This window comes from Orcinus orca, chromosome 2 (genome assembly GCF_937001465.1).
Source record: "Orcinus orca chromosome 2, mOrcOrc1.1, whole genome shotgun sequence".
In the NCBI taxonomy this organism is placed as follows: domain Eukaryota; kingdom Metazoa; phylum Chordata; class Mammalia; order Artiodactyla; family Delphinidae; genus Orcinus; species Orcinus orca.
Genome location: NC_064560.1, coordinates 159,646,783 through 160,772,932, shown reverse-complemented (window position 1 = coordinate 160,772,932; position 1,126,150 = coordinate 159,646,783). Strand labels below are relative to the sequence as shown.

General features: G+C 39.1%; 10 protein-coding genes, 5 long non-coding RNA genes, 1 other non-coding gene and 1 pseudogene across 35 annotated transcripts; 9 read left to right on the top strand and 8 right to left on the bottom strand.

Annotated features, from left to right (window-relative positions):
• Nucleotides 1–99,143: 99,143 nt before the first annotated feature.
• On the bottom strand, nucleotides 99,144–142,246 carry PPM1A (protein phosphatase, Mg2+/Mn2+ dependent 1A). The gene is made up of 6 exons (XM_012536538.3): nucleotides 142,106–142,246; nucleotides 109,227–110,080; nucleotides 106,761–106,878; nucleotides 102,478–102,586; nucleotides 100,994–101,051; nucleotides 99,144–100,037 (listed from the first exon to the last, which is right to left on the bottom strand). The coding sequence occupies exons 2-6, from the start codon at nucleotides 110,058–110,060 to the stop codon at nucleotides 100,008–100,010; spliced, it is 1,149 nt and encodes a 382-aa protein (XP_012391992.1). The 5' UTR covers nucleotides 110,061–110,080; nucleotides 142,106–142,246; the 3' UTR covers nucleotides 99,144–100,007.
• Nucleotides 142,247–147,602: 5,356 nt separating this feature from the next.
• LOC125963587 (uncharacterized) lies at nucleotides 147,603–150,766 on the top strand. The gene is made up of 3 exons (XR_007475755.1): nucleotides 147,603–148,915; nucleotides 149,631–149,747; nucleotides 150,599–150,766. It is a non-coding gene; the product is annotated as an uncharacterized LOC125963587 (long non-coding RNA).
• Nucleotides 150,767–198,456: 47,690 nt separating this feature from the next.
• On the bottom strand, nucleotides 198,457–323,857 carry LOC125963586 (uncharacterized). Its single transcript, XR_007475754.1, has 2 exons — nucleotides 322,829–323,857; nucleotides 198,457–199,231 (listed from the first exon to the last, which is right to left on the bottom strand). It is a non-coding gene; the product is annotated as an uncharacterized LOC125963586 (long non-coding RNA).
• On the top strand, nucleotides 250,044–286,322 carry DHRS7 (dehydrogenase/reductase 7). 4 transcript variants are annotated; one of them, XR_007475734.1, is made up of 8 exons: nucleotides 250,044–250,409; nucleotides 256,560–256,712; nucleotides 258,458–258,564; nucleotides 259,034–259,273; nucleotides 261,857–261,979; nucleotides 263,202–263,417; nucleotides 270,040–270,193; nucleotides 284,343–286,322. XR_007475734.1 is itself a non-coding variant. In XM_033404665.2 (7 exons), the coding sequence occupies exons 1-7, from the start codon at nucleotides 250,277–250,279 to the stop codon at nucleotides 270,082–270,084; spliced, it is 1,017 nt and encodes a 338-aa protein (XP_033260556.1). In that variant the 5' UTR covers nucleotides 250,044–250,276; the 3' UTR covers nucleotides 270,085–273,019. The 4 variants fall into 4 exon arrangements, 3 of the variants coding, with proteins under 3 accessions (XP_033260556.1, XP_004279338.1, XP_033260557.1); XM_033404665.2 differs by lacking the exon at nucleotides 284,343–286,322 and having other exon boundaries at nucleotides 270,040–273,019; XM_004279290.3 differs by lacking the exons at nucleotides 270,040–270,193; nucleotides 284,343–286,322 and adding an exon at nucleotides 266,093–266,606 and having other exon boundaries at nucleotides 250,054–250,409.
• Nucleotides 270,389–312,491, bottom strand: PCNX4 (pecanex 4). Of its 6 annotated transcripts, none has more exons than XM_012536545.3 (11): nucleotides 312,200–312,491; nucleotides 301,685–302,429; nucleotides 296,324–296,503; nucleotides 295,719–296,233; nucleotides 295,370–295,470; nucleotides 295,122–295,244; nucleotides 290,517–290,877; nucleotides 287,847–287,950; nucleotides 283,757–284,793; nucleotides 283,209–283,395; nucleotides 270,389–271,097 (listed from the first exon to the last, which is right to left on the bottom strand). In XM_012536545.3, the coding sequence occupies exons 2-11, from the start codon at nucleotides 302,371–302,373 to the stop codon at nucleotides 270,846–270,848; spliced, it is 3,549 nt and encodes a 1,182-aa protein (XP_012391999.1). In that variant the 5' UTR covers nucleotides 302,374–302,429; nucleotides 312,200–312,491; the 3' UTR covers nucleotides 270,389–270,845. The 6 variants fall into 6 exon arrangements, with proteins under 6 accessions (XP_012391999.1, XP_033260550.1, XP_033260551.1 ...); XM_033404659.2 differs by having other exon boundaries at nucleotides 312,350–312,491; XM_033404660.2 differs by lacking the exon at nucleotides 296,324–296,503.
• Nucleotides 312,686–726,370, top strand: RTN1 (reticulon 1). 4 transcript variants are annotated; one of them, XM_049706379.1, is made up of 11 exons: nucleotides 312,802–312,923; nucleotides 324,297–324,440; nucleotides 401,768–401,818; nucleotides 594,102–594,875; nucleotides 604,522–605,271; nucleotides 707,991–708,198; nucleotides 710,753–710,891; nucleotides 712,342–712,411; nucleotides 712,919–712,965; nucleotides 713,051–713,109; nucleotides 725,571–726,370. In XM_049706379.1, the coding sequence occupies exons 3-11, from the start codon at nucleotides 401,776–401,778 to the stop codon at nucleotides 725,611–725,613; spliced, it is 2,133 nt and encodes a 710-aa protein (XP_049562336.1). In that variant the 5' UTR covers nucleotides 312,802–312,923; nucleotides 324,297–324,440; nucleotides 401,768–401,775; the 3' UTR covers nucleotides 725,614–726,370. The 4 variants fall into 4 exon arrangements, with proteins under 4 accessions (XP_049562337.1, XP_049562336.1, XP_004279339.1 ...); XM_049706380.1 differs by lacking the exon at nucleotides 324,297–324,440 and having other exon boundaries at nucleotides 312,686–312,923; XM_004279291.3 differs by lacking the exons at nucleotides 312,802–312,923; nucleotides 324,297–324,440; nucleotides 401,768–401,818 and adding an exon at nucleotides 487,656–488,120.
• On the bottom strand, nucleotides 338,681–453,108 carry LRRC9 (leucine rich repeat containing 9). Its single transcript, XM_049706427.1, has 33 exons — nucleotides 452,974–453,108; nucleotides 445,986–446,066; nucleotides 438,662–438,880; nucleotides 437,901–438,041; nucleotides 437,305–437,368; nucleotides 436,959–437,029; nucleotides 432,210–432,392; nucleotides 428,636–428,791; nucleotides 425,259–425,455; nucleotides 424,230–424,361; nucleotides 416,724–416,900; nucleotides 416,276–416,393; nucleotides 412,577–412,709; nucleotides 410,351–410,473; nucleotides 409,620–409,735; nucleotides 404,629–404,841; nucleotides 399,593–399,712; nucleotides 388,219–388,410; nucleotides 386,847–386,972; nucleotides 384,565–384,699; nucleotides 383,364–383,541; nucleotides 381,045–381,265; nucleotides 379,993–380,115; nucleotides 375,591–375,721; nucleotides 371,799–371,907; nucleotides 371,017–371,156; nucleotides 368,062–368,198; nucleotides 357,698–357,915; nucleotides 355,759–355,827; nucleotides 350,849–350,989; nucleotides 346,633–346,777; nucleotides 344,650–344,818; nucleotides 338,681–343,894 (listed from the first exon to the last, which is right to left on the bottom strand). Exons 2-33 carry the CDS (start codon nucleotides 446,031–446,033, stop codon nucleotides 343,855–343,857), a joined length of 4,485 nt encoding a protein of 1,494 aa, XP_049562384.1. The 5' UTR covers nucleotides 446,034–446,066; nucleotides 452,974–453,108; the 3' UTR covers nucleotides 338,681–343,854.
• Nucleotides 414,514–454,079, top strand: LOC125963585 (uncharacterized). The gene is made up of 3 exons (XR_007475753.1): nucleotides 414,514–414,748; nucleotides 449,969–450,012; nucleotides 452,883–454,079. It is a non-coding gene; the product is annotated as an uncharacterized LOC125963585 (long non-coding RNA).
• On the top strand, nucleotides 456,454–458,297 carry LOC117196399 (transformer-2 protein homolog alpha-like; annotated as a pseudogene).
• Nucleotides 478,156–481,280, bottom strand: LOC125963582 (uncharacterized). Its single transcript, XR_007475750.1, has 5 exons — nucleotides 481,144–481,280; nucleotides 480,844–480,974; nucleotides 480,604–480,728; nucleotides 480,071–480,151; nucleotides 478,156–478,296 (listed from the first exon to the last, which is right to left on the bottom strand). It is a non-coding gene; the product is annotated as an uncharacterized LOC125963582 (long non-coding RNA).
• On the bottom strand, nucleotides 704,934–715,130 carry LOC117196400 (uncharacterized). Its single transcript, XR_004476560.2, has 3 exons — nucleotides 715,035–715,130; nucleotides 706,892–707,036; nucleotides 704,934–705,078 (listed from the first exon to the last, which is right to left on the bottom strand). It is a non-coding gene; the product is annotated as an uncharacterized LOC117196400 (long non-coding RNA).
• A 14,260-nt stretch (nucleotides 726,371–740,630) lies between the features above and the next one.
• Nucleotides 740,631–810,345, top strand: CCDC175 (coiled-coil domain containing 175). The gene is made up of 19 exons (XM_049706395.1): nucleotides 740,631–740,802; nucleotides 742,552–742,637; nucleotides 744,624–744,735; nucleotides 748,354–748,489; nucleotides 751,134–751,362; nucleotides 757,589–757,711; nucleotides 767,351–767,460; nucleotides 770,975–771,056; nucleotides 779,056–779,192; nucleotides 781,375–781,485; nucleotides 782,317–782,388; nucleotides 789,805–789,940; nucleotides 790,491–790,622; nucleotides 796,057–796,195; nucleotides 800,116–800,195; nucleotides 801,666–801,818; nucleotides 805,016–805,118; nucleotides 808,715–808,758; nucleotides 810,070–810,345. Exons 1-19 carry the CDS (start codon nucleotides 740,643–740,645, stop codon nucleotides 810,238–810,240), a joined length of 2,316 nt encoding a protein of 771 aa, XP_049562352.1. The 5' UTR covers nucleotides 740,631–740,642; the 3' UTR covers nucleotides 810,241–810,345.
• Nucleotides 810,346–816,127: 5,782 nt separating this feature from the next.
• On the bottom strand, nucleotides 816,128–834,564 carry JKAMP (JNK1/MAPK8 associated membrane protein). Of its 4 annotated transcripts, none has more exons than XM_004279293.3 (7): nucleotides 834,415–834,563; nucleotides 832,344–832,435; nucleotides 831,621–831,775; nucleotides 825,928–826,134; nucleotides 822,485–822,666; nucleotides 818,907–818,983; nucleotides 816,128–817,022 (listed from the first exon to the last, which is right to left on the bottom strand). In XM_004279293.3, exons 1-7 carry the CDS (start codon nucleotides 834,416–834,418, stop codon nucleotides 816,804–816,806), a joined length of 936 nt encoding a protein of 311 aa, XP_004279341.1. In that variant the 5' UTR covers nucleotides 834,419–834,563; the 3' UTR covers nucleotides 816,128–816,803. The 4 variants fall into 4 exon arrangements, with proteins under 4 accessions (XP_004279341.1, XP_033260561.1, XP_004279342.1 ...); XM_033404670.2 differs by having other exon boundaries at nucleotides 832,344–832,467; nucleotides 834,415–834,507; XM_004279294.4 differs by having other exon boundaries at nucleotides 832,344–832,417; nucleotides 834,415–834,502.
• Nucleotides 834,565–834,571: 7 nt separating this feature from the next.
• L3HYPDH (trans-L-3-hydroxyproline dehydratase) lies at nucleotides 834,572–846,975 on the top strand. 3 transcript variants are annotated; one of them, XM_033404668.2, is made up of 5 exons: nucleotides 834,573–835,195; nucleotides 837,954–838,123; nucleotides 840,604–840,726; nucleotides 840,815–840,979; nucleotides 845,677–846,975. In XM_033404668.2, the coding sequence occupies exons 1-5, from the start codon at nucleotides 834,688–834,690 to the stop codon at nucleotides 845,800–845,802; spliced, it is 1,092 nt and encodes a 363-aa protein (XP_033260559.1). In that variant the 5' UTR covers nucleotides 834,573–834,687; the 3' UTR covers nucleotides 845,803–846,975. The 3 variants fall into 3 exon arrangements, with proteins under 3 accessions (XP_033260560.1, XP_033260559.1, XP_004279343.1); XM_004279295.3 differs by having other exon boundaries at nucleotides 834,574–835,195; nucleotides 840,815–840,952; XM_033404669.2 differs by lacking the exon at nucleotides 837,954–838,123 and having other exon boundaries at nucleotides 834,572–835,317.
• Nucleotides 846,976–851,777: 4,802 nt separating this feature from the next.
• GPR135 (G protein-coupled receptor 135) lies at nucleotides 851,778–855,218 on the top strand. Its single transcript, XM_004286886.3, is given in 2 exon segments — nucleotides 851,778–852,394; nucleotides 852,397–855,218. Coding segments are annotated over 2 exon segments (1,542 nt in total). The 5' UTR covers nucleotides 851,778–851,982; the 3' UTR covers nucleotides 853,527–855,218.
• Nucleotides 855,219–918,732: 63,514 nt separating this feature from the next.
• Nucleotides 918,733–1,098,211, bottom strand: DAAM1 (dishevelled associated activator of morphogenesis 1). Of its 4 annotated transcripts, XM_033404673.2 has the most exons (27): nucleotides 1,097,922–1,098,098; nucleotides 1,032,140–1,032,358; nucleotides 1,013,002–1,013,091; nucleotides 987,992–988,063; nucleotides 982,524–982,618; nucleotides 980,215–980,548; nucleotides 979,140–979,250; nucleotides 978,915–979,018; nucleotides 977,440–977,506; nucleotides 977,098–977,215; nucleotides 976,538–976,676; nucleotides 976,187–976,245; nucleotides 972,728–972,915; nucleotides 971,923–972,222; nucleotides 971,510–971,617; nucleotides 965,015–965,044; nucleotides 963,449–963,555; nucleotides 953,836–953,934; nucleotides 950,205–950,289; nucleotides 944,876–944,982; nucleotides 942,747–942,835; nucleotides 941,725–941,893; nucleotides 937,862–937,969; nucleotides 935,845–935,905; nucleotides 925,487–925,618; nucleotides 922,428–922,598; nucleotides 918,733–921,434 (listed from the first exon to the last, which is right to left on the bottom strand). In XM_033404673.2, exons 2-27 carry the CDS (start codon nucleotides 1,032,320–1,032,322, stop codon nucleotides 921,225–921,227), a joined length of 3,336 nt encoding a protein of 1,111 aa, XP_033260564.1. In that variant the 5' UTR covers nucleotides 1,032,323–1,032,358; nucleotides 1,097,922–1,098,098; the 3' UTR covers nucleotides 918,733–921,224. The 4 variants fall into 4 exon arrangements, with proteins under 4 accessions (XP_033260564.1, XP_033260566.1, XP_033260565.1 ...); XM_033404675.2 differs by lacking the exon at nucleotides 953,836–953,934 and having other exon boundaries at nucleotides 1,098,068–1,098,211; XM_033404674.2 differs by lacking the exon at nucleotides 965,015–965,044 and having other exon boundaries at nucleotides 1,098,068–1,098,211.
• On the top strand, nucleotides 1,084,735–1,084,841 carry LOC117196414 (U6 spliceosomal RNA). The gene has a single exon (XR_004476582.1). It is a non-coding gene; the product is annotated as a U6 spliceosomal RNA (small nuclear RNA).
• Nucleotides 1,098,212–1,126,150: the final 27,939 nt, after the last annotated feature.

The following is a 1,126,150-nucleotide window of genomic DNA, read 5'->3' as shown; positions in this document are numbered from 1 at the left end:
GTGGGTGTTCTGTAAGAGTTGTTCCACGTGTAGATGTATTTCGGATGTATCTGTGGGGAGGAAGGTGATCTCCCCGTCTTACTCTTCCGCCATCTTCCCCCTCTCGCCCTCTATTGTTTTTTAATCTCTATTTTTATTTATTTCCTCTCTGATCTTTATTATTTCCTCCCTTCTGTTGACTTTACGTTTTGTTTGTTCTTCTTTTTCTGTTTCTTTTAAGTGGTAGGTCAAGTTGTTTATTTGAGATTTTTCTTGTTTTCTTGAGGAAGGGCTGTATCACTATGAACTTCCTTTAAGGATTACTTTTGCTACATCCCATAGATTTTGTATGGTTGTGTTTTCATTGTCATTTGGCTCAAGGTATTTTTTAATTTCACATTTGATTTACTCACCCACTGGTTTTTTTAAAGTAGCATGTTGTTTAGTCTTCATGTAATTGGCTTTTTGTCATTTCTTTTTCTGTGATTGATTTCTAGTTTCATGCCATTGTGATGAGAAAAGATGCTTGAAGTAATTTTTGACGTGTTTCTATGCAAAGTTCAAAGGGGTGACTGGAGATGGAAAAGAAAGGACAGGTGAAGACTATTGAATGGAAAGCCCTGAAAAAACTTCCTCACTAATTGGCTATGACAAATGAAAAAGGCCTCAATTATGATTTCTAGATTTTGAGCCAGTGTTACTGGAAAAAATTAGGGGTTAGGAGGAGGAGCTGAAGATAATAGGGAGGAGAGAAGAGAGTAAGTTTAGATTTTCATATATTAAGATTGAGATGGCAATTGATGACTCATGAGTGTAGAAGGCATTTGAAGTTATATGACTTATGTTTAGAGAAAGGGTTAGGGCTGAGAGTATTTTAAAATTTCTCACTCATTTCACAAAAGATAGATGGATGGGGATATACATAAACTTTGAAATCCTGCACTTGGAAGATGGTTGAATTTATATTTAGGTTATGAATCACTGGTTCTATAAGGCAGAAGCAGCAAGCAGAACAGAAGACAAACAGTTGAGTGCTGAGTCTTATGGAATACTCATGGTTAGGGGGTAAACAAGGAAAGAAGAGTCAGAATAGGTAGTACGAGAAGTTAAAGGAGAATGAAAGCCAAGTGCACAGGGAGTTTCAAAGGGGAGGTTGTAAATGGCTTTAACAACTACAGAGAGGTAAGGAAAAATAAGGATTTAGAAATAATAAGGAGACCACTGATGGCTATGGATATGTGTTTCAACAGAGTAATGGAGGTGGAATTATAGGATGATGGCTAGGTGCTGAGGAATGCTCAAAGGGTTTATACCACATTTTGGTAGTAAATGAAAGAAGAGACTTGCATTCAATAACATTACTTTAGGGCTTCCCTGGTGGCGCAGTGGTTGAGAGTACGCCTGCCGATGCAGGGGACATGGGTTCGTGCCCCGGTCCGGGAAGATACCACGTGCTGCGGAGAGGCTGGGCCCGTGAGCCATGGCCGCTGAGCCTGTGCGTCCGGAGCCTGTGCTCCACAACGGGAGAGGCCACAACAGTGAGAGGCCCACGTACCGCAAAAAAGAAAAATAACATTACTTTAGTACTTACTATAAGACCTTTACATTGAAAACTAAGAAATATTTCACAGGGAAATTTTAAAAGACCAAAATAAGTAGAGAGATATGTACCATGTTTATAGATTTAAAAACTCAATTCTCTCAAAGTTTATAAACGTAGATTCAATTCAACCACAATTAAAATCTCAACAGGCTGTTTTTAGAAGTTGACAAGTTGATATTAAAATTTATATGGAAAAACAAAACCCAATCTTGGAAAAAAATAAAACAAAGCTGATGGACTTACACTACCTAATTTCAAAATTTTACTATAGGGACTTTCCTGGTGACGCAGTGGTTAAGAATCCGCCTGCCAATGCAGGGGTCATGGGTTCAATCCCTGGTCTGGGAAGATCCCACATGCTGCAGAGCAACTAAGCCTGTGCGCCACAACTACTGAGACTGCACTCTAGAGCCCGTGAGCCACGACTACAGAGCCCACGCACCACAGCTACTGAATCCCGCACACTCTACGGCCTGCGCTCCGCAACAAGAGAAGCCACTGCAATGAAAAGCCCGTGCACTGCTAAAAAGAGTAGCCCCCACTCGCCGCAACTAGAGAAAGCCCACATGCAATCAACGAAGACCGAACACAGCCAAAAATAAATTTACTATAAAGTTACAATAATCAAAACAATGTGGTAGTATGGTAAGAACAGACAAATAGATCAATAGACCAGAACACAAAGTCCTGAAATAGACCCTCATGTGTAAGTCACTTGATTTTTGCAGAGGCGCCAAGGCTATGCAACAGGGAAAAGTTTTTTCAGCAAACGGTATTACAGCAATGGGGTAAATATATGAAAAAAATGAACCTCAATCCCCACCTCATACACTTCACAAAAAATAATTTGAGATATATCATTGACCTAAATATAAAAACTAAAGCTATAAACTTCTAGAAGGAACATATGAGGACATCGTTGAGAACTTACGATAGGCAAAGATTTATTGGATTGACAGCGCCAAATGTTGGTGAGAATGTAGAGAAACAGGAGCTCTCATACATTGCTGGTAGGAGTGCAAAATGATGAATAACTTTGGAAAACTGTTTAGCAGTTTCCCATAATGTTAATCAAGCATATATCTACCCTATGACTCAGCAATTCCACTCATAGCTATTTGTCCAAGGGAGATGAAAACATCTCCACACAAAGACTTGAGCAATAACGTTCACAGCAATTTTTTTTTTTTTTTTGAGGTATGCGGGCCTCTCACTGTTGTGGCTTCTCCCTTTGCGGAGCACAGTCTCCGGACATGCAGGCTCAGCGGCCATGGCTCACGGACCCAGCCGCTCCGCGGCATGTGGGATCTTCCCGGACCCGTGCACGAACCCTCGTCCCCTGCATTGGCAGGCAGACTCTCAGCCACTGCGCCACCAGGGAAGCCCCCCATTCACAGCAATTTTATTCATAATAGCTGCAAACTAGAAACAACTCAAATGTGAATGGATAAACAAATTTTAGTGTAGCCATATAGTGGACCACTACTCAGCAATGCAAAAGAATGAACTATGGATGTAATCAACAACATGATGAATCTTAAAAACATTATGTTGGGTGAAACAAGCCTTACACAAAAGAGTACATACTGCATAGTTTGTTTATATAATGCTTAAGAACAGGCAAATTCAATCTATGGGGATAAAAGTTTAATTAGTGTTTGTCTATGGTGGGTGGGAACTGACTGGGAAAGGAGCATAATGGAACTTTGTGGAGTAATGAAATGGTCTATATCTAGATTAGGGTGGTGGTTACATGGGTGTATACATTCATTAGTTCATAAAATTAACTTTAAGATCACTGCTATTCACTGGGTATTTTAACACTTTTTTTTTTTTTAATCCACAGGGACCAACAATAGAACAGAACTGGAGAAGCAGGTGATATTTTCCAGTTTTTTTCATAATATAATTAATTGATTAATATTTCCTTTTCACTTCAGGACCAATAACCATTTAAATGTTTAAACAATGAACGATTGTTTAAAGTTCATCATCTACTTGTTAGATTCCTATTATACTTTGAAGAATTCTAAACAAAGAATGGCAAGCTAATCATTTTCTTCTGTCAGTCATCCTTTGTATATTCTTAAATCTCTCAGAGTAGAATTAGACCTAAAAACTAATCCAATCTAACAACAGATATCCTAAGGTTAGTCACTGTTGTTTTCCTAAGCCATAATTTTTTCTTAAGCATGATTACTAGAATAGTGACTGACTCTCAGTAGGTTTTCAATAAATATTTGTTGACTGACTTTTGAGTAGTGACAAAAATAATCACCCTCCCCAACAAAAAAACCAAGTAGATCATTGAATGTCCATTAGCATTATGAAGGATAAAGTTAAAAAGCTACAAGCTATTTATATTTCACTCATTTGGTATTAATATCAGAAAGTATCATATTCTATTGTTTCAACAAAAATTTATTGAACATTCCCAGTTCCTGAGTCCTAGACATGGAATATTGGAGATAACAAAACAGTGTCCCTCCCCTATAGAGCTTACATTCAGTGGGTGAGAGAAAGTCAGTAAAAATAATATGTCAGGAAGTAATAAATTATATGAAGAAAACTGAGGAAGTAGGGTAAGAAGCTAGAGAGTAACAGAGGTACTATTTAGATAAGGTGACCTAGGAAGATCTTACTCTGAGGAGGTGACACTTGAGTAATAACAAAAATGAAGTGAAAGATCCAACAATATGAAGGGCATAAAAGGGAGGATGTTTACAATATGAAGGGTAATAAGAGAAAAGGCCTTCAGGCAGAAGGCAAAGTTCTAGAATCAAAAATAAGTTAGGTGGGGCTTCCCTGGTGGCGCAGTGGTTGGGAGTCCGCCTGCCGATGCAGGGGATGCGGGTTCGTGCCCCAGTCCGGGAGGATCCCGCATGCCGCGGAGTGGCTGGGCCCGTGGGCCGTGGCCGCTGAGCCTGCGCGTCCGGAGCCTGTGCTCTGCAACGGGAGAGGCCGCAGCGGTGAGAGGCCCGCGTACCGAAAAAAAAAAAACAAGTTAGGTGTTTTCAAGGAAGGACTGAGTGAGGAAGGAGAGGTAGGCGATGAAGTCAGTAAGGTAAGCAAGGACTATATTATGTAGACCCTCAGGGGCCTAGGTAAGGAGTTTGGATTTTATTGAGAGTACAATACTATGTCATTAGAATTTTGAATTGGAGGATTGGAATGGTGAATATCAGAGTGACATGATCTGATGTATGTCTCGAAAAAGTTAGCCTGCCTGCCGTTAACAAAATGACTGTAAAGATTCAGTAGTGCAGCCACAGTTTTGATGATGACCACAGGCCATTATATAATTTTCAAGTCTCACATTTGAACTAGATATGAGAATTTTGAAATTTAGAAGGCAATATCATAACTTCTTTGAGATACATCTAAAGAAATATTTAGGTTTCCAAATTCTGAACGATTTACTTGGTGAAATATTTGAAGGTTAAAATTTGTTTGTTACTAACTTATGTAGTTCACTCAGTTATTTAAAAATATTTACACTAACTATATGCAAGGTTAGTCCTCTGCTAAGCACTCTGAGGACATTCAATGCACAGTAAAGGACACCAGCTAGAGATTGTTCCTCTGGTATTTTTTTTAACTTGTTGTTGTTAGCAGTATTGCCTCTTATTTTCAGCACTTATTTGAAACTGTTTTAGCTCACCAGTCTAATTAAAATTTTGCTTAAACCAGTTAAATATTTTTTTATTTCTCTATATTCTATCATTGTTTCTCAAAATGTGTTTTTTATAAGATTACCCCTCAGAGATGTTCCATGAAAAAAAAAAGACTTCTGTGGTCAGATAAGCTTGGGAAACATATATCTTTCCTCAGAGATTAAAAATGCACATTAGACTATAAAAGATTTTAAGATGTCCCAGAGTAAGGAACTTATATTTTAAAATATAAGTTTAATCTAGCACTTCTCAAACAATTTAGACTACATAATTTAGCTCATATTAACATCCCAAGGAGCTAGTGTTCTACAAAACACATTCTGGAAAATGTTATACTAAGTTGTTTAGTTAGTCGTTTCCAGACAGTTTCTCTCAATTTACATTCCTTGTGTCCTAAAGGTATTGTTTTAAAATCCAAAAGGGTTTCTTGGATTTCTGAATAATCTAATTCTACAATGGAGAAGAGTGAAATAATTCTTCAGCTTCATATTTCTTTTTTTTATTGTGATAAAAAACATATAACAAAATTTAACGTCTTAAATATTTTTAAGTGCACAGTTCAGTAGTGTCAAGTATATTCACATTTTTGTGAAACAGGTCTCCAGAACTTTCTCATCTTGCAAATATGAAACACTATACCCATTAAACAACAGCTACCCTTCCCCACCCCACCCAGCCCCTGGTAACCATAATTCTACTTTTTGTTTCTATGATTTTGACTTCGTTAGACACCATATATAAGTGGAATCATACAGTATTTCTTTTTGTGACTGGTTTATTTCGCTTAGCATGATGTCTTCAAGGTTCATGCATGTTGTAGCATATGACAGGATTTCCTTCATTTTTCAAGATGAATAATATCCCATTGTATGTATGTATCACATTTTGTTTATCCACTGAGGTTGATTCCACCTCTTGGCTATTGTGAATGGTGCTATGAACATGGGTGTGCAAATATCTCTTCAAAGCCCTGCTTTCAGTTCTTTTGGATGTAAACCCAGAAGTGTGCTTTTTCAATCGTAAGATAGTTCTATTCTTAATTTTTTGAAGTACTATAGTGGTTGTGCTATTCTATATTCCCACCAATAGTGCACAAGGGTTCCAATTTTTCCATATCCTCACTAACACTTGTTAATTTTCTGGGTTGTTGGTTTTGTTTTTTGGGTTTTTTTGATAGTAGCTGTCCAGCAGAGTACCATGTACTGGCTACCAATCCCAGGTGAGGACTCTAAACACTTCTCCCTATTGCATCTAGGTATCAGAGACACCACAGAAAACAACACAGTAAAGAAATGGATGGAACAACACTTTACTTACATAGAGGAGAGATGGAGCAAGACCAGCTTCAGTAGTGGACATTGGTCCCCCATGGCCAGCAGGTCTTTCCTGGCAGCCCACACAAGGCAGTTTGCCTACATGGACCCCTCTCATGTTGGCAGAAAGGACCCTGACCCTTCCCATGTGAAGTCTGAAATACTATATAAAAGCTGGGGGTGAGCCTGAGGGCCTTTGACATACAATTAAGCAAAACAAAAGCTACTTGACTGAGTACGAAACAGAGAAAGATATTCTCGCACAAGGTGATAAGCCCAGCACAGGCTGTGTGGGCTCTTCATCCCTTGGTTAAAAAGTGTTCTGGGTCCAGGTAATCCCCTTCAACTCTTCCACATAGTTCTAGTATTTACTTCCATATTTCTAAATAATGCTTATATTAGGCTGAATCATAAGAAATTGAGATTTTTGTAGGTGAAAAGTGGTTAACATCAACAATTTCAGATGGTTCAACTTAATACTAATATTTCTTGGGTTTACAGTTCTGAACATTGTCTACTGACTTTCCACTATGGAGAGAAAGGATTTAGATTTACTACAACACCCCCCCACACACACATGCTCACTTCTCCCCCATCCTTCCCATATAGTTATAGCACAACTGGTGATTAAGAGTTCACATTATTACCCTATGTAAATATTACTCACATTTGAGCCTTACACTGTACTGTGATTTCACTTCTTTTCTTGCTCAACTTTATTTTTCCCTGAAATTTAATTGCCTCATTTTAAACTTTGCTCAGTTTTCTATATACCTGTCATAATTCATCCACAAACTTCCTGACGTGATTCTTAAATTTCTGTCAGTAATGTAAGGTAATCTGTCAATTTTCTTTTGCTTGCATACCTGTCTAGAAACTCTCCATCTCTCTGATGTCATGAATGAATTTTTAGAAACATTTTATTCTACTCCTGGTTGCTTATCTCTATTTTTTCTGAATTTCTTTTCTGTTTGCTTTGGTCTTTGTCTTCCATGTTAGAAGTCTTCCTCAAGGACTTCCTTGGTGGTCCAGTGGTAAAGAATCCGCCTTACAATGCAAGGGATTTGGGTTCAATCCCTGGTCAGGGAACTAAGATCCCACATGCCGCAGGGCAACTAAGCCCGCGCGCCACAACTACAGAGCTCGTGCGCCTCAAGTAGAGCCTACGTGCCACAAACTACAGAGCCCACGTGCCCTGCAGCCTGTGTGCCACAACTAGAGAAGGGGAAAAAAAAAAACCCGCATGCCGCCACAGCTAGAGAGAAGCCTGTGCGCCACAACGGAAGATCCAGCATGCCTCAGTGAAGATCCCACGTGCCTCAACTAAGCCCTGATGCAGCCAAAAATAAACAAAATAAATAAATAACAGTAAGTCTTTAAAAATAAATAACAGAAAGCCCAGAAATAGATAAAAATTGATTTAAAAAAGTCTTCCTCAAATGTCTAGCAACACTTAGCTGTCTTTTCCTAGTTAATAGCGAGGTACTGAAAAGCTAATTAGAAGGTTTAAGTGTCAGCTGTTGGGCCTCCCCATAGTGTGATTGAAGGAGACTGATGGTTTCACTGGAGCACTCAAATGTCAGCATTCATGAATGTTTTGCTCGGGTCAGTCAGTTTCCGCCAAGAGGATTCCTCCAATCTCCTCCCCGGGGGTCCAATCCTGGCTGCCAGCATTTAGAAACCTTTACACAGGGAAGGAAATGGAGGAATTCCAATGTTCAGAATAGAAATTTTCATGTAATTTATCTTTAAGGTATAGTTCTTCCCCCTGCTCTCAACCATACCTATTGTTTCTGAGCACAGGATGTCTCTGATTCAGCGTTTCTCTTCCTCCTGCCTTCTGCTGGGATGGGGAAAGAGTAGTAGAAAAAATCAGCTGGATGTGCAGGGTAGGAAAGAAGATCTGGAGACTAACTGCTCCTGATACATATTTACAGTCAATCTGCTTCCAGCCACCCCCCACCCCCCGGCCATCAGAGGTACCCGGCACCTCTATGCCTTGACCTTGCCTGAGTGTTGCATTATGAATCAGCTTGCTTCTTATTACATTCCCACCCCACACTAGAAATTAGGCCTCAGTTTCTCCATTCACTAAGTACGTTGCTACTCATTTATCCTCCTTTCACCTTCTAAGTTCATCAATCAGTGAATATGAATAAATATTTATGGTGATAAGAAAAAGTGTTCTGGGCCCATGGCTCATTCTTATATAGCTGAGTGGGAGTCAAAAGACTACATGCACAAGACTGTCTTTTCCAACAGTAGCCATCCTGATGGATGTGAGGTGATATCTCATTGTGGTTTTGGTTTGCATTTCTCTGATGATTTGTGATGTTGAGCATCTTTTCGTGTATTTGTTGGCCATTTGTATATCATCTTTGAAGAAATGTCTATTCAAGTCCTTTTCCCACTTTTAAATTAGATTACTTGATTTTTGTTGTTGTTGAGTTGTAGGAATTCTTTATATTAACCATTTATCAGATATGTGATTTGAAAATATTTTCTCCCACTCCAATGTTGATTGTGTCCTTTGATATAAAAGGTGTTAAGTTTGATGTACTCCCATTTGTCTAATTTTGCTTTTGTTTTCTGCTTTTGGTGTCATGTCCAAGAAATCCATTGTCATAAATCTTTTCTGCTAGGTTTTCTTCTAGGAGTTTTATAGTTTTGAGTCTTACATTTAGGTCTTTAATTTGTTTTGAGTTAATATTTGTATATGATATAAGATAAAGGTCCAGCTTTATGTTTTTCAATGAATATCCAGTTTTCCTGACACCATTTTTTGAAGAGATTGTCCTTTACTCATTGAGTAGTCTTGGCACTCTTGTCAAGGATCATTTGACCATATTCACGAGAGTTTATATTGGGGCTATTCTATTCCATAGGTCTATTTGTGTATCTTTATGTCAGTATCACACTTTTGAATACTGTAGTTTTGTAATATGTTTTGAAATCTGAAAGTGTGAGTCCTCCAATATTGTTCTTTTTCAAAATTGTTTTGGCTATTCAGGGTCCCTTGCGATTCCATATGAGTTTTAGGATGAATTTTTCTATTTCTACAACAATTAGGATTTTGATGGGGAGTGAGTTGAAGCTGTAGACTGCTTTGGGTATTATGGGTATTTTAATAATATTGTCTTCCAATCCATGAACATGGGGTATCTTTCCATTTATTTGTGTCTTTAATTTCTTTCATCAATAATTTGTAGTTTTCAGTATACAAGTCTTTTGACTCTTTGGTTAGGTTTATTCCTAAGTATTTTATTCATTTTGATGCTATTATAAATGGAATTATTTTTTAAATTTCCCTTTTGGATTATTCATTCTCAATTACAAAACAACTGACTTTTGTGTATTTATTTTCTATCCTGCATTCCTTTATTCTAAAAGTTTCTGTGGCTTCTATAGGTTTTTCTACATGTAAATTCATGTCCTATATGAATAGAGATAATTTTGCTGCTTCCTTTCCAATTTGAATGTCTTTTACTTCTTTCTCTTGCCTAATTTCTCTGGCTGGGACTTCCAATGCTATACTGAATAAAAGTGGCAAGAGCAGTTCTCCTTATTACTGATTTTAGAGGAAAAGATTTCAGTTTTTCACCATTGCGTTTGATGTTAGTTGTGGGCTTTTCATATACAGCTTTTCTTACGTTGAAGTAATTTCCCTGTATTCCTAGTTTTGGTGAGTGTTTTTGTCATAAAAGGGTGTTGAATTTTGTCAAATACTTTTTCTGCATCACTTGAAATGATCATGTGCTTTTTATCCTTCATTCTATTCATGTGCTGTGTCACATTTATTGATTTGTGGGTGTTGAACCATCCTTGCATTTCACAAATAAATTCCACTTGGTCGTGGTATAGAATCCTTCTAATGTGCTGTTAAATTCAGATTGTTAGTTTTTTATTGAGGATTTTTGCATAAATAGTCAGCAGGGAATTGGTATGTAGTTTTCTTTTCTTGAAGTGGAAAGGTACCAGGCTAATGCTGGCCTCATAAAATGAGTCTGAAAATATTTCCTCTTCAATTTTTTGGATGAGTTTCAGGATTGGTGTTAATTTTTCTTTAAATGTTTGGTAAAATTCTACAGGGAAGTCATCAGGTCCTGGAATTTTCTTTGTTGAGAGGTTTTTGACTACTGATTCAATCTCCTTACTAGTTATTAGTCTGTTCAGATTTTCTATGTCTTCATGATTCTGTCTTGGCAGAATTTTTTTCTTAATCTAACTAAGGGCTTATCAATTTTGTTTAACTTTTCAAAAAAACAATTATTAGTTTCATTGACTTTTTTCCTATTGTTTTTCTGTTCTCTGTTTCATTGCTCTCTGCTCTAATCTTTAATATTTCCTTCTTTCTGCTTGCTTGGGTTTAGTTTGTTCTTTTTCTAGTTTCTTGACTTGTAATATTGGGTTGTTCATTTGAGATCTTTCTTCTTTTTTATTATTTATTTTTTATTGAGTTATAATTAACATACAATATTATATTAGTTTGAGTTACACAACATAGTTATTTGATATGTTTATACATTTTGAAATGATCACCACAATAAGACCAGTTACCATCTGCCACCATACAAAGTTGTTACAGTATTATTGACTATATTTCCTATGTGTACATTATATCCCTGTGACTTATTTATTTTATAGGTGGAAGTTTGTACTTCTTAATCCCCTTTGCCTATTTTGTCCATTTCCTTTACCCCCTCCCTTCTGACAACCACCAGTTTGGATCTATGAGTCTGTTTCTGGTTTGTTTTGTTTGTTTATTTTTTTTAGCTTCCACATATAAGTGAAATCATACAGTATTTTTTTTCTCTGTCTGACTTATTTCACTAAGCATAATATCCTCCAGGTTCATCCATGTTGCCGCAAATGTCAAGATTCCATTCTTTTTCATGGCTGAATAATATTCCTGTGTATGTGTGTATCTATCTATCTACCATCATCTATCTATCTATACCACATCTTCATCATAGATTCATGGACACTTGGGTTGCTTCCATATCTTGGCTATTGTAAATAGTGCTGCAATGAACATAGGAGTACATATATCTTTCCAAATTAGTGTTTTCATTTTCTTTGGATGAATATCCAGAGGTGGAATTGCTGGATTTTGTGGTAGTTCTATTTTTAGCTTTTTGAGGATTTTATTCTTTTCTAAAGTAGGCATTTACAGCTATAAATTTCCATCTTAGCACTGCCTTTGCTGAATTTCATAAGTTTTGTATGTTGTGTGTTTTTGTTTTCATTTGTCTCAAGGTTTTTTCTAATTTCTCTTGTGACTTCTTTTTTGACTCATTGGTTTTTTAAGAGTATGTTGTTTAATTTCCACATATTTCTGGATTTTTCTGTTTTCCTTCTGCTATCAATTTCTAGTTTTATTCCATTGTGATCAGAAGATACTTTGTCTGATTTCAGTCTTTTTGAATTGTTAAGACATGTTTTGTGGCTTAAAATATGGTCTATCCTAGAGAATGTTCCATGTGTACTTGAGAAAAATATGTATTCTGCTATTGTTGGGCAAAGTGTTCGATATGTGTCTGTTAGGTCCAGTTGGTCTGTAGTATTGTTCAAGGCCTCTATTTCCTTATTTATCTTCAATCTGGTTGTTCTATCCTTTATTGAAAATGGGGTATTGAAGTCTCCTACTGTTATTGTGTTGCTGTCTATTTCTTCTTTCAGTTTTGTCAAAGTTTGATGTTTAAACTGGCCAGTTAGGAATCATATTATTAACATAATATGAAACCATATATAATCTATTAAAGTATTAAAAAACAGAAACATCTTAGAAACATTTCCCTCCACTCTTCTGTAGCTTTTTGAAAGAGATTGCCTTGCTTAAGTTAAAGTCACAGTGATTTTTCAGGGCCTTAAATACAGCAGTGGAACCTGGTCTTAAAGATAATTTCTAAATTTTACCTCCTTTATATCATTTTTCTGGATCAACCTGGTCATTTATGATGGCTTCAGTCCAGAGGTAAATTTATGGAGAAACTACTGAAGCCTAAGCATTCTTTGACCCCTTCTGATGTGTTCACATAGTTATGCTTTTGTAAAATTTATAAGATTGAGGCATTTTAACTGTAATCAGTTAAGGCCACTTTTGTGAGGTGGTTTGGAGTAGCCAGTGGCACTTTTAGGATCCAGATGAGGGACAAGTGAGTTGGGGGCACATTTCCTTTGAGTTTAATGGCATATATTTAGGTAGCTTGCAGTTACTTGTGTGTCTAGCTAAGGCATTGTTAGGTATCAGAATGGTGTTGGAATGGCTTTCAATATGCTCCTGTGGCCCACTGTGCCTGCTCAGTCAGCAGTGTGACAGAAAAGTGTAAGTCCAGAGTCCACAGCACCAAATGAAGGTGTCCTATGGCACTGTGACAGGTAGTTCACAAGGATGCTGCCTCCTGGTATTATTAACTGAAAGGTAAATTTTTAGCACCAAATGAAAAACAGACTCTCTATGTTTGCTGCAAAATCAAAGATAATCAGCCACCAAATATCAAAGTTTATTAATGAACTTTATTTGATGATAATTTTCTCTAATTATATAAGCATGACAAACTAATATAATAATGGCTCCCCATACATAAATATAACTATTTGTTACATTTATTTAAAAATTCATTTAACCAAAAGGAAAAAATATACTTTTCATACTTTCAAGCTTAAATTTAAAATTTGAGCTTTTTATCCATTTTTAATTGTTACAACCACCTAAATATTAGAAAGACTAAATTTTTTTATTTTAAATATTTCAAAGTTTTAGCCACTTCTCTTGAGGAAAAGGCAATGGATAGAAAGACTCTAAAATTATTTTTGTTTTGTTCCATCTCATTATGGATATAGGGAAATTAAACCGACAGGTTATCATTGCTGGACTTACTTTACTCCATGATTATAAACCAACAACCAATCAAATCTTTAACACAGTTCACTGAAAAGCCAAGAATTTATTAAAAGGAGAAGTACAGGAATGAAAATGAGAAAATTAAAAGTCAAGTTTAAAGTAATCGTTCAAATTCACTTTAAAGAGTTAGATTTTAATCACTTGAAGAAAACTACTAGAGAAGAAAGACTTCTAGGGAACTAATGGTAGACACCAGCTTCTCCTTTTAATTATATTAATTTATTAATTCATTTGCTCACCAACTTATTGTTCAATAAGATACAATATGAAGACCTACTATGTACTGATCACTGTGCTAAATGCTGGGAATGTAGTGGTGAACCAGAAGATATGATCCCTGCCCTCATGGAGCTTCAGCCTCCAGGGATGCTTTATCTGGCAAACTAAGAAACATGCAAGGGAGCCTCACAAATTGACTGCAGTTTTAAAGAGCATTTTATTATTTGTTTTTGGAGGAAAAATCTTAGTGTCAAAATGTGAAAGAAGTTCAGTTAAGATCATCACTTTGCCTTTCTGAAAAACAAGAAGAGAAACAACTTATTGTTCTATCTACACCATACTTGAGTCAACAATAAGCAACAGAGAGGCAACATGGAGCATGGGCTACAGGAAAATATACATGTGCTTCATTGCATTCCTGCTATTGACTCACTGAATCACCTTTGGCAGGTAAGTCGATAATCAGGCTTACATTTTCTCACTTATAAAATGGAATTATCTATGAAGACTTTTAAGATAGGTGAGATAACATAGGAGTGTTCAGATGAGCCACTTACTTCACACCATTATTGTACATTAGTTTATCATTGATGGTCAATAGGAAAGATAAGGAAACAATATCCTGAAATAAAGTCAAGTTCAATGTGTTGTGTAGGTTCTGGTGTTCTTCATAAGAGACTGGGACTTTTAGCTCACTCTCAGAATATCAGAAATAAAAGTTTTCTAGCTGCCCCATTGTGTTTGGTGGTGATAGGGGGCACTGATCTGAGCCCACTTTCCCCAACAATGGAATCACATCTCCATTATCACACATGCACAGACTTTCAGGCAGCCATATTTCATAGACATGTATTAGAGAGAGCCAAAAGCAAAGAATTAACACCTGCATAAAGGATGCAAACCAGGCCATCACATTAAAGAGTATAAATTGATCAAATGAAAATGTAGTAAATGACAGCCTAATGGTCCTCATTCTGGCTTCCTAATTCTCTGTGCACTAGATGCTTTTATGCACCACTGAAGTAGAGCCATCACAACCTTCAACTAGCCCCAGTTATTCTAATTACAGCCTAATGCTCTCCAAATATGTCTGGCATAAAAGCCTGCATAACTTAACTTTCCTTAATTTTCATGGGTCAGATTGAGCACTTTTAAAAATCTGAACTATGGCGTAAGCTTATAGTACACACAAAATATACATTCTTAAGGAAAATGTGCATTTAAACTGTTTTTGGTATGGTAACCTATCTCTGTATACAGATCAGAATTTGTGAAACTAGAGGAGTTTGAAGATTAATGAGAAAATGTGATTAAACTGTATGAAAACTCTAAGTAAAAGGTATTATTAATTTCCATGTCTTAATATTTTTATTCACCATGGACGTGCAGTTTTGTCTTATTAAGACTTGGAAAAAAATGGTCAGATAGTTGTTTCAGTATATTATCAGTATAATAATAACAATAGCTAATAAGCATTAATTGCTTTACCTGAGTTAACTCATTTCATCCTGTAACAACTCTAATCAGAAGATACTATTATTATCACTATTTTAGAGATGATGAAACCAAAGCATAGAGAAGTTGAGTAAATTGTCTCAGGCCATACAACATGTAAGTGGTAGACCTGGGATTTGAACCAAGGCAGTCTGTCTTCAGGTCATATTTTTTAACTACTGTACTAACTGCCCCTATGGGGGGTAGAAATGCAAGTCAAAGCCTATTGTACCAATAAGGTTCTTAGACTGTATCTTAGCTCGCAGAATGTCCATGAGGGTCAGAGAGCCAGGTGCGGGGCCATCCAGTCAGGAACAGCATTGAACATCATGCCACAGACCTGGTTCTGTAAAGCCACTTTGTTCTCCCTCGGGGCAGAACATCACACTTGAACTACCAACATCAGCCAAGCTGAATGCATGCTGCTGTTTGAATCTACTATGGCATCCGCCAGACAGTGGATGTAGCCACCACCTCACCAGAATTGATTCTGCCAAGTCCCTACTTTTTTGCATCCCTAGCCTGCATCCAAGTCCAGCCTTTGTGGCTGATAATGATTACAGAAAATACATCCTGCAAAGACATTACAGGCAACGCATTTGTTTCAGGTGAAGCAATCATGTAAACCTTTGAGAAAGAAAGCAATTTTTGATGGTTGATTATATGTCACCGCTGAGCGGAATTTAAAGTCACCAAGAACATCTCCATTAATTAGGCACAATCAAGCTGTAGAGATAATGGAAAACAGGAGTGTTTCTTCGAGAATGTATTTTCTATTCAGATCAGCAAAAAGTATGTCTGAAAATCCTCAGAGGAAGTGAGTAATCACAGGCAATATCTACTGAGTCTACATCTTTCTTTGCACTGTTTCCCTTCATATGACGCTAATGGAGAAAAAATAGTTTTTTGTTTAAGTGTAAAGACTAAATAATGATAAATTGGTTGCTTGAAGTGTGGTAAAAAAAAGAAACAAATGGATGTGTGGCATTAACAGAGTTAATTATAGATGCAGATTAAATGGCAAGATTAAGTAGTGGAAGAAAAGCAGAGAGTCACCTTCGGCCCAGACCCGCCAAGCAGCAGCGGTCAGTCACCTAGCAACAAGTTTCCTATCCCCGCTGTGCTCTTTAATTCAGCAAATCTGCTCAGGATGGCAGGCTGTTCTCCTGACAAAACGCATTATGTAGGAGACGGAGGGATACAAAAATCCACTGTACACAGCACTGTGCTCCCTATTGACCACTGATCCTTTCTCTCAATCCACAAAAGAGGCTCACATAATGCCCTGAAAGGAGAAGAGTCTCCACAGAGAAAACATTTGCTTGTAATTGAGATTGACTACATAATGAAAATGATGTTCTTTTTAAAATTCTGCTTGTTGAGGCCACACTTTTTGTCTCCTGGCACTCAAAACACATCCCCGCTGGGAAAAGGGGCAAACATTGTAAGAACTCAAAACTGTGATTTTTTTTCTTTGCATTGAAAACACCCATTCTATAACAAAATGGCCAGGTCTCTCTTCTTAGGACTTAAACAAGTGATAAGAAGGTAAACAGGAAAACTTCTTTTCAGAGTTTCTGTCACAAATGCTCGCTTTGCTGAAGGCACAGAGGCGATGCATGCTCGTTCATTTGCGCAACTAGACAAAAATGGTAGATAGAATTTTGATTTCTTGATTGTGCCCTTTATGAAAAGACCATAAATTGCTGGTCAAAACTCAGTCACCATTGCAAATATGTGGGTTGAAGCACCTATTAAATTCTTAACCTGGCTCAGAGGGAGAGACAGAGACAAGGAGAGGGCAGAATAGCTCATTTCCTTAATCTAGAGGACACCATTAAAGTGACCTGTGTATGGCTTAAGTTGATTTCCTGTAAAAAGATTATGTTGGGATCTTTGTGAAGACTGATCCAGCAAAATCAACTGTTTTAAAACTAGATCATTAAATCTATTAATTTTGAAATAATACTGAAATTATTTTTAAATGATTAGCAAACATTAATTTACATGTCTGGGTTCAAAGACTTTATTATACAAAATAAATGACTTTCACAAAAAACAAATGATTTCCCTACACATTATTAAAATTCTCTTACTGGAACATGCATTCAACAAACATTTACAAGGCACCTACCTGTGCCAGGCACTGTTCTAGATGCTGGGGATCCAAAGATGAAACATACAGAATCCCAGCACTCAACAGAAACTGAGGAATATCACACAACTACAGCATGGTGTGAAGGGCATTGGGATAGAGTTTGGCACAGGGTGTAAGGGAGCACCTAGAGTGTTATATGGCCCAGAATGTAGGGGGAGTGAAATGTAGGGGGATGTGTGGTTAGAGATTGTCCAAGTGAAAAAGAAGTTCTTGGCAGAGAGAACCTTGTACAAAGATTCTAAAAAGAGAAAGAGCATGGTGTTTTGAGTGACTGAGAGAAGTTCAATATGGGGGAGGCTGGAGGTGGAGAGGTATTCAAGGACAAGATCACATGTAGCCTCGTGAGCCAGGCTAAGGACTTTTCTTGAAAGGAGTGAGGAAATGTTGATAGATCTTACTCAGGGGTGATTAGATTTGCAGTGACATTCACAGGTAATTTTTTTTTGAAGAATAGTTGATTTACAATATTGTGTTAGTTTTAGGTGTACAGCAAAGTGATTCAGATATATGCGTGTGTGTATACATATATGTGTCTGTGTGTATGTGTATATATATTCTTTTTTTATTCTTTTCCAGTGTAGGTTATTACACAGGTGATTTTTATTTCTTCTTCCTGAGGAAAGCTCTCAGATAATAAAGGAATGCAAATTCCCCATTTTAAGTTACCATTTAGGTTAGATGATGGAGTTCAGATTTTGCTGAAAACTCTGATGGGAAAAGAGGATTGTTGGTTTTATTGAATGGTTGAAAGAGAAAAATAATACTTCAGTTTTCAGGGAATAGTGAGGTAGTGAGTCCTTGATGTTACTGAGGCTGCACCAAGTTGGCACAGAGTGAAACAGACATTTGTGCATCATTATTTTTTCTTTTTATACATTTATTTATTTATTTTTGGCTGTGTTGGGTCTTCGTTGTTACGTGTGGGCTTCCTCTAGTTGTGGTGAGCGGGGGCTACTCTTCATTGCGGTGTGCAGGCTTCTCATTGTGGTGGCTTCTCTTGTTGCAGAGCACCGGCTCTAGGCGCACCGGCTTCAGTACTTGTGGCATGCGGGCTCAGTAGTTGTGGCTTGCGGGCTCAAGAGCACAGGCTCAGTAGTTGTGGTGCACGAGCTTAGTTGCTCTGTGGCATGTAGGATCTTCCCGGACCAGGGCTTGAACCAGTGTCCCCTGCATTGGCAGGCAGATTCTTAACCACTGCGCCACCAGAGAGGCCCCTGTGCATCATTATTATACTGACTAATACAACTGCATCAGTGACTAAATTAGAGTAACAAAATAGGTAATTTTCTGACTTTCTATCCTTGAAAGTGAAAGCTGTCATGCCCTATGGTAAAAAAATCAAGTGGTATTTTCTACTGTCTTAGTAAGTGGACTGAATTGATGGGATGTGTGCACTACGCACCTGGGCTGAAAAGTGGAAGATCATGTAAAACACAAAACAAATCCCAAGAGAACAGTTTATTATCTATATGGAGACATGATTAAAAACATGTCAATACACAGCACAGCAATTGTCTAGTAGTTAGTTGTCATAGGAAGGCAGTACTGTACTGTCTGTAATCATGAGCATCTGCCTGCCCTTTCTACCACCCTCCCATTCTCTCTTCCCACACTGTCAGGATACAGTTCTGCATAGACTAGGCACAAGAGGGCGAGTCCAGTATCCATATCAGGACCAAAGATGAACCAGTTCTAAATGATGCTTTCATATCTCTGCTAGGTGGCACATCCCCATATTTGCCACACTGCTGATGGCACCCAGTACAAGGCCCAGCACCAAGCAGTCCAGGCACAGCATTCCTTGCTTGAGATGGTTAGCTAAATTTTTAAAAGGCATGTCAGAACTCAAGAGGTAAAAGATCATGAAGGGTGACAAAATTGAAATACTCAGTGCTATAAGGACAGGAGCCACATTAACAGCAGACCCCAGGCCCTTCCATAAGCAAAGTTGTAACTTTTCCTTGAGGGGATTTTTGGTATATTCTGTGGTATAATTGACCCAGACTTTTTAATTGGCCCTTCCACTATTATATTTCAGCAGAGAGCCTTCTGAGATTAAACAGTTTTCCCATTGGTACTATATATATTCCATTGTTTCAGTAGAAATAAGTAGTTTTGAATATCTACTCACTCATTAAAACTAGGACTAGTTTCTTGAACGGGAAGAGTTAATTTTTACCCTTTGTTGCAGTGAGCAGTGGTTAAACCAGTGCTGATGGGCTTAGCAAACTTCAGCAGTCCCTTCTTCCTCTACCCAAAGCATATCCTTGCAAAAATTTCCTAGTGGGTAATTTGTGAAGAAAGCTCCACAGTAGCTTTCTTCTTTACCAGGAAGAATCCATTGGGAAAACAGGGTCTCAGCAATGCCCATCAGTTCCCTATAAAAGGTGAATTTAAACTCTCAAATGAAAATGGGTCATATCAAGTCCACATGATGAGCCACAGAGGATTTATGAAATAGAATTATGTCAGGGTCTGTGGAAATGTAAGAGTTAGGAAGGCTTACTCCAATAGTTTCTTTCAGAGAGTATGCTTAATAACTTTGCACATTTATGTCTAATCAGTTAAACCACATTATCCTCCCTCTTAGCTTTCTCATAGAAGATTATCTGACATTTAGCATTCACCAGTTTTTCTGAAAAGGTTAATAGTTCACCAGCCGAAGTTAGAGCTAAACAGAATTGATCATTCCTAAAACTCTTGGTTGAAATGTGAGGGCTTTGTGTTGACAGCCTAGGGGTTGTAATGAGTCCCCAGTACATTCTTAAGGCTTGTTTCTTTTGCCCTGTGAATGGAGAGAGTAAAATTATAGTCTCTAGGTGTTTTCCACGGTTCTTTCACATGTAGGCTTCCCGACACCAATTAAAGAGATTATGTCATCAAGTGAAAGGAAAGCTATAACTTGTATGTTAATGCTGTGATTACTTGAGACAGGGTCACAGGACCCAATAGCATAGCAGCTGACCTTCAAAAAATTAACTTTGAGCTCAATTCCTAATTAACCTTTTTCAATACAAGAAAGTATAATTTCAGGCCATTGGCCTCCCAAAATATTCACTTTTTCTTGTACTATAAATGTGTTAACGAAAATTAATTAGTAATTGTCAAGAGATTTTTTTTTTCCCTTAACGATGTAATCTTTGAGGATGGATTTTTATTTCCACTTAAAGTATTCTATTTTCTTAGCGAGCAAAACTGCAGGAAACACACTTATACCTACAATAAACGTAGTGTTAAAATAAGTTCATGTTGGTGCACAAAAATGTCAAATAAATATTACATTTTGCCACTGAATAATCAACATTGTGAGATTATCGATCATGTGGACATATGTGTAAATTTTAAAAGATTATATTGAAATCCAAAAATTTCATCACTTTGATTTAATGTTCTCTGTAATTCTTAAAACTTTTCTCTGCTATATAATGGTGTCTTATTCCAGAAATTGCCCTCGGATAAAAGTGTTCTAATTATATTCGCTCTTATTTTAGTCAGACCTGAAATTGATAGCTGATGGACTTCACATTCTTATAATCTCTGATACCCTCTGGCTGAACGAAAGAGAAAGTAACTTTTAAAGTAGCTCTAGATAATGAATGGCTGAAGGGTTTGGTACCCTTGGTACCAAAGGGGTATTCTTGGTTTGCCTCTGGAGATTATAAGGCTTCTCTGAATAAATGATTTTTACGTTATTTAGTAATCACTCTCATGACCTCCATATTAAAGTGACATTTATCAAATTTTAAATCAAAATTAGCATTTTTATGCCATAGATTTAGAAAATACTTAAATGCGACTTAAATGTAAGTTCTACTACTCACTCCTTTGGCTGCTTTGAATCCAAATTGTACATAACACAGGCCAAAATGTTGTTTTATTAACAAATTATTCAGAAACTATCCTAGCAACATTTGTATTTTTCTGTTTTACATTTTCCCCAGTTTTTCAATAGCAGCAGTTTTTATTGTTAGTTTTGGATAATGTGGCACAAAATCCTGCAATATTTTAATGGAAAGAATTCATAATTATTACCCTTCTGGTTAAAATACCCCAATATTCAGGTCTGAAGTGTATCGTGGTAGAAATAGAGCAATACCCTTTTTAAAAGAGCCCCACAAAATGCTCTGAAATACACTGGCAAATATGAATTTTTTGTATACTCTTTGCCTTGTGGACAGTGTACAGAGGAATACACTGCTGTTTTGTTTATCAGTTGTATTTCTCTTGGAGCATTCATACATAGCAGGACTGAAGAGAAGAGCAGGACCAGTAATGAGACACAATTAATGTCTTGCATAGGTTTCACTCAAATCAGAAAAATGACACCAAGGACACGGTAGTGAGCACAATAGAAAACAGTTGGAGCACAGCTGGAAAAGTTGCTTTGATATATAAGTATGCAATTGGCATTGATCCTTAGGCTTTTAGGATGAAGCAGGGAAAAAAATCTTCCAGCTCTCAATCCAATCTATAAAATAAAGAAACACATGATGTTGGAAAAGCAAACAAAAAGTGCACATTTTTAAAGCAAATTTTATGTAGGTTTAACATTGTTCCAAAAATAAAAAATAATCCTGGATAGGACAGTTCAGGGTCCTTGTAAAATTGTGTGTGTGTGTGTGTGTGTGTTTATGTATGTACTTGTCAGTGGGGGAATTGGGCACAGGAGTTGTTTAACATGGCTGTGAAATGGAATTTTCAATTTCGGGGAACGACAAAATGACTTCTGAAATCACCGTCAACACACTTGTCCCACTCCTGGTGGATTCTTTTGTGCTGCTTGATTCCCTTGAATTCATTTTAAAAGGAACAGTGTTATGACAGGATTTGAGATATGCTAAATTAGTCCCATTCTTTACTTGGTGACTAGGGTGACTTAGAGAGAGAGCAAGTAGACAGCTAACACATTATTAACATTTACCCTTTTTTGGTCAGCTGAAATGCATATCAACGCACAAAAGATATTATGTAATTCTAGAAGGGTCAGTTATTAATACATTTTATTAAATCTCAGAAGTTAAATGTGTTAAAATATTTGTAATATAAATGAAATTATTATTGGACTTTAGTCCTCCCCTAGAATTGTCTCCTTGGTACACAAAGGAGATGAAATGCAGGGATTCCTGGGTTCTTTTCTCAGCTCTCATTGAACTCTATTCCACTCTCCAAAATGTCCTGGATTTGGGAGGAAGGCATTGCTCTCAAGTTCCCAAAGAGAATGATTTCTTTAAAATATCCAGAAACAACCGCCACTCTCAGTAATTATGCATGCCAACTGTAGAACGCCACTCCACATAAACATATACATTTCCACCTTTCCCCATAACCATTCTACTTTCTTGATCCCTTTCACAGCTGCTCACCTATTCATTAACACAGCTTAAAAGTTTCACTGAATTATTCTCCATCTTATTTAATTCACAAACATTTGATGAACACCTCCTATTCCAGTCCCTCTTCAATCTCTAGTTCGATTTATCCCTTTGAGCAAAGCCCATAACCATTCTGGGCCTCGATCGTTTCATCCTTAAAATAAAATGTTTAAAGTCCCTAGTGATTCTGTACGAACTCTCTTGTAACTCTGTCTTTTTGAAATCTTTTTCTGGAAAAAGACAAAGCACACAAAAATAGATATTAAAACATATTTTCAATGTTTTTCTTTATTCACTAATGGATGCCTATGTTCATATAGCAAATCTCACATCAAAAAGTAAACTGCAGATAAAATATCTTCAGGTTTCTAAGTTATAAGTAATAGGAAGTAGATGGTATCACTTAATTCCTATTATTTATAACCTCGTTCCTTTCATTTAGTTAAAACGTATTTGAGGTATCAAAATCCAAGACAATATGGGGAGTTGGATAATCCAGTGAAATTCACTGTAATGATATTTGATACTTTTACAAAGGTATGCAAAAACCTACACACATGCAAAGACAAACGTGTGTATGTATGGAACTGAGAATGTGGATGGGTACAATACTTATATATGATTGTGTTTAAAGTAAAAATTGCTGGAAATGTTTGGATAGAAACCCCTTTTATTGGTGCATTATTATTGGTGCATGCCAAGAATGCATGAAAACATCTGAAGGAAGCATTTAACAAAGGAGTTTGGGGAAAACTCCTTTTACAAATCTTTTAAATCATAGCACTATGAAGTAAGACACCGTGAAGGAGAGAAAGACTCTGGTGAGGAGTGGGGCTTCTATGGTTCGCCTCCGTGGTACACCTCAGGACGCAACCAGGACTGTAATGTCATTCCAGAAGTTCCTGTAGGCTAGCTTCCCAGAGCGCCAGGCTAGGAGCAGTTGGGAGACCAGGGCTCTACAGTGAACACTTAATGAAGACATTCCTGGACCTAGATAGAGCTGTACTGTTTTACAAAGATTTCCTTACAGAGAAAACAAACTCAAACGAGTATTAAGCCAGCACTTCTCTGTGACTCAGTAGCGGAGTAAGAGAAAAAGAGAGAACTGGAATTTTAAAAAACGGCTTTGCAATTACGTTACAATGCAAAGAAAGAAAAAAAGGCCAGCACGCCTTATAGTAAGCATTTAGCTTGACAGTGGACTCAAGTCTTTCTATTAAATATTATTGTTGCTGATATTTTTTAACATCTTTATTGGAGTATAATTGCTTTACAATGGTGTGTTAGTTTCTGCTTTATAACAAAATGAATCATCTGTATGTATACATATATCCCCATATCTCCTCCCTCTTGTGTCTCCCTCCCACCCTCCCTATCCCACCCCTCTAGGTGGTCACAAAGCACCAAGCTGATCTCCCTGTGCTATGCGGCTGCTTCCCACTAGCTATCTATTTTACATTTGGTTGTGTATATATGTCCGTGCCACTCTCTCACTTCGTCCCAGCTTACCCTACCCCCTCCTCATGTCCTCAAGTCCATTCTCTACGTCTGCATCTTTATTCCTGTCCTGCCCCTAGGTTCTTCAGAACCTTTTTTTTTTTTAGATTCCATATATATGTGTTGTTGCTGACATTTTAGTGAAACCTTGAATGCTAAGTTTATTTGAGCTGCTACTGATTTTTTTTTTCCAGCCGTTAATGTTCAAATAACAAACATCACGGGGATAGATTTGGGAACAGGATTTACTCCGCCACCTGCTGGTCATTTAAAAATACTGCTGCTCTCAGGAGCTCGCGGCTAGAACAGCGAGCCTCAGCCCTGGTTTGTGCAAATGCCACGCTGTACGGGAGAAGAATTCATCTGGCCTGGGTGGTGGTGGAAATAGCACTGGATCTGGCATCAGAAAGCCTAGGGCAGAAGTCGCAGTTTTATCATTTCTTCTATATCCAGCTACCCAAGCTCCTTCCATAACCAGAGTAGCTCTCCTTCCCTCACTGTGGACGGCTCTACCAAACCCTTAATTTCCTCCTCCCTAGAATAGGTGTTGTAAGTCCTGCCTTACATATCTCAAATGGGTAAATGCTTTTAAAACCGTAAGGCATTATATAATCAAATATATTGGTCAGAATTAGGCGTTGAATTAATATCATACTTCCTGCCATCTATTTCATGTGGGCATCGTCACAAAGCTTTCAAAGTCCAAAATCTAACTGGAGTCACCTTAAGTCACCTCAAGAAAGATGGAAAAATATAAATGCATGTACATATTTGCATGTATACTGAACCAGTTTCCAACTTCAGCAGATCCCCGACCTGTATCATCCTTCCATCGTCCAAAAATACCTATTCCAATTAAAAATGCTGAAACGTTCCATAATTTGTGCTTTGAACAGAGAAAGTACCAGTAATCATAAAAACAAAATTACCTTCACGACCTTTTCTACTTTTGCTGAATAGTATTCAAAGTTAGCCTTAATGGAGCTCAGGGGGAAAAAACGGAAATACACAAAGCACACCAGCCAAAACTGAATTGATTAAAATTGCCACACTGAACTCTTTTTTTCTAACAATTTCATGATTTCCTCTCTATGGACTATTATTCTGTTTTTAAAAACCCCAATAAAATTTCCACCATTCACCCTCATGAGGGACTCTCGTTGAAATTTAATATAAATTCGCAGGTATTCACAAAAGGCAGGTCAGGCAAAATCACATCCTCCCCAATTGCTTTATTTCTTCACAGAAATATCCCTTAAAATAGGCTTTTTCATGCTCCTGAGCAGCCCTGCAATCACTCTCACAAAACAAACATAGAATTCTGAACCTAAGCAAGCCACTAAGTCTGCTTCGGGGAGACAATGTCTTCCTTGTCATTGATTTTGCCTTTTTTTTAGAAGAGGAAAGTTTTTTTTTCCCCTCCTATTTGCAGACCACCCATGAACCTTTTTATTTTTCTCTTTTAATCTGAGAAAGGGGAGAAAAGGAGACTCCTTGCCCTTAGCAGTTCTTGGGATTTTCTCCCAAAAGGGTAAGTTAATTATTTTAACCTACTGATGAGGGGTGGCCAGGGCAGTCCGCATGGGTGGGAGGGGGAACAGGTGTTTCAAACACCTGCATTTCTAGGCTTAATTGCTCTGAAATCTTGTAGGCTCTCAACTGCATTCTCCTTTCTTTACAGAGGCTCGGGGGAGGGGTTCATTTGTGGAGTTCTTAACTAATTGTAGCATAAATATGCAACCACTTTGGGTTGAACAAATTATTTTCTTTAAAATGAACTCCAGGTAAATTTAATTAGGAAAAAAGTGATTGACAGGTATTACTCTGAATGCAAGGATTAAAAGCCCTACTGTTGTTAAAAGAAAAAGGCAGAGTCAATTGTCAGCCATGTTCTAGTTGTTATCTTCTCACACCAACAGTTCAGGTAAAGAAAACCCAGATCAATGATTCTGGAATTCTTCATGTTGTGTGACATATCTACCACAATTCCAAAAAGTAAATTTTCTTTTCAGCAGAGTGCATGGAAAAATATGCTTTTAAAAGATGTTGCGATAAAAAAAAAAAAAAAAGTTGCGATAACCTGTGTACCAAAATGAGTAATGTGGTGTTTTATTTTCAGCTTAAGTGTTTTCATAAACATAACTTGTAATAATTGAATGCCAGGCGTACCTTATATATCTTCTCATTTAATCCTCACTCCAACCCTGTGAGATATTTCCTATTGTGAGCCTCCTTTTACATGTGAAGAAGCTGAAGCATAAGAAGACTAATTAATTTATCCAAGGCCAGGGGTTTGTAGGGATTCCTACTTACGCAGCAAGGCCTAGAGTCTATGACTCCCATTCGTATCATTCATTCACTAGAAGTCAGTCTCCCTACACTGAATAGTTGGTTCTCCAGGAACATTTCCTGTTGATTTCTGAAGGTGGTAAAGATAAGACAGGGATTAGAATTTCAGTGCTGAGCAAAAAACCCCAAGAGTTCTGTTTTCTAGTCCTGAGTTGTGAGAACAACCCTGGGTCATGCACAATATTATTTTAAAATTGATTTGGAAAGATTCTAAGAAAAGCACAGGACTCCAGGGTGTACCAGGCCTGGAGCCAGGAAATCTTAATTGCAATTCTGACTTGGAAAACCAATTATTTTGGAACTAATCCCCCTGCTCAATGAATAAGTAATCTGTGGTCCAGAGAAATTAAGGGAGATTTGGTCAAACTTTCACAGTGGGGTCAGAGTCAGGTGCAAGATTACAATCCAGAAATACTGCTTCACAGCCAGTGCCTTTTCACCCCCAGTAACCAATTTTTCTTCCTTAGATGAGGATAATTAGACTAATCAATTAGGCCAACAATTTAATGACCTTGCCATATGACTGACTTCTTGTGTATTGGTGAAAAGGGCACTGAAATGGAAATACAATCTGTTACTGACGTGATGATTCTCATCAGGCAGCAGCTAACACATGCTCACTTGACACAGAAAATCAGGTGTCAACACCGGCTGACTCTGGCAAGTAAACATTCTGGCCTCAGACAAGGGAATCTTAGTTCTTGCTTCCACTTTCCTTTCTGCCTGCCCATTTTCACCTGTATTTTCAGGGTGTGAGGGTATGGAAATAGGAAAGGGGGGATTCCCCACTGGAAACTGCCTGGAACTTCCCTCTTCCTCCTGACGGATCCCAGCCTTACATTAGGCCTGGCTCTACCACCATTTCCCTCCTTGCAGCCTGTTCCCAGTCTCCTTTATGACAATAAAGTCACCTTGGAATGGAGGTCAATAAGCCATTTTAGAATTATGAAAAGGGAGGGGTGCACAACTGCAGCATGGGTAATGTGTCCAAGATTCCTTTGGGACACACTAGGTCTTAAAGCAGGAGGTTATAATACAGGTTAAATGGGAAATTTCAGAGAAAGCCCTATGTTGCAGGGAAAGGAAACTTACGTGATTGGTTGTATCTCAGGTGAAGGTTAGGTATGTAGAAACTTGGTGCATAACAAAATTTGAGCATAGAAAATCTCATCCCAACAGCTCCCGGGTTAGTCTTGGAAGGTCCATCCAGGTATTTTGAGTTTCTTGGATCAATAGTCCTTATCACAAGACAGAGTTGTCACCTAATTACCTTTCCCCACACTTGTATTATCTATAGTACTGAGTATTGGATAGCAGCGCTTCTCAAACTTCAGAAGTACCCACAAGCCATCTGGGGATCTTGTTAAAGATTCTGATGTAGGATGTTTCAGGGGGGCCTGAGAGTCTGCATTTCTAAGCAATTCTTAGGTGATGTTGATGCTGCTGGTCTATTGATCTTACTTTGAGTAGCAAGGTGATAGAGTAAATTCAGCTGATTTAAGGAGACAGTTCTCTTCTACTTTTAATGAATAAATTTAGGGAAGTCTTAGGGAAGGATTTAAAAAAATATTAATTACACTTTTGTATACCAATGTGTTCTGCTAACATTGTGTGGCTTGACTTGTATTTTTTGAATGTGCACTAGCTGAGAGAATGTGAACTGCAAAATTGGTAAGTCTAACTCACATGCTTAGGAAGTTCTTGTTGACTTCGATGTATAAGTCTGCATTTTAGATGTCTGACGTGTTTGAGAGAATCAAACATGCTGAATTTATAGCTGTAGTTTGAAGCAGCAGAGGGAATTTGAATAACTATGTAAGTGACATAAAACTTTAGGGGAATTTGATCTTTTAAATTTTAATTAAATGTTAGTCAAAGAACTAGACAAAAAAAGAAACATACTTAAATCATAGAACAAACAAAAATTATAATGAAAATGGGAAAATATTAAGAATGGAATGAAAACAAAATACTACATATCAGAACTTGTGGGATAAAGCTAAATCGAGAGTTATAGAAAAATTCAGTTTTTAATACTTATGTTAGAACAGACGAAAGGCTGAACATTAAACGTTAGAAAAAGAATAACAGGATAAATTGAGAAAGAAAATAATAATAAACAATAATAAAGAGCATAACTTTGTGAAATAGAAAACAAAGAGAATCAACAAAGTCCCAAACTGGCTATTTGAAAAGACGTAAATACAAATTTCAATAAAGACTGATCAAGTAAAAGATACAGGATACATATCAATATAAGCAAAATCAGGACTGAAAAGGAAGTACAACCAATGATGCTGCAGAGAGTTATTTTTTAATTATGAGGATATTATGAACTGTTACAAATACATTTGAAAACCTAGGAGAAATGGACAGATTCTTTAAAAAGCATATATATTATAAAACTGACTCAAGAAAAAATAGAAAACCTGAAAGTTTCTACAAGCATTAAAGAAATTGAATTTAGTAGTTAAAAAGTTCCACAGAGATTATACACCAGACTCCTTCAATTTTAACAGTTTACCAAACATGAAAGGAGTACAGAAAAAAAAGAGGACACTCCCAAACACATATCTAGATGGAAATTCCAGGTGGATTAGAGACTTCAGTGTGAAAGGCAAATCTATAAAGCTTTTAGAAGATGGACATCTTTATGGCATGAGGAACTATTTTTTAAACAAGACACTAACTGCACAAACTGTGGAGGAAAAGATGGGCAAAAAAAGTCAAAACACCATAAGGAGAAAATTTGAGATAACATTTCACACTCCCCAAGTTGGCAAAAATTTAAAAGTATGACCAAACCAAGTGTTTGCAAGAATGTGGAGGAACAGAAACTTCTATATACTGCTTGTGGCAGTGTAGATTGTTAGAACCACTTGGGAAAACAATTTAGCCTTATCTAAAAAAATTGAAGACATGCATGCCATATGACCCAGCCATTAGATATATGCACCAAGGAAAATGGTACATATGTACCAGGAAACACGTACAAGAAAATTCATAGCAGCAAAATCCATAATGGTAAAAAACCTGGAAATAATCCAAATGTTCATCCATAGAGAAAGATATTGTGACATTAGTCATACAGCGGAATATTATACAATATTGAAAATGAATGGACACAACAACATAGATGAGTGTCAGGAACACAATGTCACAGAGGAATATAAAGCAGCAGGAAACTTTATACACACTCCTGTGCCTGGCACTCATCATAGCGGTCCATAATCCATAAGGCCTGTTTAATCTACCCAGGCTCATATCCTTCCTCACACCACAGTCATCGAATCTGCTAGGCACTGCCTTTTTCATAGTTGCTCCTATGTACCGATTTGTCCTCCTCCCTTGACTTCCCTGGGATCGTCACCTCTCCCGGACTAGACGCTGCTCTTCAGACTCAAGGAACCAGCCAAGGTCTCCCAAGCCCCGCCAGAAATCCGACCCCACAGGAAGCCATTTGTGGCTGCCCCACGTGTCTCCTCGGAACATCCATGGAATTTACTGTCAGGACTGTGATGTTTTGTAATGCATCGTTCTCCAGGTAAATTTCATCTAGCAGGTACACAGTGAGCTCCCCTTATGTGAGCGAGCCTGTGGGAGGTGCTGCAAAGGCGCAGAGATGAACATGAAATAGTTCCCAGCCTCCAGTTCTAAACAGTAAGCTATCAAAACCGGGTGGGAAATTAGGCAAAGCTTTGTGGCTGCTCTTGAAATAGACGTAAAGCAGTAGGTGGTGAAGTGGTTTGGAATTCGCAGACCTGACTTCTAGTCCTGGGTCCATCCCACACACCAGCGGTGTGACCTGGGCCAAGTCATTTTACTTTTCTATGCTTTAGATTCCCTATCTGTAAAGGTATGGTGGTACTACCCGCTTCGTGGGTTGTGGTGGGGACTACACCAGATGATGCAGGATCGTGTGCTGAGGGCACTGTCTGGCACATAGTAAGCATAGGGGCAAACCTATGCTTACTCTGTGCCTAGTAGCAGTGAAGACGGCTAGGATTTTAACATGTGGAGATGGTGTAGGCAGGGAAAGTCGCCTCCCTTGAATAGTCCAGTTTGCTGGAGCACAGAGTTCAGGCAAGAGGAGATTGGGGAAGGGGAGTGGCTGGATCTGCTGTGGAGAAAGAGGCTGCATCTGACAAGTGTGTACTTAATCCTGTGGAAGAGGGTATTGGGCAAGGTGACCAACAGGACCACGCTTGGCTCTAAGAAGGCCCTGTGGAGAGAGAGTAGAAGCTGGGAATCTGATTAAAACCATTGAAAATTGTACTGTTTTGGCTGTAGTACAAAAATAATAATGCCCTTAATCATTGAAAATTGTAATAATATTATGTTTATATTTTGCTTCTATAGAAACATAAAAAAGTAAATAAAAATTGATATAGACTTATACTCTATAGCATTAACTGCTATCTAACTAATTCCATTAGTAGTCAAAACTTCCAATAATGTTGATAATCATTTTTATTGCCAAAACTGTATAAGCAAATATTAGAAAATTTTATCACCTAGGAAGCTGTGAGGGTGACTCAGTGCTGTCAGTGACAGACCTGGTTAGCATTTCCCTGACTTTCTTCTCTATTCTGGGAGGTAGGCAGGGGGCTGGTGGATGTTTAAAACAAGGACTTACCATGCTACTTTGAATTGGAAATGCTTTCTTGTTTTATTTTTAAATTATCATGGCAAATAGTAATCATGTAACAAGTTATAGTTATCATCTAATAGAAACATAGGCACATTGACTTGCTTCATAGTCTTTGCAACATCTTTGAAAACTGTAATGCTCACCCAGTCCACTTCAGTGCCCATGCTGGACTAGAAAACCCCTGAAAGAGCCTCTTAGCTTTATCAGTCAAAGAAGTAGAAAAAGGATCTTCTTCCATCCCATGTACTTTACTCTGGGCCTTTGAGTCTCTTTGTGACCCTGCCAAAAATAAAAATAAGATAAAATAAATATTATGAAATTTGTTCTCTTTGTGATTTTTCTGGCAATTAACACGGAGTCCTCTAGAGTTTAGATGAGATGGGTGGCAGATTCTGTGACTGACAGATTCTCTATGCCATGAATATAGACAACGAAATTGGAAGATTTCTCTTTCATAACTAAGAAATAAGAAGCCTTTCCTCCCCTTTTCTAAATACCTGACTTTTGCTCCCAAGAATTCTCAAAATTATAGTTAAGTCTTACTCACTGAATTCACAAGTCAATAAACTTAGAAAATGGATTGAATTATTCATTATGATATAACCCACTTAAAAATTAATCATAAGAGAGTAAATCTTCCCATAAGAAAGCCAATGTTTTTCTTGCATTCTACTTCTGTGGACTACTAAAAATAAATCTGCTTATATGGCTCAACTGTAAATTTGTTTTGAAAATCTGAAAGACTGAATTTTGCTAAGTACAGATCTTGCTTATTTCCATTTCCTGGGTGTTACCCAGAGAATGTACAAAGAAATATTTGTAACCTACCAGTAAATTCTAGAGAATATGCCAGGAAGTTTGCAATCATATAAGGTATGACAAAGAAAAATATCCCTTCTTAAAAATGACTTTCAAAAAGAGTTCTTACTTTTACAATGCACTGTGATGCTACAAAAATAAATAAATAAATAAATAAATAAATAAATAAATAATCACCATGGTTTCCTTTCTTTAAAAGAAATAATGTATAGGTATTTCAATTTTCACCATCAAATGCCACAGCTTATGAGATAGTTCAAAATGCAATGCAATTACCTGACTTCCACAAATGCTCCTTTGAAATGGAAATAATGGGAGTTTATCACATTTCCTACTGAGGCAGGATTCCCAATGCTCTATTAATGATAGAAGACCTATTTGTTGCTCTAACTTAAAAACACACACGCAGAGTACAAGAATATGGAAGTGTTATAAACCATGTACAGTCACTGAACAACAATGGGGAATATTTATTGAGGGCTTGCCGTGTGCCTGACACTGTTCTGAGTACTTCATGTATAAGAACTTCTCTCATTTAATCATAACAACCTGATGAAGTTGGTACTATTATCATCACCTCCATTTTACAGACAAGGAAACTGAGGCGTATGCAAGACAAGTGTTCCAGGTCACAATTCTCTGAGACCCAAACTGCTAACTACTGTGCAGCCCCACATCCCAGAAAGCTCAGGTACAGTGACCAATGTTACTGCCAAATGCTGGCCTGGAGTGGACCTTTGCCCAGAGTGGTAACCAATGTCAGTGCTGGCAGAGCACTCTTTCTAGACACGTGAGACTCAGAAAGGTGGAGTGAAGGAGCTGGGGCTCCATCTCCTGCTTTCCTCTCGGCCACTCTTTGCTCTACGCCGTACTTCTCCCTGCTTTTTACAAATGTGCTGATTTTATTGGCAGCTACTCTCACAGCTGTGGTTTTGGCAAAGCTAATGGAAGGGGAGCTTTACTATTAAGTCAAAGTTGCAAACTAAGGGTTTCCTAAGTTCAAGTCCCCTATGTCAGGCATTAGTTATCACAGCAGGATCATCGCAACATGACTAAGCGGCTGCCAGACCTTCTGTTTTGGAGAGTAAGATTGCATCATCAGTTTCTCTGTCCTGGGTATTATTGCATTTAAGATGAGTCAAATAGTTTCCTAAGATGGTCTAAAGCATCTGATTGGCTGTACCACAATTTGGTCATTTTGTTCATCTGAACATGGCTTAGACCAAAAGAATATATCCTGCCCAATAGCTATTTCTCTCCTCTTTACCATGTGACACAAAAAGTTTCTGGAGAGTGGAGCTAAGCCACCCTCCATTCCTGCATTCAGTTAACAAGTGCTGATGACATCGCTGTTGAACATTAGGCAAGGACTGGCTTTTGACAGTTATGATCCACACTTTCACAGGATTAAATCTTCCAGGGGAGAGAAACAATCAAACCAGCAAGTACTATAAAGTGTAATCATAAGAAAGGAAAGTTGAAGGGTTTATGTGAGACCTGAGGAAGGGCATCCAATTCAGAAGTGAGGGCCAGGGGTCGACGAAGTCTTCTCTGAGGAAAGACCTGAGACCTGAAGGAAGAATAAGAATTACTCAGAGTGAATGGCATAAGGAAGGAGAGAGAAAGGTAAGACAGGTAGAGGGAATAGCATGGGGAAGGCTCTGAGGTGAGAGAGAGTACGGCACCCCCATGGACCTGGAAGGGGTCCCCAGAGCTATCTGTATTCACTGATTTACATGAAAAAGATTTTATCTTTGTCCAGCTGGGGTTTGGAAATATACAGCCATAATCAAAACCAAGTTACAGGAAACGCTTGCAGGAAATGTGGTAGGAGTCCCCTCTGTTTGTATCACGTTCTGTGAGAGGTGGGGCTCTGTGTGCACAGGAAGGACCATAACACTTTAGGGCTCAAGCAACCTCCAGCTGAGTGCAGCTTAGACACATTCTTCTCACTCTCCCTGAGTGGTGACTAGCATCTCTTGCCTTAGGTGCAGCCTCTGGCAGTCTCAGAGCGGCCACAGCCTCATCTGCCGGCCAAGGAGGGTTTCCTGCTCTGTGCATATCAGGGCAGTGGTGACAGCAGTGATTGGAGTGAGAATAAGGTAACACTCAGGCAGCACTTCTGTGGAAATCTAGAGGCTGGAGGCAACAGAGTCCTGGCTCAGGTGGCAAGAGGAAGATGGTATCACTCCGTTCATGTTATTTGGGAGCTCAAGAGCTTGCTGTGAGACCCCCAAATGGGCAAAAGTAAAAGTAGATTCTCCTCTCTTTATGAGAATAATGGAATAGGGGCATAGCACGTCTTCAGCCCTGCTGGCACCCTGATGCTAGCAGTGGCACCGTGGGCAGATGCCAGCCTAGAGGGAAACCTCCATGGATTTGTTGGATCCTAAGACTGAGTTGTATTTGACTACCAGCAGCAGCAAGGGACCAATGGGACTACTTTGTGGATACCTGTAAGGACCCTGGGATTCTTAGAGGGGACTATGTCAAAGAAGGGTTTTCTATGACCAAGTAGGGAGAAAGGGTCTTGGAGCCACTGAAATTTGGGCACAAATGGGTTTACATCCCTCCTCACCAGCTGGGGAAGGCGGAGATGTGAGTCACATCCAGAAGCCACCACCAGCATAGCTAAACATGATAAACTCTTGGAGATTAGAGGTGGTGTGTGGTTGAATCCTCTGTAGTAATTATTACATGTCTTCCACAAAATTAAGTTTTATAAATATTTGACAATTTAATGACTGACTGCATGTCTTTCTGTTTGATCTTTCTGGAAGGAAAACCTTGAACCACGAAGGCATGAGAATTATGGTGACACAGAATGAGGTATGCATACCCCTGGGCATGTGTTTGGAGGGAAACTCCCTGGGGCATGAATTTCTCTTAAATATTTTTTGGACAAAAACTAAACATTTGAAGTGATCTGGTAAGTAATTTAAAACATTTTGATTAGAACAGGCATGACTGTATTAAGGAATAGCATATTAAAAAGCACACTGAATCTATTCATACTGTGTAAGTGATATGTGAAACTAAATATAAAACAAAGGTAAAACAAGTGAAAAAAGATAAAACAAGTGATTTCAAATATAAGACTTACACTAGGGCACTTAGAACCTTCGCCTCCCCTCCCTCCTCCTGGGGTCTGCATCTTCACTGCCTTTGGCCAATAGAGATACTTGAGTGGAAAAGTCTGAAAAAGCACTGGTGGAGCAGGGAAGAGAGGTCAGGAGATACAAGTTCTAACTTTCTACTTTAATCGTCATCATCATCCATCTTCTCCTTATTAATAAGAATAGTAGCAGCAACAAAAACAACAGCTAGTTTCATCAAATGCTTACTAAGTGCTAAATACTTTTAAGCTCCAGTTCTACACACACACGTACATCTTTTGAGGTGTATACTATCAATGTGTCATTTTATCCATTTACCAATGGGACACTGATGCACAAACAGCTGAAGTTACATAAGGACTATGGGATGGGGCTGACTCAAATCCCTGCAGTCTGGCTTCAGACTCCACATTGAGCAATAGGACCTTAAGATGCCGACGAGCTCTGCTGCCCCCTGCTGGGGAAATAGGCTGTTGGTTCTAAGCCAAAGCAATCAGCTTTGGACTGCACCATTGCGGTAGCGGGCAAAAAAACTCAGCCTTAATGGCATGCTTTATACTGGCGATGTCCAATGATCCCACTAGTATTTTCTTGCGGAAAGTGTGAATGTAATACAGTCAGAAATAGGGTAGAAGAGGCAGAGGCAATGAGGAAACAGTTTGAGGGGAAGCAAAGCAGGAAAAAAGAGGCAGGGGGTGATGCGGTCAGAAGTGTCCCCAATGCCCGTGAGCCCCTAGGAGAGATGACCTGGTGGCCTAGTCCCTTGAGTGCTCAATCTGCAACTGTAGCAACGTGCTCTGCTTCTCTGTTAGACCTGGCTGGGCCACCCCTGATACGTCTCCTAGGTTTCCTCACCTCCCGTTCAGTCATCTCTCAGCATGCGAGGTTATCTGAGGCTCTCGTCCTTTTTTCTTTTTTTAACATTTATTTATTTATTCATTTATTTATTTTTGGCTGTGTTGGGTCTTCATCACTGTGCACACGGGCTTTCTCTAGTTGCGGTGAGCGGGGGCTACTCTTCGTTGCGGTGCACGGGCTTCTCATTGCGGTGGCTTCTCTTTGTTGCGGAGCATGGGCTCTAGGTGCGTGGACGTGCTGGCTTCAGTAGTTGTGGCACGCGGTCTCAGTAGTTGTGGCTCGCGGGCTCTAGAGTGCAGGCTCAGTAGTTGTGGCGCAGGGGCTTAGTTGCTCCGTGGCATGTGGGATCCTCCTGGACCAGGGCTCGAACCCGGGTGTCCTGCATTGGCAGGCAGATTCTTAACCACTGCACCACCAGGGAAGTCCCAGCTCTCTTCTTTTCAATCTGGAAACCCGACACAATACCAGTTTGGTGTAGGTCCTTGGGCAAATCACTTCCTTCTGGGTCTCAGGTTTCTCTTCAGTAAGTAAGGCAGTTGTGTTTTCAAGCCAGTGTGCTACTGCCCCACTGAGGGCAGTTGGAATGTGCATATGTGCAGGGAAGGGGGCAGGTTGATTGTCACAAAGACTTAGAGGGAGTTCACTGGCATTTAGCACCAGGAACCAGCCATGCTAAACATCCTGCTAAGGCCATTAGTATCCCTGAGGAACACGGCATGATTCAGAGTCTATATGATTGTTTCTTCTTATAAAAATGTAAGTAAATCCATTTTAAGTTTTGAAGTTCTGTTAAATTAGCTTCTTTAGAGTTGAAGGTTAAAATGTTCAAGGGAAGGGAAAAATAGCTCGTGATTTATACAGAACTTTCCAAAGGGGAATTTAAATCCTGGGTGATTTCTAAAGGAAACAGCTTTTCTGTGACTGGAGGATTTCTGGCATGTTTCTAATGCCTTCAAGCTCTAAAGATCTAAAACCACGATCACATTAAACACAGATGTCCTGTGAGCCGGAAAGTGTTCTGCTGATAAAACTGTATGGCATAGTTTTCTTGAGTTGTGGGAAAAAGTTTTTTTCTCAAGCCATGGGTACCTGATTTTATTTATCTGCTAGTGAAGACGGATGGAATGTTTGGCAGACTCTGACTGCAGCAGACTACGTTCAGGGCCCTTTCTGCAGGGCCAGCTGCAGTTGCCTTTTTTGGTCTTCCTGGATCATCTGTGAACCTATGACTTAACTGTTAGGTGTTCCTTATTGCCTATGTTATTTTTGTCATATCTGGGTACCATGTGGATTACCATGTGCATTATAATTATCTTAATATTTTTCATCAACTCACTTTTTTAAATCTTGTTTGCCTCCTAAGTATTTTCTGTGAAATGATGGTTTGATAGCTGATTTACATTTTTCAAATATACTTTATATGCATAACTATTAAAAAATTTTAAAATTCATCCATATATTACCTTAAATCATCTTGAATAAGTGTAACCATAACCATAACCTATAGCAATAATAAAGAGGAGTTTTTAAAATCCAGATTCTATATGGAAAACATAGGGATTAAAAGAGAATAAATAAACCCGTGTTTGTAAAATGGGTATGTATAAGTTTATGACAGAGTTGACTTAAGCATGAATGTGTGTGTGTGTGTGTGTATGTGTGTGTGTCTGTGAGTGCGCAGTCAATTACATCTAATATTCATTGTGGCCTGATGTGACATTCTGGTATTAACTTCCAAATACTTCTCAATAAGTGGTGAAATACTCAGCCAGCATCACTGCAATGAATTACTTTTGCTATGGCCAAAAGCAAAGAAATTTGACATGTGAGTTATTTATTCTGGCTTTTCTAGGGTGGATATACGATTTCTTTTAGGCTGTGGAAACCACTGAAACAGATCCTGTGACAGAGACAAGGGAATAATTTTAATGCTTGGCCATGGACTTGAAGGTGAGGAAGGAGAGAAGTGAGGACATGAGGGGAGTGAGGACAGTTAAACAGGGTTAATAGATTGTGATCCCAGTGAAGGTGAGTACCAGAGGCCCTGCCTTTTCTGTCTGACCTAATTGTTTCCAGGAATGGAGACATGAAGTCCAAGTTCCTTTAAGCCTCACAGTCAAACTCCTATTCTATCCACAGACCCACATTACCGAGGAGAGGTTCGCATGTGGCCAAAGACCCCTCCACCAGATAAAGTCATAAGAAGAACTTAGACCTTTCTTCTATTCTTTCAAACATATGGGTTCCTCCATCAGCTATGCCTTCTTCTTCATTACTGAATACAATAATAGCTTCACATGTTGGGAGGACCCTCAGTGAGTCAGAATTCTCCTTACGTCAAAAGGAAGGATCCAATTTACAGGAAACTAGTGCCAGCTCATCTTCAGGTTGACACTGTCCATAGAGTTTATCGATTTCTCTTGCTTCTTGCAAGCGCCAAGGGGACGGAGATTCTCACCTGCTTTGCTCAGAGTTTGAGCACCAGGGTTTAGCACATAGAAGGTTCTTAATAAGCATTTGTTGAATGAATGAATGAACCTTAGCCTTTCCCAGCTTCAGTGAAAAGTGCTGCAAGACAACTGAGGATAAGGAAGGCTGGGTCCCTGACATTTGTTGATGGAGAGGCTAGAAGCCCATGAGGGGTGGGGTCAGGAGGCTTTTTCGTGGACTCTGCCACACAGGCCAGAGTGAACCCCATGATATGCACCACGACCCCCTGTGGCCATTCTTGCAGCCCGTTTCAGAGACCTAGAACCTTAGCCCGAGACTGCAGACGCAGTTCCTCTGCCCCTGGTCTGGCAGTTCCCACTGATTTAGAGATAAACTGTCTGATGTATACAGTTTGTCTGGCCTTCAATCTTAAATGGTCTTTGCAGTTTGAAAATTATAGTGATGCCTGGCTATTCAGTGCTCAGACTTCCAGATCCCCTCCCTTTTGCCCCAGGAGCAGCCACAGCTCAGAAACCTAACTCCGTCACCCTGTCTTTCAGGAAGAGTACCCCACTGGTAGTGCTGTCCAATTTCATTTTAGTATTTCAATTAAAGTAATTTTTAAAATGTATCTCTAAGAGCGACTTAACTTTTCTAGCCCTGTAAGATTTTCCCCATTTGAAAAAATTTCTAAATCATAGGGGAAAAGTCCGTTGACAGATATCAAAAGTAGTGTGTGGATGATTGATTTAGGGCTTATTAAATAGGTTTACCGCATAGAAATCATGGCCGGGACCCATTTCACACAAAATTAACCCGCAGACGTAGTTCGGTGTCATCCTTAGTGTGTGTGTGCCAACCACTTCTCTAGCCACACAGGGACTTTTTAAGGTTGATGACTTGAGAGCGCGTCTTAACTCATCAGCGCACACCTACTGGGCGCGGAGCATCGCAGGCCGGGATAAGTACTTGCGCGGTCGTTAACAAGGCCCTGCGAGCCGGCGGCGCGGGATCCACGTCCTCCCCGAGCGTCACGGGGGGCTGGGTGCCAGCAGGTGCGGGGTCAGGTGAAGCCACCGAGAGCCCGCCTGCCCGGCCGGGAGTTGGATCAGCCGCGGCCCGCCAGGCGTCCGGAGCCCTGCTCGCCGCGGGGCCTGGGCGCGGGCAGGCGGCGAACCCCGCACTCCCCGGGCCTCGAGGGCGGGCAGCCTCCTCCCCGTCCTCGAGCCGGGCAGGCAGCTGCGCCCACGCTCGCCGCCTCTCTCGCTCACCCCCGAGCGCCAGGGGCCGCCCGGGGGATTTGTCATCGCGCCCTATATAGCCGCAGACAGCTGCCATCTGTTATGTTTAGTAACAACCCCGCGCCGCTCCCTCTTCCGGTGAATAAGCCTGCCTCGGTCATTAAGCCAGGAAGTTATTTTTTTAAGGACTCCCACTCCCTCTCTCAAGCAGGCTTTGCCCCTTACGCAGCGGCTGAGACTTCAGCGTCGAATCCTCCTTTCTCCCTGCCTCCCTGCTGGGAGCAGGAGGCTGGATTCACTGCTGGCCTGGGCGTATTGGCAGGTGCTTCAATAAAAAAGCTGAGAGAGCTCCTCGCTCCATGGGTTCAGTGAAGAGAAAAATCTGTGATGTGTGCACCATTTTAATGCATCACATTTCAGTTCTGCAAATGCGAAGTGTAAATTGGGTTAGAATATGATTGTGAATCAGACCAGACGTCATAATTAATTTATCACCGTGCTCCAGATACATCAGCTAAAATAATATGAATTTAAAGTAACGGTTCCTCTTGCCCTTGTGTTTGCTGGTGAACTCTTAAAGAATATATCCTGGAGAAATAAAGGAACTAAGATTCCAGTCTCTTCTTGTGTTGTCAAAGCATGAATGTAATTAAACATTCTCAACCAAGTTTCTTCCACCAACTGAAATTGAATTTGCCCACTGACACTTTATATCAGCCTATGTCCCACTCTCGTTGACACATCCTGAGCTGCTGATAAACATTGGAGATGAGCTTTTTCATATTTCAGGCATATTTGAGATGCCTAAAGTTCCGGTCCCCCAACTGACTGATTGTTAGAATTTACTAGGGCATTGTCACTCAAAGTGTGGTCTGGGAAGCAACTGCACAGCATCACTTTCAAGATCACTTAGAAATGCAGAATCTCAGGCCCCACCGCAGACCTATGGAATGGGAATCTAAATTTTTAGCAAGACCTCCGCATTAAAGTTTGAGAAGAACTGTTCTTTTTTAAAACCACAAATACCTTTGCCCAAACGTCTATATGTGTTTAGTAAGCAGCAGAGGTGATTCTTATAAGTTGAGTAGTTAGGTTTGGAGGTCACTGGTCTCTAAGGCCTAAGGTTCAGGTGACTTTTATGCTTGTGACATCAGCCAAATTTTTGAATCAGTAAAACTGTTTAAAAGTTTGATACAGGTGAGTTTATCTGTTTGGTTGTCCGTGAATTACAGATACAAGAAGGTTTATGAATTATTTGGTTAAATAACAACACATTTATTGCTCCATTAGGGAAGCTCAAAACTGGGAAGGTGGATTTTCTCCTAGTATAACTGGCTCATTCACTCCCAGACTGAGTGTAGGCATGAGAGAATCTTTTGCTTGGCCATTAAAGCTGCTCCCTTCCCCCACCCCCTATTCAAATGGTCTGACTTTATATATAACAGTACCTTTCATTCAGAAGAACACAAAAGTCCTTTATGCTGATGCTCAGCACTGTTTAGGGCTGTGTTAGAGGACTAGGTCTAGTTCTGGACTTCACAATAAAAGAGGGATGTGGAGACCTTGGCAAAGTTTCAGAAGAAATTCCTAAAGGTTATTTTTACAATTCAAAGTGAATCTTCAAATTGTGTGGCATTATCTAGAAAATGGCCATCTGTCCATTGACATAAACAACATGAAATGAGCCTTCACTGCAGCTTGAGAGATTTTTCAGTTTTAGAGAAATAAATATTGTAGGAATGCGTTAGAGAAAAGAATGTCTCTGGACCGCAAGTTCTCAACCTTGGTTACACATTACAATCAGCTGGGGAGGTTTAAAAAGTCCCAAAGCCAATTATGTTGGGATCCTTTGGGCGGGACCCAGGCATCAGTATTTATTAAAGCTCCCCAGGTGATTCTGATGTGCAGCCGAGGATGAAAACAGTGCTCCTCCAGCTGTAGTGTGCATTGGCACCATCTGGGGATCTTGTTAAACTGCAGATTCTGATTCAATAGGTCTGGGGTCAGCCCAGCTCTTCTGCAATTCTAGCCAGTGCTCAGGTAATGTCCAAGCTTGGTCCGTGTGCCAGGCTTTGAGTAGCAAGAGGCTAGAGGCCTTTGAAATTAGACTAAACTCTCTCCCAGGAAGAGTCCATGCTCTTATTTTTAGGCCATCTCAGAGTCCCTATGGCTTTATGATATTTGTCAACATGCAAAAGCGATAAGTTCAAGTAGTATATAAACTGATGAAAAGAAAACCAGTATCAAGAACACTGCTTTGGATGAAAATCTTTAACAATGATCAGTATCTCCTTGAATGGAAAACTAACGACAGAACTTAAAGGATGGAAATGTTCCTAGCTTTCCTGGACAGCACCACCATCCCTCTTCTCATGTTACGATTTCCTCAAGATGGCTTTGGTAGTAGCAGAGTTGTCATAATGGTATCTGGTTGAGTACAGGGGCAGCTGGGGTGCTGGCTTTGCTGTATCTGTGCTGGTAACATCTGGTCCAAAGTAGAGCCATCTCAGAACTTAGAGGTTTCTCTGAGTTCTGGGCATAAGATACCCAGCCATTTTGTTAAATGGCAGTGGTTGAGAGTCTGCCTGCCGATGCAGGGGACACAGGTTTGCTCCCCATTCCGGGAAGATCCCACATGCCGCGGAGCGGCTAGGCCCATGAGCCATGGCCGCTGAGCCTGCGCATCCGGAGCCTGTGCTCCTCAACGGGAGAGGCCATAACAGTGAGAGGCCCGCGTACCACAAAAAAAAAAAAAAGAAAGAGATCCTATTCAACTGTCAACATGATAGGGCCAGTAAGTAGAGCTAAATTTCAAATTTAAAAAATGTAAACACGTCCAAGTGATATTAATAGCTAACCTAAATGACAGGGCTTTACATGTACTATCTCATTTAGTCCTCTCAACAACCCCTATTTACAAATAAGACAACAGAGCTTGGAGAAGAGCAGACACTTGCCTGAGGCCACACGGCTCAAAAGCAGCAGAGACAGTATTGGAACCCACTTCTGCTTGACTCCAGAACCCTCCACATTGAGTTCATCCACGATAATAGATCTAGCTTGCTGTTTGAAATTTTCTATTGGATATTTCTGCCACTATAAGCAGTGTGTTCATATTTTCCCTAGGCTGTGGACTAAATATTTTTTAAAAGCAGCCTTTTAATTTTTTAATTAGCCTGGTTCCCCAAAGATAAAGCTCTTTAAAGGTCAGATATTAATTTAATCCTCTCTGGGTTATTGCTGAAAAAGATCAGTCCAATTGACCTTGACAAAAACTACCTCAGAGGCCTGGAGACAGACAGGCTCTTCGATATCAGTGAGCACAGACAACCGCTGTTACGGGAAGGGGCGTTTTCTTTGCCTTTGATAGCAGGCAGATTTGTTTTTCTTGACAAGACCCTGAGTAAAAAGACTTAATATCCATCTTCAATGTGAATCGAATCGTGTCCTACTGACATTAGATCCTCAGCCCTGGGGAACACCGGGCTGGCCGCTGGGGGGCTGCGTTAGGCAGACTCAATGACCATGAGAGGAAACGGAGCGTGACATCGCCAGAAAGGGCGGGCTCGTCACACGCTCACTGGCCTGCCTTCACCACAGAGCCTCACCAAGGACAAAGTCAGTAAAGGCCCACAGTTCAGATGACACTTTCCTAAGGACAGTCAGAGTTTCCAAGATATCAACCTAAAATGCAGATTTTGCCTGAGGAGAACAAAAATCTGTCAGCTTTGCGTCAACATGGTAGCAAACAACTTTATACATGACCAACACAACAAAGTATTACTGTCCTGGGCCTGGGCCAAGACAAAGATGGGGGCCTGTTGGCCCACCCCTGGGCCTGCCACCTCCCCCACATGGCTGGAATGGGGACAGCGATGACCATGGTCAGCTGAGTGGATGTGTGGCCCCAGCTGGGCCAATCAGAATCCTTCCCTGGAATTTTTTTTAATTAATTAATTTATTTTTGGCTGCATTGGGTCTTCGCCGCTGCTCGTGGGCCCCCTCTAGCTGCGGCGAGCGGGGGCCACTCTTGATTGTGGTGCGCCGGCTTCTCATTGCAGCGGCCCACCCCCCCACCCCACCCCCGCCGCCGCAGAGCAAGGACTACAGACGCGCAGGCCTCAGCAGCTGTGGCACGTGGGCTCTAGAGCACAGGCTCTGTAGTTGTGGCACACGGGCCCAGTCACAACGCGGCATGTGGGATCCTCCCGGACCAGGGCTCGAACCCGTTTTCCCCTGCGTTGGCAGGCAGGTTCTCAACCACTGCGCCACCAGGGAAGCCCCCGTGGAATTTTTTTTTTAATTTATTTATTTTTGTCTGCACTGGGTCTTCGTTGCTGCACGTGGGCTTTCTCTAGTTTCGACGAGTAGGGGCTACTCTTCATTGTGGTGCGCAGGCTTCTTGTTATGGTGGCTTCTCTTGTTGCAGAGCACTGGCTCTAGGCACACGGGCTTCAGCAGTTGTAGCACACGGGATCAGTAGTTGTGGCGTAGCACACGGGATCAGTAGTTGTGGCGCACGGGCTTAGTTGTTCTGCATGGCGTGTGAGATCTGCCTGGACCAGGGCTCGAACCTGCATCCCCTGCTTTGGCAGGCGGATTCTTAACCACTGCACCACCAGGGAAGTCCCATTCCCTGGAATTTTTAAAAGTGGATGCAGAGAAAGGAATCTCTGCCCTCCCAGTGACGAGGAGGGATTGAGACTTAGGAACTGTCAGCAGCCACTTTGCCTCCCACAGGGAGGAATCTGGTCTGTCCAGCACAGAGGATAAGAAAGGCCAGGGAGAGGTGGGGAGAGTGCTCCTGTGGCCCAGCTACCTTCCTAACCAGCCACAATTTAATTGTTCAACCATAGTTGCCTAACCTAGTTTGGTTAAGTTTCTATCACTTGCCACCAAGAAAGTCCTGACTCATGCCGGGGAAGTGTGTGAAATGTGATGTTAGCCCTCCTCTTCATTTTCAGTGTCCTCTCCTCTAAAATGGACAAGCAGTTCCTTCCTGCAGGGGATACTGGGTTTTTTTTCCATTCCAAAACCAGCCGGCTGACGGCTCCTTCCCCAAGGATCTGGCCCCCAGCTTTCTGCCATGTGGCTTTAAGAAAAAGGAGAGTTTCAACATTTCTCCTTTGGGGGAAATCTGCATTTTCTTTTTAAGAATGGAAAAAGGGATGCATTTCAGCTCAATAAGCTGATGACTGTAGGTACTTTAGGAGAGAGCAAGCCTTCCAGCTGTTGCTCCCATGACATCAGTGTTGACCCTAGAGGTTTAGTAATGGAAAGGGATGGCATTTATGGAATGTGCCTGACAATGTGTGAGGCACATTTTGCAGAATACCCTTTTTCATTAATCCTCACAATCACAGATAAGAACTGCTAGTCCATTTTGTAATGTAGCTGAGAAATATGATTTTAACTATTTTCTAATCTTTTACCCATATCCTTTCTCTTACCATTCAGGTATCCATGGGGACTTTCTAAATGCCTTCCCCCTAGGGTGGGATCAGTATCCTAGAAGAAAGAGGGAAATTCTTGGTATTTGAGTTCAATGGTAGATTTTTTAAATCTATAGTAGATTTATCTGACTTTTAAATGTAAGAGCCAGGCACTTGAATAATTTTTCTTTTTTTAATTCTAAAAGCTTGTTTCTCAATACTAAGGGCCAAAGACAAGAGGACCTAGAGTCCAGACTTTATAAACAGAGTCAGCAAGTTACAGCCTGCAGGGGTAAAGCTTTTGTAAATAAAGTTTTATTGGAACACAGTCACTCCCATTTGTTTATGTATTGTCCATAGGTACTTTTGCACTAGAATAGCAGAGGTGAATGGTTGCAACAGAGACTGTATGGACTGCTAAGCCTAAAATACTCACTCTCTGGCCCTTTTTGGAAAGTTTGCTGACCTCTGCATAAACGATAGAAAAGAGGAAGAACACAAGAAGAAGTGGTGTCTTCTCCCCCAAAAAGAGATAAGGGTTTGACTTGCAGGAGGAAGGAAGAAATTTAAGGATGGGTGACTAGAGCTTAGAGCCTTCTGAGCTCTGGAGAATGGACACAGAGACCACCATCCTAAGCCAAGTCCAAAAGGGGGAGAGAGAAAAACCACAGATCAACTTGGAGGAAATTGGAGATCTGGGAACCTTTGCCTGCGGGTGACCACATGAGGGGTCTTGGGGCAGCCTCAACACAGAGTGGTCTACAGAAGCATCTGGAAGTTTCCTACATGTCCCCAAAAGGGCTGGAGGTGACTGAGAGGGCTGGTAGCCTGGATGAAGCCTCTCAGCTTTGATGTGGGAATGCTGTCAACAAATGGAACATACATGTTGGAGACCCCAGCAGGACAAAGGCATCAGCAGAGACAGAGCCAATATCCAAATGCCATCAAGGTCAGAGGCTGTCACATGTCCTGGATGCCCCACTCTGAATGCCAGGATAATTTTGGGGGCCCCTATTTCACCCTTGGAACTCAAACTACTCCTGGAGAGGAGATAGAGAATGGAGTCTTTGACTAAGTGGTTTCCAAAAAGTGCTGAGTGGGCTGTCTGGAGGGTTTATATTTACCTCATTGCTAACAGTATCTTTTAGCTCATCCTTCAGAAGTTCTGACCCAGTGAAGTGTCATCAGCAGGGCAATAATACTAACTCATCTCAGTCTTGACACTCTTTAGCTGCTGTTGTCTGTATTGCACTTGTGGTATTTGGATGCAGTACATCTCTACATACATGACCCCAGGGATATCTTGGGGGAGGGGCAGATCAAGATTGTGAGGGTTGTGGAGGGTATATATGGGTGGAGTGTATGGTCAGGGCATCAGGATGGCAGTTCTCTTGCTCTTAGTACATCCCCTGCTTGACTAGTCCCTGCTTCACTTATATCCTACTCACCTGACTGACCTTCCCTCTTAATTATAGAGCCTAATCAGTAACTGCCTGTGTGTTTGCCCCTGACCCCAGCTAGTAATTGTTCTAAGTGTTAGAGGAGAAAGGCTCCACCATGCTAGATTACCAAAGGGAAACATCTGCCCCAGTGAGAATCGTTAACCCAAGTTGCTGTGAGGGACGTGCTCTGCTGGTTTCCCTGGTAACTGATGAGCCAACCTGATGTCAATTCCCCCTATAAATGGTAAGCTTCTACTCCACTACTCTCCCCTCACCAGGAATGCCACGTCCTGCATGCTGTCCGCCATACTCAGTGGGGTGTCGTTCCAGGACTTCGCTTCACACTTGTAAGATTCCCTATCCAATAAACCATTGATGTCTCTGTCACCATCTCCAGGCACTTTCTTCAGTCTCTCGGCTGGGCAATTACAAGGCTTGCAGGTCTGTGAGGCACAGCCCAATACTGCTGTAATGGAAATGTTCTATATCTGCACTGTCAGGCGTGGTTGCTACTCACCACATGCACTTGAACTATGGCTGTGCAACTGAAGAATTGAACTTTTAATTTTATTTCACCTTTATTAAAGTTATAATTTAAATAGCCACAGTACAGGTCTAAGAGATTAAATTATTTCCAGGTATCAAATGTATTAATACCACTTTAAAATTAAAAGGAGTAACTGAAGAAGCCCAGTTTGAGGGTTAGTGGACATGGTGACCTCTGTTTTCTAGTCCCTTCCATCTTTTCTCTGGAGTAAATTCCTGGAGTGTTCCTGGCAGATTCTCCCACGTAATACAGGTCAGAGAACCCAAATGAAGAAGCAAAACACAGATTGTTTGACATGAGGATGCCCTAAGAGCTTTTATTTTGATCCTCACAGGCCATCTGGTGCTGGTATAGGAAGATGAACAAAGAGATCTGAGATGAGGAAAAACACACATCAAAAAAGAAACCCAAGGTAAGGAGCAAAGGGTGGAAGGACATGGTTGGGGCGGGAGGTGATATAACCTCCCCAGCTGCCTGGCTTCCCACTCCCTGGCCCTCGCAGACCCGTCCTGATCAGCCTCCCACACCCAGCTATACTCGTCTGCCCTCATCCCTTCTTTCCTCTGAGTCCGAGCCTGTAATTACTGACACCGGGTGCACGGCTTCCACTCATCTCCTGTGACTGCATCATTCACAGAGCTATGAGGGGTAATTTGCCAACCTCCATGGAAGCTTCCTTTTAAAAGCAGGATACGCTGGGTGTAATGTTACATCACTAAGAATCCTTGGACAATAGAAAAGGAAATGGAATTTACCCAGGGAACAAAGGAGTCTGCAGCTCACTTTTCTTTAGCCCTAGATAGCCATATGGAATTGACTGCAGGGCTTTGGGGTACAAAGGCTGTGCCCAGAAGGGGGAAGTGTCTTGTTGCAGAAGTTTGTGGGGTTGGTAGCCCCAAGTGGGGCATTTGCTCCAGTGCGAAACTGAGATTAAGGCAAGGAAAGAAAAGGCTGTGGTTCGTGCACTCAGCAGATTGCCGGTGGGGACCACAGAGTGGTTAGGAGCCTTGAAGGCAGACTTCCTGGGTTCATTCTCTGGCTTAACCAGTTAGTAGTAGGGCACCTGCACAGGGCAGGCTCCTTCTCTAAGCCTCAGTTTTTCATCTGAGCAATAGGACGATTGCCATGCTTATGTGATGGTATTATTTTCAGGATTTAAGTGAGATGCTGCAGGGGAAGCACTTAGGGTACTACCTGGCTCAGGGCAGGCATACAGTGTCAACCGTTAGGTGGTGCTGGTCTGATTGGCTTTGCCTGGCCCTCTGTGAAATTGTTGTGGGAGAGAGTAGCCATGTTCTCCGGGGCATATCCTTCTAAAACTGTCCTGTTCTGTATCTTGAAGGAGGGAATGATGCATCTGAAGCTGGTTTTATGCATCTCTTGTTTCTGTGGGCCTCCATACAAGTCTCTTTCCTTAGGAAGGTGGCTGAAAAAGACTACTCCCTCCTTTCACATCTTCACATGGTCACAGGGCTGGGATAATGAGGTACAAATCCCAAGGGTCCCTGGCGGGTTCTCTGGTCTTTTCAAGACCAATGCATTTTCCAAAGAGTCAATTCTGGAGGATTCAACAATCCCATTTTATTCATTTATTTTTATTGAAGAATAGTTGATTTACAATATTAGTTTCAGGTGTACAGCATAGTGATTCAGTATTTTTACAGCTTATACTCAATTAAAAGTTACTATAGGGCTTCCCTGGTGGCGCAGTGGTTGAGAGTCCGCCTGCCGATGCAGGGGACACGGGTTCATGCCCCGGTCTGGGAAGATCCCACATGCCACGGAGCTGCTGGGCCCGTGAGCCATGGCCGCTGAGCCTGCGCGTCCAGAGCCTGTGCTCCACAACGGGAGTGGCCACAACAGGGAGAGACCCGCATACCGCAAAAAAAAAAAAAAAAAGAAAAAAATAATAAGTTATTACAAAATAATGGCTCTAATTCCCTGTGCTATACAATATATCCTTGTTGCTTATCTATTTTATACAGAGTAGTTTGGATCTGTTATTCCCAGGCCTCTAATTTGCTCTTCCCCCTTCTCTCTCCCCTTTGGTAACCATGAGCTTGTTTTCTATGGCTGTGAGTCTTAATAATCCTATTTGAGAACTCAGGTCTCCCTGCCACCCAACCCCACCCACCCCTCTGTGGCCTGTGTTGACTTTGAGGAGTTTGTGGGAATGCCAGTTCCCTGGCCATGTTCCTTCTTCTGAGAGGGACTTAGGAAGGATTTAGCTAGTCAAGGACTCAGGACTAAAATGGAGTGGTGGTGTGGGCCTCTGGGAGAAGAGGATGAGAGGGAGCATCAGACACCTACCCTCAGGTGAAAAGGGTGATGGTCAGCCACAACCCATCTTCTCTAACTAGCCTGTGAGACTTCACCTAAGCCCCTGGCGACAGATGAAAGCACTACCTACCCTCCACTTAAAAAAGCAACAATCACGGTCTACAAATTAGAAAGTAGACCAAATTTAGTCATACAGATACAACCGATTCATAGCCCTTGAAAAGTTCCCCTGGCAGGGAGGGGCAGTCACTGCGGACGGCCTTTGCCCCTCTTCCCTTGCTCCTAGTTCCATCCGGGTGAGACCACAGTGCTGGCTTTTGTGCTCCCAAAGGCTGAGAGCCTGACGGAATACACTTCAAAGGCGATTTTTCAGAAGTCTTGCTTATGTGGTGATCTTGAGGTTCTGTGGTGGAAATATTATTTGGCCAATTTGAACTTAAAACCTGAATGGACTTTCCAAGAAGTGTCTGCTTTTAAATGGTACATAAACTATTCCTTGTTATCCATTCAACTCGGCTCACGCTGACCTGGGAAGCATACACCTGAGGCTGAGGGCTCACCCTGCCTGCATAGCAGTGGGTGGGAGCCCCCATGTGAACCTTCCTCCTGCCATGGGGACCATGAGGCTGGCTGTTAAGGCTGGGGACACCCAGGGAAACAGCCACTTGCTGTTCAGGAGGAACCTCCAGCTAACCACTGTGGTTTATGGCTTTGAAGAAGTTGAAGGTGCCACAAAGAACATAGTAAGAGAAGTTCATCTGAATCTACACATTCCAAGACAGACATTGGAGATAGGCCCATGAAAGGGTGGTGTCAGCTGACTTGCTAACAAGCCAGGGATGATGAGGTGATTGGAGAGCTGAGAGCACTCACAGCTTCCTCAAGTCCCAGGTGAGACTCCCGTTAGGCCAGCCAAAGTACTCACCTGGGGTCAGGGCAGCCCTGGGGGAAGAGTTAGCAGCTGTTTGAAGACAGTGGCAGCCTCTGGACGCTGCCCCTGCCCTTCTCTCTTCCATTTGCAAAAGCAGCTGCACCTCCACAGACTGGCTGTGCCTGCTCCCCAACCTTTCTTGGTCCAGCAGAACTGGGTGGGACATAAGAATATGCCTGGGAGGCTCCAGTATAGGGCTTTATCTGCTGTTTCCATAGTAACAACTATCACTTACTGAGCTCTCATTAGGGAGAAGACCCTAATTAAGCAATTGACCTGCATGCTTGACTGAGGGCAGAACTAAAATTCAGCATCAGGTGGACACTGTCACTCTTCACTCCCCTACCTCTCATAACCATGTGCAACATCAGAATGTCAGGAATCAAGTCTTTTCCACATCCTTATCTCCTACACAGATTAGCTCAGGGGCTTGCTTATACTGTTGAAAATGTTAAGTAAAATCCTCCACTAACATGCTGGATATGATCTGAGTCCCTGCCACACTTGCAGATGATCTTGACTTACCCACATGACCTTGCCACCCTAGGTCAGAGGTTGGCACCTGAATCTAAGGCAGCTATCCCACAGCCCAACAAGACTCTTGAGAATGGCCAGCCAATCAGGTTCTCTCTCTTGGGGAATTTGGATTACAGGTATGTGGAGGGAGTTCATCAGTTGGTAGCAGCAAAGTTGTAGAAACAAGTAGAATCACAAATGTGGTGGAATCTTGAAAGTAAACAGCGGTGACTGCCTGTGAGTAAGAGGCTGGAGCTCTTCTTTTCTTGAGTGATGTAACCCTGAGGCTTTATTTGTCTACCGTAAATTACATGCTATAGTTAGGAGCATGTTTACTCTTCTGTAACCATCATCCAAATATATAAATGCTCTTAAGAGTTTGGGAACATAAACTAAAATGAAAAACAGCCTAACAGATAGTCTCTTTAAAGAGATAGTCTCTTTGCTGAGCCCATTGTTTTGAAATTCGGGACAAAGCCAAACACTCCAATGCCTGCACCTTTCATCTCCCTTCCCTTCCTCACCCAATTCCATGGTCTTATGTGGTTGACCGGAGTGGGATCTCTGGCCATGCAGGCTGCTACACCTAGACCAGAGGCCACTACCTTGTTCGCCAGAGGGGCTGTGGGTTGAGAAACCAAGCTATTTGGATAAGTTGTGTGTCTGGCCAAGGAGGAGCATTCCCAGGTTGCAGTAGATACAGCATGGGGTCTACTGTTTCCCTGTTGTGCCAAACAATAGATGCCGTCTAATGTGTAAATGCTTTTGTCACTTCCTAAGTATTTAATTTTTTCCAAATGTGCATTTTTTGGTATCATTATAGTTTACTTGTTTTCAGATAATTGGAAATTGAGTATGATCAGTAAATCTACATATATCCATATAAAATGCAAACATGTTTACATGATAGGCATTGTCAAAAAATGTGACATGATAACCAACAATGACTATATTCTAGAAAATAAAGGCTTGGGTTCAGCTAGTAACATGACCAGCAAACAACATAACATGATTTTTATAGTTATACAAAATCTTTTTCCCTAAATAATTGTGGATTTGAGGATATCCAACCTGGATACAGTTAGAAGAAATAAGATGTCGTGGAGTTTCTGTTAGGATATTTTTATATAAATGTTGCCCAGAAGATACAGTGGTTCCTGAAAATTCTGATCACTGGTTGGTGCATCTGGGTAGGACTTAAAAGTGTGGGGTTGTCAAGAAGCAAGGGATTTCAGAGTCCAGTCAAGATGGAGTATCAGGGACCAGATTTTTCCTTCTACATGAAGCAGTGATGGTGTTTGGGACATTGGACAATCAGGCAGCAAAGCACAGGGATCCCTGAGAGAAGGGAAATGTAAAACATGAGCCCTGTGAATTCTCCAGCTTCCTGCCTGGGGAGGGACTATGGTGCAGGGAAGGGGAACGAGATGGTGCCTGGTGACCCCCACTGTGTTGAGCAGACAGAGTTGGGAGTCCAGGGGAACCAAGGTCACTAGAATTCTCAGGAGAAAGTCTCTGAGAAAACTGAAGAGGAAAAGAGCTCTAGAGATCTGCAGAGGTTCCTGCAAGTCTTTAGCTGAGTTCAAATCAGCAGCACATACCTGTTAGGAAACTATGGGAGGTCAGGGACAGGAACCACCCAGCACTGAATATTCAGTAGCACACTTTATGTGACTTTAGTTTGGGGAATTTAAAAAGTATCATCTGGAGGAGGGGTGCTGGGTGGGGAGATACATACCCAGGTGTTTGCAGTGGAAGTGGGAAACCTGTAGGTTATGGTCCAGCTGTGCCACACCAAGGTGAGCAGGAGCAGGGAACAGCTCCTAAATATAGTAGCTGAGATACATGGAGGTGGAGACTGGTGGAGACAAGATGGTGGAGTAGAAGGACTTGAGCTCAACTCCTCTCATGAAAACACCAAAATCACAACTAACTGCTGAACAACCATTGACAAAAAAACAAACAAAAAACTGGAATCTACCAAAAAAGGTATTCTACCTCCAAAGACAAAGAAGAAGACACAACTAGATGATAGGAGGGGCACATTCACGATATAATCAAATCCCATACCTGCCAGGTGGGTGACCCACAAACTGGAAAATAATTATATCGCAGAGGTTCTCTCACAGGAGGGAGAGTTCTGAGCCACACATCAGGCTCCCCAGCCTGGGGGTCTGGCATCGGGAAAAGGAGCCCCAAGAGCATTTGGCTTTGAAGGCCAGAGGGGCTTGAGTGCAAGAGCTCCACAGGGCTGAGGGAAACAGAGACTCCACTCTCAGAGGGCACACACAAGTTTTCATATGCATTAGGACCCAGGGCAAAGCAGTGACTTCCTAGGAGCCTGGGCCAGACATACCTGCATTTCTTGAAGGGCCTCCTGAAGAAGGTGGGGATCGACTGTGGCTCACTGTGAGGTCAAGGAACTGGTGACAGAGTTCATTGGTGTGAGGTCTCCCGGAACTTGCCATTATGGCACCAAGACCTGGCCCCACCCAACAGCTTGCAGGCTCCAGTACTGGGACACCTCAGGCCAAAAACCAACAGGGTGGGAACGCAGTCCCAGCCATCAGCAGACAGGCTGCCTAAAGTCATAATGAGCACACAATTGCTTCTAAACACACCCCTTGATATGGCCCTACCACCAGAGGGAAAAGATCCAGCTCCACCTACCAGAGGGCAGGCACCAGACCCTGCCACCAGGAAGCATGTACAAGCCCCTGGACCAAACTCACCCACAAGGGGCAGACACCAGAAGCAAGAGGAACTACAAACCTGCAGCCTTACAAACACAGAAAGTTAGACAAAATGAGATGGCAGAGAAATATGTTCCAGATGAAGGAACAAGATAAAACCCCAGAAGAACAACTAAGTGAAGTGCATATAGGCAATCTGCCTGAAAAAGAATTCAGAGTAATGATAGTAAAGATGATCCAAAATTTTGGAAAAAGAATGGAGGCACAGACCGAGAAGATACAAGAAATGTTTAACAAAGAGCTAGAAGAATTAAAGAACAAACAGAGATGAACAATACAATAACTGAGATGAAAAATACACTAGAAGGAATCAATAGCAGAATAAATGAGGCAGAAGAATGAATAAGTGAGCTGGAAGACAGAGTGGTGGAAATCACTGCCACAGAACAAAATAAAGAAAAAGAATAAAAAGAAATAAGGACAGTCTGAGAGACCACTGGGACAACATGAAACGCACCAACATTCACATTATAGGGGTCCCAGAAGGAGAAGAGAGAAAGGACCTGACAAAACATTTGGAGAGATAATAGCTGAAAACGTCCCTAAAATGGGAAAGGAAAAACACACTTAAGTCCAGGAAGCACTGAGTACCATACAGGATAAACCCTAGGAGGAACACACCGAGACACGTATTAATCAAGTTGACAAAAATTAAAGACAAAGAGAAAATATTAAAAGCAACAAGGGAAAAACAACAAATAACATACAGGGGAATCCCCATACAGTTATCAGCTGATTTTTCAGCAGAAACTCTGCAGCCCAGAGGGAGTGGCATGATGTGTTCAAAGTGATGAAAGCGGAAAACCTACAACCAAGAATACTCTACCCAATGAGGCTCTTGTTCAGATTTGACAGAGAAATCAAAAGCTTTACAGACAAGCAAAAGTTAAGAGAATTCAGCACCACCAGACCAGCTTTGCAACAAATGCTAAAGGAACTTCTCTAAGCAGAAAAGAAAAGGCCACTACTAGAAACAAAATATTACAAATGGAAAAGCTCACCAGTAAAGGCAAACATAAAGCAAAGGTAGGAAATCATCTGCACACAAATATCATATCAAAACCAGCAATCATGAGAAGAGGAGACTACAAATGCAGGATATTGGAAATGCATTTGAAATTAAGAGACCAGCAACTTAAAACAATCTTGTTATGTGTAGACGGCTGTATCAAAACTTCATGGTAATTACAAACCAAAACCCTACAATAGATACACACACAAAAAAGAAAAAACAATCCAAACACAACTCTAAAGATAGTTATCAAATCACAAGAGAAAAGAACAAAAGAGGAAGAGAAGAAAAAAGACCTACAAAAACAAATTCTAAACAATTAACAAAATGGCAGTACGTACATACATATTGACAATTACCTTAAATGTAAATGGATTAAATGCTCCAGCCAAAAGACCTACACTGGCTGAGTGGATTAAAAAAGAAGACCCATATATATGCTGTCTATAAGAGACCCACTTCAGATCTACAGACACATTACAGACTGAAAGTGAGGGGATGGAAAAAGGTATTTCATGCAAATGGAAATCAAAAGAAAGCTGGAGTAGCAATACTCATATCAGACAAAATAGACTTAAAATAAAGACTGTTACAAGACACAAATAAGGACAGTACATAATGATCAAGGGATCAGTCTAAGAAGTTATAAGAATCATAAATATATATGCACTCAATATAGGAGTGTCTCAATATGTAAGGCAAATGCTAACAACCATAAAAGAAGAAATCGACAGCAACACAATAATACTGGGGGACTTTAACACCCCCACTTACATCAATGGACAGATCATCCAGACAGAAAATCAATAAGGAAACACAGGCCTTCAATGACACATTACACCAGATGCACTTAATTGATATTTATAGAACATTCCATCCAAAAGTAGCAGAATACACATTCTTCTTAAGTGCACATGGAACATTCTCCAGGATAGATCACATGCTGGGCCACAAAGCAAACCTCAGTAAATTTAAGAAAATTGAAATCATATAAGCATCTTTTCCAACCACAATGCTGTGAGATTAGAAATCAACTACAAGGGAAAAAACTGTGGAAAACACAAACACGTGGAGGCTTAACAATATGCTACTAAACAAGTGATGGATCACTGAAGAAACCAAAGTGGAAATCAAAAAATACCTAGAGACAAATGACAATGAAAACATGGTGATCCAAAACCTATGGGAGGCAGCAAAAGCAGTTCTAAGATGGAAGTTTATAGCAATACAATCCTCCCTCAAGAAACAAGAAAAATCTCTAATAGACAATCTAACCTTACACTTAAAGGAACTAGAGAAAGAAGAACAAACAAAACCCAAAGTTAGTAGAAGGAAGGAAATCATAGAGACAGCAGAAGCAAGAAGAACTACAACCCTGCAGCCTGTGGAATGAAAACCACATTCACAGAAAGATAAACAAAATGAAAAGACAGATGACTATGTAGGAACAAGAACCAGATGAAGGAACAAGATAAAACCCCAGAAAATCAATTAAATGAAGTGGAGATAGGCAACATTTCAGAAAAAGAATTCAGAATAATGGTAGTGAAGATGATCCAGGACTTCAGAAAAAGAATGGAGGCAAAGATCAAAAAGATGCAAGAAATGTTTAACAAAGACCTAGAAGAATTAAAGAACAAACAGAGATGAACAATACAATAACTGAGATGAAGAATACACTAGAAGGAATCAATAGCAGAATAACTGAGGCAGAAGAATAGATAAGTGACCTGGAAGACAAAATGGTGGAAATCACTGCTGTGGAACAGAATAAAGAAAAAAGAATGAAAAGAAATGAAGACAGCCTAAGAGACCTCTGGGAAAACATTAAATGCACTAACATTCACATTATAGGGGTCCCAGAAGGAGAAAAGAGAGAGAAAAGACCTGAGAAAATATTTGAAGCGATTATAGTCGAAAACTTCCCTAACATGGGAAAGGAAATAGCCACCCAAGTCCATGAAGCACAGAGAGTCCCAGGTAGGATAAACCCAAGGAGAAACACACCAAGACACATAGTAATCAAATTGAAAAACTTCAAGACAAAGAAAAATTATTAAAAGCAAGGGAAAACCCACAAATAACATACAAGAGAACTCCCATAAGGTTAACAGCTGATTTCTCAGCAGAAACTCTACAAGCCAGAAGGGAGTGGCATGATATATTTAAAGTGATGAAAGGGAAGAGCCTGCAACCAAGATTACTCTACTTGGCAAGGATCTCATCCAAATTTGACAGAGAAATCAAAAGCTTTACAGACAAGCAAAAGCTAAGAGAATTCAGCACCACCAGACCAGCTCTACAACAAATGGTAAAGGAACTTCTTTAAGTGGGAAATACAAGAGAAGAAAAGGACCTACAAAAACAAACCCAAAACAATTAAGAAAATGGTAATAGGAACATACATATCGATAATTACTTTAAATGTGAATGGATTAAACGCTCCAACCAAAATACACAGGCTTGGGCTTCCCTGGTGGCACAGTTGTTGGGGGTCCACCTGCTGATGCAGGGGACGCGGGTTCGTGCCCCAGTCCGGGGGGATCCCACGTGCCGTGGAGCGGCTGGGCCCGTGGGCCATGGCCGCTGAGCCTGCGCATCCGGAGCCTGTGCTCCGCAACGGGAGGGTCCGCAGCAGTGAGAGGCCCGTGTACCGCAAAAAATAAATAAATAAATAAATAAATACACAGGCTTGCTGAATGGATACAAAAACAAGACCCATATATATGCTGTCTACAAGAGACCCCCTTCAGACCTTGGGACACATACGGACTGAAATAAATCAAAAGAAATCAAAAGAAAGCTGGAGTAGCAATAGTCATATCAGATAAAATAGAATTTAAAATAAAGAATGTTACAAGAGACAAGGAAAGACACTACATAATGATGAAGGAATCAATCCAAGAAGAAGGTATAACAATTATAAATATATATGCCCCCAACATAGGAGCACCTCAATACATAAGGCAAATGCTAACAGCTATAAAAGAGGAAATCAACGGTAGCACAATAATAGTGGGGGACTTTAACAGCTCACTTACACCAAAGAACAGATCATCCAGACAGAAAATTAATAAGGAAACAAAAGCTTTAAATGACACAATAAACCAGATAGATTTAATTGCTATTTATCGGACATTCCATCTGAAGCAGCAGATTACACTTTCTTCTCATGTGCACATGGAACATTCTCCAGGATAGATCACATCTTGGGTCACAAATCAAACCTCAGTAAGTTTAAGAAAATTGAAATCACTATCAAGCATCTTTTCTGACCACAATGCTCTGAGATTAAAAATCAGTTACAGGGAAAAAAGTAAAAAACACAAACACATGAAGGCTAAACAATACATTACTAAATAAGCAAGAGATCACTGAAGAAATCAAAGAGGAAATAAAAAAATACCTAGAGACAAATGACAACAAAATCACGATGATCCAAAACCTATGGGATGCAGCAAAAGCAGTTCTAAGAGGCAAGTTTATATCAAAAGCAATCCTACCTCAAGAAACAAGAAAAACCTCAAATAAACAAACTAACCTTACACCTAAAGGAACTAGAGAAAGCAGAACAAACAAAACACAAATTTAGTAGAAGGAAGGAAATCATAAAGATCAGAGCAGAAATAAATGAAATAGAAACAAAGAAAACAATAGCAAAGATCAATAAAACTAAAAGCTGGTTCTTTGAGAAGATAAAATTGATTAACCTTTAGCCAGACTCATCAAGAAAAAGAGGGAGAGGGCTCAAATCAATAAAATTAGAAATGAAAAAGAAGTTACAGTGGACATCACAGAAATACAAAGTATCATAAGAGACTACTACAAACAACTATATGCCAATAAAATGGACAGCCTGGAGGAAATGGACAAATTCTTACAAAAGTGCAACCTTCCAAGATTGAACCAGGAAGAAATCAAAAAGATGAACAGACTGATCACAAGTACTGAAATTGAAACTGTGATTTAAAAACTTCCAACAAACAAAAGTTCAGGACCAGATGGCTTCACAGGTGAAATCTATCAAACATTTAGAGAAGAGTTAACACCTCTCCTTCTGAAACTCTTCCAAAAAATTTCAGAGGAAGGAACACTCCCAAGCTCATTCTGCAAGGCCACCATCACCCTGATAACAAAACCAGACAAAGGTACCACAAAAAAAGAAAATTACATCAGCCAATATCAATGATGAGCATAGATGCACAAAACCTCAACAAAATACTAACAGACCAAATTCAACAATACATTAAAAGGATCATACACCATGATCAAGTGGGATTTATCCCAGGAGTGCAAGGATTTTCAACATCTGCAAATCAACCAATGTGATACACCATATTAACAAACTGAAGAATAAAAACCATACGATCATCTCAGTAGATGCAGAAAAAGCTTTTGACAAAATTCAACAGCAATTTATGATAAAAACTCTCCAAAAACTGGGCATAGAGAGAACCTACTTCAACATAATAAAGGCCATATATGACAAACCCACAGCTAACATCATATTCAAAGGTAAAAAGCTAAAAAAAAAAAAAAAAAAAAAAAAGGTAAAAAGCTGAAAGCATTTCCTCTAAGATCAAGAACAAGACAAGGATGTCCACTCTCGCCACTTTTATTTAGCATAGTTTTGGAAGTCCAAAGCCACAGGTTTGTCATATGTGGCCTTTATTATGTTGAGGTAAGTTACCTCTATGCACACTTTCTGGAGAGTTTTTATCATAAATGGATGTTGAATTTTGTAAAAAGATTTTTCTACATCGATTGAGATGATCATATAGTTTTTATTCTTCAATTTGTTAATGTAGTGTATCATATTGATTTTGTGAATACTGAAAAATTCTTGCATCCCTGTAATAAATCCCACTTGATCATGGTGTATGATTCCTTTAATGTATTGTTATATTTGGTTGCTTACATTTTGTTGAGGACTTTTGTTTTTATATTCATCAAAGATACTGGCCTGTAATTTTCATTTTTTGTAGTGTCTTTATCTGGTTTTGCTATCAAGGTGATGGTGGCTTCATAAAATGGATTTGGGAGTGTTCCCTCCTCTTGAATTTTTTGTAATAGTTTGAGAAGGATAGGTATAAGTCCTTCTTTGTATGTTTGGTAGAATTCCCCAATGAAGTTGTTTGGTCCAGAACTTTTGTTTGGAGGAAATTTTCTAAATTATTTTTTATTGGAGTATAATTGATTTACAATGTTGTGTTAGTTTCTGCTGTACAGCAAAGTGAATCAGTTATACATATACATATATCCACTCTTTTTAGGATTCTATTCCCATATAGGTCATTACAGAGTACTGAGTAGTGTTCCCTGTGCTATACAAAACGTTCTTATTAGTTATCTATTTTATATAAAATAGTGTGTATATGTCCCAATCTCCCAATTTATCCCCACCCTGACTTTCCCCCTTGGTAACCATAAGTGTGTTTTCTACATCTGTGACTGTATTTCTGTTTTGTAAATAGGTTCATTTGTACCATTTTTTAGATTCCACATGTAAGTGATATCATATGTTTGTTTTTCTCTGTCTGACTTACTTCACTCATTATGACAATCTCTAGGTCATCCATGTTGCTTCAAATGGCATTATTTTGTTCTTTTTTATGACTAAGTAATATTCCATTGTATATATATACACATCTTTATCCATTCCTCCGTCAATGGACATTTAGGTTGCTTCCATGTCCTGACTATTGTAAATAGCTCCGCAATGAACATTGGGGTGCATGTATCTTTTCGAATTATGGTTTTCACTGGATATATGCCCAGGAGTGGGATTGCTGGATCATATCGTAGCTCTATTTTTAGTTTTTTAAGGAACCTCTATACTGTTCTCCTTAGTGGCTGTACCAATTTACATTCCCACCAACAGTATAGGAGGGTTCCCTTTTGGAGGGAATTTTTAAATTACAGATTCTATTTCACTTCTAGTGATTAGCCTGTTCAAATTATGTTTCTTCTTGACTGTTTTGGTAGGATGTAAGTTTCTAGAAACTTGTCCATTTCTTCTAGGTTGTCCAATTTGTTTGCATGTAACTGTTCATAGTGTTCTCTTATGATTTTTTAAAATTTCTCTGTTATTGGTTATTTCTCCTCCTCCATTTCATATTTTATTTGGATCCCCTCTCTTTTCTTCCTGGTGAGCATGGCTAGAGGTTTGTTGATTTTTCTTTATTTTTTCAAAAAACCAGCTCTTGGTTTTATTGATCTTTTCTGTTGTTTTTTAAAACTTTATATTTTAGTTCCTCTTTGATCTTTATTTCCTTCCTTCTGCTGACTTTTTTTTTTTAACATCTTTGCTGAAGTACAATTGCTTCACACCATCATGCCAGTTTCCGCTGCACAACAAAGTGAATCAGCCATATGCACACACATATCCCCACATCCCCCCACCCTCCCTATCCCACCCCTCTAGGTGGTCACAAAGCATTGAGCTGATCTCCCTGTCCTTCTGCTGACTTTGGGTTTTCTTTGTTCATATTTTTCTAATTCTTTTAGGTGGTAGGTTAGGTTGTTTGTTTGAGATTTTTCTTGTTTCTTGAGGTAGGCCTGTATTGCTATGAACTTCCCTCTTAGAACTGCTTTTGCTTCACCCTGTAGATTTTGTAAGGTCATGTTTTCATTGTCATTTGTCTCAAGTTATTTTTTATTTCTTTGATTTCATTGTTGACCCATTGGTTTTTTAGTAGCATGTTATTTAGTCTCTGTGTCTTGGTTCTTTTCCTGTTTTTCTTTCTGTGGGTGAGTTCTAGTTTCATACCATTGTGGTCAAAAAAAGATGCTTGAAATAATTTCTATCTCCTTGAACTTGTTGATTCTTGTTTTGTGGCTTAGCATGTGGTATGTCCTACAGAACGTTCCATGAGCACTTGAAAAGAATATGTATTGGTCCTATAGATATCAATTAAGTCCAACTGGTCTATTTGTGTCATTTAGGACCTCTGTTGCCTTATTGCTTTTCTATCTGGATGATCTCTCCATTGATGTCAGTGGGGTATTTAAAGTCTCCTAATATTATTTTATCAGTTTATCCCTATATGTCTGTTAGAATTTGTTTTGTATATTTAGGTGCTCCTATGTTGTGTGCATATATGTTATTGAGTATAATACCCACTTCTTGTATTGATCCCTTTATCATTATATAATGACTTCTTTATCTTTATGGCATTTGTTTTAAAGTCTATTTTGTCTGATTATGAGTATTGGTTTCCTTGATTTCTTATCATTTCCACTTGTACAAAATATCTTTTTCCAGCCCCTCACTTTCAGATGGTGTGTGCCTTTTGCCCTGAAGTGAGTCTCTTGTAGGCAGCATTTTGTAGGTCCTTGGTGTTTGTTTTTGAGTTTATTGTTTTTTTTTTTATCTAACCTCTCCAATCTGCCACACTGTGTCTTTGGATTGGAGCATTCAGACCATTGACATTTAAAGTAATTAGTGATAGGTATATACTTATTGCCATTTTAATCCATGTTTTCCCATTCTTTGTACTTATTCTTTGTTCATTTCTTTTTTTTAACATTTTATTGGAGTATAATTGCTTTACAATGGTGTGTTTGTTTCTGCTTTATAATAAAGTGATTCAGCTATACATATATCCCCATATCTCCTCCCTCTTGCGTCTCCCTTACACTCTGCCTTTCCCACCCCTCTAGGTGGAAACAAAGAACTGAGCTGATCTCCCTGTGCTATGTGGCTGCTTCCCACTAGCTATCTATTTTACATTTGGTAGTGTATATATGTCCATGCCACTCTCTTACTTCATCCCAGCTTACCCTACCCACCCCCGCCGCCCAAGTCCTCAACTCCATTCTCTATGTCTGTGTCTTTATTCCTGTCCTGCCCCTAGGTTCTTCAGAACCATTTTATATTTTTAGATTCCATATATATGTGTTAGCATACGGTATTTGTTTTTCTCTTTCTGACTTACTCCATTCTGTATGACAGTCTCTAGGTCCATCCACCTCACTACAAATAACTCAATTTCATTTCCTTTTATGGCTGAGTAACATTCCATTGTATATATGTGCCACATCTTCTTTATCCATTCATCTGTCGATGGACACATGTTGCTTCCATGTCCTGGGTATTGTAAATAGAGCTGCAGTGAACATTGTGGTACATGACTTTTTGAATTATGGTTTTCTCAGGGTATATGCCCAGTAGTGGGATTGCTGGGTCATATGGTAGCCCTATTTTAGGTTTTTAAGGAACCTGCATACTGTTCTCCATAGTGGCTGTATCAATTTACATTCCCACCAACAGTGCAAGAGGGTTCCAATTTCTCCACATCCTCTCCAGAATTTATTGTTTGTAGATTTTTTCATGATGACCATTCTGACCGGTGTGAGGTGATACCTCAATGTACTTTTGATTTGCATTTCTTTAATGATTAGTGATATTGATCATACTTTCATGTGTTTGTTGGCAATCTGTATACCTTCTTTGGAGAAATGTCTATTTAGGTCCTCTGCCCATTTTTGGATTGGGTTGTTTTATTTTGATATTGAGCTGCATGAGCTGCTTCTATATTTTGAAGATTAATCCTTTGTCCATTGCTTTGTTTGCAAATATTTTCTCCCATTCTGAGGGTTGTTCATTGTCTTGTTTATGGTTTCCTGTGCTGAGCAAAAGCTTTTAAGTTTCATTAGGTCCCATTTGTTTATTTTTGTTTTTAGTTCCCTTTCTCTAGGAGATGGGTCAAAAAGGATTAAGCTGTGATTTATGTCACAGAGTGTTCTGCCTATGTTTTCCTCTAAGAGTTTTATAGTGTCTGGCCTTACATTTACGTATTTAATCCATTTTGAGTTTATTTTTGTATATGGTGTTAAGGAATGTTCTAATTTCATTCTTTTACATGTAGCTGTCCAGTTTTCCCAGCACAACTTATTGAAGGGGCTGTCTTTTCTCCATTGTATATTCTTACCTCCTTTATCAAAGATAAGGTGACCACATTGTGTGAGTTATCGCTGGGCTTTCTGTCCTGTTCCATTGATCTATATTTCTGTTTTTGTGCCAGTACCATACTGTCTTGATTACTGTAGCATTGTAGCAGAGTTTGAAGTTAGGGAGCCTGATTCCCCCATCTCCGCTTTTCTTTCTCAAGATTGCTTTGGCTATTTGAGGTCTTTTGTGGTTCTATACAAATTGTGAATTCTTTTGTTCTAGCTCTGTGAAAAATGCCATTGGTAGTTTGATAGGGATTTCACTGAATCTGTAGATTGCTTTGGATAGTATAGTCAGTTTCACAATGTTGATTCTTCCAATCCAAGAACATGGTACAACTCTACATCTGTTTGTATAATCTTTAATTTCTTTCATCAGTGTCTTATAGATTTCTGCATACAGGTCTTTTACCTCCTTAGGTAGATTTATTCCTAGGTTTTTTATTCTTTTTGTTGCAATGGTAAATTGGAGTGTTTCCTTAATTTCTGTTTCAGATTTTTCATCACAAATGTACAGGAATGCAAGAGATTTCTGTGCATTAATTTTGTATACTGCTACTTTACCAAATTCATTGATTAGTCCTAGTAGTTTTATGGTACCATCTTTAGGATTCTATGTATAGCATCATGTCATCTGCAAACACTGACATTTCTCTTCTTCTTTTCCAATTTGGATTCCTTTTATTTCTTTTTCTTCTCTGATTGCAGTACCTAAAACTTCCAAAACTATGTTGAATAATAGTGGTGAGATTGGGCAACTTTGTTCCTTATCTTAGTGAAAATGTTTTCAGTTTTTCACCATTGAGAATGATGTTGCTTGGGGGTTTGTCATATATGGCCTTTATTATGTTGAGGTAAGCTCCCTCTATGCCTACTTTCTGGGGAGTTTTTATCATAAATGGCTGTTGAATTTTGTCTAAAGCTTTTTCTGCATCTATAGAGGTGATCATATGATTTTTATCTTTCAGTTTGTTAATATGTTGTATCACATTGATTGATTTGCGTAAACTGAAGAATCCTAGCATTCCTGGGATAAACCCCACTTGATCATGGTGTATGAGCCTTTTAATGTGTTGTTGAATTCTGTTTGCTAGTATTTTGTTGAGGATTTCTACATCTATGTTCATCAGTGTTATTAGCCAGTAGTTTTCTTTTCTTGTGACATGTTTGTCTGGTTTTGGTATCAAGGTGATCATGGCCTTGTAGAATGAGTTTGGGAGTGTTCCTCCCTCTGCTATATTTTGGAAGAGTTTGAGAACGATAGGTGATAGCTCTTCTCTAAATGTTTCATAGAATTCGCCTGTGAATACATCTGATCATGGGCTTTTGTTTGTTGGAAGATTTTTAATCACAGTTTCAATTTCAGTGCTTGTGATTGGTCTGTTTATATTTTCTATTTCTTCTTGGTTCAGTCTCGGAAGGTTGTGCTTTTCTAAGAATTTGTCCATTTCTTCCAGGTTGTCCATTTTATTGACACACAGTTTCTTGTAGTAATCTCTCATGATCTTTTGCATTTCTGCAGTGTCAGTTTTTACTTCTGTTTCTTTTTCTTTTTTTATCTTTATTGGAGTATAATTGATTTACAATGGAGTGTTGGTTTTGGCTTTATAACAAAGTGAATCAGTTATACATATACATATGTTCCCATATCTCTTCCCTCTTGCATCTCCCTCCCTCCCACCCTCCCTATCCCACCCGGCCAGGCGGTCACAAAGCACCGAGCTGATCTCCCTGTGCTATGCAGCTGCTTCCCACTAGCTATCTACCTTACGTTTGGTAGTGTATATATGTCCATGCCTCTCTCTCGCTTTGTCACAGCTCACCCTTCCCGCTCCCCATATCCTCAAGTCCGTTCTCTAGTAAGTCTGTGTCTTTATTCCTGTCTTACCCCTGGGGTCTTCATGACATTTTTTTTCCCTTAAATTCCATATATATGTGTTAGCATATGATATTTGTCTTTCTCTTTCTGACTTACTTCATTCTGTATGACAGACTCTAGGTCTATTCACCTCATTACAAATAGCTCAATTTCGTTTCTTTTTATGGCTGAGTAATATTTCATTGTATATATGTGCCACATCTTCTTTATCCATTCATCCGATGATGGGCACCTAGGTTGTTTCCATCTCTGGGCTATCGTAAATAGAGCTGCAATGAACATTTTGGTACATGACTCTTTTCGAATTATGGTTTGCTCAGGGTATATGCCCAGTAGTGGGATTGCTGGGTCATATGGTAGTTCTATTTATAGTTTTTTTAATGAACTTCCATACTGTTCTCCACAGTGGCTGTATCAATTTACATTCCCACCAACAGTGCAAGAGGGTTCCCTTTTCTCCACACCCTCTCCAGCATTTATTGTTTCTAGATTTTTTGATGATGTCCATTCTGACTGGTGTGAAATGATATCTCATTGTAGTTTTGATTTGCAGTTCTCTAACAATTAATGAAGTTGAGCTTTCTTTCATGTGTTTGTTGGCAGTCTGTATATCTTCTTTGGAGAAATGTCTGTTTAGGTCTTCTGCCCATTTTTAGATTGCGTTGTTTGTTTTTCTGTTATTGGGCTGCATGAGCTGCTTAAAAATTTTGGAGATTAATCCTTTGTTTGTTGCTTCATTTGCAAATATTTTCTCCCATTCTGAGGGTTATCTTTTGGTTTTGTTTATGGTTTCCTTTGCTGTGCAAAAGCTTTTAAGTTTCATCAGGTCCCATTTGTTTATTTTTGTTTTTATTTCCATTTCTCTAGGAGGTGGGTCAAAAAGGATCTTGCTGTAATTTATGTCATAGAGTGTTCTGCCTATGTTTTCCTCTAAGAGTTTGATAGTTTCTGGCCTTACATTTAGGTCTTTAATCCATTTTGAGCTTATTTTTGTGTATGGTGTTAGGGAGTGATCTAATCTCATACTTTTAAGTGTACCTCTCCAGTTTTCCCAGCACCACTTATTGAAGAGGCTGTCCTTTCTCCACTGTACATTCCTGCCTCCTTTATCAAAGATAAGGTGACCAGGGCTTCCGTGGTAGTGCACTGGTTGAGAGTCTGCCTGACAACGCAGGGGACACGGTTTCGTGCCCCAGTCCGGGAAGATCCCAAATGCCGTGGAGTGGCTGGGCCCATGATCCATGGGAGCTGAGCCTGTGCGTCCGGAGCATGGGCTCCACAACAGGAGAGGCCACAACAGTGAGAGGCCGGTGTACCGCAAAAAAAAAAAAAATAATAATAAGGTGACAATATATGCTTGGGTTTATCTCTGGGATTTCTATCCTGTTCCATTGATCTATATTTCTGTTTTTGTGCCAGTACCATACTGTCTTGATTACTGTAGCTTTGTAGTATAGTCTGAAGTCAGGGAGCCTGCTTCCTCCAGCTCCATTTTTCGTTCTCAAGATTGCTTTGGCTATTCGGGGTCTTTTGTGTTTCCATACAAATTGTGAAATTTTTTGTTCTAGTTCTGTGAAAAATGCCAGTGGTAGTTTGATAGGGATTGCATCGAATCTGTAGATTGCTTTGGGTAGTAAAGTCATTTTCACAATGTTGATTCTTCCAATCCAGGAACAAGGTATATCTCTCCATCTATTTGTATCATCTTTAATTTCTTTCATCAGTGCCTTATAATTTTCTGCATACAGGTCTTTTGTCTTCTTATGTAGGTTTATTCCTAGATATTTTATTCTTTTTGTTGCAGTGGTAAATGGGAGTGTTTTCTTAATTTCACTTTCAGATTTTTCATAATTAGTGTATAGGAATGCCAGAGATTTCTGTGCATTAATTTTGTATCCTGTTACTTTACCAAATTCATTGATTAGCTCTAGTAGTTTTCTGGTAGCATCTTTAGGATTCTCTTTGTATAGTATCATGTCATCTGCAAAGAGTGACAACTTTACTTCTTCTTTTCCGATTTGGATTCCTTTTATATCCTTTTCTTCTCTGATTGCTGTGGCTAAAACTTCCAAAACTATGTTGAATAAGATTGGTGAGAGTGGGCAACCTTGTCTTGTTCCTGATCTTAGTGGAAATGCTTTCAGTTTTTCACCATTGAGGACGATGTTGGCTGTGGGTTTGTCATATATGGCCTTTATTATGTTGACGAAAGTTCCCTCTATGCCTACTTTCTGGAGGCTTTTTATCATGAATGGGTGTTGAATTTTGTCAAAAGCTTTCTCTGCATCTATTGAGATGATCATATGGTTTTTCTCCTTCAATTTGTTTATATGGTTTATCACATTGATTGTTTTGCGTATATTGAAGAATCCTTACATTCCTGGAATAAACCCCACTTGATCATGGTGTATGATCCCTTTAATGTGCTGTTGGATGCTGTTTCTGAGTATTTTGTTGAGGATTTTTACATCTATGTTCATCAGTGATATTGGCCTGTAGTTTTCTTTCTTTGTGACATCCTTGTCTGGTTTTGGTATCAGGGTGATGGTGGCCTTGTAGAATGAGTTTGGGAGTGTTCCTCCCTCTGATATATTTTGGAAGAGTTTGAGAAGCATAAGTGTTAGCTCTTCTCTAAATGTTTGATAGAATTCGCCTGTGAAGCCATCTGGTCCTGGGCTTTTGTTTGTTGGAAGATTTTTAATCACAGTTTCAATTTCAGTGCTTGTGATTGGTCTGTTCATATTTTCTATTTCTTCCTGATTCAGTCTTGGCAGGTTGTGCATTTCTAAGAATTTGTCCATTTCTTCCAGGTTGTCCATTTTATTGGCATAGAGTTGCTCGTAGTAATCTCTCATGATCTTTTGTATTTCTGCAGTGTCAGTTTTTACTTCTCCTTTTTCATTTCTAATTCTATTGACTTGAGTCTTCTCCCTTTTTTTCTTGATGAGTCTGGCTAATGGTTTTTCAATTTTGTTTACCTTCTCAAAGAAGGATCTTTTAGTTTTATTGATCTTGGCTATTGTTTCCTTCATTTCTTTTTTCATTTATTTCTGATCTGATTTTTATGATTTCTTTTCTTCTGCTAAGTTTAGGGTTTTTTTGTTCTTCTTTCTCTAATTGCTTTAGGTGTAAGGTTAGGTTTTTATTTGAGATGTTTCTTGAGGTAGGATTGTATCACTATAAACTTTCCTCAGAACTGCTTTTTCTACTTCCCATAGGTTTTGGGTCGTCTAGCTTTCACTGTCATTTGTTTCTAGGTATTTTTTGATTTCTTCAGTGATCGCTTGGTTATTTAGTAGTGTATTGTTTAGCCTCCATGTGTTTGTATGTTTTACAGTATTTTTCCTGTAATTGATATCTAGTCTCATAGTGTTATGTTCAGAGAAGATATTTGATCCTATTTCAATTTTCTTAAATTTACCAAGGCTTGATTTGTGCCCCAACATACGATGTATCCTGGAGAATGTTCCATGAGCACTTTGGAAGAATGTGTATTCTGTTGTTTTAGGATGGAGTGTCCTACAAATATCAATTAAGTCCATCTTGTTTAATGTATCATTTAAAGCTGTGTTTCCTTATTTATTTTAATTTTGGATGATCTGTTCAATGGTGAAAGTAGGGTGTTAAAGTCCCCTACTATTATTGTGTTACTGTTGATTTTCCCTTTTATGGCTGTTAGCATTTGCCTTATGTATCGTGGTGCTCCTATGTTGGTGCATATATATTTACAATTGTTATATCTTCTTCTTGGATCGATCCCTTGATCATTATGTAGTGTCCTTCTTTGTCTCTTGTAATAGTCTTTATTTTAAAGTCTATTTTGTCTGATATGAGAATTGCTACTGCAGCTTTGTTTTTTTTTACATCTTTATTGGGGTATAATTGATTTACAATTGTGTGTTTGTTTCTGCTTTATAACAAAGTGAATCAGTTATACATATACATATGTTCCCATATCTCTTCCCTCTTGCGTCTCCCTCCCTCCCATCCTCCCTATCCCACCCCGCCAGGCGGTCACAAAGCACCAAGCTGATATCCCTGTGCTATGCGGCTGCTTCCCACTAGCTATCTACCTTACGTTTGGTACTGTATATATGTGTATATATATATATATACACATATACGTTTGGTAGTGTATATATGTCCATGCCTCTCTCTCGCTTTGTCACAGCTCACCCCCTCCCCATATCCTCAAGTGCGTTCTCAAGTAGGTCTGTGTCTTTATTCCTGTCTTACCCCTAGGCTTTTCATGACATTTTTTCCCTTAAATTCCATATATATGTGTTAGCATATGGTATTTGTCTTTCTCTTTCTGACTTACTTCATTCTGTATGACAGACTCTAGGTCTATCCACCTCATTACAAATAGCTCAATTTCGTTTTTTTTTATGGCTGAGCAATATTCCATTGTATATATGTGCCACATCTTCTTTATCCATTCATCCAATGATGGGCACTTAAGTTGTCTCCATATCCGGGCTATCATAGATAGATCTGCAATGAACATTTTGGTACATGACTCTTTTCAAATTATGGTTTTCTCAGGGTATATGCCCAGTAGTGGGATTGCTGGGTCATATGGTAGTTCTATTTGTAGTTTTTTAAGGAACCTCCATACTGTTCTCCTTAGTAGCTGTACCAATTCACATTCCCACCAGCAGTGCAGGAGTGTTCCCTTTTGTCCACACCTTCTCCAGCATTTATTGTTTCTAAATTTTTTGATGATGGCCATTCTGACTGGTGTGAGATGATATCTCATTGTAGTTTTGATTTGCAGTTCTCTAATGATTAATGATGTTAAGCATTCTTTCATGTGTTTGTTGGCAGTCTGTATATCTTCTTTGGAGAAATGTCTATTTAGGTCTTCTGCCCATTTTTGGATTGGGTTGTTTGTTTTATTGTTATTGAGCTGCATGAGCTGCTTGTAAATTTTGGAAATTAATCCTTTGTCAGTTGCTTCATTTACAAATATTTTCTCTTTTGGTCTTGTTTATGGTTTCCATGCTGTGCAAAACTTTGAGGTTTCATTAGGTCCCATTTGTTTATTTTTGTTTTTATTTCCATTTCTCTAGGAGGTGGGTCAAAAAGGATCTTGCTGTGATTTATGTCATAGAGTCTTCTGCCTATGTTTTCCTCTAAGAGTTTCACAGTTTCTGGCCTTACATTTAGGTCTTTAATCCATTTTGAGCATATTTTTGTGTATGGTGTTAGGGAGTGATCTAATCTCATACTTTTACATGTACCTCTCCAGTTTTCCCAGCACCACTTATTGAAGAGGCTGTCCTTTCTCCACTGTACATTTCTGCCTATTTTATCAAAGATAAGGTGACCATATATGCATGGGTTTATCTCTGGGCTCTCTATCCTGTTCCATTGATCTATCTTTCTATTTTTGTGCCAGTAACATACTGTCTTGATTACTGTAGCTTTGTAGTATAGTCTGAAGTCAGGGAGCCTGATTCCTCCAGCTCCATTTTTCGTTCTCAAGATTGCTTTGGCTATTCGGGGTCTTTTATGTTTCCATACAAATTGTGAAATTTTTTGTTCTAGTTCTGTGAAAAATGCCAGTGGTAGTTTGATAGGGATTGCATCGAATCTGTAGATTGCTTTGGGTAGTAGGGTCATTTTCACAATGTTGATTCTTCCAATCCAGGAACAAGGTATATCTCTCCATCTATTTGTATCATCTTTAATTTCTTTCATCAGTGTCTTATAATTTTCTGCATACAGGTCTTTTGTCTCCTTAGGTAGGTTTATTCCTAGATATTTTATTCTTTTTGTTGCAATGGTAAATGGGAGTGTTTTCTTAATTTCACTTTCAGATTTTTCATCCTTAGTGTATAGTAATGCCAGAGATTTCTGTGCATTAATTTTGTATCCTGCAGCTTTACCAAATTCATTGATTAGCTCTAGTAGTTTTCTGGTAGCATCTTTAGGATTCTCTATGTATAGTATCATGTCATCTGCAAACAGTGACAGCTTTACTTCTTTTTTCTGGTTTGGATTGCTTTTATTTCCTTTTCTTCTCTGACTGCTGTGGCTAAAACTTCCAAAACTATATTGAAAAAGAGTGGTGAGAGTGGGCAACCTTGTCTTGTCCCTTATCTTAGTGTAAATGTTTTCAGTTTTTCACCACTGAGGATGATGTTGGCTGTGGGCTTGTCATATATGGCCTTTATTATGTTGAGGAAAGTTCATTGTATGCCTACTTTCTGCAGGGTTTTTATCATAAATGGGTGTTGAATTTGGTCAAAACCTTTCTCTGCATCTATTGAGATGATCATATGGTTTTTCTCCTTCAATTTGTTAATATGGTTTGTCACATAAATTGATTTGCCTATATTGAAGAATCCTTGCATTCCTGGAATAAACCCCACTTGATCATGGTGTATGATCCTTTTAATGTGCTGTTGGATTCTGTTTCTGAGTATTTTGTTGAGGATTTTTACATCTATGTTCATCAGTGATATTGGCCTGTAGTTTTCTTTCTTTGTGACATCCTTGTCTGGTTTTGCTATCAAGGTGATGGTGGCCTCGTAGAATGAATTTGGGAGTGTTCCTCCCTCTGCTATATTTTGGAAGAGTTTGAGAAGGATAGGTGTTAGCTCTTCTCTAAATGTTTGATAGAATTCGCCTGTGAAGACATTTGGTCCTGGGCTTTTGTTTGTTGGAAGATTTTTAATCACAGGTTCAATTTCAGTACTTGTGATTGGTCTGTTCATATTTTCTATTTCTTCCTGATTCAGTCTTGGCAGGTTGTGCATTTCTAAGAATTTGTCCTTTTCTTCCAGGTTGTCCATTTTATTGGCATAGAGTTGCTTGTAGTAATCTCTCATGAAGTTTTGTATTTCTGCAGTGTCAGTTGTTACTTCTTCTTTTTCATTTCTAATTCTATTGATTTGAGTCTTCTCCCTTTTTCTCGTGATGAGTCTGGTTTATCTATATTGTTTATCTTCTCAAAGAACCAGTTTTTACTTTATTGATCTTTGCTATCATTTCCTTCATTTCTTTTTCATTTATTTCTGATCTGATTTTTATGGTTTCTTTCCTTCTGCTAACTTTGGGGTTTTTTTGTTCTTCTTTCTCTAATTGCTTTAGGTGCAAGTTTAGGTTGTTTATTCAAGATGTTTCCTGTTTCTTAAGGTGGGCTTGTATTGCTATAAGCTTCCCTCTTAGAACTGCTTTTGCTGCATCCCATAGGTTTTGCGTCATTGTGTCTCCATTGTCATTTGTTTCTAGGTATTTTTTTATTTCCTCTTTGATTTCTTCAGTGGGAACTTCGTTATTAAATAGTGTATTGTTTAGCCTCCATGTTTTTGTATTTTTTACAGATCTTTTCCTGTAATTGATATCTAGTCTCATAGTGTTGTGGTCGGAAAAGATACTTGATACAATTTCAATTTTCTTAAATTTACCAAGGCTTGATTTGTGACCCAAGGTATGATCTATCCTGGAGCATGTTCCATGAGAACTTGAGAAAAATGTGTATTCTTTTGTTTTTGGATAGAATGTCGTATAAATATCAATTAAATCCATCTTGTTTAATGTATCATTTAAAGCTTGTGTTTCCTTATTTATTTTCATTTTGGATGATCTGTCCTTTGGTGAAAGTGGGGTGTTAAAGTCCCCTACTATGAATGTGTTACTGTCGATTTCCCCTTTTATGGCTGTTAGTATTTGCCTTATGTATTGAGGTGTTCCTATGTTGGGTGCATGAATATTTACAATTGTTATATCTTCTTCTTGGATCAATCCCTTGATCATTATGTAGTGTCCTTCTTTGTCTCTTGTAATAGTCTTTATTTTAAAGTCTATTTTGTCTGATATGAGAATTGCTACTCTAGCTTTCTTTTGGTTTCCATTTGCGTGGAATACCTTTTTCCATCCCCTTACTTTCAGTCTGTATGTGTCTCTAGGTCTGAAGTGGGTCTCTTGTAGACAGCAAATATATGTGTCTTGTTTTTGTATCCATTCAGCCAATCTGTGTCTTTTGGTGGGAGCATTTAGTCCATTTACATTTAAGGTAATTATCAATATGTATGTTCCTATTCCCATTTTCTAAATTGTTTTGGGTTCATTATTGTAGGTCTTTTCCTTCTCTTGTGTTTCTTGCCTAGAGAAGTTCCTTTAGCATTTGTTGTAAAGCTGGTTTGGTGGTGCTGAACTCTTTCAACTTTTGCTTGTCTGTAAATGTTTTCATTTCTCCATCAAATCTGAATGAGATCCTTGCTGGGTAGAGTAATCTTGGTTGCAGGTTTTTCTCCTTCATCACTTTAAATATGCCCTGCCAGTCCCTTCTGGCTTGCAGAGTTTCTGCTGAAAGATCAGCTGTTAACCTTATGGGGATTCCCTTGTGTGTTATTTGTTGTTTTTCCCTTGCTGCTTTTAATATGTTTTCTTTGTATTTAATTTTTGACAGTTTGATTAGTATGTGTCTTGGCATATTTCTCCTTAGATTTATCCTGTATGGGACTCTCTGTGCTTCCTGGACTTGATTAACTATTTCCTTTCCCATATTAGGGAAGTTTTCAACTATAATCTCTTCAAATATCTTCTCAGTCCCTTTCTTTTTCTCTTCTTCTTCTGGAACCCCTATAATTCGAATGTTGGTATGTTTAATCTTGTCCCAGAGTTCTCTGAGACTGTCCTCAGTTCTTTTCATTCTTTTTTCTTTATTCTGCTCTGAAGTAGTTATTTCCACTATTTTATCTTCCAGGTCACTTATCCGTTCTTCTGTCTCAGTTATTCTGCTATTGATCCCATCTAGGGTATTTTTCATTTCATTTACTGTGTTATTCATCATTGTTTGTTTCATCTTTAGTTCTTCTAGGTCCTTGTTAAATGTTTCTTGCGTTTTGTCTATTCTATTTCCAAGATTTTGGATCGTCTTTACTATCATTATTCTGAATTCTTTTTCAGGTAGACTGCCTATTTCCTCTTCATTTGTTAGGTCTGGTGGGTTTTTATCTTGCTCCTTCATCTGCTGTGTGTTTTTCTGTCTTCTCATTTTGCTTATCTTACTGTGTTTGGGGTCTCCTTTTTTGCAGGCTGCAGGTTCGTAGTTCCCGTTGTTTTGGGTGTCTGTCCCCAGTGGCTAAGTTTGGTTCAGTGGGTTGTGTAGGCTTCCTGGTGGAGGGGACTCGTGCCTGTGTTCGGTGGATGAGGCTGGATCTTGTCTCTCTGGTGGGCAGGTCCACGTCTGGTGGTGCGTTTTGGGGTGTCTGTGGACTTATTATGATTTTAGGCAGCCTCTCTGGTAATGGTTGGGGTTGTTTTCCTGTCTTGTTAATTGTTTGGCATAGGTTGTCCAGCACTGTATCTTGCTGGTTGTTGAGTGAAGCTGGGTTGAGATAGAGATCTCTGGGAGACTTTCGCCATTTGATATTATGTGGAGCTGCGAGGGGAGTTCTCTTGTTGACCAGTGTCCTGAAGTTGGCTCTCCCACCTCAGAAGCACAGCACTGATTCCTGGCTGCACCAAGAGCCTTTCATCCACACGGCTCAGAATAAAAGGGAGAAAAAGTAGAAAGATAGAAGTAGTAGAAGTAGAAAGAATGGAAGGAAGGAAGAAAGAAAGTAGGAAAGAAGGAAAGAAGGAAAGGAGGGAGGGAGGGAGGAAGGAAGGAAGGAGGGAAGAGTGGAAAAAAGAAAGAAAGAAAGAAGACAAAGTAAAATAAAATAAAGTAAAATATAATAAAGTTATTAAAATAAAAAAATAATTATTAAGAAAAAAATTAAAAACAAAAAAAAAACACAGACGGGTAGGACCCTAGGACAAATGGTGGAAGCAAAGCTATACAGACAAAATCTCATACAGAAGCATACACATACACACTCACAAAAAGAGGAAAAGGGGAAAAAATCATAAATCTTGCTCTCAAAGTCTACCTCCTCAATTTGGGATGATTCGTTGTCTATTCATGTGTTCCACAGATGCAGGGTACATCAAGTTGATTGTGGAGTTTTAATCCACTTCTTCTGAGGCTGCTGGGAGAGACTTCCCTTTGTCTTCTTTGTTCTCACAGCTCCCAGGGTCTCAGCTTTGGATTTGGCCCCGCCTCTGAGTGTAGGTCGCCGGAGGGCGTCTGTTTTTCCGCTCAGAGAGGACGGGGTTAAAGGAGCAGCTGATTAGGGGGCTCTGGCTCACTCAGGCTGGGGGGAGGGAGGGGGACGGGGTGCGAGGCGAGCCTGCAGTGGCAGAGGCCAACGTGACGTTGCACCAGCCTGAGGCACGCCATGCGTTCTCCCGGGGGAGTTGTCCCTGGATCCCGGGACCCTGGCAGTGGCGCGCTGCACAGGCTCCCTGGAAGGGGGGTGTGGATAGTGACCTGTGGTTGCACACAGGCTTCTTGGTGGCGGCAGCAGCAGCCTTAGCGTCTCCTGCCAGTCTCTGGGGTCCGTGCTTTTATCCGCGGCTTGCTCCTGTCTCTGGAGCTCCTTTAAGCAGCTCTCTTAATCCCGTCTCGTTGCGCACCAGGAAACAAAGAGGGAAGAAAAAGTCTCTTGCCTCTTCGGCAGGTCCGGGACATTTTCCCAGACTCCCTCCCAGCTAGCCATGGTGCATTAACCCCTTCAGGCTGTGTTCACGCAGCCAACACCAGTCCTCTCCCTGCGCTCCAACCAAAGACCAAGACTCAGCTCCCAGCCCCCGCCCGCCCCGGCGGGTGAGCAGACAAGCCTCTCGGGCTGGTGAGTGCTGGTCAGCACTGATCCTCTGTGCGGGAATCTCTCCGCTTTGCCCTCCACACCCCTGTCGCTGTGCTCTCCTCCGTGGCTCCGAAGCTCCCCCCCACCCCCACCACCCACAGTCTGCCCAGGAAGGGGCTTCCTAGTGTGTGGAAACCTTTCCTCCTTCACAGCTCCCTCCCACTGGTGCAGGTCCCATCCCTATTCTTCTGTCTCTGTTTTTTCATTTTTCTTTTGCCCTACCCACATACGTGGGGAGTTTCTTGCCTTTTGGGAGGTCTGAGGTCTTCTGCCAGCGTTCAGTAGGTGTTCTGTAGGAGTTGTTCCACGTGTAGATGTATTTCGGATGTATCTGTGGGGAGGAAGGTAATCTCCGCGTCTTACTCTTCCACCATCTTCCCCTCGTCCTGGGACCCTTATAATGTGAATGTTGGTGCGTTTAATGTTGTCCCAGAGGTCTCTGAGAGTGTCCTCAATTCTTTTCATTCTTTTTTCTTTATTCTGCTCTGTGGTAGTTATTTCCACTATTTTATCTTCCAGGTCACTTATCCGTTCTTCTGCCTCAGTTATTCTGCTATTGATTCCTTCTAGAGAATTTTAAATTTCATTTATTGTATTGTTCATCATTGTTTGTTTGCTCTTTAGTTTTTCTAGGTCCTTGTTAAAACTTTCTTGTATTTTCTCCATTCTATTTCCAAGATTTAAGATCATCTTTACTATCATTATTCTGAATTGTTTTTCAGGTAGACTGCCTATTTCCTCTTCACTTGTTCAGTCTGGTGGTTTTTTACTTTGCTCCTTCATGTGCTGCGTATTTCTTTGTCTTCTTGTTTAGCTTAACTTACTGTGCTTGGGGTCTCCCTTTCACAGGCTGTGGGGTCGTAGTTCCTATTGTTTTTGGTGTCTGCCCCCAGTGGGTAAGGTTGGTTCAGTGGGCTGTGTAGGCTTCCTGGTGGAGAGGACTGGTGCCTGTGTTCTAGTGGATGAGGCCAGGTCTTGTCTTTCTGGTGGGCAGGACTGCGTCTGGTGATGTGTTTTGGGGTGTCTGTGAACTTAGTATGATTTTAGGCAGGCTCTCTGCTAATGGGTGGGGTTGTGTTCCTGTCTTGCTAGTTGTTTGGCATGGGGTGTCCCGCACTGGAACTTGGTGGTCCTTGAGTGGAGCTGGGTCTTAGCATTGAGAAGGAGATATCTGGGAGAGCTCTCTCCGATTGAGATTAAATGTGGCCAGGAGGTCTCTGGTGGACCAATGTCTTGAACTCGGCTCTCCCACCTCAGAGGCTCAGGTCTGACACCCGGCTGGAGCACCAAGACCCTGTTAGCCACATGGCTCAGAAGAAAAAAATGAAAGAGAAAAATAGAATAAAATAAAGTTATTAAAATCAAAAAGTAATTAAAAAAAAGAAGAGAGCAACCAAACCAATACACAAATCTACCAATGATAACAAGTGCTAAAATCTATACTAAAAAAAAAAAAAAAAGACAGAGCCCTAGGACAAATGGTAAAAGCAAACCTATACAGACAAAATCACACAAAGAAGCATGCACATACACATTCACAAAAAGAGAAAACAGAAAAAAAAAAAAATATATATATATATAAAAGGAAGAGAGCAACCAAATCAATAAACAAGTCTACCAATGATAATAAGCTTTAAATACTAAACTAAGATAAACATAAAACCAGAAACAAATTAGATGCAGAAAGCAAACCCCAAGTCTACAGTTGTACCCAAAGTCTCCTGCCTCAATTTTGGGATGATTCATTGACTATTCAGGTATTCCACAGATGCAGGGTACATCAACTTGATTATAGAGACTTAATCTGCTGCCCCTGAGGCTGCTGGGAGAGACTTCCCTTTCTCTTCATTCGCACAGCTCCTGGGGTTCAGCTTTGGATTTAGCCCTGCCTCTGCATGTAGGTTGCCCTATGTTCTTCGCCCAGACAGGAGGGGGTTAAAGGAGAGGATGATTAAGGGGCTCTGGCTCACTCAGGCTGGGGGGAGGGAGTGGTATGGGATGGGGGGCGAGCCTGCGGTGGCAGAGGCCTGCGTGAGGTTGCACCAGCCTGATGCGCACTGTGTGTTCTCCCAGAGAAGTTGTCCCTGGATCACGGGAACCTGGCCGTGGTGGGCTGCACAGGCTCCCAGGAGGGGAGTGTGTGATAGAGGCCCGCGTATAGCACAAAAAAAAACAAACCAAAAAAACCCAAAAACTGATAGTCATTGAAGTTCAAACATATTCTAAAAGATCTACTTTTTTTTTTTGCGGTACATGGGCCTCTCACTGTTGTGGCCTCTCCCTTTGTGGAGCACAGGCTCAGCGGCCATGGCTCAATCACTGTGCCACCAGGGAAGCCCTAGATCTATGTTTTTATACTTCCCTCCTCCACATGGGATTTTGATGTCCTATTTTACATCTTCATGCTTATCCTTTTACTGTTAATTGTAGTTATAATCACTTTTACACTTTTCTGATTGTTTTTTAATCTATGTATTGGCTGATTTAAGTGATCTTCACTCCTTTTCTATATTTGCTTTTCTTCTGTGATTTTCCCTTTCCTGTAGATTCTTGCTTCTTTTCTACCTAGAGAAGACTCTTCAACATTTCTTTTAGGGTAAGTTTAGTATTGCTGGATTCTTTTAGTTTTGTTTCCCTGAGAAATTCTTTATCTCTCCTTCCATTATTAATGATAATCTTGCTGGGCAGAGTATACTAGGTTTCAGGTTTTTCCCTTTCAGGACTTTGAATATATCATGCCACTCCCTTCTGGCCTACAAAGTTTCTGCAGAAAAATCAGCTGATAGCCTTAATGGGGTTCCCTTGTAACTGATTCTTTGTTTTTCTCTTGCTGCCTTTAGAATCCTCTCTTTATCTTTCACTTTTGCCATTTTAATTAGGTCTTGGTGTGGGTCTGTTTGGGTTTCTCTTGTTTGCAGCGCTCTGTGCTTCCTGTACGCAATACCAATTTCCTTCTTTAGGTTTGGGAAATTTTCAGCCATAATTTCTTCAAATACATTTTCAATGCCCTTCTTTTTATCTTCTCCTTCTGGAACCCCTATTATGCATAGGTTGGCATGCTTTTTATTATCCCATAGATCTCATATGTTGCTTTCATTTTTTTTGTCTTTCTGTCTGCCGTTCTGATTGGGTGATTTCCATTATTCTTCTTCTACATCACTCATTCCTTCTTCTGTGTCATTTAGTCTGCTATTCATGTCTTCTAGATTGGTTTTAATCTCAGCAATTGAATTGCCTGTTTTTGATTGGTTCATCTTTATAGTTTCAACTTTCTTGTTACAGTGATCTGCATTTCTATCAATAATCTTTCTTAATTCAGTTAACATTTTTGTTAGCTCCTTTTTGAGCTCGGGGTGTAATAGACTGGTGAGGTCTGTTTCATTATTCTTTCAGGAGATGTCTCTTGCTCTTGTTTAATTGGGAGTAGTTCCCCTGCCTTTTCGTTCTACTTTATCTCTGTGAATTTAGGAGAAACAGTTACCTACTGTGGTCTTGAAGGAGTGTTTTTATGGGGAGCGACTCTATGCCAACTGTGTGTATTCAATATTTTTTTGTGTAAGGGCTGGTTTCAGTATAGATGCTGGCCAGGTCTTTTCTCACAGTGTGCTGCCTATTATCCCCTTGATACAGGGTGTGATTGGTGTTGTATCTAGAGCCAGTGCTAGATGTGAGGTAGCACTCGCTCTCTTCTCCCTGGCTTTCACCACCCTGTTGGAGTAGGGTCTGCTGCCCAGCTGTTGGAGTAGAAGCCCTGAGGGTTGGGTTTGATCAGGCTTTGTTGCCCTCGAGTGCCCTGCCACAAAGGAGGTGATTGCTGAAGCAAGTGAGGCCTGTGTGGGCCTCACAGAGGACCTATGTGCCACCTGTGCAGGCATGCAAGGTTTCACTCAACAGGCCAAAGTCACGTGCCTTTCTCTGTTGTGTTCATCACAGATCTAGAGCAAGGCTGTGGTATGGAGTAGGCTGGGGCTGGGTATGGGGTCGGGGTGTTGTGGCTGCAGGAATTGAGGTAGCTGTGCTGCCACCTGAGATCTGGGCTGCTTCTGTGGCAAGACTCCTCCCAGGACCTCTCTGCCCAGATCCAGTGCTAAGCTGCACTGTGGAGTGGACCAAGCTGGGCATTCTTGCTGGGAAATGAACTGCTGATACTCATGCCCGGATCCCGTCTGCCCAAGATTCAGCACTTAGCCACTGCATTCTTGTGGCGCTGTTTGGTACGTGTGCTGCAGCCCCACTCACCACCCTGTGCACCTGCTGACAATGGGCTCCATGGCTCCACCTAGATCACACCCCAGGCGCTCCAGGCTGTCTCTGCGTAGCTAGATCAAGACCTCCCCCAGATTATCTGCCCAAGATTTAGCACTTAGCCTCTGCACATTCTGTGGCACCACCCTGTACATGGGCTGACAATGGTCTTTGAGCCTCTGCTAGGTTTACACTCCAGGCATCTTGGTCTGTCTCTGCATAGCTAGACTGAATCTTTGCTGAGATCATGTGCCAGGCTGTGGTGTGGAGTGAGCAGGGCCAGGGTGTTTGCCCCTTCAGACTGGGAACTGCGGCAAGGTGGCAGCACCAGCGCAACACTCTCTCTGCCCTAATTGTTAGAAAGCTAGCATGGGTGCACTCCTCAGGAGTCTAGTCTTCTCCAGCCCTCCTGTCTCACTGGATTTCCTAGGAGGCAAGGGGGGCTTGTCACCTCTGTGCAGAACCCCAGGACTGGGATGCCCAGATTGTGGCTAGACCTCCTCACTCCCCAGGGTGAGGGTCCACCAGTGTGGATTTCTCTCTTTTACAGATCCCCCTCAGGGGCACAGGTCCCGACATGATGCCATTTTTTTCTGTCTTACCCAGTTATGTGTAGATCTCTCTTGCATCTTTGGTTATATAGGAGTTCTTCTGCCTGTTTCCAGTTAATTTTCCATGAGAGTTGTTCCACATATAGATGTTTTTGATGTGTTTGTGTGGGGAGGTGAGCTCCATGTTCTCCTACTCCACCATCTTGATCCCCCTCCTGCCCTTCGCATTTTGATAGAGAGTGCAGATTGCTGTACATTAATTTTGTATCCTGCAATTTTACCGAATTCAATGATGAGCTCTGGTAGTTTTTTGGGTTTTTTTTTGTTTTTGGTGGCATCTTTAGGATCTTCTATGTATAGTATCATGTCATCTGCAAATGGTGACAATTTTATTGCTTCCTTTCCATTTTGGATTCCTTTTATTTCTTGTTCTTGTCTAACTGCTGTGGCTAGGAATTCTAATACTGTGCTGAATAAAAGTGTTAAACGTGGGCATCCTTGTCTTTTTCCTGATCTTAGAGGAAATGCTTTTAGGTTTGCCCCCTGCCCTCAGGACTCAGTAGGGCTAGTGGGCTTGAGGTATCTGAGCTCCACAGGGTTTTGGAGCAAGACTGTGCTCTCTGATAAATACCTGCTTTCACTTTACAGCATAAGAAGATACGCTAGTACCCTTGGGACTAACTAGTTTTAACACATATCTACCACCCAGAAAGCATCTAGTCTTATAGAACAGTAGATTGGCCTATTGAAGATCAGTCCCATGACCAGCTGGGAGGTAGCACCTTAATATGGGGTGCTACCACGTAGGATTCTTTTTATGTTCTGAGCCAGTGACAATATGGTGTTCTTTCTTCCAAAGCTAGGTATGAGGGTCTAGAACTGTGCTGTTTAATATAGTAGCCACTAGCACATGTGGCTCTTTAACTAAAATGAATCAAAATAAAAAATTCAGCTCCTCAGTCGCCCCACATGTAGTTAATGGTTACCATATTGGATAGCAGTACAGAAAGTTCTGTTATGACAGCACTGGTCTATAACCAAAGTAAGAGAAGTAGATCGCCCACAAAAATTTTGCCTTCAGGTCTCATGACTGCTGGTTTAGGACTTTTGTTTTCAAAGGAGGAATGCTTACACCAAGGTACAAAACCACAGGCCCACTAAGCTGGAAAATGATGCTGCCACCTATTTGGAGCTCCTCATTCTAGTGGGCAAATAGACTTTTTAAAGGCTGGGGGAGAGGGATGTTATTGACTGATGTATTAGCTAGTAAAGACTAAATTATGCTCTGACTAGTGACTCCCAACTCTCAGTGGCTTATAACAACAAAGGTTTACTTTTCATTTGTATTATATGTCAATCATGGATCAATAGTTTTGCTTCTGCCCATGTCCTCTTCACTCTGGGACCAAGGATGATAGAATAGCCCCTATATGGGGCAGTGCCAAGCTCATAACAGAGGGAAAAGGGCAGAACCACATGATAAAAGCTTCTTCATGGAAGCCCCTTAAGCTCACACTCAACTGATGAAAGAAAACCACATGGCCAGCCTAATGGCAGTGGGATGGGGATGGGGGAGTATAATCTTCCCAATGGAGTGTCCCACAGGAAGTACCCTTTAGAGAGGGCCACAGAGTATTCTGAACAAAATACAACAGTGGGAATGATTCACACAGACCATTAAGAGGAAATAGTGTTGCTGATACAACAAACAGTGGTGTGTACTTATCTAAATGTTTCAGATAATTTATCTTATTCCTACCCCTACTTGCCCACAGAGTACTGTAAGTTGTTGGTTAAATTCACCATTTAATATGTAAGTTACTGAATGGCAAGATGGGACTGTGACAGGACTAAAGAGTAGACATCACAGAGATATCCTGGCCTTGGAACATTGACAACACTTTCTGTTGTCTCCCTCTGAGGAGAGAGAATCCATTTTTGATAATTGCATTATGTGATGCAGGAGCATTTTGGGGAGTATATGAATGAAAAGCACGTGGATGTGGATACTGGGAAACCAACAAATATTTATAGCAGACAGTTGCCATAAATTGTTGCCCAGCATTCACTCCCTCTTCCTAACTGTGCTGTTTTCCTTTGGGAAATCTCTTCTACAGCATTATGTATAGTCTTGGCGCATCACTAAATTTTGGCGTCTGCCCCATAAGAAGCCATGAGGATAGATCCTTCCTCTAATTACCTTGGTTCCTACCCATTTCCAAGCCTGGTTTTCTAGACTTCTATAAGTCTGTGAGTTTGTAATGGCCTTTCTATATTTTTCACTTTTTGCTTAAGTTATCTAGAGCCAGGATCTGTTGCTTAGAAAGGAAGAGCCCTAAGGGATCCATCCACTGTGTGGTAGGCACTGTGCTAGGTTTTCATATACATTGTCTCAGTAATTCTCACAGCCATCCACCAGTTTCATGGGGAAAACAACGGTAGCAAGAACTGCAGAACCTATTTGTCTTGGCTAATGGCGAATTTTAAATGGGAAGTGTAAGTACCTTTATTAAACTGTACAAATCAGGGTTGATCCTCACTAGCCAGGTGATAGGAGAAGAAGCAGTTTGCAAGCTGTCTGTGCCCATTGTCAGGTGAGGCAGGAAAAGAAAAGGAACAGCTCGATCTATCATTGTAAATAAAATTGGTAACCTTCTCAACAAAGATGCTGGGAAAACTATATCCACATGCAAAAGAACGAAGTTGGACACTTACCTTACACCATACATGAAAATTAAGTCAAAAAGTGGACCAAACACCTAAATTTAAGAACTATGTAACCCGTAGAATAAAATATAGGTGAAAATCTTCATGACCTTGAATTAGGCAGTGATTTCTTAGGTATTACACCAAAAGCACAGGCAATAAAAGAAAAAACTGGACTTCACCAAAATTAAAAATTTTGTGCATCAAAGGACTATCAACAGAGTAAGTCAACCCACAGAATGGGAGAAAATATTTGCAAATCATCTATCTGACAAGAAATTAATATTCAAAATTTATAAAGAACTACAACTCATCAAAAAAAACAACAACCCACAAAACCACCAAACAACCCAATTAAAAATTGGGCAAAGAACTTAAATATAAAATTTTCCAGGGACTTCCCTGGTGGCACAGTGGTTAAGAATCCACCTGCCAATGCAGGGGACACAGGTTCGAGCCCTAGTCTGGGAAGATCCCACATGCCACGGAGCAACTAAGCCCGTGAGCCACAACTACTGAGCCTGCGCTCTAGAGCCTGTAAGCCACAACTACTGAGCCCATGTGCCACAACTACTGAAGCCTGCATGCCTAGAGCCCATGCTCCACAACAAGAGAAGCCACTGCAATGAGAAGCCTGCGCACTGCAATGAAGAGTAGCCCCCACCTGCTGCAACTGGAGAAAGCCCGTAAGCAGCAATGAAGACCCAATGCAGCCAAAAATTAATAAATTAAAAAAATTATCCAAAGAAGATATATAAATAACGAATAAGCATGTGAAAAGATGCTCAAAATCTTTAGTCATTAGGGAAATGCAAATCAAAATCACAATGAGATACCACTGCACACCCCTTAGAACAGCTATTATTCAAACAGAAAATAAGTGTTGGTGAGGATGTGGAGAAACTGGAACCCTCATGCATTGCTGGTGGGAATGCAAAATGGTGCAGCTGCTGTGGAAAAACAGTCTGGTAGTTCCTCGGTAAGTTGAATAAATAATTACAAAAAGATATGGCAATTCTACTCCTAGATATATACCCAAAAGAATTGAAAACAGGTACTCAAAGTTGTATGCCCATGTTCATAGCACTATTCACAAGAGCCAAAAGATGGGGAAAAAAACCAAGTGTCCATCAGTGGATAAACAAACTGTGGTATATACATCACTGGAATTATATTCAGCCATAAAAAGGAAGAAAATTCCTATAACTACTATAATATGGATGAAACTTGAAAACATTATGCTAAGTGAAATAAGCCAGACACAAAAAGACAAATAGTGTATCATTTCACTTATATGAAATATCTAGAATAGGCAAATTCCTAGAGATGGAAAAGTATTGGGTTGGCCAAAAGGTTCGTTTGGTTTTTTTATGTAAGATGGCTCTAGTAGCACTTAGTTGTCTTTAACTTCATTCGAAACAATTTTGTTAGCTTGTATGTGACAGCTGTCATATCAGCATGAATTTTAAAAAAGACATCAAAATTGGTGAATTTTTGTGTAGCCATTTAATATAGAAGATGGAAGAAAAAAAGCAATTTTCGGCATATTATGCTTTATTATTTCAAGAAAGGTAAAAACGCAACTGAAATGCAAAAAAAAAAAAAAGATTTGTGCAGTGTATGGAGAAGGTGCTGTGACTGATCGAACGTGTCAAAAGTGGTTTGTGAAGTTTCGTGGTGATTTCTCGCTGGACGATGCTCCACGGTCGGGTAGACCAGTCGAAGTTGATAGCGATCAAATTGAGACATTAATTGAGAACAATCAACGTTGTACCACGCGGGAGATAGCCGACATACTCAAAATATCCAAATCAAGCGCTGAAAATCATTTGCACCAGCTTGGTTATGTTCATCACTTTGATGTTTGGGTTCCGCGTAAGTTAAGCGAAAAAAACCTTGACCATATCTCTACTTATACATACTGAAAACGTTCCGTTTTTAAAACAAATTGTGATGGGCGATGAAAAGTGGATACTGTACAATAATGTGGAAGAGAAGAGATCGTGGGGCAAGAGAAATGAACCATTAACAACCACACCAAAGACTGGTCTTCATCCAAAGAAGGTGATGTTGTGTGTATGGTGGGATTGGAAGGGAGTCCTCTATGATGAGCTCCTTCCAGAAAACCAAACGATTAATTCCAACACGTACAGCTCCCAATTATACCAACTGAAAGCAGCACTCGGCGAAAAGCGTCCAGAATTAGTCAACAGAAAACTCATAATCTTCCGTCAGAAAACGCAAGACTGAATGTTTTTTTTGATGACCAGGCAAAAACTGTTACAGCTTGGCTGGGAAGTTCTGATTCATCCACCGTATTCACCAGACATTGCACCTTTGGATTTTCATTTATTTAGGTCTTTACAAAATGCTCTTAATGGAAAACATTTCAATTCCCTGGAAGACTGTAAAAGGCACCTGGAAGAGTTCTTTGCTCAGAATGATAAAAAGTTTTGGGAAGATGTAATTATGAAGTTGTCTGAAAAACGGCAGAAGGTAGTGGAACAAAAGGGTGAATAAAGTTCTTGGTGAAAATTAAAAATGTGTCTTTTATTTTTACTTAAAAAACCGAAGGCACTTTCTGGCCAACCCAATAGAATAGGATGCCAAGGGCCAGGGGAAGGGGAGAATGGAGAGTTATTGCTTAATGGGTACAGTTTCTCTTTGCCATGATGAAAATGCTCTGGAAATAAATAGTGGTGACAGCTAAACAACATTGTGGATGTACTTAATGCCACTAAATATGGTTAAAATGCTAACTTTTGCTGTGTATTTTACAATAAAAAATTTGTTGAAAGATAATCAAGATGATGCAGTATTCTCTGATAGGTTAATCCACGTGGCTAATATTGACCAAAGATGTTTGAAAAAATACTGGGTTTTTTCAGCTTAGGATTTTTTTTTTTACAGGTTATTTTAAATCATGGTAGGAGATAAATCTACTATATTTTAATTATTAATATTCTTTAATTTATACGATAATCCATATACATTAGAATTTCTATTTGATTTGTCTTTTCCCTGCACCATGAGAAAATGACTGGAAAGACTGTCACCAAATCTGAAAGCTTAGGGTAGTCTAACTCAAAATACAAGTCTGTGGCAAACATAAAATACACTTTGGTGCTCCCAGAAGCACCTTGGATAGATGGGTCTCAGTCTCATCTCTAGATAATGATTCCCTAAGTATCTGCTGGTAAACAGGAACATGCAGTAGAGACAGACGGTTTCCATGTTAACTGCCTCTCAAGTCACAGGTGTGGATGCCGGTGGAGAGGGCTTTGACAGGAGGGTTAGTGCCGGCAGGGGTTTATTTAATATTGGGGAATAACTCTCCCCAGCAACATTGGGCAGGACAGCTGGAGCAGCAGGAAGATGAAGTATCCAGTAAGTGAGCAGAGCCCATGCTGTTAGGTTTTGCTTTTGTTTTTCTTGCTTACTACTTATATTCAGAGAATTTCTACTCCAAAGAATCAGACTAAGAAGAAAAATATATCACTATTTACCTCACGTCTTAGTCACAACTGGAAGCGACTGCAAGCAGAGCACCGTGGGGGAAGGGAAGCCTGAGAGAACAAAGCAGTGTTCACATACAAATGATCATAGTCACCATGAATTGACTTGGGTAAGAGCTTTAGAAGCAGCTCAAAAATATGCACATAATTATACAGCTTAAGGTAGTCACATCAGAAATAAGTTGCTGATAAACTGGAGACTGTTTTGTAATGTTTTTTGAATGATAAAATATACGTTGTCCATTGTAAAAACTTGGAGAATGGTAAGCTACCAGATGCTTGACTGCTTTTAGCGCCAAGTCCACCTTCTCGATGTCAGTGTTACTCTGTTTGGCTTGGCGGGTGGTGGTGGCAAAGGGCAGCAGCAGCAGAACTAGAGCAAACAGGGTCTCCAACAGCACTTCACGTGGTCCCCGCCTCCCTGCTCCCACGTGCTCGCCTCAAAGTGCACAGTTCAGATTAGACCACGGCTCCTAGCTCATGCTGGGCGGGCAGTAGCCAGGCCAGCTAAGGTTATAAAGAATGCCTTCTCCACGGATCCACAGGTCTGCCAGAACTACTGCCACGGCTGTCCACAACCCATCTCTCTTCCAGACTCCAGAATACTCCATTTGGGTGGAGGGCATAACAAAATAGAATTTTCTGACTGGACAGTCAGCCAAAATTATTTAAAGACTGGGGTTTGAGGCAGCACTGCACTGGGTGGTATATGAGGGAAGGACAATTCCATGTGTTACTGAAATGCCACTGAGTAAAGCTGATTTGAGATAAGCAATGTTATATTCATAACATAAACTTAGTGAAAGCTCTTTTCAAGAAGCAGAGGACATAAGCAGCTGGTTTTCTTAGGGATCTACCTTATCTAAAGCTCTCTTGTACCCCTTAGGGGGTGTGAGTGTGGGAAGTTCCCGATAAGACCAACATTCTCACAGGCCTCAGCTGCCCTCCCTACCTGATACTTCTTTTCCTTTGCTCACCTGTTTCCTCTGCTTGGAAAACTCTTCCTACTTAGCTCCGCCTATGGAAATCTAACCTCATCCTCTACACCATGTGTTCCAACTTCATACCAAAAGATGCAGTAGCACTGACCTCTTCCTTAAAAATTATGAGCACTTACAATATGACACTAGTATATGCCATGTGGTCCCAGCCATTCTACTACCAGCACTCATCTCAAAGTGCACAGTTCAAAAGAGACCACATCTCCTAGAGCGCACATAACACCAATCTCATTTTCTGCAGGCACACACACATGAACAGGCTTATTCATCCATCAAATGCATATTGTGCCCCATGTTAGTAAGTAGAGTTGTTCACAGATATTCTGGTTTGTTCCTTTTAGGTCCCCTTGGAGTTAGATGTGACTTGTTTTAGTCAATGAAACAATCCAGGTAGAGGGAACAGGTAAAAGCAAGTGTCTGTAAGACCCTAGGGTTTGAATGAGACAGGCATGCACTGGACCAGCCGGGAGACCAGTGTGGAAGCAGAGAGAGAGGTGTGAGAGTTCACAGGGACCAGGTCATTTAGGGGGCATTGTAGGGTGATCATATAAGGACTTTAACTTTTGCTGAGTGAAATGGGAGCCACTGCAGGGATCTGAACAGAGGACCTGAGGAGGAACCAGGGAGGCATTCGCTGGAGATGTTGTGGGGAGGGGGGCTTAACTTTAAGTGTGAACCTTTCAACCTAACCTTCACTGCTGAAGGATTTTTTCGAGCTTCCCAAGTCATTCTATCTTGCTAGCAGATTGAGAACCACTGCTTCAGAAAAGCCAGGGAACTGATAACAGAAGGAAAATCTGCAATCCTTATCTTAAACCTCATTTTAATTGCTTTCCTAATGGAACCTACAAGTGACAGTTGACAACTGAAGTTGGATCATCCCCTTCTTCCCCTAATACAGGGCCTTTGGAGGGACTTAATGGAGGGAGAACAAAAAGAGACTTGACTAACCCATCAAACAGTAATGCATTATTGACTACTATAAAAGATGATTTCTAGGGACTAAATTAATTCCATTTTGAATTTCAGAAAAACAGAATTTTCTTAACTTAAAAAAAGATTATATATATATATATATATATTTTGCGGTATGCGGGCCTCTCACTGTTGTGGCCTCTCCCGTTGCGGAGCACAGGCTCCGGACGCGCAGGCTCAGCGGCCATGGCTCACGGGCCCAGCCGCTCTGCGGCACGTGGGATCTTCCCGGACTGGGGCACGAACCCGTGTCCCCTGCATCGGCAGGCGGACTCTCAACCACTGCGCCACCAGGGAAGCCCAAAAAAAGATACTTTTTTACTTTAAAACAACCTCCTCTTCTTGCCCTTAGTATCTATCTCCTTTTCTTCCCCTCCTCCACATTCCCTTCTTCCTCCCGTGCCCAAAAGAAAAATGCCAACTTCCTTAAATGACTTCAAGTTAATGTATAAGAAAAATCAGATTCTAAGATTAAAAAGTACAGTTCTTTTTACGTTAAGTATTCAAATTCTTATACCTGGACAAATGAGTTTTGAACAGAAGTGTTTGACTTTCAGTCCAAGAAACTAAAATATCAAGACAGTTCCAACAGATTTATAGCACCAACTATATGATCTTCAAAAATTGCTACTGCATTCTTATCTCAAATTACGGAGACTTGCACTCTAGGCAGTTTCCTTCTTGAAGCCCTGATCCTCCTGAGATGAAGCTTTTACTGACACTGTGGTCCTGTCAGATGCCAAGTCCATCTGGTGGTGAAGCAGGCAAACCTCTCTGAAGGTCAGGTTGAAGAAGTAACAGTAGTGACAGGCACTGTGGAGCTGATCTTGAACAAGGATATTTGTATATGCATATATAATACACTTATAACCATACTGTCATTAAACAGTCCAGTCTATATGTTTTAAAAATCAGGACAGAGCACACGATAAACCTTTATGATATCCAAGGATATAGAATTCAACGCCTTAAGAGTTCTCTAAAAAATAATTACAGAAGTCCTAAAGCAGAACATAGGCTAGGAACTTAGATATTTAAGACAAAACCAAAGGAAAAAAGAAGGCAATTATTCTGATTTCAGACAGAAAAGGAAATACTAAGGAAGGACAGCAAGTAAGCTCCCTTTCTGTGATCTAGGCACAGAAGCAGTTTTATTGCCCTTAATAAGACCCCTCTCTATTAAGGATCACTGCAGCAAAGAGTCTGTCAAAGAACATCAAAAAAAGACAGTTATAAAAATTGAATTTACATCAGATACATGAATACTTTTATTTGCCTAATGCTAAGTTTAAAAAGTTACTTCCCATGTGCTTCTACTTCATCCAGTCACTAGAAAATTTCAGTTTTTGTTAGGAATGTTTTGGAGACTTTTAGTTTAAAAAACCTTTCAGTTTTGTAGTAGGCAGTTAAAAGATCAATGGCTAAAATAATTGAGAATAACTCTGCTCTCATAATGACATATAGTTAAACTTTGTTTTCTTCATTAAATAGAATCAACTATACATTCAAAATGTTATATTGAGAATTTAAAAGACAATCCTGGAATGGTTTCAGGATGCTAATATAAAGTACATACATAACACCTTAGACTTAGTCACAAACTCTTCTAGCAAACCCTTTGATTTTTAAATACTTGTTACCAAAACAAACACAAATAGCAAAATATAAAAGATCTTTAGGAAGGGCACAGCATGGATACAACCTAAGTCAGAGTTTGATCATCACTCAGAATGAAGTTAGAGCTTTCACCCACCTTTAACAAGGACTGAAGAGTATGATTCTCAGAAACTTCAATGATGTCTCACAGTCACAGACTGAGTTGGATCCATACATCTTAACAGGCTTAATAAAATGTCTGAAAGGAACTCTTCACTCACCTCAATTATGTAATTAAAAATAAAACCATAAACATCATTTTCCCACCTTATCTTTTATGCTTTATTATAATTCTGCCTGAACATTTAAATTCAATATTATTCCCTTTCTGGGTCACTGCTGGAATAACATTTCTCATACCAAATGTCTACGCAGCAAGTTGATTTATCCTAGAGCAACTATAGGGGCACTGTGAAAAGTCGGAAAGACAAAGAATAAGTTAGTAATTTAAAATAAAAAGTTGTCTTACGAGCTTTCATTTAATTTCAACGTAGGAATTATAAATTTGGTATTGTCCATTTACCGAACTTCATATTGGCAAATTTTTTCAAAGCTATAGCTTTTCTTTAAACTTGTCATCCAGTTCTAAGGATCAATCCTAAGGAGACGTGATTTAATTGAAATATAAATACTGAGAAGTGCAGGTGACCTCTGAACAACACAGGTTTAACTGCACAGTCCACTTATAGGCAGTTTTTCCACTACATATGTACTACAGTACTACCCAATCCGTGGTTGGTTGAGTCTGCTGAGGCCAAAACAAGGATTCAGAAGGCTGACTGTAAGGTTATACTTGGATTTTCAACTGTACAGAGGGTCGGCACTACTAACCACCGCATTGCAATCTGATCACTTGCAATCTGATCACTTAGTAACTTCAGAAACTATTAAATGGAACCAGATAAAAACGGCCATTTTGGTAGATCAAAAATGATCAAATATTGTCAATTTCACTAGGTCAAGTGTCTAGAAAAACATTTGTGTAGCTATAAGGAAAGCCATAGAGAAAATGATTTATCTGGAAGACCCAAGCTGGTACCCAAACTATAGCAGAGAATGACACACATATAGTGTGTTTAGCTAATGCACTATTCAGGTAACAGTACAACTATTAACATGAAACACAATTTTATCAAAAGCTTTTTAGGTACTCTGAATCACCTTATATTAGGTATGAGAATAAATATGAATCTCATGTAGACAACAGGCAGCAGCAGAACACAAATCTTTTACCAGTGGTTTTGTGCCAAGTAAACTAAGTCCTACAGAGGGCATGCAAGCCAAGTTTTTTTGGGTAGTTCATCTAAGAATAGACTTTTCAACTAGAATCAAAATTTCTGTGATTTGATGGGAATTTCAAGTCTGAGCTACTAAGTGGTAACAACAAAAAAAAGGGTACTCCAATATCAGCTTCTCAGCATGTGATCAATTAAGGGAAAAAAACTGAAATAATTTTTACTAAACAAAAACTCCACAAAAAACCTAGCTTCAACATTCAAAAGAATAACTACAAAAAAAAAAAACCAAAACTTCAGGACACAATTTGACCAGTGAACAGATACTAGTTATGCATAAGCCAAATGAACCCTTTTTTACTTCAACCTTACTTAGTTATAAGACTTGCTACCTTTGGCTATGATGCCTCATTACTGTGTTTTCATTACACATTTTACAATGAACAAAATAAGCTCTTGCAGTTCATAGAACTTCACTTACATCATCAATTCAATGTACTCTAAAATCCCTCTAACTATGCAAGCCTATAAAATAAGTCACACTTTCAGACACGAATGAACACAGGACAGAGGTAGTACAACCAATTTTCAGAATGAGCAGAGGAAGTAAGCATCCTAAACACGTGTCTAATACGAAGCAGGCACTACACCAGGGATAATAGCTAGGTGGAGAAGTTCTTTTCCAGGCCACTCCCCATACAGTCTCAACTCTTTAAGGAGTAAGAAATATACATCTATAAGACGACAAACAGTATGTTCTTGCCAAGGGGACAACTTATGCCTTTTTGGTTTCTGGGATGTTTCATGAAAATAATCATCAATCTGAACTTACTGGCTTTCAATCATCTTCCTAAAATCAGGGAGGGACAAGTCTAGTTCAAACTGTGACTATCAGATCTATCTTTTTAAGCAAATTAACCAAGTTCAGTTGAACAAAAATTTTCTTAAGGTCTCCTAATAAATAAATTCAAAATTTCCAGGTTTCTATGCAGAACAAAAATGCTGCCTGCAGTATCAAATAATCATAGATACACACACATTATGCAATTGCCTGTTTATTTAGTGGCACCAGTTTTGCGAGCTAGAATTATTTCTACTTTTCATTTCATACAATCTGCAACCACTCACAGATTGAATGCAATTTCTTCAGTGGACTTGAAAACAAAAAGTACATTCTTAAAGTTAGAACTGAATTCACATACTTTCTTTTGACAAGAAAATGATACATAATACAACATATACATTTATGGAATTTCTTTAAGAGTTTGGATCACATAAACTGCAAACAGTAGGTGAATTACTGTGGAGAATTTTGTTAAACACTGTGTTTAGGAAATACTTCTGTAATTGTATTAGTTTTACATGTATGGATTTTGAAAAATGGATATATAGTGCTTTTAACATGTAGATGATCTCTCCACTCATAACGTTTATACAAATTAATTGAAATAAATCATTTCAAGAGTGAAACCAAGCAGTATTCAGGCATATTACTATAAATAAGATATTTTCCTGCAGATATGCTGTTGACTTAGTTCAGGGCTAACCAGGTAAGACAACAGTCTTTACATTTCAAAATTCCCACAAATGGGAATTAAATATGCTGTAACCGAACATCCAATTTTGGCAACAAATGCAACAAGCTAATCAATTTTTTCATGGTGGTTATGTTTACGAGAAATCTCAGTCCTGTACATTGGTGACTGTATGTATGTTAGATCCTATTTTAACATTATTTATCAGTAAACACCTAATTCCTCTCATAATTTGAAGTGAACTAAACATTTAATAAACTCTGACACCAGGAAGCTCAAAATCTTAAAACCTGAGTGAGATCTGACAAGTCAAATGTGCTGTTTGTGAATATATTAAATCTATACTATGCAGGTCAGAAATGTTCCATGAACATTTCCATTTTACATCTTTTTTTTTGAGATTCAAAAGTGGCAAATTTAGAAATGATGTTATCCTCCAAAACTAGTGCAAATACTAATCATTCTCTTTCCCCCCCTAGATACGAATTTTAAAAAGGACATTTTAATATCAGATTCTACCTAGACACCCATCTACCTACTCTATCTTTAAAAAAAAACCGATTCCTTAAAATAGACTCAAATTATTTTGACGTCCTTGATGTATTAATATCTTTTATGGGCTTTGATGGAAAAGTGTTGAGGCTCTGTTATGCTGTAGTATAGGATCTTAACCAGGGGCCCATGAACCACTGAAGTACTGTAAACTCTGGGGAGGTATGTACATTATATGCATTTTTCTGGGTGCCAAGTTCCTAGGATTATTCATTCTCAAAGGCCCTGTGACCCTGAAAGGTTAAGAAGTATTGCTGCAATGAATTTGTGCCATTCATTATACCTAATTAAGATAGTACTAACTGTGTTCTGCAGCTACCCAATCTCTTACACAAATCTAACTTCAAATAGTACCATAGAAATGCAAATGTTACTAAATGTCCTTTACTGGATCAGGAGGACAATGTAAAAAGAAAGAAAAATTCTAAATCATTTTTCTAAACATTTAATTCAACGAGAAAGCTATTATAGAAAACTGGGTTTTTGAAACAATGAAAAGAACTGAAGGATTGGGTTTTGTGGTGACGAAACATTGCATTTATTTTTCTCAGTTGTTTCTATGTTGGGGAAGCAGTAATTTTTTATCATTATCTGCCTTGCTGGGAAAATCAAATTATCTGCAGAAGCAAAGGCTGGTTCTTGCTGGTTTATGTGATGCAACAGTTCTTAATAATATACAGCTAGGTCCAAGGAAGACCTTCCTATGGCTTTTTAAATAATTAAGAGTAATCTTCCTCTGTCCTCCTCACTGGCATCTTCCCAACCCTTCATTTCCCACGTTTTCCTATTTTTGGCCCAGGTTTACATAGTATTAATTGGCCTTGGTGAGGTAATGCACTAAGCTTTCTTGCTCAAGAAAATGGAATTGGCCTGTTTTGGTTTGAAAAAAGAGAAGCCACCAAGAGGGTAGTAGAGGAAATGAAGCAACATTTCCTACAGGATAAGGGAGAAAAAATGTCACTCTGTTGTTACATCAAGTTAAACAACCTTCCCCACCCCATCCCCACCATCTTATAAAAGTATAAGTTGTCAACTACGATTTCAATTTTAATACATCTGAGTGTTTCTAACTGGCACACTCCTACCCACTGGTAATATAATTAGGAAACCACGAGAGCAGAGGCCACTAAATATATAAAACAGGAAAAAGGGAAAGAATCTGTGTCATAGGAAACAAAAGTGGAACCAAATGCCTTTCATCATCTCTGTGTAGCATTCTATTAGTAATAACTGACACTTAACTGACATTTAACTATTCTGACCAACAAAACAACACAGTATTATACTCATAACATTTAGAAATATATTCTTAAATCTTTCAAGCATATTCTGAAGTATTGTATATAAAATTTAAAACAAATACAACCCCAAATTCATAGCATGTTATAGAAAGAAGTAAAATTAAGCTTCTAAAATTTTAAAGTATAAAGAAGTCTTTCTAACGCCTAAAAGAAAAACTTAATCAGAAGACTAGATCACTTAATTAAAAAACGGTCATCTCATCAGCAGTATTTGTAAGCAAAAGTATATGAAACTCTAGAAGTTTTCTTTGAAGAAAAAACTCAAATGAGAAACATTTATATACTGAAATATTTACATATTTTCTAATACCAAATCCTAACATAATACTGTACAAATGGCAATCAAAACATTAAAGGTTTAAACCTCTCATTCAAACTTTATGAATTAAAAGTATACACCATGAAATTCAAAATTAAAACAAAATAAACCCCTGTAACCAGTTTCATCAGTTCTTTCAGAAACTGCAAACTGAATTTCCATATTAATTTGTCCAGTAAAGATGGTCAGTAAAATTATTTAAAAAAATTAAAACACAGTAATCACTTAGCTAAAATTGGATATTAACATTGGCATTGTTTTTTCAAGAAAATACACACTTTTGGTTAAATAAGATAAATTTAGTTAGATACATGTTCTTACTTTATTTTTTGTCCACACCACACAGCATGTGGGATCTTAGTTACCCAACCAGGGACTGAACCTGAGTCCCCTGCATTGGAAGTGCAGAGTTTTAACCACTGGACCGCCAGGGAAGTCCTAGATATATGTTTTTAAATGCGTTAAATTCCACCAGTATTTCCAGGGTTGGAGAATTCTAAGAAATATTCAATACATTACCTTATTTCTCTGATTTACTGCTGTCAGCTGGAAGAATATAAGCCATTCGTGAAAGGCAATCAAGCATACTGAACAGACTTAAGCCTCATCAGTCCAATTTTATTCTTATGCAAAGCAAAATTTTCTTTTGAATGCGATTTTTAACTTTGAGAAGAATAAAACAGAAGAAAGAGTTTTCAAGTGACTAAAGGAACTGCAAATGAGTTCTTTAGGGCAGAGACCCGCCTTGTTCAGGAAAGTATGGGGCAGACAGCAGGTGAGCAGTAACTTTTTTGGATGAGTGATCCAGTTATAATATTAACATACATTAGATTATAAATTCTATTCAAATGTAAACTCCTTGAGAGCAAGGACCTATTCATTTCTTTATAGTTCCAAGGTGCTTACCCTAAAACAGTGTTTTGTAATAACACTTTATATATTTTGTAGAAAAGGTGAGTTACTAGCTGGATTAATATATGGTCAAATGATCACTAAAAGTACTACTATAATTCAGATTATTTGAATTACATAGTTGATTTATTCTTTACTCTAAATTTCTTAATTTTATGAAGTTAGTAAAAAAAAAAAAGTGGCTGGGGGCTTCCCTGGTGGCTCAGTGATTGGGAGTCCGCCTGCCGATGCAGGGGACACGGGTTCGTGCCCCGGTCCGGGGGGATCCCACGTGCCGCGGAGCGGCTGGGCCCGTGAGCCATGGCCGCTGAGCCTGCGCGTCCGGAGGAGCCTGTGCTCTGCGGCGGGAGAGGCCACAGCAGTGAGAGGTCCGCAGAAAAAAAAAAAAAAAAAAAAAAAAGAGTGGCTGGAGCAGTACACTAATTGCATAGAACTCTAGAAACAAGTTAATGCATCATAATTAAAAATAAGTTTGAAACGGTTCTAAAGCTGAATAAGAAAAATACCACTTAGATTTTTTAAAGTTAATGCTAATACTGAGAACTGTTTCTGTTATCTGTAAAAGTATATTCCCTAAGAAAGTGGAAATTAAGAGAGCTTACCTTGCTAAAACAATAAGAGATCAGTGAAATTGTTAGGGCAACAAGAATCTGCTATACAAAATGAATTTCCTATTAAAAGCAGCAAAGTGGGTTCACCCTGTTAAAACATTTAAATGAAAGTACATTTGAATAGTATGTTATCATCACACAAGAACTTTTACCCTTCAAAGAAAATAACATACAACATATCAAAAAATTGAGGCATTGCCCTGAGATGCTAATTAGCACACAAAATGGGGTGGGAGGTCAAGAATTTAAGTGGTACAAAAATGAAGTGCACAAGAGAGGTGCAAAAGTGCCTTTTAAAGTGTGGCTGGTTCCCCACCACCACCATTAGCCCCAGGAATCAAGAACACACATAGTTTGCCATTATAATGTATACTTCCTTCCTGTACTTTTATAATTAAAAATTCTATCTAGTATGGCAATGTTGACTCATGTGGAAAACATTTAGTCTTCTTTGGTCACACTTACAGTTTTCTCTCACTTCCAGGCCTAATTTCAGTACTAATAATTTTAACATTTTAACAGAGGAATATTTTAACCTCCTCTTTTTTAAAGACCCTCAAATTAAAAAGTCTCTAAATATGCTACTATGGTTTGAAATATAGCTTTCCATCACATATTTTACTTACGATTTAAGATTTTGCATCTCAAAATCCAGTTCAAGTTTTTGTAATTTCCAGAACTAAAAACTTTAGTCTACTTAAAAAATTAAGGAATTATAATAAGAATTTAGTTTTCAGTACTGGTAATCTATACTAGAAGCACTGGTATTCATTAAATGTACATTTAGATGCTTACAGTCATAACTTAGAACATTATCATACTTCGCACTCTACCACAGATTTAGACATTAAGCATTTATTTGTAAGTTAAGTATGGAATTGGTTCTGTAATTCCAACTGTTATGAATTTCTAAATATAAATAGCACTTGTTTTTCTTCATGCCGGATTAAGATATAAATTAAATACAATTAAGTTACATTTAATCACCTCCCAAATAAGAGGGATAATGAAAAGATTTTGCTGGCATATAACTACTTAAGTCTGAGATATTTCACATTACTCTTCCCAATACTCCCCTAACTTTACATTAGTTTTAAGGCTATATATACAAATACGTATATTTCCAAGTTAGGGAAAAAACAAATATAACAAAATTATACTACCTTTATACACAGTTTTGATTTTGTATTCAGTGTTGTATTTATATCTTACATTTTAATAGTTTTCTAGTGGGGAATCTGCTTACTGAATGATTAAATTACATGGTGATTAAATACAATATTCAACCTAAAGAGACAAAAATACAGAAGGGCACAGAACAGTAGAGTCTTTTCAACGTGACAGATTTTAAAACTTACTTTCACATGCTTAATCAGAGGAATTTAAGCCTAAATTAAATTAGGTTATTTTTATATCTACAATTCTTTAAGCTTTTTAAAGTTATTTTTAAAGGCCGACAGCTAAATATTATCAACATGCTATATTTCAAATCACTAAATACATCTTAACTATTTGGATTCTAAAGACATGGGCTAATTAAAAATCACAGACACACAACACTCACGAACACACATACACCCCTACGATAGATTGTTAGATTGTCAAGCTTTGACAATTATTTTAACTAAACAGTAGGCAAATTCAGGCTGATAACACATCTAAATGAAAAAATAAGCAGCCTGAAAGAAACCCATTTAAAAATAGATCAAAGAACAACAGAGACTTAAATCTTTTATAGTCTTTCTAATGGAAGGGAAACAGTTCCATTTATGCCTTGAATTACAGTATTTTCCAATTAAAAGAGACTAACATCTTTCCCCATGAGAAAAATTCTCATTTACAATGGTATGGTGCTTTAAAATAAGGGCGGAGTAAAGGAGGAATTACACATACATGATTAAATTTCTTGTTTGTTAAATCAAGCTTTATTGATAAAATGGAATTCAGGATATCTTACTAGGAACAGCAGCAGGCCCAGCCAATCATGATAGCAAAAATGTGGCAGTCTCCTACTATTTGTAGGAAGCTGCTGCTTATCAATTAGTAATTAAATGTAAGGACTTGTAAAAGAGATGCAAAGAATCAAGGCATTTTAGCCCCAAGATTGATATTCTTATGAATATATTGTATTACCTGCAATACTCATGGCAACAAGGAGAGAACCTAGAACAGTTAAATGAAGGGACCAGCTTTATCGACAATGCCAATCCCACTGCCAAAAACATTAAACTAGTTTTCAATTAACTCCCTGGATATTCAGCTTTGTAAGATTTTGGAATAATTCTCCATAATCACGTGCACATTTGAGCGTCTAGCTGACATGGCTGCTGCTCTCCCTGTCCCAACCCCAAGTCCAAACACAGCATGACTTGAAAGGGCTATATATCTGTTGCGTCACACAACAAGCCAAACATTTCTTATAACTTTGATAGTGATTTAAAGCAGTTCATAATTAAATATGAGCATTTTATACAAGGACAATTATACTTTACAAAAAACAAAATCATACAACAAAAATTGCTGGAGTCTGATTTACAACATGAATTATGGTTTGAAATCACGTTTACATAAGTCTCAAATTTACAAAAAAAAAAAATCAGTTCTGGGCTAGCTGTGGTACTGCTGAAGTTCTCTGGTGTAATCACTCTCACCCATGTCATACATGCCCTTCTTTAAAGTTGAAGATGGATGTTTAAAAGGTTCAAGGAAGTTGAGCTGTACTCTCCTTTGGAGGTGAAGGTAAACTCCATGGCTAGATGAGCAGTTTCACCACATATCATCAGTTGAAGTAGAGTCCTTTATAAAAGGAAACAAAGCAAAACAAGGAACTAAATTAAAACTTAGAGATGCATTATTTCCTGGGTAATGCAGAAAGATAAGGTTTTGTAAAGCTGACCTTTAGAATATAAATGTTTCCTAAAATATATAATATGTGTACATGTGTTTATGAAATATCAATATTTAATCTGTTTAAAGAATTGTGAACCCTTTGTTTTGTTTTGGAATAAAATATTTGAAATATGATTTTACCATGAGGTTGACCAAATGTATTTCTAAACCAATCAACTACTAAAAAGAATTTTATTTTTCTCTTCAATAAACCCAATTTATTTTTAGAACACTACCTTTACAAATTTTTATTGCATAAAAACCTCAAGTAATAAGAGATTTGAGGAAGTTTCATAATGCAATATATAAAATATTTCAGAGCCAGGCCCAAATGATTTTAAGTTACCACTTTTCTGTCATCACCATACTACAACAGAATTGTAATAGGAAACTTAATTGGAGAATAGGGCATTCTAAATGTCTTTATATAAACAGAATTCTCTAGTCTAGTATTTAAATGAAATATGCAGGGTTCTTGGCAAAGAATGGGCATTAATGGAGATGGGTATTCTGAAGCTCTGTTACAGCTGCTTACAAAACTCAGAATTAATTCAAGATTCTGAGCAGAGATATTCCCAACTTCAAAAAAACATTTAGTGGCGGAAAATTTCTGAAGTTGATTGCTTGGAGAGGCTTAAAAAAACCAGAATAATTAAAAGGGACTTTCTTCTTTTTTGAGTTAAATGGCCACTCACCATGATTATATCCTCAAGCACTAGAACTGTGGTGCTGGCAGAGTTCAGAGCAGTCAGGGGTGTGTGTAAGAGAATGGGTGCAATGAACAGCTCTGCAAAAACAGGTAGGAAGGATATGCATTTAGAGTAGAGGGGAAAGGAAAGCAGAGGGAGCTAAATGCCACTTACAGTGTCATCATTTTTGTATGGATTCAGTCTATTGTAAACGGCTTCAATAACATTCCGCCTAAATTTAGAAAAAAAATGCAGAAAGTTAATTCTTCAGAGCACAAAACTGCTTAGTAACTCATAGCCAGGTGTTCGTTAAAATGTCAAAGATACTCATACACTTAAATTATTTTAGTTCTATTTCTTACTGTCAATAAGTGAGCCATACTTTAAGATATTTGGGCCCCACTGTTAAAGTAGTGGTGAATTTATTCTAGAATGTAACACTCTACTAATGCAATTAATAGAAGACTAAAAGTCATGGCTTGGAAAAAAAAATCAGTCTATATGGGCTACTTCTGTTTGAACTGGCATTTAGTGGTTATGAGTCAGAAATGACAATGCAGTTCTTAAGATATAATATTAATATATTCTGGTTAAGAGCTGAATGTTGTAAAGTAGAAATAACTTCAATATCTGTTATGGTAAAATAATTTAGATATTTTACACTTAAATTTCTGCTTTTCATAATGCCCCTTTAAAAAAGCGCTATTAAAACTGAAATGTCAAATATGACATTTCCCTGGCAAGTCTAGGAATTACTTTTTGTATCATATTTTATTAAAAAATCAGTAGTGGTATTTATAAGTTATAAGCCTCCCTACTTACAAAACTGATTTGAAGCAATTTTATAGACAGTCATTTCACAGATCATATCGGAAGAAACAATTTCCAAAAAATAAAACCTTCAAACAGGAAGTTTTACAATTACATGAAATGATTAAAGAACATGGCTACACTTACAGATCAAGTGGAGGATCAAGGAAATTAGTCAATATATCTTTGTAGGTCAATTACATGGATATCTGAGGTAAAAATGTTTTAAGCCTTGAATTATAAAATTGCTTAAAGTCTCTACTGTAGTTTATAAAGATGTAAGCTTAGTATCTAACACATATTAGCCCACAGTTCTAGGAACTAAAGTGAAAAGAGAAAAAAAGCAAGAAATGCATCTACCTATCTTGCCTTACACCAAAACCCAACCAACCAGCATCAACAACCAAAAACACTAGGAAAATCAGAGATACAGAAAAATGGCCCAGATGGAAGAAGAGAAAAATGCTCATCCATGGGGTGTTCAGTTATCCAGGGATTAAGAAAATCAAATTATAATAGTAGGAATAATAATGACACTTAGAATTTTGTAGTACTATGTAATTTAGTTTAAAAATTTCTTTCACTGTATTATCTCAGTTATGCTATATGAGGCAATCAGTGTAATCCAAGCCTCCACTGAAGACAGCCTTCAGTGTAATTAGTTACAATGATATTCTGATACCGATTCTAAGTAAGCACCATATATCATTAATACTGAAAAACACCGAACCACAGCTTAAACATTTTGAAGTCACTTTAGAAATTAGGTAAATACACATTTGATCAACGGACACCTAACATTTTCATGTACAGAGATAGATGGTAAGAGTACGCAGAATATAACTTACTTGCTTGCCAATTCACCCCCTGGTGGGAGGCTGGGGATGTTCTCACTCGCTAATGTACGCATCACATGGACTAAGTCAGGGACGCCTTCCCCCTGCTTCTTTATGATTTCTGGGAATCAGAAGTACTTTTTTTGTAAGTGTTATCCAAATTTAATAATAATTAAAAAAACTGAAACAAAGATAACTTAGGTTTTTAAAGATGGCATTTACCACATCTGAGATTTTCTAAACTATATAAAAAAATAAAAATCAAATTGACCTTTGAAAATTGATGACAAAGGGATGTACAAAATGATACAAGAGATACAATACTTTCCAGAAACTTCAAAGAATGAAAAGAAACAAGATAAAAATGTGAAAAAATTTCATATTAAAATCAATGTATTACCATAATCAGGGATATGTGTGTACAAATGAGGATATTCCTCTTAAGATGCCAACTAATTACATCTGAGGAGATTAACTCCTCTCTTTAGACTGGAAACATGTTTCCTGAACTTTGCCCTGAAAATACAGTACACAGATTTTTTTAAAAAAATAATTTCAAGATTTGAAAAAAGAAAAAAAAAAACCTTTAAGTATGGGGGATTTACTGATTATATACTAACCCAAATCATATTTACATATGTTTATATTTGCAAAATGATACTTAAGTAGCATGTGCAGAATAGGTCATGTACTTGAACACCACTCTCAGCTTAACTTCTGTCTAAAGTATCTTTAAGCAATAAATAGATATATACCATTTCCTTAGTTGACTGTTTGAACAAAGCCTACAGAATGGAAAAAGGCTAAATTTCAGGACAAAATTTTTAAAAAGAAAAAATTTGATAAACCATACAACTGTATTTAAAATTGTTAATTTCAAAACATTCAGTTATTAAATGGATAGAGTGATATGATCGGCAGTGTTGCCATGCAGATGCATATTGTTATTCATACCACAAAATACCAACCATTATGCACAGACAACTTAAAGAGCTCTCAAACTATTCACTTTAAGTACAGGAAGTCTTTACCTGGAGTTTCAGCATATTTATTCTAAACGTAAGATCATGCCAAGAGTATTTGTAAGTTATATGTTCAATTTTTTGTTTTCCATTATTTACACTAAGAAATTTTCTTTGTCATCATTGTAGATCATTCTAGTTCTCAATTTGTAAATACCTTTGAAAATACAATGCATGTAAAGCCCTTTCATCCTTTGATCAAGCTTCAAAATATTAATTCATCATTAAAGCCACATATTAAAAGACAGACATTGCTACCCATACTTGTTTAAATGGCTCAAACTGTCCTTTGAGGATTAAGGCCAAATTTTACCATCTTTTATTTTTTGCTTTTTTTTAAACCAGTCTTTAATCTGAACAAAAAGCAAGGATCTCAGATTTGGTTTGCCAAGTTCCTTTATTGTATAATCTTTAACATCTAGTATATTTATTCTACATGATTCTAATGCTGGAAATTTGCTGTACAAAAATAAAGGAATTTGATGTTGACCTAAACTGCACAATTTCACAATCTAAAGCTGTAATACACTTAACATACAGTCTCTGCTAAGCCAATACAATTATTGGATAGATAACTAGATACAATATAAATGAACACTGATGATAAATTCAATCAATGATGGTTTCAGGTCTAAAAACATTACCTTGAATCATCTATATTTGATGTTTCATACATCTCCTTTGTTAAAATATAAAAATTAGGATATTTTAATTGTGAATAAAATTACAGGAAGACAAATTCTTTAAAAAAATAATATAAGACTTTAAAAACAGTTATATCTCCTGTTCCACATGGGACAATACACTTAAACTATCTGACCATTAATACTACACTAGCCTTGATTCTCTGTGCTTTAAAAAATAAAGAAAAAGAAATTTTAAGAAATATTCCTTTAATTGCTCTTGGACTATACATTTTAATTAGAATTGTAAAAAGACTGAATGCTTTTATTAAGGAATATATATGTATAGAATATCTATGTTCCACATACTCATGTATAAACATATTCTGGCCCCCACCCCTCCACCAAGCCTGAGGGATTCTATCAGTTATCTCCAAATTAGCAACTTTAAAGCTTGGGCAGTCAGTAGCAAATAAAAATACATACATGACACAAGTATCCTCTTAAACTGGCTTAGAAGGACCACAACTTAAGTGGTATGGTTTAAATCATGAGCTGAATCTTTTCACAACCCTAGAGAGTCAAGTATTTAGAATACCATAGGAGGAGAGCTAAAAAGCCTTTGTCCTTTTCTGTGGTGTGGACAGAGAAGCCAAAAGTATTCAAAGCAAATAAAACGAGGTTTAATAGGTCACAGCAATTTAGTGAAGGCATGTACTTAAAGAAAGAAAAAAAGAAAAAGGTATTCAGTGCCTGTTTTGGAAGCTGATTGCAGTATTTATCACTTTTTAAGACATAACAACTTTTACAATGCAAATAGTTACATTCTTTCTATGTTTTACATTCTTTCTATTAATTCTTTCTATGTTTTTAAATATAGTAGTGGTTTTTAATTACTGTAATATTTAACTAGATGCAGTCTCATCAAATCTACCTCAGTAAATAATACTGTATTTAATTTACGACATAATAATCTCCAGTTGAACAGTACAAGTATAACAACACTTCAACATACCAAAAATATTGAGGATTAATGTAAAGTCTGTTCAGGTGGCAATTCTTGCTTGATAATAAGCAATATAAAACTTAATATTGTAACATAAAATTACTTATCTAAAGCAATTATTTAGAATTGCATCAAAAACTTAAGAGTGCACACTAAAGAGAAAAAATAGCAATTCATTTCTAAAATTTGACCCCATTTCATAGTAAATAAAACTAATTATTTCTTTAAATTGATAAGAAAACATGTACACTCAGGTTAAAGTGCCAATAAATTAAATATCAACATATCCCAATACATATTCTTCTTCAGGTTTCATATTTTTCCACTAACAGCAGTTTGAACCAATGTGCTATGACTTGGTAGCATTCTAAATATTTTATCTCACTGATAACTTATATTGAAATGAATCACTTAAAACAAAAAATTTCCAAGACCCTTGGAAACAGTGAGGAAACAAACTCATTGAATAGTATGTCCAGTGAATGAAATACTAAATACTATATACACATACTAGATATATCACTATCAAGTAGGTGAGAGAAATAAAAACAAAATAGCAGCTCCAGACAGTACTGAAAAATCAAAACCAACCATGATTCTAATATCAGACTAATTATAATTGGTATCAAACAGCAAAAAGGGAGAAAACAAAATTAAAGTGCATATTAATTTTAATAATGCAGGCACAGCAGGATATAATAGTGTATCAATGTTTACATGCTATTAAAGGTCTTTAACGTGCAATGTAATGACATTAGGAGCCAAAAATGCATTTTAACACTATTATTGGCATGTCAAATTTTTCTGCTTAAAGAAACTGCATAATCTACATGCTTATTGCATATATGCAGTAAACTGGAATTCTCTGGGGAGACTTAATAGTTATGGCAAATAGTAGCTGCATCAATGATCATTTAAAAGTTTTTCAAATATTTAAAGGCATTACACTTGAGCTACAAATACCTTTCTAATTGTCTCAAAGTAATTTGCAGAATTATGACAAATACACTTCTGTAATTCCCAACTTATTTCTTGATTTTATTCAGCATTTATATTTCTGCCAGGTAGAGATATATGCCAGGTATGTCTTCTATTCAGGTTTATGTTGTCTAGGTGAGGCAGTTTATGGCTTAGGCAAGAAGCTTTGGAACAGTTTAAAATAAATTTTTAAAAGCTGTGGCACATGAAAGTTGTTAATAACCAGGCTATGATCTTCAAGTTATTTTTTTAAAGTCCCAAAGATCTTAAAATTCATACACACAGCTTTACACAGAAAGATGGTATTCAAATTATCACCATCATAAAAAATCTGTTTATAATTAAATAAACCACAAATTAGACTTTCCTGGCATAAAATTATTCATGCCAATGAATTCATAAAGAATTTGAAAGCACACAACACTTTAGCCTTTTTAAACAGAAGTATCCTGAACAGAATGTACTGGGCCATCCGAGTTGCTATTTCTAATATAACTGTGATAGGACAATAACAAATATCTAAACAGCTACTACAGAAATGCCCTTTCCCACTTTTGTACACTAAATGTCAAAGGCATGTAAAGATCTAAAAGCTAAAATGTTAAAGTTTGATTATGTTGAGGTTTTTCTTTAATAAAGCTACTTATTTTTTGTTAAATGATCCACCTTCTACTCTGCTTTCCAGGTACTTGTCCAACTCTGCCTCCTTCGTCACTGCTTCTGGCGATACTTTGGGTGCATTTGGAAAACAGATCAATATCACACTCATGTTGTCTCGACTTCCCTGGGAAGAAAAAAGTTTGAGAAAATATTGTTTTCTTTTTGCTCTTCAAAGCTTTGAGAACCTTTACAGTCATGCCAATTATACTTGTTCTAGTGAAAACATATATTGTTTTTAAGGAGAGAAAAATATATATGCACATGTGGAGCGGCACCACCCAATACATATATTGTACATATGGTATACAGAATAACCAATACTCCAAAAGACAAGAGAGAAACACTACAGATTAAAAAAATGATTGTTGCAGTAGAGTTTAAAGCTCTATAAAACAAATATTTCTGAACATTTACTGGTGGCCTACTTAACATGAAGTGATACCTAACACAAATACACATACATACATTCATTCAATTCAACAAGATAGAAACTTCTAGTGATATTCTTTACAACATGATTTGATCTGTAGTTACATATATACTTGAGAAATTTACTTTTTTTTGACAAATTTACATTTAAAATAAATTATGGGGCTAATTAATCTGCTTCATAATAAGTAGAAATATGGAATTAGAAATAAAACTACATATATAAAGTTTATAAACCAGCTTTTAACTTTCATAATTTAAAAAAAAGTTTCAACTTTTAGGAAGTACATTTGTTTTTAAAAGCACCTAGATATTCAAAATGCTATAATTAAAATACTTGAATCAATTTTGGCCTCCCCAAAAATCAGACTTCCTCTTCCTATTAGTAATTGGAGTTCTAAAATTTTAAGTATTTAATTCCCCTATATGGGAAAATTGAAGTTATACCATTAATTTAAGCAAATACAAAGAATTTAATATTTAAAATATTGGGGGAAATTGTATAAAAATGAGGCAAATGATAAGATACTGAACAATTTTTAAAACAGAGCATAATGCAGAAGAGATAAAGTAGAATCTGAGTCATAATTTACTAATATCTGAATCTGACCAAGTCTCTCAAGAAAACAGCTTTTAATTTAGTTAACAAGTATTTAACTCTCAAGCGCTACAGAATAAACCTAACAAATGAATGCTACTTTTTCCCTTTTTTATACTAAAAGGGACAAAGAACATAAGCATCCTTGTTTGGTTCCCCCCAAATTCAGAAATTAACAACAACAGTGTGTACTACCAAGTTGTTGCTCTATTGATTTTTTTTTTAACATATGTGTTGGATGTTACATAAACTTGATTTGTGTTGGATATTACATAAACCTGATTTTTAATTAAGATTTTAAGTACAGCTGGCAGTTGTGCATATAAAACCACAGAGAATATTATGTTGACTTTCTATTTCCGAGTTTTAAAAGGACATCAAATATACAGCCTCAGAAGAGTTTTATAAAATCACCATTTGTTAAACAAACACAAAGAATTAGTTAATGAGCATTATTGACAAAATAGAACTGTGGTGTAAAGAACACTGCACCTAAGTCAAGGACTTGGATTCTAGTCTTAGCGCTGCAACTAAAGAAGTAAATTGTGTAACATTTTTAACTTTTCTAGAAAAGGGAGCAGCATGTATCAAGCACACACTGTTTGCTAAAACTAGGTACTTCATATGTATACATTAGTTCATCAACAGTCTTATGAGTTAGATACTATTTTCTCCATTCAATAGCTGAGAGAGGTGGAACAATTTGTTCAAGACTATAGAGTACAAAAGTAACAGAGGTTAAGATTTGATTCTAGGTCTGACTCTGAAGTCCGCAGAGCCTTCTCTTGCTCATCTATATACATGATCCCATTTGATCATCCCGACAACCCCATAAGACAGGGTAATAATATCTCTCTTTCTCTCTCTTTTTTATACAATTAAAGAAACTGATTTTCCAGACAATTTAAATAGCTTACCTGAAGTCATACACAGTCTCATACCAAGTTCTTCTGACTCCATGTCCAAGGCTATTTCTATTACATCACACCAAATGATCACTAAATCCTCTGTTGGTGCTACAGATTCATTAGACCATAGTCTCAAAGTATTTCCATAAATGTACTGAGATATCACATGGTAAAAATAAAATATTAAAATTCTAAAATGCTTTTCATATATAGACACTGAGGCTTAACCCTCCCCATTCCCTTTTCTAAAACATGATACAGTCTTTTACCTTTGATAAAATTCCACAATAGTAAAAAGCTCAAGTAGTCATGGTTACTAAAAGACTAAACATTCAGATTATAACCCTTGCATTTTTGGTAACCGCGTAATTTATTTCTAAGAAGTATTCCTATGTTATTTTCATAATTGATGAAAAGTATCCTGCAATTGTACCAAAAACTTATTTCTGAGTACTATAGGTTCTAAGATGATTATATACTAGAGTAGTAATTAAGATGACATAAAATCATTTCATCTAAAAAAAAAAGTCTAGCTACCTTATACAAACAGGTGTCGACTACTTCATTGCAAACTTTCTCAAGGTCATCAGTGACTTCAAGTCTGGATCTTACAAAATCACAGAGCTCTTCATTTCCCATGACATCCCAAATACCATCACATGCAAGAATAATGAACTGATCATCTTCTTCAGATCTTTCAATATCATGGACTTCAGGCTCTGGTGACACAAGCTGCTCTGTAGGACCTTTTCCATGGACACATTTGTAATCGAAGTCCCCAAGGGCCCTTGACACAGCCAGAGAGCCATTCACACGTTGAATCATTACAGAACCACCTGCATTCTGAATTCGTTCTTTTTCCAGCGGATTACTTGGTTTGTGATCTTGTGTGAAGAAGTAAACTTTCCTGTTCCTACAAAGTAAACCTCTTGAGTCTCCACAGTTAATGAAATAAGTATGTTGAGGAGAAATTAAGACACCCACAGCTGTTGACCCACTTCTATCAGCACCATGTTTCTTCTCTGACATAACTCTCATATGTTCATCAATCTCCAGAAAACCTGTTCTGATTCCATTCTTTACATTTTCCACAGAAGGTGCTCCTGTAGACCCTTTAAAATCCTGGTTATTGGTGATGTGATCTAACAAATGCTCACAGCAGTATTTGGCAACCTGAGAACCAGCATGCCCATCATACACAGCAAAGAATGACCATGTTTCAAGTCCACTTGGCAAACCGATCACAGCCGTATGTGCGTCCTCCATTTCAACTCGCCAGCCTTGCATGCTGCTTAGCCCATATCGCAACCCATTACCCTGCCCCTGGGCATTATGTTTTTCCATCTTTGGTTTGTCTAAAAATGCTCCCATTATGTCTTGATCCTCTAGGTCTGCAAAGGAAGAGAAACAGGAAAGTTAATAGCTATCTTATAAACAAACTATATATCCAACAACCTTTTTAAGAGAGAAGGAAATACCAAGAAAGCTTTAAATAAGAATTCACAACTCTTGTGATAAGCAGACACTCACTGCTGACTTGGAACCTGATGATTAACAAGGAAGAATTGGGGGAAAGGCTGTTCAGGCACAGCTCAGAATGTACAACAGGTAGAGAGAAGTAAAGCATCATGATAAAAGTAGCTGATCTGACACTCTCCCCAAGGAACAAGTACTTGAAATAGAAAAGAGACTTGGCAGTGGCCATCAGCTTACATGAACCATGTCAAGTGGTTAAGGATGCATTGAATATATGAATCTCTTAGGGAATCTCAGAACTAAGTTGTATGTATATATTAATCAAGAAAAAACAAATAAATGAATTCACAGGACATACCAAAAGCCTACTAATTCAAACATCTTAGTTGAACATTCAGGATTTTCCAAAGTTTGATTCCAAATATCTAGTTTTATTCCTACTACATCAACTCTCTGAAAAAGTAGAAAAAGATCTACTCACAATGATTCAAATTTGCATGCTCCTTCCCTTAAGTCTTTCCTCCTTACTTATAGAAATAAGTATACCCATCCTTTAACGTCTAGCTCAAATTCTACCTTTTCCATTGGTTTTTCAGTCTCTGAAAAGCCAATAAGTTATTAGATACCTGTAAGTGGTTCAGCCTCAATTTTCAAGTTGCAAAGCAATTATACATACATATAACAAAGACTGTCATATGTAGATATAATAAAATTCATCTACTGTAACCTAATCTAGTGGTAATAACACATATCATCATATGGTACTCTATAACCATTTGGTATAAAGAGAAAAGGAGATCAAAAGGTCTAGGACAGCACTGTGGACAAGCCTGAAAGCTTAGCTAATCTAATCCTTTCCCAATAATCAAAAGCTAAAACCCTTGGTCTGGAATGAGCTTACACAAAGCAGGAAGACAGTTGGCCTTTACTTGAGTAATGGCCTAGAATGTAGACACTTGTGGTCCAAGTGATCAAATGAGTCACAATTTAAAGCAATCTGAAAGAAGGATACAATGAGATTTAATGGAGGTTAAGGTGAGATGGGAAGGAGTGGGGGAAAGTACCCAGGTAAATCAGGATGCACTTAGGAGATTAGGGGATTGATGATGCTAAGCTCTGAGAAGAAGCTGGGAGAGAGAAAGGAAGAAGAAAAACAACTCAGAAAGGAAACAGTTTCCCAGCAACCTCTCCCTCCTTCTCTATCCTATGAGGGCCAAACTAATACACAGCAGAGAAGTCTGGCTGATTAGTATGATAAAATGATCTCCTGCCTACTTGTCTGTGTCCTATTACAATTCCACTAATGGAGGTTAAATAATGAAAACTAGCCATTATTCATTCCTTATGGTGGTATTCATCAAATTACCTTTCTGACACCAAGTTGATACACAATATGGCAAGGGTGAGTGTTTTGATTGGACAAAAGATACAATAGTAATGATACCTTAATAGCAGACAATGTTTAAGATGAATTCTAAATCACTGATAAGTGTTTTACAACTGTTACCTGAAGTCATTCTCAACAACACTCTAAAGTAGGTAATAATATTATCTTCAATTTATAGATGAACTTTAGTGTGACTAAAGAACTTGGCCAACGACACTCATCAGACAAGTTGAGGGGAGTCAGGTCTCTAATTCAAGCCTGCCTGGCTCTAAAGCACCATTTACTACTACAGCAATGGTCTCAGTCATGGCTGTACAAAAGAATTATCTGTGGACCTTTTGAAAAGTTAAGATTAAAAAAACCAGAATTTCCACAGTAGGGTTGGAATCTAGGAATCTGCGTATCTGTTGTAAAGATTAGATGGAAAGCCTAGATAGATAGGTAGATAGAAGATGATTAAGCCATGGTGAGGTTAAGTCATCTGCTGAAGGTCAACAGCAAGTTGCCTCATCTCTGTACCTCAATTCCTTTAGCTAGGCTAAAGGGGAGGTGGGAGATGTTACAGTCAGCCCTCCATATCTTCGGGTTTGGATACGGAGGGCTCACCATATTCACTGTACTATGCTATTTTATAGAAGGGACTTGAGCATCCACACATTCTGGTATCCATGGGGGCTCCTGGAACCAATCCCTGCAAATACTGAGGGACAACTGTATACTTAAGACACTTGATACCACAAATCTAGCATTCGTCATCTTATAATGGGCATATATTAATACGTACCTCTGAATGTTGCTGCAAAGTTTAAATGAGGTAATGGCTGCAAAGTAGCCACATAGAGCAGAGCAAACATGAGGAACTCAGCAAATGGAAACTATTTAATTATGACTACATTCCCACATACACAACACATCTAGATTCTGATATTACCTAACAGGGATCTTACTCTCCCTCTCCCTTTTATAGAAAAGTCCAGTAGTTATTTTCCAGAGATATATCTATCTATCTATCGATCGATCTAGATATATATATGAAACTACCAAACAAATAATTCTTTGAAGATAAACAGGGTATGCTTTCTAAAAAAAAACACCCCAACTTTTGAAAAATATATATTAGAAATATAAAAATGTAACAAACCAAGTCAATCATCTGATAAAATTTTAGGTCCAGCTCTACTGCAAATGCAAAAATATAGTCAAGGGCAAATAATTTTGTGTCTGGATTTTTACATACTGAAAATAGGTGATTCAGAAATCTTACCTCCTGGGATTCTGAATAATTTGTAGAAGCCTGGTGAAGCAGCCAACTACAGCTACAAAATACAGCAGATAGTTATATAAAAATAATAGTTATCAGAAATTATTTACTTATAAATACTATGACATAGTACTTATAAATATGTCATACTTATAAGTACTATGACATACTATAAGTACCTATAAGTAAATAATTTTTACTTTTAAAAAATACATAGTTATTTTCCATAACTGGACTACTAAAGAGTATTTTATTTAGTCAAGTTATTAAATTGGCATGTATCTACAAACAGTAAATCCCAAGGCGATTCAGTTTGCCCATGAAAGTTTAAGTTAGTTTCTGAGAGAAATTCTAGTTCTCACCTAGTGTTAAATCTACTCTGAGCACATGCTGGGTCTCATCACAACACTAGCATTATCAGATGATCTGAACATTTCAATACAAAGTACTATGACAATCATAAGACTGAACTCATCTTTGATATAATCAGAAAATTTGGTGACCATTTTTGTCTTTTAAAACCAAACAAACTCCCAAATTGAAAAATCCTAAGGCTGAGTCAGGAAGTATTCATTAAAGTTCAGCGACTGCCTTTTATTAAGTAAAACCGATCTCACAATCATAATGAAGAGTCTTGAACCTGGTCATTTGGTTTAATCCACTCAGAATTATCCCAAGTTAAAAAAAAGCTCTATATATTCATTCCACTGTTAAGATCCCTAAGCACCATATTAGCCATGAAACAAGAGTTATTAAACTGACAATTCTGGCAGAGTCCTTTAGTAAAAAATTGAAGACTAAAACACTGCAGGGTTCTTTTCTGTTTACCTATGGACACACAGTATAATACAGAATGTCCTGGTGCTCCATTAACAGAGGACAAAATAGACTATGTAAACAATGTTGAGAAAATTATATTCTCTTAGTAATTGATATCAGAATTCTTCTTACAGCAAGCCCTACTTTTTCTGAGAAACACTAGTTTGATCAGATATGTAAGTAAGGGGTTAAGGATCAAAAGATATACTCAACATAACAAAAGATCACTACTAAACAAGCATTTGAAGGAGGGTAGATGCTGCTAACTGAAGGATCTTTGTTTGATGAGCACTGAGATAGGTTTGATTATAAAAACTGGGGAGGAAAATCTGGACTAGACCTCCATAAGAAATAAGAAATCTAAAGGTTGGGGGAAATCCAGAGGGAAAAAACTATATAGCAAGAGAGACTTGAAGCTTCTTGGGGGAAAAGGGAAAAAATGGAATACCAGTTAGCAGCACTGGTAGCAGTGTATAACATGGCAACATTGAAGTCATTTGCAGTGAGGAGTGAACTCTCTACTACTACCAAACCTTTGGTATAGCCTACATTGCCCACTAATGCTTATGTATGAATAGACTGTCAAAGATGAGGACAAATGGTCAGCTGACCTCTGGAATGCACACTTACTGAACAATAGAATACTAAGCAATTTATTGCATAGACGGGTTCAGAGAAGATGCACAAAGTCCTTGTGGCCACATCTCTCTACCAAGGATAATCTAGGCTACATAAACTACTTTTAACTTCCCAAGGTATGAAACATGGTAATTCATAAATTATATTTTGTAATCCAAGGTAACCATCTCAAAGTTATCTATGGTAATGATACATAAGCACATGAACAAAATTTTACACAATTTGAGGAGAAAAAAAAGATCAATCTTGGGTAATTTTTCTCCCATTTGGAGTCTGAAATTTCTAATCATTACAAAAATAGTCACACATTTATATGTACAAATTTGATTTTGATAACTTGTATAAATAATCAGAGCCAAAATGTAGAAATGATCTGTCTAAACCTATTTTACAAATGAGAAGGTACAGAGAAACAGAATGACTTGCCCAAGGTCAAAAAGCTAGTTCAGCACTAAGCCTGAGAAAAGGACCTAGGTTTCTGGACTAACACTCTAATTCTCCTACACAAGCCATCCTGTATATCTGCAAATGAAGTAATGGAAATCTAAAAATGTAGACTTTTAAAAAGACAACACACAAGGCAGAGAGGCATGGAAGATGGTCACCGAAGAAAGCAGAAACTTCTTTTAGTGTCATTTCTTCCTCTGCCTACTCTACATAATTTGTGTTCTAAACTACCAAAGCTAAATGACCAAAAAAAGAGGAGGGAAGGAAAGGTAAAGAAGAAGAGAAAAGGAAGAAAAGCAAGAAATCCAACTTTTATTTTTTGTCTGAGACTAACAGAAAACAACAGTGAACTAACTGCAATTTCTGGCAATGCCAATTTCAAATACACGAGCTAAATAAAATATAATAATGAGCAGAGAAAACTAAGAGGATGTATTTTTAAAGATTCAGAAATTAAAGGTGGGGATTGGGGGTGGGTGGGTGAGCTCAGTATTCATTAGCTCCAAAATAGAAAACGCCCATCAATTTATGAGATGACACTGAATGAATGAAACAACTGCAAGCTGTCAACCAAAGCAAAAACAAAAAAAGCAAACAAACCACTCTGAAAGTAGGTTCATGGAAACGAAAAACAATTACTGAACTAAAATTTTCAAAAGAGACAATGAATAGCCAAATAGATACCACAGTTAAAACAATAAACAAAACAATAAATGAGATCACTTTGAGGAATTCTTTTAGAACTCAGGTCTTTCCTCATCTTGATTCCAAACATACAAACCCACCCATGTTGGTACCCATCCTATCCTCATACCTTTCTGTTATAACAGAGTACTCTCTGTCCTCGCACTTAAGTTAAATCCCTCTGTTAGAGCTTTGGAGCCCATGCTTCAAAGGAATCTTACACAATTTATGTGTCTTCCCAGGAATAATAACATTATTATCCTCTTTCACTCCTTTATATTCAACCTCCCCCTTTCTATTGGAGTACAACTTTTAAAGACACTCAAATGTCATCCATTAAAAATAAGTCCTTAGGGCTTCCCTGGTGGCGCAGTGGTTGAGAGTCCGCCTGCCGATGCAGGGGACGCGGGTTCCTGCCCCGGTCCGGGAGGATCCCACATGCCGCGGAGTGGCTGGGCCTGTGAGCCATGGCCGCTGAGCCTGCGCGTACGGAGCCTGTGCTCCGCAACGGGAGAGGCCACAGCGGTGACAGGCCCGTGTACGGCAAAAAAAAAAAAAAGTCTTTAGGTGACTCATTCCCCTCTAGCTACCTCCTGCCTCTTTCTTTCCCCTACAGTTCAAAGTCTTTTAAAAAAAAGTGTTGATGCTCCGAACTGTTGTCTGGCCATTCCATCAAAACAAGCTCCTCCAAGCTTAACCCAATGGACATTTTGGCCCTTGTCTGACTGACTGCTCAGAGCAGCACTCAACACAATACTCCTTGAAACACTCTTCCCATTGGCTTTTCAAGATGCTACACACTCCTAGCTTTCCTCCTACCCTAGCTTTTCCATCCTTGTCTTATTTGCAGGCCCATCCTCATCTCTCAAGCCATTAAATATTAGCATTCAAGGCTTAGACCTAGGCCCTCTTCTCACTCTATGCTAGCTCCCAAGGTACTCTTTCATATCGTTTTTTCTTCTTTTTTTTTCTTTCATGGTTTTTGCCAGTGAATGGCACCATCATTCATCAAAGTGAATAGAAACCAAGGACATATCTTTGATACCTCTTTCTACTTTATCTCCCATCAGTCCAACATCAAGTTCCATGGATTCTACTTCTTAAGTATTCTCAAATCTGCCCAGTTTTTTCTCTAACACCATAGTCTTCAAGGTACCATCATCTTTCAATGCATTATTCTATACCAGCCTCCTATTTTGTCTCTTCACATGCATGCTGGGCTCCCTCCAATTCATTCTACAAACTGCAACCTTAGTAAACTTTTCAAAATACAAATATCAGTGATCGTTTTGTAATCTACAGAAATATCAAGTCACTATGTTGTGCACCAGCAACTAACATAGTGTTGCAGATCAATTATACTTCAAAGAAAACAAAAAAACCCAAAAAACAAACTCACAGAAAAAGAGATCAGATTTGTGGTTACCAGGGGTGGTGGGAAAGGGAATTAAATGGATGAAGGTAGTTAAATGGTACAACCTTAACAGTTACAAGATAAGTAAGTACTAGGGATGTAAGGTACAATGTGACTAATTAACACTGCTGTATGCTATATTTATGTTTTTAAGATAGTAAATCCTAAGAGTTCTCATCACAAGAAAAAAAATTTTTTTTGTACCTACATGAGATGACACATGTTCAACTAAATTTACTGTGGTAATCATTTCATGATGTATGTAGGTCAAATCATTATGCTGTATACCTTAAACTTACACAGTGCTGTATGTCAATTATATCTCAATAAAACCAGAAGAAAAAAGATAATATAATACAAATTTCACTGTATCACTTCTATACTAAAAGTCATTCAATGGCTTTCCTCTCTTTGGGGGGATAATGAACTGCTTAATATGGCTCACATGAAAGCCCTGAGTAGTCAGGCGCCCATCAACCTTCTCCAGACTTACCTTACTTCATAATGCGCCGCCCCAATAACATTCTCTACTCCAACTGTAAGGGCTTTCTTACAGTACCTAGTACTTGTCACGTCCCCTTCCTCCAAATAACATAAACAAATGCCACTTCCTCTATAAAAAGCTATTCCTTCCTCTCTTACTCCACCCAATTCATACTCATTCTTCAGATTATTAACTCAAGTATCAGGTCTTCTGGAGAGCCTCCTTTGAATACTCTGGATTCCCCTAGCACAGCAGACCTTCAATAAACACTTGCTGAATGAATTAGCTCCAAAGAAAAAGCAGATGCAAATATTAAAAATTTGGTAACAGAATGAGTATACCCAGGGAATAAATATAAACATAAAAAAATAAGACTTTCTGATGGACAAAACAGAGAAGCTATAATCAAAGAAAGAAATTTTTCCCTCAGTAGAAGTCTTCAAACTTACAAAGCTCACTGAATATCTAGGAGGATTAATTGCTAAAAACCCACCCCTATTTACCCACAACTGAAGAAATTCAAGGAAAAGAAAAAAAAAAAAACTATAACATAAGCTTCTAGGAAAATCTTGGGTAATCTTCAAAGGAAAGAGTATCAAATTAGTATCAGCCATTGCCAACTATAAAACTGAATCCTAAAGTAGAGAATAAACAGAGTTCTAAGAGTTAAGGTTAATTACATAATCATCCAAACTATTATTCATGTGTATAGGGGGAAAGACATTTTAAGATATATAAGGACTCAAAAAAAAAAAAAGATATATAAGCACTCAAAGCATATACTCATACTTTATGGAAAATTCAAGAAAAAATTCCAAACAAGCAAACATCTATTATGTTTTAAAACTATTAAGTTCATCTCTAAGACTTGTCATTAGTTTAACTTTTTAATAACATTACAGAAAAATAACCACCTTAAAAATACTGATCTGGAAAAACAAAATCCCAATATATAAAGTAAAAGAACTTGGGAAGTGGCCCAATTATCCAAGTTAACACTAGGAAGACACTCTCATGTCTTTAGAATTATTCTCACATCAACAGCAAAGCACATATAAATCAAAAAACAAACAAAAAATCTTTCATAAGACTAAACTTAAAAGTTACAGATCTATCCAATATGAGACTTAGGACAAGTCCTTTAGCTTAATATCTAACTTTCCTTACTGATAAATAATCAACCTTGATTAATTAACAAGGTAATTGTTCTGAGAAATGTATAAGAAATTAAGTGAGAAGATTAAAAGTTTAGGAATACCTACATAAATGGCATTAGTAAATTAATACTTTAGTCTAAAATCATGCTAATGAATTCCCATTTAAAAACTTATTCTCAATACCAAGATGATGATTATGAGATAAATAAGATTATTTTACTACAGAAAAGTCAACTTTTAAAGAAGGAAAAAAGAAAAAAGCAGCTACCAACTAAGACTACAAATTGGTAGCCTGAATTTGACCTTCACATATATTGTTAGTTCCTCTCCCCAAGCAACATGCATTCTCCAGAGTCCCCACTACTCCTTACTGACCATATCTAGACCATTTCATCCACTTTTCCACCATGGCATCTGAGTTTGCATCATTTGGTAAAGAGGACAATACCTGTGATTGTAACAGCATACAATCCATGAGGATTTACTCTAATCTGATCTTTCACTAATGTGGCCACCTCATCCCAAAGTAGCAGTATAGTAGACTGAATAATGGCTCCCAAAGACATCAGGCCTTAATCACGTAAACATTACCTCATTTGGAAAAAAGAGGTCTGTGTAGATGTGATTAACTTAAGAAACTTCTGATTGGGGGGGTTGGTGGAGAATATCTGGGGTTATACTGGGGTCTCTAAATGCAATCACAAGTGTCATTATAGAGGCAGAAGAAAAGCTGACACACACAGAGGAGAAGGTGATGTGAAGACAGAGCAGAAAGAGATCTGAAGATGCTGGCCTTGAAGATTACAGTGATGTGGCTACAATCCAAAGAATGCTGACAGCCACCAGAAGCTGGAAAAGGAAGGGAATGCATTTTTCCCCTAAAGCCTCCAGACTGAGCACATTCCTGCAGGCTCAATGAAACTGATTTTGGACTTGTGACCTCCAGAACTATAAGAAAATAAGTGTGTATGAAAAATCAGAAACTAGAATATAAAAAGTATTAACAGAGCTAAGGAATGAAATTTAAGAGATAAAACATTATTGTATTATTTTAAATAACACGAAAAGCAATAATGAGAAGTAAAGAACTTATAGAAAACAAGTTACAAGAAGTAAAAACCAAAATAAGAAAAATCATCCAGTATGAAGATAGTAAGAATAAAGAGGTAAAAGTGAGTAGATTAAAGACACACACACTGTAGATTCAACAGTTTATTAGTACACTGTAAAATGAAAATCAAATAATGGAAGAGAAATTAAAACCTCAAAGAAGAAATTAATCCTAAACTGAGAGAAAATTTGAACTTGATGATTCAAGGCATTCATCAAGTACTAGATAATTTTAGTAGAAACTGACCAATACCACAGCATAATTTGGTGAAGATAATGAATTTCAAGAATATAAGAATTTAGGGGAGGGATAAATTGAAAGCTTGGGATGAACACACACACACACTGCTAAATATAGATAACCAACAAGGACCTATTGTGTAGCATAGGAAACTCTACTCAATATTCTGTGATAACCTATATGAGAAAAGAATCTAAAAAAGAATGACTATATGTATATGTATAACTAAATCACTCTGCTGTACACCTGAAACTAACACAACATTATAAATCAACTATACTCCAATAAAATTAAAATATTTAAAAAAATGAAGAAAAAAAATGAGAATTTAGACAAATAAAACATGCCAAAAAACAAAAACAAAAACAAACCAGGCTGGCCTCAAACTTCTTTGCAATGTCAGATGATAGGCAATAATGAACTAATACCTATAAATGTTGAGGGTAAAGGGGTATATTCCAAGAAATCTAGACCCAGCAATGTTGGCATTTATTATGAAGATAATAGAAAGATATTATCAAATATGCCAGCACTAAAGAAGTATATCATACATGTACCATTTCTGAAAAATCTGTTTAAAGACAGATTAATGCTATCAAGAGATTAATCAAAACAAGAAACTCAATAGTGGAGATGTCCTAGTATATAGGGCTTTGGGGTGGGCAAAATATACTAAGCAAATACAACCAAAAAGAAACCAAGGGTTGCAATTTTAATATCAGACAAAGGCAAGCATAAGGAATAAAGCAATAACGAGGATGGGTATCTTTTTAAATTGATATGGATGTTGTCTAAAATTATAATTTAACTTACAAATTTTATGTGCTAAATAACTATTTTTATGCCAGATAATTCATAGCACACCTATCAAAAACACTATATGCTGAAATCAAAACTATGTATTGTGTTCAAACACACTTAAAAACACTAATTAAAACTCAAATATTTACTGAATTGTACATTGAAAAACAAAAGCTTTATAGCTTTTCCTAATGCACTCCCACCGATCTCACCCTGGGGACCAAATAAAAGAAAGAAAAAGAAAGGAAACAAATGATACCATATTATCTAACTTGAATACAACAAACAGTAGATACTGGTAACAATAAAAGAAAACTTCAAACATCTGGAAATTGCTTTAAAAGGCATGCTTCTAATCAACTTTTCATTGAGTTTGTATATTTTTACAATTACAAAATATTTAGAAACAATAATAATAAGAAAAATCTCATATCAAATTCTATGAGATGTAACCAAATCTTATTCATGGAAACTCATAGTTTCTTAGTAAAAAAGTGAAGGCCAGTATACTAAATATTCAATTCAAGAAGTAAAAACAACAACCACACACATACACACAAAACCTAAGGAAAGCTGAAGGAATATGTTATGAAAAATTAAGGTAAATATGATAATTACATGAGAGAAAAATGATTAAAATAGGTAAACCACTAGTTAGCCTAATTGAGAAAAACTACAATTCAAACTTAGAAACCAAACAGGCTAAACTCACCTCACAGGTAGGTGTTTTTCGTTTTGTTTTTTATGAAACATACTGTATAATTCTTTGTCAATAAATATGAAAATATGAAGGAAATTGACAATGCTCTAGGAAAACAAATTACCAATTTTCTTTTTCCCCCCAAGAAGTGACGGAATAAAGACCAGTAACTCTGGAACAAAATGAGAAAGTTATCAAAGAACTATCTTTAGAAAAAGCTCCAGGGCTCACAAGAAACAAAAAGCAAAAAGGCTGAAGAACAATTCGAGGTTAAAGACCGAAAAAATATGACAACCAAGTGGAATGTGTGATTGTGCGCTGGCTTATATGTATTTGTGTGAGCAAAGAGAATATGCATGTGTGCACATAGAGGGAAAAAAGAGTTTATAAAAAAATGTCGCAAAATGTTAACAACTGGTCATCTGGTAAAGATGGAAGTTCACTGTATTCTTTTTTTTATATTTTCTGTAAGTCTGAATTGTTTTCAAAATAAAGTTATTAAAAATAAAAGTGCATTAGGCAAGACAATTTCACAACCAAGATGTTTTACGCCTTAAAAGAACATGTAACTCCCAAATTACCTAAACTACCTAAAGAACAGAGAAAAAAACTTACCACTTTTTATGAACATACACAATCCTGACGTAAAATTTGACAAAGATAGCACTAAAAAAATAAAACTATAGTCCAAACACATTCATTAATACAGATGCAAAAAACCCCAAGTAAAATATAACCATATATTACGGAATAAAGACAAATAACGCTAATTACTTACAAGTTACCAAGTAGGGTTCATTTTAGGAATTTAAATACATTCGGCAGCCCATTAATATAAGTCACCTCTTTAAAAGTTAAAAGGAGAAAAATCGGGCTTCCCTGGTGGCGCAGTGGTTGGGAGTCCGCCTGCCGATGCAGGGGACACGGGTTCGTGCCCTAGTCCGGTAGGATCCCACGTGCCACGGAGCGGCTGGGCCCGTGAGCCATGGCTGCTGAGCCTGCGCGTCCGGAGCCTGTGCTCCGCAAAGGGAGAGGCCACGACGATGAGAGGCCCGCGTACCGCAAAAAAAAAAAAAAAAAAAAAGGAGAAAAACCATATGATCGTCTCTGCATAGGCTATGATATGATAATACATATTTCAAGCCAGAAGGGAAGCATAGTGATTAGAACAGTTCCCAAGAAAGAAACAAGAACAAAGATACCTGCTCGTATCTCTATTATTTAGCAATGTCTAGAAATACTGATCAATGCAGTCACATTAAAAAAAAAAAGCATAAAATTATGAGATCATATTATTACTTGCAGATAACGATTATGTGATGGCAAACTCAAAATCTAAAACACTGTTAGAAGAAAAAGTTCAAGAAGGCTATGTGACTAAAGAAAATTATATAAGAAAACTATTAACAATAATAATTTAGAAAATAAATAAAAATGTCAGCAAAGGTATATCTGAATAATTAACAAGAAATATTCATGACCTTTAAGAGCCTCAGAATACAAGACATTCTTTTTTCTGAGATAGGAAGATTCAATATGGTAAAGACATTTTTCATCCCTTTATTAATAATAAATTCAATATAATCACAACTGGGTCTTTTTGTTCCCAGACCTTGATGAAATGATTCCAAAATTCATTATGAAAGATTAAATGTATGAGAACAGACAAAACATTCTAAAAACCATGAGAATTTGCCATACCTAATATTAAAACAATTTCAAATTATGGTATTTAAGAGGGAATACTACTGCAGGATAAACTGATCAGTGGAATAGAACCAAGACTCCAGAAAGAGCTGCAGGAACAAAAATTCAATAATTGGTGTTAGAACGGCTGGCCTATTCCACTCCTGCCCTCCCATGGAGGAAAGCTGAATCCCTATCGTGGATCTTAAAAAAACACCAGCTGATTAAAGATTTAAGTTTGAAATACTAACAATAAAATCATACAAGTACATCTAGGCAAATATTTCTATAATCTTATGGTAGGAAAGGACTTTCTAAGTATGCCACAATGGCAAAAAGGAAAAGACTGACTGACTCCAAAGGAATAAAAAGTAACTCCAGAGAAATAAAACTTCTGCACTATAAAACAAAGCTCATAAGCCTGAAAAGCAAATATATATGATAAAGTTAATATTCCTAAAATAACAAAAGTCTTATAAGATAACAAAATGAACACTTTAAAGGAGAAGAAACGGACAAAGAACACGAACAGACAATGAAATTCATAAAAGAATGCAAGTGGCCAATAATATATGGAGCAATGACGAATCTCACTAGCCATTAAAAGTAAACTTATTTTTCACACATTACTTTATCAAAGATCAAAAATTTATAACGTCCACTATTGGCAAAGGAGTAAAAAAAATATACTTCTCGTACATAGGAGAGCAAACTGGTACCTTTCTGAAGGCTATGTATGATATATAATACATTAATTTTAAATGATGATTTCCATTAAAATGGTTTTGTATATTCACACTTTGAAGTGTTCCTCTGTTCCAAATGTATTTTTAAAATACATTACTATAAAACAGAAAATTAAGAAGACCAAGCCACCTGCTAAAGATAAACTCCTGAAATACAAAGCACTTGGTGAAACTGAAACTGTGACTCGCCTGGGCTCAAGTAACAGAGATGCACAGAAGTCCACATCCTGTAGGGATAGTAACAGAACTAAAAATGCCCCCATGCAAGGCTGGGATAGAAACCAGCCTCACTGAAACGAATGCCTGTGGTGGAGGGGCTCTCTTGCTTGTAAAAGGAGGAGGGAAAAGCTACTTACTAGCCATTGCCAGGGAATTTAGTTTAAATGAAATTACGTGCTCCTTCAACAGAAGCACACACCTTCTTTAAGTCTGTATTTCTTGGAGAGATAAGCCTGATCCTGATGTTATCAAGAATCAGGGGAACCAAGCCTCTAATATAAGACATGGTTTCAGTCTGGGCACCCCAGAGCCAAGGTAAAGGTGCATGCAAAAAAACACTGGATAAGAAGGGTGAAAAGAAAGAAAACAAAAAAATTCTATCTAATATGAAACCAAACTCCAAAACACACCGGGACAACTAAACTAAGATGGACAGCCAACAAACATCAAAAATTATAGGAATTCCATCTAGAAGAAAAAGTAGCAATCAGAAAATAACTTAAAATGTGTATGTTTAGGATCCTTCCAAAGCTAAAAAGAACAACAGACAAGAAGGGGGTAAAAGGATAATAGCAGGGCTTCCCTGGTGCGCAGTGGTTGAGAGTCTGCCTGCCAGTGCAGGGGACATGGGTTCGAGCCCTGGTCCGGGAAGATCCCATATGCCACGGAGCAACTAGGCCCGTGAGCCACAACTACTGAGCCTGCGCGTCTGGAGCCTGTGCCCCGCAACGAGAGGCCACGACAGTGAAAGGCCCGCGCACCGCAATGAAGAGTGGCCCCCGCCTGCCGCAACTAGAGAAAGCCCTTGCACAGAAACGAAGACCCAACACAGCCAAAAATAAATAAATAAATTTATTAAAAAAAAAAAAAAAAAGAATAGCAGAAGTCAAACCAGAATAGGTGGCAATGAGTGAGTGAGAGAACCTGAACATGAGAAAGTATTCACTGAGAAAAGCAACCGAGGCCACATAAAGTAGCTGAACAAAGTCAAAGTGTGAATCAGTAAATTGGAAAATGTACCTAGGAACTGCCTAGAACAAAACACAGAGACTAAGGATTAATAAAAAAGCAATATTCGAAGATATAAAGGCTAAGGAATTTCCTAGAACTGAACTTCAGATCAACAATCTATTTCAAAGAGTGCCTACAGATAACACAACATACACATACCTAGGCATACCATGGGAATGTGTTCAGAACATCAAGTATGGTAAAACAAACAAATACTAACATTTATATCATACTTGAAATATGCAGGGCTCTAAATGCTTTACATCTATTAATGCAATCATCACAACAACCCCTATAATACAGATACTATTTCATTACCTCTGTTGAGAACTTGCCCAAGGTCACACAGTAAATAGTGGTGACAGAATACGGAAAAGGAATCTTTTTAAAAACTACCAGAGGAAAAAATTACATACAAAGGCATAACAATTAGGTAGAGACCAGACTTCTCAGAGTTCCAAGTTTGCCAAGTTTCATAATACAATGAAATAATATCTTGAGGGTGCTGATAGGAAGTGGGAAAAAAACTATTAATCAAGAATTTTTATTTGCAAAAAAAAAATGTACTGTGTAATAAAATATACTTTCAGACAAAAACTAAGCCATACTCTGTTGGTAAGAAAACTACTAAAGGATATACTTTAGCAAGAAGAAAGGTGAACCCAAGAGATACAAGGAACAATAAATTCAAAAACCAGTAAAATATAGTGGCTGATTAAATTAGGTATTAACTATAAACAAGGAAATGAAATTTATGCTACAAAAAGGGGAAATAAAATTGTAGGCAATTATACACATGATGGAGGAATGTTTGGTGTTTAATCAAATATAAGCTCATAAAAAAAAATCAAATATACAAGGAAACAAGTTGCCATGAGTAGGAGTTAACATATAACAAATACTCCCTTGATGGTGTAGGAAAAATGGGGTGCGAGAAGATGGTCATGTCCCAGATCTTGAGTGAGTCCCTGGGATGGGCCGCCAAGTGAGGGTCCTTGACTTTGCACAGGAAAGAATTCAAGAGTGAGCCTGAAAGCAGATTTATTTAGAGAGATACACACTCCATAGACAGAGTGTGGGCTGTCTTGGAGGGCGAAAGAGAGGCAGCCCCAGGGCATGGGGTCCTCTAGGAAAGTGAGAGCTGTGCTGGGAGATACAAATTCCACAGAGAGAATGTGGTCTGTCTCAAAAGGTGAGAGGTGTGGGGGTGGCTAGTATTTATGGGTTGGGTAATTTCATAGGCTAACAGGTGGAAGGAATAGCCTACCTATCTTGGACAAGGGGCAGATATTTCTAGGAAATGGGGCACCACCCACTTTTTGGCCTTTTATGGTCAGCCTGGGAACTGTCATGGCACCCGTGGGTGTGTCATTTAGCATGCTAATATATTACAATGAGTGTATAATGAAGCTCAAGGTCTACTGGAAGTTGAATCTTCCACCATCTTGGGCCAACTAGGTTCTAACCAGTTTTTGTGGTACCCTGTTCTTAATGATTGTGCCCTGCCCACTTCCTTCCTATCTCATTAGGACTTCAGATATTAGAATTAATGAATATAAGATATAAAATAACTATGTATGAAATGTTTAATAAGGTTAAAAAAAACAGAAAAATGAGAAATAAGAAATTATTTAAAAATTACCAGGCAAACTGGGAAAGAATTAAATGTCACATTTGGAAATTTTTAAAAATTGTTTTTTTAATTGGGTGGAAATGTAAATTGGTGCAGCCACTATGGAAAACAGCATGGAGGTTCCTCAAAAAACTAAAAATAAAGTTGCCATATGATCCAGCAATTCCACTCCCGGGCATATACCCAGACAAAACTATAATTCGAAATGATACATGCACCCCTATGTTCATAGCAGCACTATGTACAATAGCCAAGAGAGGGAAACAACCTAAATGTCCATCAACAGATGAACAGATAAAGAAGATGTGGTATGCTGTATACAATGGCATATTACTCAGCCATTAAAAAGAAATAATGCCATTTGCATTACTGCAAACATGGATGTCTTTACAAAAGATGGATGGACCCAGAGTTTATCATACTAAGCGAAAAGTCAGAAAAAGAAAGACAAATACCATATGATATCACTTATACATGGAATCTAAAATACGACGTGAACATATCTACGAAACAGAAACAGACTCACAGCCATAGAGAACAGACTTGTGGTTGCCAAGGGGGAGGTGGGGTGGGGGTTGGGAAGGATTGGGAGATTGGGATTAGCAGATGCAAAATATTATATATAGGACGGATAAACAACAAGGTCCTACTGTATAGCACAGGGAACTATATTCAATATCCTTTGATAAACCATAATGGAAAAGAGTATGAAAAAGAATATACATGTACAACTGAGTCACTTTGCTGTATAGCAGAAATTAACACAACATTGTTAATCAACTACACTTCAATAAAATTAAAAAAAGAAATCAAAGTAAAAAATCGTTGATATTAAAAACTCAAAGGATGATTTAAACAGATTATAAATAAATGCAGTAAATTAGCTCATTGAGTTGAGGAAATTTAAAAAATTACATTCACTTCAAAAAACCTACAACCAAAGTATGAGAGAAAGAGGAAGGTGAAAAAGAAAACTAAATTCTCCAACAACAGTAAGTAGCATAAACAGTCCACAGATGTAAGCGCTAAGAAATTTAAGACCTGGACATTGCAGTGCTCCTGGAAGCCCAGGAAATACTAACTAATCTCTGTTCATGTCAACTCCCTGGAACATAGAAGTTGTAGAGCTCTCTAGACCCTATTACCAACATCTATTCCACTGAGAATCAGAAGACACCAGCAAAATAATGGTACCTTACCCTATACAGTGAGGCTTAATTTCATTTGACAAATGCTCCTCTGGTATCTCATATTTTCTAAATATACTTAAATCATAGCAATCTTTAAATTTTCACATCTTTCTTTAGTTAGAGATAGAAGTTTCTTATATGGTCCATTAGTTTGCAGTTCACAGGGCCAAGAACATTCCTCTAGAACATTCCTCCAATCTTCCTCAAGACCAAAAATATTTTCACAGGTTTCTCTGGTTAAATATTCTTGTAATAAAGCTCAATCTTATAGATTAGTCAGTCAAATCAACAAGTACTCTTAAGCTTCTCTTTCTACAATATAAATAATCTAATAAACAGTCATAGATTATATATAGAGGAGTTCTTTTGTAAATAAAGGAATGCTTGTTATTAAAGCAAATTATACACATATTTTGTAAACTTGGTTTCCAATACTTAAAACATTCACTTAAATTAGATAACACATTTTACCTGTTAAATAATAAATCTCAGTTGTTCTAAAGAAAATGTAACCTATCTTCATCAGCTTTTCCTTTAAAATGTATATATAAAACATTGTAGGCATATTTCTGATAAGGAGCTGAATATCGGATTTTAAACATATCATCCAAGTGGTCAAATATAGGTACTAACAGTTCCCATTAGTGTGCACTCCCCTCCCCCCAAATTTCCAGTTTGCTTATTATAGGACTTTACTGACTTTAAAAGCTGTATGTGGGATTCAAGATCTCTGGGGGCAATTTTACCGAGTATCCCTAAAATCTCACTAACAATTCTAATCCAACCAGAAGGCACCTCTAACAAATCAAGATTTTCTTTGGCAGCAGCAATTTCTCAATTAGTGCCATTCTCTGGCTAATTCTAGAACTCTGAAGCAGCCCAATATGGTAGCACCCAGAATAGGATTCTGCCCCTTCAGTTCAGAAAGCCCAGGGGCACAGTGTCATTTTTATTTTCTCTGGGATTTCTCTAAAGAATAGTCCCAAGGTGATAGGAGTTTCTGAGTCTGCACAGGTTCAAACCTGAGGATCTTCAAATAACCCAAAAGAAACATATGACTATGGCTCAGCTTCAAAATTCCTACAAATTTGTGAAAAGAAAATAAGGGCAATACACCTCATCAGAAAATGGATTCATCATTTGTGCTTCACAGACATATGACTAAAATTCAGAACTGAAAATTTTCTATATTTCACTTATCTTCTTATCTTCTAATATATTATAACATTTTTGCCTTCTGCTTCTTCCCTCTAGGTCTTACTCTATTCTAAGCAACCTCCAAGTTTTATTATTCTTCTGCCCACAAATTAAGTCTCCTCGAAAATTTTATACCATTTCTATTCTTGCTCTTTGTCCCTCCCTAGTCTGAGCAATCAATCTCGTCTGTTTTCCCTTTCTTGCTTTTAATTCGTCCTCATTCTTGTGTTTAGGGGAGAGTAAGAAGGCAGAGTTCAGGCAAGGAAAATATTTCAGTGAATTCATGCAAGTCTGAGTTTGTTAGGTAGGAGAGAAATGGCTACTACATCAACAAAGCTGAGGGGCTACTGAGCAACCCACAGTGAAAAGCACTGCTGGAGGTGAGGACTACATATTCCTTGAAGTTATACTACTAGTGAAGAACCTGATTCTTGGTTTAAATTTGGATAGTATTTCCAATTACTAAATAATTTTTCCTGGTCACAGAGGAGGAAACAGTCATTATTTAAGCTATAAAAAGAGGCTAAATTATTCATAGCTGGCTATCTCATGAGATATACATGATGTTTATCAGGTTAGAAATCACTGATCAAAAAGTTATTTGGATCCCATTTATATGAAATATCCAAAAGGTAAACCTACAGAGACAGAAAGTAGATAAGTGGTTGACAAAGGATAGGGGAGAAGAGAATGCGGAGTGACTCTTAATGAGAACAAGGTTTCTTTTGGGTGTGATGAAAATGTTCTAAAATTAAATTGTGGTAATGGTTGCACAATTCTGCTAATACACTGAAAACTACTGAGTGGTAAACTTCATATGGGTGAATTTCATGCTATTGTTATATCTTAATAAAGCCGTTTTAAAAGATTACTATGGTTTTATATGGCTTTCTGTATCTATATTTTATTTTGCATAAAAAGGTTTAAAAAGATGACTATATATTATTTGTAGTAACATGAAAAATACTATATTAAAATTTTTTCACAGATTTAAAAAAAGTTACCTGAAAATTTCTCAGCTGCTCAGTATCTCTTCATCTTACAGCTTCAACTAAATATTTACTTCACTCTTTCAATTAAATATTTACTTAACCTCCTTCAACAAACCAAATTTCACTCACATGAATTCTAATGCAAAATACTGTTACTGAGTTAAATAATACCCTAAATTAAAATGTTAAAAATGAAATTTCAGAAAACAAAGTCAACCAATCAAACCAACAAAAATAAGTCAGATAAAGCTCTTTTATGCTAAATAGTATTTCCATAAAGCCCATGACACAAGTCATTTAGTACGCAAACTACAGTCAGTTTACACAGATATTAGCAGCAGTTTCAATTTCACAAAGTGTGTGTGAGACAGAGCTTGCCACTTTTGATGTTTCCTTCATGTTTCATGATTTTTTAACGTATCACCATCTTCTAGACATGTGCTGTGATCTGAATCACATACACCATAAGGTAGTCTTCTTAAATTGCTACAAAGGTATGTACCGCACAATTTCTAAAAGTAAAATTTAGAAGTACACAATTGCCTGAAAAACACCTAACCTTAATTTAGTTGGAGGGTTCTAGTCACTATAAAATTAGATACTGATCTATTTTTACTAAACATTATAGTATAAGCAAAACATTAAAAGATTTAGATGGCATAGATTTAGTTTTTAAAGTTTCCTAAGACTGTTCTGGTATTCACAATCTCAATTTGCTTCATCTGTTACCTATTTCAAATTTCTCAGTTTTGGATAATTTATACACATTGAGAAGTCTACATATTGAGAAGTGGATTCAATTCCCAGTTTGCTGTTTTGTGTTTTTTTTTTTTGCGGTACGCGGGCCTCTCACTGCTGTGGCCTCTCCCACTGCGGAGCTCCGGACGCGCAAGCTCAGCAGCCATGGCTCACGGGCCAAGCCGCTCCGTGGCATGTGGGATCTTCCCAGACCAGAGCACGAACCCGTGTCCCCTGCATCGGCAGGCGGACTCTCAACCACTGCGCCACCAGGGAAACCCTGTTTTTTAATTCTTGCATATTTGAGGATTCAGACTCTGACTGACCCAGAAAACAATAACTGATTTCCTCAGCCAATCCATCATTTTAAATTTTGCTTGAAAAAAACAAAACCCCTCACAGAGAGCATTTATAAGTGTTTGCTGATAACCCTGTGTACTTAAGTTGAAATAAGGGAAAAATAAAACTTATTAAATATTTAAGATGGTAAAAGGTTCATTCAAACACAAAATATGTGAAGATTCTAAATATTTTACACGTATGAATAATGTCTCTCCTGGAAAAAAGGACCAAAAAGTATATGCCTTTAAAAGATAGACTTCTGTCCATAAAATCTAACATTCTTCAAAACAGAATAATTCACTGAGTCCATAGACTGCGATATGTGATGCTTTGTGTATACGGTAACGGGTGCTGGAAAGTAAAAGAAAAAAGGGTTTTTTTGAAAGTGAAAATTCTTTCTCTCTCTATATATATATCCAACCACCTCCTATACTTGATTAGCCATACCTCAAATGACGTGGCCTAAAATAAATTTCTCAACTCCCTACCGCTTCTCCTCTGTCTCGGGAAGTAGATCTACCATTAGTCATGAGCTCACAGAATCCTGTGTTTCTCTTATCATAGCACAGAAGGCCCTGTGAATCTTTAGATTTTAAGATCCATGGGGGAAGGAATCATGTCTCTTCTGTTCGTAAGTACCTAGTACATAGTGACACTTGATAAATATATGGGACATCATCATGACTTCTCCCTTGTCAACAGAGTTAGGAATTGTTTTCTACCCAGGAAAAGGTATTCCCATAGAAGTTGAATTGTATCCTACCATTTCCACTTTGTTATTCTATAGAATACATAGTTCTAATTTTTTAAAATCTCTACAGAATACAATTGATTTCTAATATTAAAATATCAGACCCTGCAAAGCTGCAGGTTACCAGTCAAAAACTTGATTTTCAGATTACTGTTCATTAATGACTTTTAAAAGTTTCTCAACATCATTAGATACACATTCATTACTGAAAAATGCCACATGAGATATGTTGAAGGGGAGAAAAGAGAAAAGATGTAGTTTTGACTAGAAGTTAGAGCCTATACATTCTCTTTCCCTGGGCTATTTACTTATTCATCTGCTCATTCATTTAACATTCATGAATGGGTACATTTTTTAAAAAGTCTTTTCTATGTAAGAAGCAAAGTATAAGGTAATTTAAATGCAAAGGAGTAATTACTGGGAGCTAGGAATCTACTTTCAATGTATTTTAGACAAAAATATCTCAAATTTAGTCAGGGAGTTTTACTGTATAAAATGAACAATCCCATTTGCACTTAAGGAGCTCCTGATTCTACTGACTGTAGCAAACCACTACAAGATCACTCTAGATGGTTGACTAGTTGTTAAAGTACTTGCTTGTAGTATCAGGAAGCATTTATAGAGAGAAAATGAAGACAGATATGGAGTAACGTAGGGTTAAACTGTGGGTTGACCACAAAAGCTGCCAATTCTAAGATCAGCCCCTTGACATCCAAACAAGGATGATATTCTACTGCTTTATGAAAAGTGAAAATTTTGTTTACTACCTATTTATATTCTGAAGTATGATGGAATATTACAAAAATGTTTTTCTAAAGTCTGGTAAGTTTTGCAATTCGGTTTGTAAAACAAAACAAAAAATATATATATAGCCACTCCTTGCTTATCCTTATCGTTACCATTTTCATTACTAAATTTTGGTAACAAAGTAAGCAAACTGCATATCTCCTATTGACATAATATGAAATATGACACAATTTTCTACCACTCATACTAAAGACAAGGAGCAGGGCTAAGAAGTCAAGACATTCAAAGTTGGTAATGAATTATGTTCTTATTCTCTGAAGCAGTACAACAGTTCCTGAATAGCATATTTTTAAATAAAATAATTAAGCCACATACAGCAGGACTCAAAACAAAACAACCAACCAACCAAACAACGTGTTTATCTACAACCCCTTCCTGAGACAGTCATATCACAGACGAATACAAAGCACCAGCCTAAATTTAAACTAGATTATCTGTGACCTATGCTCTCTCATAGTATGCTGTATTTCTGGCTCACATTCGATTTTCTTTGTCATGTGTTTATCAGAAAATGAGGAGGGAGACTACAAAGATTAAACAATCATATATTGAGCACTTATTTAAAATAAATGAAACCTGGTCCCTGCTTTCAAGGAATTTACTTTTAATAAATCTTAATATTGAAATGTTCCATTTATAGTATAATCTCTATTGTGAGACCAATTAGCTTGTATTTAAGACTATCTTCCTAAACTCACTAAGAATTTCATTTGAATGAAGGACTGATGAAATCATTTATGTCAGTGGGAGGCACAGAAGTGAACATGAATAAAATAAGCCATAAGACAAAATTGTGTACGGTTTATAGTACTAGTTGTATTATAGCTTTAACTTACGTGCTTTTTATATTAAAAAATTTAATGGTTCTTCTTGGTGAAAAGTTCTAAAGGGAGCTGACATGACATGTGATACTGTACTTTTCAACTTTATGTATACTTCCACCTCAGATGGCAGCTCAATCACAAGATTCACTCTCTGGGTACAATAGAACTGTAGCCATACCCTTCATATACAAAGATTTTCTAAACCATTACAATCGCCAAAAGAGTTACTTATAGCAGTAGCAACGAAACTGCAGTGACCCACATATATAATTACTTTGAAAAGTCCAAGGACATGTGTTTGGCTTCTGTTACTAGCTGTGAAAATTAACCTCTGTCTTAATTTCCCGGTCTTTTAAGATACAAGTAATAATAGTATCTATCTCATACAGATAGATATAAAGATTTAATGAGCTAGTACTTGAAAATTTCTATGATAATGCCTGGCATATAAGTGGTCAATAATGTCAGTTATCGTTGTTACTAGCTAATGTTAAGGCTAGAAAAAGTTAAGAGCCACACAAAGGATCAAATTCATGATTCTGGTCTCATTAGTATCATACTCCAATAAATGGATCTTAGCAGCCACAGACGGCCTATATAAAATTATCCATTCAAAAAATTCAATAAAGGAAATTTTACTATGCATTTTCTAAATACTAGAAATAGCATAACAATTTGATATGGTTTAAAGTTTAGGTTAGAGATTTATATGAAAACAGACTATTCATATATCAGACATTTGTTTGACTCAAATTAAAAGTTGATAGTAGCCAAAGCGATCCTGAGGAAAAAAAAAAGGAGATGGAGGAATCAGACTCCCTGACTTCAGACTATACTACAAAGCTACAGTAATCAAGACAATATGGTACTGGCAAAAAACCCCAGAAATATAGATCAGTGGAACAGGACAGAAAGCCCAGAAATAAACCCATGCACCTATGGTCAACTAATGTATGAGAAAGGAGGCAAGGATATACAATGGAGAAAAGACATTCTCTTCAATAAGAGTTCTGGGAAAACTGGATAGCTACATGTAAAAGAATGAAATTAGAACACTCCCTAACACTATACACAAAAAGAAACTCAAAATGGATTAAAGACCTAAATGTAAGACCAGACACTATAAAACTCTTTGAGGAAACCATAGGAAGAACACTCTTTGACATGAATCACAGCAAGATCTTTTTTGACCCATCTCCTACAGTAATGGAAATAAAAACAGAAATAAACAAATGGGACCTAATGAAACTTAAAATCTTTTGCACAGCAAAGGAAACTATAAACAAGACAAAACTACAGCCCTCAGAATGGGAGAAAATATTTGCAAATGAAGCAACGGACAAAGGATTAATCTCCAAAATATATAAACAGTTCATGCTGCTCAATATTAAAAAAACAAACAACCCAATAAAAAAGTGGGCAGAAGACCTAAATAGACATTTCTCCAAAGAAGACATACAGATGGCCAAGAGGCACATGAAAAGCTGCTCAACATCACTAATTATTAGAGAAATGCAAATCAAAACTACAATGAGGGGGCTTCCCTGGTGGCGCAGTGGTTGAGAGCCCGCCTGCCGATGCAGGGGACGCAGGTTCATGCCCCAGTCTGGAAAGATCCCACATGCCACCGAGCGGCTGGGCCCATGAGCCGTGGCCGGTAGGCCTGCGCGTCTGGAGCCTGTGCTCCACAACGGGAGAGGCCACAACAGTGAGAGGCCCATGTACAGCAAAATAAAAACAAAAACTACAATGAGGTACACCTCACACCAGTTAGAATGGGCATCAGAAAATCTAAAAACAAATGCTGGAGAGGGTTTGGAGAAAAGGGAACCCTCTTGCACTGTTGGTGGGAATGTAAACTGATACAGCCACTATGGAGAACAGTATGGAGGTTCCTTAAAAAACTAAAAATAGAACTACCATATGACCCAGCAATACCACTACTGGGCATATACCCAGAGAAAACCATAATTCAAAAAGACGCATGCACCCCAATGTTCACTGCAGCACTATTTACAATAGCCAGGTCATGGAAGCAACCTAAATGCCCATCAACAAACGAATGGATAAAGAAGATGTGGTACATATATACAATGGAATATTACTCAGCCATAAAAAGGAACGAAATAGGGTCATTTGTAGAGACGTGGATGGACCTAGAGACTGTCATACAGAGTGAAATAAGTCAGATAGAGAAAAACAAATATCGTATATTAATGCATATATGTGGAATCTAGAAAAATGATATAGATGAACCAGTTTGCAAGGCAGAAATAGAGACATATGTAGAGAACAAACATATGGACACCAAGGGGGGAAAGTGTGGGGGGAGTGGGGGGTGGGATGAATTGGGAGATTGGGATTGACATATATACAGTAATATGTATAAGATAAATAATAAAAATCTGCTCTATAAAAAAATTAAATTAAAAAAAGTTGATAGTTACCTCCCTTTTTTAACCAATACATTGTCTAGTTACTGTGATTCCGCAATTCCTTTCTGTTAAAAGGATGCCTACTTCATAATATTTGCAAATATAACTCTGGAAAGAGATGCATGATGGTCATGAATGTCCTGTTAACCCTCACAGCCAAAACATAAGAAATTAAAATGAAATACTTAGGTCCAAAATCAGCCAACATAATTTTCTATACCAACATAACAACTCTGCCACCCTTCTGATTTATATAATCTTCACACTTAAAATCTAGGTTCAGGGGAGTTCCCTGGCAGTCCAGTGGTTAAGACTCAGTGCTTTCACTGCCATGGCCCGGGTTCAATCCCTCGTGAGGGAACTAACACCCTGCAAGTCAAGTGGTGTGGCCAAAAAAAAAAAAATCCAGGTTCAGCCAAAATAATATATAAGAAGAGAGTCAGAAATACCTGCCACCAGAAAGCTTTTAACTTCTTCCGCCACCTGCTACAGCAATCACTCCCATTCTCAGGTAGATTTTGCCTAATACTTACAAAATATCTGAATGTCCACTATCCACAGGCACTGTGCCAGGCTTTGGGTACAGTAAAGTTATTGCATTTTCCCCTTCTGAATTTTATAATTAAATTGAACACACAATTATACTTAAAACATAAACAGTAAAGTATATGATTAAAGCCATACAAATAATACAATCATAATGCTGTAGAAGTACAGAGAGAACAGAAATGAAACACTCTGGTGATCAGGAAAGGTTTTGTGGGGGAGAAAATAATAGAAATGAGCTTTGATAAAAAAAGAAAACAAAAGCTGGAGAAGGAGGGACAAGAATTCTGAACCATCAATTAGCATGAGCAAAGACCCACTGAGAGAGAGAAAAGTTCAGGGTGTGCTCCAGAGATGGTAAGAGGACCAGTTTGGTTGAAAATAGATCAGTCCTGAGGTCCAATCATGGAAAGTGTCAAAGCCAAACCAAGAATTCTAAGCTTTATTCTAGAGGCAAAAGGGAGTCACTCAACATATTGAGCAGAGAAATAATGTGATGGAGGAGGGAGATGCAGTACAAGATGCTAGTAGAAAACAACAGTTGGAGTGTTAAAACATGGTTTGGGTATGAGGTAGTAATAAGACCTGAAATGTTCCAGTACAATTTTTCAACCTTATATAACCCAGGACCCACATACAAAGCCTTAATGCCTTTCATGAAGACTCCCTATTTTCTTTATTTGTTTCACAAGAAGAACTGAGTTAATTAGAATAATTTATTTTTCTTACTCTCTTTTGTATCTTTTCTGTAGCAATATCTTCTTGACCATTTCTAATCATGAAATTTTCTTTTTTTGTTTCACAAGAACTGAGTTAATTAGAATAATTTATTTTTCTTACTCTCTTTTGCATCTTTTCTGTAGCAATATCTTCTTGATCATTTCTAATCATGAACCATTACCCCTCTTCAAAACACCAACCTGTGTCCTTCCTCATTTACTGATCATTCTTGTCTGAACATTCACCTTTGCTTTATTACTTACTCTTTATCCTCTATTTAACCATCGACTCCCACCTAATCATTAACCTAATGACTTCTCTCCAGCTTTATACAGTCAAATAAATCTACTCATACTCAATTTTCTTTTCCATTACCTCTTAACTTTTAGTCTACTCATATACAAGTTCTATATGCCCACAACCTTTAGCACCTTTCTGAAGTCTCTACTCAATCCGAAGACTTATAGTTTGTCTTCCAGGCTCACTGCTAAAACTACACTGAAAGACAACCCTCTCATACTCACTAAGTTTCTATTCCCCTAAGTATTTCAAGATTTCATATACTCAATAATAGCAGCTACCATTTATTTGGTATTTCTTTACGGTAGAAAATACGTCAAGTGCTTTACATGATTATCTCATTTAATATTCAAGATTACCTAATGAGAAAGGCTTTTCCATTTGACAGATAAAGAAAACTGAGGCTTAGAAAAATCAAGCAGCTTGCCCAAGATCACCCCACGAGGAAGTTTTACCATGTTCTCTGGAGCCTACAATGTGGCTCCACTGATTGTACATACTCAGAAACATTTCCCTAAGTCCTTCAATACAGACATCAACCATTTGAGAATTAATATGGATTCCATTTCTCGATCTGAACAATGATAGCCAAACATATAAAACTGTTTATCTCTGTTGACTTCTGAAACTTTGGGAATGAGAAAATGATTTTAACTTCTTAAATCTTTACTGAGTGTTTTAGAAGGGAATCTTGCACTGGAAGACTTAACTACATAAATTTGTAAGGTTCCTTTTAATTCTAGGAATCTGTATCAGAAGTGTAACATTCAGCTTTTCAAATTTTGATTCCTAGGAACAACAATCTAATTGGGAAAAGTCTACTCAAGAGTATTCTGAAAATAATTTTGTATTTACAGATCTGATTCTGGCACATTACTTAGACTCTCTAAGCCTACATTTCTTCATCTGTAACACAGAGATAACATCATATGCTTTAGAAGGTTGTGGTGAAAATTAAAGGCTGATGCTTTATTTTCAATAAATTATGGCTTTTATTATTCACTTTCTTTTGTATCTAGAAGTAGTTTAGTTTCATAGGATTTTAATTCAAATCATATCAGCCACAAAAAATCTAGTGACTTTAAATCCAGATCCTAAACACGAATACTACATAAACTAAGTCAATGGGATCCAGATAAACATGTTAAGAACTTAAAAACTCAAACTCCCTTCTTTATCACATTTACTCAAGGAATGTTTAAAACATCTCTAATTTTATAAACACAGTATCAACAATCTATTAACACACATTAACATCCAGTACCTTTCCCTCAGTTTCTCAGAAAAATTCTAAAGTCTATTACATTTTAGATAAAGGTATACATAAGCTCCCCTCTCTTAATTACTTTCTCTAGCTCCTCCTACCTGCCTCAGCAAAAGAAAAGCTAGGTAAAGAGCTTATCTAGGTAGTACACAGATAGCTAGGACATATAAAGGTCAAAATCATCAAGAAATATATTCTGGAGACTCAATAAAATATAAAATTGTTACTTGTGTAATACGGAGCACATTAGACACTGGAAAGAACAAAAGAAGAAAAAATAGAGGTAATCAACCTTTTGATCTTGATATAATTTAACCCAAGCTACTTTCATATAAGAGTAGTTAATAATCCCAGGGAAATTCAGAGAATTTCCTGGGTAATAGTGAAATAATTAATGAAGCAACTCAATTTTTAAAAATTTGTCACCAACTTAATATGAGATGGAAGACAGAACATATTCTGGCATAAAGTTACTACCCAGGGTACAGGAAGGCACAGAGTTTTACCTAGTTGCCTCACAACACCTTTCCCTTCCCCCAAGGTCCACATATTTCACAGGGCCATACCTTGTTTTATCTTGTTTAACTTACAGGACACCACTTGCGCTGATTTTCTTACAGGGCTGTCTCCTTCCTCTGATTTGATTAAGGATGGAAAGTAGTCAGGAGTACCACTCAGAGTCAGATGCCCAGACAGGAGTCAGTCATTCAGGGGATCATCGAAATTATCATCATATAATTAGTTATTTCTACATGATCACAACCTCACATCTTAAGAAATTAATCCAGCTCTCATGCATGAGCATTTCAGGGGTAACAAGCTCCCTATGGACATATGTCAGTCTTTAGTCTTAAATTTTTAAATAAATAAGCATTTACAGCGAAACCAGAATCAGCTACACATGCTATTAGCTATTATAATAAACAGTCTAGGTGTTATGGGAACAAATTCAAAGACTGTAGGTTTTTACTAACTGCTTAGCAATATTTACCATGTGACAATACTATGTACTATTAATTTCTTTGAAAAAAATTGGGTATTAGAGAACAAATTTTCAAATGAAGGTTTATTAACAAGTCAAGATAAGCAAGACTCAGCTTGAACTGACAGAAAAACCTTAACAATGTGTTCTTAAAATGCCCTCCACATGAAATTACCAAGGGTAGTGTGCTTGTTCAAACCTGTAGTCTCAACCACCCTTTGTCTCTTGTGGAATCTCCATCTGCCTTCCTCCCAAGAGTTTTTCTAGACTTCTCAATCCCAACAGAAAAATCAATAAAAGCTACCTACAGGAATATCTTTCCTAAATAACAATCAACAACTTTAAATTCTTTTAAATAAGAGACAACCCAGAAAGAAAATCAGCTTCAGAATGCTGAAACATCTAAGTGCCTGGCACATAACAGGCATTTAGTCAAAGCATATTAAATAGACAATGTTGAGAATAAAAAAATATAACAACTGGACAGTACATTTGATAATATAATCTACCCCTTTGGCTTTGCTGATTATTTTGGAGCACAGCCATGACCAAACAATTATTGTCTCCTAGTGCAGTGTTCCCTTCAACAGTTTACATTGTAATTATGGGCATCACTTTTGCTCTTCAAACTAAAATATAAACCACTTTTATATTATATGTTAAAATACACACACACCACATAAAAAGAATTTTTGATGATTCAATCATTCAACCATTTTATTTCTCAAATATATACTGAGGTAGCTAGCCAAACTTTACCAGTCTTAATATACCTCTCCCATAATATAATTACTTCACTGATGTGAAAAATATTTAGTGATATCTAATCAAAAATGCCTTAACTTCCATGCCTAGCTCATTATAGTTTCATGTGGTATTGCTATAACTTGCAGGTTAAAAGTAATCAGCCTTGTATGACTGAATGTTTAAACAGATATATGTGAGTTACACATAGGAACAGAACTAAAACATCAAACAAGGAATGTTATTTTGGGCTTCAAATTATTTATTGGCAAAAGAAACATTAAATCAATAAAGGGAACATCTATATTTATAAAAGAGGCAGAGGCGTGGGTCACTATTGCCCTAGTCAGTTTCCTAATCTGCAGAGTTACAGAACTACACTCTGGAAAAGGCCCAATATGTAAAAAGATAAAAATATAAAAGTGAAGTTGTTCGAGTTAAAGAGCAGTTGGGGAGTAAGCCCTGCTGGACTCCTGAGAGCTCTGGAACCCCTAAGGCTCAGAAGAGCACTGTTAAAATAAATAAGCCCTCTGACTCTTCAGAGCTCTGTGCACCTAAAAAGTGACTGTGTTTAAAATTCCAGTGCGCAAATTTGAAAAGATTAAACCTTTTTCCTCAGAACAATTTTTTTTTAAATTCCTAACTTCCTTCAGTAACGTCAAAATCATTTACTCCGGGAAAATAATAACTACCTCCCATAGATCTTTACACCTCCCATGGTCTTCCAATCACTTCTTAAAATGCATTTGGCTCATTACTCCAAGTAGCAGAAAATTTAGGGTTAGGGGCGGGGAGGCGAACAGATTCCTCGGCTTGGACAACTGAAGTATGACCTTTGTGGATTTTTAAGTACCATGCGGTGCTTGAGAAAAAAGAAATACCTCCGGTGATGAAATTTTCAAAACGTATCTAAAACTGCGGTTGGTAGAGGCACTCCACAGCCAGCTGTCCTTCAAGAAAATATTTAAAATGTACAAGCTGAACAGAACCACATCTCAACCAAACTCTAACATCAACAACTTTTACCCACACAATTTACACGGTTAAAAACAGAAGAAATCAGTTCGATTTACTTCGGTGGATTCGTTCGATGCCTTAATAATGAATGAATTGGAAGCATCACTGCCGAGTTCTGAAAGAGCCTCACGCTCAGCTCCGCCCCCTATAAAACCTGAAGCTAATTCTCCAGAATTTAGTGTTTCGAGGCCAAGTCCGGTCCAAAGGAGGCCTCCCCCCTTCTTTCTCCCGGCCTCCCTCCAGGGGTTGGAGCCCAGGGTGGCCGGGCGGGTGCGGGTGCCGGACGCCCCCTCCCCGCTTGGGGAAAGTTCCGCCGGCCGCTCTCGGGACAGGCCGGTCCGCGGCCCTCGCGCGCGCCGCCGTCACAAACACCCCGCCCGGCCTCGGCGGCCGGAGGGTCGCGCCCCCTCCCCGCGCCGCCGCCGCCACAAACACCCCGCCCCCGCCTCCCCGCCGCCTCCCTCGCGGAGCGTTAACCCCTCGTCGCCCGACGCCCGGCTCCGGGGAGGAGGCCGGGCCAGGGGGTGGAGTTGTCGCGTCTCCTCCCGGGAGCGCCCGGGCAGACGCCCGGCTTGTTTACAGGCCCCAGGCCTGGTCGCCGCCGCGCAGGCCCGCGCCGCCCGCCCGCCCTCGGCCCGAGCGTCGCGCTTACCCGGAGCAGCAGAGGGCGGGCAGGTCCCTGGTCCGCCGAGGCGGCGGCGGCGACGGCAGCCGGGGAGGGGGCGGGAAGAGGGTCACCGCGGCGGCGGCCGTCCAGGTCAGGCCGGGGAGGGGGCGGAGGAGGGGAGGAGCCGGGCTGCGTCCGGGACCCCGGCTCTCGGCGCCCTCGCGGCTCAGATCATCCGGGCGTTGGAGCGGGAGGCGGAGAGCGGGTCCCGGAGGACGAGGAAGAGCCGAAGATTCATAGCTTTCGCGCCCCACCTGCCTGGCGCCCCCCACCCCCCCTCCCCAGCCACCAGTTCCCGAGCTGCAGCCGCCCGAGCACCCGAAGCTGCGGGCCGGGCCGGCTCAGAGACCACAGCTCCCTCACTCCCGCGCGCGCTCCCGCCCTTAGCGCCGCCGCCGCCGCCGCCTCGAGCGCGTCCCCGCGCAGGCGCGCTCACGTCGGCGCTGTGCTGCCCCTCCCCCACGCCTCCGCCCGCCCCGCCCCGCCCCGCCCCGTCGGCTCAGCCCCAACTACAGCCGCGGCGCGGTGGAGCAGCTGGAGAGACCCGGATGTCGTTGGGCCGGAACTGCAGCGCGGGCCGGCGAGCGGGGGAGGGGCGGACGCAGATGACGTCACTGTCCTACCCGGCTTCTCTCGCCGCAATCGTCTCCCGGCCCCGGCCTCAGGCTCAAGCTGAAGGGAGCATCCGAATCCCGGATCGGAACGGAGGTGCCCCGGGCACACACCTCCCGTCCCTAAGGGCAACAACCCACACACTCTACTACCACCCACCCACACGCTGGTGCAGCCGATACACGCACGAGGCACATGCTCTGAGTTTCTGGCAGGTTTTCCGTCTGTAGCTCATGGGGTTTCACATCGTATTTATTTGTACTTGTTAGACAGTCACGTGATTCTGCTTCTGGGGACTTCCATCGACCTCCAGTGAGGTTAAAGGAACGAAGGATTTTTAAAAATCCGGAAGATAATCAAAAACGTAACAGCTCCTTCTGCTGAAAGTTAGAGATCTGCTAAACCTGATTGAAACTGCACGTGCAGGCGGCCAAAATCCAGTTTAGCTGGCTAGACTACGGAAAACCGGACCCACGCCGGACGCACGCTGTTTGCGGACGCCGCAGCGGATAGAATGACAAACCCTAGGCGGCCAATGAATCAGAACTGGGGAACAGTACATCACCAGCCAGGTCTCCTATTGGCTGGGGTGCTTTATCCCTCTCTTGTCAGAGACTTAACCTGTTCATGGATTTGACCTACACCACATTTGCAGGAACAGAAGTTTAATAGAAAAATCCGTGTTTTAAAGAGATGCTCTGGTATATACAAAGAAAAACCAAACACTGTATTATTAGAGGCAGGTACTTTAAAAAGAACTGCTACTTTGTATCTCCTAAAGCCACTTTGTTGTTCCAACTCTTAGATCAAAAGCAACCTATTTATTCTGTCTCTTGTCATTTAGCAAACATTTAGCTGCTTTCAGAGCTGAAAAGCTGTCTCCAGTTTTTTCAACATGTCTTTTTGGGAAGATTCTGTTCCTTTCACTTTTAGGCCTGGGATATAACAACAGTATGAAACAATATCACCTAATGATCACTGGCAGGCCACTTCTTCAAGGAACCCCAAAATTACTCTACCCAATATCTTTGGGGTTAGAATTTCTTAGCATGAGATGAAGATGGATCATTTCCAGGTATGGAAAGTAAAAATAAAGTTCATTTGTGCATTTGGTCCCAGTATTATCTGAGGACATATTTCCTAATTACTTCTCCCCACATTTGCCCCCCCAAAAAAAAGGAAATTAGATCAAAGATCTTTAAAACTCTACCTTATTGGAATCCTTAATATTTCAGACAAATAGCAGCATGATTAGCATGCTAATAGACTCATTACCATTCTGAAACAGAATAGCCCATGTGGCAACCACTATTTGGAGTGCCCTTAGAAAACAAATTTTCGTATTCATAAGGCAGAGCCTGGGTAGCCAATGTCACTCTTGGACCATAAAGAGCTCGAAGGTCTTGCCTGTCTTTCTGCTTCCTTCCTTTAGGCTTCCACGTCTTTCTTCTCTCTGTTCTACACTTGTAGGAGAATCTGAGTCAATTATAGCAGAAGAGGTAGAAAAATAGGAAATATGACCATAAAGATATTTTTAAGGAGTCTGTACAGTATACCACAGACTACCAATTAAGCTGCACCTTCCCACTATTTCTTATTTCTGAATACAGCTTGCATGGACATTTTGGTACAAACTAGGAAATTCATGGGTTATAAGATTAACATTTTAAAATTTGTAACAAAGATATCTTAATATTATCTAAATATATATGCTTGATATAATATCCCCTTCCTTATTATTACACTATATATTATATTCCCTAAATATTATACTAAATATTCCCAAAATATTATGCTAAGGGCAAAAAACAAGTATTAGAAGAGGGGAAAGAGGCATTGAAAAAAAAAAAAAGAGTGTTAAAAGTTTTCTCCGGGCTTCCCTGGTGGCACAGTGGTTGAGAGTCCCCCTGCCAATGCAGGGGACACGGGTTCGTGCCCCGGTCCGGGAGGATCCCACATGCCGTGGAGCGGCTGGGCCCGTGAGCCATGGCCGCTGAGCGTGCCCGTCCGGAGCCGGTGCTCCGCAACGGGAGAGGCCACAACAGTGAGAGGCCGGCGTACCACAAAAAAAAAAAAAAAAAAGTTTTCTCCTCTTTTGAACTACAAGGCTTTGCTTGGGCCTCCTACACACATTTGAGATGTTCATAGTAAGTTTTTGCAAAACATCAGTGAGAATATATTGCCATAATTGTACTTCAGTAATTTTTACAGGTATATTGTGAAACTATTCTACTCTGCTTTGGAAATTTGTTTATATTTCAATTACCAAAGAGGAAGAAGGTTTTCTGAAAGATTGGTTGTCAAGTCCTGAGTTTAAACTATATGCCATTAGCCTAGTAATTGCGAGGCTTGGGGTGAGGACAGGAAGTGAGGAATCTGAAGCTTAATCCAGTCAGCAATACTCCCTCTTTTCCTCCACAATCACTATTTTTTAAAAAGAGGTTTGCATTTTTTTTGTAAAACCAAATTACTATTGTGAATCCATCCAAGACAGTCACCTAAGACAGCCTTGCCTGAGCCTCTCAAAATGACCTCAGTGATTTAAGTGGCCCCTCAGCGGAGCACCTGAGAACCCCTCAGCTGAGTCATCCATCCACTCACACTGAGGCCAGTCACCACCCAAGAGCCGCAAAGCCAAGCAGAACACACATTCAACTCTACCTTCCTCCTCCCTCCTCCTTCAGTACCTGTTTCATGTTTTTTCCTCACAGATATCCTCTTCTTTTATCCTCCTCTCCTCTCTTCTCTCCTTCTTATTACTCTTCTCCCTTCCTTCTGTTCTCTTTTTATCTCCTTTGCTCTTCTTTTCCCCATTTTTCTCTTCTCACTTTTCCCTAGCCTAGTCCAAATTACGGCTTCTGCTACCCACTTTCTCCTGAAGCAATACATATGAGCAGATAGTGCACCTACACTAATTTTGTTGGTGGGGAATGTACCAACCGCCCCCCCCGCCCCCCTCCTCCTTCCTCCATCCCCCACCCCACCATATCAGGTCATGAAAAACAGCTGTTTAAAGGACTGTCACAGAATGAAAAGGATTAGAGAATCTTATTCTGTACGACATCACTGAGGTGGCCCCATCAGGGTGGGGCAGACAGGAGCCAGCAGGCTTGTGCTGCCATTGTGGCTTCTCCTGGGCCCTGAGAGAAATGTGGCCACTGGGAGCACCACGGGTCAAGCCCTGGATAACCTTTAGGGTAGGATCTTCCCTCAAGAGATTGTAGGTGGCCACAGCCCCACAGCATTGATGTGGATCTTGTGAGACAAATTTATCTGTTCAACGGCTGCTTATTATGTGCCAGGCACTGTGCTGGATACTGGGCGTAGTTAGTGACATCAATGGGCAACGTCCCAGCCCCCGAGGAGCTGATGTTATAATGAGAGATATAGACAAAGAAGTAAACAAATGAACAAGGAAACTGCAGGTTGTGATCAGTGCTGTGAAGGAAATAAGTAAGGAAATAGACTGGGGGGATGACTTGCAACAAGTGTGCAGAGAAGACCTTTCTAAGAAGGTGGCTTTCAAGCTGAAGGAGGAGCCAGCTTTGCAAAGAATCAGGGGAGAGCTTTACAGGCAGAAGGATCAGCGTGGGCAAAGGGCCTGTTGTGGGAAAGAGCTTGGCAGAAAAGTTGTCTGCAGACCAAAGAGAAGTTCAGCAAACTCAGGCAAATATTTTATAAAGTTGCTCAAGTTTAGAATTATAACTTAAGATATTTGGGATACTTAATCCAATTTACAGCTAGGATACCAACTTAAGTAGAGGGGCACAGTCCATACAAAATAACTTACTGAATTGGTCTGGCCCAAAAAGCAAAGCAGCTTGAGAAATCAAAATTAAAAATCAAAGGATTTTATTCAACTCTTGAAATTAAGAAGCATTCCACAATGCCAGAAAGAGGTCCCTTCAGACAGTCCAACAACAGCTAGAAATGAGTAAACTAAAGTTTAGAAAAAATTGTTTTTCTCCCAATTTAGATAGCTATTCTTAATGAGTAAAGACTAACAAAAATTTGGACTTCTTGAGAACAGTTTTTCTGGGAGTTTACTGTCTACCGTGGGCATTACGGAAGATCTCAAACTAAAGCATACTTTTAAAAGCTGCAACACATTTTGTATCCTTAACAATGGTGGTCTGGTTGAAAACCAGTGATGAAATGCCATCATAATAAAGGCTTTTTTTTGTATCTGACTCTACAGTTTACAAAGCCCTGTCACTTAGACCAACCAATTTTATCCTCAAAATAACCCTTGGCAAGGCAAGGACTGTTCTCATCTTTTACAGCAGAGAAACCTGAGTGTCAGAGAGCTAGCGGTTGCCCAGGGTCACCAAAAGTAATGACTGGTACCCAGGTTTTCCCCTGTATCCTACAGATCATCCCTAGCTTTTATGCGCCAGTAATAAAGGTAGCAAGGAGAGTCAGGAGTGGAAAGAGCATGGACTTAGAGTCAACAGTGGTATGCAGAACTGGCTTATACTATCTCATGAGAGCAGACTGTTAAATTTTTAGGAATTTTGCCAGTTGTTTGCTAAACATGGTCACTGTTAAAAATTAAATTATATAAACCTCCAATTAAATTTTAAATGAAGATAATATATATTATTGAAACAGACTCACAGACATAGAAAACAAACTTACGGTTACCAAAGGGGAAAGGGGAGGGAGGGATAAACTAGGAGTTTGGGATTAACATATACACACTACTATATATAAAATAGATAACCAAAAAGGACCTACTATATAGCACAGGGAACTATATTCAATATCTTGTAATAATCTATAAGGGAAAGAATCTGGAAAATAATATATATATATATATATATATATACACGCACACACACACACATACATACATACACACACACACGTATAACTGAATCACTTTGATGTACACCTGAAACTAACATGACATTGTAAATCAACTATACTTTGTATTTTTTAAAAAAAGATAATATATATTAAAAACGTATCTTCTAAATTATCTGAATGTATGTTACTATTATCTATGCTCTTGAGGTGCTTTTGTGTATTGTGTCTAAATGGTAGAAATACTCTATGATGTGTTACTGCACATCTATTCCCAATACCACATTCAGTGACTTGACTTTGTGAGCTTGAAACTGGCTGTGGAGGGAGTATTTACACGATGGAAATCAGCAAATGCCACAGATCAAGGCTTGACTTATTGCTTTGCTGATGGTCTAGACTTAAGAAAGTGACAGAGGAACCGTTAATAATGCAAATTAAACATAAAAAGCATGTTGCGTCTATAGCTGTTACATGGTGAATGGCGCAAAAACATTCATCTCAGCAAAGAAGTCACTCACATAATAAGCAAGTAAGTTCCCATATACATCTTTGTTGTGTCACTTTTATCTTAGATGAAAATATTAATCAACACGCCATGTCAGAACTACATTTGGAGAGCTGGTTGTTAAACATTTACCAGCACACCACTGGATCCGCTGTACTATGCCAACTGGGCCACTTATAGGTTCTGTGAACTTAAGCATGTCACTTATACTATTAGCCTTGCTTTCATTCTTCACGAAACACTACCTCTCAGGATGTATTGTGATATTTACAATAGATGAGGCACTCTTGACCTGCACATCCTTCTTTCTTCTCACTGGCAGACCCTTCACTCACTAGAGTTTGTATACAGATACATGGTTTCTCAGTCTCCCTTGTAGCCTAGAGCAGCGTCCCAGCCTATATGCCAGTGCGCACTGCTATATCTCAGATAGGTTACAGATGTGACAAGGTATTGGTCCCTTAAGCCCTTGGAATATTTGAGTGAGGCTCAGCTGCTGAAACCTGAGATGGTCCCATCTGCCCAAAGCAGCCCCACCCAGGCACTCCTTGTGTCATTAAAACATTATTTTTTAATTTGTGTTATGCTGTGAAAAAGTTGAGTAGCAGTGGCTTGAGGCATGGATGTGTAATACAATTCTGACCAATGGAACCTGAGGAAAAGTTTTGGGGGGATGGATCTCAGAATGATTTTCCTCCCGAATAAAAAGAGTCACATGAGAGAAAGTACCCTTACATATGTTGTTATGTCTGTAGGTGCACCTGGCACTTCTGGACCATCTTGCAAAAAACCAACGTAACAGAGAAGAAGGCGAATGATGGCAAAAGTCTGGATGCTGCACATTGTTGAGCCACTGAGCCACCCGAGCAGTTGCGTACTTTGGAAATTTATATTTAAGGAGAATAATACATTTTCCTCATTGTTTAAGCCACTTTTATTTTTGTATTCAGTTATTGTAGCTAAAAGCACCCAAATACAGTAGAAGAGCTGGTACATCCTCTACACCCAGTGAGTGCTCAGTAAGGTTAGCTAATCACTGAATTGGATCCTTTGCCTATAGAAGAGCTGCATGGTCAGATGTAAACTTATTCTCTAAACATTTGAGTGATTTGTTCAGTACTTAGATTCACCTTTAAAGTTTACCTTGATTCTTGCTTAAAAGTGTTTTAAATTCGGTACTAAATGCAGTAATTGAAAAAAGAAAGCATTTTAAGCTTGAGAGCAATTGGACACAGGTGTTAATATGAATTTTCTTTTCTTGAAGGATCTTGACAAATTAGAGCTCTGTTGCCTGAGAAAGGTGACATAACCCCTTCATGTTCTGCAGAGTAGTATTAGAACCAGTGCATGGGAATTACAGAGAAGACAATTTTAGTTCAGTATAAGGGGAAGGGAATGAACTTGGCCTAAAATGTGCTAAACTCCATACCAGGCCCCTTATGAGTGTTATTTAATTCTCAGAATAACTTTGCAAAGAAGATACTATTTTTCCATTTTATAAGAGAGGAAACTACAGCTAAGAAAAGAGCTCATTTGCAGACCTAGGACCCTCTGATTCCAAAGTCCCTGCTTTTTCTGTTACAGAAGCAGACTAGGCCTTCTTGAGATGACTTTCTTTCTCCTTGAGGCCCTTTCCACTACATTTTCTTATCCAGGAAAACAGAACAATCCTACAATGGTGTTCCAACTGAAGATGTCTTGGTGAGGTGGGAGAAGAGTTATATTGCATATTACACAGCAAAATATTTCCAAGCTCCATGTAAAGTCATCACTTATCCTCGAGTTTTGCTTCCAGCCATCACTTCCTCCATTCTCCTGCTTTTTCCACTCTCAGAAAACCTCTCTCTTCCCTTCTCCTAACACACCATCCTTTCTTTTGGGCACACTCGTTATAAATCCCACTCAGCAAGACAAAACCTAACATAACACCTATCGACCCCCACCCCACATGTCCTTGGAGAGCCTCTGCAATTGGTACAAACAAGGCAGAGGCCTCTTTGTAGAGAAGCAGCAGGTAGTAGGAAGAATCAGGTTAGCATCATAGACTGAAAACTAAAGAGCTTGGGGCCAAGCAGGTGTACTCCACGTGTGAGATCAGGCTGGGTATAACACAAGAGGCAGTGGTGAGAACTGTGGAGAAGGAGAGCATATTTATTCCATATGAAGACATCCAAAACAATAGTTGTTTAATGTTTTAAGCATGTTGGAACCAAAGAGGATATCCCAAAGCCTATCTCTGCTGTCTAGTCTGTGAACAAGTTGTTTAACCTCTCTCAGACTTGGCTTCCTCATCTGGAACATGGGAATAATCAACTTGCAGAAACAGATGAAATCCTACACTTAACGTGCCACATTGCCCTATACCATGGTGTGTAGACACACAAAAAGATGTAACCATTACTTTTAAGCACATCATGTGATATTTTTAACAGTGGCAACATACCATGCATGCAATATTTTCTCTCTCCTACAGGCCTAAGTCTAGGCCTGTAGGAAAAGTTGCCAGTTATAGGACTAAACTCATTATTTTCAAGAATTGTTTTAACTTCTAGTTCTTTGGCTTGGTGAGGCCTGTGGGAACTTCTGCATGACCTATGACAAGGACCTTCTGCTGGAGTGTTCTGCCGCCCCGACCAATGTTGACCTTTTTCGTGTGAGTTTCTCCTTCACGCCTCCTGCACCAAAGGCAACTGTTTGGTTCCGAACCTAAACTCTAGATTGTTCTTCTTACAGTGCTTCGAAAGGACTCCGAGCCCTACATTATATGTGTTATAGTATTTATAATTTTTATATTATATACTTGAGTCACCATACATTTTATTCGATCAAAACATCTTGAATATGCCAGGCATTCCTCTAGATCCTGGGGATACTGTAGTGAGAAAGAGAGGCAATTTTCATGGAACTTACTCGGGGTCAATAGAAAATAAGCAAGGTCATTGCAGAGGGATACGTACCATAAAGGATGTAAAGCAGAGTATGATGTGGGCAAGCAGTATGGGAGAGGGGGCCAAGGAGAGGTCACTTTAGACCGGTTGACCAGAGAGAGCCTGTTAGAAGAGGTGGCAGTTGAGCAGGACTGAATGACAGGAGGAAGCCACCATGTGAAAATCTAGGGGAAGAGTGTCCCAGACAAAAGCAAAGGCTCTGGGGTGGCAGTGAGCTTGGCATGTCAAGGACCAGACAGAACTCTGGGATGTCTGGGGCATGGTCATGGAGGGAGAGAGAGCTATTTAGGCAGGGTGACTTTAGGCCACAGTAAGGATTTTGATTTTATCTTAAGTGTGATGGAAAACCACTGGTGGTTTTTACGTAGGGGGGTGATGTGATCTAATTTGTTTTGCTCTTGTTGCAGTATGGAGAAGAGATTTTAGAAAAGCAAAAGTGGAAGTAGAAAAATCCTTTCATGTCAGTTTCATAAATCCTTAGAGAGGAAGTGAAATTAGCTTTCAGCTTTAAATGGCACAGTGATTACGTTTTGGTGGTAGGAATGTGGTCTTTTAGAGAATTCTTGTTACTGGGGCTCATGTTTTCTTTCTCTGGGACCTATACTTAGATATTTTTACGAATGACTCATCAAGTAACCTTTCTTGGTAAGTTTAGTGAATTGTAGCAAAGAGTACCTTGCAGGAAAAGCCAAGTTAAGAGTAGGTAAAATAGACACCCACTTAAGCGTTCAATTTCAGGTGAATACTTAGTGTCCTCAGAAGTATTCTCTAAGAACCTCATTACTCTCTCCCTCTCCACTCACCATTCTCCCAACACACACCTGAAGGCTGAAGACTAAAATTCTGCTAGTTAATTTATGCCTTGTGCTATCCAGTGAGGATGATAGTTTAAGTGTCCCTTACTTAAGGCAGACATTTACATCTTAATATGAAAGTTTTTACATCGTTTTCAGAGTAAAGTTTTAATACTCTAGAAGCAAAGTGCCTTGACACACATTGGTGAGATAGGGTAAAAGAAATTTAAGAAGGAATTTAGTAAAGACCTCAATAACACCAGAGATGAATTGTACTTCCACAACCATACCCAGGTTCCCTCTTGCTCATGGAGCTGTGAAAGAAATACATACACTTCACATGTTCAGTCTTCTTATTGGATACTGGGTTTTCTTCATTTAATTTGATGGTCATATATTAGTTGTCTTCCAAGTAAACCTAGAATAGACCTTTGAGAAAGGACCATGACTAATTTTATGTTTAATCTTATAACTAGTACATTATAGATATCCAAGAATTATTTCATAATAAAAAGTATTATGGATATTATATATTACATTTGTAGAATCTGTAGCCTCTACATTGATGTGCCAAATAACAATTTCTGCCCATAGTGCCGAATTCAGCCTAGTACTAGGTGGTGTAAATCGTAAGCACCTACCACTGGAAAGAATAATTCATCATTCAAAACCAAGTACTGATTAAAAACATACCATGTGTCAAACTCCATTAAACATGGAGAGGGATACAAATAATAGCTACCGTAATATATTGCAAATCTCCTATATACCAGACTCTTAAACATGGCATATCAATTCTATTAAAAATATCTGTTAGATATAATTTGTTGTTTAAATTATATTTTATGGCTATTCTAAGTTCTTGAAAGAAAGAATTAATAAAATATATGAAGCTGTACTTTTAAAGTACCATGTGTAAAGTACTTTTACTTGGGGGTCAGTAAAAGTACTGACCTTTATCCAAGTAGGAAAGACATACAAAACTCTTTTGTGTTGTCAATCACAACAAAAGTATGGAAAGGTTAAAGGGAACAATGTGAGTACTTGAAACATGCGATGCCAAAAGAAAAATTTTGGCTTGATATAAAATACCAGTGACTTATACGGCCTGGTGAGTCATGTGTACCATATCTGGGTTATGTACCCATAAACACTGGCTTCAGGGCAGTCAGACTCTTTAGACTGTCATCAATAAACTCATCACGTGTCAGTCCTGCCTGAATTCAAAAGCAAAAACTAAAATACAGAAACACATGGAATTGAGAACACATAAAATTTCTGCTGTTCTACATTTAGATTCCCAAAGGCAATGTTACAAAAGGGTGTTTAAAAGGCGAAGATTGTAATTCTATCTAATTTGGATTAGTTAGATCCTTCTTGGTTATTTAATATTTCTTTGAAGCCTGTTAAGGGCAAGAACTTTCGCTGTCTTCTCAATAAATGTACTCTAATAAACCCCCACCTATGAAAAGAATTAAGTTAATCAAACACCAAGTATAGGATAAAAACAAAGTATGTGACAAACCCTATTAAACATGGCAAGAGATACAAATAATAGCTACCATTTATTGAGTACTTTCTGTTTTCTAGAATCTTTATTTCTATAGTATCTAATTTACTCCTGACAATAGCTCCTCAAGATAGTTTTTATTACTATATTTTACAGATGAGAAGTGGAGGCTTAGAGGAGTTAAGTCACTTGTCCAAATTCTTGGAGCAAGTGAGTGGATAAAATCCGAATGCCATGTGACTGTAAGTTTTGCTATTTTTTATAATGCAAAACTGAAGGTTAACATATAATCTTGGTGTCTATTCAGACATCAGGCTATACAAAAATCCTCTGGCCTGGGGTGTCAGAACACAGGGTTTAGTCTTGGCTCTGATGCTTTGCCACTGTGTGCAACTCAGGAGAGTCATTCTATCTTTTTGAATTTCAAGTTTCCACATATGTAAAATAAAGGTGGTGAACAAAATAATTTTTACAGTCCCTTCCAGCTTCAACACTCCACCACTCTAGCAAGGAAAAAACCCTGAATCTGGAAATGGACATCTATTTCTCCAGACTGGCAACCCATTAATCCACATTTCTTTAGGGGAAAACATCTCTTCCTCTCTCTTAGTATAATTCCTTCCTCTGATCTCAGAATCTGTTGCAGTTTGGGCACATGACCCAGGTGGACCAGTTAGAGTAAATCCCAGGAATTATTTGGGAGACGTTAGAGGAAAGACACCCTATTTCTCTGTGATTGCTAGAAGGAATGATGATGAGAGTTTGGTGCTTCCAGGGGCATGCCCAAAGCTAGCTCCTTTTCTGGAATGTTCAGTTTCTTGAGGCAGTAAATTCTGTTCTGTTAAGTCCGTTTAAATTGGGGTTTCTGTCTCTTGGTTCGTAGATGTCATGATAGGGGTAATCCTTGAAGGATGGGTTAGATTTTCATTAGGAGGATACTTTTAAGTAGGGGGAAACTATGCCCAGAATCCTTGAGATGGGAATGACTCCCTTAACTGAATTGGAAGCAAAGTGTGGAGAGGCAATTAAATATATTGAAGGAAAAGTAGTATGAGACCAAATTGTCAAAGGTTTTGAAAACCTCCTGGAGGACTTTAGACTCGATGCTTATGTCAGACTTATTTTTCAAGAGAGGCCCTTATGATATTTGTTTTTTGAAAAATTCTCTTTCTTCTTTTCCAAGCCTTGCTATTCTCCCATAAAGATCTTGGGCAAGTCTTTACAACTGCCTCAACAAATAGGATATGACTGAAGTGACACTGCATTACTTCCAAGGCTAGGTCATAAAAGGCAATATAGTTTCTATTGGTTCTCTTTCTCTCAGGACATTTATCCTTAGAACCACACTACCATGTTGTAAAGAAGCCCAGGTAACCTGGAGAGGCCATGTGTAGGTGTTCTAGTTGACAGCCTGTATAATAAAATATTTGGCCTTTGTCCCCAGTTCCTGAGAAGTACCCTCTAAAACTCTGGAATTTCCCCAGTAATAGGAGAGTCTTTGTTATTTATCGTGTTCCCTGATAGTATATGCTGATGAGATGACTCTAATGGTGGGCTCTTAGACAGTTTAAATAAACGAGATGACTCAGGATGGAAGCTGCCTGTGCCAGAAAGACCAAACATGTGATTAGAGCGTTGGGGTTTTGAATTGGGAAATATTATGCCAACCTATGGGAAGAAGAGGGGATCTGGAGATTGAGTCACATGGCCAAAGATTAATTAATCATGCTTATGTAATTGAATCCTAATAAAAACTCTGGACACTGAAGTTTGGGTGAGCTTCTACAGTTGGCAATACTCTGCATATCTTCACACATTGATGTGCTGGGAGAGTGACATGTCCTAACTCTGTGGGGAGAGGACAATGAAAGCTTCACATTTGGAACTCTCCTAAACCTCACCTTAAGTGTCTCTCCCTTTGGCTGGTTCTGATTTGTATCCTTTAATTGAATCATAAGTACAGCATTTTCCTGAGTTCTGTGAGTCATACTAGTGAGGTACCCATCCTGAAGGGGTAGTGGGAACCCCTGAATTTGTAGCCAGCTGGTCAGAAATGAGGATGACCTGGAGATCCCCAAACTTATCGCTGGTATCTGAAGTGAGTGTAGTCTTACGGAGGACTGTGCCCTTAACCTGTGAGGTTGGCCCAACTCTGGGTAGTTGGTGTCTGAAGTCATTGTACAGCCATAGCTAAGGTCCAAACTAACAGTAAGAGAATCAATCATCAGACATGAGAGTGAATAAGCCTTTAGCTGATTTCCCAGCCATCAAGTTACCCCTAGCCTCTGGGCCATCCAGCTGATGCCCTAGACAACATGGACCAGAGAGAAGTCATCTCAACTGCATCCTGCCCAAATTCCTTACCCACAGAATCCTTCAGCATAATAGAGAATTGTTTTATGCCACTACATATTAGGGAAATTTGTTACAGAGCAAAAGATAACTGGACCATATTTTTGTACTTGTGAGTGGGGTGGAATTGTAACAAAACCTAAAACATGAGGCAATGGCTTTCAGACTAAGTGGCAGGCAGAAGGTGAAAGGACCTTGAGAAGAGTTAAAGTCTAAAGGGTCTTGAAGACACTGTTAGTGGAAGTTTGCGGTCCTCAAGAAGCCAATTAATAAAGGATTAAAGAAAGTGAGGAAAATGTTATTGGAAGCTAGAGGAAAATAGACTCTTTTCATGTGATGGCAGAAAATTTAGCAACACTGTTGACTGCAGTAAAGTAGAACAAAGGGAATTTACCTAATTGACCGGATGATCTAGCCAAAAAGACTTCCAGGCAGAGTGATAAATATGACCCATGGCTTTTTCTAGGTGCCTTAGTAAAATGTGACAGGAGAGAGATAAGCTAAAGAAAGAGCTGTAAATGTAAAGAGCCAGGACTTGCTGGGTTTAAAAAACAAAAACAACAATCAAAAAAAAAAAAAAACAACACAACAAAACTCTTTCTCATTCCGAGTGTCTCTAGACAGCAAATGATGCCAAAGTAAGAAATAGCTTCTTGGAAGAAATCAAATCAAGGTTTCTTTCAGGAAGATAGAGTCTAAAAAAGAAGTCAAAAGTGCAACTTTAAATGTTTTTTAAGAATTTAGAAAGATTTAATGTGGTGCCTCATAGACCATTTCAAATAATCACAAGACCATCTAAGAATCTTAATGGCATGCCCCACAGGTCCTCTCCATTAAAAAATAGAGTGTCCCTCTAAAGCAATTAGAGAAATAAGATAAAAAAAGGTTAGCAAAGTTAGCAGAAGGAAAGAAATCATAAAAATCATATCAGAAATAAATGAAAAAGAAATGAAGGAAATAAGAGCAAAGATCAATTAAACTAAAAGATGGTTCTTTGAGAAGGTAAACAAAATTGATAAACCATTAGCCAGACTCATCAAGCAAAAAAAGGGAGAAGACTTAGATCACCAGAATTAGAAATGAAAAAGGAGAAGTAACAACTGACACTGCAGAAATACAAAGGATCATGAGAGATTACTACAAGCAAAAATATGCCAATAAAATGGACAGCCTGGAAGAAATCGACAAATTCTTAGAAAGGTATAACCTTCCAAGACTGAACCAGGAAGAAATAGAAAATACAAACAGACCAATCACAAGCACTGAAGTTGAAACTGTGATTAAAAATCTTCCAACAAACAAAAGCCCAGGATCAGATGGCTTCACAGGTGAATTCTATCAAACATTTGGAGAAGAGCTAACACCTATCCTTCTCAAACTTACAAAATATAGCAGAGGGAGGAACACTCCCAAACTCATTCTACGAGGCCACCATCACTCTGATACCAAAACCAGACAAATATGTCACAAAAAAAGAAAACTAGAGGCCAATATCACTGATGAATATAGATGCAAAAATCCTCAGCAACATACTAGCAAACAGAATCCAACAGCACGTGAAAAAGGTCATACACCATGATCAAGTGGGGTTTATCCCAGAAATGCAAGGATTCTTCAGTATACACAAATCAATCAATGTAATAAACCATAGTAACAAATTGAAGGATAAAACCATATGATCATCTCAATAGATGCCGAAAAAGCTTTTGACAAAATTCAACACCCATTTATGATAAAAACTCTCCAGAAAGTAGACATAGAGGGAACCTACCTCAACATAATAAAGGCCATATATGACAAACCATAGCCAACATCGTTCTCAATGGTGAAAAACTGAAGCCGTTTCCTCTAAGATCAGGAACAAGACAAGGTTTCCCACTCTCACCACTATTATTCAACATAGTTTTGGAAGATTTAGCCACAGCAATCAGAGAAGAAAAAGAAATTAAAGGAATCCAAATCGGAAAAGAAGTAAAGCTGTCACTGTTTGCAGATGACATGATACTATACATAGAGAATCCTAAAGATGCTACCAGAAAACTACTAGAGCTAATCAATGAATTTGGTAAAGTAGCAGGATACAAAATTAATGCACAGAAATCTCTTGCATTCCTATACACTAAGAATGAAAAATCTGAAAGAAAAATTAAGGAAACACTCCCATTCACTATTGCAACAAAAAGAATAAAATACCTAGGAATAAACTTACCTAAGGAGACAAAAGACCTGTATGCAGAAAATTATAAAACACTAATGAAAGAAATTAAAGACAATACAAACAGATGGAGAGGTATGTCATGTTTTTGGATTGGAAAAATCAACATTGTGAAAATGACTCTACTACCCAAAGGAATCTACAGATTCAACGCAATCCCTATCAAACTACCAATGGCATTTTTCACAGAACTAGAACAAAAAGTTTTACAATTTGTATGGTAACACAAAAGACCCCAAATAGCCAAAGCAATCTTGAGAAAGAAAAACAGAGCTGGAGGAATCAGGCTCCCTGACTTCAGACTCTATTACAAAGCCACAGTAATCAAGACACTATGGTACTGGCACAAAAACAGAAATCTAGATCAATGGAACAGGATAGAAAGCCCAGAGATAAACCCATGCACATATGGTCACTTTATCTTTGATAAAGGAGGCAAGAATATACAGTGGAGAAAAGACAGCCTCTTCAATAAGTGGTGCTGGGAAAACTGAACAGCTACACATAAAAGAATGAAATTAGATCATTTCTTAATGGGGCTTCCCTGGTGGTGCAATGGTGAAGAATCCACCTGCCAATGCAGGGAACACGAGTTCGAGCCCTGGTCTAGGAAGATCCCACATGCTGCGGAGCAACAAAGCCCATGTGCCACAATTACTGAGCCTGCGCTCTAGAGCCTGCGAGCCACAACTACTGAGCCAACATGCCACAACTACTGAAGCCTGTGCGTCTACAGCCTGTGCTCTGCAACAAGAGAAGCCACCACAATGAGAAGCCTGCACACCACAATGAAGAGTAGCCCCTGCTTGCAGCAGCCAGAGAAAGCCCACATGCAGCAACAAAGGCCCAACACAGCCCAAAATTAATTAATTAATTAAATTAAAAAAATTATAAAAAAAGAACACTTCCTAACACCATACACAAAAATAAACTCAAAGTGGATTAAAGACCTAAATGTAAGGCCAGACAGTATAAAACTCTTAGAGGAAAACATAGGCAGAACACTCTAGGACATAAATCACAAGATACTTTTTGACCCACCTCCTAGAGAAATGGAAATAAAAACAAAAATAAACAAATGGGACCTAACGAAACTTTAAAGCTTTTGCAGAGCAAAGGAAACCATAAACAAGACAAAAAAACAACCCTCAGAATGGGAGAAAATATTTGCAAACGAAGCAAGAGACAAAGGATTAATCTCCAAAATATACAAGCAGCTCATGCAGCTCAATATCAAAAAAAACCCAACCCAATCCAAAAATGGGTGGAAGACCTAAATAGACATTTCTCCAAAGAAGATATACAGATTGCCAACAAACACATGAAAGGATGCTCAACATCACTAATCATTAGAGAAAGGCAAATCAAAACTACAATGAGGTATCACTTCACACCGGTCAGAATGCCCATCATCAAAAAATCTACAAACCATAAATGCTGGAGAGGGTGTGGAGAAAAGGGAAACCTCTTGCACTGTTGGTGGGAATGTAAATTGATACAGCCACTATGGAGAACAGTATGGAGGTTCCTTAAAATACTAAAAATAGAACTACCATATGACCCAGCAATCCCACTACTGGGCCTCTACCCTGAGAAAACCATAATTCAATGTTCATTGCAGCACTATTTACAATAGCCAGGTCATGGAAGCAACCTAAATGCCCATCGACAAACAAATGGATAAAGAAGATGTGGCACATATACACAATGGAATATTACTCAGCCATAAAAAGAAATGAAATTGAGTTATCTGTAGTGAGGTGGATGGACCTGGAGTCTGTCATACAGAGTGAAGTAAGTCAGAAAGAGAAAAACAAATAATGTATGCTAACACATATATATATATGGAAGCTAAAAAAAAAAAGGTTCTGATGAACCTAAGGGCAGGATAGGAATAAAGATGTAGAGAATGGACTTGAGGACACGGGCAGGGGAAGGGGTAAGCTGGGATGAAGTGAGAGAGTGGCATGGACATATATACACTACCAAACGCAAAATAGATAGCTAGTGGGAAGCAGCCACATAGCACAGGGAGATCAGCTCGGTGCTTTGTGACCACCTAGTGGGTGGGATAGGGAGGGTGGGAGGGAGGCACAAGAGGGAGGGGATATAGGGATGTATGTATACATATAGCTGATTCACTTTGTTATACAGCAGAAACTAACACAACAATGTAAAGCAATTATACTCCAATAAAGATGCTAAAAAAAAATAGTGTCCAAGAATCTTAAGGGTGTTTCCCACAGCAGCTGTACAGAGAGCCCAAGGTAAGGAAGGACTTACCTCAATGAAATGGATTCAGGTACAAACTGATACACAGAAATCCACAGAGTTTTAATAGAATTTTATCAGCTTGTAAAAAATGAGACAGAGACAGCAAAAAAATTAAAAGAGGACTCTGCATACCTGAACTTCTGTGGGCCAGAAGCAAGCTGAGAAAATAATTTATCTGCAAATCCAAACTAATTATGAAAAAGGAAAATAATACAGGGAGTGGAACCGAGAGCTTAGGGAATAAAGCCAAGAGCTATGGAGCATCATTTCTAGGTAAAATGACTAAGCCATAATTAAAGAACTGGCAACATGTACCCAGCTGGACTTTAGTATTACTATGGGCCAATGACTACTTTGTGCCTCTTATTTCTCCTTTTTTGAATGGAGCATCTATAGCAATTATCTTAATATTATACTTGAGGTATGTGCAGGGCAGATAACTTGACTGTTTAGTTTGCAGGTCTGTAGATCAAAGGATCAAAGATACTCAAGGAGCTATGCCTAAGGAGCCATGCACAAGAAACATCATCCATTCCTAGAGGTGATTTATATGGTGAAATTCTGAACTTTAAACCTGATGCTGATGCCTTAATAGTAATAATATTTTAGGGGTCCTTGGGGAAGGGGTTCGGGAATTTTGCATGTGGGAGAGTTGTGAATTATTATGGTTAGAGGATGGGCTGTGGCAAATTGTATTTTCCTAAAATAACCAAAACAATATTTCTAGTCCCATATGTTCTTCTAGAACCTCACAATTCCCCCATAAAAAGTCTCTTTTCCTTAAAATTGGTAGTGCTTTTATAACTGCCTTAATAAGAGAATATGGCAGAAGTGACACTATATCTATTGATTAAAATGATAATCTTAGGTTTTAGAAGGCGCTACAAGATGCCAGTGAAAATGGTGGAGTAAGGACCTCTGAAAATCCTTATCTCCATAAAAGCAATGAGAACACTGGGAAAATTGTCAGAATCAGTTTTTTCAGGACTCTGAAAAAAACCAAAGGCCTGCAACAATCTTGGGAATATTTATTCAAGAAAAATTATTGAATCTTGGTAAGAACAGTGAGCTTTGTGGTGTTTTAACTTGCTCTATTCACATGCTCTCCTCTCCAGCTCCGTGGTAGCCTTGAGAACCAACAACCATGCAATTATGGTGAAAATCAGCAGCCTGACAACACTGGAGGGGGTCAGAATAGGGCTGAACCTCCGTCAGAGTCCCATTCCCAGAGAATTGTCATCATTTGACCCGTACGTTGGTTCCCTAGAAGACCCCATTCTCATGGTTGCCTTTATTTGACCTGACTCAAAGCTTGCTCAGCACCAACAGCCCTTTCTCTGGGGAATTTTGTCAAAAATAATCAACAATTGTTTAACATCATGGTAACCTGAGGCAGTCGATAAGAGCTGGAGCAAACATTAGGCCAATCAAAAAGATTAAAAGGAACAGTTTGGGAATGAAATGTCCATAAGGGGCTTTGAAAAGTGCCAACATACACGAGAATCTAGAAGTCCATGCAGATCCACATCTGCATGTTGTGCATCTGCCCAGGGCTAAGTGCACGCTCGTGAAAGATCTGAGAAAGCCCTAAACTATCACCTCTGGCTAACTTTGAGTCTCCTCAAAAGCAGGCAGTAAAGCCAAAGGCAAAATTGTGTACTGCCTGGTTAAGTGCGCCCCAATATGCATAGACCCTTAGCAAACACTGGAAGACTTATCGGTCCCAGGCATTTAAGGAAATTTCTGTCCAATGATTAGCTGACTTCTAAGCTAACTGAGCAGAGACTTCAGTGGCCACACATGACAAAGAATATCGACTTTACAGAACTAGTTCAGAAAGTTGCTAAACCAACAGACAACAACAGCCAGCAATAAAAACAAACCCCTGGGAAGAGGGGCAAATCTGATTTCTAGAGTTGCCATATTACATTATTGAAAATGTCCAGTGTTCAATTAAAAAACTACAAGATATGATGTATTAGTCAGGGATCTCCAGAGAAACAGAACCAATAGGAGATAGATAAGTAGAGATTTATTACAAGGAATTGGCCCATGTAATTATGGAGTCTGAGGAATCCCACCAGAATCTGCCATTTGACAGCTGGAGACTCAGGAAAGTTTGTAGCGGAGTTTCAGTCTGAATCTGAAGGCCTGAGACTCAGGAGAACTAATGGTGTAAGTTCTAGTCAGAGTCAAGGGCCTGAGAACTGGAGGGTCAATGGTATAAATTCCAGTCTGAGTCTGAAGGCCTAAGAACCAGGAGTGCTGATTGTGTAAGTCCCAGTCTGAGGGCAGGAGATGGATGCCACAGTTCAGTCAGGCAGAGGGAGGGAGAGAGAGAGAGAGAAAGAGAACTCTCTCTTCCTGTACATTTTGGTTGTATTCAGGCCTTCAACAGATGGGGTGATGTTCACTAGCATTGAGGGAGGCAGTCTGTTTTTTACTAAGTATGGAAAATCCCAAGTACCCACAAAAACTATACTAGAACAAATACATGAATTCAGGAAACTTGTAGGGCACAGGATCCACAAACAAAAATTAGTTGTGCTTCTATACCCCAACACTGAATAATACAAAAATGAAATTAAGAAAACAATTGGATTTACAATAGCACCTCCCAATAGCACTTGATTTCCCTTTTGGGGAGCCTTTTGTGTAGTCTAGGTCAGAAGAAGTACTTGCATCTTGCTACAGAGCCTGAGAGGTCATCCTCTGTGGCAGTATAGTTGACATAGATTGGGCCAGTTTGATTCATACTTCCAGAACTCTGAATCTTGAACCATTAATAAATACTAATGCTAATCCAAATTATTTCCTCAGTTTTGTGCCTCCATTTTTTCTTTTGTAAAATGAAGACAATATATCTTTCCATGGTGCCTGACAATCTGCTTCACAGGCATGTTTTATTAACTGGGAATCCATGTGAATAAGGCATTTTGATAAGACATAGTTGAAAAGTGAGTGAAAAACACCATTTTAAAACCAAAAATATCATTGCTCTTGAAGTAGTGTCCCTAAGAGCCTATATCTTTACACCAGTTTCTAGCTCTAGGCACTTTAAAATGAACAGCTGGCCTCAAGGGAAGGCTACATTTGCAATCCAATACATGTAACGGTCTATGTCAATCTATGAGCATCTTTATATCCTGATTAAATTCACTGTCTTTGCTTACAAATAGGGCCCCCAAAATTGTGCAGGCAAGACTGGCATCATGACCACGTGAGCTGTGTGGTCACACAGTTCTGGGGTGTCATGCTCAAAAAGGCCCTGTGCTTGATTTAATGCTATGTTGTCATCATCTTGGAATTCTTAATAACTTTTAAACAAGAGCCCCACATTTTCATTTTGTCCTGGGCCTAGCAAATTATGTAGCTGGTCCTGTGTATTAGACATAGATGTAATTTTAAGAATCTCATGGAAGTGCAAATTTTTGTGTATATGATTTTTATTCATTTGTTTGTCCAGAGAGTTGGTCACAAATATTTATTGAACTCTTACTATATGCTAGGGCCAGAAAATAATCAAGAATAAGACATGGTCTCAGCCCAATGGAGCTTATACTTTATTGTAGTGTTTTTCAAACTTTTTTTTGGACTGTGACCTAGCACAAACACGTGTGTGTGTGTGTGTGTCTGCGTGTGTATGTGTGGAAAGAGCTAGAGAGACAGAAAGAGACAGAGAGAAAATTGCTTCACTTTACATATAAATATATGACATTTTAAATTTATCAATTTGTATAATATATATATTATATATATATAATATATATATATTATAGCCACTAGTTTATGGTAATTTGTTACAGCAGCAATAGGAAACTAATATATATACTTTACTCCTTTTGGAGCTTGGTTTGCTTTTTATTGCTATCAGGTGATATTTTCAAATCTAATTGAATAATGTCCTTTTATTACAGAAAACCCTCTGATTATCAAAATCACTTGGAAAGCTTTTTGAACATACATTTTCCTGAGCTTCATCCCCAGAGATTCTAGGCTGGAAATTATTTTTCTTAAATAAGCACCGATGGAAGGGAGAGTCCACTCTACTAGGGTGATGGTTAAAGTGTAAATGGCAACTTTAAGCTCATTTATGGTTAAGCTCATTTACGGTTAGGGTGTATTTTTAATGAGACTTTTACAATCCTACTGATTTTTTCTTTTAAAACCTAGGATCTGGACTTCTCCAGCATTCACAGACTTTCTTTATAATCATCTTTCTCTGTTGAGTGAACTTGGATGCAAGAAAGCATCACAGAGGGCAGCTGATTGCTATCCAGTGATGGTAAAAAATACCTAAAGGGGACTGTCAATAGGTACTGACACAGCGGTACCAGTGCCACACTGCAGAGGGGATTGTGTTACTTTCCCAGGGCTACCACAACAAAGTACCACACACTGGCTGGCTGAAGCAACCAAAATTTATTGTTTTACAGTTTGGGGGCCACAAGTCCAAAATGGAGGTGTCCGCAGGGCCATGCTCCCTCCAAAGGCAGGAGGCAAGGATCTCTTCCAGGCCTCTCTTTTAGGTTTCTGATAATTCCTTGGTATGGCAGCATAACTCCAATCTTTACAGGGTGGTCTCCCTGTGTGTGTCTGTCTCCAGATTTCCCCTTTAGGAGGATACCAGTCATTTCGTATGAGCGGCCCACTCTACTTCAGTATGACCTCATCTTAACTCATGACATTTGGCCTATTTCCTAAAAAGGTCACATCCTGAGCCACTGTGGGTTAGGATTTGAACACAGGAATTTTGGGAGGACGCAGTTCAATCCACAACAGGGACGTAGGTCCTGGGAGACTAAAAACAAGGCTTGTCAAGGATGTGGGCAGAGTAATAATAACAGCTACCTTTCATTCTCCCAGGGACTCTCTGAGATAGGTGTCTTTAGCTCAGCCTCAGAGATGAGGAAATGAAGGCTGAGAGGGGCTAGGCAATTTCTCCAAGTTCATACAGTTTGGTAGGGCCAGAGCAGGGTGCATACCCAGGTTTGTCTGGCTCCAAAGCCCAAGCTTTTCATTACTTTGCTCTGCCATCTCCAGGAACAGTCAAAAGAGCAGAAAACCTGGTTTCTAGGCTCAGCTCTGCCACATAGTGAGCATGAGACATTCAATAAATCATTTAACTTCTCTAGGGCTTAGTTTTCTCTCCAGTAAAATGAGCCTAATAGTAATATATGGGGAAGTACAAGTACTTCATAAACTGTAAAGCATTCTGCCACTGTAATAAATGTTATTAAGAGCAGCATCAGTATGAGGGAAAGACAATTAACATGTTCTCAGTGGAAAATGATGATATATTTGTGTTCCCTAGGTTTTTAGAGTTTGTGTTGCTTTTATGACTATCCACCCTTCCTACGTGGGCCCTCCAACTGTCCATACACCTATCTTCTGGTCTTTCCCCCAGTTGAGACCTCCTGCCTTGAGCAGACAACTGAATTCCAGGCTACTTGTTTTTAAAACAAGTTTTCTAAGTTAAAACTATTGTTTTATTGAGACAGTTCTTTTGGCAATTGTGAAAAAAATATAGTATCTTAGCTCAGGCTGCTATAACAAAGTGCCTTAGACTGGGTGGTTTATAAACAACAGAAATTTATTTCTCAAAGTTCTGGAGGCTGGGAAGTCCAAGATCAAGCTGTCAGCAGATTAGGTGTCTGGTGAGGGCCTGCCTTCTGGTTGACTGACTTTTCACTGTGTTCTACATGGCAGAAAGATTGAGAGAGCTCCGTGGGGTCTTTTTTATAAGGGCGCTAATCCCATTCATAAGGGCTTCACTCTCATGACCAAGTCACCTCCTAAAGACCCCACTTCCAAATACCACCACTTTCAGGCTTAGGATTTCCACATATGAATTTTGGGGGGATGCAAACATTCAGTCTATAGCAAACAGAGAATGGAGTTTAGGTCTTTTTAGAAGTTTGTTAAAGGTGTTCCTGTCCTTTGCAAGTTGAAGATCTACTACCAAACTGCTAAAAGCAAACACACAACCAAACAAAAGACCAATTAACCCACTGGACAATTTCAAATGAATCTATTTCTTAAATTTAGCTTTTGTTTACTTTTGTGATATTGGCAAAAATACACATTCATTATAAAGGATTAAAAGATACACAATAAATGCAAGGAACATAAACCTTACCAATAATCCCATATCCCATATTTCTTTCCAAGAGAAAGTGACTGTTTACATTTTAGTTATTTATGAAAAATTGGACTTTCACTGAAAATTTCCTTTTTAAATCGTATAATAAGTACTATTTTCACATCTTTTAATATTCTTTAAGAACATGAGTTTTAATTACTATATAATATTCCATACTACAGATGTATTATTACCCATTTAACCAATTCCCTATGGTAGAACATTCGGATCATTTCTGTGTTTTTGTTATTCTAAACATTTAAGTAAAAGGATATTCTTAGAAGAATATCCTTTCACTTAAATATGCACATTTCTAGTTATGTTCTTAGGATATGTTCTGAGAAGTGAAATTACTGGATTGGAGAGCTTTCTTTAGGTATTACTATACCTGACAAACAGCAGAAACTGCTGCAGGAATTTACTGCAAAGGGCTGGACAGCCCACAAATTTGTCAGGAGAGCTAGGGCCTCAGGCTTAGATAAAGAGCAGGAGCATACGAAGGCTGTGCAGCCAGAGCTGCAACCAAAGCCTCCCCACAGAGCCAGTGAGCGAGGACTCCTCTGCCATTGCCACCGAGGCTGAATGGGAGTGTGCACTTGCTTTGCTGCCACTGCTGGCACTGAGCCTGGACATTGGACACTGGACATCAGACACCATGCTGGCACCACTGCCTCAGCAGCTCCTGGAAACTGGGTGTTGCTGCTGCAGCCAGAAGGAGTTCTGCTCTCTCCCAGCTTCTCAGCATGACAAGGAACAGACACACAATCTTGGGTCATTACATCTGAGTGCCACAGCCTAGGGACTGGGAATGAGAGTATCTTGTCCTTGCACTTTCTATAGAGAGAAGAGCCCTGCCTTCCACCAAGATCTGCAAGGTGGGAGAGTCCACTTACTGTCAATTTTTTTTTAACATCTTTATTGGAGTATAATTGCTTTACAATGGTGTGTTAGTTTCTGCTTTATAACAAAGTGAATCAGTTATACATATATATATGTCCCCATACCTCTTCCCTCTTGCATCTCCCTCCCTCCCACCTTCCCTATCCCACCCCTCTAGGTGGTCACAAAGCACCGAGCTGATCTCCCTGTGCTATGTGGCTGCTTCCCACTAGCTATCTATTTTATGTTTGGTAGTGTATATATGCCCATGCCACTCTCTCACTTTGTCCCAGCTTACCCTTCTCCCTCCCTGTATCCTCAAGTCCATTCTCTAGTAGGTCCGCATCTTTATTCCCGTCTTGCCCCTATGTTCTTCTGATCATTTTTTTTCTTTTTTATAGATTCCATATATATGTGTTAGCATATGGTATTTGTTTTTCTCTGACTTACTTCACTCTGTATGACAGTCTCTAGGTCCATCCACCTCACTACAAATAACTCAGTTTCGTTCCTTTTTATGGCTGAGTAATATTCCATTGTGTATATGTGCAACATCTTCATTACCCATTCATCTATTGATGGACACTTAGGTTGCTTCCATGTCCTGGCTATTGTAAAAAGAGCTGCAATGAACATTTTGGTACATGACTCTTTTTGAATTATGGTTTTCTCAGGGTATATGCTCAGTAGTGGATTGCTGTATCGTATGGTAGCTCTATTTTTAGTTTTTTAAGGAACCTCCATACTGTTCTCCATAGTGGCTGTATCAATTTACATTCCCACCAACAGTGTAAGAGTGTTCCCTTTTCTCCACACCCTCTCCAGCATTTATTGTTTCTAGATTTTTTGATGATGGCCATTCTGACTGGTGTAAGATGATATCTCATTGTAGTTTTGATTTGCATTTCTCTAATGATTAATGATGTTGAGCATTCTTTCATGTATTTGTTGGCATTCTGTATATCCTCTTTGGAGAAATGTCTGTTTAGGTCTGCTGCCCATTTTTGGATTGGGTTGTTTATTTTTTTGATACTGAGATGCATGAGTTATTTGTATGCTTTGGGGATTAATCCTTTGTCCATGGCTTCATTTGCAAATATTTTCTCCCATTCTGAGGGTTGTCTTTTTGTCTTGTTTATGGTTTCCTTTGCTGTGCAAAAGTTTACGTTTCATTGGGTCCCATTTGTTTTTTTGTTTTTATTTCCATTTCTCTAGGAGGTGGGTCAAAAAGGATCTTGCTGTGATTTATGTCATAGAGTGTTCTGCCTATATTTTCCTCTAACAGTTTGATGGTGTCTGGCCTTACATTTAGGTCTTTAATCCATTTTGAGTTTATTTTTGTGTGTGGTGTTAGGGAATGTTCTAATTTCTTTCTTTTACATGTAGCTGTCCAGTTTTCCCAGCACCACTTATTGAAGGGGCTGTCTTTTCTCCACTGTATATTCTTGCCTCCTTTATCAAAGAAAAGGTGACTATATGTGCGTGGGTTTTCAATCCTGTTCCATTGATCTATATTTCTGTTTTTGTGCCAGTACCATACTGTCTTGATTACTGTAGCTTTGTAGTATAGTCTGAAGTCAGGGAGCCTGATTCTTCCAGCTCCGTTTTTCTTTCTCACGTTTGCTTTGGCTATTCAGGGTCTTTTGTGTGTCCATACAAATTGTGAAACTTTTTGTTCTAGTTCTGTGAAAAATGCTGGTGGTAGTTTGATAGGGATTGCATTGAATCTATAGATTGCTTTGGGTAGTAGAGTCATTTTAACAATGGTGATTCTTCCAATCCAAGAACATGGTGATCTCTCCACATATTTGGATCATCTGTAATTTTTTTCAACAGTGTTTATAATTTTCTGCATATAGGTCTTTTGTCTCCTTAGGTAGGTTTATTCCTAGATATTTTATTCTTTTTGTTGCAATGGTAAATTGAGTGTTTTCTTAATTTCACTTTCAGATTTTTCATCATTAGTGTATAGGAATTCAAGAGATTTCTGTGCATTATTATGTATCCTGCTACTTTACCAAATTCATTGATTTGCTCTAGTAGTTTTCTGGTAGCATCTTTAGGATTCTCTTTGTATAGTATCATGTCCTCTGCAAACAGTGACACCTTTAATTCTTCTTTTCCAATTTGGATTCCTTTTATTTCTTTTTCTTCTCTGATTGCTGTGGCTAAATCTTCCAAAACTATGTTAAATAATAGTGGTGAGAGTGGGCAACCTTGTCTTGTTCCTGATCTTAGTGGAATTGGTTTCAGTTTTTCACCATTGAGGACAATGTTGGCTTTGGGTTTGTCATATATGGCCTTTATTATGTTGAGGAAAGTTCCCTCTATGCCTACTTTCTGGAGGTTATTTATCATAAATGGGTGTGGAATTTTGTCAAAAGCTTTCTCTGCATCTATTGAGATGATCATATGGTTTTTCTCCTTCATTTTGTTAATATGGTGTATCACATTGATTGATTTGCGTATATTGAAGAATCCTTGTATTCTTGGGATAAATACCACTTGATCACGGTGTATGATCCTTTTAATGTGCTTTTGGATTCTGTTTCTGAGTATTTTGTTGAGGATTTTTGCATCTATGTTCATCAGTGATATTGGCCTGTAGTTTTCTTTCTTTGTCACATTTTTGTCTGGTTTTGGTATCAGAGTGATGGTGGCCTCGTAGAATGAGTTTGGGAGTGTTCCTCCCTCTGCTATATTTTGGAAGCGTTTGAGAAGGATAGGTGTTAGCTCTTCTCTAAATGTTTGATAGAATTCACCTGTGAAGCCATCTGGTCCTGGGCTTTTGTTTGTTGGAAGATTTTTAATCACAGTTTCAATTTCAGTGCTTGTGATTGGTCTGTTCATATTTTCTATTTCTTCCTGGTTCAGTCTTGGAAGGTTGTGCATTTCTAAGAATTTGTCCATTTCTTCCAGGTTGTCCATTTTATTGGCATAGAGTTGCTTGTAGTAATCTCTCATGATCCTTTGTATTTCTGCAGTGTCAGTTATTACTTCTCCTTTTTCATTTCTTATTCTATTGATTTGAGTCTTCTCCCTTTTTTTCTTGATAAGTCTGGCTAATGGTTTATCAATTTTGTTTATCTTCTCAAAGAACCAGCTTTTAGTTTTATTGATCTTTCCTATTGTTGCCTTCATTTCTTTTTCATTTATTTCTGATCTGATCTTTATGATTTCTTTCCTTCTGATAACTTTGGGGTTCTTTTGTTCATCTTTCTCTAATTGCCTTAGGTGTAAGGTTAGGTGGTTTATTTGAGATGTTTCTTGTTTCTTAAGGTAGGCTTGTATAGCTATACTTTCCTCTTAGAACTGCTTTTGCTATATCCCATAGGTTTTGGGTCGTTGTGTTTTCATTGTCAATTGTTTCTAGGTATTTTTTGAATTCCTCTTTGATTTCTTCAGTGATGTCTTGGTTATTAAGTAATGTGTTCTTTAGCCTCCATGTGTTTGTATTTATTACAGATTGTTTCCTGTAATTGAGATCTAGTCTCATAGCGTTGTGGTAGGAAAGATACTTGATACGATTTCAATTTTCTTAAATTTACCAAGGCTTGATTTGTGACCCAAGATATGATCTATCCTGGGGAATCTTCCATGAGGACTTGAGAAGAATGTGTATTCTGTTGTTTTTGGATGGAATGTCCTATAAATATCAATTAAGTCCATCTTGTTTAATGTATCATTTAAAGCTTGTGTTTCCTTATTTATTTTCATTTTGGATGACCTGTCCATTGGTGAAAGTGGGGTGTTAAACTCCCCTACTAAGATTTTGTTACTGTCGATTTCCCCTTTTATGGCTGTTAGTATTTGCCTTATGTATTGAGGTGCTCCTATGTTGGGTGCATAAATATTTACAATTGTTATATCTTCTTCTTGGATTGATCCCTTGATCATTATGTAGTGTCCTTCTTTGTCTCTTGTAATAGTCTTTGTTTTAAAGTCTATTTTGTCTGATAAGAGAATTGTTACTCCAGCTTTCTTTTGATTTCCATTTGCATGGAATATCTTTTTCCATCCCCTCACTTTCTGTCTGTATGTGTCCCTAGGTCTGAAGTGGGTCTCTTGTAGACAGCATATATATGGGTCTCGTTTTTGTATCCATTCAGTCAGTCTATGTCTTTTGCTTGGAGCATTTAATCCATTTACATTTAAGGTAATTATCGATATGTATGTTCCTATTCCCATTTTCTTAATTGTTTTGGGTTTATTATTGTAGGTCTTTCCCTTCTCTTGTGTTTCCTGCCTATAGAAGTTCCTTTAGCATTTGTTGTAAAGCTGGTTTGGTGGTGCTGAATTATCTTAGCTTTTGCTTGTCTGTAAATTTTTAATTTCTCCATCAAATCTGAATGAGATCCTTGCTGGGTAGAGTAATCTTGACTGTAGGTTTTTCTCTTTCATCACTTTAAATATGTCCTGCCACTCCCTTCTGGCTTGTAGAATTTCTGCTGAAAGATCAGCTGTTAACCTTATGGGGATTCTCCTACGTGTTACTTGTTGTTTTTCCCTTGCTGCTTTTAATATTTTTCTTTGTATTTAATTTTTGATAGTTTGATTAATATGTGTGTTGTCACATTTCTCCTTGGATCTATCCTGTATGGGACTCTCTGTGCTTTCTGGACTTGATTAAGTATTTCCTTTCCCATATTAGGGAAGTTTTCAACTATAATCTCTTCAAATATCTTCTCAGTCCCTTTCTTTTTCTATTCCTCTTCTGGGACCCCTATAATTCGAATGTTGGTGCGTTTAATGTTGTCCCAGAGGTCTCTGAGACTGTCCTCAATTCTTTTCATCTTTTTTCTTTATTCTGCTCTGCAGTAATTATTTCCACTATTTTATCTTCCAGGTCACTTATCTGTTCTTCTGCCTCAGTTATTCTGCTATTAATCCTTTCTAGAGAATTTTTAATTTCATTTATTGTGTTGTTCATCATTGTTTGTTTGCTCTTTAGTTCTTCTAGGTCCTTGTTAAACGTTTCTTGTATTTTCTCCATTTTATTTCAAAGATTTTGGATCATCTTTACTATCATTATTCTGAATTCTTTTGCAGGTATACTGCCTCTTTCCTCTTCATTTGTTAGTTCTGGTGGGTTTTTGCCTTGCTCCTTCATCACTGTCAATTTGATGTGCAAAAATTAGCAGCTAGTCTTACTTTAATTTGCATTTATTTGTTTGCTAGAGAGGATGGACATTTTAGATCGAACTACTGGTTGTTTGTGATTCCTCTTTTGTTAATGGCCTAATCATATCTTTTGATGATTTTCTACTGCAATAGTTAGCTTTCTTTTTGTTTTTTAATTTTAGTGACGTATAGTTGATTTACAATGTTGTGTTAGTTTCTGCTGTACAACTAAGTGACTCAGTTATATATATATTCTTTTTCATATTCTTTTCCATTATGGTTTATTGCAGGATATTGGATATAGTTCCCAGTGCTGTACGGTAGGACCTTGTTGTTTATCCATCCTGTGTATAATAGTGTGTCTCTGCTAATGCCAAACTCCTAATTTTTCCCTCCCCTACCCACCCCCTTGGCAATCACAAGTCCGTTCTCCATATCTGTGAGTCTGTTTTTGTTTCATAGATAAGTTCATTTGTATCATATTTTTAGATTCCACATATAAGTGATACTATATGGTATGGAATGGTTAGCTTTCTATTGGAGCATATATCTATCTTTTTGTGGGTGCTTCTTTTTTTTTTTTTTAACATCTTTATTGGAGTATAATTGCTTTACAATGGTATGTTAGTTTCAGCTTCACAACAAAATGAATCAGTTATATATATACATATGTTCCCATATCTCTTCCCGCTTGCGTCTCCCTCCCTCCCACCCTCCCTATCCCACCCCTCCAGGCGGTCACATAGCACCGAGCTGATCTCCCTGTGCTATGCGGCTGCTTCCCACTAGCTATCTACCTTACGTTTGGTAGTGTATATATGTCCATGCCTCTTTATCGCTTTGTCACCGTTTACCCTTCCCCCTCCCCATAGCCTCAAGTCCATTCTCTAGTAAGTCTGTGTCTTTATTCCTGTTTCTCCCCTAGGTTTTTCATGACATTTTTTTTTTCTTAAATTCCATATATATGTGTTAGCATACGGTATTTGTCTCTCTCTTTCTGACTTACTTAACTCTGTATGACAGACTCTAGATCTATCCACCTCATTACAAATAGCTCAATTTCGTCTCTTTTTATGGCTGAGTAATATTCCATTGTATATATGTGCCACATCTTCTTTATCCATTCATCCGATGATGGACATTTAGGTTGTTTCCATCTCTGGGCTATTGTAAATAGAGCTGCAATGAACATTTTGGTACATGACTCTTTTTGAATTATGGTTTTCTCAGGGCATATGCCCAGTAGTGGGATTGCCGGGTCATATGGTAGTTCTATTTGTAGCTTTTTAAGGAACCTCCATACTGTTCTCCACAGTGGCTGTATCAATTTACATTCCCACCAACAGTGTAAGAGGGTTCCCTTTTCTCCACACCCTCTCCAGCATTTATTGTTTCTAGATTTTTTGATGATGGCCATTCTGACTGGTGTGAGATGATATCTCATTGTAGTTTTGATTTGCATTTCTCTAATGATTAGTGATGTTGAGCATTCTTTCATGTGTTTGTTGGCACTCTGTATATCTTCTTTGGAGAAATGTCTATTTAGGTCTTCTGCCCATTTTTGGATTGGGTTGTTTGTTTTTTTGTTATTAAGCTGCATAAGCTGCTTATAAATTTTGGAGATTAATCCTTTGTCAGTTGCTTCATTTGCAAATATTTTCTCCCATTCTGAGGGTTGTCTTTTGGTCTTCTTTATGGTTTCCTTTGCTGCGCAAAAGCTTTTAAGTTTCATTAGGTCCCATTTGTTTACTTTTGTTTTTATTTCCATTTCTCTAGGAGGTGGGTCAAAAAGGACCTTGCTGTGATTTATGTCATAGAGTGTTCTGCCTATGTTTTCCTCTAAGAGTTTGATAGTTTCTGGCCTTACATTTAGGTCTTTAATCCATTTTGAGCTTATTTTTGTGTATGGTGTTAGGGAGTGATCTAATCTCATACTTTTACATGTAGCTGTCCAGTTTTCCCAGCACCACTTATTGAATAGGCTGTCCTTTCTCCACTGTACATTCCTGCCTCCTTTGTCAAAGATAAGGTGACCATATGTGCGTGGGTTTATCTCTGGGCTTTCTATCCTGTTCCATTGATCTATATTTCTATTTTTATGCCAGTACCATACTGTCTTGATTACTGTAGCTTTGTAGTATAGTCTGAAGTCAGGAAGCCTGATTCCTCCAGCTCCATTTTTCGTTCTCAAGATTGCTTTGGCTATTCAGGGTTTTTGGTGTTTCCATACAAATTGTGAAATTTTCTGTTCTAGTTCTGTGAAAAATGCCAGTGGTAGTTTCATAGGGATTGCATTGAATCTGTAGATTGCTTTGGGTAGTAAAGTCATTTTCACAATGTTGATTCTTCCAATCCAAGAACATGGTATATCTCTCCATCTATTTGTATCATTTTTAATTTCTTTCATCAGTGTCTTATAATTTTCTGCATACAGGTCTTTTGTCTCCTTAGGTAGGTTTATTCCTAGGTATTTTATTCTTTTTGTTGCAACGGTAAATGGGAGTGTTTTCTTGATTTCACTTTCAGATTTTTCATCCTTAGTGTATAGGAATGCCAGAGATTTCTGTGCATTAATTTTGTATCCTGCTACTTTACCAAATTCATTGATTAGCTCTAGTAGTTTTCTGGTAGCATCTTTAGGATTCTGTATGTATAGTATCATGTCATCTGCAAACAGTGACAGCTTTACTTGTTCTTTTCCAATTTGGATTCCCTTTATTTCCTTTTCTTCTCTGATTGCTGTGGCTAAAACTTCCAAAACTATGTTGAATAATAGTGGTGAGAGTGGGCAACCTTGTCTTGTTCCTGATCTTAGTGGAAATGCTTTCAGTTTTTCACCATTGAGGATGATGTTGGCTGTGGGTTTGTCATATATGGCCTTTATTATGTTGAGGAAAGTTCCCTCTATGCCTACTTTCTGCAGGGTTTTTATCATAAATGGGTGTTGAATTTTGTCAAAACCTTTCTCTGCATCTATTGAGATGATCATATGGTTTTTCTCCTTCAATTTGTTAATATGGTTTGTCACATAAATTGATTTGCCTATATTGAAGAATCCTTGCATTCCTGGAATAAACCCCACTTGATCATGGTGTATGATCCTTTTAATGTGCTGTTGGATTCTGTTTCTGAGTATTTTGTTGAGGATTTTTACATCTATGTTCATCAGTGATATTGGCCTGTAGTTTTCTTTCTTTGTGACATCCTTGTCTGGTTTTGGTATCAGGGTGATGGTGGCCTCGTAGAATGAGTTGGGGAGTGTTCCTCCCTCTGCTATATTTTGGAAGAGTCTGAGAAGGATAGGTGATAGCTCTTCTCTAAATGTTTGATAGAATTCGCCTGTGAAGCCATCTGGTCCTGGGCTTTTGCTTGTTGGAAGATTTTTAATCACAGTTTCAATTTCAGTGCTTGTGATTGGTCTGTTCATATTTTCTATTTCTTCCTGATTCAGTCTTGGCAGGTTGTGCCTTTCTAAGAATTTGTCCATTTCTTCCAGGTTGTCCATTTTATTGGCATAGAGTTGCTTGTAGTAATCTCTCATGATCTTTTGTATTTCTGCAGTATCAGTTGTTACTTCTCCTTTTTCATTTCTAATTCTATTGATTTGAGTCTTCTCCCTTTTTTTCTTGATGAGTCTGGCTAATGGTTTATCAATTTTGTTTATCCTTTCAAAGAACCAGCTTTTAGTTTTATTGATCTTTGCTATCGTTTCCTTCATTTCTTTTTCATTTATTTCTGATCTGATTTTTATGATTTCTTTCCTCCTGCTAACTTTGGGGTTTTTTTGTTCTTCTTTCTCTAATTGCTTTAGGTGCAAGGTTAGGTTGTTTATTTGAGATGTTTCCTGTTTCTTAAGGTAAGATTGTATTGCTATAAACTTCCCTCTTAGAACTGCTTTTGCTGCATCCCATAGATTTTGAGTCGTCGTGTCTCCATTGTCATTTGTTTCTAGGTATTTTTTGATTTCCCCTTTGATTTCTTCAGTGATCACTTCGTTATTAAGTAGTGTATTGTTTAGCCTCCATGTGTTTGTATTTTTTACAGATCTTCTCCTGTAATTGATATCGAGTCTCATAGCGTTGTGGTCGGAAAAGATACTTGATACAATTTCAATTTTCTTAAATTTACCAAGGCTTGATTTGTGACCCAAGATATGATCTATCCTGGAGAATGTTCCATGAGCACTTGAGAAAAATGTGTATTCTGTTGTTTTTGGATGGAATGTCCTATAAATATCAATTAACTCCATCTCGTTTAATGTATCATTTAAAGCTTGTGTTTCCTTATTTATTTTCATTTTGGATGATCTGTCCATTGGTGAAAGTGGGGTGTTAAAGTCCCCTACTATGAATGTGTTACTGTCGATTTCCCCTTTTATGGTTGTATTTGCCTTATGTATTGAGGTGCACCTATGTTGGGTGCATAAATATTTACAATTGTTATATCTTCCTCTTGGATCGATCCCTTGATCATTATGTAGTGTCCTTCTTTGTCTCTTCTAATAGTCTTTGTTTTAAAGTCTATTTTGTCTGATAAGAGAATTGCTACTCCAGCTTTCTTTTGGTTTCCATTTGCATGAAATACCTTTTTCCATCCCCTTACTTTCAGTCTGTATGTGTCTCTAGGTCTGAAGTGGGTCTCTTGTAGACAGCAAATATATGGGTCTCATTTTTGTATCCATTCAGCCAATCTGTGTCTTTTGGTGGGGGCATTTAGTCCATTTACATTTAAGGTAATTATCGATATGTGTGTTCCCATTCCCATTTTCTTAATTGTTTTGGGTTTGTTATTGTAGGTCTTTTCCTTCTTTTGTGTTTCTTGCCTAGAGAAGTTCCTTTAGCAGTTGTTGTAGAGCTGGTTTGGTGGTGCTGAACTCTCTCAGCTTTTGCTTGTCTGTAAAGGTTTTAATTTCTCCATCAAATCTGAATGAGATCCTTGCTGGGTAGAGTAATCTTGGTTGCAGGTTTTTCTCCTTCAACACTTTCAATATGTCCTGCCACTTCCTTCTGGCTTGCAGAGTTTCTGCTGAAAGATCAGCTGTTAACCTTATGGGGATTCCCTTGTGTGTTATTTGTTGTTTTTCCCTTGCTGCTTTTAATATGTTTTCTTTGTATTTAATTTTTGACAGTTTGAATAATATGTGTCTTGGCGTATTTCTCCTTGGATTTATCCTGTATGGGACTCTCTGTGCTTCCTGGACTTGATTAACTATTTCCTTTTCATATTAGGGAAGTTTTCAACTATAATCTCTTCAAATATTTTCTCAGTCCCTTTCTTTTTCTCTTCTTCTTCTGGAACCCCTATAATTCGAATGTTGGTGCGTTTAATGTTGTCCCAGAGGTCTCTGAGACTGTCCTCAGTTCTTTTCATTCTTTTTTCTTTATGCTGCTCTGCAGTAGTTATTTCCACTATTTTATCTTCCAGGTCACTTATCCGTTCTTCTGCCTCAGTTATTCTGCTATTGATCCCATCTAGAGTACTTTTAATTTCATTTATTGTGTTGTTCATCGTTGCTTGTTTCATCTTTAGTTCTTCTAGGTCCTTGTTAACTGATTCTTGCATTTTGTCCATTCTATTGTCCATTCTATCTCCAAGATTTCGGATCAACCTTACTATCATTATTCTGAATTCTTTTTCAGGTAGACTGCCTATTTCCTCTTCATTTGTTAGGTCTGGTGGGTTTTTATCTTGCTCCTTCATCTGCAGTGTGTTTTTCTGTCTTTTCATTTTGCTTATCTTACTGTGTTTGAGGTCTCCTTTTTTGCAGGCTGAAGGTTCGTAGTTCCTGTTGTTTTTTGTGTCTGTCCCCAGTGGCTAAGGTTGGTTCAGTGGGTTGTGTAGGCTTCCTGGTGGAGGGTACTAGTGCCTGTGTTCTGGTGGATGAGGCTGGATCTTGTCTTTCTGGTGGGCAGGTCCACGTCTGGTGGTGTGTTTTGGGGTGTCTGTAGACTTATTATGATTTTGGGCAGCCTCTCTGCTAATGGGTGGGGTTGTGTTCCTGTCTTGCTAGTTGTTTGGCATAGGATGTCCAGCACTGTAGCTTGCTGGTCGTTGAGTGAAGCTGGGTGCTGGCATTGAGATGGAGATCTCTCGGAGATTTTTGCTGTTTGATATTATGTGCAGCTGGGAGGCCTCTTGTGGACCAGTGTCCTGAAGTTGGCTCTCCCACCTCAGAGGCACAGCACTGACTCCTGGCTGCAGCCCCAAGAGCCTTTCATCCACAGGGCTCCTTAATTTGGGATGATTCAGTTGTCTATGCAGGTATTCCACAGATGCAGGGTATATCAAGTTGATTGTGGAGCTTTAATCCGCTGCTTCTGAGGCTGCTGGGAGAGATTTCCCTTTCTCTTCTTTGTTCTCACAGTTCCCAGGGGCTCAGCTTTGGATTTGGCCCCGCCTGTGCGTGTAGGTCGCCGGAGGGTGTCTGTTCTTTGCTCAGACAGGTCGGGGTTAAAGGAGCCGCTGATTCGGAGGCTCTGGCTCACTCAGGCCGGGGGGTAGGGAGGGTCACGGAGTGTGGGGCGGGCCTGCGGCGGCAGAGGCCGGCGTGACATTGCAGCCTGAGGCGCGCCGTGCGTTCTCCCGGGGGAGTTGTTCCTGGATCCCGGGACTCTGGCAGTGGCGGGCTGCACAGGCTCCCCGGAAGGGCGTGTGGCTAGTGACCTGTGTTCGCACACAGGCCTCCTGGTGGCGGCAGCAGCGGCCTTAGCGTCTCATGTGTGTCTCTGGGCTCTGCACTTTTAGCCGCGGCTCGCGCCCGTCCCTGGAGCCCTCTCAAGCAGCGTTCTTAATCCCCTCTCCTCGTGCACCAGGAAACAAAGAGGGACGTAAAAGTCTCTTGCCTCTTCGGCAGGTCCAGACTTTTCCCCGGACTCTCTCCCGGCTAGCCGCGGTGCACTAACGCCCTGCAGGCTGTGTTCACGCCACCAACCTCAGTCCTCTCCCGGCGCTCCGACAAAAGCCGGAGCCTCAGCTCCCAGTCCCGCTCGCCCCCGCGGGCGAGCAGACAAGCCTCTCGTCTGGCGAGTTCCGGTCGGCCCGATCCTCTGCGCTGGAATCTGTCCGCTTTGCCCTCCGCACCCCTGTTGCTGTGCTCTCCTCCGCGGCTCCCAAGCTCCCCCACTCCGCCTCCCGAAGTCTCCACCCGCGAAGGGGCTTCCTAGTGTGTGGACCCTTTTCCTCCTTCACAGCTCTCTCCCGCTGGTGCAGGACCCGTCCCTATCCTTTTGTCTCTGTTTAGTTTTTTCTTTTGCCCTAACCAGGTACGTGGGGGGTTCCTTGCCTTTTGGGAGGTCTGAGGTCTTCTGCCAGCATTCAGTAGGTGCTCCGTAGGAGTTGTTCCACGCGTAGATGTATTTCTGGTGTATCTGTCGGGAGGAAGGTGATCTCCGCGTCTTACTCTTCCGCCATCTTCCCGGAAGTCGTGGGTGCTTCTTTAACAGTAAGATTATCAACTCTTTGACAGCCATGTATGTTTTATCTTTTCCCCAATTTGTCCTTTAACTTCATTTAGGAACTTTTATTTGTAGCCACCAGAAGTTTACCTATCTTATAAAGTTAACTCTATCACCTTTTCCCATTATGTTTTCTGACTTTGCTTTCAAACTGAGGCCTTCCCTGATCAGGTGTTAGGTAACTATTCACCTACATTTTCTGGATAATCCAAATAAATATAATTTCTAAATCTTCAGGTGAACTGGTCAAACTATCATAAATTTGAAGAAGGGAGATCTGCATCCTAGAATGTGGAAGGAATCCACCAAAATTCAGTACAGGCAACACAGGAGGGATGTTCTTTCTCTTTTGTTGCTCCTGAGGGAATGTCAAAGCCCCCTGCAGAAACCACATACCAGGAGTAGATTGGTCAGTTAATAATGTATTCTACTACGACTATTCTTTAGTCAGCTTAAGTGTTGCAACAAAGTGAAAAAATAAGTGGCTTCTTATTCAGAGTAGTGTTGTGTGTGTGTGTGTGTGTGTGTGTGTGTGTGTGTGTGTGTGTGTGTTTAAGGTATACCACTGTATAACTATCTGACATTTGAGTCTCCATGGCAAAAACCCCCTTTACTCTCAGGATATGTGTGGATGACCCTCAGGGTGGTAGGATGGATATAGTAAAATATTAAAGAGGGTTTGGAGAATATTCATGTTGCCAGAGAAAAAAAGGGAAATCCTCAAATATTATTTTTTATTGACCTGAAAGAGGTTGCTTCTGAATTTGTCCCATGTTGTCAGTGTTGTAAGAGTTGGTAACAGGCTGAGTGTAAGGCACTGAAGGTGGGCAAGTATGGGAAAATGCGGCCCACAGCACTCCAGAGGGGCAGCAGAAGGAGTGAAAAGTCTGCAGGAACAGGTGCAGCTTAGGAGTGCTGAGAAAGGGGCACGAGAACAACTTCACAGCACCCATTTCAGGAATGGTGTGGCAATAGCTGTTTTAATCACCTCCTCTTCACCCCACTGGTGAGGGAGGGATCCCTACCCTGGGATTATGGGGGTGGCCGCACACCTAACGCCTGATACTGTACAGATGTGATGAACTGCAGCTTCTTAGTCATACGTACTTAAAGCCTGGGGGCGGAGAACACTGCCTGCCGTGCAGGGTCACACGGGGGTTGTACTTGGGGACACGGTGAGCAAGCAGGGGCTGTGGGAGGCAGGTTTTGTAGCATCGGGAGGGTGAGGTGCCCCCTGGTCCTGTGGGACAATGTGACTGGACTGGCTGGATAATTCTGTGAGCTGGCAGGGACTGAAACCTGCTACTCAGGGATAAGTAGGCACTGTGCCTGGTCCCTCTGATAAGGAGTGTTGTTTGGCTAGGAGGCTTTGTCCCCATGAATAGAGTAGTGACAGGAACTTGCAGTTAGGCCATCTGAGGACCCCTGGACTTTACAGGATATCAAGGCAGTATATAATATTGAGCCTAATTTCAAGCCTTTCACCACAATAACACCTCAGGACATTGGCTGATGGTGGATTCCAGTGGTTAGAAGGAGAGAAAATTCCAAGAGAGAAACTCAGGTCCTGGGCAGAAGTTACTTTATGCCTTCAGAAATCAGGGATCTCAAAACAAAATGGCAGAAGAGAGACAAATTCTCAAGACAAGTTGGGAGAGGGGTGGAGTGTGGGCAAAATGGGTGAAGGTGGTCAAAATGTACAAACTTCTAGTTATAAAATAAATAAGTCATAGGGATGTAATGTACAGCATGGTGACTATAGTCAATAACACTGTATTGCATAGTTGAAAGTTACTAAAAGAGTTGATCTTAAAAGTTCTCATAAAAAGAAAAACAAAATTGTAACTATGTATGGTATGTGGGCATAGCTGGATGGTTGGATGGATGTTAACTGCAGATGGTCCTCGACTTACGATGGGGTTATGTCCCAATAAACCCACCATAAGCTGAAAATACCATAAGCCAAAAACGCATTTAATACACCTAACCTACCAAACACCGTAACTTAGCCTAGCCTAACTTAAATGTGCTCAGAACACTTAGCCTATAGTTGGGCAAAATCATCTAACACAAAGCCTATTTCATATTAAAGTATTGGATATCTCATGTAACTTATTGAATACTGTACTGAAAGTGAAAAACAGAATGGCTGTATGGGTGCAGAATGGTTGTAAGTGTATGGGTTGTTTACTCTCATGACCGTGTGGCTGACTGGGAGCAGAGGCTCAGCGCTGCCACTGCCTAGCATCACGAGAGAGGATTGTACTGCCTATTGCTAGCCCGGGAAAAGACCAAAATTCAAAGTACAGTTTCTACTGAATGCGTAATGCTTTCTCACCATTGTAAAGTCGAAAAATTGTAAGTTGAGCCATCATAAGTCAGGGACTGTCTGTAGACTTCGTGTGCTGAACATTTCACAGTATATACAAATATTGAATCATTACGTTGTATACCTGAAACTAATATAATGTTGTATGTCAATATATGTCAATTAAAAAACAAGAGAAGAGGGGCTTCCCTGGTGGCGCAGTGGTTGAGAGTCCGCCTGCCGATGCAGGGGACACGGGTTCGTGACCCGGTCCGGAAAGATCCCACATGCCGCGGAGCGGCTGGGCCCGTGAGCCATGGCCGCTGAGCCTGCGCGTCCAGAGCCTGTGCTCCGCAGCGGGTGAGGCCGGAGCAGTGAGGGGCCCGCGTAAAGCAAAAAAAAAACGAGAAAAAAGAGGGGGAAAAAAGTAGGTTGGGAGTCAGATGATTGAGCTAAGACAGATCCCACCCATGGTAGCAGTCAGGAGACTGCTTATTGCCCCAAACCCGTACCCAGTGAATTGGGCAATGGAGACAGCGTCTGTCTGTAACTTAACCTACCTTCTGCAAAAAGTATGTACTCTTCAGTCAACAATGTACATGCTGCACTGTGAGGAAAGGGGAAGAGGAAATGAATCCCATCAGCCTGCTCTCTAAAGACCCACATATCCTGCCACAGGTAATGGCAGCAATAGAAAGCAGCCAGAGAATTTCTAGGGGCTTCCCAGGGATGTTTTGTCATAGTTTGATGTAAGGTGCCGGATGGTACTTTCCAAACAAGCCAGCCCTATCTTGGACACGGGGCTAGCAGCATGAAGTACAAGGTCCCACATTATTCAATATTTCATCAAGTATTTGATGACCCCCTACCAAATACCCAGAATTCTGTATAGGACAGAGTCCCTTTCCTCAAGGAGTTCCTAATCTTATTGGGAAAATAACATAATTTTATATGAAAAAGAAATGTAAGAAAGTGTATAAATATGTTCCAAGATGAAAAGAATGGAAAATATAGTATATTTTTCTTATAATTACAGTAGGCCCTCTGTATCTACAAGTTCCACATCCACAGATTCAACCAACCACACTGATGGAAAACATTTAGAAATTAAAATTCCAGAAAGTTTTGAAAAATGAAACTTGAATTTACATAGCATTTGTATTGTATTAGGTATTATAAATAGAGATGATTTAAAGTATACAGGGTGATGTGTATAGGTTATTTGCAAATACTATGTCATTTTATACAAGGGATTTGAGCATTCACAGATTTTCGTATCCACAGGGGTCCTGGAACCAATGCTCTGAGATACCAAGGGACGATTGTATATTGCTTATATTCTACACATTAACTTATTATACAAAACACATCATGTGGGGCTTCCCTGGTGGCGCAGTGGTTGAGGGTCCGCCTGCCGATGCAGGGGACATGGGTTCGTGCCCCGGTCTGGGAGGATCCCACATGCCGCAGAGCAGCTAGGCCCGTGGGCCATGGCCGCTGGGCCTGCGCGTCCGGAGCCTGTGCTCCGTAACGGGAGAGGCCACAACAGTGAGAGGCCCGCGTACCGCAAAAAAAAACCAAAAAAAAACAAACAAAAAACACACACATCATGTGGCAAGACACCTTCTTGACCTATGAGCTGAATCTCTCATGTACCCACAACCAATAACGGCTAAAGTTTCCTGTTGCTTTAGCACATGTCCATTTTAGTCTAAGTACATATAGGCACGGTTAAGACAGGTACAGCAGAGAAGTCTCCTCACTCACTTCTCACTTTGCTCTGTGTACACTGTTTGACAGCCCCTGAGCCTGGGGGTGTTCAATCTCTCCAGTCCATCAGCCAACCTTGCTGTGGCCATTCTCCTTGATCTCTCCCACCCCCACCCCAATGCTGCTCTTCGGAGATACCTGCAGACAACCATTAGAGGAATAAATGGATTTGGGGTCATTTGGAGGATAATTCAGTTAAATCTAGAAGGTTTAATCCAGTTGGAGACTTTCCTAATATATCTTTTCCCACTTCAACCAAACTCCTGTCCAAGGGTACAATTTGAATCCCACCTGGTAGGTTTCTGTCCTTGCCATCCATAGAACTTAATAATATCAGTGTCAGCCCCAGAGAATTCTGCCCCAACTCTGGGTCAGTCTTGGTCCCTTGGTCACTGGTGGGCAGTCACCTGTGAGGGTTTTAACTATACAGGCCGAGTTCCTGTCCCTGGAGTTGCTGTTTGAGGAGACTGAGGCTTGCCTATGAAATCTTTATGTGTCAGGGTTGAGATGAAGAGCAGGCATCCAATTAATGGAAAGGAAAAACTTTAAACAATTATAACTGATTGATAATGTAATCCTTTCTGTGAACTCATTGTTACTGGATATTTTCCAGCAGAGGCCAAATTTATGAACAATTACTCCTCTTTCTTTATCATAAAACATAACTATACCCTAAAGCATCTTTCTACATTTCCTCATTAATCTGCCCAAGTGTCCTATGAGATAGGTGCCATTATTATTCTCATTTTGAAAATGAGATGCAGGGAGTGTAAATGATTTGCCTAAGATCCAATAGCCAAGAAAAGATGACGGCAGGACTACCCTGAGGATTATTCCTGATCTATTACCCATGTGGTCTCAATTCTGAAGACATGCCCTGGCCCAGGAAGGTGGCTGACAGCCTAGGCCACTTGTCAGTTCATTCAGAGACCCTTAGATCTGATTGGAGATCAGAGTGGGAATGGCTGGGGCCACCAGAGCCAGAGACACACTGCTGCAGATTTTCTTTGCTAGTCCTTCCTGCTTATTTACCTTGGGCACTTGACTGCTTGGCAGTCACTGACAAAATCTTTGCTATCATTTATTAAGGGCTTACCATGTGCCCAGAACTTTATGAACTGATTTATATGAGGTCACTTAATCATTACAACAATCCCAGCAGGAAGGTATTAGATCCACTTTACAGATGTGGAAACTGAGGCTGAATGTCTTATGCACGGTCACATAGCAAGGCCATGAATCAAACTCAGATGTATGCATGTTCAAAGCCTGTGCCCTACAGAAGGGTTGCTTTGGGGGCAGTGATGTTTTGAAGGGCAGGTAGGATCAAAAGGAATTAGTTGCACCCTTGAAGTCTCCCACTCTCTCCCTGAGTAAGCCAGTGGGCATTTGCATGGTTAGCGCAAGGGAGTATCCTGAGGGATATTTCAGCCCCAAAGATGACGTATCATTGGGGCATCTCCAACCAGAACCATTACCATATACAAGAGGCTCCAGGGTTCCTGGAACTCAGCTGGCTCTTAGGGCCACAGCAGGCACAAGATGCAATGTGCTGAAATGGAAAGAATTGTGTGTGTGTGTGTGTGTGTGTGTGTGTGTGTGTGTGTGTACTCATACACATGCACACATATGCATACAACTGTACGGTGTAGAGGATGTCAGGAGCACGGAGTTCTGGCCCCGCCCACCACTCTACATTTAAGAAAATCCAGAGAGGAAGTAGGGCAGACCTAGGGCTTTTTGAGGACGGGCTTTTACTCTACAGATGAAGCAGGCCACCAGACTCTGAGATCTTCTAAAAAGCCTTGAAGCCAACTCCCCTCTCCTCACCCTCCAGTCTCAAGCACTCTTTGGAAGCTAAGAATCTCCTCGGGCGACATCCGTATCACCAACCCCTCTCTCTGTGAGCCCTGGAGCTTCCCAGATCAGGTCCGGGGTCTGCAGTGCTGGCATGGAGGCTCCTGGGAGGCCACAAGCTTATGCTCCTGGGGCGCCTAAAGGCCTCTTTCAGGGCTTAGAACCACAGGGAAATCAGGACCTCAAAAGGGCACTCTGGGCTTCTCCACTTTGGAGTACAGCCAAGTTTACAGAATGAAGTGGAAAACTGTGTCCACTTTTGGTACTTAGAATTGTACTTCGAGTCCTGAAGGGTGGCTTATGGTGTCCTACTCCCATGCTTTCTAACACTGAATGTGACATCTGTGTCTGTCATCCTCCGGACACAGAACCCTTTGGGAACTAGGTGCTCTGGGAGGGAACGCATGATGTCACAGGCCTTCTGAGCAGGCAGTGGTCTTCAGAAGGATGTTAGTTTGCCACATGGTTTTGGACTCAGGCAGACTTTGAGTTTAAATCCAGATTCTGTCCCTGAGTAGCTCTTGGGAAGGTCACATGCTCCTCTGACCTTTGTTTCCTTTCCTGGAGAAAGGTGGCACTACACTAATGCCTGCGGTGCAGCCCAGGACCTGGCAAATGCCCAAGGCAGCGGTGGTGTGATTTCAGCAGCACTGAGAAGGACCCTCGGGCCAAAACAAATCTTTCCCCAGCCAACTTCCTGACATGATCTGGCCTCTTCGCACCTCCTTAACCTCCGCCAGGAAGAAGGCTCTCAATCTGCTTCCTTGAATAGCACCGTGCTTTCTCCTGTCACCCAGTATTTGTCCCTGTGTCCCCTCTTTCTAGAACATTGTTCCCCTCAAACTTCCTCCCCATCATCTGGTCACCTGGACACCTGCCTCCAGGTGTCCTCAGTCACCTGGAAGAGAACCTTTCAGGGCTTCCCTGGCCATGGCCATATCCTTGCTTGTGTGATTATTTTATTAATGTTTATTAATTAATTATACAACAAACTGTAGGGGAGACGAACTGATTAAAGAATATAAGTTTCATGAAGGTGACTATTTTACTCATTGGTGCCTGGCACACACTGGGCCTCAATAACCATTTGTTGAAAGAATGAATGAAAGAGAGGTGCATTCATTTAACTTAAAGAAACATGTTTGTCACAGTGCTAGTGCCCCCTGAAAACGTTAAGTGATTCTGAGGGCACAAAGAGGTCCATGGTCAAATATATTTGGGTAAAACACTTGTGGTAAAACAAAGTTAGGCAGAAAAAAAAAAAAAAAAGTTAGTCAGGTTCCTTCTCTGTGGGACTTCTCAATACCTTAATATGCTAATGTGGATTGTGAACTTCCAGTAGGAGGAGGGTCAAAACCGAACAAGCAGCCACATTTATCACTTACGCCTCATTGTGAATGAGTTTAATCAAAAGCTTGCCCACGGAGTGAGTAATGGGGAAGTAGAGATTGTGGGCTCTGAAGGTGAGGAACTCTGCCAATCTCTAGCCTGCGCCCAAACCCAGAGTGCCTGGACTCCTGGGAGCAAAATCAAGTCGGCTGGTATAACCGAATTAGGTGGGCTGTTCACAACTCACCCTCCGCAACTGAATCTTGGCCCAGCAATCTCAACCTGGACCCTAGTTCTCTTTACTACTATCCTTACCAAAAGACGTCTTACGTCAGTGATGGAGGGATTTTATCTGTTTGTCATCTTCAATAAAAAGTGACTCTGGCAATGTGGTGTAAGGTTGATGTGTCCTAAGAAACGGACCTGTTCTCTGTCTGGTTTTGTTTTCTTTTATTGCTTTTGAAATCCAGCATTCCTCTTTTCGTTGCTGGCTCAGGCTACAGGGCAGTACTGGTTTCGCTCAAGTGGAATATCTATTTGGAGTTGATTGAAAAAACAAAACTGGCTAAAAGAAGGGTCAGGCCAGTCCTAGAGATAATTACAATAGAAATGAAAGGATGACACATAAACTGGACGGGTATCCAAAACCTGGTTGGTTTCTATATTTCAAATACTGACTTCTGAGAAGCGTGTTTGAATGTGATTGAATGTGAACGTGGGGCAAGGCCTGAAACCTCACAATGGATGCAAGCGTGTGAATGAGGTTGAATAGAACTGAGCTGAAATGTTGGCTCTGATCCCTGGTGCTTCCAAGATGTCCCCACAGTATCAGGGAGAGTGTTTACAGGCTGGGCAAAACTGCTAAGTAGGAAGAGTTTGTTACCAGCCCTTCTTTCCCACATCCAGCTGGAGAACTCAGGCTGCTCCCTCACTAAAGGGGCTGTAGCTGCTTCCCAACTCAGCCTGCCCCAGCAGCTAACTTACTTCCACCCCATTCATTCAATGTCCTGAATCTGCTTTTAAAACTAGTGCTTTAAACATATGACTTTCTCCTCCAAAAATATTTGAATTTTAACAAGAGTCTTCTGGCTGAAACCAGGCAAGTCACTGTAGTGGGAAGTCAGGCAGCAGGATAGATACTTCAGGCCAGATTGTCCTTTAGTTCCCTTCAGGCCCTACACAGAGGCAGCTGTCTGCTCTGGCTTGTAGGACTGGTGCAGCTTCAGATCTTTGCTGTGCAGTAAAGGTAGGTTAAAGGGCAACAGGGCACCAAATGGAACCGAGAATAGCAAATAGCACATGGAGATGGTATTTTGTCCATGGATTGGGGATTACTATCCTAAGCTGCCAGGATTTTTCCAGTAGAGTTTTACACAATAAAATAAATGTGTTCTGCACTTTTAGTGTTTAAATAAACATGGAGGATTTATTTCTAGCCATAATGTAAATTGGTGATGTGGAAAGTTATGAAAAGAGAATGCATGCTAAAACTTCAGACCTCCTGGTTTCTGTCACCGCTCTGTGTGCTTAAACAATACTGATTTCTACATAAATAACTTACCTCTTATACAGTATTTGTATAAGAATTTACCCCCCCCCCACCACTTTAAAAAAAAAAAAAAGCTGTTAATGTGAACCAAGGTTTATGGAAACCAACATAAGCAAACCAAGGGTAAAGTGCAATATATGTATAGATTTATTTATTTTTCCCCGTTGAAGCTTTTGATTTCCTATATTTGTGTTTAAAACTACAATTGAACACTGTGACCCAAGATATCCCTTCCTAAAATACACCCTGAAATAGTGTCTTTCCAAACTTTTTTGACTTTGACCTGAAATAATAAATCTATTTTAGCTTATGATCCAACACACACACACACACATACACACACAACTGAAATCAAAGTTTCATAAAACAAAATTTACTCTTATTATGTGCAATGTACTCCAGTATTTTCTATTTGCTTCTATTTATTTTTCTTTCTTCTTTTTTAAAAAGTTGATATTACTAACCACCAGCAATTTGGGACACACAGTTTGAAAAACACTGCCTTAGAGAAACTCTTGTGCACACACATAAAAATGTTCATAGCAACACTATTTGAAATAGCAAAAAAGTGGGAAAATGCATATGGCAAATGATCAAGATTGTGTATAGAGTAATGGCAGGGGTAGAACTTGGATTGCAATATTAGGAAAGGACTTTCTGAGGAAATGACATTTAAAATCAGACTAGAAGACAAATCTTGGCAAAGAGTATTGTATACTGAGCAGGCTTTGAATAAACAAAGAACTTGGCACCCTCAAGGAACTGAAGGAGGCTAATGCGGTTGGGTCAAGGAGAGAGCTGAGGACGGAAACATGTGATGAGATTGGGATGGTAGGCTGGAGATAAATTATGCAATGCCTCAAAGGCAATATTAAAGATAGTGGATTTTTATCCAAGTGCAATGGGTTGCCATTGAAGGGTTTAAACTGGGAAATGGCATGATCAAGTTTATCTTTTCAACCATTGCCCCAGCTCTTGAGTGAAGAATGGTTCAGAGAAAGGATAGAGGAAAATCAGTTAAGAAGCTATCGTTAAAGTCTTTGGTGGTTTGGTATGGATGAACTTATTCACAAAGCAGAAATAGAGACACAGATGTGGAGAACAAATATATGGATACCGAGGTGGGAAGGAGGGGGTGGGATGAATTGGGAGATTGGGATTGACATATATACACTACTATGTATAAAATAGATAACTAATGAGAACCTACTATATAGCACGACTCAATGCTCTGTGGTGACCTAAATGGGAAAGAAATCTAAAAAAGAGGGGATATATGTATATGTATAACTGATTCACTTCGCTGTGCAGCAGAAACTAACACAACATTAAAGCAACTATACTTCAGTAAAAATTAATTTAAAAAAGTCTTTGGTGGTTTGGATTGTGGCTAGAGTGGAAGCAGAGAGAAGTGGATTAATACAGGGAATATTTTAGAGGTATAACATATAGGACTTGGAGATACCTTATTTGGGATTGAAGTTGGGGTTGAGGGAGGGAGGTGAGATTGAAGATAAGGGCTATGTCAAGGATGATGCGCCCACTGTTCTAGCAAGGACATCTGAGTAGATGAACGTGTCATTTATTGATGTAGAAGAGCAAAGGGGGAGCTCCTCTGAGTGAGTCAAGATTAAGAGTTTGGTCTTGTAAATCTTAAGTCTGAGATGCTTGTGAGCTGTCCAGATAGAGAAATCAAGTTAGCAATGATCTATGCAAAGCTGGAGCTCAGCAAGCAGATCAGACTGAAGATATATTTTGCCAAAAAGTTCGTTCAGGTTTTCCCATAAGATGTTATGGAAAAATCCGAACGAACTTTTTGGCCAACCCAATACATTTGAGAGTTAGCAGCCTATACAGATCATTCTGGGATGACAGAGTAGAGAACAAGAAGAGGAGACAGCTCAGGATAGAGCCATGAGGAGTCCTGTTCAGAATCAGCTTGAGAAGGAGGAATCGGAACAGGAGTCTGTGGAGACAGAGCCACAGTCTTGGGAGTAAGCCAGGAGTGTGTGGTCTTATAGGAGACAAAGAGAGTAATTTAAGAATTGGTCAGTAATCAACAGCGTCAAATGCTGCTAAGAAGGTAAATATGACGAAATCGAGAAGTGTTAGATTTAGCAACACGAATGTCATGGTGACATTAGCAAGAGCTGTTTTTCTAGATTGGTGGGGTAGAAGAAAGAAAGGAAGGAGAGGAAGTAGAGTTAGTGAGTGTAGATAACTCTTGTGAACCTTGGCTGGCAAGGAGAGAAGAGTGATGGGAATACAGGCAGAGAAGAATATATAATCAAGGAAGGTATTTTTGTGTGTTGTTTGTTTGAGGGTGAAAGGTATAAGAGGATGTTTGAAAGCTGTTTGGAAGGTTTGGGTGGAGAATAAGAGGCTAAATATTCAAAATAGAGGATAACCACCAGAGCAATGTCCTCAGATGGAAGGCAAACCATGGGTGGCTGAATGGCTTTGGATCAGAAGAGGGATGTTCTCCATTGTGGCAAAAGGAGAGAGAGTGTGTTTGGGTCCAGGAAATTCTGTGGGATTGAGGGTGGGGAGTTACTGTCTGATCAATGCAAAGTGAGTCAGTTTTGAATGGTTTGGCTGCAAGAAACAGAATATCCAGCCAAAAGAGGCCTAAACAAATAAAGGTTTATTTTTCTCCCTTAATATAAAGTCCAGAACTGAACAGTTAGAATTGTTAGAATTGAATATCTTCATCTGAAATGATGAAGCCAGCTTTATATCCTACGTTGCACTTAATGAACTTATTGTCCTACACTTGCATATAGGTAGAAATTCTACTTTTCAGAGTGCAGTTGAATGTACTTTGTGAAAATTTACAGAAAGTAAGAGAGAAAGAGGAGTGAAAGATAGTGCGCCCTTGTAAATTCAGTCTTACAAAAGGATCATTAGGGATTGTTGTTAATAGGGCTGCCTGGAAATTGTGCCCCCTGGGGTTGGGCAATGTTGCAGCACTAGCTGTTAAGCACATAGTAGAATCCACTATGAACCCCTGTAGGGATAGTCCAAAACATGGAAGAGGATGGTAGGTATAAATAAACTAGCAAGGAAGTGTCTGTTGCTGACAGCCAGTAGGAGGTGTTCACTTAGGAAAAATGAATGTAGATCTACAATATCCAATAATCTTTTGGTAAATATTATTGAAAATGTTTTCCTACTAGTCTGAATGAAAAAAAAATTAACTTTGATCCACGTTCCTTTTACTCTAAGTTCTATTGGTTATCTGCGGGAAGTCAGCATGGAACTTTTCACCTCTTCCTCCTTGAAATCCAAGAAAATATGCAACTGAGGCACAATCATAGACACAGATAAGGGAAAGCATTCATCTGACACTTTCTCACTACCGTGAACGGTGAAGATTCATAGAGACAAGCTTTGATGCAGATTGGTATCTGCCAGCATGCTTTTTACAGCCTTGAATACATGAATTCCAAGATAGACAGAAATCCTGGAGCCTTGCCATGGATAAAATAAGGTACGCTGTATTCAACATTTCTTCCACCTCGTTAAATGAAAATTGTTATTTCTCCCACTGCCACACTCTACAATGTATCTTAATTCAAAACATCCCAATGTAGGCCAAATGCCCCATTTCTAAAACTATGCTTCACTCTTAATAGAAATATGTTATAAAGACATGAATCCCTATTATGAGTTTATGGTGCCTTAATTAAAAAGAAAGCTTCTCTGATATCAATATTTCAAAATATCCCTTGATTTAGTATGTCAGATTTTGTATCACTGTGTAATTCCCCACAGTAAGATTTTTTAAAGGTGACATGTATAAATTTCTTCTGCAAAGCTGAAGAAGAGTATTGTGATAATAATCCAGATTGGTTTTGTGATTTTTATGACAATACTCAGTTGCTCAGGCATTGACACAGGAGGTGGATGATGGAGTTCATTCAGGACTGGGGTCAGATACTGTGAAAGAAGAGGCCAAGTGAACCCAGCATATTTGCAATAGGATAATTGTAATGATGGCCTAGGAATCTAAGCTGGTGTCAGGGTAGGGAGGGCAAAAGGATATGATGAAAAGAAAATAAAAAGATGAAAGGATCCATGGATTGAAAATGCTCAATGATGGGATTAACATATATACACTACTATATATAAAAGAGATAATCAGCAAGGACCTACTGTATAGCACAGGGAACTCAACTCAATATTCTGTAATGACCTATATGGGAAAAGAATCTGAAAAAGAATGGATATATGTATAACTGAACCACTTTGCTGTACACCTGAAACCAACACAACATTGTAAATCAACTATACCCCAATATAAAATAAAAATTAAATTAAAAAAAAAAGAAAAAGCTCAATGAGGCCAAGAAGGAAAGCTGGAAAGAGGAGGTTATGGCTGAGAAATGGGATGTTAAAAGTTATGATTTGTGAGGTGTTGAGTTTCTGGTGGTATAAAGGAGCAGGGTGTGACCATGGGTGGCTGTGGAGGAATGGAGGAGATCATCAGGAATCAGGAAGTTAAGGAACTGAGATGCAAGGATATTGGATGGGTCATGCCCTCGCATAATGAGATATTCAAGGGTAATGGTGGAAGCAACGTGGAGAGGAGGGCTGTAAACCAGTCCCTCAGTCAGTGTGAGCAGGAAGCAAAGGGGTGAGCAGCAGATGGTTATTCTGAGGTGGGTGGGCATGGTGTAGTCTATACAGGGTGAACCTTAGAGAAGAGCTTTTTATAAGAGCATAGATGGAGAGGAAGAGTCTGAAAGTGGCTCTGGAGAGCAAGAAAGAGAACTTGTTCCCTTCCCAACCCTGAGCCATATGGTGCTTATTGGATTTCATAAACTCTTTATATGCTAAACAGAATCCCACTTCCCTTCCTATAGATGAAGCACACTGTGATTGTAGCTCTCATGAGGCTAACCCTGAAACTTTGCATACCCAACACTGAGAAATAAAATCAAAGTGGAAAAGATATTTAAAAATTTGCATTTTCCAAATGTAGAGAAACATATGGAAATGTAATGGACAGATGCTTATTTTATAGAGACAACATGAAGAAGGTCCTTATATTTTTCAATTTTCAGTCACGTCTTTGGTACCCTTTTTTCCTGGATTTAGGTAAGACTTAGGCCTTCTCACTCAATGGAAAGATACTGAAATACAATTTATTTTCTTCAATTTCTGACAACAGAATATTTTTGGATTCAGTGGCCTGTACCTACTTCTTCCTGTACTTTCATGAACACTTGGTGAATGCCAGGTGCTATGCTAGGCACAGAGTCAGCAGTTAACAATACATAGTCCTCCCCTCAAGGAGCTTAATCTAATAAGAATGATAGTGTAGATTACCATAAGATATCTCATTCATTTATTTATCCATCCACACATTGATTTATCCATCATTCATCCACTCAACCATTCATCAACAAACATTTATTAATCACTCAACTTGGGCATAGCACTGCCTTAGCAACTTTGATCATTGTGCATCTACAGAGATCCATAAACTGTCATTGTGGGTCTGATCTGTAAAGATAATTTCTGGTATTCATTAAGGTAAAAAGAACATTTTATTAATACTTGACATTGGATAAGGAGCAGGTGGATGATCACAAAAATGCTCTAAGAGGCATTATAATGTGGCTAAGAGCCTGGACCTTGAAGTCAGATAGATTTGGATTCAAATCTTCAGGCAAGTTTAATCTCTATGCTCTTCAATTTCCTCATCTATAGATGGAGAATAATACCTATCTCACAGAGTTGTTGAAATTCAGTGAGATGATATCCATATAGTACTTAGCAAAAAAGTGCTTATTAAATGCCATGATGCCGTTGAAAAATCATTGTGGCAAATAGAAACAGACAGGACTGTATGGCAGTACTCCATCACTCCTTCCTTGTCTTCTTTACTGTCAAATTCAGTAACAACCACTTTGAAAACAAAGCGTATGAAAACACACACATGCACACACAAATGCACATACACACAAATTTGTGAATTTGCAGGTAGAATGGAGAGCCCTGACAGCCCAACTGGTTCAAGTAACCTCTCTGACAAAAGGCTTTTTCCATTTTACTAAGGGATGAGTTGTTCAGAGCACCAGTAGTAAAATTCAGTTGTCTAACAGAATTAGAATTCCACTGGTGAGATGCTTTACCTGGGACTGAGAAAGCCACCGGTCCACAGCCGGCAGTGTCAGAATTTTGCCACGTTTCAGTTGGTAGGTGCTTCAGCATAAGATGTCCTGGCTTCCACCTGATAATGATAAAATTGAGTGGAGGTTATATTTTCTGTGGGTTAACGAATACATTAACTTTCACTTGAGTAGAGGCTTTACAACTTGCCTGCACACTGGAATGGCTGTGGAGCTGTTAAAAAGTTTGGATGCCAGGTCTCATCCCCAGAGATTCTGACTTAATTGTTCTGGGATACAGCCTGGGAATAAGGATTTTTTAAAAGTGCCCAAGTGATTCTAATGAGCAGCTAAGGAGAGAACCCCTGCCCTAAAGCCTAAGCTCCAGCTTAAGGCACAGAGGAGTTCCCATCTATACTGCATGAAGCAGATGGTGCCTGTACACACACACACACACACACACACACACACACACACACACACACACACACACACACACTCCAGTCACCTGCTATCCTGGTAACCTTACTGAGAAGCCACAAGGTTTGTGTTTGGTCAGCAGGGCGGTAGAGTGCAAGGCTGAGCATTTCCATCTCACTGCTCGGCACCCAGAAGAGGAGCCCAAGGCATTATCATTCTCAGGTTTTTCTCTTGAGCTACAATTACAAAAGTGCCATGAGCAACAGTAGCTGCTCTCAGCATGAGAAAAACCACCAGAGTCTCTTCACAGGCTGTGGTGAAGACAGGGCATATGGTCTGTGAGGTCCAGATTAGTGGCAAGAACTGGATAGAAGAGGTGTATGTTTGCTTTGGCTGTGGGAGCCATCTTGCTTTGGTCAGAGCTAGACATGGTTCTTTTTATGGTTTATAATGGGAAGCTGCTGATACTCATTGGGGTAAATGCTACAGTGCAGAATCCAGACAATTGTGAATATAGATATCTCTTGGGGGGGACCCATTAGAGTGCAGAGTCCTGGGCCTCACCCTCTCTCCACATTCTGATTCATTAACTCTAGGACAGGGTCAAAGAGTCCGCATTGTAACAGGTGCAATAGGTGGTTTTTATGCAGATGGTCCAGGATTCACTGATGTTGGAGGACCCTAAGCAAATCGGTTGTCAATATATTTGATACATTGAAAATATGAAGCTGCTTTTGAGTAGCATACAGTCCAGTTGCTGTTAGAGGATCTGTGTGTATGAGTGTAAGAAACAAGGACCTTATAACAGGAGATAGGATATGATGACGGCCATACAGAGATGCAAACCAACATGTGGGCAGTGAAATGAAACAGATGTCACATTTGACTGAGAGGATCACAAACACTTCATGAAAGAGGTGGTACTGAACTGGGTTTGGAAGTATGAGTAGGAATACTATAGGTAGCAATGGGATAGAGCCGAGAAGAGTATTGCTGGACCAGAGACGTCAGTCATTTCCTGCCCACCCACAGTCCCTTCTAAGGGAACCTGATCCACCTACAGCCCTAGCTGACTGGGCAGTATATCACGTGGTTTCACCTTCTGGTTGGAGTTGATTGGACCACATATATCCACTTGATTAGGGCTAGCTCACTTATAGGGTTGCCAGCTGTCTGTCCCTGCTGTGGCAGGGCACACGAAAATGTGCTCTTCTCTTGGGAGTAGGGAATTAGGAAACTGAGAGACTGAGTCACTTAAAAGCAAGGTCATGACAAGGTAAATTATTTGGAGTTCTTGAGAATTATTTTGGGACATAAAAAACAATTCATTTTCTGGAGGATTTTAAAAATTATTATTCAATATATTAAAGTTATACAACTGTATTAAATGAGGTTTGATTAAATAGGACAAATATAGGAGGATATTCTGATGATGGCAAGACAATTGGGAGGCCACTGTGACTGTCTAAGGAAGAATTAATTACAGCTAGCATTTATTTCGCATTTATTAGATTCCAGGCATAGCACTTGACAAGTGTGATTAATGCCAACAACAACCCTATTGGGAAAGGCCTATTATTACTTCCATTCAAAATGGGAAATGAAGCTCAGAGCAGGTAAGCAATTTGCCCAAGGTTACAGCTTATAAGTAGTGGAGGCAGAGCCAGAGTCTGAACCCAATATGCCTAATTCCAGAACCTGTGCTTGGAACCACCACCTGATGCTCCCTAGATTGCAAACCGAGGGCCTCATGGCAAAGGTGACAATGGATACAGAAAGAATGACAGCAGGAGGCAGCATCCACTGCAGCACTGCCATGAGTACAACAGTGGAATGTAAGAGTGGAAACAGATGTTAGAGTTCATCTAGCACCACAGCCTCTCTATGGACAAGGCTGTAAGACCCTGAAAGGAAAACATTTCTTCCCCCATGAGCTCATCAGGCTACAAGAAAAGTCTTAACATGAAAATTAATGTCAGGGCTAAGGGAGAAGGAAGAATCAACAATACTTCTGAGGTTTGGCATCAGATTACCAAGAAAATAGAGGTCGGGGCCGACAGTGATGAGGTACTGACAGAACATAAAGGTTGAGATGTCCCATGGACTATAGGCTAAGTTTAAAGATTCACTGAAGTCAGAGGAAAGGTTAGATCATTGGAAACACCTTAAAGAGAGAAATGAAGAGCCAGGGCAGAGGGAGGGAGGATGATAGAGAAGGATCAGTGAGAGAGAAAGGAGGATATTCAGGAAGCATATGGTCACTAAAGACAACATAAGAGACATTTCAGGAGGGAGAGGATTTAGTTTAAAATCCTGCAAAGAGCTAAGGGAGGGTGCTACTGAGAATGGGCCTTTGCATGGTGATGAGGACAGGTTTCTTAGCAAAAAACAATGCAAACCAACTCTGGCTAACTTCCGCAGAAAAAGGCATATTGGAAGAATATTGGATAACTCAAGAGAACAAGACTGAGAACACTGGCAGGAAACCAAAGAAACTGGGGAATCAAGGAACATGGCTGGGGTCTTGCCCAAGAAATTGTCTGGTGAAGACATTGCCACTAGCTTCCCCACACTGAGGTATTCACTGCATTCACCAGAAACTTCAATGTCACCCCTCCTGTTATGACTAATCTCTAACTGACGTTGTGTTCTTGCTTCATGCTCTCCAAAATCAAATTTCCTTCTGCAATTTTGGCCAATCCTACTGGCCAAACTTAGATCATGTACTTACACTCTAACAGGGAGAAAGACAAGTCTGATCGTCTTCAACTTTCATAAAAGGCCAAAGAAGTCTGCCTCCACCAATCCTCATGAATAGGAGAGTTCTCACATATGAAGCTGTTTCTGTGCTGAATATCCTGGAATGTCCATCATATCACTTGGGACATTTGAAACCATAATTTCAAAAAAGGCTCTAGTGGCAAAGTCTGGTTAAAGAGTGAATGCATAAGGAAGTTTTTACTATGGTATAAACTATTCCCCCAAAAGGGAGGACATAGTTGAAGGAAGAAATTCTTTAGAATGGAGAAAGCCCGAGACAGTTTGTATGCAAGGGAGAAGGTATGCACAGAGAGAAAGGAGCAATATAGGTCTCATTTGCCATTGGATTTTCAGCACCTAAAATGGGAAGAAGGAATGATGGAGAAGGAGCAAGAAGAAGAGAAAGAAAGAGAGGGCCATAAGAAGCAAAGATGCACAGATTTATGAAGTCTTCCTGGGAAGACAGAAGATGCAGTTGATGTTAGGCACATATTTGTTGGGTTGCCATCACTTGAATTTGTGACTTTCTTCGGCAGCCCCACCTCAACACTGTCAAGAATAATCAAACTTTTGACTGAGATTTTGAAGACCCTCCTCCCCTGACTCAGCACATTTTCTATTTCTCTCTTTTTCTTCCTTCTCCTATTGATTTTTTTAAAATTTTATTTTATTTTTTTAACATCTTTATTGGGGTATAATTGGTTTACAATGGTGTGTTAGTTTCTGCTTTATAACAAAGTGAATCAGTTATACATATACATATGTTCCCATATCTCTTCCCTCTTGCGTCTCCCTCCCTCCCACCCTCCCTATCCCACCCCTCCAGGCGGTCACAAAGCACCGAGCTGATCTCCCTGTGCTATGCAGCTTCTTCCCACTAGCTATCTACCTTACGTTTGGTAGTGTATATATGTCCATGCCTCTCTCTCGCTTTGTCACAGTTTACCCTTCCTCCTCCCCATATCCTCAAGTCCATTCTCTAGTAGGTCTGTGGCTTTATTCCTGTCTTACCCCTAGGTTCTTCATGACAATTTTTTTTTCTTAAATTCCATATATATGTGTTAGCATACGGTATTTGTCTTTCTCTTTCTGACTTACTTCACTCTGTATGACAGACTCTAGGTCTATCCACCTCATTACAAATAGCTCGATTTCATTTCTTTTTATGGCTGAGTAATATTCCATTGTATATATGTGCAATATCTTCTTTATCCATTCATCCAATGATGGACACTTAGGTTGTTTCCATCTCCGGGCTATTGTAAATAGAGCTGCAATGAACATTTTGGTACATGACTCTTTTTGAATTATGGTTTTCTCAGGGCATATGCCCGGTAGTGGGATTGCTGGGTCATATGGTAGTTCTATTTGTAGTTTTTTAAGGAACCTCCATACTGCTCTCCACAGTGGTTGTATCAATTTACATTCCCACCAACAGTGAAAGAGGGTCCCCTTTTCTCCACACCCTCTCCAGCATTTATTGTTTCTAGAATTTTTAATGATGGCCATTCTTATTGGTGTGAGATGATATCTCATTGTAGTTTTGATTTGCATTTCTCTAATGATTAATGAAGTTGAGCATTCTTTCATGTGTTTGTTGGCAGTCTGTATATCTACTTTGGAGAAATGTCTATTTAGGTCTTCTACCCATTTTTGGATTGGGTTGTTTGTTTGTTTGTTATTGAGCTGCATGAGCTGCTTATAAATTTTGGAGATTAATCCTTTGTCAGTTGCTTCATTTGCAAATACTTTCTCCCATTCTGAGGGTTGTCTTTTGGTCTTGTTTATGGTTTCCTTTGCTGTGCAAAAGCTTTGAAGTTTCATTAGGTCCCATTTGTTTATTTTTGTTTTTATTTCCATTTCTCTAGGAGGTGGTCAAAAAGGATCTTGCTGTGATTTATGTCATAGAGTGTTCTGCCTATGTTTTCCTCTAAGAGTTTGATAGTTTCTGGCCTTACATTTAGGTCTTTAATCCATTTTGAGCTTATTTTTGTGTATGGTGTTAGGGAGTGATCTAATCTCATACTTTTACATGTAGCTGTCCAGTTTTCCCAGCACCACTTATTGAAGAGGCTGTCCTTTCTCCACTGTACATTCCTGCCTCCTTTATCAAAGATAAGGTGACCATATGTGTGTGGGTTTATCTCTGGGCTTTCTATCCTGTTCCATTGATCTATCTTTCTGTTTTTGTGCCAGTACCATAGTGTCTTGATTACTGTAGCTTTGTAGAATAGTCTGAAGTCAGGGAGCCTGATTCCTCCAGCTCTGTTTTTCGTTCTCAAGATTGCTTTGACTATTCAGGGTTTTTGGTGTTTCCAGACAAATTGTGAAATTTTCTGTTCTAGTTCTGTGAAAAATGCCAGTGGTAGTTTGATAGGGATTGCATTGAATCTGTAGATTGCTTTGGGTAGTAAAGTCATTTTCACAATGTTGATTCTTCCAATCCAAGAACATGGTGTATCTCTCCATCTATTTGTATCATCTTTAATTTCTTTCATCAGTGTCTTATAATTTTCTGCATACAGGTCTTTTGTCTCCTTAGGTAGGTTTTTTTCTAGATATTTTATTCTTTTTGTTGCAATGGTAAATTGAGTGTTTTCTTAATTTCACTTTCAGATTTTTCATAATTAGTGTAGAGGAATGCCAGAGATTTCTGTGCATTAATTTTGTATCCTGCTACTTTACCAAATTCATTGATGAACTCTAGTAGTTTTCTGGTAGCATCTTTAGGATTCTCTTTGTATAGTATCATGTCATCTGCAAACAGTGACAGCTTTACTTCTTCTTTTCCGATTTGGATTCCTTTTATTTCCTTTTCTTCTCTGATTGCTGTGGCTAAAACTTCAAACACTATGTTGAATAAGGCTGGTGAGAGTGGGCAACCTTGTCTTGTTCCTGATCTTAGTGGAAATGCTTTCAGTTTTTCACCATTGAGGACGATGTTGGCTGTGGGTTTGTCATATATGGCCTTTATTATGTTGAGGAAAGTTCCCTCTATGCCTACTTTCTGCAGGGTTTTTATCATAAATGGGTGTTGAATTTTGTCAAAAGCTTTCTCTGCATCTATTGAGATGATCATATGGTTTTTCTCCTTCCATTTGTTAACGGGTTTATCACATTGATTGATTTGCATATATTGAAGAATCCTTGCATCCCTGGAATAAACCCCACTTGATCATGGTGTATGATCCTTTTAATGTGCTGTTGGATTCTGTTTCCTAGTATTTTGTTGAGGATTTTTGCATCTATGTTCATCAGTGATATTGGCCTCTAGTTTTCTTTCCTTTTGACATCCTTGTCTGGTTTTGCTATCAAGGTGATGGTGGCCTCATAGAATGAGTTTGGGAGTGTTCCTCCCTCTGCTATATTTTGGAAGAGTTTGAGAAGGATAGGTGTTAGCTCTTCTCTAAATGTTTGATAGAATTCGCCTGTGAAGCCATCTGGTCCTGGGCTTTTGTTTGTTGGAAGATTTTTAATCACAGTTTCAATTTCAGTGCTTGTGATTGGTCTGTTCATATTTTCTATTTTTTCCTGATTCAGTCTTGGAACGTTGTGCATTTCTAAGAATGTGTCCGTTTCTTCCAGGTTTTCCATTTCATTGGCATATAGTTACTTGTAGTAATCTCTCATGATCTTTTGTATTTCTGCAGTGTCAGTTGTTACTTCTCCTTTTTAATTTCTAATTCTATTGATTTCAGTCTTCTCCCTTTTTTTCTTGATGAGTCTGGCTAATGGTTTATCAATTTTGTTTACCTTCTCAAAGAACCAGCTTTTAGTTTTATTGATCTTTCCTAATATTTCCTTCATTTCTTTTTCATTTATTTCTGATCTGATTATTATGATTTCTTTCCTTCTGCTAATTTTGGCATATTTTTGTTCTTCTTTCTCTAATTGCTTTAGGTGCAAGGTTAGGTTGTTTATTCGAGATGTTTCCTGTTTCTTAAGGTAGGATTGTATTGCTATAAACTTCCATGTTAGAACCGCTTTTGCTGATCCCATAGATTTTGGGTTGTCCTGTGTCCATGGTGATTTGTTTCTAGGTATTTTTTAATTTTCTCTTTGATTTCTTCAGTGCTCACTTCCTTATTAAGTAGTGTATTGTTTAGCCTCCATGTGTTTGTATTTTTTTACAGATCTTTTCCTGTAATTGATATCTAGTCTCATAGTGTTGTGGTCAGAAAAGATACTTGAAACAATTTCAATTTTCTAAATTTACCAAGGATTGACTTGTGACCCAAGGTATGATCAATCCTGGAGAATGTTCCATGAGCACTTGAGAAGAATGTGTATTCTGTTGTTTTTGGATGGAATGTCCTATAAATATCAATTAAGTCCATCTTGTTTAATGTATCATTTAAAGCTTGTGTTTCCTTATTTATTTTCATTTTGGATGATCTGTCCATTGGTGAAAGTGGGGTGTTAAAGTCCCCTACTATCAATGTGTTACTGTCAATTTCCCCTTTTATGGCTGTTAGTATTTGCCTTATGTATTGAGGTGATCCTATGTTGGGTGCATAAATATTTACAATTGTTATACCTTCTTCTTGGATCAATCCCTTGATCAGTATGTAGTGTCCTTCTTTGTCTCTTCTAATAGTCTTTATTTTAAAGTCTATTTTGTCTGATATGAGAATTGCTACTCCAGCTTTCTTTTGGTTTCCATGTGCATGAAATATCTTTTTCCATTCCCTTACTTTCAGTCTGTATGTGTCTCTAGGTCTGAAGTGGTTCTCTTGTAGACAGCAAATATATGGGTCTTGTTTTTGTATCCATTCAGCCAATCTGTGTCTTTTGGTGGGAGCATTTATTCCATTTACATTTAAGGTAATTATCGATATGTATGTTCCTATTCCTGTTTTCTTAATTGTTTTGGGTTCGTTATTGTAGGTCTTTTCCTTCTCTTGTGCTCTTGCCTAGAGAAGTTCTTTTAGCAGTTGTAAAGCTGGTTTGCTCTCTCAGCTTTTCTTGTCTGTAAAGGTTTTAATTTCTTCATCAAATCTGAATGAGATCCTTGCTGGGTAGAGTAATCTTGGTTGCAGGTTTTTCTCCTTCATCACTTTCAATATGTCCTGCCACTCCCTTCTGGCTTGCAGAGTTTCTGCTGAAAGATCAGCTGTTAACCTTATGGGGATTCCCTTGTGTGTTATTTATTGTTTTTCCCTTGCTGCTTTTAATATGTTTTCTTTGTATTTAATTTTTGACAGTTTGATTAATATGTGTTTTGGTGTATTTCTCCTTGGATTTATCCTGTATGGGACTCTCTGTGCTTCCTGGACTTGATTAACTATTTCCTTTCCCATATTAGGGAAGTTTTCAACTATAATCTCTTCAAATATCTTCTCAGTCCCTTTCTTTTTCTATTCCTCTTCTGGGACCCCTATAATTCAAATGTTGGTGCGTTTAATGTTGTCCCAGAGTTCTCTGAGACTGTCCTCAGTTCTTTTCATTCTTTTTTCTTTATTCTGCTCTGCATTAGTTATTTCCACTATTTTATCTTCCAGGTCACTTATCCGTTCTTCTGCCTCAGTTATTCTGCTATTGATCCCATCTAGAGTATTTTTCATTTCATTTATTGTGTTGTTCATCATTGTTTGTTTCATCTTTAGTTCTTCTAGGTCCTTGTTAAATGTTTCTTGCATTTTGTCCATTCCATTTCCAAGATTTTGGATCATCTTTACTATCATTATTCTGAATTCTTTTTCAGGTAGACTGCCTATTTCCTCTTCATTTGTTAGGTCTGGTGGGTTTTTATCTTCCTCCTTCATCTGCTGTGTGTTTTTCTGTCTTCTCATTTTGCTTATCTTACTGTGTTTGGGTCTCCTTTTTGCAGGCTGCAGGTTCATAGTTCCCGTTGTTTTTGGCGTCTGTCCGCAGTGGCTGAGGTTGGTTCAGTGGGTTGTGTAGGCTTCCTGGTGGAGGGGACTAGTGCTGTGTTCTGGTGGATGAGGCTGGATCTTGTCTTTCTGGTGGGCAGTTCCACGCCTGGTGGTGTGTTTGGGGTATCTGTGGACTTATTATGATGTTAGGTAGCCTTCCTGCTAATGGGGGGGGTTGTGTTTCTGTCTTGCTAGTTGTTTGGCATAGGTTGTCCAGCACTGTAGCTTGCTGGTCGTTGAGTGAAGCTGGGTGCTGGTGTTGAGATGGAGATCTCTGGGAGATTTTCGATGTTTGATATTATGTGGAGCTGGGAGGTCTCTTGTGGACCAGTGTCCTGAAGTTGGCTCTCCCACCTCAGAGGCACAGCACTGACTCCTGGCTGCAGCACCAAGAGCCTTTCATCCACACGGCTCAGAATAAAAGGGAGAAAATGTAGAAAGAAAGAATTAGTACAAGTAGTAAGAAAGAAGGAAAGAAAGAAAGAAAGAAACGACGGAAGGAAGGAAAAAAAGAAAGAAGATAAAGTAAAATAAAATAAAGTAAGATAAAATATAATAAAGTTATTAAAATAAAAAAATAATTATTAAGAAAAAAAGAAGAAAAAAATTAAAAACAAAAAACGGACGGATAGAACCCTGAGACAAATGGTGGAAGCAAAGCTATACAGCATAAATCTTGCTCTCAAAGTCCACCTCCTCAATTTGGGATGATTCGTTGTCTGTTCATGTATTCCACAGACATCAAGATGATTGTGGAGCTTTAATCCGCTGCTTCTGAGGCTGCTGGGAGAGATTTCCCTTTCTCTTTGTTCTCACAGCTCCCAGGGGCTCAGCTTTGGATTTGGCCCCACCTCTTCGTGTAGGTCGCTGGAAGGCGTCTGTTCTTCGCTCAGACAGGACGGGGTTAAAGGAGCCCCTGATTCGGGGTCTCTGGCTCACTCAGGCCGGGGGTGGGGAGGGAGGGGCATGGAGTGCAGGGCAAGCCTGCGGTGGCAGAGGCCAGCGTGACGTTACACCAGCCTGAGGCGCGCCGTGCATTCTCCCAGGGAAGTTGTCCCTGGATTATGGGACCCTGGCAGTTGCGGGCTGCACAGGCTCCCCGGAAGGGGGGTGTGGATAGTAACCTGTGCTCGCACACAGGCTTCTTGGTGGCAGCAGCAGCAGCCTTAGCATCTCATGCCCGCCTCTGGGGTCCGCGCTTTTAGCCGCGGCTCACGCCTGTCTCTGGAGCTCCTTTAAGCGGCGCTCTTAATCCCCTCTCCTTGTGCACCAGGAAACAAAGAGGGCAGAAAAAGTCTCTTGCCTCTTCGGCAGGTCCAAACTTTTTCCCGGACTCCCTCCCGGCTATCCGTGGCGCACTAACCCCCTGCAGGCTGTGTTCTCGCCACCAACCCCAGTCCTCTCCCTGCGCTCAGACCGAAGCCCGAGCCACAACTCCCAGCCCCGCCCCCCCCGGCGGGTGAGCAGACAAGCCTCTCAGGCTGGTGAGTGCCGATCGGCACCAATCCTCTGTGCAGGAATCTCCCCGCTTTGCCCTCCGCACCCCTGTTGCTCTGCTCTCCCCCGCGGATCCGAAGCTTTTCCCCTCCGACACCCGCAGTCTCCGCCTGCGAAGGGGCTTCCTAGTGTGTGGAAACCTTTCCTCCTTCACAGCTCCCTCCCACTGGTGCAGGTCCCGTCCCTATTCTTTTGTCTCTGTTTATTCTTTTTTCTTTTGCCCTACCTTGGTACGTGGGGGGTTTCTTGCCTTTTGGGAGGTCTGAGGTCTTCTGCCAGCCTTCAGTAGGTGTTCTGTAGGATTTGTTCCACGTGTAGATGTATTTCTGGTGTATCTGTGGGAAGGAAGGTGATTTCTGCGTCTTACTCTTCCGCCATCTTCCCGGAAGCCCTCTCCTATTGATTTTAAAATAGGCACCATGGCCTGATTCTCCGTCCAGTCCAGCTCAGCCTGCAGTCCATGAACTGAGCATAACACGTGCTAATTTACTGTTACCTTATGCTGCTACTCTTTGAGTGTGACCAATAGATCTGCCCAGGTGCCATCCACGTGGTCTTGATTGGGCTTCTCCTATTCGCCAGCTCTCATTTATTAAGTCTGGCAAGGTTTAAATGTATAATAGGCACTGAGGAAGAAAATGCAGCTAAGTGACCCAGGAAGAGATTACACCCAAGACCATGTGTGCAGCACAAAGGGGAAGGGCAGTCATTGGTCTCAGAAGCTCTGAACCAGATTCTCTCATGTGGTTCAAGATAATCAAGCCTAAAAAAGTACACTTGTCTCCCTAACTCATTTGCACCAAAACAATCTTAAGGCAGATTTAATTATATGACAAAGAACACCGAGCACATAGAGCTTCACTCCTCTATTGCGGTAGTCTTTTCATGTACATTTCTCATGTTCCAGTATCTTGAGGTCTGATGCTCCTAGAAAGATTTCTTTAAGATCTAAAGAATAAAAGATGCCCCTAAATTTGAGAATTTCTGAGTCCCCTATTAACCTAATAAATGTTCTACCAAATGTGAAATGCAATCAGGAACAATAGGAGAAGTTTAAAATGATTCCCGATAAAAGCTGAACACGACCAAAAGTCATGGCAAAGGATATAAACAAGAACCAGAGATATAAAAATATGTAGTAAAATTTAATATGTGTGTGATTTGGTTTAGTAAATATTTTCTTAAGAAATTAATACTTTGGGAGCAATCAGTTCAAGGATAATGTATAATAGAAAGAAATTGTCATGACCTAAATGTCCATCAGCTGGGTTTGTTGAATAAATTATGGTACAGCAAATATAGTGGAATACTATGGAACGATTAATAAAGTTGACGGAGTGCTACATCTGTTGACACAAAGAGGTATCCACAGTATTATGCTAAGGAAAAATGCCGATGGCAGAACAGTGTGATACAATTTTGAAAAATCTGGAAGAGACCCACTACAATGTGTAGGTTGAGAAGAGAATCTCACTTTCTTCATTTTCTATGTCATTGATTTTTTACAGTAAGCATTCATTGCTCTGACAATCAGCAGAACCACTAAAATTGTTCTACTCACAACCCCATAAAACAAAAAGAAAGAAAAAGGGTCTGTGTGAGCTAGTAAGCATTCACATAAAAGGTGAGCTACACCTTTTTTCCCTGATATTGGAATTCAAGGTCAGCACCACTGAGGCAGTGACAAATGGGGGAAGGGTTGTTAAAGGCATGATGTTCCGAGAACTTTGTTGAAGAAATTCACAGGCCTGAGGATCTGAAGAAAGTCTAAAAGGCTGTCTCCTTTTATGGTGCTGTGTGTATGTTTGCATGCCCTTAGACATAACTTCTCATGCATCTTTTCCAATGAACCTCAGAGCCTCTGGATGAATGTCAAGGGTGTGGACTCTTTTTTCACATTCCCTCCCTCCCTCCCTGATCCCCAGAGGAAGTCCTCCTTTTAGAATGCTCAGCTCCACCTGGCATCAGTCCTGGGAGAACCTCGCGTAGAGGAGGCCCTCCCCACATCCTCTCCATGGGACACTCTTCCTCCTCCCAACCTCCTCTCTCACCGCCCTCTGTCACCTGAGGCTATTCTCCAACTGCCTGCTTTTGTCAACTGTGGTCTCCCACCCCGTGTACCTTCCTCTCACAGCCCCCCTTCTCTCCAGGCTCCAGAGTAGCATTGCCTTTTATTCCCATCTCCCTGTGGGACCACAACACCTCCTATTATGTCGGGGCTCGTTTCTTGGTTAGGAGCAAGTGAAATCACACCACAGTATAGATAATCCATACCCTGACAAGTATTATGTCACTAGAGCTAGTTACGTCTTAGAGAGTTAACCTGGAGTAATCAATCTCTAAAAGTGGAATTTTAGCCAGAGTTACAGACTAGTTAGGAAGATATTTTAGGTGGGGGGAAGCTTGTTAGCAACAAAACAAGGACTAGAAGCCTTGTTTCCCTCTTGCCCAGTCCAAGACCCTTCTGGTAACAGTTGGCTGCCTCTTCTTTTCTCCTTTGTTAAGATTCAGCACTCTTAGCACTATTTTATAATTTAAAGAAAATTCCACCTTTCATCACTTTAAAGGGAAAGAATATATTGCTACAGAATATGCATACGAAGCTGATTTGAACAGTGGTTTTAGGCCTCATGGTGTCTCAAAGGCTTATCCCATTATACTAGTATTTCCAGTTTAAATCAAAAAATCAAGATAACATGAATCCCTGCTAAACTGTTTGACAGATAGTGAGCTCTGGAGCCAACTGCCTGGATTTAGTGAGTGTATTATATGCAACAGCTAGCTGAGCCACAGGCTGGCTTTGTGACCTTGGGCAAGTTTACTTCACCTCTCTGTGCTTCCATTTTCTCTTCCATAAAACGCAGAAAGAGTACCCACCTGATAGGGTTACTGCTAGCATTAAATGAGTTGATGCATATCAAAACACTGAGAACAGTGCCTGGCACAAGCACTCAATAGATGTTCCCTATTACAAACAGCAGTTGAAGAAATCTAAGCATAGGTTATACCTACATATATGTTTAGTTGGATGCTCGAGTCAGCAAAAAAATCTGTCAAATATATTGGTGAATATATTATATATATAAATGGTGAAAATAGTCAGGAAAACTTTTAAAAGAACAGTAATAAAATGAGGGCTTGTATTTCCAGGCGATATAGAATATAATATATTGTAATATATATAATTATATATTATAATATGTAAATACAATTCATCAATACAATCAATAAAACAAAGTGAAACTATTGCAACAGTAAACAGAACAATGGAACAGAATAGAAATCTTTGAAAGCAATCCCAACACACACAAGAATTTAGTATCTGAGAAAATTGAGATTTAAAGTTTGGGAAGAAATGCTTAGCCACCCAAAAAATAGTGGTGAGACAAATGGTTAAAAATAAGAAAAGTTGTCAGATCTATTCTTTATAATTTATACCAAACCCAAGTAGATTAAAGAGTTAAGTGTAAAATCAAAGTGAAAATATAAAATGATAAAAAACAAATATGGATGATAAAGATAACTATTAATCAGCCATTGGGATGAGAAAGGACTTAATAAGCTTGAAACAAAAGGAAGAAGCTACAAAGAAATGGCTTAATTAAAATTTTTTTAATTAAAATAAATATTTGTAAAAATGTTGCATATGGAGTTAAGAGCCTTAATATATAAAGCTCATTTACAAATCAATAGGAAAATACAGTGCACAATGAAACAAAAAAAAATGGATAAAGGACATGGAAGGTCAATTCCCAAAAGAAGAATATTAATGGCTAATATATCAAAATTTTTTATTTGGACTAATATTTCAAGGAATATGAAAATTTTAAATGAGCTGCTATATTTCTCTTATCAAATTTTATCAAAAGGAATCAACTTTTAATAAATTATACTCTTCATTATTTGAGAAGGTTTGGGGAATAAATATTTTCAGTTACTGTTAATAGGAGTGTATTTTGCTACAAACTTTCTTCAGAGCATTTAAGTGATGTGTCAAAGGCCTTAAAAATGCTTATACCCTTCGAACAGTAATTCTACTTCTTAAAATTATCTGAGGGAACTTAGATTGGTCTAAAGAATCAAGATAACTCTCCCAGGGACTTCCCTGGTGGTCCACTGGGTAAGACTCCATGCTCCCAATGCAGGGGGTCTGGATTCAATCCCTGGTCGGGGAACTAGATCCCGCATGCATGCCGCAACTAAAACTTCACATGACACAATGAAGATCCTGCGTGCCACAACTAAGACCTGGCTCAGCCAAAAAAAAAAAAGATAACTCTCCCATGCTAATGACTATATGTTCCCAAAAGAACCTGACTCCATATTTTGAGACACATTTGTATTTGAGAATAAAGACAATGAGCAGATTATCTTGAAAAAAAATTTATCTGAGGGAAATAATCAGAGATGTGGCCAAAGGTTTATCTGCAAACATACTCATTGAACATTTCTCACAACAGACTAAAAAAGACAAACCAAAGGATTCAGTAAATAGATTGTGGTTTTTCCATATGAGAGGATAATATGCAGTCTAATGTTTTAGGAGACTGCATAATCATATGGAAAACTGCTCACAGTATATTAAGTTAAAACACTGGCTTAATAAAAAGGAACGAAACTGAGTTATTTGTAGTGAGGTGGATGGACCTACAGACTGTCATACAGAGGGAAGTAAGGCAGAAAGAGAAAAACAAATACCCTATGCTAACACATATATATGGAATCTAAAAAAAGAAAAGAAAAGAAAAACAAATGATCAGAAGAATCTAGGGGCAAGATGGGAATAAAGATGCAGACCTACTAGAGAATGGATTTGAGGATACAGGGTGGGGGAAGGGTAAGCTGGGACAAAGTGAGACAGCGGCATGGACATATAGACACTACCAAAAGTAAAATAGCTGGTGGGAAGCAGCCGCACAGCACAGGGAGATCAGCTTGGTGCTTTGTGACCACCTGGAGGGGTGGGATGGGGAGGGTAGGAGGGAGGGAGATGCAAGAGGGAGGAGATATGGGGACATATGTATATGTATAGCTGATTCACTTTGTTGTGGAGCAGAAATTAACACACCATTGTGAAGCAATTATATTCCAATAAAGATGTTAAAAAAACAAAACAAAACAAAAACACTGGCTTATAAAGTTTAATACTGATTTTTTTACAGTTTTTTTTTTTTCTTTTTGGCTGCCCAGAGCAGCATGTGGGATCTTAGTTCCCCAACCAGTGATTAAACCCGTGCCCCCTGCATTGGAAGCGCAGAGTCTTAACCACTGGACCGCCAGGGAAGTCCCAATACTGGTGTTTTTTAATACTGATATTTTCAATATAAATTTTAAAGAGGCTAGAAGGATATACTTTAGAGTCTTAATAGTGTTTTTTTTTTAAGTGATGAAACTGAGAATTATTTTCTTTTTCTTTTTCCTTTTTCTTTTTCTATATTTTCCACAGAGAGCACTTATTATTATTTTAGCTGAAATGTTAGTTGAGATAAGTGTATTCTCACATGCAATTATCACAACCAGGATATTGACACTGATATAATCCATGGATTTTGTGCAGATTTTTTTTTTAAGTATTTTTGGGGTTTTTGTTTGTTTTGTTTTTTGTTCGCACCATGCAGCTTGTGGGATCTTGGTGCCCTGGCAGTGAAAGGGCTGAGTCCTGGATAGCCAGGGAATTCTCTGAATTTCTTACTTTATTGTACTCATTTGCGTGTGTGTGTTTAGTTCTATATAATTTTTATCACACCTGTAGGTTCATGTATCCATCACAAGCAAAATACAGAACAGTAAGAAGCATCCCTCCTGTTTTCTTTTATACCCACATCTACCTCCCTAGTCTCCCACCCACCCTCCTGATCCCTAACCCTGAAAACCACTATTATGTTCTCCATTTCTAAAATGTTATATTAAATAAGTTAAATAAATGTTTAAATTTGTTAAATAATTTAAAACATGGAATGTTAAATAAATGGAGTTAAAAGTTCAAAATGTTAAAAATATGTATTAAGTATTGGAATGTTAAATGTTAACATTTAAATGTTAAATAAATAGAATCATACTGTATGTAACCTTTCAGGACTGGCTTTTTTTTTTTTTCACTCAGCATAACTCCCTAGAAATTAATCCAAGTTGTCACGTGTATCGGTAGTTTTTCTCTTTTTTTTGCTGAGTAGTATTTCATGGTATGGCTGTGTCACAGTTTGTCGAATCATCCAACCGCTGACGGACTTTTGGGGCTATTCTGGATAATGCTGCTGTGAACATTTGTGTACAGGTTTTCATTTAGACATAAATTCTCATTTCTCTGGGGTAAATGCCCAAGAATAGAATTGCTACATCTTAAGGTATTTGTGTGTTTACTTCTCTGAAAAACTACTAAACTGTTTTCCAGAGGGCTGTGACATTTTACATTCTCCCAGCAGTGTAAGAGTGATTCAGCTTCTCTGCATTCCTCGCCAGCATTTAGTGTTGTCACTACCTTTTATTTTCACCATTCTGATAGGTGTATAGTAATATCTCATTGTGGTTTTATTTGGAATTTCCTTAATAGCTAATGATGGTGAACATCTTTTGATGTCCTTATTTACCATCTTCAGTGAAATATCTGTTCATGACTTTGACTCATTTTCTAATTGGATATTATTGGGGGATATTTTTAGTGTTGAGTTTTTATTTTTATATATTCTAGATACAAGTCTTTGCTGGATATGTGGTTTGCAAGTATTCTCTTTCAGTCTGTAGTTTGTTTAACCTATTCACATGGTCTGTCACAGAGTGAAGTTTCCTTTTTTCTTTTCCTTATGAATTTCTAATTGATTTTAAAACCTGTCCAAAGAGCATTTGAGAAACTGGGTATTTTTGACAATGCTAGTATAAGATTGCTGGGTTATATATAAAACTAGTTAATGTCCAAAAGGCCATACTATAACCTTTGGGATTATCTGTTCCACCAGACAGAAATTATTTGTATACCAGATATATAAATTCACCTCCACTTCTACAGAACTGTAAATAGCCCAAACAATAGAAAGTCGAGCTCAGCACTATATCGCAAGAGTACTGAGTAACCTCTTTTGTTTCTTTCCAAGTTGAACAATGTGCCAGGAACACAAAACTAAACTACAGCCAGTGAGAATCTTCAGGTCTTGCACTTTATTTTATTTTATTTTTTTAAACAACTTTACTGGAGTATAATTGCTTTACAATGGTGTGTTATTTTCTGCTATATAACAAAGTGAATCAGTTATACATATATCACCCTATCTCCTCCCTCTTGCATCTCCCTCCCACCCTCCCTATCCCACCCCTCTAGGTGGTCACAAAGCACTGAGCTGATCTCCCTGTGCTATGTAGCTGCTTCCCACTAGCTATGTATTTTACATTTGATAGTATATATAAGTCCATGCTACTTTCTCACTTTGTCGCAGATTACCCTTCCCCCTCCATGTGTCCTCAAGTCCATTCTCTACATCTGCGTCTTTATTCCTGTCCTGCTCCTAGGTTCTTCATAAACTTTTTTTTTTTTTAGATTCCATATATACGTGTTAGCATCTGGTATTTGTTTTTCTCTTTCGGACTTACTTCATTCTGTATGACAGACTCTAGGTCCATCCACCTCACTACAAATAACTCAATTTCGTTTCTTTTTATGGTTGAGTAATATTCCATTGTATATATGTGCCACATCTTCTTTATCCATTCATCTGCTGATGGACACTTAGGTTGCTTCCATGTCCTGGCTATTGTAAATAGAGCTGCAATGAACATTGTGGTACATGTCTCTTTTTGAATTATGGTTTTCTCAGGGTATATGCCCAAGAGTGGGATTGCTGGGTCGTATGGTAGTTCTATTTTTAGCTTTTTAAGGAACCTCCATACTGTTCTCCATAGTGACTGTATCAATTTACGTTCCCACCAACAGTTCAAGAGGGTTCCCTTTCCTCCACACCCTCTCCAGCATTTATTGTTTGTAGATTTTTTGATGGTTTCTGCCCATTTTTGGATTGGGTTGTTTGTTTTTCTGATATGGAGCTGCATGAGCTGCTTGTATATTTTGGAGATTAATCATTTGTCAGTTGCTTCATTTGCAAATATTTTCTCCCATTCTGAGGGGTGTCTTTATGTCTTGTTTATGGTTTCCTTTACTCTGCAAAGGTTTTTAAATTTCATTAGGTTTATTTTTGTTTTAATTTCCATTTCTCTAGGAGGTGGGTCAAAAAGGATCTTGCTGTGATTTATGTCATAGCGAGTTCTGCCTATGTTTTCCTTTAAGAGTTTTATGGTGTCTGGCCTTACATTTAGTTCTTTAATCCATTTTGAGTTTATTTTTGTGTATGGTATTAGGAAATATTCTAATTTCATTCTTTTACATGTAGCTGTCCAGTTTTCCCAGCACAACTTATTGAAGAGGCTGTCTTTTCTCCATTGAATATTCTTGCCTCCTTTATCAAAGATAAGGTGACCATATGTGCATGGGTTTATCTCTGGGCTTTCTACCCTGTTCCATTGATCTATATTTCTGTTTTTGTGCCAGTACCATACTGTCTTGATTACTGTAGCTTTGTAGTATAGTCTGAAGTCAGGGAGCCTGATTCCTCTAGCTCCATTTTTCGTTCTCAGGATTGTTGTGGCTATTCAGGGTTTTTTCTGTGTCCATACAAATTGTGAAATTTTTTGTTCTAGTTCTGTGAAAAATACCAGTGGTAGTTTGATAGGGATTGCATTGAATCTGCAGATTGCTTTGGGTAGTACAGTCATTTTCACAATGTTGATTCTTCTACTCCAAGAACATGGTATATCTCTCCATCTGTTTGTATCATCTTTAATTTCTTTCAACAGTGTTTTACGGTTTTCTGCATACAGGTCTTTTGTCTCCTTAGGTAAGTTTATTCCTAGGTATTTTTTTCAATTCTTTCAGAATTTTTTCATTAGTGTATAGGAATGCAAGAGATTTCTGTACATTAATTTTGTATCCTGCTACTTTACCAAATTCATTGATTAGCTCTAATAGTTTTCTGGTAGCATCTTTAGGATCCTCTATGTATGGTATAACGTCTCATGCAAACGGTGACAGTTTTACTTCATCTTTTCCGATTTGGATTCCTTTTCTTTCTTTTTCTTGCCTGACTCCTGTGATAAAACTTCCAAAACTATGTTGAATAATAGTGGTGAGACTGGGCAACCTTGTCTTGTTCCTGATCTTAGAGGAAATGGTTTCAATTTTTCACCATTGAGAATGATGTTGGCTGTGGGTTTGTCATATATGACCTTTATTATGTTGAGGTAAGTTCCCTCTATGCCCACTTTCTGGAGAGTTTTTATCATAAATTGATGTTAAATTTTGTCTAAAGCTTTTTCTGCATCTATTGAGATGATCATATGGTTTTCATCCTTCAATTTGTTAATGTGTATCACTTTGATTTTGTGTGTATATTGAAGAATCCTTGCATTCCTGGAATAAACCCCACTTGATCATGGTGTATGATATTTTAATGTGCTGTTGGATTCTGTTTGCTAGTATTTTGTTGAGGATTTTTGCATCTATGTTCATCAGTGATATTGGCTTGCAGTTTTCTTTTTGTGTGACATCTTTTTCAGGTTTTGGTATCAGGGTAATGGTGGCCTCGTAGAATGAGTTTGGGAGTGTTCCTCTCTCTGCTATATTTTCGAAGAGTTTGAGAAGGATAAGTGTTAGCTCTTCTCTAAATGTTTGATAGAATTCGCCTGTGAAGCCATCTGGTCCTGGGCCTTTGTTTGTTGGAAGAATTTTAATCACAGTTTCCATTTCAGTGCTTGTGGTTGGTCTGCTTATATTTTCTCTTTCTTCCTGGTTCAGTCTCGGAAGGTTGCGCTTTTCTAAGAATTTGTCCATTTGTTCCAGGTTGTCCATTTTATTGGCATACAGTTGCGTGTAGTAGTAATCCCACATGATTCTTTGTATTTCTGCAGTGTCAGTTGTTAACTCTTTTTCATTTCTAATTCTGTTGATTTGAGTCTTCTCCCTTTTTTCTTGATGAGTATTGCTAATGGTTTATCAATTTTGTTTATCTTCTCAAAGAACAAGCTTTTAGGTTTATTGATCTTTGCTATTCTGCCCTTCACTTCTTTTTCATTTATTTCTGATCTGATCTTTATGATTCCTTTCCTTCTGCTAACTTTGAGGTTTTTTGATCTTCTTTCTCTAATTGCTTTAGGTGTAAGTTTAGGTTGTTTATTTGAGATGTTTCTTGTTTCTTGAAGTAGGATTGTATTGCTATAAACTTCCCTCTTAGAACTGCTTTTGCAGCATCCCATAGGTTTTGGGTCATCATGTTTTCATTGTCATTTTTTTCTAGGTATTTTTTTATTTCCTCATTGATTTCTTCAGTGATCTCTTGGTTATTTACTAGTATATTGTTTAGCCTTCATGTGTTTGTATTTTTTACAGAAACTTTCCTGTAATTGATATCTAGTCTCATAGCATTGTGGTCAGAAAAGATACTTGATACGATTTCAATTCTCTTAAATTTACTAAGGTTTGATTTGTGACCCATGATATGATCTATCCTGGAGAATGTTCCATGAACACTTGAGAAGAAAGTGTATTCTGTTGTTTTTGGATGGAACATACTATAAATATCAATTAAGTCCATCTTGTGTAATGTATCATTTAAAGCTTGTTTTTCCTTATTTATTTTCATTTTGGATGATCTGTCCATTGGTGAAAGTGGGGTGTTAAAGTCCCCTACTATGATTGTGTTACTGTCAATTTCCCCTTTTATGGCTGTTAGCATTTGCCTTATGTATTGAGGTGCTCCTATGCTGGGTGCATAAATATTTACAATTGTTATATCTTCTTCTTGGATCAATCCCTTGATCATTATGTAGTGTCCTTCTTTGTCTCTTGTAATAGTCTTTATTTTAATGTCTATTTTATCTGATATGAGAATTGCTACTCCAGCTTTCTTTTGATTTCCATTTGCATGGAATATCTTTTTCCATCCCCTCACTTTCAGTCTGTATGTATCACTAGGTCTGAAGTGGGTCTCTTGCAGACAGCATATATACAGATCTTGTTTTCGTATCCATTCAGCCAGTCTATGTCTTTTGGTGGGAGCATTTAGTCCATTTACATTTAAGGTAATTATTGATATGTATGTTCCTATTACCATTTTCTTAATTGTTTTGCATTTGTTATTGTAGGGCTTTTCCTTCACTTGTGTTTCTTGCCTAGAGAAGTTCCTTCAGCATTTGTTGTAAAGCTGGTTTGGTGGTGCTGAATTCTCTTAACTTTTGCTTGTCTGTAAACGTTTTAATTTCTCCATTGAATCTGAATGAGATCCTTGCTGGGTAGAGTAATCTTGGTTGTAGGTTTTTCTCCTTCATCACTTTAAATATGTCCTGCCAGTCCCTTCTTGCTTGCAGAGCTTCTGTTGAAAGATCAGCTGTTAATCTTACAGAGATTCCCTTGTGTGTTTTCTGTTGCTTTTCCCTTGCTGCTTTTAATATATTTTCTTTGTATTTAATTTCTGATAATTTGATTAATATGTGTCTTTGCATGTTTCTCCTTGGATTTATCCTGTATGGGATTCTCTGTGCTTCCTGGACTTGCTTGACTATTTCCTTTCCCATGTTAGGGATGTTTTCAACTATAATCTCTTCAAGTATTTTCTCAGTCCCTTTCTTTTCCTCTTCTTCTTCTGGGACCCCTATAATTCTAATGTTGATGCATTTAACGTTGTCCCAGAAGTTTCTGAGATTGTCCTCAATTCTTTTCATTCTTTTTTCTGCTCTTGGTAGTTATTTCCACTCTTTTATCTTCCAGGTCACTTATCCGTTCTTCTGACTCAGTTATTCTGTTATTGATTCCTTCTAGAGAATTTTTAATTTCATTTATTGTTTTGTTCATCATTGTTTGTTTCCTCTTTAGTTCTTCTAGTTCCTTGCTAATCATTTTTTTTAAATTTTCTCCATTATATTTTCAAGATTTTGTATCATCTTCACTATGATTACTCTGAATTGTTTTTCAGGTAGACTGCCTATTTCTTCTTCATTTGTTACGTCTGGTGGGTTTTTGCCTTGCTCCTTCATCTGCTGTGTGTTTCTCTGTCTTCTCATTTTGCTTAACTTACTTTGTTTGGGGTCTTTTCACAGGCTGCTGTTTCATAGTTCCCATTTCTTTTGGTGTCTGCCCCTAGTGGGTGAGGTTGGTTCAGTGGCTTGTGTATGCTTCCCAGTGGAGGGGACTGGTGCCTATGTTCTGATGGGTGGGGCTGGATCTTGCCTTTCTGGTGGGCAGGGCCACATCAGGTTGTGTGTTTTGGGGTGTCTGTGGACCTATTATGATTTTAGGCAGCCTCTCTGCTAATGGGTGGGGTTGTTTTCCTGTTTTGCTAATTGTTTGGCATGGGGCATCCAGCAGTGGAGCTTGCTGGCTGTTGGGTAGCTGGATCTTAGCATTGAGATGGAGATCTCTGGGAGAGCTCTCGCCGATTGATATTATGTGGGGCAAGGAGGTGTCTGGTGGTCCAATGTCCTGAACTTGGCTCTCCCACTTCAGAGGCTCAGGCCTGACACCAGGCCAGAGCACCAAGACCCTGTCAGCCACACGGCTCAGAAGAAGAGGGAGAAAAAAGAAAGAAAAACTAAAAAGTTTTTTTAATAAATAAAATTAAGGAGGAGTCAAGATGGTGGTATGAGAAGATATGGAGTTAGCATCTCCCCACATCTAGGGCGCCTTCTGGCTGCTGGTGGCCGACTCAGACACCCAAGGAGAACAGAGGAACTCTAAAGTGAACTGGTAGGATGTAGGGAGACTAAGGGAGGAGGAGAAGTGGAGGCCAGACAGGATTGGCACCCCTGAGGCCAGGGAGATCAGGAGAGGCAGTCGGGAGGGGCCCTCAGGGAGGAGCGGAAGAGGAGTGGAGGGCGATTGCCCCACCCACTCAGGCATGGGGAGCCTGCTGAGCTCCCAGGCCAATCCCCTGCCCTCCAAAGTCCCCTCCGCATGGGTCCTTGGGGGCATAGGAGGGAGGCCGGGGAGATTAGGAGAGGCAGGTGAGAGGGGCCCTCCCAGACCAGAGGAGCAGGAGAAGAGAGGAGAGCGTGTGTCCCACCCACTCGAGTCCAGGAAGCCTGCTGGCCTCCCAGGTGGGGTCCCCTGCCCTCTGAGACCAGGGGTGGAGGGCACGCCTGGGTCCCATCTTTTCCTTGAGCCTGAGCCCCACCCCCTACATCCCCCAGGGCCTTTTCCATCCCTGTGGGTCCTGAGCATTGGCCCCGCCCACCACCCAAACTTCACCCTTGCTTAGGCCCTGCCCCCCACAGCCAAGGCCTTTTGCTCTCATCTTTTTTTTTTCTTTTCTTTTCCCTCCTCCTCTTTTTTACTACTGTGGTATTGATGTACCTTCCAGTTGTTGACTCATCTATATTTTAATTTTTATATTCTTCCTAACATATCTGTTAGTTTTCTAGTCTAATTTTATATTTTACTTTGTTATTGTTCTCTTTTTTTTTTTTTTTGCACCTCATGCAGCTTGCGGGATCTTGGCTCACGAGCCTGGGGTTGGGCCAAAGCTCCTGTGGTGGGAGCTCCGAGTCTGAACCACTGGACTAACAGAGAACCTCAGACCCCAGGGAATATTCAGCAGAGTGAGTTCTCACGGAGTTCCTCATCTCAGCACTAAGACACAGCTCTACCCAATAGCCTACAAACTCCACTGTAGGAAGCCTCAGGCCAAACAACCAGTAAGACAGGAACAGACTCCCACTCATAAAAAATAAAATAAAATGAGATAGCAAAAAACATGTCACAGATGAAGGAGCAAGGTAAAAACCTACAAGACCAAATAAATGAAGATGAAATAGGCAATCTACCTGAAAAAGCATTCAGAGTAATTATAGTAAAGATGATCCAGAATCTCAGATATAGAATGGAGGCATGGATTGAGAAAATACAAGAAATGTTTAACAAAGATCTAGAAGAACTAAAGAACAAACAAACAGAGATGAACAACACAATAACTGAAATGAAAAATACACTAGAAGGAATCAATAACAGAATAACTGAGGAAGAATAACAAATAAGTTAAAATGGTGGAAAAAACTGCCAAGGACCAGAATAAAGAAAAAAGAATGAAAAGAATTGAGGACAGTCTCAGAGACCTCTCGGACAACAATAAATGCACCACCATTCGAATTATAGGAGTCCCCAGAAGAAGAAGAGAAAATATTTGAAGAGATTACAGTTGAAAACTTCCCTAATATGGGAATGAAAATAGTCAATCAAGCCCAGGAAGCACAGAGAATCCCATACAGGATAAACCCTAGGAAAAACACAACAAGACATGTATTAATCAAACTAACAAAAATTAAATTCAAAGAACAAATATTAAAAGCAGCAAGGGAAAAACAAAAAATAACATACAAAGGAATCCCCATAGGTTATCAGCTGATTTTTCAGCAGAAACTCTGCAGGCCAGAAGGGAGTGGCAGGATATATTTAAGGTGATGAAAGAGAAAATCCTACAAACAAGATTACTCTACCCAGCAAGGATCTCATTCAGATTCAATGGAAAATTCAAAAGCTTTTCAGACAAACAAAAGCTAAGAGAATTCAGCACCACCAAACCAGCTTTACAACAAATGGTAAAGAAACTTCTCTAAGTGGGAAACACAAGAGGAGGAAAAGACCCACAGAAACAAATCCAAAACAATTAAGAAAATGGTAATAGGAACATACATATCGTTAATAACCTTGAATGTAAATGGATTAAATGCCCCAACCAAAAGACACAGACTGGCTGAATGGATACAGAAACAAGACCCATATATATGCTGTCTACAAGAGACCCACTTCAGGGTGGGTCAGTGTAGGGACACATACAGACTGAAAGTGAAGGGATGGAAAAAGATATTCCATGCAAATGGAAATCAAAAGAAAGCTGGAGTAGCAATACTCGTATCTGATCATATAGACTTTAAAATAAAAACTGTTACAAGAGATAAGGAGGGACAATACATAATGATCAAAGGATCAATCCAAGAAGAAGATATAACAATTACAAATGTTTAAGCACCCAGCATAGGAGCACCTCAATACATAAGGCAAATGCTAACAACCATGAAAGGAGAAACTGACAGTAACACAATAATAGTAGTGGACTTTAACACCCCATTTTCACCAATGGACAGATCATCCACAGAGAAAATAAATAAGGAAGCAAAGCTTTAAATTACACAATAGACAGGAAATATCTAATTGATATTCATAGAACATTCCACCCCAAAGTGGCAGAATACACTTTCTTCTCAAGTGCACATGGAACATTCTCCAGGATAGATCACATCTTGGGTCACAAATGAAGCCTCGGAAAATTTAAGAAAATTGAAATCGTATCAAGCATCTTTTCCGACCACAATGCTATGAGATTGGAAATCAATTACAGGAAAAAACTGTAAAACACACAAACACATGGAGGCTATATAGTATGCTACTAAATAACAAAGAGATCACTGAAGAAATGAAAAAAGAAATTAAAAACTACATAGAAACAAATGACAATGAAAACACAATGACCCAAAACATATGGGATGCAGTGAAAGCAGTTCTAAGAGGGAAGTTTATAGCAATACAATCTCACTTTAAGAAACAAGAAAAATCTCAAATAAACAATCTAACCCTATGCCTAAAACAACTCGAGAAAGAAGAACAAAGAAAACCCAAAGTCAGTAGAAGGAAAGAAATCATAAAGTTCAGAGCGGAAATAAATGAAATAGAAATGAAGAAAACAGTAGTAAAAATCAATAAAACTAAAATCTGGTTCTTTGAGAACATAAACAAAATTGATAAACCCTTAGCCAGACTCATCCAGAAAAAAAGGGAGAAGACTCAAATCAATAGAATTAGAAATGAAAAAGGAGAAATCCCAAATGACACTGCAGAAATACAAAGGATTATAAGAGACTACTACAAACAACTATATGCCAATAAAATGGACAACCACGAAGAAATGGACAAATTCTTGGAAAGGTACAATTTTCCAAGACAGAACCAGGAAGAATTAGAAAACATAAACAGACCTATCACATGTAATGAAATTGAAACCATAATTAAAAATCTTCCAGCAAAGGGCTTCCCTGGTGGCGCAGTGGTTGAGAGTCTGCCTGCCGATGCAGGGGACACGGGTTCATGCCCCAGTCTGGGAAGATCCCACATGCCGTGGAGCGGCTGGGCCTGTGAGCCATGGCCGCTGAGCCTGTGCGTCCGGAGCCTGTGCTCCGCAACGGGAGAGGCCACAACAGTGAGAGGCCCGCATACCGCAAAAAAAAAAAAAAAAAAATCTTCCAGCAACAAAAGTCCAGGACCAGATGGCTTCACAGGCGAATTCTATCAAACACATAGAGAAGAGCTAACACCCATCCTTTTCAAACTCTTCCAAAAAATTGCAGAGGGAAAAACACTCCCAAATTCATTCTACAAAACCACCATCACTCTGATACCCAAACCAGAAAAAGATCACAAAAAAAGAAAATTATAGCAAATATCACTGATGAACATAGATGCAAAAAATCCTCAACAAAATACTAGCAAACAGAATCCAACAGCACATTAAAAGGATCATACACTATGATCATGTGGGGTTTATGCCAGGAATAAAAGAATTCTTTAATATGCACAAATCAATCAATGTGATACACCATATTAACAAAATGAAGGATAAAAACCATATGATCATCTCAATAGATGCAGAAAAAGCTTTTGACAAAATTCAACACCCATTTATGATAAAAACTCCCCAGAGTAGGCATAGAGGGAACCTACCTCAACATAATGAAGGCCATATATGACAAACCCACAGCAAGCATCATAGTCAATGGTGAAAAAAGAAAGCATTTCCACTAAGATCAGGAAAAAGACAAGGATGTCTACTCTCACCACTCTTATTCAACATAGTTTTGGAAGTCCTAGTCACAGCAATCAGAGAAGGAAAATAAATAAAAAGAATCCAAATTGGAAAAGAAGAAGTAAAACTGTCACTGTTTGCTGATGACATGATACTGTACATAGAAAATCCTAAACATGCCACCAGAAAACTACTAGAAGTAATCAATGAATTTGGTAAGGTTGCAGGACACAAAATTGATGCACAGAAATCTCTGGCATTCCTATACACCAACAACGAAAAATCAGAAAGAGAATTTAAGGAAACACTCCCATTTACCATTGCAACAAAAATAATAAAATATCTAGGAATAAACCTGTCTAAGGAGGCAAAAGACTTCTACTCAGGAAACTATAAAACACTGATGAAAGAAATCAAAGATGACATAAACAGATGGAGAAATATACCATGTTCTTGGATTGGAAGAATCAATATTGTGAAAATGACTATACAACCCAAAGCAATCTACAGATTCAATGCAATCCCTATCAAACTACCAATGGCATTCTTCACAGAATTAGAACAAAAAATCTTACAATTCGTATGGAAACACAAAAGACCCTAAATAGACAAAGCAATCTTGAGAAAGAAAAACAGAGTTGGAGGAATCAGGCTTCCCAAGTTCAAACTATACCATAAAGCTACAGTAATCAAGACAGTATGGTACTGGCACAGAAACAGAAACATAGATCAATGGAACAGGATAGAAAGCCCAGAGATAAATCCACGCACATATGGGCACCTAATTTATGACAAACGAGGCAAGAACATACAATGGAGAAAAGACAGCCTCTTCAATAAGCGGTGCTGGGAAAACTGGACAGCTACAATGTAAAAGAATGAAATTAGAACACTCCCTAACACCATACATAAAAATAAACTCCAAATGGATTAAAGACATAAATGTAAGACCAGACACTATAAAACCCTTAGAGGAAAACATAGGAAAAACACTCTTTTACATAAACCACAGCAAGATCTTTTTTGACCCACCTCCTAGAGTAACAGAAATAAAAATAAACAAATGGGAATTAATTAAACTTAAAAGCTTTTACACAACAAAGGAAACCATAAGCAAGACAAGAAGACAACCCTCAGAATGGGTGAAAATATTTGTAAATGAAACAAAAGGAAAGGATTAATCTCCAAAATATACAAACAGCTCATGGAGCTCAATATCCAAAAAACAAACAATCCAGTAAAAAAATGGGCAGAAGACCTAAATAGACATTTCACCAAGGAAGACATACAGATGGCCAAGAGGCACATGAAAATATGCTCAACATCACTAATTATTAGAGAAATGCAAATCAACCTCACACCAGTCAGAATGGCTATTATCAAAACATCTAGAAACGGGGCTTCCCTGGTGGCGCAGTGGTTGAGAGTCTGCCTGCTGATGTAGGGGACACAGATTTGTGCCCCGGTCCGGGAAGATCCCACATGCTGCGGAGCGGCTGGGCCTGTGAGCCATGGCCACTGAGCCTGCGCATCTGGAGCCTGTGCTCTGCAATGGGAGAGGCCACAACAGTGAGAGGCCCATGTATCACAAAAAAAAAAAAAAATCTAGAAACAATAAATGCTGGAAAGAATGTGGTGAACAGGGAACCCTCCTGCACTGTTGGCGGGAATGTAAATTGATACAACCACTATGGAAAACAGTATGGAGGTTCCTTTAAAAACTGAAAATAGAACTACCATATGACCCAGCAATCCAACTACTGGGCATATACCCTGAGAAAACCATAATTCTAAAAGTCATGTACCACAATGTTCACTGCAGCTCTATTTACAATACCCAGGACATGGAAGCAACCTAGGTATCCATCAACAGATGAATGGATAAAGATGTGCCACACTTATACAGTGGAATATTACTCAGCCATAAAAAGACATGAAACTGAGTTATTTGTAGTGAGGTGGATGGACCTAGAGTCTGTGATACAGAGTAAAGTAAGTCAGAGAAAAACAAATACCGTATGCTAACACATATATATGGAATCTAAAAAAAAAAAAAAAGGTTCTCATGAACCTAGTTGCAGGGCAGGAATAAAGAGGTAGACATAGAAAATGGACTTGAGGACATGGGGTGGGAGGGTGAAGCTGGGGTGAAATGAGAGTAGCATCAACATATATACACTACCGAATGTGAAATAGTTGGCTGGTGGGAAGCAGCAGCATAGCAGAGGAAGATCAGCTTGGTGCTTTGTGATGACCTAGAGGGGTGGGATAGGGAGGATGGGAGGGAGGCTCAAGAGGGAGGGGACATGGGGACATGTGTATGCATATGGCTGATTCACTTTGTTGTGCAACAGAAACTAACAGTATTATGAAGCAATTATATTCCAATAAAGATCTATTAAAAATTTTTTTTAATTTTAAAAAAGTATTAAATAAAATAATTTTAAAAAAGGAAAAAAGAAGAGAACCAAACCAATAAACCAATCCACCAATGGTAACAAGTGCTAAAAACTAAACTAAGATTAACATAAAAATCAGAAACTAATCAGTCACAAACAGCAAACCCCAAATCTACCATTGCTCCCAAAGTCCACCGCCTCAATTTTGGGATGATTCGTTGTCTATTCATGTATTCCACAGATGCAGGGTACATCAAGTTGATTGTGGGGATTTAATCCACTGCTCCTGAGGCTGCATAGAGAAATTTCCCTTTCTCTTCTTTGTTCGCACAGCTCCTGAGGTTCAGGTTTGGTTGGCCACACCTCTGTGTGTAGGTCACCCTCAGGCATCTCTTCCCCACCCAGACAGCAGGGGCGTAAAGCCACGGCTGATTAGGGTGCTCTTGCTCACTCAGGCGGGGTGGGGGAGGGAGGGGTATGGTAGTCATAACTGGAATGCGGAGCGAGCCTGCAGCAGCAGAGGCTAATGTGACGTTGCACCAGCCTGAGGTCCACCGTGTGTTCTCCCAGGGAAGTCGTCTCTGGATCATGGGACCCTGGCAGAGGTGGGCTGCACTGGCTCCTGGGAGGGGCGTGTGGATAGTGACCTGCACTTGCACACAGGATTCTTGGTGGCAGCAGCAGCATTAGCGTTTCATGCCCATCTCTGAGGTCTGAGCTGATAGCCACAGCTTGCGCCTGTCTCTGGAGCTTCAGGTGTTGATCTGCCTTCTGTGGGCACAAGGGAAAGCAATCCCCTCTCCTCGCACACCCTGAAACAATGGTCTCTTGCCTCTTAGGCAGGTCCAGACTTTTTACTGGACTCCCTCCCGGCTAGCTGTGGCGTACTAGCTCCCTTCAGGCTGTGTTCATGCAGCCAACCCCAGTCCTCTCCCTGGAATCTGACCTCCAAAGCCTGAGCCTCAGCTCCCAGCCCCGACCTGCCGAGGGCTTCCTAGTGCGTGGAAACTTTTCCTCCTTCACAGCTCCCTCCCAGAGGTGCAGTTCTTTTGTCTGTTTTTTCTTTTGCCCTACCCAGGTACGTGGGGGATTTTCTTGCCTTTTGGGAGGCCTGAGGTCTTTTGCCAGCGTTCAGTAGGTGGTCTGGAGAAGTTCTTCCACATGTAGATGTATTTTTGATGTATTCGTGGGGAGGAAGGTGATCTCTGTCTTACACCTCCTCCATCTTGAAGATCCCTCACGTCTTGCGCTTTAAATGATCGATTTCAAATACACAGGTAATCGATACAAACTTGGGGTTCTTGGCAGATTGTTTAGCTTAGGGCAGACCATCCAGTTGATGCTGACCAATCAACGAATAAATTGCTAAGTATTTGCTTTCCAAGTCACTTTGAGGAAGGCTTAATAAGCTTCCCTGAAATCTTCCAGGGCAACAGTTTATAATGAGGGCAGTGAGTCAGGTGTCCACATTGGTCATGGCAAAATGTAGTGACAACTCCCTACTGCTTACTACTCCATCATTCTAGGTTCCATTTAAAATTGTTGGAATCCTGTCTCCAGGCTAGCAGTCCCTGAGATGTTTTCCCGTTCATCTCAGAGCACTTTCATGGGCCACAAAGCCCTATGGGGATTGGCCAGTTAGAACACGTGCCTGTGTTCATGACTCTTCATGACAGCAATGGATAACCCTAATTCAGATCAAGAAGCTGCAACCTCAACTTCTCTGTTGTCCGGAGACGGCAGTGGCATGAACTAAAAGAGGACTCCTTCTCCTGGGGCACCAACCTTCAGGACCTGCAGAGGGCTCTCATTTCCACTGTTTGGAGCCTTCCAAATAAATGCACAATTCCTGGTGGTCTATCTAATACCTTGTTTGCGGAATTCAAAAGCTTACATTTATTCATTAAGTAGTGTTTCTGAGCCATGCTCCTGGATAACCAGATCCTGGAGGTGGCTCCATTTCATTAATCAAGGTCTCGACTAACTTCTCCACCCTTCAACCTCTACTTCAATGAAATGAAAGTGGTTTCTGTTTCTAGAAGAGGTGCCTTCTCAGCCCTGACAAACAACCCTGACACACTAGAGTTTGCTCTCTTTCTTTTTTTCAAAACATGGACTATCGTGTACACAGAGTGTAAGACACAAACGTACCACTGTTTAATGTGAAATTATGGAGTGAAAATCTGCAAAACACCATTAATCAAGGAAGAACATTGCCATCCCAGAAGCCCCAGTGTGCCCCTTTCCAAACACAACTCCTTCTCCCTCCCCAGAGGTAACTACTATCTTGACATTTGAATTCATTATTTCCTTACTTTACTTTGTAGTTTTACCAATTTTGTATGCATCCCTAAATAGCATAGTTTAATTTTGCCTACCTTAAAATTCTTTGTGAATGAAGTCTTACCATATATCTTGCTTCTTTCATTCATCGTTATGTTTATGAGCTTTATTCATTTGGTTGAGTCTAAATGTAGTTTGTATACATTCATTGTCCCATTTTTTGTTCATTCTACTGTTGATGAACATTGACTTTTTTTTCAGTTTTGGGTGAATAGGAATATAAACTATAAAGATTCTTGCACATATTTACTGGTGCAAATGTGCCAATAGTTTCTCCAGGGTAAATACCTAGGAGTAGAATTTCTGGGTCATAGTGTAAGGATATCTCTGACTTTAGTAGATAATGCCAAAGAGGTCTGCCAATTTACTCTCCCAGCAGTCCCCATAACTCCATGTGAGCAGTCATATTTTTAGAGTTCTGATGGAAAGGCCTATGTGGCTGGGGATTTCATAGAGTAATGCTTTTTTCCTTTGCTCCCATGGATCCACGCATGTCAAAAGTAGCCAGGTTACCCAGAGCCCAGATTGAGTCTAACTCCACCAAAAGACAATAGGTGTCAAAGTCAACCTGAGGAGGTGGCCATATTGCCACAATATCATGGACACACTGCCAAAGAAAAGATATAATTTTGAACACTTTAGATAATTTTGTAAAGCATAAAAATATTTGTTGCATTAAATGACATTAGCAGAAAACAAGAACAAAATATTTATTGACAATTCTGCCACTCAGCGAATCATACTGTCTTTCTGTTGTTTCCTGCCAGACCTGGCCTAATTTACTATTATCATTTTTTTACACTACTGTAGTCACAACATAATTTTGTGCTTTGCTCTATTCCCTTCACAAGATACCATGAGCATTTTTTTCCTACCTTGCTATATAAACTTCCTAATAATTATTTTATTCACTGTGCAATATACTGCCAATAGTGGCAGCTCTGGAGCATAGCTGGGGCAGGTTTTAGTGCCCCCCAATTCCATTCTTCATTCCCCACAAAAAGCCTCAAATAAATATTTAGCCCAAGTAAAAAGAGCATGCGCTCTGTTGAAATGCAGCTTTAAGCCCCCAACTTCCCTCCAACAAAATTATGTATCTCAAACACTTATCATGCAGAAATGCTGAGATTCTACTGACTACCAAGGGTATACCATAACTGATTTAATTGTTCCCCTGTTGGTGAGCCTTCAGGTTGTTCCTAATCCCTAGAAATTTTAAATCATGCCCATTCATAGGGCCATTTTCCTTCCTTTGGGCTATTTCTCTAGCATAAATTCTTAGAAGAGGGTTAATGAGTCAGAGATGAATGTTTTTTCTGGATCCTGATATATAATACTACAGCACTTTACAGAAGTGGTGTTGCAATTTATATTTGCATGGAGGATGTATGAATGTGTGTACTATATTAATCAAAGTCTTTAGTTGCAAACTAAAGAATTATTGGCCCTTCCAGAGGTCCAGAGAATATGTCTTGGAGGCTCCACAGCCATGAAGAATGCCTACACCACACTATGGGACAGTTCCAGAGAAGATTCTGTTGTCATCAGGAGACAACACTGCAGCTCACCTGCTGAGTCTGGGTACTAGTTGATGATAGAAACTCTGCTCTCTCCAAAGCTGCACACCTCTGCTGTCATCTCCATCAGAAAATGAATTCTGTGCATCATCTGCTTCCTCCTGTTTCCCTCTTCTATACCAAATTCTTAACTGGATGTATTTGTAAGTTACAAGTCTATATCCCTGTTGCAAAGGAGCTTGGGAAAATGAGTTCTGTATTTTCCCTTAAGAGGTAGGACTTAAAATTTGACAACTTCCTCAAATATAAAAGGATTGTTCAAAAGGTGCTGGTGGCCACAGACATAATATGAATATGTGTCTGCCTCACCTTCCATAACTGCCAGCATTAGATGATTAAGTTGCTTTTGCTAACCAGTTAAAAAATAGTTCTTTTTTCATTTATCTGATTACTAATTAAATTTTCTTTCAAGTTTCTGTATACTATTTTTATATCCACTCACATAAACTATCAGTCCACCTTCTTCATCTTTTAGAAACACCTGTGAATATATTTATTAATATATTTCTCATGGATGTAGAGGAACTTTTATATGCGATAGAGATTAACCTTACAGGTCAGTGTTTTCATCTATCAGCATCTAATTGTCACACTCATTTCTATGCAGGGCAAAGGTTAGGTAGGCTCAGCTTATTTGGCCTTTGTGCCCTTTTATTGCCAAGATATTTATTCTAATAAGCAGCTCATCTCTTGATAAATGTCCAGAGAATTCCAAGTAACTCTAAGAAGAGAAGAAAAAAAGAATCCAAATATCGCAAATATTTGTTTTAAGCCTTTGCACATTTCGTGGATCTAATTATTCTAGGAGGCATGAGAACATTGTGCGCTTAAGTGGTTGAGATGGATTCTCATCATGTCTCAGGTGATATTTTCTGAACCAGACAGACAGACTTGACCTTGACATTTTTCTCCCGTTTTCATTATGGACTGATGAAACAAAGGAAATAATATTTGTTCTTTATGTCTAATCTTTCACCCAAAGGATCATTAGTTTACAAACATTGACCTCAAGATGAACCCAAGCTCTAATTCTACACTCTGTAAGCAGCCATTTTACATATGGGGGAAAACAGCCCAGTTATTTTATTAAGGTTATAAATATTTTATCAACAGAGTCAGGAATTGTCCCTTTCTCCATTCTGGTCGCTTACTATTATTATCTCATATGCCCCTTATACAGAATTGTACAACTGCCAAATCACATGCTCAACGGCCGGGGAATTGCGCAGCATTCTTTGGGTGCTCTAGGACATGATTTTCTCCTCTACCATGAAAGCACAAAAGGTGCAGCTTACCTCATAGACCACTGGACAAATGCCTAAATCTTTCTGGATTAGATCTGCCCATGTTTTCTGACACATATGGATTTGCCCTAGCTAATGCTGCCCATGATTGGGAATGTCTCTGGAAGGACTTTGACGGATGAATGGCTCTTTCCACTACTTGGTGAATTGTGTGCTCCCATGGATAATAAAATAAATCCAACCGACAAAGACTGCATTTCAGAGAAGGGGTAGCAGAGGAGTAAGCAACCAATCAAAAGTATCTAAAGCACCAAATTATGCCCCAGAGGAGTAATCCTGCATATCCTTGGTTCTGTTTCCATGGTAGTAAGGAGTGCTTGGGATATTCAAAGGTAATTTAAATGCATTTAGGCTACAGCTTACAAGGGGATCATCTTCGGAAAATCAGAAGTGAGTAAACATTAACTGCTAGTAAAAATAAGCAGTATTAAAAATGACACTCCATCTTGCTCGCTTTTTTATTTAGTAAAAAATAAACAATTTTTTGACATCTGGAAACTTATGTTTGCTTCTAACTTGGGCTTAGGATGACTCATTTCAAGAGAGTACAACTGCCATAGGCTAGAATACAGAAATTTGAGGTCGCTTATTTTTTTAATTTAATTTTTAAGCTCAAAACTATTAACTTACATTACCATTCTCCCCAGGGCCAGCATCAGGAGTGTGAGACCAGGTATAGGAAGTGTACCCCCACCTGAAAATACAACTCCTCAGTGATGTGTCAGTGTTGGAGATTCATTTCTTTAAGCTCTGGTGACTTTCTCAGCCTTTCAGAGTCTCTGTGGAATTCAAAGTACCCTCTAGAAGAAGCTTATCCAGGCACCTTAAAACATTACCAGTTGTGATCTGCTAACACCCTGGTAGGAACCTTGAAAGGGGGCTAAAGATGAACATAGAAAAAAGAAGAAGGGATTGAAAGAAGGAATTGTGGGTAGGAAAGACAAAAAGCTTACTTCTGAATTTTTCCCCTAGGGTGTTTGATTGCAATAATGGGACCAAAGCCTCATGTTGTTTTATCTATTTTATAATTTTGTTTAACAAATACTTTCATAGCACTCGCTCGATGTTAGACACTATTCTATGCACTTTACAAATATTAGCTCATTTGTATCTCATAACCACCTTAAGAAGTAGGCATTTTTATTATCTCAGTTGGATAGATAAGGAAACACAGAGGCTGAGGTGAGGGTACCAAGGGTCCTCACGAGCCAGTAAGTGGCAGATCTAGCTCCAAACTCCCCACTTTTAACCATTCCACTCTGCTCATATACAAACTATGCATGTTTTCAGCTCTCTTTGAGAGCTTTGGTGGTAGGGGATGCAGACGAGGAGAGGTCAGGTTAATGGTAACAGCTAGCTCCCAGGATTCAGCTCCCAAGTGGAGAATATACAATAATGTCTACAGAGGACTCAGGAGACATAAATCCTGGAATTTGATTCTTTCCTCTGCTTTGTGTAACCTTCAGAGAGCTACAGCAACTCACTGCCTCTGTATTCATCTTTGAATGGAGATTTTGATGTTGATCAGATAAGAATTCTAATTTTCATATAAAAGAGAGGCTGAACTCCCCCAGGGGGCACTTGGGCATTAGCATGATGGCCTGTGAAGGGAACTTTACTTTTTGCTCCTTTGAAAGCAGAGAATAGTCGGATGGTAGAAAACAGTAGGGAACTCAAAGTATTTTGTGGTATCTGAAACTCTTCTCTGTGGCTGAGTATCATGGGAATTTTCTTGGCCTGTGCTGTGAAGGTAGCATGACCCTCTCTCTATGAGGGATGTGAGTTATTCACTATTTCCAACCATACAATTGCTTCATTATGTCCACACCCACATTTTTCTGTTTACAGCCAAAGAAAAGGCCCATTGTTGATGCCAAATCAGCACCTGAAAACAAATGTATCATAATTCACCTAAAATGTCTTAGACTGTTCTGAGGAGCAGTATATTTTATTTGAAACTGGAAAGCAATTTTCAATCATCCCTTATTTAAGAAAATGGTATTAAATCTTTCTAGGGTATTAAAATACCTAGATCTTTAAAGGTATTCAGTCTTAAAAGGTATTGCAAATAATCTTTCACTACCCTCAAAACTGTGTTTTTCTCTTAAAAATGTTGTGTGTTTTTGTGTATTCATAGTTTATCCACAGAAGCCTGGGTTTCTGGCCTTTGAGAGCTGCAGAGGACTGAAGTGGCTGTAAGCCATTGTTCAGAGACCATTGCATTCCAAAGCCTCAGTGGAGAGCGATTTTGGTCCCTCAGGGGACATTTCCTTGGCTATAAACAGAAAACTGGCGGTGGGATGTTGTTACTGGCATCTAGTGGGTCAAAGCCAGAGATGCTGCTAAATATCCTGCAATGCCCTGGACAGTTTCCTACAACAAAGAATTATCTGGTCTAAAATGTTGATAGTGCTGTGATGGAGAAACCCTGCAATAGAGATGTTCAAAACATTATTTGTAGGACTTTTTACTTAGGACCTTCATTTTATGCTGCTTGCCTTACAAACCTCCTTTATACATAACTAGTCAGTCCATCTTGGAGCTTACCAGCTTGCAAGGGTGCCCGGCAGGACTCCTTGTTCACAGAGGATCAGAGAAGCTCTATTTCAGAGCTTAAGGTTCCAAACCACACTAAAAGCAGTTCTGTAAGCTAGTCCAAGAACCTAACCCTCATTTATAATTTAGAACAAGTATTTGCTAAGTCCTAGTCTTAGAATGAACTTTTAAAATGTACCTGTTTGAAAACTGGGTGCTGCCTTGATGGTATTTCTTGTTTCAGGTCACTGGGAAAACAGTGGTGCTTGCATTGTTCAACTTCATGCTCTTTAGCTCCTGGAACTACTAAAGAATAAGGCACTACTAGTAAGATCTCTGTCTGAAGAGGACGAAGTATCACGGGGGGGGGGGTAAGATGATGGGCTTTGGAGCCAGTGTCATTGCTTTCGGATGTGTGGTCTTCGTGGCTCTAATCCTCAGTATACTCATCTGAAGATACCAATTTTTACAGACTTGTTTGAATGATATGAAATGATTTAACCAAATCATGTGCTCCAGTACCTGGCACATAATAGATATTCACTTAATGCTAATTTTCTTCTCCCCACCTATTTTTCTTAAGAAGAACTCTTCCTTTCTTCTCCTAGCTCATAAAAAATGAAACATCCACCATTTTGCAAGCAAGGGGAAGGGAGTTTCCATCCTTTCTTCCATCTGTTGAATTCTTCTCCAGGGAAGGGGGAAAGACTCATCTGATTGGCAAGATTTGAGAAAAGCATATGTAGTAGAGCCCCATGAGTTCACATGGAGCTTTTGTACAAATGAGACAAAGGTCCCTCTCTGGATGGGCACAGCCCTTTAAACACAGGGCTTGACAAGCAAATGGTATTTTTATTCAACACAGACTCAAACTGGTGTGCCCAGCTTGGCTAGCAGAGTGTGAGCTGGATTTCAGCCCCCTCCTGCCCCTCAGCTGGCACCCCATGCAGAGAACAACTTGCACTAAAACATGCATTCTCGGGACTTCCCTGGTGGCGCAGTGGTTAAGAATCCGCCTGCCAATGCAGAGGACACGGGTTCGAGCCCTGGTCCGGGAAGACCCCACATGCCACGGAGCAACTAAGCCCATGCGCCACAACTACTGAGCCTGTGCTCTACAGCCTGCGAGCCACAACTACTAAGCCTGTGCGCCTAGAGTCCGTGTTCAGCAACAAGAGAAGCCACCGCAACGAGAAGCCCACACACCACAAAGAAGAGTAGCCCCCACTTGCTGCAACTAGAGAAAGCCCACGTGTAGCAACAAAGACCCAACACAGCCAAAAATAAAAACTTAAAAAATTAAAAAAGAGCATTCTCATTTTTATAACTGGCTTCCCTGCAAAAAGCACGCATTTCCCTCTGCCCTTGATTCTGTGGGTAAGCACACCTGGGTCAAGGCCCATGGACGAGCTTCCAGAGGCAGGCCTCTCTCTACTCTACATGTGATAGGCGTAAGGCAGGTGGCCACTTCCCCTGTGGGATGATGGCTGCTCAGCAGACCTTGTCTGACTTCCAGGGTCTAGAAATCTAAACTTCGGGGGAGGAACAGGAAGCCTGATCCTGGCTTGTGGGTTCCAATGTCATTCTCCATCTGACTCCTAACTCTGTTGCCCCATAAAGGAAAGAGGTGAGAGTACCATTTTGGAAACTCCAAGAACATATTCATTAATCCTTACCTCTATTCATTTATTCCACAAATGTTTTTCAGTATCCTCATGTGGCAAGTACGATGTTAGAACTTGCGGGTAAAATTTTGAACAAGACAATCTCTGCTCTAAAAGTACTCACAGCCCAGTGGGAAAGAGAAACAAGTCACAAAATGGTATAACCAGTTCTCTAATAGACATATCTTTGGGGTGCCTTGGGAACATGGGACCAGATTGAGAACTTAACTCAGCCTGAGAGGACCAGGGAAATCTAGGTTCTTCCCAGGAGAGGAACATCTAGTGAGTCATGAAGGCAGAGGAGTTTTTGTTTGTTTGTTTGTTTTGCGGTATGTGGGTCTCTCACTGTTGTGGCCTCTCCCGTTGCGGAGCACAGGCTCCAGACGCGCAGGCTCAGCAGCCATGGCTCACGGGCCCAGTCGCTCAGCGGCATGTGGGATCTTCCCAGACCGGGGCATGAACCCGTGTCCCCTGCATCGGCAGGCGGACTCTCAACCACCGCGCCACCAGGGAAGCCCAACAGAGGAGTTTTTTAGACACATGGAGGTAAGCAGGAGGATGGCATCTAGGGTGATGTTAAGGTGTCTGGCTTGGACAACTAGGTGAATAACGGTGGCAGTAATTAGGAAAGAGGATGTAAAGGGAGACGAATCTTAGACATGTTGCTTAGAATTGATGACCTGTGTGTCACCTGGAGTTGTCTAGTAACCAGGTAGCTATAAGAATTTGGAGGAAAGGGAAAAGAGAACACCAGAGTTTTGTTGAAAACCTAATATATGCCAGATACTAAGTGATTTACATGCTTTATTTCATTGAACTTTCCTCAGACTCTGTGATTTATGTCTTATTATTTCCACCTTGCAGATAAGGAAAACAAGGTCTTTCTCAAAGCCACACAATGGCAGAGCTGGAATTTGAATCCAGGTTGTTTATGCTAAAGCCCATGATCCTTCCAGGATCCTGGAGAGATGATGGAGGTCAGGGTTGGAGAGTCTGGTTTAGGATTTTTAACCCAGAAATGATGGTTTATTCTGAATTTGCATTTTGTCTTCTTATGGCTGCATCCAGGTGTTCTTGTCGGGACAATTTATGGCACATAGTGTAATTTATATTGGGTTTTCCTTTTTTTTTCCTTGCAAGAGCTATTCATGTAGTAGTATCTTTTAATTACTATTTTTTTTCTTGTAAGTCTGAATTTGGGCTAGATATCAGTTGGTTTTCATGCTGTTACTATGTTGGATACAGCAGTTTGCTGGCTGACTCTCAACCAACAACAGTTCTATCAAAGCATAACTTTTTCGCAGCAGGAGAACCAATCATTATAGTTGACCAGGCTTACAGCTTAAATTTTGTCTCAAGAAGATAAAAAGTTTATCTCATGAGCTAGAATTAGCATACACATTGTAAGAACTGCAGCTGGTGATGTCACAAAGAAAGCATTTACTTGAGTTTATTTTTGAGGTTGCCAAAGTAGGAAACCAGTACCCATTTACTCTGATGAGAACTGGCTCTCCTTCTCTGGCTATCTGTCTCTTTCTCCCGGTCTCTCCCTCTTTCTTTCCCTCATCTCTACCTCTGTCTTTCTGCCTCTCTGACTCTTTCTCTTTGTTGTTAATGCATTAGAATTCATTTTTTAAACCTGAAATTCTAAAAATTAGAAAAGGAAGCCTCCTCCTTTTTTTTTTTTTAAATCTTTATCAGAGTATAATTGCTTTACAATGGTGTGTTAGTTTCTGCTGTATAACAAAGTGAATCAGCTACACATATACATACATCCCCATATCTTCTCCCTCTTGCGTCTCCCTCCCACCCTCCCTGTCCCACCCCTCTAGGTGGACACAAAGCACTGACCTGATCTCCCTGTGCTATATGGCTGCCACTAGCTATCTATTTTACATTTGGTAGTGTATATATGTCTCTACGTCTGTGTCTTAATTCCTGTCCTGCCCCTAGGTTCATCAGAACCAATTTTTCTTTTTAGATTCCATATATATGAGTTAGCATACTGTATTTGTTTTTCTCTTTCTGACTTACTTCACTCTGTATGACAGACTCTAGGTCCATCCACCTCATGGCAAATAACTCACTTTCATTTCTTTTTATGGCTGACTAATATTCCATTGTATATATATGCCACATCTTCTTTATCCATTCATTTGTCAATGGACACCTAGGTTGCTTCCACGTCCTGGCTATCGTAAACAGGGCTGCAGTGAACATTGGAGGGCATGTATCTTTTTGAATTATGGTTTTCTCAGGGTATAGGCCCAGCAGTGAGATTGCTGGGTCGTATGGTAGTTCTATTTGTAGTTTTTTAAGGAGCCTCCAGACTGTTCTCCATAGTGGCTGTATCAATTTACATTCCCACCAACATGTTACTCTCTCACTTTGTCCCAGGGAAGCCTCCTTTTTGAGGAACATATTATTTGTCCATACTAATAGGCATGGAGGAATATCCAGACAGCTCGGATGTCTTAGTTTCCATGCAGCTTTCACTGAAATTCAGAAAAAAAAAAAAATCAAAGATTCTATTTAAATCACCTTGGACACAATTGAGTAGTAAACAAAGATTATCCAGTAGAGGGCGGTGCTGACTTATTCATAGATGCCTTCCATAGAAGATGCAAAATTTAGTAATGAAAGCCTCACCCCCTTTTGTTTACTTTAAAGGAACCCCCAATAGACAATAGGTAGTTTTACCTGAGATCCTTTGAATTCAGCAAAAGTGCCTTTGTTGGAAAGAAGAAGTGTGGTCATCAGCTTTAGTCTCTGAACACCTAGGTTTTGGTGCTACCTCAACCCAAGTACCGATGAAAAGGTACATTTCTGACTGCTAAACCTAGACTAAGGTAATGTAGACTCCACGTTCCCCCACGACTCAAGTCCCAGCCCCCATCAGTGTCCCTTCATAGACTCTGGTTGGGGACTTGTGCTGGGGAAATGATTCAGCATATCAGTGGTGCCTGCTCTCCTTAACTGGTCCACAGGCTGGTTTGCAGCTCCCATGGAGAGAAGGGTTTGATGCTGATAGGATCTGGTAGACTTACACTAGCTTTGTGAGACTGAGCACAGAGAATAGTACATAAGGCATGGGGGAGGAAGAAGATGCTTTCCTTCCTTCTTTAGGAAAACGGGGACAGTCTTGCAACCTACAGACAGAAACCTTGGAAACAGAAGCCTGGACACCAAACTTGATGTTCTTGCAATGGTGGGTGGAAGCAGTGAGATTTCCACAATTCATTCTGCAAAATCATTTAAGGACAATTTGGAGCAGAGGCAAAAGATTAGGGCAGATGAGTTGTGGTTGTTGCTGACACTCTGCTTTGCAGGTCCATGTGAATCTCTTTTTTGGGGACATCCGACGATGGGTGAGAGACATCTTTTTTTTGAATTAGTACTTCATCATATTTTTACAAATTGAGATATAATTGACATATAACATTATATTAGTTTCAGGTGAATAACTTAATGATTTGATATTTGTATATATTGCAAAATGATCACCACTAAAGTCTAGTTAACATCCATCACTACAGTTACAATATTTCTTCTTGTGATAAGAGCTTTAAAGATCTACTCTATAGCAACTTACAAATATACAATGCAGTATTACTAACTATAGTCACCATACTGTACATTGCATCTCCATGACTTATCTTATAAGTACTTTTGACTATCTTCACTCATTTCGCCCACCCCTACCCCCTGCCTCTGGCAACCTCCAATTTGTTCTCTGTATCTATGAGTTTGTTTTTTGTTTCTTTTTATTTTACATTGCACATATAAGTGAGATCATGCACTATTTGTCTTTCTCTATCTGACTAATTTCACTTAGCATAATGTCCTTAATTTTCTTTCATCCATATGGTTGCAAATGGCAGGATTTCCCTTTTCTCTATAGATGAATAATGATCCATTGTATTCCACTATATATATATTTCACATTTTCTTTACCTACTCATCCATTAATGGACACTTAGATTGCTTCCATGTGTTGGCAATGCTGCAATGAAAATGGTGGTGCCATTTTCACTAACTTATTCGAGTTAATGTGGTTATTTTTAACATCTTTATTGGAGTATAATTTACAATGTTGTGTTAGTTTCTGCTGTATAACAAAGTGAATCAGCTATATATATACACATATCCTCATATCACCTCCCTCTTGTGTCTCCCTCCTACACTCCCTATCCCACCCCTCTAGGTGGTCACAAAGCACCAAGCTGATCTCCCTGTGCTATGTGGCTGCTTCCCACTAGCTATCTATTTTACGTTTGGTAGTGTATATATGTCCATGCCACTCTCTCACTCCGTCCCAGCTTACCCTTCCCCCTCCCCACGTCCTCAAGTCCATTCTCTACGTCTGTGTCTTAATTCCTGTCCTGCCCGTAGGTTCATCAGAACCAATTTTTCTTTTTAGATTCCATATATATGTGTTAGCATACGGTATTTGCTTTTCTTTTTCTGACTTACTTCACTCTGTATGACAGACGCCAGGTCCATCCACCTCACGGCAAATAACTCAATTTCATTTCTTTTTATGGCTGACTAATATTCCATTGTATATATGTGCCACATCTTCTTTATCCATTCATCTGTCAGTGGACACCTAGGTTGCTTCCATGTCCTGGCTATTGTAAATAGAGCTGCAATGAACATTGTGGTACATGACTCTTTTTGAATTATGGTTTTCTCAGGGTATAGGCCCAGCAGTGGGATTGCTGGGTCATATGGTAGTTCTATTTGTAGTTTTTTAAGGAGCCTCCAGACTGTTCTCCATAGTGGCTGTATCAATTTACATTCCCACCAACAGTGCAAGAGGGTTCTCTATCTCCACACCCTCTCCAGCATTTATTGTTTGTAGATTTTTTTAATGATGGCCATTCTTACCGGTGTGAGGTGATACTTCATTGTAGTTTTGATTTGCATTTCTCTAATGATTAGTGATGTTGAGTATCCTTTCATGTCTTTCTTGGCAACCTGTATATCTTCTTTGGAGAAATGTCTATTTAGGTCTTCCACCCATTTTTGGATTGGGTTGGGTTTTTTTTTGATATTGAGCTGCATGAACTGCTTGTATATTTTGGATATTAATCCTTTGTCTGTTGCTTCATTTGCAAATATTTTCTCCCACTCTGAGGGTTGTCTTTTCATCTTGTTTATGGTTTCCTTAGCTGTGCAAAAGCTTTTAATTTTCATTAGGTCCCATTTGTTTATTTTTGTTTTTATTTCCATTACTCTAGGAAGTGGGTCAAAAAGGATCTTGCTGTGATTTATGTCAAAGAGTGTTCTGCCTATGTTTTCCTCTAAGACTTTTATAGCGTCTGGCCTTACATATAGGCTTTAATCCATTTTGAGTTTATTTTTGTGTATGGTGTTAGGGTGTGTTCTAATTTCATTCTTTTACATGTAGCTGTCCAGTTTTCCCAGCACCACTTATTAAAGAGGCTGTCTTTTCTCCATTGAATATTCTTGCCTCCTTTATCAAAGATAAGGTGACCATATGTGCATGGGTTTATCTCTGGGCTTTCTATCTTGTACCATTGAACTATATTTCTGTTTTTGTGCCAGTACCATACTGTCTTGATTATCATAGCTTTGTAGTACAGTCTAAAGTCAGGGAGCCTGATTCCTCCAGCTCTGTTTTTCTTTCTCAAGATTGCTTTGGCTATTTGGGGTCTTTTGTGTTTCCATACAAATTGTGAAATTATTTGTTCTGGTTGTGTGAAAAATGCCCTTGGTAGTTTGATAGGGATTGCATTGAATCTGTAGATTGTTTGGGTAGCATAGTCATTTTCACAATGTTGATTCTTCCAATCCAAGAACATGGTATATCTCTCCATCTGTCTGTATCGTCTTTAATTTCTTTCATCAGTGTTTTATAGTGTTCTGCAAACAAGTCTTTTGTCTCCTTAGGTGGGTTTATTCCTAGCTATTTTATTCTTTTTGTTGCAGTGGTAAATGGGAGTGTTTCCTTAATTTCTCTTTCAGATTTTTCATTGTTATTGTATAAGAATTCAAGCAATTTCTGTGCATTAACTTTTTATCCTGCTACTTTACCAAATTCACTGATTAGCTCTAGTAGCTTTCTGGTAGCATCTTTAGGATTCTCCATGTATAGGATCATGTCATCTGCAAACAGTGACAGCTTTACTTCTTCTTTTCTGATTTGGATTAGTTTTATTTCTTTTGCTTCTCTGATTGCTGTGGCTAAACCTTCCAAAACTATGTTCATTGAGAACGATGTTGGCTGTGGGTTTGTCATATATGGCCTTTATTATGTTGAGGTAAGTTCCCTCTCCGCCTTCTTTCTGAAGAGTTTTTATCATAAATCGGTGTTGAATTTTTCAAAAGCTTTTTCTGCATCTATTGAGATGATCATATGGTTTTCATCCTTCAATTTGTTAATATGGTGTATAACGTTGATTGATTTGTGTATACTGAAGAATCCTTATATTCCTGGGATAAACCTCACTTGATCATGGTGTGTGATCCTTTTAATGTACTGTTGGATTCCGGTTGCTAGTATTTTGTTGAGGATTTTTGCATCTGTGTTCATCAGTGATATTGGCCTGTAGTTTTCTTTTTTTGTGACATCTTTGTCTGGTTTTGGTATCAAGGTGATGGTGGCCTCTTAGAATGAGTTCGGGAGTGTTCCTCCCTCTGCTATATTTTGGAAGAGTTTGAGAAGGATAGGTGTTGGCTCTTCTCTAAATATTTGATAGAATTTGTCTGTGAAGCCATCTGGTCCTGGGCTTTTGTTTGTTGGAAGAGTTTTAATCACAGTTTCAATTTCAGTGCTTGTGATTGGTCTGTTTATATTTTCTATTCCTTCCTGGTTCAGTCTCAGAAGGTTGTGCTTTTCTAAGAACTTGTCCATTTCTTCCAGGTTGTCCACTTTATTGGCATATAGTTGCTTGTAGTAATCTCTCATGATCCTTTGTATTTCTTGACTGTCAGTTGTTACTTCTCCTTTTTCATTTCCAATTCTATTGATTTGAGTCTTCTCCCTTTTTTTCTTGATGAGTCTGGCTACTGGTTTATCAATTTTGTTTATCTTCTCAAAGAACCAGATTTCAGTTTTATTGATCTTTGCTATTGTTTCCTTCATTTCTTTTTCATTTATTTCTGATCTGATCTTTATGATTTCTTTCCTTCTGCTAACTGGGGATTTTTGTTCTTCTTTCTCTAACTGCTTTAGGTGTAAGGTTAGGTTGTTTATTTGAGATGTTTCTTGTTTCTTGAGGTAGGATTGTATTGCTATAAACTTCCCTCCTAGAACTGCTTTCACTGCATCCCATAGGTTTTGGGTCATTGTGTTTTCATTGTCATTTGTTTCTAGGTATTTTTTGATTTCCTGTTTGATTTCTTCAGTTTAAATTTGAAGTGTTTCTTTTTTTAAAAATTAATTAATTATTTTAATTTTTGGCTGATTTGGGTCTTCTTTGCTGTGTGCAGGCTTTCTCTAGTTGTGGCAAGTGGGGGCTACTCTTCGTTGCGGTGCGCGGGCTTCTCATTGTGGTGGCTTCTCTTGTTGTGAAGCACGGGCTCTAGGCACGCGGGCTTCAGCAGTTGTGGCTTGCGGGCTCTAGAGTGCAGGCTCAGTAGTAGTGGCGCACGGGCTTAGTTGCTCCACGGCATGTGGGATCTTCCCAGACCAGGGCTCGAACCCATGTCTCCTGCATTGGCAGGCGGATTCTTAAACACTGTGCCACCAGGGAAGCCCTAAAGTGAGTTTCTTATAGATAACATTTAACTGGGTATTGTTTTTTGATCTACTCTGACAATCTGTGCCTTTTAATTTTTGTTTTTAGACCACTGACATTCAAAGTGCTTATTGATATAATTGGACTAATATCCACCGTATTTGTTATTGTTTATTGCTCTATTTATTGCCGTTGTTCTTTGTTCCTAATTTTGTCTTCCACACTTTTTCTGCCTTTTGTGGTTTTTAACTGAGTATTTTATGAGTCTATTTTCTCTCTGTGATGGTTAATTTTATGTGGTAATTTGAGTGGGCTAAAGGGATGCCCAGATAGCTGATAAAACATTATTTCTGAGTGTGTCTGTAAGGGTGTTTCTGGGAGACTGCATTTGAATAAGTAGACTGAGTAAAGAAGATCACCCTCACCAATACAGGTGGGCATCATCCAATCTGTTGAAGGCCTGAATGGAACAAAAAAGCAGAGGAAGGGTGTATTTGCTCTCTGCTTGAGCTGGAACATCCATCTTCTCCAGATCTCAGATATCAGTGCTTTTGGGCATTTGGACTTGGATGGGGACTTATACCACCGGCTCTTCTGGTTTTCAGGCCTCTGGCTAAGACTGAATTACACCATTGGCTTTCATGGTTCTCCAGTTGGCAGATGGCAGATCATGGGACTTCTCAGTCTCCATGATTGCATGAACCAATTCCCATAATAAATTTCCTCACACACACACACACACACACACACACACACACACACACACACACACACACATCTTATTGGCTCTGTTTCTCTGAAGAACTGCCTAATACGCTCTCCTGTATTAGCATATAAATTATATTTCTTTTTTGTTAACTTTTTAAAGTAGTTGCCCTAGAATTTGCAATATACATTTATAATTAATCCAAGTCTACTTTCAAATAACACTACTTTAGAGCAAGCAAGTTATAACAAAATATTCCTACTTTAAAATGATTATAGATTCATAGGAAGTTGAAAAAATGAAACAGAGAGAGGTTCTGTTTACCCTTTACCCCGTTTTCTCCATTATGTAAAATGGTAACATTCTCTATAATTTCAGAACAATGATAGAGCCAGCAAATTGATATTGGCACAATCCACAGAACTTATTCAGATTTTGCCAGCTTTACGTGGGTGCGCGTGCGCGCTCAGGCATGCATGTTTAATTTTACACAATTTTACCACAAGTGTAGATTTGAGTAACCAGCACCACTGACTAAATGATTTACTGAGATATGTAAAAGGAAGTTTGAAATGAGGCATTCAATGAGAGAGACAGGGAAACAGAGAGAGGGAACCATATGGTGAACTTTTCATGTTTAAGAGACTCAAGATAATCTTGAAATCAGCTAATCTAAAGAAATGCAATGATATGCAGAACAACATGTGGCCAGCAGTGCAGTGAGATGTTCCTATTGAGGAATCCCATGAGATTATCAAAGAGAAGGAAGCAACTTCTATAAGAGATGCAAGACCCTTCAGGTAAGATGTTGTCTGCCTGCAGAATATCAGGATACTAAACAGTAACCCGAATGCTTGTACATGCAGTATGGCCCAGGAGATGCACAGGGTATGGAGGAATCCTTCCCTTAAGCAGGGGATAGACCACGAAGCCTCTCTCCACCATGGCCAGGATGCAGTATTTCTGGACAGGCACTGTGGGCATTTTGGGCCAGACAATTCTTTATTGGGTATGTCTTTACACGCTGCACAGATATTTAGCTCACCTGGCCCTTGGCCACCAGGCACTATGAAAACAAAGCACGTCCAACAGATTTCCAAAAGTACCCAGGGGTTGTAAACATGTCTGCAAGCAAAAGCCACAAACCCTTCTTGTTCTTGAGGGAGAATATTCTCTCTCCAGACTTCCTCAGTCTCTGTTTCCATGCACAGGCTCTTTCTTTTTTCTTCCCCCAGATACTGCCAATCTTGGAGGATCTGGATTTTCTAAGTTATTTTTAATATATGCTTTTATTATGGAAGGTGACAATTTTCTTATACACCACTGCTTACATCTTGGCTGATCTACTTTGATTGGTCCTGAGCCCATACATCAAAAGTGACCATTACTAAAAGGAGGGAAGGTGGGGTATCATTCTATCACAGCTGGAATTAAAAACTAAGGTTACAGATTATACAAAAGCCCTTGCTTGGGACTTTATTCAAAGCATTTTAATGACACTAGGAGAAGTTTGAATTATTAAATTCTAGGAACTCTCATTCTAATAATCAACTTGAGCTGAGAGCTTCATGGAGGTTTAACTTTCAAAGAAAGGAGAATTTAATTCAATTTGGGGCTTACCGTTTGTTATATTTACACTAAGCTAAATATTGCAGACCCTTCAAAAGAAACATTAGCTTTGCTACTTTATTTCAAGGAGCTTAAAGTTTCATTGAAGCAATAATATATTAGCCCTAAACATAATTAGAGATATCAGAAATAGTTCCAATCAGAAGTAATTGTAAAAAGAGGTAAGACTAGGGAGGAGGTGATATTGCTCCAGACAGCCAGAAAAAACTTTCTAGAGAAGGATGGGAGTGGGCAGGGGTTGGTGGAGGTTTGCAACGGGATTGGAAAGAGACAAAGAAGAGCCGTTTAAGGAAATTTAATTATTGCAAGCAACATTCTTCAAAAACTTTTGAAGATGAAAGAAAAGGAAGTTTCATAACTGGAAAATAAAACATTGAGGAAGGAAGCCGCTATCTCACTTTCATGACTGTTATAAAGTTATATTTGGCTTCTGCCAAAGAACAGCCTTAGATGTCAGAGCATACAAGGTATTGCAGGAGTTAGAATGGAAGTTCTGTTGCATCAATGCCTAGAACATTCTCCATCTGACTATATATTGTCATCAACTATGACCTCATTTCTCTGCATGCTACCTGGGCCCCCATGAGGCTTGTGGATTGAAACACTTTTGCTTTTAAATGCTTACGAATAAGAAAGTTGCTGCTGTTGATGCTTGTCTAACATATGTAGGTGTTTAGGAGGAAGCAATTAAATGCTTTGAAGCATATTTCTAGTGGAAATTAATCAAGAATAGTATCTTAATGTTTTGTGAATTAGAGTGGTGTTTTGATTACTTTCTGTTTTCACTGTATTGTGAAATTTAGGATGTGAATCATGGCTTAGGTAGGGGGATGATTTAGCACCAAACTAGGATTTATTTGCCAAAATGGATACTTTTGATGAGAGTAAGTTTGTGTGTTTGTAGAATCATGTTGTAAGGTGCTGAAATATATTGGGTTGGCCAAAAAGTTCCTTCAGTTTTTAAGTAAAAATAAAAGACACATTTTTCATTTTCACCAGGAACTTTACTGAACAACATATTCACTCTTTTGTTCCACTACCTTCTACCATTTTTCAGGCAACTTCATCATAATTCCATCTTCCCCAAACTTTTTATCTTTCTGAGCAAAGAACTGTTCCAGGTGCCTTTTACAGTATTCCAGGGAATTGAAAGTTTTTCCATTAGGAGAATTTCGTAAAGACTGAAATAAATGGAAATCTGAAGGTGTAACATCTGGTGAATACGTTGGATGAATCAGAACTTCCCAGCCAAGCTCTAACAGTTTTTGCCTGGTCATCAAAGAAACATGCAGTCTTGCGTTATCCTGATGGAAGATTATGCGTTTTCTGTTGACTAATTCTGGATGCTTTTCATTGAGTGCTGCTTTCAGTTGGTCTAACTGGGAGCAGTACTTGGTTGAATTAATCATTCGGTTTTCTGGAAGGCGCTCATAATAGTGGACTCCCTTCCAATCCCACCATATACACAACATCACTTTCTTTGGATCAAGACTGGCCTTTGGTGTGGTTGGTGGTGGTTAATTCAGCCTGCCCCATGATCTCTTCCGTTCCACATTATTGTACAGTATCCACTTTTCATTGCCCATCACATTTTTTTTGAAAAAAAACAGAACGTTTTCGTAATGTTTAAATAGAGAATTGCATGCAGAAATACGGACAAGAAGGTTTTTTACTTAACTTATGTGGAACCCAAATATCAAAGCGATGAACATAACCAAGCTGGTGCAAATGGTTTTCAATGCTTGATTTGGATATTTTGAGTATGTCGGCTATCTCCCGCGTGGTATAATGTTGACTGTTCTCAATTAATGTCTTGATTTGATCGTATCAACTTCAACTGCTCTACCCGACTGTGGAGCATCAACCAACGAGAAACCTCCAGCACGAAACTTCACAAACCACCTTTGACATGTTTGATCAGTCACAGCACCTTCTCCATACACTGCACAAATCTTTTTTTGCGTTTCAGTTGCGTTTTTACCTTTCTTGAAATAATAAAGCATAATATGCTGAAAATGTTGTTTTTCTTCCATCTTCAATATTAAAATGGCTACACAAAAATTCACCAATTGATGTTTTTTTAAAAATGCACACTGATATGACAGCTGTCACAATACAATCTAACAAAATTATTTCGAATGAAGTTAAAGACAACTAAGCGCTGCTAGAGTCATCTTACAAAAAAAAACCAAACAAACCTTTTGGCCAACCCAATAGTATATGGTTTCAGTCTTTTTTCTCTAATTGTGAAAGGCCCCTGTCCTAACTGAGGAACCACTGCCTTGGCTCGTGGGGACTTAAGTGATGGCCACACTCATCAGTGCTATCCTGACCTCATAAAAATATACTGAGACGTGAGGAAAGGAGAAGCCACTGCTCTTTCCAAATGGGAATGGCATAGGGTCTGAAGTGACAATGATTCTCTCCTTGTCTCTTGGCAATTGTTTAAGTTGCTCTGTTCATAGAGGAAATAATGTAGCTTATGTTTGAATAAGTTTTTTAAAAAATTGGAAATGGAATGGAAAAAATGGAATGTTATATTTCAGTGGTTAAAATTTGTCAGCTCATGAATGGACTGATTCAGGAGAGGCCAGATTTCCACTGCTCTGCCTCTTATGCCCCACTGGCCTCAGAAGAGTCCCTTCATTTGTTCATCTGTCTTTCATTTGCTTTGAGCACTTTGGCTCCAAGTTTTAAGGTAAATTCTGTGCAAAATGGGAAGAGGCAACCCTAATGGACACTATTTATGAAAAGAATTTGCTGAGTATCTTCACCAGAGGCGGCAGATCTGAAGCTGGATTTTTCTCACTGGTAAATAGAACAAATGGGGACATTTTATATTGCAAAGATGTTAGTTATAATAGTTATTTTTTCTGATGATAGTAACTAAATCTTTAGACATATACTTGAATTCCAAAATGAATTATGCCTCTATTCAGGTAAAATAAAATTTCTGATGTGGAAATTTATACATTAATTTGTTGTTTTCATTTTCCAATGCAAGAACTGCTGGTGAGGTGAAATGACTGTGCGGTTTTATTATAGCTTGTGTACTAGTTAGGGTTCTCCATAGAAACAGAACCAATAGGAGATACACACACACACACACACACACACACACACACACACACACACACACACACCTATACCTATACATATACAGAGAGAGAGAGAGATGTATTTTAAGGAGCTGACTCACACAATTGTGGCGGCCAGCAAGTCTGAAATGTGCAGGGCAGGCCTGCAGGCTGGAGACTCAGGGAAGAGCTGACATTGCAACCCAAGTTCAAAGGCAGTCTGGAGTCAGAATTCCCTCTTCTCGGGACCTCTGTCTTTTTTTTACCTAAGGCCTTTAACTAATTGGATGAGACCCACCCTATGGAGGCTGGTCTGCTTTACTCAAAGTCTACCGACTTAAATATTAATCATATCTAAAAAAATTACCTTCACAGCAACATCTAGACTAGTGTTTGACCAAAAACTGGGCACCATGGCCTAGCCAAGTCAACACATAAAATTAAGCATTATAGCTTGTTAATTAATAAATGTCCATAAGTTTACAACAAGTACATACCCTGGAATGAATGAGACATTCATACTGCACCAAATCATCTGATTAAAAGACAAAAACACAGGGATAGATTGGGAGTTTGGGACTGACATGTACACACTGCTATCTTTAAAATAAAATGCTTTTCCATTAAAAAAAAAAAAAGACAAAGACATATTTTTGAGACTTAGATGTTCAGAGCTCACATAGACCTCTTACTCACCAGGGATGGGCAGACCAAAAATCATATTCTTTGGGCCAGTTTTTCCCAGCCCTGGGCCTGCTTCCCAGCTCCCACTCCCATAACTGCCATCTGCAGACCTGTCCCCTTTCACACACACACCCCCACCACCACCACCCCCAGCTGGAGTTTGTGATGGAGAATAGAGTGTACCCATCCATGCGTATGGTCTGACTTGGGACATTAAGTCTAACTCAACCATTTCATTTTACAGAAGGAGAAAAAGGCTCAGAGGAAACTCTTGAAAAGAATTTGTTCACTGTAGTAGTATTGAAACCGAGCAGGACCCTGCGGGGCCCTCCCAGGTACAAAAGCGCTTCCATGTACAAAAGCGCTTCCATGTCCCGTTTCTTGTTTGTAGAAAAGCTGTAGTCTCTGAGGCCTCCCCTGAGTCGCAAAAGAGCAGGCTCAAGCAGTTCATGATTAGGACAACAGAGTCACAGAATCTTTAGTTCCTCCCTGAAGAACATAGATAACAGTGTCTGATGCACATTCCTGAATTGTTTTGCAAAATACTAAAACCACTACCATATGGAAAAAGCTAACTGCATGATGACTAGACTATAGCCATGACATAAGCTGCTCCATCTTACACAATTTGCAAGAACTGGCCTCAAGGAAATGGAGACAAATCGACCTGGAATTGAAGATTAACTGCACTTAAAACAATCAAGATGACACCGACCAGACCACCACATGACCAGTTTCAAGATGTTTGTCGGAGCTGACTGTGCTGTTCTGCACACTACTGAAACTTCTCCGTTTTTCCCTGTAAAACCCTTTCCCTCTAACTGACAAGTGGGAAATGGTTTGGGGGTTGCTAGTCCACCATCTCCCTAGGTTGCCGGCTTCCTGAATAAAGCATCTTTCTATTTTCAACAACCCTTGTCTCTTGGAACACTGAGCAAGAGCAGCTGAACCTGAGATCGGTTCCAGCTCCAGCTGGTAACTATTTTTAAGCACCTTATTTGAAAAGTCATTTGTCATAGGAAAACAAAACCCATATTGTAAAGGTGACAAGGCAATAAGGGTAACTCTTGAGCAATATTATTCCAAGTTGTGATGAGGATAAACTACCAGTCAGGGTCAAGGTTTAGCTAGGTAGGGCACATCTTCCTCCAGGAACCCAGAACAATATCACAACAATTTCTGATTCAACACAGTGTAAACATTCTTATGGCTTTCGGGTGTAAGAGAACTCTATAGGTGTAGAATATAGAGTTTATAAATAAAGCCCTCACCTTTCAGGTTGGAGTCTAAGAAATGATAATTATAATAGAAACAATAAATAATAATAATAATTAATTCTAATAACTACAAAAGAATGAATATAATTACTGCATATGAGCCACAGGCATTTTTCTCATTTAAATTACATATTCTTGGGCTTCCCTGGTGGCACAGTGGTTAAGAATCTGCCTGTCAATGCAGGGGACATGGGTTCGAGCCCTGGTCCGGGAGGATCCCACATGCGCGGAGCAACTAAGCCCGTGTGCCACAACTACTGAGCCTGCGCTCTAGAGCCCACGTGCCACAACTACTGAAGCCCGTGCGCCTAGAGCCTGTGCTCCTCAATAAGAGAAACCACCAGAATGAGAAGCCGGCGCACCACAACGAAGAGTAGCCCCCGCTCACCGCAACCAGAGAAAAGCCCGCGCGCAGCAAAGAAGGCCCAACGCAGCCAAAGATAAATAAATAAATTTGTTTTAAAAAATTACATATTCTTTGTGGGTACAGATAAGGAAAAAATTTACTCAGGGTCACTGAGGGCTCAGCTACCCGGACTCCAACTGAGTTGGCTCAAGTCCCCAGTCCGTGCTCCTAGCACTAGACTCAAGTTGCCCAACGTGCACTTTCTCATTCAGCAATGGGGCCAGGGTCACTTTTCAAGGTGCTTTCCAAATTTAGGTGGACACGGGGCCAGTCTTACTCAGCCACTGGGTTAATTCGGTGAGGGGGTGGGGGTGGCGTGGGGTGGAAACAAATTGACGGTTTGTTGGGTTCATCTAGTTAAAGAAAGAAAGATAAGAAGGGGGAGGAGGAGGTCGAATTCATAGGTTGGAATATTTGTGCTCCTCCTGAGCTTCGAAAACTATTTGCCCGCAAAACAACTGTAAAAGAATCGTTCTTGAGATTATAAATGCTGTAACTACCGTACCAACAGGAGTATCGCCAAGTGCTTAAGTCATCCACGCCGTCTGTTCCTACTGCAACCCCTTATTAGGAGCACAAGCAGGCAAAACCTGGGCAGCGATCGCCGGGCTGGGCGCTGGTCCGGCATTGCCCACGCCCAACGCGCGCAGCCGAGGGGCGGCTCCCGGCCGGCGGGGAGCCGGTCTGGGAGCACCTGACCACTCCTCCCTTCTGCCGGCTCTCTGGGCGGGCCCGGGCCGGGGGCGGGCGCGGCGGCGGCGGAGGCGGCGGCGCTGAGGCACGACCGCTGCCGCGCGGCTTAAGACTAGGGCGGTGGCTCTGTTGGTCTGTCGGCCTTCGTCCTACGTAGCAGGGCGCGCGCGGCCGCGATGAGCTGGAACCTGCTGCTCTGGCTGCTGGCGCTGTGCGCGCTGCTCGCTCTCGTGGTGCAGCTGCTACGCTTCCTGCGGGCCGACGGCGACCTGACCCTGCTGTGGGCCGAGTGGCAGGGGCGACGCCCAGGTGAGGACCCACAGTCGCCTTTCCGGAGTGGGAGGCCGGGCTTCGTGCCGTCCGATTTCCGCTGCCTTTGCGTCCCTCGCGAAGGGTGGCGTGGAGCTTCCGGGAAGCGAGGCTGCGTCTTTCCCCGGGGCTGCGGTTCGGGGAGGAAGGGTCCGGGGCCTTTTGTCTTCTGTCCTGGTCCATATGGACTTCCCTGGTTGCCAGCATAAGAGAGCATTGTGGGGTGCCCACAGATCTCAGAATTCTCAACCCCGCTCCCAGGGATTCAAATGCAGCGTGGGAGGACAATACTTTGAGAAAGTGCGTTCCTAAAGGAGACTCCTTTTGAGGCTACTTTGTGCGGTTGTTTATCTGCCATTTCTCACTCTACTCAGAGTAGCGAAATTAAATTTGAGGTAATCCAGAGTCACCCACATACCTGCTTACTCACTGGGATAAAAGTATAACCATAGAAAGAACTGGATTGGCGTTTTGCCTGGAGGAAGATCATTACTGGCATACTAAAAGGCGTTCTGCCTGTCTCACTTTTATCTTTGCCCTGCTTAATATTTGATGGTCGTTTACTAAACGCATTCTATGTGCTAAGCACTGGGCTAGGCCCTTTTCACACATGACAGGTCACCTTTTCAGTGACTCTTAAGCTTATTTTCCAGATAGGGAAACTAATGCTCAGAGAAATTCAATAGACTATCCAGAGCTAGGCTTTGGATCTGTAAGGGCCAGGGGGGAAGTGGGATTTCCCTGGACCTAGTTTCCTGTATGAAACTATCCAAATTATGTGAGGAGGTTTGCTTGGAAGTGATAACTAGTATGCTTTAAAAATGGAGCCAGGCATATACCCTGAGAAAACCATAATTCAAAAAGAGACATGTACCCCAATGTTCGTTGCAGCACTATTTACAATAGCCAGGAGGACATGGAAGCAACCTAAATGTCCATTGACAGATGAATGGATAAAGAAGATGTGGCACATATATACAATGGAATGTTACTCAGTCATAAAAAGGAACGAAAGTGAGTTATTTGTAATGAGGTGGATGGACCTAGAGTCTGTCATACAGGGTGAATGAAGTAAGTCAGAAAGAGAAAAACAAATACCGTATGCTAATGCACATATATGGAATCGAAATAAAAGGTAATGATGAACCTAGTGGCAGGGCAGGAATAGAGATGCAGATATAGAGAACGGACTGTAGGACACGGCGTGGCGGTGGGGAGGCGAGGCGGGGTTGGGAAGCTGGGACGAAGTGAGAGAGTAGCACTGACATATATACCTTACCAAATGTAAAATAGGTAGCTGGTGGGAAGCTGCTGCATAGCACAGGGAGATCAGCTCAATGTTTTGTGATGACCTAGAGGGGTGGGATAAGGAGGGTGGGAGGGAGGCTCAAGAGGGAGAGGATATGGGGATATATGTATACATATGGCTGATTCACTTTGTTGTACTGCAGAAACTAACACAACAGTGTAAAGCAATTATACTCCATTAAAACTGTTAAAAAAAAAAAACCCAAAAACTGGAGCCAGGGAGGGAAGAGGAGCCATATCACTTACACAGGGGTGAGAATTGGTTCTTGGGGACAGAAAAAATTCTTAGATGGTACAATGTTTTATGCCCCTCCAAAGCTCATCTCTACTCAACAAAATATTATTCCTTAGTAGTTCATTTTTCTTCTTGGGTTTTTTGGGGGTATAGCATGTGTAGGGCTGACATTGAGTTCATGGAAAATACATAACACATGTGCAAGATCAGGGCTACAGAACTATGGTAAATAGATGGCTGTGATTGGTAGACTTTCTCTTAGTCATTTGCTCCATCTCAACAGATGGAATGCATGTGCCTATTGGCTGCTTTGTGGATGTTTGTGTTTGATCCTCAGTGCTTTTGTGTTAAATTGGACTTTGAGAATTCCATAAAAATATCTTATATTTTATTATTCTATAAAAGTTATTCAACTGATAATGTCAAGTGCTGAAAAGGAAAAATGTTGACAATATCTAGCAGCTAGTTAAATGAAAAGTTATTTTAACATATCAAGTAAAAGTTAAGGTGGCTAAAGGTAATTTTTAAGAAATTCATTTAGTTTTTTCAGTGTCTTACTTTTGCTGGAAAAGTATCAGTTTTGAAGGGTTTTTTAATACATTTCATTACTTTGCTATTATTATGTAGCTGTATAATTTGCCAATTTACATATGTAATATAATACATTACAATTTAAGTAAATACATTACGAGTTATTTAGCGAAATAACTTTTGTAAGTTTACAGTTGTAAAGTTAAATGTTAATAGCTTTTAAATTTTAACTTAACTTTTAACTTAATTTTTAAAGTTCACCATTCTTAAACCTGCATTGACTGAAGAGTAAACTTTATAGAACTCCTTTTATGTATAAAGCAAGATAGATATATGTAAATACATAAACAGATGTACAGTATATCTGTGAAATTAAAATGTCTTGGAGGAGTTATTAGGAAAAAATGACTAAAAAGACATTTAGGGGCTGGGGGTGGGGGTGAGGTGATAATGAAAAAAAGTTAAAGGAACATGAAGATAGACTCAAGTTCCCAAAACAGCTCAGCCTGCAAAGATGGGTAGGCTCTTTGAAGGTTAAAAAAAAATTATCCTCTTTTTCTTCTCTATAGGTTTATTACTTTTTGTCACTTTAAAAAATAGACAATATACTCACATAAGGCAAATTTAAAAAATACAAAGGGATGTGTGGTGACAAGTAAAGCTCTCTTCCACCCTTGTCTCCCAGCCACCCAGTATGCCTCTTTGGAGGCAACCACCATTTCCTGCCTTTTATGTATCCTTCTGGAGATAGTCTCTGCATCTCCAAGCATGTATCTCACATGGTGAAATTTAAGAGTGACTAATTTTAGTTATTGCATGTAGATGCAGAAAAATCCATGGCACCAGTCCAGAGTAGGAAAAGTCTCAACAGAAGCACATGTGAGGAAGACTCAGATTTTAGTTGGCCGTAACCTCGATGTGAGTCAACTGTGAAGTGCCAGAAAAGATTAGGCAATCCTGGGAGATGTTTAGTGTCTGATGGAACAAACTGCAAACAACAGCAGATGTCTTCTGAATACCTGCTTGTGTTGGGCTCTGTGCTGGGCACTGGGGACACAGCAGTGACTGAGCCAGCCACTGCCTGGGCCCTCACGGAGCCTCCCTTCTGAGGGACAAGGTAAGCGATTTAGTCATGTCACCTTGCTCTGAACTGTCCAGACCCCATGGGAATCCTGTGTCCTGCTCTGGCCGGCTCCTTTCAGTAGGAACATTGACCAGCTGGAGCTTGTGCAGAGGGTATGAGCAGAAGAGTGAGGAAATCGGATGCCATGTCATCTGAGGGAAGGTAGCAGAAATTGGAGGTGTTTAGCCTTAGAGAAGCAAGAGATGAAAGGACGTAGGGAGGACATAACAGCTGTCTTCAAATAAATGAGACACTGTCATGTGCAAAACAGGCTTGATTTATTCTTCCTGACACCACAAGGCAGAACTGCTGCCAATGGTTGCTGGTCCATAGAAGTTAAAAAGTTATCAGTATAAGAAGGAATCCCTGAACCCCTTAAATGATTAGGCTTGCCTTAAAAAGGAACCCGTGTCTCAGAGATAAAGATAACTAGCTTACTCTTCCTGTGAGGAAATTAAGTAGATCCTAGTCAACAGCCTGAGGGGAGAATTCTGAAACTGGGTTGAGGGTTGAACTCTAAGTGTCCTTCCAACTCCAAGAATCTGCTTTCAGAAGCTCTTTAGGGGAGGCCAGTTATGTATGCCAGATTCTGTTGAATTGTTAAACAAAAGTTGGTGCTGAATAAAAAAGTTTTCTTCTCCAGAGTGGGAAGAAGGGTGCCAGAACTGCAGGTGTACTAAGGTAAATGTGAGCCTGCGGGTTTTCATTGTTGCCTTTAAATAATGTTTGCATATTGGTATACAAATGAAGAAATCTTTATTAGTTCTGTGCTAGTTAGTAAATAGTTACAAACAAATTATATTCACCTTGGAGTCTTGTGTATTGCAGAACTTTGGAACAATGAGTCGTCAATGAATGACTATCTGAATATACATTCTGCTATTCCTGATAAAGTCCTTCAGGAAGGTTGCTCAGTTGAGCCACATCAGATGTGGGAGTTCCCTGGTGGTCTAGTGGTTAGGACTTGGAGCTTTCACTGCCGTGGCCCAGGTTAGGGAACTGAGATCCTTCAAGCTGCAGCCAAAAAAAAAAAAGTACATCAGATGATAGGAAAGCATTGTAGCCCAGACACAGTATTTGGGATGTTTTCTGTCCTTACTTCAGTTATTTACATGACACCTCTTTCCAGAGGACATTTTCTTGAATGGCTAAGATAGTTGGGTTCTAAGATATTGATCTTATTAAAACGTGGTCAGTGTAGGCTAGTGATCAGAGTTTGGGCTTTGGAGCTAGATATACCTGGACTCCTATCCTAGCTCTGCCAGGGTTCTTGGGTGTTTATTCAACAGTGATTTATGGAGTGCTTTATCTATGCGAGTCTCTGTGTGATGCACTGAGGACACAGCAGTGAATAAGGGAGTCAGGGTTCTAGCCTTAAGGAAATTTACAGTCTAGTGCTGTAAATTAATCTCTGTAAACCTCAGTTTCCTTTTCTATAAAACTGAGATAATTCTTGTTTCATAAGGTCCTTGTGAGGGTTTTCATAAGGTAATATGTTTAAGCACATAGGAAGCAATGAAAAAACGTTAAGCCATTAAAGTTAGTAACCCCATTGCCCCTGGCTGGAGAAATTACAACATACCATGTGTTTTGCTGCCAAAAAGTCCATTTGTTAATCAATTTTAGCAACAATTACAGTTGACATTTTATTAAGCACTGAGTATGTGTCACACACTGCTCTGAGTGCTTTACACGTTTTAACTCATTTCTCTCAACAGTCCTATGAAGGAGGTTTTATTATTAATTCAGTTTTCCAGGTTTGGAAAATTAAGGCACCGAGTTCTCACATGGGAGCATTTCATGCTGTGTGTGACACAGCTGGAACTTGAGCCGATAGTCTCCAGAGCTCGTACTGATTACCCGCCAGTTAGGTTTTAGAATTGTTTGACTAAAACAGTAAACTAGTTTCCTGATTTTAACTTTTCTGATCTAAAATCAGCAAGGTCTATCTTAAATAAAACCTTGTTTGCTATTTTTGATAAATAACACATTTTAATAAACAAGGCACACAGGAACACTGCACTACAGTGACTCTCTATGAATTCAGATGGATGGTGGCTATCGTGTGCTTCAGTGCAAATAAGTTTTTCACTGGAGAATAAACCACTCATCATTGCTTTATTTTACATTTTTACAATCTTTAACAAGATGATACTTGGGCAAGCAGAGTACATTTCATTGCTCATATGTATTTCTTCTTGGGTGAACTACTAGATTCTTCTAAGGTGAAAGCTCAGGCATTTGGGGGGCACTAAAAACCTTTAGTTGATAGGCATCAGCTATGATTGACAAATGGGGAAAACATGACTTTAAAAATCCAGGGTGATTCTACCATACCCTAGAGTAGAACTTGGTATATTCAGATTTGCAAGAAATTAGAATAATAGAATTGAAAACTGGATGGGACTTTTAGTGATCATCTTATCTGAATCCCTCATATATGAATAAGGAAAGTGAGAATGTGAATCCAGATACTTTCTATTTACTTACCCTTACTTTTCTTGATCAAATATACAGATAAATAGAGTCTTAGAGTCAGACCATGGAGTTATACCTTGAAGTAAAGTCTGGAAAACTCACCAAGAGTCTAGAATACATAAAATAACATGTTGATAACTGCTACTAATGTGATTTGTAGCACTAAGTAGGAAGTGTTTTCTTAGGATATTTAATTAAAAAAAATTTAAACCACTTTATTGAGGTATGATTATAAGAAACTGTCCATATTTAATGTATACAACTGGATGAGTTTGGGGATAAGTATACACCTGTGAGACCGTCACCACAATCAAGGCTGTAAACATAGGATATTTAAATTTTTAAGCACCACACATTATGTCTTCATATTCAGTGATATTGTTTAAAACTACTTTTTTCCTTTGGTTAATCTTTGATTTATGGATGTAACCCATAGCTTATTTTCTCCCCTCAATCCCCACTCCTTTTTCAATAGAATGGGAGCTGACTGATATGGTGGTGTGGGTGACTGGAGCATCAAGTGGGATTGGTGAAGAGCTGGCTTACCAGCTGTCCAAACTAGGAGTTTCTCTTGTGCTGTCATCCAGAAGAGTGCATGAGCTGGAAAGGGTGAAAAGAAGATGCCTTGGTAAGTAAATCTAAAAGAGCAGCAGTGCTTCCTAGAAGTAAATCAGAACCCAAAGTCAAAATTTGGCAATTTTATAGGGAAGAGGGGGATTCTCCTGGGCAGTGGACTCTGTTTCCAAATGCTCTACGTGCTTTGATCCAAGTCCTCTTCCTTTTGTCATCTCTTAGTTAGCTGGCCTGGCCTTTTTCTTCTTTTTTTCTGCCACATTTCTACTTTTTTTTTGACACTGGTTCTTAGCATTAGGGAGTGACCATCAATTCTCTCAAATGCTAGTGGGTTTTTAGTGACCAAATAAATATCTTACATTTTTGTCTTAACAGTTTGGTTCTTATGTATGATATACATGTATGTAACCAGAGAAATTTAATTGACATTTTGGTAAAACATCAGATATTAAAATCATAGGAAATGGTATAAGATTTTTGTTACCAGGAATAAACAGGAATAGAGTTAAATTTTTTTGGGGGGGGCATGCCACACATGTGGGATCTTAGTTCCCGGACCAAGGATCGTACCCATGCCACTTTGCAGTGGAAGCACGGAGTCTTAATCACTGGACCACTAGGGAAGTCTCAGAATAGAATTAAGTTTGAAAAATGCAACTTGAGGTAACATTTTTCATATATATAGGACAACAATGTTTTTGTCGGTTTGGGTTTTGGTGTAGTTATGTTCACAGTGAAAGCAGCCTCAAGTAATAAAGTTATTATTTCTCATGGGACATTTAGTATCTACACTGAAATAATTTTGAATTTTCCAGTAGACCATTTTTTGGGTCATTTACCTGTCATTCTTTAAAAATCTTTCTTCACTTTGCTGATGGAACTAACCACCCAGAAACAGAGTTAGTTGCCAAGGCCACAAGCCCTCTTTCACGATATTGCTTTCAAAGGCTTCTTGTGTTTTTGAACTGGGCCACTTCTTGACGGCAGTTGCTCCTCCTCTGTTGAGACTTGCACTGGCAGAAATGAACCATAACAGCATTTCTTAGCTGGAGTAAGGCTGTTTCCTTTTGTCAGATCATTAGTCCAAACTATTTCTTTTAAAAAACAGTTACTGTTTCACAATTTACTCCTTTGCCCATAAAGCCTTTACACCTCTTGTTTTCTCTACTTACTTGTTTTTCTTATTGAAACACAACCTTGTTGTATTTCAAGGTTATTCAAGGAAATTAGTTTCAGTTGCTCTTTTGATGAACAGAAATAGAAAGGGCCATTACAGCACAACTTGTTTCTTGGTTGCAAATTTCAGGATTGTATCCTTTTCCTTGTTTGCCTCCTAGAAACCTTAGCCTCTGGAAGGAAGCTTCTATGTGTCATGGGACTGGAGGACTCAACTTATTGATTTTCAGCATAAAATTTTTAAAAATGTGCTTAAAAATCAAGTAGTGAACCTGTCATATAACAGTTGTACAGATGTACCTCTGTACTTCTAAAGAAATTGCTCTAAAATTTTTGCTTTTTTTAGTTTGTAATATAATCTTGATTTCTTCCAGAGTCTGTTCCAATATTAGGCTGTATATATTCAAGCTGAAGAGAGGAATTCTACTTCCTGTGTACCCAGCTTTTTGTCCGATGATATGTTGCCATATCACCACCAGTCCTCTTCTTGGTCACTGAAGAGAACCTCATCCACAGGGCCACCCAGAAACAAGTTCATTGCCAAATGTGGTTGTAGGGTGGGTGTTAAATGTTAATGTAAATAGCACATGACTTCCACATTAATTTTTAAGTGTCTTTATTTAGAGAACGGCAATTTGAAAGGAAAAGATATACTCATTTTGCCCCTTGACCTGACTAACAGAAGTTCCCATGAAATGGCTACCAAAGCGGTTCTCCAGGAGTTTGGCAAAGTAAGTAGCATTTTGAGTGCATGAATCTTGCTTTGAAGTAGCTGCAAAAGAGATTCCCATCTATGGTGCTGTCATTCAAAGGGCTTTAGGCAAATGGGTTCATGCAGTGTGATGAAGGCCCATGAGTTGGGCCTCTTAATCTCTGAGTCTGTGGCTTTATGTAATTAGAACTTTTCCTCCCTTAACAAATACTAACTCCTCCATGTAGAACAAAAGAAGCTAAAAATCCACTGTGCCTATTATTTTTGTGACACATTATTTTCCATAAAAAGTCACTTAAGTTGAGAATTTAGTTCCATAGGTGAATTCTGATTTTCATTTTATCTTTTTTATTGCTGACTTCTGGAAATATACCATCCTATTCCATTGATTCATCAAGTTAACAATATAACCAGCCATCCCTGGGAATTCCAACAATACATTTACAGGTCATCTCTAAAGTGCCTCTTTTCTGATTTTCTTTAATTAGATTGACATTCTGGTCAACAATGGTGGAGTATCCCAGCGTTCTTTGTGTGTGGACACCAGCCTGGACGTCTACAAGGAGCTAATAGAGGTTAACTACTTAGGGACGGTGTCCTTGACAAAGTGTGTTCTGCCTCACATGATTGAGAGGAAGCAAGGAAAAATTGTTACTGTGACTAGCCTCCTGGGTGTTATATCTGCACCCCTTTCTGCTGGATATTGTGCCAGCAAACATGCTCTTCAGGTAAGGCTGCCAAAACTAAACTCGGATAGAACTGACCTGAATGTGTATATGGGGCATATGGCCTTCACTGCAAGAGATCAACGGAACTGGGTAGTGATGTACGGAGACAGAGGGAGACCCAAGGAGATCTCAGGTAGAAGACTTACCCAGAAGATGCTAAAAAAGACTTGAGCCTTACATGCCTCTTCCTAATTTAGCAAACATGTCTTGAGCACCTACACTGTGTCGTGCACTGCAACAGGTCCTGGGAGTATAAAGATGATAAGATATGATATGATCCCTGCCCTTGAAAACTGTATAGTCTAGTTGACATGTCACCCTTTACCTTATCCTCGTTTCTAACACATCTTCATGGCAAATTTGGGGTCTACCCCTTGTTTCTTCTACACACATTTCAGGATGTACTTGTCCTCCTCATTTCTGTGACTTCTTTTTCCTTCCCCATTGTTGTTGGTGTTTATTTTACCTGAATTTCTAAATGTACATGCATGTCAGATGTAGGAGCTGCCCACTGAATGATGCACCCTGCGTTTCATATCCCTACTGGGACTAGCCTTGACTCTGTTTACTCTGATTTCATTGGAAGAAGAAAATCTAGTTAAGGCAGAGTCTCGGAGAAAGCTTAATTTGGCTTGCATAATTTATGAGATGTGAATATTAGAAACGAATGAATTTTTAATGTTGGCTTAAGAGTGGATAAGAAATGTTACTAAACTATAACATGGAGCAAATTAAATCGTAAGGCCAGTAGGAGGAGAATGATTAAGAAAGACAAATGATTTATAATTAATGCTGTTGAAGGTCAGTTTAAGTAGAATGTTTCACTGTTGGAATAATGAGATGCAATAGTTGAATGGTCATCAGTTTCATGAAAATTTGAAGCTTTGGTTCCTTAGGATCCTCTTTCTGCTGTGAAGAGCAGACAGTTGCAGAGTGATGAAATGAAATACGGGAGTGATGATTTCCTCATATTTGGTAATGGGGTATCATTTACTTCCTGCAGAGCAGTTGGGCAAGTCTCAGGCAGGCAGATGAGGGAAGTTGGCCACCCCATCTGTTTCACACTTAGTATCTCATAAGACATGCAGGATGCTTTCAGTCAAACACAATATGAGTTGTCTGGCCTGCCCTCCAAGACTCACTGTTTTATTATTGGATTTGATCATCTGATACCATGTGGCAGGTTGAGACTCTGGTTATACCAGTAGCTGAACACTGAGACCAGGAGGCTCTTTTTGAAGAGCACATTTCCTTCCCCGATACCCAGCAAGCTAGAGAGTGAACTTATTTGTCATTCAGAGGTTCACACACTATACTAGATGTGATTTCAAACAAGGAGAGGTTTTCGTGTCTGGTGTATTGGCTTTCATGGTGTCCTCTCCCTTCTTTTGCTTACAGTGGCAGAAGGTTAAGGGTGCAGGAGTTCATTCATGAAGCCTTTTTTCCTGTCCATCAGTCAGGCACTGTATTAGTCTCTGACAGCGTGAACCCTCAAAGACCCTCTGTTTGTTAGGCATCAGCATTAAAGGCTGGTAACTGTTTGATGTTATTGGATCATAAATGAATGTACCCTGGGTTAGCTGCTTAGGCTTTTCAATTAATTCAGTTTATCACAATGTAGTCTTGGAATATTTCCTGATTTAGAGAGGAGATGAAGGGATGTAGATGTTTCCTCCCTATTTGGTTTAGAAATGGGCAGTATCTTTTAAGTCTAGAGGGTCCAGCTTGTTTTTACAAAAGCCATTGAGTAAGCAATCATATTACATTTTTAACTAGCCGTGTACTCTCTTACTACCCCCAAAATATAAATCTTTGCTGAAACTAATTATCTATTCAAATAGTAATTGAAAAGGTTGAACTGTTCCTCTATGATAGTTTCGGTTTAGTACTAATCCCTGCTTGCTCCCCCTTGCCCCAACATCTGCACTTTAGGCCACTTTGAGGGAGAAAAAGAAACCCAGCCTCAGTGATGCTCAATGGAGAACATGCAACCCTTTTGGAGTGGGGAGCTGGCGGCGACTGGGTGGGAGGGTGTATCAGACTCTCCAGGGGTAGTCTCTCACTTATTCAGTGCTAAATCACTGGTGGCACGAGCTGCCACTGCCAATGCGGGGATGAACCATTCATACCTGGAAAGAGCTGAGAATGCCTCTTCTAGATTGCCTTCAGTCTTACACTTAAAAATGCCTCATCTTGCATAATTACATTTCCTATCCTTTACTCAGGCATTTCAGAACATATTTTCTGCTGCTGTTGTCCTTCATAAAAAGTTGAAGAGGGGCTTCCCTGGTGGCACAGTGGTTGAGAGTCCGCCTGCCGATGCAGGGGACACGGGTTCGTGCCCCGGTCCGGGAAGATCCCACATGCCGCGGAGCGGCTGGGCCCATGAGCCATGGCCGCTGAGCCTGCGCGTCCGGAGCCTGTGCTCCGCAACGGGAGAGGCCACAACAGTGAGAGGCCCGCGTATCGCAAAGAAAAAAGAAAAAAAAAAAGTTGAAGAAAAGTAATTCCATGCTATTAGTAAACATGAGATATGTGTCTGTATTTAATTTTACTTGTTTTTTTTTTTTTTTTGCCTTTTAGGGGTTTTTTAATACCCTCCGAATTGAACTTGCTACATACCCAGGTATAATAGTTTCTAACATTTGCCCAGGACCTGTGCAATCAAATATTGTGAAGAATGCCCTAACTGAAGAAGTCACCAAGGTAAAAATTTCTAGTTGGGGAATAATTTGAGTGCTTTAGTAGTTATACACTGGCATCATATCACTATGCCTCAGGGTTTTCATGTTAGAATTGCTTATGAACTCTTTACAGAACTTAACTCAGCATTAGGAAAATGGTTAAGGTTAGCTGATAGGGCTTTGGCATCCAGTTTTAATAAAAGCTAAAGAAATTACTAAGATACTGCTAATAAGTAATCCACTATTATGTGCGCTATCAGTATTTTAAAAACCCAGTTTTAATCAATTCACAAATTATAGCAACACTGAAAGGTTCTGTGTGGCTGAATTTTGGTACATTAAATCTTACTGGGATTTTAAAAAGGGATTATGGTGAAGGAGCTTAGAAAAAAGCTTGTTGAGTTGTACTAATTTTAGGTTAGCCTCACCCAGGCCTGTGCTTCCCTCAGCTCATAGATTACACATGTGATCTATCAAATGAATAGTGAATGTCTCATGAAGAATCCAGTATCACTCACTAATACAAAAATCCCTCTAAAGGCCATGAAATTTTCCTTCTTCTCCACTAATATTTCTACTGAGATATAAATCGATATATGCTTCTATGTAAATGTTTACATATACAGTTTACATTTTCACATTTTCTGTGGAGGCACTATGGTAAAATAGAATAAGCACTCTATTATAGGAATCAAGGGACTTGGAATATAGAACTGGCTACTACTAAATGATCTGTGTGAGCACAGGTAAGTTACTGCCTTTCTGGGCCTCAGTTTATTTGTAGAATGGTAGTGGGTTAACTAGAGTAGCAGTACCAGATTTGTTCAATACCAAGAAACCGCTTTTATCTTCTTCCTCCATTTCATCCTCATGGACTCCATATTTTATAGAATTTCACTTGCTAAATGTATGTATTAATAATTTAAAATTTTTTACTAAGTGACATGGAATTATCATTAAGTACTTTAAGACGGTACAATTCTAATTAAAAGCAGAGAACTTTTATCTTGTAGTTAGCCTGCACAACCTTATCTGGTTAAGTGTATGAATTCCATTAGGCTTTTTGAAATATTACAAATAGCTTCTAGGCACCCATTAGTACCTGTAGGGACTCCTAAGGGGCATGAGGCCACTTTAAAGGAGTCACTCAACTAGATGTCTTCTGGGTCCTTTCTAGCCTAAAAGTTCTGTGAGATAACTTGGATAAATACACATCCCTCACTAATTTTTCAAAATTTTCTTAGACTACAGGCAGCAATGCAGATCAGTCCCACAAGATGGCAGCCAGTCGTTGTGTGCAGCTGATGTTAATCAGCATGGCCAATGATTTGAAGGAAGTTTGGATCGCAGATCAGCCTTTTTTGTTAATGGCATATTTGTGGCAGTATATGCCAACCTGGGCCTGGTGGATAACCGACAAATTAGGGAAGAAAAGGATTGAGAACTTTAAGAATGGTGTGGTAAGACCGATTTATACATTTCTGAATACATATCCGTCTTGTAGGAAAGTATGACATCTTCTAGTGCTTGAAAACTAAACTTCCACCAACCTCATGATATAAATACAAAAGGTATAGAAAGTTTTCCATTCCCCCATGCATATCTGTTGGTTTACTATAAATTACTACTGGTCTTGGAGAAAGTTTTCTACAAGGTAAAATCAAATCAAGGATTGCCATTTTTTCTTCTATACTTACTGTTTGGCTAGTGTATGGGCCAAAATGCTTTTTCTCTACCATGTGTCCCCACAAACTCCAACCCATCTTACAAGTTTACATCCTACAAGTGTCACCTCCTTGGGTTGATACCTGGCCTCCCCTCCCATTTCTCCCCAGGACTTGGTGTACCTCAGCCCTGTGCCTACCTCCGTCAAAGCACTTCCACACTATTAAAAGAGATGCACTCTTACACGTAGTGCTGGTTCCTTTGACTTTGTTCCAGAAGCACTTTGCACATCTGAGATGTGTCTAGGAAAATATGCTGATCGCTCATTCTTTCAGCACTCATTCTTCCAGAAAAGTAAGGAATGTTATAAACTATTTCTGAGAAAATTGTGACCATCAAAAGAGTTTAATGTATAAACAGCACAGGATATGTAATGAGTTAAGCTAAAAATTATAGATCATATAGATATGATTATGCAAAGAAGCATTATTTCTGTGGATGGTTTTTACTGTTAAAGTATTTCTTTCAGTGATTACTACCTTCTTTTAGAAGTGTTAGCAGGGATTGTATATAAGGAGAATTATAAAATGGGATCATACCATTTGTATCATTATATAACCTACCACTATTTAAGCAATCACAAATTGTTAGACATTTGTTCCAGCTTTTTGCAGGACGGTGAAAATGAATTAGTGAAAAAAGCAAAAAACAAAAGAAAACAAAATACTTAAAGAGACTTAAAGGTTATAAAACTTTCAATATGCACTAACATGTCTAGAGCTTGAAAAATCATGAAGGGGGCTATTCATTTTCTACTAACTAGTTTGCTTTGGGCCAAAACATTTATAAGTGTTTTGGTAACATTAAGTCCCAACACTGGGACTTGGTAGTGTGGGATGGTTCCGAAGGTAGAGCTTCATCAAATATTACAACTGAGTTTGAAATTTAGAGGACAGCAGATATAGTGGCATTGTGCCCAGTGATGGATAAGAGTTGAGAGGGAAAGGCCACCCTACTAAAGAGGTGACACAGCATCCTGGTTAAGAGCATGGAGCCTGGTGCCGGTCTACCTAGGTTGAAATCCCAGCTCTACCCCATACTCGTCCCATGACCCCCGGCAAGTTACTTCTCTCTCTGTCTCCCCATCTACAAAATGGAGACTACTGATAGCACCTAGTCATAGGACTGTTATGGGGAGTAAATGAGTTAGTATGTGGAAAGCTCTTAAAACATACCGTGGAGTGTTAAGATTATTAAGTATTAGCTGTTAATGCTTTTGTTTTGATGGCAGGAGGATATTCAGCAAACAGATAGTAAAGATCAAAGAGTTAAATAATATGGCAGAGAGAGAATGCATTATAGAAATAATTGTTTCAGAGGGCAAAGAAGGACTAGGGGCTAGAGTTTCAGTCCCAGTGTAGCAGCTGTTCTTTCAGGAATGTCCATAAGAAGGATTTTTTTTTGTTTACAGAATACCTAACTGTAAGATATAAACATCACTCAGTAAATCTAGGCACTTCATTACATCTCACATTTGCTAAAAATAATGACCTCTCTCTTCCTACCGACATCTTTAAAATATTGCTTATTACGTGGTCTTACTGCTTTATCACTTTATGATAAACTGGGCATCCTTTCATTTCCCAAAACCATTTCTGAGTATACCTTATTCTTTACACAAAACCCTAGAAACTTTTAAATGTTGTTCCTCTTTTTTTTTTTTTACTTAATTCTCTCCTCCTTGCTTCTTTCCTCCCCACTGTTATTTTGTATTGTATATATCCATCTCCTTATTGAAATTTGTTTATAAGCATCTAAGTTAAGAGATGCCAGTATTATCCCAAACTAAATGTACTTGTTGATAATACTTGAATTTGTTTCTGTCACTTAAGCTAGGAACATTATGTCTGGAACTTTGTTTTGATGAATCGTTATTAATTTTAGGCATAAAGAATTGCATTGAATTTTGTGTTATAATTTATGTCTTATTTAGTGCAAATTCTTGAAAGTGGTAAATGGATATCTTCCCAAATGAAATGTCACCTCTTAGAGACTGAGTTGCCTTGTTTTACTCTTTAAGCAATGTACTCAAAGTCCACAAAAGATTTTGAAGTTGTCTGTCAATTATTTTAATTCTAAAGACACTGTTCTTTGTATTTATTAAGGCAAGTCAGTGTAGGTATGACATGCTGATCCAGAAGAGTAATAATAGAAATTTCAGCATTTATGAAATGGCATAGTCAGATGCTAACAAATGACAGGGAAATAACTATGCTAAGCCCATTAGAGATATTTTTGTGTAGATCTAGAATTTTGGCTATGATTTTTATTCTGACTTAAGCATTTGCCCAGGTTTTATAAGGATTCTCAACAGTGAATCATAATGATATAGCTCCTCAAAACAGAAGGAATTAATTGTCAAAAACCGGGGTAGAAGAGACTGATTCATGTTTCTGTCATTCTGTTATAGGATGCAGATTCCTCTTATTTTAAAATCTGGAAGACAAAATATCAGTGAAGGAGTACTTGCATTTTTCAAGCCAATGGAAAGAGAAACGGAAAACATAACAACAGCAATTTTCTTATGCACTGAAGACTTATTTGTGATTTTACTTCTTAATAGATACAACTTTCCTTTCAATGTGTAATAAATAAGATTGCCAGGAGTCTTGCAATAAGGGTATTAATACATACTACATTCCTGGATTAAAGAGCATTTTAACATACTCTAGCATGTATGCTTAAAATCTAGGTTAGCAGAATGCCAACCAAAGAATTACAGTAATCCATTTAGCATAAATACATGGAATATTACGTGAAGCAGAGTGCTGGGGAATGGGCAGATATAAAGAAGTGTCTGAAATGGCATGCTTCCAAGGTGCTTACACTCTCTTGGAAGAGTTGACAGGTACAAATGACTGGAATTTGAAGCTGTAGGTAGGACTCATAGCAGCCATAATTTATTAAAAATCTATTATATGTCATTTGCTGTACTGAGGTGCTTTGTAATTAGTTAATTCACTTATTTCTCATAACAGCCCTCTAAGGTAGGTGGTATTATCCACCTTAATAGATGAAGAAAGAAATGCCCAAAGCAAGTAGGTGTTACTTTCCCAAGGTCACAGAGCTCATAAGGGGTAAAGCCTGGGTTAAACTCAGCTCAGGAAGATTCCATTGGCAACTTCTTATTTTAGTTATTATCATTAATTTTACTTTAATCTTTAGCACCTTATAGTAGAAAACATGCAGAGGCCATAATAGAAGGGAGAAGAACAGGGGAAGAAAAACATGGTTCTTATGTATAAGCAGTTCACAGTTTACCTATAGACAAGGTAACACCCATAAAATAACTGGAATAGTTGGTGGAGAAGTTGGAGACCACCCCGGTGGCTATCTTTGGGAAATGGGGAAGGTGCAAATGGTGGAGTGATACCATGAGGTACAGCAAGTAAAAGCAATGGAATAAATGCATACATGGCAAGATGGATATATCCTAGAAGCACGGTGATGAGTGAAGAAAGTAAATGATGACTATAACAATTCTGTTTCCATATACTTAAATTTATGTGCACAGAAGATAGTGCTCATTTTGTCCACAGGGGATCCCAGATAATGGAATTATTAAACACAGGCTTGATTATGTTTGGTATATTTAAAGATATAAAACACAAGATTGAGAATCTCAGCAGCAACCTAAGTGTCCATTGATGAATAAAGAAGATGTTGTATATTTATGTACAATGTAATATTACTCAGCCATTAAAAAAAGAAATCTTGCCACTTGATACAACATGGATGGATCTAGAGGGTATTATGCTAAGTGAAATATGTCAAAGAAAAATACCACATGATCTCACTAATATGTGTAATTTAAAAAAAAACAAGGGCTTCCCTGGTGGCGCAGTGGTTGAGAGTCCGCCTGCCGATGCAGGGGACACGGGTTCGTGCCCTGGTCCGGGAAGATCCCACATGCCACGGAGCGGCTGGGCCTGTGAGCCATGGCCACTGAGCCTGCGCGTCTGGAGCCTGTGCTCCGCAACGGGAGAGGCCACAACAGTGAGAGGCCCGCGTACCACAAAAAAAAAAGAAAACAAAAAGCAGACACACAGCCACAGAGAAAACACGGGTGATTATTGTGGGGTAGGGGGCAAAATAGGTGAAGGGGATTAAGAGGAAAAAGCCTCCAGTTATAAACCCCTGTGGGTTTGTTCCTATTGCCTGTTGTTTCTCTTGGATTTGGCTCATGTTGTCTTATCTCCTCAGATGCTTTATTTTAGATGGTCCAACATAAATATGAAAAATTATAAAAATAACTTAAAAGGTCCAGAGAAGATGTACATTTGCTCTGGGTATTAGCTAGGTACACTACAAATCCAGGGTCACCTTAATCCAGTTTTAGGGATTGAAAAGATTGAAAATGTATCTATTTTTTTTGTTCACCCTCTTTCTTTGGAGAGCCCTGGACTCCACTTTTTTTTTTTTTTGTGGTACGCGGGCCTCTCACTGTTGTGGCCTACTCTCCCGTTGCGGAGCACAGGCTCCGGACGCGCAGGCTCAGCGGCCATGGCTCACGGGCCCAGCCGCTCTGCGGCATGTGGGATCTTCCGGGACCGGGGCACGAACCCATGTCCCCTGCATCGGCAGGCGGACTCTCAACCACTGCGCCACCAGGGAAGCCCATGGACTCCATTTTTTAACCCTCTAACTTAGTAGCAAGTCTGCCAAAAGTGTTATCTTCTCAGCCACCTCTTCCTTAATTGGCAAATATTCCTAGAAGAAAAGCAGCTCAAATGCTGAGCTCAGGTCTCTTAAGTTTCATTTTGCCTTGGATCTTGGTTGGTGATATAATTCTTCACTGTCTTCTTGGTTCTCTGATACCTTTAAACAGACTTAAAAATATTATTTTGCCCAGCTTTCCTAATTCTCTGTGAGATGTCTCATGTGAATTACCTAGGCAGTACTAAGGTAGAAGTCAGAAAAGCTGGTATTAGGGCAAGTTCAATCAGGTCAGATATTTTGAATATATGAGACGGAGATAAATAGTTACATATACAGATTCAGTGCTAAGAAGAGAGGTTGAGTACATGTATTTGAACATCATCGACTTATTGATGATATTTTAGGTCTTGGGAGTGAATGAGAATTGTCTGTGGTGAAATGTAGAGTAAGAAGAGGGGGCCTGAACCAGTTGTTAAGAAATTCCAAAATTTAGATGTCATGTGGAAAAGGAAAAGCAACAAAAGTGATTGAGAAGGAGTAGTCAGGGAGACAGGAAGAAAATGAAGATAATGTAGTGTCAGGGAAGCCCAAAAGAAAAAAATTCAAGGAGCTGTCAAATGTGTCAAATGCTACTTAGAGAACAAATAAGACGAGAATATAAAAGTAACTATAGTTGACCCTCGAATAGTGCTGGGGTTTTAATCTGCATATAATTTAGAGTGGGCCCTCTGTATCTGTGGTTCCTCCTTATCTGTGGATTCAATCGACTTTGTATCTTAGTATTTACTACTGAAAAAAATCCATGTACAAGTGGACCTGCACAGTTCAAACCCACGTTGTTCAAGGGCCAGCTGTAGTTGGTTTGACAGTATGAAGGTAAACAATGACTTTAATAAAAACTTTCTTTATCTGGGGGGATAGTAGAGATGGAATCCAGACTGGAATGTTTTGACAAGTGAATGAAGATGAGGAAACTTGGCCATGAAAAGAAATGGAGGGACATGGTGGTAGTTTGAGAAAAATTCATGGTAAAGGGAAAGCATGGCTTGGCACTATTATAATACTGAAAATCTTTAAACAACTTAAGATGCCCATTATTTGGGGGACAGTCTAATAATTTGTCATATCTATCAATGTTATACAGTCATTAAAACTGATAGTGTTTTTAATGATATGAGAAAATTTCCCTAGGTGACAAAAAGGTATATATATGTAATTTTCCGGCTAATAAATCTGTTACATAAATCATAAGCCTGAGATCTGAACTCAGATGTAACACCAAACCCTACCTTATTAACTATACTATATTGCTTCCGCCAAAATGACTTAACACACGAATCTCGTGAATTAATTGAAATTAGTCCAAAAAGCTATCCTTTAACACTGCTGTATTGAACTGTTCCACTTAATAAAGGAGTAATAGTAATAAAAACCTAATTGGTACATTTCAAGTAATTCCAATCATTACTAAAGAGAATGTATTACTGTACTACCTACTCAGGAGGCTACTACAGATTAAATAACGGGTACTATAGACGGAAATAAATAAGGTGTAGAGGAAATTCATGTCCCAAATGATGCAGATTCATTGTTCATCCTCCTTATAAGTACCTGTAAAAAGTTCTAAGCAGCAAAAGAGTGAAAATAAAAGCCTGATCACATTATGAAAAATTTTCTCCCACCTCTTTCTGCCTTTAGTTCAAACACCTTAAGACACTAGTAACTGGTAGTCCTACCGGATAAGTCGTTCTTCACAAGCCGTATATACAGTTGAAAAGAAATGCATGAGGAGCCAGATCTACAGAATGGCCTCTAACAGTCATAATCAGATTACCTTAATGTTGCTGATCCTGTGAGTATTCACATGATGAATGGGATGACCTTTTCCTTTCAAACATATCAAAAGGATACTTGGAAAAAAAAAGATTTTTTTGGAAGAGATTTTATTGAAAATTTTTAAGGTTTCTGAATTGAAGTATATGAAAAGAAAATGAATAGATTACATGGAAACAGACCGTGTTAAATATTAAAATAAAATAGCACAAAGTTTGAAAATACTATAAAATTTAATATTTCAAATAAATATATATACATTATGTAACCTTCAGTAGGATCCATTATCTTGACTTAAAAACACTGATATGTGTATCTTTTAAGCATGTAAAAATTACATAGTTGTTGACTAAGGCCAGTCACTTATACATTTAAGAAAGCATTAAAAAATTCATTATATTATCTTACACAAATGTTTTATATTTACCAAAGCCTATCACACTCAATAGGGCACAAATATTGGCCAACTAATTTTAACTTTTATGTTAGACATAAAGTTCTTGTTTTAAACCACTAAGATACCTAAGAGAATCAACTTTATAGAGCTTAGCTTTTCTTAGGCATCTGACTTGTGGGAGGAGAGAGAGAGAGAAGTCCAGTGAAGTTATGAGGAATCATATTGTTAATTTTCTAGACATCTCATTTGCTCACAATACAAGTTAAAATGGGTTCTAAAACAAATGTATATGGAGAGGTTTTGAAGAATAAATTGGATATCCCAGGGGAGGATCAGCCGCTTGTACTGTAAGGTTTCTTAAAAGTAGTGGATGAGCTTGTATACTATAACGTTCCTCATCATCATTGGTGGCATAAAGCAATTCCCATGAAAGATTGGCCCACTGACCTCTAACAGCTTCAGCATTTAACTTCCCAACTTGGATCAATAATTCTTGAAGGGTAAGTACTCTCCCAGTGTAAACTCCCTGTAAAGAATAAACGAGGTGGGAGGGAAAGCAAAAGAAAAGAGATTATATTCAGGCCTTTATTTATAAAATTAGAGAAAAATTCCATTGTAGTTATTAGGCAAACTTAAACAGAAAGTAGTGTATCAAAATGTACACGAGTTGCTTGTCTTCAGAATCAAGAATCACATCTATCTGATTGCTCTCCAAATAAGTGCAAGAGAAAAAAATTTCCTAATAGCCACTGCACTCACTTCTCTTTACTTTCCTCTCTATTCCCTCATCTCATCTGGCCTCAGCAATGCATAAGTCATAAATACTAGTCAGTGAACAATCATCCAATAGGCTCTTTTCAAAAGCGGCTTTATTGAGATATAATTCACATTCCATATAATTTACTGATGTGAAATATATAATTCAATGACTTTTTAGTATGTTCAGATACGTACAACTATCTCCACAACTGCAGAATATTTTCATGACCTCAAAAAGAAACCTTGTACTCTTTAGCTATTATCCTCCTATCTCTTAATTTCCCCAGTCATTAGCAACCACTAATATATTTTCTAATCTAATGTATTGATTTGCCTCGTCTTGGAAATTTTACATGAATGGAATCGTGTTTTTTTGTGACTGGCTTTAATTCAGCATGTTTTCAAGGTTGATTCATGTTGTAGCATGTATCAAGTAAATTCACTCCTTTTTATGGCCAAATAATATTCCATTGAATGAATATACCACTATTTGTTTATTCATTCATCACTTGATGGACAGTTGGGTGTGTCCATCTTTCAGCAATTATGAATAATGCTGCTATATTTGAATTTTCATGTGCATTTATGTTTTCATTTATCTTGGGTATATAGGAGTGGAATTACTGGATCATATGGTAACTCTATGTCTAGTTGAGAAAATGCCAGAATGTTTTCCAAAGTGGTAGTACCATTTTACATTTCTGCCAGCACTGTATCAGAGTTCCAATTTCTCCATATCCTCACCAACGCTTATTATCTAACTTTTTGATTTTAGACATCCTACTATGAAGTGATGTCATTGTGGTTTTGACTTGCATTTTGCTGATGATGAATGATGTTGAGCATCTTTTCATGTGCTTATTGTTCCATTTGAATATTTCCTTTGAAGAAATGTCTATACAATCCTTTGTTATTTTTAAATTGGGTTAAGTTATGCTATTTATGGTCTAGCCCTCTAGTATATTTTTCACTTAGTTCTTTTTTATAATTTCTATCTCTATTGATATTCTTTCTCTATTTGATGTGAGATTGTCATCATACCTTCCTTTACCTCCCTTTTTAAATTGAAATATAATTGACATATTAGTTTCAGGTGTACAATATGATTCAATATTTGGATATATTGTGAAATAATCACAATAAGTCTAATTAACATCCGTCACTTCTTGAGACGAGAACTTTTATGATCTACTCTCTTAGCAATATAACAATATACAATCAGTATTATTAACCACACTGTGCATTGCATCCCCAGGTCTTATTTATTTTGTAACTGGAAGTTTGTACCTTTACCAATTGCAACCACTCCCACCCTCTGGCAACCACCAATCTTTTCTCTGTGTCTGTGAGTTTGGTTTTTTTCTTTTTAATTTTTTAGATCCCACAGATAAGTGAGATCAAATGATATTTATCTTTGTCTGACTTATTTCACTTAGCATAATACCCCTAAGGTTTATCCATTTTGTCACAAATGGCAAGATTTCCATTTTTATGGATGAATAATATTCCTGTGTGTGTGTGTGTGTGTGTGTGTATTTTCTTTATCCATACATCTGTAGGTATACAGGTTATTTCCATGACTTCGCTATTAAAAATAATGCTGCATTGAGCATGGGGGTACAGGTATGGTTCTGAATTAGTATTTTCATTTCCTTTGAATAAACATTAAAAATTGAAATTGCTGGATCATACGGTAGTTCTGTTTTTAATTTTCTGAGGAACATCCATATTGTTTTCCAGAGTGGCTGCATTAATTTACATTCCCTTTCTCCACATCTTAGCCAACACTTGTTATTTCCTGTCTTTTTGATAAGAGCCATTCTAACAGGTTATGAGGTGATAGTGGTTTTGATTTGCATTTCCCTCATGATTAGTGATGTTGAGAACCTTTTCATGTCCGTTGGCAAACTGTGTATCTTCTTTGGAAAAATTCATATTCAGTCTACTCATATCCCCTGCCCATTTTAAAATCAGATTTTTTTTTTGCTATTGAGTTATATGAGTTCTTTATATATTTTAAAACATAATAACCCCTTATTAGATATATGTTTTACAAATATTTCTCCCACTTTGTAGATTGTCTTTTTGTTTTGTTGATGATTTCCTTTGCTGTGCTGAATGAAGCTTTTTATTTTTAAATTAAATTAATTTTTTTTTTTTTTTCTGAGCCACACAGCATGTAAGATCTTAGTTCCCCAACCAGGGATCAAACCTGTGACCCTGCAGTGGAAATGCAGAGTCTTAACCACTGGACTGCCAGGGAAGTCCCTGAATGAAGCTTTTAAGTTTGAAGTAATCCCACTTGTTTATTTTTGCTTTTGTTGTCAAATCCAAAAAATCATTACCAAGACCAATGTCAAGGAGCTACCACCTATGTTTTCCTCTAGGAGTTTTATGGTTTCAGGTCTTACATTTAAGTCTTTAATCCATTTTGAGTTAACGTTTGTGTATAGTGTTAAGACAGTGACCCAGTTTTCATAACATAATTTATTGAAGAGACCATCTTTCCCCCATTGCATATATTGGCTCTTTTGTCATAAATTAATTGACCATATATATGTGCGTTTATTTCTGGGCTCTCTATTCTGTTCCATTGACCTATGTGTCTGTTTTTATGCCAATACCATACTGTTTTGATTACTATGTCTTTGTAATATAGTTTGAAATCAGGAAGCATGATGCCTCCAGTTTTGCTCTTTCTCAAGATTGCTTTAGCTATTTGGGATCTTCTGTGGATCCATACAAAGTTTAGGATTGTTTATTCTATTTCTGTGAAAAATGCCATTGGAATTTTGACAGGGATTGCACTGCATCTGTAGACTGCTTTGGGTGGTATGGACATCTTAACAATATTAATTCTTCCAACCCATGAGCATGGAATATCTTTCCATTTATTTGTGTCTTCAATTTCTTTCATTGATGCCTTATAGTTTTTAGTGTCTTTCACATTCTTTTAAAAATTTACTCCTAGGTCTTCCTAACTTGCCTTTCTGATAGCTCATTATTAGTGTGTAGAAATGCAACATATTTCTGTATATTAAGTTTGTATACTGCAACTTTACCAAATTCATGTATGAGTTCTAGTAGTTTTTTGGTGGTGTCATTAGGATTTTCTATGTATACTATCACATCATCTGCAAACAGTGACAGTTTTACTTCTATCTTTCCAGTTTAGATTCCTTTAATTTCTTTCTCTTCTCTGGTTGCTGTGGCTAGGACTTTCAATACTATGTTGAATAAAAGTGGTGAGAGTGGAAATCCTTGTCATGTTCCTTATCTTAGAGGAAATACTTTCAGCTCTTCACCCCTGAGTATGATGTTAGCTGTAGGCTTCTTATATATGGCCTTTATTATGTTGAGGTATGTTCCCTTTATACCCACTCTGTTAAAGAGTTTTATCATAAATGGTTGTTGAATTTTGTCAAAAGCTTTTTCTGCATCTATTGAGATGATCATATGATTTTTTTTAAAAATTGAAGTATAGTTGATTTACAATGTTGTGTAAGTTTCAGGTGTACAGCAAAGTGATTCAGTTATACATATTCATAAATACATATATATAATATATTCTTTTTCAGATTCTTTTCCATTATAGGTTATTACAAGATATTGAATATAGTTCCCTGTGTGATATAGTAGGTCCTTTTTGTTTATCTATTTTACATACAGTAGTGTGTATCTGTTAATCCAAACTCCTAATTTATCCCTCCTCCCCTTTCCTCTTTGGTAAAAATAAGTTTGTTTTCTATGTCTGTGCGTCTATTTCTGTTTTGTAAGTTCATTTGTATTATTATTTTAGATTCCACATATAAGTGATATGATACTTGTCTTTCTCTGTCGGACTTACTTCATTTAGTATGATAATCTCTAGGTCCAAACATATTGCTGCAAATGGCGTTATTTCATTCTTTTTATGGTTAAGTAATATTCCACTGTGTGTATATATCTATGTATGTATGTGTGTATGTATATATATGTGTGTGTGTGTAAATTGGGTTGGCCAGAAAGTTCCTTTGGGTTTTCCCATAACATCTTACAGACAAACCTGAACAAACTTTTTGGCCAACCCAATATATACTACATCTTCTTTATCCATTCATCTGTCGATGGACATTTAGGTTGCTTCCATGTCTTGGCTATTATAATAGTGCTGTTATGAACAGTGGGGTGCATGCACCTTTTTGAATTAGAGTTTTTGTATTTTCCAGATATATGCCCAGGAGTGGGATTGCTGGATCATATGGTAACTCTAGTTTTAGTTTATTAAGGAATTTCTATATTGTTCTCCATAGTAGCTGCACCAGTTTACATTCCCACCAACAGTGTAAGAGGGTTCCATTTTCTCCACAACCTGTCCAGCATTTATTGTTTGTAGACTTTTTGATGATGACCATTTTGACTGGTGTAAGGTGATATCTCACTGTAGTTTTGATTTGCATTTTTCTAAAAAGTAGCAGTGTTGAGCATCTTTTCATGTGCCAGTTGGCCATCTGTATGTCTTCTTTGGAGAAATGTCTATTTAGGTCTTCTGCCCATTTTTTGATTGGGTTGTTTGGTTTTTTAATATTGAGCTGTGTGAGTTTGCATATTTTGGAAATTAATCCCTTGTCGGTCTCATTGTTTTGCAAACATTTTCTCCCAAACCATAGGTTGCCTTTTAGTTTTGTTTATGGTTTTCTTTGCGTGAAAAAGCTTTTAAGTTTAATTAGGTCCCATTTGTTTATTTTCCTTTCATTTCCATTGTTCTAGGAGACAGATCCAAAAAATTTGCTGCGATTTACCTCAAAGTATTCTGCCTATGTTTTCCTCTAGGAGTTTCACAGTATCTGATCTTAAATTTAGGTCTTTAATCCATTTTGAGTTTATTTTTGTATACAGTGTTAGAGAATTTCTAATTTCATTCTTTTATATGCAGTTGTCCAGCTTTCCCAGCACCACTTATTGAAAAGAGTATCTTTTCTCCATTGTATATTCTTGCCTCCTTTGTTGAAGATTAATTGACCATAAGTGTATGGACTTATTTCTGAGCTTTCTATCCTGTTCCATTGATCTATGTGTCTGTTTTTGTGCCAGTACCATACTATTTTGATTACTGAAGCTTTATAGTATAGTCTGAAGTCAGGAAGCATAATTCCTCCAGCTCGTTCTTCTTTCTCAAGATTGTTTTGGCTATTCAGGGTCTTCTGTGTTTCTCCATACAAATTTTAAAATTATTTGTTCTAGGTCTGTGAAAAATGCCATTGTTAATTTGATAGGGATTACACTGAATCTGTAGATTGCCTTGGTTAATACAGTTATTTTAACAATACTGATTCTTCCAATCCAAGAACACTGTATATCTTTCCATCTGTGTTGTCTTCAATTTCTTTCATCAGCATCTTACAGTTTTCAGAGTACAGGTCTTTTGCCTCCTTAGGTAGCTTTATTCCTAGGTTTTTATTCTTTTTGATGCAATGGTAAATGGGATTGTTCCCTAAATTTTTCTTTCTGATATTTCATTTTTTTGTGTATAGAAATGCAACAGATTTCTGTATATTAATTTTATATCCTGCAACTTTACCAAATTCACTAATGAGCTCTAGTAGTTTTCTGGTGGCATCTTTAGGGTTTTCTATGTAAAGTATCATGTTATCAGCCAACAGTGATAGATTTACTTCTTCCTTTCCAATGTGGATTCTTTTTCTTTCTTTTTCTTCTCTGATTGCTGTGGCTAGGACTTCCAAACTATGTTGAATGAAAGTGGAAAGAGTGGGCATTGTCTTGCCTGCAAGTCCTTGTCTTGTTCCTGATCTTAGAGGAAATGCTTTCAGCTTTTCACCACTAAGTATGATGTTAGCTGTGGGTTTGTCATATATGGCCTTTATTATGTTGAGGTATGTTCCCTCTATGCCCCTACTTTCTGGAGAATATATATATTTTTTATCATAAATGGATGTTGAATTTTGTCAAAATCTTTTTCTGTATCTATTGAGATGATACGTTATTTTACTTAATTTGTTAATGTGATGTATCACATTGATTGATTTGCGGATATTGAAAAATCCTTGCATCCCTGGGAAAAAATCCCACTTGATCCCAGTGTATGATCCTTTTAATGTACTGTTGGGTTCAGTTTGCTAGTATTTTGTTGAGCATTTTTGCATTTATATTCATCAGTGATACTGCCTGTAGTTTTCTTTTTTTGTGATATCTTTGTTTTTAGAATAGTTTCAGAAGAATAGGTGTTAACTCTTCTCTAAATGTTTGGTAGAATTCATCTATGAAGCTATGGTCCTGGACTTCTATTTGTTGGGAGTTTTAAAATTACTGATTCAATTTCAGTACTGGTAATTGGTCAGTTCATATTTTCTATTTCTTCCTGGTTCAGTTGTGGGAGACTGCACCTTTCTTAGAATTTGTCCATTTCTTCTAGGTTGTCCATTTTACTGGTGTATAGTTGCTCACAGCACTATCTTATGATTCTTTTTGTTTCTGTAGTGTCAGTTGTAACTTCTCCTTTTTCATTTCTGATTTTACTGATTTTGGGCCCTCTCCCTTTTTTTCTTGATGAGTCTGGCAAAAGGTGTATGGATTTTACTTATTTTTTCAAAAAAACAGCTCTTAATTTCATTGATCTTTTCTATTATTTTAGTCTCTATTTAATTTATTTCTGCCCTGCTCTTTGTTTCTCTCTCTCTCTCTCTCTCTGTTTCTTCTAACTTTGGGTTTTGTTTGCTTTTCTTTTCCTAGTTCCTTTAGGTGTAAGGTTAAGTTATTTGAGATTTTTCTTGTTTCCTGCGGTAGGCTTGTATTACTATAAACTTCCCTCTTAGAACTGCTTTTGCTGCGTCCCACAGATTTTGGATCATTGTATTTTCATTTTCATCTGTCTCTAGGTATTTTTTAAATTTATTATGTGATTTATTCAGTGATCCATTAGTTTCTCAGCAGTATATTATTTAGCCTCCAGGTGTTTGTGGTTTTTTGCAGGTTTTTTCTTGTATTGATTTCTAGTCTCATATTGTTGTGGTTGTAAAAGATGCCTGATATGACTTCAGTTTTCTTAAATTTACTGTGACTTGTTTTGTGGTCTAGCATGTGATCTATCCTGGAAAACGTTCCATGTGCACTTGAAAAGAATGTGTATTCTGCTGCTTTCAGATGGAAAGCAGATGGAATGTTCTGTATACACCTATGAAGTCAATCTGGTTTAATGTGTCATTTAACACCAGTGTTTCCCTATTGATTTTCTGTCTGGAGAATCTGTCCATTGATGCAAGTGGGGTAATTAAAGTCCCCTACTGTTATTGTGATACTGTTAATTTCTCCCTTTATGTCTGTTAATATTTGCTTTAAGTATTTACGTGCTTCTATGTTGGGCGCATAATATTTACAATTGTTATATCGTTTTGTTGGATTGATCCCTTGATCATTATGTAATGTCCTTCTTTGTCTCTTGTTACAGTCCTTGTTTTAAAGTCTCTTTTGTCTGATATAAGCATTGCTAACCCAGCTTTCTTTTGGGAAAACAACCCCATTCACAATTGCATCAAAAAGAATAAAATACCTAGGAATAAATCTAACTAAGGAGGTAAAAGACCTGTACTCATTAAACTATAAGATACTGATGAAAGAAATAGAAGATGACACAAACAGACAGAAAGAGATACTGTGTTCATGGATTGGAATAATTAATATTGCTAAAATGACCATACTGCCCAAGGTAATCTACAGATTCAATGCAATCCCTATAAAAATACCAATGGCATTCTCCACATAACTAGAACAAATAATCTAAAATTCGTATAGAAACACAAAAGACCCCAAATAGTCAAAACAATCTTGAGAGGAAACAAAGCTGCAGGTATCACACTCTCTGAATTCAAAATATATTACAAAGCTACAGTAATCAAAAGTATGGTACTGGCAAAAAAACAGTACATAGACCAATGGAACAGAACAGAGAGCCCAGAAATGAACCCACACATATGTGGGTGATTAATCTATGACAAAGGGGACAAAAACATACAGTGGGAAAAAGACAGCCTCTTCAATAAACAGTGTTGGGAAAACTGGACAGCTACATACAAATGAATGAAACTGGAGTATTCTCGCATATCATACACAAATTCAAAATGGATTAAAGACTTAAATGTAAGACCTGAAACTATAAAACCTCTAGACGAAAACACAGGCAGTAAGTTATTTTACATGAGACTTGCAATACATGAGACAAAAACACAGGCAGTAAGTTATTTTACATGAGACTTGCAATACTTGTCTCCTCAGGCAAAGGAAACAAAAGCAAAAATAAACAAATGGGACTACATCAAACTAAAAAGCTTTTGCACAGTGAAGGAAACTATAAACTAAACGAAAAGGCCACTTACTGAATTGCAGAATATATTTGCAAATAATATACCTGATAAAGCATGAATGTCCAAAATATACAAAGAACTCATACAACTCAACATCAACAAAAGAAACAACCCAATTTAAAAATGGGCAGAGGACTTGAATAGACATTTTTCCAAAGAAGACATATAGATGGCCTAAAGGCACATGAAAAGATGATCAACATCACTGATCATCAGGGCAAGGCAAATCAAAACCACAATGAGATATCACCTCACACCTGTCAGAATGGCTATTATCAAAAAAACAACAAATAACAAGTGTTGGTGAGGATGTGGAGAAAAAAGAACCCTCATGCACTGTTGGTGGGAATGTAAATTGGTGCAGCCACCATGAAAAACAGTAAGGAGATTCCTCAAAAAATTAAAAATAGACCTACCATATGATCCAGCAATTCTGCTCCTTGGTATTTATCTAATTAAAAGAAGTATAGGACTTCCTTGGTGGCGCAGTGGTTAAGAGTCCACCTGCCAATGCAGCGGACACGGGTTCGAGCCCTGGTCTGGGGAAGATCCCACATGCCACGGAGCAACTAAGCCCATGTGCCACAACTACTGAGCCTGTGCTCTAGAGCCCGTGAGCCACAACTACTGAGCCCGAGTGCCACAACTACTGAAGCCTGCGTGCCTAGAGCCCATACTCTGCAACAAAGAGAAACCCCCTCAATGAGAAGCCCGCGCACCGCAACAAAGAGTATCCCTTGCCCCCTGCAACTAGAGAAAGCCTATGCACAGCAACAAAGAACCAATGCAGCCAAAAATAAAAAATAAATAAATTTTTAAAAAAAGAAAAGAAAAGAAATATGTGCACCCCTATGTTCATTGCATCATTATTTATAATAGCCAAGATATGGAAGCAACTTAAGTGCCCATCAATAGATGAATGAAGAAGATGTGGCATATATACAATGGAATATTAATCAGCCATAAAAAAGAATGAAATCTTGCCATTTGTGACAACATGGATGGACCTAGAGGCTATTATGCTAAATGCAGTAAGTCAGACAGAAAAAGACAAATATGATTTTGTTTATATTTGGAATCTAAAAAAACAAATGAACAAACATTAAAAAAAAAAAAAACAGAAACAGACATAGGAAACAAACAAGTGGTTGCCGGAGGGGAGGGAGAAGGGGAAGGGGATGGAGAGAGGAAAGAAGTAGGTGCAGGAGATTAAGAGGTACAAACTTCCAATTACAAAAAAAATTTATTCCTAGGTATTTTATTCTTTTAATGCAATTGTAAATGGACTGTTGTCTTAATTTCTCTTTCTGATAGTTTGTTATTATAGAGTATAGGGTTTTCTATATACAATATCACATCATCTGCAAATAGTACCAGTTTTATTTCTTCCTCTCCAATCTGGCTAGGACTTCCAATACTATGTTGAATACAAGTGGTGAGAGTGGGCAACCTTGTCATTTTCCTGATCTTAGAGGAAATACCTTCAGTTCTTCACCACTGAGTATGTTGTTAGCTGTGGGCTTCTCATATATGGCCCTTATTATGTTGAGGTAGGTTCCCTCTATAAGCACTTCGTTTCCCACTTTGTTTAGTTCTTTAATCATAATTTCCTTCAGTCCTTTGAACATATATATAAAATGGTTACTTTGATATCTTTGTTAAACCTGACATGTCGTTGATCTCACAGGCCATTTCTGTCATGTCCCCCCTCCCACCACCCTACACATGGGTCAGACTTTCTTGTTATTTTTCTGTTTTTTTCATATTGCCTAATTTTTGTTGAAAACTGGACATTTTAGGTAACACTGCAGCAATTCTGGGTATTGATCCTCTCTACCCCCCACCCCAGGGCTTGTTATTATTATTTGCATATTTGCTTAGTGAATGGCTGGATGACTTTAGTGAAGTTAATCCTACCTCCCGTTCAATTTTGAAGTCTTTGATATTGCTCCTCAGGGAGTGCAGCCTTGTGAGTGCCCACAGTTATGATGGGATGGCAGTGGTTTTGGCAAGGTTTTCTTTGTTAAATGCTCACACCCAGCTGGTTGCTCTACATTTTCAACAATGACCTGGGACCTAAATTGCTCCAGAGTGATCCAATTAAATTTGGGCTCCTTTGAAAGAACAGTTTTGGAGGTCAGTGTTTGAGATTTGTTTTGACCCCAGGAGGGCTCTTCTCCACTGTTTCTTTCCCTGGTTCTCTCTGTTAATCTACCTGGCCTGCAGTTCAGCTGAGACCTCTAATGATTTTAGCAATTGCCTCTAGTAACTTTCACCGCCACCTCCGCTGTTTTTTGAGGAACATCTTAAGCTTCAGTGTGTCCACACTATGTGCAAATGCAGTCACTTCCTTTGGTAAGAGATCTAGAGCTTTTTTTTTTTTAATGGTCTGCTTCTCCCAGTGGGCAGAATCTCTGAGCCAGAGCGCTGGAACTGGGGTGTAAGATAATGACGCACTTCTGAGTAACACCTATGCTTCAGGACATGTGTTTGGTAGAGGGGGAGCAGTAAACTCAGGTCTTCTTGGCTTGCCACTCCCACTGTGGAACATCCACAGACAAGAGGAATCAGGCCCCGTGATTGTCAGTGACACTAGGCCCAGGTAAAGCCTCCATCCAACAAGTTAGGGGTGGCCAGAAGGGAGTTCCAACCTCTTGATTACACATGCCCAGAACCAAGCCTCACAATAGGCAGGTGGGAGTAAGATGAGAAATGCTGAAGTCCTTCCTCTTCTGGGAAAACAGTCCTCCAACTGGGAGCTGAGGGGAGAGGGAGCCCTGTGTTCTTGGCCATACCAGCCTGAGTGGAGTTTCTGTCTTGCTGAGCTGGGAGGCAGTGGGTCTTGGTTCAAATGATGTAGTCTCTAACTGTTCTTAGGTTTCAGAAGATTTTCTTTAATAAATGTTTATTTGCTATATGCCCTTAGGACCATTTCAAAGACTTTAAATGGTTGTTTTTAAAAAATAACTTTCATCATTTTCATTGGGAAGCACATGTGCAGTAATACCACATGTGGAACCCACAATAAGCTCATAACACTGAATCGTTCATATTGTGCACACTCAATGACATTTTAAATGCAATGAGAACAAGTACTAAATCTTAAAAAAGGCATTCCTTATTTAGAGTCTCTGAATTTTCACAAGTCAGACTTGCTTACAAATTACAAATTTTTCTTCTAGGATTCAAATCCAAAGTAATTGAATTTGCCATATAAATACAACCCATTTAGTCAAATATGCTATAGCAAATTACATTTACTTGACTATCTTATAGCTCAGTTACTGCATAATAGCTACACAACATTCTTTATTGGCTCCTATTAGCTTTGCCAAAGTAAATAATCAGTCATTCTAGGACTGATTGGCCATAAAGTCATGATTACAAATACCTTAATACTATAATTAATATATTTATACCTAGAATGTTACCTCTATCACTTAGGTTAAATACTTTATAACTGATTTCTATTCTTTAAGGTTAGTATACGAAAATGTTTAAGAACACATTTTTAACCTTACCATATTAGGATCATACCCCAGAGAAAACAAGTATGGTTTTTCTTGTAAAATTGCTTCCTTCCACTTTTCATCAGATACCAAACCAATGTACCAGTCACTTTCATATTCTTCAAGGCAGTTAGTCAGCTCTTTAAAGTCTTCTATTGGACCTAAGCTCGCTTTATCAATCATTAGTTTCAGAGTATACCTAAAAAATGGAGAAACAAAGAATTTTAGAATTTTTAAAATCAACTTTATAGATGAAATAGATTTTTAAAGACACTGAACTGAAATCATACATATTTCAGAAAAAAAGATCTGGGAGAAATGATAAGAGTTAAAGCAAAACAATCCAGTAAGCCATACAAAAAACAGGTTCTCCACATAAAAAGAAAGTACAAATTTAAGTGTGCTCCCGATATAATCAGAGTACATACCAAGCATTTTTCATTTTTTGGAAAGTGATTATTTTTTAAAATTAGAAATGAAAGAGCATCTCCTTCTACGTTATAAAAAAATCAACGTTTTTTGGCCAATGTTACAACTTGTATGTAATCAAAATGAATTACCTGAAAGCTTTTAGGGCTAGTTGGAACAGTTCTGGCTTTTCTGTGAGCCAATCCAAGGCAAGAGACCAAGGGAAAACACCACTGTAGACTCTCAATATATGACCAGGACTAGGAATCATATTGTCTACTCCAAACAAACTAAAATAACAAGTCATTACTGCATGAACATAAAAGTCTTTTAAAACTTTGTCCTTTGCAATTTCTTCCACTACATTTGAGGCATTTTCTTCTGAATGAAAACATTCCAACTGCCTTAAAACAAAGTGGTACCAGTCTTCTGGAAATAATGAGCTCATCTCCTTCACTTTGGAATTAGGCAAACAATTAGATATCCACTCTTCAGGTAAGCTTAACAAGTGAGAATGAGAACAACTGAACTCCATGAGAGGGATGTATGCCACGGCTTCTTGTTTCCCTTTGTCAGTAGCAGGGTATCCCAATGCAACTGCTTGGTAAAGACTATTTTCAGTAACTGTGCCTGTAGAATGTTTACCAACCCTCTGTGATTCCACTGATCCTGGAATAGGCAAATTTATACCTGGCAAAACTTTCAACTGATCTTTTTCTTCTTTTCCTTTTTTGATAGTTGGCTCTTCACCAAAAACATCATCAGACCAGTCATCCAAATTTTCTGAATTTAAACTATCTGTGTCTTCTGGGGATTCGGTTTGTGGTGAAGTATTCAAAGGAGGAAGGATTATTAGAGATGCTTTCCCTTTATTTTCAGTTTTGTGAACATTTTCCTGCATGTTGGACCTTCTGGAACAGTACTGAAGAAGTATCCACACAAGTACTTTAACAAGGTCACCTTTAAATTCTTTTAAGTTGTCATGGGAATCAATTATTCCAGACAGGACATTCCTGGCATCAGAATAGAGTTTCACAGGCAAAACAGTACAGGGTGTCAAGACATTTCCAAAGTGTTCATTAATGGAACATACTCTTGCATATTCTTCTTGTTCAAAGGCACCTTCAAAAACTTCGTCAACTCTTCGAGCTTCAGCAGTATGACAGGATGTCTCTTGCAATTCTAACCCCTAAAGAGGAAATAAGAAAATACTTGAGTTTATGATTACTTATTACACAGAGAAAAGTAACTAGTTTTGTAAATACTCATGGATTGGATTCTCAAAATAAAAATATGTAAAATGCAAAAATAGTCTTTAACCCAAGAGCTACACCTTAATTCAAACTTAATGACACAATATATTTGATGTTGGATACAGATATGAAAAATAATGCTATATTTTTAAAGAAATTTTAGAAATTCCACTGGAAATGAGCAAAACAATTTTAATGAGTATGACCATAATTTTAAGACTGTACATCAAGGTTGAATCACACTTGTTAAAAACTTTTAAAAATTATACAAATTTGAGGGGGGAGCAAAATTGGAACTACACAATATGCACATTAGCTTTGTATCCTTTCCAACCTACTTTATATGAGAGCAGTATTCTACTATATGGATATGCCATAATTTATCTAACTATTCCTTTGTTCCAGTTAAAAAATTATAATAACGTAATAATAATACAGATTTATGTATTTGATTATTATCTATCTCCTCCAACTACAATATAAACTCCACAGAGCAGCTCTCTTTTGGTTACTACTGTATCCTCAGTGCCTAAACTAGTACTTGGCACACAATGAGGGATGCAACAAATATATGCTGAAAGAATGAATATTATGAATATGTCCTTATATAAATTTTAAACCCATTTTGATTACTTCGCTAGAAGGAATCACTTGAAGAGGATACCTCAGGTCACTGTTTACTATTATTATTAATTATTGCTTATTTATTTATACATCTTTACAAAACTACCAGTGATTTTAATAAAAGGCAATGCTGTTAGGTTGTATTATGATCCAGGGAAAGAACACGGAATGTGATATCAGAATCTGCTTTTAAATCATGGCTCTGCCAGATGCTAGTACACAATCTTGAGTAGGTCACTTACCCCCTGAGATTCCTTTTGCTTCTCTTTCAAAGAAAAATAACCCTGGCACATAGGGTTGTGAAGAGAAAAGCAAGTAATGAAAGTGTCTTGTCAAATTTAAAGTGTTATATAAATGTTAGTAGATGGTATATCTAAGCAAGCTTGTGTCCGGAAAAATGAAAAAGAAAGAAAGAAAGACTGCCACCAAAAACTATATCTTTATATCATATATTTCATGGAGCATAAAAGATCAATAAAAGGACCCACATTATTAGGTATTATAAAACTGTACCATTAAAAAAATAGAACTAAATTAAGCAATGAAAATGTCCTCCATATTCTACATGATTTTTTGCCTTCTCCTACTTGTACATGTTAGACTAGAGCAGTAGTTCTCAAACTTTAGGTGAGTCAGAATCACTGGAAGGCTTGTTAAAACACAGACTGCTGGGCACCGCCCCCCCCAGAGTTTCTGATTCAGTAGGTCTGGGGTGAGGCCTAAGAATTTCCATTTCTAAAAAGTTCCCAGGACATGTTAAAATTACTAATCTGGAGAACTGCATTTTGAGAACCACTGGACTAAAGGAACAGCTTTTTAGTCACCAGCAATTTTATCCAATTTTATCCAATTTTATTCATTCATTCACTACTCATTCAACAAATATTTATTAAGGGCCTACTATGTGCCAGGCCCTGTTCCAGGGGCTCAGGATATATTCTCCAAATAAAAACAGAGATCCTTGCTCTTGCAACATTTATATTAGAGAGTGGAGGAACACAGGTAATCAACAATAAAATTAATAAGTAAATTACATAGTTTGCTAGAAGGTATAAGTGTTATGAAAATAGAGAAAAAGTAAAGCAAGCAAGGAGGATTGGAAGTGCAGGCAGGAATGGGAGTGGGTATTCAATTTTAAATAGGATGCCCACAGTAGACCTCATTGGGAAGGTGACATTTGAGCAAAGCCTTAAAGGTGGTGATGGAGTTAGCTGTGTGGCTGTCTGAGGAAGAGTGCTCCAGGCAGAGGGAACAGCCAGTATGCCGGAGTAGGGTGAGATGGTTAAAGGAGCAGATGAGACCAAATAGGGAGCCTGACCCTTTAGGGCCTTGGCTTTTACTCTGAACAAAAGAAGATATTCACTGTAGGATTTTGAGTAGGGAAGTGACATGATCTGACTTAGATTTTAAAGATCATTCTGGTTGATAATAGGCTGTAGGGGGCCAGAGGCAGAAGCGGAGAGACCAATTAGGAAGTGATTGCAGCTATCCAGGAAAGAAATGAAGGTGGCTGAAAGTAGGGTGGTGAGAAGTGGTGGGATACAGGATATGACTTAAAGGCAGAGCCAACAGGATTTCTTGTTGGATTGGATATGCGTTATAGAAGTAAACAAGGAGTCAAATATCATTGGACTAAAGCCCAAATGTTTTTGATCTGAGCCACTAGAGGATGGAGTTTTCTGCAAGGACTGGGGCAGTCTGATATTAACAGGTCAAGGAAAGAGAAGGAATCATCAAAGGAGACTGTCAAGGATTAATCCGTGAAACAAGTGAAGAGATGAACTCTGTCAAATTCTGCTGACAGGTCAAGAACGGGTCTGAGAATCAATCCTTGGATTTAGCAATGCCACAGCCACTGGAGACCTTGACAACAGCGGTTTTTACTAGAGTAATAGGTAATAGGGTCAAAAACCTAGAGTAAGTTGAAGAGAAAAATGGAAGAAATGAAATTGGAGACATGATTATAAGTGACTCTAATAAGGCATTTTGCTCTGAAAGGAGAAAAACAGTATTAGCAGGTAAGGGCAGTGGGGTCAAAAGAAGTTTTTTATATTAAGTTGAGAATGCTTATATGATATAGGAGTGAAGAAAATATTACTGAGTCACCTTTTTGAGATGCTCAACTAGATAGGGATAAAAAGAATAAGACTGGATAAAAAAGGGGCAAGTGTATTTTGTTACTATGCTCTATCATACAGTCAACACTAGTCTGTCTATCAATATGTGCATACTGAAATACACTTTAACAATCCTAAGTGTTTTCACAAGTAAAAAAATACTCTTCCAAAGTGAGCTGTTAATTCTTTGATGTGTGCATAACAAAATTTTTACACATGTACTAGAGAGGTTTCAAATGCACATTGACCTTAATGTTAATACAGCAATAAGTATAGCCACATTCTAGAATCATTATCCATATTAAACGATCCTGAAAACGGCCCAAGTAATGAGACCCAGGTAAGAGGAGACCTAAAACAAATTAGAAAAAAAAAGTAAGTAATTGTTCAAGCTTGTTTTATTTTGCCACGTGAATCTTTAAAATTAATAACACACTTGGAACTAATTAATAATTCTTTCTACCCTCTTTTTAGGTCAAGAATACAAACAACTATCCATTGCATATCAGGAGGCATTAAATTAAGCTCTTTACAGGAACAGTTGGAAGAGAAAATCTACAGGTGATAATTTATAAGAATTAAGAATATATTTTCCAGAAAAACAACAAATTAGAACCTGTTATGTAAAACCCTAAATACATATTAAATATATTAGGAAAATATATTAAATATATAAAAGCCAACTTCACATTAATGATTTAAAACATTTTGGACATTTTTATATACATGCCTATAAATTTGTGGTGTTAAAAATTTACATAAAATGCGATCTACCACACTGTACAAATACTCTTAAAACTTAGTTTTTCTCTCAACATTGTCTCTGAGACATTATATATCGACTACAAAGCTCCTTCACTGTAACTATACTGAGAATTCATTCTACAAATATAGCTGAATTTAAATATTCATTTCCCTGATAACATTTCAGATGTTTTCCAATTTTTCACTATTATAAATAATGCTGTATAAATTATCTTCGTACAAGTCTGCTTGTACAGTGTGTTACGTAGAAAGAGTTAACATAGCAGAAATAACTGCTGTCTGTTGAAAGGCCTGCTTACAAAGTTGGCCCTTGACTGGAAACTGGGAACTTGTATTTCAAAAGAGCTCTCACCACCCTACCTGATAAACAGTCTCGCATTGTGCCTAAACTGTCTGTGCAAAGAATACAGTTTATACTGAGCACTTGCTTTCCTTTTGGGAGCCTGAAATTTTGGTATTTCGTAGGCAGCGGGTGCCTACATGACCAGCCCTCAATATAAGCCTTAGGCATTGAGTCTCAAATAAACTTCCCCAGTAGTCAACATATCACACATACTGTCACAACAAGGCGCTGGGGAATTAAGCACGTTCTGTGTAACTCCACTGGGAAAGGATGCCTGGAAGCTTTCACCCAGTCTCTCACCCCATGTGACTTTTCCTTTGCTGTATTTGTTCTGCATCCTTTTACTATACTAAATCTTAGCTATGAGCACAACTATATGCTGTCCTATGTGTCCCCCTAGAAAATCATCAAATTTGGGAATGGTCTTGGGGACCCTCAAGACACACGTCCAAGAGTTTCTCTAGAATTGCAATCACTGGATCATGGAATTTAAAACTGGAATTCCTAGGCCATGGGATATGTACATCTTTACTACAGACTATTAAGTTTACTCTTCAAGGTAGCTGTATGAATTTACACATTCCCTTTCAACAGGGTTTGAGAGTTCCTGTTCCCCACTCCCTAGCCAATACTTGTTAATGTCAGACTTTTTTTATATTTTTGTCAATCAGATGTGTGTGAAATGTTACCTCACTGTTTTCTGTTTTTCTCCCAGGAAATACTTTACAACACACTTACTGGTTGAATATAATTGACTTGATAATAACGTATAATTTCTACCTTATTACTAAGGTATTTATTATTTCAGATGTGAGTTTAACGTTACAGGCATTTTAAAAAGTGGCATTGCACTATATAATAAAAATTAATTGGAACTGTATGAAAGTATTAAAAGTGTAGAATATTTCCTATAAGGAAAATGATTATTCATAAAAAATTTGTATTACAAAAATATAATTTTTCCTAAATTGTCTCACATAATAGATAATTAGAAAAGTTCAACCCAAATAAACATTTCATTAAAATTCTAATTTTAAATTGCTACTCTCTGCCAGGGGAGTCAGTCTGCTAGGAAGTCGCTGGACATACCTAAAACAAGTTCAGGGGCTAAAGCATACCGTAGGAGACAACACACTATTGTCATCGGCTTGTACTTTATCTAAAACCAACCTTGAGAAGTACAATATAGCTGAATTTACAGTTAGTGTATGATGAAATTATAAAATTATCACAAAATTATAATTATAATATTAGCTCATTCTCATCAAAAATCTTGCTAATATTCATATAGCACTTCATTTTGGGAGGTTACCGATCACTGACCAAAGCTTTTATGTTACCTTACCCTCTAACCTTGTCAGACAAGTTGCTAGACATTAACTAATAAGATACAAGCAGACTCCTTTAAGCTCTTCAATCTGATATTTATATAATGCTAGTTTTCACTCTTTATGGGCCTAAGCTGTTACATCTACTTGACATGAACTCATTAAAATTCATGAAAATTTTGGGATAAGGTGTTTCATGTTTCATAGGGGGACTATAACTTGATTTTAGTCAAGAAAATGTTTTTTAAAAATTGTCAAATCACCTAAATGAAATTTTCACTTCATATTTTTATTTTATAACTTTATTTCCCTCAAAATAAGGAGTAGGAGATATACTTCTTCATATTTAGTCTTTCTGCCTGCACATCAAAGTATTAGAATCTGTATAACTGCTGGATCAAAAGACTGTTTTTCTGTCTGTTCATTTTTTTGTACTTTATATGCATTTGTGAGGATTTCTTAAGCACAACCCATTTACTTACCTAAACTTCCAGCTGCCATTGCAGACTGCAGGGCAGTGTTCAAACTCGGGACCATCTGGTAGTAGTACACTGTATCTGCACACACACAGGCTGTGGTACCCACAACTCCTGGCCAACTCTGAATAGGTCGAGGAAACCCCACCAAGAACAAAGGAAGGGTGAAGAGGGGGAGTAAGGGAGAAGAGAGCAGTGCAGAAAAAACTATGAAGACAAACACGAATGGAGAGAAGACAATGTTGAGTACACATAAAGTGGTGGTTGATTTTCTACGTTTTTTCTCTGTCCATGACGCCAAGAGTACGGTCACAGCAAACTGCAATTTAGAGATGAACTGAATCAGACGATCACGCATGATACCAACCTGCAGAGACATAAAAATGAAGTTTTTATTCTTAAATACCTTTCATAAATTTTCAAGATCATATAAGAAAAACTATAATTTTATTACTGCTCCAATATTTTTGAGGAAATAGCCCTTACATGAGATCCTTTGTTATAATTTTCTCCAATCTCACAATTAATAAATGAGACTACATTTTTAAGTTTCACCTCTCTTAAAAAAAAAAGTAGTACTAAAGAGAACACAGTGCTATGTCTATCTTAAGGTTGATTAAGCTTTGCATTACATGCTTGTTAAGTCGTGAGAACTAGCAGTAGTAAACAGTTAAGCAACTATCCTTAATTTATCCTTATTTTAGAGAATATTTTACAGATTAAAAAACAGACATCATACCATAAGACAAACCTCAATAGACTGAAATCATACTAAGTGTATTCATATGAATCATGAAAAGTATGTTCTTCAATCAAAACTGAATTAAATCAACAGTAGAAAGAAATCTGGAAATTAAAAGACAAATTCCTAAATAACCAACAGGTCAAAGAAGAAATCACAAGATAAACAAGAAAACATTTTCAGATGAATGAAACACACACCAAAACTTGTGATACAGCAAACCCAGTCCTCAGAGGGAAATTTATAGCTACAAATGAAAGAGCAGAAAGATCTTAAACCAATAACCTAATCTTCCACCTTAGGAAACTAGAAAACAAAGAGCAACTAAATCTCAAGTAAGCAGAGGTAAGGAAATAATAAACATTGGAGTGGAAATTAATAAAACAGAGAATAGAAAAATAATAGAGAAAAATCAATGAAACCAAAAGCTGTTTTTTTTGAGATCAGCAAAACTGACAAACCTTTAGCCAGACTGACCAAGAAAAATATATAGAAGACTCAAATTACTAAAATCAGGAAGGAAAGAGATTACATTGCCAGCAATCTTACAGAACAAAATAAAAAGAATTATAAGAGAATATTATGAACAACGATATGCCAATAAAGTAGATCACTTAGATGAAACTGACAACCTCCTAGAAAAAGACATAAATTACTGAAACCAACTCAAGAAGAAATAGAAAATCTGAATATACCTATAACAAGTAGAGAAACTGAATTAACAATTTAAAAGCTACCCAAAGAGAAAAGCTGAGGCCCAGATGGCTTCCATACTACAAAATACTACATAGTACAGAATATTTTAAGATACATACTGAATACTACATTCAAGATTATTGATATGAAATTCCCACCTCATTCTATGAGGTCACTGCTATTCTGATATGTAAACGAAAGATACGAAAAGAAAGCCACAAATATATACATCAGACAAAAATTCTCAACAAAACACTAGCCAACTGAATCCTGCAACATAAAGACAAGACTATACACCAAGACTGAGTGAGATTTATTACAGGAATGCATGATTGGTTTAACAACTGAAAATCAATATATTACACCATGTTAGTAGATTAAAAAACTAAAACCACATGACTATTTCAATAGACATAGAAGAGGCAAAATCCAACACCCTCCAGGATAAAAAAGTTTAACTAGGAATAGAAGCAGGAATGGTAAAAGACAGACATCAACTTAATGGAGAAAGACTGAATGCTTTCCTCATTAAGATGTCCACTCTTACCTCTTCTATTCAACATTATACTGGAGGTTCTAGCCAGGGCAATTAGGTAAGAAAAAGAAATGAAAGACATCCAGATTGGAAAGGAATGGAAAGGAAGAAGTAAAACTATATCTAATTTGCAGATGACATGATCTCATATACAGAATATCCTAAGAAATCCACTAAAAATCTATTAGAAACAATAAAACATTTCAGTGAGGTTTCAGGATATAAGATTAACATTAACTAATCAACTGCAGTTTATACTTGAGCAATAAACAATCCAAAAAATTAAGAAAACAATCTACTTATAATATCATCAAAAAGAATAAAATACTTAGGAATAATATTTAATAAAACTGTAAGACTTGTACACTGAAAACTACAAAACAATGTTGACATAAAGAAGATATAAATAAACATGAAGACATGTCATGTAGATGAATGGGAAGAATTAATATTTCTAAGACAGCAACGAAGCCAAATCTAGCCTCTGTATCCCGACACTGAATTGAATCTCAGAGACAAGAGTTTTGGGTGAAGTAGAATAGTTTTATTGCTTTGCCAGGCAAAGGGGGCCACAACGGGTTAATGTGTTCAAAACTGTGTGTCCCAAACCCGGGGGTGGTGGTGGTGGAGGTGGGGTGAGGAGTTTTATAGTCAAGGGGAGCAGTGTTGCTGGTAAGGATCAGGGTGCCTTGCTGCATTCCTTCAATCCAAAGATTATCTGGCATCAGGTGATGATGGGCAAACTGTGACCTTCTCTGGAATGAAGAGTGCTTCATCAAGTAGTTAACACCTTCCATTTGGTGGGGGTTTTAGTTCTGCAGAAGAGCTCAAAGATATTGTTATGTGTATCCCTTGAGCAGGAACCAGGACCCTGCTCCTAAGGCTGCACTATTGTTTCTTGACTGTTCCTCACTTGTCTCTCCATCCTCTCCCTTCCCCGATTAGCAACTGTTTGAACCTGCCCTTTGGAACTCAGGGAAGGGGACACAGAAAGGTTTTTGTGCCCAGGAGCCCCACAGGGTCCTGCTCGGTTTCAGCAATATTCCCCAAATTTTATCTACAGATCTAAGGCAATCTCTATCAAAGTCTCAGATGCCTTTTTGAAAAACTTGAAAAGCCAAAACCAATATTTCTATGGTAACACAAAGGTACCAGAATAGTCTAAACAATCTTGAAAAAGAAAAACAAAGTCATAACATTCACACTTCCCAATTTTAAAACCTACTACAAAGCTACTGTAATCAAGACAGTGTAGTACTGGCATAAGGATAGACATATAGATGAATGGAAAAAAGAATAAGAGCCCAGAAATAAACCCTTACATTTGTTTGATTTCTGGCAGGGTGCCAAGAAAAGTCATTGAGGGAAGAATAGCTTTTTCAATAAATTATGCTGAAACCATTGTACATTCATATACAAAAGAATGGATTTGGAATCCTACCTCATAACATATACAACAATTAACTCCGAGTAGATCACAGACCCAAATGTAAGAGCTAAAACTATAAAACTCTTAGAAGAAAACATAGCAAATCTTTACGATCTTGAATAGGCAGTGTTTATTAGATATGACACCAAAAATACAAGCAACAAAAGAAAAAAATAGATAGATTGAATTTCATCAAAATTAAAACTTTTTTGCTTCAAGGGACATTATCAAGAAAGCTAAAGACAACCTACAGAATGGGAGAAAACTTTTGCTTGTCATATATCTGTCAAGGAACTTGTATCCAGAATATATAAAGAACTCTTAAACTTAACAGTAAGAAGTCAAGTAGCCCAGGTAAAAATGGGCAAAGAAGTTGAACAGACATTTCCCCAAAAACATACACATAGGGCCAAGAAACATATGTAAAGATGAATCATTAGTATTCAGAGAAATGCAGTACCAAAATCGTGAAAAGACCCATGACAATGCTATAATGAAAAAGTCAGATAACAACTGTTGGTGAGAATGTAGAGAAATTAGAATCCTCATACACTGCTGGTGAGAATGTAAAATGGTGCAATCATTTTGGAAAAATGTTTGGCAATACCTTGAAGTGTTAAGACATAAAGTTCGTGTGTAACTGAAATTCCAGTCCTAGGTAAACATACCTGACAGAAACGAACTCACATGTCCATATAAAAACTTGTACTTGAATGTTCATAGCAGCATTATTCATAATAGTCAAAAAGTGGCGACAACCTAAATATCTATCATTTAATGAATGAATTAACTATATGTGATATATCCATACAATGGAATATTTTTCAGCAATAAAAAAGAATAAAATACTGATACATGCTACAACATGGATGAATCTTGAAAACATTAAGAGAAAGAAGCCAGATGCAAAAGACAACATACTGTATAATCATATTCGTGTGAAATGTCCAGAATTGGCAAATCCTTAGAGACAGAAAGTAGATTAATGGTTGCTGTGGCTGGAGTAGGGAGTAGATGAGATGGAGAGCAGAATGGAAATGACTATTAATGTGTATGAGGTTTCTTTTTGGGATGTTGTAAATATTCTAAAATTAGATTGTGGTGATGGCTGCAAAGTTCTGAATATACATCGCAGAACTTTACACTTTAAGCGAATGATTTTATGGTATATGAAATACATCTCATTAAAGCTGTTAAAAATATATTTACCAGTAAGAGTCTGATTCCTGTATCCAGATTTCGGTTCCACCATATGTCTGTATTGGAGATCAACAAGTGCACTGATGATACAATGACTGTCTCCAATAAAGCATTTTCTGTATTCTGCCATACCTGCAGTACACAAATTTACCACTTTATTAGGCAGAATTTGATAATCTAAGTAAACTGTTAGAGTAAACAAAATCATAATTAAATTTGGGAATAGGAAAATACTATTAAGTGCATATTAGCATTACCATTCTAAAAGCTCTTGTGAATCCAATGGAGACAGACACAGAGTGGAGTCCTTGTAAGGAACTGTCCAATGAAAGAAATGCTATCATAGCAAAAGGTGACACTAAGGCAAACAAGAAAAGAGACAAATTTAATGAAGGCAAAATAACCCCTTCTACCATATTTTATTTTGGCCTATGAGTATTTTTATGAGCACATTTAAGCAATGAGCTAAAAAAACCAATAAATAAACCAAAACATAAACAAATAAACACTTGTATGCAGTATAACATTATACAAATACAGGAATTCCATAATATTTTTATACACTTCCTAGATAAAATACAAGTTTATTAATATTTGTCTTCCTACCTAGATTTATCAAAATCCGTCTGACAACACCAATCTTCATGAGCGTTGTTTGCTTCTCTAGGAATAAAGTCACAGTCCGCATATGCTTTGGATAGATAGGGTTCCGGAAAATTCCAAATATATAGACACTTTGAATTTCTTTAAGTATCCATAGTATTATAAGTAATATCATCAAAATATAGCCAACAATAGCCTGGGGACTGTTTTTGGAATTCTGTGAGAAACCAGCAAAGTGATGCAACAAACCAGTTTCTAAGAGAGCCAAGACTAATACAATGCCGTAGAAAAGGTATTCCTTCCAAGTAAACTGTTTTTCCAAACCATTGGGTAAAGCCTTAGATTTGGTTCCAACTCTGTGTCCGGTCACACTGTGTTTGAAGCCAAAAACAATCTCACTTAGGTTAAGACTCAGTAAGAATCCAAGTCCAGTCATGAAAAGAACCACACCAACAGTGCTGGGAATGAAATATGATGTTACAGCTGTTCCAGTAGAAATGATGAACATTATTAACAACCTGCAGAGGGGAAAAAAAAAGATCTGCTTGAAAAGAAAAAATGTTCTTTGAGAATAAATTACATATCACTTTAATATTTAAAATAATTACCGTAGGTGGGTTGACATAGACGAGCCTCCAAGGCCAAACTCTAAAACCTGCTCCATTGCCCATAAGAAAAGTGCATCAGGTGGGGGTAGGGTCCCGAGTGCCCACAGAAAGGGTAAAAATATAAACAAGATGTGTAAAATCTGATTAATTTGTTCTAGAACTGGTATATTTACCATAAACCTACAATAAAAAGAAAATATTTAAATCATACAAAACAATAAATAGAAGATCTTTAAAGGAAAAACAAAACACATACACCTCCCTTTATACCCCACCTCTGCCCTGAAACAAAAGAATATTTACAGGAAGGTCCTAATCCCAAATTGCAAAAGATCAAAAACATAAATTGTGACCACTGTCCTTCCTCTATACCAGCAAGTACTCAATTGTATACAAGTGTAGTACAGGATGAAAATATTTCTCCCTTAAATCTTTAAATTACATTGGCTGCAATTCCACCAATGATTCTACAGAGTTTAAAAATTTTAAATTTAAAATTGCAAGCAACCCTAGGAAAGCCAAAGCCTTCCTGCTGTTCATATCTTAGTAGCTAGCAAAGAGAGTAAGCTCTTCTCTTTTTCCTACTCTCTCCTGTACTGTCTTGCTCCCAGGTCCTGGAATTTGAAATCAGTATATTTAAAATCAGAGGTCAGCAACATTAGGTTATGAACATGTCTCTGGGTTAGCCTGGGAATTTAACAAACATATAATATTGTTTCTATTTTGTATAAACAGTGGTATGGATTTGAGAACACAAACTTGTACAACACAGTCTCATAAATTAGTGAAGGCTTCTATCTTAACTGGAGGAACTGCTTTTTGGTACAGCACTTACCAGTTAAACGTAACATTATCAAATTGTTTCAAATAATTTAACAAAAACTTTAAAGCACAGAGGAATAAACATTATCAATATGTTACTAAGTTTTTGGAATAAGGTTAGCCAAACACCTTGCCTGGAAGCCAACAACGCTGTAGTACTTATGGAGTTCCAAAGACAACTTTCAAAAGAGAAAATTAAATCTCAAAACTTATAGCATAATAATTGTACTTGAATATCTGAGCTGCTAGGAATCAAAGTCAAGGAGAAAGCCAACTAATATTTATACACTTAAGTGTATGTTAATAGCCAAGAAGCAAATGCATAGCAACTATGATTATAATAATGGTATAATGTGCTTCCTTACACAGATATCAGGACGATGCCAGCTAATGCACTCTGCTTCATAATGTATGTCCTTCAAATTTTTATAAGCAGAGAGAATTAACGAACACAAGGTTAACAATGTGATGCTAAATTAGAGGATACTTTCTGTAGTGTAGTTTTAAAAAAAAATTCATTTCATTCTGAGAAGAAAACACTCCAGTAACAAAAAAGAAAATCAAACCACACACAATAAGCCATAGGAAGGTCAAGGAAAACATGTAGATTTGTACAGTTTTTTTGTTTTTTTAAAAGACAACACTTCTCTTGCTAACATATTCAAGGAAAGGATAATTTGTGTAAAAATAATGTATACTTAGGAAATATGTTATCCAAGTTCTATTTTACCCCCCAATCTCTTTTTGTTCTTAAGTAAACAAGCAATAGTACAGAAAAGTGTTTATACACAAGAATAGCACAATATAAGAATACATAATTGAAATAACCAAACATTGTGATTACTTTCCTGTGTGTATGACTCAGGATGATCAAACAGATGATTACTGTGGTTCTTTTATAACAGAAAAATGTTTAAATCCTAAAATTTCTGATAACATTACAGTAATTTTCTAGAGCAAAAAAATCTAAGCCCACAAGAAAAAACTGTTTTTCTAATAACCATAAAAATATTTCAAATTCTGTACACTCACTAAGATCCACATGCCCAGAAAAAGATGTTCCTAATATGTAGTGGCTAAGATGATATAAACGTGCATCATTCATTCAAACAGTTCCTGAGAGTCTATGAACTAAGGACTGAAGGTTTCACACTTGTCTGATAAAAATGCATAGAAAAAGTCATTTAAAATTATTAATATACAACTGTACTAGGTAGACTAAAGAATGCAGGAAGAGAAAAGATCACTACACTGTAGGGCTTGTCTCTTCAACTTTCATATTCTCTGAAAGAATATTAAGATACAACTTGACATATCTGACAACTCTCCAAATTCGAATAGAGTACACATTTCATACAGTATTTATATGCAGTATCACACCTACTACTGCATAAAGAACATCTTGATTATTATTTTGTTAATAAGAAGATAAAATTTTTCTAAAATTGAAATGGGAGGTAATTTTTCTATATAAACTTCATATTTTCTTTAAAAATAGGTTTGAGGACTGCCTCTTTTATAGTTGAAAAAATCTTTTTATAATCATTAAACTGTAAACATTAAAACTATATTAAATCCAACTTGAATATAGTAAAAAAAAAAAAATGTTATGCTCTTTTATTGAGAAATGAAAAATGAGTAGTCAAGGTAACCAAATTATAAATTAACTGAGATTTTTAAAAAGATTAAAAGAACCTAGGGCATCATTTAAATGCAAAGATGTTTTATAGCAGGTAATTTCTGATATCAGAAATGGCACAGTGAGATAGTAACTCAATAATTTATATTCTGAAAATAAGAATGTTATAAATAAATCTTTCAAAAGGGGTCAAATGTATACATATACATTTAAACTCAATTTTATTGCTAATTTTTCAAAATCAGGTTTTTAATTGTAATATATTTTATAGTTAGTAAATGGTTGTGGTACTAAGAAATCAATTACAATAGAATTTCCATAAATTAATTCTCCTCTTACAATATTTGATTAGGTGAAGAACTACAAGGGTATTATAGTGTTCTTTGGTCCATAAATGTAGCACAATTAGAAGAGGTTAAGAGTTAAGGAATAGCAGAAATCTAAGAATCGGTCAGTTTCAGTACACAAACTGGCTATATATTTTTAAATGCCTTGTCTTCTTTTGGGCTACCATAACAAAGTACCATAGACTAGGTGGCTCAAACAATAGAAATTTATTTCTCACAATCTGAGATCAGAGTGCCATTACGATTGGGTTCGGATGAGAACTCTCTTCCTGGCTTGCAGACAGCCAACTTCTCACTGTATTCTCACATAGTGGAGAAAGAGAGAGAGATGGAACTCTCTGGTGTCTCTTCTTATAAGGGCACCAATTCCATAAGGAACTAGGGCCACCCTGATGACCTAATTACCTCCCAAAGACCCTCTCAAAATATCACTACATTGGGGGTTATGGCTTCAACAGAAGAATTTTGAAGAGACACACACATTCAGCCCGTGACATTCCACCCTGATCTCCCAAATTCATGTTCTTCTTACATGCAAAATACATTCATTCCTTCCCAACAGCGACAAAATTCTTAACTCATTCCAGCATCAACTCTAAAGTCCATCCTGAGGCAAAATCCTCTCCAGCTGTGAACCTGTGAAACCAGAAATGCTTTGTGCTTCCAAAACACAGTGGTGGGACCAGCAAAGGACGGACATTCCCATTCCAAAAGGGAGAAACAGGAAAGAAGGGGTGATAGGTCCCCCAAAAAGTCCAACATCTGGCAAGGCAAATTCCATTAGATTTTAAGGTTGTAGAATAATCCTCTTTTGTTTCATACTCTGCCCTCCAGGCCCCCAGGGCAGCAACATCACCCAACATCTAGGTGAGGGTACCACCTCAAGAGCTCTGCAGGGTAGTACCAGCCCCAAGGCTTCCAGAAGAGGCTTTCTAGCTTGTTGAAACCTGATAATCTCTGAATCACTTTTCGGATCATTTGGTGCTTAAGAAAAGCGCCATGTTCACCATCAAATAGCTCTAATATCCCTGTCCTGTCAAATTTAATAACTTTAATAGCCTTCATCCATTACATCTTTAGTTCAAACTGGAAGTGTTTCTGCTCTTATAATCCCAGAAACTCTTCAATGAGCGACGGTCCAGCCACACCGCTGGTGTTCCCTCCAGAACATGCTTTCTCATTTTTTGCAATATGGATAGACTGAAAATTTCCCAAATCTTCAAGTTCTGGTTCCATTTTGTTTAGCAATTGCTTCTTCAATTCATCTCTCTCCTTTTATATTTTACTATAAGCAGTCAGGAGAAATCAAGCTGTTCATTCAACACTTTGCTTAGAAATCTCCTCGGCTATATATCCAAATGTATCACTCTCAAGTTCTACCTTTCACAAAATATTAGAAAATGATTCAGCTAAGTTCTTTGCCACTTTATAACTAGGATCGCCCTCTCCTCCAGTTTCCAATAACATGCTCTCACTGCTGTCTTGAGACTTCACCAGAATTACCTTTAATGTCCACATTTCTAGCACACACTTCAAAACTCTTCCAGCCTCTACCCATTACCCAATTCCAAAGCCACTTCTACACTTTTAGGTATTTGTTATGGGAGCACCCATCTTCTTGGTATCAAAATCTTAGCCCGCTCATAATCAAATACCATAGTCGGGTGACTTAAACAACAGAAATTTATTTCTCACAGACCTGGAGTCTGGAAGTCTGAGATTAGAGTATTACCATGATCAGGGTATGGTGAAAACTCTCTTTCTGGCTTGAAGACAGCTGCCTTCTCATTTCATCTTCATATGTTGGAGGAAGAAATCAGGCTCTTTAGTGTGTCTGGGCCCCACCCTCATTATCCTAATTAGCTCCCAAAGACCCCATCTCCAAATATCACCACGTTGGGGGTTAGGGATTTAATATATGAATGGGGGTGGTACAAACACTCAGTCCATAAAGTGGTGCCTGTACATTTCTACCTGTGATAGAGAAAGCTGCAATCTATAGGAACAGAGAAAGAAATGTCAGATTTAGAAAAGGCAAGCAAAAGAAGTCATCAAATAATTTTGTTTAAAATTGCTATTTTCTATTTTCCTTCCATAGCAAATTGATTTAAAAAAATCAATATTCTATATAATTACTATAACAAAATTAAATAAGTTATTCTATTCATCTTAAATCCACTCAATCTGTGCATTAACATTTATGTGTATAAATTCTCTATTTTCCCTTCACAGGAAAGTTCCATCTCATTTCACAGGTTTCACCCAGGCTATCTTACAGATTCATAGCTTCTTATTTAAAGTAAAACACGGGATTGAAATTTTGCTTATTTATCTTATAAAGGGTTTTCTTTTTACTCTTCAACAAGATTTAATTACTGCTTTAGGATGAATGTTTAACAAAGATTAGTCCTATGAGATTATTCATCAAAACAACCTATCACCCAATGGTTTGGTGACTTTTAATTCATAGATTCTTTTCTTTTAATACTAAGGAGAGTGCTCTTACTATGTATGCTTAAAAATAAAGTTATAAAGTATTTGATAGCTTATTACCTGTGTGCAAGATCTATAGAAACAAAGAAAAAAATATAAAGAGGTCTCATAAGAGGAGTGATTTCATAAGTATCCTGGGTTTGGAAAGTTGCAGTCTCTGTAGCTGTGTTTACAATTAATGAATATTCTCCTATACACAATGTCATCCATCCAAAGAAAAATAGTAGAACAGTGCCTCCTGCACTGCTATACAGCAGGGTTATTCTATTCGGAAGCAAATACCATGTTCCAAGACCACACACTAAGCCAGCAAGAACAGAATGAAAAATGGTATTGGCTGTATGTTTTTTGCCAGGAATTAGAAATTTGATGGTCTCAGCACCAGCACAACTTGTAAATTCATGTTCATCTTCCTCTGCTAAGATATCTGTGGTCAGCATTCTTTCCACTGTCACCCATCTGCTTCTGGCGTATAAACTTGTGAACTGGATGACAAATGCAGTGAAAAGCATTAGTCCACCTGAAAGTGCTGCTGTATAATAGTCCTCCAGGATGCCTAACTGGTACAAAAGTGTTCCTATTCCACCCAAAACCCATGGCATCAAAAAAAGGATAATCTGATTAACATATATGTAAGGAGGGGCACAATAGCCTAAATTGAGTCGAGGGCCTCCAAGAACAGTCTGTGGAAAGCGCTTCAGAAAGAAGTCCTGTTTGTAATCATTCAGCAGAGGCACATCTGGACTCATCCTTCTCACTCAGGATTATTCTGAAAGTCACATCCTTTTCTGTAACACAGCAGTCTCTAAGAAAAAGAAAAAAAAACTATTTGAAAATATCATACTTAAAACATGAGGGAGAAAAATCCCATATTTCCATTAGTTAGTTCCCTAGTGCAGGATTTGTAACTTCACTTCTCTAGCTCCTTCCCATTGCCTGACACATACTTGGCACAAAACAAATAGTTGCTAAGTACTTTTTTTTTAATTTGGAAAAAAGTCATATTCACTATTAATTTACCTGGAACTTAGATAAACTTGGAATTTCAGATTTTGAGGTCAAAGGAAAGTTCAAAAAGCCAGTACTCTCAACTCAAATCTACTAGTGGTTTAACCGATCATTTCCCTGAGTGCTTCTGTTGTTTGTTTCTTAACTCTTCTATTACAAGGGTAAGCAAAATTTTTCTATAAAGGGTCAAATAGTAAATATTTTTCTGTTACAATGACTCAACCCAGCTGTTGTTGCAGAAAAGCAGCCATAGATAAGTGGATATTAGTAGCTGTCTTCCAATATAACTTTATAGTATTTATATACAAACAGGCTATGGGCCAGATTAGCCTGTGGGCCATAGTTTGCCAACCCCTGCTCTATAAAATAAGGATATTCTCTATAATTCCTTTGAATTGAAATGGAAATAGAAGTGGAAAGTAGAAATACTAAGTGTGAGTCACATCACTTAACAATTATAGTAAACTTTTCTGATAATTCAAAAAGTCAAACCCTGCTAAAATAGTAGCATTTCAATAAAAAGCCACTGGCAGCTCAACATGCAGTAGGAAGGACAATGAACTGGAAACCAAAGGACTCCAAGAGTCAGATTACATGCTTATTATTAAGCATATTATTACTATGTTACCACATGCAAACCACTTCATGCCTCAATTTTTAGTCTCTCTTTCTCTTGTCAGTTTCCAAAATCTACCAGAACTAGCAAAACATGAAATAATAAAAGGACCCATATATGCTTTAGTCTAGATTATTTTCATTTAAGGGCCATAAAAAACTAAGGATCAAATAATATGGATTCCGTTTTCTTCAACTTTCCCTTTTCCTGTTTCTGAAAAACTGTTGCCTGTTAACAAGATCAGCTAGTGAAGCATTACCTCAGGGGTCATATACTAAGTTAGAAATGAAAAATTAAGTTTAAAGCCATCTTCATAAGGACAGACATATAGACCAACAGAATAGAATAAAGCGTCCAGAAATAAACCCTCACATATACAGTCAAATATTTGACAAGGGTGCCAAGATCATTCAATGAGGAAAGAACAGTCTGCAAAAAATGGTGCTGGGAAAACTGGGTGTCCACATGCAAAAGGATGAAGTTAGATCCTTACCTAACACCATATACAAAAGGTAACTCAAAATGGATCAAGAGCTTTAAAGTATAAGACCTAAAACAACAACACTCTTAAAAGAAAACATAGGACAAAGCTTCTGATATTGGATTTGGCAATGATTTCTTGGGTATGACACCAAAGGTACAGGTAACAAAAGAAATAGACAAAATGGACTTCACAAAAATTAAATCATGTGCATCAAAAGACACTATCAACAGAGTGAAAAGACAATTGACAGAATGGGAGAAAAAAATAAGTTGTGAATATCCAGGATATATAAAGACCTCCTAAAACTCAACAACAGAAACACAAACAATCTAATTCAAAAACTGGCAAAGAACTTGAACAGACATTTCTCTAAAGAAGATATATAAATGGCAATAAGTACATGAAAAGATGCTCAACATCACTAATCATTAGGGAAATGCAAATCAAAATATAATGAGATAACACTTCATGTTCATTAGGATAGCTACTATCAAAAAAAAAAAAACCCAGAAAATAAGTGTTGCCAAGGATGTGGAAAAATTGGAACCCTGTGCACTGATGGTAGGAAGGTAAAACGGTACAGTTGCTGTGGAAAACAGTATGGTAGTTCCTCAAAACATTAAAAATTGAATTACCATATGATCTAAGAATTCCACTTCTTGATATATACTACAAAGAATTGAAAGCAGGGTCTCAAAGAAATAATTTGTATACTCACGTTTACAGCAGCATTATTCACAATAATTAAAAGGTGGAAGCAAACCAAGTGTTCATCGAAGGATGAATAAATAAGCAAAATTTAGTATATACACACAATGGAATATTATTCACCCTTAAAAAAGAAGGAAATCCTGCAAATTGCTATATCATGGGTGAAACTTCAGGACATTATGCGTAGTGAAATAAGCCAGTCACAATAAGACAAATACTATATAAATCTACAAGGTACTTAGAGTAGTCAAAATCACAGACAGAAAGCAGAATAGTGGTTGCCATGGGCTGAGGGGAGAGGAGAATGGGTCGTTACTGTTTAATTGGTATAGAGTTTTACAAGATGAAAAGAATCACGGAGAGAGACAGTGATGATGCCTGCACAACAATGTGAATGCATTGAGTATCACTGAACTGTACACTTAGAAATGGTCAAGATGGTAAATTTTATGCTCTGTGTATTTTACCACACACAAAAAATTTAAAGCCATCTTAAAGTAACCTTTCTTCCTATCAGTTTAGAAGAGTCTTTCTGCAAGTCACTTCTACCCAACCAACATCAGCCATGGAGGGAGCTTTTGGGTATCACAAAAGGTTTTTTGGTCATCACTAAGAATTACTACCTTAGAGCACCTCTTGGTATACTTTTGGGAAATTCTTTATACTGTAAATGTTTATCATCTTGTATCTTCCAGCTACTAGCCTTAGCTCTATATAGAAAGTCATAGCTTTTACTCACATGACAGCCCTGCAAGTACTCACAAAATAACAGAACCACAGGGCCAGATGGAACCTTAATGGTTGATCATTTAATCTCAGGAAATGAAAAGATTGCCTTCCTCCCCTCTGAATGAGCATATCTCCTGTACCGATGTCAGTGATGTCAGTGTATTGTACTGATATGCTTGTTCAGTACAAGCCATAGGTAAGTAAGGACATGCTCCTATGAATGTGGGTAAAGATTCTGATTTCAATTATCTATGGATGATACTATCAGACAGGAAATTGAGCTTGGATGGCTGGCCTGAGCATTTTGAAGAATCTAGATGTACCTGAAATTTCCCCAGGGAGTTAGGTAAAAGCTGACCCCTCCTTCTCCACTGAGGCAAGTGAGGAACAAGGTGAGATGGCTCGCTGGGAAAGGAAGCCAGAAATCGAAGATATCTTATAAACTAGATTATCTAGCTTCATGTTACTACCCATATTCATTAACCTTTTAGTACTTCTGAGTCTTTTGTAAATTTAGTTTAAATGTTCACCCATTTGATGGAATACTCTGTGATTAGATTCCAAACAGTGGAACATTCTCAAGATCTACTGTTGATTTGGAAACATGGAAAGATGCCCACAATATATTGCAAAGTACAATAAAACACACTGATGATCCCATTTGTATAAAAAAAAAATAGTACACACACTTGTCCGTATACATGGTTATTCGGTGTGTATAAGTGTAAAAAATTTCAAAAGTCATACTCACTAGGCTGTGTTTGTGTGTATTTTACATATAACATTTTGACACCTCTTTAAAGTACCAAATATCCTCTAGAACTCTCAACCCATGCCCTGTAAACACATCCTGTGGCCTTCTGGCCGTCTGCTCATACCCTTTCCTTTGCCCAGGATGTCTTCTCCTTCCTTCCATAATTACTAATCTTAGTCAACTTTCAAGATTCAGTTTAATCCATATTGAAAATTTTGCAGAGCACTTAGACCAAACTATGCCTCTCTCCTATCTGTGTATCAAAAACATTGCTTGTTCATAGTACTCACCTTGTAACATGTATCAACAGAGGGCATTTCTTGTATTGTTCACCTCTTTACATGTTATCTTTTCAAATGTTTTTCTTTTCTCTGCTATTAAGTTATTTGTGGGTAAGGGCCAAATCTTGAGATACTTCTGGTTCTCCATAATATTTAGTAAAATACTGTACCTTGGCACAGAAAGGCATGTATTTAGTACATTACTGGCATAGCTTAAGTAAGATGATTAAAGTTGGAGAACATTAAATATTGTTGTTAAAAGGGAAGTTGGATGTTATTTACTGTTTTTGAAAACTTCTTCCAGCATATCCTGCCTCATTCAAAACAGTAAACCCATAAACTCTTTATTCCCAGTTTTTAAATGTTTGGAAAGTATCTTCATTTATTTTTCTTATGGACTAAATAATGGCGTCTAATGATAGTACTATTGGCTCAGAGTAAGATTTTGCCTAGAGCAGTATAGTATCCCAGTAATACTGGAGCAGGATGGGCCTGAGGGAGAAACATGGCTGGGTTTCTCCCATGGAGAAGGAAATGGCTAGAGGATTTTAACATGTCAGAAGTCCAATTTTAATTTGCTCCTTGTCTTATGCTACACTTTAATCTCCTTCATTACCAGGAAGGAGCAACTAGCTCTTACTGGGAGAGAAAAACAGGAAGAACGGCAGACACAAGAGGCAAAATAAGGCAGGAGCGATAATAAAGTGAGGGCAGATGAAAAAGTATGAAGGGTATAAGTTCCCTCAAGAAGCCTTTAGGAGAATGGGGGAGGACACTGGGATGGCGATTTATTTTAATGGAATATAAAAAGAAAGGCTGAAGGATACAGGATTGTTTGCCCTACAGAATGTTTTTTGAAAAGGTGTCTGTGGTCAAAGAAGTTTGAGAAACTATATACCAGATTGCAATCTTGAAGAGTCACAATGGATATCAGCAGACTAAAGACTCTGAGACATCTTCAAGTTAAAAAAAATACCACTGCAAATCTGCTTAAAATATGTCATTTGAGATTTCCAAACTTATTTGTCCTTGGAACCCATTTTTCCCTTGATATCTAATAACAGATCATGTGTGCAGTGTTTTATGGAAACTGCTTTCAGAAATATCGGCCTGGGCTTCAATCACAACCTTAAAGATTTAGGTAGGTGAAGTAGAGTTAAAAAGATATACCAGTTAAGGAGGAATGTCATGAACAAAGGTACACGAGAAAAAAAATTATGGAAATTTGATAGCAAGTACATCAGGTTGTTTTTTCTAGTATTTTAAGGATAAAAGAGGATTACATGACAGATATTGTAAATTCATTTAGGCAAAAATTATGATAAATTGGTACTGTTTGACTTAAACTTTAATTACAGATCCTGGAATACTTCAAAAATATTTTATTTGTATGAAATGACAGTTACATTTCTATAGAGAGATCTTCTAAGTCCTAATCTGGATTAGTAGCGTGAAAAAATAAAATCAGAATAATTAAAACTAACTCCCTGGGGCTTCCCTGGTGGCGCAGTGGTTGAGAGTCCGCCTGCCGATGCAGGGGACACGCGTTCGTGCCCTGGTCCGGGAAGATCCCGCATGCCGCGGAGCGGCTGGGTCCGTGAGCCATGGCCGCTGAGTCTGCGCGTCCGGAGCCTGTGCTCCGCAACGGGAGAAGCCACAGCAGTGAGAGGCCCGCGTACACACACACACAAAAAAAACAAAAACTAATTCCCTGAATGAGAATTTGGCATATGCTCTGAAAGACTGTTAAAGACAGATTGATGCATTTATACGGCTGCTACCTCCAACATGTTAAAATGAAAAATGGCTCAAGGCTTAGGGAAAAAAATTTTAAAGCTGTGAAAAGAGAAGTTAAGGGATAAAGGTGGCATCACAATAATCATTTAGGCCATATGCTTTCTTCATATGCTACTCTGAAAGCAGGCCAACAAAATAGCCATAGAAATGTTACTTTTTTTGGAATTTGAGCCACATTTCTTACCCATTATCCAAAAGGGTAGGAAACAGAGATCAATTTAGCAATGACCTAGAAAGGAGTACTTAGTTACCAAAACTTTAACTCAGTAACCATGCAATATATCAGACTGAAAATCCCTTAAAACAAAGAAAGAGATAACAAAAAGTGGCAGTTTTGGGGGATTATACTGAATTTATAGTTCTCTAAATTTGGCAAAAAGAATTCCTAGAAATAGAAGTTTTAGCAATTGCCTGATTTTGGTTAGCAAAGGTTACTTTTTTTTTTTAATCTAGCATATTGTTTTTATTGTTGGTTGATTTCATTCATTGAATCCACACATTTATTTTCTGTTCTATTACATTAGATTTTTTTTTTACGGCAAGGACACTTAACATATGATCTACCCTCTTAAATTTTCAAATGTACAATACAGTATTGTTAACTAGCAACACAATGTTGTACAGTAGATCTCTAGAACTTATTTATCTTGTATAACTAAAACTTGTTAAACAGCAACTCTCCATTTATTCCTCCCCCAAGTGCCTGGCACATCATTCTACTCCCTGTTTCTAGGACTTGGATGATTTTAGATACCTCATGTAAGTGGAATCATGCAGTATTTGTCCTTCCATGATTGTCTTATTTCATTTACCATGTCTTAGGCTCATCCATGTTGTCACATATGGCAGGATTTCTTTCCTTTTCAGGGCTTACTAATATTCCATTTTATGTATATACTACATTTTCTTTATCCATTCATCAGCTGATGGACATTTGGTTTGCTTCCACTTTTTGGCTATTATGAATAATGCTTCAGTAAACATGAAAGTGCCAATATGTTGAAAGACCTTGCTTTCAATTCTTTTGGATAAATACCCAGAAGCAGAATTGCTGGATCACATGGCAGTTTTATTTTTAATTTTTTGAGGATTCCCCATACTGTTTTCAGTAGCACTGTCCTACTTCTGTGTGATGTACCATTTTGTATTCCCACCAACAGTAGGAAGCTTCCAATTTCTCCACATCCTCCCCAACACTTGTTATCTTTTGTTTTTTTATAACAGCTATCCTAACAGGTGTGAGGTGATATTGAATCCACACATATTTACTGAGCACTTCTGCACTGTACCTCAACTATAGTTTTGTTGTACATTCAGGAAACTTATTATGTTTTAATATACTTGTCAAATTTTACTAAATCTGGCAAGATATGAAACAACTTAATTCTCAGTTACTCTGGATAGAAATCATCTGTCATCACCAGAACACATATGTGTATTTTTTAGATAGCCAAGTACTAACTGTTGAGGGTACTAATAGGAATCTACAGATGCAAAGATAGTTACCCCTGTAATTATGAAAATACTCTATGGAATCTGAACCAAATGCTATGCCATGGATTAACAGCTAGATTCTTGAAGAGTCTTTTGAAAGACATCTGGTGCTTAAAGATGAAAAATACATTTCGTGTTTTAGTTTATCAATTATGTAGTAAGCACACTCCTCCCTTACCAGTAAAAGGAAAATCTACCCAAGTGCCTAAAAAGAACAAGGACGTTAGCATCTCTTTGGCTATACAAAATGGTAATTTTTTAAATTCCAGATTTTGAAGGGTCTTTCAATTTAAGAGTTTTCTGTAAATTCACAGGAATTGGTATGTAGGGAAAACTCTGACTGGATGGGAGGGGTGATTAGATAGCTCAAAGGACCTATTTATTGCAGATTATGTATTGGCAAAGCTTCCCAGGTGGAATGATGAGTTGTTGGTTCTATGATTCACACTTCCCAAATGTACAACACTAGAACATGAACTGATAGCATTCCATTACTTACAGAAAACTAAGATGGTAGGAAATAGCCAAAGGTCACATCAGAGCATCATAAATGTGCAGCACTGCCAGTAATACTTCTGCTCCTATCCCAATCTACCCTTCCCACACCTCACACATCTTAGCCATTATAAATTCAAATGGATTAATAAGCTCTTCCTTCAAAATCAAGTATCAGGCAAATGAAGTCTACCACTCACATGAATTACCAGAAATAAATCAATATATTTTACAGAAAGTAAAATTGAGAACCTGTGATATTAAGTGACTGAACCAACACATAATGTCAGCTGGAAGAATACAGAGTTTTTCAATCACACCAACCTACTGACATATGAAAGGAAAGTTTCTTTCGTGAATTAAGAAATAGAAGGACAAATTTGGAAAAAGGGTTTTCCGAGGAAGGTGGACCTAAGAGAAATCTACAAATGTCAAAATAGGAAGCTTTTGTTAGGTAAGCCAGCATGGCCATGGCAGGTAGGACTGCTTGATAAGACATAAACACAAGTGGGGAAAGCGTCTAAAAGAAAAGGTTCTCACCATGAAGAAAGTGAAAACAACTCACAGAATGGGAGAAAATTATTGCAAAAAATATATATGTTAAGGGACTTATAACTAGAATATAGAAAAATCTCTTACAACTTAATAATGAAAAAACAAATAATTTAAAAATGGGCAAAGGATCTGAATTTCTCCAAAGATAATATACCAATGGCCAGTATAAGCACACAAAATGATGCTCAACAACATTACTCATTGGGGAAATGCAAACCAAAACCACAATGAGATATCACTTCAAATCCACTTGACTGGCCATCAGAAAGACGGACAATAACAAGTACTGCTGAGTTTATGGAGAAATCAGAACCCTCAAGTGATAATGTAAAATACTGCAGCTGCTTTGGAAACAGTCTAGCAGTTCCTCAAAAGGCTAAACATACAGTTACCCTATGACCTAACAATTTCATTCCTAGGTATTTACCCAAGAGAAATGAAAACATAAGTCTACACAAAAATTTGTACATGAACATTCATAGCAGAAATATTATTAATAGCCAAAAAATGGAAACAACATAAACGGCCATCAACAGATGAAATAAAATGTAATATATCCATACAATAGAATAGTAATAGACTATAAATGACATTGAAGTACTGATGCATGCCGCAACATGAATGAACCCTGAAAACACAATGCTAAGTGGAAGAAGCCAATCACAAGAGGCCACATATTGTATAATTCCATTTATATGAATTGTCCAGGACCAGCAAATCTATAAAGACAGAAAACAGATTAGGGTATGCCTGGGCTGGTGGATATAGTGAGGACTGGGGGCAGGGAGAGTGACTGCTAAAGGGTACAGTGCTTCTTTTGGGAGTGATGAACATGTTTTAAAATTGAATTGTATGGAATGTGAATTTTTATCTCAATAAAGTTCTTACAGAAGAAAAAGAAACAGAAAAGATCCCCAACGTGGTATTTTCTGTGGCAGTTAATAACTAGCAGGCATCTCTTTAAGTAGGAAATTTTAAAGCAATGGTCAGGTGCCCAAACAGTTAAATTACTAAAATGGCAACGTGTGAACTGGCTTTGGATGCTATGATAACGGTTTGGAAATTTGGCACAGGTGGTAGTAGACACTCAATAATATAAAGGATGGTCTTTGCCCTAAATGCAGAAATGAGCTAACAAAGGAAAAATCCACCTAATATTATACAGCTGAATAAGAGAGAAAATCAGTTCAGAGGCCTGATAAGTGACTTCTGATGGAGTAGACTTCATTGAAGTAAATGTTGGCCCTTGATAAACAGCGGGCTGTGGAGAGAGGATGCAGATCAGTGGGGAAAGAGTTGTTCCTGTTCAGGGGTCCATGATTTGACCACTATGGGGCAAAAGGGGAGACAAAAGAGAGAATGAACACAGTAGTAAGGGGCATAGTGTGTAAACTTTATTGGGATAACAAAGCCATCCCTAAACTAAGACTGAAAGGGCCATTTTCCATTTCGCAAGTGTCTCTTAGAAATAAAATGCTAAAACTCAACGGGCTAACGCTGCCTTACGAAAGAAAATTAAAATCACACCAGATTGATGCCTCTAGCGACTGAGCTCATCTCACGTCTTAAAAAGTGCAATAATCACTCTGCACAGCCTTGGAAATTAAGGCTACCAAGAAGTTCCCAGGTGGGTGTCGGGAATCTAACGTACCTCGAGTCACCTGAAGGAAGAGGCGACGCGAAGGCATCCGGGGGACTGCGTTTTTGCAGGTAAACCCGTATAGGGCGCTCCCGCCGGGAGGCTGCCTGCGGTCCGAACGCGGAGGCAGAAGAGCTGTGGCGGCCGGGGCAACCAGCTTACCGCGGTGACGTCTCGACCCGCTCCCCGTTTCCATGGCTAACGTCAACTCCAGCGGGCGCCACCCGGCGCGGAACGGAACTCGCGTGCTCTGGGGAGGGCCGGGCGCTCCGCTCGCCCCGCCCCTTAGCCTGAGGTCGCGTCTGGGCGTCCAGCCTCCGGCCCACCAGGCGAGGCCGAGCGCAGGGAGAGGCGCGCTTCGTCCGCTCCCAGGCCCGGGCCAACGCTCGCCTGGCCGAAAACCTTGGGAGTCGCTTGGGTTCCAGCCTCGCCTTGGGCCCAGACGCGGCGCCAGGGTTCGCAGCGTCAGGGTTCGCAGCGTCAGGGTTCACAGCGTCAGCCCTGAACTTTCACCCGCGTCGCGCCCTTACGCAAGAGCGTCGTTGCCCTGGTGACGTAATGTTCCTCTGGGGTAGTGCTCTCTGGTGGATAGAGGCGAGGCCGCCATTTTTAGAGCGTGAGGTGCCCAGTGATCCGACTGACGAGTCCCGGCGTAGTGCGACTCCAGCCGCTCAGGGTTCTGCGACGTACATTAACCACAGCCGCACTTTGGCCGTCACCACCCAACACACCGACGGTAATAAATGCTTTTAAGTGATACTTCATACATATACGTGTTCGCTGTCGCCCCTTTATTGCATTTCCCCCCCCATGATTGGATTTGTGACTGTATTTTAAATACTAGGAACCAAAATACCCATAAGTGAAACATGCCACTAAAGTATCTGTTTATTAATAAAATAAGGCAAAGTTACCGTGTTCCATCAAAAACAAAACAAAACAAAAAAACTGGCAGACTATTATTGTGGTATTAATTTCAGGGCCGGGAATCTTTACAGGGTGCCCGCGAAGTCCCCAGTTTTGCTAGTTTAAAAATTAAACGCATGCCCATCACCCACTGCCTCCATTTTCCACCCAGTTTCATTGCTTCTCCAAGTTCTGGACACCTTCCAAGTTGCCAGTTGGGAGCCCAGGAGGCGGCCCCTGAGATCTTTAAATTGGTCTCTGACGATTTAGAGGTACGTGTACCGGAACGTTGAAGCCAATTTGTCGGTATCAAGGTACCCGAGTTTTCCCACGTGATTGATAACCTAGCAGTTCTGCATACACGAGACTTCTGATTGGCTTGAGGACCGTCTTTAGATAAGGATCTCCTTATCTAAAAACTATGAATGCGCCCTTTTTTGTTTCTTTTGTGGCTTTACTGAAAATGATGGCTTAGTTCTTAAGCACTTAGGTTTTCAGGCCATAATGGGGAAAACCTTTTGGTATTAATCAAAAGAAAGCCAAGGCTTATAAAAAAAGAAGATATAAATCTATCTAGAGGAAAAATGTAGTTTGTTGAAAGCATATGGAAGAAAACCCTGGGCGCCATCCATGACAATGAGGTACATATATACTTGCTTTCGACGATACAATTTGCAGATAGGACTTTTCCTAGTTTGATGTGAAGAGGAAGTGTGTATTTAGTCCATCCCTAATGTTTTCCAGTCTTTTGGGGAACCTCAGTCATCATGGGTCACGGTACCACATTAAGCATCTTTGAAGCATCAGCTACCGCTAGGAAGTCAATATAGAGTGGTTAAGAGTAGAAGCTCTGGGGTCTGGAAGCCTGAGTTAGAACTACTGGGGCCTGGGCAGGCCACCCCAAAATATTCCACAGTGGCATATTGATTATTTTGAATTAAAGTTACTTAAGGAATAGCGGATGCAAGAGGGTCCTTTGAACCTCCTTTCAGTCTCCCTGAAACCAAGGAGCTCCTATGTGAAAGTTACCCTCTCTGTACCCTCCCAGTATTCTACATTTTTAAAAAAGTTGAAATCACAATATTGGAATTGAATGCCAAGATTTGGATATTAGTGGCTGCAAAGAAAAGCATCAGGAGAGAAGACGAAAGGGACTATAAAATGATTGATTTCTTACATGGCTTGTTGAAATTCATCTCATTGCATTTATATCACAGATCGTGATATGCATGTAAATGTATACAAAGGCCAAGTGAATGGGCATGTGATGGGTAGAAATTTTAGTATGTTCCAGCATATTCACAGGCACTTGAGTTGGGTGACATTGGGTTATGAGGATATTAAAGACAGGGAGTGACCACTTGTTAATTGTAAAGTTTCATACTGAAGCTTCCTTTATTATAGAAAATATCTCATACCACACAAACATTCATAAGTAGAACAAATAACGTATAATATAATCATAGCTTTGCCATTAATTGGTTTTAAGCTTTGTTATAAAAGACAATATATTTTAAATTACAGTTCTGAAAATCTTACAGTAATTCCTGTAGGGTGAAAGGATAGAGTTTCTCAGGTTTTGATTTTGATGAAGAAATTTGAATTTTATTGTGTAGCTTTTAAATTTAATTATTTCACATCAGTAACTCCATAGATTAGATTTTTAATTCTAGAGGTGGTTCAATTAATATTGTTTTAGAAAGTTATCACCACTGGAACTTACTTTACATAGTCATTTAAAAAGGAACACAAAATTATTAGTAGCCTGGAAATCACTAAATTGCAGTATTTAAAAGGCTAAAGTTTCATTTTTTAAAGTTATGTTACATTTTGTAAAAGTTTGTGAATATAACTTCACTGAAAGATCAAATTTTAAGCGTAACCAAACTCTGTAAATATCCCCAGGCATATTTACAATTTCACTCTTTACAAAAATTAAGTTACATGCAGATCTGAATTAATAACAATGATTCCCCTTTATTTTGGCATATATAAATAAGAGTTGACTCTGCAGATTTCATAGTCTTTATCCCCAGTGTCCTGTATTAAGTTTGGAACATCAGTTAACCTCTTCTGTTGACAATGTTACCAAGAAAAAGATGTCTTATTATTAGTAACATTAATTTCTAATGCTAGAACTGAAGTTAGTAACCTCAAGTTGGTGTCCTTTTCCTGGCATTTGCCTGCTAACTTCTTTGTTTATAAGTGTACCAATTGTTTAGAATTGTGTGAACATTATTTTCACTTTCCTATGGAATGAATATATAAGGAAATGCAGTAAACAGTTTGCCTGATAAAATTTCTGTTTGAAGTTGTAATTAAATAAGAATGTGGCGGTGGGGGAGGGTTAGGTGTAATTTGCCTAAAGGTAGAAGAAAGCTTATATACCCTCTCATAATGTCTCCAGACTCATGATACTATTGCTGTTGAATGGAAAAGTCCACACTGGTTAGAATTACTTCCTAGAGCTTGCATTGTGATGCCCTCTTCAGGTTAATATATTTAAAAACATGAAAATTGGAGATTACTCACAGATAAATAATTTAGGGGATATGAAACCACATTTGGCAAGTAAAATTATACAAAAAATATAAATAACAACAACAATATCAACAATAACCAGCTTTGGTGGGATAGCAGTTTAGAGGTACGTTTTGAAACTTAGCTTGGCTCCATCTAGAAATTTTAAATGCAATTCTCTTTGACAGAGAAATTTTATCTCTAGAAACATACCTTACAGATACCCTCCTTTACAGATATCTCACCTAAGTAGGTAGCAATATTTGTACAAAAATGTACTTAAAACTTTGCAATAGCAAAATGCAAAACATTCTTAAATAGGGAACAGTTTTAAATAAATTAATTTAAAAAGGATGTACACCTACATGTACTGCTATGCAAGCATGTCCAACTTAAGTATGAAATTTTTAAATTACACTACAGTTTGTATAGTATGATCTTATGTAAAAACTAGATGTATGCATGAGCGTGGTTTGTATAAACTTATCTTTAATGGACACATAGGAAACTATGATATAATTCAACCTCTGAAGAGGTAAACTGGGGGTTTTTTTGGTTTTTTTTTTTTGCGGTATGCGGGCCTGTCACTGTTGTGGCCTCTCCCGTTGCGGAGCACAGGCTCCGGACGCGCAGGCTCAGCGGCCACGGCTCACGGGCCTAGCCGCTCCGCGGCATGTGAGATCTTCCCGGACTGGGGCATGAACCCGTGTCCCCCTGCATCGGCAGGCGGACTCTCAACTACTGCACCACTAGGGAAGCCCATCTGGGGTTTTATAGGAAGGGGACTTTTACTTTTTACCTTTACTCTTACACTGGTAATTTATTTTTAGCAATCAATATGTATTGCGTTTATAATCTTTAAATCGTAAAATAGCCAACAAACAAAAATAAGTTGACAATCAAAAACACCCCCCCTACCCTTCCCCAAACTCCACCAAGCTGCTGTATAACCAGAAAACTGGCACAGTGGATTTTTGTTTTTATAATAATACTTGTAATCCAGAAAATAATTTGAAAAATGTAGTTGCTAGCTTCTGTGAATAAATGATTACAGTATTGATGCTTTCATAGGGAGAAAAATGCTATTTTTTAGTGTTATATTACAGTTAAAAGTTACAATAAGTCATTTGGTATACTGGTAAGTTTTGAGCTCTGATCATCAGAGACTGCTTAAAATCTTGACCACTTCAGAGTTACATCGATAGGAATCCTTAAAGTTAGTTCATTTTATGCTAAATGAGAACATTTACTGAATTTATGTATACATTCTCAAAATTATTAGGGTTTCTTTCTAATGTTGGGTATAAAATCCTAATTTTAGTATATGTGTAAAATATACACAGATTAGTGTATTCATACACATATATACATATCAAAAGTATCTGTTATATATAACATATAAAATAAAATACATGATAATCCTGTTTTATTGAACCAACAATGACTAGGTATTAATGGAAAAAATTTTCATACGTAGTTTGTCTTTAGCAATATAATTTTAAAGCACAACAATTTTTAATAAAATTTATGCTAGTAATTTAAAAAAAATTTGCCAGAGGTGCTTTTTAGGCTCTTGGTTTAAACGAAAACCAGTGTATAGAAATGAATATCGGAACAATCATTAATCCTACTGCATTAAAAAAACTCTGTCTATAAATTTCAAGCCAGTAACATTCATGTTTTTACATAGAAATTTTCTTCCTAAAAGACTTTGTAATTAGTGGAAAATGTATATACCAGTAAAGAGCAGCGTGCAAGAAAGAGATGCATTTACTTGTAGAAATAACCATATGTTAAGAAACAATGAGGGCTTCCCTGGTGGCAGAGTGGTTGAGAGTCCGCCTGCCGATGCAGGGGGACACGGGTTCGTGGCCCGGTCCAGGAAGATCCCACATGCTGCGGAGCGGCTAGGTCCATGAGCCATGGCCTCTGAGCCTGCGCATCTGGAGCCTGTGCTCCGCAACGGGAGAGGCCACAACAGTGAGAGGCCCATGTACCGCAAAAAGAAAAAGAAACAATCATTTTTGTTTGTGGTTTTTATATAAAACTTGTCTGTGGATTCTTTTTTCCCTGTGAATTTTTTCCCTTATAACTTTTTCTCCTGGCAACAATAATGAATAAAATTTTAGAGATAAGCTTTATTTTAAGGGCATAAGGGCATATATGCCCTTCCTAACACATGTAATACCAAACAAATACTCATGCTCTCTACTGAAAAAATCAAATGAAACTCCCCCCATCTCCGCCAAATGGCCCAGTTAGAGTACAGTCGTACACTCTGAATTCTACAATCCAGTATCCCTGGGCAACTTGTTCTTGTATCATTGATATGCCCAAATGTACACTGGGCTAGAACATTGGGCTATGAAAACCTAAAACTTACATTTACTCTATAAAAAGACTTCCTTTGTTCATCTATGTCTCTTTCCCCCACTATACATTTTCTTTAAAACTATAATACATCATAAAAATACAAAGTTGAATATGATGTGGATTCTTCCGGAAATAAAATTTATTCCTTTTTCTCCTGATTCTCCTGATGCACGTAGTGAATAGTGTTTGCCTTATTAGACAATGAACAGTCGTTAAGAACAATGAGGAGGGCACTGAGCTGTTTTTCCCCTCCTTTCGATTATAACCCCAACATCCCATCCATTACTGCCTCCTCCCAAAGAGAATGACTCCTTCTATTCAGAAATAAAAGCAGCTCTACCTGACAACATTCTGAAATACTTTGCCCACTTTTCTTTTCATAACCTCCATTTACTAGACCGGTATTTTCCTCTCTCCTTATCGAAGCATGAACTCAACAACTGCTTTCTTCTTCCATGTTGGATAAATGGATGTGGGAACTTTATTGCAGATTAAAATAGTGGAAAATTAAGAAAACAGTGCTCTTAGTGTGAAGGGCAAGGCCAATGATTTTCATAGAACTATAGAAAGCATATTTAATCAGAAATAATGAGATCTGAATTATAATTCACTCTCTGCAAGAAACTCAATAATTTGACATTGAACAAGTCAAACTCTCTGGACTTCACTTTGCTCCTTTTAAGAGATTGGGCTACATCTCATAAATTTCCATTTAATTCTGTATTTTTGCTTTTGTATTATTTTCGTGTTAAACATCTCATGGTATGGGTGGAAATAAAGACAGGCTATAACATTTTTGTGTGTGCAAAATTTTTAAGGTGTATGAGTTTTCTAAATAACAATCTTTTAACAAAAGATTGAGCCTTATTTATTGTCAGGCAGACCTAAACAAACATGATTATCATTGGAAAGCTAAACTCTGCTAACTTCAGTATTGACCACTTTTTCCTGGGACAGTGATTTCTGTCAATGTTAACATCGGGTAATGTGTCACCTTAATCAGAATTCACTAAGTGCCAACAGTTTACTTTCTGAGGAATCTCTGTTTAAGGTCAATTAAATAAAAATGTCAAAGCCAGTGTTGTTAAGATTTTTGCCACATAAGAGTCAAATTATTTTATGTTTAGCCTTTTTGATTAAAAGTAGTGGTCAAAAGATGTTGAAACCCTCAAAGGTGATTTTGAAGATAGAGAAGTGCTGGAGCTACCCAGGCAGCAACCAGAAACAGTTAGGAAAAATGTACTAAATGCTTCATTCTTTCTCTAGGCTGCATTGCAAATTACATTTAATATTTCAGGCTTGTTGCATTTTAAAATAAAGCCTCCAACTAAGCAATTTTCAAGACAGTCAAAAGATATTGCTTAAAATTTTCCTTTTGCTATAGAAGTGAAAAGAGTGATTGTCTATGTTGATTAGCTTGAAGATTGCTTTGGGAAGAATTTGACAGTTCTAGTAACATTCCCATTATAATTTACAATCTATGAAGAAGACTTGAATACTACATTAAACATTAGGATAGTTTAAAGCTTCCTTTTTATCTGATAATTTTATTCTACTACTTTAACATAAAGAGGGGATCTTTGTAATGTGTATTTTTAATGCATATATACTTTATTTGTATCATGATTCTTTAAAATTATTCTCAATTAGATCAAATAGAAAATAAATATATAGCGTAATAAATATACCAGAATATTTATTGTTACCTACTATGTACAGATCCTTTTTTTGTGCTAGTCAGTTTGGCAGATACAAAGATGAAAAGAAACATTTAATGTCAAAGGACTCAACAGTTTAATCAATAGAAAATTCATAAGAAAAAAGAACAAAGAAAACATAGAGCCAGTTATACTTCAGTTATGATAAGTAGAGTATGGCTGATACTATTTTATTTGCTTATACATAAATGCTAAATAGGAGATGTATCTACCTAATACCATAAACTATGCAAGTTAGGAAAGTGGTCCCACAGTAATATTTTATGTTTAGAAAGAAAGGTTATAATTGAGTGGAATTATATTACACTTGGAAATGTATAGGAAAATGTGTAAATGCCAAGAAGACCTACATATTGTCATTCTTTTATGGACCTCCTGATTTGAAGGCCAAATTTTTAACTGTGTTAAAATAAATAGTTTAAACCAGTCCAAAATGCACTGGTTCTCTTAAATTAGCAAATGAAATAAGATTCAGTGATAGTTAGGATTCAGTTAAATGGCATTCTCATTTATTCATTCATGAATTCTATTAGTAAACGTGTGTTTGCTAGGTGATAAGCAATCTGTTAGAGAATTAGTGATACGAAGAAGGATAACGGTACCTCCCATCACAGCTCCTTCTGGTGAGAGTGCTGGGGTAATACAAATCTATATGATTCCTTTGTTAAAAAAAAAAAATTAGTGATATTTACCAAAAACTCTGTAAAAAAGTGCACATCTTTTAGCTGATTAATACCTTCCTATGGAAAGTATTCAACAGAAGAAAAAGGATTTATATGTGTATGTGTTTATTGCATATTTTTAATGGTGTAAAAGTGGAAGCAATTTGAATGTTCAGAGGTATGATTAAGAAAATATTTCCCTTTAGTTGAATATAATTCAAATATTAAAATGATAATTACGTTGGGTTTCTAATATCATGGAAAATGCTTAGATTTATAATGTGGAAAAACCCAAAAAATATATAAAGTATAATTCTGTAAAAATATACAAGTGAGAAAGCATTTAGATTTTAGAAAATGATAGTTGTATTAGCATGGTGGTGTTTTAGACAATCATTTCAGTGTTGTTTTGCAAGCACTATATGTTATTTAAAAATAATTAATTTTTTTATGTTTAAAAGTATTCCCAAGCTGGAACCCACATGCACTGCTGATGAAAATATGAAATGGTGCAAATGCTGTGGAAAATGATATGGTGGTTCCTCAAAAAAATTAAACTTGGAATTTGATTCAGAAATTCTAGTTCTGGGTATATTCCAAAAGAATTGAAAACAGGGACTTGAACAGATTTTTTTTTTTTTTTTTTTTTTTTTGCGGTACGCGGGCCTCTCACTGCTGTGGCCTCTCCCGCTGCGGAGCACAGGCTCCGGACGCGCAAGCTCAGCGGCCACGGCTCACGGGCCCAGCAGCTCCGCGGCATATGGGATCCTCGCGGACCAGGGCACGAACCCGCGTCCCCTGCATCGGCAGGCGGACTCTCAACCACTGCGCCACCAGGGAAGCCCGAACAGATATTTTTACACCAATGTTCATAGCAGCATTATTCACAATATCCAAAAGGGAGAAACAAACCTTGTCTGTCGACAGGCGAATGGATAAGCAAAATATGGTATATACTTACGATGGAATATTATTACAATGGAATATCAGTTTTGCAAGGTGAAAAGAGGTCTAGAGATAGATGGCTGTGCAACAGTGTACTTAATGCCACTGGACTGTACAATTAAAGGTGGTTCAGATGGTAAATTTTATGTATCTTTTACCACAATTAAAAAATAAAAAAGTTAAAATGGTAAATTTTATGTTCTATATTTTACTACAATGATCACAAAGTTATGGATGGATTTCTAGATATGTATCAGAAGTTGTAAAAAGGGCCAGTTAATAGATTTAAGAGTACAAAACAATGAAAAAATGAAATGCATAAAGCAGTTGGAAAAAGAATTTTTAAAATGAACATCCCCAAATTCTGTTCTCTGTTATGCTCAAATTAGTATTTTGACATCTGTCCTACTAGCGCATGTATGTTGGTAGTTTAAAGAAATGTAATTGTGAGACCAAGATGAGCTTTTAATGCTCAGTCACAATTTTAGAGGTGAAAGAGATGCTTGTGTTAAGAGGTGAGAGGGCTTCCCAGGTGGCGCAGTGGTTGAGAGTCTGCCTGCCGATGCAGGGGACATGGGTTCGTGCCCCAGTCCAGGAAGATCCCACATGCCGCGGAGCGGCTAGGCCTGTGAGCCATGGCCGCTGAGCCTGCGCGTCCGGAGCCTGTGCTCCGCGACGGAAGAGGCCACAACAGTGAGAGGCCCACGTACCGCGAAAAAAAAAAAAAGAGGTGAGAAAACAGGGGTCCAGAGAAGTTAAGATTATATTGACAGGTAATGACAGAAATGACTACAATGGGTCCCTTCACGTTTTTTTTTCATATTTATTTATTTATTTTTTATTTTATTTTATTTTATTTTTTAACGTCTTTATTGCTTTACAATGGTGTGTTAGTTTCTGCAGTATAACAAAGTGAATCAGCTATACATATACATATATCCCCATATCTCCTCCCTCTTTTTTTAAATTTTTAAATTTAATTTTATTTTTTATACAGCAGGGCCTTATTAGTCATCAATTCTATACACATCAGTGTATACATGTCAATCCCAATCACCCAATTCATCACACCACCACCACCACCACCACCACCACTTTCCCCCCTTGGTGTCCATACGTTTCTTCTCTACATCTGTGTCTCAATTTCTGCCCTGCAAAGAGGTTCATTTTTCTAGGTTCCACATATATGCGTTAATATACGATATTTGTTTTTCTCTTTCTGACTTACTTCGCTCTGTGTGACAGTCTCTAGATCCATCCACGTCTCAACAAATTACCGAATTTCATTCCTTTTATGGCTGAGTAATATTCCATTGTATATATGTGCCACATCTTCTTTATCCATTCATCTGTCGATGGACATTTAGGTTGCTTCCATGTCCTGGCTACTGTAAATAGTGCTGCAGTGAACATTGTGGTACATCTCTCTTTTTTGAATTATGGTTTTCTCAGGGTATATGCCCAGTAGTGGGATTGCTGGGTCATATGGTAGTTCTATTTTTAGTTTTTTAAGGAACCTCCATACTGTTCTCCATAGTGGCTGTATCAATTTACATTCCCACCAACAGTGCAAGAGGGTTCCCTTTTCTCCACACCTTCTCCAGCATTTGTTGTTTGTAGATTTTCTGATGATGCCCATTCTAACTGGTGTGAGGTGATACCTCACTGTAGTTTTGATTTGCATTTCTCTAATAATTAGTGATGTTGAGCAACTTTTCATGTGCTTCTTGGCCATCTGTATGTCTTCTTTGGAGAAATGTCTATTTAGGTCTTCTGCCCATTTTTGGATTGGGTTGTTTGTTTTTTTAAAATTGAGCTGCATGAGCTGTTTATATATTTTGGAGATTAATCCTTTGTCTGTTGATTTGTTTGCAAATATTTTCTCCCATTCTGAGGGTTGTCTTTTCATCTTGTTTATGGTTTCCTTTGCTGTCCAAAAGCTTTGAAGTTTCATTAGGTCCCATTTGTTTATTTTTGTTTTTACTTCCATTACTCTAGGAGGTGGATCAAAAAAGATCTTGCTGTGATTTATGTCAAAGAGTGTTCTTCCTATGTTTTCCTCTAAGAGTTTTATAGTGTCCAGTCTTACACTTAGGTCTCGAATCCATTTTGAGTTTATTTTTGTATATGGTGTTAGGAAGTGTTTTCATTTCATTCTTTTACATGTAGCTGTCCAGTTTTCCCAGTACCACTTATTGAAGAGACTGTCTTTTCTCCATTGTATATCCTTGCCTCCTTTGTCATAGGTTAGTTGAACATAGGTGCATGGGTTTATCTCTGAGCTTTCTATCTTGTTCCATTGATCTATGTTTCTGTTTTTGTGCCAGTACCATATTGTCTTGATTACTGTACTTTGAAGTATAGTCTGAAGTCAGGGAGTCTGATTCCTCCAACTCTGTTTCTTTCCCTCAAGACTGCTTTGGCTATTCGGGGTTTTTTCTGTCTCCATACAAATTTTAAGACTTTTGTTCTAGTTCTGTAAAAAATGCCAGTGGTAATTTGATAGGGATTGCATTGAATCTGTAGATTGCTTTGGGTAGCATAGTCATTTTCACAATATTGTTTCTTCCAATCCAAGAACGAAGTATATCTCCCAATCTGTTGGTATCATCTTTAATTTCTTTCATCAGTTTCTTATAGTTTTCTGCATACAGGTTTTTTTTTCTCCCAGGTAGGTTTATACCTAGGTATTTTATTCTTTTTGTTGCAGTGGTAAATGGGAGAGTTTCCTTAATTTCTCTTTCAGATTTTTCATCATTAGTGTTTTGGAATGCAAGAGATTTCTGTGCATTAATTTTGTATCCTGTGACTTTACCAAATTCATTGATTAGCTCTAGTAGTTTCCTGGTGGCATCTTTAGGATTCTTTATGTACAGTATCATATCATCTGCAAACAGTGACAGTTTTACGTCTTCTTTTCCAATTTGTATTCCTTTTATTTCTTTTTCTTCTCTGATTTTCCTTTTATTTCTTTTTCTTCTCTAGGACTTCCAAAACTATGTTGAATAATAGTGGTGAGAGTGGACATCCTTGTCTTATTCCTGATCTTAGAGGAAACGGTTTCAGTTTTTCACCATTGAGAATGATGTTTGCTGTGGATTTGTCATATATGGCGTTTATTATGTTGAGGTAGGTTCCCTCTATGCCCACTTTCTGGAGAGTTTTTATCATAAATGGGAGTTGAATTTTGTCAAAAGCGTTTTCTGCATCTATTGAGATGATCATATGGTTTTTCTTCTTCAATTTGTTAATATGGTGTATCACATTGATTGATTTACGTATATTGAAGAATCCTTGCATCCCTCGGATAAATGCCACTTGATCATGGTTTATGATCCTTTTAATGTGATGTTGGATTCTGTTTGCAAGTATTTTGTTGAGGATTTTTGCATCTATATTCATCAATGATATTGGTCTGTAATTTTCTTTTTTTGTAGTATCTTTGCCTGGTTTTGGTATCAGGGTGATGGTGGCCTCATAGGATGAGTTTGGGAGTGTTCCTTCCTCCGCAATTTTTAGAAGAGTTTGAGAAGGATAGGTGTTAACTGTTCTCTAAATGTTTGATAGAATTCACCTGTGAAGCCATCTGGTCCTGGACTTTTGTTTGTTGGAAACTTTTTTTTTTTTTTTTTTTTTTTTTTGCGTTACGCGGGCATCTCACTGTTGTGGCCTCTCCCGTTGCGGAGCAGCAGCTCCGGATGCACAGGCTCAGCGGCCATGGCTCATGGGCTTAGCCGCTCCACGGCATGTGGGATCTTCCCAGACCGGGGCATGAACCCGTGTCCCCTGCATCGGCAAGCGGACGCTCAACCACTGCGCCACCAGGGAAGCCCTGTTGGAAGATTTTTAATCACAGTTTCAATTTTATTACTTGTGATTGGTCTGTTCATGTTTTCTATTTCTTCCTGGTTCAGTCTTGGAAGGTTATACCTTTCTAAGAATTTGTCCATTTTATTGGCATAGAGTTGCTTTTAGTAGTCTCTTAGTATGCTTTGTATTTCTGTGGTGTCTGTTGTAACTTCTCCTTTTTCATTTCTAATTTTATTGATTTGAGTCCTCTCCCTCTTTTTCCTGATGAGTCTGGCTAATGGTTTATCAATTTTGTTTATCTTCTCAAAGAACCAGCTCTAGTTTTATTGATCTTTGCTATTGTTTTCTTTGTTTCTATTTCATTTATTTCTGCTCTGATATTTATGATTTCTTTCCTTCTGCTAACTTCGGGGTTTTTTTGTTCTTCTTTCTCTAGTTCCTTTAGGTGTAAGGTTGGATTGTTTATTTGAGATTTTTCTTGTTTCTTGAGGTAGGCCTGTATAGCTATAAACTTCCCTCTTAGAACCTCTTTTGCTGCATCCCATAGGTTTTGGATCATCGTGTTTTCATTGTCATTTCTCTCTAGTTATTTTTTGAGTTCCTCTTTGATTTCTTCAGTGATCTCTTGGTTATTTAGTAACATACTGTTTAGTCTCCATGTGTTTGTGTTTTTTACGTTTTTTTCCCTGTAATGCATTTCTAATCTCATAGCGATGTGGTCAGAAAAGATGCTTGATATGATTTCAATTTTCTTATATTTACTGAGGCTTGATTTGTGACCCAAGATGTGATCTATCCTGGAGAATGTTCCATGCGCACTTGAGAAGAAAGTGTAATCTGTTGTTTTTGGATGGAATGTCCTGTAAATATCAGTTAAATCTATCTGGTCTATTGTGTCACTTAAAGCTTCTCTTTCCTTATCTATTTTCATTTTGGATGATCTGTCCATTGGTGTAAGTGAGGTGTTTAATTCCCCCACTATTATTGTGTTACTGTCGATTTCCCCTTTTATAGTTGTTAGCAGTTGCCTTATGTATTGTGGTTCTCCTACGTTGGGTGCATATATATTTATAATTGTTATATCTTCTTCTTGGATTGATCTTTTGATCATTATGTAGTGTCCTTCCTTGTCTCTTGTAACATTCTTTATTTTACAGTCTATTTTATCTGATACGAGTATTGCTACTCCAGCTTTCTTTTGATTTCCATTTGCATGGAATATCTTTTTCCATCCCCTCACTTTCAGTCTGTTTGTGTCCCTAGGTCTGAAGTGGGTCTCTTGTAGACAGCATATAGATGGGTCTTGTTTTTGTATCCATTCAGCAAGCCTGTGTCTTTTGGTTGGAGCATTTAATCCATTCATGTTTAAGGTAATTATCGATATGTATGTTCCTATGACCATTTTCTTAATTGTTTTCGGTTTGTTTTTGTAGGTCCTTTTCTTCTCTTATGTTTCGCACTTAGAGAAGTTCCTTTAGCATATGTTGTAGAGTTGGTTTGGTGGTGCTGAATTCTCTTAGCTTTTTTTTTTTTTTTTTTTTTGGCAGTATGCAGGCCTCTCACTGTTGTGGCCTCTCCCGTTGCAGAGCACAGGCTCAGCGGCCATGGCTCACAGGCCCAGCCACTCCACGGCATGTGGGATCTTCCCGGACCGGGGCACGAACCCGTGTCCCCTGCATTGGCAGGCGGACTCTCAACCACTGCACCACCAGGGAAGCCCAATTCTCTTAGCATTTGCTTGTCTGTAAAGCTTTAGATTTCTCCATCGAATCTGAATGATATCCTTGCCAGGTAGAGTAATCTTGGTTGTAGGTTCTTCCCTTTCATCACTTTAAATATATCATGCCACTCCCTTCTGGCTTGTAGTTTCTGCTGAGAAATCAGCTAACATTATGGGAGTTCCCTTGTATGTTATTTGTCATTTTTCCTTTGCTGCTTTCAGTTATTTTTCTTTGTCTTTAATTTTTGCCCATTTGATTACTATGTGTCTCGGTGTGTTTCTCCTTGAGTTTATCCTATATGGGACTCTCTGCCTTCCTGGACTTGTGTGGCTGTTTCCTTTCCCATGTTAGGGAAGTTTTCCACTGTAATCTCTTCAAATATTTTCTCAGGTCCTTTCTCTCTCTCTTCTCCTTCTGGGACCCCTATAATGTGAATGTTGTTGCATTTAATGTTGTCCCAGAGGTCTCTTAGGCTGTCTTCATTTATTTTCATTCTTTTTTCTTTATTCTGTTCTGCTGCTGTGAATTCCACCATTGTGTCTTCCAGGTCACATATCGGTTCTTCTGCATCAGTTATCCTGCTATTGATTCCTTCTAGTGTAGTTTTCATTTCAGTTATTGTATTGTTCATCTCTGTTTGTTTGTTCTTTAATTCTTCTAGGTCTTTGTTAAACATTTCTTACATCTTCTCGATCTTTGCCTCCATTCTTTTTCCGAGGTCCTGGATCATCTTCACTATCATTATTCTGAATTCTTTTTCTGGAAGGTTGTCTATCTCCACTTCATTTAGTTATTTTTCTGGGATTTTATCTTGTTCCTTCATCTCATACATTGCTCTCTGCCTTTTCATCTTGTCTATCTTTCTGTGAATGTGGTTTTTGTTCCACAGGCTGCAGGATTGTAGTTCTTGCTTCTGCTGTTTGCTCTCTGGTGGATGAGGCTATCTAAGAGGCTTGTGCAAGTTTCCTGATGGGAGGGACCAGTGGTGGGTAGAGCTGGCTGTTGCTCTGGTGGGCAGAGCTCAGTAAAACTGTAATCCGCTTGACTGCTGATGGGTGGGGCTGGGTTCCCTCCCTGTTGGACGTTTGGCCTGAGGCACCCCAACACTGGAGGCTACCTGGGCTCTTTTGTGGGGCTAATGGCAGACTCTGGGAGGGCTCACGCCAAGGAGTACTTCCCAGAACTTCTGCTGCCAGTGTCCTTGTCCCCTCGGTGAGCCACAGCCACCCCCCGCCTCTGCAGGAGACCCTCCAATACTAGCAGGTAGGTCTGGTTCAGTCTCCCCTGGGGTCACTGCTCCTTCCCCTGGGTCCTGATGCACACTCTAGTTTGTGTGTGCCCTCCAAGAGTGGAGTCTCTGTATCCCCCAGTCCTGTCGAAGTCCTGCAATGAAATCCTGCTAGACTTCAAATTCTGATTCTCTGGGAATTCTTCCTCCCATTGCCAGACCCCCAGGTTGGGAAGCCTGACGTGGGGCTCAGAACCTTCACTCCAGTGGGTGGACTTCTGTGGTATGTGTTCTCCAGTCTGTGAGTCACTCACCCACCAGTTATGGGATTTGATTTTACTGTGATTGCTCCCCTCCTACCGTCTCATTGTGGCTTCTCCTTTGTCTTTGGATGTGGGGTATCTCTTCTTTGGCGAGTTCCAGTGTCTTCCTGTCGATGATTTTCTAGCAGCTAGTTGTGATTCTGGTGTTCTCGCAAGAGAGAGTGAGAGCACGTCCTTCTACTCCACCATCTTGGTTCCTCTCCCTTCACTTTTATTACAATGTTATTTAAGCTTTATACCACATCAAACAGGCCAGATTCTTATCTTTTTAAAAAGTTAATCTTATGAAACATTCAATTACTTATTTTCTACTAGGAAATTCTTACATCAAACATGAATTTCCTATAGTATAGCTTAAATCTGTGCCTTTTACTTCTGCTTTAGACTTTTTCAAGCAATTGTTAACTTCACACCTTTTGTTTTCCCAAGCCATAGTTCCTCTGATGCTCAGAGAAGATGCATTTTCATTAGTTTTAAAACTATCTTATGAACTTGTTTTTTTAGTGCTTCATATTTTATGAACTGATGGCCAAATATCCTTCCTACCCCCACTGTAAGAAGTGAGGGAACTGTATTTTTTCAAATTACTCTTTAATTGTAGGACTCAAAATAGAGACAATATTATCTCCTAGATCTTATGTATTATACTAAGTCAGAACACTTTTGGTTGCAAATGACAGTAATTGAACCCCCAGAAGGATTTATTGGCTCATGTAATTGAGAAGTCCAAGTGTAGATCTTAAGGAAAGACTGCATCCAGAGATTCAAATACCACTGTCAGGACTGTCTCCATCTCTTGGTTTGCATTATTTTATCTTTCAAATAGATTCTCTCCTAGTGGCAGGCAAATACCTCCAGAGGCTTCAGACTCACATCCTCCTGGTTAAGCAGTTACAGTAGAGGAAATAAAGAACCCTCTCCCAGTGTCCGTATCTCAATTTCAGGTCCTGTGTGCCTACCCGTATGATCAGCAGCCCCAACAGTAACTCATATGTTCAAGGAGGAGTTTCCCAAAGGAATCTGAAGAGAGGGTGGGTGGGAATTATCTGGGCTGACAAAAAGAGCAACTCTCATAGTCTACTATACCCACTTTATAGATGTGAAGCAACTTAAAACATTTTTTAGATAAACATCAATGTTCCTGTTCAACTCCATTAAAATATTTCAAATTATTTAATGTATTGCATATTTGTCTCTTTTTGGGTGCTCACTGTTTGAATCCCATTCGTTTGCCACTGTGGGAGCCAGTGTGGGAGCCAGTGTGGGAGCCACTGTGGGAGCCTTAGTGGAAAGGCAGGCCACATCTCCTACCATGGAAGTTCAAAAATACAGACGTTTTTTAAAAACTCTCATAAAGTTTTGGGAAGCAACCTACGTTTGGCCATCTTCCTGGAGCTTTCAATGTAAAACACGAGAAGTAAAGAAGCAGGAATAGTTAGAATTCATTCTCATGGCAGCAGGACCATTCAGGGCCCAGCAGCACCCATGTAGCAGCAAGGTATTGGCACCCTAATTGAGTTGATCCATGTCATAAGCAGTGTTATGCTGTGTTCTGATCACCCATCTTCCCTTGGTAATTACTCATTCTATGACCCTGGTTTTCCAGTTTTCCTGGTGATTGTATAAGCTATTCAATATCCTATGAATTCCTTTTCTATTTACATTAACCAGAGTAATTTTCTTTTCCTTGCAACTAAAGCCAATGACTAGTACAATCTGCCAAATTTTATCCAAATAATTTTGAAGTATAATTATTTTCTCTAAGGTTCTAATCATTTAGAACCTTAGAGAATTTAAGTATGATTTCTTTTTTCATCTTTATTTAATAGCCCCAAATTCTAGTTTATTCTTCTGTGCCGCCCCTTATACTGATACTAAAGGACTTTGCAGTGACCTTCTAATATAACTCATTCAGAACCAGTTGCTGCCTTCATTTTACATCTTCCATTTTATACTCTTTCTTAAGATCTACATTTCTTATTTGCTGTCTTTCTCACTTATCACTGAGTTGTATTTGTCTGCTAAAATTTTAATATAAAAGTCCTTCACATCTCTTTTCTGATAATGTTCCTGTATCAGTTAGGAATGGGTTGAACTTCATGTAACAGAGAAATCATAGCAACAGTGGTTTAACAACATATAATTTATTTCTCTGCCATATAGAGTAAGTCTGGATTTAGGTGTTCCAGGGTCAGTATGGCAGTTCCGTGGGCTGGTGGGTCCATCCATTTTATTATGCCATCATCCTTAGGGTCTTTTCCCTCCTGATCCAACTAGAACTCCTCCGTCATATTCTACACCACAGGACGAAGGAAAGGGACATTGTTTTCCTTTTCGTTTTTAAGGAGACTTCCAGAAAGTTCCCATACAGCACTAGCCCATGTATGTCATTGGCCAAAATAAATGGCCACACTTAGCTTCAAGGGAAGCACTGTACCTAGCTAATAATCAGAGTTCTTTTACTAAAGGAAAATGATGAACAGATGCTGGGAGGTAACTAGTTGTCTCCTCCACAATTCCACTTCTTTTAGCTATGTCACTAAGTAACTTCTCATCTTTCTAGCTAAGACATAGTTTGCTTTTTGTTCTGGGACGACTTTGTACATTTTTAGTTCAATTAATTAGTAAAAAACTTGGAACAAAAAGCCAAAATAGTGCTTCTTTTGTAATAAAAAAAGTTTTTTGGACATTATAACGTTTTTATTATATAATTATACTTATTCCAGTTGCCTGAATAGAGTGCTTAAATTTCTGTACCAAAAATTCCTATTAGTTCGATTTTTTTCAAACTATGATGGCTTCATTATGAGTTAAGTTCTCATAAAAGGAAGGCATGTTTTAAAATAAACTACATTACTTGTTGATTCTGATATGAAAATAAAATACAGAAGATCCCTAAGACCTTCCTGGATCCCCAGTTTCATGAAGAATGTGTGAAATACAGTGGTAATAGAGCTTACTGATAGTTTTGCTCCTACACATAAGCATCAGTAAAATGACAATTTGAGTCAGGAACATTGTCCAAAATTTACATTTCAAATTCCTAATTCTTTTTTTAAAGAAATAATTTTGAATATATAGTAAAGCTGAAAAAATAGTGCACTTCCCTTCACCCAGCTTCCCCTAATGTTAGCATTTTACATAACATTTTATGTAACAGAACGATGATTGAAACCAAGCAGTCAACAATAATAAATACTCTTAACTAATCTGCAGACTTTATCAGCTTTCACTAGCTTTCCCCACTAATGTCCTTTTTCTTGTCCAAGACCCAATCCAGAACCCACATATTACACTTAGTTATGTCTCCTTAGTTTCCTCCAATCTGTGACTGTTCTCCAGTTTTCATCATTCAATACTCTTGACCTTTTTGAAGAGTTATTGACCACTTATATGTAGAATGTCCATTAGTTTGGGTTTTTCTGACATTTTCTCACGATCAGGTTGTGTATTTTTGGCAAGAATATCACAGAAATGCTGTTGTACCCTTAGTGCATCATATCAGGATATTGACATTGGTGATGGTTATGATGATGATATTATTATGAATTATTATTCTGATCATTGGTGATGTTAACTTTGATCACTTAAAGTGGTGTTTACCAGGTTTTTCCACTATAAAGGTACTATTTTTCTATTTGTAATTAAAAAGTATCATGTGGAGAAATTCTTAGAAATTCTTCTGCTCAAATATCTTCTTTATACTACCATCTACTAATTTAGGAATCCATAGATGATTTTTACCTGCAATAATTATTACTGTGGTGTTTGCATAGTCATCAGTATTCTTTACTCATTTCAGTGTGTTTTTTTTTTTCCCACACCACCAAGCAATTCTCTCAGGAGACACTGACTAGGTGTACTATCAATACAAATTTAACTCAATTCTGACACTCTCTATCTGGAGATAGTATTAGATCCCACAGGGTAAGGACTCAGTCTCACAAGACTGGCCCCACTTTAGACACCAGTTGCAAGTTCAGGTTGTTACCTGTGCTTCTGACAACCTCTTATCAGGGTTCCCACAACCTTCTTATCAGGATTAATTTGCTAGAGTGGCTCACAGAACTCAGAGAAACATTTATGTTTACCAGTTTATTATGAAAGATATTATAAAGGATACAGATGAAGAGGTACATGGAGTGGGGTCCAGAAGGGTCCTAAGCACAGGAGCTTCTGTCCCCGTAGAACTAGGTGGCATCACCCTCCCACCACATGGATGTGTTTACTAACCTGTAAGCTCATCAAACTCTCATTGTTCAAGAGTTCTTGTAGATCTTTAATCTCCAGCCCCCAACCACCTTCCTCTTCCCAGAGGTTGGGGGTGGGGTTGAAAGTTCCAACTCTAATTACATGGTCTTTCTGGTGACCCTCTCCTAGGTTACCACCCTAAGTTATTCCATTAGCATAAACTATCTAGGACCCCAGTCTTAAGTAATCTCATTAGTATATACTCAGATGTGCTCTAAAGGGGCTCCTATGAATGACAAAGGAACTCCTACCACTCAGGAAATTCCAAGGATTTTAGGAGCTTTATGCCAGGAACCAGAGAGAAAGACCAAATATATTTCTTATTAAACCACACAGTCTATTGAATGCAGGAGAAAATTACTCTGATTAGGAACAAAGATCTGTAAATGTGAACCTGATTGGAAATTCTCATCAGTAGGCTGAAGAAATGACTGAAAGATAAAGATATCTTTCACTTTGTGAAAGATACAGGAAAAAATGTGTGCAAATGTTAAATTGTGGTGTTTTCTACTTCAGCTGAGAAAAACAGATAGATGATTCAGTTATCTCTATTTGTGGGGTCAGTATGATTCTTGATGGGATCCAGGAACTTCTGTGTTGACTCTTGGTTCTAATCTCACCTTTGTCTTTGTGCAGAATAAAACTTCTTGGCCCGTAGCTATATAAGAAACAAGGAATTAGAACTCCCTAGATCTTCAGCCAGCCTATACATATATATTTATGTATGGCGTATATATATATATACATAAATATATATGTATATATGTATATATATGGCATGTCTTCTTTATCCATTCATTTTTTGATGAGCACTTAGGTTGCTTCCACATATTAGCTATTATAAATAATGCTGCTATGAACTTTGGGGTGCATATATCTTTTCAAATTAGTATTTTCATTTTCTTAGGATATATACCTAGCAGTGGAATTGCTCGATCATATGGTGATTCTACTTTTAGTTTTTTGAGGAACCTCCATACTGTTTTCCATAGTGGCTACACCAATTTGCAATCCCACCAACAGTGTACTAGGATTCCATTTTCTCCGTGTCCTCACCAACATTTTTTATTTGTAGACTTTTTGATAGCCATTTTGACAGGTGTGAGGTGATATCTTATTGTGGTTTTGATTTGCATTTCTCTGATGATTAGCAATGTTGAGCATTTTTACATGTGTCTTTTGGCCATCTGTATGTCTTCTTTGGAAAAATGTCTATCCAGGTCTTCGGCCCATTTTTAAATTATGTTCATTTTTTTTATAATGAGTTTTATGAGCTGTTTGTATATTTTGGATATTAACCCCTTATCAGTCATATCACTTGCAAATACTTCCTCTCTTTCCATAGGTTGTCTTTTTGTTTTGTTGATTGTTTCCTTTGCTGTGCAAGAGCTTTTAAGTTTAATTAGGTCCCATTTATTTTTACTTTTCTTTTGCCTTAGGAAACAGATTCAAAAAAATATTGCTATGATTTATGTTAGAGTGTTCCACCTATGTTCTCTTCTAGGAGTTTTATGGTTTCAGGTCTTTCATTTAGGTCTATAATCTATTTTGATTTTTTTTGTTATTTTTTATATGATATGAGGAAATGTCCTAATCTCATTGTTTTACATGTAGATGTCCAGTTTTCCCAGCACCACTTATTGAAGAGATGGTCTTTTCTCCATTGTGTATTCTTACCTCCATTGTATAGTTGTTGTAGATTAATTGACCATAAGTGTGTGAGTTTATTTCTGGGCTCTCTATTCTGTTCCATTGATCTGTGTGTCTGTTTTTATGCCAGTACTGTACTGTTTTACTTTATTTTTTTAGTGATCTCTGGACCTCATTTTCTTTCTTTTTTTTTAATTAATTAATTAATTTTTGGCTGTGTTGGGTCTTCGTTGCTGTGTATGGGCTTTCTCTAGTTGCAGCGAGCAAGGGCTATTCCTCACTGCAGTGTGCAGGCTTCTCATTGCGGTGGCTTCTCTTTGTTGCAGAGCACGGGCTCTAGGCGTGTGGGCTTCAGTAGTGGTGGCACGCAGGCTCAGTCATTGTGGCTCACAGGCTCTAGAGTGCAGGCTCAATAGTTGTGGTGCACGGGCTTAGTTTCTCTGCGGCATGTGGGATCTTCCTGAACCAGGGCTCGAACCTGTGTCCCCTGCCTTGGCAGGTGGATTCTCAACCACAGCACCACCAGGGAAGTTCCTACCATGCTGTTTTGATTACTGTAGCTTTGTAGTATAGTCTGATCATTTGAGGATTTGATAAGAGACTACGTAGCTCATTTTTTTTACATCTTTTATAAATGTGAAAGGATAATAAAAGTATGATGTCATGAAATAGAAATGATCCAGTATGTAGTAGGACAACTTTTTGATTTATATCATTCTTTTTGTTAGTTGTGTGTCCTCTATTCTCTGCTGTAATATTATTCATGTGCTTACTTCTTTAATACATAGGCCATTCAGCTACAGTAAGCTCAATCATATATCCAAATGTATAAATGGATTTATATCAGAAGAATAGCATTAATTTTTAAAAACTTACAAGCCCATAAGTTTCAAATATTTTACATAATCTTATACCTTCATTTAAACTAGTGAGTAGATTGATTTTATTATTTTTTAAAAATCAATTTTGTTCTTTCCCCCACAAACATCATGAAAAGACTCATAAACATAATGAATAAAATTACAAAATTCAGTGGAAATAAAACAGTATGTAAATGTCAATAATTGATCTCAAGACAAAATAACTTAAACAGTTATGATCCAGTAAGGGAATTCAAGCTTCTTTATAACCAAATATGAATAACATTACTCTGGTTACCAATATTCTGCTTTGTTTTCATTTGCTTTTCCCCATCTAGTCTCACAATTGTATTCTTTATTGATTTTTGAATATAATTGAAAATAATTGATCAAAAACTATGCAAGATTGAATAGTAGAAACAAATAACTCACTTTTTAAAGTTGTTTTTGAGTTTCAATAGAAAAGTGTTTCCTAACCCAAAACTAATTTCTTTCATGTTTGTTTCTTCCATGGAAATAATACTCTTTAAAAGTAAGTTTCAGGGGGCTTCCCTGGTGGCGCAGTGGTTGAGAGTCCGTCTGCCGATGCAGGGGACATGGATTCGTGCCCCGGTCCAGGAGGATCCCGCATGCCGCAGAGCGGCTGGGCCCGTGAGCCATGGCTGCTGAGCCTGCGTGTCCGCAGCCTGTGCTCCGCAACGGGAGAGGCCACACAGTGAGAGGCCCGCGTACCACAAAAAAGAAAAAAAAAAAGTAAGTTTGGGGCTTCCCTGGTGGCGCAGTGGTTGAGAATCCACCTGCCAATGCAGGGGACACGGGTTCGATCCCCAGTCTGGGAAGATCCCATATGCTGCGGAGCAGCTAAGCCTGTGCACCACAACTACTGAACCTGCACTCTAGAGCCCATGAGCCACAACTACTGAAGCCCATGCGCCTAGAGCCTATGCTCCGCAACAAGAGAAGCCACCGCAGTGAGAAGCCCACGCACCGTGACAAAGAGTAGCCCCCGCTCACTGCAACTAGAGAAAGCCCGCGCACAGCAACGAAGACCCAACACAGCCAAAAATAAATAAATAAATTTATTTAAAAAAAAAAAAGTTTGGCTTTTATTATCTTTAATAGCTGTTCATGATGATTTCTCTTCTAAATATTGAAGTGACTGAAATACTCATGTGGTAAATACATACATTTCTACTCTTATCTTCTGACAATGTATTGGAGAAAAGTCTGGAAATAGCAGTATATTAAAACAGTTCTATGGTAATAGGAAATCTTCACTCTTTCTGAAGTCTGTTGTAGCTGTTGTTTAAATTCTTGATAATGTCAATATTAGTTAAAAGTAAGTCTTAAAAAGAATAGGTATTTAAAACTTTCAATAACGAAGTATTAAAGGATGACATTATATGGCTGACGTTTTCATATTCTTTTTGAGAGTTAACAATGGCCCAACTTGTTAACATTGACAGATATTTGGGCTTTAGTTTTATTTAGTTTCTATCTACAGAGGTTTTAGATCTATTTCCATAAATATAATTAATACCTTCATTCAAAACTTAATAATATAGTAATGCTTAAGTTTACTATACATGAAAAATATTAGAACTTTCACCTAACTTGAAAAATTATTTAAGCATCTTAGTCATTGAAGGAACACACACAAAATGCAAGCCAGAAGACAAAAGCAAAAATCACGAATCTTGGTCTTAAGCAACTTCCAAGGTTAAATTGTCAATTCCAGTCACATTCTACACAGTTTTCTTAGATACATTTTTTTAAAATTGTAAATCATGCACAACTATCACCTGAGACACTATAAATCATTGAAAATAAAATTTTATTTCATTTATTCTGCTTACTAAAATAGGAAAGTATGTCAATACATTTAATAAAAGTTTTCCCAAAATGTAGAAAACAAATGTTCTGATTGACTTCCAGCTAATTAAAAAACTTAAGTCATCTGATTATTCGAAAGTATACTATTCTGTGAGTTGCATGTGTTATCTAGATGAGCTTTCTTTTTCAAGTTTTTGTAATAGTACACTTGCACCTTTGCCATTAACTCTAAATTAGCCTTTTTTTGTTTTTGATTTTGGAGGATAGGAAGTTTGATATAGTGTACTGATTGCTATAGACCATAATATTAAATTATTACAATTATATGAGAGCTATATGTTGTATTTTTACTTGTATGTATCTGTGTATGTTTATGTGGTGTTAGGACCACCCCAAAATATGCCTCAATGGCATATTGATTATTTTGAGTTAAAGTTACTTAAAACACGACTGATGCAAGAGGGACATATTGACCCCTCCTCTCTGTCTCTCTGAAGGTAGGAAATAAACCTCCCATGTGAAATGTGCCCTCGCTGTACCTAGAGGCAAAAAGACATAGGGAATTCAGGGCCTAGAAGCTTGTATTAACAAACCTTGTTACTTCTTTACTAATTTACTACCCAAGCCTAAACTTTGCATAAATTCCTTACTAATTAAGAACCCAAACCTGAGTTTATTTATCCTGTCAAATCCTCACAAATTTATTTTTCTTCATGTAAAAAGATACAAAAGCTGCCTGCTTTTGGTCAGTCTCTGAGCATCATTTTATGATCTTCTGTGTGCACAAAATTCAGCTGGTTTTTCTACTGTTATCTGTCGTGTGTAAATTTTATTATTATTCCAGCTATAAGAACTCAGGGGTAGAGGGGGAAATTTCGCCCCCTGTCCCCAACTGTTAGTTGCATGTATTCATTAAATTCACGGATGTACACTATGTTGTTGCTTAAAAACTCCAATGGTGGCAATTTAAAGACTGTTTTGTTGCTAATAATGGCTTAATACCTAAAACTGAACAGAGTTGGTCACAAGGTAAATTAACCAGGGAAATATGCCAATTTGGACTTCATTTCCATCCTATTGAATGACTGCATTCACTCTCTTTAGATTTAAAGCTCTTCATTCTACTGTTCCTCAACACTCTTTATAGAATTCCATCTTGCTTTTCATCTATATTTTAACAGTTTAACATAGATGGCTGGATCAAGTCCATTGTTCCAATTGTATGTAGCTTAAAAAGCTCTGCAGTATTTTACTCTTTCCATTGTATCTGGCTTCTCTGAGTGCTCTGCTCACTACATTTTACTCCTGTTCTCTCTGTTTTCTAAACCCATTTATGCCTATTCTTTCTGAAGACACTTGTTCATCTGAGTGCTCAAATTGACTTCTCATTCTATTTTCTTAACTAAAAATGCACCATTAAGGTTGATTGAAATCATTTAAAGAACTGCATAAAAAAATGAAAGGCTATAAGAAAGTAGGCTACCAGTGTTTGTAAATACCTGTTTTCAGCTAAATTGGTAGGATGAAATAAGAAATAATTGGAAACTTAAAAATGTTATTGATATATTTTTTACAGATTAGTCTTTTTTGGTTGTTCTTTGAGAAACATACTTGTAAAACATTTGGGGGCAGGGAGGGAAGGGAAGGTGTTATGCTGTAAATAAAGATGAAACAAACAGTCAAAGAGTAGAGCCAAACTACTAAAATTATTTAAAACATTTTAATGTTTTACAGTAAGCAATATGTAAAACATGCAGGTCCATGATTAAAATCTACAGCTTTTAAACCACATGGTCTTAATTTTTTTCTGTTTAAAATACAGATATTGTTGTTTAAAAATAAATGTAATCATAATGGTTTACAAAACTATAAACTGTAAATGATTTATTTAATATCATCACAAACCTTTTTTCCTATTTGTAATGTTTAAAAATGGAACTCTGTTGGTATGAAATACTTTTAAGCATTTGGAAGTTCATTAGAATTATAAAATTAAAAACTAGAAGAAAATGTAGAATACTATTTGTGAAAAATACTTCACATCCATTTTCATTTTATTGTTTGATCAAAATGAAATGAATTTTTAAAAGGTACCAAAATATGTTATCCCAATGGATTTTTATTCAGAGCATATGGAAATAGATACTCTTATTTTTAATGATACAATATAAGGAAAAATATTCTAATTTTAAAATTAGCATTTCAGAATCACCAATATTTTATATGGAAAATGATGTTGACGAATTTGCTTTCTGATTTACCTAAAAGAGCATATAGTTAAGGTAAGGCCTAATAGATTACACATGAATGATAAATAATTTGATTTAAGGTAATTAACACTTTCAAAGCTCCTTCTAAGTTCCTTTGAATGTATTATTCTATTCTTAGGTCACAGAATTTCATGTTTTTGCTATAAAATCATTTATCTATATTTTACTTTAATTATAAGGAAAAATCATCACCAAAACTAAATTTGAGATAAAAAAACACATAAATTGGGCCTGAGAAATGTCTTTTCTGTAGATTACAAAGCAATTTTATTCATAAATTGAAGAAAAAGAGTAATAATATAATTCATATTTTTATGAGATATAGACTTGTAGAAATAAAATATTAGTGATAAAATAACTGTGTACTTTTTGCTGACCTAGTTCTGAAAGGCAACTGCAAACTAAAATTTCAATTTGGTACAGGTTTTTCTTTAAAAATACTTCAATAATGTGGATGTATGTAGAGGGTATTTTGCTAAGTGAAGTAAGTCAGACAAAGACAAATACCATATAATCTCACTTACATGTGGAATCTAAAAAACAAAACAAACAAAACAAAAAACAGATTCATAGATACAAAGAATGGGTGTTTGCTAGAGGGGAGGCAGAGAGGCGTGGAGGGTGAAACAGGTGAAGCAGATTAAGAGGTACAGACCTCTAGTTATAAAATAAATAAGCCAAGGGATGTAATATACAGCATAAGGAATATGGTCAATAATATTGTTAATAACTTTGTATGGGGACAGATGGTTACAAGACTTAGAGTGGCGATCATGTCAAATCACTATGTAGTACATCTAAAACTAACAATATTGTACATCATCTATATTTCAATTTAAAAAAAAGAAAGAAAAAAAATTCAGTAATAGAGGAAAGTACAGAGAGATGAACAAGAGAAGTAGTTAAGCACTTGGAGTTGTCCAAAAGTTCTAAGTTTTATAGCAGAGGAATTTAAAAAAAACAGCCAGTTTCTATACCAAAACAAACTGATAATAGATTCATTGAATAACCAACAGAACTCAAGACGTAAGTGCTTTCTTCTACTCTTATAGAAATATAAATAATTTACTTCTTTTTATGTAACATTTAATTGAAGCTAAGCGCCTATAGCATGACTAACAGTAAGATCTAATGTTTTAAAACATTAAACACTTCTCATAATATAGGATAGCTTATGAATAAATAATGAAATGACACGTTACTTAAACATAAGGACTATTTTAAAACTAGTCATGAGTGCCTGCAAACACACACGCACAGATCCACACTAAATATTCTGTGCAAAAATATGTTCACAACCATAGTTAATTTTGTGTCAGTAGTAGAGAAATCAAGTAAATAATAAAGTTTTAATAAACAGTTATAGTCAATCTTCATAAATAGAAATCAGAAGATCACTTTGACATCATCTATATGCAGTTCAGCAAGGTAGGCTCCTTGTCTATAGTTAAAGTGCCCTAAATTTTAGCTTTCCAGGTTGTCTGTGGAATTCTCCTTTAATTTAAAACAAGTCATACAATTATGCATATGACTGCATGCAAAATAAATTTATCATGACATTTGCTGGGGGGCAAAGAACTAATTTTACTGCAGAAATTATACATTTTCCGTAAGTTAAATACACTGAAAGAGAATGAATAGTTTACAATTTTTACACACATTAGGGCTCGACAACAGCTGATTAAACAGCACATTAGGAATAATTAACTGTCAGTTCATTTGTAGTCATCAAAACAATGAATTTAGAGTTGAAAAAATCTAGGATTTGGTGTGATATCTTTTCCTTTTAAGGCCAGTTTTTTGTGTTTTTTTTTTGTGGTACGCGGACCTCTCACTGTTGTGGTCTCACCCACTGCGGAGCACAGGCTCCGGACGCGCAGGCTCAGCGGCCATGGCTCACAGAGCCAGCCGCTCTGCGGCATGTGGGATCTTCCCGGACCGGGGCACAAACCCGCGTCCCCTGCATCAGCAGGCGGCCTCTCAACCACTGCGCCACCAGGGAAGCACAAGGCCAGGTTTTTAAATCTATAAATTGAGACAGTACATGTCACATCTATTTCATAAGTTTGTTATTAGGATAAACCATGTAAAATATGGACTAGTGGTTTATAGTAATAAGCACTACCTGCTTGTTTTGTTACAATCGGTTGTGAAATGTATTATGAATAATTTAAAATTTCACAGTTGGTGAATGATCTACTTAAAAAAATTTTTAGAGCAGATCTAAAGCAGACCCGTAAAAACATCTCTCATATTCAATTACATTTTCATTTGTTTTGTTGAATAGGAAGGGGATGAAGTTATAGCAACTGCTTTAAGAACTGCAGATAACCAACAGCTTAACCTGTCCAGGAGAGTATGTATCATCATCTGCTTTCATGGCAGAAAAACTTCAGAACTACTGTGCCAAATTATCTTAGTAATCATCCCCCTCATTGCTTTTATATGGAAGTATTGATTGTATATTTATATTTAAAATGTTCTTAAGGTTGGGTCAATGTCTGTTTCTGTACAGCACCTAGCAATGCCTGTATACGTTTATTATTTATTTATTTATTTTTATTATTATTATTATTTTTTGTGGTACGCGGGCCTCCCACTGTTGTGGCCTCTCCCGTTGCGGAGCACAGGCTCCGGACGCGCAGGCTCAGCGGCCATGGCTCACGGGCCCAGCCGCTCCGCGGCATGTGGGATCTTCCCGGACCGGAGCACGAACCCGTGTCCCCTGCATCGGCAGGCGGACTCTCAACCACTGCGCCACCAGGGAAGCTATATACGTTTATTATTCTTCTTAGTGTTTGTTACTATTAAATTATCACAAATTTACTTTCTAGAACAAATTCGAATTAAAATTTTATAATAAAATATCTCAAAATTGAACAATGTGTTCAAAAAAATCAAGTGATATCAAATATATTAGAAATGCATAGAAGAAAATGGAATAGAAGAAAATACATAGAAGAAATGGCTACACGAAAAAAATGTCAAATGTTAAGTGGATGCTGAATAATAAGTTATGTTTTTCCTGCTTTATACTTTTCTGCTCTTGTAAATTTTTCTCCAGTGAAAACCTGTTACTTTATTTTTCCCATCCAGTTTATTATTTACAAAGACACTTTTTACTATAAAAGTAGCATATATTGAGCATTTCATTTATACATAATCATAAGAGAAAGAAAAAGCAAATGATGTCAAGTTAGTAACAAATAGTGAAGAGCAGGTGCTTATCACAACACTGTAATGAAAACAGTTGTCAGAACTAAAGGGCAACAAAGACATCTTCTGGACATCTTAAGAACTGCATGGTTCCTTTTTAAACAAAGGATCTTATTTCTACCTTAGAGTAATAGTTGTTTAAAAACCACACATTAAGAAGGGTAAAATCAATCTGTATTAGGTTTGAAATTTTAAATATTACATCATTAAATTACAAACATACAGTATTTAAAGAAGACACAAAATTGTTGCATACATATTGGCATTAGTTTCCAAAATATCCTTAAAACTATTTCCAGATAGATTATAAAATACAAATATTTTAGTAAAAATAATTTATTTTCATGTAAGGAACACATAAAATAATATGAAAATTACATGTAGCGTTGAACCACTACTTGAAAAATTTAAACAATACTTCATGAATCTTGGAGCCCATTGATATAAAAATATGATTGGCAATTTAATCATTAATTTAAAGAACTGTGTTTAATAAATAAATTCAAAACCACACTTGATTTATGATTTTTCCTAGTACTATACAATGTAATTGTCAATATTTTAGAAAACTTACTTCCAGTAAAATATAATTGAGTCCAAATTTTAAATGTGTCCACTTATTTTGAACATGTGTTTATTTAGCCTAAAACTTGTTTGTAAAATTATATCACTATGGGCACATTCAATGAATTGTGTATATGAAATACTATTCTTTTATTCTTAGAGCATGAATGGCTGGTTGCACTCATAGCTACCTTCAGGAAGTACTATTGATGCCTATGAGTTCCATCTCTAAACAATTCTTAGGGCGGACTCAGTTTGAGGCTATTTTTTTCAAAATATAGTCCTAAAAAACTAATCTGTAGTTCAACTAGCACAACTCAACTTGCTTTAGTAATAGTTGTGTTTGGTAAGAAATGTGTGCTTTAGCTTTAGGTAAGCCTAAATGAACAGATATTCTACAAATGAAAGTATGCTTATTTCCTAAAATTACCTTTTCTTAGTATCTTTATATGAGAAGCCAAAATGAGATTTTACAACTAAATGCTTCCAATACCCCAGGACTAAACATTTGATTCTTTGAACTTTGTTTTATGCCACTTGTATCTTTTCAATTGTTGTATGATATATTTCATGATTTTTCTAACATAGAAAATCAAATGAATAATTAAGATAACCATAAAGAAAGTTTAAGAAAGATGATATTAAATAAAATTCACCAAGGGTGATAGAGAGTATCTTCATATGGAACAGAAGTGCTTCAGTAACATAAGTAACGTGATTGTCTTATATTTTTTATCACCAACACTGGCTGCTAGTTTTTGCACAACTACTAAACAGAAATAGGTTTCTTGGTATATATTCATTTCTCTTTAGGCAGTTACATTCGATTTGATCTTGGAAAGTGTCTGCCAGGAATTCTGTCAGAAACAAAATATTTATGAGTCAAGTAATGGTGACAATTTCTTAATGGATCAGCTCACTTAAGGTAATTCTGCAGTAAATAATTTTTGTATTTTATATGTGTACAATTTCAAAAAGACAACACAAGAAAGAATAATATCCTATTTTTGGCTATCTATAAATCAGGTCATCATGAGGATAAACCATTGATACCAAAATATGGTATCAGTATATTACACTCACTAAATATATTCTCAGTGGGACACAACTGATTATAGCAGGGAAGTTAGTACAGCAAGAACCAGGCTTAAGCTAGATTTGCTGCTAGGTCACTCTAATAGATGCTGCAGAGATTGGCTACAAAGAAGCTAGAGGACAGGTATTAACTGGAAATCTGGGTGGACAGGTGTTGAGCAGCAGAGTGAATTCTTAATGAGAAGTAGCATGTTCTTAGGCCTTCAGCTGGCCTCTAGGGCTAGGATCCAAATTGGAGGAAGGGCAACTGGGAATTATAAGAAGCTTGAAAAATTTACATAATTCTCAGCCTTTGTGATTTCAGAGTTGAATTTATCTGTTGTTCAAAATGTAAGTGAACTGCTTTGCATATTCAGTGATTAGAAGTGACTTGGGAGAGAATACAATTAAAAGTAGTTCCCATAGTAGTAGTTCCCAATTAATAGTTTCCTATTTCTATAGATGACAAGCAAATTGGGGAAGTTTTTTTTTTTTTTTTAATGATGACAAGTGATATTAAAACACAGAAAAGCTTTACCTTCCCTCATCTTGGTTGCTCTGGTATATTTCTGCACTTGGAGATGCCATATTCTGATGTGATAAAAGAGATGGAGAGAGATTTATCCCTCCGAGTTGCTGAAAAGCTATTTCTGCATGGATGCTCTGAGGATTACTTGTTAGAATCCCTGCATTCTTGTCTTTTTTGTCTGAAATTAGGAATTATGAAACAATGAAAAGCATTAATAAATTAATAAGGTTTGGTTGTCCTTCAGTTGACTGTGTGCTATACATATTTCATAACATGAATTAAAATTTTTAAATAAAAATAAAAATTGGACTATATTTCTAGCACTTAATGCTGCTTAAATTTTTCTGAGCTAGTGGATCAGTTTGATACCTTCTTGGTAATTTTTTTTTTTTTTTAACATCTTTATTGGGGTATAATTGCTTTACAACGGTGTGTTAGTTTCTGCTTTATAACAAAGTGAATCAGTTATACATATACATATGTTCCCATATCTCTTCCCTCTTGCGTCTCCCTCCCTCCCACCCTCCCAGTAATTTTTAAAAATATAAATATCCAGAGCTGTGTGCTATAATAAATGTATCAATAAAATGACCATACTTTTCAAAACAAAAATTGGGGCAACACAGTCAGAAAATAGGAAAGAAATAGGACTTTTCCAGAAAATCCTAAAAAAGTAGTTGCATAATGAATCTTAAAGATATCTGAGAAGAAACTTATGGAAATGAATCCAGGGTTGAACTAATGCCCCCCCCAAAGATATTGAAGACATTCCTGAAGATGACAGTGATGACACTGTACTATTAAGGAGGCTAATAACAATTTGGTATGTCTAGTTTTACTGATAGTTCTATCTACTGGACAAAAGCATTAAATTTCTCACTATGATTAAAATCTTGAAGCCATAAGTAGGTAGAAGTATGAAAAATAAGTTAAACAAAAAATAACATCTTAGAGTAAATTATGTTGAATTTCTTTTAACTGAGTTTCCTTTAAAAAAATTGCATATTCTTAGTAGGCTTTTAGATCATTTTATTATTATTGTGATGTTCAGTTTTATTGTCTAACAGTAGTCTGAGGCAAAGTGGGATGTTAGAAAGAATGGAAGAGGTGAGCCCTCAGGGAAAGAGTAGCTACCCCCAATTTCACCAAAATGGTAGCCAGTGAAGATCTGGAATTAGAGAAAAGGCATGATCTAAGTCTGAATGAAAATGTATATAATAGAACGAAACATTTCCATGCCTTGTCCTTTTAATATACTCCCTTCCTTTAGAGAGCTACCTCTTGAAACACTTCCCTACTAATAGCTTCATGAATATATAAAATAATATTGTGGTTTCAAGGATGAAGTTTGATCTTCTCTCTGTAAGATACCCTTTGAACCCCAAGAGTCTGTTGTTACCAATATTTTTAAACCTCTGATTTCTACTTTTAGCAGGATGTACTACAGGTTTTAGTAGTCGTTTGCTATGAAATACACAAAATGTAATAAAAGCTTTGAAAAGAAATGTCAAGAACAATTGTGCAAGTATCACAAAGTTCAAATTGCAAGCAAATGTGTAGTTACAACATATTAGTAGTTGAGTAGAACCAAAAAATACTATATACGGCTTCCCTGGTGGCGCAGTGGTTGAGAGTCCGCCTGCCGATGCAGGGGACACGGGTTCATGCCCCGGTACGGGAAAATCCCACGTGCTGCGGAGTGGCTAGGCCCGTGAGCCATGGCGGCTGAGCCTGCGCGTCCGGAGCCTGTGCTCCGCAACGGGAGAGGCCCCAACAGTCAGAGGCCCGCGTACCACAAAAATAAAAAAATAAAAAAATACTGTAGATTCTTTGAAATCAGAATGGTCACATGAAACTTGAACAAACATTCAATTTTAGGAAATGTAAATGTAAAATATGCAATTTTAAGTAGTATTAGAAATCAAAGTGAGATTTTTGTTTCAAATGAAGTGTTTTTGCTTTTTTACATTCACTCAGAAACTGTCAAAATACCTTCAACTTCAGGAGTTAAAGTGAAGTCAGATCCCAAGTAATGGCCAAATCCACCAGGCCGAATTACATTTGTTAGCTTTATGGGAGGAGCTTTCACTTGGCCAAATGATCCACCATCCACAGGAGAGTTGGTAACAGGAATAGACTACATAATAAAAGAAAAGTTAAGAATGCCTTATCTCAAAAACTCAGATCAGTAGTCTTAGCCTTACCACAAGCCCCACTTGATAATCACCTTAAAATTTTTTAGGTCAGAAATTATATGCTTCCCTAAACTCAGAGTTTGTATGAGGCAAAAACTGTGAAACAGACAGATTTTTGGGCCCTAACCCCCCTCAGAACCTTATGTTCTGTTTTTTTCAGACTGCATTGTACTCATTACAACAGTCTAGGGTGATGGCACCTCCCCATTCCAAAGAGTCTTAACAAGGTAAGTGTAGAATTAAGAAAATTAAGCCTTTACCCCTTTGTGATATCTTTTCTTTTTTTCTGAACAGGAATTTCTAGATGATAAGAGTTGTATCTTCCACATCTTTGTGTTCCTCACATTACCTCACCAGGTGTCTTGCAGTTAATTAGTTTTTCAAGAACAAACAAGTAAATAAAATGGGGACTAAGAAAAGCATCTTATAACAATCACTTTTAATGAGTGTGCTAACTCTCTAAACAGTGTTTACATTTTATGTTAGTTGAGAATTAAGAGGCTTTTAAAAGATTTTCAGGAATCAGCAAATGGAGGAGAGAAGTATTTTAGGCTGGAGACTCTTGGTTTCCCTAGAAATTTATGCCTGCTCTGTCTTTAGTAAGACTGACCTTGTTTATACTTTAAAAAATATGAATTCTGAATATATGTTTTAATTTATTTAGAGATACAGGCTTTTGCCATTTGTGTAAAATTACCCATTTCCCTCATATTTCAGTAAACGTAACCAAAATGCAGCTTCGTAATGAGCACTAAGGTATCAGGCCTTTTACTAAAGCTGATCCCAAATTCCCTAATTCCTTCATAGGAGTTTCTTCCCATCATTAAACTAGAATATTGTCAAATTTTCTTCTGAAACAAGAGCACCAAAATGTTCTGGTTTAAAGGACAACTTTAGATTTCATTTATTTCCTCTTTATTTGCTGTTAAAAAGAAAGAACAGCAGCAACTAAAACAAAGAAAAATACATTAGACTGAACTGATGAAACTTGAAAAGTATTCTGTTCTTGTGTCTTCTGAACAGCTAAATGAATAGCTCAATTTTTTTCTGGCCAGGAAAATAAAAATTATTATTGCATCTTAAAATAGATTTCTCTGAAATAAAGACTTCAAATACCCCCTTTATTTTACTAACCATATATAGATGAATTCTTTAAAACCCAATTTTTAAATAAAGTATTTACATATAGAGTAAATGGAAAGGTAATTAAATTCTTATGTACGGCACCGATTTGAATGGCAAGAATAGGTATCTAGAATCACTGAAGATGACATGGTAGTACAGAATTGGAAAAATCTTAGTTCACTATATGAGAAATAGAAAAGAATAGCCAACAAGCAAAACCTTTAGTGAAATAATCATCCATCATTGACTACAATTTGAGTTTATGTATTTTTTTTGCTATATGAAACTAATTAAAAATATGTATGGAAATTGGGATCTTTAAAGTTGCTCTAAGTGATTTCTTTATATGGAATTTAGTGAGTATTTATGAAGTTATATGGAATTTTTAAAACGTAGCCAACATTACCTTAAAATAGAATTTATCAAATGTTACAATTTGTATAGGTCTCTCACTGGAGGCCTCACATTTGTGGTATGATAGACAGAATAATGCCACCCCCCAAGATGTCCACATCCTAATCTCTAAAACCTGTGAATGCTTTACGTGGCAAAAAAGGACTTTACAGGCATAATTAAATTAAGGATTTTGAGATGGGGAGAATATCCTGGATTATCTAGGTGGGCCCAATACAATCACAAGGGTCCTTATAAGAGGGAGGCAGGGAGGGTCAGTGTGAGAGAAGATGTAATGATGGAAGCAGAGGTCAAAGTGATGCCATTGCTGGAAGAGGGCCATGAGCCAAGGAATGCAGATAGCCTCTAGAAGTTTGAAAGGCAAAGAACAAATTCTCTCCTAGAAGGTATGCAGCCCTGCCGATACTTGTGATTTTAGCTCTGTAAGACTGATTTTTTGGACTTATGACCTCCAGAATTGTAAGATAATAAATTTGTGTTGTTTCAAGACACCAAATTTGAGGTAATTTGTTACAACAGCAATAAGAGACTAAAGTTTCCTTTAGTTTTCCACTTCTGGAAGCAAGAAGTGACTTGCTCATGGAATATAAGAGAGAAAGGGAAAGGAGGCATAAATCATTGAACTAACTTTTAATTATTCTCTTTTTAAAGACTAGAGACTGTGACAATAATTAGGTAGATGACATTAGATGGTGCTGTCTCTTAGTTATACAGATTAGTAGCTAAGCTTTTTTTCACAAAGCATAGTTTTTAGAAAAACATTTGTAAATATAACCCATAAATGAACCAATTTCCTCTGCCTAATCTAGATAATCTTTTTTTTTTTTAGATAATCTTTATTAACATTGTACAGCTCTAAGTTTCACAAGTCTCTATAGCTATTTTGACCCATAATAGAATCCCCTTGGTTAATTTTAAAAAGTCAGGGAATAATAAGAATTAGATCTATAATTCTTTTTATAATTCTTAAAAAAAATTTTAAAACATAAAAGTACATGTGCCCACACATCTTTTGATGAAGGGTCAAGGCCTTTTCTTTAAGAAAGAGTCCCTTGACTGGTATTTTATCTGATTGATAAATCCACCCTTAAGGGTTTTACCTACAATTTCCAGTTTTGGTTTCGTTAAAGTAGCAAGACTTCAACAACATGTGGAGAAAATTTGAATACAAGAAACTGTCTAGATTTAAAGAAATTTTCCCACATATTAGTCTGAATTTTTATAATTTTCTTCCTTATTTTGCAGGTTTTTTTCCTCCCAACCTAATTTGATATTATTTGTGTATGTGTAATCAATTATTTGTGATTTGTGTAATTGACCTTTTTCCAGACTTTACAGAGAATCCTATTTGGCTTTCATAGAAACATAGAAATAATAATTTAAAATTTGTACTTATGTATCTGTTTATTTAAAATAAAAGTTATAAGTTTTTGAAAAAACACAGCCGACTCAATAAATATGTGAATCAATTGCTGAAGGCAGAAGTGAGCTTAGAGAGTAGCCTACTAGTATCAAAGGTTCAATGTGCTCTGGGAACTCGTTAGTTTGTTTTACAAAGGGAGTGGAGAGTGTTGGGTAAGCCAGTGAGATAAATGAAAGCATCTACAGTAGTCTTATCGCTTTCCTCTTCAACTCAACTTTTAAAAGTAATCTTTGTTCACTGACTAACGCCCTTGCTCTCTTGCTTTCACTGACAGTAGAGGTTCATTTACACTCTCACTGCCCCACCTTAGTCCAGGTTTTCATAATCTCTCTTGGATTATTCTAAAAGCCTCTTAGCTGGTTTCTCTGCCTCCAGCTCCTTCTTCCTTAAACCTTGCAAAGGCACAGCTCTAATAGTGTTACTTCTTTGTTCAAAAACCATAGCTTTTCTGTGTTAAATTTAGTCTTTTAAGATAGTTATGAAAAATCCTGGTGGTCAATGATAGAATTTCCAAATTATATGCTTTTGTGGCTTCTCTCTCTAACCTCTTCCCTGTCATGCTCAGATACCCTACTAGGGTTCATAGGCAAAAGGCCCAATTATTCTGCCAATATACAAGAAAAGAGGCACACACCTCCCTTGTTAGATGAACTACACAGTCCAGAGAGTTTGAGGTCATTATTCCTTCCTTCCCTTTCTATCTCCTAAGTGGAGAGAGTTTTATTGTTAGTCACTGTTTATAAGAGTGATACGTTACAGTTTCTTACCTTCTAGCATTATCTGACATATGGAACAAGAGGCACAGTTTAAAATAATTTGCTTTATGTCAAAGTATGTTTTTTGAATAAGGAGCTTTCCTAGCTTCTATGTGTATATGCTCTATTCACCAGATCAAGCTGCTTTTGACAGTAATCACCAAATACATACTAAAATTATCTAGAAAAACATCATACATCAGGTTTAAACATTACGTAAAAACTCATGACAGAATGTTCATCTACTAATAATTTATGTATTTTAAAAGAAAAAGTGTAAATAATAGAATTATTACCAAATTTTTCTTTGCTTGTGGTTCAGAGAAGTGAAATTCAGCTTTTGCCCTATCATCTGAATTCACAGGGATTCCATCTAACATCTGTAAGTTAGGCAGTCGAAATATAAGCACGTGGCGATGTAGCATTTTTCTACAAATCTGAATAAAGTTAAAAATAACAATTCATTCCTTAAAAAAACTTTTTATTTCAAAGATTAACCTTTATAGAGAAGCATAGACAGCAGAGATCACATGTAACAGCTAATTTGTAGTATTAAATGATATAAATACGAATTCCCTTATTGAAAGATTCCTCAATTCCCTGTTATGCCAAATGAAGATGAGAAGTTTTTTTTTTTTTTAAACAAGGCTACCACTTGGAGATTTAATGTCTTTTTAGAGTATATGATATTGTTCATTAACTACAGGCATCCCAACTCATGAATAGGATTATATTATAAAAGTTCACTTATAAGTAATTAGTTTGAAACTTGTATGATAATTTCCCATAGACACTATGCAGTTTAATTCAATACACATCTATTGAACTATATGATCCATCACTTCATAGTATTAACCTACTATAAAAATACTTGCATAAGTACATAAGAGAGTGTGTAGAAAGTGTTAACATAGTAGGCTTGAGGCTGTTATCTTTAGAAGGATCTGTTTGCAAGGAGCTCTTGACAAGAGTTTGGTACTTGGATTTTGGAAGCTCTCCCACCATTCCTTAACTGATAAGGGTAGTTCACTATGCCTAGACTGCTTATACAAACAATAGGATTCATGTTCAACCTGCTCTCCTTCTGGGAGTCTGGAATTTTGGTATGTGATTGGCACAGGGTACCTACATGACCAGCTTCCAAAAAAACCCTTGAATGCTATTAAGTCTAATGGGATTTCCTGGGCAGAAATATAACACATTTGTTGCTACATTTTTGTTGGTGTGTGAAGAGTGCACACTGTGATCCCCTCATGTGAGGGAAAGAGCATAAGGAAGCCTGCACATGGATTCCTCCAGACTCTGCCCATGTGTTTTTCCTTCATCACTTGGCTGTGTATCCTCATTACGTCACAGTAATAAATCTTAGCCATGAGTATAGCTATATGCTGAGTCCCTTGACTTTTAGCAAATCTCCGAATATAGGGATGATCTGGGGTACTGACAACACAGAAGAAGTATGCAGCACTGTTTGTGATAACAAAAGAAAGAAAGAAAGATTATCATCAGAGGGGAATAAACTATTTTTTAAAAATGTAGTAGATACATATACATTAATGGAGAGGGATCTCTAAGCCGTAAATTGAGTTAAAAAAATGAGCACATTCAAGGCCACAAAGCCAGTTTCATAAAACCAAAGAATGTATAGACTGTCTCTTCTGATTAAAATGTAATAACACTAGAAATAAATAATAACGAGATAGCTAAAAATACCTAATAGGTTTGAAATTAACACACATAATCCTCAATAATTCACAGATTAAAGAAGAAATCTTTTGTAAAGTAGATTCTAAGATTTTTTTTTTGATGTGGACCATTTTTTTAAAAGTCTATTGAATTTGTTATAATATTGCTTCTGTTTCATGTTTTGGTTTTGTGGCTGCAAGGCATGTGGGATCCTAGCTCCCTGACCAGGGATCAAATCCACACCCGCTGCATTGGAGGGCAAAATCTTAACCACTGGACCACCAGGGAAGTCCCTGTAAAGTAGATTCTAAGAAATAGCAGGAAAAACACAACATATCAAAACTTTTAGGCTATTGCTAAAGCAGTATTTTGTAACCTAAAATTTATTCATTTAGAAGAAATATTAAAAATTAATGAGCTAGGCATTCTACTCCAGAATATTTTTAAAAAGTAAATTCCAAGAAACTAAAGGTAAAGGGTAGAAATTAATGAACAAAAAAGAAAAATTACACTTGATAAAACCAAAATATGGTTATTTGAAGAGATTAATATGATAGACAAACCTTTAGTAAGACTCATCAAGAATAAAAGAGAAAAAGCAAAAAAACACCAACAAATTTAGATATAAAAAAGGTGACAAAACACAGATATAGTAGAGATTTTTAAAATTCATGAAAGTATTATGATGGAAGTGCATTTAAAATTTAGATAAAAGGACAATTTTATTGAAAAATATAAGTTCTCAATATTGACTTTTGAATAAATAGAAATTGCTTCTTGCCTTTTTGTTAAGAACAAGTGTAGTATCTGTTCTTATCAGTTTAATAGAAAATGGTTAGATAATATATATCAATTAAAGGATTTGAATAAGTAGTTTAAAATCTAACTTCAAAAAATATTAAGTTCACATGGTTTTAGAGACAGGATCTAATTATCCTTCAAGGAACACACAAGTCTTCTTTTATATAAATTAATTCATAGACTAGAAAAAGAGGGAGAACTCCCCAATTAATTTTATGAGGCAAGAACAGCCTTGATGAACTTGAAAAGAATAGTATAATAAAGTAAAATTACAGAATAATTTTACTTATTTCCATAGAGATATGCTACATGAAATTTTAGCAAATTGAATCCAATAAAGTATAAAAGATGACCAAGTAGTATTCATCCCAGGAATTTAAGGATGGTTTAGCACCAGAATCTATTAATATAATTTGCATATTAACAGATTAAAGAGAAATACTATATTTCCAGTTAGTTAAAATCCAGTGTCCATTCCTGATAAAAACAAGTAGTAAACTGGAATTAGAAAGGAACTGCCTTAAAATGTTGAAGGTTATCTACCCATAACCTACAGCAAACATATTTAATAGTGACAATTTAGAAGCATTCTTTTGAGGTCAGTAACTATCAGTGTGTCTATTCAGCACTGTACTAGAAGTCCTAGTCAGCACACTGACAGAAGTAAAGGAAATAAAACCATAAGGATTGGAAAGAAAGAGTCATTATTTGTAGATACTATGATTGTGTACAGAGAAAATCCAACAAAATTTACAATCCATTAGAATTTAAAAGAGAGTTCAGCAAGCTTCCTGGATAAAGAGTAATATGCAAAAATCAGAATTTCTATACTTTAGCAACAAACAACTAGAAAAATATAGAAAGATATTGTTTAAAACAGCTATTAAAACAACAGAATAGGGCTTCCCTGGTGGCACAGTGGTTGAGAATCTGCCTGCCGATGCAGGGGACACGGGTTCGTGCCCCGGTCCAGGAAGATCCCACATGCCGCGGAGCGGCTAGGCCCGTAAGCCATGGCCGCTGAGCCTGTGCGTCCAGAGCCTGTACTCCGCAATGGGAGAGGCCACAACAGTGAGAGGCCCGTGTACCGCAAAAACAAAACAAAACAAAACAAAAAACAACAGAATAAATCTAACGAAAGATGATTAAAACCTTTAGGAGAAAATCACAAACCTTTATTGAAGGACATAAAATAAACACAGCGATATTTGTGTTTGTGAAAGAGAAGGCTCAATGCTATAAATATTACGGGAGACTGCTTATTGTATTTCTTTCTTGGTGGAAATAGCTCTATGATGTGGCACTACTGGCTCTCTCAGTCCCTTCACTCCTTCACTCGGGGAAGGAGAGCGACTTAACTGATAAATCTGGGAAGATTTTTTTAAAAATAAATTTATTTATTTATGTTGTTGTGGGGTTTTTTTGTTTTGTTTTGTTTTTGCGGTACGCGGGCCTCTCCCTGTGTGGCCTCTCCCGTTGCAGAGCAACAGGCTCAGCGGCCATGGCTCACGGGCACAGCCGCTCCACGGCATGTGGGATCTTCCCAGACCGGGGCACGAACCCGTGTCCCCTGCATCGGCAGGCGGACTCTCAACCACTGCACCACCAGGGGAGCCCTATTTATTTTATTTATTTTTGGCTGCATTGGGTCTTTGCTGCTGCACACGGGCTTTCTCTAGTTGTGGCGAGCGGGGGCTACCCTTCGTTGCAGTGCGCGGGCTTCTCATTGCAGTGGCTTCTCTTGTTGTGGAGCACAGGCTCTAGGTGCGTGGGCTTCAGTAGTTGTGGTACATGGGCTTAGTTGCTCTGCGGCATGTGGGATCTTCCTGGACCAGGGCTCGAACCCGTGTCCCCTGCATTGGCAGGTAGATTCTTAACCACTGCGCCACCAGGGAAGTCCCAATCTGGGAAGATTAAACTGGGTATGTTTAGCTCCTGTCTTTCCTCTTGAGAAGGAGCTTATTGCTGGGAGAATGCCTTCTGCTCCTCCAGGAGAAGCTCTCCTCCCATGTGGAAAGGCCTCAGTGAAGTATTTCCTGCTACTGGGTCATCATGACTTACTTTTGGCATCTGTTAGCAGGCCCATTTGGCTTTCTCACTAAGTTAAGCAAAATATTCTCAGCTCTCTATCTGCCACTGTCATATTTCTCAATTCGTTCAAATGTTAGGTGAGTAAGGATGCTACTTATTTGATCCCTTCAAAGACTCCAACGGGAAAGGTGGCAAATTTTTCCCAAAATTAATATATAAATTCAGTGCAATTCCAATTAAAATATCAACAAGATTCTCATATAACTTGAGAAGCTGTTTACTGAAACTCATAGGAAGTGTAAAGGGCCAGGGATAGCCAAGACAGTGAAGAAAAAAAAAGAGAAGGTGGAAGACAAGGAAAATTAGAGGTGCTTACTCTACTGGACATCAAGACTTAATGTAAAACTTTAGTGATTAACACAGTGTAATGTTATAGGGATTGACAAATAGGCCAATGAATACAAAGTAGAACCAAGAAGTAGACCCTCTTGTATATGACAATGACAGTTTATATTGTAATCAGTTGGAAGAAGACGCTAGTCAATAAATTGTGCTTGGATAACTGTTTATGCATATGGAAACAGATAAAATTAAATCTTTTCTCACATTATATAAAAATAAGTTATATACAACTATAAATTATATTTAAAATAAATTAACTAATAAATTAGAAAAATAACACACTCACTGGATTGCCATAAACTGTAAGCTCTCTGAGGGAAGAGATACCATCAAGTTTTTCCAGTTCTGCCATATCCTATTAAAAAATTAAGCAGTAAGTTATTATTTGGTTAGACCCAACATCTTTAAATATATGCTGATTTGAAGTAATTATATGTAAGTGTTGGATTGCAGCGAGTTCATGATTGAATCTTCTGAAGTGAGCTTGATTGACAATATTCTGTATTGTTGATTAAAGACAGATCTGTGTACTATTGATTCCAAATACATGACTGGGTAAAGATGACAAGCTAACATGGGAAACAGGCCATACAGCAGCGCTTACTAGGAAAGACCATATTTTTTTCAGAAGACTTATGATCTATTCTAAAACTCAGATTATATTTGGTTAATTCCCAAGAGGATTGACCTAGATGTGTAGAAAAGGAGGTGAATCTAGTCTAAACAATTTCCAAGGTGCATATCAAACACAACCTTAACCATGAAGGAGCATGTCATATTGAATGGACTTAATACTGATATATTTGATGGTAATGTATATAGTTGAAAAACTATTTCTCTAGTTGAATGACTTGCCTTTGCTACTGGATGGGATTATTTATTATTATCTATTTAACATTGGTGAAAGTTTGCAAATACATTTTAGTTTCTGCAAAGTTATTTCTAAAATGCTATTGCTGACAAAATTTAGGCAACAAGATCAGCTTCAGGTTGTTGCTAGTTCATAGTAATAAAACAAAGTTATTGATATGCTCCTCTTCTTATTTGGGATGACTAGTGGGTTTAGCCAATTCATCTAGTAACTATAAAAATATTTAGACCTATTTTAGATCACTTGGAAGTGGAATTTGAGAAGCCACAGGAATGCCCCAGACCCTGTGTATCCTTGAAATTATTAGTAAGGCTTGATACTGGGTAAGGTCTCAGATTCAAGTAAGTCTGATTTGACATATTCTTTGTGTTAGCTCAGTTGCTATCACTGGAAAGAGTTCCTATAGGATAGCAATTATCCTAATTTAGATTTCTTCTGGATAAAGCTTTGGAAGAACCATTGCCAGTTTTGGCAGGCTTTTTCTCAGATGAATGTTGTTTGACCCTTGATGTGTGAGTTGTATGTAATTTTCTCTGTATATGTATTTACTAGATGCTGTGTAGAAAGGGGCACTGATCATGATTTCCTTGTCGCCTTGAACAGGCTTTTATATCACTCCAGAAAAGGCTTCCTGAACTCCAGCAAGAAGAGCCACTAACAAGTATTGATCATGTATCTACTATGTACCAGACGCTTTGCTATATACTAATACAAATGTGGGCAAGAAAGACATGGTCCCTGCCCTTGCAGGGCAGTATACAGTTCAGTTTGTCTTCAAGATTGTCTTAGAGGTATGGGCAGAAATTTCAAAATTGGTAAAAGGAGGGCTAACTGATCATCAGCAAAACACTGAGAGAAATGTTAACCCTCTTATCTGCATACTATCTCAGAAGAGAGTTTGGGCAGGCTCAGTTGGGGCAGTGGCCTAATGGAAACAGGCTGAATTATGAGCAGGTGAAACAAATGCAGGATGCTAGCTTAGGAAGCCTTGAGTGGGGAAAGATGGATTATTAAAGCCAAGTCGAAGTCCATTATCAGGAGTTGATTCAAATGTCAGGTAGAACAAGTACGTATGTTAAGTTTAAAGGGGCAGAGGGAGTCTAGGATTGAGATGCACAAATAGCTTGGACCAAGAGAAGTCAGGAACAAAAAATATCTCTTAGAGGATCTGCAGGTAGATGCATGTGGGTTGGTTGGGTTTATAAGTCTAGCAGCAAGGTGAGCATTTCTGCATCCCAGAGTATTTACATGTCATATAAATGATAAATAACACACTAGCAAAATTTTCATTGGTGTGCTTGGAAGCTTTATATTCAAAGGAGTTAAGTCTTTTAAATCTCATAAATAATGTTACCTGGATTTTATTATATCCTAGGAAGAGTTTCTCTAGTTTTACCAAAGGTTGTAATTTGCTCAGCTCTCGTAGTCTGTTTTCCTCTAGGTGAAGTGCCAACAGAGAGCTTGGTTTGGCAAAGGCACTATCATTAAAGGCTCTGATGCGGTTATGGTCCACTACCAATTCCTGAAGGAATTCTAAGTTGTCAAGCCCTTCAACTTGACTGATTTCATTCCCTGAAAAAGATAATTCATGATATGTTAAGTGAGCCCAAACTGAATAAAAGTTATCTATCTTCATTTAAATATTTTTTTATCAAATGATTCTTTAAGAAGTGAAGTATTAAAAAGAACATATTTCCAAGGAGAAACAGAAATGTTATTTATAGGAAGGTAGCATCATCATCAAATAATATTTGGCAAAATTTTTCCTTTAAGATATGATGCACAAAATGTACTGAATTGACCCAATCTGTCTGTTCAACAGTTAAGTGCTAAAATAGTTGATACTGATAAAAGTAGATGTATAAAAGTGCTGCAGAAGATATGCTTCCTAGCTCATACAGCTCAATAACAAAAAAACAACCCAATCAAAAAATGGGCAGAGGACCTAAATAGACATTTCTCCAAAGAAGACATACAGATGGCTGAAGTATATGAAAAGATGCTCAACATTGCTAATTATTAGAGAAATGCAAATCAAAACTACAATGAGGTACCACCTCACACTGGTCAGAATGGCCGTCATTAAAAAGTCTATAGACACTTAGGTTGCTTCCATGTCCTGGCTATTGTAAATAGTGCTGCAATGAACATTGTGGTACATGACTCTTTTTGAGTTATGGTTTTCTCAGGGTATATGCCCAGTAGTGGGACTGCTGGGTCATATGGTAGTTCTATTTTTAGTTTTTCAAGGAATCTCCATACTGTTCTCCATAGTGGCTGTATCAATTTACATTCCCATCAGATGAATGGATAAAGAAGATGTGGCACCTATGTACAATGGAATATTAGCCATAAAAAGAAACGAAACTGAGTTATTTGTAGTGTGGTGGATGGACCTAGAATCTGTCATACAGAGTGAAGTAAGTCAGAAAGAGAAAAACAAATACCGTACGCTCACACATATATATGGAATCTAAATTTTAAAAAAATGGTTCTGAAGAACCTAGGGGCAGGACAGGAATAAAGACGCAGACGTAAAGAGTGGACTTAACGACTTGGGGAGGGGGAAGGGTAAGCTGGGATGAAGTGAGAGAGTGGCATGGACATATATACACTACCAAATGTAAAATAGATAGCTAGTGGGAAGCAGCCGCATAGCACAGGGAGATCAGCTTGGTGCTTTGTGACCATCTAGGGGGGTGGGATAATGGAGAGGTTGTGGAGAAAAGGGAACCCTCCTACACTGTTGGTGGGAATGTAAATTGGTGCAGCCACTATGCAAAACAATATGGAGGTGGCTGAAAAAACTAAAAATAGAGTTGCCATATGATCCAGCAATTCAAAAAGATGCATGCACCCCAATGTTCACTGCAGCACTATTTACAATATCCAAGACATGGAAGCAACCTAAATGTCCATCAACAGATAAATGGATAAAGAAGATATGGTACATAGATACAATGGAATGTTACTCAGCCATAAAAAAGAATGAGATAATGCCATTTGCAGCTACACGTATGGACCTAGAGATTATCATACGAACCGAATTAAGTCAGAAAGAGAAAGACAAATACCATATGATATCACTTCAATGTGGAATCTAAAATATGACACAAATGAACCCATCCACAAAACAGAAACAGACTTACAGACAGAGAACAGACTTGTGGTTGCCAAGAGGGAGAGGTGGTGGGGGAAATATGTACTGGAGTTTGGGACTAGCAGATGCAAACTATTATATATAGAATGGATAAACAACAAGAGCCTACTGTGTAGCACAGGGAACTATATTCAATATCCTATAATAAGTCATAATGGAAAAGAATATGAAAAAGACTATATATATGTATAACTGAATCACTTTGATGTACACCAGAAACTAACACAGCATTGTAAATCAACTATAATTTAATTTTAAAAACAAACAAAAACAACTTAAAAAGAAAGACCAAAATGCACCAGGAAGTAGTTAGAAAAGCAAAAAAAAAAAAGATACACTTCCTGAGTATACTGGGTTATTCTAATTATTATTCTAATAGGTATTCAAATAGGTATATCTAATTATTAAAATAAACTAATTTGTTGTAATGTTAGGTTGGAAGAATATACCTTAATTATGCTGTTTTCTTTCTCAACATATTTTTGCACTGCAACTACATTAAAAAATTAAGAATTTATTACGTTAATTAAAACCTCAATCCTTTCATTATAACCTATGATTTCTCTCAGCTGTAGCAATCAATAGTTTTATAAGTATGAATGATAACTTATATAAGAAGAGAACCTTTGAGTTGACCAAATGCTTTTATGTGTGTTTTCTATTCGATTCTTAAAATAGCACAGGGAAAATTTTATTCTTTTTTCTTTTTTTTTTGCTGTATTCGGGCCTCTCACTGTTGTGGCCTCTCCCGTTGCGGAGCACAGGCTCCGGACGCACAGGCTCAGCGGCCATGGCTCATGGGCCCAGCCGCTCCGCGGCATGTGGGATCTTCCCGGACCGGGGCACGAACCCGTGTCCCCTAGCATGGGCAGGCGGACTCTCAACCACTGCACCACCAGGGAAGCCTATCCTTTTTTAGTGATCAGAAAACTGAGGGTCAGAGAAACTGTCTTGCTCAATGACATAAAAGTGGCAACACCAGGCCTACCCTAGACCTTTTACAATGCTGCTTCTGTGCCATTCTTTCATCCACTATTTATCCTCTTTGTTACTGGACTGAATTGTGTCCCCCCCCAATTAATATGTGGAAGTCTTAACCCCTAGCCCCTCAGAACATGGCTGTATTTCGGTCTTTAAAGAGGTAACTAACGTTAAATGAGGTCATTGGGTGATCACTAATCCAATATCACTGGTGTCCTTATGTGAAGAGGAGATTAGGACACAGAGGGAAGACCATGTGAAGATACAGAATACAATTATAAGCCAAGAAGAGAGGCCCTCAGAAGTGACCAACCCTGCTGATATCTTGATCTTGGACTTCTGGCCTCCAGAACTGTGAGGAAATAAATTTTTGTTTAAGCCACCCAGGCTGTGGTACTTTGTTATGGCAGTCCTAGCAAACTAATATACTACTGAACATGTGATCCCACTTTCTTGGAATTCTTCTCTTTGTAATTTAACATATTTAGTCGAACTTAAGATGCCAACGATTGTTAAGATAGGTCAATATTTTATGTATACTAAGGAAAAAAAACATGGCTAGGTAAACTATGTTATGCCATCAATTAAGATACAACCTGGGCTTCCCTGGTGGCACAGTGGTTGAGAGTCCGCCTGCCGATGCAGGGGACAAGGGTTCGTGCCCCGGTCCGGGAAGATCCCACATGCCGCAGAGCGGCTGGGCCCGTGAGCCATGGCCGCTGAGCCTGCGCGTCCGGAGCCTGTGCTCCGCAACGGGAGAGGCCACAACAGTGAGAGGCCCGCGTACCGCAAAAAAAAAAAAAAAAAAAAAAAAAAAAAAAAAAAAAGATACAACCTGATTTCAAGACATGTTAAAATATAAAAAGTGGGTGTCTCATAATTGATGAAATATGAGAAAGTTACCTTATTTTGTTTTATTCCTTAGAGAAACTGATAACATCATAACCTTCAATAAAATTGCTCACGGAATTAAATCACAGACTTTGAAACATTACCACTGCCTTACTTAAGAATGAAAAAAAGACTATTCAAGTCAGACTGAGAAAAATGACTCAGTTGTGTTAATATATTACTTTCATGAAATCATGTATTTGGACGGTCACTTTTAATAAAGTCCAGTGGTATAAAAATCACGTGACATAGCTTTAAGTGCTGAATAATGTCTACAGTAGCATATTTTTGGCTATTTTTCATTTTAGAATGTTCACTAAACATATTTAAGAAAGAAAACTCCAAAACAACAGTGCTAAATGTGATTTCAGGGATCTTATATTTAACTAGTAGAATTTGCCATTGTTAGAAAACTCTCACTTATTTACTTCTAAATTAAAAAAATTTTTTTTACTTATGAGATATTATTTATTTCCCTTCTTAACAGTTCATTTTTCTTTAATATCTTTATTGGAGTATAAGTTGCTGCTGTACAACAAAGTGAATCAGATATATATATACATATATCCCCATATCCCCTCCCTCTTGCACCTCCCTCCCACCCTCCTTATCCCACCCCTCTAGGTGGTCACAAAGCACCAAGCTGATCACCCTGTGCGATGCAGCTGCTTCCCACTAGCTAGTTATTTTACATTTGGTAGTGTATGGACATCATCAAAAAATCTACAGTATGGGCTGAAATCAGGGAGCTCCACTAGCCCAGAGATAAACCCATGCACATATGGTCACCTTATCTTTGAAAAAGGAGGCAAGAATAAAGAATGGAGAAAAAACAGCCTGTTCAGTAAGTGGTGCTGGGAAAACTGGACAGCTATAAGTAAAAGAATGAAATTAGAACACTTCCTAACACCATACACAAAAATAAAATCAAAATGGATTAGAGACCTAAATGTAAGGCTAGACACTAGCTAGTTATTTTACATTTGGTAGTGTATGGACATCATCAAAAAATCTACAGTATAGGCTGAAGTCAGGGAGCTCCATTTTTCTTTTTCAAGATTGCTTTGGCTATTTGGGGTCTTTCCACACAAATTGTGAAATTTTTTGTTCTAGTACTGTGAAAAATTCCCTTGGTAGTTTGATAGGGATTGCAATGAATCTGTAAATAGCTTTGGGTAGTATAGTCATTTTCACAATGTTGATTCTTCCAATTCAAAACATGGTATATCTCTCCACCTGTTGGTATCATCTTTAATACCTTTCATCAGTGTCTTATACTTTTCTGCATACAGGTCTTTTGTCTCCTTAGGTAGGTTTATTCCTAGGCATTTTATTCTTTTTGTTGCAGTGGTAAATGGGAGTGTTTCCTTAATTTCTCTTTCATATTTTTCAACATTAGTGTATAGGAATGCAAGAGATTTCTGTGCATTAATTTTGTATCCTGCTACTTAACCAGATTCACTGATTAGCTTTACTAGTTTTCTGGTAGCATCTTTAGGATTCTCTCTGTAAAGTATCATGTCATCTGCAAACAGTGACAGCTTTACTTCTTCTTCTCTGATTTGGATTCCTTTTATTTCTTTTTATTCTCTGATTGCTGTAGCTAAAACTTCCAAAACTATGTTGAATAATAGTGGTGAGAGTGGGATCCTTGTCTTGTTCCTGATTTTAGAGGAAATGGTTTCAGTTTTTCACCATTGATGATGATGTTGGCTGTGGGTTTATCATATATGGCCTTTATTATGTTGAGGTAAGTTCCCTCTATGCCTGCTTTCTGGAGAGTTTTTATCATAAATGGGTGTTGAATTTTGTTGAAAGCTTTTTCTACAGCTATGGAGATGATCATATGGTTTTTATCCTTCAGTTTGTTAATATGGGGTATCACATTGATTGATTTGCGTATATTGAAGAATCCTTGCATCCCTGGGATACACCCCCACTTGATCATGGTGTATGATCCTTTTAATGTGCTGTTGGATTCTGTTTGCTAGTATTTTGTTGAGGATTTTTGCATCTATGTTCATGAGTGATATTGGTCTTTAGTTTTCTTTTTTGTGCCATCTTTGTCTGATTTTGGCATCAGGGTGATGGTGACCTTGTAGAATGAGTTTGGGAGCATTCCTCCCTCTGCTATATTTTGGAAGAGTTTGAGAAGGATAGGTGTTAGCTTTTCTCCAAACTGATAGAATTCGCCTGTGAAGCAGTCTGGTCCTGGGCTTTATGTTTGTTGGAAGATTTTTAATCACAGTTTCAATTTCAGTGCTTGTGGTTGGTCTGCTTATATTTTCTATTTCTTCCTGGTTCAGTCTCAGAAGGCTGTGCTTTTCTAAGAATTTGTCCCTTTCTTCCAGGTTGTCCATTTTTTTGGCATACAGTTCCGTGTAGTAATCCCTCATGATTCTTTGATTTCTGCAGTGTCAGTTGTTACTTCTCCTTTTTCATTTCTAATTCTGTTGATTTGAGTCTTCTCCCTTTTTTTCTTGAAGAGTCTGGCTAATGGCTTATCAATTCAGTTTATCTTCTAAAAGAACCAACTTTTAGTTTTATTGATCTTTGCTATTGTGTCCTTCACTTCTTTTTCATTCATTTCTGACCTTATCTTTATGATTTCTTTCCTTCTGCTAACTTTGGGGTTTTTTTGTTCTTCTTCCTCTAATTGCTTTAGGTGTAAGATTAGATTGTTTATTTGAGATTTTTCTTGTTTCTTGATGTAGGATTGTATTGCTATAAACTTCCCTCTTAGACCTGCTTTTGATGCATCCCATAGGTTTTGGGTTGTTGTGTTTTCATTGTCATTTGTTTCTAGGTATTTTTTGATTTCCTCTTTGATTTCTTCAGTGATCTCTTCATTATTTGGTAGTGTATTGTTTAGCCTCCATGTGTTTGTATTTTTTACATTTTCTTTCCTGTAATTGATATATAGTCTCATAGCGTTGTGGTGGAGAAGATACTTGATACGATTTCAATTTTCTTAAATTTACCAAGGCCTGATTTGTGGCCCAAGATATGATCTATCCTGGAGAATGTTCCATGAGCACTTGAGAAGAAATTGTATTCTGTCATTTTTGGATGGAATGTCCTATAAATATCAATTAAGTCCATCTTGTCTAATGTGTCATTTAAAGCTTGTGTTTCCGTATTTATTTTCATTTTGGATGATCTGTCCATTGGTGAAAGTGGGGTGTTAAAGTCCCCTACTATGATTTTGTTACTGTTGATGGCCCCTTTTATGGCTGTTAGCATTTGCCTTATGTATTGAGGTGCTCCTATATTGGGTGCATAAATATTTACAATTGTTATATCTTCTTGTTGGATTGATCCTTAGATCATTATGTAGTGTCCTTGTCTCTTGTAATAGTCTTTAAAGTCTATTTTGTCAGATATGAGAATTGCTACTCCAGCTTTCTTTTGATTTCCATTTGCATGGAATATCTTTTTCCATCCCCTCACTTTCAGTCTGTATGTGTCCCTAGGTCTGAAGTGGGTGTCTTGTAGACAGCATATATATGGGTCTTGTTTTTGTATCCATTCAGCCAGTCTACGTCTTTTGGTTGGAGCATTCAATCCATTTACATTTAAGATTATTCTCAGTATGTATGTTCCTACTCCCATTTGCTTAATTGTTTTGGGTTTGTTACTGTAGGTCTTTTCCTTCTCTTGTGTCTCCTGCCTATAGAAGTTCCTTAGGCATTTGTTGTAAAGCTGGTTTGTTAGTGCTGAATTCTCTTCACTTTTGCTTGTCTGTAAAGGTTTTAATTTCTCCATTGAATCTGAATGAGATCCTTGCTGGGTAGAGTAATCTTGGTTGTAGGTTTTTCCCTTTCATCACTTTAAACATGTCCCTTCTGGCTTGCATAGTTTCTGCTGAAAGATCAGCTGTTAACCTTATGGGGATTCCCTTGTATGTTATTTGTTGTTTTTCCCATGCTGCCTTTAATATTTTTTATTTGTATTTAATTTTTGATAGTTTGATTAATATGTGTCTTGGTGTGTTTCCCCTTGGATTTATCCTGTATGGGACTCTCTGCAATTCCTGGACTTGATTGACTATTTCCTTTCCCATGTTAGGGAAGTCTTCAACTACAATCTCTTCAAATATTTTCTCAGACCCTTTTTTCTCTTCTTCTGGGACCCCTATAATTCGAATGTTGGTGCATTTAATGTTTTCCCTGAGGTCTCTGAGACTGTCCTCAATTCTTCTCATTCTTTTTTGTTTATTCTGCTCTGTGGTAGTTATTTCCACTATTTTATCTTCCCGGTCACTTATCCGTTCTTATCTTCCAGGTCACTTATCCGACAGACAAATTTCTATCTTTCCATTTAGATTAACTCTGTGTTTAGGGTCTCCTTTTCACAGAATGCAGGTTTGTAATTCCTGTTGTTTTTGGTGTCTGCCCCCTGTGGGTAAGGTTGGTTCAGTGGCTTGTGTAGGCTTCCTGGTGGAGGGCACTGGTGTCTGGGTTCTGGTGGGTTGGGCTGGCTCTTTTCTTTCTGGTGGGCAGGGCTGCATCCGGTGGTGTGTTTTTGGGGTGTCTGTGCATTCAGTATGATTTTAGGTAGCCTCTCTGCTAATCTGTGGGATTGTGTTCCTGTCTTGCTTTGGCATGGGGTGTCCAGCACTGGAGCTTGCTAGCCATTGGGTGGCGCTAGGTCTTAGTGTTGAGACAGAGATCTCTGGGAGAGCTCTTGCCAATTGTTATTACTTGGGGCTGGGAGGTCTATGGTGGGCCAATGTCCTTAACTCAGCTCTCCCACCACAGACGCTCAGGCCTGATATCAGGCTGGAGCATCAAGACCCTGTCAGCCACATGGCTCAGAAGAAAAGGGAGAAAAAAAGAAAGAAAAAATTAAATTAAATTAAAATTTAAAAACTTTTTAAAAATTATTAAAATTAAAAAATTAAAAAGTAATTAAAAAAAGAAGAGAGCAACCAAACCAATAAACAAATCCACCAATGATAACAAGTGCTAAAAACTATACTAAGCATAAAAATCAGAAACAAGTCAGTCTCAGACAGCAAACCTGAAGTCTACAATTTACCGTCTCCACCAGTGAAGGGGCTTCCTATTGTGTGGAAACTTTTCCTCCTTCACAGCTCCCTCCCAGATGTGGAAGTCCCGTCCCTATTCTTTTGTCTCTGTTTTTACTTTTTTCTTTTGTTCCACCCAGATACATAGGGATTTCTTGCCCTTGGGAAGTCTGAGGTCTTCTGCCAACGTTCAGTAGGTGTTCTGTAGGAGTGTTCCACATGCAGATGTATTTTTGATGTATTTGTGAAGAGGAAGGTGATCTCCACATCCTACTCCTCCGCCATCTTGATGGTCTCCCAATTCCCACTTATTTAACTAGATAGTTATATTTTAGATAAATTTGACCCTTAACCCTTAAGATTCTAACTTGCTTCCCTACAGCCCCACCCTGCCCTTTCCCTAAAGACTGTACCTTTCCCACCATCTTGCAAACTTAACACAATATGTGAAATGTAAGTTCATTAACTCTCTGGTAGACCATGGCATGGCGTCATCTTATCACTGCCTACATTTGTGTACTCCTCTACAACTTTTGCCCTCTTCCCTCTTTAGACTGACCTTAGAATTATCTCCTCCTGTTCAGTATCTTTAACCTAACTCACCTCTTTACAAACCTTTAAAATATGCTTATAATTTCACTAGCTACCTTCTGATCTCTTACCTTCTTTTCAGGGACAAGTTCCTTGAGCATCCAACCTCTGTTTGTTGTCTTTACTGCCTATCCAACCACTTCCCTCTATATTGTTTTCACTTTGGCTTTTGCTCTTCCCACACTTCCAAATCTGATACTCTGAAGGTTACTAATGGTCTCCTTTTTTGTTGAATCCAATTGTGTACATCCAGTATGTTTTTCATAGGCCTCATTCTTTTTATCATTTGACTTTAGGTCAATCACCCTCTTTTCTCCTGACATTTAGAGTTTGTATTTCTTGGTTTTCTTTCAAAATTTTGTGAATGTCTCCTTTGCTGGTGCTTATTCCACCCTTCTTAATACTGGGTGTGGGGTGTGGAAGGGAATTGCTGAGAGGTAGTGGGTTTGTCTCCACATCCCTTTTTGGCTTTTCATTCTTTCTCTATACTTATTTCCTAAGTAAGCACATATGCTATGACTTCACCTGTTACCTCCACTGGGATAATTCTAAAATATACATCTCCAGTTCTGACCTGTGGTGCAGTACTACAACTTGAAAAAGTTTCCATTTTCATGTCTGAAAGTTGTCACAACACTAACTAATCTTTCCCTAGCTTTAGTACCTCATTTTGCCCAATCTCTTAATAAAAGCATGCAAACATCTTGAACTATTTTTCTTTCCTTGTATATCTAGTCATTAAGTACTAATATTTACTTCTTTTAAACTGCATTTTGGACTCACCCTTTCCACTGAGACCACTCTAGCCCCATTATGTCATTCATGCTGCATAGAAAATGCCATGTGTTTTGGTGTCAGAGCTAGAATGCAATATTCTATAGCTCTAGAATATCACATTTACATTATTTATATAAATAACCCAAGATAAACCCATTAGTGATTACTGAAATATTTTTGTCAATGAATCTGTTTTAATGTTGATGCTTATATTTGCTTTCAAAACAGGATGATAATCAAATCAGTTTTTAATAATAAAGACTTATACATGAATAGTGTTGCTACTCACCCTGAAGAAAGAGGAATTTTAAATTTCTTAGTCTGTTAAGCTGTAGCTGAATGAGATTACAAATTCCGTTGTAGCCCAAATGAAGAACTTCTAAACTGTGCATTATTGGAGGCAAATTTTCACTGCTCATTGTATCTCTGAAACACACATGTAAGTTTGAGCCCATAAACTTAATTTCAAACCAGCTGTTTGTATAAACATGAAAAGACAGTTTGGTATGTATTTACTATAAATTGAAGTTTAAAAAGAAAAAGAATGAATTTAGTAATAAATCAAACTATAATATTCTGTCTTCATAATTTATATAATAATCACATTTTCTTCTTTAAAAACAGTTTTATATGCTAAAGAACAAAGAAATACAGAAAGAGTTACTTGAAATAAAAAGCAAGAGCCAGTGCAATCAGGCAAGAAAAAGAAAAAAACAAATGTATTCAGATTGGAAAGGAATTAGTAAAACTGTCCTTATTCTCAGATGACAGGATCTTATATTTAGAAAATCCTTAGGAATCCACCAAAAAACTATTATTGCACCAATAAATGAGTTCAGCAAGATTACAGGGTAAAAGATTAATATACAAAAATCAACTGAATTTCTATACATCTTCAATAAACTGAGAATGAAATTAAGACTTCTATTCACAATAGTATAAAAAAGGATAAAATGCTTCACAAAAAATTAACAAAAGGAGTACAAAATGTATACACAGAAGATTACAAAACATTGCTGAGATAAATTAAAGATCTAAATAAATGGAGAAATATTCTGTGTTCACAGATTAGAAGACTCACTATTACTACTAAGATGGTAGTTGTCCCAAAATTGATCAATAGATTCAATGCAATCTCTATCTAAAGTCCAGCAGGTTTTCTTTCTTCTTTTTTTCTCCAGAAAATAACCATCTCATCATAACAGTTATAAGGAAATGCAAATAACCCAGAATATCCAAAACAATCTTTAAAGGAACAAGGTTGGAGGGCTTACATGTCCTGATTTCAAAACTTATAAAGCTGCAGTAATCAAACCAGTCTGGAACTGGCAAAAGGACAGACACCTAGATCAATGGAATAGAATTAAGAGTCCAGAAACAAACTTTTATATTTATGATCAATTGCTTTTCAACAAAGGTACCAAGGCAACTCAGTGGGGGAAAGGATAGTATATTAAACAAATGGTGCTGGGACAAATGAATATACACGTGCAAAAAGATGGATTTAGTCCTCACATTTTACCTCACAACGTGTACAAAAATAAACTCAAAATGGATCATAGTCCTAAATGTAAGAGGAAAAAAATTTTTTTGAAGAAAATATATGAGAAAATCTTTGTGAACTTAGGTTAGGCAAAGAGTTCTTAGGTACAACAACAAAATCATAATCTGTAAAAGAAAAAGTTGATAAATTGGACTTTATCAAAATTAAAATTCTTTTAAAAGACACTGTTTAAGAAAATAAAAAGACAAGCCACACATTGAGAGAAAATACTTGTAAATCATTTATTTGATAAAGGGCTTGTATCCAGAATATTTAAAGAACTCAGTAATAAAAAACCAAACAACATAATTGAAAAATAAGCAAAAGATTTAAACAGTCACAAATAAGATATAATAATGGCTAATGGGGGCTTCCCTGGTGGTGCAGTGGTTGAGAGTCCGCCTGCCGATGCAGGGGACACGGGTTCGTGCCCTGGTCCGGGAGCATCCCACATGCCGCGGAGCGGCTGGGCCCGTGAGCCATGGCCGCTAAGCCTGCGTGTCCGGAGCCTGTGCTCCGCAACGGGAGAGGCCACAACAGTGAGAGACCCGCATACCACAAAAAAGAAAAAAAAAGCAAATTAAAACCACAATAAGGTACTTCTTTAACTCCACTAGAATGGCTGTAATCAAAAACACAGACAACAAGTGTTGGTGTGGATGTGGGGAAATTAGAACCTTCAAAAATTTTTGGTAATGTAAAGTGGTGCAACCACTTTGGAAAACAGTGTGGCAGTTTCTTAAAAAGTTAAACATTAAATTACCATACGACTCAGGAATTTCACTCTTAGGTGTCTACTCAAGAGAAATGTGAACATGAGCACATACAAATACTTCTACACAAATCTTTATAGCATCATTATTCATACCAACACCAAAGTGGGACCAGTCCAAATGTCTATCAACTGGTGAATAGATAAACATGATGTGGAATATATTCAGACAATGGAATGCCCAACATATTCAGCAATAAAAAAAGAATGAACTAATAGATGCTATAACATGGATGAATCTCAAAAACATTATGCTAAGTGTAAGAAGTCAAATGCAAAAGACCACATATTATATTATTCCATTTATATAAAATGTCTGGAAAACATAACTCTCTAGAAAGTAGATTAGTGGTATCTTGGACCTAGAGGTGCAAAAGGGAATTGACTCCAAATAGACACAAGGCATCTCTCTGTTGTGTGATGGAAATGTTCTAAAACTGTACTGCAGTAGGTAGTAATTGCACAATTCTATAAATTTAGTAAAAATTATACACTTAAAATGAGTGAATATGGTAAGTAAACTGTACTTCAGTAAAGCTGTTAAAAAACAAATCTGAGTAGTCTCCAATATAAAGGAGGGGTATAAATTTTCATAGCAACTTTAATCAAAATAGCTTCAAACTGGAAACAACCCAAATGTTCATCAATGATAAAAGATAAACAACTTGTCATATAATGGAATACTACTTAGCAATAAAATGAAATTTATTTATCATACAATATAAGTATGAAATGGAGAAGGCTGGGAAAAAACAATAACAAAGAAGTATTTTGGTATCTTTTTATTTGTGAAGTTTATTTTTGGCATGTAGCTATTAAATTAAGTATTAAAATAAGCTAAATGTACGTACTGCTGTCATTAATGTGACTAACTGCTTTTTAAATTCCCAACCAAAATTATTTATAGTTGTAAAAAAAAAGAATAATACCTGTTTATTTTTGAAGTTCCTTGCTGCCCATAGCCACTTGAAGGCACTTTCTGGTAGAGTAGTTGTCTATTGGTCAAGTGAGTCTGAGGCTTTAGTCGGGGCATGATTGATTCAATATGATTATAGTTGAGGCATAAGACCTACAGAAGGAATCCATTATTAATCAGATATTAACATAGGAATGATGCTGTAAATATATCTTTGGCTATACAACATAATTTAATATATTAGTGTTAAAAATGACAAATTTTTATGTCCTAAATTGTCTGGATTTGGCTTTGAATGTGTTTTTTATCATCTCACATGCTGAAAAATACACCATTTCAAACAAAATAATGGAGACCTAGAAAGTTGCTCAACTTTCTCAATCTGTACTCCTGACTTCTCCAAGCCTTATTTAGATGAAATAACTCTAGTTGGAGAGATCGTTATTTCCCTAAGTTTAAAAGGCATTAGTAGATGGCTCAAAGCTGTAGGACAGGAGGCGATGAGGCTGCTTTGAGAACCACAGTATCCTCCAACTTCACTCACTACAGAGGCAGCCTTCCATCCCATCTCCTATTAGACAGGAAGACTCACTGCTTATAAGACAATCGCATAAAATTGAGATCAACTGAAATAACTTTGGGAAGTAATGCTTTTTTTCTTGGTGAAAAAATACTTTCAGAAAACTAATTTCTCTTCTTTAATGACATGAATATACATTTTAGCCCAAAGTAAAGAAGATTACAACTTGCACTGAAAACCTTGAAAGAAAAAAAGAAAATTTGTGAGTGACTCACCTTCACGTTAGGCAGATAGATTAATCCACTGAATGAGGTAAGATTATTGTTCTGTAGATTCACATTACACACATTTCTAAATTGGTCAACTGGAATCAAATCCACAGTTCTGAATTTAGACAGAGTAAATACAGTTATAATTTTAACAGGCAAATTATATTGGTGAATCTCTCATGTGTAACCCCAAAGGCGTTTTTAAAAGATCTGATCTGACAAATTCTATGGAAAAGAATTGCCTTAATATAAAATATATGCGTCAGGGCTTCCCTGGTGGCGCAGTGGTTGAGAATCCACCTGCCAATGCTGGGGACACAGGTTCGAGCCCTGGTCCAGGAAGATCCCACATGCTACAGAGCAACTAAGCCTGTACACCACAACTACTGAGCCTGCGCCCAGAGCCCACGAGCCACAACTACTGAGCCCACGTGCCACAACTACTGAAGCCCACGCACCTAAAGCCCTTGCCCTGCAACAAGAGAAGCCACCACAATGAGAAGCCCGCGCACTGCAACAAAGAGTAGCTCCTGCTCGCTGCAAACAGAGAAAGCCACGCACAGCAACGAAGAACCAAAGCAGCCAAAAATAAATAAATAATTTATTTATTTATTTTTAAAAATAAATAAAAAGTAAAGTTTAAAAAAATAAAATATATGGGCCAAATGATCAGATAAATACACATTTTTGTTGGGTACATGTGTAAGAAAATGACATACAATTTCATTGACTTAAAAAAACATGTCTATTATCACATAAATATAGAACTATCATAAAAGAAACGTTAAAAATAAACATTTCCAATTTCTTTATAATTCCATACATGTTCATGAAGTCATAGTGAAGTTGATATGGTAAACCATAAGATTTTCAGGTTGTAAACTGCAGAGGATATATATGAAATAGGTTATTTCTGAAATGCCAGGAAGGGGTTTGGGATAGGAAAGAAAAGGAGAAAGTAGGTAATTTCTTTGAAAACAGAGTTTTCTGTGGAATCTCCTGAAAACTTTTATGGCATTCCACCTTGTAAGGATGTTTTGGTAATTGGTCAGAATGCTTGATTCCTAGTCCACAGCTTTAAAAGTGTTTTACCTTCCTTTGAGCTATGAGGGAGAAGAGCATAAAGCTTAATCACCTTGTTCTAAACACTTCTTTTTTTCATATATCCCAATTTGTTTCATTTATATATTCTTTTAATTGAGGTATAATTGATATACAATATCATGTTAAGTTTCAGGTGTACAACATACTGATTCACAATTTTTAAAGATTATATTCCATTTATATTTGTTATAAAATACTGGCTATATTCCCTGTGTTGTACAGTATATCCTTGTGGCTTATTTATTTTATACATAGTAGTTTGTACCTCTTAATCTCCTACCCTTATCTTGTCTCACCCCCTTCCTTCTCCCCACTAGTAACCACTAGTTTGTTCTCTATATCTGTGAGTCTTTTTTGTTATATTCATAGTTTATTTTTTACATATAAGTAATATCATACAGTATTTGTCTATCTCTGTCTGACATATTTCACTTAGCATGATACCCTCCATGTCCATCCATGTTGTTGCAAATAGCAAAAACAAAATTTCCTGCTTTTTTGTGGCTGAGTACTATTCCATTTTATATGTATATACCACATCTTCTTTATTCATCTGTTTATGGTCACTTAGGTTTCTTCCATATCTTGGCAATTGTAAATAATGTTGCTATGAACATTGGGGTGCATGTATCTTTTTTGAATTAGTGTTTTCATTTTTTCCCAGGAGTGGAATTGCTGGGTCACATGGTAGTTCTATTTTTAGTTTTTTTGAGAAACCATACTGTTTTTCATAGTGGCTGTACCAATTTACATTTCTACCAACAGTATATGAGAGTTCCTTTTTTTCCACATCCTCGTCAACATTTGTTGTTTGTGGTCTTTTTGATGATAGCCATTCTGACAAGTGTGAGATGATATCTCATTGTGTTTTTTGTTTGTTTGTTTGTTTGTTTTTTGCGGTAAGCGGGCCTCTCACTGTTGTGGCCTCTCCCGTTGTGGAGCACAGGCTCCAGATGCGCAGGCTCAATGGCCATGGCTCACAGGCCCAGCCGCTCCACGGCATGTGGGATCCTCCCGGACCAGGGCACGAACCCGTGTCCCCTACATCGGCAGGCGGACTCTCAACCACTGCGCCACCAGGGAAGCCCTCATTGTGGTTTTCATTTGCATTTCTCTGATGATAAACGATGTTGAGCATCTTTTCATGTGCCCGTTGGCTATCTGTATGTCTTCTTTGGGGAATGTCAATTCAGATCTCTTCTGCCCATTTTTAATCAGGTTGGTTGTTTTTTTTTTTTTTGATGTTGAATTGTATTGTCTGTTTATATATTTTGGATATTAACTTCTTGTTGGTCATATATTTAATTTGCAAATACTTTTTCACATTCAGTAGGTTGTCCTTTCATTTTGTTGATGGTTTCCTTGGCTGTGCCTACCACACCTTTAAAGAAATGCTCACCCCTGAAGTTATAATTATGATACACTTTATACATTAAAAGTCATTTATTCTTTTGACATGTTTTCATTAGTTTGTTTCCTAAGTGCAGACAATATGTTTGGAAAGGCTACAACAAATATGAAAGTCACTGTCTGTGTCCTCAAGAAATGGGATTCAGAAAAACTATAATAAAAAAGGAAGGGCCTTCTATGTTGTACAAAGAGATTTAAAATTTTATTCTGTAGACAGTGGAAAGACATTGAACAATGTTGAGAAGGGAAGTGATCTGATAAAACTTGCATCTTAGAAGGCGGTATGGATAATAGATGAATTTGCAGGTAAGGTTGTATAAGACAAAAAAAAAAACAGTTTCTAAATTAGTTAATTCCCCAACCTAGGACAAGGGCAATGACTATGGAAAGAAGGGGGGAACTATGACACATACTTAAGACACAGACTCTATAGAATGTAGTGATTAATTAAAAACGGAGGACAAGGGCTTCCCTGGTGGCACAGTGGTTGGGGGTCTGCCTGCCGATGCAGGGGACGCGGGTTCGTGCCCCGGTCCGGGAGGATCCCACGTGCCACGGAGTGGCTGGGCCCGTGAGCCGTGGCCGCTGAACCTACGGGTCCGGAGTCTGTGCTCCGCAATGGGAGAGGCCGCAGCGGTGAGAGGCCCGCGTACCGCAAAAAAACAAACAAACAAACAAACAAAAAAATGGAGGACAAAGGAGAGAGAGTGGACTCTAGATTTTTGGCTTGGGCGACAACAGGTGAATGTTGTTTCCTAAATGCTATCTAGAGAGCAATCGAATATTCAAATTAGGAGGCTAGATTTGGGGTAAATTAGGGGGTCATTGTCATAAATTAAAACTATGGCTAAAGATGTCTGCCTGTGAAGAGTGCAGAATAGAAAAAGAAGAGAAACGGATTTATTAAACAGGAGGACAATGATAACATTCATGAGAACAGCATCAGAGGAATGGTGGCAGTGGTAGCCAGAGAGCATTGGATTAGAGTGGTACAATGTGAGGAGCAAACCTAGTATGTTCTAATTTTAAAAGCTTGATTGTAAAAGAAAAGGGAAATATAAGGTCTTAGAAAGAGCTTGATGACATTTTTAATCATAGTGTGTGATAATAAAAGTTATTAATGCAATTCAAAGATGGTAAAGTTAGTATGAGATTGTGAAGTAGTGTAGATGATTTTCTGAATTACTGGTTATATTTGGATAAGATGTATAAATTATAAACCTTAGAAAAATAATAATAACTATATATTATAATATCAAATAGCATAGAATAAAATGATTGTACCTGATGGATGATGAAGTCCAGTTTAGTTCTTGCATTTGGGTGAAGTTTGAATGTCCTTGTCGTTCAGCAATCATGTCAGAAGTAAGTCTGCCACCAAACAAATCTTTTGCACACTCAATCTCTGGTGGTTCCTGTATATGAGGATATTTAGAAAGTGAGGTTCTCTCTTACAGATGACTAAATGACATTAATTCTTTGGTTCCAGGTCAAAATGGAATAGCCTCATTTCTCCCTATTTCCTACTAAGTACAGCTAAACCCTTGGATATTATATATAAAATAAATATAGGAGACTGAAAGGTGCAGAGAAGAAGGCAGACCACCTAGGGACCTTGGGACCTGAGGAATGACACTGTGGTGAGTCCTCTGGTGTGTTACTGAGATAATAATAAGAAACCTTCATCTACTGTTCCTGGCCTGGCCATATGGTCAGGCAGGAGGGCAATGGAAAACTGACCTATTAAAAAGATGCCCATATGGGGCACAGCCTTATGGAAATTTGAGGTGTACATTAAAGTAGGACACATTGATGCCCATCTGAACTCTCTTCCCATTTTGGAAGGTGATTGGAATTGACAAGCAGATATGCCCATATGCTCACTTAAGGTGGCCACCTGGGTCTATAAAATAGGTGGACATTGGGGGTCTACAGCAGTGCGGAGATGGGCTGAATCTAGACATATTCCTCTTGCACCCTCTGAGGCACTAAATGCCAATAAGAACTGTTCTGTCTGCCAGCAAAAGAGACAGAGACTGCAGATGGCTATGTGGCAGATTTCCCTGTGGGAAGGCCCTGAATATAGCTGGCAAGTCAGACTGAGGCTGGTAGCCCTGGGGGACTACAAATGGGTCTTGACAGGAATAGATACTGACTCTGGACTGGGATTTGCTTACCCAGTGTAAATGCAAATGCACATAATGCTATAAAAGAACTGGAACAGAAGATATTGCACCAATCTGGACAGTTGACTTATTTCTTCAGACCAAGGAACACACTGAACAGCCCATAATGTCTAACAGTGGGCAGAAAGATATCCCCCTCAGAGTAGTAGTTCAATAGAGAACTAGAATGGGCAATTAAAACATTGGTTGTCTAAAATGCGGGGGGAGATAAAAGCATGATGGGCTGGCTTAAATACCTTCCTAAGAGTGCTCATACTCAGTGTGAACATGAATGGGGGCTAAAGGAGGGTCCCCGCTGGATAGACTTCTGTTTTTCTGGTGCATCTGGGGGATGGGGCAAGGATGCTGATATGACTATGCAATTCTTGCGAAAGAAGGATGATGCTGGTATAACCATTATATTTTTTCTTTCATTCTTCCTCACATCACCTCAAATTTTTTTTCTACCTGATGCAGTGGCCACAGGACCACAGCTACAACTACAAATACTGGAAACAGGGATAATTCCTAAGCGAGAAACTATGTTTTTAAGCCTTTTGTCAGGATTCCTAAAGGCCTGATGGGGGTAGGTTTTACCTTCACCCCATCTGGCAAAACTGGGGTTAACAGTGAATGTATCTGTATTTCCTGGTGGCAAAAATAGCCCACTAGTTTTGCACCTATATAACCTTGTCCTATCTGAAGTGGGGTGGACTGAGGGGAGGTATATGCTAGACTAGACCAGCACAGTGGCTGAATCTAATATCCCTTCCAAAGGTGGAAAAGTATGGGTATAAATGGAGAGAACAGGGAAGGGCACTTACGGGTAAAGGAATTAATAAATAGATTATGTAATGAGGAAATCCAATATTATATTACCTCAAAAGGGGTTCAGAGCAAGAGATGATATTGTCTCAGTTCAATTATATCAGATGCCTGAAGAAAGGATTAAGCTATGTGTTTTGAGACCACTCCTGCTTTTGGAACCTGACAAAGTCTCCAATGGAAACCTGCAAATCTGAGTGGCCTCACTGGGAGAGACATTTCTATATGATTATGGACTGGATAATTACTGAATGGGATTACAGTAATATTCCAATATATTTTGAATTTTCTGATCATTTTGCTGTAAAGGATCTGTGTTCAAAGGCCAGAGCATGAGCTGTGATATTGTGATTTATAATAAGAAACTTATATTTGGTCTTTGTCTACTGTTCCTGGCACATAGCTCCTCAAACCTTCATAATTTCCTATATAAGAGCCATAGGGGCATCTTTTATTATAATATTTGGTTTTTTGTTTTCGGTTTCTGAAATAGGTCCAGAGCCATAAAGGTGAAAGGACTGTGTTGCTATTTATGACAAGCTCCTTTCAACCAGTCTGAGTATCTTAACAAGATGACTTTTGGAAAGTCCTTAAGAATGGGGGCTGGTTGCCAGGGGCAGCAACCATGATTAGAGGGTTGGAACTTCCAGTACCACTCCCTTACTTCCTGGTATGATTATATATCCATGGAGCCTTGGGCACAGAGTGAGGCTCAGCTGTCCATACTTTACCATTAAAAAGTCATGTCACTTGGAATGTCATTTAAATTCTCTGGAGTTCTTTGCGCTCATTGATAAAATAAAGGATTTAGACTATGTCATTTCTAAAGTCCAGGTCCATTTACCTCTCAAACACTCTAGGATTATATTGCTCTTCTACTTCCCTCTGTGTCTACTTTTGGTGGCTTCTTTTCCTCTTTACATTTCCTAAATGGAAGTATTAAAGGCTCACTTGGATTTCTTTACTTTCTTTACTCTCTTTCCTTAGTCAATGTTATATCCTTTTGGTTTTAATTATCAGCTTTCTTCATGTGTCTAACACTAATCATCTTATTCCTGAAAATGCTTTTCTTCCTGTAATCATATTTCTGTTATGATATCTCTTAGTGGAATAGACTCAAGTCTTGTAGACATCTTTTATTCTTCCATTTCCTCGTCCTTCAAATTTAATTGGTTGCCAAGTTCTGTCAATTCTTCCCAGTATTTCTCCTACCTTTCAGCTCTCCATTTTTAAAACCACTTCCCCTTGGTTTATTTCAGTTTCTCATTACCTCACATGTAGACCACGCTAATAGCGTCCTATTGGTTTTTCATCAATCACTTTAAACACTGCTGTTAAATTTCCTAATATATGGTTTTCAAAATGTTATTCCCCAATTCAAAAATCTTCAATGCCTTCCCATTACCTCTCAATTAAAGTCTAAATTATTCAATCTAGTCTTCATGTCCATTATTAATTCATATATTTATATTCTACCTCATTCCACAAAGAATTTATGGCAGCTTACAGGAGGAACATATACTCAAATAGTAAAATGCAAATAATAAATAGTGAAGATCAAGACTGAGGATGATGTAAGTTAAATAGATCAAAACTGGGGATAGGGACAGATAGACCATAAGTCCTACAGGGTTTCTGTCATTGAACCATAAATGTGGCCCTGAGCTTTTAGGTAGTCAAAGTGAAAAGGAAAATAGTTTAAAAATACTCATTGTCAGTGAGGACAGCATAACTTTTCCTCAGGGGGGAAAGGTTTTCCTACACTGACTTCTAAAAGCACTTTCTCAGGTGGCCCTTCAAATGAGGGCACAGAGAGATAGGAAGGATAAGATACTCAACACCACCATTGGAGCACATACAGTACTAGTTTCATGAGACTGTTTTTAAAACGTCCCTCAATGAAAGCCAACACCTAAATAAAACCCAGTATACAAGATTCTAGAGAATTGTTTGTGTTTGGGGGAGAATATTTTTGATTCTTCATTCTGAGAAGGGCCCTGAAAAAAATCAGGGTTAGAATTAGTAATTTTCTCAGAGCACCTCAAAGTCCCAAATAATCATGAACTATCTCTCAGTTTCCTAGAAATTTGATGAGTTTTATTGTCTGACAGGGGCTAGGCAATGTTACACAGGGAACCTTTTTATTCTTCACCCATTTGTTTTGCACTTATCCTGTTACATGGAAATCAGGAGCCCTGTATGAACTTACTAGTTATAGAATCCAAGTTTCCAAATATTGCTTTCATATTCAGTCCTATGTTCTGTGTTATTTTTTACACAGTATAAAAAGTTATTTTTTACTAGTATAGTTTACTAGTAATGTTGACATACCATTTTTTGGTTCAAATATGTTTTTCTTAAATCTTAACAACTGTATTTTTCCAGGTAACAGGAAGCTGTTTTTAGGCCCAAGAGGACGGTAGGGGTCCAGGGCAGTTTCTCCTATCCTGTCTCATAAATTTGTTAGGCACTGAATTCAGTGGGTGCAAATGTACGCAGCATCTTCCCTCCCAGACTACCTCAATTTAAACAATTAAAACCCAGATCTAAAATGTGCTTTGGAGACCTAGATTTTAATAAGCATAATAAGTTTGGGTAACATACTAGTGATAAAGCAACATTCAAAATGATTATGGCCTATGGATATATTAATATGAAGCCTGGACCAAATGCTATGAGTCAATAAAACAACTTACAATTGAGATTCCATCCAGACCTTTCAGTTCTGGAAGATGAAATATTACAAACAACCGGTAGTTTTCTTGATTCCATACAATAATGTTTCCATACATGTCTAGAATGACCAGGTTGCATAAACCCTGGTAATAAAAATACATACATTTAAAGTGATATACATATATATCTCACTCTAACAAGTTTTTTTCCCCTTAAGAGTTTAATCATCCTTGAATTTTAATATTAAATTACTCTATCATTTCATAGTGATTTGAGTGCTTTTAAGTATGCTGCTGTTTAGTGCAAGCATTATACTTTCATACTGTTAAGGTCTAATTTTGTGCGGTATTTCAGTGGTCTACATTATATGATCAGAATCCCTTTTTGGATGCTGGTGCTAAATGTATTACCCATGATAAAGATTTGCAAAGAAACTTAGCAAAGTTTAAAACATATACTTTGTTTATGGAATAATGATCTGTTAAATAGTATGTGTGTATACAGATACAACAGTGAAATGAAACAATGAAAAACAGTCTTCTGATGAGGGATAAAACTGAAGTGCTTCTGCCTTGTAAGAGAGTAGCAGAATTCATCTTAAGGGAAAATGTGCTTCCTTATTAGATAAGACGTTTGTTGTGAAGGAAGGGCCCTGAGTAGATATGGATGGGAGAGGTTAAGACAAGAGGGAGTAAAACTAATCCTCATCTATAATGTAAAATGGTTTGTTTTGTTGCTGTTGTTGATTAGGTTGACTCTGCAGCTCTAGAAGTAGTTGTATTGGGGGAATACAATGAGGATAAGGCTGCAAGTAAGGAAAGATGGGAAATGGACATAAGTTTTTGGTAGGAGATAAAGCCCTAGCAATATGGTATCAGCAAAAGGAAAGAGGCCACTGCAAGTCCCAATGGTAGGAAATGGACATCAAATACATTTTTCTTGATTTTTATTTTCTTCCTTACATTTTTCTATATTTTCCAAATTCTGTACAGTAAACATGCATTACTTTCATAGTATAAAGAAATAAGAAAATATTTAGAAAACCAAAAACATTAGTACTCCAGAGAGTCACCTTTAAATTGTAGATCTCCTGATTGAGAGCAATATAGTTATTGCCTATGTATAATTCAATTAGTGTAAAAGCTTTTTGTAAACCACTCAATGAAGTGATTTTGTTGTTCTCAAGAGAAAGGGAATGAAGATGAAGCATGTTATCAAAAGTATGCTTTTCCAAACCAGTGAGGAGATTATTATTTATGCTGAGGCGGGTTAATTTAGTCAGCTTGGAAATGCCTAGAAAAATAAGCAAATTCAAGAAAAGATTCAGACAGCACTGAAAAGTTAATTTAAAAAACACCTGGCTGGTTGTTTTACTGTTTCTCTTTTTCTAAGTTCAAATGGCTTTACAGATTTTATAGTATTAACCATCATTGTTTTTCCTTTTGTTAAAGAAGAATAAAATGTGTACTAGATAATATATTAAATTCCAATTTTGGATTTCCAAGTAGACACATTTTTTTTAGGTGTTAAGGGAAGGTATTGTATAGGAAATACTGAATTAAGCTTTCAAATAACCTTTAAATTATGTAATTAATTAAGGTTTTCACCATCACAATAATATAAAACTCTACTTTACAAAGCTCAAAATAATCACCAACCCCCATTGTAAAACATTAAGGGTAAGGAACTAGAATACAACACTCTGGAAAGTATTCCTTACTGTGTCATCATTTGTATTAAAAAGAACCTAATTCTACCTTTGTATGCTTGAAAGCAGTCTAAGACAGAACTTTAGAAAATGCTTCCTCTCACCACAATCTAACCCCCTATGTACATTATGTGCTGTAGACACTTTATAACTGTAGGTAGGATGGTGCAGTTGACAGATAAGAACTCTGGAGTTAGAACTGGTTTCAAATGTTGGTTTCACACTAGATTTGGGACCATAGGTAAATTATGTAAAATTATGTAACCTCTGAGACAAATTTTCTTCATCCATGAAATGGATATACTGAAATCTACTTCTAACGGTTATGGAATTAAACAGAATGGCATTTGAAAAGTATCAGTTATAGCTTTTGGCAAATAAATAATCAGTCCTCAATAAATTTTATTCATGCACCCCTTTCACACCAGCCTTTATCATGGGACTACGAAATGCTGAAAGCAAATCAATCTAGGGCAAGTTAGGATGTAGTATCAAAGCAAAAATCCTTAAATGCATATTAAGCTTATCTATGTTTGGAAAAAAGAAGATAAATATCTGTTAAAGTTTAGTGGGGTAGTTATGTTTGAAAAGTGGGTATAGGGAAAATACAGGTTGAAGGAGTTTTCCCTTCAGTAGGCTTATGGAGGGGAATAAAAAGGAAATAGGGTTCTCAATTGTTACATACATAGCAAAATTAACACCCTATTGTATGGGAATGGAGACTAGTGATAGTTGTAAACACAGATGCCTGACCTACACCTCCGCCCCCCCACCCCCAACCCCCCCGCACTGTTTACTTAGCTAAAATCTACAGAGGAGAGGCCTGTGGATCTATATACTCAATAAGTATCCTAAGTGATTCTTATGATCAAGCAATTTTTAGAAACTATTGTTAACAGCCATTAAAATGAAGTATAACAAATGTTATACATGCTGTTTTTAATACTTGCTTTTGCATATGTAATTTTTTAAAGTAAAATTTTCTATTTTATGAAAAAGGTAGTACACACATGCTAAAAACAATTCAAAAGCTAATAAAGTGTAAATTAAGTCTCTTTCTCAGGCATGATTTTCAATTCCTACCTTCTCTCCTTGACAAGGACAGCCTTGTTACCAAAATGCACATCCAGAAATGTATTATACCTAGATAAGTATGCATGATGTGTGTGTGTGTACACTTATGCAGGCATTAATAAAGCTGCTTAATTTGTACTTGTATGTGGATCCCAGTAAAAGTTTATATAGTACATCTGATTTTCAACCTCCAGTATAAAATGTTCATTTTGTTGAAAGTCTTCAAATTTCCAAATGTAACCTTAATTCCATATTTTGAAAAATGAACTGAGCTGCTTTATCTTTTTCAAAAGCACACCTCATTCTTTCATTTATTTACTCAATGGTACAGATTTTGAACACTGACTAGTTTGTAATGTGCTAAGTTTGGTAATAGATGGTAAACACTGGTTAAGAGAGGGGAGGGAAGGCAGCTAGTTGGGCTCATTATATATAGCAGTCAGTCACAGATCCCACTAAAGAGGTGTTTAGAATACTCTACTCCAAACCTTCTTGGAAATTCTCTGAAGACCTTCCTCTTCAGAAATTCTATCCTCAGTGTTATTCACTTTTTGCTCTTGTTAATTAGACATTCATATTTTAAGACTTTAAAATTCTCTAATACCTTACCTTCTATCTTTGAGATGCAGTTTCCATCTAATGTGAGCTCTTCCAGGTTAACACAAGATTCCAAGCCTTCCATTTTAGTGAGATTATTGTTGCTGAATGATGCCCACTTCAAATTTTCCAATTTTTCTAAATTTGTGATTTTAAAAAGATGTTGCCCATCTAAATTTAAGGCAGTTATCTGTAGAATAATTCACATTATATGTTGCTTCTGGATGACATCAATAACTTCAATGTTATAAGATAAAAAGGCTAATGAAATAATTCAAATGTGGTAAGTAACATAAAAAGTCCTCTAGGAACTAAAGATATTGCAAAGCTCTTAGTTTACGGAAAAGTAAAATTTGACAAGATTATAACTCAGAGGGACTTATATGGTATTACAGACACTGAGCTGTGCCAGTCAGATTCCCAGCAGTGAAGGACTTGTCCCAGTTGCTGCAAGTGCTGTTGGCAGAAAGCCTTCAACTGTCAGTCCCTTCAGGGACAGCATCAGCAGCAGAGAGCTGCCTTGTCCAAGGTCATGCTCCTTCCCACGTTGGCCCACATCCAATGATGAAAGGAAAGAAAGGCCTGGCCATCTCAGCCCAACTTGGGACAGATTTAAAGGGCCATTCTAATTTCACAACTCCCTGTGGAGTCAGCTAAGACTATCACAGAGCCGGCATCACAACTAAATATCTATGTATATTCTGTAATAAAAAGAATGCCATTAATATCTTCCATTTTCAAGGGTCAGATTCTCTTAGCCCAGTTTCTATCTTTGGCAAGAGGTAAAAGGGTGCTTCTTGAGCAAGAAGCTGCTAGTGCTCCATAACTTTTCCCTTAGCCTTGGCTGAATTCTGACCAGTTCCTCCATTCTCTTGCCAGGATTCTTGATCCCTTTTACCTTGCCATCCAAATTTTTGGCTTGGTCTCTGGCTCTGAGCTTTAAAGTTTTCTTGTTTATTTTGATATATTCTCAGAATCTACCCTTTGGTTTTGCAGTGTACCTTTATCCTAAATTTCCTGTTCTGTAGTGACCACTGCTGAGTTCTAGCCCCTGTGACATAACTACTCATGACTTGACTTCTCTTTTACTTTTAATTTAGCTCTTCCAGTTTTCTGCCCATTACCTATCTATGCCCTCGTTATGATACAAAGGCCAAAGCTGACTAAAAAAATCAATTAAATTTTTATATTAGGTTTAATAAATTGTCTTTACCTTCAAGTACCAGTTTCCACTCAGATGTGAATGTGGTCCTAATTTTGAAATCTGTGTCAGAATTTTGGCAGAAGGCCATATACTAAGAATCCGTGATCTCTCCTCTTTAGTACTAGAATGCCGTAAGAGAGATAACTAATAAAACGAAAAACACATAAAGGAAATAGCACAGAGAGGTCCATATATATATAGTTAAAAGAATTGTTTCCTAGATGAGCGGCCCAATGAATACTTTTAAAATATGACATTTTCTTTACCTTAAAATGTTTTCAGTATATGGATATACTTTATATATCTCACTCATTTTTTTGTTTTAGCAGACATTTAACCACAAAATAATATTTATAAAACTGTGAAAGGATTATTATAAAACAAACACCATATAATCCATCATGAAACCAGTTTAAGAGCCAGAATATTCCTACTACCCTAGAAGCTCCCTGGGTGCCCCATCCTAATCTTTTTTTCTCTCCTTCTCCTTGGAAGCCATCACTCATCTCAAGTGAATCAATTCCCTAAGAAGCATTCAATTGATCTCAAATTTTGTATCTATCATACTTTCTTTCTTTATAGACTTATGTTTATATCCATAAATAAAATATTAGTCTTATACATATTCAAATTTTATGTAAATTGAATATGTTTATATTCTTCTATGACTTGCTTTTTTGCTCAGTATTATATCCATGAGATTCTTCTATGCTTCTTCCTGTAGCTGTAGTTCATTCATATGTCATTGCTATATAATATTTCCTTATCAATTCTCCCATCAATGAACATTGAGCTGATTTCAGTTTTTTGCTGTTATAAGCATTGCTATCATAAGTATTCTTGTGCATGACTCTTGGTATATATATGCAAGAGTTTCTTTAGAGTATATAACTTGCTAGGTTTAGGGTATGTATATATTTAGCTTTACTAGATAGGGCCAATTTGTTATCCAAGATGGTTGTACCAATTGGAACCTTTACTTCAAACCTTTGCTAAAACTTGATATTGTCAAGGGTTTTTTTCCCCCCAGTAGTGGCCATAAATTGGTAGATCATTTAAGTTTTAATGTTTATTTTCTTGAGTATTAATGTGGTAGAGCATCTTTTCCTAAGTTGTTTGGCTGTTCTGATTTCCTCTCCAGTGAAGTGTCTGTTTAAATGTTTTGCTCAGTTTTCTGTTTGATTGGTTGTCTTTTTCCTGATATATTTTGGATATATAAAGAATATTTTTTGTCAGATGTGTTTCAAATTTCTTTTCCCAGTATATAGCTTGTCTTTTCACTTTCTGCCCTTTGAGGAATAGATGTATTAATTTTAACATAGACAAATCTAACCTTTTATAGTATATGCTCTTTGTTTCTTGCATAATAAATTCTTCCCTCATTCAAGGTTATAATGATAATCTCTGATCTTTTCTTCTAAAACATTTTTGGTTTTGCTTTTTGTAGTGAAAGCCTTAATGCACTTGTTCCAGTGCCTTTTATTGACTAGCTCCCTGATCTGTACAGGCAGCTCTGTTATTTATCAAGTTTCCAGGTATGTGTGGGTCTACACTGGGTCTTTATACTCTGTTGTATTGGTCTATTTGTCTAACTCTTCCAATTCCACATTGTCTTACAGGATTTTAGTAAGTTTTGATTTCTGGTAGGATAAATCCCCAACTCTTCTTCAGGAGTTAATTATATTCTTATCAACAAAAGAGTTTCTTTCCTTCACTTTGAACAGATACAAAATTAAACATTGCATTAAGGAATTAATATTCAAATATTCCACAAAAAGTAAATAGCTAGATAACTAGAGTGGAGATATTTAGGATGTTGAAGCTACTTTGGCCAAAGTAGCGTTCTTAATCTGGATAATATAGGTATTTCCCCTTCCCTAAGTTAATAGGTTTTGTTTTCTTTCAGCCAGACACATATAATATCAATACTAGGTAAATAATTTACTAAATGCTTTCTCAAGGCCTCGAAGCTTACCTTATCCACAGAAAGTTGCTTATTTTCATGTAGGTTCTAAAGGACTCTGGTGAGTTCAGGTTGACTAGGAAAGAAACAGTTACCCTAGAGGTATTTTGGGGGTAGTGTGCAGGGATGAGAATCCATACAACCAGTTGGTATTTAAATGGAATACATTTAAACAGAAAAAAAATTCAAGTGATATGATTGTTATAGACTGATCTTTTTATTAGCATGCTAAGAGAGAATATAAAATCTCAATAACAAAATAAGAGTATGGGAAATATTATTTGTATATTCTAAATAGAACAAGAAATATTAAACAGTAAAATCCAACCTGAGTAATCTTTGTCCCAGAAATAAATTTCTTAGCTGCTGTTGCTTCTTCTTCAGAAATAAGGACTCCATCTAACTGAGTAAGAGTCTTTAATCTGCCAATAACACTCAGTCTTAATGTGGCTGGCTTGGGAAAAATACCAAAAGTTAATTTTTACAAAATATTACATGTGCTATGACATGGAAAGGAGTTCTTTGTTCCTTCCCACATAATTCAAATTATGCATCTCCTACTTTATTATATTTGTCTAAAAATAAAGGCTTAATTCTTTAAACAATAGTTGAAATTAAATTATATTTAAGAATTAATCTTTTTTGTTTGAAGGTGGATAGTTCTACTCTTGTGGAGAGAGGAAATCCCACAAGCTGTTGAAAAGTGACTGTGGTGAAAAGTGTTCACAGAACAACTGCAGTGCCTCCTGCTTATCTAGATCAGCATTTAGCTAGTCAGCTCCATGGGTGATCCAATACAGATCTTCAGCTCTTGACATTTAATTTGGCAACAGGGCTATAGCTGTACTGTGATCATTCAGGAAGTCTGATTTGGCAAAAGAAAAATATTCTTCAATTTTACTGAGCTAAAAAGGAGAAATACAATAGTATAAACATCGTAATACGGCCAATTTAAAAGAACCAATCATGCTTTAGTCCCTTTTAAAAATGTTGAACACAGTCTATATACATTTTTGAAAAGCAAGGAAAGGAATAGTCTTGAAATTATAAACTTGGGGCTTATTTTAAATACTTGGAGATACTCTTCAGTATAATCATTGAATATTGAAATTTCTTAGCATGAATCTACATATTTTTGTGATGAGAAAGAATAGCGTTCAATCAAATTTCCTTTTATAACAACATAAATAAGACTTTATAATTCAGGTTCATCAGGGAATGTGAAGCATAGGAACCAAGAATAATAGAATACAGTGAGAGAAACATACTATTGTTAATTTAAAAGTAAACATGCTTTTGTTAATTTTTCCCCCTTTAATAGTATGTTTCTCTCACTGTATTCTATTATTCTTGGTTCCTATGCCTCATTACAGTAGGGTTCTAGCATGCTGAGCTATACTGCACTATGAAAATTCTCTGAAGGTGTGCAAATGGCAGTGACATCTAACACTTTTAAAACCACAATACTCTTAAACTATTAGAGGTTGCAAAAAAAGTCTGATGTGAAATTAAAGACTTTTCTTATAGTAACATTTTATTCACTTGATCACTACACTAAATTCAACTTATGAAATACTTAAGGGAATTCTAGCGAGACAAAGATAGTTTGCCTATTTCTGGCTATTCTTGAATAGTAGTGAGAAAACAGCTTTGAAATAAAAATGATTGTTTGCTTTTTTATAAACATTTCTGTTTCATACCTTTTGCCATGGATTATGTCGAATATCCAGAGTGAGAAGGCTTGTGGTGTGTTTGCATAACATATTTATTTCATCGCCAGATTTTTTCAGTTGATTCCAGCTCAAGTCTAAGTGCTTAAGTTTCATCAGACCTCTAAATCCCTCAAGAGTTATCACATGGTTATGACTTGCATCCAAACATTCAAGGTTATCCTGCAACACATACAAATAGAAGTGATGCTAGAAGGATCACGGTTTGTATTTACATAGTTCTTTTCTCTCTGATTCTCTAAGTATTTTACGTGCTTTTTTGGTAATCCTCACAGAAAACCCAAACACTAGTTATACTGCAGCAATGGTATCAATGTACATATTTTCCTAGTCATTTTCTCTTAATTCTCACTTCAGCCTTTTAACATAGAGTGGCAATGTTTGTTTTCATGGAGGAGAAGGAAAAGAGAAACTGGCAAGATAATTGTCTCCAACAAACAAAGAATTACATTTCTTATATCTAGGCTTCTAGTTTATACAATTGAACTCATGGCCTGGTTAAAAAAGTTTCGTCTTCAGAGGCAGAAACTAAATCTATTCCATTCGATAATTTCCTTTTTTAGAAGTACATGATTTTTTTTTTTTTTTTTTTTTTTTTTTTTTGCGGTACGCCGGCCTCTCACTGCTGTGGCCTCTCCCATTGCAGAGCACAGGCTCCGGACGTGCAGGCTCAGCGGCCATGGCTCACGGGCCCAGCCACTCCGCGGCATGTGGGATCCTCCAGGACCGGGGCACGAACCCGTGTCCCCTGCATCGGCAGGCAGACTCTCAACCACTGCGCCACCAGGGAAGCCCTATATTTTTTCTTATATAAAACATATTATTCTGTTATATAGAATTTTGTACCCTTCTAACATATTCACACACCATTAAGTATTCTTCAAAATGATTTTTCATGGGGCTTCCCTGGTGACACAGTGGTTTAGAGTCCGCCTGCCAATGTGGGGGACATGGGTTCTACCCCTGATCTGGGAAGATCCCACATGCCGTGGAGCAACTAAGCCCATGTGTCACAACTACTGAGCCTTCAGTCTAGAGCCCACGAGCCACAACTACTGAGCCCACATGCCACAACTACAGAAGCCCATGCACCTAGAGCCCATGCTCCATGACAAGAGAGGCCGCTGCAGTGAGAAGCCCACACACTGCAATGAAGAGTAGGCCCTGCTCGCCGCAACTAGAGAAAGCCTGCGCACAGCAACCAAGGCCCAATGCCACCAAAACTAAATAAATAAATTTATTTTTAAAAATGATTTTTCATGATTGCATAGTATTCTAATATGTGAATTATTAGTATTGTTTTAAACATTTCATTATGGACAATTATGTGGCTTCTAATTGTTGTCAACACTGCAACAAATGTCCGTGGTCATAATACTTTAACCGAGACGCCAATATACTTTCAGAAAAGGTTTTTAGGAATAAGATTACTGGTTTTATGGATTTCTGTATTGTTAAGACTCTTGATAAATGTTGCCAAATAGTTTTAAGGAAGTTTGTACCAGTTTTTTCTTCCAGCAATGGAATTTGAGAATGCTCGTTTCCTTAAATACCCACCAACCCACCCGCCTTATTTTAATTTATATTATTATCAGTGAAGTTGCACATCTTTTCCATGTGTTTATATTAGACATTTAAAAATTTTGTTTGTTTGTTGTGTTTCTCATCTTTGGCCATTTATATATTCAGATCTTTATTTTACATATTTGTAAGAAGTCTTTAAGACTTTAATTTGTTACTTCTATTTGTTGCAAACAAAATTTTCTTTTAAAGTATATACGAACTCAGACCCAGAACAAGAAAGAGATAAAGAGTACTTGAAGAAAATATTTTGCAACATGTTTTTTAAAATAAAAATAATATTACTATAAATTAAAAATAAACTTGATTTCTTTACAGTTTAAAACAAACAATTGTTTGAATTCACCATAGAATTAGTCACTGCTTATATAACGCATAGTTCATATTGTTGGAATAGCGTCTATTATAGTGACTCAGGTTTCAAGAGTTGAGTGTTCAGATCATTAAAATCTAAAAAATTTCTGGAAATCAAATAGTGTTACTGACTTTTTAATCTCCATAAGTAAGCATAGTAAAAATAAATCCTATAATTTACTATGATTATAATTTCTTGAACAAAAGGATATTTGGCAGTAAAAAAGTATTAAGGATATAATCTTAGAACAGTATTTTAAATTAAATTAATTTAGATTTATAAAAATCTACTATATGGCCCATCTTCTCCTATTTTTCATCAAAAAGTGGTTAAAAACTTGTCCCAAATTCCGGCACTTGCATGCAGACTAGCATTTGTGAATCATTCATCATATAAAGATAACTGCCTTCTTTCCTTGAAAATAGGGGTGGGATCTGCACTTTTTTATATTCCCAGAATATAAAACAGACTCCATATACTCCATAAATATTCAAGGGATAATATTTTCAGTTTTGTAGCAGAGTTTTGTGTTTTAACATTTCTTGTGCTTCAGTTTAAATCTTTTGTAAGTTACAGTACAATGTAGCCCAACTTACAAAAATTAAAACCCACAAGACCTCTTTAAAATATTTTAGGGGTAATAGTTCAATCTCTAAATGTAGATTAGCTGTCTCAAGGCATTAGAAACACTTTAACAATAAATTTCTAATTGGAAAAGATAAGACAGAAGTACTATTTCCATAAAAAATTAGGCCCATAATCTATGAAAGTTGCAGATAGCCATACATATTTGTCTTTCCTTGGCCAATTCTGACTATGGTGTAACTATTTTCAGAGAAAAATAAATCTGTTCCTATTCATTTTGCTTGGATATTCTCCTTTTCTGATAGTTCAGGTGAGTGAATGACAGGCATACAGCTTATGCCCTTTCAATTTACCTTATGTGGATATCTTATTTAGATTTTTAAAAACGCTACAAAAACTGTATAGTGTATTTCCACCATTTATGAAGCCCAGGTCTTTCATTATATAAACAGTCACAGATTGGGTATTTTGACTTACTATGAACACATAGTAACAATATGTTTGCTTTCTGCAACCTAGTATAACTAATGCCTAGCATGCAAGATGGGTATGGAAACTCTCCATGTTAGAGACACACTTAAGGAAAATGACAGTAAAAATGAGAGGCAAATTAAAAAACTTAGAAGACAATAGGAATAATAGGTGAGTGATTAAATTAGATCATAGCCTTTTATGATGCTGAGATAAATATAATTAATATTAAACACACATACAAAGTAGATTACTGTAGAATATAGAGCCTATGCAGCATAGGTGTTCAATCTCTCTGAATCCCCACATAAAAAGAGAGTTAAAAATAAAACCAAAATTCTATGGACAACATTTATAACAAAGCTACATAACAAGGTAGCCCCATAAGTCTCAAAGAAGTTGGTGGGGATAAACCACCAACAACCACAAGACCTACATGGTGTCCAGGTCTATGTGAGAGGAAGAAGGAAGCATCAGGGCAGCCTCTGAGGGACCTGAGAATAAGAGAGCCCCAAAATAGCCAACCAATATTCAGTGGAAGGTATGAGGGCCAACTGAATACAGCAGTTGAAAGTGGGAGGAGTTTTGCCCTCTTTGATACCAGGTGAGTGCATGGGACCTACAGTAAAAAGGTCTGAAGGGGATGGAGCAGTCTAGCCCCTACGAATCTTCAAACTGCCCCACCCGGGCCCCCTTACAGAACTGAATCTTTCTTGGAGAAGAAACTGCTGGGCTAAATAAAAATTAAACAGGATAAGGACAAAAAAGGCAAATAAAAGAGAAAGTTCAAACTGAAGTGGAAGAAGGGAATAGAGCCAGGAAATTTCAGAAAGTAAGTGCTACAGTTTTTAAACAGTACACATAAACAGCAGAAGAGGGAGATCTGTGAAATTAGAAAAGCTTTCCCAAACCCCACTTTTGTTTTAAAAGTTAAGAACTAATTTCACTGGAAAATGAGCAGCAAAAAAGTATTAAGGTCAAATCCCAGATAAAGCTGTGTGTGTGTGTGTGTGTGTGTGTGTGTGTAAGACAGAGAGAGAGAAATATTGCTATATTGCTGCAGGCAATAAAAGTATACCAGAAATATATGCCCAAGAAACATATCATAACCATAAACCTATTATTTCAGAAAAAGCAAAAAGATTTAAGAATGATACAAGACACAAAATAACAACATAAATCTGGATTAGAAAAACTCAGAAATGAGATGAAAGAACCCAGAAAAGAATTCGAAATAAAATAATAAAACCATTTCAGAAATGAAGATTAAACTAGTCAAAGACAAAAGACGTAAACACAACAAATAATGCCTTAAGATAAATAGAAGGTGAAAAAGATGAAAATTTAAAAAATCAAATCAATTTAAAATCTAAATGGAGAGATAAAAAGGACTCAAGAGAAAGTGACAAATAGTGAAGATAGGTAAAGATTCAACATATGGATAATGGGAGTTCCTAAAGAAGAGAACCAAAGAAAGGAAACAGAAAAATTGCTAAAAACCTCCAGTTCAAAAAAATAAAAGAAAAAATGATTTTAATCTACATTTTGGAAAAGCATACTGTGAATCCGAAATATTGACCCAGAACAACGAAGCCTGTGACTTACAAGGGAAAAAATTATACATTCTCATCAGACTTTTCTACCGCAACACTTTATGCCAGAAGAAAATGAAATAACATTTAAGATGCCCAAGAAAAGAAATTGTGAGCCAAGGATTTTATATCTAACAAAACTGCCTTTCAAGTATAAAGGACATAGATAAATTATTATCAACATTCAGTAACCGAAGGGATACTGTTTCCATAAGCCCTTCCTGAGGAATCTATAATAGAATATTTTTCAGACAATCAAAATGTTTGATACCACCCTAAGAACTGGTGATAAGAATTAAATACACAATTACCAATGAACTAAAAGGGAGAGTGTACAGAATGTAAGGGCTACATGCTCTAACAAAGTAGATATAGTATGATAATTTTAATTATTTTTTAAAATAGAGAAGAATGAAAAGAACATACACAAAATTTTAAAAAAATCTTTCCAGTAACATGTTGATGAGAGTATTAGCGCTATCATTCTGAGACTTTTGTGTGTGTAATAGGGGATAAAACAAATGAGTGATTATTAAATATCCTAATACTATCACCTTGTATCCCTGAGAATCAGGATTATTGGTGTGGGAAAAAAAGATATAGATGTAAGTAACAGAGAAAGGTTAAGTTAAATGATTTGCAGTCTTAAATTCGAATTGGAAGCATCAATATAAATTCATGAGGTTAGTTTTACTTGCACATATACCACACACACACACACACACACACACACACACACACACACACACACACCCCTCCCCCACAACAAATTCTGTCCAATGGAAAGACCTAGAAACAATGACCAACCCAGATTGTGGCCCTTAAATACCACTTCTCTAAAAGAAACCAGGGCTCCTTGAAGAAATAGTTGATCCCATGTCTGCAACAGAAAAATACATAAAATGTGTATGGAACATCTTTCATACCAGGTGGCAAAGAAGCTATCACAGACTACTAGGGTCATGGCAAAAGGAGCTAACCTTATGATGCTTCCACTGGCTAAGGATGAGAAAATTTGAGCTTCAATCATGATAGTAATTGCAGTAAATTGAATATCATCAAATATGTTTAAGTCCTTGCATTCCTAATGATATTAAAACTAAAAAAGTATTGCTTATCTTTGGGAATTCGTAAGGAACTAATTCATTATCTTCAAAGTTGGTAAATAAAAGCAAATAAACATCTATTCTGCATTTTCTATATGAATAGTCCTACTGGGTATCCAAATAATAGATAAGGGGAAACGTCTCTATGTAAAAGTGTTCCAATTAATAAATGAAAAAGAAATTCTAGAATAAGAATGTTGCTATTTTGTAATCTCCAATGAATTAAAAGATACAGGCATTAATAATGGCTCCTAGAATCAGAAAAGTGAGACAACTAGACATTATGTGTCCCTGTAGTCTCGCCAGAGGAATGGAACCAGAGTCTGATCCAATCTCTGGATCCAGTTGCCAATTTGTAGGAAATCTGGAGGGTGGAGGGCATGTAGGGTGTATCATAGGTAAGCAAATTGGCAGGGTCTGGACTGTGGTAAACTCTGGTTTTGAAGGTCCAAGTATTTCTACAGATAAACAGTGGGGAGCAGAAGGGGATAGAAGGGAAACTTAAAAGAGACTTTAAAAATACAGTACATTAAAAAAAAAAAGGGAAAACCAAATTTCTGTGCTAGGGATACACATTTGGGGTGATGGAACTATAGGGGGAAAAGAGCAGGGAGAGGATAACTATTAGCAGTCAGGATAATGATTTCTTGAAGGAATGGGGCATATAGAAGGGGTTTATGCTGTAGGTGGCAAAGTTTTATTTCTTGACCTGGACGCTAGTTAACAAGCATGTTCACCTTATAATAATTTACTAAACCACTTGTTTGTAGTATGTAGTTTTCAGTATCCGTGTTTTATTTTACATACAGTATCTCCTCTCTCTGAACATCCGAAGATCCTTACAGTCATTTTTAGAGACATGTTTATACACTGGATTCTTAATGTCTGAGGGGTCTATATCTAGCTAGCTACCTTTACTAGTTCTAAAATTTGAAAATACCACTTGGGCATAAAATTTGTCCAGTTCCCTTACCTGTAAAATAACTGTGGTAATAGTCATCCAATAAGCAGGCTGTGAGGCTATGATGATGAAAGAAATCTTTGTATTAAAGAACAACAAAGCTACATTGCAAATACATGCTGGGCAGCTGGCTAAGCTCACTCACCTTGCATGACTTAAGAGTTTAGTCTTTAAATCTGTGCCTAAGCAAAATTATAATGCTTGTTATAACCTTTGGAACTGCAAGCAAATCATTAGAAGAAAATTAAACAAAAATGCCCAAAATTTATATATAGTCCTGGGACCTCTATTAAACTACCTTCTTTCCTCAGTTGCATATCAAACCCAAGGGAATTCTATTAAAAAGGACTTTGGCCTTGCAGTTAAGTCCTTAATCCATTTTGCATGTGGCCGTCCAGTTTCACAACACCATTAAAATTCCTAGAAGAAATATAGGCAGTATGCTCTTTTATGTCGGTCTTAGCAATGTCTTTCTAGATATGTCTCCTAAACAAAAGCAAAAATAAACAAATGGGACTACACCAAACTATAAAGCTTCTGTACAGCAAAGGAAACCATCAACAAAATGAAAGGACAACGTACTGAATTGGAGAAGATATTTGCAAATCATATATCTGATAAGGGGCTGATACCAAAAATATATTAAAAAACTTGTTCACCTCAACAACAAAAAAACCCCAAACAACCCAATTTTAAAAATGGGCACAGGAGCTTTTTCCAAAGAAGACATACAGATGGCCAACAGGTGCATGAAAAGATGTTCATCACTAATTATTAGGGGAACACAAATCAAAACCACGAGATATCACCTCATGCCTATTAGAATAGCTATTATCAAAAAGGCAAGAATTAAAAAGAGGATGTGGAGAAAAGTAAACCCTCATACACTGTTGGTGAGAATGTAAATTGGTGCAGCCACTATGAAAAACAGTATGGAGATTCTTCAAAAATTAAGAATAGAACCACCATATGATCCAGCTTTTCTACTTCTATTTATCTGAAGAGTACAAAAAACACTAATTCAAAATATGCACCCCTATGTTCATAGCATCATTATTTACAATTGCCAAGATATGGAAGCAACCCAATTGTCCATCAACAGATGAATGGATAAAGAAGATGTGGTACATATATACAATGGAATATTACTCAGACATAAAAACGATGAAATCGACAAGCCCACAGCAAACATCATCCTCAATGGTGAAAAACTGAAAGCATTTCCACTAAGATCAGGAACAAGACAAGGGTGCCCACTCTCACCACTCTTATTCAACATAGTTTTGGAAGTTTTAGCCACAGCAATCAGAGAAGAGAAGGAAATAAAAGGAATCCAAATCGGAAAAGAAGAAGTAAAGCTGTCACTGTTTGCAGATGACATGATCCTATACATACAGAATCCTAAAGATGCTACCAGAAAACTACTAGAGCTAATCAATGAATTTGGTAAAGTGGCAGGATACAAAATTAATGCACAGAAATCTCTGGCATTCCTATATACTAATGATGAAAAATCTGAAAGTGAAATCAAGAAAACACTCTCATTTACCATTGCAACAAAAAGAATAAAATATCTAGGAATAAACCTACCTAAGGAGACAAAAGACCTGTATGCAGAAAATTATAAGACACTGATGAAAGAAATTAAAGATGATACAAATAGATGGAGACATATACCATGTTCTTGGATTGGAAGAATCAACATTGTGAAAATGACTCTACTACCCAAAGCAATCTATAGATTCAATGCAATCCCTATCAAACTACCACTGGCATTTTTCACAGAACTAGAACAAAAAATTTCGCAATTTGTATGGAAACACAAAAGACCCCGAATAGCCAAAGCAATCTTGAGAACAAAAAAAGGAACTGGAGGAATCAGGCTCCCTGACTTCAGACTATACTACAAAGCTACAGTTATCAAGACGGTATGGTACTGGCACAAAAACAGAAAGATAGATCAATGGAACAGGATAGAAAGCCCAGAGATAAACCCATGCACATATGGACACCTTATCTTTGATAAAGGTGGCAGGAATGTACAGTGGAGAAAGGACAGCCTCTTCAATAAGTGGTGCTGGGAAAACTGGACAGGTACATGTAAAAGTATGAGATTAGATCACTCCCTAACACCATACACAAAAATAAGCTCAAAATGGATTAAAGATCTAAATATAAGGCCAGAAACTATCAAACTCTTAGAGGAAAACATAGGCAGAACACTCTATGACATAAATCACAGCAAGGTCCTTTTTGACCCACCTCCTAGAGAAATGGAAATAAAAACAAAAATAAACAAATGGGACCTAATGAAACTTCAAAGCTTTTGCACAGCAAAGGAAACCATAAACAAGACCAAAAGACAACCCGCAGAATGGGAGAAAATATTTGCAAATGAAGCAACTGACAAAGGATTAATCTCCAAAATTTACAAGCAGCTCATGCAGCTCAATAACAAAAAAACAAACAACCCAATCCAAAAATGGGCAGAAGACCTAAATAGACATTTCTCCAAAGAAGATATACAGACTGCCAACAAACACATGAAAGAATGCTCAACATCATTAATCATTAGAGAAATGCAAATCAAAACTACAATGAGATATCATCTCACACCAGTCAGAATGGCCATCATCAAAAAATCTAGAAACAATAAATGCTGGAGAGGGTGTGGAGAAAAGGGAACCCTCTTGCACTGCTGGTGGGAATGTGAATTGGTTCAGCCACTATGGAGAACAGTATGGAGGTTCCTTAAAAAACTACAAATAGAACTACCATATGACCCAGCAATCCCACTACTGGGCATATACCCTGAGAAAACCGAAATTCAAAAAGAGTCATGTACCAAAATGTTCATTGCAGCTCTATTTACAATAGCCCGGAGATGGAAACAACCTAAGTGCCCATCATCGGATGAATGGATAAAGAAGATGTGGCACATATATACAATGGAATATTACTCAGCCATAAAAAGAAACGAAATTGAGCTATTTGTAATGAGGTGGATAGACCTAGAGTCTGTCATACACAGTGAAGTAAGTCAGAAAGAAAAAGACAAATACCGTATGCTAACACATATATATGGAATTTAAGAAAAAAAAATGTCATGAAGAACCTAGGGGTAAGGCAGGAATAAAGACGCAGACCTCCTAGAGAACGGACTTGAGGTTATGGGGAGGGGGAGGGGTGAGCTGTGACGGGGCGAGAGAGAGTCATGGACATATACACACTAACAAACGTAGTAAGGTAGATAGCTAGTGGGAAGCAGCCGCATGGCACAAGGATATTGGCTCGGTGCTTTGTGACAGCCTGGAGGGGTGGGATAGGGAGGGTGGGAGGGAGGGAGACGCAAGAGGGAAGAGATATGGGAACATATGTATATGTATAACTGATTCACTTTGTTATAAAGCAGAAACTAACACACCATTGTAAAGCAATTATACTCCAATAAAGATGTTAAAAAAAAAAAAAAACGATGAAATCTTGCCATTTTCAACAACATGGATGGACTTGGAGGGTATTATGCTAAGTGAAATAAGTCAGACAAAGACAAATACTGTATGATCTCACTTGTATGTGGAGTAAAAAAACCAAAATAAATGAACAAACCAAACTAAATAAAAACAAACATATAGATAAAAGGAACACAGTAGTGATTACCAGAGGGGAGGTAGGGTGGAGGGAGGGCAAAATGGGTAAAGGTGGTCAACTGTATGGTGATACATAGAAACTAAACTTTTGGTGGTGAGAGCACTGTAGTATATACAGAAGTTGAAATATAATATTGTACACACTTTTATAAACTTATATAATGTCATAAACCAATGTTACCTCAATTTAAAAAAAAGGACTTTGGCTTAGTAAAAGAAAAAAGGAAGAGGGTTTAATACTAAAATCTAAGGCCAATAAGCAAAGCAGCAACTCTCACCACAGTCGCAGAAGTAGCAGTACAAGGGCCTTGACATGGTTGCAAGGAGATAGAGAATGAGCAAGACCTGAGAATGATGATATATTCTGAAAATGTATGTCAGTGACTTGGGACCTATGGAAACAGGGGATGCTGGGTTGGAGTTCTGGAACCCATATGTAATTATTTTTGTTATAGGACATATAACAGGGAAAACAAAAGCCAGATAAGATCCATACGTGGGTGTACATGTGTATTAATGTATTTGTCCTTGATTTATAAGAAGGCAAACACAAATCAAACAAGATCTATGTGTGTGATGAGGGTAGAAAGGACAAGGCAGAGAGAAAGAGAACTAACCATGTGGATAATGAACAGATGGGAAGACTTGACAACATTAGCTGTGAAGTGGTAAACTAGAAAGTGAAGAAGAAATAAAGACTCACAATAAGGAGAAAAAAAAAGAGTGAGAAAAAAAGAGCAGAAGAAATTGGAAATGACACTTTATAAATGCCATTTTAAAAACAGGTCTGGAGTAATTTTACATTTATTTTCAAGTAGTTAGAAATCAGATATGGCCACAGGTGTATATTTGGTTTGTAAACAGAATCTAAATCTAAGGCCTATTTTAGAGAAAGTAACATACTATATATATAGTTTATGTATGTTTTGTTCCTGAATTGGGCTGTTAATATGGTATATATGAGGTCTAAATTACAAAAATAATTTATTCATTAAATTAATAATTTTATTTTACTTAAATAATTTCAAAAAGACAGTTCTTACCAGGTGGTATATATCATCTAAACAAGTAAATTCATTAAAGCTGATATTAAGTTTTCGAAGTCCTGTTAACTTGGAGAGATCTCTCAATTTACTCAAGCTGTTTCCATGTAGATTCAGACTCTGAAGTAAAATAAAATGTAAATAAAAAACAAGACAGATTATATCCTAATTATAGCTATTTAAATAACATTAAGAGAGAGCCAATGAGAAAAAAATATAATTTTGAAAGTATAGTCTGATTTTATAATATGATTTTAAAAGGTATAGTTTCTAATAGCAGCATTGCATCTGGTTCTTGATTAATTTGATCTTCCACTTGCTCTAAGTTTATCAATAATCGGCATGAAATTCTTTTTAGAAAATGGCTAAATATTTTGTTGTGATATTCATTAGGGCAGACCTATTTCTCAGGCTAGTGAACAGTGTAGGCCCTAAAGATTTTGGGTATTGGCTAGGTCGCCTCGCAAGAAAAAGGATGGCAAGGATACATCCTGATTACAGGAAACCATATGAGGGCACTGGACTAAGGAAGAAAGGCTGAGGGTGTTAAAGTGGGAGACACAACATCAAAGAAGGAATTGGGAGAGTGTCTAAGACAGTTTCTACATCAGAATTTGGCCCAGATTTTCCCTGCCCATTTGATCCTGGGCTGTATAAAAATGAATGTTATGGGCTTCCCTGGTGGCGCAGTGGTTGAGAGTCCGCCTGCCGATGCAGCGGACACGGGTTTGTGCCCCAGTCTGGGAAGATCCCACATGCCGTGGAGCAGCTGGGCCCGTGAGCCATGGCCGCTGAGCCGGCGCATCCGGAGCCTGTGCTCCGCAACGGGAGAAGCCACAACAGTGAGAGGCCCGCGTACCAAAAAAAAAAAAAAAAAAAAAAGAATGTTACTATATTTTTATATTTAGGGGAAACCCTGATGTCTACATAATTTTTCTCTTTAAACTATACCATTGTTAATGGTATCAAATGAAGATTTATGCATAGTCTACAAAATAAATAGTGGCACAAGAAAATGTCAATATAATTGACCACCTTATTCACAACAAATGGGTATCATGATAAAATCAGGTATCTACCTCCCAACCCTCTTCACTTACCACCACCATCTTATACCCTATTATACTGTGGACATAACTAAATTCCTGGCAGGGAGAAACAATTGAATGTCAAATAGTTATCAAAACTTTGCTAAAATTAAGAAGGGCCAATTTATGCAGACTAGTTTACAGGTCACACATGACAGATTCTACAGATAACTTACACTTAACATGTTCACAATTGAATTCATCATCTTCTCTTATCTGCTTGGCAGTCCATATTTTCAATCCTGATTAAGAGTTTCACCATCTAACAGATATTGTTGATCATCCATTTCCCCTCTTTTCTATATACATTTGATTCTAGAAATGTTTCTTAAATCAACCGCTCCATACCATCACCACTACAGTGCCTTAGTTCAGACTATTATTTGTCCTTTGGACTACTACAATAGTTTCTACTGGATTTCTATACCACCAGTCTGACCACAGTTAAATCTAAACACAAGCTATCAAAGTTAGGGTCTTTAAAAACAGAGAGCCTATTCCCTAAACAAAAGAATGTAAACTTATAAATTTGCCTTCTGAAATCCATCCCGATGTGGCTATAACCTCTTACTCTTCCATCCACAGCCTCATGTATCTTCTTTGTATTCCAACCTACACCTATACTTCCACTGTCACACACCCTATGTTCTAGTCACACTGAATTCCTCAGTGTTCCCTGAAGACACCAGGATCTTTCAAAACCATGTGCTTACAGATAAAGTATTTCCTCTGCTTGGAAGACAAAAACAATGAAATCTCTCATATCCTTCAAAAATCCACAAAAAACCCACCTCTTTCTGTGGACCTCTCCCAGCAACTCCAAACTTCCTGTATTTGTTTCCATATCTGTCTCCTCCACTGAAATAATATCCTTGGGGCAGGGAAAATAACTTATTCATTGAACCCCCAATACTTATTTCATTGCCTAAAATACAGCAAATCTCACTAAATGCTAAATGAGTAAACCAGTACAAAAGCCAGACATAACTGACAACTCTAAGTTTCAGTATTTAATTGTGCTGTAAGAGAATATAAAATTATGTTACTCTGGGTTTTTTATTTCTACATATTTTATTTATTTTTATAGATGTCCTCATGAAACTCGACCTGGTGGGGATAACTGAAAAGAAAATAAGAGGTATGTACCCTCCCCTCAGTTTCTCTTACAGTAACGGCACAAAGAAGGGAGAACAAAGGGTGTGATATCTAAATATCCTTCTTCTAATATCTAGTATTCTTACTGGAAACCCTAGAAAATTTGCTGGCTTTTAAGCAATATAGGCAAATTTAATATGAAAAAGCCCCTCCATTCTTATGTTATGCGTGTTGACCAAATTAATACAGTCAGGTGGAGGTCACAAGCTGCCCAAGGTGTTCTGAAGTCTTAACTCTCCTCTGTTTCTTATCACAAACCAAAGATAATAAAAAAGACCTACCTTCTGGTGCTGTTTTTTTTTAAACTTTTATTTAATCCCTTTAAATCTATAGGAATACATGTTCTATAAGCTCAGTCCAATCAGAGCGCATTCATTTATTAAACCTTTCATTACTGAAGCTTTATTATCAAGAATTCATTACTCAAATATGAAATCTTGACAATATAGTTCAGAAACAATTTTTCCATGCTGTCAGCTGGAAGACTGCTCCTGTAATAAGTATACTGCACACTTATGATAAAGGTGGTGATATTGCCATCATGTTATGAAGTTTTCCTTCCTCTCTAATAATAATCCTCTAAGGTAACGACAGTCTCCTAGACTTGAAGATTTGGTGGATGATGCTAACACAGTTTAACCAACGCAATCCCATAAACTTTCTTAAAAAAGTGTTTCAAATATTTTTAGAAGCAGACTGAAAACTGTTGACCTCACTTATTATTTTAAAAAATATTTTTTACTTTCTGTTTCACACAATCACTTGAGAAAAAACTGTCATCATAAACAATGGATTTAGAAATGTAACGATGGAGCAAAGTAATTGACTTTCAAGATAAAAATCATTTCAGAATTTTTATCTGTACCTTAGCTTTCAGTGCATGCATAGAAAGATAGCGTCATGTAAGAATAATTTGTCTTCTTAAGTATTCTTATCAATTTATCAGTTAATATCAATTTGTTTACTACTTCTGCAGGTTCAAGTAAACAACCCACTTTCTTTGTTAAGAACCACTCAAGACATTCTGTTTTAAAACAAGTAACTAATGAGTATCTCATGTGTGCTAGGTATTGTGCTAGATAATGGCAGAGTTGATGCTAGTCCACTCAGTGTTTATGAGTAAATTAGAAAAAGGCATCCTTACCTCAAAATGCCTTTATTTTCCAGCTTTTAGAAAATTGTTACAATAGGCTGATTTTGTTAGTAAAAGAAATTTTACCAACAGTCATCAAAAAATTGTTGTAGTAAATATACTACTCTTATTTGAAAGTTGCCCCTTAGGTGTGGCCCTTTTGTTCAATGTACACTGTACAATCTTATATTTTTGCCCTCATGCTGGGAATATAAATGACTAAGAACAGCCTAATCTCTGCCCTTGTGGAATTTATAGTTTAGGAAGGCATATGACAAAGGAATCTTACTTAGATTCTTAACTAGACCTAGAGGTAAGAGGATTTAATGCTAAAGTATAGATCAAAAATATGTGTGGGAGTTAACTAGGAGAAACGGGGTCAGGGGAGAACATTCCATGCAGGAGTACAGTGCAGGTGTACAGTACAAGTGCAGAGGCTCTGTGTGGCTGCAAACAGGGTACATTAAAAAACAAGAAGGAGGCTGAGCACAGATTGCTAAAGGGGGGGTAATATGAGAAGAGTGTGGATAGACAGGCCAGGAACCAGGTCATGCAAAACCTTATAGGCCATATTAAGGACTCTGGTTTTATTTTTAAAACAATGGAAAATCATTTGAGCATTTCAAATAGGAGTAGTGAGGGGTGACAAATCAGACTTTCTATTTGAAAAGACTCCTCTTGCTTCAACATGGAGAATGGGTTATGGCCTTAAAGCGGAAGCAGGACAAGGCCTCTTTTGCATAGCTCTAGTAGGCATGTACCTCCCCAGCCCCCAACACACAGACACACACACCTTGTATTGAGTTATAGTCAAGTTATATAGTGAATGGCATCCAAAGAGCACATTAACAGAATACAATGTGCATGGTGCCTCCTGGAGTTGTGTAGTAGCCCTATGGAAGTAGTCTAGGTCGGAGATAAAGGGAGTTTGGACAGAATGGTAGCAGATTTGAAATGGACAGATTGAGAGTCAAGATATAGAGGGAGGCTTAATATCTCAATAGAATTTCCTCAGTGTAAAGTAAGTTGCTTCAATAAGTTACTCAAATTCTGTTGATTAATTTTGTAAAGATAAAACTCCTGTATTCTATGTTGATTGGTCCTGGAAACTGTTTTGAAACTTACTATCTTAATCAGTTAAAGAGAGTTTATTTGTTATTCAGGAATGAAATTCCTTGCAAATTACAAGGCTACCTCTAGACCTCCACTGTCCTCTATGATAGCCCCTAGCCACGTGGGGCTATTGAGCACTTGAACTGTGAACTGAGATGTACTGTGAGTGTAAAATATGCTCCAGGTTTCAGAGACTTAGCATGAAACTATCTGTTAATGAATCTTCATATTGCCTGTATGTTGAAATGATAATATTCGGGATATATTGAGTTAACTATAATATATTATTAAAATTAATCTTACCTTTTAATTTTAAAAATCTTTAAAAATGTGGCTAATAGAAAATTCAAAATTACATATGTGGTTCATATTATATTACTACTGGACAACACTGATCAGTAGAAGAAAAGGGCTGGGCACTTTTAAGCATGCCTGGCATGGACAGCATGCTGCCTGGCATCATCAGATAGGTGGTTTAATATCTTTAGATTTCATGCGATAGATTCTGACCAAATTCAAGGTTCGTGTCCCCAAATTTTAATACTCACCACAATATGACTGTAAATGCTAGTCTTGGCAAGGGAAAGTATTGTTTTATCATCCAAGCGAGTAAGTTTTGGTCTGGGCTTGATCCTGGGATCCATTTTTATAACTTCATCATCAAATTTCAAATCCTGGGACAATACTGATCCTTCTGAATTTTTTTTGCTCTCTTCTAGGATAACATTGTTGAATGCAGAAAATAAAGAGTGAGACTTGACCTAAAAAATTTATTAAAAATGTTGAAAATTTGGTTGCTGTATATATCATTTTGAAAAAGAAATAGGCTATGTAGGAAAGATGAATTAACTTTTGTTCCTGTTATATAGTAATATCTATGATGAGTATCACATTAGGAAATCTATGAGAGTAGATTAAAATTGTGGGCTAAGAATGGGTGTGTCCTCCTGCTGAAAATTCCCTAAAACTAGCAAAAGACAAGTTAAAAATATTTTATAACAGTGGAGAGGGTACCAACAAAAGACTAAAAATTGTGAGATATAAATCAGAAGGGACTGAACTGACAGACAAATAGGAGCAGAAATGTAACCTGCAGCCAAAATATGCGCAGGAGATAACCACTTCAAAGAGCAGATCCCAAGAAACTTGACGTTCACAGTGAACAAGTAAAATAGCAGGAGGATGCTCTAGGTAATTATCAGGCAACTAAGTAATTATCATAAGAACTGTGGATGAATGGGCAAAAACGACATGAACAAACAGAAATGGGTCTAGAAAAAACCAAAATGGTCCCTAAGAGAATTTTTTTTTTACTTTTTCATTTTATATTTATTTATTTATTTTGGCTGCACCGGGTCCTAGTTGCAGCATGCGGGATCTTCATTGCGGCATGCGGGATTTTTAGTTGCGGCACACAAACTCTCAGTTGCAGCAGGCATGGGGGATCTAGTTCCCCAACCAGGGATCGAACCTGGGCCTCCTGTGTTGGGAGCATGGAGTCTTACTCACTGGACCACCAGGGAAGTCCCCATAAGAGAATTTTTTAAAATCTGGGAGAACAAAGCATCTATAAAAGAATAGGCTGCTATAGAAAAGAATAGGGTAAATGCTTTGAAGTCAAAGTAAAAACAATTAGTGAAATAGAAAATATTCAATAAACGTTCTGAGAAAGCAAATGGATATGACAGCAAATCAAATTAGCAAGTGGAAGCTAATATTGAGGACATCTTCCAGAGCACAGAATTTAAAAACAAATGTAAATACAAGAGAAAAAAAATTAAAATACATGCAGGATCAGTTCAGAATGTCCAATGTTTAACAAACAGAGGTTCCAGAGGGCTTAACAGAGAATGGAAGAGAAGAAATGATCAAGGAATTAAGAGAAAGAAACTTCCCAGAGGTGACGAAAGAACTGAATATTCCGATTAAAAGAGTTCATGAAGTGGCAAAGCAGAAGGATGATGGAGGTCTTTGCCGACATCACTGAAGTCAGTCACAACAGCCAGGGACTTGGCCTCACTACTTCTTGTTATTTCAGTTATTCTGTTTTCTGTTTGTTTGGATTTCTGTGTCTTTTGCTGAAAGCATATTTGACTGATACAATCCGCTTCATAACAATATAAAATATAAATGCCCAGAACTATACTTAACAAGAAATGTTTAAGACGTATATAAAGGAAAATGTTGGAGAGGACTTGAGTAAATGGAATAACTTATCATGCTCCTGGATGAGAGGCCCAATACTACAAAGTAGTCAGTTTGCCCCAAATTAAATTTAAATTCAATACAATCACAATCAAATCCTAATAGGACTTTTAAATAGAACTTAACAAACTGTTTCTAAATTTTATTTGGAAAGGAAAATGTTCAAGAATAGCCAAGAATTAAAAAAATATACATAAGTGGGGACAGGGGAAGAGAATTTGCCCTATCACATATCAAAACATATCATCAGGTTGTAATAACCAAAATAATGTGGTAGGTGTCCAAGATTAGACAGAGAGATCAATGGAACAGAAATAGAAGAATCTATAAATAGACCACTTATATATGAAAATAATTTTAATGATAGCTAATATTTCAAAATAGAGTAAAAAAGATGATGCTTGGTCCATTTTTAAGGATAAAATTATTTGACCTCCCCAACCTCACAGAGAATAAAACAATTTCTAGATAGAATTAAAAAGCTAAAAGTTTTAGGTACTTCCCTGGTGGTCCAGTGGTAAAGAATCTGCCTTCCAGTGCAGGGGAAGTGGGTTTGATCCCTGGTTGGGGAACTAAGATCCCATATGCCGTGGGGCCAGCTAAGCCCGTGCACCACAACTACTGAGCCTGGGCACCTCAACTAGAGAGCCACCTGCCACAACTACAGAGCCCATGCTCCCTGGAGCCCGCGCACCACAACTAGAGAAGAGAAAACCCGCACGCCACAACTAGAGAAGAGAAAACCTGCATACCACAACTAGAGAAGAGAAAACCCACACGCCACAACTAGTGAGAAGCCCACACACCGCAACAAAAGAAGAGCCTGTGTGCCGCAACAAAAGATCCCACGTGCCTCAACGAAGATTCTGTGTACTGCAACTAAGACCCAACACAGCCAAAAAGCAAAAAAGGCTAAAATTTTTAGAACAACCTATATTAGTATTGGAAGAAAATAAAGGAGAATATTTATATAAGCCTTACGAAGTGAGACATAAAATTCAGAATCCATAATGGAAAAGATGGAGAGATCTGATCTCTTAAAAATTAACTTGTAAGTTACAAATGAAAATGACAAATACTTTTTTTGCTACAAATAAAATGAAAATACAAGTGACAGAAAACATTTGCAATATATATAAAAGATAAAGGATTAACATCTAGAATGCATATAAAGATTTTTCCAATCAATATGAAAAAGATAGAGTCCAATAGAAAATGATCAAAGGATAAAACAGGTGATTCATAAAACTGTAAATAATCTATAAGCACATGAAAGGATAAAATATCTTTTCTTTGGCCATCAGATATAAACAAAAAGATTGATAACACCTGTATTGGTAAAGATGTAAAGAAACAAGCACTGTCACACACTGTTGGAAATTTATAAAATGGTTCAACTTCTGTAAAGAGTACTGGCAAAATCTATCAAAATTAAAACACATATATCCATATATCCTTTGACTAGCCAATTCTTCTACAAATATGTGCTGCAGAAAAACTTCCATATTTGTATGGAAGATGCATCTGCAATGATACTCACTGAAATATTGTTTTAAGTAGTAATAAAATTGGAGACAACCTATGTTTCATCAACAGGGGAACAGTCAAATAAATCAGAGTATTACTGAATAGTATGAAGTCACCAAAAGACTGAAGTATAGACCTATGTGTACTGAAGTGAAATTTGTCCAAAACATATTGTTAAAGGCAAAAAATTTACAGAATACTTAGAACTTGACTCTACTACGTAAAATGGTATATGTTGTCATATGTGTAAATGCACAGAAAAAAAGGTTGAAAGCAAACCCACAAAGCTATTAACAGTGGATGCCTTCAGGAAAGGGAGTGGTGGTGGGATTGAGGTGAAAGCAGATTTTCATGTTTATTCTATATTCTTCAATACAGTTTGAATCTTTTCCAGTGAGACTACAGTTATATATTACTCATGTAATATATTTGCATGATAAAATATTTAGGTGTCATAATGATTTGTTTTGAAAATTAAGTCCTTTAAAGAATAATCATATTATATTTATATATAGGCATACCTTGTTTTATTGTGTTTTGGTTTATTGCCATTTTTTACAAATTGAAGACATCAAGCAAGTCTATCGGTGCTATTTTTCCAACAGCCTTTGCTCACTTCATGTCTCTGTGTTACATTTGGTAATTCTCATAATATTTCACACTTTTTCATTATTATTATATATGTTATGGTGATCTGTGATCTGTGATGTTACTCTTGTAATTGTTTTGGGGTGCCACAAACCATGCTCATATAAGATGGTGAACTTAATAAATGTTGTGTGTGTTCTGACTACTCCACTGACCAGCCATTTCCCTGTCTCTCTCCCTGTCTTTGGGTCTCTCTATTACCTGAGACAAGACAGTCTTAAAATAAGGCCAGTTAGGGGCTTCCTACGTGGCGCAGTGGTTTGAGAGTCCGCCTGCCAATGCAGACGACACGGGTTCGTGCTCCGTTCCGCGAAGATCCCACATGCCGTGGAGCGGATGGGCCCATGAGCCATGGCCGCTGAGCCTGTGCGTCCGGAGCCTGAGCTCCGCAACGGGAGAGGCCACAGCAGTGCGGAGGCCCGCGTACCGCAAAAATAAATAAATGAATAAATAAGGCCGGTTAGTAAGCTTACAATGGCCTCTAAGTGTTCGCGTGAAAGAACGAGTCACATACCTCTCATTTTAAATCAAAAGCTAGAAATGACTAAGTCTAGTGAGGAGGCATGCTGAATGCTGAGACAGGCTGAGAGCTAGGCCGCCTGCTCCAAATAGTTAGCCAAGCTGTGGATGCAAAGGAAAAGTTCTTGAAGAAAATTAAAAGTACTATTCCAGTGAACACATGAATGATAAGAAAGTGAAACAGGCTTATTACTGATATGGCAAAATATTTAGTGCTCTGGACAGAAGATCAAACCAGCCACAACATTCCCTTAAGCCAAAGCCTAATCCAGAGCAAGGCCCTAACTCTCTTCAATTCTATGAAGGCTGAGAGAGGTGAGGAAACTGCAGAAGAAAAGTTTGAAACTAGCAGAGGTTGGTTCAATGCGGTTCAAGGAAAGAAGCCGTCTCCATAACATAGAATGCTGGGGACGTGGGTTCGATCCCTGGTCGGGGAACGGAGATCCCACATGCCTGGGGCAACTAAGCCCAGGTACCACAGCTACAGAGCCCTCGTGCCCGGAGCCCATGTGCCACACAGAGAGAAGCCTGTGTGCCACAACGAAAGATCCTGCATGCCTCAACGATGATTCCGCGTGCTGCAACTAAGACCCGCCGCAGCCAAAAAAATAAAGAAAATTTTTAAAAAATGAATTCATACCACTGTAATATACTCAAATTCTACGATGTATTCAGGCAAAACAAGGTCATGATCAAAGACAAACCACTTGTACTGCCGAATGCTGCAATCACAGTTTCTTTGTCCCATGATAGAATCTAGGGTAAAATAAAAAACAAAAACAAGCAAAACAAACACTCTTCAAAATGATATTTAATATTTTTTCACCCTTACATAGATTAATAAACAACAAACTCAGTAAGTTCCAAATATTATGTCATTGAGGTTTTTTTCTCTTATATCTTCCCACCACTGTAGACAATTTCTTAATTCTATAAATACTAGTCACCCTTTCACTACACAGACTAGTAGGGTTTAGTTATATTCATCTCCTTTCCCTTTTCATACTTTTTCACTTTTCTATTCAATGTTTAGCCATATAGTTTTTGACAAATATATTACTTTTTTGTTGTTAAAAGTTGGGTAGGTTCTATTTTTTGAAATACATATAATATATTATACATATATATATATCTGTGTATATAAAACATAAAACAAACTTTTACAAAATAAAATATCTACACGCACACATATATAAATGTCACTGAAATAGGAAATAGAAATATAGAAGTTCATTAGTAGCTAGGAACAGGTTTTTATAAAAAAGTTAATAAGTTTTGTTAGGTAGAGGTTAAACTGTAAACATCTGTATTAAATGAAAACATTTTGTATTCAGAAAGATGAAAAAAGATTTATCTTCATCGCAGACATACTTAGTAAATATTTTCGAGGAATGAATACTGAATTAATCATTGGGTAGTTGGCTTGACTGATGGAGTCCTGATCATGAGCCTGAACACTCTGGCCAAGGAAAACCTTTGTAATCAGGAGGATGCCTAGTGTGAAAAAACAAAATGTTTTAACACTAATTCATTTGAATAATTTTCCCATATCATCTTCCTTATTGGCCCCAGACTTGACTGTATATTTTGTAAAGGTAGAGATCCTGGCTATCTTGTCTGCCACCATAAAGCACACAGCACACTGCTTGATCCAAAATAGAAGCTCAATAAATATTTGTTGCATAAATAAAATGTTTATAAAAGAGAATTCCTGTGATTATATCAAGCAAAGCTTTACAGAGAAGGAAGAAGGAAAGAAGACAATATTTATCAATATTTTTATGAATTAATTTAAGAAACTTGTTGTTCTTGTTAACTGGGTAAAAATTCATCTCTGTGTCATCAGCACATAGCTTAGATCATAAGAGGCACTCAATATATGTCTACTGAATGGATGCACATTTCTCTTCCCTTTAGATATTAAGGAACCTTGAAATTCACTAAATCCTAAGGATCTCTAGGAGTCACTGAATCCTATGAAACAACTTCTAATTACTATGCATAAAGTATTCAGATGACTTTTTAAAACTATGTACAAGTTATGAAATGTAAATTGGGAGAACCTAATTGTTTTAGAAAGAATATTCCAGAAGGATCAAGAAAAACATCATGGATATTTCTTTTTATTTTAAAGATTTTTTTTGATGTGGACTATTGTTAAAGTCTTTATTGAATTTGTTACAATATTGCTTCTGTTTTATGCTTTGGTTTGTTGGCCACAAGGCATGTGGGATCTCAGCTCCCCGGCCAGGGATGGAACCAGCACCCTCTGCAATGGAAGGTGAAGTATTAACAACTGGACTGCCAGGGAAGTCCCTATAATGGATATTTCTTAAATGAGAATGGAGAAGGATGAGAAAAAAAGCAAGTGGTTTTTTCAAATAGGAGTTCTTTCTAGATTCAGTAATCTGCTTAATTTTCTGATTATTATTAACTGAATGAAAGACTGCAAAACACACATAATTTAGTTCAGCATGCATCATCTTAACAGAGCTAGAGTCTGGAACCTAGAATATTACTTTTATAGACTTCAGTTAACCAAATTTCTGACTACCCAGTCCTTAGAAGGTTGAATAGTTGAGACCAAAGAATAGATGTCCCTTACTCCCTGACCTGATCAATTCTGTTTATTTTACATTCTTTGGTACTATGCATTAATACTCCATCTTTGTAGCTCTTATTATAATTGTAATTTTACATTTATTTGGATATTATTATTTGTAAGCACCATAACGGAGAAACTGTCTAGTCTGTATTGACTAAATCCCTATCACCAACCAAGTGCCTAATACCCAGTAAGCATTCAATAAATACTGGTGGAACTGAAGAATGAAAAGTGGAAGAGGGTGGGGCAAGAGAGGACATGATGAGCTGGTCTTTGTCTCCAGTCTGTGGGTACCTGGGAACCTCTCCCAGAAGTGTCCTACAAACTGACTCATGTACTTTTATTTACATATATTCAAGATGCAAATAAAGTACTAATAACTGTGACTAAATTAAAATACCAAACATTTATCTTCTATAAGGCAACTTTAAAGCAATCCACACACTTCACAATTTGTCTTTAGCCAACTTTAGATATATAACCAGATTTTCTTATCATCTTATATTTTGATAATTAAGGACAAATAAGGCCTGTCTTCCTGAGTGCTTTATATAATGATTATCATATAAATAGGCCAAGTTCTCTTTTCTCTTTCCTATGAATTTGGGGTTTGTATGGTGATTGTGTGTGTGTGTTTGTGTATAACATGTACATAAATATGTTAAGTTTATTTTTAGGACACAACTTAATGAACAAAAGCAGATTATGAAAAGTGTTTATTTCATATAAGATGGATTAAATATGATTAACGAATGAGTCTCATCCTATTGATGTTGCTGATAATAATCACTCAGTAAATATTTGTTGACAACCTGACTAAAGTAATAATAATCAGAAAGTCATGTATCACTACACTGGTAAACACTAAATAAAATGGGTTTCAGAAAACCTCCCAGGTTGATAAAACCAAGTATCAAAAATATTATGCAAATAATTAATGAATTTGAATACTTAGAACTTAAAAGTTCAGAAACACTGCATACTTGTATTACCATGTCTGAAGAGCTCATGCTCAAGAGAGTTTTTCTTCTCATTCTTGTACTTTTGCTGTAGAAATTCAATTCTGGGACACTCACATATACTTAGGCTGTTAGCAAGAATAACAGCTTCTTTTCTGAGAGGCAGCTGTAAAGAAAAAGCAAAGTATGAGTATTTTTACAAGATTGACAATACTTCAACTTTAGTAAGATGGTTTATCATTTTATGTTTATGTGTCTGTACAAGGAAACTGCAGGTCAGACTCACTGAAAAGAAGTAGATAACCTTCAGGTGCAACTTCATTCTATAAAACCATTTATATATTTTAAATTTATATGCAAATACATTTATGAAAAGTAATACAGAACAACATTTGTTCCTGTAAAACCAGCCAGAGTCAAAACTGACCACTCTGTGTGGTGCAGGAGCTATAGTTTTGCACGTTTTCAAGGATACTCCACTAGCAACTGTGCAAATTCCAAAAAGAAAATTCTGTGGGAAATTACACTGAAGATTCTTATTTAAATAAATAAAAGTCTAATAATTGGTCTAATAATCTACATTATTTTCCAAATACATCTCATTGTGCTAATGCATGGAAATTTTAGTTTGCATTGTGATTAGAGTTACTTCTTTAAAAGTGTTTTATCAGAAATATTCATATTACTTGCTGTGAAAGCAGCTCTAAAACAAACAAAAATCTCTATTTTTAACAGTAAAAAAAAAAAAACCTAAGAGAGTTTATATGATCTATCCAAGGACTGAAGCAGAAATTGGCAAAGTCATGACTTGGACTCAGGTCTACTCCTCCTTGTCACTTCTTGGAGTTTTGAAATTATTACTAGCTTAATATTAGTAGCCAAATTATCTAAAATATATCTTTTATATAAATGCTGAATTGCCTATTTTCTTATTGAAACCTGTTATTCAAAGAGATTTAGAAAAATAAATACTAAAATGTGGCTCATCTGATCACAAATTCCACATTCTAGTAATTATAATCTCAGATTTCCCATGAACATCACTAAATATCCATTAGATAGAGGCTATGTGCATGGCTCTCTGCCTGGACCAGACACTGCCACACTAAGCCAAATCCTCCTTCTCAGCTGCTTACACAGCATATCTTTTTAATCAGATCCCGTCTCTTAAATGATGCAGAACATAAATATCAATCTTTACTCATTGTGTGCACAACATAACATAGAAATTTAGCTTATCTGAGCTTTGTGCTACCCAGTGATTTTTCTAGCCAATTATCTTGCCCCATTTCTAAGATCTTAACAATGAGAGTAATTGATGGTGTGTGGAGAAAGAAGGGCAGAATAATAAACTTTAACCTTCTGGTATTTTCTTGTTTAGAGGCAAGACGGGGAAAGAAAAGGAAACAAAGATGGGACAATCAGAAAAATGTGAGGATAACAATAGTGTATGGATGCTAAAGGAGAGTTTCAAAATGGAAAGAGCAATCAAAAGTATCAAATGTTTTAGCAATAACCTGCCTCCTTAGCACAGAAGGCTGCGTGTCAGTCTCATAATCAAATGTTTCAGCAATAATGGTGAATTTAATAAAAAATTTTCTATGTGCCAGAAACTGGTCTAAGAACGTTTTTGGTAAATTTTAATAATATATTTTAAATCTAATATTTCGCAAATATTATCATTTTAATATGTAATCAATATAAGAAATTATAGTCTTTTTTTCTGTACTAAGTCTTCAAAAACTGGTATTATATGTCTTAAACTTTTAGCACACCTTAATTCTGACCAGTCACATTTCAAATGCTCAGTAGTCACATGTGGGTGGTGCCTACTATATTGGACAGAGCAGTGTAGAGCACTGCTGGAAGGATTAGAGATATTGTATCTCCTTTAGGAGATGCAGGGGATAAAGTGCTAGCACAGTGTCTGGCAGGCAGAAAACACACAGAAATAGCCCCATCCTTCCTCTACCCTTTGTGCCCATGATGGTTCAGAGTTCTCTGATATGACCCTGAGCACTTCACTCACCTTCCTCAATTCTTCACCTCCTTCCTACTTCTCTTCCAGAAAGTACAGAGAGGGCACTCTCACTATACCACCCTGCTGAAGCTACCATCATCTCTGGCCTGAGCTGCTGTAGGACCTCCCCCGTATAGTGGCCCTGTCATTGCTTCTACTCCCTCCAATTTATTCTCCACCAAGAGGTTGGAAAGCTTTATTGGTGATTTTTTTTTTATTGTGGTAAAAAAAACACATAAGGTTAAAAGCTACCATTTTAACCATTTTAAAGTGTAAAATTCATTGGCATTAAGTACATTCACGATGTTGTACAACCATCACCACTATCCATTTCCAGAACGTCATCCCAAATTGAACCTGTATACTCATTAAACAATAACTCTCTGTCCCTCTATCCTCCCCATCCCCTGGTAACCTCTATTCTACTTTCTGTCTCTACCAATTTGCCTATTCTAGATATCTTATGTAAGTGGAATCGTACAGTATTTGTCCCTTTGTGTCTGGCTTCTTTTATTTAACATAATGTTTTCAAGGTTCATCCATGTTGTAGCATGTATCAGAATTTGATTTCTTCTTATGACTGAATAATATTCTCTTGTATGTATATACCACATTTTATTTATCCATTCATCAGTTAATGGACATTTGGGTTGCTCCTACTTTTTGGCTATTGTGAATAATGATGCTATGAACAAGTATCCAAGAACCTTTTTGCACATATCTCACTAAATCCTAACCATTCTGTTAAGAAGATACTATTATTATCTTCACTTTACAGAATGGATGAAACAGGCACAGAGAGGTGAAGTCACCCAGCTGGTGAGTAGGAAAGCCAGGATTCAAATACAGCAATACTTTGATTTTATGCGTGCCATGATGAGAAAAGGATTAGGAAACACTGCTCTATACCAGTGTGCTACAGCTGCCTCGTCAAATGGGTGGAGGACCGAGAAAGGTTGATTGGATATTTTGGAGCTCAGGAGTGACCAAGGATAAAGCAATATCAGTATCAAGGTGGGGAAAATGAAGTAGAGAATAAAGAAATGGCGGCAGTAAAAGTAAAGAGAAAAATAGGATGATAGAAAGCACAGCAGTGTTAACTGAATGAATTTTTTCAAGATGGAGAAGACCTCGGAGAGTTTAAAACGGATTAAAGAAGTGGATTTCAAAATCATCCACAAAAGGATCACAATATAAAATATAAGATGCCTAGAAAGATTAAATAGATAATAATGAAGATAAAGTAATTCATGATTCAACCAACTGTAGATTGAAAATATTTTTAAAAAAGAATTCTGGAAAGTTCCAAAAAGCAAAACTTGAATTTGCCCTGCTTCCACAACTATTTACATAGAATTTACATTGTACTTACAACTATTTACACAGCATTTACATTGTATTAGGTATTACAAGTAATCTAGAGATGATTTAAAGTATACAAAAGGATGTGCATAGGTTACATGCCAATAGTATGCCATTTCATATAAGGGACTTGAGCATCCTTGGATTTCGGTATTTGTGGGAGGTCCTGGAACCAATCCCCCTGGGATACTGAGGAATTGTACTTTCCATGATAGCACTAAGCTTTTTGTGAAACAGTGTAAGTTTGCTCTAACATGAATGAAAGCATTGAGAATCAAACCACACTTAATCAGTGGCAAAGTTTTATTCATTAGGAAGAAAGCATTATTCTGAATGACATTTTATGTTACCTTGCTCGTTTCACTGTCTTTGAATCCTTTTTCAAGTATTTGTAGCAGATGCTTTTTCTTCACTGTAACTTCAGGATCAAAAACATAAAAAAGGCATTCCAGCATCTGTCGATAGCTCCTTAAGAATAATTAAGACGAAAAAAGTTTTAGAATTGATTTCAGAAAAGCCTAGCTGTAGATAAGTGACCATATGCCTTGCCCAGGATATTTCCCATTTACGCTGGATGTTCCAGTGTCATTATTAAACTTGCACTCCTCCTCAGTCTCAAAAAGAGCTCCAATGTGGATAAACTATGAGGTCATCCTAGTCAAGGAAGATGCATGAAAAGGAACTATTTACTGACAAGGATATTTTCAACATTGTAAACTTTTAAAACAGAAAGACTTTCTTTTACAAAATAAAATCAGACTGTTGTAAAAATGTTCCTTATGGAAGTTAACTTCTTACTCTGAATCATGCATATCTTCATTGTCCAAAAACTTTTGGAATTTCTCTTCAAATTTTAGTCTCAGAATACGGTTGTTAACCTTGATGACACGTTTTACTTTCACTCCTGTAATACCATACGTTCTGAAGTCCCATGTACAAAAACGTGATAGAATTAATTCATAGCAGGAATTAAACCTATATGGGAATACAAAATATATGCAAAGAAAAGAGATTTTCCTTAAAATGTTGAGAACACAAAGTTATATATGAAAAAAGTAATAGCTAATATATATTTTTTTTTTGCTAAAGATAAATGGTCATATAGTATAGCTCTGATTTGGTTCTTATTCAATCAGTAAAAGAGGTGCTAAACTTTGAAACATAAAATAATAGTTCTTTCATTAATTATTATATATTTGTTCTGACTAAAAGATATGGAGCAATCCTCCTTTATTGAAACACTTCATTTTTTGGCTTCAGTAAAACTACATGCTTCTGGCTTTCATCTTACTGGCTGCTCTTTCATGTTTTTCTTTGCTGCTTCTCTTTCCTCTGACAGACTTCTAAATGTTGGATTGCCCCAGCAGTCAGTCTTTGGCTCTCCTCTTGTTTCCATAAACTCTATCCCTAGGTGATTTCACCTGGTCCTTTGGGAATACATATTTTAAATATATTTTATATATATATATATAAATACATATACATATATATTTATTATACTAGTAAATTCCAACATTTTATTTTCAGGCTTTACCCTTACCCCACTTAGCTGGATATACCTACTCTCGAACATCCAACTACCTGCTTGCTGTGTTCACTTGTATATGTAATAGGCCTCTCAAATTTAACTCACCCAACACACCTGCCTTTAAACCTGCTCCTCCTGAGTGTTTTCCACCTCAGTATATGGCAACATCACCTAACTGGTAGCTTAGGTTAAAATCCCAGGAATAAACCTTGCCTCCTCTCTTCCTCACCAATATCCAAGTCTTCAGCAAGTCTGTTTGACTCTACATCTAAAATACATCCTGAATATGACCCTATTTAATCATTACCGCTGCTATTTTCCTAGTTAAAATCACCATCATCTCTTAGTTGGGCTATTGCAATAACTTCATAGCTAGGGATATAGAAGTGAAAGAGGCAGGGTCCCTGCTCTCATGGACCCTATCTTCCAAGGGAGTTGGACAAAAAAATAAACAAGACATAAAAAAAATCTAAACTGGTAAGTGCTCTGAAGAAAGAGAGGCTTGGGGTAAGAGAGGCTTGGAGAGGCAGGGGCTACTTAAGACAAGTCTTGGGTAAGACGTTCAGAGAAGATATTTGAGCTAAAAATTGAAGGAGAAGTAGGGGCCTGCTGTGTGAAGATCTCAGGAAAATGTACACAATGCTCATTTGCTCTCTGCTGCCCTTGCCTGGCCACGCTCACAGTAATAATTCTGGCACTGTCTTAAAGTAGCACAGAATTTAGATTAATTTGAAATTTAAGGGGGGGGTCAACTGTATGGTGACAGATGAAACTAAATATTTGGTGGTGAGCACACTGTAATGTATACAAAAGTAGAAGTATAATGTTGTACACATGAAACATATAATGTTATAAACCAATGTTACCTTAATGAAAAGAAGTAAAAATAAAAAATAAATTTGAAAAAAATGGATCAGTTTGAAAAGGAAGTTAAGTGCTCCTATATGGGGTACATCTGCCTTTGAATGAGATGACTGGTCCTCACTGGGATAATCAACCAGGGCCTGAGCGTGGGTGTGGGCTAAGATCACAAAGGTAAGCTTCCTGATGGGGTGTCTCTTCCTAAGACTAACATCTGAGCTCCTAATTTAGAGCATTCGCCTTTCTCACTAGCAAAGACTGAACCAGTGCAGCTAGTAACTGCCCAGTTACTCTTCCCCAAGAGCTGCCCAAACCAAACTAATCCCAGAGGAGCTCGCAGTCTGGTAAAGGAGACAGAAATAGTGCTGCAATCCAGCATAATGCTGCTAACTAGTTCAGAGGTCTGGCTAAACAACCAGATCATCATGTGCAGTGGGAAACCTACAGTGTCATGTATAGGGGGATCATTTCCTGGGTGGGCCTAAATTAGTCCAAGTCACCCCTAAACAACATGTCCTGGAACCACTGAAACTCATTATTACTTGCACTCTAATTGTTATTATTATCATTATTATTGTGCTCTGATAGAAACTAGTGCTATAGGCGTTTTATGTAGATAAGGTTTTTGTTATAAAGTAACAAAAGGGTAATCGAGAATTGCCCTTGAGAGTAATCGAGAATAGATGGAAGTGATGAATGGACAGTTCCCAGCTTCTAGCCTGGTCTCCCAGGAATGCAAGAACCAGGAATGGCACAGGAAACTCCAAGTAGTATGATCCTTTCATAGAGCTTTTCTTTGGGAATTAAGCAGCTGATCCCTTCCTCATATGGAATTCCTAGAGCCCTGGAGATACAGAACCCTGGTGCTGAGAGGACAAGGGCTCTGTGCTACCTGGGGTCACAGAAGTAAAGCAATTCATTCAATCACCTGGCCACACCGTGGATAAGAAAACATCATTCAGAGGCTGCAATACTGCTGGAGGAGGGAGAACAGACCTATGCTGATAGAGAAGTACTGAGACTTACAATATTATCAGTACGTCATGGAGGATGATAACTTCTCACAGCATTGTTGAATATGTGCTACATGCAACTGGGGAGCATGTCATTACTGGTCTGATGTATACACATTTTAGTCTGAACCTGAAATAATGACTCTGTAGGACTTTGTATAAAATAATATTGAAATCTGCTACACCTTTCTTTCAGTCTGATAGATTTAAGGGCAAAATTGAAACTACCCAGCCCAGCCTGCAAGACCCTTAATGATCAGGCCCTTGTCATGTGGAACTACTGAGTTCTCCAAACATATTATACTATTTCCACACCCTTTCACATGCTGTTTCCTCTGCCTGCAAAGTCCTTCCTCTAATTCTTCGTATAGTTAACTTCTATCAGTCCTTCAAAACTCAGATCAAAGCATCTCCCTCAAGTGTCCCCACTTCCACAATACTTTCTGTAACTTGCCACTCTGCTTTGATCTTCACATAGCTGCCCTCTCCTACATTCTCCATGTGTACAATCATCCCAGAACTTATTACTATTTCATTACCATAGTCTTCTACAGCAGATTGTAGGCTTGATTAGAGAGGGAACTATATCTTATTTGACTTTTATCACTAGCACCTAGCATAGAATGTGACTTATGGTAGAAGCTCAGTGGATGAATGCTGAGCAAGTGAACAAAGTAGAAAAGACTCAAAGATTAAAAAGATGCAGTCTCTATCTTCACCAAGTTTATAAACCAATAAAGTGAAGAAGTAATGGATAAGTACAAGCAAAATTATAATAGAGTATAAGATAGGAGAGATAAAACTCAGTGCTATGAAGATTCAAAAAGAAGAAGAAGAAATGACTATAGCTGATGGAGATGACAAGAAAATTCCTCACAAAGGAATGGCTTTTGATGTCATCCTTGAAGATAAAGTAAGTTTTGACAGGCAATGATAGAGCCAGGGCCTGGGATGCGAGGCATTCTGGGTGAAGGAAGTAGAACAAAGAAAACCACCTATGTGATGGTGTACCAGATATATTCCAAGAGCAGTGAGGCATGAACAGTTCAGCTGACTCTGAAAGGGTTTGAAAAGGGGTTAGGGTAGTTTGGAGACTATACAGTGAAGGACACTGAATGTCAGTGTGAAGAGTTAGAATGTAATTTGGAAGATAACAGGTTGCTACAGGAGGCTTTTGTTTTGTTTTTAACAGAGTGCTCTTGGCATAGGCAGGGACCAGCTATATGTAGCAATAGTCTAAGAGGAAGGTTATGATGGCCCATGTGCAGGAGATTTTGGTTACAAAGAGGGAGAGAACGAATGCAAGAGACATTATGGAGAGAACCTGTGGGTCTTAGGCTGATTGGATATGGAGATGGAGGAAGAGAATGGAGTCAAGAATGGCTTCAGTGTTTGTTGTGCCTCTATGACTAAGAGGGTGGTAGTGCTACAAACAGGAATGGAGGAGTCAGAAGGAAGGGGTGGTTTGTGGGCAGGAAGAGGAAAACAAAAGCAAAAAGATTAAGAACTAAATATTTTTACATCACCTTGTCTAATCCTAACAGTAACTTTTTGTGATAGTTTTTTATTTTCTCATTTTACAGATGACATTCAGATGAGTTAAATAACTGTTTTAAGACTATGCAGATAGAGTTTGAACCTAGGCTTTCTGACTCTAACCCCACTGTCTATTTTTTAGTTTACAGCTGAGTTCCCTTTTAAATGTGTTGAGTTTGCCTTGCCAGTTGGACATTCGGCTAGAAATGTCTAATAGGTAGAAATTCAGGACTGGGGTAAAGGAGAGAGATTGTAACTTTAAGTAATTTTTGAAAGTGCAGGAGTAGAAGAGACTGTCAAGGGAGAGTGTAAAAAGAAAATAGGAAATGTCTAACTACAAGAAAAAAAAAAAGAGAGAGAGAGAGGTGAAGTTACATGGAAGGAATGGCTAAAAGCAACAAGATCTGCAGAGGTTAGGAGAGTGAGGGCCCCTCATGTCACTGGGTGCCCCCACTCATTCAGTAAGACCTGAATGTGTGAGCATCCACAGTGGTGATATACACATTGACTAAGATATTCAGTTACACAGAGAGATGCCTACAAACGTTCTTAATATACAAATGATGCACCCATTTAGCAAATGTAGAATGCACATGGTTTTAAATGGCTGAAGCATAATATAATCTATTAAAATCACTTCAAAATCCTAAACAAGCATTTAATAAATACTGTTAACTGACTTGCTGACTTAAACCATATCAAAAACAAATATAAAACAGTATAAAACAAAAAGTCTGAGTTTCTGTAGCTCTCTAAAACAGTACAGCCTGAAATGTTTATATATAAAAAGTTAGATTAATTACTGAAAGTTATTTTATAGACAAAAGTGAACCTACTAAGTGAATATCTATATATTGATATAGAGACTTCAATTAGTTATCTATTGAGTTATGAATCCAGCCAGCCCTATGCTAGATGTAATGACTTATAAGGCACATCCTATCTGTCCCCAAGGATCTCACAGAGTCACTTATATATTGTTTTGTGGTACTTTGAAGTTATTTCTTTAAATTGTAAATGCCATGCATGTATCTATAACCAGGTTAAAAAAGCTTCTCAAGCACAAGGACAGCATCTTTGATGCATTGGAGTCCCCATCTGATAAATGTTGATAAATGTTGTCTGTTGTCAATAGATATAACTCAGTTGGCAATACAGAGGTAAATAATATGATCTATAATGAAAATGCTGTAGTGGCAACAATCTACTCAACAGACAAGTCTCTGTAAAATCAGGACTTTTTTAAACTGAAAAATAAAGCTCTTCAATTTCAAAAAAGAAATGAAGCTAAGAAATTTTTTTTTTTTTTTTTTTTTTTGCGGTACGTGGGCCTCTCACTGTTGTGGCCTCTCCCGTTGCGGAGCACAGGCTCCGGACGCGCAGGCTCAGCGGCCATGGCTCACAGGCCTAGCTGCTCTGCGGCATGTGGGATCTTCCTGGACCGGGGCACAAACCCGCGTCCCCTGCATCGGCAGGCGGACTCTCAACCACTGCACCACCAGGGAAGCCCACTAAGAAATTTTTAACGATATACAATTAGAAATCTGCAATGCTCTTTTACTATAAACATAGGCTTTTCTGAGAGAAAACCTTTATGTTTTAGTTCTAGCTCTACTCCAGTACTTTTTATTTAAATGCTAAATATTGGCCTTAAAAATATTAAAGAAAAGTCAGTGTTTAAATTATAAAATGACTAGATATGTACCACACAGAGCAATTTAAAGCACTTTAATAGTTATTTCCAAATATACATAAACGATCAGAGCTAAGGTAGCCAAGCTTGTAGTATGCTAAAAGTAACAAACAGTCCTTGAAATTCTGCCAACATGTATTTGATTTTCTCCTTAAAATGGATCAAGGTTATTTTTATTAAAACCAAGTAAACAATTATTAATGCTTATTAAAATCCACCAAAGCTATCTAAATTACTATCAGGCTGACACGGTTACCTAAATGGCTTTTTAGTTATTTTGCTTTTACATAGTTTTTTTCACTAATGTACTTGTTTTATAAAGAGCTTACTTTGTGATAAGTTAAAAAGAAACAAATAATAAAAAGCAATTCTGTTTAGGTTAAGTGAATACAAATAAAAGACTGAAGAATTATGCATACATCCTGCAGAGAGACACCATTCAATTCTTAACACTTGAAAAATCAAGGCCTCTACTTGTTTGCATGGGGACTGGGATGAATACCTTTTATATCTTTGTACATAAAAATCAAATATTGTGGTTAAGCAACAGTGATAACTGTTGGGCAAATGGATCTACTGATACAAAAGAAAGTATTTTAGAAGATCCCTTTGTCCCTTGGGCAGAGCGTCTTAGACTTTTCCACCAAAGTACCCCCAAGGCCCTTCAGAAGCTTTTACTCACAGAGGTGAGTTAGAGCCACATCTAATAGAATCAGGGGGCTTGGCTTAAAGTAATGGATAACAGTCACACATTTTTCTTTCTAAAAGGTTATTGTAAGTTTTGTAGTTTACTTCACAAAAATCGTGTTTGTTTCAACAGTGACAGGGAGTAAAACCATCCTCTGGGGTGATATATCAAGTCCATGCTATAGCTTTACATGTTTCCTTGTTCACGGGCTTCTCAATTTTGAGAAAGTGACTGCAGAAATATGAAAGTTATGATATTTTTGTGCCAAGGCTCTCTTTTTTTAGGATCATTTTTTGGGTTGTACCCTCTAGTTGAAGCAACACAACCACTTCCTTGTGTCTACCAGTAGGACTTGATTCTGAAGTGTGGATCCCTTTTTCCTGTTTCCATTTTGGGTGGCTTTGCCATTTTTGTCCAAATGGGCTTTTCACCCGAATTCCTGGTTTTTAAGCGTCTGCCTTATTTTAACTCATAAGTCTATGTGCACCCTGACTCTATCTAGCTCTAGACAACTGGTTTCACTTTGATCATGGACCCCCAGGAAATTTACTAGGCAGCCTCCTCCAGTATTTGCAACTTGCTGTTGCCAATCCTGCTTTGCCACTCCTTCCCTATTCTAGCCTCTCACCCAGTATTCAGAATCCAGGGCTATATTCAGTCCAGAAATAAACCGTATAAACAGATAAAATTAATTCGTGACCATAAGCTTTTCTAAATTATATTCTGCTCTTGGGCTAAGGAAAATTAAGTAAAGAGCAAAGAAATACTATTAGGATGTTTTCAAGTTAGCTCATGGCAATAGTATAAACAGAGAAATGTATATATGGTAAAGTAGGTAACTGCCAATTTTCAGTGGATGAATACTCTATATGGTAAGTGTTTTGAAATGGGACATTTTAAGATTTTTATAAGTTGATATTTTGGTTGATGATCCTAAGCACTTAAAATTAGTTTTAAAGCTATAACTAAATATCAAAAGATTTACCAGTCATCAGATCGAGTGCCTTCTTCAAAGTAGATGTTTCCCACAGTCTCCAACTCAATTAACAAAAATGGGATTAATAAACTATGACTTTTCTTCTTTTGTTTTACTTCAATACGATAAATTCCTTCAATTCTATTTAAGAAAAAAATAAAGCTATTAAAATGATCTAAAATTCACAACATTAAAATTCATGATAGTTTCTTCTAAGCTGATGTTAAAATATAAGGCTTTCATCAATGAACAAAGAAAGCTTGGTGCTAACAGTTAAACCAAGTAAAAGACATTCTGTTTTTGGCAATTAAAATCACCTCAAATTTTGTTAACCTCAGAGTAAGTGAAGGTTAGAAGACTCTCCTGGCTCCACCATTTATGATTCTCAGATCTTAGACAAGTCACAACATTTTTCTGCTGCAACTTCTTAGAAAATGACAAGATTGATAGTACCTACACCTGAATAGGCTTTTTGAAGATTATAGGCAAAATATATGAAAAGCTCTTAGCCAAGAGCTTGGCACAGAGTAAGAACTCAATAAATATTAGTTATTATTTTGTTACTATTTATTATTACAGGGCAAACTAACTTATCCACTTAGTGCCTTAGTAAATTAAAAAAAAAATTCACAGTACTTAATAAGTCTTCTTGCTTTATGTTTCTAGTTGATACTCAACCTGAGTTTCTTTCTACATGATTCCAGACAACTTTTGTATGTGCTTTCTGCACCAGTAGCAACTAACGTTAAAAAAACTAATGTTTTTAATTTGCAGACACTAGAGTCATGTGACAAGAAGCCACTCAGGGGAAGTCCAGTGTTCCTAGTAAAGTATTGCTTCTTTAAAAAACTATATGCTAACTTTGAACCAATGATGCCTACCTCTACTAAGAACTGGACTGAAAAAACATGTTGTGTTTTACTTCATACTGTAATTCTTTCCATTCCTGAAGAAGAGAATTGAGCTCGACCAGTGGCCCAGAACATTCTTTTCCCTCATGTTTCAAATTTGAACAACGAGATAATTCATTAAACATACTCATCTAGTTTTTTGTTCCAGAATGTTACCCTTTCATTCAAGGCATTTAGTTTGGTCACTATCTTCTGCTGAAGACTTGGTTCTTCTGTGACAGTTTCACAGTTTTTTGATTTTTCAAGCTCAGTTACTTTATTGTTACTGGATCTATCATTGTGCCCTTTGCCAGATCCTCTGAGTTCAGTCAGTTCCCGTTCCAACTGTTGAAATCAATGTGCCAGAGAGCAAAATTGTTCAGTGGAATCTATTAAATATTTAGTTAACTTAAATTAACAAAGTAGCAATCTAGATAATAAATAAGCCAAACTTCATAAAAACATGGCAAGCATGTGATTATAACTTTAGTACAAGTTTGGTCAACGAATTTCTCTTGACCAAGTGAAATTAAATACTTCAGACATGGCAGTTCTCTCAACTGAAAATAAGAAAAGCAAAGAAATAAATTTTAAAATATTATTGATGAGTTAGCTTCTAATAAAGCCAAAGTAAAATGATAAGAAATGCTGGTTTTGGAACAAAGAGAATAAGCTTGAAATAATGTGACTTTTATCACTCTACTTTTCAATTTTCCAACTACTTTGGTATTCTGGGAAACAACATAAAAAATATACACAAGCATGGATATAGGGGTGCACATTTTTCTCTTTGCCTCAGTCTCCTATACGGCTCAGCACAGCAATGTCGTTATTTAAAATTTTGATATTTGTGATTTTTTCTTGTTGTTCGTAATGGACTTTTTTTGCATTCATTTGTATTTTTAAGAAATATTATAATAGGGACTTCCCTGGTGGTGTATTGGTTAAGACTCCATGCTCCCAATGCAGGGGGCCTGGGTTTAATCTCTGGTCAGGGAACTAGATTCCACATGCATGCCACAACTAAGAGTTCACATGCCACAACTAAGGAGCCCACATGCCGCAACTAAGACCAGCGCAACCAAATAAATTTAAATAAATATTTTTAAAATATATATTATAATAAAATACATGATTTATCTTAATTATGGAGGTTTTAGACCTTCCCTTAAACTTTGGGCCCAGGGTGAGTGCCTCATTTGCCTTACCCTAACCCCAGCATCGTAGAATGGATTTCAAGATAAATTGTACTGTACACAGAGAAGTGCATACAAATAGAAATTTGCTAAGTATCTGTACTCCTTTCTCTATAATGGCTACATACAGCTGTTAAAAAAATGAAGTAAGCATATTTTATAAAAATACCTATAGTTTATATAATCTATAACTATTATTTTTCACATATTAATACATCCATTTGCACATGAAAATGGCAGATATAAAATGATTTCCATATACTGGTTTTCCTGTCGTTTTTTATTCAAGTAAATAAATTACGTTAATGTTTTAAGAATACCTTTCTGATTATAATATGAATTTAAACCTGTTCATTTCATAAAGAGTACTAAATATATTTTTAAAAATTGATTTTTAATCGCTACATACCATTCAATCTTAAGAATGAGTAATTCTGCCTCTCTTTTTAAACATTTAGGTAGTTTCCAATTTTTTGTTGTTATTAATAGTACAGTGATGAATATTCTCATATAAATATTTATCCAAATCTTTAAATGGAGTGCTAGAAGTAGATTTACTGGGTCAAAGGCTATGAGCATTTTTAGGCTGTTAGTAATATATATGACCCAATTACACTCTCATCAGTGGTGTAATAGTGTCACACCCATCTTCACCAGGCAGGCTATGACAAATTTATAGGTGAAAATGGTTGCTTGTTGTCTTATTTCATATTAGGAAATTAATAATCAGATTGAGGTCCTCTTTCACATGTTTATTAGTTTTTATTTCTTCTTTTGTAAAAAGATAGTTTATGGAATTTGCTTAATTTTTCTATTTGGATATATACTTTCTTGTCTTCTTTAAAATTTTTTAATTAATTTATTTATTTTTGGCGGCATTGGGTCTTCGTTGGTGCGTGTGGGCTTTCTCTAGTTGCAGTGAGTGGGGGCTACTCTTCATTGTGGTGCACAGGCTTCTCATTACAGTGGTTTCTCTTGTTGCGGAGCACAGGCTCTAAGCACGTGGACTTCATGGGCTTAGTTGCTCCGTGGCATGTGGGATTTTCCCAGACCAGGGATTGAACCCGTGTCCCCTGCATTGGCAGGCGGATTGTTAACCACTGTGCCACCAGGGAAGTCCCTTTTTGTCTTGTTTTACTTATGAGTACTTTTATACTAAGGATATTATGTTTGTCCTTCATGTTTGTTGAAAACAATTTTTCAGACTGTCATTTATTGTTTATTTTCATTAATGATGCTTTTTAGTACAAAAGCGTTTTACTTTTTTTTTTTCAATCAAAGCTAAATTCTGTTCCCTGTGATTTCTAGTATTTTTCTTACTTGGCAGGCTGAGATCAGTTAAATATATTAATCCATATACTCTTCTGCTTTTTTATGTTTTCATTTTTACATTTAATTCTATTTTCCCCACTGTATTTACTTTTAGTAAAGTATAAACTAAGGATCCAAGTCCCCTATTCCCAAGTAGTTTGACTATTTTTGTAACACCATTTTTTGAATAAACCATTATTTTCTTATACCTTTTTTTTAATACAATAAGTTCTTATACATACAAAGTTCTGTTTTGACGTAAGCCTTCATTTCTCAGAGTCTACTTTTAGTAAAGGAAATCCAATTTATTCTAAATTAAAAAAGCACATATAACTACTAAAGCACAAACTATTGAAGTATACAACATTATGGGAACTTTATAACAAGCTATACTTTAATAGTATACAACATACAATAGTAAAGAGTACTTTAGCATTTTAGACAAGAAAATGAATTTTGAGCACAGCCTGCTGGTATCTAATAAAAATGTAGTGAAATAAGTCTAACAGATCTCTATAACTCACTGAATCATATTGAATTACACAGCATTTTTAAAACTTTATAAATTAATATGTCTATACTTTTTTTTTTTTTTTTTGCGGTATGCGGGCCTCTCACTGCTGTGGCCTCTCGCGTTGCAGAGCACAGGCTCCTGACGCGCAGGCTCAGCGGCCATGGCTCAAGGACCCAGCCGCTCTGCGGCATGTGGGATCTTCCCGGAACGGGGCACGACCCGCGTCCCCTGAATCGGCAGGCGGACTCTCAACCACTGCGCCACCAGGGAAGCCCTGCCTATACCTTTTTTAAATTGCAGATTTCTAAGCACAGAATGAAGCTTAGTTAAGTACCTAGAATCAAAACATTTTCAGGGCAAACTTACTTGAAACTTAGTATTAATTTTAAAAGGTATGCATATTTATAAATGTATACATACATATAAAATTTAAAAGATAATAGTATCTTATCTGCCAGTTTTCTTAAGACAAGGCTATTGAAATTTTACAATATTAAATCTCACATTTTTTTTCAAAAGGCTGAATAATTTTATTCGTTCTTCTGGCAACTTCTGTAATTTACATTTTCGATCATTCAGTTTTTCAAGGTCTTCATTAAGATGCCTCTGAACAGTTTTTATACGCATATTGTAATACATTATTTTTTTCATTGCTGTGGTCTAAAAGTGAGAAAAAAGGTTAGCTGAAACAAAAAACATTATAGGTAATTATTAGTGGTATTATATGAGTGTGGTATGTTCTATATAATTATTTTTAAGTTTTACATGCTCAGTTACTAATAATGATATTAGTTGAAATGATAATGGCTACACAGAATCCTCTATTTAAATTTAATAAGCAAAACATAAAATTTCAAAGATGTTCTTTGTGTATAATATTTTAAGTGTGAGGCATATTTACTTTCAGTGACAACATAAAGAGACTATAGAAAGAACTCAATTTACAAAATAGTGTCATTTAGCTAATGTGGCAGTACTACTGAAGCTAACATATTATTCCTATTTGATTAATTTAGAGAAAAAATAAATTTAAAAGAATAAAATCAAATGTAACATTATTCATTTTTTAAATGCATGGCTAAGAAATAGGATTTCATGGGTTTTTTCCCCCAAATCTATAAAAGAATGCTCTAAATGAACTTGTTTTAGATTGAGCAAATTACTAAATTGTCAATCTAATCCAGTTATCTTGAATTCCTTAATATCAATGGATCATGCAGTTACTAATGTTTATCATGATAAATTGATTAAATCCACCATTAAGAAATATACCAGGTAAATGGTGCTCAAGAGTTATATTAGTCAAAAGAACTAGCTAAGAAAATAAACAAATCAGGTGCATGTTATAATGTGACCTAGTTTTAACTGTTTACCTGAAATAATGAAGGCATTATCGGCAAATCTGTACCTCAATTAAGTTGGAAGGCTTGTACACTGTTGTGTGATTTATTTAGTAGAAAGTGGATAGTCAAGATCCCAACAGAATTATTTGGCATAACAGATAGAATGGAAACAAATATATGGCTTGATGAACAGACAAAAGAATTCCTTCTCCACACATAATATGAAATTCTGAAACTGAAATTACTAAATTCTTCTGCAAAAAATCAGGCATTCATAACATAGAAGAGTTAAAGGGAAAAAGGCTGTTTTAGGGTGATGATTAGCAGATAAAAATTCCTGATCAAGAAGAGCTTGTTTCTCAGGTGCAATTGAGTAGAAAAAACTGTAACTAAGGAAATGGCAGATGGTGTTTCTTGATTTTTTTTTTTTTTTTTTTGCCTACAAGTGGCAAGTAAAGTCAGAACTTACCTACCCAAGTGACACACTTCCCCACCCACAACATTCCCTTGGTGATTCATCCAGTCCTCGGCTTGGTATCATCCTTCTGCTTTCAATTCCCATATCTTTATCTCCAATCCAGGCAACTCTCTTAAATAACAGTCTCATATATCCATCTTGGATATTCAAAAGATTGTTCAAACTTTATATGCTTAACATTATGCTGTGATTCTTCCTTCTAAATTTACTCCTCCCATACTCTTCCTCATCTCATCAAATAGCAACTCCTTCCCTCCTTCAGTTGCTTGGGTTAGTTGCTTGGAATTATTCTCTACCTTTTCATCTACACTTCAAATTCAATCTATCAGCAAATCCAGATGGATTCTACCTTCTAACTACTGCTACAATTACTTTTGATTACTTTTTACTACCCCCTCTACAGTGTCCTGTATCAAACCATCAGCATCTCTCATCCAAGTTTCTGGAATCTAACTGGTCTCTCTGCTTTCACCTTTTCTTTAATCCTCTATTCTTAATTCATTAACCAAAAGGATCTCTTTAAAACATAAGTCATCTTGTTTCCTCCTCCTCTCAAAATTTTCCAGTGGCCTCATTTCACTCAAAGTAAAAGCCAAAGTCCTTACAACATTCTTCAGTCTCACGTGATCTGCCCCCCACCACTCCTGTATTCATCTCTTCTTTCTTTCCTCTTTGCTTACTCAGCTCCAGCCATACTAGACTCCTTGTTGTGCTTAAAATATGAGGCATGCTCCTGCTCAAGGTCTTTATACTTGCTGATCCCTGAAAAACTTGCTCCCTTATTTCCTTCAGGTCTCTGCTCAAATGTTGCCTTAGTAAATCCTTTCCCAACAGTTCTATAGAAAAGAGCCTACAGCCCTTTCTCTGCCCCTACCAACAATCTTGTTTCCTTCACCCTTATTTCATTTTCCTCCATAGCATTTATCACCATCTGACATACTAGTTTTTCACTCATTTAGCTGCTTACTATCTGTCTTCTCTCACTAAATGTAAACTCCAAGGAAGCAGGGTTTTTTTTTCTGTTTTGGTCACTCTATTTCTAGTGCCTTGAACTGTGCCTCGAATGTAATAGGCATTAAATATTTGTTAGATAAATTAATCAGCCAAGTAATTTAGTGAAGCACATTCATCCTGCTCACCTTTTCAGAAAGTGTGTGATGAAAAACTACAGAGATGATAATGGAAATTTCAAAAATATGGTTGTCACTGCAAAGTTTTGTCATTATTTTTGATTTAACATTGTTAGAGAAGACATTCCTCCCTGACCCTCCAATGACTCTGGACATCTGCTAGTAGACAATAACTCTAGCCTTTTGCTCAATATTACAAGACAGCTCACTTCTTAGATTGGGATGGGAGAGAGGATAATCTCAGTTTTGAAAAGATGAGAGGAGACAGTGGAACTTGAGAATAAATCCTCAAGCTACCAAGAGAAGAGATACAAGAGAAATGGATAAAGACATTCTTTATCTATGTTGAGATGATGGATGAGCCACAAGGAAAGGATGGGAGGGCTTCATGTGGGCACATTCTGGACACTCATAAACTATTTATTGAATGGTTAACTGAATAAACAAATGGGACTCAATGGACTAGAAGGAGAGGTAGAAATATAATGTGGGAAGAATATTAAAAAACATGGTAAATTCCTATGAACTCTACTCTCAAATTATAAAGCCTTTCATACCATGGCATAGTAGTCCCCTTACTGGGAGATTCACCATCAGTGACAGCCCAGGAAAAGCCCTTTTCAAGATTTTGGAGATCTTCAAGATTTTGGCAGTGTGGGTAGATTCACTTATACTTACAGAGAACCCCAAACTATCTTTAATTAGATTAAAATCTACCTAATCCTGGCATACTACCATCAACCATGGGTATCTTCTAATTTTGATATATAATACTCCAAATGAGAGGAGTTACTTGTTTCATTTCTACTTTATTTAGGCTTAATTTTCGTATATATAGCATTAGTTTAATTATTCTTAACACTGATAATTTTTCAGATTTCCTTCAAGTTTTATATAAGTTTAAACGTTTTTCTATTATTTTACCTTCCAATACTGTCATCAAAATTGAGATTCTAGTACTAATGTTATTATCTGTATGCATCTATGTGAAATATTCAGTTCACTGGGCAAAAGTAGAATTGGTGACAACACTGACAAGATCATACTACCTACCACATGTTGACACAGCCAGAAAGAAGGAGTTAATTAAACTTAAGACACAGACACCTGATTAGGTATGCACTTACATCTGCCAGTTCCTTGATTTGCTTTGCTGACACATCAAACGTGTCAAGTCTTTGAAGGCAAGGCAAATGATATAACACATGTGTGGAATAATTACACAGCAGACAAACTGGATTGGTTTTATACTGAGGATCATTGAGACATAAATCCTTTAAGCGACGCAGCCTGGTTAAGTTAGTGAGGTCCTAAAACAACAGCAACAGTAATGGTCAATTGATTAATTGCAACTCTCCATTTCTAAAGGAGGCATTTTAGCTCTTAAGATCACCCATAACTTAATGTAATGCATTCTAATTATGTGCTTTAATATGTTAAAGGTATTTAGATGCATAAAGTGTTATTCTCTATTGAAAAAGATGCTAAATACATGAAAAATGGATCAACAATAATTAAACAGCAGACTCTATATAACTATACATTTTAAATGTAAAATGACAAAGAGTATTTACTAAATGATGTATTCTACATGAAACCCTGAAGCCCATTTATTCCTTAAGACACCATTCCCTCTCTGCACAGCCCCTTTGCTAACACGTGCCCCAGGAATAACAAGGATGTAGGTCTCCTACCTCCTTCACCATACTCCCCACACTGACCACCCAGGAACACAGCTCGCTATTTTCCTCAGCCTCCAGGTCTGCTCTTCTCACCAAAGGCTATGGCACCTATGTTTTAATATAATTAACACTGAACTCCTGATTTTTAGGGTTTTTTGGTTTGAGGTTTTTGTTGTTGTTGTTGTTGTTTGTTTCTATAAATGCCCTTTCTGCCTATTAAGGGCAACTGAAAGCTAGCTTTCTCCTGAGGGCCTCATTTTCCTCACAGCCTCTGGAGGGGTAGGGGTTGACGATGCACTTCCAGACCAATGTGATTCCTTAACATCTTTTATCTTGAAGTTTAAGTCACTGTTTACACCTTCCTTTATTTGGCATCTGGCCCTTGCTTAACTCTTCAGTCTTGTCCCTTCTATTTAAACCCTGACATTTTATGTTTTAGCCATACTGAACAACTTGAAGTTTCAGAATGTCCCAGACCATTCAGACATTCACTCACGCTTCTGCCTTTGAATGGACTGAACTTCACCCCAATTTTACCTTTTAATCTGTCAAGACTCAACCTAGGTATCTTCTTCTTTGAGAGCCTTGTTTCATCCCCCAGGCTTGGGGTAGATGCTCCTCCTATGAACTCTCTTAGCCACGGGGCTTACCCTTGTTATAAAATTTATCACACCCTATTGTCAATTATCCACAAGTCTATAAGCCAAGGGTCTGTATGTGCTTTGGCCCTCAATCCACAAGCTAAGAATGGTGATTGCATTTTTAAAGTGTTGGGAAAAAATAAAGAAGAATGTGTGACAGAGGCCATATATGGCCCACAAAACCTGAAATATTTTCTTTCTGGCCTTTTATAGAAAAAGTTTGCCAATTCCTGAGATAAACTCTTTGAGAACAGGGTTTGTGTCCTGTTAACACTGCATTCCCAGCATTCAGCATTTAGAACACAGCAGGCACTAAATAAATAATGTGAATTGAATTGAATGCTTATTACTTTCTACCAACCTCTAAGACACGCTCACATCTTTCTCAATAATAGTATTACTAGGGTGGTGCCTGGGGTAGGAAGGTACTATGGTAGAGTTGGACTTAAATGAATGCACTGCTAGTTAAGAGACTCAGAATCAGAATTAAAGGAAATCCAAAGCAAGGACCAGGAGGCACTAATTTAGAAGATAAAGTATCAATACAAATGGAATCGGGAAGCAAGTAGTGAAATCAGGCTGCTAGAATTAAGAGTAAGACAGGGTGAGGTGGATAATGTGTGTCCAAACTCTCTCTGGACAAGTGATAACTTGGCTTACTGGCTGGACCTAAGGCTATGGCTAGGCCCATAGCATGAGTGGGACTAACTAATCAGGGTGACTCTAAAAAGGAGATTTCTGAATAGAGCTGTGCAGAGAATTATTTGGTCAAATTCTGCAGGGCAAGGAAGGTAAACCATTGACTATGCTGAAGAGTAAAGATACTGTTTGATTTCTGGGTGGCTGTGTTGCATTTGACCATCAGTCTGGGCTATGGCGGGTGTGAACTTTAAAGTCTTATGCAGGAATCCTCCACATACACTCAGAAGTTAGATGACGCTGGAGTCTATGAAAGCACATCTCACTTTCACCAGGATAGTATCTTTTTAGGGTGACTGGAAAGGGTAGACATAAAAATTCAGAATAATAATATTTCAGGAATATTCCTAATATTTGAATAATAAAGGTTGCTGTGAGTCACGTTCAATGTTTTTATGAGAAGCCATAATTATTATAGAGAGCCTTTTTAATTTTATGCCATACAATGAACCTTCACAATAATCCTATTTTTATCCCCATCCTTTTGATGAGGAGATTGAAATAGGTTAACGTCATTAAAGTGATAGTAATAATAATAAAATGGCATATCTATTGAGTGCTTACTGTGTTTAGTCATTGTTCTAGGAGCTTTATTTTATTATTTCACTTCAACTTCATGTTACCATTGTATTATGCTGCCCTTAGTCTGTGGCAGGGCTAGAAGTGACAGATCTTTCTGCCTGTGCAGCCTCTGCTCTTTACCACAAGGCTGCCGTGGCTGGCCAGGGTGAGATAAACTTCCATATGGCTTCTTGGCAGGGTGATACCTTATCCTCCCAGCCTTCTGCACTTATCTTCTTCAGCCTCAACTCATGATTCTCTCCCTCATTCCGTTCCAGGCACAGAGGATTTCTAGTTTTCTATATTTGCCACACTCTTTCCACCACTTAGGTCCTTCACACCTTTGCTTGGAATGCTATTTCCCTAGGTAACTCCTGCTTATGTCTCATTTGTTACCTTAAACATTACCTGCTACAGTATTCTGAATTTACCTTTCACAGCTCCCTCTGATCTCTGCTGCTGATGTTACTCAAATAACACTGATTTCTTACCTCCACACCTTTTTGCATATTGTTCTTCTCATCTTGGAATGCCTACTTCCCACTGCGTTGTAGAAAATCCTCCCTACAATGCCTGTTGAAATTCTGTCAACCCTTCAATGTTCACATCAGATATTTCCTCTTGAATTTGACTAATAAAATTAAATTTTATTGAAATTTCTTTTTAAGGTGTTTATAACATTCTGCCTCATTCTATAGATTTTTGGTGTCTTATATTCTTCTCTGAGTAAAAGAATGCCTACTTTAATATTGATCAATTCAAAATTATTTCTATAGCTAATTTGCTCACCTATTGTCTAGAGGAAGTGTTTGAAAATGTACCTTCAGTCTGACGCTGTCAGAATTATGAATGCCATATGCTTTCACCCACATTATATACCATAAACATTGTCTTCTTATTTGTTTTTTCTCTCTCATTTATGTGCTTGACAAATGGTTATTGAGATTCATTACAAGTCAAGTACTGCTTTAAGTATTGTAGATATAGCAGTGAACAAAACAAGCCAAATTCCTGTACTCATGGAGCTTGTATTCTAGTAAGGGTTGCGGGTAAGTGCCAATAGGAAAAATAAAACAGGGGAAAAGTAATGGAATGCTTCCACTTGAGGAGGGTAGTAGGGGTCATTGCTATTTTACTTAATTAGGCAGGAAAGGTGTCACCAAGAACATAACATTTGAATAACATCCAGAAAGAAATGAGATGAGTCACGAAGATATACGGGGTAAGAATACTCCAGCAAGTGCAAAGGCCCTAAGGTGAATGTGTCCTAGATATATGTAAGGAACAGTGAGGAGACCAGAGTGGCTAGAATGATGAAAACAAAGGGGAGAGTAGTAGAAGCTGTGGTCAGAGAGACAGTGGGGAGACTAGATTATATAGAGTCTGGTGGGCCATTGTAAGAACTGACTTTTACTTTGAAAGAGATGAGAAGCCAAGGGAGGGTTTTGAGCAGAAATGATTTGATCTGACATATTTTTAAAGGAGTGGGCTTCTATGTGGAGAACAGACTGAGTGCAGTCAAAGGGTAAACACAGGGAGAACTGTTAGGAGGCTTTTTTTTTTTCCAATAATGCAGGAAAGAGATGATGGTGTCTTCAACCAGATTGATAGTGATGCAGGTGGTAAAAAATGGTCAGACTTTGGATATATTCTGAAGGTAGAGCCAACAGAATTTGCTGATGGACTGGTTATGGGGTATGAATGAATAAGAGGAGTCAAAAATGACTCAAGGATTTTGGCTTAAGTTATTAGAAGAATTGAGATGACATTTAGAGAAAGGGAGAAGGCTGCAGGAGACGAAGGTTCGGTAGAGGGGAAATCAGTTTGAGTTAGGATAGGAGATGTCTATCATTTGGGGTAATTGTTAGGGAAAGTAGAGATACCAATTTAGGAGTAATAAGTGGATAAAGGTATTTAAAGTTATAAGATGATTAGATTAGAGAATGAATGCAGATAGAAATGAGAAAAGATCTTGGACTAACTTGGGGCAATCCATTTTTTAGATGCTAGGAGAGGATGAGAAACCAGAAAACCAAAGAGGTGTAGCCAGAAAGATGGGAGAAAAACTAAGAGAAAGTGGTATCCTAAGAGCCAAGTAAATAGTTATTTGTTTGGTTTTAATAGTGTTAGATCGTTAGGGCCAATTTAATCAGGTAACTCTCAAATTTCTGGAAGTATTGGGTAGTCCAAAATAAATTACTCTTTAAGTGGGGACTCTTTAGTCCATTTTCTGCAAAAAGATGGTTCATGATCCAGGTTGATGAATAAAATAAATTATTCCACTTAAACATACCTTGAAAGAACATATTTGGTTACCAGAAAGGTTTAATCTTTCTAGTTGTTCATTGGGATCAAGACATCGACCTTTAATTAAAAAAAAACAAGATGAGAAAAAAGTTAAATTTCTCATTTTACCTCCTGTTCATATCTTGTCATATTTCTGAGTTGTATATGACCATCTTTTCTTGCATATAAATGAGACTAACAGTAACATTGTATAATTAGTAACCACTGATCAATGGGTAGTATTTTCACATCCTGTAATTATAGATTTAGAAATGCTTTTCAAGACTGTACTTTTCATATTGACAAAAAATTAGTGTAACATTCTCTCATATTCCAAATGAAACTGTACATACCAATGCTGCTTATTAGATTTCCAGCAAGGTTGAGATCACTTAAATTCTTCAAAGTTTGCAAACCCTAAAATTTTAGACAATATATAATTTAGAAGAAATCATTAAAATCTATGTTTATAAATCATCTGAGCAATCTGGTTAGTTCTCCAGGTGTTCCAAGCACCAGGTGCTGTTTACTTTACAAGCTTAGAAGTAAGTGGGTGCCTCAGTGAAGTCTACTTTGTTCTCTGGAACCTGGAAAGAATTTTTGAAGGAGAAGGGAACAGGGAGGGAAGCAGAGAGGAAAAGAGGAGGAGGAGTAGCAAAAAGAACACATCACACAGAGTGTGTTTAAAATCTTAGGCAAGTTATATTCAAAACTTCTCTAAACCTCCTTTTTTTTTTTTTAACCTTCAGAGAAGAAATAACACCTTACCTCCCAGACACGGTGGGAGGAGTAAAGAAAATGATGCATAAGAAGTTCTCTATATGTTACAATATGCTACATACACATTAGTTCTTCTTAACTAATTAAACTAGTCATGAATATTTCTTGGACATTGTGGTTAAACTCTACAGGAGTTGACTTTAAATATAAATCACTGAAATTATCTTACCTCAATATTTTTAATTGCATTGTGGTTCAGCCAAAGAACTTCCAATCTGGATAATTTCTCTAAATTTTCTATTTTAGAAATTTTATTAAAATATAAGTACAGTTTTTCTAAATTTCTACATTCTTGAATACCTTCAATTTTCTGTTAAAAAAAAAAAGAGGAGCCTGAATAGTGTTAACTTGTGTTTTTCTATTAATCCTTCAATAAAGTAGATTTTAAGTACATTTTCCTTAAAAATCACATTTTCAGAATAGATTGCAAAATCAACACCCAGCAAAATGTACTAAAATATAAAAAATCATACAATCCCTCTGCCTAAATACTATTTTCAATTTTCATATTCTTTTTAAATCAACTTGATACCTATTTTTATATGGTTATAATCATAACCATATACATTTTGCAATATTGCTTTTCAATATAGATGTTATAATTTTCACACAACCAATAGGGTCAAAGTAAACCAATTTCACTAGCAGTACTGGGTATTATTTGATCTGATTTGATTATTAAAAAGTAGAATGTGTCTATGTTTTGGCTCTTTATTTCTATTTTCTCCTTTGTATAAATCTATTTTTATATTTTGTCCATTTATCTGTTTTTGTTCTGTTTTGTTTTACTGGGCAAAGGGTTTAATTGCAATTCATCATGTATGAATCTATCTGTTTTGATCCATGCCTCAAGCATATACTTCAATTAATTATTTTTCCAAAGCCAAAGGACTTAGCATAAATTTCATGTAAGGTTATGTTTAGACTTACCTCTATGTAGCATTCGGCAATCCAAAGTTCTTTAAGCCGTAAACAAGTTTCTAGTCCTGAAATTTCTTTTATATCTTGAGCAACAATTGTGAGACTTGTTAAATTAGGAAATAATGATAATCCGACTATACGAGGATACCCTGAGAAAAACATTTCCAGTTTTGAAGTATCTGATCCTTCTTGTCCAATCATCTCATAAGATAAACCATTGCATAAACACTGTTTTCAAAAAAGAAATTGGATTATTACCTGTTTAAGATAATAAAGGAAGATGGCGGAAGAGTAAGACGTGGAGATCACCTTCCTCCCCACAGATACACCAGAAATACATCTACACGTGGAACAACTCCTACAGAGCACCTACTGAATGCTGGCAGAAGACCTCAGACCTCCCGAAAGGCAAGAAACCCCCCACGTACCTGGTTAGGGCAAAAGAAAAAAATAAACAGAGACAAAAGGATAGGGACGGGTCCTGCACCAGCAAGAAGGAGCTGTGAAGGAGGAAAAGTGTCCACACACTAGGAAGCCCCTTCGCGGGCGGAGACTGCGGGTGGCGGATTGGGGGAGCTTCGGAGCCACGGAGGAGAGCACAGCAACAGGGGTGCGGAGGGCAAAGCGGAGAGATTCCAGCACAGAGGATCAGGGCCGACCCGACCGGCACTCACCAGCCGAGAGGCTTGTCTGCTCACCCGCCGGGGCGGGCGGGGCTGGGAGCTGAGGCTCCGGCTTCAGTCGGAGCACCGGGAGAGGACTGGGGTTGGCGGCGTGAACACAGCCTGCAGGGCGTTAGTGCACCGCGGCTAGCCGGGAGGGAGTCCGGGGAAAAGTCTGGACCTGCCGAAGAGGCAAGAGACTTTTTCTTCCCTCTTTATTTCCTGGTGCGCGAGGAGAGGGGATTAAGAGCGCTGCTTAAAGGTGCTCCAGAGACGGGCGCGAGACACGGCTAAAAGTGCGGACCCCAGAGACAGACATGAGACGCTAAGGCCACTGCTGCCGCCACCAAGAAGCCTGTGTGCGAACACAGGTCCCCTTCCGGGGAGCCTGTGCAGCCCGCCACTGCCAGGGTCCCGGGATCCAGGGACAACTCCCCCGGCAGAATGCATGGCGCGCCTCAGGCTAGCGACATAATGCCGGCCTCTGCCGCCGCAGGCCCGCCCCGCACTCCGTGACCCTCCCTACCCCTTGCCCCAGGCCTGAGTGAGCCAGAGCCTCCGAATCAGCGGCTCCTTTAACCCAGTCCTGTCTGAGCAAAGAACAGACGCCCTCCGGCGACCACACGCACAGGCAGGGCCAAATCCAAAGCTGAGCCCCTGGAAGCTTTGAGAACAAAGAAGAGAAAGGGAAATCTCTCCCAGCAGCCTCAGAAGCAGCGGATTAAAGCTCCACAATCAACTTGATGTACCCTGCATCTATGGAATACATGAATAGACAACGAATCATCCCAAATTAAGGAGCCGTGTGGATGAAAGGCTCTTGGTGCTGCAGCCAGGACTTAGTGCTGTGCTTCTGAGGTGGGAGAGCCAACTTCAGGACACTGGTCCACAAGAGGCCTCCCATCTGCACATAATATCAAACGGCGAAAATTTCCCAGAGATCTCCATCTCAACGCCAGCACCCAGCTTCACTCAACGACCAGCAAGCTACAGTGCTGGACATCCTATGCCAAACAACTAGCAAGACAGGAACACAACCCCACCCATTAGCAGAGAGGCTGCCCCAAATCATAATAAGTCTACGGACACCCCAAAACACAACACCAGACGTGGACCTGCCTACCAGAAAGACAAGATCCAGCCTCATCCACCAGAACACAGGCACTAGTACCCTCCACCAGGAAGCCTACACAACCCACTGAACCAACCTTAGCCACTGGGGACAGACATTAAAAACAACAGGAACTACGAACCTTCAGCCTGCAAAAAGGAGACCCCAAACACAGTAAGATAAGCAAAATGAAAAGACAGAAAAACACACAGCAGAAAAGGAGCAAGATAAAAACCCACCAGACCTAACAAATGAAGAAGAAATAGGCAGTCTACCTGAAAAAGAATTCAGAATAATGATAGTAAAGATGATCCAAAATCTTGGAAACAGAATAGACAAAATGCAAGAAACATTTAACAAGGACCTAGAAGAACTAAAGATGAAACAAACAATGATGAACAACACAATAAATGAAATGAAAAATACTCTAGATGGGATCAATAGCAGAATAATTGAGGCAGAAGAACGGATAAGTGACCTGGAAGATAAAATAGTGGAAATAACTAATACAGAGCAGAATAAAGAAAAAAGAATGAAAAGAACTGAGGACAGTCTCAGAGACCTCTGGGACAACATTAAACGCACCAACATTCGAATTATAGGGGTTCCAGAAGAAGAAGAGAAAAAGAAAGGGACTGAGAAAATATTTGAAGAGATTATAGTAGAAAACTTCCCTAATATGGGAAAGGAAATAGTTAATCAAGTCCAGGAAGCACAGAGAGTCCCATACAGGATAAATCCAAGGAGAAATATGCCAAGACACATATTAATCAAACTGTCATAAATTAAATACAAAGAAAGCATATTAAAAGCAGCAAGGGAAAAACAACAAATAACACACAAGGGAATCCCCATAAGGTTAACAGCTGATCTTTCAGCAGAAACTCTGAAAGCCAGAAGGGAGTGGCAGGACATACTGAAAGTGTTGAAGGAGAAAAACCTGCAACCAAGATTACTCTACCCAGCAAGGATCTCATTCAGATTTGATGGAGAAATTAAAACCTTTACAGACAAGCAAAAGCTGAGAGAGTTCAGCACCACCAAACCAGCTCTACAACAACTACTAAAGGAACTTCTCTAGGCAAGACACACAAAAGAAGGAAAAGACCTACAATAACGAACCCAAAACAATTAAGAAAATGGGAATGGGAACATACACATCGATAATTACCTTAAATGTAAATGGAATAAATGCTCCCACCAAAAGACACACATTGGCTGAATGGATATAAAAACAAGATGCATATATTTGCTGTCTACAAGAGACCCACTTCAGACCTAGAGACACATACAGACTGAAAGTAAGGGGATAGAAAAAGGTATTTCATGCAAATGGAAACCAAAAGAAAGCTGGAGTAGCAATTCTCATATCAGACAAAATAGACTTTAAAATAAAGACTATTAGAAGAGGCAAAGAAGGACACTACATAATGATCAAGGGATCGATCCAAGAAGAAGATATAACAATTGTAAATATTTATGCACCCAACATAGGATCACCTCAATACATAAGGCAAATACTAACAGCCATAAAAGGGGAAATCGACAGTAACACATTCATAGTAGGGGACTTTAACACCCCACTTTCACCAATGGACAGATCATCCAAAATGAAAATAAATAAGGAAACACAAGCTTTAAATGATACATTAAACAAGATGGACTTAATTGATATTTATAGGACATTCCATCCAAAAACAACAGAATACACATTTTTCTCAAGTGCTCATGGAACATTCTCCAGGATAGATCATATCTTGGGTCACAAATCAAGCCTTGGTAAATTTAAGAAAATTGAAATTGTATCAAGTATCTTCTCCGACCACAACGCTATGAGACTAGATATCAATTACAGGAAAAGATCTGTAAAAAATACAAACACATTGAGGCTAAACAATACACTACTTAATAACGAAGTGATCACTGAAGAAATCAAAGAGGAAATCAAAAAATACCTAGAAACAAATGACAATGGAGACACGACAACTCAAAATGTATGGGATGCAGCAAAAGCAATTCTAAGAGGGAAGTTTATAGCAATACAATCCTACCTTAAGAAACAGGAAACATCTCGAATAAACAACTAAACCTTGCACCTAAAGCAATTAGAGAAAGAAGAACAAAAAAACCCCAAAGTTAGCAGAAGGAAAGAAATCATAAAAATCAGATCAGAAATAAATGAAAAAGAAATGAAGGAAACGATAGCAAAGATCAATGAAACTAAAAGCTGGTTCTTTGAAAGGATAAACAAAATTGATAAACCATTAGCCAGACTCATCAAGAAAAAAAGGGAGAAGACTGAAATCAATAGAATTAGAAATGAAAAAGGAGAAGTAACAACTGACACTGCAGAAATACAAAAGATCATGAGAGATTACTACAAGCAACTCTATGCCAATAAACTGGACAACCTGGAAGAAATGGACAAATTCTTAGAAAGGCACAACCTGCCAAGACTGAATCAGGAAGAAATAGAAAATATGAACAGACCAATCACAAGCACTGACATTGAAACTGTGATTAAAAATCTTCCAACAAGAAAAAGCCCAGGACCAGATGGCTTCACAGGCGAATTCTATCAAACATTTAGAGAAGAGTGAACACTTATCCTTCTCAAACTCTTCCAAAATATAGCAGAGGGAGGAACACTCCCCAACTCATTCTACGAGGCCACCATCACCCTGATACCAAAACCAGACAAGGATGTCACAAAGAAAGAAAACTACAGGCCAATATCACTGATGAACATAGATGCAAAAATCCTCAACAAAATACTAGCAAACAGAATCCAACAGCACATTAAAAGGATCATACACCATGATCAAGTGGGTTTTATTCCAGGAATGCAAGCATTCTTCAATATATGCAAATCAATCAACGTGATACACCATATTAACAAATTGAAGGAGAAAAACCATATGATCATCTCAATAGATGCAGAGAAAGCGTTTGACAAAATTCAACACCCATTTATGATAAAAACCCTGCAGAAAGTAGGCATAGAGGGAACTTTCCTCAACATAATAAAGGCCATATATGACAAACCCACAGCCAACATCGTCCTCAATGGTGAAAAACTGAAAGCATTTCCACTAAGATCAGGAACAAGACAAGGTTGCCCACTCTCACCAATCTTATTCAACACAGTTTTGGAAGTTTTAGCCACAGCAATCAGAGAAGAAAAGGAAATAAAAGGAATCCAAATCGGAAAACAAGAAGTAAAGTTGTCACTGTTTGCAGATGACATGATACTATACATACAGAATCCTAAAGATGCTACCAGAAAACTACTAGAGCTAATCAATGAATTTGGTAAAGTAGCAGGATACAAGATTAATGCACAGAAATCTCTGGCATTTCTATACACTAAGGATGAAAAATCTGAAAGTGAAATCAAGAAAACACTCCCATTTACCATTGCAACAAAAAGAATAAAATATCTAGGAATAAACCTACCTAAGGAGACAAAAGACCTGTATGCAGAAAATTATAAGACACTGATGAAAGAAATTAAAGATGATACAAATAGATGGAGACATATACCATGTTCTTGGATTGGAAGAATCAACATTGTGAAAATGACTCTACTACCCAAAGCAATCTACAGATTCAATGCAATCCCTATCAAACTACCACTGGCATTTTTCACAGAACTAGAACAAAAAATTTCACAATTTGTATGGAAACACAAAGGACCCCGAATAGCCAAAGCAATCTTGAGAACGAAAAACGGAGCTGGAGGAATGAGGCTTCCTGACTTCAGACTATACTACAAAGCTACAGTAATCAAGACAGTATGGTACTGGCACAAAAACAAAAAGATAGATCAATGGAACAGGATAGAAAGCCCAGAGATAAACCCACGCACATATGGTCGCCTTATCTTTGATAAAGGAGGCAGGAATGTACAGTGGAGAAAGGACAGCCTCTTCAATAAGTGGTGCTGGGAAAACTGGACAGCTACATGTAAAAGTATGAGATTAGGTCACTCCCAAACACCATACACAAAAATAAGCTCAAAATGGATTAAAGATCTAAATATAAGGCCAGAAACTATCAAACTCTTAGAGGAAAACATAGGCAGAACACTCTATGACATAAATCACAGCAAGGTCCTTTTTGACCCACCTCCTAGAGAAATGGAAATAAAAACAAACATAAACAAATGGGACCTAATGAAACTTAAAAGCTTTTGCACAGCAAACGAAACCATAAACAAGACCAAAAGACAACCCTCTGAATGGGAGAAAATATTTGCAAATGAAGCAACTGACACAGGATTAATCTCCAAAATTTATAAGCAGCTCATGCAGCTTAATAACAAAAAAACAAACAACCCAATCCAAAAATGGGCAGATGACCTAAATAGACATTTCTCCAAAGAAGATATACAGACTGCCAACAAACACATGAAAGAATGCTCAACATCACTAATCATTAGAGAAATGCAAATCAAAACTACAATGAGATATCATCTCACACCAGTCAGAATGGCCATCATCAAAAAATCTAGAAACAATAAATGCTGGAGAGGATGTGGAGAAAAGGGAACCCTCTTGCACTGTTGGTGGGAATGTAAATTGATACAGCCACTGTGAAGAACAGTATGGAGGTTCCTTAAAAAACTACAAATAGAACTACCATATGACCCAGCAATCCCACTACTGGGCATATACCCTGAGAAAACCATAATTCAAAAAGGGTCATGTACCAAAATGTTCATTGCAGCTCTATTTACAATAGCCCAGAGATGGAAACAATCTAAGTGTCCATCATCGGATGAATGGATAAAGAAGATGTGGCACATATATACAATGGAATATTACTCAGCCATAAAAAGAAACGAAATTGAGCTATTTGTAATGAGGTGGATAGACCTAGAGTCTGTCATACAGAGTGAAGTAAGTCAGAAAGAGAGAGACAAATACCATATGCTAACACATATATATGGAATTTAAGAAAAAAATGTCATGAAAAACCTAAGGGTGAAACAGGAATAAAGACACAGACTTACTAAAGAATGGACTTGAGGCTATGGGGAGGGGTAAGGGTAAACTGTGACAAAGCGAGAGAGAGGCATGGACATATATACACTACCAAACGTAAGGTAGATAGCTAGTGGGAAGCAGCCGCATAGCACAGGGAGATCAGCTTGGTGCTTTGTGACCACCTGGAGGGGTGGGATAGGGAGGGTGGGAGGGAGGGAGACGCAAGCGGGAAGAGATATGGGAACATATGTATATATATAACTGATTCATTTTGTTGTGAAGCTGAAACTAACATACCATTGTAAAGCAATTATACTCCAATAAAGATGTTAAAATGAAAAAAAAAAGATAATAAAAACTTATTTTTGCCATTAGAAATTATAAACGGCCAGTTTCACTGATGTCATTTTTCACTCACAAGAAGAAAAGTTGTGTCATATATATGATTTTTCTCTACTTCCAAAGATCATGGTGTAGACGAAATCTCTAGATAAGCTCCAGAAAGGAGTGTAGAAATGTTCCATTTAATATTCTTACAAATGTAGTTGAAAAGAAACCTGGCTTTGACTCACCAGTTCTTTAATTATGTCTTCTTGGTTTAGGTTTTCACATTCAATCATCTTCCATTAAAAATAAAGGTTATAATAATATAACTGTTAAGGAAAAGGAAAAGTTGAAATAAGTACTAGAGTCATGCAATATCATTTAAAGGAGCCTTAAAGTTACTTAGGTGGAATTACTCACCTGTGGCTTGACATTTTCCAACAGTACATTACCAAGTATGTCTGGACCCCAAGACAGTCCATTCCATCTCTGAAGTTTTCTCTTAGACAGTTATTTTTTATTCTGAATTTAATTCTCTCTCTCCATAACTCCTCCCCATTCACTGTCATTTTACCTCCTGGGTTCAAATAAAACAAGCATAATTTTTCTTTCATACTATGACCCTTTAATACTTGAAGAACATAGTCATCTCTCATCTATACGTTCACCTTGCCCTCAGTTCATGTCTTTTAGTTCTCTCACTAGAAAGAGCCCTGGTTTTCTCCCTTGAACCAGTTCCAGTTCATTCATCCTATTATACTATGGTGTGCCAAACTGAATACAGTTCTCTAAGTATAGTTAGCAAAGAAAAGAATTTTCAGGGCTTAATGACATACCATAGGCATGGTAATAAATGTTTATTAAAATGAATTAGTCAACTTCCTCATTTTAGATGGTATGAACTACTAAATACCTAAGTAGCTTCAATAAAATTTAACCTAATTTTTCATAATTTTTAATATATTCATTATATTATTCCAGACATATACTATTTTAAAAATATAGGAATCCTGGTTTTAATATGAGGACATGACAAAGCAATATGTAGAAATTGTATTTATTTGTTTATTGTGATTCTACCTTTTACGATAATAACTCCTCCACAGATATGTGTGTACATACATGTGTGTATAGATATAGAATACAGATATGTATGTGTTTATGATTATGCATATGTAAGGAGAAAATATGTAAAGATACATACTAAGTTGTTAACATGAGTTACCTTGGATATAGGTGAAAGCTGGTGTGGTTATAATAGGCATGAGAGGTTGGATGGAGATGGATCTAGGTAAAAAGAAAAAAAAAACCCTACACTTTAAAAAAGCATGTTTAGTATTGTATAATATGAATATATAACCATTTACTTATTCATTCTACTGTTAGTAGACATTTGGACTGTCTCCAGTTTGGAGCTGAATAGTGTTTCCCTGGACATTTTTATTATGCAGGACATAGGTACAGTTTTCTTTGGGGTTTATACCTAGGAGTAGAATGAGAAAGAAACTATTGGTGTACATAACGTGGATGATTCTCACAAACACAATATTGAACAAAGGAAGACACAAACACAATGAGTTCATACTGCATGACTCCATTCATATAAAATCTGGAAACTAATCTATGGTATTAGAAGTCAAGATAGTCATTACCTTTCAGGGCTGATTGACTAGGAGGAGGCAAAAGATAGGTTCTGGAGTGCTGATGAAGATAAATTTTTTGATCTAGGTGCTAATGGAATGCATTTACTTCGAGAGAATAAAATTAGATACCTAAGATTTGTGTGGTTTCTACATACATGTTATGAAATTTTACATAAATGTTTATTTTTTTAAAGTATTTATATGCTCACTTTTAATCATTTATGCAAAACTTTATACATGTGCAGGTGTACATGTAAATTAAAATTTTAAGAAAAAAAAGATGGTGACTTGAGGCCATGTATTTACCTACCTTCTCTGCTCAAATCTCGCTGGAATGACTAGGGAACTAGGAAAATAAGAAAGGAATGTGTAGCAGTGCTAGCAAAAGAGCACTGATGGCCAGAGATGTTGAGAAAGGTCTTTTGAATGAAGATAAAGCAGATGGCATCAGACTGAGAGAAAAAGCCCATCAGTACAGACCAGCCCAAAATTCAAGGTACCAGAGGAAGAAATTTTACAAAACTATCCTTTAAAATTCCCCAGGGCTTCCCTGGTGGCACAGTGGTTGAGAATCCACCTGCTGATGCAGGGGACACAGGTTCATGCCCCGGTCCAGGAGGATCCCACATGCCGCGGAGTGGCTGGGCCCATGAGCCATGGCCACTAAGCCTGCGCGTCCGGAGCCTGTGCTCCGCAATGGGAGAGGCCACAACAGTGAGAGGCCCGCATACCACAAAAAAAAGAAAAAAAAAAATTCCCCAAACTCAGAGCAGCAGTGATTGGGAAGAAAGTGGCTGTGGGCCATCCAAAGAGTCCAAATCAAAGGATTTTGAGATCTGTATCAGGGTAATATGCACAGCCTATATTTGTACTAAGGCTTTGTAAACTGGGGACATTGCTTCACTATGCTGAGGAAGGGATCCCAGCTAGCACCACAAAGAAAAGTACACCCAGAAAGTTATCCTCATACAATGGAATCTCTGTTCATTCACTCATTCATTCATTTATGCATTGAGGACTAATATCTACCAGTTAGAGAATAATAGATATGGGAGAAAAGAGAAGACCTCTTTGATAATGTGGAATCTGGGCAAAGAACTGTGGAAAATGAGGCAGTACGGGCTATGAGGAATCTTGGGGAAAAGCATCAAAGCATGGGGAAAAGAAAATGCAAAAAAAAATGGGTGAGAGTATACTTGACACGTTTGTAGAATAGCAAGTGAGATGATGTAGCTGGAGCACAGTGAGGGAGATGGAGACCAGTAGGATGTGGGGTCAGAGAGGTTCTGTGGGGTCAGATCATGTGCTATCCTGTAGGCTTTTATGAGGATTTTGGATTTCATTATGAGTAAGGTGGAAAGCTGTATGAGGATTTTGAAAGAAAGAATAACACAAGCTGTCTTAGGTTTCAGAAAGGATCGCCCTAGCTATTCTGTTGAAAATGGACTGTAGCGGTTGAAGGGAGAAGCAAGGAGATCAGTCAAGGGGCAGTTATAATAACGTGAGAGAGGATGGCAGCTGGAATAGGGTGGTAGTAGTGAGGATGGTGAGCAGTGATTAGATGATGGATCTGTATTAAAAGTAATATTGATCATTCCTACCCTGCTTCCAATTGGCAACTGTCTCTTTACCCCATTCTTGGACAACCCCCAGATATTACAGCATAGGAGTGGCCAGGCAAGGGAGCATGTAGCAAGGAACAACCTGAAGGAATTTAGATAATCTATCAGAGGCCCATACAGAGATGCAGGCCACAGTCTTCCCTCCTTAGGTTTACTTGGATGGCACCCCAAGTAAAGGAGGGCTTTGTAGCACCTCTTCTTATCAGAAGAGAAGCCCCTACATTCTGGTTTAATGTCTGTGAGCACCAAAGGAAAAGTCTGTCTGCCCACCACCACACAAGGGATAAAACCTGCCTTTAACACCCCCAAAGTCAACAAACAGCCATCCAAGTTTTCTAGTCCACGTCCAAGATACCTATTACAGAAGAAATTAACTGCTCCCTTCATTATTCACTAAATTATCACGTATACTTGAGCCTAATTTTGGACTTTCTAATCTGCTTTCCCTTAGCTCTATCTATTCCTACAGTATTATCCTGTATTGATTACTGTGATTCATGTTGTAAATTTCTATCTCATTTTCTTTTTTGGAAATTTCCAGTTATTCTTTCATATTTATTTTTCCAAATAAGACTTATGATTATTTTGCATTTAGTTTTTAAAAATTCACTTGGGATTTTGACTGAGATGCGATTGTAAAGATTAATTTAGGGAGAACGTCCATCTTTACAGTATTGAGTCTTCCTCTAGAACAAGATATAACTCTCCATTTATTCAAGAAGACTACTATGCATATTTGGGGTACCAACCTTTTCTTTCACTTCACCTTATCCTCCCTTCACCAATGCCCTCATTTAGGAAAAACCTTGTTGTAATTCAATAGTTAATTAGCAAAACAAAATTTAACTTAAAACCCCCAAATTCTATAATTTGCATAACTACATCTGAATTATGTGATTGTGCATAATTAATTATGCATAATTATGGACCTTCCTGGTATTTACAAGTCTTGTATGTTTTCTCCAGTCACAAGTGGTCCCAAGGCTTCCAGTTTCTGATTCCATCAAGAGGTGAGTGTCCTGATGCCCAGCTTGCACCCACTCTTCAGCGCCTTGGGAAAGCTCTTTTCAGGGCCTGCCCATCTAAGAAACTACAGATCTTCTCTAGTTTCTCCAGGGAGCCAGGAGCTACCAGGAGCTTCTATAGCTTTCACGCTTCCAATCTCAAACCTTGGGTTGACCTAGTCACCTGTGCTCTCTGCTTTGGAGTGCTGCTGGAAGATTTCACATGGCCAGTTGGTCATGTGAGTTGAAATCACTGCAAATGTATGGTCTCTAACTTGAGTTGAATCCAACAACAGACATTTTATATTTTCCTCTTCAACTTCCTCTCCTAGGGAGTAGGACTAGAGATACAGATCTGGGATTCACAACGTCTGGACTATTCTAAACTTTCACCACTCTTCTCAAGTTCTCTCTCTCAGCAGATGATCTTGTCCCCATTTTCACAGAGAACAGTGACACCATCAGATATACACTCCTTAAATTCCCACACCTCTTAAAATATACAATTGACTCTTGAACAATGCAGGTTTGAACTGCACAGACCCACTTATATGCAGATATTTTTCCACAGTAAATACTGCAATACTACATGGTCCATGCCTTTTGAATCCGAGGATAAGGAGAAACGAAGGATAAGAGGGCCGGCTATAAGTTATACATGGATTAACCCCCAGTTAATCAGTTCAAGGGTCAACTGTATTTCTTTCACTTTCTGATTCCTGTCTTAGTAAAAGTATTCTTTCTCTTGCCCAAAATGAATCCCTTTTCCTGTGTACTCATCCCATCCTCTTCAGTCTCTTTCAGAACTTTGGTCTGTCAAATTTTCCTTCTTTTCATTTATTCCCCTCTTTCTTTCTCTAGGGTCTCTTTTCTCTCCATATATGAATGTTAGGTCATTACTATCTTTAAAAAAAAGCTCTCCTATCCTGTGTTCAATGAACAGCTGATTTTAGATCCCTTTACAGGAAAACTTTTAGATATAAGTCATTAGTACCATATTATAGCATTAGGAAACATTACAAAAGATATGTAGTCATTAGCAATCCTTCAGTACCTCTATTCAGTTCTCAGTTTACTGCAGTCTCAGTGAGGACACCTCAGGCCACTGCAGTTTCTTTTTCCAGGTCAACAATAATCTAATTGCCAAAGACACTAGACATGTTTCAGCTCTCAATTTGACCCTGTCATCGAATCTGATGATGCTGATGGCTCTTTTTCTGCTTTGGTGTGACTTTTTCTCCTTGGCGTCTCTCTATTTGTTATGTAAAACTTAATTTTCTGATTAATAGTTTCCTTCTTGCTGAAGAATTACTAATTTTTATCTTCCTCTTTTCTGTGCAACACCCAACTACACACATGGAAAGCTCCACCTGAATGTGTCTCAAACTCGGTATGTTCAAAACTGAACTCTATATTTTCCAGCCAGCCTGCTTCTCCTAATGCATGTTTTCTCTTGGTAAGTGACACCATTCTTTTAATCATCCAAGTCAGAAGCCTGGAACTTATGCTCAACCACTCTTTTATTCTTTCCCCCACTTTTGCTCACTCATTAAATCTTTCTGCATATACCTCTTAAATGTCTATCACGTTGTTGTTGTTTTTTTTTCCTCCCCTCTATCCAATTGCCTCTGCTTTGATTCAGGCTCTCATCACTTCAACTTAACCAATGCTTTCCCTATAGTCCCACTTCCTGCCAATCGATCCTCTACTGTGACAGCAACCTCCTGAAAGGGAAATCCACTCACGCTGCTCCTCTTGGAAGGTATTCATGGTCTCCAAACTCTAACTCCTGTCTACCTCTCAAGCTCATCAACCACAAACTCCCAGGAACAACCCAGGCTCTGGCCACAACTATAGTTCTCTGAATGGCATGGGGTATTTCTGTTCTTGGCACATGCTGTTCCCCCTCCCTAACTGTCCCTTGACTTTACGGCATACTCCATATACCCTTAAAGATTTAAATCAAGGGTCTTCTCTGTGAAGACTTTAATTCTCTCTGATAGTATTATAATCATTCTTTTCCTCATGACTCCAATTAAAGCCAGCATATGCCCTATATACAACACCTGTTCCACTGTATTGTGATGCTTCCAGGTCTTTCCTCCTTGACAGGTTACATGTTCACTGAAGGCAGGGACAAAGAACCTACCACAGTGCCTGACACATGCTTGGTGTTTGATAAAAATTTGTTGAATGGTTTGAATTAATTGTCATGCCACAGGGTCCTATATGATATAACTTAAATACTTTCTGTACATGACCAATCAGAGTAGAACAATAATTAGAGTACCAAGAGTAATGTTTTTGTCTGCCATGAGAGCTGGGGAGGGTGTCATTGTGAGAAAATCAAATTTCTTTTCTACAAACTAGAAGCCCTGTATGGTCAAGTAACACTGCTTTCTCATGAAAAATATGAGTGCAGATTTTTAAATATATTTTCATTTCAAATATTTTATCTGTAATATTGACTGTTTATAAACATACATAAACATAGAAAAAGAAAAAATAATTTTACCTGTACATTTTTTTATTTCACAGAAATTTCAGTTTCTGTCATTAATTAGTTAAAAATTAATTGGGTACAAATGGATCAGAATCCATCCATTATTACTGATGGGCAAAAAAACGCCCTACCAGCTCTAGGTGAGCAGTATCAAGTGTGTCCAAGGAGCAGTTCGTTCCCTCAGTAAAGGCTGCACAGGCGGCTGTGGGCCACCCTCCCTCTCCTCCTCCTCCTCCTCCTCTTCAGCTTTGCTCTGGCAACCGTGACGGCCTCAGATAAAGTCATGTCACTGTCTCTCATTATCATGATCGCCACTGCACCGTTACAGGGGTCTTTTGACCTCAACGTTGCTTCTCTCTTGTCTTCCTCCCAGCGTAGCCAGAGAGAGGAGAGGGGAGCAGAGACTCCTGGGGCCTGCCTACAGGTGAGGTACTCCCAAAGGCCACCAGGGGATAGTCACTCACCTTATCCCAGAGAGAGGATGGATTCCGGGGCAATCCGAGACAGAACAGAGTCCACTCCCACTTCTTAATCCCTGTCTTGCAGCAGCAGGCACCACACCCTCTCTACCGTGGGGCCTGGTGTGTACACACTACCCCGCTGCGGTTGCCTAGGAAACCCGCCCTCCGCCTCCCGCGACCTCTGGGTGGGGAGGGGGAGAAAGGGGCGGGGAAAGCGGTGGCCGACTCGTTTCTGGATCACGTGGTGGCAAGCTCCAACCAATCAGCAGAGGTCGGGGTCCACCCGGAAGACCCTGCTGGTGCTCCTGGGAAAGGGTGGGGAGCTTCCCGAGCTGCGGGTCATTTGATCCCTGCAGGTAGCTTTTCACTCACCTTCGCCGGATCAGAGGCCCGGATGGGAAGCGACGACTTATGGCGGGGACTTAGTCGTTGCCTCTTCCAGTCCCGGCTCTTTCCTACTGAAAATCTTTGACCTTCATTGGAAGCCCGGAGCCTCGCTGGACTTGAACCCCGAAGACACGACGCTGTGATGTCAAGGCGGCCAGATGGTCGGAACAGGCCCTGATGCCCCCCGCGCGCTCTTGGTCCTGCGGCCCGCCACCACCGCCCTCCAGGAGTGTAGCTGACTGCAGCCCGAAGCCGCTGAGCGCAGAGCGAGCCGAATGGAAGGACAGCGCAGGCCTACGTAACGCCCTGGTGCCCTTCAGAGAAGACATAGGACCTCCAAGGGTCTTCTTGTCGTTCGTCGACAGACTTTTGAGGGCCGTTTATGTATTCCAAAGTGTACAGGAGGCCAAAAAATTTTACAAGATAAAATTTAAAGAGGGAAAGGAAAGAACTTTTAAAAGAGTGGGCAGAGGGGCTGAGAAATGAATGAACTTAGGCAAATCAAAGTAACTGCAGGCCTCGTTTCATTTTCTAGATCTGCGCTGTCCCACATGGCAGCCACTAGCCACAGCCACGTGAAATGTGGCTAGTCCGAATTGAGTTGTGCTGTGAAACACACATGGTATTTTGAAGACCTAGCATGAAAAAAATATGTATTGATTACATGTTGAAATGATAATGTGTTTTGATATATTGGTTTAAATAAAAATGCCTTATTAAAATTACTGTTTCTTTTTACTTTTTAAAAGCGGCGATTAGGAAATTTTACATTACATATGTGATTTCTATTATATTTCTGTTGGAGAGCACTACTATATTTTTTGAGGTTAAGTTGATTTGTGTAGAATATTCATGACGTTCAGTTCATGCAAGATAGTGTCTGTAGTGCTCTTTTCCGTCACCAGATGGCTGCCTCATTCAATAGACTATAGTTTAAAACTGCTTTCTCATGAAAAATATGAGTGCAGATTTTTAAATATATTTTCATTTCAAATATTTTATCTGTAATATTGACTGTTTATAAACATACATAAACATAGAAAAAGAAAAAATAATTTTACCTGTACATTTTTTTATTTCACAGAAATTTCAGTTTCTGTCATTAATTAGTTAAAAATTAATTAAAATATTTATGGTTTAAGGGTTTAAAAAAAGGACCAGAAAAATCTGATTCATATTTGTACTTTTACTATTAACTTCTCTGAAAATCTAGTTGAACAAGATGACCTGTCTGGGTAAATTTTCATCTTAGAGTGTAAAAGCTAGATAACAATAGTTTAGAAATTTAAACTTTTAAATTAAATTAAGAAATTGGATCAGAAATCAATTAGGTGAATTATCTACATCAAGCTTCTCATTTTGGGAGATGCAACTCTTGCATAAAAGTATAGAGATTATCTACTTTGATATTGTTAGAAATTTTTATTGTGACTTTCCTAAGCAGTAAAGGACTAGGAGAAAGCTAACACAGTTTTCGTTATATTATATAAATGAGTAATTTTAAGAATGTTATTTTTAGGTAAAGCTCAAGGATTTGGTCAGCAACTGAGTCAGAGTTCCTGTATAGCTGTAGACTGATAACCATTGGTGAGTTGCCAAACTAAAGCCCTTGTCCTAGTAATTCTTAAAGGAAGAATTGCCTGTTAGCGTGTTCTAGATGGTATTTGGAGCAAAAGGTGATTACAGTTAAAACCAGAGAAAGCATACAGAATCAGTGACCATTCTTGTTAATCTCCTTTTCTTACTTTAAAGCTTCTTTATGATATGGTTTTATGTGTCTGTACCAGAAACAACAGAAGTAGAAGCCACTAAAAGTCAAGCAAAGTAAAACATTCTAAGTGAAATAAGACTTCATTTCATTCATCAGTCTGTTCATACTCCTAGACAAAGGCCAAAACATATAAATTTAAATCTACTTTATTTATGGATAAAGGTATCTTGAACCTGAAAACAATTGGGAAGCTATCTTACCACTGATTATGGCACACTTACGGTGTCACCACCTGAATTAAAGAGGAATTACTTAAACAAAATAGAGATGACTATAGACCTAAATAAGAAAATCTTTCTTTATTAAAATCTTTTGAATAGATGGTTAAATTGATTTCCCCCAAAGCCCTATTCTTATTGGTAGACAACAGTGGAGACATCTAATTACAATTTGGCTTTGTAATGTCTTCAAGTTTAATTCCAGAGAACCAAAAGTCTGGAGATTTCAAATGCTAATTTAATTTTTATATTCTTGTTGACATTTGATCCTTATGCAAATGAGTACTTTCCAGTTAATGATTTTATTAGATTATCTGTGAAAATTTGCTGTCACATGTTTAAATTTGATATATCGTGAAAACACGAAGGCAGCACAACTTAGGGTTTACTTTGGCAGCGGAAGAGATAATTTTGTGGTGCATATAAAGTCATCAGCAGAGGTCCTCTTATTACTCATGTCTGGCAATAAATATGTATTATTCAATTAAAAGGTAGGAATTATCCTGAAATAAAACTTTAATTAGACCAACAGAATGCTATTTCTAATGAGTCTATCTAAAAATGTTAAATAATCTTTGTCCATGATTTGTTGACATATAATTAATGCACAAGCTTTTCTTAAAAGGCAGCCAGAACGGAATTGTAAAAAGATACTCCACTTCAGACAACATAACCTCCTTATTTTACCTTCCTAATTCTATTTGTATTTAGCTTTATGGTAGCAAATTGAAGGATAGTGAATTTAAGAAGGGATGGTAGTCTTAATTCGCTAGAGAGCTGACCAGTTCTTTGTGTGGGAGAATTCTTTCCTCTACCTCCTTTCTTTTGTGTCTTTTATTTATTTATTATACCTGAGGCTCAGAAAGTTGATTGTATTCCTCAGATCACAGCACATTATCGACATTTGTCTATATAAGGCCCTTGTTTTATTTTATATCCAGTCCCACTCCCATCCCAATAATAGGCATACATTTGATGTTTCTTATAAACCTTGAGTTGTGCATCTATCTTTGAAAAACAGGCAGTACTGTTTTGTGTGTCTGTATTTTTTATTTATAAAAAGTTATTGTGGATTTTTGCCAGAGCCTGCGACCGAGTGGGAGTGGAGTGGAGCGGCTGTTGTTGCCAACTCTTTCCTCCTCCCCACGGTCCAGTCAGCTGGTTGATTAGGCCATCGGCCCTCAAGCCGAGACCTGTCTCTTATTTAGTTCTGGGGAGTGCCTGGCCAACATGAGTGATGTAGAGAGAACAACTTCGAGGGCAGAGAGCCTCGCTCTCAGTCAAAATCTCCAACGGGAACTCCTGCTCATGTAAAATCAGAGAGCAGGTCAGGATCTCATAGTCCATCAAGAGTTTCCAAACACTCTCAATCCCATTCTCGATCAAGATTAAAATCCAGGTCGAGGTCAAGGAGGCATTCTCATAGACGTTACACTTGATCCAGATCCCATTCTCACTCTCATAGAAGACAATCTCAAAGTAGGTCCTATACACTAGAATACCGGTGTCGCAGGAGCCGAAGTCATTCTCCAATGTCTAACCAGAGAAGACATACAGGCAGCAGGGCAAATCCAGATCCCAACACTTGTCTAGGAGTGTTTGGCCTCAGTTTGTACACGACAGAGAGAGATCTTCGCGAAGTATTTTCTTGATATGGACCATTGAGTGGTGTCAATGTGGTTTATGACCAGTGAACTGGACGATCACAAGGATTTGCTTTTGTTTATTTTGAGAGAATAGATGACTCAAAGGAGGCTATGGAAAGGGAAAATGGAATGGAGCTGGATGGTAGAAGAATTCGTGTAGATTATTCTATCACCAAGAGAGTGCACACACCCACACCAGGCATATACATGGGCAGACCAACTCACAGTGGTGGTGGAGGCGGTGGAGGTGGAGGTGGAGGTGGAGGAGGTGGCAGACGTCGAGATTCTTACTATGATAGAGGATATGATCGTGGGTACGACAGATATGAAGATGATGATTACTGGTACAGAAGAAGATCACCTTCTCCTTACTATAGTCGATACAGATCACAATAAAGATCTTGTTCCTACAGCCCAAAACGCTATTGATAAACAGAGTGGCTGCTGTTGAGGACATCTTTTTCTTTTTTTTTTTTCCCTTTCTCTTTTTTTGTTTAATTCTGGATTTCTCCAAGCTTCTAATCCTTCCTACTCCTTAAAAAGAACCCTTAAAAACATCTTTGGTTTATTTAGCATCTACACTTTGTCGATTGTATTGCTGTTTTCACCCCTTTTATTATATTCTTAAAGATGTAATTGTTGTCATTTTGAGTAGTTAAACATCTTGAGTAAAACAGGAACCCCTAGTGTTATGCTTTTGTAAATGGTTTTTTGTTTGTTTGTTGCTTTTACAGAAAATTAACTCCTGACTAATCGAATGAAGAAAGAAATTATCTTTTTAAAGCTTCTTTTGTGTTAGATATTGTATTAGACATGGTATTAGAGAGCTGCATTTACTACAAACTCCTTTTTTAACTTTCTTTTGGGGAAGTTAGTAACATAAAGTAGTTCAGTCATGTCAGGTTTGTCTGGGGTGGCATGGAGCAATCAAATAATTGAGTGTAGAAAGTTTGAAGCTATAGAAGAAAACACTTGGTCATTTCTTTTGAAGAATGGAATTTTTGAACCCTAAAAATTATGTCGTTTTTTTAGAGATGAAAAGCTTGTGGACTCCTACAAAACATGTTGTATTTAAAATACATTTGTTAAAACTTAAAAACGTAAAGTTTGATTTTTGTGTTGAAATTTTTGAAGTTTAATCAGTGAAGGACAAGCCTTATTATTTAGAGCAGTTGTATGCTTTGCTGTTAGAAATTTTGGTATTGGGGAAATGGTTTAAGTAGGCTATTGTATAGAGTCCTTAGAAATAGTGAGGGGAAGGGTAGTCTCCTTTCAAATAAAAGTTAATTTCTTTGAAAAAAATAAGTTATTGTGCTATAAATTGTATTTTGATTCTCTTTCATTCAGTGCTATTTTAGGATCTATCCTTGTTTCTGTATGTTCATGTAGTTCATTGTTTCTGTATTATGCACATTATTCCATAATATATATCTACCATGTTTTATCTTTCATTTGTTCCCCTAGTGATGGGCACCTATTTTGACTACAATAAACAATAGGGTATTGAACAGCCTTGAAATTGTTTTCTTAAGGACATTTTCTCTGGGGTATATGCCAGGAATAGAATTATTGGGCAAAAGGCAAATATATACTTCACTAGATATCATCTGATAACTTTCCAGAATGGCTGTTCCAGATTTCCCTCCCACCAGTAGTGCTTGACAATTCTCATTCCCCTTTTTGGGGAAATATAATTAAAACCAAAATCTCCTGGCTACCCAGAAAACCTTTCCACAAAGGTAGAAGGAAAAGAAAGCAATTTTATTACTGAATAAACGTTAAACCAGAATATGATTCATATCACAGGCAATCCCCTGAAGAGATGGAAGACAGAAAGAAACCTAACCCTTTTATATAGCCAAGCAGATACAACCCATCCCATACATGTTCTCAAATGATAACTAGGCCTTAAACAAGAGGACGTGACATAGAGAATGGACTTGAGGACACGGGGACGGGGAAGGGTAAGCTGGGACGAAGTGAGAGAGTAGCATGGACATATATACACTACCAACTGTAAAATAGATAGCTAGTGGGAAGCAGCTACATAACACAGCTCTGTGCTTTATGACCACCTAGAGGGGTGAGATAGGGAGGGTGGGAGGGAGATGCAACAGGGAGGGGATATGAGAATATATGTATACATATAGCTGATTCACTTTGTTATGCAGCAGAAACGAACACAGCATTGTAAAGCAATTATACTTCAATAAAGATGTTAAAAAAAATAATATGCTGCAAAGGCAAAGGTTGGGGAGGACCAAAAACACAGGCCGTATTAAATAGAAGGTCAGGGGACAGCCAGCACATTCACTAACCCGAGTTCTCATTTGTAATAGGGGAAAAATCTCCCAACCATGATTATCTGATCAAATTCCTCCCTCCACACTTCCCCTCCCCCCAATACCTTACCATCCTGCCTTCCTTAATAATTCTATTAAGTTCTTTTGGCCAGAAACCCCCTTATCCTTGATGTTTCCTCTTGGCAATTTTTTTTTATCCACTGACCCCTCTTTACCTTGCTCCTTGGCTGTAAAGTCCCCACTTGTCCTTGTTGTATTCAGAATGGAGCTTCATACTCACGTCTCTCTTCCCCTATTACAATAGTTCCTGCCTGAAATTTACCTTCACCACTTTAATTTCTGTCTGGCTCTGGTTTTCTCTGACGCTATCTTCCTTGATGATTCCATTTCAAAAAGATGGCTCCAAGGTCCTTGAGAAAGACATTCCTGGGTTATAAAGTTGGCAAGAGGCTTAGGTTTTTAAAAGGGACAAAGAAAGAATTCGCAATTACAAGTACTCTGAAGAAATGCTCTGAAAGAAAAGGAGGAGAGAAGAGTCTCTTTACCATTTTTATACCAGGGAAAATTAATTTCTTTTTCTTTTTGGATTTGTATTTACTCTTACACCTATATCTTTGCTGAATGTTTAATGTCTGCCTCCACCACTACGCTTTGAGCTCTGTGAGGGCAGGAATCGCATCTCTCTCATTTCCCGTTGTATTCCCAGCATCTACCTTAGTGGCTGTCACATAGCAAGTGCTCAAGAAAGATTTGTGGAATGTATGAATACCAAGTAATATGCCAAGGGCTTTATATGAACAGTCTCTTATTTTGATCACTTTGGTGTATTAGGCCTCTAGAACACACCCATAGAATCCTATCCCTCCTTCACTTTCTTTGGGAAAGCAAGAGTTAGCAAATAATTTTTTTCATCTGCAAACTTACAGGAAATTCCAAGATGAAGATTGTGATTTATAAAACACAAATTGATAATGATAGTTTACCCTAAATGTCCACCTCCTTTCTCTGGAAGATAGTGGTGTCTCTCCAAAATTCAAGTCCATGTGGAACCTCACAATATGACCTTATTTAGATTTAGGTTCTTCACAGATGTAATTAATTAAGATGCAGTCATACTGGATTAGAGTAGCCCCTAAATCCAGTGACTGTGTCCTTATTAGGATGCCATGTGAAGACACAGACACAGAGAGAAAATCATGTGAAGACAGAAGCAGAGATTACGGTCATGCACCTGCAAGCCAAGGAATGCCAAGGATAGCTGGCACACACCAGAACCCAGGAAGAGGCAAAGAAAGACTCTTCCTGAGAACCTTCAGAGAGAGCATGACCTTGCCCACACCTTGATTGCAGACTTCTAGCCTTCAGAGCTGTGAGAGAATAAGTTTCCGCTTTAAACCACCCAGTTTGTGGTAATTTGTTATAGCAGCTCTAGGAAATAATTACAGGTACTGTTAGGAAGGGGAAAGTATCTTGCCCAAAGTTATACATACAGGAAGGGATCCAAAGCAGAACTTAATAAAAGAGCCAGAAATAATATTAGAGTTGAGAGCAGAGCCCAGTTTGAGCCAGGCAGAGACAAGAAGAGTGTAGCCAGACTTTTCTGCCCCACCTCAGGTATGAGGCAAGTTAACTCATACTAACATCCCTATATACACTTTGACCATCCCGTTTTCTTTCCTAATTCCTGCCCCAGTTGGTCCAGCTCATCTCCTTCTCTCTATTTCTAACACTACTGCTTTAGTTCAGGGTGCAAAATTTTTTTTTATCAATAGCCCCTAAATTATTTTCCAGCCACTAATCTTTGCCTGCTAGCCTATCTTCCTCATTACCTCCACGGTTATGGTCTTAAAAAACAGATCTGATAAAGTCATGCTTTAATAGACCTCCCATGCATCATCCTTTACATGTGTGTTCATTTGTGCATTCATTAACTCAGCAAATATTTATTGAACTTCCACTGTGAGCCAAGCACTCTTCTAGACACTAGAGATACAGTTAGTGAACAAAATAGGTTAAAATATCTATCTTTATGTAGCTTGCATTCTAATGGAGAAAAGACAAATAAATAAAATGTATAGCAGGTTAGCTAGAGATAAGTGCTAAGAAGAAAAGTAAAGAAGAGAAAGGAGATAAGAAGTGTGTGTGTTTGTGTTTATGCAATTTCAAATTGGATGTCCAGGGAAGGCCACTGTCAGTAGATGATATCTGAGTAATGACTGGAAGGAGGCAAGGCATGAATCATGATGATGTCTGGGGAAGACTATACAGGATTGGATGTGGGGTGTGAAAAAAATGAGAGGATGATTCCAAGGCTTTGACCTGAGCAGTTGTAGAAAAGACATGGCATTTTCTGAAAAGGGAAAGCTGCAAATGAAACAGGATTTAGGGGTGGGAGGATATTAAAGCATAGACTTGCATATTTTAGGTTGAAGATTCCAATTAGAAATGCAAGTAGAGAAGCTAAGTAAGAAGTTGGACTTATGAGTCTGGAGTCCAGGAGAGAGATCCAGGCTGGAAATACAAATTTCATCAGCCTAAAGATGATATTTAAAGTCATTAGACTGGATTAAATTTCCAAAAGAGTAGGTGTGGGTAGAAAAGAGAAGAGGTTGAAAGATTAAGCTGTGGGACACTTGGATACTTAAGTTAAGAGAGATGAGAAAGAACCACCAAAGACTAAGAATCTTAGCCAAAAAAGTGGGAGGAAAACCAGGAAAGTATGGTGTTCTAGAGCCAAATGAAGAAAATTGAGTAATGATAGGTCAAGGAAGATGGACAGTTTCTAAGGAGTGGGTTCAAGAAGAATGGAAGGAGAGAAATTGGAGAACATGAGTATTACAGAAAACTCTTTCAAAGAGTTTTGCTATAAAAGGAAGAAGAGAAATGGGGGCATAAGCTAGAGGAGAAGTAGGGTCAATGAAGATATTTTTCAAGTTGGGAGAGTAACAGCATGCTTTTATGCTAATTAGAATGATCCAGTGGGGACCAAAATGTATCCAGGAGATAGAGGGAGAATTGTTGCAGCAACATCCTTGAGGAGTTGAGAGAAGGTGGGTGCACACAGGTCACAGGGTTAGCCCTAGCTAAGAGCTTGGACAGGAGATCAGGTACAGTGGATTCGTACAGAAGCAGGTGGGTAGGTATATATGGTGGTAGAGGTGTGTAGAAGCCTTCTTTTCATGGTTTCAGTTTTCTCAGTGAAGTAGAAAGAAGGTCATCTGAGAGTAATAATTTGGAAAGATGCTGAGGTTTGATGAGAGATGAAAAAGTACGATGTAATGATCCAGGTGAATGAGTGGACTAGGGCAACAGTGTATGATTGCCTAACAGCATTACTTTCTTATGAGTTTAGTGATCAGGAGTGTAAGTGATACTTGTCAGTATGGTTGTGATTTTCCTCCGTCTACAGTCAGCTGTGTGGCTGCTAGCATGGAAGATAAGAAGAGTTGAATTTGGCCAGATATATGTAGCAAAGTGAAAGAGCGCAGATAGCTTGAGAGTGTATTCACAGGAAGGTTAATAGTGATTGACCTTGGAATTTAAGCTGGATGTGGAAGGAAGTGACTTCATGAAGAAGGTAAGGGGATAAGAGTGGTAGGATCTATGGATTATGAATACCAGTGGGGCCACACAAGAAAATCCCAAATTTTTAGCACTTCATAAAATACAAGCTCAAATTACCTCTTGCTTCCTCTACCCCACACCCCACTTGGCAGCAATTCCTCCATCCACACCAAACTTATTTCCAGAGTATTGCAAGGCCTTGTACCACATTACCCTTTTGTACTTACTAGTTCCTAGGCCTCAAATGCTTTTTTCCCCTTCCTGCCTACCTTATCCTACAAATCCCCTTCAACACCTTCACTCAATACCCCAGCAGAGTAAGCTGTTCTCTCTTCCCAACTTGCACCCAGGTTTTGGTTCATGCTTCCATTACAGATATAGCACATTTATCTATGGTGAGTCTCTTCAACCAGACTGTGATCTTTATGAGTCAGGGCTACATCTCATTCATCCTTGCATTTCTGTAGATAATAACAAAGTAGAAACCTAAAAATAATGCCTGAATGAATAAATGAATGAATGAATACCACTAGGCTAAAGAACCACCACCTTAGTCTAAACCAAAATAGACTGCAAACCTATTGTTTGCAAACCTATCTGATTATTAGAATCACTTGTAGAATGTTTTTAAGATTCTAAGGACATATCCCAGAGAATACCTACCATTCAGTAGGTTTAGAGTAAGGTTCACAAATTTGTGTTTTAAAAACTTTTCCAGATGCTGTTAGTAATCAGTCATGTTGAGATACCCTAGCTAATTACCAAGCTCTAACTAGAAGCTGATTTGATGATGAAGAAATTAGCTTCTTTATGTCTTTATTTTCCTTAGAAAAAATACAAGCATCCTTGATAAAAATGTCCATTATCCCACTGTCCTTTCTCAAAAAAACTGGTAAAAAAATTAACACTAAGATGATAGTTAACACTAAGAATTGATAGTATAATACTTCTCCCAGGAAAAGGTTCCTCTTGTGGCACAATTTTAGGTTTCTGGAAAAAAAGTTTTTTTGGCAAGGGAGTTTATTAACCTGGAATCTTTTTGATGTTAAGTGAAGAAAATCCAATTCAAATGTTTAAGAAAATTGAAAAAAATTGACCTTCACAAGTAACAGGTCAAATGTCCACGGGTAGGAATAGGTTTAGGGAAAGCTACACATCCAGGATTCATTCAAATGAAAATATCTGGACTCAGTTTCTCCATGACTCTGATCTATTTTAATCAGCTTCATTTTCAGAGAGGAGCATCTCCACATAGTGCCATCTGCCAGCTTAAGGACCCTAATGGAAAGAGGGGGTCTTTTTCCTACTAGTTTCAACACAAGTTCTGGTATTCAAGCCTGATTGGCCTAACTTGGGTCATATGCTCAACTGGAATGCTCTGATTGGTCTGGGCTGAGGGGTGGGGTCAGGTCCACCAGAATCTCAGGTATACTGTAAGAAAAGAGTTGATACTTGAGGAAAAATTGAGATGTTCTTACCGAATGTTGAATGCTGGGAAGGCAAAACCAGCAGATGTGCACTGTAGAGAGAGTGGCTGTCTCCACAACCTTTATATCACAATGTGTAGGTAAGCATTACACCCACATACACCAAACTTGGGCTGCTTTGACTTTGTATAGATTTATCCTCGTTTATTTTCTATCTGTAGTATTTTACAGTAAAATATTTGAGAAGTTAAGAGAGCAAATGTGAGACCCCACCCCCCTTCCCCACTCCCAATCTACTACAGGAGATTTGCTCCTGATTTCATCTGTTGGTGCCCCCAGATTAGTGGGAGGCAGCAATTTTGCCTAAGTGAATCACCTGAATAGACCCAAATTTTCCCTCGAGTGCGCTCTAGCAAGATCTAGTGGGAATAGGGGATGCTAGTGAGCCTTTCTATACAGATACACAACGACTCTCCCAATGACTTTTCCAGTATTAAAGCTGATATTTTAATCTCCAGTTATCTGTCTCATGTCTATTTCCCAGTTGGTTCCAAGCTTGGGAAGGCAAGAAAGAGGTATTATTTATTTGCTTTTTAAAGCCTAATTCTATAGTTTGGGTTAAGTGTACTTTTGTGTAATCCAAATATTTGTAATTTAAAATGAATATTGACACTGAAAAAAACAAAGTATTCCATTATTCAGAATAAGGAACTCTTTTTCAATTTCGGGAAAGTGAAAGTTTGCTATACTGTTACTACAGGCTTACTTCTTAGCCACATGTACACAAAGATGACAGTATCTGTAGAAATTAGAGCCAGCCTACATAGAAACACTTGATTTGCTTTACAAACCATGGCTAAAGTACACATCTGTTCACTTGACAAGAGATCTTGGAAAATGATGTAACACTGTTATTAAATACAGAGAACTCTGAGACAATTCCTAGTGGTGGCCAGCACCATTTTGCTAGCTATGCCAGAATGATCATTATATGATCCAACCTGCAAACACAACACCTGAATAGAAGCAGAATTTTAATTGTGCATATACAAGATGAATACCAAGCTGAACATTAGATTATAATTAACTTTAAATGACCCTCTTAAATCAAATCCAGGACCTCAAAAATAAGCCATTCATGCCCTTGAAAACATTAGTAACATATGGTAAAAGCTAATACATGTATAATGTTAATGTCTCATATGTATTTTCATTTATATATATGTATTTATACATATACTGAAGAATTTTACCTAAGATAGTGCATTTTGTATCAGAGTTATCAGAGTTTTAAAATTTGTGTGCTTATGAGACCTTGGCCATGTAACTCACCTTTTGTCTTAAAACAGAGTCACATTAAAAAATCATCCCAGATACTCTTTATTTAAAAGATATGTTAGCAATCTTTCAGTTTAATTTTTAAAAATCCCTATTGACAGAATGTTTATCTCCAAGCCTGACCTAAACCTGAAATTCTATAGACTCTACCTTTTTCTGTCTGTTTTCATCTTCAGTGAAGATAGCTACTGACCCCCATATTAAAAAGTTTGTATTCCAGATCAACCCTGTTCAGTAGAAACAAAATGTGGGCCATATATGTAATTTTATTTTAAAAATATTGATTGATTGATTGATTGATTTAATGATTTACTTATTTATTTATTATTGAAGTATAGTTGATTTACAATATTATATTAGTTTTTGCACAACATAGTGATTCAATATTTTTATAGATTATACTCCATTTAAAGTTATTACAAAATAATGGCTATATTTCCCTGTGCTGTGCAATATATCCTTTTTGCTTATCTATTTCATACATAGTACTTTGTGTCTCTTAATCTCATATGCATATATGTAATTTTAAATGTTCTATTAGCCATAGTAAAAAAGTAAAACAAACGTGTAAAATTAATGTTTTTACAATATTTAAAATATCACATATATTATCATCAGAAAAGTCTTTTTTTTAAATTGAAGTATAATTGACATACAACATTATATTAGTCTCAGGTGTACAATGTAATGATTTGATATTTGTATGTATTGTGAAATGATCACCACAGTAAGTCTAGTTGATATCCATCACCATACTTAGTTACAGATTTTTTTTCTTTTGATGAGAACTTTTAAGATTTACTCTTTTAGCAACTTTCAAATATGCAATACAGCACTATTAACTATAGTTGCCATGCTGCACATTAATTCCTCATGACTTATTTATTTTATAACTGGAAGTTTATATCTTTTGGCTCCATTTACCCTTTCATCACACCTACCCCCAACCTCCACCTCTGGCAACCACCAATCTGTTCTCTGTATCTGTGAGCTTGGTTTTCTTTTGTTGTTGTTTGTTTTTGATTCCATATGTAAGTGAGATCATACAGTATTTGTCTCTCTCTGTCTGACTTATTTCACTCTGCATAATGCCTCAAGGTCAATCCATGTTGTCACAAATGGTAAGATTTTATTCTTTTTCATGGCTGAGTTTTACATATGTATATATATATATATATATATATATATATATATCACATTTTTCTTTATCCATTCATCTATCAGTGGACACTTTGGTTGTTTCCATATCTTGGCTCTTGTAAATAATGCTGCAATGAATCTGGGGGTCCATATATCTTTTCAAGCTAGTGTTTTTGTTCTCTTCAGACAAATACCCAGAAGTGGAACTGCTGGATCAAATGGTAGTTCTATTTTTAATTTTTTGAGGAACCTCTATACTGTTTTCCACAATAGCTGCATCAATTTATATTCCCATCAACAGTGCTCAAGAGTTCCCTTTTTGCCATATCCTTGACAACACATATTTCTTGTCTTTTTGATGATAGCCATTCTGACAGGTGTGAGGTGGTATCTCATTGTGGTTTTAATTTGCATTTCCCTGATGGTTAGTGATGTTAACCATCTTTTCATGTGTCTGTTGACCATCTTTATGTCTTCTTTGGAAAAATGTCTATTCAGATCCTCTGCCCATATTTGAATTGAATTATTTGGTTTCTTTGCTATTCAGCTGTATGAGTCCTTTATGTATTTTGAATATTAACCCCTTATCATACATATGATTTCCAAATATTTTCTCCCATTTAGTATGTTCCCTTTTCATTTTGTTGATGGTTCCCTTTACTGTGCAGATGAAATTAATTTTAATGATATTTTTTTAACCCAACATATCAAAATATTTTCATTTCAACATCTAATCAATATAAAACATCATTAATGAGTGATTTTACATTCTTTATTTCATATGAAGTTTTCAAAATCCAGCGTATATTTTATCCTTGCAGTATATCTAAATTCAGACTAGCCACACTTCAAGTGCTCATAGACACACCTGTGAATAGTGGCTACCATATTCAAATGTGCAATTCTAAATGATTGCTTTTAATTTAGAATTTAGATGAATATTAAACTTAGGTTTGGCTGCAGTGAAAGAAGACACAAAATAATCATGGCTTTATAAATATAGAAGTTTATTTCTCTCTTATACAATGTTGGGAAATAGTGGTCTGGGATTAGTAAGGTGTCAGGGACCCAGCTTTTTTTATCTTGTTGCTTTGCTTTGTACGGCCTCGATTAATAAGATCACCTCATGGTCTAAGATGCTTGCAGCAGAGAGGAGGAAAGAGAAGGCGGAAATTTCATATGATAGTCATATACCATCAGCCAGAACTTAGTCACAAGTCCACAGATAGCTGCAAGAGGTGGTGAAAAATTTTAATGTTAATTTAAGGTAGCCCTATATCCATCTTAAAATTGGAGATTTCACTACTGTAGAAGAAAAGGAAATGGATAATGAGGGGAAACCAGTAGTCTTTATTTCAAGAGGGTCTTTGAAAACTCAATCGATTTTTGAGGAGATTGTCTTGAATATACTCATCACTGTTTGGAAGTGTAACAAGACATCTTTAGGGTTATATCTACTTCAATAGAATTAATCAACAAATTTGTTAATTTACTGGCAAATCTACTGACATTTAACATTCCAGAAGATAGAGATGCAAATGGGTTGTGTGACCTTAGAAGTATAACAGTATGGTGTGTAACATTCAGAGAGGCTTCTGCTACAGTAAAAAGGTCCCCTCGGTTTTGGCTTATAAGCAGATCACTTGAGATGCCTTTTCTTATTCCAGCTTCCCAATCTTATATTCATACATGCACATATTTAAATGCCTAGTTATTAAATTTGAGTTTTCATGTGTTCAAGAAATGTATTAAATCTAGAAGTTCTCTAAATGTGGAGTAGTTTCTGGAGAAAAAATGGGCTAAGTGGAGGATGGACTCCATTTCTCCTTTTTTGGCAGGTTTGCTTTTTTACCATTTAATCATTTTGTTAGGTGTTTTTTTTCTTCCTAAATATCTCTAAATATCCAGAAGGCAAGGGCCTATAGTTTATTGTTTTTGTGTTTCCCAGACACAACTTTAGTAGAGTATTTGAATAAGCAGATATTTGATATTTCTAATTAAAATGCACCACTACTCTAAGGCTATGAAATCTAGGGCAAATATCCAAGGATCAAGGTTACAGATAGTACAAAAAACTCAAAGCCATACTTTTCCTGCTCTTCTTCAAAAACAGTTTGCCTACTTTCTCAAGATATATCCTAACAGTTGAAACAAAAATTCTCTCATTCTCCATCCCTCAATCAATACTCTTAACTTCTGTTCCAACAAAAAGCATCACTGTTTCTGGAAAATTATTTAAATTGTGTGGAGACTTGAAGCCTGGTGATAAATAAATGGGTTTCCAGCTAAGTTTTTATGGCAACTTAGAGTGCCTTCAATAATCTAAATGGCTGCAGCAAAATTCTCAAAATGAATTCACTTTTATTTAAGTTAGTAAATGAATGCATTAGTAGACAGTTTAGGTTTGTCTGAGAAAGGGAAGGAGAGAGGAACCACCCAGGGGAAGTAAAATGTCATACAATAAAATAAATGGGAAAGAAACATCAAGTCAGCTTGAGCCTCACTGTAATTTTCTCCACTAGACTGGGCAGCTCTCAGAGGACAGGGTCCCTCTCTCAGGCTTCTCCTGCCTTCAGGCCTCAGGAGCACACTTGCCACTGAGTGGTTACTCAACACATGTGTGTCGCGAAATGACAGAACAGTTAAGACTCCTTCTTATTACAGTGGCCCCAAGAAATAACCCCTGAAATGCTGCCAATATACTTTTACTAACCAAAGTTGGTGAGCTAAAAACGTATCTGAATAAAAATGATGACTTTAAAGGGATCACGTTTGCCTTTCCCACATCAAATCTTTTTAGTGAGTGTAATCATGTTGCTATTCTCATTTAAAACTATTTCAGCAGCCGCTTGATCGGATTCAAAAGGAAAATAAATGAGAAAAGATTTAAGCCCCTTCTAAAGTTGTAGATCTGAGAATGGAGAAGAAAGGATAAATGAGATGATTGCAGACAAGATCTTTGTGTTCTTCAGTTGTAGACGTTTCTCCCTTCCCTGAAAGCACTTTATATCTTTAAATCTTCACTTTTACTTCTTCCTAATTCAACTGAAGTGATTATTGAATTCATCTGCAAATCTTGTTTTGAATGCCTCAATTCTTTAAGTTGCTGTTAAGAATTTTCCTACCGGATATCCCATTTAAAGAAAACAAACCAAGGCTTATTTTTTCAAGGCTTTTAAAAATATTCTTAGATTTTGTCACTAATTTTCTTCCCTTAGGTTTTATTTCTTAGTTCAATTTAAATGAATTGCTAATCATTAGGAATATTATTAAAGCCATAAATACAATGACTCAGATGAGTGCTATGCCAGACATTGATGAACAGCTGTAATGAGTGACTGACAGGTATTTCAAATCACAAGTTTATAGTGTTTCTATTTTTTTTGTAATAATAATACACTTGACTAATTTGTAAAATATCCCTATCTTTCCCCGCTTTCTAGAATATCAAAGCTTATTTATACTAGAGAGAGCTTTTAATTTAGAATTTCACCACAAAAAAAATCTCTTAATTAGAACAGGAATACTCAACATTTTGGTCTCCTTTATACTGTTAAAAATTATTGAGGACCGCAAAGAACTTTTGTTTATGTGAGTTATGCCAATTGATATTTACCATTTAATTCAAAATTACAACTCAGAAATTTAAAACATGTTTATTCATTTATTTTAAAAACATTTCATGCTAACATAAACAACATATGTTTGTGAAAAATAACTGTACTTTCTGAAAGAAGAGGTTTGGTGAGAAACAAAGCAACGTTTTACATGTTTTAAAAATTCTTTAGTGTCTGATGTAAGGGAAGGTATTTGAATTCTCATGCCTGATTTTGCAGTCAATCTGTTACAGAATCTCAGATCACGTAGCTTCATGCACCCATGAGAGAATGAGAGTGAAAGGCAAATAATAACTTAATATTGTTATGAAATCAGTTTTGACCTCACAAACCCCAAGAGTCACTGGCCACACATTGAGAACCACTGGTTTAGAACAATATTTGACCCATGAAAAGAAAAGGTGCAATGTATGTAATTGAAAGTAAATAAATTTAGAATTCTAAGCCTAGATGGTACTCCATCAGTTACTGGAAAACAATCTTAAGATACATTTTAAAATAACCTCTTTACTATTTAAGTTGTAGAGGTAGAGATTAGTTTTTAAATTCTGAAAAATTCCACGTGTTTGACACTGCTGAGTGCCAGTAATATAAGGATAGATATACACATGGAGCAGAACTTTAAAAAGTAGTCTTCAGAAGTTGTCATTTGTGATCTTTGTTTCAACTAGTTACCACTGTCATATTGCCTAACAGAGTCAGCTCAAGGTTTTGAATTCTAACTTCAGAACTGACTGGCTTTGTGAATGTGGGCCAGTTACTTCACTCCTCTAAGCCTCTAAGCCTTAGTGTACTCATCTGTGAAATGGGAAAAAGTGCCTGCACTGCAGAATTGTAAGGATCAGAGGGTGTGTGTGTGTGTGTGTGTGAAGTCAGAGAACTAATAGCTGCGACTATAAGGATTAAATTTACAGTTTGGGACAGATTTTGATGGGCAGCCACGTTGAATTCCACCTGAAAACAGGTGGGGGCAGTGGTGAACTGCATGAGTTGGGAGGCTTTGGCAAACCTTAGCTGCAGATGGACTGCTAAGACCCTACTGAAAGAACGTCAAGCCAAATGCAAGCAAGATGCAGCGATGGCATCAGAGGAGTGTGCAGATTAGCTACAACAAATACAGAGACACAGAAGCCAGAAACCAGGGTTAACCGAGGGATGAAAGCCGAAGAGCAAGGTGCCATGTTACTAGAGTGGAGGGTCAGATCAAGGCCAGGAACTAGGACCAAGGACCTAGAGAGGGTGCAGAGAATCTTGGGAGATAGAAGTCAGGTCCTGGTTGAGCTTAGTGAGGGATGACACCCTTTGAAGTGATGGCCTGGGCCAGTCACACAGCCCCAGCCTGATCTGAAAGACAACCTGCCCCAGTGTTGCCGTAGAGAAGGGGGGCGCATTGGGGGCTTTTACCATGCTTCCACCCAGGCACAAGGTGGATCTGGCCTGGGTGAAGTGAATATTTTCCCCTGCTTCAGCCCCTCTTCCCCCTTTCTTTTGTAACAGAACTGCTTTTTCCTGTGGAGAACTCATTCCAAATAGAAAAATGGCTGACCCACCTAGGGTGATCAATCTTCCAGGTTTGCCTGGAACTGAGGGGATTCCCTAGTATATAGACTCTCAGCTTTAAAACTGGAAGAATTCCAGGCAAACTGGGACAAGTTGGTCATCCTGCCCTACATTATAACTATCCCTCTTTCTAAAGGACCTCACATATCACCCCAAATCAAGGTGATGGAAGTCCTCCCCAGGGCACTCTCCTCAGAGCTATCAGCAAAGATGGTTTTATTGCTCCTGGCAGGACTAAGTTAGTGGGATGCATGTTATGATCTTCCAATGGTCATTTCACCCATTACAGGGAGAATTTCTGTCCGAGAGATAAAGATGAATCCTGATCCCTGATGATCATCTCAGTCCAGCTGAGCCTGAACTTATAAATTCTGTCTTCTGCACCAGGAGAGATTTAGAACAAATGAATGGACCTTTGGCTTAATCTTTGGACAATTGGATGCTGTTCTCGGTTGTAACAACCTGTTTTTGTCCTTATTGGAAACATGGCCCTCTTCCAAATAATACTCTCAGGCTTTCTGTGCTTTGGTTCTTAAGGGCTTCTTCTCCCATATCATATAATTTTGGGTGGTTAGATGCGCAAGGGATAGGGAGTGGGAAATTTGTGTAATAAGTTTGTGAAAATGCTGAGTCAGGGCTGAGTTAGGAAAGGTGCTTCCACAGCTGTAATTTTCAAGTTTTAGTGGATATAAGAATAATTTCAGGTGCTTATTTCCAGTGAATCTAATTCAGTAGGTCTGGGGTAGGGCCCAGGAATAAGCATCTTAAGCAAGAATATCAAGTGATTCTGATGTAGTTGGTCTCTAGAACATACTTTGAGAAATATTCCTCCATGGTATGTTCAGAACAATATGCTTGGGGAGAGGAAAGACCCTGATAGTCTGGGTGTACTAGAATAGATGGACCATCTTTGTGGTTTTTAAATGTCTTTTGGGCCTTTAATGATGCTTGGCTTATTTTCCTTAAGCAGTTTGGTAAGCTTGGAAGTCAGGATGAAGAAATATGGAAGAAGGTATGTTTATATATCCCTCCCACATCTCTCCTGTCATATCCCACAAACCCCAAAAGTACTACCAACTGTTGGAGCTTGGTGGCCTGCCCCAATCATGCGTGTCAGGGAATGTCTTGAGGGAAGATGATTTTAGAGAATTGACCTTTACAGTCTCATATTTGGGTTGATTCATTTCATCAAAGAGCCAGAGTTGCCAGCAGCAATTCAGGGTCATATGAGAGAATGGGCCAGAACTCCCTGGAGTTGTGAAAACAATCATCCAGAATATGACTGCACCCCAATCCAACATGTAAAAAGTGGTGTTCCTCAGCTGGGGCACTGTCAGACTGGTTGGAAGGAAGTCTCAGAATCCTTGAATCTGTATTCTCAGAGGGATGAACATTCCCCATCAGAAGTGGGACTCCCAGCACCAGGGTGGTAGCTTCCATGGTACTATAAGTGTACTGGAAGTTTTGATATTCTCTGCATATCTCAGGAACACTTTGCTTGGCTGCTGGTTTTTGGACAGAGTCCAGGAAAACCATAGACCTTGTTAGGGGAGCAAAATGCCAGCTCTGAGGCAGACCACAAATTTTGAAACCTAGGAAAAAGTGGGATACATATTACACTCAGGATTACAGTCTGTTAGAGAAACAGAGTAGTTATCATGAAGAGATAGTTCTCAAGGTTGGTCTCTCACCGTTTCAATTCCAGTGAGGCAATGAAGTCTGCTGAAGTGTTTGGCTCCTGGGAATGCCATTCACATAAAATGCGATGGGCATGGAGCTCTGTGGAATTTTTGAAGTATGGTAACATTTGGGGAAATATTGGGTAGAAGTAACTGTGGTCCTTAGTTATCAGTCAAAGTGTATAGTTCCCAGAACTTCTTAGGTTGGTAGAACTTGTTGAGGAACTGTAGAATGATCGATAAAGGTGCTGGGGTTGCTCCCTGATGAAATTCATCCTTTGGTAGGGGCCTCATTGCCCAGAGCTGGATTCTTCCACTCCCTCTCTCCAGTGGGGGCTTGTAAATGGCATTGTGGCTTGCCTGTCCAAATTCAAAGAGGAAGAGAAAGCTGGAGTGAGTGTAGCCTAAGTGTATCAGTTTAAGATGGTGCCTGGGAAGGCCACCAAGTTTGAAAAAAAATTACAGACACATCTGAGCTGGTATTTAAGGGGCATTGAATCAGCTTCAATCAGTAGGCACAGTAATCTGGACAGAATCACAACTATATCCTCTTAGGTAGCCCAAATGGACTGACTATTCAGACCTTCCTTAAACTCATTATCTAGAGCGGCTTTATTCCAATCCAAACTGAGCGAGCTAATTTAAATGAGCAATTTAGGAAAAACTAAGCTATGGCTCTGCTACTGCCACTGAAGCTTCCAGACTCAGCCATCATCTTTAGGCATCCTTCAAAACCCACCCCAATTAAGCTGTGTATTCTCCATAGCAGCAGAGAAGGAGACTGTATTTATTATCACTGGAGATTTGAATCTCTATCCCTCCTGGTGATTTATGAGGAAGCCCAAATTTCAAGGTATCTGTGCTGAAGTCTACAGGTCAAAGATTTTAGCTAAAGCTAGAGCCATGCCAAGAGTTTGGACAGAGTCTTCTGTTTCTTTCAAATTTATTTGGAAGGCTGAGGGAGAAATTATAGGAGAAACAAGGGAAAAGTGCAATGGACTTCAGTCTTTGAAATATTTAGGAATGCTGTGACCTTTTACATGGCTGTGGGGTGGGGGTAGTATTCCTCTATGTGTCTTAGGGGTTAATGGGCAGAATAGGCAAGGACTGACAGAATGCAAGAGGTTAATTTTAGAGCCTGCAGGGACCACAGCTGCACAAAGGCCTCTATCCCATGGGTGACAGACATAGAGAACAGAAAGCCAAGGAGTGGGAAGCTAGTGACTCTGCTTCATCTGGGAAGTGAGTGGAGACTTGCAAGATGAAAAGAGGCTGAAGTGAAACTAGGGAAGGCTGAGTTCTCAGAAGGGAAGCCATATGTGAGGGAAAGACCAGGACAAGCAGAGATGGAAAGCTGAAGTCTCAGCTACTTCACCTCCAGAAGGAAAATGTGCATCAAAGCCAGAACCCAGGAAATCATAGCATCTGGAGGTATCTGGTGGAGACCCTGGGTAGATATCTCAGGAATCATATAGAGTAGTGTCCCTTGGAGGTGATGGCCCTGCTTAGTCTAAAGGATCCCCAATGTCTCTTCTTCTAGTGGGACTCTTCACACTTCATTCATTTATTTAGCCCAAATGTATTATCTACTTTATGCTAGTCACTTCTATAAAATGTGCATATAAATCAGTGAGCAAAAAGACATCCCAAGAACTCAGTGATTCCCTGTTTAACACAACATATAGGAAGAAGTTCATTTTTACAGGACTGAAATAACTTTTGGTCAACATATATCAGTTTTTTTTTTTTTAACTACTGATTTTATTTATTTATTTTTAAACATCTTTATTGGAGTATAATTGCCTTACAATGGTGTGTTAGTTTCTGCTTTATAACAAAGTGAATCAGCTATACATATACATTTATCCCCATATCTCTTCCCTCTTGCATCTCCCTCCCTCCCACCCTCCGTATCCCACCCCTCTAGGTGGTCACAAAGCACTGAGCTGATCTCCCTGTGCTATGCGGCTGCTTCCCACTAGCTATCCATTTTATATTTGGTAGTGTATGTATGTCCATGCCACTCTCTCACTTTGTCCCACCTTACCCTTCCCCCTCCCCATGTCCTCAAGTCCATTCTCTAGTAGGTCTGCGTCTTTATTCCCGTCTTGCCCTTAGGTTCTTCATGACCATTTTCTTTTTTGTTTTTTAGATTCCATATATATGCATTAGCATACGGTATTTGTTTTTCTCTTTCTGACTTACTTCACTCTGTATAACAGACTCTAGGTCCATCCACCTCACTACAAATAACTCAATTTCGTTTCTTTTTATGGCTGAGTAATATTCCATCGTATATATGTGCCACATCTTCTTTATCCATTCATCTGTCGATGGACACTTAGGTTGCTTCCGTGTCCTGACTATTGTAAATAGTGATGCAATGAACGTTGTGGTACACGTATCTTTTTGAATTATGGTTTTCTCAGGGTATATGCCCAGTAGTGGGATTGCTGGGTCATATGGTAGTTCTATTTTTAGCTTTTTAAGGAAACTCCATACTGTTCTCCATAGTAGCTGCACCAATTTACATTCCCACCAACAATGCAAGAGGGTTCCCTTTTCTCCACACCCTCTCCAGCATTTATGGTTTGTAGATTTTTTGATGATGGCCATTCTGACTGGTGTGAGATGATATCATAATATAGTTTTGATTTGCATTTCTCTAATGATTAATGATGTTGAGCATTCTTTCATGTGTTTGTTGGCAATCTGTATATCTTCTTTGGAGAAATGTCTATTTAGGTCTTCTGCCCATTTTTGGATTGTGTTGTTTGTTTTTTTGATATTGAGCTGCAGTCTTTTCAATGTAGTTTCACAGCAGCACTCCTGGCAGTGGATCCAGCTGGTCAGCTCAGCACTGCTGTATCTTAGCATTTTGTAACAAAGCAGGGGCATCGTTGCCTGTGGCTCTGCATCCATTGATTTTTATGATGTTTCTTCAGCTTGCAATTATTTTGCTTTTTTGTTCACGTCGGAGCACCTACCTAATATCTTGCAGCTGTTTGTGCTTTACATGTGTCCTGCTCAGCTGCAGTGTTTAATGTACCCTTATTTCTAGGGTAATTTAGTTTTCAGAAGCCCAGCTTTCTACATTTTGTGAAAATGCATCCCATTAATGGTAGTTGGAATGCTAGCATTGTCAATTAGGCTTTAGGTAAACCAGTATTTATTATGGGATCAAAGTGTCTTGAAGAGGCATTAAGAGCTTTCCCTTTAGAATAATTTAGAACCATTTATTGAGTGCTGACTATATGTCAGGCATTGCGCGAAATACAAAATAATAGATAGTGTTTATTAAGAACTCACTATAGGGGCTTCCCTGGTAGCACAGTGGTTAAGAATCTGCCTGCCAATGCAGGGGACACGGGTTCGAGCCCTGGTCCCAGAAGATCCCACATTGCTGTGGAGCAACTAAGGCTGTGCGCCACAACTACTGAGCCTGTGCTCTGGAGCCTGCAAGCCACAATTACTGAGCCCGTGTGCCACAACTACTAAAGCCTGCATGCCTAGAGCCCGTCCTCCGCAACAAGAGAAGCCACCACAGTGAGAAGCCTGCGCACCACAACGAAGAGTAGCTTCAATTCGCCGCAACTAGAGAAAGCCCGCGCGCAGCCACAAAGACCCAATGCAGCCAAAAAATAAATTAATTAAAAAAAAAAAGAACTCACTATACATCAGACACTATGCTAAGTCTTTTATATTATCATGTCATTTAATCTTCACAACAGTCCTGTGGAGGACATACTATTATTCTGATTTTCCAGATGAGGAAGCTGAGGCACAGAGAGTAGCTTACCTAAGGTCTCACAGATAGACCATGGCAGAGCTGGTATCCAAATTCAAGCTACATGACACAGAGCTCATGCTCTTAACCCTAAATGTATGACCCACCTTATGCAAACTTCACAGTAGTCTTATGAGGTCTACATTATGACTGTACTTTTATTATTATTACAGATATTAGAAGCTGAGGCTTTGGGGGAGTTAAATTATTTCCCTGAGTTGAGTAGGTTGGATAGTCACAATTTGGACCCAGGAAGTCTGATACCACAATGCCCTTTTGCTCTTTCTTGCTATACTATACTGCTAGTAAGTGATGCAATAGATATTCAAATCCTGCCTGACTTCAGAATCCCTAATCAGTCCAATACTGTCCATCTGGAAAGTCAGTCTCAGATGGTTTTCTTTGTTTGTTTTTCTGTTTGTTTTGGATAATGATTTGTACTAAGTGGGATAACTATTGGAGTTACTGAAGAAATTTTAGAAATAAAATACCTTAAGCATACCTTAAAATGCTTTGATGAAAGTTCAAGTCTATTATTCATTTGACAAAATTACCTTCCAGAGAAAGATCATATTAGAAATCCTTTGATAAAGAGTAGTCAGAAAGCCCTTTGATAATTTTGGTATTCTCCATTTGAAGAAATAGAGTCTAGCAGATCTGAGAAAAAATGTACTGTAAAATTATAATGAAAGTCAATTGGAAAAAGCAATACAAATTACAAATACTAGGCTTACATGCAATTTTTCTTCTGCTGAAACCCTGCTGTTGCCACCTTCATGCTTTGCAGATGACTCTGCCTTACATGTAACCATCTGATGTGAATCTCCCTCATCACCAGCTTTAACTTTTTCTCAGTGTTTATCTGCCTTGTATTCTCTTTCTTCTATCTCTGAAAAAGAATTAAGTTTCCTACATTCTAAATTTAATCCTTGCCCTCAAGGGCTTGTACAAGGTGTGGGGTCCTATGGAGAGACTAGATTGGGTAGGGTTTTTTCCTAGGCTAGATGGGAGCTAACAAAAGTCTAGAAGTGATTGTGAGCTGTGGACCGAGAGGGAGGTCAATGTATCAGAGGTAAGTATCAAGCATCTGCTGCAAGGAGAGCCTTCAAGGCTCCAGGGAAGCGGTCAGGATCCAAGGAAAGCAGGAGCAGACCAGAAAGTGACGTTGTGGTGGCTCCGTATGAAATGGTTTAATACATAGGCAAAGACAAAAAGAAGGGATGGGTACTTGCTTCTTTTGGGGCAATAGGTATGGCAGGCGAGGAGAAGCAGGTGCTGATTCCATCTTAATCCATTGACTTCATCAATTATTTCCTGTCCTTGAATCTACAGTTTTCCCCTCTCCACTGTATTCTCCCCCTTAGCTTATATGTTTTCCTGTCCTTTTCTAAAAGCCCACACTATCCTTTAATCCTTTTACTTCTTTAAGCAAGTATCACCTTTCTTCCCTGTCCCTCCTAGTGGCCAAATTCAGTGGCCAAATTCAATGGCCAATTCAGTCATCATCATCATCAGGCTCTCTGTGGGATTAAACATTGTTGAAGGTGTTCACACTTGAAACTCCTCCCTTGGGTGTGCTCCCCCATCTCTGTGGATATTCTTTCTTCTTCTTTGAATTCAAATAAATATATATTTCTTAAGGATGTGCTCTTGGCTGGCTTCTCAGATCTCAATATACTGTCTTCCCTGGCAGACTCATCCAACCTTATGACTTGGATTATTCTCTCTACCTAGGTGACTCCTAATCTCAATCACCAGCTTTGACCTTGACCTCCTTTTCATATTCTAGGAGCCAGCTAGATACCTTCACCTAAGCGTTTTATCTGCACGTTAAATTCTGCATGGCCAAACATTAACGAGTTATTCTACAACCAGCTTCTCTTCTTGTGTTTTTAAGTTTCCATTAATGACATTTATAAATTATCTGTCCCCCAAATTTTTTGGATCAATTTTTACTCTTCCTACATTCAGTCAGGTACCAAATTCAGTTGATTGAAATATTTCTAATATTTGTCCCCCCATTTATATTATTATTTCCTCTTTCTTAGTGCTCTTCATCAAAACAACTTTAATAGCCTGCTACCCGGCCTCCTTATCATTAGTTTTCTTCCCCTAAAATCCATTTTAATTACTGCTGTCTTTTCCTGAATGACATCTATTTATGTCTCTTTAAAACTCTTATTTTAAAAACAAATCCAAACACCCTAACCTGGCTTTCTAGGTCCTTCACAATCTGATCCCAACCAATTTTTCTATTTTTATTTCCCACTTTACCTACCTTTTGCTCTAGAAAAATGTACTTAGTCACTCTTCTCTGTAAGTGCCCTATAATTGCTCTCTTCCATGCCCTTGCTGTTCCTTAGATCAGAATGATCTCTATTCATCAGCTCCTCATATACAGATCCTACAACTTCCAAAGCCTCGCTCAAATAGCTCTCTTTCCATAAAGCTTTTCTTGATATCTCCAGATGGCAGTAATTTGCCATAACACTTTATCTGAGCCTTTTTCCTAGTGCTTATCAACTTCTACTTTGGATTTTGATTATTCACAGGCACATTTTATTATCTCCATGGTTTGATTATAAACATCTTGAAAAGCTGATTCATCTTTGTATTCCCAAAGTGTCTGGTACAAATGTTTGAACAAAGTTTATAAGACTCACCAAATATTCGATGTACTTCCTTACGTTTCCCAGTATCCTTTACATTAGACTTGGGGCTTATGACCTGTTTTGACCAATATTCTATAAGAAGTGATATGTGAAACTTTCAGTATGAGGTATTTTGGAACAGATGAGAATTCTACACTCTTTCTTCCCTTTTCCCCTTCTATGATGATCTACAAGGCTGTATGTCCCAAATGGTCTAATGGCAAGTTGATGGACCATTATAAACATTTTCACAACTGTAGAGATAATTTCTGCTACACTATTACAATCTGCAAGGATTGTTGAACATGTCCATAATTTGCTGAAATATATTCATCCCTGGGGAAGTTTAGCATCTTCCTCTGACTCCTAAGGCCTGCAGTTGCAATCCTGCATGCTGTCCTACTTGGGCAGTGTGAAGTGCTGGCTCTTCTCTTTTTCTTACCAAAATCTAAGCTCAGCTTAGTAAAGTTATCTGATAATCCACTATAAGATATTAATACTGAGTTACCTTATGGGGGAATGCTACCATTTACAGCAGTACTGACCTTCCAATATTAAAAAGTCAAAATGTTGAATTTCCAACACCATTGACAAGCTAGAGTAGGAGCAACATTTGGTAGTAAGATCTTTCTAAAGTCTCCAAAGTAAAGTTGCACAGGAAGCCATGATTCTGTTGAAGAATAACATTATTCCAGAGTATCATCTAGATGTTTCTGCAGAACAATTGTTTATGTTCTCTATTTTGCTTATTTAATCAAGTGAAACAAGTATTTCTCTTTACTGACTATGTGTAGATATCCTGCACCATCTTCATGTTAAGGACTTCTGTTTGGAAACTTCTACTATCATCAGGACCTTCACGTAGGTTATTTTTCCGGTTATGATAGGCTTATCTTGATTTATCACTGCTTTACACCTGTAACCAAATAGGGATCAGTGAGATAAATGACCAATGACGGGACAGTTCATAAGGCATACAAGCCACAGAGTTTGTGTACTCCTATCTGCTCTGTGACACCAGTGGTCAAACTTATATTATGGTGTACATGGAATTAAAAATACAGCCTGGCTCTGAGCCCTTTTACCTCAGTATTCCCCTTAATTCCCTTGGCACTCTCATATAAACTTAAGCTTCTGCCAAGTTCTCTTATAGGTCCCCACTTATAGTGGATTTCCTGCTTAGTCCCTAAATTTGATGAAAAGGCATCCTGTTGGATAAAGAGCTGCAAGAAAGAAAAGAAAGAAAACATTTTCTCCTCAGACCAGGCTAACCCCAAAGAAACCCCTGGGACCTAGGATTTTCTAACATATTTTTCAGGCCCAAAGATGAAGGTATGTCATCTGACAAGACTACAGACTCTTGGAAGATGGTATGACCCTCTTCACCAAGAGAGGTTGGGATCATATTAATAAGGCCAGAACCCCTTAAATTGGAACTAACCCCGTAATGTATGAGTCAACCACTAATCTGGGGTTGCAGTGATTACAGTCTAAAGTTAGAAGAAAACTGGTTTTTGGCTAATGCTCATACTGAGCTGTCCAGGGTTCTGACTTTGGCATGGGACATTCCAATCCTTGGGCTTGATGCTGGTGATTTTGCTTTAAATTCTGAGTACTTTGGATGTAGTTTGTGATCACTAATCTTGACTATCTCTGTAGTTTACCTTGAGCTCTATTGAGCTAGGCTATTGTTAATGACATACTGTGTACAAACTGTAAAATTGATTATACTGTGTCAGGACTTTTAAGTTGGAGAGCATGAGGTATAGAATCAAAAGACTTAGACTTTAATAACAGCTGCATTAGCCATGTGATTTTGAAGAAGTCTCTGAAGATTTTTCAGAACCTTGGTTTTCTCATCATCCTTGAAAATAAAATGTGAAAAATATCTGTAACATAAATGACAAAAATATAATACAAAGAGCATTTAAAAATATATGAGAAAAAAACTTGGAAAAGTAAACATGGGACACAAAAGGCAATTTACAAAATAAGAAAGACAAATTGCCCACAAGATATGTAAAAATTAACTGAAAATGGATCAAACACCAAATTTTAAGACCTGGAACTATAAAACTCTTAGAAAAAAACATAGCTGTAAATCTTTTGACCTTGGATTAGGCAATTGTTTCTTAGATATGACACCAAAATCACAAGTGACAAAAGATAAAATAGATGAATTGAACTTAATAAAAATTAAACAATTTTGTCCTGCAATGGACACCATCAAGAAAGTAAAAAGACAATCCACAGAATGAAAGAAAAATATTTGCAAATCATATATGTGATAAAGGACTTGTATCCAGAATATTTAAAGAAATTTTACAACTCAATATTAAAAGAAAAATAACCCAGTTTAAAAATGGGCATAGGATCTGAATAGACATTTCTCCAAAGAAGATATACAAATGGCCAATAAGCACATGAAAAAGATGCTGAACACCATTAGCTATCAGGGAAATGCAAATCAAAACCACAATGTGATTCTACTTCACACCCTCTAGGATGGCTGTAATGAAAAGACAGATAATAAGTATCGGCAAGGATGTGGAGAAGTTGAAGTCCTCATAAACTGCTGATGAGATTTTTAAATGGGCCAGTTGATTTGGAAAACAGTATGACAGTTCCTCAAGTAATTAAACACAGAGTTCCCATATGACCCAGCAGTTCTAATACTAGGTATATACCCAAGATAAAAGAAAAATTACCCCAAAAAACTTATACACAAACATTTATAGCAGCATCATTTATAATAATCAAAAGGTGGAAACAACCTAAATGTCTATCAACTGATGAATGGATGAACAAATTGTGTTATATCTATACAATGGAGTATTATTCATCAATAAAAAGAAATGGAGTACTGATACATGCTATAATGCAGATGGACATTGAAAATCTTACACTAAGGGAAAGGAGCCAATCACAAAAGTGCACATATGGTATGATTCCATTCATATGAAGTATCCACAACAGGCAAATTTATGGAGTCAGAAAATAGATTAGTGATTGCCAAGGACTGGATATGAGGTGGTAGGGATGGAGAGTGACTGCTAATGTGTATGAGGTTTCTTTTTGGAGTGATGAAAATGTTTTAGAATTGATTGTGGTGATGATTGCACAACCATGTGAAGATAGTGAAAATCATTGAATTATATACTTTAAATTGTACTGTATGCAAATTATATCTCAATAAAGCTGTTATTTTAAAAAAGAAATACAAATTATCAAGAAGCACATGAAAAAACTCCAGATTCATTGGTCATCAAATAAATAAAAAATTAATAATTACAGTGTTACCATTTTTCTTATCAAATTTTGGAAATTAAAATCATGTATATGTGCATGTATTAAATGAGATCTGTTTGTAAACTTCAAAGAAACTATTCAAAGAAAATTTACCTTTATCATGTGTATATTTCAGTTTTCTTGTCAAGCTCAGAATTTTTAAAAGAGGCTTTGTGAATCCAAAGCATGGAGAATTTAAGTTTCAGATCTCCTAATTCATGTTTTTGCCCAAATAAAAAAGTCTTTGTAGTTTTACTCAGATGTGCAAATTAAATAAGAAAAACGAAACTGGGTTCAATGAAAAGTGATCAACTCTCTTCTTTCCACCCCTACTGGAGTGGGAAGCATCTATGTTTTATGCATTAGAAGCATCTATGTTTTATCCCCTTGGATGGCAGATTAAGTAACAGCAGCCACTCCCTATGGACAGAAGGAGCCTGGTGTGTTCCAAATGTGCTGTGTGACATTTGTGAATGATGTAGTGGTCTCCTGGAGAAAACACAGCTGTCTCGGGCACCAGCCTGTAGCCTCTATAAATTAGTTTCAATCTAAACATTCTTTCACTGCAATAGGAATTGGAGAACTCTTCCTGATCAATTTCAAGAGCTTCTACATATTGTGGAAGGGTGAAAACCATGTTGCAAAATGAGCTGGTTGCTCCATAGACAAATTAAGTCCTGAACCAACCCCGCACATAATGATTTCAGAGAAATCTGAGGCTCCAGCGTGAATCTCATCTTGAGTCAAACACTTATCTTACCAAGTCGATGGGAGTGTTTCCACAGTTGCAGTCTCTCTTAAAAAGGTTCAAAAGTAGAGCCTTGGCTTGGATGCTAAAAGTTTTTAAATAAACCAGAGAAGGCAAATACTTGGCATGTGCTGCCACACCCCCTTCACTTGCCTGAATGTAGCTATTTCTTACCTTTCTAGACGCTCTTTTTTACTGACTCTGGATGTGATCTAAGACTCTTTCTCAACACAGTGCCCCAAGCATTCATTATTAATCTATCAATGAGCTCTATTTGCCATTCCTGTTATAGGAATGGCAAGTTGAAATATGTATACATGCCTATGTGTGTTTTACACAACTACTTAGAAGAACCTTTGAAGTATATTTATCTTTATGTAAGGTTTGCCTTTCAGAATATAGAAACTACTAGTAGAAACAGATCAATAGCCACTCAATATCATTCCTTATCTAATTTGCTTTGAATGCCTGAAATGGTCACTGTTGACTCTCTGTTCTTTACAAACAGAAATATGCAGGCAGAGTGCTAACCATTATAAGCCATTTTCTGGAAGTAATTTGACATGTGCAATTAAATCTTAATAACATGCGTTACCTACGTCAACTCATTTAGTGCTCCCCCAAATCCTTTAAAGAAGGTGCTATTAAAATATCCAGATTACAAATGAGGAAATTTAGGCACGGAACGATTACATAACTTTCATATTGAGGCTGGAAAGGACTTCATCTTGGTTAAAGTGTTACTTGTGGTACTCTTTCTCCATGTCCCCACACTTCTTCCCCCATGATATAAGCTTGATCTAAGTTACGAAGCTAGTATTAAATAAATGCTCTGCACCAGATTCCTTCTTTTGAAAAAGTGAACAAAACTTTTCTTCTAAAAAACAATAGCTTAAGACAAAACCTGACAGTTCTTTTGTCTCAACTATCCTTGCTATGACTCCTTTAAAAGTGCCAACCCCATTTTTCTTTGTCACAAAAGCATTTTAGAACAACTCATAACTTAGAGCAACTCTGCAAGCCCTGGAATCCCATTGTTAACTGTGTGTTATGCCCATACATCTTCCTATTAGTCAAGGTTTGTCAGTTCACAGGGGTGCAAATGTAAAATAAATGATAGTGATAGACATTGGTAATTTCAAACCATAGCATAAAGTTGAAAATTCCTTCAACCAAATAGATAATTATTTGTCCACATCCAGTAGTAGAACCTAATAAAGATAGTTGTGAAAATTGCTAAAACTAAACAGTGTGAACACCTCTTTAAAGCAGAGCAAAATAGAATAATTTATCAAAGTGGAATTTCAGTTAAATGGGAAACGGAAATTAAAATTTTCAATCAAAATGGAAAATTTCAATTTTCTCTAACAAGTAAAATCTAAATATACTTTAACTGGCTATTTCTTTCACACATTCTCAATTAGAGTATCGATCAGTATCTGATGAACCATGAAAAAGAACTGGAACCATATCCCAAAACTCCTTATCATTTTAGGTGTAAGGAATTCATGAGGCTTGCATAGTTACTCCAGTTTTTTTAAATGATGACTTTCATCAGTGTTTCTCAGAGAAACAAAATAACATTCTCCATATATTTCTGTATGTAATTCCCTTACCATAACAATTCTCAAATATTCAGTACCCATCGATAAGCACTCAGTTTTATATCATTAGTTTTCTATATTCTTGGCATGTTGTCAATAATGAAACTGTGAGAAATTTCCGTCTGGTATTTCTGATATTCTAAACAATGGATTTTAAAAAACTCAGAAATGCCCCTGATTATATGAAAGGATTAAGCTTAATGGAAAGAGAGCAGTGTAATAGCTTTTCACCTTAAAGATTTCTTAAACAGGCTCATTTTTCCCATGGAAAGATTTTGAAAACCATGATGGTTCAGGGTAACCAATAATTGTTAATGTCAAAGGGGGTAACTTAAAAATAGCTTTAGGGCTTCCCTTGTGGCGCAGTGGTTGAGAGTCTGCCTGCCGATGCAGGGGACACGGGTTCGTGCCCCGGTCCGGGAAGATCCCACATGCTGCAGAGCGGCTGGGCTCGTGAGCCATGGCCACTGAGCCTGCGCGTCCAGAGCCTGTGCTCCGCAACGGGAGAGGCCACAACAGTGAGAGGCCCGCGTACCGCAAAAAAAAAAAAAAAAAAGCTTTATTCAGGTATAATTGGCATACACTAAGTTGCACATATTTACAGTAAGTGATCTGATGAATTTTGACATATGTATACCCCTGTGAAGCTATCACCACAATCAAGCCAATGAAAATGTCCATCATAATTTTTGAAGATATCAATAATGTAAAATTTTGGTGATCATCATATCCCAGGGGTATCTGGCCCTAGTAGGCCATATTTCTTGTCTATTGAGTGAACACATTTTCTCTAATTTATTGTCACTGAACAGAACAAAAGGTTGGGCAGAATTCAGGCTTTTAACTTTCAGCATTTTTGAGGAGCATCTGCATGGTACTGAAGTTGGCCTTTGAATATATAAATTGACAGGTATGAAATCCTCAGCATGTCTATGGTGGCTTAGCAATCCCACAAAGCCTCACAGTAGCTTGCCTGATGCCCCACCTTCTCTAGAGAAGGAGCAGTGGATGGGCTTATTCCTCCACCCTGTGTGTTATTTTTTTTCCAACCACATCATTTCATAGACAATTTAGGAACCAATAAAGCATAAGTCTTGTTTGAAAAGATGTATCTAAATATAGGAATAATACATTATAAGCCAAGTCATTTCCCTCCTCTGAGTTGCTGTTTATCTGTCAAATATCTTCCATTTTATCAGAGAGAGCTGTAAAGGAAAATGGGTGGGTGGGGAAGCAGCAGCAAGCTTTCTGGAATGTCCAGCTTCTCAAATAAAATAGACTGCACAGACAGCTTATAATTTGTATGGCTTTGGCTCAGGGTTTCTGAAAGGAAACATAAGTTGTTTTTGTCCTGCCTATTGCTGTCTTATTCACCCTCAGTGCTGGTAGGAATGAAGTCTGGTAAGCTTTATTCGGAGGATCTCCTGATAGCTCTTTTCTGTACTCCACTATTTTAGGTTCTGTTTTGGAAACAGTTTATGGATGCAGCATTTAACCTCGGGGTTGCAGATTCCTTCGTCTCCATCTGTCAACAACCATCTTCACCCCTCCCCGCGAAGACAAGTCCCCTCCACAGATGATACTGGTCACCCTCAGAACTGTGGCCTTGAGGGCTCCAGCTTCCTTTCTTTGCCTCGGGTCCCAGGACACCAGTCCAGGTTTAACTTTATGAGTTGAGAGGGCAGCTTGCCTATCAGTCACTCTTCAGCTGGGGGCTGTTTCTACCTGCTCATCCTCTCTGATTCTCCCTCAAATGAGAGGAAGATTCAAGTGGATGTGGCACATCCCCTAATCTAGGCCTGCAGACCGGTGGATGACGTGTGCAAAGGACGACTCGGACCAAACAGGCCTTTTTCACCTGCGTAATGACAGGCTTGGGAGTAGCAAGGCAGCAGCAGTGGCGGCGCCGGCAATAGGAGGAGGAGCGCAGGCAGCGGCCGGGGCGGGGCCGGGAGGAAGTGGAGGGGGAGGAGGAGGAGCTGAAACGCGGAAAGCGGCAGGCGGCAGCTCGGCCGGAGTTGCAGCAGCTGCGGCGGTGGCGGCGCTGACACCGCAACCTCCCCAAGCCCTGAGTCCCGGCGGGGGCAGCAGCAGGGAGCGCCTGCCCGCCCTCCCGCCCGCCCAGTCACTGCACCTCGGCCCCGCCAAGCAGCAGTCGCTGCGTCCGGGGAACTGCCAGCTATGGCCGCGCCGCCCGATCCCAAAGAAGAGCTGCTGCCGCTAGCCAGTCCCGGGTCCCAGTGGTTCGGGGACCGGAGCGAGGGGGAGGAAGAAGCGATGACGCCGAAAGGGGCCAAGCCCGAGCCGCAGGTGGCGGAGCCCGGCCCTCGGCTGGGCTCCGAGGCCCGAGAAGCTGCGCCGCGGGAACTGGGCTCGGGCCCCGCCCGGCCGCCGCCCGTTGCCATGGAAACTGCATCCACAGGTAAGGCGGGCGGGTGCCGCTGTCCCGCAAATGGCGTCGGGGACTCGGGTCCCCCAGCCGGTCCCCTTCTCTGCAGCTCGCCTATGCACCTACCTCGCGCTCTCTACCTTGAGCACCAACCTTAACTCCCCTTCGCCACAGGCGACTGTAAATATTAGCGGACTGGTAGGGACAGAAAATTTATTTTTCCAAAGGCTCGGAAGAAAACAAAATATTATTGATCCTTTTATTTCATTATCATTTTTCCGGCTTTCAAAGTTGTTCTCAGAGGCAAACCGCAGCATCCTGGCTGCCGCTGCGCCTGTATACAAGTTTTTTCCTTCTTGGAAGGGGCTGGGGGCCGTAGGGCCCGTTTGGCCAGTTGGGATAATATTCTGAGGCGTGTTTGTGCGCCCGGCGCGCGCCAGCGACAGGGGACGCTGACAACAAAGCGACGGGAGGGCCTGCTGCCCCTAGACTCTGCTCGATCCAGGGCAGAGATGTGACTTTAACTCTCCCTTCCCTCCAAGAATTTCCACACCCTACTCCTAGCCCCTTTCCCTTCACCTCCCCCGCACACTAAACCGAAACGCCACGGTGTGTCTAATTCCAGAGGGACAGCGTTGCCAGAAGGTTGGGAGTTGTGGCGGCTCCCGCCCAGAACCCTTCTTTCCCAGCTGCCCGGATGCTCCCATCTCGAAGGGAGCAGTGAAACTTGCAACCCTTTAGAGCGGCCGCTGGCTGAGGTGTTGGAGGGCTTGAGTGGCGGTGAGTGTTCAGGCACAGTTTACCATCAGTCTGAACCTGCCTGGTCCTTTGGAAATTGTCCTGGATTCGCCCTCCTTTCGCCTGACTTCCCCTTCCGAACTGGAGCACGTTGGTGCTCAGCGGGGACCAGGGATCCTGAAGCATTCTGTCCGAAGGATGCCTGAGGCGAGCTTTGGGAAGGGGCTGCCGGCTTGGGTAGGTCTGTGTTTCCAGGGCGTGGGGTAGAGGGTGCTGTGTTGTGTTGTTCCCGGAGAAAGCTTTGCTGTGGTGGAATGAGAGTTGTGTAGTTTTGGAAATGTAGCTCTTGAAGGCCGGGTGCCGGGTGATTCTGCAGGAGGGGAAGGGGGGCGGGACTGGCATGCTTGTTCATGGCAGCTGATTTAGGGGAACCCCTTTCTTAAACCATTGCCTCTCTTAAGGGTCGTGTGGAGTGTCTTAGGTAGTCTTAATTCTTCTCTAGTACAAACGATTTGAGCTGAGGAAAGGAGGTTTAGGGAACGTGTCAAATAAAACATTATGAAGGGCAGAAAAAAAGTAAAGAAAGAAAAAAGAGAGAAAGGAAAAGGAAAGAAAGACTCAAAAGCAGAAAACCCCATTTGTCATATATTAGTTATTATATGGAGGAGGGGAGGATTTAAGACTAAGAGAGATCTCAACTTCTTCATCTAAATGGAGAGAAAACAAAACTTTTTATAATTGCAAAAGAAGATGGCAGAAGCTAATAGACAAAGGAAGGTACACATTTCATTGGTTTACCATTACCATTCTTTGTTGAGAGTAGCTCATAGTACAGAACCTTTATCCACTGTCATCAAAGTAAATCATTTATAAACATTGCCCACCTCCCATTGGTGTCCCCAAGATTAGATGAACTAGGGAGAGGAAGCTAAGCGCCCCCTGTTCAGTAACATACTATCCACTAAAATGGTTGCTATGCACAAAATGCCTAGAACAACTGTGACAAAGTAGGCATTTGCAATTTTTAACATTATTATAGAAATATTTTACTTTGTTGAATATATTAGGGGTTTCCTATCCTAGGCAACAAATACACTAATAAAATCGAACATGATGCTAACTTTGGATGGGAGGAGAATGAAGGGAGGCAGAAGGAGCACATAGTTTGCATATTTATATAGAAATTTTTAAGTTTATTATTGCTGCTTGAAGGAATTTCTCATATAGTTGTTGGTTATTTAATGTTTTAAGTTTGTATATTTCTTTTTTAGTAGACTGTATGGGCTGTTATAAGAGTCCCAGATGCCAGAAATGATATCTAAATAAATAACTAGATCTTGAAAAATTCAAATAAAATCTGGGCCAGCTTCCTTATCTGTTGTTTTGGCAGTTCTGTTGCAATAAGCAGAGTCAGCAGGTGCATCCTCAACTTAACCAGGGACAAAATCCAGAGGAAGCCTATTAAGCACATGGCTTTCCTTTTTTTTAAAAGAATGGTGCTCTTTGGGACTCAAATCAAACTAAGAAGTAACTTAGACTTTGAGTGTGATGCACTGTAAATAGCTTTTGTTTCTTTCTCAAATGGAATTCTAAAATTTAAGACAGATATTGATGTTTTAAAAACTTTTTTTCTGAAAAACACCACTAATCATGGCTATCTGGAAAGAAATTCTGTTATTTATTTTTATACATTGATGGTAATTAAAGTTCCTAAAGAAATATTTCCAAAAATATTTCTCAGTGATGTCCTGGAATGAATATATGTTTAAACATCATTAAAGTTGCACTATAAAGCTCTGTCAGTACTGTATTCTTTACCAGTACTCCATCAGTACAGATATTCTCATTGCTTCTGTCCCTTTTGTGGGATGGAAATGTCCTTAACAAAAAGTAACACTTTTTTCTAAAGCTACAATTTTTCATGTCTAAAATTGATAATGGGCATGTGATATGATGTCTGTTGCCAAGGGAACATTTAATGCACTGTATGTAGGCTACAATATGTTAGATTGTTAATCATGAAACAGTGCCATCATCAAATAACTTTATACAAAGAACGTGAAGAGCAACATTTTTGTTTTTTCACGATCAGTTATTTTATTCCTGGAAACTATTCAAAAGGAGCATACAATAACACAAGGATAGAAGAATCATCCTTTGTTTAAAGGAAGAATTTAAAATAGAATATTTGAACAAAATACAATGGTAAGAATTAACTCATTGGCCACTTTGGAAATTAACTCATTGCCTGATTCATGCATAGAAGGCAAAATGAATAAGAGAATGGAGAATGGTCTGGAGAAAGCAGCCCAGTGTGATGATTTGCTTTAGTGATATTGACTTATAGATAATTTGACTTAAATTTCTAGATGATTGCCAAGGGGGAGGGAAGTGAGAGAGGGAGAGAGAGGTATTTTTCCAATTTACTTGGACTACAGTGCTCATAAATTTATATTTTTCAAATGCTGAATGTGATACTCTATTGGAAAAAACTATTCTTAATCTATCATTATTTAAATACCTTTCAGAAATGTTTATATGTCCTGCATTTATTCTGTATAATATAATCAATTGTACCATACACATTACCAATCATCTTTTAAAATCCATGTAGAGACTGAATTAGCTGTCTTTTCTTGTGGTTGTGCTTGATAGAAGTGTACATTTTTTAAAATTTTTGAGTCATTCCCAGCAATCCTCTTCAGAAGGTGTAAATTTTGGTCTTCTGTTTTCTTTCGTCTTTTAAGAAAGCTACAATTCTATTGAAATGGGAAGGAACACTACACTAGCTTTTATAATATTTTACAGAACCTATAAGAAAAATAAGAGTTTCTAATGCAATTTATTTCTCTGGACGTAGGCTCTGAATATAATAATGACACTTCTGGCAGTAACTACAGTACTTATCCTTTCATATTGGGAATTCAAATTAGGTTAAATTAAAATTTAGAAACACATACCCTAAAAATACATTGATAAATAAATTTTATCAGAGCTTTCAGCATAACTTCCTTTTCATGAACTCACTGTTCCAGGAAACCCATCCTACTCATTGTCCCTCAGATACACCATAGACCTACCTGCTCCCATCTCTTCTCTAGGCTGTTCATCTACTGACTCTGAGGGTTTGGAGAAGAGTTGTGGATTATTTTGTTCATTGTACTATCTTGCATAGCCTGGAAGATAGACAAAACTTCCAAAAAGTTTATGGAAAGTTTTTATTATCTGTAAAGTGAGAGACCATTGAGATTCAATTCAATTTAGTAAACATTTATTGAATGCCCCCTTTGTGTAAGGATCTGTGCTAAACACAGGTTTTGGTTTCCTAGAACATGTGCACCTTTCTGTTTCACATTAGTATTTAGTTAAACAGTTCTTTTATGTCATTTTTCATTTTCCTCATTCCCAAGTCGTTGCTGGAAGATTGTTTAGAAGGGTATTATAATAATCTAACCACATGGGCACACAGGCATGAATTAGTTTTCTGAGGTCGACATAGGATAAATAAATACTAGCATAGCTTGCTCAAAGGGCATAGCTGGGGGAAAACAAAATCTATCTATCTACCTAACTATCTAGCTAATTCTATCTTCCTCATAGAAGTAACTGTGGCTGAATAGTACTCAGAGATCCTTGTATTAGTTAGTAGTGCTTTTATTTTAAAGTTAAAGGAAGTGATCTCAGTGGTGACTAAGGGAGATTTGAAAAAAGGCACTGTAAAATATAGACGGCAGTGAAAATAAAAGACATATTTCAAGAGACTAGTACATCCACACAGGAATGCTTTCCATGAAAGAATATGGTCAAAAGATGAAAGACAACCCGTTTTATTTGTTTAAATAATATTTGAGGGCAAAAAGAACAATGAGAAGAACATGAGCTAGAGAGGCTCACTGCTTGTGGAAGGTGCTCTAGTGAGAGTAATGAAAAAAAGGAGAGGGAAGAGTTTCTCAGTTCACATTTAACCCGTATTATTTAAAAGGGACAGTGATCATTTTCAAATGTATAGGAATATTGAACCACTATGTTGTGTAACAGGAACTAACACAGTATTGTAGGTCAGTTATACTTCCCAAACAAACAAACTCATAGAAAAAGAGATCAGATTTGTGGTTACCAGAGGTGGGGGAGTGGGTGGAGGGGGAATTGGATGAAGGCAGTCAAAAGGTACAAACTTCCAGATAAGATAAATAAGTACTCAGGATGTAATGTACAACATAATTAATATAATTAACAGTGCTGTATGTTATATATGAAAGTTGTTAAGAGAGTTTGAGTTCTCATCACAAGGAAAACATTTTTTTCTATTTTTTTAGTCTTACATCTATATGAGATAATGGAACTTCACGAAAGTTGATCATTTAAAAATAAATAATTAAAATGGACAGTGATTCTTAAGCTGGGCAATCTAAAACATACGGAAAGAAAGACTGGAAGCCCAGGATAAGTGAACAGCAAGTAGAATACTGTATCACTGCTCTGATAAGACTGGCTCTTCGGAGCCAACTACTTTATATCTCATGGTATAGAATGAGTGTGGTGAGCAGTTTTGATGTCATTCCTAGTATCTCCTGAGAATAAGACTAATGTTAGAAAAGTTGAAATGGGGAATGATTTTCAGAAAAGGGAAAACAATGGATATTTAAAACTTACAAGCCAATATATTTGTTGCTGAGTGCTGGTAGAATCTAAGAATGCATTATTATGCTGAATATTTATAAACTCTTAGAAAATAATAAACATGTTGATCACCGGCAATTCCCATTGGTTCACTAAAAAAATAATGCCCATAAAACATAATTTTCTCTTTTTCATATTCTGAATCACCAACATATGCACAGCACTTACTATGCACAGGAACTCTAGAAAGTACTCAACTTACATTAGAAAGCATGCTCTTTAATTTTGCAAATGGCACAAAGTTTCAAAAGATGATTGATATGGTAGAGGGTAGCACTCCTATTTAAAATTTTTGATTTTAATGTTAACTCAAAAGCAAATCCTTTTTATTAAAATAATTTTTTACTCTAGTTTAAAAAATTCCTTGTTGGGGTAAGAAGCACATGCATGTAACATTAAAATTTTAAAGCTACAAAAGGGTATACAGAGAAAAGGAAGTATTCACACTCAGTCTTTCAACCAGCCAGCTGTTATCCCTCTTCAGCAGCAACCATTGTTATCAATTTCAGCAATAGAGCATTATTTAATTAATTCATGATTATACTATTATTTATTGAACCCCTGCTCTATGCCAGGCGTTGTTCTAAGCACTAAGGGTACGGTACAGAAAAGGACAGGTAAAAGTTTATCTCCTATAAATTATATATCCTACTCTGTGTGTGTGTGTGTGTGTGTGTGTGTGTGTGTGCGTGTGTAGGCAGGGAAGGAGAGAAGACAGAGGAGACAAAGAACGAAAAATATATGTCAAGGTATGATAAGTCCTAAGGAGAAAGTTAAAATAGAGCAGTAGAGTGAGAGAGATAGTCAAAAATGTCCTCTTTGATAAGGTGGCATTAAAGCAAAGACTTGAAGAAAGTGACAGAATAAGTCATGCAGATGCAGAAGATCATTTTAGGCAGAAGGAATAGTCTGTGCAAAGGCCCTGGGTGAAAGTACTCCCTGGAATGGCAGGGAGGTCACTGAAGTGGGGTGAACAAGGTGAAAATGGTAGGAGATGGGCTCAGAGTGTAGGGTGAGGGGTGATGGGCAGATTAGGTCCTATAGGCCATTTTAAGAGTTTTGGATATTACTCTGAGTTTGATGGGAGCCACTGGAGGGTTTACAGTAGGGGAGGAACATGTTTAGAGTTAAGTTTTAAATTAAGTTTAATGGCTCACTCTGTACTGTATTGAGAATCTAAAATAGGGGAGGAGGGGAGGAATATGGAGCAAGAATGACCAACTAGGAAGCTATTGTAATAATGCAAGTAAGAGATGCTAGTGGCTTGCACTGGGGTGATACATTGGAGGAGGTGAAAAGTGCTTGGATTCTAGATATATTCTAAGTGTAAAGCTAACAGTGTATCCCTAATGGGTTTTGTACGGGTGTGAGAGAAAAGAGTTAAGCATGACACCATTTTATGGCCTGAGCAAATGCAAGAATGGAGTTGCTATTAGCTGGGATTGGGAAGACTTTGGGAGGGGCAGGTTTTGGGGAAAAGCCAGGAGTTTGGTTTTGCAAATGCTAACTCTGAAATGCTCATTAGATAGCCAAGCAGTGATGTCAAGCAGGTAGTGTAGAGGTCAGGGGTGGGGAATGGTCTGGTCTGGGTATGTAAATTTTGGAGTTGTTGGCATAGAGTTGAGATCACCAAGAGGGAGTGAGTTTTGACAGTGAAGAGGTCAAGGAGTCCTGGGATGCCCAAATACTCAGAGTTTCAAGCAAAGGAAACTGAGTAAAAATGGCTTAATGGTGTAGAGGGAGAACTGAAAAAGTGGGATTCCAGAAGGCAGGGAAATGTATTTAAGAGGGATGGAATGAGTGACTCTGTCAGATGCTGCTTGTAGGTTGGGTAAGATGAGGACTGAGAATCAGCCATTGGATTTGACAATGAGGAAGCCATGAATTTGATGAAGCTGTTTTATTGTGAAGTGTTGGGGGAAAACTTTGGTTGGAATGAGTTTTAGGGAAAATGAGAAAGGAGAAAATGAGAGACAATATTATAGACATAACTCTTTTGAAGGAGGAAACTAGAAAAACAGGAACATAACTACCTGGAGGGTTGGGATCAAGAGAAGGGAAAGTTTTATTTAATTATTTTTTTACTATGGGGGATATTAAAGCGTATTTGTAAGACGATACAAATGATTTAATAGGGGTGGAAAGATGGATGGTACAGGAGAGGGAGGGGGCATTTCCTGTACTATGTCCCTGAGCAGGTGAGGAGAAATGGATCAGGACACAGTGGAGGGATGATGTTAGATAGACGTAAGGACAGTTCACGGATATAACTGGAGGATGGGGGCACAGGTGCAGAGGTGGGGCTGAGGATAGGTAGAAGTTCAGTGAAATAGGAAGAAAGGTCAACAGGAGAGTGAAGGCAAGAGTGGAGTTGGAAGTTTGAGAGGAGGGGAGAAGGTATACAAGTTTTGTGTAGGAGATTGGGAGAGTGAAACGTCTAGGGGAAATGGTAGGAATTCTAAGCATCCCCAGTGTCCACCTGGAGTTGAAGGTCATGAGCTTAAAGCGAGACCAGTTACCATACATGTTGTCTTTTTTTCCCATCAGTGTTGATTTCAAGTAGGTGGACAGTTGGATTGGTTTTTGTTTTTTTCTGGTAAGTATGACAAGATGAGATGGGCGGTGGAGTTAAGGATGTGTGCAAGGCAGTGAGAGTACTGGAGGGTTGTGGAATCTGGGGAGGAGGAAGGAGGACAGAGGGGGATGAAGCACAGTGAAAAGATGATGTGCACAGTGAAAAGATGATGTGAACAGTGGGTTGTGCGTACCGGCAGGGTTGAAGAAGAGCAGGAGCCGGGGTGCTAGAGTAAGGGGGCTGAAAGGATAAGATTCAAGGTGGAGTGTTTGATATGGAGATTATGGAGGGGGTACAGTTATTGAGGGGATTGGGAGACAGATGTAGTGGAGGACGACAAGGTCATCAGAGGAGTGGCGTCCAGAAGAATGGTAAGGCTGGGAGTGAGATTATTACCTACATGATTTCTGAAATTGCCAAGATTGTAGCACTTGGAGAATACAGTGAACTGTATTTGCTAAAGATAAAGGACACAGTGGCCTGGGCTTCAAAGCTAGGGGATTTTAGAGGGGAGGGAAGAATAGTAGCCTGTAAAATTATGAATTTCTGACTGTAGGTTCTGTAAATTCTATTTAATATGTTCAGAATGTAGGAGACTCAACTTAAAATAGTTCATTTTGGGGGATGGGAGCTTTGAGGGTTGTAATTAACTAAATATGAGCTAGTGGTATGGTGAAATTACTAAAATATCTTATGTAATTTTAGGTAGTATTAATAGAAAGTCTTGGGTACACATTATATGAGGTAATAGTTCCCCTAGATTCTGTTCTAGGCAGACAAAATTTGGAATCTTATACTAAATGATGGGTGTCATGGTTTAGAGACACTGTAGTACAGTGAAAGGTGACTAGATTGGTGTGGCTTCTAGAAAAACAAAATGCTGTTTGAGAAATGGTTGAAAAAATTCAGACTTTTTAGCCAGAATAAGAGAATGAAAGGAGATCTGAAAGCAAAATTCAAATACTAGAAGAAATCTTATTAACCAAATGAAGACTTGACCGAGGTGATTTCACAAGGCAAAATTGGGACTGGTGGGTAAATCAGAGAAACACATTTCAACTTAATGAAGGAGAATGTTCTAATAATTAGAATTGCCCAGAAAAGAGATAGATTGCCTCTCAGTTACTGATACTTAAGCACAAGTGAGGTTGCTGTTTACTGGGGGAAACAGAAAGGAAAGTGTTAAGTTATACCAAGATCTTTATCCCTTCATAAGAGAAAACAATACACCTAACCTTACCTGTGGTTGTTAGAGAAGGCATATTTCTCAAGAGTGAACAGCTCACAAATGAAACCAGAAACAGTACTCATCACAAAAACCACAGTTAACTTCAAATTGGCTCTCTAAAAAATGCACTCTCCACAGAATTGTGGCCATCTTTAAATTCTTCTCTAGTTCTCCATTGTTGAGAAAAACTCTATAATGTAACATACTTGCCTCTTGAGAACTATACAGTTTTATACAATTTGGGGTTATTAACCTAAATGTGAAACATGCTATCTGCAAGCACCTCTTTTATTTATTCTTTTTTCCTGAACTATCCTCTTCATTTTTTTTACTACAGACTCTAATTCCATAAATATTTGATATATTCTAAAATGTTTGGGGAATTCATTAACTAATTCCGTATTGCTAAAAGCATCGTATGATACTGTCCTTAGTCCTCTGCCTCACTATCTGCATGTTTATGCCAGATCATTTATTGTAAAATCATGTTTGCTGAGTTGCCTAGTGATTTACATTCTTAGCTGGAACTGTTCTGCATTCTGACTTCATGTCCAATCCCCAAATGGATTTTTCAATTCATCTACTGCATGAGATTGTTATAAAACCAGTTATAGACCAAATTCTTGCTTCCTGAATGTGGGGAATTTGTTGACTATCTCTCATCCTTACAAGTACCTAGAATTTTGTTTTATGCATAGCAAGTCTTCATTTTTTAAAAACAAGTCTTGGACAACAGAAAATTGTGTGTATTCAAGTTACTGCTGATCCAGTTGGTGAGCATAAGAATAAAAAGCAGTGTCACATCTCCCTTTGGCATGAATTTTTCAACGGGTCCCGAAATATCAGGCCTTTCAAAATGTGGTCTGTAGATGACCTGCTTCAAGATCCTGTGAAGCGATTCACGGACCTCAGCTCAGGGAAACAAGCCTGCCAAATGCATGTTAAGACTTTAAGAAGCACTGATTTATTGACTCTCGTCCTTATGCTCAGTTAGGAGCTGTGGGGGATGATGGAACATGGGCCAGGTCCTCTTTCTCCGTTCTTCCAAGCTTACTGTCTAGATGGGATATGTGACTAACCCACACAAAACAAAGGTAGTTTGTCAGCCTGGTGCTTGGATAGATGCTACAAGCTATAAGCACTGTACAAATTTCATAATTTTATGGGTTCCAGGGTACCTGGTGTCTTGAAAGAGGTGGAGTGTGACTTACACCTAAAGGATAGGCAGATTAGAAATAAGCAGAAGTGGCAGAAAGGCAGTTTTAGGTGAGGGGAGAGACATGGGTGATGACATAGAGATGAGCAATGACCAGCGCGTTTTAACCTGCCCATTCGGGTTCAGGAAGACAGATTCTGGGGGGTTTGAAAGCTATTCATGGGACTGTAGACTCCTTTTATATGGATTCTGGGACCTTTGAAGGTTTATACGTGACAGAAGTAATACAGTCAGCCCTCTGTATCCTTGGGTTCCACACCCACCTTCACTGATAGGAAGGGCCCACTGTACTATACCATTTTATATAAGGGAATTGAGCATCCATGGGTATTGGTATTTACACAGGGTCCTGGAACCAATTCCCAGTGAATACTGAGGAATGACTGTATAAAGCTGTGTTAAGGAAGATTAGTCCAACAGTGGCATAGATGATGAACTCAACGGGGATGATCCTGAAACCTGCACTTTTGCTGAAAGAAGCTTGACTCAATAACATCAGTTTCAGAGGCTTGATTAAATAAAAATGGGAATGAAGAGGAAGGTACCTGGGAAGAAAGAGGAGGAAAGATGAGCACTTCATGGGAACATTCAACAGGACTTTGTGACTGACAGGACACGGGGGATGAGGAGAAGAATGAATCAACTCTAAGGTTCTGTTCCTATGGCTGGGAGAATGATGGTGCTATAGAGAGATGGGAGGGGGCACTGGTCAGACAGATGAGGATAATGCATTCATTTTTGTCATATGGGGCTCAAAATGAAGAAAAGCATTTGAGTGGAAATCTCCACTTGGCTCTGTATATTAAGGAACGGATTTTGGAGATGAAAACAGGATTGTAGATAAAGGTTTAGAAAATTAGAAAAGGGGACTTCCCTGGTGGTGCAGTGGTTAAGAATCCACCTGTCAATGTAGGGGACATAGGTTCGAGCCCTGGTCTGGGAAGATCACGCATGCCACGTGATTAGGTGCCACAGCTAATCCTGTGCACCACAACTACTGAGCCTGTGCTCTAGAGCCCGCAAACCACAACTACTGAGCCTGCGTGCCACAACTACTGAATCCCGCATGCCTAGAGCCTGGGCTCCGCAACAAGAGAAGCCACTGCAGTGAGAAGCCCGCGCACTGCAACGAAGAGTAGCCCCTGCTTGCTACAACTAGAGAAAGCCCGTGCGCAGCAATGAAGACCCAATGCAGCCAAAAATAAATAAAAATTTTCTTAAAAATTAAAAGAAAATTAGAAGAAAAGCCATAGAATAAATTAGTTTTTTGGAAGAGATTATGTAGTATGGGAGGAACAAAGGGCCAAGAACAGAGCAAGTGCTCCTTGTGTCTTACTAGCTGAGTGGCATTAGGCCAGTTATTGAACCTCCCTCAGCCTTAGATTCTGTGTATGTGGCACTAGGTCTTGTAGAGTGCCTGGCAATTAGGTGGTAACTCCCCTCATTATTATAGTATCATGGAAATCAAGATGGCATGGTATAGAATTAGTCTTGACCGAGAAGACAGATTTGTCTAGTCTTGGCTTTGGCACCTAATATCATGTCAATGTGGGCAAATTTGCTTTATGTCTCAGTTTCTTCATATGTAAAATGGGCATGATACCATTGTCCTGGCTACCTTACAGGGCTGTTTTGAGGATAAAATGAGATAACAAGAGGAGGTACATGCAAATTGCAAATTACTCGACATCTGTAAGGAACTACTGATAGGAAGCCTGGTAGCACTGTCAGATGCAGAAGAGAGGTCTAAGAGAATAAAGACTGAGAAAAAACCATGTCTCCTCGGCCCTAGGTGTTTTAATAGAAAATGCTTGCTGTGCTTAGCTGAACCTCAGCCAGATGTTAGTGGGGAGAGCAGGAGAGCGAGGAAGAGTGGGGCTGGGGAGAAGGTGGTTCTGGCAATCCACATTGGGAGACATTTTGGCTATGAAGAGTGCATTTGGAGTGGCGCCCCACCCCATTCTTCATGTCCTAAAGAGTGAACTGTGGCTGGAGCAGGGCTGAGGCGTGCCCATAGGGGCCAGGTGAGGTCTATTCTTAATCTCTTGCTCAGTGGAAGGGCAGTAAATGTAGAAAGCTGCCCCATGTGTGCATGGTAGTCTGGAAGAGGCTGTCTCCCAGAGAGGCTATCACAGTGAAAGCCAGCCCCTGCACCTTACCCCCACCTCTCCCCCAAAGCTTAAATTAATTGGCCCTGTGGGCTTATAGGTACTTACATGCTACTCTTACAGCTCTATAGATTTAAAAGTCTTCCATAAATAGATTAATACTTCTGGAAAGATGGAGTAGACAGCTTTTCCTTATCCCTCTTGCTAAGTACAGCTAAAAATTCTGGACATTATATACAAGATAAGCATAAAAGACTGTGCCGTGAAAGTAGCATACTTGTAAGGCATTAACGTAGGTGAAAACCTATCCGAACTAGAGTGAGAGAGAAAAGCTGGGTGAGGGAGACAGTAGCTAAAACTTGGAATGACAGAACTTGAGAATCCAGAGATTTTTCTTGCAGTAGGATTCTCAGACTAACTCTATGAACAGAATAGGAGGGTCACAGTAAAACTGCAACACGTATAAAGAAAAAAATAGAGGCGCTTTATTTAACCATAGTTAACTCTCAGTCAAGGGGGCAAGCCAGCTTCCCTCCAGGTGAGGAACTCTTAGTCTTATTAACTCAGGTTGCCCAGAACCAGGAGCTGAGAGTTGTGCTTGGCTCCGGGAGGGTTGACCACATGCAGGGCTGGGCCAAGTCCTGAGGGTACTGAGAGCACCGGAGCAGAGATGGTAGCAGAAACCTGGACTCTGGTTGAAAGAACTGAAGATTTACAGCCTGCACAAGAGAAGATAGGATGGGTTATGACAGCCACCTAAAAATACATGAAGAGCTGCCACGTGGCATAGGGACTGGGTATGTTCTACGTGACTCTGGAGGACGGAACTGTAGTCGATCATGAGTTAAGCCGTGAAATATGAAAATAGCTTGGACTACCTCATATGGTGGTGAGTTTCTTGTTACTGCAGGTATGTAAGCATAGCTGGGTTGGTCGCATATATGACAGAGGAGACATAATAAAGAGGATACATTAGGTTAGTAATTCTTTATCTTTTCAGGATCACAGATCCCCACTGGAGAATCTCTGCTCAGGAAAGTGTACTTAAGGAATCTCTGCTCAGGAAAGTGTACTTACAAACACCGTTTTGGACACAAATTCTGGCATTTTTTCGGAGGCCTTTTATGGATGGAGGAATTAAATAACTTTCTAACTCTTAGAGATCAATAATTTCAGATACTGTCATATAAATCACTGTTTATAGAGCAGCAATAGTTTCATGGTTTAATAAAATCTCATTGAATCATCCATTTATTTATTCAACAAATATTCATTAAGCACGAACTATGTGTGTGTGCGTTTGCATACACACACACACACACACAAGGTATGTAGCTGAGTAGGTGATACTTAAATATGTAACCAGAATATAAAAATAAATGCAGTAAAATAACAACATAGTCTATTATGAAGACTCTAAATTAAGGAAAAGTCTGCATTCCATAAATTCTATTTTGTTAGTTTCAAGAATATGTGGTAACTGAATTTGTGGCTCTCAAAGGATTACTGAGCCATCCTCTTTCCAAACTGGCCCTGGTGAAGTGGGAGAAAGAGTGTGAACTTGGAGACGCCATGCTGGTTTCCCATCTCAGCTCTTCCAATGGCCAGTAGCTAGTCTCAGCCTCTGTGGGAAGGGCTAAATGGTGGGTCTATATGAATCTGTAGTGTCTAGATAACGATGTATCATTTGTCTATTCACTGTTTCTATGTACACTGTACACTTCTGTGTACAGTTTAGTCATTACTAAAGTTTTTAGAACCAGTGGTTACTTTAGGCAACATTCCTTTACTGATTATCAGGAGATGCTTGGGGTTGGAGTAGAGGAAGATATTAATTCTCCCTCTAATAATATCCCCATCAGCCATCTAAAGTCACAATAAATAAACAAACAAATAAATAGATATCCTTTGATGTGAACAATTAATGTTTTCTCAATTTTATGTAAAATATACATGCGATATTTTTAAAAATTTGTACTACTTTTATTATTTACATATGAGCACATCATCAAAGTAAAAAGGTGCTCCCTGTGCAAATCCAGCTTTAAAATACTAAGTCAACTGGCTTCTACTCCAACCAGACTGTAGCCCCTAAGCACCATCATATATAGAAATTTTGGAGTTACTACTACTGATCATACTATTAATTTATTTAGCAAACCTTTTATTATAGATAATACAAGGTAAATTAAGTTGCAACCCAGCATGTTTGCATTACCAGAATTGAACTTGTGTGAGCTTATTTTTTAAATTGAATCCATGGCATTAGAGAACTGTTTCTATATTATTTTACCGTAAGCATGAGAAAGAATAAACACCTAGAAATTGTATAACCTTTTAAAGGCCAAGCAGCTCCTGTTTATAATTTGTATGTTTGCATATCAGAAGTCTCAGAAGAATTGGTTTCATTTCTGTGAATAAAGTGGAGCAATTTAAAAATACATTTTTAAAGAGAGGTAATGTACTTTCTAGAGAAATGAGTCCCAGAAGTATCCTATCTTGAAGGTAAACATGTATTAGGAGTAGGGACAATTTGCAGTGGCCTGTCAAGGCCGTCTGTGTTACTATTTTTTTTTTTTTAAGTGTAGTAATCTTCTCTGTGCTCAGTAGTTATCTAACTATTATAACTCCCAGGAACATTGGTTCCTAAAAGGAATCTTTATCAATCTGTTAAAAGCAAAAAAAGGTCCGCCATTCTGCCAGATGGGGGACATCAAGGTCAACCTTTAACTGTATCAGTTAACACATAATGACTATGTTTGCACTGTTGATGGCTCTTGTGAAGATGTCTTTTTGATATTGAATTGATGTTGACATGCTCCACTGTATAATCACATTATTATGAATCTTGTAAAACATAATTTTCAGTTCATAAAAGGAAGGGTCGGTATACATCAGTTGATCACAAGAACCTAGAACTTTTTTTTTCTGTGAAGGTCCCTGTCCTTCAAGGAAAAAAAAAAATCAGCAGATGACTGTGGATAAGTAAAATGGGACTTAATTTAGTTGATTTTCTTAGTGAAATGGAAATGGTCAACTTTACAGCCTTGTTTTAAAATTGTAAAAACAATAGTAAAAGAAATGTTTGCAAGAGAAAACATTTATTCATGATCTCACTTTCTTTCTCTTTTTTTAAAATCTCACCCTGTCTTCACAACTCTTAATGCCAACTTCATATGGTGATTTGAGGATTCAGTGAGCTAATATTTGTAGTTCTTGACACATAGTAATGACTGTATAAATGTTTGCTATTCTTATTGTTGTTATTAATTCCCTATCAACTTTTTATTTGCATAATAATCACCAACCTCCCTTAAGAACTTTAGAATGGATGAAACACTGATGTCCTTTATGGAGTGATCCTCATTTTACAAATGTGAGCCACATCTCTGGCTCCTGAGTCTCATGGTCTCTCTATTGTACCACAGTGCCTTTCTGCCTTTGAAATATAGTATAAGGAAAAATAACACTGTCTTACAAGACAACAAAGCCAGGACCTGGAATTCAGCTTTATCTTTCAGAGAGAGAAGACAATAATGGGAGTCTTAGCTGGAGAGACTGGAGAAGAGACAGGAGGAGAGATGAAGGTGGAGAAGAGAGGGGGCAATGGGGCTGGAGAGGGGTGGTGATGGAGGGAGGAAGCTTGACCCCTGGAATGGACACAAATAAACAAAGGGGAGGGGAGTTAAGACACGGAAAGGGAGAGAGTTAGGGAACAGAGAAATACAAAGAGGGAGGGAGGCCCTTCGAGGAAGCCAAAAATATATCTGTATTTCTATCTTTATATAAAGGAGTGGATTTGTGAAAAAAAGGAAAAGAGGAGTAGGTAAGAAAGCTTTCCTAAATTCTAGAATCTGGAGTGAGACAGGGTTCTTGGCTTTACTTCCCTTTGAAATGGTAATTTGCATTCTTACAGTTGCTTAGATCCTTAAACCTCCAGTGACTTTTCTAAATGGGGTGACCCCAGCAGGCCCCTGTGGCTCAAGGGTAGGAGTTGTTCTCAAGGTGTTCTGTACAGGGCTGCCCAGAGCTATCTCACCCCCAGGCTGGATGAAATCAGGCCGTGGGCTGAGTCAGGCCTGTGGGCCAAATGTTCCTTCCTCTGTCTGGGGATTTTCCAAAGGACTCACATTAACTTTGTCTAAATGGAGAAGAATTTAGCTCAGTGTTTTCCCTTAGATGTAAGAGATTTTTTGTAAACTCTTCCCCTATGTACAATGAGCACTGAGGTTTGCAAATGCAGTGGTCTGGATATCGATATCAAGAAGTTAATTGGTTTTTCTTTTACCATGCTCAATTATAAAAATGTACTCATACCTTGACTGGGGAACAAGGCTAGTTAAGGAAAAGAGAGAAGACAGATAAAAGTGAAGGAAGTTAACATTTATTTAGCACCTAGTGCTAGGCAGACAGGCACTGTGACAAACACTTTATATACTTTCTTAGATTAGTTTAGGATCCAGTGGCCTATTAATAGGTAGCAGAGGACTGTATTGTCATTTAGCTAATCTGAGCAGTGATGACAGATAATTTGCATAATTCTCTTTATTTGCTTCCAGCCAAGACCAAAAACTAGACACAGGTAAGTCTTCTAGTGAGATCCCAGGATGTGGGACCAGATGTTGGGGTTCATGTCCTAGTTGGTAACACGTGTGCATTTTCAGGAATGTTTATTTAAACCACAGTCTTCCTGGGGCCTGTTGAAATAGTAAGCTAAGCATTTGGGGTCCTTCCTATCCTTGCGTCAATGATGATTTGCATACATGTACTTGTTTGTGTTCTATCAAGTGCATGAATGTTTCTTCTTGTCTAGTCTGCAAGTCCCTTGAGGCAGGTTTTATGTCTCCAATAGTCTCCATAATCCCTAGCAGAGGGTCAAGTATATCAGTGTCAGAATTTCATTGTTTGATGATTTATTTTATTTTTTCCCTTGATTACATAAAATTCTCTTAGTACTATATTGGGATCATAGCACATTTTCATAAGCTTTCAAAGTTCACAGAATCAATGACTACTCATAGACATTAGAAGTAGGATTTGTATCTTTTGTGTATGACTCATGTGACCAGTATTCAATCAATTACAGTGTAAATTCTTGCTCCTGTTTCTGTGTTATAAGAATAATCAGCAAAAAATTTTCACATGTCATACCACTTTGAATTTCTTTTAAAAACTCGAGAGTGCTAACTTAAAAAATAAAAACAATTATTGACAGTTATGATTAAAACTATCTGATGATAAATGAATTCTGTTGACATTTTAAAAAATTAATTGGATGGATGTCCTTGATAAGGTTTTCAATTATCCTGAGAATTTACATGATAAAATGCAGTCGTTTGCCTTGAGATTAGTTTGACACAATTGCCATTAACAGCTCCTCCTCTTTTCTTTTTGCAATACGCGGGCCTCTCACTGTTGTGGCCTCTTCCGTTGCGGAGCACAAGCTCCGGACGCGCAGGCTCAGCGGCCATGGCTCATGGGCCCAGCCGCTCCGCGGCATGTGGGGCACGAACCCGTGTCCCCTGTATCGGCAGGCGGACTCTCAACCACTGCGCCACCAGAGAAGCCCAACAGCTCCTCCTTCTTAGCACCTGGCAGCTCCATTACAAGTTAAATCTTCATTTTCTTTTAGTAATAGGAATAATAATGGTGCATTCATTTTTCATTAGTTTGTGGAGAGCAAGGCATTACAGTCTTTCCAATTCAATTCTAGCCTCTTAAAGTGTGAGCAGTTACTTGAGGTGAAAGAGGCTCCAATGAAGTGGAACTTAAAAGTAGGTTTGGGCCTGGTGAAAATTTTATTTCAGGAGTTCCCGGGGTAGATGGCCTGGCTAAAAGTCTTCATATGGGATTTGTAAGTGAATTCAGGCACTGAGCCCACTTCTGACTGCTGGGCTGGGTAATCTGTGCCAGCTTCTTTCATCTCTACTTGGCCCTGCCTATATGTATGTTGCTGTCTCTTCATATGGCAGGAAAAGTCTATGGTTCGAGAGTTAGAGCTGCTCAAAAGGGAATATAGCATGAAGTAGCGTGTTCCCCATCCCTGGAAGGGTTCAAGTACAAGACTGCATGATCACTTATCGGGGATGTTTAAAATAGGGTTATTTTCAATTAAGTGAGAAGTTGAACTACACTACTTCAAATATTTTTTATATTCCTTTTGTCTCAGGATTCTACGATTTTACAATAAAATCAGGGAATTGTTATATACTATTGTTATATACTAAGTATATAATTGTTATATACTAAGTCCTGTGAATGACTTTGTAAGACACCTATATTTTGCATATTGGGGATTTAGACCTTTAGCTAAAACTTTAGACCTTTAGCTAAAACTTTAGCTAAAAACTTGTATGAACCCATATGAACAAACCAAAACACCAACAATCTAAATTTGCAAGTAATTTTAACAAAAAATACTTTCAGCTTATTATTTTTATGGCATGCTCAGGTAAAATGTTATTGATTAATAAAATGGAAACATTGATTAATCATTACATTCTGTAAAATACTATTGGTAGACAAAAATATTTATAATGTAGTGTTCACCGGGGACAACAGCAAAGAGATGGGAACTAATTATTCATTATTATACACTTACATGCCAGGTATTATGCTAAGTGCTGTGGATAGAGCATTAAAAAACCTCTTTCCTCAAGAAACTTATAGTCTAATGAAACAGTTAAATAGAGCATCAATTATATTTTATTGTGAAATATGATAGAATGATGTACGTGATGCTATGTCAAGCATCTTAATAGAAGGGAAGGTTAGAAGAAGAGTTTTACTGGAAGTGGTTCTGGAACTGAGATTAAAAGGATGAGAAATTAGCAAGATAAGGCCCGGAGAAGACTGTTCAGAGAGAACAGCCCTGCTTAAAGTCACGTTTCTCCCTTCTTTTTCAAAGAGGAATCCTTTGTTCTGAGAGTGCGTATGGCTTTCAGAATTGGACAGACTGTGCATCTCAAACAGGTATGCAGACACTTGGCTAAGGATCAAGGGCACTCAGAGCCAGACTAGACAAAGTCAATTGTTTCCAGTAGCAAGCCTTTTAAAACACTATTTTTTATTACAAAATAGATGGATGCATTGAAGAGTAAATTCACATGCAGTTTTCAAAACTGAGACTTTAAATAAACTTCCTGCATCATATACTAGACTTCACCCACAGGCCCTTGGGATACACACTTGATTTTCTTTTTCTGTTGTGCTTACTTAGTTGGAAATATTTGAGAACTACTAGGCAGAAAGGTGTCTGGGTAGGTGCTCTGGGGTGAGTACTGAGAACCTCAGGATCAAGGTAGCAGATGAATGTTATATGAGTGGGTGTGCATGCGTGTGTGTTGTACATGTGTATGTGCATGCACTGACTCATCGATATGGGTGCTGAGATGAGAAGAATGCTGTGAAAAAGACTGCTGGGTTTGGTGAGTGTTGTCTGCTATGGGTGAAAAATGGGAAGGAATAGAAGCAAAGCTGGGCCAGGATTTATGCTTTAGATCATTCTGTTTCTCCTTCCTCACAAAAGCACTAGTGAACCAGGAAGGTTAGGGGAGACATCATCGTTCTGGTCCTGGTTCTTTCCTTCCATCATCCTTGTTATGCAGTATCGCTGACCTTCTGTTATGTCCCAATCTGGTTCACGGCCCATAGTGACCCACGCCTGATTGGTTACTTACTGAAGTCAGGGCTGTTACTACAGAGAGTTCTTGGGGTTTTTTTTTGCATTGTTCCAAGTTCAGATTTTTAAATATATAGCCTTCATCAATGGTACGTTTATAGGTCCAACTGCTGTTCCTAATCTACTATAGTGGAGTTATATATGATGCTGGAATTTAGGAGATTTTTTTCTCTTCCCCCATGTCCTCTTTAGACTTGTCCATGGCAGCTGCCTGAACTAGCTTCTTTTTCTGGGTCTTGAAGGATGTCATGTGCTGGAAAATTGTGCAGGGAAGACTTCCTAGGGAGAGGGTCCGGGGAGTACAAATGAATAGAGTTGTAAAGCTGGCATGATGGGATAATGACAAGTGGTTCCAGGTGTGCCTAGACCCTCCTGGGGAAGGGAATGGAGAATGGAATGGTGGATAGGACTAGTCTGTGAGAAGCTTAAAGCTGTTGGATGGCATAGTAAGAACTGTAGATTTTATTCCCTTTTGACAATAGAGAGTCATTTGAGGTTTTATCAGTGAGATAGGAGCTCTCTCAGATTGGTGTTGAGAAAGCGCTTTGGCGACGTGGAAGGTTGGAGTAGGAGCAGGCAAGGGGTGGGAGGTGAGTTGAGAGGCTTCCACAGCAGTCCCGTGAGACATGGTAGGGCAGAAGCTGTGGCAGTGGAGAGCAAGAGGCGTTGGGATGGAGAGATTTTGTGTGAAGTACAGATAGAACTTGGAGAGTTATTTCCGTTTCTGGCTTGGACGTGTGGGTGCACAGTGATGCTCTTAAGTGAAATATGGATACAGGAAGAGAGAAGAGAGAATCAATGTAAAACGCTTTCAAAGATAATAGCACTCCATTCCAAATGTAATGTATTAATATTGAAATAATATATCACTGAACTTATGTTTAAGGTAATGGTCATCCACAGGATTGATTATACAGATGTAGAGAAACCATTAGGAGTCACAAAGCAAGTGCTTTTATAAACACTATAAAAATGCAAACTGAACGCTTTGAATTTTTAATTTCTAATTGATGCAGGGAATCTACAATGTCAAGTTCGTGTATAAGGTGATTACATTTTACTTTGGTTATAGATTTTACTTTATTAGTGCTTTTTGATGTGGAGAAACATTGACTAGTTCTACTGATTGAATATAACTGGATTCGCAATTGCTTTCTTATAATCTAATTATCTAGCATCCATAAAAAGTAACTGAAGTTGTTGAGTCTTAATTAGACAACAAATTAAAGTTTGACAAGTTCTGATAAGTTGCAAAAGAAAGATCCTTGATTATATCTTAACCCATTTGATAATTTATTAAATAAAACGTCAGGAGAATTCATTATTTCATTATTTCATTTCCTCCTGTGATTATCTTTTTAAAAAAATATTATTTCTGGGCTTCCCTGGTGGCGCAGTGGTTGAGAATCTGCTTGCCAATGTAGGGGTTCGAGCCCTGGTCTGGGAAGATCCCACATGCCGCGGAGCAGCTAGGCCCGTGAGCCACAACTACTGAGCCTGTGCGTCTGGAGCCTGTGCTCTGCAACAAGAGAGGCCGCGATAGTGAGAGGCCCGCGCACTGCGATGAAGAGTGGCCCCCACTTGCCGCAACTATAGAAAGCCCTTGCACAGAAACAAAGACCCAACACAGCCAAAAATAAATAAAAATATTTCTAATTGTGATAAAATGCACATAATGTTTACCATCTTGACCATTTTAAAGTGCAGTTCTGTGGTGTTAAGTACATTCACATTACTGTGTAACCAGTACTCCATCTCTCTCCAGAACTCCCTCTACCCATAAAACACAAACTCCCTATTCCCTCCTCCTCCAGTCCCTGGCAACCACCATTCTACTTTCTGTCTCTATAAATTTGACTATTCTAGGAGGGCTTATTACTTTTTGAGCAAAAGAAAGTAATATAGTTTTTCTATAACCTGTTATTGGTTCTCTGGGATGGCTCACATGTAACTGACTCATGATCAGAATAACCTTCAAAAGGTTTTAAAGCATCACAGTGCTTTGGGCTTGGTAAGAAAGTAGCACATTGGTGATCTTTGGACAAGTCCTTCAGATGCTGCCCAGTCCCAGTCAGAATCAGCAGTCTCCTGACAGGCAGTCGTCTGAGAGCATAGTATCTGGAGTAGCTTTGCCTGGTTTGAATCCTGGCCTACCATTTTCTAATCATGCAATGTTGGGCAAGTTGATTGAACTCTGAGAGTCTCAGTTTCCTCTTCTGGAAATCAGTAGAACATGCCTTACAGTATTGTTGGGAGGCTTCAATGAGTTGTTATATATAAAAGCATTTAGAACAGAGCCTGGCGCATCATAAGCATTTAATCAATATTAACTACTATCATTTCTCAGGTGAGCTCTTAATCTAAGTACCTTGTATTGTCGGTCTGAGCTGACCAGGGACATGATTGAACCATGATCATGGAATATTTTAAGACCTTGCCACAGTGTTTTTAAAATCAGCCAGAACTGGGATGTCAAATATAGTCATGGTTGGTAAAATTTCTGGGGTTCTACTTTGGTCCCAGTGTGTTTCTCCAGTTTTGATAATGGAACTATGAAGTGTGAACATTCTTGTGGCCTTAATATGGTGACTCACAACACTGAATATACGGTGCACTATTCAAAAAATTGTAAATCAAAGCATCACATACTAGAAGGATTGCTCAGGTTCCTCCATATCATAACAGAAACTGGTCAGGAGATAGATTGTGGCCCCGTGTAAGGATTTTTCCCCTTTACGTTAGCTGAAACTTCTTTCCTTTTCCCCCAAGGGTTTAAGTGGAAGAAATTGATTGCTCTAGTTGAAAAATCAAGAGTTCCTCCTACCCGCACTGCACTCTGTTACACTTTCTTTCCCATTCCACATTCACAGACTAAAATAGGGTTGTTCTTTCTCCAAGAACAAAGGTTTTGACCTCTACTTACTGCCAGTATTGTCTGACTGACATGATGAGACAAGCAAGGGTTGTATCAGCAACTCTGTATTCAGAAACCTGGGGATAACAACTCACTTGTGAATACCTGGTTCATTTTTCATGTTTGGAAACTTTATGTTCCCTGAAGTCTCACTGTTATATCTCCACGGCCTAGAACAACGCTTGGCATATAAGAGTGTTCAAAACAAGTATATTGAATGAAAGAATGATTGAATGAATGAATGGCTAGATTTCTTTGGTGAGGTCCTGGGGAGATTACAGGGAGACATCTAGAAGCAAAAAAGTCTAAGCCCTAAAATTTCCAGGTACTCCATTTAGTTCTTCCCTGTTCAGAAAGTATCATGTGCTTCTTCACTTCACCTTGCCCATTTACTTTTGTATTTTTCCATTTTAAAACATGTTTTCCACATAGTCATCACAAACTCTTCATTTTCTTCTCATATGAATAGAAAGACCACTACTACAATCTCGTTTTTATTCCCTTTCCATCCCTGAAGTTGTGTTTATTAGATCTGGGTAATTGTGTCTGTGAGAACACCCACAAGCTTTTCTTGTTCTTTTGCCCAGACAGGACTCACTCCTCCCTTGCTGAACCAGCCTGTATTCTTGCAGAGGCAGGGAGTAACGATGTCCCAGGAGGATGCTGAGATTCTCAAAGCAGTTTTTTTCATGGAACAAATTAAGGACAAACACAAATCATTTTGGGATTTCGACCTAAATCTTAACCCATTTATTTTCTTAAAATAAATCTTTTTTCCTAGTGTCTTTACAATGTTTGTAAAAAAAGCACTATTCTCTAATTGTTGTTTTCCAGATTGAAGACTTTGAGAATAAATGACACTAGTGGCAAAACTCCAATAGCTATGTAATTTATAAACATTTTATGAAGTTTATCTGACCATTTATAGGACATAGATTCTACAAGTTTTGTATTTCTTCCGATGTCTTTCTTTAGTGAAGCTGTGCTGGCTATGTAATTTATAAACATTTTATGAAGTTTACCATTTATAGGACATAGGTTCTACAAGTTTTGTATTTCTTCCGATGTCTTACTTTAGTGCAGTTGCACTGGCTATGTAATTTATAAACATTTTATGAAGTTTATCTAACCATTTATAGGACATTGGTTCTACAAGTTTTGTATTTCTTCCGATGTCTTTCTTTAGTGAAGTTGCACTCAAAATTTCCCTTCTCAAATCACGCATGCCTTCCTTTTTCAATTTGTTTTAGCTTATCCTTCAAAGGGTGTGCAGTTATACTTTCTTAACAGATATTATTAACAGGTATTTAAGTTAGAGTAGCAATAATAGCTATAGTTTATGAAACATCATCCATGAGTCAGGCTGATTCTGTGATATAACTTAATTATACCATTTAATCTTTCAAAAATACTGGATGTAATTTACATAAAGAAAAGTAAACAAATGTTATTTGTACAGTTTGGTGTATACACGTCCATGTAACCATCACCCAGATCAAGAAGGAATATTTCCATCATCCAGGAAGACTCTTTCATGCCACTTCTCTCAGTCAATCCCCCATTCCCAGAGGCAACCATTATTCTGGCTTCTATCACCGCAGAATAGTTTTGCCTATTTTTGAATATTTATGAAGGGAATAATTCAGTATCTGGCTTTTTTTGCTTAATAAGATGCTTTTGAGTTCATCCATGTTATTTTCTTTACGGAGAGTTATTTTATTGTATCACTGTGTAGTAGCCTACAATATGAATATATCACAATTTGTTCATTTGCTTGTTCATGGACTTTTGGGTTCTCCCCTTATTTTTTGGCTGTTAGGAATAAAGCTGCTATGAATATTCTTGAAACATACCATTTTGTGGATCTGTGGAAACATTCCTCTTGAGTATGTACTTAGGAGTACTTCCTTCCAGGCATAGGGTAGGCCTATATGCCTATATTTACTTTTATTAGAAACTCCTAAACAGTTTTCCAAGGTAGTTGTATTATTTTGTACTCCTATTTGCAATATATCAGTTGTTCCACATCCTCACCAGCACTTGTTATTGTCAGATTCTTTAATTTCAGGCATTCTAGTGAATGTGTAGTGGAATCTCATTGTGGGTTTTTTTCCAGCTGAAATGTATCAAGATATAATTTACATATAATAAAATGCACTCACTTTAAGTGTATAGTTTGATGAGTATTAAAAAAAGTTTAAAACCATGTGACCACCATCTCAATCTGTTTTTAGGTATAAATGGTCTGTGATTGCCATTTAGGTCAAGTTAATAAATAATCTGTTTCAGAAATAGAGTCACAGATGTGGAAAATAAACTTATGGTTACCAAGGTGGAAGGGAGGAGAGGGATGAATTGGGAGATTGGGATTGACACATACACACTACTGTATATAAAATAGGTAACTAATAAGGACCTACTTTATAGCACAGGGAACTCTACTCAATACTCTGTAATGACCTATATGGGAAGAGAATCTAAAAAAGAGTGGATATATATGTATATGTATAACTGATTCACTTTGCTGTACAGCAGAAACTAACACTGTAAATCAATTATACTTCAATAAAAATTAATTGCAAAAAAAGAAAATATAGTCAGAACAGCAAAAAAATAAATAATGTGTTTCATATCATCTCTGTCAACTCCCTTTGATAACTGGAGATTCTGCAGATAACTAAGCCCTAATGCCTTAAGGTATTCATTGTTTGGATTTAGAATGGTGCTGGTTATATACCATCTTCGGGAAAATTGAAAAAAATATATTGTCATTCAAACCATTTTTAAGTGCTTAAATTTCTTGCACAACTCTAATTTATTAGAAACTCCTAAACAGGCTGTTCTACATCCTTATTGGTTTTTGTCTACTTATTTTAACCATTCCTGAAAGAGGGATATTAAAGTCTTCAATTATGATTATAGATTTTTCTATTTATCCCTTCAGTTTTATCAGATTTTGCTTCATATAATTGAAGCTCTGTTATTAGATGCATACACATATATGAATGTTATATCTTTCTGATAAACTGACCCTTGCAGAATTATAAAACTATGCTGATACTCCTTATTTTGAAGTGTACCTCGTCTACTTGTTTTCTTATGCTTATTGTTTGCATGTATATCTTTGCTGTTCAACTTTCAATCTATCTACATCTTTATAAAGCATGTGTCTTATATACAGCATACTGTTGAATCTTACTGTTTTATCCAGTCTGACAATCTCTTATTTCTAACCGGAGTGTTTAGACACTTTTTACATTTATATTATTATTGATAATGTTGGACTTAAATTTACCATATTTTTGGTTTGTTTTTTATTGGCCTTATCTGGTTTTTGTTCCTTTGTTATTTTGTTTCTGCCCTTTATCAAGTTAATGAAAATTTTATTACTATAAATTTCATTTCTTCTATTGTCTTTTTTCCCACAGGAGGAGTTATATGACTTTTAAAAAAATTGTTTTATTGGGGTATAATTGATTTACAATGTTGTGTTAGTTTCACGTGTACAGCAAAGTGAGTCTGTTATACAAATACATATATCCACTCTTTTTGTAGATTCTCTTCCATATAGGCCATTACAGAATATTGAGTAGAGTTCCCTGTGCTGTACAGTAGGTCCTTACTAGTTATCTATTTTATATATAGTAGTGTGTATGTGTCAATCCCAATCTTCCAATTTATCCCTCCCCTCCCTTTACCCGCCAGTAACCATAAGTTTATTTTCTACTTCTGTAACTCTATTTTGTTTTGTAGATAAGTTCATTTGTAACCTTTTTTTGGATTACACATATAAGCGGTGTCATATGATATTTGTCTTTCTCTGTCTGACCTATTTCACTGGGTATGAGAGTCTCTAGTTCCATCCATGTTGCTACAAATGGCATTATTTTGTTCTTTTTTATGGCTGAGTAATTTTCCATTGTATATAGGTACAATATCGTCTTCATCCATTCCTCTGTTGATGGACATTTAGGTTGCTTCCATGTCCTGGCTATTGTGAATAGTGCTGCAATGAACATTGAGGTGCATGTATCTTTTCCAATTATGGTTTTGTCCGGATATATGCCCAGGAGTGGGATTGCTGGATCATATGGTAGCTCTATTTTCAGTTTTTTTAGGAACCTCCATATTCTTTTCCATAGTGGCTATACCAGTTTGCATTCCCACCAACAGTGTAGGAGGGTTCCCTTTTCTCTATACCCTCTTCAGCATTTATTGTTTGTAGATTTTTTGATGATGCCTATTCTGACTGGTGTGAGGTGATACCTCATTGTAGTTTTAATTTGCATTTCCCTAATAATTAGTGATGTTGAGCATCTTTTCATGTGCTTGTTGGCCATTTGTACATCTTTGGAGAAATGTCTATTTACGTTTTCTGCCCATTTTTTGATTGGGTTTTTTTTTTTTTTTGGATATTGAGCTGCATGAGCTGTTTGTATATTTTGGAGATTAATCCTTTGTCAGTTGCTTCGTTTGCAAATATTTTCTCCCATTCTCAGGGTTGTCTTTTTGTCTTGTTTATGGTTTCCTTTGCTGTGCAAAAGTTTTTAAATTTCATTAGGTCCCATTTGTTTATTTTTGTTTTTATTTCCATTACACTAGGAGGTGGATCAAAAAAGATCTTGCTGTGATTTATGTCAAAGAGTGTTCTTCCTATGTTTTCCTCGAAGAGTTTTATAGTGTCTAGCCTTACGTTTAGGTTTCTAATCCATTTTGAGTTTATTTTTGTGTATGGTGTTAGGGAGTGTTCTAATTTCATTCTTTTACTTACAGCTGTCCAGTTTTCCCAGCATCACTTATTGAAGAGGCTGTCTTTACTCCATTGTATATTCTTGCCTCCTTCATCAAAGATAAGGTGACCATATGTGCATGGGTTTATCTCTGGGCTTTCTATCCTGTTCCATTGATCTATATTTCTGTTTTTGTTCCAGTACCATACTTTTTTGATGACTGTAGCTTTGTAGTATAGTCTGAAGTGAAGGAGCCTGATTCCTCCAGCTCCATTTTTCTTTCTCAAGATTGCTTTGGCTATTATTCTGTTGTATTTTTAGCTATTATTTTTAATGATATAGCTCATATCCTTAACTTATCAAATTCTACACAGAATTGAAATTTAGCATTTCAACCATTTAATCTTCTCATTTGCTCTATGAAGTATGTATTATTATCCAGACTTTTTTGATAGATGAGGAAACAAGCCCCCCAAAAGGGTAATTACTAACTTGCTTAAGGTCACATATGGGAAGAGGTGGATCAAAGACACCATCTAAAGAATGCTCAGTATGGTACTTAAATGGCCTCAATGATAGTTCAATGGATCTCTCCATATAGTCATTGCTTGTGCAAATTATATTTATGAATGGCATGAAACAAATGTTTGTGCTAAGGACTTAGTGAAGGTTCCATGTAGTTTATCATCAGATGCGTCTAATAAAAGAGGTTAGCATCTAGTGGCTGCAAGATTGGCTACTTACTCACTGAAAAAATTTTTTAATCATGAGGAAATATTAATTTTACCCTAGAGAACAAGTCCATGGAAGAGGACTTACAGAGGGAAAATGATGAGTGTTTTGAAGGTTGGACATGAAGAATATTTCAGTTTTGGATGTATTATAAGAGTGAAAGACTGAAATGATATAAATTTAACTGTACTAATATTACAAAAATTAATTGTACTAATATTTAATTGTACAAATATTATCACAGTTTTTCTTTTCTTTTTTTATTACTTTGTACCCTTACTTTGAACCTCTCCCTATTTCCCACACCCCTTAGCCCCTGGTAACTACTTTTCTACTCTTTATTTCTGTGAGTTTTGACTTTTTTAGATTCTACATATAAGCGAGATCATGCAGTATTTGTCTTTCTGTGTCTGGTTTATTTTACTTAACATAATGTTCCCTGAGTTCATTCATGTTGTTATAAATGGCAGGATTTCCTTCTTTTTTTAAGGCTGAGTGATATTCCATTGTATATTTCCTTCTTTTTTTAAGGCTGAGTGATATTCCATTGTATATATCTGCTACATTTTCTATATCCATTTATCTCAGAGGACCCTTAGGTTGTTTCCATATCTTGGCTGCTGTGAATAATGCTGCAGTGAACATGGGAGTGCAGATATTTCTTTGAGATAGTAATTTTATTTTCTTTGCATATGAACCCAGAAGTGGTATTGCTGGATCCAAATATTATCACATTTAGCCCTTACAACTATACATGGTGCTTTTTGATCTTCAATTTGCAGATGAGGAAATTGAGGCACAGAGAGGATAAGGTATGCCCAAGATCACACAGCTGGAAAAAGATAGAGCTAGTTAGGCTGAGGAAGTCTGAGTTCTTAACCACTAAGTAAAATTAGGTGGAGAGGAGAGAATGGTTTTCATTTTACAGATCTTCTGGACTCTATTTTATGTAAGCCTCACAACAACTTTCTGAAGTCAATAAATGTAGTTATTATTTTAATGATGGGGAAGTGGAGACAGTGGTCAGGTGAGCTCAGCAGCATCCAAGATTGCTGTCCATAAAGGTCTGCCGAGTCCAAGTCTCCTCCCAGTGATGAGGATGGATCCGTCCTGGAGTGGAGTAGAGTCAGAAGAAACAGAACCATATCAAATGAGGTACAAAGCAGGCAGTGGGTTCCAAATGCTAAAATTGGAAGAGTTTGGAAATGATTCTGGATAACTACTTTGAACAGTTTGAGAGGGTAAAAAAAAAAGATGGAAAGAAAGATTAAGTATAGAATACTAAGAATTCAGATAATTTTAGAACAGAGAGGAGAGGTTAAGCTTACAAGACAGGAAAAAAAAACAATTAAAAAAAATTTTTTTGTATGTTTAACACCAAAAACAGATTCTCAGTTATTCTTTGCATGAATGAGAATTCTACAAAGGAAATTCATTGCCTAAAATGAATTGTATGTATTAGAGAGAAAACAAAGCTGAGTTTTCCCTATGAGTCAAACTGAATTTGTTGAATTTTTAGCCTTAATTTATGGAAAAAATTTCCAGTGTCAGTATTGGAATTAGTAAAGGTTGAGTCACCTTGGATATATTTCCACTGATTTTCTTATAAGTGTGTAGATTGATACTTTGCAAAACCATAATACATTTTGCTAATGGTCTGAACTTGTGCTTTTTTTAAGCCTGTAAGACCAAAGTAAAACAAATGTTTTAGAAGGTGCCAAAGGATAATGGCCAGTTAATCTGTGTTCCTTAGGAGAGTTGGATTTGGGTGGAGGGAAGAGATTATCAACTCTATAGTTCTCTGGGTTGTTTGACAGGTTACAAAAAGTAAGCAGGCATTACTTTGAAAGAGCAATAATTATAGTAAGAATAAAAGGAAATCATAATGTATTTTATGAGCTGGAGCTAAAGACAAACTAATGTGTGTCTTAAACATTCTTAGAGGAAGAATATGGTGCCTGTAATGAAAGTATTTTTGTAGTAATAGATACATAGAATGTTGATTTCTAGTGTAAAACTAGTTACATCTGCATATATTTGTTAGGAAAGTGAAAAAAATGGTAGAAAGCAGAAAAACAAAAACAAAAACACCCCTGAATATTATCTATTCAAGTGAATTCCCTTGATAATCTAATTCTAATCGATCATTCTCAGTCTTTCTTTTTGATTCATAATGAGGGATTTCGATGAGAAATCTGGAAGATTTTGCTAGTAAAAACAAAGAGAGAGAGAGAGAGAGCGCGCTTCTTTTTATTTTTCTTGGATGCTCTTTGCTTATTCAACTTTAGTAAAATATACTACACTACAGTGTCAGTGGAAAGGGCTAAATAAATGAAACTGGACCATTGTAGAGGGAAATGGCAACATTTGAGACAAGGAGAGACAAATTAATAGAAGACTTTCTAGGTCAGAAGCACAGCTGTATTTCAGTGATCTCAAAATCCTCAGTCATACATGTCTGTGATGGCCAAAATACTACATGTAATTTTTTCTGTGTATGGATTCAGAATGGTTGTAAGAGTATCAGTTGTTTCCTGTTGTGATCACCTCGCTCACTGGGAGCTGCGGCTCACTGCCCTGCCCAACATCACGAGAGAGGATTGAACTGCACATCACTAGACAAAGGAAAAGATCAAAATTCAAAATTTGGAGTATGGTTTCTACTGAATGTGTATCGCTTTTGCATCATTGTAAGGTTGAAAAATCGTAAGTTGAACTGTCCTAAATCAGGGACCACCTATACAAAAAAAAAGTCAGTGAAAATTTTTGATTGAAATGGGTATGTCTCTATTTATTCAAGTATTTCTTATGGTTTTTCAGAAGAATTCAACAGCTTTCCTCCTTCTGTACATTCTGTACCTTTCTATACTTCTTCACTCTTTGCTTCCCTCTTTCCCATTTAGCACCTTTTGGATTAATTTGCCTAAAGTTCTCCTATGATTGTGTCATCCCTGGTTTCTTGTCTCTGTGGCCCACTTTTACCTAAGTCCAAATCCTGTCCTCTTCCAATCCTGCTTCCACCCCCCTTTCCAGTTTTATCCCCCCTTTTGCTCTGGATATCCTGGACTCCTTGCTTTTCCTCAATGAGGAATTTAACTTTCCTACTTCCACCCCTTTATTCATACAATTTTCTCAGTCTGGGTTGTCATTTCTTCTGTTTTCATCAGTTTTTCCTAATAGCAACAGATTGTAGCACATCCATAGATGAGAACAAGAGAGCAAAACCTCTAGAAACCATGATTTATGAAGAAGCATTCTAAGAACTGACAAACTTAGGTGTGTTTCTTCCTGGGAAGTTTCTTAATGTCTCTAAGCCTCAGAGTCCTCATCTGTACAATGGGGACAACAAGAGGACTCACCTTATAGGATTGTTGGCATGATTAAATGGGATGATGCATGTAAGGTACTTGGCAGCATGCTTGGTGCATAGTGAATGCAGTGAACGCTAAAAAAAATGTTAACTGATGTGGTAGGCAGAATAATTCCACCCATCCCCCAAAGATGTCATGTCCTAATCCAAGCAAACTGTGAATGTTACCTTACATGGCAAAAGGGACTTTGCAGATGTGATTAATAAGGACTTTGAGGGCTTCCCTGGTGGCGCAGTGGTTGAGAGTCCGCCTGCCAATGCAGGGGACACGGGTTCGTGCCCCGGTCCGGGAAGATCCCACATGCTGCAGAGCGGCTGGGCCCGTGAGCCATGGCCGCTGAGCCGGCGCGTCCGGAGCCTGTGCTCCGTAACGGGAGAAGCCACAACAGTGAGAGGCCCGCGAACCGCAAAACAAACAAACAAACAAACAAACAAACAAAAAATATATATATATATATATATATAATAAAGACTTTGAGAGGGGGAGATTATCCTGTATTATTCAAGTGGCCTAGTATAATCAAAAGGGTCTTTATAAGAGGTAGGTGGAAGAGTCAGAGGCCAAGAAGGTGTGATTACAGAAGCACAGGTTGGAGTGATGGGATGAAGGAATTGAGGCAAGGAATTGATTCTCCCCTAGAGCCTCCAGAAGGAACACAACCCTGATGACATCTTGATTTTAGCCCAGTGAGACCCATGTCATAATAAATTTGTATTGTTTTAAGCATGTGCTAATTTGTGACTGCATTAATAGGAAACTAATACAGTTCTATAATTATTTTTATCATCATCATTATAGCAATTATTAAGCCTGGAAGAAAGCATTAGGAAATGATCCAGTCTTAACCCAATTAAAGGATTTTCATATGGAAGAGTGATTCTAGGTGGTCCAGGGGACAGAAGCAAGGTCAATGGTTGGAAGTTGCAAGGACATTTTGAGCCAATTATAAAAAGAAAACTTCCTGAGATACAATAAGAGTAAATTACTGACATGTAGGAGTAGTTCAAGCAGCCACTGGAAGACATCTATTGTTTAGTTGTATATGCATCCTGCAAAGGGTGGGGCTAAATTTCAGCCTTTGAACTTAGCTTTCGTGCCTTCCCTTTCAGTGCGTTTTCCATTATCATGCTAGCAAAAGTAATCTCTCATGCACAGTCTATCTGCTTTATTCCCATTACTCTTGGCTGTCCCACTTCTATGATATTTGTCACATGTGACCTTATATCTTGCTTCCTGGACTCTTGAGGACCAGGGCGGTGTCTCGCACGCTTAGTAATTCACACAGAGCTTGTTTATGGTTTCTTGAACTCACCAAAAATATGTTGGAGGAAGGATTAAATTCATCACCGTTCAAGTGTAGAAACTATTCAAATTATCATTTGTCTTCCTTTGAGTTGGTTCATGGGATTAGAGACTATTTCTGCAATTATTTCAATGTTGATTCAGATTTTAATTTTGATGAAGTTATGAAATCCAGGATATGTGGGCAATAGTTGTTTAAAGGAATGCCTATTTCTCTGCTTCACCTTGTACTTAGAAACTGTATAATCATTTGTATTGTTTTAAAGCCCTAAGTTTTTGAGCTCCCTGTTACTGAATGCTTCCCATTTATCTTTTATATGATTTGCATACAGGACTTTTGAAACCCATGTGGTCTCCTGGAAACCTGGATTCTACTTCTGATCACTGCCACCCTTAAACCCAGGCCAGAGGGAACCCTTATCTGGATCTTTCTCTTTAGAGGTCTCTGTGTATTACAAATACTGAGACACAGAGATTTAAAATCTTAAAACATTCTTTTTTCCATTTTCTAAAATTTTTTTTCCAAGTTTAGAAACCAACTGAGCGAATGAGATGACTGCTTGAGCCTTGTGCTCAGGCAAGGTTGCAGAGGTGAGAAAGCAGGAGTCCAAGAGGGGGAAGGAGAAAATTATAGCCTCTGTCCTGGACACCAGAGGGTGCCTAGGCCTGATCTCGGGGGGCCACAGTCTGCGGTGGCTGGAAGCAGGACCTGGGTCCTTGTCTTCTTTGGAGAAAGAATTCAGCAAAGAGACAGTTTGTGAAGCAGTAAAGCATTTATTAGAAGCAAAGTACACGTGGAGGAACACAGGGACAGACTCAGAGTGAGTTGTGCCCCAAAGGAGTGGCTTAAATCACTTATATGGGGGCAGTTTTCCGGGTTCCCTCTGGCCAGTCATCTTGCCTGTGCCCATATTTGGTCTGACTCAGGGCCCTTCCCGATATGGGTGCACATCTTTTAGCCAAGATGGATTCCAGTGCGAGCATTTCCGGGAGGTTGGCAGGACACATTACAGGCTGGCACCCTCTCCCTTCTCTGACCCCTGAGGATCTTTTCTGTACATGTGTGGTCTGGGAGGTCTCCTTGACCACAAGAATGAGAAAAATGTGGTTGTCTTATCTTTTGTTCAAAGCAGAGCTCTGCTCCTGTCATTAACAGGAGACTGTCTGCAGCTGCTCAGCGTGGGGCCCAGCTATCTCCTGCCTCAGGCCCACCAGGTTTTCCAGGTAGCTTCATTCCTGTGCTGTGCTTTGCTCAGACAGGTTAGCTTTGGGAGGCACCTGGAAATCCTGAGTCTGGAAAGTGAAGCCTCAGGGAAGAGCTTGATCCTGTGAGTCTGATCAGGTTGAGAGGGGCCTGGCTTCTACCTAGCTGCTGCATTTTCATGGCCTCCTTCAGGCTTGCCTGGGGCCCAGGAAGGGTAGCTCCTTAGCCTCTAGCTCTTGGGCCTGAGAGAGAATGTGGGCTAGGAAGGAGCACAGCTTGATTTCTTGTTTTTGTATGTTAAATCTGTACTGTGAGCCTCTATTTGCAGTCTTGACCCAGGCTCTGCAAATGTTAGGGGAGGACCTGCTCCTCACTCTACCAGTTTCTAAACTTTTTCCTGGCCTTAAACAAATCATTTTATTTATAAAAACAGCGATAATATTTTTAGAGGGGACCACAGTAGGGATTTTTGTCTACAGTTGACCATTGAACAACGTGGGGGGTTAGGGGAAGCCAACCCTCTGAGCAGTTGAATAGCCATGTATAATTTATATGGGTTCCTCTGAATCCCAGATTACTCCATATCCGTGGTTCCTTAGCAGTGGATTCAACGAATCTCGGATCCATGTAGTACTGTAGTATTTACTAATGAAAAAAATCCACCTAGAAGTAGACTCGGGCAGTTCAAACCTGTGTTGCTCAAGGGTCAACTGTGGTTTATTCACTGTTGTATCCTATACCTATAATGGTGCCTGGTACAGAGTAGATGCTCAACAAATGTTAAATAAAAGAATAACATTTTTTTTCTTTTTAAAAAAGTTTGGTTGAGGTATAATTGAAATATAATAAACTCTACATATTTAAAGGTATAATGAGTTTGACATATGCTAAACCTTTGTAACCATCACCACAGTCAAAGTAATGAACATTCCCACACCCAAAAAGTTTCCCGGGGTCCCTTTGTAATCTATCCCTTCCACTCCCACACCTGCTTTTTCTGTTACTCTACTATTTTGTATTTCCTTGAACTTTATTTAAATGCAATTTTACAGAATGTACTTTTTTTTGGTCTAGCTTCTTTCACTCAGGGTAATCATAAAATTCATTCATACTGTGTGTAGAAATATTTCACTCCTTTCTATTGCTGAGTCCGTGTGTGGATGCACAATTTGTTTATCCATTTACTTTTTGATAGCCATTTGGATTGTTTCTAGTTTTTGGCTTCTACAAACAAAGCTGCTGTGAACATTATGAACAAGGCTTTGTATGGATGTAAGCTTTCATTTCTCTTGGGTAAATACCTGAGAGTAGACTGGTTGAATCATAAGGTAGGTACAGTTTTAAGTTTGTGATAAACTGATGAACTGTTTTTCCAATGTGACTACTATTTTGCATTCCCACCACCCATATACTAACAGGTATATAGTGGTATTTCATTGTGCTTTTTTTTTTTTCTTCTTCTTTTTTTTTCATTGTGCTTTTAACTTGAATTTTCCAAATGACTCATGATGTTGAGCATCTTTTCTGTGCTGATTTGCCACCCTTACATCTTCTTTGGTGAAATATTCAAATCTTTGCTCAAGTTATTATTAGATTTTTCCTTATTATTGAGTTTTGAATGTACTTTATATATTCTGCACACAGTTCCTTTATAAGATATGATTTGGTTCTCTCAGCTGTGGCTGTCTTTTCATTCTCTTAACAGTCTTTTTGAAGAGCAGAAATATTTTTTTAATCAACTCTATCAATTTGCTCTTTCATGGATTACTGTCTTTTATGGATTTTGATGTTGTATCTAGAAATCTCTGCTTCACCCCAGGTGCCAAAGTTTTCTCGGAACTACGTTTTCTTCTGGAGTTTTATAATTTCAGGTTTGTGATCGATTTTGAGTTAGTTTTTGTATATGGTGTAAAGTACGGATGGAAGTCCCCCCCCCTTTTTTGCATGTGGATATCCAACTTTTCTGGCACCATTTGTTGAAAGACTGTCCTTTCTCAACTGAATTGCCTTTATTGAAAATAAGCTGTTCATATGTGTGTGGAACCTACTTCTGGACTCTATTCTATTCCACTGATCTATCTATCTATCTTTAAGCCAATACTACACTCTCTTGATTATTGTAGTTTTATAATGTCTTGAAATTTGGTGGTGTTTGTCCTCCAACATGGTTCTTCTTAATGAAATGATTTTTAAACCAAAGGAAAATTCTGAAACATTGTTTAGAAGAATTTTGCAGTGTTTCAGAGTTAGCATTTGCTTTGGGGATAAACATGTCTACATGACCTTTCTTTTTGCCTGTGCTCTGGATAAATGGAAGTTACCATATTATTTACCACTATGCGTTTTCTCTAAAACTAATGTATAAATCATGTCATTAACCTTTTCACTATTATTTGATGCATTCCTATAAGTAAATTTTTTATATTACTAATTTGAATATATGTTAATCACCATGAGACAATCAATATTTATTATATTCTTTTTCATTCTTTCTGTCTCTCTTAGACTTTCATCTCCCATATGAATCCATGTGGATATAAATGTCTCATTTTCAGATAAATCTCTGAGTTATGAGCCATTTCTCCAGGATTGTGGATTCTGCTACTTGGAAAATATTTGTTCAAGCTTCAGTTTGGCAGCTACCCAGATGCATCTTATCATTAATTCTTCTCCTGAGGCCCTTTGTCATATTCTCTTCCAGACATGCTCTGTGTACCTCAATTATAAAGACACTTCCTGGTGTGTAATCTTTTTAGAGTACAGTCCTCATTTGTTCTGCATAGCTCCTTTCTTGACTCCCTGTGCTCTAAGAGGAGTGAGGGGAAAAGTGAGGAAGTAGATTCAATGACCATTTATGGGCTCTTGCAATTCATGGATAAATAAGAAAAAGTAAGATAAATAAATTGTCTATACTTTATTACAGATAATTATAAATAATTATAAATTATTCATAAATAAATCAAAGAGCTAATATATCTTTATAAAAGCTACCAATCTTTTTATCTTTATAAAAATATAATTTAATTATTTATATTTGTAGATAAATATAATGACCCTTTTCAGGTCCTTACAACCCTAATTTCAGATTATGATTTTCCCATCTCTGCTCTTCAGGTACTGTGACTCTCAGAAACCTGTGGTCTTGAGTCTAAGTCAGATTTACCAGGGTGTACAGAGTTCATCAGTGGTAACACCGGGGAAATGTTGCCTCAAAAGGCCTCCACTTAAGGAGGCATCTTCTGTGCCCCATGGGGTCAGGGGTGAATAAGGCAGAGTGTTGGTTAGATTGAGGTGGTGTGGCCCTTCTTTCAAGTGGAGGGGAAGAGAATTGGATTTTTTCTGGTGTCAAGAGACTAGCAAAGTAATAATTTGACATTTTTTCTTTTGATTTAAAACCCATACCTTTAACTTTTATCTTTAAACCGAAACTCATTGGGAAATTGATCTAAAATGTACTTGTATCTTTTTTTGTGAATTGGACCAGGACACAGAGCTGAGAGTTCTCAGGGTTGTTTCTGTGTCTTCCATTTTGATTAGTAATAGAAATAATAATAATAATAACAGATAATAATTATTTAGCCCTTACTACATAGCAGGCCCTGTTCTAAGGGCCTTACATATGTTAATTCATTTATTCATTACAACCATGCTGTGAGCTAGGTCCATTACTATCCTCATTTTACAGAAAATTGAGGCACAGAGAGGTTAAGCACTTGCTGAGGTTATACTGCTAATTAGGGACAGAGCTACTGTTCAGACACAAGTGATCTGGCTCTGAATTAGGAAGGTGCTCAGAGATGATCTGGTGCAATCCTCTGATTTTAAAGACAAAGAAAAGGAGAACTGGAAGAGGGTAAATGATTTGCTCAGAGGCACACGATCTGTAGGAGGCAGAGCTGAGGTTTGTCCTCAGGCACCTGTCACCCTGTCCTGGGTTCTTTCCCATGAAGCTGCCCTTGCTACCCTCTGTCACCCGACTACAGTCACTGTCCCCTGGGCTTCACAGTCCTCACTCAGCAGTTTGCCTTATTGCTGCCTGGGCCAGAGAACTCCCTGAGTTCCCTTTACTTTATGAGCAGACTCCGTGGGTAAGGGAATTGGGTTGGTCTCGTTACCGCTTGCTGTTTGATCCTTTGCTTACAGTGTGTGCCTGAAAAGTCAGCACAAATCATCTTTAATGTTGGCACTGAAGATGTTGGACCACTTTAAAATTCAGACTCAGATCCGGTGTAGCCAGAATTGCTTTCCAGCCAGCATTACCCACATCGATCCAGATTCTCTCTTATGCCTTCAGGAAGGCATTGTAACAGTAGTGTGCTACTGGCAGGCACATGGCTGAAGCAGCAGAGAGGGCTCACACTTGCTCGTTCTGTGGCTGACCAGCTTGGGTGACTGTGCCAGTTAAATTCCTTTCAGAATTTACTCTGTTGTTATAAGAAAATCATACTTAAAACACATGCCCCAAGTACCTGTGGTTATCTTACATAGAAAACTCTTCAAAAACCAATGCCTGATGACACAGTTTGTGTTCTTGGGGACAGTAGTCATTAGTGCTATTTGCCAAATAGTTTTGGTTTTCTTCTGGGAACATCCTTGTCCCCTGGAAGCTAGATATGGCTGTGTGATTTGCTTTGGCCAATGAAACAAAAGTGCCATGTGCCTCTTCAGGGTGGAAGTTTTAAGAGCCAGGGTGTGTTTCACCACCTGTTATTTGTCCTCCTTTCTGGAGGCACAGAGGTAGAGCCTCCTTCAGCCTGTTGGTGGGTGAGGACTGCAGGGCAAGCCAACCTGCCTGAACAAGCAGCATGAGCAAGGAATGAAATGATGTTCTGTACCCCCTCACCCACCTGCCCGTTTATTTTTGTTCATATTGCAGTAGCTTTAGATTTATAGGAAGTTACAAAAATAGTACCAAGAGGTTCCTTGTACCATTCACCCAGTTTTCCCCAATGGTTCTATCTTACATAACTATAAAGTGCGTCTTTAAGTCACTGAGATTTTAAGGTTACCTCAGCATTATCTAATCTCACTGATAGAGATATTTCTTTTTTAAAAACAATGCATACCTTAATTGCAAAGACATAAAACTCTTCCAAACTCACATCACATTCTGATTGCCTCTCTTTTACCAAATGGAACGTTTTTCCTTGTATTATAGTCACTCATATATATTTTTATTCTCCTTCTGCCAGATCACAAGCTCCCTAAGAGAGCACATCTGATTTATTTTTGAATCCCTCCCAAACAGTTCTGTGTGTGTAGAAGGCACTCTAAAATGTTTATTAGTGAATGAATGATGGATTGCTGTGTAGTTGCTAGCCTCTTGAGTAGAAAGGATGGGAAATAAGAAGCTCATTTGGGGACCTAAAAAAGACCAAATATCCTAAAGTTCATCATTATCCAGCTGCTTCAGTATGGAGCTATGAGATCAAACAGAGAAATGGTAAAAGCCTGAGAGGCTGAAAAATATAATATTTGGGAACTTCCCTGGTGGCGCAGTGGTTAAGAATCTGCCTGCCAATGCAGAGGACACGGGTTTGAGCCCTGGTCCAGGAAGATCCCACATGCCGCAGAGCAACTAAGCCTGTGCGCCACAACTACTGAGCCTGTACTGTACAGCCCACAAGCCGCAACTACTGAGCCCGCGTGCTGCAACTACTGAAGCCTGCGTGCCTAGAGCCCGTGCTCTGCAACAAGAGAAGCCACCGCAATGAGAAGCCCGCGCACCGCAACGAAGAGTAGCCCCCGCTTGCCGCAACTAGAGAAAGACCACGCACAGCAATGAAGACCCAGCTCAGCCAAAAATAAATAAATTAAAAAAATATATATATAATATTTGGTAGAAGTGGGGCAGGCAGAGATAAGGCATTTACTATCCAGCTTTACTTCATTAGGAATAAGATTCTGCCTTGTACCTTTTATAGGCTACCTTGCTTCCTTATTGCTTACAGATGTTCAGTGCTTCAGAAAATTTATTTGTGACTATATGTCTCTTTAGAGCCAACAATTTCATACTGAAATCATAATACTTCACCCTCCCTCACAATTAGATTTTCATAACCATCTACCTTTGGGCCATGGGGATGAAAAATCACCTGTTGGTTGCAGTCGGCAGTGCATTTACCCCTGTGGTGTAGCAGCAGGCAGCTGGCCAGGTGTTTTATGATCAGGAGCCTTCTGTAGCTGCCTCTGTAGTAAGCCATTGCCTGAGACCAAAACTGGGAGATAATTAGACCACTGGCATCTGGTTTTAAGGCAGTTTGCAGTTACTCTGCTGCTGGTATGTAAATGGATGTTCTGCGGCCTTCCCTCCAGGCCACGTAATACCTGCTCATCCTCGCCAATCTCTTCTTTCAGGCCTCCGTCATCGTCCCTCTGTGCTCCTATCCAGTGACCTCCATAATCTTCTTAAGGTGGGCTTTGTCCAGCCCAGAAATCAGCACAGCACTCCACGGAGAGTCAGACTAGTCAGAACACAGTCCTTGCCTTCTGTTTAGGTATTACAGCCAGGCTCTCTCTCTCTCTTCTAATGATATACTTAACCCAATACTTCAATATTGAGAGAATGATTAGATCTTCGGATAGACTTGATCATGCATGTTTAATTCTTTAGCTTTCCTTTTAGAATAAAAACCAAGGACAAATATTTGAAGATCTTCAGTAAGTGATGGCAAAGATGCACAGAAAGAATGTCTGTGTCAGGAGAAATGATTCTGAATTTTTGTTAAAGATGTAAGATTGCATTTGCCAAGCTACATTCCAGTGTGAGGCGAACAAAAGTAAACAAGCTTCCCCTGAACTCATTTCCTGGGAGAGAAATAGCGTGGTAACTTATTTTGGTCCTGCATGGCTCATTAAACATGGAAGTATCCTGTTCATTTGCTTATATGGGAGAACTTAAATACCACAGATGAGTGGAAATAAACTGTACATTCGCTGCAACTTCTGGGAGTATGTCGTATTTGAAATCAAAGGACTTGTCTCAAATGCAAATATATGCAGAGGGAAAGTACAGGGAAGTTTGAGTACACAGGGGTAGAGAAGAACATCATGTGGCATCAGACAGGGCTATTCTGGGTCACTTGGGTTGGCTGACTGCAGCCTTTTGTTGAAAGCAAGGTAGAAACTGGTTTGAGAAGCCAGTGAAGGATAGGCAATGACTGAAGATTTCTCTTGGGACAAGGCTGCCTGATTTATTTTCAGTTACGGCTGAATAGTACTTGGAGCTGATGTAAAGAGTTATGGAGTCTATTGTTTTCTCAATAATGTTTCCATGACTAGTTGCTAGGATTGAGTGTGTGCTGAGTGTGGGCTGATGAGCGACTGGGTGGGCAAAATAAAATGGTCTGCCCAGGTTGCTATGGCAGCCAACAGGAGGGCAAGTCCAGTGAGTAAATGAACTCAAGTGAGGCAAAGAAAAAAAATGCAATAAGAGCCACATATGTGCATGTCCTCATTGGCTGTAGGCCCATTTAGTGCCCCCTAACCTTCGCTTGGCTGGATGCTTCTTATCCATCAGGTACCAGCTGCAACACTACTTCCTCAGAGGGGCCCTCCCTGACCACCCACTCTAAATACCACACCCCACCTCCCATTAATCCCTATCAGTGAAATCTGTTTTATTTTCTTTTTTGCACTCATCACTAGCTGATTCTATGTTTTTGCTTATTTGTTTATTGTCATTAGAATCTAATAACTGTGAAAGCAGGGGCCTTTCCTTCCTCCATGGTATGCTCAGAGCCTGACATAGACCCCAGCACAGAGTAGGAGCTCAATAAACATTTGCTACATGAAGAACTGTGTACTGCTTGTGGGGGAACCTTATATTTTATTCATCTCTGTATTTTGAATTTCTGGCTTAGAAACATTTATTGAGCAAGTGTGGGCCATGATAAAGCAGGGAGATTATCCCTGTGACCTTTGTCTTCCTTGTCACTTGTTCCCAGGAGCCATTAGCCAATGCAAAGTCTGGAAGGAACTCAGGGGCTTCCAGTGAGCAGCTCAGAATTATGGTTATGTGGCCAGACTGGGATTGGAAACATGGCAGACTGAATATGGAGGTGAAAAAGACACAGCTTGCTAGAAAACAGGACAAGAATTACTAACAGTTATGAAATGCTTACTATGTGCCAGACACTGTGCTGAACATTTTATATACACTGTGTCTTTAATCCCACAACTATATAGAGAGGTAGGTTCTATTATTAAACCCATTTTACAGGTGAGGAAGCTGAGGCACAGAGAGTTTAAGTAACTTACCAAAGGTCACCTGATTGTTTAGTGGTGGAGCCAATATTCAAATGTACATCATAGGATCATGTTGAGAACCAATTGAGGTAATTAGTTAAAAGTATTCAGTTTGTACTCATAAATGTGTGTTATCTCCTCCCCTCTTCCCCTCTCTCCTCTCTTCTTGTTAGTATTTTTCTGATCTCCTGATATTGTATTTTAATGCTTTTTCATCAGCTTCTCTTTTTTTATCTGTCTGGTGGAGATATGTAAGTATACTATGATATGTTTAGTAGCATAAAACATGCAGGTACAAATAGAAAAGCCAGTGCTAAATAATGAAATGTATGAACTAGGACACTGGGGATGCGTACCACAAACTGTTGGGGGCTCAATTCCACCATGCCTGGAAAGAGTGGCATGTGATGATGTTATAGGCTTTTGGTCTGAATTCAGTTGCTAAATAGCTTTGTGACGTTGGGTTTGTCATTTAGCCTCTGCAGACCTGTTTTATCTTCTCTAGAACTGAGGGTAAGATGGGGCACTGAGGCAGGAAAACTCTAAAATTCTTTGTAACTCTAAGAGCACATGATAACTTTGTTCCATGGTGCTTTGTGTGCTCTCGTGGTTTGATGAATGCTGCCCTGGCTGGCCTGAGAGCAGTGGTGCTACTGGAGACCAGAAGGCCCAGATGTGACACGTCTGTATTCTTCTCACACTGTGGGCTGTATAGTAGACAGCTCCCCCTCAGGCTGATAAAACTTTGAAAAATCAGAAAATGCATTTTAACTATTTTATTATTAGTTTACAGCAACTTTCTCTGAGTTAGAGCATCTTTCTGGATACTTCAGGCTTTTGAAAACAGGGAAAGCTAGGAGAACAAGAACAGTGTTTGCCTAAAACGTTTTAGGGCCGGAAGCAAGGGTCGTAAATCAGATAGCCAGAGGTCAAGTTTATGAGGGTTAGCTAACATTCTCAGCAGGAGATGGGGGAAAAGTTCTCTCCCCAGGGAATATTTGGCAGTGTCTGGAGACATTTTTGATTGACATGACTCGGGGGAACTTTGGCATCTAGTGGGTAGAGACCAGGAATGTTGCTAAACATTCTATAATACACAGGATGGTCCTCCATAGCAGACAGTTATCCAGCCCAGAATGTCAATAATGCTGAGATTAAGAAATCCTAAACTAAGACGGGAGAGCAGAAAAAGTGTCACATCTACAAAATCTGAGATCAGAGATCAGGAACCAGGCAGGCAAACTGAGCAACAGCAGGGCAGGCAGCCCAAGGTAGGAGGTTTGAGCTACAGAGCTTCGGGAACCCAGCTGAGGATTAGGATTTAGGCCAGACATCTGGAAATAGGCACAGGCCACCCGCAGAAAGGAACTTCTAATGTGCCGTCGGCTTTCTGAAACAGAAGCCTCTTTTAATTTTTTTAAGGGGCTTCCTGATGCTGGCTTGCTTGGGGTCAAATCTGGCATCAAGAAATAGGCAGAATTCTAGCATCTGCTCCTTACTACAGCTATTTGGGATAGGCATGGTCAGTATTATTATTATTATCTCCATTTCACTGCTGGGCCCTCTGAAGCTGAGATGGGTTAAGTGATTGCCACATATTACCAGTAAGTAAGTGACAGAGTCTTCAGACTTCAAGCCTGGCACTTGTTTGACTGAGGAGAGTGGAGGGGTCAAAGTCGACTCATGTGGCTGGAGCAGGGGAAGTACACAGTTATCAAGCATAGAGTTAAGCTGTAGGTAGTTCCCCAGAGCCCTTCCCTATCAAAGCTGGAAGATGCGAAGAAAGTGCTCATGGAAAGATAGTGTGGTTTATGCTCAGATTTTAGCACATAGGAATTTGGGAGAATTTTGTCACCTTTTATTGAACAAGTCTCATTAATGAAATCAGGAATTTTATACATTATGACAATTTTTTTTTCCATGCCAAACTGTGCCCAGCTTTATTAAAGATACTTTTCATAAACAGTCATGGTATTTCAGGCAGGACATGGGCAGACAATCACTAACAGAATACAACAACTTTCAAATGCCCTTTTTCGATGGACAACCAAAATCAAAAAGCCACTGTAAAACCTAATGAAGTCTTCATGTGATGCTCTGAACAGGGAAAGTTTAGAGTGAGGGTTGACATTTAACATTTAGCATGTTGTTTAACAACTTTGCACAAGCTGACCCTGACTTTCAGGAAACGGAAATGAAAATGGCAGAAGTATCAATCTGAAGATTCACAATCTAAAAAAGGAACCGCTACTCTTTTTTTGTTTGTTTGTTTTTTTGCGGTACGTGGGCCTCTCACCGTTGTGGCCTCTCCCGTTGAGGAGCACAGGCTCCGGACACGCAGGCTCAGCGGCCATGGCTCACAGGCCCAGTCGCTCCGCGGCATGTGGGATCTTCCCGGACCGGGACACGAACTCGCATCGGCAGGCGGACTCTCAACCACTGCACCACCAGGGAAGCCCGCTACTAGTTTGTTAATGTCTGTTTAACTAAACATTAGCTAGAGGTCCCGTGAGGACAGGGACTATCACTCTTGTAACCCCCAATCTTGGTTGAGTGCTTGTCACACACAGGCACTTAGTAACAATTTCCTGAATAAGTGGGTGCGTATATATTAGGACTTGAACTCTATGTTTGACTGTTGCCTTCAAAGCAGAAATATTTCTTATGATGCCCCCTCCTGTTTTCTAGTAAGTTCACCACATACTGTTCATCGTGCTGAGATCTGCTTTTAAAACATACACAAAATAAGCCTTACTAGTACTGAGTATTTTATAATTTAATCCTTCATAGTATTATTATTGTACCACTTCCCTTCCCGCTCCTCCAGCTCTTCTGGATATTGGTCACAACTTGGTTTGAGTATTCCATCTCAAAACTCATTTCTATGTGCAACAAATATTTATTAAGCCCCTACTTTGTCTCAGGCACTATGTGAGATGCTGGAGATACAGAGCTAAATCTGATTTCATTCTGATTTCTTAGATGTACCTCAGGGATTGGAGAAGGCAGACAATGAGCTACATTACCATGTGGTCAGCTCTGTAGCAATAGAGAAGTGGACAGTATGCTATTGGAGATGCGTGAGGATAGACAGCAGCTTCCCGGGGAATGGCTATTTTGTTCTTTACGAAAACTCTGAATCAGCATTAATTAATCATTTGAGTACCTATTGTATTCGCATGCGTGTTTATGTGTGTGTGTATTTGCACCTCCCTTAGTCTCTAAGATTATACATGTAGCATTAAAGATAATCATAAAAGAAATTGGAAACAAGGATCCTACATCAAGCATCAGGGAGAAATTGTGCTTCTGTGTATTAGCGGAGGTTGGGTAAAGTGAGGTGGGGATTAATCAGGGAAGTACATGGAGGTACTTCATATTTCTGTCTAAGGAAGGACAGGTGGCACAAGTGACTGCACAGTGGCAGGGACAAGGGGCACTGCTAGCAGAAGTAGTACCCTGAGGAAAGGCACGAAGGTGGGAGTTGGTAAATAACACAGAAAATGGAGAGCAGATTACCTGGGCAGCTGGAGAAGGATGCAGATAGACAAAGGGCCTCTGGGGTTCTCCCAGGCCTGGGAATCAGCATTAAGGAAATAAAGAAGAAAGGGAAACTAAGAAGGGAGGTAGGGTACTGAACAGGCTGACCGCAAGATCGAGGCTGGGAAGGGAGGAATGGGAAATCAGTATGAGATGGGAGAAAGGCTGAGCGGTGGAAAGCTTGAGGTGGAAGGAGAGCTAAGGGCACCTTTGTGTTCCCAGGAGGGCACAGAGATTCTAGGTGTCCATAGATACCTTCTGCAGAATTGCCGGCTCAGTAGGCATTGGTTGATGGACCAGGAGCTGGTGGAGAGAGTGGGAGTCGAGAGGTGAAGACAGTATAGATTACCATCTAAGAATCTTGGTCTGAAGAGTATGAAGTAGAGAGACCCTGGCAACTGCAGCGGTATGTAAGGGTTCAATAGGGGAATTTTGAAGTTAGGAGAGAGACTTAAGTTTGAGAGGGAGAGGGGATGAGCAATGCAGTGCCATCTCCAAGGAAGCAACAGGGAGGGCTCCTGTGGGCTGGAGGGAGATTTGCAGTCTGTATTGGGGGACCCCAAAGACTCTTCTTTAGTTATTCCAGAACTATCACCCTCAGAAGGTAAAATCCAAGAGAGAAAATTCTGTTTAAAATTGTAGAATGGAGCTTTCCACAGTGCAGTGTGCTGCAGGGTAAAGAATAAACATTAGGAGGGGCGTCAGTGCCTGTGACAGTGACCTTAAAGAAGAAAGCTCTCTGAGAAGAAATCATTTTTCAGGGTAAATATGAACTGTCTTGCTGTAAGTGGTTGCATCTCAGGAGTAATTTATTGCATGCCCTGTTTGGAGCAAGTGAGTAATGCACAAGACTTTTGAGCCTTGAGCAATATAAAATAGCTCAGACACACTGTTGTGAGAGATATATAATCTTGGCTTTAAATGTTACTATTTCTGCTGTTTTAACAAAGTAGCTGATTCTAACTATTACAGAGCAAAAATTTCAAAAATACCGTATATGAGAAAATCATACAGAAGACAAATCAGGATAATTTGTTCCTTTTCAGGATAAAATTATCCCAGAGAGAACTTGGCTGCCATTCTAAACCATGGACTTTCTATATTGCTTTCTTTGTTTGGGTTGCCTGTCATTAGCCTAAAATCATGGAATTTGCTTTACGTGGTAAACGAATGACACCATTCATAGAATAATTTTTAGCATTTCCAATCAGGGTTTTCCCAAAGACTACTTTGAAGTAGCCCCCAATCTGGCTTGCTAAAGCCATAGATGCGCTGTTGTACTATTGTTTGCAAAAATGAGTTAATGGGTTAAAAAAAATGAGATGGAGTGGGGCTTGTGAGAAGTTCATTTAGCTAGTCCTTTCTGTAGTCTTTCTCTACATTGAGCTGATGACTCTTTCCAGAGACGTGCTGACTTTACGTCTTCAGAGCTTGTACTTTCAGATGTAGAGCAGGTACTGGGCTGCTGCTCAGTGAGGACCCCATGCACACCTGCCCTGGCCGCACTCTAGGACAAGTGGGGCCCCTCACTGCCAATCCAATATGCGGTCAGCTAGAAATCAGGCTCTCGGCTCACTTTTCTACAGGAGCTTTCGTTGATGCCCAACTTTTAGCCTCTGACTCTGTTGCCTTCCCTGATGTATATATAATACAGGAAAAGCCTTAGTTGACCTCCCTAGATTTTTTTCCCTTGGGTGCCTAGCCCTGGGTTATCTGTTGAGGCCTTCAGCTAATGTGCATGTTCTATCTTTTTCCCTTCACCTTTCCCTCAGCTTCCTGCCTGAGATGTGGATATGATGTGTCCACATCCCAGGGTGCAACATGCCCCCAGGGGCATGAGGGAGAGTCCATATTTTAAACAAGACTTTGTGGAAAGACAGAAGTAGTCTGGGCCTTTCATGAGTCCCAGCCTGGGACTGTTCTACACCTAGGCTTCTTTTACTTAAGGAAATTAAACCCAGAAGTAGGATTTCTGATAACTTGTAGTTAAATGCAGTCTCAACTGCTTAATCTCCCCATCAGCTTTAGCAGTGGTCGTCAAACCTTTTTGATCATGATGTCTATCAATAAAAATTTCAAGTATTTATATGTATTAATTTGTATTTTTAATTATTTATAAACTACGTGTACTACTTTAGACATAGAGAAAAAGGAATAAGTTAAAGACAAAACATTTTAAAATAGTATTGTATTTTTATTAACAACACAAATTTTTTTTTAACTTTTGATATTGAGAAACATGATTGCAATTTAATATGCTTTTGAATTTTTTGAAAATCTAAGCCAAACACCTTTTGATTGAATGATCTCAAGGTCTGTCTTCAAGGTTAGTTTAGCTCTACACTTGGTTTTATTGGTTGTCAAGTCTGAAAAATATACCTGACAAAGACACGTATTTCCAAAAGGAATAAGTAAATCATTGGTTGAACTTATTATATCTAGGTACTCATTTTTCAATTCCATCCCTCAACAATGCAAAGGTTTTTTTTTTTTTATTGAATTTGGCCAGTAAACCTCCATCTTCCCTGATGACTTTCCCTGCCAACTAACTGGAAGTGATGCTCTTTATACATTTAACAATTGGTTTCAAAACCTACTGACAGAAACTCCTCATGTTGAAGATTTTTAGATGGATTGGAAAATTCAGTTTCCAATTTAATGTGTGCAGGTTTGAGAGTTTTTATATATGACACATATCATTTTCAGCAAAAAATTACCCAATAATGGAATCATTTCCAGTTATTCATTTTCAGAATGCTCCCTTCAGAGCTATTCTCTTTTGAAAAGCCATTATTTCCTCCCTTGTGGTTAAAGGGAGAGTTTTTGTGTCTACTTAGTACCGTATTACAGAAAGCATTTGTCATATCAGGAGAGGTCCAAATTTAGCTTACTTGTCTTTTTTTGTGAAATAAAGATGGATAACTCAACATAAAGTTCAATAAATCTTTTATTTTCTTTACAATGAGATAACCTGCAAACCTTGATTTGATGTAAAAGATTTTCTTGGTCACTTTCCACCTCATTGCAAATTACTGAAAGATTATGCTGTATTTCATTGTGTTGTTTTTGTAATTTTAAGTAGGCAGTTCTGCTATAAAGCTTATTTGAAAATGTGAGTTTGTTCCAATGCAATTGATATTTTAGGGAATACTTTGAGCATAACACAGATTTTGTGTTTGCTTATGCACAGTTTCATTCACGAGAAACACTATGTGAATCTGGGTGAATGCAGAAAATAGCTGAATCAGGACACATGCACATACACACACACACCCGCAAACATTTATTAGCTGCCTCAGTTTACCATGTTGTGTGTTATGAGTCATACTCATTCACATCTGGTGTTGTAACTTTCCATCCAGTTTCAGATAACCCTCCTTCACCACTGCACAATAATCCACAAGCTGCAACACAAACCTTCAGGCCTTTTTCAAGGGACACTGCCATATCTATTATATATTTATGTATGTCTTAGCCATTTAACACATGTAAAACTGTGCTTCTGGTTTTATTAAAATTTTGTCTTTTTAAAACAGTCTGACACTGACAAAGTTTTTGAGCGTTGTGCTCATTTTCTTCATAAGCCCTGTGATTTTTATTGCGATTTTGCGTAGTGTGGTGCTGTGATCTTTAAGAATGCATTTCATGTTATAGCAGAACTGACTATACACTGATGACCTCCTAGTAGCAGTTTGTGCAATCCTGGCTTTAACTTCTTTGTAGCAACAGTTTGCTTGTGAATGATTCAGCAATGGGTTTCACATTGAGATGCTATCACTGCAACCTTCCTTCCTTTTCTCTTTCCTGACAAAAGAAGTATTTATAGTAATTCCGATTTAATTGGTCTGGGAAGGGACCTGGCCATGGGCATTTTTTAAAAACACACCCAGTTAATTCTAATGAGAACTTTGGGTTGAGAATCACTGCTTCATATATCACCAGAAGTAACTCTTTGTGTATTTTTTACTTCAAACTAGCAAATACCATAAGCCGAGACATGTTGAAACCCCAGTATTTTCACCCAGCTGTGTAGCAAACCTCCCATATTGTATAATTTGTACTAATACACATCTCTTCAAATATGCAGCAATGTTTAAAAAATTTTTGTTTTGGCTGCGCTGCATGGGTTGCAGGATCTTATCTCCCCAACCAGGGATAGAACCTGGGACACCAGCAGTGAAAGCCTGGAATCCTAACCACTCGACTGCCAGGGAATTCCCACAGCAATATTTTTAATGCATCTTCCAACAGCATTTTCTGGGTTGAAGCACATATAACATTAAGTAGCACTGAAAAAACTGTAGTGTTTACCTCCATGTTTAGGATGCTCAGTTTTTAAATGTCTGGCGAATTGTGGTGACTTGACACCAACATTAGCTAATATCTCAAGAATTAGCAGACACTTACAGTGAGGTTCATCTTTACCAATGGTGGATATAGATCCATATTTCAATTAACAAGGAAATGAATTCTTGTGGCTAGATCTGATTAAATTGTCATTGATTTTAGCTTATAATGTGGCTGATTGAAGAGATGGACTAAATATGTCAGCCCATTTTCAGGTCATTTGTATTTGCATCATTACTGCTATTGTCAGCCTGTGGTTTCTGGAATCTCTTTAAGCCAATTGTCCGTATTGTAAGAGTTAGCTTAATAAAACAAGGTAGTATAATCTGTACATATTCTTAACTGAGTACTCATAGATTGTAATGTTATAACATGCTAATAGCCCACCAGTGATTGAGGAGCTTAGCACTGTTCCCCTGGGAATGCCCATATTCTGTGTGATACAGGATCATCAGAAATACAGATCAAGTGAGGGAGGCAGTGTCAATCCATATATTATATGTTAATAAAGTTAAATTATGATTTTTTCCTGTCACAGAAGACCTTTAATGATCTCCTATTTATGGTTCTTTTGTTCATTTGTCCTGTTAGAGTTGAATAGACCATAATAACTTACCTGACATAACAAGGAATGCGACAGGTACAACAGATAAATGTGGCGGGTGGCCCAGGAATAAGGGTGTCACAAGAGAATCACTTAACAGAAGGGCCACAGACCTGGAGACCAGTCTCAGCCACCTGTCACTCCCCACACCCAGGATCCACTCACAGTGCCAGGCTAAACGCCGGCTCCTATTGGAAAGGAAGACGCAGCCCCCTCCGCCGGCATCTGTGGCTAGACCCTAACACTGAGCAGAGATGCTCCAGGAAGACGGTCCATTCTACACTCATCCCCTGAGTGCTCTCAGACCTGCAGGATTCCTCCAGAGACCCTTTAAGCAGCAAATTTCCCTCGAGCAATTCTAAACGGATTCCATTCCCACATTTGTGGTCAACTGATTGTGTGGGCAACAGGCGGGTCCCTGAAGAGAGGCTGGTCCCCCACCTGCAATCCCCCAAATTCTCTTCCTACCGGCCTGCCCCTCTGCCCAGGTCCCTCACCAGGGCTGACTAAGAGGTGGGCACTTTGGGAAGACTTGGACCAGCCCTTGGCACAGAATCCTGCCTGGCCGCCACCCAGGGTATTCCAGGTGAAAATGTGAGACTCAGGGCACAGCACGCCATGTGACATGGGAGGAATGGTGCCAAGTGCTATTTTGTGTTCAGTTCGAGTGTGCCCTTGGGAACCTGACCTCAGTTTCTCCTTGTGTAAGGTGGAGATAGTGCCAGGCTTTGCCCACCTCAAAGGGATTATTGCAAGGGTCATGGGAGAGGTGGGTATGAAGGGGGGCTCACAAATTCAGGGTGCGGTCATGGCCAGCAATAAAGCCTACATATTTGTTTGTATATTCCAATATATTTTTCTAGTGCCGCAATGGATTGCCTGTGTGCCTCTCTGTGGAGACCACTGAGTACAACCAAAATTTAGGCTCCTGTGGAGAGATACAAGGGTCTCTATCTTTTGGCCTGCACCAACCATTCCAGCTGTAGTCTGAGTCAATGCCATGTTCACAGTTGATGCTTCAGCACCAGTGAATCGTTTACTTCTCTGCACACACCATGTTTTGCTGCCACAGAAACCTTTCCTGACTGTCCCTTCCTGCTGATTTTGCAGTGTACCCATAGCCATATGTCTAACACTCCATGTACACGTTATTTTAGAATATTTTTGTTGTTTTTACTTCCCCCAGAGACCTAGAGCTCCTTGATATGAGGAATTGAATGTGAAGAACTGTGAGGGGTTGGAGATTCTATCCTGCTTGCAAGCTAACAAGCTAGCCTGCCATAGTCTCGTGGAAGCTGACAGAGGACTGGGGACTCCTGGGTCAGAGACAGAGGACATATTTACTCACAGCACAGCAGGCAGCATGTGCTTCATGTTTGCGTCAGTTCCCTGTCCCCACATCCCAAACCCCATGGGGGCGATGCAGAGCAGCCCGGGTGGATGCTGCGCACAGGGTGGGCTTGTGTCACAGCCCAGGGACTCTGAGCTTAGGGAATCCTCCAATCTTTTAAGGGACTGCCAGCAAACCTGTCCCACTTTTGCCCCCCAAGGGAGACTTCACGCTCTGGATGGGAAACAAATCTGCCCCTGCTTGGGAGGGAGACTCTTCCTATCTTCCAAGGCTGTTTGCTACACAAACATTCTTGAAAGGGTAGTCAGCAAGCCATCAATACCTCATCATAAGACATGTGGAATTACGAAGAGACCCATGGAGATTTATATCCCAATAATAATCTTCTTTTCTCTGGCAGCTAGCACAGGGTTGGGAACGTAGTGGGTACTCAGTAAATATTTGTTGAAGAACGAGTGAAAGCAGCTGGAAATTTTTTTAAAAATCTTTGGGAGGAAGTGAAAAAGTCCCTGTTTGAGAAGGTTTCCTTTTAAAATCCTTGGACAGAGACCAATTACTTTTAGCTTTTTTAAAAAATTAATTAATTTTTGGCTGCGTTGGGTCTTCGTTTCTGTGCGCGGGCTTTCTTTAGTTACGGCGAGCGGGGGCTACTCTTCGTTGTAGTGTGCAGGCTTCTCACTGCAGTGGCTTCTCTTGTTGCGGAGTACAGGCTCTAGGCACGTGGGCTTCAGTAGTTGTGGCACGTGGCCTCCATAGTTGTGGCTCATGAGCTCTAGAGGGCAGGCTCAGTAGTTGTGGCGCACGGGCTTAGTTGCTCCGTGGCATGTGGGATCTTCCTGGACCAGGGCTCGAACCTGTGTCCCCTGCATTGGCAGGCGGACTCCCAACCACTGCGCCACCAGGCAAGCCCCTAGTATTTTTTTTTTTTAAACCATGACAATCAACCTGAAACTCTCTTACTACTTTATCAGGAGCAGCTGGGGCCTCTGCTGTGCGCTCTTCACTGAGTCAGTCCTCAGCCTTAGTTTCAGCTGCTCTGTAGCGTGGTCCCAAAGCAGGGAGACCTTCATAGGAAAACCTCTGGCCAACTGCCAGGCAGCCTGTGAAACTCTGTTCTTTCCTGTCCATTGGCTACGTTAAAGCTAAGTACCGAATACTGATGCTCACAATAAGGAAAGACAATTAGCAGATTTATTAATTAGGCTCCCGTTTACCCTTATATCCCACTAAATCATTAATTTGTATAATTATGGCCTTTTGCTTTGGCTCAGTGATATCGGAATAAGAAAAGTATTTGCCAAACCTGACTCCCTGCTGTAAAATGTTGGGACATTCCAACATGTTTATAGAGATGAAAACACACTTTTAGTCATTGTAAGTAAGAACAATTAATAATGTGCCTTAGGGTATATTGAAGGAGCAGGGCTCATAGGCTTCAAACAAAACCTTTATTCCCTCCTTACCCCTTTCCAATCTGCTTTGTGGGACTGGTTCTTCCTTGCTTTTTTGGATGCACTCTGGAGTGATTCCATAACTTTTCTGGTCACTCTGGGAAAACAAAAGGTCCTCAGTAACCTCAAGGGGCAAAAACATAGTCACATATTGCAATCAAAACGTCACATCCTTTTAAACTTCATCCCAGTTTCTTTTAAAGTTAAAGCTTTTCCCTGTCACAAATCAACCTATTCCGTGTGGGGGGATGCAGTGGAAAAGAGGGGACCAGTCAGTTTTTCTATTAATTCGGCCAGGTCCTAGCACAGCTTGTGACCTTCCAGGGTGAAAGTGGGGCTGGAGAGAGGAAGGGTCAGGAAAGATTTCACTTGAATGACCATGATGTAAAAGCCTGTTGACTTCCTCTGAGTGTGGCAAGTGTTTAAAGCTTTCAATGGAGTATTGTGGATTCTTTGTAGATCACCCCCATCCCTAAAGGTCTCTCATCTGCAGTTCCTTTGGATCTCTAGTGGATTTTCACATCTTGAGGATCAACTCAGGCCTCACGTTCCCAAAGTCTCCTAGTAGTTCTAGGCTGACCTCTGGGGCTGGATCCAAGACAACCTCATGTCACCTTTCCTTTGGCCATAGAAGGAGACTGCATCTACTTCCCAAACTTAGGGCTGCACTCTGCAGCCACGTACCTCCTCACTGGCCACCAGCCCACAGTGCTTCAGGCACTATAGCATGTACCAAGCTTGGATATGTTCTCCAGAAAGACCCTCTCATTTGACTTGAAATCACACCTCATTGAAATATTCCTTTCAGTTGCTAACTGTCTCAGCCTCTCCAACTTTATCACTTTTAACATGTTGAATGAGTTACAGGCAAAGAGTTACAAAGCTGGTTTTCCCATTTCCTTTGGAATATGGGAGTACTCGCTACCTATTTCATTCTCAGCCTTTTGGAGCCTCAGCCAAATCTGAGATAAAGAATCCCATTTTAAAAATTTAGCTTTGAAAGGTAAAATATAAAAATATACTACAATTTATGTTAGTTCGATTTTAATCTACTGGATTATAGTCAGACTTTTCAAAAATAAAAATGGTATCTCCACAGATCAACTTTGAGGAAAAAGATATATGATAATGAGAGGAGAAAGAAATATAATTTTATGGGCTATGATTCATAATTTTATTAAATCAAACATATATAGTTGTTTGTCGTTCATATCATCCATAGCAGACATCCTCTGATGTCAGTTTTATGAAACCCTCCTGTCGGATTGAATTCATCAACAAAATGAAATACATTGTGCATTCTTTGTCTTTGTTCTGTGCTCATTCCCAATGACATCAAAGATGTCCTTTGGGAAGTACCTGATAAGGTAGAATTCATAATGTCCCCTTTCATTAAAAAAAATTTGGATGTATCATCCTGGGAACCTAACTGATGAAAAACAAAGGCTTTCATGGAAGAAACTTTTTGGACAATTTTTTAGGTCAAACTTTTGTTTTATCATAATCAGGGTTTATGACACTGTGTAGGCCTTCTAGGAAAAGACTCATTTATGGATGTGATTAATCTGAGCATCAGTGTTTAGTTCTAAGCTGTTTTATGGTCCTAAGGTTTATCCTTTGCTATAAATTAGAGCCTTGTGGTGGGGCAGGTGGGCAGCCATGGTTCAATCCCAGTCAGAATGTCCAGGGAGAGACCTGGCCATACACAGTTAGGTTCTTAGGTGCTGCATGCTGGGGACCTCCCTCTCTTCCCCTACCTTGCTTAAGTCTGTGAGCCTGTGTGCTGGAAACTATTTTGGAATTTGGGGATAGAGCAGTGAAGAAAGAAAAGTCTTTGCTAGTATTGAGTTTACGTTCTAGTGGGGATGGGATAGTACAGTAAACAAACAGTGTCAGAGTATGTAAGTATCAGAAAGAAAAATGACCAGAATAAGGAGATAGAGACTAGGACTTGGGGATGCTGTTTCAGATGTGGTGATTAAGGAAGGCATCCCTGTGGAAGGAATCTTTGAATAGATGAAGAGATATAACATTATTTGAAGATAGATTGTGATATATATCTAAAATACAGATGTATAAATATATCTAATATCTATACTTAGATATTAGAGAAAACCCCACTATTTTCAGTTCTTCCCATGCTGTTCCAAGTAAAATTCATGAGGAACACATGAAAAAATGTATCCCATAATCGAATACGCTTGGAGTTAGACACAGCTTAGCAAACTTCTGAGGCCCATTAACGTGCTCTTCCATCTTATGCAGCATTTCCCAGGTGTATTTGAGTATGGAAACATCTCACAACTCACTTGTGTTCTAAAGAAATCGATCTGGGAGACGGTGTCTGGATATAGCATGTCATGGACAACTGAAGTTTTTGAAGCGACTGGTAAAGTTACTAATGTTGAATGAAATCTGCAAAAGAAAATGAGCTATTTTTTCTTTTTGGTTCCATTTATTTACTAGTAAAAATAAAGTCATGAAAAATTAGAGGATTGATTAATTGAAACCTTTTAAAACAGAATTGTGACTTTTTTAGAGGGAGGGGCCTCTAAAATGTGGACCATGGTCTAGTAGCATCAGCGTCACTCGGGAGCTTGTTTGAAATACACAATTTTGGGCCAAGCCAAAGACCTCCTAAATCCCTATCTGTACGGTGCTAGAAAAAGGCATGGCACTAGGCTACAGTAGAATGGAATATGACTTTCTACATGTTATTTTACATCAGGGGATGCGATTTAAATCCATTTGAATTTAAATCTGAGTCTGAGCTGTAAGAGCATCTGAGTTTGCATTTACTTCAATGACTGTTACAAAACTCAATCCAAATTCTGGTTGTTAATACATACTCTTTACATATAATGTTTATATGTAAATTCAGATGAAATAAGCATTTAGAGCTCAGTAATACATTTAGAATTTATACATTTAGCATTTAAGGTTTCCTTTAGTTACCATTTCCAGTATCCAAGCAGACATAGCAAAGAAAGAGGCTTCTAGATTTGTCCAAAAATTTCATCACTGGGGAAGCGTCACAGGTTTTGCCCTCCCAGCATCTGACCATAACCTAAACCAAAATCTCACTTGCTAAAATGGCAACTATTTTCAGTTATATTAACAAATCTTTTTTCTTTATCCAGAATGATGTCACCATCTTGCTAAGATAGATCACTTTTACAAAGAGGAGAAATGGAGCTGGGAATTTACAGGTGACATTTAATTCTCTCAGCTTTCACTCTGAAAAAAAAGAATCTACACAGCAATCCACCATCCCCTTGGTGAAACTGATAAAGATAACATGTCATTTACTCTGGGATAAACACCCAGGCCAAGCAGAAAATAGCGGTCTATCTAAGTGAAATCACGAGGACAGGATGCCTCCTGTTCTCATTTGGCTAAAAACAGCTGGAGAGAGGACACCTGTAATCAGAGTCCCCTGGAGCTGTGATTCTGGCAGCTCGCCTGCTGCCCGTTGAAGGGAGAGGGGGAGTCAGTTCCGTTTGAGTCCCTGTGCTGTGTATGACTTGCCTCTACCCTCAAGGACTGTACCATGGAATGAATCCCTTTACAAGCTCATAGTTCAATACAGATGGGAAGTTTCCAGACCTTTCCTTTCATCCTCCAGGAAGGGAATGTGTATCTCAGGGAATGAATGGCCTATTTCCCTCAAAGGCCAGGTCTCCACAGTCAAAGCAAAGAATTAGGGCAACTATCCAGATAATTCAGGCCACCCAAATCTACTCTGGCCTGAATCATTCAAGTTAAAAAGCAACCTTCTTTGCAGGATCTGGTCCCCCATATAATTCAGAGGGGTCGAGAGCCCATAGTGTTTTCTGCCCTGGGAAATCGGCATCATTTACTGGCCCACACAAGTGAGAAGTAAGAGTATTAATGTGACCCACTTATTTCTGGTTCTTTCTGCCTGGATACATTATACTTTGCTTTCCATTCTAAACAGCACTTTCCTGAGCTGCACTACCTGTGACCTGAGAGAGAAACAATAGTAAATAGCACGTGAGGTAGTAAGCAGGTGGGTGTTTTGGGGCTGTCGACCTGGAGATTCAGAAATCTGAGGCCCCAGTATTCTATGCTTTGTTGTCTGTATGGGATAGAGACTCCATTTTTACACTGAGGGTTTTGTGTATTTATTTATGTATGATGACTTATTTATTTAAACGTTATTTTAGGGTAGTTTTGGGTTCACAGAAAACTTGCCTTACAGGCTTCAAATTCCTCTCACTGTGGGATGCTGTTACCTTGTGCTTACTTGTGGTCATATAGTGCCAAATGGTTTTCCTCAGTTTTGCTGCTTCCCTCTCAACTTGCAGCAAGCCCCTCCCATCTACTCCATGGAGGGAGTCTCTCCGTCTCTCTCCTTGCTTTTGCTTCTCCCCCCCACCAATAGACTTCATTTGCATATTACTTGGAGCAAAGCTTTTGGTGGTGGAGGTAGGAATTCTCCTGGTGCAGCTTTAGTTTTAAGCAGGTCCTCTGTGCTTAGAGATAAAGTAAGGCTTCCTCAGTGCTCTTGTCTCTGTCCCCCTTAGGCCATCACACTCTGCCTCATATCGCTGGCAGCTCCTGGGAAGTACAGAATCCTCTCCCTCAGCCCCCCCCAACCCCTGCCCATGACAGAAGACCTCTGCGTTGTCTTGGTGCAGGATCCTGGTCCCCAAAGGTTTTCCTGCCCTTCTTCCAGCAGCAGAGGGCTCTTATTTCCACCTTTCTCCCTGAGGCAATAGAGTTTTGCTTGAGTCCTGGCAGTGGGAAGGTTTCCTATCCTCTTCCCCAGTGGTGTAAGGCATTTGCTTTGTAGGAGAGAAGATTCTCTTGAAGTGGTTGGTATTTCATGTCTGCCCCACCCTGGCAGCCAGTCACCACCTGCGAATCTGTGCCACCAAGTGCTCTTTCATGGTCTGCCCTTTTCAAGTCTTTCTTACGAGCACTCAGTGGGGACCCATGGAGAAGAATGTCAACTCCCTACGTGTCTGGGACTCCTAGTTACTGTAAACTTACGCACTAGCCTATATTCAGCCTCCACAAATTTGCTAAAACTCTAGCTTATTTATTCTTTTATAGCGTCCATCTCTTCTTCCCATGCTCTGTCAAAGGTAAAAGAGTTTGTGTGTCCTATATCTCCTCGGGGAGGACTTGTCCCTGTGGAAATTCAGCTCAGTTCATTGACTTACAACCTATGCTCTTTGATGGCCTTGAGAAAATTGATGATTTTGTAGATTATCCAAATTTTTCTCAGTGTTAGAATGGGAGTGATGTTCTCTTGAAGCTTTCTTCTTAAGAGGAAGCAGAATTTTCTTCTTCATGGTTATTATCATGAGTGAAGTTTGATGAGTGTGGCTCACCGACTTATTCTCATTCCATAGGCATTGTGTTTTTGTTCACACTGAGTGTCCTCCTTGGCCTCGTCCATGAGTGCCACTGGGAGAGAATTTTTAATTCTTCTGTATCATCTCAGATCATGAGGTAATACCTCAAGTTGTATAAAGCAGATTATATGTTTAGAACAATAGTACATTTGTTTATGCAGTCAAGTCATAATTCACTTGACCTCATTGGAAAGAATTATTACATTTTTAGAAAATTCAGACACACCAATTGCCTTAAAAGTCTGGGAATTGTTTTTCAAGTGACCTCGGCAAATCACTGGCTGTTATTGGGGTGCTAAGAATCCTTTGCTGTTATCATTTTGCATCTCTTTTTAAGTCCTCAGTATTTGAAATGCTTTATCTGTAAGTTTATTAATTTCACCACCGTTGAAGACAGAATAATGCCCCCTTCCTTCAAAGATGTCCATGTAAATATGTTAAATTTTTAACAAAAATCTAGTTCATATTTACAGGTTTACTGAAACCTGTAAATATGTTACCTTATATAGCAAAAGGGACTTTCAGGTGTGATTAAGTTAAGGGCATTAAAATGGAGAGATTATCTAGGTGGGCCCAATGTAATCACAATGGTCCTGATAAGAGAGAGGCAAGGGGATCAGAGTCAGGGAAGGAGATGTGATGATGGAAGCAGGGTCATAATCAGAGAGAGAGATTGGAAGATGCCACACTACCAACTATGAAGATGCAGTATGGGGCCATGAGCTGAGGAAAATAGGCAGCCACCTCCTGAAGGCAGAAAGGGCAAGGAAGCTGATTCTCTCCTAGGGCCTCCAGAAAGAACCTTTCCCTGCCGATATCTTGATTTTGGAACTCTGACCTTCAAAATTGTAAGGTAATAAATTCATGTTGTTTAAGCCACTAAGTGGTAATTTGTTACAGCAGTAATAGGAAACTATCATAAATTTTGAAAAGCTAACATCCAATTTGCCTTCATTGCATAAGAAAAGGAATTACCCAGTGGATGTGACCATTTTAAAGAACTTTCAGTCAAGTGAGCAAGATTAGTTAGTAATCTTGAAATGGGTCCTTTATAATATCATATGAACTGTAATGAATTTTGTCCTATGATAAATTAATGATAAATGATCCATTTTAACAGAAGGAGAAGAGTCATTTTAAGAGTCATGCCTTTTAGTGGCCTCTCTTCCTGGGAAAGTGGATACTAAACGCTTTATTCCAGAGATTTACTGTGATGCCCTGTTTTATCATGGTTAATAATAGATGACACCCTATCTTTATAACGGGGAATATATCTTGTTTTTTTCTGGCTTAATATTTAATACATTGTCTCTTCACTTTGGATGTGATGGCCATGATGGGTTAATGCCCCCTCAGAGCTGGGCCATTATTATTTGTAGTAGCAACAATAACAACAGCAGCAGCAACAACAATAATCATAAATGTCCATTTATTATGAGCCATATACTATGTTAGGCACTTAACATTTTTCTCATAAAATCTGTATAACTTTAGAAGTAAGTATCCTTATCCATATTTTACAGGTAATTGAAGCTCAGGAACCTGATGTAACTTGCCCAATGTCATACAACTAATCAGTGGAAGAACTAGATTTGAATTAAGAGACATGTGCTTCTAAGTCTCACGATCCTCGTCGCTATAAAACACTGCTCCTCGATAGTGCTAGCGGGGATGGCACTAGGCAAAATTAATGAAAAGGCAGAATTTTACCTTTAATATGACTCCAGTGCCTCCGCTCCCATATAAGGAAGAGGCAGACCTAATGTCTTAAAGCAAAGAAATGGCTCTAATAATGGGCGGATAGTTGGCAGCATTCAGACATGTTGGTGTATCTCTATTTTCACGCCATGCAGGTAGCCACCATTTTGGCTATGCTGAGAAGCATCCCTGGGTTACTCTTCTTACTAAGTAGTAGGTTCTGGTTACTCGTTGCACAATGGACTTCTGAATAGCTGAAAAGCAAGGTCTCTCTACAGCTTCACAGGAGGGAAGACTGCTGGATGTTGCACAAGCTTTTCTGAATCAGAATCCACAGGTTCCCACTTTAATGTTTTCCAATGTTGATATTTAAATGGCACAGCAGTTTGTGTTACCAGTACAAATAGTCCACTTCAATTAGGGAACCCAAGGTGGTTGTTAGGCAAGGGGATTTTCCCCATAGTAGTATATTACTGTCATATATTCTCTGTGCTTGTAGAAGTTGCTCAGAAAATGGTGCAGAGTAGTGGTGATAAAGATTTATTTCATGTTTAGCAATAGTTTGTTACATGGAGGAATTTCAAATTTCAAAGAGTTTGTTACATAAGAATTTCAGATTGTTTCATGCACAGTAAATCTTCCAGATAATCCTCTGTGGAAGCCAAAATCTTGTGTTATTTCAAACAGTCATGGGGGGAAATGTTCAGAGAATTCAGGTGACTCCCTTGTAATGTGAAGGAGTTACTCATGGATGACAATAATTTGCACGGAGTTCATTTACAACCTTAACACATCTGATCCTTTACTCATTCACTCAACAGATTTGTATTGAATTTTTATCTTGGACAAGCCACTATTCTAGGCACAGAAGATATGAAGATGGACGGGATAAAATGACTGCCCGCCCCGGAGCCCATATTCTAGTGAGTGAAAGAGGTCAGTAAATTAACAGTGAGAAATAATGTGATGGATGCAACCAGAGAGGATGATTTCTTTGGAGGGAATTAGAAGGAGTAACTAATACTGTTTGAAGAGGTTGGGGAAAACTTTCTTTGTAAGGGAGGTGAAGCCTGAGCTGAATCTTGAAGAATGAGCAGTTAAACAGTGAGACCAGGCTGAGGTGGGAGTTTATGTAAAGGCACAGAGATGTGAAACAGCATAGAATGTTCCTGCAGCTACAAGAACTGTTGTAAGGTTAGGGTGTATTGTGTTTCAGGGATGCGCCAAGTAAACAAAAGACAGGACATTATTAAAGCCCCGTGTATCTTGCCAAGAAGTAGGGGTATTTTCCTGTAAGCACCGGGGACACTGAAGGTTTTAAAGAACAAAAAATGATATCATCAGTGCTTTATTGATCCACAGCATTGCCTATATTACCAGACTGAACACATCACAGGGGCGTGGATGTCTTGTCTCATTCTTCTTTTTTTTTTTTTTTTGGCGGTATGTGGGCCTCTCCCTGTTGTGGCCTCTCGCATCGTGGAGCACAGGCTCTGGACGCGCAGGCTCAACGGCCGTGGCTCACGGGCCCAGCCGCTCCGCGGCATGCGGGATCCTCCCGGACTGGGGCACGAACCCGCGTCCCCTGCATCGGCAGGCAGACTCTCAACCACTGCGCCACCAGGGAAGCCCTCTCATTCTTCTTTAACTGCCCCAGCCCCTCACATAGTAATTGGGACATAGTTGGCAATTAATACATGATTTTTGGATTGATGTAGATTACTTTAACAATTATATTTATTATAAAGCCCCTTTCTGGTCTGTTCTGTTTCCCAAGTACATATTACATTCCTGAGTAGAGCTCATACTGGGCCATTGGGATGGCCGAAACAAACACATCTTCTCTGACATTAATCAGCAACAATTACATGTATATACAACTAAATCGTTCAGTCCAGGTAAACTATTTGCTGCATATATACCAAGTATCAGTGTCATGGTTTGGCCCTTTATCTTTCAGGGAACACCCTAATGAGATGTTTGTTTTAAAACTCTACAAGTGAATGCAGCTTCCTAGGCACTGGGAAGCTATTTACAGTAAACTATGTAGATGAACACTAACAGATAATACAAACAGATGGATTTTATGTACTGGAACAAGTTCAGAATTCTGGCTAAGGTTACCATTGTCCGTAAGATTTAACATGAACCTAGTTATTTCTAAATGGTTCAAAAAACAAACTATTCTCTCATTAACTGGCCTTAGAGAGTAAACCCCACATTTGTTATGCTACTACTTAAAAAAGAAACACTTAAATGTCATCAAGCGAAAACAATTTAGTCTAATTCCAGTTTGTTCTATCAAAAATTAAAATTAGTCACAGAATATTGAAATTAGCCAGAGTTTGAACTTTAGTTGCTATGCACACAAACATACACACAATATGGAATTATTTTCATGTAGAACTCGGCAGATGGAATTGAGACTGCTAGATTGGGGTAGATATTAAATAGGTTTAAAAGAACAAAATAGGGGCTTCCCTGGTGGCGCAGTGGTTGAGAGTCTGCCTGCCGATGCAGGGGACACGGGTTCGTGCCCCGGTCCGGGAAGATCCCACATGCCGCGGAGCGGCTGGATCCGTGAGCCATGGCCGCTGAGCCTGCGCGTCTGGAGCCTGTGCTACGCAACGGGAGAGGCCACAACAGTGAGAGAGGCCCGCGTACCGCAAAAAAAAAAAAAAAAGAACAAAATGAAATGATTTTGTAGATCGTAGAAGACAGATTATCGTACCCATAAGGGACAAACTGTGGTAAAGGTCAGGGTGCAGAACTGCTGTTTTTCTTCCAGTATTCATCCTTTTCTTCCCCCACAGTGGAAGACATGTTAGCTGGACATATGGCTGTCCAGACAAAGACTACATATATCAATCTTTGTTATAGCTAAATGTGGCTATATGACCATCTTCTGGTCAGTAGAATATGACTGCGAGTAGTATTTGGTACTGTTACCGACCCTCCCCGAGTCAGTTCCCAGCAAGAGACCTTCTGCCCATGTCACTCGCAACAATAAAAGAAGACCCAGGTGGGTTCAGAGGCAAAGGAAAGCTTCATTCTTTGATCAGAGAATGGAGAGGTGGGAGCTTCTGCTCCAGAGTCCACGCTCTCCCAACAGGCCACGGGCGGGGCTGCTTTATAGGGGTCTTGTCCGCAGGAGGGGAGGGGGCGGGGTTCTTACTGGGCTGGTGCAGCTGTGCAGCTCAGGCTCCAGATCCAGGTGCCGGGCGCAGCGTCTTTGCACACGGCCCGCCACCGCCGCCATCTTGAATTGAGTGTCCCGCGCCGCGCTTCTCCAGAGAGTCCTGAAGCAGAGGTGCTGTCGCACCAGACACTCTGAAGTGCCGAGGGCAAGGCCTCTGCCCGTGGCCTCCTGTGTGCCGGGGAAACTAGATGAAGCACAAAGGAAAAGTAAATTAAAAAGGTCAGTCTTGGGCTTCCCTGGTGGCGCGGTGGTTGAGAGTCCGCCTGCCGATGCAGGGGACGCGGGTGCGTGCCCCGGTCCAGAGAATCTCACATGACGCGGAGCGGCTAGGCCCGTGAGCCATGGCCGCTGAGCCTGCGCGTCCGGAGCCTGTGCTCCGCAACGAGAGAGGCCACAGCAGTGAGAGGCCCGCCTACCGCAAAAAAAAAAAAAAAAAAAAGTTAGTCTTTTTTATTACCCAGGTTTTATTTTTATTGCCCAGGACTTGTTAATGGACTTTGCCGGTGACACTACCTCTGAATTGTGCCCTTAAAAAAAAAAAGTATGCCCTTTCCTTCCTCTTTTTTCCCTTCTTCATCCTTCATCCAGGAACATAGGCTTGGTAGTGAGTCACCTTCACCACACAGATGACACCACATTCGAGGTATGACAGTGCAACAAGGTCAAAAGAACCTGGGTCCCAACACCTTGGAGCTGCCATATTGGTCCTGGACCAAGTCATTTTTATTTTGAAAATTTGTTATAACAATGAAAACTTCAATACAGTTGGGAAGCCGGAGGAATATGTATCAGCCAAGCACCTTTGTGTTGCAAATAACAAATTCAGTTGAGACTGTCATAACAATAAGGAAGTCCATCAGCTGATGAAATTGGAAACTTGAGGTAGACAGGCTTCAGGGGTGATTTAATACAGTGGCTTACACTCCCTTCAGGGCTCTGATGCTTTTTGTCCATAATTCTTTCCATCTGTCTTCCTCTGTAAGTCAACAAGATATTGCTAGCAGCTCCTGGGGCTACATGCATTTGATGTTAACATCCAGGGGATGGGGTGGGGTGCAGTGGGATGGGGAGGGCTCTTGTGCCTCCACCATTGGACAGAGAAATTGAGTTTCGTTTTGACTGGAACAATTTTAGGTCACATGTCTACGCTTGAATAAGTCACTATGGCCAAGATAATGCTATATTCTCACTGACTTATCTTTGGGTTATCAGTAACTGAGGTAAAGAGGATATACCATCCTGGATAGCGTCAGTCAGTGAGCATCCGTGGGACTGGAGGAAGCGTCCAAGACTCAAGATTCTGGTTGCTAGTCAGTGCTGCTCTGGGGAGGCACCTAGACAGTATCCACTGCTAAAGGTGGGCACACCTAAGGAAAGAGTGCGAAGCTTATGTGGCTTGGAGTGGAGTACACGCTGTGGTGTAGGGCACTGTGTATAGAGTTGGGTGGGGCTGCTACAGAAAGTGTTTGCAAGTTATGATCAGGATTTTGTATATACAATAACTTGGGCATTTGGGCTGAGTCTAAAGCAGGACTCAAAGAAGGTGATTTCTGACAGTAGCACAACAGCAAGTATAAATCAGTATAATGGCCCTTAAGAAAGTCAAAGGGAATATATGTCTGGGTAGATTTTGGATCTTGTTACTCTATGTGTGTGTCTGTATAATCCTGAGAAGGTAATGATATTTTTTTGAATTCCCTGCTAAAAGGTCCTGGGCAAAGGGAATGAAACATGTAATTGAAAACATACCAGATTACTTACATATAGTAGTCTGTTTCTTACTAGATTCCTAAGGTTAGGAATTGTTGTCGTCTTTGTTGTTGTTGCTCTTGTTTTGATTTTGCCTAAATTATCCAGACAGTTGACACAATCATCTGCTTTGCCTTGGCCGAACAGACCTGGAATGGAGCCTGGTGCTTCTGTACCTAAGAAAAAAAGTGTTGCATTTATAGTTTAACTCCACCTTTCATTCTAAGGGCAGCTGAACGTAAAGGTGGAGACATAGTTTACATGTCCTGAACCATCAGACTGTGCCCAGCATAGAGCTCTGCTGTCACTTGGCAGGATGAATAAAACTGAGAAATCAAGTTTCTGTAGAAAAAAAAAAAATCTTAGTTTTGTTTAGAACAAAGGAAAATACTACATATTTGTTTTAAAAATGTGTGTTCTATGTTAATTAGTACTTAATAGCTATGCTAATGCTAAGTTTCTCAGTAGAATTACTATGATGTGTGTTCTTCAGATTTTGCCAGTTTCAGTAATTTCTCCCTAGCATTGTCATGGTCTGACCTTGGGGCCAGAGTGGATCAATTGCTTAAAACAGTATTTTTAGAGCCTTTTAAAAAATATCAGGCTAAAATTGTCACATGATTTCAGGGAGGTTTTCATTGCCTTATTACTTTGTTGTTGGCACATGAAGTAATATAGTTCATTTCAATTCAGCATGACACAGAATGAAAAAGAAACTTTATCGTTCATCCTGGGGGCCACAAAAGAAAATCTTTTAACAGTTCTCTTTACTCATAGAAATACATTTACTGGAACTCTCAGGAAACCGAAGTATTATTGACCATTTCTTGCTTCTTATTAGTACTTTCTGAAGGATTCTGCCTTCAAATTCAATTTTTGAGGTCATAATATTCACCCTTAAGTGTGATTGTGTTAGAAATATGTTGAGAACACATTGGTATTTTTGATGAAATGGGAATGACAGTAAATACAGAGAAAGCGTGAAATGGGGGATTTTGATTCCTGTTTTCAGAACTGAGCCATAAAGAGTGTTGTTGATCCTGGTTTAAATTTCTTGGTGATACTAAGGCAGTTGTTATCTTGTCTTTTGTAAATCCCTGAAGCTTACCCAGTTAAATATGTCCAGTTCTCTATTTGGCTTTCATGTTTACTTATACTTGCACACACATACATGCATGTTATCTCAATAGATCTGTTACCTCAGAGCCTTTTTTTTCACTCAGGTTGAATTGATAGCCTTTTATATTTTCACTGTTGAAGAGTAAAACTTACTTTCAGTTACTTTGGGGAGGAAAGTCCCTGATATATATAGCCGTAACTCTACTTCCAGGGGAGGATGGTGGAGTGAAGCCAATCGCAGAATCTCCCTCTCCTGAAAGCCAACAGCATGCGCAAAGATTGAATACATTAAAAACCAGGAAAAAGTATGCTGGCTGCCATCAAATAAAGGCAGAGGTACAGCTTCCTGCAGTGTTAACAGCTAGGGAAAGAAAGAAGCACAAGACTCCAGGAAACTTCATGGCTCCTAATTTCATTACTTTGCTCCCTGTTCCCTTTGAGGGAATAGAATGTGAATGGACAAAGTCCTAAGAAATCTCTTCAGTACTCCTCAGTTTAGTTAGAAGCCCTTGGGGAGAATTTGAAAATCCCTTTGTATGCCCTCAATGTCTCAACCAAAGAAAGAAAAAACATCAAGACTAACCTTTTTGAAAATGACCGGGTGGAAAGAAAGCTGAGAGAGAATGGAGAGTGACTGTAACTACCCTGAGCAAATTATCTCCAGCATTGATAGTGATTTAGCCAACTGGAGGATGAAGGGTAAAGTAAATGGGATAAGCAGGAGCCCAGAGAGTCCAGTTGTTAGACCACAGGAGATGTTAACGTGGCCAAAATGCTTTTCTTTGGCCTCTGTTGGATGGGAAGAGAGTGGGATCCACTGTTGGGAAGAGGAGGGTGACACAGAGAAAGTAGACACTGGGCCTGTCTAAATGAAGCTTCCGTGGCTCTGCCTTTTTGGGAAACTGGGAAAATGAGTGTAATGTCCCTTGATACAGGGTGAATTAGAAAGTGTGCACCCAGATGCCAGCTCTTTATTTATCCAGAGCAGAAATGTGAAAGCAGCAGGCAGGTCGACTAGCCATAGCTTCTCACGGTCCCAGCTGAACTCACCCCCGGATAGAACCTGAACTTCCTAACTCTCAGACTGAAGATAAAAGGAGAAGATGAAGAGGGGTCCGATAATATGGAGGAGAGCTAAGAAGCAATTATACTGTCTTGACGGAGGACTGTTCAGGTTCAACATGAGCAAGGTGAAAGCAAACACAAGGAAACTAGGCAAGAGTAAAGGAGCAAAAAGGAAAACAAAGGAGAGGAGGATAGAATACCAATAAGAGGGAAAGAATTTGTTCTGGGAGAAAGCTAGCTAGGAAATGGAAACATATGATCTAAATGTTGCTTTTCTGTATAAAGAACTTTAAAGAGCATGAATTCAATGAAAAGGGAAACAAGGACAAGATGATACAGCTACAGAATGAGATAAAAAGGGAAATGCCAGAGTCAAGGAAATTGAGGGCCGAAACAAATGTTGTCACCCCAGTGACAAATAACTTGGAAATAGGAGGAAGAGGATAGTAATGGATAAAACCTGCAGTAATGACATAGAAGAAAGGCTTGAAATAATCAGTAGGTGTAAAAGGGAAAGGTAGAGATTTAAACATTAGACAATAATAGTTATGGCATTCAAAGGTGATACAGCAAAAGGAAAATTGGTATATCTGAGTTAGAAATAGAACAAATGGGACAGAAAAAATACTAAAAGAAATTACCACCCCCCCCAATTCTGAAATAACTGATTCTCTAGATCAAAAGAAGGTACTATGTTCCAGGAAAAATTGATACAGAAGCCTCAGTGCCAAGACACACATTCTCTGATTAAACTTTGAAGCTAGAGAATGAATTCTGCAAGCATCTTCCTCACACATAAAAACAAATCACCTTCAAGTAGGAAAAATCTGACTCATCTCAGAATTCTCCAAGGTAACAATCAAAGCCGAAGGACAGTGGAGCAAAGTGTGCAAAGTTCTGAAGAAAGAGTGATTCGAGAATTTAATACAATTATTAGTTTAAAATTTAATTATAAACAAGCAAAAAAGAACTCAATCCCCTATTGCTACCACTCAGAAATAACTACTATTAATGTTTTTTCACATTCTTCTTACTTTTTCCTAAGTGTGTGTGTGTGTATATGTATGTGTGTATCAGACATAATGAATGACTACATTGTTACCATTTAAAAAGTTACGATTACAGATAAGTTAAATGTTCCAAGACACACATCTAGACTCTTTAGTATGTGTATCATTCCAGTCTTCATTTTTACACTTTTATGTATGTACCTATAAAAACCATACAACATTTTGTGTATTTTCTTTAATGTATACAAGTAGTATCACTCTGTATGCATCATTTTTCAACTTGCTTTATTTTTTAACAAAAAAATTTTAGATCCATCCTCATTAACGTTATTAATGTTCCTTATTCTTTTTAACTTATGTATTTTATTGTAGATATTTAGATTGTTTTTAATTTTGTTAGTTTTACAAATAAAGTGACATTAGACATCCTTAGGTGTCTCCTTGTGCACAAATGTGACCTTTTCTCTAGGGTAAATATTAGAATTTCTGAGTTGGCAGGGTTGGTATATTTTTTAGTTTGTCCCAAGAATGTTATACCCAGCCAAATTGTTGTTGAAGTCTAAGGCCAACAGAGTATTTTCAAACATGCAAGATCTCCAGCATATAATTCCTAGAGAAACATCCATTTCAACCAGGCTTTCAAACTTATTTGCATAAAAGTTTGCAAAGTATTCTTATAATTCATTTTGCTTTCTTCGTTAAATTTTCTTGAAGGATAAAAACCATATGATCATTTTAACAGATGCCAAAATGTACTTGATAAAATTCAATTCTTAAAAAGGAACAAGTGACTTTTAGCAAAATAGGAATGAATGACTATTTTCTTAACATTAGCTTAAAAAAAAGGTAAATCGTACAACATTAAAAATTTTCCCATTAAAATTATGAACAAGTGCCATTTATCCTTATTACTTAGCATTTTCCTGTTTTGGAAAATGCATTTAGACCAAGGAAAGAAATAGACAGTGCTAGAAAGGAGGAGACAAAATACTGTATATCAAGAAAACCAGAGAGAATCAAACTAAAAAACTGCAAATATTACTAGAATATGGTAAGGTCACTCATTACATAACTGTTAAAGACATAAGTAATAGAAAATTTGAAGGAAGAAGAGATGCTATTTATAATAACCAAATGATAAAAATATATAGGAAAAAATTAACAATATTACATAATATGCAAAAGGCTGCTGTAAAATTAACATTAAAAACCTACCAAAGGACATACAAGAAGACTTATATAAATTTGTACCTTATTCTTGAACAGGAAAACTCTAAAAGATGCTATTTTTCCCCTAAGTTAATTTCTAAATAAATACCAACTAGAAATCAAGATATCCATTTTGGAATTTGACAAAATTGTAATCAAGTCCATCTGGAAAAATAAGTCTGTAAGAACAGCCAGAAGATTACAGGGAGAGAAGAATGATAACCAATTAAAATATGAAAACAAATGATGGAGCTCTAATAACCAAAACTGTTTAGAGCTGAAAAAGAAATAGATAAGTGGAAATGAATACAGATTCTAGAAGTAAACTCAAATTCATGTAAACATTTGGTATTAAAAAATGAAGCATTTGAAATTAATATAATAAAAGATATTATAAATGGCCAATTAGATGACAAAGAGAAAGAAGAAAATCTTTAAAAAACAGAGAATTGGACAAAGAATATAAACAGCAATTTCATAGAAAAATAAATACAACACGAGTGAACTTGACATCTATAGTCAAAGTGAATATTTTCAAATTCCCATATGTTTAGTATTTTGCTAGACAAAAATGTGCCATTGATTGATTTTATATTTCTTACTGTCGTTATGAATAACAATATTTGTAGAGAATATACACATACACTATGTATCTAGTCTGCAAAGAAGTGGTTGAAAAAGGGAAAGTGTTTACCATATGTTTTGTCAAATACCAGTATGAGCTCTGCCAAAATTGATAAAAATGAATATTTTTACAGCATACAGACCCCCTGAATTGATTGAAATAGTAATAGCTGATACTTGTTTGAATGCTTATTGTATGTTAACCAGTATTATAATATTTTACATACATTAAATTTATTTAATCCTCATACTAACCCTTTAAAGTATGTATTACTAGTTACAGGTGGGATGCACCAAAAAGTTAAGTAATTTTCCCAAGTTCACACAGCTGATGACTAGAACCACAGGATTTCAGTACAGAACGTCTGACTCCATATACTTTACACTATACTGTGTTTCAAATATAGAATATAAAGATTACTATCATACAGAAGCAGATAGTTTAAATTTTTTTATGACTCAGAGTTGAGGATCATACCATTTAAACATGTACACATCATGAGGCCGTCAATTTGTGCTTATGTATTTTGTTAAAGTAATTATTGGTGGTATGTAATTTTAATTCAAGGGAGTTCTTATAATATAAGACCATAAGCCAACTCATTAAAATCCTCTGAATACTACTCAATCCAGAATCAAGGGTTTAAATAGTGACCTCTGAGACACAAACAGAATTGTTAGAGACACTGAAGTGTTTGAATTACTTATCATGATCAAGACAAACGCACATTAGGACTGAATGAAAATATAAATCTTGTGATCCTCATCTTATTGTTTAGTGCTTTGCAGATTGAATATCTTCTCTTTCACAGATTACTATTCGACCTTGGGCATCAGATAACTATTCAAGGTTATATAAATGATATCTGTGCCAGCAATTTTATTTCCAAATCAATATGTACTATTTTTTTTTTTTTTGGTTGGGGTGTAGTTGTTCTGCAGTGTTGTGTTGGTTTCTGCTGTGCAGCGAGGTTGGGTGGAGTTCCCTGTGCTGTACAGCAGGTTCTCATTAGTTGTCTGTTTTTATATGTATTGGTGTGTATATGTCGGTCCGGATCTCCCAGTTCATCCCGCCCCCTGTCAGTTTCCCCCCTTGGTGTCCATGCATTTGTTCTCTGCATCTGTGTCTCTATTTCTGCCTTGCGTGCTAGTCATCTGTGCCATTCTTCTAGATTCCACATCAATATGTACTGTTAATGGTAAGATTATTATATAGAGTTAACACATGCTATAATTTGAGTGTTAGAAATGCACATTATTTAAAAGCAAACTTTATTTGTAATATGTTCACTACCTAGAGAAAAAAATGTCTAAATAAAACATTTTCCTCATTCCCCCCCCAAAAAAGAAAAATAAATGGCAAAGAAACATGAAAAACAAACAAGTGCTGTGATTATATCCTTCATAATCAAAGAAAAGTCAAATAAAATGAGATTTTACTTTTCATGTGTCTAATGGCATGCTTGTGGCATTTCCTAGCCCTCAGTGTTGGCCAGGGTGAGTGGAAGCAGGAACTCTCATGCTGTGGGTAGGTGTGCAGATTAGTGCATTATTTTTAAAGGAAATATTTGGCAGTATTTCCCAATAGAAAAAAATGCACATACCTGTTACTTTAGCAGCCCCATTGCTGGAAATTTACCTTCTGGATAAATTTGCAAAAATAATGTAAATTTATGTGTACAAGGATGTTTATTGAAGGATTATTATTATAAAGTGCTGAGAAAAAAATTAAATATCCACTGATAGGGGTCAGGTTAAAAAAATTAGAGTACGTTCATTCAATGGAATACCTCTACATCATTACAGAGAATGAGGCAGATCTATAATTGCACATATGGAAAGAGCTCTGAGATGAATTATTTAATGAAAAAGGGAAGCAGTGGGAAAGATCACATGTAAAATAACCCTGTGTAAATAAAGAGTAAGAGGTTTTGACACAGGTATAGGGATAAAAAAAGGAGTAGAGATTGCTTTAGGCTAATAGAGGTGTACAGGAATTTCCTGAGGAGCACACAAGAATATGCAATGATGGGGTATCAGAAGGGGAGGAAGCATTTTCTTTCCATCTTACGCCTTTGTCCTGTTTGCATTTTTAACCATGGGCTGGGCTCACATAAGGGTTATACCAATTACCGAGCCTACATGCGACCCCAGCCGCACCAGTCCTGCCACCAGGCCCTCTCCTCTTTCTCCCCATTAGGGGAGTACGTGTCTACCACATTCATGGCTTTTTCTTTAGTTCGGACACTGGTGGCAGGTGAGAGCTGCGTAGAAGAAAGATAGAGAGATCAGGCTTCACTTCTGTTACTAATATTAATGCTAGTGGTCACTGACATTTACTCCGAGCACTTCCCAGACATAGTCTCAGTTCCTGTTCATATGGACCCATGTGGCTGGTACTATTTCCCTGTCCATTTGACCAAAGAATTATACCATTTGGGACCACGTGGATGGACCTGGAAGACATTATGCTAAGTGAAATAACTCAGTCACAGAAGGACAAATACTGCATGATTCCTCTTATATGAGACATCTGAAATAGTCAAAGGTGTGGAAGTAGACAATAGAATGATGGTTACAAGGGGATGGGGGAAGGGAGACACGGGCAGTTGTTGTTCAATGGGTATAAAGTTACAATTATATAAGAGGAGTAGGTGGCAGAGACTGCTGTATAAAATAGTTAATAATATGCTATTGTGGACTTAAAAATTTGTTAGGAGGGTAAATTTCATATTGAGTGTTCTTACCACGAAAACAAAAGCAAATGAAAAAAGAGCACAAGAAACTTATGGATGTGATGGGTATATTTATTACCTGGATTGTGGTGATGATAATACAAGTGTATACATATATCCAAATTCACCAAATTGTATACATTAATTATGTGCAATTTTTCTTTACCAATTATATATCAATAAAGCTGGAAAAAAAAAACCCCAGTACTCTGAAGATTATAGACATGCAGTTACTTGCCCGGGCCTCCACCTACCTAATAAGAGGCAGGTCAAGGGTTCAAACCCTGATGTGCTTAACCCCAGCTAGAGCTTTCAACATGATTACACTACCTCTGTTGCACTCTTCAGAGTGCAACACGCTCAGCTCCACGGTGAGTCAAACAGTTCCCTGGACCCACCATTTATGCCTTTTTTTTCTTGATGGGGATGTTTTTCATGTTCCAAATACTGACCCAGATGGACTTGGGGAAATGCAACTCCTTTATAAGCGTGGACCATCTGCACTCAATGTTCATTTTTTTTTTCAATGTTCTTTTTAATAATACACTACAGCGGGAGTTCCTTAAGTACTTCTCTGCCCCTTGATTGCTTTCCCCAAATAATTTCTGATTGCTCAATTTTATAGCTGTCAGGACTATTTTTGGCTCTTCAAAGGTATATTTTTGGAATTACTCATTTTGCTCCAGTTCAGTTACTAAGTTCTGACACACTAACTCTTACAGCTAACCATTGTTCCAGGCAGGTTGCTAATTTTCTCTCACAATGGCTGTGTTGCTCTCAGACAGCAAAGGTGAAATAATTGGCCAGAAGTTTATGCTGATGATAGAGTTTTAGCCTACATATTCATCAGACTCTTTGAACAGAAATTAACGGGGAATTTTTCACAGGTTATAAATTTTTGTCATTTTGTGTTCTTCTCTCTTCTTTATCTTATACTCTTACCCTTTCTCATAACTCTTTCTGCCGTTCCCTGAAATCTAGAAGCTGAAGGGGACCTTGACAAGGCCAGTTATAATCTTCCCTGTTAATAGGAATAGTGATGATGATGATGATACCTATTGGGTGCCCATTATGGGCCATGCATTGTTGCAGGTACTTTATATTCAGCATCATTTACTTCTGCATAGAAGAAAGATAGGCCTACACTTCTGCTCAGGCCTACACTTCTGCTACTATAATCCTAATTGTAACTGCTATTTACTGAGTGCTGTGAGATGGGTCTATTCATTCCATTTTATAGATAAGTAAAGGCTCTAAAAAGTTGCACCCAAAGTCACAATAGTAAGTAGTGTCACTGGAATTCAAACGTAGGCCTCCCTGACTGCAAATGCTTTGTTCCTTCCATGAACTTCTGTTCAGGATAGGGTTTCATCTTAGACACACAGGTAGTTTTAGTAATATCTAGCAAGATGCTGGTCCCTTTCTCTGTTGCCTGTAGTCCTCCCCATTGGGCCATTGACTTCTGTGGATTATTGATGGGATCTTGCACCTTCTAGATGGTGAGGCAAAGAGCTTCTTTCTCTACCCTCCTTTTTGCAGAATGGAGAGGAAATTTTGGCCAAAAAGAGCAAGTACAAGGAAGATTTTTGGAAGAGAGGGGAAAGGACTGCTTCCATGGGTGACCCAGTGTTGGTCCATAGCTGCTAGACCTTAAGAACTCTCTCTCATACATGCTTTCCTAAAAGATACCATTAACAGCTCCAACCCTGGAGTCCCAGTCAAACAACATCAGACTGACCTTCATGGATGAATGGAAGGGTGGAAGTGTCATGTACTGGAAAAAATAGGGAGTGCAAAGACAAGACTAGTTCAAATTCCAGTTATACCACTTGAGAAATGTATGACTTTATGCAAGTTACTTAACTTCTTCAGACTTAGTTTCTTTATCTGTATACTGGGAGTAATAATAGTTATAGCATAGAGTGTATGATGGGGACTAAAAAAGTATGCAAAGTTTCTTCAAATAAACATACTTGTCATTTGATATGGAAGCCAGATTAATTCTGAGAGAAATGTTAATTTACTTAAATAAGTTTCCAAACAGATGGGAAAGAAACAAATGTACTTAGGTAGAGACAAAGCACCAGATGACAGAATTTATCTTGGCACTTAGATCTTATGTGTTTAACTTTTGTTATAATTTTTCATATGGGTTTTAGCAATGTACGTGTGTCATTAGGCACTAAAATTAACTCCTATAATGCAAGATTAAGAAGAAAAATGAAATTAGTGTTGCAGGAAGAATTAAGTATAACAGCTTGAGCACTGATCAGTTTTATTGATTAGGTTAACATAATGTTTGGAAAGCACATTATTTTGTAAATGGAAAAGGTGTCCAAGGCGATACCTGCTGCATTACGGTTGGTAAACACTCAGACATCTAGAACATGAGCTAACATATTTACGGTTGTAAGACACAGAAACCTCTCTGTTTGAAGGAGTTACTGCAGGATTCATCCAGTAAGGTAAACTCTGGATCAAGGTTTGCAGGGTTTGTTGGATCAATGAAAATAAGTAAAATGGGAAACAAAAAGTGACAGTTGGAAATACATTTATCAGGAGATTCAGGAAGACTTTCTGTTATTAAAATGTATCAGTTAAAAATGGAACTGTAAGTCCAAGAAGCTTACCAGTTCCCAGTCCAATTTCTGTCCTATTTTTCTTGCATTATATGCCCCAGCAGTTATAGGATTAAAAGTATCACTAATTACTTACTCTTCAGCCACTAAGAGTCACTTAAATATCCCAGAAATATGAATTTGCATTTTGTATACAGTTTCTTTCTAGCAAAATATTCAAATGAAGAAAGAGGGAATAACATGTTTCACAAAAAGGAATTTTCAGTATGAAAAAGAAACACTGCTAAATTTCCTTTCCAAAGGGCTCGAACAAAGTGTACTCCCAAAGTATACCTCAGTAATATTTTTCCCACAATATACAAAACCCAAAAGACATAATGACAAATATTCACAGATTTAACCATATATAAGCTAAAACTGCTGTATAGCCAAAGATACCATAATTCAAGTTGAAAATAGTGAGAATGGAAATTTTTGAAACATATACAAAGATGAGATCAACAATCAAAACATGTTAAGAGTTTCAACAAAGTAATATAAAAAAGACAAATGACCCAATAAATGTACAAAGGATATGAAGAGTCATTGCACAGAGAAAGAAATGACAAATAGCCAATAAGCATTTGTAAAGATTCATACCCTTTCTGGAAACCAGGAAAATGCAAATTCAAACTGTGAAATATCTTTTTTCTGCCCACCAGATTGGAAAATTTTAATATTATAAGATTTTATTACCTCCTTTTTTTTCCATTTATTTGTCTATACCATGCTGTTTTTATTTTTATTTATTTTTTATTCAACACGCTAGTATTTATTCTTCTAGCGTATAGGGACCCTCTCTGTAGGAGTGGACTTCTTCCATCACATATTTATATGATACATTCTTTTTGTTTTTATTATTTGAGGTTTATAATGCATTTTGCTAGCTGGTGGGGAAAATGCCCCTTGATTATCTCTTCCCTTGTGTGTTCCTCAAAGGAAGGAACAACATCCTTGGTGATGGCCCTCAGTGATACCCCTGTGTTATCAGGTGTCACTGGCCCCACTCCCTTCCCCCTTTTGCTACAGGGAAAACAGAAGGTTTCATCTCACTGTTTATATTGCATCTGTGATTTTGATTCTGGTGACTGTTCCTTCACTGTTCTCAAGAAGAAATCTCAATACCCAAAGCACTTTCTCAGTTTAGTTTCTTTGCTGAAAATCAGAAGGCTGTGGGGGAAGAAGCATATTCCACATCACACAGCTTTGACCACCTCACTACTGCTCCTCTCTCCTCCTTTTCACATCCCCAGTCATCCCACCCTCCACCCCTTCCAAATTTCAGGTGTTAACATTCATCAGTACACCCAGCCTCCTGGGGAGTGTAATCCAGGCACCACTCTAACTGCTCCTTCCATGGGATGTGACCCCACAGGGTCACTTTCTTGCCTGGTTCTCTCTCTGCACCCCACTTCATCCAGATTTTCAGTGAACATATTTATCTCCATCTTATTGCACATAGAGTAGAAATTTGGACATATTTGTGATTGACCAAAAAACACTTATACATAGGCATGTAGGGTGATCACACAGCATAGGGATCAAGAGGTAGGTCTTGATTAGAAACTCAGGCACTGTGTGTTCTTGAACAATGTTCTTTTGTTTTGTTTTGTTTTGTTTTGTGGTATGCGGGCCTCTCACTGTTGTGGCCTCTCCCGTAGCGGAGCACAGGCTCCGGACGCGCAGGCTCAGCAGCCATGGCTCACGGGCCCAGCCGCTCTGCGGCATGTGGGATCTTCCCGAACCGGGGCACGCACCTGTGTCCCCTGCATCGGCAGGTGGACTCTCAACCACTGCGCCACCAGGGAAGCCCTTGAACAATGTTCTTTATCTCTCTCTGTCTTACTTTCTTCATCTGCGCAATCAGGTTGACAGCTTTCTTTACGAGGTTGTTGAGAGCATAAATGCAATGATATATGCAAAGTTGCCAAGTGCCTAGCACAGCACAGGGGGTGATGGTAATCTGGTCCACTGCAGCCATCACTGAACCGTCGCTCAACATAGCCCACAGGGTAGACTTAACTCTAACCATTTCCACCTCCCCTTTGTGGATGATGATCAAACACTCATTCTCCTCAATAAAACAGGGAAGCCCACAGCTGAGTCAGGAAAGAGAAAAATCGCGCCGACAAATATCTGTTGCAGTTCGACAGTATTACATAACAGCCATTTGAAAAAGGTATTGGTGAAGTTCATGCCTCTTCTTGCAGTACAAGGGCAGCTAAAAATGAAGGTCTCAACCTGAAAAACAAACCGTTATAGGCTCTTAGGAAATCAGGATCGCATATTATTCTACCTCATCATTTGGTTGCATTTTGCCTCTTTATCGGCTCTTAATGATTAATTTAGGTGAGAAATTTGGGATAAAAGGCTGACTTAACTCCTTTCCATTTCTGCAACTGCGTGCAGTGAAGTTTTATTGGTGCTTTAAGATGGTTCTGGCTCTGCTAACCCAGGGGAAAATTGTACTCTCTAAACTGACAGAGTTATTTTATCTCTTCAGCTTTAATTTTTGCTCCTGACTACTTTTCATTGTAAAAGAAGAGTCCAAAACCAGGGGATTATAATGCAAATATACTTTCTCCTTCCCCTACATGGATTTTATTGGATAGTGTTGCCAGGTAGCTATCTTCCAGAAACAATATCTGCATGACCCACCTTTCTGTACTGCGAATCTATATACTCTTTTATCATATCTTCATGAAATGTCTGTCTTTACATAGATGTTTCAAAAGCTATCTGTTATTTCATTTTTAAAGTAATTCTTATCTACCCTACTCACTTCAACATTTTTGCAGTTTTAATCAAGTCAGGTATCCAAAGAACTCAGTGAAGAAAAGTGAATTTTAAATGATAGGCACGTTATAAATTCTTATACTTTGTAAACACCTAAATGTCAACTAATAATAACAGGAATAGGGGGGAAAGGGTACATGAAAAGTATCCATGGTTATTTGGAAGGAAACCAAATAGTGACCAGAATGGAATATTTTATTGCCATTAGAATGACAAGTGTTGTGAACCATGTCAGAAGATGGGGCTGGATTTTGAAATAACATTGAATAGGAAAAGCAGAGACTCAAAATTATATCCTGATTACAACTAAGTAAAACCAGCACATATAGTAACAATAATTGGAGCAGAACAGTAACAAGAACATAAATAGTTGATAACTGAAATTCTGGAGATTTTTGTTTCTATAAAGATATTAAAGTGTACAACAGAGTTATTTTAAGAAGAAATAAAATAGTCCAAGTGGTCTATTCTGATTTTTGTTCTGATCTGCTCTGAAAAAGTAGAAAGGAGATGGCTAAGTGATGGAGAGCCTGGGCTCTGGTATCAGTGAGAACTGGATTCAGATCCCAGCCACCCCCACCCCATACTGTCCATGTGACCTTGGTCCAGATATTTCTATTCTCTTATCTGCATAGGGAGGCTAAGACACCAGTTCCACAGGGTTGTTGGGAGACTAAATGAATGATAGAAGTAAAAGATGCTTTGCATGTTCTGCTCATTATTATGATGTACTTTGTACTTATTATATATTATTATATTAATTCTGCCTTCCATGCAGGTGCCATGCCCTGGAATAGCATCCAATAATGGTGCTATAAGGAAAAGGGTATGTGAAATCAGAATTTGCAAGGCTTTCACTCTACTTCTAAGGCAAATGCCTCCACCTCTAACATCATATCTATTGCTGTTACAAGTTGCAAGTAAAATGAAAAAATATTTGTGGAACTAATGGTTTTGCAGCACCTTCCTGTATTTACCTTGCTGTCTATGGTATAATTGGATTCATTGTTACAGAAATGAGTTTATGTTGTGGTAATTCACAGTCTTCTCCGTCCTTTAATTATTAGAAAAACTGGTAAAGTGTATCTGCAGTAGACCTTGGTTCTCTACTTTCCATAGCTTCTTCATTCAGTTAAAATGGTTCTGGTCCAAATTTCTCTTGAGTTTGATAACCACCAGCTTTGATTACCTCCTGTGTGATTGGCACCATTAGGTAACACTTGCTTCTGTTATGGTTTTTCTTCCCCCAAACTTCCTTTTGGTTTCATGACAATTGGATGTAAATCCAAGGTGGCATTTTGTTTCATTAGTAGACTCTCTAATTTATTGAATTTCTTTACTTTTATGGTTATGTGCATGCTAAGAAAGTTAGGTTTCAGTACAAGCATCACATCTCCTCTCCAGACCTGAGGATGGAATTCGGCAAACTCTCTCCACCACTGATGGCACATACAAAGACCTCTTTCACAGCACAAATCACAGTGCTTTTAACTGTCAACCGGTTCAGCCTCCAGCAACCTGGAAGCTCCTTGAGAACACGGATCATGTGTTTTTACCTTTTATCCCTAGTACCTAAGCAGTGCATGGCAAAAGAGTGGTGAATGAAGGAACAAGGCCAGAATGTACAAGAAGTACCAGTAGTGCAGGGTTATCCACAAATTCTTCTTTCAAGTCCTGCCCTGCTCTTGACTAGTGATGTAATCCTTGCTGAATCATTTAACATCTTTGCCTTAATGTTCTTCTCTGAGATTGCAGGGTGGAGGTAGGGGGAAGAAGAAAAACAGTGAGATAGTGAGCAATCATTAGAGAAGTTAGCAATATATGGACAACTTAAATGTGTATGCACAGAGCTAGACTGAGTTCTCTGAAAGAGGTCAGGCAGATTCTCAGAATCACTAAGCAGACTGGTAAGAATGTGCCAAAACACCATGAAAATGCCCCCCAAAGAAACATAATATATCAGGAGGAGAGTATGATTTTCCTTATGTGGTTGGAACCTTTTCCATTCTCTATTGTTTAGAATAAAATTGTGGGGAATCATGTCTCTTTTTTGGGCTCCTGTTCTTCAGTCTACACCAAAAATGTGGGTTTGGTTCCTTGAGATTCTGTCTTCCCTCTCTGCAGCCTTCCTCATGGCCTCATTCACAACCATGGCTCCACTTACCAACATTAAGATGAGATTTCCCATATTCATTTCTCTAGCCCGGTGGGCAGCTACACTCATATGTTTTTCAGGCAGTTTAAACTCAGTGGGCCTCAAAGAGAATTTATTCTCTGTCTTCCAAGCCTCTTTCTGCCCTTTGTATGTGGGAAAGTTGTATTATGGTCCACCCAATCAGCCACACCCAAAACCCAAGGATCACCCCAGTCTCCTCTTAGCTTGCACACCCAGTGGGTATTAGATCCTGTTGACTCCTCTTCCTTTAATATCTCATATTTACTACCCTCCATTCCCACTGCTACTGCCCTAATTCTGGTCTTTATTACCATTGTCCTGGGCCACTGCTGTATCCTTTATTCTGTTCCTTCAGTTTCCAGGCTCACCTGCTCCTAATCTGTCTACCTCTCTCCACTTCCAGAGTGACTTTTTTGAAATCTGGTCAGATCTTTCTTGCTTAAGACCCTTCAGTGACTCCCTATAGCTACAGCATAATCTCCAAGGTCCTTATAAGACGTATGAGGCCCTACCTGACTTGCCCTTGCCCGTTCACTCCAGCCTCATAACCTGTGTTCCTGTATCTCCAGTCTGTTCGCTGTGTCTCAGGGGGCCTCGCTCTCATGGTCTTCTGTGCCTTTGCTTCCAGGGCTCCCTCCACCCTAATGCCCTTATTACTAGTCTTTTTGGTAAGCACTTGCTAGTATTTCAAGATTCACTACTCTTCTGGTAGACCTGACCACCCTCTCCTGTATATGCCTGCTGGATGCTAGACAAACATCTTAGCCTGTGTAGTATTTTATTTGACTTATTTGTTTACAAACTTCTCTTGCTCAAGTAGACTAAGAGTTCCTGAAAGAATTGTGACTTATTTGTTCCTTTATCCACTGTCTGGCACAGGGCAAGGCATGCAGTGGGCACTCCACAACTATTGGATGAACGCATGAATAAGTATGGTCTCGGGCTCTCCGAACTTACTGTAACTTGGACAAATCGTTTACTCCAGCAAACAGTGCTTCTTTGTCTTTAAAAATTTGAGTTTAAAATATCTGTAGCACAGGATTTTCTGAGAATTAAAAAAAGCCACTCATTCATTAATTCAAAACATGGCTTAAACTACCATGAGCAAAAACGTACATAATCCCTGCTGTCCTGGAGCATATGATCTAGTTAGAGAGAGAGAAAATAATCACAAAAATAAATAAAATTACAACTGTGACCAGTACTTCAAAACAGAGCCACATGTGGCTGGAGAGTCTGTGATAGAAGGACTGACCTGGTCAGAGAAGTCAGGGAAGCCTTCCTGGAGGAAGCGATGAGTGAGCAGAAATCTGAAGGCTGAGGAGGAGCTGTTAGGTGAAGAGGGAGGAAAATTTTCCAGGCAGAGGACATCAGAGTATAGCATGTCCAAGGAACTGAAAGGAAGTCAGTGTGCCTGGGATGCAGAGAGCAAGGGTAAACGTGGAGCAGGGAACAGAGGCAAGTGGAGGCTGCATTGTGAAGCCCTGACTTGGCACAGGAAAAGACACAAAATAAATGTTAATTTTCCTAGTCTTGACTTTCCCTCATCTTTGATTTCTAAAGACTTAGAAAAAAGCTGGAAGAAAAAGATCATTCTCTTTTGCTGGAAATGTAGTGTCAATCTCATTAGATACCCATGCATTCCCCATGAAAGGGAGAACATCCTTTTGTTCCTAAGAGTACTCCTGAAAAAGGGCAAAAGTTCTGGGATTCAGAGTCCAGAATTAAAACATCCTTCAGCTGAGCAAAAAACACCATCAATGACTTTCATTTTATTCTGGAAAGTGATAGTTTGCAAGAAATGCCACCAAGTTAATGGCCAAAGGGAAGAAAGAGCCAGTGGTAGGTACCAATTACAATAGAAGGACATTTAGATGACAAAGCCACTGGGTTGGCACAAACTTAAAAGGGACTGAGATGGGAAGTGGTCTCATTCTTGCAGCTTTAACAAGTTTAATGTGCTCTATTTCCAGCTAATGAGTACTGTAACTACTATTGGGAGAAGGAGAAACATTGAGGGGTGAAAAGTCTGTGGGCCCTGATGAAAAACAAACAGAAAAAGCAAGCTGATTCCCCAGGATTTTAGGGTGTGCCTCTAAACCGAGCGAAGACGGATGACCCATCACGCTCATGATGATGATGTGTAGCATGTGCTCTCCTCCAATAACCTGGCACAAAACAAAGGAGGGCACAAGTTGGAGAGTCCACATGCTTCTCTGTGACATGGTCAGAATTCCGATGCTGAGGTTCCCTTGCCCAGGGACCATGTTTGCTGCCACCTTCAGTCTTCTTAGATGAGGGGCATGTTGCCCTGAGATGAACACTGTCAGCCATGGCAGGTGGATTATTTTTAGTTTGGAAGCTATAACTCAAATAATTTAGGATATCTGTGGGAGTTTGAGTGCCGATTAGTCTCATTCCTTCCCCTGAGTTCTGAACCAATCCAGTCAGATTGGAGCCTACATAGCTGCCTTATTTCTGGAAAACCTGGGTTGGAGGGCACAGCCTGGACCTGTGATTATAAATTGGGCTTCTTACTCCTTCATCCTCCTGAAATGAATTTTCCATCCGGTCCCCAGCAGAGCCTCCTACTGGATGAAGGAGAGGAGCCATGTGCAGCTCCAAAGGAGTATCAGAGAGGGTGAGAGGCAGGCCCAGGGTCGGCTCTAGATTGAAGATCCTTGGCTCAGCTTCTTGTCTTGGGCAGGGCAAATGAGGCAGAGAGAAGGGCTTAAGGGGTTGTGTCTCCCTCCCCCAAACCCCACACTTCCAAGATGAAGGAAGTTCCTATTGTATGGACATGTTCAGAAATGAAGAGAAAGAACAATGACTTAACAATGTTTTTCAAGTGTTGGCGCAAAGTATTTATTTTATTTATTTATTCTCCAAGATGCAATAGGCTTTTGACTGTAAAATAAAAAGGAAAGTGACAGAAATGAGCTCAAGTTGATTATAATATGGTATCTTATTGAAGGAAATTTTATTTAATTTTTAAATTATTGGATATTATTTATACTGATTGATCTCTGCAACCCCCAATTTAAAACTTCTTGTCCCTGGTTGTGAGAAGAACAGTTCAGACCTCAAATAGCTTCTCTTTTTTATTTCAGTTATTAGAGACAACTTGCTGTTCCATGAATGAATGGTCTTGCCTATTTGTGGAATGTATTAAAATATACATTGACGTAGAGGACCTTGATATTTGTCATGTAAATAGAGAGCACAGGGTGTGTTATTATTGGTCTGGAGATGCATCATCTGGTATTTCAGTTAAGTTTCTGTTGCTGTGTGTCCTTAGCCTCACTGTACTTCAATGTTCTCATCTGTAAAATAGGAATAATGAATAATACTTACCTCGTGGGGCCATTACAAGGATTGAGTGAGTTAATAGCTGCAGAGAATTTAGAACATGTTCCCACCACCCACACCAAAAAAAAAAAAAAAAGTAGAATATGGTCCCACCTAGGAAGGGAGCTGGGAAATGTAGTCCCTGGCTGGGCAACTACATCCCAGCAACACCTGTACAATGTACAAGGGTAGCATGAGTAGGTGGACTGGCAGCCATTGTTGCCATAGCTTTGAAGGAGGTTTCTGTTTATTATTGCAACATTTCCACCTGAAATGTTCATTCAGTAAAGTAACATAGAAGTAGTTACTTGGCCGTCTTTGCCTCTTGGAGTAATGAGAAAAAGATAGTACTTTAATTATCAGGAATACTTTTTGGAGGAGTGACTTCAGGTCATGTGGTCTCCCTGTAGGGATATTTGTGAGCTTTGTGAGTTGGCTCTTGGCTGACTACCGTATCACTCCCCAGACTCACCTATGGTGGTGGTAAACAGATATATGCACATTGACTGCAGTTTATTCAGAAGGGAACATTAAGAATACATATATGAATATTAGATTCCAAATGAAAATTACTTGAATTTCATTGACTTCACGTGTCTTCATTTGAGATCTTTGGGGGAAAAAAAACAAAGTAAAGAATTAGACTATTAGGAACTGATTTTCTTCAATGTAGAGAGGGACTGCCAAATAGCTTTTTTCTCAGTCATTTTTTTGGCTTGAATTATAGGCCTAATTACTTTAGCTCTCAATTTTGCCCATGTTGACACAGCTAAAACAGTAGGTGACTTAACTAAAACTGCAGAGGTTGAAAGAAACCAACCCTTCAGAGCCAAATTATAATTATCTGTATAGTGTTTTGTAGATTATAAAGCACTTACATACACTTTTTATTGAGTTGATTCCACATTCTACCAAGTGGGATGAAGAATGCTTTGGGGGGAAATTCAGCAAGTTTTCAAGTCAATTTAGTAGGAAACTCACATTGTTTGTCATAGAACAATAAAGAGCTGTGCTGTCGTTAACTCAGCAGTTGCATTATGTTTTAATTCTGCTACTTAAGGCAGCGGTCCCCAACCATTTTGGCACTGGGGACCGGTTTCATGGAAGACAATTTTTCCAGACTGTGGGTGAGGGTGTGTGGATGGCTCAGGCGGTAATGCAGGCGATGATGGGGAGCGGCAGAGGAAGCTTTGCTTGCTCGGCTGCTGTTCACCTCCTGCTGTGCGGCCCGGTTCCTAACAGGGTGAGGACCAGTACCAGGGGTTGGGGACCTCTGACTTAAAGCATTTAAAGCTTCCCTTTCATTTAAGTTTAACTGGCAGTTCACTACAGATACTCTTTTACCCCTAGTGTGGATACTAGTCCAAGATTTGTAAATCTGGTATCCTAGTTAGCAAACATGTATGCAGGTTAATCCCAATTGTTTAATAACAGAGAAATAAGAGTAACTCTCCCTTATTAACACAAAAGAAAGAAAGGCCTGGGTGAATAAAACCTTCAGATAATCTAAAATCCTTTTTTCAGTCACCATATTCCGTCATCCTATTATGTTTTTCTTTTTTTTTCTGAAAGTGCCAAAAAAGAAGTACCGGAAGATGGACTGAATATTCATTTCTTTTCCTGTCTCTTGTCCTTTTCTTTCATCTTCTCTTGGGTAAGATAATGAGATGGTCATAAGCAGGGCAGGAGGAAGAAGAAAGACATTTAATGAAAAGCCAAGACAAATCAGCCCCTGAATACCTGAGAAATAACAGTGCTCCCACCTACTTTTAACTTCATGGGCTTGTCCCGTTATATCTTAGACATAGCAATAGGAGTTGGCAACTCAGGTGGGTACACTGCAGTGTCTTCAGGAGATTCTTCACTTGATGGAAAAACTATTTCTGATACTCAATTATGGAAAAAATATCTTTCATGAGATATTTAAAGTCTTAATCCAAAATGGGAATATTTATATCTGTAAATGAATATTATTATTGGTTTAAAGTGAGTTCTCGTATGCTGGTTTATTTGTCAGAAATTAGCTTTTAGCATCAGAAGATGCATAATAGATATATAATAATTCCTCATTTATTGGAACAACTACAGTAAATTACACAATATAGTACTATATTTAGTTTTTTCTTAATTAGATTTAATAAGATTTTTTTACTATAACAAGAAATCAATCACGAGAATACTTTTTCTAATATAACTAACCAGGTATTTTAACAGTTTATAACTAATGAGATAGAATACCCATATGTCTCATAGATTTACACTTTGCTCTTTGGGGGGTTCTTATCTAAGAAGCAACTTAAAACACATAAGGAAAGGATAATGCAGTTAAAGCCTAATTTATGAACTCCTTTAAGGTAAGGAATTACATTCTTAATTAACAAATCTACTACTATATTAATTTATAGCAAACCATCTGAAATGCATTGCTTTGAAATTTTCATTAGAGACAGAATGAAGTATAAGTTGGGCATTAGAGACAGAATGTTCATTAGAGACAGAATGAAGTATAAGTTGGGCATTAGAGACAGAATGTTCATTAGAGACAGAATGAAGTATAAGTTGGCCATAACTTGAGCATCGTCCAAGGGAGTGCAATGACTTATTCACCAAAGAGCTCCATTTACCTGGAGTTCATTCATAGGGATCCCAGAGGCATAGCCACGGCGTTTCATAAATAATACATCTTTTCATTCTTTTCTAAGCCCTAAATTTTCCATCTCTAAAATGCCAAAAGACTCCCTTATGAACAAATAGGGATATTGTTAGAAAGTTGTCCACATTCTTTGAGAACTTGAGATGTTAAATAATGAAGGACAAAGGGCTGTGTCTCAGTCTCGTCCATCTTGGGGGATGAGTATTTTTCATAGTCTATGAGATCCCTAGAGGAGAAAAACAGTAACCTAAAAGATGCACAGTCACAGTTGCATGATTTAGCATCATGTTAGCTAAGGAATCAGCCAGCAGCAAAGATTTCCTGTTAGTGTACTTTTTTTTTCTTTATCTTGGAGAAGGAGAGGAAGGAATTAGACTGCCATGGAACTTAATTTGGAAGGGTGTAAATTGTTATGTTCACCTTCTTTTGCTTCTTTGGTAGCACTCAAATTACCTAATAAAGTGCTGAGCACATTGAAGGCAGTTAAATGTACTTGTTGGTAAGTTGAACAATGGGATTGGCATATAATAAGCACATTTGTAAATGAAAATGACTAAGGAGTCAAAAAAAATCTATGAGGGATAACAACTCATGCAGATTTAAAATCATCTCAGGATCATTCTAAAAGATGTGGAAACAGCAGGTTGATTCACACAGTTTGGCTTTTTAAAAGTCAATTACATGATACAAAAGCCAACAGATTTTTTAAATGTTCTGTAGACAAAACATTAGTTGATTGACTAAAAATTTTATTTTTCCAGAATTTGTGTGTCCTCAGCCTCCATATATAAAAAGTAATTTTGGTGCTGTTGTCTTCAAATGTTCTATTTGTTCAGATTTTATGAATTTTTTTTAGTCTATGTATTCTCAGAAGTAATTACAAAAGGCAATAGCAATAAATAATGAGTAGCATACTCCAGTCTAAAATAAAATGGTTCTTCAGCAATTTAAATGTGGACATTTCTTCTTACTGTGTTTCTTGTTGTCTCATACTTTTAAAAAAAAGCACAGGGCTTCCCTGGTGACGCAGTGGTTAAGAATCTGCCTGCTCCAACCCAACCATTTTGCAAATAATGGACCAAAATATCAGTTGGAGAATGAGAATGTAAATGGGTTGTCTTGCATCAGGCTATTAGAGAAATAATTCAAAATACAGATTCTGTTTATGATGGAGGACTTAGATATAGGAAGGAATTCATGTCAGTACACAATTCTTTTTTTTTTTTTTTTTTTTTTGCGGTACGCGGGCCTCTCACTGCTGTGGCCTCTCCCGCTGCGGAGCACAGGCTCCGGACGCACGGGCCCAGCTGCTCCGCGGCATGTGGGATCTTCCCGGACCAGGGCACGAACCCGTGTACCCTGCATCGGCAGGCGGACTCTCAATCACTGCACCACCAGGGAGGCCCCACTACACAATTCTTAAGTAAAATATTTAAGACTGCAAGCCTTTCGGGAAGTAAATCTGATTTGAAATTTTAAAGTGTCTATTTTCATTTCTGAATACCTGTGGTTGAGCTAATCACTATTAATTTCCATGAATTTCTAGCTTATGAAAATAGATATGTATATACATACATACATACATAAAGCTTGACCATAGCATTGAGGTTTTAGATGATAAATTCTGGGAGAGAACCATAGAAATGAGTAGAGCTCTGAAACCATTGAACTGGCCTTGATGCAAACTTGATACATTTCCAGATCCCAACCATCTAAATAAAAGGAAATCATGCATTAATCGTTGAAATTCCAAGTTCTGTGTTGTTTTGCCTTTTGGTTTGTTTATTTGTTCTATTGTGTTCCCCATATGTGGCATGCACTACACCAGATGATCTTTTTCTTAAGACTCAGACTTTCCCGTGGCTTTGCTTATTCTGTGTTCTCTGCCTGGGGAGGGTGGGACTTCTGTCTTCTTCTGTTGCCATCCTATCCATCCACCTAAACATCAACTCCTCTGGGACGCTCCTTGGTGTCCCACGAGTCAGAAAGGACTGCTTTGTTCTCTGCCTTCCCACACACATTGTCCTTCCTGTATCTTCAGGTCATTACCTTTCATCACAGCTGTAGCCAATGTACTGTAAAGTCCTGGAGGGCAGCAGACTATGTCTAAACCTTGGTATCATGAGACCTGCTTATTGACTCTGTCCTTTGCAGATGGGATTTCAGTGACCACATGATGAGTCAAAATGGATCTTTTTCCCCCTCAAGCCAGCTAAGAGGTGCCTACACCTTTGATGTTGGCGGGGGGGGGGGGGGGGGGGATTGTTTAGACTGTTGTGTGATAAAGCCAAAGAGAAATAATCCTTTTTATTTTAATTCTGTTTATGTTTAATCTTAATGCAAACAAATTCTGCATGGCCTATCTTATAAGACTGCATTTCAGAGTTCTACTTTCTCGGCTTCTTGCACAATGTGACAGGTTCTGCAAGGAGCAGGGCTTGCTCCTTCAGGATTCCCAGCAGAGTTCTCATCAATTATTCTGGAATTCTAGCAGCAAAACACTCATTGCTGGGGAAAGTGTCCATGAAAATTTTTTCATTTATCATGAGGTTTAGTGGTGAATCTTTTCATATTCATGTTCATATTGTAGAGCCTCAGAAATGCTATGTATTGATACTGACTTTATTCAGGTGCCAAATCAAAAAGCATCTTTCCTAAAGTGCATATGTTAATAGTGTCTTGAAAAACACCCTAGTGGAGATTGCAGTGCAGAATGACATGACTTCATGTAAAAGACCTTCCGGCTATTACTGTTTCCATTTAACATTTGCTAAATACCCTACAGAGAACTTCCATTCTTTTTAGTAATTGTCTGCATCAGCTCAGGTGGCTATAACAAAATACCATGAAATGGGAGGCGTATAAACAACAGAAATTTATTCCTCGCCATTCTGGAGCCTGGAAGTCTAAGACCAGGGTGACCCGTCTGGTGAGGGCCCTCTTCTGGGTTGCAGGCTTCTTGCTGTGTCCTCACATGGTGGAGAGCAGAGAGCAGCAAACTCTCTCGTGACTCTTATAAGGGCACTGATACCATTCCTGAGAGCTCCACTCTCATGACCTCATTTAATCCCAATTATCTCCCCAAAGCTCTACTTCCTCATACCATCACATTGAGCGGTAGGATTTTAACATGAATTTGGGGGGACACAGTCTATAACAGTAATGAATACTTAAAAAATAAGTAGGATAATATCATGATCAAGAGCAATGGCTTTAGAGTCCAACTATCTACGTTCAAATTTTTCTTCAGTTATTTATAGGGTAACCAATTTGTCTTGGTTTGTCCAAGACACTCCCAGTTTTAGCGCTGTAAGTCCTACATCCTGGATAACGCCTTGGGCAAGCTAAGATGATTATGACTGTAGAAATTTGATGCCTTGTTCACGCATGTACTTTCTCTAATTCTCAGTTTTCCCATCTATAAAATGGGGATAACAATAGTGCCTTCCTCACAGGATTGTTAAAGAGCTTAAAAGAGTTAATGTATGTATAGCTATTAGCACAGTGCTTAGCACATAGGAAAGTTAAATAAATCCAGCTACTGTCATCCTAGCTAGTATAATTTTTTTAAACAATGAGTCACACAGAATTAAATAAAAGGAGGGGAAGAGAACCATGTTAATATGTTAGTGACAAAGCTCAAGGCCCTGAAACAGTCATTTCATGGATAAGACTCCCCTGCCGTCATCTCTGAGCCATTGATAGAATAGAAGCTGGGGCGGGGGATGGGGGTGAGTCTATGTGTAGCCCTCTAAACACAGTCCAGGGCCCTGTAGCCTATGGGCAAGGATGACAAAAATAGACCACGTCAATAGCCATGATGCATCCACCATTCTGAGGTAAGAGCCACACTTCAGTTAACCTCTAGTGGTCCAGCCCTTGTGAGGACAAGACAGGTGATCTAAATCCTGATTTTAGTCATTGGACCATGACCACATTTTTGGAAGAGCTGTCTTAAAAGATACAGTTGCTTTGAGTCCTATTTTTGTGTTGCCAAAGAAAAGGGAATTTTTCAAACATTTGGTGAGTCCTTTGTAAACTTAGTCATTCAGTAAGAGTTATCGAACTCTTATTAAGTGCTAAGTACTGTGCTAGAGATACAGAGACAGTAGGAACATTCTTGCCTTCAGGTATCTCCCAGTCTAGTGTGACTATAAGTTAAGGTAGACAGCCATGCAATAAGGTTTATTATAACTGGCTGGTTAACTGATGTATGTGGCTTTTCACATAAAAGTGACAACTGCGGCACATTCAGAGAGATCAGGTACCCCAGTAATGGACCTATCCCAGGGCTTTTTTTTTTTTTTTTTTAAGCTGTACGCAGGCCTCTCACTGTTGTGGCCTCTCCCGTTGCGGAGCACAGGCTCCGGACGCGCAGGCTCAGTGGCCATGGCTCACGGGCCCAGCCGCTCCGCGGCATGTGGGATCTTCCCGGACCGGGGCACGAACCCGTGTCCCCTGCATCGGCAGGCGGACTCTCAACCACTGTGCCACCAGGGAAGCCCTATCCCAGGGCTTTTATACTGGTGTATAATATTTGCACTCTGGCCCATGGGCAGGAGTAAGAACAAAGCAGTTGAAACAGAGAGAGGAAAAAGTCAAGGATTCCATTATGTTTCACCAAAAGAAAACAAAAAATTGCATATTGCCTCTTCTCATCCTTTAGGTCTCAGCTTGAATGTCACCCCCTAAGAGTGTCTTGAGCATCTTTTCTAAAATAACCCATCTCTCTCCACTGATAAACTTTTATTTTTTTTTCTTATCCAGTTGTTGGTTTCCTTCAGAGCACTTATTTTAACTGTTAGTTATTTTACTTGTTTGCTGTATTAATTAGGGTGTAGGCTAAGCTTCTGTAACAAAAAGATACAAAAACAGAGTGGCTCAAACAAGTTAGAAGTTTATTTCTCTCTTATTTGACAGTCCAGAGGCAGGTGAGCGGTCAGGTGAGGGTCTGCCCCAGGGCTCCCGCTTCCTTCTGTCTTCTTGCCCATTTTCTGTGAGTACTGCCTTCATCTGCATTGTTAAAGCTGGCTCAAAGAGACCTTGTTTATAGACTAAGTCATGGGAAGGGCAAAGAAAGTGGAGGCCAACCAGCTTCGTTTTGAAGGATGTGATCTAGAGGCACATACCTCACTTCTGTTCACATCCTGGTAATGCGTCCACACTTAGAGGGAAGTTGGGAAGTGTATAGTCTTTAGCTGGGTGGCCATATGCTAAAATTCCTTGAGGGGGGTCTATTGCTAAAGGGAAGAGGGACAAGTTAAACATTGGGCGACAATGAGCAGTTCTTGCTATGCCTGCATAGTTGTGTTTTTGTTTGTTGCTTGTTGTTTGTTGTTTAGTTCTGTCCTCTATGGGGCCAGGGACTATATATCTGTCTTATTCACTGTTATTTCCTCAGAAACTGGAATAAGTGCCTAGCATATAGTAGGCACTCACTATATTTGGATGAATGAAGTTAAACAACTAAACACTGAAAAATATAATTTGCTATATCATAATTGGGTTTGGCTTGTCTTCATAATTCTCATGGTACTACTAAACAGTTACTTTAGAATGTTCATGTAGTTATTGATTGGCATCATCTAACATGGTGACTGGCAGGCACATAACAAGTATTCAACAAATGCTGTTTCCTTCCATTTCTTTTAGTTAGGAAGAAAAGATTCATATATAGGATATAAATATATGTTAAGAAATAATATTGAAACAATTAATCTTGACATTCAGAGAAGAAATATGAAACATTAAAGAATCAAAGAATTTACCTTAAAGGATAGCATTTTCAAAAATCAGTTCTCTCGGGGATCATCTGACAAACAATGACCAACAGCCAACAAGCAATTGGATAGCTCTGTTTTAACTGTTGGTTTCTTCTCAAAATATAAGTGCATCTTATTGGCGTCTGACTTACCAACTTCCAGATAACTAAAAAATATGTTGAATAATGTACATGAGTTTGGAGCAAAAATAATAAAAACAAAGGTAGAAGAGCAGATATATATTGACTCTGGCCTGTTCCTACACAGTTAGGAAAGGGAAAGCTTGATCCGGTATTTTCTTTCCAATTGCTTTTTTCAAGAAACATTTATTTTGAAAACCACTTTGTGTTAAGGGACAGATTAAAACTTCAGCTAATTGTTACCCAAATTTTCTAAAAAAATAATACTTAAATGTGATTGACTTTTGTTTGTGGCCCAATCTGTTAATTCAGTCCTTAAATAGAACAAGTACAATTCTTAGGAGTCATGATGAGAGGGCTTTAAACAACAGATGTGGGAGATAATGTCCTGCAGATTAGTTTTAGGAGTTTATAAAAAAAACCATGAAAATTTAATGCTTATATTGAATTATTTACGTAGTAATTGGTTGCTGGTTCCTCTTCCAGGACACATTTGGTTTTGGCTTCTGCTCTCATTTTATGAAATCTTATAGAATGAAAAACTGCAGTATCCTCTGCAAGCTTTTATTTATTTATGGTTTTATCCAGACTATTTAAACTGTTCATATACTAGCTTGTTTAGGGAGTCTATTTTTTTGCTCTCAAACATGACAGATTCATTTCAGACTGCTTAAAAAAGATGCCTGTGAGATGGTGTCCAAAATTTAGATGAGATTTGTAGAAATTCATATAACTCTCTGAATACATTTGACTGAACATCAGAGCATCAAAGCTTCTGTCCTTGGAAATTTATTACCTATACTTTGGCCTATACAAATCCTCCACATCCTTCAAGATTGAGCTCAGAACCCTTCACTTCTGTGAAACTTCCTGAGCCAGGCACTTCTGTATTAAAGAACTTACTTCTGAACCCACCTTCTCTGGTCTCTTTGAGAGCTGTGCTCTCTGGAGCCTAGAACTCCAGGATATATATATATATATATATATATATATATAAAAATAATTTTTAAAAATAAATTTATTTATTTTTGCGTTGGGTCTTTGTTGCTGCGTGCAGGCTTTCTCTAGTTGCAGCAAGCAGAGGCCACTCTTTGTTGTGGTGCACGGGCTTCTCATTGCTGTGGCTTTTCTTGTTGCAGAGCACGGGCTCTAGGCATGTGGGCTTCAGTAGTTGTGGCTTGCAGGCTCAGTAGTTGTGGCGCACGGGCTTAGTTGCTCCGTGGCATGTAGAATCTTCCCGGACTAGGGATTGAACCCATGTCCCCTGCATTGGCAGGTGGATTCTTAACCACTGAGCCACCAGGAAAGTCCCCAGGCTATATTTAAAAGCAAGTCCTGGTGAATGTTCACTATTTTTTCATGGCATCTGCTGAAACCACTCTTTTTCTTAGCCTCTGTGTACTTACGTATTAAAAAAAAATGTTATAGTGATCATGTAATATTGCTTTTATAATTAAAAAAAGATCACAAATTAATTTGACATGACTCCCAAACCTGTATGCTGCCATTGTGGGAGCTATTATTGGACCAATTGCTCTAAAACAATCACTGGATCCTTGTTTCCCACCATCTCTATTGAAACCCTCACACTGGCTTCATAATCCCAGCCACCCCTTCTAGCCTGACTTCCCACTGCTTCCCAAGGTCTCCTGTTGGAGTTGGGATTCTTTCCTACTCATTACTTCATCTTTACCTTTGCTATTATTTTCTGCTCCCAAAATAACTTTGTACTGCTTCCCTCTGCCTCTCTAAAGCATATGTATTTTCAGATCCCCAGTGCAAGTCTCATTTTCCTCACAATAGCAATCTTTCTCCAAATTCCCCAAAACACAATGCATTTTTATTGATCATCATTCAGGTAGCTTATACTAGAACAGTGCGATATTTCAGTTATCCCCTTCAAATATGCAGTTGATTGAAATTTTGCATTGATGGCAGAAATTATGTGTTTTGAATTTATTGCTTATTATTTATTGTTCTTTTTCTTCTTGGAGATAAAAGGAAAATGGGAAGAAAAGGAATCTTGATGTAGTTTCCTGACTGAGCACTCAAGCCACTTGGATCAATACTCCCAAACTCTGGCACATCAATGGCTGAGTTATTGTTTTGCTTTAAACACTACCTCGGCCCATAGATCAGATAGCTCAGAGAAGCAAAATGAATGCTGTTGTTGATAAAGGGCATTAATCTTTCTTTTCTTTCTCCTTGATTAGTATAGCTACTTCTGGGCTCCATTTTCTGTACACCTTAACAGAATAAATTTTCTACATATATTTGGATTGTGACTGCATGTGATTGTTTGTATGTGTGTGTTAAAGTCAAGTGGTTTGCCTTTGAGCCTACCAAGTGATGCATCATGAATTCCAGTTTTATGTTAATTTGTCCCCACATGTCATTCACCTGTTTCTACTCTTACAACCTGCATTCCACATGAGCTTATGTTTAAAATTAGGAATGCTCAAAATCCCAAATTAAATTTCAAATATTCTAGAACATAGGAGCTAGATTTTGAAAACTTGAGGAAGGTGTACTGTATAAATGCAGAATGGTAGCTAATGTTAATCATGCTATTGATCCTTTCAGGTCCAACCACAAAAAGGGTCCTCCTGCCCAGTGTGGCTCACACCAATAGAACAAGACTGAGTTCTTCGTTTAGGAAGGAAAGGAAAGCTTTATTCTTTAATAAAGAATGGAGAGGTGGGAGCTCCCATTTCAGAGCACGTGCTCTCCGCAGCAGCCTGTGGGCGGAGCTGCTTTATAGGGATCTCATCAGAGGGGAGGGGGAGGGGCAGAGTTTTCCCCTGGGGCGGTCGCAGTGTCTCTGCTCACAGCCTGCTGCTGTGGCCATCTTTAATTGAGTGTCATGGGCAGCACTTCTGCACGGGACCCACCTACCTGAGGTGTCAGCACAGCCCTGTCTTGCTAGGACCTCTGATCTGAAGGGCCAGGTGCTAGGCCTCTGCCTGAGGCAACCTATGAGCAAACGAAACCAGACTAAGCACAAAGGAAAAGAAAAGAAAAGAAAAGAAAAGGTTAGACTTTATTACCCAGATTCTATTTTTATTTCCTGGGAATTGTTAATGGACTTGCTGGTGACAAAACCATTCAGTCTCCTTTAATCCTCACAGCAGTTCTGAGAATAGTGCTAATAGCATCTGTTTTGGAGCCAGATTGCGCTAAATCCGAGATCTGAGTCTGTCTTTCCTGGCTGTGTTCCTCAGTCAGTTCCTTAACCGCTCTAAGCTTCCATTTCTTTATCAATAAGTATGGGTGCAGTTTTAAAAAAAAAGCCCTGAGATTGTTTAAGCTTGAAATGAGATAATCCATTTTAGTTGTTGTTATCTTCCTTTTGCAAGTGAGGAAACAGATTTCTTGAGAATTTAATGACTTATTAAAGGTAAGTAACTTGATGGAGATGGAAGGCCAGGTCCTCTAAAGCTTGGGACTTTTCTGTCACAGAATGCCACACTCAAAGCACCCTCACACAACAAACCACAGCATGTCCTAGCACTCCATACTGTGTGCCCTGTCATGTCAGGCCACAATACAACACAGCACACACCATGTCACACCACACCACAGCATGCTGTAACATACTTTATACCATGTCATGCTACGTGACATGTCATCTTTCTAACAGAATTATCCCTCAGTCATCCTCCTTTGTCCTTCCTTATGTGCCTCCCAAATCGTATCACTTTACATAACATTGTTTTAGATTCCAGGGATCTGTGTTCAATTCCCAATGCAGGCACAAAATCCAAGATTTTCAGCAGAGGATGCATGTCTCAGGCACTGGTCTGTATCTGCCAGATGAAGGACATCTTTTTTTTTTTTTGGTCAAGACACAGTATGGGCTGATGGCAGCCCTGCAAGGGTTGCCTTATGCTGTGTGGACATAGATTTCCCTTTATAAAACACATTCTGATGAGACATGCCAACTCTAGCTTTATCTTGATCTTTGGATTATTCCAGAGTGAGGTAAATTCCTTTTCTAGGGTCTTCTTCAATCTGTTCTAAATGATAGATGCAGGTCATAGGCAGTTACAAAAAATCTTTGCATCTGACTTTAATGTCTTTCAAACTTATGAGATATACCCAGTGCTGTGGCTAAAAGTGCAATTTGAAATTATACAGTTTTTAAAAAAATTTATATACCCACATGTTTTCGTTGGACATAAATGCAACATGAACTAATAGTACAGGGCCAGAAATATAAAGGTTTGTGAATAAAAATAGGAAGTTTAAGTCAAGGGAATCAAAATTGTCTCACTGTCCGTCTCTGGCCTCATCAGGTTGTAGTCAGGTCCAGGTCAGATTGTAGAGGGACAGTGACAAACTATAGTGTATCCCCTGGTTGTAACCAGTATGATGAGTATGGAAACATATTCATTGATTTAACCCATAAATATTTACCAAATAAAACCTATATGCCAGCAAGCGTGCTTAGTATGAGGGAAACAGTGAGGTACAAGGTACAGTTCATGTCTCTTAGGAGCTCCCAGTGTGAGGAAAACAAATCATGTGAAAGAGAGAATGAAGAAGGCTCTAGCCTGAGCCATGAGAACCTAAGAGAGGACACAGGTTAATAAGAGGATCATAATAAGAGGACCTTCCTCCTCTTATTATGATCCTCCAACATCACTGCCACCCCCCAGCATTCACTGCCACAAGCAGCCAGGGACACCCAAACTTCCAGTTACAGACAATGACTTCACAGTGGATTTTTGTGACACCAGATTTCTAAGCCTACATATATATGGGAATGTCCTCCACTTTGCATATGGTGAGTGTTCAACAAATCTTTTTGATTGAATTAATACATGATTAATGGTAAAGCTTATAATAAAAGTTCTTGGATGTGACTCAATCATATGGTAATATGGAGATAATCATCCATTCAGTGATTACTGAGTACATACTGTGTGCAAAGCACAGTGCTAGGAACTCAAAGATATGAAGAAGTAGAAGACATGGTTCTCAACCAGTACAGGAAAAAAGAAACTGGTGACAAAGGCAGAGAAGCTGGTGGACCCCAAACAAATGGTCGTGCCTCAGAGTGGAGATGAGGGAGAAAGCAGTGAGGAGTGGGGTGTTAGGAGGAGGCTGCTTAGAGGAGGTGTGGCATCACCAGAGGCTTTATTTGGACTTAGGGAGGAGTGAAGGGGCCTTTCAGTTGAGGAAAAGGACCTGCCCAGAGGCATAGAAGTTGAAAATCTCATGTTTGTGGGTGAACAGGTTTGTTTCTTGAGCAGGCTCAGAAATAAAACCATAAAGGCAGACTGGGGTCTCATTGATGATGATCCTGAATTCTAAGCCAAAGGATGGGCAAAGATGCTCACCAAAAGCTTTGGAACAGAGAAGTGAAGCGGTGAAAGTGGTGTTTTAGGGAGATGAATGTGTCAGCTGTGTGCAAGGTGGCACAAAGAAGAGGCAAAGCTGGAACCCTTAGAACACTGAGGAAACTATCACATTAATTCAAGTAGAAGGTGATATGGGTTCAGCTGGGGAAGTAGCTGTGGATGGGAAGTAAGGAAGAAAGGTCATGTAAGAAGGTTTCTGAGGATCAGCTAGATGATTCTCTGTCGGGGGAGGGAGTGAAAGAACCATTAAAGTGTAAACAGAAACATAGTACGTATTTTTTTTGCTACTATCAATATATACATAGCATTAATGAAACGACCAAGAACAATTATTTTTCTCTTTGGAAATTAGAGAGCAAAATTCTTCAACAAATAATAAAAAGATTGGGATAACTTTTTTTGTTGTTCCAAAGGTAATTCTTTGCATGGTGAAGGTAACTTAGAGCTTTTTCTGTATTGAAAACATAAAGAGTGGAATATATCTAAATTAAGTGGGTGGATTAGTTGGTTGCATAACTCTGTGAATAAACAAAAACTGCTGAATTGCATGCCTTAGAAGTGAATTTTATGGTTTGTGAATTATAAATCAGTAAAGCTTTTATTAAAAAAAAAAAGCAATGGGAAGTCTAGGTAGGGTTGTAAGGAACTTTTCTTAAGATCTAAGTAAATTATAAATAAATATTTACCCCCTCCTCCCCCCCAATTTTCCCCACCCAAGAAGGCTGCAGAATCACATTTCCATCTTTGAACACAGGCGAAAGAAGTCCCCGCACTTCGACGCTCACCAGAGCTTGGGCTTACTTTGCATCGCAGCACTTGGCAGCTTTGTGCTTTCCGAGACCCTGCTGAGAACTGTCAGAGAAACTTAGACAGTGGTTTGCTGCTGGGCCAGGTTTTTCCCTCTAACAGAATTTTCTGCTAAAGTGAAAACTCCACAGGCAATGCAAGCCCTGGCTCTTCATAGTGGGGGAAAAACCCAAAACTTGCTGAATTATTTTTTATTAAACATTAATTTTACAATCCCGACAGCTAAATCTGTTATTCTGGCAGGCGAGCTTTAAATAAGGCAGTGAGTTGGGGAAAGAAAGAGTACTTACTCATATTCTTAAATCCCGAGCATGTCATCAGCATTGGCTTCAAGTCTTTTGCTAGGGAATGCAGGCTCATCTTTTCCTTTTTACTCAATTAACTAATCACATAGATAAATTTTTAAAGAATGAATGTACCTTAATTTCTCAGTGCCCATTTGTCATGTTAAATAACAGGTACTTAATTTTAGAAGAGAATGTTTTCTAAGTGACACAGAGGCTCCTGGAGCCTCCCTGGCATATCCATCCCTCATAGATGGCTCTGTTGTCAAATGTGTCACAGCCTCCATACCGTGGGCCTGCTGATTTCTTAGCATTTAGAAAAGATGAGTGGGAGTTTCAGGGGAAAAGCCTCACTGCCTAACCTCTGTGCAGGCTACTACAATCCATCACATAGGCAGTCTAAGGGCAAATGATTCTGGGAAAAGTGAATGCAGATTCACTTCGGGTCAGTGTTTCTGGCCTTTAATTCTTGAATTTTAACATGCATCTCTCACCCTACTCCTACTGTCATTCCAGTTTTTTATATGCTCCCCCCCTTTAAAAAATATTTCTCAAATTAATGGAACTATTGTCCCCTATACCTGTTAGTGTTGACTCTATTCAAACAATAATTGGTGTTTTGTTTTTATTTTTAATCCAGATGTTTATCTAATGGAGCACATCTACCTCTGTGCTTAGAAAACCTTTTCATATAATCATTCATTCTTTCTGGCATTCTCAATGTTTCCATTTCAGTGCAGCGAGAGGGTCTTTACTGAGTTACAGAAGTATCATCTTAAACCATAGACCCCTTATCTCCACCCTGAGGAGTCAGAATGAACTCCAGCCACAAGGGAGAAACCTCATCTGTGGGCACCGAACACTCGCCTTCCTTTTCTATTGTCTTGGTAAATTTCAACATATCATACCCAAGTCTGTCATCACCATGTTCATGACAGGATCCATCAGTTGTATCACTAGAAAGTACTTAACACCCAACCACCTGCTCATGGAGCTGTGCAGAGAACCCTGGCCTTGCACTCTTGGGACTTCAGCATCTACAGCAGACCCCAGAGGGCAGTGTGAGTGTGGACTGGCTATATTTAACTCCTCTGGCCCAAACGACCCTGATCACATGTCACTAGATAGGATAAAGTACCAAATGGACAGATGGTATATATTGTAAATGCTGGTGTCCTCCCTGCAAAATAGAGATAATCATAAAATCCACAGCTCTCACTTACTGAGTGTGTGTAGTATGTGCCAGGAGTAGAGCTAAGTGCATAATCTCATTTAATCCCTATAACAGCCAAATAAGATGGGAACTATTATTGCCCCCATTTTAAAGCTGAATAAACGAGTCTCAGAGAGGCTACCTTGCCCAGAGTCTCACAACTGATAGTAGAGCCAGAATACAAACCTAAGCTGTAGGCTAGCAATCCAATGAGCTTGATTCGGTAAGGATAAATCAGAGTCAAGAATGAGGACTGTAGGATTGAAACTTTCCTTGAGAAAAGTCAAACTGTCTTCAGCTAGTCATCATTCCTTAGTATTGCCAAAGAAATTAAAAAAAATAAAATACCCACCATTTAGGAGACTACTGAATTTGTCTAGCTCATGATTAGCATTTCTGATCTAGGACATCGGTGAATACAAAAGCCTGATTTTATCAGCACGTATGATTTAATGGCAATAGTTTTAGCTTATTTTCATTCTTCTTCCACTTAGCTTTTGACTAGAAATAGTGACCTATGGCTTCTTCAGCTTTTATTATAAGTACTTTCCTAAAAAGTTACTTGTAAAATGAAAATTTGAAAATCAATCCCATTTTAAATTTGCTGTGCTCTCCCGTCCAGCCACCTCCCGAGAGGGCACATGTGAGTCCACACATTGACTCTCAGTGTACATCTGCCTCCACATGAATCAGGTTTCTAGATGGCCAAGGCAATAGCCAGAGAGAATGAGGAAATCAGATGTTCCCAGGAATCCTTGCTTATATAAAGAAAGTAGTAATTTCTAGTCTAGACAAGGAAAGCCCTTTTATTTAGTGGATTTGTATCTAACAATGTAACAATATTGGTTCCTGCCTGGGGCATCTGGCTTATGCTGTCTGCTCAGTCCCCACAGCTGCCAGCTCTGCAGGAAGCGCTGACAAGGATTAATTGGCTTTCCTGAGCCTTGAGGCTCATTTCTGCTTCCCATTTCCAGTGATCCCACAGGACTCTGCTCTCATATAATTTACTGTCTGCAAGGACTTCCTATTTTCAAGAGTTGTATCTAACAGGCCCTATGTAATGTATACACATTTTCAAATTCAATAACTTCGAACCTTGAGAATCTTTCAGGATATTTAACTGAATTTAAGAAATGGGACATGACCACATTTAGAGTATTTAGATTATTTGTTGCTTTTATGAGGGTTCTTACATGGTGCCATTTAAAATGTGTGATTTACACAAACGGCTTTGTTCCTCTTCCTCTACTTGGTAGTATTTGTAGAGTGTGACAAAGGAGTCCTTCCAATTTTATGCTGGGTTTTCTGAGCAAGATGAAGCTGGTAAGATGAGAATTTCAGGGGTGGGAGTTCTTCCCAATAACTGATTCTATTTATAGTCTCTCAAGTAATACAGATGTAATCTAGAGTCTATTCCCTCACTTATTGCCATATATTTGGCAAGCTCTGTGGCATCACCTCAGGGAAAATTATATTGATTCCACTGTACAGGCAAAGAAGAAGTAAAGGAAGCTGTGTCCCACTATGGTGGCAGCCACTTGGTATAAAAATCACTGAGAGTTGGAAGAGACTTCTGCTGTTGTCCCATCCAACTTTCTACCAAATGCTGGTTCCTGCCTAGACAGATTCTGGGCCTCTCTCTCTCTGCCTGCCCACTGGGATCATAACAGTCTTGTTCCTGAGATTCAGCTCTATCCCATTGTTGGATAACTTGAATTCTGGATAGTTCTTTCACATAATAGATTAAAAACATCCTCTTTGTAACTTGCATCAATTAGTTTGTTCTGCATAGAATGCCTACTCATTGATTGATTGGTCCATTCATTCATTTATTCATTTTGTATTGGGTGCCTACTATGTACAATATAGTGTGCAAGACATGAACCTCAGACTCCAGGAACTGACAGGTTGGCAGGAGATGACGTAGACATATAGAAGTCGTGTGTCACGCATGTGACACAAGCAATATAATTAAGTGCTACAGGATAGGGGAGGGAGAAAAATAGGAAGGGGTCAGGTCTTGACAGGGTGGTCAGCAAATTCATCTTGGAGTGGGTAGCATTTAAAGCTGTTTTTCTTTAATGGCTTGAGGTTAAAGGTGGAGATTTGGATGTGGAGATTGTAAGGATTAAGTGTTGGAGAAGTGATGGGTAGTTTTTATTAACCAGAGCTGAGAGTTTGAATTGGAGAGTGAAAGGGCTAGAAAGGCTGGTAGAGTGAGTGTGACATTGTGAAGGGCTTTCTGTGCCTGGAGTAGAGGGTAAGTGAGAGGAGTAGTGGAGACAGGGCTGTGGCCAGCTGGCATTCACATCATTCATGTCTCTCAAATGCTAGGCTGCAGAGTTTAAGGATTATCCAGTGAGTCAAGGCAGGGCCCTGGGGCCAGTTGCTGAATAGGTGACAGTTGTGTTTAGTGTGATAACTGGTGGTAGGAGACAGTGGGCTGCAGGACTATAAGGGTCAGGAGTCCTGTGGTGGCCCCTGCAATAGAAACATTGACTGAAAGTTGAATGATAATGACTGTGACACAACCCTGGAAACTATCTACTGTGTCTTCCCCAGGAGAGCATCCCCTCCCCCACTCCCCAGACTATTTATATCCAGTGGCAAACCCCTCCTTACTTTCTGGTGAACCATTACTTATTAACATGTGGAAGTGGTTCCAGGTAATTGTGGTAGAGAATCCCAGGATCCAAATGTCTGTAGTGAAATATCTCTACATTGATTTCCCTGCCTCCAGTGAGGTCTACATGTAGGCTAAGCCCGTATAATGAAAGAAGCTTTAAATATCCTTTAGGATAATGGTGTCTGTGCACACATGGATTTAAATTGAATAGTTTTTCTATGGTGGTCTATGTATGGTAGACAGTAAGACCCATCATTACTACTATTCCTTTTGTTATTGAGTTTGTTTTTGTTTTTGTCTAACTTGAAAAGCGGGACTGCCATATACAAAGGAAGTATAACTAGAAGACTAGCTGAAATGTCCAGATTTAAACTGGCCTGTTGCTCACAAAATTAGGCTACTTGCTGAATAAAGTGAATGTCACTAGCATATTAGGGGTATGTTCCAACCTGTCTTCTCACACATTGTGTTATTTATGCTTTATTCTAAACTTCAAAATTACCTTCTTTAATTTTGCAAATATTTATTGAGTACCTACCATGTGCCTGGCCCTGTTCTAGGTTTTGGGCTACATTAATGAACAAAATAGTCAAAGATTCCTGCCCTCGTGGAACATACCTAGCAAGTCGGGGGGAGGCAATCATTAAATAAGTAATGAATAAATAAGTTAATTATATGGTATACTAGAAGGAGATAAGTGCTACAGGAAAAAGAAAAAGTAGAGAAAAGTAGGAAGGGACAGAGTTGCTTGGGAGTGTAGGGTGAGTTGTAGTTTGAGATAGAGTGGTCAGGGTTGCCTTCCTTAAGAAGGTGACATTTGAGGAAGACTTGGTGGTGAGTGAATTAGGTATGCAGGTAAAATGCAGGTATCTGGATGAAGAGAATTCCTAGGAAAGAAGGAAGCTCCTGCAATGGTGCTAAGCCTGAAGAGTGCTAGAAGTGGAGGCTCTGTGCTTTTCCATTCCCCTTAGACTAACAGTAGCTCATGTAACCAAGGAGAAAGCTAGGAAAAGAAAATAGCTAAGTTTATTTGTAATAAAACTGATTCAAAATTACTTTAAAAAAAAAACACTTCACAGACTGATTTAAGGAGGTACAAAGGACACTAGGCGAGGTTTTCTGACTTCTAGACTGCTTGGGTCTGAATCCTGACTCAGCCACTTCCTGCCTGTGCGATCTTTGGTGTGTCATTCAGCCCTTCTGTTCCTCAGTTTCCTCATCTGTCAAATGAGGCTAATTATAGTACCTATCTTCTAGGATTGCTTTGATGATTAAATGAGTCAATAAAAAGCTTGGTACTCTGACACGTGGCAAGATTCAAATATTAGCTATTAATATTATTATGTTACTGTTACTACCTTTGTTACTTATGAGTTGGTGCCCTAATCTGGAATATTCTTTGAGTGTGTCTTAAGGGCTGAGTGTGTGTGTATGTGTGATCTCTTGAGAATGTGGGGCTTAATTTAAATAATTAGTTTTAAAGAATTAGGTAAAATCCTGCTGCTTAGCACATGATACGGCCTCAATGAATGTTAGTTTTCTTCCCCTCTGGCAGTATTTTACAGCACAGAAAAATAATAAAGGGTTTCCTTCTTCTGCTTGCTATTAATGAATATTTTGGCTCGTTTACGAATAAAGTGAAGGCCTGGTGAAAGCATTCTATAGACGCAAACTTGGAAACTTACTTTGCTCTTAGAAACCCACCAAGAAATTCCCAGTGGGTCATTTTGAATATCATTGGAAGGCAAAGGGTGGGTAGTGGTGGGGAATTGAAAAGAAAAACAAAATGAGGGGAAAACTGAAGAAAGAGGGAAGCACTCCATTAAGGTGATACCACTTTGGGATGAGGCCACCAGAAAACTGGGAGTTCCTTTCTCTGAGAACCTTTAACAAGAGAAGGGATGGCATCAATCCAGGTAGGGCAGGAGTCCCTGAATGAAAGGGCTGGACCAGAGAGCCTTCTCCCAGCTTGTTGAGTCTCCAAGAGCAACCATTCTCCCTAGTGGACTAGCCTATTGTTGTATTTACACACCTGAATTTGCCTATATTTCCACCTCTGTTTAAAGAGTCCTTAATACTTTAGATACAAAGAAGGCTTCTATTGAATAATACCAAGTAAGAATCAGTCACTGTATATTGAAGTATCAGATGTTGAGAATCAACTTTCTAGTCGTCTGGGGTCTGTCTCCAACATCTCTGGGTGTGGCAGCTTATGTGGTCTGCTGCCAGAAAAATACCAGTGCTTGGGGCTATCAGGGAGACAAGGCAAAGCAACATGAGAGTGGTCCGAAGGAACTCTGAGGTCTTGAGGAGAAAGGATGCTGTGTCTGCACGGGCCAGGGTGGGTGGTGGGTTAGGCTGGAGCGAGAACTGGTGCCAGGCGCCCCCTCACTGTCTGCTGCCGTTTTGATTCACAGGTGCAGCAGATGTTTCCAGGGCCATGGATCATACCTTTTCAACAGCAGCAAAAGATGGGGAAGGAGTGTGTTACACGTCTCTGATTTCTGACATCTGTTACCCACCTCGGGAGGATTCTACATATTTCACTGGAATTCTTCAGAAGGAAAACAGCCACATCACCACTTCAGAGAGCCCTGAGGAGTTGCGTACCCCCGGACCCTCCTTACCAGATGTGCCTGGGACGGAGCCTCGTGGCTTATTTAGTTCTGATTCTGGAATAGAAATGACTCCTGCAGAGTCCACTGAAGTGAACAAGATCTTAGCAGACCCCCTGGACCAGATGAAAGCAGAAGCCTATAAATACATTGACATAACTAGGCCAGAGGAGGTGAAATATCAGGAGCAACGTCACCCCAAGTTGGAAGAGAAAGACTTGGACTTTAAGAATAAGGACACTGACATCTCAGCAAAATCCGAAGAGGCCCGTGAAGCAGAGAAACCATCTCCTGTGGAGGGAAAAATCCTCAAGGACCATTTATTTGAAGAATCAACGTTTGAACCATATGTAGCCGATATCTCTGAAGCACAGCACAGTGCTCCTCTGATCACTGCCCCTGTCAAAATCACGCTGACTGAGATCGAGCCTTCTGTTGAAACTGCTACCCCAGAGAAGACCCCCGAGAAGCAAGATATCTGCCTGAAACCAAGTCCTGACACAGTCCCCACAGTCACCGTCTCAGAGCCTGAAGATGACAGCCCAGGATCTGTCACTCCTCCGTCTTCTGGAACAGGTAAGGCAACGGGTGTTCCCTGCCTTGGGAAAACCCAGCATATGGAAAACTGAACATTAAGGAGTGAAGATTTGCATTCAAAATACTTAAATCTCAATTTAACTGATTTAATTAACATATAACTTTTTCAGTCTTGTGCCCATTATGCAAAGGTTGACATCTGGGATTTTTTAGAGTCCTGTCAGATTTGCTTTGTAAAATATTTCTTTCTTCATTTGAGGGGAGAGGTAAAGATGACACGCTGGGGACATTAAAATCCTCCTGTGGCTTTACTCTTCAGAGCAGAGAAGGAGATGCTGCCAGCTTCTAGGTTAGCTCTCCTCCCTGACCTCTGGGCATCGTGGAGAGTACCTTGACTGTTCTTCCCAGACCAGGTGGGCCACCTTGGACAGAGCATTTAACATTCCTGGCCCCAACTCCAAGTCTGAACAATGAAGGGGGGTAGGGTAGAGGTTAGAGTCTTTTTTTTGTGGGGGGGAATGGGCAGTGACAGTAAACCTAAACAAAGGGTACTCCTCCCCTCCCCCTTCAATCTCAGCACATCATTTTCATCTTTTTAGTTTATTGAAGTTCTGCATAAAATTTTATTTTTTAAACTAAAGATCCTATTTGGTTAGAATAAAAAAAGTTCAGAATTCACTAGCCTATGATGTTTTTCAACCTGAGCCTTCTACTCTGACTCAAGGCAGGGTGTTGTTAAACCACATCGAAACCCCTCTCAAACACAAAGGGGACCTCCCATACCCTAATGAAAGGCCAGCTACCACTGGTAGCTAGAGCTTCCCCATCCCACCCTGTGCCACCATCCTGGGTAGTAGAAGTGGAGCCTTTTTATCTCCATCGCTCTCAAACGCTCATGAGGCATCAGGATGAAGAGGATAATGAGAGATCCTTGAATCGTCCCCTGCCTCCAGTGGCTGGAATTCTGACCCCACCCAAAAGAAATTTACAAACCTTTTTGATTTACAAAAAACAATTTTCCAAAGAATAGATATCGGTATATGTATAACTGAATCACTTTGCTGTACACCTGAAACTAACACAACACTGCTAACTACACTCCAATATAAAATAAAACGTTAAAAAAAAAAGCAATTTTCAGCACCTCAGGTAAAAGAGCTTCTACTGAACTCTTAAAACAGATCTAAACCCTTACAATTAGGAGTGACTGCTCTAAATCCCGATGATGCAGTAAGTCCAAGTGTTAGAACAGAGGGGATTTAATGGAAGTCCTTCCTGTCTTATTTCCCTAAAGATTTTAGCATCAATTCCTCCCCTCCCCAGCCTTACCTCAGACTCATTCAGCTGTAAACTCACTGCACCAAGTTCCTGATTTTCAAATTCATTCATTCACTCAACACACACTTTTCTTTTGGTCAGGCACTCGAATAGGCACTGGTGATGCTGGAGTTGAAAAGCAAACAAAAAGCAGTCCCTGCCTTCCAGTGAGACAGATGACCAGGGAAATAGTCACACTCCAGTGTGACTTATCCCAACTGACAGCAGGAGGTAGGGACATATCTGAGTCTCAAAGCCTCCTTGTGGTTTTTCTGGCAATGCATGTAAAACCCTTCGATTATCCCATGACATAAAGATACTGACACTCTGAAGATATAAACTACATTATAAGCTGTGTTTACAGAGCTCCAGGGTTGTCTGGTGGTCATTACAGAAGAACTTTGGCCAGTCTTCAGGAAGAGTGAAATGACCCCATACGTTTTGGTCCATTTATTATATGACACATGCCTCTTGAGAAAATTACAGTTTACAAAGCTGATGGTAAAGACTTGATACAGGATTCGTTAATTAGGAGGGAATTTTTTTTTCTTCAGTAGTCACGACTCACTGGGGTTCGGGAGCATCTTCAAGAGAAGACAAAGTCGGATTTGGCTCTCATGATCTTGGAGTTTTATGATCTGTTGGTGGCCATTTGACAGCAAGGAATTAGGGCAGTGGTTTTCTCTGCAATTGTTTCAAATAAACATTCTAAGTAAGGTTTGTTCCAGAAAGAGAAAGTCCCCTGTCCCATTACACAATTACCTCTCATGTTCAGCTCCTCTCTCCACACACATCCCACACCATAACACCTGAGTCACATGAGAACACGTAAGAATAAAATTAATAGGAGAGATAGGAGGACTCGGTTTGTCATTGAGGCTTTTCTCCTTGTCTTTTTTATCCCAAGAGGTTACCCTAACCCCCCCCTCCCCATCTTGTGAGCCCCTGGTACCATGTGACACTGTGCCCATAGACACTGGAGGATTTGGGCTTTATTACATCTGTTGGGTCTTGATTCACTCTGCCATTTCCTGTGCTGACAGGTAAGACAAACAAAGAATTACATGTAATCCTACATAGAAACTGAGGAAAAGGAAAGCATCCTAAAGAGAAGGAATTGAGTTTTTCACTGTTTAATAAATAAGGAATTATCAACTGACTTTGGGGAATAATCCTAATTATGTGAATTATGAATCAGAAGAGGATCTAATTTAGGACAGTTTTAACCGCAGACCCTAAAGCTTAAGCAAGGAGTCTAATATACTTTCTTCAATTCCAATAGATTATTACATTTTGTAACTTTCTCCAACATACTTAATTATTTTCATCATATTAAATAATGTACCATGAGGTACGGAGGTAAAAATTCTTACAGCTTAAATATTGAAAGTTTCTTCTAAGCAAAGATCAGTGATGAATACAAGTGAAGTATTTTAGGAAACTATAGTAAGTGCCCTGATGCACCAGACCACTGGCCCATCAGCAGCATGTTGTTTCTGACACAAACACCTAGAAGGATATTATGGTGGTCATGGATGTTATTTGAGGTGTTATCCTCAGAAAGGACAATAATCAAGAGGCCACCATAAAACCACACCAGTGTCCCTTAAAAAGAAATAAGCAATAAAAAGTAAATCAGTTTAAACTCTGAAAACTGTTGCTGTTTCCTTGCATCGATGAGGTCTGTGATTCTCCTACCCATTTTGAAAATTTATTCTTTTATTCAAAAATACTTATTGAGTGACTTCAATGTGTCAGACATGTGCTGGGCACCAGAGAACAGTGAACAAGATGTGTAAAGTCCCTGCCCTCACGGAGCTTACTTGCTAATGGGAGAAGTCAATAAAAGGAAGCACATAAATAAATAGTGTAATTTCATGGGGTATGAATTCTGTGAAGAGTGATAGAATGTTGGGTGTGAGAGGGTCAAGGATGGCCTCTCTGAGGTGACATGTGATCTGAGATTTGAATGAGAAGAAGCCCACAATTCAGAGAGGGGTTAAGAGGGGCCCCAGGTGCAGAGGACAACTAATACACAGGCCCCAAGGCTGTATTATTTGGGAACTGAAAGATGGTCGAAAGGAGCAAGGGAGGAGTATAGCGTAGAACAGAATTGGAGAGGTAGACAGGGCCCCGATCATTCAGGGCTTCACATGCGAGGATAAAGAATTTGAATTTTGTTCCAAATGCAGTGGGAAAGCATTGGAGGGTTTTAATCTGGGAAATGATGCCATTCATTCATTCATCCTTTCACTTAACAAATATGTATTGACCGTTTACTCCATACCACTGGGGATACAGTGGTGAAACATAACAAGTTTCCTGCATTCATGGAGTTTGCGTTCTAATTGAGAAGACTTACATACAAATAAATAATAATGTAATATCAGGTCGTTAAAATGGTTACGAAGAAAAAGAAAGCAAGATAGAATGTAAGAGGGTGATGGGGTGGCCATGAGGAAACGCGTTTCCCTGCTGATGGTTTTCAGCAGAGACCTGAATGGGGTGAGAGAGCAAGCCCTATAGACACCTGAGGAAGAAATGCCAGGCTGAGGAGACAGCCAGTGCAGAAGCCCGGAGCTGGGAATGTCCTGTGTGTTCCAGGAGCAGCTAGAAGGTCAGTGTGGCTGCAGTGGGGAGAAGGAAGGGAAGAGCTGCAGAATCAGATTTGTGTTTTCAAAAGATCCTTCTGGAAGATGAGTGGAGAATGAGCTGGGAGCAAAGGGGAGGCCTGAATGGCAGCATTGTTCATGGTTGTTCACTGGCATCTGCAACTTGGTAGACTGGCCCATGTTCACCTTCCATTTTATCAATCTGAATTATATCATTCAAAATTAGCAGCAGCAGCAAACACACCTCCCCATGTGGGGTGGTTCTAACCTCCTCAGTTTCTATATTCTATTTAATTATTTTCAACGACTGTTTCTAGCTTTGCTGTGTCAGACCTGACACATAACTAGTGTCTTAGCTAGAGGCCCATAAGTTTTTAACAAGGGTAGGAAAACCTCTGTTTTGTTCTAAATTTTCTCCTGATTCCTCCTAGCACTTTGTTAAACTTTTACTTCACTTTAAGAATGGAGGGCAATGTCTACACTATATACTGAGTCCCCTTTCACTCATAATAAAGATTTTTTTTAAAGTAGTACTTTTACTTACCCAAGATGAAACTTATCAGGCCCTTTCCTCCCACCCCACAGCTGTCTGATACCATCCTTACTCTTGAGTAAATAAAGCAATATCCTTGAGCCTTCTTTTCTGAATGCTCTAACACAGTGGTTTTCAGCTAGAGGTAGGGTTACCAGATAAAAATACCAATATTTCATGGGACATACTTATACTAAAAAAATTCATTGTTTATCAGAGATTCCTATTTAACTGGGTATCCTGTATTTTTATTTGTTAAATCTGCCATCCCTAACTGGAGGTGATCTTTAGAATCACCCTTAGAGTTACAAAATGCAGATGCCTGGGCCCCATTCAGACTTACTTCTACTAAGTCAGAATTTCTTTTTTTTTGCGGTACGTGGGCCTCTCACTGTTGTGGCCTCTCCCGTTGTGGAGCACAGGCTCCAGATGCGCAGGCTCAGCGGCCATGGCTCACGGGCCCAGCCGCTCCGCGGCATGTGAGATCTTCCCGGACTGGGGCACGAACCCACGTCCCCTGCATCGGCAGGCGGACTCTCAACCACTGCGCCACCAGGGAAGCCCAAGTCAGAATTTCTGAGGGCAGTTTTGAGCCATACACCTGATGAAGAACCACTGTTCTAAGATCTGAGGTAGTCCTCACATGAGCTCTGTTTGTTGCGTACCTCCTATGTGCCAGGCATTGCACTAGGTGCTGGGGATATGATAGTGAACAAACACCTTGGCTGCCCTTTGCCCTCATGATGCTTTCAGTCTGGGGTCAGGGAGAGTGGGGGAGGGTGAAGAGACAGATGTTAATGAAATCATCACATACACATACAGAGCCACCCAGGGGCACCCAGTTGTGCAGAATGAGTGGGCACCACCCTGTCTCCTGAATGATGCAGCATCAGGCCGGTTTGCACACAAGGCAGGCTACCCTGCAGGGTCGCCTGTGGTCCTCTTAGCCCAAGAGCCTGCCTGCCTGCTTTGTGGTCTCCTAGGAATGTTGTACAAGTAGGAGTTTGGTCAGTCCTGGCAGTTTGTATGGTTAGACAGAGGCTGCCAGCATGAGAAATTGGAAGGATGTGTGCTATGGAAAGGGATGAAATATCCAGGATGAGAACTTTCTTCCCCTGGCCCATCAAAACAGCTCACTGTTCTGACTTCCATGTTTCTGAGTATGGAATTCCTATTCATTATACTCACCCAGGCTCACTGTTTCTGAGTGATCTTTGACACCACCCCCCATTTCTTTCTCACTTGCCACGTGAAGCAGACCCCAAGTCTGTGCTTTCTCTCTCTTCAGTGTCTCTTGAATTATCCTTTCTTTTCCATCCCTATGACCACTACAACTCATTAGGTTGTCATAATTCCTCCCCTTGACTATTGCAGTATCCTCTTAATGGGTCATCCTTCTTTTATTCTTTCTTTCCTAAGTTCATCCTGACCCTTCTAGGACCCGCCAGTGCCTTCCTGATAAAATATTGACTTTTAAACTAGCTTCCAGGCCTTTCTATGATCAGGGGTCTGCTTAACTTTCCAGTCATACGTGGTCTTTTGTGACTGGCTTATTTCACTTAGCATACTGTTTTCAGGGTTTAGCCATGTTGTAGCATGTATCAGTATTTCATTCCTTTTTATGGCCAAATAATATTCCAGCGTATGGATATACCACATTTTACTTATCCATTCATTAATTAGTGGACATTGGGTTGTTTCGCTTTTTTGACAGTTATGGATAATGCTGTTATGAACACTGTGTACAAGTTCTTGTATGGACATAGGTTTTCAATTCTCTACTTATGAGTGGAATTTCTGTATCATATGGTAACTAAATAGTTGAACTGCCAGACTGTTTTCCAAAGCAACTATACCATTTTTTATTCCCACCAACAGTGGATGAGAGTTTTATTTCTCCACATCCTTTCCACCACTTGTTACTCTCTGACTTTGTTATTCTAGCAATCCTAGTGAGTGTGAAGTGGTAACACACTGTGGTTTTGATTTGCACTTCTCTGGTGCATTATGATGTTGAGCATATTTTCATATGCTTTTTTGTCACGTGTAAATATTCCTTGGAGAAATGTCTATTCAAGCCCTTTGCCTATTTTTTAACTGGGTTATTTGTCTTTTTATAACTGAGTTGTAATAATTTTTAACATATTCTAGATACACGTCTCTTATAAGATATATGGTTTGTAAAATTTTCTCCCATTCTGTGGGTTGTCCTTCTACGTTCTTGATGTTGTCCTCTAACGCACAAAAGTGTTTAATTTGGATGCATTCCAAGTTGTGTATTTTTATTTTGTCGTTTATGTTTTTGGTGTCATGTCTAAGAAACCACTGTATAATCCAGGGTCATGAAGATTCATTTCTGTGTTTTCTTCTGGAGTTTCTGGTTTTAGCTCATATATTTAGGTTGGATCCACGTGGAGTTAATTTTTACATATGACATGAGGTAGGGGTTCAGCTTCATTCTTTTGTATGTGGTTATGCAGCTCACTTTTCCTCTTTGTCTCATTCTCCAAAATATAATTTGCCCTACTGAGACCCCACCCCCTTTTTGAACAGATGTAGCATGATATAGTGAGAAACACATGGAACATAAAGACTTGAGTTCAAATTTAAGCCGAGTCATTTCTAGCCACATGGCTATATCATTCAGGGTCCTGTGAGGAAACAAAGTGACACACTCAAAGGTTGTAACTGAAGAGGGTTTAAAGAGGTAGCTATTTACAAATGTGTAAAGACAGTTAAGAGAACAAACAAAAGATGGTAAAGCACTCAAGGACTGGCAATATTAGGGATCTATTAGCAACCCTGGACCCGAAGGAGGAAGGGGAGGGAACAGCGTTCCCAAAGCCTGCCAAAACCTGGAGCTTCAGAAGCAGCAACAGGTATAAATACCCTAACATTTCTCTCCACCCCCTCCTCCTATGATTCCTATTGGCTGAAAACAACCAGAAACTAGAGGGGAAGCAATTCCAGGTAATGCCTTCTATGTAGGTCAGCCTCTCAGAACAGAGAACAGGGCAGAGAAAGATGGGAATAAGTCCAAGGGGGCAAAGATAGAAAAACCAGTACAGTGACCTTGGACAAGTCACTTAACCTACTGCCACTAGACTCGAAGCCCCATATGTGAAGTGCCTCTATCCCAGCAGATGCTCGACAAGTGGAGCTGTGACGATGTAGCTACTGATAGTACTCTGGAAGTACAGGCTGTTCCTCCATTCACACTAGCCTCTACTCCCTATCATCTTCCTCCTCCGTCTGGCCTACCAGTGAGAATTAATGTAGCTTTTATACTTTCATGCTGCTTGTAATCATATCAAGGAACTATGTGCATGACTTATTACAGAACTAACTTCTATAAAAATAGAGTTTGGGATCATGCAGTAAATCTTTTTACACATAAATAGTGTGCAAGATAATGAGGATGTTGTTGTTTTAAGTTATTAAGAAAAACAACAGCATAGATCATATCACTTCTCTGCTCAAAACCCTCCAATGGTTTCTCATTTCTCTCAAAATAAAAGCCTGATGAGATCCTACATGATGATCCCCCTTCCCTGAATGCATTTGACCTCTTTTCCTATTATTCTCCCCCTTATTCACTTTGCCCCAGACATAACTGCCTCCTTGTGATATCTATAAATCATTGCGGCTCCCATCTCCAGGCCTTTGTACTATCTGTTCCCTCTGCTTGGCATGCTTTTCCTCTGGATATCTTCATGAATCCCTCACTCACCTTCTCAAGTGTTGAATATCGGTTTCCTTCTCAGTAAGGCCTACCTTGACTACCCTATTTAAAATTGCAAACTCATCCCCACCCTGTCACAGCCCTCCTGATTCCATTACCCTACTCTACTTTTTTATTTCCATAGCACTTAACATCTTCTAACATACTATATACTTTAATTATTTATTACATGTATTGTTTGTGTATTGTGTTCTCCTCCCACTAGAATATAAGCAGAGATTTTGTTTCCTGTTTCATTCACTGATACATCCCAAGTGCCTATAAGAGTGACGACACATAGTAGGTTCTCAATAAATAACAGATGAATGAATGATACATGGATAAAGGATAAAATCAATTCAGCTTTATAGAGAATTAGACAAATGTAAAATGTTTTATCCATTGGGGTTCTCCCAACAGTCCTAAATTGACAGATTACTTAGCCATGGATAGTCTACCTCTTACCCCTCCTATATCCCTCCCAGTGACCTCAGAGCTTTGGAGAAATGACAAGTGGTTCTTGCTTACAAAAGGGCCAGAAATCACTGTCTAGAATATTCTGAAATAAGGCCCTGCTGCATGGGCAAGGGGAGAACCAAGCTCCTGAAAATTGTTGTCATGGCTATCCCAGGTAATTTCAATTAAGATAGAAATATCAGTAAGATTGCTGGTGAGGTTTGGGGGCCATCTGGATAAACGTCAGACAGAAGGCAGGCACTCACCCAGTAGACAGGGGTTGACTCTTGGGTATTGTTCTTCTCAAGAGGAGGTGAAGAGATGAAAAAGAATGACAGTGGGCTCCACCACTAGAAGCCCTGTGGGGTTGTGCAGTATGGTAATCTGCACAGCCTGCTTGGTGGAATTGGCAAAAACTATCTATTATATTGCTTCACTTTGTTACACTTTTCACTAAAAAGGGAGTAAAAGTATTGATTCTTATGGGAAATGTAAAGCTTAGAAGTCAAGTTGTATACAAGGATCCAAATTAGCTTTCTTTGTCTTATTGAAGTAGGGAATATGAACAGAAACAGACAAGGAATAATGGATGATTTCAGATTTTTTGACATTGGTGGGCCAAATTAGAGAGTTATATACATTGCATTATCTAATGAAATCTGTGAAACTGGAAAACTCTGCTCACAGAATGGATTAGAAATCAAAACCATGACTTCTAGAATCTTTCCCACATTGGAACAGAAAAACCAACGAGGTGCTAACGCTAAGAAATTGCTGGGTCATTTTTAAAAATAGCTAGATTAAGATAGATAGGTATATCAAACACTGATTAACTGGGCCATAACAGTAATTAGCCTTTTAGTTCAGGTGGCCTGTCTTTCCAGCATAGCCCTGGAAACACTATTTTTGTGCTAATGAGATATGTATTTTTTAAGCAACGAGAAAATACCTCCCCTAATGGAATTTTGTTTTATTTCTTCTTTTTCTGTCCATCTGTCTTGTCCTTGTGTGTGCCTCTTTGGCTCTTCTCACTCTGTGGGACGACAGAACCATCTGCTGCAGAATCCCAGGGGAAATGCAGCATCTCCGAGGATGAGCTGATCACTGCCATTAAGGAAGCAAAGGGGTTGTCCTTCGAAACAACGGAGAGTCCACGGCCAGCGGGCCAGGTGGCCGACAGGCCGGAGGCCAAGGCCAGGTCCGGGCTGCCCACCATCCCTAGCCCCCTGGACCACGAGGCCAGCAGCGCGGAGTCGGGGGACTCGGAGATCGAGTTGGTGTCCGAGGACCCGCTGGCCGCCGAGGACGCTCTGCCCTCGGGCTACGTGACCTTTGGTCATGTGGGTGGCCCGCCGCCGTCGCCGGCCTCTCCGTCCATCCAGTACAGCATCCTGAGGGAGGAGCGTGAGGCTGAGCTGGACAGCGAGCTCATCATCGAGTCGTGTGATGCCTCCTCCGCCTCGGAGGAGAGTCCCAAACGGGAGCAGGACTCGCCGCCCATGAAGCCGGGCGCCCTGGATGCCATCCGGGAGGAGCCGGGCACCCGGGCCGAGGAGCGCACCCACAACCGGCAGGGCCTGGCGGAGCCGGGGCCCTTCCTCAAATTCCCTTCGGCTGCCCCCCAAGTCTGCTCCGAGCTGCCCTCTGGAGACGGAGCCCCTGCGCCCGAGGGGCCTGCAGTGCCACGGACACCTGTGGAAGCAGCGAGTTACGACCAGAGCTCCCAGGCCACAAAGGGCCCTGGGCCTCAGGGTCCAGGCGTCGTGCCCCCTCTGCTGTTTCTCAATAAGCAACAAGGTAAAGTGACAGCTTTCTTGATTGAAGTAGCTTGTCTTGCTTACTGTTCTCGCCTGGGTGCTCTGAGATATTCAGCAGAGGGAGGTGGTTCTGCCTTAGCCCTGTAGTCATGTCCTAGCTGGTCAAACAATCGACCGGAGAACAATTCCGAGGCGGGTGGGGAATAGATGAGAGGATTCAGATTCGCAGCTGGGGCTTCCATGGAAGAAACACGTGCTCCGAGCTGCTCTGGGCTGGCTGAACCAGAGCATCTCCAATAATGAGCGGTTTTGTGTACATTCCAAGATCTCCTGAATGGAGTGAATGTGTCCCTCCTTTCGTTCCAGGACTGGGTTTCCTCACTTGGGAAGGGATGGGGTTTTGTTATTGTCCAGTCTCATTTCCAGTTTCCCACCCTCTCAGTGATGGGATGTGGCTACAGTCCCTCTAGGTGCTGGAACCCACCATTAGCACTTCCATTTTGCCAAACTTCTTTCTTAAATGGGCCAAGAGCATCTCAGTGCCATCCTTTCTCTTACCAAAAAACAAACAAAACAACAATGATGACAAAACCAGCAAGGAATTTGGGCCTTGATAAGGTTTTTGTGTCCCAGCTAGCCAGGAAAGACAGGGACGGAAGTTAGTCCCAAGCCTAAGTCCCAAGCCTTGCCTAAGCAAGGCCTAAGGTGACTAATTAATTTTAAAGTCACTTTTAACTTAGAATGATTTTAATCTGGCCATTATAGTTTTCCTATGAGAAATCTTGAGTTGAATGAAGTCTTCAAATGCAGAAAAAATGGAAGTCATTATTTTGTCTTCCAGGCACTCTTCCCCCCAAGTCATCCCCCACACCGGATTGCAGTTGTATAATGGAATTCAGGAAAGGAATGAAAGAGTCAGATGAATAAATTAGGCCCTGCACAGTCTAGTTAATGGGCTACATTGAAGATAGACAATCTCTTCCCAGATGCTGGGTAGAAGAACATCCAGGTGGAACTTGAAAACAAACCCTAAAAGCACAACTCTGTTCAAGGTCCCCTCTTACCCATCTCCTCTGCTTTCTGTTTTTTTAGAAGTATTTTGCCTTTTGGGGATAAATGAGTCTGAGAGTACACCCTCTCCTTCCTGTTTATATGCTAACTTCAATGATGTTAGTAGCAATTAAAGTGCCTCATCTAAAAATAGAGGACAAAAACTTTCTCATTATAGATTGGAAGCTGGCTTCTAAATTCTTTAAAATTAACACATTGGAAAGGGGGAAACTGGAGGAATGTAATAAAAAGATAACCCTGCTGCATGTTGCCGGAGGCCTAGACATGTGGCATCATGTTGGGGCTGATATAATTGACTCCTGATTTCCCAAATAACTTATCCCTGAGAGTTTAAAGTGTATTTAGTGTGTGCAATAGGGAGGCTATTCTGTGACAAACTTAACAGTAGGAATGTGTATTTGTTGGGTGAATATTAGAACTAATTTGGATTCTTTTGCTACCACTCTTGACTGTGGTGGGAAAGGGCCCTGCAGCTTTCAGGGAGCTTTGGGAAACAGCATTAGCCTGAACAACCTGCAGTTCCCTGTGGTCCTGAAGCAGGAGAGCTTGAGTCATTCGGAATATAGTTTCATATCACTGTACTGTAACACGCATGTGTTTCCATTTTATCCCCTAACTAGTGTCCCCATAGTGAAATAGTCACCATGTGCACAGTGCTGCTCAAATATATTTATCCTCAAAAGTAAGTAAATCTGAAGGCTAATAAAGAGAAAATGGTATTGTGCAGGCCCATTTCCCTCGTTAGTATATTTGAGAGACAAGTTTGACAGCTGGAACTGACCAAGTGACCAGACATCTGATGAAGAGCTAAGGTGATGGAATACTACAGCTGTTAATGCAAAGGCTTCAGAGCATATTTAATGGCTGATTCTGGTGTCATTCTAATCTCTGTGCAAGTTGCCTCATAAGGCTTGGACCCTCTGCTGCCAAGTTAGACGTTAGAAAGGAGAAAGTGGCAGTCTTTTCAAATAATTAAGTCATGGCAGGGTGAATAGCCTCTGCTCTCCTCTGCACTGAGGGATCCTTTGAAATCCAGTCTCCCACCGAAACTTAGCGCTCAGCCTCATTATCTATGAAGAGAGTCTAAAAGGCCCTGGGGCAGCCAAGCACTGAAGGTTCTGGGCAGATGACTCAGCGCTGCCAGCAGGTTATTGGAGCCCTGAGTTCTTCTGGTCTCCCTGCTCCATCTCAGCAGGTGGGAGGATCAGTGTTGACCAGCCATCGCCATGCTGTTCTTAATCACTGTCAGTGGACAGTAGGATTGTGCTCAAGTCAAGTGTGACTCCCCTCAGCAGTGAGGTCAGGTCAGCTTCTGTGGTTTCCTGAAGGCTCTGGCAGTATAAATGCATTCAGATTCATGCATTCGCAAGTATGCTCATCTCCCTGACTTTGGAGTTATTCTGCTGATGCTGGGCCAAGTTTTAGAAAGGTCCAGAAATATTTAGAATAAGGTTTGGCAAATATCTGACGGCATCAAAGCACATACTGTCAAGGAACGTCAGGCTTTACTGGTGTGCACATGCCCTAACAAGGTCTGTTTTTGGACTTTTCTTACCTTTTGGAGACCTCTGCTGCAGTTTCACTGAAGACAAGATTTGGTTCGTCATATTCCAGTTTCCCTTCTCTGTGCACCCCCTGAGCTCCTGCTACCCTATCATTCTGCTTCCTCATAGCCTCTAGGATGGCTTATCATGAACATGATAGGATAGATAAGTTTTCATTGTTGCAAGGTTAACCCTGTTAGGAACATCTAAGTGAAAGCCAATTAAAAATTCTCAATAAAACACTGATACCCAGTGTGACTCATCAGGATGGGTGTGTGGTATTTCCAGACCTATTTTATTGCAGAATCTTTTATTAGAGTGTGCTGTAGGGTTCATCTTCTAGGGCACATTCTTTCGGAAATAGTGGTCTCTGGGTACTCACCTCCATTCCCTGCATTCTGATTACTTTTCCTTGCAATTCAAAAGCATAGTGTTAGACCAGCCATGTGGATATCATATGGGAGCCTGTTAGAAATGTCAGGGTCCTTCCCAGACCTACCTACCGAATTGGAATCTGCATTTTACCAAGGTCCCCTAGTGATTCCTATTCACATTGAAGCTTGAGAAGCAATGTTTTAGACCATGGCAGTCAGCTTTCACATTCCAACCTGAAACTGTTCTGATGAAGGTCACCAACGACAACCTTCTTACCCCCCAAAAGACCTCTTTTCAGTCTCATCTTTCTTGTTCTTCCTGGTACTTCAATGTCATACTGCTGAACAGTCCTTAAAACAGCGAGAAAATAATGTATGTTCAAAATAATAATTTAAATTGTAAGAAATGGTACAAAATAAAAAGCTAAAGTTCCCCTACTCCAACCTCACATTCCTAAGTCTCAGATATAACCACAGGCTTCTGTTTTATTGTTGTTCCTTTCAGAAATTTTCTTTATGTATCACAATTTTTTATTGCACAAGTGATATCATGTTGGACAGACTTTTGCAACTTATTTCTTTTAGTGGTAAAATCAGGGATAATACCGACTCACATGGAGACTGTTCTCTTCGTCTCAAAACTTTCCTCCCTTATCTCCCTGATGTTTCTCCTACCTGGTTATCCCCTCAGTCTCTGACCTCTTTCCCAATCTCTTTTGCTACCTTCCTTCCAATTCCTCTGTCTAGCCCCAAGTTCTTTCCCTGTCTTCCTTTGTCCCTCGTTTCCTTGCTCTCATCCACACAGGTTTTCAGCCACTGCCTCATGTGTAGCACCTCCCAGATCTCTGGCTTTGGAGAATCTTTTGTTCTGGGCTCCAAGCCCCTTTCCTCACTCTTTGTTGGACATTCTATAGACCACCCCCCACACCTCCAATTCAGTACACTGATGTTATTTGTCAAAATCTGCTCCTTTCCTTCTTCTATTCCCTTCCTGAGTGAATGAACGATATCATTCAGCCTTTACTGTGGTGTGGATATTCAGATCAGGTCTGGATCTGAGTAAAGACTCATTGGCTTGAGACAAAGTTAGAGGGACAACCTGATTGTAAAACTTTAGTGGAAGTCTTGCGGTAGTGTTTGGTTATAAAATTATCATCCAGATAATCCAGGATGTTCTTAATATTTGAAAAATTATCGAAAACAAAGTACAAAATGCAAAAGTTATCTTTTGAAACTTTCAACAAGGCATCCAGTGACCCCAGTTTGAGAAATACTGGTTTAAGCCAGTGGTTCCCAAAGTATTGCCTGGGCACCGGGTGCCTCACAATCTCCTGAAGTGCTGACTGAAAATGCAGGTTCCTGCTCTGCCCCTGCCCCAGAACTACAAAATCAGGATGGGCGTAAACTTGCACTTTCAATAAGCATGCCAAAGAGAATTTTTGTTGTAAGCAGATGAGCTAAGCAACCCAGACCTATAGTGTAAAACACCTTGGTGAGCATGCCCTGGGCATATGGTGTTTTTTAGTGAGAGGGACTGAGGGGGCACTCAGCTGTTTCCATCCCTTCCTGTGCCCTGGGAGGTGGGCCCCTGCACCTTTTCTCTCTGGGCACCAGCTACAGCAGCCAGAGCTTGCAGGGCTTAGCCCCCTGTGGCAGGGAGAAGCTTATCTCCTTATAGGGAAGTGATTTGCAAGAAGACTCCCAGATGGAGGTCTTCTCAGATAGACCTAGCATTTATGATATTTATTATTACTTTTCATTATTATATCAGATATTGCTTCTGTCCTAAAATATTTTGGAGAGAACCAAAATAAGTGTGACCCATTTACTTTTCTACCTGTAATTTTTTAAAAAGTTATGCTCTAGTCCCATATTTATGTGCTTCCATGAGACTGAATTAGTGAATCAAGCCATAAAGATCTTTGGACAGTATCTTTCTTTCACAATGCAGGTTTCAGAATCGGCATAAGGACTTATGCCCCTTCAATTGTAGCTGCTTCCCCCATGCCAGCTTTCAACAAGATGGACCAGTAACTGCTGGATAAAGTCTGGCTTCTGTGAGGTTGTATGCAGTGTAAATATTTAGATGGGGGCACTGAACCTTCCATCTTATATTATTCAAAGCAGTTAAGCTACTTTTATGAGACTCTGCCCAGTGATAGAAGGTACTCTCCTGGTTTAGGCATCACAGAATGAGGCTGCCAGTAGCCAGTTCACCTCATTGGCTTTTACTCTGAAACAGTCACAAGGTTAGCATTGTCCCAGATTGCATATTGGTCTGTTTTTTAAATGGCAGCTTCAGGACGCTGGGAAGGTTTCCTTCTCAGTCTTGAAGAGAATTGCTCCAAATCTTGATGACCCAGCACTTACTATTTCAAGGGACAGATATTTTTGACACTTCACCTATTGGATGTATATATAGATCCAAAATGGTTGTTGTAATTTTTTTTACTTTTTTTTATTTTTTGCGGTATGCGGGCCTCTCACTGTTGTGGCCTCTCCCGTTGCGGAGCATAGACTCTGGACGCACAGGCTCAGCGGCCATGGCTCACGGGCCCAGCCGCTCCGCGGCATGTGGGATCTTCCCGGACCGGGGCACGAACCCGTGTCCCCTGCATCGGCAGGCAGACTCTCAACCACTGCGCCACCAGGGAAGCCCGGTTGTTGTAATATTTTGATGCCAATTCCTTGGGGACACGATGAACCCCAACTCCCTAGTAAATTTTGCCTGGGCACAGAGTGGGACATAGATTAGCTCCTAAGATGGATCCAAGTCAAAATTGCCTGTAGAGGTAGAGTTCACAGATGGGAGACATTTTGGTGCCTCTAAGAAATAATGGCCCTATCTAGATGGTGATCCTGATTCTCTATCTAGTCCCTTTTTCCTTCACATAAATCATCCTTGCTTACCAATGCAGTCATGAGGCTTGGAGGGTATAATTCACATACCTCTAATTCTCAGCACCAATACTGGCTCCAGGGGGTTCTCCCCTCCTTTCAAATGCTGACCTCATTTTCCTCTAAAGTCTGCGTGGGATACTCACAGTTATGGTCTCTGCACTTCTGGATTCTATCTTTGTAACCCCACAAACCACTGCTGTAACACAGATAACATAAATTTTACCCAAGGTTATGCCAGCCCCGCCCAAGCAGGACCTTACCCATTCATTCATTCATCCTTCCTTTGATTCAACCAATATGGTATACTGCCTGCCTGACATTAGCAATATAGTAATGACCAAAGCAGACATGAATCCGTCCCTTGCAGGGCTTACATTTGGGTGGGTGCGGGGCTGACATTAAATAGGAAATCAACAGAGTGACGTGTTCTCTTGAGCAAGTACCTGGTGATAGTGGAACTTAGATCAGAAGGTCAGAGAAGGAGGAAACTGAGGAATCAGCTGTGGCAAGAGATAACTTTTAAAACTTCTGGACAATAGACAATGCAAAAGCCACAGGCAGGAAAGTTCTGGGAGCATTCTAGAAACTAAAAAAAAAAGTCTTTATAGTTAGAGTGTGGTAGGCAAAGGGAAAAATGGGGTTGGAAGGTTGGCAGTGCCCTTTCATGCCCAGACCATGGTGCAGAGTTTAGTCTTTATCCTACTCATCATAAGATGCCATTATAGTAGTTAAGGCATGAGATGGTAGTGTCTGGGAGAGGGAGGTAGCAATGAAGGTGGAGAGGAATAGATGGGTTTAAAGTATATTTTGGAGATTGACTTAATAGGACTTACTGATACATTGGATCGGTGGTGGGGGTGACTTTATTCCCAACATCTCTCAAATTATATTTCAATTTTTGTCACCAGAATCGTTATAAGTAGATGCAAAAATACTTACAATAGGAAAAATACCCCAAACTTAGATGCTGTTTCTTTAGTCATTGAGCCCAGTTTTTTATGTCTGCTATTGGAAAATCATCCGTTTGGGTTGTGCTGGCACTGAAGTATTCTCTCACAGGTTGAGCTGTATATCTAGTATATTTTCATGGCCAAACATCTGGGAGTATAATGGTCATTAATGTGTTTTGGTGATAGTGATATTTGAGTGGCTGAGACTGGAGCTTAGATGAGGGTCAAATATGGTACTTGTGGAGGTTAAATAAGACATATAGTGAGGTAGGCAGGGACGGTGGACAGCAAGTTGGTTTTTTAAAAAGAATTAAGTGTAAGTTTGGCTAGGGCCAGGAACTCACAAAAGCTTCAGGAGTCTAAAGTGCAGTTCCAAATATGGATCAAAATTACAGTAACAGACAAAAGAAAGACAGTAGTCTTGCCAGAGAGCAGAGGTTAAAGTCAGAGAAAAGGCAGTTTAAGGCAGGCACTCAAACTAGGGTCTAAAGTGAAGACAAGCATACCACTGGGTCTAGTTAACTTCAGCTCAAGCCTACAGTTGACCATTGTCTTTATCTGTGATTACTCAGTGCTTCCTGAGTTAACCCTATCTCTGTAATGGTCCTTCTGGGTTTTAAATGACCTAGGCCTGAGAAAGTGGTCCTCTTCTGCCAGGTAAAGCATTGATCCAGGACTCTTCTCTCTTCTTGTGGAAACTGGGGGCATATGACAGGGAGAGTGAATTGGGGGCTCAGTGGAACCATTTGTTTTTCTAGACAGTGTTTCTCAAAGTGTGGTTGGTGAACTATTTATATCATAAGCCATTTGTTAAAATACAGATTCCTAGGCTCACCCCAGGATCTCCTAGGAAGGGGCTGAGGAATCTGCTTCATTAAGTGGCTCCCCAGTGAATACTTGGCACACCAGAATTTGAGAATTATTGTTCTAGGGACTGTGTTGAGGCTGATATGTCAAAGCCCTCAGAGTTATCTTTGGCAGGTTTTTCCTCTAGTGTCCCATCTTTTTCCAGGGCCTGAGCCAGAATCCTGCAAGGTGGGTTTTCTGATTGAGTTTAAATGTTAGTTAAAATGGCTTATGTGTGGGGTTTAGAATGAAATTTATACTGTTAACTCTGAGACTTCCACCTCCTCGTAGGAGAAGTAGAGGGAAGATAACGTGAGCATACCCTGGCCTTACCAGCTCACTCTGGAGGATGCTCCTACTATCTCCCCACCCCACAAAGCCTCTGGAACAGAGAACTTAATAGGGTTAGCAAGGACACAGAGAGATAACCATTCATGTTCCCAGTAGTTTGGGGCCTCCTGGGTTAGAGGAGTGCTCCAGGTTGCCTCTGTCCATAGCTTGGAGAATCATGAGAGAGGGAGAAGTCCTGAGGGTGGGGTTGAGCTCTACACTTGCAGTCACAAATGCGGAATAGCAAGCTTAATCTTCTTACACAAGATCAAAAATTTCACTACCACTAATAAATAATTCAGTTCAAAGCTGCATACTCTGGTAGATAACAGTATTCTGGTTTATCTCTTCTCTTCTGGCTGGGCCTCATTTTCTTACAACTCTTGGCTGAACACTGAAATCCTGGGGGATTTACCTACACACAGAGCACTTGCAAAAGCAGAATATGTTTTCCAAAACTTTTTTTTTTTTTTACTTCCAAACTCACTTTTGTTTACCTCCCCTAGCAACTCTAGGAAAGTTGATGCTATGTCTAAAAGCACAGAGGAAATCAAGTAAAGCAGAAGAATGGCTTTCATATTGATTTTCCCCACTCATTGTTAATGTCTGTTGCCATCCAGTGGTTGTGATGAAAATATCCAACCTCTACTTTTTAACCCCATCTCAAACCACCAGGATTTGAAACTTACAGATCTCCTGGGTTATGTCCCATATGTCCCATAGTTGCATAATTTTATGTTTTGCCTCTCCTTCTCTGTACCTTTCTCCTTTGTACTCTCCTTTGCTGATGCTAATTGGTCTTACTGTTAGAAATACTGGTGAGGTAATTCTGAGCAAATTAGAAAATGACAATCTTGCCCTCAAGATGTTCTATAGCTACTTAGCTAAATATTGTCATATCTTTGAATGATTTTACAATGTCCACATGGCTGGACCATTTATATGGTGATTGATGATTTACATTATCATTCATCCATATTTTCTTTGGAATAAGCACAAGGACAGAGGTCCAAATAACCTGTTAGTTTTTACCAGAGTTAATTTTAAGCTAGGCCATTTGGCCTGTGCCAAAAAATATAGTATATAGGATTCATGAGCCAAAGTTTCATACTAACTGGAGTTTTTGGATCAACATCCTTCTTTTAAATTGAACTCAGGGTTTGAGGTACAGTCAGTTGTTCTAGGTGATCTTGCAGGGATAGAACCAGGATTTGAGATAAGATCTCCTGACTCTCATCCAGTGCCCTTTTCCAACTAAATTGCTTTCTGGATAGTTGACTTCTTTATAAGCAAACCTAAATGCTTTTCCGTGTGAAGTTGCTTTAGAATTTGGAGACTTAAGATTTCATATCTTAAACATATATTGCTGTAAATAGTTTTATAATGGTGCAATAAGTGCAGCTAGTTTAAGTGAAAGTATGGTCAATGAGGTGGAAATTCAGTCCAGTCACCTGGAGAGGATTTAATTTTTTTTACATTTTAAGTTAGCCAAGTGATGGTTGAATCATTTTACACAGAGTCATAGTTTTCTCAAATGTTAGACATAAATAAAATCATAAATAACTTGGTTCTAGATACTTTTGATATAAGTAAAATGGCCTCATTGCCAATTTGTCCCTTTTATTTTCTCTCTCTTCCCTTTGTTGGGGTCCACATTTTAAAGCCCCTTTCTTATTCCTCTGAAAACAGAATCTTGAAATTTTGGGTAGATTTTATATAATCCACAAATCTATGCTCTAATTCCAAAGCCAAAGATCTTGACTTTGACTTTGATTTCTAAAGCACCTGATTCCTGTTGACCACATCTTTCCCTCAGATCCTGTTAGTATGGCCAAAAACACCAGAGACCATGTTGATAGGGAAATTCCTAGGGACTGATGGCAAAGTCCTCTTTGAAGGAGACAGCTTTCAGATTTCAGCCTTACTGTTCATCTGTCAAATCCGAACTGATTTGCCTCTAAGATGACACATAAGATCATTCACTTGAACTGTAAGTTTTTATCTCTCCCATTGTATATTATATTTGTTCTTGTGATTTATATAATGCCCATTTTGTAACAAGTAAAGATGGGTCACTTTCTACCAAATTGATACTTCCTCTTCCATAGTGTAGAGTCATTGCTGGGTGTGACTGCTCAGTCAGAGACTGCATTTTCTAGCCCCCCTTGCATGTAGATGAAGCTAAACCCTGATTGTTATCAATGGAATGTAAGTAGAAGTGATGTGAGTTACATCTGGGACAAGGTGGTTAAGATGCAGTTATGCCTTTTCTTCCTTCTAGGCTGTAAGGGATGACAAAAGGGAAGGAACCTGGGCCCCTGAATGACTGTTTGGAGGAAAGCTGCCCGCTAATGAACACTCACATTGATCTATTAAGTTAGCCCCAAAACAAATTTCTCCCATGTTAAGCCACCGAAATTTTGGGGTGATTTGTTACCATAGCCAGCCTCATCCTAATATGATAACTCATGATGTAAGGGTGAGGTTGAGAAAGAAGACCTACAGTTAGAATGTATGTTGGACCATATGTCCCATAGTCGCACAATTTTATGTTTTGCCTCTCCTTCTTTGCTGATGCTAATTGGTCCTACTGTTAGAAATACTGGTAAGGTAATTCTGAGCAAATTAGAAAATGACAGTCTTGTCCTCAAGATGTTCTATTGCTCTTTACCTAAATATTGTCATAAAAACTGAACAAATCTTTAATAACCACAAGGTGAGTGTTGATGCCTTCTGGAGTTCTGCAAAGTAAGAAACAGCCCTGGTGGTGGTCATCAGGTCCACCAGAACAGAAGCACAAAAAGTTTCTGTGACATAGACCACTGGGAGAACTGGAGAAGTCCCATTGATTGGGCTAACCCCAGGCGAAATTGGGAAATAAGTACAGTATCTTGGGGTTCTCTGCCTCCCACAACTGGTGTGTTCCTGTCCCTCAGCTACTCAAGATCCCCACTTTGGAGCCCAGTGCTCCTGAGCTCCCCCTGCTTCCCTTTCAAAAATGCATTTCCTGTATCCTGTTTCGTTGGGGTTCTTCATGCTCTCCATTTATAGAATGTGCTGTAGAGGTTTAATTTAACAAAGCAGTTCTTTTTCATGTGTTAGCGAGCTAGTGTGTGATCCCTTCTATGTAACAGAAGATCTCCAGAAGGCTCTGAAGGAATGAGCCACCCTAGGTTAGAGCTGGTCCACTCTAGGGAGTAGTTTCCTTAGTCCAAGACTCCGTTCTCAGTAGTAAGTGTACTGAAACACAAATGTATCTGAATCTGGTATAAACCAGAATGCCTCTTTACAATTTACCTGGAGATGTATCAGGAGAACTCCACCCCAGTGTGGAGATCAGCTCATTGTTGCCTGAACATAGAATTGGGGCAAGAAGAGTAGATTGTTTCATTGGAAATTTCCCACACTTATGGCGGCATGTGAACTGTTCTGTTCTCTAAGGACTTGGGTCCTCAACTAGAATCAGAACAGCTACTCCCTGAGCCCATGCCTAAGGTGCTTCCCCTCTCGTGGCCCCTTGTCTAGAGTAACTTTCTCCAAACTCTGTATTGTTTTGACTGCATATCCCCCTCTTCACTGGGACAAGGAATCATGAGCCAGCTGGGTTTGGATCCTAGTTCTACCATTTATTACTAGCTGTGTGATTTTGGGCAGTTACCCTGTCTGCTCTTCAATTTTTTCATTTGTTCAAAGGGGAGAATAGTACCTGTATCACAGGATTCTTGTGATGATTAATTTTTATGATTTAAGTAATTATCCTCTCATTTTATTACTACTTAAATATTTATGTTAATAATAATTTTACAACGAGATGGAGCTTTGGAAGAATCTAGTCCAGTTACTCATTTAGTACAAGAATTCTTTCATAATATTTCAGTCATCTTACGGGTTGTCTTCATATGCTACAGTTTGATTGGCTGCTTTCCAAAGATTTATACAAAGTTGACTTGATCTTACTAATTTGCTCTTTCCGAAGCATATTGTTGGACAGGTTGTCTCTGGGGAGGTTTCTTAAAGCCAACGGACCCGATTTATCATCTTCTGTGAGTAGTTTTTTTCCTCAAAATATATATGCTTAGGCCGTACTCTAAATATCCCAGAGCATACTCTTTGGGTATAACGTCATCTGTAGATTAGTACTTTTGGTATCCCTTGGGTGATTTAAAATGTCCATCCGGGGTTTACAGCCACTGAGTTTAACCCCATCCATGGTGTATGGGCTCCCATTTGTTCTCTCCCCCCAGACTCTAGCATTTCATACTTTTTTGACTTAGTTTGAATTAGTCAGGCCATACTGCAGTGAGAAACCCCCAAATCTCAATGGCTTAGCTCAACAAATGTTTATTTCTAGCTCACACAAAATCAGGTGCTAGTTGATGGGGGGCTCTTTTTCATCCAATTACAAAGGGATCCAAGCTCCCTCCCTCCTGTGCCACTGAATATCCACATATGGCTTCCCAGGTTGCCACGTCAGGGGAAGAGAGAGCTGGAGGGGCACGTTAGCTCTTCAAAGCCTCCTCCTAGAAATGACACATGTCACTTTTGCTTATGGTCCATTGGCCAGAATGAGTAACATGACTCTCCCTTGATGCATGGGGCATAGGAGAAATTCGATGAGCATCAAGTCTTTATCACAGACCTCTTGCACAAATTATCTCTTATTATAGATCTTCATAGCATTTATCATTACCCAGTGTATTAAATATGCATTTTTATTTGTTTATGGCTTTTCTTTACCACTTAGACTTTAAGCTCTTTGAGATCACACACTTGCTTTCAGTGCTGTGTCTCCAGTGCCTACAATAGTGCCTGGTAAGTTTGTAGAGACTCAATAAACATTTGGTGACTAAATGAATGGTGACTCCAGACACACAGATGAAGCCACAGAAGTATATTATGGGATTTTATTATATGTCAGTGTGTTTTATAGATTGTGCTCTTTTCCAAGAGCTCATTTAAATGTTATTGAATCCAATGAAAGGTAAAAGAATAATAGGCCAGTTAGGAAGAGAACATTGTGTGTGTATCCCCTACTGTTACTCATGAACAGCATCAACTTCTTGGCTGTGTTCTTCTAGAGTGATCATCAGCCCAGGAAAGGGCATATAGAGTCAGCAGAGAAAGATGCTTTCTGAGGTTCAGCTGACAAAGCCAATAATAGATGTGAGTTGACAAAGCAGAAGGTGACATCACTGTAGGCCAGTGTTCAGCTTTTCTTTGCTGAGCCTATGGAATGTGTACAAGACCAGTCTATTGAAACTTTATAACCCCTATAAAATGGGGACACTTTCTGCAGTAAATGCTTCTTGTTTTGAATATAGCAGAACCCAGTTAAAAACAAGATTTGTTATTAAGGTTGTATTACATAGTGATTAAGGCGTGAGCTCTGAAATCAGACAGATTTGGGTTTGAACCCTAGTCTACCACTTGCCGGCCTAAAACTTCCCAGGCTTCATCTGCAAAATATGGCTAGTAATTCCTACTCCCTTGAATTGTAATTTAAATTTAAATTGAATACATTGAATAATGTTTTTAAGGAGCTTAGGTTAGTAGAAGACCTGGCACATTGTAAATGGCAGCAATTATTATCACATTCCATGACTGGATCATGTTTTCTGTACTAGGTAAGGCTATACACGCAGGCTACTGTCAGTAATGGTGGTTACCAAGGATATAGGAGAATATGAGGCAGCAGGGATGGGCTTTCCTTGGTGGGTCAGCACCTTGGCCTTCCAAGGCTGGCTGTATGGCAGGCCTACAGATCACAGCCACAGCAGCCTGGTCATGCACCTGAGCTCCATCGGCAGCTTGCCCTCCTTCTGTGCACTGAGGACTCCTGTTCTCCAAAATGGGGAGGATCTGAGTGGGCTGCTTCATCACCATCTGATGCTCTCCTGTCACACCTCACCTCATCAATATTTAGGTCAAGCCCCCAACTCTGGTTTGATCAGATTTCTCTCAACGCAGAATGACCAGTGCGGTAGCAGCTTAAGCAGAAATAACCATTAGGGCTACTTTCCTTAAAAAGGGACTGAATTCATGGCAAACGTGTAATGTTGCGGGTGCCTCTTTCTCATTTCCCAAAGCATGACTGTACACAAAAAAGAAGATTCACCCCTCTGATTTATTTTTATGGAAAACTACCTTCTGAACAATCAGATTCTTTAGGACTATTTGAAATAACATTTGGGGGCAAGATTTAACCACATTCTCACAATGATAAACATGGAATTACCCCTTTAGAGTAGATAGACAAATCCTTGAGGGTTTATTTGTTTCTTATATGAAATGCTTCAGATGACTGCTGTTGCTCTCAAAAAGCTCTTCCATTTTTGTTACATGCTTTCAGTTATCCGAAGTGGGAAGGCATCTTTGGCATGCTTCCAGTTCAGGGCAGTCTCTTGTCTGCCTGGTCTCCTACGGGCAGGCAGACTGGCAGCAGGCAGGGAGCAGGATTTATGCAGTATTTCTGTCTCCATCTAGGGAGGTTTCGTGCAACATCTTGCTTATTTGGTGCATTTTGCTTCATCTTCTTTGTCCACCATTTTCATGCTTTCAAAAATACTTGTTCATCAGCTCACTCCAAAAATCCACACAAGGTATTTCAGAAGCACTGACAAAGACTTGTCATCCTTAAAATAGTATATATTTTAATCATCCTTTAAGGAAGGCAAGATTAGGGTTGACCCTTCAAATATTTAACTGTTACCTGTGATTTGAATGAGTACTCATGCTTCTGTTTTTTTCAAAATATTTAAAGTAGATTATTATAGAAAGTTTCATACATACATTGGAGGGAATAGTATAATGAACTTCCAAATATAGATCTACAAAACTTAACAGTCATTACCGTTTTTTCACATTTGTTTCATCTAATTTGGGGGGAGCACTTGAAAATTAAGTCATAGCCATCAATATATTTCCTCTCCTAAATGCTTCATTGTACATCTCTAAAAATAGGAACATCTCTTATGTAACCACAGGACCACTGTTACATCTAATGCCCAGTTCATATTCAAATTTCTTTAAGAATCCTCTAAATTTTTTGGTTGGTCACTTTTAATTAGCCAACGAACAAATATCTCTCTTCTACTTTTCAACTGTATTAACTGTAATAAGAACATGGAACAGTGGAAAGTTCCCTTGGTTTGTGTATTATATGATGATCAGATGTGTTTGCTTTTTTCCCAATATTTTATTATGAAAAGCTTCAAGCATACAGAATAGTTAAAAGAATTCTTCACTGCACACCTGTTTACATGGTTCTATTTTAAATTATTTCCCTTCCTTTTTGGGGGTGACTGGGACTTGATAGTTTTTATACCTCAGGCTCAGTGAGAAAGTGAGTATTTTATGGCTTCTTTTTAGGTGGAAGCCTTAAATAATATTTGCAAAGCAGATGGATAAGATACTGATTACTTTGCATGGTTTATAAATCTTGAAAGTATCTTCTCCAACTAGGTAGCCCATGCCAGCCTATAAATACTATTAAGTCTGACTTTCAATTGTCAGTATGTCTCTGGGGCATCCCCAGAGAGCCAGGTGCTGCACTGTTGACAGCAATATCACCATTGTGGGTTAAGCGAGAAAATGACAAGCCACCCCGTCTAATAATGAAGCAATTGGAACAGGCAGTGTGTTTACACCTTATGCAATGTCAGTTGTATTTCAACATTATCCAAAATATCATGCAAAGGTACTTGGAAAAGAGAAAAACAAATCTGGTTTTTAAAATGTCTGTCTGAGGGTTGCTGCTGTCGCTATGGAGATCAGAGAAGCAGATTTTCACATCTTTACCACACGGAGCTTGTTTTTGAACAGATTCATGAGACTGAGCTTTTTTTTTCTCCTATTCTAGGTGGTTTTGTTAGACATAACCTTGCCTGAATAATATTAACATACCGCTTGTGTGAAAGCACATTAGATGCTAATGCTTGGAGTTGTTTTTAGCAGAATGGTGTAACAATACCAGATTCATTTTTCATATGCATGTTTTTAAATAGACTGACTCCCCTAATCAGCGTGAACAGAGAGCTCAGCTTGGAGCATAAGGAAATGTTAGTTTAATATTTTAGTGCCATCTGCTGTAAGTTTCATGGCATTCTACCCCATCTGGTTTATTTGCAACTATTCCTCCCCCTTTTCTTTTAGTCTTAATAGAATGCAGCAAATCTCTTTCCAAATCGTTTATAATGATTGGCCCTGTTTCTTCCTACTGATCACTGGCTGAGGCTTTTGTCAGAGGAATATGTTCCTTTGGCTCTAGGTATTACTCATTTCCTGAAGACTTCAGTTTCGGCTTAGTGTGATGTGTGCGTGTGTGTATGCATGTGTGTATGACAGTCAAGCAGTTAACACATTCCTAGACCTCTTTGCTTTATCTCAAATGACAGCCTGACTCTTGGTGAGTGAACATTTGTAAATTCAGAAACATCACTAAATAAATAATTATTGAAAGCCTATTAATATGCCAGGCTCTTTCCTAGGCACAGTGGGGGTCGGGGGAGAGTGGAGAACAAAGCAGATGCCCTGCTCTCATGGAGTTCAGTTAGTAGAGGAGTTTAACAATATACAAGGAAACACATATTACAGTATCACGCAGTGGTAAGTGCTGTGAATTAAAAAAATAAAGCAGGCTAAGGGGAACTATTTTAAATAAGATGGTCAAAGATAGATAATAGAATTAAAATATTGCAGTGAACACCTCTAACATTAAGGTCACTAACAAGGACAACAAATGTGCCCTCCAACCCTGTGCCTTGAGGCTCTTGTTAAAGATAGAGTCATCTTATTGTTAGTTAATCAGTTATCTTTCAACTGAAGCAGAAACATTATACAGATGAAAAATCGGTCCTTTGAGAGCTGTCTGACGGTTTCTGCTATTGCTGTGGAACTGGGTGGACCTTGGATTTGATTTAGGTGAGCAGTTCTGTACTTCAGCACGTGATTAGAGCTCCTGTGTGTGTCCAGTTCTTTGCTAGGTTCCATGGGGACACCAGAGGATTTTAAGTCAGAGCCTGCTCTCCAGAAGTTGCTTTTAAGTGACTACTCCACCAACCCTCAACTCATCCGGGGGATAGAATAAATACAAATGGGAAATTTAAATAATAACAACAGGTACCATTATGATTAACGCTCACTACAAACGCTGTCAATCTTAAATGCAATCATATTGGGTGTCAGAGGAGGGAAAAGTGTTAAGATGCCCAGTGCATTTCTCTTTACCTACCCTCTTTAAAGATCAGTTTGAGCTGAACATTGAGCTTATGGAGATTACTAATATTCCTGTCATTAGAAACAAAGGATTTTCTGAATTGTGTAATTAGAACTATGAACAACCCATGTGGATTCCAGTGTGTGTGTGTTTGTGTGTGTTTGCTCACATGTGCTCACGCACTTACATGTGCAAGTGCTCATTCATTCATTCAAGAATCAAGTCTCTGGCACCGACTACAGGTGCGTGATAGGGCTGTGTCTGAGGAAGCAAAGATAAGATATAGTCCTTGCCCACAAGGCATTTGTAAGGACAGACATAAAAACAAATTAATGCAATAAAGTGTTGTAGGAGCAGTAAAAGCCATACCTTTCCTAGGTCTGCCTACGTTACTGATTTACATTGCAGTGATTGAGCCATTGTGTGAGTATTCTGACCTTTCTGGGCTGATTTTCCCATATCTTAACAAATCTGGGGCAGGGAGAAGTATTTGAGGAATGATGATTCCTATCCCTTGAGGAGAAAGATTGAATTGTCCTGAAGTGATAACAGTATTTGTTTTGGATTGCTGTGAAATGAGCCACATAAATAGAATCATTGCTTTAATAGCTTGAGTACCATCGTCAGATGCTGTAGTAATAATACACCAGTGGGAGATAAGCAAATGGTAAAAAGGTATGTTCTCCCTGTTTTCCTGTTTATACAATGTACTTGAAGTCTCTGGATAACTTTAGAGACTCATTAGCCCCCTGTATAATTAGATATAAATGCTCACCTCAGTAGAGGCTGATCACAGTGTAGCTGTGAGGTGGGTGGGTGCTGTAGTCACTCCTAAGTATGCACAGCTCCTCTGCCCTGTGCCTGGGAGCTGGTGGTAGCTTGCATGGAAGCAAAAGTAAAACTGAGTTTGGGAATAGGGGAAGGCTGTTGAATGTCTTATGTATCCTCTACTCTCTGGGTGCTTTTAATAAAGGTTTTCTAGGTATAAAGGAGGGATTTAGTCCATCATATTACCCTTACTGTATATAAAATTTCCACCCAGTTGAGTACCACTTTTCAAAGCCAGGAAAGTATTTGTTGGGCTAACAAAAAGCTATAAATGCTGCTTTTTGCTGAGTGTTTATATTGATGGTCCAGCTCTCTTCTTACCCACTTCTCCTCCCTTCCCCCAATCTAATATACTCAGTTGACATCAAAATGATATTTTTATGGTCTCTGGTGCAGCCTTTGTGAGAGGTGGATTTTCCTCCTGATTATTGTGTCAGGGAAAATCAGTAGTAGTAGCAGCAGCAGCAAGTCAAACTCCAGGACCAACACTGGCTCTTCTCAGATGCTTTCACTGTATTTCCATATCTTCTCTCACTAGCTGGCACTTTGAGTATTTCTACAATTTCCTTTACTTCTGTACTGTCCTTTACTTCTGTACTGTCTGCACAGGACAATGCTGAATTCAAAAAAGAAAAACCTGACCATCACTTCATTCTGTTGTAGGGACATCCTGTCAATGGAAACAAGGACTAGTGTGTAGATTCTACTGACTGTAGACCTTTGGAGTTCTAAAAGCTGACTCTTAGGTGCCAGAAGGTTTTCAAAGCTCGAACTATTTCTGTTTCTCCTTCTCCTGGTGGCAGACCATATTGTACCCACTGCTCTTTCATTCCATCTTCACAAAGGCATAAGGAGTAGTTTCCCCTTATTCCCATCGTTAAATATTGGGTGGGATTTCTGAGCAATGTTGCATAATCTTCTCAGTAGATCTTTGAATCTCGCAGAGATTTGACTATTTGAGTGTTGTTCATAAAAGGATTAGCATTAATGAATTTTTATGATGGGACCATGATATGGTCTGAATATTTGTTTTCACCTCCCCCCAAAATTCATATATTGAAATACTAATTCCCAAAGATTTTGGTATTAGGAGGTGAGGCCTTTGAGAAGTGCTTAAGAAACCATTGCCTATCCAAAGTCACAAAGATTTACTCCTGTGTTTTCTTCTAAGGGTTTTGTAGTTTTAGCTCTTACATTTAGGTCTTTGATTCATTTTGAGTTAACTTTTTTATTTAGTGTGAGGTAGGAGTCCAACTTCATTCTTTTGTATGTGGCTATCCAGTTGTTCTGGAATCATTTGTTAAAAAGACTGCTTTCCATTGAAGTATCTTGTTATCCTTGTCAAAAAAACAGTTAACCATAAATGTGGGGGTTTTATTTCTAGATTATCAGTTCTATCCCATTGATCTACATTTCTAGCCTTATGCTAGTACCATACAGTTTTGATTAATGTAGCTCTGTTGTAAGTGAAATCTGGAAGTGTAAGTCCTCCAAACTTTTTCTTCTTTTTCAATATTGTTTTCTCTCTTCTGGGTCCTTTGCATTCCATATGAATTTTAGAATCAACTGAAAAACAGAAACTGATAAAGATTGCTTGGACCTTGATAGGCATCCCTTGACAGGGATTGTGTAGTTTGGGGAATATTGCCATGTTAACATTATTAAGACTTTTAATTCATGAACACGGGCTATCTTTCCATTTAATTATTTAATTTCAACACTGTTTTGTAATTATCTTTGCATAAGTCTTGCACTTATTTTATTAAATTTATCCCTAATTACATTATTCTTTTCTTACCATACCACCACCGGTTTTCTTTTTTTTTTTTTAGGTTGTTGTATTCCCTTTATTTTGAAAAATAACATTTACAAAATGTTGAGAAAATCACATGTTGCTTGTTAGGTTTAAAATATTTAAAAGGTTTGACAAGATATACTCTTCATTTAAGAGATTGAAAGGGCATTGAAGAATCAGTTATTTAGTAAATAGTCACGGAGAACCTCTTTGGGGCACTTTTTTTTTTAATTTAATTTTATTTATTTTTTTATACAGCAGATTCTTATTAGTCATCAGTTTTATACACATCAGTGTATACATGTCAATCCCAATTGCCCAATTCATCACAAACACACCCCACGCCCCGCTGCTGCTTTCCCCCCTTGGTGTCCATACGTTTGTTCTGTACGTCTGTGTCTCAATTTCTGCCCTGCAAACCAGTTCATCTGTACCATATTTCTAGGTTCCACATATATGTGTTAATATACGATATTTGTTTTTCTCTTTCTGACTTACTTCACTCTGTATGACTGTCCCTAGATCCATCCATGTCTCAACAAATGACCCAATTTCATTCCTTTTTATGTCTGAGTAATATTCCATTGTATATATGTACCACATCTTCTTTATCCATTCATCTGTCGACGGGCATTTAGGTTGCTTCCATGACCTGGCTATTGTAAATAGTGCTGCAGTGAACATTGGGGTGCATGTGTCTTTTTGAATTATGATTTTCTCTGTGTATATGCCCAGTAGTGGGATTGCTGGATCATATGGTAATTCTATTTTTAGTTTTTTAAGGAACCTCCATACTGTTCTCCATAGTGGCTGTATCAATTTCCATTTCCCACCAACGGTGAAAGAGGGTTCCCTTTTTTCCACACCCTCTCCAGCATTTGTTGTTTGTACATTTTCTGATGATGCCCATTCTAACTGGTGTGAGGTGATACCTCATTGTAGTTTTGATTTGCATTTCTCTAATAATTAGTGATGTTGAGCAGCTTTCCATGTGCCTCTTGGCCATCTGTATGTCTTCTTTGGAGAAATGTCTATTTAGGTCTTCTGCCCATTTTTGGATTGGGTTGTTTGTTTTTTTAATATTGAGCTGCATGAGCTGCTTATATATTTTGGAGATTAATCCTTTGTCCATTGATTCGTTTGCAGATATTTTCTCCCATTCTCAGGGTTGTCTTTTCATCTTGTTTATGGTTTCCTTTGCTGTGCAAAAGCTTTGAAGTTTCATTAGGTCCCAATTCTTTATTATTTTTTTAATTTCCATTACTCTAGGAGGTGGATCAAAAAAGATCTTGCTGTGATTTATGTGAAAGAGTGTTCTTCCTATGTTTTCCTCTAAGAGTTTTATAGTGTCCCGTCTTACATTTAGGTCTCGAATCCATTTTGAGTTTATTTTTATGTATGGTGTTAGGGAGTGTTCTAATTTCATTCTTTTACATGTAGCTGTCCAGTTTTCCCAGCACCACTTATTGAAGAGACTGTCTTTTCTCCATTGTATATCCTTGCCTCCTTTGTCATAGATAACCTGACCATAGGTGCGAGGGTTCATCTCTGGGCTTTCTCTCTTGTTCCATTGATCTGTTTCTGTTTTTGTGCCAGTACAATATTGTCTTGATTACTGTAGCTTTGTATATAGTCTGAAGTCAGGGAGTCCGATTTCTCCAGCTATGTTTCTTTCCCTCAAGACTGCTTTGGCTATTCAGGGTCTTTTATGTCTCCATACAAATTTTAAGACTTTTTGTTCTAGTTCTGTAAAAAATGCCATTGGTAATTTGATAGGGATTGTATTGAATCTGTAGATTGCTTTAGGTAGTATAGTTATTTTCACAATACTGATTCTTCCAATCCAAGAACATGGTATATGTCTCCATCTGTTGGTATCATCTTTAATTTCTTTCATCAGTGTCTTACAGTTTTGTGCATACAGGTCTTTGGTCTCCCTAGGTAGGTTTATTCCTAGGTATTTTATTCTTTTTGTTGCAGTGGTAAATGGGAGTGTTTCCTTAATATCTCTTTCAGATTTTTCATCATTAGTGTATAGGAATGCAAGAGATTTCTGTGCATTAATTTTGTATCCTGTGACTTTATGAAGTTCATTGATTAGCTCTAGAAGTTTTCTGGTGCCATCTTTAGGATTCTCTATGTATAGTATCATGTCATCTGCAAACAGTGACAGTTTTACTAACTTCTTTTCCAATTTGTATTCCTTTTATTTCTTTTTCTTCTGATTGCCGTGGCTATCAGAAGAAAAAGAAATAAAAGGAATACAAATTGGAAAAGCTTTTCCAAAACTTTGAAAAAGCTTTTCCAAAACTATGTTGAATAATAGTGGTGAGACATCCTTGTATTGTTCCTGATCCTGTAGGTAATGCTTTCAGTTTTTCACCATTGAGAATGATGTTTGCTGTGGATTTGTCATATATGGCGTTTATTATGTTGAGGTAGGTTCCCTCTATGCCCACTTTCTGGAGAGTTTTTATCATAAATGGGTGTTGACTTTTGTCAACAGCTTTTTCTGCATCTATTGAGATGATCATATGGTTTTTCTTCTTCAATTTGTTAATATGGTGTATCACATTGATTGATTTACGTATATTGAAGAATCCTTGCATCCCTGGGATAAATCCCACTTGATCGTGGTGTATGATCCTTTTAATGTGATGTTGGATTCTGTTTGTTAGTATTTTGTTGAGAATTTTTGCATCTATGTTCATCAGTGATATTGGTCTGTAATTTACTTTTTTTGTGGCATCTTTGTCTGGTTTTGGTATCAGGGTGATGGTGGCCTCGTAGAATGAGTTTGGGAGTATTCCTTCCTCTGCAATTTTTTTGAAGAGTTTGAGAAGGATGGGTGTTAGCTCTTCTCTGAATGTTTGATAGAATTCACCTCTGAAGCCATCTGGTCCTGGATGTCTGTTTGTTGGAAGATTTTTAATCACAGTTTCAATTCCATTCCTTGTGATTGGTCTGTTCATATTTTCTATTTATTCCTGGTTCAGTCTTGGAAGGTTATACCTTTCTAAGAATTTGTCCATTTCTTCCAGGTTGTCCATTTCATTGGCATAGAGTTGCTTGTAGTAGTCTCTTAGGATGCTTTGTATTTCAGTGGTGTCTGTTGTAACTTCCTCTTTTTCATTTCTAATTTTATTGATTTGAGTCCTCTCCCTCTTGATGAGTCTGGCTAAGGGTTTATCAGTTTTGTTTATCTTCTTAAGGAACCAGTTTTTAGTTTTATTGATCTTTGCTGTTGTTTTCTATTTCATTTATTTCTGATCTGATCTTTATGATTTCTTTCCTTCTGCTAACTTTGAGTTGTTTGTTCTTCTTTCTCTAGTTCGTTTAGGTGTAAGGTTAGATTGTTGATTTGAGATTTTCCTTGTTTCTTGAGGTAGGCTTGTATAGCTATGAACTTCCCTCTTAGAACTGCTTTTGCTGCATCCCATAAATTTTGGATCACCGTGTTTTCATTGTCTTTTATCTCTAGTTATTTTTTGATTTCCTCTTTGATTTCTTCAGTGATCTCTTGGTTATTTAGTAACGTATTGTTTAGCCTCCATGTGTTTGTGTTTTTTACGGTATTTTCCCTGTAATTCATTTCTAATCTCGTAGTGTTGTGGCAGAAAAGATGCTTGATATGATTTCAGTTTTCTTAAATTTACTGAGGCTTGATTTGTGACCCAAGATGTGATCTATCCTGGAGAATGTTCTGTGCGCATTTGAGAAGAAAGTGCAATCTGCTGTTTTTGGATGGAATGTCCTGTAAATATCAATTAAATCTATCTGGTGTGTTGTGTCACTTAAAGCTTCTCTTTCCTTATCTGTTTTCATTTTGGATGATCTGTCCATTGGTGTAAGTGAGGTGTTAAAGTCCACCAGTAGTATTGTGTTACTGTCGATTTCACCTTTTATAGCTGTTAGCAGTTGCGTTATGTATTGTGGTGTTCCTATGTTGGGTGCATATATATTTATAATTGTTATATCTTCTTCTTGGCTTGATCCCTTGATCATTATGTAGTGTCTTTCCTTGTCTCTTGTAACATTCTTTATTTTACAGTCTATTTTATCTGATATGAGTATTGCTACTCCAGCTTTCTTTTGATTTCCATTTGCATGGAATATCTTTTTCCATCCCCTTACTTTCAGTCTGTATGAGTCCCTAGGTCTGAAGTGGGTCTCTTGTAGACAGTATATATGGGTCTTGTTTTTGTGTCCTTTCAGCAAGCCTGTATCTTTTGGTTGGAGCATTTAATCCATTCAGCGTTAAGGTAATTATCAATATGTATGTTCCTATGACCATTTCCTTAATTGTTTTGGGTTTGTTTTTGTAGCTCCTTTTCTTCTCTTGTGTTTCCCACTTAGAGAAGTTCCTGTAGCATTTGTTGTAGAGTTGGTTTGGTGGTGCTGAATTCTCTTAGCTTTTGCTTGTCTGTAAAGTTTTTAATTTCTCCATCGAATCTGAATGAGATCCTTGCCAGTAATCTTGGTCATAGGTTCTTCCCTTTCATCACTTTAAGTATATCATGCCACTCCCTTCTGGCTTGTAGAGTTTCTGGTGAGAAGTCAGCTGTTAACCTTATGGGAGTTCCCTTGTATGTTGTTGTTTTTCCCTTGCTACTTTCAATAATTTTTTTTTTGTCTTTAATTTTTGCCAGTTTGATTACTATGTGTCTCAGTGTGTTTCTCCTTGGGCTTATCCTGTATGGGACTGACTCTCTGCGCTTCTTGGACTTGGGTGGCTATTTCCTTTCCCACGTTAGGGACGTTTTTTACTATAATCTCTTCAAATATTTTCTCTGGTCCTCTCTCTCCCTCTTCTCCTTCTGGGACCCCAATAATGTGAATGTTGTTGCGTTTAATGTTGTCCCGGAGGTCTCTTAGGCTGTCTTCATTTCTTTTCAGTCTTTTATCTTTATTCTGTTCCGCAGCAGTGAATTCCACCATTCTGTCTTCCAGGTCACTTATCCATCCTTCTGCCTCAGTTATTCTGCTATTGATTCCTTCTAGTGTAGTTTTCATTTCAGTTATTGTATTGTTCATCAGTTTGTTTGTTGTTTAATTCTTCTAAGTCTCTGTTAAACATTTCTTGCATCTTCTCGATCTTTGCCTCCATTCTGTTTCTGAGGACCTGGATCATCTTCACTATCATTATTCTGAATTCTTTTTCTGGAAGGTTGCCTATCTCCACTTCATTTAGTTGTTTTTCTGGAGTTTTATCTTGTTCCTTCATCTGGTACGTAGCTCTCTGCCTTTTCATCTTGTCTGTCTTTCTGTGAATGTGGTTTTTGTTCCACAGGCTGCAGGATTGTAGTTCTTCTTGCTTCTGCTGTCTGCCCTCTGGTGGATGAGGCTATCGAAGAGGCTTGTGCAAGTTTCCTGATGGGAGGGACTGGTGGTGGGTAGAGCTGACTGTTGCTCTGGTGGGCAGAGCTCAGTAAAACTTTAATCTGCTTGACTGCTGATGGGTGGGACTGGGTTCCCTCCCTGTTGGTTGTTTGGCCTGAGGTGAGCCACAGCCACCCTCTGCCTCTGCAGGAGACCCTCCAACACTAGCAGGTAGGTCTGGTTCAGTCTCCCCTGGGGTCACTGCTCCTTCCCCTGGGTCCCGATGCGCACACTACTTTGTGTGTGCCCTCCAAGAGTGGAGTCGCTTCTTCCCCCAGTCCTGTCGAAGTCCTGCAATCAAATCCCACCAGCCTTCAAAGTCTGATTCCGTAAGAATTCCTCCTCCCGTTGCTGGACCCCCAGGTTGGGAAGCCTGACGTGGGGCTCAGAACCTTCACTCCAGTGGGTGGACTTCTGTGGTATAAGTGTTCTCCAGTCTGTGAGTCAACCACCCAACAGTTATGGGATTTGATTTTATTGTAATTGCACCCCTCTTACCGTGTCATTGTGGCTTCTCCTTTGTCTTTGGATGTGGGGTATCTTTTTCGGTGAGTTCCAGTGTCTTCCTGTCGATGATTGTCCAGCAGCTAGTTGTGATTCTGGTGTTCTTGCAAGAGGGAGTGAGAACACGTCCTTCTACTCTGCCATCTTGGTTCTCACCTGTTATTTTTTAAATATAATTTTATTAGAACACAGCCATGCTTTTTCACTTACATATTGTCTTTGGCTTTTTTGCTACAAGGGCAGAGTGGAGTAGTTGCCACTGAGACCATGTGGCCCACAAAGCCGAAAGTATTTACTCTCTGGCCCTTTACAGAAGAAGTTTGCTAATCTTTGTCTTCGAATATAATTTGTTTTTGGAAAATGCCAATTCTTCTCTTTTTCTCCCTCAGAGATGCTGTGTGGTAAGATGGAAGAGGAATCAGAGTTATTTTATTTAATGTTGAGAAATACAAATTATATTAGATAGGATGAGTTGTGGAGTTCGTGAGAGCTAGGTCCTATCCTGGGTCATCACTTCCTGTTTGATCTCTCTGAAATTGTTTCTTCTCATTGAAATTTTTGTTTCCTTTTCTTAAGAGGGCAGAAAGTGACTTGCTAATGTCATATGTTATAGCATATGTCAAGAACTCTGAAGTTCTACCTTTTTGTCCATTTTCATTTCCACTGCTTAGAAGTTAAATCCTGACCAGGAGATATAAGCTAAAAGTTGCTTTTTCCCTACTTCCCTCACTAAATTTTTAATATCAGCTTGTTAGATGTGCCTTTATTACTTATTTATACCATTTTCTTCTTTTTCATAAAAAGTTAAGTGCAAAAAAATATGTTGGTTACTCAGTATTAGGTGATATTGGGAAAAGTTTTGTTTTTCCCTTAAGAAAAATATGTTACCTCCATTTCTTAGTAATGGCATTCTAGCTTGGTTCATAAACATGTAGGACACATTTATATTAGCCGCAATGAGATGGAAAGCATAGCTGTTTCAGCCACCAAAAGCATTTCTCCTGCATTATCTATTTTGTTGGTATAGATGACGACAGGCTTCCAGCTGGAACAGATTCAAATGGCTTTCCTCTTGCTCCATTATTTGAATCTAGAAGAATGTTGACTATACCAAAATGGATCAAAATATTACTCAGCGACTCTGGTTGTACAGGTAAAATACAGACTTCCACTCACAACTGAAATTTTCAAAGTGCTTCAGAAGCGTGGTTATCTGGAAACAGTAATTATCTGAGAAACAAACCTTAAATCTAGTGCTTACATAGAGGACTTTCCCAGTCAATATTTTTTTTAGCTTGATTCGTAATACTTTATAAAAAATTAGGTCTTGTAATCTGTTAATAAAATGACAGGCCATTATAACTACTCATTCTTTCAGTGGGAGGTAATATTAGAAATGATCACTGTTGAGATGATGTTATCTTTTTCTAGAAATCAGGGAACCTCCATTTTTTTTTAACTTGACCGATCAAAGAGCTCAGGATCAGAGAGTTTCTGGGTTGGAAGGGACTAAAAACTTCATGCACATTTTGAGTGACAGGGAACTCACTGCTTCCAGGCTTACTTTCCATCCTTGGTCCATTCTTAAATTTATCTCATATGTTGATGATATTTATCATGGTTGGCACTTTGGAGGGAGATACTAGACCTTGCATTTTATTGCTACTAAACTTGATCTTGTTAGGTTAACCCCATTTTTCTAGTCTGTCAAGATTTGGGAGGATTCTTTCACTGAATGCATTTGCCGTCTCTGCCGATGCAGGGGACACGGGTTCGTGCCCCGGTCTGGGAAGATCCCATATGCTGCGGAGCGGCTGGGCCCATGAGCCATGGCCACTGAGCCTGTGTATCCGGAGCCTGTGTTCCGCAACGGGAGAGGCCACAACAGTGAGAGGCCCGCATACCGCAAAAAAAAAAAAACAAAAAAAAACTGAAACAAAATTATTGGGTTGGCCCAAAAGTTCGTTCGGGTTTTTCCGTAAGATGTTACGGAAAAACCCAAAAGAACTTTTGGGCCAACCCAGTACAACAGCCTCCCTTCTTTCACAATAAGGCCTAAGAATACAAAAGAACTTGTCCTTTTATTAAGTTATGCTACTGACCTTTTAAGTGGTGTCTTGGCCCTGGGAATGATGAGTGACTTGGGCAGAAAGCCATCTGAAGACACCAAGGTAATTCTGCTGCGGGCCAAGTCATTCATTTTGTTGGAATTGACCATGCATTTAGTAATGATCCTGCAGCTTTAAAAGCAAAGTCATTCTACCTGTGGCCTCAGCATAAAGGCACATGACCTTGTCCTCTGCCAGGCAGGTAAATGCAGGTGTTAAATTGCTGTTGACAGTGCAGAAGTTGAGAAGTTTAAAAGTTAGCTAAATTGTTGGAAACTTAGCTGAATAGTTGCTCTGACTTCAACTTCACAAGCTAAATCTTTCTAAATCTCCAGGGAAGCCAAGAATAAAATGAGAGCCCTAAGAAGTAAAATTTTTAAAACTACATTACATTTCTGGTAGCTTGCTATTCTTTGTAGCTTTTGTCATGGTTTTAAATTACAGATTTATCCCTGTATTCATTCATTAATGAGTATATCCCTGATAGAGTATAAGCTCTAGGAGGGCATGGACCATGTTTTGTTTGTCATTGTTTATATGCTCACCACCTAGCACAGTATCTTCCTTGACCTGAAGGAACTCAGGATCCAGTAGAGGAAAAGTGACAGTTACTAGTTACTCCTTCTACCTTTGCCTCTTGAGCCCATAGTCTGGCATCCTTGTTGGTTTTGCACATAGCAACCTAGAGCTGAATGTTCCTGGAGAGTAGTACCCCTAGTGAAGGTTCTTAAGACAAGGTGAGCGCCAGAGAAGAATCTTCCTTGGTGATACTTTTCTTTCTTGTCAACTCCTATTCAAAGGCAAAAGTGGAAGCAGCATTTATAGACAATGTGTCTGGGATGAGAAATAGTGGATCTAACTCACATATATTTTCTTTCAACCTCTCTTTGCCTGTCATTTAAACAATCAATAAAAAATTCCATTATGCATACATTTACTCTTTCACTTATTCAATAAACATTATTAAATTCCTATTATTTGCAAGCCCTGTACTAGGTACCACATGGAAATAACAAGTAAATAAAAATACGACAAACATAAGCATTTGCTTTCGGGGTAGTTCCCTCCAAGGCTGGGGGATGGTGTATTGGTGGATATCAAACTGGAAGGTTGACCAGGGTGACTGGGAGGATTTACCTGCTTGAAAGAGGTATACATGGTGGCAACTGAGAGTACCTCTGGGTTCTGTTTCACCACTAGTCTGCCACCCTTTGGCTCTTCCACATAAGGACTGCTTAAAATTACCCCCCCCACACACCTCATCATCTAATGTGTGGTCAATATATATAAGATTTGGGGCCAAGTCAGCATATCATTTGAATATTTTTATGGACTCAATCTGTAAAGTGCTAGAATTTTTCTGATATTGATAGGTAAGTAGACAGATGGATAGATTCTATACAGTTAAATTGAAACTGCTTAAATATTGAAAGGTAGATTTAGGAATCAATAATTAAAGTCAGAGAAAAGAATTATTCTTAATTTATATGGATAAAACAGATGCTAAATTCTTTTGTCACCCACTAAATCAGTGAATTCTCCAGCTTTTTCTAGTTTATAACAAATAAATCCCAGATCTCAGTAGTTTACAACAAGAAATAGTTTTTCTTCTGCACATTACATCAAGGTTTGGCTCTGCTATACTTTGTTAGGCTCGGCTCTATGTGTTCTTTCATTTTGGAACCCAGGCTAAAGGAGCAGTCCTTTTCTAGGACATGCTGTTCTCCTGGTACAAGGATGAATCAAGGTAGCCCCAGCCAAGCCACACAGTCACATGAAGTTTCTGCTCAGATGTGGAAAATGAATGTTCCCTCATGTACCAGTAGCTGAACTATGCCACACATAGCCAAGCCTGAAGTTAATGGATGGGTAAGCGGGGTGAAAGGAGGAGCAAATAATGTAAACAAATAATTACACAGCCTACCAGTCAGCATTACAATTGTAGTCATGCTCCTTGAACTTTCTGGCATTCAGCTACATTGCTATAAAAAAATAATGTTCTGTTTTGAAAACAACTGCAAATAAAAACCTTTTAGTTCAGTGTACACTGCGGAGATTTGTGAGGCTTTAACTTATATATAGTGCTATACATGAAACCTTAAAGAAACAACATTACTGTTATCAGATCCTTTGATCCACATAGCGAAACTTTTGGGTTGTTTAAGTTCTTCCACAATTACTGGGATTGATAATTTTGTAACAGAGCAGAACCCTTCCGATAGGCCTTTAGGGAAAAACTAGGATGACCACCAAAGAACCATCCCAAGATGTAATATGCAATTTAAGTGGGCACCTAAGCTGGATAATGTCAGTGTTGCCCAAAATGAGTAAAAATGGAAATGATCTGAGAAACCATTTGTATTCTGAGCATTATTTGAATAATGTTCATGTCAGTGACTATTGTTGACATTAGAGTAAAATACTTTCTTGAAATGTATAATTAAGGAATTTAATAAGTTTGTCAGCATTAATCAAAGTATCTTTCTGACCATGATGAATATTATCTAGAAAATGCAGAAATGTCCCATTTCAGACTAAACATTGATTGCAGAGAAGTCAGCTGTAGGTCATTTCAACAAATGCATCAATAATATAGTCATTCCAAATGCAGAATTTAGTTCAAGGTTTGAGAAAATATATTGCCAATCAGACTATTCCATATTATTTAAGACATTTTTAATATGCCATTGCTATGTCAGGTTGACCAGATTAATCCAGTCAGGTCTTGAGACATGAGACACTTTCCAGTCAACAGTGACAAATGTTGCCGGAGCCTAAGGACTTACAAAGAGCATACAAATGGATTTAATTATGTCTGTGAGAGTGAATAAGCTAAATCTTCTTTTAATCTGAAACCCTCAGTTTCTGCAGGGACATAAATAAAATGATTGGCTGTTGGTATACGACAGTAGTTTTTTACTCATGATAAGGGGAGGGAACACACTCAAATACAGAGATACAAATTAATCATGTTCTTTATTATGATGATATGTATACTCATCAATCAGTGAAAGGCCCCTCTCTTATTTTATGTTATTTGATTTTACCCCTTCTTTCTGCTTACTCAGTCCCATTCCCCTGTCCTTCTCATCACTCACTGTAATGGGAGTGATATACATCCTTGGGTTTATGTATATAAACTAGATGTTTGGTATAAGTGTTTTTAATTTTAAAAAGTGATACTGTGCTACAATTCTCATTCTGTTTCTTACATTTTCTACTTCAACCGTGTTATTAAGACAGTGATACATGTGCAACTAGTTCATTGCTTCCAACTACTGCACAGTATTTCATTGTGTGCATCCATCAGATTTCACTTAACGCATTCCCTGATGATGGACTTCTAGGCGGCTTCCAATCTCGCACTGCCGTTCATATACAACACTGTCATAAGCCTCCCACATGTGTCTTGTTATAAACCTATGGCAGAATTTCTATAGTCTATACATCGTATGACAGGATTGCTACCTCATTAATTATTTGCATACCTAATTTAACTAAATACTGCTAGGTTTTTCTCCAGATTGCTTGAATCAGTTTACATTCCTACCAGCCAGGCATGGAAAGGTTTTATTTCCTCTTCCTTTCCCCTTCTGTGCTTGCTAACATTTGGTATTATTTGAATTTCTAATTCTGATCGATCTTACAGGAATAAAAAGCTCTCTCTCTCTTTTTCTTAATTACAAGTGTGGTTGAGCATCTCTTTATATACTTGTTAGCTGTTCAGGCTTCCTTATATGTGAATTGGCTAGTCATATTTGGTTTTCCATCTTTTTCTTGTTTATTCTCTTATTGGTTTAGACCTTCCTCTAGTTTGTCACCCATTTGTTAACTCTGTTGTGCAGTTTGTTGAACAGAAATCCTTATTTTGATGTAGTCAACTATACAAATTTTTCACTTTGTGGTTTATCACATTTTCAAGACACAAAGTTATTTTCTTGCATTATCTTTTACTATCTAGATTTACCGTTACATTTAATTACTTAATCCATTTGTAGTTTACCTTTGAATATACTATGAGTTAAGAATCTAGCATTCTTCATATGTAATGAGTCGATTTTATCAGCAGAATTTATTGGACAATTTATCCTTCCCCCACAGAACTGTGATACCACCTTTATCATATATCAAGTTTCAGTCTATGGTTCTGTTCATGAACTCTCAATTCTCTTCCATTGGTTTAATTTTCTGTTCTTGTGTCAAAACATTTATTTTTATTGCTATTATAGTTTAGTTGTTTGCCTTACTATTTGCTAGGGTGAGTCTACCCTCTTTTCTCCCCCCAAATTGACTCCATTTTGCATGGTTCTTTATTCTTACATTTAAGTTTTATAATACATTTTTTAAGTTCTAAAAAAATCGTACTGGAATTTTTATTTTTATATCGCCACTTACTTGAGTCCTTTGTTTGTTTATTGGATTATTCAGTGGAGTTTAAAGTTTTTCTAAATAAAGATCTTGTACCCTTTTACATTAATTCCAGTGGTTTCCATTGCTGTTATAAATTCAGCAGTGTATTTTTTGTTGGCTATTATTGGTATAGAGGAATGCTCTGTGTGTGTGTGTGTGTGTGCGTGTACACATAATATACATATATATTTTATATCTGACATATTTGCCAAACTCATGTATTAGTTCCATATCATGTCTGTTGAATCTTTTGGGATTTCTCTATAGATGATCATACTTGTCTTATGCCTAATCATAAAGGGGAATACATTTAAACTTACTCCATTAAGTATGATTTCTATAATTTGATTTTTACATACAGCCGTAAGGAAGGAAATTTCCTTGTATTCCTACTTCTCCAATACTTTTCAGTCATCAGTAGGAATTTAGGGCTTCCCCAGTGGCACAGTGGTTAAGAATCTGCCTGCGAGGAAGGATTACAACTCCCGGCATGCCCCTGTGCGGTTGTCAGGAGCAACCACGGAATGCAGACTAACAGATCCACTGGAGTCAGGACTATCCACCAACAGACAACCAACCAACCATGGGCCAGGATTATTACTCTGTGCTCCAGATCACTCGCAATTCAGAAGATGCCCAGATCAAGAATGCGTGAGTGGGGGCAGGAGCGAGGCTTTTGGGTTGTGCTGGGACAGGCCCACCCTCATCTCTTCCAAACTGAGCTTTCCTGCACAGCTTAGGGCAGGCAAGGCAGACCTTGCTCCTTTTCTTGCTTCTTGCACACCGACTTCCTGGCTTTGGGCTGGGTCAGGGTTCCCAGTCCATCATCCTTTACCCTCTATGCCCTGTCTGCTCTCCTGGGTACCCTGGTTATCCTAGCAATTAAATGGGAACAAAGGAGAAAAAAAAAAAGAATCCACCTGCCAGTGCAGGGGACACAGGTTCGAGCCCTGGTCCAGGAAGATCCCACATGCCGCGGAGCAACTAAGCCTGTGCACCACAACTACTGAGCCTGTGCTCTAGAGCCCGTGAGCCACAGCTACTGAAGCCTGCATGCCTAGAGCCTGTGCTCTGCAGCAAGAGAGACCACCGCAATGAGAAGCCCGTGCACCGCAACAAAGACCCAACACAACCATAAATAAATAAATAAATAAATAAATAGGAATTTAACTTTAAATGCTTTATCTGTGTCTAGTAAGATAATCGTGATTTTTCTCTTTTGGCCAATTAATGTAGTAAATTAAACTGATAGGTTTTCAAAAGTTAAACAATCTTACAGTCCTGAAATAACCTCTGGTTTGATTAACTACTGTTTTATATAGCATTTTAATATATGTTGGTTAGCTACTATTTATTTATAACTTTGATATTCATGTCAATATTAACAATTACTGACACTTTCAGAACATTTACTCCATACCAGACACTGGCCAAGGACTTTACATATATTGACTCATTTTATCCTCATAACTTGTGACATATATACTAATATTTGTCATTCTCATTTGACTGATGAGGAGACTAAGGCACAAGGAAGTTAAGTAACATTCCCAAGGTCACACGGCTAGTCAGTGGTGAAGCTGCATTTGAAACTCAGAAAGCCCAGCCCTGGAATCTGTGTTCCTACATACTGTGCTTTACTGTCTCTCGTAAATAACTGGAGCCTGTAATCATTTTGTCTTGTAATGCCCTCATCTCATTTTGGAATCAAGATTATACTTGCAGCATAAAATGATGTGGATAGTTTTCCCTCTTTGTCTGTTTCTGGAACAACTTGAATAAAATAGGCATCATCTAGTCTTTGAAAACAACCCGGTCAAAAAGTGGGCAGAAGACCTAAATAAACATTTCTTCAGAGAAGACATACAGATGGCCAACAAACACGTGAAAGAATGCTCAACATCTCTAATTATTAGAGAAATGCAAATCAAAACTGCAATGAGATATCACCTCACACCGGTCAGAATGGCCATCATCACAAAATCTACAAACAGTAAATGCTGGAGAGGGTGTGGAAAAAAGGGAACCCTCTTGCACTGTTGGTAGGAATGTAAATTGATACAGCCACTGTATGTATGGAGGTTCCTTAAAAAACTAAAAATAGAACTACCACATGACCCAGCAATCCCACTACTGGGCATATACCCAGAGAAAACCATAATTCAGAAAGACAAATGCACCCCAATGTTCAGTGCAGCACTATTTACAATAGCCAGGACATGGAAACAACCTAAATGTCCATCAACAGAGGAATGGATAAAGAAGATATGGTACATACATACAATGGAATATTACTCAGCCATAAAAAGGAACGAAATTGGGTCATTTGTAGAGATGTGGATGGACCTAGAGTCTGTCATACAGAGTGAAGTAAGTCAGAGAAAAACAAATATCATATATTAACGCATATATGTGGAATCTGAAAAAAATGGTATAGAAGATCTTATTTACAAAGCAGAAATAGAGACACAGACATAGAGAACAAACATATGGATACCAATGGGGAGTGGGGAGGTGGGATGAATTGGGAGATTGGGATTGACATATAAACACTATTGATACTATGTATAAAATAGATAACGAATGAGAACCTACTGTACAGCACAGGGAACTCTACTCAGTGCTCTGTGGTGACCTAAATGGGAAGGAAGTCCAAAAAAGAGGGGATATATGTATATGTATAGCTGATTCACTTTGCTGTACAGTAGAAACTAACACAACATTGTAAAGCAACTATACTCCAATAAAAAAGAAAATTACTAAAAAAAAAAAGTATGGTAGAACTAAAATGTAAAACCACCTGGAATCTATGGGTTTCTTTCATAGAGGAAGTCTTTGATTGCTATTTCAATTTCTTTGAAGACTACTGTTTAGCATTAAGATTTCGACTCTTTTTTTGGTACTAATTTGTACTATATTCCCCCCAAATGTATCCATTTTATTCTAGTTTTCATATAATTGATGTATAGTTGCCCATAATATTATTTTGTAATCTCTGTTGTGTTTGTAGCTATTTCTTGTCATGTTGCATTTTATTTGTTTCTTCTTTCTCCTTTTCTTGATCAGTCTGTCTTATTTATCTTTTCAAAAAAGCAGCTTTTGGTTTTTCATTTTCCCCCTTTTTGTTATTTTCTTCTCTATTTTATTGATTTATTTTCATACTGATATTATTTCCTTCTCTCTTATTTCTTTGGATTTTTTTCTGTTGCTTTTCTAACACTTGAGTTGAAAATATAGCTCATTTATTTTTACCTTCTTATATTCTGACTAATAATTTTAAAATTCTCACAAATTTTGACATGTGTTTTTCACTGTCATTCAGATGTAAGTTTTCCCTTATGACTTTTAATTTTATTACATTTTGGTTAGTCTTGAATGTCTATAATGTTGATTCTCTGGGATTTATTAAGGTTTTCATTGTGTCCTGGCAAGCAGTTTATTTTTGTGAATGTTTCATGTATTCTTAAAGAAAACAATATATATATTCTCTGTTGGATGTAAAGTTCTCTATTAGTTTGAACTAAATTATGATATTTACATCTTATATAACTTTGTTAATTTTTGTGTGCTTGATCTATGAGCTGCTGTGCAGGGTTTATTAAACTTTACAGTTTCAGTTTTTGCTTAATCTATTTCACCCCATAGTTTGATCAATTATGTTTTATATATTTTGAGATCCTAGCTTGGGCCTCTCATAGTAAGCCTAAGGAGTGGCAAAGAGAATGTTCTTCAAAGTAGAAGGCTCTACTCTTATGGTCTGGACTTGATGGTCCCTCCTGCCCCACCACCTCACTACCAACCGCCTGTACCCTGTCACTCAACCATAGCACCACCAAGTGACTTTAGCTTTCTGGGAACCTCTCTGCTTCTTCACCCTAGAGGATGGGGGAATGCTCTGGTGCCACCCTGAGAGGTGGAATTGCTGTTTTTCTGCCTCTGGTGACCTACCCCAGGGCAGTAAGGGGAGAAGAAAACTGGGAAGCTCCATTCCAGTCTTTCACTTGTGGTTTCCTATCCTCTTGCTCTGGACTTCTATGTGCTGTGCATACTGGAACCCAGACACTACTCTCCTTTGAAGGATTTCTCAGTCTGTATATGAGTTTCCAAGGTGCGTCAACCTCCCTTTTTTTCTATGGCATCTCCAGGGTTGGGTTTGAAAGATGGAACAAGTAGCTAGTATTAAGTTCAGAATCTCATTAGGCTACTTTGTGTTGTGTAACCAGTAATTTGCATATCTAACTATAAATTGACTCTTAATGTTGGGGCTTGGCTGTCAATATTGAATATTGTAGAGGATATAAGGATATAACAGAAATTATCTTTTCAACCTGAAGCTTTGAGGTTCTAAGTCACCATATGGCATTTTCTCCGTTTTGTAATTGATGTACTGTAATGTTTTTGCACTGTGCAAATCTTCAGAATTATTTTCAGAAGCTTGCAATTAATGCTTCTTGAAAAAGATATTTAATTATCCCTTGTCATATGAAATATCTTGTGATGCAATTCTGATTCTCAAGAGAAGTATATACTGTGTATAAGTTTGTACACACGCACTCACATATGTTATTTCTTCCCTCCATTCTTGCGGTGTTTGCCAATCTTTTATGCCCACTGAGAGTGATTTTCCTCTCCTTCCCACCTGTCCTGAGCTATGGCTCTCCTTGTTTCCAGATAGGTAATCTACTGCATTTAAATGTCATGCTAGTATTACCTTTGTTGAGAGTTGACTATGATCGATATTTTATTGAAGTAAAAAAAAAAATTCTGATTTAAAAAAACTGGGGAACTGAGGAATAAGAGCTGAGTAACAAAACACCTAACTGAAGAAGGCAAATGCAAGGAAGGCCCTATACTGAAAGATGGTGTTTAGAATTAAAGTAAGGTTTCAAAACCAAAGGGACCATTTGCTTTGGGATGCATCTCTTTTAAACCAAATTGAGGTGTGTACAAAGGTGAAGGGAACTGAAGCGTCAGTCTGGTTCTGAGCATATCCTGTGTTCATCAGAAATCATCTCTGGATGTGTCAGCATGAAGCAGACTGACTTCCTTTTTTGGCTGAACTCACTTACCTGTGGTAGTATTGACTAGCCTTTGTTTGGATTTATTGCATGCATTTTTCTGTAGTAGCATTGTCTGAATGAATTATAGGCAAAAGTAAGGCACAGGTAGAAGAACAATTTTGGGCAGCATCCGTATTGAATTGGGCTACTAGAGTTAAAGCATACTTTGTGCAAAAGAGTCAAAACAGGAGCCATATTCAATTAAATGGACATAGAAATGTGCATTAATAGTCTAGAAAATGCTGCAGAAGGTGAATTGTGCAAAAACTGATCAAGGTTGCTCATTTGTTTCTTTCTGGTCCTTTGCTTGGCTCTTGCCCCCTACAGGCTGTTCTGGCAGCTATAGAAGCATGATTCAGAGGCTGTGATCATTCATTGTCTTCCCAGTGCTCTCAGTAAAATCTGAGCTCCTTGCTGTGACTTAAAAGATCCTAGAAGATCTGATTTCTGCCTCACTCTCTGACCTTACTTCATACCACTTTCCTTCTCATGCACCATTTTCCAGCCACACTGACCTTCATGTTTCTCTAGCATACCAAGTTTGTTCCTGTCTCAAGGCATTGTACTAACATTGTTCTCTTTGCCCAGCATTTTCTCCATTCCTGATTTCTCTATGGCTCTATCTTTTTATTCTGTTCTCAGCCTACATGACACCTCAGAGAGGCCTTCTGTGACCACTAAATCTAAAGTAGCCACCGGGCTAGTTGCTTGTACATTATCCTATTTTAGTTCTTTCTCTAAAATAGATTTACTAAACTCTGGGCGATCCAGTAGGGTTCTAGTTATATAATACACGTAAGTCCTCCCTCTCTATGTTAAAAAGGTATTTTATGCGGGACACCCCGATTTTCAGATAGTGGTACAATCCTGTGATACTAAAAGATAATTTTAGAATACTTAAATATTAATGCTGGAAGAAATTTAGAAAATCCCCATTAGCCCTCTTCACTTTAAAAATGAGGAAAACCGGGCTTCCCTGGTTGTGCAGTGGTTGAGAGTCCACCTGCCAATGCAGGGGACACGGGTTTGTGCCCTGGTCTGGGAGGATCCCACATGCCGCGGAGCAGCTGGGCCCGTGGGCCATGGCTGCTGAGCCTTCGCGTCCGGAGCCTGTGCTCTGTAACGGGAGAGGCCACAACAGTGAGAGGCCCGCGTACTGCAAAAAAAAAAAGAGGAAAACCAACACAAAGATGTTAAGTGAGTTTCCAAATAATTATAATTGAGTTATAGCAAAGCCAGGAACAGATATGTATTAATAAAACAATGGTTACATCTTCAGAGGAAAGATTGACAACGGGGTTAAATTGTACCAGGCTTTAGAAGATATCCAGAACCGTTTGAGGGGCTATCAGTTTAGGATGACAAAGCAAGCAGTTGTGCCCACCTCTGCTCCCTCCCATTTTCCCATTGAGATGACAGAAAATATTTTTTAAATAATACATTTATATAATCACTGGAAAATAAGAACTAGTGAAATCAGTGGACAAAGAAGTTTTGAAGAATTTCTGAAAAACAGAAAGCAGATTGGATTGAATTGGCAATGGAATTGCAGAGGAAATCCAGGCACCAGCTCTTGGTGCAGTTCATCCCAAGGAAACCTAGAAAGGCTCCCAGTTTAACAACTACCACAGGCAAGGTGGGATGGGGGACCTCTCTGTGTGCATCGGTGTGAGACAACAGGGCTCACTCCCATCCCTAAGTAGAGCTGGTGATGGAACTTGAGACCTTTGACTAAAGCTAGAGAACACTTTCTAAGGAAAGCACTCCTTCCTGCTGGGGAGGGCATCTTGAAAGAGAACTCTGGTTTCAGGGAGACATAACAAAGCGAAAGAAACTCCAGACCTCCACAACAGATACAGAGGGAGAAGAAAAGAGAGGATAGGCATTTTCTTCCAGAAACACTAAACACTTCCAATCCCAAACTATAGCCCTCTTGCTTTGGTAATTGGGAGCCCTGGGTCTATGAGCCTGTTGCCTGCACACATACCTAATACCAGTGCTTCTTAACTGAACTGTACATTAAAATACCTGAGGAGCTCAAAAACATACTGATGCCTAAGCCCCACTCCTGATTTAATTGGCCTAGGTCAGGACCTGGGCAACTGCATCGTTAAAAATATCCTGATGATGCTAAGATGTGCATAAGTTTTGGGGTTTTTTTAACATCTTTATTGGAGAATAATTGCTTTACAATGGTGTGTTAGTTTCTGCTTTATAACAAAGTGAATCAGCTATACATATACCTATATCCCCATATCTCCTCCCTCTTCGGTCTCCCTCCCATACCACCCCTCTAGGTGGTCACAGAGCACCTAGCTAATCTCCCTGTGCTATGCAGCTGCTTCCCACTAGCTAACTATTTTACATTTACTTATAGTATATATAAGTCCATGCCACTCTCTCACTTCGTCCCAGTTTACCCTTCCCCCTTCCCATGTCCTCAAGTCTGCGTCTTTATTCCTGTTCTGCCCCCTAGGTCCTTCAGAACGTGTTTTTTAATTTTTTTTAGATTCCATATAGATGTCTTACCATACAGTATTTATTTTTCTCTTTCTGACTTACTTCACTCCGTATGACAGTCCCTAGGTCCATCCATCTCACTACAGATAACTCAATTTCATTTCTTTTTATGGCTGAGTAACATTCCATCGTATATAGGTGCCACATCTTCTTTATCCATTCATCTGTTGATGGACACTTAGGATGCTTCCATGTCCTGGCTATTGTAAATAGAGCTGCAATGAACATTGTGGTACATGACTCTTTTTGAATTATGGTTTTCTCAGGGTATATGCCCAGTAGTGGGATTGCGGGTCATATGGTAGTTATATTTTTAAGTTTTTAAAGGAACCTTCATACTGTTCTCCATAGTGGCTATATCAATTTATATTTCCTCCCACAGTGCAAGAGGGTTCCCTTTTCTCCACACCCCCTCCAGTGTTTATTGTTTGTAGATTTTTTGATGATGGCCATTCTGACCTGTGTGAGGTGATAACTCATTGTAGTTTTGATTTGCATTTCTCTAATGGTTAGTGATGTTGAGCATCCTTTCATGTGTTTGTTGGCAATCTGTGTATCTTCTTTGGAGAAATGTCTCTTAAGGTCTTCTGCCCATTTTTGGATTGGGTTGTTTGTTTGTTTGATATTGGGCTGCATGAATGAGCTGCTTGTAAATTTTGGAGATTAATCTTTGTCAGTTGCTTCACTTGAAAATATTTTCTCCCATTCTGAGGGTTGTCTTTTCATCTTGTTTATGGCTTCCTTTGCTGTGCAAAAGCTTTTAAGTTTCATTAGGTCCCATTTGTTTATTTTTGTTTTTATATCCATTTCTCTAGGAGGTGGATCAAAAAAGATCTTGCTGTGATTTATGTCAAAGAGTGTTCTTCCTATGTTTTCCTCGAAGAGTTTTATAGTGTCTAGCCTTACGTTTAGGTTTCTAATCCATTTTGAGTTTATTTTTGTGTATGGTGTTAGGGAGTGTTCTAATTTCATTCTTTTACATGTAGCTGTCCAGTTTTCCCAGCACCATTTATTGAAGAGGCTGTCTTTTCTCCATTCTATATTCTTGCCTCCTTTATCGAAAATAAGGTGACCATATGTGCGTGAGTTTATCTCTGGGCTTTCTATCCTGTTCCATTGAGCGATATTTCTGTTTTTCTGCCAGAACCATACAGTCTTGATTACTGTAGCTTTGTAGTATAGTCTGAAGTCCAGGAGCCTGATTCCTCCAGCTCTGTTTTTCTTTCTCAGGATTGCTTTGGCTATTCAGGGTCTTCTGTGTTTCCGTACAAATTGAGAAATTTTTTGTTCTCGTTCTGTGAAAAATGCCATTGGTAGTTTGATAGGGATTACACTGAATCTGTAGATTGCTTTGGATAGTATAGTCATTTTCACAATGTTGATTCTTCCAATCCAAGAACATGGTATATCTCTCCATCTGTTTGTATTATCTTTAATTTCTTTCATCAGTGTCTTATAGTTTTCTGCATACAGGTCTTTTGTCTCCTTAGGTAGGTTTATTCTAGGTGTTTTATTCTTTTTGTTGCAATGGTAAATGGGAGTGTTTCCTTAATTTCTCTTTCAGATCTTTTGTTGGTAGTGTATAGGAATGCACGAGATTTCTGTGCATTAATTTTGTATCCTGCTACTTTACCAAATTCATTGATTAGCTCTAGTAGGTTTCTGGTAACATCTTTAGGATTCTCAATATATAGTATCATGTCATCTGCAAACAGTGGCAGCTTTACTTCCTTTCCAGTTTGTATTCCTTTTATTTCTTTTTCTTCTCTGATTGCTGTGGCTAAAACTTCCAGAACTATGTTGAATAAGAGTGGTGAGAGTGGACAACCTTGTCTTGTTCCTGATCTTAGAGGAAATGGTTTCAGTTTTTCACCGCTGAGAACGATGTTGGCTTAGGTTTGTCATATATGACCTTTATTTTGTTGAGGTAGGTTCCCTCTATGCCTACTTTCTAGAGGGTTTTTTGTCATAAATGGGTGTTGAATTTTGTTGAAAGCTTTTTCTGCATCTGTTGAGATGATCATATGGTTTTTCTTCTTCAATTTGTTAATATGGTTTATCACATTGATTGATTTACATTTATTGAAGAATCCTTCCATTCCTGGGTTACACCCTACTTGATCATGGTGTGTGATCCTTTTAATGTGCTGTTGGATTCTGTTTGCTAGTATTTTGTTGAGGATTTTTGTATCTATGTTCATCAGTGACATTGGCCTGTAGTTTTCTTTCTTTGTGACAACTTTGTCTGGTTTTGGTATCAGGGTGATGGTGGCCTTGTAGAATGAGTTTGGGAGTGTTCCTCCCTCTGCTATATATTGGAAGAGTATGAGAAGGATAGGTGTTAGCTGTTCTCTAAATGTTTGATAGATTTTGCCTGTGAAGCCATCTGGTCCTGGGCTTTTGTTTGTTGGAAGATTTTTAATCACAGTCTCAATTTCATTGCTTGTGATTGGTCTCTATATTTTCTGTTTCTTCCTGATTGAGTCTTGGAACATAGTGCTTTTCTAAGAATTTGTCCATTTCTTCCAGGTGGTCCATTTTATTGGCATAGTGTTGCTTATAGTAATCTCTCATGATCCTTTGTATTTCTGCCATGTCAGTTGTTACTTCTCCTTTTTCATTTCTAATTCTACTGATTTGAATTTCTCCTATTTTTTCTTGATGAGTCTGGCTAATGGTTTCTCAATTTTGTTTATCTTCTCAAAGAACCAGCTTTTAGTTTTATTGATCTTTGCTATCATTTCCTTTATTTCTTTTTCATTTATTTCTGATCTGATCTTTATGATTTATTTTCTTCTGCTAACCTTGGGGGTTTTTTGTTCTTTCTCTAATTGCTTTAGATGTAAGCTTAGGTTGTTTATTTGAGGTGTTTCTTGTTTCATGAGATAGGATTGTATTGCTATAAACTTCCCCCTTAGAACTGCTTTTGCTGCATCCCATAGGGTTTGGGTAGTCGTGTTTTCATTGTCATTTGTTTCTAGGTATTTTTTGATTTCCTCTTCGATATCTGCAATGATCTCTTGGTTATTAAGTCATGTATTGTTTAGCCTCCATGTGTTTGTATTTTTTACAGATTTTTTCCTGTAATTGATATCTAGTCTCATAGTGTTGTGGTTGGAAAAGATACTTGATATGATTTCAGTTTTCTTAAATTTACCAAGGCTTGATTTGTGACCCAAGATATGATCTATCCTGCAGAATGTTCCATGAGCACTTGAGAAGAAAGTGTATTCTGTTGTTTTTGGATGGAATATCCTGTAAATACCAATTAAGTCCATCTTTTTTAATGTGTCGTTTAAAGCTGTGTTTCCTTATTTATTTTCATTTTGGATGGTCTGTCCATTGGTGCAAGCGAGGTGTTAAAGTCCCCTACTATGATTGTGTTACTGTCACTTTCCCCTTTTATGGCTGTTAGCATTTGCCTTATGTATTTAGGTGCCCCTATGCTGAGTGCATAAGTCTTTACAATTGTTACATCTTCTTCTTGGATTGATCCCTTGATCATTATGTAGTGTCCTTCTTTGTCTCTTGTAATAGTCTTTATTTTAAAGTCTATTTCGTCTGATATGAGATTTGCTACTCCAGCTTTCTTTTGATTTCCATTTGCATGGAATATCTTTTTGCATCCCCTCACTTTCAGTCTGTTTGTGTCCCTAGGTCTGAAGTGGGTCTCTTGTAGACAGCATATATATGGGTCTTGTTTTTGTATCCATTCAGCCAGTCTATGTCTTTTGGTTGGAGCATTTAATCCATTTACATTTAAGGTAATGATCAAAATGTATATTCCTATTACCATATTCTTAATTGGGTTTGTTATTGTAGGTCTTTTCCTTCTCTTGTGTTTCCTGCCTAGAGAAGTTCCTTTAGCATTTATTGTACATCTGGTTTGGTGGTGCTGAATTCTCTTAGCTTTTGATTGTCTGTAAAAGTTTTAATTTCTCTGTCGAATCTGAATGAGATCCTTGCTGGGTAGAGTAATATTGGTTGTATGTTTTTCCCTGTCTTCATTTTACGTATGTCTTGCCACTCCCTTCTGGCTTGAAGTTTCTCTGGAAGATCAGCTCTTAACCTTATGCCGCTTCCCTTGTATGTTATTTGTTGCTTTTCCCTTGCTGCCTTTAATATTTTTTTCTTTGTATTTAATTTTTGATAGTTTGATTAATATGTGGCTTGGCGTGTTTCTCCTTGGATTTATCCTGTATGGGATTCTCTGTGCTTCCTGGACTTGATTGACTATTCCCTTTCCCATGTTAGGGAAGTTTTCGACTATAATCTCTTCAAATATTTTCTCAGTCCCTTTCTTTTTCTCTTCTTCTTCTGGGACCCCTATAATTCGAATGTTGGTGCGTTTAATGTTGTCCCAGAGATCTCTAAAACTGTCCTCATTCTTTTTTCTTTATTCTGCTCTGCAGTAGTTATTTCCACTATTTTATCTTCCAGATCACTTATCCGTTCTTCTGCCTCAGTTATTCTACTATTGATTCCTTCTAGAGAATTTTTAATTTCATTTATTGTGTTCTTCATCCTTGTTTGTTTGCTCTTTAGTTCTTCTAGGTCCTTGTTAAATGTTTCTTGTATTTTCTCCATTCTAGTTCTAAGATTTTGGATCATCTTTACTATCATTACTCTGAATTCTTTTTCAGGTAGACTGCCTATTTCCTCTTCATTTGTTTGGTCTGTTGGGTTTTTATCTTACTCCTTCATCTGCTGTGTGTTTCTCTGTCTTCTCATTTTGCTTAACTTACTGTGTTTGGGGTCTCCTTTTCACAGGCTGGAAGTTCGTAGTTCTTGCTGTTTTTGGTGTCTGCCCCTAGTGGCTACGGTTTGTTCAGTGGGTTGTGTCGGCTTCCTGGTGGAGGGGACTGGTGCCTGTGTTCTGGTGGATGAAGCTGGATCTTGTCTTTCTGGTGGGCAGGACCGCATCCAGTGGTGTGTTTTGGGGTGTCTGTGACCTCAGGCAGCCTCTCTGCTAATGGGTGGGGTTGTGTTCCTGACTTGTTAATTGTTTGGCATAGGGGTCCAGCACTTTAGCTTTCTGGTTGTTGAGTGGAGCTGGGTCTTTGCATTGAGATGGAGATCTCTGGGAGAGCTTTTGCCATTTGATACTACGTGGAGCCGGCAGGTCTCTGGTAGACCAGTGTCCTGAACTCGGCTCTCCCACCTCAGAGGCACAGGCCTGACACCCGGCCAGAGCACCAAGACCCTGTCAGCCACACAGCTTGGTGTGCCCAGTGGCAGAGAATTCAACACCTGTGTGCTCCCTCAAAGTGAAGAAAAGCAAAGACTGGTTTAGGTTCTGAAATGAAGCTTATTTTTTGAGATTCTTTAGAAATGCAGCAAATCTCTCCACATACCATGAGCTAGAGCGTCCCATGACAGCTCTAGTTAGACGACTCCCCGTTTTCCTGCACTCCATGCGCACATGCGCTCCAGACCCTCAGTAGGATGCCAGTTGCACAGGCGCAACAGGCCTCTCCTCTCAGATGTACTTAAGTTTGAGAATCACTTCCTGTCTGGGGAGACTTGCCTGTTAGAAAAACATGCGTATCATTAGCATACAAACTGCCTTCTCAATTGTGTTCTTCATTCATCAGTAAGAATCACAATCAATATCACCACATTTTGGTAAGTATAATTTCATGTAAGTTACACCTCAATAAAGCTGTTGTTAAGAAGGTAAAAAGGAAAAGAAATCACTGGTGACAGTGTTCAGGACACACTACCCTAAAATATGGCATCTTGGCATATTGAATATTTCAAGCTGAAAGGATTTGAGAAATGGCATGTGTAGGAAGGACTTTCTGACTTTCCCCTGAAGCAGGTCATAAGACCCTCAAGTGAGTGGTACCCTGTGCATACCTGGAGGTAAGGAGCATCCTTATCTCCAAAGACAAAGGGACACAGAGAGGAGTCTGAACGAATAGGCCTTGCTAAGTTTCCCCCAGTGTACACTTACCTCATACTCTTTGCCCTATCATATCTTTCCATGACTATGTAGTCTTCATCAAACCTAATATAAAAATACTCAGGTTTAACCATTTCTTCGAGTCTGCATTTCCTTACGAAGGCTTCCTGTAACATAAAACTTACATTAAGTAAGTTTGTATGCTTTTCTCCTGTCTTTGTCAGCTTAATTTTCAGACCCAGCCAGAGACTCAAAAAGGGTTGAGGAAATCTTTTACCTCCCCTACACCAGATTTTGAGGAAAACTAACAACATGAAAGGAAACTGGGATGTGAAACAACTATTTTAAAAGGACAAATGGATAATTGGCCAAAAGGAAATAGAGATAGATCAAAGAAAATGGGTGGAAGGGGTGGAAGAATATTTTAAAAGCTATAGTTAGTATCCTTACAGTGATTAGAGAAAGGTATTTCAACCACAAAATGAAAACAAGCTGCTGTGAATGAGGGACAAAGGAGAATGAGTTCCTCAAAATTATAGATATGATGTTTAAAAATCCAGTGGTAGCATGAATTGTAGAATGATAGATAAGACTAAAGACCAAGCTGGTGATCTGAATTTGGTATCAAGGAACTCTTCCTGAAGGGTAAAACAAAAGTCTTAAAAGGTGAAAATCACCAAAAATGTAAAAGGCCTGGAGGCTACACTAGGAGGCTCATCATCTAATCAGAGTTTCAGAACAATGGAAAGGAGGAAGTAATAATAGCCAAAATACTAATAATAACAGAAAAAGAAAATTTCCTTGAGGTTTAGAAAGACATGAATCTTCAAGCTGAAAATAACTACCAAGTATGGAGTGAATGGAAGGAGACGCATAGCTAGACATGATCTGTTGAAATTTTAGAACTGTAAGGATAAAGATACTTTTTAATATTCCAGAATGGGGAGATTGAAGGAAGAATAGAGAATGAAGAATAAAGAATGAAGGAATGAAAATCTGTCCGATATTATATTTCTTATCAACAGCACTATACACAAGAAGACAGAGGAACAACGATTTCAGATTTGTGTGGAGAAATGATTTTAAGCCTAGATTTCTATACTCACCCAAACTATTATTCACGTAAAAGAGCAAAATCAAGATATTTTCTGTCTTGCAGACTTTGAAAGTTTTTCTACTCAAGTACCCCATATGAAAAAAAATTCTCAAGGACAAAACCTTAACAAAACAAAAGTAAACTCAAGGAAGAGGATGGAGCAAAATATAGGAAAGAGTGGTAGCTGAATATGACCTATAAAAGCAAAGAAAGTTGAAAAGAAGTTAGTAGAAAATGTATTCCTAATGAGTGAACCTTTTTCCTGTTGACCAGTGGGGCGTTTAGTGATATAGATCACATGCCCTTTCTTTTAATCTAAACACATCATTTATTTCTGTATAAATAATATTTAAATAGTTGTAAAACAATAGCTCTGTATATACACCATAAATTTTATCACCCCCATAGAAAAGGCAGAGAAGTCTTTAATTATAGATGTTTAAAAGAATGTACATTTTATAAACCTTGGCTCTAAAAATAAAGTGAAAAATCTGTAGCTGGAAAGGAAATGAGTAGTAGTGAAAGTGCACTAAATTTAAAAATTTTATGTAACAGGTACTACCTGAAATTAATAAATCAAGAAATGGTTGCAAAAAGATAATTTAAATAAATCATAGTAACCACCATAAGTAAAAATATCAGAAACTAAGTAAGAAGAATGGGTTGGAGTGAGGAAGACTTTACATTTTTTAAAAAGCCTTGTTCTAAGTAAAAAAAAAGTCTCAGTTGTATGATTATATAATTGCAAACTAAATATACCCTATATATATTTTACTTGACTCATTACAGAACTCTAAATGCAGAAGCTTTCTGAGCCTGTGAAAGTCAATCACTAAAATTATTACTTTTGAGAAACTAATTCAAAGCACAATACTTGATAATAAGAATGACACAAAGACTATCAAAGCACTAGGGTACTATTCATAGTAAAGGAGTTGGCTTTGACAAGAATGGAAAACCAAAGAAGAGCAAATTAGATGGGTCATCAGTTTTCTTTCATGGCAGACAGAAGTCAAGAACACTTCTCTGACTAATAAGGTCAACTACCTGAAACCAAAAAGATTAAGGAAATAAAGAGTAATTCTAAAGCAAGAGAAGGGAGCTCTTCAAGGAACCCACTATTAAGCTAGAGTATCTAATCTTTCAGGAAATAGAAATGAATAAACAGATTTGTAACTTGGCTCACCTGGTTTGAGGAACAAAGAAAGTTTTCAAATGTTGTGATAAAATCCATCATTTGCAACATTCAATCCTACAGTGAATGGACCTTAGGAAAGTATATCAGTATATCATAAAGTGTTCTGGGACTGGCCAGAGAGATACTCTAACCAAGCTTCTTTCAATTTTCTAAAAGAAAGTTACAAAAAGAAGGAAAGAAAGAAAGGGAGGGAAGGAGGAAGGGAGAGGTCCTATTCTTAAATGCTTAATAAATTGACAAAGGTTCATAATTGAATCTACATCATTTCAAATATGCAGGATATATTTTCTATCTTAACCATATTGTAAATGTGCAGTTTTCACTTCCCCTACCCAAGGATGATTTGGAAACATTTAGATTAAAAAAAATCATAGTGTTAACTCATGAAAATCAATACCGTCTTTGTACATTTTTAAACTGATTCAGTGAAAAAAAAAGCAAAAGGTGATGCCAATTAGCAATTTAGAATAGAAACAGAGATTGAGTTTGGATTAAGCCTCAGTACAAAACCCAGAGAATGCCTTAGTAAGAGAGAATGGGGTTGACAGATTCATACATCACCCACAGAGTGAATGTCAACAAATATTTTGTGTTTGATTTTTAAAATATTAATCAAGAACCAAAACGTTACTTCTCTAGCTATAAGTCAAATTTCTACTCCTTTCTCTTGCCTGTATCCCTAAACGCTGAATAAAACCACAAGTAAGATTTCTATCAGGCAGATTAGTGCAGCGTGGATTAGAAATCACAGTTTCTAGAAGTGGACTACAATGGGACTAAATATTCCCTACTGTCGGTCACTTTAATTATGGATTATGAACTCAGAAATTATCCATTCGTATCTCAAAGCATCCTTAAAGACTCCGGAACCATGTGCTCTCTGAATACAGTTGATCTTGCTCCATGGAAATGTAGAGTTGTGTTTTTCTCTTATGAAGTATCAAGCACTACTTATTGGAAATTATGAGTTACTTTTACAGTTACAAAATTTCATCATTCAAAACACTGTAGTCAAAACACTGCAGTTTCAGTTGGTTCAACACACGCTTATTAAGTACCTCCTTTTGCCAAGTTCTGAGAATACAAAGATGATTATGATCCAGTCCCTGCCCTCTAGCAGTTCAGGGGAGACAGAGGTGTAAATAAGCCAGGGCAGTAATAGTGATGGGAGTCCCTCTGCAGGGGCAGAAATGTCTATACACCCAGCAGCAAGCACAGTGAATGGCATAATGTTCTATGCTTAGTAGATTTTGGTTGAATAAATAAAATATCATGAGAATATATACAAGAGATTGTGATGCCACAGAGGAAGGGAAACGAGAGGTGCTGAACCTTAAGCTAAGGTTTGGAAAATGTGTAGCTTGCAGAGAGATGGAATAGATGAAAGGATCCCAGTTGAAGAGAAGCGTATGTGGTAAGTCCCAAAGGGAGGAAATAACAGGTGGGTTCAGAGAACCAGATTAGCTCTGTTTTCCTGGATTGCTGGATGTCAGTGGTGAAGCCATGGGAGATGAAGTTGGGCAGATGGGAGGGAGCCTGATCAGGTAGGGCATGCTAAGCAGACTTCTAGCTTCTTAAAGGGGAGTGCCATGATCCAATTTACATTTTAGAAAGATTTCTCCATGCGAAGGATAGATTGGCAACCAAGAGGGTAGTTCGAAGCTCATAACAAAAATCTACTGAGAGGTGATGAGGGTTTAAGATGAGCAGATGAACTTGAGAGATTTGGGAAGTAGAAATCAAGGTGTGAGGGTGGGCACACAGGGGACAGTGGAAGAGAACAAAGAATCTGAGGTGATCCTTGTGTTCTGATTTTATTGACTGTGTGAACAGAAGTGCTAGTTACCAGAACACAGTCTGAGGAGAAGGTGATGCAGGAAGGATGAGTTCATAGATGCCTATGAGACATTCAGGAAGATATATTTAGTAAGCAGTTAGTGACTGAGTCTGGAACTCGGAGCAAGATCCAGGCTAGAGATAGAGCTGTTAGTGCACACGTCTAGTGGTAACCATGAACGTGGGTGATATAGTCCAGGGGGAGACTAGAGAATGAATATCCCAGATTCATTATTTCCCAGTGCCTATTGCAGTATATGGTCAACATTTGGGGATATAAAAATTTAGTATTATCAAATTATCATTTTTCAGGTTTAAAGTTTTTTTCTACTGAGGGATAGTGACTCATAGAGGAAAACAATCTGTCAAGAACCAAATAACTTAAAAGCAAAGTAACTAATTTTTTTGTTAGAGAAAATGTCTGTTCATATGTACAAATTAAGAATTGTTCCTTGCACATAAAGCTCAGTTAGTATTTGATGGGTGGGTGCATGTAGAATTCTAAATTGTATTCAGTAAATATGGAGTTAATAATGTAAAGTTTAGTTTTATTTTATGGACACTTAGAATGAAGGGAAAGAGAGGCAGAGAAAAGAATGAGAAAGATAGTGATACACAATCTATTATTATGTCTATTAAATACTGATACTATTAATTAAGAAATGTATAAAGGACAAAAATAACTATCATCCACAATGCAACCACCTAGGGTTAACTGTACATATTTTTACATACTTTATACATATTATGCTGTATATATAATTTGGTTTGTTGCTTTTTTACTTAACATCATATGATAGACATTTTCCTCAGTTATTAAAAACTCTTCATAAACATGATTTTTTTATCCTTTAAATCATGTATTTGCTGTGCTAAATAAAAAAGTATTAAACACATTACTCTAAAAAAATTTTTTTTGCAGCAAAGTGATTCAGTTTATATATATATATTTTTTCAGATTATTTTCCATTATAGGTTATTACAAGATATTGAATATAGTTCCCTGTGTTATACAGTAAATTCTTATTGCTTATCTATTTTATGTATAGTAGTTTGTATCTGTTAATCTCATACTCCTAATTTATCCCTCCCCTCTTCCCTTTCCCCTTTGGTAACTGTAATTTTGTTTTCTGTGTCTATGAGACTGTTTCTGTTTTGTATATCGATTCATTTGTATTATTTTTTAGATTCCACATATACATGATATCATATAATATTTGTCTTTCTCTATCTGACTTCCTTCACTTAGTATGATAATCTCTAGGTCCATCCATGTTGCTACAAATGTCAATATTTCATTGTTTATTATGACTGAGTAATATTCCATTGTATATACCACATCTTCTTAAACCAGTTGTCTGTTCATGGGCACTTGGGTTGTTTCCATGTCTTAGCTATTGTAAACAGTGCTGCTATGAACATTGGGTTGTATATATCTTTTTGAATTAGAGTTTTTATCTTTTCTGGATATATGCCCAGGAGTGGGATTGCTGGATCATGCAGTAACTCTATTTTTAGTTTTTAAGGAACCTCCATACTGTTCTCCATAGTGGCTGCACCAATTTACATTCCCGCCAACAGTGTATGAGGGTTCCCATTTCTCCACTCCCTCTCCAGCATTTATTATTTGTAGACTTTTTGATGATAGCCATTCTGACCAGTATGAGGTGTTACCTCATTGTAGTTTTGATATGCATTTCTCTAATGATTAACAATGTTGAGCATCTTTTCATGCACCTATTGGCCATCTGTATGTCTTCGTTGGAGAAATGTCTATGTAGGTCTTCTGCCCATTTTTTGATTGGGTTGTTTAGGTTTTTGATATTGAGTTGTATGAGCGCTTTGTACATTTTTTCTATTGACCCCTTGTCGGTCGCATTGTTTGCAAATATTTTCTCCCATTCCATAGTTGTCTTTTCGTTTTGTCGATGTTTCCTTTGCTGTGCAGAAGAAGCCTTTAAGTTTGATTCGGTTCCATTTGTTTATTTTTGCTTTTATTTCTTTTGCCTTGGGAGACTGATCTAAGAAAATATTACTACAATTTATGTCCAAGAATTTTCACCTATGTTCTCTTCTAGGAGTTTTATGTTGTCACGTCTTATATTTAGGTCTTTAAGCCATTTTTGTACCTGGTGTGAGGGAGTTTTATAATTTCATTGATTTATATGTAGCTGTCCAGCTTTCCGAACACCACTTGCTGAAGAGACTGTCTTTTCTCTATTGTATATTCTTGCCTCCTTTGTCATAGATTAACTTACCACAGATGTGTGGGTTTATTTCTGGGCTCTTTATTCTGTTCCATTGATCTATATGTTTGTTTTTGTGCCAATACCATGCTGCATAAACATGATTTTTTTTTTTTTTTTTTTTTTTTTTTTTTTGCGGTACGCGGGCCTCTCACTGCTGTGGCCTCTCCCATTGCAGAGCACAGGCTCCAGACGCGCAGGCTCAGCGGCCATGGCTCATGGGCCCGGCCGCTCCGCAGCATGTGGGATCTTCCCGGACCGGGGCACGAACCCGCGTCACCTGCATCGGCAGGCGGACTCCCAACCACTGCACCACCAGGGAAGCCCCATAAACATGATTTTTAATGTCAGCACAAAGATGCCCATCACCTTCCAATTATTTGCTTACATATTCTTTCTTGTTTAACATTTAGGTTTTTGTTTTTTCTATTTTAAATACCACTCCAGTGAGCATCTTTGTTATAAGGCTTTGTATCTGTTTAAAATAATTTTCTTGGGATAGATTCCTGGAAATGGAATTACCATATTAAAAGGTGCTATGGTCTGAATGTGTCCCCTCCAAATTCATATATTGAAATCTTAATGTCGGATGTGATGGTATTATGTGGTGGGGGGGCACTTGGGAGGTGCTTAGGTCATGAGGGTGAGGCGCTCAGAAGTGGGATTAATGTTCTTATAAGAGACCCCACAGAGATCCCTCACCCCTTTTACCATGTGAGGACACAGCAAAAATGCGCTGGCTATGAACCAGGAAGAGGGCCCTCAGCAGTACATGACCATGCTGGCACCTTGATCTTGGACTTCTAGCCTCCAGACTGTGAGCAATAAATTTCTGTTGTTTATAAGCTACCCAATTTGTGGTATTTTGTTAAAGCTGCCCAAATGGACTAAGATAAAAGGTATGAACATTTTCAGGCTGCCATTGCCAAAGTGCTCTTGAGAAAAATAACATCAGTTTACACTGCTGTCAGCTTTATACGGCAGTGCCACGAAGCATATTATAAAGCCTGTATTTGGGGTCATTGGGAATAGGCACTACCCTTGCACTTTATTGATTCAATAAATAGTCTGATCGGTTCAAATTATTATAAAATTGACCTTATTGTAAACAATCACTATATCACTACTATCCCTTTTTAAATTTTTTTTATTGAAGTATAGTTGATTTACAATGTTGTATTAGTTTCAGGTGTACAGAAAAGTGATTCATATATATATATAGGAGTGTGTGTGTGTGTGTGTGTGCTTTTTCAGATTCTTTTCCATTATAGGTTATTACAAGATACTGAATACAGTTCCCTGTGCTATATAGTAGTTCCTTGCTGTTTTTCCATTTCATGTATAGTAGTGTGTATCTGTTAATCCCAAGCTCCTAATTTATCCTTTACTATCCCTTTTCTTAACCTTTATGCAAAAGAATCTTAAAATGTAGTTCAAAGCACAATACAGTCTGTACATTTTGCATGGTCTTGAAGCTTGGAAATACTTCTCTAAATGAAAGAAATAAGAAATGTTTCTCTAACTGGTATGGAGGGGAAGAAGGTTTATTATTTTTTAGTGAAGTTAAGAAGTATTTAACAACAGTTGTTTATTTTGGAGGGGTTTTATAGCTACTTAAAAAAAAAAAAACAAAGTGTCCCATTTATCTATTCAAGAGCAAAGCTTTTAGGAAGCAGTAGCCAAAGGCTATATTACTAACTTGATTGTTCCAAGAGGAGTGCTGCTCAGCTACCATGGTGATAGGTACCATGGAAATAGACACACTTGTCAGATGTATTGTAAATGCTTTGGGGTATGAGGGCAGCAGTTGCAGCGAACATTTTATTGTTAAACTGTGGAGGTTGCACAACATACCGAGGCTTATTTAGATTCTGTTGATAGGTATGACCCAGCTTAAAACAAAACGTTCTTATTTTTAAAAAAATGAACAAAAACATCACCCAACCTATTAGACCTAAAATGAAATGAGAGCAATTTACAAGGCTCACAGCCATCTTTTATGAGAATAAGCAGGTTTGTGTGGAAGCTCCAGAAAAGTATATGATATTCCAAGAGCTGTGAACTTTGAAATGTCTGTGGCAGTAGATGATGGGTAGCACGTGAATAATTTAAATCCATAAATAATCCTCAGACTTTAGCTAAGCGGTTCATCATCTCCTCATTGGTCAGTGCAGTGTTAATTTTTATAAGGACAATGTGAAATTATTAACAGTGATTACTAATATTAATGTCTATTTTGTGCCCTGCTCAGCCCTCTTTAACAACCCACCCTAAAGGTACAAATGACTGGTACCATAAGCACGTGCATTCCCTAATAGGGGAAATTAAGGCATAGAGAAGAAATAAAGACCTCCTGGTCTCAACTGACAGGGGTGGAGTTTGAATTGAGAAAAGTTAGAGCCCCAACCACCAACCTTATTTACAAACATCTCCACGATGGCAGACAAAACCTAAGTCAAACGGTGTATGGGTTATCATTGTGGCTGTTTAATAGATAACGTGGTTTAGCAGCAAGCACTGTACTGCTGTTTAATTTTGGAGCACCTATACAACCTGACACTTAGGAGGGAAATCCAGGATACTTCCCAGTTCATACCCAGGCCACCCTTAAAATTCACTAGCACATGTTACTCGATACAGTCAAGTGAGGGATTCTGTTGGCCTTTTTCTACCAGGTTCCTACCTGTTCCCAGTCCTTCCCAAATACCATTATCCCTCACAATCCAATCTCTCACCTTCCAAATCCTAGGAAACAACAAGATCCAGATGCTGTTCTTTGCTTTCCAAATTCACTATCAGACTCAAGAACAAAATTGATTTAGATATTAAAACTTTGCACCTATGGTTATGGTTGTTGAACCTACACACTCAGAAGAATAACCTGGGGAGCATGTTAAAAGTACAGATTCCCAGCGGCTCATTCTGACTCAGGAGGCCATATTTTAGCAAGCGCTTCTGATGCTTCTGAAGCAGGTGGTCTGCATATTGCACTTTGAGACACCAAGAAGTAGCTTGTCAATTGGTTAGAGCCTCATCCATACCCATGGTCCTCAGCTAAATGGGAGCAATGGGGAGATTATGGAGGTGGCCCTAGTGAAAAGGGAGGCCTGGGCCTCTGGGCCTGGGAGCCCAACGAGGAACCTTCTGCCCTTGAGTTCTCAGTATATGCTGTGGCCCAGGCTGGATCCATCTACGTGTGAAAAAAGCAACAAACCTTGGGTCTTCACAGGGGAAAAGGCATGGGGAACAAAAACGGATGCCACATGGCAATCTGCAGTCTGAGTAATTGGTCCCTGAGTCAGTAAGAGTCAACTATAATTACCTAAGTGTTGAAATCAGTTTTCTTCTCCCAGATATTGGACACCAGAACATGCATTAAACAAAGACCAGGCCCCAGCCTTGTAGAGAAATGAAAAGTTTTGTAACTTATTGATGGCTTCTTTCTTGTTGTTAGGAAGACCTGTTCAGAGTAGCTGAAATAATGGAGCTGGGCCACTTGAGCATTAACATGCAGTCCTTGAATAAAAATTTGGAGAAAAGACCCCTTCTCTCATCACCCACACACTCCCACTGCAGCCCCTAAGCTTTGGCAGCCTTTCACATCCTCTCGGAGCCCACAGCAGGACTTGTCCCCTTGGCTTGTTTTCCAGGGCTTATATGACGCCCTTGTTCCCTTCTTGGCAATTCAAGCAAAGCTCTCTATCTCTGGCCACAGCAGTGGTAGTTGTTGTAAACAGCTTGGACCAGTTTATCTTTCAGAAACGCTTAGAATAGCATTTAGATGCCAAGATACTTGGAGTGGGAAAAGAATGTTATTTTTATAAGAAATACTATTTTAGGGGATTGTTCTAACATTAAAAGACAGAAATGGGCCATATGGTTTGTTAAGAAATGTCCTTGCAAAGCTAAAATCCATGTTACTGCCTATATGAGTGGGGTAGTTAGCCACTTTCCCACTTTCTCTTAAATCAGGTCATGATTCCTGAGTTATGGCCACCTCTCAAAGCTAGAAGGATGCATGAGCCTGGCCAAGTGCTTTGAATTAACTCAAGAGAAAGCCAACACAGGCCTCATTTGTTTCCATATACCTGCGGAAGCCAGGTCCATAACTTCCTTTGGCTGAGTAATTATTGACCATCTGCATTATCTCCATCCACAGGGCCAGATTGTTTGATAGTTTCATTTTAGTGATTAAAAACTCCAGTATTAATGTCAGTCTTTTGTTTCATTTCCTTTTACATCATATTCTAGCCACTTAACTGCAGTATTTGATCCCTTGAGCTACATTTCAAACTGTAAATCTCTCCTCATGCCTCCTTAAAAAAAGTGGACTTTTTTTGGTTTCTTTATTTCCTGCTTTTATCTCCGGACTATAACCACTGTTTCCTCATTGACCAGAGTGATGAGGTACCATCAACCCTGGAAAGAAGATGTCCTGAATAACCTTTGAGGAAAATCAAATGAAGAGAGCCTTTGCCTTTTTAGATGTTGAAAGTCTGAGAATAATCAACCTGATATTGTTTTTTAAATTCAGAGATGTAACAACTATGAATACATCACATCAACATAACTTAAATATTGGCATCTATGGGTGTGTTCTTTATAGAAGGACTCAAAAGACTGGGGCTCCGGGGAAAGGGGCTAGAAAGCACAAAAGAAGAAAGAAAGAGCAAGACCTAAAGACAACCGGGAGGTGGCAGCCAGCCCGCCACCCTCAGGGAAACGTGGATGAGAGCAGTGGAGTGGGGAACATGTGTAGATGTGGTGAGATCTGCCTGCCTAAATAGGATACGATGAATATGATGAATCTGTTGCTATCATCTAAATTCATAATGCCTTTCCAATGCTCATCTTACCTCTTAGAGAATAAGCATGTCTGAACCTCATACTTTTCTATGCTGCGGTTATCATGTTTCATGGATTTAAGGACTAGTGGTTCACTATTTTTTCAGTGCTTAAAAATGACCTGAGAAACCTGTTAAAATGCAGATTCTTGGGTTTCATCGCCATCAATTCTGATTTGGTTAATCAGGGATGGATCCAGAAATTTTCAATTTTAGTGAATACACCAATTGATTTTAAAACTGATAGTTAAGTCAACAGAGCTACACTGTCCTACCATTTGCTTCTTTTTACCATCATCTTTCATAGTCCTGCCTCCTTTTTGGCATTCTTCCAACACACACCATATTTGTGCATGTGTCCTTTGCCCTCAAATCTCTTTTCCAAACATCAATTAGCTAGGTATCCACTTCTCACAGAATTTCATTATTGTTTCTTTGCCTCAAACCGTGACTTCTCTCTTAGGCCATAAAACTACTGGTAATTAATTGGACCTGTTCCCTAATTGCTGTCACTGCAGTTATAAATGATGATGATATTCTCAAGGTCATTTATGTACCACAGAAAATAAACAGCATTTGCTATATACACAGAACCTTCTGAGGACCTGGTATATACAGAAGACATTGACTCATTAATCTGTACAGTCCGTGTGCAAAAACTAGATAGAATTACTCTTTCCACTTTTCAGTTAAAGGCAGCTGGTCATAAGTGCACTTTCCAATGTCAGTTTTTTTTTCTATTAATCTTGATTTAGAAATTGCATTTAGTGGATGTTTATAGACTACCATATATCAAGCACTATGCTAGGTGCTCATGATACAGTGATGATCCTGCCCTCATGAATCTTACGATCTAATTGGGAAGCAGACAAGAAGACAAAGGGACTCATGAGCACACAAATGGTGGCACCTAATCCAGTACTGAATGGGAGGGGCAGGGATATCAAGGAGCCATCTTGGAAGGCTAAAAGTTAAGTTGGACTAAATATGTTGACCCTAGATCATGTCCTTGATGGTTGGTTTCATTTAAAACAAAATTCCAGAATTTATTTTCTTTTGATTTTTTAGTCTTAATTATAAAATTGCAATAGAAAATAAGTAATAAAAATAACCCAGGGTGTTGAAATTGGACCCCTCTGAGTTTAAATCTGAGCTCCACCACTTATACGTGGTGTGACTCTGGACAAGTTACTTAACCTCTCCGAATCTTAGGTCATAATGTATAAAACAGAATTAATCGTCCCTAAATCACAGGGTTGTTGTGAAATTAAATGAGGTGACGTGTGAAAAGCAGCTAGAGCAGTGTCTGGAACACAGTAAATGCTCAATAAATTTTAATGTTATCCTCTAATTGTTGTAGGTCTCAATTAAATTGTTTACTTTAATTAGCCTCTTGGCTCCCAAATTAGCATTCTGGCCTCCTGCTGAGCCCTCTGACTTTTGCATCCAAACTCCCTGGCCTCTAGGACTTCGCATGTGAGATTCCCATTTTCTCTTTCCTTTCTTCCCCACCCTCCATGCCCATATGCACACACCCTCTACGTGACTCAGTGTACTGATCCTTCAAGACTCAGCGTAGACACGACTTATTCCAAGAAACCTGCCCTGACCCTCTTGTCCGTATCTCATTTAGCTACCCCTCTCATGGACACTGTAACTCACTGTTTTTCCCCATAATTGTGCCTTTCACACCTTTTGATAATTGTGTGTATGCTCATCTGCATACCCTACCAGCCTACATGGCCTCATGTGTGACTTGTTTACCTTCTTATGTCCAGCGCCTAGAAGAAAGCCTGGCCCATGATAGGTTTTCAATATGCATTTTTGAATGAATAAATGAATGAATAGGTGGATAGATAGATGATAACTTCCCCCCAATTTTAGATGAAGAATATATTTAGTGCATATACTCTAGCCTTACTGAGCTCCCCATTATAATTTTTTACAGATCACTTATCTTTTTACTCTTTGCTATTTGCAGTTTTTGAAGTGCTGATTTACCTCTTTTGTCACTTTTCACCTTTTTTTGCCCAAGTATCCTCAGTTGTTTGTATCTTTCAATTTAGAATTATTCACGTTTAATATGAAACTATAGGAATAAAGACGCAGACGTAGAGAATGGACTTGAGGACACGGGGAGTGGGAAGGGTAAGCTGGGACGAAGTGAAAGAGTGGCATGGACTTATATACACTACCAAACGTAAAATAGATAGCTAGTGGGAAGCAGCCGCATAGCACAGGGAGATCAACTAGGTGCTTTGTGACCACCTAGAGGGGTGGGATAGGGAGGGTGGGAGGGAGACTCAAGAGGGAGGAGATATGGGGATATATGTATATGTAAAGCTGATTCACTTTGTTATAAAGCAGAAACTAACACACCATTGTAAAGCAATTCTACGCCAATAAAGATGTTAAAAAAATATGAAACTATAGACTCCCTTCAGAGTAAAAAGAACTTTTTTCAGTATAAAAGATGAAAATCTTTCACTACTTTGAATACTACACATACACACACGCATACTCGTACCCTTTATGTTTGGGTTTTGTTTGAATGCTATTTGTTAAATCATTTGGTAATAATCCCCCTGTTCAGAGCGTTTTTAGGGATTGGCAATTTTTAACTGTCATTAAAGTATCTCTTCATCTCTCCAACTCTGTTCCTTAGTCTATAACTAGAAACCAAATATTTGAAAGAAATTGTGATTGGAAGTTCACTAAACTTATTGCGGTAATCATTTCATGATGTATTGTAAGTCAAATCATTATGCTGTACGCTTTAAACCTATACAGTGCAGTATGCCAATTATACTTCAATAAAACTGGAAGGGAAAAAAGGTAAAAGTAAAAAAGTAAAATAAATAAATTTAAATGAAAGTTAAAATTAAGGAAATCAGGGCTTCCCTGGTGGTGCAGTGGTTGAGAGTCCGCCTGCCAATGCAGGGGACACAGGTTCGTGCCCCGGTCCGGGAAGATCCCATATGCCGCGGAACGGCTAGGCCCGTGAGCCATGGCCACTGAGCCTGCGCGTCCGGAGCCTGTGCTCCGCAAGGGGAGAGGCCACAACAGTGGGAGGCCCGCATACCGCAAAAAAAAAATAAAAAAATAAGGAAATCAAAGCCATAAAGAAAATTAGGTGAAGTAAATGTGCCATGATAAATATTAGTATTTTTTCTCTGATTTTATATCAAATTTGGCTTCGAGCTTCCTGGTTGGGCACAAAAGTCAAGGCAAAAAAAGATATGCTTTGTATTCATTCATTCAACAAATAATTATCTGTTAAATAACTTCATTATGTAATAAAATATAATTTATTTGAGAAATGTAACACACCTTGATATTAATTTGGATAATAATTTGTCACAAGGTGGTGTGTCCTTTATGTGGATTATATGAAACTCAAAGCACCATAGCAGAAAGAAAATAATTCTCCTTGGAATATAGCAACATTTTAAAGCAGCATCCTTTAGGGACTTCCCTGGCAGTCCAGTGGTTAAGATTTTGCCTTCCAATACAGGGGATGTGGGTTCCATCCCTGGTCAGGGAGCTAAGATCCCACATGCCTCATGGCCAAAAAACATAAAACAGAAGAAATATTGTTACAAATTCAATAAAGACTTTAAAAATGGTCCACATCAAAAAAATCTAATAAATAAGTAAATAAATAAAGTAACATCCTTTAAGGTCCTGCACTGGCTTTGTTCAAGCTGAGGCAACTTGATAGTTCTTCACTTTCAACTATGGAATGGCTTTTTATGTTGAGGTGATCTGTCCAATTTCACCCTCTTCCAAATTGACTCCTAGCTGCTGGCTACTGACCACCATAAGTGCTGTCCTATTTACATATGTGTGGTGAGGAGTAGTATCCTTTTCCTGCTGATGAAGCTGAGCTCAGGGAAGTCAAAGAATCTGAAGTAGTAAGACCAGTAAGTGGCAGAGACAGAACTCTTTCCACTGCCATTGCTGCACTTTAACCAGACTAGATTCGTATCCCGAGGCCCAGAGAGAAAGTGAGGATGACTTTAGAGACTCCCAAAATTCATGCTTCCAACTAATCACTTCTAATCCCTGCAGCATCAGGTTGTATGGTATCCACTTCAAGGAGAAAGGCAGGAGCTAGATGTCAGAAATAGAGCATCTGAGCTTTCTTGTTTTCATTCTGGGGGCAGAATGAAACATTAAACACATACTATCTTCTCCCTTCATTGAATTCTGAGCCCAAGTCCAGCTCCATAGAGCAGACACACTGGGGAGACTCAGAACTGTTCCTTACCCTCGGGATTGGCCTTTTCAGGTTCAGATACTTTAGATCTTTTGTTTGCCCAGCACCTGGCTTCTCTGGTGCAGACTGTGGGTGGTTGTTAGGAAATGTCAGTAGGCAGTACAGTCTCCTGAATCACAGCTGGAGTTCTGAAGCCGGGATAACCTGGGTCTGAACCTGACTCTGCTGCTTATGGGTTCTGGGGCTGGAGTCAAGTTCCCTAATCTGAGACTTACTTCCCCTCTGGGTAGAATGGATGTATTAGCAGCCCTTCTTTATAAGTCTGTGGTGAGGATTAAATGAGAGAATCCATGTGAAACACTTAGCCCCGTGTCTGCCACTTGGTATATGTTAATAAATGTGTGCTTTTATTGGTATTGCTCTTATTCTTTTAAGTGTAGAATGTTTTTCTCTGCTCTTTGATTTATGTATGAGTCATTCCATGTTATCTGACAATTGCAAAATGAGGAATAAGGAGGACTTTTTGCACAAACTCCTGATCTTTTATCTTTAACTAACGGAGATTAAAAATGGGAAGTAAGAAACATCTTCCACAAATCTGGTAAAACTATATAAAGAAGGATGTTTAAATAGGGAAGACTTTGACACGACATTTTCTCCTTTCCTTTTCACAAGTTTGACTCTCTGACATGTATCTTTGCAAGACAAACATCTCCTTAAAAACTTAAATAGCAGCCTTCTCTCCTCCCCATGTAGGTACACGTCCATCAACACCCAAACAAAGACTTAGCCAGTGTGTACTTCTGTAGAGTCCACCACCTAGGAAGTGACAGGATGGAGTGGTATGTGCTTATTGTCATAGCAGTGAAGGTGCTGCTATTCCCTCTGTATGGTGGCCTCGGTTAGAAAGTCCTCAAGGAATATTGTGCAAGCATAACTTGCCCAGTTTGCCTTTATTTTCATGGGAATTGCTTAAGAAGACTTGGTTAATAATTACATTGATATTATAGGACATTGTAAGGAAACCATTACTTGATTATAGCAAACATGTTCTGAAATGACTTAAAATACACATGCAAAAATATGCTAGACATTATTTATAATTGAATGTCATTTACCTTTTTGATGCATAATAGCTTAGTGTGTGAACACTTATTTAGCATATACCGGCACATTTTTTAATCTTCAAGCAAATGAATAGGCTGAAAGATGGCTGTACTCCTATGGAGGTATTGAAACACATAGCTGAAGGAGATTGGGCAAAACATGCCAGAGTTCTTTTCACTTCAAGTTTAACATTAGATGTCAGTTTTGCTGAATTATCTTTAAGCAACTGTCTCTAACCTTCAGGAATCTTAAAAACCATCAACACCTGGAATATTAGATTAAAGGAAAAATAAGAATATAATTTGAGTGCAGCTGTATCATTATTTTATACCCAAAGAGTAAGTCTATGCTAAAAACACTGAAGCTGAATCAAGAAGTGGTCCTAACTCTGTGGTTGAGACCAGCAGACCTGGGAGCACACACATCTGTCTGGATCTCAAGTTAACCAACGTAAAATCATTCCTACAGGGTCACTCACAACAACTGAGTCATTCTAAGCATCTTTTAATACTCACCTCACATGAGTTTTTAGCCTGGGACTTGCTATAGCCATTATTACAAAAGAATGAATGCCTTTCTGGTCCCTGAGACTTCTAGACTTGCTGTAATGCAGATAATATCTTACACATTTATTTATTATTATTTTTTTTGCGGTATGCGGGCCTCTCACTGTTGTGGCCTCTCCCATTGCGGGGCACAGGCTCCAGACGCGCAGGCTCAGCGGCCATGGCTTATGGGCCCAGCCGCTCCACAGCATGTGGGATCTTCCCGGACTGGGGCACGAACCCGTGTCCCCTGCATCGGCAGGCGGACTCTAAACCACTGCGCCACCAGGGAAGCCCTCTTACACATTTTTTAAAAAGACGTTAAACAGTTATTGGGTTGGCCAAAAGGTTCATTTGTTTTTTTCTGTAAGATGGCTCTAGTAGCACTTAGTTGTCTTTAACTTCATTCAAAACAATTTTGTTAATTTGTAAGTGACAGCTGTCATATCAGCATGCATTTAAAAAAAGACATCAAAATTGGTGAATTTTTGTGTAGCCATTTTAATATTGAAAATGGAAGAAAAAAGCAACATTTTCGACATATTATGCTTTATTATTTCAAGAAACGTAAAAATGCAACTGAAACGCAAAAAAAGATTTGTGCAGTGTATGGAGAAGGTGCTGTGACTGATCGAACATGTCAAAAGTGGTTTGCGAAGTTTCGGGCTGGAGATTTCTTGCTGGTTGATGCTCCGCGGTTGGGTAGACCAGTTGAAGTTGATAGTGATCAAATTGAGACATTAATTGAGAACAGTAAACGTTGTGTCACTCGGGAGATAGCCGACATACTCAGAATATCCAAATCAAGCACTGAAAATCATTTGCATGAGCTTGGTTATGTTCATCACTTTGGTGTTTGGGTTCCACATAAGTTAAGCCAAAAAATCTTCTTGACCGTATTTCCACGTGTGATTCTCTACTTAAACGTAAGGAAAACGTTCCGTTTTTAAAACAAATTGTGATGGGCGATGAAAAGTGGATACTGCACAATAATGTGGCATGGAAAAGATCGTGGGGCAAGTGGAATGAACCACTGCCAACCACACCAAAAGCCGGTCTTCATCCAAAGAAGGTGATGTTGTGTATATGGTGGGATTGGAAGGGAGCCCTCCATTATGAAGCTCCTTGTGGAAAACCAAACGATTAATTCCAACAAGTACTGCTCCCAATTAGACCAACTAAAAGCAGCACTCAACGAAAAGCATCCAGACTTAGTCAACAGAAAACGCATAATCTTCCATCAGGATAACACAAGACTGCATGTTTGATGACCAGGCAAAAACTGTTATAGCTTGGCTGGGAAGTTCTGATTCATCCGTCATATTCACCAGACATTGCACCTTTGGATTTCCATTTATTTCAGTCTTTACAAAATTCTTTTTTTTTTTTTTTTTTTTAATTTTAATTTTATTTTTTTTTGGTACGCGGGCCTCTCACTGTTGTGGCCTCTCCCATTGCAGAGCACAGGCTCCGGATGCGCAGGCTCAGCGGCCATGGCTCACGGGCCCAGCCGCTCCGCGGCATGTGGGATTTTCCCGGACCGGGGCATGAACCCGTGTCCCCTGCATCGGCAGGCGGACTCTCAACCACTGCGCCACCAGGGAAGCCCTACAAAATTCTTTTAATAGAAAAAATTTCAATTCTCTGGAAGACTGTAAAAGGCACCTGGAACAGTTCTTTGCTCAGAAAGATAAAAAGTTTTGGGAAGATGGAATTATGAAGTTGCCTGAAAAGTGGCAGAAGGTAGTGGAACAAAACGGTTAATATGTTGTTCAATAAAGTTCTTGGTGAAAATGAAAAATGTGTCTTTTATTTTTATGTAAAAACTGAAGGCACTTTTTGGCCAACCCAATATTAGGTTAGCTAAGAGTGGAGAGGTGTTCATATTCTAGGAAGCATATTCTTTCAGTCTTAGTGTTTTTATTCCTTTGAGCTCCTATGGTTGTGTGTTTTAGAATTTTGCTGTGGTTTGTCCTAACACATTTCTCCACAATAACGGACTATTCTTGTCCTTTGTCTGCTTACTTTTTTCCTAACACAAGGGCCTCCTCTGAAATTCCTAACACATTTCTCCACAATAATGGACTATTCTTGTCCTTTGTCTGCTTACTTTTTTCCTAACACAAGGGCCTCCTCTGAAATAGTGAGACTGGTTTTGTGGATTCAGTTTGCCTCTTGCAGAGAAAAAATATTCATTGCTGCTTCAGCAGCTTCCTGGACTTTCAGATTAGTTTTGTTTTGGTTTTTTTTTTTCATTTCCTTCTAGGTATGTTAGGAGTGGTTTACAGAATTGCAACTGTTTGCAAAAATTTACTGCTGTGCTGTAAATGTTTAATGAGATCATTATTTTAAATCCAGTTTCTGGTCCTTGTTCACTAATGCATGTTCAGCAGAGGAAACTTCTTTTTGGGGGGTGGGGACTTTATACTGATGAGGTACTACTGCAAAATTATCAATATGTCCCTTCTATGATGATTTATTGAGAAATGTTTCCTTTACCTTGAATGTATAAGGCAAATTTTTGCAGTAGAAACCCATTGATTTAGTTATTCTATTTGCTGTGGCTTTCTATAAAAGTAGTCGATGATGACCTTCAAAGAAAATGTCTGACTAATTAATGGTGAGAGGAATAAGCAGAAAATGGAAACACAACGTGGTGTTGCTCTTCACTGGTACAAGGAATTTGTAAAATGAAGAAGGGAACCAGGAAAAAGTACAACAGTGCTCACCCTGTCAGTGAGTTTATCCATAGGAACGCTTTTGGCTGCAATGACAGAAAATCCAACTAGCATCAGTGTGAACCATAAGGACATTGACTGTTTACTTAATAAAAAGTTTAGAGGTGGGAGATTCCAGAGACCCAGGTGGTTCAACAGACCTACAACATCAGGGCACTAGACTCTTTACAGTTATCATTGCCTTCTCCTCATGACCTCCAGATGACTGCAGTAGTTCCAAGCATCATGTCCTCATAGAAAACTGGGGCCAACCAGAGTGACAAAAGAGTTCACCCTGCTTTTCATCAAGAAAAAAATCTTTCACAGTGGCTCTCCAGCAGACTTCTTTATATCTCATTGGCTAAACCTGACTCCATTGCCACCCCTATGTGCAAGGCATTCTGGAAGAATTACATGTGCATGCATATAGCTGTATGTTACTATATGTTTTTTATAGGCTCCATAGTAGAAGGAGAACATGAGAGAAGAGGGTTTAAAATGACTGTGGCATCTACCACAGTGGGCCACATTTTAGAGTGTTCGGTACATGCAGCCTTCTCTGTCACAACTTCATCTAGCATGCTCCAGATTTCCCTTTCAGGCCTTGTCAGTTTCCTTAGAGTAAATTTCACCATCATTATTTTCCTGGAAATATCAGAACATTCCTTTACAAAAACAAAATAAAGCAAAGATGTTGTTACGTTGTTAGATCTTTCACCCCAGCCCTTTCTTTCCCCCTATATGCAAGATTACCAGTTCATGTCCCAGCACAGATTCAAATTCAGCATGCCAAAACTAAACCTCATCACCAACTGTATTGAATTAATCAGCAGAAACAAAGAGAATAAGTTAGAACATTCCTGATAATGATGGTAGTGAGATGAAGGAGGTTGTGGAAGACCCTAATTTCAGTGATCAGCAGTTTTAATTTAAAAAGCAATTAATGGAACTTCTGGCATAGACCTGTTTCTCTCCATTCACTTCCACTAAGCACAATTATAAACCCTGGAAATAATGCAAGAGACAACCAAAGGGGAATACAACCAAAGGAGAATTCTGAAGGGTGGTAGAAGGTAAACTAATTTGAACCCTAGGACTGGAGGAACAATATAGAAGCAGGATGTCTTACATCCCCCCACTCAACAGAAGACCACCCATACCTGGTGTTGTCTGATCTTCAACCTAGCAACAGAAGGAAGCAACAGGTAGGTTCATTTCTCCCTCATATCCAATGGGAATCTTTCTAGCAACACCAGGCTAGCCTGGCAAAGGTGGCAAAGTAAGGTCAATCAGGAACCCTGCCAATAATAAGCATCTAGGGGAAATACTCTCCTTCCCTTCCAGGCCTGAGATTCTCCCTTTCTGTGAAGAGATACTGAGGCAGGTAGGCAGAACCGGCAAGAAGAATCCAGCTGCAGCAGGTGGCCCAGTTTTGGAAGCCTCATTGCTCTGTGGGCTTGAGATTTTCCTCCCCTGCCAGCAGATACCAGGGCAGCTGGGAAGTACCAGTGGGGAGATCCCATCATACCACTGCCCTACTGAGAGACACTGGTTGGCCCAGTCTGGTGAAACCTCCTCTGCTGCCTCTGGCAGCACCAGCAGAGACCAGTGGGAGCCCCAGTGGCAGCAGTAGAACAAAGACCAAAATATTTTTCAAAGGTTCTAAAAATTAAAGAACTGCCTTTAGAACTATAGTTAACAAAACTTGGTTAAGACTCACATGCTAAACCTAAACAAGAGTGCCTACCTACTAAAATAAAAGCCTTAAATAGGAAACAAAGTCTCCTGACATAATACACCAAATGTTTAGGATACATCATACCATACATCATACCAAGAACCAAGAAAATCACAATTTGAAAGAAAAAACAAGCAACCGATGCCAACAACAATATGAATCATATGTTGGAAGTGTCTGGAAAGGATTTTAAAGCAGCTATCACAAAAAGGCTTCAACAATCAATTACAAATTCTCTTGAAACAAAGGAAAAAATAGAAAATCTTAGCAAAGAAATAGAATTCATGAAAAAAAACCAAATGGAAGTGATAGAACTAAAAATATAATAGCACATTTTTCAAAATTGCTGGATAGCTCAATACTAGAGTGGAAATGACCTAGAATAGAATCAGTGAACGTGAAGACAGAACAATAGAGTTCACCTAGTCTGAAAACAAAAAATATACTGGAATAAACTATATGAACAGAGCCTCAGGGACCAGTTGAGAAATAACGAAAGATCTATGGTTTGTATTATCAGAGTCCCAAAAGGAGAAGCAAGAGAGTGGGGCTGAAGGGACATTTGAAGAAATAATGGCTGAAAACTAACCATACTTGACAAAAGACAAGCCTCGAGATTCAAGAAGCTGAGCGAGCCCCAAAAAGGATAAACCCTCCAAATATATGTCAACACACATCATAATTAAACTCTTGAAAACTGAAGACAAAATCTTAAAAACAATTAGAGAGAAATGACACATCTATATGGGAACAGGCATTCAAATGACAGCAAATTTCTCACCTAAAATCATGGCGACCATAAGGAAGTAGCACAATATTTTAAAGTGCTGAAAGAAAGCTGTTGACTATAAATTCTGTATCCAATGAAACTATCCTTCAAGAATAAAGGAGAAATAAAGACATTCCAGATGAAGGAGAAGACCCCCCGAAATTCTCTGTGCTCTGCCTATTCATCTCCCATACCCCACCCCTGGCAACCACTGCTTATTTTGTTGTCTCCACGGTTTTGCCTTTTCTAGAATGTCATATACTTGGACTCATACAGCATGTACCCTTTTCAGATCACCTTCTTTCACTTAGTAGTGTGCATTTGTTTCCTCTTTGTCTTTTCATGGCTTGATAGCTTTTTAGCACTGAATAACATTTTGTTTTCTGAATGTACTACAGTTTATTTATCCATTCACCTACTGAAGTTACTTGGTTACTTTAAAGTTCTGGCAATTATGAGTAAAGCTGCTATAAATGCCTGTGTGCTGGCTTTTGTGTGGGGATAAGTTTTTAATTCCTTTGGGTAAATACCAAGAAGCACAATTGCTGGACCATATGATAAGAACGTGTTTCATTTTGTAAGAAACTGCCAAACTGTCTTCCAAAGTAGCTGTAGCATTTTGCATTCCCACCAGCAGTGAACAAGAGTTCCATTGTTTCACATCCCTTCCCAGCATCCGGTGTTGTCAGTGTTCTGGATTTTGGCCATTCTATTAGGTATATGATGGCATAAAATTTTAATATTCTATGTTACTGGTTTCTTAATCAGGTTATTATTTCTCAAGGTACAATCAACAGAAAATTAATGTCAGATGCATTTAACTTTATTGTTCTGTGGTTGATTTTGTGACTTTTCATGTGTTGTTTATTATTCACAAACTTCCCTCTTTCCAACTACATGTGGACTAGGTGTCCTTTTTTGCTGTAAACATAAAATGTTTTATGTGTGCTTGAGAAAAAAATAAAAGTGAGGGTCATGCTAATTCTTGTAAGTCAGCCACTGACTGATGGGTAGCAAGACAAGAAACAGAAAATCAAGAGTCATATTAGAAGATAGGAATATGTGGAAAGCAAGGCTGAGGAACTAATCCCTAGTAAAGAAAAAACCCTCAAATAGAATCATGCCTGGGTTTGGTGGAAATGTGTAGACTGCAGAAACCAATTCAAGTTACGTGCTTAAAAAGTCCAGCAGGGGAAATTCTGAGAGATGTGATGGGAAGGGAGGACGAGGAGAGGGACAGCAATAAACTCAGGTTGTCAAGGAGCTCCAGGGAGCAATTTTGGCCTGAGCCAAGGAATTATACTGTGAGTAGACTGAGACAGAGAAAAAGGCTGACCTGGAGGGTGGGCTAAAAATCAGTCCAAGCTACCGTGTAAAGTTGTCAGGCTGTGCCCTTTGCCAGGAGTGCCTGGCCACAGTGGCAAATGAGGCCTGACTCCAGCTCATGCTCTGTTCACTAAGCCCCATGCCAAGGTGCAACATTACAGCCACCTGGAAGAATAATCATATTGTAATTCTGTTCTTCTGTATTTCTGTTTTTAAATCAAGGTATAATTTACATATAAAACACCCTCCTAAAATGTACAATTCATTAGTTTTCAGCATATTCACAAAGTTGTGCAACTATCACCACTAATTTCAAAACATTTTCATCACCCCAAACGAAGCCCTGTACCCATTAGTAGTCACTTCCCATTCCCTCCTTCCTTCAGCTCCTAATTGACTTCCTATCTCTATAGACTTGCCTAATCTGGACATTTCGTATAAACGGAATCATAAAACATGGGCCTCTGTATCCATCTTCTTTCCCTTAGAATAAGGTTCTCAAGGTTCATCCATGTTGTAGTGGATATCACACTTCATTCCTTTTTATAGCTGAATAATATTCCATAGAATGGATATGCAACATCTTGTTTTTCCATTCATTATTGATATGTGGTTTATGGTTTCCATTTTTGCGCTGTTATGAATGGTGCTGCTATGAATATTTATGTACAAGTTTTTGTGTGGACATATGTTTTCAGTTACCTCAGCTATATACTTAAGGAGTGGGATTGCTGGGTCATATTATAACTCTATGTTTAACTTTTTGAGGAACTGCCAAAATGTTTTCCAAAGTGGCTCCACCACTTTACATTCCCAACAGCGATGTACAATGGTTCGATTTTCTCAGAATCCTCACCAACACTTGGTATTTTCCATCTTTTTGATTAAATACATTGTAGTGGGTATGAAGTGACATCTCATTTTAGTTTGATTTGCCTTGACCTAATGATGGTCACATCTTTTCATGTGATGATTGGTCATTTTTTTCATATGATTTTTTTCACGTGATGGTTGGTCATACTTTCTTTGGAGAAATGTCTATTCAACTCCATTGCCCATTTTTAAATTGAGTTGTCTTTTAGTTGTTGAGTTGTAAGAATCCTTTTTATATTTTGGATACATATCCCTTGTTAGATACAAGATTTACAAATACTCTGTCCCATTCTGTGGATTGTCTTTTTTACTCTCTTGATAGTATCCTTTGATGCACAAACATTTGTTTCTTTTTTGAAGTAAAAAAAAGCTTCATCAAACTTGATGAAGTCCAATTTTACCTATTTTATCTTTTGTTCCTTGTGCTTTTGGTGTCATATCTAAGAAACCTCTGCCTAATCCAAGGCCATGAAGATTTATGCCTCTGTTTTCTTCTAAAAGGTTTCTAGTTTTATCTCTTTGGTCTACTTTGAGTTAAATTTTGTATATGGAGTAACGTAGGGGTCTAACTTTATTATTTTGCATATCCAGTTGTCCCAGCACCATTGTTGAAAATACTACTCTTTTCCCCATTGAATAGTCTTGGCACCCTTGTCAAAGACTAGGTTGACCATATAGGTAAGGGTTTATTTCTGGACTCTTAATTCTGTTCTGTTGATCTATATGTCTAGTCTTACAGTACCACACTGTCTTGATTACTGTAGCTTTGTAGTAAATTTTGAAATCATGAAGTGTGTTTTTTATCACCTTTTTCTTTTTCAAGGTTGTCTTATCTATTCTGGATCCCTTGCATTTCCATATGAATTTTAGGATCAAGTTGTCAATTTCTGGAAACACACACACACACACACACACATACACACACACACACACACACACACACACACACACACCCCCTACCTGGGATTTTGACAGGAATTGTGTTGAATCTGTAGATTAATTTAGGGAGTATTGCCATATTAACAATATTAAGCCATCCAGTTTATAAACAAAAATGTCTTTCCATTTAACCTTTTCTGATTTAATCCAACGATTAAATTGTTTAATTTCTTTTAACAATGTTTTGTTGTTTTTAGAGTATAAGTTTTGCATTTCATTTGTCAAATTTCTTCCTAAGTATTTTATTCTTTTTATGTTACTGTAAATGGAATTGCTTTCTTGAGTTCATTTTTGGATTGTTCACTGCTAGTGTGTAGAAGTACAATTGATTTTTTATACTGATCTCATATCCTGCAAACTGCTAGACTTGTCTGTTACCTCTAAATATTTACCCCTTAAAATTTATATATTCAAGATCATTTTGTCTGCAAACAGAGATAGTTTTACTTCTTTATTTCCAGTCTATATTACTTTTACTTCTTTTTCTTGCTGCATTGTCCTGGTTAGAATCTCCAGTACAATATTGAATAGACGTTGCCAGAGCAAACATATTTGTCTTGTTCCAGATCTTAAGGGGAAAGCTTTCAGTTTTTGCCACTATGTATCATATCAGCTGTGAGTTTTTTGGTGACTCCTTTTTATCAGGTTAAAGATGTTTCCTGCTATTTTTAGTTTGTTGAGTGTTTTTTATCACGAAAAGGTGTTGGATTTCTCAAATGCTTTTTTCTGCATTAATTGGGATGATAGTATGGTTTTTGGCCCTTATTCTGTTAATATGGTATATTATGTTCATTGGTGTATTCTATTGCTTGTTTTAACCCTGGGATAAATCCTGTTTAATCATGATGTTTCTTTTTTATATATTGCTAATTCAGTTTGTCAGTATTTTTTTTAACAATTGTTTCTTTAAATTAATTAATTTATATATTTTTTGCTGCATTGGGTCTTCGTTGCTGCGCATGGGCTTTCTCTAGTTGCAGCAAATGGGGGCTACTCTTCCTTGCAGTGTGCCAGCTTCTCATTGCGGAGGCTTCTCTTGTTGCGGAGCACGGGCTCTAGGTGCGTGGGCTTCAGTAGTTGTGGCACGCAGACTCGGTAGTTGTGGCTCGCAGGCTCTAGAGCGTAGGCTCAGTAGTTGTGGCACATGGGCTTAGTTGCTCTGCAGCATGTGGGATCTTCCTGGACCAGGGCTGGAACCCATGTCCCCTGCAATGGCAAACGGATTCTTAACCACTGTGCCACCCGGGAAGTCCAGTTTATCAGTATTTTGTTGAGGATTTTTGCATCTATAATCATAAGGGATATGTAGTTCTCTTTCCTCATGATGCTTTGTCTGGTTTGGCATCAAGGTGATATTGACCTCATAGAGTGAGATGGAAAATTTTCCTATACCTTCTACTTTTTGGAAAAGTTATGAAGGATTGGTGATAAGCCTTCTTTAAACGTTTGGTAGATCAGCAGTGAAACCATCTGAACCTGGGCTTTTCTTAGTGAGAAGTTTTAAAATTACTAATTCAATGCATTTTCATCTCAATCTATTAACATTTTTATTTCTCTTAGAGTCAGTTTTGGTAGCTTGTGTCTTTCTAAAAATTTGTCCATGTTATCTAGGTTATCTAATTTCTTCATCTGCAGTTGTTCATAGTATTTCTGTATAACCTTTTTAATTCTGTAAGGTTGGTCGTAATGTCCCTTCTTTCATTCCTGATTTTAGTAATTTGAGACCTTTTTTTTTTTCCTTTTTCTAGCTGAAGGTTTGCTAATTTTGTTGATTCTTTCAGAGAACTAACTTTTAGTTTCATTGATTTTCTGTGTTGTTTTTCTCTATTTCATTAATTTTCAGTCTAATCTCTATTACTTCCTTCATCTGCTTGCTTTGGGTTTAGTTTGTTCTTCTTTTCTAGTTTCTTAAGGCAGAAGATTGGGTTATTGATATGTTCTTTTTAAATATAAAAAGCCTTTCCAAAAAAATAAATAAAAAGCCTTTCCCTCTAATTATCTTTAGCTATACCTCTAACTTTTGGTTTTATTTTCATTCATTTCAAATTATTTCCTAATTTCCCTTGTGATTTCTTCTTTGACCCATTGCTTATTTAGAAGTGCATTGGTTAAATTCTACGTATTTGTGAATTTTCAAGTTTCCTCATGTTATTGATTTCTAATTTCATTGCATCATCATTGGACAACATATATTGTATGATTTTCATCCTCTTAAAATGTATTGAGTCTGTCTCATGGCCTAATGTATGTTCTGTCTTAGGGAATGTTCCATGTGCACTTATCAAGAATATGTATTTTGCTGTTGTTGTATGGTATGTTCTACAGATGTCAGTTAGCTCTAGTTAGTTTATAGTGTTGTTCAATTCTTCTTTCCTTGTTGATATTCTATCTAGTTCTATCCATTGTTAAAAGTAGGGTATTGAATAATAGTTGTCCAACAACTATTATTGTTTGTTTATTTCTCTCTTCAGTTCTTTTAGTTTTTGTTTTATTTACTTTGGAGTTCTGTTGTTAGGTGCATATATATTTATAATTTTTGTCTTCTTGATAGATTGCCATCCATATATGTTATAAACTCAACAATACACTGTTATGATTATTGGTTTACAATCTTATGTCTTTTAAATAAATGAATAGAAAAAGAAGAAAAGATAAATTTATATAGTTTGTTTTGTTCACCCATATATTTACTCTTTCTAGAACTCTTTCTTTCTGTGGATTTTAGTTACTGCCTGGAGTAATTTCCTTTCTACCTGAAAGACTTTCTTTAGTATTTTTTCTAAGGCAAATCTGCTACCAATGAATTCTCTCTTTCTTCATCTAGGACTATATGTCACCTTCATTTTCAAAGGATAATTTTGCTGGATATAAAATCCTTGGATGACAGTATGTGTTTTAGCACTTGAATGTCATTCAGCTTCTTTCTCATCTCCATTGTTTTTGACGAGAAGTCAGTTATTATTAGTATTGATACTCTCCTATATGTGATGAGTCATTTTTTACTTGCTGTTTCAAGGTTTTCTCCTTCTGTCTTTAACTGTTTGATAAAGGTATGTCTAGGTATAGATCACTTTATATTTAAACTATTTGAAGTTTGTTGATCTTAAATCTGTTGATTAATCAAGTTTTAAAATCAAATTTGGGGATTTTTCAAGAATTACACCTTAAATATTTTTCTGTCTCTCTCCCCTCTCTCTCTCCAAACTCCTATTATAGATATGTTGGTACACTTGATGTTGTACCGTAAGTCTCTGTGGCTTTGTTCATTTTCTTTTAGATTTTTCCTCCATTCTTCAGGTTAGGTCACTTCTATTTGTCTGTCTTTATGTTCAATGCTCTCTTTTACTATTTCACATCTGCTGTTGAGTTCATCTAGTGAATTTTAATTTTTAGTTATTGTAGTTTTCATCTCTAGAATTTCCAATTGGTTCCTTTTTAGAGTTTCTGTGTCTTCATCAGTTTTCCCTTTTAGTTGAATCATTGTCATTCTATTTTTTGCAAATTCTTTAAAGTATAATTTATTTTATTCTTTAATTATATTCATAGCAGCTGCTTTGAAATTTTTGTCTGCTAAATCAATATTTGTTCTCACTCAGAGTCAATTTTTATTGATTGCTTTTTTCTTGATTATGGATCACAGTTTCCTGTTTCTTACATGGCTAATAATTTTTTATTGAAAACCAGTCATTCTGAGTCTGACTTTTTAATTGAGAGTTTGTGCCATTGTTTGGATTTTTCTTTTGGTTTTGTTTTTAGTAATTTTCATGGACTTAATCTGAGTTTTCTCTCTCCCCCATTGTATGTGGCCACTGATGTTTCTGCTCAGTATTATTTTAATTTTTAAAAAATCCTGGATTCCTAAGTATCCCCTTTGTGTCTGCATAGTTCAGCAGACAGCTAATGATTGGTCAGAGTCTGTGCTCTCACATCTCAAGTCATCAGTAAAGCTTTGACCTGCAACCAGTGGATCTGTGTGTGGGCTGAGAAATACATTAAAAGTTCAGATGGCTTTCACCTCTTTTACTGAGAACACCTCTGAGTGTGGATTTTTCACCATCCAGTCTAAATCAAGTCAAAAGAAGCTGTTCATTTTCACAGAGTCCCACCTTGGTAACAATAGGGTGGGATGGGGATAGAAGTCCCAGTCAAACACACAACAAATTCCCACTGTTCTTACCCAAATATTAGCAGTTTTTTATGTATAAATGCTTCTCAATTTGTTTCTGTGTTTGGCTGATTTCCAGAGCTGTGAAATGGTTGTCTTTGGCAAGTTTGTCCAATTTCATAGTTGGTTTTGGAAAAGATAATTGGCCAGCGTCTTTACTCCACTATTGCCAGAAGTTATGTTGTATATATCCTTTTTCAAGTTGAATTTTTTTACTCAACATTCTGTTTTCAGAGTTAGGTATGCTAATTCATGAAATCCTAGTTTATTCCTTTTAACCACTATGTAGGCTTCCATTGTATGAATAAAGCACAGTTTATCAGTTTCCCTGCTGAAAGTATTATAGACATGGCTATAGGGAACAACTTTTTTCATATCTTCTTGTGCACAAGTTTGAGGTTTTTTCCAGAGTAGATACCTAGAAGTGGAATTACTGGGTCTCAAGGTATGGATATCAGCTTTACTAGAAATTGCCAAATTGTTCTACAGATCTAGCATTATATGTGTTGCTGTTTCTGTATCTTTACCAAAAACATTTAGTAGTATCAAACATTTAATTTTTTAAAGTTTCAGCAATGTAAATATTTCACAGTGGTCTTTATTTTTATTTCCCTGATTAGTAGAAAACCACACCTTTATTGTGTTTATTGACTCAAAGTATTTCCAGTTATAGGAATTGCCTATTATATTTTTTTCCTATTTTCCTGTTGAATTTCTTTCAGTATTGATTTGAAGTTCTTTCCCTGATGCCTTCTTCTAATTTGTGGCTTTTCTTTCTACTTTGTTTATATTTTCAATTGTCAAACTTGAGGGTTTTTAATATAATCAAAGTGATCACAATTTCCCTTTTAAATTTGTAATGTTTCTACCTTACTCGGATATTGTAAAGCTATATTCTTTTACTTTTTCTAAAAATTTTATTTTTAAACTAAGTCTTTAAACCATTTGTTATTTATTTTTATATATAGTGTAAGTTAGAAATTTAATTTTGTCTTTTTCCAGATAGCTAGCCAATTATTCCAGAACCCTTTATTGAATAACCCTTCCTTTACCACTGAATTATGTCACCATATCAAATGAATTAATATCTGTAAAGTACTGAAAACATTGCCAAACTATTTTATAAGTAGTGGTAACAATAGTAGTAATACTTCTACTACTGTATCAAAATTTTACATATACATGGGTCCATTTCTAGGTTTTCTAGTTGGTTCCATGGGTCTGTTTAACTATTGCTTACCAATATTATGCTGTTTTTTTAATTATAATACTTATATAAGTATTGATACCTAGAAGATGAGAATCTTCTTTTTCCTTTTTGTCTTCTTTCTCTTCCCCTTCTTTCTTTATCATTTTCTCTTTCAAAATTGTGCTGTTTTTGGCATTTTCCTCTTCCACATGAATTTTAGGATAGTTTGTCCAGTACTATGAAAAAGTTTTTTGGAGTTTTGATAGAAATTGCTTTGAATTTACAAAATGATTATAGGGAGAAGTTCTGTCTCTGCAATAGTGGGTCTTCCTAGCATGGAATATCTTTTTATTTAAGATTTCTTGGGCTTCCCTGGCGGCGCAGTGGTTGAGAGTCTGCCTGCTTATGTAGGGGACACGGGTTCGTGCCCCAGTCTGGGAAGATCCCACATGCCGCGGAGCAGCTAGGCCCGTGAGCCATGGCCGCTGAGCCTGCGGGTCCGGAGCCTGCGCTCCACAACGGGAGAGACCACAACAGTGAGAGGCCCGCATACTGCCAAAAAAAAAAAAAAAGATTTCTTTATGTCACTTAAAAAAAGTTTTATACTTTTCTCTTTAAGTTTCTACAGAATTATATGTACTCCTAGTAACCTTATATATTTGTTACTCTTATGATAGGTAACCTAAACATAATATTTTCCAAGTGACTTTGCTATTTTATAGGAACACTATTTTTGTATATTGAACTTGTGTCCAGCAATACACCATGACTTAGCTCAGTTCCTGGTTGAAATGATGTGATCAACCCAGCTTCTTAGCAAAGGGAGGGTGAACCCTTTTTATGGGAAAATAAAATCAGCTGTCAGTCTTTATGGTTCTTGTGTACACAATATCTATTATACTATAAAAAAATTTGCTAGACATGTAAGAGGCAAGAATATGTAACTGATAATCAAACAAAAAAGGCAATAGAAGCGGACCCACAGATGATCTGGATATTGGCATTAGATAAAGTTTTTAAGTAACTATTATAAATATATGAAACAAGATGGAGAATTTAAACAGAGAAGTGGAATTTATAAAAACAAAATCAAGTGAATTTACTAGAACTGAAAATTAAAATTCTGAAATTAAAACTTAATTGGCTGGGCTTCCCTGGTGGTGCAGTGGTTGAGAATCTGCCTGCTAATGCAGGCAACACGGGTTCGAGCCCTGGTCTGGGAAGATCCCACATGCCGCGGAGCAACTGGGCCCGTAAGCCACAATTACTGAGCCTGCACGTCTGGATATTGTGCTCTGCAACAAGACAGGCCACGATAGTGAGAGGCCCGCGCACCGTGATGAAGAGTGGCCCCCACTTGCCACAACTAGAGAAAGCCCTCACACAGAAACGAAACCCAACACAGACATAAATAAATAAATAAATAAAAACATCTACATGAAGTAGATATTATTAAAAAAAATAATAAAAAAACTTAATTGGCTACATTTAATAAGTCTTTGGACACAGAAAAAGACAGTTAGTGAACTCAGAGAACTCAATAGGAAATATTCAAAATGGTGAATGAAGGGAATAAAATATGAAAATAACAGAACAGAGTATTAAAAAGTATGCTGTATAAGAACATATAAAGATACAATAGTTTGAAAGTAAAGGATGGAAAAAGCTATATTATGCAAACATTAATCAAAAGAAAGCTGTTAAAGATAGCTTCCATATTAGCTAAACTAGACTTTAAATCAAGGAGTATTATTAGAGATAAAGGGGAATATTTCATAGTGATATAAGAATCAATTCCGGTGTAAGACATGATAATCTTAAATTTATAAGTACCCAATAACATAGCTTCAAAATATATAAAGTAAAAGCAGACAAAATTGAAGGGAAATACACAAATCAACTTCAAAGTTGGAAGTAGTATTTCTTTTCATATTTGACAGACACATAGACAAAAAATTAGTGGGGAACTAGATTATTTGAATAATACTATTAACTAATATGATCTAATTGACACTTCCCCTTGAAACTTCAACATGTATGTTCAAGTCCACTAGACATATATATCAAAGTACATCATGTTCCAGGCTCTCAAGCAAGTCTCAATAAATTTAAATGGATTAAAGTAATACAGAATTTGTTCTCTGACTACACAATAATTAATCTGAAAATAAACAATAAGGATAGTTAGAACAATCCTCAGAATTTTACAGTTCTATATAATCAATAGATCAAAGAAAAAACTCACTTTCCAATGCCTATTGGAAAACATTTTGAACAATAATATTGATATAATGTATCAAATTGATATATCAATATAATGTATCAAAATTGTAGGATGTAGCTACAGTGTTTAGAGAGCATTTTATACTTTTATTTTTTATAATATTTGTTTATTGCTGCATCAGCTCTTACTTGTGGCACGCTCTTCATTGCTGCATGCAGGATCTTTGTTGTGGCATGCAGGATCTTTTTAGTTGCAGCATGCAGAATCTTTAGTTGCAGCATGTGGGATCTAATTCTTGGACCAGGGATCAAACCCAGAACCCCTGCATTGAGATCACGGAGTCTTAGCCACTGGACCAGCAGGGAAGTTCCCCCAAGAGGGCATTTTATACTTTTAAATGAAATATTAGAAAAGAAAAAATGTTGAATATAATCTAAGCTTCCATTTTAAGGAGGTAGTAAAAGAATAGCAAATGAAAGTAAAAAATAAATAAATAGATGGAAATAGCATATATACAAAAGAGAAAAAAACAACAAAGTAAAATTTTATTCTTTAATTCATTATATTGAGAAACTTCCAACAAAATGATCAAGAAAGAGGAGAGAAAACAAAACTTAAAATATCATAAATGAGAAAGGAAACATGACTATGACTCCTCCAGATTATTAAAAAATTAAAAGATGATATGAATAATTTATGCCAATAAATTTGGCAATATATTTTAAATGGACAAATTCATTTGAAAAAAACCCCAAAATTATCATAAGCAGAAATTGAAAATCAGAATAATCCTACACTATTAAAGAAATCTGTAATTAAATATCATCTCACAAATAAAACTCCAGGTCCAAATGGGTTCCCTGGTGAATTCTTGCAAACATTCCAAAAAGAAATAATATCATCTTATATAAACTCCTTCAGAAAATATTGGTGGGATTAACACTTTTCAACTCATTTTGTGTGGCCAGTATAACCCTGATGCAGAAACTTAAGAAAAATATTATAAGAAAGGAAAGGAAGAGACCATATCTTTCATGAATATAGATATAAAAATTCTACACAAAACATTAACAAATTGAATCCAAATTGAACAGCAATATATAAAAACGATGTCACATCAGGGCCATATAAAGTTTATTCTAGGAATGCAAGTTTGGTTTAACATTCAGAATTCAATCCATGTAATTTATATATTAACAAAATTAAGGAGAAAACCTATGTGATCATCTCACTAGCTTCAGTAAAAGCATTTGATAGAATTTAGTACCTCTTCATGATGAAAAATCTCAGAAAACTGGTGCCAGAGGGAATTTGCCTTATTCTGATAAAGGATAGCTAAAAAATTCACAGCTTGCACCATATTTAATGGTGAAATTTTGAACACACTTTCCCCTTTAATTCAAGAAAAAGACAAAAGGATAGTCCCTATTACCACCTCTACTGAACAGTATACTAGAAGTCCTAGCCAAAGCAGTAAGTCAAGGTAAAGAAATGCAAGTATAAAAATTGGAAGGGAAGAAATAAAACCATCTTTATTCAGAGAAGATATGCTTATGTACATATAAAATTCAAAAGAATCTACAAATAAAATTAATAAGTTAATCTAGCAAGGTCACTATTACAAAAATTTATTAACCTGGTATAACTTTTTCCATTTCTACTTAGAACATTTCTGTATCAGTATGTTTTAGGACTTTCTTTTGAAAACATCCTTTGACTACATCTTTTTCATCCAATATGAGAGCTTTCATAATTTTTAGTTGGCATTCTTTAGATATATTTAGAAGTATTTTTAATATTTTATTTTGTGCTTTCAATTTACTAGTTATTTTCTTTGCTTCTAATTTTTCCTAATTTTTTCTATTTGAGTAAATTACCTTGCTTATACATTTTATTCATTTTGAAGTTACATGTTCTCGTTATTTTCTTTTAGTGATGACCATTAAATGTTTGACACATAAATCTGACTCTTTCGTAGTCTAAATATCTCTATCTTCCTCCTGAACAAATACTAGGATCTTAGAATGCTTTTACTCTTGTCACTCCTCCTACCTATGTTCTATTTTGTCTACTGTTTTACTTTTACCTTTCTTTTATAACCCTCCCCTCAAATGAGCCATTACTGATGTTTATGCTCAGCATTCTTTCATGCATGTCACTTCTTCCTTTTAACTGAATTTAGGTTCAGTTTTCTTCTTTCTGGAGTACTATCTTTGATAGATTTTTCTGCAGAGTCTGCCATTAGTAAATTCTCTCATTTCTTTCATATTTGAAAATCCCTGTATTAGTCTTTCTGGATGTAGAATTCTAGATGATGGTTATTCTCCCTCACTACTTTGAGGACATTATTTCATTGTCTTCTGGCTTCTATTGATGAAAAGATTGCTGTTCATCTTACAGTTTCTCTGAGGTAATCTTTTATTTATGTCTGCTTTGAAGATTTCTCCTTATTTTTGATGCCCTGCAGTTTCACTATGATGTGGGTCAGGGTATTGATTTCTTACTTGTCTTGCTCACGGCTAGAATTTATGTCTTATATCAATTCTGGAAAAATTCTCAGCCAAATTTGGATAAATTATTCAACTTCTCATGTTACTCCTCTCCTTGAAACCCTGCAATGTCTCCCTCATCTATTGACAGTATTACTACTCAGGCCTGTCACAGTTTGGCCTCTATACATTTCTGTAATTAAGTTTCCACGTCTGTCAGCCAGGAAAGCCCATCACTCAAACTGGTGATACATTTCTTGTTCATAACTCAGTTTAATTATCACCTATTCTCAGAAGCCTTTCCTGAAACCTGCCACTAAACACTCTCTGTTTTGTGTATCCACTCTTTCCTGTTCATACAATCCACTGATTGCATTTATCTATTTATGTGTAAATCTTCCCCCCAGTAGACTCAAATTCCCAGTGGGCAGTTCCCTTTGTATTTACAGAGACAGGCACTTAGTATGGGCTCTATAAACCTTTGTAGATTGAATGAATGAATCAATCAAGAAGATGAAGGTAAACACTATCTACCTCATAGAGATCTTGTAACAACCAAATACACACCATGTGAAAATAAAAAGTGCTAATCTTTTATTTGAATTGAAGACAACTTATGCATTGTTTTGGTACAGTGGGTTATGTAACAAACTGGTTGTTCCTTTAAATTTCCTTATTCCATATGGCATAGAGCAGAGTTCTTAGTGTTCTTTGATCATAATGAAGTTTTTTTTTTTTTTTTTTGGTTCTGTGCCTTTTCTGCCAATTGCTATACTTCTCAGAGCCTAAAAAAATCCAAGGAGTTCTATAAGATGCTTGATATAGTTTACTGGCTATTATAATACATTCTGTCCTGAAAACTCAGTGCATCTGTCAATGCTCTTCCTCCATAGATCTTAATGGCTTTCTCCTTTATTCCATTAGGTGTCTGCTCTAATTTTACCTTACAAATTAGCCCTTCACTGACTCTCATTATAAAACAACAAATTTCCACTCCAGCCCCTTCTCTGTCCTCTTTTACCTGCTTTATTTTCCCCAGTACACTTCTCCACAAGTGAAATATATATTTACCTCTTTTATTATTATCTACTCCTCCCATACACACTAGCATGTAAACTTCTTAAAAGTAGGAACTTTGCTTTATGCTTAGAGCAGTGTTTAGAATACAGTAGGTGCTCCGTAAGTATTTCTTAAATAAATGTGTCAATATAGGTGCCATTGAGTCTCATCAGTAAAAATCCTGATGCTTAGTAGGCAAAAACAATACAGCCACTCTGGGCATAGCAGCCTTCAACATTCATCTTGATCTGGGATGAGATTATAAAACTTGGCTATTTTGCTTTTCCTTAGTACAGACTAATGCACGATTTCATCCTGAAAACTAAAGAAATCACTTCCTTTCCTGGCAGTACCTAAACCAAGTTCTAAGCTGGCTGCATACAAAGCCAGTCTGTTCTCTCCTGGTTTAAAGACAGCGGCAGTTCCTGCCTGCTTTTAGTAAGCTTTATTTTGCTTTCTGTTTTCTTTCACTGCTTAAGGACAATTTACATATCTTTTCTACCCATTCTATCATTTTGATCTTGCCAAGAGCTTTCAATTAATATTTTGTGGGCACTTGTGCAAGGAAAGCACCCATTTACAATGTCTTTGGGAAATAAATTCTTATTATTTCATAGAAACAAACATCTAAAGCTATAACTCATTTGTATATTATGAGGGAGAGGTCCAGAGATACTTACTTGCTGGAAGCCATATAACTAAAGTTTGTAACACAAGTGTGTCTAACACCCACATCCCCAGTCGTTCTTCATACTCTTTTGCCTGATTTTCCTTTAATAAGGTCATTTTTGTTTCTCTTAATCACCTGTGCATTAATCAAAAGCCCCCAATTCTTATTTTACTAGTGTGTGTCTTTCTGGCATCAGACATCTTACCTCCTCAGTCTTCAACTATCCAACTGCTATATTGATTTTTCGGGTGCCATCAAGCTTCTCTTTCCAGATTTAGCGTGACTGAAAAGCATGTGGTCTTTCAGCTAAGCTGACATTCCAAGGTCAATTTTGTGGCCAGTGAAAACTCATGGCCCAAAAATTCTGACAGAGCTACGCTCCACCTGAGGGAGAGTTTGCCTCTGTGCCTACTCTTCCTTGCTAGGGACGTGCTGCTCCCAGCTTGCTGCCCAGTACTGACTGTCAGAGCCACACACTGGCTCCAGTAACACTGAATACTCAACCACTGAAAATACCTGGGTTTTCGTCTTGTTTGTGGTTTCCTTTGCTGTGCAAAAGCTTCTAAGTTTCACTAGGTCCCATTTGTTTATTTTTGGGTTTTTTGTTTGTTTTTTAGGCATTTGAAATATTTATTTTCCATCTTTCTGTAATTGGGGACTTTCAGTTGTTTTTTTTTTTTATACAGCAGGTTCGTATTAGTCATCCATTTTATACACATCAGTGTATACATGTCAATCCCTATCTCCGAATTCATCACACCACCCCCCGCCCCACCACTTTCCCTCCTTGGTGTCCATACGTTTGTTCTCTACATCTGTGTCTCAATTTCTGCCCTGCAAACCGGTTCATCTGTACCAATTTTCTAGGTTCCACATATATGCGTTAATATATGATATTTGTTTTTCTCTTTCTGACTGATTTCACTCTGTATGACAGTCTCTAGATCCATCCACGTCTCTACAAATGACCCAATTTCATTCCTTTTTATGGCTGTGTAATACTCCATTGTATATATGTACCACATCTTCTTTACCCATTCATCTGTCGATGGGCATTTAGGCTGCTTCCATGACCAGGCTGTTGTAAATAGTGCTGCAGTGAACATTGGGGTGCCTGTGTCTTTTTGAGTTATGGTTTTCTGTCGGTATATGCCCAGTAGTGGGATTGCTGGGTCATATGGTAATTCTATTTTTAGTTTTTTAAGGAACCTCCATTCTGTTCTCCGTAGTGGCTGTATCAATTTACATTCCCACCAACAGTGCAGGAGGGTTCCCTTTTCTCCACACCCTCTCCAGCATGTTTTGTTTGTAGATTTTCTGATGATGCCCATTTTAACTGGTGTGAGGTGATACCTTATTGTAGTTTTGATTTGCATTTCTCTAATAATTAGTGATGTTGAGCAGCTTTTCATGTGCCTCTTGGCCATCTGTATGTCTTCTTTGGAGAAATGTCTATTTAGGTCTTCTGCCCATTTTTGGATTTGGTTGTTTGTTTTTTAATATTGAGCTGCATGAGCTGTTTATATATTTTGGAGAGTAATCCTTTGTCCTTTGATTCATTTGCAAATATTTTCTCCCATTCTGAGAGTTGTCTTTTCATCTTGTTTGTAGTTTCCCTTGCTTTGCAAAAGCTTTTAAGTTTCATTAGGTCCCATTTCTTTATTTTTGGTTTTATTTCCATTACTCTAGGAGGTGGATCAAAAAAGATCTTGCTGTGATTTATGTCAAAGAGTGTTCTTCCTATGTTTTCCTCTAAGAGTTTTATAGTTGACATTTAAGTCTCTAATCCATTTTGAGTTCATTTTTGTGTAAGGTGTTAGGGAGTGTTCTAATTTCATTCTTTCACATGTAGCTGTCCAGTTTTCCCAGTACCACTTATTGAAGAGGCTGTCTTTTCTCCATTCTATATTCTTGCCTCCTTTATCAAAAATAAGGTGACCATATGTGCATGGGTTTATCTCTGGGCTTTCTATCCTGTTCCATTGATCTATATTTCTGTATTTGTGCCAGTACCATACTGTCTAGATTACTGTAGCTTTGTAGTATAGTCTGAAGTCTGGGAGCCTGATTCCTCCAGCTCTGTTTTTCATTCTCAAGATTGCTTTGGTCATTTGCAAATGAAGCAACTGACAAAGGATTAACCTCCAAAATTTACAAGCAGCTCATGCAACTCAGTATATAAAAAACAAACAGCCCAATCCAAAAATGGGCAGAAGACCTAAATAGACATTTCTCCAAAGAAGATATACCAAGATTGCCAACAAACACATGAAAGAATGCTCAACATTACTAATCATTAGAGAAATGCAAATCATAACTACAATGAGGTATCACCTCACACCAGTCGGAATGGCCATCATCAAAAAGTCTACAAACTATAAATGCTGGAGAGGGTGTGGAGAAAAAGGAACCCTCTTGCACTGTTGGTGGGAATGTAAATTGATACAGCCACTATGGAGAACAGTATGGAGGTTCCTTAAAAAACTAAAAAGAACTACCATACGACCCAGCAATCCCACTACTGGGCATATACCCTGAGAAAACCATAATTCAAAAAGAGTCATGTACCACAATGTTCATTGCAGCTCTATTTACAATAGCCAGGACATGGAAGCAACCTAAGTGTCCATCGACAGATGAATAGATAAAGAATATGTGGCACATATATACAATGGTATATTATTCAGCCATAAAAATAAATGAAATTGAGTTATTCGTAGTGAGGTGGATGGACCTAGAGTCTGTCATACAGAGTGAAGTAAGTCAGAAAGAGAAAAAAAAATACCATATGCTAACATATATATGGAATCTAAAATAAAAAAGTGGTTCTGAAGAACCTAGGGGCAGGACAAGAATAAAGACACAGACGTAGAGAATGAACTTGAGGACATGGGGAGGGGGAAGGGTAAGCTGGAACGAAGTGAGAGAGTGGCATGGACATATATACACTACCAAATTTAAAATAGATAGCTAGTGGGAAGCAGCCTCATAGCACAGGTAGATCAGCTCGGTGCTTTGTGACCACCTAGAGGGGTGGGGTGGGGAGGGTGGGAGGGAGATGCAAGAGGGAGGATATATGGGGATATATGTATAGCTGATTCACTTTATTATAAAGCAGAAACTGACACAACATTGTAAAGCAGATATACTCCAATAAAGATGTTAAAAAAAAAGAAAAGAAAATACCTGGGACACCTTCTGTACTGAGGCTGATGTCTGTGGCTATCATTGGACTGTCAGTGCCTCCTAGTGGCCAAGGTTCCAAAGGATTCCAACTGAAAAGTGGCCAGGACAGGAACAGCCCACCTGGCAGCTCTTTCTCTCTCCTTCTGAGTCTTGTCCCCCACCTATTTGCAGTTTGTCCCAGCCCCACATCATGCAGTGAGAATTCATCATCACATACCAGTCATTTCATCATTTTGTTGATTGAATTCCCAAACATGACCATGATGATGAAAAAATTGGGAGGTGGGGGGAGGGAGAGGGAGGAGGGGGGAGGGAATATAAATATAACAAAAGTCACTAGCACCTCTAGAGCAGGTCAGTTTGAAAAGTGCTGTGTAATAATGTGGTCACTGTTCTTCCTTCCCATCAGCCCCATGGGAGCTCCGACAAGCCCACTCTTTTAGGAGACTTCAAATGCTCAAAAGTGCCAAATCATCCTTCTGAAATCATTCTTTATTAAGCTTCCTTAAGAATAATTTCACATGTTTTACAAAGATATGCAGAGGCTTAGCTGGTTTCTCTGGAGGCTTTCATTCTAGAAAGAACACGCATGATCATAAAGATCATATTTTAAAGTGTATATCGTTCATAAAATGAAAGATAAATCATGTCCACAAGCATAACCTTGAGATTACTGTCATTAGGCTCTTGCTGGCACAGGATGTACAGATTTAGATTTGGGTATGGGAAGGAATGGCTCTGTAAACTGCAGAGGAATTGTGGAGGCTCCACTTCTCCATGAGGGAGAGAGAAATTCTGTGTAACAGATAAGGCCATGCTACAACAAATGAAGTGGGAACTCTTCCTTCTATATACCCCTTTGGTCCCCAAGGCATCCTTTGTCCTCATGCTATGTCTTGTCTCCTCAAGGGTCCCCTCCACCAGGACTTTCTTTCCCTAGAAAATGCCTATATTCCAGTCCTTTCTCTGTGCTATTTCTACCTTTTCCTCATCAAAACATACCTATCCCCTGTCCATTCTCTCAACTGCCTTGGAATATAATCCGATAAAGTATTTCATGCTAAGATTTGAATAGTAGCTTACTACCTATTTTTCTGCTCCTCCCATTAACATTTGCATTGTAACTGGGGACACCTGAAGCCCTTGACGCACAAGGCTTGGAAACCAACTTTATCTCGCAAATTATACACACCACCCATGCCCATCACCCCTCAGCACTCAATCTCAAATACGATGTTGAGGAAGAATGCCCTTTGCTTCCCTGAGTTCTGTTTGGATGTCCCCACAACTGACCACTCTTGGAGGGTCACTGCAGTGGCTAATAACTCCGTGTGTCAGAGTCCAAAGGCTTTGATCTGGAGCCTGCTGGCGCACCACATTCTGATATTATTTATTCATTCAACCCACAAACAGAGCTGGAGAAGAGGGGTTAACAGGAGAGGACACGAACCCTCAGGGTTTCTTTGCAGTGATTGCGGCTTGCCAAGCAAGGTTTTGGATAGCCGTGGCCTATTCCGAAAGAGGGAAAGAATCTGTCAGTTGTTTGGAAGATGTCAAGCAATTAAAGTGTGACCCCAATGTAAAGAATTGGGGGCGGGTGGAGGGGGGAAGGTGAGTGAGCGCTGCGGCAATTAGGGGACATGATGCTGAAAGCCTGAGATTTGTACTGCCATCAGCTATGTCTTATCCAACAAGTTTCATGGGTTTCTAAGACATTTCTAGAAAAAGCACCATGCCATGCCGGGCAGGAAGTCCCAGAAACTGCCGAAGTGTTGTACTCTCATCACTACCCTTGGCCCTTTCTCCTCTTTCTCCCAAACTTCCCACCCCCCGGTCAGCTTTTGTGCCTTCCGGGTAAGAACCGGCTTCACCATCTCTCGGGCAGCGAGCCTACGCTCTCGCCTCTAGCGGCGCCCGCATCCCCGAGCGCGCAGGCCGACCCGGCACCGCGCCGCGCTGATTCGCTGCCTCGGAGACTGCGGTGCCCGCGACGCGCCCGCCCCTCGCGGCGCACGCCGGCTGGTTCAGCCTCAGTCTGTCTGCAGCCGCGGCCACCGCGAGCAGCGCTGCAGCCGGGGCACCGACGCCTCAGTGCTCGCTCAGCGCCCCCGAGGACAGCAACGGCGAGCCCCTAAAGCGCGCACGATGCAGGCCACCGCCGATTCCACGAAGATGGACTGTGTTTGGAGCAACTGGAAAAGTCAGGGTATTCTCTTTATTTCAGTTGTGCATGCCTGCGGCGCACGGGAGCGCCGGGACCCAGACTCGGCCATTGTGCATCATTTCACCTGTGGGACCTATGCATGCTTTATACCCAAGAGCTTTCTGATGGGGGGAGTAAACTTGTTCTGTCAAAAATCAAAGTGGATGGTGTTTGATTTTTGTGGGGTTTTCCCCTTGTCCTGTCTTTTTTAAAAAATCCCCCACCCCCACCCCTTTGTTTTCTTGTTGTCACGCTAGTATTTTAAAAAATGCATCTTTTGCCTCCTCCTGGAGCTCTTTTGGGATCCTTTAACCGTTCAGTACTTGTTTAATCTCTTCTTATTCCCGGAGTTAAAATGCTTTCTTATTGTTCCATGCATCCCAGTGCATTTAATTTATGCCTAAAGGTTGAAATCTCCTGGTAGAACCATTAGCTGAGAAGGCTGTAGTGCATCCTTTTAAGAGGGACACACCCATTTTAGGCTTATTATTTGTGGTCACACAAAGGAAACTGGAAATGCAGGATAGCTCTCGAAATCCTGAAAATATGATGGCGTAGACACATATTAGGATGATTCACTTTGAAATATTTCAGGGTTTTTTTGTCTTTCATTGGGGTAACCTGTAACTACTGTTTATTAATAATGGGTATATGTGGAACAAATGGAGGGAAATTAAAAAACAGTGCCAGTTGCCCTCTGCTATAACAGATTTATTTTGAAACAGTCCATATTAGCACTGGGTGTGGCCACCCTCCAGCCTTGCTTGGATTGCTTTTCAGCCATTTTTATTCAGCCTCATACTTCACACATCTCCATCTCTCCTTTGTTACATTAAAATTCTCTCCTTCATCTTGCTCAGTGTGAGATTACTAGGAGAAAGAGAGACTTTGAAAGAATTACGTGTTGTAAACTTGGATGTTTGTAATATGAAGTGTCTTTTAATATTTAACAAATATGGTTCTGAAGAAGGTGCGTTTGACTTAACCTGCAGGGTTGCAGCATCCCTCAGGGGGCCAAGAATACACTGGAGCAGGAGCTGATTTTTTTTTTTAAACCTGGCATCTTCCTCTTGTAATGTTATATCATAGAAAGAATGGGATGTCTTTTAATCTTTAATGCCCCAAGGAGTTTTTCTTTGGTAAATCTTTTAAGCAGAGAAAAAGTAAACATGAACCTCAGAATTAAGAACATATTTTCTCTGTCTCTTATTTGTTGGTTGGGCGGCTAAGACATAAAATACAATAGTCTAGTTCAAATTATGTGGGCCTATTGGAAATACAACTGTCAAAAGTAAGTAAATGAACCTAATAAATTTAAATGCCAGGAAATAAGAAATGTATGGCCATTCAGGGGGCATAATTTTAGAGAATGATGTCAACTACATGAACTAGCATATGTTTTATACAGGAGGCAGCTGTGAAAATTCTTGGTAACATTTCATTCTTGTTATGTGTTTAGACTCAGCCAGTTTATTCCGTATACACACTCAGCATACATCTATGGCTTGAAAGAATACCAAGTTTAGTTGGACATAACAAACTTGGTTTTTAGACTATGCTTATGGATTTCCTCTATTCTTACCAAAAGTAAGTACCAAAAGTGGCAGATTTTCCGCCTTATTTGTATAAGATGTAAGACACTATTTCATCACAGTCCTATGTGTTTTGCCTCAGTTGACATTCTCACTGGGGGGGAGGTTAAAAAATGTGGACATTTCTAATCAGAAAATAACACAAAATGCCATAATTTGTCCATTGAAGACAATCGTTTTCATTTCCACTATACAGCTGCTTACGAAGATTGATTCAGGATCATTGAGGGTCTTTCCTACTCTGTGACCTTTGATAGTGTTCAGTACCATTGATTTCCTTTTGTCAAATAGAACAAAGCCATTATCCTGAAAATTAACTAATAACTGGGTGGGTGGGTTTATAGGCATAAAAGAGAAATAATAAGTAAATTATTCCTGTTTCTCCCTACTAGGAGAACTTTCACCTAAACTAAAATCTACAGTAAGATTCTTGTTTAGCATTTTCAGTGTATCTTCATTTTAGTTCCCTCATTATCAAAAACAGTTGTTCTTAACACTGGCTGTATATTAGTATCACCTGGGAAGCGTTAAAAACCCTTGAAGGATGCCTGGGCCCCACCCCTAGAGGTTCTGATTCAGTTGAGCCAAGCATCAGTATTTTTCAAAAGCTCCTCAAGTGAATTTAATACATAATCAGGGTTGAAGCCACTCATGTGTAATAATTCTTAGCCCAATCCATAGACCAGCAGAGCAAGGTCTAGTATACAAACGATGAAATGGGTGTGATCAAGGAGCAGCTGTGAATGCAGTTAAAAGAAGTAAGTATTAACATTGTTGATAATGTCCTCTGAAGGTATTAAGAAGTGAAAGTTTTGCTTGGAAAAGGGAATAAAAGTGAGTTTCTGTTTTCTCCATGTTAAACAGTTCCATGGAGAAATTTGCAGCCCATTGGATATGTCATGAAGACTGTACTGAAACTAATACAATGCATCCTAAAAACTGTAGTATACATGCAAAAGGAACCTTATATTTATTTTACTAATATATATGATTTTAGCTGTAGAAAAGAATGTTTAAAGAGAGACTAAAGTCCACATTATACTACATTACACACATTCTGTTCCCAGTTTAAAAAAATGATACTCATACCCAATTGGTTAATAAACCAAAGCCCAATCTACTCAGTGAAGATGAAATAAGACAATAAGCTAATAAAACGTGGCAATCTTCAGATTACTAAGTATTATTATTATTAAATATTGACATTTATTGGGCACTTTTACTGAGTGATTTACTCGCATCATTGCATTTAATCTTCATGAATCCTATGATGTGTGAGTTGTTTTATTATCCCATTTTACAGGTGATGAACTGAGGCTTCTGCCAAGGCACACAGCTGGTGATGCCAGAGGCTGGATTCAAGCCTAGGGCTGTCTGACCCCAGAGCCCCTTGATTCTTGCTGTTTTACCATCTGCCTCCGAAGTAGATGGCTTCTTCCTCAATGGTTTTTCTAAAAATGTGAATTATCTAGGTAATGGGGGGTGTTAATAACCCGTCACATTTACATAGTTTTCATTTTGCCAAACATCTTCTCATTTGAGCTTTTCAGTTTACTCTTGAACAACATGAGGCTCAAAGAGGTTAAGTGACTTGCCCAGAGTTTTTCGATAAGTGGCAAGTTGAGTAATGAAAAGGTGACTCTGGCCGCGAATCCAGAACTCTTCCTATCTCAACGCTCACTACTTCTTTCACTAATGCTGAGTTACAGAAAGTGAACTCTCCTTTCACCTTCAAAGATATTTTCACACAGGTTACCTCTTTAAAGACAAAGCAAAATTGAGCAGTTGAGGCAGTGATCTTGACCAATTTATGCCATTGTTGTCATCATCCCTATCATCAACTCATCATTAAAAATTCTCCATCAGGGCTTCCCTGGTGGCGCAGTGGTTGAGAGTCCACCTGCCGATGCAGGGGACACGGGTTTGTGCCCCGGTCCGGGAAGATCCCACACGCCATGGAGCGGCTGGGCCCGTGGGCCATGGCCGCTGAGCCTGCGTGTCCGGAGCCTGTGCTCCACAACGGGAGAGGCCACAACAGTGAGAGGCCCGCATACCGCAAAAAAAAAAAAAATTCTCCATCAGTATTATCCATGTGTTGGTCATTGTCCTAAACTCTTGTTACATATCTTAATCTCATATCTTCCTGAGATTATTGTGTTACTCTCATTTTATAGAGGACGAAACTGAGGATTTTAAGGCTGAAATGGCCAGTAATTTGCCCTAAGACTTAGGTGGGTCCCAAACGCAGAGCAGTCTGATCCCCAAACCTACACTTTTAACCACTTTACTATACTACCTGAATCCAAATGGTACTAAGGCAGGGGAACAAAGTTTGACTAGAACCACTTATCCATATCATTTCACTTGTGCTCCAGAGATTGCTGTTTTCCAGATATCGCTGTACATGACAAGTTCATGGGCAGGACACTTGGCAATGTGGGGGGCTGAGGCTAGTGGTCAGCTCCCACTTTACTGCACGTGGCAGCATTTTGTACTTACAGGTTCCCCTGCCTGTAAAATAGTGAAGGGTGAAACACTTTCCAGGAATATAATCTTACGTGTTTCTGATTTTGTTAGAAAATAAAATATTTTGAAAATTTTATGCTGGCCTACAGTTCTCTGTGGAAACACTCTTGAGGGTAGTCTGTTCTCAAAGGTGCTAGTTCAAAATGGCCAAGCCTCCCCAAATACACAGAAGAAATGTCTGTTGTAGCCACAGGAATTGAAAGAAATGCTTGTATTTTGAAAATGGCATTTAATAAAGACAGTTTATCACACAGACATAAAGGCAGACCAATCCCACCTTTTATCAAAAACAGCATTTTACTTGGATTCAGTATTATTAGAATACTTGTGCAAACATTACAGCATAAATAATTTCATTTACAAACTCCCTCTCTGCAGATTGTAATGAGTTCTGATGGGAAAACTGGCTTAGCTGAGGATCTAGGGATTTTTTTTTTAACGAAACAAAACTCTCATTGTACAGATAATATACCAAATGTACATAGGTATTACTCCATTGAAAAATAAAATTCTCCTTTTTCACAATGTATTTTCATTTTCAAGAGAATCTTTATAAGGGAATATTTCAAAATTTGGGGATAGAATAATGGCCTTACTTGTTTTCTAAAAATAATACATGCACATTATGAAAATTTCCATTTCTACAAAGAGTTTCAAATGAAAGCCACAAATCACCCAAAGTCCTACCACCTAGAGTTAATTAATGTTAGTATTTGCTGAATATCTTCCAATATCTGTATACCATATAAAATGAATCTGTAGAACTAGGTAGGGAACAAAAACAGCTTTTATTAAACAAGATTGTACATATCTCAAAAAGTATTTAAAATAATTTAATGGGAGAAACTGACATGAAAGAATTGCTGAACTTCAAATATATATGTTTCTTTACATTACGAGCTATTCCTTACTAAAATTAAGAAAAAGACTATGATAAATATCAATAGGTTAGAATCATTTTTTATTACATGTTGTGGTTTTAGACTGTACAGATGGACTCTCTGCAGTGTCTTTTTTTTTTTTTTTTTGCGGTACGTGGGCCTCTTACTGCTGTGGCCTCTCCCGCTGCGGAGCACAGGCTCCGGACGCGCAGGCCCAGCGGCCACGGCCCACGGGCCCAGCTGCTCCGTGGCACGTGGAATCCTCCTGGACCGGGGCACGAACCCACGTCCCTTGCATCGGCAGGTGGACTCTCAACCACTGCGCCACCAGGGAAGCCCTTTTTTTTTTTTTTAAAGGAAGAGCCACCATGGATGAGAAAGATTGACAGAAATGCCATGCTAAATCCACATCTTCAAATCTATGGTTTTTCTCATAATTCCATGAACTAATATTTCTTTCATTAAAAACAATAATATTCCTGATATGCCATCACGAAAGCGTTAATTATGATTACCATACATCAATAGGGGTTGGATGAAATCTTCTGTCTTCTGCAGGCCCTTCCTTCTTCATCATTTTTAAAATGATGCCTTACCTCCCTCCCACTTTCTTCTTATAGTATTTGAAATTATATTCTTTACTCAATTGTTTTTCCTCTTTAGAATAATTAATAAATTCAGGAACAGAATCTGTGAATTGATCTATTTTAAGTTCACTTAAAATAGAATTCTAGAATCTAATGAAAGCTAATTAAATTTACATCACCACCAAATTTCCCATCCTTCTCAACCTGATGTCCTAAGTGGCGTGCATATTTGACCATGTATTAATATTTACATATTGTCACCTTTTGAGTTCTTATGAAAGTACACACAGCCATTAAAAGAAACATGACTACCTTATAATTAAGCTCACAATTTGAAAGCTAAGAATTTGACATTAATAATTCTTTAAAAGCCATCTTCTGCCTATGTGATAGATAATACTAACTACATTAAAACCTTGATCGTTGTAATTGTATTCTAAATTTATAGCATATATTTCAAATAAGAAAATAAAATTGTTAGGAGTTTTAGAACTTAGAAGTATAGAGTACTATTTCCCCCAAGTATGTTTGAGCTATAAACTTAAATCTGAGCAATTATCTTACCGTTTCACAAGATAAAATCCTTAAATTCTTCCTTATTTCTTGTGTTGCCAAAGGGGGGAAATAATTCAAGCATTACTTACAAGTTCTTTGCCCAAACTGGTGAACAGTGTTGTTCAGTGTTGAACAAATGAAAAGTAGAGAATGGACTTGAGAACACGGGGAGGGGGAAGGGTAAGCTGGGATGAAGTGAGAGAGTAGCACTGATATATATACGCTACCAAATATAAAATAGACAGCTAGTGGTAAGCGGCTGCATAGCACACGGAGATCAGCTCGGTGCTTTGTGACCACCTAGAGGGGTGGGATAGGGAGGGTGGGATAAGGAGGGTGGGAGGGAGAGCAAGAAGGAGGGGATGTGGGGATATATGTACACATACAGCTGATACATTCCCTTTGTTATACAGCAGAAACTAACACAACATTGTGAAGCAATTATACTCCAATAAAGAAGTTTAAAAAAAAAACACAGACAAAAATTAAAAAATCAAAAGAAAAAAAGAAAAAGTACAAATGTAATAGGTTTTTATGTTTAGAATTTATTGCAGTTACACCCATTTCACAATGGGCATACTTCACATGTAGTCATATTTTATCTCCTGCCTTCAGAATCATTTCACCAAACTGCAGATCAAATCTAGTGATAATAAGGGTCAGGAAGGACATAATATTTTATTGAACAGAACGAAGTTACCGTGAGAGATCATTCCTTTTCCTCGTCTTATATATCTTTTTAGTTCAAGAAATATTTTAGCCATTATGGTCTCTGTCAAAATTTTAAAATATATTCTTTAAAAACGAGAGAACCAACAGCAGTCTACCTTCTATTCCAATACAATGATGGATTTTAAGAAGGTATGGCCCAGACTTAAGATTTTGTGGCTAATTATGACATACAAACCAACCAATGAACAGTTTTGTGTTTTGATCCAGTCAGAAAGCTTATTGAAGAAAGAAAAAGCACACAAAGACATTCATTATTCAATACCTTGAAAATCTTTCTGTGTGCCTCCTTCAACTACCATGTGCCCAAAGCCTGTCTTTCTCTCCATATGGCCGTGTCTTCCTTTAATCCTAAACGAGCCTATTTGCTGGAGGTTTAGCAGGAGAGGCTGACCACCCAGTCTTAAATACTGGGCCCTACTGGTTCATTTCCTGGCCAGGCCTACTCTACCAAGGTGACAATGGCTTAAGCATCATTGTGTTAATTTCACAGCATGGAATATGGTCCTAGTAGCTAGAACTAGCAAACAGGAATCACATTCAGCTGTTAAACCCAGGAAAATGGTAAATCCTTCATGAGTATAAACGTAGTTTATGCCATCAGTCTAATCTGAAGGGTAGTCATTAGAAGAACATGTTTGCTTTTGTCTCCCATGGAATAAAAGTCCCAGAGATTGTTGCTAGCCGTGGCTTTGGCAATAAAATCCTTCATTTCTCATTGTTCTGCCAAAGCTGATTAGAGTAGAAGATCATCTGTGTGGGTTAAATGCTGTGCTCTTTTACTCTCTACACAGAGCACCAGGCTTAACATATATTCCCTTTCAGAACATCCACAGAATTACTTAACCGTCTAGAAAATAATGTTGGCATTTTTCTCTTGACAGTCAGATGGGCTGCATTTAAAAGATGTGAAAGAAGGACCTAGAAAATGGAATCACTGCAAGAGTCTTATCTACAAAAGTGTCTTCTAGCAATTTCCTCTCTGGGCTCAGGGCTCCTGGATTACCTTTTAAATTTTTACCTTATGTAGGAGACTGTTTCATGGCAAATGAAACTTATGGATTAGTTGACCAGAAGATGTCATCTTTGAAGGTCTCTGTGTATGTTTAAAGTATTTTATTACATCTGTTTCCATTATGTTTCTCTAGTTTGATGGCAAAATGAGGGAATAAAGTAGAAAAAGTTACTACTATTATTGTTAACTTTTTGTACTGATATTTTATTTGCCTAACAAAGATCAGAGTAATGGACTTTTCTATCACTGCTTTAGACACTGAGTTGTAAAGAACTGAGGGTTTTCTAGCCTTGTAATCCTTTTCACAAGGTAGTAAATTATTGGAGGCTTGCTGAAAAGTAAACATAAAAGTCAAAGCATATCATTTTTCAGCACTTCTTTTGATGAAATGCTGATATCATTTGTGAACAGGAATTTTACACATTTTCTTTTCTGACTTGGCCTTTGAAAAAGTAGCATTAATTTGTCACATAGCAAGTGGTGCAATGCTGCCTGAAACCTTTTTTGGACCAAGATGAAATATAAATAAATACATTTAAGAATATGGTGCAGTAATGTAGATAATTGTGCACAATTTATTGCCATTTTATATATTACCCACATTTTGCCTTATAAATAAAATATGAATAGCTGCACCACTGTCTTTTCAGTTCATACATTTTTGGTATACTTTCTGAATGCTAGAGTCACCATTGGATCATTTAATTCAATACATTTAAAATAATGTCCCAATCCAAAAAACTTTAGACTGCAGCAAAGGGCTTTCTTTCTAGAAATTTGACATTGAATTTTATTTCCATTTAGGTATTAATTCAAACCTTGGATCACTTCTTCTATTTTATTCTATTCTTGCCTGGATTATGGAAATGAGAGTAGCACTGATTTCAGCATTTGAGATTAGGATTCTTCAAATCTGCCAAATCTTGCCAGTGCACCCTGCTAAGTCAGCCCCAGGCAGGCTGCAGAGTGTGCTCCCACATGTGGTTTGGGGACAAGGATGAGCTCAGCAAGCCCAGTCTATTAGATTGATAGAACATACGGATCTCCCATTTCATTGCATTGCTCCTTGGTTTTTAGCAAAGTAATTTAATTTTTATAATTGGCAAAGCAATAGAGTAATTTACCTGTCCCAGTGAGTATGCTTAGTGAATGTGTACTCAGCTGTTTAAACTCTCACCTAGCCTTCCTGTATTAGGAGGATATTGAAAGAGACAAGCTATCTACTGCTGTATCCAAAGGCTACTTGTGATAATTTGCCGCAGTTACAGAGATACTTATGTTTTTACTTGGATTCTAAGGAAGCTTTATTCAAATACCCATTTTTCTGGACCAGATACTATAAAGCTTCCTACACAAGTTTACATCACTCTAAGCAAAATTAAAATGTGAAAAATCAGCATTTATACAGCAGCTTGGGAACACAGAAACTCTCTTCTGTGATCACACTTCATCACTTCCTACCCTTCCCACTGAATCATCAGGGCTTCAGGCTGTTTGCCGGCACTCGGGCCACACACAGCCCTTGCCATTCTCCCAATGCGTTAGTTCCCAAAGGTCTTCACTGCTTGTCATTCCCAGCCTGAGCCCAAGGTTGTTCATTTCAGTTCTGTCCTTTTGGATCTTTGATTCCTCTAACCATGCCAGTTCACAAATCTGGGCCAGCCCCACAATCCACAGATCAGAACACCCAACCTCTAACCCTGTTGACTGGATCCACAGAGATCCTTGACTTTAACCAAACCCTCTTTACTTCCTGGAAGCCCTTTTATTAATTTCTTTTTGAGTCCTACTGTATGTTTCTAGATCAGCGCTGTCCAATAGAAATATAATGTGAACCACATATGTAATTAAAAATTTTCTAGTGGTCACATTAAAAAGTAAAAAGAGGGCTTCCCTGGTGGCGCAGTGGTTAAGAATCCGCCTGCCAATGCAGGAGACATGAGTTCGAGCCCTGGTCCGGGAAGATACCACATGCCGCGGAGCAACTAAACCCGTGCGCCACAACTACTGAGCCTGCACTCTAGAGCCCAAGAGCCACAACTACTGAGCCCGCGTGCCACAACTACTGAAGCGCGTGTACCTAGAGCCTGTGCTTCGCAACAAGAGAAGCCAGCGCAACAAGCAGCCCAAGGACCACAACAAAGAGTAACCCCCGCTTGCCGCAACTAGAGAGAAGCCCACGCACAGCAACAAAGACCCAATGCAGCCAAAAATAAATAAATAAATAAATTTATTAAAAAAATAAGTAAAAAGAAACAGGTAGAATTATTTTTGATAATACACTGTATTTAATCCAGCATATCTAGAGTATTAGCCTTTCAACAACAGAAAATCAATATAAAAAGCATTAATGAGATACTTTTTTACGTCCTTTTTTGTACTAAGTCTGAAATCTGACATGTACTTTACACTTGCAATATGTTTTAATTGAGACTAGCCACATTGCAAGTGCTCAGTAGCTACTGTGACTCACCACTATTGAACAACGCAGGTCTGGACCTCTTCTAATCTCTTCAAGCTCTACCCCTATTCTCCTCAGTCTCAGGGGGACCTCATGACTCATTTTCCAGGGAAAACTTGAATAAGTCTACCCCGAGCCACTTGATATTATACCCTATCCACCTCAACATATATCTGTAGCCACACCAATACTTTGACGAAATGTTTCTCCATCCTTCCCCACCCTGTCATTCTTTTTCCTTCTTTGAAAAGAAAGAGCTGTGACTGATCCCATCCTTCCCCACCTTCTCTGAGACTTTGCTCAAACAAATATCTTCTCTTTTCGGGGATCTTCACTCCTCCCTTCTCACTAACATTCCCAGGTTTGCTCAACCTTAAGATTTGCTTGTTGCTACTCCCAAAACTACCATTTTCTTTTCCATCTTCTTTATTACTTTGAACTTCCCACCACTGACCCAAACCTTTACAGTAGGGCTTCCATCCTCACCAGCACCTAACACCACTCTCCCCCCAGTTCTGAGTGACTCCCCAGTCTTCAAAACCAGTGGTCCTTTCTCATTTCCCTCATTGCATCTACCGCATTCCACACTGTAGCCTACCCCTTCTAAAAGGTTCCTTCTTCTTTACTGCCAACCCCTTTCTTCTGGAAGTTTCCTTCTTCTTGACTGCCCTAACCAACACTCTTGTGGGACCCTTTCTAATACCCAGACGGGACTCGTTTTACAGCTTTACTCAATCCTTTGAATCCTTAACTATGGTTCATCCCTTATTACATCCGTTAGTTTCTCCTCTCTTGGAGGTTTTCTCTACTTTCATCGCTTCAATCATCATTTCTACTCAGAATACACCCAAATGTAAATATTCAACCCTCTTAGCTAAATGCCATTCCTGCACTTCCAATTCTCTACTGTACATATCCATCTGAATATCACATGGATATTACTGTCCGTTTTAACTCAGGGCTACTGTGACAAAGCCTATAAAAAGAAATCATTTTATTTCCAAGCCTCTAAAAAATTAATAAGTATTGTGTGTAATTGTCAGTTACATCTCATTTGTGATCCCTGTCCCATCTCTGCCCCAGGCTGTGTCAAGATGCCCTGCTTGATGTCATCACAGCAGAACCTGGAGGTATAAAAACAAGTGTTAGCTTTTTCCCAAACCAGTTCTCCCTCAGATTTCCTATTTTTGTCAGTGATATTAATCACTCTGTCACCCAGCTTTGAAATGTTGCTTTCACCCTTAATTAGTTCTTCCTCCTTTCTCCCACAGCTAATTAGTCACCATTCTTGTCAACTAATCCTTCATAATATTTCCCTGTATCCACCCCATCTCCTTAACAAATTGTTAGCCACATTCTCAAACCATCCCACAACCTCTTTCATCAATTCCAGTACTGTCCCTTCTTTGAACTCAACTTTTGACACCTCTGACGACACAAGGTATATTGGCATTGATGCAGCATTAAAAAAAAAAAAAGAATGTTCAGTCTTCCCATCTAGATCTTAAGTTAACATAAAAGCAGGAACAAAATGTTATGACCTCTTCATTCCTGTGTTTACTAAATAAACAGATGACCAATAACTGTTTACTGTTGACAATGACTTGATTGCCCTTACCAAAAAAAAAAATCACTATAAATATCTAGCTCTGGAAGCAGATTGAAATATAATTAAGTTGCCCCAAATTAATTTTGCATACTTTGGGGGACAGTTAACATTCAACCACATAACATGCGAGAGGCAACTGGGTTTTTTTTTGTTTTTGCGGTACGCGGGCCTCTCACTGTTGTGGCCTCTCCCGTTGCAGAGCATGGGCTCCGGACGCGCAGGCTCAGCAGCCATGGCTCACGGGCCCAGCTGCTCCGCGGCATGTGGGATCTTCCCGGACCGGGGCACGAACCCGTGTCCCCTGTATCGGCAGGTGGACTCTCAACCACTGCGCCACCAGGGAAGCCTGGCAACTTTTTTTGAAAACATCAAACTTAGGGTTTGATCTTGTTTCTCCTATTAAATAGTCAGTATGCGAGTTTCTTAACTTCTAGTTTCCTTGCCTGTTATACACCTGTGTAATGGAGTTTATTGTGAGGTTTAAATGAACTAATATCTGAAAGTGCTTTGAACATTTCAGAATCTGTAAGTAGAGAATCATGTCACAAAGTACCCAGAATCAACATCCATTGATGTTTTAAGATACAACTTTTGTTGACTTCCCAATTAGAAACCTCCAGCAATTTTATCAAGTTGATTGAAAGACCTGTTGTGTAATTACCCTACACCAAACTAACGTTACTTAGTTAACAGTTAATGTTCTATGCCCACAGCTGCTTCTAGTGAAGCCCCTACCTGGTGCCTGCCATTCTTGGGCTGTTTGAACAGGGGTCCAAAGATTCAGAAGGTTTTTTCTAGAGGCCACATCATTTTTAACAGGTGTTATGCAATTTGTTAAGTGGGGATTCACTTGAAAATAGTAAATTCTGTCTCCTCTTTGCCTGAAAACTACTTGCAGTGTCTCCGTGCCCCTTTACATCATCTCAGGGATGGGTAAGCCTACCATCCCTAGCACTGTGTACCCCCATAGCACAGATCATGCTGTCTTATAATGTGTTTATTTCTAAACGTGTCTGCCATGGGAATCTGTGGGCATCATAAAACAGAAGATTACAATTTATTTATTTACATATGTTTTCTTTTTTAAACAGTTCATTTATTTTGATATACCTGGCACTTAGCACAAAGCATGGCACTTAGTACTTGCTCAATAAATACTGAATAAATGAGCAAATGTGGAAGAGGTAACACTGCAGGTGATGGTGATGTTTTAGTCTCCTTTTTATTCTCCTTCCCCACTCCCCTACACTTAACAGAATAAATACTAAGAGGCTCCTAGCCCACAGGGGCCTTTAGGCCTGCTGGTCTAGACTTAGGCCTAGGCTTACCTCAATTTGTTGTCTCCAGAGCCACTCACACCCAGGGGGGAGCAAGGCTTCTGTGGAGATCCCTTCTTCTCCCACTTCTGTCATCTACCCTCAGGGGCCCAGGGGTTTCTTGTGTCATGTCTTCCCAAAGATTACTCTTCTCTGCCTGAAAAGAAAGAAACCATTTGTTACTTGCCTAATTGAAGAATAAATTTGCATACATTCTTCAACAAGCCTTCTATGCTTCTTTCATAATCTAGTGACTGGAATATTTAAAATATTTCCATTTTGTATCATATTTGAAGCACCATGGCTTTATTCTTTTGAATTTAATTTTTTGTTTCTGAGTTGAAAGAGGCAAATAACTGAATGATAGGTGTGATGTAGATTTTAAAGCTTGTATTCCAGATTTTTTAAGTCACAAGAATGTAAGTGAACAAATCATATGATTACAAAATGGTTTAATCCAAATTCCAGGTATTCTTGAGAAAGCTACTAACCCTTCAGTTTTGCACATTTTAGAGGCAGACCATATCTCTATTCAGAAGCCTTTGGCATTAGCTGGGGTCTCCCAGACCTGCTGCCATGCTTCTGAAGGTTCCACTTCTCCAGAACCTCTGTTTTCCTTGTTGCTGCCCCTTGTCAGCAGCAGGGCCATGTGTACGACTGATGTGCTCATCTACGGGCCACCTTTGAGACACTGAATTGTAAGCAGGGCATCAAGATGCGTACAATCAATGCCATCCAAAAGAAGCAAACAGGTACTTCACAGAGTCCTCTGAATTTTCAATCTTGTTTCAAAGTCACATAATTAAGGCCACTGTACAGATGTAGCCCACTGAGATTCACTCAGAGAGATATTGTCACTGGAGGTTCAACAGCCTATTCTTATCTGTGAATTTACTGATTGACCTCAGGGATAGAAAAGATTCTTCCAAAGCAAAATGGGATGACAGTAAGTGTTCTGGGAATAGCGCTGTGTCTATTCATCTGTGTTTAGGAATCCAAAAGCTGGTGAGAACCTGTAGCAACTGTGGCTTTGCAGAAGGGGCTGCAACAGCTCCCCCAGTGGTACTGCCAGTGTTAACTGGTGTGTGTTATGTGTGTCTCCTCCCTACAGCTATTGACCTGCTATACTGGAGGGACATCAAGCAGACGGGGATAGTGTTTGGGAGCTTCCTGCTGCTACTCTTCTCCCTGACCCAGTTCAGCGTTGTGAGTGTCGTGGCCTACCTGGCCCTTGCTGCGCTCTCAGCCACCATCAGTTTCCGCATCTACAAGTCTGTTTTACAAGCTGTGCAGAAAACCGACGAGGGTCACCCTTTCAAGTGAGTGCCCCCACCAGACCAGCCCTTGCCCCACCTCTCATGTGGCTCTTTCGTCTGCCTCTATTTCAGCTCCTGTGCACTATGGGTTGTGCTTCTCTGACACCTAACAGGCCTCATAGAGTCTCCTTTAATGCTCTCTCTCTTTTAATACCTAATGTTTCTGTTAAATTTCTAAAACAAACTCATTTATCTCTATTCTAACCCTTACTGATTTATTAGTAGTAATAAAGTAACCCTTTATTACTACTAACTAAATATTAAATATTTATCTTTAATATAAATTTATATAATTTATATAATATAAATTCTTGTGTGTTAATTTATGAAATGTGAAAACATTAAATTTATATTTAATATTAATTTTATATTATTACTAATAATAATCATAATTCATTATATGTATACAATGTTTTATAGTTTTAAGTGTTTCAACAATTATTCCTCCCAACTCTCTGAAGAAGGCAGAACATTATAATCCCTATTCACAGATGGAAAAACAGAGGTTCTAAGAAGTAAAGTGACTTACCCAAAGTCACATGGCAGTAAATAGCACAGAGCCAGGACTGGAGTGTTTGGATTTTTATTTCTCTGCTCTTTCCAGAAGTTTAAAATCAAAGGGCCAAACTTCTGAGGGATGCAAGGTTCGTGAACAGTATTATGCACCCTCTTCCATATTTTTATACAGGGGAAGTCTAACTAGAATGAACACTGAAGAGGAGGATATTTTTAAGGCAGTGTATTAAGAGGATATATGAAATGTGGCAGAGGGAGATGTTAGCACTTCCAGCTGCATGCTCCCCAACTCCACCCCAATTTAGTTGTGAGTATAGCTTGTAAGCCCCAGGTATTTTAGCACTGACTGTCAGAGTCACCCCCTCACCTGGTGCTGGCCCCAGAGTGCAGGTCCCACTACAGGTGTCCTCACCTCCTGGAACTGACGGATATTTCTGCATCCCGAATGAGACCTGTAGATACTGCTGCATGATAGCTTCTGAGCCAGCCCCAGTAATTCACTGGGGATGCCTCTGAATCCTTCCTGGCTCACCCTCACCAGTCAGCTGAATCAAGGCGTCAGGGCACCAGGCTCTTAAAAGAGGGAAAAGACTCCTGTGTTATGGGGCCTTGTTGACAAAAGGGAAAATGCCATGTTTCAGACTTCTCTTCCCAGCCTCTGGTTCCTGGCCTCAGTGTCAAACACAGTTACAGTCTGATCTTTCTCGCCCTTGGGATGTATTTGGCCTTCTTCTAATGCAGAGTTAATGGGTTTTCTGGGCCATAACTTGGTTACACATGTTCCCATCCCAAAAGTGGGAAGAATGGAGAAGTGGAGTGTCATTTTACCAGGGTGAACACTATGCCTACTTCAGTGACCCTAGCCTGTGACCAGTATCCACACTGTTAGAGTCCTGCCCTGCCCCAGCCCCTATCCTTAGCCATCTGAGAGAGGCTGGTTTCTGCCATGTTCTTGGATCCAAGCCTGTCAAGTTACACTGAGAACTCATCTCTCACTTCTCTTATTTCTTCTGTAACTACCCAGTTGTAGGACCAAGAGTCCAACTGTAATTAGCTCAACTACTTTATCTTCCATTAGGAGACATTTAAAATGTAAAACACCCCTTTGGCTGAATTGTTTTTATCAGCAAAAGGAATATATTACTCAGTACATTTTTAATCAAAACATATTATCTAGACAAATCAGTTTTTCTATTTTTTTCTAAAAAGCCAAGCATGTAAACATAAATTCTCTAAAACTCAAGCCAAATTCTGTTTTACTCTTTTCTTCTCAATCCTCAGAGTTAGGTGAGCACTTTAAAAACTCTAGAAATATCCTCAAAATAGACAACATCATAGAGTGGGGGAAGGAGAGAGAGAGGATGGGCCTGGGGAAGGGGGGAAATGGCCAAAGCAGGAGGATGGATTGATTTTTATATACTTGAAGAGTTTATCTACCCAAGAGTTCAAATTAACCATTTGAACAAATGGAAAATGCAATTACTAAAAATACCATTCTTACTAGAACCAGTGAGCATTTTAATATGGTGCAGCTCCTTGCATTTTCAGAGTTCTCTAGATAAAACCTGAAAGTACTTTCCAGAATTTAAATATGAAATCTTAGAGTTTTGATGACAGATAATAATTGGCAGCTAGGATTTTCAGATATCTCAGTTATTTAAAAAGACAATTCATCTTCATGCAGCCAAGAAGAAAGGAAGACTTTCACAATTGCCTGGTGGGCCAGAGATATACAGAGAATTCAGCAAATGAGCTGGTTTGGATTGACTTTTCTCTGTTCTCAGCCAGTTGCTCTGAATTATCAGCTCACACTGTAATGTTGCCTATGGGAGACAGAAGCAGTCAGAGTGCCCCACTAAGTGCCGTGATTCCTGTGTTCCCCAATGCACCGGCTGTGTGTGTGTGTGGTGCCCTGTAGCCTTCTGGCTGGCATGAATCCTTCAGGATGACCGGGCTGTTATCCTCAGGGTTGGAAAAGGAAAACTTCGCTGTTTCAGGATTCCCTTTGATGGAGTTTTCTGTGGGGGTCCTTTGTTGACAGGGCCTACTTGGAGCTTGAGATCACGCTGTCTCAGGAGCAGATTCAGAAGTACACAGACTGCCTGCAATTCTATGTGAACAACACGCTTAAAGAACTGAGAAGGCTCTTCCTTGTCCAGGACCTGGTGGATTCCTTAAAAGTACGATTGCTTAAGACGTTCCGTTTGACGGTCTTGGTTTTATTTTCCCTAACGGTGTAACATTATAAACTGCGACACAATGGAGAATAAAATAACAAGTGCTAATTATATTCTAGAGTCAGAAAATCTCCAGCTGTACAGTACCATGGAGCTCATCCAGTCTAATCCCCTCATTTTACAGATGCTGGAACTATGGTTCAGAGAGATTAAGATACTTGCCTGAGGTTGCCAAGTGAGTCACTGATAGAGCTGGGATCAAACCCAGGTCACACAGCTTCTAGTTCTGTACTTTTTACAATATCCCAGGTTGCTTCTCCTTACCATTTTCAATTCCTCAATTTCCTAAAATTATTTTAAAAATAAAAATCTAGTTTAGGGAATGTAAAAAATATATATGCTTTTTCTTTGAAATGCTGGACTCTGCTAATAATAAGACATGTGGGCTATGAGACTGAACCCCTGAGGGTAGAGGACTTTGGGCACTTGGGTGTTATTCCTGGTGCCATCATTGAACTCATCAGGTTTCTTTGAACAAGCTGCTATGACCACCCCGTGGCTTACATGTAAAACCGAAGTCAATCAATCATGATTCAACAGGGCCATGAGCAGAGGGGTGGGAGCCCAGGCAAGGATGTTTTGAGTTCCCCGTTCCCCGAGAGCACTTTGTACACACCAGGGAGGGGTCTCCCGTGGGCTGCTCCATAACTGAGGAAGAAAGAGCAGAAGGAAAGTGAGTGATGAGGCCTTAACCCTCAAGGTGCTTTACTGGAATAATGTCTTGGCAGGTAACGACTAAAAAAGAGATAGCAGGGCGATTTTAATTACTTACCGTAGGGCTTGTAAGGTGACATTTCTCTTGACATTTGTAATGTAAAAATTGTGGGCTAGAATGGGGATCAGCAAACCTTATCTATAAAGGGCCATATAGTAAATATTTAAGGCTTTGCAGGCTACACAGTCTTTGTTGCAGCTACTCAACTTTGCCATTATAGCAGGAAAGCAGCCAAAGACAATATGTAAATGAATGACTGTGGCTGTGTGCTAATAAAACATTGTTTATGAATACTGAAAATTGAATTTCATATCATTTTCACATATCACAAAATGTTATTCCTGTTTTGATTTTCTTTGACTATTACAAAATGTAAAATCCATTCTTAACTTGTGGGCCCATACAAAAACAGGCAATGGCCAGTTTGCTGACCCCTGCCCTAGATTATTATTTCATTGAGTCCTTCAAATCTTACAACAAAGAGATCCAAAGGGTTCGGAGAGAAGTAAAGACAGGATCCTCTTTCAGTAATTCTGTGATGAGCTTTAAATGCTCTTACATTTTCTATTGAAACCATGACGTAGTTTGCCTCAAGTTTTAATCTAAAGAAGTCAATGAAATGAGACTCTTATCTGTCACGATGGTTTTAGAAGCTCTGATCATCATTTCATTCTTTAGTTTGCAGTCCTCATGTGGCTCCTGACTTACGTTGGCGCTCTCTTCAATGGCTTGACCCTGCTGCTCATGGGTAAGGACAGACAAGTATGTTATGTCTCCCCTCACACGTTCTGTGAGCATAAAGCTTCCTAGGCTGTTAGCCGTTAGCTTGCTTGGATGGATTCCTAGCAACAAATGCCAGATTCTGAGTCCAAAGCATTTCCCCGACCATCATAGTTCAGTTAAAGAGTATAATGTATATTACATAGTAATAATGAATTTCTTAATCTGAAGTTTTCTTCAACTGTAACTGGTTTTATTTGGCTTCAAATATATATCTGCTTCAATGGCATTTATGTGTAGAAGTTCATTTTCTTCTTAGGAGGTCATTCCCTCATTCCAGGAATAATGACTTAATATCCATGAAGGCTTCAGCATATTTTTGTTTTCCTTATGAACTAGTCCTGCCATCTTTTAGCTAGAATGCTGGCTACTGCAAATAATGTCATAATATCACATGACTATATAAAAATGTATCTATAAGCTTATTCTTACTGACAACTCTCAATTTTAATACTATATTTGTTTTTCATCCCAGCTGTGGTTTCAATGTTTACTCTACCTGTAGTGTATGTTAAGCACCAGGTAAGTTCTATGTAGTGTCAAACATTCATGTTAAGTTTTGACCTTGTGAACCTTGGATGTACTCATGATTTCTTCCTCTTTGTAGGCACAGATTGACCAATATCTGGGACTTGTGAGGACTCACATAAATGCTGTTGTGGCAAAGTAAGTTACATAGTGCAATTTATAAAAAGGAGAGACCACCTTAGGCAGGCGTTTGACTGGATTAGATAGGAATAATAAAAGGATAAGAAAATAATAGGTTGATTTATGATCATTCACTTATTTGAGGCTTATATTCACACCCTTCCTAATTATGTTATTTCGTAAATTAAGTATGAATTTTAAAACTTCCAATTAAACAAAACTTTCAGTGGTTTATTTCAGGTATAATGAAATGAATTTTAATGAATGAATGATATTAAGCTCTATCTGGGCACTGGCTCATGTCCAGGAATAAGATGGGTTGGAGGAAAGAAAGAAGCCTGATAGCCTGATTCAGGATAGTGAAATTAATTTATAACAGTTTGATCAAAATAAAAGCAATTAAGTTAACATTTTCAATTTTTAAACAGTAAATATCACTAACTTTTTAAACCATTGAAATTATTTTTTAAACTTTTTTTTTTTTTTTTTTCGCGGTACGCGGGCCTCTCACTGCTGTGGCCTCTCCCGCTGCGGAGCACAGGCTCCGGATGCACAGGCTCAGTGACCATGGCTCATGGGCCCACCTGCTCCGCGGCCTGTGGGATCTTCCTGGACCGGGGCACGAACCCGTGTCCCCTGCATCGGCAGGCAGACTCTCAACCACTGCGCCACCAGGGAAGCCCAAAACTTTTTTGAATCTTTAGAACTTTTGTTACATTTTAAATTACACCATTTCAACTCAACAAGTGTGTGTGTTTTCTTATTTTATTAACAGCACTGCTTTCCAAACCTGAGTCTTAAATAGACTCTACTTTATGGCTACTTTATATATTAGGAGATAAAGCTTCCAGTTATAAGTACCTACAGTTAATATGGTCATTAACTTAGTAGTTTTCCTTAATTCTTAAATTAGTGTTTTTAGATATGTCTTCATCTAAAATGATAGTTTTTATGTTGTCCTTATTACTCAAGATTTTGTTTTAATCAAAAGCTGACCTAGGCTTCAACTACGAATACATGTCTCAAAAAACTAGACTTTCTCTCTAGTAATCTTAGAATCATGTGGCTAGACCTAGGTGATGGTCAGAATTCAAGGAAAGTATTTTACATAGTAAAAGATGTATAAAACAAAACAAATAAGAAAAAAACAAGCAATTTAAAGTTCCTCTGCTATTTGATTTGCATATCATCAGTTACAGTTCTCTCCTGAAGTATATAAAGATTTTTGTTTTTTACTGTGTATTGTTTATATTCTTCCTCTTAAATTCATGGTGAATTTGGATCTGTATCAGATCTGTAGCACATTTCAAAATGCCTGAAATTATCAACTTGGACACAAATGCAACTAATACCTAATGAAAATCAACAAATTGAGGATATTCATTACTTTGTACTAAGAAATGGCAGCATGGTATAATGTGAAACTTGGTGTTTACTAAACCTGGGGAACCTGTTAAAAATATGAATTTCCAAACTGTACAACAGGCTTATGGAAATAGAACTCCTAGAATAAGGGTCCTGTAATCTATGTTTTAATGAACTCCCTAGGTGCCTTTTTGGCAGTTAGAACTGTGTTTAGGAACTACAGCAAAGAACACCAGAATAGGAGCTTGGAAACTGGAAGATAGAAGCTTCAGTGCTCAGTCGTCCAATACTTAGTTTGAGGATCTTGAACAAATCACATCTCTTAATTTTTTATTTGACTGATTGGTTGCTTGCTTCCAAAAAAAGACACACTTATTATTTTATGGGAACTACATGTAACAGGCACAGAGTATAAAGAGGAATGAGATGATCCTATCCTAGCAGAGCTCTCAGCCTTTAGGTGCAGACAAAACTGTAAAGACAAAACTGTAAAGAAATAACTATAAGACAGTATAAGAATGACAATAGAGTTGCATAAAATATTAAAATGAGGGAGATAAGGAAACTACTGGTCTTACCTGGAGGGGATAACGAAGAGCTACTAAAATGAGGGCCCTTGCCAGCATGGTCAGGTTCTGCTGCAGACTTCTCTCTGTGTCCTCACATGGCAGAAGTGGAAGGAAGCTAAGAACTAAAAGAGAAACTGGGGAAGTTACGTAGTTCTTGTTACCAGAAAGGAGGAAACAGCAGTTCTTCAAAAGAATCTGTTTTGCCTGACACTAAATTTTGAAGGAGATTTCTTGGTGGGATCTTACCTCTAAGGCTCCTTCAACCTCTGAAATTCTGATTCCATGCTAGAATAACTCCACCAAAAGAACTCACACCCTTTTAGTGAAACGGTTAAGAACATGATCTTTGGAATCAGACTAGTTTGAGTCCATTTCTGGCATTTTTCAGCTATATAAGTTCATTATGCATGTTATTTGACTCCCTGAGCTTGTTTCCTTATCTATACATTGAAAAGATAACATCTATAAACTACTCTTACTTGGACATAGGAAGCACTCAATAAATATTCAATGATCATGATCATGATCATCCTCCTCCTACCGCTTAGAGATCAGTTCACGAGAGATGTGGAGGACAGTCCCAGACTGGGTCAGGAGACCTTGGTGCCCCTCCCTTCTCTATACTGAGTGGATGATGAACCTGTCCAGGTCATTTAACCTTCCTGTGTCTCAGTTTTCCAGCTCTGAAGGCTGACAAATTTAAAAAGGTAAAATAAATATTTTAGAGGAAATTAAATCTTTAAATAACTGAAAACTTAATAAGAAATCTGCCTCAAGTGAATACAACTCTCCACGTCCAGGTGAGTTGTATTCTAGGATGGTAAAACAGTCTAAAATTGGGCAGGAGCTGTCCTGATTTTCAAATGAGAAAAACAGATTCTAGAAATTACCTTTTGATGAATCGAATGCCTACTTTCAAGCAAAGTTCCAGAATGAATTAGTAAAAATGTAGGTAAATACTCAGATCGTTCTGTGATCACTAAACTGAGGGATCATACAGCTTGCTCTAGCCAGCAAGAATTTGGATTTCAGTAGGAGTACTAGAAAAGTCTTCCTGGTGTCCTTGAGGAGAAAATGGAGATGTACGGTCCAGGTGATAGCACAACTGGTAGAGTTCTAGAAGGTTGAAATAGTAGACCCTAGGATGTTCATTAATCCATCAAATATCCGTCTGGGCAAGGTGCAGTAATGTGACAGAGGACTCTGCCCTTGACTCCACGACTTTCCATCTCAGTATTTCACATGACTATGTGAAGACAAATCAAATATACTCATCAGAGTTCTAGGTGACACATAGCTTAGAGCAAAAGCACATTCAGAAGACCGCAAAACTCAATATTCAAAATGAATCAAGTGATCTTGAATAATGTAGAATTGTGAACTGAAATTAATAAAATGAAACTGACAGGGAAAGCAAAGTTCTATATTTAGGAAAGTCAACTTTGCAAATATAGAATGGGAAGAAGGGAAGATGAGATAGGGTACAACAGTAGCTGTGTAAAAAATACCCGAGGGGGTTTAATTGATGAATTGATCACAGCCAAATATGAGTCAATAATGTACTGAGGCATATTTTAAAAAATCTATGCAAGTTTAGATGTTATTAATAGAAGTATAAATCAAAATCAAAAGAGGCCATAGTTGTTTCATATTCCATATTGTCATTCCATATCTGTGTTAAATTTCAGAGTCTGACATATTAAGAGCTGCAGTTATATACTGGAGTAATGTCAGAAAGATGACCGGGTATTGAACTATTGGAAATCTGACAGTAATGGCGAGTGACAGCCCAGCTTCACAGGGGATGATTACTCTGGAAAAGAGATAACTTTAACCTCTTTTTTTTTTTTTTTTTTTTTTTTCTTTGCGGTACGCGGGCCTCTCACTGTTGTGGCCTCTCCCGTTGCGGAGCACAGGCTCCGGACGCGCAGGCTCAGAGGCCATGGCTCACGGGCCCAGCCGCTCCGCGGCATGTGGGATCTTCCCGGACCGGGGCACGAACCCGTGTCCCCTGCATCGGCAGGCGGATGCTCAACCACTGCGCCACCAGGGAAACCCAAGAGATAACTTTAAAAGAACACAATAGCTATCCTCAAATATTTGGAGGTCTAACATTGTGAAAGAAGTAGTCTTCCTTTTTTTCTCTAACGAACTGTGAATGGAAAGTCCAGAAGGTCTGAGATTTGAATGAAACGTGAGGGAAAACCGTACCAATTAGAGTTGTTCAACAATGAAACCATTCGCCTCATGAAACAGTGAGCTCACTGACACTCATTCAGGTATTCACATAAAAGTTAGTTGACCATTGTTACAAATGTGGTAAAAAGGACTTCCACAATGGGAGAAGAGTAGAATTAGTTAACACCTAGTCTACTGTGGTATTCCAACGCATTTCAAAACTAAAACATATATCTTGCACAATTTTTTTCTAATTTTTGAATTTTATTTTATTTTTATACAGCAGGTTCTTATTAGTTTTCTATTTTATACATATTGGTGTATACATGTCAATCCCAATCTCCCAGTTCATCCCACTACCCCCATCACCCCTGCTACTTTCCCCCCTTGGTGTCCATACATTTGTTCTCTACATCTGTGTCTCTATTTCTGCCCTGCAGACTGGCTCATCTGAACCATTTTTCTAGGTTCCACATACATGCGTTAATGTACGATATTTGTTTTTCTCTTTCTGACTTACTTTGTATGACAGGCTCTAGATCCATCCACGTCTCTACAAATGACCCAATTTCATTCCTTTTTATGGCTGAGTAATATTCCATTGTATATATGTACCACATCTTCTTTATCCATTCGTCTGTCGATGGGCATTTAGGTTGCTTCCATGACCTGGCCATTGTGAATAGTGCTGCAATGAACATTGGGGTGCATGTGTCTTTTTGAATTATGATTTTCTCTGGGTATATGCCCAGTAGTGGGATTACTGGGTCATATGGTAATTCTATTTTTAGGTTTTAAAGGAACCTCCATACTGTTCTCCATAGTGGCTGTATCAATTTACATTCTCACCAACAGAGCAAGAGGGTTCCCGTTTCTCCACACCCTCTCCAGCGTTTGTTGTTTGCAGATTTTCTGATGATGCCCATTCTAACTGGTGTGAGGTGATACCTCATTGAGTTTTGATTTTCATTTCTCTAATAATTAGTGATGTTGACCAGCTTTTCATGTACTTCTTGGCCATCTATATTTCTTCTTTGGAGAAATGTCTGTTTAGGTCTTCTGCCCATTTTTGGATTCAGTTGTTTGTTTTTGTAATATTGAGCTGCAAGAGCTGTTTATATATATTTTGAAGATTAATCATTTGTCTGTTGATTTACTTGCAAATATTTTCTCCCATTCTGAGGGTTGTCTTTTCATCTTGTTTATGGTTTCCTTTGCTGTGCAAAAGCTTTGAAGTTTCATTAGGTCCCATTTGTTTATTTTTGTTTTTATTTCCATTACTCTAGGAGATGGATCAAAAAAGATCTTGCTGTGATTTATGTCAAAGAGTGTTCTTCCTATGTTTTCCTCTGAGAGTTTTATAGTGTCCAGTCTTACATTTAGGTCTCTAATCCATTTTGAGTTTATTTTTGTGTAAGGTGTTAGGGAGTGTTCTAATTTCATTCTTTTACATGTAGCTGTCCAGTTTTCCCAGCACCACTTATTGAAGAGACTGTCTTTTCTCCATTGTATATCCTTGCTTCCTTTGTCATAGATTAGTTGACCATAGGTGCGTGGGTTTATCTCTGGGCTTTCTATCCTGTTCAATTGATCTATGTTTCTGTTTTTGTGCCAGTACAATATTGTCTCGATTACTGTAGCTTTCTAGTACAGTCTGAAGTCAGGGAGTCTGATTCCTCCTGCTCCGTTTTTTTCCCTCAAGACTGCTTTGGCTATTCGGGGTCTTTGTGTCTCCATATAAATTTTTAGATTTTTTGTTCTAGTTCTGTAAAAAAAATGCCACTGGTAATTTCATAGGGATTGCACTGAATCTGTAGATTGATTTGGGTAGTATAGTCATTTTCACAATATTGATTCTTCCAATCCAAGAACATGGTATATCTCTCCATCTGTTTGTGTCATCTTTGATTTCTTTCATCAGTGTCTTATAGTTTTCTGAGTACAAGTCTTTTACCTCCCTTGGTAAGTTTATTCCTAGGTATTTTATCTTTTCGTTGCAATGGTGAATGGGATTGTTTCCTTAATTTCTCTTTCAGATCTTTTGTTGGTAGTGTATAGGGATGCAAGAGATTTCTGTGCATTAATTTTGTATCCTGCAGTGTTACCAAATTCATTGATTAGCTCTAGTAGTTTTCTCCTGGCATCTTTAGGATTATCTATGTATAGTATCGTGTCATCTGCACACAGTGACAGTTTTCCTTCTTCTTTCCAATTGGTATTCCTTTTATTTCTTTTTCCTCTCTGATTGCCGTGGCTAGGACTTCCAAAACCATGTTGAATAATAGTGGCAGGAATGCACATCCTTGTCTTGTTCCTGATTTTAGAGGAAATACTTTCAGTTTTTCACCATTGAGAATGATGTTGTCTGTGGGTTTGTCATATGGCCTTTATTATGATGAGGTAGGTTCCCTCTTTGCCCACTTTCTGGAGAGTTTTTATCATAAATGGGTGTTGAATTTTGTCAAAAGCTTTTTCTGCATCTATTGAGATGATCATGTGGTTTTTATTCTTCAATTTGTTAATATGGTATATCACATTGATTGATTTGCATATACTGAAGAATCCTTGCATCCCTGGGATAAATCCCACTTGATCATGGTGTATGATCATTTTAATGTGTATTGGATTCTGTTTGCTAGTATTTTGTTGAGGATTTTTGTATCTATATTCATCAGTAATATTGCTCTGTAATTTTCTTTTTTTTGTAGTATCTTTGTCTGGTTTTGGTATCAGGGTGATGGTGGCCTCATAGAATGAATTTGGGAGTGTTCCTTCCTCTGCAATTTTTTGGAGAGTTTGAGAAGGATGGGTGTTAGCTCTTCTCTAAAAGTTTGATAGAATTCACCTGTGAAGCCATCTGGTCCTGAATGTCTGTTTGTTGTAAGATTTTTAATCACAGTTTCAATTTCATTCCTTGTGATTGGTCTGTTCATATTTTTTATTTATTCCTGGTTCAGTCTTGGAAGGTTATACCTTTCTAAGAATTTGTCCACTTCTTCCAGGTTATCCATTTTATTGGCCTAGAGTTGCTTGTAGTAGTCTCTTAGGATGCTTTGTATTTCTGTGGTGTCCATTGTAACTTCTCCTTTTTGTTTCTAATTTTATTGACTCGATTCCTCTCCCTTTTTTCTTGGTGAATCTGGCTAAAGGTTTATCAATTTTGTTTATCTTCTCAAAGAACCAGCTTTTAGTTTTATTGATCTTTGCTATTGTTTTCTTTGTCTCTATTTCATTTATTTCTGCTCTCATCTTTATGATTTCTTTCCTTCTACTAACTTTGGGTTTTGTTTGTTCTGCGTTCTCTAGTTCCTTTAGGTGTAAGGTTTGTTTGTTTATTTGAGATGTTTCTTGTTTCTTGAGGTAGGATTGTATTGCTATAAACTTCCCTCTTAGAACTGCTTTTTCTGCATCCCGTAGGTTTTGGATCATCGTGTTTTCGTTGTCATTTGTCTCTAGGTATTTTTTGATTTCCTCTTTGATTTCTTCAGTGATCTCTTGGTTATTTAGTAATGTATTGTTTAGCCTCCATGTGTTTGTGTTTTTTACGTTTTTTTCCTTGTAATTGATTTTTAATCTCATAGCGTTGTGGTCGGAAAAGATGCCTGATATGATTCCATTATTCTTAAATTTACCGAGGCTTGATTTGTGACCCAAGATGTGATCTATCCTGGAGAGTGTCCTCTGTGCACTTGAGAAGAAAGTGTAATCTGCTGTTTTGGGGTGGAATGTCCTATAAACGTCAATTAAATCTCTCTGCTGTTGTATCATTTAAAGCTTGTGTTTCCTTTTTAATTTTCTGTCTGGATGATCTCTCCGTTGGTGTAACTGAGGTGTTAAAGTCCCCCACTAGTATTGTGTTACTGTTGATTTACTCATTTATAGCTGTTAGCAGTTGCCTTATATATTGAGGTGCTCCTTTGTTGGGTGCATATATATTTATAATTGTTACATCTTCTTCTTGGATTGATTCCTTGATCATTATGTAGTGTCCTCCTTGTCTCTTATAACATTCTTTATTTTAAAGTCTGTTTTATCTGATATGAGTAGTATTTCTCCAGCTTTCTTTTGATTTCCATTTGCATGGAATATCTTTTTCTATCCCCTCACTTTCAGTCTGTATGTTTCCCCAGGTCTGAAGTGGGTCTCTTGTAGACAGTATATATATGGGTCTTGTTTTTGTATCTATTCAGTGAGTCTGTGTCTTTTGGTTGGAGCATTTAATCCATTCAGCTTTAAGGTAATTATCGATATGTATGTGCCTATGACCATTTTCTTAATTGTTTTGGGTTTGGTTTTTTTTTTTGTTTTTTTTTTAAATGTTGGGGGTAGGAGTTTATTAATTAATTAATTTATTTTTGCTGTGTTGCGTCTTTCGTTTCTGTGTGAGGGCTTTCTCTAGTTGTGGCAAGCGGGGGCCACTCTTCATTGCGGTGCGTGGGCCTCTCACCATCGCGGCCTCTCTTGTTGGGGAGCACAGGCTTCAGACATGCAGGCTCAGTAGTTGTGGCTTACGGGCCCAGTTGCTCCGCGGCATGTGGGATCCTCCCAGACCAGGGCTCGAACTCGTGTCCCCTGCATTGGCAGGCAGATTCTCAACCACTGCGCCACCAGGGAGGCCCCTTGGGTTTGTTTTTTGTAGCTCCTTTTCTTCTCTTGTGTTTCCCACTTAGAGAAGTTCCTTTAGCGTTTGTTGTAGAGCTGGTTTGGTGGTGCTGAATTCTCTTAGCTTTTGCTTGTCTGTAAAGCTTTTGATTTCTCTACTGAATGTGAATGTGATCCTTGCCAGGTAGAGTAATCTTGGTTATAGGTTCTTCCCTTTCATCACTTTAAATATATTGTGCCACTCCCTTCTGGCTTGTAGAGTTTCTGCTGAGAAATCAGCTGTTAACCTTATGAGAGTTCCCTTGTATGTTATTTGTCATTTTTCCCTTGTTGCTTTCAATAATTTTTCTTTGTCTTTCATTTTTGTCAATTTGATTACTATGTGTCTTGCCGTGTTTCTCCTTGGGTTTATCCTTTATGGGACTCTCTGCGCTTCCTGGACTTGGGTGGCTATTTCCTTTCCCATGTTAGGGAAGTTTTTGACTATAATCTCTTCAAATATTTTCTCTGGTCCTTTCTCTCTCTCTCCTTCTGGGACCCCTGTAACGCGAATGTTGTTGCGTTTAATGTTGTCCCAGGGGTCTCTTAGGTTGTCTTTATTTCTTTTCATTCTTTTTTCTTTATTCTGTTGCATGGCAGTGAATTTCACCATTCTGTCATCCAGGTCACTTATCCGTTCTTCTGCCCCAGTTATTCTGCTATTGATTCCTTCTAGTGTATTTTTCATTTCAGTTATTGTATTGTTCATCTCTGTTTGTTTGTTCTTTAATTCTTCTAGGTCTTTATTAAACATTTCTTGCATCCTCTCGATCTTTGCCTCCATTCTTTTTCTGAGGTCCTGTATCATCTTCACTATCATTATTCTGAATTCTTTTTCTGGAAGGTTGCCTATCTCCATTTCATTTAGTTGTTTTTCTGGGGTTTTATCTTGTTCCTTCATCTGGTAAAAACTCCTCTACCTTTTCATTTTTGTCTATCTTTCTGTGAATGTGGTTTTCCTTCCACAGGCTGCAGAATTGTAGTTCTTCTTGCTTCTGCTGTCTGCCCTCTGGTGGATGAGGCTATCTAAGAGGCTTGTGCAAGCTTCCTGATGGGAGGGACTGGTGGTGGGTAGAGCTCTATATCTTAAACTTTTGAGAAGACCGACCTAAGATGTCTCTGTTGGAATGTTTCGCACTCTCTGCTGCGTTATCAGTTTCTGCCTGTACGTGCTTATTTCCACAATCATAATTTCTCCAGTCTTCTGTCCTTGATATCTCTTTCATCTCTCCCCACCTCACTTCTATCAGGCCTTCACCCTGAGCACTGAAGTTGCTCTTTGTCAGGGACCCAGTGACTTCCATATTGCCATATCTTGCAGTCATCACTCCATCCTCATCCCTCTCAATCTCTCAGATACTCTTCGTCACTACTGCTATCTTTGTTAAACACTAGTCTTGACTAGTGACACTGCTCGAGCCTCAGCTGCTTTCTCCCAGTGTCTTCTCTTGGCTCCTCCTTCTCTGGTTCACCTTTCATCCAGTCCTGTGGCCTCAAAGTTTATCTCTATGTCAAGGACTCCAAAACGTGTATCTCCACAAGTTTAGGTTTTTAAAAGTCAGCTTTACAAATATAGAATGGGAGGAGAGGGAGGTGAGGATGATATAGGGTACAACAGTACTGTGTATAAAAAAAATAGCTGGAGGGTTTTAATTGGTTAACTGTTCATAGCTAAATATGAGTCAGTGATGTGCTTGAGACATTTTTTTAAAAATCAATGCAAGTCTAGATGTTATGAATAGATGTATAAAGTCTAAATAAAGTCTAAATTTACTGAGGGACTTCCCTGGTGGTCCAGTGGTAAAGAATCCGCCTTACAATGCAGGGGATGCGGGTTCGATCCCTGGTCAGGGAACTAAGATCCCACATGCCACAGGGCAACTAAGTCCACGCCCCTCAACTGGAGAGCCTGTGTGCCACAAACTACAGAGCCCCACGCGCCCTGGAGCCTACATGCCAAAACTAGAGAGAAGCGTGCGCGGTGCAAGAAAAGATCCTGCATGCCTTAACGAATATCCCACGTGCTGCAACTAAGACCTGATGCAGCCAAAAATAAATAAAAATAAATAAATAAATAATAAAAGTAAATCTAAAAAAGAAAGGTTTACTGAGAGCCAGGTCTATTCATCTGCTTATCTGATGTTTTCTCTTGAATGTCCCAAATACATTTCAAATTCAACGTGGCCAAACAGATCTTGCAGTTTCAGCCCAGAATTTATTTTTCCTTCAGTCGTCACCATCTTGGTAAATGGCATTATCATTTACCTGGTTGCTCAGGCCAAAAATCAAAGAATCTTCCTTGATTATTCTCTTGTCTTTCTCTTGCCTGCACATGCAATCCATCAACATGACAGGTGGGCTCTGTCAGCTCCATCTCCACACTAGATCCCCAGAGTGTTCACTTCACTCCATTTCCAATGCTCCAGTTCTATAACACCCAGGCCATTGCCATCTGGCACCTGGACTGCTATAGTTTCCCCCCATCCGTTATTTCTCTCACCTCTGTTTCCCCAGTTTTTTCACATAACCACCATCATGATCTTCTTTGGTCACATCATTCCTCTGCCTAAAATTCATCAATGGCTTCCCATCCACAAAATAGAATCTAAATTCCTTACCACTGCCCACAAGTTCCAACACCGTTGGGTTACCACCTGCCTCTCAGGCCTCCCCTGCTCGCTCCCCAAGCACACTGTTCTCTACTCTCCTTGCCTCCTAAGCTTGTCCTCACTTTGTGGCCTCTGCACTCCCTGCTTCCTCTTCCTGAAACACTTCACACCCAGATGTTTGCCTGGTGGCCCCTTTGGGCATCTGTTTCTTACATAAGTGGATTTAAAGTAGGCATCTCCCACCTTATCACTGCTGCCCCCTCACTGCCTATCATTCCGTCTTGTTTGGTTTTTTTTTATAGCATTTATCACCATATGTACTTCTCTTGTTTGTCTACTTGTTTGTTTATGGCTCCTCAACCCCTAGGAGAATGAAAGCTCCATGAGAGCAGGACCTTCTCCCTTCTGTTCACTGAATTCCAGCATGTAGAAGGGTACTAGGACAGAGGAAGGTCTCAGTCAGACTCTGCATGGGGAGCTCATAAAGCTTTGATTTAATGAAACAAAATGCTTCCAGTATAAACCTACCCTAAAATAATACTGTGAGAATCGCAGAATTTTAGGGGCATTGGAGATGTCTAATTTGTACCTAATAAATACTCTAGGACCAGGAAAGCTCATTAGCTGGCCTATGTCACACAGCTAATTAGTAGAGAGCTGAAACTAGGATTCAGGTTTCTTAACTCTAGCTCTGGGCAGTTTACGCTGAGGGTGACCATACGTTTCTTTACTGGAATCAGCCATGTTTATGCTTGTTGTCCTAGCGTAGTTAGTAACAGCACCCTCTTTCTCCTTCAGAAGTGTCCCAGATTGAGTGATAAATGGTCACCTAACTATATCACAGTTTCTATAATTCTGAAATAAATTGACCTCTTTGTCTACCTAAAAAGTTATAATTTAAGGAATATGGCTTCCTTGGGTCATTCATTATCTAATTTATATTTTCTTCTTATTGCTGCATAGAAATGTGTTTATAGACACACATAAAAATTATATCTTTTGGAATATTAAGCGATTTGGTCACTTAGTTAATTAAAGCAACAACACATAATGATGTCATTAAATGATTTCATTAATAACACTTGTGATTTACCATCTTCTGATATTGTTTTTTTAGGATTCAGGCTAAAATCCCAGGCGCTAAAAGGCACACTGAGTAAATCAGTACCCCACCAGGGACTGGACACCAAGAGGAATGTCTGAAGTGGTAACAGCTCTGTCTTATATGTTACTATAAATTGATTGTTTCTCCCCCCCAGTATCATAATCTTAGAGACAAACTTTAAAACAGCTGTTTTTAGGCTGTTTCTGTACTCTTAGGGTATTTGAGTCACTGTGTCAAGCACTAAAGCATAGAGAAAAGTGTATTAGATGTGGTTTTTAATTTTGTGTTGCTAAAAAAAAGTGCATGATGGTGAGAACCCAACTTATCTTTCCTTCGTCGGTGTTCTTCTCTCTGCAATGCTTCTGTAGCTTCTCATGTTCCCTGTGGCTAGGCCTTTCCTGCCCAGTGCACTGATGCAATAGTGGAAATCGCTTATATGTCCTTGGGTTGTTGCTTGGATTAATCTTTAATAACAATATATAGACTTGTAGATCGATGTTTAAGTGTTTTTCCAACACACACAACATAAAAATAAAAACAAGTCGACCGTACTTAGGATAATCAGTTTTGTATAAATTAAAATAATTAAATAAACAAATAAACCCAAAACAAACATGCAGTACTTTTGTTGTGTGAGACTGATGGGCTGATTTACATGTATGGTAACTAAAGAGTACCAGCATGTTAACTTTATTACAATTTGTATTACTTTCTCTGTAGTTCCTAATGGACTTAATTATGGACTCTGGATATTTGCACTTATGTACTTGATACTGAATGCATAAATAAATGTTACTAAATGTAGAAACTTCTCCCTCTCTTCTCATGATCTCACCAGAAAATGCAAAAGCTCTAAGAAATAAATCTCCCGTGAACGTGCTGGGAAGGCTGAGGCCAAGTGCTCACTTTACTACTGTGTCCAGGACCACACAGTCCAACTCCAAAGTAGTATATGGCTCCTTTGGGTTATTAATAGAAATCACTGGAGACTGGTAAAACTGGAAAACACCCTTAATATTGTACTCTGTGGGGTTTATGCAGATAATTTAAATAGTTTTTTTAAAACTTGAAAGTTATATAAATCCTTTCATAAACTTCTTATAATAATATGCAACACAATATTGTCATAAAACAATTATAATTGCTATGAACTCACTGTTTTGGTAATTATTTATGGAGCACCTTCTGTGTGCCAAGCACTCAGAACAGGGCTGTGAATAAGAGAGATAGTCATTCCTGCCCTCACCAAGCTAAGTCTTCTAAGGATTGTTCACTACTTTTTGCAGAAGTCCAATTGCCTATGTTATTTCACTGTTAAAGTCAAAAGTCAAAGATGATGAGGTAGAAGTGGATGAAAGTAATAGCAATAGGAGAAATAAAAATTAGAGAAAAAAGGATAGTTACTTAAAAAAAGCTGCCTTTGACCAGTTTTGGACTTGGATTCAATAAGTACTCATGGAGTTACCCTTCTGTGCAAAGTATTGTGATGACAACATAGCTAACTAACTAGACACTGTGCCAACAGCCAAGACTGGGGGTGATGGGAGATGGCTATGTGGAAATGCTCACTAAGTAAAAGGCAGCATGAAATAAGAGCTGCAGTGTAAGACTAGAGCAACAGAGAAGGATTCTCAGAGGTGGACTTTGGGGCTGGGTTCTGATTTGGCTTTTTCCAGAGGGAGAAGGTTCATCCCAGTATGAAGAAAGAACATGGACTAAGGTGCTAAGACATGGAGGCACATGGCATATGCAGAGAACAGTGAGTAATACGCTGAATTGTGCTGTAAAGTGCTTGGGTGGGAATGTAGTGCCAGGCAAGGCTGAAAGGGTGGGTTGAACCACACTAAAAAGAAACTTGAATGTTAAGGATTTTGTGCTCTATTTTTTAGATCTCAGAGAGATGCATAGACACAATGAGGATGTATGTTACTGGAGATTAGAAGAATATAGGAGATAATTGTGACATAACTAACAGCAGACAGGTGACAAATGAACGACAAGGCTTCTACTAAGGCAGCTGAGAATACAAAGGATATATTCATCTGTCCCTGATCCTCTGTATCAACCCAGCATGCCTAGCACCCACTGTGCACAGAGGAGCCACTAAGAGAGATGACGTGGAGGGGGATGGGACTGGAGTTGGTGATTGACTACATGTGGGAGTTCAAGACCAAGGCTGACCCTGAGAGTGAGTGCCTCCTTAAATTCTGCACCCTAGGCAGCTTGCTCGCCTCACCCTAGCCCCAGCTCTGTCAGAGACTAGCTGATCAGCAGAGTGCAATACCATTTTTCAGGTTAGAAAGCCCAGAAGAGCTTGTCTGGGGAAGGAAGATAATAAGCTTGGTTTGGTGCTTGCTATTTTTTATGGTTACTAGGTTAGAAGAGAAGTGTGTGTGTGTGTGTGTGTGTGTGTGTGTGTTTCAGTGTACAACCTTTGAGATAAAGTTTCTTCTAAATGGCTTTATTGTGTCAGATTAACCTTCTACAAGGTCTGCATGTGCAGCATTTGCCTCCCTCCGGAGAGCCCAGAATTCCTTTCATAAGCAGCTGCTCATTCAGAGGATCTAATGAGGAATTCTGTTTGCTAGCAGTGGTGAAGAAAGTTTCCTGAGGAAACTCCAGCCTGACAAAATGATAGGTATGGATGCAGAATTTTAACAGATGGAACACAGGGCACATATGATCCTGCTTTTACAGGAAGCATCAGTCAGAGTGATATTTGAGATGATGGAAATAATGTGAGGATCCAATGCCCAGGTAAGAAGCAGACCAAGGATAGAGCCCTCAGGGACAAAGAGTGAGTGAGGTTATCCTGAAACTAGCGAACAGTAGAAGATTCTTATAGCCTACACATGAGTTAAGCAAGCAGGGGGTGAGTAGGTGAAGAAGCTGTGGTATATTTTATGGATGATTTCAGGAAAAAGGGAGTAGGATAGTTGTATATTCTCTGCTCTTTCCCCACCTATATCAGTTTCCTTGTATTGCCCTAACAAAGTACCAAAAACTGGATGACTTAAAATGACAGATAGTGAGGGTGGGAGAGAGACGCAAGAGGGAGGGAATATGGGGATATATGTATACGTATAGCTGATTCACTTTGTTAAACAGCAGAAACTAACAACAATATTGTAAAGCAATTATACTCTAATAAAGATGTTGAAAAATATATATTAAAAAAAAGTTTTAAAAAAATGACAGAAATTTATTCTGGCACAGTTCTGGTGGTTAAAAGTCCAAAACCAAGGTGTTGGCAGGGCCGTGCTCTCTCTGATAGTTCTAGGGGAGGATTCTTCCTTGCCTCTTCTAGCTTCTGGTGGTTGCCAGCAGTCCATGGCATTCCTTGGCTTGTAGGTGCATCACTCCAGGCACAAAGCCATCTTCTCACTGTGTGTCTTCACATCATCTTCCCTCTGTGTACAAATTTTCCCTTTTCGTAAGGACACCAGTCATATGGATTAGGGCCCCCAATGACCTCATTTTAACTTGATTGGTCTGTAAAGATCCTATTTCCAAATAAGCTCACATTCTGGGGTTTGGGACTTAAACATATCTTTTATTGAGGACACAGTTCAACTCGTAGAACCCCCTGAGTCTCATGCTGGCCCTTACACCACTGTGAAGATTTTTCCTTCTGTGCAGAGCCCAGCTCTGTTTCCCCAGTTGTTTCTCACTGTAAGGAATTACTGCTGAGAAGTAGTGGGACAGCTCCTCCTTTACCAAAGTGTACTTGAGTGTAGCCGAGTGTTGGGCCTTGCTTCACTATTATGGGGTTCCAGCAACTGCCACTTTGTCATTGTATAGGGCAGCTTCAGGCGTCCAAACTTTAGCACTCTCTTCTGAGTGTAGGGAGTGGGTGGGGCATACAGGAGACCCCACTGCAGTTTGGCATCAGCCAGTGTGGTTGTGGCTAAGGAGCAATAAACAAACTCTGTAGATCTAGGCAAAGGGTCATTTTCTCTTCACACTCCAACTTTCTTCTCTAGTGCTTTATATTGGCACCAATCTCAAGCTCCACACTATGATTTTTTTCTTTAAATTTTTTCTTTAGTTCAATACATTCAATATTACAGAATTAACTTAGCTGGCCACATTTTCTTTGATGAGTAAATTGAAATGAATTATTTTGTATCCTGTGTCCCAGTTGCCTTTTAAAAGAATCCTGCTGGAATTAGTTCTCTCTGGTTGCTCCCCAATATGCTAAAGGGAGTTTTGCAAGTAGAAATGAAAGGACACTAAATGGCAACATGAGAATATAAAGTATGAAGTTTGTTGGTAAAGTAGACTTTAAGTCAAAACTGTGTTTGGGGGACTTCCCTGGTGGTGCAGTGGTTAAGAATCCGCCTGCCAATGCAGGGGATACAGGTTTGATCCCTGGTCCAGGAAGATCCCACATGCCACAGAGCAACTAAGCCCGTGTGCCACAACTACTGAGCCTGCACTCTAGAGCCCATGAGCTACAACTGCTGAGCCTGCGTGCCACAACTACTGAAGCCCGCATGCCTAGAGCCTGCACTCCACAACACGAGAAGCCTCTGCAATGAGAAGCCTGCGCACCACAATGAAGAGTAGCCCCCGCTTGCCACAAGTAGAGAAAGCCCATGTGCAGCAACAAAGACCCAACACAGCCAAAAATAAAAATGAAATAAATAAATAAATTGATTTTTTAAAAAAACTGTGTTTGGAGACAAAGAAGGTATTACATAATGATAAAAGGGTCAATTCAACAGGAAGATATAATGATTGTAAATATATACGCATCCAACTTTAGAACACCTAAGTATATAAAACAAATATTGACAAATCTGAATGAAGGAATTTACAGCAATACAATAATAGGAGGAGACTTCAACACCTCACATTCAATAATGGGTAGACATCCAGACAGAAAGATTGATAAAGAAACAGTGGACTTGAACAACACTAGAGATCAACTGGACCTAACAGACATATGCAACTTTTACCCAACAGCAGAGGAATACACATTCTTCTCAAGTGCACATAGAATGTTCTCCATGATAGATCACATGTTAGGTCACAAAACAACTCTTAAAAAATTTAATGAAATAGAAATTATATCATGTACCTTTTGGACCACAATGGAATGAAGCTAGAAATCAGTAACAAAGAAAATGTGGAAAATTCATAAACAGATGGAAATTAAATAATACAGTCTTGAACAACCACTGGATCAAAAGGGAATTTTAAAAATTTCTCATGAAATATGAAAACAAAAACACAAATTACCAAAACTTATGGTATGCAGCAAAGGCAGTACTAAGGAAAGTTTATGGTGATAAACACCTACATTAAAAAAGAAGATGTCAAATAAACAATGTAACTTTACACCCCAAGGAACTAAAAAAGAACAAACTAAATCTAAAGTTAGAAGAAGGAAGGAAATAATAAAGATTGGAGCAGAAATAAGTCAAATAGAGAATAGAAAAACAATTTTTAAAAATCAACAAAACTGGGCTTCCCTGGTGGCACAGTGGTTGAGAGTCCGCCTGCTGATGCAGGGGACACGGGTTTGTGCCCCAGTCCGGGAGGATCCCACATGCCGCGGAGCGGCTAGGCCCATGAGCCATGGCCGCTGGGCCTGCGCGTCCGGAGCCTGTGCTCTGCAACGGGAGAGACGACAACAGTGAGAGGCCCATGTATCGCAAAAAAAAAAAATCATTATCAGTAAGGGAACAAAATAAAGGGCATCACATAAGCAACTGAATAAAGTTATTAAAAAAAAATCAACAAAACTAAGAGTTCGTTTTTCAAAATATAAAACTGACAAATACTTAGCTAGATAAAAAAGAAAAGAGAAAAGACATGAAATCAGAAATGAAAGAGACATTACAATAGAAGCTTCAGAAATAAAAAGGATCATAAGAGACTATTATGAACAATTATATGCACACCAATTGGATAACAAAGGAGAAATGGATAAATTTCTAGAAACACACAACCTACCAAGACTTTATCAAGAAGAAATAGAATGCCTAAACAGACCAATAACAAATAAGGAGATTGACGTAGTAATCAAAAACCCCCTAATAAAAAAAGCACAGGACCAGATGGCTTCATAGCTGAATTCTACTAAACATCCAAAGAATGAATACCAATCCTTGTTAAACTCTTCCCAAAAATAGAGGTAGAGAGAATAGTTTCAGACTCATGAGGCCAGCATTGCCCTGATACAAAAGCCAAAGACACAAAAAGAAAACTACAAGCTAATATCTCTGATTAACATAGATGTAGAAATCCTCTATAAAATACTAGCAAACTGAATTCAACAGCATCATCAAAAAGATAATACACCATGACCAAGTAGGATTTATCCCTGGGATACGAGTTTAGTTTAACATACTCAAATCAATCAATGTGATACCCCACATTAACAGAATAAAAGATAAAAATCACATGAGCTTCTCAGATGCAGAGAAAGCATTTGACAAAGATCAACATCCATTCATGATAAAAATTCTCAACAAAATAGGTATAAAAGGAAATTTCTTCAACATAATAAAGGCCGTTTATGAAAAGCCCACTGCTAACATCATAATCAATGGCAAAAACTGAAACCTCTTCCTCTAAGCTCTGATGCCCACTCTCACCACTTCTATTTAACATAGTACTGGAAGTACTAGCAAGAGCAATCACACAAGGAAAAGAAATGAAAGGCATCCAAAGCAAAATAGAAGAAGTAAAATTATCTCTATTTGCAGATGACATGATCCTGTATGTAGAAAACCCTAAAGATTACCCACACACACACACACACACACACACACACACACACATTGTTAGAACTAAAAAACAAATACAGTAAAGTTGCAGGATACAAAGTCAACATCCAAAAATTAGTTGCATTTCTTTACATCAACATTGATCTATCCAAAAAGGAAGTCAAGAAAACAATCCCATTTACAATAGCATCAAAAAGAATAAAATACCTAGGAATAAATTTAACTAAGGAGGTGAAAGGTCTGTGCACAGAATACTATAAGACATTGATGAAAGAAATTGATGAAGACCCAAATAAATGGATACTCGTGTTCATGGATTAGAAGAATTGATATTGTTAAAATGTACATAATACCCAAAGTGATATACAGATTTAGTGCAATCCCTATCAAAATTCCAGTGGCATTTTTCACAGAAATAGAAAATGCAATGGAATCACAAACCCTGAATAGCTTAAGCAATCTTGAGAAAGAAGAACAGAGTTGGAGGTATCATGCTCCCTGATTTCAAACTATACTAGAAAGCTATGGTAATTAAAACAGTATGATACTGGCATAAAAACAGACATATAGACCAACGGAACAGAATAGATAAGAGAGCCCAGAAGTAAATCCATGCATATTTGGTCAACCAATTTTCAACAGTAGAATCTAGCTCATGTCTTTGCTTCCTCTAAGTGGGAGAGAAAAGCCAGATGTTTGCTACCAAAAAATGTATTTCCAACAGAATAAGTGGAACTTTCTTCACTCTATTATATTTTAGGTTATCCACATTAACTCATTTGGGTGCCCAGTTCATGGTAGAATTTTTAATCTCCATTGGGAAGAATAGTGCTAAACCAAGAGCAATTTTTTCCTGGCCTTTATAGAGTTTCTTCTTAACAAGTAAAGTGCATTTATTTATTTTCTTTTTTATAAAAATTTATCCTATTTAAAATTTTATTCCTTACTTCCTAAACTGGTTATTATATTAAATGTATTTAGCCAATTAACTATTTCATAATTTAGCTGCATGATTTATTAGTCAATAAGGTTACTTTGAAGCTATTAAAATGAAACTTGTTAACAATAATATAGCACCATTGAACCAGACACTGTGCCTGGTGGGCTTTTTACAAACATTACTTCTAATCCTCAGAATTTCAAAATCCTGCATGATTATTGTCCAAATGAGGAAACTGAATGTCAAGATGTTTAAATAACTGGCACAAGTTTACATAACTAGTAAGTGATGAAACAAGGACTTGGATCACAATTTGTCTGATTTTGAGGCCCGGGCTCTTTCCACTGAGAACATCGCCTTTCCTGTGTTTCTCTGCCCCCTCCCTACAATCTCTAACTCAGGAGCAATGCTGCCTCAGCAAGACTATTTGATTGCTAGTAATAAAAACTCAACTAAAGTATATTAATTACAAACAGGCATAACACAAGGGAGTCCAAGGGCTTATCTACAGGAGGTTGAGTATTTTTCCAAACATACAATTTTGCTGCTTTGACCTCTGTAGTTAAAGACAAAAGTGCTTAACTCCAGGTATTACCTAACAACCCTGCCGTGAATAGAGGCAGTAAAGAAGAGTGCACAAATCTTCAAGATATCATGGCTTAATTTTATATACAGATTCATCCTGAACCAGAATGAATTCACAGTGGAACAAGAAAAAAAACTGTTATGTTGGAGCCACGGTGACAATTCATTTTTCAACTCCAGAAGCTCATTGATCTTGCAGAGCTGGGAATCCAAAGTTCTCATTAACTGAAATCATGGTTAAATAAGAGTTATTTAAAACTAATTATTAAGGAATAATTCTGATGTAATAAAATTCACTTAGAGGCAAACGTTAAGTGCAGCTTAATCTGGTGGTTCACAGTGTTCTTCAGGGTCTTGTAATGGTAATGATCAGTAAGACTTCTATGAATGTCAGTTCTTGCTGTACCAGCCTACATGTAAAAGGGGTGTTAGACCCTGAGGAAGTTGCCTTTTTCTCCAGTATTATTCTTTTTTCTACTAAAACCTAAACTGCAGGAGATTTTGAGCTCTATATTTTAAAAAACTTCTGAGCACATGAATCTCTCCTGTTATCCATTTCAACAATATCTTAAGCATCTATTATGTGAAAATTGCTATGCTAAGTGCTACAGGAGATTAAAAAATGAGTAAAACACAGTTCCCACTTTTAAGGAGTTCATAGTATAGCGATGAAAACAATAAATATATGGAGTTGTTTGTTTTGTTCCAGGCATTGTTGTAAACACTTTAAAGTGTTTATTAATTTATTTAATTCTCAAGACTACCCTAAATTAAGGCCTCATTTACAGATGAGAAAACTGAGGTGTAAATGCTACACAGCTATGTAGTAATAAGACTATCACACAGAAAACCATTAGACCACTCAGCCTACAATGACTAACCATAAAAAAATTTGAATAAAGTGCTCTGGAAGCACTGAGATTATTGGGATCCAGAAAAAAACTTGTGGATGATACAGCTTTTCAGATGGGCTGACAATACAAGTATGTTTTCAATAGGCAGAAAACCCACCTGCAATGCAGATTTTGATTCTGAACTGGTTGAATTTGACATGCTGGCAGCATAGGCTGATGAGAATGTTTAGTCTCATCTACAAGATTAATTCTTAGAGGAGAGGTCGGGCAGGAGATACAACCTGAGAGTTATTTGTGTAGATTCAACTCTATTCAAGGGAAGGGTTGAGAGAGCCTGAAGAGAAGACCAAGGACGGAGCCCAGGCAGCATGCCCAAGGAAGGCAGTGAAAGAAGTGAAGAAGGAAAAGCAAGAACCAATTAGGAGGTGAGTTTCTAAAGAAGGGTTGGTGAGAGCTGGGTAGTTGTGTCAAATACTGCAGGAAAGGGATGTGTGGGATCGGGGCTTGAGAAAAGGCCATTAGAAGATGAGGAAGAGGTAATTTAGAATTCAGGGTGAAGGGATGCATTATAGCCAAGATGTAGACCACACTTTCAAGAAGTTTGGTAATTGAGAGGTAGGGTGGCCGAAGGGTTGAGGAAAGGCATGAATTTAGGAAGTGATGACTGGGCATGAGGTCAGAGGAAGACACAGGTGAGGGAGGAGCTAATTGAGGAAGGTCCTTGAGGAGGTGGGAAGGAATGGGATTCAGAATTGCCATGGCTTGTATTTTTACTTTCCCAAATAAGCTCTGGAAATTCTCAACTGCAATCATATATGCAGGGAATGGTCAGCCAGCATTAATCTGACATTTTCTAAATTTGTTAAAGGAAGAAAAAAAGAGAAAGATTTTTAAATCAAATGGAGAGTACTTACTCCAATTATCTTTACCAAATCGTCTTCATATGAATTACCTTACCTATTCTTCAAAAATAAGAGTTAACTAAAATGAGAAAAAATAAGGAAAATAAGAATACTGCTCCTGAAAGATCGTGAATGTTAGAACAGTCTAAAAATGCTAAGTCAGCCTTAACAATTATCCCCAGCTACCTTTCTAAAAGAGGATACCCTTTGAAACTTCAGTGACTTAAATTATTAATAGTAAAAGACATTCTTGCTAAATATGGCATGGGTTGTTTTAGGCCCAATTTAATTTCTGATTACTCTGCAGATGCTCACTTGAAAAAATCAGAATGCCGTTATTGATAATGATATTCTGTCCTGTGATAAAATGTTACCTTAGGCAAAAATAAACTGAATTACCATGCAGCTGCCAGCAGGGACAGCTTAATCTCTGCTCTCAGCAGCATTGCCCGCAGCATAAAACCCAAACTCCTGAGCTTGGAATTCAAGGATCTTTGTAGTGAAATCACAACCTAAATTTCTGATTGGGCTCCTGCTTTTCCTCTCCATTCACCCCATGCCCATTGGCACACCTCCATGGCTCTGCTGACGTCCTGTGTAGTCCAGAGCACTCCTTACCTGAGCCCCAATCCCCTGCCCTGGTCACAAAGCCACAATGCAGCTCTAGCATAGCAGACAGTGCCCCAGGACTGCTCTGCCATTGTCCAACTTTAAGGGCCTGATCCGAGGTTATCCCCAAGGTCATTGAAGCTCTCATCTTGGGGTGATTTTCTGAAAAATAGGGTAATCATCATAATTCACCCCAGAGAGTTATGATAAAGATTAAGTAAGGCATGGAAACAGTTACAAAATGTACATTTTCTAAAACCACAAACTGCTTTGCAGGTGTGCTTCAAAACCGACCCTTCTTTTTCACCTTCAAGGCCATTTTCTTGAAAACAGGGGGCCAAATCTTGTCCATGTGTTTAGTCAAAGCACTGATAAGAGTGTCTGGTATGTAATAAAGCTCAATACATGCTGAGTGGATTCATCAGAGAAAGTGAACTTTTAGGGGAAACAAGAGGAAAGGAGGCTCTCATGAGAGTAGACAGCTGACTTCTTCAGATTCTTACCGCTTCTGTCTCCCCTTCCTCCTCTTATTTCTCTTTCCTCTTTTTGCCTTGTCTCTCTGACCTCTTTCTCTCCTCCACTAACAGAATAATAAAAGAAGGCTGACTCCTCACCACTATGTCCCCCTTCCTCAGAGAGGCCTTCACTGGTGCCACCTATGGGTCTCATTTTTATAAGCTCAGTGCCCAGCACAGTGCCCAGCACACAGAAGGCACAACCCAAACACGTAAACCAATGAGTCCAATGCCAACACACGTGAGGCCGTGCCTTTCTCTGGTAACCTGGCAGGCATCTTTCTCTGCAGAGACTCGGCCCTCAGAACCTCCCTAACTGAGCACTCCAGGCAGTCACTGCTATCCAGCAGAAATAACATGGAAATAAAACCAATTTCCCATCTCTGGGACAGCAACTGTTGATTTAATTGCAGTAATTGTCACTAAGGGTTGAATGACCAAGAGGTTTAAGGAAGGCAAGGGATGCAGAAAGGACATTAACATCTGTATTTCTGAAGAAATGTTTCTTGTTTTCCATTTAGTAGAAATAAAAGATGGGAAATAGCATGTACTCTGTGGTAAGTACCTCATTATTCTACATAAGCTTCATAATCCCAGGATGTAAAATCCAATTTTACAGATGAAGAATGGAGATTGAGGTTAACTACCTGAGCCAATCAAAAACCACCAGCAAATGATGCAATGGGCATTTGACTCAAATCTGTTTAGCCCCAAGCAATTGCTGATTACAGATAAAAACTAGTCCAGAGACAAAGTTGAAAAGGAGGCTCCTTATCAGGTGTTGTTACAAACAAGGATATGGTCTGCCCTTTCTTGGAGACACCGCCCTATCCTTGTTTGGCGTAGCTCCATCAGGGACACTAATCCATCTGTTTGCTTCTCTAACCATCTGGCATTACCTAGGGGACGTGCTTTTCCTGCCATTTTACCACAAATGACTGTGTGATGGAGTCGCAGGAACTAAGAATCGCAGACTGATCACAGGACAGGTACTTTAGAAGCTGTGAGAAGCCCAAGGGGTATGGAATCTTTGTCTAATGTATAACCATCTTGCAGACATAGGCATAAAGCCAATATGAAGGCTTAAAAGGTACCCAATGGGCAAGGATCAAGAATGCCTTTCTATTCAATGCTAAAAGCGTCACTGATTCCTTTACCTAGGAAAGGCCCACCCAGCCATCTGGTTTAGACCTAATGTTGGGGCTGACAAATATTAGTTCAGAGAATGAATGTGTGTCTGACATTCCATGGGTAACTGTCCAACTGTTCTGAAGCCTCTTCTCTCCTGCAACCTCCACAGAAGCTGGAAATGCGGATACCCCTTGGCCTAACCTCCCTTTCATGGGTGACCTTGTGATCTAGTACTAGCCATTGAGACATAAAAGGAAGTAGACAGATTTCCTTCCCTGATGAAAGGGAAGAAGGGCTTCCACAGGTGGACCCTTTCTACTCCTTTCCACTTTGTTCAAGGGCCTGAGGTCTGGGGCTACAGTAGCCATTTGTGACCATGAAGCAACAAGCCTGAAGATGAAACACAACATGCAAAAGATGGCAAGGCATTAAGATAAGAAAATCCTACTGACAACCATGATGGGGAGGCAGGGCCATGTGCCCATATTAGGCCCTATGCTTGGTACTGGTAGGATCAGAGTGAGGAAGACAGAGACTCTATTTTCTTGAATTCTTACTTCTCAGGAGGATTTGAGCATGGTCCAATACTGAACCGTCAGAGATGCTGAAATGCTGAGCACAAAGCACTGAAGTGTGCAACTACTTCCTATATGTGAGATGTTTAACACATCACAGAGACTGGGACCTTGGCTTGGTCTAACCCAGGGTCTAGAAACACAACCAAGAAGTTGATGCTTTCTCTAGAGGTACTAGATTTATGCAGAGGCAGGAACAAGAGCAATGTCATCGTCAAATACCATATATACCTCGAATACTGTAGAAACTGCAAATACGCCTGAATACAGTGTTGTATAGGTTCCTTTGCAAGTAGGGGTCAAACTCATGCAGCAGTTGGGTTCTCCTGGCCCTGTCAGCAGCAGGGGAAACAGAAGCAAACTTGCTTACCATAACTTAAAAATCAGTGTCAGCGTGGGACTGGCGTATTCTAATATGCTGTTCTGCTGCTGAGGAAAAGTCTGCCTGAAAAATATTGACTGGAAGAGAAAGTATCTGTTATGTTACCAGAGTAAAAAGGAAACATGAGAGAAGTAGGACATGACTTTTGGCTCACTGAACACCATCTATGGCTACTGAAGGATCAGAAAGCTTTTTTTATACGCTCAACTATTTTGTTTATCTTCTGTATCTTTTTTAAGTTTTTTATAATTTAAAAAAAAAAGCTTTACTTTCTTTTCTAATTACAAAGTTATACATGCAATGTCCCCTCAGGGACTGGCCTCACTCATAGACAGTGGAGAGCAACGTGATCCAGATGAGGTGATGAGTAGGAATAATATTCTGGTGGCAGCATAAAGGTTGGCTTAGGGCAGTCCAGTCCAGGTAGTTCAAGAAGAGAGGAATTTATCAGAGGAAGTATGCTACAAGGGCTATAGAAACCCAAGGGAAGTAACGTAAAGAAGATCCCAGACACCAGGAAGCTGCCACAAACCTGTACGGTTCCCACATGCCTGCACTCACTGATAAGCAGCTGGAGACACCAATTCCCACTCCTGCCACCTCTGGAGCCACCCAAACTGCTGGGATGCAGTCAACTGTGGTGGCCTGAAACTGCCATTCCAGGAGACGAACAGAGTGGCTTCTTTGCCAGCTAGTCTCCCACCAGTGTCTCCAACCAGCTGGCAAGTGTGTTTGAGGAATGTGGTTTCTAGGCATCCTCCTCCTGCCTCACAGAGAACAGCACGGAAGGACACGGATGGATCTGAATGCCAAATCTTGCAAAAGAGGGGACCCAGGAGAGTGTTAAAAGCCAGGATATGGTTCTCCCTGGAGGAAGGAGGCTGTTGTTGTACTGTGTCCTCTCCAAGGCAGTATAGCATAGTGATTCAGGGCATAAACTTTGTGTCCTCATATGCAAAGTGGGAAATAACACCTACCTCAAAGGATTGTTATGAGAGTTAAATAGGTTACTGTAGGTAAAGTATTTAGGACAGTGCCTGGAGTATAGTTCCATTCAGTAAAGGATAGCTGTTGTCATGTTACTTTCACTCTGATTTCAATTTTGCCATCTGTAAAGAAAACTTAAGAAGGAGGGGGTTAAATCATCTTCGCTGCTCTCTAACCAACCAGAGGAAAGGGGAACTAATAGTTACACTCAATCTGATCCTGATGCAGGGCTGGAGTTTGGAGACGCAGAGAAAAATAATATCTCTGCCTTCAAAGAGCTCACTGTTTGATGAGAAGGCAGAAGAAAATCACTGATTCAAGTTAAAATGTGCACAGTGGTAGAATGTATACAGGGAAAGGTCTAGAAGAGTACAGAGATGGGTATTGTAGCATAATGGAAAGATTTATACAGACTCCACTTTAAACCCAAAATTATTCTCTTGTGACGCTGGGCAATTCACTTAGTCATCCCTGCCTCAGTTTCCTTGTCTGTAAAAGTGGAGATAATGAAAGAACTTCCCTCACTAAGCCATTGTGAACATTAAGGGAGCTGTACATACAGCTGTAGTACCTAGCACAGAAATGCGTTCAAAAGTGATCATTATTATGATTCCCACGGTCCACGAGAAGTGTACAAGGGTTCAGGCACAAGTCCTGAACTAAAGAAATGGAAATGGAAGGAAGAAAGGGCGGCTAAAGAGGGACTCATCCTTATAGGATCGCTTGATTATTGTGTATAAAGTTAGAGAAACTGGCGAGGCACCCACCCCAGGTGGCGCGCTGGCGCTCTGCCTCGGCGTCCTCGTTGCCCGTGGCAACCGGCAGTCCATACCTCTGGCCCGGTAGGCGCTGCGCAGGGGCAGCAAGATGGCTGTGAGCTCCTGGTCCTCAAAGCTGGGGTTCGGCAGCGAGAAGGCGCTGCAGGCGGCCGCTGTCTCCACTGGCCCCTCTCTGGAATTATGCACCTTCCCCTCCACCCTGGGCTCCTCGGTCGCGGCTGCCGCCCTGGAGCAGCTCTTTGTTGTCGGTGAGAGGCCCGTGGGCTCCCGGAGGGACGTCATCTCGGAGGTGGCGCCTAGGCGGCATTAAGCGGGAACCTTCGTGGGGACCCTCCTCCCAGAGCTCAGGGCATCCCTGGTAGGGCAGAACCTTCTCCAGCTCCTTGGGGGAGAGGGGGGTGAAAGAGTGGGACCCAGGGCTCAGCTCTGTGGCTTGGCCCAACTCACACTAGTAGCTGGTGACAAATTGCGGACAAATCCCTGGACTCCCAGGCCACTGCTATTTGCCTGTGATTGGAGTGCCCACCTGCATTTAGATTATGTATTTAATTTCATCTTGTCCCTTCTTGCCTTTTCTTTGCAAGTTAATTTCCTCCAACACTTTGGCATGGCAAACTGGAGGATTTAACAGGTAAATAAGAAAGGAAGAAACACCTGTTGCATTAGGCAAGGAATTGTGCATTAGGCACAAATACTTTTTCTGCTAATAATTTCTTGACGCTCAGAAAGTTTGTCGTAGGAAAAAAATTCATTATGCTTTCTTGCCCTGAGTGTGAGTTATAAAGTGTGTAGCTCTCCAGCCCATTTGCAAGTGGGAGTACGCTTATGCTTATTCATTCCATAGAAAAAAGGAAAAGAGACAGCAGGCAATACCTGTCCCTCCCTAACACACACTTGCTTGGAAACTCAGTAACTGATTTTTCACTTGGTTTGAGAGCTTAGTTCATTAAGAGAATCCAAGTTTTCAGGAACTGAGGGCAGAAATTGCTATTTACTCTTCTGAGAGTTGAGGATGGCCACTCAGGGCATGGACTCTGGAGTCACACCATTTGTGTCTGAATCCAGACCTCTTATAAGTGATGGGCTCTGTGACCTTGTGCACATGACATGACCTCAAAAGTCTTAGATTTCTCACCTCTGAGATGGGAATCATCATGAAGTTATAAGAATCAACTTAGATTATACATACATGTGAAACATTAAACACATCAAACTCATCCCACACATGTGGATACGGGCCTGGAATCCATTTAGACAGAATCTGTATAATGGAATGGTGACAGAGCCGAGGTGAGTAGAGCTTCCTCTGTTCTCTCTCCTCTTCCTTTTATATTTTATTTTTCCTTCCTTCTTCCCATTCTGCATGTATCTTGTCTTCCTTTGCCTGCCAACATTTTCCAAGCCTCTTTTCCCATGTGATTTCAACTTACAGTGTGTGAGAGAAAAGGCGCTATCTTTCATATGTCAATGAATGAAAAGGGTTAGAAACTCTATCTACCTCACACCTACCAGTTTTACAAATAACTTACTCTCATCCCATGATTAAAATATTGGCATGGAAGTGAAAATGACGTAATGAATTTTTAAAGAATTAAGTAAGTGTTGTTTTGTAAAATATTACGTTTAGGATATACGTATACAAATTTATATGAAGACATTCTTAAACCTACACTATGGACGTGTTATATTTATCCCTTTTATAAATATATATGGAATTTTTTTGTCTTGTCCTTTACAGATTCCTTCTTTCTACCATGAGTGATACAAAAATAGAATCTTAAGAGGAGTTTGTCCTCAAGAAACATAAAGTATATACCTAAATTAGTACACTGTAAAATAAGAAATAACAAGTACAAAAGAGATTCATATGACGTACTATAGAAATTCAAAGATAGAAGATGTAATTTTCAGCTGAGTAAGCATTTGAGTTGGATCTTAAAGGTTAAACAGGATTTGGATAGATAAATAAGAGATCTTAATTTTCTATTTTTTTTTAGAACAATCACTGCAAAGTGACTACTTTAAATGCAATGAAGAAGCTAAGACCTTTCTTAAGGACGTTGCTATTGCTGTTAAGAAATTGGTATTGTATTATCTATAAGAGCTACTTTTTCAATCTTTCACTTATTTCTTCATCAAACTTTAATTTAGCACCAGCTCTGTTCAACATACTTCAATAGATGAATAGGGAAAATATTTGCCCTGAATGAAAATTTCTCTCAGTTTGCTAAGCATTTGCACCAGTATGGATCAGTAGTGGATTGGTGCCCGATTTCCCATGCAGAGCACTGAATTAAGGACCTGTGCTATGGATGAGGGCAAGACAGCTCAAGCGAAGAGACCCTGCTGATAACAGAGCTCAGTTAAGGGGTGGGCCACATGGGCAAATGCTTGTGACATCAATATGTGAGCATTGCTTAAAACCAGCAAACAACCTCTGGGATAGACTGCATGCATAGTGCCAATTTTCTCAGGTCTCTGTAAGCAATTCCTCACAAAACTGGTGAAAGATTATTTGGCACCTACTCCACTGACACACAGTGATTTTCAGTGAAAAGAAATAGGTTCTCTTTCAGTTATACTGACTTGGCCCCATCAAAGAAATATTTAAAGAATTTCCTCTTGAAGTGTCACAAAAGTGTCTCTGTTTGGCCCTGGTCCTGAGTGATGTTTCAGAATGGCAGTGTCTCCTCATTTGATTTAAAAATATTGAATAAGAATCTACTACCTAAATATCTAAAAATGTAGAAATATGGCTATAAAGTTAATGAGCTTGAGTCTACAGACTGCTGAGAAAAGTTAATCTTATTACTTTATAATTATATTTTTATGTAATTATATATAGTTCTGTAGGTATACTACAGAATTATAGTTTATAATCCCAGTTAAGTACATATATGTAAACACTGAGAATCTGTGTGTGTTGTACTGCACTGTGGTCCTGTGGAAACCCTTTCCTCTGTTTCATTCTTTTAGTTATGTCTTTCTCCAGGATTTGAAGTGTTCAAAATAATTATTGTGGCTTATTAAAGTATCTAGTATGTCTCCATTTAATATCTGAGCTGTGAAATCTCTTAAATAGAGATAAATCCTCCCATTTTTTAAAGTAACACATTTTCACTATTATAGAAGCATTGCATGTTTATTCTGGAAAATTTAGAAAAAAATAGACAAGCAAAAGGAAGAATGTAAAAACCAACATGATCCCACCCTAAAACAATCACGATTGACTCTTTGTTGAATGTCTTGACTACTTTCAGGATATAGATGATTCCTGTATTGAATTTTATTTTTTACAGAAAAGTGGTCTTACTAAATATACAATTATGCAACCTGCTTTTTTATTATTCATAAAATACAATGGCAGTTTTTCAGGTCATAAAGTAACTATACCCATTATGACCATTTATTTAAGAGGTGATTTATCTGTTCTTTCCACTAGCAGATTTTTGAATGTTTTTCCCTTTTTGAAACTAGCCCCATATATATATATATCTCCAAACAAATAGGCAGGGAGATATTTTTAGGTAGGTATAAGAAAACCACTGTTCTTTTTATACCTAAGCATAGTTTTATAGGCATTTTCCATTTTTAAATTAAGTAGCTTCCTTTCCTTCTTTTTTTTTTTTTTTTTGCCTCTTGGCATGTGGGATCTTAGTTCCCTGACCGGGGATCAAACCCGCACCCCTGCAGTGGAAGCACAGTATCTTAACCACTGGATACCAGGGAAGTCCCAAGAAGCTTCCTTTCTCAATGTCACCCTTTTGTTGGAGTCTTTCCTTTTAAATTTATTGAAACTGCATACAAGGGACACACACACATAGCGAAAGATAATTTCTGAGTAGAAGAAAATCAGCAGAAATTAAAAGATAAATTAACAATGACACATTAAAAACTCATTGAAGAACAGTTATTTTTCCCACTTACTATTCCAAATAAAAATAATGGCAAAAGGTACTTACTGAAAAGCAAATTTTGATCTCTGAAAACATTTACAGGGCCTTGTTTAGGAAATCAATCTTATTATTTTAATGTCTTAACTTTTTAACTATGTAATTTACATTTTCAGGAAGAAATGAGAAAATCCACAATTGATCTTCTGGAAATTGAAAGCATGGAACTCAGCAGACTATATTTTCTACTGGAAACTCTTCCCGCTAGTGTTAGCAGAGAATTCGAAGGTACTGTGAGGTTATCAACTGTGGAAATTTAGTTTATCTTATAAGAAAATAGAGCCTAGTACTTGTAACAAGATGAGTTTAATAGTTGTTTCATATCAAAAAATAGCCAGAAAGAGTATACAACACAAATATAGTGAGATCCATAATAAGTTTCCCTTACTTTTTAAATGGAAATAATATATATGACTTGAATTTATATAAGTATTGTAAATAGACTAAAGACAATATTGGTCCTTTTGTGACTGGCTGATTTCACCTGGCATGTCTTTGGGGTTAATCCATGTTGTAGCATGTGCCAGAATTTCCTTTCCTTTTAAGGCTGAACAATATTCCATTGTATGTATATACCATGTTTTGTTTATCCATTCATCCATCAATGGACCCTTGCATTGTTTCCACCTTTTGGCTGTTGTAAATAATGCTGTTACAAAATAATAATAATAACAATGAAATAGTAAATAATAATGCTATTACAAATATGGGTGTGGAAATATCTATTCAAGGCTCTGCTTCCAATTCTTTCGGGTATAAATGCAGAAGGGAATTGCTGGATTTTATGGTAATATAGTAATTTTATGTTTAATTTTTTGAGAAGCTCCCATACTGTTTTCCACAGTGGCTTCACCATTTTACCGTCCCTTGCACAATGCACAAGCATTCCAATTTCTCTACCAGCACTTGATATTTTCTGTTTTTGTTTTGTTTTAAATAACAGCCATCCTAATGGATAAGAATTGGTATCTCATTGTGGTTTGCACTTCCCTAATAATTAGTGATGTTGAGCGTTTTTCATGTGCTTATTGGCCATTGGTATATCTTCTTTGGAGGAATGTCTGTTCAGACCATTTGCCCATCTTTTAATCAGGTTGTTTGTTTCATTGTGGGAATTCTTTATATATTCTGGATGTTAACCCCTTATCAGATATATGATTTGCAAGTATTTTTTCCCATTCCATGGGTTACCTTATCACTCTTGTTGATAATGACTTTTGTTGCACAGAAGTTTTTAATTTTGACATAGTCCAGTTTATCTATATTTTCATTTGTTGCTGTGCTTTTTGTGTCATATCCAAGAAATTATGGCTAAATCCAACATTATGAAGGTTTCCCCTATGTTTTCTTCTAAGAGTTTTATAGTTTTAGCTCTGACATTTAGGTCTTTGATCCATTTTGAGTTAAATTTTGTATTTGGTGTAAGGTCAGGCTCCAACTTTATTTTTCCAGCTGCCAGGAGTGTTGGCTGAGGCTCACAGCTCAGTTCCTCTACAGGAATTGCCCTAGACAAAAGAGAAAAGCTTCACTTCAAGTTAGACTCCCTCCCCAGCTGCTGCTCACATTCAGTGATTGGTCACCAAGAGAGTACAAAGGTCTGCCTCCCTCGTTCCATGTGGAATAACTCTGAAGTGTCATCACAGCTCCAGCTCATCATCATTTAAACGCTCCACCCTTGCCCAACCCTTATGTCCTCAGAGGAGATGTTCCTCAGAGCTTTACACACAAATTTTAAGATTTGTTTCCCAGGGAGCCCAACCTAAAACAGTTGTCTAAATTTAAAAAAAAAAAAAGATTTTTAAAGTAGATATTCCCTTGCAGCTCCAAGTCTACGTTCATTGTCTGCTCTGTCATAAGGGAGCTGGGGCGCTGTAAATTTCCCCTTTTGCCAGCTGGCGCAATGTTAAGCTTTGTCAGTACAGAGCACTGAAGGGTTACTGGAGGAAAAAGGGGTTGTCTTCCTGTTCTAGTGTGCTCAGCTTGGCCGACTCTTGCAGTGCAGATAGCTTCTGCCAGTGGCGTGCAACAGTCCTTGGTGCCCAGAAGCTCCCTCCAGTATCCCCTGAGTGGCTTCATGGTAGATTGCTCCCTGTGAGGCAGGTACCCTGGCACCGTTTAGGTGGTTTTGCAGTGAGTTCTGAAGTACAGCAATTCCCTGTGGACCAGTCCCCCCAGTGCCCCCAGAAGCCATATTTCTAGTAAGTTCTGCCAGCGGAACATTTCACGAACTTCTTTGCCGTCCAATGAGCCACAGCCCTCTTCAATGAGGTCTAGATCTCAGGTCTGGAGGTGCTGCTTCCTACAGCCCCTGTAGGGCTGCTCCTTGTACCTAGTATTCCTAAAGTCTTCAGAGTTCTCTTTACTTTCTTAGTATTCGTTCCCTCATTACTCTACTTCTCTGCTACAGTTAATAATTCTTTATATTAAAATTTCCCTATTCAATATAAGATTTCTATCTCCCGATTAGACCCTGAGTGACATAGTTAGTTATAAGAGAATTTGCACAGTGTTAGTCTAGTTTGGCAGGGAAAATACAACAAACTCCTACATGCAGATAAACAATAAGACTTAATCTGTGCTCAAGGCAGAATTAAGAATGTTTTTGTTTTATTTTCTTTGGTTGCCTTTTTTTTTTTTTTTTTTTTTACTGTCCAGATTGGGTTACTTTTATAAGCAGGAAAAATATTTTAGAAGGAAAAAGAAATACCAGGCTAGCTTGTAAGGTCCTTGATACACACTGAACACTTAGCCAAGTAAATTTAATTGACCTTGTGTTTTAAAGCTTCTCAGCTTGAAGTATGGTCCTTGGGTCAGTAGCATCAGCATCACCTGGGAGCTTGTTACAAAATGCAGACTCTCTAGGTCCACCTCTGACCTACTACATCAAAATCTCTATTTCAACAATATCCCCAGGTGATACACATGCATATTCACGACATAAAGTTTGAAAAGCCCTGCTGCAATGAGCAATTTAACTGTAGCCTCCAAAAAAAGAATCCAGCTCTCTCAGGGGAGCTACCAGCCAGTTTCTAGGGAATTCGTTGCATAGAAATGGACGGCCCAGTATCCATTTCTAAACAGCAGTGTTCAAAAATTCATGCATTTTAACCATGTATCTATCAAGCGCTGAGGTAATCCTTTGAAGTCTTATGTGATTACACTGATTTGTTATTTATTAATGAGTAATTAGTTCTTTAACACACTGGGTTCCCTTGAAAGCACAGCCAGAAGCAATGGCTTTTGCACTATTATTTTATTAGGACATACAATCCAAAGAGGAGGAGGGTGGGATAAGGAACCAAAGCAGGGAGAATGGAGAGCTAATATGGCGTGCAGTATGATGTTGACTGCCGCTGACGGCAGGTAGTTGAGTATGAGAATACAGCCTCAAGACACAGTGTTACCTCTTCTCAGGAACACCTAAGCAGTGACTCCTGTCTACGATTGGTCCAATGCTTGCCACACCTCCCAAACTTTCAGTTACACATGCATGGGGGGTGTGAGTGTCTAAAGAAGTCCCATGGTAGAGGTGACAAGGACGTCCTAGACAGGTAAGAAGTGGATAAGACAGGCAGGAATCAGGTGCTATCAGACTGTACCGCCTGAAATTGTGCAGAGCTCATAGAAAGCTGGTCACCGACCATAGCAGCAGCTGAAATAAGAGAAATAATTGATAGGTAAGATTGAGAGGGTCCAAAGGGATGATTAAGAGGTGTCTGATCCAGGAACATAATTAGAAGAATATTTCAAAGAAAGACATAATTTGTTTATTATTTGAAAAGTCAGTATCTACAATTGTGCAGTTTCTCAAGTAACTGAATAACATTTCTTCCACTTACTTTTAAGAATGTGTCAGGGATGCCCGAAGATTAAATCTTGTTGAGATAAATCAATTACACATGAAAATTACGAAGATAAATGATGAAATAGAGTTTCTGAAGAAGAAAATACTTGATCTGAAAAAAATTAATAAAGCTCTGGGGTAGGTTTTTTCAGGGGTTTTTTTGTTGGGTTTTTTTTTTTTTTTTTAGTATTTGAGGGAGTCAGGGGCTGGGGCTAAAGTGGGAAATCTTTCCTAAGGGATTGTCCTCTGGTCCGAACTGGTGCAGGGCAAGTTAAGAGGTGGAGATCACTTATAGAAGATGACTGGGCTGATGAGGGGTGTGCGATGGCTGCAGAGAGCTGGGAAGAGAGCAGAAACTCTTCTACCACCACAGCCAGGAGATCTGTAAAATTTAAGAGGGAACTCAGCTTCCCAGCAGCAACTACTCTGTGTCAATCACACAGTGCCTCGCACCCCACCTCCAAAGGTAGAAACACACAGTGGTTTTCATTTCATTTTTAGTAAAATTAAGTTTACAAACCTCAACCACCAAAGCAAGAAATTTTTCTGGGTATTGTGTTGCAAATATAATATCAAACCTGATATATTGTAGCTAGCTTAGTTCCTTAAAGACATTCAGTTATAATCTACTGGAGGGTTGAAAATGGGATTGGCCCTAGATTTTATCTTCAATTAAATGAGAGCTGACACCTGTTAGTTTCTTTTCTTTATTCCTCAGCTGTGTTGTTAGCACTTCCCCCTCTGTGGAAGAAGTGCTTTTCTCCATCTATAAAATGGAGATTACAAATCTTGTCTTAGCCCACGGAAGAAGAGATACCCTGAAAGAAAAAAAACAATAAAACCCTGAAGAATAACTCAGTACTACAAGTAAATTCTCAAAAGTAATGTATAAATGTCAGACTTTCAGTTTGTTGGAGTAAGAAATACTCAAAGAGCCCTCATCATAGTGAAAAAATCTTCTTGGGAAGCTAAAAGAATCAGAAGGTTGCTTGGTGCACAAGGTATCAAAGCATCAGGAGTTAGGTGGGGACCTCAAGGCCCAGGGACAGGTTCCCAAAGTAGGTCCTCAGAACACCTATTCTGGGAGATGCTCCATGAAAAAGAAAGTTCATGACCACGTAAGTTTGAGAAAGACTGCGTACTCTAACTCCTCTTAGGGATTCACGTGCAGATTTGTGCATGGTGCATGCTAGCCACGATCACAACTAGACTATCAATTTCTAAACTAATAACAAGGAAGATAACATCCAGGCTGGAATACTCATATCAACTGACCAGCACCATCACACCCCTGTAGACCAGTGATTCTTAAACTTGAGTGTACATCAGAATCACCTGGAACTCTTGTTAAATTACTGGGACCTCCACCCCAGATTTCTGATTTAGTAGGTCTGGGGAATGGGGGTAAGAATTTGAATTTCTAACAAGTTCCTAGATGCTGCTGTTGCTGCTGGTCCTGACCACACTTTGAGAATCACTGCTCTAGAGAAATCTTTATGGAAAGTCAAATTACAAATGAACATAATGTGGGTTGCCTGATGAGCTAGCATCATCAAGCTACAATCACTTATTGCATCCATTTTTCAAAGAAAGATGTATATCAAGGTGCCCACACTCTCTGACAAGTGATCCTCTCCTGGACACTCTTCAAAAACTGGACACAGTCCTTAGAAACTGGGGATGGGGATTTCCTTGGGTCCTACATTCCGTTTCTGAGAGCTTTCCCAACCCAGCACAATACACCTAGTCAGGTGTATTGATTTGACTTGTTTTGTTTTGCTTTGCTTCATTAAGGCCACTCAATCCTTAGTTTGCTTCATTCTTAGAAGCCTTCCTCTACTAAACCTACAAGGCACCTATTATCTGGCCCCATGTAGCCTGAGCTTCTCTTAATTGCCTTTCTGTGGTAGAGTTGACTTCTGGAAAATAAACTTACCAACAACCTGTTTCCACTTTCCTGAGCCTTTCACACAGTCCGCCTGAACTAGAGTGTTTAGCCTTGGAGATTAGAAAAAGAAAAAAGTCATTACATTGCAGGAGCTTTGAAAAAAGGAAAATAGAGAAATGTCACCAATTGTCCTTCCTCCAAATCTTTTATTGTTAGCCCTGGGGTAGATGTTTCTCACAGTCTTAAGGTGGGTGTGGCCAGCAATGGATATGTGAGGTTAATGTCTCCTCTTGAACTCAGATTTGGCTACAGCTGTGAGAAGATAAGTGGGTTCAAATTAGATTTCAAACACCCTCTGAGCAGTGAAGACAGACTCAGATCCCTCCTCGCCAACTCCTTTCCATCAGAGGAGGGTTAGCTTTCTTCTCCTGGGCCTTCTCTGCAGGGCAATGGCATCAGAAGGTGGCTAGAAGAGTGGTGGGATGTTTAGCTTTCCTTGGCTTAAACTGCATATCTCAGGATGATAAGGTAGCTATGGCAATGCTACGTATCAAACCATTTGTCCGGCCAGATTCCATTCACCTGTTCAAAACTGGTTTTGAATCATTGTATGTTTTAAACTAAAATATCCCATAGTTACTACCTGGTGTGTGAGAATGGGTGGGGTGAGGCAGGACCACAAGACACTTTTGCAGTGATAAAGAGTTACAAGGTTGACACTTGTGTTTCCTTCTGTCCTTCATCGCAACCAACTTTAGACAATCACAAATTCAACTCTAAAATAAGTATTCGTTAAATTTCCCTCTTTATGGTGGTTCATCTCATCAAGCCGACTTTAAATTTCTTCCTGGAAAGCCATCCTTTTCATGCCAAGAACGATTCTTTTTCTCCTAGTGAACAGCAAGAGGAACTAGTGAGGCGTTATGAAAATTTTGTCCTGTCACTCAACCATGCGATGAAAGAAAAAGCCACTATCACTGTTTACATCAATGAGATTTATACCAAAGTTAACTCAGAGAAGAAAGAACTAGAATTGCAAAAACGATATATTCAAGAAGTAGAGGAGCAAATGGAAAGAGAAAAAGCAGAATATTTGGGAAAAAAACAAAAATTGAGTCAAGAGGTAAGTGGCATGATTTATTTTTTAAAAAAATACAGAATTGAGGGCAGGAAATGAGAAATAACTTATTTGTCCTTGAAGCTAGCAAGCATTCCCATGGTATCTTCTGCAGGAATAGAGCAGAGGCTCAAGGACACTGGAGCCCGTGGGGAAGATGTTTGATTGTGTAGCGGCATCTGAGTTCATGGGAAAGAATATGAATGACAGGAGTGGTAACACTGGGGTGGCCCCTTGCTTATATGCAGCACTGTAGGTACTAGGAATTTGCTTCTGTGTCACTTGGTTGTCTCTGCAGACAGGATGAGCCAGTTCAGCTCTGCCGGAACTGATGCCAAAACCCGAACTCTGTGCACCGTCACCACATTGAGTCTCAGAGTTTTGGGTGAAGTAGAAAAGAATAGCTTTATTGCTTTGCCGAGAAAGGGGGGCCACAGCGGGTTAATGCTCTCAAAACTGTGTGTCCCCAGCCTGGGTGGGTGGGTGGGTTGTGAGGGGAAGGGTTGCTGATAAGGATCAGGGCGCGTGTGGGGCCTGCATCCCTTCAACCCAGAGATCATCTGGAGTCTGGTGGTCTGGTGATGGCTTCTGCGGTTCTCAAGGTTATCGAACTGTGACCTTCTCTCTGGAATGAAGAGCGCTTCGACAGGTAGTTAGCATCTTCCGTTTGGTGTGGGTTTTAATGCTGTAGAAGAGCTCAGAGATATTGTTATGTGTGTCCCTTGAGGAGGAACCAGGACCCTGCCCCTAGGCTACACTATTGTTTCCTCACTGCTCCTCCCTTGTCTCTGGATCCCCTCCCTTCCCTGATTAGCAACTGTTTAAACCTGCTCTTTGGAACTCAGGGAAGGTCATGGAGGCTGACTAAAGTGTATTTCCTACAAACAAGAAACAGGGGACAGGGAAAGACTTTTGTGCCCGGGAGCCCCAGAGTGTACTGCTTGGTTTCAGAACTTGTGCCTCTTACGGAATGAATCCAAGAGGAGAGGCCTGCAGAGGGTCTAGGCAGAGCCAAGGGCCCTGTCGACTGAAAAAAAAAAAAAAGTGCAACCTAGAAGTTGTGAATTATGTTGTATTTTAGGACCTTACTGAGGACTGTAGCCTGGGAAGGCAGCCTCTCAGATAGTTCTGAGGAATTGTTCCAAAGAGGTAATGGAGGAGCCAGGATATGTAGAAGTTTTTGCCCGGGGGAAAAAACAGATAGTCCAACATCAAAAGATTATTGCTAATCACAAAAAGACAGGCATCTCAAGGTAATGATTTTAGTGCTTTTCTCTGTATGGGAAGATGCAAGAGTCTGGGCTCATTGAAATCATTCCTTTGATACCGTCTTAACTACCTAGGGTCAGTATCCTGTTTTTCTCCATCCTGAAGCCCCTCAGGGCACACCATCAGGCTGAGGCTGCGCAGTGGCTGCGCAGTGGCTAATGGCTTGATGGTGAGTAACATTCGTTGTTTACTGAAATGGCAGGCCACATTTTTTTGTCCACAGCCCCAACAGAGAAGGGTATTTTGAGACCAGCAATTTTGTGAGGGTCAGTGGAGATAGCTACTGCATCCTGAATTCTAAATAATTCACCCTCAGAATGGCTTCTGATTGATTCCTCTTTGTTCTGCTTCCGGTTGCCCCAGGGGAAGCAGGGCTATCTCCGTGCTAGGTGTTCCTAGCAGCAGCCTTCTTTTCCTCCATGCAGTGAGGGCCTAGCCCAGGATGGAAATTGCTGTTGAGCTCCTGGTGCTGCCCTCTGCATCATGGGAACTGGCATAACTATAATGCAGGAAATTGGACCTGGGCTTGCAACCCTGCCATATTAAATATGCATAAAGATATATATATATGTATAAAGAAAGAAAGAAAAGAACATTTATTAAATTGCACTTCTTGAGTCTTAATTAAAATTTAGTAGAATACAATCTGGCAGTGATCAACATTTTGATGCAAGAGAGAGAAATATCACTCCCTGGGAAGTGCAGGCCCCTGGGACAGACTGCCAAGTGAGGGTGCTTGGCTTCGCAAAGAAAAGAATTCAAGAGTGAGACAAAGTAAAGGGAAAGCAAGTTTATTTAGCGAGATACACATTCCTTAGGCAGAATGCCGACCTGTCTCAGAAAGCGAGAGTGGCCTCAGGGTGTGCGGGTGGTTAGTTTTTATGGGCTGAGTAATTTTATACGATCACAAGTGGGAGGAATATTCTATTGCAATATTTTGGGGAAGGGGGTGAGGATTTCCAGGAATTGGGCCACTTCCCTCTTTCTGGCCTTTTATGGTCAGCCTGGGAACTGTCACGGTGCCTGTGGGTATGTCATTTAGCATATGCTAATGTATTACAATGAGTGTATAATGAGGCTTAAGGTCTACTGGAAGTCTTCCACCATCCTGGGCCTATTGATTCTAACAAGTTTTTTTTTTTTTTTTTTTTTTTTGGCTGCACTGGGTCTTCGTTGCTATGCTCGGGGCTTTCTCTAGTTGTGGTGAGCAGGGGCTACTCGTCATTGCAGTGTGTGTGCTTCTCATTGCCGTGGTTTCTCTTGTTGTGGAGCCCGGGCTCTAAGCGCTCGGGTTTCAGTAGTTGTGGCATGTGGGCTCAGTAGTTCTGGTGCACGGATTTAGTTGCTCCGCGGCATGTGGGATCTTCCCGGACCAGGGCTCAAACCGGTGTCCCCTGCGTTGGCAGGGGAAGCCCCTAACCAGTTTTTAGAGTATCCTGTTTTTCTCCAACGGCTTTGTCCCCTTCCTCATTCTTTTAATGGTTTTGCCCTGCCCTCTCCCTTCGTCTCAATTTGGTTCTTGGGATGATTGGTTTCATGATAAGACTATTCATAAGTTCCAGTCAGGTCTGAGAGTCTCTATCCTTTAAAGTGCCCCTGGCTTCAGAAACAGTTTTACACTAAAACCATGGATTATTTTTCTTAAGTATAGACAGTTCAGCCCTAGTCATCCTCAGAACAGGCACTTTGTGAAGCCGCTGGCAAAGAGTCCCTTGGGCAGTCTGCAGCCACTAAACAGAATTTGTAAAAGTTGAGTTCCCTGGACCTTTTCCGGGGATGAAGGCAGCTGTTAGCCTGCATTGCAGTAGTGGAGTCAACTGAAATTCCTGACTCTTATCATTGGACTAGACCTTGCTTGGATTTTTTGTTATTGCAATGAAATAGAGTCAGGACAACAAGGACCTAAAGGGGTTTTCCTGTTTTCATTCTCTACCCACAACAATGATGAGAGGACTTCATTTCACCCACTGTTTCCAGCCCTCTGCTGGACTTTCTCTATGAGCAGTCTGGAAGCCCCACACTGGAGGGGTTCACTGAAGTTATAGGGGCAGAAAGTGGGATGTGTCTGCATGGACACAGGGGAGGGACGATGTGCAGGGCAGTATAGGTTAGGAGTGGGGAGAGCCTTGTCCCTTTTCTTTACTTCCCCAGGGGCTGAAACAATGGTCAGTAGTGGCATGGGATCTGAGCTTTGCCCACCAAAAGGAAGGCTCCACCAGGCAGGGATTTTGTCTGGCTTTTTTCATTGCTAAATTCTAGCATCAGGATCAGTGCCTCTCGCATGTTGTAGGCACTCTATAATATCACTGTATTGAATGATTGAGTTTCTAACTTCATTTTAAGCTCTAAAGGGAAGTTTCTACCCTCCCCAGCCCCTTCCTATTCTTTAATATAAATGTTAAAAGGAAGGAAGCCCAGAGGGGCTTCAAATTGAGAATTTGAGAACATGATAGGTTCTCCTTCCTTTTGTGAATAGTGTTTCTCAGGGATCCACAAACTTTTTCTGAAAGGGGCCAGAGAGTAATAGGGCTTTGTGGACCATATACAGTCTCTGTCACAACTACTCAACTCTGCCGTTTTAGCACAGAGAAGCCAAGAGCACTACCTAAATAAATGAATGTGGCTTCACAAAAACAGGTGGAGGCTGGATTTGGCCTACAGGTAGTAGTTTGCCTACCCCTGGTCTATCTCCCTGGAAAAGGGTTAGGATACTTTCAGATGCAAATAGCAGAAGCCCTGACTCAAACTGACTTAAATAGTAAGGACGTTTATTATCTTACACAGTAGGAATTCCCAAGGTTGGGCAGACTGCAGGACTAGCTAATTCAGTAGCTCATCCCTCCTCCATCTTTCATCTTAAGGCTGGTTTCCCTCTTCATCACAAGACGGCTGCCAGTGACAACTGGACTATGTTTCCTTTCTCAAGTAGAAAGAAGAAAACCTTTCCCAACCAAGGACATAAGTTTCTTGCTATGTCTGATCCGGCCAGGTTAAGACAGTGCCCACCCCAGAACAATAGTGGATCCTAAGGGAAAACGTGTACTAGTGGGCTAGACCAACTGGGAGTGGATATTAAGGACTCAACCACTAATGCTCACTAAATGCACATCATATGCCATAGTAACAGCCTGTTAATTCCCTTTGTTTCCAATGAGAAAGGAAAAGCTGTTTACAGCTGTCAGAGTCTTCAAACCGTAAGTTCTCTTCTAACACAAAAGAGTTTTTGCTAATATTACTTCTATAATTGCAAGACCCAAGACCTTGGGAGAAGGCTTAGGCCGAAGTATGAGCACAGAATTTCAATTTTCAACAAAATTTATTATCACCAAGTTTCATTTTAATGCACCTGTGCCCTAGTGCAGAGATAACTGATAATGATCACATTCATTCAGAGTAACCACTTTGGGTGAATTGGCTGGTGGCTTTGATGGAAAGCCACACAAACATGTTTTCATAACTCTTTAATACAGAGTTAAATATACTTTCTCTGGCCTTACTATTCAGTTACCTTTTTCTTCATAATTCATTTTGCCAGACAAATCCATGATGTGTCTGATTTTGATAAGGTGACTCATTTCAATAGGATCTGACAGGTAATCACAATATGTTTAATCATAGGAAAACTGTTATTTATCCTGTTAGTGAAAATAATAATCAATCTGTAACAAGAATAGAAGAGTTTTTTATTTGAGCCAAACTAAGGACTAGCTCAGAAGCCATCTTCCCAGATTACTCTGAGAAGCTGCTCCAGAGAAGCATGGTTTTCAGTATAGTTTTTTTTTTTTTTTGCGGTACACGGGCCTCTCACTGTTGTGGCCTCTCCCGTTGCAGAGCACAGGCTCTGGACACAAAGGCTCAGCGGCCATGGCTCACGGGCCTAGTCGCTCCGCGTTTCTATATCTCAATATGTGAAAATTTCTTTTATCAATCCCCAACAGATCAGTGACCCCCTCAATGGGTCCTTTGCCCAGTGTTGCAAATGCCAATCAAACGAGACCGGGTTCAAGATCAGAAACTCGAGTCATTGATCAAGGAGTGGAGAAGGGAGAGCTTGTGCTCTAAAAGCACCATCTCCCTGAAGGGAGGGGAATAAGGGAATTTTAAGGATTAGGAGGCGGTGGTCATCAGGGCTCTAGGAAGGGGGCAGAGATTTACAGAGGCAGCCAGAGCAGCTAGGGCATGCACAGTCTTCCATGCTTCCTCGCACAGGGCATGAATTGTGCCTAGCAGAGTATAAATGCCCCCTTTGGGCAGAGATCTTAACATGGTAATGAAGCAAAGGTAACTTTCTGACACCTCTAGGCCTCATCTGCGCAGGCAGAGCACTCCTGTGGTCAAGTCACAGTCAGTTCAGGGCATTTGACCACTGAATATCTCTTAAGACACAGCTGCAAAACATTTCTACCAAATACTGGGCGCTTTTGAAACAAGCCCAGGTAAATGGAGATAAGGATCCTTTAGCTCTCAGGGGCTGGTATGGATGACAAAATGGTAAGTTGTTTAGGATTGTGAGCTGCCCTATCTTCAGTGATTTTGTTTTTGGTCTGTTTTACTTCTCATGAAATAACGTGAATTTAGATTTCCAAACAATTCTTAATTCCTTCCTTTGACTCTTCTGATGTGCTTAGCGCACAGTAAATCTGGTAACAATTGCTATGATGTTTTACTAGTAAATTTTACAATGGCAGTTGCCTTTATAATTTGCTGTTAATGATCATTGTTTCATTGTTCCTCTAAATTTACTAGTTCAACATTTTATAATTACAGTTTGATCCTTGTGATTTATTATTTTTCCTCTGATGCTTCAAACTAAGCAAACCTGTTTTTTTAAATTTGATAATATACTTAGATTGAATATGGTATACTTAAATATGAATTAGGTTGACAAAATTTAAAAAAAGATTTCCTAAACTGTGTTGTCCTCTTAAGCTTTTTGATTTGTTTATTATGTTTGTCACTACAGATTGATGAATATAAAAAACTCTGTGAACTAAAGAGAAAGGAGACTTACAAAAAGAAGAAAGAATTGGATACATTAAGGCTTAAAATGACAAAAATGAGAGAAACCCTTGCTGCCAGCAGAGTGGTAAGAAAGAATAAACTATGTTTCTTCAAGCCCGACCCCAAGCACCTCAATATACACTGCCTTGAATACAACTAATAGCAGGTGGTTTAAAAAAGGAGCTGATATTAATTAATCTTCATGCCATTCGGGGGAGAATGTTTTCGGCATGTTAATCTTTTCTGACATTTAAAGTGTTATAGGGCAATTGTGTTTTCTTCTTTAGGAATATGATGGAAAGAAGGAAGTTTGGAATGCTTAGGTACACATTGCATTTGATGGGCCAAAATACTGTAAAAATGTTTTTTAAAAAATACATACAGAACCGACCAAATGGATATAGAATCATATGTAATGTTTGTGTGAGATTGCTTTATTTTACATAACAAAGTGAATAAACATGGGCAGATTCCTTAATTCTGAATGTGTGATAATAAAACAGAATTTAGGCTCTCCATTTATATTGAGTACATTAATATGGAAAGGAGACTATTTGTCTCTTTGAGTTAGAAAATACTTCAGAGCTCTGTACTTCTATTTTTCTTTTGTTGTTGTTGTTGCTAATTTTTATTTTATTTTATTTTTCTTTTTCTCCCTCCCTCCCACCCTCCCTATCGCACCCCTCCAGGCGGTCACAAAGCACCGAGCTGATCTCCCTGTGCTATGCGGCTGCTTCCCACTAGCTATCTACCTTACGTTTGGTAGTGTATATATGTCCATGCCTCTCTCTCGCTTTGTCACAGTTTACCCTTCCCCCTCCCCATATCCTCAAGTCCATTCTCTAGTAAGTCTGTGTCTTTATTCCTGTTTCACCCCTAGGTTTTTCATGACATTTTTTTTTCTTAAATTCCATATATGTGTATTAGCATACGGTATTTGTCTCTCTCTTTCTGACTTACTTCACTCTGTATGACAGACTCTAGGTCTATCCACCTCATTACAAATAGCTCAATTTCGTTTTGTTTTATGGCTGAGTAATATTCCATTGTATATATGTGCCACATCTTCTTTATCCATTCCTACGATGATGGACACTTAGGTTGTTTCCATCTCCGGGCTATTGTAAATAGTGCTGCAATGAACATTTTGGTACATGACTCTTTTTGAATTATGGTTTTCTCAGGGTATATGCCCAGTAGTGGGATTGCTGGGTCATATGGTAGTTCTATTTGTAGTTTTTTAAGGAACCTCCATACTGTTCTCCACAGTGGCTGTATCAATTTACATTCCCACCAACAGTGTAAGAGGGTTCCCTTTTCTCCACACCCTCTCCAGCATTTATTGTTTCTAGATTTTTTGATGATGGCCATTCTGACTGGTGTGAGATGATATCTCATTGTAGTTTTGATTTGCATTTCTCTAATGATTAGTGATGTTGAGCATTCTTTCATGTGTTTGTTGGCAGTCTGTATATCTTCTTTGGAGAAATGTCTACTTAGGTCTTCTGCCCATTTTTGGATTGGGTTGTTTGTTTTTTTGTTATTAAGCTGCATGAGCTGCTTATAAATTTTGGAGATTAATCCTTTGTCAGTTGCTTCATTTGCAAATATTTTCTCCCATTCTGAGGGTTGTCTTTTCATCTTGTTTATGGTTTCCTTTGCTGCGCAAAAGCTTTTAAGTTTCATGAGGTCCCATTTGTTTATGTTTGTTTTTATTTCCATTTCTCTAGGAGGTGGGTCAAAAAGGACCTTGCTGTGTATTATGTCATAGAGTGTCCTGCCTGCGTATGTTTTCCTCTAAGAGTTTGATAGTTTCTGGCCTTACATTTAGGTCTTTAATCCATTTTGAGCTTATTTTTGTGTACGGTGTTAGGGAGTGATCTAATCTCATACTTTTACATGTAGCTGTCCAGTTTTCCCAGCACCACTTATTGAAGAGGCTGTCCTTTCTCCACTGTACATTCCTGCCACCTTTATCAAAGATAAGGTGACCATATGTGCGTGGGTTTATCTCTGGGCTTTCTATCCTGTTCCATTGATCTATATTTCTGTTTTTGTGCCAGTACCATACTGTCTTGATTACTGTAGCTTTGTAGTATAGTCTGAAGTCAGGAAGCCTGATTCCTCCAGCTCCATTTTTCGTTCTCAAGACTGCTTTGGCTATTCGGGCTCTTTTGTGTTTCCATAAAAATTGTGAAATTTTTTGTTCTAGTTCTGTGAAAAATGCCAGTGGTAGTTTGATAGGGATTGCGTTGAATCTATAGATTGCTTTGGGTAGTAGAATCATTTTCACAATGCTGATTCTCCCAATCCAAGAACATGGTATATCTCTCCATCTATGTATCATCTTTAATTTCTTTCATCAGTGTTTTATAATTTTCTGCATACAGGTCTTTTGTCTCCTTAGGTAGGTTTATTTCTAGATATTTTATTCTTTTTGTTGCAATGGTTAATGGGAGTGTTTTCTTGATTTCACTTTCAGATTTTTCATCCTTAGTGTATAGGAATGCCAGAGATTTCTGTGCATTAATTTTGTATCCTGCTACTTTACCAAATTCATTGATTAGCTCTAGTAGTTTTCTGGTAGCATCTTTAGGATTCTCTATGTATAGTATCATGTCATCCGCAAATAGTGACAGCTTTACTTCTTCTTTTCCGATTTGGATTCCTTTTATTTCCTTTTCTTCTCTGATTGCTGTGGCTAAAACTTCCAGAACTATGTTGAATAAGAGTGGTGAGAGTGGGCAACCTTGTCTTGTTCCTGATCTTAGTGGAAATGCTTTCAGTTTTTCACCATTGAGGATGATGTTGGCTGTGGGTTTGTCATATATGGCCTTTGTTATGTTGAGGAAAGTTCCCTCTATGCCTACTTTCTGCAGGGTTTTTATCATAAATGGGTGTTGAATTTTGTCAGAAGCTTTCTCTGCATCTATTGAGATGATCATATGGTTTTTCTCCTTCAGTTTGTTAATATGGTGTATCACGTTGATTGATTTACGTATATTGAAGAATCCTTGCATTCCTGGAATAAACCCCACTTGATCATGGTGTATGATCCTTTTAATGTGCTGTTGGATTCTGTTTGCTAGTATTTTGTTGAGGATTTTTGCATCTGTGTTCATCAGTGATATTGGCCTGTAGTTTTCTTTCTTTGTGACATCCTTGTCTGGTTTTGGTATCAGGGTGATGGTGGCCTCGCAGAATGAGTTGGGGAGTGTTCCTCCCTCTGCTATATTTTGGAAGAGTTTGGGAAGGATAGGTGATAGCTCTTCTGTAAATATTTGATAGAATTCGCCTGTGAAGCCATCTGGTCCTGGGCTTTTGCTTGTTGGAAGATTTTTAATCACAGTTTCAATTTCAGTGCTTGTGATTGGTCTGTTCATATTTTCTATTTCTTCCTGATTCAGTCTTGGCAGGTTGTGCCTTTCTAAGAATTTGTCCATTTCTTCCAGGTTGTCCATTTTATTGGCATAGAGTTGCTTGTAGTAATCTCTCATGATCTTTTGTATTTCTGCAGTGTCAGTTGTTACTTCTCCTTTTTCATTTCTAATTCTATTGATTTCAGTCTTCTCCCTTTTTTTCTTGATGAGTCTGGCTAATGGTTTATCAATTTTGTTTATCCTTTCAAAGAACCAGCTTTTAGTTTTACTGATCTTTGCTATCGTTTCCTTCATTTCTTTTTCATTTATTTCTGATCTGATCTTTATGATTTCTTTCCTTTTGCTAACTTTGGGGTTTTTTGGTTCTTCTTTCTCTAATTGCTTTAGGTGCAAGGTTAGGTTGTTTATTTGAGATGTTTCCTGTTTCTTAAGGTAGGATTGTATTGCTATAAACTTCCCTCTTAGAACTGCTTTTGCTGCACCCCATTTATTTTGAGGTGTCATGTCTCCATTGTCATTTGTCTCTAGGTATTTTTTGATTTTCTCTTTGATTTCTTCAGTGATCACTTCATTATTAAGTAGTGTATTGTTTAGCCTCCATGTGTTTGTATTTTTTACAGATCTTTTCATGTAATTGACATCTAGTCTCATAGCGTTGTGGTCGGAAAAGATACTTGATACAATTTCAATTTTCTTAAATATACCAAGGCTTGATTTGTGACCGGAGGTATGATCTATTGTGGAGAATGTTCCATGAGCACTTGAGAAAAATGTGTATTCTGTTGTTTTTGGATGGAATGTCCTATAAATATCAATTAAGTCCATCTTGTTTAATGTATCATTTAAAGCTTGTGTTTCCTTATTTATTTTCATTTTGGATGATCTGTCCGTTGGTGAAAGTGGGGTGTTAAAGTCCCCTACTATGAATGTGTTGCTGTCGATTTCCCCTTTTATGGCTGTTAGTATTTGCCTTATGTATTGAGGTCCTCCTATGTTGGGTGCATAAATATTTACAATTGTTATATCTTCTTCTTGGATCGATCCCTTGATCATTATGTAGTGTCCTTCTTTGTCTCTTCTAATAGTCTATTTTAAAGTCTATTTTGTCTGATATGAGAATTGCTACTCCAGCTTTCTTTTGGTTTCCATTTGCATGAAATACCTTTTTCTATCCCCTTACTTTCAGTCTGTATGTGTCTCTAGGTCTGAAGTGGGTCTCTTGTAGACAGCAACTATATGTGTCTTGTTTTTGTATCCATTCAGCCAATCTGTGTCTTTTGGTGGGAGCATTTAGTCCATTTTCATTTAAGGTAATTATCGATATATATGTTTCCATTCCCATTTTCTTAATTGTTTTGGGTTCGTTATTGTAGGTCTTTTCCTTCTCTTGTGTTTCTTGCCTAGAGAAGTTCCTTTAGCAGTTGTTGTAGAGCTGGTTTGGTGGTGCTGAACTCTCTCAGCTTTTGCTTTTCTGTAAAGGTTTTCATTTCTCCATCAAATCTGAATGAGATCCTTGCTGGGTAGAGTAATCTTGGTTGCAGGTTTTTCTCCTTCAACACTTTCAATATGTCCTGCCACTCCCTTCTGGCTTGCAGAGTTTCTGCTGAAAGATCAGCTGTTAACCTTATGGGGATTCCCTTGTGTGTTATTTGTTGTTTTTCCCTTGCTGCTTTTAATATGCTTTCTTTGTATTTAGTTTTTGACAGTTTGATTAATATGTGTCTTGGCGTATTTCTCCTTGGATTTATCCTGTATGGGACTCTCTGTGCTTCCTGGACTTGATTAACTATTTCCTTTCCCATATTAGGGAAGTTTTCAACTATAATCTCTTCAAATATTTTCTCAGTCCCTTTCTTTTTCTCTTCTTCTTCTGGAACCCCTATAATTCCAATGTTGGTGCGTTTAATGTTGTTCCAGAGGTCTCTGAGACTGCCCTCAGTTCTTTTCATTCTTTTTTCTTTATTCTGCTCTGCATTAGTTATTTCCCCTATTTTATCTTCCAGGTCACTTATCCGTTCTTCTGCCTCAGTTATTCTGCTATTGATCCCATCTAGAGTATTTTTCATTTCATTTATTGTGTTGTTCGTCATTGTTTGTTTCATCTTTAGTTCTTCTAGGTCCCTGTTAAATGTTTCTTGCATTTTGTCTATTCTGTTTCCAAGATTTTGGATCATCTTTACTATCATTATTCTGAATTCTTTTTCAGGTAGACTGCCTATTTCCTCTTCATTTGTTAGGTCTGGTGGGTTTTTATCTTGCTCCTTCATCTGCTGTGTGTTTTTCTGTCTTTTCATTTTGCTTATCTTACTGTGTTTGGGGTCTCCTTTTTGCAGGCTGAAGGTTCGTAGTTCCTGTTGTTTTTAGTGTCTGTCCCCAGTGGCTAAGGTTGGTTCAGTGGGTTGTGTAGGCTTCCTGGTGGAGGGTACTAGTGCCTGTGTTTTGGTGGATGAGGCTGGATCTTATCTTTCTGGTGGGCAGGTCCACGTCTGGTGGTGTGTTTTGGGGTGTCTGTAGACTTATTATTATTTTGGGCAGCCTCCCTGCTAATGGGTGGGGTCGTGTTCCTGTCTTGCTAGTTGTTTGGCATAGGATGTCCAGCACTGTAGCTTGCTGGTCGTTGAGTGAAGCTGGGTGCTGGCGTTGAGATGGAGATCTCTGGGAGATTTTAGCCGTTTGCTATTATGTGCAGCTGGGAGGCCTCTTGTGGACCAGTGTCCTGAAGTTGGCTCTCCCACCTCAGAGGCACAGCACTAAGTCCTGGCTGCAGCACCAAGAGCCTTTCATCCACACGGCTCCTTAATTTGGGATGATTCGTTGTCTATTCATGTATTCCACAGATGCAGGGTACATCAAGTTGATTGTGGAGCTTTAATCCGCTGCTTCTGAGGCTGTCGGGAGAGATTTCCCTTTCTCTTCTTTGTTCTCACAGCTTCCAGGGGCTTAGCTTTGGATTTGGCCCCGCCTGTGCGTGTAGGTCGCCGGAGGGCGTCTGTTCTTTGCTCAGACAGGACGGGGTTAAAGGAGCCGCTGATTCGGAGGCTCTGGCTCACTCAGGCCGGGGGTAGGGAGGGTCACGGAGTGCAGGACGTTGCACCAGCCTGAGGCGCGCCGTGCGTTCTCCCCGGGGGAGTTGTCCCTGGATCCCGGGACCCTGGCAGTGGCGGGCTGCACAGGCTCCCCGGAAGGGGGGTGTGGATAGTGACCTGTCTTCGCACACAGGCTTCTTGCTGGCGGCAGCAGCGGCCTTAGCGTCTCATGTCTGTCTCTGGGGTCCGCACTTTTAGCCGCAGCTCCCGCCCGTCTCTGGAGCTCCTTTAAGCAGCGTTCTTAATCCCCTCTCCTCGTGCACCAGGAAATAAAGAGGGAAGAAAAAGTCTCTTGCCTCTTCGGCAGGTCCAGACTTTTCCCCGGACTCCCTCCCGGCTAGCCGCGCGGTGCACTAACGCCCTGCAGGCTATGTTCTCGCTGCCAACCCCAGTCCTCTCCCTGCGCTCCGACTGAAGCCCGAGCCTCAGCTGCCAGCCCCGCCCGCCCCGGCGGGTGAGCAGACAAGCCTCTCGGCTGGTGAGTGGCGGTTGGCCCTGATCCTCTGTGCTAGAATCTCACCGCTTTGCCCTCCGCACCCCTGTTGCTGTGCTCTCCTCCGCGGCCCCGAAGCTCCCCCCCTCCGCCACACGCTGTCTCCGCCCGCGAAGGGGCTTCCTAGTGTGTGGACACTTTTCTTCCTTCACAGCTCCCTCCCACTGGTGCAGGACCCGTCCCTATCCTTTTGTCTCTATTTTTTTCTTTTGCCCTACCCAGGTACGTGCGGGGTTTCTTGCCTTTTGGGAGGTCTGAGGTCTTCTGCCAGCGTTCAGTAGGTGTTCTGTAGGAGTTGTTCCACGTGTAGATGTGTGTACTTCTATTTTTAAAAATTAACAACATCGAGTGAAAGCCAGTATTGTGATAAATATTTTGTGAGGATTACCCTGATTTTAAAGATAAGAAAACTGAAGCTTATGCAGTGACTATAATTGAAGAGGTTAATGTTAATACTACTTCTACGTTAATTAAAACAGAAACACCTGTTAATCTATCACAGTTGAATTAATGAGTCTAGCGTATTTCTTCTATTTGTGTTGAGAATTACATGTAAAACTATGTGGGGCAACAGTAATACTAAAACATCGCATTGCTTATCAGAGTCTTCAGTTAATTCCATTATATCAATACTATTTATAGTGTGATTTTGACCATTATAGTTACAATATATCTATTATGACATCCAATTACAAAACATTAGTAAAATCAAAAACTTCCCCCAGATATGTGCGTTTAAAAAGGTGATTATCTGTTTCTTCATATATCAACATAGTAAGGAAGCATGAGTCAGGCTAGGCTCAAAGGAGAACACGGGGATTGTATAAAACAGATCTTATCGGCACGCCTAAGCTCATATCCCCAGTTGGGGCCTCATAAATTATGCCAAGCACACCACCTGGTTTGGAAAAATGAAGTATATGTTCCTTAACCTGTTCTTCAAAGATCTCTAAAGACAAATAAGTCAAGGCTTGAGGTGGCAGGGGTAAACTCAGCTCCAGTGTCATTCTCTTCCTCCCCCCAATCCAGCGCCCCACCCCACCTTACCAGTGGAGAATTGTGTTTAAAGCACGAACTTCAGTATCACAGAGACCTGGGTTCAAGTCTTGGCTTTACCAACCCGAAGTTTCCTCACCTATAATATGGTGGTAATAATATTACCTATTTCAAAGGGCTTTTGTGGAGATAGAATGAGGTCATGCCTATAAGGCTTTTAGCTGAGTGTTTTGTATTTGGTAAAGTTTGTTGTTGTTATTGCCTGAGATTAGAAAGCAACATTGTGGCTATGGACTTGAGACTACAGGGAATTTCAGGTTCATCTTCATGTGGTGCTTTTAGTTTAGAAAACTCTGCAGCCAGGTCAAACTGGTGTGATGCTGGCAGAAAAGAATAATGATGTGTGATTCTCAAGGTGCCCTACATGTCCAGGGCGGGGAGGATCGAGGGCTAGAGGTTATGGATGTCAGGCAGGACGGGCCTTCAGTGTATAGTCACTAATCCTGATTATTGGTCAGAGTTCTTTGGACATTCTGCTAATTTTTGATGGCATATCTAGGATTTCAGACTCCTCTTAACTCTGGAACTACTTATAGCCCACAAGTTCAGTCATATGAGTGCTTTAGAGGAAAAAAAAATAGTTTGGGGAGCTTTCACCCACCTGTCTCACCTGGCATGACTGAAAGAACCTCTATACCCCCAACAGGTGTTTTTCTGACCCCACACTGATGTGCAGGGTTAGGTGGCTCTAAATAATCTGTCCATGGTAGCTCTATGCCAGAGAGCAAAGGAATTTGTTTGATCAGCTTTTCTCTCAGCTCCACTTTCCCTCACAAGCTGAAATGCAGACCCAAGCTCTGATAAGTTTGCTTTCCCTTTTCTTTATTCCAAAACTGTGTTGTAAAAATATGTTCACTATGAATTTTCTCCATCCGTATTTCCTTTTTAATCATGCTAACATTTTTTCATAGTACCCAATTTTTCCATTTCTAAATTACTGATTAAATATTAAGAAAAAAATCTTTGCAACATGGACATAGCTATCAACTAAGGTGAAAGACCCAATTTGTTTTGACTTTTCTTTTTATAATACTCATTCTAGTATCCTGGAATAACATGTTGAAAATAATTATGAAAATGTATATTTAATTTTTTTAAATGGTAGTCAAGATGAATTCATGTCTTGAAAACTGTTTTTATAGTTTTCATATTGCTATAATTGGTTTCTCTCCCTCCCAAATTTTGTTTTCTTTTCTGATGAATTCAGGATTATTTCTGTCTCAGTTTGTTTTATAAAGAAACAAGCAGTATAATGATTGCTTTATATATATATATATTTTTAATTAATTAATTAATTAATTTACTTTTGGCTGCGTTGGGTCCTCGTTTCTGTGCGAGGGCTTTCTCCAGTTGCGGTGAGCGGGGGCCACTCTTCATCGTGGTGCGCGGGCCTCTGACTATCGCGGCCTCTTGTTGCGGAACACAGGCTCCAGACGCGCAGGCTCAGTAGTTGTGGCTCACGGGCCCAGCCGCTCCGCGGCACGTGGGATCTTCCCAGACCAGGGCTCAAACCCATGTCCCTTGCATCGGCAGGCAGATTCTCAACCACTGCGCCACCAGTGAAGCCCCTGATTGCTTTTTATTTTAACTAAAGGACACCCCCAGTGTAAAAGTTGAATGGATGATACATGAATATTTAGTGAATTGGACTTCTGTCATGAATCATTTGATGATGATTGAATGCCCCAATTTTACTGAATTTTCAACAGGTTCTTAGTGATCACAATTTAGAGATATCACAACTACAAGAATCAATAAGACATTGGGAACAACAGGTTGAAGACATGAAGAAATCCTGTAAGATCCTGGAGGATAAAATGTAAGTATAATACTTTATCTTTACAGAAGCACTTCTAGATGTTATGTTCCTTTCATTAAAAAAAAATTTATTTAATAGTAGATGAAAATTATTCTCTTATTTTACTAAAAGTTGTGTGATTGTCAGCTTTATAGAATCACCTCTTCATTTTGAAATTAAACAGTCTTTCAGATGATCAAGAGAAAAAAATTGAGGATGATGTGGTTAGTTTAGGAAAAGGGAGGGAATTTGGGGTGTGTACTATCCTTATTTCAGTTCCTTACTCCCTACAAATACGCGCCTGGAGGAAGGCACTGCCATAGGGCTACAACTCACCTAACCATGCTGCTACAGTTGTTGTTCTTAGTCAAGGGGGACTTGCAGCACTTATTGAGAAAATACAGGGAAGCCTCAAGGCAAAAACTTTTACCATGGAACTGAAACCAGAAACATAAGGAAATATTCCATCTGTCTCAAGGCCTAGTGTTTGCTTCCTTCTGCGATTCTCTCTTTATCTACATGCTGTGTTCTCTTCCTGGTGAGTCCGTGGCTAAGCATGGCCATTCCAAACCCTCTGAGTTTACCTGTCACAGATCCATCTATCTTTAGAGACTGACCAACAGGTTCTCTCCCAGGAGAATTCCCAGATTTCCCATCAAAAGCTGTTTGGCTCAGCTCTGGATAGGAAGGTGGGGTCTTTTAATATAAACATGGCTTCTGGGCTTACCCCCAGGGTTTACTGACAGTTTAAAAGACAAATTATGGTCTGAGCAGATTCCGCAAAAGATAAGTAATTCCACATGTGGGATCCTGTTACAATATGGCTCATTTCTACATAGATTTGAATGTATTGGGATTAAAATTATGTCTTCTAAAATAACAACTGCACAGTACTATTCTACTCTATCATCAACAGTCCATAAAATATGCAATAATCCTTATACTCAGTACCAGATTTAAAATTGGAAAGCTCAAGTAATACAACAATTAAAAATCAGAATAAAAAATCTTTTTCTTTGAAAGTGATTCGATAATTTTAGTTGATATCTATTTCTTAAAAACTAGGCAAAGAATCATAGTGGAAAATATAGATTAGCTCTTAACTTATTTCTAGGAATTATGATTAAAAGCCTTGAAACACTGATAAAGTTTTATTTATAAGCAGACTTCATGTTAGCTAACTGGTTTTAAATGTATGTTCAAGATAAAAATGGGGATTCATTGATCTTTCATTTTGAATGGCTCATCTTTTTGTTTTCAGTCCCAGCCTTTCAAGGGTTTTCATGTGGAATCTCACTGAGGAAAAGTGCTTTTGATTAATTTGGTGATTGAGGATATAAGTTTCCCCCCCTTTTATTAATAAAACTTTACTTTTTCTTCTTTATAACTTGGCAAATTAAAAGAAAATTCTCTGTATTTTTATTTTCTCACTTAGTTCCTTTTCTCTATCTTTGGAGGTAGGGAGAGGCAGCTCAGTTCTTGTTTGGTGGATTTGAAGAATCAAACAGTGTTGTTTTATAATATTCTATAAGATTCTTTAAGAATAAATTATACAAGAAACAAATAATTTATATAACTCAACTTCCTATTAATCTATTAGTCTTAATTTCCCCCATCCCACCCACCATGAAATCGTTAACTTGCAAGCTCATTATCTATTTTGAGGTCAAAATATTGAGGGAAAGCAAAAATTACTCAACTCCAAGTTTAAATTCTATATGTGGACAGTTAAGGGTACCTCAAATTCTTCACAGATCCACAGGAGGCATTGCTAGTTTAATCCTTCTTCTTTGCTATTATTGATACCCAGCATGATGTATTTGCATAATAAAGGCAAATCAGTGCCTATCTTTCTAAATTGCTATGACATTTTTCGTCATTCAGCTGGCTATCAACACGTGGGAAGTGGGGAATTGGAAGCTAAATATTGTGTATAAATGACATCCAATTTGTGACCCAAAGTATATACTTACCATTATAGTGCAAGAGGCTATAAAAATTATAGATGCTTTTTAAAAAGGACTGACATGGTTTCAAAATTGTCAAGGTTACCAAAGATTTTCATCCTGCCAAATTTTAGTAATCTGATCTATTCCTCAAAGTTTTTAAATTCTTTATAGAATTTGACACAGATGTTCACTTCCATCTTCTTGATATACTTTCTTCACTTGGCTTCCCAAACATCACATTCTCTTATTTCATTTACTACACTGCTTCTTCTCAGGACCCTTTACTTGTTCCAGTTCTTCTTTTTGTCTCTAAATTTAGGAGTTATCAGCCCTTCACTGTTCTCTATTCTCTACTCATACTCTCCATAAGTGATTTCATTCAGTCTCATACTTTCTGTACCCCAGTGACTTCCATATCTATATATCCAACCCTGACCTCTAACTGCATATAGTCTACAGCTTATTTGACCTTTCCACTTGGAGGATATCTCAAATATACATGTCCTAAACAGAATTCTTAATTTCCCATCTCCTTGAAATAGCTCTTTCTTTAGTCTTCCATATCACTATTTACCTAGTTACTCCAGCCAAAAAACTAGGAGTCATCCACCATTCCTGTTTTCCTTGCTACCTAACCCTAACCCAGCTAACCAACTAACCTAACCCTAACCCAACTCTAACTCCAGCCAAATCCAAAGCATGTCCTGTTGCCTTCATCTTTAAAATATATCCTGAGTCCAGCTGTTTCTCACCAGCTTCACCACTACAACCTTAATCTGAGCCACCATTATCTCTTCTGGACCACTGCCATAGACTTCTACGTAGTCTATCTTCCTATACTATTGTCTTTCTCTACTAAGTAGCCAGAGTCATTTTTACAAGATGTGAATCAGTTCATGTCACTCCTTTCCTTAAAAAATCCTCCCCTGGTTCCCTTCAAAATAAAATCTGAACTTCTACCTTGTCCTCAAGACCCTATATGATCTGGGCTGTGTCTAACTCTCCAGCCTTCTCACACTCCTGTCTTCATCAAATATTCAATACACCAAGCTTGTTCCTATCTCAGGATATTATCACCTGCTGTTCCTTCTATATGAAAAGCTGTTTCTTAAGATCTTCAAATATCTGGCTCCTTCTCATCCTTCAGGTCTTTCACAAGTTATCCCAAGAGATGTTCCCTAATCACCTGTCTACAGTACCATCCTCACTCTCAGGATTTCTCTATCCTTTACCCTACTTTGTGATCTTTGGAGCATTTAACACTATCTGAAATATATATATATTTTTTGATAACTTTCTTATAATCTGTCTACTCCACTAGAGTGTAATTTCCATGAGGGTAGAGACTTTGTGCTGTATCTCCCAGAGTGTAGGTGTTCAAAAATTGCTTCTTAAATTAATATATAAATAAATGAAATATTAATACATCAATTCAAAAGAGTAAAAATTTTGTTTATTTTAATGAATTGTAAATAAATATATTGTATAGGGAGATGGAGACTGGAAGTTTCTGATGTCATAAGTAAATGTGGCTTTGCTGGAAAACATGTCCTAATAGGAATTTATTTGGCTTCCTTTGTTCATAGGCTTTTCTTTAGGAATAACAAGGAAAAACTGGATGATGAATCTAATTTTGAAAAAAATGAATTATTGCTGAAGATAAAACAGGTAGGAAGACAGAAATGATGGCTTTAAGATTATAATTAATTTTTAGTTAACATTTTAAGTATATGTGAAAAATGTGAAATTTTCCAAAAGTAACATTTTCATTAACTAATAATAATCATGATCATTCACAGTAATTGATTTAAAGATTTGATCAGAAAACTGGAAGAGAATAGTGAAAATCACCTAAGCTGAGCAGAAAAAAGAATTTTTAAAAAATGAGGATAGTTTAAGAGACCTCTGGGACAACATCAGTGTATTAATATTCACATTATAGGGGTCCCAGAAAGAAGAGAGAGAGAAAGGGGCAGAGAGCATAATTGAAGAAATAGTAGCTGAAAACTTCCCTAACCTGAGAAAGAAAACAGATCTAAGTCCAAGAAGCATAGAGATTCCCAAACAAGATGAACCCAAAGAGGACCACACCAAGACACATTGTAATTAAAATGGAAAAAATTAAAGATAAAGAATCTTAAAAGCAGCAAAGGAAAGGTGACTGGCTGTGTACAAGGGAACTCCAATAAAACTATCAGCTGACTTTTTAGCAGAAACTTTTTAGGTCAGAAAAAAGTGTCATGATATATTTAAAGTGATGAAAAGAAAAAAACCTACAACCAATACTCTACCTGGCAAGGCTATCATTCAGATTTCAATGAGAGATAAAGAGTTTTACAGACAAACAAAAGCTAAAAGAGTTCAGTAGTACTAAACCTACTTTACAAGAAACATAAAAGGGACTTCTCTAAATGGAAAAGAAAAGACCACAGCTAGAAATATGAAAATTATGAAAGGAAAAATCTCATTGGTAAAGGCAAACATAGAGTAAAGGTCAACTACTTATAAAAGCTAGTGGGAATGTCAAAAGACAAAAGTAGTAAAATCATCTATATCCACAATAAGTAGTTAAGGGATACAAAAAACAAAAAGATGGACAATGTGATATCAAAAACATTAAATGTGGTGGGGGCGCATAAAAATGCAGGGTTGTTAGAATGTGTTCAAACTTAAGATCATCAACTTAATCACATATATAAAAAAGTTGTTATATATATACTTCATGGTAACTACAGACCAAAAATTTATAATAGATGCACACAAATAAGAGAGAAATGAATCCAAACATAACAGTAAAGACAGTAATCAAATCACAAAGGAAGAGAACAAAAGAAGAAGAAATGAACAAAAAAGAACTACCAAAACAACCAGAAAACAGCCAACAAAATGTTAATAAGTACATATCTATTAATTGCTTTAAATGTAAATGGACTAAATACTCCAATCAAAAGACATAGAGTGGCTGACAGATTTAAAAAAAGAAAAACTCTCTATATTTGCTGTCTATAAGGGACTAGCTTCAGATCTAAGACACACACAGACTGAAAGGGCATGAAACAGGTGTTCAGTGCAAATGGAAACAAAAAGAAAGCTGGGATAGCAATGCTTATATCAGACAAATAGACTTTAGAGCAAAGACTGTAACGAGAGACAAAGAAGGATATTATAGACTGAGAAATGGATCAATCCAACAAGAAATAACAATTGTAAACATATATGCACCCAACATAGAAGCACCTAAATACATAAAGCAAATATTAACAAATATAAAGGGTGAAATTGATGGTAACATAATAATAGTAGAGGATTTTAACACCTCACTTACATCAATGGACAGATCATCCAGACAGAATACCAATAAGGAAACAATGGCTTTAAGTGACACATTAGACCAATGGAATCAACAGATATATGTAGAGAGAGCTTTCCTTCCGAAAGCAGCAGAATACACATTATTTTCAAGTGCACATGGAACATTCTCTAAGGTAGATCATATGCTAGGACACAAACAAGAGTCTACAAGTTTAAGAAATTGAAATCATATCAAGTATCTTTTCTGACCACAGTGTATAAGACTAGAAATCAACTACCAAAACAAAACCAAAACAAAACCCTGCAAAAAACACAAACACATGGAAGCTAAACAATATGCTACTAAACAACCAATGGGTCACTGAAGAAATCAGAGAGGAAATTTAAAAATACCTGGAGACAAATGAAAATGGAAACACAATGATTCAAAATATATGGGACACAGCAAAAACAGTTCTAAGAGGGAATTTTATAGTGATACAGGCCTACTTCAGAAAGAAGGAAGACCTCAAACAAACAACCTAACCTTACATCTAAAGGAACTAGAAAAATAAGAACAAACAAAACAAAGTAAGAGGAAAAAAATAATAAGGACCAGAGCAGAAATAAATGAAATAGAGACTTAAAAATAAAACAATAGAAAAGATCAATGAAACTAAGAGATTGTTCTTTGAAAAGATAAGCAAAATTGATAAACTTTTATTTAGACTAATCAAGAAGAAAAGAGAGAGGGCCCAAATCAATAAAATCAGAAGTGAAATTCCAACCTACACCACAGGAATACAAAGGATCATAAGAGATTACTACAAACAATAATATGTCAATAAAATGGAAAACCTAGAAGAAGTGAATAAATTCCTAGAAATGTACAATTTCCCAAGACTGAATCAGGAAGAAATATAAAATATGAACAGACCAATTACCAGTAATGAAAATGAATCAGAAAAAAAAAAAAACTTTCAATGAAGAAAGTCCAGGATTGGACAGGTTCACAGGTAAATTCTACCAAACATTTAAAGAAGAGTTAATGCCTATCCTTCTTAAACTCTTCCCCCAAAATTTAAGAACCCGTTTTATGAGTCCAGCATCACCCTGATACCAAAACCGGACAAAGACACCACAAAAAAGAGAATATTACAGGCCAAAATTACTGATGAGCATAGTTGCAAAAATCCTCAACAAATATTAACATACTGGGGCTTCCCTGGTGGCACAGTGGTTGAGAGTCTGCCTGCCGATGCAGGGGGCAGGGGTTCGTGCCCTGGTCCGGGAGGATCCAACATGCCGCGGAGCGGCTGGGCCCATGCGCCATGGCCACTGAGCCTGCGCATCCGGAGCCTGTGCTTCGTAACGGGAGAGGCCGCCACAGTGAGAGGCCCACGTACCGCAAAAAAAATATATATATATTAGCACACTGAATTCAATAATACACTAACAGGATCATACACTATGCTCAAGCAAGATTTATCCCAGGGATGCAAGGATAGTTCAGTATCTGCAAATCAATCAGTGTGATATACCACTTTAATAAATTGAAAATAAAAATCATATGATTGGGACTTCCCGGGTGGTGCAGTGGTTAAGAATCCGCCTGCCAGTGCAGGGGACATGGGTGCAAGGCCTGGTCTGGGAAAATCCCACATGCCACAGAGCAACTAAGCCAATGTGCCACAATTACTGAGCCTGCGCTCTAGAGCCCACGAGCCCAACTACTGAGGCCATGTGCCACAACTACTGAAGCCTGAGTGCCTAGAGCCTGTGCTCCACAACAAGAGAAGCCAGTGCAGTGAGAAGCCTGTGCACTGCAATGAAGAGTAGCCCCTGCTTGCCACAACCAGAGAAAGCCCACACACAGCAACCCAGTGCAGCCAAAAATAAATAAACAATAAATAAATAAATAAAAATTTTAAAAAATCATATGATTATTTTGATAGATCAGAAAAGCTTTTGACAAAATTCAGCACCCATTTATGAAAAAAAACTCAATAAAGTGGGTGTAGAGGGAACATACCTCAACATAATAGAGGCCATATACAACAAGCTTATAGCTAAAATCATACTCAAAGGTCAAAAGTTGAAAGTATTTCTTCTACAATCAAGAACAGGATAAGGCTGCCCACTGTCACCCCTTTTATTCAACATAGTATTAGAAATCCTAGCCACAGTCTTTTTCAGACAAGAAAAAGAATCCAAGTGGAAAAGGAAGAAGTAAAACTGTCAATGTTTACAGATGACATGATACTATACATAGAAAATCCCAGAGCCACCACCAAAACAAAAAACCACTAGAGCTCATCAGTGAATTCAGTAAAGTTGCAGCATACAAAATTAATATACAGAAATCTGTTGCATTTCTATACACTAATGACAAACTATCAGAAAGAGGAATTAAGGAAACAATTCCATTTATAATTGATTCAAAAGAATAAAATATCTAAGAGTAAATCTAACTAAGGAGGTAAAAGACCTGTACTTGGAAAACTATAAGACAGTAATGAAAAAATTGAATATGACACAAATGGAAAGATATATATTTTACCATTGGGAGAATTAAAATTGTTAAAATAACCATATTCCCCAAGACAATCTACAGATTCAATCCAATCCCTATTAAAATTCCAGTGATATTTTTCACAAAATTGGAACAAATAATTCTAAAATTTTTACCAAAACACAAAATACCCTGAATAACCAAAACAATCTTGAGGAAGAAGAACAAAGCTGGAGGTATTACACGTTCTGATTTCAAACTATACTACAAAGCTACAGTAATGAAAATGGTATGGTACTGGCACAGAAACAGACACATAGATCATGGAACAGAATAGAGAGCACAGAACTAAACCTGCATATATAGTTTATTAATCTATGACAAAGAAGGCAAGAATATACAATGGGGAAAAGATAGCCTTTCTAATAAATAATGTTGGGAAAACTGGATAGCAACATGCAAAAGAATCAAATTGGACTACTTCCTCACATCATATACAAAAATCAACTCAAAATGGGTTAAAGACTTAGATGTAAAACCTGAAATCATAAAACTCATAGAAGAAAACATAGGCAGTACACTCTTTGACAACAGTCTTAGTTATTTTTATTGAGTATGTCTCCTCAGGCAATAGCAACAAAAGCAAAAATAAACAAATGGGACTACATCAAACTAAAAGGCTTTTGCACAGCAAAGAAAACTATTAACAAAACGAAAAGACAGCCTACTGAATGGGAGAAAATATTGGCAAACAATATATCTGACATGGGGTTAATATTCAAAATATGCAAAGAACTCATACAACTCAACATCTAAAAAACAACCTGATTAAACAATGGGCAGAGGATCTGAATACACATATTTCCAAAGACATACAGATGGCAAACAAGCACATGAAAAGATTCTCAACATCACCAATCATCAAGGAAATGCAAATCAAATCCACAATGAGATATCACCTCACACCTGTCAGAATGGCTATCGTCAAAAAGACCACAAATAAGTGTTGGATAAAAACTGAACTCTTCCTGACATCCAATCTTAATTCTCGTGAGTTATAGGAGGCAAGTTCAATAATGACACAAAATTCTATTCTAACTTTAACTTTTATTATGAAATATTACACATATACAGAACAGAATATTTACTGTAAGTGTACAGTCTTTGTGTACATATCTATCTTTTGATAAATGTAGTTTATTAATTTTAATGAAGTATAGTTTATCAATCTTTTCCTTTTTGGCTTATGCTTTTCATGTCCTATGTCTTGAGGATATTCTCCTACGTGATCTTGTAGAAGCTTTAGTGTTTGCTTTTTCACATTAAGTACTGCAAGCTGTCTGGAATGTGTGTGTGTGTGTGTGTGTGTGTGTGTGTGTGTGTGTGTTCTGTGAAATGGTAGTCCAGATTCATACTTTCACATAAGATTGTCCAATTAACTAGCACTGTTAAATGGAAAGATAGTACTTTCCTCCACTATATTTCAGTGGCACTTTTGTCATAAATCAACTGTGGATCATAAATATATTATAAGTATATGTGTGAATCTGTAGCATCTATTTTATTCATTTGGACTTAATCTCTTCTCACATTAAAACCATGCACTCTTAATTAGTAGCTTTAAAATAAGCCTTTATAGTTAGTAGTAAAAATCCTTTAACTTTGTTCTTCTACAAGATTGCTTCCATTATTCTTGGCCCTTTGAATTTCAGTCTGTCAAGTCCTGCCCAAAAGCCTGTTTGGATTTTGATTGGGGTTGAATTAAATCTATAGATCAATTTGGGGAGGATTTTATGTTTTAACAATATTGAAGTTTCCAATCCATGAACACAGCATGTCTTTCATTTATCTTAGGTCTTTTTTGTTCCCTTTGACCTAGTTATTCAATTTCACTATGATATGTCCAAGTTTTTCTTTTTATTTATCCTGTTTGGGATTTATTGGGCATCTTAAATCCGTGAGTTGCTGTATTTTGTAAGTTCTGCAAAATTCTTAGCCATTATCTGTTCACATATTTCTTTTGTCCCATGCTTTTTCTTGTTTTTCTGAGACTCCAGTTATATGAACACACTTATTTGTACTAATAAAATATCCTGTCTGTATCTTACTCGCTCTTCTCTATTTTCTACTTTTTGTCTACCCCTGCTGCATTCTGGGCAGAATGGTCTTATTTCAATTCTTAATTTTGGTTGTTGTATTTTTCAACTGGTAATTTTCAAATCTGCTTTGTTGCTCTTTATTTTTTCCAATTCCTTGCCATATTTTTCAAGCATGTCTAGTATTCTTTGATCATAATAAATACAGTATTTTTATATTTCAGTGTCTATTTCCAATACCTGGTATTTTTGTAGGACTGGTTCTGTCATCTATTGTTTCTGCCAATTTTTGTTCATGCTGTCTTGTTTCCTTCTGTTGGAAAACTGTACACTGGACATTGTATTTCAAAAAAGGTGTTTGTAGAAACAATTTGAGGTCTAGGATGACAGTGTATTTCTCAGGAACAGATTTCATTCACTTCTGTCAGATACCTGGGATGTTAACAGTCCCAAACCTCCTTAATCCACCTTTAGGTTCCCTGGTGATCTAAGTCAGGCTGGACCATAGCTTGTTAGCTTCTAATTCACTCTTCTTCAGAGGGTGAAGCTCTCTGGAATCCCAGACTAATGTGGCAGGAGGTTTATCAGGCGTAACACCTGGATAAGCTCTAAGTGTTGACTTTTGTCCCCCTTGTAAGAGAACCAAATCTCAGATTCCAAGTGGCTTCTTCTATATCAGTAAATGTCCTCAGAGTAAAAGGAGTTTTCAGTGCTAGGTTTACCAGTCTGGATTCTTACTTTCTTGTAGAATTAGGCTTACTAATTCCTCATTATCTTGTTAGTTCTGCAACAATTTTTTTTAAATAAATTTATTTATTTTATTTATTTTTGGCTACGTTGGGTCTTTGTTGCTATGCGCGGGCTTTCTCTAGTTGTGGCGAGTGAGGGCTACTCTTCATTGTGGTGCGCAGGCTTCTCATTGCAGTGGCTTCTCTTGTTGCGGAGCACGGGCTTTAGGCACACGGGCTTCAGTAGTTGTAGAAGTTGTGGAAGTAGTTGTGGAAGTAGTTGTGGCTTGTGGGCTCTAGAGTGCAGGCTCAGTAGTTGTGGCGCAAGGGCTTGGTTGCTCTGCGGCGTGTGGGATCTTCCCGGACCAGGGCTCAAACCCATGTTCCCTGCATTGGCAGGCAGATTCTTAACCATTGCGCCACCAGGGAAGCCCCTCTGCAACACTTTTAAGAACTCTTTTCATCCATCTATTTTAGTGATCCTTAGCCCACCATTCCTACCTAACCTAATTTTCTTACCTCATTTGAAGCAATTCGGTAGAGACATCCAAGCACAAAGTTCTCACCTCATTCAGAACACTAATGGGTACTATCTTTTGTCCTTGAATAGAAATATTTAACAAAAGTTAAGCATGATATCCAGTCAAAGAGGTTTTGAACAAGAGTTCCTATGGATGTTACATTTTCTTTTCCCTGGTGTAGTTTATTTTCTGGGAAAAGGACATACAGATCTTGTTGAATGATCCCAGTTTATTAATCCCAATTTTTATTTTAATATCAATTATTACTTTACGGTTTACTACTTTACTATGGTTTATTACTTTACTTTATGGCATCAGTGTTTACTACCTTTCTACACATTTGTCATAATTTATAGAAGAGGCCCCAAAATGTACAGTTACATATTTGATATAGAATTAGATCACTCAACATTTAAGGCATAGTCATTGTATGTTAAATAATATACCCAGTGCTCTAGAGAGTTGCCCACCGAAAGAGCCGTGAAACAAATCCTCTACTTCAATTCCTTTTTTTTCTAGATGGCTGAAAAGCTACACAAATGTCATTTCAAGAACAAAGATCTACGAGAGAAACTGCATACTGTTTCGAGACAATATAAGATTGTCCTAAATGAGGAGGATAAAGTTTTTATGCAGAAACAGAAAATTTATTCTGAGTATGTTTCTATCCATAATCCATACATGACTCAACATGCTTTAGTTATGGGTTACTTCTCTACTTAAGCTTATCCTAGTTTAAAATCTATTGATAACAATGAAATGTTCTTTACCCAATTGTAAATACACTCCTAATGCGCCTCTATATATACTGAATAATGCTTTCCTCATATGGGTCAGATCAAATCCATAAACGCCAAATCTATTATTTTTACTTCTAAATCAGACTCTTGAAAGAATAATCATGCTTTTACCCCATGAGACTGCCTAGAGAAACTATGAGATCTACCTTCATCAGAAACTGGCTTTGCACCTACATTTCCTTTCTCAGAAAAAGGTTTTGTCATTGACACAATCCCCTAACCCAGAGACTGGGAAATTATTCAAGGAAACCCCTATCTTTTACTAGGACTCCATTCAAGCACCAAGGCTTGTCAATTTCACCTCCCAAATATTTCTCAAAAATATCCTATCCTCCTCTCCAACTTCACTCTTTTCACCCCTTTTAGCTTCTTTGGTTTGGCTTGCCTCTCATAAGTTCTTCCCACTTTCTGTTTTACCACTCCTAACTTATCCACCTCCCTCTCACCACAATGATCCTCTGGAACGTCCCTCTGAGGTCATTCCTTTTTATCAGTCACTGCATTGTTGTCAGCTGGGTACAAATCCCTTTGTCCCACTGAACTATGAACAGATCAGAGCAGTTGCTCTGTCTTACTCAGCACTGTATCTTCAGGATCTTGTCCATTGCTTAGCAGGTAGTGGGCTTTCACCAGTGTTTTCCTGATGAGTATTACAGAATAACATCTTGCAAGTATGAGTTATGTAAGTAGTAATACATTACTACACTCAAAGTTAAATCACATGGAAGTGTAATTATGGTGTCCAGGCCCACTTATGTGAAGCTGAATTTATGGTCACTGTTGCAGCATTTAGGATGCAGAGAGTTATTGCAATCATTTTGTATCATCCAATTGAATAGCCTACTAATAGTATTCTTCAGGCAAAAACTTTCCTCAGATCCATACTAAGTTATCAGTTTGAATCACAAAATGTGCTGATGACAAATAATTGTAACAATAAAACATTTACTACTGTTGTTGGTTTGTGTCTTCTTCAGCTTGGGCTACCATAACAAATTACCATAGACCAGGAGGCTTAAACAACAGAAATTGATTTCTCATAGTTCTGGAGGCTGGACATCTGAAATCAGGGTGCCAGCATGGTCAGGTTCTGGTGAGAGCTCTCTTCCTGACTTGCAGATGGCCAACCACCTTCTTGCTATGTCCTCATAGAGGGGAAAGAGAGAGAGAGAGAGAGAGCGCAAAAGAGAGAGAGCTGTCTGGTGTCTCTGCTTATGAGGGCACTAATCTCACCATGAGGACTCCATCCTCATGACCTCATATAAATCTAATCACCTCCCAAAGGCCCCATCTTCAAATACTATCTCACTGGGGCCTAGGGCTTCAGCATATGAATTTGTGGGGGGACACAATTCAGTCCATAGCAGTTTTGAAGAAGATGAGACACTTAGATAAAGTACTTCCTGTTACAAGCACATTCCTATCAATGTCTAGAAATTTGAACAAAATCATAAACTTCCCATTATTTTCTCTGTAAGTTAGAGATGAAAAATAACCACTCTTTACAAAATGCCTCATGAGTGCCACCCACTGGCGTTGTCACTTCACATCTCGGTTAATCCTTAAAACCAGTGAGATAGGTATTGTGATCCCCACTTTATGGATGGGGAAACTGAGACTCATCCACAGGTGAAGTCTCTTTTCAAGGTCACACTACTAGGAAGAGGTAGACCACTATCCAAAGTCGGTCTGATTGATTCCTTCACCTTTTACAAAATAACAACAGAACTGATAAATTCATTAAAAGAGACACACCCACTCAGCATGATAAAATACTATAGAATTGTTCTTGTGCTTTTATGGTTACTATTGCAGTTAATGTTCCTTTCATGGCTTAGAGATTTTCATAAATTTAGCCACCACTAGCAAAAAGACTTTGTTTCTATTTTTACTAATTTATTTGATAAACAGTTCATGAACTAAACTTTCCAAACTACTTTTTAAATTCTTGTTTGTGGTTGCATATTTTCTTATGCTGAGGAGTTAAAAATGATTATTTCAACCTTAAATATATGATTACTCTGTTTTTTCATGGTAGAAATCAGAAACAACTGGCATTTATATCTCAGAAAGAAAACTTCCTATCAAAAAGAAAAGTAGACATCAGAAATATGGAAGAAGGACTTATCAGACTCAATGAGCTTCATCGGTATGTTTGTTGCCTTTGAAAATTTTAATCTTCATTCCTCTACATTTATCTTTTTAATAAATGGTAGCAACAAATCTATGCCAATTTCTAATATACTATAGAAAAGGAGGTTCATAATTGACTCTCTTTTACAGTCCAGAAAAGTCATTATCATCGAATCTTTCACTGAAAGGATAGACAGGCACTGAGTTGTACATAAGCTGTGTCTAATACCTCTGTTACAGCCTTCACATTCCCCTTCATCCCAGATTCACAAGCACATCTTCTATCCTTAGTTACCACTTATCCCTAATTCAAGAATATTTATTGGCTTTCTAAATTATACATGGCAGTAAATCAGAACTCAGTCTAGAACCCAGAGTTCCTCACCAATTTGTTGACCTTAACCCTTCCTATGTCAGTGTTATTTCCCTTCATGTCCTCTGTATGCAGCAAGTTTGCCTTAGTCACAAGAGTCCTGACTTGCTGCTCCTTTCCTCTGTTTCTTTGCATAGGATGATGTCCTTTCCTTGGTGAGATTGCACCTCCATTCTGGCAATCCATGTTCCTCCCTCTATTAAACATTATCCTCTAATAACCTTTCCTCAACTGCCTCGCCAAAATCCGTTCTTCTCTATCCTTGGCTGGAATACTTGCAAAATCAGTTTACACTTGCAAAAATTGTAATTGTCTTTCCATTAGTCTGCCAATAAAATCTGTTGTTTCACAAGGTTTGTTTTGTCTCCCAATTAGATGGTAGCCTTATTGTGCATGTGAATTATACATACAGTCTACTATACATTTTAACAGCTCCCACAAATGCAAAATCCAATATATTTTTCTTGTTTTTAGAGCAACAAAGGAAGCATATTGGAAACAAATAAAAGTCCTGAACGATAACCTGGAAAGAAAACTTCAGAGATGGTAAAAAAAGAAAACTCATTTATATTATAAGTAGTATATGTTATCTTTTTAAAATTTAATTTTATTTATTTATATTTTTATACAGCAGGTCCTTATTAGTTATGTATTTTATACATATTACTGTATTTATTTCAATCCCAATCTCCAAATTCATCCCACCCCCCGCACACCCCCTCAGCTTTCCCCCCTTGGTGTCCATACGTTTATTCTTTACATTTGTGTCTCTATTTCTGCCTTGCAAACCAGTTCATCTGTACCGTTTTTCTAGATTTCACATATATATGTTAATATTCAATATTTGTTTTTCTCTTTCTGACTTACTTCACTCTGTATGACAGTCTCTAGGTCCATCCACATCTCTACAAATGACCCAGTTTCATTCCTTTTTATGACTAAGTAATATTCCACTGTGTATATGTTCCATATCTTCTTTATCCATTTGTCTGTCCATTGTACATATGTACCACATCTTCTTTATCCATTCGTCTGTTGATGGGCATTTAGGTTGCTTCCATGACCTGGCTATTGTAAATAGTGCTTCAATGAACATTGGGGTGCATGTGTCTTTTTGAATTATGGTTTTCTGTCGGTATATGCCCAGTAGTGGGATTACTGGGTCATATGGTAATTCTATTTTCAGTTTCTTAAGGAACCTCCATACTGTTCTCCATAGTGGCTGTATCAATTTACATTCCCACCAACAGACCAAGAGGGTTCCCTTTTCTCCACACCCTCTCCAGCATTTGTTGTTTGTAGATTTTCTGATGATGCCCATTCTAACTGGTGTGAGGTGATACCTCATTGTAGTTTTGATTTGCATTTCTCTAATAATTAGTGACGTTGAGCAGCTTTTCATGTGCTTCTTGGCCATCTGTATGTCTTCTTGGGAGAAATGTCTATTTAGGTCTTCTGCCCATTTTTGGATTGGGTTGTGTGTTTCTTTAATATTGAGCTGCATGAGCTGTTTATATAGTTTGGAGATTAATCTTTTGTCCATTGATTCATTTGCAAATATTTCCTCCCATTCTGAGAGTTGCCTTCTTTTCTTGTTTATAGTTTCCTTTGCTGTGCAAAAGCTTTGAAGTTTCATTAGGTCCCATTTGTTTATTCTTGTTTTTATTTCCATTACTCTAGGAGGTGGATCAAAAAAGATCTTGCTGTGATTTATGTCAAAGAGTGTTCTTCCTGGGTCTTCCCTGGTGGTGCAGCGGTTGAGAGTCTGCCTGCCGATGCAGGGGACACGGGTTCGTGCCCCGGTCCGGGAAGATCCCACATGCCATGGAGCGGCTAGGCCCGTGAGCCATGGCTGCTGAACCTGCGCGCCTGGAGCCTGTGCTCTACAACGGGAGAGGCCGCAACAGTGAGAGGCCCGCGTACCGCAAAAAAAAAAAAAAGAGTGTTCTTCCTGTTTTCCTCTAAGAGTTTTATAGTGTCCGGTCTTCCATTTAGGTCTTTAAGCCATTTTGAGTTTATTATTGTGTATGGTGTTAGGGAGTGTTATAATTTCATTCTTTCACATGTAGCTGTCCAGTTTTCCCAGCACCACTTATTTAAGAGACTGTCTTTTCTCCATTGTATATCCTTGCCTCCTTTGTCATAGATTAGCTGACCAGGTATTTGGATTTATCTCTGGGTTTTCTATCCGGTTCCATTGATCTGTATTTCTGTTTTTGTGCCAGTACAATATTGTCTTGATTACTGTAGCTTTGTAGTATAGTCTGAAGACAGGGAGTCTGGTTCCTCCAGCTCCGTTTTTTTCCCTCAGGATCGCTTTGGCTATTCAGGGTCTTTTGTGTCGCCATACAAATTTTAAGATTTTTTATTCTAGTTCTGTAAAAAAATGCCATTGCTAGTTTGCTAGGGATTGCATTGAATCTGTAGATTGCTTTGGGTAGTATAGTCATTTTCACAATATTGATTCTTCCAATCCAAGAACATGGTATATCTCTCCATCTGTTTGTGTCATCTTTGATTTCTTTCATCAGTATCTTATAGTTTTCTGAGTACAGGTATTTTACTTCCTTAGGTAGGTTCATTCCTAAGTATTTTATTCTTTTTGTTGCAATGGTGAATGGTATTGTTTCCTTACTTTCTCTTTCTGATACCTTGTTGTTAGCATATAGGAATGCAAGAGATTTCTGTGCATTAATTCTGCGTCCTGCAACTTTACCAAATCCATTGATTAGCTCTAGTAGTTTTCTCGTGACATCTTTAGGATTCTCTATGTATAGTACCATGGCATCTGCAAACAGTGACAATTTTACTTCTTCTTTTCCAATTTGTATTCCTTTTATTTCTTTTTCTTCTCTGATTGCTGTGGCTAGGACTTCCAAAACTATGTTGAATAATAGTGATGACAGTGGACATCCTTGTCTTGTCCCTGATCTTAGAGGAAATGCTTTCAGTTTTTCACCAATGAGAATGATGTTTGCTGTGGGTTTGTTGTATATGGCCTTTATTATGTTGAGGTAGGTTCCCTCTATGCCCACTTTCTAGGGAGTTCTTATCATAAATGGGTGATGCATTTTGTCTAAAGCTTTTTCTGCATCTTTTGAGATGGTCATATGGTTTTTCTTCAATTTGCTAATATGGTGTATCACATTGATTGATTTGCCTATATTGAAGAATCCTTGCATCCCTGGGATAATTCCCACTTGATCATGGTGTATGATCCTTTTAATGTGTTGTTGGATTCTGTTTGCTAGTATTTTCTTGAGGATTTTTGCATCTATATTCATCAGTGATATTGGTCTGTAATTTTCTCTTTTTGTAGTATCTTTGTCTGGTTTTGGTATCAGGGTGATAGTGGCCTTGTGGAATGAATTTGAGAGTGTTCCTTCCTCTGCAGTTTTTTGGAAGAGTTTGAGACAGATGGGTGTTAGCTCTTGTCTAAATGCTTTATAGAATTCACCTGTGAAGCCATCTGGTCCTGGGCTTTTGTTTGTTGTAAGATTTTAAATCACAGTTTCAATTTCATTACTTGGTCTGTTCATATTTTCTATCTCTTCCTGGTTCAGTCTTGGAAGGTTATACCTTTCTAAGAATTTCTTCCAGGTCATCCATTTTATTGGCATAGAGTTGCTTGTAGTAGTCTCTTAGGATGCTTTGTATTTCTGCGATATCCATTGTAACTTCTCCTTTTTCATTTCTAATTTTATTGATTTGAGTCCTCTCCTTCTTTTTCTTGATGAGTCTGGCTAAAGGTTTATCAATTTTGTGTATCTTCTCAAAGAACCAGCTTTTAGTTTTATTGATCTTTGCTATTGTTTTCTTTGTCTCTATTTCATTTATTTCTGCTCTGATCTTTATGATTTCTTTCCTTCTACTAACTTTGGGTTTTGTTTGTTCTGCGTTCTCTAGTTCCTTTAGGTGTAAGGTTAGTTTGTTTATTTGAGATGTTTCTTGTTTCTTGAGGTAGGATTGTGTTGCTATAAACTTCCCTCTTAGAACTGATTTTTCTGCATCCCATAGGTTTTGGATCATTGTGTTTTTGTTGTCATTTATCTCTAGGTATTTTTTGATTTCCTCTTTGATTTCTTCAGTGATCCCTTGGTTATTTAGTAACGTATTATTTAGCCTCCATGTGTTTGTGTTCTTTATGTTTTTTTCCCTGTAATTGATTTTAATCTCATAACATTGTGGTCAGAAAAGATGCTTGATATGATTTCAATTTTCTTATGTTTACTGAGGCTTGATTTGTGATCCAAGATGTGATCTATCCTGGAGAATGTTCTTTGTGCACTTGAAAAGAAAGTGTAATCTGCTGTTTTTGGATGGAATGTCCTATAAATATCAATGAAATCTCTCTGGTCTGTTGTGTCATTTAAAGCTTCTGTTTCCTTATTAATTTTCTGTCTGGATGATGTGTCCATGTTGTGTCCATTGGTGTAAGTGAGGTGTTAAAGTCCCCCACTATTACTGTGTTATTGTCAATTTCCTCTTTTATAGCTCTTAGCATGGCCTTATGTATTGAGGTGCTTCTATGTTGGTGCATATATATTTATAATGATTATGTTTTCTTGGATGGATCACTTGATCATTATGTAGTGTCCTTCCTTGTCTCTTGTAACATTCTTTATTTTAAAGTCTGTTTTATCTGATATGAGTATTGTTTCTCCAGCTTTCTTTTGATTTCCATTTGCATGGAATATCTTTTTCTATCCCCTCACTTTCAGTCTGTATGTGTCCCTAGGTCTGAAGTGGGCCTCTTGTAGACAGCATATATATGGGTCTTGTTTTTGTGTCCATTCAGTGAGCCTGTGTCTTTTGGTTGGAGCATTTAATCCATTCACATTTAAGGTAATTATTGATATGTATGTTCCTATTACCATTTTCTTAATTGTTTTGGGTTTATTTTTGTAGGTCTTTTTCTTCTCCCACTTAGAGAAGTTTCTTTAGCATTTGTTGTAGAGCTGGTTTGGTGGTGCTGAATTCTCTTAGCTTTTGCTTGTCTGTAAAGCTTTTGATATCTCTATTGAATCTGAATGTGATCCTTGCCAGGTAGATTAATCTTGGTTGTACGTTCTTCCCTTTCATCACTTTAAGTATATCATGCCACTCTCTTCTGGCTTGTAGTTTCTTCTGAGAAATCAGCTGTTAACCTTATGGGACTTCCCTTATATGTTATTTGTCCTTTTTCCCTTGTTGCTTTTAATAGTTTTTCTTTGTCTTTAATTTCTGTCAATTTGATTACTATGTGTCTCAGTGTGTTTCACTTGGGTTTATCCTGCCTGGGACTCTGTGCTTCCTGTACTTGGGTGGCTATTTCCTTTCCCATGTTAGGGAAGTTTTCAACTATAATCTCTTCAAATATTTTCTCAGGTCCTTTCTCTCTCTCTTCTCGTTCTGGGACCCCTGTAATGTGAATGTTGCATTTAATGTTGTCCCAGAGGTCTCTTAGGCTGTCTTTATTTCTTTTCATTCTTCTTTCTCTATTCTGTTCCGTGGCAGTGAATTCCACCATTCTGTCGTCCAGGTCACTTGTCTGTTCTTCTGTCTCAGTTATTCTGCTATTGATTCCTTTTAGTGTATTTTTCATTTCAGTTATTGTATTGTTCATCTCTGTTTGTTTGTTCTTTAATTCTTCTAGGTGTTTTTTGTTTAATTCTTCTAAGTCTTTGTTAAACATTTCTTGCATCTTCTCGATCTTTGCCTCCATTCTTTTTCCAAGGTTCTGGATCATCTTCACTATCATTATTCTGAATTCTTTTTTGGAAGGTTGCCTATCTCCACTTTGTTTAGTTGTTTTTCTGGGGTTTTATCTTGTTCCTTCATCTGGTGCATAGTCCTCTGCCTTTTCTTTTTTTTTTTTTTTTGCGGTACGTGGGCCTCTCACTGTTGTGGCCTCTCCCATTGCAGAGCACAGGCTCTGGATGCGCAGGCTCAGTGGCCATGGCTCTCGGGCCCAGCCATTCCGCAGCATATGGGATCCTCCCAGACCGGGGCATGAACCCATGTACCCTGCATCGGCAGGTGGACTCTCAACCACTGCGCCACCAGGGAAGCCCTGCCTTTTCATTTTGTCTGTCTTTCTGTGAATGTGGTTTTCTTTCCACAGGCTTCAGGATTGTAGTTCTTCTTGTTTCTGCTGTCTGTCCTCTGGTGGAGAGGCTATCTAAGAGGCTTGTGCAAACTTCCTGATGGGAGGGACTGGTGGTGGGTAGAGCTGGCTGTTGCTCTGGTGGGCAGAGCTCAGTAAAACTTTAATCCCCTTGTCTGCTGATGGTGGGGCTGAGTTCCCTCCCTGTTGGTTGTTTGGCCTGAGGTGACCCAGCACCTGAGCCTGCAGGCTCTTTGGTTGGGCTAATGGTGGACTCTGGGAGGGCTCACACCAAGGAGTACTTCCTAGAACTTCTGCTGCCATTGTCCTTGTCCCTGCAGTGAGCCACATCCCTCCCCCACCTCTGGAGGAGACCCTCCAACACTAGCAGGTGGGTCTGATTCAGTCTCCTATGGGGTCACTGCTTCTTTCCCCTGAGTCCTGATGTGCACACTTGTTTGTGTGTGCCCTTCAACAGTGCAGTCTCTGTTTCCTCCAGTCCTGTTGAAGTCCTGTAATCAAATCCCACTCGCCTTCAAAGTTGGATTCTCTAGGAATTCCTCCTCCCATTGCCATATCCCCAGGTTGGGAAGCCTGACGTGGGGCTCAGAACCTTCACTCCAGTGGGTGGACTTCTGTAGTGTAATTGTTCTCCAGTTTGTGAGTCACCCACCCAATGGTTATGGGATTTGATTTTATTTGATTGCGCCCCTCCTACTGTCTCATTGTGGCTTCTCCTTTGTCTTTGATGTGGGGTATCTTTTTTGGTGAGTTCCAGTGTCTTCCTGCTGATGATTGTTCAGCAGTTAATTGTGATTCCGGTGCTCTCACAAGAGGGAGTGAGTGCATGTCCTTCTACTCTGCCATCTTGAACCAATCTCAGTATATGTTATCTTAATTAACAGTGCCCCAAAGTTGGAAGGATGTCAGAGTGCTTGCTAGAGTCCAAGGAAATTATTTTCCCAAATTAAATTGTGAGTTTTCTTGGATCTAGATGTGTTTGTTAGTTTTATTTTTTTGGCATTAAACAGAAACAGAGTTTTTCATTCTAATCATGGCAAGTCACCAAAGAGTAAAATTGCCAAGATGTGCAATGCCTCTTTGCACCAGTAAGGAAGGTGATGTGCAGGGACAGAGGAGAGTGGTTAAGTACACAGGCTCTACAGATGGACTACTTTGTTTGCTCTGCCTCTTATTGGCTCTGTGACCGGGGCTAAGTTATTTAATAATCTCTCTGCTCCCATCCCTATAAAGTGAGGAATGATAGTAGCACCCGCCTTGTAAGGTTGTTGTGAATGGTAAATGAGATGATCGATGTACAGTATGTAGCTCAGTGCCTGACACCTAGAAAGCACTTGCAGAAACATAGCTATATTTTATTATTGTTGTCATTATTATAATATTATTTTTAAGACTCCAGTTGCACATTTTTACTCTTCTCTGGTTATATAGCTTTTTTATGTTAGAGTGGAGAGAAAAATTTGAGAACCTAGAAGCTTGAAATTTCTTACTAGCACTTTGAGTAGTTTAGGTAATTCTTTTACTATTTCTGTCTGGGACTCTTCTTTTTCCAACACCCCTGAGCCTTCCCCATTTCTATCCTTTACCTAGAGGAGGCAAGCTCTAGGTAAAGTGTGGTTTGTCCACTGTCCTGTTAGATGTACTGACACAACTTAATGTGAAGCAACTTGCAGAGATGGCATTGAGGCAGTTAATGTTTTGTCTTATTTTTTCAGCTAATATGTCTAGTCTACAACATCAATAGCACGAACAATTTTATATAATCATAGTAGGATTTGTTTTGTTTTGAATTCCTTCATCTTTTCAGTAAACTGTGATGTCAGTCTGATGATAATTCTTTTTGTTCTAATCTCTAGTATTATAACTCAGTGGAAAATAGCTTGTTTGCTAAAAAAACATGCACGTTGGACCAACAAGATAAGGGCTGAAATACAAGAAATTTTAGAGAAAATTCAGGATGCTGAACTTAGACGCAGTAAATTATTACAAGAGGTAAAGGAACTTAGTATTTACTCCCTATATTGCATGTCAGTAATTCTTCAATATTTCATTAAACCTTACCTTATTAAAAGGTATTTTGCTTTCTGCTGATTTCATGTTTAGAGTGAATTATGTAACTTCCTTGAGAAATGTAGACAATTGCTCTGTATTAACTATAGGAATTTAGCAAAGTAGCAGTTCTGTCCAGAATATGCTTTTGAAGCATGTAACTGAAACTTGAAGATAGTGTTTAGGGAAACTATGTAAAAATAAGGAGACTAAACATCATTTATTTAGCTCCTATATTCATCCTGTGCCTACCCTCCATCCCCTACTATTCCCATTCCCCATTTCCTCAAGTCATTTATAGCTATTGTTTGGTGAAGAAATTAATCTCTGGAGGGAAAAAAAAGATCCTCCTCAGTGGTTACTGAGAAATAATATAACCTGAAATCAGAGCCAAGTCTCATGCACAGAAATATTAATTTACCTGGCTGTTTGAAAATTTAATGCTGACTGCTACAAAACAAATGATAAATCCTCATTTATTTCCCCTAATTAGACCAGTTTTAGAGAAAATGAGGTCAATGAGTTTTTGGCACAGATCGAACAACTTACATTAGAATTAAAACAAGAGGAAGAGGAATTTGTTGCCAAAGAAAAAGAGTTAATTCAAGAGTTGAGCGAGTATGAGGTAAATTTTATTTTACTTCTAAGAATAATTTTAGATGGTGATATGCAGGGGAGGGTGTATTTCATGCTATTTTAATCAGTTAGAAGTAAAGTAAATCTTCTAGTATAAACAAGGCTACAATTAAATTATGAATCTTTCTTCTTTTTCTAAAAAAGAAATAGAACAACAAGAAATATGTTTTCAGTTAAAAAAAAAATCACACACTCCAAGTTTTGTGGAAGTGCTGGCAAAATCCATGGAGACAGGTAGAGTGTTGGATAAAACCATGAAGAGCTGGAACAGGAGAGGCTGGAGAGAGTAATGAAGGGTGAGGGAGACCAAGGAGGCCAATCTCAGAAGTCCTCCTTAAAGACAGGGCATGGCACTGACCTGGGAACTGCCAAGGGCTGACCTGAGGTAGAATAGAGCATGGATGATGGGGGAAGTGGAGAGAAAAGTCACTGCAAGGACCCAAGGGGCCCAGAGTGGCTAGGTCTCTGGAAACACAGCAGAAAACAAACCTTTTCAAGGTGATGGTGTTACCTTGATAGACAAGGCCATGTTTCTTGGAGACCACCATTGGAAGAGTAGCTGAGGAGAAAAGAGATGGTAGCAGAAGACTTCCTCAACTTGATTCAGTTTGAAGAGGGAAAAGAAGGCCTGACTACCCCAAAGAGAAGCTTTATTTGAAGGCAAGGGAGTAGGGAGTCCTTACACTTCAAAGTTTAGATCTTACCCTGGTCCAAGCCCACTCTTCCTCCCACCACACACACCCTGCCACATCCTGCAGAAACCCTCTGCAGATAACTGGTCCCAGAAAAAGCCAATTCTTTCTGATGTAAATAGCAAAAAAGAAGCAGATATGTCTTCCACACAAAAATACTATGAGAAAAACAAGTGAAGGGGCAATGAAACTTTCCATCAAATGAAGAGCACTCAGAAAAATGGTGCTGGAAATGGTGTTGAAAACTGTGACTCAACATCCCTCCATGAGTTCAGAAAAAAATAATTTCATAGAAGTGCCAAGGAAGATTAGCAACATGGAAATACAGGAACTCAGGGAAGAGATGTCAGAAAGGGATGGCCAGAAATAGGAAGAGGGGAAATGGGAACTGGCACAACTCAGGGAACAAACCAGGGAAAGAAAGCATTGCACAAACCTATACAAAATTAGAAGGAACAGAAGGAAGAAGCAAGGCGGAAAGCATTTCTCCATTGGTTGTAGCATGTGTGGGTACCCAGTATTTTTCTAGATGCTGAAAAACAGAAATTTTTAAAAGGGGGAAAGAAACAGAAGCCTTATGAAGCTTACATTCTAGTGGGGTGGGGGAGATTGAAAATAACAAGATAAACAGTAGAACATGTAATATATTCAGTGGTGATGAATGCTCTAGAGAAAATAAAACAGGGAAGTGGGATAGGGTGAGTGTGTGTGATGCGGTCTGTGTGCCATTTTAAACAGGGAATCAGGGAAGGGTATAGCCCCAAAGGCTATGAGGAAGTGTGATGTGCAGATATCTGGCGAAGGTGGCTGCAAGCAGAGGACATGCTGAGCATGCAGGTTCTGACACAGGACTGTCCTATTTGCGGACTGACAAGGAGGCAGTGTGGCTGCAGCAGAGATGGGGGAGAGTGCTGGAGGTTCTAGGGACTCATCTTCCAGAAGCAGATGCTGACATGGAATTAGGAGTGCAAAGGTTTATTAGGGTGTAATGCCTATGAAAGGACTGGGCAGGGACCATTATGTAAACTGCAAACTCTCTGGGGAACTCCAGAGCAAGGATCGTCCATTAGAAGAGGCCTGCCTTGGGCAGAAATGGCTATACCCTTGTACCATCTCTTCGCTCACACAGTTAGTTGGAAGCCACCCCTCAAAGAACATGGTCTTGGCTAGATTGCCAAGGCCACTCTGAAGGAGCCAACCACACTGGAGGCTGTCAGCTAACCACACTCCTTGCCACAGGACAGTGAATTCTTCCTTGAGGGTAGATCTAAAAGGGGCATCCCCAGGCTTGCCACACCTTGTGAGAACTTTGTCTTTCACTCTGCGTGGGCTGGGAAGCCAGTAGTAGGTTCTGAGTGAAGATTATTTATTCTGAAATAATCTGATTTTCATTTAAATAGGATCACTCTAGCTGCTATGTTGAGCAGAATTTAGGAAAGCACTGGTGGATGCAGGAAGACCAATTAGCAAGCTAGAGCAATACACCAGGTGGTTCAAGTAGCTTGAACCAGAATGAAAACTGAGGAGGTGGTTGGACGTAGTCAGCATCTCAGACATTTTTTGAAATAGAGCTGACGGAGGTTACCAGTCGTACTTAATGGTAAACGAATGAAGGCAATCCTCTTAGAGTCAGGAATAAGACAAGGACACCATTTAACATTGCATTCAAGCTTATACAATGAAATTAGGCAAAGTAAGTAAATTAGAAGTATAAGGCTGCAGATGAGAAAATTTCTGCAGACAGTCTGCTTGCCAGGCTGTGTGCTCCCTGCAGGACTCTGTCCACCTCTGCCTCATTTACACAAAGTCATAGACAGATAGCAGCCTGTGCGCCATTATTATAAATCCCTTTTCCCCTTGAAAATCATCATCAGCAACCCTGGGCACATTGGAATCCCATTTCTGCCTTTAGTTCAGCGGCATGAGGAGCCCAAATTGGAGAGGAACCACCCTCAGATTTTGGTTTATGGAACCATTATTGTACCCTTGATAGAATCATTCTTCTCACCAGTAGTAAGATCTCTGGACTGACAAAGCCAAATTCACAGGGAGGGGGAGCAAAATCATTAGGCTTAATAGTGAGAAGGCCCACTGCATTCCCAAGGAAAAGAGCCCTGAATATTAGTCACTGGTTCAGAATGTAAACTTCCAAATCTTGAGAGGTGTTTTCTTCTAGGTGGTGCTGTGACTAATTCTTCTGTAGACTTGGCTCCGATACCCAGGGGCCTCCACTACAATGTTCCTGTCAGAGCTTGCAAAGCCTTCTGCATCACTCTGATCTAGCACTGACACATTGATCACGGTTGGATCTGCTGGGTCCTTCAGCCCTGTGTCTGGCAAGGTTCAGTCAGAGAAACAGAGCTACCAGGAAAGGGGTTTATTAGAGGATTTGACCTTCTGCCATTGTGGGAGCTCGTTATGTAGTCTAGTGAGTCTTTTAGCTTTACATCTGGAGCCGGGGCCCAAAGGCAGCAGGGTAGGCAGTTCGGAAGGAAAGATGGACAGGAAGTGGAGAAAGCAAGGTCAAACTGGAAGTCGCAGGGTGAGTGGAACTCATGAGCTTGGACTGGTACCTGCATTGGCCACTCTCCTTTCCAAGGCTTCAACGCCCAAAAATTGCAGCAGAAGCCGGAGCCTTTCATCACTGGGCTACGTATGCACGTGGCTCAGGACTCAGGGAAGCTGAGGGGAGATTTGAATGATCTGAAGAAGCTGTGGGCCTGACAGGTCACCCAACTCCAAGAAGCTGAGCCAGCAAACACCACCTTGCCTGAGCTGCAGCAGCAGCTGATACCCAAACCCTCACTCCTAGCATAAAGAAGAGCGTGGTTTCTTGTCAGGGTGCTGCTGGCAGCTTCAGCCTTGTGCAGGCAATGGGAATGAATTAATGCATTCACATGCCTCCTTATCCCCCCAGGCCATTCTTTTTTACAGAATATAGTATATATATGCGTTTCTTAATACTGCAGTCTGGAGAATTTACTCCTGATTCTGCATAGTAATATTTTTATATTACGGTGTTTTATGTATGTTTTTGTCTTTCTGTATTATTCATAAGGATTCTAATGGTAATTTGGAATGGGACAGCATATCACTGTATTAATTAGGGTGCGAGCAAGGTGCTCTATCAAAGAGATGCCAGAATGCGGTGAACATAAGCAAGATGTGTACTAAAGGGTTAACAATCCTCTACCTTTACTAGGAAATCGACCTTGGCTTAACTTTCTGGCTCTTCCCCTCGTAGCCTGATAAAGGTGGATTATCAGTTGTATTATCAGGCAACATTGCTTATATAGAACAACCCTTTATTAGTATGCTGCATCTTGACCAGGAGAATAACTAGTGGGAAACCAGAGCATTGGGCTTTCCTGGATTTGGTGCCTCTTTTAAATGGGCATGTCCCTTGTATAGACCTAGAAGGTATGCCCAAGAGATGTTGGTTCCAATTTAAACATGGGGCTTCTAGTCCAGGGAGTCCTTCACATCTACCCCTGTGGATCTCCTTCTCTTGCACTAACTTACCACTTTGGTGGGGTCAATGGAAACTAGCCTCTGGTAGGCTATGTTGTGAGGGCATCTCCCACTGGGGAAGCATGTCTGGCATTGCTCTGCTGGTCCTCAGGGTTTCCTTTAAATTATGTGTGTATGCAACTTAGATAAAAATAAAAAAAGTTTTTAAGAGTAAACTGGGTCAATTATGGCCAGTTTAAATCTTTGAGTCTGAGTATCTATTTAAGACAGATACTCAGATACTTCTGACATGGTCATTACAGAAGAGAGATATTTATTTCTCTTTCCCGGTATAGGCTGAAGGGAAGGGGTGGCGGGCTGGAAGGGTAGCTCTGCCACCCTCGGCATGAGACTAACATCTGTGGGTCCAAGTGGCAGCTTCCATTCTCATCCTCGTCCAGCCAGGGGAAGGAGGAAGGACCCAGGGGGCATATACCCCTTCCTGTTGAGGGGCAGGACCCAGAAATGGCACACTCCACTTCCGCTCACAAACTCATTGGTCACACCCACCTGCAAGGGAAGCTGAGAACTCACTCTAGTTGGCAGCCATATGCTCAGCTAAAACTCAAAGAGTCCTGATATTGAAGGGCAGGAGAGTGGATAGTAAATGTCAGTTGGCTGTCTTTGCCTTAGTCGCTATTTTAAATCCACCCTGGCTTTCTAAGAGAGATTCAACCATATTCCACTTGAAACTAAATAAAACCTGAGTTTGAATAAATACGCAGGCATTTTCATGTTTTACTTTTGGCACTTTTAACCCATTTATTGTAGTATCATATCCATTTATTTCTACCCCCTTCCCTTTCTTACTAACATCCACATTTCTTAGAGCTGGTATATACTTTGTTTTTCTGCCTGGTTTTGTTTTGTTCTTTTTCATAAAATATGATCAATCAAGAGAAAGTTTCTCAAATACGTTTTTGAGGTACACATTAGGTAGCAGTAATAGAACCATAGCAGTACAGCTATAGAACTGAAAGGATCTTTGGAGAGCCCAGTGAATTTAATCTCCTAACAGTATAGATTGCCAGAGAGTCAGTGAGTCAGCCAACAAATATTTATTAAATATCTAGTATGTGCCAGATACCTTTCTATGCACCTTAGGATAAGAGGAGTCCAGGACAGACAGAACTTTCCCCGCCAAAGAACTTACCTTCTACTCTAGAATACTGTGTGAATTCTCCAAAATCATACTCACAATCAGCTTTACTGTCTTTAAAGCAAAGATTCGCTGAGGAAACACAAATTAACAAAGAAAAGGAAAGTGAACTAGTCGAGTGTCTTCCACAGCTTCAGGTGGCAGAAGAAGAATACATGGACAAAAACAGACAGTTTGAAAATCTCATTGATACTCTTACAGGTACATATGAAGCACTTAGTAATTGAACTCAAGCCCAGGTAAGGATTTCACTGTTGTCTGCTAACACAAAGTGGATCATTCATCACAAGCCAGTGGTGAAATTCTCCCAACTTCTCCCATCACCTTTAACTCTCTGTTCTCTAGTTTTTGCCTCTTCTATTAATTTCCTCTTCTCTGCACCACAATCTTACTGTTAACTCTTGTCAAATTCCTCCTTTTCTCTTTTAAAACTGTTTAAAATTAAGAATTAGTAGCAACTGTATTATATGGTTTCTCTCTGTACTTGCTAAAGGTAGAACCAACTCCTTTATCTCCTGCCATGTGGAAAATTTTTTGTTTCTTAACATGAATTTACAGCTTGACTTTAATCATTTTCTAGCTATGACTTTAATCATTTATAAGGTATGTACTCCTTACACTTTTTTCACTAATCTGCCCCTAAGGCAGAGATAGATAAGAGCTTGTCTCAGATCTGGGGGCTTCATAGAGAAGATGAAATGTGTCTGAAAGTATGCATATTTTGCATTTTATTACATGGCACACGATGTGTGTGTTTAATATAGAAGATAATTATTTTCTCCACAAAAATTGGATGTGGTCAGCTAACCTGAACCCCAAATTTCACAGATCCAGAACCATCCCTAGAGTCTTGTTTTGAATTTGGGGAGTAAAGGATCATTATCCAAGGATTTAGGTTATTAAGAAGGACAACTTCTAGAACTTCTATCTTCTAGATGATGGAAGGAGTGCCATTGGAATCAGGCCAGGACCAAAATTACAGAAAATTTGCACATTTTTTACTGGAATGGGAGTAAAAAATGTGCATTGTGGTGGGACTGACCAGCTGGCAAAGATGAATATGGGGATAGGAATTAAAGCAGTGTGTCAAAACAGGGTAGTCATGTGGAAACCCAATATGGTCAAGTGTGAAATAAACAGATATTCAAAGTGAATAGTGGTAATTTTCAAGGAAGGTGGATTTTTAAGAATATAAGAATATTATAAGAAAAAGTACCTGGGTCTGGTTCCCATTCCTCAGTTGATTTTCCACTTTTGCCACATTTTCATTTAGTCAACTCAGTTAGGTTTTCTTGTTTTTTTACCACTTTTACCAAGACTTGCATCATATATGTACTCCGTTCCCAATTTTCTACTCCCCCACCCTTCTTTCATCCCTTCTTGCACTGGCTGGAGGATATAAGAAACACAATGAGTATAAAAATAGGCAATATATTGCAAGAACTGATTCTCTTAAGTCAAAGAAAAGGGATAAAATACTGAAGAAAGTAGAGAAAAGAGAGGAAGGCAGGAGAAAAGAAGGAAAGGGGACATAAGAGCAATGTGCTTCAGAGAGTAGGAAAGTATACTTTACCTGCCAGGAGTGAGACTTATAGAGGGTAGAATATAAAGTCTCAGTACACATAAAGAATAATGTTGTGACTTGTGATTAAATATGATGGATAAAACACATGCATCTATCTTTGCTCCCTAATAAAACTTCATAAAATATGTGCAAAAGATTTATTTAAAGATATAAACCCACAAGTACAAAGAGACTGGCAGAGAAGACATCAACAGATAATAACTAACAGCAAATTGTTGGAAGGTGTAATTGGATAGAGGTATTAGCAGAAAAAGAAGTTTAACTAGCAAGTGCTCACGGAGAAGCATAGCATGAGGACAAGAAGTTCTCTCCTCAGGACCAGGGAAGTCTTGGACATTGGAGGACAGGGATACTGTGAAGCCTGAGATGAGTCATGGGGCTGAAGATTTGCTGGAAGTCTTTATAGCAAGCAGTTAGACCCCCAGGTCAAATGTCCTCTTCTGTGCCACTGACTGACTATTCCTCCACAATGCCAGCAAAGAAATTGGGCAAGAGGGTTCTAAACTTCAGGATATCAGATATGGCTGAGCGCAGAAAACAGGTGCTGTTCTGAGACCCCCTTCCACTGCTCAGCTTGATGAAGGCTGCCAGCCAGTTGTGTTATAACTCTTCTGTGATCCCTTCCCCACCCTGAAGATGGTTGGATTCTTCCCCAAGGACACTGAACAGTTTCAAAGAGCTACACAGAATCTAACATTAGAGAGCCCCCCAACAAAATGGGTGATCACTTCCTGATCACTGTACAGTGAAGTCCACCCAGGAACCAAACCTTTTAGTCCCTCACCCTTAAGTAGGATTAGATAGTCAAAGATCACCAGACATCTCAGGAAAAACTCCAGCATGAATGACATAAACTAAAGCAGATAGAAAAACAGAACTTGGTGGAAACATAAACACAAATAACATAAGAATACTTTTAAAGATAAATTCTCAGTATATATTCTCTGTATATTATTATATATAATACATATATATTCTCTGTATATTGCTCAGAATATATGTTCTCTCTAGTATAGAGAATATATCTTAAAGTATATTCTTAGAGAAATAAGATATTGCATTTATGAAAAAGAACAAGATGCTTAAAAGAAAGAACAAAGAACAAAAAAGAGCTCTTAAAAATAAAAAATATAGCAACTAAAATTTTAGAATTCAATAGGATTATAAGAAAAGTTAAGGAAATCTCTCCAAAAATAGAACAAAAAATAAGGAGATAACAGGATAAAATGGTAAGGAAATTATAAAACTGTTCTGAGGTGTCAAATATCTGACTAACAGGAAGGCCAGAAAAAGAGGCCAGAAAAAAAGTGGGAAGTATAAAGTTATCAATGAAATATTACAAACATATTTCTCAGAACTGGAGAATATGAACTTCCTATTTTAAAGGGCCTGTCAATCCCCAGTACAATATATGAAAGAAAAGACATTAAGCTACATCACTGTTGGATTTCAGGAGAAAAAAAAAAGAAGATCCTAAAAGCTTCGAGAGAGAAAAAGCAGATCTCACACAAGTCTGAGAATGGTCTCAGACTTCTTTACATCAATATCATAATAGAATTTAGAAGACATCGCCTCAAAATTTTGAGAGAAAATAATTTCCAACATTAGATACCCATCCAAACTACCAGTCAAGTATAGATTTAGAATAGAGATATATTTAGATATACAAGATCTCATTTACTCTGTCTCAGGAAGCTACATAAAATTTGCTTCAATAAACAGAGGAAATAAATCAAGAGAAAAAAAAAGGTATGAGATTCAGAAAGCAGGAGGTCCAACATGAGAGAGATGCAGAGGGAAGTCCCAGGAGGTCACCTTTGCGGCAGGACTAAAGAAAAATGTACAGAAGGTAGTGGGAGAGGGTAGAGAAGGGGAACTGATGGATTACGTAACGTGTTTGACCACGTGGGAAGTAATGTTCAGAAAGATTTTACAATTCTGTTATAGATTTTGATATGAATTAATGACATGTACATGGAAAACTAAGCAATTCTTTTAAAAAGTGAGGTAATTTTTACCTCCAGGAAAAACAAGAAACTATATAAGAAAGGAAGTGTAATCATACTACACTGTCTCATCAGTGAATAATATTTACATTGTCATAATGATCCAAACAGTTAAAATTCATTTAAACAAAATCCACAACTTCACGAGGAGGTTGAGGGAGGGAACATGGAGCTGCGGGTGTGGGCGGGAGGTGTAGGGATGGGGGTAAGTGGGCTGTGTCCTCTACTATGTTAGGAAAAGAGCAGAAGAAGTTAAGAAAGAAAAAAGTTTCTTAAAGAAAAAATTTTAAGAAAAAGATTTTTAAGAAAATGTAAGAGGAAAAAGTTAAAATGAGTTTAAAATGGTTGATTCTGAGGAGTCAAACACAGGGGTGGATGCAGCATTGGGGAGTGCCTGACTTCCAGTGTTTGTTATAAGCCTTATCATAGTGTATGGCTTCTAAAACCAGGCATATGTCTTGTTTTGATTATTGTCTTTTAATCAAAGAACATTGTAGGTGGTTATTTTTTCCTCTCTCTCTTTTTTATAGCACAAAAGCAGGAGCAGAATTTACTGAATTATGACATTTCTCAATTGTCAAGAGACTTTTTAAGATACCTTAACAAGACGGTAAAGAGTCAATGTATTCATTCTTTTTTCTTTTATTAGAATATTGGTATATACAGACAGTGATACTTACCTAGCACATTAGAGTTTTCAAGAAATTCACATTTTTTAAACTTACTCTGTTAATATCAATGTTTTGAAATTTTTAGTCACAACATACACATATGTATATAGATATATACATATACACACATATATATACATGTGTGTGTGTTTGTATGTAGAGAGAGAGCAACTTCAGAAGCAATGAACATGTAACCTGGGACTTCCCCAGTGGTCCAGTGGTTAAGAATCCACCTTCCAATGCCAGGGGCACAGGTTCGATCCCTGGTCAGGGAATAAGATCCCAAGTGCCGTGCCACGTGGCCGAAATTTCAAAAAACAAAACAAAACAAAAAACTGGAAAATCACTGGGGAGGATTCAGTTTCCTTATTTAAAAGGTAGAGATCAGAGTATGCTTCCTAAGGTTCTTTTCAGATCTGTTATTCTGGTAAATTCCTATGAAGACAAGGATAAGTGGGCCAAAGTTGTGGGTGTGGAGGGGGTGAATGAGATGGGAGCAGGTGAATAGATGCTTACTACCTTTTCAAATTTTATAATCAATACTTAATGATAAACATATGTATGTGGAGTTGGTTAATTAAAAATAAAATGTATTCTTTGAGAGTCACTGATCTCAAAAGTAACTTTCAGTGCATTATGGAAATAGAAACATATGAAGGGGAAAATTACAAGTAAGTATACTATATATATAATTCTATATTCTTTATAAGATGCTGCTAGGGATGATTATACAATGTACAAAGATTATGTGATTTATAGCAGTATAATAATAGAAAACTGCTTAGAGAATTCAGAAGAGAAAACTGTAGAGAACTCTGAAAAATCCATAAAGTAATATTCTTCTTCTTTTGAGAAATATTAAGTCCTCACTGAAAGAGCCTCAATAAATTCCACTCCCTGCTTCCCCACTTTTGCCAGGTAATTGTTCATATGTCAAAGTATATTCTATTTTGTGAAATTGTCTCAACAACTTAACTTTGGCTCTTAACTTGGGATCCATAGACTCGTTTCCCAGAGTCCATTCGCTTTGGAGTTTATATAAAGTTTTTCAAGGGAAGGTGTCCATAACCTCTGCTGATGGTCAAGGAGTTACAGTTGACCCTTTAACAACATAGGTTTGAATTCTGTGGGTCCATTTATATGCAGATTTTTTTCAGTGAATGAGTACTACAGTACTACGCAGTCTGTGGTTGGTTCAATCAGCGGATGTGAAACTGGGGATACAGAGGACCAACTGTAAAGTTACACGCAGATTTTTGAGTGGAGGGGGTTTGTGCCCCTCACCCCTGCATTGTTCAAGGGTCAGTTGTAGTTAGAACCCCTCTGTGAATGTGGTCCAGGCGAACTAATACACTGGGGCCCTGCTAGTTGAACTCTATGCAATAACTGTGGGTTTTATGTTTGAGCAGAATAAAGTGAAGCAAGAATTAAAACAATTAAGAGATCACGAAAGCCATAAAATCAAAGCTCATTTTGAAGTTCTAAAGCACTTAGAAAATGAAATCTATGTACATGACCTAAAAACAGATGATTTGCTTCTGGCAAATAAAAGATTAAAAGAGGTAAGTTCAAGTGCACTTCACTTTGCACAATGGTCTTGGTTGATTGTCTACACCTGCACTAGTTACAAGAGAAGAGAGAATAACTCTTAAAACTTTTTAAGTGAAACTTAAAGTACACACAGAAAAGTGCCCAAATCATAAGTGCACAGCTTAATGAATACACTGGGTAACCAACACTTAGATCAAGAAACAAAGCATCAACAGAATCCAGATATCTTCCATTGTGCCTTCCTGTCACTAACCTCCTAACAAGGGTAATGCTATACTGACTTCTAATACCATAGGCGAGTTTTGCCTGTTTTTGAACATTATATGTATGAAATGATACAATATGCACTCTGTTGCCCAACATTATGTTTTTGAGGTTCATTCTTATTACTGAGTGAAGGTATGATTCATTCATTCCTTAGTTCTGTATTGTATTGTATTGTATGTATGTATTGTATTCCATTGTATAACTAATACTACAGTTTATTTATACAGCCTACTGTTGATGGGGGTTTAGAGAGTTTCTAATTTGGACTATTACAAAGAGTGTTGCTATGAACATTCTACTACCTGTTTTTTAGTGAATAAAATTACATATTTCTTTTGGGTAAACATCTCAAGTGTAATTCTCGAGCCATAGGGAGGCATATGGTCCACTTTAGTGCTCAGTGCCAGTCTCCCAAAGACGTTGCGCTCACTGCCACTGCCAGCAGTAGTGTATGAGAGCACAGTTGTTCCTCATTCTCTATGAAACTCGGCCTTTGTCAATTTAATCATTCTGGAGGGTGTATAGAGGTGTCCCTTGGTGGTTTTAATTTTGCATTTTCCTGATGATTAATGAAGCATCTATTCATAGGTTGTTGGCCACTTGGATGCCCTCTTTGTGAAGTACCTGTCCAGATCTTGTGCCTATTTAAAAAGTTAGGTTGTCTGTTTCATATTGATTGCAGCTTTTTTTAAAGCAAAGGAATTTGTTCATCCAACCCCTAAAGTTAAGGTCTCAATCTCAAATGATAAATTTTACTTATTTATACTTGAGTTACTTATTTGAATCTGTCACTCACTGGTAACCCTGTGTGACTTTGGGCAGATCACTTAACTTGTGAGCTTCATTTTTCTCCCCTTAAAATGGGAATAACTCCTAAATTCATAGTGTGAAGGTGACTTCTTTGTAAACTGAAAGTGCAAAAGGAATGCAATTTAAAAAATATTTTTTTCTGGTAAACCTTATTGACCTCAAAGATCAGGATCTGTATCAATGTATTTCAAGAGTTTTGCACAATGCCGCACATGTAAAAGGAATTCAGTCCCATTTGATGCTCACAATAACCTGGATAATGTATGTGGATATTACATTATGTCCCTTTTATAGATTAGGAAACTGAGTCTCTTTGGGGTTTTTTTTGAATTTTTAATAACTGGAAAAATGAAAACAGTCCTACAGTGGTAAGACTCTAAGTAAGGGGATAATCTCTTTACCTCTTTGAGCAATATTTTTTTCCATTGGTTAAATGGCAACAATTTTCCCACTAATATCATGTGTTTTTTGGTAGAATTAAAATGGCATAAGAGGTACTAATGTACTTTGAAAAGGTAGATGTGCTCTGCAGAGCCCAGGTACCATCAGCAAGAACCTGCACACATCTGACACATCTTCATTCTAGCCCTTGAAACAACCTTGTAAGAAATTTCATCCACCTGTGAAATATTCCACCAGGCTGTCTTCTATCAAGATGATGTAGATTATTTATTAATCTAACTGGAATTTTCATTGCTGTTTTGGCAATGGGTGAGCAAATGGATGACTGACTATGTTAAAGACTGATTCTAAAAGTTCTGTTTTTGGATTCAAGGTCCACCTACTAGTCCCTGGATGACCCTATTCGTTTATCTTATTCACTTACCACTCTGTTTTAATGATCGCATCCCTTCATTCAACAAACATTTTAAGCATCAGTGAGTCCCAAACTCTAGGGAAGGCACAGTGAATACAAATATGAGTAAGACACGGTCCCAAGCCCTTAGAAAGCTCGCAGTCTAACTGGGGAGATGGGTATACAAATGGAATTACAATTTGGTTGTTAAGTGTGACAGTCTACACAGGGTGCATATATAGAGTCACCCAGAGCAAGAGCACCTAATCACACCACGGGAGGAGCTCCAGGGAAAAGTCTGACAGGGTGTCATTAGCATAGAGGTAGGCTTTATACCTGGGAGATGGTGAAATTCCTCAGGGATAGTGAATGAGAACAGTGAGGTGTGAACAGAGTTCTGGAGAAAGACAGCTCTTAAAGAGTCAACAGAAGAGGAGACCAAAAAGGGGGACTAAGAGAGGAAAGTTGGAGAGTTACGAGAGGCCTGCTGAGCTAGGCAAGTCTACGAATAGTGATCCATGTTCAAAGAGAGCGAGAATGATGACTTGGACTTGGCGTAAGGTGACTTGCACTTTGGCTTACTACAAAACCTTCCAGCAAGCCATGCAAAGACTGCCACAAGATCAAGGCTGCATGAGAGACCCTCTGAAACATGCTTATAAACACAGTCCTCTGGAACAGTTCCATGTCTACTTCTCCAACGGTACCAGACACTATTTCTAAGATTTTTATCAGTAGTTTCTAGTATTTGACTAATTCTCGCTTGAAACTGGGCCAGGGCCAACATTATATCCCAAAGCCCATACTTTCAGAGTTCCCAGAGACTTTAGAGGTCCTGAGCATTGGGTGGTCAGAACAGAAAGCCATGACTTTAACACTCAAACCACTGCTACCACTGCCACCCAATGCAATGAAACATCCAACTAGAGTGAGCAATTCCATAGGCTCTCCTGACTTGATCTCTGTGAGGTCTTATGAACGCCTCCAGTGAGGCATCAGTGCTGCCTTGTAACGTACTGAACACACATTTTGCAAAAAAAAAAAATCATTTTTTTTTCCTGTGAAGACAGTGTGTTTAGGCAGAATACCTTTTAATTCATTTTTGTGGCAAATTCTGAATACCATGTTTACTTGGCTGTTGAAATGCTTACCAGGAAGTAATGTCCTTTACCTCCCTCACCAGAATGTAAGCTTAACAAGGGCTATGTTCACCACTGTTACCCTTGTACCTAGAATGGTAGGTCACACAGAGGAGGAATCAATAAATGTTTGCTAAGTGACTGCATGGATAATTAACTAAATGGCTTAAAGCAAACACATGCCTTTAATTTCCAGTATATTGCATACATAAAGAACAGCACAGAGCAACACAGAAAGGGAGCAGAAGACCTCATGTGCACCTCAGGTGACCTGTCGTCTCAGCTGACAGCTCTTCAGAGTAAGTAATGTGTCATGAATGACCTTTACATATAAAAAATAAAGTTTTGTTTAAATCAGTTTTACTGGTTTGCATATAATAAAATGCACCCATCTTAAGTTCAATGTGTTTTGACAAATGTACGTACCACTAGAACGACTAGTACCACAAGAAAGATATAGAACATTTTCATCATTGAAAAATGTCCCTTGTGTCCCTTTGTGGTTGATTTCCCACCCTACCTCCAGTCCCTAGAAACCATTGAGGTGCCTTCTGTCCCTAAGGATTAGATATAAATGGAATGATAGAGCATGCACTCTTTTGTACCTGGCTCCTTTCACTCAGCAAAGTGTTTTTTAAGATCCATCCATGTTGTTGCATATATCATCATTGGCTCTTTTTTACAGCTGTATAGTAGTGTTCCATTAAATGGATATACCATATTTTGTTTATCCATTCTCTAGATGAAGGACATTTGGATTGTTTCCAGTTTGGGGTTGCTATTTGTTTATAAGTGTTTTTGAGAATATTTGTTTTCATTTCTCTTGGGTATATACAAAGTAGGGGAATCGCTGGGTTACACCGTTAGTGTAACAGGTTTAACTTTATAAGAAATGGCCAGTTTGCCAAAGTACTTGTACAAATTTATCATCCCACTATCAATGGGATACTCCACATCCTCACCAACAATTAAAATTGTCAAAACACTTAAAATTGTTAACATTTTAGCCATTTACTAGGCATGTAATGATATTTCCTCTTTTTTTTTTTTTTCTTTTTTTTTTGTGATACGCGGGCCTCTCACTGCTGTGGCCTCTCCCGTTGCGGAGCACAGGCTCCGGACGCGCAGGCTCAGCGGCCATGGCTCACGGGCCCAGCTGCTCCGCGGCATGTGGGATCCTCCTGGACCGGGGCACGAACCCATATCCCCTGCATCGGCAGGCAGACCCTCAACCACTGCGCCACCAGGGAAGCCCCATGATATTTCCTCTTGACTAAGTTTTCCTGTTGACTAAGGTTGTTAAGTATCTTTTCATATGCTTTTTGGCCACTTATATATCATTTTTTGTGAAGTGTCGTGAACAAATTATCTATTACAGCATGACGTTACAAATTACTTTGCTCACAAATTGTCAATTTGGTTAGAACTTAGTGGAGGCAACTCCTGTCTGTTCTACATGACATCGGTTGGGGCCACTTGATGGCTGGGGGGTAATTCAGCAGCTGGGGACTGGAATCATCTGAAGACCCACTCACTCACAATTCTGGTGTCGATGCTGGCTCTCAGATGAATTCAGGGGAGACTGTTAACCAGAACACCTCCATGTGGCCACTCCATGCATGTAGCTGCTTGGCCTGCTGTGTTCCAAAAGTTAGCATCCCAAGAAAACAAAGTGGAAGTTCATGGCATTGTTGTGACTTGACCTTGGTAGTCAGAGTACCACTTCCACAATGTCCTAATGGTTGAGGCAGTCACCAGGCAAAAGGGGAGGGGACAGAGACATCACTTCTAATGGGAAGAGTGTCAGCATCATGTTGGGGGAAGAGCATTTGAGATGAAATATATCGTGGAGCAATCTCTGGAAAATACAATCTGCCACATGTCTGTCCAAATCTTTTGCGTATTGCTTTGTGTTCTTTGTGTTTCTTATTGAGTTAAAATCGTTATATAGTCTGGAAATGAGTCCTTTTTCAGTCTGAGGCTTGACTTTTCATTTTCTTAATGGTGTCTTAGAAAAGAAGTTAAAAATTTTCTTTTGAACAAAGACTGCTTTATCTAGTTTGTCTTTTAGGGTTAGTATTTTCTGTGTCCTGTCTAATACATTTTTTTTCAACTTTTTATTAAGAAAAATTTAAAACTTACTGAAAAATAGCGCATAGAATAATGAATCACATGTGCTCATGTCTAATACATTTTTGCCTAAGCCAAGTTCTCAAAGATTTTTTCCTACGTTATCTCTGAGTTTTTAGTTTAGCTTTTATGTCTAGATCCCTGATTCATTTCAAGTTAACTTTTTCATATGATACGAGGTAAGGGTTGAAATGTCATGGTTTTCTCTTATGCATATTCAATTGTGCCAGCACAATTTTTGAAAACACTCTCCTTTTAGCACTGTATTACTCAAACGATGTTTTTAAAAAATCAGTTTTATGAGTCTGTTCCTTTATTCTAAATATGTAACTTTACACCAGTGTCACACTGTCCTGGTTACTATAGCTTCATATTCAGTCTGGAAATCATGTAATGCAAGTTCTCCACATTTGTGCTTCTCTGTTAGAATTATTTTGGCTATTTTAGATCTTTTGATTTCCATATAAGTTTTAGAATCAGCTTATTAATCTATACGCACCACACACACATACCCCTGCTGGGATCTTAATTGGGTTTGTGTTGAATCTGTAAATCAATTTGGGGAGAATTGACATCTTAACAAAATGAAGATTTCCAATCCAAGAACACAGTATATATCTCCATTTATTTAGAACTTCTTTAATTTTTCTCAGCAAGATTTTACAGCTCTTCGTATTGTTTTAGAGGTCCTCAAGACAGTCCCCATTCTTGGTGATTAGCTGGAAGGATTCACAGGACTCAGAAGTTGTTACACTTTATAGTTATTGTCTATTACAGTGAAGGGTACTGAGTAAAATCAGCAAAGGGCAAAAGGGCTTGGAGGAAACCAGGTGCAAGCTTGCAGGCATCCTCTCCCAGTGGAGTTGCAAAGATGCACTTAATTCCCCCAGCAATGACGTGTGACACATGCAAAGTGGTGCTAGGCAGGGGAGCTCACAGGGGCTTGGATGTCCAGGGTATTTATTGGAGGGGGTCAGTCACATAGACATGCAGTGCCTGTGTGAATGACCTCAGTGACTCAAGCAGCTACCGAGATGCTCAGGTGGTATTTCTCCTTTACGACGTTAGTATGGGAAATTGCATTGATTGATTTTGGAATGTCAAACCAATCTTCCACTCCAGGGATAAAACCCACTTGTTCAAAACCTAGTATTGTTTTCATGTATTGCTGGATTTGATTTGCTAATCTTTGAGCAGATTTCTCTATCTGTGTGAGACTGCCTTGCTCTGCTCACACCCCCAGCAGAGAGCCCAGTGGTCATAGCGCTCACATTTCTCCCCCTTCTTTCAGGTGTCACAGTTCTGTACTGCGCACTCTCCAGTATCTGAAAACTGGATATTGAAACAAATATACTTGTTTTATACATTTAGTCCCATTTTCTCCTTGTTTAAAGTGGGAGGGCAAGTGTTGTTCTGACATTTTGGAAGTAGGAATTTTTATTTTTTTAATTAATTAATTAATTAATTTTTTTTTGCGGTACGCGGGCCTCTCACTGTTGTGGCCTCTCCTGTTGCAGACGCGCAGGCTCAGCGGCCATGGCTCACGGGCCCAGCCGCTCCGCGGCATGTGGGTTCTTCCCGAACCGGGGCACGAACCCGTGTCCCCTGCATCGGCAGGCGGACTCTCAACCACTGCGCCACCAGGGAAGCCCTGGAAGTAGGAATTTTTAGATAAAAATAATTTTTGAAAAACGAATAGTGTTACTTGAATAAAAATGTTCAAATTATTTCACTAACTTTTGCATTTTAAAAATCTTTAATTTAGCACAATATTCGGATTTGTGGACTGAATTTTGGACTACACTTAAGGTGAGCTTTTTTGTGTTGCCTCCATAAGTATCATACTTCTAAGATATTCACCTACCTAATAAGTGTGTGTGTAAGGAAAGAGGTCAGGATTTGTGGGGAGTGACAGAGCTGGTGTGATCATCATATCCTAAAATGTATCCTTTGTGCTGTTAGAAAACAAATTTCAACTGAGTAAAATTTAAAGATCTTATTGGCTTTATTCAACACTTCATGAATCAGGCATCATTCAAGCTAGCAGACAGGAAGGAGCCCTGAGGAGCTGTACAAATGAAAGATTTTATAGTCAGAAGGGATCAGGAACAAGGAAGTTATTCCAGGCAAAAAAGGCAGGTTGGCTGTTGCAAGGTCACTTTCATCTCAGGGATGGCAGGGGTCTACTAGGCAAATTACCTGACTAGTACTGATCAGGTAGATTCCTGATTGACTGGTTTAAGATTCCATTTCTGAGAGAACTGAAACTGTAATTAAGTCTCGCAGTTTGGTGACATGGGGTTTAGAGTAAGTGACTCCATTTTGGGCCTGTTGTCTTATTTTTAAGAGTACCAAATATCACTATGAAATCTTAATCCTTTGGGAAGCTGTCTTCCCACTCTACCACTTCAGTTAAAGTGGGAATGGGGGAATTACAATTTTTTTTTTCAAGCACAAACTGAACACAGATCATTTTAGGACAAAGTTGTCAATTCTGAACTCCATCTCTCCTCCATGTTTTACCAGCCATTCACCGTCTCCAACCCTCCCCCCTTTAGAGGGAGGTGGGAGGTAGGCTGTAGTTCAAATCCTGGTTCTGCTACTTTCTAAGTATTTAAAGTTTACATGTGATCCTTGTTTAACCCTTAAAACAGTGGCTAAGGGAAGTGTTAGTAGTGCCTTTTTTAGATGAAGCTACAGAGGCTCAGAGAGTTTAAGTGACTTGCCGAAGACCAAACAGTTGATGAACTTATGGGGATTTAAAGCTCAGATCCAGCCTGATTCCAAAGTTCTTAAGCTTTAAGCCATGCTGAATCTCCTCTGCAATTCTGTGCTGCTCTTAAGATGGGCTGGCTTTTTTATACCACCACCACTACCCTACCCAGTTAAAATTTGGAGTTCAGTGAGTACTCTGTTAAATCTTCTCATTTGCTAATCCACTTTTCTGAGACCCTTTACAGAACCTTGTGAATTTGCTGTCTACAGACCCCTATTTTACATGACTAGTACCAATTTTGCCTGTGTATTTTTGTCTTGTGCATGACTCACTTATACAAAATATGTTTTTATTTATTTTGTTGCAATTTATATTCACATACCCCCAAATGCTACTTTTTAAAGGAATTGGTAGAGAGTGGTAATGAGACCTTGCAAGAAATAAAAAATCTGATAGGGAAGCTGCATGAAAGAGATGAAAAAATTGAGCAAATCAGTATTTGGCTTCAAGAGGAAATTGAAGAGATGCGTTTTCTTATGGAACAGGAATCGCAGACAGACCTTCTCAGTAAGTAACACCTCAAGAGCTTTGGGTAACAAAGACCTTTCTGCTATTCTACTGTAGCTGGTGACATCTAAAATAGCAAAAAAAAAAAGAGAATGCCTATCAAAAATTTAGTTATCCCCAGTAATCCATTCTCAATAATGTCACATATGTTCAATGAATGTTGATTCTCATTTGTGGGGTTGAATATGGTAATGCAGCAGTGTTGGGCAAGTCTCCCTTCCATCTGAGTGAATCTCCTAAATAACTGAATCTCAACTTCTTTCTGATTTTTTAAAACATTTTCCTCCCAAAATCTTTTTAAACTCTTTTACATACTTCCTTGTCTTCTTAAACAGAAGATATTGAACATCATTTTCCCTTTTCTTCCTGAGCTGAGTTTAGCATTAAAAACAGCAGCAGCATTAAAGACAGCAATAGTTGCTGTTTTCTAGTGATGCCTTCTGGGGCTTCTGAGATGATAACACATCCTATGCAACACGATTGACTCATGAGCAAGCAACCCGGGCTCTCCAGAGGAATATCATCCTCAATCCCTACTCTAGTGTCATGTTAGACACAAGGGCTACAGAACTCCTTCCAGATCAGGGCTGCAGCTAGAAGTGAAGGTGAATCCTCGCACAGTACAGCCCAGAGGTCCCAGGGCTGGAATCCCTTGGGAAGGTGGGATGGTGGAGGTAGAAGGGGCTGGTGAGAAGGAAGGAGAATAGAGCGTAGGGGAGAGATGAAGTGGTGAAATGAAAATAATGTCATCTGGCAAGTGTACAGATCTGTTAGAGGTTATTAAGGTTTAAAAGCATCATCATTAGATAAGCAATATTAAAGGTGGGTTGTAGAAAATTTACAAATAAGATGAAATAAAAGTAAAATGAGAGAAAGTGGTACAACTAAAAACATCTCAATATTTGGTAAAAACCAATATTCTGAGGGTATTGCTTGACAAAAGAAATAATGTTTTAGCAGCCAATAAGGAACTTTGTGGATGAACCTTCTTATCAACCTAAAAGCTGTCTTGGTGGTCCTGCTCCAGGTTGGTGATACCTATTATGTCTTAGTGCACAAGGGTCCCTGGTGAATCTTGCTTAACTCTGCATTTTCTTTGCTAGGTCAGGCCATCCCTAGCAACTGTAGAGCAAGCAGAATTTTAAGAGCCAAATCATCTCTAGGTGTCAATTGCACTGTTTTCACACGAGCAAATCTTCCATTTTTGTCTGAAACCTGATGCAATCTTTGCACTGGAGCAAAAAAATAGACTATATTGAAAAGCTAAACCCATGGAATAACTAATACCATATTCCCTTTTTCATTTATTTTGAGTACTGTCTCATTGATAACCTATGGAAAGTGGAGGATTGCAGCATGGAAAAAATTGCAGGCCACCCAAACGAGAACAAGCTGAGGCATAAAGCTTGGTAGAACAAGGGAGTCAGAGTCACCATCGCTTGTTTTTGCCAGAGATTCAGAGGCGGGTGCGGGAGTGAGAGAGGTTTAGTGTGGGGAAAAAAAGGAAGGTTTCAGGTGTGTTCCAATTGGAGGTTGTTTGCATGGGGAGGCTGGTAACAGGCTGACTAGAAGGAGGACAGCCTATGTGATTGATTAGTAAGCATACTTGGCTTTTCTCTGGTTGGTGCCAAGTTAGAAGAAGGGTCATAAAAGAGGGAAGTTGGTGGTCATTGATCAAGTTATGACTGTTCTGGGCTCATTACATATATGGTCATTGCATGGGTCTATTGTCATGTATGGTGTGGCCATTGTTGGTTTGTATATTCAGTCTCAGCATGGATCTTAATTTTTACTTCCATTTTCAACTTAAAGTATCATGTTCAGAATAGACTAATAGTTGCTTTGAGTGAAAACCAACCCAAATAAAATATAAATAATAGGCCAGTTCAGCATGTGCCATTCATTTTTATTTCATCCAAATGGTACAATCATTTAATTAAAATTTAAGTTCGTTTGATAGGCAGTCCGCATATAAGACTCTTAATTAAACCGTTCTTATTCTAGACAACTGGAACAAGTTCCAGTTAATATTTATTATGAAGTATTGCAAGTATGGAAAGTATTGGCTTGGCCAAAAATTTTGTTCGGGGTTTTCTGTAAAGCTGCCCCCTCCTGTTTTTATAGGGCTCAGAGCTAAGAATGGTTTTTATATTTTCAAATAGTTGGGAAAAAATCAAAAGGATAATATCTTCTGGTGCCAGAAAATTATATGAAATTCAAATTCCTATATTTGTAGATAAAGTATTATTGAACCCCAGCCATGCTCACACAGTCACACATTACATATGGCTGCTTTTGTGCTACAGTGGCAGACACTGACAGGGACCATGTGGCTCGCCACACCTAAATTATCTATTACGGAAAAGGTTTGCCAAACCCTGAGCCAGAGTATTGCATCTTCTCCTTTGATCACTCATGGAGTGGGTGAGATTTTTTTTGGCAACATGGCAAACCCTAAGGATCCTAGGCCATGCAGTGATGAACATGCTCTGTTACACAGTGACCAATTCCAGAAAAAATTAAAATATTCTTTTTGTTGTTGGAAATGAAAAGAATATCACTTAATTTTATAAGAAAAAACACATATTTCTACTGAAAATATTTTCAGTCAATAGATTACTGATTGGAGGAATTTCAATTCAAAAAGTCAGTACTGTTTGCAGCCACTGAAATGTTCCTAACTGGGCATACTGATACTTGAAATTCCTCCTGTTTTTAAGGTTTCATCCATGTTTCACTATTAACACTAAACTGAATTCCACAAGTATTTACTGAATGCCTATTCTGTGCCAAGTACCATGTTAGGCTCTGGGGTTACAGTGGTGAATGAAAACAGGTATAATCCCTGCCCAAATGGAATTCACAGTCTAGTACAGAAACCGGCAAATGTTAAAGGGCCATAATATTTTTTGGCTTTGTCACCCATAAGGTCTCTGTAGCAACTACTCAGGTCTGCCATTGTAGCAGAATTGCCCCTGTAGTTTGCCCACCCCTGACACAGTGGGAGAACCAAGTATTATGCAAATGTATGTAAAACCTCTTGTCATAGGAATTTTACAGGTGGGGTATGAGAGCTATGAGAGAACCTTAGAGGGAGAGAGACTTGACCTAGTTAAGGAATCGGGAGAGGTCTCCGGAGAACTGGAAATGGAGCTGAGATGTAAAGGAGGATTTCTGGATTCCCTTACTCCACTTGTTTCTGCTCCTGGAGCACTGCCACCACATGGGCTTTGGAGGAAGGTGGACCTGGGATCGAATCTCAGCTCTGCTTCTTACATGTTATTTAACTTCCACTCTTCAGTTGCCCTAGTTAAATATGAATGCTAACTAACAGGAATAATAAACAATGCCTCAGACACAAATTAGGCACTGAGATCCCTGAAATCTTCTGCCCTCCTGAGGAGATAATAGTCACCCTGGCTCCTTGAATCACTTGAACATCTCTGAGGCACCTCTCAGCTCTTGGATATTTCGCGTTGAAAGTATTCTGTCACTGATGGACTTCTAGAGAAGCCCTTGATCTCGTCCAGCTTAACAGCCCGCTCCTGCCCTCTTCTGGCCACAGTGTGTCACTGTGGCCCTGCAGGTCCTGGTGCTCTCCTTCAGGGTCACTGCACTATCCGTATTAGCATATTGAATACCTTTGAGCCCTGTACTAGAGCACATGCCCAGTTACTGAGTCGAACAAGACCAGTCCCTGAAACTGGTCATACACTGTGAGAAGCAGACAAGTGAAGAGATGATTAGAATATGGTGGATTCCTTCTAGCGAGTGGCTATGGAGGGTAAAGAGGCACCTCTCAATCTTTTGGGGCGTTGGGAATATACAGGGATGTCTTCCTGAAGGAGCAGCTGACATAAGCTGGCCAGGAACAGTAATAGCGTGGCTGAGTGGCGATCTGCTGGGGGTACCAGTTGGCAAGAGTGGGGGATAGGCTTGGCCGAATGCGAAATGCCAGACTTCATCCTGAAAACTAAAATCATTACTTTTTGCTTTAACGTTCTTTCTTGTAAATTAAAGGTAAATAAGTTAATTCTTGGTGTATACCTAAACCAAATAGTAACTGTGTACAGATTATTTGTAAAGAAGTATTAAAAATAATTTTGTTTTAAAATTCCAAAAATCCCTGAGTATTATATACCATGTACTATAACTTAGGTTACAGATAAACACTTTGTGTGCTAATCAAATATTTTAACTTGATATGTGCTCTACAGAAGACTTTTTTAGGCCAAGAGATATTTTTAGAGAAAGATCAAAAAATTCGTGTAACTCTCTCTTAAAGTTATCTTTTTGTTATTGTGATGAAAAGGACTTGATATAATTTATTTTGATCATTTAATTCTGGAAAAGAACCTAATTATTGAAGCAGAATCAAAATTTCAGTAAGAAATACTTAAAAAAAATCATTCGCTCAGAAATTTTCAAAAGATCTCTTCGAAAAATTAAGATCTGAACTAGGAAGAGAGTTTAGACCATGGTTTTCAAACATTAGAGTCACCTGGAGGAAGTTTTAAAAATCCCTCTGCTCAGCCAGACCAATTCACGCTGAATCTCTGGGGGTGGGACCCCGGCGTGTTTTTAGAACTCTCTCCAGCTGGCTCCATTGAGCAGCCAAGTCTTGAAAACTATCGGTTTGAGACAAATATATAACAATGTAATTGTTCATTTTTATCAGTTGACCCAAATTAAGAAAATATTTTAACTTTTATATTACCTATCCAGGGCTAGTTAGCAAAGTAATTACTATACACTGTAGCAGCCAGAGTAGTAATACAGTACAAGGATCTAAGACAAAACAAAGCTGAGCTAGAAAAAGGGTTGTTTTTTGTGTATTTTTAATGACCATTTTAACAAATTATTTAGTAACATTAGCAACCACAGTTGCTATGAATTGTTCTAGTCTTGTTCTTAAGGAAGCAATTTAAAAATGCAAATGTGTATTATTTCCGAAATTCTTTGCATTTGAGGACTTGTAATCATATTACTTGCATAATTTCTCCTTTTGCATACGCACTTTTCTGCTAGAAGAGGACATTGGAGGGGAAAATAATTATTAAAATGACTCCAAATGTACTGCGACAAAAAGATGGTCCTGGTAATCAGATGCATGATCCCTCAGCACCATCCCCCACCCCACCCTCGCCCATTATACAATCGTCCAGTTGAGGATTCTTGGGGCAATTTAAAATTGTAACTACATAAACCTATATAAGATACATATAGACTTTTTACATTTTATTTATTCCTACAGAAAATAAGAAGAAACAGAGTCCTATCAAAAGAATCCGTCTCCCAGTGGTTGAATGTACTATGAAAAAAAATCAACAAAGAAAAACTAACAAAATAACTTAAAGGATACAACTGCTGTGAATTTAAAAGGTACAAAACTACAGAAAAAGTGAGTGCATTTTCTTTTGTATTTTGCAACTGTCAACGGAAGTCTTAAAAGTTTGAGATTTAACAAACTCACGCAACCCTCGCCAAGGAGCAGAAAAAGGAAATAACCTTCTAAAAATACAAATGGATAAACATGGTCAGATGATTAAGTGCAAAAATCTTATTTTGCTCCCAATAATGAGTCTCCTGAAGACTTCAGAGCATAAAAATCACAGCACACGTATTACCAACCAACCACAGGAAAACGTTATGTACTGTAGATATTCTGTATTTTGTTCAATCTAGGGAGCCACCAATTGAGATATCACAATGTGACAAAAATTGTGTCTCAGGATTCATAAAATACGGCACGTGCATATATCCTTCAAAAATAAGATATGGGGGAAGGAAGTATATTTATTCATTTGGGAAAGAGACACTAATCTTACTACTTAACATTTTGAATTATTTCCACAATTAGTGTGGCAAATACAATTAAATGCCAGATATTTGAGATTTTTTTGTAGTTAAGCGTTTTATTATCATTTTTCTTTACAGGAACAGGAATAACTGAAGATGTCTTCAACCAAACTACCTAAAACAAAAGACCTGTTATATAAATTATGCTCTATTTTTGTAATAGATCAAAATACTGTATTGGTGAAAATAAATAGATAACAAAAAACAACATACTTGATTTCCATGTTTGCTATCAGACCCCACAAGTACGTTTGACTTTATAATTCAGTATACTTGAAACACTGAAACACAACAGGCATGCACAATTATGCCAATGCTAAGGATTCCAGATTATACTTGTTACAGTTTTTCTTAATAAAAGCGGGAACAACACATTGCTAGGTACACAGAAACATGATTTTGCACAAAAGAATAGCTAAATTATTGCGAGAGGCAAGTGCTTCCTAATAGGTTTCTAGGGTAATATAACCGTGTGCTCTAAGTGTATGGTGTGTTATACTACATAATGGAGAATTATGGGATTTTGTATTTTCCATCAAACCACAAAATCTGTTAAGTCAAAAAAAGAAAACAAACAACAAACCCCCCCCCATAACATTAGGTGTACTGACAATCATATTCCCATGTATGACAGAAGAGTACTAATACATTTTTTTCTTTCTTTACTTCCTTTTATTAAGAACACTTCTTAGGGTTTTTTGGCATTTTACTTTCAGTGTCCATTGGCTCCTTCTGAGAGTATCCGTGAAGGTTCAGTAAATTTTGCGGTGAACAAGTAAAAAAGGGCTGGTGTGGGTACCAGTGCCAAAAGGGGTAAATCTTGCTCGAGTTTATCCACTCTGGAAATGGAGATTATTCCATAGGCATGAAGTAACCAGTGGCTGAAGAGAACAATGAGTCTTTTCTTTCTGACCAGAAGATCATAGCAGTTCTACATAATTTTATAAAAGAAAGAAAAGAGAAATACAGATTATTGGGCTGAATTGGCTAGATAATTTATTACATTTTACTTTAAAACATATTATTGTCACACAAAATCATAACCTCAGAATCACAGGGACCTAAGAAATCACCCAGTCTTGCTACTACACTTCACAGATGAGGAAACTGAGGCTTCCTACATTCAGCACTCAGCGGCAGCACCAAGATGGGAGCCCACGTCTCTAAGTTCTGGTCTGCACCACCATTCGACCCTGGAAACACTACCGCTTCTTCTGAAAGAGCTGAACTGGAAGGGGAACGCCACATTATGTGCCTTCTTCCTGCCCTGATCCACAGCAGCTGAGTCTACCAGTGCGAAGGAGGAGGTACATACACCCAACTTCCTTAACTCCAGCATTCCTAGAGTCTGCTTCCTTAACTCCCTTAGAAGGGAGCAGAAATGACATGTGACTACTCTGATTTCCCTTGTATCTTTAATACTGCTTTACAATATACAGAAATTGGAAGGAACAAATTATTATAAAAGTAATATCTAAATGTGCTAATGAACACACTAAAATGTAATTTGCAACTGGTTACTTAACAACTATCCCTCATTAAATGGCTCATCAGCTCACCTAGAGCTTGACTGTCTTTTCCTGACTTGAATCCCTATTTCTGATTCATGTATAGAGTGCTAATTGAAGCACATGAATGTTTTATATATGGGGGAATCCCAGCAGCAGAGAAACAAATATGATTCAAGCTAATCGAACTTTCCATAGTAACTATGGATAATAAACAAAAATTTCAAAAACTTCATTTTATTCAAATATCCAATCATTCCCCCCCCCACATTTCCCTAGAGTTGATAAAAGTGCCAAAACTAATTTGCTTATCTTTAATTATACTGCAAAGTTGATTAAAGATTACCAAGGAGAAATGGGAGTAGAATACAAACGGAAGCATCTGAAAAATCACCATAAAAATACTGTCTAGTTCCTCTACTGCTAGTCTACCTAAAAGTCACTATGATTTCTAGGTGGTTTGTTCCCCCCTCTCATTCTTTCACTAATGTAATAGAAACAGGAGTTTCAAGAGCAACCACTCCAAAATAGTTAACAACTTTCTCTGGGGTGAACTTTTTTATGTTAAGAATTATAAGAGAGCACATATCAACTGTAGTGGGCGGTTGAAAACAGTGCATAGGCACTAGATTAGCAAGCATAGAATGGAAGAGTACTAAGACATGTTACGCTTTTATTCCTTTAGAGTTTACTCTCTAAGAGTTCTAACAGTGGCCTTCCACTGAAATATTAAAAAGTTAGAGGCACAAAAAGGATATCTCAAGATAGGAACAGCATCGGAACTAATGTGAGTGTTAATAATATTTCCAAATCACCAAAGTATTACAGATATTAGAGGGCAAAAGTAGACATCCGTAATCAAGAAAATAAAATTAGGGACAAAACATAGAAGGGTATGGAATGTACACTGTAATTATTGATGACTGTTAGTGTTCACTGCAAAAAAAAAAGCCTAGAATCAGTTCTATATAAAATAAAGCATTTTTATGTTTCCTTCAAAATAGTGTTAATAGGGTTCAACATTTCAATAATTATACATTTTCTATGTGGATAAATGATGTGAAATGAGTTTTTTCTCTAACGTGCTGGAGTTAAGCCTGACTACTTCACTAATTTCCCAAGCAAATATTGTCTAGTATACAACTTTTCATGAACTAATGAGCCAAAAGCCAGTGAGTGGCATCGTTTAGCCAAGGATTACTAAAACAATCAGTCGTAACATATCATATCATATGCACTATTCTCCTATTCAGTTATCAAATCTATTAAAAAAAAAAGTCTTTAACAAAGGAAAAAAGACGTCCTACCTCTATTTCGGAAGCCGACATGTACACAGCCAGAGTAACCAAAGATAATACTAATATAATGTATGGGAAGGCATAGTCTGAAAGACAAACATTGGTATTATGCTGAAAATTAAATTTTCTGAATAAACCATCAAAAAATTCAAACAGTATAATTCTTTCCACAGACAAAAACCTTCTCAACCAGTCTTGGGAGAGAGTGAAGCCCTAATGCTCTAAGGCAGGGGTCAGCAAACTTCTTCTGTAAAGGACCAGATAGTGAGTACTTTTGGCTTCGTGGGCCTCGCAGTTTATGTCTCAGTCACCTAAGTCCACAGCTGTAGTGGGAAAGCAGCCAGATCATACAGAAAATGGATGTGTCTGTGTTCCAGTAAAACTTACTTTATAAGTTTGTAAGTTATAACTTATTTATAAGTTATTCAGACAATAAAATTCAAATTTCATATAATTGTCACATGTCAAGAAATACTACTCTTCTTTTGATTTTTTTCCCCAACAGTTAAAAAATGTAAAACTATCATTGGCCCAGCTTTGAAGACCCCTGCCTGAAGGCTTCCACTGCTGTAAAGAATTAACTTCTCTCCTATGCATCTCGCATGATACTAGTTATGTATCAAACTTGGGAGAATTGGCAAAATAATTACTCAATTTTCTGTGTTTTGTGGTCCAGATGGAGAACTTCAGTTGAGAAAGGCTATATATAAGAGTAATTCAGCTTTAATTAAAAGGTCATATACCAATAAACCTCAAAGGCTAAATGGATCATTCAGTGCTCTTAATGTCAAATTTCTAGACAGTTCTACTTCAAATACAGTACAGTAAAATAATACTTTAAGTGAAATTTTTTCTTAAAAATACCACCTCTTAAAATGTTCTAAATTTATAGCTCACTAAAACAAATGGACATATTGAGAAAGATACCTTGAATTATTTTTATACAATTATTTTAAAACGATTAACTTCAGTTACTAAAACTATTAATCATTCTACAATACAATGCAGTGGAACCCATCTGGAACATTTTCAAATGTTAATTAAGGATATGGCAGCCCAAATCTCTGAATTATCTACGCAGGTCTGATTCCAATTACTAAATAACTGACAACGATTAGGTCCTAACCAGCCATTCAAAAGAATCCCAATTAACTTATAAATAGCTAAACAATGTTGCTAATGATAGTAAGAACTGGTAGAGAAAGAAATGGTAGTGAAAAGGAGAAAGAGGAAATTTCCAACAAGCCCCAAACTTGTGGGGAGTAGAGGGAGGTTCTGGGCTCAAAGCAGGATTTAGAGTGGTTCTTACTCTAGGGTCTAAAACAATGTAATATTTTGAGCAACTAGGTCTGGCTGGGGGTAGTGCCTGGAAATCTTCATTTTAGTTCTGCTGGTGGTTCAGAGGAAGATCACACTTAATAACTGGCTTCAATAATACTTCCAAGCAGGTAAAAGTTTGTCACTGACATCTTCCTAATTACCCCAGTGTCTCTCTCCCTAGACCCTGGTATCTTGAGCTACCAGAAGCCTCTTGGTGCTCTACTTTGCTCAGACTTGCTATATTCCCTTGTCAGGGACTAAATGTTTGTGACCCCACTCCCCAAATTCTTATGTTGAAATCCTAACCCTCAATGTGATGCTGTTAGTAGGTGGAGGGGCCTTTGGGGTGGATTAGGTCATGAGAGTGGAGCCCTCATGAATGGGATTTGTGCCCTTATAAAAGAGACCTCAAAGACCTCTTCCCTCTTCTGCTATGTGAGGACACTGAAAGAAGACAGCCATCAATGAACCAAGAAATGAGTCCTCACCAGACTCCAAATCTGCTGGTGCCTTTTTTCAACACCATAAAATTATGAGTTGGTATGATACCCTCTGTGACTAATCTCAGCAGATTGCACAAGTTTATACTTAGTGCAAACAAACAATAACTCCTTGATCCTCCTATGAATGTGCTTTGAGTGGAGGCTTGTTAACAAAATGATCCAAAGACTTTCAGTGTGGGAAAAGGCATTTTCCATATAGGCAGCTACAACATAGGAAGTAACAGTCTGGCAGTCTCCTTAGGTTAACTTTCCAAACCTTTCCCTGCTTTACCACAGCTTTTCCATTTTCCCCATTTCATAACCAAGAGGTTCTATACAATAGCACCAGTGGCAGTCTAGGACACAGGGATTTGAGGGCTGGCAATTCTTAAATCTTTAAGCCTAGTCAGCTCTCCCAAGCTTGTCTAGGATAAATGACTACCTGTGCTCTTTTGAATATTCCATGGATACCTAAAACTGAATTCACTTCTCACCACCCTATTTGCTTATTCTAACATTCATTATTCATACATTCACTAGTTACTAAGTCAGAAAGCTCCTTTATCGTATTCTCCTCCCATTTCCTCAAGCCCTATATTTAATTAGTTACCTAGCTTAGTTAATTCTGTCTTTGAAATAGTTCTTCTTTCCCAATGTTTCTCTGCTTTAGGTCAGAAAGTCAGGCCTGGCCTATGGCTGTCATCTCTTAACTGATCCCCCAGGTTCTCTTCCCTGCCAATCCATCTTCCACACGGCTACCAAGTTATCTTTCTAAAATGCAAATCTAGTCATGTCACTCTTCCTCCTGAAATCCTTTTAAGAGCAGGTCTCTAGTCCCTAGAGCAAGAATAGCAACCTCAAATGCCTACAGAGGTCATCCAGGAGAATGACTGAAGTGGGCCAAATCTAAGAAAATAGGAAATGGTAGGAGCTAGGAAAAACTATAGATTTTCAAATACTATGCAGGCCAAAAGAAACAATACATCTGTAAAACCAGAATATGAGGGATAACAGACCCCTGACTAGTCTCCAATTTCTTCTTCCCGTGGCCTTATCCTCAGCTCCACCCTCCTAACTTTGAATCAAATTCATTACTAAGCTACATTACTTGCACAGTGATGCCATCTTGCCCAGTTCCTTCAGGCCAGAAGCTTGCCCTCTGCACCCAGGCAGGCTCCATATAAAGATGGTATCCAACATCCTTGCAATGTTCAATGTCACACGTTCAAAAAGTCCCTCACTATGTTCTCTCAGCTACTTATAGCTTTCCTAGTAATATATGAGCTCTTTAACACCAACTTTCTCTCATTCTTCTTTCGAGTCACAGATCAGTCTAAATGGTTGCTGAATAAATGAATGGATATATTAAAAAAATATATTGAGGATTTTTTACTATATCTAAGTCTTTCATAAAGGAATTTAGAAAACTAAGACTTAATGGTAAACAGTATATATTATCATGAGTAATTTCCATCTATTATATGTAAAAACCATCTATCTATTATATCAAGAATAATTTCCATCTATTATATGTTTTTTAATTTATACTCAGGTTTTAAAAATCTTCCTATTGACGTGAGCTTCAAATACAAAGTATTCTCTAAACAGAAATCAGTTTTGATAAAGAATGATGATATGTTTTAGCAAAAATATATACTATGGTTTATTTTCAAGAATAAAAAACAGAAACCAAACTACAGAAAAAGGTCCAAAATTATACTCAGAGAAAATATTGTTTATCACATATCGTAAATATATTTCATTGACTTTACCCAACAAACTTACATAAAAGGCCTCCACCAACTGCCTGAAGCACGGTTAAAATTGGGAAGAAGTAAAGTGCAGCATAAATACTTTTAAATCGATCAGATTTCCCTAACCCACAGGCAATCTTCTTTACCAGAAGAGGTCGGAGCAGCATCATTAATACCAAGCAGAATGCATAATAGATAAATACAATGGTGTATCTGGAAGATAAAATAAAAAATTATAACATCAAAAATATGTTTTAAAATGTATTTTTATCATTGATCATTTTAAAATCAAAGATCCTGAAAAAGGTTTAAAAAGTCTATCCATCGAATATTCAGACTGGTGGAGGGTTCACCAAAAAGACTCTCATAATACCACTGCAAAGTGTATGCTGAGTCATTTCCGGTAGTTTGGAAATGTGTATCAAAAATCCTAAAATGTTTATATCCTTTAATTCAAAAATTTTACTTGTAGAAATTTATCAAAGGGAAACAATCAGGTATACACAAAAACCTGATGAACAAGCATTTTTATTGAATCACACAATAAAGAAAACTCAGGAAGAAAATAATATTCAACAATAGGACATTGGTTAAATTTTAGAGTACATTTATGCTGGAATACTATGCAGACATTAAAAATCCAGTTATGAAAGAAATGTTAACAACAAAAGCAACTGTGCCTCATACATTAAGTGACAAGAACAGGCTATAAAACGGCATGTGCATAGAATAACCTTAATATTCTTTAAAAAAGAATAAAAGAATAAAATAAAAATAAAAAGTGCAGCTGGAAAGACATTTTTAGCAGTGATCATCTTAAGAAATGGAATTACGGATTTTATTTGGGGTATGCCTTTTCTGTTTTCCAAATATCCTATAATGTAATTTTTACAACCAGAAAAAAAGCTGCAAAAAGATCTCTGTATCAGCAGACTATAGTTTCTAGCTCCTTATTTTGAATATTTATATTTCTATGCACATAGTTTTAACTTCCTTTCCATGAGGATTTTCAAATTATTTTTTTTACTATCTTATACGCAAGCCCTCTCCCTTGCAGGGGGGAGTCAAGGGAAGCACGGGAGTTGTTTCAAATAACTGACCACATGCCTCTTCTCCACACAGCTTAATGATACCGGATCGCTGTGCTCTCATGATGCTTTTAGGTCCAGCCCTGTACCATACTGCATTATTTCAAGCCTCACTTCTTGGATGATGAGTTTTGTCTTCTTAGGCTACCTCTTACCAATATCAAAACAAAATAAAATCTGTCTATTCCTTCAGCTTGTAGTTCCTTAAGAGCTCCAAAAAGACTATTATTTTAATCAGAAGGAAACCATCATGTGCTACCTGTCCTAAAGAACTAGGAAACTAGCTTTTGGAAGCAGATACCTGTTTCCTGCCCCTGCTCTCCACCAGAAGACCTCATCCTCTACCTCCCCCCCACATCCATGCCCCTCATATGCACATAGGATAAATCTGACAAGCTAAAGCTAAGTTTTGTTACAACAGTAATTACTGCTCATTGTCAATAACTCAAAGTTTTAGTAAACATTACCTTTTGCAGTAAGTTTCTAATGATAGAAGCTTGCATATTTTTCCATATCTTATCTAATTAATTTCCCCTCAAAACTATAATTATCAGTAAAACCATTCTGATATTTTTCAATTTGTAAGGAATTTATATATACCAATGGAGAAGATATCCTCCACTAGTCAATGTAATAGTGTTCCAAAGGTTTCTGTTAATATTGCGCCACTACTTTTTGTTGACTTATAAAAAAAAAAATTCATTATGACTTTGGTAGTCCTACAGCTTTCAGAAATGTTTAGCCCCAGTCTAGCCATATATGTAAGTTTAAATGGTTATGTAAAGTAACATGTATGAATTCAAATGCTAGTATTATAAAATCTTCTCATACTTTTAATAAAACATTGTTTTGTATAATTAGTAAAACAAGGCAGACAGTCCATTCCACAGTGACTATTGGTAAAGCTGCTAAGAAAAAAAAAATACCTACTTAATTCAAAGATGGTGAACAGATGGAAAATGTCCTAATCAATGAAGTTGTGTGATGAGTCTGACTGAGTGCTGTGACAAGGCTCTGAGGCTACACCCAACTCAGCAGGACAAGTGCTGTAATAAATTAGAAGTGGCTGTTATGACTGCAGAATGAGGGCTGCGAGTACCTATTTGCCATCTCTGTTCTCATATTTTTTGACTCTCCTACAGGATTTACAGATATTATAAAAAACACTATAGATGTGAATAGTAGCAAATCAGTCTGATTTTGTTTTAAATAAGATGTTTTAAATACATCTTATTTAAATATAATATCTGATTCAGTAATTAACGTCTCTGTATAGGACCAGGTTAAGTTCTGCAAGTAATTAACTTCTCTGTATAGGACCAGGTTAAGTTCTGCAAGTCCCCAGGACAACTCCCCAGAGCTGAGGGTTATAGCTCTATGAAATCAACAAATAAGATAGTATCAGTCTTTTAGATACAATTTATATATATAAATATGTCTGGTTGTCTCTGTATATATATAAATAATTTGCAGGACTTAAAAGGTAGGCAGGTGGAAAAGATTTTTATAGCTCTATATCTGGATCTCATTTTTTGTTTTGTTGTTGTTTTTTTCTACTTTTTTTTTTGGATCTCGTTTTTTGCAGAGTATCTTTTTACATACGTGCATGTTTGTTTTTGACACTTAGTACTATTAAGAATTGCACAAAAAGTACTATTTTGTTGAGCATATTACATAATGGTAACTTGCTACAACTATGAGAATACAAATACCAGACTCTTCTATTATACATTTACTGAGAAAAACACATCAGAATGAACACTAATTCACAGAAATTCTAAAAATGTAGGCCAGGGTAATATTATACAGAATCTTATGAATTTGATATTTAAAAAAAAAAAAAAGAAGAAAGAACATGAAGCCAAGCACTCTAATAATAATGCCAGCTACTTATAAGTGCTTCCTGTATGTAAGGCATTTATTTAAGTCACCTAATAAGGTATCATTATTCCCATTTTTACCAACAGGAAAGCCGAGGTTAAGAGGCTCTTAACATGTTCAAGTTAACAGCTGACAGACCTGGGATTCAAACTCAAGCCTGTTTTTAGCTCCAAAGCCTATACTACTTCCTGTATGTCAGATATTGCTTCTCTGTTGTATAAGAAAAAGGTTTTCCTTATAATTCCCTTTTTAAGAAACAGATATAGCTTATTTTAGAAGTGCTCATACTTCAACATCAACCCAAAAATACCTTCACTTCTATTATACTAAGATGTATTTCTATTTCCTCTTCTCAGACTATGTATCACGTAAAAGAAGAAAATCATTTCTGTATGTCTCCCCCAGTGCCTAGGAGCCATTTCGCAAGGCTCAATCTGCTTAAATGAATGAAATCTATAATCATCATTTAAAAAAAAAATGATCTTACATCTAAATAAATACTTACAGTGGGTAGACAGCTTCATGAGTACAGTGCACTGTGGTAACATAATCTGGACTTGGATTGTAAAGCATGGTATACCAATCAGAAAGCATCAATACTCGACATGAATGGATATAAAGCACACCGACTGGATCGCTCACAAGTAAGGTGATGATAGCTGCCATAGTGCATTCAAATAATGCAGTGATGTGTTGGAAAAGGGCACTGGAACTAGTAAAACAAAGGAAGCACAATCACCAGAAAATTCTCAGCATGTTACGTGGCTTTTAATAAAACCTGTGTATGCTTCAAAATATGTATTCTAAAAAGAAGTTTTAACTGATAAATCCTGAAACAAAAAAATCTTCTAAATAGGTAAGTAAAGCCAAGCACATATGAAAACTACTTGAGAAGGATTTAACCTTTACTAAAGGTTTACTAAAGGTTTACGAAAGGTTTACTAAAAAGGGATAAATACTCATCCCAGATAACACTGTGCCAATATTGTCTAAATGTGTAGAAGAGCAGAAATTAGATCTACCTTTATCTTCAGTAACTTGCCAAATTATTAAAAATGTCTTAAAGTTATCTATGCATCATTTTAAATTATCTTAAACATTAAAAGTACATAAAAGATTATATGTAACACATATTAGTTATAAAATATAATAAACATTCTAAGCTCACCACCTAACCCAATAACTAAAACATTAACAACTTATATCTACCTGTTCCTCCCCATTCCATATTCCTGTCTCTCCCCTAGAAATAACCATTATACTAAATGTTCTTTATCAGTTTTTCTAAACAGTTTTTATTCCAACTGTATTTATACTTCAAAACCACTATTTAGTTTTGCTTATTTTTCAACATGATAAAGTGAGGTAAGCTTTCTGAGATTTTTCTTTCCACTCAAAATTACACTTCCAAGATTCATTCATGGTTTTGCTTATATCTGCAGTTCAGTCGTTTTCCTTGCTGTATAATAATCCATTGTGTGATCTTTCCATTATTTATCCATTCTGCTTTGTTAGTAAAACGTGTTGCAAATGTCTTCCTCTCAGTTTGTGGGTTGAATTTTCATTTTCTTTGTGATGTCTTTTTATGAATAGATGTTCTAAATTTTAATATAGTTGCCTTTATCAATTTTTAAATTTCTGGTTAGCAGATTCTCACTCTAAGAAAAATATTATCCTACATTTTCTTCTAAAAGTTTTAAGGTTTTGCTTTTCATGTTTCAATCTTTAACTCAGAAGAGATTTCTGTGTCTAAGTTAGTATATAACTTTAGCTTTTCCCATTTGGATATCCAACTGTCCCAGCAGCAGCATTTTCTTGAATAGTTACTGTTCTTCCCACTAAGCTGCCATGCCACTTCTGCCATATCAAGTCTCCTATATAACCGGCCTGTTTCTAGGTTCTCTATTTTGTTCCTGGGGTCCATTTATCTATCCCTGAGACAACAGAATATGACAATAATTCTTGATATTACATACATTCTTTTACTTTTTCAGTGGTCTTGGTCATTCTTGGGCCTTTGAACTTCCATATAAATTAGAGAATTAGCTTGTCAAGTTCCACAGTATAAATCCAATGTAGCTTAGCTACCTTGGTCTTGGCTACCTCACAGTACTGTGATTCTGTAAATGAAATATAGGGAGGTAATTGATTTTATATACTTAGCTTACAGCCAGCCTCTTCACTAAACTCTCATTATTTATGATTGCTTCTCTATAGATGCTTTTGAGTTTTCTATTTGAACAATGTTTCAGTTACCTATCACTGCACAGCAAACTACCCTAAAACTCAGTGGCTTGAAACAACCACCAGTGATTATTTCTCACTGTTCTGTGGTTTGACTGGGCTCATCTGAAAGAATGAAAAACAAATTCACAGAATTGCTTCCTAGGAAGCAAAACACATCCCAAGCAGAATAAATAAAAAGAAATTCACATTATAATTAAGCTGCAGAATACCAAAGATAAAAGAGCAGCTGGTCAGCAGCCCCCAAGTGCTCACAGCTGACAGCCAGCACCTACTCCAGCATATGAGTTACTCATTTTGAACACCACAGCCCAGTCCAGCCTCTAGATGGGTGCATCCCAACTCAACATCACGTGGAACAGAAAGGACTACCCAGTTGCTATCGGCAGTTAACCTCTGGCCACCCTCCCAACCCTACTGCCTGGTTTGTCAGTCTGGCCCCAGCTCAGGGTGGGTTTGCTTGTTTTCTGAAAAAGAAGAGTTCTCGGAGATCCCCCCTTATTCCTGTGAGACCAGCAATGTCTTAAACAGTATGTCTCTTCCAGACTTTAGTTATTTCATGCAGGAGGGTGACCTGGAGCTCCTAATTAGCCCATGGTGTTGGAAGCAGAACTCCTGTGCCATTTTACACAGATGAAGACACAAAATATGTAAGTAAACGTGTACACTTTCCTATTATATAATCCAATCTTTTGCTTCCCTACAGAATTCATATTTTTAGAGGCCAAATCCCAACCTCATTATTTCTTGCCATGACTTTGGCAACCTTCTTACTGGCTTCCTCTTCTCATCATGCTCCCTTTCAATCCATCTGCAGTCAACTACGTAATCTTTACAAAATGGAATCTGCTTTGAAAACTCCCATTATTAAACTACCTCAGTGGATCCCATCTGCCTTTCAGGAAAAATACTTCCTACCAGCCTTACCTCCCACACCTCCTGCCCTTATGAAATTACTTTGTTTCCTCACTGCTCCATTCATCCCAGCATGCTTCATGCTCCACCTGAAAACATGTCACCTATCTGGCAATGGTGTATCCTTCAAGGTCAGCTCTGGGGTTGTCCCCAGGTCTTAGGAGTATTTCCTAAGACTCCCCCAGCCCCAAACCTCTTTATATCTTGGTCTCATTTAGTCCCTATTTCTCATAGCACCCTCAGCTCTCATTTCTTGGTTATGCTGTGCTCTTTCTTGGCTCTAGTCTTTTGCACATCTTCTTCCTACTGTCTGACTCTTTCTTCAATTCCTCTCTCAGAAACTATTCATTTTTCAAAGTTCAACTTAAAGTCAGTTTCTTCTCCTGCGACACCACCCTGTTTTGAGAGGACAGAATTGACTGCGTCCCTCTTTAAGCTAGCCTTAAACCTCTGTACACACCTGTCCTATAGACCCTCACATACACTGTGATGGTTTGTCTACCTCATCCACTGGACTGGGAGCACCCACATCTTCATCATCTCTGAATCCCACACCTAGCACAGCACCTGGCACATTGCAAACATCCCTAAAGATTGTTGCATGAATACATCTGGAAAGCTATAAATTACATAAAAACAAATTACAGAAGAAGCACAGCTTCTGGCTTCATTATATAAAAAAACATGCAATTTCTGCCTATCTCTGCCCTGGCCTCAAAAGAAAAACAAATTTAATACTAAACTTTGGGGAAAGCAAGCAGGCCAGAAAGGGAAGTTTTGATTAGTGTCTAGCCCATGCATTCTCAATGGGCACTAGCACTCCCAAGGGGACAAGAATGGATCCTTGGGTATAAAATAATATTACACTTTTTATATATAAAGCACATGTGTACATACACTATATAAACAAATAAACAATATATCTGCGATATTAAAATTTTATGGGGTAGGTGGAATTGGGGGAAAAAAGATATCTAAAAAGCTTCTTTAAGGAGGAAAGAATGAAAAAAATGTCGAGAAACATGAGTCTAGCCTCAGTCAGCTAGGCCACTGCTTCCTTGATTTTAAGTGCAATGTCTCAGGAAAACGCAAGAGATAGTCCTTGTCTTCCTTGCTACCAATTTCCTAGGCAAAGCATGGATATGCAACCTCCTTTTTAAACCCACCTCCTTTCCTGCCTAAGCACTGATCACACCTCTGCTTTACCCCCAAACCAAGGCTCTACCCTCTGCTCTAAAATTCTCTCTCAAAACATATCTGATGTTTTAGTTCAAATGCATTTGGTGAGGTACATCCATTAAACCCACCTCTTCTCCACTCTGGGCTGAGAAGTTCCAATGAGCAATTATTCTATTTTAGCTCTGTTAATCACATCTCTTTTCTAGCCCTCATCTCTCATCATTCTATAACAGAAATTAAAAGCAGGATGAAAGCTGCTTTAAAAAAATTTTTTAATAGAGTCTTCTGAAAAAGTAATGAATGCTCTTCCAACGTAAATAATCACTGTGGACTTATTAGGTAGATCCAGAAAAGTACTGATTCTACTTCCACCTGACCTTCTCTTCACTTCCGTTCCTACCACTGGCCATCACTATTTCTTGGACAACAGCTTTCTAATATGTCTCACCACTAATCTGCCCTCCACAGAAGTTATCTGCCTAAAACATATATCCAAGATGCTGTTTCTCTAAACCAAAACCTTCACCAATAAATCATTCACTTGGCAAATACTAAGTAAGTATCTACCGTGTGCCAGCGGCTGTGCTGGTCTCTGGAGATTTCATAGACAACAACAGCGATGGCCACTGCCCTCATGGAGCCTATGGTCAGGGGTGGGAAACAACATTAAATGAGGAGACAAACATAACTACAAATTGTGTTGACTGCTAAATACAAAGCAAAAACAACAACAAAATGAGAGTGCTATTAAAAAAGAAAAATAACAGGGACAAGCCTACATTAGATTGGGTCAGGGGAGGCCTCTCCGAGTAGGTGTAATTTAACCTGAGATCTGAAGGAAGAAAAGGCAGCTAGGTAAAAAGTTGCAGGGAGAAGAGAGTATTTCAGGTAGAGAGGAGTTTGGGGAAAGGGACAGGACTTAAAGCAGGAAAGATGCTGAGATGTCAGAGGAACCAACAGCCAGGATGGCTGAAATGTACTACAGTAGAATATGGTTCCTCATTCCCAGGGGGATGAGGTTCACAACATCACCAAGAACTTTCACATTCTGGCCTCAACCCCCTTTCCCACCTTCCTTTTTATTACCTTTCTCTCATATGCAATCCACACTTTGAACACCCAACTACTTCCATTCCCACTCACAAGAGATCACATTTCATACCTCCCCGCCAGTGTTCACGCCGTTGCTTCTGCCTAAAATGTTCCTTTTTTGAAGTGTTTCGGGTGCCACCAGGCACAATTTATCTCTTCCATTCTTAGTGATTCCAGAGCATTTTGTTTATAAAGCTTTTATATACTTTTTGTTATATACTTTTAAGACTGATTTGTATTATAATTAGTTATGTATACATTTGTCTTCTCTACAAGAGTATGACTATAAACCACATCAGTTATTTTTGTATCTCCTTCCCTGATCTTTTCAACATAAAACACAATGCTCAGTAAATTTTTTGGATTTGTTTTAGTATGAGTTTTCATAATTAGGTTGCAGCTATAACGTTTTAACTACATTATACTAGATTACTAGTATTAAGTTGCAAAGTATTTGTTTTAGAACAATAAACAGTTTGTAATCATAGCCAAGTCTTTGTAGAAAACCAATGAAATTAAGAAATAAAAATATAACTAAAATACTCCCTCAGCATCACTCAGAGTAAAACAAAGGATATTTCCCTTAATATTTACTGAGGCATGCCCTAGCATTAAGTTTCCTTGCCATAGTCAAAAGTAATCAGAAGATAAAGGAAAAACAGGTTTGCCACTTTTACAAAAACAGAAGTATAATTACTTGATAAGGTCTTCTAAATGATAGCTATTCCAACATCAGTCCACCCAGTTACATTCATAGAAAGTGCTAACCTCTTTTTCCCTGAGTACCATTCAATGAAGAACCAATGTAAAACAAGAGGAAGCATAGCCATAAATCCAAGATAGAGCCAATCATAAAGTTCTGGAGACTCTGTGCAAGGCTGACAATACTTCTGTGCATTTGTTCTCTGTCCTCTTGGACACACCTATGATATATAAGAACAGTATTTTATGTAGAGATATTATCCTAGAACATTAACACCTCCAAAAAATCATTCACTAAGACATCACATTTCAGTTTAAACATCTGTTTACATGTGCATCTTTTAAAAATAAAAGAGAAAGCATAAGTAAAATAAAAAGCAATCTACATTGCATTTGCTATACCTGTATAAGGTTATTAAAGGACTCTTTATTAAGTTACTAAAATAGTTGACTAATATTACATGAAAAACCTAGTTATTAACACCATATAAAAACTGCAGAGAAATGCTCTGGAGTTGTAATGCTAAATTATTGTCCAAATCACTTTTCTATATTAATAAAAAGTAATTAGAAATTATTATAAAACTATCAAATTAGAAAACTTAGTAACTGTGACCGTCAAGATGTATTATAGATATATAATCAATATGACAACACAAATAAGGATTTTATTAATGCCTCCATATTCTTTTACAAGTTGAATACATCGAAGAAAAAAGTTATTCTACATGTGATTTCAGAAGCAAAAAGATTTTACAAATGAAATAACATACAAATGTTAAGACTTACCCCACATTCTCCATATATTTCAGTTGAGCCATTTTTAAATAACAGGGTCTTCCCACAATACAGTCCAAGGCATGCTGGTTGAATATCGACAGCTTTTTAAAAACAAATGCCAGTATAGTAACATCTTTTGTGATTATAAAAAATAAGGTAATAAGAGCTGAAACATTTGGCAGAAATATCTCAACACACTTTCAATTAAAAAATATGTATTAGACAAAAGTCTTGATGCATTTATTTAAAGGTTTCCTTTTACACTGTGACACTATTGAAGGTTACATGGAACCTTATTGCTAACACTGTTCCTTAAGATTAAGGTCCTCAACCAGCAGAGCGGACTTTATGCCCACAACTCAAAGCCTAACCTGGTACGTCTCCAGTGGCTCCAACCAGCCATTCCCCTTGATTAGATGGCCTAGCCTTTTGAATTTCCTTTTTTTTTTTTTTTTTTAACTAGAGGACTAAGAGAGGATGGATACTTTTTATTTTGCCCAGTCAGGACATTAAGTGCTGAGCATACACACGAAATCTATTATCACCTTCCTTCATGACAGAACACCCTTTAATACCAGAGAAGCAGAAAGGACATAAGTTCAGAATAAAGGGAAGGCCTTTAAAGTAAATACATTCATCTTACAAGAAGCTTGTAAATTATCCTAACTTTGGTCATTTTTGTAGAGGACAAGTGAAGATTTCATCAAGGCTGTCACTGGGCCTCTGACCAATACTTAGGAACCACTGCATTAGAATCAACCCTCTGATCTCATGGCTTGGACAACATAAAAAGCGGCTCTTTTTAACCAAAAAACTCAGGGCCTACAGATTGTCTTTGACCTCATCTACAGGGAGAAACTATCAAACGAGTTTGTTTCATCAGTGACATCTGGTTCCCTTCAATCATTGACTCATTCCTTCAGTAAACATGCATTAAGTGTCTGATTCCACTGGTGAAGGGCCCCTAAAGATTCACGGAGGAACATGAGAGAGTCCCGACACTCAAAGAACCTACAGCCTCGTGTGGAATAAATCCAAAACAACTGTGGCCAAATGTGAATTAACTTGGGAAATTATGCATTCTATGGCTATTCTTGAACAATCATTTCCCAAATTCTTCATGAATTCACAATCTAGAGACTGCCTGATCCACCATACTCTTTCTTCTTTCAAACTCAAGTAGACTTTTTTCTTTCTCCTTGTGCTTAAGAGAAAAATAGAAATGGCGCTGACTAAAATGTCTCAAGTTTAATATTTTCCCTTTTATCAAATTTCTGACTTTTTAAAAAACCCATGGGCTTCTTTACCTTACTTGACACTTATTTTTAAACCAGTTGTAATCACAATGTTCTAAACTAATAGACGGAAACGAGTTGTTTCAGATTTTTTGAGAAGGCAGAAGGTAAAGAACTGGAAACCTTCTATACCGGTTTTGCACCTAGCAGATGCATAATAAATACATTTGAGTGTAAATATTCTAAAATTTCTCAAAATCCAAGGCCTGAAAACCGGTATGATAAACTGAACGCAACAGCTTACCGTCGACCAAAAAAACCCTAGCTCCCACTGCACGCTCACTTTCCCCTTTGATTTCCTTTAGTAAAGGAAGTCTAGATTTTTTGTTTTGCAACCGTCATGCCCCTTTGTGAAAGGCCCCCCAAACTTAACGTTTGATGCTGAAGCAGGACACAACCGTTAAGCAGCAATTAGCTTCTGCTTCCTTTCCTGTTTTCCTGCACTTACGCCCGCGCTTTAAATTGTCAAGTCAACTCTCAGGAATGTTAAGCAAAGGGACCGAAACAAAGGGACTGAGGTGACATTTTGAACAAACAACAAAGGCCTGGCCTCTTCCCCCAGTACGCAGCCGGCGTCCCCTCTGCAGTCGGTCTCCTCGCTGCAGCCTGTCTGGAGCAGAGACTACCCCTATCCCACCTCGGCCCGGCCAAGAGTTGCTGGGAGCAAGGGACAAGGATTCGCCGCTATCCGGAGGCCACCCGCTGTGGCCGAGCCCAGAGCTGGGAGTGTAGGGAAGAAGCAGAGACTAGGATAAATGCTTCCCGGGACCTCGGCAATCACTCACCCATCGGCAGCCTGTAGGTTTCCTTGGAGAGTTTCGTGGATCAGCCGACCCGGCCGCAGCGCCCGGACATCCGGGCCAAAGCCGCCTCGACGGCTCCGCCTCCTGGTAACCCGGGCGACCGCTCCGAAGCCCCGCCCCGCCTCGGGCTTCCGGGTCTCGGCTCGAAGGCCCCGCCCTTCAGGTGGCGCTGCGGCCTGGCCCTCTGGCGGGGAGGAGGCGGGTTGGAAACGCGAGCGGCTGTGCGGTTGTCGATTCCCCATCTGGACGGAGACGATGGCGAGCCCGCCGGCTGTGCCCCGGCTGCCTCCGCACGACACGAGGACGCCGGCTCTGTCGGTGGTGGACATGCACACGGGCGGCGAGCCTCTGCGCATCGTGCTGGCTGGGTGTCCGGAGGTGGTCGGCCCCACGCTGCTGGCCAAGCAGCGCTACATGCGCCAGCACCTCGACCACGTGCGGCGACGGCTCATGTTCGAGCCCCGGGGGCACCGGGACATGTACGGGGCTGTGCTGGTGCCGAGCGAGCTGCCTGACGCGCACCTGGGCGTCCTGTTCCTGCACAACGAGGGCTACAGTTCCATGTGCGGCCACGCGGTGCTGGCTCTGGGCCGGTTCGCGCTCGACTTCGGGCTGGTGCCAGCGCCCCCCGCCGGCGCCCGCGAGGCCCTGGTCAACATCCACTGCCCGTGCGGGCTGGTAGCCGCCTTCGTGGAGTGCGAGGGCGGCCGCAGTGGCGGCCCGGTGCGCTTCCACAGCGTCCCGGCCTTCGCGCTGGCCACAGGTAACCGGCGGGACCCTTCCGGCCCTGCAGCCCAGGACCCAACTAATTACACTGTCTCTCTGGGCTGGAACCCACGCACCGCAACTAACCCACCCCACAAAGCCTTTACAATCAGTAAAAAGGTAATTCTAAATAACTGCAAGTGTGTGTCAGCACCTTGCCCTTGCGAATTTGTGTGGTGCATGCAATTTGATTACCCCGCAGATCTATCCGTCTGTGGTTTGGGGAGAGTCTTGAGGGGTACAGAATTCCGTGGTTCCCGTACTCAGCGACTCATTCTCCATTCGTCAGGCATTCCTAGAGATTTCACAGTTGGGTAAGGCAAGGTCCACTAGGGTCAAGGAAAGTGCAAAGAACCGGAGCTCCAGGCTGGCTAGAATATGATTGCTAGACACATTATTACACCCTGACAAGTTAGTAAACACGTTACTAAAAGTCATCTGTAAAAATTGCCTTCCCCACTTATTGGGGGAAGAATTAAATATTTTCGAGAAGATACAGATGTTGCTGGTCTAATTCTTTAAGAACAGGTACAGACATTGCCTGGGTCCAAATCCTGACACACCCTTAAAGCTATGCGAACTTAGTCAAATTACTGACGCCCTCCGTGTCCATTGTATCTTCATTTGTTATCTCATTGAGGTTTTTTTGAGGATTTAATGAGTATACAGGGTACTTAGAATTTTAAAAAAACATCTTCCTAGACATAGAAAGACTGCAGAATATATAGGGTTGCTAGTTACAGTTCTCTAGGTGTGCAGGGCCTTTAAAAGGCTTTGGTGGGTTCTCTAGTACAGAGCCTGTATGTCATGTAAAACAGAGTGTAACTATTCATCCTTACAAAGAGGGAGATTGCTACAAATTCCATCAGCAAAGGCTGAATTCTATCAAGATGCTTTAGTAGTCTGACTGGAAGTGAGCTGGGAGCTAATTTAGTCAATCCAGCAATAGGGTTATCATTCCTTTTCTTCAAAGTCTTCCAGCTGTGCAAATCATTCTGTTAATTTGATCTTGATCCTCCTCGTGGATTTGGGTTCAAGTTTAGCCTGATTATAAATGTTATGAATGATGCAGTAATAGCCCAGGTGTTTGAGAGTCTTAGAATACCTCAGGCAGCTGAAACACACAAGTTGATAAAGAATGCCACTGGGCAAACTGATGCCAGTTTCCCAGAAAGAATGGTGTCACGTCCGGATTGGGAGGGAACTTGAGGGAGACAGGAATTTATGTTAGGATTGCATCTTTAAAAATCTCAGCAGTTAACTAGCTTGGCTACCTGATTTCCCCTTAGGCCACCCCAGCAGCAGATTAGAAGCACTCTAGATTTTGTGGGAAATGACAGCTGGCAGCAGGATCACCAACTACATACATCATAGTTTGGGGTAGGTTAGGGCAGGGGCAGTCAACCCCACAAGCACAGTAGTTCCTGAAAGCATCACTGTGTGACCATACTATAACCAGTGGGCATTAATGGTCACTTTGAGCCATTAAGAAAACGAAATCCTTAAATTCTCTACTTTGAAAATTGCATAAAAGGCAGATGGGTAGTGTCCAAGATCACGGCTCTGCCCCTCCCCATCTCTGTGACCTTGTGGAAGGGATTCCATGCCTCAATGTCATCTATAAAATGAGGATGACAACAGTCCCTACCTCAGGATTGCTGAGTTCATCTCCACTCCACCCAGCTAACATGAAGACTCTTTAGTTTTATTCACTGTATTTAAGTGCTAGAACAGTACACAGTCAGTGACTATTTGTTGTGTAAATAAATGAAATTCAGAGAAGAATATGCTGATTGGCAAATGTAAATATCTGTCCTCTTAAGAGCCCTGTTCCAGTTGGAAGTTAAACTTTTGGCTTTACTATTAACATTTATTGTATTCCTAAGCTGTGCCCACTATTCCCCACACATTATCACATGGAATTCTCAAAACAATCCCTTTAGGACGGAAACAGCAATTCCATTTTACGCATGAGGACTTCAAAGCCACACTTAGCTTTCCCCATTCTGGCAGTCCCACATTTCCATCTATTTCCTGAGTCTCCTTTCATTAAACCTGCTTTTCATGTTGCATCAGCATCAAGATAAAGACATTTTTGATTCACTTTTGCTCTTAAGTTCCACAGGTGTGTTTTACTCCTTTGATTATAAACTTGCTTTGTTTTGACACATCATGTGTTAAAAGGGTCCTGTGGTTCTACTCTAACTGGTAGCCCCCTGGTATCTTTGTATGACTCACTGTGCAAACTCAGGAATACAAGAACTATTTTATTTTTCACAACTTAATTTCTGAATTTGAGACCCCTCTCTGCCCTGTTGGTTGACTTAGCTTCATCCTTCCACAGGCTGGCCCCTTTTTTGATAATTGCATGAGAGGCACCTACATTTTCCTTCATAGTTTTCACACATTCATGTCCCAGAATTTCCTCTCTCTCTGCCTCTATGATGTTTTCTAGAAAAGATCTTCAGAATAGTTAACAAAATATGTATGTATGATTTAGGAAAAACATGGCATTCATGTTCTAAAACTTATACAAACCTCATTAACTTAAAAATAGAAAGATGTACTGAGCTAAAGGTCTATTATTAATTACATGATGCATACTCATTTTGAAAATGGATTTTTGCTCCATTCCTTTTTACAGTAGGAAAAGATACACCCAACCTAACCCCCAGAAATACACATATATTTAAAATGCGGTGAATTTTGTTGCTGAAATACTAAAACAAACTTGTTCTCAAACACATCTTTTTTAGATCTCCTAGTGGATGTTCCCGGTCATGGAAAGGTGGTGGTGGACATTGCATATGGTGGCGCGTTTTATGCGTTTGTTAGTGCTGAAAAGTTAGGACTTGATGTTTGTTCCACAAAGACAAGGGACCTCATGGATGCAGCAAGTGCAGTGACAGAAGCAGTGAAAGCTCAGGTCAGTACAGATGCTGCTATCATAGCAGATACCCTCCTCTGTGACATGGAGGGGATAAAAATGACATGTCTATACAGAAAATTAAATATCTCTGAGTTCAAATTATCAGTAGTACTAAGAATAGGGTACTGGTTATAATCTTAGACTCTAGAGCAAGACTACCTGGTAGTTGTAGTTTTGCTACTTGTAGCTTTTATAACCTTGAACAAGTTACATAACTTCCATGTGCCTCAGTTTTCCTAGCTGTAAATGGAAATTATGAAATACCTGCTTCATAGGGAGTTGTAAGAATAAGTCAATATGTGTAAACGACTTAGAATAGTGCCTAGCCATAGTAAATGTTCAATAAATGGTAACTATTATTAACTTTAATAATACATAATAATAATATAATTTGTGGTTACTTAAACATAGAAAATGTATTATATAATATTCCACTAATTTGAAATGCTTTGATATATGTGGTCATTCTGCAAACCTTGAAAATAATGAATGTAAAATACAGCTTACAAAATAGATTTCAGTAAATCTGATCAGACTTTCTCTTATTTCACAGAGAACATTAATTCCTAGTTAGTGAATTTTTCCTATATTGCTAAGAAGTTACTTAAATAACCACTCAAGTAACTCTAGTTTGGCTTGGGAAAACTATTGTTATAAAATCAGTTTAGATAATAAATAATTCTAGAATATTCTTTCCTTTCTAGCCAAAGTGTGCCTTTTTACCTAATTGGGACCTATATATAAAACTCAATTTTACCTAACTGGGATCTATATATAAAACTCATATACATATTTTAGCATATGAGAATTTATCATTCTAAGTAAAAAATAACTTAGGAAAGATAGAATCTAATATACTTCTACTAATTATTTATGGGCCTATTTAACATATCTGAGGCTTTATTTTAACATAATAACTTAAATAACAAAATGAATATATACCATATCCCTGTTCTAAATTATCATCTTTCCAGGACTGTCAATACCAATAGGTAGAATTATTTTATCATAGTAACTTCTGAAACTCTGAATTTACATCCATTTTCTGTTCTAGTAAGCAGACAGCTAATAGTTTAACAGTTTGACACAAAATAATTTGACCTTATTTTTAATAAAATCAAGAGAAAAAGGCATTGTTTTCTTAATAAAAGGAGTAATTTTGAAGTTCTCAAAGCTAGAACTTCTCACCAAGGTGGCAAGGGGTGGACTTTGAGGGAGGAAGGATTCTGAAAAAAATATGAGTAGTTCTGTCAGTGGTGAAGCAGGCAGTAGGACTACTTTGTGAATTGCTGATTATTCATACTGCTAATGCAGATTTAGGCAAAGGCCATTTGCCGGGGGGAGGGAGCTAAAGTAAATATAAAATAAATTCATCTTTGTCCTTTTAGCAAACATTTATCAAGGACTTATTGTATGTCGGACACCATGCTAGATGCTGGAGACCCAGAGGAAGACCAAACCCCACGACCTTCAAGGAGCTCAGTCTAGTGGGGGAAGCATCCCTGTGGGCAGTGTGATGTACTGGTGCTATTGTGGAGGTGGGGCATAGGGGCTTTAAGAGGTCAGAGAACAAAGATCCAATATACGGGCCTCTTTAACTGGGTTATAGATGGACTCTTTGGATTTTAAGAATCCAAATCTCTTCAACTGCTTTAAATGACAGGTAAGTGGTAGTGGAATATACTAACTGTAAGGATACAATGGAAGTAAGGTTATAGTAATCTCAGCCAAGCTACCAGGCATTACAGGAATCCAGAAGTTAAACAACCAGACCTCCCAAGTTCAGGAAGCATCGCACATTTGGACCTGACCAAGCTTTACCACTGACGTGACCTAGCTCCCCTGCCAGTGCCTGCTTTTCTCTGTGTGTACCTGCTGCTTTTTATGATACTGACTTCATCCTTTCTAAGTCTTTTTTGACCCATCCAATTGTTTCTCTTACCTAATAGCTTTTGCATCCTTATACTTTTTGCTTGCTCATGGCCTCTGACAGTTCTTGTATCTATCAGTGGTATTAATTTCAGCTCTAGATACTCATTGCTTGATTTTTCTACATTATCCCCTTCAAGTTCCTGAGGGTGAGAGTAGGATTGCCTTAGCTCCTCCTGCTTGAGCAGCCATGGGTGGCCTGTGAATTGACCATCCTGGGGTCAGTGCTGGGGTCAGCGGTTAAAAGAGTATGTGTTTTGGGAGGTATGTGTATAAAATAGGACTGTTCCTTTAGTAGAGGCTATGTGCAGGCCGACTTCCTTAGAAAGGGCTCAAAGTTATGATAAAAATCATAACTTCCAACAAAACTATCTTTATTCATCTAGAGAAAGACATAATTTCTAGTATTTAGTGCTGTGACCCAAAAATATTTTTTAAATGATAAAGATGGAAAAATTATGTCTGAGTACCCCATATATGTTATTTAAAAGATAAGTTTGAATGAAAATATTTATTTTATGTGTGGTTGATAATTATTTTATTTACAGTTTAAAATTAATCATCCTGACAGCGAAGACCTTGCCTTTCTATATGGAACTATATTAACAGATGGAAAAGACGCTTATAGTGAGGAACCAACCACCAACATCTGTGTGTTTGCAGATGAACAGGTATTAAACTGGAATTTTTAGGCACACAGCCAGGTAATATGGAACTAGAACACTGTGAACACTCTCATCTTCATTTATTCTGCGACAGGTTGACAGAAGTCCTACCGGCTCAGGAGTGACAGCCCGAATTGCCCTACAGTATTACAAAGGGCTTCTAGAACTGAACCAGACCAGAGCCTTTAAAAGCAGTGCAACCGGCTCAGTATTCACAGGGAAGGCTGTGAGGGTGAGTGGCACCCTTAGCTTCTCATTTGTAAGTATGTTACTTTTGAGACTGTGGAGAACTAAGGTGGGTGTTACATAAGTTTTTCACTTAGCTCTTAGAAGAGAATTTTAAGACAGGCCTGAAAAAACTTCCGTTCAGCTAGGATATTGGTTTTCAAAGTGTGGAAAGGACCTTGAGGTCCTATCCATGGGTCCATAAAATCAAAGATATATTCATAATAATACTGAGACGTTGCTTCCTTTTCACTTTCATTCTCTCACAAATGTACAGTGGAGTTCTCCAGGAGCTACATGATGGGTGGTATACCAACTGATTGAATGCAGAAACAAATACAAGAAACTAGATGCCTTTTGTTATGCCAGACATTAAAGAGATTTGCAAAAGTGTAAAAAATGCCATATTTCTCATTAATTTTTTTTTGTTTTGGCAGATATAGTTATTTTCACAAAAATTTGTTTATGACAAAATGTAATCGGTTTATTATTTTTAAATGCATTAATGAACAAATATCTTTTTTTTTAATTTTAGAATTTTATTTACTGTTTTTATACAGCAGGTTCTTAACAAATATCTTTAATTCCCAATATAGAAAATATTAATTGATATAACCGAAATAAACAAAAACTCTTTGAGGTCCTAAAATCTTTTTAAATTGAAGTATAGTTGATTTACAGTATTTTGTTAGTTTCAGGTATACAACATAGTGATTCAGTATTTTTGCAGATTATATTTCACTGAAGGTTATTATGAGATGTTGGGTATAATTCCCTGTGCTATACAGTATATCCTTGTTGCTTATCTATTTTATAGATAGTAGTTTGTATCTGTTAATCCCATACCCCTAATTTGTCCCTACCCTCTTTCCTTTCCCCTTTGGTAAGCACAAGTTTGTTTTCTATATCTGTGAGTATGTTTCTGTTTCACATATACATTTATTTGTATTATTTTTTAGATTCTACAAATAAGTGATATCATATAGTATTTGTGTTTTTCTGTCTGGCTTTCACTAAGCACAATATTCTCTCCATCCACGTTAATAATAATAATGGCATCCATAATAATGGCATTATTTCACTGTTTTTTGTGGTTGAGTAATATTCCATTGTGTGTGTGTGTGTGTGTGTGTGTGTGTGTGTGTGTGTGTGTGTGTACACCACATCTTTTTAATCCAATCATCTGTTGATGGACACTTGGGTTGCTTTCCCATCTTGGCTCTTGTAAATAGTGCTGCTATGAACATTGGGGTGCATGCATGTTTTTGCATTAGTGTTTTCATTTTTTCAGATATATACCCAGGAGTAGAATTTTTTGAGGAACCTCTGTATTGTCTTCCATAGTGGCTGCACCAGCTTACATCCCTACCAACAGTATAGGAGGGTTCCCTTTTCTCCACATCCTCACCAACATTTGTTATTTGTAGACTTTTTGATGACAGCCATGTTGATTGGTGTGAGGTGGTACCTCATTGTGGTTTTGATTTGCATTTCTCTAACAATTTCATGTGCCTGTTAGCCATTTGTATGTCTTCTTTGGAAAAATGTCTATTCAAGTCTTCTGCCCATTTTTTTTTTAAAGATTTTTTGATGTGGATCATTTTTTAAGTCTTTATTGAGTTTGTTACAATATTGCTTCTGTTTCATGTTTTGGTTTATTTGCCCTGAGGCATGTGGGATCTTAGCTCCCCTACCAGGGATCAAGCCCACACCCCCTGCATTGGAAGGCAAAGTCTTAACCACTGGACGACCAGGGAAGTCCCTTCTGCCCATTTTTTGATTGGATTGTTTGGGTTTTTTGATATTGAATTGTATGAGCTATTTGTACATTTTGGAAATTAAGCCCTTGTTGTTCACATCATTTACAAGTATTTTCTCCCATTTCATAGGTTGTCTATTTGTCTTATTGATGGTTTCCTTTGCTGTGCAAAAGCCTTTAAGTTTAATTAGGCCCCATTTGTTTATTTTTGCTTTTATTTCTTTTGCCTTAGGAGATAGATCCAAGAAAATATTGCTACTACTTATGTCAAAGAGTGCCTATGTTCTCTTCTTCCAGATTTCCCAACACTACTTATTGAAGAGACTGTCTTTTCTCCATTGTATATTCTTGCCTCCTTTGTTGTGTGTTGACTGTAGGTGTGTGGCTTTGTTTCTGGGCTCTCTATTCTGTTCCATTGATTTATTTGTCTGTTTTTGTGCCAATACCATGCTGTTTTGACTACTATACCTTTGTAGTATAGTCCAAAGTCTGGGAGGGTTATACCTCCAGCTTCATTCTTTTTTCTCAGGATTGGGGGCTTTTATGGTTCCATATATATTTTAGGATTCTTTGTTCTGGTTCCATGAAAAGTGGCCTGGGTATTTTGATAGAGGTTGCATTAAATCTGTAGATTGCTTTGGGTAGTATGGCCATTTTAATAATATTATTTCTTCCAATCCAAGAGCATGGGATATCTTTTCATTTGTTTAAATCATCTTCAGTTTTCTTCATCAGTGTTTTATAGTTTTCAGCATATAGGTCTTTCACCTCCTTGGTTAAGTTTATTCCTAGGTATTATTTTTTTGACCTGATTTTAAATGGGATTGTTTTTTACTTTCTGATATTTCATTATTGGTGTGTAGAAACGTGACCGATTTTTGTATATTAATCTTGTATCCTGCAACCTTGGTGAATTTATTTATTAGTTCTAATAGTTTTAGAGTGGAGACATTAGGGTTCACTATATAGAGTATCATGTCATCTGCAAATAGTGACAGTTTTACCTCTTCCTTTCCAATATGGATAACTTTTATTTCTTTTTCTTGTCTGATTGCTATGGCTAGGATTTCCAATACTAGGTTAAATAGAAGTGGTGAAAGTGGGCATCCTTGTCTAGTTCCTAAATTTAGTGGGAAGGCTTTCAGCTTTTCACCATTGAGTATTATACTAGCTGTGGGTTTGTCATAAATGGCCCTTATTATGTTGAGATAGGTTCTCATTATACCCACTTTGATGAGAGTTTTTAATCATGAATGGATGTTGAATTTTGTTGAATGCTTTTTCTGCATCTGTTGAGATGATTATGTGGTTTTTGTCTTTCCTTTCCTTTTGTTAATGTAGTATATATCACAGTGATCGATTTGTATATGTTGAACCATCCTTGTGACCCTGGTATAAATCCAGCTTGATCATGGTGTATGATCCTTTTTATGCATTCCTGGATTTGGTTTGCTAATATTTTGTTGAGGATTTTTGCATCTATATTCATCAAAGATATTGGCCTGTAATTTTCTTTTTTAAGTGTCTTTGTCTGGTTTTGGTATCAGGGTAATGGTGGGTGAGGTCCTCAAATCTTAGGGTATAAAGGGATCCTGAGACCAAAATGTTTGAGAACCATTAAATTAGGGTTTGGATTTTTTTTGTTTTTATTCTATAGGAATGTTCCATTTTATATAATAAGATGTGAAAGTCCTGAAAAGTTGTGGAAAGTATTTTTGTAACGGAATCAAATTATAAATGAGCCAACAACTAATTAATGAATTTACTCATAGTAGTAAGTAAACTCTACTGTAGTATGATTAAATTGCATCTAATAAATGAATCTACTCACAAAGAGTCCTTTAATATAGCAGATAACTTATCCTAATAAAGAGTTTTATATCCTAATGTAGCTGTTTTTAAAGTTTGTTCTTTTCTGAATATGGAATTTGCTTTAAGTTAGGGATTCATATATAATACGCTGATCTTATGGGATATGAAACCATTTATCTTATATGCAAAAACTTGGAATACGTTATCTTCAAGTCTGAGACTCAAGACAAAATAATAATCGACAACGTTTATTGGGTGCTTGACTATGTGTCAATTTCCAAGCTAAGCACTTCACATATACCGTCTCTTTTAATTCTCCCAAGAATCCTCTGAGGTCAGTAATGTTATCATCCTTTTTTCACAAGTGATAAAATGGAGAATTAGAGTTTAGATAATTTGCCAGAGGTCAAACAGACAGGTAACAGAGCCAGGCTATGCATGTGGGTCCCTCTGAGCAGAGCCTGTACTGTTAACCACCATATTTTCTTGCTCTTAGGCAAACGTTTGATGCAGATGGGCAGTTTCACCCACGTGAGAGTGAACTCAACTCTCAACCACCCACTAATGATGACTCCCAAAGCTTCATCCCTACCATGCTTACCTGTGCCTCTCTCCTGAGTCTGACACTGTCCACTAAACTCATCTCAAGATGATTGTCCCAGAGATATCTCAAACTCAACTTGTTTACAAGTTCTTCCTTCCTAAATGTGTTCTTCCTGTCTCATTCCCCATCTCAGCTAATGGTGGCGCCAGCTTCACTTCCAAGCTAGAAACTATGGTCATATTTAACTCATCTCTATTCCTCACCTCCTATGTGCATCAGTCCCCAGGTCTATCAATTCTGCCTCCAGAGTATCTCTATATTTTGTTCTCCATTCTCTAAAAACTGCCCTCCTGTCTCTAGATTTAATTGATGAATTAAGGTTCCTCTTAACAGATTGCTGGGTTTCTAGTCTCTCTCCTCTCCAATTTGTTCCCTACTTTACAGCTAAACTAAATAAAAAACACAAATCCAGTCACTTACCTTAAAAACCTCCCATTGCCTATATGATTAACTCTTGGGTTCTCTTTAAAATGATAAAAATTGAGGATACAACTTTTAGGCTAGATAAACTATGAGGGCAGTATCTTGATATTCTCCTTTTACCTTCTTTTTTCAGGAAGTAAAATGTGGTGATTTTAAAGCTGTTATAGTGGAAGTATCTGGACAAGCCCATTACACAGGTACAGCAAACTTTACAGTAGAAGATGATGACCCACTGAGGGATGGATTTCTTCTCAAATGACTTATATGACTTTTAAGGGCTTTCTTTAAATTGTTATCATAAGTAAATTTTCTCTGAATTACGTGGAAAACTGTATCCAAATTGTACATGTAAGCCAACTAACATTCTTCTTAAAATAATACACTGTGGTTAAATATAAAGTCATTATTCCTGTTTATACATGTGTATTGGTATATTGCTTATAGAATACAAAATGCAGAATACTTTTCTAATTATTAACGTATCAGGTAAAATTAAAACCTCAGTTCTTGTTACTTTTAAATATTCCTCTGTGGTAATTACTATAATATTCTGTTTTAAATGCTCTTTGAACAATAGCTTCAATTGTAGCCCTCACAGCAATGAGTCTTACAAGTTCATTATTTTAGTCTTCCAGTTTTTGAGTAAAATAATGCCCTCTCTCTAAGCAGCATGCAAGGGAGACAGCTTATTATAAAGTCCTCAGCACTTAGCAGTCATAAACTGGGAAGTAATGGGGTGGTCAGCTTCTTTGGGTGAGAGTTTTTGTAGCTGCTGCAGGGATGTCCTCTGTGCTTCAGAGCCCAGCTCCTATACCCGTAAACTCGTGAGAGAAGATCAAGAATCAGGCTTTTGATATACCTTTAAGGCTGTTATAAAAGGGGTTGTTTATTGCATTACTGAAGTATAGGTACACAGTAGGAGTCAATCAATAAATCTCTACAGTGGGGCAAGTCAACATACTCTGCCAACTACATGCCAGGTAATTTAAAACATGAAGGACATGTTAACTATTGGCGTTCTTGCTAGTTAATTGTGAACCTGTTAAAAAATAAAATTTGATCATTATCAGTCATTATAAAATGAAGTATTAAAAATTATTCACCATGTGATTTTCTCAATATTCAGTAGACTTTTTTTCTGGTGGGTGGGGGGTATTTTCTCAGTTTATTTTAGATTCATTGTTTTGACCTTAATTTGTGCTCTGAACTCTGTCAGCCTTGAATCAGTATACTCTTTTTTGAGGTAATAGTATTTCTTTTTTTGAGCATACAGTGAAATAATCAATTCATTTCAACTGGCTGTATCATCCAGCAAGTCTGTGTAGACCCAGTTATTAGGTCTCTGATTGAATTACCTGACCAAAAGGAAGGCTGTAAAGTTAATGTTCTTGATTTCCCTATTAAATACACAAAAACTAATGTTTTCCATTCATTATCTCTTAAAATCTGTGGTAAAAAATTCACTTACCTCCAAAAAATAACACTAAATATGACTAAGAAATTTCCTACAGATTAGGGAGATTTGCTGTACTTTATTTTAATAGAAATAGAACCACTATTTGCTCTCTAAATTTCACAAGTCACATTAATTTGAAGAAAAAAAGACACATAGATTGTTTAGAAGTTTATAGCATTTTGTAATGTGCACACACATCTCCCCTGCTCTAATGAGGTACACTGTGAAATTTGATTATTATTCTATGGCTACCGAGGGTGGGGAGTATTTTATCACTGACATTCTTCAGAATTGTTAGCACATGGTGATAACAAAAATGCGGACTGACATTTAGTCAGTTTTATTATTGTTTCAAAATTCTCTACAGACAGTGCACCCCCTGATCAACTGCACCCAGGCCGGCACTCCCTCCGCCCACCCATGGCATGCCACTGCTTTTGTCTCATTCATGAATATGAGAGAAATGCAAGCCAGAAGTGTCAACTAACTCCCTCAGGTCGCATTTAAGGCTGTCAGTCTAGGGCTTCTGACCCCAAGTCCAGTATTTTCCTGCTACACTTCCTCTGCCTCTAAGACAGGACAGCCAGAACTTGTTCTATGATAATACTTTAACAAAAATGTTATGTTTGTTGAACATTGAAAAATAGATACTGCCTAAATCTTCCTAAATTCTAATCCAAACCAGAGCCAAACCCTTGCAATAATATTCATTCCTTCTGTATTTCACCGTGTCTCCCGTGGAGTCAAAACCACTAGGGAAATCAACTGCTGTTCCTCTCACCTCCAAGTGTCTAATCAGTCACTAAGTCCTGTTGATTCTACCTTCTGAATACTGCTCACATCTATCCCTTCCCATCCTTGCTAAGAGTTTTGTCTCATCACTAACCTCTTTCAAGCAACCTCCTTCCCCTCATTGGTTCCTTCCTCTAAGGTCTTACCGAGTATCATCATAAGCAAAATGAAACAAACACCCCTTGTCCACCTTCCCTCTTCAGCCTGCTGTCTGTCACCCCTATTTCCTTCCCTTTGCAGTCAAGCTCCTAGGTTCCTTACTCTCTTCTCATTGGGTACATTTTCTCATCTTCCATTTGCTACTCAACTATTGCAATCTGGTTTCGACCTCATTACTCATTGGAAACTATGCTTGATCTAACGGCCAGATTTAATGGTCACCCAAGGGTTTATGCAATCCATGGTGGATGCTGCTCCTTGCTTCTTGCAGGCAAGTGTGGTACATTTTAGAGCACCAACCTCTACTCCCTTGGTGCAGAGCTCAGACACAGAGCCATCCACTGAGGTTCTCAAGACCATAGGTTAGTACTCGGGCCCCATTAGTACCCATAGGGTGCTGCAGTTGTGTGGGCCCAGGTCCATCTCCTCTTCACCATGCACTTGCAAATCTTTGCTCCAGGTCCTCTAGACTCTGTAAGAGTTGGGGCACCCTCCTCTTTGTCCCTCAAATTCCACAATTTCCACACCATCCCTCCTTAGGACAATGCCTCTCATACTTCAGTGTAGGTGTGAATTACCCGGGGATCTTAGAATGCAGATTCTCATTTCCTAGGCATGGGGTGGGGCATTTCTAACAAGTTCCCAGCTGATGCTGGTACTGCTGGTAGGAGGACTGCAGTTTTAACCAATTGATTTTAATTCCCTATTTGGGCCCAGGCTTTACAGGTGAGTCTCCCCTACCTGGAAACTTCTCTTCGCTCTGAGATACACAAGAAGCCTGCTACCTCCCTACCTGAAGGTAAGGAATAGAGCTGACCTCATCGTCACAGCAACTTTTCTGAGAAGAGGCTGGAAACTTACATTCTCCTCTTTTCTGAAAAGCAAAAGTCAAACAAAGCACCCCAAAACACAGGACAGCTGATTTCTCAGTTGGCCAAATATGCCTCATCAAATACATCACTCACCTGCTTAGCTTTTCTCCCTTTACCTGCTTCTTAATTTTTGCTACTCCCTAGCATTCCACCTATGGTTCCTTTCTCTCTTCACTCAATACTCTGTTCCTAAGTCATATTCATGCCTACGTTTTTCTCTCTTGCAGAGAGGCTGACATCTCCCAAGTCTCTAAATCCTAAGCTCCAGAGCCATACTGCAGATTCACTACTTGGTGGACAAAGCAGACTCATCTGCCCCTAGAATGTGCCCCTCCTCCCATATTCCCTAATTTGATCAATGGTACCACCATCCATTGAGCCAGGAACCTGGGATCTATCCTTGGCTCCTTTTTCATGCTCTTTTGTCCTCTCTGTTGATGCTCTGAGGTGGACGTCTGTGGATTTGGCCGGCATCATTCCTTTCCCCTTCTTTTATCAACAACACTCTCCTTTTCCTTTGGGAAACCATCCATCCCCTGCACATAGCCTTGATGGGGCTGCCAGACAAGGGGTACTCCAATCAGACTGTCTCCTCTAAGACCTGGGATCTTGAGAGAAATGACATAAGGTCTGAAAAATGGTTGAAGCAGACTTATTCCTATAGAGCCCTAAAGAGATCACCCTCAGTTCCTTTCTGCTATCTCTACCTGTAGAGCTGCCCTGACTTCTCTTGTTCTTGGGGTTGGCTGTTAGACTGTCCTTTTGAACTCCCCTATCCTTCCAGTAAATTCTGCTTTTGCTTAAATGAGACAGTGCCCTCAATGTATTGTTTATATCCAAAGACTCTAATCCATATACTGCCTCCTTCTTCACTGTAAATGCCTTAGTTCAGACTCTTTCATTTCTCCCCTGGGCTATTATAATGCCTTTTCTTTTTTTTTTTCCAAATCTATTTATTCATTTATTTTTATTCATCTATTTTTGGCTGTTCACCACTGCACGCGGGCTTTCTCTAGCTGTGAGGAGTGGGGGCCACTCTTCGTTGTGGTGCACAGGCTTCTCATTGCGGTGGCTTCTCGTTGCAGAGCACAGGCGCTAGGCACGTGGGCCTCAGCAGTTGTGGCACGCGGGCTCAGCAGCTGTGGCTCGTGGGCTCCAGAGCACAGGCTCAGTAGTTGTGGTGCATGGGCTTAGTTGCTCCACAGCATGTGGGATCCTCCCGGAGCAGGGCTCGAACCCGTGTCCCCTGCAATGGCAGGCGGACTCCCAACCACTGCGCCACCAGGGAAGTCCCACAATGCCTTTTCTTAACTGGTCTCCCAGTTGCCAGATTCTCTTCCTACAGTCCTTATATTTTTAAACATTGATGACATTGTTTGCCTAAAACTAAGGTCTTTGGGCTAGGATCCTTATTTGTTGTTTCTGAAAACCTAAATAAACTAATCTGTTATATATTTTTGGCTTAGTTCCGTGCTTTTCAGCTGAGGTTGGCCTCCCCTGTCCCCCTGAACATTTGGCAATGTCTGAAGACATTTTTAGTTGTCACTACTGCCATCTCGTGGGTAGAGGCTAGGGTTACTGTTAAACATCCTACAGTGCCTAGGATAGCCTCCACAACAGAGAATTACCTGGCTCAAAATGTCAATAATGCTGAGACCGAGAAACCCAGTCTTATTTACCACCTTAAATGAACTTTACTTATACTGTAAGTTTCCAGTAGGATATTTTTCCTCACTAAAATAAGTGCCCAAAACACTAATATTGTTGATTCTAAGACCTGAAGGTATACTAGTCATTCCTGAGATCAGCGTTTCTCAAACGAGCATCAGAACCACTTGCAGGGCTCGTGGCTGGGCTCCATCCCCAGAGTTTCAGATTCAGTAGATTTGGGGTGTGGCCTGAGAATCTGCATTTCTAACAAGTTCCCAGGTCATGCTGATGCTGCTGGTCCAGGGTCCACACTTTACAGACCACTGCTCTAGAGAACCCAAGGGTTTATCACACTTTCCCTCATTAGAGGCCATGCCCAGAAACTTGAGATGCAGCTTCCCTGGGCAGGCAGGCCCTTCCTGTTCCTGTATCTTCCCGCCAGATACCTGGAGCTGCGTCTGTGGCGACTGCTTGGCTGGCAGCACCTTAAACTCAAAACATACCACATTCCAGAGAACTGATGAAGGCTGCCAGCAGGGCAAGGAACCAGTGACTCTCCCCTCTTCCCTGACACGTGTGAGAGAGTAATGGTCCTGGGGTCCAGGTCCTTGAAAACAAGGTGACATCCTGCCTCCAGGATCCATATCCTAGCTCCTCAAAGCACCTGTATCAGAATCACCTTTGGCGTTTAGATTCATGGGCCCATCCTCAGTACTCCTGGGAGTCAGCCAGCCAATGTGCATTTTAATAAGCTGACTACATCAGTGGTTCTCAAAGTGTAGTCCTTGGACCAGCAATATCATCACCACCCAGCAACTTGTTAGAAATGCAAATTCTCGGACAAGACCCCAGATCTACTGAATCTGAACATCTGGGGCTGGGCCCAGTCAACTGTGTTTTAACAAGCCCTAGGTGCTTCTGTTGCATGCTCAAGTTTGAGAACACCTGGTTTAAGTTTTTCTGCTCCCTCAGGTTTAAGATCTCCGAATTTAGATTGTTTTCCACTTCAGGTTCTAGATTCCTTTCCTACCTGTAGATGCCAGAAACACCCACAGGAAGCAAAGCAACCCCCCCTCGCCCCCCGCCTCTCTGTAGGACATGTGTATCCAAGAGAGCTTGAGAGTGAACCCTTGTTGAATTTGGCCATCTGTGTGAGGACCAGTCCCGCTTTATCTGATCTGGCTGGGCAGTGGTCCCTGAGGGGGTCGACCTGGCACTCTCTGAAGCCCACCTCCCTGGCCGCATAACCTCGGGGAGAGGTGACATCCTGGACCGGCTTTTCTGGGGGTACTCGGCCGGCGTCCCGCCCCACGCTCTCGCGTAAACACGCGGTTTCCTTGGCAACACCTGGAACGCACGTCAAAAGCTCCGCGGGTCGCGGCCTACGGTCAACCCTTCGGCCAAGTGCAACTCCAAGCAGAGGCCCCTGACCCCGGCCCCGAGCCACCTCGGGCTTGCGGGCGCCTCCCCCGGTGCGGGATGAGCAGACCTGCGGCCGCCGCGGGGCCCCATGGAGAAGCTGCCGCCGGTGCGCCCAACAGTGAGCACAACCCTGTCGGGCAGCCCACACCCCGGCGCCCCATCCGCGGCCGGCACGCCTGGCCGGACTTCCTCTGCGGCGACGGCGACGGCCGTGCTCTCCTTCAGCACCGCGTCGGCCGCGGCGCTGGGGAACCAGAGCGGCGGGAGCGGGAGCGACAACACTGGCGCCTCGGCTGGCGGCGGCCTCGGCGGGCACGGCGCGGCGGAGAGGCCACCGCTGGGCCCCGCGGCGGCGCCGCTGCTATCTCAGGGGGCGGCGGGGACGGCCCAGGCGCTCGTCCTCCTGCTCATCTTCCTGCTGTCTAGCCTGGGCAACTGCGCGGTGATAGGGGTGATCGTGAAGCACCGGTAGCTCCGCACCCTCACCAACGCGTTCACCCTGTCCTGTCTCTGTCGGATCTGCTCACGGCGCTTCTCTGCCTGCCAGCCGCCTTCCTGGACCTCTTCACGCCGCCCGAGGGCCCGGCGCCCGCCGCCGCCGCGGGGCCCTGGCGCCGCCAGCCATTTCTTAGCTCGTGCTTCGGCATCGTGTCCACACTCAGCGTAGCCCTCATCTCGCTGGACCGCTACTGCGCCATCGTGCGGCCGACGCGGGAGAAGATCGGGCGCCGCCGCGCGCTGCAGCTGCTGGCCGGCGCCTGGCTGGCGGCGCTGTGCTTCTCCTTGCCCTGGAAGCTGATCCGTGCTACCTGGGAGTCCCCGGCGGCGCAGAGCTTCCACGGCTGTCTGTACCGGACGTCCCCGGACCCCGCGCAACTGGGCGCGGCCTACAGTGTTGGGTTGGTGGTGGCTTGCCACCTGCTGCCCTTCCTGCTCATGTGCTTCTACCACTACCATGTCTGCAGGACCGTGCGCCTGTCGGACTTGCGCGTGCGGCCCCTGACCACCTACGCGCGCGTGCTGCGCTTCTTCAGCGACGTGCGCGCGGCCACCACAGTGCTCATCATGATTGTCTTCGTCATCTGCTGCTGGGGGCCCTACTGCTTCCTGGTGCTGCTGACCGCGGCCCGGCAGGCCCAAGCCACGCAGGCTCCCTCGCTCCTCAACGTGGTGGCCGTATGGCTGACCTGGGCCAATGGGGCCATCAACCCTGTCATCTATGCCATTCGCAACCCAAACATTTCGATGCTCCCAGGGCGCAACCGGGAAGAGAGCTACCGGACTAGGAACATGGACGTTTTCCTGCCCAACCAGGGCCCGGCTCTGCCGGCTAGAAGCCGCAATCCCCTTCGAAACCGCTATAGCAACCACCTGGGGGCCTGCAGCAGGATGTCCTCTTCCAGCCCGACCAGCGTGGTGGGAGGAGACGTGGCCATGCGGGCTCGCAAAAATCCAGTTGTGCTTTTCTGCCCGGAGGGGCCACCAGATCCTGCGACAGCAGCAGCTAAACAGCCTAAATCCGAAGCGGGGGATACCAGCCTCCAAGAAGTGTTGGGATGCAGAGCTTGTGAAGACAAATTTTCACCCGCTTCGATGAACAATACAGGATTCCGGGGAGAATCGTGTGCTTAATAAAGCCAAACATTTACAAAAAGGACAGAGGGGGAGGCTTACCACTTCCCCCAAACAACATACAAAACAGTGTCCTTTCCTTCAGAAGCGCTGAAAGGAATGTAAAGTGCAAAACTTAAAACGATGTTTAACCACACAACCAAGCATTGTGAACTGTAAGTGCCAAAAATGACAAAAATAAAATTCCCAATTACTGAAAAGCTCATATTACAGGAATCACAGTGGGAAACAAACAAAAAAATTCATTGAATCCAACTGGTTCATATACATAGACTTTCAGGAAAGAATGAAGACCTTGAGAATTGCTCGAAGGCCCCTCTAAATCACCAGCATTCAGTAGAACTTCAGATTTCTAGAACTTGCACCTCTGACACATGCCTTGGGTGCTTAGGTTAGGAGTCAAAAATTTTTATCCTTACACACTTTGGTGCATTTCCTCCCCACCCCCACCCCCATAATCTTTGTGAGAAATTTTAAATTCATCCCGTTTAAAACCATTTTAGGATTTTGAAAAAATGGTTTATTACTAAAAGTGGTTTATTACTACAAAATCCAACCATTTGAGGGTCAAAGAGAAGTATGAACGTAAAGAAATGTGGCTATTTTTTAAAGTATTTCAAGATTATACTTAGAAATGAATGTCCCCCATCTAACCCCCAAAATTATCTGCCTTGGAAACTTTGAGACGTAAACCTTACTCTAACCTGCTACTTTTGTTTCTAATGATTTAGGGGTGCCGCTCTCAGAAAGCTTTCACATTCTTAAAAAATAATTTTCATAGTAGAAAATCTTTGCATTTGAGGTAAATTTGATTTTTGGATGCAGCCAAAAATGTAATTTGAAGTCAAGTTGATTGAATTTTGTGAGTAATGCATATATATATGTATGAGAGCTCTATAAAAGTAATAAGCTTGGCTATCCTAGGTAGCTTTCATCTAACTAAAGGTGATTCCAAAGAGGAATTCAAAAAATATTTTGAGAAGTGGATGCATTCTTGGAATAAGCATAAAGCTCTCCAGGAAAATCATGTTCTTCTACATTTGGAAGTTTGGGTACATATGTTTTAAAAAAATAGTTGCTTAATAGACATGACATATAAAATAATGTGATCTTTATTTGAAAGGAGAATGGCTGTGGGATTATTATATATAATAGAGTACTCATACCTTAGGGGTAAAGTCAGAGAGGTAGTTTAATCAAGCCAGAAATACCTTCAGAAAGGTGCAAAACAAAGATGCTGTTTTAAAATATTTGAAAGCACAATTCGGGATTTGTGTAGGTAAAATTTCTCACATTAAATGCCACTGTACGTAGAGTCATTTACTCAGAATTTTACAAGATGTTTTTGTGTTTTCTTCCTCTTTTCTTTCTTCCATCTTGCCCCTCTTTTCTTCAGTATTTCACAGCCTTAATTGAATAAGTACTTTAAACTAGATATGAAACCTCTGCTCTCATATAAAGATTTTAATGTGAAATGGCCACCTTTTTTTCTTGTATTTAAAGATCTTCATTAGTATTTAATTTTTTTGTGTGACAGAAGGGTGTATGTCATTATTTTGTAATCAAAGATGGAAATATATGATTTTTTTTTATACAGCAGGTTCTTATTAGTCATCCATTTTATCCACAGCAGTGTATACACGTCAATCCCAATCTCCCAATTCATCCCACTACCACCCTCACCCCCACCCCCCCGCCACTTTCCCCCCTTGGTGTCCATACGTTTGTTCTCTACATCTGTATCTCAATTTCTGCCCTGTAAACTGTTTCATCTCTACCATTTTTCTAGGTTCCATACATATGCGTTAACATACGATATCTGTTTTTCTAACTTCCTTCGCTCTGTATGACAGTCTCTAGATCCATCCACATCTCTACAAATGACCAAATTTCATCCCTTTTTATGGCTGAGTAATATTCCATTGTATATATGTACCACATCTTCTTTATCCATTCATCTGTCGATGGGCATATAGGTTGCTACCATGTCCTGGCTATTGTAAATAGTGCTGCAATGAACATTGGGGTGCATGTGTCTTTTTGAATTATGGTTTTCTGTGGGTATATGCCCAGTAGTGGGATTGCTGGGTCATATGGTAATTCTATTTTTAGTTTTTTAAGGAACCTCCATACTGTTCTCCATGGTGACTGTATCAATTTACATTCCCACCAACAGTGCAAGAGGGTTCCCTTTTCTCCACACCCTCTCCAGCATTTGTTGTTTGTAGATTTTCTGATGATGCCCATTCTAACTGGTGTGAGGTGATACCTCATTGTAGTTTTGATTTGCATTTCTCTAATAATTAGTGAAGTTGAGCAGCTTTTCATGTGCTTCTTGGCCATCTGTATATATATGATTCTTGTCAGAGCTAAAGATGTTTTAATTTTTTCGCTTTCTCAAGGCATCACACAATCAGAAGTTTATGAATTATCTTTATATATCTTCCTACACTGAGTGTAGTACAGAGTAGATGAGATCATGTCTCCTCTTTAGCACTTATTATAAAACATTTACAGACAGTGCAGCTGAACTCACGTTGAACAGATATCCTGTTAAAGGCAAAAAGCTTGTGTATCTTTCACATTTTGAGAAAATGGAAGTCATGTCTGATATTTCGGGGAAAATGATAAAGTCTTCCAATTCCGAAAGGTCTCATAGCACAGAAATTCAGCAACTGTGAATAGAGGCAGAAAAAGAGTTAGAGCTCTTAGGGGAAGGAGGCAAGCATGTTGCAAAATAGGGTATTGTCTGAGAAGAAGAGTTGAAGGAAGACATTTAAAAATAAACGTAACATGAAATAAACCTGCTTCGTGAGTGAGGGGGAAATCCATGAGATTGGGAGTGACAAGGTGGTGGCATGAAGGACTGTAGGCAGAAAAATGAATCCCCACCCTGACTCTTGGTAGGCAGGCGTAGGAAGTTTTAGGAAGGGGGTGCCTTGGGAAGGAGATTGTTCTGTTAGTGGTTCTAAGAGTAATGGTGGGTAAGAATGTGAGGGGAGAGAGAGAAAGTAGCTAGTAAGTTACTGAACAATTTACAGTGTTGTGTTTGTCTTTAAATTTGAGGCTATACAACTGGTCAGTGATAGAACTAGGACTTGAACCTCAGAACCCCATATTCCCTTCTCTACCCTCTGTTGCCCCCATAAAGATCAATAGATAGAGAAACTAAGGATGAGAAGTTGTGGTACTATCATCATCATCATCATCACCACCACCATCAACATCATCACCATCTACTGGTTTTATTTCGTACTTTATGTAGAACAACTTCCTGGGCACTAAGGCTACTAACGGGTAGAAATCACATTACCTGCCTTAAGAGGGCATACAGACTAATCGAAGACTTTGTGCTTTATAAAAATGGGCCATAATCAGGACTCTTTAGTTTACCTGTAAGGAAGAAAAGGTGCAGCATTTTCAGAAGTGGTTAGCAAAGAAGAGATGGATTTGGAAGCAAAAGACATGCAGATAAAGGCCGGGAACAAATCTGGTCCAGTTGTAAATACTTAGAGACAAAAATTAGCGCCTTGAATAAAAGATGTGAAAGAATGACTCAAATAAATATAAGACTTAGACCTTTCCTCATGGCTTTGTGGGAAAAGGAGAAAGAGAAGCTGTGCAATATTGGGATGTATTAAATATTGTTTAGACATAAAGGCCAGAATGTAATCCTTCATATCTCATTCTGCTCCCACCTTGAGTATTTCATTTAAATTACAATAACAAGTCATACTCAGCATAGTACATACATTAGCTCATTTAATCCTCAAAGCAACCCTCTAAGTAGTGGGTGGGTGGGGGGATGCTATTACTATCACACCACCCATTTTACAGATGAAAAAACTGAAGCAGGGCTTCCCTGGTGGCGCAGTGGTTGAGAGTCCGCCTGCCGATGCAGGGGACACGGGTTCGTGCCCCGGTCGGGGAAGATCCCACATCCCGCGGAGCGGCTGGGCCCGTGAGCCATGGCCGCTGAGCCTGCGCGTCCGGAGCCTGCGCTCCGCAACGGGAGAGGCCACACAGTGAGAGGCCCGCGTACCGCAAAAAAAAAAAAAAAAACCTGAAGCACACAGGGACTACGTGATTTGTCTAAGATCACACAGGAAGTAAGTTCTAGATGTAAGATTTGTCCCTAGCAGACTGGTGCCAGAAGTGTCATCTTAACCACTGCACGGTACTGCTTCTCTAATTTGTGAAAGCTAATGGGAAACCTGAAAAAAGCCTGGGAAGATAAAAACAACTATCAAAGGGATGGGAAATAGATATCATAAAACTTAAAAGAAAGGATTTGTTTAATTTGGAGAACAGCTATATAAGATGTGTGTTTTAAAAATATATGAAGAGATTTTGAGCAGTTATTTTCTCATATAAATCCCAGCCCTGGATGACTCCAATCATTGGCCTTCTCCATTCCTGCTCCAGGGTGGCTGAGCACAGCTGGAGAAAATTAGAGTCAGATCAATTAGTACCGTCTACACCTAGAATCCGTAGCCTCGCCCTACCCTTCCACCCTGCCCGGCAGTCTGAACCTCTTCTCTTGTCAGCTCACTCTTTCTGACCATTTTAGTGACCCCTCAAACTTTCAACCAATTCTCCCCTTTTGGAAGATCACTTTTGCTCCTACTTCACAAAGAAAATAGAAGCCATCAGATACATATACCCTCATATTTTAGCCATCAAATGTAACAAACTAAACTGAATTTATACCAGTTCTCAGCTCTGTCTTTCTAATAGTAAAGAAGCTGGTCCCCTCGCCAGCCTCAGGACCCTCATGCTATCAATTATCTCCTTTCTGTGGTATCCTTAGCCTTTCCTGCTGAACCAAATCCTTCCCATGAGCTCTTAAGCATTCTTACTTAAAAGGAGAAAACAAAGCCTCTCCGATTTACTCATCCCTTTTCTCTCCCTGAGCTCCCGCCCTTCCACTAAACTTGTCAAAAGAATTGCCTACACTTTATCAGATCTAGATCCTGGTCCATAATGTTCATGGTGCAAGAAAGTCACTTATGCAACTCAATTCTTCCCCAATCCCCTATTCTGCCAGATGGCAGAAACTTAAGATGGGCTTAAATAAGCCCAGGCTCTATGGGCTTATTTAGCGCCAAGGCCCAGGTGAGCGTCAGTCTTCAGTGGTCATCTGGCTGTACTGAGGTACCCATCGATCTGTCTCTGGTCACATCCACAGCGGGCTGTATGAGTTATCCCCACTCAGTCTGAGAGGACCCAGGTCTAACTCAGACAGCTTTAGAGCCCTTCTTTGGACACAGAAAGATTATTACTCCATCTCAGCACCGATGGAGGGCTGTGGCAACCCCTATAATGCTGTCTCATTATTTTCTCATATAAATCCCAGCCCTGGATGACCCCAGTCATTGGCCTTCTCCATTCCTGCTCCAGGGTGGCTGAGCACAGCTGGAGAAAATTAGGCACCTCAGGCGGTTTTTTAAATTAGTTTTTATTTATTTATTTATTTTTTTGCGGGTCGCGGGCCTCTCACTGTTGCGGCCTCTCCCGTTGCAGAGCGCAGGCTCCGGACGTGCAGGCTCAGCGGCCATGGCTCACGGGCCCAGCTGCTCTGCGGCATGTGGGGTCGTCCCGGACCAGGGCACGAACCCGTGTCCCCTGCATCGGCAGGCGAACTCTCAACCACTGCGCCACCAGGGAAGCCCCAGTTTTTAATATTTTGGATTACTTGAAAATTTTTAGTATTGTTGGGTCAGTAAATCAAAATAATACAGAAAGTATATGTTGGGGGTTCTACTTATGGAATGGCAACGAGGAGCTCTGTGACCTGCTCCCCAGTGAGACAAGTGTAGCTGGTGAAAATTATTTAAAAAGCAACCATTTGAAGCGTCTGGAAATTGTAAGAGTAAAACCATGCATAATGGTTGGTCAAATTCATTTCATCTGTCTTCACTAATCAAGGTCATTTTAAGACTCCAAGCAGCACATGGCCTAAACAATAAGATGTCTGCCTGAGTTATTTTCCAAGAACTTGGAGTCAGCTGCATCTAATTTGAGCTGGGCTGATTAAGACTGGATAGGATTGCCAGCCCTCCAACTGGGCAGGCATGAATGTCCTCTCTGTGACCTTTTGACGTCAGAGGGCTGAAAACTCCACCCTCCGATGGTGCTAAGCGCCTCCACGTTTGAACTGGAGGCCTGTAGTTAGTTACACCTGCGCAGAAGGACAGTTACGGCACCTTTTTCCAATCACCTTTCCCTACACTCCCCACGCCTCAGACCGCCCTGCTTCTTTATTCGTTATGCCATAAATACCCGTGCCCTTGCCTTTGGGGAGGTGCGTTTGCGATTCGTTCTTCCGCGTCCTTGCTTGACGGCCATGAGAATAAACCCTCTGCTACACAGCTCAGTGTCTCAGCGTTTCGCTTCCTGTGCGTTGGGCAAGATGAACCTGGTTCAGGAACAAGAGCATACAGCAAATGAAGAAATAGTTATGCAAGAAAGTCTGCTATAACTCAGTAAGAACAGCACGAGTGGGTAGAATTTGAATTATAACCCGCTCCTTCTCTCAGCTCATTGTGACAGAAACTCCACTTCAGGTGAGTACCGCCAAGAACCCAGGGCTCCCTCTTTCCCCAGTTCCCAGTCCAGCACTGTAGTGCTTCCCGGGAGGAGCAGGGACCGAGAACTTCTCATCTTTCCAGCTACATGTTGCAGAGACTAAATCCCAGGTGATTGCGGCCATAGAGATTGGGAGTTCTCTTCTTCCGCCTGGTCCCCATTCACAGGGTGGGTGCTTAACCTCAGTACAGCATGCTGGGAATACTGGGACTGTGATTGCCCCCACCCAGCTTGTGGTAGAGCAGAGCCTCCATGCTAGGAAAGACTAAGAAGCTGAGAAGATTAGAGGCTACTGTCCCCACCACTGCCTTGCTCCTAAAGCGGGGTATTACTCCAAAAGAGGCAGGCACCCCAAAGAAGAAGACCACTCTCTTCCCCCAGCCTCAGAGCAGTGGTCAGGTGTTTTGATCAGTGGTGTGGACAGGCCTTTAAACAGAGAGTCCTGAAGGTTCTCCCTAAGGAACTATATTTGAAACAGAGTGTGGGGAATTTCAAATCTAAGGGCATTTTTAGAAACAGTACATTTTTGTGTAAACAAAATTTGGGGGCCTGATATTTTTTTTTTTTTTTTTTTTTTTTTTTTGCGGTACGCAGGCCTCTCATTGTCGTGGCCTCTCCCGTTGTGGAGCACAGGCTCCGGACGTGCAGGCTCAGCAGCCATGGCTCACGGGCCCAGCCGCTCCGTGGCCTGTGGGATCTTCCCGGACCGGGGTACGCACCCGTGTCCCCTGCATTGGCAGGCGGACTCCCAACCACTGCACCACCAGGGAAGCCCTTGATATCTTCTTGAGAGATACAAACTAAACCATAGGTCAGCTAATTTACCAGAGAGAATCAGGGAAAGACATGTAAAAAATATATCATTTGTTGAGCAATTTCACTTCTTCCAAAGTAGTTTATAGAAATATTCACAAATATGGGCAGAGATTTAGGGATGATTATCACTGTGTTATCACTGAGAATAATCAAAACACCCAATGATAAATGGTTAAATAAATGAAACGTTTATACAAAGAAATTTTATGTTGTCATTGTGAACTGCTTTGTACACATTTTAATAAGTTGGGAAAATCCTCGTAATTTTAACTTAAGCAAAATTGTGAACTGAATGTTCAGTGTAACACCTCCTTTTTTAATGAATGCACACACATAGAAAAAGACTAGACATAAATATATCAGTGTTAACAGTGGTGATGTCATTGTTCCATAGTTCTGGTTATACTTGTACTAGTTTCATAGGGATGCCATTAAACAAAGTACCACAAGCTAGGTGGCTTAAAACAACAGAGACTTATTGTCTCCTAGTTCCTGGAAGCTAGAAGCCTGAAATCAAGGTGTTGGCAGGGCTGTGTGCCCTCTGACGTCTGTAGAGGGAACAATTCCTTGCCTCCTTCTAGCTGCTGGTGGTTTGCTGGCACTCGCATGCTTTGGCTTGCAGCTGCATCCCTCTAATCCTGTTTTCAAATGGCATTCTACTTGTATGTCTGATACAACATCATCTTCCCACCGTGTTAATCTGTGTGCTCAAGCTACCCTCTTAAAAGAACACCAATCGTATTGCATTAGTGCCCACCCAAATGACCTAATCTTAACATGATTACATCTGAAAAGACTCTATAAGGTGATGTTTACAGGTACCAAGGGTGAGGTCTTCAACACATCTTTTTAGGGGGACACAATTCAACCCACAACAGTACTGTACTACATTTTCCAAATCTCCTGCAATAATTACATACTCATTATCAGGAGTGGCTAAGGGATCCAGCTTAGGGGTCATACTAACCTGATGTAAAGCTAACCTCCACCACTTAACAGCTGTTTGACAGTGAGCAAGTTAACCTCACAATATTTCCATTTCCCCACGTGTAAAAGAAGGAGAATAATAATACCTACTTTAGAGGATAGTATATATGATGCATTTAACATTGTGCCCTATCCTTAGCCAGGCATTTACTGTGAATATTTACTATTATGGCTGAAAGAAAAATAATAGACTAATGCTACACAGAGAGAAATAGAATGAGGATTGAAAAGAAGCAATTAGAAGGTAATTAGTGGCTGTAATGAGCTGTTTTAGGAGCCATGCTGTAACAGACACCAGGTACCTTAGTGGTTAGGAACTGAGAAATTGAAGGTAGCAAATAGAGGCCAGTCTCTTATGGACTCGGGCTATAGAAAGCAGAGGAAGACGACTAGAGGAAACAATGGAATTAAGTATGTTTTATATTACTAGGGATAACTAGCACGTATTTAAAAATAAAGGGAAGTATTGGGGTTGGCCAAAAAGTTCGTTTGTCTTTTTTCCATAGATGGCTCTAGTAGCAGTTAGTTGTCTTTAACTTCATTCGAAACAATTTTGTTAGATTGTGTTGTGACAGCTGTCATATCCGTGTGCATTAAAAAAAACTTACCAAAATTGGTGAATTTTTGTGTAGTTGTTTTAACATTGAAGATGGAAGAAAAGCAACATTTTTGGCACATTATGCTTTATTATTTCAAGAGAGGTTAAAAACGCAACTGAAATGCAAAAAAAGATTTGTGCAATGTATGGAGAAGGTGCTGACTGATCGAACGTGTCAAAAGTGGTTTGCCAAATTTCGTGGTGGAGGTTTCTCGCTGGACGATGCTCCACGGTCGGGTAGAGCAGTTGAAGTTGATAGTGATCAAATCGAGACATTAATTTGAGAACAATCAACGTTATACCACGCGGGAGATAGCCGACATACTCAAAATATCCAAATCAAGCGTTGAAAATCATTTGCACCAGCTTGGTTATGTTCATCGCTTTGATGTTTGGGTTCCACAGAAGTTAAGTGAAAAAAAAAAACCTTGACTGTATTTCCGCATGCGATTCTCTACTGAATCGTAATGAAAATGTTCCGTTTTTAAAACGAATTGCAATGGGCGATGAAAAGTGGATACTGTACAGTAATGTGGAACAGAAGAGATCATGGGGCAAGCGAAATGAACCACCACCAACCAAGCCAAAGGTCAGTCTTTATCCAAAGAAAGTGTTTTTGTGTATATGGTGGGATTGGAAGGGAATCCTCTATTATGAGCTCCTTCCAGAAAACCAAACGATTAATTCCAACAAATACTGCTCCCAGTTAGACCAACTGAAAGCAGCACTTGATGAAAAGCATCTGGAATTAGCCAACAGAAAACGCATAATCTTCCATCAGGATAACGCAAGACCGCATGTTTTTTGATGACCAGGAAAAAGCTGTTACAACTTGGCTGGGAAGTTCCAATTCATCTACCGTATTCACCAGACATTGCACCTTTGGATTTCCATTTATTTCGGTCTTTACAAAATTCTCTTAATGGAAAAAATTTAATTCCCTGGAAGACTGTAAAAGGTACCTGGAACAGTTCCATTCTCAAAAAGATAAAAAGTTTGGGGAAGATGGAATTATGATGAAGTTGCCTGAAAAATGGCAGAAGGTAGTGGGACAAAATGGTGAATACTTTATTGAACAAAGTTCAAGATGTCTTTTATTTTTACTTAAAAACCGAAGGCACTTTATGGCCAACCCAATATATGGATAAAGAGAAAATGAAGATAAAATAGCAGTGAAAGTTGAAGTCAGGCATTGAGAGGGGTAGGTAGTCAATCTTCTGGATAATATAAGTATTTAATATACTATCCAGAAATTTGAGTATCTATTAAGGATTTTTAAGGCATATTTTTGTCTTATCATTTTTTAAACTCTGAAAGCTTACCACCCTTAAAAAAAGATTTAACTATTTTAGAGCAGTTTTATGTTCACAGTAAAATTGAGAGACAGGTAGAGAGATTTCCTGTATACCCCTCATCGCCACATGTTTGGAGCCTCCTCCATTATCCATCTGTATCCTCCACCAGGTTTGTTACAATCAATGAACCTACATTCATACATCATAGTCATTCAAAGTCCACAGTTTATATTAGGGTTCACTCTTGGTGTTGTACATTCTGTGGGTTTGGACAAGTATATCTTGACATGTATTCATCATTATAGTATCCTACAGAGTAGTTTCACTGCCCTAAAAATCCTGTGCTCCGCCTATTCATCCCCCAACCACCAACCTCTGGCAAGCAGTGCCTTTTTACTGTCCCCGTGCTTTTGTCTTTTCAAGAATGTCGCATGGTCGGAATCATGCAGCAGGCAGCTTTTTCAGATTAACTTCTTTCACTTAGCAATATGCATTTAGGGTTCCTCCACGTCTTTTCATGGCTTTATACGCTCATTTTCTGCACTGAATAATATTCCATTGTCTGGATGTACCATGGTTTATTTTTCCATTCACCTACTGGAAGACATCTTGGTTGCTTCTATATTTTGTAAATAATGAATAAAGCTGCTATAAGCATCCATGAGCAGTTTTTTTATGGGCACATAAGTTTCCAACTCATTTGGGTAAATACCAAGGAGCAAGACTGCTGAATTGTACGTTTAGAGTACAATTAGTTTAGTGAGAAACTGCCAAACTCTCTTCCAAAAAGGATGTTTCATTTTGTATTCCCACCAGCAATGAATGAGAGTTCCAGTTGCTCCACATCCTCATCAGCGTCAGCATTTGGTGTCGTCAGTGTTTGGGGTTTTGGCCATTCTAACAGGTATGTACTTGTATCTCATTGTTTTAATTTGCTTTTCCCTGGTGACCAATGATGTATAGCATCTTTTCATATGCTTATTTGCCATCTGGATATCTCCTTTGTGTCTGTTCAGGTCTTTGGCCCATTTTCTGAAATGGGTTGTTCATTTTCTTATTGACTTTTAAAAGTTCTTTGTATATTTTGGATAACAGCCTTTAATCAGATGTGTCTTTGCAAATATTTTCTCCTAGTTTGTGGTTCGTCTCTTGATCTTTTCAACATTTTAAAAATGCATTAATCTAACAGTTTTAAGGCTATGATGAAAAGACAGAGTTGCTATTATCATTAGGAATATTACCCTTTCCTAAGGGACATTTTAGGAATTGTGTGTGGGGATTTTTGGTGTCATAATGTCACTGGCATTTATTGAGTGGTATCTAAGAATGCTAAATGTCCTACAAAACGTATGAGAATACTGCCTGAGGCAGAGTTGTCCCACATCCCATACAATTATCAAATATCCCACCAAACATTGAAATAGCTGACATCTATGAATCATTATGTAATTTTAGAACTTTAATCCATTCTTCATAGAAATAGTTTTTAAACATGGTTTTATATACCCTGAAAAGTTTATTTAAATACAACTCTTTTATAAATTAAAAAAATGTGTATTTGTTTTAGATTTTTATCAAGCAGTATTCACCAGTTTTAAAAGTTTCATCACAATTTGCTACATTTCTTGAGATAATGGGTCATGAAGAAAGCACTCTTGTATCTGTCTACACTCATAGCTATTGTAATCACTGATTCTACATTTAGGTGTAAGCATCTAACTACTTCACTGTTTACTTTGCAATAAACTACTTGCCACACAATAATAGATGAATGCTTGATAATTTGCCAAGAGAAAAATCTGGTACAAAAGGGTACATACTATATGACCCCATATGAAGTTCTAAAATAGGAAAACTATATAGTAGAAAAAAATAGAATTGCTAGTTCTGAGAGTTCCCACATGCTCATTCACCATATCCTCCTTTTCCTTTAAGCCCTGAATCATATTTATAACAGGTGTTTTTAAAGTTCTTATCTGGTATTTCAAACATCTGGGCTATACAAATTACTGCTTCTCCTGGATTATGGTTGGTATTTCCTTTTTTTTCTTGTCTAGTTATCTTAGATTATATATTTTACACTGAGACAGTGCATTGTAGACAATGGATTTTGTGTTTTCCTTTAAAGGACATTTTACTTAAATTACCAGTGGGTCCTTTAGATCCTTTCAGACTTGGTTTTTAATCTTTGAGCCACTCTAGTTTTGGCCTTAGTCTCAGGATATGACTCTTGTTTGGGGGCATGATTTTCATTGCCAAGTTATAGTCTCTCTATTGTCTTAAATGAATGCCCAATGTTCTCCATGAAGTCTCTCCACTCTGGTCGGACTGTAACTCCATCACCCAGTCCAGTATGATTTCAGGTATCTGTATTCAGACATCTCCCAGTTTTACCGTAGTCACCCTCTCCTAGGGCTCATGGCAATTTTTTTCCTATATATTTATACCCCAGTTCTGTAACAAAGATCTATGGGAGAACCCCCAGGCAGACTTCTGTCTCCCTCCATCACATAACTCCTTTTTCTCTAGTACTCTGGCCTGCAAATTCCAGTTTGTTCTGCTGCCTTGAACTCTGATCTCTACATTCTCAGCTTGGGAAGACCACCGTTCTCTACCTGGGCTCCATGTCCCAGTGCTAAAGTCTGAAAAATAGCCCTAGGCAGAAAGATTGAATACTTTATATAATACCTATGCATATAGGGCACTTAGCATGTTGCCTGCCCAGAGAAAATGGTCAATAAATGCTATTTTTATTATGAAATCTATATTTAGTAAAATAGAGCTACAAATTTCATTTTAGAAAAAAACTGTTATTAAAATATTTCGAGGACTTCCTTGGTGGCGCAGTGGTTGAGAATCCGCCTGCCAGTGCAGGGGCCACGGGTTCGATCCCTGATCTGGGAAGATCCCTCATGCTGCAGAGCAGCTAAGCCCATACGCCACAACTACTGATCCTGTTCTCTAGAGCCCATGAGCCACAACTACTGAGCCTACGAGCCACAACTACGGATCCCACGTGCCACAACTACTGAAGCCCACACGCCTAGAGCCCATGCTCTGCAACAAGAGAAGCCACCACAATGAGAAGCCCGCAAACCGCAATGAAGAGTAGCCCCTGCTAGCCACAACCAGAACAAAGCCCGCGTGCAGCAACAAAGACCCAATGCAGCCAGAAACAATAAATTAAAAAAAATACTTCAAGTGATCTCATTTTTGGAAAATGAACTTGCATTGATAGCTGAAAAGATATTTATTAAAAATACTACTAAAATTTTTTACCAAACTATGATTATAGTGGTCTTCAGGTAAAGACATAATGGGATAAATTATTATAATGTATTTTTTAAATAAATGATTAAAAAACACAAAAGAGCACTGTTAGTGGTCTGTGAAGAGAGGGGGCAGATCCCTCCACTTGGCCTTGGATGGAGTAAAATCATTTACCTATTTTTCATTACAGTGGACCCTTGGGTTTTTGGGACTATTGGCTGGAAGTACTGTCTTCTCTGCCCAGTAGCCTCTGAGTGAGGCCTGAGTTACTGGCCTGGGCTCCTGAAAATATACCACCATAGGAGTACTTCTAAATTGTGTGTTTGAGTAGTTTAACTGAATTTTTCCCAGTTTTTTTTCTTAAACTGTAAGCCAGTCTTATCTTTTTTTTTTTTTTTTTTTGTGGTACGTGGGCCTCTCACTGTTGTGGCCTCTCTTGTTGCGGAGCACAGGCTCTGGACGCGCAGGCTCAGCGGCCATGGCTCACAGGCCCAGCCGCGGCATGTGGGATCTTCCCAGACTGGGGCACGAACCCGTGTCCCCTGCATCGGCAGGCGGACTCTCAACCACTGCGCCACCAGGGAATACTGGTTACTGTTAGTACTCATACTGGTTACTGTTAGTACTCATACTGTTAGTACTCACTTGGATTCAGATAATTTTTTTATATCAGTACCCTGTTTTATCCTCCCCACATGAGTAAAGGAATAGAGGATAATCGTATATCTTTACACCCTTGTCCCTGGGTGTTCCTCCTTCAGCTGGATCTCCCTGTATCATTGGTCAAGAAAGCACAGCCGCCAGAATCTAACAATTGTTATCATGTTTATTCAGGAAGTTTAGCTGGCTCATCTAGATGGCTAGCATCTCTCTCCCAAAGCATTGGGCTTTGTTAAATAAGGCTGCCTTTCCTCTCAGAGGAATATGCTGTCTAGTCAAAAGCAGAGAAATATCTCTACTAGATTAAGGCAAAACACACACCTGACTAATCTAATATGTTCTCAAGGATCCCACTATGTGGGCTACTTTAAAAGTCAACAATTGTCAGTCACCTTGTTGTTTTCTCTCCAAAGAACCTAACAATCAATTTAACTAAAAAAAATACTGTTAACCCTGCTTTACCTTTAGCTACAAGGACTATAGACAAACCAAAGGAGAGATGGCAGAGTTCACCATTCCCTAGTAGTCATTCAGTGCCTGCAGATCTCTGCATGTCAGGGGTTCACAGGCAAATACATATTTTCTTGGGAGCACTACTGTATATGCTTCCACTGCGAGTGAGGAAAAAATTAAAATAACATTTTACCTGTGATTTGAAAGACTGAAGTACTATTAACTCACCACAAGGGGGCTCCATTATGAAGTACAACAACTTTCAAAGAGGAAAATACCAACCATTTTAAAAGCGGCACATCACAGTGCATTTAAATGCTTTAACATTCTTGTTGATTATGGTTTGGTTCTCATAAAAATAATGTATCCTCTTGGTGCTATGCAAATTTAAGCAAATGTATCATGCGTTAGATCCATAATTTAAATTGAGGTGAGTGCATAGAATAAGACAGTCTTTTTGTGGGACAGAGAAAGTTAAAGGGTGGTAATAAAAAATATAAAAACAATTTACTTCAGTTATTACATTTCATCCAGCAGTTGACACAAAGATTCAGCTTTCGCTTTCTAAGTCAAATAAGAAAGGTTATTAACCTTTGGCTAAAATTCTTTCCCTTTATATTACCTGTTTGGTAGCACCTCGGGCCATGATGTTATTTGTATTTATTTGTTTGTTTCTAAAAGATTTTGTTTTTTTAACATCTTTATTGGCGTATAATTGCTTTACATGGTTGTGTTAGTTCCTGCTGTATAACAAAGTGAATCAGCTATATGTATACATATATCCCCATATCTCCTCCCTCTTGCGTCTCCTTCACACCCTCCCTATCCCACCCCTCTAGGTGGTCACAGAGCACCGAGCTGATCTCCCTGTGCTATGTAGCTGCTTCCCACTAGCTAGCTATCTTACATTTGGTAGTGTATATATATCAGTGCCACTCTCACTTCGTCCCAGCTCACCCTTCCCCCTCCCTGTGTCCTCAAGTCCATTCTCTACGTCTGCATCTTTATTCCTGTCCTGCCCCTAGGTTCTTCAGAACCACTTTTTTTTGGATTCCATATCTATGAGTTAGCATACGGTATTTGTTTTTCTCTTTCTGACTTACTTCACTCTGTATGACAGACTCTAAGTCCATCCTCCTCACCACAAGTAACTCAATTTCGTTTCATTTTATGGCTGAGTAATATTCCATTGTATATATGTGCCACATCTTTATCCACTCATCTGTCGATGGACACTTAGGTTGCTTCCATGTCCTGGCTATTGTAAATAGAGCTGCAATGAACATTGTGGTACATGACTCTTTTTGAATTATGGTTTTCTCAGGGTATATGCCCAGTAGTGGGATTGCTGGGGCATATGGTACTTTTAGTTTTAGTTTTTTAAGGAACCTCCATACTGTTCTCCATAGTGGCTGTATCAATTTACATTCCAACCAACAGTGCAAGAGGGTTCCCTTTTCTCCACACCCTCTCCAGCATTTATTGTTTGTAGATTTTTTGATGATGGCCATTCTCACTGGTGTGAGGTGATACCTCATTGTAGTTTTGATTTGCATTTCTCTAATGATTAGTGTTGTTGAGCATCTTTTCATGTGTTTGTTAGCAATCTGTATATCTTCTTTGGAGAAATATCTCTTTAGGTCTTCTGCCCAGTTTTGGATTGGGTTGTTTGTTTTTTGGATATTGAGCTTCATAAGCTGCTTGTAAATTTTGGAGAATAATCCTTTGTCAGTTGCTTCATTTGCAAATATTTTCTCCCATTCTGAGGGTTGTCTTTTGGTCTTGTTTATGGTTTCCTTTGCTATGCAAAAGATTTTAAGTTTCATTAGGTCCCATTTGTTTATTTTTGTTTTTATTTCCATTTCTCTAGGAGGTGGATCAAAAAGGATCTTGCTGTGATTTATGTCAGAGTGTTTTGCCTATGTTTTCCTCTAAGAGTTTTACAGTGTCTAGCCTTACATTTAGGTCTTTAATTCATTTTGAGTTTATTTTTGTGTATGGTGTTAGGGAGTGTTCTAATTTCATTCTTTTACATGTAGCTGTCCAGTTTTCCCAGCAGCACTTATAGAAGAGGCTGTCTTTTCTCCATTGTATATTCTTGCCTCCTTAATCAAAGATAAGGTGACCATATGTGTGTGGGTTTATCTCTGGGCTTTCTATCCTGTTCCATTGATCTATATTTCTGTCTTTCTGCCAGAACCATACTGTGTTGATTACTATAGCTTTGTAGTATAGTCTGAAGTCAGGGAGCCTGATTTCCCCCAGCTCTGTTTTTCTTTCTCAAGATTGCTTTGGCTATTAGGGGTCTTTTGTGTTTCCATACAAATTGTGAAATTTTTTGTTCTAATTCTGTGAAAAATGCCAGTGGTATTTTGATAGGGATTGCACTGAATCTGTAGATTGCTTTGGGTAGTATAGTCATTTTCACAATGTTGATTCTTCCAATCCAAGAACATGGTATATCTCTCCATCTGTTTGTATCATCTTTAATTCTTTCATCAGTGTCTTATAGTTTTCTGCATACAGGTCTTTTGTCTCCTTAGGTAGGTTTATTCCTAGGTATTTTATTCTTTTTGTTGCAATGGTAAATGGGAGTGTTTCCTTAATTTCTCTTTCAGTTTTTTCATCATTAGTGTATAGGAATGCAAGAGATTTCTGTGCATTAATGTTGTATCCTGCTACTCTACCAAATTCATTGATTAGCTCTAGTAGTCTTCTGGTAACATCTTTAGGATTCTCTATATATAGGATCATGTCATCTGCAAACAGTGACAGCTTTACTTCTTCTGTTCCGATTTGGATTCCTTTTATTTCTTTTTCTTCTCTGATTGCTGTGGCTAAAATTTCCAAAACTATGTTGACTAACAGTAGTGAAAGTGGACAACCTTGTCTTGTTCCTGATGTTAGAGGAAATGGTTTCATTTTTTCACCATTGAGAACAATGTCATATATGCGTTTTAGTATGTTGAGGTAAGTTCCCTCTATGCCTACTTTCTGGAGGGTTTTTTATCATAAATCGGTGTTGAATTTCATCGAAAGCTTTTTCTGCATCTATTGAGATGATCACATGGATTTTATCCTTCAATTTGTTTATTTGGTTTATCACATTGATTTACGTATATTGAAGAATCCTTGCATTCCTGGGATAAACGCCATTTGATCATGGTGTATGATCCTTTTAATGTGCTGTTGGATTCTGCTTGCTAGTGTTTTGTTGAGGATTTTTGATCTCTGTTCATCAGTGATATTGACATGTAGTTTTCTTTCTTTGTGACATCTTTGTCTGGTTTTGGTATCATGGTGATGGTGGCCTCGTAGAATGAGTTTGGGAGTGTTCCTTCCTCTGCTATATTTTGGAAGAATTAGAGAAGGATAGGTGTTAGCTCTACTCTAAATGTTTGATAGAATTCACCTGTGAATACATCTGGTCCTGGGCTTTTGTTTGTCAGAAGATTTTTAATCACAGTGTCATTTTCAGTGCTTGTGATTGGTCTGTTAATATTTTCTATTTCTTCCTGGTTCAGTCTCGGAAGGTTGTGCTTTTCTAAGAATTTGTCCATTTCTTCCAGGCTGTCCATATTATTGGCATATAGTTGCTTATAGTAATCTCTCATGATCCTTTGTATTTCTTCAGTGTCAGTTGTTACTTCTCCTTTTTCATTTCTAATTCTGTTGATTTGAGTCTTCTCCCTTCTTTTCTTGATGAGTCTGGCTAATGGTGTATCAATTTTGTTTATCTTCTCAAAGAACCAGCTTTTAATTTTATTGATCTTTGGTATCGTTTCCTTCATTTCTTTTTCATTTATTTCTGATCTGATCTTTATAATTTCTTTCCTTCTGCTAACTTGGGGTTTTTTTTCTTCTTTCTCTAATTGCTTTAGATGTAAGCTTAGGTTGTTTATTTGAGATGTTCCTTTTTTCTTGAGGTAGGATTGTATTGCTATAAACTTCCCTCTTAGAATTGCTTTTGCTGCATCCCATAGGTTTTGGGTCATCGTGTTTTCATTGTCATTTGTTTCTAGGTATTTTTTAATTTCCTCTTTGATTTCTTCAGTGATCTCTTGGTTATTTAGTAGCGTGTTGTTTAGCCTTCATGTGTTTATAGTTTTTAAAAGAAAAAAAACTGTAAAAACTACAAACACATGAAGGCTATTTTTCCTGTAATTGATATCTAGTCTCATAGTGTTGTGGTCGGAAAAGATACTTGATATGATTTCAATTTCCTTAAATTACCAAGGCTTGATTTGTAACCCAAGGTATGATCTATCCTGGAGAATGTTCCATGAGCACTTGAGAAGAAAGTGTATTCTGTTGTTTTTGGATGGATTGTCCTATAAATATCAATTAAGTCCATCTTGTTTAATGTATCATTTAAAGCTTGTGTTTCCTTATTTATTTTTATTTTGGATGATCTGTCCATTGGTGAAAGTGGGGTGTTAAAATCCCCTACTATAATTGTGTTACTGTCAATTTCCCCTTTTATGGCAGTTAGCGTTTGCCTTATGTATTGAGGTGCTCCAATGTTGGCTGCATAAATATTTACAATTGTTATATCTTCTTGGATCGATCCCTTGATCATTATGTAGTGTCCTTCTTTGTCTCTTGTAAGAGTCTTTATTTTAAAGTCTATTTTGTCTGATATGAGAATTGCTACTCCAGCTTTCTTCTGATTTCCATTTTCATGGAATATCTTTTTCCCTCCCCTCACTTTCAGTCCGTATGTATCCCTAGGTATGAAGAGGGTCTCTTGTAGACAGCATATATACCACTCTTGTTTTTGTATCCATTCAGCCAGTCTGTGTCTTTTGGTTGGAGCATTTAATCCATTTAAATTTAAGGTAGTTATCGATATGTATGTTCCTATTCCCAGTTTCTTGTTTTGGATTTGTTATTGTAGGTCTTTTCCTTCTCTTGTGTTTCCTGCCTAGAGAATTTCCTTTAGCATTTCTTGTTAAGCTGGTTTGATGGTGCTGAATTCTCTTAGCTTTTGTTTGTCTGTAAAGGTTTTAATTTCTCTGTTGAATCTGAATGAGTTCCTTGCTGGGTAGAGTAATCTTGGTTGTAGTTTCTTCCATTTCATCACTTTAAATATGTCCTGCCAGTCCCTTCTGGCTTGCAGAGTTTCTGCTGAAAGATCAGCTGTTAACCTTATGGGGGTTCCCTTGCATGTTATTTGTTGCTTTTCCCTTGCTGCTTTTTTTTTTATTAATTAATTAATTTATTTATTTTTGGCCGTGTTGAGTCTTTGTCGCTGCGTGTGGGCTTTCTCTAGTTGCGGTGAGTGGCGGCTGCTCTTCGTTGCAGTGCACGGGCTTTTCATTGCGGTGGCTTCTCTTGTGGAGCATGGGCTCTAGGTATGCGGGCTTCAGTAGTTGTGGCTCATGGGCTCAGTAGTTGTGGCTCGTGGGCTCTAGAGCTCAGGCTCAGTAGTTGTGGTGCACGGGCTTAGTTACTCCACGGCATGTGGGATCTTCCCAGACCAGGGCTCAGACCCGTGTCCCCTGAATTGGCAGGCGGATTCTTAACCACTGCACCACCAGGAAGCCCTCTCTTGCTGCTTTTAGTATTTTTTCTTTGTATTTAATTTGTGAAAGTTTGATTAATATGTGTCTTGGCATGTTTCTCCTTGGATTTATCCTGTATGGGACTCTGTGCTTCCTGGAGTTGATTGACTATTTCCTTTCCCATATTAGGGAATTTTTCAACTATAATCTCTTCAAATATTTTCTCAGTCCCTTTCTTTTTCTATTCTTCTTCTGGGACCCCTATAGTTCTAGAATGTTGTTGCATTTAATGTCCCAGAGGTTTCTGAGACTGTCCTCAATTCTTTTCATTCTTTAATCTTTATTCTGCTCTGCAGTAATTATTTCCACTATTTTATCTTCCAGGTCACTTATCTGTTCTTCTGCCTCAGTTAGTCTACTATTGATTCCTGCTAGAGAATTTTTAATTTCATTTGTTGTGTTGTTCATCATTGTTTGTTTGCTCTTTAGTTCTTCTAGGTCCTTGTTAAACATTTCTTGTATTTTCTCCATTCTAGTTCCAAGATTTTGGATCATCTTTACTATCATTACTCTGAATTCTTTTTCAGGTAGACTGCCTATTTCCTCTTCATTTGTTTGGTCTGGTGGGTTTTTACCTTGCTCCTTCACTGCTGCGTATTTCTCTGTCTTCTCATTTTGCTTATCTTACTGTTTGGGGTCTCCTTTTCACAGGCTGCAGGTTTGTGGTTCCCATTGTTTTTGGTGTTTGCCCCCAGTGGCTAAGGTTGGTTCAGTGGGTTGTGTAGGCTTCCTGGCGGAGGGGACTGGTGCCTGTGTTCTGGTGGATGATGCTGGATCTTTCTGGTGGTCAGGACTGCGTCCAGTCGTGTGTTTTGGGATGTCTGTGACCATATTATGATTTTAGGCAGCCTCTCTGCTAATGGGTGGAGTTGTGTTCCTGTCTTGTTAGTTGTTTGGCATGGGGTGTCCAGCACTGGAGCTTGCTGGTAATTGAGTGGAGCTGGGTCTTAGCGTTGAGATGGAGATCTCTGGGAGAGCTCTCACTGATTGATATTACATGGGGCCAGGGGGTGTCTGGTGATCCAATGTCCTGAACTTGGCTCTCCCACCTCAGAGGCTCAGGCCTGACACCCGGCCGGAACCCCAAGACGCTGTCAGCTACATGGCTTTTGGGAAGTCTGAGGTCTTCTGCCAGCGTTCGGTAGGTGTTCTGTAGGAGTTGTTCCACATATAGATGTACTTCTGATGTATTTGTGGGGAGAAAGGTGATCTCCACATCTTACTCCTCTGCCATCTTGAACGTCCTCCCTCTAAAATGTTTTTGTCTAGCTAGGCTGCCCTTTTCCAGACCTTTGGTTAAAGAAAGCAGGCTTTTGTTGGGGCTTATTTTACCTACACCCTTTGGTCATTTCGGGTTGCCAGTTTCTTCAGTAGCCAGTCTTTTTAGATTGGAAAAGGCAGTTTCTGCCTAGCTCCAGCTTGAGTTCACCTATGAAGAACATAGTCTGCTACGAGGCAATAGTGGGAAGCCTGATGGGAGAACCCAGATCACAGTGCTGCATGGCAGAGGCCTTCAAACCCAGGTCTGACTGCATCTCACGCTCCTTGTAGCTTTCAAGGCTTTCCTTCAAGCCTCTGTCCTGAGAGTGCCAGGCAGGGACTATCCAGGCCTCCTCATTTTCCCATGGATGCTCTTGGAGGTGGTATATGGCTGCCCTAGAATCCCTGAACTTTGTTTTCCTCTCTGATGTGACTAAATTACTGAACACACTTCAGGCATCCATGGCAGGAGTGCCGCCTGGGAAGTCCATAGTGTTATTTCAGTATCACTCTTTAAAACGGAAGCAGTGAAAACTTCTTATTGGATGATGTAAGATCTTAAAATATTGGTAATAACATTTCTAAGCAGCCAAAAATTTAGTTGAAATATTTAATAGGAAATACAGACTAAATACATAATTATTTATATAATTAAGACCTTTATCAACATGATGTTAAAACTAAATGTTTGATTTAACATCATACAGTGTTGCAACTTTCTTTTGCCTCCTAATTCTCTGAAAAAAAGAACTTAGAATAAATATGACTAGTGCTATGAAAGTTCAAATCGTTTATTTAATAAATGATTAAGGCATTTATTTCATAACGTGTTGATAAAATGTCAGGGCAACTGAGAGACAAATTTCTTTAGATGGAAAATAGAATGAGGCTTATAACTTGGGAGTTTTAGTCTTCTAAGACCTTACCCTCTAGAGGGGGGTGTTGGGTCTAGCTAGCATTACTGAGTGCCTCCATTAGGTCCTTTGCTTACATCGCTTATTTCATATCTGTGGGCCAGTTATTACTATTCCCATTCCACAGATGAGAAGACTGAGATTCAAAGAAACAATTTATTCAGGATCACATAGGCAGCTAGACAACAATTAGAGTTGGAGGTACTGGTATTGGAAGCCCAGCAGGGGTCTGGGGTGGGTAGGGATGCAGTTTGGGGGTCTGTGAGTACAGAGGAGGCGGGTTGATGTGAAATGAGCATAGAGTCTAATCATCTGCGTGCTCGCAAATGTGTGATTTATCTCGGTTAGCATGCCTCCCTTGTCCTCCTCCGGCTCTGCTGCCAGATGGAGCTTGAATTTTTTTTTTCAGTTTTAATTTCAGCATCAATATTATATTTGAAATGTAAGAGTAAAATTGACTTCTGTGATAACTTCTGAAATGATGACTGGGTGCCCAGGCAACCAGCTGCGGAACGTCAGGTCCCTCTTCCTAAAGGTCTGGACTGTGCGTGGCTGGCTCTGATAATACAGTGAACCTAGTGGCTATGTCTCAGGGCAGCCTGAGCCAAGTGTTCAGGAACTAACAGACTCATGGGTGCCCCCTGTGTACCTGGAGGAACCTGGTTTCCTTGGAGATGCTCAGGTTGCGTGATTAACTCCACCCCTTGCCTCCGTCATCAGGCCACCCAGCCTGCCGCCTACAGTGGTATAAACCTTTGTGGCTGGGGAGACCCTCTGGTCTTCCCCACAGGAAGGACAGGAGGCTGCAATAAAGCTTGCTTCTATCGCTTTTAACTTGTAGGCAGACCCACCTCTTTAGAGGAAAGAGAAGATTCCCCTAGTTCTTTGGAAATGGAAAGTGAGTCTTACAGTCTTATGTTACGGCTAAAACAGATTATCCTCAGATTATCCACACAAACTGCGTCTGGGAACTGGGATCGGTCAGATTCTCTTAGTGATCATGCACAATCAGACAAGGGCTGGATGGGAATGCTTTTCGATTGTGGATTCTTTCTCTTAATTACATGAGACCCACAACAGGACAACACCTCCCTTAAACATTAAAAAAAAAACATTAAATAAAATCATGTCAGTTCAGGCCTTCCTGAATTTGGTGAAAATGTAACACAGGAGAGGAAGAATAGAAAATGTGGTCATGTGTAAAGGCTCTGTTCTCTTGTTGTTACTGAACATTGAGTGTCTCCTAAACTTTTTCCTGTGACATACTTTGAAGGGAGAAGAAGGGTAGGGAGGGGAAGAAATCTCTTCCTAAAAGAGAGATAAAGAGAAGAAAGAGAGGCTGAGGAGGGAGGGAAGGGGATAACAAGTTCTTTAAAAAGGAAAGAGGGAAAGAGAAGTTGGCTGCAATTATAGGGTGTCAGATGAGCAACAAAAACATTAGTTTGAAATATTTACTGAGCATCTACTATGTGCCAGGCTCTCAGACCCTGGTTGAAAGCAGGGGAACAGACAGTTGTTTTGTCTTACAGAGTACGTAGATTGAAGGAAGCACAAAATCTATTAAAGTAAATTAGGTTGCTAATAAATTCTTAGTTCATTCTATTTTACCCTATTTCCTTTCATCCCCCATAAGTTTATCCATAAACCTAAGTAAATAGAAATGAACTACTCTGGACTATTAAAATATAACATTGCCTTAAAATTTTTTTCCAAGTTAACTTTTTCTTTTTGCTTTCCTAATTGGGGTAATGTTTTTGTATTACTGCATGTCTACATATTTCAAAGGAGCTGATAAAAATATATTCATTCCCATGTAGTCTACTTGATCAGCCTATTTGCCAAAATTTTCCTGAGGAATGTGTAGGGGGAAAAAAGAGTCAAGAGTAGATTTTGTTTTAAATCAATAATTGGAATAGATATGAGACAAAAATAATCTGAAATTAAGCACAGTGCTGGATTTAGCTTGAAGTAGATAACAGTCTATCAAAAAAAGAGAAGAAATCAGGGACTTCCCTGGTCGCACAGTGGTTAAGAATCCGCCTGCCAATGCAGGGGACACGGGTTTGATCCCTGCTCAGGGAAGATCCCACATGCTGCGGAGCAACTAAGCCTGTGCACCGCAACTACTGAGCCTGCGCTCTAGAGCCCGCGTACCACAACTACTGAAGCCCATGTGCCTAGAGCCTGTGCTCTGCAACAAGAGAAGCCACCACAATGAGAAGCCTGCACACCGCAATGAAGAGTAGCCCACACCTGCAGCAACTAGAGAGAAAGCCTGCGCACAGCAACGAGGACCCAGTGCAGCCAAAAATAAATTAATATATTTATTAAAAAAAGAAAAATCAAATACGCTTGTGTACCACAGCATTTAAGTCAATAACAGGTAAACCTGAGGTCAATGCTGTTATAAGTTCTATATAGAGTCCAGACTGGTTCTTTGCTTTGGTGCCAAAAAGACTGATCAACTTTGTATCTACAGCTTACCTTTTAAATGATCAAACTGTAGGTGAGATAGACAAATATGTAACAACCAGTATGGCATGGACACAGATACTGGCTATACACCTTAAAATCTACTTTTGGGTGCATCCTGGTGGAATGAATATCCACCCTAATTATGGGGAAACTGATAGGTAGTTCACATGGAATGAAATTCCCTCCTTGGTCCATTTAAAAATTAAGCTACTCCTTTGGAAGAAAGCTACTATGACCGGCTTTGTCCTCAAACAGCATAACTAACATGGGAAAAGAAAAGATGTTCCTCCTGAAGATATTCTCCATTTTTGGAGAACTTCTGAACCTTTCTAAAATAATGTTGGCATTCTGGTTGTCAACACTACGTAGCAAAGATATAGAGGATGCAATTTGAAAGCACATGTCTGTTTAGTATACATTGAAACATCAATAGCCATACTGTGAGACACGTGTAGAAAGGAATCAAAGGGTGGAGACTTTTAAGCGCTGGCTTCCCGGATGGACGAACCTAGCTATGCTTTTCAACTACGTTGTAGGCGCCACAGGTCCAGCAGGAGGCAGCACTGCTGTTACACAACAGGGAAGGAAAGAAACTTTGTTTCACATGGTCTCCTGGGTATCATTTAGTATTCTCCTGCCTAACTTGGCAGTAAACAAGTGCCTTGAGGAGAGCATAGTGAACAAGGGTTTGGATCACACAGTAATGAGGGTCTGGGTCATCTGAGCAGGTAAGCCACCTAGACTAGCAGAAGTTCTAGCCAAGCGTGAGGAGAATTTGGGCTGTGTAGTAGAGAAGGGAGATGCTGAATATTCATTGCAGCTCTGAGATCAACTGCTGTAGTGGGATCATCCCACTAACGTTTATCCTGTAAGTTTCCCAAGGGAAAGAGACCAACCAGAATCCCAAGGACGCTGTACCCCTATGGAACAAATGCTTTATACAAAGCGACTGAACCCAGGCAGTGGTAGGGGTGAACACTGGTGGATGCTGTGATACCCTGTCCAGATACCCACTTCTGGACCAAGTCGCTCGTTTTCTAAGCTGGCAGATGTATTACCAGTTGATGGCTCATAGCTAATCCCTCCCTAAGATGAAAGGAATTCCTTTACCCAAGGATATACCCACTCCCAGGGGTAGCCCATATCCAATGACTGGTCAATCTCAGGGTACAAAAATCCAGGCCTCTTATCTTTTTTGTGTGTGTGTGCGGTACGCAGGGCTCTCACTGTTGTGGCCTCTCCCGTTGCGGAGCAAAGGCTCCGGACGCACAGGCTCAGCGGCCATGGCTCACGGGCCCAGCCGCTCAGTGGCATGTGGGATCTTCCCAGACCGCGGCATGAGCCCGTGTCCCCTGCATCGGCAGGCGGACTCTCAACCACTGCGCCACCAGGGAAGCTCCAGGCCTCTTGTCTTAATTTGGGATAGCTCTGAAGGACCATGCCAGCTCTCAAGCTCCTATGAATTCTGCTGAGGACTTTCTTGAAATTTCATCACAGTTCAACTTCTTTCATCCATACTGCTGCCTTAACGCCTCACAATTTTTATTCCTGAGAATAAAAATACACTCTATACTATACAATAAACTTCCTGTATACACATTTCTTTCCTGGAAAATATGATGTAAGCATTTCCTATTAACTGTTTTATGTATTTATTTTTCCTATTTTGTACCCCTTTCCCATTGTGGATTTTCCCTTATTTGTAATAAACACTTATTCTGAATTTGGACTTGACTTCTGTGCTTGCCATGCTTTGCCAAGAACACCATCTGTTCACTTACTGAATGTCTAGTCATCATCAGGTTAAACCAAACAATATTCTAAGAAAATGCAATTTGCAATGAAAGAAGTAAGGCAGTTGGTTGATATTCATGGGATTTGCTAGTCTTGTGCCCCCAAAACAATTGACCTTATGGAATATTGGAATTATTTTCTTGCTGTTAATATTTTTTTTTGAAGTATAGTTGGTTTGCAATGTTGTGTTAATTTCAGGTGTAGAGCAGTGATTCAGTTATACATGTATATATATATATATATTTCAGATTCTTTTCCCTTATAGGTTATTATAAATTTTTTTTTTTTTTTTTTTGCGGTACGCAGGCCTCTCACTGTTGTGGCCTCTCCCGTTGCGGAGCACAGGCTCCGGACGCGCGGGCTCAGTGGCCATGGCTCATGGGCCCAGCCGCTCCGCGGCATGTGGGATCCTCCCGGACCGGGGCAAAAACCCGTATCCCCTGCATCGGCAGGCGGACTCTCAACCACTGCACCACCAGGGAAGCCCACAAAATATTAGTATAGTTCCCTGTGCTATGCAGTAGGTCCTTGTTGGTTATCTGTTTTATATATAGCAGTGTGTATATGTTAATCCCAGACTCCTAATTTATCACCCTTCCTTTCCCCTTTGGTAACCATAAGTTTGTTTCTATGTCTGTGGGTCTATTTCTATTTTATAAATAAGTTCATTTGTATCATTTTTTTAGATTCCACATATAAGCAATATCATATTTGTCTTTCTCTGCCTGGCTTACTTCACTTATTATGATAATCTTTAGGTCTATCCATGTTGCGGCAAATGGCATCATTTTATTCTTTTTTATGGCTGAGTAATATTCCATTGTCTATATGTACCACATCTTTATTCATCTGTTACTGGACATTTAGGTTGTTTTCATGTCTTGGCTATTGTAAATAGTGCTGCAATGATTCTATTAACTATTTTAAAGATACGTGGAAAAGTATGTTTGTGACACATTTAATCAAAAATATGCTAGATATATGCTATGGTTGAGTTCGTTAACTAATTTAGCAAACCTCAGTAAAACAAATGTAAAGATTTAGCAAAAGAACAATATTTGGTACTTAGTTCTAAATCACTAGACAGGCATTCTAAACATGCTATTTTAAGGCTGTGTTTTAATAAGTAATTAATATTTGTTTAGCCAAATCAAATAAACTGCTTTAGTTCTTTTCATAACATTTGAGGCTAATAAAATAAACACCAATATGATAATGCTTTCACTTTTCCATATTGTCAATTTATCAAAAATTTTAACTAAGCTTCATAGTCATGAAACACATTTTTAGGCCTAAGGTTTATTACTTTTCAACCTCATGCTTTCAATAGTTTGGTTTAATTTGTCTAATAGGATGAGTTTCAAAATTCCTTAAAGATTATTTTGTTGAAATTTCATTTCTCTAAATGGGAGAGTCTACATTAGATGTCTTAAAGTTCATTTCACAAGCACATGAAATTAAGGAGGGCTGAGAGATAGTAAATAATAAAGCAACATCGTAAAAGCTGTTAAGCACCTTTGTTTTAACAGCTTTGATATATCATTTATATACCATTTGATTCACCCTTTAACATATACAATTTAGCAGGTTATGGTGTATTCACAGACCTGTGCAACCATTATCACTATCTGCCTTTAGAAATTTTTCATCACCTTAGAAAGAAAGCCCACACCCATTAGCAGCCAGTCCTCATCTCTCTCTCCTTCCAGCCTCTGGCAACCACTAACCTACATTGTCTATGGATTGGCCTGTTGTGGACATTCCATATTAGTAAAATCATACAACATGGGTTATGTTGTTGTTTTTGATGACTGGATTTTTTCACTTAGCATATCTTTTAAAAATTTATTGAAGTACAGTTGATTTATAATGCGTTAATTTCTACTATATAGCAAAGTGATTCAGTTATACATATATACACATTCTTTTTCATATTCTTTTCCATTATGGTTATCACAGGATATTGAATCTAGTTCCCTGTGCTATACAGTAGGACCGTGTTGTTTATCCATTCTGTATATAGTAGTTTGCATTTGCTAATCCCAAACTCCCAGTCCATCCTCCCCAACCACCCCCTGCTTTGGCAACCACAAGTCTGTTCTCTCTGTGAGTCTGTTTCATAGATAAGTTCATTTGTATCATATTTTAGATTCCACATATAAGTGGTATCATATGGTATTTGTCTTTCTCTGCCTGACTTACTTCACTTAGTCTGATAATCTCTAGGTCCATCCATGTTGCTGCAAAAGGCATTATTTCATTCTTTTTATGGCTGAGCAATATTCCATTGTGTATATACACCACATCTTTATCCATTCATCTATTGATGGACATTTAGGTTGGTTCCATGTCCTGACTATTGTAAACAGTGCTGCAGTGAACATTGGGGTGCATGTGTCTTTTTGAATTATGTTTTTCTCCAGATATATGCCCAGGATTGGGATTGCTGGATCATATGGTAGCTAACTCTATTTTCAGTTTTTTAAGGAACCTCCATACTGTTCTCTATAGTGGCTGCACCAATTTACATTCCCACAGCAGTGTAGGAGGGTTCCCTTTTCTCTACACCCTCTCCGACATTTGTTATTTGTAGACTTTTTTTTAATGATGGTCATTCTCACCAGTGTGAGGTGGTAGCTCTTTGTAGTTTTGATTTGCATTTCTCTAATAATTAGCAACGTTGAGCATCTTTTCATGTGCCTGTTGGCCATCTGTATGTCTTCTTTGGAGAAATGTCTGTTTAGGTCTGCTGCCCATTTTTTGATTGGGTTTTTTTTGTTGTTGTTGAGTTGTGTGAGCTGTTTGTATATTTTGGAAATTAAGCCCTTTTTGGTCGCATCATTTGCACATATTTTCTCCCAGTCCGTAGGTTGTCTCTTCATTTTGTTTGTGGTTTCCTTTGCTGTACAAAATCTTGTATTTCACTTAGCATATTAACCTTATTTTCAAGCTTTATCCATGTTGTAGCATGTCAGTACTTCATTCCTTTTATTGCTTTACCCTTTTATTGCTGCATAATATTCCATTGTATGGATATACCACATTTTGTTCATTCATCAGTTAATGAATGGGTTGTTTTGGGGGGTTGTTCCCACTTTTTACCTACTGTGAATAATGCTGTTATTAACATTATGAGTTTTACATGGACATATGTTTTAGTTTCTCTTGGGTATATTCCTTGGAGTGAAACGTAGGGTTATATGGCAATGCGCTGTTTAACATTTTGAAGAACTGCTAAACTTTTCCAAAGTGGCTGCACCATTTTCTATTTTTATCAGCAGTGTATGAGGGTTCCAATTTCTCCACATTCTCCTCTACACTTTTTATGGATTATTGTTTTGTTTTGAATATTAGCCACCCTAGTAGGTATGAAGTAGGTATCTTCTTCTACCTAGTAGCTATCTGCTAGGTAGATACCTACCTAGTAAGTATCTCAGTGTGGTTATTTTCATTTCCCTGGTGACTAATAACTGTCCTGTGAAGGTTAGTGAAGAACAAAATGGACGTTTAACTTGGAAAAAGGAAGGTTTTGGCAGGAGGGCCTGATAGTTGTCTTTAAGTGTTTAGAATAGGGGCAGAATTTTATTTAATTACAGATGTATAGAGAGGTAATGTGAAACAGTGGAATTTAGCTCTGTGTAAATGGAATGTCTAATGAAATAGATTGAACAGGGAAACAGTAGGTCCCCATTCCCTAGGGATGTTCAAGCAGATGGTGTAGAAGGATTCTGTGGTGCTACTCTAATATGCTATGGTTTGTAAACCTGTGTGGCAAATTTACAAAGTATATCGTGTCAGGTAGGTACGTGCCACACCAACCAACCGGACAACCAATCATCTGTTGCTGATATTATTTATCTCTTGCTTACTTTCACTGTCTTATCATCTAAATACTTACCCAGTTAAGAGAAGATGTGAACTTAGAAAACAGGAGGTTCATTTCCAGCACTGAATCCTCTGTTGATTGATGATATCTGCTCAAGTAAAGTGCTTTTGACTCCGTTGGAAAGGAGGAAAATTGAGCTTAACCTGGTGCCTGGCATTTGCCTGAGAGGCATCATGACCACTTCCTGAGTGATATGTGGATGAGCTCTGACCTGGGTAAAACCACTGGCAAGTGACATCCAAGTCAAAACTGTGGGGTTACTCAGAATCATAGATAACAATATTTAGAGAGATCAAATTTTTGGATAGTTTTAAAAATATTATTAAACTTATTTCTTATTCTAAGAAAACTGTAGATTCCCATGCAGTTCTATGAAATGAGAGCCTGTGTGCCTTCTACCCAGTTTTCCCCAATAGTAACATTTTAAAAAACAGTATTACAACCAGCATATTGATGCTGATACAGACAAGATGCGAGACATTTTCATCACCCTCAGAATCCTTCCTGTTGCCCTTTTGTTGCCACAGCTGTTTCCCTCCCACATCCTTAATCCCTGGCAAACACTAATATGTTCTCCATTTCTATAAGTCTGTCATTTTAAGAGTGTTACACAAATAGAATCATACGGAATGTAACCTTTGGGGACTGGCTTTCTTCACACAGCGTAATTCTCATAATTGATCCAGGTTGTTCCGTATATTAAAAATTGGATCCCTTTGATTGCTGAGGAGTATTCTGTAGTATGAACGTACCACAGTTTGGTTTTTGTTAGCCATTCATGGACATCTTGGTTGTTTCCATTTGGGGGCTATCACAAATAGAGCTCACGTGAACACTTGTGTACGGGCTTGTGTGTAAATTTAAGTTGTCACTTCGTGGGGTAAATGCCCAGGAGTGCAATTGTTGGGTTGTATAATAGGTGCGTGTTTAGTTTGTTAAGAAACTGCAAGTTATTTTCCAGAGTAGTTGCACCATTTTTTATTCCCACCAGGAGGGTATGAGTGATCTTGTTTCTTCCTATACTTGCCAGTATTTGGTGTCCTGATAGGTGTGCAGTGAGACTTCATGGTTTTCATTTGAATTTCCTTAATGGCCAGTGATGGTGAGCATCTTTGCATGTGCTCATTTGCTTATTTCAACTGCTGTCTCCAAGAGCGTGCTTGGTGTCACCATGAGGTGGACATGGCAGCCAAGAGAGCTAGGCGCAGGGGCCCCCCTCTGCTTCTGCCAAAGATGCTCTATTTCTTTGAAAAACCTGTTTTACTTATTTGGCTTTTAAGCAAGATTTCTTTTATTTTTTAAATTTTTATTTTTTTAAATAAATTTATTTATTTATCTGTTTTTATTTTTGGCTGTGTTGGGTCTTTGTTGCGGTGTACAACATTGTCATGGCTTCTCTTGTTGCAGAACACGGGCTCTAGGCGCATGGGCTTCAGTGGTTGTGGCACGTGGGCTCAGTAGTTGTGGCTCGCGGGCTCTAGAGCGCAGGCTCAGTAGTCGTGGTGCACGGGCTTAGTTGCTCCGCAGCATGTGGCATCTTCCCGGGCCAGGGATCGAACCCGTTTCCCCTGCATTGGCAGGCAGATTCCTAACCATTGTGCCACCAGGGAAGCCCCAATATTTCATTTAAACAGGTTTCCTTTGCTAAAGAAAAAAAAGTGTGAAATCAACTTACTTCATCTATTTTACTGATTATTTTGTAGGAAATGACTTAATTTCCCACTATCCTGACAAAAATTAAATTCAGAATTAGAAATAAATGCATTCAAATATATTATATAAAAATATATTCAAAAGCCAACTGCTTAAGCCTGTATGTGCTCTTTTTATACTTTTCAGTGAATGATTGCAAGCTGACTCTAACTTTTTAAAATGAAAATTGTATGTCTCACTAATTTTAAAAAGGCTAAAACATCTCTCATTAATAATCTGGAAGACAGTTTCCTTTCCCACAGGACCAGCACATTAATTATCTTTCTACGTGTCAGGCAGGAAGGGCACTAGTGTAGAGGAATAAAAAGTGAAGGCTCTCATAATTTGCTTGTAATATCCTAGATATAATATACTTATAACACCTAACATTGACGGCAAATACATGCAAAATGCTTGCATACCATCTGATTTTGTGATTCTATAGATTAGGTTTTAGAAAATAAAACATTCCCAGGGAGTGTGAGTCACGCTCACTGAAATCTTGCAAGGAGAGTTTGTCTGGAGACACTGTATTTTAGCCTTTCTTCCCGTATTCAGGTTCTCTTGCTTCTTCCTCAGGGAGAGATCTTTTTGAGCATGGCCAAAAAACTTGTCACGTTAAAGCAAACAAAAAATGCAACAACGGCGACGCTATCCCTGCTACACTTTTCCTAGTAATTTCACAGCCCAGTGATGGGAGTGTCAGAGTCGGCGTTCTTGGAGGGAGGTACAAGAGGGCATTATGTAGCCGGCTGATGCTAACTTGGCAGGATCTCAGAGGGCCTCAGTGAGGCCATGTGAGCCAACAGGCTGCAGCTGGACAGGAGCCAGTGTGAGCCACATCCTCCCGGAGGACTGAGAGACAGAGGCCACTCCATCCTAGTTCCTGGGGAGCAGCATGACCTCCCCAGCCACTGCGGGAGGCAACTGAGTCTCTTGGCTTCCCGTCCACGTGCACACAAACAGCGCTCTGGAGGAACAGGAACTGGCCACAGTGGAACATTTTTCTCCCATGTCATCATCCACCCTGATCCTTCTGCTGGGAAATCTGTGAAAAGTCAAGGATAGGCCTGGTGAAAAGAAAATTGAAACAAAACACATTCGTGCGTCTTGCTTCTGCACATGTACCTTCCCCAAATACTGAGGTCCCCACGGCTATATTTGAGGGCTTCGTACATGGTGGTCAGAAGGCTCTCTGGAGAAGTTCCATGCTGTTGGCTTGTGCGTGGTTTTCTTTTTCTCTGTGTGTGGTAGAAGGAATTAGTGCGGGGGAGGGGTGGATAATCTCTTTCGGAATAATGTTTTACGATCCCATTGGACCTTGGGTTCTCTAGCACAAGTAAATGTTGAGAAGGAGTGTTTGCATCAAGGTAGAACAGAGGCCTGCTGTCTGACTACACCTTGGGGAAGAATTTCTGCAACCTCAGCTCATGCTTCATTGTATTTCCCGGCCCGGGCCCAGTCAGAACCCCAGCAAAACTGGAAGGTGGAAACAGGGCGCTGGCCAATTCCTTCTTTCCCACGAATAAGTTAATGGCGTTCCCACCAAACTCACTTTAGCACCAGCCAGAGGGTCCAGGACTGGCAAAGCCTTCACTCTTTTTCCTTGAGGAAGTAAAGGCCCTAGTGCCTAAGAAAATGTGAGACTTGAGCCCATCCCCAAATAATTAGGGAATCAAGGCAATTACAGTGTCCTTCTGGTCCTGGCCCTTCCAAAGTAAATGTGGTTGTGAGTTTTAGCAGAAGAGCATTGTTCTAAAATAGTACACTATCAGTTTCTGTCCTGGCTTCAAAATAATCTACATGTATCAACAGTCAGGGAAGTGAGACACTTTGAAAGAATGATTAAAAACTGGGATGGGGATTTTATAAATATTATCTCATTTAATCTTCATAACTACCTGTCAGGAAGGTACTGTTACAAGTTCCAGTTTACGCACGTGGAAACCGAGGGCTGGTAAGCTTGAATAACTTTCCCAGAGTCACAGACAGCAAGATGAAGTGCTGGAAATTGAACATGGAGTTGGCTCCAGAGTGCTCATGCTCAACCATTCAATAACACCACCAAGGAGACCTGCCACGAAGGGTTGGTTATGAGGGCTCACAGGAGAGACACCAACAGACTGGGGGTGAGTGCGGCGGCTGAGACTGGGAGAATTCTCCCAGGACTCAGAACCTTGCTCAGTCCTGACGGATGGAAAGGAATTAGAAACGGAAGAAGGGTAAGAGGTGGGAAATGTGAAGATTAACCCAGAAAGGGGAATGGGATGTACAAACACTCAAAGGCGAGGGGGAACATAGCAAGGGGAGGAAAGCTAAATGGTGCGGTGAGCTCGGATCATTGAATTTCGGTTGAACTGAGCAAGGGGGTGGGGTAGGGAGCAGAAGTCGAAGTGAGAATTAAAACTGGAGATGTTTCTAACTCATGCCAAACAGAATTTAATTTTGAAGGTTAAGGGTAGCCAGTAAAGGATTTTAAGCAGAGATCAGGGTGGTAAGTTTTGCATTGCAGAAAGATCACTGTTTAGGGAGTCTCTGCAGGAAATGAGGGCTCAGGTTGTGGCAGCAGAGTCAAATGTGAGACAGCGAGACTAGTTAAGAGACAATGCCTCATCCATTAAGAAACAAAGGTACAGGGCTTCCCTGGTGGCGCAGTGGTTGAGAGTCCGCCTGCCGATGCAAGGGACACGGGTTCGTGCCCCGGTCCGGGAAGATCCCACATGCCGCGGAGTGGCTGGGCCCGTGAGCCATGGCCGCTGAGCCTGCGCATCCGGATCCTGTGCTCCGCGGCGGGAGAGGCCACAACAGTGAGAGGCCCGCGTACCGCAAAAAAACAAACAAAGAAAAAGAAACAAGGGTACAGACTAAGAGTGGCAGTGGAGGTGGAGAGGAGGGAATGGATCTGAGAGCTACTGAGGGAAGTGGAAGGACTCTGATGACTGAATGAGTGGGAAGAGCAAAGGACAGGGAGTGTTCACGGTGAAATAACATTTACGCATTTCATAATACACGATGCTGGTATTCATTCAGCAGGGGGGAAAGGGGCAGGGCTGGCAAGGAGATGGGAAGGGCAATGAGAGCAACTTACAACATAATTGAGTTTGAAGTAACAATGGGGCATCCAAATAAATATTCTGGGGGGGCGGGTTTTTGGCTGAATGAGCCTACGGCTCAAGAGAGAGGCCTGGGCTGGGGAAACAGGTTTTTAATCCTGCTGTGGCATTTAAGACTACAGGGCTGTGCCAGTTTTTCTTCTCTCTTGATCCAAATTCAGTCTCTGCTCATTTTCAGCTGCTGGAGCTGGGACTCCACAGACCATGTTTCTGCTTTGCCAGTTGCCTCTTCCCCAGGCTTTGCCACCAGAGGGCAGCTGCAGGGCTGGAGGAGGGACAGTGGAGCGGGTCCCCTCCAGCTCCCTTCTTCACTCCAGTGGTTGTAGTTCACTCCAGTAGGAGCTGCTGGGGCCAGTGTGCAGTTTTTCTAACACTTGAAGAACCAGCTTCCTCTTGTCCCCATTTGAGGCATTCCAGCCCCCAGCTATGCCCCCTCCCCCAAGGTCTGGGTCCCACCTCATGCGGCCTCTTCTCTATATGCTAGTTTTAATAATCCCAACCTCTTCCTTTTGTACTTTCAGTCCTAGAGGTAGAATTGCTTCCAGTAGGAACTACCTGCCATACCTTAGAGTTCTCTTTTCACCCTTTCAGTTACCTAGTTAACAACTTTATGCCTAGTCAACAGACAATTCTGTATATTAATTTATCTCAGTTAAAATAACTGATGCGGTTCTGTCTCCTCACTGGCCCCTGACTTTGTAGGGTGAATATGGGGACACCCAAGGAAAGTGTGGAGGGTAATGAAGAAGAGAGCTTTGCAAAGGACCCGGGGGCCGCCTGTGTTTAAGGGCTGTCAGTCCTTAAGGCATGGACCAGGAAGATGCTGGAGAATCCAGAGGATTCTGTGTCTAAGGGGAAAAAAACCAACCAAGGAGAGAGAGAGTATTCAGACTAGAGACATCATTATTAATGGGGCAATGTTCCAAAGAAGGTGGAGCCTTGTTCCTGGAAAAGGAAGGAAAGGAATGGAGGTAGGTGAGGAGTAGATGGGGAGGTCATCGACTGAGAGTGCAGGATGTGGAGAGTAGGTTTGCAATAGCCTCTGAAGAGGATGGAAGAGAGGGCTGGCTGGGGGTTTGCTAGGGGTTTCCTGGGGGACAGCACTGAGGGTCAGAGGGGCAGTCCTGGAACAGGAAATTGACATGACTGTAATCAAATTACTGGGTCTGTGTGTGTGTTTGTTTTCTACTATTAGAACATAGCAACCTTTTGTGGGGCATTGACAGTGGGATTAACTCAAGGGAAGGAGTTTGCCAGGTGCTCAAGAGATGCCGGTATGACCGAGAGAGGGATTATATGAAGGACCTTGGGCCAAGGTTGGCTAGAAAATGAAGTGAAGCTCATGGGGCTGATGTACAAAACCACACGACTCTATGCGAGCTCACGATGGTGTGCATAGGGTTGAACTCTCTTTAAAGCCATAAAAGGAAAAGTTTCAAATATGCTCTAGCCAGGCAGAAGAAAATCTCCCACAGAGATGGGACACTAGTTTTAATAAAACATGGTGGTTCATTTTTAGTTCCAAGCTAATTTACAAGTTACCCAAGTCAAACAGCTTAGAAATCTGTATATTTAAAGTCCTTATTTATTTAGTAAAGGAACTGTTTTTGAGAAGCAGTGTAATAAAGAGCTTAGAAAACTTTAGAACACCTCAAATATGAAGAATCAGGGATGTAGGGATGTCGTTGTAATGAATACTACTTTTTTTTTTTTTTTTTTTTTTTACTACTTAAGCTTTCTTATGGCTGAGATCAAGTCTGATAAGCACTTTAAGTTAGGCAAAATAATGACGGTAATAAAATACTATGCCCTTGCAAAATATACTAAATGCCCAGGCTTCTGAACTTTTCCAATTATTTTCTTGTAAATGCATTTGTATGGGGATAGTTTCCCCCTAGGGCAGACTATAATTTAAAAAACTTGAATTCACTGCAGCCCTATAAATTACTGTTTCCCCTTAATGTTGGCAAGTAGTGATTTATTTTAGTCAAATTGCAGACCTCACTAGGCATGTTTTACTGTATAAGTACTTCCCTAGGGCAAGGAAGACTTTTTAGTGTATTATTTGGGGGAAGCATAAAAGCTATTAAATTCATAAATTAATTTACACTTGAAATCTTAGTTTACCCTGATGTGTCACATATTTTGTACAAAGTGGCTGTTATATGTGCATAACCCATAAGCGACTAAAATATACAACTATTAGTAATTCTTACATTTTTAGAATAGAGCTTTAATGTTGCTAAATATTTTCAAATGTATCTTTTTCACTTTTGCAATCCTGATTATGAAAAGGCATTTATATAATTTATATCTGAGGCTCATTGACATGAAAATCTGTTTTGCTTTCATTGACATGAAATCTATTTTGCTTCTCTCATCACAGATTTATCTAAGAAGGGCATAGGAAAAATAGTTAAGCTGAAATAGGAGTGCTTTTCTTTAATTTCAGTTACAGAGGCATTTGAAAATAAAATGTATCCAGAAAAATATACGGAAAGGTGAATGTAGTATAAAATGATGGAACACTAAATGGTTTGGGGCAGGGGTGGTATGGGGATCCAATGCCATGAAGTGCAGCTATGCCATCACCTAAAGAGTGTGAGTACTGCTGCATCAGGGACCATGGTGGTGAATTGTAGGGATCTTCACACACCTGACAGAAAAGAAATTACTTAGTAGGAAAACCACTGGAGTTAGACAAATGTATGTTCAACTTATAGCTCAGCCACTTACTAGCTTTTGACCTTGGTCAGCTTTAACTTTTCTTAGTCACCATTTGCTCGTCTGAAAATTGAAGATAAATTAATTACCTCTCAAGGTCCTTGTGAGATACCATTGTGACTACACGTGTTGAGTGCTAGCACCTGGAAAGCTTGGGGCACCATGGCCTCCTGCCTTTATGGGCCCTACATTCCTCAAGCCTCAGGTTCTGACCTCCCAAATGACCATCTGGGGAGACATCAAGTAAGATTTTGCTAGAACTTTAAGGGCAGATGCCACCAACAGACCACCATCCTTTGACTGACTGCAGACTTTAAAATGTGGAACTATTTATACTTTGAAGACCTAATGTAAAATGTGTGATGAAGAGAACAAATTTGTTCTAGAAGTTGTCTCCTTCAAAGAAGGGACAGTGGACAGCACCACTGATTCCTCCACCAATGCCTTGTCATAGAAGCCCCCAAGTATCATTACTTAATTTGGAAACACGACTGAAAACGGAGACTCAAAAAGCAGTTGGAATAATCAAGAAAGTTGGAAGGATCAACCTGGTTATTTGAGGCATAGAGGAGAAACTCTCTTGTCAAAAATAGCTTGGCTTGATGACTCCTTTGCTATCACATCCTATCCAAGGAGTAGCAGGTGTGATTATTTCATTTGTTTCTCAGAACCATCAAAATCAATCCCAGTTGTACTGTTGGTTGACCTTCTCCACAGCAGCTGTTCATTCTTCTGTTTCTCATCAATTTGAGCCTTTGCAGGACTTGACAGCTTGTAAAGGATTTTCCTGCTGTTAACCTCCTTAGGCATGCAAGACAGGTTTCATCGATCTTTCCTCAGTTCTTGTTTCTTTTTTTTATGGCAGTCTCAACTCTCCTGTGAAGATCTGTCACCCACTCCCTCACTTCCACCAATAGTTCTTGGCAGGTACCTCCAGGATCTCTAGCCTGGACACTTCCATGATTTAGCCCCCTTTTCTAGTTGTCTGCTGGACACCTTCACACTCATGTCTCCCAGGTACCTCGATCTCCTCCACGCCAAAGCTGAACTTCTCTTTCCTCTTAACTCATTCTTCCTGGTTAATGACATCACTATTCCCTTGGATACAGACTCAAAAGCTTTGGCTTCTCTTTTGCCTCCAAAATGTAAGCAGTCTCTGTGTTCTATATAGTCTGCTTTTATTAAAAGCCTTTCGAATGGACTCCTCATAAAATTTTTATACTTTCTGCTTCATCACAGATCCTTATTACCTCCCCCCAGGACTATTGCAATAGCCTTCTGAAGAGTAGCTCAGCATTACCCCATTCTGCATGCTCTTGCCAAAGCTCAGCTCTAATGCTCGTGCTCCCCTACTCCAGCATCTTTGCAATTCCTTACTGCTTAGGGGTCTAAGATCCAACTTCTCATCCCACATGGAGGCTCTCTGCATTACGAGTCCAACTTACTTTCTGCTCCCTTATATCTACTTGTATTCCAACCAAACCGACTGAAACCAAATTTTTATTGATCACTTACTATGTCTTAGACATAATGATAAACATTTAAAATGTATCATTTAATCCATATAGCATATGATGACATTATTTTGCCCATATTACAAATGAGGAAATTGAGATTTGGTGAATTCAGGTAAATTGCCCAAAGTGTTATGGTTAGTAAGTGGCATTGAGAAAATTTAAGTCTGAACTCCCCAAATAGACACTATGATTTCTAGCTCATCTGCCTTTATTCATGTGATTTCCTCCATGTACAATTGTGTCATGTCTTCTCTCCATACATTTTTACCTTGAAATCTTACTCATCCTTCAAGACACATATCAAGTGCCACTTCTTCCTTGGGGTCTGTCCTGACGTCTCCAACCAGTGGTGCTTGCCCTCCATCTGAGCGGCCACACATTGATACGTGCCTGGCGTTAGTGAATGGTGAGCTTGTCCGCTCTCATCTTCATCACTGGGGCTGGTGGCTTTGTGAGGACAGTGGCCACGTCTTGGTCGTATTTTTACCCCTGCGCTGAACACAAATCCTGGTGTGTTCCAGATGCTCAGTGTTGAAATGAATTGTCCTATAAATAAACAGAGAAGATGCAACACTAGTGTTGGCAAAATAATGCCAGGAAGTCCCTACTTTACAGTCCCTGTGCCTTACCTGGAAATCATGGTGCTCTGTCTAGCAACTAAGCAATTAAATATGACACAGAGGAGGAAAGGGTGCCTTACTGAAAGGTTGGCTTCTGACATTCAATACTTGGTTTGTACATATGAACAAACGTAGACGCTTTCTTAGATAATTAGCGGGCATATTTGCTGATCAACTGACTCTTTTTTTAATAAGTCAGAGGTGAGTGATTACCCAGTTCTTGTTTTGGCCAGAGAATTATGTAGTGATATTGGCAACAAAATGGACTCTTTTCTATGTCCATGGGTGCAACATTAACCAATACCTTCCCCTCTGTTCATCAGTTATGAAATCTGGGGGTGTTCAACATTGAAAAGCCCTCAAACTGATAGCACCTAGCAATTCGGCTCCATAGAAAATGTACGAAAACACACGTTCACACAAAACCTTGTGCAGCATTATTCATAACAGCCAAAACGTGGAAACAACTCAATGTCCATCAATTGATGAATGGATAAACAAAATAGATATATAACTATCTATACAATTGAGTATTACTCAGGAATAAAAAGGAATGAAATCCTGATGCATACTACAACATGGATGAACTCTGAAAACATGCTAGGTAAAAGAAGCCAGTCACGAAAGACCATATGTTGTAAAATACCATTTATATGAAAATGTCAAGAATAGGCAAATCTGTAGACAGAGAGTTGATTAGCGGTTGCCTAGGGCTGGAGGAGAGAGGAATGAGGGGAAATAGGGAGTGACTGTTAAATGGCGTGGAGTTTCTTTCTGGAGTAATGAAAATATTCTAAAATTGATTGTGGTGATGGTTACACAAATTTGTGAGTATACTAAAAGCCATCGAATTGTACATTTCAAGTGAGTGAATTATGTTGTGTGAATTATATTTCAATAAAGCTGTTATTTTAAAAAGCTGTCAACATGCTATCAAGGATTATTGTGGGATGAAGAGATATGCTAGTCAGTTGTTACATAAGCTGTTAAAAATTCTGTATGAAAAAGACATTCAACATTTGAGTAGGCCTCTACCAAACTTTCTTCTTCTCAAAACAGATTATAAGGAAGCAGAAGAGATGAAAGGGAAAAGGTATTTGGTTCTTTGCACAGCGCCCTGGGATATTTTATTTGGAGCAAAGATTATGCTTTGGTTTAGATCAGTCAGGAGATACTTTTTCAAAACTACTTTCTACTCTTCTCTGTCTTGAAAAGGCAAAAATGAATATTTTATCACTTGGATAATGAGGAATTTTATTTTTAGCTTTGGTATTTTAATTTTAAAAGGCACTTAACACTAATGAGCATTTTTACCCAGCTAGATATATGTATTTTAACACAAACAGTCTAAAACTTATCTAAGAGCATTTAACAACTGAGCTATACATGGAAACTATTAAAAAAAAAAAAGCAGCTGTGGTGTTAATGACTATTGCGTACTCCCAGCCAGCTGAGACTTGACAGAACATTGGACTCCAGAAACCCTATGAGTGAATAACATGGGAAATAGTCTATAAATAGGAAGAGTATCAGCTATTCGCCAAAACACACAGATTCTGGTGTGACCACACAGAAAGGAGTAGGAAAGGCATCAGGATTTCTGACAAGCTGAATGAAACTTGGACATACAGACAGCAATAAAGATATTATGTTCTCCTGAGCAGATGTTAGGGGCTATGGCTCAGACCTCATCTCTTACTTGGTTCCTTTCCAGCTCTCCAGAAGTGAAAGCTGAGCCTGGGAAGATGAAATGCGTGAGAGTGAAATCGGGGACTTTGGCTCTGATGCTGGGCTCCCTGTGCTCTTAAAAGCCAGTGCACAAGCATTGGGTTGGCAGGGACCATGCGCTTGTTTCAGAGATGCTGAAAGAGTTTGGGGGGTCTGGAGGGCTCCTGACCAGTGTGCCTGTGGCTGCGTGAGTTTCTCCCAAGAGACTTATGCTCCAGCTCCACTGAGTTTCTCATCATTTCCAAACACGCTTGGTCTGATACTGCTGTATCTGGGCACATACCATTCCCTTTAGTCAGAATTCCCCTTCTCTTCATCTGGAAACCTCCTACTCATCCTTTCAAACTCACCTTTTCCTCAGCTCCCTCAAGCAAAATTCGTTATCTTCACCTCTGTCCTCCCAAAGCTCTCTCCATCACAGCCCTTAAACCAGGCATCATCCTCCCTCCCCAGACAGTGTCTCAAATACGAGGATTACATCTATGTTTTAAAATCTTTATCACTTAGCTTGTCTGGCATATAGTTTGTACTTAATAAATGTTTGTTGAATTCCACTAGATTGAGATTCTGATATGCAGTCTGAGAATAGAGATGAGTAAACCAGCTGCCTGGCTCAGAAGGAGCTACGTGTGTGTGTGTGTGTGTGTGTGTGTGTGTGTGTGTGTGTGTGTGTGTGTGATGTTAAGAGATTATTAAACTGAAGAGCCAAAGCCAAAGGGACTGACTGCCTCTCATGGGACTATTCCAGGCGTCAAGGGGAGAGAGTTGTTCAAATCATGTTACAGTGAGCGTGTTAGTTTGTTGGGGCTGCCATAACCAAGTACTACAGACTACAGTCATTTAAACAACAGAACTGTAGTTTTTCTTCTGATTCTGGAGGCTTGGAATCTCAGATCCTAGCATCCGCAGGGTCGGTTTCATCCTGAGGCCTCTTCTAGGCAGCTGTCTTCTCTCTCCGTCTTCACAGGGCCTTTCCCCTGTGTGCATCTGTGTCCTAATCTCCTCTTCTTACCAATTATATTGGATTAGGGCCTACCCTAGTGACCTCATTTAACTTTAATTACCTCTTAAAGATCGTATCTCCAAATACAGTCACATTCTGAGGTGCTAGGGCTGGGGACTTCCACATATAAATTTTGAAGGGATGCAATTCAGCCCATAGAAGTGGGTAACCACCCACTTTGCCTGAGGTTAAGGCATGCCTTGTACATCAGTACTGCAAACTCGTTTTTTATCTCCCTTCAACTTGAATTCAGATCTAAGCAATGTTGACAGAGACCCTTCAAGCACACATTTAGATGGTAATTGGAACTGGCAAATGGGAAGCCTGGATGCTAGTGTAGATTTTCTTTTCATTCTTCTCAGCGCTGCCTGGGCTGGGGAGACCTAGTCTTGGTCTCTTTCATGGGATGCCAGGAGGTACCTGGTCTCCGACTCTATCACAGCCTTTATTTCACAGGCTGCTTTTAGGCCACAAAAGAATGTGCATCACACGTCTCTGCCAGCATGTTCTCTCACTGCTTTCTGGTGAGCACAGCTCGGCACCAAACCAGCTTAGTGCGCGTGCATGACGCTGGAGGGGGAGAGATGACCAGCTAAGGTCTCTGTACCATCCTGACGAACTACAATTGTGAACAGTTAAAGACATCCAGCCCAGGTGCTGGACCGCAAGCTAGGCAGGTCGGAGCAGCACATCATTCAAGCGTAGGTGTCCCTTTCAAAATAGAGCAAAATAATCATTATAGTATAGTGAAACTGCTCAGGGTGGATTCCTCTTGGAAAGAGCAATACTGGAGTACTTTCCTGAAATAAGATAAGCTTGGGCTTATAGGGTTGGCACTCCAGAGATGTTCTTCCCCTGCTTTAGTTAACTATTTCCCCAAGTGAGGTCCTAGGCCACTGATGGTGGACTCACATGGGGTTCCTTTTTTTTTTTTTAATGAATTTATTTATTTTTGGTTGCATTGGGTCTTGGTTGCTGTGCGCGGGCTTCTCGTTGTGGTGGCTTCTCTTGTGGCATAGCACGGGCTCTAGGCGCATGGGCTTCAGTAGTTGTGGCTCGCTGGCTTCAGTTGTTGTGGCTTGCAGGCTCTAGAGCACAGGCTCAGTAGTTGTGGCACATGGGCTTAGTTGCTCCACAGCATGTGGGATCTTCCCAGACCAGGGACTGAACCCGTGTCCCCTGCACTGGCAGGGGGATTCTTAACCACTGCACCACCAGGGAAGCCCTCATGTGGGGTTCTTAACTAAGCTCCTCTGCACCTCTAAATGGGATGACTAAATTGGGATCTCTGGGTGAACATAGGAAAAGGAATTTTAATTTTGCCTGTGTTATTCTTACCCAAACATGTGCAAACCACTGATTGACTGCATGGAAATGTAGGAGAGGCACTGCCAGGTGAGTGGTTTCTGCTTGGACTGTGGCCTCATGACCCACTCAGCCTTTCCATGGGTGTGGTTCATGGAGACTCAAACAGACTGACAGTCACAATGACCAGGTAGCAATGACGCAGCTCTTGAATCACACTCCAGGGCTCTGCCCACAGCTCCAATTGCTCTGTCTTCCTTATCCCTTTATTCTTTGAAGTCACAGCTTGGATCGTCCCTAATTTAAAAAAGAAAAGTACTTGAAAGTTTCCTAATCCTGAAATGACTCAATGTTGATGGTGGTGCAGTCAGTAGAAGGGAAATATCACACCCAGCTCCTGGGAATGTAAACTGGTACGATCACCTCCAGAGGGCATTTTAGCAATGTGTAGTGAGAAACTATGAATTCTATTTCCAGAAATGAACCCCAAGGGCAAACTGATTCTAGGACTGTATACAAGAATATTGATCAGAGCCTTGTTTGTAATAGTGACAAATGTTCAACAGATGGGAAACTTGTCAAAAAAAACTTGTCAAAAAATTAAAATATTAAGTAGGCTTTTAAAATTCTGTTGTCACAAAATACCTAACATGTGGGGAAATACATTTTATTAAGTTAAAAAAATAGGGTAAAATCTCTCTACATATATAATAATTCCAATTCTCCCTCCCCCTGCCATACACACACACAAATTTCTCTGTTTCTATCTGAAGAGAAATATACATAGTTGTTAAAAATGATTATCTTTAGGTCAGGGGCTTCCACAGGGAGTTAAAAGGGCAGAACTCTGAGGATTGCATCACCCAAGTATTCTGTGAACTCACACTAATCTATTGTCTTCATCTTCACTTGAGCTGAGATCAGCAAGCTTGGGTGAACAGAAACTTGGATTTGGAGTAGAGGAGGAAGTAGGCAGTTAGAAACCAAAACGGTTAGTGCAGTGGCTCTCAAACCTCACTGTGTAAAAGGATCACCTGGGGAGCTGGGTTAAAATGCATATTCCTTCTAGAAAGTCACCACTTACAGAAACTTCTGTGTAAGAGATGGGGCTTAGTCATCTTCATCTTAATAAGCCCCTGATGTCATTTTGCTGCAGGTGACTTGAGGGTAGTAGAACCTGAAGGACGAATAAGCCAGAGAGAGAACCCCAGAGGAGGTCTAGGGAAGCAAAGCATGCTGGGAAGCTAGGGTGAGGGGCAAAGAAAGAGGCGTCAGATTTTAACATGTTCCTTTCTGTTCCATATAAACCAGGACTATTTACTGTAGTGCCAGGGCTATTAGAACAGTCTGAAAGCCCTTTGTAGGCTAACCTTGAGGACGTGGTTATCATTTTGAACATGATTTCTAATGGAAAATGTGTTTCAAGTTTTCTAACTCCCATCTGAGCTTTTGGAATTCAATTTGTTCCTGTCCTAAGGACTATCTGTTGTAACCACCATTGCCATAAGCCTCCCACCCCTGATGTAACTCTTTAGATGCCCTTCCATTTTTCACATTGATTTTAGCTCATTTATCAAAACAGAAAAAAGGATAAATCTATTTTTGACCAAAAAAACCCAGATATTCACTGTTAAATATAAGATTACATTCAATCTCAAGCCAAAAAACTGAGTTAGATTTGAGTCTCTATTTTTCTTTTTTGCAAAGAGCCTTAGATTTTTGCCTTTTTGGAAAGAGATAGTATGAGGAATAGGGAGGAATGTAGCTTAAAAATTCTGATCAGCGTCTTTAGATTTAGTCTTGAATTTGGAATCGTCCCTTAAAATTTTATAAATTTCAGATTCAATAACTAAAGAATAAATTATTGAACAAATCTCTTTTGACAGACAGGAGTAGGAAATAATAAAAACTGCCAACGCTGAATGTGTACACAAAGAATGTGCTGTCGTGCAATTCGGTGGTAATAATAAGTCGTTTAAAGGAAAGTTCAGATGTGATTTGGAAACAGGTTTGAAGGTGCTGGCAATGGGGTGAGTTAGGACGGCAGTTGTTCCCGCGTCTGTCTTGACCGTGTACAAATGGTGGTGAGATTAAAGAGGCTCCGAAGGTGCCACCCTCTCCTCACGTTTTAATTCATTTGCAGAATAAATGCATATAAAAATCAAAATTATAGGCTCCAAGAGCTGAACTAGTTGGTCACAGTTTGAACTTCCAAGGACAAAGAGAGCTTAGATGAAATTTATGATGCCTCAAACTTTAAAAACACAAAACCCTTGGTTCAAACAACCCTTTGCTGAAGCAGAAGCAGAGTCCTGGCCCCTCAGCCCTTTGAACACCCCCAATTAGACATTTGTATCAGGATTCTTCAGTTCCAAGCAACAGAATCTGACTCTGGCCAGTTTTCAGAATTGCTGGGAAAACTGAAGAGCTAAGCTTCAGAAAGGACTGGACCCAGGGAAGCTCCTGAGTTCTGGGAAGCAAGGACTAATGGCAGTCTCTTCAGGGATTGTCACTGGACCCAGACTTGGTGTTCCTCAGCTCTGATTTGCCTTGCTTGGGTCACATGACCATCCCTTGATCTAGGGGTATGGGAACATTCTGATTGACCTTCTGGTGGAAGAGGATGGTTAGCAGAATAAAGGGGAGTTGATAGTAGGAAACTAAAATGTGTGTCCACTACAATAGTCCTTTGAGGTCTCCTCCAGTCCCAGGATTCTAGGACTACTGTTCCATTATCAGAAAATTCCCCTTGCAACAGTGAGCCAAAATGGCCCCAGGGAGCTAGCTGCAGGCTCTGTTCTAATTTCAAATTCTCATCTCAGAGAATAGCATCACCAACACAGGAAAAAAAAATTAGGTGGGTAATAGCAGTGTCTTGCAAATTTTTAAAATGGAATATTTGTTAAGGTCTCAGACTTTTTGGTCAGATTATAGTTGAATTTTGTGTAACCTTGGGTAAATTTATTTTCCTGAGCCTAGAGTTCCTCCTCTGTAAAATATATGAGTCATTGGGTTTTTATTGGGTTGTTTTTATGACAAATGCTTATTACAGGGCCTAGCCTTAATAAATGGTATTTATTATCATTCTAAAATGAATTTCCTCTCAAATGTTAATCATGAAAATTTATACAGTCATATTTTAATGAGTTCATTTTCATAAATTCATTAAAGCTTAGAGACATGGTAAACAGATATTCTTGATTCTCAACAACCAAGCCCAAGGGGACTAATGAAATGAATGGTAGCAATTCACTGATTCACTAAAGCTGCAGATTTGTTTTCCATGAACACAGACACGTCATAGGGATTGTGTCCAGGTATGTAGATGGTATTTATATCTGACAGCAACTCGGGCAACATGGTATAAATATTATAACTATTACAAATCCTCACTCCGGGCTTTGACATAATGGCATGGAGACTACATTTCTGTAGAATTTTGATATAGAATCAAAATCCTGTATATCCCCTGTCCTTTGGCAAATGGGAGAGGTTGCTGTGACTCTTTGGTACGTCACTGTGATGACTAAAGCACAGATGCTTTTCAAGCCAGCCATGTGTCCTGGGAGTTATGAAACCACATGCTTCCGGAGGCAGCTCTCTAAGAAGGATTTTAAAACAAAGAGGTGCTGAAGTCTGGGGAGAGAATTCCACTCACTTAGTTCATCACAAGCACCTTATTAGGAATGGGAAATGGGGAAAGGAACTGTTTCTAATGCAGATTTACAAATTATCCTGGTGTGACCAGAATTATGTCTGAGAGAGAGATCCCTGCGCCTCCACTGAACACACTTCCTTCCTCTGGAGAGCGTGAGTTGGAAAGTTTACCCTTCCCTCCCAGAAACAAATGCCAGTGTCCAAAAGCTCAGCATTAACCCTCCAGAACTCCCCAATCCTATTATTTCTGAAACCAATGAACCAAAAACATTTGTTGGCCATGTACCTACCTATCTTTTTACGTATCACCTTGCTGCCCACTTGAGCGCTCAGAAGAAAAGGGTGATTCAGCACTTCTAATCTCCTTGGGAAGACATGGAAACACATGAAATGGTAAGACCAAGCAAAAATCAGTATGAGGCTTCCGTGGTGGCGCAGTGGTTGAGAATCTGCCTGCCAATGCAGGGGACACGGGTTCGGGCCCTGGTCTGGGAAGATCACACGTGCCGCAGAGCAACTAGGCCCATGAGCCACAACTACTGAGCCTGTGCGTCTGCAGCCTGTGCTCCGCAACGGGAGAGGCCGGGACAGTGAGAGGCCCGCGCACCGCGATGAAGAGTGGCCCCCGCTTGCCGCAACTAGAGAAAGCCCTCGCACAGAAACGAAGACCCAACACAGCCAAAAATAAATTAATAAATTTATTTTTTAAAAAATCAGTATGAAATAAAAATGCAGTTCGCAGGCCCGGTGGGGCTAGACAGCTTTGTGAACTTTGCTGCCTGCGTGGCCAAACCCCTTGCTCAGCTGGAGGAGATTTCAATCAGCAAACTTATCTGTGCCTAACGGAACAGTGTCCAAATTTGTCACCAGGCCATGCTCAAAGGAACGGGCAATTTGTTGAAGTCATTTCGGATGCAGGAAATCCTGTGTTTACTACCTAGGAAATACTACACAAAGGTTGGGATTTTTTTCCCCTTGTAATGCTCTTTCGAATTGAAATTTGGCAACAGAGACACTGCTGATAAGGAGAACGTTGCTCAGGAAATGACAATACGGTGATAGCCGATCATACACAATAGGCCTTACTTCTTTGTTCTGGTTCTCAAAGTTAGTTGATAGAATCACTTCCTTCAGGGTGTCCAGTCACTCGCAGGTTCATGTTTTGAGTGCTGATGCCTTCAGGGAGGCGCTGTCATCTCCCTAATCACGTCTAAAAGGATGTAGGAGAGAAATTCCTTGAAAAACCTGGACTCCTCTGTAAAGTTGATGGAGAATGTATAAGAGGGACAGTGAGAATCACTAGGTCTCAGTTAATCCAACTAAATCAACTAAATGAACAAGAAGTAGGCCCTTTCTAAAGTCACCAGCTTATGCAATAACATCTATACTTGTGACTGAAGAGCTTCCTCTAGTCAGAACATCGGGGGCTGCAGACAAAATCTGATGGACGTTACACAGCATGACAAAGACGTGTGGTAGTATATTTAAAGGAAAAAGACATCAACAGAAGCCAGAGATAGGGCACCCAGAAAAGGGGTGAATAGATGTAGAGTCATTAGAGTATATCCAGTACTACCCAGGAATTAAAGGTCTTGATTATAGTCCCACCAGCAAGGCTGTAACTAGAGTGGGCAAGGGTTCCTCCTTTAATTAACTTAGCTGTGAGGCATCCCTTGAGATTACTAATTTTGTTTTCTTTCAGTTTATTTTGTTGTTTTCTCATTTTTAAGTTAAACTTTTAGTTCATTTTTAGTCATTTCTGTTGTTAAGAAATGAAGGCATGGGACTTCCCTGGCGGTCCAGTGGTTAAAACTTTGCCTTCCAGTGCAGGGGGTGTGGGTTCGATCCCTGGTGGGGGAACTAGGATCCCACATGCCTCACAGCCAAAAAACCAAAATGTAAAACAGAAGCACTATTGTAACAAATTCAATAAAGACAAAAAAAAAAAGTCTACATCAGAAAAAGTCTTAAAAAAAAAGAAATGAAGGCATCAACAGACATAACTTTGTCTTTGAGTATAGTTTGGGCAGTATTCCGTGTGTAGTAGCTATATTTTTATATGTAGCAATGTTATCGTCATTATTTTATAGAGTTGCCACATTTAGCTAGTAAAATATTAATATCCCCAGTTAAATTTCAATTTCAGATAAACATACATTTTTGGTGTGTGTCTCAAATATTGCATGGGACATACTTATACTAAAAAATTATTATTATCTGAAATTATAATTTAACTGGGTATCCTGTATTTTATCTGGCAGCCCTATTATAAACAGATCTTAGATGTAGTTTTGGTTAACTTTTGACCCAGTATTTCTTGGAAGATTTTCTCCCCAAATGATTGTGTTATTTTTTGTTTTAACTTTTATTATTAAATTCTGCTCTTTTTGTGTATGTATGGCTTAATTTTAGGAACATAACCATAGATGAGTGGGTCTCCACTGCGAGAGATTTTACTCCCCAGGGGACCCTTAGCAATGTCTGGAGACATTTTTGGTTGTCACAACTTGGGAAGGTGTGCTAATAGGTAGAGGCCGAGGATGCTGCTAAATATACTACAATGCACACAGCAATCCCTACGACGAAGAATTATTCGGCACAAAATGTAATAGTTGCTGTTGAGAAACACTGTCAATCGTTTGAAAAGTGGGTTTATCTTTTCAAATATATCTTTGTTTAAAATATATCAATTAAATCAACCTCACCAATTGCATTATTCATGTCATCTCTATTTTTTGCATATTCAATCTATCAAAGAGAGTGATATATTGAAGTCATTCATTCAATTTAAAATACATCACTGAGATCCTCTAGTATGTCAGAGCTTGTTCCAGATGCTGGGGATCCTCAGTGAGCAAAACAGAGTAACATCTCTGATTTCATGGAGCTTTTATTCCAATGGGTGGGGTCGGATCAGGAGACATAATAAACAAATAGTATATAAAATATATGATGATAAGTGTTATGAAGGAGAGCAGAGAATAGGGATGGGTGCTGGGATAGGCATAGGTTGTAATCATAAATTGAGTGGCAAGAAGTTTACATTAGAAGAAAGACCTCAAGAAGATGACAGAGAAAGTGATGTGATATCTTAGGAAAGAGTGTTTTAGGCAAAGGAAACAGAAGTGCAAAGACTGATGTAGGTCAGCGCTTGGTATGATCAAGGAAGAAGAGGAAGAAAAGGGAGGAGTAAGGAAAGTAATGGTGACGGATGAGGTCAGAGGGGTGATGGTGCTGGGCTGGCGTCCAGACCATTTAGGGCCAAAGATGCCATTGTGAGAACTGTTGCATTTATTCCTAAGTGAGATAGGAAGTCAGAGCTTCAGTAGACTTGCTAGACTTTTACATACATTTTGAAAGCATCACTTTGGCTGTTGGGTTGAGAATAGATTATGGGGTGAAAATGCTGAAGCAAAGAGACCAGTTAGAAGGCCACTGCCATAATCCAGGGGAGAGATGACGGTGTTTGTTGCAGGGGCGGGGGGGAGAGGGGTGGGTAACAGTGAAGATTGTGAGAACTGATTGAATCCATTAGGCACACCTACACGCAGATGGAGAGAATGCAAAATGGTACAACCCCTATGAGGGGAATTCAACAGTCTTTAACAAAGTGACCTAGGTGTCTACTCTTCAACCCAGTGATACCACTTCTAGGAATTTATACTGGAAATATACCTCCAACAATAATTAATAGAGATACATAAGGTTATTTATTGCAATGTTATATGTAACTAGAAGGTATTGGAGATTGGTTGAATAAACTATGTTTATTCAGTACACACAATGAATGCTATGCAGCTGTAAAAATACAATGAGGCTGAAAATCTGTATGAATCAATATGGAGTAATTTCCAGCACATATTAAGTGTAAAAGGCTCACTGCAAAAGAGCATATGTAGTTTGCTACCTTTTGTGCAAAAAAGAAGGAAAAATACATTTATCATTATAAAAGAAAATGTTAAAGTTGGGTACCTACAAGATAGCGTGAGGTGAAAGGGACACAGGGTAGAGTGACACTTCCAAGTGTACCTTTTTGTAGAGTTTTGACTTTGAAAGTATGTGAATGACTACATATTCAAAAAATAAAATTAAATCAAGAAGAATGGGAAGGGGACAAAACCTGACTAAAACTGAAAGAAAATGGAAGCAGATGAATCTAAGTGTATTTCAAATGATTACTATAACTATACTGAAGGGGGAGAAAAAGCCAAACCAAGTTATTTATGAACACAGTTTTTGATTATCTTTCTCAGTCTGGAACAGAATAGGATGTGGGGAGGGGAAATAGAAGAGAGAAGTACTCTTTAGTAGGTTAGTTTTTGGTAGTGTTATGTAAGAAGCAATTTTGAAGCTCTTTTATATTCAATATAGGATTGAGTAAATGTGTTGGTATGGTTGGGAGCTAAGGTTCACACGGTGGAAGGAGGGACACAGAAATACAGAACAGGAGGCAGGGAGGACCCTGTGGGGATGGAGTAGAACTTGAGGTATCATTTCTAAAACATCTTATGTATATACTTGTTTTTGTGCATTTGTATATTTGTGTATATGTGCGTAATATGGATATATACGTGTATACATTTCTTCACTCTGTCTGTGGAAAGGGTCAAGAAGCAAAATAAATCTTGGTCTCTAATACTATTCCCACTAATAGGCACCAGAGTTCCTTGAAGAAATGTCTCACTCCAAGGTTGGGGCAGGGTAGGTAGAAGATAAACCTGGAAACTTTGGTTTTGTTAGAAAATTAGGAAATGTTTTTTTTAAAATAGGATATATTACAAGGACACAGGAGCAAGCTTGAGGGGGCTCCCCTTGGTCAAATCTAGAACAATTTGAGCATAAAAAATTATAAACCACCAGGCAAAATAGGACTTTTTGAGTCCATATTGATCACAGAAAATTAACAATGGAGGAGGTGGGAGGGATCTTGCTTACAGTAGAATACTGAGGCCAACTGGTAAATGTGGAAAGAGTATTGGAGCTGAACTATATAATCATTTTGCAATTATCGTAGTAAAGATTGGTTCAGCCAAAAATCATTGAAGAATGCTAAACCTATGGGGCTATTTTGATGAGGAGCAGACTGCTTATTAATTGCAAGAGAGAACAAAGCCCTGTAATTACACAGAGAAGAAACTGGGTGATACGTTGGCTGAGTGATCAAAATTTATGTCACTTATGAGGGATGGACAAACATTGTGTGCCTCCAGATGTGATTTCTTGGTACCACCTATGATATATTCCAGCTGAGAATGTATAACTTCATTCTAAAAAAAATCAGTCAAACACAAAAAAGGGAAAATTATAGTTAAAAAGTGTAGGTGGGGAGACGTGTATTCCTTGGCTGGTGGCCTCCTTCCATCTTCAAAGACAGAAGTCACTTAACTCTAACCTCTGCTTCTGTCCTCACATCTCTGATCCTCCTGCATCTTTCTTATGACCTTGTGATTACATTGGTCCCACCTGGATGACCCAGGCTAAACTTCCTATCTCAAGATCCTTAATCGCTCTGCAAAGCCCTCTTTGCCATGTAAGGTAACATATTCATAGGTTCTGGGGACTAGAACATGGCCATCTTTGTGGCAGCCATTATTCTGCCATCCACAGGACTATTGTTCAAAAACATCAATGTCATAAAAGACAAAGGCTGAAGAGTGTAATAGGCTAAAGAGATATGACAACTACATGCAATATATGAATCTTGGACTAGATCCTTTTCCAGAGGGGGGTAATACTATAAAGGACATTCATTATTATGTCAGCTGACAGAACTGGAACATGGATGGTTGATTAGATACAAGTATCAGTATAAATGTATAAAGTTGACAAATGTAGTAAAGTAATGTAAGAATATATCTCTATTCTTAGGAAATGCACACTTGAGTATTTAAGAATTAAGGGCCATGATAACTGCAATTTACCCTCAAATGGTTCAGGGAAAAACATGTGTATACACCACACATACAAAGAGCAAGAGAACAAATGAAGCAAAATGGGGCGAAATGTTAACGATAAGCAAATCTGGGAAAAAGGGAAAAGGGTGTTCTCCATGGTATTTTTATTTTTGCAGTTAGGTTTGAAATTATTTCCAAATAAAAAATTTTTTTAAATCATTTTTCCAACCTGCCATTTAATCCTAAACTTCTGACAACACCCCTCATGGGTTGAATGGTCATTCAGTCTAGAGATTTGAATGCCTCTAAGGATAGTTGGACTCAGTATCTAATGAGGCAGCCTGTCCAATTGCTGTCAGTTAAAGGAGCTTTGAGGTTCGCTACAGGTTAGGGAAAGTGAAATCAGTGTGTGGGTGACTTTCACCTGTTGGTTGCAGCCCTGTCTTGCGAAATACAGAATGTCTTCTCCCTCTTCAAATACCTGAGGCCAGCTGTTGTATCTCCTTCATAATTTGTTTCTCTAGCTAAAAGTTTCTTATCAGTGGATGCTTCTGAGACAGTTTTTAAACCTCCTTACTGGGATGTGTTTTTGTTGCATTTAAAATGCAGTGTCTGGGCAAACACAGCACTCCAGCTGTGGCCACTCCTGTGAAGAGAGCAGTGGGCCCATCCAGTGAGTTTGATTTGTTCCTTCCTCCTCTTCCACTTCACTCTTCCTAGGTCACCGAAACCTGTACAGGGAAAAGCCACGTCCATGGTATACACTGACTTCATGACTAAATCAATGCATGTGGTTTTGGTGTAGCCCCGATGGGGCTCTGAGGATCTGCGTTACCATGGTTGCCTGTAAAACAAAAGAAAACCCTGGAATGAGCCTTTTTGCTACTGAAACATAATCTGCTCTAAGCAATTGAGTGACTGCTGGACAGTGCAATCAGGAGAGTGTGTTTAATTCTAGTGAGTAAGTTGGTGGCATTGAATCCCCGGCACGCAGGGACAAGGATCTCTGAGGCAGGACCACGCGTCTCACTATGGGAAGTTGTAGAACTGCTCTGCCTAGCTCCCAAAAAGGGAAGTGAAGGCATTCAGGAGGTTCACGAGGCTCCTAGCTCATGGATGCTGGCAACAGACAGCTCAGAGTGATCAGGTTCTAGAGTGTCGCTTAGAAATCAGGGCGAGGAAGCTTGGGAGCGGCCTTCTGTGGGGAGTACTTTAATGTTGAAATTTTAACTGTCGCAGGAATGATCAGGGTCACCTGCGCCACATGCTAGTGAGGGAAAGTCAACGCCAGGTGCCCTCGAAGCATCATTTCTCCAGATCGTGTGGTAGAGGCTTCTCTTCCCCGTTGCATTAATCCTTTAGCAGCGACCCAGTAAGACAGGGCCGGCCTGAGCCCTCCTAGCTGTGCCTCTAGCCATAGAACTCACCAGCCATAAAAATGTCAGGTCACTAAACAGCTGCTGCATTTCAGGGTCAAATATCTCACATTCAAGGCGATAGGAGAGGAGTGTTTTCTGCAAAAGGCTTTTAAGAGAATTCCAAATAATGAGGCCTTTATGGTGGTGGAGTGACTAATGAAACTGGTTTGAGGGAAGGAGGAAAGGGAGCGAGGCAGGGCAGCCTCTTCCTGTGAGCCTTCTAATGACAGTCAACATGCAGAAACTGTCTTAATCTGGAAATCCTAAGTTTATGGTCTAAACTGCCTAGGTGTGACTAGTTCACTAGTGACTAGCCCTTCCTTTTGTTTCTTCCCCCCTCCACCCCTGGCTTCTAAGGAGCTGAGACATGGACAGCAAGGTCCTATTGGTCTAAGAGTTAATCCTGAGTTTTTAGAGACTGGGCTGAAGTCTCAAAAGGTGTTTTTTTTGGAGATACACCCAGACGTGAATAAACTGGGGAAGTCAGAGGGCACCATAAGTTAACCAAGGGAGTTTAGCTGAGGGGGTGTGTTCAAGGGAGGAGGGCAGCCTCGGCCAGTTTGGTAGGGAAGTGTGTGGCCAGACATACAGGGGCTTTTCTCTTTTTAAGCAGCTGGTAGAGACACCTCCTTCTCTCCGCTGTCTTGTCTTCCTGAGTCATTGCTCGGCATCACAATCACCGAGTCTCCAGGCACCCCTCCCATCCCTGGAGAGTCAGGGCGGCTCCCCAATCTCATTAGACTTAGGAAGGTTTCTTTACACTGCAGGCAGAGTGGGGGAATGGGGACAAGGACACTAAGAGATGCTCACCACTGGGGGATTGCCGCTTCCTTTGCCACAGAAATGTCCCCACATGACCCTAATGGGTGTAAATGAAATGGGAGATGGTACCGAAGGTCAGTATAGAACGATTGCCTTTTTTCCACCTCCCAGTAAAAGGAACCACAGGCAGAGAAGCAGAGAGAACACATGCTTTATTTAAGTGGGAAAATTATACTTTGGAACCTTTCTCTTTCCCATGGAAAACAAAAACATATCAAGGTTTGATTAAAATAATGATCTCCATTGTCAAAACGCCCTAGTGTGCAATCTCGTGTTCGTGTTGTTCGTTTGATACCATGGAAACACACAGTTGATTGCAGGGGACAAAAGCTTGTCAGGGAAGAGGCCAAAAGGTTAGATCTGATCTTTTCCTGACAAGTTGAATGAAAAGTAATTGACTGGTCTTCACTATGGAAAACATGAAATCCTTATAAATTTCCTTCCTCCAGGGGTACCAGGCTTTTTCCAAGATAAAGAATTTATAGATTTTAAGCCATTTCTCAATAATGGACTCAAAAGTTTTTAGACTTCAGTAGAGTTCCTATTAATAGAGGGAAAAGGGATATAGAGATATAAGCCAATATACAGACCACATGGAGAAAATGAGCACCTAACTCAACATAGTGATGGTCCATGAATGACCCAATACAAGAAGAAACCTGACTTTAAATCTCTCCATACAAAGTTCAACGGTTCTAGAAGCTAGTGCTTATGGAACTGAATGGTATCAAGTAGCTGTTAAACATTGGGAGGTCTTTTTTTTTTTTTTAACATCTTTATTGGAGTATAATTGCTTTACAATGGTGTGTTAGTTTCTGCTTTATAACAAAGTGAATCAGCTATACATATACATACATCCCCATATCCCCTCCCTCTTGCATCTCCCTGCCTCTCACGCTCCCTATCCCACCCCTCTAGGTGGTCACAAAGCACCAAGCTGATATCCCTGTGCTATGCGGCTGCTTCCCACTAGCTATCGGTTTTATATTTGGTAGTGTATATATGTCCATGCCACTCTCTCACTTTGTCCCAGCTTACCCTTCCCGCTCCCTGTGTCCTCAAGTCCATTCTCTAGTAGGTCTGTGTCTTTATTCCCATCATGCCCCTAGGTTCTTCATGACCACTTTTTTTTTTCTTTAGATTCCATACATATGTGTTAGCATACGGTATTTATTTTTCTGACTTACTTCACTCGTATGACAGACTCTAGGTCCATCCACCTCACTACAAATAACTCAATTTCGTTTCTTTTTATGGCTGAGTAATATTCCATTGTATATATGTGCCACATCCTCTTTATCCTTTCATCTGTCGATGGACACTTAGGTTGCTTCCATGTCCTGGCTATTGTAAATAGTGCTGCAATGAACATTGTGGTACATGACTCTTTTTGAATTATGGTTTTCTCAGGGTATATGCCCAGTAGTGGGATTGCTGGGTCATATGGTAGTTCTAGTTTTAATTTTTTAAGGAACCTCCATACTGTTCTCCATAGTGGCTGTATCAATTAACACTCCCACCAGCAGTGCAAGAGGGTTCCCTTTTCTCCACACCCTCTCCAGCATTTATTGTTTGTAGATTTTTGATGATGGCCATTCTGACCGGTGTGAGATGATGTCTCATTGTAGTTTTGATTTGCATTTCTCTAATGATTAATGCCGTTGAGCATTCTTTCATGTGTTTGTTGGCAATCTGTATATCTTCTTTGGAGAAATGTCTATTTAGGTCTTGTGCCCAGTTTTGGATTGGGTTGTTTGTTTCTTTGATATTGAGCTGCATAAGCTGCTTGTAAATTTTGGAGGTTAATCCTTGGTCCATTGCTTCATTTGCAAATGTTTTCTCCCATTCTGAGGGATGTCTTTTCATCTTGTTTATGGTTTCCTTTGCTGTGCAAAGGCTTTTAAGTTTCATGAGGTCCCATTTGTTTATTTTTATTTTCATTTCTATAGGAGGTGGGTCAAAAAGGATCTTGCTGTGATTTATGTAATAGAGTGTTATGCCTGTGTTTTCCTCTAAGAGGTTGATAGTGTATGGCCTTACGTTTAGGACTTCAATCCATTTTGAGTTTATTTTTGTGTATGGTGTTAGGGAGTATTCTAATTTCATTCTTTTACATGTAGCTGTCCAGTTTTCTCAACACCACTTATTGAAGAGCCTGTCTTTTCTCCATCATATATTCTTGCCTCCTTTATCAAAGATAAGGTGACCATATGTGCGTGGGTTTATTTCTGAGCTTTCTATTCTGTTCCATTGATCTATATTTCTGTTCTTCTGCCAGTACCATACTGTTTTGATTACTGTAGCTTTGTAGTATAGTCTGAAGTCTGGGAGCCTGATTCCTCCAGCTTCGCTTTTCGTTCTTAAGATTGCTTTGGCTATTCGGGATCTTTTAAGTTTCCATAGAAATTGTGAAATGTTTTGTTCTAGTTCTGTGAAAAATGCCATTGGTAGTTTGCTAGGGATTGCATTGAATCTGTAGATTGCTTTGGGTAGTATAGTCATTTTCACAATGTTGAATTTTCCAATCCAAGAACATGGTATATCTCTCCATCTGTCTGTATCATCCTTAATTCCTTTCATCAGTGTCTTATAGTTTTCTGCATACAGGTCTTTGTCTCCTTAGGTACGTTTATTCCTAGGCATTTTATTCTTTTTGTTGCAATGGTAAATGGGAGTGTTTCCTTAATTTCACTTTCAGATTTTTCATCATTAGTGTATAGGAATGCTAGAGATTTCTGTGCATTAATTTTGTATCCTGCTACTTTACCAAATTCATTGATTAGCTCTAGTAGTTTGCTGGTAGCATCTTTAGGATTCTCTATATATAGTATCATGTCATCTGCAAACAGTGACAGCTTTACTTCTTTTCTGATTTGGATTCCTTTTATTTCTTTTTCTTCTCTGATTGCTGTGGCTAAAACCTCCAAAACTATGTTGAATAATAGTGGTGAGAGTGGACAACCTTGTCTTGTTCCTGATCTTAGTGGAAATGGTTTCAGTTCTTCACCATTGAGGACAATGTTGGCTGTGGGTTTTTCACATATGGCCTTTATTATGTTAAATTCCCTCTATGTCTACTTTCTGGAGGGTTTTTTTTTATCATAAATGGGTGTTGAATTTCATCGAACGCTTTCTCTGAATTGATGGAGTTGATCATATGGTTCTTGTTCTTCAATTTGTTAATATGGTGTATCACATTGATTGATTTTCGTATATTGAAGAATCCTTGCATTCCTGGGATAAACCCCACTTGATCATCGTGTATGATCCTTTTACTGTGCTGTTGGATTCTGTTTGCTAGTATTTTGCTGTGGATTTTGGTATCTATGTTCATCAGTGATATTGGCCTGTAATTTTCTTTCTTTGTGACATCTTTGACTGGTTTTGGTATCATGGTGATCGTGGCCTTGTAAAAAGAGTCTGGGAGTGTTCCTCCCTCTGCTATATTTTGGAAGAGTTTGAGAAGCATAGGTGTTAGCTCTTCTCTAAATGTTTGGTAGAATTCGCCTGTGAAGCCATCTGGTCCTGGGCTTTTGTTTGTTGGAAGATTTTTTTTTTTTCTTTTTTTTGTGGTACGTGGGCCTCTCACTGTTGTGGCCTCTCCCGTTGTGGGGCACAGGCTCCGGACGCTCAGGCTCAGCGACCATGGCTCAAAGGCCTAGCCGCTCCGCGGCATGTGGGATCTTCCCAGACCGGGGCACGAACCCGTGGCCCCTGCATCGGCAGGTGGACTCTCTACCACTGTGCCACCAGGGAAGACCTGTTGGAAGATTTTAAATCACAGTTTCAATTTCAGTGCTTGTGATTGGTCTGTTTATATTTTCTATTTCTTTCTGGTTCAGTCTCAGAAGGTTGTGCTTTTCTAAGAATTTGTCCATTTCTTCCAGGTTGTCCATTTTATTGGCATAGAGTTGCTTGTAGTTATCTCTCATGATCCTTTGTATTTCTGCAGTGTCAGTTGTTACTTCTCCTTTTTCATCTCTAATTCTATTGATTTGAGTCTTCTCCCTTTTTTTCTTGATGAGTCTGGCTAATGGTTTATCAAGTTTGTTTATCATCTCAAAGAACCAGCTTTTAGTTTTATTGATCTTTGGTATCGTTTCCTTCATTTCTTTTTCATTTATTTCGGATCTGATTTTATGATTTCTTTCCTTTTGCTAACTTTGCTAACTTTTGCTAACTTTGGGGGGTTTTTGTTCTTCTTTCTGTAATTGCTTTAGGTGTAAGGTTAGGTTGTTTATTTGATGTTTCTTGTTTCTTAAGGTAGGACTGTATTGCTATGATCTTCCCTCTTAGAACTGCATTTGCTGCATCCCATAAGTTTTGGGTCATCGTGCTTTCATTGTCATTTGTTTCTAGGGATTTTTTGATTTCCTCTTTGATTTCTTCAGTGATCTCTCAGTTATTAAATAGTATATTGTTTAGCTTCCATGTGTTCGTATTTTTTTACAGATTTTTTCCTGTAATTGATATCTAGTCTCATAGCATTGTGGTTGGAAAGGATACGTGATATGATTTCAATTTTCTTAAATTTACCAAGGATTGATTTATGACTCTAGATGTGATCTATTCTGGAGAATGTTCCATAAGCACTTGAGAGGAAAGTGTATTCTGTTGTTTTTGGATGGAATGTCCTATAAATATCAATTAAGTCCATCTTGTTTAATGTATCATTTAAAGCTTGTGTTTCCTTATTTATTTTCATTTTGGATGATCTGTCCATTGGTAAAAGTGGGGTGTTAAAGTCCCCTACTATGATTGTGTTACTGTCGATTTCCTCTTTTATGGCTGTTAGTATTTGCCTTAGATATTGAGGTGCTCCTATGTTGGGTGCATAAATATTTACCATTGTTACATCTTCTTCTTGGATCAATCCCTTGATCATTATGTAGTGTCCTTCTTTGTCTCTTGTAAGAGTCTTTATTTTAAAGTCTATTTTGTCTGATATGAGAATTGCTACTCCAGCTTTCTTTTGGTTTCCATTTGCATGGAATATCTTTTTCCATCCCCTCACTTTCAGTCTGTATGTGTCCCTAGGTCTGAAGTGGGTCTCTTGTAGACAGCATATATTCAGGGCTTGTTTCTGTATCCATTCAGCCAGTCTATGTCTTTTGGTTGGAGCATTTAATCCATTTACATTTAAGGTAGTTATTGATATGTATGTTCCTATTCCCAGTTTCTTAATTGTTTTGGGTTTGTTATTGTACGTCTTTTCCTTCTCTTGTTCTTCTTGCCTAGAGAATTTCCTTTAGCATTTATTGTACATCTGGTTTGGTGGTGCTGAATTCTCTTAGCTTTTGCTTGTCTGTAAAGGTTTTAATTTCTCTATTGAATCTGAATGAGATCCTTGCTGGGTAGAGTAATCTTGGTTGTAGGTTTTTCTCCTTCATCACTTTAAATATGTCCTGCCACCCCCTTCTGGCTTGCAGAGTTTCTGCTGAAAGATCAGCTGTTAAACTTATGGGGATTCCCTTGTATGTTATTTGTTGTTTTTCCCTTGCTGCTTTTAATATATTTTCTTTGTATTTAATTTTTGATAGTTTAATATGTGTCTTGGCATGTTTCTTCTTGGATTTATCCTATATGGGACTCTGTGCTTCCTGGACTTGATTGACTATTTCCTTTCCCATATTAGGGAAGTTTTCAACTATAATCTTTTCAAATATTTTCTCAGTCTGTTTCTTTTTCTCTTCTTCTTCTGGGGACAGTTAAGGGGCAAACAGAATACCGATGCGTGCGCTGTACAGGAATCTATAATTCCTGTACAGGACCCCTATAATTCGCATGTTGGTGCCTTTAGTGTTGTCCCAAATGTCTCTGAGACTGTCTTCAATTCTTTTTGTTCTTTTTTTGTTTATTCTGCTGTGCAGTATTTATTTCCAATATTTTATCTTCCAGGTCACTTATCCGTTCTTCTGCCTCAGTTATTCTGCTATTGATTCCTTCTAGAGAGTTTTTAATATCATTTATTGTGTTGTTTATCACTGTTTGTTTGCTCTTTAGTTCTTCTAGGTCCTTGTTAAACATTTCTTGTATTTTCTCCATTCTATTTCCAAGATTTTGGATCATCTTTACTATCATACTCTGAATTCTTTTTCAGGTAGACTGCCTATTTCCTCTTCATTTGTTTGGTCTGGTGGGTTTTTACCTTGCTCCTTCATCTGCTGCGTGTTTCTCTGTCTTCTCATTTTGCTTAACTTACTGTGTTTGGGGTCTCATTTTCGCAGGCTGCAGGTTCGTAGCTCCCGTTGTTTTTGGTGTCTGCCCCTAGTGGCTAAGGTTGATTCAGTGGGTTGTGTAGGCTTCCTGGTGGAGCAGACTAGTGCCTGTGTTCTGGTGGGTGGGGCTTGATCTTGTCTCTCTGGTGGGCACGTCCACATCTGGTGGGGTGTTTGGGGTGTCTGTGGCCTTATTATGATTTTAGGCAGCCTCTCTGCTAATGGATGGTGTTGTGTTCCTGTCTTACTGGTTGTTTGGCATAGGTTGTCCAGCACTGTAGCTTGCTGGTCATTCAGTGTAGCTGGGTCTTGGCATTGAGACGGAGATCTCTGGGATATTTTCGCCGTTTGATATTATGTGGAGCTGGGAGGTCTCTTGTGGACCAGTGTCCTGAAGTTGGCTGTCCCACCTCAGAGGCACAGCACTGACTCCTGGCTGGAGCACCAAGAGCCTTTCATCCACATGGCTCAGAATAAAAGCGAGAAAAAAGGAAGGGGAAGGAAGGAAGGAAGGAAAGGAGATAAAATAAAATAAAGTTATTAAAATAATAAATAATTATTAAGAAATAAATTTTAAAACGTTAAAAAAAATACAGACGGACAGAACACACTCACAAAAAGAGAAAAAGAGGAAAAAAAATATATATCTTTTGCTCCCAAAGTCCACCTCTTCAATTTGGGATGATTCGTTTTCTTATTCAGGTATTCCACAGATACAGGGTATATCAAGTTGATTGTGGAGATTTAATCCGCTGTTCCTGAGGCTGCTGGGAGACAGTTCCCATTCTCTTCTTTTTTCGCACAGCTCCTGGGGTTCAGCTTTGGATTTGGCCCCACATTTGCGTGTAGGTCACCGGAGGCCGTGTGTTCTTTGCTCAGACAGGACAGGGTTAAAAGAGCCGCTGATTCAGGGCCTCTGGCTCACTCAGGCTGGCGGGGAGGGAGGGGTACAGAGTGCGAGGCGAGCCTGCGGCAGCAGAGGCCAGCATGACGTTGCACCAGCCTGAGGTGTGCCGTGCATTCTCCCGGGGAAGTTGTCCCTGATCACGGGACCCTGGCAGTGGTGGGCTGCACAACCTCCCTGGATGGGGGGTGTGGATAGTGACCTGTGCTCGCACACAGGCTTCTTGGTGGCGGCAGCAGCATCTCTGGGGTCTGCGCTGATAGCCGCAGCTTGCGCCCATCTCTGGAGCTCCTTTAAGCAGCTCTCTTAATCCCTTCTCCTCGCGCACCAGGAAACCAAGAGGCAAGAAAAAGTCTCTTGCCTCTTCGGCAGCTCCAGACTTTTCCCCGGACTCCCTCCCGGCTAGCCGTGGTGCACTAGCCCCCTTTAGGCTGTGTTCATGCAGCCAACCCCAGTCCTCTCCCTGGGATCTGACCTCCGAAGCCCGAGCCTCAGCTCCCAGCCCCCACCTGCCCTGTCGGGTGAGCAGACAAGCCTCTTGGGCTGGTGAGTGCCGGTCGGCACTGATCCTCTGTGCGGGAATCTCTTTGCTTTGCCCTCTGAACCCCGGTGGCTGCGCTCTCCTCCGTGGCTCCGAAGCTTCCCCCCTCCGCCACCTGCAGTCTCCGCCCACGAAGGGGCTTCCTAGTGTGTGGAAACCTTTCCTCCTTCACAGCTCTCTCCCACTGGTGCAGGTCCCATCCCTATTCTTTTGTCTCTGTTTTTTCTTTTGCCCTACCCAGGTACGTGGGGAGTTTCTTGCCTTTTGGGAGGTATGAGGTCTTCTGCCGGCATTCAGTAGGTGTTCTTTAGGGGTTGTTCCACATGTAGATGTATTTCTGACGTATTTGTGGGGAGGAAGGTGATCTCCATGTCTTAGTCTTCTGCCATCTTGAAGCTCCTCCAAACCTTGGGGGGTCTTAACTTAGGTTTTCTATATGATTAGGGAATAGGTGGTGTTTGTTGTTTAAAAAAAAGGTCACAGAAAATTCCCCCCTTTCAGAACTTGACCTTTTAAAGAATTGTGTCCAAACTAGTTTATTAAAGATTATCCTTTTGCCTGAGCAATCCGTGTTAAGTATAGGAAAGGGGCAGAATCCTGGAGGGTTTGAACAGCTTCACCGCCCGACAGAAGCACATTTTCCCCAGTGATGATTTTCTGGGGAAAACTGAAGATGTACAAATAAGCATAATGATCTGCAAGTTTCAGGTTTTTCCCTGTTTCTATCAATACACCAAGGGCTGCTGAGGGTCTAGATGGTTCTGTATGTAGGTCCCCATGATTGTAGGGAGGAATATAAAATTTGCTGACCATGCAGCGGGATCTCTCCCATCTGGATGCCAGTGTAAAAGAACAAAGTAGTCTTTGGATACTATGCAGTATCCAGGGACTAGGTAGAAAAAAACCAAGATGTTAGCAATTATAAGAACATTGAGTCCACTCTCAAGATCAGAAGTGCTTGGATTCTCTAGCAACCACTAGGATAATGTTTTCAGCTTGACTTCGAATTGGGTAGAGGATGGCCAGGAAACCGAAGTGATGTGGGGCTGAGAGAGAGTCCCAATTTTCAGAGAACAGAATACGCACTCCTTCTTCCATATGGTGATGCTTCCCGTATTGACCTATATCATAAATTAATTTTTTAAAAGGAAATGCTTCAAAATGAAAAAGATTTTGATTGTAGAGATTAGAGACCCTTTTCTATATCCCCAGTTGAATAATTTCACCAGTAGCTCCACCATGAAACTGTTCAACACATAGAGTTATACCAAAAACATGTTACAGAAGGAGGTAGTATATGGTAGTCTGTGGACATCCTGAACACTGCCATAGCAGAAAACTATACTTCTCTAGGCCCAGTGTGTACAGGTTTAAAAAATGTATCATTTCTAATTTAGTAAACAACTTGAAATATTTCAATTTAATGGTGGAAAGTGCAAAGAAGTTTGATAATGCTGTTTTAATAACTCATAGAGAGCATATACATAACACCTAATGAATTCATCTCTTTATTGCATGTTGCTATTTAAAAAAAATTTACAGTCTCATAACACAACATTTTTTCTTGGTACTATAACAACAGTCTCGCGCCTAAAGACTAAGTGGTTCCAACTACTAAGCTAATAAGATACAAGACATACAATTAAGTTTACAAATTATAATGCTTTTTCTTTTTGGCATTAATTTAAAAAAACAAACAAACAAAAAACTTTTAAAATACACACCCAAGAGAGGAAAAAGTGGCTACTTACACCAGCACCAATCTAAAAAGTAGGGTTTTTTTTTTTCAACAATGGCACATGGAATTACCTGCACACAGCTTTCTGGGAAAGAAACGAAAAATGGAAATGGCAAGGAAGGCCTACCAGGATGGCCATATCAAAATGAGGATGATGAAAAAGGGCGAGAGGAACATGCTACACAAACTTGCTCCTTTATGTGACTCTCCCTCCACTTGTCCATTCCTTAAACTGTAAAACAAAGCCATTTTCAAAAGACAGTTCCAAACTTGAGCCAGATCAAATTTCTCCTGCTCTAAATAGAAAAGAATATATATAGAGGCACTTTAGTTAAGGAACAGACATAGCACATCCCACTCCTTCTCACCTCCAAGCTTTTTTGAGCAAAGTCTCGTCTGCACCTTTAATGTGGTGTACTTGCAGACCTTGGTACATAGGAGCTGGGGGAGCGCGACGTCTGCTGTGTATTTGTGACTGTTTTATTTGCTAGAGTCATCCATATAATGTGTAGAAAGTTGCTAAGTTTGCAGTGAGGGGGAAAAAACGTAAAACCACGGCTCTTGCCAACTCTTAGAGCGCTATTTCACAGCTTTCATGTAGCACAGAGACCTTGCCATCTGCGCTAGGCATTATAGTTTATACAAATTATTTTTAAATAGCACGATTCCTGTACAGCGCACGCATCGGTATTCTGTTTGCCCCTTAACTGTCCCCATTAGAGCATAAGCTCCTTGGGGGCAGGGGCTCTGTCTTGCTTACCACTGTAGCCCTACTATGCCTGGCACATAGTAGGTGTTTCAATAAATATTTGTTAATTGACTGAAAAACTCAATTTAGTGAGTAAATAATGTTCTAGTGCAATAGGACAAACTACTCTCTCCACAGGAAACCCAACCACAACAGGATCAATGGAAAGAAAACAGAGAACCTTAGCTCCCCTCCCCCACTACTAATAAATAAAGCAAAGCAAAAAAAAAAAAGTAACAGTCCTCTTTATATATCATATAATTTAAGGATATTAAGAGTTGGTAGGTTAATGGTAAGCATCTATATTTTATTTTCTAATGTTCATTGTTTTTATTCATTTCTCCCTGAGAGCTTTATCTTTTGGACTGAAATTTTACAGGTAGCGTTACTGACACACAACTTAAAATGACAACATATAAACAGCAAATCACATCAAACATACTTAGAGATAAATAGCTCTTGGCATCTCTGTTGGTGGTGTTGACATTTTGTGCATTCACTAAATGTCCTTTAGTCCAGACCTATATTTACAGAAGATGCAGCTTGTCCTACAAAACAGAAAATACCGAAAAAAAAAAAAAAAAATGCACCCCATAAAATTTTTTTTAAAATAATTTTTATCCTTTCAGAGAATTCCTCCTTGTAAGTCTTGGCTGGGAAATTTTATTTTTAGAGTTTATAGGTCTATATCGTTAGGAAAACAAGCACATTATGGTAATTTTGTTCTTTAACAAGAGCATGGATTGCATTTAGATAGTGTTCTTTCCAAAAGCAATGTAAAGAAATCATCAAGAGTGCTTGGCAGAGAACTCGATGAAATTAGGGGGGAAAAATTGATGTCCAAGTTTTAAACATATAAAAGAACTCTGATTGACATTCTACATAATTCAGATTTTGTGCCAGATGTTCTCAATAAACATTTACAGACTGCATCCCCACATCAATGTCAGAAATTCTAAGCTGGTCCTATCAACTACTGATGCGATGCACCAGCATCATACTGTCAACTATCAAAAACCGTTTTAAATCTATATTTTTCCAACACCAGTTTCACCAGTGAAAATAATTTCAAAGTATATCAAGCTTGGAAACCGTAAAATATTTCTCAAGCTTTATTTTTTTTCTTTTTACTCTAGGGAATGTCTCTGTATCTCTTTGAGGAGATAGTATTGTGCTTCTGAACAGTCATGGTGTTCAGGGGAAGAAGATGAGCCACACTCAATATGAATGCATATACACAAATGGGTTCTGAGCACATACGTAAACATAGATTTTTTTTTTTAACCAAACATATAGGTCTCCAGACAACTCTCAGATTTCTATATACATTTCTTCATATATACACACACATACATGTACATACACACACATTCACGCATTCACTCGCAGATGAAAGGAGAAATTGCCACTGTTTGGATTGCAAGGCAGTGTAATGAAAAGTTCTAGTCACTTCAAAGGGCCGCTAATGAGCTTTCTAAAAAAGTATTCGAGGGAAATTAGAAATTAAGTTTTGTGACCGGTCTCTCCCGGCTGCTGTCCGTCATCTGGTTGGTAATGCGCTTGCGATTCCGTTTCAGTTTAGAAAGGTCTTTGTCAAACACTTCTCCTGAGCGCAAAGCGGAAACCAGGTCATCAAACTCTCCGCCTTCTTCACTGTTCTCTTTTGCTTTCCTCATTTTCCGTTCCCTTTCGCGTTGTTCCTTGAGCTGCAAATGGAAAGTGACCTCTTAGAGAAGTGTCAAAATAATATTGTGTTTTGTATTGAGTGGAGATGAATTCTGTGGAAGATGATGGTGCTTCAGTCCACTGAGCCACATTTGTTGATAGCTGCCAGCCCCCTTGGATGTCATGAGAGAGGATGACTGGGACATGAGGGCTCATCAGAGAAGCAAGGAACAATGAAAAAACTGACCACCACTTTGTGATTAGACTCTTGCCGTCTAGAATCTGGGTAAACCCCATGATATTCTAGTTAAAAAGAGAGCAATTAAGGCTACTCATATTTCTATGATGGAATAAGAAAGTTATCACTATTAAATAGACCCCAAATATTGGTTTCTTTGATGGTATAGAGACACTAAAGCAAATGCTCATTAGGCCACGTTCCTGACATCAGAGGCTAAGCCTGTATCTACTGTGGATGCCTGGAACCTGCTATGCAAGAGTTACTATTATTAAGAGCCAAATAATACACACACATTATAGAAAATTTAGATATCCTTAAAGAATTAAGGATAATTTTTCCCCTTTTGTTTATCAAGAGATAACCATTGTTATCTAAGCTTTCTCACATCATTAAATATTCTTTAAAGACATGACTTTTAAGGACTGTGTAAACAGTGCACTCTGTAGCTATTACATCATTTAGAACTAATGCCCAGTCAGTAAACGGGTAGGTTGTTCCAGGTTAGGGCTTATCATAAAGACTGCTGCTCTCTTTGTGCACATGTATGATTACTTCTTTAGAATGATTTCTAAGAAGTGGAACTCCAGATCAAAGGAAGGGGATATATATTTTTAGGCTTTGGATATAGACTGCCACACTGCCCAAGAGAAACTTTCTACCAACTGAAACTCCCAGCAGCCTTCTAGATAGGACATTGATGCCCTCCTTCTTGCCAGCATGGCAGAGCGCTTCCTAAAAACCAAGGAGATGCAGCAACAGAACTTTCTGGGGGTGGAACTGGCCACCCACTTACCTGAGCCTCCATTCGAGCTCGGCGCTCTTCTTCCTCCTTCTTCTTTCTCATGTTTTCATTCTCTTGTTTGGCTTCTGACACAGCCTGAAGAAACTGATCAAAAATGCCAAAGAACTCATCTGGCTGTATTTTGCCAGCCTCTTCCCCAAAGTGTTTCACTGCTTTAGTAAACTGGAAGAAAGAAGGTTTTAAGAAGTTCAGTCTTCCAAGAGAAGGCCGTGATCACATAAATATCAATCTCTCTCAAGGGGCTGAAGGTCAAATTGAGTCAAATATAACTCGCTGGATTTATCTTTGGCTGCTGAACATGTCTATCAATCGCTTCTAAAGGAAAAAATGTAATACTCCACGACTTGTGAAACCATTTATCCTTGTCCACCTCATTTCAGCTTAACATCTATGATTACATCCTATGACTCTTTATTAACTAAACAGTAGTAAAAACAAGAAAGCAGAATATCACAGGGCAGAGAACTCAGGATATAAAACTAAGAGGGAACTCAGCAGGGGTAAGGAAACTTGTACTTTTAACTTTTCTTTGAAGTAGTTTAGTATCATTTATTGGTGCCATGTAGTTAGTATCAAAAGCAAATAGGATACAGTGTTTCTTAGCTGCTTTTACTAATCGTAAATAATATTGGTATTACTGTACTTCCTGGGCCTCAATTAGAAAACACTCACTGATTATGGAATCATTAAGGCAACTCAAAATTCATAACTGAGAATACAATTTTATTCTAAATCCTTTGTTTTAGAACCCCTTTCAAGGCAAATCTTTTAAAAACAGATAAAATGCAAAATATTAAGGGCGAATTTTTAAAAATTAAAAAATATATAGGCTAACAAAATAGCACAGCCAGTCTTTTTAGTTTTAACATTTCTGTTTTTAGTTCTTCTGGTTATCTTCACAACTCGAGATAGTATGCTTTCAAGTGTCTTAGCATTATTATGACCATCCAAATACTGTTCAGTGCCAGTCAAGTTGTTTTTTAGAACTATATCTCCTTCTGTAAGGATCTAATGCTATTACATCTAAACTACAACGGACAGTGTTTCTAACTTCAAGGTCAAACAAATTCTTACTCCCTATGCCTAATCAACTACTTCGAAATTTCCAGATCTTTCATTTTCTTCACAGTTTGAAACTCTTAGGTTGGGGAGGACTGCATAAATACTTCATGGTCTAATTGCTTTTATTTTTCTTGCACTACTTGTCTTTAGTATATTGTTAAGTTTTCCTGACATTTTGGTGATCCTATCTCTGTAAAGGAAATATTTTCAACATTTATTCTTAAATAAGACAATTTTCAATTGTTTTATATTTCAGATCTTTAAATTTATAATAATGCTTTTTTACCATTTTTCTCTTCATTGAGGCGTTCTCAACCTTTTACTTATTTGGAAATATTTTATTAGAAACTAAGCTCTTTAGGGAAAAATACGACATTCTTCATACACCACATGCAGCGCTTCAGTTGCTGCATGGTTTTATAAGCTAATTTCTAAAAGTTCTGGTATGAACAAAACAGCAACAGATAGACTACAATTGAGTTTCTAAACCATTGAAGTTCAGGCACGTCAAAGCCATCCTGAATGATCTTTTTATCTAGGAATTCTAGTGATGATGAAGTCATGTATATTTTAGTCTTAGAAATCTGAACAAAACTAGTCCCAGACTAAAGTTCCCACACTAAAATTGAAAAAAAAAAAAAAAAAAAAAGTAGAGTGTGTATAAATCAAAAATTAACTATTCAGTTGATTCTTAGAAAAATGTTTGAGCCCGTGATGAAGTAGGTACTGTATTGCCTAGATTGAGGTGGGGGCCATCACAGGGGAGGCTGCTGACATCAGTTCACTGATTTCAATCAGGGGTACCAGGGGCTGGACCTCTAACAACAGTCGTTCAAACATATCTTGTCTTGCATTTATTTAATAACATTGGAGGTGGGGTTTCAATGTTGAGATTAGCTAGTGTATCTTAACATAGTCTACTTCTGAACTTTAATGAGTATGTGTGTACACTTACATATACAATCATCCATATCTACAACTGAACAGGGGACCACAGAAAAATGAGATTCATTACTCAAGTTTCAAAGGAAAGATTCAAGTTAAAGCAAAAGAGTGTTGTCACAACTGAGAGATGGGCAGTGTGGAGGAACTCAGTAGGGTGGATAGCAGCTTAATGACATTTGTTAACAATGAGAAGGGGACAAGAGAATGTGCACATGTATATGAATGTGTGTAAATTTTAGAAGAGGAAATAACCAGAGAGAGACAGAGACAGAGAGATGGGGCAGGGGGATTTTAAGGTGTTGGATATTTGCCAATGAAAACTCTTCCCTTACAGGAAAACAAGATTTTGTAATAGCAAAATTCATTTTTTAAAAAAGTCTTATTAAAAATATGCCTTTTGGGGTTCCCAGGTAGCGCAGGGGTTGAGAGTCCGCCTGCCGATGCAGGGGACACGGGTTCGTGCCCTGGTCTGGGAAGATCCCACATGCTGCGGAGCGGCTGGGCCCCGTGAGCCATGGCCGCTGAGCCTGTGCGTCCGGAGCCTGTGCTCCGCAACGGGAGAGGCCACAACAGTGAGAGGCCCGCGTACCGCAAAAAAAAAAAAAAAATGTCTTTTGCAATGAGGCTCTGAATTAAAGTGCCTATCATTTAGTAAGTTCTTCTAGACATTTAAAGAGGGAATATCCTGCCCTCCTAAGTCTCTGTCTCAGGCGAGCATCTTACAAGTTTCTGAAGCACAAGGCCTCAGTCATACCTTGATGTCACATTTCATCCTGCCCTTGGTTTTCATAATCCACTCTTTTCTGTTTCCCAGAGATAATTATAATAACAATCAAGGGAAAAACTATCAAAATATTTAAAACTGTCACAGTATTTACTTGTTTTACACCATTCAGATACTTCAAGGTCTTACTAACCTAAAGGCCAGTTAGATAGAAAGCATGTTTTTCAACTGATCACAGCCCTAGAAATGAAAGTATACTTATAATATCTGAAAGTACCAGCTCTGTCAAGCAACACTCAGTGCGCAAGGGGAAATTTACCAGGTCTTTAGCTTCTGCTAGAAGATCTTCAACGTCAGAGAAGCTGAAACTGGCTACCGTGATGAACTGGCTGACAACAGACACAAACTTATCTCCAGGCCGTGAGGGCTGAGACTTCTGATATTCCAGCTCCTTAAACACAGGAAATGGATAATGTCAATGTAGGCTTCAAACACAGACACCCCTTTGTCTCATTTTCCTTATGCCTCAAATTTAATAAGTCAGAATGGCAAACCCATCAAAACTAGTGTAAAACATTTTATGATAGTCCAGTTCCCCCTGCCCTTCCACCAACCCTGACAGAGCCAAGCCCATGTGCCCACACACAGTTGCAAAATGCAATTTAACCAGTCATCTGAGTACTTTATTGGTGTGATTTTGTATACTGGCTTTAGAATGTAAGGAGATTAGCATTTGGATAAAATTAACAGAAGTTAAACAAATAATGGAGAGCAAATTGGATTCAAAAGGTGTGTGACTGAAAGCAAGAGAATTTGACTGTTGATATTCTGTGCTCAGAGCTCTGGTACTTTTTATTTTTTCCCTCTCTCCATCTCTGCCAAGTCTACTTATTTCCTGAACTGTGATATCTAGGTCAGTAGAATTTCAACTGCAGCGTTTGGCACCATAATGCCATTTTTCTTCTCATCCATACCATTTGGATTTTGTGAGCAGACAGGTAGGAGTATTCGTGTCTCATTAATCATCCGTATTCTCCATTACCATGGTGATGAACACAGATTATTCAAATCAATTTCAATAATAATTTCAACCGTTGCCAGATGCATTTTCTTATTTCATCCCACAAAACCTCTATAAGTGAGGCATTATTATCCCAATCGTACAGACACATAAATTGAGGTTCAGAGGGATTAAATTCTTTGCTCAAAGTCAAGTGGCTGATAAGTGATAGAATCAAAATTTGAACTCACGTCTGCCTGACTCCAGGGTCTCAGTGACCCTGTGTACCTACTGACCTAATCTGGATCTCTGTTTTCTTCCATACCTGCTTTGGCAGAGATTCTAACAAGCAGGACAGTAGAGGTCACAGGCTAGCAGTTCTGATTCAGTTCTACCACTGATTTGGTACTTATCCATGGCAAGTAGCCTGGGCCTTAGTTTCTTCACTCATAAAAGGAGGGCAGGAAGCTTCAAGATGGCGGAAGAGTAAGATGCAGAGGTCACCTTCCTCCCCACAAATACATCAGAAATACATCTACACGTGGAACAGCTCCTACAGAACACCTACTGAACGCTGGCAGAAGACCTAAGACCTCCCAAAAGGCAAGAAATTCCCCACGTACCTGGGTAGGGCAAAAGAAAATAGAGAGACAAAAGAATAGGGACAGAACCTGCACCAGTGGGAGGGAGCTGTGAAGAAGGAAAGGTTTCCACACACTAGGAAGCCCCTTCTCAGGTGGAGACTGCGGGTGGCAGAGGGGGGATGCTTCGGGACCACGGAGGAGAGCGCAGCAACAGGGGTGGGGAGGGCACAGTGGAGAGATTCCCGCACAGAGGATCGGTGCTGACTGGCAGTCACCAGCCCGAGAGGCTTGTCTGCTCACCTGCCGGGGCGGGCAGGGGCTGGGAGCTGAGGATCGGGCTTCAGAGGTCGGATCCCAGGGAGAGAACTGGGGTTGGCTGCGTGAACACAGCCTGCAGGGGGTTAGTGCACCACGGCTAGCCGGGAGGGAGTCCGGGAAAATGTCTGGACCTGCCTAAGAGGCGAGAGACATTTTCTTGCCTCTTTGTTGTTTCCTGGTGCGCGAGGAGAGGGGATTAAGAGCGCTGCTTAAAGGAGCTCCAGAGACAGGCACGAGCTGCGGCTATCAGCGCAGACCCCAGAGATGGGCATGAGACGCTCAGGCTGCTGCTGCAGCCACCAAGAAGCCTGTGTGCGGGCACAGGTCACTCTCCACACCTCCCCTCCCAGGAGCCTGTGCAGCCCGCCACTGCCAGGGTCCTGTGATCCAGGGACAACTTCCCTGGGAGAACACACGGCGCGCCTCAGGCTGGTGCAAAGTCACGCTGGCCTCTGCTGCCGCAGGCTCGCCTCGCACTCCATACCCCTCCCTCCCCGCCGGCCTGAGTGAGCCAGAGCCCTCGAATCAGCGGCTCCTTTAACCACGTCCTGTCTGAGCAAAGAACAGACGCCCTCAGGCGACCTACACGCAGAGGCGGGGCCAAATCCAAAGCTGAACCCTGGGAGCTGTGCGAACAAAGAAGAGAAAGGGAAATTTCTCCCAGCAGCCTCAGGAGCAGTGGATTAAATCTCCACAATCAACTTGATGTACCCTGCATCTGTGGAATACCTGAATAAGAAAACGAATCATCCCAAATTGAAGAGGTGGACTTTGGGAGCAAAAGATATATATTTTTTTTCCTCTTTTTCTCTTTTTGTGAGTGTGTTCTGTCCGTCTGTATTTTTTTTTAACGTTTTAAAATTTATTTCTTAATAATTATTTTTTATTTTAATAACTTTACTTTATCTCCTTCCTTCCCTCCTTCCCCTTCCTTCCATCCTTCCTTCCTTCCCTTTTTCTCGCTTTTATTCTGAGCCATGTGGATGAAAGTCTTGTGGTGCTCCATCCAGGAGTCAGTGCTGTGCCTCTAAGGTGGGAGAGCCAACGTCAGGACACTGGTCCACAAGAGATCTCCCAGCTCCATGTAATATCAAATGGCGAAAATCTCCCAGAGATCTCCATCTCAATGCCAAGACCCAGCTACACTCAACAACCAGCAAGCTACAGTGCTGGACACCCTATGTCAAAGAACCAGAAAGAAAGGAACACAACGCCATCCATTAGCAGAGAGGCTGCCTAAAATCATAATAAGGCCACTGACACCCCAAAACACACCACCAGATGTGGACGTGCCCACCAGAGAGACAAGATCAAGCCCCACCCACGAGAACACAGGCACTAGTCCGCTCCACCAGGAAGCCTACACAACCCACTGAATCAACCTTAGCCACTGGGGGCAGACACCAAAAACAACGGGAGCTATGAACCTGCAGCCTGCGAAAAGGAGACCCCAAACACAGTAAGTTAAGCAAAATGAGAAGACAGAGAAACACGCAGCAGATGAAGGAGCAAGATAAAAACCCACCAGATCTAACAAATGAAGAGGAAATAGGCAGTCTACCTGAAAAAGAATTCAGAGTAATGATAGTAAAGATGATCCAAAATCTTGGAAATAGAATGGAGAAAATACAAGAAACGTTTAACAAGTACCTAGAAGAACTAAAGAGAAAACAAACAATGATAAACAACACAATAAGTGAAATTAAAAATTCTCTAGAAGGAATCAATAGCAGAACAACTGAGGCAAAAGAATGGATAAGTCACCTGAAAGATAAAATAGTGGAAATAAATACTGCACGGCAGAATAAACAAAAAAGAACAAAAAGAATTGAGGACAGTCTCAGAGACCTCTGGGACAACATTAAAGGCACCAACACTCGAATTATAGGGGTCCCAGAGGAAGAAGAGAAAAAGAAATGGACTGAGAAAATATTTGAAAAGATTATAGTTCAAAACTTCCCTAATATGGGAAAGGAAATAGTTAAGCCCAGGAAGCACAGAGAATCCCATACAGGATAAATCCAAGGAGAAACACGCGAAGACACATATTAATCAAACTATCAAAAATTAAATACAAAGAAAATATATTAAAAGCAGCAAGGGAAAAACAACAAATAACACACAAGGGAATCCCCATAAGTTTAACAGCTGATCTTTCAACAGAAACTCTGCAAGCCAGAAGGGAGTGGCAGGACATATTTAAAGTGATGAAGGCGAAAAACCTACAACCAAGATTACTCTACCCAGCAAGGATCTCATTCAGACTTGAAGGAGAAATTAAAACCTTTACAGACGAGCAAAAGCTAAGACAATTCAGCACCAGCAAACCAGCTTTACAACAAAAGCTAAAGGAAATTCTCTAGGCAGGAAACACAAGAGAAGGAAAAGACGTACAATAACAAACCCAAAACAATTAAGAAACTGGGAATAGGAACATACATATCGATAACTACCTTAAATGTAAATGGATTAAATGCTCCAACCAAAAGACATAGACTGGCTGAATGGATACAAAAACAAGATGTGTATATATGCTGTCTACAAGAGACCCACTTCAGACCTAGGGACACATACAGACTGAAAGTGAGGGGATGGAAAAAGATATTCCATGCAAATGGAAATCAAAAGAAAGCTGGAGTAGCATTCTCATATAGGACAAAATAGACTTTAAAATAAAGACTCTTACAAGAGACAAAGAAGGACACTACATAATGATCAAGGGATCAATCCAAGAAGAAGATATAACAATTGTAAATATTTATGCACCCAACATAGGAGCACCTCAATACCTAAAGCAAATACTAACAGCCATAAAAGGGGAAATCGACAATAACACAATCATAATAGGGGACTTTATGGACAGATCATCCAAAATGAAAATAAATAAGGAAACACAAGCTTTAAATGATACATTAAACAAGATGGACTTAATTGATATATATAGGACATTCCATCCAAAAACAACAGAATACACATTTTTCTCAAGTCCTCATGGAACATTCTCCAGGATAGATCATAACTTGGGTCACAAACCAAGCCTTGGTAAATTTAAGAAAATTGAAATCATATCAAGTATCTATTCCAACCACAATGCAATGAGACTAGCAATCGATTAGAGGAAAAAAATCTGTAAAACATACAAGCAGATGGAGGCTAAACAATACACTACCTAATAACCAAGAGATCACTGAAGAAATCAAAGAGGAAATCAAAAAATACCTAGAAACAAATGACAATGAAAACACGATGACCCAAAACCTATGGGATGCAGCAAAAGCAGTTCTAAGAGGGAAGTTTATAGCAATACCATCCTACCTTAAGAAACAAGAAACATCTCAAATAAACAACCTAAACTTACACCTAAAGCAATTAGAGAAGGAAGAACAAAAGAACACCGAAGTTAGTAGGACGAAAGAAATCATAAAAATCAGATCAGAAATAAATGAAATAGAAATGAAAGAAATGATAGCAAAGATCAATAAAACTAAAAGCTGGTTCTTTGAGAAGATAAACAAAATTGATAAACCATTAGCCAGACTCATCAGGAAAAAAAGGGAGAAGACTCAAATCAATAGAATTAGAAACGAAAAAGGAGAAGTAACAACTGACATTGCAGGAATACAAAGGATCATGAGAGATTACTACAAGCAACTCTATGCCAATAAAATGGACAACCTGGAAGAAATGGACAAGTTCTTAGAAAAGCACAACCTTCCGAGACTGGACCAGGAAGAAATAGAAAATATGAACAGACCAATCACAAGCACTGAAATTACAACTGTGATTAAATATCTTCCAACAAACAAAAGCCCAGGACCAGATGGCTTCAGAGGTGAATTCTATAAAGCATTTAGAGAGGAGCTAACACCTATTCTCCTCAAACTCTTCAAAATATAGCAGAGGGAGGAACACTCCCAAACTCATTCTATGAGGCCACCATCAAAAATACCAAAACCAGACAAAAATGCCACAAAAAAGAAAACTACAGGCCAATATCACTGATGAACATAGATGCAAAAATCCTCAACAAAATACTAGCAAACAGAATCCAACAGCACAGTAAAAGGATCGTACACCGTGATCAAGTGGGGTTTATCCCAGGAATGCAAGGATTCTTCAATATATGCAAAACAATCAATGTGATACACCATATTAACAAATTGAAGAATAAAAACCATATGATCATCTCCATCGATTCAGAGAAAGCTTTTGACAAAATTCAACACCCATTTATGATTAAAAAACCCTGCAGAAAGTAGGCATAGAGGGAACTTTCTTCAACATAATAAAGGGCATATATGACAAACCCACAGCCAACATCATCCTCAATGGTGAAAAACTGAAAGCATTTCCACTAAGATCAGGAACAAGACAAGGTTGCCCACTCTCACCACTATTATTCAACATTGTTTTGGAAGTTTTAGCCACGGCGATCAGAGAAGAAAAAGAGATAAAAGGAATCCAAATCAGAAAAGAAGAAGTAAAGCTGTGACTGTTTGCAAATGACATGATACTATACATAGAGAATCCTAAAGATGCTACCAGAAAACTACTAGAGCTCATCAATGAATTTGGTAGAGTAGCAGTATACAAAATTAATGCACAGAAATCTTTAGCATTCCTATATACTAATGATGAAAAATCTGAAAGTGAAATTAAGAAAACACTCCCATTTACCATTGCAACAAAAAGAATAAAATATCTAGGAATAAACCTACCTAAGGAGACAAAAGACCTGTATGCAGCAAATTATAAGACACTGATGAAAGAAATTAAAGAGGATACAGATAGATGGAGAGATATACCATGTTCTTGGATTGGAAGAATCAACATTGTGAAAATGATTCTACTACCCAAAGCAATCTACAGATTCAATGCAATCCCTATCAAACTACCACTGGCATTTTTCACAGAACTAGAACAAAAAATTGCACAATTTGTATGGAAACACAAAAGACCCCGAATAGCCAAAGCAATCTTGAGAATGAAAAATGGAGCTGGAGGAATCAGGCACCCCGACTTCAGACTATACTACAAAGCTACAGTAATGAAGACAGTATGGTACTGGCACAAAAACAGAAATATAGATAAATGGAACAGGATAGAAAGCCCAGAGATAAACCCACACACATATGCTCACCTTATCTTTGATAAAGGAGGGAGGAATGTACAGTGGAGAAAGGACAGCCTCTTCAATAAGTGGTGCTGGGAAATCTGGACAGGTACATGTAAAAGTATGAAATTAGATCACTCCCTAACACCATAAACAAAAATAAACTCAAAATGGATTAAAGACCTAAATGTAAGGCCAGAAACTATCAAACTCTCAGAGGAAAACATAGGCAGAACACTCTATGACATAAATCGCAGCAAGATCCTTTTTGATCCACCTCCTAAAGAAATGGAAATAAAAACAAAAATAAACAAATGGGACCTCATGAAACTTAAAAGCTTTTGCACAGCAAAGGAAACCATCAGCAAGATGAAAAGACAACCCTCAGAATGGGAGAAAATATTTGCAAACGAAGCAACTGACAAAGGATCAATCTCCAAAATTTATAAGCAGCTCATGCAGCTCAATATCAAAAAAACAACCCAATCCAAAAATGGGCAAAAGACCTAAATAAACATTTCTCCAAGGAAGATATACAGATTGCCAGCAAACACGTGAAAGCATGCTCAACATCATTAATCATTAGAGAAATGCAAATCAAAACTACAATGAGATATCATCTCACACCGGGCAGAATGGCCATCATCAAAAAATCTACAAACAATAAATGCTGGAGAGGGTGTGGAGAAAAGGCAACACTCTTGCACTGTTGGTGGGAATGTAAATTGATACAGCCACTATGGAGAACAGTATAGAGGTTCCTTAAAAAACTAAAAATAGAATGACCAATTCAAAAAGAGTCATGTACTGAAATGTTAATTGAAGCTCTGTTTACAATAGCCAGGACATGGAAGCAACCTAAGTGTCCATGAACAGATGAATGGATAAAGAAGATGTGGCACATATATACAATGGAATAATCCTCAGCTATAAAAAGCAACGAAATTGAGTTATTTGTAGTGAGGTAGATGGACCTAGAGTCTGTCATACAGAGTGAAGTAAGTCAGAAAGAGAAAAACAAATACCGTGTGCTAACGCATATATATGGAATCTAAGGGAAAAAAAAAAGTCATGAAGAGCCTAGGGGCAAGACGGGAATAAAGACACAGACTTACTAGAGAATGGACTTAAGGATATGGGGAGGGGGAAGGGTAAGGTGTGACAAAGTGAGAGAGTGGCGTGGACATATATACACTACCAAACGTAAAATCGATAGCTAGTGGGAAGCTGCCGCATAGCACAGGGTGATCAGCTCGGTGCTTTGTGACCACCTAGAGGGGTGGGATAGGGAGGGTGGGAGGGAGGGAGATGCAAGAGGGAAGGGATATGGGAACATTTGTATATGTATAACTGATTCACTTTTTTATAAAGCAGAAACTTTGTAAAGCAATTGTAACTGACAAGTTACAAGTAACATTGTAAAGCAATTATACTCCAATAAAGATGTTTAAAAATAAATAAATAAATAAAGGAGGGTAATATACACATCATCATGGGAATCAAATGCAAGAAAAGAAGCGGAAACCCTTATAAATCATGAAACTTGCCCTGATTAAAAGAAATTGCCACAATCCTAGCTCTTTGACCTGGAAAGGGAGTGTATGTATGTGTGTGAGGTGCAGAGATGTGAAAGCAATTTTAAAGTGTTTCATGAATGTATAATTCCATAAGAATTCTGTCTTTGATACCTTCAAGCAATGTAATCAATTTGTGAAAAGAACAACTGGGACACATGAATGTTTCGACGGATTAAAGCCTGCCTCCCAATATTTCCTTCCTCTTAACATTTAAGCTGCCAGAGGAAAGGGGAGGCCTCTGTAGCCCCTTTTCTGTGAAGAGTGTGTTACATTGTACATGACCCAGGGGCTAGAGAGATTTCAGCAAAACAACATTTAATAAACCCCCCAAACACATAACTTCCTTGGGACCCCTCTCTCATGCCTTGCTCTGAACTAGCTCAGATGCAGGGGTCAGAGCCTCCACTGTCAGGCTTTAGGACTGTCAGTCACTGCCATGCTAGTCTCAAGAAAGCTTTCCACTGGGAGGAAATGGCCGCAGAGTGAAGACTGTAACACAAGCCTTGTCCCAAACTGCCCTTATCCAGTTTGGCCTCTGAAAGCCGAGGACTGTCCTCCACACGCACTCACAGTCTCTCAGCCCACAGGGGCTGGAAAAAAGAGTATCTACTGCTCTTTTTAAACAGCGACCCACCCCTACCCCCTCCCCCAAAATAAGGAAAAAAAGAAAACCTTACATGCTCCTTAATTTATTAAAAATAGAAAAGGTTAGACACTGTGACTCTAATTTTTATTAGAGCTGTTTCTTTAATGAAGTCAACTACTTTCTATGGCACAGTTTTATGATTATAAGAAGGAGGAGGTGGGACCTCCCTGGCGGCGCAGTGGTTAAGAATCCACCTGCCAATGCAGGGGACACGGGTTCGAGCCCTGGTCCGGGAAGATCCCACATGTCGTGGAGCAGCTAAGCCCACAAGCCACAACCATTGAAGCCTGCGTGCCGCAACCACTGAAGCCCGGGTGCCGCAACTACTGAAGCCCATGCACTTAGAGCCCATGCTCCGCAACGAGAAGCCACCGCACTGAGAAGCCTGCGCGCCTCAACTACAGAAAGCCGGCAAGCGGCAATGAAGCCCCAATGCAGACAAAATAAAAAATAGATAAATTTATTTTTAAAAAAGGAGGAGGGTCCTCCTGGCGTTACTAATAAATGATCTGTGGGGCACCTTCCCGAGCTGCCTGCAGACCAGCCTCCTTCACCAAGTGCCAGGCCAGAGCTCTGCTCTCCCGAGCGAGGCTTCTCACCCTGACCCGCCCCCGCCCTGTCAGCAGCCCTCGTGCGGTACCCACGGGGCACTGCGCCCTCACAGTCTGGGTTAGTTCCACCGGCTCCACTGCCTCCGGCACCCTGACCTGCTTTCCTTCCATGGAGCCCGGGCCCAGGTCATCTCGTATAGCTGAGACAGCCTCCCTCCTCTGTACCTAAGTTCACCCTACCCTCCTTCTAAGCCACAGCTCAAACTTCATCTCGTCCAGAGGAGAAGCTTCCTCTCACACACGCCAGCCATTCCCGAAGCCTCGGGCTAACCTAAATCCCCGATCCTCCTCAAGGCACCTTTGTCATCACTTAGGAGGTGAACTGGACTGACTACACCTGGCCACCGTTAACACCTGGAGGGTAAGGATTCTGAGTCATCGTGATCCCCTCGCCTTGAGAATGGACTGTACCCCCAAAGTGCTCAAAAAATACTCCCCAAGGGACCGGCTCAAAGACAACAGAGAAGTTCCATTGCTCTGAGAGTAAACATCATTTATAAACAGAAACACCGAGAAGACCTTGAAGACTCTCTAGCCAATCCACTTTCATGAGTCCTGCCTCACAGGTAGGAAAGTGGTGGAACTCTGGGTCCGATTTCCCAGTTCCTGTTCCCCTGATGCCCCCATGACATCCTGCTGCCTGCCACTGCATCACCAGGCTAAACACAGCCTGCCTTTGCTTCTTCGCTGTTGCATTTTTTTTTCTTTTTTTTAAACAATAAATGTTTATCCTGCATGCCAAGGCAACCAGCAACTCCTCTGCTGGATGCCATCACCAGCACCAGAGAGAGTGAAGGGACTGGGAATTAGAACGAGAAACATACTCACCGTCTCTACTGCTTTCAGGCCACTTCTCAAGGTGCTTATTTCTTTGTCCAGCTCAGTCATGCTGTTGTAAATGGCAACATTTTAGTAACCAACATGGGACTTACACTTATTGTATTAAATATATGATGAGTTTAAATATTTCATGCTTGGAAGTCCACACTACTTCATTTTAAATGTTTAAAATTCCCTTCAGTGTTCAGATCTCACAGAAAGACAGCAACATTTTAAACTTATGAAATTTAGGTATGGAATTATGGGGGTTTTTTTGTTTTCCACAGCCAGCAGGTATAATATTTATAGGTTAAAAAGGGCAGAATAGAAATATGTCATGTTTCAATCTCACAAAAATCTCACTTAAGCAAATTACTGTATGTGGAAATAAATTTCTTGCCATGTGTGGCTCCCTTTGGACAAGGCAAAGAAACAGTCAATCCACAATCGTGTGTGCTGTGCTCTTCATCATTATTATATTGCTTTTCATGAGTGCTGTGGTAGTATGAATATTACAAGGTGATGGCCTAAATTTCAATCAACAATGATTTTTCTTAAAGTTTTACTAATTAGTTTTCATTTTCATTGACCTTTTTTTTTTAAACAGAGAAAGTTTCCTGGGCTTCTCCCATAATGCTTTTTATTTGACAGCTTTTAAACATGAGAGATTACAACTTAATTCTCACAGAGAATTCACATGTAAACAAATTCATTGACACTTCATTTACTTCAACATTTTAATTTCATGTCTTACATGGTACACTTCTACCAAACTCTACAGAGGGAAAAAATTAGCCTGGTCATCAGGCTTTTTAAAATCACTGCAAAAAGATGCAGTTTAAATATGTTTTTAAAAAAGGGGAGTGGGGTATTCCCTGGTGGCACAGTGGTTAAGAATCCGCCTGCCAATGCAGGGGACATGGGTTCGAGCCCTGGTCGGGGAAGATCCCACATGCCGTGGAGCAACTAAGCCCGTGCGCCACAACTACTGAGCCTGTGCTCTAGAGCCCGCAAACCACAACTACTGAGCCCACGCGCCTGGAGCCCGTGCTCTGCCACCGCAATGAGAAGCCCATGCACCACAACAAAGGGTAGTCCCCCATCGCCACAACTAGAGAAAGCCCGTGCGGGACAACCAAGACCCAACGCAGCGGAAAAAAAAAGTAAATTTTAAAAAGGTGGGGTGGGGGCAAAAGGAAGCAGGAAGAACAGCAAGGAAAAGTGCCTACCCCTCATGAGGCCTCTGAAAAGTGGTGTGAAGTTTGTGGGGAAAGTTTAGTGATTTTCCACTTTATTTTTAGTTCCTTCATTTGCATAAAGACTGCTTTCCATTAAAAGGTTGCTTGGTTTCTGGGAGTGTGTACACATGGGAAAATTACTAGCAACACCCTGACCTGCAGGACTTCCATTTGCTTAAACATGTATCCTCATATCCTCATTTAACTAAGTGTGCCCCCACCTGTATTTTAAGAGAACCACCCTTTCCAACTACTAGTGAAACCACACTGCTTCCCTAGACTCTTCATAACTCAGAAAATTAGGTTTTGTAGAAGTCAGAAACTGCATCCAGGAATATTCTGAAACAGCTAGAACAAGTATACAGTGACCCTTGAACAACACAGGTGTGAACTGTGCGGGTCCACTTATACGCAGATTTTGTTTCAATAATTATGTACTACATGATCTGCGGTTGACTGAATCCTCAGATGTGGGACCACGGGTATTGAGGAACCCCGCACAGGAAGGGTCAGCTATGAAGTTATATGTTGGATTTTCAGCTGTACAGTGGGGATTCGGGGGGTGTCGGCACCCTTAACCCCACCGTTCAAGAGTCAACCGTATATTCACCGTATATTCAAACTCATGTAAAACATCTGAGTGACATGGATACTATTCAAACTTTATTTCATACACTGTTCAGGGGAAAGCAAACAGAAGGACCCTCTTCATGCAACGCTAACTATCTCAACGGCTAAACCAGTCCAACGGATTTTAAAAACTGAAACAATTCACTCTAAGTACTTACTTTACTTTTGCTGCTTGAGGAATGTCCCGCAGCTCCTCATTTAGATTGAGAACCTTGGGGTATTTATTTTCCACAATAGTTATGAGATAGTGCAAAAGTGTAATGTTCCTACAATTACAGAAGGAGAGAGTATTAAACATGGTTAATATCTGCATATGATTTGTATATTCAAGTGATTACTTCCACAAGAATGCTACGTCCCTGCATTACTTTCAAAATGTGTAGGTTCCTGAAAGGCAGGCATTCTTAAGAGAAAGGGAGAAGAGGAGAGCCTTCGTGGGATTTACAAAAATATATGCCAAAAGCAGCACACACCTTCTGAAAGGGAAGGGCAGGGGATAAGAATTACGTTTTTGGCCCATAATGGGGATCCTTCAAAATCTGCGTAATGCGATGGGTGATGGAAATGAGTCTGAACCATTGCCAAAAGGGACATCCCTTCACAGTGCATCCACCCAAAGACGAGGCCTGCCCTGCAAGTTCCTAACAAGCAGGGTGGGGTGGGGAGTGAGGGATGTTTAATCCACTAGAGAGGACAGCTAATTTTCAAGTCTGAAAGTACAGAGCAGCAACTCACTGATGAAAATTATTGACAATTCTCATTTAAGGGTTTCTTTCAACTGGGTGATAACATTTTTCCCTTCTGAAAGTTAGAATGCCCCCTATTTCAGGGCAGAACCTGGAAATGGGCCAGGACTGTGCCATCACGGATATGATACCCTCGCAGCCTAATTTTAGCAACACTTCAGCTCCTAACTGCACAACCAGCTCCCTCTTTGGTGGTGACAGGGCTGAACCCTGACTGACCTGGGTTGAAAAGGCGGGCATCTGATAACACTATCTATGAGGCCACGCTGTGGTAGTCTGGTCCCCTGGTCCCTGGCTCTGATGCACATTACAATCACCTGGACCCCAGATGCCTGGGCCAACCTGAGATTCAGTCATTGGAATGAGGTGGGACCAGATGTGGGTATTTTTTAAAACTCCCCACTGAGACTAACAGCCAAGATCAAGAACCACTTATGCTACTGAAAGTTAGCGTAATCAGGAGGACACAAATGCATTTCTTTAAAAACATTTCCATAATTTTTAGGCAGTTTGCTAATTCACAAGGTTAAGGACCCCCCCACCCCCCGCAACAAAAGTAAAGCAGAGCTGCCGAACAGTTTTCCCCGTAGCAACGCAAACCATTTCTGGTTATCCTTGCAGCTTCCTGGAGGTCAAGGCAATCCTATTCCTCTGAGTCAACTGGCCCACACGGAAAAAAATGTCCCCTTCTTTTTCTTGCGCTAATAATTAGAAAACCATTGCTCAGCAAAGTAAAAACAGTGGCTAATACTTCTGGCCACTTATTTTGCAGGTGTTCAGCTGTATTGTTTCACTTCAATTTTGCCTTTCACAGAATCTATGTGTCTGCCATGTGCCGGCTGCATGAGAGGCAAAATCCCAGCAACCATTGCGAGAAAGAGTAATGCCATTTTCCTTCATTATTTCAGAGAAATGCTTTGTTACAGAAATTTATTTCATTAACCATATATGCCTTTTTTAGTGTAGAAAGACTTAAAACCAGATCACATTTGGATAGCAAACCACATTTGTCTGCTATCCAAATAACACCTCATATGAGTGAATATAAATTCCTGAATAATAAAAACAACTAAACAGCCTCACATTTGACTACTCTCTGGTCATTACCAGAAACAAGCCTTTAATGCAGAGTGAAGAGGGAAAAGAAGAAGATCAGAAATGTTTTAAATTTATTGTTTTGAAAAGGCTTATTGTGTACTGGATAAAGTTTATATCATTAACTAGCAGATAATCATGTAGTAAGTACCAGCTTATCAGTAAGTTGGAAGGTGGGGGGCAGATGTGTGTGTGTGAGTGTGTGTGTATGAGTGAGGGGAGAGGGAGAGAGAGAGAGAATAGGACTGACTGGTGGTGAGGATTTCCTTCCTCCCCAACCTGCAAGCCCAGTTGAGGAGAAGACCGTCCCTTAAAAGATGGCTGCTCTTTATATGCAAGTAAGATGCTGCAGTTACTTACTGCAACCTCCAAATAAAATCGGTCTGTTGGTAGCGGAGAGCTGTGGGCAGACCACTAGAACAACTGTCAAATACCTGTAAGGCCAAACACCTTGCTGGTTGTGACCTCAGACAAGCTAAATGAGCCACCTGACCCTGCCTTGGTTTCTTTATCTGACAACAGGCGATACAACACTTGGCCTGGGGACTTCACAGGTTGTTGTGACAATCAAATGAGAACGGGCTCTGAAAGGATCAAGTGCTTACATTAAAAATAAGGTGGTGTTCAGAGAAAACCATAATTCAAAAAGACACATGCACCCCAATGTTCACTGCAGCACTATTTACAACAGCCAGGTCATGGAAGCAACCTAAATGCCCATCGACAGATGAATGGATAAAGAAGATGTGGTACATATATACAATGGAATATTACTCAGCCATTAAAAGGAACGAAATTGGGAGGCGCATTTGTAGAGACGCAGATGGACCTAGGGACTCTCATACAGGGTCATAAAAAGGAATGAAATTGGGAGATGCATTTATAGAGATGCAGATGGACCTAGGGACTGTCATACAGGGTGAAGTAAGAAAGAGAAAAACAAACATCATATATTAACACATATATGTGGAATCTAGAAAAATGGTACAGGTGAACTGGTTCGCAGGGCAGAAAGTGAGACACAGATGTAGAGAACAAACGTATGGACACTAAGGGGGGAAAGTGGGGGTGTGGGGGTGGTGGTGTGATGAATTGGGTGATTGGGATTGACATATATACACTGATGTGTATAAAATAGATAACTAATAGGAACCTGCTGTATAAAAAATAATAAAATTCAAGGAAAAATAAGGTGGTGTTGATAGAACGTATCAGCGGTGCGTTGTTAATCTGTTTCTACACAATGCAAAAATAAGGTTTAGCCCCACAACTGAACACACTGCTTGTTTCTTATACGATGGATTCAGGGTTGCCATAATGCTATGCTTCACTGACCCTATAGAAAATATAGAATAAAAAGTCTCACTGGTTGGGAATAGTTAGGGTGAACAGCCTATACTTCTAAAAATAATTCGGGTTACAGAGAAGTTTACCTTAGAAACAAATTCCTTCCAAGTCAGTGGGAAACACAGCTCTCAGGGAAGCTAGAGTTAATATGCCTAATGCCCTTACCTGGAAATGACACTAGCACATTTTCACCTTCTGGTGTCTCTAACAGGAATCTGTTCACCTAAAACACACTTTCTAGGAAGCATTTTAATGAGTCTCGGGATGAGCAGCTGAATACCAACAGCCAAAATGCATTTACACATTGTCATTTTTTAAGGTAGCTGCTAGCTTCCAGGTACCAAGGAAACCATAACCTACAAAGCCAACAAACTTCACATTCTGTCATCAGCTGTCAGTTTTTTATCTCTGTGGAGGAGCAGCAATTAGGAGAAGCCGTGAGGGAGCTACTAGGGTGCTGGTAAGGTTCTGTTTCTTGAACTGGGCACTAGTTATACAGATGTGTTCAATTTGTGGAAAGTCATCAAGCTGTACCTTTACGGTGAGTGAACCTGTCTTTCGTGTATTACACTGTAATGAGTTTACCCGAGAAAACCCCAAACACAAAAAACTTGGACTAGATGATATCCTTGTGGAATGAAAATGAAGGATAACTGGCCCAGTGGGAACTTGGGGATACGTGTGGTCATGAGATAGGAAGGGAGGAGTCAGTGGAGAAGGAAAGAGCAGGAGAGGAGAAGTGCAGACCAGACACTTTGGGATGAAGAGGCCCAGGAGGACCAGAGCGTACAAAGTTGAGCCCCGACCTAAGCTCCCAGATCTTCCATACTTACTTATCGATACTGGATTTTGTGTCAGCAATCTTATTTAGGCTGGATATCTTGAATCCATATGCATTGCCTCTTTGGCCTTTATTCATGTAATTTCCAAATGCCAAAACCACTTCCAGCAACTGCTTCAGGGCACTGCTCCTAAACACCTCTTCTGAACCAGAACGAATTGCTTCAAAACAAAATACATAAAACTATTACAACAAGACTTTTCAATGATACCCATCCTAAATCCACACACCTGATAACAGATACTGGAGATGTAAGATGGGGCTGTTAGACTACCAGGGAGCACTTTCCGAACACCTTTACCAGAAGCCAAGAGCAAGGGGGCAAGGAGAGCCAGCTCAAGTTGTTCAGGAGCCCCAGAGACAGGTGCACAGTCCTAGCCTTTCTCAGTCTTTTTCTTGGCTGACTCACCGACCATAAGCAGCTAGGAATACATAGAGCAGCTACTGCCTTTTCCACATTCCTTTGCAAACCCTTTCTTGCCTGGTGTGAGTCAGATCACAGGACAGTTGATTGATTCCACTGATAGAAAAACTGGGCAAACGTGTGACATGTCACAGCTGGCAGGTGTCATCAGGACCCCAAAGTCAGCCTGCACTCTGTGGCTGTGCTCTTCAGTTGCCCACATTTCAAGCACCTAAAAATTTAACAGCCTCAAAATCAAACCATGTATCAGCCTCAAATCTTCCCTCAGAAAAATCCAGTAAGGCCCCATTACAAGAAAGCTAACTGTAGGTTTAATGCCAGTAGCGATCAAATAAATTCTTCACCAATACCCAGATAGCAAAAGCCCAGTTCTGCAGAGGAGTCCAGGGAGTGTGCTGTGAGTTCCAGAACCCAGGCTAGGCCATCAAGCCAAGGACAGACCTTAAGTAATTATCTGCCAGAATTCCAACAGATTTCAAGCAAAAAAAAAAATCACCAAAGGGATCCAGTTCACTATATGCACTTGCATTGCACTTGTAAATGGGTACTTGAGATGAACATCATTGCCAGTCTGGGCAGCTTGACTTTACCTTCTACTTTGGGTTTCACTTCTGCCACACGCTCTGCAAACTTCTTTTTGAAGTACAGCGACTGCAGTCTTTGCTGATAATGATTGATTCTGTAAGAGCAAGCATCAACTAATGAACACGTACTTAATACACGTATGTTCACTCAATGAATATGGAGGTGATGGTACCTTAGAGCACTCCCACCCCAACATGCACACACACACACACACAGAGTTCCTCTCCTGGACAGGAGCACAGGGCCTGAGGCCAACTGCACCTGGAGAGCCCATTTCCCAGTGCCCTACAGGGAGTGTTCGGGCAAGTGCAGCAGGGCCTTAGCTCCAATCAGCTTATGCAATTGCTAAAAGAAAGTGAGAGCTAACTGCCGTTGACTAAAGCCCCCTTCACTTCCTCAGAGTCCTAGTAGCTCTTGAGAACAGAAAAGCGATAAAAAGGAATGAAAATGTAAAGACTCCCCGCTTCTGCTGCAAATGAAGGGCAGTTGCCTGCACTCCTGCCATGGTGCTTCACTTGCCACAAAGTGTGCCTTGCAGAACTGTAGGCTAAAACTTGTCTCCAGTATTCTCTCCTCACACCATCCTCTCCCCACTCACATCCCCAAACCTTCCTCTTTCTTCACAGTTAGGTCCCTAGCTGCACCCCTCAGGGCTGGAAAGCTCTGCCTTCCAGGATAGCGACTAGCGACTAGAGATAACAGGCCACTGGCCTGTGATCACCACCAATACAGGCTGCTTGGTGTTTCTGAGTGGGTGAGGGTGGGCATACCTGCCCAGGCCTTCTGAACTCGCTGCCTAACCTGCTCTCCGGAGGAAACTTCAGTCCAGTAGGACTAGCGATCAGCCCTCATCCAAAACTATACCATATAATCAGACAGATGCAGGCCAGGTTCTGCTATTATTAGGTGACCTTGGGCAGGAACCTTAACTCCTCCAGTTGCCAGCAGAGAATACCTCCCTGCCTGACAGCCCTCCTGGCAGGGCTGATAGCAGGATTAAGACGCATGGAAACATCTAGACAGTTACTAAGGCGCAGTTATTGCAGGTGGCCATGTGTTTGTCTACACGAAGGGTTGCTGGGCATACGTGTCAAAATTTCAAAACCATCCTTTGTTCTACAGTAGTATGCAAAATGGCAAGTTGAGGTGAAACAACAAAAATAAGTCCAGATATGGCAGAAATGCAGAGTGGCATGTTCACCTTGGCCACCATGTAGGCCACTGGCACTCAGGGGAGGAGCTCTGCCCTGGGGTTGACTGAGAGTTTCAGGATCACTGGTCCTTGTCCAATGCAGAATCACTTCGCTAGGCCTGGGATGGCAAAGCAACTCGGCTCACATGCCAAACTCAATTACGGAGCAGCAGCTGCTGCGGGGCTTTCTGGAGAAGGGTTGAGAAAGCTTGCCAAGGTTCCGTGGGAAGCGTGCCACGATCGATTAGTGATGTCTGCGTGTGTCATGATTTGACATCCAGACCCTGGCTATTTAGTTATGTGGGCTCTACGTTGATACCTCTGAGTCTGCCCATTGTTTTCTATTTTACAACAACCTTGAGATGTTGAGGTATAAGGAGGAGTGGGCTAGAATCCCAAGGGATCAAAGTGCTGAGGAGAATGACACTGACTAGAACCCAGAAAAGTTATGACTTGATTAGGTTAAAGTACATGAGCCAAAGAGGCCCAGGAATAGAGATAACTGTGAAGAAATTCTGACCCTGGCTCACCCATGGGCGAGAACTCACATAAACAAAACAATCAAGTTCCACACAACTCAGACTTGAGGAGATTTGGGGATTTAAAAAGGCTTCAAGTTAAGGCAGGTTAACTGGCCCAGATAATTCAACAGGAATCAAAAGATTCACTTCCTTAGAAAGGCCAGGGGCATCTTTGCTTTTTTTTTTTTTTTTTTTTTGCTGTACGCGGGCCTCTCACTGTTGCGGTCTCTCCCGTTGCGTAGCACAGGCTCCGGACGCGCAGGCTCAGCGGCCATGGCTCCCGGGAGCAGCCGCTCCACGGCACGTGGTATCTTCCCGGACCGGGGCACGAACCCGTGTCCCCTGCATCGGCAGGCGGACTCTCAACCACTGCGCCACCAGGGAAGCCCCATTTTTGCTTTTTAAACATTTTCAAACTCACCTGCTCATCTCGAAAAGGAATCTATCAGCCTTGGCCATCCGATCCAGTTCATGTTTATGTTCCTCCAACAGATCAATGTCACTTTTTTCAGGAACAAATTTCAAGAGCTAAAAAGTACATGCAAATATTGAAACTGAGGTTTATAATTTAAATTCTTGCCCTAATTTTTCACGCGTTCAGTTAAATTTGTCCCAAGATGAAATTTTAACATTTAATTTATAAGCTCTCCTCACAGGTGACTGTTCAGATACAATGAAGTGATTAAATCTTTCCATTTAGGTGGCCAAAAGGTACAAACTTCCAGTTACAAGATAAACTGGTAACGGGGATGTAGTGTACAACATCATGGTTATAATTAACACTGCTGCTTGATATATAATGAAAGTTATTAAGACAGTAAATCCTAAGAGTTCTCATCAGAAAGGGAAAAAAAGGTTGTTTTGGTTTTTTGCCTTTAAAAAACTTTTACCTATATGAGATGATGGATGCTAACTAAACCTATTGTGGAAATCATTTCACATTTGTAAGTCAAACCATTCTGCCACACACCTTAAATTTATAGTGATGTATGTCAATTATATTTCAATAAAATGGGGAAAAAAACCTTTCTATTTTTACTTGAAAGTAGTTAAACCGGTGTAAGATTCATTTCTGGTATCTACGTGTTCTATAGTGCCCCTCAAATCAGAATTGGGAAGTTCTTTACTAGGACCCACTTTACACAGTCCATTAGAAAGGGGCCTTGGAGATTCAACCTTCTCATGAGAAGATGCTACAACTGAGGTCCAGAGAGATTAGGTCACTCACCCAGGATTATAAAGCAAGTGTGTGTGATCTTCAGAAATAGAACCTGGGTCTCGACTTCCAGCTCTATGTTTTTTTCCTATTACATCATGCTGAAATGAGTAATTTTATGTGTATTTTCTAATCAATTTGCTTATTTCTTTGGCTTATCTAATTCCATCTCATTTTTTGCTCCATGTAGAGTTAGGTGAGAGGAACACAATGGGATGTGAAGTTTTTGATTCCATATTTTATTTTGGATGAAGAAATGAGCATGGAATGTGGAAGAGATAGCAATAATACTTAAAGTAGGAAAAGCACTTCTGTATGTGTCTAATTTTCTTTAAAGGCACAAACGTGTATGTGTATGCCCAGGGCTGTGTTTGTGTGCTATTTTCTAGATCAAATATTCTTGGACTTTTTAAAAAAAAAATTACACTGAGCTTCTGGACCCTGAGATCCTCCCCATAAACTTGATGCTGGCATTGGGTGGTCCATTTAGCAGGTTTTCAAATGTTCGTTGGATTTAATTAAGGGAGCTCAGAAAAGGCAGTCAGTCTGGGTACCACCAGCAGAGAAAGAGAATTGGAACTACAGGGAAGGAGATGAACGGTTTGAGGTTGGAGATATATTCCAGGCAGAGTGCTTATCATGCTGGGTTCTGGAAGGGGCAGTGCAGCACTTACAGAGGAGGAAGAGCGGCCACCACAGCAGTGGGGGAGGGCAGCAGTGGGCAAGGTCAGGGAGGAGCAAGGGCCTTGCAAAAAATTCAGTCTTTATTTTGAGGGCATGGGATGTAACTTAAAATCTCAAGTAGGGGAATGAGTTTGCACTTTGAAAAGAACACTCTGCCTGCAGAATGGAGAAGGAACTAGAAAGGATCAAAAGTATTGGGGGTTGTGATTAGATTGTTGATGCAGTAATCCAGGTGAGAGACGGTGGTGGCCTGGAATGGGTAGTGGACAGGTTCTAGAGATATTTATGGGGTTTGAACTGGCCTGACTTGTCGACTGTGGTAGATGAGGGTCAAAAGGATGAGGTCCAGGCTTCTGGCTTGGGCAATGATGTACACAGAGTGTAACAGGGAACCCAGGAGGAGAAGGTTGGAGGAAGGTGGGTGAGGAGAAGGTGAATTTAGTGTTTGAAATACTGGCAAGAGAACCAAGTTGTGATTTCTAGTAGGCAGGTGGACAAATGGGTCTGAAATCCCAAAGAAATCTGGAAGACAAAGCTTTGGTGTGGGTTACAACATGCATGGATGTGAGTAAGGTAACCAGGGGGCCCATCAAGAGAAAAAAGCAGGGCTGGAGAGAAGCTGGCATTGATGCGATGAGAACAAGAAGAGGAACCTTCATAGAAGGCAGTGGAGGGGCCTATGTGGAATCACAGGGCCAAGGGAAGAGGTGTTTCACCATGGGGCAAGTGGCCATCGGTGTCACACACCACCAATAAGTCAAGGAAGATGAGGACTGCAAAGTACTCCCTGGCTTTGTCAACAAGAAAGTTCGTATCCTTAGTGAGAACAGCTTAAGGGAGGTGAGGGGGACGGACTGCAGTGAGGTGAGGAAGAGTGAACAAGCTTTCAAGAACTGGCTGTGTCAGAAAAGAGAGGAGGGGCTTCCCTGGTGGTGCAGTGGTTGAGAGTCCGCCTGCCGATGCAGGGGACGTGGGCTCGTGCCCCAGTCCGGGAAGATCCCACATGCCGCGGAGCAGCTAGGCCCGTGAGCCATGGCCGCTGAGCCTGTGCGTCCGGAGCCTGTGCTCTGCAACGGGAGAGGCCACAACAGTGAGAGGCCCACGTACCACCAAAAAAAAAAAAAAAAAAAAGAGGACAGTAGCAGATGGGGATGTGCAGTCTTAAGAGGTGTGTGTGGGAAGGGCTGGGACCTGAACAAGTTACATGTTGAGAGGGCAAGGTAGAAGACCTTGAGGAGAGGGGCAGGGCCCTCTGGGCGAGGTCCCTGAGCAGAAGGAAAGGATGGGCCAGAGCAGAAGCCAGGGACACCCCTCTCTCCTAATGGGGTGGAAGGCGGAAAGACGGAAGTAGATGCCAGGGAATTCACAGGTCTGGTGGCCTGAGAGCTTCTAGGCATGGATGTTCCCATGTTCAAATGGTAACACTGGACAAGTGTCTTCTTGTTCTTCCTCAGTGCTGGAGGGAAGGTAGTAGGGCAAGGGAAGGAAGGAAGAAGAGAGAGGACAAGGCTTATTTTTTCCCCTGAGTTTGGATTTTTTCCTTCTGGACAAGGAAATTCAGTTCTAGTTTCAGGGGTCCCCCCATACCTGCCCTGCTGAGCCTACAGGCCCCTATTCAGGATAACACAGACACCATCTGTCTCTTGTTACTCACAAGAGCACAGTGAGAGGCACAGGCTAAAGGCTCAGGCCGTCTCAAGTCGGAGTCAAGAACAGACTGTGTTTGGACAGTTTTGAGAGGAATGAAGAGCCAGACAAACACCTGGAGATAAGGAGAAAGGTGTGCATCCCAAGAAAGGGGAGTGTATGGATCTCATCTGAGATCTGATCTCAGTGGCTAAAAGCAGCAGGAGAGGAGGGGTGGAATGTGGCTCAAATGCAGATCATACCGAGTAGTAAAGGATGCTGTGTGAAGGCAAAGGAAGCAGAGGAAGGGGGGTAGAATAAGGAGGAAAAGAAAGAGCCTGGGAGATGAGCAGAGAGCAAGACACCCACAACTATCAGCAGAGGCCAGGTCAAAAGTATCCACTTGGCCAGATTCTGCTTCAGTAGACTGATTTTCTTACTTGTATTTATTTGAAGTATGTTCTATTTGCACTACAAGCCCTTTTGGCAAGATTCTGAAATCCTTTCCCTCAAGGAGGAATTTTGCTGGTTGCAATTTCACAGTAAACAGATCTTGTGGAATTTTAAGCATACGACCTTATCGATAGAGGCTGAAGACCTAAGGACTAAAGCAGCTTTCTGCTCAGTTCTTCACTCTGGGTGAAGCAGTTTTTGATGCAGGCATTTGGAGCGCAGGGTCACCTGGGGGCCAGGGAGGGACAGAGGGCAGCTGGGCTCCACTCTCTTGGGGCAGAGGCTCTGTTTTGACTGGTATTCCGTGAGGGAGGGAAGAGTGGGCAGAGGAGCTAAAAATGCTCGAAAAAAGGAATACGTTTAAACTATTTATACACAGAGCATCCGAACAGACTTGGAAACATAGTCATTAGCTATTTTGGGAACTAAATCAAAACTTAAAAGGACAGCAAGAAAAGTTTCTCCACTGCTAAGTGTGACGGTTTTCACCCAGGATGACTGCAGCTGCAGAGGTTTCAGGGAGGGGCGGGTCCATGGAGGTGTGGTGATACCACACACATCACTCCTCCCTGCCTGGTATCTGAGGCCTTCTGGGAAATCAGTGAGAACCGTGGAAAATGCACACGCATACAGGCACTCCACTGGGGTCCCTGTTAGTGGAGCAAAGTATCCATTTCCTCTTCTCCTGGGAGCTGAGCCTGCTTACAGGTGATACCTCAAGTTCAGCCTGAAATCATGATCACCTGTGTCCACTGTTGACCTTAAGTGGTCCTGGCTCTAACAAATGGAGGCCTCTTGACCAAAATCTCTCAAAATATGATTCTGTTGCAGGGACAAGGAGACAGAACAGGCTTAGAGCATTCAGAGACTATCCCCACAATGCACAGAAAAAGTTACGGCCAGACTGAGAGATAGGTAACAATCCCTGGGGCATCTGCTAGTACATCATCAACAGTATCATTTGGGAAATAACTGAACTAAGCTGCTGACAACACACAACACAGCTGGAGTGGCTGCACGGAGCATGTTACGGAAACACTGCATGACGAGAGGCTAGGGCACCACATCCAACTTGTTGCCTGGACATAAAGAATACAAATTATCTTCAAGTACCACGGACAAGGATGTATACTGATTGGGTATAAATCTACGCCATACTTACTATCCCCAGCATTTGAACTTCCTGCCATTTACAATGCAAGAAGGGTGCTATACAACTTACGGAGACAAGGCCCAGCCCCAAGAAGTTTACACCCCACCTTATGACACATACGAGTGTTTTGATGAAGATGACAGTGCTAGGGGGTTAACAGTGGCTTCTGTGGTTGTGGGAACAGGGAGCCAAGACCAAGACACAAATTGTGTCAGGGATTAAGCAATGACTCAGTTTATGCAGTGCAGCCTGTGACCTCACAGTGCTGAGATTCTCAACATTCCAGTGAAACAGACATTTTCTACTAAAGCTAGTAGATTTCTATGACCTGCTAAGGAGTAACAACTTGATGGCAGGCAGCATGAGAGACAGATTCCACCATCGACGGTCCCAGGCATTTGACGAAGTCTGGACCGTCCTTCTCACCCATCATTTTGGAAACAAGGGAAGAATCAAGTCCTAGAGGCTTCTGACAGCTGTGTGGAAACTTGGTTCAACCTCCTCAATTCAGAGATGAGGAAATCATCTACCAGCAACAACCAGATTCCTTTCCTCAGTACGCCCTCCCTGCTGAGAGTCCGGTGTCACCCGTGCTCTGAGCGTTGCCCGGCAGCTCACCTGTTCCAACATGTCCTTGGGCAGATCTTCCTGCTCATCCATGGTTAGAATTGCCCGTTTGATTTCATCGTTGGATAATTTCAACCTGGAGAAAGAATATTTTACTCGTTGTTAACGATATCGGCTTGAGCCGTAAACATTTAATACAAGGTAACGCATTTTGCTGTCCCAGCTGTTGATCTTCAAGTGCCAGTTTTTCTCCAAATCTCTCAGTGAAAGCTTATTTCCTGACAATGTTGCCCCTAAAAATAGTCTTTTGAAATGGCTTTAACATTCTTCCAGGGCTTTCTAATGCTCTGCTGACACAGAGAACAAAGCTGTTATGTTCTACCATTTAGTTTCCTTAAACAAGGGATTGGAGGATGAGAAATAGGGAAAACACTCCCCCCGCCACATACCTGTTTTCTTTAATATATAGTATCCACAAATTGAAGGTGAAAGGGGAAAACTAACTTTTTAACTTATGTGCCAGGAGTGTTTAAAGTTCTCTCTCATATTAAAAATGGATTTTGAGAAGGTTAGCAGGATCTATGTTATTGTTAAAAAACTGAATAGTTGATATATAAAATAAAATGTATAGCTGAGGAGTTTTCATATGTATTATTTCATTTGGCATTCAAATTAACTGTGATGATTTTTTTTTTTAATTGAGGGAGAAAATGAGGCTCAGAATGGCTAAGTGATTTGCCCAAGGTCAAACATATACAGAGGGGCAGTATCTAACACAAACCCAAGACTTTTGATTGCTAATCCCAAATTCTTTTTACAAATAATGCTTATCTAGTTAATATCTCATAGGGAAGGATTTAAGCAAAAACCCAAATCTATTTTCTGTTTTCTGTCTACCATGAATTCATATGATTTACTAATTTATATTAAGGATTTATGTCTTGATTCTGGCAGGACAACAAAGTACTGACTGTGAAAAGAGTTGAAATTAAAACATACTTGTAAAAATATGTTTTTATTACATACAACCAAAAGTCTTAACCAGGGAAAAAAATCTTAATCAGATTATTAGCTGTAACAATAGGGTCATTCTTTTGTTCTACTTGTAAGCATCAGACCTAGACTTATTTAAAAAATCTTACTTCCTTATAAGCTACCACTAACGTGTTATAGTACAATTATTCGATCAGTTCTTCTAGTTTATGATCTTCGAGAAGAATGACATTTAGGACTGGGAATAAAGACATGAACACACAAATACAGAGCAAGGCATATAGCCTTCATGTGTAACATTTGAAGGAAGGGACTTTGGCATCAGACAGGCTGTGCCTGGCTCTGACACTTCTTGGTCAGTGTCAGAAAAATTTTTTTCTTCAGCCTCAGTTTCTTCATCTATAAAATAGAGATAATGATAACCTATGTAAAAAAAAAAAGGATTTTTGTCTGTGTATAAAGTGAAATAATGCATGAGACATGTTTAGCATAGTGTCTGGCCATAGAAAGGGTTCAATAAACTATACGTATACTCTGCAAGGCAGACTTTTCCGCCCAGAAAAAAAGAAAGCAGCAGTACTTATGTAACATTAATATTTAAGGGCAGCTATTTGATAAATAAACAGCGCTTAGTAGGGTTATCATGAAACTTCCCAAAGTGCTCTCATACCCATTGTTTCATCAGAGTTTCCTCTCTGTATAGAGCACCCATTAGACCTGGGAGAATTAAAAAATAATTAGAAGACATGGTGCTTATTTTAAAGGTGGTTATAATGTTTGAGAGAATCTAATGATAAGCTGAAACACTCCACACAAGGGTACATGAAGAATACATGGTCAGCTGTGCTCTCCCAGGTAAACGAGAGGGTTGGATGAGTGCAGGGGTGGCCGTAAAGCCCACGAAGGAGGAAAGAAACCACTCTGGACACATCTGGCTTGTCCTATTTCTCCAGATTTTGACTTGATCTTGTTAAAACCATCCATCCTGCCATTGAAACTGAATGTTGTTTCATGTACTAATAAGTAGGCCAGGGAAGGAACAGATTTGGGAATCCTATTGTACACATATCATTCTCTTCTATTTCATGCTTTCAAACCCAAATAGAGCACCTAGGCAATGTGCCAAATTGTCCATGTTCTAGAATAAGACCCATTCTCTTCCCTAGTCCAAGTTGTAGCACCATAATAACTCCTGGGCTGTGGACAGTGACTCTGGATCTGGGCAGACGTCTCTAGATTGATTTAGTCATTCTGGAGTCAGTCATTTCCCATGAATATGTTCACTAGAACATCATAATGGAAAACTCCCAAACTTAAATGGAACAATTTAGCCGAGTTGGCATGGGTAAAACATATGATGGGAAAAACTGTATCCCGGCATCAGGGTCTCTACCACATGGGCCCTGGGTAGCCCTAGATTCCAGGACACTAAAGGCTCTTGAGTCAAGTAAGGGCAAACACCATGGTGTAGCCATGCAAGGCCAAAGAAGTGGGACACTAAGTAAGGTTGAAACTGCCACTGATGAAAACCAGCTGGCTGTGGAAGTGTCTAGTTACCACGAGAAAAGCTCCACTTATTTAAAAAAAAAAAAAAAAAGATTAGTTCTGTGTCCTTTTCACACGGAGTTGAAGAAACCACTTTATGGTGTCTTTCTGCTGAGTCCTTCTGTTTTGCATTTAAGAGAAAAGGAGTTGAACATCAGAGTGAGAACAATACTTGAAGTATCAGATTTGCATTTCATTAGCTCCCCATATGGAGTGCAGAACGTCTTGCTTTTGAAATTGTATATATTTATGCTGCTCAATCCCCAGAGGCTGTCTGGACCAAACACTAGCTCTAGTTCATAACAATTTTGGTTTCTCTTCATGTGGCCCACAAAGAGACTTGAGACTTTAATGGCTAGTACTTAAGAAAATCTACCTGTCAACACCCTGCCTTGCACGTGGTCTGTGGGAGCAGACAAAAAAGCTGTACCTTTGGGGAAAGAGGAGAAGGGTACACGGCCCTCTGGGACGCTTCTATAGGTTGCCAAAGAGTTCTTAGTATCATCTGTCATCCACAGATTGAGTCGCTAATCTCTGTAATTTAAGGACCCTACCAATCCTAACCTTTTAATTGCTTTTAAAGCTTGGCAGTGTTCTGGTGTGCAGGAGGGTGGCAACTCGTGAGACATCCACTTCGACTTTCTTTGCAAGGCAGGAAACAAACCAGCCATTTAAAACCAGTATTTAACTCCACCTTGCTCTACTCAGGTATTTCAAAAATTTGCCCAGAGAACTGGAACATCCAGGCATAATTAAACTAAGTTAAGGATGGATGGCTAGATCAACTTTAGCTCTGCTTCAGTGTATTTAAGCCAAACCCCTCTCCTTTAAAGTAGCCTTTTGTGGTTTACTATACCCCGGCTGTCATGTTAAGTGAGCATCTGGAAAAAAAGAATGGCAGAACACTTCATAAAAGTGTATTTTAGGTGGGTTCTTTTTGCAATATAAGCCAGCTTCCAAGTTTCTTTCTTTCTTTCTTTCTTTTTTAACAGAAGGGAGAGGTCTGTTTTAGGGAATAAAGCAGAGTGAATCTTAAGTTGCCCCATGTCGCCTACATACACACAGCAGAGAAGTTGTTGCTGGCTCTTCCAGGGGCCTGACGAACAGGTCTCATTCTCGGGTACATCGTGTCCATTCTACTCACTTCTCAAGTCTGTCAAAGGCAGGGTCCCTGGTGGCTTGGAGCGTCACACCTTCCAGACAGCCTCTTTCTGGGCGCTGTGAGGGACGCTGGACTCTCATGCTGTGAGCACATAAAAAGGGCCTGTACTTCCTCCCCTGCTCGGCCCCTGGGATGAGAAGGCCTTTCCTTCCCGCTGCCTTCTCGGCTCCAGGCAAGGCTGTGGCAGGTGCCCCTGGCCAAAGGGTCCGTGAACTTTCGCGGTATGGGGGTAAGAAGAGCTTTTAAAGATAACCAAGTGCTGCAGACACGTGTGCATCACAATACTGCCCATGGAACATGCCACGGGCTTTCACTGCGGTGGAATCTGGTGTAATGACTGCGTGGCTGGTAATTAAATTCCTAGTCAGCAAGGTAAGACACAGAGAGGGTCGCCAGTCTTTGGGAATGAAATAAGCAGAAAAGAAGAAAGACACTAAGTGTGGAAAGGTAGGAAATCTTGACTTCAACTTGGAAACATTCCTACTCATTGTCCCCAGGCAGAAAAATCAGTCTCTAAATGCTAGTGACAGGTTTTGTCTCTCTCCAGTCTGTCCCTCATCAGGTCTGAGCTGGGCAATAGAAAGAGCTCCCTATTTGAGAGCAGCCTGTGCCTCCAGCTCTGACCCCTCCAGCCTATCCTGCAAACCCGTCAGAGATCAGACTCAAAACCTCATTAAGACAGTGCTGTTCTCTGGAACAAACGGCACCAATTCCGGATCCCCCAGGTACACAAACGGGCCATTAACTGAGCAGCTGCCACATACAGGCACTCTGTCAGTGCTTCTCACACGCTGGGTCTCATTCTTACAAGCCCACTGCTTTCATTACTTCCATTTTATAAACTGACCCTGGGCTGACTCGGGCCCTGACAAAGGCACCAGGCCTGGATCTCAGGCCCTCCTGCCTGGTCTCATTTAATCCAAGTGATAATCATCTGCTGCAATTACAGGGCTCTTGCTATAGCCCGGCCTGTACCCGCTCTGGTGCCTTTGCTCCTGCTGCACCCTTGGAACTGCCTCCGCTCCCCTGACTGTGTAACTGTTAATGGCCCTCGAGGCCCACTTTCTCAGGGAAACCCTGCTGCTGCCCCCTCGCCTCACCTTGGCTGGGCTCCCCGTCTCCTTCCAGCCAGACCAGTCTAAGGCCTGAACTGTTCACAGGTCATCTTGCCTGTGTCACTGTTCTCCAGTTAGCCATGCACTGCCAAAGGCAACAGTGCTACCTTAAGTCTTGGGACACCCTATGGCACCCAGCACAGTGCCAGGCAAATAAACACTCCAAAGCGATAACTCTAAGCAAAAAGTATCAAAGCAAAGTATCACAGCTCTCCCCTCCTTTAAGCCCCTGGCTCCTTTTGTGTGTACTCATGCATTGCCAACGAAAAGGGGAGAGTGAAAGCAAGGTAAACCAACCGCTGACTGGTTAAACAACTAAATAAAAACAAATTAGTTATGCTTAATTTCTTTTACCTTTAGCCCTGTGCTTTCCTGATGAGAGAGTAAAACCACTGACCACTGAGCAGACAAGCACGTGGTACTGAATCCTCTGTGGCAGAGAAGGTTTTAGACCCTGATCAATAAGGCCCAATTACCGTAAGGTTAACTGCATCTCAAAATCACCTTGTTATGCATAATACATTTTAAAATTATGTTCATTGTAATACTTATCCATTAAATTAGATATTAATAGATAATTTAACAGATACGAGGCAAGTTCTTAAAATTATCTTCTACAGAGTTCAGACACATTCACATTCTAAGTCACCTTAGCCTCTGACACTTTTGATGTAATGAGGGAATGATATACCACAATATGAAACAATTCCTCCAATAATGGGATGGGAAATTTGCCAGAAGGAGTTGTAACCTTATCTATAACTAGTGTAATTACCCTCGGTGGCATCTTGTACTGAGAATAATCTGTCTATGAGAAACTGGGTCACAGCTAGAGCACTTAAATTACTATAGAAATTCAGAGTGATAGCTCCCTTTGCCAAGCTGTTTTTAAAGTGCTCCTCTAGACTGCAAAAGTGCAAAATAGAGGGGGAAATTCTAGGGTTTTAAAAGAAAAACTTCGCCCAAATTTTCATTTAATTTTGCTATTAAGTAAAAACATTATTTGTAAAAAGAAGTTTTAACAAAACAAATTGTATAGACCATAGGAAAAAAATATGTAGCCCTTCAAAACTACAGTGGTGTCTTCCTGAACAAAAGTGGGGATAAACACAGGGCCTGGCCACTTACACAGCTTCCAGCCAGAGGCAGAAATTAAATGCTAACAGGATGGTTCATGTTACCTTACTAAGTTGTATTAAAATTCAGGGGTCTTACCAAACTTCAATTTCTCTTTCACTAAAAGAAACATTTGCTCCATAAAGTAATATATGTCTGGCTATCAATCAAACTTCTATGCTGCAAACCAAGCAGCGGTGCTGTGTGTTAAAAGAAACTTACTCTAAGACCATGTGAAAAATAAGAACTACTACAACTACTACTACTTTCCGTCTTTACTCTCCCTGAAAGTCACCTTATGCCAGCCTCGATACATATATAACATTCTTTCCAGAATGTAACCAATGTGACTTATACATAATGCCTCAAAGTTCATGGTTCTTTATATTTTCCTTCCCTTCATCAGCACTCGGTATCTCTGTCTAATGTGAAAGTCCCTTTTAGAGAAAGAAGAAACTAGATTCAGAAAAACTACCTGAAATGCCCAGGACAACCTGACACATTGCCTGAAGCTATAATCAGATTCCAGGTTCCCGAATTTCCTTTCTTCTTTTCAAGCTCCAAGACCATGATGGTTCACTAATTATGAGAAATACTTCTGAAAGGGCTGAACTGGATGAATTAGCATTTCACTGAGGTTTGAGTTTTACATATTTTTTTAGTCATAAAAATGTTCACAAAGAGCATGAAATAATATAATCTTGAAGTATAAAAAGGTGACTTTAGAAAGCAAAATGAAACAAAGAGCCTTCATGCCTTCGTCGTGGATGCTGACTCTGTGACAGTGTTACTTCAATGGCTAAAGAATCTCTAAAGCCAAGAGGTATAAATAACAGTAAAGTACATTTTATAGGCTCTCTGGAAAAACAAAACAAAACATTGATTTGAGATGTTCTGCTCTTTAAGCTTTAGGAGTCTGTGGAAATTAAACTGCAAGAAAGTAGGCATCCAGCTGTGACATACTCCACGAGGGAAAGGAGGCACTAACGGTCCTCTTCATGTCAGACAGAAGAAACTCAGAGAACTGACCCTCAGCAGAGTCCAGGTAAAAGGATGAGTCCAAACATGTGGTTTGGAGCCACATGATAGAAAAGTTGGTCCTGATAGCCTCATCCATCAGAGGGCAGACAGCAGAAGCAAGAAGAACTACAATTCTGCAGCCTGTGGAACGAAAACCATGTTCACAGAAAGACAGACAAAATGAAAAGGCAGAGGGCTATGTACCAGATGAAGGAACAAGATGAAACCCCAGAAAAACAATTAAATGAAGTGGAGATAGGCAACCTTCCAGAAAAAGAATTCAGAATAATGATAGTGAAGATGATCCAGGACCTTGGAAAAAGAATGGAGGCAAAGATTGAGAAGATGCAAGAAATGTTTAAAAAAGACCTAGAAGAATTAAAGAACAAACAAACAGAGATGAACAATACAATAACTGAAATAAAAAAATACACTAGAAGGAATCAATAGCAGAATAACTGAGGCGGAAGAACAGATAAGTGACCTGGAAGACAGAATGGTGGAATTCACTGCCATGGAACAGAATAATGAAAACAGAATGAAAAGAAATGAAGACAGCCTAAGAGACCTCTGGGACAACATTAAATGCAACAACATTCACATTATAGGGGTGCCAGAAGGAGAAGAGAGAAAGGACCTGAGAAAATATTTGAAGAGATTATAGTTGAAAACTTCCCTAATGTGGGAAAGGAATTAGCTACCCAAGTCCAGGAAGCGCAGAGAGTCCCAGGCAGAATAAGCCCAAGGAGAAACATGCTGAGACACATAGTAATCAAATTGACAAAAATTAAAGACAAAGAAAAATTACTAAAAGCAACAAGGGAAAAATGACAAATAACATACAAGGGAACTCCTATAATGTTAACAGCTTATTTCTCAGCAGAAACTCTACAAGCTAGAAGGGAGTAGCATGATATATTTAAAGTGATGAAAGGGAAGAACCTACAACCAAGATTACTCTACCTGGGAAGGATCTCATTCAGATTTGACAGAGAAATCAAAAGCTTTACAGACAAGCAAAAGCTAAGAGAATTCAGCACCACCAAAACAACTCTACAACAAATGGTAAAGGAACTTCTTTAGGCAGGAAACACAAGAGAAGAAAAGGACCTACAAAAACAAACCCAAAACAATTAAGAAAATGGTAATGGGGGCTTTCCTGGTGGCGCAGTGGATAGGAATCTGCCTGCCAACGCAGGGGACACGGGTTTGATCCCTGGTCCGCAAGGATCCCACATGCTGCGGAGCAACTACTGAGCCTGCACACCACAACCACTGAAGCCCATGCATCTAGAGCCCGTGCTCTGCAGCAAGAGAGGCCACTGCAGTGAGAAGCCCGGGCACAGCAACAAAGAGTGGCCCCACTCGGTGCAATTAGAGAAAGCCCACGTGCAGCAACAAAGACCCAACACAGCCAAAAATAAATAAAATAAAAATAAAAGTTTTTTTTTTAAGAAAATAGTAATAGGAACATACATATCAATAATTACCTTAAATGTGAATGGATTAAATGCTCCAACCAAAAGACACAGGCTCGCTGAACGGGAATAAAAACAAGACCCATATACATGCTGTCTACAAGAGACCCACTTCAGACCTAGGGACACATACAGACTGAAAGTGAGGGGATGGAAAAAGATATTCCATGCAAATGGAAATCAATAGAAAGCTGGAGTAGCAATACTCATATCAGACAAAATAGACTTTAAAATAAAGAATGTTATAAGAGACAAGGAAGGACACTACATAATGTTCAAGGGATCAATCCAAGAAGAAGATATAACAATTATAAATATATATGCACCCAACACAGGAACACCTCAATACATAAGGCAAATGCTAACAGCTATAAAAGAGTAAATCGACAGTAACACAATAATAGTGGGGGACTTTAACACCTCACTTACACCAATGGACAGATCATCCAGACAGAAAATTAATAAGGAAACAGAAGCTTTAAATGACACAATAGACTAGATAGATTTAATTGATATTTATAGGACATTCCATCTGAAAAAAGCAGATTACACTTTCTTCTCAAGTGCACATGGAACATTCTCCAGGATAGATCGTATCTAGGGTCACAAATGGTAAATTTAAGAAAATTGAAATCATATCAAGCATCTTTTCCGATCACAATGCTATGAGATCAGAAATCAATTACAGAGAAGAAAACGTAAAAAACAAAAACACGTGGAGGTTAAACAATATATTACTAAATAACAAAGAGATCACTGAAGAAATCAAAGAGGAAATCAAAAAATACCTAGAGAAAAATGACAATGAAAACATGATGACTCAAAACCTATGGGATGTAGCAAAAGCAGTTGTAAGAGGGAAGTTTGTATCAATACAATCCCACCTCAAGAAACAAGAAAAATCTCAAATAACATTCTAACTTTACACCTAAAGGAACCAGAGAAAGAAAAACAAACAAAATGCAAAGTAGGTAGAAGGAAAGAAATCATAAAGATCAGAGCAGAAATAAATGAAATAGAAACAAAGAAAACAACAGCAAAGACCAATAAAACTAAAAGCTGGTTCTTTGAGAAGATAAGCAAAATTGAAAAACCTTTAGCCAGACTCATCAAGAAAAAGAGGGAGAGGACTCAAATCAATAAAATTAGAACTGAAAAAGGAGAAGTTATAACGGACACTGCAGAAATACAAAGCATCGTAAGAGACTACGACAAGCAACTCTATGCCAATAAAATGGACAACCTGGAAGAAATGGACAAATTCTTAGAAAGGTAATAACCTTCCAAGACTGAACCAGGAAGAAATAGAACACATGAACAGACGAATCACAAGTAATAAGATTGAAACTGTGATTAAAAATCTTCCAACAGGGGCTTCCCTGGTGGTGCAGTGGTTGGAAGTCTGCCTGGCGATGCGGGGGACGCGGGTTCGTGTCCCGGTCCGGGAGGATCCCGCATGCCGTGGAGCAGCTGGGCCCGTGTGCCATGGCCACTGGGCCTGTGCGTCTGGAGCCTGTGCTCCACAGCGGGAGGGGCCGCAGCAGTGAGAGGCCCGCGTACCACAAAAAAAAAAAAGAAATATATATATAAAAAAAATCTTCCAACAAACAAAAGTTCAGGAGCAGATGGCTTCACAGGTGAATTTTATCAAACATTTAGAGAAAAGCTAACACCCATCCTTCTCAAACTCTTCCAAAAAATATCAGAGGAAGGAACACACCCAAACTCATTCTACAAGGCCACCATTACCCTGATACCAAAACCAGACAAAGATGTCACAAAGAAGGAAAACTACAGGACAATATCCCTGATGAACATAGATGCAAAAATCCTCAACAAAATACTCGCAAACAGAATCCAACAACACATTAAAAGGATCATACACCATGATCAAGTGGAATTTAACCCAGGGATGCAAGGATTCTTCAATATAGGCAAATCAATCAATGTGATACATGATAATAACAAATTGAAGGATAAAAACCATATGATCATTTCAATAGATGCAGAAAAAGCTTTTGCCAAAATTCAACACCCATTTATGATAAAAACCTCCAGAAAGTGAGCATAGAGGGAACCTACCTCAACATAATAAAGGCCATATACAACAAACCTCACAGCAAACATCATTCTCAATGGTGAAAAACTGAAAGCATTTCCTCTAAGATCAGGAACAAGACAAGGATGTCCACTCTCGCCACTATTATTCAACATAGTTTTGGAAGTCCTAGCCACAGCAATCAGAGAAAAAGAAATAAAAGGAATACAAATTGGAAAAAAAGAAGTAAAACTGTCACTGTTTGCAGATTACTGTACATAGATAATCCTAAAGATGCCACTGGAAAACTACTAGAGCTAATCAATGAATTTGGTAAAGTTGCAGGATACAAAATTAACGCACAGACATCTCTTGCATTCCTATACACTAACAATGAAAGATCAGAAAGAGAAATTAAGGAAACAATCCCATTCACCATTGCAACAAAAAGAATAAAATACCTAGGAATAAACCTACCTAAGGAGACAAAAGACTTGTACTCAGAAAACTATAAGGCAACTGATGAAAGAAATGAAAGATGACACAAACAGATGGAGAGATATACCATGTTCTTGGATTAGAAGAATCAATATTGTGAAAATGGCTATACTACCCAAAGCAATCTACAGATTCAATGCAATCCCTATCAAATTACCAATGGCATTTTTCACAGAACTAGAACAAAAAAATCTTAAAATTTGTAAGGAGACACAAAAGACCCCAAATAGCTAAAGCAATCTTGAGGGGAAAAAAATGGAGTTGGAGGAAATCAGGCTCCCTGACTTCAGACTATACTACAAAGCTACAGTAAACAAGACAATATGGTACTGGCACAAAAACAGAAATATAGATCAATGGAACAGGATAGAAAGTACAGAGATAAACCCACACACCTATGGTCAACTAATCTATGACAAAGGAGGCAAGGATATGCAATGGAGAAAACACTGCCTCTTCAATAAGAGTGCTGGGAAAACTGGATAGCTACATGTAAAAGAATGAAATTAGAACACTCCCTAGCACCATACACAAAAATAAACTCAAAATGGATTAAAGACCTAAGTGTAAGACCAGATACTATAAAACTCTTAGAGGAAAACATGAAGAACATGCTTTGACATAAATCACAGCAAGATCTTTTTTGACCCACCTCCTAGAGTAATGGAAATAAAAACAAAAATAAACAAGTGGGACCTAATGAAACTTAAAAACTTTTGCACAGCGAAGGAAACTATAAACAAGATGAAAGGACAACCCTCAGAATGGGAGAAAATATTTGCAAATGAATCAATGGACAAAGGATTCATCTCCAAAATATATAAACAGCTCATGCAGCTCAATATTAAAAAAACAAACAACCCAACCAGAATATGGGCAGAAGGGCTTCCCTGGTGGTGCAGTGGTTGAGAGTCCGCCTGCCGATGCAGGGGACAAGCGTTCGTGACCTGGTCCGGGAGGATCCCACATGCCGCGGAGCGGCTGGGCCCGTGACCCATGGCCACTGAGCCTGCGCGTCCGGAGCCTGTGCTCCGCAACGGGAGAGGCCGCCAACAGTGAGAGGCCCGTGTACCGCAAAAAAACAAAAAAAACCCAAAAAAACACAAATGGGCAGAAGACCTAAATAGACATTTCTCCAAAGAAGACATACAGATGGCCAAGAAGCACATGAAAAGCTGCTCAACATCACTAATTATTAGAGAAATGCAAATTAAAACTACAATGAGGTATCACCTCACACTGGTTAGAATGGGCATCATCAGAAAATCTACAAACAACAAATGCTGGAGATGGGGTGGAGAAAAGGGAACCCTCTTGCACTGCTGGTGGGAATGTAAATTGATACAGCCACTATGGAGAACAGTATGGAGGTTCCTTAAAAAACTAAAAATAGAATTACCATATGATCCAGCAATCCCACTACTGGGCATATACCCAGAGAAAACCATAATTCAAAAAGACACACACAGTACTTCCCTAGTGGTACAGTGGTTAAGAATCCACCTGCCAATACAGGGGACACAGGTTCACGCCCCAGTCTGGGAAGATCCCACGTGCCACAGAGCAACTAAGCCATGCACCACAACTACTGAGCCTGCACTCTAGAGCCCATGAGCCACAACTACTGAAGCCCATGTGCCTAGAGCCTGTGCTCTGCAACAAGAAAAGCCACTGCAATGAGAAGCCCATGCACCACAACGAAGAGTAGCCCCCGCTCGCCACAACTAGAGAAAGCCCACGTGTAGCAGTGAAGACCCAACACAGCCAAAAATAAAAAATATAAATAAATAAAATTTATAAAAAAAAAAAAACACACAAAAAGACACATGCATTCCAATGTTCATTGCAGCACTATTTACAATAGCCAGGTCATGGAAGCAACCTCAATACCCATCAACAGATGAATGGATAAAGAAGATGTGGTACATATATACAATGGAATATTACTCAGCCATAAAAAGGAATGAAATTGGGTCATTTGTAGAGACGCAGATGGACCTAGAAACTTCACTCATACAGAGTGAAGTAAGTCAGAAAGAGAAAAACAAATATCATATATTAACGCATATATGTGGAATCTAGAAAAATGGTACAGATGAACTTGTTTGCAAGGCAGAAATAGAGACACAGATGTAGAGAACACCACCAAGGGGGGAAAGCAGGGGCGGGGCGTGGTAAGATGAATTGGGAGATTGGGATTGACATATATACACTAATATGTTTAAAACAGATAACTAATAAGAACCTGCTGTATAAAAAAATTAAATTAAATTAAAAAAAAAAAAAGAAAGTTGGTCCTACCAGAAATGTTTAGACAACATCAACAATACCTCGATAGAAGGATGTTGCAATTCTGAGCTCTCCGACCATCAATCACCGAAAGCTCTCTGACTTTAAGTTTGGAGCCCAGTGTGTCATCAATGGCATCTGCTTCTTTCTATAAGGAGCATGAAAGAAATCCATCAAAGTCAAACAGGGACATTCCGACTTCAGATACACAGTTTTCCTTTATATTTGCTGTACACACACACACACACACACACACACACACACACACACACACACACACACACACACACACAAAGCCGAGAAGGTAAGCAGGGGAATGTATGCAGGTGGTGGAATTGAAACAAAGGCTAAAATGTAGTTGACAAAGGAAAATAAGAAAAGTTGACCACCCACATTTGAAAAAGCATTATTTGGAAGAACAAAGTGCTTCTAAGTTGAAGATGCATAAATTATTAATGAACGGTACCCTCCTTTTGTCCCCCAAATCCCGATGGAGAGCAGACAGAAGGACTGTCACTATGAATCAAGCTCAGCTGAAACGTGCCACTGCTGGTCCAGCCACTTACAGGGCCCGTTCACCCCAGAACCATTTGCATCCTGAACACTCAGAAAGCTGAACAATAAAACCTCCCAGACGTCTTCATGTGCAACAGGAAGCTCCGAAGCCCAGATGGTACCTTTCATTACCCTGGAGCCTGATGGACAACAGGGAGGGCGCAGTTCAAGGCACTGGTTCGATTTACCTCGATTAACAATCAAACACTACTTACACACTCTACTGCTGTACAGAGAGCTGTAAGCAATGAGGGCCAGTCATAATTTATGGTGGAAGAGGCATAAAACAATTATACATAAAATACTGTTTGAGTAAACTGGGCATCAAGGTGAAAACATAGATTGACTTGATAAATAGCAAGTTTGATTTTGTTAAAGGTCAGGATCAATTTAAAACACAGATCATGCCATTAAAAAATGAAAGAAGTGAAAGCAGACATAGAGAATGGACGTGCAAGATTGGGATTGACATATGTGCACTGCCATGTATAAAACAAATAGCTAGTGAGAACATTCTGTATAGCGCAGGGAGCTCAGCTCGGTGCCCTGTGGTGACCTAGATGGGCAGGATGGGGTCGCGGGGGTGGGGGGTGGTGGTGGAAGGCAGGTCCAAGAAGGGGGGATATGGGGATATATGTATATGTATAGCTAATTCACTTCGTTATACAGCAGAAACTAACACAACATTGTAAAGCAACTATACCCCAATTTAAAAAATAAAAAAGATTAAAAAATAGGGAACTCTGGCCAAAAAAAAAAAAAGTAAGGAAACCAAAGAGTTCTAGAACTGGATAACAGTTTAGGAAACAAAGACAACATGGAGTTTATAATAAGAGGCACCATGTGACCAAACTTTAACTGTTTCGTATTGTGCTGAGATTTCAGGCATACCTCTCAATATTCAGTTAAGAGTTGAAACCCAATGTGAAATTAAGTAGGCATTGTATTACACTCTCAGAAAAAAAAAAAAACCCTAGGAAAACCAAGACATTTTGAGCTTATAGTAAGCCAAGGAGTTACATTAAGCAAAGTGTGGGTTTTAGCTCACTTACCTGCTTGGAGTTACTGTTCACAAAGAAATCCTACAGCCATGGCAGAGGCATGGAAAAGGCAAATCAGATACATGCAGTTCAGAAATCACAGCAACCAATGGGGGAAGGTCAAGGAAATCAGTGACAGGGTAAGAGATGATTTTATGCTCCCAGGAGCAGCAATGAGAGTTGATGAAGATGAGAGTCTGGCTGAAGATACATTGAAGAGCAGGGTACTAAGCGTTCAGGGTAGAGAGAGAAGATGGCATGTGCTGTACACAATTTTCAATGGTGGCAAATCAAATTCAGAAACGAAAGGGCTTTAAAACACCCCCAAAAGACTCAAAGTGGTGAAGGAACAAATCCTCTTCGAAAGGACCACTGGGCTCCATGTATTCAACATGAAGCAGATTTCACGGTTTTCCCTTGAAGCAGAAAATATCAATCAACTCTATCAACCTGAGGGAACTACTCCCATTGTCATGTGCTACCAGCAAAATATGCTTTTTTGAGGGGATGGAATAATCTCCTATCTTCTTGTGTCACTAGGAAGGATTAAGAAAAGAAAAAAGACAAGTTCAACAATATAGGTCAGTAAAACCAACACTCAGTACTCCCCAAGAGTCCAAACAAATGTCTGTGGGCGCTCTGGGTAGGTATGCAGAAAAAGACAGAACTTGCAATTAAGAGACAATAAGTGATTCATGTGCTGTGCAGCCATTGGTGGTCCTGTCCACACTGCCTTGGGGCTGTTCATGCGTATAAGGTCAACAGCCTCTGTTGAAAATAGTTCATAGAAAAGACCTGGAGTGAAGAAGGGAAAGAGGAAGCAGTAATTGACACGTTATGAGAAGTCACAGCTTTCTTTGCATATTTTTGCCGTGATGGCATGAATAAAGCTTCGGTGTGCAAAACACACCCCAGTTTTTGGGCCAACTACTTACACAATCAGCGTTTACTTAGCAGATTCCTTAAGGCCTCACTGGTCCCGGCAGCACTGCCAAGGCCAATTTTACACAGATGAGCTGTTTCACATCATTCTTCAAATGGGAAACAAAATGTATCCTCCCCTTGCTCCACCCATACAAGGGGGGATTACTTTTCTGGAATGGCGTTTAAAAAATAAAGTGATAACCACATGAAACTTTTCTTTCCTCTGATGTCACAGTTTTCTTTTGTCCCTGTTGTAACTGTCAAGTTTTTTACACTGAAAATCCTTAGCACTCTTTCCCTGTAACAGCAGTTTCTCCTTTCAAGGGCAGAAAAAACTGGTGAAGTGAACTCCATGAGGTCATCTTATCCTACTTTTCTCTCTTAAAGAGACAAGTTGCAAGTTGAATTTAGACCCTGCTCTCCCTGTCTGGCCTTCAAGGAAGAAACTTGTATGAAGGTGTCTGGCAACTCATTCTCCCTAAGTTCCCACTGTCTGGAAATTAATCTCTACTGTAGTGGCCTATGGAACCAGGCCACAAGCATTTACTAAGGATGTGACTTGGGGCTCAGTTTCACTATCTGTAAAATGAAGTAAACAACTGGATATTTACTGTATTAAATGTGATATGCATGTAAAGCATTTTGTACAGTACCTGTCACATATTTATGAGCTCCATACTTGGAAGCTATCACACACTACAATTATTCTATCTTTCAAGCCAATGATCAAGTCCATTTTTTTGCCTATTGCCCTACTTTTCAGTTGAGTTGAAGCACAGCTGGTCAAGATCTCCCACTTGTAACCAGCAGCAGCACTAAGTGTAACAGTTAATAGCTAAGTAATGTATCTTATCTTTTGAGAGGTGAGGATGAAGAATGCCATATGAGAGTTAGGTTAATTGGAGATCTTGAGAATCCCCTATTTTAAGAGTCCTTTAATCATCACATTTAAAATAAAATCACAAAGCTTATTAGATGGGGAATGTTAAAAATACTGATGCTCCCAGGACTATTTCAAATAAGTTAACATTCTTTTTGAAACTTTAAATTATTCACTAATTGGCTTGGGCCAAACATGATAGAATTGCCTACATTTGGCTCCACCTAACAGGATGTCTGATTTTTCCAGTTGATTTTTGGTGTAGGGCTTAGGGTTTGGAAAATAAGTAGGAAGTTGGGGCTTGCATTTTCAGGAGCCAGTGCTGATAAGTTCCTATAAATAGGGTTTCACCATGAAATAACGACTCGACATTTCATAGACAATGACAACCTTTATATGGATGGTTCTTAATCTTTTTGAGGTTGAGATCCCATTGTAAATCTGATAAAAGCTGGAGATCCCTCTCCAGAGAAATGCACACACTAATATTTATATAAAACCCTGTATTTGAGTAACTATTACCATGTTGTCCAGCTATATAGAACCTGTACCTTATACTTTGGTACTAAGAAAAACCACTATTTACAATTTTTATCTCTTGTCTTCATATGCCATGACTAAGGACAAAGCTTGTTGAAATCAATGTCCTAAATCACATAATTTTTCAATGTAAAAACTATATATACAGAATAACAAAAAACATAAAGAAAATAAAAAAAGAAATTTCTTTGGCCATTCATAAAAATTCAGAAGATACCACTGACTATACCAAATGGGACCCCAAGAATGACTTGTATATGACATGTTAGTGGAGGGTTGGATTCTGGAGCCCAGGATAGTTATCCTTTGTAACTATTCAAAGCAGAGAGGCTTTGAAATGTTATATCACGTTCTGATAATAGGACCTAGAAAGAAGGGGTGTCCCCAGGCAAAGAGTGGGGAAGAGGAATGGAGATAACCAGCTGTTCATTTGTTGCTCCAGAGATATGTGTGCCTTTAGGTCAATGTAGTACCTTTAGCTCATTTTCTCTCTGTCCAAATTGCATGTATAGGGGGAATGAATTTATAACATCTTGAGATGAAAATTTCCCACAAAACAAATATGAATGTTGTTTAATTGTAACTGAGATAGTACTACTATGCAATGTGCTACATTATGTATTAAAATAAGTCTCTTGTGGCTGGCCTAGAGATCATGTATAGTACAGTTTCAATGAGGAAAAGAGGTTCTGAGATTCAAGACATTGACTTTCAAATGAACTTTTGTAATGTGAGCAGGGGAATAACTGTATGCTATTAAATTCCATTTCATGTGGCACATAAGCTTACATAATCGGCTCACACCTTTGATATCCACACTGGAAAAAAAAAGAATCCTGAATAGAAATGATCTTGTTCTTAAAACTGGAGTTAAAGAAAATCCTTTACAAAGTCTAACCTTCATAATCAATAAAGCCATCAATAAGAACAAAGTGAAACTGAGAATTATGCCACTTGTACACCTGTCTGGACACTGAATACATACTGAGCCATATTTTTATTATCTGTGACATAGGAATAATACTCACCTCAAAGAGTTGGTGTGAAGATTAAATGAACAAATAAGTATCAGTTCCTTGAGAACTAAAAATCAGGGTTGATGAGATTGGGGCTGTATATATTATATCCAGCACCAAAAATGTAATGGATACTTAATATTGATTATCATCTTTTAGTCTATATTCTGGTTATTTACAGATTTTCCTCATCTCGCTTTTATATTATAAGCTGCATTATAGACGTGTGCAATAGTTGAACACATTTGTGTCCTTTGACATACTTTATATGCAAAGCAGACAATAAAAATATCTGTTGTTTTTAATGATTCAATATTTCTCATATCAACAGGGCACATCTTGTGTGTGTGTGTGTGTACATTTACTTATATCAAATCTCTCCTACATGTCATTAATCAGTGTTCACCTAAATTATACTAATCTGAAGCTTGAAATTTTTTTCAAAATCTTACTCTGTGTAGTGTTCCTGTTGCATGCACACAGACAATGGTATTCATGGGTTCTTTGTCTCTCTGAGAAATTTACTTGGCCACACAACTGGCTGAAATCCAGAGAGTTTGACCAGGGTTTTATAACTCTGGAGGGAAGAAACAGGAGAAATCATTGAAAAAAAGGGTTCCCGGTATTCATTTGGGAGTAGAAAAGAGAGCAATTCAAGTGTAACAATAATTATATAGAGCATTGCCAAGACTAAAATGAAAATGCATAGGTCTTGACGTTGCCATTAGTTATGAGACATGGGGACACAATGACAGGCACCCCGTTTCCTTTAGTCTATCCTATGTATTCCTACTAGTCTGTCTTCATCTTTCGATTTTCTGTCTCTCAACATTCAATAAATTCAATGGAATGGCTCAAATTACCTTCATTTGGGAAACAGCTTTATGGTTTAAAAATTCTCAGCTCATGTTCTTACACCAAGAGGGGAGACCTACTTGAGTCAAGCTGAGTGGGTGTGCTGAAATTTTTCTCCGGGAAGTACTACTGCAAATGTCACAAATGATTCTACTTAACCAGTCTACTACTTAGTGTTAAGTGCAACCGAAATGTTCTGGTTTATCCTGACTGGCATGACTACTGATTATTTAAACAGCAAGTGGTTGCTAGGAGACAATTACCCAATTGCTAGGCTTTCTGCAACCCTGTCTCCTGGAGCTCTTGAGAACTGTCCACATATTTGTCCCAGAGCATTTTGGCAGCATCCTTCTGCACCTTCTGCTGAAAGCCAGTTAATTATGAGTCTTGTAAACTTGGGTCTTTCAACCATCTGCCTTCATAATAAATGCAACCCACGAGCTCAGACTTGAATAGCATCATTTGGAATAACTGCTGTTTTTCTCTTCCTTTTATTTACTTCTCTAAGTTCCCAAACCTTCATCTTAGGCAACTAGAATGGACCAGTATTAGTGACTGAAACTGAAGTAGGAAATCAGCAGGACGTGTAATTAGGTCAGAAGATTATTTGAATCTACCAGGAAACTGGCTATGTCCTAATGTCCTACTTCATGTTAAGGCCCAGAGGAAACTATCGTGGGACGGGAGAGAGAGGAGGCCTGTTGTGGCCATTCAGGAATGAATCTGGTCCAAGTACCTGCCATACAAGAGCTCTCAACACATCTTTTGTTTGTCCCCTGAAAGATAAGGTATCTTGCTTTCAACTGGACAACGTCCTATCTTCTTTTTCTTCATTTTCCTTTATTTGGCATTTATGATATTGTACAAGTTTGCTGTCATACTTTTGGGAGGGGTCCCAGCTGAGTGCTCCTATCTTACAGTCATTCTGCCATGGCAGGCAACCACCTGCATTTTTGTACTTTATTAAAATAGCATTAAGGGCACTGCAGAGAAATATTCTCTCACTTAAGGGAAAATATTCTGGCTAAAAGATGTACTACTTTTTCTTTTCAATTTTAGTTGCATCAAAGGCCATTTTGAAAAAGAAAACCCTCAGCTGTTTTTTCTCCCCAGCCTCGGTCCATCTTCTCCCTTGGTGCTTGGCAGTTCTGTTCTGAGACACTCTTTCTTGGGAACCAAGCCAAGCCTAAGCAGACTAGGAAGTCTGCTGCTTGTCTGAGGATGCTCCACCCTGGGAATGATTCACACGGGAGTTAAGGGCCTCCCAGCAAAACCCAAGGAAAGCCCCTACGCAGATGCCTGGCATCTGCCTGTTCCTGTTCCTTAAGACACCCTCTGCTCTCATCATTTCTCTCCCTCAGTCACCCTTTGAACTTTTCTCCTTACACTCTGAGACTCACTTTTTCCCTCCCAGACTTCCAATTGACTGTTGAAGACCTCAATCCACCTCTTGCTTGTACTTCTGAGACTCTCTGTACCAAGCCACTTTGCTGTGAACTCTACTAAGATGCCCTCTCGAGGGGTGAGAGGTACCGCACAGATGTGACCAAGCTCACTAAGTGACGTTGACTACTTGGCCAGGTTAGTAAGCACCAAATCAAACTGCATGTTCTCATACTATCATGTTGCTCACTTTTCAGAAGCTCCTTGGGTCCTATTTGTTCCACTGTCATCCCCACACTTGCTCAGCCTTCACAGCCCCACTTCTGAGTCGATCGTGTTCAGGACAGAGCAAAAACTTCTTTCTAGGTTCTACCTAGCTGCCAACTTATAGTCATTTACCAACCCCCATACTTCAAAAGGTTCCATTTATTTCAAATAAGCAGTCCACTTCTGATAATAACCATTTGAGATATAAATATTATAACTAAAATAGCTTCAGAAACAAACACTGTGGGGTGACACTACAAGTTAGGTAACTCTCCTACTATTTTCCCCTGGTGGCCCCTTTGACTAAGCACAAGTGACAATAAGATACAGAGCTCCTTCCACCAACGGAGACAGTGTTGTGGAAAGACACCAGAGCATGAAGCTCCCTAACAAGGAGCTTGTATACCTTCAACATGTACACACACATGCGTGCGCACACACACACACACACATAAACTGACAGGAACCTAAACACACATGCAGACCCACACACCATGCTGTTTGCAGGAACATAATAGGCTAGACCAAACAGCCTAGAATTAAGATGCCTAACATATCATGGTTATGGCAGATGGCCCAGGGATCATGCACAAGAACATGACTCCTTAATTATTTTAGCATCTGGAGGGCACATGCTCTTACCTGCTGTCTTTGGTAAGCAGAGAAAGTTCTTTCTAGGTCTTCAAGATCTAGAACTTTGAAGACTTTTGTATCATCAATTTCGGTCCACACTGTTCCTTCCAGTTTGTTCTGCAAACATAAGTTAAGAAGCGCTGGGGTTTATAGTTAGACACAAAAAGAATAGATGTAGTTATTTTTTTTACAAAGTGCTGCTATCCCCAATTTTTCACTCTACCGGATGCTCAGAATGAGCTGGCTTCAAAAATCGGGTCCCTTGTTTCAGAAGCTTTATCACTTGAATATCTGAGCTAGTGAGAATCCTGAATCCACACTAGGAAATGAAATCACTGGACAGCCAGGGTGGCCCGATCAGAGACAACACAGTGCACTGCTAGTGCTATCTGTTAGAGGGAAAGTTGGAACAAATGGCTCACCTCAGGCAGCTTAGACCAGTTGAAGGATTTCAGGGCGTTTGTGGGCTGAGGAATGTTCTTCTTCTTGAGTGCCAGACCCAGGGGGGCACCGGGAGGTGGCATGACTCCTCCCAAGGGAGGAGGCCCTGGGGGAGGGGGAGGGCCCCCTGGGGGGAGGGGAGGGGGTGGAGGAGGAAGCGCTCCACCAGGCAGAGGCGGGGGTGGTGGGGGAGGGAGGAGGGGTCCGGGCACAGAGGAAGGAAAGGGCCCCCCGGGGGCTCCAGGCGATGCTCCACCGGGGAGTGAAGCGCAGACGGCCCTCTGAAAAATAAAAATAGGAAAAGAGGAGATGAACAGAAGAAGTAAATTCACTGGATGATATTTAGGGTCTGAAACTTTGCCTAACATGTGTATTATGGAGAAATTCACACATCTGAGAATGTGGGCTTAAAGGCGCAGTAAGTTGAGTGGCCTCGTGTGTGACACTCTAGGGCTCGTTTGCAAAGGGTTCACGTGTCTCTCACTTCTGGTACCATCCTCCAGTTTGGTTTTCATGAAATCAGTTTTCATGTTAAGAAGCTAATGTGATTTCCTTGCTCTTGTGAGAGTATCTGTATTGGAGAACAAATGCACACCTCCAACCACCTCTGCTAACGTGCACGGTAAGCAGAGGGAACAGGTTGCACCACCACCGTGATGGGTCAGGAGACGGTTCAGGCTCTATTGCCCCCAGCAGAGCTGTCTATTTAAGGAGGGGGGCTCTGGGATAAGGAGGCCTCAGCAGCTGCCAGCCATGGGAGACCCAGCCTGGGGCCCGTGAGCTCACCCTGCTGAGCTCGTGGAGCTGGGCCGTGAGGTCCGCCACCTGCTGCTTCACTTGCTTGTGCTCAGTGGTCTCCTTTTCAAGTTTCTCTTTCATTTTATTCAAGGTCTGCATCATCTCTTCCTTCTCCTGGGTCTTGGCATCGCATTCTCGCTCTTTCTTTTCCAGTTTCTGTTGTAACTCATTGTGCTCTACACATGAAAACAACTGGACATGAAAACGGTGAACTCTTCAAAGCTGAAGCATTTTCTCTAAACAGCAGATCGATTGAGGGTGATTGTGAGGCTCTTTATTATGATTTATAAAATCATTCCTCTTCTCCATCAAAGGGAGCAACTCATGGGCTCAATGGTGCTCGTGCTTGCAGGGGGCTTCAGATGAACAACTTTATCAACTACATTCTGTAAAAGGCTGAAGAGGCCCTCCGGTCACAGTTCCAAAGATGGAACACAGGCGTGAGCAACTATTTGTGGAGGTGAATGGCGCCTGCTTGGTATTTAATTTAGAATCCTGTCCTAGAAATGGCCCTTTAGTCACACTAGGGAAAATGACTATTAACAGGGCCTCTTTTCACAAGTTAGAAATGAGAACTAGACAAGTCCAGTGTTCATTAGCTGGGTTTGCTGGCTCAGGTCCCACTAGCAGAGGGACCTGAAAGGGAGGATCCTGCCCTGGGAGGAAGTGCTGCTGCCGGACCCAGGGTTTGTCTCAGTATGGAGTCATTGCTCCCACTGCCCTCAGAGGGCCCCTTGGATTTGAAGTGTTTTATGCGCTGGCAAACAATTATTAAAACTTGCGAAAGCAAATGTTATTATCTCATCATTAAACACCTTAAGGGTTTTAAGTTAAGTAGTACCTGCTGAGCATGAGAATCACGATAATACGCGGAGAAAAATATTAGCTCTCAGCTGTAGTTGCACTCACTCCCCCAATCCCGCGATAACGGAACAAGGCATCCCATTTAGCATAACGCTTACTTATGTTGCCAACACACCTCCTGACTCTAGCACTTACAGGAGTAATACTCTTTGGAAAAGAGGACTAATGAAGTTTAGCCTGCAGATTTTCATTTCAAATACTTGGCCCCAATCCCTAGTCTTTTTATACCAATAAACCCACTAGAGATAGAACCTACTGGGGCAGAGCTATACAGAGCTGGTCTCTATTCCTGAATTTGATAACATTTAAATTCTTGCTTTCTCTGTCTTTTACTTTCTCTCTTCTTAGTTCTCTAAAATCAGAGTTTGCAGAGAAGGTTCAAGTCACTAAAATCCTTGGAGTTTACCAGCCTTGGAGTTAAGATAACCGTCAACCCGCTTCTACCACTCTGTGGATGCTTCCCTGACTTCTTCAGCGACATCTAAAAACTACCCCACTGCATTTCACTTTCCTTCTTCTATCTCTGTTTCATTCCTCTTTGACAATGTAAGACCTGACTTCCTATTATCGGTCATTAGCCTTTGACAAATCTGGCCAAGCCTCAGAACCACCTGAGAGATTTTGACATTTCAGGATTCACAGACCACATTCCAGGGAGTCTGTTCTATAGATCGGGGCAGGGCTTAGGAACCTGTGGTTTTCAAATGCTCCTTAGAGGATTCTGATAAAGTGCCCGGTATGGGAAGCTCCAGCCTAAAGGATTATCTCCACAAATAGTCTCCATTTGCTAAGCTTTTATTCAGTACTTACTGGGTATCCGGCACTACAGAGAATTCTCCCCAGATATTCTCCACCTTTCAGGTCCATAGTACTTCCTGTCTCCTCACAGCCTCCACCCTCTGAGAAATTCATCAACAGGTACCCTATTTAATAGAACTTTGCTACTTGACACTTCCAGAGAAGAATGAATTTTACCGACAATATCTCCTTTTTTGCACTCTATGCATGACCTCACTTTAAACCATCCTATTCCTCCAGCTGATCTCGGCCATTTCCTCTTGTACCCCTCAACTGCCTACATGCTACAAAACTTTCTACCATTTACTAGGCAGCTAATAAATGCCAGGTACTATGCTAAAGTCCTAATATTTGTCATTTACTCTTCACAACAACCCTGTGAGTTAGATGTAATCTTCACTTTGCAGAGGCAAAGACTGGAGGGGTAAAGGACATGACTTAGCCTACCCACACAGTCAGTCAGGGGCAGAGCTGAGACCCAGACCCAGAGCCCAGCACCGTGCCTGCCCCATGCAGCCATTCAGTACATACCCACGGCATGAAGGACTGAAATGACTCCAAAGCTTATGTCCTAAGTACTCTCTTCAACTTGCACACCTGAGTCTCCATGCTCTAGGGTATATCCCTAAAGTACCACTCATTGACCATCTTCTCGGGTATAATTCTCTCTTTACCCTAACTTGTTGTCAATGTCTCTATTCTTTCTATAGCAGTTTCTGGAATTAATTTATAAAAATGTATGTGCAACCTCACTTATTTGAGACCTATCTGAATTCATATGAGGAACCCACAATATAACAGAACTTCATATTCGGTATTTTCCGATATCAGTGGTGAGCCTGCTTTTCTGCTCAATGGACAAAACGTGATGAGAGGAAAGGAAATGCTTCAGCATCTCTTGGACCATATTGTCAACACACTGAATACTATGGTGAGTGCTACTGTATGTCACTGGCTGTGAATGAGTCACTTGGACGGGGAAAAGGAAGTCAGTTAACCAGCACAGTGAAAGAGTAGTGGCCGGGCGTATGACTGTTTTCTCAAAGGGTCCAACTTTAATTTGCTAATATTTTGAAGAAGGGGAAGAGTTATACTTATTCTGTGAGTGGTTTGGCATGGTGACAGGCACGAATGACCGCCCCCCCCCAAGTCATTTGATGCTGAGAGTTGATATCAAAGACATATTGAGATACTCACCAATGGCTGGTCTGTTAATGTTTCACAACATGTACATCTCTAATGGTCAGTGATTTTCTGCATGATTTCTCTTTTTATAACTGGTGCCAAATTAAGGTCACGTGGAGAAATGGGCTGCTGAAACCAAGTTGCCTGTGCTTCTCTTTCAAAATTCTGGGTAATCCCTGCTGTCCCTGATTATAGTTCTTAAAATCTAGTGTGCTTTAAAGAGCAGTTATGGGGAAGGCTGGGATGAACGGTAGTTAAGAAAATTTGAATGAATGAATATTGAACAGTAAATGCTTCAAAAATGCTTCCAAAAATGAACGGTGGTTTAGAAAATTTGAATTAATGAACATTGAACAGTGAATGCTTCAAAAAATGATTATAATGAAAGGATAAAATATTTGGGAATCAACATGACAACTAAGATAGTCTGATTCAAGAAAAACCAGGCAAAATGCCCTGAAAACATGGGGGAGGGGAAAGGCTGTTTATACACCAAAGTCAATGAGAAGCATTAATGCGAATTTCTAAAATATACAGTAAGGAGAGTTGTCCAATAACCAGTAACATGACCTCTTCTCTTGTCAGGACCTCATCATTTACCTTTTCTCATTTTTTCTGCTTGTTCTTTCCACTGCTTAACTTCATTTTCATTAACCAACCTGTATGATAGTTAAAGGAGCATTCATTACAAAAAGCGTAAAAGGCCCACTGCTAAATGCATGCTCTCTAGGTAGAAAAACTGTTTAATGCAGAGAAAGTCCTCAGCATGCCTGAAACCCATTTTAAACCCAGATGTTACATATATATATATATTACATGTATACATATAGGAACTCGTATCTGACCTCTAGAACATTTCAGTTCTCCCAGCTGCTATTTTGAAGTAGGATAATACAAATGTCTTATACTGGTGCTATTATCTCAAGGGTAGCAAAATAAAAAGAAACTTACATCCGTACGACATTTTTAATATTAAAGTTTTCCAAGGGCGTGGAGTCAGGGTCCTGACCTTTGTCATTCTGGATAACTATTTGCTGTATAATTCTATCTAGGAGTAGCCAGTACTGAACGGTGTTGCCACTTCTCTTGTCTAAAAAAGAAAAGAACAGTGGAGATACTTCAACTGGTTTCAAAACTTGAATGAATATTTTTCAACAGTGGTCACCCGCCAGAGCCACAAAACCAGACAGATGTTTACAACCCTTCCCAACGTTTCTGGAATTCTGACACACGATGACCATTTACGTGATTGAGAGGCACTTTCTGCCCCCTTCTAAATGTGTTGTAAGGCATATATTTATTTTTAAAATCAAAGTGAGTTATAATTCGTTTCATTTTGAGAACTTCACAACACCCCTTAAGCTGTGCAGAGACACACTGGGCTGTCACAAAACTAAGGTTTGGAATCCCTGGTGTGCACCCAACCTAAGCCACACTGTTCAGAAGACAGAGCCCTTTGGATGATGTCCAAACATTCACAAACACATGCGTTAAGTCACAAACACACTCACAAGGCATTTGGAGGCAGTGGTGCAGGATGGACATGAAGTGAGGGTAAGCTTCACTGTGGGTCAGCCTCTTCCTGGTCAGCTCAAACATCTGAGTAGCACTTTTTGTGTCTATGTGAACCTGTTTCATATGAAAAAGAAATCTAAGTCAAACATCCAAGTTCTTCAATTCCTGCAAGGTAAGGTAAGCAATTACAAGGCAAATAGAAGCTAATCCTGCCACTTAGATAGCAAAACAGAAATCTGACTTTGCTCTTAGGTTACATGTCATCTCTATGACACACATTACAACAGGGACATTTGTGAGCTGCTGAGTCAAATTAGAATAATTGTAAGCACATGTACCAGTTCAAATCTTTTGGCAAATTCTAGTTCATCTTCATTTCGGAGCATTTCAAAAAAATCTAAATGCCTGAAAGACAATTAAAGAAAAGCTATTAAAAGTTGAACATCCTACAAACACAGGCACATAGGAATCAGGACATAAATACTAAGGCCTTTCCTAAAATTTCAGAGATATCTCTAAAAGAAGTACGACAACAAAATTTGAATGCCTTCTCTTAACTATGTTCTAAGGAAAGAAGACATCATCTGACTGAAATGAGATCACTACAAGAGACAAATCTGAAAGCCTAGAATGCGCAGCACATAGAAGACAATTCATGAAAGTTTATCAAATCCAAACACAACCAAATCCAGATTCTACTCATGGAATCTCTTTATGGAAAAACAAGCCCATATAACTAACTTGACTGACCACTGAATTAAAGATTACAAAAGAAATGTTCATGCCTTTCACTTATTCATTCAAATACTTATTGAGCCCCTATTATTGACTGGGGAATGATAAGTTCTGTGAAGACAAATCCAACAGCATAAAGGGGGTAGAGAATGATGGGAGGTGAGGTGAGGTGAAGAATATGAACACAGTGGCTGGAAAAGGTCTCTGCATGGGAAAAAGGGAAAAAGCGATTTGGACATCTGTGGGAAGATCTTTTAATGCTGAGGAAATAGCAGGTGCAAAGGCCCTGAGGCAAGTGTATTTTGACATGTTCATAGACTATCAAGGAAAAAAGCATGGTGGAGTGTGTGAATGAGGGAGAAGTGTGGTAGAAGGAAAGATCTGAAAGGTGGTAGGATATGTTAGAAATCGTAAAATGACTGCAGACAAGAGCAAATGAACAGGAAAGTGGAAATTAACATTCATAGAATGTCTATCAAAGGTGCCATGTGATTCCACATGTTTTATAGTCAGCTTTCATAATAGCTCTGCAGAATAGTGTTATCATCATCATCACTATTTCTTTACATATAAAAACAGTAAGGGGGCTTCCCTGGTGGCGCAGTGGTTGAGAGTCCGCCTGCCGATGCAGGGGACACGGGTTCGTGCCCTGGTCTGGGAAGATCCCACATGCCGTGGAGCGGCTAGGCCTGTGAGCCATGGCTGCTGAGCCTGCACGTCCGGAGCCTGTGCTCCGCAACAGGAGAGGCCACAACAGTGAGAGGCCCACATACCGCAAAAAAAAAAAAAAAAAAAAAAAAAACCCAAAAAACCCAGTGAGGTTCAGAAAAATTGAGTAACTTGACCAGAACACACAGCAGGTAAGCGGCAGGACTGGGATACGGATTCAAGCCTAATGCCAAAACCTACACTAAGTTCTCTACACAAGTGCTGCTTCTTTCATCGAGAAAATCTTACTATAAAAACATCATTACCTGGTCTAACATTTTGGTACAAGTTCCTTAGGTCACAAGTAGTTCACAGACTGGCACTATACACAAGGAAAACACATGAACTATCTCATAATAGTGTGACTTACCTATCTAATGTTGAATTTTCATGTTCCCTTAATTTATCTATTACAGGTTGAATTCCCAACATCAGAAATTCATAGCGAAGATGAAGTCTAAAGTCCAAACTTTCCTGAAAGTAAAAGGGTGATGGAATACATTTTTAAGCTCTTTAGACTACACAGTTGGTAATCTTTTTTTAAAAATTATTCTTTAATAATATATGTTTTAAATTGTGGTACAGAGGCTCTTACCACTCCTGCGCCTTGGCTTAGCACTGCATTGATGAAGGACATGATGGCAGTCTTGAGACTCACTTCATCTCGATACCGCCCCGTGCTTTTATCCAAGTCATTAATTAATGTCTACCAAGGATACAGATGTAAAAACAAAGGACCGAATAGTTACTAACCGTACACTCATTTTATTAATTTTTTAATACTCTGAAGTTAATTTTTAAAAGCTTGTGTTTAGTCAGCATTACATTGATCCACAGAAAGCTACCTTTTTTTCCTTAAGATTAGTCCTAAAAACTCTACTTTCAAAATTCTTACATCATATATGTTTACATATACATGTATACAAAGTACAAAAGACTGTGCTTCGTTAACTCTGCTTACTTTTTATATTTGAGTATAAACCATGTGGTGATGTAATCTCACTGTTTATATCGATACTACATCAAGACTGGCAACACATAAAATTTTCAGGGAACACCCATTTAGTGGATCAAAAAGTGTTTTATATAATGTGTAGGAAGCAGGGCTACATTTTTAAGTTCAGTACAGTAGTCTCCCCTTATTCAGAGGGGATATGTTCCAACATCCCCAGTGGATGCCGGAAACCATGGATAGTACTGAACCCTATATATATTCCTATATAGACTATGTTTTTCCTACATTAATGGCTGGGTGTTGTATACAGTGTGGGTATCTAGAGAAAGGGATGATTCACATCCTGGGAAGGACTGAGCAGGATGGCACAAGATTTCATCATGTTACTCAGAACAGCTGCACAATTTAAAGCTTATTTCTGGAATTTATTTCTGGAATTTTCCATTTAATATTTTTTAACCGCAGTTGACCTCAGGTAATTAGCACTGTGGAAAGCAAAACTGCAGTTAAGAGGGGGACTACTGTAAATCCACAACCTCAGATTGATCAACTACAGAAAGAACATTCTACTCTCTACCTAAGAAGAAGGAAATGCTTGAAGTCCCATCGTGAATGCTCACCACAGGGGAAAATCTCAAGTTAACATTCCCCCTTCGGGGCCAGGAAAGGCACTGGTCTTAAGGCAGGAATGAAGAAGTGGCGAGGAAGCACCTACCTGAAAGCGGGTTCTCTCGCTGGCGTACTTCTGGTAGTGCAGCATGGCCTGCAGAACCTTCTTGTGGCCCCCGGGAACCAGGCACACAGCGCCCAAGATTTCCAGCACAGCCACCTTCGTCTTAATGTTCTCTGTGCTCAGACTCTGAGCAATTACATTAATACTCTCAGAATGAGCCAGGACGTGAGCCCGACCTTGAGAGTTGTTCATTAGCGCCTTTATACATCCAATGAGAGAGGTATGTATTCGAGACTCTGAGGTCTCGTAGTCCATGGTCTTTAGAAAGTTGAGAATACATGACAGGCCGTCCAAGTCAATGAATCGGGTTACAAACCTGTCACGAGGAGAAGGTTAAAATGTATCAGACTTAAGTCTTTTTGGAATATTTTAATAGCCCTTAACAGAAAGGTTTAGGGGGCTGGTGGGCAGGAGAAAGTAAGAAGATGTAGTTCCTAAAGTACCCAAAGGCTTACATGAAGTCTTCTTAATTGGAGGCCTCCTCCTTGGCCCAGACCCAATGGTCAGGTCTAACCAGAAGTGTGAAAAAAATCTCCAATTGAGTTAAAAAGAACTTAACCGATATGAATAACCAATGAACAGACCTTATAACCACAGAAAACCAGGAACAAGAAGACATTCAGAATATTCACCTTAGGTTAAAGTCATCTGCTGATCCTGTGTTATGATAGCATCCAGTCCTCATGCATGTTTAAGTGTTGACCACTGACCCAGGCATGCCCCATACCAATGAAAAGTCAAAGACCATCCTTAAACTCCAGGATATTTACTTGCCAAACAAATGATAATCTATCTCCTTAGTTTTATAGCAAAAACCTTCTTTTGTATGGCATGCTATATGGAATCCCAATATATAAAACAAATAAAAGCAATACTTTATTACTGTACATTAATTTTTTGATATTTATAGCACTTATTTAACTGTAAAGTCAATCAATGAGAATAATTCACAATACACATCTGTAGGTTAAGCCTCTGAAAAGTTCAAAAGTAACATAACCTGTTGATGTGACTACTCCAGGAATTTCCAAACTTATTTAGCCTTGGATAACCATTAACATCTGAGAATGCAGAACACACATAGAGAGGGAAACACTGATCTTGTTAGGATAGATTAGAAAACTTTTGATATACTACTGTATATGATTTTTGAGGAATCAGTACATTTTTTCCTAGCATTTTATAGTCAAATATAGGGAATTTTATTTCTCAGCTATTTCATCCAACCACATCACCCAGACCTAGCCAAGCTTCATTCGTAGCACTAGTGCTGATGAAATGCACCTGTAAGCACCCCCATATCCCACCAAACCTTAGAGGATTAATGGAAAATGAACGTGTGGGAGGCACACAGTAGAAGCTGATTGCTCATCCATTTCTTTTACAACCGTTTTATTGAGATATAACGCACATGCCATAAAATTCATACTTTCAAATGTGTAATTCAGTGATTTTTAATATATTCACAGAGTTGTGCAACCATGGTCACTATCTGATTTTAGAACACTTTAATTATCCCCAAAAGACCATTTTCCTCTCTCCCTAACCCCAGGCAACCACTTATCTTTCTGTCTCTATGGACTGGCCTTTCCTGGATATTTCATATAAATGGAATCATACAATACGTGGTCCCTTGTGTCTGGCTTCTTTCGCTTTGCATAAATATTTTCAAGGCTCATCCATGTCGTAGCACGTATCAGTCCTCCATTCCGTTTTAGGGTTGAAAAATATTCTGTTTTATGGATATGTTACATTTTATTTATCAATTGATCAGTTGATAGAATTTAGGTGTTTCCAATTTCTGGCTATTATAAATAATGCTAATATTCGCACACAAGGTTTTAGGGACATGTTTTCATTTCCCTTGGGCTATATATCGAGAAGTAGAATTGTTGGCTCATATGGCAACACTATGTTTAATATTCTGCGGAAATGTCCAACTATTTTCCAAAATGGTTGCACCATTTTACATTCCCCACAGCGATGAATGAGGGTTACAATCTCTCCACATCTGCACCAACACTTATTAGTTTCTGCCTTTTTGTATTTTAGCCACCTTCATGGATGTCTGCATATCTTTTAACCGAAGAAAAACAATTTATTGAATGTTCAATGATTAAAGTATTTCATCCACGGTTCAATTACATGTTTTTAATTTAAGACTTCCTCAAGAGTTTGGCTATTGCAGAAAAATAAAGAAGAAAGGAAGGGAAAAAACAAGGGGAGAAGAAAGTAGAAAAGCAGAAAAAGAAAAGAGACAAGTAGTACACGCTACCCAGTATAAAAATTACCTCATTGGTTTCGTCCTTAGTGCTGTCTTCAAACTCTCTATAGTTTTACTTCTCTCTTCTTCCTCTTCTTTCTCTAAAGCCAGCAGAGATTTTCTCTATGCAAAGAAAACTAAAGTTACTTCTTCAATTTTTGTTTTAATTATAGTACAAGTAAGACAAGCCCACAGATTACATGCTATCACTTTTAATACAAATAATCAATAATAATATGACCAAGATTTACTACAAGCCAAAATGTAGACCAAAAGCGCCAAGAATTCCACAAATTCATTCTCTGTACTACAAGTTACTTCTTTTGAATTTAAATAAAGTTTTAAGAAAATGTTGAGAAATCTTAGTAGAGATTAAGTTGTCCAAACACTTGTGTAACTATTCTATAACTATACTCTGATGAAGATATTACTATTTATTTGATAGAAAAGGGAAGATTAGACCTATAGTTAAATATAACAATCTGACAATTAAAGTTAACATTATCACACTATCAAAGAGAGGCAGGCAGCAATCTTTCCATGCTCTCTCTTCCATTTCTCAGTCAAAAAGTGTAATCTTAAAAAAAAAAGTGTAATTTTTTACATTTTTTGTTACATCCAATTATTTTTTAAGAGGAACGATTAAATTGGACCTGATACAAAGATAGACAATTCCTTTGGAGTAAATGCTTAAGTTTTAGAAATGATTAAGGTTCATAGACTTGTTAAAAAGTCTTTTCCATTCCTTTTATGCCATGATCACCTAAATGTACTAAAAGTATCGCCAAGTCTTATGGCCCCAGGTGCTTCTACCCCACGGAACCACAGGTCCCTTGCCTTCCTCCTACTCTTAACATGTGCTTGTCCAGTCTCAGTCTTTTTACTTGTTACCCATTCTGACAAAATGCATGGTTGGGAGACAGATTGGGGTACAGAAAAAAACATCTGGCTCTTATCCACGTGTCTCAATGGTCCAGTCTCTCCCTTTCTTTCAGGTCCACACATCATCAAGGGGTGACTTTACTTAATTTTTTTCAAGTTAACAGTACAAGCATTAAGTAACTAAATGCTAACAAAAACCTAAATTTGACTTCACACTTAGGATGGTGAAGCCCAAAGCAAACATATATCAGTATCATTTATGGCAAGTGGAATAAAAATCAGTAAAGTCTTGTTTTGTAAACTTGAATTGTTTCTGCTAAAGCTGCCCTCTTGCTGGTGATGCGCCCGGACAGCTGTCACCAGAGGATGGTAGGGGAAGAGGCTGCATGCAGAAATAGCCAATGAATTTCTTCACAGCTCCGTGAGACCCATATCCTGGAAAATTGAGCACAAATCCAGCCAAGTACATTTAATCTCCTGTGGCACAGCTGAACTTGTTCAGACTCTTAAGCAATCACTTTGAATCTGCAGCCCAGAATCAAGACTTTTATGAACATCACTTCTTGTTCCTAAGCTTAGTCACCCAAACCTCCCAAATTAAAACTACACACGTTTCTTATTGTGGTTCATTAATACTAAATAAAGATGCATATATTTATCCTTTTAACAATCTTGGAGAGGGTGTAACCTCCAAATAAAGGCAGACTACATAAAGATTCTTCCTAGCAGAGTTAGGAGATTTATGAAAAGTCAAGAAAGTTAAATTGGAATTTCCTTCCCCAATATAAGGACTATTACTTTCCTCTCAAAACAGAAGACAGTATACTCTTCTCTGTGTGTAGTACAATGAGAATTGAATCTAAGATTGTTTATTGTATTGAGAAAGTCGAGGTTACGGAGATGAACCTGACATTCTAATGTGACTTTTCTATTAGAAATTTTCTATTAGAAAATTCTATTTCGAAATAGAATAATTTATGTGGAGTCTCAAGTTTTCAAGCTTCACATTTATGGAGAAGTCTAAATTTGCAGCTTTTCGACAGAAAAGGGGATCTGCCTACATTTCTGAAGACGGCTGCTAGGCCAGACATCCAGTATGCACCTTGCCATACACTGGACTGGCTTGTGGCGGCCTCCTTGGGTGCTCTATGCACTTACTAAATCCCTGTTCACATGAGGAGTGGGCAAAGGACGAAGTGCATCCTAGCAGAGGATCTTCCAGTCAAAGCTGCTAAGGTTTACACTGGAACATGCAGGGCCGAGAGAGATGCGCAAACCAGGCACAGAAATCATTCCTGGTATGGAGTCTGGAACTAAGTAAGCTCCTGTTTGAAATATCTCATTGGTGTGAAATCAATAAGCCAACCCGCTAAGCACACTGAACTTCACCTCACATCCTTGCTCCCTGAGACTGCACGCAGAAGCCACACACCAAGAAAGCCCAGGTCCCTCTGGAACACGCACTCTTTTATTATATTGTTTTTCACTCGTTAAAAGCCAGCAGATCACTCAGGGGTCCTTTAAAGAACAAAGCATTCTTGTTATGAAGCTTCCGCAAAGTAACTGAACTTGTTCCACAAAGGGCTTCACAGACCAGTAAGCGCTGCGGTTCTCAACCTGGACTGCTTATCAGACTCTCCAGATGCTTGTCCCACCTCAGAAAAGCTGGGGGTGGAGGCGGGGGGGTGGGGGTGGGGGTGGGTGGGGGTGGGGTGGGATTACCAGGCCTCTTTCACGTGCCAAAGGATTTAAAAAACTGAGTTAGTGAGAGGCAAACTGGAAAGGAGTCTCTGAGTTTAGACTGATAGGTTTAAATTCCAGCTCTACCACTTCCAAATGAGATGACCTTGGGCAAGGTAACCTTTCTCTGAGTCTCAGACTCCTTATCTATAAATAGCACTTAGAGGATAGGGTGCTTGTAAGGATTTAAAACAGCATGTAAAGTGCCTGTTACATGAGGCACACTCAACAGCAGTAGCCGCTACTGATGCTGAAGACAGTGGATGATGAAAATGTGGATAACCCCCCCTTCGACAATTCCCAAAGCAGACAGCCAAAGAGCTTAGCTGCCAGGCCAGGAAAGGATCTGGAGGAGTCATGTGCCTTTCCAGTCCCCAGGGATAATGTCTTAGGATTTCTGCTGTGTGCTGCCAGGAATTCTCCAGAGAGATTGGCTAGAACTATGGGAGGATGTGGTGGCCACAGAGAGGGTGAAAAAACCAGAAAACTCAGCGTAGAGTTTCTGGTCTCATCAGGCCTCCTTGCTCCTTTACAGATGCAAGAGTGGTGAGGCCTCATTATTTCATCACCTGTTGTAATGGCTTCTACCCTTAACCCTGGAACGATGCTGGCTCTGTCCTTCAAGCATTAGAAAGCTTTGTGAGGTGTTTAACCCATAAAGAAGAGCAAAGTGACAATTTAAGAGCCTGGAAATGATACTCTTAGAGAGGGCTTTCGATTAGGAAGCAAATATAATTAAAATGTAGATGACTCATGAATGTAGCAAAAGGTTGTCCAAGGAGCTAGATGAAGGAGAAGGGAGGCTCTTGAAGAAGTGTCACATACCAGCACATCACACACCCTCTAGGGCAGGAAACGAGTCAGGCTGAATCCAGAAAAGGCATGGAGTAAGTCACTAAAGGACAAATTAACCTAACTGTCCCAAAATTTGAAGAAAGGAAAAATCCATGTTATTTAGTACTTCTCCATTGATAGAAGTGAATTCATTAACAAAGGAGCAACTTCCCTTGTTAGACATCAAATAAGGCTGACTTAATTAGAAAGAGAGACAGCCTGCCTGACCGCTTGTTTTTACCCTAACAGCCAAGAACAAGAATTCAGAAAACAGGGACTTCCCCGGTGGCGCAGAGGTTAAGAATCCGCCTGCCAATGCAGGGGACACGGGTTTGATCCCTGGTCTGGGAAGATCCCACGTGCCGCGGAGTAACTAAGCCTGTGCACCACAACTATTGAGCCTGCGCTCTAGAGCCCGCGAGCCACAACTACTGAAGCCCGCACTCCACAACTGCTGAAGCCCGCATGCCTAGAGCCCACGCTCTGCAACAAGAGAAGCCACTGCAATGAGAAGCCCACGCACCACAACGAAGAGTAGCCCCTGCTCACCACAACTCGAGAAAGCCGGCGCACAGCAATGAAGACCCAACACAGCCAAAAATAAATAAATTTTTTTAAAAAATTCAGAAAATAACCTTTATGTGCAGGAATTGTAAATGACTCTATATTATAATTGCTTTGGCGGATGTAGAAAAATCCCTGATGGTTATCACAAGACTCATGTTCTGATAACATATTCATACAAATGCTGAGATCACTCTTTTCTCATCTTTGCTGTTGTGTAGAATGCCTGTTATAAGGACTTGGTGGTTATTTTCTGTTCTTTTCTGCTGTGCTTTTAGAGAAACCCTTGGGGCAAAAGCTTATGCAGTTTCTTCTGTAATTTATACAGCCCTGTTTACCATGGTGCTTATTATTCATCATGTGACAGCAGAAGAAGCATCTTCAAAGAAAAAGCTAGAAAAGAGGAAGTTACTAAAAGTCAAGGCCTCTGAAAATTTAGCAAAAGTGTGAATGATTCACATATAGTAGTCAGTTTTTAACTGTTGCAGCAGCAGCAAAATATTAGACAATCTAGAATGTTTGTTCTAAGTGACAAGAAATGAATTCTCCACAAGGGCTCTGTGGATGGCAGGAAAAGGAGAGGTAGAGAAAGTATTATGGAAGTTATCATCTGCTTGAATATAATAAACTCAAAGTTGAGCCTAACAGATTAACTCTTAAAATCGTGTGTCCACGGAGGCAAAGACTGCTCTCCTGTGAGCAGCCTCCAAGCTTTATCAATGTGAACAAGATTCAGCCTATTAAGGCTCGAATGTTGATGACATGTTTTCTGCTGTGTATTTTTGCTGGATCGACAGACGCCCCTAAGCAGCTCAAAACTCTGACATCACAGAGACATCTATGTGATCAGAATGCATTATTTTAGACACTGAGAATGCATTTTCATCAATTACTGAACCAAAAATCCACATACTGAAGATTTCCCAAGGATATCTCAGCATTATCATTATTATGCCTTTCCACTAAACCACGTATTCCATGAAATTTTTTCTTATTTGTACGAGTAAAAGAGTACCTTCGTACCCTCTAAGATCAAGAACCCAGGAACTAAGTCCTCCGTTTAAAAAAAAAAAAAAGGATGAGAACAGTGAAGGGATAGTTTCATTGTACTATTCTTAAATAGTATTAACTTTTAGAATGGTGCTGCCCTATCAAAGTTCCAAATGATTGGTAGGAACAATTGCAAGTTAAAGTTGAACAGAGGCCAGATTTATGATTACATTTCCTCTAATAACATTAAACTCACTTATATTTTAGTATGTGCTGATTTTATTTAAAACATACTGGAAAAAAATCATTTTGCCAAATACCACTCCTGCCTCCCCTTTCTCCCCAACACTGAGCGTTTGGAATAGAGTTTGGAAAGATAATGACATTTGGTGGTTCTTACTCAAGTGAATACTTATTGTGCAACTGTGCGCTTTGTACTAAACTTGCATTTTAAACTGTGAGTTGAAGAACAGAAAGGATACCTACAGCAGCCATGGAATTGAGCTGATCAATGTAGAATTCAGGCCAACTTGTTGCTCCCTTGTTTTCTTCCTGGTCCTAAAGAGAAAGAAAAAAAAAAGTGATATACCACCAGATGTATATACACAACAGCCACAAGCACATCTGACTTCCAGAGCCTCTAGACAATGGCCCACACAAACCATTAGAAGACACTGAGATACAAGATATTTGTCTTTTAATGTTAGCTTTAAATCATCAGACTGTCCCCTTGATCAGGGTTGTCTTCCTGATCCAATTTCCACAGAGAGTGCTGAAGTCAGAATTAGGTGTGACAAAGGGGACATTTTCTGAACCAGCGTTCAAGGGGAGTTGACATGGGAACTTAGCCACACATGGTATGATGCTGTTTTCCTTCAGGGGCGCAATAACATTGGGAAGGGCTCTGTGTTTGTTGCAAGGACAAAGGATCTCTAGGTACTGTGTCGCACTGAGGACGGTATTGCTGCACTACACGTCTGGATGAAGTCCACAAAAGAGGAAAAGCTGCCTTTAACCATGACCACAGTGGGATTCCCTGGCAGCGCAGTGGTTAAGAATCCGCCCACCAATGCAGGGGACACGGGTTCGAGCCCTGGTCCGGGAAGATCCCACATGCCGCAGAGCAACTAAGCCCGTGTGCCACAACTACTGAGCCTGCACTCTAGAGCCCGCGAGCCACAACTACTGAGCCAGCGTGCTATAACTACTGAAGCCCGCGCGCCTAGAGCCTGTGCTCCGCAACAAGAGAAGCCACCGCAATGAGAAGCCTGTGCACCACAACGAAGAGTTGCCCCCGCTCGCCACAACTAGAGAAAGCCCGTGCACACCAACGAAGACCCAATGCAGCCAAAAATAAATAAATAAATAAATTTAAAAATGACCACTGGACTTGGCCAATTGTCAACTGGACTTTTTTCCATTAGTTTGTTCAGACTCCAGCAGACAGTAAAAATTTTGAAGAAAGGTCTCATTTGATGTGACCAAAAGTAGATGATACTGCTTCAGATGAGGAGGTAACATAAAGCCCGACATTGGATGGAAGGTAACAGAAAGAACATACATTAGTCCCAAGTCCAGCCCTCATGCCATGACAGCTTGTGAGTTTGAGAAAATGTAACATACCTGAACTGAAGAGAACTGAAACCCAAGGAATTCAGGGACCCATTCCTAAACCGCTCCAGTCAATCCTGCATCTTACAAATCAGGGTGACTTGAAGCCAGCACCAGAGCCCCCAGAGCTTCTGTGGATGGGCGCTCTGTGCCAGCCTGAGCTCACACCTCCCCCTCAAATCAGGTGGCTGTGGCCTCTGCTCCATTGGAGCATTGAGTCCACTTGAAGATGGCATTGTGGTGGGAGATTTCCATGCATGTTTGCAAACCTGTGTGGCTCCAAGTCATTTGTGTGACCAAACAAACTTGAAGGGGAAAATTTCAGCTCTTCTCTAACTTCACATTCAGAGAACACCTTAGTATAATCGGCATCTCCTGTCCCCTTGGAGAAGAGCTGGGCCAGGTACACAGAGCTGCTACCAGACAATGAAGTAGTTACTACCTATTTACTATGTCAGGATCCCCATCCTTGGGACACCGGCTTCAAGGTAGGGCTATTAATTTCAGTCCTACACTCTACCTAAAAGAAGAGAAACAAACTTTCTCTAAACAAATCTTTCTAGGCAGGTCTACTCTAGTGAGATAAAAGAAACAATTTCAAAACTAGTCTTTAAGTAGCCAGGAAAAGGGGGCAAAGTAACTGTTGCTTACAGTGCCTTGAAAGCTGGCAGTAACTGATATCTGAACTCAGGGAGTTGCATGAATTTCATCTGGAGACAGAACATCCCAGATCATGGGGACAAAGGCTAGAGCAGCAGCTTTGAAGTTGGACTGGATTACACTTCCATGGCTTTAAAAAGCTTAGGAAATCTGATGAGTTTTTAGAACAGCCCCTGATTATTATTTAACATGTTAATAAAATAGCTACAATGGTAGCGTAAATGCTGAACACTTCTCTCCTATTAAAATGGAGTATTAAAGTTTGCAAAACCCCATTGTTACCAATGTTTTCAGCAAGCCAAAACCCACAGTGATATTCAATGGTATTTGAACCTATAAAATGAAATAGAAGGTGCCAGATCTTTCTACTCCCTCAATCTAGGGCAAATTTCCAAAATTACGACAAAATCACATCCCATGTCTGGGGTCCCATGAGAGCCTGCTGTAAGCTATTAAGTCCTGGTTACTGAAAAGAGATCATTTTAGAAGCTTAAGATTAGTATACAGAGAGAAATCTCTACACTCTGAAAATGCTTTTAAAATAATGTAAACAGATTAAGAGTAGATCTAGATACTGCAGTCAAAATAAGGGGAAGAAAGCTTCATTTTTATTTTACATGCCCCCAGTGCTGAGAAAATCAGATGAGCTAACATACGTGAAAGCTTCTCGTAAAAATACTAAGTGTTATCACTACATCCCTGAGGGCGGGAGGTACTCCTCAGAGTTCTTCATTTTAGCAGTGTATTTCCCTGGTCCTTCTATACAGATGTGTGCTACAGTAGCCAAGAGAAGCTCATCCCTGTGAACCAAATCTCCCCCTCCTTTGTGTGGCTTCTGGAGTCTGCAGTGATACACAGACACAGGCCAGAAGGATCTGAACGCAATTGTTCTCCGAGGTCCCCGAAAGAGCACTGGACACAGAGACTTGCCAAGGGGGAGACTTTCTCCTAAAAAGTCCATGAAAGAGATCACTGATGGAAGGGTAACATGTATAATATTCCTGGAAGGGTGGGTCCTCTGTATTACTAACCTCAAACACGTATTATTCTTTGAGTCATCTGTCTTGGTTCTATTTACTTGTTCTAGAGAAACAAGTGGAAAAATACACAAGCTTGTATAAACTGTACTACTGTAGTTGTAATAGAAGCAACTGTAATATCCAGCACATACAGAGCTTACCATGCATCAAACGCTGTTCTACTCACTGCGCTCTTCATTTAATTTACCCTGTGAGGTAGATGCTGTCATTATACTCATTTTACCGAAGAGGAAACAGAAGTAAAGGGAGGACAGATGTGTTGCTAAAGGTCATCCTGCTGGAAATTCAGAGGCAGTGGGAAAGAATCATGGCAACCTCTTTCCTAAGATTAGACCTCAGGTTAACCACAAGCAATACACATTGAGTGCAAAGCTGGCTTTTCACTCTTCACCACTTCATTATAAGAGACTCAAACATGGTTAGCGGCCAAAAATGAGTTCACCTCTCCCTAAACCCTTAGTGCTACTTTTGCTACATTCAACATTTCTGAATATTATTCTAAGGCCTGATGTCTTACCCGGGCTACCTCTGAACCCTCTCTCTAGACTTTCTGTGGGAACTCTTCTGCCCCTCTATCAACACCTCATCTATCGTTGTAATGTGTGCATGCAGACAGCACTTAAGAAGCTTTTCCCTAACTTGTTCTCCCGTTCTGTTATACAGGTCATGTTATCGGCTGTCTTCATGGGGATTTCTCAAGAGCCCCTGAAGATGAGCCCATAGCACTGACCAGCTGTGGACACTGAAATTGTAAACAAAACCCTCACTAAACCGTACCCCTCTAACCCTACTTTTGGCTACCTATTTCAGTGATTCCATTAGAACTTTTCTCTGATAAGCAAGAATACTGCCTTCATTCTGTTCTTTTAAAAAGTTGCTTTTCCCCTCTCTTTTAAAACAGTTTGTAGGTAACCCTTAAAGACACCTAGAGAAGGTTGTCCTATGGGAATACAAGTTCTAGCAATCACATTAAATGCTCTTTTCGTTCTACCTACAGAATGGATAATTCATATTAATATCTAGTTTTGTTTCTTCTTGAAATGTAATAAGCATTTAAGATATATGCCTATCTTTAGAGGATCTATTAAATTAATTAGAATTGAATTGATATAAACATTTTATGTTATTAAATTCTCCACTGATAACTGGTTTTTGAGAATATGTGCAAACATCACTTATATTCAGAGAGATGGTATGATGGAAAAATGACCAGATAGGCCATGCAAAGATGAGGTTCCAGAACTTACTTGTTGGTTTATTCAATCAGCATCTCTTGCTAAGCTTGAATATCTTTGGGCCTTGTTTTTCTTCTGCTCAAAATAAGAGGTGAGACTAGACCATTTCTAAAGTCCCTACAAGCTCTAAGAGTCTACATGCCTCTAATAGTGAGATGCCATGGAAAACACAGTTTGTTACTATATTTAGTTTGAGGGCCCAATTTTTAAAATCAGTAATTTAAAAAAAAAATTATGTTGTTCAGTGACTAAGTTACAAAACCCTTAACTTTCAACAGCTAATTCCTTGACAAGGTAATTAGAGGGGGAAAAAAACTCCTCAACGTTAATTATTTTATTATTTGTCTAATCCAACTCATCCTGTTTTCTTAGTAGCTTGATAGTCATCAATAAGAGAGTATTCATGGACAAAATTTCCTGCTGGATGGGCACTTTGACACTACCTTTGCTTTCAACCTGCACTGACTACAGCTTTAACCTCTTTTCTTGGTTTTCCACTTTGCTCCTACAATCTCAAACTCTGAAAAAACAACAAAACAAAAAAACTCTTTGCTAGTAAAGGGAACTTGTACAGTGCAAGGGACCTTCAAGAACATTGATTTTTTTTTTTTGTCTTTTTAAATCAGGCTCTAATCAACCAACTCAATTAGAACGTAAAGAAATACATAGTCTATTTCTAACCTCACTTCATTTCCGACTGACACATTATTCACTCCATATCTCTGGTCAGTGGCTACTAAAAAAAAAATCCAAGAGATCCTCCCCCATTCTCTTTAAATGTTCGACAGTACATTTGTTTTTCTCAGCATCAGTCTGCCCATAAGAATAAATTTTGCATTATTCATTTGTCTGCACTCTTTCTGAAGTAAGCATTCACAGCTATATCCCAGACTTCTGTCTCTCGCTTCACTACCCTCTCTCTTTCAATCCAAGCTGACCGTATTCCACTTCTTCTACCACCATCAACAGACAGGCATTTGAATCCTCAGCCACTCGCTACCTTAAGTGACTTCTAGGCAGGCAAGGTAAGTAACCTCTGCATATGACTCAGTTTTAGTTTCCTTTTCTGTAAAAGGGGTGCCTACCTCATAGGGTCATTGTGAGGATTTAATAAGTTAATACAAGTAAATAAAGATCTGGGAACAGTACACACAGAAGTGCTCAATAAATGTTAGCTAGGATGATAATGATACTCTCTAAGGATCTCCAGCTATGGCTATTCTAAGTCCTTGTTACTAGGACTGAAAAAATTGGAGCAGTTTGGAGGTAAATTTTGTCAGTAATTGTTCACATTTAAAACACACACAGCCTTTATCAGTCTACTTTCAGGAATTTAGCCCATGATTACACTTGCACAGTTACATATTACAAAGATTTGTTTCACTGCAGTGCTGTTTGAATTAGCATATAATAAAGTTAACAAGTATATGGAAAGGGGAATGGTTGAATAAACTACTTTGTAGCAGTAGCAAAGAATGAAGTAGAGTTGTGTAATGATATTAAAAATGACCAAGTATATTATGAAGGGAAAAAATGCTTTAAAATATTATTTTCCATCTATAGAAAAAATATGTACACTACAGACAAACATTTCTGGAAATAGATATAATAAAATTTAACAATGGCTACCCCCTGGGTAGCAGTAGGAAAAGTCTTTTACTTATAAACTTCTGTATGATTCAAACTGTCATTTTACTAAGAACATGCACTATTTTCACAATTAAAATAGAAGTAAGTTTGAAAGCATTACGTGTTCTGTTAGGACAAGAGCTCTGCTTTTTCTAATGTTCTGTGTGACATGAGCAACATCAGGTCGAAACTCTGCAACATTTGCGGTGTTTCTGTTCTCTAACCCTGGGGCACCCCTCTGCTCCCTACAGCAAATTATTTTAAAACATTTCTCTAATTATCTCCTCTTACTGGATTTTCTATTTCTAAAACAGACTATTAACCCTAATATCAGCTGTTTATGCAGACAAAGAAATTGAATGATCTGGGCTAAGATGTATGTACCCAAAGCAGGCTAACACTTTCTAAAATTTCCACACTTACATATTTGTGTTGCAAACAATTTCTTGGTAGCAGCTGAAGTCTTTCAGTGACATAAGTGGGTCTCAAAGTGCAGTTTAAACATGAAGTCTTAACGTAAAGAATACTTCTTTTGAAATTACCACAGGGAAAATTTCCAATAGGATCAAGTAATAGTATGTACGACCTGGTACAGCTTTTCTTTAGTTTAAGATGCTCTTAGAAGGCCCAAAATAGGCTGTGCAAAGGTCAATCAATTGTAAAGGACACGTTCTGTGGTTGTTCACTAGACCACAAATCACAGGCAGAAGCAACATGCACTTGGCCAGCAAAGGCCATAAATATCCATTCAGTTACAAACCCATGAGGTTCTTAGATAATACTTGTTAGGAAATAAAGACACACTATTTAACCGTCTAGATTGGCTAAAAATCTTCTATAGCGATATATAATAGTACCATTAACTCAAAAACAGTAGAGACAAACTAAGGTTTAACTAAATGAATTTCAACAGCAGAAAGGTACTATTTCAGTATGATACAAAGTAAACTTCATTCTGATAATGTTCATTACAGAACAAAGGCAACTAAACACTAATAAAAACCTGTTCCCTTTTTAAAGAAGATTCTCTTAGAAAACATGTTAACTATGATCATATAGGCTCAAGAAATGCTACACCTTGTTAATGATCAAAATAGTCACCTGTTGCATTAAACTGTCATTCATATTCTGGATTTCATGGGTTCAGCCCCATATACTAATGAACACAACAGATGTTAAATAAATTCACTCTATACCTAGAATTTTTATAGAATACTAGGCAGAAAGGGCCAGACAGGTCAAAATATTTTATTCTATTAGGTATGTCTCCATGATGTGTGTGGCATCTAATAAATTCAAGTGAATGATAGGAAACAGATGACAATGTGGGTGAGACCAGGTCCAAGGAACAGGGAAGGAAGAACAGGTAGGATGGAAGATGGAAAAATATTTTGCAGAAGGCCTTGCTAATGACTTCTGCTAACTTTCCCTTCTAGGTCAATAGTAGTATAATTAGCATCTTCTTGAAAGATGGCCATGATGAAGTATGGTACAGCCAGCTTCTTCTGTAAAGGGCCTGATCATACGTATTTTCGGCTTTGTAGACCACAGTCTGTTAAAACTACTCAAGTTCAACTCTGCCCTTGTACAGCGTGAAAGCAGCTATAGATAACACTTAAAGAGTGAGCCCTGCCATGTTTCAGTAACACTTTATTTACAAAAACAGGTTGTTGGCCAGATTTGACCCACGAGCCATAGTTTGCCAAACCCTGTGCTATATTAAGCTTGGCTCTCAAGAGAGCGGGAGTACATCAAAATTCTTAGTTGGTCACCCACTATTTTCCATGCTTTCTCCTCTCCTCGAAGCCACTCTATGTCCAACAGCCCCAATTAAAAGTTAGGATGAGCACATAAGTGTGTGGGACTTGCCCAGTAATGTGCATTTCTGCAAGAGAAGGAGCAGGACCTGCCATGCCTGAAAAGTGTACCTTCTTACCAAGCTCGCTGCTTCCTGAAATCTCACTTTTAAAAACAGCACAGAATCATTAGGTCCTTTAAATCCTGATATTTGCCTCCAACTCTTTCCCTCTTGTTCTTCATTCATCGGGAAGAGAAAACCTTGTAGGGTCCACAAACCTGAACTCCTGAGACAGTAGCTTTACTCAGTCCTTCCAGCACTTACCTCTGACCCCTGGCAGTGGGCTGAAACTATATCCTATAACCGAAGTTTGCCAAAGGCAGGCAGTTGGTTTCAAAAAATACTTCCTATGTTGTCACATTTCAAGATAGTCATGTGGTTCCTGGGACTGCCAAGCCTGGTTACATTTTTTGGCCACTGCCACAATTACACATCCAATGCATCTGCTGCCCAAATCCGGTTGGGCCCACACAAGGACTGATTACAGAACAGCATCTTCTGCATCTGCCAGGAAATCCAACACCTCCTCCTAAGCCTAGAATGTCAGTCATTTTCTGGAAAGACTGGAGGGTGACTCGTGATAACAATGGCTTTCACATTTAGCATTTAGAATCACAGAAGAAGAGCAAACTTCCTTCCCCATTTTTCCTAATGCTACAAAACATCTGTATGTTTTTAAGGCAAGCCATCATGGAATTACATAGCTAGGTCTTTGACCCTAGAGACACCCTAGTTTGAGTTTCTCCTCACAGGGATCCCTTATAGAAGGTCACCGGCAGATGATCGATCATATGTTCTCTGAAAGAAGGCTTCAAAGGTCCACAATTGTTTGGAACCAGCACTCTCACCGACTGTCAGAAAATTCACCTCATAACTGAATTGACAGATGTCTTCTTGTAACTTCAAGCACTTGTTGGCCTTCGTTTTGCCCTTGGGAACTACATGGAATAAGTCTAATTTCTCCTATGAACAATAACCCAGCAAATATAGAAATGATTTGAATAAAGTTATGATGTCCTCCCAAAGTCATCTCCTAACCAGGCCAAAAATTCTCCACTGACTGAATTGCAAATGTTTATCTTCCTCAATTCATAAATAAATCTCAAATTTTCCATAAGGTCATCACACCCACATGTCTACTACTTGAAAAAATAACCCCAATACATCCATCTGAATTGCTATGAAAGGGCTCTTCTCACATGCTTGTCGGTGATGTTCAACTCTACACGGTCTCTACTGAAAGGGCACTGGGAAGATATCCGACCAGAGTGTCTCTCCAAGGGGAAACAGAACAAGGTCTTGCTTTCCTGATGGTCCACAAAAAATAACATTTATGATTTAGAATAAAAGATACATGAAACAGAGGTCAACATGGATAGTCCTTATTTTATCAAGCATACATATTTTTAAAAAGTTAGACATAAACTCAATAGTAAAATTGGGTTTCTTACTATAAGACTGAGGACACTTTATCTCTAAAACATAAATATAAGTTAACAGAAATGAAACAGAACCTAGGCTCACTAGCCACCAGAAACTTTAGGGAAGTTTAGGCTCCTTTAGGGCACTGTTTTTCAGGTCTCTGGATTATACATCTGCCATCCCTGTTCCCCGCCTGTACGTGCATCTCTTCAAACATCATAGGAGCTTCTTCCACGTATGAAGCCTGACACCTCTTCTGACCTCCTGAGCTCTGCTTCTTCCCCTTCTCTGGTGGATGCAGATACAAAGTTCAGTAAAACTGATATACAATGCATGTTTTCTCATAGAGGGCTTCCCACTATCATACGATGTACTCGTTTAAAATTTGATAGAAGATCTCAGATTACTTAAAATAAGGTAGCCCCTCTATCAGTTCTCCCTGAGTTAAAATTCTGTACTGATAAAGGATAATTTTTTTTAAAGGTAAAATCATGGCATGAACTCAGGTCAAAGATTTTGTTGAACTCATTAATAAATGAGAGAGAACCAGTAAGATGTTACAACAGGTTCAAAAGAAAATTCAAAGAGCAAAGATATGTATGAACATTGGTTTACAAATAGATGCAAAACTGGTCAATACGGCGATAATCAATTGCATCAGACACAAGTTACTTCAATGGACAAGAATCATTTGCGTTGCTATCAGTTTCTTTTAAACAATTTGCAGATTTGTTAAATAGCTCAAAGATAGTGAAAAGTGGAGATCACTCTGAAGAGTGCTATAGACAGAACATTCAGCAATTTTTTTCTGGCATTTCAATATAACTACAGTTTGGCAAAATAAAATATGTATGACTGGTTGTATGACTGGTTGAAGTCCTGCCTGGTTGAAGAGGACGTAGTCTACAAAGGTGTTAAGGTGGAAGCCAAGCTGTATGACTAACACCTTGCACCAGACTCTCACACCTAAATTACACAAATGCTCAGGCTTGCCCAAAGGTTTTGCTGAAGAACACCTACCCTATCCTGACCACGTCACCTCAATTCTACCTGTTTCCGTTGCCTTGTCTAGTCTGTGTGGCATGGTTTCTATTTGTGCCTCCACTGAGACTATTCTACTCTATCCCCCTTATACCCACAGATGCACCTGGTCGTCTATCCTCCCCAGAAATTTGCTGGGCAAATAGCTGGAGTACTTCTAAGAGACTTCTTGTACTGCTCACCAAAAAAAGCAGTGAACTCAGTGAGTTTAGACCCTCTCCCCACCTCCCCTAACCCCACCCCCAGCCAGAAAGAAAACTACGCTTGACCACTGTTCCCTTAAAAAAAAAAAATCAGGCTTGTGCTACTTCTCGGCCAGCTATCGTTTTTGTTCTCCCCAAAATCACCTACATCAGAAAAGCAAGAAAAGAGTGCCACTTTAAAGACATCTAGTCTCTCTGTGGGAATCCCAGCAGTGAAACAAAGAGTAACAATGTGACTCTGAGAGTAAAGAAGCCAGCTACATTTCTTAAACAGCTCAGAGGCCCAGCCTGTTTCAACACCCTCTTCTTTCCTGAAAAAGCCTTGGCTGACTTTACAGAATTGAAATCTTAAAAGTCATATGCTACAGGATCCTGGGGGAAAATGCATTTCATGGGCTAATACAGTTAAGAAAATAGCCACAATCCTTACCTAGAACTAAAAGCTGAGACTTTACAGTCCACTTTCCAAACTACGAGACATTTATTTTATTTATTTTAATAAGTCACTTCTTTGGCAAAGCATTTCACGGCATGGAATATGACTGGAGCCTAAACATCTCAATCAGTGTAACTCCAACATCTGAAGCCAATTTTAGATGACAATTTCCCTTCATTTTCACGGCAAAGAAAAAGAAACAGGCCCCAATTATTATTTTCAGAAATGATACAAGCCCACATCCCCCTGTTGCCTATGACACAAAGGTGTGTAATGACATAAAACAAATTACTTCTATGTAGCTTGTTAAGAGTCAAGTCTTTGACCCATGTGTCATCTGGGAGTGCTACAGACCCAGGTACAATTTAGTCCAGCTGGTTGGTAAATTAACATGTTTGGACACACATCACTAAACCCTCACACAGTGTGGAAATCCAATCAGTGGTGTCAATGGCCTTTGTTGCCTCACATCTTGCTACCAGATTTGCTACCAGACCAGCCTTTCAGAATGTTGTAAAGTGGGTTTTGATGTTCTGTAACCTGCTCTTGGGAAAACAATCAAAGTGTGTTTATGATTTGCAATATAATGCTTAACACGAGGCCATAAAGAGAGGACTTTGGAAAATAGTAATTAAACTATAAAGAGAATCAGGGGAAACAGTGAGCCCGTAAAGGCATATTCCATTCAGGGAAGCATTCTCAGGATGCCTGTGAAAAATGCTATGGCAGGGTTAACTGTCCCCTAGAAGGAGAGTCATAACCATATTTCTGATTTTAAGCCATCGTTGGCTCTACAGAATACTACTGCACTAATGACAGCATTTTTGGCAAAAGAAAGAAAAAAGAAAAGCATCAGTTGGAAGATGTCACTGTCTTAGAAATGTCTAAATGTGAGAATGTGGGGGAGTACCTCTTAGAAACTGAGGAGATATAAACTGCTTTTCCTGACATACGGGGACAGATGAAAGGATGCCATCTTAAGACTGCTCCAGTCAAATGCTGTCCCATAGTGCACTGAAGAATAACAAGAGAATTTAAGACACTAATTTAAAGTTGGTATTCTTTGGTAGACTTTCTACTGTAACCCGTTTCTAGTTCCACACATTACTTGGTTCCCAGAGTGTAAGGAATCTGGAGAATTCTGCATAGAAGTTATTAGTGGCACATTCTAACTTACACTGGAAGCTCAAAGCTTCTTCCTACTTCCCAAAAGGGAGAGGCTCTGAAATGCACCAACCGTAATGTGGATTCAATAACATTAGGTGTGCTAGAGCTATTAGTGAAAAGAATGAAATGAATATATATAGAAAAAACTCAGGAAAAGTGGCTTTTTTCCTTCTTTGATCTCTTACAAAGTGGATACTTCCTTCTACTGATGTCTTTCATAAACCTATCTCCTGGAGACGGTGAAGTCAGGCAGGCTTTTGGTGGTCTTTTTATGAAAGTAATTGCCATAGCATCTAGAGAATCTGAGAGAACCAGGGAGAGATGCAAAGGCAAGAAGCATGGAATGTGATATTTATGTACAACCATAATCTAGGCGCAAGAGTAGCCTTCAAGGGCAAAGGAGGGTAAATATCTGCTACAAATGCCACATTCTCCCACCATGTGTCAGGGAAGACAGTGCTATCCAATTACCACGCTATTTGTACTGAGATCCTTCATAACCTCCAAATGCTTCTTAGTGCTCCAGGCTTCAACCCCTAGTTGTTTAGAGTTAGTAATCAAGATAAATCTTTTTGCCATCTCTGCTTGGAGTTATTCATAGTGCACTCAATTAACCAGGGAAGGAAGCCACAGTCCAAAGGAAAACTGAAACAAAGGATGTGCGTTGGTCTGGAGTGTCTCATGAGCTACATATCCCTGGGCTGGTGATAACTGGAACAGGCAGCCAGTCCTGAATTCTCATATGTGAGCCATAGTGATACCCCTTTCCAGAGATATAGTGATAGCTGAGAACACTCATTTAATGTGCAGTTCTACACCTGCAGATTGCAGAATTTTGGAAATGCAATGGAGCTGTGCCTATGGGCTTCAACACACAGGCAAGGGGCTCAAAGGGCCTCACATAGTTGCATTTGGAACCTTGGTCCACAATAGCACTGTTGACAAGTACTCTATGGCAAAGACTGAGAGCTCCAAGATTGTCATGTACTCCAAACTCTGCAATCAACACCTGATGGAATCTGTCCTGTAGCCGAGCTGTCAAAACGAATCTGCTTAAGAATTAAGATTTGGAAGCCAAAGATAGCCGCTCTTCAGTAGCTGAGAACGACTGCCCTCCCAGGGCCTCCATTCAAACCCACAGCTCCAAGTCTCTTCCAGTGACTGGAGCCGAAGCAGGAGTGTTCTCCCCACAGTGGGGCACCGATGCAGGCATGAGTGACAGCTGTGGTGTGAAAGCTGTGGTGTCTGCTTCTCTAGCCCCCATTCCAGAGGGGAAAATAGAGCTCCACGGGACACACAACCCCCATACTCTCCATGACTCCGTATTAATTGGTTTGTCCAACTAAGATAACTTTCTGTGTCTCAGCTATATATTGCTTATTTATTTTTATTGTTCTTTGAAAGACTATAAGTGAATGTAAAACACAGGGTCACTCTCTTCCACCCTGATGTTCCCTAATTAGAGGGGGGGCTTCCCTGGTGGCACAGTGGTTGAGAGTTCGCTTGCCGATGCAGGGGACGCAGGTTCGTGCCCCGGTCCTGGAAGATCCCGCATGCCACGGAGCGGCTGGGCCCGTGAGCCATGGCCACTGACCATGCGCGTCCGGAGCCTGTGCTCCGCAATGGGAGAGGCCACAACAGTGAGAGGCCCACGTACCGCAAAAAAAAAAAAAAAAGAGAGGTGGCATCCACACAGCAGATTCATGGAGGATGGACAGACAGTGAGTTACCCATCTCAGTTACTCAATATCTGAAGCAATCAAGGAGTACAAGAAAGGGGAGAGGCTTTCATAATTTGTATAAAGAGATGACTGAGATAAAGGCGCTCTGGTTAGAGGAGAAGAAAGAGACCAATTGTGTGCTTTTCCAGCCACCGCCAACATGCCTGTTTGTGCAGACGTGCCGATTCTGCACCTGCACTTTAGTCACCCACCAGGGAGGTGGCGGATACCTCAGAGGAACTTCCTGTGTTTGGTGATGGCATATATCAGTCAAAAGCTGGCTAAAGATGGAAACACAGTTTGCCTGGGTCTGGACCTGAGGGTGCAAAGAGGTCTAGAGGAGAGGAAGAGTGAACCACACACAGAGCAGTTTCCTTTGTAGTCAAACCAAATAAACATAATGCTGAGTGAATTGTCCATTTTTAGGTACTTGTAACATTTTGTACTTTGGTCCAGCTTTAAAGATATTTGAATGGAACGCTTTCATTTTCTAAACCTTGGGTTTTTCTTTTTTAAATGAAATGTTTACTTCCTATTCCAGGAATTTTTACTTTAGTTTGATGGGCTAAGGTATATGGGAGAAAACTGAAGAACTTTAATGACAGTGTCCTGTACCTGAAACATTCAAACTTACATAAAATGATTGATCAGGGCAACCCGACACTAGTTCCATCCCCTCAGACAATACCAAGCCCTCAGATGGTTGGCAACTAATTCACTGCAGGTATAAGCTATTACAACAATTGCTTTGGAGAGCAATTAAAGGTAAAAATGTTCAAACCAAATGACCCAGTAATTACATGTCTAGGTGCCTATCCTAGAGAAATTCTTGAACACATACACAAGGATGTTCACTGCAATTTTTTTAAAATAATGAAAACTTGGAAATAGACATTATCCAAAGGGGGGATAAAAATAATTAAACTGTGGCATGTTCATATAATGGAACATTATATCGTAGTTAAAATGAAGAGATACCATATATTGTCTATGAATATACACATTCAGAGTAAGATAATATATATATGGACAAAGAAAAAAACACATATCACTTTCAGAATAGAGGTCACCTTTCAGTTTCAACTATATTTATAATGTTTTATTTCTTAAAAATCCATGGTGAGTATGATAAAATGTTAGCATTTGTTAAATGTGGGTGTTTCTTACATTCTGTACTTTTTTGTGTACATAAAAACTCCACACACAGAAAAAGTAATCAACCAGGAAATACTAGTTTATTGCATGATTGAGTAGAAAGTTATCAGAAGTTTGTTAGTTTTCTTTTTTAGAAATTTTAGAGAATGCCAGTTTATTGGAACCCAGAATGTCCACTCTGGTAATTAGGTTTAAGACTCCTAACAATAGCAGCCACTGTGAAAAACAGCATGAAGGCTTCTCAAAAAACTAAAAAAAGAACTAACATATGACCCAGCAATTCCACTCCTGGGTATATATCCAAAAAATCCAAAAACACTAATTTGAAAAGATACTTGCACCCCAATGTTCATAGTCACATTATTTACAATTGCTAAGATATGGAAGCAACCCAAGTGTCCTTCGACAGACGAATGGATAAAGAAGATGTGGTACATATACACAATGGAATACTACTCAGCCATAAAAAACAATGAAATTTTGCCATGTGCAGCAACATGAATGGACTTGGAGGGCATTATGCTAAGTGAAATAAGTCAGACAGAGAAGACAAATACTGTATGATCTCACTTATACATGGAATCTAAAAAATACAACAGACTAGTGAATATAACAGAAAAGCAGCAGACTCACAGATAAAGAGAACAAATTAGTGGTTACCAGTGGGGAGAGGGGACAGATGGGGCAGGGGAGTAAGAGGTACAAACTACTAGGTATAAAATAAGCTACAAGGATATATTGTGCAACACAGGGAATATAGCCAATATTTTATAATAACTATAAATGGAGTATAATCTTTAAAAATTTTGAATCACTATATTGTATACCTGTAACTTCTGTAGTATCGTACATCAACTATACTTCAATAAAAAGACTCCTAACAATAACAGTATCTGCAACTGTGTTGAAACGTTCTTTTACTATTTCCTCAACACTGACATTTTGTTTTTTTAGCTTAGTTTCAGAAATCATACAGCTAGAATGCACTATTGGATTACAATGCTGCAACTTTGAACAAGTTTTGTTGCTGAGAAGGGAACCTGTAAACCCGGTTCATTTTGACCTAGTAAGTTACTCATTTGTGAAAATTGACTTGTTTAATGGAACCTCTTGGTGTTGGTCTAAAAATATTCTTTAATTGTCTTATTTTGAAAACTGAAGATATTTATCAACCACTTACGTTTCCTAGGCCACAAAAGAAGGAATTGTAATGTTGTTTGCAAACCCAATGAAGTGAGCATCTCCACGGGCTGCCGTGGGGACTGAGTGCTGCGGTGGCACGTGGGTGAAAGGAAGAAAGAAGTGGACTGGAGTCTGACTTCCTCTTGCCCTCCATCGTCCAAGACGTAAATTAAGGGTACTCCTGAAATCAGATTCAGAGCTCTACCCAGAAGTTAAGGGACTGCCGTTGACTACCATTGCCCTAGAAACTGTTGAATTAAATGGGGCCCCTTTTTACCAATTTCTGATGCTCACAATAAAGACTTTCTTGGTTTCTTCCCTTATTCTACACAATGTATCCTCCCACCTTACTATTTCCACCTCTGAAATGTCCTGTGAACAACTAAGGGAGAGGTGCTTTTGAAATACTCACTACTGTTCTGAGAAAACCAGGTATCATTATTTACCAATATGTAGCTGAGTCCCAGGCTAGCGTGAATGTGAACAAGCAGAAACTCAGTCCATTCCACTGTTTCATTTATTGTCACCATCACTGACATTGCCAGTGATCACAGCTAACATTGACATGTCCCAAGTTCTCTGACAACTTCAAAATCATATTTTCTCAGTTTTCACAACAAGCTTACGAAATTGACCTCATTGTACAGACGAGAAGAGAGAAATGAGAGGGGTTAAGAAATACATCCCAGGTCACACAGCTAGAGAATCAATGGGGTATCCTGCCTTCTCAGCTTACCCTTTGGATGGCCTTTGACTATGCAAAGTCTTTCTCATAGCTATTACTCGGCTCCTATTTATCTCAGAAAAAATAGTGTCAGACACATTACGCTACACTTTAGAACAACTGTGAAGGACAAACATAATTTAGGAAACCTGCAGGCAGATCCGTTAATGGAAAGACATTTGGAGACAATCCACCCCAAGGGGAGGCTCTCTCACTGGCAGTATCTCAAGCCTGAAAAACAGAGAACTCTACAGAACCAGAGTATAACACCCCAACAGAAGAATCCAGAAGATGTCTGCTCACTTCACCAAGCACCAAAGAAGAAAGGTAGGTATGTTTTCGTTCATTCTATGGGCAAGTTTGCTCACTGCTTCTTCATTAATGAAGCTGAGTCAACATTAATGAAAACACAAACTGTGAGTTCACGACCACCTGCACACTCCATGGCAGGGGTGGCAGTAGGCACAGCTGGAATGATAGAATTGGTAACACTGGGAGGAAAAAATGCCCCCAAACTGGTATTATTAAACAAAGGGATTATAGGAAGAGGAGGCAAATAAATATTCATGAACCAACTGCTCCCTTTTTCTAAAAAATAAATTTATTTTACTTATTTATCTTTGGCTGCATTGGGTCTTTGTTGCTGCACGCGGGCTTTCTCTAGTTGTGGCGAGTGGGGGCTACTCTTTGTTGCGGTGCATGGGCTTCTTATTGCAGTGGCTTCTCTTGTTGTGGAGCATGGGCTCTAGAGCACAGGCTCAGTAGTTGTGGCTCACGGTCTTAGTTGCTCTGCGGCATGTGGGGTCTTCCCGGACCAGGGCTCGAACCCGTGACCCCTGCATTGGCAGGCAGATTCTTAACCACTGCGCCACCAGGGAAGCCCCCAACTGCCCTTTATTGGGGTACAACTTTGGTTTAAGGGCTACCAGAGGCAGAGAAACCTCAAATTTTGTACTCCACTTCTAAAATCTGGTCCTCATTTTGATAGCACTGGCTTTTGTAACAAAAAGAAAATAAAGACAGAAAATGGGTCACTGGCTATGAGATTATGCTACTTAGCGGGGAAAGGGCCATGAGAAACATGCCTTTAGTGGATTTCTGGGCAGAAAGCTGAGGCCATCTCATCAGGTCCAAGAATCACCAAGTTTTCACAGTTACTGCTTAAAGAGATCAATGGTATTGAAAAACTCTGGGTGGTTTGCAGATTTACCTTTGTTTTAATCCTCCCAGGGAAGAGTAAATAGAGAAAGTAAAGGGCCCCTGAGCTAAAGAAAAAAAAAATGCTAGGGTTGTCTCTACAGCACAAGCACTGGTTGCATTTTAAATAATATTTATTTTTCCTCCTAATTTCAAAGAGCAATATGTGGTGGCTTTGTAATGTTCAAGGAGGCTAGGCTGAACCAACTTGCCTACATCGTTTCTTGTATCTTTCTGCATAGGGTGAGCCACAAGAGAAATTCAAGGGAGACGTGGAGGGTGGCAATGAAGCAGCAGGCATTTTGTAGTCCTGGCACAGGCAGTGAGAACTACCACAGGCTTCAGTCTGTCCCTGTGGGCTCCAGCCTGTCCTTGCTCCATCCCCACTTTACATCCACCCTCCTTCCCAACTGCCTACTCCAGGGACATGAAGCAAAGACAGCAGCTTTAGGGGGAGTGCTTAGCTAGCTTGCATGATTATATAAGGGTTAATCTCTTTGCTTTGTGTGTGTGTTTCCCCCAGTAGTCCTGCTTTTCTGACTGAAACTGACAGATATAAAATATACTCTACGCATTTTTTTTTAAAGAGCAATTTTATTTTTGTAATCAGAAAAAAACAAAACAACCTTATCCCAAGGTAGGATGGAGAACAATGCACTGTGGAAAATTTGGGAAATATTTGTATAAAGAAAAAATGTAAACCACCCACCATCCCACCAAACAATGGCTTCTCTCTGCCTACGTCTATATCTACTCTTTGCAAACTTTTGATCGTACTGATTATACAGTTTTACATCTTTTTCTAAACCTTATCATTAAATGCTGAGCAGTTTCCCATGTCATCAAAATTTCTTTGAAAGCATGACTTTTCAGTGGGAGCAAGATACTGTTACGGTTGTGTACGATAATACACCCATCCCCCTTTAAATTGTTTACCATCACTGGCTTTCACAGACAACACTGCAAAGAGCACCTCACATATAGTTCTTTGCCTGCATCTTTTATCATTTCCATGGGATTGACTCCTGGAAGACGCATGTTTCAGGCTCTGGGTACATATTATCAAATGGTTTTGGCCACCATCTTTAGGTCCATCAGCATCTCATACTTAGGCCAATGTTCAAAATATTTATCAACAGTGTAACAAGGGCATCAATGAATCAGAACTAATGATGCAATATGGGAACAGGGTCCTGGCGTCCCCTGCTTGTCATGCCAGGAGTTAACCGTTGAGTCCCTGAATCATGAAGGAAGACTGGTGGGCCCTTGGGGGAAAGGTCAGATTTTCAGGACAGTTTTTTATTGGGAGGGCTTGAGGCAGCTGCTCTTTACCACTGGAATTGGCAATATTTTGACAGATACCACAGTTTCACTGGGGTATGCACACCCAGTGAACAGACTGAGTTGGTGTTTTCACCTGACTTCTCTTCTCTGGGCTGAACAAACCTCAGTTATTTCAGTCTTCCCCTCAGTGTCTTCATGTTTCAAAAATTTAAGCCTCTCTACAGATTTCCTAACAAGCCCTAGTTTAGTAAAGATCAGATTACCCAACAGTCTAAACTTGACCTTTTAAGCATTGGCAAAAAGGAAAAAGAACAAAGTACAAATCAAGAGGGAAAGAGTACAGCATATGTGAACATAGCTCAGCTGCTGGAAAAGGAGCCCATTTCTGGATGATGGGATGAAAGCATGACGACAGCAACAGGTCCCTCGCTGGCATAACCCCGGGAGGGGTCAAAGTGGTGAAGGAACGAACTGCTGTCTCCAACACACACACACCCCCCAAAGCTTGCAGGCTCCTTCCTTTGTGCCCCAGAGCCTGTCTGCTTACCCTAGTATGGAGCTCATGGCAAGACTTGTCAGTTATTTGATTTTATCTGCTTCCTCTACCTGGACCATCCACTCCAGGAAATCTGACTTACTTGTTTAATCACCCTCAGAATCTAGCCAATAATCTGCCCCAGAGAAGGTACTCAGTACACGTCGGGGTGAATCACACACCAACTAGTCCTTTACCAACTGCATTGCTTCATTGACTGAAGCACCAGATCCGTAAAGCTTGTTGTTTTTTTACTGCTTCAATCTGGGATTAAACAGACATCCTCATCTCTCACAGCCAGGGAACATGCAGACAAGGCAGCGAGTTTCAGAGCCTGGAAATACCCATTATCCTCCAGCTACTGTGCTTCCCTCATCTGTTCTTCAGAGAAGTAGAAGGGGAAAGACAGCCCGATCTCATTTCTAATCTTTTTTATGTCTGCCACATTCTGTAACCCCTTAGCACTTAGGAGCACAAAGGCCAACTGGAATCCATTATCAGGGTGAAAACTCAATGACAGGAGACCAAACCAGGTACTTCTAAAGAAGTCTAGAAATACAGTTATGGATATCTAGTTTCCTCCCTTTTTACTGGCTCCCTCTCCCAAATCTCGACATCTAACAAAGTGGGCACCTGAAAACCTAACGCTCACTCTACTGCATATTCAAACAACTACAGTAACGAAGGAAGAGGAGACCTAACTTCTCCTCCCTCTTCCTTTCCCATTAGGAGACTCTGAACAAGCAGAGGATTAATGTATCAACATCCCACTTCCTTGTTGTCCAGCTGGTTTGTTTGACAGTCGTGTAGACCGATGGTTCCTTTTGTCTCTAATTCCTCTACTTTAGCATATGTTCCTTTAAATCCCTGTTTTGATCAAACCACTTCCTCCCCATGCTCCCAACACAGGAGGGCCTCGACTCTCCAGGATCTAAAAGATCCTGATGACCATTCACCATACATCTTTTTGTGTTTGTGGTGAAGGAGAATTCCTTCTTGTGGAGAGGAGCGGGGAGGTGGTCCAATTAGGATATGCGAACCAAATAAAGGGAGTGAATGAAAGGTATCAGGAGAATTTTCAGCCACTTTTCCTAGATGTCTTCAGAACATGCCTATCACCAGATCAGCACTTCCCACAAAGCTTAACGGCTCAACTGCAGCCAGGTTAGACAAGATTCTAGAGTGATTTAATTAAACTAGAGTCAGACTCAGCAGTAGAGTAAAAACTCACCTTCTCCAAAGCAGACCTCAAAAGATACAGAAATGGGGACTTCCCTGGTGGCACAGTGGTTAAGACTCCGTGCTCCCAGTGCAGGGGACCCGGGTTCGATCGCTGGTCTGGGAACTAGATCCCACATGTATGCCACAACTAAGAGTTTGCAGGCCACAACTAAGAAGCCCACCTGCTGCAACTAAGGAGCCCACGTGCTGCAACTAAGGAGCCTGTGAGCCACAACTAGACCTGATGCAACCAAATATATATATATATATATATATGTATATATATAAAGATATAGAAATGTAATATGGAGAATCTAGAGCCATTTACTTAAGCCTTGGCTTAGGGATCAGAAATGGAAGGAAGAAAAATTAGGTACAGTCATCAAATTCTGATCTTTGCCTCAAATATCTGATGTTACTACAGCTAACAGCTTCTAACCCCACTCACTGACTTTGTGAACTCTGAAGCTCATGGAGGGGGAACAAGTATTTTCTGGACACTTACAAGGACTGGTTAAGTGACACAACTATTGCAACTGCTCCTGTGAAGAAGTGTGATTAAAGAAGCTTTCTGCCTGTACTGATAAGATTGCTGTTGCCATAGTATAGCTCGTACGCTATCTTAGTTTCTCCTCTCTGAAGACCTACTCCTTACTTTTCCCAGGGTTTAAAAATCATGTTAACAATAAGCAAATACAGCATGGCCAGATGCCTTTCGTGGTCAGATGGTTCATTGTTTAAAAGGCTTCAGTTTAAAATCCAAAAGATTGTTAACAGATGCAGTTTCTGGCTGAAGACTGGGAAAAACCTCACTTAAACAAAAGAGCATGTTGTGATTGGAACTAAAAAGGGAATTACCTTTAAAGATAAGAACCACAAACATTTCCTATTTGAAAATACCCCCAGCCCCACCAACAGAACCTTTTTTTGGACCTTTCGTAAAAGTTGAAAAAATTGACAGTGGATGGCGGCATAGGACGAACCACGGCTGACCAACCGGCTCAGTCATTTTTACAGACTTGTTTGGACTTTCAAGGCTGCGACATCCATCTCCTGCTCTCCCCCGGATTACTCAATTAGGCAAAATTCCAATTAATTTCTTTCCAATTCTTTTAGCCCCAGAAATACTTTTGCAGTTTTCATTTTGGCTCTGGAAATGGGTTTTCAACCAGAGGACTCAGATAGAGCCGTTTGAGAAATGAACACAGAGCTTGATAAGCAGATAGCCACTGCTGGGACTCAAGTCTCTACTGGATGGAAAAGAGCCACTTGGCCAAGGAAGGCCTGGCCCCATCTTCAGTTCCCAACCCCGTTTGTCTCCACAACTGCTGTGCACTTTTACACAGAAAGCCTGCTTTTCACCAACTCTGTTTCTGTTGGCGTTCGTGGGCCCTTACTCTATGGCTTCACTATGTGTGAGAACATCTCCAATGCCTTGGGTTCTAATCTTGAAAGATGGAAAGTCTGAAGGAGCCATAGGGGTGTAGCTTTCCCTCGCCTCGGCCTGAGAAATAGATGTGGTCAGGCTTGCTGGTGACATGTCTGATTTGAAAAGGTTACTCAAGAGATGGTCCAAGGAAAACAATCTGTTCTCGGCGTTAAGGACGGCCACCACGGGTTTCTTTCGGAGAATGGGCAACCTGTCCTGAAGGGGATCACCTTCTCGGAAGAGAAGCAAACATCGTGCCCTTTTCGTGCTGAGGGTTGTGTGTTCTCTTATTCATTGTGCCGTTTCCCGATTTATTACGGGGCCCCAAAAGGTCGTTTCAGACCAAAGGCACAGCATAGTTTTAACAGTCTGAGAAGCTCTAATCAAGAAAATCCTTAGTCAAGCCATGTTAATGTGAGGCAGATCTATAAACCCATGGGATTGCCAAAGAGTTAAGATGGCTTTCCCACTCAGCCACACCACTGCTAAGTCATAAAAGGAATCCAAGCTGCTGGAATGAAGCTAGCAGGAGAATTGCATTTCCAAAGATCTGTGCAATCCGGCCAGGTACTCGCAGGAAGAGCCCATCCATCAGGAAATGGGAATTTGAGGCCAGTGACCACAACCATATCCATGCTCCTACAAAAAGCCAACCCGCCATGCACACAGGAGACAAGGTTTGCAAGGGGATTTGATAGGCCTGGAAATTGAAAAATGAGCAGCAGCTGTGAGCCCGAGGTCATTACTATCCTCCAGGGTTTGCCTTTTCTAATCTAAGGGGCAGTAGTTTCCATGATTAACTTTCAATTGCCGTCAAGGGTGTAATAAAATCTGGGAAAGAAGAAAACTTTCCCTTCAGTAAGCTGCTCCCATTTTCCTGCCCTTTCCTTTCCTCTAGTGCATATTCTCAATCCCCGCTTCATGTTGTTTCCTAATTTTGAGAAAAAAATCTGCGCTCGGATGAGCCAAAATAGACAATGTCCTGTGTGTAGTCAGGCACGTAAGGACTTTTCTTTCTCAGTTCTAGGGGCCAGGTCTTGAAGACAGCTGCAGAAGTTCTCTTGTTTTCAAGACCATACACTACCATCACTTTCAGAACAGGACATGACACATTTTTATTTTCATTTTAAAATTCTTTCATTTTAAAATCTGTTTCCTGAGCCACTGACCATCAGTTCCACAGAAGAGAGGTTTCCTAGGTGGTAAGATGTGCACAGAGAGAAAGAGGAGAAGAGGATATACTCATTCACAAACACATCTTACTGGTTACCACGGGGTTAGGAACCCTTAATGCTCCAACTGATCTGATCTGATCTGATAATGGCTCAGAAATCATCTTGAAAGGCTACAGCTGGACACGTCTCTCAGCAAAGGCCCGGGGAACCAAACCCCACACATGGTTTTATCAATTACAATGGCTCAGGTGGAAAATTAAATGTGCTTTAGATTGTTTGAGAGTCCAGTATAACACTCATGACAATTCAGTGGTTCATTCATCCTACCTTTGCTTCCAAGTATCAGATGCTGGCGTTACAAAGGTTATAAAGCCTGGCGAGAAAGGGGCACACACAGGCTTACTGCTGGAGAGATGCTCCCGGGCGGGGGGCATGCCAATTACACAAGGCGGCAAAGGGTGGGGGGCAGCCATGGGGGTAAATGGAGGTCCCCAAATGCATCCTAGTCCCCTAAGAAAAGGTTTCCCTGGCTGACACCGTGTTTTGACAAGATACTGGATTGTTATATTTTGTTCCTGTTTCCCTGCTTCCAGAGGTTAGTAATTGAGTGCCCACTCCTGTTGGAGAGGTAACATTTTTCTTAGGTGCTAGCCCTGCCTTTCCCACTTCCCCGTCTTGATTTAAGTCTCTCCTAGAACAGAAGGAAAAGTGGCAAAAGGTGGCCATGAACAGCACTGGTTCCAAAAATGGGTGAGAGAACAGTCTAAGAATTTGCCACAGGGGTTTAAAAGATGGCAGAGTGAGCTTTACTGAAGGAGATACAGTCCATAGGGTGATGCCTAGTGCTAGGCTAGGGAATAGTTCGTTTTTTTTGCTGCCCCCGATACCCTTTCTCTCCTCCTCCAAAGGTACTAGAACCCCCTGCTTTTATGTGTGGATGACTGCCCAGAATAAGACTGCATTCCTGGCAAGGGAGTGTGGCCATGTAGCTAACAGTGCGATGTGAGGGGAATTCAGGTCTGTAACTCCCGGATGTGGCCCTAAGAGTGGGGGCGTGGGGAGCCTGTGCCTCCCCCTTTCCTCCACCCCTAGTCTGGAATGTGAAATGGCTGGAGAGCCACCCCACAGCACGAGGACAGGCCACACCTTAGAGATGGCGAAATGGAAAGTTGTTAGAAGGGAGTCACAGAGGGCTGTGAAAACCACAATTGTGAAACCACAATTGTGAAACCACAGTGTTAGTTCTCACCTACCTACACACAAACTTTCATGTAAAGGACAAGGGAAAAACACTTCAGTCTTCTGTAAGCTGATGTTATTTTGGGTCTCATTTACACAGCGTTATGAATAATGGTGTGAGGTGCGGGGTGCAATGAAGTGTTGATAAAAACAACATCCAAGGAGCTGGCCCTTTACTGCATGTAGCACTGAGGCCACAACAGGACACATTCAATCTGGTTTTTACCTTATAAAGAGCTGCCTGAATTCTGGTGATGAAATGGGAGAGCAAAGGGCATCCAAAATGATCATTTTCCAGTTAACCATAATCATAATCATAATGAATAGCTTACCTTTTTCTTGCTACAGTATATTTGCCATTTTTTCTCTGCTGGAAGTGCAAACATGGCTTCCCTGTGTTTGTCTGTGAGGTCAAGTTCATCCTGAGAAGAAAAATAATAATAATTATTTCACAGATTAAATGTTATTCCTATAAGGGAAGTTATCAGGGTGAGAAAACAACACCAACACATATTTAAATGAACTTGGGAAAAACGAAGAAGCTAAGTAGAGGTGTACGTTACCAGCACTAAGAAAGCAGGTCCTTGGCCTGGGGCTAGGCACCGAGCACAGTAAGAGGGACAGGCACAGCCCTACATTTACTGAAGGGTAGGGAAAGGGGGCTGAACATGGGCAGAACTGTTCTGGGCCACCTTGTACTGCAGCAGCGGGTCCATCGAGCATTAAAGGCCTTTAAAGCTCCAGAGCTTGGAAGGATTTAATCGTATTGCAGACGAGGGTTTGGTAAGGATGGCTCCACAAACAGTGACTAGCGGGATGGGCCCTGAGGGACATGATGAGAGGGGTGGAGGAACAGAACCAGAGGCTGGGATGTGGTAATGGATTGGAGTGTTTGGGGGGACACTGATCCGCTTAGCTGAAGCACTGGGTTTATGCAAAGAATCATCAGGTGAAAGGTTTGAGAGGTAAGGAGTGACTTGTTGGTGGAAAATCTTAAATGCCAGATTAAGGAGCTTATTTTCTTGACCAAGAAGAGCCACTGAAGGTTCTGAGCAAGGGAGTGACATCTGCATCCCCATAAGCATCACCAAAAGCATCATCAATATTTATTAAGTACTTTAAGTGTCAAGCCTTGTGCAGGCATTTTCTCATTTAAGGTCTCACAACAACCCTAAGAATTCCACTCATGATTACATCCTCGTTGTAGTAATAATACCTGTTGTAATACAGCTGGGGGAAATTACGGCAGAAGGTTGGGTAAGTAAACGCCTCAAAGACCACACACCTGGTAAATGATGGGGCTGAGGTTTCGGCCTGGAGCCACCTGACTCCAGAGCCCAGACTCAGCCTCTCAGATCAGGGTCTGGAACATTAATATTATAGTGGTGTGCAGCTTAGATTGGACACTAACAGAAAGCAATTTATGAGCATCCATAACTAATGAACAACAATGGGATAATGACTGTAAAGTGCATAGAGAATAGTTCTTGGCATTTGATAACTCAATCCATGGTCAATATTATTATTGGTATTGAGCGTCTGGTACATTTTTATCCCTATAGGGAAAGTTAAATCTAGTTAAGGGCAGCAGATTGATGGGTGTGAGACATGTTTTAAATTGCTATAAATTAAGGCACAATAATAAGGTTCAAATATCTGAGGCGTATAATGCCTTTGGGGTGTATCTGCAGCTCTGCCGCTCGTGAACAACAGCCTCCCATCTTATACCCCTACCTTCACTGGGTCATCAAGTCCTATCATTTCTTCCTTGAAAAATCTCACAGTTTTTCCCTTTGTTTTGTTTCCAATGAAACTACCCAAACTTATGTCCTAATCACCTCTCCTTTGGCTCTGGCACCAGCCTTCCCACTGTTCCTCCTTGCCCTTTCCATCCTTCCCACAGCATGGCCACAGATACATTACAGCAGCGGTTCTCAGACTTGAGTGAGCAACAGAATCACCTGGAAGGCTCCTTACATCACTGATCACCTAGCGTTGAGGACTGAGCAGGTGGGAGCAAGTGCAAAATGTCATTAGTTCCACACTGCCTGCAAAATTAATTATATATCCCTCAGCCTGTCTTTTGAGGTCTTCTATTTATAACCCCAACTTAATTTACCAGGTTTGCTTCTGGTTATCCCTTATGCCCTATCCTGTTAACACCTGCACCTCCAGAGCCTAGCCACGCAAGGTCTGACACATGCTGGCTGCCAGGGGAAATTCTTCATCTCATTAAGCCTCTGCTTCCTCACCTCCAGGATGGGCGTGTCATTTCTCTGGCAGGGCTGGATGAAGATTTGCAACATCAACTCAGCAGGCAGCAATGCCTGGCACAGGCAGGGGCAACCTTACTGCAGTTAGTTCTCTCATCATTTAAATACAAATCAGGGGCTATTTTCTTTTAAGAGCAAGGTAAACAGTTAAGTCATTAAAACACACACCCACACACTATTACACCCTAACCACAAGAAATTAGTTAAGAATTTCAACAATGGAAAACCAGGGAAGGAATGAAAAATATTTACAGAAAATTGCATTATAAGGGAACATGTTAAAAATGTTAAAATTTTGGCGTGCAACCATTATATATGTGAACTAATTATTTTTCTTCCTTTCTCCCTTTTTTAATTTCCTGTAAGTTACACCAGCTCTCACGTATTAATGAATGGGGGGGGAAATGGTGACATAAATCACTTCCCAACAATTAGGGTTTTCTGGGAGTGGGGGTCAGGTCAGTTATTCAAAGAGCTTGATGATACGGTGCTTACTCTGGGGGAAAGGATTGTGATTTGTGAGAGAGAACAGTGCTATTAATACTGCTTCCTCTACTACACTTCAGCACTGTGTTTTTCCTCACTGAACAGAGGTGTGAAGAAATGTGTAAATCCTAAAAACCTAGAAATTCACAGCAAAGAGGATTAATATTACCATATTTTGCTGTTAGAAACCTTCTGCTTCCGCTGAGACACAGAAATGACCAAGTTTGAGTTGACAGGACTCAGCTGAACTAGGACTTAGGGCAGATGGCTCCATGCAAGGAGAGAATTTCCATAAAATAAAAAAATTAAAAACTGCTATAGGTCCTCTGGATATAATTTGGGATTATAGTAAGAAAATGGGAAGGAATACATGGGTCGTGATAATAGTAATAGCTAACAATTATTGAGCACTTTCTGTGTGCTTAATAGTAGCGTTTTATATGGATTAATCTAGTTTATCCTCACAATAACCCTATAAAGTGGGTAATATTACCCCACTTTCCAGGAAGCTGAATCAGAGAGATTAAATAGCCTGCTCAAGGTAACAAAGCTAGTAAATGGTGGAGGAGGAACTTGAGGCTAGACTCTCTGGGTCCAGAGCCATGTTCTTAACCACTAGCCTATTATTCTATTGATCGTTCAACAGGTGGGTAGAGCCATGACACTGATGCTAATAGGCAAATGCATCCATGAGCTGCACTCACGGCCTGCTGGGCCTGCTGACTGACTGTTCGCACGAAGAGGAGGATTTTGTTGTCAGACATCCCTGAGTTCCAGGTCTGGCTCTTATGGATTATGTAACCTTTAACAGGTGACTTAACCTCTGAACTTCAATTTCTTCACCTCAAACATGAGAATAATATATATCTGATAGCCTTCTCTCAAGCAACCAAATTCATGCAACCAAAACATTTTTTGAGTGTCTACTAAATGTTAGGCATTGTAGATGCAGGGGGTAGAAAGGTATCACAGAGCTCATGTGCTCGAGGTGGCAGAAGGGAAATCAAATAATCACACAGTCCGAGGGACGGTCACACGGAGCTGAGCTGTGAGAACCCACTTACTGTGGGGAGAGGTGGGGCGGTGAAGGCTGTGAGTGAACTGAAGGGAGACCTGAGAAATGAATAGGAATTAAATAGGTAAAAAGCACTGCAGACAGTGAGTGAACAGCAACCTTGCAGGCCACTGTGAGCTTTGGTCTTTATCTTGAGAGCAATCAGAGGTCACTGGTAGATCTGAGCAAGGAGAGTGACACAGATTAAATAATAATTGGGAGTGCCTAGGCACAATGCCCAGAGTGTAATGAGACCCCCATCTCTCCATTCCAAAAGTATCTCTGCTCTGACTCATTCCGTTTTAATAATATGGCTGAAACAAGCATGCAAGATTCTAAGAGACTATCACACAGCCTTAGAGATCAATCAACACCTACTCGATGTCCTACCCATTCCAGGACCGTGTCCAGACATTACAAAGGATGCAAAGATGAATAACAGACCTGGATCTCATGGAATTCAGATTCTAGTTAGGAAGACGAGGACAGAAGGCTTCGACAGCTCCTCTCCTTAGGATAAAGTCCAAATTCCTTAGCTGGTAGGTAGGGCCCTTCATGGTATGGCCTTTGCTGACTTGCCCCACCTTGCTGCCCCGGCTGTCACCTCCCCCTCCCCTCCCCTCCCCACCTCCCCTCCCCTCCCCTCTTCACCACCAGCAGCCACCTTTCAGCACGTGGGATCACAAGTTGCCCATTTTTGAATCTTTTGCACATGCTGTTCCCTTTTCCCAGAGAGCCTTTCCCACCATGTCTAAGAATCAATCCTGTTTATCTAAGCTTTTTCAAGGGATCTGCTATTCCCCCCAGGCAGTCTACCCTGACTTTCCTGGGGTGGGCAGCCCCTCTCTGCTCTCCTAACCTTACGGCATTTATCACATTGCTGCAGTTATGTGATCAGCATGTATGACTCCCTTTCTATACTCATCCCCAGGGGGCAGAAATGAAATTTGTTCTGTTCATTTTCGCATTAATTGCCAGTCCCCAAAACAATATCTGACGTAGCTGGATTGCAAAGAAAAAAGTAAGGTGAGGGAAGCTGGGGCAGCTGGGAAGGAGGGAGAGGGGATTACTGTGGGACATAGTGAAGATCAATGAGTTTCGAAGATTAAAACCCATTCTTTTCTCTTTTTTGCAGTAAGATGTACATACAGTAAATGTACACTCCTAAGTATACAGTTTTCAAGTTCGGCAAAGGTATACACTGAAGTGGTTTTTGCACTTTATGCGTCTGAAACTGCTTGTACCATTGTACTCTCCCACCAGCAATATATGGCAGTTCCAGTTACTCCACATTCGCACAAACATTTGGTGCTGCATCTTTCTAATTTTAGCCATCCTAGTTTATGTGAAGTGGTATCTCAATGCAGTTTTAATTTGCATTTTCCTGATGACAACTGATGCTGAATATACCTTTTCACAAGTTCACGTGCCATTCATACGCATTCTTTTATGAGGTATCTACTCAAATCTTTTGCCCATTTCTGAGTTGTCTGTCTTATTGTTGCAAAACATGTCCTTTGTCAGAGGTATGTACTGAGAGTATTTTGCCTCACCTGTGTCTTTTCATTTTGTTAACAGTCTATTTTGATCACTAAGTGTTTTTTTATAAAATATAACTTATTATTTCTTTTAGAGTTAGTGCTTTTTGTCTTCTGCAAGAAATCTTTGCAAGTTGCAGATCAAAAAAAATACTCTATGGTTTCTTATGGAAGCTGCTAGCTTTAGTTTTACCTTCTGTGTTTGAAGCTACACCCCATCTCACAGACACCACTCTTGGGGTCATGCTCTGGTTACAAAATGGATGGATTGCTTTTGCCTTCTTTCTTTTCCAGCTACTTGCACTCATTTAGATACACTGCTGGGCAAGTTGGGGAATGGAAGCACAATTAATGCAAGGAGGAAAAATAACGGAGTACAAACTAATTTGAAATCATCTCACACATTAGTTTCTTCAAAGCTATGAAATTAAATTACTTCAATGTAATATTACAAGAGAATTTTTCATTTTGATAATTAACTCAAATACTGAAAGAGGCAATCATGGAAAACAAAACAATTAGGATCACTGAACCTCAGATAGTATCTCTTTACATGAATTTTTTAAGGAAAAAAAGTCAATCTATAGAGACAGAAAGAAGATCAGTGGTTGCTTGGGGCCACAGGCAGGAGCAGAGACAGACTGCAAATGGACACAAGAGGAGATGAGGTGATGGAACTGTTCTAGAACTGGATTGTGGTGATGGTTGCAAAACTGTATAAATTTAGAAAAATGCACTGAACACTTACAATGGGTCCATTCTACGGCTTGTAAATTATATCTCAATAAAGTTCTAAAAACAAAAAAAATCAAGCCTGGTTGTTGGAGCCCCAGGAAAACAAAGAATTCAGAGTAGAGAAAATAGAGACTTGTGTACACAGTAAGGAAAGAAAATTCTGGTTGAACATTAGATAAACCGAGGAATTGCTTTAGAAGAGAAACTCATTGAAAACAAATGTATGAAGAGGAGGGAAAGGGAAAAAGCAGAGCTCTTTAGTGTAAGTAGTTCAATCTTGGAAATGGGACAACTTCAGATACAATTTTTATTTGAAACCATGATCACTTCCATGAAATATTCCTGTCCTTTCCTTGGAAATTACATAGATTCTATTAGTATGCATTCCATTTAGGCCAAGAGATAGGCAATGTTTCCCCCAATGTCCCTTAACATTAAATTAGGTGATAGGTTAATATTAATGATTGAAGTCCTGAAGAACATTTTCAGTGTTTTTTGTCTTTCCTGAGCGGTGGACTAGAGAAAAGTATTGGCTCCTCTGCGGGTTAATAGCCAAGTTTTTCACTAAGATTAACAAACAAATGTAGTTAGCCCAACCTCCATCCCGGTTGCTTCTAGATCACCTTACTTTTACTTGTTACCTCTCACCTTACTTTTTATTTTTTTCCTTTTTGCAATCCAGCTATGTCAGATATTGTTTTGGGGATTGGCAATTAATGCAAAGATGAATAGCATAAATTTAGTTCCTGCTACTATACCTCAGACTGGGATGGCCTAGCTCCTTGCATCAGCCAAAGAATTTTTTTTTTTCATATTATTCTTTCTTGGACAGAGTTTTCAAAGTTAAAGGAAAATGATTTAGCAAATGAAAGAAAAAGAAACATCTGCATCAAGCATCACTCCTCTCCACGGAAAGCTCAAGTTTCTGAAAAACTGAAAGCAACGAACAAAACCCTAAAGGCTTTTCTTCTTGGGGAAGATATCAATTATGTTTTTCATAACTTTATAAAATATTTATTTCATATAGTTATAATATCTTGGAGAAAAGGTAATAATTAGACATTTTTTTATTAAGAAGAAAAAACTCTGAAGGAAGCCCAGCTGCAGGAACTAAAATTCTAGGTTTCGTCCCTAACAAAGCATATTATCAAGCCCCACTTCTAAAAGATTCTGTACAAAGAAACCCCACCAGTCCTACATCTAGAGTAAGCAGGCAGCTCTATAGAGAAACCTATTTAAATCAGAAAACAATTGGCACAGTACAAATCTAAGGAAATGGATTGATTTGCTAAATAAAGCAAGTGAAGGAATTTTGAGATAATATACAATAAGGGTCTTGAATGAGTTGAAAAGCTCATCAGAGATGTGAGCTAAACTGAAATATGGGGTTATTTATAACACCTTCAGTCCAATATTTAAAGCATTTATTCTTTGAAAATCTACCACGTCAATAGATTTCAGTAAGCCAACAACAAGTGAGTTTCCAGCTAACAAGAGAAATCTCTAATAAAGGAACTCAGGATTTCTATTTCTAATGAGTTAAGCTAACTCTATATTCACACAGAAGTAGGAAGACATATGATGAACGCTGGGAGAAATGGAGATTAAAAAAATGAGGAGAGGGCTTCCCTGGTGGCGCAGTGGTTGAGAGTCCGCCTGCCGATGCAGGGGACACGGGTTCGTGCCCCGGTCCGGGAAGATCCCACATGCCGCGGAGCAGCTGCTCCCGGGAGCCATGGCCGCTCAGCCTGCGCGTCCGGAGCCTGTGCTCCGCAACGGGAGAGGCCACAACAGTGAGAGGCCCGCGTATCAAAAAAAAAAAAAAAAAAAAAAAATGAGGAGAGGGAGAAGCTAAGACAGGTCCTTGGGGTCACCCTGCCAATCAACCCATTGCTTTGTATGTGTTTCTGTTTTGGGTTGTTTGGGTTTCTTGTTTTGGCTTTGTTTGGTTTTGGTTTTGGTTTTGAAACAGTCCCTGACAAGGTAATCACCCATCTGACTCACTGTATAGAGCTCACAGAATTTTCAACATTTTATTATTCACACAAGGCTAACTTTTCTCCTTCAAATTAAATACACCAGGTATTTACCCACAGCAAACGGGCCCAAGTCACCCATCCTAACCCCACCCACCAAAGGTTTCCCACATGCCCAGCAAGCAGCAACCCCCGGGGGTTCACCTCACATACAGCCAACACCAGCAGTGCCTTCCCTGGATTTAGCCCTCTCCCTCGTCCACCCTCGCCTCCCATCCCACAACTCAACACCACCAGATATAAGTCAAACCCTCTCAGAGGGACAAGAGAACAGGCCTGAAGTCACATGACATGGTGAGAAGTACCACATCACGGGGAAAAGGCCAGACAAGGCCGTGGAGGGCTGAAGGGTGACACTGTGGCAACAAAAAAATTACCCTTTTGTAAACGGATGGAGAAAAGGTATTATTCAGCTGTACTAAATCATTAAATTTATGAACATCCAGCCTTACCACAGCAAATGACCTTCGCATCAAGGAGCCATGAATTGACATCACAGCTCTTAAAATTTAACCACGATGACCCTGAGAACAGTATTTTATTTTCATAGAGGTGGTTTGGAAACCTGAAAGTTAGATACGACTTTTGTTTGTTTAAACAGAGGTGCATTCAGTGAATTATTACCTATTCCTAACCAGTCAGGAAAGACATAAATGGAAAACAACGGAGAGTGTTAAGTCCCAAAAGGGATGTGTACACACAGAGAACAAACGAAGGTTTTCAGCCTGTACGATTTCTGCCAACGTTCTTCGTCATTACACAAAATACCACAATGTGACTCACCACCACCTATACAACAAGGTTCTCTGTGTCTGATAGAAGTGTTTTCATTCGATATATTAAAAAAAAGAAGTGAGAAATCCCATAAGCAAAGGGTGACTAATAGAAATAATTTTTAGTACCTCACTATCCATGGTTAATTGTTTTATACTATTTCCTTTCCTACTTTTAATAGTAGGCAATGCAAACTACCCAGTTTGCTAGATAAAGTCTGCTGCTAAACCTGTAGGCTTCTTATTTGGCTTCCTCGCGTTATTTCAACTAGAAACTCATTAGAGTAACTTTAATTTTTTTTTTTTTTGAGTAACTTTAATTTTTAATTAGTCTGCATCACCAGCAGCTTTCCAGTAATCTAAAATAAATAACTCTGTTCTAAACATACGTTAAAATCATCTCCCAATACCCATCCAGCCACCCAAATTGCCAGTTTTTATATTTATAATCTAATACAACTTCTGTTGACAAGGCTTAACTGAGAGAATATCTAAGCAGTGTTTTCCTAAGTGAATGGAGGGACTTTGTCTCCTGAGACACAGAATCAGCTTATAGAGTGACAGATGAGAGAGGCACCCTAAGGGCCTGTGGACAACTGTGAAGCCAAGTTCCATACACGTCCCCCTCCCTCAGTGACACCAGCACTGCTATCGCCCAGACCCCTCCCCACCAGCTCAGCATGTCCTCCAGAGACTTGTTGGGCAGCTCAGCTGACACTTTTAAGTTTTAATTGGGTCAAAAGATATCTAGCACAATGAGTCTCTTCCCACACTGCAGCTATTTATTTATTTTACCATGTAATATAGGGTAGAGAGACTGTTCAGGACAGAAAATATTTCTTAGACATTATCACCCTTAGCCTTGTAATCTGCTATCCTTCATGCCAGCCACTCTGGTGCTCACACAGTAACTGACAACCAAATGAAGATGAGTAAACAGAATGACAATGGGTGGGTAGGGATGCAGGAAGAGTGCAGCAATCAGCCCAAATCTATCAGGACTACTTCAAGAATAATTCAAAATAGGAACCCAACTGCTGGATGATTCAGCCGTCATTAATTCCTGCACACACACATGCATACATTCACTCAAATACATCCTGAGCATCTCATGTGTAATCCTGCAGTAGTAAGTTACTCATCCAGGCCACAAGCATTTACTGAGCATTGATTCTGGGTCAGGTACTGCTCTGGGGATCCTGAGAGTGAAAAAGCCAGATAGGATGCCTGTACCATTCTGCTCTCTGAATGCAAAGAGGCATGTTCGCAGTGGATTTAACATAATGAGTGTCCATATGTGAATAAACTCAAACCAATTGTTTAAAAGATGACAAAGGACCTGCTTTCTCTTCTATATCTGAGAAATACCCATCTTTTCTGAAAACAACCCATGCATATATTCTAAGTGAGCTTCCAGTCATTTGGTTCAGTTTAGTTCTTAAATATTATATTGTGTAATGAAATAAACATCTAGCAGCTGTAGGATGTTTCCAGTAGATTCATTTAAAATTGGACAAGAGGGGGAAAATTCCTTTTTTAGGAATCTCGTTTTTAAAAATATATATTATATATTATATATATAACATATATATATATTTTTTTCCTTCATCCATGAGCCAGAAAGTCATAACTAAAAGATGTAGCTGGTACTGAGCTCCTACAACATGAATCAAGAAACAGTTTGAAATTCCAGAGGAATTCTGGGAATTGAAGGTAGAGGATAGGGGATTCCAATCACAGCAGATAAAAAAAAGAGTTGAGGACAGTTTACAACTGAAATATACGATCCATGTATTGGGCATTCACCTCCCGCAGGCCATGTGACATATGTTTTGTGAGAGCAAGTGGTGTTTAAATGATTCCCAGTGCATCAATAGATATTCTCAAGTGCAGTTATTTGTACAAACTAGCCATTACTGAAACACATTTTCAAAATTACACTTGAAAGCTTACCTAAACCACACTACTTATGGAGATCAAATTATCCTCCCAGTCTTTAAAACCTATATTGGTTTGTAAGGGGACACGTAAAGAGTTGGCAAGTAGCGCAGTTTGCTGACTTTGTGTAACTCGCACATGGTAGCCTGAGGATTAAGTTAAACAATCAGATTTTAAGTTGTAGCCAAAAGCTAAGTAGATACATACCGCTCAGCGTCTCTTTAGGACTCCTAATAATGAAAAGCATCAAGGCCAAGGGGACTCATAACCATTTTCTCAATAACATTATCAGTTCAGAGATGGTTTTACGGTATTTGTACTAAAAAAATAAATAAATAAATAAAGGTTTCATGTTTCTTTCCTCCATCTCTCCCTGCGTCCCCACCCCCATTTCAGTCCCTAATCTAAATTAAGAAGCACCCAGAAATAAATGGACTGATAACAAACTATCTAACATGAATAAAAAATGTAAATGGAGAAAAGGACATTTGGAATGGTCTTGATGAGATAAGATATAAATTTAGGACTAGAAGGAGTAAAATGGTTTTGTGGTTTTATCTTAAGCGTTCCTGGATTTGTTTTTGTGAATCAGAAGATTGAAGAAAACTGTGAAAACCATCTTGACCATCTTACTGTCTCTAAGCAGACAGGACCTCAACCAGTACAAAGAAGTGTATACTGTCCATTGGGATGAAGATCTACTGCCAATCCTACTTGATTCCTGGATTTATTACAAAGTTCTGTTCAAAAGTACAATAGATAAAAGCAAGCGAAACCACCTATATCCACATCCCCTGTTTCGCAAATCATCAGGTGTTCTCAGGGCCTAAATAATTTGTTTATAAAGTTCTGGGTTTAGGATTGTTTTAGGGTCACCTTTAAATTGACTGTATATTGGCAGTAGTTCACATCTACCCCATAGGAATTTTAGCACTGAACACATTTAGGCCCATATCTACACTCCCACTTCCCTTTGTGATGTATTACATGTTTTCATACTGTTCCAAACATTTTTCTATGAACCCATCAAGTTGATTTATCCAAAAATGCCACAGTGTCAAGGGAATATCTACTCAGTATTTTTTTTCTTCTCTGTCAACTAACTATGTGCTTTAGATAAACAGGATTTTCTCTTTTGACTTTTATAGGTTTGTCAATTGAAAAAACAAAATTAACCTCATGGAAATTGAACAATTTTGATATCAATTCCTTCATTAGACTACGATTTTTGGCTTCCAGACAACTGAACATTTTGAGACTATTCTAGATATATCTTTGAAGTCTTTATACAGTCTGATTTCCTCTGCTTAATTACCAAGCAATCCTTTACACTCCAATTAAGAACAACAGATTAAAAATATGACTTCTTACAAGCAGTTTTTTGGTTCTTCCATCAGGTTAATGTCAAATGTTCCTGCTACCCAATTTTTTCATCTTTCTTGGAGACAAGGAACTGAATAGCTCCTGCAAGAAACTTTCTATTCTTAGTCGTGGTCTTCGTATAAAAGGCAAGTTTTAAAAATAAACAGATAAAAAGTGTTGAAACTTTTCATCAATTCTGGTGATAATGGAAAAATTTTATTATTAAAGAGCACTTAAAATAGCCCTAGTAATAAAAGAAATTATGTTGATAGCCTGAGAAGATGGGTACCAATTCACATGGCTAGTAAAAGAACAAAATCTGAACACTGGTAAATCATAAGACTAACTTTGATTCCTGTAGCTCTTTTCATACCAAAGTGACTTCAGAACATAATGAAAAATGAAGAGATTACTGATGTAGTTCCCAAGGGAATTCATCTGGCACAGCTTACCTTGACTGTGAATTCATCTAACTCTGATACATCAACTAAATCCTCTCATTCCTACTTTCTTCATTTCTCAAAGTCTATTCTGGTTACTAATGTTGAGAGTGTCCTCAGGACTTAATAACGATAAAACTGACCCATACTAAGTTATTGTATTTATGAACATACAAATCTTCTCATTATCCACCGTCACTATCTTCCCCATTGAGACATTAACTTTTGTTGACAGTCCTCAATTGCATAAAAGGTGATCATTAATAAATTTCTCAATAAGTTTCTTTAAAATATTTTATGTTTCCTGGAAGGCACAGCACTGTATAACAAATTATCCAAGAACATTAGACCCATTGGCCAAATGGTAGACTAAACACTGAATTTGAAAGAAGGCAGATTAATCAGGAAACACTGTAAATGGAATTGGTAACATTTCAGGCTTAGGAAAACTTGGGTCCATACTGCCTGTTATTCCCAACTAGCTATAAATTCACAGTGATGTACTATATTAGAAAGGAAAGTTTTCCTCTGGTCAGTCTGTGAAACTGATTCCAAGTACCATTCTAAAATAATGATCATACTTGTCATAAACCTGGTTTTGCACCTAAAACCTCACCCAGGAAAAGCAGTTGTACATTCTGATGTTTCACAAGGCAAGAGAACTGAGGGAACCTGTGAGGAGATACCAGTTCCAATATGGCTGTTCCTGTGAAATATTCAGCAGGATACCCTTAGCCCATCAACTCTTGGCATATTCAGGAGTCTATGTATTTGGATAGAAAATTGGAAGGGAGCTCTTAGTAAATTCTCTTTCCTTTCCATTTCAAAATTAAAGTAGGCAGAGGAGGTAAGCATTGAAACAAGGCATCTCACCTCAACAACTGGACTCAACGGAAAACATACTCAGAATCTACCCAAGGAGACATGACACTTTTTGCTAAAACTTACTGATACCTCAGTAAGAGGTGTCAGTAAGAGACTGCAATGAGCAAGGGTTATTTTTTGTAAATATAACCAGACAGCAAAATATTTTTACGTACTTTGGTATATTTAGTTCATTGAGAAAACCTGTAAGAAAGCAGAGGTACTGTCCTTTGGTTCAAATAAGAATCTGAGATATATAATTAAATCAACACAACCATCCCCATCCCCTTTTCCTGGCTCTCAGAACCCCAATCTGCTCAGGCTCCTATTTCACACTCCATCCACACTGAACTTTCAGTTCCTTGAGCTTTCCACATTTTCTCTCTCACCTCCCAATCCCATACATGCTGTTTTCACTGTCTGTAACACTCTTTTCTCTCCTTTTCGCCTGGATAATTCCTTCTAGTTTTTCATGTCTTACATGAAATATCACTTCCTCCAGGAAGGCTTCCAAGATCCTTCCACACTAGGTACCTGTGAGGCTTGGGGGTAGGTGTGAGTAAGCAGCATCCTCCTTCCCCAACAAGAATGGAATTAAATGGCAGCTAGGTTAAGAAATCAAGCAAATGGAGATCAAAATACCTTCCTTTTCACTCCTGAAAGCTGGGTTGGAGAACCCAACTTTCCTCTGTAGACAAGTGGACTTGTTGAGATTTCAGTGCTAAATTAGACACTTAGCCACCCGTCATGGAGACAGCTGGACAATTGCAAACTCCCCAAGGGGGTTCAAACCTATGAAATTTATAGCACCAAGGGTCACAGAATGTATGCTTTCTGAAGGCAGGTTGATTTGCAGAGAATTAGAGAAAGGGAGAGAGACTAAGCTATGCATATTCCAAAGAGGAGTTGGAAGAGAAGCTGAGAATATTACTTCCCAGCAAGAGAGCTAAGAGTGATGGAAATAGAACCTGGGAATCAACTCTCACCTTGTGAAAAAAGAGGGGAATAAAGGTTCTTCCCCAGGAAAATGTACTGCTGGAGCGGCCCCTCTCACAGCCCTCAGTCACAGTGGATAAGAGTGCCTGTTTTGTTGCCTGTTTCCCCTGCTAGACCTTCCGCCCCACAAAGTCATTAAGGATCAGCTGCCTCAGGGCCTGGCACAGAGCAGGCACTTAACACACACACATACATCAAAAGAATCGATCTGTCAATTAATAACACATTCTTCTGTTTTTCCCCAAGGAAATCTTCCACTGCTAACGTTAAGATGGAAGAAGTTACTTGAACAAGGACAGTGCACAGAGCTATCATCCCCAGCACTCTTCAAATATGTTGGTGGGGATAATCTAAGACCTAAAAACCCTGTAGAAAAGACAAGACTTCAGCTGAATCTTATTTTCCGGGAAAAATGCTGAATCTCAGATTGGTTACATTCTTTTTTTTTTTTTTGCGGTACGCGGGCCTCTCACTCCTGTGGCCTCTCCAGCTGTGGAGCACAGGCTCCGGACGCGCAGGCTCTGCAGCCATGGCTCACGGGCCCAGCCTCTCCGGAGCATGAACCCATGTGCCCTGCATCGGCAGGCGGACTCTCAACCACTGCGCCACCAGGGAAGCCCTGGTTACATTCTTGATTTGTGGCTGAGGCAAAGGACAAAGCAGAAGTGGAGAGGGGAGGAGGAGGAGGTAATACAGAAAAAGGATTGATGCTCAAAGGCATAAAATATATGCAGACATCACACTAATGCTCAATATTTTATTTTTAAATATCCCAAATCATTTAAAAATTGTTGGCAAGAAGACTTTATTTCTATTTGGCAATTCTCTCTCTGTCTATCTCTCTGTCTCTCTCTCACTCACACACACACACACACACACACACACACACCACATTCCCAAGTTACACATCCTCAGTTCTCCAGGAGGTACAGAACCGTTTTAAAAGCAGCTGGTCGACCGGTAGGGAGTGGAAACTAACAAGAGTTGGCAAAGATGTGAAAAATTGGAACTCTCATACACTGCTGGTGGAAATGTAAGATGGTGCAGCGCAGCCACTTTGGAAAACAGTCTGGAAGTTCCCCAAAAGTTATATACAGTGTTATATATGACCCAGAAATCCCACTCTCAGGTATATACCCATGAGAACTGAAACGATATTTCCACACGACAAAACTTGTATATGAACATTTAGAGCAGCAAAACTCATAATAGCTAAAGACTGGCAACAACCCAACTGTCCATCAGCAATGAGTGGATAAACAAAATGTCGTGTGTCCATACAACAGAATTTATTCAACAATAACAAGAAATGAAGTACTGATACATACTACAACTTGGAAAAACCTTGAAAAGATTACACTAACTGAAAGGAGGCAGTTACAAAGGACCATATATTATGATTCCATTTATATGAAATGACCAGAATAGACAAACTCACAAAAACAGAGACTAGATTAGTGGCTGCCTGGGGATGGTAGGGTTGAGGAGAAGTGGCAAGTGGTGGCTAATGGGTAAGGGAGTTGCTTTTGGGGGTGATGAAAATGTTCTAAAATGTATTGTAGTGATGGGGGCACTACTCTGTGAATGTACCAAAAACCAGTGAATTGTACACTTTACACAGGTGAATTATAGGGTATGCGAATTGTACCTCTACAAAGCTGTTACTAAAAACAAAGCGGGGGGTGGGGGTGGTATGGGGCAGAGTGTGGGTCTGGGACCTCCAGAAATCACTACATCCTGAGGTTGGACTGCTCTGGACTGCCCCGCCTGTGGTAGGGAGACTGTTAGAGTATGAGGCACTGCTCAGGGCCCCCATTCTTTAAAGATTCACACGGCTGACCTCTCACCCACGCCTGCTTTATTTATGAGATTTATGATAAGGGTGCAGTAAGTAATTCTGAAACCAACCTATTTGGTAACACTTTAAAATACATCAAAATGAGTGACTCTTCAGAGAGAGAAAGGAAACTAGTTTATAACAACCGGCTCTGATGAGATGCTTTCCACCAGATAGAGGCAGAATGGTCTGCAAGTTAGGACCCACACTGGCGTGCTCACAGCAGGCAGATCAGCTTTCAAGAAAAGGAAAAGCCTGAGATATTTGCCCAGGGTGTTGTGTCCAGAAAATACCTGAACTATCTCCTATCCTTCTCGTTGTACTAGGATGTGGGGTATAAAGCACCCATGACTAGGTGCCAGCCTTTTAAAAGAAGCTGTCTTCTTTAATCTTCACACCAACCCTAGCAGAGAGATGGCATTATCCCCATTTTGTAGGTGAGGAAATAAACTCAAATTCCAATAGAAACCATTTCAGAGGAAGTTACCCTAGGTTGCAGCGTGCTCTGACTCCAGAGGCCACGTGGCCTCCCTCTCCTATGCATGGGCACAGGCAGAACTGCTCTGCGACTAGTCAAGAGAACCCAGGGCAGAGGTTCCCAGTGGCTTTGAGCCCACCTCCTGTGTCACAGGACACCCTTGGCAGTTGGATGGATCCGTGGTCTAAGTCCCTGAAGTCAAGAGTAGACAAAAATCTATCCATCACTCACCAGGACAGATACAAACCTCAAGATAATTTGTTTTCCAATGGTTTTGGCTTAAAGTTCTGGTTTGGCATTGGCTTTTTAGCAACTAACAGCTGTAGGCAATTTTCACACAGAATAAAGACATCAATAAGGCAGAGAGTGGAATTTTCTCCTTTATGAATACAGAACAATGAGCTGTCTTCAAGATGTACATGGAGCTGCCACCACAAAGGCTCTGGCTTGGGTCTCATTTTGGGAGGCTGACAGAATACAACTGAAAGGACAATGGAGGTGGATGCTTTGAGTGGTACTCGCTCTGCCCACCAGCTCCACCACTGAGGAGGCCTTCATCTCTCAGCAATATCTGTCTCCTTAGGTTGACTTTTGGCTTTAAAATACTTTAACTGGGCAATAACACCAAGCACATCAGTGCATCATTACTGCCTTTCTTGATAGCCATCCTGACACATGATTCACTGCCCATCCCTGGGAAAGGACTGTGTCCTCCACCCATCCCAATGACCTCAGGCTTGGCCATGTGACTTGTGGTGCCAGTCTCTACAGAAGGATGATATGTCCTTACCCTGTGTGATCAGCATTAGCCAAGGAAATGTGGGCTAAAGTGACACGTGTCATTTCCAAGCACAAGCTTAGAGCCTGCTAGCAGTTCACCATGTCTCTCTTTCCTATTCCATCAGGCCTGGGTCTTGGTCCTGAGCAGAATATGGCACAGAGCGGAAGCACAGCTGACTCACACTGGACATGCAGCATCAGCAAGAGATAAGCCTCTGCTGTTGTAACCACTAAGATTTTGCTATCACAGGATAAACTAGCTGCAGATGACCGAGACGGCCATGAACAATGATCCCCTCCACTTCTCTTGTCACTTTCTATCCCTCCTCACAACTCACCTCCTCCAGAAAGCCTTCCCTGACCACCCTCCTCATCACTGTGTCCTACACCCCAAAACACATTTACACAGAGGTGTGTGTGCCTCTTCCTTTGGTGGCATTATACCTCTTGTTATACTACTGAAACTGTCAGCTCTTTGGGAGCAGGTTCTAGTTTTCCGTTTTGAATCTCCTTGCTAGCATCTAGAACAGAGTTCTGCATGCAGTGGGAATGGGAGAGGGTAGAGAGAGATGCCTGAAACACTGAAAATATTCAACGTCATCAAGTGTAAACATGCTGCCAGGAGTCATCTCTTTTCCCCACCGATTTTGGTTGGTAATCAGCCCATTAATCCACTGAGGAGGCCAGAACTCAAACATCAGCTTCATAGTACTCTCTCTTCTTGGCTTATCTCGTAAGAGAAGCTTATAGGTGAATCCTGGTCCATCAAAGCTGGAGTGACAATCAGTTCAGTTATTAGCCCTTGAGGGCAATGACACAGCCTACGTTACTTTTTTGACCTAAGATTCATGTAAAATGATAGCAGTCTCTAGTATCTGTTGAACAATATAAATGGTCTGATTAGAACTAACTCCGTTACAAAATGCCAGTGGTGATCAAGGGAGGATAGAGCCCTCGTGTAACGTCTATTGAACCCCTAAGAAGGGGCAGGCTTTGGGCCATGCCCACTCTGCATTATTCTCATTTAAACATTACATCAAACCTAGGAGAAGGTGGTTTTTTTTTTTTCTTCTGCTTTCCGGAATGTAGGCTTGGAAAAGTCATATGCTTTTTCCATACTGATACAGATAATAAAGTCAGAGCAGTAATTTGAACCAAGGTCTTCCTAATGCCCGTGCCAGTGCCCTTAACTGTACCATAATAACCTCCGGAACACAGAATGGAAAGGAACACTACTTCACAGGCGCTTCAGAAACTTGAAGAGAGCACCTACATCTCTTGATGAATGGGTCCTACACTAGATACATCCCTCACTTCAGTATAGTGGATTCTAAAATATGATAGTATCTACAAAAAGCTTCCCACAACAGTTATTATTGCAGTCCTATCATTAGGCTAAATAATTATACTCTACTGAAGTAATAATGTCTTTCATCCAAGGATCAAGGACGGGAGGGATAGTATGACTAATTTTTTAAAAGACACTATTACTACACACTGGGAGTGGCGGGAAGCATGGGGTAATCCCAGCAGGTGTGAAGCAGATGAAGGAAATATTTGTGCACACAAGTATCTCAGGTTGGGATGGGGAGGAATTAGAAAGGGCAACTTAGGAAGCAGTCGTGCCACATATCTGAAGACCTAAAGGTCTAAATCCCTCCACTTAAAGCACCAGCAAAGCCCTCTGATGTACTGATGCTACCTTTTCTTTCTCCTTCTCCACAGGCTCAGTGCTGACAGTTGGGGGTGCAGATCAAAGGGACGGATGGGGGCCATTTCACTGAAGAAAGGCAAGCCTGTGTCTAACCAAACTGTCCACATCCTCTCCCCTCCCTCCTGGATAGCCCCAACTACCCCTGGGATGGAAGTCTGAGACTCACCACAAGTTCACTGAACATGACGTCCAGCTCCTCCACAGGGGGCATGGGTAATGCTGGCTCCATGGTCTGAAGCGCAAAGTTGCTATCATTTCGCAGCCGATACGTGATTTCTGGGTGATCATTATTTCGGAAACAGCAGAAGATGAATGAAATTCCCCGTCCACCTCTCTTCCTCGGGGCCATAGCTGAATTCTGTTCTATTTCTTGACCGATTAAACTCTGCGAAAAGAGGACATGACATGTTAAGAATACAAAAATGGATACGATTTATATAGTTTTCAAGTCAGACCAATTCAAGAAAGAGCCTGGTGAGCCAGAGGCAATGTCAGTGGAGCCAACATCTGCAGGCAACGTCTGCAGGGCATAGGGGACAACGTGGGCAGAGAGCACATGCCCGTCTAGGCACTTGTTCAGTGTTTCCTATGACCCACTGCTGAGCAAGCAGTAACACTCCAGCCACCTCACGCCATGGCATATGCTCCAGTCCCATTGGGCTCCGGGCCGTTCTCTGCACATCGTGTGCTCTTTCTTGCCAACCCATATTGTTCTTGTTACTCCCCTGCAAGAATGACCTTCTCTTCCTTGCCACCTAGAGGATCTCTTACTTATCCTCTAGGGTTAGATTGCAATTTCTCCTTTACTTTCCCCAAGCAGAATTAATAATATATATGCTAAGACATATCTATCCATTCCAGCTCATGTCACAGTCAAAGTTCCTTAGGAATGTGTCTTCCTATTAGACTGGCAGAACTCAAAGCAGGGGGAAGGGGCTGTGTATCAAGCAACTTGGTGGCCCTAGTGCCCCGCACAGCACCAGGAAGTCAGAAGACACTCAGTTAATGTTTATTGTGTTGAATAAATTCATAACAAAGGAGGAGTGACTTAACACGAGCTAGAAGGGTCCGAGATTTTCAAACAGAAAAGATCAAATGAATTCACTGATAGAGAGATGGTTAAATAAATGATAGTATATTCACATAATGGAACATTACACACTCACTAAAAAGAACGAGGCATCTGTGCATGTAGATATGGAAAAATGTTCAAGATACTATGTGATATGTATACTATATACTACAGGATTACATGTTTTAAAGCATTTATGAATATATGTCAGGAAGTGTTATCAGCAGTAACTTTCAAAGAGAGGGGATGGGAGAACTACTCCTTTTCACTTTATACCCTTTTGAATTTGAATTTTTACCATAAAAATACATTTTTAATGACTGCATAGTTTTTTTTAAGTTACAACTGCATGTATTGTCTTAGAAAAATTTCTAAGTTATACTGTCAAGTGAAAAAAGCAACTCAAAGAATAATGTGTATAACACGTGCCATAATGGCTTTTAAAAACAATCTTATACAAAAACCTAAATAATTTACATGGGACTGCATAGCAAAAGGCCTAGAAAGATACACAGCAATTTCCTAACTCTGAGAGAGGAAGGGGTTGGGGAAAAGGCAAGAAAGGAAACACACTTTTTATTATATATATATATATGTATATATATATATATATATATATTTATTTTATGATGAGAGCATATTCCTGTATAACTTCTGTAGATTGTCAATTTTTAAAAAGAGATGGGATTGAAAGGAAAAAGAAAGGTGGATTATGAATTGGCCCTTGGTGAGCTGGAAGGGCAGAGGAGGAGAGCCACATCTGTGCCAGGAAGATGGTAGGAACAAGGGCGTGAATTCCAGGGAGGAGCCAGGGGGAGTCAGCGTAGAGAGGAGGGCTGGTGTGGAGAAGCTGCAACCCAGGCTGAGGAGTCTGGATTTATCCCACAGAAACTGGCAGTCACACTTAAAAGCCTCCCCTACATTTCTCTCTTTAAAAAAAAAAAAAAATTAGAGAAAGCAGATGTGGTTGGGTCTTGACTACTCATTCGTTAGAGCTGTGGGCACATGACTTTGATGGAGAAGCTACAGTGACCTCTGAGCACCACAGAGAGTGCACAACAGATGATCAGACAATATATTAATGTCCACGTCCTGACAAACACAGCACGTGCTGAGACACGGGGCTAACACTACGGCAGGCACTTCCTGAAACAGAAGAGAAGACCTGAGGGGGAGGCAGAGGCCCGCAATTATCCTCGAATTGATTTCTATGGGCGAATCCATAGAAACAGGGTCAGAGCTGTGTCACCCCCCAGGATGAATTTAAAACCAATGGGTAGGGCTTCCCTGGTAGTGCAGTGGTTAAGAATCCGCCTGCCAATGCAGGGGACAGGGGTTCGAGCCCTGGTCCGGAAAGATCCCACATGCTGCGGAGCAACTAAGCCCGTGTGCCACGACTACTGAGCCTGCACTCTAGAGCCCGCGTGCCACAGCTCCTGAGCCCACGTGCCACAACTACTGAAGCCCGCGCGCCTAGAGCCTGTGCTCCGCAACAAGAGAAGCCACTGCAATGAGAAGCCCGCGCACCGCAACGAAGAGTAGCCTCCACTCTCTGCGACTAGAGAAAGCCCGCACGCAGCAACGAAGACCCAATGCAGCCATAAATTAAATAAATAAATTTATTAAAAAACAAAACAATGGGTAAAGCTGTAAGGAGACATAAGGAAGAATTTTCTAATGTCTGTGATTGGGATAGGATGCAGGTGAGGAGTCCCTGGCTCCATTGTCTTCAGACTGAAGTTAGCTGTTAGAAATGCCTAAGGTGCGTAAGGTACCCCAACTCTTAGATGGGAGACGGGAGAGAGATTAGAGATTTTCAGCAAGTGTTGACTTGAGCTTCCCACTCCAGCTTCAATTCCAGCAGCTCTGCTTTTATACTTTTTTGGATATTGATATATTAGGTATCGATCTTATTTTATAAAAACGTCCTGAGGTTACTCACTGCAATTATAAGAACATGCAAAGGCCAGGCAACAGCCTCCAAGGGCATCACAATCTGGCTCCTGCCTGCCTCCCCACCTCACCCTGTAGCTTTCTTCGTATGGGTCACTGCACTTCAACTACACTGGCCATGCTGGGTCCTGCCTCAGGGCCTTTGCATCAGCCATGTCCTTGACTGGCGTGTTCTGGCCACATCTGTGCACGGCTGGTTCTTTTCATCATTAAGGCCTCAGCACGAATTTCACTTTCTCAGAAAGCCATCCCCAACCACTGTATCTGCCCCAGTCCTGTTCCATGCTTCAGTCACTCTCTATCCCTTTACCCTGTTTGAAGTTCTTCAGGGCAAGTACCACTATTTCAAATTATCCACTGTGATTATTTCATGGGGGCGGGGGCCCTGCATATATTGCTCATTGCTGTGCCCCCAGCACATGACAGTACATGGGACACATGTACATGGGATACTCACATATTTAACAGCAGACTTTTACATAGTCTCATTTAAACAAAGGACTTTACTTCAAAAAAATTTTAGACTATGGGGCATGGGGATGAAAGTCAAGGGGTCTTTAAGCTTTATCTGTACGATTTAAATTTTTAAAGAACAATGTATCCATACATCATTTATGCATTTAAAAATAAAAGTATACACACAGAAGAGAGACCAGAAGCAAGTGTGTCAACATTTAACAATGGTTAATTCTGCATAGTGAGGAAATGGATGGCTTCGTTGAACTTTGTTCTTGTTCTTAAGTTTTTTATAAGTAAAATCCAACTTATGGACTTTCAGCATCTCTTCCAAATCAGAGAATCCAGTTCCAAAATCTGTCACCAGTTTCTTGATTGTGTAATGATGCAAACTCGGGTAAAAATTCTCATAAACAACTATGTTTCGCAAACACTCCTAGAGACAAGCTCTCCACTCACTTTAAGGGACAGTGGCCTCCGAAAGCCAGCAACTGGAAGTCCTGAGTTGGGAAGGGAGAAAAGAGATTAAGAGCAAGGTATCGGTCATGGAGCCCTCTGTGATGACCTAACTGACTCTGGGATAAAGACTTAGCCGAGATACCAATATCGCATTCTGTTGAAGCATACATATCCTGACCTAAGGAATACTTATGCAAGGTCATATGAGACATATGCAGTACCTGGGATTCCTTTGGTAAATGTGTATTAATATCTACTATATGCCAGGCGTGATAGTAGATACCTAAGGATACAGAAAGGAGTGGGTCACTAGGAGCTTATAATCTGGGGGGAGAGAGTAGTGCACCAAATAATTATTACAAAAGTAATATGACATGTTATACAGTTAAGTGCTATGTAATCAAGCAGGAACTATGTAGGGAAGAATCTGGTCCCTGATGCTTGTGTGGAATTTTGACAGATGTTAGAAAGCAGGGCACTAGGCAGAGGGACCAGTGCAAACAAAGGCATGAGCTGGGAAGGGGCAAGTACACGGGGAGTGAGGGGTGGTACGGTACAGGTGGTGCTGTATAACATCTTCCCGTAGCTGAGCCCTGGAGAGTCCCATCTCCCTACTTAAAACCTACCAACACCATTCTAAATTGGCTTTCAGTGTGCTATCAAATCCAATTCCAACTCACTGTTTCTGTCTTTTCTATTTCCTTAAAAGTACCCTACACTTAGCCAACAGACCGTTTTCCATGCCCCATAAATATCTTGCACTCCCAACATCTTCCATCCAGGTGGTCCACTCATTTCTTCTGCCCTTATCTTTGTCAACAGTGTCCCCACCCTGACAGTACCAGTCCTGAGAGTACTCAATGCAGTAAGCCTCATCTGCTGGTGGTAGATGAAATTTGGTTCAACATTTCTGAAGGGCAATTTATTAAGCCCTTAAAATAGTCACAATTTTGACCTAGAATTTCAACTTCTGGAAATATATTCCACGGATATATTCAGAGACACTATCAAAGGTGTTTTTATAAAAATTTTCAAAGCTATAAGAGCTTTGAAACAAGGGGATGCAAGAACAAAGCTATAAGAACAAATAAACAAGGGCATAAAATAGGTGTTAGTAATAGAGAACTATATGAAAAAGGTAAATAAATTATGGTACAACTAGATGATAGACCACCATGCAATCCTTTGAAAAAGAATATTTAATACAAGGATATATCGTACAGCACAGGGAATATAGCCAGTATTTTATAAAAACTATAAATGGAATATAATCTGCAAAAATTTTGAATCACTATGTTATACCCCTGAAACTAATATAATATGGTAAATTAACTATAACTTAATAAAAAATTAAAAAGAATATTTAATGACATGCAAATACTTATGATATATGAAATAAAAAATAGGTACACAATGTTCCATTTATGTATGAAAAAAATGTATATATTGATACATGGGCAGAAAAGAAGGACAAGAGAAATACACTAAAATATAAGCAGCATTTAGCTCATGTCAGCTGTATGGATTACTTTTAAAAAACCCCAAAACTCTTGTACTTTCCAAGTTGTTCTCACAATACTACTTTCACAATTAATAAAACGAGATAAGATTTTTAAAAAACACTTTATATGATTATTTGTTTCTGTGACAGAGGAGGGGGAAACGTGTACGCAAAACTGTTCCTATCAAAAACTTCTAAGTTATGGTGATCTACACACCAGCTTCTCAAACTGTGGTGAAGGACGGTTTTCCCACCAATCTGTTACAAACATATTTTTGTAAAATACAGTACAAATATCTCAGTAATGTCAAATTGCTATAAGGCTTTCTCTAAGTGTACAATTCTTGCACTTTGTTAACCAGCAGGTAGGCAGCAATGGCACTGATGTACACCAGGAGATGGGAGATAAGACTTATCTCATTAAACTATAACTGTTCACGTTTGTCTCCGGTGTGTGTCCTCAGGGCAGGAACCACCTCCCACTCAAGTGTCCCACATACCCTACCACTGCTGGTCCGTCAACTGAAGAGAGACTGTTCAGAGGCTACTGTCAAGGTCCGACTGCACATGCATGTGTGTGGAAGGGGGCAGGGGAGGCAGTGTTCAGGCTGCTTGGAGATGAGGTCAAGGAAACAAAGCAGGCGAAGGCCAGCTCATGGAGGGTCCGTGCTCAGCCTTCAAGTTCATTGGCAGACAGTCTTGCTAACCTACCCACCCATCTGAACATGATCTGGGCCTTTTAGCGTTTTGAGACCCTCTACAATGCACAGCCAACAGGTACGGTAATCTGTGGTCTGGGTCTTTCTTCCCCCATTGAAGAGTCAACTCCATAGGGAAAAGTGCCCACGGCATGTGTTGCACAGTGCCTCACACATATAGGAGGGTAATCAATGTATTTGAGAAACTAATAAAGAGAGTAATTACTTTACTTTTGCATTTTACAAGTTGTTTCGCTTAAACACAAGTTATACTACGTTCTGGCGGTATAGAAGAGGGGAGCAGAGGAGACATTAAGATCTAAGAAAATTCAGTCCAAAGCATTTTTCAAGTCTTAAAAATATGCCAACAGTTCTATAAACAGAAGAATACTAAGGGGTCTTGGCTAATTTCTAAGACGGGTAATGAGATATAGGGCCTATTACATTTAAGGACCTAATTGACATCATTTTAATAAGGACAAATATTTCCTTTGATAGGTGATTTGTGTTTAAAAGCCTCAGTAAATCCCAAAGACCAAGTTTTTATTCTGGCTCTTCCGTGGAACCCCAAATACAAGGTCCTCCACTAAGCCCATCCTTAAACTGTAGATGACGGCAAAACTTTGAGATTTCCAACAAGCAACCGTTTTTAACGCACTTACTTGGAGCTCCACTGTTCAGAGCCTAGTTTCCTGGATATAGACCAAAACAGGAAGCAAAAGTAATCATCTCACTTGACCCCTTAGTGGCAGTAGGCACTTCTGGCCAGCTCTCTTAACTGCTCTAGCACTTCACTAACGAGTGATCCCAACAACGGCCTGTGTACAAGATTCTAGAAGCACATTCACACCCATCACTTCTTTCCATCATCCCCATTTGACACATGAGATTTAAGAGGAGACTTGGCAGGGAGAGGGGCAATTAGAAGAGTAATCTGCGAGAGACTTGATTTGCTGGTGAAGGCAAAGAGATGTTTATTCAGAACAGCCTAATTGTTGGGAGTGGGGTTTGCAGAGGTCAGAGAACCTGCTTGCTTAGTTCAGCCTCCTCTCATCTCTCATGTGAATGACTACAACAGCTTCTTAACTCCTCTTCCTGACCCCAGTCTAGGGGTTGACAAAGCTTTTCTGAAAAGGCCCAGATAGTGAATATCTCAGGCTTTGTAGGCCATTAAGCCTCTATCACAACTGCTCAAGTCTGCCACAACATGAAAGACATTTCTGTGAACAAGGGTGTGTGCCTGTGTGCCAATAAAACTTTATTTGTGACACTAAAATTGAATTTTATATAACTTTCTCATGTCACAAATATTTATTTTAAACCATTTAAAAATGTGGAAATCATTCTTAGCTCATGGAACATACAAGAATAGGTGGTGTGCCCACGTGGGCCCGTGGGCTGAAGGCTGCCAACAGCTGCCCTAGTCCATCACATTTATCCATTTAATTCATTGTGTCCAATGTTTATCAATCAGGTGCCAAACACTGTGCTAGGTACTAAAGAAAAAAGGCTGAAAATAAGAGAATATGTCTTTAGGGAGCTTATTTCATTTGAAGAAAGCAGGTAAAAGAATCAAGTAAACTATAACATAATTACTGATTTTAGTTAGTGTTACAGGCGATGCAAGAAGAAAATGAAAGAAAATGCTGGTGATGGTGCTGGTGGGAGGGGACAGCTACTTTAGATAGTGTGATCTGAGAGGGGGCATATAAAGTGAAGACTGATGCATAAATGGGACGAGATCTGCAGAGTGTCAGGGAAGAGGACTCCAGGCAGCAGGAGTGTGTGTAGCAGCCCAGGGCAGGTGGGGACCTCGGCACATTTGAATCAGGGAGAAAGACTAGTGGGGCTGGAGCACAGCGAGTGATGGGAGTGTTGTTAAGAGAGATGAGGTTGCAGGGGGCAGGGGCCCAGACCCCAGGGCCTTGTACACCGGAGTGAGGAATCTGGGATTTATTCTCAGCACGTCATAAATCCGACTGTGTCACTGGGCTCTGCAGTGTCTCCTGGATATGGTCCAACTTCCCAGCCTGGACCAAATAAAGACCCTCCTTTATTTTCTACCGTCTTCTCCCACACCTTAACTGCTGTGCACCCCTGTGCCCGCCCCATACACACATGCCCACAGCAGTAGTTGCACCTCTGAGCCCATCCCTCTGCAGTTCCCTCAGCCTAGGTGCTCCTTTCCATCTTTACCTGACTATCTTCCACTTACCAGTCAAGACCACACTCCAATACTGCTGCTTTTATGACCCTTCAATGTCCCAGAGATGGTCACACATTTCTTTTCACACCCCCGGCACCATATACATAGTTGAGTCTTTTTTTGGTTTGGGTGTTTTTTTAAATTCATGTCTGTTTCCCCCACTAAACTATGAGATCCTAAAGGCAGGGACCAAGTTTCATTCAGTGCCTGGCACACAGTATATTTGCAATAAATGTCTGTTGAATGCAAAAGCACAAATGCCTAAGTGAACAGATGGTCTCATCTCTGAACTTCAGGGTGGTGCGACTTGGCGTTCTTCCCACAGTTGCCTGTAGATCTGTTTTTCACAACTGCCAAAACATTTGAAGGCAATCAGATTGCCAAGTGCTCTTTAGCCACTTGTCAAGATTTCTGATGCTGACAGTAGCCTCACAAACAGACTTCATTCTGGCGGTATCTGCAGCTTCCCTACAGTGAGAAATTTCTCTCTGGCCGAACTGGCTGGTACTTGGTTTTTCCACCCATCCTCAAGTAAACTCCATTGGAAACAAATCCACTGATAGAATCTTTTAGACATTTTCCCCCCTCCTTACATTCAGTGAACACTTCGCCCAAGATGTATTCACTTACTCGGCTATCATACCTGAGCCTCCATAGGCCAGACTCAGTGCTAGGTGCTAGAGAAATAGGTGAAGAAAACTCACAGACTAGGGAGATCACACCTAGTGGGGACATTTAGGGAGCAGTGAAGCTGGTCCTTTTGGCCACTGAAGAGGAAATGTGTAGTTACTGAAACCAGCAGCCGATGTTTCCACATCTTGGCCCCCTTTTCAATCAGATCGGCCTGAGGGAAAGGACTAATTCCACCAGGACAGCTGGGCCCTCAACCAGAACACATCTTCTCATCTCAGCTTCTGGCCCTGCTGCAGAGGGGAGAAGGTGCTTCTGGGACACCCAAACAGCAATCCACCTATAGCATTACAGATGACTATTGCTATGCCGTGCACAAGGAAGCAATTAAAAAGCTGCTTAAGATTCTGGAGCAGGTGCATTTTGCTTAGCAAAGAATCAGAAATTTAATCCATCTGTGGCCTAGCTCGAAGTCCGAGTCATTTGTATTGCTCTTTACCAAAACAAACAAGAGTCTCAATGTGATAACAGTCAAAAAATGAGGACCAAATTTGCGGGAATGTTGTTTACAATTATGATGAGTAAAAAAAAAAAAAAAAACAAAAAACTAGAGAACAGAAACAGTCCACAAGAAAACCCCCTTTAATACTTTTCCTTTGATAATGCCAAGTCACAACACATACGTAATATGGAAAGTTTGCTTTCCACAAAGCTACACATGAGCAGTACCTAACATATGGGGGAAAATGGAAGGTCGTGTTGACAAAACAGATTTGCACTGATACGTACATCAGTCTCGCTGGCTCATCAGGGACTTATGGCCACATTTATAAGATGGCTGAGGGATACACTCACTGGCTAAGTTACCAAGGTCTTCCTCTAACCAAAGTGGTTACGGGGGAAACAACAGCTTACATGCTGAAGGACGGGAAAGAAGGAGACAGTGGTCCCTTCCTGCTACCAACTTGGTTAAACAGTTGAGAATTTCTGCATGGACACACGAAACGCAGTGGACACCATGTATGTCAAGTTCCACGTCTATTATTTTAATCAAGATAGTATTTTGCATTTAATTCTCCAGTTATCATTTTACCACTAAAATATTGTCATTGTTTATTATAAATGGTCTCTGGAATTTCTGAAACAATGTCACAGACATAAAAAGAAGGGCAAGAAAAAAAATTATGCCACAAGTGCAATTTTAAAGAGAAAGGTTAAGAGAACCCTCAGTTTTAATTAGCGAACCTATTGTTTTCAGAGCTGCAGTTTACCTCACATTTTGCAGAGGGCTCTGACATACGACTTGGGTTTCAACATGTTAATGTTAACCCAAATTCTCTTATCAAGAAGAATGTGAAAGGAAAAAATTGCTTTGCTTCTTTCCTTGGCCATCTCTCTCCCATCTCACATTCCTCATGTCTGGTTTCATTTCAAGAACACCAGATGCCAAATACTATTTGGAGCTTTAAAAAATGATGGGTTGCAGTCTAAAGGCTGTAGGAGAAACGTCTGAAACGGAATGTGTTTTCCCCGTAAGTTTCAACATCCTCTCCATCAGGAAACGGAAAGGGCGTTTCTCAGTGAGTCCAGTGGAGGGACAGCCCTTCCCACACGCTTGGTCCCAAAAGGATGTTCTAATAGGGCATTTCTTGGAGTGGCTCCTGGAAATTCACCCAGCAGTCAATCCTCTCAACCCAGTGACTTTTCTGAGACAAGAAGAAAACAATGAGGGCATCCCACCACGGACGGGGAAACCAAAATCCAAACATTCAAATAAGCCTCTGCCACGCTGAAAACACTTCCTTCTCCACTGTGTAAGCAGCACAGCAAAAGCAAAGCACACTCCCTCCTCTGGGTCCGCCTGCATCACTGTGGGGGAGGGGGGGCATGCAAAGTGGAAGCCAGAACCAGTCCCCTTCCTTCCCTACTTCCTCCCGAGATAAGGGAGGAAGGAACCCAAATGAAGTGCATGCACACCCTCAAGCCAGACCAAGCCTCAACCAGCACATAATCAACAGTCTTGTTCCAGGCCCAAGCCATGGACTCCTGCCAGAGAATAGCCCCTCTTCACATAAAGAGCAAAGGAGGGGACCTCCAGGTCTCTACCCTGAAAAGCTGGCAATGACTATTCTGTCATGACTCAATACTTTAGCCGTGGGTTTAGGGCATAAATCCCTAAAGCCAATATAACACAGATCTCGAGTTAGGAAGTTTGTGCTGTTCACGTGACAGAAACCAGTCTGGAAGCCAGGACATCTAGTCTAGATCATCTGGGAGAAGAGCCAAACCAAGTGTCACTGGAGCTCCCCACCAAACAAAGCGCAACCTCGCCAGAGGGCCTGTTACTAGTCTGTGAGGGAAGTCAATAAACAAATTTAAGCCCACGCTGAAAGAAATGCAAATCATTTTCCCCCTCTGAGTTTTCTACCTCCCTGACTCTAAGGGACCCACTCAGAGTCTTTAAAGACAAACTGAGACAAACCCCCTATAACTGGGGGTTATACAAACATAAGAAGCTACCACTCAAACAGCCAGCTTTGTCACATCGGAAGCTCTCACTCTTCCAAGAGGCCAAGTTTTGTTCTTCAACGAATATGTAAAAGAATGCAACTTTCCTGAATCACCTAATAGCCCTTTTCAGAAAGGGTACACTGCCACCAATCTACAATCACCTGTAGTCTATATGCTCTGGTCCTCTGGTGATCCAACTGAAACAAGCCCTAAAGGTCAGAGTCTTCACCACTTCAGGTTAACGTGCTGCGTCTTAAAAGGTCTCCCCACCGAAATGACCACACTTGAGGCACTTAAGGTTTCAGACCTTCCCAAACAAGCGGCCAACCCTCTGGTGTCATCCACAGAGAATATGCAAATGACATTAAAAAGACATTGTCTAAAAAGAAACATAGTATTAGGCATTTTTTGGAACCTCCTAACTGAAATGATTCTGGCAAATTCTGAGAGAAAAGAGGGTGAGCAGATAAATACAGTTGACCCTTGAACAACAAGGGGGTTAAGGGCTCTGATCCTCCACACAGTAGAAAATCTGAGTGTAATTTACAGTTGGCCCACTGCATACTCGGTTCCTCCCGTATCCACGGTTCTGCAAACGGGGATTCGACCAAGTGTGGATCATGTGGCGCTATAGTATTTACTGTTGAGGAAACTCCAGGTACAAGTGGACCTTCACAGTTCAAACCCGTGTTGTTCGAGGGTCAACTGTACTTGGTTTGAACAACTATATTTTCCAAATCTTCAAGCAAAATTTAGTGTGATTTAGAAAAGATAAACTGGGGGGCACTCTAGGCCGAGGACTCACGACGCATCCTCCCAGTAATATTATCAGCAGAGGACCAGAGCACATAGACTACAGGTGATGGCTGATGTCCTAAAATGTACAAGTACTCTTTTCTTATCTCCCCAGTGAGGCCATAAGACGTGGTCCCCTGGAAACGTGAGTACTGCTGCTGACCCTCACAGCCCCAAACCAGATGCTGTTCAATCTTACTCCTTCTCAAATAGTATAATTACATGTTATCAAGGCCAAGTAGGTATAATTTCTATTTCTACACACGCCTCCATGGAAAATAACGTCTCCGTCTCCTGGTATCGTAGGGAAACTACAGGTCTCTGGACTGAAAATAAAGAAATAAAAACTTGCTTAGAGGGTTTATATGTTTTCATGTTTACTGAATGCAAATTTTAAAACTCACTGATTACCTTCGTCTTTTCATGTTCTTCTAACTACTTTTATGCCAAGATTACTTTATTACAATTGCAACAGGAGAAAATAAAATAAAATACCATGTAGAACAAAAGTTCTTTGTTAAAATCGGCCTCACTCTCTGATAACTGTTAAGAAACTCCCATCTTTTTCATGGCAAATGTAGCTTTTCAGTTAGGGAAAAACGGATGAGCAGATATAATATGACAGGCAGCCGTGGAGTCGTGACCTGGGTTCAAATACCAGCTCAAACGCTTTTTTTTGGTGAGTGACTTTAAAAAAGACTTCAGCACCCCGAAGTCCTCTATAAGTGTTTGATAGATTTTAAGTGGACGTTACAAAGGGAAGTGAGAACTACATAAAAATGTTGGAAGGGGGATTTATATTTGTTAGCTACTGTTTGGTGGAAATATGTTAACCAGATTCCTTTCCCTGACATTCCTGTGTGTATCAGCAGAACAAATTCCTGGAATGAGGCTGGTTTAATCTCCATAGGGCAGTTGTCACCACTAAATCAGGGGCTCTGCAGGTTAGTCAGCTTATCTGCAAATTGTGGGAAATTCTTGAGGGTTTTGGGGCAGTGTGGAAAAGGCATTAAAAAAGAAACTTAGCCTTCCTGTATATTTTGAAGCATTCAACAGGTTTAATATTTCGATCCAACCACTTACACGAAAACTACCACAGAGCACACCCACTGCAACGACACTGACGTTTGCAACACTGACCTGATTCCCCTTCACATTTTCCTCAGTGATCTCATCTATTTATTATTCTCCTTTCGACATCTGAAGGCATCTTGTCTGCCCAGGAAAGTAATTGTGAATTGGTCACCAAGGTAGAAAACCTACTGCAAGGTTTTACCAACTGGCTTTCCCAGTTTTGCCTCAGAAAGAGCAGTCTGAACAAGTGTGAACACAGCCACGGTTTGCCATTGGAGACGTGAAAAATGTTTATGGAAAGCTAAGTACATGGTGATCCTGGGTTCCAAATTACAGAGTGGTGAGCTGTTTACTAGATAGATGCCGAGTCTCTCTACACCCCTGCTGCTCTGAGGGGCTCAGCTGGGGCAAGGCCAGCACCACACCTATGCTCAGGCTGTTCCTAATGAGTCCTGCTCAAGAGGCAGAGAGAGCAGCCACCCAGAAACAACTAGGACCAGACGATGGAGTCACATTATGAAAGCTGAAACTCCCTTCGGAAGAGGCACCCTACCCTTCATAAAAATTCTACCTATAAATCTTACATAATAATTTTTCAAGAGAGGCTTATGGAAAGATGATAGTAAAAGCTTCCGTTGAAGGCAAGTTCAGCTGTAGAAAGAAGGCAGTAAAGAGGCACTCTGGCCTCCACCTGTTCAGGTCTCATGTGGCTCTGGGAGCTGCTGCTTTTAAATCAGAACCACCCAGCCCTGCAAGAGATGCACATTCCTCTAATGATTAGAAGTGAAGCCAGGACTGTCCTGTCAGCCTATGAAACTAATTTCCAAAGACACAGTACTAAAAACACCTAGAGAAATAAAGCTTTGACGTGAGATTTCCCCAATCTCCCTTCATGCTGGAAACCTCCGTAAGCACTCAGATGTACAACCCTCCAAAATCTGAACAAAGTTTTTTTATAACCGGGGTGGGAACAAGGCAGGCGAGGCAGAAGACCAGTTTAAAAAAAAAAAAAAAGGCAGCAAAAAACCCTCTGCCCCACAATGGGCCATCTAATAACCAGTGGATGGGAATCAATTGTATCGCAACCTGGCAGTATCTATTGTTGCTTATAATGCACTGGCCCATTGACCCACATCTAAGAATTCCTAGATTCCATATCTAGGAATTAACCTACCAACATACTTACACATGAGCACAGAGATATATTAACAAGAATGTGTACTACAACATTGTAATAGAAAGAAAACAGGATTCATTATCTGTAATAGAGAATATCTAAGTGTTCTTCAAAACGGGAATCTTTTAAAAACTGTTGGGGCACCGATAGTGTAAAACACTGGTTCTCATACTCTGATAACCAGGCTTTACATCACACCAATCATATAAGACTCTCTAGTACTGAGGGCCCAGGCTTGGGTAATTTTCCAAATTCCACAGGTGATTCCAATGTGCAGGCAAGTTTGAGAACTAGTGCTATAGAATCCTATGCCTGGTTTCAAAGAATGTGCTAGGTCCATGGATACTGACAGGGAAAGATCTAACACATTCAGAGTGGAAAAAGAAAAGAAAAAAAGAAATCAAGTTGCATGATAATACATATCTATCACCATTTATGTTAAAACTCAAACAAAACCATATTTGTAGCTACACACAAGTGCACACACACGCACACACACTTACACCCCTATATGTGTGAATGCATAGAGATGCTTCCAGAATTGGAAGTATTAACTGTAAAGTCGCTAAAGTATTTAGCCAAATGCTTGGCACATGGAAGATTCTCAATAAATGGTGGCTATTACTTCCATGTGTGTCCCAAGTTTGGGGGAGCCTATTGGAATAGTTTCACGTAGATGATGAACTCTTATAAGTGCATGATACAGATGCAAGTTTTCTATTGAAACTAGAAATTTTGCAAGACTTCTCAATAAAACTCCATCAAAACTCTAAGTATATACCTGAATAACTCGTTAATCATTATACTGATTCTTTTATTTAAAATTACAGCTTGCTTTCTTCATACTTGAATCCCACGCCCCACCAAAATGACCCATTTCAAAGTTGTTGTACGTCAGCCAAATCTAAAAACTTCAGTTGTAATGCTAGACACAACCTTAATGAACATATAGAGGAAGAATATTCCCAAGGTTGCAGGTACCAGCTATAGGGATAACATGACACACTTTAAAAAAATGTTTTGTTGTTATAAATTCTGCATGTTTCTAGAGGCAATTATTGGAGAATTTCTGGTTCACTAAAGCCATTATGTTGGAAGTTCTTCAGATGGCCACAGGGCTGCTTAGATGAGAGGCTGGGCAGTTCTATTATTTTTTCCTTTTATTTGGCTCTGTTTCAATTATACTTCTACTGTGGATCAGAAATCATAAGAGCATCACAAATATAACCAGAACAGGAGATTTCAGGATGCTCTTACATGAAGAAAATTTAGTACTTGGTGTGTGTTTAAGATGCAATCAAATATACTTTAAAATTGTGTTTTTATAAAGGTAAATTCAGTACAATTTTCAAAATTCTTCTCTACCTTTAGGTACTTTGAAAACAGGTATGCATAACCCATATTTACTTGGATGCCAAATGTTTGGCTACAACAACTTTAAAGTTGTTTTCCAGCAATTTTCTCTCAAGTACATGTTCCTGAGGTTCCATCTTTAAAAGGTGAAATGTTTGGGGTCCTCCTTATCAATCAATAAAAATGTAATCACACTGCTTGTAGAAACCAAATGAAAACATGGTGATTGTATGAATTTATGAGGCAAGAGATGGTCTTTACAGGACCACATTAAGATTTTATCAAGGAATTTTATGAAATTGAGGTCTGAATGCTGACAACAGTCCTATGAGACAAGATTCTAATTATTTCCTGGCCATACCTCCCAAAAATTTATGCCATTGAAACCTGATTCCTTCAAATATCACTAAATATTCATTGCAAACAGCTGGGAAGAAAATCAATGATTCTAAGAACGGCAAAATGATCACCAGTATACTGGTATCAGTCCCAATGAAACAAAGTTACCATTACTTTGGAAGCCAATGCCTATTGTAAATGGAAGAGTAAAATGGATTTTTCTGAGATCGTTAGAAGACACTAGAACATAAGCATGCACAGCTCACAGACAATGATGACAGGGTCTGAACAAATCAGCATCAATGGGACATGCCTATCAAGCTTTGGGAAAATATGGAAGACACCAGAAACTTATCTGTTAATAAACTCCTCTGGAAACTGAGTTCCAAGTCACTTCCAGAAATCCCAGCTGGCCTGCAGAGAACTGGATAATGACGCCATTTCTGGGCGCTCAGAACTCATACAAAAGTAGAGCCTTGAAGAAGTACAAAGATGAAGCACGTGCTCTCAAGAAAACAGAGTGTTTTTCTTTTAATACGCACTTCAAAACTGCCTAACCTGTACATGATCAAAGCAATGAAGAGACCTTGAGGATGGGGGAAAAGGTAAAGTTGTGAGAGCTAAGCGGGCACACACCAAGGATGAAAGAGCACATGCGTGGAGTGGGTGAATTGATAAACATATATCACCTCTTTTCATTAAACAAAGCTAACAGTCAACCCAAATTGAAACTACCAGCAGCTACAATAAAGAGTGTGTTTTCTCACTGGTGATTTCTCTCCATGTGATAAGTATCCTTGGGAAGTTATTCACATAGCCTTATAAACATTTCTGAAACTGCAGGAGCCAAACAAATAGTGAGGAAGGATCCTTACTACATTTTCATCATTAATTACTATACATGGATTACCATACTCCTGATTTAAAGCCAGGCCAAAAAAAATGTCCTTTCACCATCACCAAAATGAAAGTGTGAAGAAAGCTGATGCTATCCAATATGCCCACTCCACCCAACTCTGTAATTTTCTATATAATTGGGTGAGAGCAGTAATTGCCTTATTGGGTAATTCAAGAAGAATAAAGAGACTGCCTGTCTTGCAAAATCTGTTGTAAATGAGATAAGAAAAGCTCTGTTTTAAATTGTTACTTTGACTTACTTACCACGCCTGGAGTAGTTGGACTAGGGTTAATACTTGGACTCCATATTCTGAGGAATATTGCTAAACAGCCAAAAGATATCATGTGGCTAAATATGGGAAGCTATCAATACAAGACTGGTTAAATGATTTAGGGTACTTCTGTGTAATGAAATACCATACAGCCATTAAAAAGAATGAGCCAGCGGGGCTCCCCTGGTGGCGCAGTGGTTGAAAGTCCGCCTGCCGACGCAGGGGACACGGGTTCGTGCCCTGATCCGGGAGGATCCCACATGCCGCGGAGCAGCTGGGCCCGTGAGCCATGGCCGCTGAGCCCGCGCGTCAGGAGCCTGTGCTCGGCAACAGGAGAGGCCACAACAGTGAGAGGCCCGCGGACCGCAAAAAAAAAAAAAAAAAAAAAAAAAAAAAGAATGAGCCATCTTTTCTGATGTTCAGAGGTCTAAAGTATATTAAATAAAAAGTCCAATTTGCATAGTAACCATGGTACACCATAAACGTAAGAAGGATATACTTATTTAAATATGCAGAGAAATTGTTGAGCATGTGACAAAATAGCAGATACAAAAGCCCAGAAGAGTGGCTCCTTCTGGAGAATAAAATGGAGATTGGAGAAGGAAGGGATCTTGCTTGCATTTAGTTCCTTCTATTGTATTTTTTTTTTAAGTATGGGCTTGGACTACATTTTTTTGCCTTAATTATCAAGCTGTTTCTGAAAGTTTTAGCAATATTTGTTTGTAAACTCGTCTTTTTAAAAATTAAATAACTCTCTGTTATCAATCTTCTTTAACATGCCAGGCACTTTCAATTCCCTTTACATCCATTCATTATCTTGGTTAATCAAAGAGATAAGCCATGAGTCTTTAAGTGTCTCTTTTCGTCCTTTTGGGACTGCAGCCCACTGTCAATGAATATCTATGCTCTGGCTCTGGTTCACAGAATGCTTTCATTTCTGCACTTTTCCATTTCACCACACCCACCCCTACAATTGTTAGTTCTCAAAATGAAAACAATCTGTTCAACTGTAAAACACCAATATGAGCAATGACTTTTTTCCTTTAAACTTATAATTAATTTAGAATGGTGGGGGGAGTGAAGGGGAAACTACCAAAGACAAGGCTGTATATCACTGCAGTTGCATCTAATCACCATAGCAACAGAATGCATAGCTGTTCACTTTCACCAAAATTGTACAATTCAGAATCTTCTTAAACCCGCTATATTTTTTGCTACAGAAGTAAATATTGCTACCTTTATCTTTAGAACATATACTCTCCAGAAGTCAGGTCCAGGAACATTACGTAAGAAACTAGAAGTGTCTAATTAAGGAATTTTTTGTTAGGTATTTATTGGCAAATTTGATCCAAAAGGAAAGAATTTGCTTAGTAATCCAAAACCCTACCTCCTAAAGCTCAGTTCTAAAGCTATTGAAAGAGCAGTACAGTGTATCCTGTTACATTCATGGCTTCTAACCAACCTTAAATAAGCAGGCGAATACAGTAATGCAAAGAATAAATTACAAAAGGGCACCCATGGAAGCATAACAGCCGATCCCTAAAAGATGAAGGCAAACATTGGTAACTATTTTTTAAAGAAGGATGAGAAAATTAATGCCAAAACAAGAGGCAGTATAACATTAAAAGAGCCCTCAAATTAGTCCAGAAAGTTAGGCTTTGCATTTCAAGGGATCATTCAATCCACTTGAAGACATGACAGAAAAATGCTTAACCTTTACTTATTCATGATGGCTACACACATACCATCACCTTTCCCCTGCACCCCACGTCTCTTTTTTTTCTCCTAAAATCAGCGATTACCTTACAGGTATCACTCTCCATTCCATGAAAGTAATCAACCAAGACTGCCTGTTTTTGTTAGATCTCCCTCCTATTCATCAGCAGTAACCAGAGCCGTGGTCAGCGTTCTCGCTAAGCTGGCTACTGGCTCCTCCGTGGTTACTCCCCCTCCACCGTCCCACCTCACTGGGTAATGGCAAGTGTAAGGTAACAGGCAGCTCCTTTGTGGAAAAACATGCTGGCTAACAACCATACTTGCTCATACTGGAAAAGCCACCAGCACAGAGATGCCCACAGATAATCAACCTACACACACACCCACACCCACACCCACACCCACACACACGTCAAACTGGTTTTTCCACATAGGCAATTCACAGGTAGTCAAGGACCACCCCTCCCCACACAGGTACACACCAATCCCCAATTCACAATTCTGCGTGTGTGATCATTTTTATTCATTCATTCATGGACCTAGGGTGTGCCCACTCCCCTGTTCTGCGTTGGGATACAAGCATGAACAAAGCAGATGTGCACCTTGCCCTTGCAGAGCTAGTTCACAGGCACACCTGAGCCCTGGCTGCTCAAGCCATTGCAACATTCCAGACCCTGGCTCAGAGAAGACAGATGGTGAGTGAGTGGAGGGAGTGGCCAATTTGTCATCCCATCTTCGAGAGGCAAGAACAAATATCTTGCCTGCTTCAAATAGCAATTCGTTTTTACTAGTAACTTCCATGTCCCCTGGAATATGGAGCACCCAGGAGAGGAAGGAAAAGGAAGCAGAGGGTGATGTGTGTGTTCTGGAGAAACAGGGGATGTAGAGTTACCCCTGAGAGCTAACATTCGGAACTTCAAACAAGACACTGGACTCCCATTTCTGTCCATGAAGGATTAACTGTGGGAATTGCACTACAGGTAACTACAAAGATGGACAAAATACATGAAACTGAGAGAAGGAAATTCCAGGTGAGGTGAGCCCTACTGTCTCCCCACCTTACTCCAGGCACTAGTGCAAGAAGAGGAAACCCAAGCCAAGTTCAGGGGTCTTGCTGAGCTGCAGAGGCAGAGATAAAGTTCAGGGAGGCTGAGGCAGCTAGTGCTCTGGAAATCTGCAGAGGGGTCCCCTGAAATCTTTAGCTGAGTACTGCTTTGCACATGGACCTAGGATCCACACAGGGCTGGGAATGACATGCATTCCCACCAGCCTGATGAGAAAGAGATCAGACTACATAAAACATCAGGGAGAGTCTCCAGAAGGGTCCTAGACTCAGGCTGCTCTGGACAAAGCTTAAAAGCAACATCAAAAGGATCTCAGTGATCCCAAGGAACTTAACCGTGTGCCAGAACAAAGGCCAACGCTCTTTAAAGGAAGTCCTTCAGGCAGAGAGAAATTGATACCAGATAGAAACGTGGATCCACACAGAGCAATGCAGAACGCTGGAAACGGCCAACCTGGGGGTAAACAGAAAACCAGACACTACCTCAGAATTTCCCGAGCCACTGACCTGTAGGATGCGCTTTTGTAGAAATCCACCGATGACAACAACAGGGTCAGAAGGTCAGGATCAAAGCAGTTCCCAAGTCTACTCCTAACTATCCCTCTAACCTCAGTCAGGCTCCTTACGCTGTCTGGGCTACTATTCCCTCAGAATGATACTCTCCCTTGAACTGTCATCACATTATTTAATGACTACAAAAGTGCTTTGGAAATTTCGAGGATTCAGCAAATATTTACTGAGTGCTTTCTATGCATGTTTCTAAGCCTATATGTCTGGGCCTCAGTTTGCTCATCTGAAAAATAAAAATAATACTAGTAGCCAGCCCGCAGGGTTGATGTTCGGATTAAGTAAGTAAATATATGTAAAGTACAAAGAATAATGTCTGGCCGTAGTAAGCTCTTATAGATGTATTTTTTAGTATCATTATTATTACTATTATACTACTACTACTGCTACTACTAATTAATGCTACTACCAGGCATACGATGATAAAAAGGACCAATTTGGTTCTTGCCCTCCAAGTTCATATTTGAGCTGTGTCATAGGAAAACAATGCTCTGGAGATAATTTGTTAAAATTTTGTCTGAGAAAACTGTGAGGATACCTGAGGGAGAAAAAAGATACTAGTCTGAGGGGAGACCTAGACTTAATCCCAGCTCTGCCCCTTAAGTTGCTCTGTGACCCTGGTTATTTAGCCTGTTGGAGGCTTAGTTCATCCTTAAAGAGGTAGGATGAGAATCTTGAAGATCACTTCCAGTTCTAACATCCGACGAAGTGAACCAGAGGATCCATTTCAGACGCATGTTTTTCCTGTCTTTTGAGCAATTTAATCCTCAGAGTGTCAAATCCCCACATAGAAAACAATTAATTTTGAGGAAGGGAAGTTTATGATTTAAGAAAGCTGGAAGAAATAAGCTCTAGATCTAGGATTAATATAAACGTCTACACATAAAGAACCCAAATCAAGAACCCAGACTACCTGATTTATCCCTCTAAAAATGGGAAGAAGTGCAATAGCCCCACTGTTTCCACCCATTGCTGGGTAAGCTGTTGTTTTGAATATTTTTGAATATATTTTGAATATATTTGAGTATTTTTAAAGAATATAATTAGAGGAAGTAGGGAACTCTTCCTTCTGGTTCCAATTTTTGAATTGGCTCCAATAAAACAGAGAAGTCTCTCTCCTGTCTATGATTCTATAACTGAGAAGAAACATGGTAGTACACTGTAGAAGTTCCTTATGCCTGAGAAACAAGAAGAAATCCGTAAACAGCTAGCTTCTTCTGCCCACTGTTTATACCAGCATGCACCACAATTGGTAAGCTATCAACTACAAACATAAAAGCTCCTACAAAATTAACTGGTTCTAAACCTTACAAAGCACAGATAATTTTAGCAAAGTCTCAGAAATCAACGTCGTCCTTTTTGGTAAATGTCATACAAGATAAAGGTGCCACTGGAAGCAATAGGAAATGACAGAACCCTAAGAGAATGAATCTATGGCTGATCTTCCAAGAATAGTTGTGAAAGGACCTTCCCTAAAGTTTTCCCAACATTTTGCAGACGACAAGCCAGAGATTTTGCAGAGTCTTTAAAGTAAAACACCCCTATTAACTTTACTGGAGAGAACATGTTGTGCAACAGTAAAAAATTTTCTTTGTTCATATACACAAAATGCGGTACATGATTTCAGGCAGGAACCAGATCCCCTGTAGCTCACCACATGGGCCTCAGCCCAAGAACTCTAGTTCAAAGTAACACACAACCAAAACACACTGAAGGAGTACTTAAAGCACATGCACGTGCATGCACACACAGATACAGAGTAAAATTTGAGTACATTTTGTCTGTCTTTGGGACATCTACTCGATCACTACCCCAAATGGGCATGTCTCTAACCTATCTGTCTACCTCGCACATCATTGGGAACTTCTGCATCTCCTTCTCATATGATTCTAATGGAGTAATCAACCAAGTGGTCCTGCCTCTCCATCTGTAGAGGTGGGCACATGGCACTATCTTGGTCAGTCAAGGCACTCCACCCCCTGGACTGAGTGACTGATCTAGGATGGGCACATAACACAAAGAAGACCAGAGTTTTTATGTGGAGGGATGCTGCAGATGAGGGGGTTGCTCTCTTTTTCCTGGAATCATGAGATATAAGGACCATTTACCCCTGGAATTTACAATAGCTGCTTTTTCCACCATGTGTTGGAAACTGTCCAAGAATGAAGCCAGCATAGACAAAAGCAGAAATGAGAGATGGGACAAGGGGGCTAGGGAGACAGGGAGGCTTTCATGACATCATTTAACTACTAGATCCAGCTGAGCTTCGACTCAAATATCCTTTGAACTTCACATTGCATGATTCAATGAAGGTTCCCCCCCGCCTTAGGCCATTTTAACTGGGATTTCTGTCCCTAAACAATGCAAAGAACACTGATTCATGCTCCACTTGACTAAATGAGATGGAAACAGCCACTTACTGAGTGCCTCCCAAGTGTCAGAGATCATGTGGGACATCAATGTGCATCATTTCAGCTCATTTTTATAGTCATGTTGGGAAGCAGGTATCACAGTTTTATAATAAAGAAAGATATGAACAGCATCCTTAGAACTAGGAGATGTCAGCCAGGGTTTAAACCCCGCCTGTCTCACGTCAAAGCCATTCTCTTTCTACACACCACACCCCTCAAACCATAAGCTCTTTCAAGCTACTATTATTATTTTCCAAGAATCAACCTAATAGTCAACCTAACAATCAAGCCACAAATCCAAACACAAATGTCTCGTTTTAGAGAAGACTCTAAAGATTTTGCTGCTCACAAATCAGTATGACTACTGTTAACACCTCTTTTCTCAAAGGATTCCTATTTTGGAAACAAATTTTACAAGGCTGACTTTCCAGGAATCTTAAGTAAGCCTATGGGGGGACTTGCTCCTTGAAGCTGGGAAGTAACAGAAGTTTTGGTATATACAGTGCTAAAAAGACAGAGTTACTAGAATGTAAAAGTCATCATCATTGCTAGACAGGGAGCATTCAGAAATCACCACCAGTCTTTCTCTTTCTCAAAGACAGGCCACAATCCAAGATTTTAGACATTCATCTCTAACTCTGTTCCCAGCAGTAGAGTTTGAGAGAGAAGCTGTGTGGCAGAGAAGGTATAACAAGGGCAGGGAGGGAAAAAAAGCATACAACGAGGCAAAATGGAAGAAAAGTGTCAAGAATCTGAAAAGACTACCATGCCTGCAAAAGAGTGTCATAGGGAAAGGTATCAAACCCATTGGGGGCGATGAGAAAGAGACTGGAGAAACTGGAAAAGGCAAGAGGTGGTGAGTAAAGTTTAGTGTTCTGCACTGGGCATAAAATTCATTAGTTATCTCTCGTTTTCTACCTAGAAAAGAACTAGCAAGGCAATAAGGAAACTGTGTTTAACTAATTGGGTATTACCATCCTTTTTGCAGGACTTGGGTGTAACAGGTAGAACTTGAGGACCCTATAGCCAACTGTCCTAATTATAGGTTGGATTACTTATTTCATAGAATCACAAAAAATCTAAGTGTTAAAACCATAGGGTGTAATCCTCCTTTATAATATGTAAGAGTATAGTCCCTTCGTAAATTAATTTATGGTTTTCTAAGTACTTGTGTATGTGCTGTATCATTTGATTTTCCCAACAAATTTTTCCTGAGAGAGGAAGAGAGAGGCACAGGCAATCAGATATTGTCTTTATTTCTACTTCACAGATGAGAAACTTCTTTGAGCACTAACGTGACCTCCACAAGGTCAAAATACTCCGAAGCAACAAAGCAGGGACTTGAATTCAGGCCTCCTTTTCCCAGTATTCTGCACTGCCATCCTGCCCATCCTAGAATCATCTCATCAAGTAGCCTGAGGCTCTTTCACGAAAAGGCTCGGATGAAAGAAACATCATATAAATTCTGTGTGAAATAGTTGATTACTATGTGTCATCAACACATTCGATGTTTTAGAGGCTAATACATGATACTTCCAGGAGGTGTCTAGATCAGCAAAAATTATACAAATGTAGATATTCCAGTGTTTTATTGGGTCAACTGCAGCTTTACTCCCTCTTCCATTAAGCAGCTATTTGTCAGGGGTTATACGTGAAGGATTAGGAATACAAAATTGACCGCGCCATCCTCTGTGCCTTTTAGAAGTCAAGTAGATAAAAGGGAGAGGCTGCCCTGCAGATGTGCGATGAGAACACAGGGGAAGGAAAAACTATACCCATGACTGTCTCGATAGGGTGGGAGACAGTGAGAGAAGTCACACTTGGTTCCAGTCATTCAGGAGCTTACAGTCTAACAGAGACTGATGAACACAGCAAAACACACAGCACTAGATATAAATGCCACAAAAGAGGTATAAAGTACTATAGGGATTCAGAGGACATAAACTGCACTTCCAAATTATGATGACCTCAGAAATGTTTGAAACAGATGAAATATGAATGGGCCTTCAGAAAACTGTTACATCTTAGCAGAACAGAAGGAAGGGGCTACTAACACCAGCTGCCTGCTCCCTGTAGAGAGACATCCTGAGAAACTCTGGGTTCCATATGGGTCTGTCACAGCCATCTAGCTGAGGACAGGGGTCCTGCTGGACCCCTCTGAGCTTTCTCTCAGTCACAAGGTCATAAAGGCATCTCATAAAACAGACAGACAAAACTGATAAAAGACAACCAAGACACTCACCTTACTAGGACCTGAGCCATTATGTTAAAAATATGAATTATTTGTACTTCCAAGATTTCTCTCTAAATAGCCTTCGTGTCCACGGATGGAAAGATCACAACGTAAAGAACAAATATCCTACTCTGCAAAATTGTCAGTTATATCCTCACAAATCATTCCAAACAGACCCATTTCGTTCTAAAGGAGAAGCAAGTTGCGAATGTATCACCTAAAAGCATGCTAATAGCTTCAAAGGGATATATGGGCTTCACTAATTTTCCCAGTTCCAGCAAAACTGGAGCTAGCATATGTGCTCAACTAAAAATCACCCCAGATTATAAAAGAAGCTTGAGAGATCATCTTCATTTTATAGATACTGAGGCTCTGGGAGATTAAAAGACTTCCTCAAGGCCACACACTAATTTAAGACACAGCAATTAAGTAAGACTCAAAGAGAGATTCTAAATGGATTCTTGATTACCAGACAGCCTGACCTAGCAAATGAATCTCAAAATCCTGTATGACTGTGTTTTTTACCAAAACTAAAAACAAACAAAAAACCTGTATGAATGTTTCTGGTTTATAATGATGCTGTTTTAAACACTGTTTGAAATTTTATCAAGATTTGTACACTCTACTTAGTAGAATAAGTCAACTTTGATTGCATTCTTTTAAACACTTTCAGTCAAAGAAAACTAGAAACCAGCTCCACAGGCAAATTATGTGGCATATCACTTGTGAATCTGTGAGCCTTCACATAACTGAATGCGCCAGTTCAGAGGCACTTCCCACTGACCAGCTGTTCCTGCCTTGGGGAGCAGTGTGGGAAGGAGGGAGAAAGTCCAGGGACTAACAGTCTCCTCGGCTTCTAGGAGCGCTCAGCCACGTGGTAGTGCCTTATCAGAGACAACAGGGCCTGTGTCAATCCTGGTACAAAACGTTTTATAGAGTCAAGTTTTCTAAAGTATGCTTGATAGCATTTAGGTATCCTTGAGTTTATTCCTCCTTCAGAAGAAAAGTACATCAAGTGCTCCTTAATTTCCGATCAATCCATTTCCTAAATTTGCTGCATTAGCCTCAACTAAATCCTATATTGGCTTAGGTGAGCCAGAGGTGGTCAAAATAAACTTTTTCAACTTCTAATTCTTACAAATATTTCTCCTGGTATTTTCACTGCAATGCTAGATCAGTAGTTAACTTTTCTGTCACAACACTCTCTAATGTGTATTCCACCACATGCATACGGGATATCTCTCTTTTGGAATGTTCCTATCATGCTACAGATAATTTTCACTACACGTTCCCTTCTAATGTAACAGGAATAGATATTCACACTTTCCTAGTTGTAAACCAGCTGAACTGAGCCTCTGATTAAGACAGCTATTCTTCAAATCCCACACTCTTTCACATACATTCCAGAATGTGTAGGTTAAAACTGATGGACCCTACATGAGGGATGGACCCAGAGGTCAAATGCGGCACCCTCCCCTCCCCAACAGTTTTTGTAAAGTTTTATTGGATCACAGCGACACCCATGTCTACAGACTGGCTATAGCTGCTTCCTGAGTAGTTGCCGGGGAGGTATTTTGGGCCCCCAAACCTAGAACATTTACTAACACCTTACAGAAAAAGTTTGCTGACCTCTGGTATATACTAATCACATGAAACAAAAGAATTCAGGGGAGGTTTTCAAAAACACTTGTATTAAAAATAAATTCATTCATTTAATAAGCATATACTGAGCACCTTTGGAGACCGTTCTAGGTGCTCGAGACCCATCAATGAACCAGAAAGATGTGGCCCTCATCTTCATGGAGATCATATTCTATTGAGAGGAGACAAACATAAGTACTCTAATTTCAGATAGATGAAACAGGATATTTAGAGAGTGGCCACGGATTCTGAAGAGGCAGTGATTCCTTAGAAGATGCAAAGTCATGAAGATGACAGCTGAGAATATGCCTTTGGAACTGATATTTAAATGATGAGAAGAAGCCAGCCATGCAAAATCTAAAGAAAGACTGTCCCAGGCAGGGAGAACAGCAAAGGCTGGAGGGGAGGAAACACGAAGCCACTTGACAAACAAAAAGGTGGCTGATGTGCCTGCAGCACGATGGACAAGAGGAAGAGGCACAAGGCGACGACAAAGGGCTCAGCAGGGACCAGACTTTGTGTGATGAGTAATGAGCAGAATCATGATTCTAAGAAATTTCCATCTTCAGGTCCTTAGCTACTAAAAAACACGACTAGATAGAAAACTAATCATAGTGAAAGCATTGCTTTGGCAATTCCATTTTGCCGCAACTTCTTTCTTTCGATCTGCTGAAAATTACCTGAAGCTTCAAATGCCTAGAAGCTCAAGAAAGAACACTTTGTTAGAGAGTTTCTGCTAAGGACATGATTACCCACTCCCTGCAAAAAAACTGCCTGCCTTCCTCCTTGTAAAGACCATTTTATGTCATTTCAAATGGGACTTTTTTTTTAAGAAAGGGAATTTCCCACTATTAAGCATAATTAAGCCTATTTTCCTAAGTCTACCAGGCTGTTCATTGGAAGAAGTGAGTTCTGCTTCCTTGTCACCTCTGCATACCAGCTGTGCACATGTCCCAACAGAAATCTTTCAAAGCAGTTAGCTGGTTTGGACAAAATGCGGTATTCCTCGAAAGCCTGCAAAGATGTACCATATGGCTTGGTCCACCAACTCCAAACTAAATGGAGGGCTGTTTCAAGGGTAGAGAGCTTCAATATGTTGGTGAACAGCTACCAAATCAGTCTCCTTTGTCAATGCCCTTTTCCCTCCCATTTTTCAGACAATCTACGAATCTGAAAAGACAACTTTCTACTTTTAGATCCAAGAATAAAAGAAACCAAGAGCATTCAGAAGAAACGCCAAGTCAGAGGTGCTCTGATAAAACCATGACTCTGAGTGAACAATGTAAATTTATGAAGAATGAGTAGTTATGAAATATTCTAGCGATATGACATTCAACTGGCTTTCCTAAGACGTGACAATGCACAGATCTGCAGCACAGATCTGCAGAACAAGCTTTCTTCATGCTGAACGCTGTGAGGTGACGGGTATGGATGTTCATGAGCACAGCTGAACAGGCTATGGAAGAACAATGGGAAAAAGTATGCAGGAGCGTGAACCTTCCTGAAGCACTGCTGGAGAAAAGCCAGTGCACAACTTCCCAAAGGAATTAACTTGCAAACAGTTTCCTCCCCTGTAAAGTGGGGATAAAACAATACTAACCCTCAGGCTGGTGGAGACTTTACCAAGTGCTCAATAAACAGTATATTTATCAAATGAGCCAATTACTTCACATGCCTTACCTCAATGAACCCTCATTAAGCCCGGACGTTGGTACTACTGTGCCACACTTACAACTGATTAAAGACAAAGGCTCAGAAGGGTCACATAAGTTGCCCAAAGATACTCAGCTAGTACATGGTAGCGCCTAGATTCAAAGCTGGCTGGCTCCAAAGTCGGTGCTCTTAAACACAAGTTGCATATTGGTGGTTCATTCAAACACTTTCGTAGACCCACTCAGTGTTGACTAATAATATAGTAAAAGCTAGTGTTTGTTAAGCACTTAACTACCATATACAGGTCAGGCACTGAGTTCTTCTAATGGACTTTCTCATCAAGTTCTAACCATAAGCCTATAACGAGGTTTTTATTATTGGCATTGTTTCTCAGTCAGGATCTGGGGCTCAAGGATTAAGTATAACTGTCCAAGGTCACAAGCTAACAAATGGCACAGCTGAGATTTGAACCCTGGCTATCTGGCTCCAGAGCCAAACTCTTAATCATTAGACCAAACAGCCTCCTTTAAAAATAATGTTTTTAGGGGGCTTCCCTGGTGGCACAGTGGTTGAGAGTCCGCCTGCCGATGCAGGGGACACGGGTTCGTGCCCAAGTCTGGGAAGATCCCACATGCCACGGAGCTGCTGGGCCCGTGAGCCATGGCCGCTGAGCCTGCGCATCTGGAGCCTGTGCTCCGCAACGGGAGAGGCCACAACAGTGAAAGGCCCACGTACTGCAAAAAAAAAAAAAAAAAAGTTTGGGGCTTCCCTGGTGGCGCAGGTGTTAAGAATCCGCCTGCCAATGCAGGGGACACGGGTTCGAGCCCTGGTCAGGGAAAATCTCACATGCTGCGGAGCAACTAAGCCCGTGCGCCACAACTACTGAGCCTGCGCTCTAGAGCCTGAGAGCCACAACTACTGAAGCCTGCACGCCTAGAGCCCGTGCTCTGCAACAAGAGAAGCCACCGCAATGAGAAGCCCGTGCACCACAACGAAGAGTAGCCCCCACTCGCCACCACCAGAGAAAAGGTCGCGCCCAGCAACGAAGACCCAATGCAGCCAAAAATCAAATAAATTAAATAAATTTATTTTTAAAACTGTGGTTTTATTAATTGTCAAAGAGTTGGGCATTCTATTAACATAGGGCTTTCATTCCCAAGCAGCAGGAATTTGATGCACAAGTTTGCCAAGGTCCCACCACTCCCTACTCCTTCACCAAAGCCAAGGCCAGGAGTCAGTTGCCATTTTTCATCATTATCACTTGCACTTAATTGGGAGGATGGTAAAATAATTCCTGCACTTGCATTTCTATCAAAAATGGGAAAACAGAAGACAGTGTGCCACATGTCTGAAGAAAAATGGGAGACGAGTGGAAATGAATATTCTTGGGTGTTCAATATGCAAAATGAATAACTGCTTTCCTTCCCATGCTGAGTTACATTACCCACCTGCTAAAACATTTGAATTTAATCCGTTTTAACCTCTACATCACTGTAAGCAGCAAAAGACATGCTGACAGCAAGTATACAGTTGCTCAACAGAGAAAACTTTTAATTCTGACAACAGGATGATGAAAGGAGTCCCACGTGCCATGGAACAATGTTTCTTAAATTCAAATGGTCAATTTAATTAATATCTTTTTTGTCTTTTAAGTGTTTAATTTGCTTGGATAGCAAGAAACCCAGGCCGAGGAAGAGGCCCAATGGTATCCTGTGGAACACTACTGCCTCCCTGGGTAAGGGGACCCCTGTTTTTAAGAAAACGCCTCTAAGTGTCCCTGTCCACCACACCACCACCATCACCATTGCCCTGCTTGCTCAGATGCAATGTTTGCTTCCAGTTACACCAGTCTCTGTGCTACCCTAGTCACACTTCCAGTTGGCAAAGGCTCCGTGAGTCAAGTTCCACTATGGCCACCTGTGGGGACCTATTTGTAAGGAATCGACAAAAGGCTCACCCAGATACCCACTGTTTCATAGAGAAACAATGGACTTGTCATGTGGTTTGCTTCATCTGCATCACAGCTGAAATTCCAGTTGTAAGGGAAAGAGAGCTAACGACAGGCTTTGAATTTAAAATCAACTAAGGTTTACACCGGTAAGTTGACAGTGCTATCACTGTTCCATTATTTCAAACATTCTACTCTTAAAACGGGTTTTGAGGGCTTCCCAGGTGGCGCAGTGGCTGAGAGTCTGCCTGCCAATGCAGGGGACATGGGTTCGTGCCCCGGTCCGGGAAGATCCCACATGCCGCGGAGCGGCTGGGCCTGTGAGCCACGGCCGCTGAGCCTGCGCGTCCGGAGCCTGTGCTCCGCAACGGGAGAGGCCACAACAGTGAGAGGCCCGCGTACCGCAAAAAAAAAAAAACAAAACGGGTTTTGTGGGGAGAAACTTACTTGGCATTCATTGCAACCCAGTGAACTATTTATAGGCAGGAAAATAGCCCTGGCCACCCATCAGGATGGAAACACCATCTAGAGCCATGGCTTCCCTGAAGAGCCTCTGACAGCTTGCTAAGAACAGAAGCTGACCCACAGGGTGGGGAAGCCTCATTCCTTTGAATTTCAACTAAGAAGTGTATCAGGCAGGTTTTATACAACCTATTTACTTTTACCAAGTTGTTAGAACTTAGGACTATACTGTTGACCACCTGTTACACAGTACATGAATGGAGAAATATTTCAACTGTATTTACTTCAAAATTGAGATCAGAATGAATATACAAAGGGCCAGGACAAATTACAAGTAAATCTGGGTCTTCCTTTTAATCTTATTTGTATATTTTAAATCTTGGTTTTTCTCTCTCTTTAAGAACCATGTGAAGTGAATTTCTAAATCAAACTCAACAAAAAAAAACCAAACACTAAATGATACACTGGTGTCAGGAAGATCTCCTCCAAACGTAATGGAAACCAAACTACAAAAAGCATCCCCTGCTCAGTGAAAACCAGGAGTGTCTTTGGCAAACATGCTAAATCAATACCTTCCACTGATGTGTAATGTTGTGCAAAATGACACACACAGAGGAAACACCCACAGAGGACATCTTCCAAATTAGCCCACTAAACTAAGCTTCTTAGTTTCAATACTTGCTGGCTAATCAGAGCTACAAATATATATTCAGTCAAATCCTCATAAAAAAGGAATTCATTAGACTACTTCTCTAACATTTCCTAAATATATAACTTAAAAAAAATCAATTGAAAATTAAGGTGTTTGAGAACTCAGGGGGAAAAAAAATGGAGAGCATTCGTTCTACCAAGGGAGGGTCACTGGAGAAATAAATTACTTGAAACCAGAGGTAAATCTGAAACAAGTAACCTTTTGATCTGCAACACTTGGGGGAAGCGTGGAAGGAAGAGGTAGGCAAGGAAGACACACGGCTTATTCAGATTACAGACTGACGTGTACAGTGCGTGCTGGCTTCCAGGTGGTTCTGGGCAAAGAGAAGAATAAGGAAAAGCCATCAAGCACAGTACACATAAATATGACCCTGGCCCTGGGGAAAAAAATTTGCGTAATGAAGCCCAAATATAGGAGTGCAATCTAAAAATAACCCTTCTGCTTCTACAGCGTTATTTCCCTTTTAGCATCCGTTCAAAATGTGTGGGAAGACAAAACAGTTTAAGTTAAGTGAATTTCCAGATATCATCAAATCAAGTGATGCTCTAAACCATTTTCAACCAATAGTAAAAATGCAATTCCTCCTTCCTTTAGTTTTCTCTTCCAAGTGGGGGGAAAGGGAGGGGGACAAAGAACGATGCTGGGCAAGAATGTCATTTCTAAATTCTATGAGAGGCTGATATTATCTCTAGGTAAAATATCTTAATATCCAACTTATGTCATGGGAAACCATTAGCTCCTTGGAATTGTGTCAGTGAGAACCACTGTAATTATTTTTTTTCCATAAAGAATGATGAATAGAGGATGACAGAATGTCGACACTGTAATTACATTTTCCTATCATGCCACAAATTTAAAAGATTTCAGTATCACTGGTAGGGCGTTTTCCATCCCTTAAGATTAAAAAAAGAAAGAAGAATATGGTAAGAAAGGCCAAAATATGTTGTAATTCCAGCACTTCTTCAAAAAATATTTAAAGGGTATCTACTAGAACCAGGTTCTATGCTCCGTGCTGCCCCCAGTTGCGGTAACAGCCTTACTTCTTTTCTCCCCACTATTTAAAATTATATAACTACAATGGTAAAGCAAAAAAGAAAAAAAAATAAGGGAGTACCAAAGGATCCCACTACACTATATAAGAGTGCCTGCCTTTGGAGAGGTAAGGACCACCCATTCCATAGTCCTGGGTGTACACTGCGGTGCCCAGCAGTGAAGATCCTTCCCTCTTTAATCTTTCTCAACTTCTACTTCTCTTGTTAAGAAAAGGGGAAGGGAGGTTTAACCCAGGCTGGCAGATACATGGAGCGAGCATGTTAAGTTGGAGCCTAATTTCAGAGAACTGAGAACCTGCTGAAATCTACTGTTACTTTTGCCTGTCTAGCACACCGATTTGATAGGGAATGACCCACCCTTGCTCCTTACACTCTTGGTGTCTCGTCCCCACCCCTCCAATCCTGCCAAAAATGTGCCAGTGTTGAGCAAAGACCTAAAATAGGACAAGTAGACTTTCTCCCTGGAATTCTAAATCTCCAGAGCCACCTGTGCTTTCCAGCTTTCATTAGGGCTACCCCATATTCTTCTGGCAAATACTTTTTTTTTTTTTTGGCTTAAGTTTAATTTCTTTTGCTTGCAATCAAAATAATTCTGATGCATCAACTAAAAGAAAAAGAACAAAGAAATAGCCACTTTGGTGCTACTTGGTGCCTTCTCTATGATCTTACAGAGATGCAAACCAAGTCAGCCCAGAGAACAGCACACAAGGAAGCAGACATCAGTTCAATCCCCCCTCTACTTAGTTGAATGTTCCAGGGAACAGTCTACCACCAAATAAAAATGTCCTGCACTCCATTCTCAAACTACTTGAAAATAATAAGAGGTACCAAGTAGACCTTTCAAATGCAAAAAAAAAAAAAAATCATCCTCAGGCAACAAAAATATATTTTGGCATATATTCCATTAGATTCCTTGCAGTTGTTCTTAGTTGCCCCAATGTCATAAGGCTTGAGTTTCTTGACACATAAATAAGACGGTTCAATGAGTATAAATATCAATGCACAGATACACATGAGTAATGTATTACTCTTTTAGTAGCAAGGTCTTACATTTTATAGTACTGTGCAAAATGCTTCCATGTACTCTTTCTCCTTTGATCTTCACAAGCCCCCTCTAAGTAGACAGGGAAGCCAGGCATCATAATGCTCATTTTATCAAAAGAGAAATTAGAGCAAAACTCCCCAGACTCAGAGCTAGTAGTGGCAAAGCCGACCCAAGGATAGGCTCAGATCAAGATGTCTGCCCAACACACCCAGCATTCTACTGCATCCAGAATCCTAGAGCTGTATTCTATTTAGTTCCAGGGGTCCTCACTGCTTAATGGAATAAATGGGGCTATACACATCTGTGGAATAAGGTGCAGGGAGGAAGCAAAGGCAAAGAACGGAGCCCAAGTCCTACTTTGTGTTAGAGGAAAAACATTGTTTCATCAGTGTTGCCTCACTAACCACATTCATTTTTTGGCTTCATCAAGAGAGCTATTAATTATCACTAACAGATTCATAGTAAGTATTGTTGGAAGCAAGAATGAGTGTGGTTCAAGAGGAAACCATGTAATAAACTAGTTCATTGTTCAAAACTAGGCAAGCTTATTTTCAATAGAGAATATTCAATTTTAGCACCTTTAAATGTTAACAAAAATTAAAACAAAGAAAAAACCACATTGAGCACGTCTGCTCTAGAGTTACTCAATCAGCCAATTATAGTTTAAGTACTATAGGTTAAGTACTTCAGGTTAAATATAGGTGATAAAGTAAAATATATTGCTTTTGCCTTTCAAGAGCTTACGATTTAGTTACGTTCCATAACATTTAAAGGAGAGAGACACCGATTCTCTGACTTCCATGAATCTCAGATCATTCTATCTCCTGCCAGAAGCTTCTGGTAAAACAAAATCTCAGGAGGAGAGGCCTTGAAACTTTGGTCAAATGCTTAAAAGCAAGAAATTAAGTGAAGACAATACTTTTCCTTGTGGTTCAGTGATTGACAATGGACGCCATTCTGGAAAATCCATAGCAGGAACCACTTTTGGGTCCAAACACAATCTATGGCTAACACCCAGACAAGGTAAGTGTACACATTTGGAGCAAGATGTTAGACCACAGTTAAGAATGAATAAAGGCATGGCTAAATGCAGTACCACAGTCCCTGAGGCAAAGGAGTGGGCACCAAAGGAATACTAGAAAGGCAGGATCCTGAGAACAAGAATCCAGAGTAAGGACAGGATGAATCAGAATGCATTACAGCCAAGTTCATGGTCAAACCAAGCCTTATATGTTTATATGTTCACAAACATATAAAAGACATTGGCACTAAGTCTTAGGTAGATCTAAGATCCAGTTCTGGCAAGCAGAAATTCCAATTTCCTAGACGTTAGTCTGAGTTTTACTCTTGGAGGAAAGAGTATTATATAGTAGTCTGCATACAAACTTACTGTGGACTGAAAAGAAGCCAACAGCCAACCTTCTGTGACAATGGATATGTTCTATCTCTGCAATGTCCAACAGAGTAGTCACTAGCCACACGTGGCTAACGAGGGTCTGAAATGTGGCTACTGTAACTGTGTTCTTTTTAATGTTGGCATTTGGTAGCAATGGTGCCCAAATCAAAATTATAACTAAATTCCTCTCCAAACTTAGGCCAAGTGTGTAATGCTGAAGAGGAACTTAACACACTGCACTACCACCCCTATCACCAGCCTATCTTCAGAAACTTTGTAGGTGAGGTTGTGGGAGTTTGGTGTTTTGTTTTGTTTTCGGTTGTTTTTGCTTTTAAATGATCTTTTCCGCAGGCTGGAAAAACTTACTCCATAGCACTTAGCCAGCTCGCGGCATAGCCCCTGGGGAGACCGCCGGCATGCTGTGGGAGCATCCTGGTCCTTGTTCTATGCTGTCTTCTGGGACAAGTTCTTTCAGTTCTTCCTACAGAAGTGGCTTCACATTTTCTCCTTCGTGAAGGATCACTCATTCTGTTCTTTTGTTATGTTTCACACCTGCTTATCAATAGCCACATACAGCTGGTCACTACTTTACTGGACAGCACAGGACATGTTTATTTAGAAGAATTGGATCGCAGACTTCCACTCATAACTACAGTTATAAGCCACACTGATACAGTCAGAAGGCCATCAAAGGTGAAAATGTCACAAAGAGGTAAAAGGACGATGTTCTGTGGATAAGCTGTAATGCAGATAAATCCACTCGCACTACTGAAGATGAAGGTAGCTGTATGAAGTGCTATGGTGACTGATGGTTGATCCATCCCTACTGCCTTAGAAATCGGTCAAACACATTCCCAGGGAGCTGGTCCTGAGGCCTGGCATGTCACACAGGCTGCCTCTCTGGGTCCACTGTGGTCCGTAACAAAAAAGGCACATATACAGATTAGGAAGAGCCAGTTTTCCACCCCCTACCTGCATGAGGCAGCCTTTTTTTAGACACTTCTCTTTCTCCCAAGACCAAGTCAAACACAATGTCAGATGAACTAATGTATATCAAAGATCTGTTTTAAAAAAATTTTAACTGCTGGAAACTCCTATCTGAGGGAGTTTGGGAAGGCATTATAAACTCTGAATCCAGTCAAAGCATTGGCTGGGCCAAAAACAAGTCAAAACAATACATATGTATTGTATATAAACTCAATTTTTTATAGCTCCAATTGAAGTCATTAAGCCAGATACATTAATTACTACAGAAATTACACAATGGGCTAGCCAACCGAAAATACATCAACTGTTACTCTAACATTAAAGTATTCTAATGCTTCATGGAGATGTGAAGTTGACCCCTGAAATGGATGTACTTAAAAAATTTTTTTGGCCTAATCTATGACATATAGGCTTAATAAAATGGGTAGACATTTGCATGGTTGTAATAGACAGCTGTCCAAAAACTACATACCCACACTTACACATATACATTCATACCCCCAACATCATTTGAATGGAAGCAAGATATTGATTTGACAGAGGTAATATAGGATGTTGGAAGAATGTGCCTGAGATGGACAGTTTTTAATGGAGAGGAGAAAGGAACATGGGGTCCTCTCCTGATTTGGGCAAGGCATTTCAGGGAAGGACTCTGGGAAGTCAAAGGAGGTATGGCTCGAGAGTGCTCAAGGAGGAGACTGCCAGCTAAAACAGGCCTGGAGAGGCCCTAGGGACAAACACTCACCTTCTAGACACTACCTGTGTGTAGTGAGCCCCACCCAAAAGGAGAGTGACAGAGGCGCACAATGAGTGTGTTCATGAAAATCTGTAGGGAATCTACCCTTGCAACTATCATTCATAAAGTTCTGCTCTGCAAGAAGATAAACGGCAGGGGAGGGGGGTAGCCATTATTTGTCCCAGCCTGGGGCCCCCCTCTAGCTTCTAGCTTTGCAGTTACTTGAATTAAAAAAATATAACCTTCTCTGGAAAAAAAAAAAAGGGGGAACCTAAGAAAGGTGGTCATAAGAGGCGAGTCTTTGTTACAGTTTGGTTTCAGCAGCCAAAATTGCTTACTGCCAATATATGACCAAAAGTAACCAAGATAGTGGGAGTTCGCAGATCTGCATACCAGAACTAAGAAATGACATTTCTTGCTGTTCCCTTCCCTGCCTACTCCCGAAGTCGGCCAGACAGGGCAAAGGAGCTGGGATCTTGTCTTTGGCTGGTGTCCTGGGCCATTTTCAAGATCTCTGGACTTGCCTGCTCACTGCCCTGGTGGAGTATGAAAGGCCTTGTCACCCTTAGCTCGGACAGGGCAAATGCAAACACCACTGCCTGGTGCGGGCCTGTAACAACAGAGAGGCTGTGGCCTGCAGAAATCCCGGTCTGGGGTAGGCCTGCCAACAGCCCGAGCCAGCTGACCAGCATCCAGTCATCGCTTCTTTTCCAAATACCAACTCAAGAAACCTTGATTCAGTCCTTGTGTTACACGCGGTGGAGAAAAGCACAGAGGAAAGCACCAAGAGAATGATTTTAGAGAAACTAGTCTGGGCACAGACCAAGTACATGTTCCCATGGAATTGTTAATAATTCAGGGGTCCTTTATGTTTGTTTGAAGCTTCCATGTCTAGCTGAGGAAAAGACGTATTTCTTTTCTCTCTTCAGGGAGAATAAAAGCAGGACAGTAAAATTCCTGGTAATGTCATATCCAGTCAAACAGGAAGGTTTATAGGCTAGGGGCTGAAAGGCTTCCAGAACTACATTCAGCCTATCTGAAAATAATTTATTTCATTTTCATTTGTTTCATTTCCTCCAAAGTTACCATTCAGCTCCCTACTCTTACACCCACCAAGACAAGAGGAAACATTTAGTAAACACAACAAAAACAAAGTGTTTAAGAAACACCTGAGCTATGGAAAACTGGAACCTTCATTCACTGCTGGTAGGAATATAAAGTGGCACAGCCCCTTTGGAAGACACTCTGGCAGTTCCTCAAAACGTTAAGCACAGAGTCTCCATACGACCTAGCAATTTCATATTTAGGTATTTACCCAAGAGAACTGAAAACATATGTTCACACGAAAACTTATACATGAATGCTGACAGAAGCATTGTTCATAATAACCACAGAATGGAAATAGCCTAAATGTCCATGAATACACAAATGTGGTGTAGCCATAACATGGAATATTATTTGGCAATAAAAAAGAATTAAGGCCTGATATATGCTATGACATGGATGAAGTCTTGAAAACATTATACTAAATGAAAGAAGCCAGTCACACAAGACCACATATTTTATGACCCCATTTATATTAAACGTCCAGAAGAGGCCAATGCATAGAGACAGAAAGCAGATTAATGGTTGCCTGGGATGAAGATGGGGGTGGGGGAAGGAAAGGTACACAGATGACTGCTAATGCCTATGGAGTTCCTTTCTGAGTGTTGAAAATGTTCTAGGATTAGATTGTGGTGATGGTTACACAACTCTGTGGATAAACAATGAACTGTGAAAAAAACCAATTAACTGTACTCTAAAATAGGTGATTTATATATGTGAAATATATCCCAGTAAAGCTGAGGAAAGAAGGAGGGAGGAAGGGAAAGAGGGAAGGAAGGAAGGAGGGAAGGAGGGAAGGAAGGAAGGAAGGAGGGAGGGAAGGAAGGAAGGAAGGAAGGAAGGAAGGGAGGAAGGAGGGAGGGAGGAAGGGAGGGAAGAAGGAAGGAATGAAAGATAACAGATCTGAAGTGAAGTGTCTCACCCGGAATGGTAATTCTTCTCAGGGTATTTTTCTTTTAACTTTTCAATCTTGCCATAACCTTAGACGCATAAGAAATTGGAAACAAAAAAAGAAGAAGAAGGAGAGAAAAGTCCCCTGCTTCCCCCATTGGTAATACCTTACATAACTATGATACATTATCAAACCCAGGAAATTGATATTGACACATTACAGTTAACTAGACTACAGATTTACCCAGATTTCTAGGGATGCCTTTAAGAAACAGTTTCTGGATAATAATCCTTCAGGTTACATTCCTTCTCTTTTTACCTGAAACAGCAGTCACTCTAGATGTGATTACAGCAAATTAATCAATAATTCCAGTGACACAGATATGATTGGTGGACATTTTAACACCTCCGAGATCCGAATTTGCCTTGAGAAGAAAATGAAGTTACGATTAATGAACCATTTCCACCAAAGCACATTAACTTTGTATATACTTTGAGGGCCCTTCAAACTCATCATGTTACTCACCACGCTCTCCGCAATCCCCCACAAGGGAATCTGGTGAGCCTCTAGTGCACTGGTGATGAGCTATGGTAACTAAAGCTCTCATACAGTCTTCCCTTAGGTGGGCAATGAACTTGCAGTAAGCCATCCTAACTTATTCTGAAAGAAAACAGACTTGTTAAAGGGCTGACGGATGAGAGGGAAATATCTCCTGTTAAAGACAACAGATAGGGCTTCCCTGGTGGTGCAGTGGTTAAGAATCTGCCTGCCAATGCAGGAGACACGGGTTCAAGCCCTGGTCAGGGAAGATCCCACATGCCGCGGAGCAACTAAGCCCGTGAGCCACAACTACTGAAGCCCGTGTGCCTAGAGCCAGTGCTCTGCAACAAGAGAAGCCACCATAATGAGAAGCCCACGCACTGCAATGAAGAGTAGCCCCTGCTCACCGCAACTAGAGAAAAGCCCACGTTCAGCAATAAAGACCCAATGCAGCCAAAAATTAATTAATTAATTAATTTTAAAAAATCAGAGCCGAAACCAAAATTAAAAAACAAGAAGACAACAGATAGTTTCAGTTTTCCAACGTAAGACTGTCTGACAGTTTTTTTTTTCTTTCCTCCTTTTATTTCCTAATTCTGGACACTTCTACTTTAAGTAAAAAGTGAACTGGTCCAGAGAAAGTCACTTCAGTTTCTCAGCATCAGGCCTGTTAAAACATATGGGAAAGGAGCAGGTTGAAACTGTTGACTGAAGTGAAATGGCTGGCTTTGCCAGTTACCAGAGAAGCACCTCTGCTCGGGAGATGACCTTCCAAGGAAGGCAAGGAAGCAAAAGCAGTCTGTCAAGGGTCTGTGGGAGCAGCCAACCCAGATGAATCTGAACGGAAACACTTAACACCCCACACCCAGGCATCGTGCTGGGATCACCACAGCACCCTCTGCAAACTGTCACCAGACACTTATTCCAGCTATTCTGGATCACCTACAGCCTCAAATGTGTAAGGTAAACTGAGGTAAGCAAGTAAGCAAGTCCTAAAATCACACTGAGCTTTAGAGGGACATTTGCCTTCAGACTAACATCACAGGCAAAAAAAAAAAAAAAAAAAAGGTAGCCCAGACCAGGTATGTTAAGTACCATATTGGGCTCATATCTTGAAGGCATGTTGATTTAATAATGATAATAGGTGACCAATGCAGAGAAATGAGCCCCAAGGTTGTCCTCTGATAGACAGCAAAATCTAGGAAAGAGATCAGAGATTCTGCTGAGACAATGGTTAAAATCAGGACAAGGTAAAGCATGCCACAAACACAGCGTGGGGAGAAAGCACCGCACAGCACAGGAAGAAGAGAAAGAAAACTGTCTTCTGCCCAAAGCATCACTCGTTACTGCTTTAAAATAGAGTTAAAAAGAAAAAGCCTCACCATCCCTCCACCCACCCCAAACAGTAAAAGAAGCCCACACCCAAACAAGACAAATATTTACAAATATGTACACCATATAACCTTTTATTCAAGGGTAGAAATAGATTTGAGTTCCCTGGTATTACAATGTGAACAATTTTTCTTTCCATATAAGTATCTGCTGAACTCAGAGCTGGTGGTGGTATCAGCTTACATCCTCCACTGTCCTATGAATAGCAGCTCGGGTAAGGGGATGAAGAGTGGCCTGCAAGTTGCACAACAGTGGTCCTTAGCTTGGCTCCAGTGTTAACTAATAGGGTAACCTCAAAACACTGTGTATAAAATGGGCAGGTAGGATTATCGGTGGTTTTCAATTTTAAAAATCTGTGAAACCCTTTATCTAAATGAAACCTCATGGAGAACCGCAGTATATAGAAGAGTTTGAAGTAGACTGGCTGGTTAAAGCTGGAAGGGTTGTGGGACAAGGGGGGCTCCCCTTGAGGCACCTCCTGGAATTGGGACTCCACAGCACACAGAATGGAAACCACTGATGAGGTCCCTTAAAACAAAAATTCAATCCTACGTAAACTAAAACCAAGAAAAAAAAGACAAAGTAATATAGAATAATGATTTCTAATACTTGACTCGGTGACCGGGGATTGGGGATGGGGTGGGGGAGGGGGAGGGGGCTGGAAGTATATTACAAGAGTCTTTCATTCAGAAGCATGTAAATGTTTCATATGTATGTATGCCCACTTCTCCAAGTGAATTTATATACTGTGATTAATAAAACTGAAATTCATTGAAAGTGTGACTGAATTCACAGTCATCTATAATACGGAATCTATAATTTTTTTTTAATTAAAAAGGAACCATCACGTTGGGAACCACTGCTAAAAAGGAGGCAACAATATTCCACTTGAATTAAACAATATAAGTAAACTTCCTTAAAAAAAACTTAGAGTGGCCTTTTATATTTTAATGACTCTACTATCCACAATGTCAAACTAGTTAGAATTCCTTGTCTGTTAGCTGTGGCTACTAGAATGTTGCTTTGAGATGGATTCTGAAGCCATGTCCAGGCTGGGTAGGAAAAGAAATGTCCCATTAGGTAAGCATTAGATAAACACTGTCTGCCATGACTGTGGAGGGATAGGAGGTAGGGGAAGGGACATGCGTATCTGACATCCAGGGCTGTGTCAGATAATCATCTAGGATGTGATGGTAGTGGAGACCTGAGTTATAACTCTGATTCTGTCATTACACTAAACTTATTACTAGGCAAATTACTCGTTCCAGTAATTTTGCCAGATCTAAAAAGGAGTCATCCTGACTTCTGATGCAGAACTCTTAGGGTCAACTCAGACAGTGAATGTTACACCCCTTTGAAAGCCACTAGGGACAAAACTGTCACAGAACTAGTGAGCTAATCCAAACCTCACATTTTACACGTGAGGAAATTGAAACCCAAGAAACTGTGGGCCAAAATGACACAGTAGATAGCAGGCTAAAGAATCCACATTTCCCCACTGGAGAGTTTTCTACAATGTGAGCCATAATATACGGTTTGAAACTTTGACTTAATTACTTGTATTAGTTCTCCTTGGGACAATTGATAATTTAAAGGCTTTCTGTCTGATATTACTTTTAAAAATTCTCACTTCAAAAAAGTTCACGCCTCTCAACTAGATGATTGTACTAAATAAATTATAGCATTATTGCTATAATATGGACATATACTTTGTCACTTTTAAGCCTAGGTATTAAAACTGTTTCTTCAAAAGAACAAAACAAGATAAATAATACATTTGAAAATCTCAATAAACACAAACCAAATAACAGTTGAGGATTAATGATGTTATATCTTACAAACCGTCAACGCTTTACCCATTTAGGACAAGTCCCTTTAAAAAATAAAACCTACATAAAGAAAGTTACAAAATGTGAGTCCATCAATCATATAATCCACCCAAAACTTTTTTTTTTAATTATTATTTATTTATTATTTATTTTTGGCTGTGTTGGGTCTTCGTTTCTGTGCGAGGGTTTTCTCTAGTTGCGGCAAGCAGGGACCACTCTTCTTTGCGATGCGCAGGCCTCTCACTATCGCGGCCTCTATTGTTGCGGAGCACAGGCTCCAGACGCGCAGCCTCAGTAGTTGTGGCTCACGGGCCTAGTTGCTCCGCAGCATGTGGGATCTTCCCAGACCAGGGTTTGAACCCGTGTCCCCTGCATTGGCAGGCAGATTCTCAACCACTGCGCCACCAGGGAAGGCCCCACCCAAAACTTTTATAAGAAGAATTAACAGGGAATGGCTAATCAGAAAATGACAGAGCAGTCTTTTTTTTTTTTTTTTGCAGTCTTTTATATATATATATTTTAAACTAAATTTATTTACTTATTTATTTTTATTTTTGGCTGCGTTGGGTCTTTGTTGCTGCACGTGGGCTTTCTCTAGTTGCAGCGAGTGGGGGCTACTCTTCGTGGACGTGCGCGGGCTTCTCATTGGGTGGCTTCTCTTGTTGCAGAGCACGGGCTCTAGGCGCATGGGCTCTAGGCGCACAGGCTTCAGTAGTTGTAGCACTCGGGCTCAGTAGTTGTGGCTCGTGGGCTCTAGAGCGCAGGCCCAGTAGTTGTGGCGCACAGGCTTAGTTGCTCCGCGGCATGTGGGATCTTCCTGGAGCAGGGCTTGAACCCGTGTCCCCTGCATTGGCAGGTGGATTCTTAACCACTGCACCACCACGGAAGCCCTATATTTTTAAACATTAACTATCGATAGAAAAGTATGTTTGAATAATTTTAGCCTAGGATTTTATCGGCCACAGAATAAAAGATTTTATAAACTCTATTCTGTTTCATATTAAAGATATTTCACAAGATTTTGCCATTGCAAATCAATAAAACATGATAGAAAATTAAGACAAAACATCTCATAGTCCATTTTACATTAGAGGTGTCATTTGTCCACAGAATGTGCAAGTGAAGGGTCTGATTCTTTACTTAGAAAGGCTTTGGTACTCTCGGAAATTCTGTTCCATCAGTCAATTTATAATGAATCAAAACACTTGTGATCTGAATGGTGCCTAGGAACTAACTAATGAGCTGGGGAGAAATATCCTTTTCTAGGCTAGGACGTCATGAATTGATGTTTCAAGGAGGAGAATGCAAAAGTGACCTTCTCGCCTAGATCTTAGTCCTTACTCCAGAGAATCCTTTCATAATAACCTCTATACCACTGGGTCAAACCATGTTTCCCAAACAAACACACAGGGACTACCTGCCAACACTTGCCTTACCAGAAAGCACCATAGAATGTGTTGTGCATTTTGTTCGTTTGTTACTTCTTGAACAAAGATGGACAGCCACAGTGCCTCAAAGCAGAGTTCCAGAAAAAATATGTCAACAGAACCATAATAATTCTGAATAGGTGGTCTGCTCTAAAATGTGCTGGGATGTACTAGGAAACACAGCGTTATATTCTATCACGGGTTACCATAACTATCTAAAATTAGTTTCAAAACACAAACCTCTCTCTCATTGCTTGGAAGAGAATTTTTTTTTTCTGTTTAAATTAAAACAAACCTAAAGTGCTTAAATGTAGGAGAAAAGCCACATTCCCACAATACTGATTTATGATATATCGACATGAAGACAATCAGACTGTGATGAGTACAGCATTATTGTAACATTAGGTGCTGTACAGGCAATGCCTTAAATATTTTAGCTAAGCAGCTGAGTATCTGTTTTGCGACACCATATATAAACAAAAAGAACTGGGCATAACATTTCTTTAATCGCATAAACCATTCTAATGTAAACTTCTGCCTCCCTCCTCATAATATTTGGATTATTTCATTGTTCTACCTCCTATTCTTCCAAACATCTTCAGTCCAATGGAAAAACTACATATCATCTCCCTTGTTCTCTCTGCCTTCAGAAAAGCCTTCTGTATTAGTCTCACTATCAGCAGAAAAACCACTTACAGTAAGAAACCACTGAGCCAAACTCCAGGAACTGCAAATTGGCCACAAAATGGCAGGAGTTGACCTAAGGTTTCCCTTCAGATAATGAGGAAAGGGCTTGTTAACATAATTAATTATGCAAATCTGTAGCCAGAGACAGTTAATCACAGAGAAATACTTCAGGTCACTTTAAAATGCAACTTGAGACCTCTTAAGTTTTCTGCTAAGGGGTTCCATGATTATTTATACATTTGTGTAAAGTCCTTGTGGCTTCATATTTGCATTGCTAATTAATCTCTTTTATGATCTCTTCAAAACACTGGGATTTAAATAGAAAATGGGCAAATAGACCATTTGAGAAAGGAAAAACACAAATGGCCTAGAGAAAAAAGTTCTGTTTAACAAATTTTTTAACTACAAATTAAAATACAATATGATAGCATCTGTCAGTTGTTGAATCACAGATAATTGTAAGATAATGATATTCACAGCATAGACATGACATGAAAGACACTTTAATATCTTGATTCAGCATCAACCGGCAAAACCTTTCTTGAGGACAATTTGGCGGTACTTAATAAAAAACTTTAAAATTATATACCTATTGACCCATTTATTTCATTTCTAAGAAATATATCCTAAGAAAATAATCTGAAAAAGAAAAAAAAGTTCATAATAGTTTTTAATGGGAAGACATTAGGAAAATGATTACCCTATACTGCACATAAAATGGAAATAAATGCTGTCATCTAAGAAGTTTATTGGAAATTTTAATAACCTCACACCCATTAGGATGGCGATTCAAAAAAGAAACAAAACAGAAAATAAATATTGCAAGGATGTGCACTTTTGTTGGTGGGAATGTAAAATGGTAGAGCTGCTAGGGAAGAGAGAACTACCATATGATTCAGGCCCTGGGTATATCCCACCTCTGGGTATATATCCAAAAAAATTGAAACATGGTCTCAAAGTGATATTTTCACACCCATGTTCATAGCAGCATTATTAACAATAGCCAAAAGTTGGAAGCAATAAATAAATGTTTCAATTCTGATTTCCAATATGATTTGTATATTAAACAAATTTCGTTGGAGTCTTCAATATTATTATTAATAGGGTCAAAATGTCCTGAAATGGAAAAGTTTGAGAATGTGCTGGGCCAGACTATTTCACAACTCTGCAGGGGTAGGAATTAACTTGTAAAAAACACACAGTAATGGAATGGCTTTTATCTATAAGGAAGCAAATGGATTTTGTCTGGCAGAGATAAAACTGACTTATGTAAATGTATGAAAGAAAATATTACATTGTATAGCCCTTTAGGATATTAATCAGTTTTGTATCCACTAGCAAATTTATTCCAGCATTTCTGATTGTGGCTGTTTGGATGGATTGATAGACAGACAGACAGACATATATATGCTCTTCAAGTTCTCATTTGAACTGGTCTTGACAGCTTACTGATTCCTTCACTAATTAATAAGTTAAATAAAAATTGTTGACATGTTTATTTTATAATTGTGAGAATCTTACTTTTTAAACTCTTTGAAAATTATTCTTTTAACATTAACTATCTACAAACAGATCAGTTTCTGCATTACAGGCCATAAGACTAACCAAACCAGAGAGTTTAATAATTAATAACCTTCTAAAACAGAAAGCACCAGGCCCAGATGGGTTCACTGGTAAATTCTACCAAATATTTAATGAAAAAATTATACCAGTTCTCTACAATCTCTTTCAGAGGATATAAGCAGAGGGAATACTTCCTAACTCTTTTTATGAGACCGGCATTACACTAATAGCAAAACCAAAGATATTTTAAAAAAGATAACTACAGACCAATATTGCTCATGAACATAAATGCAAAAATCCTCAACAAAACATTAGCAGACTGAATCCAACATGTATAAAGAATTATACACCAAAAGGAAGTGGGATTTATCCCAGGTAAGCAAATCACATGATAATATCAACAGATGCAGGAAAAGTATTTGACAAAATTCAACACTCATGCATGATAAAAACTTGCAGTGAACGAGGGATAGGAGAACTTTCTCAACTTGGTAAAAACTACCTACAAAAAAACAGTCTGCAAGATATAAGGTTAATAATAAAAGTAAATTGCTTTCCTATATACCAAAAATGAAGGAGTGGAAAGTGAAATTAAAAACAACACTATTTACATTAGCATCCCAAAAATGAAATACTTAGGTATTCATGTACAAAAAATGTACACGATCTATATGGGGAAACTACAAAACTCTAGTGAATGAAATGAGAGAAGAATTAAATAAATGGAGAGATACTCCATGTTCATGGATAACACTCAATATTGTCAAGATGTCAGTTCTTCCCAACTTGCCACACCCATTTGTTTACATATTGTCTGTGGTTGCTTTTCCTACAATGATAGAGTTGAATAGTTGACAGGGTCAGCATGGCTTACAAAGCCTAAAGTATTTACTATCTGGCCTTTTACAGAAAAATTTTGTATGCCCCATTCTAAGTTATGCTCTTAACTAAGCTTTTACTTTTCTCAACCAAATACTACTTTTCCTCCAAAATAAAATTTAAACTAGACAGCCTCTTCTACTTTCCTTCAATGGCAGTCTTATAAAATTGTTCTCTTAAAACAATATTGTAACATGTTTCTAAATAGAATATTCCAATGGTTAGGATTTAAAATATACATCACCTTCTTTGAGGCCAAAGGACTTGTCTTTGGAGAGCCTACAGATATGAAATAACTAGCAAAGTCCTATTAAAGAAAAGCAGTTATTTCATGATCTTCACAATTTAAAAATCTGGTTATTCAATTAAGAAAATGGGAATACGAACATACATATCAGTAATTACCTTAAATGTAAATGGACTAAATGCTCCCACCAAAAGACACAGATTGGCTGAATGGATACAAAAACAAGACCCATATATTTGCTGTCTACAAGAGACCACTTCAGACACAGAGACACATACAGACTGAAAGTAAGGGGATGGAAAAAGATATGTCATGCAAATGGAAAGCAAAAGAAAGCTGGAGTAGCAATTCTCATATCAGGCAAACTAGACTTTAAAATAAAGACTATTAGAAGAGACAAAGAAGGACACTACATAATGATCAAGGGATCGATCCAAGGAGAAGATATAACAATTGTAAATATTTATGCACCCAACATTGGAGCACCTCAATACATAAGGCAAATACTAACAGCCATAAAAGGGGAAATCGACAGTAACAGATTCATAGTAGGGGACTTTAACACCCCACTTTCACCAATAGACAGATCATCCAAAATGAGAATAAATAAGGAAACACAAGCTTTAAATGATACATTAAACAAGATGGGCTTAATTGATATTTATAGGACATTCCATCCCAAAATAACAGAATACACATTTTTCTCAACTGCTCATGGAACATTCTCCAGGATAGATCATATCTTGGGTCACAAATCAAGCCTTGGTAAATTTAAGAAAATTGAAATTGTATCAAGTATCTTTTCTGACCACAACGCTATGAGACTAGATATCAATTACAGGAAAAGATCTGTAAAAAATACAAACACATGGAGGCTAAACAATACACTACTTAATAACGAAGTGATCACTGAAGAAATCAAAGAGGAAATCAAAAAATACCTAGAAACAAATGACAATGGAGACACGACGACCCAAAATCTATGGGATGCAGCAAAAGCAGTTCTAAGAGGGAAGTTTATAGCAATACAATCCTACCTTAAGAAACAGGAAACATCTCAAATAAACAACCTAACCTTGCACCTCAAGCAATTAGAGAAAGAAGAACAAAAAAACCCCAAAGTTAGCAGAAGGAAAGAAATCATAAAGATCAGATCAGAAATAAACGAAAAAGAAATGAAGGAAACGATAGCAAAGATCAATAAAACTAAAAGCTGGTTCTTTGAGAAGATAAACAAAATTGATAAACCATTAGCCAGACTCATCAAGATAAAAAGGGAGAAGACTCAAATCAATAGAATTAGAAATGAAAAAGGAGAAGTAACAACTGACCCTGCAGAAATACAAAAGATCATGAGAGATTACTACAAGCAACTCTATGCCAATAAAATGGACAACCTGGAAGAAATGGACAAATTCTTAGAAATGCACAACCTGCCAAGACTGAATCAGGAAGAAACAGAAAATATGAACAGACCAATCACAAGCACTGACATTGAAACTGTGATTAAAAATCTTCCAACAAACAAAAGCCCAGGACCAGATGGCTTCACAGGCGAATTCTATCATTTAGAGAAGAGCTAACACCTATCCTTCTCAAATTCTTCCAAAATATAGCAGAAGGAGGAACACTCCCAAACTCATTCTACGAGGCCACCGTCACCCTGATACCAAAACCAGACAAGGATGTCACAAAGAAAGAAAACTACGGGCCAATATCATTGATGAACACAGATGCAAAAATCCTCAACAAAATACTAGCAAACAGAATCCAACAGTACATTAAACGGATCATACACCATGATCAAGTTGGGTTTATCCCAGGAATGCAAGGATTCTTCAATATACGCAAATCAATCAACGTGATACACCATATTAACAAATTGAAGGAGAAAAACCACATGATCACCTCAATAGATGCAGAGAAAGCTTTCGACAAAATTCAACACCCATTTATGATAAAAACCCTGCAGAAAGTAGGCATAGAGGGAACTTTCCTCAACATAATAAAGGCCATATATGACAAACCCACAGCCAACGTCATCCTCAATGGTGAAAAACTGAAAGCATTTCCACTAAGATCAGGAACAAGACAAGGTTGCCCACTCTCACCACTCTTATTCAACATAGTTTTGGAAGTTTTAGCCACAGCAACCAGAGAAGAAAAGGAAATAAAAGGAATCCAAATTGGAAAAGAAGAAGTAAAGCTGTCACTGTTTGCAGATGACATGATACTCTACATAGAGAATCCTAAAGATGCTACCAGAAAACTACTAGAGCTAATCAATGAATTTGGTAAAGTAGCAGGATACAAAATTAATGCACAGAAATCTCTGGCATTCCTATACACTAAGGATGAAAAATCTGAAAGTGAAATCAAGAAAACACTTCCATTTACCATTGCAACAAAAAGAATAAAATATCTAGGAATAAAGCTACCTAAGGAGACAAAAGACCTGTATGCAGAAAATTATAAGACACTGATGAAGGAAATTAAAGATGATACAAATAGATGGAGAGATATACCATGTTCTTGGATTGGAAGAATCAACATTGTGAAAATGACTCTACTACCCAAAGCAATCTACAGATTCAGTGCAATCCCTATCAAACTACCACTGGCATTTTTCACAGAACTAGAACAAAAAATTTCACAATTTGTATGGAAACACCAAAGACCCCGAATAGCCAAAGCAATCTTGAGAACGAAAAACGGAGCTGGAGGAGTCAGGCTCCCTACTTCAGACTATACTACAAAGCTACAGTAATCAAGACAGTATGGTACTGGCACAAAAACAGAAAGATAGATCAATGGAACAGGATAGAAAGCCCAGAGATAAACCCATGCACATATGGTCACCTTACCTTTGATAAAGGAGGCAGGAATGTACAGTGGAGAAAAGACAGCCTCTTCAATAAGTGGTGCTGGGAAAATTGGACAGGTACATGTAAAGATTAGATTAGATCACTCCCTAACACCATACACAAAAATAAGCTCAGGGCTTCCCTGGTGGCGCAGCGGTTGAGAGTCCGCCTGCCTATGCAGGGGACACAGGTTCGTGCCCTGGTCTGGGAAGATCCCACATGCCGCGGAGCGGCTGGGCCCGTGAGCCATGGCCGCTGAGCCTGTGTGTCCAGAGCCTGTGCTCCACAACGGGAGAGGCCACAACAGTGAGAGGCCCACGTACAGGAAAAAACAAAAAAAAAAAATGCTCAAAATGGATTAAAGACCTAAATGTAAGGCCAGAAACTACCAAACTCTTAGAGGAAAAAATGGGCAGAACACTCTATGACATACATCACAGCAAGATCCTTTTTGACCCACCTCCAAGAGAAATGGAAATAAAAGCAAAAATAAACAAATGGGACCTAATGAAACTTCAAAGCTTTTGCACAGCAAAGGAAACCATAAACAAGATGAAAAGACAACCCTCAGAATGGGAGAAAATATTTGCAAATGAAGCAACTGACAAAGGATTCATCTCCAAAATTTATAAGCAGCTCATGCAGCTCAATAACAAAAAAACAAACAACCCAATCCAAAAATGGGCAGAAGACCTAAATAGATATTTCTCCAAAGAAGATATACAGACTGCCAACAAACACATGAAAGAATGCTCATCATCATTAATCATTAGAGAAATGCAAATCAAAACTACAATGAGATATCATCTCACACCAGTCAGAACGGCCATCATCAAAAAATCTAGAAACAGTAAATGCTGGAGAGGGTGTGGAGAAAAGGGAACCCTCTTGCACTGTTGGTGGGAATGTAAATTGATACAGCCACTATGGAGAACAGTATGGAGGTTCCTTAAAAAACTAAAACTAAAAGTACCATATGCCCCAGCAATCCCACTACTGGGCATATACCCTGAGAAAACCATAATTCAAAAAGAGTCATGTACCACAATGTTCATTGCAGCTCTATTTACAATAGCCCAGAGATGGAAACAACCTAAGTGTCCATCATTGGATGAATGGATAAAGAAGATGTGGCACATATATACAATGGAATATTACTCAGCCATAAAAAGAAATGAAATTGAGCTATTTGTAATGAGGTGGATAGACCTAGAGTCTGTCATACAGAGTGAAGTAAGTCAGAAAGAGAAAGACAAATACGGTATGCTAACACATATATATGGAATTTAAGGAAAAAAATGTCATGAAGAACCTAGGGGTTAGACAGGAATAAAGACTTGAGGATATGGGGAGGGGAAAGGTAAGCTGTGACAAAGTGAGAGAGAGGCATGGACATATATACACTACCAAATGTAAGGTAGATAGCTAGTGGGAAGCAGCCACATAGCACAGGGAGATCAGTTCGGTGCTTTGTGATCGCCTGGAGGGGTGGGATAGGGAGGGTGGGAGGGAGGGAGACGCAAGAGGGAAGAGATATGGGAACATATGTATATGTATAACTGATTCACTTTGTTATAAAGTAGAAACTAACACACCATTGTAAAGCAATTATACTCCAATAAAGATGTAAAAATAATAATAAAATAAATAAAAAAAATAAAAATCTGGTTATTTTCCAAAACTAACACTGAAATACCTTCCTCCTCAAAAAAAAATTTTTTTTCCTTTTATGGAAGCTAAAACTCTACTTAACAAAAACACTTAGGCTGAAGGACTAAACAAATCCAAGTATCACTTAATGAATCTGTATATGGTATATTTTTCACAAGAATTTAAACTGCACTAATTCACTCACTTTAAGTATATAATAACACTTAGACTGCTCTCAATAACAGGAATCTGAAAAACCTAACATACTTGCTCTACTCCCAAATATATGTCTAAATATCTATACACACATGTATCTAGCAAACTATATCTACACATTCTGTTTACCAAATAAGCTTTTCTACCTCTAGTGACCAGATAGGTCCATGGCATCAATTACTTTCATCTTAACAAATTTAAAGGAAAAAGGGGAAACAGAGATATTGTACCATGAGGGCCAGACTGAAGGAAATGTTATAGGACAAATAATCCAGTTCTTTTCACAAGTAAGTTGCAAGGAAAAATACTACATGGGATTTAAAGAGGCTTAACGGACATTTAAAAAAAAATTCAGTGTATGAACCTTATTGGAATTCTCAGTTGAACACTTTTTAAAAAATCAACAGTAAATTTGAAGATTGATGAAATGTTTGGTAATTTTAAAGAAATAATACAGTGCTCGCTTTGGCAGCACGTATACTAAAATTGGAACGATACAGAGAAGATTAGCATGGCCCCTGTGCAAGAATGACACGCAAGTTCGTGAAGCGTTCCATATTTTTAAATGGCTGTGCAGTTTTCTAGGCATCTATTTTAAAGATTATAACTTCACTTTATCACAATCAAACTTCTCAGACATACTTAGAACTATTTGTGGATATTCTTTTCTGTTTAATTTGTATGTGTTCATTCGTGTAGTAGTGCTACAATGTTTGAATTGTAGTGGCTTTATAGTAAGTTATATAGCTGCATGCTAATTAACAGATACTCAACTTCTAATAAAATGTATTACTTGTAAAAAAAAGAAATAATACAAATTATTTTAGGTATGATAATAGCATTTCAGTTATGTTTTTAAAGAGAGTCCTGATTTTTTTGGACATAAACTAAACACTAAAATATTTACAGATGAGATTATAAAATGTCTCGAATTTACTTCAGAATAAGCCCAGAGTTGATGGAAAGTAGCTGGCAGAAGAAATGAAAGATCAGTCATGAACTGATAACTGGTGAGGCTGTGGGTATATGGAGGATTCTCATATTAGCTATATTAGTCATTCTATGTGTTTGTGTGTAGGAACTTTTAATAACAAAAATTTTTTTTAATCTTCATTTTCACTCTACTTGAAAAAAGAAAAGCAGGAATGGAAAGCAATAAATCTGAGGGGGAGGTATCTTAAAAAGACAGAGGGCGTCCTGAAGCATACTTGTGAAGTGTCATCCATTTGGGGATTTTGGATTTTTCACCTTAATAATCATCAGCAGTATATTAGCATAATTTCTGTTATCTGGTATGAAAGGCAGAACTTTAAATGATGCCCCATAACCTTCTGAGGGTGAGTGGAACCTATGAATATGATGAGCTATCGCTCTTGTGATTATGTTATATTATATGGTCAAAGGGAGATTATCTTGGGTGGGCCTGACCAAATCTGATGAGACCTTAAAATCACCCACTTCTCTGGCTGATTGAAGAAGAAGAAATCAAACATCCTAGAAGAAACTAAACATCCTTGTGTGAACTTCCAGTGTAGGCCCAGGTGGCATAAAATGTAGGTTGCCCCAGGAGCTAAAAGCAGTCTCTGGCCAACAGCTAGGTGTATTCAGTCCTATAGTCACAAGGAAATAAATTCTGCCAACAACCAGAGAGCTTGGAGGAATCCTCTGAACCCCAGAGGAGAACTGCAGCCTTGGCTGACCCGTGAGTTTTGCCCTGGAGACACCCTGAGCAGAGAGCCTAGCCACAGCATGCCCAGACTCCTGACCTGGTGGTGTTTTAAGCCGCTAAATTTGTGGTAATTCATTATGCAGCAATAAAACTAATGTGTCTGGAAAAGCACCTTATACCCAAATAGTACCTCAAAGTCTACCTCTACACGAGTTTATGATCCCAGTGGCACCAAGTGAGTAGCTAAACATTCAGCAACTTAACATTTAATGCAGTATTTCTCAAAGGATCATGAATCCAAATTTGAGAAACCTTGAGCTACATAATCCCTTATAAATGAAATATTCTTTGTCCAACACACACGGTTAGCTTTACAGGCAAGATTATATACCTGAGTGCTTTTTACAGTGTGAAGTCTTCTACAGGAGAAAAATCCTGCAAAATAATCAAATGGAGCAAGTTTAAAGCAAATTGTGACTAAGCCAAACATATCACCAAAACCTTAGCTTATCATCACATCAGGTATAAAACAGTGCAAAGCTTTCTATCCTTTAATGCCCTAGCTCACAATTAGGAGGTATGAGAAGAATATGAGCCTGATTCCATTACAACAAAATTCCATTATAACAAAGTTTCCCATGGCTCAGGTGGTCCTGAGGAATTATCACAACTACACTTTGTCCATGTTATACATCTATTTATTTAACGAAAACATTGAGACGTACATGAAGAAAAGAAATAGAAAAGTAAGTCAAAGATATTATCCCCAAGGTCTAAAATTCTGTTTCCAAGGTTTTACTTAGTCTGATTCTTTTTAGCCTTCTTTTTTGGGGGGGGAATAACAGCTTTGTTTCAACATAATTCATACACCATAAAATTCATTCATTTAAAATGTATAGTTTAGGGGGTTTTAGTGTACTTACAAACTGGTAACCATTATAAGTAATTTTAGAACATTTTCATCATCCTTAAAAAAAAAAAAAAAACCCGTATTCTGCTTTTTTTTGTTTTTAGCTGTCATTCTTTCTTTAACACCATGTCATACTAACAAATTTTTCTCTAGTACTAGAAAACACTGGCCATCTGAGACTCAAAATCAGCATTTAGGGGAGAAAAGAGCTGAGGGTAAAAGATTTGATCTGCAGGAATAACAGATATTGGAACAATTGATTTGGGATTGTAGAGCATTGCTTCCTATAAGTGATGCTGGGAACATTCCTTTGAAAACGTGGACATGATCCAAATAAGCAAAACATGAAATTACTTGCCAGTGAAAAGCAAAGAATCTTTCACTGGGGAGAGTCTTCACCTATTGCACAATGTAATTTATTTATTTCAGAAGCTGAAGACAGAGGATAATCTGACCTTTATTTAGTAAAACAAGAGTTCTATATTCCAAAGGGAAAAATCTGGAATTTAAAACAGCATTCTGATATGCTCACACCCAGTATCAAAACATTCTTCACCTGCCAAGTGAATAAACAAATGATGCTTTAAGGTGTCACTTCCATAGCTTATGAGATAGTCCATAAAATGCTCAATATAATATTTTCCCCTTAACTTAGTTATTCACTTGCCTCTGATATGCCTGATAAAAATTTGGATCTAATCTGATTATTCTAAGTAAAATCCAAGTAAACGGAGCCATCTTATTGTGTTTCCCACCTTTGGTAGTTATAACTCGAGACTTTGAAATCCTCCATGATGGCCCATGGCATAGGCCAAGTTAGGAAGTTTGCAACAAACAAATCTGCCTCATGTTTATGAAGCCAGAGATGAGTCTGATCGGAAACTCACTCTGAGTGACAAGGCAAGTTTGAGTGCTGCCAAAGCCCCAGTTTTTGAGTCAAGTTTTACAGACATTCTTTTTTGAGGGAGAGAATAAAAGGGGGACATCAGTCTGCTGCTAATCCTTTTCAGAGTTCTTCCCTCACTGCTGATTTGAGATAAACTGTCATTTTTAAAGGCAAATGCCTTTTTCTTTTTTTTTAAGCATTTTGGCGTTTGATAATAACAACAGAGATGATCTTTTCTTTCCCCAAAGCCTCATCTTCTTTATCCACAGATAACTTTACTGACCTACCAACACAGGCTATGGGCTTCAAAGTTGTTTTCCCGCTAGCGCTGGTGGGCTTGCCCTGACCCAGCGTCAGTGTCTCACAGAGTCCCCTGTTGTGACCAAGGACATGTCCTTAAACTATGCCTGGCCTCCCAGGCAGTGGTCATGGAAACATGGAGAAGTGACCCTGAAGAGTCTAATCCAGTGACCTTCACTTTGCTCTAACCAACTACCCAAATAAATAAAAACAGCAGGATCGCTTGGTCTCCCAGATGAATTCCAATTTACCCCTAAATATCCAAGCCTGGCCCAATGTTTAAAATTCCCAGGCCATCCAAAATCTGTCACCTGGCTTTCAACTGGGCCCAATTTTGCTCTCCAGGGGACATTTGGCAATGTCTGGAGACATTTTGGTTGTCACAGCTGGGGGAAACTTCGCTACTAGCATCTAGAGGGTAGAGGCCCGGGATGCTAATGAATTTCATACATGCACAGCACAATCCCCAACAACAAAGAACCATCCCACCTAAAATGCCTAAAATGCTGAGACTGAGAAACCCTGGATTGGGTCATTTGCCAGCCCAGTGCTGGATAAGCGTTTGAAGAGACTCTTATTGCAATTTAATTTAGTTTAAAACGGGGATTGAAAACTCAAATGCCTTCAAGGGCCAAGGAGGTAAAGAAATATCACATAAACAAAGTGGCTGTGTATGAGGCACTAGGGTGCTGTGAGGTCAGTGACAAATTAGAGTGTAAATGCTCAATAAAACCATTCCCTTTTTAAAAATAACACTGTGTTGGCCAAATAAAACATGACTGTTGGCTACACCCATCCTGTGTGGCAATGGTGGTAATCAAATTCTGGTTTAAAGAGATGATCAATTTAAAGAGAACTGGATGGTCACGCAAAGACACCATCTAGCCTCATCCCTTACTTATATCCTACGGAATTTCCTAAGCCCCAGGACTGGAGAACGTGACTAGAAGCTGTTTAGTTAAGGAGATTAGAGATCAGATCTTGAGGGTTTAGCTCCAGCCAAGAACAGGGTCTCAGAAACCTTGCGCTAAGAGCAGAGACCAATGTTGGAAATTCTGAAGGGGAAAAAATAGAGTTCCTCCACACTGATCTCCATTCTAGGGAAACTCAGTGGACATTACATCAACGTTACACAGCACCATATAAGTGAGGTCATTATGTTAAGATGAAACCATTCTCATAAAATTTTAGAATTTTCACATTGTTTCACAGATGAGGAAACAGAGGCCCAGGAAAGTTTAAAGGAACGGCCAAGATCACCCAAATCTAAACCTAAAATCAAATGGTGTTTCTTTTTCCTCTGTGCAATTGCCAAGCAGCAACCAAAAGGCGAAGGGATTTTATTCAGGGTGTCAAACATTCGTGTCTCAACTCTCGACCAACATAAGTAAGTTATACGTAGATGTTAAACTTACTCAGCATCATCCCCTTTCCCTGTCAGAAAAATCATTAATCCATTTGCCCCAAGTCATTGTTTTAGGATCTCTTTTTCATACAACAGAAAAATTTAAAGCAGGTTAAATATGTCCAGCCCTCCTTTCAGATTAAGCTGGAGAGAGGAAAGCCAAGTCAGCAACCGGAGCACAAGGAGAAGGAAGCCCCAATCTGAACATCCCCGTGTGGACACATACTTTCTGTTGGAGGAATTCCTGACCTGTATAAACAAAGGCAATCCAGAGGGAAACAAATGATAAGATAAGTGAAACCCAATAACTCCCTCTGTCCTCCCTTCCACCTACTTCCCCCAACTTGTTCCATCAGAAAAACAATCTGAGCTTGGGAGAATTAAAATGTAAGCCATCAAAAAAAAAAAAAAAAAAAAAAAAAAATGTAAGCCATCCCCTCTCTGCTGCCACACAGCTCCCTATTCTAAGTCGGAGGTTAAGGGGGAAGACCATTTGTAAGGTCGGTGAGTGTGGCTCCCCTGGTATGGAACCTGGCCACAGGGTACCACGGTCTCCCTTTGCCCACAGACAGGTTCCTGGCAAGGAAGTAGGTCACTGGTCCTTCAGACTCAAATTGCAATCCAAGGAGTATAGTAGGAAAAGGTGGGGTATGGAAGAAAGGTACCTTCCGTCACAGGAAAAGAAAAGAAATTGGGTCAAACCAAAAATTTTATATACTTAAAAAAAAATTTTTTTTTACTCACTTCCTTAGCATAAAATATGAAGCAAGGCAGTCTCTTGCCATGGTTCCTGGAACTGTAGTTGGAAGTGTCACCTACTCATTGAGTGTCAAGCCCTAAATGGGTCACAGAAGTTTTCTAGTCCAATCTAATCTCTATTTTTGATTTAAAAAATACAAAAATATAATAACATGCCTTTCATTTAACCTTCTGAGGACATAATGAAGTCTTAGCTATCAGCTTCAATTCCAGCAAGATTCATTCCACACCCTCTCTGACTTTTACTCTGAATGACCATTGAGTGCTGAGCAGGGAGGGGGGTGTGGGGAGGAGAACCTCTAATGCAAACTAGATTGCCACACACAAACAGAATGGGAAACAAACAGAAATGTTGTTTCTTTTGCCACCATCATCCTAACTCAAATAGCCACCGCTAACATGGGGTAACTGTGGCAGCATTTTTTTTTTAATTCCTAAATCATTTACCTTGGCCAAAACCATGACATTTTCTATATTCAAAATTTCACCAACTTTCAAGAGTAGAGAATGCAGCAATGACCTTTAAATGGTTTGATTTGTCCGTTTCATTTCCTTTAACTTTTTACAATAAGTTTTGTAGTAAATTCTCAGGATTTAGAAGGGTCCCTAGCCTAACCCTCTTGTCACAGAACTGTAGTTTCTAACTTAATTCGTGTCTAGACATTTCACTGCTCAGTTTTACCAAATCTCTATGAATCAAATACAAGTTTAAGCCTAGACACATGTGAACAATCTAACTCACCTGGTGAATGATGTTGGGCACGATCCTTCACTCTTCTTCCAGGGTGCAAATCTGCAGAATTTTATGGGAGAAGAGTGAAGCCCAGAATGGGCACCAAAACACACACTAATGACTGTGGTCACACCCCCAAGAAAGGGAAGGAAAAGACCAAGGCTGTGTTTTAGGAAGCTGCCCCTAGTCCTGACCCACACTCTTCACAGGAGGACACCTGTCAGAAGCATAAACATAGTTCCTAGGCAAACTGCTGGTGAAGCCCTACCTCTAACTTATAGGGTCTGAAAAAACTAAGACCCTCATCAGTTCATTTTATAATATGGCACCATCTTTTGCCCTTAGTGATGATGGCTATGCACTGATATATCCACAGGATCTATCCTCCACTGTCTAGTGTCCTTTGTGACCAAGAGCATGATGAGTTAAACAACAACAAAAAAAAGAGTTACTAGAATTACAGGTGCAGTTGGTGACTCCAAGACAAGGCAAAGCTAACCCATGCCCTTGACCTGGTTTGTACGTCACTAACAAACTGAGCTTAGCCAATAAGCCAGAATATAAGAACTCATCTCAAAAAACAAAAGATGGGCATCTGTATTGCCCAGACAATGCCCAAAGATCGGATCTAGGCTATCTACACTTGGAAGTCTAAATTCAGACAGTCCATCAGATGGGCAATGTTTGCCAATCGTACAGAAGGTATTTTTTTCAGAAATGAAGAGGACAAAGACCAGTTTAATACGTGTCCCTAATTGTGTGCCTGGCAGAAGTACAAGGAACCTTCAACTCCGATCCTGGTGCAATTTATAGAACAGAATGAGCTCAGGTTATTACTAAAGGTGAATGACATACTTAGGAAATGTAACAAGACGAATTTAAAAAAGGTTCTGAAACTAATGTCTGTTAAATGAATATTACGTTTGAGCAGCCTAAGGGCTAACAAGTCTCTTGTTTTCATTTTCCTTTCCTGGCAATATGCTGTTAGGGCATAACTTTCCTATTATTTCTCTAAATGACACAGTTTGTGTTTTATTCAATTGTCTTCATTAAATATTGTCAAAGTGGCACAATATCCAGTGTTAAGCCAAAAGTAAAAGATCTATTGTAAGTCAGGAAATCACACCAACTACACTGGAAATTGAACTTGCTTGCCTAGTTTTCCACATTTAATTCACAATAGTGGCTATGGTTTAAAAGAACTGCAATTGTGTATTTGGTGCCAAATTTGCTCCACTGTAAAAGTAAGTCTCTCTTCTAAGGTGAGTGAGGAAAAAGCTTATTTTAATGTGTAAGGATACCCAGTATTAGATTACGTGTTTGACTACTACTCAAGTTTTCATTTTCTTTTCAAAAGAGCTTTCACAATTTATGTTAAAAGACAACAGGGAGTTGGGAAGCTAAAAAGTTATGGGAGTCTTAACTCTCAAGACAGGCTTCTGTGGCCCTGTTCTGGGTGAGAAGGGCTTTCTTCAGATAAGGGATTCAACCTACTGAAAAGTTATCTCAGTTAACAAGAGGGTCTAATGCTGGACAAACTCCACATAGATTCAGAGATGGCATTTAAGAGCATTTCCTTTTTCGAATAATTTGCCCATCATTCACAAAGCAAAAGGGAGGGAGTTCAAAAATTCTTAACATTCAAATAAACAAATGCAACATTTTAAATCTCATACAACATTTTCTGTTCCAGAAAATCAGACTCTAAGAAATCATTAAGTGAAAAAGCAGTTTTACTCTTAATCAACCCAGCACTTGTTGACCTAGCACTGTTTCAGAATCAAGAGACACAAAGGAAGTTGTGATTCCCCCAACTCAATGGAGAGAAAAGAATAACATATAGGAAAACCAGGGGCAAGGCAATAGTGGGGGGTGTAAAGAACTGGAAGCCTGGGTCCCTAACAGGGTCTGCCAGTTACCAGCTGTGTGACCTGAGCTCGGTGAGTTCCTTTAGTTCTTCGTGCCTCAGTTTCCTCAGCTGTAAAATAGTGATAACAGTACCTACCTCATGCAGCTGTGGAGAAGTCTATAGTTAAGCTCATGTAAAGTATTAGGAAAGGCCTGACCCAAGTTTAGCACCTCACATCCCTTGACTGTTAGTATCACATTAGGTATGAGTGTTCGTTTGCATGGTCAGGCTGAGGGCGCTAAGGAGCAAGGAGCCAGGCGTGGTGGCGAAAGCGGAGGGACAGGCAGGGAAGGCTTCCCAGAAGCTATGGCACTCAAGCTGGATCTGAGAGCACAAGGAGAATTCAGATGCTCAGAAGAGTGCTCATTCCAGATGAGGGGAGCCATTACTGCAGAAAGTCACAGAAAGGGGTAAAAACCAGGTGTGCTTAAACATCAGCAGGGAAAATAAGCTCACCAAGGCTGAGGGTATATTTGGTAACCTCAGATTAATGGATTAATGGGCAGGGGAGGGGGGGTGCTCAGGCTCTGTGTGCTTGTTGCTATGCTCCTAGGACTTAACATTTAAATCACTTTTAGATATGTGTACTATGCAAACTCACTCTGAAATGCTCATTTCTCTGTTTTTGGAACAGTGGAAAGGATGCCAGAAAATACAAAGGTAAATGTTTTTTTTTTTGCTGTGGAAATAGTCTGCTCAAGTGGAATGTAGGTCACCAAAATCAACTTGCATCTCATCGTCATCTGTCCCTCTTTCAGTGGAGGCAATAAGTGGTAGCCTGAAGGAAGGGGGAGGAGTGGCACTTCAGATCCATCCTTCAATTCCAATCTCTATCAGCCACTCAGCCACTCCAAGCACAAGCCTCAACAGAGGTATCCTAGGACAGCCCCAGCCTGCCCCCCACCCAGCCCTGCCAATCTACAGAAAAAGCCCTACTTACCAAGTTCTGAAATATTACCTGTGCTAGCAGTTGCCTCTAAACCAAACTCTCAGGGAAACCACTATCATCTGATGCGGTAAGTGTTTAAGATATACATTCACTTAAAAGATTCCTTCCATTACCAAGTTAGAAATTATGGTGCCAAAATAAGTGACAGTAGTCCACATTCCTTGTCCAAAGAAGAAAAATCACAAAACAGAAGAATTTTCATTTTGACTGGTGCCCCCTCTAGAGACTCAACTAGTTTGCTAACCTAAGTTGGCAAAGTTGCTTTGTTTCCTGAAATGTAAGGATAGACTTAACACTTGGAAATACCAGGAGCATGACACGAAGCCAGGGAGGGCCCCACAGAAGTTACAGGCTCTGTGATTATTTCCTGAGCCAAACACCTAAGGCTCTCAGTGGTACCAAACTTTGTTGGAAAAGCTTGTTTCCCCTGATCCAACAGCTGTAAGTTTTTAAGTAATTTAACAGAAGACCTCAAGATTCTCAAGCCAAAGCCACTCTTTATACTATCCCCCAAATATTTACAAAGTGAAACACTTTCAGTCTTAACTATGTTTTGTTTGTAAACACCTTATTTGTTCTGATGACCACAGTATCAACACTAAAAGCAGCCTTTTAAACAAAGTAGCTCAAATAAAACCACACGCAGACACACAAATTCTTAACACCCAGAGGCATGTCCACAAAGCAAGAAAGCCAGGGTTCAAATTCCTTGGCACCTTTTCACTGAGCTCCTGTAAGCACCACCCAAGGACGTGACCCACTGCACCCTCTTTACTATCACACCTCCTCACTAATTTACACTTCGGAAAACCCACAGAATGCAACTTACTGCATGATAACTGAATGCTACAAATATTGGACAAATGTCTTTTACCCTGTTCCCCTCTCACATCAGCCAGCCTGAACAACTTACCCCTGTTTATAGAACAACCCCACCCCAAATGAGAGAGCTATTGCCCACTCTTCTACCCACATGGTGCCTCTGGGGCCACTGGCAGCCTGGCAAAAGTCTCTAGGTATCTTGGCCTTGGTCTCTCTCTCCCTGTTCCCTTGTCATTTACCTCCTGGGAAAGTTATCTGGGCCAAGGACAGTACAACAGAGAGAAATCTAGAAATGTCTGGTTTGGGGTAATAAGAATTGTATAAAGAATTAATTATAGGGGGAAAAAGTCTCTGTGAGTGAATATATTCCAAAAGCAAATAGTTACAATTTGACTATTTCAAATACATGGAAGGCCGTTTATACCTCGTCACATGCTACACAGGAGTTTTGATTTACGCTGAGATGAAACTGCTTGACAGAAAACTAAGAGGAATATTACAACTGATGACAAAACTATCAGTGGAAAGAATATAGATCTTGGATCTCCAATCATGGTTCTAGTAGTCAGTAGTGATTCAACAAATATTTATAAAATACCTACCAATGGCCAAACACTGCTTTAAATGCTGGATAGACAGGGGTAGACAAGACAAAGACTGCTCTCAAAGACCTTCACGGAGTGGGAAAAACCCACACACACTGGAATTATTATCAGAATTATAGGGAGTCGGAAGTAAGGAGATAACTGAAGGAGATTTCAGTCAGTGCTAACTTCTATGACAAAAATTGTGAGTGAAATTTCTGATCCTGTTTCCTCGTGGGGATGTAACCACCTACTTAAAACAAGATGATGAATGTCAACCGCCTGGCACACAGCAACCCCAAGCATTTACCTGCACACGAATGTACACGCATAGATGCTAGCAGATATACACCTTCCCCCCTTAACTGCAATGTCTGTGATTTTCCACTTTGGTATCAAATGAAAGCAGAAGGTAGGCAAAATGTTTGCATAATTGCATTACTCTTAATGCAATTAAATTACAAATAACTGCATTCAACAAGAATCTATAAAAAGTCAAAATCTAAACAATTCTACAATAAAAGGATAAAAAGAAGTCCAGATACTGGGATAATAGTAGTAGTAGAACTAATATTATAAATACTAATACAGCTGCCTTGCCCACTTTGAGGGATTACCATGAAAAGTCGGGCTATTTTGCCATACAAGTAAGGCTCAGAGATATTAGCCCAATAACAGTGTCAGAAGCTGGGCTTAAACTCTCATCTTCAGATTTCTTTAAGAAAAATAAAAGACAATGAACAACTCCTTCTTAGAGTCACAAGATTTTATACCGAAAATCAACTTTAGGAAAACTGCTGTGCCCCTCTTCCCACATCACCAACGACTGAGGTCCCCAGAGGCAGAGGGTTCACCCCAGAATGGGGAACCCAGTAATGACAGAGCGAGAGCAGGACCCAGGCTTCCTAGATCCCAACCCTCTCAAGGATCTGCAACCTCTAGACGGGTCTTTAGATTTCATGAGAACCACAAGGGATAGCCGTGACTTCCAGAATTCAATTTCAGTTATTACTTGTCCCTAAAAACTTCCAGTGAATTGCACCTCGGGCAAATTGAGGACCTTTACTGGTGGCCAGGGCGCTCTCTTCACACATAACAGAGGAGAACTCCCTCCTGGAGAAAGCTGCCTACAGCACTATAATATACGTTATTAGGAAAATCTATGTTTTCATTTTCTTGAAATGAGAGATCAGCCTGAAAGGAGAGAGATCTTTTGATTGTAATTTTCAGAGTTTGCCTCAGTACAAAGGCTCTTAACAGCTTTTTCTGGGGAGGGAGGTGGAGAGACCAGGTATGGGGACGCGACAGGGAAGGGGGTCCAAAAATTGTGTCCAAGCTATTTACAAGAGAATGGAGAGAGCCCGGGGCTGTGAAACCGGTGACTAGGAGAGAACAGCTGGGCCCAGGGAGAGCATCTAACCACACCTACTGGCCACGCCCTCCCAGCTGCCCGCAGAGCCACACTGAATTGAAACAGCAGTGGGAGCAGTTAAGATTCCGACGGCAGGAGTCGCCATGGCAACGGGATTCATCTTGCAGGCAAACCCCACTACAATTCACTAGGTCCTTCTCGAGCCTCAAGAAACTACCAACTCAAGAGGAGCAAAACGGTCACGGGTGGCATTTACTCTTGATGCTCTCCTGCGGGTGAAGATGGGAGGCGGGGTGGGGAACGGGGGTTGAAGTGTATTCTATTCCTGGGTCCCCTAAAATATTTTATGGGCGCAAGAGACAGACCACTCCAATCGCAGGCTGCGATTAACTTGAGAACAGAGCCTTTAGCATGGGTTTGATGAACAAGTAAGAGAAAGGATAAGAGTGCTAGGGAAAGGAAATCCAGAGGACTTTATAGAGTTCTCGGGCGCCGCGCACGTCTCCAAGCGGATCACAAGCAGTTGGATTTTCACCACCAGCTGGGAAAAGCGATTACCCAGCTCTCCTGCCCCGCTGCGAGTCGTATCGCTAGATTATTCGACACTCCCTACCGCTTTACCACGTCCCAGCCCAGCGCTCCGAGCAGATGCTTTGTCCCAGCTCAGGTGTTCTTTGTCGAGGGAGCCATCAGTGCAAGGGGCACCAAGATGCGCCCTACCCAGAGGGACGGGAGGCGGGAGCGCTCTTTGGCGCCTCGAACCCGGTCCGCAGGCTGCGCAGCCGCCCCTCGCTGCTGTCCGCCAACACCCCTCACTCCTTCCGCAAGGCGGCTTTCCCTCCTCTTTCTGGTTTGAGACCTTTAGCTTCCAACTTTGCCTTAATTACAGTCACTCCATCCCTTTCGAATGAGTCTTGAGGTGAGGGTGCCCGGGATGGTGGGGGTTCTGCTGGGACGCGAACGAGTAAACGAGTCCCTCCTCTTCGGTCTACACCTCCGAGTCTACCAAGCCTGCCTCGGGATTGTCCCTCCCGGAGCCTCCCGGACCAGCAGCTCCCGACAGCAGCAGTGCCCTCAGCACTCAGCCAAGGCCACGACCCCCAGCGCCCCAGCCCCGGGGTGTCAGCAGCAAGGCGGCGAGTGGTACCCTGCCGGCTCTCTTGGCATCCGAGCACCTCAGAAAGAAAGAAGGGAGGCACCCCCGTCCTCGGGGGCGCCTTCCCCCGGTCTCGCCTTGCTTTGCACCGCGCTTGCAGCCATTTTCCCAAACCCTGCTTGGCAGCCGGGAACTGTCTAGGTTCTGTTCCCACCCAGACTCAACCTGAAGGACGGGTTTAATATTTACCTACTGGCCCCGGAGCTCCGGGGAGGCAGCGGGAGGGCGCGCCGCTAACCCAGCACCGGGCCCGAAGAAGCACGCCCACCCCCGCGCCACCTCCTGGTGCCACTTAATGAAGGAGTGCGGCGGGCGACGCGGAACGTCCCCCTTACCTGAGCAGCCCCCGCATGCTGAAAAGGCGGCTCTGCGCTCCGGGTACAATGGGATCCGGTTAAACAGTTTCCTTCACAGCCTCTCGTAGGTTACCAACTCGCAGGTGACATCACCCTCTCCTCGCCTGATAGGATACAATGCGGCGCTCACTGCGCATGTACTCCCGGGCAGGGCCCGCACACTCCTGGGAGTTGTAGTTCACATTCCACAAGCAGAGCCTGGGTAGCTACGCTACTGAGGGTGTTGAAACTACACTTCCCGACGCATTCCTGGGCCTCTTCATCCCCGCCCCAGCCCCGCCCCCACCGCGACCCGCCCCCTCCCCGCCCTCCAGCCTTGCTGTGTTAGTGTTGGTCTTTCAAAAACCGAGCTGCGGACTCAGCGGGCGGGCGTGGGGGCAAGCACCCTTCGGTCATGCCCTTTGACTTGACCTCCACTCGGTCCCATGCGGGCTCTGAGGGACCAGAGGGGTCCGGGGCTAGTGTGCACCAGCCAGGCAGCTCTGACCAACCGGGCTCTGCTGGCCCCAGCTGGAAAGAGAAGATGAAGCCTTTCATTGCCTTCCCTACGCGTAGCAACTAATTAATAGGATGCATTGGTTTTATGGGTTAAATACGGTCCTGGAATTCCCCCACGTCCCGGAGGATGAGGGACGCCGACTCCGAAGGAGAGGAATCCCCCTTTGCCCCACTTGGTCCAAATTACCCTTCTGTCTTCTCTTTCCTTCTCCCATTTAATGGAGTCAGGGTGACCAGCCAGAACTCGGAGAATAGCTTAGTCGGCTGAGCTGACCGAATAACGGAGGGTGTCACTAATAAAAATGCAGTGTAACAGACTAGATAGTTGCCTCAACCCTCCGTCCGGGAGCCAGCTGCTGCTGCAGAGATAATACTATCGCGCAGCCATGCTTTTGTTCTTCCCTGCAGCAGACTTCCCGCTCTCATGGCTCTCAACTCCCAGGAAGACAACATCCTTGCCTAAAGTTTTAATAAATGACGTATATGTATACATGTACTTTTAAATCCACAACACCCTCCTCTCAATTTACATACCTCACTCTCACTCAAGTTTTTTAAATGACCTAAACCAAAAAACACTGTGCTGTTCAAGAAGAGCTGTGATAGTAATACACCTAAATGTTTAAAGGTAAGCAAAAGGTGTGTAGCAGAATTCTGAACCTTCAGGAAAATTTTATTTTTAATATGTAAAAATTTTGCGTGGCACTTTTCATTAGTCAATGAGTACCAAATATTATGAAAAATTAACATTGAGAGCAAATCTCTAGGTGTCTTTTTAAACGAAAAAAGAAAAATCAATACATCTAGTTATTCCAGTTGTAAAGGTAGAGTAAATTATAATGGCATTTGAGGTTTTAATCACATATAAGGATCAGTTCACACCCCCATTTCCACTAGCAAAATCTTAGAAGACTACATCTTGTGAAAGGAAAGTTCACAATTAAAATTTCAAACAACTCTCCACCTAATTGCTGGTGACAGTCTTCTTATCACTCTTATTTTCTCACGTGTTTGTGCAACAATAACTTGGGTTCAAGAGAAAAATATTCATGGAACTAGAGGATCTCAGGGGAGAGGGAAATGCTTTGTTTTGCTGAGAGAGGGATTGTAGTACTGAATTCTGCTTTTCTTTTGTCAAACCAATTCCGTATAGCCCAAACATATTTTTCTCTACTGAAGGAAGATAACTTTGAATGTTGCTCTCCTGTTCTGAGCCATTCTGTCCATTCCAAATATTGTCTTAAATGGAACCTAGACAATACAAATGTTCCACTGGCCAACAGATCAAGAGTACAATCGGTGATATTCTAGCTAATGGGTAGTCTTAATGTATTGCAGTTCACTGTGAGAAAATATTCAGAAAGAAACTTGACCTGGGATGATTCTAAAAGCTCTCCCAGTTTTGTAACTGTGTAAAGCTTTTAGATGGAAATATAATCAGTGAGCTCGAAATCTATTGAGTCAAATTGGATGTGGAGATTCTCTATAAGGCAGGACTTAGCCTTACAGATAAAATTATATGACAATATTGAGGTACACTCTGAGGAGTAACCCTATAGGATAAATCACCCTACAGCAAGTTCTCTTGGGTCTTCGGTAATGAAGGAGAGGATGAAACCTGCCTGAAGAAGAAATTCCATTCTCTATAGCAATTAATATTATAGGTATGTGCCATGTTACACAGCTCATTTTTATATGTAAAGGACATCATACACACTAGATTATAAGCACAGAAATGTGTGGATGTATGCATGTGAGCTGCCCTTCCTATTAAATAGATATAAATTTAGATAATAAATATTGAAAGCAAGGCATTGTGTTTGGAAGCATTTTGTTATGCGTGATGGATCTGAACTGATCCCTGCACACTATTTCATTGGTAACCAAGGGAAACAAAGATGGCTCTTCAAGCATCAGAAATGCAGTCCATGGACCTGGGACCAGAGGAAACTTAACAACTTCTATGGAGACAGAAAGAAACTCTCTCTCTCTCTCTCTTCTCTCTCTCTCTCTCTCTCTCTCTCTCTCTCTCTCACACACACACACACACACACACACACACACACACATTCACGTACACTCATTGTGTGTGTTTGTATTTCTTGCTAGGTGACTAAGTAGTCTCATGCGCCACAAAAACACCCATTCTGTCTAGCTTAATTTATGTTCTCAGTCAAAGGATTTTGTTACTTTTTCTTTTCTTTTTAAAGAACTGCTGCTTTTCTAGAATGATCTGAAGAAAGGGCTTGTCTTTTCCCATAATCATTGCCTATTAATTAGGAACCCACGGAACCACTGAAGATAGATTTAACTGATCATCTACAGGTGAAGGAGGGGGAAAGGCACTATGGGATATTTTGCCGATCTTTCAAAATAATCTCTCTCGGTTCTGGTTACAAGGTTTTACTCTAGATGTTGGGTTTTAGATATGGAAGGAAGTGAGATATCAACAGAGAAAGAATTTTAAGTTTGTAGCCCTGCATGTGTTTTCACACTATTGCTTGGTGTTTCACAACAATTAAGGTTGTGTGCTGAGCCCAGGTTTGGGATCATGACATTTTCCCACTTCCAAGCAATGTGACTTTGCTTATTTCATGTTGCTTATTTTCTCTGAGCTTCAGTTTCCTTATTTTTCAAATGGAGCTAACAATAAACCTACTTCATAAGGTTTCTTAGGATTAAATTAGGTGAGACATACAAAAACCCTTTTCAAATTGAAAAGAACTGTACAAGTGCTAGTTCTTGTTATTATTTGCAATTTCCCCCTGAAGATTATCTCAGAAATGTCAGCCCTAATTATGGAACAAGTTAATAAAAACCTAAATAAAAAATCTTATTCTTAAGAAATTATTAGAAATTATCCAGTGCACATATTATCTCAATAATTTGTAAGCTGGCAAAATGTTCTTCGAGGAAAAGAAATGAGAAATCCAAATTAAACAGTGCTGGTCCTCGGCTTGTTTTCTTATCCACGGCTTGCTCTTCCACAGCCCCAAGCTGTCCTCAGTATCCCAGGTCATCTTCCCCAAGCTTCACAGCCTGGCAAGGCACTGCCGGGAGATTGGAGGTAGGAGGAAGGGAGAAGCCAGGGTGTTGCTTTACCTCCACAGAATTGCACTGGGAGATGTTTCCGGCAGCAGCAGCATTTTCCCCGTTGAACTGGTTCTTCGTGGTTCCAGCTTCTTCCAGGTCACCCTGGCCTCCGTCAATGCCATCTTCTCCGACTGTCCCTCCAGCCTACAGGTGGAGGTAGCTTCCTGCTGTTGCTAATCTTTTGTTGCATGTTTGTTTTCTCAGACCTTCCATCACCTGTGTGACCAATTCCCTGTCCTATATTATATGTTTTAAATACTTAGAATGGTTTTTGTTTTTGTGGTGGAACATTTAACTAATATACTCATGTCTTAGTTCAAGTTCTTTTAGGGGCAAGCAGCAGAAACTTTCTAGGGGCAAGCAGCAGAAACTTTCTATGGCCAGTTTATGCAAAATAATGAAAGTATTAAGATTTATTCAAAGGACTGAACAACCAAGGCTCCACCTAAGAGCAGGAACCAGACCAGCCCTGGGAACCCAAACAGTGGTAGGTTTTGGACCTTCTCTCCAGAGCATTGCTCTAATAGCCTTCAGTTTCTGTGTCTCTTTGTTCCAAATTTCAAATTCCTGAGAGAAACTGATTACCCCATCTCAGAGTGACTACCTGTAACATTTATCTACAGCAGTGCTTCTTTTTTAAATTAATTTATCTATATTTTATTTTTGGCTGTGTTGGGTCTTTGTTGCGGTAAGCAGGCTTCTCATTGCGGTGGCTTCTCTTGTTGCGGAGCAGGGGCTCTAGGTGCACAGGCTTCAGTAGTTGTGGCACGTGGGCTCAGTAGTTGTGGCGCACAGGCTTAGTTGCTCTGCAGCATGTGGGATCTTCCTGGACCAGGGCTCAAACCCGTGTCCCCTGCATTGGCAGGTGGATTCTTAACCACTGCACTGCCAGGGAAGCCCTACAGGAGTGATTCTTAAAGTATGGGCCCGAGATCAGCAGCATTAATGTCACCTGAGCACTTATTAGAAATGCAAATGCTGGGGCCCCACCCACAGACCTACTGGAAAAGAACTTTAGGGCTGGGTCCCACAATCTTGTTTTGACAAGTCCTCAAGCTTATTCTGACACTCATGAAAGTTTCTGAACCACTTGTCTATAGCAGAGATTACAATATCGTGTGGCTCAGATATGATCACTCAGGACCTATCCCTGTGTGTCTGGGAGTCTTCCCAGAGAGGAAGAAGTGCTGTGAACTTGGCAGCCACCCCTAAGAGGTGTCAGGTAAAGCTGGTAAATCTGTCAGGATCTTAATGGTAAAATTGGTTCTTCCTGAGGGAGAAGACTTTGTAGCATTCTGAACCAACTAAATCAATTTAGTCACTGCAAAGGCATCTGGAAAAGATTCATTTCACTGTATTTAACTGAGAACACAGAAAAGCTGAAAAACCAGCATTGGGGCAGGACAAGGGAGATGGAATCTTATAGAAATCTAAGAACAGTAACAATACCGTCGGGCCACAGTAACAGGGGTTGTGAAAATAGCTCCACCCACTCAAACTCTCTCCAGACCAGTCTCATCTGAACAGCTTCTGGGAATTTAGAAACAGAAATTCTTCTTTGACTATCTTAGCTACAATCCCTGTATCAGCTTATTTATAACCGGCTTACCCTTAGCCTGTCTATGAGACCTGAGCTTTTTTTTTTCTTTTAATAAATTTATTTATTTATTTATTTTTGGCTGCATTGGGTCTTCGTTGCCGCGTGCGGGCTTCTCTTGTTGCAGAGCATGGGCTCTAGGCATGCGGGCTTCAGTAGTTGTGGCACGCAGGCTCAGTAGTTGTGGCTCACGGGCTCTAGAGCACAGGCTCAGTAGTTCTGGTGCACGGGCTTAGTTGCTCTGCAGCATGTGGGATTTTCCCGGACCAGGGCTCGAACCCATGTCCCCTGCACTGGCAGGCAGATTCTTAACCACTGCGCCACCAGGGAAGTCCCGAGACCTGCACTTTTCAATCCTGTACCAATGGCCCCATGTGGCTATTTAAGTTTAAATTAATTAAAATTAAATAAAATGTAAACGCACAGTTCCTCAGTTACAATAGCCACATTTCAAGCAATGAAGCCACACAAGGCTAGTGGATATCGTATTGGACATCTCAGAAATAGAGTATTCTCATCATTTCAGAAAGTTTTATTGGACACCATTGCCCTAGACTTTTACCTCATGAATGTTCATCCCACCATGCTGAAACCTACCCTTTCCCCCCCATCTTTTCCAGGTCAAATTCCAGGGAGAAAGAAAGAATGAAAGAGAGAAAGAGAGAGAGGGGAAAAAAATCTGATTGTTCCAGTTCACCATTTCAAGGCAATTCATACTATAAATCACCAGCCACCATGAAAAAAAACATATAGCCAAACCGAAAAATGGCCCAAAATCTTGAATAGGCACCACACACAACTGTGCCACCCCCAACATCCAAATGGTCAATGAACATATGAAAAGATACTCAAATGAATTAGCCCTCAGGGAAATATAAATTAAGGCCACAGTGGGATGCTACTACACACTCATCAGATTGGTTAAAATTAAAAGGACTAACTATATTAAGGATTGGCAAAGATGAGAAGCAACTTAAATCCTACACTGCCAGTGAAAGTATAAGTTTGTGTAACTGCTTTGGAAAACTCTTTGTTAGTATCCACTAAGAGTGAACATTCACATACTTTATATAGCCCAGCAATCCACTCCTAGAAATATATCCAACAGAATCGTGTATATACATACATTCACCGAAAGAAAAAGATTTGAATGTTCGCAGCTATGCTATTCAGCCCATGGTTGCCATGCAATATTTGGGATATACTTATATTAAAAATATTCTTTGTTGTTTGTCTGAAATTCAAATTTAACTGAGAGTTCTGTATTTTTATTTGCTAAATCTGGCAACCCTATTATACTCTCAAACTAGAAACAACACAATTGTTCATCAAAAGTAGAATGTATAGGGCTTCCCTGGTGGCGCAGTGGTTGAGAGTCCGCCTGCCGATGCAGGGGACGCGGGTTCGTGCCCCGGTCCGGGAGGATCCCACATGCCGCGGAGCGGCTGTGCCCGTGAGCCATGGCCGCTGAGCCTGTGCGTCCGGAGCCTGTGCTCCGCAACGGGAGAGGCCCGCGTACCGCAAAAAAAAAAAAAAAAAAAAAAGTAGAATGCATAAATCGATTGTGGAATAGACACATAATTAATACTATATAACCAGAGTCAGCAAACTTTTTCTGTAAAGGGCTACACAGTAAATACTTTAGGCTTTGTGGGCCATATGATCTCTGTTACAACTACTCAACTCTGCCACTGTAGCATGAAAGCAGCCCTAGATGTAAATGAATGAGCAGGGCTATGTTTCAATAAAACTCTCTTTACAAAAACAGTCAGCTGGCCTGTAGGAAACAGTTTTACAGGCTATCCAGCAATGATAATGTATGAGTCGTGTCTACATGTAAGAATATGAATGAACCTCACAAAATAACATGGAGTGAAAAAGTGTTTATGGTGTGATTACATAAAATTCAGAAACAGGTGCAACTAATGGTGGTGTTAGAGACAAAATAGTAGTACCTTCAGGGGATAGTAATAGGAAAGAGCATGAAGAAAGTCTCTGGGGTGCTGGTATTGTTCAAATTTTTTATCTGAGTTATACAGGTATTTCACCTTGTGAAAATTCATCATGCTGTACACAATGATTTGTGTGATTTTATGTATGTGCATTATATGAAAATAAAATATTTATATAAATTAAAAACTAAGTCAAATTATCTCAACATCATGCCCATAAGAAATTATTTTACTAATTCTGGTACCCAAGTTTTTTGCTTTTCCTAATTATAACAGGAATTCATGTTCTTTGTAGAGAATTTAGAAAATCTTGCTACTTAACATGATAAAATCTTGCATAAGTCTACAAACAAGTGAGAAAGATTAACATTTCTTTCTCCTGCCCTCCTTCTCTTTCAAACTCAGGATCATTTTATGGATTATTTTATTTAAAAATATACCTTGGGAATTTTCTATGTCATTGATTTATTTTTACATTTTTTTACATTTAATGGCTGCATGATGTTTTATCATGTGAAGGTAATCATTTTTTAATCAATCATCTATTATAGAATAAGTCATTTCCAATTTTTTGATATTATCAATAACTGATATACATCCTAGTTCAGTTGTGCCCATTCATGATTGTATATTTAGGAGTACAAATATAGCATAGGAGAACATAAAGGCTTTTAATGCTTTTGATAGATTGCCAAATTGACCAGATACTTGTTTTTATTATTTGTTGATATTATGGTTGATGTTTCCTGTGAGCCCACGTAGGTCTGGTAACCTCTCTGAGAGAACTGAATCATGTCCTGAAAGCAACTTAAACTGTTTGAGACAAAGTCTAATCATGCTAATGGGCTGGTTGAGGGAACTACCATAAGAATGAATGTCCAAGGGAAAGGGAAGTACTCCTGCTGTCCCTAGTTATCTGGCCTCTAGGATATGCTAGGTGTATTCATTTGTAAGGGATACCTAATAGGGTACCACAGACTGGGTGGCTTTAACAACAAAAATTTATTATCTCACAGCTCTGAAGGCTGGAAGTTAAAAATCAAGGTGTGGGCAGGTTTTGTTCCTTCAGAGAGTTGTGAGGGAAGGATCCATTCCAGGCCTCTCTCCTTGGCTTGTAGATGGCTATCTTCTCCCCATGTTTCATTTCATCCTCCCTCTATGTGTGTTTGTCCCTGTGTCCAAATTTCTCCTTTTTATAAAGACACCAGTAATACTGGATTATGAGGTCACTCTAATGACATCTCTTTAGCTTGATTACCTCTGTAAAGACCCTATTTCCAAATAAGGCTACATTCTAAGGTACTGGGGGTTAGGATCTCAACGCAAGAATTTTTTGTTGTTGGGGAGGGGAGAACACAATTCAACCCTTAACACTAGGTAAAACCAAATAAGAGAAAACTCTTGCTCTCAGCACCAGTGTTATACACCAGCATGCTATATTCACATACATTTTAAAGCAGTTGAACATCTGATTAGAAGATATAGACAGGATCAAAAATCCGAAGACAGCAAACTGAAACTTCTCAAGAATAACAGAAACAGAAATACAGAGTGCTTCCTGCATTATATGCGGAAGCCTTGATTCTGACTCTAGTTTTGAAGGCTGACGTCTTGCCTCCAGGTACACAGTCCTGTCACTCTTTTTTTTTTTTTCAGTACGCGGGCCTCCCACTGTTGTGGCCTCTCCCGTAGCGGAGCACAGGCTCCGGACGCGCAGGCTCAGCGGCCATGGCTTACAGGCCCAGCCGCTCCGCCGCATGTGGGATCTTCCCGGACCGGGACAGGAACCCATGTCCCCTGCATTGGCAGGTGGACTCTCAACCACTGCGCCACCAGGGAAGCCCAGTCCTGTCACTCTTGATCAAGAATTCTCAGATGAAGACTCCACAGACTTTCCACTGGTAAAAATTCTCTGGCCATACATACATTTTAGACAAACCATCCCAAGTTAGCTTTCAAAATATCCCCTACTGAGTGTGTCATACAATTTTCATTTTCTTTTTCTCTTTAAACATCAAATCTCTGCATGGGCTCTTAAACACTCAGATGGGCAGTTCATGTGTGGCAAAACCTTGTCTATAAGTAAAGGATGGCCTGGGTGTTCCTCGGAGAGAAAGAATTCTGTTTACTTTTTTCGGTTTTGTAACTTTCCTCGTTGGGAATTATCCTGGCAGATATATTCTCCTTTGTAGCTGAAATATTACAGCTTGTAGGATTTATGTAAGAGCCTTGTATCACAGCAGGTTGTGCTAGCACTTAGGCACTGGATTTGGAGATTAGGGATGACTTTAGTCCTGTATTACATGAGAACCTTGTGATGTGGAATTTCTCATGGAAAGCCACACTTCAGTACAGTATGTCATGGTACATTATCTTTGTGAGAATATTTTCTCTTCACCAAACTGTGATTGTAACCTTTTCTCTTGGGTTGTCTATGCCCTCTCCCTGTGTCTCAAGCTCCTAAGATAATATTTTGGGTTGTCAGAAGACTAGCCACCCAGTTAAAGGGGAAAAGGAGATATTGGAATGCTTTATGCTGGCTTTGCTTTCCTGAAAGCGACAGGTTTTCTTCTCTGGGGTTTATGTTATTGTTTTAGAAAATTATATTCATTTAAATCTAAACATAGTTAAAGAAAGTAAAATATGACCCTGTTACTTTTCAGTCATGTAACAGTAATTCTGAATAACAGTATAATCTTCCTCATATGCATGTTAAGCTAACTACATTGGAAATTCACCTCTGACTACAAACCCACTAGATTTTGCAAGTTGAGTAGCTTTGAGTAAGGTCAATGCTAGGATGGGAACTTCTAAAGAAAACCCAGATGTCTCCGAGATGAATACAGGATTTAAAGTAAGTTTCATTGTATCCCTAATACTAGATGCAGATCTCCACAGTCATCATTTCAGGAAGCCTTTTCACTATGCGTATCCTTTCTTAAAATGTGCAGGTGAAGCGTCCCCTGCTCAAGGCGGCTCTACATTGGAGCCCATGACATTGCCTCACAAAAACCCATTGTGAAATTTCAGGAATTTTGTTAGCCAGTTGTTAAACACAGTTAATATTAAAAATTAAAGTATATAAATTACAAATAAATTATATTAAAAACAAAGGTGATAAATACTCAGAACTCATCACTTAGTAATTGCTACATTTTACTATTATCCGATCTTGAGGTTCCACCTGAATCTGAATGGCAGAAATACTACATCATGGTTTACTGCTGCACTTCTCTTCCCAAATCCACATTCAGTGACATCACATTGGTAGCTTGAAATCAGTCATGGTGGAGTAGTTACATCATGGAAACCTGCAAATGCTACAAAGTAGGGCTTCCCCCACCGATCCAGTTGTTGAAGGGTTACTGGCATCTTCCTCCCCCTGCATTTGTTGCAGAAGAGAAGAACCCTTCTCTAACTGCTATGCAATGTTCTGTATTTTCCTCTCCTGACTTCGTTCTGCTGTTGGGTCCTAGAAGTGGAGTACATGTGTCATCACACTCAACTTGGGCAGAAGTGAGGCATCAGATCCTGTGCTGAGAAGAGCCCAGTTCCTGACTGGGTTCAGGGAGCTGTGCATTTTTGCTCCAACAGGAAAGAGGAACTTGGTGATAGGTTTAGTAGGGGGTGTAGTTGTCTTGAACCCAGAAGAGAAGGAAGTCAGCCTGGGGCTATTGTAGGTATCAGAGAGAATGTAGAGAGAATTCTAGAATAACGGCACCAGCACTGAGGCTGCATGACTACACAGCAGCTTAGAACAGAGTCCCACATGCTGTCTTTAAAAACATTTTCACGAGTCTACAAAATAGTGATAAAAATAATCTTAAAAAGACAATGCATAGAGTTTTTATGAAATGAAATTTTTTTCATACAAGGACTGTTCCTTATTCAGGGATCATAGGTTAACATCTCAAGAGTAATAAAGACAATTTTATTAGAAGCATGAAACTATTATCCAAAATATATACATAGGTAGTTTATCTTATGAATTATTTTGTCCCCAAAGTCCATTTTGTACCCATTTTCCCTGCTTGCACTAGAGAATACTTGGTTTTTCATAAGAAAATTTAATGTTATAAATGGTGATCAGGTTTCCAGCCTAGACCAAAAAAAGCAAATACATCCCAGTATTCTGGGAGTTGTCATACCATTCATCTTGTTAGCCTGAAGTCTGAATGGTAGGGAAAACAGGTAGTCTTCGCAGCAATAAGAGGTAGTCTTCTCTTTGCACAAGAAGGGCAGAAGAGAAGAAAAAAGCATAGCGTTTCCTTCTCCTGAGCCAATGGATGGTGAAATAGGAAAATCTGAACCAGTAAAGTTTGTTCTCATCCACCCGCTCACCTCACTTAATGCCTTACTCTCCTAGTATCTGATAATCCTTCTCACCAGGCTCCCATTCCCTCATGATACTCTGTATTCTCCACCACAGCACCTTCAAAGGTCTGTCTGAATTGCTAAAGTGCTCCAAGTTCCAAAACTTACTTGCTCTCTCCTACCCTCAGTCATAGCCCATCCATCCATTTTTCTAGCACAGCTGGTCTCAAGTGTCATTGGACAAGTTTACACATATGTGTGAATGTCTGATAGTCCCTAATTTTCCAGAGACATTTGAATTTTTAGGAACAGATTTTGCAAACATAAATTATTTCTAATTGGCAGTATATTGTGAAATATAAAAAACAAACAAAAATTACAAAAAAGCGAGAGTAGGAGTCGGGGAAGAGTGTTGGAACAGGAAGGAACAGGGCACAGAGCACCCTACAAACTAGTTGCTTAATCCTTTAAAGTGTGTGATTTTCACAAACTCTTCCCTTTGACCTACAGATTTTCCTGAACTGGCCAAACTTGGATTTGAACTAATCCTGGTTTTGGTAATTACCCACTGGTACAAGCAGAATAACAAATGTTTCAAGATTAAACATTACAATTCTCTACATTTTTTCACCTTCATACTTGAAAAACTCACACATTTCTCACAAGGGTTTTTTTTTTAATGGGAACTGTGACGTTTCCAGCCATAGAAGGGGGACGGTGTGAGTGTGTGTGTGTGCGCACACACGCACTCACATGAGTGCTGGAGTAGGTTGCAGATGTATGGATGCATACACAAGCTATTTATCATTTTGCAAGAAGAGCTCAATATATAATTAAACACGCAACAGACAGACTCTAGCCTTGCCCAATTTAGGAGACGTCTTAATCAGCTCTAAAATCCAAACTCACATCTATAATTCCTTCTGTCCAGCTATTCCCTTCTCAGACCAAGGTCCTCCTGCTGTGGTTACTGTGCATATTCTATTTACAATTATAATCTCATTGCTGCTTTTTTCCTAGTTAAAAGTATACTTACTCCCCTATGCGTTGCAAAAAACAGGTGTCCTCTGGTGCTTAAATTGCCTTTTGATCTATTGTTCAGAGTTAACCAGAACTCTCCATTCTCATCTCTCACTCAGCCATTACTCATTAACAATAAATGCTTATCAATTAGCTATAGTTATTCATCTATAAACCTAAACACTAATGAACAACTGCAAATGTTGGTAAACAATTACCAGGTGTAAACGATAGAAGGGAGCTTGCACAGATGGTGATCATTGTGGGTCAAATCTTTGTCTTGCATTTATAGTGGGTGGGGAGCCATGCAAAACACAAAGCAACATGGCCTCTGGCCTTGAGGAACTGAGAAATAAAAAAAATAAGAGTGAGTGCATCTCTCATTTCACCACAGGGAACTTCACCAGAGAAAGGGGGAAAACCTCAGCAATTTGAGCCAGTCAGAAGTGTTTTTGAAATGGAAATTGTGCTTCTCTTTGGACTGAGTAGAAAGGCAAGAGAGTAACTACATGTCACTTACATTTTCAGCTAGGACGCACCTGCTTACTTTTTTGTCCTAGAGCACGACTGTCTGATAGAAATATTACATGAGCCACATATGTACTTCAAGATGTTCTAGTACCCACATTAAAAAAGTACAAAGAGGGGCTTCCCTGGTGGCGCGGTGGTTGAGAGTCCGCCTGCCGATGTGGGGGACACGGGTTCGTGCCCTGGTGCGGGAAGATCCCACATGCCGCGGAGCGGCTGGGCCCGTGAGCCGTGGCCGCTGAGCCTGCGCGTCCGGAGCCTGTGCTCCGCAACGGGAGAGGCCACAATAGTGGGAGGCCCGCGTACCCAAAAAAAAAAAAAAAGTACAAAGAAATATTGAATTTTTATAATATATATTTAACCAAATACATTCAAAATATCTTTTCAACATGTAATCAAATAAAAATTATTAATTGGATAGTTTACATCCTTGTTTTCCACACTAAGTCTTCAAAATCAGTGTGTATTTTACACGGACAGCACACCCCAATTCAGACTAGCCACAGTTCAAGGGCTCAATAGCCACACATGACCAGTGGCTACCTACCGGCCAGCACAGGGCTAGAACGTTCCACGCCAGAGAGTGCTCCATGTGAACTAAAGCTCATATTTAGTGAGGAAGGGACACTTCCCTTTCTCATTCTGGCTCCATTTCCTACAGTCGGAAATTGGTTGGAGGGAGGAAAGGAATAGGGCAGATCATTTTTAAAGTTTTCCAAGGAGCAGTTTAGCAATGCTTGTTATCATCCCGAGGTACTTTGGGACTGAAAAGCGTCCTTGGGCAAAAGCAGACTTTCCTTGTGACGAATCAGAAGAATTCCCTGCATTCTCGGGAGTCTGATTTATGTCCCTGCACGCTCACCACCCATAGGCCTGGCGCTGGCTTTTTGCTCAGTCTCCTCTGTGGTTTGGGTTGAGAGGAATTCCCTGATCCATAGTCTCTTTCCTATCTGGGACTACCCAAAGATAATTCACCCTGGAAGCATTTCCTTCTGTCTCTGGGCGTCTTTAAAATGCCAAGGCTCTGTCTCCAAGGGAGTGTAACTGATAGCAGTAGCTCCCACCTCTCTTGTGTTTGGATCTTTCAAAGCAATCTCAAGAGTGCTATGGTGTTTTATCCTCATGTACCTTTGTTAGGATTGGCACTTTGATAAAGAACCCACATTTCTGAAAAATATCACAGTGACTTCATGATTAATCTCAGGCAAAGGTTTTCAAATTTTAGTGTGCATAGGAAGCTTTGAGGACGTTTGTTACTGTTGATACCAGGGCTCTTTGACCTGAGGGTCAGGTCTGTGCAGAGCTCCATTTTTAAGAAGCACTGCAAGTAATTCTGAGTCATGTGGCTTGGTGCTCTACAGTTTAGAAATACTAGTGGGTATTCGAACCCAGGTTCCTATACATGGAAGTCATTGCTTTGTGTCCTCAGCTGTACCATATCAGGTGGTAACACAGTAAATCACTTGCATTTTCATATGAAATTATGTTGCAAATCCTTTTTGCTCATCAGAAGGTTTCCCTGGCATCATAAAATTCTGTGTCCTTTTGGGAAAAGGAGCTGCCGGACAGCTGTTGTTGGTTTTTTTTCCAGATAATAAAAGGGATGTATAGAAGCTAAATAAAAATCGAATATCACTTAGGGTGATACTAGGTTTGACACTGACTTATTTTTCTTCCCTATCCTTGTTAGGCTTTTTTGTTTTTTCTTTTATCAATTTAATTATTTAATTAGTAAGGCTCTCTTTAGATAAGTGTCAATATACAGATAAGTGTCAATATACAGATAAAATGAAAAGAAAGTTACCTACAGATCCATCATTCAAAAATGTTTGCTTCTTTTTTACAAAATGGATTCCTAAATAAACATAAATTCTGTTGTATCTGCCTTTTTTCCCTCCATTTTAACCTTATAATTCATTTTATGTTTAAAAATGTCTTCATCCATATTACTATTGTTTTTAATGTTAGTTTCTTCTCCACTATACCATAATTTCATCAACCCTCTATGTTGGAACTTTTACTTTTTTTTTTTTTTAATAGACCTTATTTTTTTAAGAACAGTTTTAGGTTCACAGCTAAATTCAGAGGAAGGAACAGAGACTTCCCATATGCCCCCTGCCCTCACACACGCAAAGCCTGCCGGATTAGCAACATTCCTCCCAATGGTACATTTGCTACAACTGATGAACCTACATTGACACATAATAATCACCCAAAGTCCATAGTTTACATTAGGTTCACACTTGCAGTTGTATATTCTATAGGCTTGAGCAAATGTATAATACTATTACAGTTTCATACGGAGTGGTTTCACTGCCCTAAAAATCCTCTATGCTCTCGTATTCATCCCTCCCTCCCCCAGTCCTTAGCAATCACTGATTTTTTTTTTTACTGCCTCCAGAGTTTTGATTTTTACAGAATGTCATATAATTGGAATCATACACTATGTAGCCTTTCAGATTTCTTTTTTCTTTTCTTCTTCTACTTCTTCTTCTTCTTTTTCTTCCCCTTTTTTCTTTGAACAAAGCTAAGGTAAAGATTCTTTATATACTTCTTTTTGGGAGAAAGGCTTAATTTTTAATAAATGAAAACATACAAAGCAGTAACTAACACCCATTTTCCACCTCTCAAAATTAACCACTATTAATGCTTCAATACATTATTTCCCAGCCTTTCCACGTGTATAAATATCTGAAAAGTATGCAAATATTCTTCTTTTAAAAAAAGATGAGACAGTTCCAAGTAAAATTAAAATTCCCTTTGGCTGTAATCTTCTAATCTGGTCCCCTTCACCCTGTGCAGATGAAATAACAGTGATGAGTTTGGTGCATATTGTAATCCATTTTTATGCATAACATATATCTAAAAGCATCTAGTAACATCTTGTTGTGCTTTTTTACTTAAATAACATTGTTCCACATATATCGTTCTGCAGTTGGCTTTTCTCATGCAGCAGTATGTTTTTGACATCTGTTCCTATGTAGTTATACATAAATCTAGTTCAGTCCTTCATATTATGACTTCACCATCTCTTATTTATCTTTTCCCTATGTATGGAAATTTAGGCTCTTCCCCCCTCTTTCTTTTTTTTTGTCTATTATGAAGAGTTTTTGAACATGTCCTTATGTGTTTCTCTTTGTGGATGTGTATCTTTTTCTCTAGATTAGACACCAAAAATTAGAATCATTGGGTCACGGAGTAAACACACAGTAGTATTTTTTTAAAACAGACAGTGTCAAATTTGTCTTCCAAAGTGGGTATGCCAAGTTAAGTTTCCTATCAGCAGTACGTATCTGTATTTTCAGAAACTTGACAATGCTTAACATTAGAAAAATTAAAAATTTTTCAGTATCATGGATGAAAAATAGCATATTGTTTTGAGTTTCTCAGATAAGTAGTAAGATTAAGCATCTTTTCAATGTTTATTAGCTAAACATATACTTATGTACAACTATTTTATTATAGTCCCAGGAAAAATTCGTGTCTGGTCTAAAACTGTATTTTAAGGCTTTCAAAACATATTTTGAAATTTCCATCTAAAATTTTTGTAAATATTTATATTCTTGTCAAAACCACGATAAAATATCTATTTTCCACACTCTCACAAAACTTGATTATTCATTTGAACCTTTGCCAATCAGATAAACAAAAAGTGTACCTTGTTTTAATTTTTCACTTCTTTGATTACTGGCAATGTTAAATATTTTTTCTTTTTAAAAAATACATCCATATTTCTTTTATAGACTACACTTTATGATTTTAGCCAACTTTTATATTGGGCATTCTTTTTTTTTTATTAACCCACTGTCATATACTTTGCAAATATCTTCCCAGTTAGACATCTCTTTTAACTTTGTTTATAGTAATTTAGTTATATGCACATATTTTTAAAATTTTAAGTATTTGAACATTAACATATTTTCACTATATTTTCTGCTTTCTCTTTTAAGTAATAGCTTTAATTTCTTATCTCAAAATGCATGTTCATTATGAAAAATTGTTAAAGTGCAAGTACATTAAAGGAAGAAAGTAAAACCCATGTAATTTTACCACCTAGAGATAAGAATTACTAATACTTTGAAGTATATCCTTCCAAATTATTTCTATGCTTATAAAATGTTCACATAATTTTAAAAAATCATTTAGAACATAGCATTGTAATTAAAAAATTTTAATGGCATTAAATGTTCTTAAGAATTATAAATTATAATGGTATAAAGTATTACATTTCAGGATGTACACTCATTTATTTAGCCAATCTTCTATTTTTAAATATTTAGATTGTTTCCAAATATGATTACTTTCAAAAGAGAATCTGTCTGATTCCTTCATAGGATAAGCAATCTTTCATACAGTCTCCTTCCAAGGGGAGAAATCACACTCTTTCCACAAGCATCAGTTTATTCTAGGAATGAAGATTTACATTATCCTGTTACATAGGATTATTACACTTCCTTCCCTAATGGTCCAATGGAGGAAAAAATAACCAGAACTCAGCGAGAGCTGCAGCTGTAGGAAAGAACCCAGTCGGTTTGAGCAAATGTAGGCTCAGGCTTACTTCTGGAAATCCTAATCAGTAAGGTAAATGTGTGGGATGTCTTACTTCCTCCACCTCTCCAAGTCCTCAGCAGGGTCCCAGCCATCTACCTGAATGGTGGCTCTAGAAATGTGCACTGCCAACCAACCTGCAGCATCGTAAGTGGTGGCCTTGCTTAGGTGTGGCTTGGCCATTGGACCATTAGGCCCAGGGATCAAAACAGGTGGGATTTGCACCTTTCCGGTAAACCTGCTGAGCATGTGATTCAGGGATAATGTTCTAGGCCCCTGGTTCTCCAACTTCAGCACGCATCAGAATCGCCTTAAGGCGCTTGTTAAAATACAGGCGGCAGGACCCGACTCACACAATTTCTGATTCTGTGAGGAGACCTGAGAATTTGCATTTCTGACAAGTTCCCAGGTGATGTGGATGCTGCTGTTCTGGAGACCACACTTTGAGAAGCAGTCTTAGGCTCTCTCTCTCTCTCTCCAAACCATCACATTGCCATCACTTCCCTACTTAAATCCCTTTTATGGTTTCCTTCTGTCTGCAGGACAAAGTCCAGACTGCTTAGCAAGGCACATGTCTTTTTTTTTTTTAATTTGTGTTTTGTTTTGTTTTCTTTAATTAAGTAATTTATTTTTGGCTGCGTTGGGTCTTTGCTGCTGCGCATGGGCTTTCTCTAGTTGTGACGAGCGGGGGCTACTCTTCATTGTGGTGCGCGGGCTTCTCATTGCGGTGGCTTCTCCTGTTGTGGAGCACGGGCTCTAGGCGTGTGGGCTTCAGTAGCTGTGGCACGCGGGCTCAGTAGTTGTGGCTCACAGGCTCTAGAGTGCAGGCTCAGTAGTTGTGGCACCTGGGCTTCGTTGCTCCGCAGCATGTGGGATCTTCTGGGACCAGGGCTCGAACCTGTGTCCCCTGCATTGGCAGGCGGATTCTTAACCACTGCGCCACCAGGGAAGTCCCAAGGCACATGAGTCTTTTATGATCTGGCCCTGAGCTGCTGCTTCTCCAGACTCACTCTTCACCCTTGGCCCAGCTCTCTGCCCCAGGGAGCTGACCTGTGTGGACTACACCAATAGGTTTTGTGCTCTCTACCTTCTGTGTCAGCAGACGGGAGACTGGAGGGTGGGAAGAGAAAGTCACAATATTTTCCCCCTGGGCTTCTTTCCTCCAAGGTTTGGCAGTGGCTGCATTCCTCTACTTAAAGTCCAAACCGGCTGGGTTCTTTCCTACAGCTGCAGCTCTCGCTGAGTTCTGGTTATTTTTTCCTCCATTGGACCATTAGGCCCAGGGATCCTAATGACCTCCTGCTATAGTTGGCCCCAGGGAAGTTTCACCTTCCCTTTTGGGTTCCTTTAACTTTGCACACACTTCTGGGGACAATCTCTTCGTCACATTCTCCTTAACTACCCCCTTTTGATCGTTCCTTCTCTTTCCTGCTCAGACTCTGGCTAATTCAGACCCTCATTTTACTTTCCAGTCTCCTTTCCCACTAGGCGTGTGCTGACCACTCATTTACCAAATACCATGTAGTTCACAATTCCTTGCTTGTCCCTGTGCCTGAAAAGTCCTTTTACCTTTCTTTATGTGGAAAACTACTCTTCATCCTTTAATCCATAAATCTTCATAAAGCTTTTCCTTTCTCATTCAAACTTACTCCATGTTTCTGAGACTTTAAAAAATATACACAGGTATATTGAGAGATAAACTTTACATACCATAAAATTCACTCATTTAAAGTGTAGAGTTCAGTGGCTTTTAGGATTTTCCCAGAGTTATGCAACCATTGCCACAACCTGATTTTAGAACATTTCAACACCCCTGAAAGAAACCATGTGCCTGCCCATTAGCAGTCACTCCCCATTCCTCTCAGCCCACTAATCTACTTTCTTTCTCTATGGTTTTTCCTATTCTGGACATCTCATGTAAATGGAATAATACAATAAGTGATCTTGGGTGGTTACCAAAGGGGAGAGGAAAACGGGGAGGAACAAATTAGGGGTATGGAATTAACAGATACAAACTACTATATATGAAATATATAAGCAGTGCAGATATACTGTATGGCACAGGGAATTATACCCACTGTCTTCTAATAACCTATAAGGAGTATAATCTGCAAAAATACTGAATCGCTATGCTATACACCTGAAACTACCATAGTATTGTAAATCAGCTATACTTCAATAAAATAAATTTAAAAATAAACGTAGAAAATAACACAAAAAGAACGATATCTCTATCATAAATAAGGAACTTTTTTTGGCCTTGAATAATAAAGGATATAATAAAGTCAACATGAAGCACAAAAATTTTTCTGGTAAGGCCCAGGATTTTTATTATCTAGGCAGATTACACTTAAAGAATGACCCTTCGTGTTGTAGGCAAAGGCATTAATCAGTTTAAAAAAAAACGACAGCAAGGCCATCAAAACTGAGCAATTATTACTAAGATTTTTAACACACTTCATAGCTTTTTTTAGACTCAAGTATTAAAAACTAAGGCAAATAAAATACAGTTTCTAAGTTTTGTCCTTCAAATTCATTCCAGCATTCATTTTCTCGCTATAAATGTGCAGTACTTTGAGTTCTCTTCTGAACCAATTATAATATCTTACTGGCTCCCTCATTATTAGTGAGTTAAATAAAATTTTTCATATGTGTTTATTTTATATTTGTAGGAGAGTCGTTATTTTATTCTCTTGTAAACGTAATTCTTTAACAGATGAGACACTAGGAACAGAGTCTCACCACTTTTTGCCATGTGATTGTGTGACCAACAGCTCTCTCAGGATGGGAGACAGCAATCTTCCTCTCTAGACTGAAGAATAGGAATTAAATCTTTTCATTCTTCTCGGTGGCCCCCTCACCCTTAGCCTATCATCAGCTATCTCAGAGTCAGCTGTTTTGGGTATTAGAAACAATTCTAGTATAGACTTTCATGGAGGAAATGAAAATCTGTGACATAGTAACAGGCTTCTGCTTCGTCCATCTTAAAAGTCAGGTTATTTTATTTTTTCTCTTTTTAGATTTTTCTCTACATCTCAATTACCTTGATCTTGCTTTCAAGATTTTCACTTCCAAGAGCTTTTTTCTTTTTTGGTCCTTTAATTTTTTATAGTATTTTGTTCTTGTTTTATGGGTACAATATCTTCCCTAATCTCGATGATGATATTAATACTAATTTTTTTAAAAAAGAGTTCTCCTTGCCTTATTTTTATTTCCTCAAAGCACTGACCTTTTTTTTTTTTTTTATTTCGGGGTGCACTCTTTCATTTTCATGTTAGGAACTCTCAACAGACAGTGGCATTCCCTGGCTGCTCAGGTCTGAGGGTAGGAACCTGAAAAATGCCCTGGAAGCTCGAGGTGTGTTGTATTTACCTGGCACTTCTTCCCTCTGCATTCCCCGCTTTCTAACACACCCTCTCTACTCTCCCCTGTTCCCAGACTGGCTGCCTCCCTCTTTCAAGATTCGATTCAAGCATTACCTTCTTTTGGAAGTGGTTTTGTGCCCCATTCTGCCCCAATACTTTCCCATACTCCTAGACCGTCCCATCCAGATTGGGGACAATCTGGCTCCCGCGCCTGGTGCAGTCACACACGGCAAGCCCTGGTGAAAAGAATGAACATACAAATCCCACCTCCAACATGCACTTTATATGCGTTACTTCTTTTTATCCTCGTGATTACTTTGTGCCATTCTGCTTTTTTCGTGGTTCTTTTCAATTGTGGAAAAATCAGAAGACTGACAACAGATAAGATGTTGAGCAAATGAACATATCTGTAAGCAAAAGAACAGCCTTCATATTGCCATGTAGGTTTAAAGCAGAGAAGTAAATGGTGAGGGAATGAGATTGACAAGGAAGAGGGAAGGCCTACTATGTACCTGGCACTGTGCTAAGTAAGCATTTGTATACTTTAAATTATTTCTCAAAACAATTCATTGATTTATAGACAAGAAGTTGAGGCTCAGAGAGACTAAATAATTTGCCCAAGATCACACATCTATTATTTAAAGTCATGTCCCTCCGGTCCCTCTAAGCCTAGCTCCAGGGTGTCTCTAGGGGAATCCAGGCAGGTAGGGTGTTGGCTTTGGTGGGACTTTTGGTACTTTGATTGGATGAGCCCTGTCCCAGCCCACTCAATTCCCTGTCCTTAGTGCCCCTGTATACTCTTTATTTAGAAGGTTGCTGTGCTTTTGGACTGAGGCTTTCAAAAGAGTCAGGCAAGCAGCCCTACTAAGTCACCTGTAACTGAAACCCTTGGTTTCCTGTGTCCAGCCTAGTGAATGTCTGAACTGCTCAGGTCAAAAAGCCTTATATATGTCAACTTTGTATTTATCAGCACAGTTCTTAGTTATAGCAATCAATAAGACATACCCTTCTTTTGCTAATGGCTGCATTAAATGGCATCTCTCCCTTTGCATTAAGAAATCACATTACCCTGGTCTGCCAATTGACTGAAACGAAAAGAGCATTTCCAACAGCTGTACCTTTTTAACTGCTGCTGCTTTTCTTTTGGGCTTGGCACTAAAAAGGCAGATGAGATGAACAGAATGGGACTCCTAGTTTCCTCGCCTTGCCCACCCCTTACATGGGCACTGACCATGAAACTAAACTAATAAATGAGCTTTTCAGGCCTAACTGTCATATGCAGCACTTAAGACACACAGGGAAGTTCTAGAACTCTTTTCCACAAGCCATTTCTCCACTGAGTAGTGTCAGAGAACTCATCCAACAGATGTGACTGAGCCCAGCGCGCTGAGGAAATGGAGCATTTGTATTATGGGTCATCATTTCTTTATATTTTTTTATTTCCAGATCATTGGATTTAGGTCCAACCTAATTTGCGTAGGTCCAAGGCCAGATGACACAGTGATAATCTTCATTAGCAAAGCAATATTGTGTATTTTTTCCCACATCTGATTAATGGATTATATCCTTATATATATTGTAACTTTCAATATGTTTTTCAAGCCATTAATCATTTAATCTTTCCCTCAGGCATGCAACCAGGCCTTATTTTTGTGCTTTTTGAGAGTATTCTTTCAACAGAGTAAGTCATAAAAGCTAAATGTATTCATTCTCTTCTCAATTTGTGGACCTGAGCCACCATAAAGCATTCTGACCACATAAAGAAAGGAACTATGTAAAAAGCAAGTATTATTAATGTATTACTTCCCCTGGGCACATTTGCCAACCAAAATATTAAGCTCCCTTTAAAGAAATGTTCGGGAATTATTAGTTTATCACTCAGTTAAAGGTTTATGTGTCTAAAAATACTCCAACCAAGCTCAATGTGCCTGGTAATGTAATGTCATATGTAGTCTTCCAAAAGGGATATTTTGGGGTCTGCAATTTCTCCTGTTTGGGTTGTGATCTAATTTTTCTTAATTACTGGAATGCCAGAAAAGTGAGTTTTAGCGTATAGGCCAGTCTTGGATATAATTGTCAGTGTCCCTTTATGTTGAAATTATAAATGCCCAAATGGAAGAGTTTCTATTTACCACTTTTCTGTTAAAACATGTTGCCCATGTCTGCTACAAAAATAGATGAAATAAACCAAAATGTTTATTTAAATCCAAATAAAAATCATTGGCCCAATTTGTTTACCATAAATGATCAGAGTATTAATTCTAGCTTAGCTTCCTTCTTCTATACTGCTCTGTTCCTCTTTGCTTTGAACTCAACACCTGAAAAATCATCTGTTCATTTTTGGTGTAGAATTGGAAGCCACGCTCCCACCCCACCCCCTGCCCAAGCAAGATTACGGTGAGTTTGTGGACGGGCAACGCATGGCCTGACCCCATCTGTGCCCCTGGAGGGGCTGGGCAAACACTGCTCACAATAATGCAACAGCTGTCGCAGACCAGCCTCTTTTTTTCCCAGCAAAGCAAGCAGGGGGCTGAGTCTCACTAACTGCACTGGACATCTACTTTTTTTTTCTCTGAAAGGGAAGGTGGCCCTAATGTAGCCTGTCTCCAGCCTACCCTTTCCCCCCTATCTTGCCCATCCACAAGCAGTAAGTCAGTCAGTTGAGGCTTTGGAGGTGAAATATGATGCAAGAGCAGACAGGGAAATCTTAGACATGGAACAAAGCCATTTGAGAACGGTCGCATCAGCCTAGCACTTTGATTTTGTGTGTTTGCCTCTTAAATGCTAGTTACTATAGCGACCACGAGCAACAGATAGGAAGGAGATAATGGAAACAGTCAGTGGCTTTTCAGGAGGAGTGTGTATCACATTTTTTTTTGAGTTTTACTTGCACTGACTGTTAAGCCAAGGATACCTACTTTAATTCATGGTTAAATTGGAATAGAAAATGAATCGTAATTAGCCACCTGACACTGTTCATCTGAAACCTCAGAGTAAGATTTTCAGTATTCCAGGTTTCTGCCAGCTGTAGAAGTATGCATGTTATAGAGCTAATCAGGAAAAGAGTCTCAGAAACTCACTTTAAGGCTTATTAATATCGTTCTTTATTCTGATTTAAATTCTCAATGTCAGATTATCCTGTTAAGTTTAAATTGTAGAAACAATTGATAGCAATTCCCCTTCTCTCTGCTCTTCTTAAATGATTAGATGAGCATTTCCCCATATCATTAGACATTGCAAAGATTCAAGCATATGAACCACAGAGTCTCACACAGAAGTAATAAAGACGGTATAAAAGCTGAAGACCAACCTGAACAACTTTATGGTATTTCTCTGTCTTATAATCTATTTTCTCTTCAGTGTGCTGCATGTTGTCTAAACAGTCATTACAAATTCTTACTTTCCCTTGCACCTAATTACCAGCTTTCTAGTCAGAGGCGAAATTCTGCTTTGGTAAAGCCTGCACTGCAAACCCAAACAATACAGAGACTTACAAAAGATCTCCTCGAACTTAACAGAAAAGCAAAAAGTAAAACCGCTTCTCTGCCCCTGATGGAAGTGATTATCAATTCAAGATTGCCCACAGAGAAGCCTCTCTCCATGATGCATGGAAAAGTTTCCAGAACATAATCTAATAACAGCAAAATAAATAGAAATACTAAATAAATAGACCGACAAACCCACGGCTCACATCACTAATGGAAATCCAGAGTGCTAACAGTATGCGGGTTTTTCCTGTGACCCAGAGCATGTAAGGGGTATGCACCCAACCTAAGTGATATCATATCGAGGTGTGGAATGTCATTGTGCTTTTCCATGTGGAAAAAGTGATGTACAGAAAAGGGATATGGCTCGCCTAAGGTTATGTTGCACAGAGGTGAACTTATTATGGACTCAAGTATCCTACTGTTCAGCTGAGGCTTGGTCTTCTAATTCATTGCCTTTTCTAGCACCTAAGCTCTCTTTTCACCATGAAGCCTTACACTTTCCTTACATCTCATGGAGCCTAGTGTGGTGATCAGAAAATAATTACTTTAACAATAACTTTTAAAATGTATGCCAGTGATGCATGTTCATTCATTATGGAAATACTGAAACTATAGTCAAGAGAAAAGAAGGAAATAAATTCAACTGTAATTCTATCACTTGCATTTTAGACACTTGCATATTACCCTTTTAGACATTTTCCTTAGCATATTCATAGTGTACACATAATACATATAATAAATAACTATTCTTACTTTCAGCAAAATAGGATTGTATAATACATCATTTTATAATTTTGTTACACGTGGAGGTTGCTAATATATAAATATGTTAAGAAATATTCTTCTACCACTTCATTTTTAATGGCTAAATAATCTTCTATTATATAGAATTCGATAATTGTGAACTTTATGGGTTGGGCATTTAGTTTTTTTCGCACTTTTAAATGAATTTTTTAATGAAATATTTTATTAAGTAGAAACACTGAAAAATATGGGGGTGAACATTTTTACAATTAATATTTGTACACATCCTTAATTACAAATACATAATTATTCGTTGATTAGTATTAGTCTAATGATGTTTTTAAGTCCAGCAACTTATAGATCATGTGCACCATAAAAGCATATTCCTTCTGAAGGATCCATATTCTACCTCCCTAGGGTACCACACAAATAGTTATCTGTTGAAAGTGACCTTGAACTTTACAGTCATTGCTACCCTGGCAATACAGGCAGGCAGGATTTTAGCACTGAGGAAAGAGGAGAGATGATGAAGAGTTGAAAGTTCTGATTAAATAAAGAGATTCTTCGTTAGTGAAAGAGTTCAGTGCCATCCCATATGGCAAATTCTGAATAGAAATATTCTCTGAACGCCAAAGGGATAGAAAATACTATCCGTGCAAAGGGACAAATTGTGGGGAATAAACTGTGAAGGTCAGATTATTTTCTAAGAAGCCACATGGAGAAAGAAAACTCCTGATGACAGAATCCCATCAACCAGCAGGCTAGCCTTGAAATATGAACTTTCATGGGATATCATGAATCCTTCTAGGAACTGCAAATCTCCTTGATCTTTCTGCCTGCAGTGTTTTGGAGATGTTTACAAGTAAAACTGTGTAACCTAAGACTTGCCTTTCAGGAAAAGAATAACTGGTAATCCGATCCTAGAAAGCTTTCTGCACTGGGTTTTTAAAATAGTCAGCGAATGGAAGGATTTCCCTCCCACCTTGCGCACAAAGGGAAATGGGATGGGAACCAACATGTACTCAGTCGCTTCTATGAGCCAGGTGCTACGGTAAGTACGTGCATCATCTCATTGCTTCCTCCCAACAGCCTCAATAGTGACTCATTATTTTTCCATTTTATATGAGAGGGAAACTGAGATTCAGAGAGATTAAAAAATGTACTCCCAATCATACATTTGGCTAGTGGCAAAGACTAAATTTGAACATAGTTCTGCCAAACTGCAAATCACATGTTTTTTCTACCACACTGATGTATTTAAAAAGTCTTTACCACATCTCACCCAGATCTTTGTCCTTTTTGCTGTAAAGCTCAGTCAGTTCGATGGGTGTGGTCTTGGAGGTTACAGTCTCACTGGAACTAGTGTCCTGGACATTTGCTTAGATCTCTTCTGTATAGGCTCAGATATACTGAAAAATAGAACTTAACCTAATGTGTCCCATTGGAAAAGAAATATGTTGTGTGTGTAAAGAACAACAGTTCACAATTTCAAAATTTATAAAATCTGCAACTACTAAAAAAAAAAATCCCACTACCTTTGCCTTTTAAAACTCAACTTTATGTTTGTCCCAACGAGTTCCTTTATAGATGCACATTAAAAACAAATGCTAACAACACACTCTGGGGCTGGTTTTGAATTGTGTTCAACAAAAAGCTGACACACATTTTCAAAGCTGGCCTCTGCTTTCCAAAAAGTCTTTTAAGGAAGCAGTTTAATTTATGTATAACTGAAACTTAGAGAAGGGTGTGGTTATTTACATAGATTGGGATTCCCAAATTACCAACAATATCTAAAAACAGAAAAATTATTTTCTGTAAAGAGAAGACAAAATGAAGTAAAAATCAAAGCTTTCTTCTTATATTCTGTTTGGGTTTCTGAGGGTGGTAGGGGAAAGAGTAATTCTTTCTGAGGTCTACATAAGATCATCAAAGAATAGTCATGTTTATATTTGAAAAGCTAAGACTAACCACTCAGAGAAAAGTGGATTGGAAGGTATAGAGTAAACAGGAAGATGGGGAGGCATCCTTTCAAAGATGGAGGACCCAGGTGTTCCTCCTGGTCACCTGTCACAGAAAAGTAGACAGCCATGGAGAAGGCCACTGAGAACCCTATTTCATTCTCTGTCTTTCCACACTTAATCTAACATGTTCCTCTTTTACAATTTAATGTAGCTACATTTTCTTAATTCCTAGCTAAGGAAGAATTTTGAAATGGAGTGAAGAAAATAAGAGTGGCAATATTTTATATCTTTTATTTTACAGGGTACTTGGTGATGGTGCTGGGTTGTGAAACCTAAGAGGGATTTTAATAAGAGTTTGCAGAGGACAACAGAGGACAACTTGGGGAGGCTCAGCATTGAGGGTGTTGTGAAGATGGCAGGCCCAGGGTTGAAAAGGAGGAGAAAAGGCAGCAAAGACAAGCTTCCTCTTACTCAGGTAAGATTTGCTAGGTCTCTAGTATTGGAGGTTCAACAGTCTCCTGCTTTGTCTGTTACTATAAAACACCTTCACCCTTAGCATCAGCTCTTTACAGAACATACCTGTAAAAAGGTGGAAAGAAATAATCATGAAAAGTGTTTGTTTTTTGAATTATGAAAGCAAGATTAAAAACAGATGAACAGGGTTTCCCTGGTGGCGCAGTGGTTAAAAATCTGCCTGCCAATGCAGGGGACACGGGTTTGAGCCCTGGTCCGGGAAGATCCCACATGCCACGGAGCAACTAAGCCTGTGCGCCACAACTACTGATCCTGTGCTCTAGAGCCTGTGAGCCATAACTACTGAGCCTGCGTGCCACAACTACTGAAGCCTGCATGCCTAGAACCCGTGCTCCACAACCAGAGAAGCCACCGCACTGAGAAGCCCGTGCACCACAAGGAAGAGTAGCCCCCGCTCGCTGCAACTAGAGAAAGCCTGCA

Bases quoted from the DNA above. Each gene is read 5' to 3' on its own strand.
- L3HYPDH (XM_033404668.2), top strand. From the start codon at position 834,688: ATGGCGAGCCCGCCGGCTGTGCCCCGGCTGCCTCCGCACGACACGAGG. The intron at 838,124-840,603 runs GTCAGTACAGAT...TTTTATTTACAG, and splicing joins CAGAAGCAGTGAAAGCTCAG to TTTAAAATTAATCATCCTGA. The intron at 840,980-845,676 runs GTAAGTATGTTA...TTCTTTTTTCAG, and splicing joins GCACCCTTAGCTTCTCATTT to GAAGTAAAATGTGGTGATTT.
- CCDC175 (XM_049706395.1), top strand. From the start codon at position 740,643: ATGGCTGTGAGCTCCTGGTCCTCAAAGCTGGGGTTCGGCAGCGAGAAG. The intron at 771,057-779,055 runs GTAGGAAGACAG...TTTTTTTTCTAG, and splicing joins TATTGCTGAAGATAAAACAG to ATGGCTGAAAAGCTACACAA. The intron at 805,119-808,714 runs GTAAGTAATGTG...TCTTTAATTTAG, and splicing joins TCAGCTGACAGCTCTTCAGA to CACAATATTCGGATTTGTGG.
- PPM1A (XM_012536538.3), bottom strand. From the start codon at position 110,060: ATGGGAGCATTTTTAGACAAACCAAAGATGGAAAAACATAATGCCCAG. The intron at 106,879-109,226 runs GTAGCTAGACTT...TTTTCTTCCCAG, and splicing joins TCGACACCTGTTTGTATAAG to GGAAGTCGAGACAACATGAG. The intron at 101,052-102,477 runs GTAAGTTATATT...TTCTAAATTTAG, and splicing joins GGGGGTGAATTGGCAAGCAA to GCGGAATGTTATTGAAGCCG.
- DAAM1 (XM_033404673.2), bottom strand. From the start codon at position 1,032,322: ATGGCCCCGAGGAAGAGAGGTGGACGGGGAATTTCATTCATCTTCTGC. The intron at 972,223-972,727 runs GTGAGCTCACGG...TTTATTTTTCAG, and splicing joins AGCTCCACGAGCTCAGCAGG to AGGGCCGTCTGCGCTTCACT. The intron at 925,619-935,844 runs GTGAGTATGTTT...CCTGTGTTTAAG, and splicing joins GCCTGAAAGCAGTAGAGACG to GAGCTGGAATATCAGAAGTC.
- LRRC9 (XM_049706427.1), bottom strand. From the start codon at position 446,033: ATGATTGAATGTGAAAACCTAAACCAAGAAGACATAATTAAAGAACTG. The intron at 438,881-445,985 runs GTGAGTCAAAGC...TTTTGAAAACAG, and splicing joins AAGACATAATTAAAGAACTG to TGTTTATGCAATGGTTTATC. The intron at 371,157-371,798 runs GTGAGTCACTCA...TTCCTTCTGTAG, and splicing joins TCTATCTGCCTAACGTGAAG to GTCTTATGCCTCAACTATAA.
- PCNX4 (XM_012536545.3), bottom strand. From the start codon at position 302,373: ATGAGTCCAGATGTGCCTCTGCTGAATGATTACAAACAGGACTTCTTT. The intron at 295,245-295,369 runs GTAATGCTAATA...TGTGTACTGCAG, and splicing joins TCACAAGAGCTTTTAGAATG to GTATGGCAGAATACAGAAAA. The intron at 287,951-290,516 runs GTAAGTAAATGG...AATTTGTTTTAG, and splicing joins AATGGCAGCTGGAAGTTTAG to GTCTCCTCTTACCTGGGTCT.
- JKAMP (XM_004279293.3), bottom strand. The intron at 818,984-822,484 runs GTAAGTTTGTTG...TTTGTCTTTCAG, and splicing joins AGTTGGTGGAGGCCTTTTAT to ACTATGCCTTCCCATACATT. The intron at 817,023-818,906 runs GTAGGACGTCTT...AAAATTATGTAG, and splicing joins TGTCGGCTTCCGAAATAGAG to AACTGCTATGATCTTCTGGT.
- RTN1 (XM_004279291.3), top strand. From the start codon at position 487,880: ATGGCCGCGCCGCCCGATCCCAAAGAAGAGCTGCTGCCGCTAGCCAGT. The intron at 708,199-710,752 runs GTGAGTGCCCCC...CTTTGTTGACAG, and splicing joins GACGAGGGTCACCCTTTCAA to GGCCTACTTGGAGCTTGAGA. The intron at 712,412-712,918 runs GTAAGGACAGAC...TTTTCATCCCAG, and splicing joins CTTGACCCTGCTGCTCATGG to CTGTGGTTTCAATGTTTACT.
- DHRS7 (XM_004279290.3), top strand. From the start codon at position 250,277: ATGAGCTGGAACCTGCTGCTCTGGCTGCTGGCGCTGTGCGCGCTGCTC. The intron at 256,713-258,457 runs GTAAGTAAATCT...GTCTTTATTTAG, and splicing joins GGTGAAAAGAAGATGCCTTG to AGAACGGCAATTTGAAAGGA. The intron at 261,980-263,201 runs GTAAAAATTTCT...AAATTTTCTTAG, and splicing joins TAACTGAAGAAGTCACCAAG to ACTACAGGCAGCAATGCAGA.